Source organism: Rhinolophus sinicus, linkage group LG14, assembly GCF_036562045.2.
Source record: "Rhinolophus sinicus isolate RSC01 linkage group LG14, ASM3656204v1, whole genome shotgun sequence".
Classification (NCBI taxonomy): Eukaryota; Metazoa; Chordata; class Mammalia; order Chiroptera; family Rhinolophidae; genus Rhinolophus; species Rhinolophus sinicus.
In genome coordinates, this window is record NC_133763.1 from 12,435,603 (window position 1) to 13,582,352 (window position 1,146,750).

Genomic DNA, 1,146,750 nt, shown 5'->3' on the forward strand with positions numbered 1-1,146,750 from the left:
ATATAGTGGTATGACTCCTCCATCTATGTCTCCGGGGGTGTTCCTTTTTGGCCTCACCATATCCTGCGTTCCTATGTGGGAAGCAGGACCAGAAACCCGCGTGACACCCCGCATGACAGAAGCGGTTAGGTCAGTCCCTGTCATGACCAGAAATTCTGAATGTAAAAGCTAATTCATGAAATTTCACAACATTTGGGGCTCAGCTCTTGCTGTGTTTCCTCCATTATTCCACTTGTGTGCCAAATTTGGATTTTTCAGCTTTTTTTTTTACATTGATTCATACAACATGAAATGATCAGTGAGCAAGTCTAAAAATTATGAGTTAAATAGACAATTGATTTATATTAAAAAATATTTCTTAGTGAAAAAAAATATTGCTAAAGAACATCACGCCTTTGGGGATTGAATTACAATGATTTTCCATAAGGTGTTCATTTGATTTCAGCCAGGATCAAAACTGGAGACACAAGGGTGGCTTTCTATAAATACACTATTTAAAAGTGTAAAGAAATTGTTTTAAGCTGAGAAGCCTAAGATGTGACCATATTGATGAATCTTGGAAATGGAAATGGAAATCAGCTACTCGAGAAACCCAACTATCTTATGATGAAGGTGTTTGTATGTTAGATGTTTCAGTCAGGATTCTGGAATAAGACAGACGGCATCATCGGCTGGGATGTCTGAGGGCCTTTTTGGTGAAGGAATTGTTTGCAGTGGGGTAAACAAGGTTAAGGGAACCAAGGGGCTGCTGAAGCAGAGTCAAGTACCAGCACTAGCTGGAAACCATTGCCATCCATAGGCCTGAGGAGTAAGGGGAAGGAGCCTTTCCTGGAACCAAGACAGCCAAGATCTTGGGAGACAGAATAATCATCAGACTCACCAATAACATGTATTTTGGTAAGGCTAGGAGACTTCAAAAACTAAAATCTAAGCAACTTAACCCCTTCTCCCATCAGTCACGGCATATAATAATATCCTGCCCTGAGCTGTAAGAGTTGGCCACAACCCAGAACAAAGATAATCATTTTTGGAGATCACCTTTGAAAAACTACATGCACCAGCAGTTTCAGCCACATTCAGGAGCTAAGGTGCCTTGTAGCAGCTTTGTGTGTTTTGTCAGCTCTCCGACTTGGTTTGACACAGACAGGATATGACTCAAGCAACCTGAGTATGGACAGTTCCATCCTGTCATCAACAATGTACAAAAAGCCTCACCTGGGTCTTAAACATCTGTTTTGTGGGGGTTTTGTGTTGTTGTTTTTAATTAAAGTTTATTGGGGTGACAATTGTTGGTAAACCTATGGTAAACATAGGTTTCAGGTGTACAATTTTGTAATACATCATCTATATCTCCCATTGTGTGTTCAGCACCCAGAGTCAGTTCTCCTTCCATCACCATATATTTGACCCCCTTTACCCTCATCTACCACCCCCTTCCCCCCTTACCCTTGGGTAACCACTAAACTGTTATCTGTGTCTATGAGTATTTGTTTCTTCATTTGTTTGTCTTGTTCTTCTGTTGTTTTCAGTTTTATATCCCACATATCAGTGAAATCATATGGTTCTCGACTTTTTCTGTCTGACTTATTTCGCTTAGCATAATAATCTCAAGATCAATCCATGTTGTCGCAAATGGCATTATTTCATCTTTTCTTATGGCAGAATAGTATTCCATTATGTATATGCACCACGTCTTCTTTATCCAATCATCTTTCAAATAACAAGTGTTGGAGAGGCTGTGGAGAGAAAGGAACCCTCATACACTGTTAGTGGGAATGCAGATTGGTGCAGCCGCTATGAAAGGCAGTGTGGAGGTTCCTCAAAAAATTAAGAATAGAATTACCATATGACCCAGCAATCCCTCTCCTGAGTATCCAAAAAATCTGAAAACATTGATCCATAAAGATGTATGTGCTATGATGTTCATTGCAGCTTTACTTATGGTGGCCAAGACATGGAAACAACCAAAGTGGCCTTCAATAGAGCGTCAGTTTTAACTTCATCTACCGGAGGAACAGATGGTGCCTATTTCTTACTTACTTAACCCGAGGTAGAGAGATTTGGGACAGTGGAGTCGCTAAAGGTGAGCCTTGAAATCAAAGGCTGGGAGGAACCTGATCCATACTCAGGTCAGCAAAGAATGCCTGTAGGACCTGAGCCCTGAAGAGAGATCCTGGATGGTGATAGAAACGTTTTCAACTGGAAAAGCTTCTGATAAATGGAAAAATGTCAAGACTGAAATATTATTTTTATTATTATCACTTTTGCTGGAACAAGCAAATCATCACACATGGACTTTACAGCTGAGCAATTCCGCCACCCCCACAACTTCTCAGTTCCTCTGTCAGGCCCACAATGGGTAATTACAGAACCAAATGAAATGTTGTATATGTTCCAAAGGTTTTTAGGGGGCCATCATCACCTACACACTGGGCAGCAGGTCCTCGGGGAAGAATTCAGTGTAAGCCACATCTAAATAAAAGTGGAAACTGGCAGCCTTCATTCTGGCTTGGGAGCACACGGTTTGGTAAGTCACCAGCATGAAGTCTATAATTAAGGACATCACTTCTCAGTAATGATGCCTCATTGTGTGTGTACTCAGCTGCACGTCCCCTTCTGGAATGGAATCAGACATGTCAAGCTTTGGTCTGATGCTTTGGTGACTCTAATGAACAGCCTCTGAATTATAAATACCTTCCTCGCCCACTCCCATCAGCCTCCAAGAAGCCAGCCATACTTTCTTACCCACGAGTTTCATACCTTGTATTATGTGACCCCCTCCTCTTGGTCACAAGCAAATGGAACCAGGGACAGGGGTCCAAATAAACAACTACGAGGTGCTTTAGCCTGAGAAACCCGCAGAGGCACTTTGCACTGAAGAGTGTCAACCCAAGGCCATTACGTATTCTCTTTAGAGAAGTCTTGATGGAAGCAGAAGCATCCAGAAGTAGGCACAATCCATGTCGAAAATGCAGAGGAGCAGCGAGAAGGTAGGAAGAGGTGGCAGAGGAGCTACAGCTGGGCATAAAGCACAGCAGTAGAAACGGAGGCTCCGGGAGGGTGGTGTAATTAGAAAAGAGAGCAGGGAGGCATGGATGCCTGATTCTGGAACAATTACCAGAGCAGCCTGAACAGCCATGAATGACATTCCACTTCCGTAGTGCTTCCCTATGAAATTGCAAGTAACATGTCTCTACGCATCTTTATAAAAATTCCTATCCCTGAGGCAACATAGGCATGGCTCCGTGCCTTGCCACTAGAAAAACAAAACAAAACAAAACTGAACATAGAAGATTTTGTGTTGAAACCACATTTGTACACCTGAAGGTCATGTCCATCGAGAATGTTCTTTTGTCACACGCAGGACAGCAGTGGATGAGAATAAGGGCTTGGAGAGACTTCGCTTCTAACAGCAAAGCCGCACTGCATTTTGGCTCTGCCAAACCAAATGAGTACTTCCTATGCTCCAGAAACTGTGCTGGAACACAATTAGTCACAATTTGGGAAAATTGTTGCAAACAATTTGGAAGAAACATGAACTGTTGCAGATTTTGATTTCTGTTAAGCATGACACTACAATATTTACATCAACTCAACCACAACGTGGGATCCTTGAGGGCAAGAAATACCTCTTAGAGCTGTTTGTGCCTACGCCCCACCTGGCATATACATGTTAGGCAGTGTGATTTTGATCTGGGTTGTCAGGACATCTGGGCTGGGATGTAGGTAATGCGGCCATGAAACAACATTGCCTTACGTCTATGGTTGTATGATTCCTCACCTGTGAATCAGTGAAAGAACAAAGAGTACCTTCTTTTGATTATCATTGTTAACAGGATAACTTCTACCAATTTCTTGGTAGAAACAGCGTTGTGGTTTGCAATGGAAGCAATTTTCCTTTCTCAGAAGGCTGGCTGGTTGACCAGCCACTCATCTCATGGTGGTGAGTGCTGAGTTCCCCAAGAGCACAAGGTTCTGTCCTCAAGTCTGCAGGCTCACCTAGGTGGGGGCGTAGCAGCTAGAATGCCAACTTATTGATTTACATTAACAATGTAACCACCAGGTGGTGGGACATTCCCATCTGCTTGAACAGGTCTCCCAAGGAAAGTCATATTCCAGGGGTTCTTAGTTTGAACAGATAAAAGAAAGGGGGGTAAACTGTACACTTTTATGCTTTGTGGCATCAGAATCTGCTATCTTGTTTCATCTAGCTCTACCAGGGTCACGTTCTGCCAGGTATATGTTCCTTCACACTGGCCCGATGGGATACCCTCTCTTCTCAGCAGGATTTGGATGGGTACCATCACCTTGTTCTGGTCTTTCATGTACCTTTTTTATGTTATAAAGCCTGGAACTTTGTTAGCCACCATCCCCTTTGGCAGTCTGACCAAGCCCATAAATTCATTCTTAGAGTAACATTCTTAGATGCCAAAAATAATACATAGGCTTGCAAATGAAACCAGTTATAAGGAAACCCATGCATCTTGACTCATTCATAGTCTTTCTCCAAGTCAGGTATATTGACACTGATTAGGTTTCCCTTACTAAACTAAATTCCTATTTCTGCCTGGCCTTCCTATTATTTCTGCATTGCCTTGTTTAGAGTTTGGCAAATTTCCAACTCTTCTACCCTCCTGCCACGCAATCACAAACCATTTCCAACACATGGCTGACAGAATCCATCGTTTCCTCCGTCTCCAAGTCCTTAGAAGTTCTTCGCTGTCAATCCTAAGTAACGATATACAGTAGAGAATGAGTAGGAAGCAATACAGTGCAGTGAAACAGCCTGGATGGAACCCCCTTAATTGTAACTTGCCTAATATTTACTAAGCACTTACTATGTGTCAAACACTACACAGAGACCCACTCCCTGCTATCCAAAGTATCTGGAGTCCAGAGAGGCTGTTTAGCAATTCAATCTCATTTCCCAAGCCACTCGGGAAAATCACCCAACCCTCTGGGGTTCAACTTCATCATGTTTAAAATATGTAAATAACAGCGATAGCGCTGGAGACTATTGTGAATGAAATAACTGAATGTATGTGCAAATGATGTTTATGAGCAACCTGAGCGTTGAAAAATACAAACACCTAGGGACTTTGCGGACCCTTTATTACAACTAAATTCAACATTTGTTCATTACTGTTGCGTGGATCCCATCCTCTCCCAACCTTTCTCAACTTCAGAACCATCAGGCTCGGATACACTTTTGGTATATCCTGCAGTTCTTCCTATTTTAATTATTAAAATAGAACTCCTTCTTAAAATAATAGCATCTTAAAATATCCCTGTTCTTCCTGGGATATATTAGCCCTTCCACCCCCCACCCCCCAAAAAAACCAAAACAATTGTGGGAGATTAAGCTCCAGGATTTTAACTACTTGCTATTGACTTCTCAGACACTTAGCTCCCCATCCTGAGGGATGTTTAAACAGGAGCTTGATAAATATATGGAACATTTCCTGTAAGGGTTCGGTTGGTATGACCTACATTCCAGGGAGCCAACAATTCATATTCTTTGTTTTACAGATTACCTAATCAAGGCTTCTGGAACAATCTGTCTTTCCTCGCTCCACGGGGCTCAGCTCGTGTTAGGGTTTTTTCTCTTAGTCATCCTTTCAAATTGCCTCCTGACTCAATCTCCTGCTTCATGGATGGGTCACACGCTGCACTCATATGTAAGAGGACAGGCAAAATGACCTGGGAGCTCTTTTTCCTCTAAAACTGTGTAGAAACACACACCAACTATATAGAAATGCATCACTGAAATCTAAACCCTGCTAAAATAAGAGAGGACCTCTGGCTCTTTTTTATTTCACTCACCATTTCAGACTTTTTTTCTTTGGGGGGAAGGCTCAAGAGAAAATTGTTTTTTCTTTCTCTTTCTCTCTCTAAAACATAGAGAAAACCTGTTGTTTCCCTCAAAGACATATGACAACCTCAATACAGCACTCAATATTGCCTTACAATGAGAAAAATTCTCTCCTATTTGAAATGAACTCACAGGGGATAAATTCTGCTAACTACAATGTCAGATTCTCAGAAATGACACATTTTCTTAAAAAGTTGTGAAAATCAGGAAACATTTTTTTACTGAGATTTTGAATACACCAGTGCAGCTTTTATGCTGTAGAGCAGAGATACCTGTTTTCCTCAATTAGTATTCCAGCCTCAGTCATCATGAGGCTCCGACCCGTGGGTTCCACAAGTGTCTACCTCTACGGCATGTGTGTTGCTGGCGTTGGTGTTGGCTGTGCAAGGACGAGTGAGTCATGCCCTGAAGGAACTTACTGTCTTGGTACAGTTTTCAATAGTGCCTTCACCACACACCAGTTATAAAGTAATTTGTCACCATTGATAGTACCATTACTGACCAGCTGAGTAGCAGATGATTTACTTTCTTCCTTGTAAATTAGGTCACGTTGAAAGTCATCCCTATGGAACATGTGGTCATTCCGATTGGCTTTCCTGAGTGGAATGGAAATGGATGGAGTTAATGGTATCACCTAGATTTTGCATGAGGGATACGTGGACAGCACCTTTCATGAGCATCATAGAGAAAGTGGGGTTGAGAACTGCTGCCCTGGCATGTGCAATGATGTGTCGGCCATGATAATTACAAGAAGAAGGTTAAGACATGGCTCTTGTTCTTAAGGAGCTTAAATTATAACTAGCAGGACTTATCTAATCACCCCATGGACAATATAGTATTAAGAGCTAAATGACGGAGTTTGGACTGTGGAACTGGGAGAAGGCAGAATGCAGTAGGGAGTTTCTTCATATCAGCTTTGGGACACTTTGTAGAGGTGGGGAGACTTCAAGCTTGGGGAGGTTTTGATAGGTGAGAATCACAGACAAGCATATTGGAGCGGGGTAGGCTTCCCCCCAAAGTGAGACTGATTGAAGCTGCTCCTGGTGTCTTGAAAGTCTTCCCATATCTCCCACTAATTCACTCAGAGCTACAGCTCTCATCAGGTCAAATCGCAACTCCGTTCACTTCTCTGCCCCTCCATGGTCTCTATCATAACTCCTGACCTCATCACGGCAAATCTCTAATCCTGCTGCAGCCACCCAATGGCTCTTCCTGCCTCTATTGCCTGCCTCGAATCCACACATTACAGAATGACCCCTGCCCGTCAATATCAAATTGACCATGTAATGAATTCTTCTGCTTAACACCATTCAATGACTCACCTGTTGCCTCCAGGTAGTCCAACCTCAGCAATGGGACACAAGACTTTTCATAATGTAGTTGTCAGTTACTCTTTAGCCTCATCTCTGGCCCTTTCTCAGCATCCATCTTTCTCCCCAGCCATTGAATCACTTGCTGTATTAGTCAGATCAGCCTTCCATGACACAATTCCATAAACTCAGTGTATGAGAAACAGAAATTTAATGTCTCACAGTTCTGGAAACTGGAAGTCCAAGATCAAGGTGCCAACAGGATTGGTGTCTGGTAAGCCTCCCTCCTTGGGTTGCAGATGGCCACCACCTTCTCACTATGTCCTCACGTGGACTTTCGTCTGTGTGTGTGGGTAGAAAGAAAGAGAAAGCCAGCGAGCAAGCTCTCTTACGTCTCTTACAAGAACACTAATTCTGTCAGTTCAGGGCCCCATCCTCATGACTTCATTTAACCCTAATTACCTCCTCAAAGCCTCATTTCCAAATTAGGGGTTAGAGCTTCAACATATGAATTTGGGGGAACACAAACATTCATAACACTTGCTATTCTATGAACATATCATATCTTCCCAGACAACCCCGTGCCTTTGTACAAGCGCCTCCTACCTGACATGCCCTTCTCTGAACCACCCACCAACACGCCCACATACCCCACCCCCATCTACCTCTTGTCGTTGTTTGGCTAACATCTTTGTACACCTTCAGATACCTCTGTACACCTTCAGATTTAATTCAAGGTGGGCTATATATCCCCCTACAGTCTCCCTTGGGGGTCTTCTGTCGCTTTATCAGAGCCGTTCTATAGCTGATTGATGCAGGACTGTGATTTCCTTCAGGGCAGAAACAATGTCTAATCCTTATTCATCTTCCTATCCCTAATGTTTAGCACAGTGCCTGGCACATGCTTATTGCGTGCGTGCATGCATGAATGAATGCATTAATGAATGAATGAATGATTAATGAATGACGAGGGAGGGGAAAAAGAGTTGTGGGGAAAAATGAGGCAGAAAATTTATGCTTGATTAATTAAGTAGCATGAAGCCTATACACGTTCTTTGGCATAAAAGTATGATTCAAGTGGTTTTAGAAGGATGGTTGGAAAGTTTTATTCAAGATGGATAGGTTATGAGTAAGGTGGTCAGCTAGGCCAACATCATAATGATCCCATACTGATGTAATGATATTGGAAATAACAGTAACAATCATGTCTATCATTTACTATTCAGCACTCATTATATGGCAGGCATGGTTTTCAGTGTTTTAAATGAATTAACTTATTTTCACAACAACCTCAGTTTAGGGGATTAAAAAAAACAGAAACTTTTTTAAATCCCATTTTACCCATGAGGAAGCCGAGATACAAAGAGGTTAAGTAACTCAAAGTCACAGAGCCAGAAAGTGGCAGAAATTAAAGATAAAGTATAAGAGACATTTCAAAGGGAGAAGAAATACTTGATGGGGAAAATCCAGGTATTGTAAGATAATGGGGTGGGAGAACCAAAAATGACTCAATTCTCTAACCAAGAAAAAGAGAAAACTGAGGAAGTTAGGATGGGATGTCAACTTGTTGAGAGATTCTGTGGTTATTTGGGATGAACTGGCCATGATGTAGTGGCTGGACATCCCCATGGAGACGACCTGTAGGCAGTTATAAATATTCACAGCAATCCCACATAGACCCACTGAAAGCCAACTATGACACTCTTATCAAGTTCTGAGGAGTGGCAAACATGAATTTTGTATGACATTTTTTAAATTATTGATTTAATTACATTCTGTAGGCAAAGGGGTATCAGTGAAGAATTTTAAATAACAGGATGACGTAGACTTACTTCATGGGGCAACCAAGTGAAGGGTAGAATTGAGGAGGACTGACTGAAGTTGGGGACACAGAGTTGAAGGACTTAAAAAGGATTGAAATGGTAAATTTAATATTATATCTATTTTACCACAATAAAAAGAGTTGGAAGGCTGCTTCAGAGGTCCAGGTAAGAGATGAAAAGGTACGAAGTAGGGAAGGGTCAAGAGAAACTTAATAAGGAGGCCTTATTGAGCCATCCATCCTCCTAGTTCTTCTAGCTAGAAATATGGGAGTGAATTCTTATTTAACATTTATTCACCTGTCACTGCATGCAAGGTACTCTGGTGGGAAACAAAGATGGATAACAATTCCTGCCCTCAAACAGCATCATGCATTTGATTGTCTAGTATTGTGATACTCATAATACAACATGTAAGGGCAGTATTAGAGATAAGTAAAGGCCATTATGGAAGCACAGTGGAGGGCAACCAGTAAGTTGTGGGGAATAGTCAGGAAGGAATCTGAGCATTGTGGCTCCTGAGTTGGGTCTTAAATAATGGAGAAGACCTTGCCAGGTAAAGGCGAGATGGAAGGAGGAAGGACATTCCTAGTAGAGGCATTTGCTAGGAGGCACAGAGGGGCACAGGAAGAGACTGGGAGGTCCTTGCACCTGAGGGACTCTTGTTTCTCCAGCACACCTGCTGCTCCATGACCAGGCCCATTTCCTTTTTGTACATAGATAGCAATGGGGCCCACAACTCTCACCCACCCAGCTAGGGAGAGTGGCCAATCAGACAGGGTAGATATCCTGGTACCTCTGGGAGCATTAGGAGACAGCCTTAAGAAGTGCCTATCCCTCTCCAGGAAAGGGAGCCATGGAGAGGACCCTTCAGAAGATCAGGAGATTTTTGAGGATGGTGTGGACCTCAGCCCTCAGCAATGGTGTAATTATCACTGAGAGAAGATTGAGCAGGAGTGGGGAAATGGAAGATTCCCGGGTTAACTCTAGAGTTTTATTCATGAGTTCCTCTGAGGCACATCTTAGAGACTCCCAGAACAAATGCAGGAGTCCCTTGCGGGGAACTGAACTTCCAGGGATGTCTCTGAGAGTGGCTAAAGTCAGAAAAATGGATTGCATAGTGGGTTAGAGCAGGCTTCTAACTCAAGCACTCTTGCTTTAAAATGTAGACTCTTCCAGTTAAAAACTGCCTGCACTGGGGAACTGTGTTGACCTCTCTGAGCCTCTGCTTCTATAAAATGAGGATAACAATAGCACTTGCTTCACAGAGCTGCCATGAGGAGTGTACGTAAGGACATCCCTGTCCTTCGCACAGTTCTAATACATGGTAAGGCACTCTGTTCATGACGACCACCATTACTACTGAAGTGATGCCATTTTATCTCTCCCGGTCATGAGGATAAGACATCCAGAAGTAGAGATCCCAACATACAAGTCACTATTTTTTAAGAGTTCGTTTTCTAGATGTTTTCCTTCCATAGAGTGATTAGTCTTTTTATAGTGGAATAGCTCTTTATGAAGGAAAAAAAAAAGGGGGAAGTTACAGGTTATTGAGAAATTGCCCTCAGTTTACTGGTAAAACAAAATAAAACATACCAAATATGACTGCCTCAACATTAATTTTGGAGTAAATTAATTAACAAGTTATTTTTATTCTCTTTTTGTCTTTATTTTCATAGTTTCCTTGTTTAGTAAAAACCAAGCAATCTAGTTAATTGAATTTGTTCAATAGAGATGGTCTCCTCAGAGACAACTGCAGGGAAAGGGCTGATAAAGGAGCAGACGACAGTTATTTCTGGAGCTGAAAAAAGGGGACATCAATACATTTCAGTGAGTTTTTCCCTTGAGGAATTATGCCAGGTACACATTCTATATTTTCACATATTAAGAAGCTGAATATCTTAAAATATGAGAACTAATTAAATTCCAGTACTACATATTAATAATTCTAAATAAGCCTTTATCATACAAAGAAGCCAAATGTTAAATGAAATAAAGCTTTCTTTTCTTTTTTATAAAAAGAAAGATAAAGCCAAGGGAGGGAGGTGTTGCCTGCCCTCAGAAAAGTGTGAACTCTAATGAATGAGAATATAATTTGTAGAACTAAAAAATAAATTTGTCTATGTAAAATTAAATCTGTAATCGTATCGGAAATTAATACTTCCCATTCTGTATTAAAACTGGTTGAGATGACAAAATTATCTGGCAATGTTAACAACTTCTACCTTGTCAATTGAGAAGAATGGTCTTCAACTGTGAAGCTAGGACAAGTATTGCTAAGAGGGAACTAAAGAAGAGTGGAGAAGAATCACAAAATACTTGGTCTCAATAAACATGATCATACTTTCAGACCAAGATATACTATACTTGAGAATACAAAAGGAGTGTGCAGATACAGTCAAAGGCCCAAAGAGATTACTAGTGAAAAAACATAGAATTACAGAGAAGAATCTTAAGACTTGAGGAAAAAAATAAAAGTCTCTCTCTTTCGAAAGGTAAACACAAGAAACTTCCAAAGAATAAATTTCATATCTACATCTAGCAAAATCCGGAAATGATTGATGGCTTCCCAATACTTAAGAAACAAAGAGGTAGTCAAGATGTTCCTTAGAATACAAATGGGCTCACTAAGGGAAAGATTTGCCCAACTCACCAGCAGTTAAGGAGTTGTCACAGATACTATGCCAGGATTGTACAAATGCAGTTTAAAAGCTTCTCAAAAATTCCATGAACCAAGGGCATATTTTCATGATCAATGTACGTGAATTCATGGATGGCTGAATAATGTTAAATATGGATTAGAATCCACTTAGGAAGATGGGTAAGGGGTTTTGTCATCTGGTCTACTTCTTTCTAGTAATGTTGTCAATTATTCAAATGAACCAAGGAGACACATAAATCTCAACTGCATGATTAATTCATTAAATTACAGAACAAATGCTTTAATAGACTTTTGCCTTTTTTCCCCAGACTGGTGGAAAATTGGGTCCAAAATAAATAAGATGACATCTATGAAATGCAAATAGAAAATTTGTACATATTAGTTCAAAAGGCAAGGCAAATATGCAAGGCTTTGCCTGCTTTACCATCAGAATGAGCCTGTGAGGTGGGTATTATATTTGCTATGTTATAGATGATAAGACTGAGGTTTGCCAAATTAGTGACTTTCCCAAGTCCTATAACAACCTCTTGCTTCCATTGTCACGTCTCCAATCTGACTCTCCTGCCTCCCTCTTGCATGGAACCTGGTGATCACATCAGGCCTACCCAGATAATCCAGGATGATCTCACCTCAGGATCTTTAACTTATTCCTATCTATAAAGTCTCTTTTGTTACTTCTTGTAACATTCACAGGTTCCAGGGATTCGGACATGGACATTTTGGGGAGCCATTGTTCAACCTAACCATACTGATGCACAGTGAGCAAGGTGGGGGAGTAGTTGCAGATGAGGTCAGAGAGGTGACTGGCCCTTGGGCCTTGTAGGCCATCATAAAATCTCGGGTGTGACCATAAGTTAAGTGGAAAGCCATGCAGAAGAATGTCGTAGTTGAATTTGTGTCCTGAAGAACCACTCCAGGGGCGGTATTGAGAAGAGACCACAGGGAGTCCTGATAAATGCAGGGAGAACAGTGAGAAGGTGCTTGCAGTGATCTAGGTGAGAGACGATGGCAATTCATACCAGGGTGACATCAGTGAAAGTCATCAGAAGTGGTTGGATACTGGACATACTTGGAAGCATAGAACCAAGAGGATTTTCTGACAGAGTCAATATGCCCAGAGAAAGAGCAGTCAGGAATGATTTCTTTTTCATCTGAGCAACTCAAAGACTGGAATTGCCATCAACGGAAATGGAAACTTCTGTAGAAGGAGTAAATTTAGAGGGGAGGTTAGACTAGAACCACACATTCTGTTTGGGATACGTCATTTTATCATGACTATTAGACATCCAAGTGGAGATATTGAATAAGGAGTTGAACTTACGAGAAATTTTAGTTAGAACTGTCAAATGTGGGAATATGGGAATTCTCAGCATATAGTGATACTTTCAGCCATGAGGTTGGATGAAAGCCTCAAGGGGGTAAGTGTAACATAAGTAAGAGTCGATGAAGGACTGACTCCGGGAGCACATCCATGCTGGGAGGACAGGAAGAAGAAGAGAAGGTATAAACAGGGACTAAGAACATGGCATTACAAGTGCTGTTTCCTGGACGACAAGTGAAAAGGTATATTAAGAATAATGAGTTATCATCTGTAACACACAAGATGAGTACTAAGAACCGGATCGACCGACCCATGTGATCTGGGATGGTCTGATAACTCTTGAGTGATAACAGCCAACATAGTGAATTGATATAGTCAAATAACTTAGAACAATGGTTTTTAAGCTTTGCTGCATTTTGGAATAACCTGAGAATCTTGAAACAATAGTGATACCTAGCTCCCTCCGCAAACACTCTGTTTAGGATTTTTTTAAAGCTAAATCTAATGTGCAGCAAAGTTTGGGGACACACTAGTTTAGAACAATGCCCAACATATAGAAAGGTTTTTTAGTATAATAAGTTAAAAAAGCTTGTAGGAAGAGACAGGGCTTCGGGGGGAAAGGAGTGGAAATCAGTGTGCAACTGATAAATTACGTGGACAGTATAATTGTAAACTGAGTGCTCCTTAGTCAAGGGTTGACTTGGCAAGAGTAATTACATCAGTTTTTCCTCATTTGACGCACCAAAACTTTTGGTCCTGATACCAAAATTAAGTAGGTATTCTATTCGGCAATTGTTGGACAGAGCAGAGAAAATGTCACTTAAGAGTGAGACTTACAGGGGTGGCCGATTAGCTCAGTTGGTTAGAGTGCGGTGCTCATAACAACAAGGTTGCCGGTTTGATCCCCACATGGGCCACTGTGAGCTGCACCCTCCACAGCTAGATTGAAACAACTACTTGACTTGGAGCTGATGGGTCCTGGAAAAAAAACTTAAATAATAAAAAAAAAAGAGTAAGACTTATACCTCCAAATGGTGGGCAAGGCCAAAACACACACACTGAAATAAGCCACCTGAGTCTCAGGGATGATTTGTAGTGATGTTTTGCAGGCAGTTCTGAAAATGGTTCCTGCCATCACTTCCGGCTGCTAAAGAATTAAGATCACAGATAGGTTTTATTTCTTCTGTAGCTGATGAAACCCTATCCGGACTATTTTTTCTCTCTCCCAGAAATCTCGCAGCTCTGAGTTTAATGCCAAGTTGCACGTTTCAAATAAAGTTCAATAAAGGGCAGCCTAACTCAGCTAACAGGAGGATCTGTGAGTGTCTTTATACACCAGCTGTTAACTGAGGTGTTGAAATTCTGGTTGGACACTTGATGCTTTCTTTTAATTCAGAAGAGCACGTAAAGCACTGAGAGAAGCAGCGGATTTATTTTTGATTTGGGAATCCCGTGTCTACAACTCTGAAACAGTTTCGTAATGTTGTGAGTACGTTTTCTGCTCCAGCAAGCAGGTAAAGTGGAGTTAGGAATGCATCCTGGACAAACAAGAATTGCTTATGGTGCAATAAGGAGTTTGCACTGAAAGAAATGTGGACACAGTTGGGAGGGAAATCGGATGGGAGAGCCTTGACTAGATAGAATAATAAAAGGGGGGTGGGAGGGTGTCAAAGATTACATCGCAACAGGGCTGGCAATTGTGAAGACCTAGAAAAAGAAGGAGAGAGATCCCTGATCAAAGAGAAAGGGTAGACAAAATAATAAAGAACTACTGATTGGAAGCAGGAAATTAAAAGAAACTGGCAAAGAAGAGCGTCCCCCAAACAACGGTGAGAAGGAAAAAGAAGGCCAACTAACCCGGAAAACTTTGGGGTGGGAAAAGAAGAGGGATTGTGCATAGACCCATAGGACAATGAGGGAAGGTAGAGCAGAAGCTGGACAAGACAGCTCCTGTTCTGATGTGAAGGAGGAGAGAAGACCAAACTCACCGTTTTCTGCCATGGTTGTTGACTTTTCAAATTGTCATACCTACAGCGCAAGAGCATAAGAGTAAGACAAAAACTATCTGTAAATGACAGAGGTTCAAATAGTTGTGAATAATTTATTACTGAAAACTTTCAAAGGCGAAAGGTCTGATGAGAGTTCCTAACAAAAATGATGCACCCGACCGACAAGCAAATTCCATTGTATACATGGCATGAAAATTAAGATAGGAAAACCATTTCAGAACATGTCAGTAAAATGTCTGTAAGGACCATGATATAAGCCAACTTTCAAAGAAGTCAGTGAATGTTACATCAGCTTTATACAATTAGATGAACATACTTTTACAGAGGAAATAATTTTGACATATAACTAATAATTCGGAGACGTAATACGCATAACGTATCAACAATATGCAAAGTATATGCTAAGAATATCCTAAGATTATCAAATAAAGAGATTTAGTAAGTCTGAAGTAGAGTCCAGACGTCTATATTTTTAATAAAAATGTATGTATGTGCCTGATATACATCACCAACTGAGAGCCACTGGCCTGGAAGATATTAGATGTAAATGAAGAATGAGTTTGTAGACAATGAGCATTTTAAATAATAAGTGAAATATAACTAATAGCACTTTACTGTTGACACCTAATAGCAGCAAGCAAAACAGCACCAACACTCTTAATAAATAGAAACATGTCATGGGAAGCAAGGGCGTTGACAAATCCCTGGGAACTTCCCATCCAGGAAGCCATTTCGGAAACATTTATATTAATAACATTTTACTTACAAAAATTTTACCTAGGGAAGGATAAGCATCTCTTTTGGTTTGACAGCTCACCACAGGCAACACATCAATAGGAATACAGAATTTTTCTTAAACCTAATTATTTCTAGTACTTTACAAGGTAAAAGAACAAGTCTTTGATTTGGCAGGATCCCTCTGGGAAATCACAAATATAGTTTTAGGTGCAAAAGATACCCTACAAGTTTTACTTTATTATTATTTTTTATATATTGGGGATTGATTTGGGGAGACAAAATAAAAACTATTATCAGAGGAGATTTAGATACTTGATTAAGATAAAACTATGGATGCCTGAGAAACAATACTTGTTACCTATTTAATTGAAATGACAAAAAAATTTAATAAACATAAGAGATAACGTAATTGTAAAATGTTAGCTTTTTCAGAAGTGTTTCTTTGCTCTTCTCTTTTTTGTTATTTTCTTAAATAATCCAGGATGTAATAAAGTCAATATAAAGCACAGAAAATTACTCTGATAAGACAGTCTTTACTATGCAGGCAGATGACACATAAAGATTAACCCTTCCTATTTTAAGCAAAAGCAATAAACAGTAAACCAAAGAAGAATCCAATCACAGAGTAAACTTTGCTAAGCTATTAACACATTCCATAGCTTTCCAGACTAGGGTATTATAAACCAAGGCAAATAAAATTTACATTCCACCTTAGCCTTTTATTGTGCATTTTAATATTCTGGAACATACTGGCACTTTAGGATAAATCTCTCAACACCATGAAAACAAATTTCATAATATGTATTAGCATACAATGCTTTCATTTACTATCTTCAAATGAATCAATAAATATTTTTAAAAGTTCTCAATTTTAATTCCCATACAGTTAGTCTCAGTAGCTATAACGCACATAAACAAACTCTTTGGAGTCCGCAATAAGTTTTAAGAGTGTAAATGGGTCTGAAGGACAAAAACAAAAACAAAAAACCCATAAAAAAGAGAAGTACCATTTTAAGAAAAAAAATCTACTCTTTTCTTTGAAAAATAGAACCACACATGTAGTTATATTTTCTCTGTCACTATTGCTCCCAATATAGTCTTAACCACAAATATTAATTATATATTAATTATAACTTTTAACCAAATTCACTTGTATTTCACAGAGAAAGTTTGGAAGTGAATATGGAAAACTGTCTGACACAAATCAGCATTTTAGCCAACAAGTAGAACTCATAAATACATATCACACAACTTTTTACAGACACATACTTGCTACACTCTTATATACCTTCTGAAATTGGCAAAAACTAACCAAAGATATATCTATCTGTAGCATATTAAAAGCAAAAGCATATATAAACATAAAAATGTTTAGTAATTAATGTTTCCACGTTCTATCTTACTTAGAAATAATTTCTAAGTAAGAAATTTATTAAACATTGTTTAGTTGAATTTAATCAGTCTAAGGTTTCAAGTTCCCTAAAGATCTTTTTAAAATTGAAATATAATTCACATGCCGTAAAATTCACCTGTTATCGTATACAATTCAGTGGTGTTTAATATAGTCACGCGATGTGTAATCATCATCATTATCCAATTCCAGAATATTTTCATCACCTCCCAAAGAAAACTCCATATCCGTTACCATTCAGTCCCCCATTTTCCCCTTTTCCCCACTCTTGGCAACTGTAATATATTTTATTTCTGTATGTTTTACCTATTCTGGACATTTCATATAAATGTAATCATTCAACATATAGCCTTTGTGTCCAGTTTCTTTTGCTTAGCATAATGTTTTCAAGGTTCATCCATTTTGCAGCAAATATCAGTATTTCCTTCCTTTTTATGGACAACTAATATTCCATTGTACGCATATACCACATTTTGTTTGTCTGTTCATCAGTTGGTGGACATACGGATTGTTTGTACTTTTTGTCTATCACGAATAATGTTGCTATAAACATTTGTGTACAAGTTTTGGTACAAAAGTATGATTGAATTTTCTCGAGTGAAACCCAGGAGTGGAATTTCTGGATTATATGGTACCTCTGTATTTAATTTTGGAAAAACTACAAAACTGTTTTCCTCAGCAGCGGCATTATTTTATATTCATATCAACAATGCCTGGGGAGTCTCTACATTCTCACCAACACTCATTATTGTCAGCTTTTTATTATAACCATCCTACAGTGAGTGAGGTGGTATTTCATTATGGTTTTGGTTTGTAATTCCCTAATGATTAATGATGGTAAGCATCTTTTTCATGTACTTATTAGCCATTTGTATATATTTCTTGAAGAAATGTCTATTCCGACCCTCTGCCCACTTTTCAATTTGATATTTGTTTTTTATTAAGTTCCCTAGAAATCTTGGAATTATCTTCAAGCAGACATACTACAAAACATTGAAATAAAGTGTTTGTCAAAATAATGATTCAATTTAGTTGTACACAAATTCACATTTTTCATAACCAGTCAACACAGCTGCATACGTTTGGAGAAAGCATGCCTAAATGGGACGAAAAATGTGCTTTTATGTTATACTGACCATTGATAAATCAGGGAAAATATTGCTGGTTTTTATTATATCAGAATCATTCAACTAGTTTTATCTGCCAAAGGTTTACCTTAATGAAGTGCACTTGGATTCTTAAAATGTTTCTGAGTTAGTTACTGCAAGAGTACTTTTTAAAAAATTGTAGCACTTTGAAAGTATTATTGAAGTTCCTTATTGTCTCGGAATGTTAGCAATATTCAAAGTACACTTACTTATCACTGGAACCCAATTGGAAAAGAGCTCCTTTATTTTTCTTTACTGTTTCTATGCCCGGCAGCAAGAGAGGAACATTCTTATCCCTCAACCTTTATGAGTGTCTAATACGTCTGAAGATGAAACATGACTACCTGTGTGATTTCTCTCATTCCTCACAATGGTTTTTCTTTCTTAAGACGGGTTCCATCACCTATCCTTTTGATCTTTGTCATATCTGAAATTTCCCCTCTAGTTAGTCGTTTTGGTAAAAGTTTTGTTTACATCTGAGTCTTTTCTGTCATTACAATGTTTGCGTTCTTATTTGTTTTTGTCTTTTTTTTTCCATCACCTCCAACTGCCTCAGGCAAATGGAGAGAAGTCCTTCAACCATTTGCTTTAATGTTACTTTTGACTTTATCAAACTATCTTAATCTCTGTCTGGTGTGCCATCAAATTTTTCTTAATTTTCATTAAAATGCTTCATGTCACAAATGGTATAACGTAGACATCCTTCTTTGTTATTTGAAATAGTAATCTTTAAAGTATTTTCACCTCCTATGTGTTCCCTACCATATTTCTTCCTAAGAGCCTTGGAGACAGGTATCAGGAAGGAAGGGAGAGAGGGAGGAAGAATGGAAAAGCACGAGGGAGAGAAAGAAGGAAAAGCAGAGGGAGAAGACGTGAAAGTCTCTTCTGCTACTTGGAATCACCGGCAGGATTCCTCATTCCCACCTTCCCAGATCAAAATATTTTGGTGTTGCTCTATAAAGTCTGTAAAACATCTTTGTAACATAATTTACAAGGACCTGGAAATATAATAATAGGCTTGCCCATCAATAACACTTACTCTTCAAATTGCGCTTTCACCTGAGTGAATAAGACCATGTTTGGGAGAGACCTGGCCAGGTCAAGGGTGCAGTCTGGCTTCTGGACGAGGGCTCCCCTCACAGCTGGAAAGTCTATGAGCATGAGGCTGAACGGCAATCCAACAATGTTGCTAGTAGACATCAACTGTGGCCTCGGCTGTCCCCAGACACGGGGAAGATGGACACACTAGAGTGCCTGCCCTCGGAGAATTAACAATAAGGTAATTTGAATTAAGAGTCAATACATACTAGAACTTAAAGGTGGACGTGAATGCAGGATGATGTTCCGAGAAGGTGAGCGCTGCAGACAGAATGGGCTGGAACACTTTCATGGAAGAGACTGACTCACTTGAACTGGGTCCTGAAGGCATGGAAGGATTTGGCTGAATATAGGATAGGAAAGCTGGATAGAGCTGACCATTATTATCAAGGAGACTTGTAAACAGACCCAGAGAAAGAAAAAGATACACTGATACAGGGAACATCGAAAAGATAAAAATGAAAATTTTCAAGGGCCTTGAATGCCAAATTGAGGAGCCCGAATGTTGCTCTTTATCCTGTCTTCACTTAAGGAAGGACAGGAAATCCTGAACAGGACTTCTTTGCATATACTGTTCCTGTGCCTGCAAAGGTCTTGTCCCACCCCTCACTCCCTCCATGCCACCACCACCTTTTTCTTGGTACAGTTGGTTCCTTCTCATATTTGGCTTCAGTGTTCACTTCTTCAGAAGACCCTACATACGTGATCCACTCCCCCTTAACCTTCTATCATAGCATCAGTGATTTGTTTGCATATAATTAATTGAACCATCAAGTGTAACTACATGTTTATCTGCCCAGCCCCTCCACCAGCACCAAGTGTCACAAAGTCAAGGACGATGTTCTCTGTGTTTGTTTACAATGTTTCCTCAACAATAACAGCCCTCTCTATCCAGCTTTCCTATCTCTATGCAGCCAAATCCTGCCATCCCTTCCAGACCCAACTCAAGTCAGTCTCTTCCATGAAACTGTCCCAGCCCATTTCCGTTCACAGTGCATCAGAAGAGGAGAGGGCCAAACCCCATGCAGCATCTACTTTTTAAGCAGGCAAAAAATAGAGATAGAACCCAAGAAAAAAGTGGAATAGGAGGGGACCATGTCCCCAATCCTAAGAAAGAAGAGAGTTTCAAAACACAGTTGGCAAAGAAACCAGGCGACTCTAGAATGGGTGAGAATAAAGGGTTTTCCACTTAGAGCTCACGCATGATATTGAAGAGAAAGTTCCATTAGGGTGGTAGAGATAGAAAGCAAATTGTCAGGGCTTACGGGTGAGCTTTTGAGAAGCCTGGGAAAAAAAAAAAAAGTAAGAGAAGTAGCTTGCATTTAAGGATGGCAGAGATATGGATAGTTGAGAAGGGAAAGGTTAAAGACATAGGGGCAAGAAGAGTTAACTGATGGTCCCCGAGGAAGCTGGCTGGGGAGGAATCATTAGCAACCTGTTGTTAAATGCTTCAGAACATTCCTCACAGAAGAGCCAAGACTGCATGCACAGTAGGCTAACTTGACACTTGCTATTTCCTCACAGGTTGAAACAATGGCAGAAAGCCATAAAAGAGACCTGACAAGCAACAGATCTATGTTAATGAGGCAGTGAGAAACGAGCACAAAACCAGCTGCAGTGGGAGGGTTGCCCGTATGGCAAAGCGCAGTCACACCCGTTTATCTCTTCCAGGTAACCTTACCTGGACAAATCTACATGGCTCTCACTCATATACTTAAGAAATGGTTTTGCAAAATCTTCCCCCACAATCTATAGCATTTCAGATCTAGAAGGGACGTTAAAAACAATCTAATCCTCAGCAAAATGGACCCAAATCAAGGATGACATTTTCTTTTCCCGGCTGGTTTCCTTTTTTCCTCTGCTGGGTAATAGGTCTTTTAATAAAGTTCACACTTTTTACTAAAATATGACAAGACATAGCCCGTAAATACAAATTCTCATCTTTCCATCTCCAGATCTCTAAATGGTTTAATAATTTACTCCCTCTCAGTGCCTTAAAAATGGGACTTTTATCTTTGAATTAATCTGTAAAACTGTTTTCTTCTCCTCCCCCTTGCTAAATGGACTCCATTTATCACTCATTTTATGGGAGCTTATCTACCCCAAGAGAAGTGTGATCAGATAACCAGGTCCTTAGAAAAGCAGAGGAATGGCTTCTATTGTCTGAGAACCTCTCTTTGATGTGAATTTTTTAGGAAGGTTATAGGATGTCACCAGGGTCTCTTGCATATTTCATGGTCCAAGAAATTATTACCTTGGTCTCAGGGTCTGGAGAGGCTTTTCTAAACATGCTTGCTGGATCCAACCCTTCATAATGATTTGAGGATGAGCTTAATCCCCAGAGACTGAACATTCTTAGTTTAATGCTGTGATAGAATATGACAGATTTATACATTGTTCTGATACAATGAAATGCAAAGAGATGAAGTGTTTTATTCACACAGTAACCTCTTATTTCAACAGTTCACTGGCTGTTATATCGGCGTTCTTGGCCTCATACAAAAGGCCTCAGGAGGCATCGCTGTGAGCCCTGCACAGCAGCCTCACCAGTTTACAGAGGACAAAGCACAAGGCCATGAAGTCAGGAAGGAAGAAAACAACCACATAAACCAACAAGAAACAAAACCAGGGGACTTGGAATGTCCAGTCCTCAGAGTTACCCATAGAACTCTGCCATTGAGATGTCGTTTCCTCTATCTGGATACAGAAGCCACAGAGGAAACGCTTGCTGACGAATCCCTTCCCAGGTCCATCATTCACTCAACAAACATTGTTGCTCATCCTTCAGTGAACATGGGGCTCCTCGAGGAGCTATGAGGAAGTGCACACAGAGAGAAAAGGGATACAGTTCTGCATGCAAGGGGAAGGCAGCCTTGGGAGGAAACCAGGCAAATACTTAAAGCCCATGCGTTATGTACACTCCACAGTACAGAACAGAACTTCGGTGTTACAGAGGGAGACACAGAGAAGAGGTGAGCTAAACTATTCCTGGGGTAGTTGAAGAAAACTTTAGAGAATCATTTCAAACAAAAAGCATTTCAGCTCTGTTATGGACCAAACTCCTGTATGTTTGGTTCAATTCCCCGGGTACAGACATGGGGAAAGATTTGGTGCCCCTCTCCTAACAGGTGCTCTAGCTATAATGTTAGTGGGTACAGGAGCTCTTGGCCACGACGCTTCAGGAGATTCAAAAAGTATATGAATGAGCATGACAGAGATGTTGGCTCATGCTCTCTCCTAGAATATGACCAGAATTTGACATGGGGGATAACAGGAGTTACCTTGTTCTTATTTACGAGAGCAAAGCACATACCACCAATGGGCGTTCTGATGTTCAGGTGGGAGCAAGCGGATGCAGAAAAGCCTTCTTCAGCACCAACATGGGAAAAACGAGAAGGAAATGGTTTGCTCCACGATTCCCTCCACCTCTAGTTTTGAGAGAGAGAAGAAAAAGCAGACCTCATTCTGAAGTAAAGCCTGGCTGCTCACAGGTGTGACTGAAGGACGACAGCACAAGCAGCAGCTGAGAACTGGTTAGAAATGCAGACTCTCAGGCCCCAGCCCCAACCCACTGCAGCAGATGCTGCATTTTAACAAGCTCCGAAGGTGATTTGCATGTACTTTAAAATTGAAAAGCTCACTCGGGAGACCGTGTGGTGGTGGCTGCACATTGGAACACCTGAGGAGCTTTTGAAACTACTGATCCCTCCCCCAGGAATTGTGATTTAAATGGTCTGCTCCCTAAGTGATTCCAAATGTACAACAAAGGTAGTAAAGCATTTGGAGGCTTCCTGTTTCCCAAGAGAACCTCTGAAATAGCCACAGGTCTGGGTGCTGCTGACGTGGAATGACTACAAGAGTTCCCTCAAACCCAGGGAAGTGGCCGCCCCATCCTGGTACAGGTACACCTGGAGACAGAGGCTGGCTGTCCATCTCCAGGTGCTCTCAGCTTACCCCTATGTACCTACTCACCAAGACGCTTCACTGTGCATTTCAGGACGTGGAATCCGTGTGGAAATTTGTAGGAGAGATTAAAACCTTAAGCCCAGAATGTTCTATGTTTGAGTATTTAGCTCATCCTCAAAGCAATCATTTTTATAAATTAGTTTCATGTGTACAAGACAATGTACAAGTTAGACATTTCACCCCTCACAAAGTGATAACCCCCCTCCCCCATCTACTACCCCTCTGACATCATATACAGCTGTTACAATTCCACTGACTCTATTCCCTATGCTGTACTCCATATCCCGTGACTATATATATATATATTAAATTATAGTTGACATACAATATTATTCAGCTTCAGCTTCAGGTGTACAGCACAGTGGTCAGGCATCTACACCGTCTGTTCCTCTTTAGTATATGTGCTGCTGAAGCGAGCACACCGTCTGTTCCTCAAACACATCATTTGCAATTAACTTGGGGTCCTCTGTTCTGGAAGGTGATAGGAGAAAGATTGTCCAAAAAAGTTAGAAGCCTAAAGTTGGATAGCAAATCACCCCCACCCCACCCCCCAAAAAACAACAGAGAAGAGTTCCCCACAGGAAGCAGCACCCAGCAAACCACGGCCCTGAGTCAGCACAGGGGAGCCCCAGCCCCGTCCAGGGGAGCCTGGTAAAGCGTCAAGCTCAGCTGCTGGGCTGGGCTGCGTGCGCGGCGGCTTCTCGTCCCAAGACCAAGTCTTAAGAGCAACTTCCCTTCCTCCGCTGCTTAAACACTTTTTTTTTTTTTATCCTGTGCCTGGAGAGAAGTGTCACATTTTGCTCACTCCCGACCCTTCTCCCCCAGCCCCTCCCAGAGACGGTGTGCGAGTGCGGAGGGGGTGCCGGGAGCCACCTCCAGCCTCGGGTGACTGCGGTAACTAACTTCCAGCTCCGCTCCCTGCAACGCTATGAAGTTCCTCGGGGAGCCCAGGAGCCAGACAGCTGCTTTTCTGCCTCTTTGCTGGCTCTTTTTGAAGATTCTGCAACCAGGGCACAGCCACCTTTATAGCAACCGCTATGCTGGGTAAGTGGAGCGACTTTTGCGCCCTGCGTGGCTTTTAGTTGGATAAGGGGGCTGATTTGGGTACTGAGCACGCCTCAGTTTTTCGGGTCGGTGGTCGCTGGGTGGATCAGCACACTTTCTTGGCCACCTAAAGTACCATGTATGTGAACTCCCAGCTCTTTGGTTGAGTTCAGTGAGAGAATGCGTTTGGGAGCAAGTGTAGCGTTTCGTACTTTTTATAGTGTGTCCACATAAGCTGTGGACCGCTGTTGAATGGGGTTCTGTCTTTGTCGTAGCTATGGCCAGCGTTTGCAGTATTTGCCTCGGTTGATGCTCGATGGAAAGGATGCTGCTGTACTATGTGATTTATGACCTGAAAACTAAAGCTTCTCCTTTCCAATTGTATGCAGGAGCAGTGGGTTGAAATTCACCAGGGATTAATTTAAGAACTGAGTGTGGTTAGTTAGTTTGTTCGTTTTTCAGTGCTTGTTTGGCCCACAGTGTGGTTATTAGAAAGATATTCAAATCTGAGTGATGCAAATGAGTCCATTCAAAATAAGCAGAATAAAAGTAGCCAACTGTAAAATGTGTTTTTCTGAAGGGACAAACATAGAAGGGGAAGGAAGAACAATTCCCTTTTCCCCCCCTCTGTCGGTTCGCGTGCTCTGTGCTTGCCTTTGATGGGGAGGCACAGGCCTGCACATAGAGCAGTGTGTGACTATGCACATCTTCTTATCCTGAAGGCTTGCTGTGGACTAGACAGCATGTGGTTTGCTGGAATTTGCAGGGGGTCGTTCTTTGAATCTGGAAATTACAGCATTCTTGCGTTTTAGAGCTGGAAGAACCTTAAATAGCTCCTCTCGTTCCATTCCTTTCTAAAGAGGAGGAAAACCAGTGTCTTAAATCTTTTTAAAGTAGTCTACTATCACTCAATAATTACCAGTTGAGGAAAGCTTTCATATAGATCTGGATTATGACCGGGGAGTGCCCGGAGATTTAAAGCAAAATTGGTCTTTCTAGGAATAGTGGAGAGAAGAATTTATGTATGTGACCCTGGAAAAGAGAATTGTGTTTCTCTTTTTCTCTGAAAGAATCTGGGCTCTGCCTTTAGAGTCCCCCTGAATGCAGTGCTTACAGAGGGAATTTCAAGAACACGTCCTCAGTTTTAGGGGTTGCAGGCTGGGAGCAGGGGCTTTGGTTGAAATGGAGACTATAGATAGTAATGCAATCCCCAATTTTTCCACCCTAATGTTCCCACGAGAAACATAAAGGAGTTAACATCTGAGGGCTGTTTTTCGGGCTCCCAGACACACACACATGGTCCAGGCTTTACATCCCGTCATTTGTCCCTGCCCTTGGGTAAGGGACCTCGTGTTTAATGACTAATGGTACAGGCTCAGGTTGTGGAGGAATTTACTCTGACTCTTCTAGCTGATTCAGGCCATGTGATAAACATACATCACAGGTTTTGATGTGCCGTGTGACACAGAACCTTGCACCACCACTCAGCTGTGGCCCTTTCCATAATGGCTTCAGTGTGTGGTGTTCCTCAGGGACAAGTTACCAGGCCTGCTGGAGCTGAGCAGGTGTGTGCGCTTTCCTAAGCACCACTTAGCAGAGGAAATGAGCCCAGTGACGGCGCCCTTTCCTTCTAGAATTTGCAGCAACTGGAACCTTTCTGGAGGAAGTTGCACTACCTTTTCTGTTGCTCTGCAGTGAAAGTCATAATTGCCGTTTTCTTTTGAGCTGCTACATGATAAGTTAGTCCCAAATGTATAAATAACCACGTGTCTGAGAGTTGGAAGGAAAAGATGCAACAATGAGAAACTGAAGAAGGCAATCTTACCTGTCCATCACTGCAGAAGCCTAGAGCATCCTAAAAACCAGAAATGTTTCTGGGCACATTCACCATCAAAGGTGGGTGTTTTTTTTAACTTACCTGCGTTACACATATACCTTATTCTCTCGTCACCAAAGACAAATACTGTGTAGGTTTGGGAGTATTTTGTTTTATTTACTTGGGAACTACTTTCTGTAAGATGAGCTCTTCAGTGACCAAGAACCTGATGAGATGACATGGTGGAATAGTATTTAGCATTATTTTTGTCACATTATTTTTGTTGCCCATCCAAAGTTCTAATTCTAAACCACCTCATTTTTATCCCTGATGTAATTTGTTTTGGTTTTGCTGTTAATCATTATGGAGCAGCCCTACTTCTTGCATTTTTATAAATGTATTTTTGTAGGTCTTGGTTAATCGAATAATATGGGATTGTCATCTGCAGGACTCTCAACATGGGTAAAAGATAGAACATTCAGGGCAGACCAGCACGCCCCCACCAACAGCAGTTATTGAGTTCCATCCTCTTTATAAATAAACTACTAACAATTGGATAGTGTCAATTTTATAATAGGTGTTTAGTAAACGGCAAACTTTAAGTGTCGCAGGAAAAGAATTGTGGCTAGACTACAAGGAAAATCTGATGACAAAAGCTAATAATACCTATTTTGATAGCTATATTAAATTACACATTTACAAGGGAGATTTAAAAATACATAGCAAAAATAAATAAAAATGCATAGAAAAGGAATAAAGCCAAAATGTGGAAAATAATTTGACTTCAAATAACATCTATTGATACTCTACTATCAGAAGGCATTCAAGGCCTCCAAATGCAAGTCAAACTTCCCTGATAAATAAATGTCAGTCAGTGAGTGGATTCCCCCCCCACCGCCCTGCCCCCCCCCCCCACACACACCCAGGCAGACATCATCTTGTTCTTTCCTTTTCACCCATCTCCTCGTATTCCTGGAAGCAGACCTAGTTATGTATTACACTGTGATATTGAGGGCAAAGACGTAAGGATCTTTTGCCTCACATGAAATTGGGGTAGATTTTTTTTCAGTGATGGTAATAGAGATCTAAGACAATAAAGCGATAAATTCTGGCAATGTTGTAGGCTTACAGTGGCTATGGTTTTTTTGAGAACTACTTACTCAGTACCTCCTTTGTGCGAGTCAATGTAGCATAATGTTTATGTCTTGAAATTCAACTTGCCTGGGTTTCAATTTCTGCTTTCCCATACTTAAAGGCTCTGTTACCTTAAGCTCATCACTTAACCTCTGAGCCTCTGAGACAATGTAGATAATATTAGTTTTTTTGAGGATTAAATACACTAGCATGGATAATGCATGGTTCTTGGTACTTAGTACTTAATGAGGTTGTAAAATAGCTAATACTTAATATAAACATGTATACAAATATTAGTATTCTCAACAACCTTATGCAGGTTTTGGTATTCCCATTTTACAGATAAGCTGAATGAGATACAGGCAGGGTAACCCAAGGCCAGTGCTAACTAACCCAAGGTTACTATAAGGCTACAGTTGGGATTCTAACCCAGCTCTGTCTGACTCTACAAACTAGTACTTCTCTCTCTGCCACCCATTCAGATAGTCAAAAGACTTGCTTCAAAGAAAAACTGAATATTTAATCTTACTTGGGGAACTGATTGTTTCAGGCTAATCAAGGAAAGGACTAGATTATGTAGGTGAAATTGGAAGTTTAACCTTGGTCACCTTTTCTAGGGTGATGATGAGTCACTGAGGATAGATGATTATTAGAAAAGCAGGCAGAGACCACAAGAGATAGAAAAATGGAAAATGAAGAAACTTTAGATTGTCACAAAGAAAACACCAAGAAGTAGCACGGAAAGTGGCTGCGGGTGTGTGTCTTCATTCACTTAACAAGTATTATTCGGATGCCTACTCTGTGCCACGAACAGTAACCAACAGAGCCAGTGCCCTCTGATAACTTGTGTTCTAGTCAGGAAAATAGCCCCACACCCCGCATTAGTATAGAAGCTATAAGTGCTTTTTGGGATGACAGATACTATGGGGATTAACAAGAGAGCTTGATGGACCAAGAAGGACGGGTAGAAATCCCCTCAGGGCCTCACCTACTCTGGTCACCTAGCCCCGCTGTATCTTGGGAGGGGGAGAGAGAGAACTCACTTCCTGCCACCAGCACTACCTCTGGGGATGTAAACCCACTGGGATTGGATCTGCCCGCAAGGACCCCTGACTCCTCCTTCCTCACCCAGTCCTGCATTCATGGAAGACCCTTTCATGTCTCAGAGCAATTCTTCCCCTTCTCTTTTCTTAGGGGTGTAGCTCCCAGGACTCAGCCTTTTCCCCAAGACTGCAGGTGTGAGCAGGCCTGCTTACAGCCACTAGCCAGCGGGTGCATTCTGATTGGCCAGTGTCCGTGCTGTAGCCACAGCCCCGCCCTCTGTCCCTCACCTGCCACCACCCCACACACATCCCAGTTATTTTTCATCCATGGAAGCAGGATATAGAGATTCGGGAATTAGACTTAAAAGGAAATAAGATATATTTTGAAACATCAGTTTGACCCTTGAAATCTGTAAGCAAAGAGGCCCCATATTGGGATATGAAATATTGAAGAGAAGAGGGGTGTGAGAAATACAGCGACTAGGTAGAATAGACAACTTCAGAGACACCGGATGTGTTTCCCCCTACCTAGTCCCCTCTATCTCTCAACAGCACCTTTTAATTCTTTTATCCTCCCAAGGTGACTTCCTTTTAATGCTCTAACCTTCTAGAAACCTGGAGTACAGGAGATCATGCTGGTCATGTGAATCGGAGAGTTACCTTCTGTGTTGATAGTTAAAGTTCTTCTCAGAAAGAATGGCCATAAAGCATCATTTGTCCAAGACCCGCCCAGTTTGCACAAACTGTTCTGGCACAGTAATCGGCAGTGCCCCATTTCAGTCTGAGAAGGGTGCTGATTTGGATGGTAAATGGTGGGGTAAAAATCATTTACTATGATTGCTGCTTTAATGAGCTTTATTTCAAGTGTTCAACTACCCTCTTTACTTCATGCCCAAAGAGCACATTTATCTCCATTTCCTTCCATTCCTGTAAAAAGTGTCCTATTCTCTCCCTTGTAATAGCCACCAGCCATGTCCAGGACTTCTTTATCTCCTCCTAATTGAAAGCAATTTTCTTCTAACCGATCTACCTCTCTCGAGTCCTTTTTCATACTGATGATCTCCCTAAAGTAAGACTTGTTGTGTTACTCCTGGCCCAAAGATCTACTTGGCTTCCTATCGCCAACTCCATCATACTCCTGAATCCTCTGCCTGGCTTTCGAGGCCTCTATAATCAGACTTTCCACCTCTTCTCCTGCCTATGTTTCACTCTGCCTCAGCCCTGAGAGCCCTCTGGAGTCAGGTCAGAGAAATAGCTTCCACAGAGCTCATCTTTTACAAGCAAAGCAGGCAGGCCTCATTCGTAGTAAGGACCTGACGCAAGAAGGCTGTGGTGTGTTCTTTGAGTTGGGGCCTCCTGCTTTGCTATTTACAGATGTGCAGTGCTGCAGCTCTCCCCTCCTCCGACCTGTACTCCTTGGGGATCAGCATTCCCTCTGCCACTGAGCTAGCCAAAGGAGGAGCATTTCAAATGCTCCTGGGCCACTGTCTCCTTGGAGCCCAGTCTGATAATGGAGCCTTTATTTTGTGGTGCCAGGATGCTTTCTGGGTAATACCACTAACATAATGATTTCCACCCCTTGAAATGCAATGAAGGATGTCAATGTTTCATAACTTCACAGCTTATATTGTACGAGTTACAAAAGCATTACATGTTTTTCTGTCTTTGTAAATGGGATTACTGAACAGAAAATAAAACCCTTTTGGGGACTTGGTTTAGAGTCTTCATTACAATTGCAGATAACTGGTTTATAGGATTAGAATTTGCTTTGCCAAATAAATGCTTTCCCAGTCTGCCTCTGGGCATTTGCTTCTTTATGATAAAGTGGAATGCAGAATATAAAGCTTTAGAATCTCTTTCTAGGAAGTATAGGAAATTTCCTAAACTATTAATTATGTTATTAAAGATTGAAGCAAACTTCTGAGTGATTCTCTTCAATAAAATGACCATCTTTGTTCTTTTTCTCACTGTACTTTGAAAATAGACACTAAAATCTTTTTTTAAAAGTTTTACTACGTTATTAAGGATACTATAGAGTTGTTTTGGTTTATTTTTCTTTCTTTTTCTTTCTCTCTCTTTTTTTTTTTTTTTTTTTTTTTTTTTTGGTATAACAAAGAGCCCTCAAACTCAATGACTTACACAAGAAATGTATTTCTTTCTCGTGTAAAAATACAGAGCAGGTACAGTGAGTTGTGCCAGAAAACCAGGCTTCCTCTGTCCATACCTCTGCCGTGCTCAGCACTCAACTCCAATATGTGGTTCAAGAAGAATCTTCTAGCTCTTGCAGTTCAGCCAGCAGGAAAGTGGAAAATAATGGTCACTCCCCTCCCCTTTAAGAGCACAGTCCACATGTTCAAACATCACTTCCTGCTGTCCGGAATTAGTTAAATGAACTGTAGCTGCAAGGGAGGCTGTGAAATAATGGTCTTGAATTAGGGGGCCAGATCTGGGAGAACATGCTGAGAAATCACTAGCAATATCTCTTTCTCTCTCAGTAGTCACTCTGATATTTAATGATGACCAACCCCTTCTGCCCTCCAGTTGGTTCTCTCGAAGAAGCTATCCACCCAAGTAGGCTTTTAGAATTTTGCACTTCAAACTAATTTAAAGTGTGTACTTTTATTCTGTAAATGGTCTTTTTAAGTCAGAGTGTCAGAACTGGAGGAGAGAAAAAAAATCATAGCCCAGCCGCTTTATTTAATACATAAGGAAACAGCGCTCCAAAACGGTAAAGGGATTTGCAGAGCTCGTTGTGGAGTTAGGACTCAAAACCCAGGTCAGCTGAGTTCACAGCATGCTTTCCAGTTAATAAAAGTATCTTTGGTGAATCCAGAAATCATCTTATCCTTTCCTAGTCCCTAGAGTTGTTGGGGATGAAGCAGAGTGACTTGGCAAGGCTGAGAAGTGTTTAATGAGGGAGGATTTAATTTCATTTCTATAAATATTCGTAGGGTATCTGGTCCTCAGCTAGTCTGGGACGACAGAGATAGAAGAGCCATCCACGTGCACAAGCAAAATGAGTAACTCGGACAAGTAAACAAACAATTCCAACTCTGGGATCACGGTGCCCTCAGGGAAAATCCTTGGTGCCGGGTGAGCGCAGGGGAGGGTAACTTAATCCAGACTGAAGGGTGGAGAGAAAATCAAGGAAGCCTTCTTGGATGCCAGATGAGTCTTAAAAGACAAACAGGAATTTGAGTGGATTATTAAATTGCCAAGGTATTTTACATTTTCCTTTTAAATGATTCATAGTTAAAGGACATGGCCCTGATCTCAGTCATACTGTGTTTCCCCGAAAATAAGACTTAGCTGGACATTCAGCTCTAATGCGTCTTTTGGAGCAAAAATTAATATAAGACCCAGTCTTATTTTACTATAAGATCTGGTTAATATAATATAATATAATATAATATAATATAATATAATATAATAAACATAATAAGAGACTTGGTCATATGAGACCCAGTCTTGTAATGTAATATAAGACCGGGTCTTATATTAATTTTTGCTCCAGAAGACACACTAGAGCTGATTGTCTGGCTAGGTCTTATTTTTGGGGAAACACAGTCAAAAACAAGTGGAAATTAGGTTAAATCTTTTCAAACATGGAATATATTGTATGTGCAAAGAACTACAGGCGAGAGGGCTTGGTCAACTCTAGAAAATTGGAGCCATTAAATATGACTAGAATAAAGGGTATTTCTCTTGATGGGACTAATGAAAGGTATGTAAGGCTTTAAGCCTATGTCCCATAACATGGGGTTCTGACTTCTTCCAAAGGTTACAGTGTGCTGATGAAAAATTTTAAATAGTATATATAGATAATTTGATTTTTTAAAGAGAGTTCCATCTGCCATCATTGAGAACAGATGACATGAGGCTTGAAGATTGGAGGCAAGAGGAGTGGGATATCATGGTGACCATGGGAATATGTGTTACAGCCTGGCTTATGGCAGTGACATTCGAAGGAAATGGAGACAAGCAATTAAAGGACTATCTAGGAGGCACAATTTTCACAAGTAACCAAAAAGAAGAGGAAAGAGGAAATAGTGTAAAGTAATTCTTAGGATTTTGTAACTAGACTGAACTCTTTGCAGAGAAGTTAAGTGCTGTTTGAATATGTGTAGTCTGAGGTGCCTGTAAGATGCCCAGTTGGATAGATGGGTCTGGAGCTCGAGAGAGATCTAGACTGTGAAACAGATTCCAGTAAGTGATGTGTAAATAGAATCTCTTGAAATCTTGAGTGTAGGATGGAGCACCCAGGAAACACTCATTACATGAAAAGAATAGAGAGCCCCAAACTGAACAGAACAGAGGAGAAAAGCCAGAGAAGAAACTAGTATAAAGGCCTAGAAAGAGTAAGAAACCCAAGACATGTCAGAAATCCTGGAATATAAGAGATACAAGAAAGGAGAAGTCCGTCACATCAAGAACTGCAAAGTTGTATCCATTGGTCTGGCCATTAAGAAATCAATTGTGTTATTAGCAAAGGTGCTTTTGGTGGAGTAGTGAGTAAAAACCAGAGCACAGTAAGCTGAGAAATGACTAGGATGTGAGGAAATTAGCAGGGAGTGAAAACCATAAATCCAAGAAGTTGACCCATGAAGGTGGGGTGGTGATGGAGGTGGAGAGTCGATAACTCGAGTTGAAGAAGCATTTTATTATTTAGCTCTTCTTAAAATATGGCCATGTCTTTTCTGTATTATGTGAGATGGTAAGAATAAGAAGAGAGGGAGAGCCTGTAAATAAAAGAGAGGGTATAATGAAGTTGAAGTTAGGTCTCAAGAGACAGAAAGCTAGCTGGCCTGTCTTTTCTCTGTCACGTAGGAGGAGAGATCCTGGTCCCGTGAAGAGATAGGGGACCCAATAAAAGGAGAGATGACTTGGTTTTATAATGTCCCTGCGGGGGACATTTTAAAACTTGGACCTTCAGAGGGATCACCAAGCATTACTGAGGGGCCAGCTGATGGTAGAGATGAGTCTGTAATGGAACCATGAACCCCGCTCCATGATTTTTTTTTTTTTTTTTTTTTAGGATCATTCCGTGTTTCCTCATGTTATCTGGAACATGACACCATGGACCCCATCATTAGCTCTATTACAACAATTCCAAAAAAGGGTGAGGGATATACCTTTACACAAGCCCTTAGGAAGCCAAAAAACCAAGTCAAGCAAGATTCATGCCAGAAATTACCCCCATCTATTCTCTTCTTTTCTTCTCTGTGTCTACAAGATAGGCCTCTGTGGCCTGTGTCTGGCTCCTTTCTTTAGCACTTTAATGGAGGGCAGGAGGAGACAAAGGGAAGGTTATTTCTTCCTCAGCCTTCCTTCCCTGGTTTCAGTGGCACAGCTCTGATGGTAGCTGCTAGCCTCTGTAGTCATGGCTCCTGCTGGACACGCTGCCAAGGCCCAGCTCTGCCTGCTCTCTAGAAGATCATTTTTTCTTTCCTCCTTTTGTCCCTTCAGACCCAGGAATCCCTCATCACTGGGAGCGTCAGCATCTCTTGTCTGTTCCCTTACCTGGCCCACATCTCTATAAATAACTCCTTTATTAAAGTCTCTTCGGTTGAATCATCTGAGCAGAGCTCTGTTTCTGCTGGGACTCTGACTGAGAAAGAAACCAAGCTGGAATTGAAAGCAGAAAGAATACACATTTAACTCTGAAGATTTGTGTTAGAGAAATTTCTGGAGCTCAAAATGAAAGGAAACAGGGCAGAAATGAAAACAGCAGTGGAAGAAAGAGAGGATAAGGAAAAGGCTGCCAGTGATTTCTATTTCTCTAGCATTGCCTGAAATGATAAAACACTTTATAAATTGGAATATAATCTAAGGTGTTATATTCGGTAAATTAGGATGTCTAATATTAGTTGGAAAGGCTCTCATGTAGACACATCCTGTTACAAAATTGATTACCTTTTTCATTACCTTCTATCTTACGGGAGAATTAAGTAAAAGATCTATGAAAATGTCTAAGTATCTTCTTAGCCAAGTGAATGGGCCTCACCTCTCCCTCCTCCTGTCAGTCACCTAAGAACTGGAAATACCATCTTCTCCATCTCCAGGCCTCCCACCCTCATCCCAGGACACTTAGTGACCAAGTACCAGGAGAACTAATGATGACTACCTGCCATCGTTCTTTATTCCCAAGTAGGGTCAGAAATCTTCAAAGTAGAGAGAGAGAGACAGAGTCTCTACCTTCTGAGGGCTTATGTTTTAATCCAACAATCTAAACTGGAAAAATAATTTGAAAATACAAGTATATGAAGTCAACACACCCTCCTCTTGCTCTTTCTCTACCTTTGTTTTCTTAACACATACATCATGTATGTTTAGAGCATCTCAGTCTTAGGTCACCAACTGCTGAAATATGAAACTTCTATGTGATCACACATTTTATCACTGGGTAAGCATCCTGGTCTCTGCACGTACAGAATCTGTAACCATTTGCACATGGGACCTCATCTGCCATCTTTTCATTTCTCCCATCTACCTTTCAGATTGTCCTCTTATTGGGCTGATTCCTCAATCACCTCAATGTGTACTAAGCTCCTTTTTGTAGTTTTTGTGAGTGTAATGAGAACAGAAGACTTGTAACAAGATATGATTGGGACCCTATTATAGCTTATCAATCATGTGTCCATGGAACGTATATAATGTGTGTATTATGATGTGATTGCAATGTATTTGGCCTCAAAATTGGGACACATGGGGAAGGTTAGAAGCATTTGGGACAAGCCTGTGTAGCAAGATGGTCAGAGTAGTTAGAAATTTGCTGCTGAGAAGAGTTCTCGGCCCTTGACTTACGGGGCAAAAAAGGACACGTGTGGGAGAGTCCATCTCTCCCTGTTTTCAGATCTGTGTGTGAAAGCAAAGGGCAATGATTGCAAGGGACAAATAGAAAATTACCTTAATATCTGATAGGAAAACCACTTTAGTATCGCCTAGAAAAATACTGTCTGCCTTGTTTCCTCTGCCTAAAATAAAGGTTTCTTTTCTCTTTTCCCCTAGAAGCCTAGTTTGCTGAGGTAGTTCACTCTCCACAACAGTTCTAAAAACTCTCCAATTACTTCAAGCCCCCAGTCTGCCTAACCCTCCCTTCCTCCCAACCCCAAACCTTTTACTAATAAATAAGAGCAAAGAAATGTACCTTTCCTTTCCTGATAAGATAGAGGCCATGCAGCATCTGACCTGAGTTATCTGGGTTCCATCATCTCTGCTTCAAACTATACAGGTCCCTTTTCCTGCCTCTTCTTTCCGAGACAGTATCTCATTCATTCAGTCAATACTGTTTGTTGAGTGCCTACCACATGCCCAATACTATTTTAAAGCCTAAGGGCGGACAGAGGTTTAAGTGCTAGGAATATAGCACTGTTTTAAGCACCGGTGACTAAAAATAGTCTTTCGCGGGATTTACATTCTACTGGGATGACAGAAAATTAATAAACTATAGTGTTAAATTCTGATAAGGGTTATGAAGCTGGATTAAGCATAGAAAGGGGGTAAAGAGTGTCAGGAGAAGAAGTAAGAGGAATAATAATGTGAGACCAGGAGCCAAGTGAAAATCTGAGGGTAGAAATTTCCAGGCACAGGGAACGGCAGATGGCATGGGAGCCTGGTTGGCATGTCCCTGGATTCTCAGACCTTCAGGGTCAGGGTCACCTGGCAACTTGTTAGAAGTGCAAATTCGCCACACCTTCCCTCCCCATCAGGAATGCTGGGGGTGGGCCCAGCAATCTGGGCTTTAAGGAGCCCTCTGGGTGATGGAAGCAAAAGTTTGTGGAACCACCATGGAAGACAAGCACCAAGGTGACATGGAAGCTGGAGTTGCGTGGTTGAGGGGAGCAGTTACTCACCCTTTGTTCCTGCTGCGCCCCTGTAGATGTCCCGCTACGTATCAGGTTGGTGCAAAAGTCATTGCGGTTTTTGCAACTATTTTCAACGTTGTAAACCTCAATGCCTTTTGCACCAACCTAATATTTTCTCGTTACACTGTGAAACGTCTCAAAATCACCTCCACCTCTCTCGCTCTGTGCCTTTGATTACGGGGCACATTTCTGAGGATGCCCTCCCTCCTTCATGCCCGCCTGCCTGCCTTTCATGAGTCAGTTCAAACACGACTCCTCCAGCCACCAATCAGCTGTGATAGCTCCCTCCTCTGAAATGCCCTAGCGTTCTATCTGTCATTTATAACAGTCACCACATACTGCTGCATACTCTGGTTGTCTGTGCATAGCCTGTCTTCCCTTGTTGGTTATAAGCAAGGTGGAGAAAGGTGTTATATCTTATTCTTACCTGTATTCTCACAATCCCCAGAATTTGACATATTCAGTAAAAGTTTGGATGGATGGATGGATGGATGGATGGATGGATGGATGGATGGATGGATGGATGGATGAAAAGGAGGCAAGGAGAGAGGGGGGAAAGAGAGGAAGGCTGGCAAGGAAGGAAACTAATAAATTAGGAATCAAACTGCCAACATTTGCACGCGGTTTTGCCAGTAGGTTTCATCCACGACTAGTGGGAAATAGAAACCATTTGTCCCTTATGGCTGCAGGAGAGATGTGGGGACCCCTAGAGCTGTCACAAGTATGTGCCTAAGTGTGATATTCCCCACCCTCACGTCATTTTCTCCCTGTTCAGTGTGTTTTGGGAATCACTCACTTGATGGCCCAAATTTGGTCTCAGATGTTTTACTTATACAAGCTCCTAAAATTGCTTTGAACGGCATTCTGCATTGGGGAGATTTCTGAGGCTAAGCCACTGCTTCCTGCCTAGAGCCAGAATGGAACCATCTGGTCAATATGTTTACTGGCCATTGCCTTTTACCAAATTTAGAGAAGTGACCCCTGCCTTGTTGTTTTATCCTCTAAGGAATATGTATGACATCATCTGAGATTACAGATCACTCCTCAATCATCAATTCATGTTGAGGTTAATGTTTTCTGTAGTCTGTGAACACTTTTACGAACCAAAGGCCTTCTAATTTATCTCTCAGAATTTTATTGGTCATGCTCTTACTTTTAGCTCATCTTTTTCTAACTCTTTAGATGTCTTGATGCAGTAAGAATATAAGTTGGTTTGCAATTCCTATAACTCAGTTCACCAACTCAGATCACCGTATAAATTCCAGGGGCCAGAGAAACAGAATGGCCCCGGAATGTATAGGCAGTTTCCCTTAAAATACGCTAATAATAAAAACTTGAACAGATGGAATTGATCAAATAAAGTGCTGTGTGGTTCAAAATGTCCTGAGACTTTACAGCCTTTGGTGTTTAGAGTGCAGCATGCTTCCCATGGCAGCACTCAAGCTTTAGTAAAATCTGTAAATATCCAGAGAGAAATTGTGTGAAATCAGTTGGTCCCTGTGAGAAAGGCTTCGTTTCAGAAAGCCTTGAAGGAAGGAGCTGTGGAAGAAAAAAGTAGGGGCAGATCAGGACCAGCTGAGAAATAGCAAGGGGATGGTCCCAAGGTAGACACTTGCTAATATATAGTTCCCCAAGAAAGCCTATGGCATGGCAAAGGACTTGTCACCGGCTTGGCCTTTTTGTTCGTATGGGAAAAAGCATTTGTTTGTTCCTTCAATGCAACTTCTATAGAGAGCATTTAGCTAACAGATGAATAGCTCACCATGGGCCCAGCTATTGGTAGGTTATTCCTTTCTCAGAAAGAGATCTTAATAAGAAAAAAGTCAGATGAAGTGCTAAAGTGAAATTATTGCCAATTCAACCAACTCCCCCAGAATTAAGCATTCTAAACCAACCAGTGGAAAGATGCAAAATCAACATGATAACCCTGTCTAATTTCTGTAATAGCAAATGGCAAGTACTTAAAAGACTGATGTACTGAAAATGGAAAACTCTGATGGTAAATATTTCGCAAAGGTTTTGTACTCTTATACATGTTGTATAATTTATTTACAAATCATTAAGCGTAGCTCTAGTAAACAGATTTTACCTTTAAGTACTATGAGTTAGCCTAAGATTCTTCTGTTCACTTCATAGTACAAGGGGAAGCCAGTTCTTCATTTCACCCAAACTAAAAATATCCATTAACTTCAAAGAATAGAAATGGCCAAGTGGGGGCCCATGAGAATAGTACACGGTAAGTGGTAAGACCTGTAATTTTCTTTCCCTGCCATCACCATTAAGGACACATGGTGATCTTGCTTTCTCAGTTCAAGCCGTAATTCATATCTCCCATACTTTGTGGAACACTTTATAGTCTTTATCTATTTGTTTTATCAGACTTTAAGCAGCTTATGGGGCTCCTCATTTGACAATTTGACTAAGACATGCAAGCCCATCTTTCTTGACATTAATAGAAGCAAATAATTGTTTTCTTTCGTAGCATTTATCCTCCAGAACATTACTTAACTTTCTCCTGAGCTCTCAGAATGCGCTTAGGTAGCACGTATCACTTCGCATTGAATTGTCTGTTTAACTGTTTCTTCTTCCTGACTAACCTGTACACTTTTGGGGGGAAGGAACCCCGTCTTATTCTTCAAGCCCAATCTCTACACGGACTACAGATACCTTTACGTTTTATTACTGTGACCCCTGTACCTACTGAAGTTGAACCACAATAAGTTGCCAACGTTTGACTGTTTTTTATCTAAAATAACAATCTCATATAGCTCAGCCCAACATAAGCTTTAACTAACTCTGAAAATTGAAGACATTTTTTCCGTGCTGTGGAAATACTAGCAGTTTATATGCAGATTTTCCATGAAAGTAGCAAAGATCTATCAAGTTCACAGAGTGTCTTGTTAGAGCTTCTCAAACTTTAATGGGCAAATGAATCACCAGGGCATCTTGTTAACAATGTTGATTCAGCTTCCAGAGGGCTGGGGTAGGGCCTGAGACTCTGCATTTCTAAGGGGCTCCCAAGTGCTTACATGCAATGCTATGTAAGTTCTAGATCTGCAACTAGTAATCTCTGTGACTTTAATAAGTCAAGGAATCTTCCTGGACTTTGCTTTCTGTAATGTGTAGGGAGTCAATTGGTGGTCTATTCTTTCCAAGTCCAAGTTTATGACCTGCCAGGGTCATATTTACATATGTGATTAGAGTCTGTACAGCAAAAGGTTAGGGGCACGAGCTCCATCCTGAGACTGCCTGGGTCCATGCCCCAGCTTTTCCATTAACTTTGTGACCTTGGAGAGAGTTACTTCATCTTTCTATGCCTCAGTTTCCTCATCTGTAAAATTGAACTAATATTGAATTAGTTCATATATGTAAAGTAAGACAGAACCTAACACAAACACAATTATTGTCAGCTATGTGCAGCATTGGTAGTTGCTGTAGTTTCATTTCTGAGAAGCTTTCCTAAGAGAATTATGTAAAATATAGGCTAAAATTTAGAGTGTACAGAAAGATGTTTACCACCAATTTGTTATTTATTTTATCAAAACCTGGGAAGCTACCTAAATGTTCAACAGTAAGAGAAAGGTTAATTATGGTACATATTATGGCATCTTTGTGCCCGTTGTAAATGTCTAAAAATAATTTTTAATGCTAGAGAGACAATACAAAATGGGGAGAAAACAGGATACAGAACTGTATTAACAGCTTAAGTTTAACTATGGTTTCTTACATATGATATAGTTCACCATATCTGGGAAGAAAATGCTCCAAAATATTAAGTGATTATTATGACCAAGTGATAGCATGAGAAGTGATATTTTTCCTTCCTCCTTACACTGTTTTTCTGTATTTGCTAATTCTACATGAAGCATGAACTACTTTTATATTCAGAGAAAACATAATTTGAAACATGTGTAAGTCCCCACCCCCCACCCAACCTCGCCAAAAAATCAACCCCAAAACAAGGATTTCAGCTTCTGTGGTGCCTTATGCCAAAACTGTTCTAGAAGCATTACAAATAAGAATCAGAAGTCAGTAAATTTAATAATATGACACTCAGGGCCAAACTAATGACTACAAAGTGAAACAAGCATGTTCATTTTTTATTTCTGAGTGAAAATGAGATTGTTGGGTATTCCAACGAAGCATTAAATGGCCAAACGGGCTGCCTGGCTGCAAGTCACATAGATCCTGGGGAGAGTGTAAAAGAGGGGAGCAGGCCGTAAGGCTTTTCAGTTTAGAATCGTAGCAGAAACAACCAGCGTCATGCTGATATGTGCATTTAAGTAGATGGGTTTTCAGATGGAAGCCTTTCAGTAGTCTCAGTGCCACAGTACGATTAAATCTGTATTTAGATTTTCATTTAAAAGTTATTACAATGGGTCAGGAAAAAGCATTTGAAGTGACGAGAGGGAAAACCCGTTATGCTTTTACATTTATTCCCCTATGACATATATTTTTCCCAGCCGGAGCTAGCCCATTCTATTTTGAAAAGAAATTCAGAAAAAATATTTGCTAGCAGGTTCCCACACCATCAATTTCTTTTTAAAGCTGCCATAATACTGATAATCGGAAACTAGTTCAGGTTGAATGTCTTTTAACTTGCGAGAGAAGATTAACTGCTCTTTCATCTTGCCTCTGTGGAGCATGGGTTGAGAGGAAAGTTTGTCTGCATAAAAATTCTACTACTCTACTGCCGGATGAAATCCCTCATCCTTAATTTTTATATGACTTTTAGTACTTTGAACTTCTCACTTTTTGAGTAGCTATCACCTGTGATCTATGGATGCGTGAGTCTTTCCCTAACCAGTAACTTCAACTTTAAACCTAAAAGAAAAAGAACATGGGAATAAAAATTACTTTTGAATCACTTGCAAATCATGTTTCTTTGCCTCCCTCTTGTGCCCTCTAGAAACTTGATTAAAGAGAATTTTGTCTTAAAACAGAGGCTTTTGATGAAAGAATATTGAAAAAGATTCGATTTACAGCTGTGTGTCTGACTGCAGTTTAATTCTGGGTAACTAATTGTCATCCAGAAAAATAGGTCTCCAAAATAGGATGCCCCCCAAAACATTATATATCTAACATTTGTTTTAGCTCATCCTTATTTTTATTTTTGTATGTTTTATAATATAGATAATATGTTGGTATATTAAATGGTACATATAAATGGAAATGACTTTAAAATCAACATATAGAGATTGAAAGTGCTCACAATATTCAATCACGGAGCATTGGAAGTGGAGCTAATGATGACCTCAAGGTCCCATTCAGCCAGCCAACAATAGCATATACTGGGACCTATATTTATTAGCAAATTTGTATCGAGCACCTAAATGTCCCACATTGTTTCAGATGTTACTAATATAACGGGTTCAGAATAAGGCAGGCAAAGCCTCTATTCTTGTGAAGCACATATTTTCATGAGGAAGATAGATAATGTGCAAGTAAACAAACAATAATAATTACAGATTCTTACAACAGCTGTGATATAAATAAATAAGATACTGTGATTTTCATTTATTCATTCAACAAATGTTGATTGATGATCAGCTATGGACCTGGTCCTGTACTAAGCATCCTGCCCCAAATAGATGTGCTTCTTTCACTGAGATTACACTCAAGTCAGGGTGGCAGATGTTAATTACAACTGTGATTAAAGTTGTAAAGAAGGACAGTGTGCGACCAGTTCTGAAGGAACTGACAGCTACAAATTGGGGGACGAGTGTAAGACGGGGTGGCTTTCTGAGGATGTTTTCTGAAGACACTGTTTAAGGTGGGGCTTTGAATGATGCGTTGACGGGCGATGGTTATTATAGCACATGAGAGCTGGTGAGAAATGTGTGGTCTCCACCTCGGGAGAAAGGAGCAATGGGTACGTGAAGTTCCCACTGCTCACTGATGATTTTTAATGGTGTAGTTGTAAATGAAAACCTGGGCAGTAGCTTGCTATCATTTGTATGTATCTCATAGATTATCTCAGCTGCTTCTCTTCTGAACCTGCAACATTTAAGTGGTGTTTTAAATTCTGATGTGTATAAAAACAGTGCAGGCGCCTTTCCTAAACTCAGTTTCTTTTTTAAAATTATTTATTTTTTTCAGTTACAGTTGACATTTCATATTTTATATTAGTTGCATGTGTACAGCAGAGTGGTTAGACATTTATATAATGTATGCTGTGATCCCCCAATTAATCTAGTACCCAACTGTCACTACATATAGTTGTTGCAACATTATTGCTCAGTTTCTAAACTCTGCAAGTAGACGTGGTCCTTCCATCATAGGCACATCTAAAACTGTAAAATGGTGCTCAGTGGGGCCGTTTACTTTGTGTACAGAGCTTTTGGAATATTAGCTTCAAGAGGCAGTTGGGCTGCTGTGAGTTGGCTATAGAGTTGGAAGGGGAGGTTGGAGGGAAATGTTAAAAGGAAATCTCAGATGTGATTAGTAAGTATGTGAGGTTTACCAAAGGCGACACGCCACATGCGGAATTCAGACCCAAATGCCAAGAGGCTGTACAGGCAGAGATGGATGACAATATGAAAAGGTCACATAGGAGGAGAGACATCTTCTATTCAATACTCTGAAGTAATCATGCACTTTGTCTACAGAAATCTTCAGGGGACATTTGTGAGAGTGAACATACATCCTTTGCTCATTTTTCTTTTGCTTCTTGTTTTTTTGTATGATTTTTTTGAGAGAACCATCAATAGCACTATTAATCCTTTATATCTTATATATATTGCATGCTTTTTTTAAAAAAACAAACAAAAAAACACCAGTTCTCAGTTTTTTGGGTTTTTTTTTTTTTTTTTTTTTTTCCAGTTTTTCTGTAAGGCAAAACACAATACAAACAAGTTTAATGGTTATAAATTCAAATTCTTAATTTTTCCTCCTTGGTGGCATTTAGATATATGTACCTTGTTTCTTCCACTCAAAATGTTATACAAATGTTCTGGGGTTTTTTCTTCTGGTATTGCAGACTTTTTCTTTAGGCCTTTAATCTATATGGAATTACTCTGTGTGTGTGTGTGTGTGTGTGTGTGTACAGTGTGAGGAAGAATACAACTTAATTTTAGAAGGCTATTCATGGAAGAGGACATTGAGTAGAAATGAGAAGGTGCATTTCCCTTATAAGGAAATGCAAAATAAAGCAATCCAATGCCATTTTACATTAATCAGATTAGCAAAACTATAAAAGCTTGAAAGTGCTCAGTGCTCAGTGCTGGTGAGGGTGTGGAAGGAACTGGAACCACACACAGTGCTGGTGGGAACATGAGACTGCTACACATTCCTGGGAAAACAATCCAGCAGAAATGAGTAAGATTTAAGATCCTTGCATTCTTGTGCAGGGCCAGCCCATTCATTAGAAAATACCTGCCCGGAATAAAAGAACTAGTAGCATGTGGGTTACAATGTTTATTGCAACACTGTATGTAGTGATTAAAAAAACAAACAAACAAACAAACAAACACTAAACTAAACCTGAAATTCCATCAATAAGGGAATGATTAGAAAAATCATGATATACTATCTCTCTATACTATGGGATATTATGAAGCTATTCCAAAGCCTGAATTATGAGCACATACTGATCTACAGGAATGTGCATAAGATATTGTGAAATGAATATAGAAAGTTTGAGAATGTGTATGATCTTATTTTTGAAATATGCTCGTTTTTACATTGTGGGGATGTTCCTTTGGGATGTTGTTCGTGTTAATTCTTTTCCTTTTTATCTTTTTAGGAGGTGGGGAGGGATTGGTGGCAGTGGTATTTTTGTGAAGGTAGATGACCTTCTCCCTTAAACATTAAAATGACCTGATATAGCAACATGAGAGATTTAATTTTATCACATAATTATGTATTTCCTAAGAAGTAGATGAAGAAAGAGAAATCTGAGCTCTGTTTTGATTTACATGTCATGGGTATGTCATTATGTTCCTGGTATCTCTTTTGGGAGAAATAAAGAAGAAAATATCAAATGCTGCAAACGCCCCTGAAATAAGGGCATCATAGGGCAAGGTGATAATGTTTCCCCTGCAATTTTTACCTTTGTGCTAGTTAAAGACCAAGATTTATAACTCCATAAATTAGTGTCTGTTTCAGCTCACTAGAGAAGGACCAAGGTTTTCTCACGGGAAAGACTTAGCACCTTGATGCCCACAACTTAGCATATGGAACATAAAAGCCCATCCTGGGTCACAGATTCCTTCACTGAGTCTCCTGGTCATGAATGATACATCTAGAAAGAGCTGAGCTGACCTCAAAGCTGATTAATTCTCAGAATTACCTGCAGATTTAACAAATGGAAATAGAGCCCCACACCCTCCACCCCACGGACATACCCCAAATATACTAACTCAGAGTATCTAGAAATTGGGCCCAGGAATCTATTTTGTAAATAATTATCAAGTGATTTCGATGTGTTTCATCTATAGACTAGTGTTCGTCAACCACTGATGAAGTTTCTCCAATAAGAAGGTCAAACTATGTGCCAAAGGCAAAGAGGCAGTAATGGCAGCCAGTGTTTGTAAAAACCCTACATAAAAAGATACCTGTTAGTGCTAAGCCCTCCTGCACAGCTAGCAGATGCGTAAAATTCAAACATGTCTGCAAAATTTCTTTTTTTTTCATTTTTAATGGAAGCCATTAATCGTTGACAGGGGTTTTTGTTAAAGTAACATACCAGCTTTGCCATGAGAAGTGTCACCCTGAGCCTCTATTATTAATCTGTACCTGACCTTCTCAGTCTGTGTCCTGATATTGTGTCCTAGTCTTCAGCCACAATGCATATACTCGGTGCCCAAAACTCAAAGTCGTCCGGGCAACACTGTCCTTTGAAAACGTTACAGTAGTAAATCTGGTGTACAAATCTTAACTGTATATTCTTTACTTTTTTGAGTAATGGATGTGTGACTTATTTAAACGTTGGAAAAAAAAAATTTATTGGCACCAGACACCAGACCTTCAATATCTGAAACCCTGGAAAAATATCAGCGCTTATGGAGAAAGAAAGACCAAGTGGAAAGGGAACCTTTTAGAAACACTGAGACAAAGCAAACGGCATGCGTGGTATTTCTCGTTAGCCTCGAAGGCAGTAAAGTACCAGATGTCATACAACAAAGTCTGAGGGGACTGTGTAACCTAATGGGCGTAGCCAGCGTGCTCAGCTTTTAAAAGCTCTCGTGCTTATAAAAACAAGCCACTTGGCACCATTAACTCCATATGTGCGACTTAGGACTTTTTCCCAGCCTGCATTTGATTTATTTAAACATTCATAATGCTTACCTTTTGTGTTAAAAGGGAGGATATAAGTGAATAAGATGTTTGTTCAGCCCCTGAAATGGGGTCTTTCACATAGTAGGCTGCTTAGTAAATATTTGGGGACAGTATTACCTGCTGCCTTCTATTGGTGCAGTTGGAAAAGGAAAGATCAAATGAAGTTGACCTCCCTAACGTTAAGCTACTCAAAGTACCCGTTGCTCCGCTGGAGAATGAAGTCAGCCAGGACGTGATCAACGTGAGGAAGAAAAGCCAGAGCACAGCTGTAGTTGAGCCCAAAATCCCTAACTCGAACATATTAGAGTGAGCCTTTTTTTATGTTCAAGGTGCTCCATGCAGAGATTCATTACAAAATCACCAAAGGCCACTTCTTCCTTTAAATTCTATTTCCTAGAAGTCTGTGACATTATCCAAATGTGATATTGTTCACATCTCTCTGACCACTTCTTCTGTCTCCCTCAGTGGTCCCCTCCCCCACCACACCCACACCCCTACTGGGTATTTACCGGTAGGTTATCACTCTGGGCTGTTTCTGCGAACTCTGTGTTCTCTGTCTGAAAGATGTGGGTTGTTTTCATGGCTTTAGCTGTTGAATCACATGCCTTTATTTCCAGCCCTGGCTTCTTACCCATAATTCAGTTGCATTTGTCTAGCTGGCTCCTGGACATGTGTATACGGATGCCAGTTTCTTAGTTCATCCTTTTTATTCTACACACAACCTTCCTGCCTCTTTTCCCTATTCTCATTCAGTTTAGAGAAACTCAACCACCCAGGATCAAAACTTCTATCATTTTTCTTTCTTCCCTAGTTCAGTCACTCACCAAGTCTTGTCACTCCTTTTTTTTCACAGCCTCCGCCCCCGGTTCCATTTCTCTCATGCCATATTCATTATTTTATGCCTGTGTGGCCATAATAACCTCCTAACTTGCCTCTCTGCTTCCACTTTCGCCCTTCCAATCCATTCTCAGTACCAAATCAATCTCCCTAAAGTGCCTTCTGACACATCGCTCAATGATCCAGAGCAGTCAGTGGGCCGTGACATCTCGAGAATCATGTCCAAACTCATTTGTCTGGCGTCCAAGGCCCTCTACAACTTGGTCCTCTACAGCCCTTCCCTTTTCCCATTTGAGCTCCTTTTTCACTTGAAAACAAACCTCTGTTCTGATTAGAGGGTTCGGCCCATTTCCCCAGACATGACCACAGCTGGCCCACACTCCATTCCTATCACCTGGATGCTGTCCTTTATCCTATCTGAAATGTCCCTACTCTTCAGCCTCTGGTTTTAAGGTCCAGCTCTATCATGACTGTACAAACCCACAGAGACATCTCTCTCCTCGAACAGTTTTGTTGCTTATTTTGTTTTGTTTTTGTCAAGTCTAGGCACCTTGAGTGGAAAGCCTATATCTTCAACTACTTTATATGCCTCTCCTAATGCTTCATAAATAGTAAATTCTTAAAAAAAAAAAAAAAAAAAAAAAGATTTATTTTGATTAGATTTAGAACCGGGTCCATTGTCTTAATCATGATTCTCAATTCAACTTGCCCAAAATAAGGAAAGACACAAAAAGAAAGGCCGAGAGAAAATATTGGTAGCTGTGCTCGTTTTGTTTTTTTTACTGCCCTCCCACCCCCATCTAAGGTTCAAACAAGAACTGTGAATTGAATTTAACTCTTGTCTATATTCAAATAATCCACATCTCCTAAAACTGGGAAACCTGTATGTACCTGGGGAAAGGTATCAGCTCAGATAAAGATGTGAAGGAGAGACTCTTGCCAGAGGAAGTTTTCTGACTTCCCAGCTTGATAAAATTCCTTTAGGGGGATTTTCTGACATGCATATGTACCCCCCACTACAGCCAGCCCACAACCCAAGGTCCTTCTCAGACCTGAATGGTTTCCCTAAGATTTTGCAAATTCTGTGCTCCTGACCCTTATCCAGAAGAACAAATTATGATTTTACCTGGCTGTGTTTTCTCTAGGCAAAACTAGCTTTAAGAAACAAAACAAAAAAACCGCACAATTCTTAAAACCTTTGTATGAGTTTCAAATAGACACATTATTTTCTTAATTATGCCAACCAGGATTGATGAGGACTTAATGTATTTTGCTGTGAGGAATTGGGTAGTTTCAATAATAGGTTAAATATTCTATAACATGGCGGACTCAGGGATGGAACCAAAGTAGGCTGTCTTGGGAGAGTGCAAATGTAATTCTTCTGGAAGGCAAAAGAACATAATGAATGTTGCACACACATACACACCCATCTCTTTGTGTCTTTTAGTGTTACAGATTTTGTCCCAAAGGCTGCTTCTGTTGACAGTGTGCCAATGAGGTTGAAACCAAGGTGTCATCAAGGCTGCATTCCCTCTGGAGGCTCCAGGGTACAACCCCACCCACCCTTCTTCCAGATTCTGGTGACTACTGATTTGTGGCCACCTCACCCTAAACTCTTCCTTCGTGCTTGCAGTGCCTTTTCTTCCATGTGTATCAAATCTCCTGCCTGGCTTCTAAGGACACTTGGAATTACATTTCAGGAACACATGGATAATCCAGGGTAATCTCATATTAAGAATTTCAAGATTCTTAATCACACCTGTAACATCCTTTTTTGCCACGTAATAGTCACAGATTCCAAGGTATCTTTGGCGGTAGGGCGTTATTCAACCCACCACAATGATTAACCATTAATGTTTTGTTCATACCAAATACTACATAATTAAAAATTGAAATTATAAAAGCAGCAAAAATATTCTTAGAAGAACATACATCATATGATTAATAATAGTTATCGTTTGGGAGTGGGTTGGTGGGGAATTTTCACTGTTTTGAAGCATTTTACTCTTAGAGCATATGATTGATATGTTTGTGTTTAGGAATAAAACAATGAGGATGAAAGAGGAAAAAAGGCACTTCCAGCAATGTGAAAGGAAGCAAACGATGCCCCATTTGGGCATCTTCACTATTCTTTATTTCCTGGCGCTTATTTCCAGCACGGCCCCTTTCTCATCCCCTGTACAGCTGCTCTCCCTTCACTCATGTGTGCAATTTGGATGGAAAACACACTTCAGGCAATTACATCCAAACTCGGATTTGCTTGGTTTCAAAGTCCCTGCTGTTCCCTCTGTTGCAGGCTATTTTCCCTAGTTTCCTCCTTCAAAGACCAAAGAAAGAAGTTTCCAGAAGGAAGGGGACAAGGACAGTTGGAAAGGACAGAGAATGTTTCTTTTTTGACCTGTGCCCTGAAATCTTTTGGTGTTTTCTCCCTTCAACAAAGGCTGCAGTGCCCTACTTCATGGGAATAAATTTACTTGTCCTGTGTGTCTAAAACCCTACCATCGCTGGAAGGTTTGGGTTTTGTTTTTCCTTTTTTCGCTATTCTGCTGACTATCATCCATCCACTTTCTCAACCTACATTCTTGGAGCAGTTGCTATTTTCCGGGTGCTATAAAGAGCTGGTTGAGAGTATAGTTATGAATAAAATAAAGGTCATGCCCTCAAAAGTCACCGTCAGTTTTTCCACCTTTCCTTCAATCCGCTGCCAAGGCCCAGTGTCACTGGCTCAAGATGCATCCAGTTTACTGGTGACAAGTAATTTTTTCCGTTTCTCTCTTCTGTGACATCTAGTTTCTTTACAAATGCCTCAGAAAAGGCTGAAGAGTCCATATGTCAGACAACCAAACTACACATTTTGAATTAGACAACAATATTGTTTCTCTGTAAAAGAGATATCCTTGTGTTAAAGGACAAATCTGGAAATCCATAACTTTTCTATAAATGTATTAAGAAATTACAGTCGCTATTGGTCATACCAATAAAGGCATTTGAAGTTTTGTGACATACTGTGTTTCCCTAGAAATAAGACCAGGTCTTATATTAATTTTTGCTCCAAAAGACGCATGAGGGCTTATGTTCAGGGAATGTCATCCTGAAAAATCATACTAGGGCTTATTTTCTGATTAGGACTTATTTTCCGGGAAACAGGGTAGAACATTTTCCATTGTTGTGGTGAAATAACCAGCTGTTTGAACATGTATATGTAATCAGGCATTTAATTAAATCAACTTGGTTTAACACTAGGTGCATTTATTATACTGTCTAATCACAGAGGTAAACACAGCTGGTATGGACATGTGGGCGGAACACTCTGGAGAACAGGAGTGGGAAACCTGTTAAAAGCTGCCAATCACATCTTCCCTTTATTCACTTTAAACATTGCAGAGAGGGCCTAATTTTCATTGACAAGGCAGCAGAGTAGATTCTTCTTAAAAGAAAGAGGGAAATCATCTAGATAGATGAATCATAGAAAACATGTACAGCCAAGCTTTGCAAACTTGATTTGCATACACATCACCTACAGATTTTCTGAACATGCAGGTTTAGGTTTAGTGGGGCTGGGCTGGGCCCTGAGATTGTGCATTTCTGACAAGCCCCACAGGTCAGTCTTGAAGGTTAGCAAGACCGAGAAGTGTCAGTCAACTTCCTCAAGGCCACACTTTTGTGAAATCGAGAAAAAAAATCCACAGCGTGGCCCTCCAAGGGGTGAAATCACCATCTCTTTTTAGGTGCCCAACGAGAGTATCATTTTTGGTAAGTTAGAGAAGTTCTGGTCCAGAGAAGTTGCCCTTCTCTGCAAACCTCCAATAGCTCCTCACTTTTTTTAGTTACTTGGTTTAGTTCGGACTTGAAAAATGTATGTATTTTTAAATTTCTGAGTGATACTATAAACTCATTGAGAGTCGAAACAGGATCCCGACAGTGCTGGATGCATATTAAATATTCAACAAATGATGTCTCTAATTGAACATTATGACTTCTCTGTTTCTACAAAGTATTTCTAGGAAGCCCAGACTAGGAGCTGCTACTTTTGCCAATAAAACAAAGAGGTTAGGAAGGAACTTAATTCTAAGCTTTAAATGTTAACAGGGATTGGTGGTGTATTTTAGATTAAGGTTTAGTATTAGAATACTCAGAGATATCCTAAGATCTTTGGGGGTGTTGTCACCACCCGAACCCACCTTCTAGCCTCACTATCAGGATTTTCCTTCTATTCCAACACCTTCAAAATGACTCATCATGCAGAGTGAATTCTCCTTTTCATCATTTTCCCTTCTGTTTTTGTATATCCCTCATTCTCCACCCATGGGATAATCCCATACATCTTCAGACTGGAGGTGAGTAAAGAGATCACAGGTAACGTGTGTACGCCAGCACCGGCCACCATGCATCTTGTTTGTGTATAATAAGCAGATGTATTTATGGTCAGATGCAAACTTAGGGATGTTTTGACTATTTAAATGACAGCCTTCTAAAGAACCCATTCCTATACAACAATTCTAGCCTTTCGATTTTAAAAATACTTTTGAGATCACGATTATTTGAATCTGGAGCTCGTGTAAAACCAGCAGGATTAACATTCATTTGTGGCTAGCGTTTAATAATCATCTGAATTTCAGCTTCGTCCTTGTGCTAAGAGAGAGAAGCCGAAATAAATAGCGAATGAATGCAGCTATAAATTGGAAACATATGCAGAAGTTAATTTAATATAGAAAACTAAAGGAGCCTTCCACCAGCCAGTATACTATAAAATCAGTCTTTTCTTAGAATTAAAGAAAAACTGAGTGAAGCCATTTGCAGACTGGAAAGCACTTCAGAAATGCTCATTGTGTCAAATGCCTGTGATGGAAATTGCAATTCTAAATCTGTGACTTAGAAACAATGGATGAAATATTCCCAGGCTGCCTATAAACTGCCCAGGGCACTTACTGTCTACTTCTTGTTACACAGAATATGTGTGTGCCAGGTTCCACCAAGCCTTATTGCTAGAGCAGGGAAAGAATTCTGTTCCCTCCTTTTTGGAAAAGCAGAGCCATGAGCTGATTACATGGAGTAAAGGACTTTTTGGGTCACCCATAAAAACCTGAAATGAGGAAACGTGGCCAAGTATGAGGGGCAGACAAGCTACTTGACCAGGTTCTCTTTTTCAGGCTTAATTCATTTCCCAGAACAAACTCCAGGTGACTATCTTTTATCTATGAAATGGTTAATGCAGGCTATTGAAAGACGAGTGGTCCCCAGAGAAGAAGCTAGTCTCCAAAATGAGTTTACTTTTTGGGGAGAAAGCTTTCTGAGTATCCTAATGTCTCTGTTTCAATGACCCCAAGTGTGGCCCTCTCTCTCTCATTTTCTAAAAGGAACGTTTCCTAGTCCTCATGAGGATGCGTGCTCCTACTTAAGCTTCCCAAAACAGATCTCAGTGAGTTTTTTTCTTGCTGCTCATGTGCAAGATCATGTCCTACTCTGTGGCAAATTCATAGGCACGTAAAATATGTTCTGTGTGTCTCCGCTTTGTGATTGCATGGGAAGCCATGTTGATTCACATGCTTTCCTGATCTCAGTTCCTGGCAAATTTCTCCCCACTCCTGCCCAGCAGAGTTGGCAGTCCACTGAGGGTGTAAATATGTGTCCGTAAATTAGACTGGTAGCTCTCCTGATGCTGCCAGCCCCTCCAGGACATAAGGTTGTGGATTCAATTGTCCAGCTGCACTGTTTCTACCCAATTGGTGCCAAGGGCTGAGTCCCTGCTGCCTCAGCCCTGGAATGGCGCCGTTCCCTGTGGCTGAAACACATCCATGCAAGAGTGAGCTGGGATTCGCTCCCATCCCAGCAACTCCAGATGCTAGTCCACGTGTGCAAGTCAGTGTGGTTGCTGCACACTCACCAGGCCAAAAGGACTGAGAGGAAAAGAGAGACAGATCTTCCTCTTATGTGGAGCTGGGATCCATCCCAATGGAGGTCACTGTCATCCAGGGTGTCATGCGGGGTCTCTGGTCCCGCTCCCCACATAAGAACCCAGGACATGGTTAGGCCAAAAAGGAACACCCAGAGAGCCATACGTAGGGGAGTCATACCACTATAGTCTCTCTGGCGGCATCCACCTCTCTGCAATCCACAATCTGCCGTGCTAACTGCAATCTGCTCTTGCTAGCTCAGCCACCATCTTCTTGCTATCCCCCATTTGCTGCTAGCGTAGCCACGGCAGTTATATTAATGGCCAATGGCTCACTGGTTACAACTAACGGCCAACTAGCCACAGCTGATGGCCATCCAATCACAGTTGATGGCCATTTACTACCTGAGCCAGCACCTTTCCACGTGAGGCCGAGGTCCTGGAAACTGCAATCCTGGCTGTTCCCACAGTCACGTTGGACTGCAAAGTATCACATAGCTTTGTGCATCTGTCTACCGTGCTGTTTCTCCTTGGGATAACCACGCCATAGGGGAGTTGACTGGGGTACCACTAGACTGGCTTTCCCTCAATCACCATGTGGGGACAGAGTCCCAGAGAGCAGTTTCCAGGCTCTCAGCCTCACATAGAAAGGTGCTGGCTTGGGTAGTAGATGGCCATCAGCTATGGCTAATTGACCATCAGCTGTAACCAGTTAGCCAATTAGCCACTGATATAACTGCCGCAGCTGCGTTGGTTGGTCAGTTGGTCAATTGGCAGGCAGAAAAGCGGAAAACAGGTCACGCGTCATGTGGCTCCAGCCTCCAGTGAGACTATAGTGGTATGACTCCACTACCTATGGCTCCGTGGGTGTTCCTTTTTGTCCTAGCCATATCCTGCGTTCTTATATGGGGAGCGGGAGCTGAGACCCCGCAGGCCGCCCCGCGTGACACACCACTTCCCACCAGATGTTTGGAACTCACTGCTGACTGGCTCCTCTGCAGACACCCTCTCCCTTTCTCCTGAATTCTCTCCATGGGCACTGACACCCTTCTTTGAGAAATGGTTTATGTAACATGCCTCCCTATTTTTCAGACAAGTGTGTATATGTCTGTGTGTATGTGTACATATACATACGGACAGGCACTGCTGCTGGGGACAGGGTTTGGATCCCACCCCACCCCAAACTTGGAGCCTTTGCAGGCTGGTGTCAATGCGCTGATGCAGATAGATGGAAGCATACTTCATTGTATCGGGCTTTGCTTTCTTGCACTTCACAGATGTTGCCTTTTTTTTTTTTTCCAATACAAATTAAAGACAAGACCCTCCACCAGTGAAACTTGATTGTGACACTCGCTTTGTTGTGGTGGTCTGAAACCAATCCCACAATCTCTCTGAGGTATACCAGTACTTAGGAGGACAGACGATGACCAATTCCACAAATTGGATTAATCTGAGTGTGATCACCAGCCCAAACAGAGCCCCTGCTCCCAGATCCTGGGCCCTGAAAATGAATGCTGTTACATGTAGTAAGTTTGTTTCCAATTTGCCATAGAAACCCTAATGAATCTGATATTTTCTGTATTATTTTTCATAGATAGTCTGCATTTTCTAACAAATTAGCATTTGAATTGCGTATCTGATAAGGGTGTATTGTTTGCAAGTAACAGAAACCAATTTGAGCTACTTTAGACCAAAATGGGAAATTTGTTGTAAGGACTTAGGCAGGGCCCTAGGGACTTCAAGACATGACTGGATGGAGTTTTCAAGAGCTCTGTGCTCATCTGACCTCTGTCTCCAGTCTCTTTGTGTCACAGTTGAAGTCCTAAATTCTGAGCAGAAAGAATTCCGTGTCTATCCGAACATTTTCCAACCAGCTAAGGGTGGGGATACAGTGTCAGGTAATTGAAACCGAAAACCTGGAGCCAGCCCTGTAGAGACAGTGCAGAGAATGGGGCTCTCTGTGGACCAGGCTCCAAAGAGTAACCACAGTAGGGAGCATTCATTCATCTGCATTTGTTTTTTTGGTTGTTTGTTTTTGGTTTTTTTAATCATGAAAACAACGGTAATATTTCAATGACTACATTTCTTTAAATGGTCTCACAGGAACCACGAGTTAAAACGTTTTTCAGAAAGGAAAGGAACCTTGAAAATAAACCCAGTGGTTCTGAACTTGGATTCCCTGGATCCATTAAGGTCATGCAAGGTTTCTGAATGTTCTGTAACTGCTCCAGGATTTCCAAAGGGCCTTCATTTATTTACCATGGTAAAGCGATAACATGGATGGATCTTGAGATTATAATGCTGAGCGAAATAAATCAGACAGAAAAAGTCGAGAACCACATCCTTTCACTGATATGTGGGATATAAAACTGAAAACAGCAAAGGAACAGGACAAACAAACAAAGTAACAAAAACTCATAGACACAGACAATAGTTTAGTGGTTACCAGAGGGTAAGGGGGGAGGGGGGTGGTAGATGAGGGTAAACGGGATCAAATATATGATGATGGAAAGAGAACTGACTCTGGGTGGTGAACACACAATGTGACATATAGATGATGTATTACAGAATTGTACACCTGAAATCTATGTAACTTTACTAACAATTGTCACACCAATAAACTTTAATTTAAAATAAAAGCTACACAAGATCAGGAGGACCTTAAATTTCTTTGATTTAGGCTAAAATTGTATTAAATTGATGTGGTAATGCTTGTTGTGAACTTGTGATGAGAAATATTTGTTCTATATAACTTTTATGAAACAATGGAGAAATTATTTAAATAAACTCAGTATGGCAGCAGTTACGGTAAAAATAGCAAATATTCATGCAGTGTTTTCTGAGAGTCTGCACTCTCCCAAGCACTGCAGACATGATCTTTCCAAACCTGGTGTTCGTGAACGAGGGAAAAAGGAGTGTTTTAAGTGCCAAAAAAGACGAGGAGCCACCGAACTAGGTCTTCAGTTATAGTTCAGTGTCTGCAGTAATTCTGGTGCAGAAGTAAAAACATTCCACTCTTAACAGGGAGTTACAGTTCTTCCCAGGAAAAGCTTCATAAATGAGGCTTCTCTAAGCTTGCCACCCTTGAGTTTGGTTCTAGCCACAGTTTCACACATTCCTGAGTTCTGGTTTCAGGCTGTTTAAACCCATGGGTGCTTTTGCATTTCTTGTACTATGAAGGGCATCTGAGGTTCGTCACAGTTTGTCAAAACAAAATCATCACTGGACTACAGAATACTTTCATGAACCCATCACGTAGGGCTGTTGCCGTCTTTGTTCTTTAAAGAATTTGAAATGTGTTCGCTGATCTGCCACACAGTTTCATAGCATGGCGTGTCTATCCTTTCAAAACTAGGAAGTAGCTGTCCAATAGCAATTCAGATTGAAATATTACCTGTTTGTTAGATATTGAACCAGATCCTTTTTCTATACGTGCTCTTCACAACACTTGAAGGAATGAGTGATATTCTTTCCTTCTTCACATGAGGTAATTGAGGCTCAACAAAGTAAATACTTGATGCATCAGAGCTCAACAGCACACCTAGAATGGAAGCTAGAGTTCCAGGCAGCCGGAACTGCATCTGTGAGTTTCCTGTTGTATTCCCTAGCATGAAATGGGCCCATAATAAATATATAAGTAAGGAATAAATGAATGTCTAACTTCAAAGTCCATGCTCTCTCCAATACTCTATGTTTCCTCTGAGAATACCCTGAGACCTGCTTTGTACCTCAGTGAAGAAATAATTCGTTGGCTTGTCTTTATGTGTTCCTGGCTAAGAAGGTTAGTTGGAGGATACGGAAATAAGTCATCCCAAATCTGTGGTTTAGGGGGAAGGGGAATGGTCAGAATTTTATCTTTGTATGCTAGCATGTTATTATTGCAGTCACTAAAATTCACCTGCTAACTCTGGGATAGTTTTCTTTCCAGATAATAATATATAAAATACAACTCCCTGAAAGTACAATTATTTTACATTGTCTTTTGCCAATAGGTTTAGTTATGAATGTTTTATAATGTAAACATATACTTACTGCAAAACCCAACCTATGTCACTGGAAGAAAAGTTGAAGACAGATGACCCAGGCTATAAACATCCTCCTTAGGACAAAATTGCTCCAACTTTACCCGTACATTTGTTGATTATAATACATTGTTTTAAACCTTGATTCTAATGATTCTTTTTTTTTTTTTTTCTGAAAAAAAAAAAAAAACCCAAGAGAATTACAACATCCATTCACCTAAGTCTCTTGCAAGACCCCCAAACTTCAGAAGACTTCCTTTGGGGAAATGTCACCCAATGATTGCTGGAGAAAAGGGCTATATTGGTTCAGAACAATGGCTTATATTCGCTTAGCAAATGCAGTTTGAGGTTACCAGAAATAGTTTTCCTTTCAGACTTTACAAACTCCCTGGTATTTATAAAACTGAAAGAATGTGTGCTATTCAACCATGATTGTTCAGTGAGACTCTTCAAGTAAATATACAAACATCTGTCTCCAGAGACCAGCAAAGATATCACAGCTTCAGGTATCTATACAGTGCCTCTCTATTAAAGCTACTATTTAGAGTGTTTAAAACAAACCAAAAACAAAAAATGTCATTTGGAAAAATATATAAAAAAACCCCTGCTTTTGTAGCCCTCTTAATTGTATGAGCCAAAATGTAATTTTTAAACTGGAGCATGATAAACTCCTTTTGAGTTTTGGATCCTGTGTGAGTCTGATGAATATGATATAACTGCTCCTCCAAAATGGAAATACACACAGTTTTAGAAATTCTCTCATCTCTGAAGCTCATCCATCAGTTGTCAATATAAGTATCACTAATTTTAGGCCCAAGCCTACTTGGATTTGAAATTGTCAGTTACTTAACTAATTAATTAATTAGTGTGTTTTTTCTACTTAGCCCCTTTCTTATTATGTGTGTGTGGCTACAAGTGCCCAGAAGCCATAATGATACAGCATTTAGAAAAAGTTATTCTGGCAACGTAGCATATGATACCATGCCATTCTTCCAGCTTTTTCCCTTTTTATTGTCGATGAGGTAGCAGCTTGCATCGCTTATCTTACGTGGAACGGCCTGCCCTGAGCTTCTAGTCTTTGAAGTGTTTGGTTTCCTCTGGGACTTTATGTGAAGCCATATTTGGGAAACAGAAAGGAAGAGGACCTGGAATGTAGTAATAGAACTTCCAGGCACCGGTCTTGCCTTTCCCAGTGAATTCCATTGTGATAATCAGTTAACTAGAACAGTCTGTGTGTTACTGTCTTCACCCTTCCCATCAGTATCTACTCTTAGGTGGTGTCAGTTATCATGTAGGGTCTGTGTGACACAATGAACTTAAAAAATATACGCCGCTCTCAAGACTCTTACAAATCCAGTTGGAGAGAGGAGACCCACACGTGAAAGAGGGAGTAAAACAAGAAAATAATTATTCAGCATTGGCACAGAATAAGAAAACGTTGATATGTGCTCATTGATTTTAACAGCAAGTAGAAAATTAGATTATTATAAACTTAATGAGTATTTCTCAGCGTGTACCCGAACTTATTTGATCATAAATCCTATTTTATAACACCAGCTAATATCCCCAAGAGCACACCAGGGAATCCTGAACTAGAATTGTCATGGAAAAGTTTCCTGTGGGAAAGAGACCTTAAGAAGTTGGTAAGATATGAGTCAAGTATTGTCCAGAACAACCTACACGAGAATCACCAGTGGTTATTTATTTTAAAAACATTACTGAGCCCAACCTCTATCCTATGAAATCATAATTTCTGGTGTGGGGACCTTGGTTATCTGTATTTTAACAACACTGTAGATTATCTTCATGCAAAGTCAGGCACGAGAACCCCCATTGGACCCACATAATGAAGAGGGAAGGCATTCATTACTATCTAGTCCAGTAATATTAAATAATATAATAGATTGGGCTCTTTGAGTTTAATCTCAAAACTTGAGAACTTACAAGATTTTTCATATAGTGAGTGACTTCTACCAGTCTGTCATTTTGCTGGATTTAATAGGACGAACACTTGATATTGCTGAAACGGTCATTTAGGATTTCATTTTAGTAGTATATAGTTCCAAACATTCTTTTACTTTCTGCCAAAAAGCCATGATTCAAATAATGTGAGTTCTTTTGTGTACATGTAATTTACACACACATAATGTGTAATTTCTTTTGATTTTTTTTTTTTATTGAAACTTATGTGAAGTGTTAATAGCTTTATAAGTCAGACTTCATAGAAAGGAAGCAAGGAACGGAAATAATTATACAGTAAAATGAGTTTCATGTATATTTTTTTTAATGACTGCATGATCCTGGGTGGAATTTAAGGGCCAGCTACCTCTAATGCCCTGGAGGATTCCTGATGAAAAATTTCCATTTATTTTCCCTCAGTGAAGAACATTTTTAAAAAGTAATCTGAATCCTCTTTCTGGTTATTAAACAGTGGAATTGAGTGCTTTTTCCCTCTTGAGGGAAAAGGGAAGGGAATTCACTTTTACTGAGGCCCTGCTAAGGGTCTGGTCCTTTGTCATTGATCTCATTTACTCAATTCAATAAGTGAGGTGATATGGCTTGAAGTCATTTTCAGAGATTAAGGAACAGAAGCTGAAGGAAGTTGAATGGCTTGCTTACGGTCTTGAGATTGTTAAGTGGCAAAGCCAGAATTTTAACCCTCCTCATGTGCTTTGTTTTCCCCATGAGAACACACTGCCTTTGAGAGCTGCTGAAATCTCTAAACACTGTGTCTCTAGCCCAGGACTCTCGCCTCACTTCCTGGTTTCACACCATTACAGCAGAGGGCAGCAGTCCCTAGTGGCTCCAACTGTGGTGGTGTTTGCTGATCCTGGGAGCTCCCATCAGGATCTCGGTATACCCAGTCTCCCACACCCCAACAAGCACTATGGAGCCCTGGTTACCGATATGGACTTATATTTGATAATGACTAGCTGTTTAACCTTAGGTAAATTACCCAGTGTGCACATGGAGTCATGTCCACCTCACAGAATTGTGTAGGATTCTTTAACAGGTTTATTGAGGTTTAATTTATATACAAATATATAGTTTAATGAGCTTGATAAATGTCTTTAGTTGGGCAACTGCCACCATAATCTAGAACACTTCCATCACCCCTGAAAGTATCATGGGTCCTTTTTGCAATCAATCCTTAACCTCACTCTTGGTCCCAGCAACTATTTGCTTTCCATTACAGTAATTAGACCTTTTCCAGATTATCATGTAATTGGAATCACACACTATGTAGTCTTTTGTGTTTAGCGTCTTTCACCTAGTATGATGTTTGTAGTTCGTTCATTTTGTTTGTTGCTTGTATGAATAGTTTTTATGTGTCTTTTGGCCATCTGTATGTCCTCTTTGGAAAAAATATCTATTCAGATCTTCTACCCATTTTTTAAACAAGATTGGTTTTTGGTTTGTTTTTGGGTTTTTTTTTGTGTTTTTTTTTTTGCTATTGAATTGTATGAGTTCCTTATTTATTAACCCCTTATCAGGCATAGGACTTACAAATATTTTTCTCCCATTCCTTGGGGTTGCCTTTTCTTTTTGTTGATGGGTTTCTTTTCCTTTTTTAGTTTGATGTAGTCCCACCTGTTTACTTTTGTTTTTGTTGCTTTTGCTTTTGGTGTCAAATCCAAAAAATCATAGCCAAGACTAATGTCAAGGAGATTACTGCCTGTTTTCTCCTGAGAGTTTTATAGTTTCAAGTCTTGAGTTCAAGTCTTTAGTCCATTTTGAGTTGATATTTGTGCATGATGTAATTAATATAGGAGTCCAATTTCATTCTATGCATATGGCTCTCCAGTTTTCCCAGCACAATTTTTTGAAGAGACTGTCCTTTCCACGTTGGATATTCTTTTCTCTGTCGTAAATTAACTGACCAAATATGCATGGGTTTATTTATGGGCTCTGTATTTAGTTTCATTATTTATGTGCCTGTTTTTATGCCAATACTATATACTGTTTTGAGTATTATTGCTTTGTTATATAGTTTGCAATCATATAGCCTAATGCCTCAGCTTTGTTCTTTTTTCTCAAGTTTGCTTGGTTATTCTAGGTCTTTTGTGATTCCATACAAATTTTAGGATTGTTTGAAAAATGCCATTGGAACTTTCATAGGGACTGTATTCAATCTGTGTATTGCTTTGGGTAGTATGAATATTTAACATTAGTTCTTCCAGTCCATGAGCACAGAATATACATTTATTTGTGTCTTTTTCAATTTATCTTGTCAGTATCTTTTAGCTTTCAGTGTATAGGTCTTTCACCTCCTCAGTTAAATTTATTTCTAATTATTTTATTTCTAATTATTTCAGTGTTAAATTTATTTCTAATTATTTTATTATTTTTGATGCAATTTTAAATCATATTGCTTTTCTTAATTTCTCTTGTAGTTTATTATTAGTGTATAGAAATACAACAGATATTTTTGTACATTAATTTTGTATCCTGCAACTTTACTGAATTTGTTGACTAATTCTAACAGTTTAGTGATGGGGTCTTTAGGGTTTTCTAGATATAATATCAAGCTACCGTGTTTCCCCAAAAATAAGACCTAGCCAGACAATCAGCTCTAATGTGTCTTTTGGAGCAAAAATTAATATAAGACCCGGTCTTAATTTACCTATAAGACCGGGTCTTATAATGTAATATAATATAATATAATGTAATGTAATGTAATGTAATGTAATGTAATGTAATGTAATATAATACCAGATCTTATTTTACTATAACACCGGGACTTATATACTGTAATATAAGACTGGGTCTTATATTAATTTTTGCTCCAACAGATGCATTAGAGCTGATTGTCTGGCTAGGTCTTATTTTGGGGGAAACACAGTATCTGCAAATAGTGACATTTTTACTTCTTCCTTTCCAATTTGGATGCCTCTTATTTCTTTTTCTTGCCTAATTGTTCTGGTTAATGTTCCCAGTACTACACTGAATAAAAGTGATGAGAGTGGACATCCTTTTCTTGTTCCTGATCTCAAAGGAAAAGCTTTTAGCTTTTCATCACTGAGTATGATGTTAGCTATGGGCTTCTCATACTTGACCTTTAGAATGTTGAGGTATATTCCCTCTGTATCCACTTATTGAGAGTTTTTATCATAAGTGGATGTTCATGGATGCTCTTTATAAGGTTGAGGAATTCCCACCTATCCCTAGTTTGAGGTTTTTGTTTTTTATTTATTTATTTTTTTAAAGATTTTATTGGAGAAGGGGAATAGGACTTTATTGGGGAACAGTGTGTACTTCCAGGACTTTTCCAAGTCAAGTTGTTGTTCTTTCAGTCTTAGTTGTGGAGGGCACAGCTCACTCAGCTCCAGGTCCAGTTGTCGTTGTTAGTCGCAGGGGGCGCAGCCCATCATCCCTTGCGGGAGTCGAGGAGTCGAACTGGCAACCTTGTGGTTGAGAGCCTGTGCTCCAACCAACTGAGCCATCTGGCCACCCGGAGCTGAGCGGCAGCTCATTGACTTCATTCTAGTTGCGGAAGGCAGAGTTTGCTGCACCTGTGGGAATTGAACCGACAGCCCCATTGCCCAGAGCTCACGCTCTAACCAACTGAGCAACCTGTCCTCCCCGAGGTATTTGTGTTTTTTTAAAAAGCAGGAATGGATGTTAATTTTGTCAAATGAGTTTTCTCACCTATTAGGTAATATGCTTTTTCTGCATTATTAATATAATCTATTCATTTATTGATTTTTTTTTTACCATTAAGACAACCTTTTATTTCTAGAATAAACCCTGCTTTGTAATATATATTATCCTTTCAAATATTGTTAGATTTGACTTACTGACTTTTAAAATATTTTTGCATCTATGTTCATGAGAGATATTTTTCTATTTTTTTTCTTTTTTCTTGTATGTCTTTATCTGATTTTCATATCCAGGCAATACTCACTCATAAATATGTTGGGGAGTGAGTGTGCTTCTCTTTTCTGTTTTGTGAAAGAGTTTATTGAAGATTAGTAGTTTTTTTCTTAAATATTTGTTTCAGTTCACCAGTGATGCTATCTGTGCCTTGGCCTTTCTTTATGTGAAGGTTTCAAACTACTAATCGAACTTCTTAATTTGATAAAAGTATATTCAATTTTTCTGTTTCTTCTTGAGGCAGTTTTGGTAATTTTGGTCTTCTGAAAAATTTTTTCCTTTCTTCTGAACTGTCAAACTTGTTGGCATAAAGTTATTCATAATATTCTTTTATTAGACTCTTAATGTCCCCACTTTCATTCCTGATACTTTTTTCTTGATTAGTTTAGCTAAACATTTGTCTATTTTATTGATTATTTTTCAAGAAAGCAACTTTTGTTTCATTGAGTTTATCATTTATCTCTTATTTTCATTAATTTTCACTTTGTGATTATTTTTTTCCTTCTACTTAATTTGTATTTAATTTGTACTTTATCTAGCTTCTTAAGGTGGAGTCTGTGATTCATTTATTAAATCATTCTTCTTTTCCAATATAAACATTTAAAGTTATAAATTTCCTTCTGAGCACTATTTTAGGTTCATGCCACATATTTTAATGTATTATGTTTTTATTTTTATTCAGTTCAAGATTATTTTCTAATTCTCCCTGCAAGTTATAATGTTGTTATTAATTTCCAAGTATTTGGGCATTTCCAAGATTTATTGTTTATTTGTTTATTTGTTTTGTTTTTGTCTTTTGGTTTTTTTGCGGTTTTTTTGCCCCAACCTATGCTTATTCTGGTAGATATTCTATATGTGCTTCAAAATAATGCAATTCTGATCTTGATTTTTTGGAGTGTTCTATATATGTCAAGTTTGTCAAAATTATTTTTCAAGTTTTCTCTATTCTTACTTATTCTATCAATAGCTGAGTGTTGAAATCTCCAACTATAAGCACTGGTTTGTCTATTTCTCATTTTAAATCTGGCAGTTTTTGCTGCATGTATTTTGAAGCTCTATTGTTAGATACATATACATTTACAATTGTTGTATCTTCCTGTTGTATTAACCCTTTGAAATTGTGAGATATACCTCTTTGTCTCTAGTCATTTCAGTTGCTTTAAAATCTATTTTGTCCACTCCAACTCTCATATGTTTATTGTTTGTCTGGTATATTTTTTCCATCTTTTAACTTTCAACCTATTTGTGTCTTTGAATTTGAAGTGTCTGCATAGGTAGCATATACCTGTATCTTGCTTTTAAAAATCTCACTTAACAATCTCTGTCTATTGACTAGAGTATTTATTCCATTTCTGTTCATGTAATTTTTGCTATGATTGGATTTGGTTCTACCATTTCATTATTTATTTTCTATTTTTCTAATCACTTTTTTCTTTATTTCTCTATTTTTTTCTGTAAAATAAGTATCATTGGTATGCCATTTTAATTTCTCATAGAATTTGTAGCTCTATTTCTCTGCCATTACAATATGCATTTTTAAATTTCTAGCAATTTATTTCAAGTTAATACTGGCTTTTTTACAATAAAATATAGGATCTTTACATTGGTATAGCTCTATATACATCCATTCTTTCTTACCATAGTGTCATACATACTTCATGTATTTAAGTTTTAAACCCAGTAATACAATTTTTTTTAAAAATTTTGCTTTAAGTCACATAGTTTTTAAAGTTCAGAAAGGAAAGAAAAAATGTGTGTGAGTGTAGAAATACATGTAGGTAGGAATGTACTCGTGCATACCTACATGCATATACACATATGCACATACACACATACCACTTATACCTGTACCTATACTTTCATGTCTCCAGTGCTCTTTATTCCTTCCTCTGGATCTGAGTAACCTCTTGAGTTCACTTCCTTTTAGCCTGAAGGGCTTTTTTTTCTTTAGCATCTCTTATAGCACAGTCCATTAGCAATTTGCTAAGTTTTTGTTTATCTGAAAATGGCTTATTTCACCCTTGTTTTCAAAGAATCGTTTCTCTAGGAAGAGAATTTTTGACTATTAGGTGTCTTTTCTCTTTCAGCATTTTGAATATTCCATTCCAAAATCTGTGGTCTCTGTTGTTTCTCATGAGAAGCTAGCCATTAATTATATGATCGTCCCCTTGTATATGATGAGTCATTTTTATCTTGCTGCCTTCAAGATTTCCTTTTTATCTTTGACTTTCAAAATTTTGACTCTCATGTATCCAGGTGTATTTCCTTTGGTTTATCCTACTTCAGATTTATTGAATTTCTTGGATTCGTAAGTTAATGTTTTTCCCAAATTTGAGTATATTTGAGCCATTTTTTACCCTCAGTTGTTTTCTGATCTTTTCTCTCCTGGGATTTTAATTACATGTATTTTGCAATGCCTGATATTGAGGCGCTATTTATTTTTCTTGAATCTTTATCTGCTCTCTGTTTTGACTGGATAATTTCTACTGATCTGTCTTCATGTTCATCAGTTTTTGTGTGTGTGTTCTCCGTCTCAAATCCATTTGTGAATCTATGCAATGTATTTTTCATTTCAGTTAACATACTTTCATCTCTAAAATTTTCATTTGGTGCTCTTTTATAATTTCCTTCTCTTTTAGCATTCACTATTTGTATTCATTACTGAGCATGATTTCCTTTAATTTTTTTGAATATATTTATAATAACTGTTTTGAAGTCTTTGTCTTAAATCCAACATCTGAGCCTACTCAAAGTCAGTTTCTAATGACTTCCTTTTTCCTAAATATGTGGCACACCTTCTAAGTCCTTTCCACATCTCATAATCTTTAGATGAAAATAGAAAAAAAATTATTTATAGATATTACTTGTAGTGATTCTGGAATCCATTTTGTTCTTTGGAGGCATTCTGGCTTTTTGCTATTAACATGTCTGGAGTCAGATTGAAATTTCTAACTCTTTTTTTGTTTTTGTTTTTTGGCCAGGCTCTCTAGAGGTTTGCCTCTGTACCTTCTTTTTAAAGGTCAGACTATACTTTGGGCAAAGATTATTGTGCCTGCTCCTATCCAAGTCTGCCACCTTCAGCTGATAAAGCTGTGGATTTTCACTGCCCATGCTGGATAGTTGGTGGAGGAGGGGAATACTCCCAGACTCTCCCACCCCCTCAAAAAATCTACAAACCCATAGAAATTGCTACTGTATTGAATAGTTCTTATTCAATGCAGTAGCAATTTCTCATGAGTAATTACTTCTTAAGTTGTTTCCTATTTTTGGTTATTTTCCCCAGAACCCTGAAATGAGTGTCATTAATTTGTCCCAGTATACAATCATTTTCTATGGAGGAAAATCATCTGACCTATTCTTACTGTCATTACCAAAAGTAGGGTCTGTCGGCAAATAACTTTGTTGACTTGCAATGTACCAGGGCCCTTCTCCTACCTGACACTAATCTTCGGGGTACACCAGAGGTCCTGACCTCAATATGGTCCATGGTATGTTCTACGTTCTATGAATGCCCTGTTTTTCCTGGTAGTTTATGCAGTAGGCGATTGAACAATACCCTAATTAAGTTTGTTGGCTTTCCTGAAGAGGGGAGGGATTCTAGTAATAACTCTGAGTATCCTATCATTTGTTTCTTAAGATAATGCTACAGAATAAAGTAATAGTGAACCTAGGTCACAGAGTTTAAAAATGCTGCATGGAAAACAGAAGGAATTTTATTTCAGTTATTGTCTTGTTTGGGGCCAGTCTTTTCACAATCAACAATGCACTGATACCATTGTATCCATCATCTTTCCTAAATAGAGATGGACACTAATTGTAGTTTTCTAAGTCATTATTGGAATTTTTATGCAGGTTTCCATTCTTGCTTGTGTGACCTAGAGTCTTTTGTGCCCTAGGCTTATGGGTCTACGCTAATTGGTATGACTCTTAGTGAGTATATATCTACTTGACAACTCCAGCATATTATCAGCTAATAAAGATTACATGTGAACTGTCTTGGGTATTAATTTGCTCTGATTGTCTGTGCCCCAGTTTGAAGCAAAGAGGTCAACACTTTTACGGAGACCTATGATTTAATAGCAGAGAAGTACACTCTGTTCCCACTAATAGGACCATGTTTGCTCTTGCCACTTAGTAAACCCATCAGGTAAGGGTCAACATTTCTGTGTGATACTAGCTGTAATGAAAAGTAGCTTAGCAGGCCAAGTTTTGAAATAACAGACATGGGAAGACATGATTTACATATAAATTATAGCAAGAAAGATAAGCTTTGCTGTTAAATATCTTAATTGGAAAAAAATGTTTACTATTGGTGCTTAAAATGTTTTTGCAGATAAGTTTCAATAAAAATAGGACAGTGGTGAAGTTTCAATAAAAATAATACAGGGGTGAAATGCATTATGTTATACTTATGAAAATAAGTGATATTTTTAATAATATTTTAAGTAGCTGCCATCATGTAGTTCACACTTTAATGAGTGAAATATGTTTTTGTCACACTCAAGTTTCACCACTCTTTTGTTCTTGAAATCTGTTTTTCTTCCCTGCAAAGGCAGCTGCTAAGACAAAAATATGTGTTAATTAAACAGCTCTAATGTAGTTCACAAGGGAATTAGTCTCCATCAACCAAAAAGTTTTGGAGGTGATGCCAGAGATTTATCTGGGGTTTTATCAGTTCACATTTTAGTCCTTGCAGGTAATATTCTCCTTCTAAAATGGACCTGTATTAATACTTGGTGATTTTCTTTTTTAAAATTTATTTTTCAATTACAATTGACATACAATATTATGTTTTAGGAATACAACATAATGAGTAGACATTTATATACCTTACAAAGTGACCTCCCCACGACCCTCAATAAGCTAGTGCCTGTCTGGCACTATACATAGTTATTACAATATTATTCCCTATGCTGTACTTTATAAACATCCCCATGACTGTTTTGTAACTACCAACTTGTACTTCTTAATCCCTTCGCGTTTTTTCACCCAGCCTCCCAACCCTCCTCCCATCTGGTGACTATCCACTCGTTCTCTGTATCTGAGTTTGTTTCTGTTTTATTTGTTTATTTTGACTTTTAGATTCCACACATAAGTGGTATTTGTCTTTGTCTGACTTATTTCACTTCTCATAGAATCTAGGTCCACCCATATTGTTGCAGATGGCAAGATTTCATTCTTTTCTACGGTTGAGTAATACTCCTTTGTATATGTACCATCTCTTCTTCATCCATTTATCTAGTAATGGTTATTTTCACTAAAAGCCCATTTTCTGAAATCTATTCAGCATTTCCAAGTGCTAGGCAGATAAAACAATTGAAAAATAAAAAATACAAGTCAGTCGAGTAACTTGGTAACTAACATATTTAACAGAGATAATTATATCTTGAATTTAAATATCACAGCATCATAGGCACAGAAATATATGGGAAGCACTAAAGATTTGTTTGTTGCTCATGACACAGTTTTGGGGATAAGGGTACTCTATTTCACAGAATTATTCAGGGATCCAAGCTCTTTTCATCATTTCTGCCATCTTCTCAGATCTCAAAGCCTTGCAATGGATCCTCTGCACCTCTCAGCAAATGAGAAAAGAGAAGGTGAAGAGGATTTCAAGGGAAGTTTCAGGGAGCCAGTCCTGAGAGAGGCACACATCACCTCTACCCACATGCTATTGACCAGCCCAGTCCCCCAGGGCCACCTAGATGTCAAGTAGCTGGAAAATATAGTGTGTGGTGTGTCAAAGAGGAAAAGAGAAACAGAATATTGATAAACATCACTGTCTCAGTGACAGGCACAGATGGACTTACATAAATCCATAACATGAATTCTGAACAGACATATGAGGCCTACATGTGTTATTGCTAAAAACTTAGAGAAATATTTGGTTATTATGTGACTTTCCTCATTTTCTTTGTTTTCTCAAGGTTCCCTTTGGTATTACGAAGTGAAGGGGAAAAAGAAAAGTGACAAATCCCTACAGTTATCAAAATGTAATTTTCAAGTTAATGTGCAGTTTTACCCTTCAGGGGGTGTAGTCTAGTTAGGCATTAGTTACTCATCATCTGTTATTTTGTTTATCAAAAAACATTTGTACAGTAAACCGGTTGTAGATAAACTTGTACCCCACGAACTGTGTAATACAGTTATATTTGCCATCTCAAGTTTGTATTCACTGACATTTTATTGAATATATATTCAAATACATCCCATATTTGAATATGTAGTTGACATATTCCCTGCAGCCGATCCAAAAGTTAAAGAAATATTGAAGTAAAAAAAATAGTTTAATCTGTTGAGTCAGCTCCTTAGGGTAATATAGCTGTTTATATTGCTTTTGAGAATTTAATAGGACTCTTAATAGTTTCTTAACTTCTACTGTGCTGACTAAATAAGCATTTGAATGTGTGACTAAAAAATGTCACACATTTCCAAAAGATTGCTAGAACCAAATTTCTTGACATATTAAGTTTATTTGATGTGGTGATAATTATTCAGGCAGATTTTTAAACCTCTAATTTTGGGTAGTAGTTAATATTCATGTTATTCTCAATTATTTCTGTTGTCATTGACAACTTTAAATATATTAACCTCTGATATATTAACAATTGATAAGAACATGAGAATATTCTATCGGGATAATAGTGCCAGGATTATAAGAGTTTATAGGAGGGAGAGAGGGAGGAAGAAATGAACAAACAAATGTAAGAATCATTTATTCTTTTATTAATTCATCCAAACAAATAAAAAACAAAACTAGGACAGGACTGTACAATGTCATGGAAGGTGGGATAGGAAAAAATTTCTAGATTGGGGAATACTCTGAAATTACAAGTGTTTTCTTTGCCACAGACCTCAGAGTTAAGTATATAGACTGTAATTAATTAACACATGCATAAGGAGTCCACCATAAGGCAGCTATTACAGAACTTTGTGAGGCTGTTGGTGTTTCTAGGCTTTAAATCTTGGGTTAATGAGCCCTGTGAGTTGATACCTGTATCAACGAGGAGGATTCTTTGTATTTGCCCTAAAACCTGTCTCAAGAATCAAAGAGTATCCCTTTTTTAATTAAATATGTGGTTAATAAAAATATATATATATGTTGCAGATAATTAAATATTTGGTTACTAAATACTAGGCACAGCACTAAGTACATTCCATGCTTCCATATTTTATTATGTATAACCAACAACCCTATTAGCAGAAGGTCAAAACTATTATGTGATTTGCAAAAGGTCACAGGACTAGTAAGCAGCAAAAATAGGATCTGAGCAAAACAATGCCTGCCAGACTCCTAAGTTGCCCCACCCAGCCCAGATCCTCTGATTCTGAATCCAATTGTTTTGTTCTTGGTACATCAGACAGTGACGACAAAGCCCAGAAAACAGTCCTGGGTTGTATCTGATAAGTTGAGACTATCGTCCTACAGGTAAATATCTAAAGGGTGACAACCATCCCAGTTTGCCCAGGACTGAGGGGCTTTCCTGGTCATAGGAATTTTAGGGCTAAACCTGGAAAGTCCTGCACAAACCAGGATGATTTGGTCACTATAATTATCTCACAACCCTCTTGTCCTCTAGAGCATCTTGTGGGAAATTCCCATTATCTGTCCTTGTTAAGGAGGGAGTTGAGCCCTGACAGGTATAGGCTACTTTGAGATTCTTTAGGCCTCTGAAGACTCAGAGTGAGACTCCATGTGAGTATCTATTACATGACAGAATATAGCTTAATTGGATTTTATTCTTCATAATTATTTTTCTGAACTTTCCCACACTGTGTAAAAGTCAGTTCTATGTATTTTCCCATCCCCAACCTCTTAAATTTTATGATGTCTTTTATCTTTTTGAGAAGTCACTCCCGATCTCTCCCCTTGTGTATTCATTAATTTATTCCTTAGCTGATATGTCCCCTAAGAATAATCTCCTCGTGTAAACTGTTCTTTCATACAGTTAAAAAATCACAAAATCCCAGCTTGAAACACAACCATTAAACACGTAAACACAAACTTCAATAAAGTTCTGTTTTATTTCATCACAGTGTTACTTGAGAGCAAAGGCTCTAATGGTTCTCTCTTCTCATCTAGACTGGAGTTGTGGTCAGCCAGGGGAGAACCGCTAGGCCCAGAAGCTCGTAATTCCTGCTGTCACCACTAGCCTCCTCCTCGGTTATATGTACATATTTCTTACTTCCTTTTTGGCTACACATATATGTACATGTCAATAAAAAAGTATTATAAAGTTAGTGTATGATGAACCAGGTTTTATATGAGACGAGTAATTAAAAAACAGATGGGTGGTAGCAGCCCAGGCTAAGGGAAAATTGTGACAAAAAAGATCCCAATGGCTTGATTTTCTGTCATGGTGCTCTCTCTCAAACAGATAATTGAGCTGAGCTGCTCATGTTGACTACTCTTTTGGGTACTGCTTGATAAGAGAAGTTAGTACAAGGGGGCTGTGTGATGCTCTTCTGGCACCAAAATGATTGTGTATTAACCAGAACATGAGAGAATTTTGCCTTGTGGGTCTAAATGAGCACATGACCAAAGCAAAAAGTATTCTAGCCGTCCGTTCATTCAACAAGTAATTTTTTGAGCATCTACTTTGAGCATCTAGGCACATAGTCTCTGCCTATATTTTGGTAGAAAAGAGACAGACATGTAAGTAAGTGTATCAAGTGGCTGTAAGTGCTAAAATGAAACCCAACGGGCTAAGGAGATATAAAGGGAATGGTAGAGGCTGAGTGCCGTTTTAACTGGTGAGCTGGAGAAAGGCCTTGCTGATAAAATGGTAACTGATGAGAATCATGAATGAAATGGGATTCCAAGCCACGCTTGTGTCTGGGGAAAGAACATTCCAGACAGACAGAATGATCAAGATAAAGATCAGTGCCTTAGGTCACCTCATGATAACTTAAGGAGATGGTGGTATACACCACAAACTAGGAAACAACCGGAAGGTAACCATGAGAATGACAACTGTGGATCCTTGTACAGGCCCCATGTGCTGTGACTACATCACAGTAATTAACAATGAAATGTGGGCACAATACAAAAACAGTAAGAAACACCATACTAGCTACATCGGGAGGATGGCTGAGAATCTCTGCAGAGGAGACAGAGAAAAGAAATTCTCTTTAGAGCATGGGGAACTGTGCAGGCACAAAGGACTCTACTTGGGGCGTCCACAGCTCCTGAGAGAGAGCAGGTACGTTCCTGCTTCTCCAACCTTAAAGCCACGGTTTCCCAAGCATCAGGTCAGTCTGGAGCTGGGGAGAGGCTGTGGTGTTTATGCTGTTTCATGGGCTTTCAGGTGTTTCATTGGCATTCCTCAGGCTGTTGTAAAATCATTCCACATATGAAGCTACTGGTGATTTTTCCCTCAGGGGGAAATGATAAAGGAGGTGGGAACATTTTTTTCATTTTTTTTTTTTTTTTCTAAAGTGTATTGTATCAAACATGCAATATTATATTTCCAGGTATATATGACATAGTGATTCAACATTTATATACCTTATGAAGTGATTACCACAATAAGACTAGTAACCATCTGTCACTATACAAAGGGATTATGTTGTTGGCTGTATTCCCTAAGCTGTACACTGCATTCCCATGACTTACTCTTTACCTCTTATTCCTCTTCGCCTTTTACACCCATTGCCCCTAACTCTCACCCTTCTGGCAACCATCAGTTCTCTATATCTACTGGAATCTGTTTGGTTTTGTTTGTTTGTTTTATTTTCTAGATTCCACATATAAATGAAATCCTATGGCATTTGTCTTCCTCTGTCTGACTTAATTTGCTTACCACGCTATCCTCTAAGCCCATCCATGTTGTTGCAAATGGGGGGTGAGAACTTAAAGGAAGAGTTCTGATGGCCTTTGGCCTTGAAGCTATGTGGATCTGGCAGGTTATAAGGGATAGGAAACTGTATTCTCATTTTTAGTGAGAGAACACAAGCAGGACAGAGAAGGACCATGGAATATATAAGCACCTACAAGGCCTTTGAGCCTTTGAGCCTCGGTCCGCTCCTAACCCTTTGGAGGGTACTTTCTTTTCTAATAATGACCCTTGAGCCACTGCCTTCTGCTCAGGCCCAATTCTACCTCTGTGAAGTGTACTTTTTCTTCTAACAAACTGTTCTTTCACCACTTAAAAAAAAGAAAAAATAAGAAGAAAAAAGCTCCTACAAGACATAGAATAAGCTTAAGCATGAGGGCAGTGATGTACAAGACAGTCTTTTGATGTCAAGATATATCATCTAGGGAGGGAAAATTAGACTTGATCAAAAATTCATTTTTATGAATGAAAAGAACCTGAATTCCTGAGCTTTGTTCTGAGAGACTATTAAGTTATGTAGGTAAATTAATGTACCTATAAAATTACTGTCTTGGCCATAAAGAACAGACACATAAAGAAGAGTGTTCCTCATGGGGAGAATATCATAGCAAAGCTGTGACGTGCAGCTCATGGTGTGAAGCCTGGTTTCAGTCAGCCTGGCTGGGACAGTAAGTGTCAGTTTGGAAAGGTAAATGGAGGTCAGGTTGTGGAGGCTCTTCCATGGCAGACTAGGAACTTGAATTGCATCCTGAAGCCAAAAGGGAGCTTTCACTAGTTTAGAAGAAAGTGTATAGAATTGACCGTGACTGAGTTAGAGGGCATCAATCACAAGTAGCAAAGCCCAAGGAGAGGGTACACTTAGAAAAATTACAGTATTCAGTAGTTCAGGTGTCAGATATGATGTGATGGGTTAGGTGGGTTGTACATAGATTAACACAAGAGGTTTAAAAAGACATGGCAGTTTCTACTTTTGACCAAGATGGAGTGGAGGTGATTGGATATAACCCCCTACCTTGAACAACTGAAAAAACCAAAACATATGAAACAGTAGTTTTCAGCTATTGAATAGCAGACATGATAGGACAGTGATCAGGGAGAAAAAGGGCACAAACAAGGTCAGCATGATGATTGCTCCCGCTGACTGATGGGGGAGTGTTTCCGGGAGGCAGCATAGGGAGACGGAATGCAGTGGGAGCCTTGCAGTCTCCCTGAGTTGAGGAGACCAAACTGGAAGTCCAAGGCAGCAAGAGATTGTAGAGAAGAGCACAAAAAAGGAGAGCCACATAGAGGAGTTCCAGAGATCTGCAGAGGGGTCCCTCGAGTCTTTAGCTGGGTCCTAACCGATAAATGAATGTGTGTGTAGAAACTACCTGAACCTGGAGAAAGAACCACCAAACAGATTAGAGAGAATAATTCTTGTGTCTCAGGGCAGGAATCGTTTACTTCCCAAGAGACAAAGTAGAAAATTATCATAATTCACTTCAGGGAAACTACTCCACTGCCTTTAGTAGTGGAACAAAACTAGCTGTATATTAGATGCTGCTCTAATCCTAACAAGCCTTGAAAGCAAGACTTAGGAGAATTGAATTGTTTCCAAGTAGCTTAACAGCTTCCGAGAGCAAAACTCAAAAATATTTATAAGAATACAAAAAAATGCCCAAGAACCAGCAAGGTAAAATTCCCAATGTCTGGCATCCAATCAAATATTACCACACATGCAAAAGAGTAGGAAAATATGAACCATCATAGGGAGAAAAATTAGTCTATAGTAGACCCACAAGTGCCACCAATGATAGAATAAGTAGAAAAGAACATAACAGTCAATATCACAGTACTCCATATGTTCAAGAAGGTAGATGAAAAATTGGTCATGTAAGTAGAGACATGGAAAATGTGAAAAAAGACACAAGCTGAAATTCTAGAGATGGAAACTATAATGTCTAAAATGAAAAATATACTGGATGGGATGAATAACAAACTAGACAAGACAGAATAAAAGATTAGTGAACTTGAAGAAGACACGGCAATAGAAACTATCTTAAATGAAGCACAGAAATAAAAAGAAAAATGACCAGATCATTTGTACACTATGGGAAGAAATGAAACAACCTGAAATGCATGTAACTGAAGTTCCTGAAGGCCAGGAGGAGGAGATAGTAGGGAGGAGGGCAGAAAAAATATTTGGAAAAAAATGGCCAAAAACTTTTATGTACTGGATTAAAACTGAAAGTCACAGTTCCAAGAAGCTCAATGAACCTGGAGAACAAGAAACACGACAGAAATAATACCAGGTTACAACCTAATCAAATTGCCTAAAACCAGGAATAAAGAGAAAATCTTATAAGAAGTTTGGGGAAAAAGACACATTATGTACAGAGGAACAAAATGAGAAAGCAATTTTTTTTCTACCCAAATTGATCCATAGATTCAGTGCAATCTCAATCAAACTCTTAGTAAATATCATTTTTTTTTAGAAATTAACATACTGCTTCTAAAATTCATTTGTAAATGAGAGGACCTAGAAAAGCCAAACAAATTTTTAGGATGTAACAGTACGTGATTTCAAGACTTTTAAAAAAGCTATAATAATCAAGACTGTACGATATTGGAATAAAAATAGACAAATAGAACAATGGTACACCATATAGACAGTTCAAAAATAGAACCATACCTATATAATCAAATGAATTTTCACAAAGGTACAAAGAAAATGAAGTGAAGAAAGTATTTTCAACAAATGATGCTGAGCATCCTTATGCAAAAAAACAAAAAACAAAAAAAACTATGCATTATACCATTTATAAAAATTAAGTCAAAATGGATTTTCAGCCTAAATGTAAAACTTCCAACTGTAGAATTTCTAGTAGAAAACATTGGAGAAAAATCTTTGTGACCTTGGGTTAAGCAAAGATTTCCAGTATCTAATACCAAAAGCACCATCTGTTTAAAAGGAAGAAAGAAAGAACGAAATTGACTTCATTAAAATTAAAAACTTCTGCTCTTGGAAAAATACTGATAAGAGAATTAAAAGACAAGACACGTACTAAGGAAGATATTTGCAAAGCATATGTTTGTTAAAGAACTTGTATGCAGAATATAGGAAAAATTCAAGAATAAGAAAACAAACAACCCAGCAAAAAAAAAAAAAGCAAAAGATTTGAACAATTTACCAAAGAAGACATACAAATGGCCAAATTAAAACATGAAAAAGTGGAAAAAGTGTTCAACATAATTAGCCATTAGATAAATGCAAATTAAAACTATAATGATGAGAGTTACAACTACAAAAATGAGAGTTAAAGGTGGTTTCAAACTTTGGACCTTGGGTAACTGAAAGATTGATGATATGTACAATTGCTAAAATAGGGAAGCCAGTTAGGGCTAGCGGTTAAATTTTAGACGTGTTCCTTTTGAGGTAACTGAGGACCATTCAGAGTGGAAATATATAGCAGAGACATGAAAATACAGAACTAGAACTTGGAAGACAGATCATGTCTGAATACATAATCGTTAAAAATAAAACCACATAAAAAAGAATCTATAGCCAAATGATATTTTTCTTGATGATAGATGTATCTATGTAGGTATACGTGTGTGTGTCGTGTAGGCTCACATGTGTAACCATGTGAACAGCTTATAAGTTTACTTCATTGCCTTGGAAATAGCAAGCACTCAAAAGTTAAATTACATTTGTTTTGGATGGAAAACAGATGGCATTCTTAACTCTCATGTATTCTATTCCCCTTATGCTCAGAGTGACATAAAGACAGGAATCCTAGAAAAATGTATTTTAATACTAATCTTTAGAAAAGAACAATGAGTAGCTTTAAGCCCAGCCTGCAGACAAGTCAGTTTTATATGTATGCCTCATCCTCCATGGCTGCCGTCAAAAACAATACATAGACCCTAGCACACCCCACATTCAAATCTGTGTTATGATCACCATCAACGATTGTAGCCAAGTAATAACATGCTGAACTGTTTACAGAGGAAATGAAACAATTAAGTCCTAACATCTTTGGATCTAAGCCTAACATTAGATTGAACTCCATGAGGAAATGCTCTCCAAATAGTAGACAGCGGTCTACACAAGAACAAGCTAAAACTCAGTAGCATGCTGCTTAATTTGGAGACGGAGTTTTGGCTAAGCAGTTCTTGAGTGTGGCTTCCTATCCATCAAAAGCATGACAGCTGTGGATATACCCCTGGGCATTTTGCAGCTTCACTACAATATGTAGACAGAGGGATTTCCACTCAGCATCCCAAGTATCAAGCTGATTAGCATAAGCATTTGATCTTTTAGTAGTAAAAAGCATAGTAGTATTCAAGTCCATGATATGAAATTGAAAATGTTTGGCTTAGCACATTATCAATAAAAAGACTTTCAAAGGCATTAAAATTGGTTTAAAACAGATACCTAGAAGCATTTTGTCTCAAGAGTGTTTTCTCTCCCAAATATCAAGTAAAGTTTTTAACACAGAGGCATATGTTTGATTTGAGCAAAAATGTCCTTTCTATAAAAAGCAGCGTTGTACCAAGGACTGTTTAATCAATAAGCCCTCATAGATAGAATACATATAAAATGCTGTTGGTCCTTGGAATGTTTGGAGCTATTTTTTTAATATGGACTTTTTATTGGCATAATATACAAGTATAATATACCCCCCCAAAAGTGCGCAAACCATACATGTTCAGTTGAATAACTTTTCAGAAAGTGAATGCACCCATGTAATTGATAACAGACTGACACAGAATACTACCAGCCCCCAGAAGTTCCCTGAAGTTTCTCCAAGTCTCTGCCCCTCCTCCTGAGAACAACAGCATCCTAACTTTAACTCCATAGCTTGGTTTTACCTGTCTAAACTTCATATTAATGGAATCATACGCTCTATGCCTGGGTTGTTTCACTCAACCTTATGTTAAGTGGCGGCTGTGTTTGTGCATGGTGCCATCGTAGTTCATTCCTTCTCATACCACAGTGTATCCATTTTACTGGTAAGAGATCTTGGGTCATTTCTAGATCTATGACAAATATTACTGCTATCGACATTCCTGTATATGTCTTCTGGTGAACACACTGATGTGTTTCTGTTGGGCATGTGGTAGGAATCGCTGAGTCATTGGGTAGCTTTAGTAGATACTATTACATCATAAACAGTTTTCCCCAGTGGTTGCCATTATTTGCACTTCCGTCAGCAAGCCTTCTAGTTTTTGCCCAGTTTAGCTGATACTTGGTATTATTTGCCTTTCATTCAAGCCATTCCTGTGAATGTGTGGTGGTATTACACTGAGTTTTAATTTGCATTACTCTGATGACTAATGACATTCATTTGCATATTTATTAGCTATTTGTCATGTCTTTTTTCACAAAGTGCATGTTGAAGTCCTTTGCTCGTGTTTCTATTGGATTATTGTTTCTTGTTGAGTTATAGGAGTCCTTTTTGTATTTTGGATACGAGGAATTTGGTTATATATAGTGTAGTTGTGATTACCATTTGTAACAAATTATAAATATCCTCTTCCATTTTGTGGTATCTTTGACGAACAGAATTTCTTCATTTTAATGTAGTTTAAGTCATCAATTTTTTATGTTTAGCACTTTTTCTGTTCCTTTTAAGAAATCCTTAAAAAAAAAAGAAAGAAATCCTTGCCTGCCCTGAGGATTTGAAGATATTCTCCCGTTTGTTTGTTTTTTTCAAAAACACTTTATCCTTTTCTCATTTAGAGCTACAATCCACATGGAATTATTCATAATTTTTGTATATTGTGTGACATAGAGAGTCAAGATTTATTTTTTTCTAAATGGCTATCCATTCTTGCCTACATATTTACCAACCTAGGCATTTGGTTATTTCTCTCCAGTGGAGCAGGGTAATAACTCCCAAAGGATAACATATGTACATACATATATGTATACACATATATACATACACATGAATATATATCACGTATATGTGACATATACAACAGATACACACATTGAGGTGCAGGTTATGCTCCAAACATTCATTTATGAGTTGGCTTTTATGCTTCTACATATATCCAATGTTGTTATTGATGGTTGCTTTCCAGGACAGCTTACAAAAGTCTCCTTGGCACATCCTATTCCAAGTACCCTGTACCATTATAGAGGAAAATGCAGTCCAATTTCAATTCTGGACTCCAGAACACCTCCCCCTTCACTAGCAACAAGAGAAAATAGTGCTTCAAGAGTGAACAAAGAGATGGGCTTCAATAGGAATGAGTATGAAGGAGGGAAATAGCTGCTATAGAACAGTAATAAATCATTCATTAATAACTTGTGAATAGCAGTCTCTATCCCTTCCCTCATGTCCTGGATTGAGAAATAGTAAGCACATGGCAAGGCAAGAAATGTATTGGCACATTCCAGGTCCTCCATGTAAAATTTTGAAGATTGTATCCTATAGAGCTCCTCGGAAGGCATCAGCATTCCTCAATGTGAACGGTACCCATGGAGTTGTGCAGTATGGTTCAGTATGGTGGCCGTGTGGGGATGGAGATATATAGATGTGGGTATAGACGTCATACACATTTTCCCAGGTGTCGGGGCAGAATTGGTGCTAGAATTGGAATGTCAAGCTGTGCTGATGTATTATCCTTATTAATAGTTATAAGTAAGGATTTCAGCAGTCAAGGGCTTTTAAATGGCTGCATTTTAAACAACAATATACTTTTATAACAGGATAGAGTTCATAATGCAGTATAACTCTTCAAGTAACATGCTTCTTCCTTTTACTATTTCTAAAGGAACGTCCACTAGGCATGTAAAAACCTGTCTAGGAAAAACAATTCAAATGCATCTATTACAACTATTATAACTGTTACCAGTTATGTCTGTGCAATTAATCTATAAAAGTTTTGTAACATAACTGAATTGTCCAAGTTGAAAGCTAATTGGCAATACAGTAATGCTCTTCCCAAAACAGAGTGGTCTGACACAAGCTACACCTTTTGAAGTTCCTTCAGATATCCTCAACTTAAATAAAACAATATCTGACATGTTCAAATAGTCACAGAGAGTAATTAAGACCAGGGGTTTAAAAGAAGATGTAAACTTTCCTGAGCGTGGTATTTTATAATTGAGATCTGATTTCTTTTAAATCTTATTTGAATACGGGTTAAACCTTGTAAATGGAGACTCTGTTGGATGCCACTTGGTCGGAAGTGAAAGCACAGCTACCCCTCTGTGTTCATGAACTGTCCAAAACAACCATATCTGTCCAGATTAACTAATAATGAATGTTCTCATATCCCCCCTGCTAATACTCCCATAACCCTATTAAAAAGCAAAAGACCAATAAATACTCATCTAATGATACAATTGACATAGAACTAGAGTGCATCACACATCTGAAAGCCCTGTAATTTAGGTAGGAATGTGGCTCATAGCAGAAAAATAAGAGTTTGCAGATCTTAAAATGAATGAAATCTAGATCTCTGCCAAAGGAGCAATGTGTTTCAGCAAAGATGCCCTGCCATCTCAGGGTTAGAAGTAGGTGGTACGTCGATGGTGTGATTGGAGAGTTTGCACAAAGTCCCCTCACCAGCCCCACAAATGGCTCTCACATCAAATGAGACTCAACTTTCACTGCAAAAAAAGTCATGCCAGTGGGTTGAGAAATTGCATCTTTTAAGACAAACGCCCAGGAGAAGAATACCTGGGCAGCGATGAGTGAATTAGGCGATCAGATCCTTAAGAACTGTTGAGCCATTGGGCTTAACACCTTAAGTGTCAGATTTCACAACTATGGAGCAGAGTTCATACATCCTGTGACATAGGATTGTTCTAAGAAGTAAGTAAAATGGTACATATAATATAGCACAGAATATAGCCTATAGTAAGTATTCCATAAATGGTAGCTATTGTTATTATCTACTTGAATACCCTCCCTTAATTTACTGTTATCTCATAAAGCCACCCTTGCTACAATGTTTTATATATAGCAGGTCCTTGAATAACGTTGTTTCTTTCGTTTGACATCCTTTTGTTATAACATTGATGAGATGCCAGTGGGAAGGTAACTTGTGTTGGCGTCAATTAGCCTGTGGAAAAATTGTTTTCATAATATATCGTTTCACTTAAAGTCATAGAGCCTAACAATGACATTAGGTGAGGACTTAGTACAATTTTATTAAACGTTTCTTGAGCGGAAAGGCACTCATTTGTGTCTTTTGCCTCGACATAGTTTCTTGAGTCAACACCAGACTCCCAATACCTTGAATAGTGCCTGGTGTGTAAGAGGCACTTAATACATCTTTGTTAAGTGAATTTTGCTGAATGGAGTCTATTCTACTCTGTGTGAGTGCTCAAATGCTATTATTTTCTGAGGGTAAAAATTATAAAAGCACTGAAAGAGATCACAAAATTAAAAGAATGCAACCTTGAACACTCAGATCCAAATTTAAAATTGTCTTATCTCCTACCATCAGAAAATTTGAATATCCTTTATTTTGCCCCTTTAGGATCTGTGTTTAATGCTGCCAGAGTAAGAGGGGTAGATAGATAGAAGAGAAACAAGAACCAAAGAGTTTAGCCCTGGCATAATATCCCGGCTTTTATGGAGCAGAAGTTTTTGTCTCCTTTTCCTTTTCCATAATTCACCTTTTTAGGTTTCTCTCTGGCCTGCATTTGATTAGCTGCCCAGTGTACCTATACCTTCCAATTACATCTAGTTGCATTGTTCCTTACTGTGGAATTTGCAATAGCTTCCAAGTCATTATCAACTTTTGAAATTCACTTTGTTACATAAAAAGTTGATTTTTTTTTTTTTAAATCTTCATGAAATAATACCTTCCTCTGTAGTGCTTAAAGAAAATTCTGCAAGCTTAAAGCAAATGAGGCAGTTAGGGCTTATTTGTTCAACAAAGACTCTGGTTTAGCATTTCATCAATTTTCAAAGCAAAACATCATTTTATGGGACTTAGAATAAAGCGCCTTGGTTGTGTTCTGAGCAGGATTTCAGATTGGTTTAGTGCCTAGGTTAATGGTATTTCAACCACGATGGCTTCTAAACAAAATGTAAACTGCTCTGGCTTTTGCCCCTACATGTTCACATCGGGCCTTAACTCTCAGACAAACGTCCTTTTGAGAATTCCGGTAGACCCCGGGGGGGGGGGTGGGGGGGGTGGAGGGGGAGGGTCAGCGTGCCTTGGATGGATTTGACTTGATTCTAGAGGTAGAGTAACAAGGATTTAATGATGAATAGGATGAGTGAGGAAGAAAAAAGAAAGGATGACTTTTTGGTTGTGGGCTTGAAGACCTAGATAGATAATGGTGCCATTTAGTGAGATGTGAGAAAAAATGGAAAACGAAATGCCTTGGGTTGCACAGAAGTATAAAAGGGTGATCTAGAAGCTTTGCAGGTAGTAGGAAAACATTTTGTCCAGGAAATAGAATGAAACTATGAGTTCAAAGAAAAAAAGGGTGTAAAATTTCTCACTGTTGTATATTCGGATTCTTTTAATGCATTTAAAAATGTGATGCATTTTTAAATGCCCATATTTACAATACACTGAAAAACTATATCCATTGCACCTATTTAAACTTACGATGAAAAATATTATACATTGACTTTAAAACATGTGAGAGGGTAGATCTTCAAAATCTTTGAGGGTATACATAAGCAAAACTGTTGGAAGACCACTGCAGAAGAAAACCTAGGTATTAGTCGAGGCTGCGTGAAGAAGAAGCTATAATGTCAAATGGTTTTCTTAGTAATAAAAAAGTAAAAATAATAGTAATAACTTCGAAAGCTACTTGCTTCTGCAGCAAACTATGCACTAGTGGCTTTCATATTCAAGGACATCATGTCTTTAATGAATTGGCAGAACTGGTGCCACAGATACATAAAATATGAAACCAGACTGAAGATCTATAAAGAGGCCGCAGTATTCTCTCTTGTGTCATATATTTTTATACGTCAGGTGTCTAGGCCTGATTCTTAATCGTTTCTATCAGCTAATGAACCCTATGGAACACTAGCTGACTTAAGGAGCCCAAACATCATCTCTCTGCTAGTATTAGACAGATGTGTACAGTAGTGCGATTCCACTGAGAAGGATCTTCATGAAAAGCAGCTCCTGGCAAGTCAGCTGCGGGGGCGGAAGGGGGATGCATAATGAAGGAAAATAAAAGCATGTCAGGGGGGACCCAAAGCCCAGGATGGGGAAGGAGATACAGTTACAGAGAACTGAAAAAAAAAATGTGTAGTCAGATTTTAATTCCAAAAAAAGTATTTAATGAGCACCTATTATGAGTTGGACGCCACTGTGGGCTATAAGCAAGATTGAGGCGATTGTTTTCAAGGTATTGTTTTCATGACCACGTGATAGATCATTTTGAAAACAGCTCTGGGCTCCATGGCAACTTCAATCACCAGTCAGAATAAGAATTCACATCAACATACAGAAAAATACTGTTGTTTTTTTTTCTCACCAAATAAAACGGAAGATACCTTCCGAGCCATCCTCTTGGATTATAAAAGGACAAAGGTGGTCAAGCATATGTGAGTTTGTGTTTATGTGTATAGATGAATTAATAACATACAAGTGTTTCCTTTCTCAGAACACTCAGAACCTTGACAATGGTACAGATAAAATGTACGTGTGAAAATTGATGTTTGATGCTTTATTTCCAGTGTCACTTACTAGATTCCCCTGCAAATTCCCCTGCCTTTATTTCTGTGCCTATTCAGGACTCCTTAGATTATTTTCCACAGCAGTTCAGGTAACTTGAACAAAATAATGGATAAAGACATATACTTGATGTTGACTTGCTTTCCTGTGAATACACACACACACACATACACACACACACACAGTTATGTGCTCACACAGTATTGCTAGTAGGCAAAGATAATGCCTTAACCCAATTATTCATACTGTAATTTGCATTTGTTTTTCTAGTAATTTGACATACTTGTGTTTCCCTACTGAGCTCCCAGATCTTAGGAAGCCCTGTACATGAGGGGAGTGAGGTTTGTCTTCACCAATAACAAATGGCTTGTCAGTGACCTAATCTGTAAACAGCCTTGATTTTGAGAGCATTATGTTCACCTTTGCTAATAAGTATATTTTATGTCTTAAATGAGTAACTGGAGAGATTCCTTAGACCCTTAAGAATGTTATTCCATATAAACAAGTGTTCCTGAAGCTGCGAACAACATAAACATCAATATTTTTATTTTTAATTATTTTAGTAGAAAATCATTGTAAAATGTAACACATCCTAACCGAATACAAGGCTGATCTTTAACCTTTTGTGATCAAGAGTGATTATAATTGGCATCAGTTATTTATTTTTTAAATTGGGGAATATTGGGGAACAGTGTATTTTTCCAGGATGTCAAGTCATTGTCCTTCAATCTAGTTATGGAGGGCACAGCTCACTGGCCCATGTGAGATTTCGAACCTGCGACCTTGGTGTTTTGAGCACTGTGCTCTAACCACTGATCTGACAGGTCACCCAGCGAAGGCTCAGCTCCAAGCTCAAGCCCTTGTTTTTAATCTAGTTGTGGAAGGTGCAGTTCACTGGCCCATGTGGGAATCGAACCGGCAACCTTGTTGTTAAGAGCTCACACTCTAACCAACTGAGCCATCCAGCCGCCCATGAGTTATTATTTAGAGACACTCAAATACTGAGCATTCTTCGTTTCCATGTTACCTGGCTCCCAGGTGCCTTGTTTTTGTCCTTATATCAGTTCTTGTATTTCCTTTTTGCTCTTAGTTATACTAATACAAACAAGAAGCACCAGAAGTCTGGCAAACTCTTTTTTTTTTTTCCGTTACAATTATGTCTTTTTTTTTTCCTTTTTTTTAATTAAATTTATTAAGGTGACAATTGTTAGTAAAATTACATAGATTTCAGGTGTACAATTCTGTATTACATCATCTATAAATCCCAGGAGAACTGACTCTGGCAAACTCTTTAATCCTTTTTGAATGTTCTGTTATTCTAGGAAGTGACAGATGCTCAACAGAGAAGAAAGGAAAAGAGGGAGTATAGGAAGGGAGGAAGGGAGGAAGTTATTAGCTGAGAAAGTAGATTTACTAAACTAACTTTTAAAATTACTTCTAAGTTAAATACAAGTAAATTCCTGAAGAATTCTATTAACTCACCATAGATTCTGTTGCTCTTGGCAGTTTGGAAATGATTTTTGTTTCTCATTCATGGGGAGAGTTTCTGTGGAAACTCTGTATATGGAAAGATTCTGTATGTCTATGGACATACACATATAACTTGATCAAATTAACCATCTCACCATTCCTTAAAGTCACTCACCTCTTACTCTCTTTAGTCCACATATAAAGAAAACTCTGAAACAATAATTAGTTGTCAATATACAGTTAAATAATATCGCCACACAGAAGAACAGTCTTACCGGTGAGGGACTACTTTCAGCCTCTAGTAATAAACGCACTCATTTAAGAATGTGGTAGTGAATAGCCAATTTGTAATTAGCACTGGAATAAATCAGATAGTAACTCAGAGTATCTTCCCTTGGTGATTTCCTGGGTGATTTTGGCAATAGATGTTTGGTTACCAAGGAAGAAAGCTGGTTGATAACAATATTGGTTTACAGGATCTGCCTCCAATCCATCCTTTCACTGACACCAAAGTAATTCTCTCTTCCTGACTGTCCTTACCTACAGGTGGCCCCTCTCCTGCAGCTATCTACAGGTGAGCAGACACCTATCATTCTAACCTTCACTGAAACACTGCATCTTTCAAGAAACTTTGCTCCCAGGAGGTTTTGGGGGCTCCTTTCTCTTTTGCTACCATGATACGTACTCCATTTTAGCAAACATATTGTAATGTAATTGTGACTATGCATGTCTGTTTCCTCTCGAAATGATGTGCCTCATTTTTGCATACCTCATACATGGTAAAATGTAGTGTGCCTGGTAAGCATGTCGCAACAGTCTTTGAATGACTGACTATTGTGGATTTTGTTATCATAAATCTCCAGATGAATTTACGAATCAAGTTAATACTGTACAACGCACCTTCCAACAGATACCTATTTTTCCTACTAGAGCATATCTCCTGTGGGCTATCCTATATATCAGGGAGCCATATTAATTTTGAAATAAGAAGTAACTGGAGAGCAGCTACTATAATGTGAAGAAAAAAAGCTAGCCCTGCATTTATAAATAATCCTAACTTTCCTAACTTAGAGAAATTGTTTAACTTATTTTCATTGGAGCAGTTCTTTCACAGTAGCAAAGCAGTAGAGAATTGTCTACATTTGTATCTAATGGACAACAGATGAGGAACCGTGATGCTGAAGCTTTTATTGGGTGCGAATATTATTTTATAGCTCTGACTATATGAACTGTTGAAATGAATATAAAGACTACAGATTAATCTATGGGAAGCTATTGAAATTACTTTGACAAAATACATTTCACCAAAACCAATTCCCTGACTATGAAAATGAATAAATTTAAACTTGATAGGGTAAAGCATGTTGAGCAAAGCCTTTTGAACTGGATTATCAATGTTAATTAATAATGCGTACGCACACACAGTCTTCTGAAATAAGTCTTCAAGGAGGAGGATTTTAGTAATATGTGAATGTGAAAAAAAACAAAAACAGAAACGTATGCATGACCTATACCAGCTCAACCCAAACAGTCTTGGAGAACTTCTGTGTGTGCAGAGTAGAGCCACGTTAATACCATAGAGCAACTACCTTTTGATTTGCAGCGATGGCGATGGCTGGCTAGACGTGTCGTTACTTGAGAAGCTCATGTCCTCCCCTCAGCCTGGAAGGTGAGAAACATCCTTATTCATCTTTCTGCCCCTAGTTTCTAGCACCCACGGAGCTGTTTCTAAGAGTGAGCAGTCCATTATGGCAGCCATGGAGGGTGCCATTATAATGGCATTATAAGGACCATTATAATTTCAAGGTGTGTCCCATCATTTAAAGCGGAGGGTGTCTTGGCTTCAGTTGAGGTTAAATTGAGTTCTGATTCTTATACCAAAAGAAGTTGGAGGACCAGAAAGATAACCCCAGTTTCACACTTAACTCTGAGGTTTCCCCTCAGATGAGTAACTAACTTAGCTGAGCCTCTCTTTTTACATCTGTGAAATGAAAGGTAACGTAGAGGGACCTAAAGTCTTCTCAGGTCTGGGAGTTAGGACACCAGAATCCAAGTGCTATCTCTGACAATCGTTTTGTGACATCGGCCTGGTTAGCCTATTTTGGAAGGACTTAGGGGCTGTGGGGCTAAACTAGGTGAGTTCCGAGGTCTTTTCCAGATCTGAGAATCAAGGACCAAGTCACCACCACCTGTGACATCATTAAGCATGAAGCCTTCATTCATGACCTGAAATGATATTGGGCGCCAGCATCCGTTCCTTGGCACAATGAACCAATGTTTCTCAGAGGTCGTCAAAGCAGAAATGAGAGTCTACCATCAATTTTCAGTGTTTTAAAATGCGTAATCAAAACGACACAAACTAAAGTTTCAAAATCTTCTTTTGGCTCTTAAGCGTGGTCACGGGTTCGCCCGTGGTGTATCATGATTAGCTCATGGTAAATGGTTATCTCTGGCTGTTATGAAGATTTGGTTGATAGTTCAATATGTCTAGTGAAAAGAGGAAACAGATGGCTAATAATTATAGTCTGGTAGACTGCATTTCCCAAAATATGATTTCCTTGAAGGAAACAATACACAGGGTCTTCAGCAGGGAAAAGGCGACAGCCTCTAGGCTGGATCATTATGGAATAGCCCTCGTGCAGGAAAGAGAAATGAACCCAGAACCTGCTTAGATGCCAGATAATAGGTTTTTTATTCCAAAAAAATCAAACATGTATCAAACATCCTCTGCAGGCCCTGCTCTGTGTGGCACTGGTGACAGTAATGACCACACACCTATGTCCAAGGAGCCCACAGTCAAAGAAAAAAGGAAATGTAGACCTGTAAGCCCTATAATTTACAATACCAGGTATTGCAGGTATTTGCTTAGGCTCCGGTCCTCTGGAGACAACAGTCACTAATGTTTCTCAGGACTAGGGCCCCAACCAGTAAAATATTTGGGGAACTCAAGAACAATCAACAGTTTTAACTACTCTGATTGACCCTTAGATCCCACATCCTGTGACCTGGACATGACCCTGCCATTTCTCCCAATGGCCTGGATAGTAGGGCTGCAGTCTTCACCCAGGTCCACTGTGTCACAAGCCTTGGTCACAGCCACAGAGCCAGGCAGCAGCTGTCCTCAGCCACGGCTGCATGAAGGCCCGAGGTGCCAGATGTCTCGCTGCACTGCTCCTCTGGGGTCTGGGGTACAAAGCTTTCCCTAAAGGTCCCTGCAGGATCTGCCTCTCAGTGAATCACCAACCCCACGTGCTTCCTTCTTCCCATTCCCAGTAACAAGGAGGAGCCAAGGGGGACTTTCTGTCCAGAGCCAAAGGCCGTGAGTTGCCAGGCCTTGTCTCTCTTCTGCCCAGCTTCACTGGTCATTACCAGGGCCCTCCACTGGCAAGAGTGACCCTCTTGAGCCCTCTCTTCCCAGTACCTGAGGTCTCCTTGGACCTGTTTTCCTGGAAGAATAACTGAAACCTTAGTTTGGAGAGCTTGCTACAAATCTCCTGCCTGCTTCTGTGACTCTCCTCACCAAGCCAGGGCTTTGCATCCTCTCCACTGGGGAAGTGTAGCAGAGATGCACAGAACTAGCGTGTCTGAGCAAGGGGGAGAACTCCTGAAGAGGCTTGCTTCTTTAAAGGTCTGAGTCTGCCATCCTACACACAAGAAACAGTACAGCATGTGCACTAAACCCTGAGAAGTTCAGTAGATCTGAAATGCAAATTAGAAGATTGGAAACACCAAGACAGAAGCCTCTATGGATGGTGGCAGGCACACAGCCCAAGAGGACACATAAACTTGGTCAGTTACCTATGGAAAGTTTGCCAATTGCCAGGCATGGCCATAAGAGTTTACCTGTATTAATTCACAACCCAGTGAGATCGGCACTATTATTATTCCCAATTTACTAATGAAGAAACTAGAAACTAGAAAGGTGAAGTTACTTGTCTAGAATCCCACAGCTTGTCAGTGGCAACACTGGAACTCAGACTCAGATTTTTTTTTTTTTTTAAAGCTTATACTCAATTTTATTGCCTGTGCACTTGAGAATTATTGCTGTAGCAAACAGGGGCCCACTGTAAGTTCTAGAACAAGAGGAATGGTGCAATAAAAATGTAGCCATAGAAAGAAAAAATATGTTTACAAGAGGCTAGAAAAAAGCAAGAAGACCAGAAAGAGGAAAATGTCAGTGAATTTGGATTTTAATCTGTAGGCAATGAGAAAACACATGTACATATGATTAATCTGAAAAGATCTAATTATAAATATTTAAAGCTTCTCAAAATAGTTTTATACACACTGTATTTTTCATCTTATCTTTTCAGTTTTTATAGTTGGAGATATTTATCCTGTTTCTTGAGAGATCTGTTCCTATGCCATTTTTTTCCTTCTGTTGGTGTTGTGCTCTTCAATTTCAGCAGTGGAAATTGAGGTCAGAGAATAGATTACAACTTCATGTAGAAAATCAGTCCTGTAAGGTCCCAAAGATCTCAGTTGCCTATTAAGGAACCCACGATAGAAAAGTAATGAAATAAAAACGTAGCACACTTTTAACCTGTATTGTTTTCAGGTATTGTGATAATTTTGTTTTGTTTTTCTTGAGAAGAAATAGAAATCTTGTAGAAAGAAGCCACAAAATTGGCATTGATAGTCTACTTGACTTTTACAAGTGAAACCTTCACTGATTTTGGGGGGGAAGAATAAGCAGTTTTAACTTCAGAAATAAGAAGATAAGTTACTTATGATTTCTTGTGTCATTGTGACCATTTTCTTTCTGTTTTCCTCTATCCTAGCTAGGACTTCGGAAATTTTGATCTCTTTGGTTTAGTGTGCAATAAACCAAGTGTTTGAGTGTAAGACTCCTTTTGTATTCTTTAACACATTCAACTAGCCTTGTCATAGGATGAGCAATAATTACCCAAATACAACCAGAGTGATAGTTTTTCCTGGTACTACAGCTAGGATTACATCTTACTACCTCGGAGAGAGGGGCTCCTACTCAGGGTGTCATGTTCTGGCTCTCCTTCAGCTGCACCCCCACTCTACTCAGAGCGTGCCCTTTCCACTGACTATTTGGGGGAACCCAGGGCTCTAGAATCTATGCCCAAACAGCCTCAAGCCCACTTTTAGTGCCCCCATGAGCCTTGCAACCCTAGGCCCAAGTGGTAAGAAGGGGCAGGGATTTGTGTGGGCTGTATTTGGAGCTTGGAGATGCACACTGGGGTATCCATAAGCCAGGGACAGGAGAAGGCAGCCGACGGGAAGCAGGCTAGGGGGCCAACTCTTCTCTGTGCTGCTACATTTGGGCACAGTCCCACATGAAATCCAGTAATTCCACATTTGAACCTGGACTTCAGGCTGTTAGGAAGGTATACATGCCAAGGTAAAGGGATGGAACATTGTATCATCTTATTACCTTGATTTATAACTTTCAATATTTACACGTGTAGCATGACGGTCTCCGTTTACACTCGACGTAAGCCCTATACACCTGTTGGGGATGGGTCTGCATTGACACCTGACCCAAAACCACTGACTCACATTCTCTCTCCTTGGAATGTAGAACCGGGGTTTGTTTCTGCTCTCCACTGGAACTGAGAGCATCCAAACTTAGGACTTGAGTTCCATCAATCGTAGGATTACCAATTGCAGTCTATGAATTTTTGGAATGAGAATTTTAGAGGTGCTCTGGTTCCTGTTCTATCCAGATTTGGTTGTTGAACTTGTCCTTAAATTCCATCAGATACATGATCATCCATCCTAGAAAGGCCCTTTCTTGCTACCTTATTTCGAAAAGGGTATCCACACTTGCATAACCTGTTTTTAGCTAGACAGCGAGGATTCGCAAACTCGTTGCTTATTCACCTAAAACATTACCTTGGAGACTTTCAATGTTTTTTAATAAAAATTTTACCTGCTAATCAAGCAGTTCAGAGTCTAGTTGGATGGCACTTGTAACTGGCTAATAACAGGCCAAAAGAGTTATACCATCCAGGTTTCACCAAATCTACTGCACCTACATGTTACAACTGAAAAATGATCTTCACTGGTTTTCAATTATTACTTCATCTCTGTTTTCTATTTGCCTTGAGGTTTAGGGCTTTTTTCTTGGAAGCAGTGCAGTATATATATTTGGTTTTTATTTTTCCCATTCTGAATAGAGAACTTTTCATAGAAAGGGCAGGTACTTGGGGAGCTGTGACTCCCTCTTCTGGAGAGGTGGTAAGGGATAGGCTCTGTCACCGACAGTGGCACCAGCTTCACAAGCCCTTTTCTCAGAGAAGAGCCCCCTGATGGCACCAGTTCTTTTCTTTCCTCCTACCGTTCTCCTTTCCCTGCTGCTTCTTAACCTCAGTGTGACTCAGCTCTAATTGAAGTTGTCAAGGTTGGTAAGGGAGAGGAGAGACATGGCTTTATATTACTGACATGAGATAACTTTCCAAGGTGCTTACTGCATAGTATTGTGTCTCCTTGAGATGCACATTGAAATAACACAACAAACTGCTTTATCATAAAGACCAAGTAAGCAACAAATGATTAGATGCAAGAGTAATGTTCCCTCTCTTAGAGTACCTGTGTCGTCTGGGATCTCATGTTTTTAGCGCTAAATCGCGAGTTATTGCCTTGTTCCAGAAAACCCAAAGGTTAGTGGGGGTATCTTAGATGGACATGGAATTAGAGTGGACTGCCCCTGGAGGTCATTGATTTCTGGTAACCTCATGCATTCTTTGTAGGTTAACTTCCCCCTCACATTCCAAGAAGAAATATAATAGAAGCCATCAGGAGATGACACGCTCACATGCTACTCTTTCTAACTCTAAACTCATGGACAGCCATCCTCAACTTCCTCCTCTCACATGGAACAGTGAAACGCCTCCTTTTTCCTACTTGCAATTACCTGCCTCCCCCAAGACCCTCCCCCAAATCATAATCTGAGAAGGTTGTGGTGACCCAAAGTGTTGAAGGAACATCCAAAATGGTGATGCTGGGCTGAAAAAATAGAATTTAAGTATATCTATGCAATAGAATATTATTCAGCCTTAAAAAGAAATGAAATCCTGACGCATGCTACAACATGGATGAACCTTAAACATTTTGCTAAGTGAGTAAACGAGACACAAAAAGACAAATATTGTGTGATTCCACTTAAATGGGATTCCTAGAGTAGTCAGATTCATAGAGACGGAAAATAGAATGGTGGTTGCCATGGGCTGGTGGGGGAGGAGGATATGGTTAGCTGGTGTTTATTTTCTCTACTCCTGCTTGCTCTGCTTCAGATTTCCCATGTCTCAGAAATTTCTAGAATGTATTCCCTGTGCTATGTAACGGACTCTTCTAGGTTTTACCCCAGTTTTCTTGTGCTTTAATAGAACAGTCTCCATGTTAGGATGAGTTGTAGTGACACAAAGTTTGCATGGGACCCAAAAGTTTTATTGGAGGCTTGAGCGTTCAGGGAACTGGGTGTGGAGCCAGCCCCCAAGGCAGGCTGTAGAAACCGTAGGAACAAGATGCTTCCTGCTGCATGAAAAGGATAATTTCTAAAGAAATTCCTTTACTCCGTTCAGATCCCACAGTTCCTCTGCTTGAAACGTTCTGGGGACTGCCCCTCTCCCCTGGTTTAACAATCAGGTCCTTACAATGGCTTGTCAGGCCCTGCCTCTCTGTCACTTCCTTCTTCTCTCTCCTGTGCTCACTCCTCTAAAACCACGCTGGGCTCTTCATTATTCCTCAATCGCCAGGCACATTCCTGCATCTCAGTCTTGTGCCACCCTTGCTCTTCCCTCTTGCTGGAATGTTCCACCCCGAGAGGTGCATGTGGCATTCTCATTTATCTCCTTCATGTTTTTACTCAACTGTCACCTCACTTCCACCTTCCTGGACCGCCATATTTAAAATTAGAAGACCCTCATCTGTTGCTCTATATAAAGCTTCCCTGCTTTCTAGTGTCCAAGTGCTCTCCACCATTTTCGCAGACTTATTCTTTACTTATGATGTGTGTGTGTTTCCTCCCTGACAGGGGTCAGAGGGTTTTGTAGTTTTGATCATTGCTCTTTCCCTTTTGCTTAGAAAGGTGTGTGGTACGCATTCAATGAACACATGAAAACATTACCAAATACAAGAACAAACTGGTGTTTGCATCCCAGAATGGTTAGAAATAATATAGCGACACACAAAGCCCTCTCTCTTTAGAACAGAATTATGACTGGAAGCTGTATAGGTCCCCAGTAATCCCAGAATTCTGTGACAACCATGGGACGTTAATCCAGATTACTGCAGCAGTACTTATGCTAAAGTCAGTAAACTCTCAAGTGAACCATGACAAATCTGTCTTTTCCAGAAAAACCATATCCTTTGGGAAATTAATTGAATCAGTCACTGTATCAACTGCAAACAGTGCTATGAATACCAAAGGCAGCTTGGCATTTTCCTTTGCAAACAAAATCAGGGGACGGTGGAAAGCTTGGCATCATTATATTTCATTAAAACTGCAATTTTTAACCCTCACTCTGTGCCAGTCACTACACTGGTGGTGAAGGTCATTTAAACCTTACTGCCCTATTAGTAGATATGATGTTCTTCAGAGAAACCTGAGGCCCCGAAGACAATCTTCTCAAACTTATGCTGTCATGTGAGTCAAACTGAGGTTTTCTGAACCCAAAGTCTTTCCATTATGTTACACTGCCTCCATAAATAACAAAATCAGACCATTTGGGCGTTGTTTTACTGACCCTAAACTACATTTGAAATTACTAATCTTCTATCACTGCTTTCTTCCTGGATTATTACAACACTGATACAGCCATGAAACTATCCCACAGCAGGAAATGATATGTTAAAGATTGCTACTGTTTTTGATTCAGTTTTTGGAAAATCATCTTGGTTTATCACTGGGGAACATTTCTAAGCAATAAAAGAAATGCAATGAAAAGAAAAGGCAATGTATCATAAAATGTGCTTTGCATCTTGATAACAATACGTGATCTAATTATTATGATAAATGTGAAAATAAATTGTTTTGGTGGGATTCATGAATAGGACAGTTTGGGTAATGTGAAGTCTTGCTTCTAGCGTTCAGCTGGCTGAATACCTTGTCGAAATGGAGAGTAGAACCTTGGGGCAGTTTTGTAAATATAATTAGGTTTGTGGTTTATTAAAATGTAGATTTGAAGTTCTCTGATGTATAATGTATTTTCAATAATAATCCAAGTGCCGGGAGACTCTCTGGAAGAGATTGGGAAGAAAATAATATTTTCTCCTGTGCATCAGAGGAGAAAAACTTATCTATCTTAGAACAGCCATTGTAGCTTAATCTATTCCATTTTGTCCCCAGATCAACTATATCTTAAATGACTCTAGCTAATCTTAACTGAAATAAATAGGGTGGTATATTCCTTTCCCCCTTAAGTAGTACTCAGTTACACATATATCACATGGCTTTGTCGCTTAATTAGCACTTTCTCTAGTTTGAGTGACAACTGGCAGTCATAATTTAATCAGGGGAATCTCAGCATCCCCTGATAACTTTTATAATCTGAATTTGAACTCTGTTATGTATCAGCTTCCATTCAGTAGGGAGAATCCTGGCTCATTAGAGAGCCAAAAGAAAGCCTATATGGATTTCTTTTGGCTCTCTAATGACCGTGGAGTGAGGGAGTGAGGGGTGAAAAAAAAAACACAAAAAACCTGGAGAGGAAGGCAGAGGCCAACTGGAATAGGGTTTTGCAGGCCATGTTAAGAATTTGAGAAGAACTTGATCTTTCATGAATGGAAAGACACTGATGAGTTTTAAGTAAGAGGGGACAGGATGCCATTTACAGTTTTTTTTTTATTGTATTTTTTATAAATTTTATTGGGGAATATTGGGGAACAGTGTGTTTCTCCAGGGCCCATCAGCTCCAAGTCATTGTGCTTCAATCTAGTTGTGGAGGGCACAGCTCAGCTCCAAGTCCAGTCACCGTGAACAGGCAACCTTGTTGTTGAGAGCTCGCGCTCTAACCAACTGAGCCATCTGGCCGTCTCTGCATTTTTTAAAAATGTGTTTGACTGTTTTGTGGAAAGCACGTTGAACAGGGACAAGATGGTAGCAGAGAGACCAGTTAGGAGGCTACACAATCGTCGACTGTGGAGGAGGACAGGAAAATGGAGGTGGAGCGGTTGAGATGAAGACAGAAAGGAAGAGGCGAGATCTGTATTAGAAGCAGAATGTACTGGATTTGATCATGGATGGGATGTGGAATTGAGAGAGAAGGAACTTTCAAGGAAGAGACCCTGGTCTCTGGCTTGCAGGGGAGGAGGATCTGGATTTGGTACCATTTAACAAAATGGAGAAGTGGCTCTGAGGGAAAGATCAACTTCACTGTTGGACATGTGTATGCGATGTCTGGGAGACGTGGGGAAGAGATCACCAGCTACACAGTCAGATATGTGGGCAGGAACTAGGAACAGAGGTTTGATGTAGAGGCATTATCAACACAATGTATCAAAATAATGGGATTATGTGAGATTGCCTAGGGAAAGGGCTGTGGAGTGAAAAGACAATGAGGCCCCAAGAAATGACATTTAGAAGCAGGTACAGGAAGAGGAGGATCCATGGGAAAAGCTGATTTCGTAAATTCCAACTATGGTGCTATTCTTTTAACAACAATGTATTACATACCTTATTAGGTACTGGGCATGACAAGATACACTACAACTAATTAATCCTTGACCTCAGGAAGCTTCACTGCAGCCAGGGAGACAGCCAGGGAAAGAAAGCATTCCAATCCAGTGCTGTATATGTAATGACATATGTACTACACTTGTGTGATAAATAATATGGTAGCACGTATGATAAATAAGGTACAATGGTGCCCTCACTCTGAGTTAGATAGGAAAAGAGATCAGAGCAGCCTTTATAGAAAAGCCCCTTACCTGGGTGTTATGGGATGAAAAAGGAATTCTTCAGACCAGCAAGGTGGGGAAGGGTTTTCATTGCAAAGGGAACCACAGAGACAAGAAGAGGTGAGTCAGCACACGACTCACTGACACAAAAAGGATGCTGGTGTGGCTGGAGAGCCAGCGTGTGGGGTGGGCAGAGAAGGCAGGAGAGGAGGCTGGTGACCACGTAACTCCAGGCATGATGGGGAATTATTATAGGGGATCGTCAGAGCCTTAAGTAGCAAGACACAGGAACTCAGTTAATATTGATTTAAAGCATGAATACATCACCAGATTTGCATCTCACGAAGACCCTTCTGGTGGCATCAGAGAGAGTATATTGACGTGAGGAGAAAGTGGAGTAGGTGGTCCACTTGGAGGACTCCTACAGGACCAGCTGAGCCATTAGAGCTTGCATGGAGGGAGGGCAGAAGGATGGGGGACACAAGGCAGGATGTATGCAAGAGCTGTTTGGCTCTCCTGGGTATTACCATTATTCTATTAAAAAAAACAAAAAACCTTCTTTAGACCCTCCAAGGTTTAAAGAAACTTTGCTGAACAAATATTTGCTGAAGGCCTACTAGGAACTGTGAGCAGGTCTGGTTGTCGGAGACACCAGTGAACACAGCACATTACGTGTGGATCCAGCCTACCCTTAGCAAGGAAGACAGGGGTGGAACAGACAGGTCATATTTACTGTTGACGTAAAAATCCCGTTTTTCTGATATTTCTCACCTTTTAGAGAAAGTAAGGAAGAATATTTTTTAAATTGTTGGTATATTATGTAGGTATTGTTTGTATATTTGGTTGGTTGGGTTTTTTTGTTTTTTTAGGGTGTTTGTTTTTTTGTTTTTTTGTTTGTTTTGTTTTTACTTATTATTTAAGAATTGTCTGGTTACATTTATTCTCCAGCAATGTGTAATTGTTTTCTACAGATACTCTAATAGCTGGTTCCAACACATTTACAAGTCTGTTTTCACAAAGGACTTAAAGATATTTTTTTAACCACTGTGACTTCCTATCATTAAGGATCTCTAAAGTTACCTTTTTATTCTATTTTACTTATTCTTTTGGGGGGGGGGGCAATGAAAGAAGAGGCCTCTCCTTATCCCCTAATCCTTCCCCTCTTGGTATCTCCCTGATCCTAGTCCTGATTTGCAGTCATGATCTTCTGAGCCATCACTCTTCCTCTTCCTAGTCTGAGTCTGGAAACACCATGTGTTTAAGAAAAATAAATCCAATGTTAAGAAGTGGAGAGAAGGGATGTGGATGTAGAGGGTGGAGTAGTATTCTTCATTTTGTGGTTTTATGTTTGAGAGGGAAGGAGGGAAAGGCATTGTATTACCTCAGTTTCCCCAACTCAGTCTCTGAGGTCAGTCTACTTGGAAATAGTCGCATAGATCCAGAGGTCTAGGCTCAGGGACACGTCCATTTGGCTATGGCACTCTGTTCTGGACCAATAGAGAACACCACCAAGCTCATAAAGACCATCCTTGAAAACCCAAGGGCTGTCGGCCCAGACAGAACCTCATTTGTATATGGCATTTGACCGCTGTACAAAGAGCCTCCATTTCCATTCGCGTTCAGTCATCCCCAGACTCTGTCGTGTAGGTGAGGTTTCAGCATCTCATAGGTGACCAGACATCAGGGAGGTTAAGTGACCGAGCCAAGCCTTGAAACCCTCTCTTGCCACCTCACCACGATGGCATAAGGTCATCACACGTAATGTCATGTTGCCAGGAGTCCTCTGAGTGTTTTGTCATGATTTGTGCTCTATAAGCGTTACATTACGAATGCCCTTGATTCAGGGCTCACCAGTAATTGCTGTACTGACCCCCTGTTCCTCTTCCTGGCATTTGTGGGAATATTTGAAGGGAGAAGAATAGGATACTGGACACAGAAATGTCTTGAACAGAAATTCCTTCAAGCCAACTGTGTTTATGGTTACGGGCTTCATGGGAAGCCAAATGGTTTCTGAACTCAGAATGAGCAAAAAAGTCAGCTCTGCCTCCAAATAATCTGGGCCAGGAAAGAACATCCCAGCCAGCCTTTCTGCAGACTTCTTTTCTCACCCAACCCCATCTGTAGTCTGAGCAAAGGAGTCATAAATAATCGTCATAATAATAATGATAGTGATGATAATAATAATAATAATTCCTCTAACTGTTCACATCGCTGCTTCTACAGAGACTTAGAAGGAGAATTCCAACACACATCAAAACCCATAAGCCTTATGGTAATATCAGTGTAAAGTATTTTATGTCCAGGGAGGGGGATGGATAAGAAATAACCTTGGAGAAAACAGAGCCAGGGACAAACAAAGGGAAAGATTCTGTTATAGAGGCTCTTTTTCTTTCCATTTAAAAATATCTTTATCTAATCTTCTATTGATGGATATTTCAGTTGTTCGCATATTTGGCTATTGTGAATAGCGGTGCTGCAATAAACATAGGGGTGCATATATTTTTTTCGAATTCATGTTTTGGCTTTCTTTGGATAGATACCCAGGAGTGGAATTGCTGGGTCATAAGGTAGTTCCATTTTTAAGTTTTTGAGGTACTTCTGTACTGTTTTCCAAGGCTGCACCAATCTGCAATCCCACCAACAGTGCACAAGGGTTATCTTTGTGAGGAGTGTAAATGTCTAAGTATTACGTTGCTTTGTACACCTGAAACTAATAAGGAAAAAAAAAACAAAAACAAATAACAAAAAAGGCTGTTTTTCCCTCTGTCAAAAAACACACACACACACAAAAAAAAACCTCTTTTCAGCAACTTCCTTCCATCTTTGCCAACATGAGCTCCTCAGCGCTGTCTCTCTGCCTTTCGGTTCACACAATGGTGGTCATTCAAAGTTGGAATTACAGAAATTAAACATTCCCTTTTAATGCTGCCATTTCTGAGAGTCATACTGGGAGCTCCCTGTCATTTCCAGCTGAGCTCATCCTCTTCTCTTTCTGGAGCTTCTGAACTGCATCAGAGCCAGACTCGGTGATCACCCCTGAGATTAGATTGAGAGGAGGGTTCACTTTCTGCATAGATGCTGATTGACGTAGAACAAAAGAATTCCAGCAGAATCCAATGTTGTTTTTAAGCAGTTTAGAGTAAGGACTTGAAATGTTTTTCATGGTCAAATATAATGGGGTTTTAGAATCAATCTCGAGAGGGGCCTATATCCTCATGTCTTCCCGTCAGCATCCATCTCTCCTGAGTCCTAACAGTTATGTATTTCACAGTAGGTATTATCACTCTTTAGCTCGTTAGAGAAAGTGAAATCACAGAATCCATAAATAATGGTGAAGTCAGATCCCGGTTATCAGAAATTTAACTGCTGTTCTACTTGGATGGTAGCAGCCAAACGCTTGCATCTGCTTTCCCCCCAGTGTTACATTTTATACAAGAGGAGCACCAGCGTTCTGCTTTGTAGAATGATTGAATTGTATCACACTGCAATAAGACTTCCTGTTACAACAAAGGACCCTCAGGCACATGGAAGGGCTAGCTGCATGGTTGAAACACTCCAGATGATTTTGGGTGTTTGTGAGATTAAATAATAGCGCTCTACCACTGTATAACTTTACAATATTTAAGGAATGCCTGTATATTACCTAATTTGGTTCTACTGACAAGGCTATAATGAAGGGGAAGCATTACCCATGCCTTATAGAAAGATCACAAAAGTGAAATCATTTGCCTCGGGTTGCTCATCTGGTAACAGAAAAGCCAGTACCAGAATCCAAAGTTCAAAAACAGAAAATTAAATAGATCTGGCTGCCTCTCTTGGAATAAGCCCTTGAGGCCAGGGGTAATGTAGAAAAGGCAGAGGCCAGTTTAGATGTGTCAGAATAATTCCATGATGCCCACAGGACCCGTGTGCAGCCTCACTGAGAGGGACATTGTCACAGATTTTACAGATTGGTGGCTTTCCTGTACAAAATGCTCTTCATCTATTGCCCTCAATACTGATCCAACCCATATTACATTATAAACAGAAGAGGGATACGGTGTGGGGAGGAGGGAAACCAGTAGGATGTTTGTCATCAGGGGCCCCGGCCTCTTTTCATATTGCACGCTGCATGATGCAAATGAAGCCATTCACATTCCAGAAATCTCCCTCTATTCCAGACTTCCAGAATCTCACAACATCTTAAATGTGGGTTTCTTCCCAGGATCTGGTACCCATATGACAAAAAGTCCGACCTTGCATCGATTTTATTCACCAAATGGGGAAAATTAAGTACCTAGTAAGAAGGCACTGGAAAACACAGCCTGAAGAAGAGGTCTTGAAAAGTAAAGACCTTTATATAATCACAAAGCCATTAAGCTTCAGGCAAGTTCCTTTTGGGGAGACAAAGAAAAGAAGTAGGTTTCAGTTTTCGCCTTTGAACATAGCTAACAACAGTTCTTTGACTCTTCGGCTTCTGCGTGGTAATTTTAGAGTGCTAATATTACCATCCCCTTCACTGATTATTCTTAATTAAACTTGCTCCTGAGCATTGTTAAATGCCAAATATCTGCATCCTCAGAATATTCTTCCAGAAGGCTTTGGCGTGTAGGAACCTGACAAGATTATTCTCCACTCCCACCCCTGCAGGTGGCCAGTGCTGTACATTAAAATCTACCGAATTACCCCAAGCCGGCATCCTGCCAATCCTGTGTGCAATTTGAGGAAGAAACTTGGACAAGAGCATTGAAAGCAAGAGCATGTGGGATCATCTCTTGGTTTATCAGTGTGAACATTGTGTATTTTTCCTCACTGTGGAGCAGCCATGGATTTTTATGGTGCCTCCCCCACCATCACCACCATCTCGCCCGTCTCCCCAGCTCCCCAGCTGCAGGAGCCTTTATAGCATGAAGCAGTCAGCACACAGCATTCTTCTGGCGCTGTGATGAGTTCAAGAATGGTCTTGGCATCTGACTTGATCCAAATTTAGTGTCGTTCAGGACACTTTAAGTAGTTGGAAAGTACACCCTTCTTTTTGATGATATGGTGGATGGCTATAAGGCCTGGGACTGCTACAGCCATTTTGTGACAGTAACGGAAGCTGGCTGAGTAAACACAGGCATGCAGAACTAAGAGAATTATAGAGAAATCAAGCGGGATCCCTGGCCAAATTCTGCTAACCTATTGCTAGACTTCATTTCTAAGCAAATAATTCCCCAGTTTGTTTCACTCCAATCTATGATCGGTTTTCGGGGAATTTAGAAATAAAAGCATCCTAACTGATTTGGTGATTATGCAATAATTTTCGAAGCCCTGACAGAAGTGTCCCAGAATTGGTTACACTTCTAGAGCCAGACAGACCCACTGCCAAAAAAGAAAAGTACGTTTTATCTTTACTTCAGGAGATGAACTCAAAGGCCTAAATTATGCAAACTCATACGTAAAGGCACCATATACATTTAATAGAGGAAATAAGAAAGTGAAAAGGGTAGATCCCAGGGTTTGGGGACTTTGCGGGCTCTTTGGTCACGCGGGGAAATAATGCAACGCAGCTCCCTCCCTCTTTACACTTTACTAATTTTCCCAGCTTCCTTCAACTGGTGTTCTTCCTTCTTGAAGGGCTGTTTGCAGTTTTGCCACTTTCCCTTTCTTTTCCTTAAATCTTCATGGTATCTACCACCATTGCCATTCAAAGAGCTTTTCTTAGACTGAACTTAAAGTTCATGGTGGTTCTTGTTTCCTAGACAGCCTCAGATGCAAAAGAACAAATCACAGGTGATAATAGCTATACAGTTCTCATGTCAACCATTGCTGCTAGACACCATAAACAATTTTGGACAAACCACTAACAAAGTGTCCTTCTAAATGTCCTACTCGGTGTCCTTCTAAGACACTGAATAACCCTTGATAACATTCAACCCTAATTGTATACAGATAATCATTACGTCAGGTTACCATTTCTTCATTCCTTAAAAGATAGAAATTATCAATCAAATATACTTCCTTAAAATTTAGCCAATTGCTAAAAAAAAAAATCTAAAAGGAATAAATGAGATGATACATGTAAAGCACTTAGAAAAAGCTTGATAATAATAATAACTCAAAAACTATTGGGTGTAATCATAATTTATGATAGCTGGAATTAAAATAAATACATAAAATATTATAATCAAAAAGTTTCCTACAGTCTGTTTAATTTGGACAATTATTGTAAGCCTAATTATTCACAAAAACAGACAATTCCATACTCACATTGCATTCATATGTTTCCAATACGATTTTAAATAAATTCTAGACATCTTTTTTTCCCAGTTATGATTTTTTTTAAAGTTTATTGGGGTGACAATGGTTAGTAAATTTACATAGGTTTCAGGTGTACAATCTGTAATACATGATCTATATGTATCACATTGTGTGTTCACCACCCAGAGGCAGTTCTCCTTCCATCACCTCATATTTGATACCTTTTACTCTCATCTACCACCCTCCTCCCCTCTTATCTTCCGGTAACCACTAAACTATTGTTTGTGTCTATGAGTTTTTGTTTCTTTGTGTCTGTCTTGTTCTTGTTTTGTTTTCAGTTTTATATGCCACATATCAGTGAAATAGTATGGTTCTTGACTTTTTCTGACTTAATTCTAGACATCTTTGTCAACATCCCCCCCAATTTTTAAGCAAATATGGGAATTTAAAGGTATTAAAAATGTATGCCGCTGTCTTAGTCGCTGCATGAAAAGAAAATTCAATATTTGCACTCCCAATTTTTCCCCCAGCTTTACTGAGATATAATTGACATATAACATTATGTAAGTTTAAGGTGTACAGTGTGATTATTTGGCACATGTGTGTTGTGGAGTATATACCACAATAAGGTTAGTTCACATATCCTTTACCTCACATAATAACCATTCTATTGTTGCTGTTGTTATGGTGAGAATGTCAAAGCTCTAGTCTCAAAGCAACTTTCAAGTATATGATACAGTATTTTTAACTATAGACACTTGCTACACATCAGATCTCTAGAACGCAGAATTGGAAGTTTGTACCCCTTGACCAACATCTCCCCATTCGCCCCACCCCCTCATTCCCTGGCAACCCCCACTTTACTCTGTTTCTATGAATTTGGCTTTTTCAGATTTCATATACAAGTGAGATAACACAGTATTTGTCTTTCTCTGTCTGAGTTATTTCATTTAGCACAATACCCTCGAGGTCTATCTGTTTTGTCAGAAATGAAAGGATTTCTTTTTTTATGGCTGAATAATATACCATTGTATGTGCATATGTGTGTATATCTATGTATTGTGCATGTGTCTATATGTATATGCATACACACACATATAAACACACCACCTGTGTACATGTGTACACATGGATGTGTGTACATATATGTGTATATATGTATATGCACACATATACATATAAACACCCCTTATTTTCTTTATCCAGTCACCTGCTGAGGCACGCTTAGGCTTCCAGGTCTTGGCTGCAATGAATGTGGGAACTTGCACTTCCACTTTTGCCTTCTGTGTTAATTGTACATCCACCAAACAGCAAAACACAGTCACCCCCAAAGATGTAAAGACCATTCACATGTCACAATATGAGTGTATTTACCAATAAGAAAATTCCCTCCTAAACCAAATTAATTCATAAAAAAGAAAATCTCCAAACTGAGGAACACATTAGACGTGAACTATAAACAGATACTGGTTTGTCTTCCCAGTTTCATTGATTATATCCCACCACCTCTTCAATCACCTCTGATTTTTGATTCACAAATTAAAAGCTGTTTCGGAAGCTGGCTCAGAGCTTCCAAGGGAGCTTTCCCACAGCTTTCTATAGCTGCTTCACCCCTTTTACACACAGGGAGAAAAAACTTTTTCTGCGTGAAAAATTTCTAATGCATTTCTTAAAATCTCTCATAACGTTAAACCCTCATTAAAAGCCAGTGTCCACATTTTTCTTATCCATGGGGCAGACACTGAATTGGCTCACTCAGCATCTATTCCAACCTCCTTCTGCATCTATTCCAATGACTTTCTGGCCAGCTGAGGCTACAGAAACCCCGTATCCTTGCAGCACAGGTCCCAGATGTGATTTAGGTTTCACTTGCTCAAGACTCAAATGGAGTAAGTGGGGAGAGCCGCAATGATAACAAAATTACATTCTGTATATGAGGACGTCTCGTGACTTGGCAGCAGAGTTATTCTCTACCAGACTCTTGGTGCTTCATGTGATTTCAACCGAAAACTCACATCCTGGTTTTACAGACAGAATGAAGGAATCACTGAGAAAAGAGAAAGTCTGGCAAACAACTTCTAGGAGATCCGAATCTTATTTATGAGATTTCATCTGGTCTCTAAATAGCCTCTGCAAGACCTAGACAGACTATTTATGTGAAATGGGTACCATAGTTTAAAATATTAAGCATGTGCTGATACATTTGTATCTCTGGCCCCAGCTTCCTGCTGAGCCCCAAATTCATACATCCAACTGTCTCCTTAACATCACCGTATCCAATAGCATCGCAACCTTAACAGGTCCAGAAAGAAAGGGGAGCTTGCTATTTCCTGCCAAGCCAGGCTCCAGTCTTTTCTACCTCAGTTAATGACAAAGACGTAAGAGTCATCTGTGAGTCCTCTCTCCCCAACTCTCGTTCGGTGGTGTGATTTCAGCAGAGAATCCTGTGGGCTCTACCTCTAACATATCCAGGATCTAGCCTGTCTGTCCCACTTCTTTAGACCAGCCGTCTCTCCCCTAGACCATGACGACCATCCTACTGGTCACCTTGCTCTACCCACTCTGTTCCCTTCCGCCGTAGTCCATGCTGCACATAGCAGCCAGAGCAAACATTTGAAAATATAAGTCAGGTATCATTCTTCTGATTAAAACCCTCTAAGAGCTTCGGTGCACTGAGTTTAAAAGACAAAGTCCCTCCAGTGCCAACAAGGCACCATCGCATAATCTGCCCTTGATGACATCCCCACCTCCTCCTCCCGTTTTCTTGCCCCTTTGTTCTCTCAGCTGCAGATGCACAGATCTCCTGGAAATTGCTTGCCAGACTTTCTCTTTCCTCAGTGCTTCCTTCATTGTGTTTGTAAAACCAGGATGTGAGTTTTCAGATGAAATCACATGAAGCACTACGAGTCTGGTAGAGAACAACCCTGCTGCCAAGTCATGAAACGTCCTCAGACACAGAACGGAGTTTCAGTGTCTCAGCGTCTCTCCCCACTTACTCAGTTCTCAAACAGGCCAAGCGTGTTCCAACTCAGGGCCTTTGCAGCTGGGGTTATCTTTTTCTTTTCTTTCTTTCTTTTTCTTTTTGCTTAGAGCATGGTCTATCAAATCCTGCCCTGCTGGCTCATTATCACCCAGGTTTTCATTCACAAATTGATTCAGAGGACCCTTCCTTGATTGACCACCCAATGTGAAATAGCACCCTTCCTCTATCAAATTAGTTACCGGCAAATCACCTCTTATTTATAGCACTCATTACTATCTCAAAGGATGTTCCTAATTTGTTTACCCATTATCTGGCTCTCTCCCGGCTGACTATAATGTCAGCTGGATGACAACAGAAAATGTCCTGCCTTATTATTGTATCTCCAGCACCAAGAAAAATGGCAGTAATAGATATTTGTTTAATAATAAAATATTTTGCTTCGTGCAATAGAGCAAATATTAATATGTTTAAGTAAAAACTCTGAGCTCCTTTCTTACCTTCAACAGGAATATCTTTCTTCCCTCCTCTGACTTTTCCTGACAACTTGACACGACCACCAGGAAGGCTCTCTCAATCTGAGGAGTTACTATCTTCTCAAATAGGCAACTAGAGACAGATAGCTAAGGAAGTCATCTCCCAACTTGTCTGCTTGTGCCTCCCAAAAGAATTCTGGGAAATAATGTATCTTTTACCCATTTTTTGTTTAACCTGGTATCATCAGAAATGCTTGGGAAAAATCGAAATATTGTTCACTTTGTTTCATCTCTGCCAACACAACAATATTTGACAGAAAGGTGTTATCACATTTAGAATTTCCTTTAAACCTTGAAGCTGCAGATATAGGTCAATTTAGGAAACCATGTACTGTATTCTGTCATTGACAAAGGCAAATTTCATGGTCAAACCAAACAGCTAAATCAGACTTAGTTTCTATCAGTAAAGTCTGCCTTCATCTTTCAATTCATACTTCTGTGTTAATACACAGCCCCTTCACAACACTCTTCCTTCTTAAATTGAACTCTAGGATATATGAGTAGATAAGATACAAAGCTTGGCCATAAGTTTGTTTCCTGCACGAAATATGTGCCTTAATGTTCAATATGTTTGACCAGTGTTCCCTGTTTACTCTTCGGGTCTCACCTTCAGGAGCAATGGGTTTGGTTGTTCATAGGCGATAGAGGAAGTGAGGTTGTTAGATGTAAATTGTCACCACCTCTGCCCCTCACTCTCTGATATAGCTGAATACAGATTTTCCCATCCTATTTATAACGCCCTACTTAACCTCACGATAGATAACAGGAAAGTGCATGACGTCCTGACATCGGCTTATGATGCCTTGTTTAATTGTTGCTTTGTTTGATAACCCTAAGACCTTTTCACCCTCAGAGCAGTGCTGACATAAAGGGTGGACTAAGATTTTGCCTTATATTTTGAAAGGTAGGAGGTGCGTGACTGCGAAGGATGGTGGGATGTGAAAGGAGAACTAGAAGAGCAATTCCCCCTCAGCTATAGGCGATTCTCAGGCAGATCTATTTTAGGAAAGAGTACATATGAACGCTAAAGAGTTGGGAATTTATTCTCTTGAAAATATCAATTGCCTCATTCCCATTGGAAAGTCTCCATGTAGCCCCAGGGGTGTGACTACGCCAGCTTGAAGACAGCTGGGACGAGAAGCCCTGTTTCTTTGGGCTCTTGCTGCCACTGTCACAGTATTGTTCCTGACATGTGCAATCCAACTAGATTTTGTCCCCTTGTTCACTGCTAGTTGATCTGGGCAAAACACCATCCCAAAAGCACAGAAGTCCCCACAGTCTGCAATCTCTCCTCAAGCTCTGACACAGAGATCTGAACTTGGCACATCTAGCAACAAGCACAAGACTGAAAGAGCTCTGCCTGTGTAAAAGGCACAGAGTTTGCCTCAGTTCTCAGAGAATCAGGACTTCGTATCTCTGAGTTACCTTGCTATTAGGTGTTGTGCAAGCTCACACACATCACCAGCCATTGATTTTACCCCTTGCATGCTTGCAGCGCCAAGCTGTATTGGAATGGGTTTACAATAGCAACCATGCTCCCCTCAAAGTACCACCCCCACTCTCTAGCTGCATCTTGATATGAAGAGTGAATAACGTCATTTCTGCTCAGGTTGCTAAACCAGCTCTCCTTTGCTCTCTCAGATTAGGTGTTAGTTCTTTTAGCGTAGAAAGTCCACCTTGTTATACTGTTTCTCCTTCAGTGTGGTCTGTGGACTTACCTGCTTTGGAATAACCAGGGATGCTTTTCACACCTGTTGAATCCAAATTTATGGGGATGGGGCCTGAGAATCTATATTTTTCACCAGTACCACAAGTTTGTCTTTCTCTCTGATGAAATGTCATATGTAAAAGGACACATATAACTATATATGTGGTGTGACAAATAAATTAAAACAAAGAGCTGCATGTCTACCACTCAGCTTAAAATAGGCAAAATTGCCAATGCATTTGAATCCTCCCATGCTCACCTCCCTCTTCCATCACCCCTTTCTAGGTTACCTCTATCCTTAGTTTTCACTGTTCTCTTGCTTTTAAAAAAATGACTACATATATACGCCTCCCTAAAATACAATTTCTATAGTCACATTTGTGAAATGTATACAAATTTACTATACATTAGGTGTTCCTCTATGAGTTGCTTTTCTTAATATGTTTGCAAAATTCATTCCCATTGAAGTACGTAGTCATCATTCATCTATTTTAAGTAACTGTTACATAGAACTCCATGTATTTTAGAGAACTACAATTTATCAGTGCTACTGTTGATGGAAGTTTGGGTTGTTTCTAGTTTTGTATTGTGATTATGGAATAAAGCTACAATGAACATTCCCGTACGCTTCTCCTGGTGCACTTTTGCATGAGTGTTTTCAAGAGTGGGATTGTTGGGACATTGAGTGTGGACAGGTTTAATTTTTACCAGTAAAAACCCAATTGTTTTCTTCCAAAGTGTTATACCAATTTATATTATATTGAGCAAAAACAGGAGTTTCAATAGCTATTTCTTGATGCTGTCAAAATGTAATTGAAAAACTGGTAGTTGTGCAACAGCAAAAAAACAAACAACCCAATTGAAAAATGGGCAGAGGACTTGAAGAGACATTTCTCCAAAGAGGACATACAAATGGCAAATAGACACATGAAAAAATGCTCAACATCACTAATCATCAGAGAAATGCAAATCAAAACCACAATGAGATATCACCTCACCCCAGTCAGAATGGCTATCATCAACAAGACAAATAGTAACAAGTGTTGGAGAGGCTGTGGAGAAAAAGGAACCCTCATACACTGCTGGTGGGAATGCAGGCTGGTGCAGCCATTATGGAAGGCAGTGTGGAGATTCCTCAAAAAATTACGAATAGAATAGCCATATGACCCAGCAATCCCTCTCCTGGGTATCTACCCAAAAAGTCTGAAAACGTTTATAGATAAAGACACGTGTGCTCCAATGTTCATTGCAGCTTTGTTTACGGTGGCCAAGACATGGAAACAACCAAAATGTCCTTCGATAGATGAATGGATAAAGAAGTTGTGGTATATATATACAATGGAATACTATTCGGCGGTAAGAAAAGATGATATAGGAACATTTGTGACAACATGGATGGATCTTGAGAGTGTAATGCTGAGCGAAATCAGTCAGACAGAAAAAGCAGAGAACCATGTGATTTCACTGATATGTGGTATATAAACCAAAAACAACAAAAGAACAAGACAAACAAATGAGAAACAGAAACTCATAGACACAGACAATAGTTTAGTGGTTACCAGAGGGTAAGGGGGGAGGAGGGTGGGAGATGAGGGTAAGGGGGATCAAATATATGGTGATGGAAGGAGAACTGACTCTGGGTGGTGAACACACAATGGGATTTATAGGTGATATAATACAGAATTGTACACCTGAAATCTATGTAATTTTACTAACAATTGTCACCCCAATAAATTTAAAAAAAAACCTGGTAGTTGTGAAATGGTGTCTTACAGTGGTGTAAATTTACAAGTGATACTAGGCATCTATTCATATTTTTGGTCATTTGTTTCTTGTTAATTGCATGCTCATATCTTTTACTTTTTTCATATTGCATTTTTTCATATTGATACAAATCTTCTGATTGATACTTAAATGTCTCCTCTCCATTGGTGGCTTGACTTCTGACTTTATAGTATATTTTGATAAAAAGAAGTTCCTACTTTTAATATGAGGTCAGACAATTAAATCCACAAACTCATCCTAGAAAAAGTGCTACATACCTCATTGCTGAATATCACTACAGTCACCTTCGAAGTACTCCCCTTAGGAAACTGTGCACCAATGCCATTGCCTAGTCCACCCTTCAAAGTAATTTTGGAACACTTTTTCTGGAATGGCCATCAGAGCTGTCGTCATATTACCCTTGATGTCCTGAATGTCATCCAAATGTCTTCCTTTCAGTATTTCCTTTACCTTTCGGTAAAGAAGGAAGTCATTGGGGGCCAGATCAGGTGAGGAGGGAGGGGATTGCAATACAGTTATTTGTTTACTGGCTAAAAACTCCCTCACAGACAGTGCCATGTGAGTTGGTGCAGTGTTGTGATGCAGGAGCCATGAATTGTTGGCGAAAAGTTCAGCTCATATAACTTTTTCACGCAGCCTTTTCAGCACTTCCACATAGTAAACTTGTTTAACTGTTTGTCCAGTTGGTACAAATTCATAATGAATAATTCTTCTGATATCAAAAAATGGTTAGCAACATTGTTGTAACAAGTACACAAACTTAATTGTCGGACCTCATGTAATGTAATTAGTGAAGCTTTATGATTTTTGCCTCTTGTTTAATAAATCCTTTCCTATTGTGAGGTCATGTAGATATTTCATGTCTTCTAAATCTTTTAAGGTTTGCCTTTCACCGTTCTTAGTCCAACTTGACTTAACTTGATCTGGCTTGACTTGATGTGTGTGTGTGTGTGTGTGTGTGTGTGTGTGTGTGTGTGAGAGAGAGAGAGAGAGAGAGAGAGAGAGAGAGACTCAGGTTAATTTCCCCCCATATGGATAACCAGTTGTCCTAGTTCTATTTATTCAAAAGCCCATCCTTTCCCCGCTGATCTGCAACAGTCCCTCTGTCATTGATTCTCTATGAGTGAGGATCTATTTCTGAATTCTCTGTCTATTCTCATGCCAACTCCATACTGTCTTAATTATCATAGCTTTAGAATAAGTTTCGATATATGTTAGGACAAGTCACTCATTTTATTCATCTTCAGAAGTGACTTGACTACTCTTACCCTTCACTCTTCCAGTATAGTTTAGATTCAGCTTACCCAATTCCACACCAAAAGCGTTGACATTTTTATTAAGATGCACAAAATATATAAACAAATATGTAGGAAATTGACATCTTTACAATATTGTCTTCTTATACATGCACATGGGGTGTGTCTATTAGGCTGATGCAAAAGGAATTGAGGTATAAAAGGTTAAAAATAATTACAAAAACCACAGTTACTTGTGTACCAACCTAATATTTAGTTAGCTCTCCTTTAATCTCTTTTAATTTCCTCCATGAAAAACTTGTATATCTGTTGTTACATGTCTTGCTAAGAACCTTATATTTCTGTGCGTGATATATTTTTACGTATCTTATGCATATTGATAATTTATAGAAATTCAAATGACTTTGAATTTTAACTATATATTCATTTACTGTGCTAAATTCTCTCACTAGTTGTATAACTGTAGATTTTCAAAGTTTTCTATGTGGTTATTTATATCATCTATGAAAATTGACAGTATTTTTCCTTCTGTCCAATTTCCCTGCCTTTTGTGTTTTGTTCTTATTGCACTCATTCTGTTGAATAGAAATGATCCTAAGTTTCTTTCTCTTATTCTTGATTTCAAAGAAAAAAGCTTTGAGCACTTCACTGCTGAGTATGATGTGTGTAGAATGGAAAAAATAATAGACCATCTTACTTTATTTTACATGTCTCTTAACTATTTCTAACTGTTTCTTTCTGTATTATTCAGTAATTTCCTTAGATATACTTACTGGTTTGCTCATTCTTCTTCAGCTGCATTTTCTGGTGCACATGTGCATGAGTGTAAATATGCTATTTAACCTGCCCTTTAAGTTTCCAATTGTATTTACTATGTGATTCTATTCTAGAAGTTAAGTCTTGTCATCTTTATAGATTTATAGACCTATGTAATTTATAGGTCATCTTTGCTAGTCATATTTTTGAATCCCCTTTTTCATCTCATTAGAATATTAAATATATATGTTTACTCCACCTCAGGGGTTGGCTTACTATGGGCCACAGACCAGATCCAGCCCTCCTCTGTTTTTCTAAATGATGTTTTATTGAAACACAATCATACTTATCTATTTCATATATTGTCTTGGTTGTTTTCACCCTACAATGGCAGTACTGAGTATAGGCATATCTCAGAGATATGGCAGGTTAGATCCCAGGCCACCATAATAAAGCGAGTATAGCAATAAAGCAAGTCATACTGTTTTTGCTGGCGGAGGGTCTTGCTTTCAATTTGTAAAAAACACATCTGTGAAGCACAATAAAATGAAACTCAATAAAACATGGTATGCCTGTAGTTGCAATATAGGTTGTACGGCCTGCCCGCCTGAAATATTTATCATCTGGCCCTTTACAGGAAACCTTTTCCAACTTTAGCTCTATCTGATTATTTCAACATCAGTAGGCCCTATAGGTCTTCTTCTGCTCTTCGTTGTTTCTACTGATTTTGCTCATGGTGGCTCATGTCTGATGTGATTTATAATTTTTGATAGTGAGCTCATATTTGCTGGAACTTTATTTGTAGAAATTTTTTGAGGCCTGGTTTTAAGTTCGATTTTTCTAGAAAGGATTTTCATGTATTCCACTAGGAACCTAGGGGCAAGTGATGTCACTGGTCAAAATCCCCCAGGAAATGAACTCTGAAAAAAGATTTTCATGGAAGCACTTCATTGGGGAGTGCTCTCATCTATAAAAATCATCTGTAAGCAAAGGAAGGAAGCTGAGGCTAGAGAAAGAATTAAACCACCACAATTACAACAGACTCGTGGGGAACAGTAAAGCTGGCTTGGCCCTTCAGTACATTTCAAATGAAGGCAACGGGTTCCAGGCCTTAGTGCCACAGCATAAACTAGTGTTTGCATGTGGGCTGTGCCTGGGGAGGGGTCTTAATCTTGGGTGAAGCAGCTCCTTTTAGCTGAAGACAATTCCTTTGGATGGACTCAGCTGTGAGCCATCAACCGGGTACACTCTGCTGCTGGAAGAATGCAGTTTGTAGTTTTGGGGGCCACATAGGTAGTTTGAATTTCTTTCCTAACCTTACTAGATGACTAGCTTGTGGTTTTAAATTCTCAGTGATGACAACATTTTCTCCTCTACCCAGAGGCAAGTCCAAGATACAAGTTTCCCTGCTCTCTCCTTTCACAAGGCATGTTTTTCTAGTCATGTTTCCACTGAGGTTGTTATCTTTACGGCTTTCTCTGAGGGTCTCTGAACTGAATCCCACCTTGCTCAGACTCTGGGGCATCGGGAATTATCAAGGTGCCCCTCAGCCAGGGAGCCCCTGGCCTCAATGGTAATTTATCCCAGTATCACTGGCTTCTTAGATTTAACCTTACTCTATCGCCACCCCACCTATGCATATTAAAAGATACACCACACACAAACATACATATTCCAGTATTACTAAGTGTTTCATACTGGAAAGTGATTTCAGGATAGTTAGCAAAACAAATTATGCTGGTAGATAGATTCCCAGGTGAATTTTACATACATTCAAATTTCAACAACACTAAACTAATATGTGCCAACGGCTATCAGTCCACTGGGGTCCAAATCTTTTTAGTTTCAAGTATCAAAGTCCTTCCATATTGTCCTCTCTGATAATCACAGCTAAACCTGTTTTATACATGTAGTCTACGTAATTTATAAAACATTTATCACAGGCTACCTTATATTACAATAATAAGGTAAGGTGTTATTTGTGTTTTATGCACCCAACTAGATTACACATCTTTGAAGCTTGTTCCTTTAGACTTTGTTCCTCCTTTTCTTTTTCCTCTCCACCAGGGACTTTCTATATAGACATCTGTTGAATGAATGGGCTGTTCTCCATAGTGGTAACAGTTTTTTCAGATTGAGTCCTAATCTGACATACTACAAGAAAGAACTAAATTGAAGCATCATATAACGATTTGACACAATATATCGCAAGTCCTCGAGACATAGTGAAGATAACATCTTACTGTAAGAAATTCATTTAATGGCAGTGTTACATTTTATTCCTTTTTCCTCTCTGACCTGTGCTAGTAGGAAGAGAGGAAATTCTCAAACCTTACAATGGAAGTCAATTTCAGAAATTGAATAGATGATGCAGTTTACAAAATACCATTGCAATTCAGCTCAGCAGATATTTATTGACCATCCATTATGTGTGAGACACCATGGTTTCAACCTCTTGAGAACATTTCTTTTATATAGTGAAGTACGCCAGTGAAGCTTTGTAACAACTGTGTGTTTTTCTTTCCTCTGCTATTAAAATAGTGCAGCAACAAAAGAGAAGGGGAAAAAAAAAGAATACAGTCATCACTTCTGCCCAACTTTAATCCAAGAGTGAGGTCTAAATCTTCACGTCCTAAGCAAACTGCCACAGGGAGCTTCTTCACTTCCTAAGTGTTTTATATTGCAACTATAAACCATGACCGAAGAGAGGAGAATCCATTTAGCTCTCCAGAGTATTCTCTGCCAAGTTATCTCTTATTTATTGCTTTTTAATGAAATTTTTCATGTACATCAAAACACAATCCTTCAACAAAAGAAATGTTCCTCTGAAACCCAAGCACTTTATAATGTAGAATCTACATATGAGCATTAATTTTTTTTCTAGATGAGATTACCTAACGAATTTCTTGGTGCTTGAGCATGAGTTGTTTGTTTTTTAAGTCAGTGCACATTCTATTATTAACTCTTCCACCAGATATAAGCTCTCAGAAAATTCAGCAAATATTTTAAATGGTTCTATTTTTCTTGACAGTATGAGATGCGTTTAGCTATTGAGCACCCTAAATCTTCCCTTCTGGAAGCACAGGCAGTTTTTTTGTTTTTTGTTTTTTTTTCCAGTGGCCATCAAAATTAAAGAGGTGTTTCGGAGAAAAGTATTCTAGAAAGAAAGAATGCCAATATGTGTTTTCTCACCTGCAAAGGCTTTGATTTAACAGTACATGTGTTTATTCCATTATTCTTCCTTATCTCATTCCTTGAAAATAGCCAAACTAAATAAAATTACTGTTATGTGCAGGGTGCTTTTGGTGACATGGAGGAGACAGCCTGACTCAAACTGGCCTACACAGTAAAGACATTTTTTATATTAAGTAACAGAAAGTCTAGAGGCAGGAGAAGCTCCAAGGTTGGTTGATTCACTAAAACTACTGAAGACCCAGGTTCTTTACGTCTCTACACTCAACAACCCATAGAATCTGCTTCACCCTAAAGCTCATTCCTTTCATAATTGACGGCTGCCTGTAGGAAGCAAGGTTACACATTTCCTTGTTTATGTTCAACAAGAGAGTGAATCTTTCCCCCCCAAACCATGGAGAAATAATTCTTCCCTTAAATTTGGACCAATTTATAACACATGTTTGTCTCCAGACTAGCAAAAGTTGCCGGGGATAGCTAAGCTCTGATTGGCTGACCAAGACTTATTCCTAATGTGGGGATAGGGTGAATATCTGAGCAAATCAGTCCTTTTAGGGTTTAAGAAGGTGGAAAAAGGATTTGGAGAGGCAGCCAAAGGCAGCTACTACAGTCATCTAACCTGATACCTGCTGAAGAACAACACTAGAAATCCCTTTCTACATCCAGATAAATTGTCCTTAGAACTATTAAAAAGGTGAACATGCGTAGCTTGTACCAATATAGAGAACATCTATGCAGGACTTCCTCTGAAATTATTTTCCCTTTTATTTTATATAAAGTATCCTATATCCCCAGCTGCTACTGTAGGAAATAATGAGACCATCTAATATGCGTGTTTCTCAGACGCCAAAGTGCTGCCTGAGAAGAGAAGAAATAGTAAGTCCCAAATCAAGAAACTGATCAATTATTAGATTCAGATACCTATGACAAGGTCAAGATACAAAAACACCAGCAACAGCAACTAAAAAAGGTTAATTGCTATTCATAATAAAATCATATTTTATTGTTTCTGATGTTCATGGTGAAACACCTAGAGAAGCATCTGCTCTCAGCGCTTTAAGCTCTAAAGGACAAGAAAATATTTTCCTGTAGCGCTATTAACAGTAGGTGCTATGTATTGGGAGGCTGTAATAAGGTAGGCATTTCTCAGACAATATCTCACTGGGAATATGGCTGTATGCCCATCGCAGGCTGGAAATGCTGCATCCCTAGCACCTGCCACCATGATGGCACGTACGAGGTCTGGCAATTAAGTTTGTGAACTTCTTGCAACAGTGTTGCTAACCATTTTTTATATCAGAAAGATTATTCATGATGAACTTGTACAAACTGAACAAACAGTTAACCAAGTTTACCATTTGGAAGTGCTGAAAAGGCTGCGTGAAAAAGTTAGACAACCTGAACTTTTCGCCTACACTTCTTGGCTCTCGCATCACGACAATGCACCAGCTCACAGGGCACTGTCTGTGAGGGAGTTTTAGCCAGTAAACAAATAACTGTATTGAAACACCCTCCCTACTCACCTGATCTGGCCCTCAATGACTTATTTCTTTACCCAAACATAAAAGAAATATTGAAAGGAAGACATTTTGATGACAGTCAGGACATCAAAGGTAATATGACGACAGCTCTGATGACCATTCCAGAAAAAGAGTTCCAAAATTGCTTTCAAGGGTGGACTAGGCACTGGTGTTGGTGTATAGTTTCCCAAGGGGAGTGCTTCGAAGGTGACCGCAGTGGTATTCAGCAATGAAATATGTAGCACTTTTTCTAGGATGAGTTCGTGAACTTAATTGTTCGACCTCGTACGTAACCCTAATAAATGTGGGCAAATGAAATAATTCTCACAAACAATCTTAAGTAACAATATGTTGGTTTTTTCCCCCCTCAATTTAAGGATAAGGCGTCATTAGTGCTAAATGTTTAAGCAGTTTGGTCAAGGGCACACAGGAAATGGTGGAGCTCAGATTAGAATCCAACATTGATCTCTTCCCTAAGTGAAGCGAAAAAAAAAAAAAAAAAAAAGAATCAGAGAGGATAAATCCAGTAATTCAGAGATAGGAATGAAAAACTGAATTATCTAAAGTTTATATGTTCTTAATACTAGTGCATTTGTTAGGTTTAAAAAGACATGTTCCAGATACATGAGATGATAGAAATTTACTGTAAGGAAATACAAGGAACAATGGGGACTGTCCCCAGATCAGGCCCCTGGAGCCCAAACAATCATTCATGCCAAGAGCATAAAATCTCAAGTGTCTCTGCTCCCTGCTTGAGAATTGTGACATTATGGTATCTTGGCTATGACTTGTATTTATGGCCACTGCTCCTGATACTACTACTAACTGATTTTTTTCTTGATGTCTCAAGTGCAAACTCCCAAAGACAGGATCTGACTGGATCAGCTATCAGTCACTGTTCAGTAGAATGAGCCTGATGGGGAAGGATTCACTTGTCATTCCACTTTACGGTCCAGTGACTGCCTTAAAGTTGGGTATCAAATTAGATGGGGTCCCAGGGGAAAGAGTGACACACAGTACACCAAACAAAGGACTCCTCAACAGAAGCCTGCGGATAAGACATACAATCAGAGTCTGCCCAGGATGTCTGCTACACATAGTCTCCTCTTGAAGGAATCATATTCATTCTCCCATTCAACGTACAAGAACATGGATGACTGAGCGGATGCCGTCAGGAACCCTCAACATATAGAAAAGGGATAGAGTGAAAAAATGGTAAAGATGTGAAAATGTAACAGTAATATCAAGCATCTGCTTAGGCCATATTATGTGTCAGGCATTACTCTAAGCACTTGACCTGTACACTCATTTAAGCCTCACGATAACCCATGACTTAAGTACCAGTTTTCCCAATTTATAGTCAGAAGGACTGAAGCACAGAGAAGTTGAAACTTTGCACAAGGTCACACAGTTGGTACCAGAACTTGCTTCCAGGGTACCATATGTGCTTGAATACCCTGTCATTTGATTTAATATAGATAACTGAGCTTTGTAGACAGGAAAAAGAGGGAACTTCTAGGTGCCAAACATTTGGGGGGGGGAGGGGACAAAGCTAAGGAGGAAAGGAAAAACTCATTCCTCATGGTCCTGGAAGTCAGGACTTTGAAAGGGGCCCTCACGGCTGAGGCTGGCAATGGGACAAGTGAGAGCTAGAAGCAAGTCTCCACAGGAAGCAGGGAGCCTCAAGATGTCAAGAAAACTCCATCTTGCAACTGGAAAAAACTGAGGGAGGTTTTAGTCCACTAGGGATTTTTGGGAGCGGGATCCCAGTACCCATGAAAAGCAGGTACCCCAGGTCCCTACTACCATATTTCCCCCAAAATAAGACCAGGTTTTATATTAATTTTTGCTCCAAAAGACACATTAGGGCGTATTTTCAGGGGATGTCTTATTTTTTCATGTATAATAATCTACATTTATTCAAATACAGTTATACTTTATTTAGGTTTTTCTTACATTTTCCTCTGGAAGCCAAGTATTCTCAATGATCTCCTTTATGCCAATCCATTAATAAATATTTAATAAGTGTCTATGCAAAACACACTGACAGTTTTGATTGTTCTAGACTAGAGCTGTGCTTACCAACCTGTCCTCATCATGACACAACTAGAAAATGATAATACCTGTCTGGCACACCTGAGGGAGAGGTCACCACCACAGACGACTCCCTGGCTGATAGCGTGACACCTCGAGTCTTCTTAGGCAATTTAGGATCTTGACTGAGAGACCCTTAGAATGTGTTCAACTAAAATTTCAATTGCAGTAAAATTTTAATGGCTGCAAAAATTGATTTAAAATCATTATCACTTTAAAATTGTTATAGCCATCAGTGTCGCATGGCAGACCTGTAAGCAGCCGTTGGCCCCCCAAATTGGGTCCCACCTGCCAGTGGGTAAGCTCTGTATTAGAGAAGTAAGAAGTTCCATAGAAACCAGGAATGTTCTATAGTGTATGTATTCTATATATCCTCTCATTGAAAGTCACACTCCTTTTAAGCATTAAGTTTTAAAACAAGACTGGTTTTTTCTTCTGTCATCAAGAATTTTGTTTCTGGGTATCTGCTCTGAGGTATTCATGAAAGTTCTTATTCCTGCTGCTTCTGTGTTTTTGGCCTTTCCCTGCTTACGTGTTGTGTTTGCAATCTTCAAAAGCTGATGAAAAAAACAAATCGTTTTAAGATGGGGAAAGAGACCAGTGTAATCAGAGAGTAACAAGAATCGGATAAAATACTTGTTGGCCAGTCCCAAGTTTTGTTTTTTCTTGTAACATGCAGAGGCAGTGTTTTAAAAGGTAAAACGAGATGGCTAAATCTTTATTTTTGAAAGGTAAATATCACCATTTTTACTATTTCTTACAGTGATAAGGTGATAAGAGTTGTCCCCAACACAAAAGAGGAAGCATACACACTGAAGAAAATATGCCACCAACTTAAGGTAAGAGAATGTCCACTCACGTATTATTGTGCTTAGATTGTGTTTACAAGGCTTTGCTGACTGGGGTTGAATAACTGGAATCAATTAGACAAAGGGAAGACAATTCTAAGAGATGACTTGGAAGAGCTTTCAAAAGGTAGGTAAAGTTATTCAAAATATTGTTGTACCAGCGGTGTCCAAAAAATGTATACACATAACTTGTATTCCTTTTTTGTTATCATATATTGAGTATTACAATTTTAATACAGTTTTTTCCTTTCTTAAAATGTGTGTAGATTTTTTGGCACCCTCTGTATATCTGACCCATTATCTATATACTAGTTCATTTATTTAATTTCCATCTCCCTTAGTAGGATGCAAGCTTCATGAGAGAGGTTGTGTATTTCCTTCATTGCTGTATTCTAGATGAGTCTCTGGAACATCCTACAAATGCAGTAAATGTTTTGTTTTTTAATGAGTGACTGAATTGAATTTATAATTTTCCCTCTTGAAAATCTTCACTTTCCCCCTCTGAAATCCTCCTGCTGCTCATCTAGACCTTTTCCTTCCAGTTAAACCCTCAAGCAGAAGTGAGTTGAGGAAACTGCAAGCTAGAAATTGAAGTTAATTAATTTTGCCATGTTTCAGTGAGTTGGATTAGAGCAGGGGTGTCCACACTGCGGCCCGCGGGCCAACTGCGGCCCATGATCCATTGTTAATTGGCCCGCAGCAAATTCCAAAAATATATTTAGTTTTCTTAAGTAAACCAGGTGAGGCAATACGTACTTCACCTCGAGTGAGTGGCCCGGCTGTTGGTGTATTTTACCACATATGGCCCTTGGTAAAAAACGTTGAAAAAAGTTTGGACACCCCTGGATTAGAGAATTGTTTTGGCAAAGATTGAAGGGCTCTGATTGTTTAGTCTTTGATGAATTCTATGGATTTTAGAGTTAGAGTTGCTCATCTCCCTGTTACTGCATATAATTGAGTGTTGTGAGTTTAGCTAAAAAGTTAGGAGGAGAAATATGGTGAGGGGCTCTGTTCCATGCCTACCAAGAAGAGGAGCGAGCCCGTAAAATAGGTGGTGGTTTAACTTTATCTTCATGGATAGCAAAGCAGATTCCCAAAGAGGCCTCATTAATCTTCAGTGGGATGGAAAAATAGGTGTCCCTGGAGAAAGTGATAGGAGAAAAGGAACGGACTTAGTGGCTTCTGGAAACATTTGTAGTTATCAAGTTTTTGCTCTTCTATTTTTGGTTTGGTTTTTCTCTTTGCTATCATCCCTTCAAATATTGGACGTATTTGCAAATGAAGTTTTGAACTTCTAGTTTATTGGTTTCCTTTCTTCTTCCTCATTCCCTAGCCCTGCACACGCAATGTCTAATTTAAGGTTGGTGTCTCATTGAAGGGCCAAGAGTGGGGATGCAGGAGCTCATCCCCAAATCACTGTGATTTGTATCCAATGCCAGAGAGACTGTGTCACCAGGCATCTCCCAAACCTCCTCTCCTTCTCAAAGGAATCTCTGCTTCTGGATACAGACATTAACCTTCCTCTGTCATGTACATTCATCAGCCCCATTACAGCCTTTTCAGTTGCAATATCTGAACACTGTCTAAACAACCCACCAGGGACTCAAAAGTTGCAAGTAGAAGTTTCCATACCCAGTGCAACTGTGTTTTAGATATACCACTGGAAAAATAAAATAGCCACTTTGTACCTTGAAGTCCAGTATTTCAGGGGACAAAGATTCTGAACCAAACATTGGAAAAAATAATTTGTCAAAGGATTTGACAAGAGATTCCCAATATGTGAATATATGTATTCGCATGGTAGGCATGTTATGAAAATAAAATTGCATAGTTATATATGTGCTGATCACTTGCCATTATCAAAAGCAGTAAGATTACATCAGTGAAGACTGTAAGGGTTACTTAAAAACTCTTGTAAATCATAGTAGAAGGAACCAAAAGCTGTCGAGTATAGCTAGAACTGTGAACACTCATGGTAACGCATTTATATTGAGCCCTTTTTTTGTATACACTTAAAGACAAAACATTCCTGTATGCTGTATTCATTTAGTCCTTAAGCAAAGGTAATGAACCGGGGGAGGAAACGGTTTGGATGTGAAGGAGCTTAGAGGACAACTGAGAGAAGGGAGGAAAAGGGGGCTGGTGAGGAAGAGGGGAGTGGAGTGAAGCAATGAAAGGGAGTTACTGTTAGAATGTTGGTGATGCACTCGCGATTCCCGTCTACAGAGAATTACATCCAGTGTGTCCCAGTCAAGAGCTGAGCTCTTCCTATAAGCTGCCTCATGTTAACAGCTCTGTAAGGTGGGTGTTCTTGTTACTGCTTTGTGACAGGTGAAGAAACTGGCAGAGACAGAGGTTAAGTAATGTGCCCTGGGTCACAGTGTGGAATTGGAACACGTGTCTAGACCGTGCCAAGCCCTCTAGCAGCCAGGCGAGGCTGCCTCTGACCTCCAGCCTGTTTACCCTGACCATCCATCTTCACGATGGAGAGGATGAAGGCCAAGTGCGCTGGGCAGTCGAGCCTAGACTCGTGAACATCATGATGCTTTCATCTGCTTTATTCCTTGAGTCACCACCACTCCCACCCCCAGGGTCAGTGACTTGCAGGAGAACTCTCACAGCTCAACCTATAGTCCTATCCACAGCAATGACTTATCGTCAGAAAAGGACCCAAAGCAGAATCAGCCAAGAGAATGGCACGTGGGTTGAAGTCCTGGAGAAACCAGGCACAAGCTTCCAAGAAGTATCTCGCAGTGGAGGCACACGGCGTGTTCTTAATTCCCCCAGCAATGAGTTGTGATAACACATGTGGCATATTGTCTGCCAGGGAAGCTCATTAGCGACTTAGTGCTCAGGGTTTTTATTGGGGCCTAGTCACATCGGCCCCCTCTGTCTGGCACATGTCAGAATTCCGGACTCCCAGAAGGGAAGCAGTTGTTCAGCATGAACTATATCGTTTGCACACACAGTTCAGGCACAGTGAAGCCACTTTTCTCAGTTAGGGTCCCAGAATCTAAGTTCCCGGATTCCAGTGAAGGGCCCATCTTGCAAGCAGGCCTTTCTTTAGTAAAAGGCAAAAGATTTATACGATCTGAAGAGAAACCAGAGTATTACAAGTAGACCTTTCGAAGGATAGCAGTTTCGTCTCTGCTATGTTAACTCTTTTCTGCACATTTCTTCATTTCCTTTCACTAAAGGAATTGCTTTATTGAAACTGAAGTTTGAGGCATGGCACTGAAATAAACATCAATCTAAAAGCATCATGTTAACGTGATGTCATTTTAAATGTAAATGATTTCATCGAGTGATCCCTTTGCTCTACTGAAAGCAGCAATTTTGGCCAGGCACAGAAAGCGGCGTGCAGAGAAGAAAGAATACGACTGTCTGTCATCTTATGCCCTGTGGAGCTGGTGGGACAGAATTAGCGTCATTGTTAACAGCTCTTTTGCACACCCTGTACCCTGCCTCCAAGGGGCAGGGAGGCGGGTTTGCCAGGAAGCCTTTAGTTGCCTTTTCCCCTAAAGCGCAGTGTGGTAGACAGAATTCTAAGATGACCCCAAGATTTCTTCCCCATGCTGTGCATGCCCTCCTCTGGATGTGAGTGGGACCTGTGAGTACAAGGGGATAGTCATTCCCTTGATATGTTATGTGGCAGAAGGAAGATGACCTGGGGTAGGCCTGACCTGATCAGGTGAGCCCTTTCAAAGAGGAGAGTTTTCTTCAGCTGTTTACAGAGAGAGCAATCACAGAAATGCTCCTACTGCTCTCAGAGAAGAAGCAAACTGCTGTGAGCGTCCCTGGGAGCTACATGGTCGGAATGCCCATGGCCTTTAGGAGGTCAGAGCCATCCCCAGCTGATATGGAGGCAGCAAGTATATGGAGATGTCAGTCCTACAGCCACAAAGGACTAAATTCTGCCATCACCACATGAGTTTGGAAGATGACTCTGAGGTCCAGATGAAATCACAGCCCAACTGGCTCCTTGATTTGAACCCAGTGAGACGGTGAAGAGAAAATCCAGCCAGCTGTGTCTGGACCTCTCACTTACAGGACTGTGAGATGACGTTTTAAGCTGCTGTGGTAATTTGCTCTGCGGCAGTAGAAAACTGATACACACAGTAAGGTAACAACCCTGCATCTTGGTTTTTGATGGCTCTTAGTTTAATAGCATATATGAATGCTTTAAGTTTTCTGATTTCACTGGCAATCACCAATGAGCTTTGGAAAAGTGAAAAGTGATTAGACTACATGCTTAGGCTATAAATTCACAACGTCTTATCTGAAACATGAACAAATGCAAAATGTATGTTCGACGTTGAATAGAATCTGAGAAGGTACAAAGCACAGTTAATTGGATATGGAACTGCTGTTACAAAGCTGGTTACTTTCCTAATTAAATGTTACAGTTTAGTAGAAGAATGAAAACAAGAAAGTTAAGCAGAAAACCATACCCCAAGAGAACTGGATTGAGAAAGCACCAACCAATTAAATTAAATTGTTAATTAAGAGCACAGCCACGATTTAAATAATGTTATGATGGATGGGGGACAGTTTGCAGGTGAGTAAAATTAGAGTCTGAACACCACGTCCTGCTACATTTCTTCACAAATGCTTTCTTTGTGCTCTGAAGGAATAGAAATGGATCTACGTAAGCTCATAGACGAAATTTCTACTACGGAACTGATACATCCTTGTTGAAAGAAAAACTAATGGGCTTCGATTTCCAGTTTTCTCAGCAGAGAGCTATAGAGAAACTGTCCTGTATCCAAAAGTTTGTAATTTACTTCAAACGAAAACATAGCCTCACAGTATCAGTTGATTTGTCAGGTACCACTGAGTGACATGTCAAGAGTCATGAAATTCCATGGGGAACTTTTTGCACCTCGTAGGAGGAAGGCTTCATCCCTTCGCCTGTGCTTGGATGTGAAATTCACTGCCGCCTTTCCCAGGTGTGACCTCCCTCCTCAGCATCGTTCTGTCGTTGACGGTTCCCTACTCTAATACTGCAGAGTCATACACCTGGGTCTACAGTAGCTTGGGAACACCTATGGTCCCTAGGTGCTGACGAGCTCAAACATCCCACTGGATGGATGAATTTATTGGGAAACTCGTGAGGAAGAAGATGGGTGACAGAGTTCATGCTGTGCAAGTTACTGTTCCCCATTTTCCTTAGAAACTGATTGCTAGGATTGCTTGATCATGGCTGTGGTGGGCAGAATTCTAAGATGGTCTTCAAGACTCTTGGCCCTGGTATACACACACCTTTTCCCAGGTATTTTATCAAACACTAATCTAGGTACTGCTGTAAAAGGATTTTGAGGATGTAAGTTGGGTCCCAAATCAGTTGACCTAAAAAAGGTATAGTATCCAGGTGGGCTGACCTAATCAGGTGACCCCCTTTAAAAACAGAGTGTTTTCTCCAGCAGCTGGCCAAAGAGAAAACCAGACAGATGCACTCCTGCTGGCCTAGAGGAACTCAAACATCCATGCTGAGAACTGCCATGTAGCAAGAGGTTGTAGGAGGCCTCTCGTTGCTGAGAGCTGTCCCGAGTGGACTCGAAGGCAAACAGGGAACTCAGTCTTACAACCACAAGGAAATTAATTTTACCAGTAAACAGTGGGACTGTGACAGGATCCTGAGAATCAGATGAGACCACAGCTCAAGCTGACACCTTGATTTTAGCCCCGTGACACCTTAAGCAGAAAATCAAGCCGCTTCTGACCTATAGAAATAGTGCAAAATAAAATTGAGCTGCTGCATTTGTAGTAATTTAGCCATAAAAATCTAATAAAGTGGTCTTAACCAGCGATTTAGTGAGCTAGCTGAAGATATACAAAAGCATTATGAATGATATTAAAAGATAAAAGCGATGAAGAGATCAAAACTTATGATCTTTCAATATATTTGGGGCAAGAAAAAGCATTTTCATTTTTTTGTTAAAGGTTTTGTAAATAGTGAAGCAACATTACATTTGACTTCCTTGGCAAGGTTTTTGAAAGAGAGAAAAAGCTGCTTACAATTCAGGCCGATGTCCAAATTCAGTTATGGGTTAAATTTCAGGAATATAAATTTCAGACATAGCATGACATTTTCTCCCTCTTTATGGCTAATGGTAATTAGTAAACTCAATAACAAAAACATACGAAGAGAAACAATACAATATATGGGGGATAGTGGGGTGGAGGGAAGAACTACATTAGACACATTCTTTCAAAAGTAAAAAATCTACGGTATTATGGTTGCCCCAGTTATCCTTTATTTAATTTACTAAAGTAGATTGACAACATGAGTGTGGCATTTTGTTTCCTTTCTGTTTGCAAGGCTTTTCAGATTTGATGTTAAAACAGTCTGCTTTGAGACTAGTTTTTGAACTTCAGAAGTAGTAGTTGCTCTTATTGGCTGGTAGTAACTGGCCATTCCTAAAGTAGTATTTGTAACTGGATAATGTAAAAGGTCAGGTCCACCAGAGTCTCTCCTAGAAGATAATTCCAACTGGCTCATTCATGCAGCTTCCATCACCTGTCTTTGCTTCACTCTCTTGTCTGGTGGTTGGCAGACTGTGGACTGGGATGACGGGAAAACTGGATGACATGTCTCTTGTCATCTAGCTGGCTAGCCTCGCTTATTAACTCAAGGGTCACAGAGATCCAAGAGTGAGAGAGAGCAAACATACAAAGCCCATTCAACCCAAGCTTGGAACTCCGAACTAACATCACTTCCATTACATTCTACCAGCCAAAGGAAGTCACAGGGCCATCCCAGTTTCAAGGGATAGAAAAAAAGACTCCAGTTCTTGATTGCAAGGTGTGAACACAGACATGAAAAGAATTTGTGGTCATTTTTTTATAACCCACCACACCTCCTATTCCCCACCCCACTCCAAGCCCCCACCCATACAGTCATTCCAATCTGTCGCCAAATCTAAGTGGAAGATGGCAGCTCCCTAACTTCTCTGCATTGTCATGGTCACAGCCTTAGTTCTGGCCCTGACTGTCTTTAGCCTGAATTGCACCCATCTCCAAATTGCCTGTCTGTCACCTTACATAAGACTCTTGTTTGTTCTCCATACTTTAGCCAAGGTGCTCTTTCTGAAATGAAAAATGGACCATGTTACATCTCTACTCAAAACATTTTTATGTCCTCCATTGTCAACAACAGTAATTCCCAGCTCAGATTGCACATTGCATTACCTACAAAGCTTTTGATAAAAGGCCAATGTCTGGCCCCACTGCCAGACATTCAGACTCCATTACTCAGGTGAGATTTGGTTGTTAGTGTCTTTTTAAAAGCTCCATAGGTTAAATCCACAGGTAGCCAGGGGAGTGAACCACTGGCCTCAGGTATAGACTTCAAGCTCTTTGGCATGACACATAGGGCCCTTCAAAACCACACCCTGCCTGCCTCTTGAACATTTCTCAGCATCCACTGCTATCCTTGACTCAGTGTTCAGTACCCCAGCCATGCTGACCCCATGGTGGTTTCTCTCCTAAGTGCCTCCTCTCACGCTCCTCTTCCTGGAATGTTCTTCTCTGTCTTTGCCTACCTTTGCCTACACTAGGCTAAAGCATCAGGTTCTCCTGGAATTCTTTGACTTTCACAGAAGTCTACAGACAGTTATGTCTTAGCATTTCTGTCACTTTGTGCTTACAGTATCTTTTCTCCCCCAACCCATCAACCCATCTCCAACAGAATGAGTTTCTTATAGATCTGAAACTTTGTCGATCCCTGGATCATGTGTGGTGAATAGGGAGACATGGATGGAAGAGAAAGGAATGACTCTTCAGCTGGTGCTAAAAAAGGCTGGTGTGCACAGTCAGGCCCTTCCCCCAGGAGCACAGCCCAGCCGAGACTTAGAAGCGACCATCACTCCTCCTTGACCCACCCGTTGGGGTTGCTTTTTTAAATGTTCTTTACAGGTGATTTCACCTGGGAAAATACCAAAGATTGGAGAGTGTAATTTGTGCTTTGTCACATGTGAATCTCACCACTTCCACTTTTAAAGGACATTACCATGTGATCAAGAACAGGGGGATAGACGCAGTTCCTTTTTCAAAGGCAGAGACGGGGCTTCTTGATGACTGAGAGGTTTTCTATCAAATGTACAGATTATACTTTGATGCTGTTTCTTGAACCCATGAACTTACAACCACCTTTGCATATCCATCAGATATAGCCACAGCCACGCAGGCTGCTTGATTAAAGAAGTTTCCTGATTTCTACCATAATTTTTTTCCCTAGCTGCATAAATGTGCAGTGATTTCCCCTGCCTTCCTTGGTTTTAGAGGTCATTGTTGGTGAGAAGGATGGAACCTGAACCACAATCTTTTTTAGAGAAATGGGTTCAGTCTTAATGGCTGATATCAAGGCATAAGCGTGTAAATGAGTGTCAATGACCTAAAGAGATTAACTGTCACCATCCAAATGCATTTGTTAAATAATTAACCAGGTGAGGTCTTGTAAGGTCAAATGTGGAAATCTCTAGAGCATGACCCCTAGTGCTATACTTCTTGGGTTCATATCCAGACTTTTCCATGTCCTTGTACTATATGTCTGCAGTTTACCTAATTTCTCTATTTCCTAATACCTCCATTTCCTGATCTGCAAAGTAAAGACATGCAGAAAGAGTTTATCTTTCCCACATTTGTGCTAACCTATAGTTTAGAACACATACCGGGGGTGTCAAAAAAAATGTATACAAGTAGACACTTTGGTCAACGTTGTTCAAGCAGTAGTTCGCCATCATCAGACGTGTCTGGACGCTAGTGGTAACCACTTTGAGCACCTCTTGTCATTGCAGATGTCAAACGTGACTTGTATTCATCTTTTGCTATCAGTATATTTTGAGCATTATAATTTTAATACAGTTTTTCTTTCTTAAAATCTGTATACATTTTTTTGGCGCCCTCTGTATATCTATACCGCAGCTATTGGTATACATGTTGTCTTTCTCACCAGGTTGGGAACCCCCTGATAACAAAAACAAGACTACTTACCATTCTTCTTTGGGGTAAATCAATGTCTGACTCATCTTTGTTTCCCTGGTGCCTGCCAATAGTGACCACTCAACAAATCTTGAATAAATGATCAAATGTAATTCATTTATCTATCTACTTGCCTATGGTTATAATAGTTGAGCAACTGATGCAACTTGGATGCCAACCAGGAACAGGTTGAAAATGTATTCAGTCATACACAAGATCAAAAAAACAAAAATCTAGGTAGAAATGAGAATCATAGAAGGATGGGTTACGGGAGTATCAAGGAATAGGCCAGGGTGTGAGGTGGGGAAAATTATCCGTCTCTTCAATTACTAAAGAAGTTTCTATGGAGGAAGTACGAGCAAGTAGGATTTCTGTAAGAGCTTTATGATGTTTTGTCAGAAAACTCGCTCTAAGATCTGCATTTTTCTGTGAGAGCCTCGTGTAACTTTAAGATTGTGCCTTCAGATGTTGGCTAACTCAATGAATACAATAATGCTAATTACCAGAATATTTTAATTTGAAGGTCAGAGTTCAGGTGTTCTGACTAGGAGTCAATTTATTTTGTGTTATCAAAACTCTTATCGTTTTAAGCCTCTGACATACTACTAACAAATCCATTCCTTTCTTATAACCTAAAAGGGATGCCTTTGTGGCAGTTCTCTGTGCCCTAAAAAAAAAAAAGATTCAGAGCAACTTTTGCATTTTCATCAGCCAAAACCACAAAGACTTTGCTTGATTAAAGAAATTTCCTGTTTTCTACCATTTTGTTTTTTCTAGCTGTATAAATGTGGTAAGATTAAAATTCCCATGGTCCCACACATAGATTTGTTGGATCTTTGCCTGATAATTGCATTTGCTTTGAGGCTATCTGATCATGAGTGTTCTATTCTCTCACATTTCTGTTACATTTTGAAAATGGACTGTGAGCTTAGCTAGCTAAGAGTCAGCATCGTATTCTTGAGAGAGAAGAAAGGAGAAGGTGCAGATTACGGACCATTATCTAGCATTGTAAAGATGGTGAGCCAGTGGCAGAACACTTTGTTCAATGGTGCTCAAGCAGCAGTTCGCAGTAATCAGAAGTGTCTGGATGCTGATGGTAACCACTTTGAGCACCTCTTGTCATTGCAGAAGTCAAACGTGACTTGTATTCATCTTTTGTTATCGGTCTGTATTGAGTATTACAATTTTAATAGTTTTTTCCTTTCTTAAAATGTGTATAAATTTTTTTGGCACCCTCTGTATATGTACCTGTATCTGCAATATGTATGTATATATGTAACACATGAAATTACACTCTTACATATAATGACTCCTTAGTCAAATCCAAGTTGCAGAAAGTACAATGATGTTAAAATACTACAAGGTAATGTAGAGTATTATGATGATAATTCAGATAAAAATTTTCTTTGAGGTGATTTTCACCAGATCCATAAATTGCACTAATTTGATTTTAATAATGTTACATGATACTGTACAGTGACCCTCATACTTTTAAAAATAACATTTAAAAGAGGACTTGTTATGATAATATTTTCTACTTTTGCTTTTCTTTTATTGGCGATAGAGACTATCTATACACGTGATGTGTTAAACATAGGAAAGGATTTGTAAAGAGTAGCCTGAAACCTCCCTTAGCTCATCATCTAGAGAAAAATGTATTTATTTAGAAACAAAAATTATTTTTTAAAAAGTAAAGTGGGTGTGTGATCTTTTTAATGTATTATTAATTCTGTTTGCTAATATTTTGTTGAGGATTTTTGCATCAGGAATATTAGTCTGTAATTTTCTTATAGTGTCCTTGTCTGGTTTTGGTATCAGGATAATACTGAGTTTGGAAGTGTTCCTGCCTCTTCAATTATTTGGAAGAGTTTTAGAAAGATTGGTATTAATTCTTCTTTAAATGTTTGGTAGAATTCACCAGTGAAGCCTTTGGTCCTGGAGTTTTGTTTGTTGGGAGGTTTTTGATTCCTAATTCAGTCTCCTCACTAGCAATTAGTCTATTTACATTTTCGATTTCTTCATGATTCAGTCTTGGTGGATTGTATATTTCTAGAAATTTATCCATTTCTTCTAGGTTGTCCAGTTTTTTGGTATATGATTGTTCATAGTAATCTCTTATGATTCTTTGTATTTCTGTGGTATCAGCTGTAACATTTCCTCTTTCATTTCTGATTTTATTTATTTGCATCCTTTCTCTTCTTGGTGAGTCTAGCTAAAGGTTTGTCAATTCTATTGATCTTTTCAAAAATACAGCTCTTAGTTTTATTGATCTTTTCTATTGTCTTTTTAGTCTCTATTTAGTTCTGCTCTAATCTTTGTTATGTCCTTTCTTCTACTAACTTTGGGCTTAGCTTTTCTAGTTCCTTGAGGTACAAATTTAGCTCGTTTATTTGGAATCTTAATGTAGGTGTTTATCACTATGAACCTCCCTCTAAGTTAAGAGGATAGATCTTAAGTTCTCATCACAAGAAAAAAAAATTATACTTATGTGTAGTGATGGACGTTAACAAGACTTATTGTGGTAATCATTTTGCAGTATGTACACATATTGAATCACTAGGTTGTGCACTAATAAAATGTTATATGTCTATTATATCTCAACTTTTAAAAAAATGGTTGCTTTTTTAAGTGCAAATTCCAAGAATCTCAAGTATCAAGACATGAAAGAAGTTTTTGTCTATTTTTGATGCTATAACAGGGAGGAGTAAATTTACAGGAGTAAATTCCCGTCTACATTTTAATATGTATTTGGTCCCCAAATCAAGTTCAACACAATGTATTATTTTAAAATACATGTCAACAAATTATTTTATCCTTATATTCAGCATTTGTTACTTGCTATATAGGAAGGTCAAAGTTTTGTTTGTCCATATTACCAAAGACTGAATTTAAAAAGTAATTTCATAATACATAAACTTAATATCTGATCCAGAATAAAATATTTAACCTAGAAAATATAACTTCAGTAATGCAGATCTGGTAATTTGATCCAACACTCCCATTCAAGACAACTAACTCAGCATTTAAAAATAAACATTTTCTTTAAAAAAATCAAAAAGCAAACAAGATGGTAAGGAATTACTGTGTGAAAGTCAGGAGAAGATTAAATCCAGAGAGGTAAACGCAAAGTTTGTAGCTAGTTTGGCTCTGGAGGTATTTGCTGGCCCAAAGTGACAGCTAAGTCTAAGCGGCCATTTTAAGCCTCACAGGGCTTACCAATGATAAAGACACTGCTAAAGCATCTGGTGCTTTGGGTCAGGATGCTAAAAGATTGATCCTAGGAGTAAGGATGAACCAGGTATACATACATAGCCCTGCCTTGAAACATCTGAATGGTCCAGAAAATCTCACATTCTGAATTTCAGTCAAGGTGATCTGAGATAACTAGTTTCCCCAGAAGACAAACAAAAATCTTCTCTGAAAGAGAAAACAATCCCAAGCCTCAAATTATTTCTATAAATAACTTTAAAAATACTATGTCCACACAAAATCAAAGAGAGACAAATATATGAGATAATAAGTAGCATGAACTTGACCCAAAGCAAAGGAACAAAAACAGATCTACATGGTTCCAGATAATGGTGCAGCATTTAAGCTTACTGTGCTCATGGAAATACAAACCTGGGCTTTAAAAATGTCAGCAAGAAACTATATAAAGTGATACGGAGAACTGAAAACATAGAACTGAAAAATACAAAAGCCAGAATTAAGAACTCGGGAGATAGGTTTAACAGCAGATTAGGTACAGTACAGTAAAGAGAAAATTGATAAAATGAACAAAAGAAAATGCCCAGAGAGAAGCATGAATAAACCAAACAATGAAAATATAAAATATAGGATAAGAAACACAAAGGATACAATAAAAATACCTAGCATAATTAATTGGACTCCCAGAAGGGAATGGAAACAAAAAAATAAATAAATAAAAAGCAATATTTGGAGAGGAAGTACGTAGTCTCAGTTGATGTTCCCTCAAGATACTTATTAATTTCAAAGGCAAAAATAAAAATCAGTCACCTGCCACATTAACCAAATGATTATGCTTCACATCACCAGTAATGGAATAAGTTAGCATCATGTGCTTCCTGAAAATATGTACTGTGAATACACTATCACTTCTGTAAAATTCCTGCCAAAAAAAAAAAAATGCTTACTCTGAATCTAATCATGAGAACATATCAGACAAACCCAAATTCTTCAAAATAATTGACTTGTACTCTTCCAAAATGTTCAGATCATAAGACAAAGAAAGACTAAGGAACTCTTCAAAATTAAAGGAGACTAAGGACAGATGGCAACTAAATGAAACGGTGATCCTGAGTTGGATTCTGGATCAGAAAGAGAATATTAGCGGGATAACATGCAGATCTGAATAAAGTTTATTGATTAGAGAATACTATTTTCTAGACTTTTCTTCTGATTTTTAAAATTGTTATGGTTATGTAAGAGAATATCCTTGACTGGGAAATACAATCAAAAGTATTTTAAGGTTATTGGGTATAGTCTCTGTAACTTAAAATACCAAAGCAGTGTTGAGAGGGAGAGAGCGAGAAGAGAGAGAGAAGAAAGAAAGGAAAGGAGAGGAAAGGAGAGGAAAGGAGAGAAAGAGAGAAAGAAAGAAAGAAAAAGAAATTCACACCTAAATATAGAGTACACTGGACAAAAAGAAAGTTTTAAAGCAGGAAGGAGACAATAGGAATGGAATGGGAAATGTAACCTATTTTCATTCAATGGAGCGAACAGATTAATAGCTAATTTCTGCACAGAAGCAATGGAAGCCAGAAGTCAGCGGACTGATAGCTTTAATTGGAAAATAGTAAGAACAACGACAATAAATGCTATCAAGTGACAGAACTAAAACAATATTTTTCAAGAGTCAGTTTTGTCTGGGAGAGTTCATCAAGCAACAGTCACTAAAGGAAATGCTAAAGTGTGTTCTTCAAGTGAAGGTATAACTTCCAAACTAAAAACAAAAAGCAAACAAAATAAAAACCCCAGAAAGACAAGAATATTGAGTAAAAGCCTCATAGAACAGGTGAGATAATTAGAAAGAATTTGTTAAATGATAAAAACTACAAATAAAAAAAAGTGATTGCTATAAAAATCAGGAGAACAGTCTCCTTCAGGGGTGCTTTCGAGGCTTTGTTTCTTAACCTCGGTGTGGTTATATAGATTTTTAGTTTGTAATAATTCTTTACACTTGTTTTGGTGTTTTATTTTGCAGCAAAAAATGTCTTTAAAACTTGGCAACACTACATCAGCCTTATCAATACAACATAGAACATAAAAATGATGAAATGGCCCATCTAACGCCTGAAAGACCTCATGAGGTAGGTTTGAGGTTCAGAAAAGGGTTAGAAAAGCTCCCACCCTCCCCCAGTTAAAGGTCTTACTCTGCCTCTCCAGGAAGCTGCTTTCAGAGGTTCATAATATTGAATTTTCTGTCAACTGTAGCCCCACAGCCCTTGCACTGAAATTAAATTTCTATCTATATTCCCCTTTCCTCCATGTCACAGCCGATAAGTCTGTGTACCTTTCTTTCAACGAGGTATACTGTCCATTAGCAAGTGTATAATTTCATTAGCACAAAGTCCTTCTGAATTGAGGTTGCTATGCGACCCAGCACCATTTGTTGAGATAGATTTGATCAAATCCTTTTTAAAAAGCAAATTGATTTTTTCATCTAATTTTTTTGAAAAAAGATTTGATTAAAACCACTTCAATACTCTGCTAACAGGATGGATCTTAAATGCTCTCCCTACAAAAAGAATAAATTAAAGTACAAAAAGCAAAATAAATACACTTAACAGAAATTTTAAAATAGGCTAAACAAAGGAAATAAAACTTTATAAAACTACTGTATTTCTAGCTATCTAATCTGGAGTTTCTCTTTACAAGTCCCAATAATTATAGCATTCCCAATATTAATCTTTAATGTAACTGGTTTCTAATCTCCGTCACTCATGATCTTGAAAACAAATCATATTTGGGGGCTGAGCTAAAGTGAAAACTCAGCAACACTTGACATTCAGACTCAGCAAGCTGCTCTGATTTTGTTTGAGGCTCAATTTCTATGTCAGAGGGCATTTTGAGTTGCCCAGTCACTGAGCATTTCTTTTTTTTTCTTTAAATACAGCTATTTTTAAAGTATTGTTTAAGCAATGGAGGGCTGCAGAATTCCTGCCATGATTTCAATGTAGTAAGTAGGAATTATCTTTACACATATTTTAACCCTCAGGCTTATTTTTCCCTCTCTGTACAAATTTCTCCCTCCTATCCTAAGTTTCCCTCCTTCCATCTCTATTTCAAGTATTTTTCCTTACTTTACTTTTAAGACATTAGATTTTCTGGAATACGAAAACTGGACTATAAATAATGGTCTGGAGGCATTTGAATAATTTTCATGAAGTTACTGAAAGGCAAAACTAATGACAGCCAAAGGGTCTTAACTTTCTGTGTTTTTATCTAGATGACACCTTGCTTCTTTAATACTTTACTTCTGGTTCAAAGTGCTGTGGAAATATTGCATATAAGGAAAGGTTGTGAGTTCAAATTATAAACTGTATGAATTAAATATACCAGGATAGACAGTTAAGTTCGTGAACTCCTCCTAGAAAAAGTGCTACATGCCTCATTGCTGAATATCACCACGGTCACCTTCGAAGTGCTCCCCTTGGGAAGCTATGCACCAACACCTGTGCCTAGTCTACTCATCAAGGCAATTTTGGAACTCTTTTTCTGGAATGGCCATCAGAGCTGTCGTCATATTACCCTTGATGTCCTAAGTGGCATCCAAATGTCTTCCTTTCAATATTTCCTTTATCTTCAGGTAAAGAAAGAAGTCATTGGGGGCCAGATCAGGTGAGTAGGGAGGGTGTTCCAATACAGTTGTTTACTAGCTAAAAACTCCCTCACAGACAGTGCCGTGTGAGCTGGTGTATTGTTGTGATGCAAAAGCCATGAATTGTTGGCAAAATGTTCAGGTCATCTAACTTTTTCACACTGCCTTTTCAGCACTTCCAAATAGTAAACTTGGTTAACTGTTTGTCCAGTTGGTACAAATTCATCATGAATAATCCCTCTGCTATCAAAAAAGGTTAGCAACATCATTGCAACAAGTTTGCAAACTTAATTGTCAGACCTTGTATACGTATATTGCATATTAAGACATATATGCAAATACTGCATGTTAGACTTCCTGATATGATGACAGAAAAGGTGTAAGTGAAGTTATGCTTAAACTGCTTGCTGAGATGCTTACCCAGAGGAAGGCTTAGCTGAAATACGTTGTTAAAACCATCTGTCATGGCAAGAGGAGCAGCACACCGAGAAGGTGGGTAAACAGTCCCATAGACAGCTAGGAAAGAAAGCAAAATCCCCTACGTGGACACTCCAGAGCTGGGACTGAAAAGTGAGGCTGTGGTTTCCTCTGTCAGACCTGGAGCCCAGGGAGCAGCTCCCACGGCAGTTCCTTCTGGATGCTGCGAGAAGTGACCCCCACCCCCACTTGGTGGCTGCCAAGGGGCCCTGTACAGCGGCATACACTTGTATCTATCTTGGTGGGTGGGCAAGTAAGTGGGCATATGGGATGGGGGTTGCCTCTGTCCTTATACCAAAAATGTTGCCCTGCCATTTCCTGTCCCTACTTTCCTGTCCTCAGTCTTTATAGTTTGTTGTGTTCTGGGTAAATGGAAGAGGGAGGAGGATAAACAGTCTTTTAAAAGAAGCTCTTTGCCCTTAGTCTTCAAACACCCTTCAGGCAAACCTTTCTGTCACAGTGATCCTTTATTTGTGTTTTTTAAATTCAACCACAGCTTGACTTGTGTCTTCTTAAAAAAGTGGGGGAAGGGAAGAGGGGACAAACTTTCTGTAAGAGTAAATATTTTAGGTTTGAGGGCCATATGATCTCTCTAAACCACTCAACGCTGACATCCTAGCCTGAAAGAAGCCAGAGACAATATTTAAACAAATGAGCATAGTTGTGTTCCTATAAAACTTTATTTATGGGTGCTCACATATTCTTCCTTTACTGTTTTTTTCTTCCATTGCCATTTAAAAATGTAAAAACCATTCTTAGCTTGGGGCCATACCAAAACAGGCAGCTTGCCAGATTTGGCACTGGGCTGTAGGCAGTTTGATGACCTTTGACTACAAAGGTAAGGCCTTTTTACCCCCAGGATGCTTTCGAATTAAGAATTAATGAAGGTAAATCAACCTATATTATCTGTACTTTGGGATTAAATTAGATATAGGTTTTATATCACTGGAACAGTCTGTATGTGTTTGATATTTATTGTGCTTATAATAAATAAGCACAATAAATTTGACATGATAGAGAATCTTATGGATTAGTTAGTGGGGGTTCCAATTAAAATGTATAATTGATTATAGACGTGATTTTAAGTTGAAAGTTGGGAGGGAGTTTAACTACACTTGTAAACAACAATGGAATGCTTAGACCTTGAGTCTCTATAGTCATAAATTTAATAACATTAACACTGATAAGTTTCACTTATATTATTTAAGTACGTAGGAAGGATTTACTGGTTTAGGTAATAAACTTTTCAGGTATTTGAAGTAAAATCCATTGAATACATCTATGAAACCAATGTAAAATGTTTATACGAATTTGATAAACTAAAGGTTGATTATTATTTAAGGGTGTTTATCCTGGGCAACTTAAATTAATCAAACATTAACCAAAGAACAGGGGGAGGTAACATTCTTATTTTAGATATAGATTTACAAATGGAATAATAAGAGTTGTATGTTACACTTAAAAGTTCATGACAAGGGTGTATCAAATGATACAGCACTACTATAATAAATTCAGGTTTCCTAAAATGCGAGTATCGGGGACTAATCCTTTCTGTGCAAACGCCTCTTGGACTTCAGCACTCACGATAATAAGAGAGACTCAGAAGGAGCACAGAAACAGGAAGAAAACACCAGGTGCAGTCAGCGAGAGCAGTCAATCCATGTTGGCAATCTTGGTGCAGCCCCCTTGGCTGCCAGTGACATTGTACCACATTGTGTTGTGCCCATGGTGTTGCATTGGTTCTTTGTCTCTATAACATGCTCTTGATCCAAAGCAAGGGCCAAGCCAACCCCAACCACCAATGGGTAGGGAAGGTGATGATGTTGCATTTGAGCCCTTTAAGGGAAGAAACCACAAATGTGTTTTAGGTCTTCAGAGTAATGCCTACAAAAACAGCCGATGCCCAGAACTACCTCTGCATAGAAATGTAAAACAGAAAAGTGGTGCCCACCTGCTCCTGCCATTAGCTCAATCCCACATCTTTCCTGAGCAGACTGTAGAACAGAGATCAAATCAGCAAATGATGTCTTGGGTAAAATCTGACCTACCACCTGTTTTCGTATAGCTTTCAAGCTAAAAATGGTTCATATATATATATATATATATATATATATATATATATATATATAAATGGTTAAAAAAATTTTTAAATAATATTTTGTGACACCTGAAAATATATGCAATTCAAATTTCAGCCTCCATAATTGAGCTTGACTGGAATACAGCCACGCCTACCCATGGGCGTTTTGTCTATCCCTGCATTCACGACGGCAGAGTTGAGTGGTTGCAACAGGGACCATAGGGCCTGCAAAACTTAAAACATTTACCATTTGATTTTTCCGGAGACACTTTGCCCAATCCTGCTCTAGGTGGGACAACTTTATCATCTCCAGTGAGATATACTGTGTGGACATTTCATGGCTGCAACATATTTCTTAACCCAGGTGGCCTGAGATGACTTATTGGCCAGAGTTTGGAGTGGGGATGCAGACCCTACGGGGTGGTCCTGCCTGTCATCCGTATTATTTACATGGGATGTATTTATCCTGTAATTTACATACTCTCTTGTAAGAACGAGCAGCGGGTTACAGCAAATCTCTTGCTTTCCTTTTGGTCTCAAAACATTTTAACGTCTCATCTGACTCAAAAAACACTTTGATCCTCATTCTGTCAATGTTGAATACCCCTTATACCTTTGTGGTCTTCAGAGAGAATAAGGAAGATGCCTATTCTTCAATCAGTATGTGGATGTAGCTGACCCTCCCTACTGGGAACCTCCAGATTATATGCCAGGCAAACTCTAAGAGTCCAGACGCAGAGATGAATTTTCTCTAAAGCTAATGAAATGGCATCTTCAGGATCCTTCACCTGGACAGCCCTTTCTGATGTGCTCACATGCGCATCTATATTGGAAAAAGGAAGATTTTTAACTGTAATCTGCTGAGGCCAGTGTCTCATTCCACTTAGCATTTCCCTCTGTCACTTGTATCCTCCTGTCTGTTGAAAGTCCGTGGCTTTTTGGAGATCCAGCTGAAGGGAGGTGGTACTTGGGATACTTAGCTTGGTTTGGGTGGGGGTATATTTATATGATTTGAAGTCTCTTGGTCTATAGTTCCTATGAGCTGTCTCCTTCCACCCACTGTGTCAACACAGGACTTTGTGGCAAGAGCAGGGGAAACACAGTGATACAAACTCATCCACTAGCGCCCAAGAAACAGGTTTGAAGTGTATGAAGCCAGAAGCTACTCTGTAGACTATTCTTCGTATCATCTGATATGTATAATCATAAGCAAAAGATTTGTTTCTTAAATGTCTAGTCAAAACAGACATTCTCTGCTGTCAGAGATATGATTGATAGCGAAGCACATACAATTATAAACGCACCATATGTTTTTAATGGAAATCATGTGAAGCAAAATTTCTGTTTCTAGAATTTGTGTTTTCAGAGCATACGCCTGTAGTACTTCTGCTAGCAGGAGGGTATCTGTGTGAAAGGTCATGTGTTTTATGCGTCCCAGTGTACCATATGGAATCATAGTCAGCACCTAGCATATTTTGGCCTGATTCAGTCTGGTGGCTCCAGACAAAATGCTTTGCAAAACTGCCACTGACTCAGTTAAGTGGCCTAAAGAAACTAGTTTCAATGGCAAAACTATACACCGGGGCTGTCCCCACCCCCACCCCCCAAAAAAGGTAGACACATTTTAAGAGATGTTATCTGAAAATGTGTATACATTTTTTGGGGCACCCTCTGTATATTCATCAATAAGTCAATGATTTCCACCTGGGAAGAATTTGATTATACAGTTACATAGCTCAATACAAAGTAGCAACAATTTTAAAATCTATTTAAAGTGCTTTTGTGACTGTGTGAATTTTGTATTTTTCAAAATTGTATGAACTTCAGGTCCCACAAGACCTGGTTCTGCCCTGGCCAGGCCCACCCATCTGAGACCGAGTAGAAGAGAGGAGTTACATGGTTTGTCCACTCTCCTCTCCCTATTATCTAAATAATAAATCACACACACATTTATGAAGAAAGAGGTGGGTAGGGGAGAGACTCTGCTATCACCATGATTCTTGCTCTCTCTGTCTGCCCCTCTTTCATTTTCTTCAGATGCCAACTGATAAATTTCTTCTGTTCTTGCAGTTCAGATTACCAGTGTTGGATGTATAACTCACCTTTTCATGCCAGACCATAGTATAGGTTATAGAGTAGCTTGTGGAATGGCCACCCTTCCTTCTACTCCAAAGTGACCATTCTTATGTAAAGAGCAGCCTCGTGCCTCCCCAGCATTCTTGGGTATCTCATTTAATATCTCCAGCACAGGAAAACGAAAGAGGATTCACAGGCAGAATGAAGTGTCCTGCTGAGGTTAGAGGTCCTGTGTTGAAACCAACATACGCATTGCCTGTGTATGTCCAGCAATGCTGCCTCTCTGGGTGTAGGGATGGAGGTCAATTGGAGCATGGGTCTAGGGTTGGGTTTTGGTGATGAGGGTGCAGCAGCATCTTATGGTGAGATTACTGTAAATGCTATCAACCACAATGTCCAGTTTGGGTAAAGAAAGAATGAAGGCTAAGAAGGAACTAGAAGTATAGAGAAAGCAGAGGAAGATGGGGGCTAGATTAAAACTCAGAGGGGTGAAAGCATGGCTAGGAATTTGCGGTCAAAGAATGGGAAGTTGGAAGTTAAGATTCTGGAGGTATTACAAGTCATTGTCCTTGAAGTGGATATCTGAAGTGGAGTACAGATCTGGGTCATTTGGGAGTTGAGAAGGTAGAGGCTCAGGTACCAGATATGGACATTGATAGCTTCTAGGGTGTTGTCTGCAGGTGGGGTGCTGACTGCAGAGTAGGAGGTGCCCCATCCTGGTGCATGAGGAAAAGTGACCGCAAGGTCAGTACAGGGTGGCACTGAGTCAGCACATATGGCAGTATAACCAAGTAGCATCACCTTTGGAGGAAGATGCTCTCCCACAGGAAAACTAGAGTAGTATTTTGAAGCAATAGTGGGGAGCGAGGCGAATGCCATGTAGGAGAACAGTGGAGGATTGGCTGCTGTCTCCCTTGAGGCTTGAGCTATTTATCCAGAGGTGAGGATTTGTTTTTGCCCTAGAAGACTCTTCAGAAGCTATTTGGGTGTCTGACAGAGAAATGAAAATCATGAATTAGCTGTGTCCATTTATGAGTGAAATTCTCTCTGAAATTTTAATTTCGTCTTGGCAATAGCAAAGGAAGGGGTCACTGGTCATGGTGACCCGTGTTATCCCAGTATTTGCAGGAGGCACCTCCAAAGTGTTGCACGAGGAACCTGGCATCCTCTGAAAACACTGTCAATGTATGAAGATGACATTTCAGAGACAGGTCTCATCTTCCTGAGAGTCAGGGTGTCTGAGACAAATCTGCATGACAAAATCAAGCCCGTTTTCAGAATAGCCCTCCAGGTAGTTGATCAATACCAACTAATAATTGATTCATTCTATTTTGTTCTTGGAAAAAAATTAATAGCAATTAAACAAGTAACCACCATCAAATTTGCAGTCCTAAGGGTGTTTTTCAAAGCTGTTCATCCCTTGAAAACCAAAGAGTGGTGTTTTGTACAGGACTTTGGTTCCATATCCATTAGCTGCTCTGTTGCTGGATTTCCAGAGTGTCTCGTGCGGACCATGCACCTCAGATGTACTGCAAGGTGCTTCCTTTGATCTATTATGTCAGCAGACAGGGGGGCCCATAGCCTAACAGAGGCCTGACTAAAAGGACAGACTTCAAAGTCAGTGTCATTTTCAGACATAAGTACATTCCCCCAGAGCTGTATGGTTTTTTGTTTTGTTTTGTTTTGTTTTTAATCACACGCTGCTGACAGAATCTTCCTCGTCATTTTTGTTTTCCTATGTCCCATTATCCTTCCAGTCTTTCCCCTTTGAAGTGTTTATACACAATCTCGACATTTGGGTTTTGAAGGGGATTCTGCAGTGGTTTAAAACAGAGCAACACCCTTAAAAAAAAAAAGACCGTGTTGTGTTCCCAGATCTTCTAATTGCCAGCCTCCTGCTCTCCATTATCTTGCCTTGGTGTCATGCTGCTTTAGATATCCATCTCTAGCTTTAATTTCAAATGGCATGACTGATCTAACCAAATGTTACATAGTAAAAGATTTAGAAGACCACACTGCGATCTTCAATTCATTTCTCAGTAAATGATTTGTGACATTGAGTCAAATAATCCTTATGAAATTCCTGTAAAGGCCAGTGTTACCCTTTGTTCTTTGCAATGATTGCTCTGATCATTGTTTAATTAGGGTGTGCATATTGCCTCAGTGTGGATCATTTTACATTTAAAAAAAAAAAAAACCCACAAAATTATGTTGACAATTTTAATCACTAATTAAAATACATTAACATAGTAATGTGTAAAATGAGTTGAATGGAGCTTTTTTTCCATTAGAAAATTTGCTTTATGCAGGAATTGTATTTGGAAACAGACACACATCCCTCCTAAGGGGTAATATGCATATAACCATTTTACTGATATGATGGCTTCAAGAACATTCTGTGCACTTAATTCAGCTTTCTACTGCTCTTTCTATGACCTTGAAAACTCATTCATATTAGAGAAGAATTCAGTTTTATTGAAAAGAAGTATTCTTGATGCAGAAGTAGGAAGACTGAATTAAATAAACTAACACCTTAGATGCAGTCCTTTATTTCGCAAACACCAAAAAAAAAACAAAAGAAACCCTCAAAAATGACTTTAATAGCCACTGCTCAGCTTGTATCCCAATAGAAGCACAGGCTTCCAAAACATAAGAAGGAGAAAAAGGACAAGAAGAAGAAGAACAGGGAAAAGCAGCAGCAGGAGCAGCTTTGGGAGCTTAACAGGAGAGTCACAGGCTGAGACTAGAAGGAGAAATCTGGGTTTGACCAACACAATAGACTCCGGCAAGCTTTACTCTTAGATCTAGAGACCAGTTGCATGGTTCTCTTTGTTTCCTACCCTATATTTTGTCTCACAGGATGGTAAACTCTTCTGGGGCAATCACGTCATTCTTTCAACATTAAGCACCTACAATGTAGCAAGTTCCCATCTAGGTTCTGTAGAGTTACAGCTGTAAACAACTTACGCAGTCTCTGCCTGAGGGCCTCCTAACTTACATTCACTAGAAGTCATTTGAGCCAGTAGAAAGCACTATAAAATGCTCTTCCATACTGACAGCATTGGAGATGTGGCTTACCACTGAGCTCCCCAACCCCCAAATTATGGAATAGCCTTCCATCCCAAGGAGACGACTTTGGTCATGGGAGAAGAAGTGGATACATCATTCTAATTGTGCTTCATTGAATGCAGTGGACATCAGTTAAAATCAGCAGCAAGGGCAGCTTTGAAGGACACAAGCTATGCATGCAGAACTGCAGCTTCAGAGGGAAAGAGTGGAAACAGACGTTGGAAAGAAGTGGCCTCACTAGGGGAGAGGAGTGATATTGTAAGGATGTGAGTCTCAGATCTTTCTGTAGCAACTCACACAGCCTGCCTTGGATAACGGTAGTCAGGAAAAGGAACTGGATAAGAGTTGATTTCTTCTCCCTACCCAAAGTCTAGATGTATTTCCCATCAGAAGAGTAGGTTTCCCAACAGAAGTCTCTGAGAGAATGAGAATCACCTCCCTGAAAGAATTTCAGAGGTCTGCATCCCTATTTTCTATCCAAAATTTTTTGGAAAAAATTAATCAGGGTTGCTCGGCTTCCTTGAGTTGTTACTATTTGCCAGGTACTCTATGTTCTTTATATGCATTTAATATGAAAAACTTAGATGGCAAATGCTACTAATATTTCCAGTGTTGCAAAGCGAGGATGCAGCAGAGCAAGGAGCCAAATGCAGCCCAGGCAGCTGACCCCAGGCCTGTGTTCTCAAACATCTCCCTTAATTTCTCCAGGGACAGTTGCTTAGTGTTTTAGCTATCATTGAAACATGTTTTTATAGCTCCTGTCTTAATTAAACAAAGAAAGCATGATTTCACATCCTGTTTAGTGCTGTTTTTTTCTTGTCATCAATCTATTTTGTGAGTCACTTCAGTTCTGCAAATATTCATTGAGCAACTACTTTGTGCTCATCCCAGTGATCGTTGCTATGGAAACACAGCATCGGCCCCAGAAGAGCTTGCCACCTTGTAGGTGAGACAAAATGTACAGAGAGGAAATGGAGAGCTGTACCACTGCAGTATACGATATCAGCAGATGCAAGGAGGCATGATACCAGCTGTGTATGGAACTTCAGAACAAATGCAGACTAAGGAGATGCACTGAAAGTGGCATCAGTCTAAGAAGTCATCGGGAAGTCAGCCATCACCATCAACACTTGCTGTGGTGCTTGGACCAGACATTCCCTTAGGGCTGAAAAACGGCAGAAATCCTGAACAAGTACAGGGCTTTGAGTGTCGGAGTGGAATGTGATGAGAGGAAGGGACAGAGACATGGGCAAGAAAGAACATAGGTGAAACACCATGAAAGAAGACATCATATGCTGAAAAGTACGTGTCTATAGCTTTGTTTCCACTTATGAAGTTAGAAGGACCTAGGTGGGAAGACGTGGACTTAGAGTTTTCCTTCAAGGAACCCCAGTAACTTCTGGTTCCCCTGATCAGTAATGGTGCTGCTCCCTTCTCTGCCAGAGACGGTGTCTTAGAACCATATTTAACCTTTTACTCTCGTCTGGACAACTGCTAATACCGTCCTAACCAGTCTGCCTTCTTTTAGGGTCACTCTGAACCAATCCCACCCCCTTCTGCACAACGCAGACAGGTTACCCCCCCTAAAGCATATTCCCATCGTCACTCTTGTCACATCTTTATCATCATCACTGCTAACACTGCCATGTGGCAGGAACTATGCTGAGCCTTTTACGTACAAAAGCTCCTTCGTGCTCACACGCACAACATCGGCTTTATTCCTATTTTTGAGATGATGGAACTGAGACTCAAATAGTCAAAGGTCACATAGCTTGTTAAAAACAAAATCAGCATTTGAATCCTGTTCTAACGCCAATGCTCATCTTAGCCAGTTTTCCATTCTGCTTCCCTCTGTTCTGTTCAAAAACATAGTTGGGAAGGCGGGGGAGAGGGGGGAGACACTGAATGTGTTTAAACACAGCACTTTTTTATATGAAAATATTTCCTCCTAGACAGCTCTACCTATCTAAATTCTCCCCAAATTCTCCGTCTCCTCCATGAAAACTTTTCTAAACACTAACTATGGTTAATACCTCGGCACCTACCTGGTGATGGTAACATTTTGCTCTAAGAGGAAAAGCAGAGTACAAGGGACAGTATATCTATCTTTCTAATAACTTATTTTGAAACAATCTTAAACTTACAGAAAACTTGGACGTATAGCTTAAAGGGCTTTTTTTTCTGAACTACTTGACAGTAAGTTGCCCCATGACAATGGATACTTCAAAGTGGCTTTTCTCCAATCAAGGGCATTCTCCTTATACCAACAATAGGGCCGTCAGAATCAGAAATAACATTGGTACCTCGCGATCCTTCAATCTTCAGACCCCACTCAAGTTTCGCCACTTCTCCCAATAATGTCCTTTCTAGTAAAATCATCTGGTACAGAATCAGGCGATTCCATTAAGTTGTTCTCTTTAGTGTCCTTCAGTCTGAAACAAGTCTTGCTTGACTTTCATGACCTTGATACTTTTGAAGATGTCGGGCCAGTTATTTTGTAGAAAGTGTCTCAGTTTGGGTTTGTCAGATGTTTCCTCATGATGAGAAGGTGGTCATGCTTCCTCGGCAGGAACATCAGAAAATGTCACTGTGTTTTCACTGCGTCCTCTCAACAGTACGAGTGTCAGTGTGTCCCATGGGTGATGATGGTCCCTGTGGTTCCTTGATTGTGAAGGTGTCTGCCAGGCTTCTCAGCTGTTCTTCCCAGTGCTTTGTAGGGAGGCCCTTTGAAATGATAATAATGCCCCATGCCTCGTAAAACTTTTAATTTATCTATGTATATAGTTATTAATATGGATTCATGGTTTCCTCTTTTTAGTCAACAGGTTTAATTGGTTATTATTGTGATCTGTGTTGATGCCAAATTTGTCCTCTATGAGGCCGGTGGGGTTCCTTTAAGTTGCCTTGAGTGTCTTTTTGACATATTTCCATCATTTTTTAATTACTTTCTTTCTGGCTCAAGGGGAAGTTCCCAGCTCATTTTGTACTTTCCCTGGCCCAGCCCTGGAATTAGCCATTTCTCCGAAGAGTCCTCTTTCTCGTCAGTGGAAAAATGGCATTTAGAAGCCAAAGTTTGGGTACCAGGTGCTGTCATTGATGCTGGGGTGGGCAGAGCTAGGGACCATGTGCATGTATACACATGTACATACTCGTATGGATTTATAGATATACTTTCAACATTTACATGAATATTTATTTTTGTATCTACTTTTATATTGAAAACCATGGGTTTACATTCATGCTATTTTAATTTTAGTTTGTTTTATTTTTTATTTTGTCCTTTCTATGTTTGTAATTCCCTTCTTTGGCACTGAGAAACCAGCCTCCCATTATTTGAAATACATTCACATATTTGACCAATCCCCCCATATGGGTTTACATAACCCCCATATGTCACCCATTCCTATCCCCTCTCCCCACCTTTACACACATTCACTCATACATACTCCAAATACCCTTCCCACCCTATTTGGGCTCTAAGACCTTGTGCGACCCCATGTTCAAGCTTGAACACCCAGACTGAGTACCTATGCCCATGGGCACTTGTCTCACCCCACTTGGTCTCTAACACCCATCACCAGGCCAGGCCTCCAATGTGGGCACCCCCATGACCCCACCCAGGCTCTGACCCCACACACTCCCCTCCCACCTCCACTGTGACACCCTCCTCACCTTCCTCGAACTCCTTCCTACAGAAGCATCCTTGTCACCCAGCCCAGGGTTTAGGTTTCCACACCCCACCCCCAAACAGGGACACCTACTTTGCTCTGCCCGACCTCATGGCTTTAGATTTTATCTTTCAGTCCTTGTTGCCACTTAAGAGTATGATGAACTCTGGCAAGCTATTAACCTTCTCTAGCCCTTTTTACCTAAGAAGGCACATGGCACTGGACAAAGAAGAAAGACTTTGGAGTCAGAGAGACCTAGGTGTGAAGCTTGGTTCTGCCACTCTCTTGGTCTGCTCAGGGTGCTGTAACAAAACCCCACAGACTGGGTGACTTATAAACCCCAGACATTGATTTCTCACAGTTCTGGAGACTGAAAGTCCAAAACCAAGGTGCCAGCATGACCGGATTCTGGGGAAGGCCCTCTTCTTGCTTGCAGTCTGCTGACTTCTCGCTGTGTCCGCACATGGTGGCAAGGGGCTAAGAAGCTTTCTCAGACCTCTTTTCTAAGGGCACTAATCCCATTCGTGAGAGTTCCACCCTCATGACCTAATATCTCCAAATACCACTGGGCATCAGGATTCCAGCACGTGTATTTAGGAGCTGGACATAAACCTTCAGACCACAGCAGCCACTGACTAGTTCTGTGACCTCAGGCAAATCTCCGGCACTCATTTATAAAATGAGTGTTTTGGGGGGGATTATGTGTGATCATGTATACACAACACCTGGCACTGGTAGGAATTTGGCAATTGCTGTTGTCATCTGTAAGTGGACAGTCCTACCTCTCTTCTAGTGTTGTTGTAAGGATCCATGATAAGAGATGTGAACGGCCTAGCACACAGTAAATGCTGAGTATATAATCGCTGTTATTATTTATGCCTCCTTGTGGCACGTATGTTCTGCATGGCAGGTTTTTTTGTTCATATACTCACGATTAGGTTGTAAATTCCTTCAAAGATCGTATTATGCTCGTTTTGTACCCTCTGCAATGCCTCGTGGAGTCCCTGGCACGTATTTTTTCACTAAATTAATGGAGAGCTTTACATCACCAAGACTAAAATTTGGGAGTTTCATTCTATAGGCAATTTGTAGTCATTATAAATTTGGGGGTGTGGGAGAGGCATGGAAAGTGTTGTTAAAGAATGATTAATTGCAATGAATTAGAATAGGGATTGAAAGTGGAAATTTAAAAAGTAGGAGGTCAACTATCCAGAACCTTCCACATTTGCATGTTTATAATGTGATTCCAAATAATCCGGGCTTGGTGTTGCTGCATTTAGTCTCCAACCCATAATGCTTTGTGTTAAACATGGCTGACGAGATGTTTTTGTTTGTAATGTCTGGATGAATGGGAGACTAGGGAGGGCTGCTGAGCAGAGGGTAGCATGAAGGCACTGAGTCCCAAAACAGGTGGGAAAGGGGGTCTCAAAGTAAAATGGGAAGTTTCCTAGCAGTCCATTTCCATGTGGCCGGAAGCCCTGGTGTCCCCTGGTTACTTAGAATGTCAGTCAATACCAAGTTAAAAAGTCAGACACCATTTAAAAGCCAGCAAACTTCAGCTTCCATAATTTCAACTCTTTAAAGCGTGAGAGAGGCAGAGGGAGAGAGAGGGGGAGGAATGATTCTAGGGCCCCTCACCCTCAAGCCTATTCTCACCAATTAACAACATAGTTTATTGCATCGTATAAGGCTTTCCCTACCCACGGGGTCCATTGCACTGGCCCCCCTAGGAAGATCAAAGGCCTCGGAGAGCGCTGTAAACCGGCTCCTGCTTTTGAAAGCTTTGTATTTCTTCCTAGCCCAGACCTGCACTGAGGGATAGGAAGTCTGAGAAATCCAATTTGAGAAAATGTAGCGTTGTCCCACCGAGGGAGACTGTAAATCAGGTTAACAATACTCAATGTCATAAATGATGGAGTCTAGCAGCACGCTGAGAGAAGCATTTCCCCTGTAATTACAGTGTTCTCTCCATTTCATTGTGCAATGGCTTAGAAACAGAGCCCTGCCAAAAGTACATCTGGGAAACGGGATTTTTTTTTTTTTTTTATCCAAATCATCAGCAATAGAAAGCCCTGTGGTAGAATCCTATGCTTATGAGGCTACAGATAAATTTCCCATTCTGCTGCCTTCTCTGAATGACGCTGAGCATATTGTCTACGGTTGTGAGCTGTGATATAGACGGGATTTATACTAAGGTTTGTCAGAGCCTTAAAAGGACAAACAGTAGAATAAATAAGAAAGCTTGCTTGTATCGCTACACTTAGGATATTGATAGTGGAGAAAGTTCTAGTCCTGTAAAATAATGACAAACACGAGCGGAAATCTCAAGATCGTATATTGATAAATCTAAACCCTCTACCTCAGAAGGGAGTGATTGTGGGATATTATAAGATGTGGATAATCTGTCAGCTGGGCAATCATTCCCTGAATAACACAGATAAAATTTCATGCTGATCTTGTTAGGTCACATGTCTTAATAAACATTAAATGGTTTAGAAACAAGTTTCATCAATGGTATAATTATGGTGCAAAGAGAGTGTGCCAACATATGGGGGCAAAGAGAAATTTCAGCTGACTCTTAATGAAATACACTCTCCAAAAGTGTAGTGTATTAAATCAGACCCCAAACACCATAATGGCCAACCATCTGATTCAAGTGGACCTCCCATGCGTTTTGAAAAGCAAGGTGAGTCAATATTAGACCATCCGGTAAAACTTTCTTGGGCCAATATAAATTTGACAGGGCTTGGTTAATAGAAAATCTCAATTTCACTGACTTCACTTTGCCTTCCATTTTTGCTTACTTGACAAAGTTGTTCCTTTGTCCTTTTGAGCCAAAAGTGTTCAGGGTGTGTGTGTACAGAAACGTTCAGGCTCGTGATGAAGTGTAATCAGGTGGGAGGAACCAGACATAAGCCTGCAAGATTTGTGCTGTGCATTTGCTAGGATGAAACACATTGGTGAACGGTTTGCAACAGCCTTTCTTTGCTCTGACATCGATTGACAGGGTCTTGCATCAAAATTATGCTGAACCCCCTTGCTGCTGTCTCTTTTTTCCCAGATGACTTACTGCATGAATGGTCCATCCTATAAAAAGAGTTGTCTACTTGTTCTGAGTAGGCTTAGAAGAATAAAAAGGTTATATTTAGCGATTTGGAGTCACTGGGTTCCTTTGAAGTTTAGAAGTAATTGATTTGCATCGATTTGCATATTTTAGAAAGTACCAACAGCTAAGTTCATTTTTTATTCACTAGATATTTAAAGAGGGTAGTCAACAAGATAAACACATAGCTGCCCTTATGAGTTCAAATTCTAGTCGTGAAGAAGAAAACAGGCAAATGAAGAAGGTAGTTACAGACTGGTAAATGCTATGAAAGAAATAAACAGGATTAAATAGAGGGAATGGGACCCTGAAAGTTCAGAAAAGTCCTCTTTAAAAGATGATATTAAGGCATGTAAAGATCTCAGGAGACAAATTCCAGGTAAATATTATTGTAAGTGCAAAGGCAGGTTTGCCTAGGTGAGCCTAATAGCTTAATGAACAGAAATAAAGCTCGTATGGCTGGAGTGTAGCAAACAGAAGGGGAGCAGTAAGATGTGAGGTCTGAGAGATACAGCCTACGGTAAGTTCATACAGGCTTTGGAAGAAAGGATAAAACCTTGGGGTTTTGTTCAGAGGAGAGTGGGAAGCCAGTAAGCATTTTTAAGCAGAGCTGTGACGTGAGCTAAAGAAAAACTCTTTCTTCCAGGAATGGACAGTCTTAGCCATCACGCAAAACCAATATGGAAAGTGGCCTACCCCAAGGCTCGAGTTAGTGTCTATTCCATACTTAATGCCAACTCATCCCTCATGAACAAAGGGAATACATTAGGATTACTGGATTTGAGCGCTTGCCGGAAGTCTCCCACAAGGGCAGAACCAACCTCTGAGAAAGGGTACTGCTTGCTGATACCGGTGCCTCAGGAGCTTTAAGCAGACACCCTGCAGAGTTGAGATCAAACCTCTGAGGGTGGAGGGTTTGCTGGCAGATGGTGCTGATGTCTCTGAAGTTGCACAATGATGTGGATTCTGATACAGTAGAAAAAACTGCAAATTGAATCCAACTGCTACTGCTAGAAACAGACACAGAGGGGGCAGCAGCTTCATTATTCAGGAGTGAAATGGCAGCTGCAGGCACCACCTCCACTCATATCCTATTGGTTTAACAGACCTAAACAGGTTTTGGAACAAATGCAACTAATTCTGGGTAAGCATGCAATTCAACTGGTAGGAGCAGAGGTGCACAGATGTCTTATAGAGAGTAACCTACAGACTCCCACCATCCTTGGGCACAAGTCAGCTTCCTTTCCAGAGAATGTGGGGGCTATTCATTAATCTGGCAATCAGTTAATTACAGTACAATTAAGTCTGTTCAGGATACTTTCTAACTTCCGGTAGTACTCAAGCCTCACCACTGTTCCTATCTCCAAAAGGAAAGAATCCTGTTATTTGCCATAGGTAACATGTAGCGCTCAAAGAGGTACCAACTTAATAGGACAGGTAAATAACCATAAATAGGATTTCACAGGAATAAAAGTCCTTTTTCATTATCCTCTTTCTTCCCCCACCCTTGCAAGGTCTGGAAGGACCAGGGTAAGGAGACACGGAGACAGGTGGCTCAGCTTCAGCCTTAGGAGGAAAGAGTCTTATTCCCCTTCCCTCCAAGTGCTAATTCAAGGGCCAAGATCAAATATGCTCCTAGGACAAACAACCAAAGCAACAGTCCATTGGCCGTGCTCTTGCCTGGGTCTTAAGCTAAAGAAAGCTGAAGTTTGACATTCAAAAATCGACATATATCTATATGGGGGAGGGATTGTGACACCAAATACATCTCATTTTTCCACACCAGTTCTGCCATTCAATATCAACTGGGTATCCAACAATTTAATTCAATTCCCAGGGTTACCATAGACCCCACAGGTTAAGGGCTCAGTTCACAAGATTGCCCCTACTTCAGACTTCAGCTGCCAATGGGGTGCCCACGCTGCCCAGAGTTCTACCCCACCAACTGTCAATTCAGAGGTTCCCCCCACTTTCTTCTCAGGTTTGACAGTTTGCTAGAATGACTCACGAAGCTCAGGAAAGTATTTGATTTACAATTGCTAGTTTATTATAAAGGATACAACAGCCAAATGTATCAGACAAGGTTTTGGGAGGTGGCACTTCCATGCTCTCTCTGGGCACACAACCCTCCCAGCACTTCCATATGTTCACCAACTTGGAAGCACCCCGAACCCCATCCTTTAGGGGTTTCTATGCAAGTTTCTTTATGTAGGCATGTGGTTGGCTTTTTCCTGGCTACAGGCCCCAATCCTGAAGCTATTTACCCCTCCCCACCCATGAGTCATCAGGATACAAAAGACAGTATATTTCAAGGGTTTTAGGAGCTCTATGCCAGGACCTGGGGACAAAGACCACATTCAGTTTTCATTATACCATAAATGTCACAATAACAGATAAGTACACACACATACACCAACACCCACCCACCCTTTAGGAATCAAGCAGAGTTTGCAGAAAGTTTGGGTTTTGGGTTTGAAGATCATTGCCTCTGTCTTTCCATCACAAATGGCTATATTGTCCACTCAGCCACATTTTGGGAACCTAAACTGGACACAAGCACTGTTTTGGGGGTTATCTTAAGACCAACTCATTATTCTGTTTACTTTTATTATTTTTAAACTAATGCTACATGTTATGTCAGTTGCAAGATGATCAAATATTTCTTTGAAATATGAATGAGTTGAATACTAGGTCACTTCTGAATCTTGAGCCCCAAGAGGAAAATGATTGTTTTTTTCCACTTTAATGTATCAAAAAGAGACAAACTTTAAAGCGGTTGTGAGGGATTGATATTACAAGTGCTTGAGAAATAAATTAAAAGATTGTTACAGGTTATTTCCTATACGCTCATAAAACTACTTCTAGTTTTTACTTACGGTATAATCAATATCCCTTATACAATGACGTGACCAGAAGGTTTCTCCCTGTGTTTCGAATAGAAAGTTAACTTGAGAACTCATAATATCATTTTTCTTTACACTTGAAATTGTTTGATTTATCTACTTTTCTCCTACCAGGCTTATACTTATTGAGTGTATGGACCGTATCTTGTTCATTTCTGTATACCTTGCAATTATCATGGTACCTGGCATAGAGTAGATGCTACTAAATGCTTATTATATTACCATACTTTATTTTAAGATGCACATTTTTCACGTTTTAACATCTCTAAAATTTTTTAATTGATAATGGTTTAAGTCACTGTCTTCCAGGTTTGAAAATCTTCAGTACTTCCTGGTAAAATCAAGAAAGCATCAAATACACAGCATATTAGATTTGAGGAAGTATGGGTAATTCATAAATTATTTATTTAGAAATTATTTATTATAATAAATCTACACTTATTTATTATAATATTGATTTAAACATTTTATAAAGGGATGTCATAAGTATGACATTCAATTCTCTTTTATAGTTCTACTGCCTCACAAATTATATAGTTTAACGCAAAACTGTATAGTTTATTTCTCATCATCCTTTTTGTTACTAATTAGTGCAAATAAAAATATAACTTTCCAAATGCAGTTTATCATTTTAAACAAGTTGATGACTTTTATCCTTCCATGTAATTAAGTAAGACATGGGCCTCCAGAGATTTTGCTGTCCTCTCATTCATTCTTTTATAATATACTCACAAGTATTAATACATGTTTTACATTAATTCATGTTTTGTATTAACCCCTTTATAATATATTGAGTCCACAGAGTAACATATTCTGCTAAAGGCTGGGTGGGGGGGGGGGCAGCTGTAGGCTGTCCCCATGCCATCTGAGCCCTTAAGTCACAGGCAAAGCGTCCACTAAGGAATTAGCATGTGTCTGTGAAATGAGGGCCAGTACTTTGTGACCAACCAGCACGGTCCGCTCCGAGCTTTAGTAAAGCAACCCACTGATGCTGTTATACTATTTGTGAATTCCCACTTACTTATATGTGTGTGTGTTGCCTTGTTTCTCTAATTTTCCACTTGTAAGCTGGGTGGTTTTAATAGGTAGGGGGAAGAAAAGATTTCGTTAGAAACTACATGACCCTATTTGTTTAATCTGAAAGGATTTGGAAGAATGGAAACTAAGGCAACTTTTTTTTAAAACGGTGTGTTTGTATGTTGTGAATGAAGTATACAGATGAAAGAAAGAAGTCTTATTTTTAAAGCAACAGTCTTTATTACAGCAGATGATCAGAAATGCTGACTGAAATTCTGCACTGGACCATTTGATCAACTGCAATCACAACAGCCTTTCTCATAATCCCAGTGGTCTGCAGATGTACATAAAGGAATCTCCTTATATTATACATGAAAGGATTATTCAAACGGACCCACTCTTTTCCAGCTTTTTAAATAGAAAAGTTTGTTGCGTGTTTAGTACAAGCCAAATGTGGGAATACAGGTTATTTTTGTAATTGATATTGTACTCTTGGTCATTTATCCCAGAGGAATAAAAATTTATGTTTGCACAAAAGCCTATACACAAATATTCCTAGCAGCTTTATTTATAATAGCCCCAAACTGGAAAAAAAAAACCCAGCGCCCTTCAAATAGGTGAATGCTTAATTCTTTTTCAGTTTAATCTATATATTTAAGCACCTACCCTGAAACAAGAATGTGCTATGAATGAATGGGGTGTGGGTTTTGTAGAACCTGGCCATCAGCATCATCCTGGAACTTGTTAGAAATATAAACCCTCAGGTCCCACCCCAGATCTACGGAATCAGGAACTCTGGGAATGAGATGAACAAACTCTGCTAAAGGACCACTGGTCCACAAAAAAGCGATTAGCATGTAGTATTGAAAGTGCCACGTTAAGTATGTTTGCAAAGCATTCTGGGAAAAGGGAGAAAAAGCAAATAACTGGGAAAATTAAGAAAGACTGTACAGATGAGGTGACATCTGAACCAAGCTTGAGGTGAATAGGATTTTCTTTAATTCAACAACTCTTAATTGAGCACATACTATGTTAGTCACTCCGTCAGATTGAGAAGGTTTAATAAACAATAGTTCAATAAAAGTCATTGGACAATAACTCAGAAGCAGATATATCAAGCTCAAGCGTCTGCCTTCCTCACGTGCCTGGGGCCATTCCAACGCCCTGTCTCTATTTTTGTAATCATAAAAAACTGTGAGACTACATAAATGTATGCTCTTTTCTTACATTGGACCCCCAAATTGTAAGAGCCTTATGTGCCCCCCAAAACCTGGATCTACCTCACACTTGCTATGTTCAGGGGTAGATGGGAGATAGCAAGGAGGCAAGCAGGACCTCCCAGCAAAGAAAACCATGTCAGTAAGCCAGGATGGAGGCGGAGAGTGACAAGTCTATTGACGGCAGTGGAGTGTGACTGACAAGATGCGTTACCAGGGGACTTGGCTGCGCTGCCAAGGGGGTTGGACTTTATCCTCTACTCAGCAGATTTTTCAGTCGTTAACAAAGGTAACTAGAGAAGGAAACAGATTGTTGAAGGGAGAGACATGAGTTCATAACGTAACGAAACAGACCCGGAGGGAAATGTTGACAGTGTAGAGTCTGGCAATGGAAGTGAATTTGGGGGACACTTCAGAGACAGAATCTACCCGGGGACCCCGGGGACCACTTGGAAGATAGACCAGGAAGAGGCATTAAAAGTGACTTTTAAATTTATAGTTTGGGTGCATTATAATGTGGATAATAAACCTCTCAATTCAAAGAAAAATGTGGGAGAAGCTGTCGGTTGCATGGAGAAAATCATGAGCTCCATTTTCAATAGTGGTATTTTTCTACATTATGCTTCCATCATTCTTCTGCAGTATATACATAATTCTAATTAACTACTTTTTGAGAAGAGCTACACATTTGAAAGAAAAATCACTTATACATAGCCCGGTGCTTTATAATTATGCAGTATCATTAGTCTAAACCTTGTTATAGTCTATAGTCATTAATTAAATCACTATTTCTAAAGAACATGAAATAGGATTCAAGTATTCAGGCAAAAGTCTGCCTTACTGATGAAATATGAATCAGGCAGGCTTTAAAATAATTTAGCACTGTATTTGATGGCTAGAAAAATGGTTCTAGACTCTCTGCAAATAGCTTTCGGGATGAAAAGGTCAGAAGACTCCCCTTTTATAGTATCATTAAATGGAAGAGAGCAGAACAGCTAAGGAGAGAAGCAAGAGCAAGCTTTGCTCGGGTCCAGGTGGAGGGTGGGTGTGAATGGAAGGAAATTAAAGTTGCCTGTCTCAGGCATACATGACAGAAGTAGGGACTTTTATGTGTAATCCACATCAAAGGACACTAACCAGATTTGGTGCCCCAATCTAATTACACTGATTAGACATTTAGCAAAGCATAAAGCTGCATGCTGTCTCAAGAAAAAGGTCCTCTAAATATCCCTAAGTGATTGTTCACTGAGATTATTCAGAAAGTATGAACTCCTTGAGGATGAGGGACATCTGTTTTTGGTGCAGCTTTGCAGTGTCTGCTAGACTTCATGATTTATTCATTGCCATTTAACAGGGCACCCCGCTCCTAATTCAGTGCTCTGTGTGCTGGACCATGGCATTGCTGTACACAACAGAAAGAAGCTCTGGAGTGCCGTGAAGCTCCTCAGGCCAGCTTAACAGCCATCAAAGAGTTCCTTTCTGTGACTCAGAAATGGATACACCTGGAATTCTGACAATGCACCTTGATCACCTTTCTGCTCTTAAGATTAGAAATATTTCCCTTTTCCTGGATTTATCTCAAACCTGGTTAAAATTAATTCCCCTGGTTCACTGAATCTTTTATGACTCTGCAAGTAAAGGCCGTTTCAGATATGTAGTCACCACCTGCTCCATTGGCGAACAGTCAGGAATTTTAAAAAGTGATAGAGGGGGGAAAGGGAGTTGTCTAATGAGCATAGATGAGAAAGTTCTGGAGATCTGGTTTTCACAACAATGTGAATATATTTAGCGCTACTGAACTGTACACTTAAAAATGGCTAAGAGGGTTTAAAAATAATAGTGGGGTAAAAATTCTCATTCTTAATTGTATATGCCACAAGAAACTCCCAGAGACCTTTAATGGGTACCTCAAAACTTTCAGACCCCTCAAAGAACTCTACCTCTTTGTTTCCATAGTTGTTTTTGTATAGAGTTCCTGGTTTGATTCTTGGGTCTTTAACTGTATATTTGTCAAATGGAAATTGAGCAGCATGTTCAGCTGACAGGCATACAAGCAGCTGCGGTCGGCAGTTGTGTGATTCATAAACCAACCCCTTTGATGTGGTGCAGAAAAACAATGCTTGATGACTCCAAATTCAAAACCTAAACCTGTCCGTTCTTTAGCATTCCTCTTCATGCAGAAATACAAAAACGCAAATGCTATAACATCGCACTTAGACAATCATTTCTATTTTATTGAAGAATGTAGGTGTTTTTGTTACAATGCAATATATGTGTTCCAGGAAACTCTGCATTCTACAAAATTGTGCACTAAAAATAACAGGGCTTTTGAGAAAAACTGGATTAATGACAGGCCACTCAAATCGATCCAACTTTATAAACAAAATGTTAGCACACACACAAAAACCCTAATAAAATACGAGTATGTTAAAAAGTACGTTACTCATTTGTTTGTCTTGTTCTTTCTGTCACCCCAATAAATTTAATAAAATAAAATTTTAAAAAAAAAGTATGTTAAATTCCTGAAGAATAAATACCACCATTAACACAGGTACGGTAAACATGAGTATGTATTGCAGTTAATAACAGTAGTTTGATGGAAAGGGTTGAGACCACTGAGCTTCATAGAGCCAAGGATAACATTCAGAAGGATCAGGGAAATGCAAGCAAAGGCCACTTTCACGACAGAGCAATGGCCGCCAAGAGGGAGAATATGGGGTGAATGGGGTTATGACCTGCTGTGTATTCCTCTGTGTCTTCCTGGGCTCCACTGTACAAGTACACTTTGTGTTCAGCTCCTGCAACTGGGCAGTGCACTTGGAAATCATGTATGAACCAATGCAAATGCAGCGTTTTGACATTACCCTGTAATACTACTATGATGCAATATTTGTGTCCCCCCAAAATCCGTATGTGAAAACCTAATCCACACTGTGATGGTATTAGGAGATGGGGCCTTGGGTAGGTCACGAGGATGGGGCCCTCATGCATGGGACTAGTGACCTTATAAAAGAGACCCCGGAGAGCTCCCTTGTCCCATCGCCATGTGAGGACACAGCAAGAAGATGACCGTATGAACTAGGAAGCAGGCTCTCGCCAGACACCGACTCTGCCAGCACTTTGATCTTGGACTTCCCAGCCTATGGTATCCTGATCTAGCAGCCCCAATGGATGAGGACCAACACCAGCCTGTTGAATGCTTTGAATTACAGAAATGCACCTTCTACCGGAACATCCTCCATCTGCATTTGAAAAGTTTCTGAAAATGCAAACAATGTGTCGATTTGACTCAGGACAAATTGGAAATAGACTTGGTTGCTACCCCAGCATCAACAACTCTATACAGGTTCTTCTCTGCAGCCAAATAAATGACTTTTCCTCTAAAACTGGTGCAAGACTTGACTTTCCTCGGAGAGTCACTGAAAACGAGTAGGTGATTAAATGCGGCTAAGGGTTTATTGATGTACAAAGGAAGCAGAGGAAATGTTAGTGTCTTAAAACTGCAGTTACATTTGGTGTTGTCATTAATGACTACTTGAAAGAGCAGTCCCTAAATGCACAGGACTTTCTTTCATCAGGCATGATCCTCTGTATCCTCAAGTTTCACACCCACGGAGTCAACCAGTCACAGATTGAAAACAGTATTTTGGATCCGCAGTTGGTAATCCTCAGATGCAGAGTGCTGACTATATGCATTGTTCTACACCATGTCATATAAGGGACTTGAGCATCTGCGGATTGTGGTATCCAAAGAGTTTCCTAGAACCAATCCCCCATGGATACAGTGCAACAACTGTACTTCAGAATTGCCTAATGGGCTTTTAAAAGGGCAATGTCCCTTGGGCCCACCCAGGACCCTTGAAATTAGGGTAGCTGGCCGTCGATCCCAAGAACCTTCATCTTGTTAAGATACCCAGATGAGTCTGATGCTCTCTAAAGTTGGAGAAGCAGTAATATAAAGGTTTCTTGCCAGGTAATACAAATGGACATAGTCGATAATAATTGTCTAACAATATATTTTTCAAAGTATGTGCTACTTAGAATCTCATACAGCCTCATGACAGGCACGGGAAGGAGGAAGTCATTGCAGGAATAGACTTATGCAAGTGTTCCCTGATATTGTTAGGTGATATTACACCTGAGACATTGATCTGCAGTGTGCATCTATTCCAACAGGGCATTCAGGTCTTACATTCAAGTCTTTAATCCATTTTGAGTTGATTTCAATGTATGGTGCAAGATAGTGGTCCAGTTTCATTCTTTTGCATGTGGCTGTCCCGTTTTCCCACCACCATTTATTGACAAGACTATCCTTTCCTCCATAGTTTATTTTTGGCTCCTTTGTCATGGATTAATTGGCCATATATGCGTGAGTTTATTTCTGGGTTCTCTCTTCTGTTCCATTGATCAGTGTGTCTGTTTTTATGCCAAATACCATTGTGTTTTGATTACTATTGCTTTATAATATAGTTTGAAATCAGAATATGTGATACTTTGGCTTTGTTGTTCTTTCTCAAGATTGCTTTGGTTATTTAAAGTCTTTTGTGGTTCCATACAAATTTTAAGATTGTTCTATTTCTGCGCAAAATGCCATTGGAATTTGATGGGGATTGCAATGAATCTATAGATTGTTTTGTGGGGTATGGATATTTTAACTATATTAATTCTTCCTATCCATGAGCACAATATATGCTTATTTGTGTCCTCTTTAATTTCTTTCTTCTTATAATTGTCCTAGTATGGGTGTTTTACCTCCTTTGTTAAATTTACTTCAGGTAAAAAAAAAAAAAAATTTACTTCAGGTATTTTATTCTTTTTGGTACACCTATAAATGGGATTGTTGTCTTAATTTCTCTTTCTGACTATTTGTTATTAGTGTATAAAAACACAACTGATTTTTACATATTGATTTTGTATCCTATAACTTGACTGAATTCATTTATTAGTTCTAACAGGTTGTTGGTGGAGTCTTTAGGATTTTCTAGATATGATAACATGTCATCTGAAAATAGAGTTTTATTTTTTCCTTTCTGACTCAAATGCCTTTTATTTCTTTTTTCTTACATAAATATAACTTTCTAATATCGCCCAGGAGTTAGAGTCATGAAAATTAAACTGTCACTTCAGCAATGAATATTCTTGGTACGCAAAAAATCTTAATCAGTTGAACATTTGGAAATTTTTAATCCTTTTAAAAATTAGCAGTTATCTTCAATCTGAAAGAACCACACTTGGCTGTCAGTGTATCTAATCTTTCTAATATTTCCCCTTCTTCCTGCTACAGCCATTTTCTTAAGCAGATGCTCTGACTCCAAGATAGAGGGGTGAAGGTCAGGTTGTAAAGTCAAGAGTCATGCTTACCTCTGTTCCCATTCAGGATGTGCATAATTACATGATTGAATGTTTTTTGTTCTGGTTGAATTAGAAATAAGATTAATAAAATAACCGTTTCTATTACTATCTAAAGAAAATTACCTAAACGAAGCCCAATTCTTATTGACTTTGAACAAGTCCTTGTTTGCCCAGAAAGAGCACAGCACCCAGGAAAGCTAGCATTTACATTCACAAATACATATCTAAAAGAACTAATTATTCAATCCAAGGTACTCAGCCTCAAAAACTTCCAAATGCCCTTATGCCCTGTGCCTATAAATGTCCTTCCTTCCTCCTTCACAAAATTTAGAAGAAATATCAGTAAAAGATGAATTCCATGATTCCTATTTGGTGTCTACCAGCTATAGGAAGGAGGGCAATAAAATCTGAATTTAATGAGAACCCAGTGGAGTCAGGAACAGCTGATGGGAGCATACATTTGTTTAGAGGAATGAAAAGAGAACATGTTCACGCACAACCCCAATGCTGGTAAACTCAGAGCATTTAATACAAAATTCTTAGAACTTTCAGTTGATGCCAACAGAGCCATGTATCCCACTGTTGGTCGTGGGCTAGGCTTCCAGAGCCTTGCATTCACTTCAGCATTGTCAGGCTGGTGGGCTACGCTGATGTGTAGCTTTCATCATTAGTCCTTCCCGGACCTCAGAGACAATGCAGAGTGAAGGAAAGATGGAGTGGGATGTCAACAACAGCAAGATAAAACCAGAACCAGGGCCATACGACCGGAAAAAAGCCTTGCATGATGCTGTGGGAATATATGAGTTCTCACAATTAAATTCGCAAACTTGTTGCAACGCTGTTGCTAACCTTTTTTGATATTAGAGGGATTATTCATTAAGAATTTGTAACAACTGGACAAACAGTTAACCAAGTTTACTATTTGGAAGTGCTGAAAAGGCTGCGTGAAAAAGTTAGACCATCTGAACTTTTCGCCAACAATTCACGGCTCTTGCATCACGACAATGCACCAGCTCACACGGCACTGTCTGTGGGGGAGTTTTTAGCCAGTAAACAAATAACTGTATTGGAACACCCTCCCTACTCACCTGATCTGGCCCCCAGTGACTTCTTTCTTTACCCGAAGATAAAGGAACTATTGAAAGGAAGATATTTTGATGACATTCAGGACATAGAGGGTAATACAATGACAGCTCTGATGGCCATTCCAGAAAAAGAGTTCCAAAATTGCTTTGAAGGGTGGACTAGGCACTGGGGTTGGTGCATAGCTTTCCAAGGGGAGTACTTCAAAGGTGACCATAGTGATATTCAGCAATGAGGTGTGTAGCACTTTTTCTAGGATGAGTTCACAACTTTATAATTGTGACACCTCATCAACAGTTTATGCAAAAGCAGACACGCCTGGATTCAAAGTTCCAGCAATACAGTAGAAGCACCAGTTTCATCAACTAACTAAAAAAGACATCTAATACGTACCCAGCTCCTTACTGTGGGAAAACCAGATTACCAGAAATACACCACCTTTTCAAACCTACTTCCTTCTCATTTAGAAGAGTTTCAGGAATATAAGAAAAAGTATGCCACAAAGCAATCTGCCTTCAGATATTCCAGAGAAAGTGCAATAGTTGTGTTTTTGAAATTTGTTTCCTGAGGACCCAAATTCATCAATAAATTATTCGCGTACACACACATTGGAATGGATCTGTACGGACTGACATGAAAAATGTCCTTGCTACATTGCCAAGTGAAAAAAAATCTAAAGAAATGCCTAACAGTGCTGTTTATTAAGTAGATAAGTCCAAATAACTTAATAGTGGTATACTCTGGGTATTTCCCTTAAAAAGTTTAAACATCTGTGTGGTATGGATTCATTCTGTCTTAATTTACATTTTCCTGATTACTAGGGAGACTGATTCCACCTTCTTGTGATGCCAGTTACCTGCCCCCGATGAGAAGGCAGGTTTCTAACCAGAATCTATAAAAGAGTTGATAGGAATGAGGAGGGGATAAAAAACTTTGTAGATGGTAAAATTCGGTAGCCTTCTCTGCCAGAAATCAAACATTCTCTTGTAGAATTCAAATGGTTTGAATTATGGGTCTTTTTCCTCCCAGCTAGTTTGGGATTCACCCCAATTTGTGTGTGTATATATGTAATATAATTTTATCAAATATATATGTTATATATAAATAAATATATATACATTATATTTGTACAAATGGCATCATACTATACATATTATTCTTTTCTCCAATTTTATGAGATGTCACTGACATACAGGTTTGTGTAAGTTTAAGGTATACATGTTCTCTTAACATATATTGCAAAATGCTTACCACCATAGCGTTCACTAACACCTCTATCACATTATATAATTACCATTTCTTTTTTGTGTAGAAAACATTTAATATCTAGTCTCTTAGCAATGTTAACTATAATCACAAATCTATGCATTAGACCCCCAGAACTTATTCATATTATAGCTGGGAGTTTGTATCCTTAGACCAACATTGCCCCATTTCCCCCACCACCCAGCCCCTGGTAACCAGGATTCTACTGTTTCTATGAGTTTTGACTTTTTTAGATTCCACATATAAGTGATATCATGCAGTATTTGTCCATCTCTGACTTATTTCACTGAGTATAATACCCTGAAGGTTCATCCCCATTGTCACAAATAGCAGGATTTTCTTCTTTCTCACAGCTGAATAATACCCACTGTATATATGTGTACCACATTTTCTTCCTTCCTCTGTACACAGACGATTGTTTCCATATCTTAGCTATTGTGACTAATGCTGCAGTGAACATGGGAGGACAGATATCTGAGTTCATGTTTTCATTTCCATTGGATGTATGAGGTATGATCCAACAATATGGTGAATGTTTAAATAATAATAAATTTATTATGGTAAAAAACACATTGCTATTAATCCCCCTCAAAATACTCCCCCTCACTTCAAACACACTTATCCCATCATTCTTGCCACTTCCTGAAGCAGTTCTGGAAGTCTTCTTTCTTGAGTGTCTTTAGCTGCACTGTCGTGGCTGCCTCCATGTCCTGAATCCATTCAAAATATTCTCCTTTCATGGTCTTTTTGACTTTGGAGGGGAACCAGAAGTCTCATGGTTGCAGACACAGTGAATAAAGTGGATGAGGACACACCATAGTGTTTTTATTTGACAGAAATTGCCGTACAGGAAGCAATGTGTGACACAGAGCATTGTCATGATGGAGGATGATTCACGACACACTTTAACATACACCTTCTCTCAACTGTAGCTCACGCCCGAATGATTGCACCGAATAAGTTGAAACGTGTCACACACTGTTACTAAGGTTTGATGCACCAATTCCCATATTGAAGATCCCGGCCTTTCTGTTGGATGGCACTCGGCAGCAGCCTTCACCAGATTTTGTGATACAACAGAAGGCTCCGTGTCACACATAGGTTCTTGTACAGCAATTTCTGTCAAATAAAAACATTACAGTGTGTCCTCATCCACCCCATTCACCAGATCTAGCACTGTGTGACTTCTGGCTCTTCCCCAAAGTCAAAATGACCATGAAAAGTAAACATTTTGAATTGATTCAGGACATCGAGGCAGCCACAACAGCACAACTAAAGACACTCACGAAAGAGGACTTCCAGAACTGCTTCAGAAAGTGGCAAGAATGATGGGATAAGTGTGTTCAGAGCAAGGGGGAGTGTTTTGAGGGAGATTAATGGCAATGTGTCTTTTACTGTAATATTTTTTTTTTATCACAGCTCGTATACTCAAAAGTGGGACTGTTGGATCACTTGGTAGCTCTTTTGAAGAACCTCCATACTTAGTTGTCCATACTGGCTGTACCAGTTTTATCTTTATATAATGACCTTCTTTTTTTCTTGCTACCATTTTTATAGTGGCTGTACCAATTTTATCTTTATATAATGACCTTCTTTTTTCTTGCTACCATTTTTAATTTAAAGTCTACTTTGTCAAGTATTAAGTAAAGCTACTCCTGCTCTCTTTTGAGGTCCACTTTCATGGAATATCTTTTTCCATCCCTTCCCTTTGAGTTATGTGTGCCCTTAAGCTGAACTGGGTCTCTTGTAAGCAGAATATAGTTGGTTCTTATTTTGTATCCATCAGCTATTCTGTCTTTTGATTGGACAATTCAATTCTTTTACATTTAGAGTAATTACTGATAGACAGGAGCTACCAATGCCATCTTATTTATTGTGTTCTGGCTGTCTTGTGGTTCCTTTGTTCTTTTCTTCCGCTCTTGCTGCCTTCCTTTGTGAATTGATAATTTTCTGTAGTGGTACGCTTTTATTCCCTTCTCAATATCTTTTGTGATTCTATCATAGGTTTTTGTTTTGTCATTAGTACTGTGAGGCTTATATATTTTATATACATATACATGCAAATAGTCCATTTTACTCTGGTAACATTCAACTTCAATCACATACAAAAATTCTGCCCTTTTATTCACTCCTTTTATGTTTTTGATGTCACAGTTTACATCTTTTTATATTGTGTATCCAGTACCAAATTTTTGTAGCAGTAGCTTTTTTTTTAATACTTTTGTCCTTGAAATTTATACTATAGTTAAGTAGTTAAGACACCACCATCATTACAGTAGAAGAGTAGTCTGAATATGACTCTATGGTTACCTTTACCACAGTGTTGTATATTTTCATGTTGCTAATTAGCATCCTTTTGTTTAGCTTGTAGCACTTTCAGCATTTCTTGTAAGCCAGGTTTAGTGGTGAATTCCCTCAGCTTTTGTTTATCAGGGGAAATCTTTATCTGGCTTTCATATCTGAAGGACAGCTTTGCTGGGTAAAGTACTTTTCATTGACAATTTCTTTCTTATAGCTCTTTAAATATATCATCCCATTCTCCTCTGATTGCAAGACCTCTGCCACAAATCCACTAGTAGGGGCCTAATGGGGGTTCCCTTTTAGAAGACTTTTTTTTTTTTTCTCTTGTTGCTTGTAAAATTCTTTGTCTTTGGTTTTAGACAATTTTTTAACATGTCTTGGAGAAGATCGTTTTGGATTGAAATTATGGATTAACTATTAGCTCCATGAACTTGGATGTCCAAATCTCTCCTCGGGTTTAATCTCTCAATAATTTTTATTTAAATAAGCTTTCTGCCCCTTTCTCTCTCTCTTCTTCGGATACTCCAGTGACGGTTTATTATTTCTTTTTATAGTGTCCTATAGTCTTTCTTCATCCCTTTTCATTCTTTTTCCTTTTTGCTCTTCTAATTGGATAATTTCAGTTTACCTATATTTTAACTCACTGATTCTTGTTTGGTCAAGTTTGCTGTCGAAATTATTGAATTCTTTTGTTCAGTCATTATATTCTTCAGCTCCAAAATTTTGGGGTTTTTTTTGTTTTGTTTTCTATCCTCGTTTTGAACTTCTTATTTTGTTCTTACATTGTTTTACTGATGTCATTAAAGTGTTTATTTGTGTTCTTTTCTAGTTTTGTGAGCATCTTTAGAATAATTATTTTGAATTCTTTGTTGAGAAATTCCTGGATCTGCATTTCCTTAGGGCCAGTGACTAGAGGTTTACTCCATTCCTTTGGTGGAGTCATGCTTCCCTAATTCTTTGTGAACCCTATAGCCTTGCATAGGTGTAGGAGCATTTGAAAAAGCAGTCATTTCTTCCAGATGTTATGGACTGACTTTAGTAAGGGAACACTTCACTTACAGGTAGGGGCATGCTGGGGCATGCTGTGACCCTGGGTCTAGTGGTGCAGGGGCATGTAGTGGGAGGTCCAGGGAGCATTATGTCTCTTCAGCACAGGCCACTGGGTCCACAGTGTCAATGACTATATGACCCTCGATGAGTGCTGTTGGGGGTCCACAGTGGCTGCAAGGGCTGTTGGAGTTCTCAGCAGCACCTCCAGGTTCAATGGCTCAAGATCGGGACAGGGAGCTTGTAGGATGCATACACCCAGATGCAGTGGACAGCTGCAGGTGCCTGAGTAGTGGCAGGGGACAGATGCACTCATAGTGGTGGAGGCCAGGGCAGGCAGGAAGGGCTGGGGCCAACTTTGGACTCACTGGCAACTGCAGGCACCCTGGCTGTCAGCATGCTCTCCCATGACTGCACCATCTCCCCCTGGATGTATGCACTGCAGTGGCTGCCAGTGGCAGGGACTGGGCTGGGTTTTGCAGCTGAAGAGGCTACAGGTATGATACTGAAGACCAGTGATAGGAGACGTGGCCTCATCCGGGCCACCAGCATCTGCAGGGGCCCTGGCTGTCAACAGGCTCTCCCATGACTTCGCAATCGCACCCAAGGTTTGCACACTGTAGTAGAGGCTGGTGACAGGTGCAGGTGTCAGTTCAGTGGCATGCAGCTGGAGGTACAGCCATAAGCACACACACAGCTATAAGGATCAGCCACAGAGGTCTAGGCTGGCCTCCGGTACTCACACAGCCGTAGACCTGGCTGCTGGTGCTGTTTCTGAGCTCCAGTGGCAGAGAGGAGTGAGGGAGCAGGGAGGGACGCAGGCAGCTAGTACCAGCACATGTGAATCTGTGGGGAGAAAGCTGGTGCCATCTGAAAGAGGTCTGTGGCAGCCATGCTGGCAGTTGATTCCTTCTCCAGTGCTGAAAGCTGCAGAGTTTATCTGTAGAACAGGTAGGATCCACGCTTGCTCCCACTGCGTGGCTGCTACTGCTAGCCCCTGCTTTTCTTCCTCGTTCATAGCCATCTCTATACACCTCAGCTTTGCTGGTCTGGGTGGGATAAAACTGAAGCGAGACCGCCATGTGGTGCTCCGAAAAGACTGGGGAATCTGCCGCTCACCCTGCAAAGCTGGTTGCTCAGCCTGCTTTTCCTTTCTCGATGAGAACTCCTGGCTGGAAGTTCCCTCTTGGCACTGAGCAATGCTGGTTTGGTGGAATGGGATGACGCAGACAAAATGAAGCTGTCTTCCTTCTCTACCTGTGCAGTTACTCTCATGTTTTTTTTGTTCCACTGTGTTGCTCAACTTTCTTAAGTGGGCTCCCGAGCTCTCCCAGAACTGTTTCTGTTTATGGAGCTCTGTCTAATTGTTGATGTTTGTTGGAGGACAAAGGCTGAGGTCTCCCATGGCACCATTTTGGTGACGTTACCTATCCCTACTCTTCTACAATCTGCTTTTACACTTAATGTTTTTGTGAAGACATTACAAAGTCAATAAATACACATTTACATTGATGTATGTATATATTTACATCGATATTATATTTCTAAATGCCACTAACCTTTGGATTCTCATGGTTTACCTGAATCAGTTCTCTTGGCTTCTCTGTGGACAGTGGTTTATGTAGAATGACAGTTTTGTTTCTTTCCTTATGATTCTCAGCCTTCTTAAAATTGATTCTTTCGCTTTAGCAGTGACCCTCAGTATGAGTCTATGAAATTGGTATTACAGTACATTTACTTTGTGTCTGACTTTAAAATGAATGCTTCTAACACTGCCACTGTATATAAATGTTTGCAGATTTTTGGTAGATATCCTTTAATGGGTTAAAGAAATATACTTTTTCATTACTAATTTCTACAGATATTTTATAATAGATGTAGAATTTTGAAAAGTTATTTTTCTGAGTGTATTCATATGATCACATGGTTTCTTCTCTTTAATACATTACTATTAATATGATGAAATATGTTAATAGGTTTTTCTAATGTTAAACTGCAACTGCATTCAGTCGTGATTTTAGTATGTTTTTATATTTCGTTTGTGCATAGATATTTTTAGGATTGGCACCTATGTTCATAAGTTTGTCTCATAATTATTTTCCTCATACTACCCTTGTCTGGTTTTTCTTATCAAAAATTATACTAGCCTCATTAAATGACTTTAGGAGCATTTCTTCTTTCTCTAAACTCTGGAAGTGTTAATATCAGATTGGGATAATATTATGTATTGCATATGTGTTAGAGCTCGCCTGAGCGTGCTGTTTTTTTGGAGGGTGGGAAGCTTTGTTTGGGTTTTTTTGTTGTTTGGTTGGTTTTTTTGTTTTTGTTTTTGGGGTTTTTTTGTCTTGTGTGATTTAGGACATGCAGGGGTTGGGAAGGATATGAATTTTTAACTACTAATACAGTTTTGTTAAATGAAAATAAACCTATTCAGGTTTTTTATTGCTTCTTCAGATAATTTTTAAAGTGATATTGGTAAATTACGTTTTCTTATGAAATTTTTCATTTAAGTTTTCAAATGTACTGGCTTAAGATTGTTTATAGTATCCATTTTTTGTTGATTTGATGAATCTGAGTTTACATCATTCTCATTGCTAATACTGGTCGTTTGAATCTTCATCCTTTGTTCTTAAGCAGATTTGCTAATAGTTTTTCTGTTTTAATTGTCTTTCAAAGACTAACTTTTGTGTTTTGTTGATCCTCACATTACTTTTTTTTCCATTTCATCAATTTATCCTCAGCTATACTATGCCATATATTCTACGTTTTTGTAGGTTATACTGTTGTTCTTTTTCTAACCTCTTGATTTATACATATGACATCAATTTCTCATCTTTATTCTTTTGCGACATGAGCATTTAAGGTCATAAATTTCTCTCTTAGAAATGTTGTATTTAGCTTTTATTTGGTTCTAATTTCACCTCAGTGTCTTTTTGAACCCACAAGTTATTTAACAATGGTTTTTAAATTTCTAAATGTAGATAGATTTTTGTCACTGGTTTCTAAATTTAATTATACTGTAATCAGAGAACATTTGTTTGACATTCATTCTCTGACATTTGTTGAGACTTGTTTTGTTGCCTGGTACTGAGTCAATTTTCAAATAATCTCTGTGTGTGCTTGGGACAGAAATCTGATCTTTGAGTTACTGACATATAACATTTATAATTTACAATCTTATGATATTGTCAGTTTTTTCCATATATATTTTGATGCTGTCATATTGGATACATTTGGATGAATAGTATTGATATCTTCCTGGTAAATTCAACATTTTATCAGTATATTTTTTGAAAAACAGCCAGATGGTGTGGAGATTTTTGCTTAATCTACCTGTTTTCCCTCCAACATACTCCCAGCTTCTTTATTTTTTAATTAAAATTTATTGGGGTGACAATGGTTAGTAAAATAACATAGGTTTCAAGTGTCCAATTCTGTAATACATCTTTCATATATCACATTGTGTGTTCACCACCCAGAGTCAGTTCTCCTTCCATCACCATATATTTGATCCCTTTTACCCTCATCTACCACTCCCCTGGCCCCTTTCTCTGGGAACCACTAAACTATTGTCTGTGTCTGAGTTTTTGTTTCTTTGTTTGTCTTGTTCCTTTGTTGCTTTCAGTTTTATATCCCACATATCAGTGAAATCATATGGTTCTCAACTTTTTAATGTGTGACTTATTTCACTTAGCATAATAATCTCAAAATCCATCTATGTTTTTGCAAATGGCACTATTTCATCTTTTCTTATGGCAGAATAGTATTCCATTGTGTATATATATCACACCCTCTTTATCCAATCATCTGTCATACTCCTAGCTTCTTCTATACCCTGCATCACCACTTCAAAAGCCCTTTTCCACTTTTTCCAGAAAACATATTTTCCTGGGCACATGGGAGGGGCCATTACCTGAGAGTGATGTTGGTGCATAGAGAGTTTAGAGTCCTTCAGATTTCTATAAGGTCTCTTAGTTTTGTGTCACCAGCTCTTCACCCCCACCTTCCCTACTCCACAGTAATACCAATCCCTGAGACAGTCCTGAGCTTCTGTGGAGCTCATGAACTTGCTTTTCACTGATATCCCACACCTTATCCCTAGCTGGTTAGATTTGAACTTTTTCTGATCAACTAAGTCATTTGTTATTTCTCTATTTGCTTGGTATCTTTGTATTTTATTGTTCAGGTCTATAGCTAGTTTCATCAAAGATATAGTGTTTCTCTTTCAAGCTCCCCTTGTTATTTTAGAGGTGATTGTGTGTGAGGGGAGGGAGTGGGATGGAAATATCTTTACCCCATATCTTGAAGCAGGAATTCTGTCAATATAGAAGAGTATTATTAGTTAAGTCAGGATACAATATGTGAACGTTGGTTAAAAGAACTTCTTCTGAACTTTTATTCTCTAAATAAACCATGAGCATGCTTTTGTATAGTACCATCAACTAAAAACCATATCTAGAGTTAGGAAAGCAGAGACTTTATTCAAAAGGATTTTTGCAAATATGGGAAAAGAGACTATTGCCATAGGGAGAACATGCCAACCTTAAGACTATAAGTTTCAAAAGTCAGACAGAAAAGGACATTCTTTTATGGAGGAGTGAACAAAGCTAGAAAGAATCAGGAAGTGGGATAAACAGGTGGAGGTGGCTTGATCAGACAGTATGTTAGAGAAAGTTTCACTGTGGGGTCAGCTGATGCTCAGGAGAGGCTACCGTGTTTCCCCAAAAATAAGACCTAGCCAGACCATCAGCTCTAATGCGTCTTTTGCAGCAAAAATTAATATAAGACCTAGTATTATATGATATATGATATGATACATGATATATGATATGATACGATACGATACAATACAATATGATATGATATAAGACCCAGTCTTATACTAAAATGAGACCAGGTCTTATATTAATTTTTGTTCCAAAAGATGCATTAGAGCTGATGGTCCCACTAGGTCTTATTTTCGGGGAAACACGATATTAGGAAGGGGCTCTATGTGTCCAGCCAAGGTTGGATAAAATTTCAGAGGCCTGGTGGGAAGAGAAAAGCTTAACTAACACTTGGTCAAGTCAAAGTAGCAGGTAATTTGTCCGGATTGATCAGTGGGGACAAACAGTTCAGCTAACTATTTATGAGGCAAAGAATGGGAATCTGAGGATCTGTATCTCGGTTGTCATAGATTTTAAAAAAAAAGGCGGGCGGCAGTGAGTCCGTGAGTCTTTTCTAAATTATTGAGGGGAGGATGGTTCTTTGTAGTAAGCCATTTCTAGAACACAGAGGAGCAGTGGGATTATTGTAACCATTACTGTTTTCCAGGATCCCAGGGCTCAGATAAACTTCAAATTTGTCATTCTTTCGCCTCTCTTCTATCTCTGACACAACCCACCTGGCGTGGAAGTCTCTGAAGATGCCTCTTATTCTACTTCCCTTCACCCTTTCCAGACTACGGTGTCCCAAAGCACCTCCCATAATGCAATGGAACAGTCCTCATGTGTCTTCTCTCTGTAGACTGCATGTGACGTCTGCTTAGTCTTTGAGAGCAGAGCTATGTCTTACTCCTCAGCATGGAGCTCAAGGGCTGAGACTCAGTAGGTACTCAGGGAACAGTGAATAGATGTGGGGTAGTTACCTGTTCTCACAGACAACTGAGAGATAGAACAATCTCCTGGTCCTCTGGATTGTTCAAAAGATGATGATTCAGTTGCTTGGTCATCCAGCCTTCCATTTTGAGAGTCCCTCACTGGTGACATCAGGTGACAATTACCATCAGGTGACAATTCATATGGAAGGAAATAATTTGCTGATTTCCATTTCATCTTCTTAGCTGCTTTGGGGAAATGCTTTCAGGAAAAGCATTTTACTTTGTAAAAATTGAGTAGTTATCTTGCTTTATGTATTAGTTTTGATAGTGACCAATAAGTCAGTATAACTGATTAGTAAAAGGTGATTCTAGTGCTAAATTGTTGAGAGGGTCTTGTTTTATTTCTGACTTTCAGGGTAAGAAGAAAAAATGGGCTAAAAATGCTAACTCAATTCTCAGGTGTAGATATATTTTAAGGTAGCAAAATGTAGTGAAATATTACTTCTCTAATAAGTTTCCTGTGTGGGGTCGGCTAAATTTTTGGCACCTCTAGTACAGGAGTCAGGAACCTTCCCTTAGTATTGGTAAGTCTTCACATGTTCACCTAGAGGGCAGATTACGGTAGTATTGACTCTTTTATTTGAAAAAGGGGGTGGTATGTAGGTACCACAGAAAGATGCAGCTGTCAAACGTACATGTGATGAACTTCCTAATTTCTCCTGAGTGGACCAGCATAGCGCGCCATCCTTCGTTCCATAACCCCAAACTCCCTCGTCCCTAAATCACCTTCGAGCCACCCTGGCCTGATAATGCTGAGGGTCCCCAGCCCTCATGTAGCATAGCGTTACTTATCACATGACCTAAGTAGGGCAGTGATTATCTTGAAAAGGGGCACACAGCTCCTGGCCAGCAGACCTCACTAACACTACAGAGAGACCTTGGCATTCTCCTGTGGAATATAAACCATTTCATAGAACACTAACTTCAGACAAGACCAGTCTCTGTCCGTCCTGAAATAAGATAAAGCAAGACCCCTGGGATCATGACCAAACTCAGACCCAAAAAGAACATTGTCCAAACCAGGAAAATGACCAAACATCCCCATTTTGGGCTGATATAAGTGACTAGGGCTTATCAATTACAGCCTGAGCCCCATGTTATTTCTCCCACTTCTAGATAAAATTATTAAGATATCTAGTAATAGAATTACCCCCTTTTCAGACGACATTCAATCCAGAGAAAAGCTGCCGTTCCTTAAACCCTTCACAAAATTACCTGACACGAGCCCAAATCCCCTAGGTTCTTTCTAACACCCTCTCACTGACATTACTGCTTGTTGCGACAAGCCAATAAACCCCTACGTTCTGAGTCTTTGACTGATGGGGCTTCAGCAACTCTCCCAAACTGGTGAATGTACCAATTAATAGTTCTGGGAAATGTTAAGAATCTTTTTCTTTTCCAATATGTGTGCTTTGTTTTGGTAAATATGACTTACTATCTAGTTATGATGATTGGTATTCAGCCTGGAAGAGAATTAGAGAGAAAACTTGCGTGCCAAAAGAAAGTCTTTCCAGGCCGTCCCTCCTCTACCTCATGTTGTAGGAATAATGCTCTTCTGATGACCAGTACTCCGGCTGGTAGTATTAATTGCTATTATGTTAACATTTATAAGCTCTGCTTTCATTTGGACTGATCTAATTTTATTCCAATATGGGGTCTCCACTAAGTTTTATGATTATTTTAATTCCTAATTAGTTGGTAGTTATTATATTTTCATCTTTCTTTAATAGTGAAATAACAAGGAACTTAATTACCTAAATGTCTGGGTCCTTTGTTTGGATTTATTGGGGCTGTGCTTTAGGGAAGTGATAACTTATAAAATACGCCTGGGCTTGGACAGAGAAGACAGGGCTAGGAAAAATTAGCCCCAGCTACTTGCTTTTGTGTTAGGAAACAGTCCAGCCTTGTTCAGATTCTTGCTGTGTTTATTGTGTCCCATCCTCCTTAAAGCCATCTATAGGTTGTACTCTCTGAATAAGGGGACAGTCTCACCCTATTTTTCATCTTAACTGAAAATAGGTGAAGGAAAACTTTACTGCTTCTAGCTCTTCTTTTCATATGCTTTTCAAACATAATAATGACAGCTAGCTAATATTTGCTGAGCTCACCAAGTGCCAGACTCTCTGCTATGTGTTTTACTTCTATCATTCTAGTTAACCCTACAGGAAAGCATGTGAATAGGTTTCTTAATTATCTTCACAAGACAGATGGGGAAACTGAGGCTCAGAAATGTGAAACTCTTCCCCAAAGTCACACTAGCATTCCAGCTGAGGGTCACTGGATTCCAAGAAATCTATAGTCTTGAACGTTTTACACTGAACCGCCTCCACCTTTAAATAGATCTGACTATATGTGACAGGTAGTCATAGGAAAGGAACGCATGGGAGCAACCACCTGGTTCCAAGGCCAGAAGGCTCCACAAAGGAGCATCTGTTGCTTGGATATCAGGGATGTTTGCAGCCCAGTCCTGTGATGGTTAGTAAACAGTCTCAGGCCATCCTGACAAGGTGGCTGATATTTTGTTGTCACCCAGCTTTGCAGCTCAGAAACTGTTTATCACTTCACCCAGTGTGATCAGGCCCTGTGGAAATGATTGATGGTAACCTGCCCACAGGGGACTTTAAAAATATGCATATTAATTTATAGGGTAAATAACCCCTGACATTTCCTGTCGGTCTGAGACCCACCAGTCAGGCCCCTCCTCAAACACTAAATCAGGAAACTGGAAGTTGCTGCTTCTTCTGGGGTCCTCTCAGAAGATGCTGAAGACACTTACCCAATCAGTAAATTATGGGCTTCAACTCTTTTTCTGATGACATGTTGGTTTCCTAGGAGGTCTTCTCCAGGTTAGGCTGGAGGGCATATTACTCCCGTTCCTATGGGGACGCTACGCTCTTCTGTGGGATGAGGGTGCTTATTTTAGCATGTACTCCAGAAAATAACACTTACACACTCATCTCCAGAGGCTTATTCATATTATTTCGATTCCTGTGGCTCTTTACCCTATGAATATGGCACTATTTCCTCATCTCTGTGAATATGGCACTATTTCCTCATCTCCACTGGCATTAAATGATTGCAGGAAACCTTAATATAAAAAATCTGTCTCTGAAAAATAAATTGATGGTTGACAGATGGGAAGGGGGTTGGGGAGAAGGGATTAACCTGTACAAATTGCCAGTTGTAAAAACAGTCACGGGGATGTAAAGTTGTAAAAACAGTCACGGGGATGTAAAGTATAGCATAGGGATTATATAGTCAATACTGTAATAACTGGGGTACCCGATGGGTACTAGATTTATCGAGGGGATCACTTTCTAAGTTATATAAACGTTTAACCACTATGCTTTACAACTGAAACTAATATAATATTGTACGTCAATTGTAATCAATTTTTAAAAAAAAAATAACAGTGAAATGAGCATAAAAACCAACACCATCAGAAAGAAAAAAAAATCTGTCTCTATAAAGGTTTAGAGGCAAGTCCCAAAGATGATTAAATAATTTTAAAAATGTAATGTATAAAGAAAAGTGAAAGATACCAACATGCTTTATCTCACAAAGGCAAGAAACCAGACATTCCTCACTAAAGAATAGAACAAAACAAACAAAAAAAATGAAACTATGCTTCAGTGTAAGAGATTAAGAAAAATATCTGCAATCTTGTTAAATGTCAATCAGAGTTAAACCAGTATGTCGGTGACACTCCTCTTTTGGAGACTTCAAAGATATGGTTTACTTGCATCTATTGGGGACAGTTTGATTCAGTCCTAGATGTATCCTTGCCCAAGGGCTGACAGATGGACCAAATGATCTCTCAGCATCCCTCCCAGCCCCACACTTCTGCTTTTCTCCGATTGTTGGGCTAGCATGTTAGCTGAGTCAGATTTGCCCTTGCAAATTAGTGGAAGAGACAACTGCTTGAAAGAGAACAAGTAGACTCTTTGTCCCCAAAATAAATGGCTCTCTACCCTGTTCCAGGTTAAATTATACCGGTAGAGGTGTATGTTTCCTTGAGTCACAAAGTATTTTTAGTCTTCTGGAATTCCTAAGAGAATGCAGAGACACTGGCATCTTAGTGAAGATGTAGTAACTCATCCTGATCAGATAAGGATTTAGCCGGTATCGAGATCCTGCAATAAACCAAGACCGGAAATGCAGGAAGAGGGAGCCGCAAGGCAGAGAGCAGACCGACAGGACTGGACAGACACACTGTGCCTTATTGAAAACGTAGTTCTAGGCTGGTACAGATTGAGCTGTCCTCCCCCCCAGCTGAGTTCAGTCATTCTTTCCAGGAATGTGGAGCTCCTACCAGGTACAGAGCACTAGACAAGGCACTGGGAACACTACAGGACGCCAAACATACGTGGTTCCTGCTTGCCTGCAAACCACTGACCACCTGGTGAACGTGTAGTGAGTTACTACCCGGGGTCTACACCCTGCAACAGATGACGACTGAGTTGCTAATATACATAAGGCGCCATTTTAGGCACCTCGTGATGACCAGACTGGACAAATCCTCTGCCCTCATGGAGTTGACCATATTTCGCTGTAGATAATGCACATTGTTTGCCCAAATATGTGGGAGAAAAGTAAGGATGTGCATTATACATGGGTAATACTAATTCCATTCCCTTGAAAGTTTGGGCCAAAAACATAGGTGCGCGTTACACACGGGAGCGCATTATACATGGCAAAATATGGTGCATTCTGGTAAGAGGAAGTTATCAAATGAAAGAAGCGCAAGGGGATCTACTCTAGCTGATGCGTCTTCCCTGAGAAAGGGCTGTTTCTGTTGACATGTGAAGATGGAGTAGAAATTAGTGAAAGGCACGCGTTAGGGAAGGAGGAGCAGCCCGGAGAATATTTCATCTAAAGTTACCAAATGTTGTCAAGCTACACGATTTGCTTCTCTAGTAGGATGAAGGGTAATTTATATCTTTCTTTTTCTTATTATTCAAAAATTTATGCAATAAATAGTTTTAAGCAATATCATAGTCATACTTAGAACTATGTTATTTTTCCTTTGTGGCTTTAATGTATTAGTCTTTAAACTATTACATATAAATAATGATCACATTCTATCTGGATATGAGACAATTTGCAGACCAAATGCAAAGTCAATGCATTGAGTCTAATTCCAAAATGTGTTTGGTGTTTCTGAATGCAAACAAGATAATGTGTTTGACATTGTGACACGGATCTTTCCCCACCTACACTGAATGTGAATTATAGGTTGGTTCCTGCACTATAGGTGGACCTGTGGCAGCCCAGCAGTCTCTCCTATGTCTCAGAGGGAACAGTTACTGATGTCCATATTCCCCAAAATGGTTCCCGAGCCCTGTTAGCCTTCTTAGAGGAAGCCACCATCCCGTACAAGTAAGCTTTTTTTTTCATTGCTTAATTCATTTGTACTAAATTGAATTCAATGATAGCTGTATTCAGGTTATGTATTGGTTGCCAGTGACAATGTTTCAGGTATTTTATCAAGTGGGGAAAACCAACATGAATATAACACAATCATGTTTACCTTTGATGAGCATATTAGTGTAATGGGGGAGGGGAAAGGACCCACAGTGACATCTTATCTCAACATCACCACTAAGTGGTCAGTGTAAACACAAAGGAAAGGAGAGCAGCCTAGGAGTGCCTAGAATGTGGATAGAAAAGCAGGGACAGAACAAGCTTTCTTGTAGGAGCTGTGTCAGGCAAAGGATGAGACTCAGGACCTTGCAAAGAGCAAGCTCAGACTTTGTCCTGTGGGTGGCGCTGCACAACCCCCATGTAAGAAGATGTAAGAAGGGAGCCACGTGTAACTGGGTGGAGGGGGAATAGGAGATTGCAAACGTAGTCTCCTATTGAGAGAGAGGCCCTGAGTCACGACCAGAGAAGTGGGACCAGGACAGCTTTCAGCAGTTCAGCGGCAAACCCCCCCACCCCGCCCGGACTCCACACTTGGTTGGATGTAGGTGGAACAGGAAGAAGCCAAGCATGACGCCAAGTCTTCTAGCTTGGGTAACTGAGCAGACAGATTCAAACAGATTTGGTTATTTGGGTGTTGTTTGTTTGTTTGTTTGTTTGTTTGTTTGTTTGTCAAGGAATAGATTACTAAGAATAGAGCAAGTGGAAGATACTCACAGGAGTCAAAAAAGAAACGAAAGACTTTAGGGAGAAGGAACGTCAGTGGTGCCAAGTGCCGCAGAGAAAAGGAATGACCAGTGTCCTTTGGATTTGGCAATAGAAACTGTGTTGGTGACTCTAATGCTGGGATTAGATTGTCAGGAGCAGAAGACAGAGAAGTGAACAGGAGGAGAGGACATGGAGCAGCAGTGCAGACAACTGCGCTTAGAAGGCAGAATAAGGAGACAAGCAGAGAATTAGGAGTGACTACAGGAAGATGCAGCATCAATGACTGCCTGAGATTTGGGATTTGTTTGGGTCGGAGGCCATTTTGGCCTGTCTGTGGGCTGAGGGGAAGGACCGGAAAGGAAGGAAAGGCCGATGGCGCAGGAAAGAATGCACAAGTGGAGAGTGGGTTTGCACAATAGGAAGGGCACTTTATCCTCTAAGACTGAAGAGGTAAATGTGGTTCTAGCAGAAAGAGATCATAACTGATGGCTAAAATTTTCTGGATGAAGTAAGAAGCAAGATTATCCTCTGAAAGTGAAAAAACAGGTATTGAAGAGTGTTCTGAGAGAAAAACTGGGGTAGGAACCAATATAAGTAGTTGTTGCAGAGAAGAAAGATTGTAAACCTGATACAGAGTTGAAATTTTATTGGACAGGAACTAAGAAAGATCAAGCTGGCAAGGAAGTAGTAGTTCCTAGAGAGGCACTAGCTCAAGTGTCCATCCATGGGTCTAATCTGGATAGGAATGGAGGAGAGTCTAGGAGGGATAATGGGACAAAATGGAAAAATCAAGGAAGGGATGAAGATCTTTATATTGAAAACAGATTTAGTGTGACTGAAAACAACAAGCTGGAAGCAATGAAGTTTTGACAAAGTGTAGGTTATTGGATGCTAAGAGTTCTGGGGTAGAACACTTATGGCTGGTGACAAGATTCAGGAAGTAGCCATGGAGGAGACAGATGAAGTGGAGTAGCGATCACTGTGGTCAAGAATGGATGGGCTAAGTCACCAGAGAATCATCGCATCACCGCAGTCTCGAGTCTCCTTGGCTGATTGCAAGATTAGAGGTGGAGGGAGAGAATTCCTGGAATAGGGACATGAGAGAGTACGCAGGAGTGAGAGGAAAGCAGCTAGGAATGGCATGATGCAGGAGGGAGCATGAGCTTTTCCTGGAAGTTAGAAGATTAAGGGGGAGGCAGAAATGGGACTCCAGGAGAATGCTGACCTCCCTCCCTTCTGGCCCCATGGTAGGAGGAGTGGAAGAAGAGAAAGCCAAAGAAAATAAAATCTCTTTCTTTAAGAGAGTCCAATTTTTGTTGGGGCAAGACTATGAGAAAAGAGAGTTCTCTGAAGAGACTGGAGGAAGTAGGAAATGTATTTACAATGAAAGAGGGATTCCAACAGGTGCAAGGGAAAAGGAAATGGAGAGATGGAGAGTCATGCAGGAACAGGAGGGGGCGTTGAAATGCAGTGTAGTGAATTAATGAGACTGGAGGCAGTGGCATATCTTTTGTTTGAAATCCTAGGTTTTGAGGGCTGAGAGGCACGATATAAATGACTGACCTCAACAACTGCACCTTTTTAGCAAGTTCTGTGCTGCCCAAACTGTTACAAAGATCCCTAATGTCGGGCAAGGCCTGAAATGGGTTCATGGCTCTGTGGGTCAATGTCTCCTTGGGCCAAGGGATGCAAAGTGGCAGTGACGTCCCTCCCTGGTCTACTACACCAATACTTCCCTGGCAGAAAGATAATCACAGCCTTACTGAAGTATTGATATGCTTTTTGCAGTAAGGTATTTTATCTGTGCTTCTAGAACAGGATAGAGTCACAGCTGTGCATGAAACTATTGTTCCTATTGAATATATTTTAGTCATTGCTGTAGCTTTGAAAGCGTGCCTTGATTCTCTGAATGCCCGGCAGGAAAGAGCTCGGTAATTATATCTATAGGTGCTCAGTAACAACTCACATGTTTCATTAATTATTATTCAGTAGAAAAGAATATACCAGTTATTTTAACAAGTCTCTATTTCCTGCCATTAAATATAGGTCATGTGGAACAGATATAGAATAAAATATCACACTGTATGTCACAGAGAATAGAGTCTTAAAAACAGTGTTTTAAACCAGTTGTGTCCTCAGTCATTTAGAATTACTGATTCTGTTGGTCCCAAGATAATAACACATAAGTCAATGAAATTTCACGGGGCCAGTAGGTAGAGATCATTTTAATTGACTTTTATTATTGTGGTCTGGGATATTTTCAAAAGATTATCATTGACCCTGTAAAATTATACATAATGTATAGCTATAATGTATAGCTATAACTATCTTTAAAGCAAAGATAATGTGGCCCCATATGTCTGGCCCCTAGGTGATATGACAGATGAGATTATTTATTCTGTCATAAAAAATTTCTATCAGTTTGTACATTAAGTACCTGTAAAAATTGGTCATAGAATTAAAAATTTCTGAGCCTCCCCTCCACCCTGGAAGTTTTCAGGAGGTGGTTTTGTACTAAGTGATGACATCACTTGGAAAGCTCTTCATAGCCCCAGGAGTACTTACACCTGGCATCGGAATAATAATCAGCCACAAATAACTAAGAAAATCCAACAGTTACAAAAACCATTTTTGGACAGCATTTCATGACCTTTTCATCAATCTTCCAGCTTCCAGTCAACTACTTGACAAGGAACATGGGCTAGACCTGCCACGTCACAATTATTTTCATTTTCAGGTTGGTCTTTTAGGGTCTGAGTTAAAGTACAATCTAAGTTATTAAACTTATGGCTGCCATAACAAAGTACCACAGACTGACTGGCTTAAAAACAAATTTGTCATCTCATGATTCTGGAAGCTGGACGTCTGAAGTCACAGTATGGGCAGGGTTTGTCCGTTCTGAGGGCTGTGAGAGAAGGCTCTTTCCCAGGCCTCTCTTAGTTTGTACATGGCCGTCGTCTTCCTTTGTCTCTTCATATCCTCTTCCCTCTACGTGTATCTGTCTTCGTGTCCTAATTCTCTCCCCCTTCTTACAATGGTTGTTCTACCAAGAGCTGCCCAACACATGCATTATCAGCATCAGAACTTCAAAACTTTCTGATGATACATGGGTGGGATTGCTCTTGAGTGGAAACAAGTTATCTGCACTTGTTTATATTTAGAAGGTCTGTCCACTTCGGAAATACTGCAAAAGCAATACACTACAGCTCCGTTTTGTAAACATTTTGAAAACTTTTTGTGTTTATGTATTTTGTCTTTTTAAACTGAAAATTCGGGAGGAAATTCTTGTGTAGATTGCTGGCTCTGACAAATCTATTTACTTTTTTTTTTTTCTTAGTTTCCTGGGATAGAGAAAAGTCGCCAGGACATGGATAGATGGTACTAGTGAGGGAAACTCTTTTGAAGATTGCCTGCAGTAAAAGGACTATGTTGACAAACCATCTCAGCCTAATCAAACTTGCATCTTTCTTGACCACCCCATAGTATTTCACAACACAGGAAGCTTGGACAGTGATACAAAAGTTCATTTGGGTCTTAAGACCTACACAGGTGATATTTTAAGGTGTTGTAGTCCATACAAACCCACTTTCAACTGTAACTTCTTTCCTTGTGGGAAGAAACGACACACTAATACAGATCATGTTCAGACGGACAATCGAATGTCCCACTCACATTGAGCCACTGCAAGTAGCTACAAAGCAAGTTTACCAACTTTGTGTTACCTGCCCCCCCATCTTGATATTTAATGTTTCCTATTTTTAAAGTCAAAAATTGAAAGAAAAAGAACAATCAGCTAATGATAAATTCCTCATTAAGTATTTGTCCACAATGGGTACAATATTCAGCAAATAACAAAGGAAGGAATCAAAAGGAAAGTTCTACACCCGGCCTGACCCTGAGTAAAGCTGCTTCCTTCATGGAACAAAAAGTGTTGATTCAGGTCATTCAAGATAATCTTTTTTTATAAAGTGGCTTATATAGATCAACCTTGGAAGTCATTTAAAGATGCCATTACATGATTTTTTAATAGCACTTAAACTACGAAGCAATAGGTTCTTTGGGAAGATAAAATATGAAAGCAAAGCGTTTTAGCTACCTGCCAGGCCCAGAAAAATCACTGCGAGGCTCTTAACATCTTGAAGCATCCAAAATGAGGGAATGCCTTGTTACTTCACGGCCCTCTAGTTAGAGGAGATAAGTGAGTATTGGGGAGACAAGCCTCTATCTAGCCCAGACATCTCACCAAGAACACTAACGACTCCAGATGGAGGTGGTTCCACACACTGCAGTGACCCTGGAGTCCCCCACCCTAGCAACAGCCTTCAATTTTCAAATGCATTCACTTTGATTAGCTGAGCTTGTCTTCTCTCGGCATTCTTCATACTGGCAGGCAGTGGCGTTCACTTTCTCCCACTCAGGGCATTTCTTCAGGTTTCTCTGGAGAACTATAGCTTCTTCCTTCCTTTTCCTTTTCTCTCTGAGTCTTGGGTCAGGTGTGCTGGGTGATGATATGAGATGGTTTCTCAGTGATGAAAGGGATGGCAACAGATAGAAATGGACGGAAAGGAGGATGTGGTGAGGGAGTAAAAGACTTTGTCTTGTTTCAGTTTGCATAATGTCAAACCAGAATGGAGTCTAAAGACGGGAATTTGTGTTCACAGTCCAAGTTGAAATTCTGGTTCTGCACCCTCTACTAGCAGAGTGATGTTGGAAGTTCTTCACCCATTTGAGCCTCAGTTTCCCCATTTGTGAAATGGAGTTAACAATAAAACCTACGTCATAGGGTTATTATCTGTGATCATGTGTGTGAAATATATAGCACAGTTCCTAGCAGGCACTTAACAAATGTAAGTGGTCATATCCATCATTCAATTCTTGTACCTGTAAATCAATGGTAGTTATTACTATTAATATTTGAAAACACCTGCCTATTTTACATTTTATATTTATTACACCATTTATTTAAGTTTTTATTTCCTAAAAAAGAACGTTTTCCCAACATTTGGTATTTTCAGAAATGTCAATCTTCTCTGTCTTTCTCCTCAAAGATGCATGATTTTCTTGGATATTGCCTGATTTTTATATTACTCCATTTAATTTTCTTCATGTCTACCATTTCAAATCCAGGATTCTCATAGAAGATCTCCAGAACACACTAGAAAAGGAAAGCAGTTTGCAAGCCCAGAGAAATCGAAGATCCCTTTCTGAATATAATTACGAAGTTTATCACTCCTTAGAAGAAGTATGTAACCAAAGGAGCTTTTTTTTTAATTTATTTTTTTTTTTAATCAATGCACCTTTATCGAGAAGCGTTAAGACAGAGGTGGGGCTATATAAAAAGCTCTTTTATTGTCTAGGCCCCTCAGTTCAATCCTCTCTTCATTAAGCCTTTAACTGCTATAAAAGACATAGCAAAATGATTTGAATTTCATCTGCTTTACCCGACCCACCCCTAGAAAGGACATGGAAGGACATTGGAAGAGTAAGGTAATGTTGTGAATAATTTCATTTATAAAGACCGTAACTAAAAAGCCTGATGCACTTTCTGATGGAAGGTAGAGCTAGCCGAAGTTGGAGGACAGCGATTTGTTGAGGGGTAGTGTGAGCTTTGATTCTTGCCCCACACCTCCTGCAAACTTAAGACTTCCCAAAAACCAAGCCTCATCTGTGGCATCTCAGGACCTATTAACATGCTGTTACTTATTCTACCTGGAATACACAGCCACCTCATTCCCACTACCCCACCCTTTACTGTTCACCTGGACAACAACTAGTTACTCTTCAAATCTCAGCTTAAGCAAGAAGATCTGTTTCCACTCTCCCAGACTGGATCAGGACTCCACTCCAACCCCAGCACACTGCATGTGCCCACAGCCCATGGATGGACAATTATTTGATGAATGCCTTTCTCTCCTAATAAGCTGCAAGTTCCATGAGGGCAGGCCATTTCTTTCTTGTTCATGACTCTAAGTGGCAAGCAAATAGAGACCTCCAAATAAAGAGTTGATGACAGAATGATTAAATGAATGTGTATATATATTTTCCATGCTTCCCTTGAATTGAGCAGAGGAATGCCATATGTAGAATTAATAAGATCCTGTTATAGTCATATTTTTAAGCAAATTTTTGGTTCTCTTGATAATGATTTTCTTTTCAAAATTATTTCTACATATTTTATGTTACAACAAAGGAAAGGTGTTAGATACGTTAGCACATGGAAGTGCTATTAACATGCACTATAAATAAAGTCAAATTTTTAAAATATATGGATGTATATTCTATATATATATTCATTAGAATAAATAAGAATAGAAAGAAAATATGGCTACTTTCCAAAATCTATTTTTTCAGCATAGACTCTTTTACATCATGGAAACAGTGGGACACTTTTATGTGACTTCCTTCCTCCTCACAGGGCTTTTAAGTCAGAAATGTCACCCATCTTTCTAAGTGCCTTATTCATCCATCTCAAATACTCGTATACCTTCTCCTGATGACAGATAAGTGTGTGTGAACAGATCAATGCAAATGTATCACTGGGGAAATGTATTACTGGGGAAATTACTCAGACTATGACTTCTGATGTGTGGCTTGATACATTACCTTTAAATGCGAAAAATAATGCCTTTTTCTTAGCATCTTCTGTTCAGTGGCAAATTATAATATATTGGACTTTAATGAACACTTTCAAGTGGTCTAGATGGTTTACCAACGCCGATTTCTTTTATTTTCTTTTAAATACTTGGGGGGAAATGGAAATAAATTTTGATTTTTAAGAGGAACTCAGAATGCATCAATTAACTTTCTTTAAAACTCTGCCATCAAGATATTATTGATAAATGGTAGCAGAAGGTATGCTTTAAAGAGGTAACAATATAAAGACATGAAGGTCGAATTTGTAAAGGCAGAAAATAAAATGTAATTTTAAGTATCCTAAAGAAAATTACAATAGAGAATTGGTTTTTGTTCAATATTATATTCCATGTATGCTCTTTGAGTTCTGAAACCTATTGTCTTTTTGTTACCTTTTGTTCTCTAATAGCTCTATAATTATGGGAGTCTGACACGGTTTTTATTTACTTGCTTTTAGATTCAAAATTGGATGCATCATCTGAATAATACTCATTCAGGACTCATTCACATGTTTTCTATTGGCAAATCATATGAGGGAAGATCTCTTTTTGTTTTAAAGGTAAAAATAGAAAATTAACTAAAATGTTGCCACTCCTTTTTGTCTAACTGTGACCTATGGGGAAAAGAAATGAAATGGCCTGTCAGTCTCATATTTCACATCATCTAATCATTTAAGAAAACAATTTTCCTTAGGTTTTAAGCCACAGTAAATTTTTGCCATTGAGTCTTACAGAGAATTCTAACACAGTCAGAGTTATGAATGTACTTAAAAAAGAATGGCCTTCAACATGATTTGTTAGTTGGCGCTACTTAAGGTGAACCAATAAAAAATACATAAATGTGTGAGAAGGTATGTGTCATTCCCAGCCTTGTGTTCTCGTCTATCCACTGACCTGTAGCTCTTTATTCCTTCTCAACCAAACATCTAAAAAGATATATAATAAAGCATCACTGTCTCTACTTCCTCACTTCCCATTCAGACCTTGACTTCCTGGCCTTTGCACCCCCACGACTCCTCTAAACCTTCTCTTGCCAAGGTCAACAATGAGTCCTCGTTGGTTCCCCTCCCATCTCCCTGACCATTCCCCTTGGTCTCATTCTCTGGCTCTTCTCCCCTTGTCTTTCCCTTAGGTTCTTGGTGATAATCCTAGCATTCTAGCCTCAGATGTGCTTTCGTTCTATGAACATTCTCTACATGGGCACAGCCTCCCCATGGTTTCAACAATCATTCCAGACTATTCTATTCAGTCGAGTCCACCCTCTGGAGCTTTAAATTCATTTATTACTGTCTACTTTACATTCTCATCTCAGTATTCACAAAAGCACCTAGGCTCAGAATGGTGTGCTCCCCGTCAAAAAACATGAGCATCCTCCTAAATTCCTCTCCTTTATTTTAACCACTTATTTTAAATCTACCACCGGGAACTAACCATTCTTTCTTCTAAGTATCTTTTGGATGTGCCCTCACCACTTCTCCTGCCCTCACTGCTGTTGCCCTAACTTATCTCTGGATCTATTCCCCCTCGACTATCGGAATAATGGCCTCAGTACTGAACTTCCTCTCAAGTCCCCCACCTCTACCTTCTCATCCATCACCACATGCTGTCATTGCAAGCTCTCACTCTCTCTTTCTCTCCCCAGCTCCACATGAAATTCAGGTTGAAGCCTTCTCTCTTTTACATGGTATTCAGGAATTTCATGTGTTCCCTGGTTCTGCGTCCAGCTTCACCTGCCATTCCTTCCTCATGTCCTAGAAAGTTCCTCAGATAGGATGTGCTCAGATTCTCTTCCAAGCTTGAAATGCCTTCTTCCGACTTGTCTGCCAGGCAAGCTTCAAGTCTTGCTCAAGTCTCCAGTGCTCAAGAAGAAGGCTCCTCTCCTGAGAAGGCTTCTATTTCTCAAGAAACATAGGCATGTTCCCCTGTTCTAGAGCACTCCTATCAAGTAACTTACACACATCATAAGGATTAATTGCTCATATGTCTGTTCTCTCCGTTAGCATATAAATCCTTATCTTTCAACTTTCAATCTCCGGTGCCAAGTACAATGTCTGACATTGAAAAGGATTTCCTGACGTATTAGTTGAGTGAATTAATGAATAAATGAAAACTAGATCCCCTATAATTATAATGTCAAGAGCCACCTATTCATAACCTGGGTTAGAAACCAGGTTATAAGTAATATTGATAATAGGATTATAAAGAAAAATCTGCCACTTGATTCTACAGATCAAGTTGTTTTGTGTTTTTCCATTTTGTGCTGAAATGAAATTTGACTTTGTTCACCTAAAAAATATTGCTAGCTCTTTAAGAGTCCTTGGATGGAGGACAGGGGGGGACATTTGGCTTTTTACTTATCAGTCATATAGTATATTAAAATAGAGAAGCAAACCTATTTAGGAGATTGCTCTTTTCCTTGTGTATTTTCTAGTTCTTTGATTTGTAATTAGGGTGATAAATTTATTGCTTCTGTATAAACAAGGCTGGACTTCTGAAGTAGATAAGGAATCTCTCTTTTTCATGGGTTACCTAATGAAACAAACTATAGTGAATAATTATGCTGAAACCTTATTAATTATGCTGGTCAATGAATCAAAAAATAAAAAACTGTGTTGGTTACTATGAATACTCTTGTTTTCAGCTGGGCAGAAGATCACGAGCTTACAAAAGAGCTGTCTGGATTGACTGCGGTATTCATGCAAGAGAATGGATTGGTCCTGCCTTTTGTCAGTGGTTTGTAAAAGAAGTAAGTTAAACCCCTTACACAACATCCATTTCAGCTAGTTGGTGCTTCCCATGTGTTTATTCTGCTCAAGGAACAAACCTGGGAATATGAAGCCAGTGATACCTGATTGAATACACATCACTTCCATGTGTATGAAGATTTCTTATCACCCTGGCTCAGTTCATCCTCACCTCTGCCCTTGGAGGTTGGACTTATCAATCCTCACTAAAAGAAGGAACCTGAGGTTCAGAGCATTCATGAATTTGTGACAAATTAGGAAGCAGCCATAGTAGCTGGTATTTGGCAAAAGACTAAAAATCCAATTTAAGCTGTTCCAGAGCAGTTTCTCATGTGATATTCAGCTAGGAAAATTCTATATCACTGTTCTATCAATAAAAATGATCTTGCATATACTATAACAATAAACAGATGAGCAAATGGTTGTATTTTTCCCTCCTACTATGGATCTGTAATTTAGATACGAAAGACCTTTAACATCTGTGGATTTAACATTCTTGGTTTCAGTGTTTTTCATTGACTCTAATTGTTAATGACTCATAGTGATTTCTCATTTTCTGAGGGCTTCTGTAGGTTAGTGGGTCCCTAATCCAAGAGTGAGTCAGACTCATGAACCATCATCTTCATATGTTCCAATACTTTTCTATTCATTAAGAATGTAATCACTTTCATGGTTTGTTTGTTTTTAACCTCTACTTTTTTTTTTTTTAATTAAAAGAGAAAGTCTCTTAAAAGAAAACCAACCACTAGTACTGGTAATGAAGAAGTCTAAGGAAATGAAGGTTCTAAGCCAGAAAATAACCCTACAAATATTTTCAGCCCTGTACTTACAGAGAACCATTAAGGATACAAAAGATATTTAAATATTTCAGTTATATTTTCGTATGTTTTATGGGGAAATTATGTGCCCTGGTGAGGTTTGTGATCTTGAGGCCTCTCCTAGTCTTAGAAAATATTCCTCACAAATGTCAAGAATATACTAAATTTGTAAAATCTGCCTCTCTGCCACCACCAACCCCATAAAAGTATCCTTAATTTTATGTAATGATACAATTTTCAAACTATTCCCACTCAGTGTATTGAGTAATTCATATTCTCTTAAAATACCATTTCATCCTGGTAGGACAAATGCAAAAACTAATAAGAAGTTGTTAACTCTATTACCTTGTATTAAATATCTATTGTATACATACAGCATATTGTCTGCTGTCTCGAGTTTCAAAAGCGAGGAAAATGGTTAAGTACAGAATACATATTTAGAGGCTATGGTTCTGTGTATTATTAAAGAACATAAGAAATTATCTCCCCAACATTTTACCTCACACCCACATGTGCAACCTCTTCTTTATAACATCGAAACTTACATTGTTCATGGTGTTATCATCTGTCTCTTTTTGTACCAAAGCCAAGGGCACAGACTCTATTTATCTTGTTCATTGCCAAATCCCCAGCACCTAAAACACCTGGCACTTAATAAATCTTAAATATTTGTTAATGAATGAGAATAATGAGAATCCAGAGGTAATGATGTGGAAAGATTACTGAGAGATGACTTGTCAAATCATCTCATACAATATAAATGGTACCACCTGGATTTTTGCACAATCTGTACAGCCATATATGGCAGCCCTATAACTCAAGTTAAATTTCCAAAGAAGAGGAGGACACACTGTAACCACAGAAAAAGGAGGAGGCACTTATGACGACTACCAATTGAGGTTAGCTGATTTGGGAGCAAGACGCATCAATTAAGATTACGCTCCATTTCACCAAAGATGAGTAAGGAACAACTTCCACGCCTACACCAGGCCATCTTCAAGTATGCAGCTATGTCTAGCCATTTCTGTGCTTCTGCTACCCTTTCTATACCACTCTCACCATTTAAGGCTGTCACTTGCCCCTCTACTTTATCATTTTCATTTTCTGTCTGAGTCAGGGTAGCAACCAAAAATGGAAACTAGGAGGCCTAGGGGTCACTCATCTCAGTGGCCTTGTGGAAGCAATGGGGCTGCCAAGGTGTGACAACACATGGTAGCAGTGACTGGAGTGGATCAACACACATTACAGGCTTGTAAGAAATAACTGCATTCACTTTAAAGCCCCCATTTCCATTAATGGTGCTATTGGGGGCAGAGGGAATGACACAATGCATTAAATAATCTTAAACCTGCCAAGCAGTGGAACATCGTCTCTTACACACTAACTCAGTCCCTTGTTAAATCTTCAGTCTCCCAAAGAAGGCAGGTAGTGGCTAGAGCAAGAGGGGCTCTAAGCAGTGTCTCTTTCACAGGTTACCTCCCCTCCACCACAGAAATCCCACGACCAGCTCCAGGTGCCCAACTCACCTAATTTCCATGCCCCTCTCTGGGGACACCAGGGAACCTCTGGGTTCTCTTTGTGCCTACCAGAGACTCCAGGATGCGATTTATGTCTATTACTCTCTTGGACTTCTGATTGTCCCCACCTATATTTGCCCCTCACTGCATAGTAGGATCATGTGAGGTGATGTCCTCTCAGACTCATGGTAAACAGGACAGAGGTCCTCTTTTTTTATATTTTTTACCCCAGTCTGTCAGGAGGTCTCTGTCATCTCTTGATTTCCCTGGAGTTTCAATCCCAAGAGAAGAGGGTAGTGTCAGAAGCCAAAAGATTGGCTTCCTACCTTTGCTTTCTCTCTTTCTTGGGTACTTTCACCCAAACTCAACAGCTTAAAACAACATAGTTTCTGTGGGTCAGTGACCCAGGCACAGGTTAGCCAGATGCCTCTGGCTCAGGGTCCCTTACAAGGCTACAGTCAAGGTGGCAGCTGGAGCGTCAGTCATCTCGAGGTTTGTGTCAGGGAGGCTCTGCAGCTGTGTTCACTCACATGGCTACTGGCAGCCTCAGGCCCTCCCTGGCTGTGAGCCCGAGGCATCGCTTCCTTGTCACGCGGGCCTGTCCATAGGGCAGCTCACAGCACGGCACCTGGCTTCCCTCAGTGGATGAGGGATGGGGAGAGAGACATTAGGCCCAAGATGGAAACCACAATCTCTTTGTAACTTAACCTTAGAAGTGACATCCATCACTTTTGCCATATTCTGTCCATTAGAAGTGAGTCACTAAGTCCAGACCATATTCAAGGGGAGGGCATTATACAAACGGGTACCAAGAAGTGGGAATCATTGGGGACTACCTTAGAGTCTGCCTTCCGTACTTTGGTGGGACTTTCCCCACAGCCATCCCTATAACGTTTGCGTCTTTACTCAAATGTGAACTGGAAGAAAATTTATCAAGTCATCTAGGATCCTGGTAGAACAAATTGCATAGAGGTTACATGCACACATGTAATAGACAACCCTGGGTTGGAATGCCAGCTCTGCCATCTACTAGCTCTGTGATCTTGGTGGGCAAGTCATTTAACCTCTCTCAACCTCAGTAATAATAATATGTGACACACTGGGTTATTGGGAGGATTAAATGATATAATGCATATAAAAAGACTTAAAGAGAATGCTTTGCATATAATAAGCACTTAATCAAATCAGGCTTATTAGTAGTAGTATCTGCAACTTGGTATTTTTAAATAAGGTAAAGAGAATCATTAGAAAGAAAATCAGCAAGGATATGAAAGAAATCAACAGCACCAATAATCAACAGGATCTAAACATGTATAGAGCACTCCACCAACAGAACAACAGAACACACATTCTTTTCCAGTGCCTATGGAACATGTATCAACATATATACCATATCCTGGGCCAAAACTCAGTCTTTTAACAAATTTAAAATAATTAAAATCATATAGACTGTGTTCTCTGATCACAATGAAATCAAACTAGATATTGATAGCAGAAAGATAACAGGAAAACCTCCAAACCCTTGGAAATTAACATGCTTCTAAATTATCCGTGGGTCAAAGATAAAATCTCAAGGAAATTTTTTTAAATACATTGAACTGAACGAAAATGAAAATACAACAACAGCTAAAGCAATGCTGAGAGGGAAGTGTATGGCATTAAATGCATACGAGTACCTTAGAAAAGAGGAGAAGTCTCAAAATAATAATCTAAGATCTCACCTCAAGAATCCAGAAAAGTAGAAAATAAAACCAAAGCAAGCAGAATATTGATAAGAGGATAAATCAATGAACTTGAAAACAGAAAATTATTAGAGAAACTCAGTGAAACGAAGAGTTGGTTCTTGAAAATATCAACAAAATTAATAAAGCTCCAGCAAGAGAGACAAAGAAAAAAGACAAAAGCTACAAATTACCAATATTAGAAATGAAACAGGGCTATCACTACAGACCTTGCTGATATCCAAAGGATAATAAGACACTACTACAAATAACTCTACACATATAAATTTGACAACTTAGACAAAATGGATCAATATATTAAAATGCACAAACTACCACAACCTATTCATTATTAAACAAATAAATTGAATACCCCTACTACTGTTAAGGACATTGAATTCATGATTTTAAAATTCCTGGGAAAGAGAGATCTAGACCCAGATGGTTTCACTGAAGAATTCTACCAACTGCTTAAAGAAATATTAACACCAATTCTACATAACTTGTTTCACAAAATAGAACACTTCCAATTCATTTTACAAAGCTAGTATTACCTTGATACCAAAATCAAACAAAGACAATAGGAAAAAAGAAAACTAGAAACTAATATCTTCCATGAAAACTGACTCAGAAATCCTTAACAAAATATTAGCAAACAGGATTTAGCAATCTATAAAAATATTTACACACCATGATCAAGTGAAGTTTATTTCAGGGATGTAAGCCCGGTTCGATATTTGAAAGTTAGTCAATGTAATCTACCATATTAACAGGCTAAAGAAGAAAAAAAATAATCTTATCCACTGATACAGGAAAAGCCTTTGATAAACTTCAACACACATTAGTGATAAAAACTCAGAAAAATCGTAATAGAGGGGAACTTCTTCAACTTTGTAAGGAACATCTGCAAAAAGCCTCCAGCAAACATGATACTATCATGGTAGATGACTAAATACTTCCCGTTAAATCAAGAACAAGGTAAGGATGTCCACACTTAATTAATATACCGTGTTTCCCCCAAAATAAGACCTAACCGGAAAATAAGCCCTAGCATGATTTTTCAGGATGACATCCCCTGAACATAAGCCCTAACGCATCTTTTGGAGCAAAACTTAATGTGAAACCCGGTCTTATTTTCGGGGAAACACAGTCGTGCCGAAAGTTCTGGTCAGTACAAGACAAGAAAAGGAAACAAAAGGCAAACAGATTGGAAAGGAGTGAATAAAATTATCCCATTTTTAGATGACATAATTATCTACATCAAAAATCCCAAGGAACCTACAGAAAACTTCATAGAATTAATGAGTTCAGCAAGATCACAGGATACAAGATAAACATACAAAAATCAATTGTATTTCTATAAACTAGCAACGGACACATGGATGCTGAAATGAAAAATATACCATTCATAAGTACTCAAAAAATGAAATACTTAGGAGTAAATCTAACAAAACGTGTACAGGACTTATATGCTAAAACTACAAAACACTGGTGAAAGAAATTAAGCAAAATCTAAATAAATGGAGAGACATACCGTATCCATGGATTGGAGGACTCAATATAGTAAAGATGTCAATTGCCCCCAAATTAATATACAGGTATAGCATAATTCCTATAAAAATTCCAGCAAGACTTTTTGTAGATGTAAATAAGATTATTCTAAAACTTATATGGAAAGGCAAAGGCACTAGAAGAGCTAAAACTCTTTGAAAAAGTATCATTCTACCCAATTTCAAAACATATTAATCAAAAGTGTGTGGTATTCATGAAGGAATAGACAGAGATAAATGGAACAGAAAAGAAGAGTCAGAAATAGACCTACATCAATACGTCCAACTGATTTTCCACAAAGGTGCAGAAGCAATTCAATGAAGGAAAGACAGCCTTTTCAACAAATGGTACTGGAACAAGTGGACTAACACAGGCAAGAAAATGAACCTCGACCTAAGTCTCATACCTTATACAAAAATTAACTCAAAAATTAAGTCATACCTCACAGACTTAAATGTAAAATTATAAAACTTTCAGAGAAAAAAAATTTCAGGATCTAAAGCTAGGCAGAGTCCTTAGACTGGACACCAAAAGCACGTTCCATAAAAGGAAAAGTTGATACATTGGACATTATCAAACAATCAAAATAAAAAATTTTGTGTGTGAAAGACCCTGTTAAGAAGATTAAAAAGACAAGCTACAAACTGGGAAGGTATATACAAACCACATATCTGATAAAGGATTCATATTTGGAGTACGTAAACTCAAAGCCTGACAATAAAAAAGCAAGTTATCCAATTGAAAAATGGGCAAAAGACAAAGAGATATTTCACCAATAGTATACAAATGGAAAAAAAAAAAAAGTACATAAAAGGATCCCATTAAGGCAATTCAAACTGAAATCGCAATGAGCTATCACTAAACACTTAATCAAAATGGCTAAAATTAATCATATATATGACTTTATGTGTGTGAGTGTGTGTGTATATATACTCGTATATATATATACATACATACATACATACATATATATATATATATATATATATATATATATATATATATATATATATATAGTGAGAGAGACAGAGACAGAGACAGAGACAGAGACAGAGACACCACCACCAAATCCTGGAGAGAATGTGAAAAAACTGGATCACTCATACATCGCTGGTGGGAATGTAAAATGATAGAGCTACTCTTGAAAACAGGGAACAGTTTCTTTTAAAACTAGACACGCAACTACCATAACACCCAGTAATTGTACTCTGGGCATTGATCCCAAAGAAATTAAAACTTATGTTCTCTCAATACTTGCATAGGAATGTTTATCGCAGCTTTGTTTCTAATAGCCAAGAACTTGAAACAATCCAGATATCCTTCCATGGGCGAAGGTTTAAACAAACGAGTACACGCATACCATGGAAAACTACTCAGCAACAAAAAGAAACAAACTGTGGGAACACACAACAACCTGAATGGATCTCCAGGGAACTATGCTAGAAACACCAATCCCAAACAGATACATACTATATGATTTCATGTATATAATGTTCTTAAAGTGATAAAATTATAGAAATGCAGAAAAGACCAGTGATCGCTGGGGGTTAAGGAGAGGTAAAGTTGGGTGTGGCCATGACAGGGCATCATGAGGGGTCTTGGTGGTGATGGAAAGGTTCTGTGTCTTGACTGTATCAATGCCAGTGTCCTGATTGTGATATTATACTATAGTTTTTCAAAATGTTACCACTGGGGGAAAATGGGTAAAGGCTACCTTGGGGTTCCTCTGTGTTAATTCTTATAATTACATGTGAATCTACATTTATCTCAAAACAAAACCATGCATTACAAAAATAATAGCCAGGTCTCTATTCTCCTGGGTTTCATTCTCTTTGGAACCAGGTGCTGTCTCTTACCTAGAGAATCAGGCAATTTCATCCCTGTTCTCTTTTCCTAGTTGTATAATCCTCATCAACTGACCCTGACTCTATACCATGGAAACCAGAAGTATCAAGACAGCTCTAGCTCCATATGTCCCTATGTTCTTCGGTCAGCTTGACTACCCCATGTCTCACCCTGAGAGCCACTTGCACTTCTGTTCCCCACCCCTATTTAGCGGATGGCTCAATGCATGTCATGGACACACAAAGCTCAGAAAACAGTGACACAGAAGCAAACTTCCTGGTTTAAATGACTGGTGCAATGGGCTTGATTATTTTGTTGTTTTGAAAATTGTTCAAATGTATTCATTATCTCCACATATAACTGCTGGTTGGCAGACATTTTTAAAATGCAAAATACATGATAAGAGTCTGGGTTTTTATCTTTTAAACGGAAAATCATTTAATTATGTTGCAAAATATAGACCCATCGCTTTTGATTTCAATACTTGCCACCTCTCTTTTTTCTGGTATTTATATCATAAATTTTTATAACTTGGAACAAATGGAGGTATGCTTGGATTGCAAAATCTTTCTGTTATTAAATGCTTGTTTATACCAGGTTAGCAGAACCATTACTAACTTTATAGTTATAGTACTGTGGGGATTTTTTGCAGGGGGAAGCGTGAGGGAGGAGCAGACATGGCAGACTTACTATTGAAATGTGTACTACAGATGTCCTTGCACCGTGAAACTAAAAAGCAGCTTTAAAAAACACTACCTTTTGGTGATAAAGTTTTCTTTAATTTGTCATGAGCCCAGAGGGATGATAGAGACACTAAATTCATCAAAGAAAGAAAACAGAATAGATACATAAGAAGAAGGAAACAAAGATAAATATACAGAGCTTGGAGGTTATCTTTCTGCAAAAGTGAACATATTATTTACAGGACAGTAAGATACTTAAAGCTGAGGGCAGATAGAGGGCAGGAAACAAAGAAAGCAGACAGCAAGCAAGGGCATAGGAAAAGGGACAGTCACGAAGCTTTAAAGTAATGGACTTAAATTAAATTACAAAGTAGAGGAAACTACCAAGTGAAAAACAGCCTTAAAACAGTTTAGCAGTTCCTCAAAAAGTTAGAGTTACCAAAAACTCCACTCCCGTGTATATAACCAAGAAAAATGAAAACATATATCCACACAGAAGCCAGTACATGAATGTTTATAGCAGCGTTATCCATAACAGCCAAAAGCTGGAAGCAACTCAAATGTCCGTCAACTAATGAATAAACAAAATGTGGTCTAGCCATACAGTGGGATATTATTCGGTCATAAAAGGAATGGAGTACAATACAAGCTACAACATGGATAACCCTTAAAAACATGCCAAGGAAATAATCCAGACACAAAAGACCACACATTGTATGATTCCATTTGAAATGTCCAGAATAGGCAAATTCTTTGAAACAGGAAGTAGAGCAGTGGTTGGCAGAGATTGGGAGGAGAGAGGAATTGGGAGTGACTATTAACAATGTTTCTTTTTGGGGTGATGGAAGAGCTCTGGAATTAAATAGTGATGATAATTGATCGTTATGAATATACTAAAAACCACTGAACTATCCACTCTAAAATGGTGAATTTTATGTTATATGAAGTACATCTCAATAAAAGAAGGAATGAGGTGCTGTACATACTATACCATTGATGAACCTTGAAAACATTGTTAAGTGAAAAAAGCCAGTCACAAAAGACGACAAATTACGATTCCATTTATACACAATATCCAAAATAGGCGAATTTAGAGACAGAAAGTAGATTAGTGGTTGCCTATGGATGAGGTAGCTGAGAGGGTTGGGGAATTGATACATAAAAGATGTGAGATTTCTTTTAGGCTTATGAAAATATTTTTAAATTACATAGGGATGATAGTTGCACAACCTTCAATATACTAGAAAGAACACTGAATTTTATAATTTATAAGGATGAATTATAAGAAGTATAAATTATTTCCCAATAAAGGGGTTATTTTTAAATTACAGTTAAATAGGGTTTCCCCAGAAGATATTTATATTAATCAGTCTAACAATTTCTTGTTGATCACTACATTTTCAGAACTCTGCTAGCACTATGGGGTCAGCAAGAGTATAAGTCAGGGTCCCCACATTCTATTTGAGGAGAAATATTTACGTGCAGGAAACAATAGTAAGCAACACAAAACAGGGTATCTTTGGGGATTAAACTGTACTGACTATAATAGCTGAAGGAATTCAGGAATCAAGAGAAACCCACAAAGCTTTAGAAGACAAGGTTTGGGAAAGATTTGTAGACGAGGTAAGTCTTGTTAGGCCTTGACTGAGGAGTAGGAATTCGATCAGAGAAATAAAAGTTATCCCAAAAAAGAGAAAAGACTGACGTTGAGAACATGGTGTATATGTGGCTGCAGATGAGTGAAATAAAACCTATGTGAGTAGATTCTAATGCAATATGAGACTGACAGAAAAATTACAGCTAGCCTTGGAAACCAAAAGGAGTTTATAAAGTAAAATGAAAAAACACTGATAAGTAGTACAAAGCATGTATCATTGCCAGCAAGTTTAAAGATGAAAGACAAAGACATATGGATGAACCCAACACAACACTACAGGTTAAATGATTAATTTATTCAACAAGTAATCACTAAGTGCCCACCAGGCATTGTTAACCCAGTGTGGAAATTGGGGAGGAAGAGGCGGGACCATCAAAAGCTCTGCTCTCCTGCAACTTTAGTCTCACGGGCCAAAAGAATGAAATACTCTCTGATGAGAGATTAAAGAGATGCAGTAAGCAACCAAAATGAATGAGTAACTGACTCACAGGCTTAATGTGGGCAGCAGACATCCAGGAATAAATTCCATTGATTTTGCCCACCATAACAAAACTGTTTCTAAGTACTTCTCCTGTATTACTTAATCTGATAAGAAGAGACAAGAAAGGATGAAAGGGTATAATAGTCCACCATTGAAGTTCTGGCCCCGGTTCAGGCGTGGTAATATTTACATAGAGTGTAGTCAAGTAATTTTCAACTTGACAGCAGCTCATTTTTATATCTTTTGCTTTTTTAATTGTGGGAAGGCCACTTATTTCTTTGTTGCCAATAGCATTTGCTTCATTTCTCAGATTATCACCAGTTGAATGAGGTAATTTGGGCTTTGTTCACTTTTGAGTGTATGAAATTGTCAATATTCCTGGATTAAGTTTCCCAAACCATGGCCGGTACCAGTTGGCCCAGAGTTATGGAAGAAACTTAATTTTTGCCTCAAACAGTTCTACATTGCTGGGGCAAATCTGACCACAGTCTTTATTCATAGAATATTTAGAAAGTAACTCAGAGAAATATCTATTTGATTTCCAAGTGGGGAAGACATTTCCAAGCATAAAAGCAAAAGAGAAGGCATAGAAAAAATTATTGATAGCCCTGACTTTATAAAATATTTTAGAGGGATAGTTAGTTATATAAGAAACTGTCCATGGCATGCTGCTATATCCAAAAAATAAATAAAAACCAGCATGCACTTTATCATTTCAGTGTTGTAAAATCTACATCTGAGATACATATACATGAGAGATACTCGTACACAAAATGCTAAAAGAATTGTGGGATTTTTCTCTTCTTTATGTTTTTTACAAATTTTCCATTTTTTTTTATATTAAACAGAACCAAAAATGATTATTTAAAAGAAATTTAAAACTGAACGCGTTTCATTTTCCAACTACACTCCCTTATGCAAGAGCCATATTTTAGAATCAGTGGTTGTATGCTATTTAACTCAGTAGCAGACCACAGAGAAAGCAAGGGTTTGTGAGAAGATGACCCACAGGCAAATTGGGATGGTAATAGTCTGAAATGGAAAGCTCTTCCCGACTTCAAAGTGTAATATACAGGCGGGTCTAATTTGATCCTGTTACAGGAAGGCAGCGGCATACAAAAAAAGAGAAAAGAAAGACTTCCTTAGTCTTTCATTTCCCAGGTGAACCACGGTATTCTTTTGCTGCTACAAAATGCGAAACCTCACGCTTCCTGGCCCAGCCAGAGGATACAGGAAAACCACCTCCATTACACATCCCCACCCATCTACACTGATGGCTAATCCTGGTGCCAAAATCTGTAAGTGGTTCAGATGTACTATGTAGATAATTCAAATGGCTATTTGAATAAATAGGAGTAAGAGGCTTTCAGGGAAGAGAGTTATTTTGAAGAATCTGTTGACCAGTGTAAGCTGGATAAGCAGTAATATTGGGAGGCGGTGGTGGGTTGTGTGTATAGGACTTAAAGCTGTCATTATGGAAAAGTCCTCCAACTGGGGGGCTTTCCAGAATGGGAAGGCTCTTTCTTCCAGAATCCCAGAGCTTTCCAAGGAATACTCCTTTTGGATAATCATTTGTTTCAGTCTCATATGTCTTACTGGTTATTAAAGGTAAAAATATAATATAAACCCTCAAACTGTAGGTGTGCAACTCAAAGTGTGGCTAAGAAACGTATCACTAAATATAAAATGAACCATTTAAAGAAGAGAACTTAAATTATATGTATAAAATATGCCAAGAGCCAGGGAATGAATAAGATATTGAGAGAGTCATTAAGCCTAGATCAAATATCTAATGAGTTGAGTAAGCAATTAAATCTTTGTTCTTAACCGCATAATGAAAAAACTGTTCATCATATAAAAATGACCTGCATTGTTTTAAATTGTCTGACTTTGTTCACCACCATTCCAAGTAATTATAGTATTTTAATTTGTTTTCTACCATCCTTTTTCTTTTAGCCGCCCAAATTCTCCTTTCCTTCTCCCCTCCCCAATCTTTTCATTAATATTCTCTGCACCCTCCAACCTCTTTCTCCCCTTTTGTTCAATTTATAATGTTTTGTACATAGCAAGGTCTATATTAATGTTTGTTAAATTGAATTGAATTGAAATTAATTTTCATCCATTGTACTTCACTATCCAATATTTGCGGCATTGTTTATACAGGCATTGTTTACACAGGCAATTGTCACTTTTCCTGCACAGTAGCTCAGTATTATAAAGATGGCCATGTAAGCTGAAGCCATAAAAATCTAAATAACCAAGGGGGAAAATTACATCTGTTCCACGACCTTTACATATTTTTGTCAAAAGATTAATAACTCTCTTCATCTGTTGTAAATATCCAGGGAAATAACAAAAAGTAGTAAAACTGGTATTTATTACACTGTAATTCAAAACGTTAGAAATATTAATAATTAAAATGTCATTTTTTTGTAAAAAGCCTTATCATGGGTAGTTTGGGTAGTGTTTCCCTTCTCATTATATAACTTACAACGTGCACTGAGCCTGTTTTTTATGCCTTGGCAAATTGTCACATTCCTTCCTTAGTTGGATCTAATATTTTCTCCGTTGCACTTTCAATGTTGTAAAATATCTATTAGTTCATTTAATGTGAAATGTTGACAGCATCGTTTCTTCTGGAACATCACAACCACTTTTCTCATTTATGACAGTAAGTTCATCTTCACTGAGCTCCTCTGGCTGCATATCTACAGTTGAATGGTGGCAATGTCAAAATTCCTGTGGTCAGCTATTTCCTCTATAACTTCATTTACATTTGATTCCAATGTCACCTCTAGATTATCACTTTTCATTTCTTTGCTGCAATTTCATCTTTGTTGGCCAATTCGCTCTCACCATCATCCATTTTTTGTAAAATGCCACATAGATTTATCACTGGGAGAAGAGGGGCCAACACGGCTACACACTTTGCAGTCTGTATACAAACAGATGCTCAGTCACCAGTCACCCACAGACAGACTTTAAAAGAAGTAGCATAATTGGTCCCGGATCTTGGTGCACATCTCTTATTTACATAGTGATTTGTAGACTAAAGAAGTAGCCATAGTAACTGAAATTTAAACTGTACTCGTTGGAAGATGACGTTATTTAACTAAGCCATGGTAACTGAAATTTGTGTATATCAGAGGCATGTAAAGTGAGGACACTCGTGCTTTATTTATGGTAGGTAAAATATTCTTCCATAGATTTTAATGCCACAGAGTTGGTCCTGGCCTGCACACTGTTCGTCCTGAGTAACAGTGAGACAACCATTGTTATTAGGCTATCTCATTATAAAAGTTCTAGAAATTATTACTTAGGAAAGAGTGGACATGCTTCTAATATCATATTCTCCATGGGGACACAAAACCTCTCAAATATTTCTCTACGTCTCTTATTAGAAAATATAGAGCAATAGACAACAATTTTCAATCATCATCTGCTCTGTTAGATTAGTCATCTCTGGGAGTTTCTAAGTATAAACTAAGTATAAAAATGCCTAGAATTCACAAGATTAGCTATGATTTTCCAGTTCTCCATCCTTTGCTCATAGAGCCTTTGTTCACTTTGCTTTCAAACTATTATTTGGTTACCATTTTGTATTTAATGAGCTTCTCATAATGTGACATCAAATAGCTTTATAGATTAAGCTCTCCTTTTTACAAGTCCTTGGAGATAGTTCGACATATGTATACCAATGTGATATACCACATAACAAAATAAAAGATAAAAATCATGTGATCATATCATGTGATCAATAGATGCAGAAAAGACATTTGACAAGACATAACGTCCATTTTTTATTAAACCCTCAATCAAATGGGTTTAGAAGGAAAGTACTTCAACATAATAAAGGTCATATAAGACAAACCCTCAGTTAATATACTCAGTGGTGAAAAACTGAAAGCTTTTCCTCTAAGATCAGGAACAAAACAAGGATGCCCACTCTTGCCCCTGTTATTCCACATAGTACTGGAAGTCCTAGCCAGAGCAATCAGACAAGGGAAAGAAATAAAAAGTATTCAAATTGGGAGTGAAGAAGTAAAATTCTCACTATTTGCAGATGACATGATTCTAGATATAGAAAACTCTAAAGATTCCACCAGCATCCTGTTAGAAACAATAAACAAATACAGTAAAGTTGCAGGATACAAAATCAATATACAAAAATCTGTTGAACTCCTATATACTAACAACAAAATATCAGAAAAAAGCACAATCTCATTTGCAATTGCAACAAAAAGGATAAACTACATAGGAATACACTTAACAAAGTAAGTGAAGGACCTATACACTAAAAACTAGAAGACATGTTGAAAGAAATTGAAGAAGACACAAAGATATGAAATTATATTTCTTGCTCATGGATTGGAAGAATTAACATAGTAAAAATGGCCAATTTCCTAAAGCAGTATACAGATTTAATGCCATTCCCATCAAAATCCCAATGACATTTTTCAAAGAAACAGAACAAAACATCCTCAAATTTTAATGGAACCACTAAAGACCCCAAATAGCCAAAGAAATCCTGAGAAAAAAAGAACAAAACCAAAGGTATCACACTCCTTGATTTCAAATTGTACTACAAAACTACAATAATCAAAACAGTATGGTATTGGCAGAAAAACAGATCAATGGAACAGAATTGAGAGCCCAGAAATAAATCCACATATATATGGGTGACTAATTTTCGACAAAGGAGCCAAACACATACAATGGAAAAAAGAAACCCTCCTCGTTAAATGGTGCTGAGAAAATTGGAAAGCCACTTTCAAAAGAATGAAACTGGACTGGTATCTGACGCCATACACAAAAATTAACTCAAAATGGATTAGACTTGAATATAAGACCTGAAACAATAAAATACATAGAAGAAAACATAGGTACTAAACTTACAGAACTTGGTCTCATAGGGGGTTTTGTGAACTTGACCCCAAAGGGAAGGCAAGTAAAAGCAAAAATAAATGAATGGGACTACATCAAACTAAAAAGCTTCTGCACAGTGAAGGAAACAATCAACAAAACAAAAGGGGACCAACCAAAAGGGAGAAACTATATTTGCAAATGATATTCCAATAAAGGACTAATATCCAAAACATCAAACTTATATAATGTTATTAACTAATGTTACCCCCATAAATTTTATTTAAAAAACTTCCCTGGAAACTCTCTCCTGTTCTAATTAATTCTCCTAGTATTAAATTTTAAATACCTCTCTTGTGTCTAGATGCACCCACTTTGGTGCTACAACTTTTTTCCATCCTGAATAATTTTACTCACCTCCACCTCAGGTGAGGATATTCTTCAATCTGACTGGTGACTGTGCCCTTCCTTTGGCCTCAGCTATAATATGCCTACTTCTCCTAGTGTGCTTTTCATTGAATGCGTGGTTGTTAATATTAGGTCCTTTCTAGTGATTCTAGAGAACAACAAAATAATGGAAAATTTTAAAGCTACCTTTTTAAAAACCAGTAACACCAATCTTCAAACAAATATCCCAAAATTACAGGTTGTCATGGGGCTCTAAGAAAGCAATATCCAAACAAATAAATCCAAAAAATAGGAAAAAGGAGGAAAACTCTTAGGCCTAACTTTGTCACCGCACACAAAAACTTTAGTATTGCAGAATTTTTCTACAAAGTTAACCAAACCTTATTTGGTGAATTCTAGTATATAAAATGTATTTATGGGGAAGCCAAAATAGTCTGGGTAGGTGGTGAATACCAAATAGATTCATTCTTTGTCTTTCTGAACTTCAGAAATTTCCTAACCTAATGCCAAACATATCATGTTCCCAGCAGAAGGTAATACTCAAAACTTTCTCTATCTTTTATTTTAAAATCAAAATCCATTCCAGTGACATATTTTTAAAATAAATTGAAGGTGCATGTAATACCTAGAGTCTGCCACACTGAGGCGTGTGGTACATTGCTTTGTGACTGGCCTTCAGATTACGACCATTTCTGTCTTCCTCATAAGTAACAATAGTAATCAAGAAATCAAACGTGTAAAGCCCAGATGGAACTTAATTAGTAGGCATCTCCTTTTCTGTGTATGGGTGGTGTGAGTTGATTGCTAAAAAGAGTCCTACACATTAGAAAGAAAGTACACGCCTACATTCTTTATGGTTGTAATAGAATAATAGGAAATAGTCTCATGGTCATCTTTTCTTTTTTTTTTTTAAACTCCACCTAAACCATAAAAGAGAAATGATCTATGAGTGTGTCCTATTACTTAAAGCATTAAAAGAAGGAGGTGTCTCCGTCATCCAGTTCAGTACTGAACAGCCATAATAGGGTGAATATTGTCTCTTTGTCTGACCAGATGGAGAATGGATACAATTCTTGGAGAGTTATAAAAATCAAAATATAGCATATGCAGTACAATGACATCCTATTTGTCAGAGGAAAAACACGTTCTGGCAAGTCTTGGAAATTAAATCCACTCCAGAATAGAATACTAGAAAACAGCTTCCTTGTTAAATATATTATGTAGAAATGAAGAACTTTAAAATGAGACTGTGTTAATGGCCTCAAAATATATAAAACAAAATTTGACAGAATTATAAGAAAAAATAGCAAATATAATAGTGTGATTTTTTTAACACATCTCTCAGTAACTAAGACACTAGACGGGCAAAATTTTTAGTAAGAATATAGATGATATAAACAATGTGATTATAAACTTGATCTAATAAACATATATATAATCCATACCCATTAATTAGAGAATGTATATTCTTTTCAAGCACAATAGAAACATTTGTAAAACTTGACTATATGTTAGGTCACAGAGCAAGGTTTAAGAAGCACCAAAAATCTGTATCACATACACCATATTTTCTGACTATAATGTAGTTGCTAGAAATGATTTATAAAAGTATGACTTAAAAAAGAAAACTTACATATTTTAAAATATAAAAGTATTTATAAATAACATATGGTTTAAAGAAATCAAGGGAAATTTTTAACAGTTACAACTGAATGGAAACAAAACTATTATATATCTGAAAATCTAGAATGTAGCTAATGTAGTGCTGAAGGGAATATATTTCTTTCTTTTCTAATAAGTATATTAGAAAATAATTAGGTCTCAAAAGTAATGAGCTAAGCTTCCAAGTCAAGAAATTAGAAAAGAAAGTCAATAAAAGAAACAATAAAGAGCACAAATTAATGAAAAAGAAATATGTGTCTTCTCTATTGTATCTTTGTTTTATATTTAATTAATTTCTGCTCTAGGCCTAGATGGTTTACTCCCCAAATAATATAATAGATTAACATAACCTTTGCACCAAAACCAGACAAGGAGAAAATAAGAAAGGAAATCTTAGACCTATTTCCTTCAGAATACAGATGTGAATATTAGCAACATGAATCCAACCAATATGAGTATATAGCATAACCAAATGGGCTTATCCCAGGAATACAAGTGTGATTCAACAATAGAAACTTACGGAAATTGACCGTAACAACAATTATATGATTATGTTAATAGATGAAGAAAGATGTGCTAAAAATTCAACATCCATTAATGACAAAAAAATAAACAACAACCTAGGATAGGACAGAACATCATTAATGAGCTCAAACTTGATTTCAAAATGAATGTGAAGAGAGAAGGGTCAAAAATAGCCAAGATGATTCTGAAGTGGAAAAACGTGGGGAAGCACATCCTAACAGACTCAACAGATTCTATATAAACCATGGTGTGGTTTTGGTCAACGGATGTAAACCAAAGTAAGTACATCAGGGCAATTCCACCCACAAGTGAAAACTTGACATTTGACAGAACTGATAACTCACTGAGGAAGAGACAACCCATTCAAATGAACACAGTGGCACAACTGGTCCTCCATAATGGACAAGTAATTTAATAAATTCCAACCTTTCATCGTGTAAAAAATAGTTTCTAGGAGGGTTAAGACCTACATTTGAAAAACAAACTGTAAAACAACTTTTTGAAGAAACTACAAGATAATATATTTATGATCTTGAGGCAGAGATGGGTTCTTAAATAAAACATACATTTAATGGGGATAAAATTAAAAATATATGTGCAAGGTCATGATGAAAATAGGAAAGAATAAGCTGCAAGAAAGGAAGGTGTTCATGATATAACCAAAAGGTTAATATCTAGAATATAAGAAGAGTTTAATAGAAAAATGGGTAAAAATATGAGTGAGAAATTTGTAGAATTGCCTGTTATTATGTAAAAGCTCTTCAATATAATTTGTAATCAGGGAAACCTGAAGTAAACCAACAAAACAACTTCATACCCATTAAATTATTTTTAATTGAAAGTTCAATAATACCAAGGGATGGTAAGATTGTAGCACAATAGGAACTCTCATTTCCTATTGCAGATGAGAGTATTTACTGATTTGGAGAGAAAGTGGCAACATTTACTAAAGTAGAAGGCATGTAAATCCACGACCCAGCAAATCCATTCCTAGATATTTATCATAAAGAAACTCTCACACATCTCTAAGAGGCATATGCAAAACTGTTTATTGCCATATCGTAACAATGAAATATCAGAAGCAACCTAACTGTCCATCAACAAAATAAGAGATCAATATATTATGCATTTAGCTATAATGGAAGACCATACAGTAGTTAAAATGGATAAATCATCAACTTATTAAGTGTCAAAAGTATAATATTTGGGAGAACAGCAGACTGAAGACTGATGTATCTTGATTTCATTTGCAAGAAATTTCAAAGCATACACATATATATGGTTCATGAATCCATATATATATGTAACAAAACAAAATCATGCATGGGAATCGTGCACGTTAAAAATGTCAAATTTAAGACAGTGCTCGCCTTGGTGGAGGAGAGGAAAAGGGAATCAGGGAGTGATGAGAAGGAAGCTTTAGTTATATCTAGAATGTCTCAATTTTTTTTAAAGATTTCATAAATATGGCAACATGTGTTTGGTGGGCACATAGATGTAATATTCTTCCCTGTGTTTGGTTTCTATTTACTTAAAAAGTTAGCAATCTTCTTTTAAATACAGAAGTATGGAGGTCACTTGCCCTGGAGGAGGAGAAGGCAGGATACGAGAACGTTCTCATTCCGGTCTCTAGCATAGTCTGGCACTTAGGTCCTAACATGATCCATAATCCATGCTTGGAAAAGGTGCGAATTCCCAGTTTGGACTGAGACAATTAGCTAAGGTCCCTAGTGCTAGGAGGAGAAATTACCATGATGTTTTCCTACCCCCTTTTTCCCTGCCTTGTTGACCCCAGCTCCATTCCATCTCTTCTCTCTTCCTCTCTACAGTGGCATGGAAAGCCACAGCTGCCTAACTTTAAGGGAGGGATGTAACTAACCATATAGCTCTGTCACTGCCATTCCTAGTAGGAGACTTCCTCCACGCATTGGGGAACCCCCATTTATTAAAGGAAAACAAAATTCCAGGATATGTACGATTCCAGGAATATTCCCATACCAGGGATATTCCTCTAGTTTGAGACATTAGAGAATTAATGGATATTCAAGCATATATGAAAGTTCTACTGAAGCTATTTGGCCAACAAATTATTATTGAGCCTTAAATAAAGGAGAAGAAGAGAAAATTATATTATCATTTATCAACTTGTGTTAATCCTATAGTTAAATATTTAATAAAATTGTATTTAACTCATGTTCTTAAACATAGCCCTATATTCTCATTGTTATTTCTAGTATAGTGATAGTTTCTAATAATAAGTTGTATTATTGGATCGCTCTCTATGAACAGAATTCTCACCATGTAAAGACAGAATGCTGTTTATGATGGGTTCCAGAAATTCTACTCCACTAGATAGATGTGAAATAAGATTGGAATTTTAAGTGCTAAATTTTCCCAGGCAGTATACACATAATTTAAGATTTTATTTTGAACTGCATTTTTAATATGGGAAAAACTCAATCCAAATGGGTATAAAAATTAAAGGTAATTTTCCTTTCTGTACATTCATTGTCCCCCAGTTTTCTTCCCCAGAGGCAGCCATTGTTACAAATTTCCTATGTGTTTCTCTAAGATACTTTACACATAGACAAATGTGCATCAGAAGAACTTTTTAAAAAAGGAATGGTATTTTGAAATGTCTTAAGTTGACTTAGCACATTAAGTACTTTTCTATTTGAGGCCAAATCTATACATATTGCAGAATCTTCCAATTTGGGCTCAGACACAATATAAGTAAAACCCAATCACAACAGGAAGATGAGAGATGTTATATTGTTATTAACCTTTTTTTATAGAAAAGTTAGGAGAGAACAGAGTGTCCATGAAGTTCTAAGATCTGAATCTGGTACCAATTAGACAAACAATTAAGTAACATATATAACTAGCCTGTGTTATGATGTATCATGTAAGGATATAAACATACAGGGGGTGACAAAAAATGGTATACACATTTTAAGAAAGGAAAAAAACTGTATTAAAATTACACAGATGGTAACCACTTTGAGCACCTCTTGTAATTGCACAAGTCAAACGTGATTCGTGTTCATCTTTTGTTATTAGTATGTATTGAGTATTACAATTTTAATACACTTTTTTCCTTTTTTAAAATGTGTATACATTTTTTTTAGGAATTAGGTAATTATTTTAGGTAATTATTTTGTCCACAATTGAATGGAATTTTTAAAAGAACTGATTATACAAAAGTCATATAATTTGTGGCTTTCTTAATCAGCCTAAAATGTAGCCAAGATCTGAAATACTTCCAAAGGCTGCCCAATTAATCTGTTTTGCCATCTTTGCTAAAACGTTATCAGTGATAATGTGAGACAAAAATCTCAATAAGAAATATGTGCTGTCAAAGAGTATAGCTCCTATTAGCTTACTTTTTTTTTTAATTTATTTTTTATATTTATTGGGGTGACAATTGCTAGTAAAATTACATAGGTTTCAGGTGTACAATTCTGTATTACATCATCTATATATCACATTGTGTGTTCACCACCCAGAGTCAGTTCTCCTTCCATCACCATATATTTGATCCCCCTTACCCTCATCTCCCACCCCCCACTCCCCTTACCCAATATATTTGGTATTTCCCATGGAGAGAATGGATTTTTTCATATATTTTTGTTTACATCTGTATTTAAGATCAATTTATAAGAAAAATGTCACATTTGTCTTTTAGGCTCTTCTAACATATAGAAGTGACCCTACCATGAGAAAAATGATGAACCATCTGTATTTCTATATCATGCCTGTGCTTAACGTTGATGGATACCATTTTAGCTGGACCAACGTAAGTCACTTTGCTTATCCAATGGAGAAGAGAGGGTGAATAAATCCTAGAAAACAGTCCTAGAACAGGAAGGAAGCTTGTGGGCAGTCAGACTAGTGATTCCGGAGCTACAAGAGGCCTCTACTCCCCTCCCCCATCATAGCAGCAACCTCTTAATTTTGCTTGTATATTTAGCTTTGCTTAAGAGTTCATGTAAATAAAGATTTCTCCTTTTAAACAAATTGTGAAAAGTCACTAGTTTAGTCCAGCTTATTCAATGTGCCTGTGAAGAAATGAGGCCAAAAGAAGATATGGGACAAGTTGGTGGCAGATATTGGAGCGTGACCTTGGGTGTCTCCCGCTAATTCACTCCTCTTTCCACTCCCAGGACTTGTCGGTTCGCGGAGGAACTCTCCTCCTCAGTGCTGAGCTACGAAAATGCATGAGAATGACCTTTTGAGTGTTTTGTCTGCACCTATTTTCTTAATTACATTCTAGGATCGATTTTGGAGAAAAACAAGATCAAGGAGGTCAAAGTTTCCCTGCCGTGGAGTTGACGCCAATCGTAACTGGAAAGTGAAATGGTGCGGTAAGTTGGGGAATAACTGAGATGCAGATCCAAACGTTCCCGCAGATTTCACTCTCAAATATAATGAGCCCGTTGGGACTCTCATGTAAGACTGATGTTTTTCTGTACGTGCAAACCTGATAAAGAATAACACAGATGTTTATGTTGTAGCTGTCATTGGCAAAAGGAAGTGAAAAGCATTTTTAAACATGTAAATATCAAATGGAACCCCAATTCTGAAAATTGAGAATTTCAACACAGATGTAAAAGCAGAAAACTGAGGAATACAGTATTTGTCATTCAGAAACTAAAACAGGAACTATGCTCTGTGGGTAGGAATCTGATTCAATGTTTGCATCCTTTCGCTGAGAGGAACACTGATCCTGCCTTCATCTGCTGTGACAATCAAAGCTGCCAGACCCCTTGTCTAGGAACCACCAATCTGCCAGTAATGCATTGATTGGCCACACCCTCGGAGAATATATTTCTGCTGCATTCCATGTGTCATTGAAATGTACCTTTCAAGTAAGGAGAGGATCTCATTTTAAAGAAGGAAACTGGCAAAATGAAAAGGCATGGTACCAGAGAGAGAGAAAAAAACATATAATAGCCATAGCTAGTGCAGAGGCAAAACTTTATTTCTATCCATCTTGGGTTTTCAGCTGGGACCCTTATCCACAAAGAGAAAAACAGTTTATTAACGTGTGCAGCGCATGACCCACGGGAGAAACCTCATGAAAAGCAACTCAAAGTGGCAATTTAGAACTCTGGCGTATATAGCATCTTCAACAAAGAGCAATCAATTTGTAGAGAAATGGCAAGACAAAGGAAATCAGTTTTAGGCTTCCAAGGGCAGCAAACTGGGAAGCTAAATATAGGGGAGGAAACTAATGGAGTTAGATTTGTTTGCAGATTCCTCTGGTGCCCTCTCTGGGCTGATAAGAGTCTGTCTCCAGTAAAAGAAAAATTTATATCCTGCCTTTAGACAGAAAAGGGAAGGGTAAAGAGAGCTTTTTGTCAATTTGCTGCTGCTTCATTTCCTTCAGCTCAAAATAAGTTTTATGTCAAAGAGTCGTATTTTAGGGTGACATATTTTGGTTTCCTTCACCAGTGTCACACTTGGCAACAAGAGGGAGGGGAAGGCGTAGCACCATCAAAATGCAGTCGTAAGGAACTGCCCTTTTGCTGAGTCCTACCTTAGCTCCCTCAAAATACAGACTGCTGTGTAATACCATGTTTCCCCAAAAATAAGACCTAGCCGGACCGTCATCTCTAATGCATCTTTTTGGAGCAAAAATTCATGTAAGACTCAGTATTATATTATATTATATTATATCATATCATATTATATTATATAAGACCCGATCTTTTGGAGCAAAAATTAATGTAACTCCCAATCTTATATTATATAAGACCGAGTCTTACATTAAAATAAGACCGGATCTTATATTAATTTTTGCTCAAAAAGACGCATTAGAGGTGATGGTCCGGCCAGGTCTTACTTTCGGACAAACACGGTAAAAAGTCTTCATTAGTCCTTTAGAAATGAGGCCTATCACAAAATCACTCATTCTACGATGCTTTGAGGTCTGTCTTAGATGCCACTTCTCCCATCCCCACCAGGATCAGACAGAATAATTGGGTGAGGGCTTCAACTCCTTCCATGTATCCCTCCAGGAAACCTCCCTTCATCAAATAGAATTGCACATAAGAATATGGTAGCGCAGAAAGAATCTGGCTCTAGAATATGACAGACATGGTTTGATGCTGCCATTATCAGTTCAATGATTTGGGCAATTTTCTTTAACCTATCAAATTATAATAATAATAATACCCACCTTATAGAGTTTTTATAGGAATTAAAGGGATTTACATATGTTGTATGCCAACTTCAGTCCGAGCTCCAAACAAGAGGTCTAAATATCACCGACCCATCCCTTCTCCCTGACCCTCCACAATAGTCAATTCACCTCTGAGCCTCATGTCAACTGTTCGTAAAACCTACCTCTTTCCTCCCTGAGAGCGTTGTCATAATGAGTCATAAGGCAAGCTTAAAAGTGTTTGCACTCATGGGGAAAGAAAAAGCATCACATAAATAAAGGGGTGTCACTGAGGGCTGTTTAGAGTTAAAATATTTTTCTCCGACTTGGATTGAAACAAAAAAAAACTTGTTCACATTAACTCCCTAACACCACAAATTTTTTTTTTTTTTCAATTCTCTTTTTTCCTCTCTCGGATGGGACCATTTTGCATAACTATGTGTCCCATTTCATTAGTTGGCAGCTACCCACATCCATATGTATGTCATACACATGATGCCAGCAATCAACTGAGTAAGTACCCTGAATGGGTAACTGAGCTGAGTAACATTAGCAGGCCGGCCAGCTCTGCCCGTGTAAAGTTAGACTCTTGTTTATATCCAGTTACAAATAAGTGTCTTGCCCTCCTTTGTTCTTCTTCCTTTACCCAGCTTGTTTCCTTCATACATTTGTCTTCTTTGATTTTTTTCAGTTTCAACTGCTGTCTCCACTAGAATTCCTTTGATCTTCCCATTTTTTAATTGTTTTGATTCCTCCTATAAGTCAACAGCTCAAGAGGTTGACAAGGGATTGTGGCAATTGTCAGTTGCAAAATGACCTTGACAGCCCATTGGAAGTGATGTGGAAATGCAGACAGCCTGACTGGGACCGTCTCTCCCACAAATCTCCCGAGAAGAGTCAGCTGATTTGACAGGCAGGCAGATGTGGCCTTCCTCTCTCACAGCATCGAATCCATCTCCCCACATCTATTTGCTATTCCCTCATTGAGGAAACCACTCTTAAGTCAAGGGCATAGAAATAAGTGAAATCCCTAAGTGACTCTCCAAATAAACATCTATAAGATAAGTGATATGGAAATGCCCAAGTCCATTTTAAACACTATACCACCAGCATTGAACTGACAGAAACAATTGTTTCTTTCTTTTAACTCAGTGAGTCTCAGACTTAAAGAGTAGAAAACATGAAACTGGTTATTACCATGAAAAATCTGCAGACGCCCTGTGACAGTGTTATACTTTAGTGCATTTAATATGGAGTAGCCAGAGAATTTCAAGCATACACATGGAAACAGGTACACCTTTCCAAGACTTCAAAGCTCCTCTAGGGGCCTTTAGGCCATGAAATGAATATCATTGCTCTGAAAGACCAACAGAGGGACTCAACAAGTCAGAGTAGGGGTGGCAACCAAAAAATATATACATGCTATGCATTTATTTGCCAACGTTAATTGAGCACATGTTCTCTGCTAGGCACTGTTTTTTCCCACTTTCTCTATGCACTTTTTAGAGAATTTTATGAGTACTTCTTTTTCCAAACTGGAATAAGTTTTGGAGAAAAGTGAACGGTTTGGATAATATCCATACTTAAGCTTTAATCCCTGAATAATGTGTTCCCTAAATATAAATTACTATCAGGACAACCTACATAATGGGAGAACGTGAAATCATGTATCTGATAAGGACTTGTAATCAGAATATTAAAAGAACTCTTACAACTCAACAGTAAAAAGACAACCCAATTTTAAATGTACAACTGATTTGAACAGACATTTCTCCAAAGAAGAGACACAAATGGGAATAAGCACATAAAAAGATGCTCAACATCATTAGCCATCAGGGAAATGCACACCAAGGTACCACCTCACACTTATTAAGATGGCTATAATAAAAAAGAAAGATGATAACAAGTGTTGGTGAGGGTGTGGAAAAACTGGAACACTCCCACTTACTGGTGGGAGTGTAAGATGATGCAGCCACTTTGGAAAACTATTTAATATTAATAGTTTCTCAAAAAGTTAACATTGAGTTATCAAATGACCTAGCAATTCTACTCCTAGGCATATACCCAAGAGAAATGAAAACATTTGTCTATATGATGACTTGTACATGAATGTTTATAGCAGCATTATTCATAACGGCCAAAAAGTAGAATCAACCCAAATGTCTATCAACTGATGAATAAACAAAATATGATATATCTATACATTGGGCTATTATTTAGCCATAAAAAAAGAATGACATATGCTACGATATGGATGAACCTTGAAAACATTATGCTAAGTGAAATAAGCCAGTTACAAAATAACAAATATTGTGTAATTCAACTTATATTGAATATCAAAAATAGGCAAATGCATAGAGACAGAGAGTAGATTGGTGGTTACCAGGGACAAGGGAGAGGGGGAATTGGGGAGAGACGGCTAATGAGTCAGGGGTTTCTACTGGGGATGATAAAAATATTTTGGAATTAGATAGTGGTGATGTTTGTGAATATGCTAAAATTCATTGAACTGTATACTTCAAAAGAGTGAATTTTATGCTATGTGGATTATAGCTCAATAAAGCTGTTACCAAAAAGTTTAATTGCTATTTAGGAGCTAGTTAGGTACTTAATGAAATGTAACTACTTTTTTTAGAATACTCAATCACCTCATATTGTAAATTAGGTATAATATGGAGAAAACCATATTTTTTTGCGGCCCAATTACATAAGTTCCTCTCCACACATGCCATTCTCCTGTCAAAACCCCCTCATTCTATCAAAAAATGTGGGGGAGGAGGGCTGTTTCGGTTGGACAAATATTTTGATAAATCACCTGAGATGAAACTGCTACATGCTGATGTTTTCAGCCAACACCTGCGAAAGAATAGATGGTGACTGGCTGGCTTTCTAAGAGAATAAGTTCATCCCACTGAAGGGGCTTGGTTTTGAGAAAGCTGTTCTAGGTGAGAACCTGAGCTGAATTTCTATAAAACTATAGGGAATTTCAGAGCCTATGTTTGGGGCCAGGAGAGGGAGGAAAAAAACGAGAGATCGCCAGACTCTTGAGAAAGGGACTTGGGAACTCAACGATGGCTAATGAGGATTTTAATCAAACTTTGCTGTGAAGTATGTAGATTCTCTTCAGTATTGCGTAATAACCATGATTGGGAATACTCAGCACAATCCACTACACGGACTAAGGCTTTGTACAATTGGATCTGCTATTTGAGAATATGAGGAAATGCTCACTCTGGCCTCCAGGTAAGCTCGGGGAGAAAACGAATCCACATCAAATTTCCAGAGGCATGGAACTCACAACAGGAATGCATTGCTTTATGAGACAGTGAATGTTACACCACTGGAGATTTACAGACAAGAGTTAGCTAATTTGGGGCTGAAAACAACTTGTAAATAGAATTAAACCTCAACTAGGTGGTCGAATTAGACTCTAAGAGTCCCAGCTACCTCTATTAGGGCCGGTTCTAACACATTATATACTAATCCAATTATTACTCAAAATAACTGTATTAAGCACCTTCTATAATACAAGGTGCTATAAATTGCATCAGAAACTTCTGAAAGATTAAGTGAATCCATATCTAATGCCCAAGAAATTATGTGGGATTCTAGAGAAATATAAAGGGGAAATCTGTTGGTTTACCCTATTGGCCTTACAACCAGTTTCATATAAAAAGATATTAATCACCTAAAATCTTCTGTAGAAGTTGACAGAGAAATTTAAAAATTAGAGTATCAGTTAGTTAATTATGCTTAGTTGTTGTTTTTATTAGTTTCAGGTGTACAAAACAATGTACTAGCTAGACATTTACACCCCTCACAAAGTGATAACCCCTTTCCCCCAATCTACCAACCCTCTGACATTGTGTATAGCTGCTTAGTTATGCTTTTTATAAAGGGAGTAAAGGGCATAGCATCCTAGAGATTTAGAAATTTAGATCATATGGGGTTTGTTCACTGGTGGTGTTGATACACGGTTAATATTTACCAAGGGTTCATCATTATGTGCCACGCATGTGCTCGAGATGAATTTCTCATTGGTAGATGCTATTATTATCCCTCTTTAACTGATTATGAAAGTAAGATTCAGAGAAATTAGGAAACATGCTCCAGATTACAAATAGTTTGAGCCAGAAATGGGAAGCCAAGTCTGACGGACTCTAGTGTCCCTGTTTTTAACCCATTAGTCTGACCCCTTAGGGATCAACTTGCTGTGAATGGTCACTCACATTGTTAAAGACTTAATATGTGGCTGCAAAGGAGTAATTTAGGTATCAAAAGAATAATAGAACTGGGGCCCTTCAACCGAAATTAAGAAACACAGACAAGAGAAAGAGAGAGGTTGGGAATGTGTGGTAAGAGGGAAGGAGAGGCAGATTCCCCAGGGGCTATTTCTGATCTGGAGCCACCTCATACCTGCAGGTGGTTTGAATTTGCCTGTGGTGTCACGCATATGATGATGAATTCTCTAGGGAGACCTTTTCCCTCCCAGCCGGAGCGTGACATCTTCCCACAAAGGCAGATTTTTTTTGTAGCTCATACTTTCATTGAAAGTTTCACTCTTTGAGGGTCCCAGGTATATGCCCAGATCTTGTTCCCCTTTCCTGCATATTGAGAATCCAAATCCTGGTCCCCTGCCACCACCATAGGAAACCATTGAAACAAGCCTCCAAGGCTTCTTTCAGTGAACACCCAAGAATGGCTGCAGTTCTGCTTCAGCTGTTCTCATTCCAGCTCCCTCTTCCTCTTTGTTCCCTCAGGAATATTTTTGAGAACTCTGTTGTGTTTACAATGTTTACATTGACTTATGGAACATTTAGACGTGTTTATAGCAGGAGGTTTTATCACAGTATCTGCCACATTTCTGCCATATTGCCCGAAAAGCCAGCTATCATTTTAGACATGAACACAATTAGAATTAGTGTTGGCCTGACTTCTTGGTGATGGTTTTAAGAACTTCTACCACCACCATAATTGTCTCAAACAACCTTACGTGTACCTGACCATACAGAACCTACTAATGCCAGGCAACTTTCTTATTTGCTGCCTCCTACAAGTCATAACCCCGCAAGGGCAATACTACCACAGTTTCAAATGAAAGGTCTCCAAATAAAAGTATGTAGCTTTAAAGTGTTTCTTACTCTTATTCCAAATGTTGTCTTTTAAATCCTTGTATAAACAGTCCTGTTGATATACTTGGGGAGAGCTGACGATAAAGGGTGAAACTTAGGAAGAATTGGTTCTTCCTGATTTTTCTGGTTTTCTTGTTATTTTAGGCATTTTCTTTTTAAGTTTCTCTTGTAATGAAGTCTGTAGTGCATGTCATGGGTAGGCACTCTCCATCCATTCCAAACTGTTTCTAGTGCCTTCCCGTACTACTGAGACCAAATAAGAGTAAGACTGCATTTCCTAGAACCCCTTACAGCTCAGGATCTGCGTGTGAACTCGGTGCTACCATTTTGGTGCCCTCACTTGAGACTTCAAATGTGGAAGATGGAGGTCATTTTTCTGTGGCTTCTGTTTTCCCTGCTGTCTAGCACAATTGCGGAGGTGTGTGGTTTACCTGAGCAGCTTCCTCGTCTTAGAAAAGGCAGTAGCTGCCCTGGTAACCAGCACCAGACCTCTTGAGGGCTCAAACTATAGCTTCTTTCCCAGTGGCTCTAAATAAAATTAAAAACCAAACAAAAGAAAAACAACTCTGCTTAAAGTAGCCACAGTAGATTCTGTATCCTTTCATGAAACCCTGACCAATACAGAGTCTCTCAGAAACATTTCATTTCCCAGTCTACATTTATTACTGCAGCCGAGAATGTTACACTTTCATAAGCTCTTTCTGACATTCTGTTCAATTCTTCTTTCTCTTTTTCATTGTTGTCATTATTGCTACTATCCCACCTTTTCGTATTCAACTGCCATCCATCCTATTTTGGCCTTTTATAGTCATGTACCTATTAGAAATATTAGTAGGCTATTATCTATCTCCTTAGTATTACTCAGCTAGAGAACATATTGTCGATTCCATTCAGAGCTCCTCTAACTCATCAAGCTGAAACATGTTTTTTTGCAAATTTTGTTCTAAATTTCAGGACAGAAGTTCTTAAGGATGAACTGAATATCCTCCTGTTTTTAAGACTTAAAGAAAATACAAAAAGCTTTCCTTTTCTTCTCTTGCTAGAGAAACATGTATCTTCCAGCTAATACACCACTAAAAAGAGCTATTTTATCTTTTGTGAAGTCACTCTTAAATCCTATTTTTCCTAATTCAGATATGGATTCCACACAAAACTCACTTCATCTCCCTGTTTTATATTTTATGTTGTTTGTAAAAGACACACCCAAATACTCTTTAAAATGAGCTTTTTGTAACTACAGATTAAATAATGTTTGGTACGGATTTTGTGTGTGTGTGTGTGTGTGTGTGTGTGTGTTGTATGTGTGTGTCTACGCAAAATGATATCTTGTTTTATTTATCTGATCATTCTTGTGGGTAACTATGTAAGAATGTGCATGTCATAGGCAATATCTTTATTTGTAACATCCATTCCAACATCATGAACAAATATCCTTGTTAACGTTTTTGAAAAGGATGTTACAGTTTTAAAACCTTTTACAAATAACTCATTTTTGAAAGTCACTGAGGTAAGTGGCATGTAAGCATATTTTTGAAGTGAGGCATGATGGAGAACACAGAATCACTCCCTCAGCTCCTGGGACACTGAGCTACTGATATTTCATTTGGTTCTGATTTTTAAATCCAGTAAATTTTATTGTGCCTGTTTCAGCAGGTAACCCTCCCATGCTGCTCAATCTTGAGAAGGCCTCTGGTTTTGCTGTGGGCATACGGATAAGGTTTTTAAAGCTTTTATCTATCAATTCCTTTTCTACTATGCTGGTTGCTTTTCAGCATTATTGCATTTCTGAGTTTACCAAAAACAAACAACATCTCAGGGATAATTTTCCTCCAGCTGTATCATTTGCATTTGACAAGTCTTGTTATTTTTTATTTTCATAAATTTCATGCATATCTAACTGCTTTGACTTTTTTAGTCCTTGTTGTTTCTAAAATCTTATGAGCATTATAGCACTATGTTCCTTCTGGGCCACTAATGTTGTTAAATTATTTTCCTTATGTTCAGATTCCCAATTCTCTTGCAACCTATATGCTTATTTTTAATCCAAACTCCTTTTGAGGTTATTAAAACAATCTCTTTTGAATGCTATTCTTACATGCAGAAATAGGAAAACGATGATATTCTTTTTGTCTACCGCTTTTTATAATCGTTTGAAAAGCTGTGATATGCTGAATGATGACAAGAGACACATGGGAATCACCTTGCCTTTCCACTGTCTTCTAGAACAGCCCTTCCCAAAGCACACAAAACCCTAGTGAATTGCAGAACCCTAGGCGTCCAGAAGTTATTAGGTGCCCCCAAAATAATTGTCTTTGTTTGGGCTGCTATAAAAAAATATCAGAGACTGAGTGGCTTAGAAACAATAAACCTTCATTTCTCACAGTTCTGAGGGTTGGGAAGTCCAAGATCATGGAGCCAGCCAGCAGATTCAGTGTTTAGTGAGGGCTTGCTGGTTCATACGTAACACCTTTTCACTGTGTTCTCCATGGTGGGAGGTGCTGGGGAGCTCTCTGGAATCTCTTTTATAAGGGTCACTAGTCCCATTCACAAGGGCCCCCACCTCATGACTTAATCACCGCCCACAAACCCCACCTTCTATTAGATTGGTGCAAAAGTAATTGTGGTTTAAAAGGTTGAAAATAATTGCAAAAACCGCAATTACTTTTGCACCAACCTAATATACCTTCATGTTGGACATGAGGATTTCAACATATGAATTTATGGGGGGACAAACATTCAAACCATAGTAATAAATGACATCAGTGATGGTAGTGTTGTTATCAGAAAAAATATTTTTTTACATGGTAAGAAACAATACCAGATACATTTTATATAGTTATCACCTCAGAGGTTATCAGATGCATGACTAAATTCATTCCTTCATTTATTCAACTACTAGCTACTGAGGTAGTTAGTGGGCAAACAGCAATGAACAAAACAAAGTCAGGTTGTCATACATTCTATGAAGAAAAACAGAATACCAGGAAAGAATAGAGTATGCCAGGGGTAAGGGTGGGTTAGTTGTTTTAGGTGGCATAGAGAAGACCTCTCTGTAGGATGAGACTTGAGAGTGAAGGAGGTCTGGGGGAAGAACAGGTAGAGAGAACAATAATGTAAAGGCTCCGAGTTGAGAGCATCTTTCATGTGTTTAAGGAAGAGCAAGGAGGGCTGCGTGGGTGGAGCTGAGCAGGGAATGAGAGAGGGATAGAAAATGGAGTCAGAGAAGAACCAGATGCAAAATGATAAAAGTCCGGCATCTTAAGAAGGACTTTGGATTTTTCTCTGAATGGGATGGGAAACCACTGGAGAGCTTTGAATTGAAAAGTGATATGATCTAACTAACTTTTTAAGATAATTATTCTGGCTACTCTGTACCAGATGCATTGTTGAGGGCAGATATTTAGATTCAAATTATATTGTCAATAATACTGTAATAACTATGTATGGTGTCAAATGGGTACTGCAAATAGTAACTTACTTTGTAAGTTATGTAAATTTTTAATCACTTTTATTGTACATAATAAAATACATAATTGAAATTAATACTGTATTTCAGCTAAAACTGAAATATTTTTAAAAATTAAGAAAAAAACTCCTCCAAAATAATAAAAATATCTAATCTAAAACCTTGAAAAAATTATACTTTCTCATGTGAAAACATTGCTTTCAGAATATAATAAAAAGTCTAACATGGGTGGCCAGTTAGCTCAGTTGGTTAGAGCATGGTGCTAATAACAGCAAGGTTGCTGGTTCGATCCCAACATGGGCCACTGTGAGCTGCGCCTTCCTTAAAAAAAAACAAAACGTCTAACCTAAGAATGTTATTGTCCACATCGTTAGACAAATATGGCATATACCACAATGAATTCCAAATGTAAATGCATCTTCATTATGTAAAGAACTAACTATTTTTTAAAGGAACCAAAACAAAGATAAACAACTGTCGTGCCGGGAGACCCTGCTCGCTGCGCCATTTGTCATGCGGGAGATCCTGTTCGTGACGCCATTTGTCATGCAGGGCGGCCTGTGGGGTCTCTGCTCCCGCTCCCCATACAAGAACGCAGGATATGGTGAGGCCAAAAAGGAACACCCACGGAGCCATAGGTAGGGGAGTCATACCACTATATTCTCTCTGGCAGCACTATACTCTCACTGGAGGCTGGATCCACACTGTCCGCAAACCGCCATCCACACTTGCCAGCCCAGCCGCCATCTTCTTGCTAGCCCCCATTCTTTCTCTCTTCTCCTTCCTAGCATAGCCACAGCAGTTATATTGTGGCCAATGGCTCACTGGTTACAGCTGACGGCCAACTAGCCACAGCTGATGGCCATGCAATCACAGTTGGCCATTTACTACCTGAGCCAGCACCTGTCTATGTGAGGCCGAGAGCCTGGAAACTACTCTCTGGGGCTCCGCCCCCACAACAACCTTACAAGAAAAAAAATATTTGCAGTAAATATAGCAAAGGAAGTTTTACTATCATTTTTATATAAACACTTCAGAATCAAACATTACACAATAAAAATTATTTTTAAGAGTCCATATAAAATGTGAAGAAAAACTCCAAACCTCTAGAGGTTAAAATAAAAACAGTCAAAACTCATGAAAATAAACCAACCTGATAAAATGGGCAACCTCCTACTAATCAAAAATGATATTAAAATAAAACAAAATACTATTTCATCTATTAAATTATTCCCCCAAATGTTTAATGTGAAATTAAGCTGGAAGCAATGGTAAATTGGGAGAGCATGTATCTCCAGGGGCATTAGAAAAGCAATTTGACCAGACCCATCAAAACATCCTTCATTCCTCCATTCATTCAAAAAATACTGTACTGCTTGCATTCTATTCGCCATACTGTGTTAGGCAATTGGGAAGCGAAGACAAATCTAACAGATTCCCTGTCCTCATCGGGTTTAAAATCATTGAGATTGGATTAGGTGAAGAGAAAAAAAAAAAGGAGAAAGAGGGAAGAAAAAAAAAGTGAAGGGGAAAGGAAAGAAAAAAAAATAAAATGTTATAGATACTATGTAGAAATATGTATGGCATATCTGTGTACACATATATAGATAGGCATATGGAACAGTGGAGATAAAGAAAAAGAAGGGACCAGTTCAGTTCTGCTTGATAAAGTCAAAAAAGTGTTCATAGAAGAGATAATAGATTTAAATATTAAAAATATATTTGTCATCAGGTAGACCAAACTGCGGGGCAGGAGGTAAATAAAGCAAAGAATTCAGAGTCAGGAGGGCATCCAGGTAAAGGAAACAGGTAGGTCCTTGAGGAAAATATGCAACATGAAACAGAACGGGTGTTGTGAGGGTGGGTGGCAGGTGGCCCTGCATGGCTGGATCAACTGGTGAGAGAAGAGGCAGGAAGAGGTCATGATAGACATACTGAAGGGTTCATGATAGACATACTGCGATTCAGAACTGTGTTAAGCTCTGATTTTATTCTAGAAGCTGTGCCTGTCAAACTGAGGTTATATGTATATGGAATTACGTCCCAAAGAGAGTCACAAAAAGTCATAACATACCTTTAGGGCACATCAATTTCATTTGAAGATTTCAGAAACAGAATTACTTTATGTTTGAACAAACACAAATATGTAATTGAGTGGACCGGACAATCCCCATGAGTTTTTAAGGTGAAACAAAATTATGGACTTACAGTCTACCGTGTTTCCCCGAAAATAAGACCTAGCTGGACAATCAGCTCTAATGCATCTTTTGGAGCAAAAATTAATATAAGACTCAGTCTTATTTTACTATAAGACCGGGTGTACTATACTATACTATACTATAGACCGGGTTTTATATTAATTTTTGCTCCAAAAGATGCATTAGAGCTGATTGTCGGCTAGGTCTTATTTTCGGGGAAACACGGTATGTTGACTTTGCCTGTTAGGGGTATTTTGGTGGAAAAGTTTAACAAATGCTAAATAATTTAAAGCCTTTAAAAGAAGGGATAATTGGGAGCTTTTAAAGCTGTGAAGAAAATGACTGATCTCTGAGTGTCACTTGAGCAGGAGTGTCAGCCAGAGGACAGGTTAGTAAACTACAGCAGGACCATAGTCCAGGAGGAAGTGGTAGGATGGAGAGGGCACACACACGAGAAATGCAAAACCAGCAGCATTCCCTTAGACCCCAACGAGATGTAGATGACAAAGTTTAGAGGGAAAGGGAGGAGTCTAGGATGACCATTTCTGGCTAGAGTTGCGACAGATCATGGTCTACCAAGATATGGCGTCTAGGAAGAGGTGAGGATAGGGTGGCAAATATGAATCCACTTTGAGCAGCGGATTTCAAGTTCTTGTAGGAATCTAGGGGAAGATGTGCAATACGTAACTGGATATAGATTTGAAGTAGTCAAAATGGTCTAGTCTTATCATATAGGTTTGTGGGTCCTTAACACATAGGGGGTAGTTGATGCTTTGGAGGCAGATCAGATCGGTACATATGAACAGTGAAAAGAGAACACAATCAAAGCAGAACCTTAAGCCTATGCATACGCTTTGGTCTAAGCATTCCATTTTGAAAATAAATTCTAAGGAAAAAGATGCTGCCCATAGTGTAATTTATAATACTGAAAGGTTAAAAACAACCCAAATGTTGAACAGGGCAATGGTTTAGTAATTTTATACTCATTTGATGAAATTTTAGAAAGCCGTAAAAATGGATAAGAAGTTCATTTAAAAATAAAAAGTTTATAATATTGAGTCTAATTCTGGCTATAACTTTTTCAATTGAACATAGTTCTATAAAATATATGATGATGATTCTATATGTGCATATGACAAATATGTCTGTCTGATATATACACATTCATATACTAACACAGGAAGGAAAAAACAAGACTGGGGAAAAATATACCAAAATACTGGAAGCGGAGGATGAGTGTTGGGTTTTCTTCTTTTAAATGTTTTATAAACTTAATTTTAGAATCCCACTTTAAGGAGCAAATTTGTTTTTAATAGTATGCATTCTGTATTTATATTTCCCATACAACCTACAAGTGATTAGCCAAGTGACCAATCAATAAACATGAATTTTTAAAAATATGCATATAGTGAAATGAAACTGAGCTAAATACCATTTAAATATATGATCTTGTTGCTACTATGAGACTTTAAGTTAGGCCATCCTATTGTAGCACTGAAAATTTAGCAAAACTCAACAGAGTCACAGGAGTCATTCAACAAATATTTATTGAGCGCCTAATATATGCAGGTACTCTGTATGGATGCTACTTTGGAATATTTCTTTAGATCAAGGAGTCAGTTTCTAATCTTCTTCAAGTACATTTTTCTCTACCTATCTATGTTCAAATGACACTTGAAATAAAAACATTTTCTGACTGTCTAATTTAGACCTATTGATATTCTTATAACTTCATTATGCACCAGTTCTGTGTTAAAAGACAGAAAGAAAGAGAATAAAATTTGAAGGATATGGGGAAATGGGCAATATTATACATTCCTGAGTGTGAATGGGTACAACTTCTGTGGAAAGGTATTTGGCAATGTCTAAAAAATAAAAGAAATACATATCCTTTTGACTGAATAATTCACTTTTAGAAATTTATCCTATTGCTATCATCCCATATGTGGAAAATAACATATGTACAAGGATACTTATTGCAGCATTCTTTATAACAAGAGATTAGAAGCATTCCAAATGTCCATCAACAAAGGACTAGTTATGTAAGTTGGACTACAATTATACAGTGAAATAGACAGAAATAGCCAGAATTAGACAGCTATTTTATGTACTGATATGAAAAAATCTCCAGGATTGCATACGCACACTAGTTGAACAAAGCAAGTTTTAAAATTAAAATACGTATATAAAGAACACCACTATATGTGTAAAAAAAACATTTTTTCCACAAATGGGTATAATAAAACTGACGTTTTTGCTTATAAATGCATAGGCTAACCCTGGAATAATACAAGAAAGAAATTGCTTCTGGGGAAAAGAAATGGATGGCTAAGACAGATGAAGGAGGGAGCAAGTTACATGGCATAATCATGGACATTCATTGACCACTCAGAACAATTAAAAATAGCAAAAATAAGTCAACATACTTTTCTGAAAAAAAACTAAAAAGAAAATTTTAACTAAAATCAAGCTCCAAATTGTACTACCACCATTCAGAGCATTTTTCCTTTTGTATTAATTTCTGTTATTTAGTTTAATTATTATCAGTAAAAACATGGGGAAGTGGGACCAAAAAGAGGCAGCCCATGGGCTTCTAAAGAAATCATATTATACTCCTTTCACCACCTTCCTCATTGGCCCCACTCACCATCCCCCACCGGGTGTGGGAAATGCAAAGTTAGAGTTCCCACCTAATTACATATTATTTAATCTAATAAACACCAAATGCACTGCCCTTCATGTCTCTGGCCTCCCTGTTATCTCTCTTGACCTTCCCCTAAAGATGTTGGCTGTGAAAGAGATCAAAAGAAAAGGTTAGGTTTTACACTGACTCAAAACATTTTACAAAAATTTATTGTTTTATTATGTGGAGAAATAAAAAGTGTCCATCAGCAAAAATATTTTAATTCATGTGACCTATTTCATTAGACTACAATAACTATTTTCTTACACTGACATCTATTTAAAATGAGGTTCTGGTATGGCATTCTAGCCTGTCATTCTGAGAGAGAGATTCCAGCAAGTTCCACAACAAAAATAGCACTAATTCATCTCATTCTTCACTGTTACACTGGGAAGGTATATTCCCAGTAATATGATCAAAGACAAATATGATTCAAAACTATTGATTCCCTTTTCTTTTTACTTATTCTCATTCTCGGGTATATTCTTATTCTCAGGTATGATTTTATTTGCATGTATTTTAAGGTATGCGGGAGACCTAGAAAATGTTCCAGCTCTTCTTGTGCAATCTCTTATCTTTTATTGTAACTTTAAGCTATAATGAAACTACTTTAAAATATGAAACGCAAATGGAATGTTGACGTGATAGACTGAGAGGAACCTTGCTATGTGGCAGATTGATTCACTCAGTAAACATTTATTGAGCCTCTGCTATGAGCAAAGCACCATGCCTGGCAAATAAGAAGGCTATTCAAGTCTGGTTCTTGGGAAGTAGCAGCCCACTAAGGAAGCGTGGCATGTTAAAGACTAGCCGTGAGTTGAGACTGAGAGAGAGCTGGTAACTAGAGGTATGAGTGTCTCGCACAGAGGAGAGAGGAAAGAGAAATTCTGACTGGGGTGAGAGAGGGAAAGCTGCAGACAGGCGGCTTTGGAGCGGAGCCATCCAGGCCTGGAAGGATTTCAATAGGTTTCAAGAGAGGAGCTGCACAGTTGAGGCTGAAGGAACAGGAGGAACAAAAGCAAAGAAATGTGGGAGGGAGTGATGGAGCAGAAACCGGCTCTGGGAAGGGTGGTGCTCGGGCTGAGGCTGCTTATGAGGTGACAGACGGGAGCATAAGCCTGCAAACGATCCATCAGTAGGGGTTTGGGCACCAGGTGGAAGGATGGGGCGGGGCTAATGTTGTTAGCCATGACGAGCCAATGAGAGTTTCCCAGGACTTGGCAGAATAACGTGATCTATTTGGGTTTTAGAAAAGCACAGTGATGATAGCAGTAGGAGGGATGGATTGAGGCATGTGGTGGCAGGGAGACTAGTTGAGAGGCCCTGGTGTTGTCCAGGTGAGATATTATGAGTGCCAAAATTAGGTAGGGGTTAGAAAGGAGAAGACGCTGGAAAAGGTGGGAGGGAACTCGGAGACTAACTAGAAAAGAGAGGGACAGATGGGGACACTGTGGGAGTTAAAGAAGACCCTAAGATCGTTAGACAAAAAAAAAAAAACAAAAAAAAAAAATCCCCCCTATATCCTGTTTGAGGGCTTTGATCCAAAAACCAAAGAATGTTAATAAAGAGAAAAAAGAATTTTCTGGGGGTATCCTCTAGTCTGAATCATATTGATAAATTCATTCATTTCTTTAATAAATATTGTTAAGGGCAGTCTGCTAGGCAGAGCAGATACAAACAAGAAAAAGACATAATTCCTGGTCTCAAGAAGATTGACAGTTTAGTAAAAATACGATTACATTAAACTGATAAATGCTGTGTAGGGATAATTAAAGGGTCCTTATAAGAGTGTATTAGTGTCCTTTTGCCATTCTAACAAATGGCCACCAACTTGGTGGCTTCAAACAACACACATTTATTTTCTTACATTTCTGAAGGCCAGAAGTCCAAAATGGATTTCACCAGGCTAAACCATACTCCCTCATAAGTTCTAGGAGGAGAATCCATTTCCTTCTTTTTTTTCCAGCTTCTAGTGGCCACCTGTGTTCCTTACCCTGTGACCTCTTCCTCCACCTTCACAACCAGTGACATAGCATCCTCTCTGACTCCGTTTCCCTCTGCTTCTATCACATAGCTTTCTCTTTTGTCTATAATCAAATTTCCCTCTTATAGGATATGTGTGATTACATTCAGGGCCTACCCAGGTAATCCAGAATGATCTCCCCATTTCAAGAACTTTATCTATCACATTTGCAAAGGCCCTTTTCTATGTAAGGTAATAGTCACAGATTCCATAGATTAGGACCTGGCAATCTTTGGGGGCCATTATTCAACCAACCACAAAGGGTATAGAGAAAAGGCCCCAATCCAGCTCCTTTCTCCTAAAGGCTGTGGTGAACCATTGGAAAGCTTTAAGCAAAGGAATTACAAAGTAAAATTTGCATTTCAGTAAAATTAATTCAGGACTTCTGATACAGGCTGTAGAAAAAGAGCCAGAGTCAGGGAACCCGTACAATAGTCCAGGAAAGTTTTGACTAAAACAGTAGTAGTTGGGTTAGGTGTATTGGAGAGAAGTTAACACAATGGCACCAGGGGCTCTTTGCAGATTGTTGGATGGAGTACATGATTTCCAATTTGGGCAATCAGGTGCCATACACCAAGATTTGTAATACAAGAGCAGAAGCAGATTTGGGAGGGGTTGGAGGATCTTAGGCAGGGACGGAACTTTTTATCTAAGAAAAAGCATATTCTGAGAATTAAGCAACTTGCTTGCCAACTAAGTTTTAGATTGCAATCCATTCTTGGAGACTGCCTCTAAATACAAAAACAGAAATCAATTAAGTCACACAACTTCTATCACTAAATGTTAACTTCACATTTAGAACAGAATCTAAGGATGTGAAGGAAAAATAAGTATGTAATTACATTGGAACTTTTTTTCCTCTGACTGAAACCATGAACTATCAATGCGGTACTCTTAACAATCGTTTTCTATCCAACAGTTCTCGGCTTTTTTCCCCCACTACCACACTCCCAACTGATGAAGAGAATAAACACCTGTGGTTTTTATTCTAGGCACACCCACCCTAATCGATTTTTTTCTCCCCCCACTCCCCTCCTGTTACAAGAGTGTATTAGAGTAAATTAAGAGTTATTTATCAGGATAACTAAACCAATTTTTTTAGTTAAATAACTTTATAGCGTGTGACTATCTACTGCGAGACAATCCCACCCCCTCCCCCAACTGATAGCAACACATTGTCACACCACCACATGAGAACCACCAATTTGGGTCCCTAAGCCACCCACAACAAATATAGCCAGAGTAGTGACATGCCTGTCACTGAACTCATTCGTAGTACACTACCTCTGACTACAGCCCAGTTTGGGGATTTTTCAGTCCATTGCTGCTTCTAATACCACCACCCCGTTCTCCATTTCTTCTCTAAAGTGTACCTCCAACCTCATTTTACCGTCCAGAAGGACTAAGGTTCATAGAAGCAGCAAAACCTTTATGTATTTATTTATTTATTTGGTGAAGTCATATTTTTTCGAGTCCCTTCCATCTTGAATCCCAGCGAGTCTCTTTGCCATCACAGCCTCCCCAGGGCTTCTAATCCTTCCTGCTTTCTCTCCATCCTTTGTGCTCCATGCACTTAGTCTGCACTGCACACTTTACCACTGTATTATACCTACATTGCCTTGTCCTCTAATTTCCTTATATGTGCACGTCTTGTCTCCTTTCTAGATTTATGTGATCCTTGTAGAGTTTCGCATCTCAGTACTCAAAAACTAAAGAGGTGATGTATGGTATGGAAGTTAAATTGCTGAGACGTTCCGAACAGAGATGTATGCTGTCTTATTTGACAAGACTAAAATCACTCCCCTCTGCACTGCAGAGATCTGTTATATATTCTGCAGTTGTTCTGCATGCAAAGATGGGAAAGAATTTTGTCTCAGCCTCAGAAACAATATACTGGCTCCCATAAACTAAGGGAAAATGAATCACCTTTTGATTCTCGTGCTCCTAAAACCTCAAGTTTTAGGTATAATGCTTCTTGTTCCTTTTCCCCTAGAAGTATGTTTCATCATTGTTTCCTGGATATTGAATCCTTTATCTGGTGTTTTTTACTTGTTTTCTTGAAATGCTGTGTCTGGTGTTTTCACTTTCTGCTATCTTCATCTTCTATAGTACAGCAGATATTTCTGACCAGAATCTGTGTGATTGAGGCTAGATCTGGATAGGGCTCTTCAAATTGTGTATCCAACACAGCTACTTAAAATCCCGCAGGGACTTAATATTCAATAATGTTTGTGAGCTGTTCCTTTGCATCTTAGCAAAGCTTGGATCTTGCCCCTCAAAGGCTATAAATAAAATTAGATCATTTCAGTGGCTTTCTTTCCACCTGAATTAATTTCTTTTCATTTTAGAGGCTCTGCTTTTCAGATTCTGTTTTTTTATTTTTTAGACAGGATTGGTATAGGAGATGAGTAAGGCAAAAATTCCAAGAAAAAGACAGGCAGATAGCATTTTGAATGCGAGACCCCATTCTGCTGAATCAATACTTAAATCTGCGGTAAATAACATTGGCAGGATGCCAATCCATAAAATACACCATAAAATGCTCTAGCGTATTCCAGACTCTAATATGCTTCTTTGGCAAACAGCATTAAATTGAGGCATGGCCGTTCTTATTATACAGGTTCGCTTGTGCATGCTAATCATGAAATAAAATTCTTTTTCATTTTATTAGGTACCCAATATTCGTCAAACACTGGGCTAGGCCCAACGAATAGGGAAATAGGTGTGCATACAATTTTAACACAGGATACTAAGTTTTATGACAAATGCAGGGTGTTTGGACACATATAGGAGAGCACCTAACCCAGCCTAGGGGCATTGGAGAAGATGCTGAGAGGAAGTCATAACCGAATTGAGCATTGAGGGACAAGGAAAATCAGATTGTGAAGAAAAGAGATGTTTCAGGCAGAGGTAACATCATGTGCAAAGTCATAAAGGCAAAAAGGGGTATGGAAACTCTGGAAAATGACCAATAGTTTAGTCAGAGTTAGAGCAGAAGGCTTAAGGCAGAGTAGTAGAAGCTACAATGTCAAGCAGGTTGACCAAACAAGAACATGAAAGACCTTATCCCATAAGCATCTGGTCAGAGGGAAGAAGCATGACCCTGAGTTCCAAGGAAGGGGAAAACTATGGAACTTTGAAACTATTTCAGAGCCATGGAAAGTACATGTAATTACCTAGCAAATGGTATAAAATACCAGTCACAGTCTTTTCTGTACAGCAATGGGGCAAAAATCACAAATTGTTTCTTAAGACAGAAAACACACACGCAACATACACACACACAAACACACACACTAAACTATAATACATACGACTACCCCATTCAAACATTTTGATCGCACTACCTCTATGGCCTTCAGGGCATAGTGAAGATTTCAGAATTTTGTCCAGAAGGCAATCACTGAAGGAGGTTAAGCCGCAGAATGATAATATCAGATTTCTGTCTTTAGAAGGTTACAGTGACATTGTTGAGAAGGCTGAACTGAAGGTAGGCCAGCCAGACCGAAGGCAGAGACTGTTCTGATAATACACAGGAATAAGGATGAGGGCCTGAAGTTCAGACCCAGAGAGATTTAGCAGGTGAGATCAACAGAATTTGCTCTCCAATTGGATGGAGAGATGAAAGAGAAGAAAATCTCTAGAATTGTTCCACCAAAGTTTCTGACTTAGGCTGCTAGCTGAATGAGGGACACATGGGTTAAGAAACATAGCAAAAGATTAGTGATGGCTAGGAAAGAGAAAGCTGATTCCATCTAGGGTTATCTTGAGCTTTCAGAGCTTCTGAGACAAGCAGATGGAGATACCCGCAGGCTACAATATACGTGAATTTGAAACTTGAGATAGAGATTCAGGAGTCATTGACTTGCGTACTCAAGAATATTACTCCAGGAATTATCCCATCTCTTTTGTTCTGTTGTCTGCTTGATTGGCTTAGGGTGTTTGTTTGTTCTCTACTGGAGTTTTCTAGATTCCAACCATTTCCGACCACTTCTATTACTACCACCTTGGTCCAAGCCATCATCATCAGCTCTCACCTGGACTGTTGTAGGAACCTTCAAACTAGTCTCACAACTTCTATCCTTGCACACACCCTCCCTACAACACACACACACACACACACACACACACACACACACACACACACACACACACACACACTGTCCTCAGCCATAATGAACCTTTGAACTATAAGTCAGATGATGTCAGTTCTCAGCAAAACATGCTGCAATGGCTAACCATTTTACTCACCCAAAGGACATAAAACAGCCTATAAAACTTCATGTGATGTGGGCTCCCACTGACTGTCTGATCTCATCTATTTATGCCCTCCTCTCAACATTTGGCTCCATCCACACTGGCCAGACACACTCCAGGCCTGCCTTGGAACCTTTGCATTAGCTGCTCCCTCTGCCTAAAACACTCTTCTTCAGATGCTATGGCTGACTCCCTGTAGTCCTCAAGTCTGCTCAAAAGTCAGTTTCTGAGAATAACCATCAGCTCCATCTTATCATTGCAACCCACCTCCCCAGAATCCTGGATCTTTTCTGCACTCTTCTACCTTTTTCTCTTTTCCACAACACTGTCCTACTACACAGAGCAATTCACTTATTCTCTGCATTTACTGTTTATTGTCTCCCCTGACCCTTAGCACCACCACTAGAGTGTAAGCTCTGCAAGGCAGAAAACTTTGTTCTGCTCTTTAGTGTATGCCAGTGTGTGGTGCATATGTGCAAAATAAATACTTGTGAATAAATGGAAGTATCAACATATAAATAGTAGTGGAAGAAGCCATATTCATTGAAAAGAGAAATAATTGAAGAGAATGGACTAAGGGCAGAATAATTGGGTAGTCCTCCTTTCAAGGGACTAACAGAGGAAGAGAAACCCACAAAAAGGACTGAAAAAAGAATGGTTGGAAGAAAAACATAAAAGAATAATGTATCAAAAACCAAGGGAGGAGAATATTTTAAGCAGGAGGTCAGCTCTGTGAAAAGCCAGGCCCCGGGCTCTCCTGAAGCCACTTTCCCCTGCTTTGCTGGCCAGTTTCTACTGTTTCTGGCCCTGTCCATCCTGCACATACATATGCTCTCTCTGCATCTTCCTCAAAACCTTCCTGTTGTAAACTGTCCTCGCCAGTAGCAAATCTCTCTCCATTCATTCTTTGGAAGAAAGCTCACCAGTTTTTATGCAGTCTAAAAGGAAATTTAACGGACCTATTTCTGCTATGACTTGTTTAAAGCTTACCCATGAAGCTATCAGTCTGTATTTTCTTGGGGGCAAGGGAGGATTTGTACCCACGTGCCTAAACAATCGGGGGCTCATTACTCGTATTTAAGAATTTCTTAAGTACCTCATTTCCTTTCTGAAACTGTGAACCTCTGTTAAGATACCTATAACTTAGGGGAAGCTCAGCATTGCAGATTTGAAATTATTCAAGAAATATTTAGGTAAAAAAAAAAAAATGTTCTCATGGTCTAAGAGGCTTTATGAAGATTTCTTTGTTGTTATATTGCCCTTGTATATTCCCAGCTTCCATGGAGATGACCTGGGGTTCAGTTGTCTAATCAAATAGTCCCATGTAATAACAGTCCTAGGTGCAAGGACCTTCTCTGAGCTGGGTAATCTCCACTTATTCCTTCAGCAACACTTAAATGATAGCAAGGGTATTTTGCTAAGTACTTGAGAATAATAACGCATGACTTCTCCTTGAGGAGCTCACCCGAGAGTCCATGTAAATAAATAACTACTGTACAACTTAAGTGCTACCCAATTTCCACCCAGTCGTCCCTAGAATTAGTCTCTAGTCTATACCCTGCCACTCTTCCCACCAGATGTTGAATCTGTACCACCTATGCTAGTACGGGATGTTATAAGCACCTCAAACCTACCCAGAGAAGAATGGTGTTGGCTGGATCTAGTAAAGATGCTTAGGATAAGGCTAGTAGCTTGGGTCAACAGGAGAGTCTCACTGAGGTACACGGCCAGGGACACAAAGCAAGATAGATACTCACCACTCGCAGCTCCACCTACAGCCCTGATTGTTCCCTTCTCCAAAAGGGACATACAGAGCTGGTCCCATTTTCAGTACCAAACATTTATCCCCCTGGCTACTCAATCTTGAAGGAGAAAATCATGAAGTTCAGTTTTTTCCCCCATATAAAAGACAAAAAACAGCAATTCCACCCTTTGTTAGTTGAAAAAGTAAGTAATTTATCTTTAGCAACTTAGAATGTTCAGTTATTCAGAAGAGGGTCTGATTTTCTCAGGAAATGTCAATAGAGGTGTTACTCATTATTCCAAATAAGTGGTAGGCCTATATCTTTAAAAGTTATCAGAACACTATATAGTGTGTGTGTTTGTGTGTGTCTGTGTGTGTGTAATGTATGTATACATACACACCATATATATGTGTATATATATATATACACACATATATATATTATGTGTGTATACTGTATATATACATATATATATATAATATATATAATATTGAATATAAGATTTACTCAATGAGTCATATTTTTATTTTGAGAGCACATAAGCCTCCAAAATGAAGTTTAAAGGTATAGGCTGGGGAACTAATTCCCAGTTATATTTCATGGAGTTGGAGGTGGGGGACAGAAAGAGAGAGGATGGGAAGAACAGTGATGGTATCATGAAATGACTTCTAATATAGTGCTCTGAAATGACCATTTGAAAACAGTTATCAACTCACAAGAACAATAATAAATACATATTAAAGAAAAATGTTAACATGTAAATGAATATAACACACAATCTGAGCAAATGGAATAGCATCACATGTCCTTATATTGGGTGACTCAATATAATAATATCCTCCCAAAATAAGTATAAATTGAATGTAATCCCAGTTAGAATTTCAATAGGGTTTCATTTTGTTTTCTGCTCTTGCAATTGGTAAAACGGTCATAAAGTTTATAGGAAAAAATAAATAGACCCTAAAAAAGCCAATATCAGAGCCTGATATCAGAGCATACTTTAATTCTACTATAGATTGATAGGGTAACAATATGAAAATACACCAACGGATCAGCAGAACAGAACAGGAAATCTAGAAATAGATCCACACATGCAGTAGACTTTTAATATATGACCAAGGTAGTGCTTCAATTCAGTGGGAAAATGACAGAATATTTACTAAATGATGCTGACAGAATTGGCTATCCCTGTTTTAAAACCTGAAGGTATAATCATGTTACATATGTGTAAAAAGAAAATCCAGAAGAATTAAAACTTAGATGGAAAATAAAATTCTTGAAAGAAAATCTATAAATTACCTATAATCTCTAAGAATACTGAAAACTTTCTTAACTAAAACAGAAAACCCGAAAGCCATTTAAAAAGAAAAGACACAGTGATTATACATAATTTTAAATGTCGAAAATGATATAAATTCCCATTAACAATTAAATAGAAAAATTACAAATTTGAGGATAACATGCAATGCAGATGACAGATAAGTATCTACACAAAGCTATTTTATACACGGGTAAGAAAAAAATAAACAGCCCAAGAGAGAATAACATGAGCTTAGATCACAAGTAAGCAATTCACAGAAGAGTCTAATAGAAAACAAATATATGCTCACAAACACTTGCAGAAAGGAAGGAAAATTAAATTCTTGCCATCAAACTGGCAAAAATCAAAAGGTGATAAACTTGTAGAGTACTGTTAGGGATTGAAGAGAAATGGTACTTTTATACACAACTTTTGGGAGTGTAAATAGTAACAAACAAGCTTCATAAACAATCTGAAAAAATCTATGAAAATTAAAAATGCAATCCTTTTAAAACTTTTAAATTTTGGATCATGTGAATTTAACAACTACTCTCTCTATATATATTATGCATACATAATTTTATTATATATAATTTTTAAAAACACTACAACAATGCAAAACAATTGTTGATATGATTCCGTTGCTGTTCAATTTAAAAGCTATAAATGAAAAGAAAAACAAACATTCAAAATGAAAAAATATCAAACTGATAAGAACAGATTCTACACTTGATCTTAACCAAAAGGCTGAGAAGTGATACAATCTAGAGGAAATGGATAAATTTCTAGAAGCATACAATCTTCCAAGGCTGAATCAAGAAGAAACAAAGTTTGAACCAACCAATTACTACTAATGAAATTGAATCCATAATCAACAAGCTGCCAACAAATGAAAGTTCTGGACCAGATGGCTTCAAGGGTGAATTTTACACAAACATTATTTAAAAAAGAATCAGCACCTATTCTTCTCAAAATATTCCCAAAAAATGAAGAGGAGGGGAGGCTACCAAGCTCATTCTATGAGTCTAGCATTACCTTGATTCCAAAACCAGACAAAGACATTACAAAAAAGAAAATTATAGGCCAATATCCCTGAACTTAGATGCAAAAATCCTCCACAAAATATTAGCAAACCGAATTCAGTAATACATTAAAAAGATCATACACCGCGATCGAGTGGGATTCATTTCTGGTGTGCAAGGTTGGTTCTATATCCACAAATCAACCAACATGATACACCGCATAAAAAAAATGAAGGATAAAGTTCATATGATCATATCAATTGATGCAGAAAAAGCATTTGATGAAATCCAACATCCATTTATGATAAAAATTCTCAGCAAAGTGGGAACAGAAAGAACATATATCAACATAAGAAAGGCCATATTAAAAGCCACAGCTAAGCATCATACTCAATGAGGAAAAGCTAAAAACATTCCTCTTAAGATCAGGAACAAGAGAAGGATGTCCAGCCCATTGTGCGAGGAACTCCTTGATAATAAGCCTGGGTGTCCTGCAGTGTGCCCGGTAGCTGCAACACAACCTACCCCTAAAGGAAGGAATGGTGGAGGTCCCCGGAGCTCCAGCTATCTTTGCATGGCAGGGCCCTGATTCTCGCACTAAGAACACACAGTGCCATGAGGTATTTTAATAAAGCATGAGCTCTGGAAGCCTAGCCAGGGGCAGTGTGTCTTCACAGATTTGCCACTAATGTGGTGCTGAAGGCCTGAATCCTCAAGACTTAGTCTGATTTGACTTGGTTTCTTTTCATGTCTGTAGAATTAGACTGTGGCACAGGGTCACCAAACATTTTCCACTTGTTTATGGAAAGACATAGTTTTCTAGGGGTATGTGAGGGATTATAATGGCCCAGAATGGCAAATAATTACGGAAAAATGTAATTATTTTCAAAATTTCTTGGAACCTTAATACTTTGTGATTATTATACTGAATCTTATTTTCCTTCCTCCCCTTCATAGATTCATATGATGTAATTTCTTAATTCAAAAATTATTAAAATTCAGTTTTAAGGATTTCTTAACTGAACCAGATCTGACCCCCAAGATAACTGCAGAGGCCTCTTGGGTTTTACAAAACCAGTTTAGATATTGCTAACCTAAAAATATAATAGAAATTGGTTTGCCATGTTCTGTGGAATTATTTCTGTCTTGTTTCCATGTTTTTGATATGTCAATATTTATATCTTACCAGACACCTGTACAGATAGCAAGCCTTTTTTTTTTTTTCAATTTTTTTGGGGGGGAGTATTGGGGAACATTGTGTTTTTCTGGGGCCCATCAGCTCTAAGTCAAGTCGTTGTCCTTCAATCTAGTTGTGGAGGGCGCAGCTCAGCTCCAAATCTAGTTGCCCGTTTTCAATCTTAGTTGCAGGGGGCGCAGCCCACCATCCCTTGTGGGAACCGAATAGGCAACTTTGTTGTCAAGAGCTCGTTCTCTAACCAACTGAGCCATCCGGCCTCCCTCAAGCCTTTTCTTTTGATCCAACATTCACTTACTCAAAAATATTTGTTAAACACTTGCCATTCCATTTTTCTAGTTGCCAGGAGGCCAGCCAGGAAGACACAGTCCCTGCCTTCACAGAGCTCTGGAGTCTAACAAAGAATCCAGGTTGGATGTAGGCTCCGTGAGAGCAGGGATTTTTGTGTGTGTGTTGTTTTCTAGTGTATCCCAGGCACCTAGAACAGTGTAAATATTGGTCGAATGTTAAAGGAGTAAATATTTAACACTAATTGCAAGTGTGTTAAGTGTTAATGGAGTATATATATGGAGTATACAGGTATCTCTACCTGCTCTAGAGAACCATATAGAATTAGTTCTCCAACTGATAGAGTTATCTGTCTCTTTCGAGTGGTTTAGGCAGGCTCAGTTAAACAATCAGTATCTATTTCCTGTTTAGGCCACACCTTGGGTTTTTCAGTAATTGATCTCTGTAAACGAGAAGTGAGATGAATTGCTGAATAATACCATATGTCTATCGAAATAAAAGAAAAATCACAGTCTAACAATGCAGATTTGTGTTTTTTGCTTCTTGCCTGTCCACTCCCCCACCCCATTTTCTTTTCTAACTTGCAGATGAAGGAGCTTCTATGCACCCTTGTGATGACACGTACTGTGGACCTTTCCCAGAATCTGAGCCGGAAGTGAAAGCTGTAGCTAACTTCCTTCGAAAACACAAGAAGCACATTAGGGCTTACCTATCATTTCATGCCTATGCTCAGATGTTGCTGTATCCCTATTCTTACAAATATGAAGCAATCCCCAATTTTAACTGTGTGGTGAGTATTTGACCCTGTACATGTGTGTCAGGCTTCACACTTCTTTCTAATGCTAAGATGGTTCTAAGCAGTGATGATAATAGCAAATATATATTGTGTTTATTCTAATAAGCATTTTATATTTATTAATTCATTCATTTTTCTTAATCATATATGGTAGGAAACTGTTATAATCCCCATTTGACACTTGAGAAAACTGAAAGCTAGAGAAATTAAATAATTAGATTAAGAACACACAGTTACAAGGGTCATAGCCCCCAACCTAACTCCAGTGTTGTTGTTTTAACCACTGTACTATGCTGCTTCCCAGATGCAATCATTTCAAACCTATTTTTATTCTTACCACAGGTTGTACAGAAAATGTCAGGATGGATTCGATTAGTATTACAGCTTCGGTCACATGTGCAGGGTTGTGATTAACTTTATTGAGTAAATAATTGCTCATAAATTATGGTCTGACTCTCATTAATTAAAAGCAAGTTTTAATTTATAAGCACTATTTGCTTAGTGCTAGTAAATCTCTGGGCGTGTATCTGACAAGTTAGCACTAAGAATGAACAGCCTTTCAGGCATAAGATTACTTGAAGGTGAGAAAGCAGTGTTTCTTTCTCTCCTCATCTCAGAAACCTGACAAGCTATCCACTACAGGCATAATTCCTTGTAAAGTGGGTATGACTCGGAACCTATGGTATCTAAAAGCCTATCAAGTTCAAAACCAGGCCAAAGTAATGTATAGTGTTAGAAATAAGGAAGAGGAAGGGAACAGTGATTGTGAGGAGGTATAAGAAAGCTTGTGGGTTGCTGTTGATATTCTGCTCCTTACCTGGATGGCATTCCATGAGTGTGTGCAATTTGCCATCATTCACTGAGCTATCAATTTAAAATTTGTGTACTCATCTGTATGTATGATATACTTGACTTCAAAAGGTTTTATAAAATAGAAGCATCCCTCTCTCCCTATCCCTTGAACTCTAAGTCCTGCACCAGTTGCCTGGTGTGGCATTAATTCCTGGTCTAGGTGTCCTGGACTAGAAGGAATAGGGAACGTGAGGCGATCGGAAGAAGGCCTGGGAGAAACCTTAAATTCTGTCCAAAAGAGGAACTTGGTTCTTGGCATTCCAAGCAAAAATGCTGAGCAAATTCTCTCTCTTGAGAAACATTGTGAATGTAAAGGTTATATTTGATAGTGTCCTTCTTCGGCTACTCTGTGGGTCAAATAGGATTTTTGGTGGTGGTGGTGGTGGTGACCTGGCATCCTAACCACCTTGTATCACAACGTTTCCATAGGCCAATGTCTAATCCTTTCTAACTTGGGCACAGTGTCTATTTATATTCTCTCAATAGATTATATGGAGCATATAATATATTACAAATGTTATCTGAGAACGTTCTCCATATTTTGAACTTGTCTTCCCACCAGGAGTTAAGACTATTTTCTTTTTGTCTTAGATTGGAGGATGTGGTATAAAGAGTAGATTAGTTGTTCACAACCAAGGATGAATTTGTTTCCTAAGGAACATTGGACAATGATGGAGACATTTTTGATGGTCATAACAGGGCTGGCGGATGCTATTGACATCTAGTGTGTAGAGACCAAGGATGCTACCAAATATCCCACAATGCACAGCACAGCTTCCCACAGCAAAGGATTATTCAGTCCAAACTGTCAGTAACGCCACTGTTGAGAAATCCTGTTAGTTGGTTACATATAAAATAAATCACTAAAACCAGGATTATAATTCTCAAAAGCTAGGTTGTCTCTGAATGTTAACCAGAAACCATTAAGTTCTATTAAAATTGCTCAAAAATATTTTGTCAATATGTACGAGTCTGTGTTTCTGCTAACATTTTTAGATCATTCAAAGTTGCTTTGAATATGGACATATTTAAATAAAAAATATACGCCTTACTTAGAGGAGGTCTGATAAGTGAGGCCTGAGTCCTTCGGGACAATTGGAAAGAGAAAGCAATGGAGAAAAGAGAAAGCACTTAAACTCTCTCAAACAGGTGTCTAGCTATGCCACCTGGGAAAATAATTCTTAGAAAATTTGCTGAAGTTTCCACTTTTTCTGCAAGGACCATATCTAAACCTCGTATCTACCTGCACCCGTACTGAATGGCAGAAGTGCAGTGAGCTGAAAAGGCTAAAACTATGCAATGTTTTGTGTAATGTACAAAGTGGCTATCTTTTTTTACTGAATGGATTTTTTTTCATTGGGTTTAGTCATCTAAAATAAAATAATGAGGAACAAAGAGCTCCTCACCAGCAGAATGCAGTAATCTTCTAAATGTAGAAATATCTGTCCTTGCCATAGGATATTTGTGGCTGTTGGACAAGATGTTAAATCTTAGAACATTCTCCATAAAGATACTTCATTATGGTATTTATATTCCTTTTCTGTTGGCTCTTGAGAGGGTAATGTCATCATCAGTGAGATCAATAATAAATTGTCTGCCAGGTTCTGGAGCCTGGTCCCTGAATATCCAAAAGGGGTGGCATTTGCTGCAAATGCTGCTTTATGCATCCCTGAGGTGAATGAGGCTGCAAGCTGACGCTGGGTCCAACACACAGCCCCATGTTGCCCAGAGTGCTTCAATTGATGTTTTAAATTATTCACAGGCAAATTGAAATGGGAGAGTTGTATACTGGTGTCAACATACTTCTTTTCCTCTCACTGGTCATATAATACTTCTCTAACTCCTTGTCAGAAGTAGTGCTTTTATACCATTGAAAATGTTTTCCAGGGTAATCCATATCATCCTAGTTCATGATAGAATATTCACCTTTTAGTATGTCGATTGTGTTGAGTATTTTTCCTGATATTGGGGCATTGGTGAGAAGAGTTCCACCTCAGAATTTCTGCATCTTTGAGCTACCTGGCTGAGGCTCCATCAGACACATATGTAACCTTAGTAGTCATGAAGCATTCTGAAATTGTTCCCGTTCCAGTAGAGATAAACACACAAGAGAAGTCATTCTTACTGAAGTAAAGGGTTTCTTCATTGACCCAAATGTGTTTTAAATACCGTATACTGAAGGACTCGTATGTACTTAAGGATCAATAAGATTATGTTGATACTCTTGCAGATCTGTGCTTAGTCAACATTCATGCAAGAAAGATTGATTAAGCGTCTGCTATGTTCAGGTACATGGCTAAATACTACATATGTAACTATGAGTGAGACTGACATGGGCCCTGCCCTATCAAGCATTTTGTAACTTATAGAAATAGGTGTCTCTGAACTAAAGTAAAAAAGACAGACAGGACACAAAATCAGTGTCTGAAGGTATGAGTACGTATGCACTTATCCCAAATCAAACCCTCCTTGCTGTGGAACCCCACCCTGCTCGTTTAACTAACCTCTCTGGGCCTTCCTTTTCTCATCTGTAAAATGGAAATATTTTAGACACTGTTTAAATATTTTAGATCAGTTTAGGTACTGATCACTGACTTGTTGCAAAGAACAATCAAAGGAAATAACATGGTCTAAAACATATTGCAAAATGCAGCATGCGACTAAGAATAATGTTATTATTAAATAGAGGGATTACCTAATGTGTCCATCCTTATTCTTCAAATTGATGACTGATAAGGCTCAAACAACATGCCAGTGTTTCCAAAGATTTCAATGCAATAGTGTAAGTGATATAATTTCTCCATTTTTCCCTCACAGGAATCTGCCGCTTATAAAGCTGTAAGTGTACTTTACTCGGTATACGGGGTACTCTATAAATATGGACCTGCCTCCAGCACATTGTGTAAGTTTCCTGTGTGTGTTGTGTTCGAGTCATCTCTTGATCCAATATCCTGTATAATAACTTCCCTTTAAAAAAAAGAGAAACAGTGTTCCCCCCTACAGTGAAATTTTTTACTATAAAATTAGCCAAGGAAAATGAAGGGAGTTTATATATGATTCGTTTTACACCACTTGACTACACAAAGATCACTGCACAAAATTAAATAAATTCTAAGCAGAGAATCTTCAAGGCATGTAGTAATGACTACAAAGATGAATTGAGATCTTCCAGCTGTAGAAAGTACCAAAATGGGCTCCTTAAGCAATTGTCACTACTGTAAGCATAGAAATGGGTATTGAGAAGACAATGAAGTAATGTTTCAGCCTGAAAAGAGTTTCCCTTTTATTCCTTTCCTCCACCATTCTTGTTATGAAATTCTATTTCTTACATATACCTTCACCTGAATTTCCCTTAAAAAGTGATTAAAATATTTCTTTTTATATATGAAATAAAGAACAACTGTGTGGATGGAAAGAATGTGGACAAAGAATCAAGAGACATGGATTCTAGTCCTAATTCTGCCACTAATCAGGATATAATCCTGACCAAGATATTAATCCTGGGCTTCAGTATTCCACAACTGTTAAATGAGGAATTGGACTAGATCATGTCTCAGGGCCTTTCCAACTCTAAAATTCATTGACCATATGACTTGGAAAATCTAGTGAGAAATCACAAATATCTGAATATCTATGCGTGCATGTTGATATACACACACACACACACACGTTATGTGTATATGTATAGATAGTGACAGCCAATTATGCTGCTTTTCAGTGAGGTAGCAAATTCCTTCTGATGCCTTTAATCTACCCATCTTATCATCCTAACCACTCACTTTCTTCAATCTTCAGAAGAAAAGCTTGGTTTGTCAATTTACATTGCTTATCAAATAAGTAATTCTAATAATGAGAATGTCCTAAGTATCAGAACTTCTTTCAGACGCTATGAACCTTTTTGGAGGTCATGCTGACCTTTTTAGAACCATTTTTCACTAATGCCACCATGAAAGGGGAAATACAGTATTGAAAAAATAATCACATAACCAACTCTCGGAGAAGGACGTGGAACAGGTAAATGCTCTGCTTGCCTACTCCCACTACCGTATCAAACTAAATTATAGAACAACAACCATCCTTGAGAACCACCTGAACACTACCTGAGAAGAACTCCTACAACTAAGGATATTAAAAAGAAGCCATGTTGAGACTGGTAGGAGGGTCAAAGATACAAAAGGGCTGGTCCCACACCCATGTGTGGTGGTTAGAAATTGAGAGGGATATCTTGGCTGCGGAGGTCCTCCCTGAAGAGCGAGGGGTCCCAGCCCCACACCAGGCTCCCCCACCCAAAGAACTAGTGCCCGGAAGAGGAGTCCCCACAACAGCTGGCTGTGAAAATCAGCAAGGACACGGTCCCTGTGAGATGGAGGACTGCTGTTGACCCAGGCATCCTCTTAAAGGGCCCAAGACTCACTCACTCACAAATACTTGCCCTAAGTTCCAGCTAAGGGACAGCAGCTCGAAAAGTTCCAGGGCCATACCTGAAGGATCTGAATTCACCGGCTTCAGGGCAAGGGGCGTAGGGTCTAGGACACAAGTGCTGGCAGGTACCACTCTTCCTTTGTTGAGCCTTCTGCCCATCCAGACTGCAGGTTTGGTGGTGGGATGGGGTCCTTAAATCTGAGTCTCTATCAGTCTCTATCAAACTGGCTAACATCCCTTGCCCCACCTTGTTGATTCCCTGAAACCCTACTCCACCTAACTAGTGTACTAGCCTAAACCTCTTTCAGTAGCTGGGCTGTTCCTCACAAGTGGCTGGCCTCTGCCCACACTGTGGACTTTCCTAAAATCTCTCAAAGGTCCACAAATGCCAAATAAGCAACAGCTGACCTCAGCATGCCCCCAGCACGACACTACTGGTAGCCAGCCTTGGTTCACAGCATAGCAACTCTCATGCACCGCCAAGCCCAGCACAGGCAGCTAACAACCACAGATCACTTTGTAGATCCTATCAGGTGGTCCCTGGCCAGACACAGGCAGCAGCTGACCTGGGCCTGCACCAGAGTCTCTCTCAAGAGAACCCAGAACCAACACACTGGGTCACCAGCTTTAGACAACACCAGAGCACTACCCAATTAGTTTCACAAATGACACACCTAAAAGGTGGACTCAACCCTCCCACAAAACCTCCTCTGCTGTAATCATGGCCAGTTCTCACAGGCAGTCAGCCTAAAGGTAAATCCTACTCACTGGCTTGCCAACAGCAATCAAGATTCAACTACAACAGGGGGGCACACACAACCCACCAAAAGGAGAACCCAGCACATGTGACCAGGGATACTATGTCAGCGGACTCCCCAGGGCACCTACTACATGAAGCCGTCCTGTTAAGAATCGGAGATGTAGCAGATATATCTAACATATAGAAACAAACACAGGGAAGCAGCCAAAATGAGGAGATAAACAAACATGTCACAAATAAAAACATGACAAAACTCCTGGAAAAAAACTAAAAGAAATGGAAGGCAAGCAATGTACCAGATACAGAGTTCAAAACTCTGTAAGGATGCTCAATGAACTTAGGGGAAGAACTGATGAACTTACTGAGAATTTACACAAAGAGATAGAAACCAAAAGAAAGAACCAGTCAGAAATGAAGAATACAATAATGGAAATGAAGAATACATTAGAGGGAATCAACAGCAGATTAGGTAAAGCAGAGGACTGAATCAGCGCTCTGGAAGACAAGGTAAACCCCCAATCAGAAGAGAAAAAAAAAAGATTTTCTTAAAAATGAAGATAGTTTAAGGAACCTCTGGGACATCAAGTATAACAAAATTCACATCATAGGGAAAGCATAAGGAGAAGAGAGAGAACAAGGGACAGAAAATCTATCTTAAGAAATAATAACTGAAAATATCCCTGACCTGGCAAAGGAAATAGACATACAAGTCCAGGGAGCACAAAGAGTCCCCAACAAGATGAACCCAAAGAGGTCAACACCAAGATACATCATAATTAAAATGCCAAAGGGTAAAGACAAAGAGAGACTCTTAAAAACAGCAAGAGAAAAGCAGTTAGTTATGTTCAATGGTCCTCCCATAAGACTGTCAGATGATTTCTCAACAGAAACTTTGCAGGCCAGAAGGGATAGGCACAAAATATTCAAAGTGATAAAAAGCAAGGACTGAAAACTAAGATTACTCTACCCAGCAAGGCTATCATTTAGAATTGAAGGAGAGATAAAGAGCTTCCCACGCAAGAAAAAGCTAAAGGAGTTCATCACCACCAAACCAGTATTACAAGAAATATTGAAGGGACTTCTTTAAGAAGAATGAGAAGGAAGAGAAGGAGGAGAAGAAATAATCATATATATGAATAATAAAATGGCAATAACTACATACCTATTGATAACTCCTTTACATGTAAATGGATTAAATGCTCCAGTCAAAAACAGGGTAGCAAAATGGAAAAGAAAATAAGACCCATACATATGCTGCTTGCAAGCAGCCCACTTCAAATAGAAAGAAGCACACAGACTGAAAGTAAAGGGATGGAAAAAGATATTTCAGGCAAAGAAAAATGAAAAAAAAAAAAAAAAAACTGGGGTAGCAATAATTGTATCAGACAAAAGAAACTTTAAAACAAAGGCTATAACAAGAGACAAAGAAGGGCATCTCATAATGATAAAGGGATCAGTCCAATAAGAAGATATAACCCTTGTCAACATTTACATACCCAACATAGGAGCACCTAAATATATAAAGCAAATATTGATGGACATAAAGGGAAATATTGACGGTAATATAGGCATTGTCAGGGACTTTTAACACCCCATTGACATCAATGGATATATCATCCAGGCAGAAAATCAACAAGGAAACGGTGGCCTTAAATGACACATTAGACCAGATGAACTTAATTGATATTTTTAGAACATCTTACCCCAAGGCAGAATATACATTCTTTTCAAGTACCCATGGAAATTTTTCCAGAATAGATCCATGTTAGGCCACAAAACAAGTCTCAGTAAATTTAAGAATACTGAAATCATATTAAGCATCTGCTCCAACCACATGGTATGAAATTAGAAATCGATGGGTTAACAACAAAATTAGGAAGAAATCAAAAGATACCTTGAGACTAATGAAAACACAATGACCCAAAATCTATGGGACACAGCCAAAGTAGTTCTAAGGGAGAAATTTATAGCAATACAGGCCTATCTCAAGAAATGAGAAAAATCTCAAATAAAAAAATCTAACCTTACACCTAAATGAACTAGAAAAAGAACAAACAAACATCAAAGTGAGTAAAAGGAAATAATAAAGATCAAAGCAGAAATAAATAAAATAGGGTCTTAAAAAGCAATATAGAAAAGATCAATGAAACCATGAGCTGGTTCTTGAAAATATAAACAAAATTAATAAACCTTTAACCAGACTCATCAAGAAAAAAAGAGAGAGGGCCCAAAGACAGACAACTATAATAGAAATGAAAGAGAACTGACCAACACCACCACAGAAATACAAAGAATTATAAGAAAATACTACAAACAATTATATGCCAACAAATTGACAACCTGAAAGAAATGGATAAATTCCTAGAAACATACAGTATTCCAAGAGTGAATCAAGAAACACAGAAAAATCTGAACAGACCAATAACTACTAATGAAATCAAATCAATAATCATAAAACTCCCAACAAACAAAAGTCCAGGACCAGATGGCTTCACAGGTGAATTTTACCAAACATTCAAAGAATTAACACTTATCCTTCTCAAACTATTCCAAAACATTGACGAGGAGGGAAGTCTCCCAAGCTCATTTTATGAGGCCAGGATTACCCTGATCCCAAAGCCAGACAAAAACATTACAAAAAAACAAAATTATAGGCCAATATTCCTGATGAACTTAGATGCAAAACCCCTCAACAACATATTAGGAAACTAGATTCAGCAACACATTAAAAAAATCATACACCATGACCAAGTGGGATTTATTCCCAGGTGTAAGGTTGGTTCAGTACCTGCAAATCAATTAACATGATATACCACATAAACAAAATGAAGACTAAAAATCATATGATCATATCAAGAGATGGAGAAATAGCATTTGACAAAATCCAGCATCCATTTATGATAAAAACTCAGCAAAGTGGAAATAAATGGAACATACCCCAAAATAATAAAGGGCATATATGACAAACCCACAGCTAACATCATGCTCAATAGTAAAAACTAAATGCATTTTCCTCAAGATCAGGAACAAGACAAGGATGACCACTTTCGCCACTTTTATTTAAAGTATATTGAAAGTTCCAGCCACAGCAATCAGCCAAGAAATAAAAGGCAACCAAGTTGGAAAGAAAGAAAACTGTCATTATTTGCAGATGACATAATGTTACAGAGAACTCTAAAGAGTTCACAAAAAAACCATTAGAACTGATAAATGAATTCAGTAAAATAGCAGGATACAAATTTAATACTCAGAAATCAGTTGCATTTTTATACAGCAAAAACAAACTATCAGAAAGAAATTAAGAAAATGATTCCATTAACAATTGCATTAAAAAAATAATAAAATACCTAGAAATAAATTTAACTAAGGAGGTAAAAGACCTGTACTTGCAAAATTACAAGACACTGAAGAAAGAAAGTGAGGAAAACACAAATAAATAGAAGCATATACCATGCTCATGGGTAGGAAGAATTAAAATCGTTAAAATGTCCTTACTACCCAAAGCAATCTATAGATTCAATGCCATCCCTATCAAAATGCCAATGGTATTTTTCACAGAAATAGAACAAATAATCCTAAAATTTATATGGAACCACAAAAAAACCCCAAATAACCAAAGCAATCTTGAGAAGAAAAACAAAGTTGGAGGGATCATGCTATCTGATATCAAACTATACTACAAGGCCATAGTAATCAAAGCAGCATGGTGTTGGCATGAAAACAGATACATAAATCAATGGAACAGAATAGAGAGCTCAGAAATAAACTCACACCTACATCTTCATTTAACCTATATCAAAGGAGGCAAGAATATAGAGTGGAGTAGAGACAGTCTCTTCAATAAATGGTGTTGGGAAAACTGAACAGATAGATGCAAAAAAAAAAAAAAAAAGAAAAAAGAAACTAGACCACTTTCTTACACCATATGCAAGAATAAACTCAAAATGGATTAAAGACTTAAATGTAAGACCCAAAACCGTAAAACTCCTAGAATAAAACAGAGGCAGTAAATGCTCTGACGTTGCTCTTACCCCCATTTCTGGGTATTTATCTGAAGAAATCCAAAACACGAATTGGAAAAGATATATGCATCCTTGTGTTCACTACAGCGTTATTTACAATAGCCAAGATATGGAAGAGCCTAAGTGCCCATCAATAGACAATTGGATAAGTAAGTGGTGGTACAGATATACAATGGAATATTACTCAGCCAAAAAAAAGAGAAAATGAAATCTTACCATTTGCAACATGGACCTAGAGGGTATTGTCCTAAGTGAAATAAGTCAGAGAAAGATAAATACCATATGCTTTCACTTATATACGGAATCTAAAAGACAAAATGAACACACAAAATAGAAACAAAATCATAAATACAGAGAACTGATGGTTGCCAGATGGGAGGGGCATTGAGGTGGCTGGGTGAAAAAAGTGAAGAGACCAAGAAGTGCAAGTTGGTATTTACAAACTAGTCACAGGGATGTAAAGTACAGCACAGGGAATGTAGTCAATAATATGGTAATAACTGTGTAGGGTGTCAGGTGGGTACTAGACTTATCAAAGCGATCACATCGTTAAGTTATACGAATGTCTAACCACTATGCTGTATACCTAAAACTAACATAATATTGAATATCAATGGTAATTTAAAAATTTTTAATGGAAAAAAATCACATTACCAATTAATACCAATATACATTAACAATTTTAAACCATTAATTTTTAAAAATCTTACTCACACTTCACTTTTCAGCTTGATATCAAGGCACAGTCATAGTATTGTCTTTACTGAGAAGAACCTGTTACCATGGAAATGAGGCTGTCGCATTACCGTGACGTAAATGTCGGCACATATTGTCTCTGACTTTGGCTACTATGACTACTGTTTGTAATTCCAGTGTACTCTAACCCAGGGGGACAATGAAGCCACAGCCTACCTTCCACCCTTAACTGAAGCAAAGGGAGCCTGAGAAATAAGTCATTTAGTATCATCTTCACATAATAATTCTATCTCTAACTTGTCCTGGCAAAAATAGCATTAAAAAATGGTATCATTTGAGTAGGTGAACACACTCAGAAAATTTTTAAATAATAGTGTTTGTCAGGCTAGATTATATAAATTTCAGGAAAAAAGTATATAAACATTCTTCTATGAAACATACATTCACTTAAAACTTATTCAAAAATTATTAAGAGCCTGTTATGCTGAAAACTACATGCTAGGCTCTTTGGGGTGTGAAGATGCAAATAACAGCTAATATATGCTACGCACATTATTTCATTTAATTTTCACAACAACCCTATGTAGGTATTATCCCTTTTTCACAAGGGGAGACTGAGGCACAAAGAAGTCACAGGTGGTGGGATTGGATACAGCCCAATCCTGCAGTCAGCTTCTACTGTTCACACTTTTAGTTCTGCTGAAAAGCTGGAACCTGTGAGGTCACACAAACCAGAAAAAGAGAGCTGCCAAAAAGGATTGTCCGCTAGGTTAAATGCGATTAAGAGGTTGAAAGTAAAGTAAGGTCTGAGGGGAAAAAAGAAAAAAAGAAAAAAAGAAAAAAAAAAGGAGTTTAGGCCTGTTGTCATTTGTTCCCCTCAGGAATAAAGTTTTCATAGACTGGTAGAGGCAAGAACCAGATTGAAAGTGGTTGAGGATGTAGAAGTAACATATATACTCTTCTGAGTTCCAAAGCAACCAGAGGAAGCAAAAGAGGATGGCATATAGCAGGATCATGAAAAGGAATTACTATAGGAAAGCAGTGCTGGAACATTTTGGTCAAGGCAGATGCAATAAAGGGGGTTTTCATTAATGAAACAAGGTCCTAGAGAAGGGACCCTCTCACTCGCAGAGAAGACAATAACAAACGGTACCAAAAGATGACATGTAAAGGATGAGTCACATTTCTTCCTGTGAGCTAGAAGGAAGAAAGTCAGAGGGCTATGATGTCAGCAGAGGAGGTGATGGGCTAATTACCCATTCTAAGTATGGGGACAGTGAGAAAGTGAGGGGCGGGCCTAGAAGAGAATGAGAAAGATTCAGTAAATGAACATCTAGACAAAGGAGCCCAGAGCAGCATCAGGAAGAGAAAAGGACTTCAGTAATTAGTGTGAATTTACAGCAAAGACTTTCTCCAACTCCCTCAGGAAGAGGGAAAGCAGACAAACTAGGCCAGGGACTGAGAATTAGCCAAACAAAGGCAGAAAAAGGACTGAGGGAGGCATTGTAAACGGGTCCGGTGAGACGTTCAGTGAAGTAACTGACCATGGCAGGTAAAGTCAAATGAAATTATAAGAAGGCTGGGAGGAGTGTGGACACTACAAACTTAAACAAAGATAAAGAACAAATTCATTAGGAATGGAAAAAATAGGGGAAGTCCAAGAAATGAGTAGGTTTTCTGGGAACAGAATTTCAATGTTCTAGACCTTGAAAGTGGAGAAGAACTGAGTGATGAGAAGGAAAAAGTCCATGGTGTGGTTTTGTCTGTGGGTGAATGAAGTGCGGGTGGGGATAAATATTATTGGAATTGAGGCTGAGAAATGTTGAGGTCATCACACTGGAAAAGCAGTACTACTTAGACTAGATCCTCACAGATGGTGGCAGGTATGATTTATAAATTCCGTGTCCCTGATGGCAAGAAACTACTGTTAAACCATTCTTATTGAAACGGTATTTATTGGAAGAATTCAGTATAGCTTAGTAGGCAAGAACTATGTATACATTTTTGAAAATTATGCAGACTTACTTTAGTGAGGCTAATTTTTTTTTTTTTTTTTACTTTTAGATGTGAGTTCTGGTAGCTCAATGGACTGGGCCTACAAAAATGGAATACCCTACACATTTGCTTTTGAACTGCGTGACACTGGGCATTTTGGATTTTTACTCCCAGAGACGCTCATCAAACCCACCTGTACGGAGACCATGCTAGCTGTGAAGAACATCACACTGCACCTGCTCAAGAAGTGTCCTTGAGATGGCTCAAAAGTCAAGTCCATTGCCAGAAAGAGGGCTGATTCTGCCCAAGAGCTCCTTGGTAGTGGGTAAAAATTGTTTTTAATGAGAGGGGCAACTGCTTGGAGTGAATATGTCTATGGACTTTAAAAGGAACTTCTCATGCAATTCAACTCTCTGTGGCAATAAAAATGGTAATAAAAAATAATAATAGTAAAATAAGAACATAGTCGAGTTTGTTGTAAAATAAAGCATCCTTTTTATATCCTGTTAGAGTCTCATTTGATGAAGGTGAGGGATATTTTCAAAGTCTTTTGTCTCAAGAAATGTACCAATTGAGGATTTCACTTCAAATAAATCTCATGCTCTCAATTAATATCTAGACTACTAATAATGTTTAATCATTTGGTCCTTTTGAGATGGAAATTTTTTCAAATGGAAAGAACTATATCCTTTAATATAATAAATATAAAATGTTCAAGACCTCGGATTATTCACATCTTTATCCCCTGACATTAGTGTACCATCTACCTATAAAAAGTATAGCAAGATAGAGCACTTATTTTTATAGACTTTGAGAATACATTTTTAAAATAGGAGTAAACACTGAGGTGCCACACACAGCGGTAAGAGCTTTACACTAATAATCTCACCTTATTACTCAACTGCTATGATACTACTATTATCATTTTTCAAATGAGAAAATCGAGGCTTAGAAAAGCGATATAAGCTTTCATTTCCAGGCATATGATAGGATAGATATCTGGACTTCTGGAAATAACTAAAACTTCTAGATAAAATATAATTTTTTGAACAGTCTTTAAAATACCAGACAAAGAAAAGGGTATCTCAGGCCAGGCATTGCTTGAGTGAAGGCAGGAAGTGGTGTAGTTTATCCTGCAAGCATTTTTCAAACCAGGTGAACGCAGACTGATTTTCACAGCATTTTGGAGAATGAGAGCAGAGAACAAAGCCCAAGCCTCCTCCAAGATGAAGTCCAATAGCAAATTCTCATCCTACCGGCCTTCTGAGATTCCCAAGGGTAAATTACAAATAACCCCCATATACCTCCAGTGGACCACAAGGAAAATGGACTGTTTCAAATTTGGGCAAGAGTGAAAAAGGGAGAAGTTGCCACCGGGAATTTGGAAACAAGTCAACCCTCACCTAGGTTTGCAGCCCAAATTCAGACTACTTATTGCAAGTTCACTTTATGCCATTTTGCTTTTATCAAACACCTATACTAGTACCTGTTTTCGCTAACAGAAAGAAATCTAAAGAGGATTTCCTCTTTTACAAAAATTTAAAAATTAAAAAAAAAAAAAAAAGAAAAGCAAAATAGCATTCAGTGTTTGTTCAGCAGTGAGCAGTTATAGAGTCAGAGCCCAACCCGAGCAGCAAGCGTGGCCCCGCCAAGCTCCTTCCCCAGGAACCACACTCAGCATCAAGCCACCAGAGCTCTGAACCGTGTCTGTGAGCATCTGTGCTTTATCTTGATGTATTTTATACATCCATTAGCAAGATATGTCCTCAGGGGACTGCTTCTTTGCTTTACACCATGTTGGCTTATGAAAGGTTTCATAGGAACGCTCTACTTTCAGAAAGCGGGGGAATCCAGTACCTAAATGGTCTGATAAAATTCTAGCCAAGAATTTAATTCAGAGTAATCCGAGATTGGTTATACCCTCCATGTATTTGGTACAAGCAAATGCAAATCCTCTCAGAGGACTTCCCTGATGTATCATGAACACCAGGATAAAGAGGTGAGCCTAAAAATTTCCAGAAGAAAACAAACAAAAAAAATGATGACAAAGGGGTGTGGACTAGAGCAGCGTGAAATTTCTCAACAGCACCACTGAAGCCTGAAGACAATGGAGAAACGCCCTCCAAGTTTTGAGAAAAACGTCTATCCTAAAAATCTACACTCAGCAAAATGATCAATGAACTGTCAGGATAGGATATAGACATTTTCATAAAATTTAGGTCCTAATTTATCTTCCTCAGGAAACTTGTGACAGATATGCTCCACCAAAATGAGGGAGTAAACCAAGAGAAAGGTATAGGATCCCAGAAAATATGAAATCCAACATAGAAGAAAGGCCTGGGGGCAAAAATCTCAAAATAATAGCGAAGGGAAGAGTCCCAGTAAGAGCTGTATGCAAGTTTGAGAGAACTAACTTGGAATAGCAGGAGAACTGAAGACTTCAAATGAAATTCTACTAGATGACTATGAAACAGAACACTTAAATATGTTCAGAGGCAATTTTTACTTCCATCAGAAAGTTTGGGGGTGAATTAGCAGTAAAAGCACAGAAACCAAGCAAACAAACGAACCAACAAAAAATGTAATTGCTAACGCTGGTGAAAATATAGAGTAATACAAGAGAAGAAATATAATCATAGTATACTATGTGACTTAGCTATAAATAATATTTATATAGTTAAACAATATTAGCGCTAAATATTAATTTAACCCAAAACTGTGGTATAAATATATTGAAAGGCTAGGAAGAGGTAAATATGTGAGAAGGGGGCATAGGAAAGCTAAATCCTCATCTATTGCACTAGGAAGTCAATAGATAGCATCTAAACCTGAAAAAAAAAAATCAAGAAATAGCAGTATTTCATTTAATTTAAAAACAAAAAAGTAAACACTAGAAGAAATAATTTAAAAGGTTATGAATTATTGAATTAATGAGAGGAAAGTGGAAGGAAGGAGCAGAGGCCTGCTGTTTTTTAAGACAAGCCTTGTCATAATACTTAGACTGGTTTTTGTTTTGTTTTTATTATGAAAAATATCATATAAAGAGTATATTCTTCGTAAAGGAAGATTATTTCTTTAAAAGAACGCCCAACTGCCCACCATGCAGTCTTTTTGGAGTTTATAAAATGCACATTGTTTCAATAAAAAAAATCAAAATTAAATTTAAAAGAAGTATTAAATGGGATTATACATGGAATGCCAAGCACAGAACCTAGATTATAGTAGACAATCAGGAAATATTAGTTTTCTCTATGTTCTACGAATCTATTTTATCTTTTTATCTTGAAGTCCCAGGTATATATTTGCAGGAATGGATCTCAGGTGGGGGGAGGGGTTGTTTTATACTAGTTATTTCTACCTACAGAACAGGTGAAAGCCAAAGTATCCAGAACAAACAGAGAGCCAGGGGCTCATGAAGACCCCCAAGAATGGGAAGATACTGCTTCTCAAAGGACCTAACAAAGGTGCACACAATCGAATGGTGTCATCGAATGGTGGCCTTCACGGACCCTGATGCCTGGAACTTTTTTTCCCTTTGATTGGAGCAAGCTGCAGAGTCCCTATTCTGTTAGACGCCTGTGTCCAGATCCTTTGCTGGTGTCTATTGATGCCTTTCCATCAAACATTATCACCCTATAACAACCAAACAATAATCTACTCTAGGAAAAAGGATGTATGGATAAACCCCAAAATTCATTTTTTACATTTTTCATTTCCAATCTATTCCACACCCTTTGTAATAAGATCTGTTAGCAAATTAACACTAATCACTTAAATTCTGCTATTGTATTTTTTCCTTGCCCTTCATATAGTGTAGGTGCTATGAGTACATTTTTCAAAGTCAAAATGAGGGCAACAGAGAATATATAATCTGAATAATCCACAAACTAGCTGGGCATATTGTTTCTTTATTATCCACATACAGATTCACGATAAAATTTGCTTTGATGAACCTCATGTAAATTCTCTTCAATGATTACTCTCACATTTCAGTAGCACTGTATATATTTTATGGCTCAAGTTGTAGAAGTGGGTATTTTAATATTTATAGGCAATTGTCTTTTAATCTTTTTCAACTAAGCCACAAAATGTACTGTTGGGTGATTTACGTTCAAGGTACTCTGCTACGTGTTATGTGTGAGGAGGGGTGCTAGGAACAAAAAGTGTTATATTTATGTCAACACTTGCTTAGGAACATAAAAATTAACACCCAACTAAAAACAGCACATGCATTTAAAAACTTAGTTTAGCAGGGCGGCCGGTTTCCTCAGTGGTTAGAGTGCAATGCTTGTAACACCAAGGCTGCCAGTTCGATTCCCACATGAGCCAGTGGGCTGTGCACCCCCCTCCCCCCCCACACACACACACAACTAGATTGAAAACAACTTGATATGGAGCTGATGGGTCCTGGAAAAACACATTGTTCCCCAGTATTCCCCAATAAAAATTAGAAAAAAAATTAGTTTAGCAAGATACTCACACTACCCCATGCCACACTGCCACACACACACACACACACACACACACACACACACACACACAATATAAAAAGTAATTTTATACATTCTGGTTATGTTGAGTTGTAACTCTCAACTTAGTTTGCGTGTTTTAGTTTCCTAGGGCTACCATAACAAAGTACCACAAATTAGGTGGCTTAAAACAACAGAAATGTGTGTTACAGTTCTACCATGTTTCCCTGAAAATAAGACCTAACTGGACAATCAGCTCTAATGTGTCTTTTGGAGCAAAAATTAATATAAGACCCAGTCATATATTATATTATATACGACCCAGTCTTATAGTAAAATAAGACCGGATCTTATATTAATTTTTCCTCCGAAGGAAGCATTAGAGCTGATTGTCCAGCTCGTTCTTATTTTCGGGGAAACACGGAAGAGGTTAAAATTCCAAAATCGAGGTGTCAGCAGGGCCACGCCCCCTCTGACACCTGTAGGGAAATCCTTTCTTGCCTCTCCCTAGTTTCTGTTTGGTTACCAGCAATCTTTAGTGTTGCAGGTACATAACATCAAACTCTGCCTTCGTCTCACACAGCCTGCTCCCTGAGTGTCTCTGTGTTGTCACATGGCTGTCTTCTTATAAGGACACCAGCCATATTGGAGTAGGAGCCCATCCTACTTCAGTATGACCTCATCTTAACTAATTACATCTGCAGTGATCTTAACTCCAAATAAAGTCACATTTTGAAGTACTGGGGAGTTACAGCTTCAACATACCTTTTGGGAAAGGGGACAAAACTCAACCCACAACGGGGAACAAATATCATTGAGATATTGATAGTAATGAGTCTATTACCAAACCAAAAAGTGGTGAGTCTTGCTTGAGTTTAATCTTTAGTTGTCGAGGCTAACTAAGGGGAATAGATGCCAAATAAAACATATTTTTTAAGTTCGAACACTCCCAATGAGATTGTTTTTAATAGCCTATTAATGGAAATAGAAGGACCTACTTTATAAACAGTAAAATTATAGTTCAAATTTTGATTTCTTAACATGGGAAATTTGTTAGTTTTAGGTAGTGTCATATATTACCTTAGCTCTCGATAATTATTTTGGTCTGCTGCATCATGAAAAGTGTTTATAGATAAGTTATACCAGATCAAATCTAATTGATTAAATCAGAACTCTGGGCAATGTTAATTAAAGTATGCTGTAGATTAAGCAAAGTAATTACATGAACGATTGCATTTAATGGAATATTTTCATGAATCAGAATATTGCATAATAAACTTGAAAACAGCTACACTGAATACCTAAGATATTTCACAAAACAAAGGGCACTGAGAATCACTAAGACATCTGAATAATGCACATGAAATAAAGGCAACGTGAAGACCTTCTAAAGCAGACACTAACTCCTTATATCCAATGTGCCAACAATCCTGCCACCCCATTTCTGCAGTTGTGATTTTTAGGACTACTTGTTTTTTCCCCAGTGGATGTCCTGTGGGAGTTTCTGCCTGCCTAGGGCATCCATCCTTGGTCCACTGGCCTAGGCTAGGTGAGGGAAGCACATCAAATGGTAATTCAAGACTTCATAGTATATGGACTCTGGAGTGTTATTTGCCTTATAAATTATGAGTTAAATAAAAATGATAGCTTCCTGCATAACACTGAAATAGTGTGTTCTAGGTTTTAGACTGACTCAAGAGTAAATGCTGCCCCAGTTGGGAAAAATGAAAAGGTAACAGGAATACTCAGCTCTTCCATGAAATTGAACCAGCAGCCCAGTGTGCATGCTCTGGAAGAAAAAAATTTGCAACAACCAAATGACTGGTGTTAGGTTCAGTTATTAAATTTCTCTTATAGTTATACTTTTTGACCAAAGTATGATCCCTGCTATCCTAGGTAGCATTCTTCAGGAATTTAAAGCTGTAGTCAATATTTGGAGGGAGACCATCTGATATCAGCTAAGCAGAAAGTGCCACTAAAGGTCTTTAAATCCAGCTGTATATCTCCAGGAACACTGGTCTGAAATATCGTGCAAGGTTTTCATTTGGTAGAGCAGCAAACGTGAATAGACAGTTTAATGGCTTTGTGCCAGGGTCAACAGAATTTTATAAAAAAATATTTGAAGTGTCACTGCACCTGTCACAAACTATCATGGGAGATACATGAGGATATCCTAAAGAGGTGGCACTGAGCTAACCAGGAGTGTCCAAAAACCAACTAATTATTTGTGACAATAATAGTAATTCTGAATAGAATTTACCCCCAAAGAATCAATTCTGTACTGGGAACTTGAAATCTAATTCATGTTCTTTTTAGACCATAAATACGAACACGAGCCTTGATCTTTCCTTTACAATACTTGAGAGTCTGTTCCTTTTTATTTATTCTCTTCAGCCAAGCTGTTTTCATATAGAAAACACTTTGAATCACAATCAACATTTCAACCACAGATCTTATAGCATGTGCAATCTGCTATTTGCTTAGAACCAGTTAATTATGCCAAGTGGTTCTCAAATATCACTACTAAAAGTGTTCCTCCTATGACTGGATATGAAGTTTTAGTGCACCAGTCTTTCCCTTAAGGAATCCTACTTTAGCCTGTCTTAACCTTTTTCCTTGCCTCCCTCTTCCTTATGAGACCAGTTCTTAGACGTTTGCGTGGGGAACAGAAAGGGAGTAAGAGGACCTTGAGACAAGGAATGCAAACTTTTCCAGGGACTTTGGGGACAGGAAGCATGGGCGGTAAACAGGAGAGTAAAGAAGGAAATGTAAGAATCATTGCTGAAGATTTATATACTGCTTTTGTGATGTTCAACAAAGACCTTGAAATTACTGGGCCGTATTCTTTTATATACATCCTTACTTGAGAATGAACCATTTGGACCCCAGTTTTATAAACATTAAAATCTGTTCCGCACATTTGATTTCTGTGTAGCTGTCACCTTAGAATGGCTTTCCCATGTCTAGGGAATATGAAGCCTTAAGAATCCCGTCTTCTCAAGATAGAATCCAGAAAATGTGGTTCCCCGATATCTTTTGCAGAATACAGCCATGTGACTTAGGCTCCCCTAAGAATACATTCAGAAGTGAGAGTTGCTAGTCAACGAGTATAACGTTTCAGTTACGCAAAATGAGACCCATGGTACAAAATCATTCCTGTAGCTAACAATAAGGAATTATGCACTTAAAAATGTGTTAAAAGGGTAGGTCTCATAATAAATGTTTAAATCACAATTTAAAAAAAAAAATCAATATAGAAAATTTCCAAAAAAAAAACAGTGAGAACTTGAGAGGCTCCACAAGTCTCTAAAAAAGGAAGGAGGCACCACACAGAATCCATGTGCTGGCGAAAATGGCAGCCAAGTTCATGTTGCAGAAATGGCAGTGGCAGCCTTGTCTCTACAGCGTGTGGGGCAGTAGTAGGGGCCAAGGTTAAGCTCTTAAGGCCAGTTCTGCAGCCTGTAGTTGGACAGCATTTCCAGACTCAGCTTTGAGCTTGTTCTCCCAGAAATATTTATATAATAAACTCCTTTCCTGCTCAATCAGCTGGCACCAATTTCTGGTGTCACATAATATATCGTATTAGAACTCTTATTGGTTTGCATATGATCATGATGGCTCCGTGTGCCCTACTTACTCTAATTTTATATTTAGCCCAGGCACTATTTGCTGGATAATGTTACTGACAGATTTTAATCCATGGCTTTTATTAGGTTGGTGCAAAAGTAATTGTGGTTTAAAAGGTTAATAATTGCAAACACCGCAATTACTTTTGCACCAACCTAATAGTTCAAAGTAAGGTTGTTTTTCCAAAGTATTAATGAAAATGGCATGAGTAGACCATGGAATAAGAGGTTTTCAAAATTCCACACGTAATTGCTCTTGTAAAGCGAGGGCACAATGAGACGTGATGTTTAGATTTATCTTTAGAAAAAAGAAGTGGTTCCTATTCGCAGTGCTGAGATTCTATGTCGTACTCCAGAGGAGCCCTCCTTTATCTATGAAATAGAAATAACATAACCTGTATTGCAGGTATAGTGTGAGTGTTAAAAGAAGAAACATGAAAAATATCAGCAAAGGGCCTGAGCCCCACATTGTCCATAACAAGCAAAGATTTCTAAATTTTACAAATATTTAAGAACATACCATGTTTCCCTGAAAGTAAGACATAGCCAGACAATCAGCTCTAATGCATCTTTTGGAGCAGAAATTAATATAAGACCTGGTCTCATTTTACTATAATATAAGACCGGGTCTTATGTAATATAATGTAATGTAATATAATATAATACCAGGTATATAATATAATACCAAGTCTTATATAAGACTGGGTCTTACATTAATTTTTTCTCCAAAAGTCACATTAGAGCTGATTGTCTGGCTAGGTCTTATTTTTGGGGAAACACAGTAGGGTAGAGGGTGCAGGCAAAATTTTTTACTGGCAGAAAAAAATATGAATACAATCAAAGCATGCAGAGATCTTCATTGATAATGGGTAAATGATCTTTAGGATTTCACCTTGATCTACTTTTCTCACACTCAAGGTACTGCACACCTTGTTTAACGAAAAGAAATTCTTGTTTTTATTCTATAGACACTGTTGACAAAGTAAGTCAACTTAGAAAAAAAGTATTTCAGTAAATATCTCATCTAAACTGAGATCATTTAAATATAGGCTTTAATGTAAGAGGAAATATCCCTATTCGGTGCTCTGGGGTAATAAAAGATTTTATCCCTAAAACCCTGAACTAACAAGACTAAAAGAGTTATTGGATACATTAACCATTCTGTGTATGTAGCAAACAAGCAATCTGCCAGAGAAAATCCATGTCCCAAGGGAATTTGTACATTTATCTAAAGGTTTATTGAACAATTACCATGTGAGTGGTCATCTTTCCTGCCAAGGTAATCCACAAGCAACATTGTAAAGAAAGTAAAGTTTGCATCAATGCCTTCTTCCCTGACAACTTCTCCATCTCCTCTGGATACCAGCACCCTCTGTTGCCTCCCACTGGCCTGCCTTTCCAGATAGGTCTCACACTCCCGACTTCTCTCCATACCTCTTCTACAAAAGCTCACCTCTCCGGTGCACTCCAGAAAAACATGCTCTCAGCTAACTGTCTGCTGGAGGATGTATTAGTATACTCAAGCTGCCAAAACAAAATACCACACACTGGGTGGCTTAAACAACAGACATTCATTCATTTGCTCACAGCTCTGGAGCCTGGAAGTCCAAGATCAAGGTTCCAACCAATTCGGTTCCTGGTAAGGCCTCTCTTCCTGGTTTGCTGTTCTTTCTTGTGCATGGAGTGGGGGGTGTGGGAGGGAGGGAAGCAAAGAGTTGGGGTGAGGTAGAGAAAGAAAGGGGGAAGAAAAGAAGAGGGGAGGAAGAGAGGGTGGAAGAAGGGAGAGAGGAACAAAGGGTAGGAATAGAGGGAAGGGTGAGAGAGGGAGAGCAAGCCCCATTGCTTGACCTCATTTAACCTTAATTGCTTCCTCAGAAGCCCCATCTCCAAGTACATCTATACTTGGGGTTAGTGCTTCAACATAAGCATTAGAGGGTGGACAACAAACATTCAGGCCATAATGTTAACTCCTTATGGGGGGGCACAATTAACTCAAACACGCCACATTATGAAAGGATCTTAACCCTCTTTACAAAGAATGCACTGTCTGGCAAGGAATAATTGTTTAACACCCACAAGAAAGAATTCCTAATGATTCAGGAGGGTAAGCATACCCTACACTGATCACATGGCACCCGTGTCTACCCTACTGTACTGGGTGCAAGAAGCATCCTCAGCCTAGTTTACAGTTTTCATGGTTCCCATTTCTTCAGAGCCAGTCGGGAGTGTGCAGCAAACCACCCCACTGACAGCCAGGAATGGGGTCCCACACCAGTCCCCAGACCTTCAGGCCACCAGCCATTTCTGGACCTGGTTCATGCCATAGCATCAAATCCACAAATAAGAAGGGGGACATCATCTCACCTATCCTGGCAGGATGCCACACGGCCATGCGTGGATTCTATACCAGATTTTCTAAATCATTTATGCTTGCAACAGACACACACAAGCTTGCATCTTCTTAACTTTTCAGTTTTTCCTCTACATTTACCTGCCTTTTGGGGAGTTGATCACAATAGTGTCCAAATTAAAGTATATCATACCGTGTAGTAGATACAGATGGTATTTAGAAATCTTAGAGGATGCTTTGCTTTTTCTCCAAAAAACACAAAAGGAGCCAAGATGTATAACATATTTTTCTTATGTCCTATTGTCAGGTAAGAGTCTGAACAGCTGCTTTCTCAGCAGATACCTAACTTAAATAACTGTTTTTAAACACACACACACAGTCTTTGGGATCCTTCATTTACCGAAGTTCTGGGATCCAAGCATTTGTACTCAAAGAATTTCAACAATGGATTTTGCAAAAATAATACTTGAAAAATAGGTTTTGTTTCTTGAAGTACATTCCACTTTCCAGTTATCTGACAATATCCCTGGGAATTTAGATAGTAACATCAGAATGCTCCCAACACAATAAGCATCGCTCAGTAATTACTTGCTGATTAATTGCAATATGATCATTTTAAAAAATTGAGACGCAGAACATTTAAGTGATTTGAGCATGGTTTGTTGTCCAATTGGTGGCAAAGTCAAAATATCAGCCAAGTCCTTAGATTTTTTCCAACTTATACAAATTTTTAAACACGTAAAGGTAGCATACTATAAGAACCCCCATGCTTCCTTCACCCAGTTTCAACAGTTATCAATATTTTATTTTACCAAACTTATTTCATCTTTCTTTCTCCAACTGTTTTCTTGTTTCAGCATTTTAAAGCAAATCCTAGATATCATTTCATCCATCAATACTTTAGTGTTTATCTCTAATAAGGTAGTTCTTAGATTTTAATACATAGCTGTGGTAGATGAACAATTGCCAAACAGTAGCCAAAGGACTCAGACACCCAGCAAAATATTCTAGAAGCCTTCTTTCATTTTTCCCTATATATTTCTCTCCCTCAAAAGAGGAAATCCAAATAAATTTTAATAGGCCAATACACAAAAAACTGAAAAGAAAAAAAAATAACCTTCATAGTAGAAATATATGACAAGGTCAGCTTTAAAGTGACTTTAAAACATTTCAGTATGTTCCAGTTCTACCAAAAGCACAAGCAAATCTCTCTTTTATCTTCCTCCAAGAAAATCAGGTCCCTGGAAAAGTCATAGTGTAGAAATTCCATTCTGTGTACTCCAAAAACCCTGAGAATGTATCAATGCTGTGTATATCTATAATTTGCTAATGGACGCAGTGGTGATGTTTCATAAAATATAAATAAAAATTCCGAGTGTCTCACCTTGTTAAATATTTATTTGGTATATAATTTAACAAAGGTTTTCTGCTATTATTATTGTATGGGTTTATGGACAATCTAATTCTATTCTAAATTCTATTCTAATGGAATTTTAATTTCACACTCATTAAAAGGCAATTCATTCACTACAGAGGCAAATAACTTACGTATAGAGTGGCCATAAAGTCTGGAAACAGAGGCAACTATATATAATAAATGGTTTATTGATATTACACGACAATACATGATGTTTGAGTGTTGTCCCTCATTAGTGATGCATAGTTTAGTGTTTTGGCAGAATGGCAATCAATAGGATACATCACACAGCATTTGTAGCAATCCTTGCACAGACCATATTTCCCCAAAAAATAAGACCTAACCGGAAAATAAGCCCTAGCATGATTTTTCAGGATGACATCCCCTGAATATAAGCATTAACGTCTTTTGAAGCAAAAATTAATATAAGACCCAGTTTTATTTTGGGGGAAACGCTGTACCTTTGTAATGTATCACCTCACCTCAGTAGTGCTCAGGTGTGATCCCTGGAATTAGCAATACCAGGGAATAGTAAAAATGCAAATTTGGGGGGGCCTGACTCCAGACTTACTGACTCAGAAACTTGGGCTCAATAGTCCGTGTTTTAACAAGCTCTGGCAGATGATTCTGATGTAAGCTCAAGTTTGACAACCACAGGCTCAGACTATTGGTCTCTGATTTTCACTGAAGAAAACAAGAAAAAAAAAAAATCCTGCCCTTTCAGCATACCCCTAGCATAGAGCTGCCAGATTTAGCAAATAAAAACATAGGCTACCAGTTAACTTTGAATTTCAGATTAAAAAACAAGTAAGTTTTCAGTATAAGTATGTCCTTGGCAGGTATGTCCCTTGTATATATCCCACTTATGCAAGGGATATACAAGTATCCCCACGCATACTTACACTAAAAAATTATTTGTTGCTGATCTGATACTCAAATTCAACTTTTGATCTCATGTCCCAAGCTTTTCTGGCATTCACACCCAAGGATGTTCAGGTCGGGCCAGCATTCGGCATACTCCACAGAACGACGTCATCCAACCCAGTTTTAGAAATGATCATCCTGCCACTCTCTTGCTATTCTGGGGTCATATGGTGGCTGGTCTCTGACCTTTCCTCACCTGTTGAGAGCATACACTAATCAGTGGTGACATTACATGGTCAAATAGGGCAGATCACCTATATTTCCAAACTTTGTGGCCACTCTGTAGGTAGAAGCACAGTGTCGTCACTTCACATCCTCATGGTTCTTAGAAACTGTGACTTTAAGCAAAACAACATGTAGCAAAACCAACTTGACCATAGGCTAATTCATTAAACAAGAATTAGGTTTCTTGGGGGCGGCCGGTTAGCTCAGTTGGTTAGAGCGCGGTGCTCTTAACAACAAGGTTGCCGGTTCGATCCCCACAACTAGATTGAAACAACTCCTTGACTTGGAGCTGATGGGTCCTAGAAAAATACACTTAAAATAAAATTTTAAAAACGTTTAATAAAAAACCACAAAGTTAGGTTTCTACAGCATATTTCTGGTCACAAAAACATCAGCAAACCTCTAACACTTCTAATATTGAACAATGAAATCAATGTGAGCTAGACATACATTTCAGACAGATGAATGAAAACAATAAGATAATTATTTTCCTACCTGCTCATTCCAGTTCAGGATCACGGTGGCTGGAGCCTCTCCCAGCAACTCAGGTCGCAAGGCAGGGCCTACCTGGGACAGGCCACCCTTCCATCACAGGCCACTCACAGCCACACCCTCAGATGGGGACAATATAGACCCACCCATTTACCTCACGTGCACATCTTTGGGATATGGGACTTTCTCCAGAGTCCCTAGAGAAAACCCACACCAATGTGGGGAAAACGTGCAAACTTCACACAGAGTGGTCCCAGCTGGGAAGCTGTTTTTTTCCTCATCAACGTTGTAAGAACGTTGAACGAGTTATTTGAGGACCTGCTGTATTGGGTGTCAGCTGAAGACAAAAGCTAAAATTTAGCTAACTTTTTTTTATGAAATGTGACGACAATATTTTTCTGCTTCATGTAAGATTCTTGATTTCTAATATGAAAAAATTAACTATGGATAAAAATGTTTTTATATCCCTCAGCAGAACTGAATGCTGATGGTGAATCCTTTCCTATCTTTATTTAAGTCAGAAAATTAAAACCAAACAATTTTGAAATCTAAATCTTTCCTGAACTAGTTTTATATAGTCATTTCTTTTTCATTTTTGAACTGTCATCCTGTTTTCAAATTTACATAAAATAAAATGCATAGATTTTTAGATACACACTTCAATGGGTTTTGACAAATGTATACTCCCACCCCATCAAGATATAGAACATTTTTTTCACTCTAGAAAAGGTTTTCAAGCCCCTTTCTAGTCCAATCTCCCCTCCAGAGGTAACCATCATTCTTATTTTTATCACCATAGATTAGTTTTGTTTATTCCAGAACTTCATGTAAATGGATTTGCTTTCATTTTCACATATTCAAAACATATTTTACTACATGGCAAGGAATTGATAATGTATTTTTATTTCTTTCTTTCCTTTGAAGTCCAAAAAATATCACCCCATCTCCCAGCTTCAAGGAGAGAGGAGGGTACTGGACATTAATCTGGTCTGAGGGGATGTGTCTAGAACCTAAGGAAGTAACTAGAGAGACAGGAATGAGTGGCTTTAGATCAGGGATCCCTGATGGCTTCCTGCGATGGGTCCCCAAATAAACAAACACATGGGCCAGGGGCCCAGGAAGGGACACCACAGAGCGCCCAGGAGCTGTGCCAGATGGAGAACAAATGCATCACCCCAACGGGCTGTGGAAAGGAGGTGCTGCACCGTTGGCAACACCCATCCCTGAGCCTCTAGTCATTTAGTGACGAGTTGCAGCAATGCATCTGGGTTCTAACATATCTGTAATGAAGACAAATCTCTGTAACATCCTTAGGGCGGGAAGGGCCACCTGTATCTGTACCTTGGGGGCACTAGACCCTAGTGGTACATCCTAAGGTAAGGGCAGAGGAATGTAGTTCCTCCTGTTCCAGCTAATGTAAGTTAAACATGCAAGTTATTTAATATTTTAGTGCTTTTCAAAGCACCCACCGGAGTAGCATCTAATTATCATTTTAAAGTCTACTTCCCAGACAGAACATAAAATTTAAAATGCCAGCAGTATGTAATCTAATATCCTTCATGGAAAAAATATTTCTATGATGTTCTCTTTTGCTCACATTCCTGGGGGATCCAGGGATGAAAGACCATATCAATCCAAACAGATATATTGCTAGTCTGATTAATTTACATCGATATATACAATGTTATTATCTGAGACAAATTTAGAAAAATACATACAAAGAATAAAATGCATTTTAAGTGCACCCCCCAAATGTTAATACTCATCACAAATCCTCACTCCCCCTGAGTTGGTCTTGGACTTTCAGAATCTCTCCAAGGCAAACTTACCTGCAGGTCTTTCAGTGAAGACTCCAGAGTCGCTCTCACTCACCTCACTGGACATGGAGTCCATTGCTTTCAGGTTCCAAGGATACCCACCACCTTCATGTCTGAGGAGAAACGCCATAGTTGTATCACACATGACACAAAGCCTTCCTGTTTCTTTGCGTTGAAGATCGGGTCCTCCAGGAACTGGGTCTGACGCAGAGTTTCAGGAGCATGATATTTAGTAAGGAACAACACCTGCAAAAGTAAGGGGGCAGAAATAGGGCTGGATGGAGGAAGTGTGATGCAGATTCAATAAATGTACCACCAGGAACTCTGGGGTGAGTATTGCCCATGAGAATGTCCCCCACCTGGCCAGGTGCCTGTGCCCCTATATCCCTGTCTCACTGAGTCACCAGATGCAGGCAGCTTCAGAAAGGGGGTACCTTGGGCAAGGTGGCTCTCCAGAGATAAGGCATGCCTAAAACAGCTGACAGCTGTAGAATGTTTTGTCGACCACTATATCCTTCTGGATATGGACAGCATATCCTTTCTTGAAAGGACATGTAAATACCTTGCACAATTATTCTCCTCCAACTCTTTCTGCAAGAGCCATATCGATTTCTCTCAATTCCCCAAAGCACCACACTCACCCTTATCTTGGAGTGGCTCCATGTGCCTGGAACATTTTCCCCACCCTCTTCACCTGGCTAATTCCTGCCCAGTCCTCAGATCTCATCCTGAGGAAGGCCCTCCCTCATCCACTCCTTTAGAACACTCATCTCACCTGTAATTTGCTTAATACCTTTATTCCCTGCTTAAACACCCTCTATGAGAGCAAGGGGGATACAGGACTTGTTTGTGCTGTATATTCAGTGCCAAGCAGAGAGTAAATATTCAGTGTATATTTGATGAATGGATTAGTTAACTTGATATACCTAGTATTTTAGTTTGGGTTTCCCCAGAAGCAGACCCTAATGCTAGGATCCGAGTGCATGTCCTTTATTTGAGAGGTGATTCAAGGAAACACTAGTGGAAAAGTAGGGAAGTGAGACAAAAAAGGAAAGGCAGCCAATTAATGGCCCATTACAACTTTGGGCAACGAGCTCCATCCTGCTGGGGAAATTTGAGAACCAGAATTAAACATGTGCCTTGAAGTTGTCCATCCAAAAAACAATAACCACTTATAGTATGAATCCATTTATATGAAATGTCCGACATAGGTGTAGGGACAGAGCCAGGAGTGCAGTTTCCAGGCTCTCGGCCTCATGTGGAAAGGTGCTCACTCAGGTAGTAAATGGCCATCAACTGTGATTGCATGGCCATCAGCTGTGGCTAGTTGGCCATCAGCTGTAACCAGTGAGCCATTGGCCACTAAAATAACTGCTGTGGCTAAGCTAGCAGCAAATGGGAGCTAGCAAGAAGATGGTGGCTGAGCTAGCAAGAGCAGATTACAGTTAGCAGAGCAGATTGCAACTAATAAGCGGGGTTGGTTGGTTGAGGATTGTGGAGAAGTGGATAGCAGGTTGCGGATAGTGTGGCTCCTGCTTTCTATGTCTCCAACCCAGCTGCCAGCGAGATTATAGTGGTATGACTCCCCTATCTACGGCTTCATGGGTGTTCCTTTTTGGCCTCACCATGTCCTGCATTCTTATGTGGGAAGTGGGACTAGAGACCCCAGATGGGACCCCGCCTGACACCATGCATGACAGAGGGATAGAAATGTTGATAGTGGTGATTGGTTGTATGACATTGCGAATTTTATGTTATGTGAATTATATCTCAATAAAACAAATCACAATAAAGAAATGAGGGTGCTGGGGTCTTTGTACACTAGCTCCATTCATTAGTCGGGGCTGCTGGGGCCTGGGGGTGTTAATTTCTGCTCAGCCTGTCCCAACACAGGCAGAACAGGCTCTGAGACCACAGCAACCTTCCGGCAAAGAGATGCAGACACCAGTGCTTGGCAATCTGGTGGCACGATGCACTGGAATGGGAAGAATGGGGGCAGGGGGGACTGGGTAGGGCAGACAGGTTGAGCACCTAGTGAGAGACCTAGCAAACCCCATCTGGCATGTTCAAAACTGAGCATTTCTGTGAAGAAGGATTCACTCAGATGCCTCCAGCTCCAAAAACATATTTTTCTAAACATTTTTTAAAACAGATCAATACATGGATGACATGATTAGGGAGCCCAATTATGTCAGTTGTTACCCCAAATTAAGTAAAGCTGTGGAAGAAGAACAGTGCATTTAGTGGAAAATACGCAGGACTGTGGTAGGTTGAACGCTGACCCTGCCCCCACCAAAAAATGATTCCACATTCTAATTCTCAGAATTTGTGACCATTCCCTTTTAAGGCTTAAGGGACTTTGTGGGTGTGATTAAGGTAAAGATTTTGAGATAGGAAATAATCCCAAATGACCTAGGTGGGCCCTAGATAATCACATAGTCCTTGTAAGAGGAACGAAGGGGGAACAGTCATAGAAAGAGATGTAACAACAGAAACTGAGGTCAGAGTGACACACTTTGAAGACGGAACACAGGAGACGCTAGGAGGTAAAAAAGGTAACAACACAGATTCTTCCTCTCAGAGCTTCCAGAAGGAACTGACCCTGCCAACATCTTGGCTTTTGCCCAGTAAAAATGATTGCAGGCTTCTGAGTTCCACAACTCTGTGTTGTCTTAAGCCACTCAGTTTGTGGTAACTTGTTCCAGTGGTGACAGGAAATAAATACAAAGACTTTCCCAGGATGGGTTTAAAAAATAATCACCACCACTTCTTTCCCAGAATACATTGCAAAATTTGGAAGCGTCTTAACATCACAAAGAAAAGAAAGTAAAACACTTTGTATCTTGGCTTTACGTTCAATATAATTAGTCCGTTTTTTAAACTCTTGAATATCATGCTTAGGTTTGTCTTCATATGATTTCTTTTTAGGATAATTAAACAAATACTTTTTTTTAGCAAATGTATTTGTGTTTAATCATTTTTTTTCAGTTACAGGTGACGTTCAATATTACTTTATATTAGTTTCAGGTATACAGCATAGTGGTTAGACATTTATATAATTTATGCAGTGATTGCCTGAATAGTGTAGTACCCACCTGGCACTATACATAGTAGTTGCGACATTATTTCTATATTCTCTATGCTGTACTTTGCATCCCTCTATTGTAACTACCAATTTGTCAAATACTGTTTGAAATAGAGTATTTGTGTGTATTTTTTCCATTTTAACAAATTGAATGTTCAATTTACCTTTTTCAGACTTTGGACTTATAAATTATACCATGCCAAGTAAAAATTCTTACTAGAATACTGACATATGAAAAGAAAAATCAGTGGATCTAGTCCCAGAAAATAACATGTTTACAACTCTATAAATACTGTAAAATTCAGTTAGTTAAATAGAAATATTCCTATTGTATGTCAGCAAATATCTGAGCATACCCAAGGTGGGTTGAAGGGAGAGGGCTGCCAGGCATGAATGAAGGTGAGTGTGCAAGGTTCCTGAAGGTGAGAATGCAACAGGGTAGGATAATGTAGCGAAGTCTTAGAAAAGTGGGGAAAAAATGCAGGAGGGGTTAAAGGACATAAAAAAAGGAGGGTGTTTCAGGGGCACCTGGTAAAAGGCTCAGGTAACTGATTTCTGATTCCGGTCTATTCTCCACATTATCACCATATAATAAAAAATAAAACTCAATCACGTCATACCTTTGTTTAAAAGGCTCTGAACTTTGTTAGGTTAAAATAAAACAAAAAGCCACACTGTCATCTCAGTGGCGTGTAATGCCCTTGATGACTAAATGTCAACCTACTTGTTTAGCTTTATCACCACCATCCCAATTATGCCAGACTCTCCACTCTTTCTGAAATCTCTCAGTGCCTCTTCTGCCTCAGGGCCTTTGCAAATACCGCTCCCTCTGACTGGAATAAGTCCTTCTGTTCTTACCACACATGGATTCACCCCAGCCTAAACATCACTGCAGTTTCTGCTAGAAGAAGTAATTCATCATGGGCCCTGAGCATCCCCCTCTCCACATTCTTGCCAGGGACGCCAAGAACACAAAGCCATGACTACGCTTTACCTTGGCCATTGCTGAGCGTTATGCTTGCAGAGAACAATCTTGAGGGCTGAAGTAGCATCTCGCTTGCCACTCACTATAAAAGTGGCAAATTCCTTAAACTTGGTGTTCCTGTTCTGTAACATAACTCATGGCATGTACCGGCATTCTTCTAGACCCACCTGAGTGCCCTGTGGGACTTGGGGGCATGGGAACCCAGCCCCGACATCCTGCTAGTGCTGCTCACTGTGCTATAGTCATTTGTCTCTGACCTGGGAATCTCATGTCTTCCGTCAGCATCCATGAAATAGTACCATGTTAGCTTGTTAGCTTGCAAAGAGGGGAAAATCCCAGATTCTTTACAGACCTTGGTAGTTCCCCATCTCTCCAGACAAGGTTTGTGGCCTCATATATGTGATCTTACAATATTTACTCAAGTAAAATGTCATGTTATTATATGAGGGCATGGGCTATGGCACATAGGAAATGTTCAGAAAAACATTTGCCGAATAAATATGTCCAGTTCAGTAAAGGTGTCTACTCTGATAACTGCTTCATTTTCCCCTAAAACTGGGACCATTTAAATAAAACAGACAAAATGAAACTGTTCTTTCATTGTCAGAGGAGAGTGTTCCTTAAATAACTAATGTTGTGAAGACCTTGGAGAATCTAAGAGCAATATTAGGCTCTTTCAATCTTTTCTCATGTCAATTAAATTTAGCCAGCATGATCCTGCTAATTCCTAGACTTTAAGAAAAATCAATTTTAAAGCGTTCTTACTCAAGTCCAGAGTATATATTTTCTTTTCTTAAGAATTGAAGGTTAAATCTACATTTTGAGATTTTTGAATAAGATTTTTTTTTCTGAATGTTATAAGCTGGGGGGGGGAATAAAACTCTCATTAATTATTGAACTTTTTCCCAGTGATTTTATCATATTTTGGCAGCCAGGAGGTATGATAATACATTAATAAGCGGAAAAAAATGAATAAGTAGAATCTTACTGGGTTATGAGATCATAAAAAGAGATTCAGAAAATGCAAAGTAGCATTTAGAAGCAGCTGTTAGAAAGCTCCAGAAGTGAAGATATTATAAAACAATAGACATCTCTCTCGCCAAAGGCTAGATGAAAGCCAGAGTTACCCCGCTAATGAGCTACATAAAAAATATATCTCTCTTCCTACCCAAGTAGGGAAAGAAGGAATTACTTATTTTATTCAATTCGAAACTAGTCAAACATTTGTATTTAAATGAAGAATTGAACTCTAAGGCTCTAATGTTTGAAATCACATTTATATTGATGAACTGTACATCTTATTTTTCAGATAGCTTATGGGCAGGGCTAAGTGCCTGCTGGAAATAGGACCCTTGTTAAATGGAGGAGGCAGATCCAGTCCCTCAGTCCCTAGTGGCACAGTGCCCTGTAAGGCCACACCAAGGTTACAGTAATACAGGTGGGTGCCTAAGTAATGCCATTCACCTCACACGCTGGCCCCAGGGCTCCCTCTATGAGGAAAGTTAAGAAACCAGCCAGATGTTTTGCCAAAATATTCCAAAATTTGGAATGGCTTGAGAGAAAGCTGAACATTTTACTCAATAGTAATCTTCTTTCCTTAATTTTATTCTACATTTGAAAGTGTGAAATTGGCCCCATGAAAATACCATTAATCAAAGCAATGTGAGTAAAAAAGGGAGATGATTCTCCTAACATTTGGAGAAAAGGATAATATATCATCTCATAATTTTGTCAGCTGTATTGGACTGCCCTAATTGTGCCTCAAAACAGAATGCTTGGTCTGTACCTTGGGCTCTGGGAGGAATGTAGAGAATCCCCAGGGTCTTTACCCAGGAGTTCAGTGCTGCAGCTACTGATGAAATGCGGAAATGGCCAAGGCAACGTCTTTACATTGGCCATTGCCAATGGCACCCATCTGCTGCAAAGCTGGAACAACACAATGCCTGCTACTCTAAGGTCTCACGTGCCAGTTATAACTCTCACTCCACTCCAATTCAATTGTGTTGAACCATTAGCCTTTAATAATCAGATAGTTCATTTAGAGAACTGGGGATCCAGCCGTGGATGAAAGGGGGAGGGGCTATGCTGTTGAAAACAAAAACAACTTAGGACAAAGAAAGAAAAGTTGTCAGTCTCAACACCCTCCCCTCCACCAGCCACCATCCCTATTCAGCCTCCAAAGTCCTCTCAACTTGCACGTTCCCACTGACAGCTCCCGCAGGGAATATGATTATCATTCCAGCCTATCAAGGATGTGTGTTTTGTGCTGCAAACTGATCTAGTGGTATGAACGCCAATGAAATTATCCCCTGCACCATCTTGTGTACCTGGTAATAAGAGGGGGACCGCTGACAAAAGACATCACAGGCGCCCAAGGAAATCTGGAGCTCCTGCATCTGGCTTATGCATCATAAGAAAATACTTTTTTATGATATGTTACAGAATTGTACAGTTGAAACCTATGTAATTTTACTCACCATTGTCACCCCAATAACTTTTCATTAAAAAAAGAAAATACTGTTTTTACCCAGCCAATCAAGTTTGTGCTTGAGTCCACTAAATTGTGGTTTGGGGTTATTCTGAGGGTTTTGCTTTCCTCTTTTCAAGTTGGGGAAATAACTACCTAGTGAAAGTTGTTTTTAACTTCCTCATTTGTAGTAAGAGAAATAATAGGGCTCAAAAATGAGAGTCACCTAGTTACCAGTCTGCTTGAAGTTTGCCTACTAGAGGCTGGTACTTTTCCGTGTTCTGTGGTGCGGGTGTGTCGCACATGCCCCTCCCCAGAGTGGAAAGGTAGGAACCATGGAAACGACCTTAAGACATGTTTCTCGGGAGAAGTAGATTTACTAGAATCCCTAGATTGGCACGTAGTTTAGAGCCATTCACACTTCCCTAGAAGTAGAGCCTCACAGAATTATCCTTCTTAAGGCCTGTAAGGGTTGGGGACATTTTTATATTAATGAATTCTACAAAATAATAATAATAATAATAATGTAGATAAATCAATTTTTAAAAAACAAAATTACATTTAAAAGGAGTTATATGTGAAACACTGTAAGTAAAAGGCCAAAAGATACTGAATTACTATATTGGGCAATATTTACTTTCCCCAGGTATTTACTATAATCATGAGAATATTCTAACAGACTTCACTAATCTTGGCTAATTTATAACTACCATTTAAAACTCAGTTACCCTGAGCCAGGTCTCTAATGTAATCCCAAATAGCTATTATTCCTGACTATCCTATTTCTGTTAATAGTATTAATATTCTTCTGTTCACCCAGGCATAAAATGTCAGATCCATCTTTGACTCCTGTTTATATCTTTCTCCACCCAATCAATTGTCAAATCCTGTATTTCCTTAATAATGTGGCCCTTAACCCCCCTTTCTACTGAAACCTTAGTTCTGAGCTAAAATGGTCTCCCAGCTCCCAGCCTCTCCCTCCAACCCATTTTGAACATGGCGGTTTGATTAACTTGCCCATACGATCACTTTGGTTATAGGTGCTCTCTGTTTAAAAGTCGTTCAGGACTTTGTTGTTGCCTACCGCCATGGTTTTCATCTGGTAAGACAAAGTACTTTGTCCCTATACTTGGCATGCTTTGCAAACATCCTACCAACTTTTGCTCAATAGGCAAAATTCGTTTTTGCCAGCATTCAAACTTTTACAGCAACTTCTGTCAATCAGAATGCTGATCTGAGCAACATGGGGGGGGGGGGTTGTTAAAGTGCAACTTGCTACAAGTAAGAGGGATGAGGCTTAGAGTAACATCCAGTCTATGCCAAGGGAACTACCTTGGGCTTACTGGAACATGGCCTTGGAGTTTCAAGAGTGTACTGTCTGGAAGTAAAAAGCTCTGTTCCAAACGAAACATGCTGAAGGTCAACCAAATGAATAGTGAAGTAACTATGGATGGTTTTATAGACACTGTGAGACCATAACTATACTGTACTATTGCTCGTACTGTAACTGCTGCTGGCTTGCGTCGTGTTTTCAGACCTCTAATCCTTCCCATTGTGCTGCTAAAAATTCTAGTATTTGGCGGTGTGTCACAAACCCAGAAGATTGAAAATCACTGGTTGATATGACTTAAGTCCAAATTCCTTACTATAACCTCAGAGGCCCTTCTGATTTGGACCCTAACCTTCCTTTCCAGCCTCAACTTGCAATACTTGCCCCTAGTGTCACGTAGGACCTCACTGGGCCCTTTGACTAAGTCAGCCCTTTCATGTCTCTGGGACTTGATATGCAGGAGGAACATTAAGTTCTTGTTTTTTCTACACTTATTTATCAAGAACCAGTTACAATACTATCTCCTCTCTGGTGTTTTCTCTGACTCCCCAGGAATTGTTCCCATCCTCCTTTCAACATATTTTTATTATAGCCTGTCCCCTCACATTTTGTAATCACTACACTATGCCTATCTCCAAGGAATCAGGGATTGTATGTTTGAGTTCCCAAGGGCACATGCTTAACCTCATTCATCTTTGAATTCCTAACTGTTGAGATGTTACAAACCCTCAATAAATGTTTGCAGAATTGTTTATTTTTCCTGAGATTCATGCCTCCGATGACCTAATGCTAATTAGTCTTTCGAAAATTATCCTCTGCAACTCTGCCTCATGTACTTTATACTCAAACCAAGCTAGAGTACTTACTCGTTCTGAAATATGACTTACTCTTTTCCACCTCTACAAATGAGCTCATAAGATTCAAAGGATTCTTACATTTGGGACACTCACCCTCTCTCTGTGATAGCCACCTATAAAAATTCTCTCTATCCCTTTTGACCAAGCCCAAATCCATGTTCTCCCAAAGAGTCCATCCTGATACCCAGACTAAGCATTTTCTCTGAACTTTTTCATATTTGGTTTATGTCGTTTTTAGGACCCTTAGCACAAACTACTCTGGAGTGTAGTCACTTGAGTATATTTTACCTCCCTTATTAGGGTATAATCTCCTTGAGGCAAAAAAGGTGCCTTATAATTTTTGTTTTCTCCTTAGTACCTATGTAATATTTTGCACATAGAAGGCAGTTTGTCAATTGCATGAATGCATGAAATGATGCATATGACTAGTGCATCGTGCTGTTCGCTATATTCTATTTACATGAGCTGTCATACAATTTAATTACAGTTTCTGTAATAGGAGACATTTCAACATTTCCTTGGTACATTATGCAATTGTCATGGAGTGTAGTAAATTCTTCTACCACACGCTCAACACTGTTACAGGCCCGTTTGCTTCATGAGGTAAATTTTAAAACCCTACACAGGATGGAGGTGTTAACTAACCTTACCGTGATAATCATTTCCTAATATATAATGTGTATCAAGTCATCACGTTGTACACCTTACACTTACATATGTTATATGTCAGTAATATCTTGCTAAAGCTGAGGAAAAAAACCCTACACAGATGTTCTCCTCTTACTCTGGAATGTGAAAATCCTAATTGATAACACAGAGTGTTAAGTCCCAATACAAGTGAATTCCTCTTTTTCCTGCTCCAGGCAAAGTTAGTTCCTCTTTCCTCTTTGCTTCAGTTCACATGTCTATTATAGCAATTGTTTCCATTGCTTTGTAGTTATATGTTTTTACATTTATCTCCCCTGCTAGAGTTTCTCAAGCTTAAAAACCATGTCTTTATCTCTTTATTGATCAGTCTATACTAGTTTACATAAAAATTATATGTATACATTTTATTTACTTTATATTTATATATAAATATACACTGAATGTTTATATGTAAGTGAATAAGAAAGTATATGTAAATTTATATAATTGTTTTGCCTAGCAATAGTCTCCATTCAATACATATTATTGAAATAATGAATGGCATTTTAAACGGTCAATACTTTTTATCACTAACAATTTGTTTTCAGATCTACTACATAGGAGAAAAAAATTAAAGCAAAGATACCAAGTCCCATTGCCCCCCAAATAGTAACTGGATATGAATACAAAACACCTATGAAGTAATAATAAAAGCCAAACATGATTGAATTTTCATAGAACTTTCTAGTTTGACATTATTGCTTTGATATCATTTAGCCACTGGGATAATATTGATCTCCCACTGCAATTTAGAGCAGTGTTTCTCAAACTTAAGTAATGAACAGACTCCTTGTAAAATGTAAGAATCCTCCAGACTTACAGACGTGCCATAATTTGTGTTTACTTTGTTATTATTTAAATATGTAAAAACATAAAACAAGTTACAAATATCTGATACTTACGGCCTTCATAGAATTTAAAGTAAAATATAAATTTACAAATTGAGTTCAAACAAAACAAGACAAATGAATAAAATTCAAATTCACAACAGTAATGTGATGGATTATGCCCTTTTGCTAAAACCAAATTGCCGTTGCAGTGAAACGGTGGTACCCACATCTAAAGTGGGCTCTTTTAGGATCACTGTTCCCCTGCTATCCACATGTGACTCCCCTGAGAGATCACTTGTTCTCCCATTACTTTTCTCTATTCAAGTGTCATTTGTACAAGCATAAAATGAAGCATTTAGCCTTCACTTGGCACAAATACATCATTTATTAAGTTAACTACTACTCTTTTATCATTAGCCCATGAGAATTAGAGTAACCCAGTGCTATTTTACACCTACCCAATGTAAAATAAATATTGTCATGAAATTATTAGATAGTACTCTGTTACAAAGTGGTCATCCTGGTGATTCATGATACGCTTATGTTAACAATTTAGAAGATTATCATCAAATGGAAACCATCAAATTGGACTCAAGGACCCACCTTCCTGTGTTGTAAAAACTATTTTTCACAAAGATAGGTACCAAGGACCTCTGTCAACACTTTGACCTAATGGAGAGGTGTCTCTATGGCTACTGCCTCTGCAAGTACTAAAGCTGCCTAGCGTTAAAAATTGATTTTTATTCACACTTTTCCTTTAGCATGATCAGTAAGTTATATATCTTCAACATAGCTTATTTAAAATTGTTATGGACATGGATCATCGGAGGATCTCAGAAATCCAAGTTATTTTATACAACAGTGACAGAAAATCACTCCAAAATGACAGTAATGCGCAACAAGGAAAAAAATAAACTTCAGTTTTTGCAAGCATATAAGTAAAAAACCTGATTACATTTGCAGCCATCTACTGTTGTAACACATGACATGAAATTTAAAATTCAAAAGATCCCTTTGAAACTAACAAAGGGAGTTCAGAAAGACCAAGATTGCAGGGAACTTAACCCCAAGCTGCTACAGTCAGAAAATCATAAGTACTGGCCCCTTGACATTTGGTCAGATGTGCTACTCTTATTGAATAGCTAATGTTTGAGATAGTTAAAACTCATCCAATGATGAAACCCTTAAATAAAGAGAATTAAGTGCAAATCTAAAATTATGCAATGCTTTCCGAGCAAAAATGGAGGAATGATAACAAAACAGAACAACAACTCATAAAAGGTACCAAGAGCTCAGAGATATTTCAATGAATCTTCATTTCCCTTTCTTCAAATTGTTTTTATTGGAACTTTTAAGTTCAACAATAATAGGAATATTTTCTAATCCTAATTCAAAATTAAAGCAAGGCAACACAGAAGCATTCCTAAAACTCGGCACTCACGTGGAAAAGAACTTGACATTGGATCTGAGAAAATGTATGATCAAAGACTACAACACATGCAGGAAAAGGAGGAATACTATAAACATTAATTTTAAGGAATAATAGCTAATGTGATCACACTTTCAGTTTTTCATTATAAATTTTATGACTATATTTGAAATGTGCTGCAAAGTATTCATGTTTTGAAGTCAGCTATAAATATAATTCTCAGTAAATAAAAATGCCACATTATTATATGTTTTCTCTGTCAAGCCATATCCTAATCTTATGTCTCATGAGCTTATTTTTATATGCCTTTTTTATTCCTCAAGTGGAAAAACTAGAAAATATAGGTAAGCAAAAATGAAGAAAAACTAATTCTATATTGTCATTACCCAGAGATAAACAATATAAACATTTTTCTTTATGTCTTTTCAAACATATTAAAGCTCAGTACATTTATTATATTGTAACCTGGTTTTTTTCCCCAATGACTATAATGTGGACATTGTTCCATGTCTACATATGGATATGCTACCATTTTTAATGACTTCGTAATATTTCATTGTACATATATACTTGATTTATTTAACCAATTCTTCTTCAATAGATGTTTCATTTCTTTACTATAAAACACTGATAAACAACTTATTCTCTATCCTGTACCCAGAACGATTTTTTAAAACATAAATCAAATAAGTCACTCCTCTACTGATTATTACTTTTTACTCTTGGGGAAAAGACCCTAAATAAAAAGTGTTGGCAAGGCTGTGGAGAAAAGGGAGCCCACATGCACTGTTGGTGTGTTTGTAAATTAATGCAACCACAATGGAAAACAGTATGAAGATTCCTCAAAAAATTTAAAATAGGGTGGGCAGATGGCTCAGTTGGTTAGAACGCAAGCTCTCAACAAGGTTGCCAGTTCAATTCCCAAATGGGATGGTGGGCTGTGCCTCCTGCAACTAAGACTGAAAACGGCCACTGGACTTGGAGCTGAGCTGCGCCCTCCACAATTAGATTGAAAGACAACTAGTTGGAGCTGATGGGCCCTGCATAAACACACTGTCCCCCAACATTCCTCAATAAAATAAAATAAAAAAAATTAAAAATAGAGCTGCCATATGTTCCAGCAATTCCACTTTTGGGTATTTATCCAAAGAAACAAAAACACGAATTTGAAAAAAATATATGTACCCCTATGTGCTTTACAGCATTACTAACAGTAGAAAAGATATGGGAGCAACCTAGTCCATCAAAAAATGACTGTATAAAGAAGATGTGGTATAATAATGCAATGGGATATTATTCAGCAATAAAAAATAATGAAATCTTGCCATTTGCGACAGCATGAATGAACCTAGAGGGTATTATGCTAAGTGAAATAAGTCAGACAGAGGAAGACAAATACCATATGATCTCACTTATATGTGGAATCTAACCCCCCCTCCAAAAAAAAAGAATAAATAAAACGGAAACAGACCCCTAGGTATAGAGAACAAGCTGATCGACGCCAAAAGATAGGGTAATGGGGGGGATGGGAGTTAAAAAAAGAAAAAGAAAGACCCTCCTGACTCCTCCCATGGCCTACAAAACCCTACCCAAGCAGGCTCCACACCAAAACCCTCACACCTTCTTCCTCTCACTTACTTGCTCTGTGGTCAGACAAGCCGACAATGTCATCTCTGCCTCAGGGCCTTTGAACACACCTTTCCTTTAGCTACACACTCTCTTCAGCAAACTCCTCACCACCCAGGGCCGCTGCGTCTGGTAAGGTCTTTACTGACCAACTACCCTGCCACCTCTTTCCAGTGATTTCACCTCATACTCCCTGAAAATATCATGTTTCTTTATTTTTTATATATTTTCTGTCACCTCCTCTAGGCTACACACAAGCTCCATGTGATCTTAGCACAGTACTTAGAACATAGAAGCTCTTGAATAAGTGTTCCTTGAATATATCGGTTAATTCAGGACAAAAACTCAACAAATGTCATCCTTCCTATGTTAGTTGTCTCTTCAGATGCAGCATTTGCAGAGAAAAGAAAACTTGACCTAGGAATAAACCAGCCTTTTCTAATCCTGGTCAAAGTAAACGTTGTCAGGGAAACCTTCCCTTACCCCTCACCTCTTACCTCTTTCTGTCACTGCCAAGCCCTTCCAGATATTAGTCAGAAATTTTCCTTTGTGGTAATTACCCGAGTTGTTAATAATTATTCACATCATTATTTGTTTAAAGCATTTCTTCTGCAGGAGACTGAAACTCCATGAGGGACTGTGTTTGATTCCCTACTGGATTCCCAGCTCTGGCAATAAAGCCTGGCATAAAAGAAGCACGCAAAAAATACTTGTTGAGTACAAGAAATATTGGTCTTCTCTGAGCTGAAAACACTGGAGTTTAAAACTAAGTTATACAGGGTTGAAATTTTTGTCTTAACCAGAGTTCTTAGGGAAGAAATGGTGCCTGGGGAAATTCTGGGATAGCCCTTTGGAGTAGGTGGGGCTGTGGGAAGGTGCTGGGGCACGGAAAGAAATGGCTGGCCGGTTCTGCATGACAAAACAGGTGGAATTTGTTTTGCCTCTGAGAGAGAAAGGAGGAGCCAGGTGATGCTGATTTAAAACTGGGACACCAGGTGAGGTAGAAAGAGAGAGATGAAAATGACTCCCTACTTCACCTCTCTCTCAAATCTTCAGTAAAAGTCCACTTCCCATGTAAACCATCCTGTGGTCGTGGCGTGTGTGTGAAAACTGGCAAAGAGCCTGAATGTGAAATCAGAGTCAATGCATTGGCCTAACAGAAGCAAAACATGTGAGACAAGAAAACAATCCATAAACTGAGAAAACGAAAGTTGGGAGCCAGAAGTGACTTTGAAACTGTAAACTGCCTAGAAATTTTTAGAAGTCAGCCACAAGCTTCGGAATTGGGGGGCTGATTTCGTTTTATCTAGACCTCAGAGGACAGGGAGAGCCCAGGTCACACCTGGATTAAAACAGTGACTGGCTGCTATCACTTGTCATCCCATCTCTGGCCTTACTTGCTGCTCATGCTTTCACCAGTTTGGAATTTGGGAACTAAAGGGATGAGAAAAATGAGGAAAGAAGAAAAGGGGGGAAGTTGGAATGAGACCATTCTCCCTTATCACCAGATAAGATAAACTTTACCAAAACGTCTCTTCCTCCCTGTCTTTTAAGAGATAACACAATAATTGAGCAATTTACTGTCTTTTGGAGAAAGGTGCTCTAAAAATAAACAGCACACCCTTCGCAGTTGTAATTAAGTACTCTCTCAGTAAATTCCAAATGGTTTTCTTGATTTCACTTGGTTACTCACAGATTTTGCCATTTTGAAATTTTTTCAGAGCATGAATTTCTATATTGCTTTCAACTCCCTACCTAGAGAATCGTTTGTGAAGACAATACTATAAAAATCTTTGCTGGTGACTCATGAGTCACCTGCCAAGAGAAAAATATCTGATCTCAAGTCTACTATTTCTTTACATTTGTGTAATCTTAACACTTCAGGAAGAAGGAAGTAGTTGCCCAGACATAAATTATTAGAATATATGTATAAACAAGTTCTCTTCTTTTCCACAGAACTCAGTAGCTTGAAGCATGATTAATGCAAGTTTGTGTTACAAGTGTGAAGACATCCAGGTTTCGCTACTGCCAATGGCTCCTGTTTTCATTGGAACAACCCTGATTCTTCCCAGAAAGTTTTAAAACTTGCGGCCAACACAGTGAGACATTCGCTCCACTTCCACTGGCATCTGAATGGGACAAAGGGAACAGGCGAGGCCACCTTTCCTGACCCTTCAGTATTTACTTATCACATTCAAAGTAGCTTTATTAATTATAAACTGAGCTCAAAGTAAAGAATGACCTACATGTTCAGAAAACTGGAAACAATGGTCTGCAGTTACTTACTCAGAAAACGCCATTCCCCAAACAGACGTTATCACACTTGAAAGTAGGAAACAGTCTACATATTACATATAGTACATGCTTGCATTTATGTGAACTTTAAAAATATTAGAAAGTCATATAATAAAATGTTCATGATTACTGTTTCTGAATACAGAGATTAATGGGTGTGATAGAAGAATGACAACACTTCCCCCCACATCCTAATCCTCAGAACCTGTGAACATTACATTCCATGGCAGGAGGAATTCAGGTTGCAGACGCTAATCAGCAAATAGATTATCCTGAGTTACTCAGGTGGGTCCAATGTAATCACAATGGTCTTTAAAAGTGGAAGAGGCAGAGGGCGCTGAGACTATGGAAGCATACTCAGAGAGAGGTGAAGTTCCTGGCGTTAAGGATGAAGGAAGGGGGCTACAAGCGAAAAGATGGAGACTTCCTCAAGAAGCTGGAAAAGGCAAGGAGCTAGATTTCCCCTAGAGCCTCCAGAATGAACACAGCCTGCCAACACCTTAATTTTACCCCATTGAGACCTGTGTCAGACTTCTGAGCTCCAGAACTGTAAGACAAGCAATTTTTTTAAGGCTTTAATTTGTGGTCATTTGTTACAGCAAAAAAAAAGGAAACTAATGCAATGGGTGATTCTGGTTATTGTTTTTTGTGGGGTTTTGAAAGGAAGGGAGTTTGCTACTTTCTGAATTTTATATTGTGTATATGCATTACTTCCATAATTAGGAAAATCTCGTGTTTATTATTTTCTCAAATCATACTAAAATGATAATGCAGGCTGCAGTAGAAATGTTTTCAGCCTTTAGGCTCAAAACTGACAACACCCAATTACTCCTTAAAGTTTTTAATGTCATTGGTGGAGAAAATTGACTTAAGATTCCCACAACAAAAAGTGGCAGAGTTTATTTTAATCACGAGCTCATAAACAATTAAAACTCAATTTCATAGGTATTTCTTGAGGACCTGCCGAGTACCAGGCACCATCTGGGTACCCCAGCTGACCTATATCCTTTCCACAGAATTCCTTAAATGGACACAACCTGGCGTTCTCCGGCAGGCCAGTGTGCAGCGCTTCCTGACACATTTCTCTCCCATAAGCTTCCTCTGCTGTGTTTGGTGGCTGTGGTCGTGATTCTGGCAGTCAGGCTGCAGGGGGAGGGAGGTTGTCAGACATGGTGACATGCAGTTAATGGCGTTGGTACCTGCGGAAGAGGTGGTGGTGTCGCTGGTAGGAGAGGGGTCTGGGTGAGCAGAGGTAATAGACTATTTCACAATTTCTTAATTAGACTCTAAAGCGCCACAAAGATGTCCTTGTTTGTTGCAACATGTGGAGTTCCTTACTCTCCTTTGGTAATTTTTCACCACCTTTGGCCCAGAGAAAAGGTGATGCCATGTCCGAAGGTGGAGGGGGATGTGTGTGTAAAATAACCACCTTTTTCTTTATTTTTTCCAAACCCCACACATGTTGCACAAAGCTCCCAGGGCTTTGTCTAACATAACGTCTGTGTCCTCTTTCTCCAGGCACCTTTTGCGGGAAGCACACCGTCAACCCTTCATTCCCATTTCCCTCGTCAGCCTCTGTCAACTCTCCGTTCCCGTGTCATTGCCTTAGCCTGGAATACCCCTCTTCCCATTTTAAAATTGTTTTATCCTTCGGGGCTCTACCCAAATGCCAACTGCTTCTTGCAACAATAATTGAAACCATGTGCCGAGTACTTTCATGTACATTATGTTATTGAATCCCTTCCATTTGAGTATTTTCTCATCTTACAGTGCGTTTATTTCAACCTGGGATCTGTCCACTCCTGGATGCTGCTGCATAAAACTCCCTTCAGGAAGAAGCAGGACCCCATGGTTGGTTACTCTATGCTTCCTAAATCTCGGTATTATTACTTATTTCATCCTACTTAACAGTTTATTACTGTTTTACATATTTCCATCCTCTCTTTTGACCGTACTGTTAGTGTTTTGAAGTCTGGTACCTTGTCTTACCGTCCTATGAAATGTATATCTACAATGTGTAGCATGTAGGGCTTTATAAAAGGCAGTGTGTACAAATAAAACATGTAAGTTCTAGATCAGGAATTTCCTCTCCAGCCTCTTCTACCCATGAGTTTTCACAGAGTCAGAAGGTTTCAAAAAGTTTAGAATTTTCCCTCCACATTACCACCACTCTTAATGTGGAAAGTTCACGGGTATGTCACAGACTGGGGTTAGGAAATACTACTAAAATCGTTTCTTGCTGCTACTATTTTTTTTTTTTTTAAGCCTCTAGCTAGCAGGATCTGTTGCTTAAGGAGGTGGAGTAATGAACTTTGTAGAAAGGGCTCTAGGATTTCAAGGTGGAGGGGTAGATAATATCACTGGAGAGGAAGTACAAGGAAATAACTCCTTCAAGAGCCGAGCAGAGACCAACCCTCCCTTCCCAACTGAACTTACCTTTGTCACATAAAATATGTTGGGGGACAGGGGAGTAGAGGCAGCTGGTTTAACCTGCTGGCTCAAATGCTCAGGAATGAGGCAATGGTAGTTCAAACCAGATTTAAGACTCTGCAAGCAGTTACTGACGTTTCAAAGGCAGTTAAAAGAAGCATTGTTATAAATGAAAACTGAGTAAACTTTCCTCAAGTGCTTTTGGTGGTTTGAGGAGCAAGTGGGTCTGATAATTCTTAGAGGAAATAAATTATTGATGCCTTTCAGGAATGGCATTGCCCCAAATTATATTGCTAATTTTCCACTAAGTAATGGGAGACTCTAGAAACTAGTACATGTTTACCAAGTACAAATCCTAATGTAAGAAATACAGAGATATATCTCTTTGGTGACAATTTGTTTCTGAAGTTTTAAGGGTTATTTTCTATGTTTTGAAAGAATTCTCTCTCGCTGTAAAAGTAAATATTTTTTTCATTTACCATATCATGTACTTCTCAAGGCTACATAAATATTTATCTTAGAAAAACAAGAGAATAAATTTCCACAAAATAAAGCTTTCTCATGCCATTTTTTTCCCTCTTGAAACAAGAGACTTCTTTTTATGGAATGTGTTTTTCCATTTGCAAATAAGATGAAAGGATTAAAAGAGCTATAACTGTCGCTGGTGAGGGCAGAAAATAGAAAAATTCAGTCATTTTTCCTTTTCCGCCTCTCAGAGATCTTTATCAGGAAGGAATGATTGTCAGCATCCCTTGCATACCTCCTGTTCTCTGGTAGTGAGAAGGAAAAGGCTTCCACCAGCTCTGGTGCTCCATATTCTGGGACCAAACATACTTAATCTTCCACTATAAAAGTAGAAAGGAGAGGCAATATATAAATACCATCACATATAAATACCATCATTTATCTTTCCCAGTCTTTATCTCTGAAACATATATCTAGTTACAAAAACGTTAGCCGAGAGGTATATTTTAGGATCCTTAGCTATTTTTTAAGAGAGGACGATGAGAATTCATTTTATGAACTAACTCTACATTCTACTCACCCTTTCCAACAGCCAATTTTGTCATTGTCATTTAGCAATTGTGTTATAATTTCAAGGTTAATGAAGGTTTCCTAGAGTGTTAGTAGACCAGGATCCTTCCAGCTCTCATTTGTAGAGAAAACAGAGTTGCGGAGGGGGGAAGAGATGGGAAGGAGTGGGGCAGGCGGAGGAAATTTTGCAGACAACATTCTTCAGGTTAATATTTATTGACATAACTAGGCTCCAAGTGACAGTTAACTAACCAAGTGCTAATTATATTTCATGGAGCAAATTTAGTAGTGCTCAAACGTTAGTCCATCAAAATCACCACGGAGGCTTGTAGAAAACACAAATTTTGGGGCTTAACCCCAGTCTCACATTTAGTAGGCTTGGAGTCAGGCCTGTAGGGGAGGAAAAAAATTTTTCTACCCTTCTAGCTTCTTGTGGCTGGTTTAATAATTAAATTGACATAAGCAGATTACAGGAGAAAATTTGAATTATGTATGTATGGGGGCTCCGTGAGAATATGAGACCCACAGGCAGCCAGGTAGTTGAGGCTTATAGGCTGAGGAGAAGCAGGGAGAAGTCTGGGACTTCAAAAAGGAGAAAGACAATTTACAGGAAGATGGGAAGAGCAAATGTTTGGTAAATAAATGTGTGCCATGCCATGCAGAGGCAATGGGGCACAGGCCCTGCCAAACTCTCCCAGGCTACCCACACCTAGCCCATACACTTTGTAGTTATTCTCTGGTAATAGCTCTTTCTGGGCCAGCCCTCTGAATTCTTTTAGGCAATTAAGGGAGTGGCAAACATTTTTCTTGAAGCTGCTGGGTCTTGATTGCCTTCAGCGCAGAATAGTACACATGCCAAAGTGGCACTTTTGGGGGAGGCTCATTCTGAACCCCTTCAGGCCTAAGCATTTGCCTTTCTAACAAGTTTCCCAGGTGACGGTGATACAATTGGTCCTGAGACCCCATTTTGAGAACCACTGTTGTACAGCAGTTATTTGCAATCCTGAGACTGTAAGACTCTTCTTTGGAGGTTTTCTAAAATCCTGATACCTAGATGCCCCCGCCCCATGCCCCATGCATCCACTGAAACAGAATCTCTGGGCTTATCAAAGACAAATAAATCTGGATTCTAGTTAAAGCAGTAAGGATAGATTTTATTCAGTGATAACTATTGCAATAGGGAAGAGGGTCCCGCATGAAAAGGTCAACTTTGTCAAAAGGCAAGAGGCTTTTTAAAATTAAGGTGTACTGAAGAAAACGCACTGCAGGTGTTAAGGGTCCACGTGACTAGACCACCAGGGTTTGTTGATTGGCACTTATCCTAAGGGGAAACAAGCTTCTCCTATATTTAAAATAGGAGGCTAGGGGTGCAAGTTAGAGCACTGTGCCCACCAAAATTAGGCCCTATCCTCCCCCAGGGACTGGGAGCTGGAGTCAGAGTTAGCTCCTAGAATGTTTTCATTTCAAAGACAGATCCTTGAGATTCTTGAGATAGTTCTGGGTGGTAGAGATTTACATCTCAAAGGGGCAGAGAAAGGACTTATAATTGCAAGCTTTCTAAAGTAACTGCTCTGAGAGGGGGTTTAGGGACTTATCTGCCTATCACCAGGTTTTGGCTGGAACAAACAGTAAATTACTCAGTGTTGAGCTTTCTCAGGCAGGAATTTAAGGAGTCTGGTGTCATCCTGAGGTTGCAGCCTTGAGCTGTGAGAAACCGTGCTAGTAGTGTTTCTTCAAGTTTCTGTGTGTGTGTGTGTGTGTGTGTGTGTGTGTGTATGGGGTGAGGGGATAGGAGTGGATGAAATGATTTATGCTGAAAGTCTGTTTTTTTAGAGGCCATTGAGGACTAGCTGAGACCAGGACTCAGAGGAGCCTGGGTAGTTTCCTCAAGCAAGGAGTCTTTGTTACTCTGGACACCCGTGTGTTGAAACTTGTCTATAGATACTTCTAGTGAGACCTGGGTTGAAAATCAATTCCTACAGCAAGGATTTACAATACTAGAAGAGAAATAAAGTTTGCTTAAGTGTATTTCTTTTATAAGTTCCTAATACTTACACAACTGCAGAAGCACTTGACACACAGGAAAGATTTCTGCACTATATGATGTGGACATGTAACATTTCAGAGCAGCTGCAATAACTTTATATTTTATAAAGTAATATTTCATGCAAGTTCCAGTCAAAGAAGATAAAGGACTGAGAAGTAACTGTAATAAACACCTTGAATTTTTTTTTCAATGTTTAAAAACATATTCAAGGACATCTGACTGTTGACTGTGAGAGAGGTTGTGCAAACCTCTACCTTGCCATGTCCAGAGCCACCCCTACACATACCCAGGGTAAGTCCTATCAAATGGCTGCAGCTTTCTTGTTCGGGGGACATTATGTTAAAATAAACACCAAACGCAGTCTTAAACAGAATAAGAATTCAAATGAAAAACCAGCCTAAGGGGGCAACTTCTTTGATGTTGCTGGGAGTTGACTGTTTATGGGATCTGCTACGGACTGAACTGCGTCCCCCTGAAATTCATATGTTGAAGATGTAACCCCCAAGATAACTATTTGGAAATACAGCTTTTAAGAGGTAATTAAGGTTAAATGAGGTCATAAGGGTGGGATCCTAACCCAATAGGATCAGTGGCCTTATAAGGGGAAGAGGAAGAGAGGGAGGGGGCACGCTCCATGCACCCACACTGAGGAAAGGCAATGCAAAGTGAGAAGGTGACCAACCAACTGTAAGCTGGGAATAAGGTCCTCACCAGAAACTAAATCGGCCAGCACTGTGATCTTGGAATTCTAGCTTCCAGAACTGTGAGAAATGAATTTGTGTTGCGTAAGCCAGCCAGTGTGTGGTATTTTGTTATGGAAGCCGGGTAGACTAAGATAGGATCATATGTTCATTCATTCAACAACTTTCCCTCTTTCAGGCACCAGAGATACAGCCATAATCAAAATAAAGTCCAAGTTTTTAAAGAGCTTATATTCTAGAGGGAAGAGATACAAACCAAAAAGATAAAAAAAGAAAACAATATGTAGATAATGTGAGATGTGATCAGTGCTATGGGGAAATGTAAAGCAGAGTGAAGGGGATAGAGGAGTGGGGAGTTGCTTGCTACTTTATGTGGTGTGGCCAGGGAAAGCCTGGCTTATCAGAGGAATCTTGAGCAGAGACCTGAAGGAAGGGAGCCATAGCTTATCTGAAGGAAGATGATCCTGGGCAGAGGCAACAACTGCAAAGATCTGGAAGCAGAGCATGCTTGACAAGTTTAGGAAAGGAGGCCTGTGGGGCTGGAGCTGAGCAACACAAGGAGGGAGTAGTTGAGTGGCGGGGTAGGTGCATTGCAGAGCCTTGTAGGTCTGCGGTAAGACTCGTCCTCTGAGTAAAATGGAGGGGCACCGAAGGGTGTGGAACACTGGAGTGACATGGTTGACTTCATTTCAGAAGAAACATTCTTTTGTTGGCTAAATGGTGGTGGGATGGGGGAAGAAGCCCGAAGCTGGGACTTGATGGAAAGTGGATAGATGCTTGTCAAGAGTTTTAGTTTATTTGGGTTTGGCTTTTGAAACAGCTAATGATTGCATCTTTTTGGGGGGGTCTCCAACAATGGTTTTGTTCATATTCTTGGGTTATTCACAGGTTAAGTAGAAAATGTATTGCAATTTTATTTATGCTCAGGAACTACCGTGTTTCCCTGAAAATGAGACCTAGCCGGACAATCAGCTTTAATGCGTCTTTTAGAGCAAAAATTAATATAAGACCTGGTATTATATTATATCCAGTATTATATCCAGTATCATATTATATCCAGTATTATATTATATTATACCTGGTATTATATTACATAAGACCCGGTCTTAACATAAGACCGGGTCTTATATTAATTTTTGCTCCAAAAGACGCATTAGAGCTGATGTATTTATTTTCAGGGAAACACGGTATGATTTCCCTTTTGACCTTAGGTTCTAGGATCTTCCTGAGATTCCCTTTGGTTCTTCAATAAACTTCACCAAAGCTCGCTCAGTGCCCTTTGTCTCCTGGTAGAACATCAATTTTTCTAATATCCCAGGGCTATTGGCACTGTATTTATCCAGCTCTCATCCTGCCTGCTGGAGCAGAATTTCTCACTTTTAAAATGCTTGTAAATTCCTTGGGGATGGGGCAGGGTGTCTTAATAAAGCACTGATTCTGATTTGTTAGGCCTGGAATAGGGCAAAAGGATTCTGCATTTCTAGCCAGCTCCCAGTGCTACTACTTCTTGGACAATACTTTGAATAGCAAGGTATTCGAAGGATCTTTCCTACCACTTTAGATACTTTGTGAAGAAAAAAAATCAGACAAATGTGTGGAACGAGAAATTTTTTCTCTGGTGCCTTTCTATTGAGTGAGGATGTTGGGCCCCAGCAAGCAAATTGAATTATTATTTCTTCCAGGCAATTGTTTTTTTGTTTGTTTCTTTATTTTTTAAAATACATAGATACTTTTGGTTGGAAAGAAAAGGGAATAATTTTTATTTTTTTGTAACAGACAAAGCATTCACAGGGTTCAAAATATGAAAGACACAAAATGGTCACCAGTGATACGTCCCAACTGTCAACCATGAACACCTAATTACCCACTTCTTCTGTATTCTTCCAGAGATAGTCTAAGCAAATATAAATAAATACACATGTATGTATATGTGTGTATAAACTTCCCCATTTCTGCACAAATGATAGTGTATTCATCTATTCTAAAGTTTGGTTTTTTACACTTAATATATATTAGAAATCATTTCATGTCAGTACATTAGAAACAACCTCATTCTTTACTATGGCTACATACAAGTAGTATGCCATTAGATAGATGTACCCTGTTTTATTTAACTAGCCTTGAAAGGTAGCTTTAAATTAATATAACTGGAACTCACAACTCTAAAAACTGCAAATAAAAACAAATTATAATCCAGTTTTCCTGCCATGGAAAAAACATGTATACACAAGCTAGACTAAATTGTCAGTATTGCTATAATAAATTCAAATTTTTCTTAAATATTTAAAAAAATTAAAAGACTTTACTTAGCTACATATCAGTGGTGATATCTTAAACATTGTTTTTAAAGAAAACAAGGTTAACGTCTTCTAATAAGTAAGGGATTCCTTTGGGATTATGAATGGTGTGTTAGGAAATTGCAGAAACTCTTTCAGGTTGAAACTGGTAAATCACTAAAAAGAGCTTTGAAAGTATGTAAGTGTTGGTGGAGAGTTTTTGAAAATGTAAATTATTGCAGTGGAATCACTCATGCACTTCAAGTGTCTTCCTTGCTTATAGGTGAGTGTAATCGTGTGTAATTATCTAGAAAATTCCATTCATGGCCAATCGGGATGATTTAGCTTCTTTGCTAGCCAGACCCTCCTTCCTCTAATACGACTTAATTTTTTTACTGCTTGGTATAGCAAACCTGTTTCTCTCTATTGCCTAAAAACCTCCAGAATTAGTCATCTTTCTCTATATGCAGTGGGCTCTGACTTAGTAGTCTCTTTGAGGTAAAATTGATATTTGGTGGTGTTAAAAGCAGAGTTTTTAAAAAGTATCATAGAGTAAAACTGACTGTTCCCTGTGAACACTGTATGTATAGATACATGTAACCACCATCTTATCATGTAACCACCACCATAATCAGATACAGAACATTTCTACCACCCTCCCCCACAAAAACCTCCACATGCAACAGCTGATAGTCAGGGATGTTTTTTTGTCTCTATAGTTTTGCCTTTTTGAGAGTGTCATAGAAATGGATCATGCAGTATGAAATCTTTGAGACAGGCTTCTTTTACTCACCATAATGTCGCTGAGAGTCATCCAAATTCTTGCATGTGTCAATAATTTGTTCTTTTATAGTGCTGAGTACTATTCCATTGTATAGATGTACCACTGTTTGTTTATCCAGTTACTCCCTAAAAGATATAAGTTGTTTCCAATTTTTAGTGAGTATGAATAGAATTTCCATAAATACACATGTATAGGTTTTTGTGTGAACGTAACTTCTGATTTCCCTAAGGTAAATATCCAGGAGTACAATTGGTGGGTCGCATGCTAAGTGTTTAACTTCGTAAGAAAACTATTACTATATTCTACTATATTACTATATTCTATATTACTATATTCTTGGGTATATAGAATATAGTATTCTTACTAATTTTTGGTCAACAGTTTGGGGGGTGACCAAAAATTGCTGTACCATTTTGCATTTTTGCCAGCAATGGGAGTTCAGATTGTTCCGTATCCTCTCTGGCACTTGATACTCCCAGCATTTTTTATTTTAGCCATTCTAGTAGGTGTGGGGTAATTTCTCATTATGGTTTTAATTTGCATTTCCTTAATGGTTAACGATATTAAGTATCTTATGCTTATTTGCCATTGTACATCCTCTTCAGTGAAGTGTCTATTCAAGTTTTTCATCCATTTTTAAAAAGTAGGGTTTTTTTGTTGTTTTTTTAAAGAATTTTTAAAATATGTATTCTGTATACAAGCCATTTGTCAGACATGTGATTTTCAAATGTTTTCTCATTTTGTAGCTTGTTTTTTAAAATTTTCCTGACAATGTTTTTCACAGAGCAACAGTTTTAAATTTTGTCGAGCCCAATTTATCATTTCTTTTTTCTTTTATGGATCAGGCTTTGGCGTCATGTCTAAGAACTTCTGTGTAACTCTAGCCCATGAAGAGTTTATCTCATGCTTATTTCTGAAAGTTTCATAGCCTTACATTTTACATTTAGATCTATGGTCTATTTTGCATTTTTGTATAAACTGTGACCTTTAGGTTGAGGCTTTTTAATTTTTTAATATATGGATGTCTAATTGTTTCAACACCATTTCTTGAAAAGACTATCCTTACTTTCACTAAATTGCCTTTGAATCTTTGTCAAAAATCAATTAGCTATATTTCCATGAATGTCTATCTGGACTTTCTATTCTGTTCTGTGATCTGTTTGTCTATCCCTCAGCCAACACCACAGTGTGTTCATCATCACAACTTTTTATTAAGACTAATATTGGATATTATGATTCATCCAATTTTATTCTTTTTAAAAAAATAATTGTTATGACTATTCCAGGTACACTGCTTTTCCCATAAATTTTTGAATCGGCGTCTCTATTACTGCAGAATTAGAATTGTGCTAAACCTATAGATTAGTTGACATCGTTCCAGTGTCTTCCAACTCATGAACATGATATATCTCTCCATTTATTTAGGTCTTCTTTGAGTTCCTTCATCAGCGTTTTTGTTGGTTTCAGAATAGGATTCTGTATACGTTTTGTTAGATTTATAATCAAGCATGTCAATGTTTTGCTCTATTGCAAGTGGTATTTAAATTTTTTTTGGTTCCTAATTATACCTTCATAATATATAACAATACAATAGATTTTATGCATTGACTTTGTACCCTGACATTATTAAGCTCAATTATAAATTCTAGGAGTGTCTTTTTTTTTTTTTTTTTTGTATATTCCTTGGGATTTTCTACACAGACAATTATGCTGTCAATAAGGACAGTTTGCTTCCTGCATTCCCATCTGTGTGCCTTTTCTTTCCCTTGTGCCTACTGGGACCTTGAATATAGACTTGAATGGGAGCACTGAGAGAGACATCCTTGCCTTGTTTCCCATCTTAGCACTCAGTTTTTCCACGGTTGTGATGTTGGCTCTAGATTGTTCTTTTGAAGATGTCCTTAATCAGGTTGAGGAAGTTTGCTGAGAGTTTTTATCATGAATAAATGTTGAATGCTGTCAAATGCTTTTTCCTTGTCAATGGATATAATCATGTAGTTTTTATTTTTTAGTCTGTCATTGTGGTCAATTACATTACTTGATTTTTTAAATATTGAACCAGCTTGCGTTCCCAAGATGACCCCCACCATTTGTTGTGGTGTAGTATTCTTTTTTATATTGCTGAATTTTATTTGCTAATATTTTGCTGAGAATTTTTACACGTATGTTCATAGTGGATAGTGGTCGATAGGTCTCTTTTTTTGTTTTTACCTAGTTTTCATTTCAGAGTTATGCTGGCTTCATAAAATAAGTTGACAAGTGTTTCTCTGTTCCGAAAGAGATGGTGTTGGTGTTTTTCTTCTTTAGATGTTTGGTAGAATTCACTAGTAAAACCACCTGTACCTAGAGATTTCTTTTTCTCTGGAGGTTTCAAATTACAATTTAATTTCTTTAAATGGCAGGCTTTTAACAAAAATTCCCATTTTTAATTTTTTTGAAAAACGTGACATCCAGAAAATTAAGGGCCACGTAGCCATCAATATTTAAAATTCAGTTCTCTAGTTGTTGAGAGTAGTTTAAAATAATTATGGCACAGTATTGGTGAAAAAATATTTTCATGTAGAAATATGGGACTAAGAAGAAAGACAGACTAGAACAACCATTAAAAGCATGCATGAACCTTGGCAAGTGACAAACTTAGATTTGGTTCTGTAACCTTGCGCAATTATTAGGTTGATGGAAAAGTAATTGCAGTTTAAAAGGTTAAAAATAATTGCAAAAACCTCAATTACGTTTGCACCAACCTAATAACTTCCCTAACCTTTTTTCCCCTCACTTATAAAAGAGGAATAACAACATATACATGGCTGAGCTGTTGTAAAAGATTAAAGGAGTTAATGCTTGTCAAGGGTGTCATACAAAGCAAGCACCTAACAAGCAGTAACTATCATCAAGTGTAACTTGACAAAAAAATTACAACAATGTACACAGGAAAGATGAGAATAGTACCAGGGACTGAAAGTAAGTACTCTGTACCCTAGAAAATTATACAACTTGAAGATTTTAGAGAAATTTAAGTGCTTATGCTTTCAGTTTTATTCTGTAAAATATTAGCACTTAATTTAAAATTCATGGAAAATTCTGTTACCTCCAATTTCTGGCTCTAGATTTGTAATTTTTTCCTGCAACAACCTCCCAATTTTTTGAAACTTCACTTTGATTTTCAAATACCACAATATAGTCCCTTAGTCAATAAAAATGTGCTTGCTCTTATCTTTTCTTTCTAAATCAAATTCTTCAATCTACCATGCTCCCACCTCTGTCTGCCCTCTCCAGTGTATTGATACATTTCCTGCAGGACCATGAGCGGGTCCTCTGAATTTGAACGCACTTTATTCACTTATTTCCTTAAAAAAACAAGATGAGAATCAGCAGACTTGATAAAAGAGGAATATCAAATTAGCTTACAAGCCTCTTCACATGAAAAGCAAGAAAGCAAACTTGGCTTACTTTGGAGAGGGCCTTATATTAGTTATGTCATTATTATTGCCTCAGCAAAACTGATGTTACTCAGTGTTTCCCATCTTTTCCTAAATTGCCTGCTTTATCTTGTCTTATATCCCTGATCTTAAAAAATTTGCAGTCTGATTCAACACTTCCGTGGATATATAATTAGATGTAAGGTGTGAGGTAGATGATGCTATAGAAGGATAGAGAAGGAAGGGATTTGTGCTGTTGGAAGTAGAAAGAGAAAGTTAGCAGGAGATAAATTCCAAGGAGGCTTTGAAGGTTGGGACGCCTTTGGGGAGAGCAAACAAAAGGAAGGTGGTTGTGGGAGCTCTGAATTGCTGAAAGATGAACAAAGGCACGCAGATGCAGCAAGGCTTAGCATTTATATGGATGTGTGGTATGGGATGCAAAGAGGGGAGGGGTGGATTTGCAGAAGGAATGGACTAGAACTTGAGTGCCTACTTGTATATTTCAGGAGAGGAGGGAATGGGTAGGGAAGGAGGTTACAAGAAGACTTTTTAGAGAGGTAGCATAGTTTAGTTGTTTCAAGTATGGGCTCTAGAGCCAGTCTTTCCAAATTGTAATCTTGGCTCTGCCATTTATTAATTTTATGACGTCTGTAAGTTATCTAAATTCTTTGTTTCTTCATCTATAAATCAGGGATAATAATGGAAATGTCTTCATTTGGGTTATTGAGCCTGGCTCATAATAAGCTCTACATAAATTTTAATTTTTTTATTACCATTACTACTGAGAAATTAGTTGGAAAGTCAGAGAAGGGTCAGATGATGGAATGTTTTGAAAGCTAATAGAATTTAGAAATCATGTGAAAGACTACTGGAAGCATTGGTTGTTGTTTTTTTTAACTAAGTGAACATGATGCTATTTTTGATGTTAACTAATATTGGCTTGTAACATCAATCAGATCGGCTCAGCATTAATTAAAATTTTATTCAGATTTTATTTAATTTTCATGTTACACTGAACTTGTATCTATATTTAATACACTGAACTTACATCTGTATCCAAAAGGATGATGATAAAGCATAACAACCAAGATGCTAAAACCCAGGTCAAAGTCTTTTACTGTTTGATATTAAAATCAAAGTGGGAATATTATCCAAAGAAAAGTCAAGGCAGCTAATATATAGTAAAGCTACAAATGAAAGGAAATGATTAGGGTTAATTAAGTGAAAGGAAGGTGAGATTGCAGACCAAGAGGCAAAAATAGACTCAGGAAAACAATCATATATAAGAAAAATATATATTAAAGTTAAGCGGATGATTTGAAGAGATTGAATGTCTTATTTAAATAGGTTGGTTGGGTAAGCACCAAACAGCAGTAACAAAAAATAAAAGGAAACGTACAGGGAAATATACTCAAAATTTCATGGAAAAATTGCCTGAGCCTGGCACCTGCTAACCCTTCACCCTTCTCCCCTATACTTGTAAATAAAAGACTAAAAATGCTATCTTTCTCTTTTTCTTCTAAGGACATCAGCTTTATTTCAGTCTTTTTTTTTTTTTTGCTCCAGGCAGGTCAGAGTTAATATCTTGAGTTTGGGTGATATTGGGTGGGAGTGTCCATCTCCCAAGGCTGAACACACCCTCGCCCCATCACAACCACCTTTTGGGTGAAGGGATTGACTTGTTTAATATCCTTTCCCTACTATATACTGTAAGCTCCACAAGAGCAAGAATCACGCCGGACTTAGCCCAATGTCTTTCATTAATCTAAGTTCCTATTCAACAAGTTTATACCAAAGGCCTTTTCTATGCCAGTGACTATACTAGATGCTAAGCATACAGAAGTGAATAGATAGATGAGTCCTTGCTCTTATGAGAGAAACAGATAACCAATTAATACACGAGTAAGCAGACAAGATGATGACAGATTGTGATATGTGCTATATAGTAAGTAGACTCTGAGCTCTTTAGGTGCAGAGATCTATCTGTACTATTCATTAACAAATCCCAAGTATATTGTTTAGGATAAAGCTAGCTGCTAAACATAACTGAATAGTTTATTTCGCTGTCCAAAGCGAATATTCCTGGTGGGTGGACGGCTTTCCTTCAAGTGGTAGAAGGACCCAAGCTCCTTCTATCCTTCTAACTTGGAGCTTTGTTTTCTTCAGTATGTGGCCAGAAAAGGGAAAAAGTATGGAAGATTGCTTTAAGTTTTTTGTTTTTTTTAAATTAATTAAGTCTGGATGGCTACACCTAACTGCCAGAGAGGCTGGGGAACACAATGTATCTCCGTACTGAGGAAGAAGAGTAAATAGATTTGGTAGTCAGCTAGCACCTTCAGCAGTGCCTAGCACAACACTGGCATTATGAAGAAACAGATAAATTAGAAATGGAGCTTGTTCTCAAAAATTTTATAATCTGAGCATGTACATAGAAAGCCATACGATGCCTGATCTAGTATGTTGAATCTCTAACTTCCGAGAATTTAGAAACAGCCTTTAAAATGAAATTAGACAATTTGTTTTTCAGGACAAAAAGTTTTACAAAATTAGTCTCCTTTAATTTGGGGTCACCTTCAAAGTTTCCATTTTTGTTTCCCATCGTTTATAGCCTGTCCCAAATCTTGTCACTCGACAGCCTTTGCATTCTTGGGTTTGGGTAGTTACATTAGGACAAGTGCATAGTCAAAGCAATAGGATGGATCAGAACAGTGAGAGTGTTAACAATCTGAGACCCAGTGTTGACAGAGCCACACAGTAGCACCTACATCACTTTGCAAATTATTTGCATGTACCTTTATGGTATTCTTTGTAATTTTCTGCTCTGCATGAAACATTCGAATTATTCTCTGGTACGAAAAGCAGACACATGGTCGTGTGTGTGTCTGGGACCCCTTTGACCCGGGCCCTGGAGAAGCTTTTCCATTCTGAAACTGGTTTCCATACCCTAGACCGAATCTTAGTACTAAAGGCAGAGAAACACAGAGCTCTAAGGGGCCTCATCCATCAGAAGCATTCACCTTTTCGCTGAACTTTAGATTCAATTCAGAAGGGTTCTGAACGCTCGAGTTGACCAGTTTATCCTACAGAGATGCAAAAGTGCATCATGCCTGAGTCCTTGTCAAATTGGTTTTAGTTTACTCTTCCCAAGAGAGAATGCTCCCAGAGGTAGTCGGAGGGCACCGTCCTAGCTGAGCAGTTTCGTGCACCTGGTAACAAAATGTATCGCGTCCAGCTGCAGGTGGAGACCGTTCGGCTGAGACTGGGCGATGCGGGTGTTTCCGCGACCCCTGGAGCGGAAGGGACTGCGCTCCCACCAACGGGATCTTCAGCAAGAAGGAGAAGCGGGGGCATCATATCCGGGAGTCCCGCTCCCTGGCAGGGGCTGGGGCATGGGGGCCTCCGTCCCCGCAGTGGAGCCGCCCCAGGAGCCGGGCGCCGGGCGCAGCGCCGCAGGACGCCCGCCACGCCCCACGCCGCCCGGCAGGCGAACGCGGGAGGCCGCGCGGCCCCGCCAGGCCGCCGTAGCGCTGCGGCTCGGGCCGCTCCTCCCGCCGCCCTCCGCCCCCTGCCTCCCGGCGCCGCGGCCGCTCTGGGCTGGCAGTGCCTGCCGCTGCCTCCGCTTCCTCCTCTGCAGCCGTTCGGCCGCTGCGTGACGCGTCGTTTCCTCCCAACATGGCGGCTGGGGCAGGTCGGCGGTGATGGAGGCCAGTTCGCGGCCGCGGCGGGTGCTAATCCCCACAGTCGCCAGGGCAGCCCTGCTGGCGTTGGGCCTCTGAGCCGCCGCCGCCTCAGCCCTCAGCCCTCGGCTGCCCAGGCTGCGCCCCGTCGCCGCCCCACGGGCCGGAGGCTGAGTGAGGGGGACCGGGAAGCGCCCCCCGCGCCGGCAGACGCGGAGGTCCGAGCGGCGCAGCCCTGCAGAGTCGACCTCTCGGGGGCACTGAGGACTCTGCGCCCCTCGCCGCGCCCCGAGGCGGGACCACCCGCCCCTTCCGAGCCTGCCGCTGCCCTCCACGCCTCCTCGCCCCCAGCGCCACCCCTCCTTTTTCTCTTCCTCCCCGTCCTCCGCCTCCCCCGTCCAGCCTCTGGGAGCCGCGGGTCGGACCAGCCGCCGCCGCCTTCTCTGCGTCCATGTATGAGGGGAAGACGACGAAGAACATGTTCCTGACCCGGGCCCTGGAGAAGATTCTGGCCGACAAGGAAGTGAAGAAGGCGCATCACTCCCAGCTGCGCAAAGCGTGCGAGGTGGCGTTAGGTGAGCGGGGAGGAGGCCCGGCGGGGGTGCGCGGCCGGCCGGCGCGGGTGGGCTCGCCCGGGGTGGGCGCCGCGGGCCGCCCGGAGCCCTCGCGAAGCCCTGCTGCCTGGCTGGCGTGGACGGGAACTCGGCTGGGTGCGGGGCCGGGCGCGGGAGGCAGAGGCCGGGCAGGCAGTGGGCTGGGGGCACGAGGCAGGGCTGGGCATCAACTTGAGGAGGTTGTGTGGGTGGCCCGTGCGGGGCGGCCAGGGTGTCCCCCTTTGTGAGGAAGCCGACGATGAGCTGTTTTATTAGCGTGGAAATTCAGGTTGGAGCTGATTTGTCAAGATGGGGCGTGGGAAGGGTTCCCTATCGTAATTGCCATAACTTTGGCGTTTGGCGTGGTACTTCGGGAAGCTAGGCCGAAGTTGTTCCCCTGTTGACAGTGTGGAGAAGGGGTTTGCAAGAGGGGGCAGCGTCTTCTGACATCTCTCCGCCTGCGCCGCAGGAAAAGCATAATGTTGTCGCTGACGGGACTGACCTGGAAGAGCAAGACCAGAGGTTAACGGGTGGAAGCGGCGATAGAAGCGCCGGGGAGGGAAAGGACCTTTAGATAAGCTGGCTTGCGTGACGCGGAAAGGAGGACTTGAAATGGGGAAAAGGAAAGAGACAATGACCCCGAGCAGCCACATGTCTGGACAGTGGCAGCTGCTCTCAAGCTTGAATTGTGATTTATAGTTCAGCCCGAAGAGCTCTAGTGTAATGAAGTCCATGCAGCAGGGTAAATCCAAACAATACCTAGAGCCCAGAGCGAGGACAGGCAGCTGAGGAATCGTTACGGGGCGGGGGCGGGGGTGGGGGGACCCTGATCCTGCGTCCATCAAAGATTAAATCGGTTAAGGAGCGCGAGCAGGACATTGAACACAAAGATGAATTCCTAATGGCTTATGCTTTGTTTTATAGCACTGGAAATAGACTAGATCAAATTGACAAGAAAATGAAGCTTGTGAAATGGGCTTTGGGGGGGAAAAAACGTTCTTGAAGGGGGAGACATCCAGGATAACTTAAATGTGTGCTAAATGAAAGGGTCAAGACAGCTGAAAAGCAACTTTGCCTTTTGCTTATTAAAATAAATAGAAGACCACTTTTTAACTTGCTATAATAAGCCTTACTGCCCCCCCCCTTTTGTGGATCCTTTAACGTGGGGCTATAAAAAAAATTATTGAAGGAATTGCATTAAAATTTTTTTGAATCTGTAGTGTACCGTGGGCTTAAGTTTAGTTTTTTGGCCCCTCATGGCTCAGAAGTTCACCTTTTGTTATCCTAGTAGCTAATGAAAGACGTTCGAGGTGTATGAGAAGACATTGTACAGTGGCAAAAAGAAATGAATTTATGTCTGGGTCCTGAAAGGAATAATTAATTGAATTGGGGTGGGATGAGGGAAGGAGTGATTTCGGAAATTTTAAAGGAATTTATATGTAGGTTTATGAATAAATTGCAGCTTAAAGGACTTGAGATTCAAACTAGAGTTTTAGTTTTTGAGATCAAATTTTTCCATGTTAGAATATATTTTTAATACAGTAAAAGTGTAAGTATTACACTGAAGCAGTGGAGTGTGTTGTGTGTATGTTTTTTCCTCTCCAAAATGCTAATACAGGTAAGTGTTTTAATGGAAAGCTCACTGGAAGGAGAATCTGGGATTGTGGGTTTATCCCCGTTCAGTTACACTGCACAGTAGTCCAGTCTCTGGGCCTCACTTTTCTGTAAAGTTAGGATATTGAACTTAGTGATTATAAGGTTACAACCCCTCTAATGTGCCATGAATGTGGGTACACTGTCTGTTGTTAACTTGTGTATGAGGATTTCTGACTGGCATCTCTAGAGGGCTTATTGTTTTTGGTCCTTGTCATTTCTAGACACAGGAGCTACTTGGTAGTGTGTGTGCCAGCTATACCAGCATTGTCTGTTCCAGATTTTGCCAGTTTTTACTTTTTTGCCCCTTCCATGTAGTTAGCAGAAGCTTAGTCACGAAGAATAATAGCCAGGCAGGGGCTCGGCACCTGAGTACCTTCTTTACTTGAGATGTCTAAAGCATTTACTCACATTTCGTAAGAGTTACATTTAGCCTCCTACAAAATCTCATTGAGCAATCTCAGGGTAGTTAATCCAGGGTGAGCTTTGTCTCTTCCCTTCCTCTCATCTGTCTACATTATCACCCTAATGTAAGTCGATAGGGATAACCCGTTTCATCTTTGCAGAAAATATACTGTCTTTCAGTAAGAAGGTATCCCCAAATACTTACATGTATTGCCCCTGGAAGCTAATATAGATGTCCCACTTTCTCGCCACTATTGAGACCTGGGCCGTGCCCACGTTGGTCTCTTGATTATCTGTGTGGCCATCAAGCAGGATCAGAAGGAAACTAGAATGGCCTGGTTTGGTCATCCCTGATCTATAGGTTGTGAGTGGGTAGAAGTTGGATGGTGGAAGTACAGAGGTGTGTGTTGTTACAGCTGTTCTAAATACACTTTCTAAATACACCTGCCTGCATTCATCCCCTCCCCCAAATATTTATTGAGCACCTACCATGGAGCTGAAGGGAGATGGCTGGTGAACAAGGAAACAGAGCATGTCAAATTTAATTCTCTTGTGTTTTAAAATGACTTTATTGGCATGTGAGTAGATTTGAGTACTGGTATTCAGAATTAATTCAGTTACCTTTTAATATAAAGGCCAATTGTAAAAAGCTTTTCTGTAAACAATACTCATGAAATTACAGTTCATCACATATTCTGAAGAAAATGTTTTTTGTTAGAGTGTAGCTTTTAGGAAATCTTAATCTAGATTAGGGGAGAGTTTACTTCATGAAAACAAAATCCATTCTCAACACTACATAAAGGAACTTTTCACAAAATAATGTAACTTTTAAAGGGTATGCAGATTATTTAAAATTTTTGTCAAATTATTTCATTTTAGAGTTTATTTTGAAGTTGAACGAATGGTTTAAAAAACGAAGGAAGGAAACAAACCCCTGACAACTACATTGTTAGAATCAGGGTGAAGCCCAGAGGCCCAAAAACAGCTCCAGGTTGCCCTCTCTTGGTACCTGCCCCACTACAGCCCTCTGCAGTGAACACAACTCTGCAGGATGAGGGCTTCTAGGCTGCCCTAGCTTATCGCCTGATCCGTTCCTGCTCTCTAGAATCCTGAATTAAAAATAGGCTGGCCATCTGCTGGCAGATGAGACAACAGCTGAGCTATTTTTAGTTTCAAAGAATTTAGGATTGTTGCAGGGTTGGGCTTGAAGGTAGTATTGTTTGTCTCAAAGGGAGGGTGCAGTTGGGCGGGCCATATTCCAATCAGGCCTCTAAGTTTGAGAAGTTTCTTTGATGTTAGGGGCATGACTAGTTCAACTTCTGCTTCTAGCATCACATATCTATGAAGATGTCCTGCAAATGTTAGGATGAACGAGTTCAAGGATGGAAGCTGGCACGATACACAACAGGAGTGAGGGGTTTGAGAGGCAAGGGAGGCAGGTACAGGCAGAGATAAGAGTCGATTCCCCGCAGAGATGTGGGAGAATGGTGGAGAAAAAGGAATTGTTACGAAGTAATTTTTGCATCAGGCAGGGTGTGAATTTTTGTTGTTCATCATATTCTAAAGTGATCTTACTGATAAAATTTTCTTAGGAGTCTGTTACCTCTAATTATAGTCTTCCCCAGAAACGTAAATATAATATTTAGGCTAAAATTTTATAGAACTTGCTTCTTTCTGCTCCTCCAATCCCACCTTTATTTTAGTTAGTGATGATCCAAAAAAGGGATAAATGGGTGGAGGGGAAGTTATAGGAGTGCTTGCGGCCCTAGTTTTGTGCTACTTTGGTAATATTATTAATCTTTGTCACTCTCCAGTATTTATGGAAAAATGACTTACTCCCAAATAATATCCCGCAGACAGTGAACATTTTAATTGCAATTTAAATCAATTAGTAAGTCTACTTTTACATTTTCCTTGATCTCTAAAGTAAGAGGTGTTTTCAGTAAGCCAGCTGCCAGAATTTCTCACGTAGCTGGGAAAAAAAGTATAATGAACCGAGTGATGGAAAGGAAGCTTCTATTAAGTTTGAATTGAGAAAAAGTAAGTTTGGGTTACAGTGTATCTCTTTCCGTTGTGGAGATTTACGGTGCAAGTTTAACATAGTTAGGATCCTGAACTGTCCATTAAGAAAGAAACCTGTTCAGTTTTTGCGTAATGAAGCCTTGCCTAAATTTATTTAACCCTTTTCAGTGTCTCTGAACTCTGTTAGCGTCCCTAGGAAACACTGTTCCTTGTAATTTACTGTGGGAAACTGTTCAAGGGAAAGAAAGGCAGAATAGACAGAGCAACCCTAACCACTGATGGGGCTTCTCCAGAAGACGTCCTGTGTTTGGGAAAAGCAGGCGTCCTGTTGACAGTGTGTGAAGGAGAACAGTCAGAAATAAGGGGCAGTGGTATCGAGACCAGAGCACTGACTACTTGCTGGCTCTTTCTTTGCCATCCCATCTATGGCAGGCAACTGGTTGTCTCTCCTGATAATTCACTTGCAGAGAAACTTATTGGTAATTGTTTTTTCAAAGCAGAATAAAAATGTATTGTGAATGGCAAGTAATTTGGGGAAATATTTGTCCTACTCCTTATAAAACAGAGGAGGGGATATTTGAAAAAGGAAAATACGCGAATAAATATTGTTGCCACGCAAAATGAGGTCTATTCTTCATTCAGATATTTGTCAAACTGAACAGTGGGTGCCAGATACTGTTTCGGTGCTGGGTGTATAGCAGTGAACCAGACATGCTTTCATGGAACTGACTTTCTAGTGGGTTGAGGTTGACAGCAAAAAACAAATATACCGGGGGTGCTAAAAAAAAAATGTATACGTATTTTAAGAGATGTTAACACTTTGGTAAACGTTGCTCAAACAGTAGTTCACTGCAATCAGAAGTGTCTGGATGCTGATGGGAACCACTGTTAGCACCTCTTGTCATTGCAGAAGTCAAATGTCGCTTGTATTCATCTTTTGTTATCTGTATATGTTAATACAGTTTTGTCCTTTCTTAAAATGTGTATACATTTTCTTGGCGCCCTCTGTATATTGTCAGATTGTTGTCATCTGAAGAAATAGTTCCGGAGGTTAAAGGGAGAATGACCAGGAATGCAACTTTAGATCGATAGGTCAGGAAAGGTGTTTCTGTGAAGTGACATTTCCGCAGAGAAGTGACAGAAGAAAGAGATTTAGTTTTTCAGATACCTGGATGAAACAGAAATAGATGGAACAGCAAGACGGTGTGAGCTTGGTGCATTCCAGGATGAAAGGAGGCTTGTGTGGCTGGGGGCGAGTGAGAAGAGTGGTAGGAGATGAGGGCGACTTCAGAGTTTATTGTGTCTGTGATGGAAGCCACTGGGCGGGAGTGACACAGCAGGCTTACATTGGGCCAGAGATCGCAGTGATTTAGACTAGGCTGCTGGTGGTGGAGGGAGTGAGAATTGGTTACATTTGGAGTATATTTTAAAGGAGTCTGCAGGATTTGCTGGTGGATTGGTTGTGTGACAACAATTTTGTAGCCAGAGCTGTACAGCGTTGTTTGAGAGGACATTCGCCATGATGGGGAATACGGGAGAGAGATGAACGGTCTTTAGGAAATAAATTTCTATACTACAAATTTTCATCCAACCCATTACATGTATTTTAGAAATTTTTAATGATAGAATTTCCTGATAGGATATTTTCTACTGAGAATGCAGAAAATAATGTCAAATTAGAGTTGGCAGGGGTTTTTTCAGTGAGGTAGTTTCCTAAGAGAATTAACCTTTTACGGAGATTTAATTACACTACACAACTGGCCTGGTCCCTTGCTGAAATAGGATCTGTGCAGATGTAATTAGTAAGGGTCTCAAGATGAAATCATCTTGGATATAGGGTGGGTCCTACACCCACTGACTGGTGGGGTCCTCGTCAGTAGGGGAAGGAACACAGCCACACAAGGAGGCCGTGTGGAAACGGAGGCAGAGGTTGGCGTTACGCTGCCACAAGCCAAGGCGCTCCAGGAGTTTCCAGGAGCTGGGTTGAATCAAGGAAGGATTCTTCTATGGAGCCTTGAGAAGTGGTAGGATGCCCTCGTTGACACCTTTCATTCAGAGTCTGGCCTCCAGAGCTAGGAGAGAGTGAATTTCTGTTGTTTTAAGCCACCAAGTTTGTGGTAATTTGTTAAGGTTGCCCTAGGAAACTAATAAATAAAAAGTTCCCTTTTTTCCTGACTTTTCAGACTCAGTATGAGCTATCTGAGCTTACCTTTATAGAGTATATCATTTTGTTGGGCTTTGCTTTATTGTACCTCTTCATAAATACTGTATTTTTTACAAATTGAAGGTTTGTGGCAACCCTGTGTCACACGAGTTAATGGTGCCCAAAAGATTATGACTTGCTGAAGTCCCAGATAAAGGTTGGCATTTTCTAACAATACAGTATTTTTTAATGAAGGTGTGTACGTTGTTTTGTAGACATAATGCTATTGTACACTGGGAAACCCCAAAATTTGTGTGACTCAGTTTATTGAGATGGTCACTTTATGTTGTGATCTGGAACCAGACCCACAGTATGTATGAGGCGTGCCTGTACCTGTTTAAACAGTCAAATGCTGTCTTGGGCTGGTCTGTCTCATAAATTTAGAAAGCAGTTAATTCTAAAGTTTTAGGGTGCATGAGTCTCTTGAAAAACTTCTTTTGAAAAAAAAAGGAGTCCAGGGCCCAAGTATTCAAAAGTTTTGTGTTCTATATTTGACATTTTTGTTTTGCTTAGGTTTAGACTTAATATAATTACATGCATCTATGTAGACTATGTTATCTTCTTATTCAGGAAAGGTTGTGAAAAACAAATCTTTAAAATACTTCATATCACACAGTATTACCTCTGGCAGTATCTTTAGAAAACTCCATGGGGGACAGTGTTTTTCTCTCAACTTTGAATCAGGAAAGGTATGCAGTGAAACTTCACTTAATTGTCAGTAACCCTCATCTATCCAGAACCTTGCTAAGAAATGAAGTAATCAAAGTATAAGCTGACAAAGTAGATATACGAAGGCCAAGCACGCTATTCACGGAGTCCCTCTGCCTTTACTCAGTCTGTTTGCTTTTAATGATACATGAGTTCAATCAACTAGGCAGTTTTTTAAAATTTAAATCCTTTTTTCAAACCATTTCAAAAGTATAGTTGGGGGAAAGAAATCACCATGACACTCTTAACTAGAGATAACCATTGTTAAATGTGTAGCTCAACAAAGTTGTTTTTTTATCATTTACATACTATAATATCTGCCCATTTTAAATGTAATGATTTTTACTAAGTTCACTGAGGTGTGCAGCCATCACCGCAATGCAGGTGAGAACATTTCTATCAGCCGGTGAGATCCCTCGTGCCCATTTACAGTTAATCCCTTTTGCCAGCCCCAGCTCTTGTCATCCCGTGATCTACTTTATGTGTCTAGATTTGCCTTTTCTGGAAATTTCATATAAGTGCAATCATACATATGTGGTCTTTTGTGTTTGGCTTCTTTCAACATAATGTTTTTGAGGTTCATTCATGTTGCAGCATGTGTCAGCATTTCATTTTGTGTTGCTAAATAGTAGAATAGATGTACCACGTTTTGCTTATTTATTCACCAGTTGATGGACATTTGGGTTGAATGAATAATGCTGCTGTGGATATTTGTAAGTATTTGTGTAAATTTTTATTTCTTTCGTATAGATACCCAGGAGTGGAGTTGCTGGGTCATACGATAAATTTATGTTTAACTTTTTAAGAAACTAAATTGTTTTCTGAAGTGGCTGTACCATTTTATATTCCCACCAGCAGTGTATCAGGGTTTTTCTCGTACCTCTTTTCCAGGCAACATTTGTTGTCTGTTTTTATTTTAGCCAACTTGGTTGATACGAAGTGTGGTTTAATTGAGGCACTTAACTTTTTGAGTATTTATTCCTGACTCTATTCTACTCACAAACACATAACATGAATAGATACACTCTTCAAAAAATTGAGCTATTTAATTTCTAAGGCAGTAGTAGGAGGGAATAAGGTAGCTAACATTTATTGAGTGTTTGCTGGATACTGAGTTCTGTACCAATGAAATACTTTATTGGCTTTGTCTCAATTACTCCTTGAAACAGCTCTGTGTGCTTAGGTGCTGTTGTTATCTGCATTTTGTAAATGAAGAAACTGAGCTCCAGAGCTTGTGTTTGGCCGAGTTGGAATGTGAACACCTATTGGCTAAATGTGACCATTCTAACCTGCACCCTTCATCACAATACTGTTTGCAAATAACTAAGTACAAAAAGGGCAAGAAGGGCCTCCACAGAAAGAAAGGCACGTTAAGAGAAGAGAAAGGGTGAGACAACAAGGAAGCATCCAGCAGCACATACAGGAAAATACTTGGTACATTCCAGTGAATTTCAAGGGCGTTTATGTCCTGTGTGATCATAAAGGCATCCCTAAGTACATGATGCAAAAACGGTCGCTGTATTCTGTGTTCGGCCTAAGAAGTCAGGCAGATCCCTGCATGTTTTTCTGTGTCTTTCTAAGATTTTAAAATTTTAAAGTGAGGTTTTAAGAATTTAAGCCGCTTGAAAATTCAACTGGCCTGTGACTCTCCCAAGGATTCTGGGTAGGCTGACTTTTATTATACTTGAATTCCTAACCTTTTAAAAATACTTTCACTTGCTTTTTATTGTAATATTTTATAACATTTTCAAATCATTCTAAGAGTTGAAATAAAAACAGAATCTTAATAAAATGTCATCTTACAGGAAATTACAAATAAGACGGTTATCTGAAAATAACTAATTGTATACCTCGGCTTTTTGTCTAATATATAAATGTAATTATTGTGTAATTGTCATAGTTTCCAGTTGTATAGTCTTTCACCATTATTTCACATGTATTCTCTCTCTGTTGTCTTCCTACCTAGCATGTCAATAATTTTTAAATGTCATTTGTTTAAATGTTTCTGAGTTTGGGGAAATTTACATTTAAATTTTGCTGCACAGACTTTCATTTATTTTTTATTAATTCCTTCAAGATTCATTGAGTGTTTCTGTGTGCAGAATTACTTAAAATAAATGCTTTAAGATTGAGCGTGCTAGGTTAGAGTATGGTCATTTATGGCTTTTGTTCCTTAGGCAAAATTGCCATAAATATACCCTACCTGTGCTGAGTGCAGTGGACAGCACAATACGGGGGAAAACAACATGGTCATTTGCCTTCTTTAGATGTGTTGGTTTTGATCTGTTTTTATATAACCATTTTTTTCATGTCATTTGCAATTTTTTTCTGTTCTAAAAGTGAAAAACAAAAACACAAAAACTCTTCTTTATAGTTAAGATAGGTATACTTTTGTTTTCCATAAATTTTATTTGATTTTTTTATACTTTTTTAAGGATTTTGTTTCATCTGTTTTGTTGGGTCCTGATGCTTCTATTCCCTTATGTTAATTCTTACGTGATAATTGAGAGTGTTGAATGCAGTGACAAGCCAAAGCTTATGTGTAATTTCTAATGTGTGTGTATCTTTAGAAAAGAAAATGGAACCACGTGCATCTTCTAGTAATAGTGAAGAATAGAAATAAGGTGTAGCATGTTTGATAACCAGTTAATAATTAACAATTAATAGTTAATAATTAAGCTTTTAAAATGTATACCAATGTCCAAAATAAGTGTTTTACAATGATTAGAGATGGGAATTTTTATAGTGAGTACTAAGGCTGCGTCTGCAACTATTTTGCTAGAAGATACATGTACAAGAAATTAAACTTACATTACCAGAATGTATTTTTTTCTAAATACAGTGTTGACTCTGTGTGTTTGCATATATGAGATGAAAGTATTTTTATTCTCTCTGTTCCCACTCCCAATCCGCATCTCTGTGGCAATTGGAGAAAACTCTTGAGGGCATACTAGAAGGAAAGCTACTTTTGTTAGTAATTTGTATCATATGCTTCCCTTAAAAAGTCAATGAATCTGCCAAAGTATGCTATTAAACACTTGTTTGTGGTTATATCTTGATTGAGTTATTTTCCTTTTGAAATAAATATTTTTTCAATTCTTAATTTCCTTTTACGTTTCAAAAGGTACACTTGATTAAGTGATTACTATGCCAAAATCTGGTTTCCCTATAAAAAAGTTAGGTGTTTAAATCTTCAGCATTATAATTCTTAGGTTGGTTTTTCTTGGTTTGAATTAAAAATGTCATTAGGAAAGGTTAGTTTTTGTTGTTGTTTTATTACTAAGTTAAAATTATATTTATGAATATTTACTGAGCAGTTTTAAATTTTATATTAAATTGAATATCCCTTGCTTTTTTTGTTTAATGCTTCTCCAAATCGTTTCTACCAATTTGGTCTCATTGACGTTTTCTATCTTTAACATTTATTAACGTTATATAATCTTTCATTAATAGTAAATAGGGAGCTGTGTTTGATTTTGCTACTCATGCATGCCTAATGCTGTTCTGTGTAATTAAGATCTCTCTCACTAATTTACTTGACTAAAACTTCTTAATGTAAAGGTTTTGTTGATTCACTTAATTAAGGTCTCCAAATATTTTGTCTAGGATAGTCACTGTTAATAATTTGGCTTTCCAGGAGATGTGTAAGAAAATGAAAATATCTTGAGTTTGGAAATTAAATAAGAATGTTTGCTTTTTCTCAGTTTTCCCATGTTTATTTTAAAAAGTTTTGTTTTTATCCTGGACTTTTTATTTAAAACATTATCAGTGTTTTAGTTCCTTTTTTTTGGAACGACTCCTTTTATGTTCACTTCCTACCCAGCTCTCCTTATGTCCCTTCCTTCTTCCTTTTCAAACCCTCAGAGTCTCTATCAGCACTGATATGTGAAAACATTCTTGATTTATAAGGACATATTTTAAAGCATTGAGACAATTTAAAAATAATCAGAGGGTTACCTGTCATCTGGTTAACAACCCTTGATGTGACCTCCAAATGACCACTAAATGCAGAAATGGAAAATTCACTGGATTGTGGAAAACCAGATTGATGGCAGTCTGTCACTAGACCCAGGTGGGATGAGAAAGAAGAGCCAGGTATGGAGGACAAAAAACAAAGCTGCCTAACATGGATAATTCTTTATCCTAAACTCAAAACAAAAAATTTTGAAAACTTGAAATTACAAACAAAGCAATAATAAAAAACATATAGAAAAAAAACTTCTGCACTCAAAAACACCTGTGTATGCAAACTGCCATATTCCAGGAAGAAAACAACTATAAAGAGACTCTTAGAAGTCTTAGTCTAACAACATTATTTACAATTAAGGATTAAAAAAATCCCATATAGAGAAAACTAAGTTCCATAGAAGGAACTGTAAGAGTGTAAGACTGCAAGGAAAAGTTTCAGTCTCGGTAAACATAAGTAATAGGAATTTGCTGAAAATGATAAAACAGCAACTCTGCTAATGATAAACTCATACCTGTTTCCCCGAAAATAAGACCTAGCCAGACAATTAACTCTAATGCGTCTTTTGGAGCAAAAATGAAGAGAAGACCCGGTCTTAAGACCAGGACTTATAGTAAATAAGACCCAGTCTTATGTTCATTTTTGCTCCAAAAGATGCATTAGAGCTGATTGTCTAGGTCTTATTTTCGGGGAAACACGGTACTTTTTTATCTTTTTTGAAAAATCTGTCTTATCCTACCTCTCTTTCCGTCTTCTTTTCCTCTGGTTTCTTTCTCATTTCCCTGTCTATCTACTCCCTCTAGCTATTCCTTTCTCTCATTCCCTTTATTTCAAATTCTTCTAAAAATTGTTAGAAAATAATTAGACATGTGAAGATAAATATGTACAGTTTATTCATCGTTTTGTTCTTTATAATTGATAAAAGTTGAAAATAACTCGTCATCAACAGTATGGGATTGTTTAAATAAATAATGGTGTGTTTATAAAATGGAATACTATGAAACACTGAGTAGTGATTTGCCTGAAACAGATTTATTGATATGGGAAGACAACTGATTGGACCAAGCAGATTATTTAATCTTTTTCTTAGAGCAGATATGTATAGGTATACATAGAAAAAGTGTTGCAAATACAAGAAAATTTTGACAAATATATCGATTAACATATTTCATTGTTTTGTGGTAGAAGTACAATAAAATATTTATAAGGTTGTTAGAAGTCTGTTATTGAAGAGTCTATAGGCTTCCAAAGAACCTTTCTGTTATGCAAAATTAATACCTGTTTTCTTCCCCAAGCCTCTGGTATTTACATGTAGAGTAAAAGAGGGGAGAAAAATCCACAAAGATAAGTAGTGGGCTTTTTATTGAAGTAGAAAATAAAACCAAGAAAGGAGACTGCTGACATCAAAGATAGATGATTGAATAATAGTCCCATTTATTTACCAGTAAATCAGCCTAGTGGTGAACACAGGGACAATTTAAATGTCTTTAGGATTGCTTCAAGTCTACCTTAATTATCAATTAGAACTTGATTGTACTCGGGGCTTTATCACTCACTAGCGTGTGATAATAGGAAAGAAATTATTTTGTTGTTTCACATATGCTATCATGCCGTTTCTCACTTTGATTCCTCAAAATGGGGAGAGAATAACTAACTGGTCTCAACCAGGCTTTTAACTAGGAAATATTTACAATTTATGCTTCTGGTAATCTATCTAAATATAATATACAAATTAAAAAGGTTTCTTGAGAGGACCTCATTGATTGCTATATCTTCCAAAACACAAAGGAAGCCTTAGTTTTCACCTCACATAACCCTAAGCAAAGCAAAGTATATAGGTTTCAGAAGATCTCATTTCCATGTATGTGCCCATTGTGACGTTCTCAACACATTTAAAAGAGGTGTGAAAAAATGATCCAAGAGTACAGGTTTTCTTGATGTGTATAGAAAGTCTAGTGGTGTTAACTTGTGTAGACTTAGTTTGCAAATTCCTGGGTCTGCATCCTTTCTAGATTTTAAAACCGTCTTTTCAATTATGTAGAACCTGCGATTTAATCAACTATTTTCCTGGATATTTCACTTGAGCCACAAAATAATACTGTATGTTGTAGATGTTATTCTCATATTTCGTATTGATAAGAACTGGATTAGTACCTTTTTATTAACAGTGCCTTTCCTAGAACAAACATTTTTAATCTTGATAAAGTCCAATTAACTTTTTTGAATATATAATTGTTCCAACAACATTTGTTGTACAGATTATCCTTTCTCTATTCAATTGCCTTTGCACCTTTGTCAAAAATCAATTGGCTATATTTCTGTGGGTCTATATCTGGACTCTGTTCTGTTTATTGGTCTCTGTCTATCCTTTCTCCAAAACCACGTTGTTGTAATTATTGTAACTTTAAAGTCTTAAACTTGGATATTGTGTTTCTTCTCACTTTTTTATCAGAATGATTTTGTCTATTCTAAGTTACATTGCTCTTTCTTGTACATTTTTGAATTATCTTAAACCTATATACAGAAAATTCTGCTGGACTTGTGATTGGCAGCAGGTTACATCTGTAGATCAGTTTGGGGAGAATTGACATCTTTACTGTTCTGAGTCTTCCAGTCCATGAACATGATATTTCTCTCCCGTTTTTTAGTTCCTCTTTGATTTCTTTCAGTTTAAATCCTGTGCATGTTTTGTTATGCTTATACTTAAGAATTTCATTTTGGGGGGAGCTATTATAAATAGGCTTGTTTTTTAAGTTTTGGTTTCCAGTTGTTCACTGCTACTATATAGAAATTTTTTATTTTTGAGCTACAATTTCTCATGGCTTAAAACCTTGCTGACTGCATTTTTGAGTTCTAAGAGTTTTTCTAGATTTCTTGGGATATTTTTACTTAGACAGTCATACCGTCTGTGAATAAGTACAGTTTTATTTCTTCCTTTCCAATCTGCATGCCTTTTATTTCTTTCTCTTGCCTGTTGTACTGACTGGGACATTCAGTACAAAGTTGAATAGAACTGGTGAGAAATGGGAAAAGCATTCAGTTTTTCACCATTATGTTTGGTGTTAGCTGTACGTTTTCTGTAGCTCCTCTTAAAAGTTAAGGAAGCTCCTTTCTATTGCCTAGTTGCTGTGAGGTTTTGGGTTTTTTTCCTCCTATTTTTATGATGAATGGATGTTGAATTTTGTCAGATGCATTTTTTGCATCAATGAATATGATCGTGCGATTTATCTTCTTTAGTTTGCTTACATGGTGGATTACATTGGTTGATGTTTTTGAATATTGAATTAGCCTTGGATCCTTGGAACAAATCCCAGGTTGTCATGGTATATGACTTGTTATAGATGGCTGGATTCTATTTGCGAATATTTTGTTGAGGATTTTTACATTTGTAATCATGAGTGGTATTCATCTGTATATTCTTTATCTGTGTTGTCTTGGGCCGTGCAATGCAATTGTGGCACTAACTACCCAGGGTCAGTTCACATTTGACAGGTTAAGGGCATAGTCAGTCCTCCGTGAAACTGTCTTTGTTTACAGACACCAAACCTAAGTTTCCAGGCCACCCGCACTTCTAACCAACTGCTAAAATTCAGGGTTCTTGCTACCTGCTCAGGTTTGCTAGAACACCTCAAAGAACTCAGGCAAGTGCGATACTTAGAATTACAGTTTTATTACAAAGGATGCAAATGAGGACCATCTAAGAGACCCGTAGGGCAAGGTCAAGGAGAGCCCAAATGCAGAGCTTTCCTGTCCTAGGATGTGTCACTCTCCTGGCAGATCAGCGTGTATCACCAACAGGTAAGCTCATCCCAGCTCCAGGGGTCCATGTCCAGAGTTTTTGTTGGGGTTTCTTGGCATAGGCTGACTGATTGATTCATTGGCCACGTGACTGAACCCAGTCCGCACCCCCCGCCCCTCTCTGGAGATCAGGCCGAGATCCTGTGGCTCAAAGCTACACAGTTGGTCTTTCTGGCCTGGCTGCGCCTGTATTGAAACTGCCCTAGAGACTCAGCATCAATGACAAAGACACTCCTGTGACTGAGGAAGTTCCAGGGTCCGGAGGCTCCAGCCCAGGACCAGGGACACAGAGCAGCCAAATGCTTAATTAAACAAAAGTCCATTTTTATAATCAGGATAATATTGGCCTCATAAAATGATTTGAAAAGTGTTGTATCCTCTTCCATATTTTGAAGGGCATTGTATACAATGGGTGTTAATTTTTCTATAAATGTTTGGTAGAATCCTTCAGTGAAATCATCTGGCCCTGGAGATTTCATTTTTGCTTGTTTTAAAATTAGGAATTCAGTGTCTCGAATAGTTGCAGAACTGTTCAAATTATCTATTTCATATTGGGCAAATTGTGGTAGTTGGTACCTTTTGGAGGCCTTGGTCCATTTCATCTCAGTTGTCAAATTTATGTGTGTGTAGAGCTGTTTATACTAGTCCCTTTTAATGTCTGGTGTTTTAATACCCTGTTTTATTTCAGATATTGGTAATTTGTGTCTTTCCTTTGTCTTCTTTATCGATCTTGTTAGAGGTTTGCCAATTTTTAAAATATTTTTCAAAGAACCAGCTATTTTTCATTCATTTTTTCTATTTTTCTGTTCTTAATTTCATTGATTTCTTCTCATGGCTTTATTATTTCTTCTTAGGTTAATGCTGTTCTTTTCCTGCTTTCTTCGGGGGGGCTTAGATTTGAGAATTTTCATTTCTTTTAAAAAATAATATTCTGAAACTGATTAGTGAGAACATTTAAGTTCTACTCTCTCAGCAAATTTCAGTTACACAGTACAGTGTTATCAGCAGTAGTCACCACAGTATATATTAGCTCCTTACACTTGATTCATTTTATAACTGAAAGTTTGTACCCTTTTACCAACCTTCCCTTATTTCCCTCACTCCCCAGCCCCTGGCAGCCACCATTCTGTCTCTATTCCTCCGAGTTCAGTTTTTTTGTAGAATCCACATACAAGTATAAGTGATAACATGCGGTATTTGTCTTTCTCTGTCTGCCTTATTTCACTTAGCATAATGCCCTCTAGGTTCAGGCGTGTTGTCAACAAGGCTAAGAAATGTGTGTGTGTGTACACGTGTACGTGTGTGTACGTGTGTATGCACACCACATCTTTATTCATCTGTTGACAGGCACTTAGGTTGTTTGCGGATCTTGGCTGTTGTGAATAATATGAACATAGGAGCATAGCTGTCTCTCTGAGATAATGATTTCATTTCCTTTGGTTATATACCCAGAAGTGGAATTGCTGGATCATATGTGGTAGTTCTGTTTTTAATTTGTTGAGGAATCTCTATACTGTTTTCCATGGTGGCCGTACCATCAGCAGTGTCCTTGTTCTGTGCCGTTGTGGCTGGAGAAAACACTCTATATGATTTCAGTTCTTTTACATTTCTTGAAGTTTATTGGTGAATATTCATGGGCATTCGAAAAGAAGGTGTGGTCTTCCGTTGAATGGAGTGTTCTGTAAATTTAAATCCTGTTGATTGATGGTGTGCAGTTCTGTATCTTTGGTGATATTTTTGTCTAATAATTCTATTGTTGTGAGAGGGGTGTTGAAGTCTTCAACTGTCATTGTAAATTGGTCTGTTTTTTTCCTTTTAGTTCTATCCGTTTGTTTCATGTGTTCGGAAGCTCTTTTGTTTATTGCATACACATATAGGACTGCTATGTGTTCTTGGTGTAGTGACACTTTCATCGTTTTGTTTTTGGTCATTTTCTTTGTTCTTTATCTCGTAGTGATATAGCCATTTATGCTTTCTTTTGATTAATGTTTATGTGGTACATCTTTTTCCATTTGTTTTCTTCCAACCTACCTATATCGTATTTGAAGTTAATGTCGTGTAGATAGCACATTGTTGGTTCATAGTTTTTGAATTTGGTCTGCTTAACTCTGTGTTTAATTGTTACGTTTAGGCCTTATACATTTAATGTAATATTGATATATTAGAACTCAATTCTGCCATTTTAGTTTTGTTTTCTGTTATTCCTTGTATTTTGCTTTCCTGTGTATTCCTTTTCCTGCCTTTATGTGGGTTACTTGAACAATTTTTTAGAATTCATTTTGGTTTTTCTGTAGAGTTTTAAGTGTATCTCTATATTTGATTTCGAAGTGGTTGTGCTAGGTATTACGTTATACATACATAACTTGTCAGAGTACACTGATATCATTATTTTACCAGTTTGAGCAGCCTGTAGACACCTTAGCTAGCTCCATTTAGGTCCCTTTACATTTTTATAGTATTTTAATTTTAAATATTTCTTCTGCATACATTAGGAACCACATAAGACAGTGTTTTATTTTTACTTCAAATGTCTAACATAATTTAGAAGACCCAAGAGGAGAAAGGAGAGTGTTTGTTACATTTTCCCATATTTTTATACTTGCCATTCTTCGTTCTTGCTGTTTCAAATTTTCGTCTTTACCATTTCCTTTCATTTTGAAGAGCTTTTAGGGTAGACCTAATGGTGATGATTTTTTTTTCCCTGAGGAGGTTTTGATTTTACCCTTTAAGATATTTCACTGTTGGCCTCCGTAATTTCTAATGAGAAATCCACTGTCGTTTGAATCATTGTTCCTCTTGTAGATAATATGTCATTTTCCTACCTGCTTTCAATATTTTTTGTCTTTACTTTCTGAAGTTTGATTATTATGTGTCCTGGCATGTATTTCTTTAGACTCATATTCTGTCTGAGTTTGCTCAGCTTTTTGAATCTGTAGGTTTGTGTGTTTTGCCCAATTTGGGAAGTGTTCAGCCGTTCAGTCTTCATACACTCTTTCAGCCCCGTACTCTTTTTCCTCTTTTTCTGAGACTCTGTTGATATGAATAATGCATCTTTCATTATTGGTACTAAGTCCCTGGGGTTCTGTTCATTTTTTTCAGTATCTTTTCTACCTGTGATTCAGATTGGTTAATTTTTATTGCTCTGCCTCAAGCTCACTGATTTCCTTCCTCCATCGTATTTATTCTGCTGTTAAGTCCATCCGGTGACTTTTAATTTTGTGCAGAGTATTTTTCAGTTCTAACATTTCCATTTCCTTTTTCTTTTTAGCTTCTGTTTCTTTGCTGACTTTCTGTGTATTTTTTAAATTTGTTTCAAGTTTCACTGAAGCATTTGTTTTTAAATGATGGCTACTTTAAAATCCTTGTTAGAGAATTCTAATATCTGTGTCAGCTTGCGGTTGGCGTCTGTTGATTCTCTTTGCTCATTGAAGTTGAGATTTTTCTGGTACTTGGTATGATTTCCAGTTGTACCTTGGCTATTTTGGTGTTATATTGTGAGATTCTAAATCCTACTTAATATTCACTGTGCAAACAGTCTCTGTTGAGGTCTAGTGCACAGGTCCAGGCGGGGGGAGATATTCAGCTCCTTGCTGGGCCCTGATGACGCCAGCGTAGGTGAGAGCAAAGGGTGGACTCGAACAGTGTAATTGCTGCTGGGCTGGGGCGAAGTTCAGTTCCTCCTCAGTGGGCCCTGCTGCCACTACCCTGTGGGGAGAGAAGACGGCTTCTTACCGCCTTCCACCGCTGCATTCTTCCTCTCTGATGCCGCTCGCTCGGGGCTGGAAGTTGAACTGCCCATCCAGCCTCACTGACAGCACCCCACTGGGGAAAGCTCAGGGTCTCACTGCCACCAGAGGGAACCCTAAGTCCAGCTCCTCCCCCTCAGCCCCACTGACACAGCGAGTGCAAGTTTTCTTTAGTCTTTGGCTAGAGTAGGGCAGATACTATTTTTTAAAAGTTTCCTGTTGGCTGCTGGTTTCCTTGTCCTTCGGCTAGAGGGAGCTAGCTTTTCTTGAGGCGTTTTTGTCTGTGCCTGTTGGTGGGTTACCAGAGCAGGCTTTTCCAAGTGTCATCCAGGATTGTAGGAGGCACAAAGAAAACCCAGAGAATCCATCACGGTTATTCCTCAAAGCCTATGGTCCCACCATTCATTCTTTCTTTGTTTATCGTATTAATAATTGTATTGGGCACACTCTGGGGTTTTTTAGTTATAAGAGGGAGGACTTGTGAGGAATGGGGCTTGCTCCATATTGGCCAAAACAAATTTGTCTTTTTTATTTTCTTTTTAATGGTGGTAAATTACGCATAAATTTTTTTATCTTGGCTATTTTTAAGTGTGCAGTTCAGTGGTGTTAAAGTGTGTTCATATTGTTGTGCAGCCAATCTCCAGAATTCTTTTCATCTTGCAAAATTAAAACGCATTAGCCATTAAATAAATCTCTGTACTTTCCTCTCCCCCCACCCCTGCACCTGGCAACCACCATTCATTCTATTTTCCGTCTCTATCATTTTGATTACTCCAGGGGCTTCTTAAAAGTAGAATCATACAGTATTTGAATTTTTGTGATTGGTTTATTTTACTTAGCATAATGCCTTCAGGGTTCATCTTTGTTGTGGTGTATGTCAGAATTTCCTTCCTTTATAAGGCTCAATAATAGTCCATTGTGTGTGTGTGTGTGTGTGTGTGTACATTTTGTTTATCTGGTCATCTGTCAATGGAAACTTGGGTTGCTTCTGCCTTTTGGCTCTTGTGAGTAATGCTGCTGTGAACATGGGTGTACAGATATCTCCAAGACGCTTTTAATTCTTTTGTGTATATACTCAGAAGTAGAGTTACTGGATCATATTATATTTTTAATTGTTTGAGGGACTGTCATAGTGTTTTCAGTAGCAGTTGCATAATTTTCATTCCCACAAACAGTACACAAGAGTTTCAATTTCTCCATATCCTTGCCCACACTTGTTACTTTTTGGTTTTTTTGATACTGTAGTAGCCATCCTGATGCTGTAGTAGCCATCCTGGCAGCCATGAAGTGGTATCTCAGTGTGGCTTTGATTTGCATTTCCCTAATAGTCAGTTATGTTGAACACCTTTTCATGTGCTTGTTGGCCATTTGTCTGTCTTTGGAGAAATGTCTATTCAAGTTCTTTGCCCATTTTCATATCAGGCTGTGTTTGTTGACTTCTAGGCATTCTTTATTTTTTCTGGGTATTAACCCCTTATCAGGTATGTGATTTGCAAATATTTTCTCCTATTCCTTAGATTGCCTTTTCATTCTGTTGATTGTCTTTTGATGCACAGATTTTAATTTTGATAATTTTCTTTTTACTTTTGTTTCCTTTGCTTTTGGTGTCATATCCAAGAAAGCATTGCCAAATCCAATGTCTTGAAGATTTTCCTCTGTTCTAAGAGTCCTAATAAACACATGAAATTCTAAACATTTGAGTTCTTAGGTTATTAGACCTTTCTTTTTTTAACTTTGGTGACCTCCTAAGGCTTTCTGCAGTATTGCACATACATTTTACTTTTCTTACTTATGCTTCTATTTTATAGAAGTTACATTACTGTTTAAATTGTCTGTGACGCCATGCGTGTTGTTTAAAAAGCAAAAAGAACAAGTAGTCTTAGAGAGAAGGACCAACATTCTCTGTTTTCCTCATGCTGTTCCTATAGATGCCACAATAGCAGAAAAAGCCCTGACAGGCAGTCAGGTTTTTATTCTAATCCTGATTTTGCCATATATTGGATCTGAGACAAGGAAGTTAATGAATCTCTTTGGGTCTCTTTTCTTCATCTGTAATGTCTACTTATGTAATAGGGTTACTATAGGATTAAATGGGAAAGTATATGTAGTCAATAAATGTTAGTTTTCATCCCCTACGTTAGGGTTGGCAAGAGATGCATATACACCTTACGTAGAAAACTGTAGATATCTGTATAATAAGACAGTTCCTTAAGTTATTTGGTTTTTCAAAGAAAAGGTGTATTTGCAAAGGAAAGTATCGAGCTGAACACTTGTAACTTGTACACTTTCCAGCATGTATGTTATACTTTAATGAAAAGTTTACACTAAAAATGTGCATAGGGAAAAATATACATTATAATATTAACTGGAGTTATTTCTGTATGATGGGATTATGGTTAGTGTTTTTTTTTTCTTTATACATTTCTGCATTTTTCTAAAGTGATCATGCATTACTTTTATAATTTTTAAAAGAAATTTAAAAGCTGATTTAATACTGAAATATTTATTAATTAAATTTTGGCCAAGAATTGCTTTAACTGAATTCCTTGGGAAAGGGGAGCGTGAAGTGATGAGGGTACAGGTGGAATAAGATAATTGTTTAAGGTGGAGGGACATGGGACTTGTTATATTATTCATTCTCTAGTGTTGAAAATGTTTGGAATTCTTCATAATAAAAAGCTTTTAAAAGCTCTTAGAAGAGTGCACTGTGCAATCGGAGACTTAGTGAGGACCCAAGTACACGATGACTTTTTTCTGAAGGGAATAATTTTTGGAGAATAAAAATTTGTCTCCTGATCCTGGAGCATACGTAGTATTTCACAGTTATGGGAGCTTTTTGTTTTTCTTTCTGTGCTTACAGGCTCGTACATTTCAGCGGAGCTATTCAGTTATAGAATATGCATGACATGTCATTTGCCCCCTACTGTCTGTTAAAGTTCCCTCATTCCAATCAGGTATATGTCTTTTTTGGTTTTAATATAACTTTACCGACATATTTTACGTATCGTATAATTCACCCATTTCAAGTGTACAACTCAGTGGTTTTTTTTAGTAAATTTACTGAGTTGTGCAACCATAACTAAAAATCAATTTTAGAAGAGTTTCATCACTTTTCATAAAATCGCTCATGTCCGTTCATCACATTCCCACCCCGGGCAACTGCTTATCTACTTTGTCTTTATAGATTGGCCTTTTCAGGGCATTTCATGTGAATTGAATCATAGCGTATACAGTCCTTTGTGTATGATCTTTTTCTTAGCATGCTGTTTTTGAGTTTTATCCATGTTGTAGCATGCATCAGTATTTCATCTCTTTTTGTTTCTGAATAGCATTCTATTGTGTGGAATTGATGTTGTATTTATCTGTTCATCCATTGGTGGACATTTAGGTTGTTTCCAATTTGTGGTGATTATGAATAATGGTTTCAGCATTCACATGCTGTTGGGCTTTGTGTGGATGTATGTTTTTTGTTGTTGTTGTTTTTGGATCCGTACCAAAGAGTGCAATTTCTGGGTTATATGACAAATTTATGTGTAACTTTTTAAGAATCTGCCAGCTGTATTCCAAAGTGGCTGCATCATTTAACTTCCTTCTAGCAAATGTATGAGGGTTCCCATTTCTCTGTCCTCACCAACATTTGCTATTGTTTATCTCTAGAATGTAGAATAGCTGTTTTAATGCTGTGAAGTGGCATCTCAGTGTGGCTTTAATTTGCATTTCTAGACTAATGATGTTGAGCATCTCGTCATGTGCATCTTGTTTGGTAAAATGTCTGTTCGAATCTTTTGCCCGTGTTTTTGATTGGGTTGTTTATCATTTCATTTATTGAGGCGTATGTATCTTTACTGATAGCACCTCATGTACATTCAGCTCTACTCTCTACTGTTTGTCTTTCCTTTATTTTTCAGTACCTTGTACTAACCTAAATTCTTTTTGTCCTTCAATGTTTAGCTCAAATGCCACCTTCTTTGCGTGGCTTTCCTGATTATGCATTACTTACTACACTTCCTATTTTCTTGATCTCTTATACTAATTATATTTTGTTCTTTGAGATTTAGTGCTTAATTGTCTTAAAAAATAGAGAGATCTTGACAATGGTGGACTTAAAATTTGCAGTTTGGACTGTTGAGTTTCTGATATGAATATAGTAATTTATAATTTTTATGAGGCATGAATCAGGTGTGTACTACTTTTCAAGGTGGGTCTGAGGAAGTGAGTCATTTAGCTAACAATTGAGGTTAGCCACTGCTGAGGAACATGGCAGCTTTGTTTTCTCCTTGTGAGGCACATTATTTGTTATAGATGTATTTATGAACTTGAGATTTTTTGCTAAGGTCTGAAGACTATCCTTGATCAATACCAGGGGCCTGAAAATATCTTGGATTTTTAAAATTGCTTTCATGTATAACTTAGGTCCTCTATTTTATGATAATTTATTCATTCAATAGTCATTTATAGACTGTCCACTATCAGTATGGTAATGCAGCTTTAATAATATAGGTCACACAGTTAGTACTAGGACCAATCTTCATGTGTCACTGAGCTGTCCAGGTCGGTTTTCTCATGTATACTAATCAGAGCAATGATGGCATTGATCGCAAAGTTGCTGGAGGATCTAATAACATATTTTAAAGCACCTGCAGTAGAACTTGGCACTTGGCACCTGCTCAGCAGCTATTAGGTGTTACTATGTGCAACTTGCACTACTGAAGTGTATAGCAGAGGACCTAACCTAGACTCTGTGTGTGTGTGTGTGTGTGTGTGTGTGTGTGTAGGAGAGAGAGGTGGAAGGCACGAATTCTGTATGTCTGTATTTCTCTGTTTTACCTCACGGGAAATGACGGTTGAGGGAATAGAGATTGAGGAACTCTGGATCAAAACTTTAACGGAAATGTAGAATTAAATTTCTGCAATGAAACCATTCTTTTGGAAAACAGAGCTATATTAGAAGCCCAACAATATTCACATGTATGAATTATTTGTTTTATCATGCATTCAGAAATTGCTCTACAAGTGTCTCAGTATGAAAGTTTGTGCAGTTAGGATATACAAAAATAGGTTGTCAAACTCTGGAATGTATTTTGGAAGGGCAGAATAAAGTATTGGCCGTTCTACCTTAGTATTGCCACTTTATGGCAAAGTGCCCAGCCACACCAAGAGGTGGACTTGGTGGTCCTTCTGAAGATGAAAATTGTGAGTGTGTGAGTTAGTGTGTTTAATACATTTTGACATACAATTTTGAGAAATGCAGATTTAGTATTTTCATATTTGTTTGTGATGGTTCAAACCTTGATTTAAAAATCATTCTTTCACTGTCAGTAGTTTAACCACTTGGTGTGATGGGCTATAAAAAATTTTGGGATGGAGGGAGAACTGACTCTGGGTGGTGAACACACAATGGGATTTATAGATGATGTAATACAGAATTGTACACCTGAAATCTATGTAATTTTACTAACAATTGTCACCCCAATAAATTTAATAAAAAAAAAAAATTTTGGTGTTAAAAAGGTTTGGTGTTTAACTCAATGTTCAATGCTGCATCAGTTTTTAATTCTTATCATACTTTTTTAATAAAAATATGTAAATATGTATAAAATTTTGCTGGTCTATACTAAGATTCTTTAGAAAGATAATTTCATTGTGTATATACCTTTGATAAAATACCATAAAGGTACTATTACATAAGATGTGTTTGCATTTGTGACTGCTACAAGCATAAATTATTTATAGACTAGATACATTATTGGAAAATTTCCTGTAGTGTAGATATCATTTTCCCTTCCTTTTCACTTTAAAATCAGCTTTTTAAATATAGGGATAAATAAACTGCAAGATATAAAAATCTCAGTAAAAAAAATGTAGAAAAATTTTAAAAGTAATATTTTAAAGGAACATTGAAATTTGAAAGTAATATTTGTAGATTTTAAAATAATAGATAAATGGGTCCTAGCCTTTAATGCTGAACCAAACATAAAAATATTCATTAGGATCTTTATTGCCTGTTTGCTGAGTTTTTAAATTTAATTTCTCAAAATCGTTAAAACGTACACATAGTATGAAATTCAAAAAGTGCAGAGAGATATATAAAGGATGACAAATAAGTTTTCCCCTTACCTAGTCACTTGTTTTTTCCCCCTTAGGCAAACACTTACTGTTTCTAGCAAATTCTTTCAGAGAGGGTTCATGCACTTACATAGGCATATGTTTTGCTTTAAAAATTTCCCCATGTGTCTACTTTAAATGGAGGCTTTGACCGGACCTCTATCCCAAATCTTTTAATACCCCAACTTTTAGCTGTTTGTTCGTAAAGGCTATTACTTGTAATTGGAAAGAGCTATACTTTTATGAAATGTTCTCATAAAATCAAGTTTGGGTGGTCCCTTGTTGGGTATTTATATTGCTTGTACTGTTTCGTATTTAAGATTTTCTCAAAAAAGAAAAATTAAACCCAGCCCCAGATGAAGCACTTTCACACTTCTTTGATGCTCCGAATATTTTTAAGAGACAGACAACTAGACACTATCATCCCCATTTGAAAAATCTGTAAACTGAGTTTTAGAAAGGTCATAGCATGGCAAAGCTGGGGTTTGACTCAGTCTTTTGCGGCCTTCAGCCCATTTCTCTGCCCTGTATTGCTGGTGCATCCAAACCTGAAACAGAAGCAGCACCCTGACTGACAGTGTGGTCGTCTGCTGTGGTCGTCTGCCCGTGACTCCATGGCTGCGCTGCTCTGTGGCTTCTACTGAGCAGAATCCCTGAAGGTCTGATTGTTTATTGCCCAGTGGGAGTGTTAGCACTTATAACACTAACTCTGCGCTTGTTGATTTTTACTGTAGTTGCTGTAAGTTGTTGGTAGTGAATAGTCACTGCATTCTTTTTTATCTAAATATTAAGTTCCATTAAAGGATTGTTTTCATAATTCATGATTTCTCTAAATGCTTATTTTCACTTAGTTTTCTGTAAATTTGGTTTGCCTATATTTATCACTTTAGTGTCATTAGGCAGGCACTTGGTCTGAATTCTATTGAGGTTTTTATTTTGTATTTTATTTAAAAGATACATAAAGTCTGGAAGAGAAAATTAATGACTTGAAATATTTACTAGAACTTAATATTTCTAGTTTTGGTTTTCAAACCAGCAGGATTCCTTCTATTTTTTAATAGGCAGTACAGTGGTTTTTTTTTTTGTTAGAATTTTTATGAGTGCGCGGGGAAGCTAATTACAAATATTCTAAAATTAATATCTTAAATTAATAAGTCATTGACATTCAGCCATTGGATTTAGGCTTGTTTCTTATCAGTCACACGTAATCATTTCTTACCTCCTTGGTCATCTTGGGTAAATCACTTCACGTGATTTATGTAGATGTATGTAAAACTGCTTTGTAAATTGTAAAATGTTACACAAATATGATATATTTTTGTTTATTAGACTTGTTTCTATTCAAGTGATTTTGGTGAGCTACTCAACAATTTTCATCATTTTAGAAAATATTTGTCAAGGACCTCAATATCGTTGATATACCAAATATTCAAGAAACAGTTTCAGTCCATTGGAATTTTTTATTCCTAGTTTTAAGTTACTTATGGGAAAATTACTTAAATGCATTAGAGAACTTAAATTACATGTAATCTTTGGCCAGAGATCAAGGTCTAAGTTAAAAAGTGGTTCAGTGCCTTTCTGTTACAAGTAATTAAAAATTTTTTTAAATGTAAAATTAAATTTGGAAATTCTAGATTTGAGTTATTTGTAAGCTGTCTATGGTTCATATGTCTAGTTTTCATTTGGATACAGTCATTCCCTATTAGTTGGCTTTTACTGTTTTACTGTAGAAACATCTTTTCACCTTTATTCTGAAAGTTTGAGTGACAGACCATTGAGAGCAGTAATGACAGAATGATTGCGGTCAGAAGTTTGCACTGCTTTTTGACACGTCCTCTAGAACCATATTATCAAATGGGGATCTGTTGGCTTTGCGGGGGCAGGAATATTGGCTTTTGAATGAAAATCTAGTTTTTCCCCTTTCATCTTTCAGAAATTAGCCATACCAATCTATGACAAGAAAACATTTATTTGAAATTCGGCAGGAAAATTGGTCATCTATAGGACCGCTCAGCAACTTCCATCACACATGCTTGTGGTTTTATTTATTTATTGGCTTAGTAAAAAAAATAATCACTATTTTTGCCAATAATTTTGAAAGTAATGGATTCTACTAAAAGTGCATATAAAGTACATTTACCTCAGAGAAAATGTCCCTAGTTTAGTTTATGGGCTTGTTTCCTTTTAGAGAATACTGGAAAGTAAAATAGTTTAGCTTAGGGGAAAAATGGTTACAAATACATAATAAAATTTCTAAACATAAAATAATACTAAGTATTGTGTCAGTAACTGTGACAGTTGTCACTGTAAACTATGGAGATAAGTAAAACCTTATAGTATATAAATATTCATTTAACTTTCACCTTAGTGTTGAATCACATGTTACTGTGCATTTCACCTTTTCCAACATTTTTAAAGTTTTTAAGAATATCAGAACTTAGGTACTTTTATCAACTCTCAATCATTTTAGTACCTGGGGACAGTCATTAATTCGTTAGTGAATATTCCGTATACAATTAACTTGATCCCAGCTGAATATTCGTGCCCATTGCATCTTTTGCTTCCATAAAATAAGAGAGGGGAGGTGGAGGCAGTGACAGTGGCAGCATAAGGAAGAGTTACATCTTTTTTGGGTATTTTTCTGGGCACTAAAAAGTAACTTAAAGTGGTATTTTGTTTTACATTACTTTCTATCTCAATAGAAATCAATTGTTATATATGATTTAGTCATAATTTTGCAGACTAATTCTGTAGAGGACCTCCAGATTTTGAGGCTAAGTACGTTACAAGGTGGTTGGTGGGGCGACAAGTCATAGCTGCATTTTATCAAGTACTATACCTCTTACGCATCTGGTTTCCTTACCCAGATGCTCAAAATACATGAGAACTTTCCATGTTCCTGCAGTGCTTTGTGTTTCTCAGTTAGCTCTCTCTCCCATTTGTTACGCCAGGGAGTTATTTCAAACCCCAATCTCCTCAAGCCTCCTGAACTCTTTCTGTTGCAGTTTGCCTACTGCTGTATAATAAACCACCTAAGAGTTAGTGGTGTAACACAGGGACCATTTTATTTGGCTCACAGACTCTCTGTATGTAAGGAATTCGGCTGGGCCGAGTTGCTGCTCCAGTGTCTGGGGCCTCAGCTGGGAAGACTCACAAAGCTGGGGGGCGGGGGGGGGGAACGTGAAGGGCTGGGAACGGAATCCCCTCTGGAGGTTCTTCACTCATGTCTGGCGCCTGGGCTGTGAGGACTGGACAGCGGGCTCAGCTGGGATTGTTGGCTGAACCACTTCCGTGTGACCTCTGTGGGCTTGGGCTTCCCACATCGGGCCGTTGGGTTCCAAGAGTGGGCGTCTGGAGACCCGGCATTCCAAGAGAATTAGGCAGGGGCTCCTTGGCTTTTTCTGACCTGATCTTGGCAGTTGTCCACTGTCACTTCCACTGCATTCTGTCGGTTATAATGAATCTCTGAGGACAGCCCAGATTCAAAGAGAGGGGAATTAGATGCTATCTCTTGGTGGAGTTGTGGCAAGGGCATGTGGAACAGGAAATAACATAGTGACCAGTGTGGACAACACAGCCTGCCACACTATCCCAATCTTCAAATTTATATGTTTTAGTGCCTGCTGGATATTGCCACTTGAATATTCCAGTCCCTTACAATAAAGTATGACTAAGCTTACCTCCTCTTCACACCTGCCTTTTCCCCCCTACCCCCCATTGCCCAGTGAGAAAACTGCATTTTCTGTCTAAACTCTATTACCCAGTTCTGCAAGCTAGATCTTCTCTTCTTGCTAACACCCTCCTCTTCCCCTAGATAAATGAGAATTTTCATTCTTTTTCCTCCCAGATGTCCATGGAATTTACATTTACAAACCCTATTGTCATAGCTTTAGTTTACGACATTATCTCTTCCTTAGATTACTGTAACATTCTATTTAACTCCTGTATTTTCATTTAATCCTTATCTGTATGAAATGTGATTCTAAAGTTACATGACTGGATTTGAAAATGTAAACCTAAGCAGAATATATACATCCAAACGAATGTTAATTTTTCAAAGTAATCCCTTACATTTATGCAATATTTTATAAATGTTTAAAATTCACGTGTATAGTCATAGTTGATCTAAATCACTGTTCTTCAGTGGTCCTATATCATCTTTATCGTTTGGGTTACAAGCTTCTTTGAGACTTCATTGAGAGATGACTTTTTCTAGAACAGTGCTTGCACACGCAGTGTGAGATGGTTCACAGAAGCTCTGAAGTTAAGAACTTTTTTAGTCACATACCATTCTTCATACTTGGCTCTAAGCCACTTGTGATTAATTGGTGGTTAGAATCTGATTCCCTTTCTAGAGATTTTTTCCTTCTTTGAGATTCATTTAAAAGAAGAAAGTGGTCAAGAAAGAACTGCAAACAATGAATTCCACAAATATTTTGAATACTTCCACATTATGATAATTTATTGATATATATAGCCTCCCGTACTTACCATTTTAGAGAAGATAACACTTTGGATGTGTAAATTCTAATGTGTTTATTAGAAACTCTTCATTTGACTTCAAGGTCTCTCCTTAAGATTTCCGATTAGTTTGCATTGAGTAAATGCTGCTGCTCTGCAGACTATGCTATAATATAAAACGAAATGATGTCATGAGAGATGGATAAATCATTTGTAGGCATAGATAGCAGGATTTGTTGAATTATATAAATACTATTTTGAAGTTTATATTTGTACTGTAGTCGGGGAAAAGACAGCTGCTGAGTAAGTTGATGGTAAAAATAATGAAAGGGAATATTTCATGTACTTAGGAAATCAGATAAGTTACCTGTAATCAGTTATTTTTCAAATAAATCACTCTTTCGTGTTCATTAAACAAATCCTGTGCCTTATCAACTTAGTTCCAGTTGTTTGATATACCTGAAAGGAATAATATGTCTGTTTCTTTCAAAATATTTTAAAAGCTATACTGTGTTAATTCACAATAACCCTTTTCTCCAATTTTAACCTTTCCTTCTATATATAATGTAGTAGTTTCTAAGGTTTTTAAAAAGTTTGTAAAAATAGTTCCAAAGGGATAGAGGGAGTCAATGGCAAGAGAGAAAATAATTCCTGAATTTTAATAAGGTTTTTTTCAAGGACTACGACTATACAGTTGAAAAACCTAAGTATCTTTAACAAACAAATCCAGCATCTGATTTTTATCTTACTTGAGTCCAAGAGTGATGGCTTTTCTTATCACATCAAATGTTGGATATTTGCATAGTCTAGTGTTTGCAGAGCGATGTCAAAAATATTTTGCTGTTTGTAGTTATCCTTTTCATGATTCCGACTTTAACAGGAAAGTATTTCACAGTTCAGCACTATGTGGTGTTTTTTTGTTTTTTTTTTAAGATTTTATTGGGGAAGGGGAACAGGACTTTATTGGGGGAACAGTGTGTACTTCCAGGACTTTTTTTTTTTTCCCCAAGTCAAGTTGTTGTCCTTTCAGTCTTAGTTGTGGAGGGCACAGCCCACCATCCCTGTGGGAGTCGAACTGGCAACCTTGTGGTTGAGAGGATGCGCTCCAACCAACTGAGCCATCCGGGAGCTCAGCGGCAGCTCAGCTCAAGGTGCCATGTTCAACCTTAGTTGCAGAGGGCACTGCCCACCATCCCTTGCAGGACTCGAGGAGTTGAACTGGCAGCCTTGTGGTTGAGAGCCCACTGGCCCATGTGGGAATCAAACCGGCAGCCTTCGGAGTTAGGAGCATGGAGCTCTAACCGCCTGAGCCACCGGGCCGGCCCCACACTATGTGGTTTTTAATTTGAGTATGCTATTTCTTAATTTGATGCTTTGTTTTTTCTTCTGATTTTTTTTAACAATTGAGAATTTATTCTTGATTCTACTGTTGAAGCAAACTATTTCTAAGCTCTGATTCGTTAAAATAGGCAGTTTTCTCAAAGGTAGTGTTACTGGACATTGATTATATGTTAAGAAAATTGAAAGGAATTCCTTTTTAGCATAGGGTTAAGTGAGTCGTAGAGGTATACAATAAATGGTCGTGGACAGTTGGTGAAAGCCAACTGTCTTCCTCTCCTTTCTTTTACCCATTCTATAGCGATGCTTATGAAACCTGTTGGTAGGGTATCAGAATCCCTTGAAGCCTTGTTAAAACACAGATTAGTACAGGGTAATTTAAAACATCAGAAACATTGAGACTTAGTGTTATATTTCTATAACACTAAAAAAAAAAAAAAAGAACTTACCAAATCAGTTTGAACAGTGCTTGCCTTCTTGTCTAACTTAAAATATGGAGATCGGTACATATAAATAAATAAACAACATAGTACCATCAGAATTAGAGAAACATATTCAATATATCTTGTGTTGGGTAGGTTTTATTAGACTATTTAAATACACATATTAAAAAATAATGGAATTATTGGGGCGGCCGGTTAGCTCAGTTGCTTAGAGTGCGGTGCTCTTAATAAGTTTGCCAGTTCGATCCCCACATGGGCCACTGTGAGCTGTGCCCTCCACAACTAGATTGAAACAACTACTTGATTGGAGCTGATGGGTCCTGGAAAAACACACTTAAATAAATAAAAGTTAAAAAAAATAATGGAATCATAGGATAGAATGGTTCAGAGTTTATAGGAGCCTTTGAACCATAATGTTTTAGAAGAAAGGTCAGCAAACCTTTTCTGTGAAGGGCTTTGCAGGCCAAGAAGAAAAAGCAATGTTATGTAAATACTTACATACCAAGAGAAAAGAAGTTTACACAAAGTTTTTATTAACTCAGTTCACAATAATAATAAGCAAGTATACATTTTAGTATACATAATAAGCAGAATCCTGATCTAATGAGAAGAATGGAATTGTTTTAGGGGGGATAACATTACTCTTCATTGGGCTTCAAAATTAGGGTTCTGTATTATCAAGTTGCAAATGTTCAGCTGTGAAAACTGTTCTTAAACTCATGGGCTATGCAAAAACGGGGTGGCCTGGCTTTGGCGTGTGAGCCATAGTTGGTGACCCGTGTTTTAGAATGTAGGCACACTTCGTTATATTGTGCTACACGAGTGTTGCATTTTTTAAAATGGAAGGCAAAGCCCTCCACCAACAAGAAAAGATTACAGTTTGCTTTGTTGCGATAACTCACGTTGTCGATGGTCTGGAAGGGAACCTGCAATATCTGAGGTATAAGGGACCTTTGCAGTAACCCCATCATTAGTGAGGTGAGGATTGTTTCTCAGGTTATGTAGTGACAGGTGGGGTCAAAACACAGTGCTCTTTACAATGTTACACTACCTCTGGTATTCTTATCTAGTGTATTATTCACTTAGCCGGAAGACCCTATTCTCTGTAAATGGAAATTCACTTTATACAAAAACTGCTACCTCCTCCCTCCCTGCCTCTACCTCACATCTTTTTTTCTATCTTACCTGATGTTCAGCAATACTCCAGCTTCTTAAATAATAATGATTCAACATAATAATGAAAAATACTGTTTTAAATTTTTTATAAAGATTTGTGATACTTAATAAATACACCATTGGTCCCTCATCTGTACTGTATTTTAAAAAGTGATTTAAATTGTTTTAATAACCTGTATTTGTGAACTATACAACTTTAGTAGCTATATGCAGGTCAGACATTGTGAATTTTTGTTAAGTATTACAGTATTTTAAATACCTACAGATAATAGTTTTACGTTTGTTCCCCTTCCACTCCTACCACCAGTAAAATGGAAAGAGGTTTGGTCCACAGAGAAATAGACTGACATACCAAATATCAAGTACTTGGCACAAAGGATGTAATGAATAAATTGTGTATATATGATCTGACAGAGTCACTTTATCAAGGACTTACTAGGTTGGGCAAAAGTAATTGCGGTTTAAAAAGTTAAAAACATGCAAAAACGGCAATTACTTTTGCACCAACCTAATAATACAGTCTGGTACGTGGAAGGTGCTCAGTACGTGATAGTTTTTAATAGTTATTAAACTTGGAGCCTACTTGTTTATAATACCCAAATTTAACACATTTCTCTCAATATTCAGAAATCAGTTTGAACAGTGCTTGCCTTATATACCTTATAATATGGAGACAGATAAATAATAGAGCACCATCTGAATTAGCAGAGCAACATTGCATTCAGTGGCGATCCTGTGACACTTATGTAGTATAATGGGTAAAAAGCCAGGATCTGGAGTTAGATGACCCAGTTTTAAAACCTGGTGAAACCTGATTAGCCATACACCCAAGTCATGCAGCCCTTGGGCAAGTTATTCAACCTCTGTGCCTCAATCTCCTGATCTTTAAAAAGAAGACATGATAGTACATTTCACATGTACTAACACAGGGAAGCCTCATAGGGTTGTTACGAGGCTTAACTGTGTGAGTACATGTAGACTATACCAGTGCTTGGCCATGCTAAGTTCTCAACTACTGGCTGCAAAAATATTAAAAATATTAATTATATTACATTTGAATACTTTTCTTCCACATTTCAAACAGATTCCCCAATCTATCAATTAAATTTAAGACTCTTCTATTATAGATAGGATTGATCTAATTTACCTCATCTCTTACAAACATTGAAGGGAAAATTTCCCATTAAATTATACAGGTGTATTTTACACTGTCTTGTATAGTCATAAGTAGGAAAATTGGGTAAATATTAGTTATATACAAGGTCAGGAAGTTATAGTTTTGGTCTAATCAAATCCTTGAAATAGTCCCAAAAATGGTGCATTGAGGTTTTTTTTCTCACCCAACATGTGCCTTATGTTTTGTGACTTGAATACAGCATACCTAATATTCTGTTCTTAATATTAATGCTTCTTGTAAATAGTCACTTGACCAAAAAAAACCTCTTTGAGAAAAGGAAATGATTTGGGAATTAGTAAGCTGCAATTGTACTTGTTCTTATTGTTAATATATAATTGTCTAGTTTTATAAAATTGTATTATTTGTGTACATTAATACATTCAGCTGCAACAGAATGTTAGTACCTTATTGTTTTTTGAATTTGCATGTTTCCCAATTTGTTATAGAAATTACAAATTAGTTTACGAAACCTTTAACCAAATTACTTAATCTTTCTCTTGTCAAGTTTTCTAATATATGCTTTTTTTCCCCCCAGAGGAAATAAAAGCAGAAACTGAAAAACAGAGGTTAGTGGGGTTTCTTTTCTTTAGTAAAAATAATTTTGAAACTTGTCACTCTTGGCCAAGATAATATAGTCATCTATCTATATTTTAGCGTGGCAGATTTTTTGCATGTGATCTTGGTAATAAAATCAATTTAAAAAATGGTATTTAAGAAATTGTAAACCTACTTATAAATACAAAACGACCTCATAAGTATATAAGGGATACAAAAACATCTCATAAATAAACATATAAGGGAATTTCTGAAATACCATAACATGCTTTATAGTGTTTGCTTAGATTTTGATTCGTATTTAGAAAGATTAATAAGTAATAACTTAAATTACTTTATATAAAATAATTAGTTTCTTTTATTTTTCTTGCATTTAGTCACACTAGCTTTTGACTTATAGCAAATCACTTAACTTCTCATGAAATAAGGGAAGATGAAGATTGGTTTAGCAAGGTTCTTTTTAGAACTGAAATTCTGTCTTTTTATGAGTTTATCATCAGTATGATAAATGTGGCACTTTAATCAGACTCTTCTTTTTCATTTAGTCCTCCTCATGGAGAAGCAAAAGCTGGATCAAGCACCCTTCCACCAGTGAAATCAAAGACAAATTTTATTGAAGCGGACAAGTACTTCTTACCCTTTGAATTGGCATGCCAATCCAAATGTCCCCGCATAGTTAGTACATCTCTAGATTGTTTACAGGTATGTATAAAACGGTATTAACTAAATACCGTCTAATTTGAATGTTTCTAAACATTACGATTGATGATTCAGACATTTTCCGTGAAACCATTTAATACTCTTTTTGATAAGAAATCAAATGGTTGCTTATATTAAACAGAGACAGTAATAGTTGCAAAACAATTAGTTTAAGGGTAACAAAAATCATTAGTTAGCTTAGTGAATCACAAAATCTTTACTAAGTTTATCAATAATGAAAGTGTTGATTTTTTTCTTTTTCCATCAGTGAAGTGCAAAAACCATAATAACTTTTAATCTGCTGCTGACTTTACATACATCGTTATTTGCAAATGATTTTATTAAATGGCTGCTATTTCATATAAATTAACATATTTTATACAGTATTATTGACAGCTTAATATTTATATTCACTGTTGGACAATAGCTCTGACCTTCACTCATTTATGTTAGGAAAATTCCTTAAGTCTTGCATTCTGTTGTATTTACACATGCACATGAGGATTGTTTTACATATTTGTAAGGCAAACATCCAGATAAGAGAGGTCTTTCTCTTTTCAGGTGTTTTTACTGTTTGGGGATTATACCTATTTAACTAATAATTTAATGATTAAGAGAAGACTGTATCCTTATGATTTTTTAATTTTAATTTTTTTTTATGATTTGTTTTTAAGATAGGTTAAGGATAAGTTCGTTTGATTTGTGACCATGTTTTCCTTGAAAAATTAAATTATAATAAACTAAGGCCTTTCAGGGCTATACTGGTAATGATAAATGAACAAATCCATGAATTATTGCAGCCAGTGTATGGAAATTGGGTTTTCTGCAAGTACACAGATCTAATTGGGAAAGAGATTTTCGGTCATTAAATGAGTTAAGATAGCTTCCACAAAAGCAGTGTCACTCATGTTTAGAAGGAAAGCAGTACGCTATTAGATGAAATAGTAAGCTATTCTAACTCATCAGAGGCAAGTTCTAAGGCCTGGCTTTCTCAGCGTATTGCCTAATGGTTTTGTTGTAGTGATTCTGTTTTTGTGGTTATAACAGTGTAAGTAATTTCACATGTTTATAGCCATTTAAGCTTTCTTCAGGAAAAGTCGGTAGAGCTTTGGCTTTGATTATACTTTAATGTAGCTATGTAAAAATGTTAATACATATTCAATTATATATTGTAATTTTGATGTATATTTAATTAGTATACATATGAGTTAGCTTAATTAGGATCTTTATTTTCTTTCTCCATTTCAGAAACTTATTGCTTATGGGCACTTGACTGGCAATGCTCCAGATAGTACCACACCAGGCAAAAAATTAATTGATAGAATTATTGAAACAATTTGTGGCTGCTTCCAAGGTCCTCAAACAGACGAAGGAGTTCAGTTGCAAATAATAAAGGTAATGAATTATATAAAGTGAATTTATTTATAATCTACATTTCTTAAACCTTGATAATATTTGGAAAGGTCATTTCATGTCCTTCCCCGGTATAACAGAGGTGGCTCGGGTGCTTTTTAGACCCCATATCAAGGCATTTTGTTGTTGAATGCCAAGAGTTCATTAGAAGAAGACGGTATTTCCAAGTCTTTCATTTTAAAGATCCTAAGTTAGGCTTGGGCCTCTAGAGTCTTCCAGAGTTTTTCAGTTTACTGTACGTGTTGTATCTTTAGAGCTTTAGGGTCCCATATGACCCCTCTAGTTTTTTCTGTAGTCTTGTAGTCTGCCCTTGTAGTCTGCCCTCTAGACCCAGGCTTCACCATGTGGATGACTTGTGCACGGCCTGGCCTGATTCCCTTCCACCTAGTCACCTGCTGAACCTGCTCAGCTAAACCCTGTCCTCGGTTTGTGCTGTGATGGTCCTGGATGATTAACTCCCTTAAAAAAACAACAACACTCAGTTATGTTTTCAGTCTTGTTGTAAATATTAAATTCTTAATGTTACTGCTAATGGTAATGGTGCCGTGTTTATATATCAGTATACTTTTCTTGTACTAATAGTACTTTTGAATGGTTTACATGGATAAAGTGTTGCTTCATGTGTGAATATAGCCCTTCTGAGCCTTTCAGTTTCATAGCTCACAAGTCATATAGTATCTTTATTCTAAAAACGCTGTCCAATCAGCTTGGCCTATCGTTTGCATTTTTATGTCAGTCAGGTTTATCTAGCATCTACTCAGTGCTGACTCTGCATAGCATTGTACAACATAAAAGGACAAAAGAATGAGATCTTGCTTTGGGAAATTGCAAGTAACCTAATGTGAGAAAATTCAGAAACTAAAGTTACTTTATTTGAGGATTCACCTTAGGATTATTTTAAATGCTTTATTCTAAAACATTTGTAAACCTCTTTACCAATAACAACAATGGTACATTTATTGAGTCCAGTCTATAAAAAAGATCTGAGAAAAATTTGGAAGTGAATAAGACACAGTATATATCCTCCAAAGTGGATGATTTAGTTCAACAGATACATCGTATGAAGCATTATCTGTGCTCTGCTATGAGAGTTTAAATGTTTTGCATTTTAATAAACTAATATTAAGTGAAACTGGGGTTGAAACAAATGAATGAATGGTTTTCTAGCGTTCTGGGTTTGGGAGGATTATGTGGAAACCTGCCAGAATGAGGAAAACAAAATATTTTAACACTTGATGATACATTCAAGGCAGGTAGGAATTCTGTTAATGTATACTGAAAATTCTGTTAGTGTATACCTGAAAGTGGTAATGGTGTCTGAAAGTTTTCATTCTAATACAGAAATACTCATATTTTTGTGCTGAAACTCTGGATGGAGAAAATTGCTTTAACTTTTTTTTTTTTTTCTAAGGCTTTACTTACTGCAGTAACATCTCAACACATAGAAATTCATGAAGGAACTGTACTGCAAGCTGTGAGAACATGTTACAATATCTATCTAGCAAGCAAAAATCTCATCAATCAGACAACAGCCAAAGCTACTCTTACTCAGATGCTAAATGTTATCTTTGCACGCATGGAAAACCAAGCTGTAAGTATTAAAAAAGAGATATTGTACGGAATACCATGGGCATCAAGTTCAGAAAAGAGTTATAGGAATTTATAATGAAATCTCTTGTGTCTATAGAGAGGAATATCTTTCGTTTATAGTTCTACTTACTGGAGATATGTGGTGTTTTGTTTTGAGGTTTACTGACTTGTTTGACTTTGGATAAAAATATTTTTAGTTCACAAATAGAATTTGAACAATATTGATTGCCATCATCCTCATGGAAGTTTTTATGAATTGATACTTTTATTGCACTGAAGCTTAGATGAGTATAATGGAGACATAAAACTACCTAATTTGATCTATTCCAGTATATATTCATTGAGCCTTTAAAAAATTACAAAATATATACCTGTATATATTTGGGGGGTAAGAGATCAGCCACAGAATCGTTTTTCAAAATTGTCTAGGTCTTCGTAATTAAAAACCAACTTCTTTTTATTTTGAACTGATTTTAAACTTACAGAAAAGTTACAAGAATATTACAGAGAGATCCCCTTCACCCTGTTTTCCTTCATGCCAGCATCTTACATAATCATTTTACAATGATCTGAAGCAGGCATTAACATGGTTATGATACCATTAAGTCAATTACAAGCCTTACTTGAATTTTACCAATTTTCCAGCTAATGTCTCTTTCTCTGTGTGAGCATCTGATCCAGGATCCCATCTTGCACTTAATATTCATTTAGTTGTTATGTCTTAGTCTTCTCCAGTTTTTGACAATTTCTCAGTTCTGATCAGTTCTTTTGTTGAATGTCCCCCTCTGTTGAGTTTTGTTGAATGTCCCCCTCTGATCAGTTCTTTTGTTGAATGTCCCCCCCCACCCCTTGGATATAGCTAATTGCTTTTGTTTCCAGTTTATCGTTCTGCCTTTCTTTAGCACAAATGAGCAGATATAGGTATAGTTTCATGTATCACCTTTCTTACGCAAAAGGTAGCATACTGTGTTAGTTATCGCTGCATAACAGATTACCCCAGCTGGGTGCTGTGTCTTGAATGCACATGAGGTTGCAATTGGCTGAGTGGATCACAGTGTCAGCTGGGCTAGAGCTATTTAGAGGCTTTACTGGGCTACAGAATAGCTTCCAGGCTCATTTGGCTGTTGGTGAAACGCCTCCATTCTTCACTATCTGTTGGCCAGAAAGACCCGAGTTTCCCACCATGTGGGTCTCGTAGGGCTGCTGACAACATGGCAGCTGGCTCCTGTCAGGGCAGATATCAGAGAGCAACAAGACAGAAGCTGTAGTGTCTACCTTATGATGGGAAGTGGTCACCCAGACCTTCCTTGGTACAGTGTGGCAGGGGACTGTACACGGAAGTGAAAATTAAGAGGTAGAGATGATTGGTGGCCATCTGAAAGGCTGGCTGCCACACGTACTCTGGATAGTCTTCTGTACTTTGCTTTTTCACTTAGCAGTGTACCTTGCCAAGTGTTCCATATCAGTCCTTAGAGATCTTCCTCGTTCTTTTTTACAGCTGCATGGTACTTACTCTAGGATGTACTGTAGTCTCTATTCAGTCACTGTCCTATGTTTAACATTGAATTATTTCTACTATTTTGCATCCACAAATAATAGTTCTGCTTTTTAAAAGAAGTGAATGAATGGGGGAGATGAACCTTGAACAGATTATCACACAAATAAATACATAATTGTGATAAAGGCTGTGAACACATTTCAGGTCATGAAGGATAGTTCTACACTATGGATAATTATAGAAAAGTAGGAAAGGGGGAGAGAGAAAAATAAAAGGGGGGTTGTGCAGACTGATTTAACTTACACATTTGCTAAAATTCTAAGCTAGAAGTCTAATTCATTTACCTATAGTACTGATAGCCTTTCTCCTGCCTCCCGCCCCCCCCCCCCGTAAAACTATAAAATGTTCAGTTCTAAGATTATTTCAAAGGAGAAAATGCTAATTTTTTTCTCTAGAATGTGGTTCTCAACTGGAGGAGGGTTTTGTCCCTGAAGCCACATTTGAGACACTTTGGATTGTCATGTCTGGGGTGTGCTGGCATAGACTGGCTAGAGCATAGGGGTCTTGCTAAATACCTGCAGTACATGGGACAGCACCCCCTCCCCCTCACACACAGTATTTCCCAATTCAGAATGTCAGAGTAATGGTGTTGATAAACCCGACTCTAGAAAGTATGGAAATGTATAGAAAATGTTCAAATGGATTTTTTTTCATAGAGTAACATTTCTGTTATAAGAATATTTCTAGAGTTTCTACAACTCTGGAATACGTAGAAAAAGCTAGAATTCGACACCTTGCTTGTATGTGATTCCAAAGCATGAGCTTCCCCCACTAAACCATAGTGCAGATGGCTGAAATTAGGCTAAGGGGGGATTGGATTACAAGTCATAGGTTCCCTGCTGTTAATTTGGAAATTGACTTCCTCATGAATGGGCTAAAGTATCGGTCTGAGAATTTTGTTCTGGTTCTAGCTTTACAACTGCTTATGCCAGTCAGTTTCCTTATCTGTAAAATAAGGGATTTAGACCATGGAGACTACTATAAGGTTCTTTGTACCTTTCGGGCATTAAAGTTTTTGAATTCAAATTTATTTATAAATTTATATAATTAGTTTGGTATTTCCACTTAACTTGGACTATTACTAGGGAATATGGAATGTTTGTATTTGACACCGTAAAATATTTGTGAGAATCATTCTTATTAGGTCATGAGGACCAAAAGAGATGTGTCTAAAAGCAGTAAAATACTAACAAATGAAACCTTGTGATCCTGATTTTTACTGTTTTTAGCATCTTATAAGTGATCCAGTTTTACAGGTGGTATTACATACATAATAATAAGTGGTCTCCTAAAATAAACCTAATGTTTGTAGATAGAGTTTTTATTTTTATTAGGTGACTGGGTAGAGACATTTAAGTACTCATTGGAATTTTACGTATTAAATGTAATTTTATTACTTTAATTAAAAGACGTTTGACAAGGTGACATGAGAACATAGTATAGACAAGTATACACTAAAAAGTTTCCTTCCTAACCCTCAACCCCTATAGGTAACCATTAATACTGGTTTCTTAGGTGTCTTTCTAGACTTTGTTTCTGTATGTATAAGTAAAAATGTGTGTGTGTGTGTGTGTATTTTATTCCCCCATCGACTTTTCTTCTCCCTTAGTGAAACTTACTTGATTCTAGATAAATCCACTATTGGCAACAATCCAGTTATTATTCTGAGGCTATTAAAATGTATTTGTTTTTAAATTTTGTCTTGTGTGGATAATACATTTATGTCATTCAAACTCCAGAAATGCATAGTGAATGGAGGCTACATAGTGCAAGACTTCCGTCTCTGGTGTGTGTGCCAGTTTCCATTGCCCGAAGAAGTAACCAGTGTTAAATTGTTTCGGTGTGTGTTGCTGTATTTTATGTTCTTTGTTTCTGATGGACTACAATTTGTAAGCCTAGAGACAAAGTGGCGCTTTATATAAAACACTTATACTTTAGTGTAACATTATGCCTTCAAATTTTAAACACTTATTTTACGAATACCGGAAATTGTTCTACTTCTTTCCAGTTGCAGGAAGCCAAACACATGGAGAAGGAAAGGCAGCGGCAGCAGCATCACCTGCTGCAGTCTCCCGTCAGCCACCATGAGCCAGAGTCGCCTCCCCTTAGGTACCTGCCACCTCAGACCGTGGATCACTTACCCCAAGACCACGAAGGAGACCTTGATCCTCATACAAATGATGTGGATAAAAGCCTTCAGGATGACACCGAACCTGAAAACGGATCTGATATTTCCAGCGCAGAAAATGAACAGACTGAAGCTGACCAGGCAACTGCAGCCGAAAGTAATCTTTTTTTGAGAAAGGCTTGTGGGGGTGGGGTTTGGGGGGGCTCTGCGTTTCAAAGAAGAGTGTCGGAATGCATTTTGGGTAAAGACATGTGGAAAGAGTAATGTGACTTAATGGCTGTTAGACACAGTGTGGTAATTGTGGACTTTCTCTGTTCTGGGTGGTAAAGTTAATTTCACTTCAACCCACGAGACATCTGTTAGAGACACTGTGCATTCATTAGAATCTCAGCAGTGTGCTATATAGACTTGTTCTGCAGGAGATACGTGTTACTAAAGAGGGTGATGAATGTCTTGTTAGCATGTTATATAGGAACTTCAGTTTTCTTAAAATTAGTTTCACAATAAAGGAAACCTGTTTGTTTAGTTTTCCAGAATGTGACTGAAAATTTTAGGAAATCATTCAGAAAATATTATGGTCAGACAAGTACTGAAATTAAATGTAAATAGAAATCTTTTAAATAACCACCTAACATACAAAAAAAGAGATGTTCTCTGACAGTACTTTTTCTAAATAAATTTATTTATAAGAAAAGGTCACAAGATTATAAAAATTAAATTACATTGATTTATTTTACAAATTTGTTTCCCTAAAAATAGTCACATGAAGTCATTTTCGCCCCAAACATTCTCAGGTTTAGCTGTTCTATAAAACTGGTTGTTCCCTTTGTTCCTGCTTAGGGTGGTGTCAGAAAATGATGGAAATTCTGTTGCTTGTGCAGTGTGGTTGTGTAAAACGGACGTGGTTAGGACTCAGTTACATTATTTCATCTGAATTCTGTGTTTTTTACTTCACTTTGAAGAAACATATATATTTTCAGCTTTTGATTTTTTTTTTTAACCACATCTTTTCTGTAACCTAATAGTGGCATGAACAGCAGCCTTGGCATGAATAGATGTTTTTTATTATGTTTACTAGTACTTTACTATTTATTTTAAAAGGGATAATTTTGATAAACCAAGCATTCACAGTACTCAAGCTAATATGAATCTATACTGCTTATACGATTTACATTTCTCTAGTCTGCCCTTGCCAACATTTACCTTATTTTCACTGTGAGTTTATAAAGGGACTGATTGAAAGGGCTAATCTCTAATAAAGCTGGAACGTTATTTATTCCTTCATTTCTTCATCCAGCATTCAGCAAACATTTGTTTAGCATACTCTGTCCTAGGCACTGTGCTAGGACTCAGGGTTAGAAAGCTGATGGAGGTGCAGCCATTGCTCTTAGGGTGTATAAATGAGGTATAATGTGGTAAATATCCTGAAAGTGGCATGTACAATGTAATTCTGAGGAAAATTAGGGAAAACCTTTCTAGAGAAAGTGATGGTGTTTTTGCTGAATGTTCTTAGGTAGGGGTAGGTATTGGCTAGGTAGAAAATTTAAGAAATTTTCGACAGAAGAAACATCATGTGTTGACACCCAAGGAATGAAAGCACCTACTGTATTGTGTATGAGGTACCACTGTAGGTACCTTACAGGACACAGAATTATAAATAACACATCATTTGTGGTGGCATAGTAATGATGATTTTGGCTTTAAGGGTGTTTTTCTCCCAACAGCTGATACAAGTGAAATTTCTACCTGAAAATCGTGGTTAAGAGTACATGATCTGGAGTTAGATTCCTTCCTTTGAGTCTTATCTCTGTCACTTACTAGCTGTGTGACTTTGGACATAATAATTCTCTAATCATTTCCTATGTGAAATAAATGAATTAATCTATTTCTGTCAGATGATTTATATGAGAACTGAACTCTTGATTCCCCAGTCATTTCATGCACATTTTTAGTTGTGTTGAAACCCTAATTTTCAGACTAGCTAATTTTAACCAACTAAAGCACAGAAATACAAAGCTTAAGAATTGTGGAAATATTATCTGTCAAGACGTATGTTTTTATTCCGCGGAAGACTCTAAATGCTATTGTATTTGAATTTTTTTATTTTTTTTTTAAATAAAATAGGGTTACTGATTTGATGTGCTTACTTACCAAGTTTCCCCTGTGGCACTCACTCAGTATTATGTGGAATGCAGCAACAAGTAGATTGGGATTAATGAACAGAAGGGAGGACAGGCTTCGGGAAGCCAGGATTATAAATCCTGATCCTTCATAGTGGGTGGGGTGGGGTAGGGGTGGGATAGGGGTGGGGTTGGGGTGTAGACAGTAGCAGATCGGCTGATAGGCAGTCTCATGCCATTTGCTGTAGGCAGGCAGTGGTTCTCAGAACAGGGTCCCAGCTCCCAAAGCATCTGAAAGTACTAATTGAACCTTCCTAATATATTTTCAGCATTTCAAAAAATCCAGTGGAAACCCTATCTTTATCTACAGTAGTCTGTACAAGCTAAATGGAATGCCAAGTTTTACCAGTTTCTTTCCTGCTGTTCAGAAGTTCTGATTGGCAGTTATGCCTGTTTTCATGTTAAATTGGAGAATGAGTTCGTTCTCATTTTACGTTGGATATGTAGGTTCTATTGGGGAACAAATAGGAAGGACTGGAGGGCACTCGCTGCTGCTTCTAGGACCTCACTATATAAGAGCACAGTGATGAGCCTAATTAATCAAAATAAGCTTTAGTTACTTTTAATACATTATTTGGTGTGAGACATGTTAGAAATGTTTCATTCAAAATACTTTTAAAAGTTTTGGTTCTCAAAGGAATAATCTAGAAATTTCACTGAAGTTGTGTAATTTAATGGTTTGTCAAATGAATTATTGTTGAAATTGATTTGAATTTATAAAATATTTTAAAATTTGGTTTGGTTACACGTTTTGAAGGTTTAACATGTAATTGCTTATAGTATTATTTATTTGATATTTTTTTTATTCATTTTTAAGAAAGTTTTTGTTATGAATGTTTAGTAAGAGTTTCCAAAATAAAATAGTGTTTTCTTGAATGTTTTCTTTTTAAAGCATTATCCAAAAATGATATATTATATGATGGAGAAAATCATGACTGTGAGGAAAAGCCACAAGACATTGTACAGAGCATTGTAGAAGAAATGGTGAACATCATTGTTGGAGGTAGTTTATTTCACTCGACATGGGTATATTCTTTCTTATGGTATTTCATCTGACTGTGGAGACTATTTTTATAATGTGTGAGTTAAAAAGGGCAAAAATATAAGCTCTTTCTCAAATTAGTGAGTGTGTGTAGAAAATATATTTAAATATCTTTGATTATAGTAGAGTACTTCTTTTCCCCCCAGCTTCAGTTACAGTCTTATATAAAATCCACTATTCCCTACCCAATTGAAAAATGGTTAATGCCATTAAAGTTTTTGATCTTGTGTTTGGTGGTAGAGGGGCAGGGGTAGATTCTCCATCCTCCTAAATGTGTTAAACTTTATAAATTAGAAAATATTTCAGTTGATTTGGTTTTGAGTATTTCATATCTTTGTTGGAAAAAATCATGATTTCTCACACCTTCATTATCGTGACTAAGTCGTGATATAGAACCAGTTCCTATCTTATGAATTGTATTATAAAAATGTCTTAAAGTTTGTTAGGAATTTCACTCACATTTTCCTAAATAGTATTATTATAGATAGTGTTAGATTTGAGACCAGTCCGCTGAAGCTTATTTAATTGATGGTATCTTGCACAGGACTAAGCATATACTATCCTGCTACATATACGTGTAGAAGTATAATTGAATGATAGGTTCATATCATATTTTCTAGGAATTCCTCCAAGATTTTGGTCCATTGATCATATTCTCCTTAGTTTTCCAGTGTTACTAAAGAGTTTGTCTTGTTTATATTTTTTCTACTTATTTCAGTGGGATTTGTCAAAGAAGAAGGTAAATTAGTGGGTTCAATTCATCACTTTGAAAACAGAAGTCTGCATTCATGTTTAGGGGACAATTAGAGGAGAAAAAGTACTGAATAATAAATATCTAACTATTACTGTGTTTCCCCCCAAAATAAAACCTATCCGGACCATCAGCTCTAATGCGTCTTTTGGAGCAAAAATTATTATAAGACCCGGGCTTATATTGTATTTATATTTATAATTATATTTATATTTATATTTATATTTACATTATATCATATTATATCTGGTCTTATATTATAGTAAAATAAGACTGGGTCTTATATTAATTTTTGCTCCAAAAGACGCATTAGAGCTGATGGTCTGGCTAGGTCTTATTTTCGGGGAAACACGGTAAGTACTTCTCTGTGTGTCCCAAATGATTTTATGTGCATTACTTGCATTTATCCCTCCCCAAACATTGGGTTGTTTACGTACTGATACTATGAGAAAATTTGGGCAGTGAGAGATTAAATTGTAGGATCTTTCCTACAAGGTAAAATGAAGATTTCAAATCAAGAATGCCTGGGCTTCAGAGCCTGAAAATAAAATCAGAATGTTTTCATTTCCTTTGAGAAATTTCCTAAGAAGCGAAGAAGGAAAGTATTATTGATTATTCCTTTCAGTAATTTGACAGAAAGAGGGGAAAAAATGAACTAGGAATATATTATTGATTATTCCTTTCAGTAATTTGACACAGAACAAGGGAGAAAAATGAACTGTAGCTGAGGTGGCAAGAGTTGAAGGAAGACTTTTTTTTTTTTAAGTGTGAAGTTTTGAATATTTTTGTTGAGTAATGGGGAAAATCCAGTCATGTAATGGGAAGAGCCAGACATGTGCTTGCAATTAAATGTCATATTACAAGAAAATTCTCAGGGAGAAGGATACTACTGAAGGCAAGAAGAAATGGATTTGAGGGTGAATTAATGGTTCAACTTAGAAATGAGAGGGAAGAAATGTTTTTTTCCTAAAATGAGAGGGAAGAAAAAGATTATAGTTCATGTCAAGCTACTTTACAGTGGGGCAAGGGAGAGTGAGGAAGCCTACCTCTTAGCTAAGTAGAAGGTGAAAGTTGATTGTTAAGGGAAGGTGGAGGAGGGACTATGGAGGAAAGGTGATTGGATGCAGAGAAAATGGTTTGGAATAAGTGCTTTGGGGAATGTTTATCAGTTTGCAATAATCATTATTAAATTTTTTCTGACTTCTTCCAGAGAATTATTTGTATATATAGGCATTCTTTATATATGTATATACATATGTATATATGTATATAGCATGTCAAAAATTAGCATATTAAAGCTTCAGAAGGTCCACTGGGGAAGCAAGTATTTTGTGTAATACAAAGTAACCCAAATATATTTTATCAGTGAATATCTTTCGCACGTACCACTTGTTAATTGCAAAACATACTTTGGAATTAACCCAGTTTAATCTGTCCAGGGTATTCTCATTTGGAGAGCAGAAAGCACTTTCAGAGGAGGGACACCAGATACAGTCCTTTCATTACTTTAATCAGTCTGACTGGGTACATGTTATCAGTTATCAACAAAATTAATAATAGCTACCACGTATTGAGAACCAGTTGTGTTCTTTGTGTGTGTGCGTGATTCCTCATAGACTATCTTTGTTGCTGATGATGAAACTGAGGCAAAGAAAGATGAAATAACTTACCCAGTTAAAGAAGTAGTGGAGACATGATTGAAACACACATGTTTCATATTCTAAAATCTGTGCTCCTTATAATACAGTATGTTTCCCTCACGCTAGCTTATAGTTTTCTTTTAATTGGTAGGGTATTAGGAGCAGTTTCCTGCTAGATAGCTACTGAATTATGTTCACAGACATGTATGTGTTTTCTTGTTTAAAGTTATATACATTATACCTTAGAGCAGTTCTGAAACTTGGTATTATTTGCATTATCTATGTTCTACCAAAAGTTACTTATTTCTGTTTATATTAATTACAAGTATGATGATCTAGAGTGACATACTTAAAAATATTAGGGGTATAGGCCGTTATTTCCATAGCTGTGTTCCAAAGAACATATGTTATAAGAGGTATTAATGGTATTCTAAAAAAGGGAGAGAAATGGTAAAATAAATTTGAAAATACTGCCTATTGTATATCCCTTTGGAGAGCTCAATGCATATAGCAAATAAAAGGCTCAAATAAAGAAACCTGTTTCGCAGCATTTCCCTCTTATTTGATAATGGAATATTTTTTCGAGGAATTTCTATTGCCATCTTAAGGCATTAGCATTCATTAGAACCCAGTTTAGTAAATGCTAATATAGACTAAAATTAAGCTTCTGTTTTGGCACATGCTTGTTAGCCTTTCATCAGCTGAATGTTTCATTGCTGGAGCTACTTAAGGATCATATTTGGGTGTATTCCAAATGCATATTTACTTACTCGTAAGTATGCTAACCTTTAAATGGTGCCAACACATTACTTCACGTTGCTTTTCTGCCACTGTTCCATTTTAAATACTCCATGCCTTTTCAATATACTTCAGTTAAGTCAGATATATTTGCATGTTTTTTATTACCGTTTTAGATATGGGAGAAAGAACTACTATAAATGCAAGTACAGATGGCAACAGTGGAACTATAGAGGATGGTAGCGACAGTGAAAATATTCAAGCAAATGGAATTCCAGGAACACCAATTTCTGTTGCATATACACCGTCCTTACCTGACGATAGATTGTCTGTCTCTTCCAATGATACTCAGGTATAAATGGGGGTGGGAAAATGCTGTTAATCTTACAGATTTATACCAACACTTGTGATGAATATATCCAGTTGATAATACTGGCTGATTTCAGTTTGGGGAAATAAAAAACTTGGGTTTGTTTTTTTCTCATTGATATAAATCAAAGCAGTTTATTTCCTTAATAAATTGATAAATTTCCAACTCTACCATTTTTTATCTGTGTTCATATCTTCCCTAAACCCTCCCCATTGAAATTACATTTAAAAAGAAAATTCTTATCTCATATTCATAGGATAATTCTGCTATCGTGGGATGAGAAAGAACTTTTAGAAATCTAGAGAACTTCATCTTACCTTTTGTTCAGGGCTACAGTGAAATCCGTACTGTGGTAGCAATGGGTCCTGTCCTACATTTTGTGGGTTTTTATCCTTATCTTTTTAGATAAGGGATTTGTACCCTAAATCATTGCCGCATACATAGCGGTAAGTTTTCGTGGCCTTGTTGACTTTCATCAGTTAATACTTTTAAACATTGTTTTGGTAGTCTCCATTCTCTAGTGTCTGTCTGCATAGAGTAGATAAAAAGTACAACAGGACAAAGACATGGAAAAGCCAGTGACAGGAAGTGGGAAACGTAGTTTAGGCTGTGAATGAGGTATTTTGTCAGGGCATGATCTGCTTTTTGTTAGTAGTAATGTGAATTAGGTACATTTTAAGAGTTTATTTGGTGGCAAAAAGGGAATATTTTAAAGTAATGCATTTTTAAGGCATTAATTGTTGGGGATGGGGGTGGGGTGTCAAATTAAAAGAAAAACAATGTGGCAAATTCCTCATTTAGTTTCCCTTCCAATAGAACCCCACCTATTACTGAATTGAATAAAATATATAAAGGCTGAAATAATGTTACACTGGCAAATATCTTAATTCCATGGTATTGTTAACTTGTTTAGGAATCTGGAAATTCTTCAGGACCTTCACCTGGTGCTAAGTTTTCCCACATTTTACAAAAGGATGCCTTTCTAGTATTCAGGTCATTGTGTAAACTGTCAATGAAACCACTGTCAGATGGACCACCAGATCCAAAGTAAGTCATTAGCTGTTCTGCCTGACAAATACGGTTTTTGAAGCTCGAAACTTACTTAAAGGTCGTCTTTGGATTTTCTTTTGTTGTTCTTGTTCTGTAGGATCCTCAAGAATATATTTTAGGATTATTTTATTTTTAAAAAATGACGAGTTCCAAAACTACTAGAGTAAATACCTTACACTATTTCCCAAACATACTGACAGCATTATAGAATTGTATCTGGTACATAGTAGGTGCTCAGTAAATATTGAATGATTGAATGAATTCTTATTTCAGAGTTTTAAGTCACTTAGGAGCTAATGTAGCCCTGTTACATGTAGCCTCATGCTAGGCTTCTGAAAGCTACCAGTTGAAAGGTAATAAAACCTAAGAGAAAGAAATCTTCATTCATAATGAAAGATAATACATATTCGTTAATGACTTGAAATGCCCTAAGATAATACCTTTCTCCATGGGGAAACAGGAAATACTTTGACATAGGAGTCACTCGTCTGATTCCCATCACACATAGTTTAAATCGTAGGAAAGTACCATTTTTGTAAGTAATAAATCATCAGATACCTTTCATTTCATATGATTCAAGTGTAACTAATTCCTGTTTGAGATTGATTTTGGAAATTATTACAGAGGCATGCCTTTCTGGTGTTGCAGCATGATTTATTATAGCATGACAATTTCAGGAGAACTCTAGAGAAAGAAACTTTGGAGAAGGCCTAAGTGACTGTCAGTAAGGGATATTGAAATAGGGGGAAATGTAAGCAATATTACTTAATTTAAAGAAACTCTAGAGGGCTGTTGGTTAGCTCAGTTGGTTAGAGTGTGGTGCTACCTTAGCAACAAGGTTGCCGGTTCAATCCTGGCATGGGCCACTGTGAGCTGTGCCCTCCACAACTAGATTGAAACAACTTCTTGATCTGGAGCTGATGGATCCTGGAAAAACACACTTAAAATAAAAAGTTAAAAAAAAAATTCTGGAGCATTTCAGTTTCTAAGTGTCAACTAAGAGGAAAGACTAGAAACAATTATAAAAACTTCATATTTTCTATAGTTTTATCACATTGTACTGATTTAGTGAGAAACATCTTTTAGGCCCAGAAGCACAAATTCTAGAATCTTTTTAGGCCCAACTCTTCAGAGTCATAAATATGATTTATTGATTCTTCTGTATTTTGAAAATATAAACTCGACAGAAAAAGGATTAAGGTTGTTCAGATTGCAATGTAAACGTGACTATACCCTATATATTTTATAAGAATATATTTAAATTGTTTTCAATTTCTTATTTTCATTATGAGGGTGAAAAAAAGCTTATTCAGAAATTGACAGTTTTGACATCCCATTCTGGATTGATGAAGACCTTTAAGGAGGATATAATTTAAGAATTTGGTGGTATTGCTGAAGGCCATTTTTGCTATGATTTAAAAATGTTACTGACCTTGAAAGCCCCAGATGCTTAGTTTTCCCAAATCAAATATAAAAAATGTGATTTGAAGAAAAATGCTAGAAACATAAAAGTAAAATACCAAGAATGATAACACAAAAGAAAATATATGCATTTTGAAGCGTACTATGTGGGGGAGGGTGTTTATTTAGTCCTGAAAAAGAATAATCAAGTGTTGGAGAGCTGCAGTGTTTACTGTGATAAAGTATTCTTGTGAGGAATAATATAAATTAATTATCCTCCTACTTAGTGGACTTAAACCAAATATTAGGAAATTTTATTTGTACATTAAAAAAGACCTTTTTGACCATCAGGGTCATTAAGCATTGAAATTGAATACTGAAGGACATCAGATTTTTCAACCCTAGAACCTGTTCTTTTTCCAAAAGAGAATATATGGTTTTCTATCTTGAATAATTTTTTTTAAATGAGCTTTTGTAGCTATATAATTTTCTTTTCTGTCTTCTCTCTATATTTTGTGGCCTTGCTAAAATGATGATCCAGGAAGTGTTCTTTAAGATTGAATCATAATTTGAAACTATCCCATGAAAAACGGTAGACCTGTGAAATTTCCAGGCTCTTTTGCCTGTCAAAAGTATATGCTGTTGTGTCATAGGACAATCATTTGATCATTTCTTCATTAGTCAGTGACTTAGTCATAGTAGGTACTTAAGAAATGTTTAGATAGTGCATAAATCATTAATTATTTTGAGCATACTATGTACGAAGCATTTTATTAGATGTTTGGGATCCAAAAATAAAACACTCATAAAAATCATGTTAGAGCTGCAAATTTTAATTGCTATTGGAAGTAAGCAAAAAGGTGATAAATGTTAAATTAGACTAGGAAGCAGTAATAGTGCATAAGTCTTGGAAGGCTTCGACATGAAGGGGAGCTAACTTGGCCCACTCCATATTTTCCTGTAGCTATTCAGTCTTGCCTCTAGCTGTTGTGACTTGACTTATCTAAGCATTTTGTGTGTGTGTGTGTGTGTGTGTGTGTGTGTGTGTGTGTGTGTGTGATACTGTATTTGCTGGACATATTCTTAGGTTCAGAGGCATAGCCATCTTGGAAGCATGACTGTTTCATAATGAACCATGGTATTAGTTCCAATTTTATTTGAAAGATGGTAATATTTGTTATGATTCCCATTTATATGAAATTAAATATTTCTTGTTAGCGTTTCATAGGTTTGGGAATTACTTGACACTCATAACCATAGCATTCTTAAGGTAGAAATCAAGAACAATTAAGTTTACTATATGGTATAAAATGTGACTGAATATAGAGTTTGGAATAAATAAAGAACCAGCTGCTAGAGCATTTAAGTGTATTCTGCATTTGAAAAGTTGTCCTAGGATCAATCTCCTTGGTTGGTTAGGTTTAAGAGGTCTGTTTAAATGGGAGAAAAATTGTATTTGGAAAATCTGATCCTTAAAATGCTAGTGATCAGGTATGGCAAAGTATATTGATCAGAAAAAGTTTTTTAAATTTAAGCTGATGTGTTTTTCGTTATAAACAATTTTAGAATAAATGCATCAACTATTGAGATAGAAATGTTCTAAAAGCCCCTTTGTCTTTCAAAAAAGAAAAAAACACTTTAAGTGGTTACTGAAAAAGTAAACTTGAAGTCGTGCTATAACTTGTTAATGCAACCAAAACTTTTTATTAGTGTTTAAGATTTTGAGTAGCATAAATAGGGACAAAGTACATTGGACCTATTATATAGAAGTGTGGCACTTAATCTAAGAAGTTCACTGATTTCTAAAAAGTGAAATATACTTGCAAAAGAAAGGAATAAGGCATAAATCTTGAAATTATTAATTGTTTGTTCAAAGGAACAGTAGGTTGATATTAAAAATGTTAAAAATGAATGTTTTCCCATTTTAAAAGTTGGTAAAATTTTGTGGTACAAGGGTACATCAGTAGAACTACCTATTAGTGTCTAAGCTTATTCATGTACTGTACTTGCTTTTTTATGTTGTAGAATTTTCTGTTCCTCTCCATGTAAAAGTTTGTGAAATTATATGGTACCAGGAAATATCTTAGGAACAACCTATTGTGACCATAATGCTAAACTTGTCCATATACTGTGCCTTTTTTTTTTACATTTTAGGTCTCATGAGTTACGATCCAAGATTCTTTCATTGCAGTTACTTCTATCCATTCTGCAGAATGCAGGACCCGTTTTCAGGACAAATGAGATGTTTATTAATGCTATTAAGCAGTATCTGTGTGTTGCACTCTCAAAAAATGGAGTCTCATCTGTTCCAGAGGTTTTTGAGCTTTCTCTTTCCATATTTCTAACTTTGTTGTCAAACTTCAAGACGCATCTGAAGATGCAAATTGAGGTATGTTTTGCATTTAGGTATTGGATATTTCATTTGTTTCATGTTAAATGAGATTATTATTCTTGTGTTTTGTCATGTACTCTGTTTTTCATTAACCCATTCAACTGACATGTGCCTATGGAGCACTAAGCACTAGGTAAGCACTGGGAATGCAAAATCAAATTAAGACACACAGTCCCTGCCTTCAAGGAATTTACACTAGTTGTATGAATGATTCTAGTTGCCTTGAATTAACTCAATCCTCACAATAATTTTGCTATTGTGTATAAATATGGTATGTAATAATGGTTTCTTAAAGCTCTAAGTATATACTTTCTATACATGGTTTTAAGCCATTTTTGGCACTTTAAAGAGGAGATCAAGAAGAATTACATTGTTTGGCTTATATTTTAGGACATTTGAAGATTTAATTTTTGCTTTGTATTTTTTGTAATGTACATATTGTATTCCTAAAATTTTCTCCCAAGATCTTTGGATATAGAAGAACAGTCATGGGGTTCTAAAATACTGCCCGAGACTTAGCCAAACTAAATTAGGGAATCTGCCAAACATGTCCGCATGTATCGTGCAGGTGTAAGCAATTCCTGATCTTGTTTTCACCTTCAAATAAATCAATATTTGAAAATAGTACGTACTTTGTTTTACTGACTTAATGGATGCTTTTTCCAAATTATCGTTTGTTAAATGAGTTTTGGTTGGGACGTTGTATATTTTGGAAATACTCACTTTTATGCTGGTCAACTTTCCCCTTCATATTATGTTTGATATGATAATTACATTTTAATTTTAATTTTTTATTCCTAACTCAAGACAAATGATAATTCATTAGCTCATAGAAAAGCTGAATTATTTTCCTAGAGTTTTGAGATGGCTAAGATAATCATACTATCTTTTATTATTAATTTCTATAATAATCTATTTAAATTCATGTAGAACATTATTATGGAAATGAGACAGAATAAGGCCTTGGTATTTTAATGAAAAGTTTTTCAATTTAGACCATGTTTTTGGACAAGAAACAATTTCTGGTGCGTACATGTCAAATTTTAGAAGTTTACCATATGTCTGTTAAAGTAATGCAGGGCATTTAACTAACAGCAGTTGCAATTTTCACATAGTTTTCTCCCATTATCTTGAGGAACTACAAATCAAAGAAAGTTTTTAAAAAGCTTTTCAAACTTCTGCTTCTGTAACCAGCTAAAAGTCTTTCATTTGATGATGAGGCATTTAAATTGCCATTAGAGAATTTTGGAAGACTGGTTTTTGGACACTGAGACTCCACTTCATTAAATACTATTTAGTAGACTGTGTGAAATATAAATTCTTACGGAATCAGATATCACAAAAATTAAGGTGGGATTATTACTTTTGTAGAGTAAATTTGATATACAAAATTTTTGTAAGCATGAGTTTAAAAGGAAATACTTCTGAAATTTCCTGTCTGCTTATAGATGGTAGATTCTTATTACAAATTTTTTTTTTTTTTTTAAAGATTAGGTTTATTTCACTCTTGTCCTTTATGGGGAGATTACAAGGATAAAACAAGATAGCTGTAGATATGCTTTTGAAAATACTGAACATTCAAATGCAAGATGAGCTGTGTTGCAACTGGAGAAAACCCAACATATGAAAACCTAAATTTGTAAAACAAAGTAGAGATTGTTGTTAATTGAAGATTCATTTTATGAGAATAGTCACTTCAGAGTTTCTGTAATGTTATTTTTCCGTGGGTATTACTTTATGTCTGTTTGTGAAAATAGTTTTAAATAGTGACAATTACTGACGATTGGAATGTGTGTGCCTATTGGATACTATACAGCTTCTCAGACCTTGGACTCAAATTGGATACTGCTACTCTGATTTCCTATTCATTGATTTTTCATGCAGCATCTGCTTTTTATCATAGTAGCCACACCAAAATGCAGTTTTACAAAAACAATGATGTAATTGAAAGGAATGTAGCGTGATCTAACTGAGCTCATGTGGACACGGAATGTATTTCCCTCTGAATTTTACCTCAGAAATTCTCATGGCATCCCTCTGAGTTTGCTGTAGCGTTCTTGGTGCCATGTTTGGGACCCATGGCCACACATATTGATCGAATGCCTACTGTCTGTCAGGCTGTGTGGACACAATGCTCAGCAAGACAGACACGCCCCCTTAGTGCTTCCAGCCTTACAGAAAAGTCTGTCGTTAAGCAAGTGAGAGATATGTGTTGAATTTTGTGAAAGAAAAGCTCATTACAAGGATACCTCACCCAGTTTGGGGGAAGAGTTGTTAGTCATCTTCTATTATAAATATGAATTTCTACGTTCGTAATACATATGTTCCATAAATGTTAATACAATAGGTTGTATTTGGTTTTCTTTGTCGTCCCCTTAAGTCACAGTCGCTTTTCCACAATAAATTTGAATCTGGAAATTCTTAGCTCTTAAATTGAAATTAATTTAATTGGGTTGATTAACTGCTTTGTGCTTTACATTATTTGGTGTAAAGGAGGGTGAGAAATAAGTTTGTAGTTTTCAGACAATAGAGATTTCCACATGTGAGTAAACGTAAAAATACAGCAGTCTATGTGAATTAGATCCTTTCTGTTGTGTGGATTACATCAGTTCCTGTTCACTCTGGGGACACTTCGCTTGCCCAGTACTATCATGTCTGAAAAAAAATACAACTGATGACCGGAACAGAGTTTCTGCTCTTTGGAGTGTTAAAAATTGATTGAGTTATACTTGTTTTATAAATATGTTCAAGAAGTGATCACCCAGAGGTGCTCCAGATGTCTGTAGATGTCTTTCGTAGTGGCTGTGCGACAGGGAACAGTGTGACATGCAGTGTGCACTGCACGGGCTAGTGAAGTCGCCGCCCAGGTTGTGCTAGTCCTAATGTTTCAGACGTGGACTCGGGAGCAGCTGGACTCCAGAGGAGCCTGGATCCTAACCTCTGCTCTGCAGCCTTGGGACATGGAAAAGTGGGCACGCACATGAATTGTGGACAATATTTTAAACAGGTGTTTTCCTCTCCTCGCAGGTCTTCTTTAAAGAAATTTTCCTATACATTTTGGAAACTTCTACCAGCTCATTTGATCACAAATGGATGGTTATTCAGACGTTGACAAGGATTTGTGCAGGTATTTGCAATTATCCTTATTATCTTTGTTTTATTATAAGACATGTAAAAGGTGAAATATACTCACACAGTGTATTCCTTTTGTTGATATACTGTATTATTACAGATGCCCAGAGTGTAGTGGATATTTACGTAAACTATGACTGTGACTTAAATGCCGCAAATATCTTTGAAAGACTAGTAAATGATCTGTCAAAAATTGCTCAAGGACGGGGCAGCCAGGAACTCGGGATGAGTAACGTTCAGGTAAGAACTGGAAAAGCATTTTCAAATTGAAACTTTGCTGAGGAAGTGCTGTGTGTTTGCCTTAAAAGATCTTTCCTTTAATTCTCCTTGTGGATTATTTTGTAGGAATTGAGCCTGAGGAAAAAAGGCTTAGAATGCTTAGTGTCGATCTTGAAGTGTATGGTCGAATGGAGCAAGGATCAGTATGTGAATCCCAACTCGCAGACAACTCTTGGTAAGGTGACGTTTTGGGTTATTGTTCATTAGAGAAGGTGAGTGATACTCTTGAGGATGGTGGCAGATGCCATGAAGCCAGTCTTGGGATGTCTGTCTTTATTGGTTTTGCTGGTGAAGAAGCATTGTCTGTAAGTTAAATAATGAGCTTTAAAATTATGAATTTCCCAATTCAGGTATCCAAACATTTTCTTTCTAAATCTTCCTAGAAATATTTAGAATATTACATTAAAGCATATTTATGCAACTTTGTTAAGGTATAGTTAGAGAAGAAACACATAAAAGCCAGTATGTTTTAAGAAGATTGTTCATCTGTGTATGACGTTGACCTTTCCTCGGGACAAACTTGTAACTGCAGGGCTGCCTAGTGTTATCTCAGTCCCTGGAGGAGCTAAATCCCTCGTGAGGCACTGCGACTGCAAAAGGAACTCCTTTTAATGGTGCAAATTGTGCATGTACTAATGGCAGCTGATATTTATATTAAACAGATATCTAAGCAACATTGAAATACTTTGCCTTATTTGAGATTTTATATATATATGTGTGTTTATATGTATTTTTCTTTGACAGAATACTGTATTGGTTTTTCTACTGACAGGTCAGGAAAAGCCCTCAGAACAAGAGACGAGTGAAATCAAACACCCGGAGACAATAAACAGATACGGAAGTTTAAATTCCCTGGAGTCCACATCGTCGTCAGGAATAGGCAGCTACAGCACACAGATGTCCGGCACTGACAACCCGGAGCAGTTTGAAGTCCTGAAGCAGCAAAAAGAAATAATAGAGCAAGGAATAGATTTGTGAGTGTCTGATTTTAAAGAGAAATGTTATTGACTGTCCCTCTGCTTTGATTGGGCCACCACGCTCTGGATTTCTCTACACCTTCAGCTTGTTTTTATTCCCTTCTTATTACCACCTTTCAGTGAGTAAAAGAGCATGGTTCTGTTTCTGAGACTTCTTCTGGTCCCTCCTTTTCCATTTCCCCTTAGTCATTGCAGTCTAGCCCAAACAGACCCTTGTAATACACATTACATTAATTTTTCTCTACATTTTATGTGCTGTTTTGTGCAGTTGTGCAGCTGTGCACTGTTTGTTTAGTTCAGTCACAAAATCCCCATTATATTTCCTAAGCAGGTAACAATTCCTAGCATTGCTCATTCATAGGTTTTATATGTTCTCCATTACAACTGTGCTACTCTTGTTATTGATCCGTGTTGTTGATTTCATTTTTACATGTTGATAAGGTGATAACTTCCCTTCCAGCCTGGCTCCTCTGTGTACCAGGCCCTGGGCTGAGCGTGTGCACTCGGTCTGTGCAGTAAGCTGTGCCTGGCAGCCTGCTCCTGGCTATGTCTTGTCTATTATCATGCTGCCTTCCTTCTTCTTATTACCCATCTATCTCTCCCTTCAGAGAGATGCTGTAAGGAGAAACGAACTTGCTGGCTTTTCTCCATGAATCTAGCTACTGTAAACTGTTAACAGTTCCCTCATGTGTTTAGTTGTCTGGCTAGTTGTGCTGTAAAGCATTTCTCCCTGAATCTTAAGCAGTGCCTTTTGATGAATGCCTTTTTTCAATGTTAATGTGCATTTTTAAAAATTGACAAAATGTACACATATTCTTTGTCATAAAGTTATAAGATCTCACAAAATTACCTAAAGTCACCATTAATACTTCATTCTAATTTTTTAGTCATTATTTACAAAGTGTCCTGTGTTCTAGACATTATGCAAGGCCCTGGAAAAACTCAATGAATGAAACAGCCCTTGCTTGTGAGGGGCTCAGGGTCTAGTATGTGTAAATGTATTCGTGTTGAAATTCTGCGGGTCACTCAGCAAACTCTTTTTTGGTACCTGGGACTGTGCCACGTACATGAAGACGCTGGACCTTGCGTTTAAGATTACAGTCGAACTCTGGATGGAACACTTGAACAGTGCAGTGTAATGTCCGTAATGGAGAGCTGTACAAAGTGCTGCCGAGGTCTGATAACTTTATTTGAAGTACTTCAGGGTCAGAGGGAGTCATGCCAGGGCTTCAGAGGGGGGGGTCTCCCTAGCTCTAGTCCTCCTTGCTTTCTGCTGCGTACTTTCATGGGGATGTGTTTGTGTTGCTGTGCTCTCAGGGTACTCTTCCACAACTGTTCCTCTCATGACACCACTCTGTCCTGTCCCTGCTCCCAATCTCAGTCTTGGTGTGGGCTGTTAATCTCCTGCATACACCTCAGCATTGCCAGGCTTCTGTCCCTCAGCTCTTTTATTACTTTGTAACTTCTCCTAGATGCTCATGTTGTTTTCCATGACTTCAGCTACTGTCTATGTACCAACATCTCACAACTCCCAAGTGTTATTTTTAACGTAAATACTTACACTGAAGTCCAGACGCATATCTGTAATTGCCTGTGGGGCATCTCCCCTGGATATTGCATAGCTTCTTACACTCAGCATGTCCATAGCCAAATTTGTCAGGCTCCGTTCTCTCCATAATCAACTCTCCAATACTCCTACCAAAACAAAAGACAAACAGAAAACCCTATTGTGTCTGTATTTCTTTAGACTAGCAGCACCAGCATATTACTAAATTTGTAAGCTAGAATCCTGGGAGTTAACCTTAGATTTTCCCCTTTCATCTAATCTGTCACTAAATCCTATTGATTCTACTTTCTGAATATCTCTGCAATTTATTCTCTTCTCTCCATCTTCTGCAGTTGTTCTCTGAAGGCAGACCACCACCAATTCTTGCCTTGATTAGTATAATTTTAATTCGCTTACCTTTGTTTGGTCTTATTTATTCTGTAGTCTTTTCTCACACTTAGCTAGGAGTAATCTTTCTTAAATGCAAGTCTTGCTTCTATTTCTCCCCTCTTGCTCTTAGAGAATAAAGCAACAACTTTTTGTAATAGCATATAGTCCCCTTCATGTTTGGATCTGCTGGCCTCTAAAGCTTCATCGTCGGCCACTTCTTTAATCTCCCTTCATTGTTCCAACAGTGCAGATAATATGATGTTTTATGTTTTTGTGATTAGTGTGATCTTTACCTCTCTGACTGAGATGTTTTTTCTTAATGTTTATAAAAGATGTAATCATTTTTCAAAGCTCAGTTCCAGTCACCTTCCCCAGAAAATATAGCATGACCATCTCTATAAATTAGTCACTTTTTCTTCTGTGCTATCTTCTTACTTTGTGACTACATTATCTGTTGCATTTTTACTATTATACTTTTTAAAAAATTATATTTTAGAGTGAGAGTTGGAGAGCAGGGTTTGTGTTTATCTCAGTGAAAAAGGTTTGATTTTAATTTGTGTACATGGTGATGGTTGACATAGCCCTGGACGGGGGAATCAATAGGAGGACAGAACAGGACAGGGCATTTCAGGTAAAGAATGGCATGTGCGGTAGCACAGCGGAAAGGGAGGACATTTGAGGGCTGTTGTTGAGCATAGCAGGAGCAGTAGATAAGGTGAAAGCATTGAGTTGGATCCAGATTACAGAAGGCCTTCTCCATGTGAAGGAGGTTTGTCTTGTGCCTCTTGGCATTGGAATACTGTTGGGGGATTTTAAGCAGAGGAGCGGCAGCATCAGATTCCTGTTTCAGGAAGATGACTGCCAAGCAACCTGAAGGATGGGTTGGAATTTGTGAGCAAAACGAGATAGGGAGACCATTTAAGAATTCTTTCAATACCCAGGTGACAGGTGATGAGGTACCAAAGTACTTATTGGTGCAATAAAAGTAGGAAGTAAATGATTTGGAAACACAGAGGTGACATTTAAATTGGATCTTTAAGCCTGAAGGACAGTTCCCCAGTGTGGAGCAGGTAAAGGGCAGGCAGAGGAAATGGACTGCAAATGCTTTCATTATGTTCAGCGAATGAGACTGGATATGTGGGAGTAGATGAGAGAGGGGGGATGAGAAACGAGCCACACTGAGAAAGGGTTTGTGTGTCAGTCTACTCAGTTTGGACTTTATTTTGAAAACATTGGGTATCGGGAGAGTTTTTTTTTTTTATGTATATGTAAAAAATAATGCTGTCAGATTGTGACTAAAACCGTCCCTGGAATTCAAGTTCTGTACTTTAAAAGCAGGAAACTTACAACTAATAGGTGTATTAGAATAAGCCAAGATAACTTAAGCAGGAAGGAGAATATGTATATTAAAAGTATGAAATACTGAAGGTATTCGTATCCTTACTCAAAGTTAATCTACTACCCATCGGTATCTCATATGGTCTGTGAAATGATCCATATCAATGATAACTATGCTCTTCCATTTGAGACTCTGTTCTAAAGAGAAAAAATAATAATAAAAGTTTTTGCATAATGTATTTTGTACTTGCATGCATTGTTATATTAAATAAGTTCCTGTTTTCTAAGTGCTATTAGAAAATTAATTTATTGCGGTTTAAGGTCTTCTTTTAGGGACTACAAATGGTTTTCTGTTTCTAATGTTCCTATTAACTTTAACATATAGATTTAATAAGAAACCAAAGAGAGGAATACAGTACCTCCAAGAACAAGGGATGCTTGGCACTACGCCTGAAGATATCGCCCAATTCTTACATCAAGAGGAAAGATTAGACTCCGTAAGAGTGCCATTTTAGTTCATTCTAACCTTTCTATGCAATTCTTTTTTAAGTTAATAATGCATATTGTTGCCCCTTTAAAATGCCCTCCTGAGTATGTAAGTAAAACTTAAAGAATGACTTAGGTATTCTTAATTTTGCTTTTTAATTTTCTGAACTCCGCAAAAAAATCTTCATTTTTTTAAAAAACATACACATTTAATATATTTAACTTCAGCTCCATGTTTCAAATAGTTAACTCTGTAGTCAAAACCTGTGAATCTTATGCATTTTTCTGCTTTTTAAGTGGCTGTGTGGCAAATGTAACAGTCCATTCGGATATAAATTTCTGTCTCTTATTCTTTAGACTCAAGTGGGAGAGTTCCTGGGAGATAATGATAAATTTAACAAAGAAGTCATGTACGCGTATGTGGACCAGCATGACTTCTCAGGAAAGGACTTTGTTTCAGCTCTTCGTATGTTTCTGGAAGGATTTCGTCTTCCAGGGGAAGCTCAGAAAATTGATCGATTGATGGAAAAATTTGCTGCAAGATACCTAGAATGCAACCAAGGGTAAGCAAGATTCAAATGCAGGTGCTTATTGGTTGCCAACTCCCTCCAAGACACTGCGCAAGGGAGCATCGGAGATTCATAACCCCTGCCCCAGGGAACTTGATTGTCTGCACTCTGGAAGTGATAAAATATTTCCATTAAAAAATTGTAATATGAGATAGAACATAAATCCTGAAAAAGAAAATGAGAAGTGCTTTGGGGTTTGAGGTGACTTACTTAGTGAAACTGTAAAACAGGAAGTTTATATATAACGTGATACATTTCTTTTTGCAGGCAAACCCTTTTTGCCAGCGCAGATACTGCTTACGTTTTGGCTTACTCCATCATCATGCTGACCACAGACCTGCACAGTCCTCAGGTATGTTTTCTTCCAGGCCAGTTTTATAAAAGGACACAGGAAATAAATTCTTTTGAATTCAACTTCAGATGAAATGACTAGCTTTCTTTTATATTTTTTTGGTGCCATGACTCAAGATGAGTTTTTACAGTTATAATATGTTAGAGTTTTTTTTCCCCTTGAAAAATAAATTAACATTTGAAAACTTGCATGGTGATATTTTTAGATTTTTGTAAGAAAAGTGCTTCTCCCACCCTTTCTGACACACTAGAAGGACCTGTTTTCAGAGTAATCTGAACTAAATAAATGTTTGTATCCCAGTTATAGTCCCTGGACATTATGGTTTCTCTATAGCTATTTTTGCAAACTTCTGATGATGATTATTCTGTGTACCTTCTTGTAAATTTACAGGAGCCTTAGCTATAGAAAAGTTGGCTTTAATTCTTTATAAAAGGTGGTAGAAATGTATTTAATTAAATAAGTGGGTCTTCAGAGGCGACATAAGGCTTCTGGATTTTGGTCTGGGTTTTGGGAGACACGTAAGCGTTTTGTCTGTGCTGCTTCCCTAGTGTGGTGACGGGCTGCCTGCCATTGTGTAGACTGCAGACGAGATGGGTCAGGTGCGCAGTGGGGTGTTCCTGTTCAGAGCAAACAGGAACTCCGCAGACAAAACAGCCCAAGGACTCTTCACCCGCATCACCTCACATTCAGTTGCTAAGATGAGTCGGAGAGATTATTACCTGATTTTAAATAAATTTCAGCTGTTTTTGTCCTACATCCACTGTTATATAAAATCAGCTTTTAAATCATTAGCAACACATTTATGTTCTTCTGAACTAAGATTTGAATCTTTTTGATACATATTTCTAATAATTGTCATGGTCTTTTTTAAAGACTCTGACTAGAGCTCTTCAACCTTGGGCAAAAACAAATAATTTCATTTTTCGTTGTTCTTATTACAGATTATTCATGTGCTCATCAGAGCAGGTGAATCAGTACAGGCCAGGATGGCATATTCCTACATTGCTATCATTTTTTGTGGCTGTTTTCCTTTTAATGTATGTTGTTTTTTTTTAGTGTTTTCCACTTCCTCTTCTCGAAGTATTTGTAAATCTTCTTATATATGAGTATTTAAAATTTTTAAATATGAGTGAATTTTTAATGTTAATTTTTAAATTAACCTTCTAGGTTAAAAATAAAATGACAAAGGAGCAGTACATTAAGATGAATAGAGGGATCAACGACAGTAAAGACCTTCCTGAAGAGTATCTATCAGCCATCTATAATGAAATAGCTGGAAAAAAGATATCAATGAAAGAAACAAAAGAACTAACGATCCCTACAAAATCAAGCAAACAAAGTAAGTATCCAAATCAATTGAGTCCTGATTGTTCAGGAGGAAAAATAGGAGTTCTTAAAGTGTTTTCGGCTTAGAGTATTACTTATTTTATGAGAAGTATTTTAATACAGAGTTTGATTGGTGTTTTTTTCCCCCACATGCTGAAGATAGATAGCTCTGACCAATGATTAATAGAAAATGCTACACAATATGCATGGATTAGTGTGCATTTACTTCATACTTATCCAGTTAGCAGTTAATCTCAGCATGGATTTGGAGGTTACAGAGATTGGTCAGGAAACCCTAGGAGTCAGACTTTAACTCTCAATCTTTTTTCCTGCCTCCTTATCATTTACAAGCAACGTATTTACATTCCTTCATCTATTGTTATATATAAATAGAAGCTGGAAGTAGGAGTGATTGAAGAGGTGGGGAAGGTTAGGATTGCAGGGGAGCTTGTGGAGTTGGAAATCCCTACTGCAGACACACCACAGTACTATCAGTATAGATTTCCCGGCTCTAGCCAGCTTTAGGAGCCAGCCGTGGGCCTGGCTCCATTCTAGACATTCTGTACATGGGGATGATGATGATTAAATTAGAGCTCAAACCTGACTACAGGAATGAGGTGAAGGTTGTGGCTTAAGAATAAAGCAGTAATATGGAGAGAGGACTCTGCCTTTCTTAGCATTTCTACTTGGTAATGAAATCTCAGGCTTTACCTAACAGAACAAATTATAGTAGCAATATTTTGTTGACAGGGGAGAAGCAAAAAGGCCTGTGTGATGTATGTATTTCTACAAGTTGATGAAGAATTATAAGATGAGAGTCAGGCTAGGGAGATGACATTAAAATGAAGAGTGGAGCATAACTAGCCTTATCTCTTGGAAAAACATAGGGAATGATCCTAAGGAATTTTAGTAAGTTCTCCCTTATTTTATAGATTAGGAAACTGAAGTTCAAAGGTTAGGAAACTTAGAATCATAGAATCTCTGAGCTGAGTGTAGTGTAAAAACTTTTATGAAATCTCTACACCTAAAGCCCAAAGAGGAGCGGAGCCAGATCTTGAACTTGGCATCCTTGGCTCTTATTCCAGCCTAGTACCAATCAGCAGTTTACTTGATTGTGTTATTTTCAGTTCTTCTGCTTATAACATTAAGTATATTGATCAAGACTTCATTTTCACATCTAAGCAGATAGCAATGATCTGATTCAGTTTCCTTCTCATACCCATATTATAACGTCTTCATATCTCACTTTCTTTGGCCTATTTTGTATAGTGTGGTAGGAAATCCCTGAGAAATGGGATATGAGGAGGAGATGGTGGTGTACTGAAACAGTAAAATCATCCTGGAGTGTCAGGGCCACTGTTTTCTTGTTAACTCAGGATATACCATTCAAGCATGCATCCTTCTCAGATGCCATTTCCTCTTAGCATCTCTTCTATCTGTGTTTGGGTTGTTTCCCCTAATACTTTCATTGTGACGGATTTGTATCTACTCTTTTCCCTTTGTGTAGGTTTTCCACTTATCCCTGACTCCTAGTTCAGGAATTTTTTTTTTTTTTCATTTTCACACAACATAAACAACCATTTTGAAGTGAACAGTTCAGTGGCGTTGGTCCCTTCATAATGTTGTGCAACCACCACCTCCATCTAATTCCAAAACATTTTCATCAACCCGAAAGAAAACCCTGTGTCCATTAAGCAGTGATTCCACGTTCCCTCCCTCCCCTTGCCCCTGGCTATACCAGTCGGGCGGCTTTCTGTTTCGGGGGATTTACCTACTCTGGATATTTCATACAAATGGAATCACATAGGGTGTGACTTTGTGTCTGGCTTCCTAAGGCTATTTTTAATTAATGTTAATTAGTGGTGTTTATTTTATAGTAAAATATCAAAATAGCATTTTTAAATGCTTCTTATTTTAAATGCTAAGAGTGTTTGTTGTTTCAGATGTAGCCAGTGAAAAACAGAGAAGACTTCTGTATAACTTGGAAATGGAACAGATGGCTAAGACAGCTAAAGCACTCATGGAGGCCGTGAGCCACGTTCAGGCGCCTTTTACAAGTGCAACACATTTGGAGCATGTGAGACCCATGTTTAAGGTAAGAGTTACTAATAACTGGGTTGTAATATATATTTATATATGATTTTGTTCAGCCTATTTTTAAGTTAAAGAAATGCAGTGATATAGCCCATGAGTATAGACCCGGAAGCAAAAGTTATGCTATTTAGGATATAGCAAATGCAGAGTTTTTTCTTAACGAGAATGAAAAAAGGTATGCACTATTAGCAGTTATTAGGTGTGTGATCTTAAGAATAGAAAGATTTCAGAGAAGGATCATTAATCCTTGGCCTGATTTTCTCTGAATGGGTTCTAGTTAAACCTTTACAGTTACCTAAAATTCCAAAGTGATCTTGAACCTCCTGTTTTCTTTTAAAGCTTCTGGCCCAGGAACTAATATGAGGGTTCTGAGTATGCCTGGAGCCCAGAAAATAGAGAAAGCAATTAAAGGGGCCATATTTATGTTTGTAGGTTGATCTAGTAAGAATGATACTTACTGGTTCTTTAAAGTTTGATTTCCCGTTCCTTCTTCATTTTCCTATTTTTTCCCCCTATCCTTTCCCCAAATACCGGAATGAGTAAGCAGTGCATCATAAGGATAATAGCGGGTGGAGGGGCGTCTAGACAAGTTTGAAAAGGGAAAGTGGGTAAAGTACATACCAGTTCATGAGGCAGTGGTGGTAAGACCGGCTGCCGACGCCAAAGGTCATAATTCAAGTTCTGATACACATTCGCTACACATGTGTGTGGGTAGTTACAACGACTACAAGATTTCTGTGTTTCCTTTTACTCTATAACTTACAATTACTTCTACCACTACTTCAGGGTCTGTGAGATAATGGTATTTCTAAAAGTTGATGAAAAATTCTAGGATAGGAGGTCGGGCTAGGGTGATAATGTTAGAAGGAAGAGTAGAATATAAGTGGCCTTACCTTGTAGAATAATATAGAAAATGCTGTTGAAATATAAGACACTTTTTCTTTATTATGAAACAAATTTTATAAAGCAGCTTCTTGGTTTTGAATAATTTTACACCCTTATTTTGTTTTTTCAAATATTTTTGATGAGGCAGGAAAAAACAAAGAATAAGGAACCAGCCATAATTCTGCAACTCAGAAACTGTTAATATGTTTATATATACTACTTTTTTGTCTTAATTAAACAGTGTGATCATACTTTGTATGGAATTTTGTATCTTACAGTTTCTCACAAAAGTATTTCCTCGTATCATTAAAAATTCTTCACAAATAGCTTTTGTGATCTATTCTCTGGATTAGTTCTAGTTTATTTAAACATCCTCTAACCTAGACTAAGAATCTTTCCTCTTACTGCCGTTATTCTCTTCAGACACCCTCATTTCTCACTCTTACTACTGTAACATCCTAACTGGCATTTTTATGTCTACTTATGTGCCCTCTTATCCTTTACAGAGGCCAGAGTTATCTTTTTAAAATACAAAACGCAATGTCACCTTCTTCCTTGAGGTCCTTCACTGACTTTGCGTGATACTATGATGAAACTAGAGGGTCTGTAGACCTCACGTGGTCTGGCTCCACCAGCCTTTCCAATTTCATTGCTAGATTTCTTCTGTTTCTTACTATGCTGCTGTCACCGTGGCATTCTTTCAGTTTCTAGAATGTCCTAAATTATTTTCTCTTCAGAGCATTCTTACAAGCTGTATGTTTTGCCTAGAATGCTCTTTTCTTCTTTGCCTGAGTTGCTTCCATTTTAAATGTTACCTTCTCAGAGAGTTCTGCCTGTTAAGTTATGTCCCTTTTCATGACATGCTATGATTTTCCTTCATTGTATTTATAACAATTTGTATTTATACATTTCTTTATTTTAATGTATTAAATATATGTCTAGTACATGCATTTACTAGACTTTAAGCTTCACGAGGGACTACATCTGTTCTGTTCACTTTTCCCAATGTCTAGCTTGTAGTAAGTGCTCAATGAACAAGCACTGACTGGGACTGGATAAAGGAACGAATGAGATTCCTAGAATGTTTACAATGTTAAGGGATATAAACATTAAGAATCTTTTTACATGTTGCCAAATTGTATTCTACAAAAGTTTATACAATTATGAGTGGGCAATTTCACTGTCCCCTGGATATTATTAAGTGTAATTTGATTGGAGAAATCATTGTCCTTTAATTCCTAATGGCGTTGAAACATTTTTTCACTGGGTTAAGGACCATTTATATTTGTGTAAAATATTTGTAGGTTTCCAAATAGATGTGCTGTTTCTTTACTTAGAATGGAGTGTGTCACTTACTACTTTCATGTAGTACTTTGTATGTTAGAAGGATTGCACTTCATAGGCTGCCTGCAGCATCTCTCTACAGTGGTAGTCCCGGGAGTAAAGCGGTTCAGAGAGATTAAGTGGCAAAGCTAAGACGAGAAGTTAGGTACTGTGGTTCATCCTCCTTTGTTAGGGATTATACACTTTTACCTCTGAACTTTCTAATGTTACAAGCAAAGCTTTGGATAATTCTGTTTTCCTTCATAATGCTAAAAACGTTTTAGATACTTTAAACATTTCAGTTGTCATTTCTGTAGCACACTAGTATAAACAGTTTTCATCTGTATAACTATATGGTTATGTAGTTTTGCTTCATGATGACTTATTAAAAGCAAGTACACTTGCATCAGACATGTCAAAGTTACCCACACACATGCATATACTAATGTATACACGTGTGTTTTTTTAAGCTTTCGGCTGTGAAAGTTTTTTTTGGGGGGGAGGAATATTGGGGAACAGTGTGTTTCTCCAGGGCCCATCAGCTCCATGTCGTTGTCCTTCAGTCTAGTTTCGTTGTCCTTCAATCTAGTTGCGGAGGGCACAGCTCAGCTCCAAGTCCGTCGCTGTTTTCAATCTTTAGTTGCGCAACCCACCATCCCATGCAGGAATTGAACCAGCAACCTTGTTGTTGGGAGCCCGCGCTGTAACTGAGCCATCCAGCCCCCCTCTCTGGCAGCTCATTGTCTTCAATCTAGTTGTGGGGGTTGCAATTCACTGGCCCATGTGGGAATCGAACCAGCAACCCTGTTGTTCAGAGCTTGCTCTCTAACCTACTGAGCCATCTGGCCACCCTACACATACGGTTTGATATTAGGATTTTCAGTAGTCAAAAGGTAGCTCTGTTTTTTGTTTGTTTGTTTTACATGACAGTTTCACTAGGTATTCAGTTTTTATGGTAAAATTTAGTGTTGGCTTGCACCATTTATAATGAAAAATATTTTATTGAACTATATACTTTAAAGTATTGTCCAACTGGGAACCATAGATAACACTGACGTCTCAATGTAAAATATCTGACTACAAAAAAGATAAGGCTAAATGAGTCCAGGGAAGGAGGCTTAAAGAAAAGCGAATAATATAATTGTTGCAAGCAGAAAATAACAAGGATTTTCTTGGAAATAAAAAGTCCATGAAATATTGCAAGGTCCAAAGCTTTCAGAGAAAGACTAGTTCTGAATTTGGGTAAAATTACTATCATTTATGAATATTGACTTCCCATTTTTTTTATTGATGTGAATAATTTAAAATGCTGTGCTTAAAATATGCCTAAGGTCTTCTCCTGAATTTATAATCTTGCTCCCCCATTTATTTAAGCCCAGGCAGCGTTATATAGTTTTCCCCTTTGTCAAAGAAAGCTTTCCAAATAACTATACCAAGAAACTTATTGCTTTTTTCAGAACTTTCTCAATCATTTATTGTCTGAAAGCTTTGAGAAATATTAATGGAGAATTATAATTTTTAATTAGCACTTGATATCCATGATGTATTTTAAATTTTTAATTTTCCTAGTTGGCTTGGACACCTTTCCTGGCTGCGTTTAGTGTGGGTCTACAGGACTGTGATGATACTGAAGTAGCCTCTCTTTGCCTGGAAGGTATAAGATGTGCAATCAGAATTGCATGCATTTTCAGCATTCAGGTAACAAAGAATTTTGCCTTCATAGCCAGTCTGGAAAACATAAGTTGCTTATGCCATTACCATAGTGTAAATTATCTTTTTATGTCTGACTTACGAAAAAACTGATTTCAAATTTATGATGGAATTTAAATGAATCTTAATGTTTAAGTTTCTGAGACGCTGTGACAGAAGTGGTAGTTCTATATTTATATATCTAAAATTCATCATAACTGGTTTGCAGTTTTCCCATGACTTTGAATTCCTATATGATAACCTGAATATCTTATTTAAATATGTTGCATGTTCATACTTACTGAGTCATATATATCTTTTCATATTTTATATATCACTTTATAACTTTGCCTAAGCCTAAGTTATCTTTAAGAGAACCAAATATTTAGTACATAATTTTCGTGAAGACAGTCCCTTATAGTAATTTATATGCTTTGTGTGATGATAAATTTTAGCCAAAGCTGAAACTTAAAGTGTTTTCAAAACCCTTTTCACACTTAATTATGAATGTTAGGGCTTAAAAAGCATAGCCTAGCTGTAGAGAAAAAAGTGAGCAAATTTATAAATCAGGTTTCTGCTAGTCCATACAGTACTTGAAACATAAGTGCTCAGTGAATGTTTTTTACTGTATGAATTCATTTGTTATCACTAATATCTCATCTTGATTTGACAACTTTATCACCTTTGGGTTTTAGAAATTCATTTGTTTCTGCTTCATTCATCATCTTACAATAAAAAAGAAAACTGTAGTTTGAGATATTGTATGTAACTCATGACTTGTCAGTTAAAAGCTTACCAAACAAGTAAACAGCTTGTTACTAGGGACTCAGAGATCACTGTTATGTTTACAACCATGTAAAGTACACTTTTCTCTTTTTTACAGCTGGAAAGAGATGCATATGTCCAGGCGCTGGCAAGGTTTACCTTACTGACAGTTAGCTCTGGTATCACGGAAATGAAGCAGAAGAACATCGACACAATAAAAACACTCATCACAGTGGCTCATACAGATGGAAACTATTTAGGAAATTCATGGCATGAGGTACAAGCATTTTCTTTATTTTCAACTTAGCAATTTGGTTTAAAAAATGGGCTACTGCTAAATATTCTATCTTTGACATGCTTAAGTGTTTGGAGGAAAATTGGTACATCCAGGATGAGTACATTTAGCTTTTTATAACGATTTATAATGTAGCCTATATTTAAATCCTGGCTGCATACATTTAAATATTTTTGTGAACCTTGTTAAAGAATTAATTTTTTTTCCCCTTTTTGTAATTAAGATTCTGAAGTGCATCAGTCAGTTGGAGCTTGCACAGCTTATAGGAACTGGAGTGAAACCGCGATACATTTCTGGAACAGTGCGAGGCAGAGAAGGTTCTCTTACTGGAACAAAAGATCAGGCTCCTGATGAATTTGTGGGTCTGGGGCTAGGTGAGAATTTTAAAAATTATTTTTATGAAATATCAAAAGTTGTTTTTAACTTGCTCAATATAAGTGCCTTTATTGTAGCAGTAATGTATTTAGAGGGATGTGATAAAATGCCCTTCGGCTAATTTTATGAGGAAAACCAAGATAACTGTAGGAACTGCCTTTTTTTCCTGGACTAGTATATAATCATTAGTCTTGATCTCATGGTTGGGGGTAGAAGAAGGATACGGTTTAAAATTATCTGCTTTTAAAACTAAGTGGGTAACTTAAATGAGCGAAGGCTTGTATAAGGTGGTAAATGGTTGGGGCAACTGGAGAAAACATTCACATTCACGTCTCTTAAAGGTGCTGTGCAGACCTAACTAAACTTTTCTGCCAGTAGGAAACTTTCCCACGGTTTCCCGTGTGCACAATGTGGCCAGTTACTTCCAGGTTTGACCCAATAAAACAAAGGAAAATACTAGTGAAAATGGGTACAGAAGAACCAAAGACAAGGCATTTTTAGTCATAAATGGAAACGTACCACCAGGGAAGAAGCAAAGTTTAGACTCTCTTTGATTTTGAATACTTCTGGGTTTGAATTCTGTATTTCTTCCTTACTGTATGCAAGTTACTTTAATTCTGAGTTTTGGTTTCCTCTTTTGCAAACTAACAGCATTTTCTACTCTTAGTTAGGATTAAATATATATATATATATATATATATGCTTAGTACAGTGGCTAATACATTAATGGTTTCTAGCTTTTTCTCTATTTATCTTCCCCAACCCACTTTAACCAAAAAATCTAGAGACATGACTTAAAGAGAGCAGGAAGGAATACACCTGAGAACTAGGAATATTTACTTTTTAAGGTTTTGTACTGTAACATATTTCTGGACATTTTTTGTCTTTTTATCTTTTAGTGATTTCTCTGTTGCTTGCAGTAAAAATTGTTAGGAAATGCAAAAGAATTTCAAGCTTGAAAAACGATCCATAGGGAAAGCCGTAAAGCCCAGGACCATGTTGTGACCTCAGGTTGGACTGGGGTCAGTTAGTTCCGGTGGGAATCCCCCCGTGTCAGCCAGCAGTGCAGTCGGGCCCGCAGTTGTGTCTTGTGTAGATGTTGTGGTTCTGGGAGGTTCAGGTGTAGACTTGGTGACCTAGCAGCAGGATTTAGAACTGCCAGCTCTGACTCGGAACATTAGAGGTATAATTACTGCAGAAGATAGCGCGAGATGCAGATGGAAAATATTTACAGGCAAGTGAAATGAATATGCATTGATTGATTCAATAGCTTTAAAAAGGCCTTTTTTTTTTTTTAAGAACTAGGGGGTGTGAGAAGGCCAAAATAATGATAGGTGCAAATTGCCAGGGCTCAGTTTTGCCAAGCAACAGAACTAGGTTACACTGAAAATGAAGCAGGAGTGAAATATTTTGTCTTCTAAAAGTTTAGTCAAATGAGAAATAATGATACTTGCTGATAATATTTACTAGTATATTTGAAAGTTAATTAGAATTTTGATCACTGTGCTGTGATGCTACTTAGGTTGCAAGGATAGGAGATGATCTGAATTTGCAGGAAAATATACACATTTCAGATAGAAATTTAAAAATTTCAGGCTTCCAAGCCACTCAAGCGACCAGCCACACTCTGCCATCTCTTTTGCGCTTTATCTAGGCTTTGTCTTACGTCATCTGCCTCTCTTTTTGGCCTGCTTCACTCTCCACTCACTCCTGATTGATCAGCTCTCTCATTTTTGAGTCTGCACCCAAGAGGGAGCCCGTCTGGTGACTTTCCCCGGTTGGGCAGAGCCCTCCTTCAGGCCGTCTCATTGGTTAGCATCCAGCCCACTGCAGCAGGCGATCACCCCTGCCCGTCTGTGTCCTGTCTGTCACCTACTCACAGAGCAGACGCTTGCTTCAGCAGGACGCTGGAATCAGAATTTAAGCTGGAAGAGGTTGTGGAACAGACAGTTGAGCTGTTTTAATCTGTGTATATGTTTTTAAAAAACAAATTAATATCCTGCTTATTAGCAGCGTCCATGCACTGAGTATCCATGTAACCACGTTAGTAGGGACAAGTATACATTTGTCTGACTTTCTGACTGATATGACACAAGTTTGTACTTTCCCTTTTAGTTATTCAGAATACATAGCACATGATTATTAGATTTGAATTATGTGCGTTTTCTTTTAAGGTATAAAAGTTTAAAAATTCAATGGCTTAGTCATATAAATCTTCACAACACTTAACATCTTTGTTCTCGGTGAACCTAAGTATTTTCTTTTGAGTAATTTGTTTGGTAAAACTGAAATACTAGTCTATGATGTTATACTGTCATACAAATCTTTGAATGATTTCACATATTTGTGAGATAGGTTCCTTGGATTGCTAGACATCTTACATATTCTCTGATTCCTCTAAATATATTTATTATTAATTATTACAGATTGCTATATTTAAATGAAAAGGTATAGAAAGCTCCATAGGAAGGACTTTCAGTTGATACACAGAGGACGTTAAGTGATTAGCATTAATTTTTCTCATAGATTTTTATTCATTAAATTTCTATAATGTGCTGTACACTTCAAGTGTTGCTTGACACTATTTGCCTACCACCCCGATTCTGTCACTCATTTCAGGCTTGTTTACTTGTATTATGGAAATAGTCTCATAGTTTGTCTCTCTGGCTCCCATATCTTTTCCTGTTGCACTACTGCCAAAATTATTTTTCGGAACATAGATTGGATCATGTCAACGTTCTAAAAGGTGTAAAGTTCTGTGTTTTCCAAAGTAGTACATTGAGCATAACAATCGAGGTTCTTCACCTTCTATTTCTAGTCTGTCTTTCCAGTTTCGTCTGCTACTGTTCTCGCCCTTCATCCATGCCCGTGGCCACATCCTCCGTTACGGCTTCACCCGAGTGTTTTAAAACATGATGTCCACTTGCATCCTTCCATTACTTTACATATGCTGCTGCTTCTACCGGAATGGCTTTTCCTTCTGCCTCTGTTCCCACATGATCATCCTCTGGGTCTAACTTGAATTAATATTTCATCATATTTGAAACCTTTCCTTGAGCTAACACCCCCATTCTCTCTTATCCTATCAAAATTAGTTCTATTTAGTAAAACTTGTATTCTATGCAATTAGTTCATTTCAGCCATGAAGTAATCATTACATTGTATTCAAGTTGATTGTAAGTCTGTCTCCTGGTAAATTATTAATTCTATGAGGACAGGGATCACCTCTTTTTTACATTGTTCAGTTCCTAGAATAGAATTTGAGTCCAGCCGGTTGAAATAACATCATGTATTATGCTTGCATTTGTGAAGGCATTTATTGAGTGTCTGGCCAGTTGAGTCAACAGGTCTTTGTTGAGCATCTGCTTTGGGTTTCATATAGAGAAAGGTGTGGGGGATGCAAAAAAGATGTGTGACACTTGAGTCCTAACCTTAGGGAACTTTATCTGGCTGAAATGTAACATTAACACAGCTAAAGTAATTAATATGAAACCGTCTGAAAGCAATTCTGATTTGAGTAGTACTTATTTAAGTGATGCTTAGTTCAGAGCAAGGTGAGAACAACGGAGAGGAATCCTTCACTGAGAACTAAATGGGGTCTTGATAAATACGTTTTAGATAGTTGAGGGTGCCCTAAATAGAGACATGTATTGGCTAGGATGTTGAAGGGAACTGCCTTAAATGCTATATGAGAAGTTTATACTTTGTCTTGGAAGTAATAGTAAGCAAAATGAAGCTGATGATTTAAGAAATCTGGCAGGAGAAAGAAGGACAGAATGAAGGGGAAAAGTTAGCGGGAGGGAAAGCAGTCAGGAAACCTGCAGTAGTCTGAGCCTGAAGTTATTAGGATCTGAACTGAGTCGGTAGGAATGAAAATGAATGAATGATATGAAAACAGGTCACAAGAAAGGTTTAGTGACTAGTGGAGGAGGGGAAAGATCTCAAAGACAATTGTAAGATTAAGAGTTTGAAAATTTGGGGAAATTGTTGTTCTGCTGCCCAACATATGGAATCAGTTTTTTTTTTTTTTGCCAGGGGAGGGGGCATATAAATGATTCTTTTGAATAAGAGGATGTTAAAACACACAGTTAGCATTTCTAATAAGCATTTGTAGACAGGAGACGAGATTAAATGACAGGGAAGATCTAATTACATGGAACTGGGACTCATCCTAAGGTGTCCTCGGAACCTGGGTTAGTGCTGTGTTTCTTAAATATTCAGAGTACTTATGCCTCACGTCATTCATTTTGTGATCTAAATTCTTAGGGACTCTAATTCATGTAATCTTTGCAAGCACAGTTTGTGTCTCTCTAACCATGTCGGGATACCAATTACTATAGCTCATTAAGCACATTTGGCCTTGATAAAGATCACTGATGCCCAAAGAATTGTTCACCCAAAGCATTATTTCTTTCATTAGGAAAGTAACTGATTTCAGAAATGTGTTTTAGAACTCTGAGTGTATTCTTCCCCTGACTTCTCTTCATACTGATATGCTCCCTTTTCTGTGTGGTAGTTGGAGGAAATGTGGACTGGAAGCAGATAGCAAGTATTCAGGAATCCATTGGCGAGACCAGCTCTCAAAGTGTGGTTGTTGCTGTAGACAGGTAAGGTATTCATTTTATTTCCTTTTCACATGAATACTGTTTTAATTCTGTAGCGTTTAGATATATTTTGCTCAGTAGTAAATAGAAAATTATTGCCAAAATAATTTTCCTTAAGTAATGAATATAAGACGGTGGAGTGATACGCTGTGTTTTAGATGATGAAGCACCTATACTTTTGCATTTTAGATCTTACAATGTAGGCAGGCGATAAACAGTACGAAAATCTAAGTTACAGTACATATTAATGGGCATTAGGGAAATGGAACCTTGATCACAAACATTCCCCTTGTTATCTCTGTTTGAAAACAGTGTAATTTATCTTTCTGAGCCCATGCTCTAGGATTGCATTGCATCATAGGTGAAATGCTGGCAGGGATTAGCTGGCAGTTCTCATCATAAGCTTCTTTGGAAAGGACTTGGGAATTTGTGTTATATATATTACCAGGTATTCCTTATTTTTAGTTTGTTTCCTAAAAGAAAACCCATACTGTGGTTTATGTTATGATGGAATATTTAGTTTATTTCAGATTTAAAAAATTCCCAGTATGTAGAACAATATCTAGTGTTCTTTTGAAGATTAGTAGCTTTTTTTCAGATGAATGTCCCCAAAATTGAAACTCAACATTTTACAACTCTGACATTAAAATTTTTTTTTTACCACTTCTGATGGAAACTTTCGAAAATATAAATATAATATGTACTATATTCTTTTCTTGGTGCTTGGAGACTCATGCTGATCCATTATTTATTTACTTTGCTTCAGATAAAACTTTTAGCTCTAAGTAGAGACAGAGCTAGAGTATTCCAGGCTCCTGACTCTGAAGTACTTGGTGGAACTTATTCCTTGAAAAGAATTCTTAGTGTCCACTTGCTGTCCTTTTTGTCACTTGCCTTTATCTTGTGACGATTAAAGAAAGATTGTGTATCATCTTATACCCACCATATAACTCGAAGGCTTACCATGTGCTTGGTACTTTGCAGAGTTTTTACATGTATTGTTTCATTTAATCCTTCGTCCACTCTCCTGAGATGGGTAATGTTATTGTCCTCAGTTTACAAATCAGGAAACTGAGACATGGGGGGATTGACTACCTTGCTCATCCCCACAGCTGGAGTAATCTGGCCTTTATTATGTTGATGACCATTTCCTTCATTCCTTCATAGAGAATTAGAAGGAGGGGGCCAGAATGCCCACTCAGGCAGCATATGTCTGAGTGTGCACTCCGACCCTCCCCACTTTTCTTGCCTGCATGTTCAACTCCAGAGCAGTGTAATGGCTGCCCTTCTTCCAAGTGATTTTTTTTCCTTCTGGAAAATCATCTTCACTGTCATTATAAGAATCTATTCAGACAGGAGTGAACCTTTCACCTGTTTTTTTCTGTTTCCATAATACACTTTATATGGCCATACTTAGTTCTAGTTTATCCAACTCTCCACTGTTTGTTTTAGGTAGACATGTCACTCAAATAATATGCCTCTCTGTTTGAAGAATTTAGCTATTTCAGAGCAGTCTTTGCATAAGTTCTGTTAGTGCTTTGTTGTCTCAAACTCATCATCACCAAAGACTTCTACAAACATAAATTCAATGTCCAATGTTATGCGGAACCTCAGTATTTAAATTTTAGCTTATAGTGAAAACATTAAAAGTTATACCTTTGATTTATTATAAGATTATATTCTTGTGTGGTACCTTTTACTTTTTCATTAAATTTCCTCTGAATTTCTTTCTGAGTATTTTAAGCTTATTTTCATATGTAACATTCTGACTCTAACCCATAAGCAAACTGAGTGAGGTTATCCTGCTATTCAAGACAGCAGTGAGAATATTGTCAGGTATCATCCTGGGAGGTCTGTACTTCCCAAGGAGAAGTCATTTTCCTGTCCTTAGGATTGTAGTTCTGAAAAGTCTGTTGTAACAAGTGTAGGAACTAAACAGGAAAAATAAAAATATTATTATTCTTTGCTTAATTGTTTATAGTTTCTGTTCGTGAATCAACAGAAAAATGTGTGATTCCATTCAAAGCTTTCAGGTGATAAAATTTTCTAATTATCTCCACTTTTGTATTAGGAATCCTGTACCATTAGAATTTAGGAAAGTATTAGGCACTTTAATGTGGAGTCCTTGATCCTCTAGGATTTGCTAAGCTAGACCAATTTCGTAAGTATTACTAAACTACGCAAGAACAGTTGCTCTAGGAATGATTTGCCTCTAAAAGTTCAAGTTATTTACACCATATTTTTTGTTTTTATTCTTGTTTTTTAGGCACGCCAGATCTAGCTTTACAAAACTAGCCCATCTCACACTTTGGTACATTCTGTCACCTTTCAGAAAATACATACAGCTTCGTCCCCCCACTGTATTTGCTCATAAGCAAGTTTTCAGTTAGGTCTGAGAAATAAACATTACCTCTGATATTTTCACTCTGAAAACTTTTTACATGTATAATAATTTAGTTTGCCTGTGTGTGATGCATAGTTGAAAGTCTATTTGATCCAGAATCTGCATGTTTTGTCAACCTTTTTTCTTTCTTTCTTTCTTTTTTTTTTTTGCATTTCTGCGTTACTATCATAATGTGGATGAAGCTGTAATCTACAAAAATTTTTTGTTCTACTCATTCTTTCCAGGGCATGTCTTAATATTAACATACAAGAGTATCATGTTCCTGTCCTTTGCTTTTTATATAAGGAATGTGGAATCCATTTCATAGACTGTGAAACGTAGCTCTCTTCTCCTGCCGTAGTATATTAAGGCTCAATTTTAAATGCTTCCACAGACTGCTGTGCTCTACCATATGGCTTATCTTTAGTGGAGCATTACTAGAAATAGAGTGACCCCTCAGAGGCTCTCTCCCCAGTGCAGTGCCTTCAGAGAATTTGTTGCTTTTTTCCCCTGTAGTTGCAATAATCTCCATCTGTGCTCCCATTCCTGACCCCTTCAACTCTTGCCATTTGCTTCCTTCTTGGTTAAATTTTTTTCTTGTTTCTTTTCCTGTTGTTTCTCCTGTACTATTTAGTTTTGACTCTGTTTTTGGTTTTTTGGGTTTTGTTTTTTTTTATAGCCATTGCCTTCCATGAAAATACCTCTAGTTTGAGAATCGGCTAATGACACTTATCATGCATAATCTAGCAGTTTTCATTTTTGTTCATGTGAGAGCTTTGTATGCAGTCTTTCTGTATTTTAATTTCCAGATCCAGTCTAACCACTGGATTAAATGGGGCCTTTTTACTCTTATTTTCCCCCCAGGTTGTGTTGGCAGCCAGACCTTTGAATTGTTGTTTTGTTCAACTGACAAGAGCAATAAAGGAGATCTTAAGATATTCCTTTAGCAGATGAGGTTCTGAGTTGTGCATCATCAGTTTTTAAGCTGTTTTCCAATCTTGTTTTTGTTCCTCATTGCCAGATGCGTAGACAGGCATTCAAGGACACTAAGGTTAAGACAGTAGGATATACTCAGAACATATTTAGATTGTGGTAGCCAGAAAATACTAGAATCTATTTAAACTGTTTATGTTTGCTCAGGTAAGTGTGAGGCAGTGGAGCACAGTGCCCCTCCTGGTTTGAATCTTGGCTCTCGCACATACTAGTTTTGTGACATTGAGGAAATTCTTAGATATTTTTGTGCCTCACTTTCCATGTATATAAAATTAGAATTATAATAGTGTTTATTAGTATGAGTGGCTATATAGAAAGCACTATAATAGTACCCACCTTGTGATGGCTGGTAGCTGTTACTGTTACAATGACTACTTTTATTGCTGAGTTTAACGTTTGACCCCTCCTGCCTTTAAGCTTTCCTTTTTATCATGCAAATCCTATGGTGATCCTCTTAAATTGAGGAATATCAGTTTACCCAAAGTCACATTCAAATCTTTGGTTACAAACCCAGAACATTGGTAAAAATGCAGATTTTAAAAAAGAAGAGTAATAGGTTTATGCTGACGTCTTTCATGAAACTTTAAAACGGAAAACGAACTCGATGAAGAAGGCTGGGCAAAGCTGGGCAGGATAGCTTAACTCTAAACATTTGGATGCCTTAAAAAAAGTCATTTAGCCACTTCGTGGTTAAACTGTTAGAGACTATTTGCAAGGTTCTGTTAAATGCTGGTAACTTAACATAAACTAGTTTTTTAATCAAACGTACATTACTTGTAGAAATGAAGTAGAGTTTTTCATTTTAAAAATGTGTTAATAGTCGATAATCAGGAAAAAATTGAAAAATCTTCTGTTTTATAGTATGCTAATTATTACCTTTACAGTAAATATTTTTCTTACTCTTAGAGTCTCATAGATACCTATTTAGTGTTTGTAAATTTGCTAATAAAATTACAACCATAAATTCTTTAATATATTATTGAATGCAAAGGAAGGAGGGAGGAACATCCAAACTATAGTTATTGCTAAACTATATAATAAAAATTATTTATTTGTCTACCTGATATATTTGTTCCCTTAAAACAGATAAAAGTAGCTTGTACCCCAGGCTGCTACATTTGAATTAATGTAGAGAAGTGAGACTTTATAAAGTTTTGAATTATGTTTTTTTTCTCTTTAGAATATTTACAGGGTCTACAAGGCTAGATGGAAATGCTATTGGTAAGTATGTACATTTATTCCACTTATAAACTGGCTTTTTTGGCTAGGAGACTTGAAAGTTAAGCTAAAAAATTGTACATCTATTTATATTTTAGTGGATTTTGTCCGTTGGCTCTGTGCTGTGTCTATGGATGAATTACTTTCCACTACACATCCAAGAATGTTTAGTCTACAAAAAATAGTAGAAATATCATATTACAACATGGGAAGAATAAGATTGCAGTGGTCTCGAATTTGGGAAGTTATTGGAGATCATTTTAATAAGGTATTTGAATGATTATGGGATTTGCTTACATTTGTATCATTCATTCTTATAATCTAATTGAGGCTGTTTTTCTTTCCAAACAGTTTTTTTAATTATATTTCTATAATCAAATTTAGAAAACCCTTTGAGTCCTGTTTTTCTTTAGCTCTACCTTTTAAGAATTTAGTTAAAATAATGTTTTTCTTGTTGCAAAGTATTGTTAACACCCAGTGTCTTTATGGAGAATCTTAGAATTTATGTATCTATGCTATTAATGATATGTTTTTTCTAAAACAAAAATCAAGAATTACAACTTTTCCCTGCTGACAATAGCACCCTATGTTTCTGTTGCCATTGCAGGTTGGCTGTAATCCTAATGAAGATGTAGCTATTTTTGCAGTAGACTCTTTGAGGCAATTGTCAATGAAGTTCTTAGAGAAAGGGGAGCTTGCTAATTTCAGATTCCAGAAGGATTTCTTAAGACCTTTTGAACATATCATGAAACGGAACAGGTATGTTGAATTGCTTAATATCAGTAAAATATCTTACTATTTTCCACAGCAGGGGGAACACAGAAGATGGGAAAGAAAACTAATGAGTTTTATTTGTATGCATAGCCAAGCAATTATGTTAATATTTTAGGTCTCCAACAATTCGAGATATGGTTGTACGATGTATAGCACAGATGGTGAATTCTCAAGCTGCTAACATTCGGTCTGGATGGAAGAACATTTTCTCTGTATTTCATCTAGCTGCATCTGATCAAGATGAAAGCATAGTGGAACTTGCATTTCAAACAACAGGGAATATTGTCAGTGAGTATTCTTTTAGTTATGTTGAAGTGAGAAACAAAAATTGTAATGTGTTCAGAAGATAATTCAAGTGTAAGGTTATGGGCCTGTTATGGTTTTTAAGTTTACCAGGTTTTGCCTACAGAAGCAGAATAAATGATGATGACATTATTATTATAGTTAACATTTATTGACTGTTTTGTTATATGGCAAGCACTGTAAGCACTTTGCTTGTGTTTTCTTCAGTCTTCACAACTCTATGAGATAAGTATCTTTATAATAGATTAGGAAACTCAGGCCTAGTGATGTTAAGTAATTGGCCTGAGGGCACAGAACTAGTGAGTGATGGAGTTGGGATTCAAAGCCACTGAATCTTAAGGAAAAGTCTTTGTTTTTGACCACTCTACTCCACAGCCTCCTTTGACTGTAACGGAGAATGAAATATTACAGGTGTAAATAAAGCGTGGCTAGAAGATGGTAATGATGACCATCATTGACAGCAAGAAGAAGGACATCATCCTAGCTGTCATTATTTAGTGCTTGCTTCAATTAAATGTTGTGCTAATCCCTTTTACCTACATTATTTAGAGCTTACAGCTATTTTGTGGGTGTTCTTTTCATTTTTACAATTAAGGAACTGAGATACAGAGAGATTAAATGGAATTGTGTATATTCACTCACCACCTGTTGATTCAGTACCTACTGTGTATCAGTCACTGTAGTAGATGCTGAGTTCATAGTATAAACAAGTCACAGACCTGTTTCCCTGTCTCTACTCCTCAAGTAACTGCTCATGACAGAGTTGAACCCAATTCTGTTGGACATCAAAACCCTTAACTTTAAGAAGTATGTATTACATCGAGAGGTTGGTGTATTTTTTGATACAATTAAGAATAATTGAAAAATTACAATTATTTTAATATCTTTTTTCTCTTTTTTAGCCCTTGTGTTTGAAAAACACTTTCCAGCGACCATTGATTCTTTCCAGGATGCAGTGAAGTGTTTGTCTGAATTTGCATGCAATGCAGCTTTCCCAGACACAAGTATGGAAGCAATTCGACTTATTCGCCATTGTGCAAAATATGTGTCTGATAGACCTCAGGTATAGTGTTGTTTAGTAAACAGAATTTACTGAGTACTCATTTCTTGTCTGAAATACAAGTTTATTTGTAAATTGAGAGGATGTGAAAAACCCAAAAGTTATCTGAGCTTGATTCTGAGATATAATGGATAGTAATGATAGCTGAAGTTTACTGAAGGTAAACTTCAGGTATTTTTCTGAGTGTTTCACATGTATTAAAGTGTTTCATCTGCATAACAACTTTATGGGATAGGTAGTGTTACAACCCCATACAGGTAAGGAATCTGAGGCACAAAGAAGTTTAAACACGTGTCTGTGATTGCAGAGCTAATAAAGGTCACCTAGGATTTGAACCCAGGCCTGTGCTTTTAGCCCTTGTCTTGTATTTTATTTCTCCTGTCGGACTCTGCAGTACTGAATTTGACTGTCTTGGATGAGAGTGAACTTAAGCTCTGAAGTGAAAGGTGGAATTAGCAACCTGGCTGCCACCTTTAACTTGCATGTCTGAGTCTGTCTTTGTACCTATTGTAAGATGTGTGAAGCATTACAGATTTGGTAAAAAGATTTTTACTACATAACTGACATGGAGCTGTCATGGGGTGCTTAGTACTTTTCACATGTACAGACATCGACTTATTTGACCTTCCCGCCTCCCAGTGCATTCGTATGGCTGCATGGTGTCGTAACCATGGAAATCTTAAAAGTGAAACCTGACTAGCCTGGTCAATCGTGCAGAAAGCTGGTAACGAATGAAGCTGAAACCAACTTTGGGATTCTAGTCCAGTGCTCTTGATAAGCCATTATAATCTCCACCTTTTTTATAAATTATTGTGGTTTATCAAATTGTTCACTTTTGATTTGTAAAGCATTTAAAAAGGTTTTGGAGAAATGATGTGCTTCATGTACAGGCATTGTGTTTTGCCTCTAATAAACCTATCTTTCTTCTTCAAGACTTTCAAGGAATACACGAGCGATGATATGAATGTGGCGCCTGAAGACAGGGTGTGGGTGCGAGGATGGTTCCCAATCCTCTTCGAGTTATCCTGTATCATCAATAGATGCAAATTAGATGTAAGAACCAGGTAACAATCAGTATTTGTAATTAAAATTTTGTAAGCCTTATTTTGACTTTAATCAAATTAACTTTTCTTATGTGAACACAAGTTGGATAGTAAAAGGCCACAGATCATATATTTTATCAAGTATAGCAATTATTAGGTAGGGAGATTTAAAAATATGTTAAAATAGAACAATGACAAAAATGGAAATACATTACTTTTCCTTAAAATTTGATTATGGCCTTCTTTGAGTTTTAGCTTCAGTGTAAATTGAATATTTTATACACTGTCTTTTTATACATTTGTTTCCAATCAGAAGTAGAAGTTAGTGGCAAAATTTATCTTATTTCCTGGTGAATGATAGAAGAATTTCCAAATGTGTGTCCTTGATGGATTTTAGGTATGGAACCATTTCTCTTTGACGACTGGTCAATAACATAGTTTTGAATAATACAGGCTTATTAAAAAAGAATTGAACTCTTTCCAGTATATTCTCAATAAAAGATCTATATGAACATATAGTCTATTTATAAAGAAACTATTGTGGATATAATATAACTAGACAAGCTCAGTATACACTTCTGCTGTTATAGCTCATGTGACTCCCATGGAGTATTTTTTTCACTCCGTTTTTGACTGCCAAATTGAAGTGGCCAACTTGTATATCATAACATCTGCCAGCAAGTATTTAAGTGCATCATGAGTTCAGTTTTATGTTAAAAATCCCTCTTTTAATTATCGTGCCTTCTTTTTAGGGACAATCATTAGTCATTTGGACAATTGGACGTTTTTAAATCAGAAAGGTGGTACAGATTTGTAACAAATCAATCATAGAAATGTAATGAAAGAATGACTCTCTCCTTCCTCCCCTTATGCCAGAATCACCCCCACCCTCATCCAAGGATAAGTTTGATTTGTTTCCTCAGAAACGTCTCACTTTTATAATATTGGTTATAACAGAAAATTTTATGAAATAGATGTCATCCAAAGTAGGACTCAAACTGTGCGAATTTGTCAGAGAATTTAGTAATCACAAGAACATTGTACAATATCTTATTTTGTATTTGAGCATGGAGAATTGTTTGTCAGTGGACCTGCTAGAACTTGATAAAATTCAAGATAGTCCCCAATTCATGTGCCATGTTTCCCCGAAAATAAGACCTAGCCAGACCATCAGCTTTAATGCATCTTTTGGAGCAAAAATTAATATAAGACCCAGTATTATATCATGTCATGTCATGTCATATATCATGTATCATATCTTATACATGTCATATCATATCATGTATAAGACCCTGGATGATGGGAGTGGAGGAAAAGTAAAATAAAGAAAAAATTTAAGGTTAAGGCCTTTGAAGTTCTTTCCTAAATGATGCATCCTAAAGAAAGCTGTATAACAATTTAAAATTCTTCGAAGTCAGTATTATGTGTTAGTTTAAAACCAGTTTTAAATTTTGTTTTCTGTAGCTTTGTGGCCTATAAAAATTATTTTTTGGGGGGGGGATTCTAATGTGGAATGCTTTTTTTGTATTATAGTTTTCCTAATTGTGTTTTATCACCTTAGGGGTTTAACAGTAATGTTTGAAATAATGAAAACTTATGGCCACACTTATGAAAAACACTGGTGGCAAGATTTATTTAGAATTGTTTTCAGAATCTTTGACAATATGAAATTGCCAGAACAGCAGACAGAGGTAAGAGAACACGAAATTTTCATTTAATATAGTCAAGTTAAGAGGTTCTTAATATTTCCACTGATATATTTTAGTATTTCGAATTAGGTACATTGCACAGAAAAAGTTCCTAGAAAATTTTTCCTAAAGGCACAATAACAAATTTTATGTCTTTATAAACAAAGAACGCTATTTGGAGACAGAACCAAGTTAATAAATTGGTTTTTTTGTTTTCAATGCTTTTGTTGAACTTCCAGTTTCTTTTCCATATTTTAATATTGTCACAACTATGAACAACGGTACCTTTCCTTAGTATAGTGACTTCTTGTTCTGAATTAAATAAAGAATATGTAGTAATAAGTTGGTTTTTTAAAGTTCAGAGTCCTTTACTACAAACCAATTATAGTATGCATTTCAGTAAGTATGGGGAGAGAACTTCAGGTGTTCTCATTTTGTCCCATATAGTTGTATAAAATGCAAGCTTTGGGGGCTCTATGACCTCCCCGAAGTTTTACTTTAGATCTCCGATTTTTATAACAATAGGTAAACTCATATTAAAAACATTAAGTAGACATATGTATGCACTGGCACAAAACTATATATGAAAACTATCAGTCCGTATTAGTCCTTTATGCATTTGAGAAAAATAAAGAAATATCTTACACTTTATGAAACCATACTTTATGAAAGTCGTAATTTTAAAGGTATGCTAATCCCACTTGGATAAATTCTTATCCTTTCCTTCCTCTTTATTTCTTTTTCATATTCAGTTATATGCTGGAGCAAGGCCAGCTGTTATTGTTCATGCATATTTTTTGAAAAATCATAACGCTAATAGCAAGATAATGCAGTGATAGTTTTTTACAATCAAAACAAATATTGCAAAACAAGTTAAATTATTTTATACATATGTAGTTATGGGATAATGAAGAAAACAGGTAAATGCCAACTTGAGGTGAATGTAATATTCTAAAGAGAAGTAAGTTTCTGAAAGGAACAGGGACAGGCTTACATTTTACATATGCAAACATATTTCTTTAATTTTAATAGTTGATGAATAGTCTAACCTTCATTTAATGACTTTTTTCCCCTAGAAAGCTGAATGGATGACGACGACTTGTAATCATGCACTTTATGCTATCTGTGATGTATTCACCCAGTACTTAGAAGTACTCAGTGATGTACTTTTAGATGATATTTTTGCCCAGCTATACTGGTGTGTGCAGCAAGGTAAGTCTGTACCAGAAAAGTGACAAAGTGTTAAATGTGACCCTGGTAATATATAAATGAATTGCTCTTTTCTTTTCTAGACAATGAGCAGTTAGCACGATCTGGTACAAACTGTTTAGAGAATGTTGTGATTCTGAATGGTGAAAAGTTTACCCTAGAAATCTGGGATAAAACTTGTAACTGCACACTGGATATCTTCAAAACTACGATCCCACATGCGTAAGAAGATTTTATACAACTTTGTATTTATATATTGAATGAGGTACATAAAAGGTTTGAGAGTAACTAGTGACTTCTCATAACAGAAATCCTGTGTTCCATGAATTTGTACTTACTATAAATCAAACTGAAATATATGAAGTAAATTCTTTACGAACCAAAATCTTTAGTCTGATCATCCAAAATTGAGGCCATAACGACATAGTTCCACTTGTATAAGGTTTTATTTACCCAGACTAAACCAAGGAGTGTTTTGAATTGAAAAAAACAACAACAAAAAACCTCAACTTATACTTCAGTTACTGTAGATTTAATATTGTAAGGAAATTTTATTAGCAAATATTAGATTTTACAGTTAATTGTTATGTTTTTCTAAGGGATACTTTTGGAATTGAATTACAGTGAAGGAATTCTTGTCCATGAGGAAACTAAGACATAGTCTGTCTAAATGACTCTCATAACAGCTGGATTGTTTTGTAGGATACACTGGAATTTACTTCCCAGTTCACCCTTGCAGGCTCTCTGACCTGCACAGAATTTTACCTTAAATCTACGATTTTTAAATCTACTTAATATGTTTTAAATCGTACCTAAATGCACTAGCATAAAACTGTGTATGAAAATTATCAGTCCACTTTTTTTTAAGCATCATAAACTTTTTCTTGACATGAGTTAAATACATTTGTACTGTTATGATTCCCCCTATGTAAATATCCTAATCAATAAGAAGTCAGACAAAAGGAATACAACCCTAGGAAAGCAGTTTCTAGGTAAGATTACACTAAAAGGACACACAGTAATTTCCTGGGCCCATTTATAATTACTTGATGATTTTTCTTATTTTTTTGGTGCACATTTTGTTGACTCAGTATAACTGACGAATGATACATTTTAGTTAGAGTTTACCTGTGGCTTCTATAGAATAAATGCCTGGCTATTCTCCCTATAAAGTCTATAAAAACCAGTCAGACTGAACCTTTTTTTTTGGATAGACTCAGGATAAAACATATGATCTTAAGTATCATCTAATAAGCATCTCTTAATAGCATATATCTATACCAGAGTTCTTTCCATATTGAACTGAAGTGATGTTTTTACTGTCTGCCCCGTTCATTCCCCAGGAGCACCTGCTTCTCAGAAGCAGACCTTAGGCCTTAATCGCCTTTCTAGCTCAAGCAGCTACTTAAGGGGTGGCGAGTTAGTGTCCTCTTTTGGGCAAAATTTTATTTCATTTATTTTTATATGTTAACAAAATAGAATCTAAAGAGTTCTATGAATTTTTTGAAACATCTCAAACTTTTTCATTGTCACTTTGGAAAATATTTCATGACCCTTAATACTTAGAAAAAGTGACTTTAAAGTTTCTGAACCTTTCAAAAGTGTTTTTTTACTATAAAACTGGTGACCAGAGTACAAGTAGCATTTTTAAATGCTAATTGTTTTCTGGAAGTACATATTTTAAATTTCTTGCTAGATTTTTTTCAGCAAATTGCTCCTGGCATTAGTCAAAGAAGGAATATGTCGTTTTTGGTATATTCATGTGACTTTTTGTGCCCATTTCAAAACATGTTGGATGTGACGTGTTTCACACACAGTGATTTGTATGATTTTGCTGTTTTAAAGGCTCTTGACCTGGCGTCCCACTTGTGGAGAAATTGCCCCCCCACCTTCATCTCCTGTGAGTGAAAAACAGTTGGTAAGTTCTAGTAAGGAAAGCATATTTTAAATTGTTTACTTATTTGTGATAAAAATTTTACCATGGGCCAAATATTTTTATATGACTCCAGCTGTTTTAAAAGGATTGCATAAATGTACTGTCCAGAATTCTCGAATTAAATTTCATGATGGTTAAATTCCTTAGGTGGCTAAAATTTACCTGTAAGTGCCATGAAAGAGGTATTTTAAATTATTTTATGATATGGATGGTCTGAGACATAGAGTAAAATGATTTCAAGAGTTGTAAGAGGCAGGCAGTAGATTATCTATGGATTTCCATTACAAGCTGAAGATACTATTATTATTTTATTTAAAATTTTAATTTTGATCTAATTTGACTTTAGAGAAAAGTTACAAAAACGGCACAAAGAATTCTAATATACCCTTCATCCAGTGTATTTGTTTGTGTAGGTCTATCATAAAAATTACCATAAAAATAGTGGCCGAAAACAACAAATTTGCTCTCTCCCAATTCCTGGAGGCCAAAGGTCCAAAATTAAGGTGTCAGCAGTGCCACATCCCTCCAACGCCTTTACGAGAGAATCCTTTCTTGCTTCTCCCAGCTTCTAGTGGCTGCTTGGCAACCCTTGGTTTGTACATGCATCACTCCAATCCTTCCAACAAATTTTTGAACCAGATTTGGTACATGTTATCCCCATTTCATACAGAACAGAAAGTGAAAGATCACAAACTGGTACATTTGAAGTCCAAGTTAAAATCTTACTTTGATTAGCACTGTTTCTTGGGAACACAGGTCCACCTTCCTTTCGGAAACCCAGGTGAAGTTGCATCCAGCTGGGACTGTTATGTCAGAATTCTCTTGAAACCAAGCTCTGTCTTCTGAGTGTACCGTATACTGGGACAAAGTAAAGCTAGAATTGTCGTAACGTCAGCTACCGTATACTGTCTGTCACTGCCAGTGCTTTAACACTAACCGTCTAACCCTTAACAACCTGCATACAAAGTGTCTCCATTTTCAGATCAGAAAACCTCAGCTCACGAAGACTCATTAGTACTTTTCAAGGTTACACTTAGCAATTCGGGGGGCAAATTCTGGGGTAGCGCTTTTGAATTTGGACATTACTCCTCGTGACACCAGAGTCCTACTTGGTCACCTTCTCACTGACCTTTATGGTTCCTGGTTTCTTGGTTGACAGAACAGCCTTCCCTAAACTCACCCCTAAAAAGCTTCCCTGGGCTCAGCCTGCACAAAGCTTGCAGAATTCTTGCTCTCTGCCACGTGTGTGTTCTGTTTAGATTTCATGACAGTTATGGGTATGACAGTACTTCCCCACACCCTGAAACAGCACTTTTATCTGTTGCTCTTGGGTGGTGTTAGGCCCAAGCCCAATGAGGGTCAAAAAGGAAACTTTAAACACTGTTTATTAGCTCTTATCCATATACAGGTAATTTTAAATAATTTTTTTCTTTGTGTCTATAATCGTAATGTATATAGGATGTCATTTTCATAGGGACATAATGTATTTTTTAAAAAACAGCATAATAGAAATTATTTTCAGGCTTAAGCTTTATTCATTGTACTTATAATGAATTTTTTATTTTATTAGGATACCATATCACAGAAATCTGTCGATATCCATGATTCTATTCAACCAAGATCTGCAGATAATAGACAGCAAGCACCATTGGCTTCTGTCTCTACTGTGAATGAAGAAGGGAGCAAAATTAAACCTACTGCAAGTGAGTTATTTCTCTTAGTAAAAATAGTGTATTTTGTTTTATGTACGAAAGGGATGAAATTTTGCTTTTACTTTTATTATAACAAATGTACTGTAATTGATCATGCGGTCACTTCGTTACTGTGTTTGCTCCAACGTGGACGTCCACATACATGCTCCGGAGCTCTGCTAACGCCTGCAATACCAGCTTTTCCCCAGGCTCTGGCTAATGTTTGTGCTGAGCGCTCGTCTTGCCTCTCCATCCCCTTCTTCGTGTCAGCCTCCCTCTGCCGAGCCCAGTGAGGGCAGTGCTTTGTACGCAGGGCTCCCAGCTCTCTGAGGAACGTGCCTTCTTTCCACTCTGCCGCCCACGCCCATGTCGTCTTTGCTCCTCCCCTCACCTTCTTAGTTCTTACAAAGAAGGGGAACCCCTTCTATTTTTTACTAAGTTTGTCCAATTTTGTTTACTAAGGAAAATTATAACACAGGAAACGCTACCTCTTCCTTAGAGGAAAACAGGAAGCTTTCAACATTTTTTTTTAATTGAGGTAAAATTCACATAACAAAAGTAACTGTTTTAAAGGGAACAATTCAGTGGCATTTAGTACATCCAGTGTTATGCAATCACCACTCTGTCTAGTTCTAATACATTTTTATCACCCCAAAATAGAACCCCATAACCGTTATGCTGTTCCCCCTCCCCCAGCCCCCAGCAACCACCAGTCTGATTTCTGTGTCCAGTATCTGCCATTCTGGACATTTCATATAAATGGAATCACACAGTATGTGTGACCTTTTATGTCTGGCTTTTATTTAGCAGAAAGTTTCAAGGTCCATCCACATTGTAAAATGGATCAGTAATTCATTTTTATGACTAACTGTCATTTGTATGGGTAGACCACATTTTATTTATCCTTTCATCTGTTGATGGACATTTGGGTTTGTTCCACCTTTTGGTTGTCATGACTAATGCTGCTGTGACTGTCCATTTACACGTATTGTTTAGAGCCTGTTTTTAATTATTTTGGGTGTATACCTAGGAGTGGAATTGCTGGGGCATATGATAATTCTATGTTTAACTTTTTGAGGAACCACTAAAATGTGTTCCATAGAAACGACCGTATTACATTGCTACCAGCAATTCTGATTTTTCCACATGCTCACCAATACTTCCGTTTTTAGTGATAGCCAGCCTGGTAGGTGTCAGGTGGTATCTCATTGTGGATTTGATTTACATTTGCTTAACGATTAATGAGGTTGGGTATCTTTTCATGTGCATAGTGGCCATTTATATATCTTCTTTGAAGAAATATTTATTCATGTTCTTTGCTCATTTTTAGTTGTTTGTCTTTTTGTTGTTGAATTGTAGGAGTTTGTTACATACTCTGGATACTATACCCACATCAGATACATGATTTGCAAATGTGTGTTTTCTCCCATTCTGTAGGTCATCTTTTCACTTCTTTGACAGTGCCCTCTGTTGCACAAAAGTTTTTAATTGTGATGAAGTCCAGTTTATCTAATTTTTTTCTATTGTTGCTCATGATTTCAGTTTCATTGCTTTAAGAATCTATTGACAGAACTAAGGTTATGAAGATTTTCCCCAGTGTTTTCTTCTAAGGGTTTTATACTTTTGGTTCTTATATTTAGGTCACTGATCCATTTTGAGTTAGTTTTTCTTCAGGGAATTTTTTTATTAATCCTAGGTACTTGCATTTATTCTTGAGAGAAGATAGATTCACTGTCCTACTTGAAAGGCACTTCTAGTTTTAGTCACTGTGTCTTGCTAACTTCTTAAAGGGGAGATATGCTATGAGGACAGAAGAGTGAGTGGCTTTCCTCTCTCAAGACTGAACTTAAATATACTTAGCTCTGTGTGGGAAGGATTTGGTCGTCACACATGAGAAGGTTTTCACTTGACTAATCTGAGGATATACCTTTACCTGAGCAAAGAGTGCTGCTGCCCTGCTATCCTGACAGAGGGCTCGGGTGTCTGTCCTTCTATCAGACATCCTGCTGTCACTCCCCTGAAGTTCTTTAGGGGAAGTTCACCATGGGATGGAAAGTTCACCAGAATCATTGAAGCTGCAGGAAGAACAAATGGCCCCCATGTTCCCATGGGGGACAGGTCGTGGTGCCTGTGCCTGTGAGGAGGCCGTCAGCTTGTCTGCCTGCCTGCTCCTCAGAGAGGGAGTCACAGCAGCGGTCCCAGGACCGGTCCGGAGGGCAGCTGTCGCCCTCCTTCTGCTCACACCAGGCAGCACCACTGCCCCATCTGTTCTCGACTGAGGACCTGCTGACCCACATAGTTAATCTCTGCTTAGCTTTGCTCCCTCTCCTTGGGTGACTCTGAAATAAATGGGCGCCTTGGCCCCCATTTACTCAGGACCCCTTGTCATGAGTAACATTTGTCCAAATAGACGCTGTCCCCACACATGCTGCGGGGCCTCGCTAGGGAGTTGGAAGTTCGGATCCTCGTCCTCCAGCTCTGAAAGGACAGGAAAGCGGGCGAGTCCCAGCTTCCCTCGTTCAGGCCGAGTGGAGCCTCCTCGGCCAAACCCTCCGCTCCCCCGTGAGCAGCTGCTGAGGAGAAGGCGTCTCAGCAGACAGCAGCCTGCTCTCAGGTCCCTTTCGGGGTCCCAGCTGTGCTGCCAGGAGTCTCCTCCTGCGACTCAGGCTGTTTGTGTGACGCGAGTGGGGGAGGTGAAGGAATGGCTGGGGCATGTTGGCTGTGCCTGGTCAGGACCGGGAAGGAGACACTTACGAGGAGGAGACAGCCATGGGACCTGTGGGCTCCTTTGCTGCTTTCTTTTTTTCTACTTGAGATCGAGTACTAAGAACTAAGTGTTAAATACAGCAGCATTTCTGAAAACTACCTGAAAAGGAGCCTTTGTTAATAAGCTAAAGAAGAATACATTTAACAAAGCAAGTTATTTTGCTACCCCCCAAAATCCCTGAAACATGAATCTTACTTCCACAAATTGGTGCCCAGAAAAGAGAATTTGTAATGAAAACGAAAATAGAAAGAAACTGAAGGATTGTAAGTCATCTAGTGCTGGAGTCATTGCCCTGAGACGGAATAACAGACAGTTCCCCTGGGGCGCCTTCGTCCTCATGGGAAGCTGCTGCTGAGACCGGGATCCTGTGTGTCCGTGGGGCCGGCGGCCCCGGAGCCGCCTGTCAGCACTGCCAGGCTTTGCAGCTTCTCCGTAGTTGTCACTGTTCCTAACCTGGTGCGTCTACGTATGCGTAACTGGGTGGTCATTGAAATAGAAAATTCACTTATGAATATGTCCTTACAGGTGGTGGGTTGTCAGAAATGTCCTGTTGAACAAACTAGCTCAGGCTGTAGGATTGTAGCCGTGTTACAGCCCACCTGGCCGGTGCGGAGAGCACTTTGTTTGGCAGCTGGGTTACTTTTGTAGTAATAATGCTCTTAGCATAACTTTGTAGACGTCTCTGCTTATGGATCCATTTGAGAACATAAGGTCATTTTAGCTACAACTGCCAACGTGAATCTAAATAACACTTGTGCTTTGGTTAACCCACAGTATTGCCCCATTTGTTAGAAGTCTTGGCTATCTTTCCCTTTGCATCTTACGGATGTAGTTCCTGTTTTCTTTTAGTAGAGGTTTTTATATTACCTATATTCAGAGGTCAAACTTGGGTATACAGTAAATGTTATTAAAGTTTTAGCTTTTAATCCATTTATTATGTTTTATTAAACAATAATCTGAGTGTTATTTAAAAATATGTAGTGGAAGCTTCTTGAACATATTCATTGTTCTAAGTCATTTGTGATATTTTATTTAAAAATTAATTTTGTATGGCTTTTCTAAATATTGATTAAATTAAACTGTCATGGAGTAGTGCTCGTGTGCAAAAGCAGTATGTCCTTCTCAATGTGATACGTGCAAGTTACCTTCCTATTAATGTTTCCTTAGCTTTGTAATGTCACAGAAATGATAAAGGATTCAAAATAATTTTGTTTGCATGTGCATTGGGGTGGGTTTCCTCACAGAATATCCAGAACAAAAATTGTTTGCCGCCCTGTTGATTAAATGTGTTGTGCAGCTGGAACTCATCCAGACTATCGACAACATTGTGTTCTTCCCAGCCACAAGTAAGAAGGAGGACGCAGAGAACTTAGCAGCAGCGCAGGTAAGCGGGCGCGCACGGCTGCTCTGGTGGGGTAGGAAGTTCGCTGGCCCAGTGTGGGCGTCAGAGAAGAGGCCGAGCTAGAGATTCAGTGTGGACAGGTCAGCCCTCCGTCCACCTTGTTGGAGGCCATGCGGCTGGACGATTGTAACGGAGATAGTGTGGGCAGAGCTGGGCGAAGGGCCAGGGACCGAGCCCGAGCCCTCCATGGTTTACAGCTCCTGGTGATGAGGCAGCTGGTAACGCGCCGAGCGCAAGAGTCAGTGAGGCAGGAGGAAACCGAGGTCACTGTTGTCCTGGGAGTCACATGCAGACAGTGTTTTAAGCAGGGTGTGGTCAGCTCAGTGCAGGGCTCCGTAGGTCAAGTAAGATCCTGAGATTGGCCTTCTAGCCTTTGGTGGACTTCTTCATGACCTTGACGTTGTTTAATTGTAATGTTAATTATTGTGATGGGTACAAGAGGAGAGGAATGGCAGACAGCTGATACTGGTGACCGTCACATGTTTTGCTGCAAAGGGGGTGCAGAGAAATGGGGTAACAGCTGAAGGAGGACGCAATATAAGAGAAGGGTGTGCTTGGTTTGGTCTTTGTGACTAGCAACACTGCAGCGTGTTCCCTGCTGCGAGCTCTGCGCACAAACCCGGAGAGTGGCTAGAGCAGTCTTTCTGAGTGAATGCCGATGGGGCCTCGGGGAGAGGCCCGGGGCTTGTCTTGGATGGAAGACAGACAGGTCGTGCATTGCGAGGACGGCAAGCAAGGTGGCTGGCTTGTAAATGCAGGATGGTCGGTCCCTTTGCTGATGGGAGTGTGTAGGAGCTCTGGTTACATCCCGTTTCTCACTGGGACAGGAAGAAAAGCCGTCCACCAAGGGAGGTTGGGAAGAAAGCTTCAGCTACTTGAGAGAAGTGAAAACATTAGCAAGTGATCAGGGAAGTGGATGAGGGAAGCGCAGGAGGATCGCAGGGCAGCGCCCCGTGCCCACTGGATTTAAAGAGAAAGGCGTTTTTCTCCAGCCACGTTCAGTGTGGGCGCAGACGTGGAGTAGGCGGTTTTGCCAAATGATTCCGGAAAGAGGAGGTGAGGGGTTACACCAGGGAGTGCTTACAATCACAGTGCATGGACCCCAGCCTGGTTAAGGAGAGAAGTGGGGACCTGGGGGTGAGCGGCAGTAAAGGGCCGGAGAATGGTCGTGGGATCTGGTCGGGGCTGAGCTCTTGGCGTCAGGAATCAGGAGGGAGCTGCAATGATAGGAGGTGATGAGGAAGCATGGAATGGAGATTCTGGAAATTCCGTAACAAAAGGTGGACCTTTTCCTGTTTTCTCTTGAGATAGAATAGATGGAATCCTATGGGCTCATAAATCTGGTCTTTGGGGAGCACTGAGGTCAGAATTGACTGAAATTTGTGACTCTGTGCGCGTGCGCTGTGGTGGTTTGTCTTCCAGAGAGACGCCGTGGACTTTGATGTTCGGGTTGATACGCAAGACCAAGGAATGTACCGCTTTCTAACGTCACAGCAGCTTTTTAAGCTACTAGACTGCTTATTAGAGTCACATAGGTTTGCAAAGGCCTTTAATTCCAACAATGAACAGAGGACTGCTCTGTGGAAAGCAGGTGAGCTACACGGGTCTCACATTTTAGTGTCAGCATTCATGGGTGTGCGACAGATGCGTGCACTTATTAGGGTTCATTGAGTGTGTACTTCAGGTCTGTGCACGTCGCTGTCTGAACTTCTACCTTAACAGTGACAATAGGAAGGCGGCCTGCTGACCAGGGGCCTCTCGGGTCTTCAAAGAGCCACATAACTGCCTGGGTATATTCGTTTCCCCTTGTTTAATAAACCTGTTATTTGATGGATTTCACCAAACGTTTTATCATCTGGTTTCCGAGCCTGGTCCTTCCTGTTGATACTGTGAGCGCTAAAAGCTGCCCTTTTATGAGGAAAAGGGTGAGAAGGTCCCGAACATAAAATCTGACATTGTATTCAAATGACGTCTCCATGTTTACCTGGGGGTGGTCATTCCTCCAGATGGAAGTGAACTTCTTGAAGGGGGCAGGTATATTTGTTCTAGAATATGTTGGAAATTTTAAATAAAGACTAAGCTTTGTAATAATTAATTTACTGACACTGTTAATTTTTTATTTGAAAAATACTCAGTGCCTAGTAGTAGTTGCAAAACAGCGCTGGCAGCAGAATGTGGCAGGAAAAAGAAAGCAGGAGCTGATGTTTATTGAATGTCAAGCTGTGTAAAATGGAGTGTTCGGTGCCTCGCACTGGCATATTTTATTTTATCTAAAATGTCTGTTGCACTCCTAATTAAGCCCATGGCTTTGTTTATTCTCTTCCCTTCATAACCTAACTTCTGGAAACAGTAGTCGGGACTTACTTTTTCCCCTTCAACCCAAGTTGTTGCCACCATCCAGCTGGGACAGCCCTGCCAAGGTCACCAGACTCCCATTTGCACACACGCTGGGCCCGTGGCACCGCTGGCCTTTCGCACAGACTTCCTGCCACATGGTCTGCCCGCTCCCTAGGCGCCAGGCTGCACGGGGCTGTCAGGTGCCGCCTTTGAAGACTTCCACATTCCCAGGCCTCGCTGTTTTGTATCTTGTATCCCCAGCTTGAAAGGGAGGGAAGGAAATTGTAAACACAGACATCGCATCCTTCAGGTTGGGCCTTGCAGCCTGGCCTCCTGTGCACCTGCTCTGGGTGCCTGCTGTCCCTGGGGGGGTGGGCGGGGGGAACCCTTCCAGGACACCAAGGCCTGGGCGCAGCTGCTGGGGCTCAGGCAGCTCTGCTTTGTAAGCAGCAGGCGTGATGGCTGAACATACCACAACGTGCCGCCATCCAGGCCGCTGTGCCACCCTGATTCACCCCGAGACGTCCCCTTTCCGCAGGCTTCAAAGGCAAATCCAAGCCCAACCTTCTGAAGCAGGAGACGAGCAGCCTGGCCTGTGGGCTGCGTATCCTCTTCCGGATGTACATGGACGAGAGCCGGGTTAGTGCCTGGGAGGAGGTCCAGCAAAGGCTTTTAAAGTAAGACTCATGGCTGGGTTTCTGCCTTTCGCCCTTGTGGCTGCGGGGGCCTGGGCCGGGAAGGGCCACCGGGTTTGCACGCGGGGCGACGTCCACAACCCAACCCCGACAAGGAGCTGCAGGACCAAGCACATGACTTGGGGCCTAAAGCTTGTTAAATACGGTCTTAGAGCTGAAGGTGTATTTGCACAGTTGGTGACAGGAACAAATCATGTCCCTTGTTACTACAGGCCAAAGGAGGAAGTTTTTATCTCTTAAAATTTAAAAACTTTATATTAGGCTTTTTTTTGTGCCATAGATAGCTCCATTTTTTACAAACTGATCATTTGTGGAAGTGAAAACCTGTCTGCCTGTATTTAGCTTCAAAAACATTTGGAGGTTTTGTTGGTGTTACTTTTTTTTTAATGACAAGTTGAATTCTGACCTTTAACATTTAAACTCACGCTAAGAATGAAACACGGCATTCAGAAAGAGTGCTGTTACCTGAATTGTATTTTTGTCTTCCTGGGGATTAGATGGTCTGAGAGAGCAGTTAGATGCATTTTAGGACACTGAGAGCTCAGCTTGTCTCTGTTTTCCCATTTTATTGACGAGACGGTTAAGGCCCCAGAAGGGTCTAAACCCGCACGGCTGGTGGAGTAAAGAGCCACGCAGATATCAGCATCCAGGTCTCTCGACGCAAAACTCACACACGTGCTACTACAGTGACTTCGAATTCACTGAAACTTAGAAAATTAGGAAAGTGTGGTTTTCCTGAAAAGTTGCAATGGCTTCTTCTATATCTGGTTTTCTTCCTAATGTGAAAACGTGAATGATTTGCTGACACACTTTCAGATAAACAGGGGGAACCTCGCAGGCTCCTAACGGTTAATATCTGCTTCGCAGCTTAGTTCTCTCTGTGGGTGTCCATCCCCGGGGTCCAAGCTCATGAGCCTTTTCTGTTGCAGTGTCTGCAGTGAAGCCCTGAGTTACTTCCTCACCTTAACATCAGAGAGTCATCGGGAGGCCTGGACTAACCTGCTGCTATTGTTTCTCACGAAAGTTCTAAAGATAAGCGATAACAGGGTAAGTACGAGCCGTCGTGTCTACCCAGCATTTCTAGCCGGGCCAGCGGGGCCCTGAGTGGGAGGCGGCTGCCAGGTGGCTGGGCCTCCCCGTGCCGGCCTCTGTCATCGGCCCTCATCCTTCCTCTGCTCGACCCACTTTCTCTCTTATCGGTGACGGGGGGGATTCAGTAGGGGCGGGGCTGGAGTCCTTCAGGACACCTTGGCAAGCTCCTGGGTCCCCCACATTGCAGTTCCCAGTCTGACCCTGCAGATCTCCCCTTCAACCCCGTTTTGAAGGCTGCTGTCCAGTCCGCCTGGTACTCCACCTTCACTCGGGGCGCCATCTGGGCCCCAGGCGTCAGCATTCCTTTGGCATATTCGTTGGTTCCGTGGGACCCAGAAACCCTAGTCAATGGGCCATAAATCATTTAAGAATTTTAAACCAGTAGAAATTAAGGTAAAATACAAATATATAGCTGTAATATAAATATGTATTTAATATATGTTTCACTCTTTAAAAAATATAGCAGTTTATAGCTGACTTAAATGGAAAGGGTTGCTGTGATCCCTGAATAGGTTTAAAATGCCTAGTTAGGCAGCCTGACCTTTGACACGTCCGGCCATGGTGGTATATGGGACCCGTGGAGGCCACGCGATGCCACCTTGTGCCTCTCAAGTCACGTGCTCTGGGTCCACGTGCATTTCCCTCTGACTCCTGAGCCAGTTAAAGCTCAGAGAAGTGACCTGAGACACCACCAGCCACGTGGCCAGGAAGGACTCCAGACCTCACTCAGTCTCACTCCAGTTTGCCTTCTTGCCACGATGTATCTCACTGCTTCCTTGTACCTTGTGGGGTGCAGAGAGCAAAAAAAAAGGAAAAGGTACCAAGTGCATCAGTTGAACTGTAACATGGAATGTATACTCTTTGCCTGGAGACTGTGTAGCTTATCGCAATGTTAGGTGCACTCTCCCCTGGAAATCAAAATTTTATTTAACAAAGAAAAGGTACAGTTTCAATAACCCTTACATAGCTTGTAAAAACTCAACTGTGGTTCCTGCTTGGCTTCTTACTTTTATTACCTGGTAAAAACAATGACAAATGCTAGAAGTTAGTCATAAATTTAAGAAAACGTAATGGGAAATGTTTTTCAGAATAAGGTAGAGAACTGAGCGAATAATGTTTATATGAGGTGAGTCTTCTGAGGGCAGCTCTTTCAGTTCCGTAATCAGTGCAGTCACTGCTTCACGCAGACGCCTTTCACTTCCTGTCTCATGCGGTGCTCGCCCCACACTGATTTGGCTCCAAAGGCAGTTCTAGGTTCTCTGGTTTGGAATGCAAGCCCTACTAACGGAGAAATTCATTTTCCCTCCTAGTTTAAAGCTCATGCATCGTTCTACTACCCTCTCTTATGTGAAATTATGCAATTTGACTTGATTCCTGAACTTCGTGCTGTTCTTAGAAGATTTTTCCTGCGAATCGGAGTTGTTTTTCAGATATCACAACCGCCTGAACAGGAACTCAGAACAAGCAAGCAGTGATGGGAACTTAACATTTTTCTGTTGGCGTTTACATCCCTCTGCTCTTTAAAAGGACCCTGGAGCTGAGGTTTCCTACCTGAAAAACGGTTTCTGAATTGCAGTGTCTAAAGGTTACTGGCGAAGATGCTTAGAACTAGAAGTCAGCCTTGCAGCGCTCATCCCTTTCAGTAATCTGACGATCGTGTTGTCAGTGGGCTCGCGCTGAGCAGAAAGCCCGTCTCCAGTGTCAGCTTACGCTCACGTGTCCTTCCCTTCCTCAGCAGCAGGGAGCCCCACGTGTTTTTGGCAGGTGTGAAAGTGAAACTTACCCAAAGAACTATAGATGTAAAGATTTGAACTTCTGCAAGAAGTACAACTCAGGAGAGCTGTATTTTGAAGGATTAAAATGTTTATAACTGGGGAGTGGGGGGAGAAGAAATTATTGTTCATGGTAAAAGATATTTAGCAACTATGGTATTCTTATTCTGAAGATTTTTGCACACTCAGGCTGTCTGAGATACTGCTAATCATTCTTCTGTGAAAAATGTACAGAGATGCAGGTCTGTAATATAAGAAACCTAAACATTATATAGTTCTTCCTGCACTGTTTTATTTTCTTTATTTTCTTATTCATTTGCTAAATACCTATAATATTTTGTCAAATGCACTAAACATTTGGGTTGAACTTCTTGTCTTTTTTATTTTGTGGAGATTTTGGTTTTGCCCTTTTTAGGGGGTGGGGTGGTAATTTTGAAGGTTTAACATGCCCAGAAAGCGTTGTGGCTGACACTCGTCATGACCAACGACAAAAAAAGGGTAGGAAGTATCCCTGACATAACTACCTGTAATATACTTCTCTTAGGGCTTTTAAACATGAGCCATTGAAATAGAATGATCCTTCATGGACCGAAACTTGAATCACTGCAAAATGAATCTAGGTTGCTGTCACTTTCTTTTCTTTTGGGTGGCGGGGCTTGATGTAGATTTTACTCTATGTACAGAATTTAATGTTGAATATATTAAAATAACAAATCTGGCATGGTTTGAGGAGGTTAGATTTACTGGAAATGTATTCATACTGTGAATTGTGCTCTGATGGTTAAAAAAATGACAAGATTGTTAAGCATTCCGTATTAACAGTGGGTGTAGAAAATTTTTTCAGATGGATAAAATGTATATGGTACAGATGTAAAGTTTTCTATGTAAAAAAATTCTGTACAACTTTCTGTACAATATTGATTCTCATCTGGCATTCTAATCAGGTTATAGGTCAATAAAGTTTTTGGATTATTTCATCAGTGCAATCAAAACCTGTGTAATCCACAGCACCATGTTTTATTGATTCTTTTTGATTTTTTTTTTTTTCCATTAAAAGCCAAACAGGTAAGGAAAGGAAATTTTCAGCTAGAACTACAAATTCAGTATTCTTTACTTTTGATATTTTCTTTCCAGTTTCTGGCATTAGGTTCTCCCTATTTTCTCAACCATAGGCTATTCATAATTTAATATTTTGTGTATTTATTAATAACCCAGAATAAGGCTACACTATTTGAATAGTGAGAGAAAGTACTAAAGTTCCCTTTGGGGCAGTTGGCAGCAGGGCATTGTGTGTTAAGAGCCAGTTCAGGTTGTGAGATACAATACCATTAAAAAGAAAATAGACATATCAAGATAATTTATTTTGAGGGTTGTGTTAAAAAACAAGGTAAGTGTTCAGGCTTAGCTCTCACTCCTCTTTTAGGTAATGAGCAGTTATTGATGTATTTATAAGTCCACCATATTTATTACCCTTAAGACACAGCCCTGTTCAAGCCCAGCTTGATTCTACAGCTGGGAGTCACCTACCTCGGTAGCTGGAGCCACCATGACCTTTGGGTCTGTCCGAGAGGTTGTTTCAAATAACCTGGTGGTTTATTTTATGGTATAATATCAGGCCTCCCCTTATAGGAGACAGAGGCCTTCATCTTACTTTCAGATGAAGATACAAGAAAAATCTTTACAGTTAAGAAAACAATGGTTAGACCACAAAATTGAGTATAAAATTTACATGTTGCTAAAATTCAAAGCATCAGAAATTTCACACGTGAGATAAACTTATCTGATCTCATCTCTGCCATTAATTATGTCCGTGGAAATGTGCAAGAAGCAGTGCCTGGGGTGTGTTCTCAGCTGTCATGGTGCTAAAGACTCTAAGAATGATTTCCCAGAATTTGAATTAATTTTTTCTTTTTTAAAGGCACTACCTCTTACGGCATTACCAAGGGTCCGTGGTAGCGCGGGGATTCCAGGCCCTGTCCTGGACCCTGAGTGTTCCTGCCTCTCCAGCTTCTAGAACACCCTGTGTAGAGACCTGAATTCCAGTTAAAGTAAGAAACCAACATTAGTAATGAAAATAATTTATTTCTATCCATAAGTAATTAAATCATATAAATTAGAAACATAGTAAGTACCTTCACAGGCACAAAAATAGAGGCAGAAAGATGTAACATTTAGTGCATGGCTCAAGGGAATAAAATCAGGTATGACTCCCATCATTTATACTGAATCAGTAGCTATAAATGATATGAAAATGATTAACTAGTACCTTTGATTTCACTATGTAGCAACTAGAATAGTCACAGCTACAACCAATGTATTTACTAGTAAATTGAATAGCAGTAACAATGGCAAATGTGCACAGGGTTTTCTGGTTTTATAGGACTGTTAAGACACTTGTGTTTTATTCACCTTATCTTACAAGCAAAATTTACAATAATGCACATACGGTAGTTGATTCCAAGAGTTCATTACCACCCTAAATTATGGCAAAATTTTGCAAAAATAATTCTATACAATTCTACATCAAATATAAATAGCCATGGCCTTTTATTTATGTACACAATATACACTATATACATCATCATGGAAAAGCTACACTTTACACACAGATGGAACGTCAGGAACTCAGGTAAGGGACAAAGGGGCACGTATTACTAACGGCTCAGGTTTAACATCCTTTCACCTTCAAAGGCACTGCTGGGACCAGTCCAAGTTTATTTACCCGTGTGCAGTAGACAGGCCCTGCCAACTGAAAGGGCCTGGTTTTCCAGGAACCTGCTGCTGCTCTTGGTTTAGCTGCTCTGCCATGAATCGTTTCAGTGTTTCTGAGGTGCCTGGGCGGAGCCAGGGTTCAGTGGCTACAGAGTTGGACCCGTCGTCCCCCACATGCTTCATGATGTCATCAGGGTCAACCAGTGAACTCTCGTCATCTAACGGAAGCAAGAGAGACGTGACGCAGGTGGGTGGCAGGCAGGTAGAGGGAACACAGATCTCCTGTACTCTAACCCCTTACAACTCTGCATTTCTCCACAATACTATGTTCTAAACTGGACTGTTTTGCCAGACAGCCCTCTGAGAGGTAGGAAAGCAAACCCAGGAAGGGAGCCAACTTTATAAAACAAAAAATGTTCAACTGAAGGAGGTGACTCCATGGTACCAGCGCCATGGGGATGGATCCCAAGGACGGCAGAGGAGACCTCACCCAATGAGGACTTGGAATGTAAGCCATTTTATGGTGACTGTGTCACCTGCTGGAGAAACTCAGTGAATACCATGCAAAACTTTGTTTTTAACTGAAGAAGGTTTTGGAAATACTCCCAGCCTAGGACACTGCCATGAAGAAATTGAAAGTCATTTTAGGGAAAAAAAACAGGATGAAATTACTTCCATCTTTACTACGAGGTGGAGTCTACTCCATTAAGAGGTAGCTCTTAATTTGTTTCATTCTTTGAACTGATTGTACTCCATTTCTATGTTTGTACTTTACTTACTATTATATATAATAGGAAAATCTGTCTTCCTACCCTGTGATGTCAATTTGTTTTAGCCCAGCAAAGGGATCTGTGCAATCAATTTAATGAGCAGTCAATCCACATCGTACCAAAAAGCTCCTGTTTGAAAGGACAATTTTTAAAAAAGTTTAGAAGTTAGAAACCTACGGAAAGAGTAGATTCTTAAAATGCTCTATCTTGTTTCAATTTAAATATATCCCTGTTAAATATTAATTCAACTTACTGTTTCTAAAAGAAAATTGAGGAATAGATAATTTCATAATATAGATGAAAATGCTTTTTGCTAAAAAGAAAGCATTGCTTTCCCACTGTTTCACTTTTTTCCAGGTACATGAAAAGTACTGCTCCATTAATTTACCATGTTTGCTGGTATTTGATAGGGAACGACCATCAAACTTGACTGCTAGAGAGATTGTGTAAGTAGTTTTAACTTAACACAGTATTAAAGGGAAGATCTAAAAATATCTTAAGAAAATTGTTACTAGAAAATTACTCTAATGTAGCTTAACAGACTAAAGAATTGTCCAAATAGACACCACCACTTATTTGCTAAAACTAATAATAGGCCTTATGTACTAAAAAACTGTCCCATTATCCTAATAACTAATTAACATCAACACTGAAAAGGTGGTCCAGGGCTGGCAGGGCAGAGGAGCTCAGCGGTTGCCTAAGGAACCGTCCTGCCTGCCTGTGCTCCATGAACAAGCTGACTTACCCTGCTGGTCACCAAAGCAAAAGACTGAACTTTGGATTATATAAAGGAAATAGTGACCTGAGGCTATTTTGCTGTGTCCACGGTACAGAAAGCCAAGTAAAAAGGTAAAATTTTCTTTGCAGTATTACAAATGTGTATGTGTTATCTAAAGAACTCAGAGTGTTCGAGTTAATTTCTGACACTCTCACTTCAGTAGGGGAAGTGTGATGCTGATACTAATGGGCATTTTCCCTGAAAGCAAAGCCTGGATATAATTAGAAGCAAAAACTTTATCTCTTTAGAATCCACTCAAAAAAGGGTACCCTCTCTGGTAGATAGAATCTGATGCAAAATTTATCCCGAGTCCTGGTTTTGCTGGATAGCAACTGTGTTCTAGGCCCCACGACTAGTGAAGGATTTCAAAACTCATTCCATCCATCCCCCAGCCATCAGTGGAAACCCCCATGTAAGCAGGTTAAGAGATCTTAGAATTTGCTGTAGGCTGTTAAACTTGGCCTTTACCTGTATTAATAGGTTTATTTTGAAGTTCATTCAATCTTCGCATTCGTTCCTCATTTCTCATTCTAATCTGATCAATATTTACACTGGATACAGATTTTAAAGAGAGACCATCTGGTGGTACATTAAGACGACCGTTATCCTGCAGTTAGAAAACAACTTCAGAAATGATCATAAAATGCTCAGAATAAATCAGTGAATCAAATCACGTTCTTGCCCTCGATACATGTAGTGTGATGTACAAAATGAAACAAATGGAAATCTGTAGCGTACATATTTATCCATACAGGCTCAGATGAAGGTGTTGGATTTCTGATAACATGTAAATGCTGCCAGACTGGATAAAGGTGGGAAACAGCCTGAGTTCCTCAAAATGCTAAACAGTTACCATCTAACCCAACAATTCTACTCCTAGGTACACATGCAAGAGAGATGAAAACATCAAAACACTTGTACACGAATGTTAAAAGCAGAAAAAAGTGGGAACAACCCAAATGTCCATCAGGTACTGAATGGATAAACGAAAGGGAATATCCATATATAGAATGTTATTCAGCAATAAAAAGGAATTAAGTACTGATATATTACAATTTAGATGACCTTTGGAAACAAGCCAGTCACAAATGACCAAATATTGTATGATCTCATGGGTCCAGAAAAGGCAAATCTATAGAGACAAAGTAGGTTAGTGGTTCCTAGTGAAACAACCAAATTATTGCCGTCTGGTAAAGCTGCCCATATGGTAATGCTAATAACAGCACTTGTCATTTCTGGAGAGCTTCCTGCATGCTTGACTCGGTGCTAAATGCTCTGCGTATATTTTGTAACTATCTCCACGTCATATATAAGAAAACAGAGTTGAAGAAATTGCCCAAAGCCTGCACATTTTATTGGCTATACTATAGGGTTTGAATATCAGCCTTCCTGTCTGTGTGACCTTTGGAAAGTTATGTGACCAAAAGGAAGGTATCTACATAATAGGCTTAGGTGCCTGAGGACGTAGCAGGCTTTCTGTCACACGTCAGATACTTCCACTGAGAGCCCCCTTGGAAGTAGGAAAATACCCCCCTGGAGAAGCCACGGCACTGAGTTCAGTGACCCGCTGAAGGCCACCCAGCGACTGGGTGGTAGAGCCTCGAGTCAGACCCGTGAGACCCGCATTCCAGACGAGTGCTCTTTGCTTGCTGGACCACACCAACTCCGCATGGCTCAGAACCCAGACCTCCCCCTCATAAACTGAGAAGGAAAAAGAGAAAAGGACATCTCATACATACAAAGCCCAGGCCCTTCTGTTTGTTCCTCCTGCGTTCCCGGGCAGAAGGCAGCTGTGATGGTGGAAGGAACGCGTCCTCCTCAAAGGTAGGGTACGTCTCGCCGTAAGCACCTGGAAGGACCACACAAGGCACAACTCTTAACAATCCCCCGTTTTCAGCCTCTGTCTCAGCTAAACCAAGACGGCTTTTTATTAGCTTTAAGACGTTAGTTACAGATAATAAAATCCACCCACTCTAATGTATGTAGTTCAATGATTTTTACAGAATTGTGCCATCATCACTATAACCCACTTTTAGAACAGTTCTATCACCACAGCGTAGCCTTGTGTTCACTGGCAACCACTCCTCTCCCACCTGCCCAGCCCAATGAACACGGATCTGCTGTCATTCTCAACATTTACCTTTCCTGAGATTCCACAGAAATGGAACTCGACAACGTCACGCCTTTCACTCAGCGTAATGTGTGAGGTTCATCTATGTTGCACCATTTATCAGTTCGTTCTTTTTTATTGCTAAGTGGACTCTGTCATAATGGAGCTATACATTTTCTCTCTGCATTCACCAGCTGATGGACATTTTAACTGTTTCTAGTTGGCAGTTATTAATAATGCAATTATGAACATTCATGTACATGTCTTTTTGTGGCCATGTTTTTATTTCTTTGGGGTCTATTCCGAGGAGTGAAATTGCTGGGTATTATGGTAACTGTACATTTAGCCTTCGAGGAACTACCAAACCATTTTCAAAACTGGTTCTAGTTTCCCCACATCCTCACCAATATATGTCCAGCTTTAAAATTTTTTTTTAACTTCTCAATGACACTTGACCTTCAATATTACATTAGGTTCAGGTGTACAGCGTAGCGGTGCGACTGCAGTAAGTGTTTACGTGAAAGGGCCGCATCGTCTTCCAAAGGGGCTGCACCGTTTGCATCCCCACCAGCAATGAGTGCGAGTTCCTGCTGCTCCACCTCCTCACGGCGTTCGTGTTGCCAGTTTTAGATGATGGCCATTCTCACAGGTGTGCAGGGGCAGCTCATCGTGTGTTCATGTGCATTTCTCTGATGCCATCTTATTTCATGTCTGTTTGGATCTTTTGCCCATCTCTTAATTGGGTAATTATCTTATTGGTGAGTTTTAAGAGTTCTTCATATATTTTAGAGAATAGTCCTTTGCCAGATCTATCTGTTCTAAATACTTTCTCCCAGTCTATAGCTTGTCTTCTCATTCTCTTGAATTTGTCTTTCACAGAACATTCCTTTTTAATGAAGTTTAGTTTATCAATTATTACTCTCATGGATTGTGCCTTTGTTGTTTATATCCAGAAAGTCACTGCCATAGTCAAGTTCTAAGTTTTCTCTTATATTATCTTCTATGAGTTTTACAGTTCTGTGTCTTACATTTAGGCCTATGGTCCATTTTAGTTGATGTTTGTGAAGAGTGTATGGCCTGTGTCTGGATATTTTTTGTTTTGTATGTAGATGTCCAGCTCTAGGACCATTTGTTGAAAAGACTGTCTTTCCTCAGTTGCAATGCTGTTTTTTCAAAGAGCAGTTGACTATACTTATGTGGGTCTATTTCTGGACTCTCCATTCTGTTCCATTGATTTGTCTATTATTTTCCCAATACCACACTGTTTTGATTACTGTAACTTTATAGTAAGTCCTGAAGTCAGGTAGTGTTAGTCCTCTGACTCTGTTTTTCTCTTTCAATATTGTGTGGGTTATTTTTCCTCTCCATATACATTTTAGAATCAGTTATCCACAAAATAACATGCTGGGATTTTGACTGGGATTGCAATGAATCTATTGATCAAGTTGGGAAGAACTGACATATTGGTAATATAGAATTGACAGATTGATGAACATGGAATATTATCTCTCCATTTATTTAGTTCTTTTATTTCTTTCAAGAATTTGTAGTTGTCCTCATATAAATCTTTTTTTGGCAGGGGTAAGATTTAAGGATTTCTTTTCTGAGGGGATTGCTAAATGATATTGTGGGGTGTTTGGGGTTTCCAAGTTTTTATTGAGGTAACATTGGTTAATATATAAATTTCATGTATACAACATCAGAATTCAGTATCTGTATACCGTATTGATTGCTTATCACCAAAAGTCTGGATTTTTTCCTTCTGTTACCATATATTTGACCCCCTTTACCCATTTCACCTTCCCCCATCCCCTTTCCCTTCTGGTAACCCCATCATTCTGTTGTCTGTATCTATGAGTTTACTTTTGTTTTATTAGTTCATTGTTACTTTGTTTTATATTCCATATGAGTAAAACCATATGGACTTTGTCCTTTTCCTTCTGACTTATTTCACTTAGAATAATCCCTCAAGATCCATCCATGCTGTCCCACATGGAAATATTTCATCTTTTTTATGGGTCATTATTATCCATTGTGTCCATGTGTATACACACACATACATATATATCTCCTTTATCCCTTCATCCACTGCTGGACACTTAGATTGTTTCCATAAATTGGCTATTGTAAATAATGCTGCAATGAACATGGGGGTACATACATCTTTCTCAAATTTGTGTTTTCATATTCTTTGGAAAATACCCAGGAGAGGAACTGCTGGATCATATGATAGTTCCTTTCTTAATTTTTTAAGGAACCTCCATAGTGTTTTCCATAGTGGCTGCACCAATTTACAATCCCACCGACAGTGTATGACGGTTCCCTTTTTCCACATCCTCTCCAGCACTTACTTCTTGTCTTGTTGATGATAGCCATTCTAACAGGTATGAGGTGATAGCTCATTGTGGTTTTGATTTGTATTTCCCTACTAATTACTGATGTGGAACATCTATTCGTGTCTCTTTGGCCATCTGTTTGTCTGCCTTGTAAATGTCTACTCAGATCCTCTACCCATTTTTTACTCATTGTTTTTTTGTTGAGTTGTATCAGTTCTTTATATTTTTTTACTATTAACCCCTTATCAGAAGTAGCATTTGCAAATATCTTCTCCCATTCAGCTGGTTGCCTTTGTGGTTTTGTTGGTGTTTTCCTTTGCTGTGCAGAAATTTTCAGTTTAATGTAGTCCCACTTATTTATTTCTTTGTTTCCCTTGCTTTTGGAGTCAAATTCACAAAAACACTATTGAAACCAATACCTAGAAGCTTAGTGCCGATATTTTCTTCTATCTACTTTATTGTTTCAGGTCTTGCATTGAAGTCTTTAATCGATTTTGAGTTAATTTTTGTGTCTGGTGTAAAATGGTGGTCCTGTTTCACTCTATTGCATGTGGCTTTCCAGTTTTCCCAACGGCATTTATTTAAGAGATTTTCTTTTCTCCATTGCATACTCTTGGTTCCTTTGCCATAAATTAATTACCCACATATGTGTGGATTTATTCCTGGGCTTTCAATTCTGTTCCAATGGTCTGTTTTCATGACCATATCATACTGTTTTGATTGCTGTAGCTTTGTAGTACAGTTTAAAATCAAGGCATGTCATATCTCCAGCTTTATGTTTTTCTCAGGATTGCTTTGGCAGTTCGGGGTCTTTTGTGATTGTATACAAATGTTAGGATTATGTGTTCTATTTCTGTGAATAACACCATTTGGATTTTGATAGGGATTGCACTGAATCTGCAGATTACTTTAGGTATGAGGTCTGACAATTAAGTTTGTGAACTCATCTTAGAAAAAGTGCTACATACCTCATTGCTGAATATCACTATGGTCACCTTCCAAGTACTCCCCTTGGGAAGCTATGCACCGATGCCAGCGCCTAGTCCACCCTTGAAAGCAATTTTGGAACTCTTTTTCTGGAATGGCCAGCAGAGCTGTCGTCATATTACCCTTGATGTCCTGAATGTCATCAGAATGTCTTCATTTCAATATTTCCTTTATCTTCAGGTAAAAAAAATAAGTCATTGGGGGCTAGATCAAGTGAATAGGGAGGGTGTTCCAATACAGTTATTTGTTTATTGGCTAAAAACTCCCTCAGACAGTGCTGTGTGAGCGGGTGCATTGTGATGCAAAAGCCATGAATTGTTGGCAAAAAGTTCAGGTCGTCTTTTTCACACAGCCTTTTGAGCACTTCCAAATAGTAAACTTGGTTAACTGTGTCTCTAGTTGGCACAAATTCATAATGAATAATCCCTCTGATATCAAAAAAAATTAGTAACATCTTTGCAACAAGTTTGCGAACTTAATTGTCAGACTTCCGTAATATGGACACTTTGACAATGTTAATTCTTCTAATCCATGAGCATAGAATACCTTTCCATTTCTTGTGTGGTCTTCAATTTCTTTCAACGTCTTGTAGTTTTCAGTATACAGGTATTTCATCACCTTTGTTAAATTTTTTCCTAGGTATTTTATTCTTTTTCTTGCAATTATAAATGGGATTTTCTTCATTTTTTTGATAACTCATTGTTAGTATAAAGAAACACAACAGACTTTTTGTATATTGATTTTCTACCCTGAAACCTTACTGTATTCATTTATTATTTCTAATAGTTTTTTAAGGGAGTCTAAGGTTTTCTATATATAAAATCATGTTACCTGCAACATCTGTGCCAGTTTTACTTCTTCCTTTCCAATATGGATGCCTTTTCTTTTTCTAGCCTAATTGCTCTGGCTGGGACTTCCAGTCCTATGTTGAAGAAAAGTGGTTGGAGTGGGCAGTCTTGTTCCTGTTCCTGAGATTAGAGGAAAGCTTTCAATTTTTCACAGTGAGTATGATGTTAGCTTTCACCACTGAGTTAGTCATATATGGCCCTAATTATGTTGAGTACTTTCCTTCTATACCCATCTTAGTGAGTTTTATCATAAATGGATGTTGTATCTTGTCAAATGCTTTTTTCCTGCATCTATTTCCTGCATCTATTGATACAATCATATGATTTTTATCCCACATTTTGTTAATGTGGTTTATATTATGTTGATTTGCGATGTTAAGCCATTCTCGCATTCCTGAAATGAATCCCACTTCATTGTGGTGTACGGTCCTTTTAATGTCTTCAATTTGCTAGTATTCTGTTGAGGATTTTTCCATGTATATTCATTCATAGGAGATATTGGCCTGTAATTTTCTTTTTGTGTTATGTCCTTGCCTGTTTATGGTATCACGGTAATGTTGGCCTTGTAAAATGAGTTAGGAGGCATTCCCTCCTCTTTAATTTTTTTTTAAGAGTTTCAGAAGGATAGATATTAGATCTTTGAATGCTTAGAATTCACCAGTGAAGCCATCTGGATTTTTGTTTTTGGGGAGATTTTTGATTACTGTTTCAATTTCCTTACTAATGATCAGTCTATTCAGGTTTTTATAATTCTTGTTTCAGTCTTGGATGGCTGTATGCCAAGAACTTGTCCATTTCTTCTAGGTTGTCCAGTTTTGTGGCAGATAGCTTTACATAGTATTCTTTTATAATTCTTTGTATTTCTGTGGTATCCATTGTAACTTCTTTCATTTCTGATTTTATTTGGGCCCTCTCTCTTTTTCTTGAGTCTAGCTAAAGATTTACCAATTTTGTTTATCTTTTCAAAGAACCAGCTCTTTATTGATCTTTTCTATTCTTTTTTTAGACTCTCATTTATTTCTGCTCTGATCTTTATTTCCTTCCTTCTGCTCACCTTGGGCTTTGTTTATTCTTTTTCTAGTTCCTTTCTAGGTGAAAGGTTAGAGTTTTTGAGATTTTTCTTGTTTCTTGAAGTAGGCAGGTATTGCTCTAAATTTCCTTCAGAACTTTTATAGCTGTGTCCCACAGACCTGGGATCATTGTGTTTTCATTTTCATTTGTCTCACGGTATTTTCTGATTTCCTCGATTTTGTTGTTAAGTAGCATGTTGTGTAGCCTCCATGTGTTTGTGTGGTTTTTGGTTTTCCTCTTGTAATTGATTTCTAGTTTCATACCATTGTGACCAGAGAAGATGATATGATTTCAGTATTCTTAAGTTTATTGAGATTTGCTTTGTGGCCTAACATGTGGTCTATCCTGGAAAATGTTCCATGTGCACTTGAAAAGAATGTGTATTCTCTTGCTTTTGGCTGAAGTGTACTAAAAATTTAAGGCATCTGGCCTAATGTGTCATTTAAGGCCACTGTTTCCTTATTGATTTTCTTTCCAGATGCTCTATCCATTGATGTCATGGGGTGTTCAAGTCCCCGACGTTGACTGTATTACTGTTGATTGCTCCCTGTATGTCTATCAATATTTGCTTTATATGTTCAGGTGCTCCTATGTTGGCTGTGTCAGTGTTTACAAAAATAATATTCTCTTGTTGGATTAATCCTTTTATCATTATGAAATGTCCTTGTCTCTTATTGCAGCCTTTGTTTTAAAGTCTATTTTTCTAATATAAGTATTGCTACCCCAGCTTTTCTGTTTCCATTTGTACAAAATATCTTTTTCCATCCACTTAATTTCAGTCTGTATTTATTTTTCCAAAAGTGGGTCTCTTATAGGCAGAATATGTATGGCTTGTTTTTTAAATCCATTCAGCCACCCTATGTCTTTTGATTGGAGCATTTACTCCATTTATACTTTAATTATTGATAGGTATGTAGTTATTGCCATTTTGTTTTCTGCTTATTTTTGTAGCTCTGTTACTTATTCTCTTGCTCTCGTCTTGTACGTTGCTGACTTTCTACAGTATTGTTTGGATTCCTTTCTCTGTATTTCTTGTATCTCTCTTGTAGATTTTTGGTTTGTGGTTACCATGTGCTTCATATATACCAGGCTATGTTTATCACAGTCTCTAAGTTGGAACACATTCTAAAATCACCAGTCTTTACTTTTTTCACATTTATCTTCTTGGCATTATTTTTAAATTCTTTTGTGGGCTGTGTGTGCCCTCCTGTTGTAGTTGAGCCTTGATGTTGGGACAGCAGTGGGTGGGCCTGAGCGTCCGGGTGACTGGCTGTGATTACAGCAGACCGGCTGTTCTGTGGGAGCTGATCCCATGAAGCGGGAGTCTCTTTACTGGGTCTCTGGTGCCAGGCGAATCTGCCCTTCAGGTGTGTTGTTTGTGGAGCTGCTTGGGTGGTGCTGTGGTCTGAAGTTGGCCACAGGGGGTGCTGATTCTGGAGCCCCTTAGGAGGGGTTCTGGTGCAAGCCAATGTCAGCCTGTTTGTGCCCCCCTGGTGGGAGCTGCAACGTGATCTGCAGTTGCCACTTGTGCTAGTACTGGAGATACTTGGGAGAGGACAGTGCCACTAGCACCGGGCACCCCGATGGGAGCTGAGGCTGCTTAGTTGCACCTACCTTCCAAGCCAACACTGGCTACAGCTTGTGCCAGGCATGGGGCCACTTAGCAAGAGGTACAGGGCACACCAAGGCCAGCCACTGCTTGTTCGGAGTTTGTAGACCTTTGAGAGATTTGAGGCAAGTCCACAGCCTGAGCCCACACAGGCAGCCTGTGAGCCGTGGCCGGTGGAAGAGGCTCTGGCTGGGCGTGTGAGTTCGGTGGGGTCTCGGGTTCACCAGAGCCACTGGTATTAGCAGGTGAATGCAGAGCTCAGATTTGGCGCCTGCTGGCGGGGTAGGAAGAACACTCACCACAGGAACAGTGGCACCTGCCAGGGCTTTTGTCCCCAAAGAGCTCCAAGCCCCTCCGCCCTCCCCCTGAAGCTAGTCCTTCAGTTCCTCCCTGTACGTCCCTGGCGCTTTTTGAGCTGCTGGCCCCGCCAGCTTAGAGTGAGTGAGTTTGAGCAAGTGAGTCTGTGCGTGGGTCCCTCAAGAGGAGCATCTGGCACTGCAGCAGCCCTGGCACCCAGCCACAGTCCCCACTGGTTTTCCCAGCCGCACTCATGGGGGCTCCTCTGCCCGGCACTGCGGCCCTGGCTGGGGAGCCTAGGGGGTTGCTGGGACCCCTCGCTCCTGAGCGGGGACGTCTGCAGGAGGCAGCTCCCTCCTGATTTGTAATCCCCACCCTGTGGGGGCGGGGCTGCTTGTTCTGCATCCCCGCCCCTCCCCCCAGTCACCTGGTGGCTGCTGCTTTATGTCCTTCATTGTCAGGGCTTCTGTTCAGCTAATGTTCCAGTGGTTCTCAGTGTTTACTCCTCTGCCATCTTGGCCAGAAGTCCTTACTATGACTTTTAAAGTCTATTTTAGTTATTTTGATTTTGAAAACTTGTCATATTTGATAATTATTCACTAAGTTGGTAAAACAAAATATTCTTTTTTTACCATGTTGCACAACAATAAGGTACCAGTTTTGTAAGTATGAATAAAAACATTTAAAAGAAATAGAAATAATTTTAAACTATTAAGAGATTGATAAATATACTCACCAATGAAAGCACTATCGGATTCCAATAATGAATTTTTCAAGAAATCATTAGTGTCATCTCTGGGCTAAAAGAAATATCACATTTTAATTATTATTTTTATTAGTCCTGTGTGGAAAAAGAAATTTGTATTGAGAGGCACAAGTCTCCACTGTTTCCAAAATTAGCACAAGAGAATGGCTTCTTGCCTCCTACACTACGTTCTAATGCTCAGAAAATACAGGAAAACCCCTTCTGTATTAAGGAAAATGAGGAGGCCAAAATTTATTAGCATTTTTGTAACAGTCAAGATAAACGGTGGGTTTATGCTGAGTTTCTACTCAACAGGCTATGGCATCATTAATCCAGGATTTTAACCAAAATCCTAGATGTTTAATTTCAGTATCTTTCCACTGAGAAATATGGGTGCAGAGTCCCCAGGAATAGGTGGCAGTGTGTCTCGAGCCAGGTCATATGGGCACAGGAGGACCTCTAGCGTCCAGCCTGGGTTCAGATGTGGGTTTTACTGCTTGCTGACTGTGTGTCCGTGGGCTGGCAGTTTCCTCTTACGTAAACAGAAATAAGCATCCTTTGTTGTGAACTTCAGAGAAACAAATGTCAAGTGCCTCCCAAACCAAGCACTAACAGCTGCCAACTGGGAACCCTGGGTAACTAACAGCCTAGCTGAGTCTTGTTTTTATAATCTGAAAATGGGGATAACTCTACCTGTATCATTAGTGTGTGTGAAGAGTAAATTTATTTCCAACCTTGATCTTTTCTGAATTCTGTCTCTTATCTACTACTCACCAGCTCCAACTGTTTATCTAATCAGTGTCTCAAACTTCCCATGTCTAGAACTAAGTTCCTGGTTTCTCCCCCACCCCTAAATTTGTTTCTCCGATTTCTCAATCTCTGTAAATAGCGACTCCCAACCAAAAACCTTGAAGCCCATCTTGGACTCCTCTCATACCTCACATCCAATGTCAAAAATCCTATCAGGTCGCCTTTCAAAATAAATGCAGCCACTTCTGACCCCCCCACCCCTGCTTCCACCCCAGGCTCCGTCACCTTACCTCTTACCCTAGATTATAGCAGAAGTCCTCTGACCCCTGTCTATTCCCAATGAACAGCAGTCAGTGATCATGTTAAAACATGAAACAGATTGTGGCACACTCACCGTGTAAAGGCAAAACCCTCTGAGAGCCCGTGAGGCGCTGCAGTCTGCCCTCCCCTGTCCACCTCTCTCGCCCATGGCTCTCCAGCCTCCCTGGCCTTCTCACTGCTCCTGAGACACAGCAGGCCTCCCCCTCCTGGGGCCTCTGCTTCCTGCAGATGTGTCCCCAAAATTTCACATGGCCACCTCCCTGATGTCCTTATTTGAATGTTACCTACTCAGTGAGACCTTCCATGACCACTCTATTTCACATTGTAAACTGTCACCCCCATACCCTTTCCTGGCTACAGTTTTCTCCAGAGCCCCACAATTATGATACTATATATTTGATTGTCTCCTGCTTACCAGAAAATAAGCCCTCAGAGGACAGGGATTTCTATTCCTCTCGTTCACTCCTGTAGCCCCAGCACTGAGAGTATCTGGCCCACAGTAAATATTCAGTATGTATTTGTGGAGTAACAATGGCTCATCCCTTACCTTTTTTCAGTCTTTGCACAGATGTCACCTCCTCAGGGTAAGAGTGACACCCGTATTTTCTTTATGGGCCTCCCCACTCCTTGTATATAGACTCCCACCTCCACTACTTATATCAATAGCAAACACAATCCCACACTCATTATGAGCCAGGACCTATTCTAGGACTTTCAGTATTTATCTCACTTCATTCTTGCAACAACTCTTGAACTATTTCTTATTTAATAAACATTTAATTAAATTTTTACATGCTAGGCCTGTCCCTATGTGCTGTGCAAATATTATTGAATTTCATCCTTACAGCCACCCTCAGAGGCAAGTACTATTATCCCATTTTACAGATTAGGAAGCTGAGTCACAGTAAGATTAAATACCTTGCCTGAAGCCACACAGTTAAAAACAAATGAGCTTGAACAGCCTTGAGCTGGAGTCTGGTTCTTAGCTATTATGTACATTACTACATACTGTCTACGTGTTATACATCTCTACCCACTGCAGTGATGAGACAAGATTTTAAATCTTTCTTAATTCAGTATTCCTGAAAATTCAAAGTTGGAATACTCCCTTATATTCCTGAAAACTTTTGTCCCCCAATAGCTTGAAAAATTGTTACTGGTTCCTTACCATTCTTTGATCTTGCATTTTAGCAGCTGGGATTGCATCCAAGTCCTCTACAGTCAACGGAGAACAAAAACAAATTAAAAGGTCAGAAAAACATTGAAAAAATAAAAACAAATTTTAGAATATCTCTTGTGACTAGCTCTCTCCTGGTAATTACTTCTCAACTATCACGTTTCAGAATGTTTTTAAGATACTACTCATTTATTAATAAATATAACTCAGCATGTATTCTAGTTGGATAAAATTCTTCCATTCACATTAGTGAATATAAAGAAGTAAAATCACTATGAACTTAAAACTGATACCTACAGACAAAGAAAATACTATAGGATTCTTCCCCATCTCCTCAGATTGCTACAATCTGTGTGGAAGGGGGTAGAGCAGAGGTAAACAGGCTTCCTCACTGAAACTGAAGGAAGCTATCCGATTCCAGGCAGCTGCCTGGCTGTGATTGTGTGATAGTTAAACCATATTCTTGTGAATTAAGTCATCACAGTGTTTGTCAGACGTTGGGAGGTGGCTGCTATGGGGAACGGATACCCTCAGTGCCGAAATGCACCTGTATCCACCTGGGGACGACTTTTGAGCTAATCTGGTTACCAGCATTGCACCAAATCAGATCATCAGCTGGGTCTTCTAAAGAAAAATCCCACCAAAATGGGTATAAAGGCTGAATGTATGTGCTTCTCTCTTCTTTCCTGATGGTATGCCCACTGTTTATCATAGAATTTAGGTTATTCTGAATCACACTGAGGGAAAATGCCCCATGTATCCATCTTTATCTAAGTCTGACCTGTGACATGGGCCTAGAGCGCTGCCCCGCTTACTCAGGGACACTGTCTTGTGCAGTCAAAGAACATTCCTCAGATTCCGCAGGCCAGGAAGCCTGCCCCAGTAGGGTCTGAAATTTTCCTAAATACGACTCACAGGACTCTATCCTCCTCTTGTGGCCTGACTGTTGCGTTTGTATGACGCCTTTTCCATGGTAACCCCTCAAAGGCCTGACAGCTGACGATGCCGGTGAAATACATGTGAGGGTCCCGCCAGCAGGGACCACCGAAGCTCTGAGGCAACGGGTTCCACTCTGCCTTCCGGTGCCCGAGCACCCACCCCACATACACACCGCCAAGGGACCCCGGATTTCTCTGCAGCACTCATCACATTTATTCTTTTTAGCATCTAACTTCTTCAATAGCAGATAAGCAGATACTTTCCAGATTACTGCTGTATGAAAAATGAAAACACACACACACGATAGAGAAATGCTCTTTCTTGGGGCACTGCAGACTTTGCCTAGCATTCCTCCCTTGCTTCCTAATTCCCAGTGCGGATGTCACACGAGGATATCTGACCCCAGTGTGAGCACAGAGCTGTCAGTGGAGAGACCCCGCCTGGGGCAGAAATCATTACGAGAGATGGAGAAAGCAAGCCAGCATAGAACAGCCCTTCACGACTGGAAGCCGTAACGGTTATTTCTTACCTTCAGCGCCGTCCTGCATTTTCATTCTATTCAGTCTCCTCTGCTGCTCTCTCAGCAGAGCTTGCTGCTGAATCTCTAAGGTGTGACGATCTCTTGGAGGATCCGGGTACATAAGTTTCAGGTCAAATCGTGTTTCTGAATCTGGTGCAGAAAAATAAGTTGTAAGTAACCTATGAGTCATCTAATTTCAAAATCAAGGAACAATATAAATGATGGAACATCACCAAAGTCAAAGGACACTGACATCATCATAAAACTAAGGAACACAAAATTAGTATTCTTTACATAAATGCCTTTTCCAACTTGCCAACATTATAAGGGAGCCTCTAGGACAAGCTTATGGAAGGATTGTCCATCCCTGCCACCCCACGCCCCCAAGATGCCACCAAGCGTATAGCAAGGCAACTAACCGTACAGGTCTATCCAGCAGGCAGACCCTGTAAGCACAGCCGATCCCTACAACATACTGAAAAATTAGAATATGTGAGTAGCCAGGTATCATTGGAGCCCTTGGAAACATGCAGAGAGCAAGATAAAAGCAGACTGGCTAGAACTTTAGAAGGGCTGCCATCACTGGAGGAAATGACAGTCGGAGAATTCACCCATGCCATAAATTCAAGAGTATCAATTGATCAGAATAAAAATGTTAAACATGCTTTTTAAAAAATTTAGTCTATAAATTTTAAAAGCCTTGAAAACTTTGTTCCCTTTGATATAATTATACCACTGGGATATAATTTAAAGCAATGATCCTAATGTGTAAAAAGCTTTATGATCAGAAATTATCAAAATAATAATGAAAGCTGGGAAGCCTGTGGAATATCAAAGAATTTAAAAATGGTTAAGAGCAAAGTGAAGAGAAGAGACTGGACACATGAACTTGGGTTGGACCCTGACTTCACTGCCTCCAGACTCAGGTTCCTCTCTGTAAAAAAATAGCAACAACTCAGTCACACAAATGAATGAGGACTAGATGTGATCACATAAGGAAATGAGTGGCTCCATCTTTATGGTTTAAACCTTTTTTGGTTTACAAGACCTCTTTATACTCAGACATCGAGGATTCCCTCCCCCCCCACACACACACATTAGAAATGAACACTAACAAGTTTTTAAAACATGAGAACACACAAGCCGTGTACACACACTGTTAGCCTCAGAGCAATGAAGTCATCACATGCCCACCACCTGGAAAACCTGCACACACCCGGGAGAATGAAAAGGAAAGAAATAGTATCTTAGTTTATACTAAAACCACTTTTGACCTCACAGGTTCCATGACCAAACTCTGACACCCACTGGCGTCATAAAATGCCTGGAAGGGTGGTCACTTACTATTTATTGATAGTAAGTGATCAATAAATCATAGCATAAAAAAACAACTACGGTATATGTAACTGATGACACTTGTAAATCCAAGTAAAAGAAATCACAAAATTATATAACACAAGTATATCTTATTTTTTTGTTTTGTTTTTCGTTTGTTTGTTTGAATTAGGCTCAAAAGAAAATTAGAAAACATCCAAAATATTAATGGTGTATTTATATTTAGGTAGCTTAAGGAGAGTGATCTTTCTCTTTCCATCTTTCTGTGTTTAAAACTTTGTTTAATAAATATTACTTTTAAAAATATGAAAAAGAACAGTCTAAATTCTGGTTTATCTGGTATAGGTCCTATGAACACACATCCAACAATCGGCCTCCTCCACTCCAACACTTACCGGGTTGAATGCTCCTAAAGAAATACCACATAAAACACACTTTGGTGCCTGTACACGTTGTCAGTCTGCCAGGCCTCTGTACCTTGGCCATGCCACTTGCCGAATAAGCTTTCTCTCCTGCTCCTCCTACATCAAACCTTCTCTACAATCTTCCTTCAAAATCCTACGTGTCCTCCTGTCTACTCAGGGACCCTGCTCTTTCCAACAATCACTCCTTCCTCCTATAACATCTCTTCACATTAGCATCCAAAACATGCCTCCAGCTCTGGACTCGTCTCTCCTTCCCAGCCAAGCTTCTTCCAAGGGTCGTCTTCTGCTCATTGCTTCCAGCACTTGCCTCCTATTCAATCCTCAACCCAAAGTTAATTGGCTTCTGATTCCATAGAAAATTCCACAGAAAGATCTAGTTGATGTCCCCAATGGCCTGTGATCCAGCTGACACTTTCCATTACTCACCTTAGACAATGCCTCCTCGATACGGTCCCTGCCCTCAGCTCTCAGGACACCACGTTCTGCTTTTCCTCCAGTCACTCTGGCTTCTCCGCCTCAGTCTCTTTCCTGTGCTCATCTTGCTCCGTCCGCCCTCCATTCAGTTCCCAGTGCCATCCTTCACATCTGCCTTGCGCCCAAACCCACTATCTGCCCTCCTGAAGAAAACACTTAGCAAAGCCAAGCTTCATCTACCAGACTGGTCAACTGAAGAACTAGAGTGTAAGGACGTTTTATACATCAGCACAAAATATCACAAATAAAACTTCAGAAAAAGGGTACAACGTGTTTTATGATCCTTGAATGTGGGCAGAATGTTCTTGCTGTATCTTAAGACATCATTCTACTCACCTCTATCTTTCAGCTCACTGAAGTCCTGAATATTCTGGAAAGTAGTAGGGTCTAGGCCCTTCGGTGACTGTCTTCTGACCGGCGCTTGCAGCCGATGTCGGGCCATGTCAAAGATTCCCATGGGGTTCCGTTCTCTTCTCCTACAGATGTGACAGTCGTGATGAGCGTGTTGTATGGAAAGAAAATCTCAGTTCGCACTTCACTCAAGAAATCTGGCATCTTTCACCAGAATATTATAAAAGCTTACTCTAATATCTATTCTTTTAATCCCTTATATTAAAAAATAGGATATTTACAAGGTCACCATAATCTTTCAAAATGCTCAGCTGTAAAGTACCTTATTAGAAGAGAAGATGTAGTTTTACCTTAAAATGTTCCTGTAGTAGAAAGATCACAGTCTTTGAGGTAGAGAAAGATTCAAAGACGTGCTCTGCTATTTAGTAGCAGTTTGACCTTGATTTCATCCTCTGTAAGATGCAGGTACTGTCTACCCCTTTTAGTCTTGTGAGCATGAGAATTAAGTGAAATTATATATTGTAAAGTACCCAGCATAGTACTTCATAGTACTTGACAATTAGGTACTCAATAAATGTTACCTTCCCTAGCCTAAAATAGAAATTATACAGAAAAATATGGTATTAATGTGCTGCCCAATGTAACAGGTATTATCGACAGCCCCTAACACTGATTTTACAATAGGCTTTTGGGGAACTTTCTACGTAATTAACACTTTATTCCTGTGGCACCTAGGGAATTAATATAACAGGCGGGGAGCTTAGGAAGGGAGCCTTTTGCTAGGGCTTTGAGGGAGTGATGACGAGAGGACAGGGATGGGGGATGACATCTTGAGCCCTGAAAATGCAATACCACCAAGTATCTCCTGCTGCACCCTTCAGCACTAGGTGGCCCGTTTTGTACAATGCAGCTCTACGCTATGGGTGTAAGAGAGTTGGCCTGACTCCTGCCTTCGTTTCTTTATTCACTGAATCTTCCCTGGGCACCTAGAAGGGAGGAGTGTGTTCCCACAGCCAATGCCCCTGCTGGCCTGGAGTTTCCTTTAAGGGGAAGGATTCGCCAGGGCCACAAAACTACCTTCTCAAGGCTGACACAGGCCTCTACTAGGGAACCATCTAGGGTAATAGGAACTGCAATGGAGATGCATTAAAATGCAAAACTAATACTCAACAGGCTTCTAGAAGGCATTAAAATTCATGCCAATAGTTAAACAGGTGCTAAATTAGGAATTTGGTTATTAGATTTTCTATGCAGGGGAGCTGGCTGGTGTTTGCTTTGTGCCTAGCACACAGTAGGAGCTCAATAATGTGGTGAATTAAATAAAAGATTCTTTTTGTGAAACTATTAACAAAATTGGAATAAAGAACCAACCCTGAGATGTCTCTGATCACAATACATATTAAAAATTATACCAAACTAAACGTATTTAACCAATTCTTGCTAAATGATGGTAATTCTAACACATCTAACAATTTAGCGTGTAGAATTTACAAGGTACTTCCAAATGCATGTATTTATTTATTCTTCACTAGACTCTCATCCGGTAGAAATTATTATGTATGATTTGCAAATGAGAAAACTGAAAAGCTGACTGGTTTCTCTTTCTTAAATCATATTGGTTTGCCAAAAGAGAACACAGTTTTTAATTTATGAATGAAAATAAAATGTCAACAACCCATTATACTGAAATTAAATATGCATGTTTAGAATGTGGAAAGCTGCAATAGTTAAGGCATTTATAATATCATAAAAGTAAGTACAGAAAAACTGCGCTGATCTCTCAATTACGTAGTAGTAGTTGACCTGCTATGGAAGAATTATGGGAAATTACCACCTTGGGCTAACAGTTCATTATCTAGCCAGTCTATCGCTTGAAATGTCCTCACCTTGTTTACGTAGCCAGAACACGCTTGGAGAATACCAACAAAAATCTAAGCAAAGCAAAACTAGGCAGGTTAACACGCTACAGGAAAATCCTCCCACCCACTGAAGGAGTCAGGGACAGCAGCATGATCTTAATTTACATACAAATTGACGGATACAGAACCACCACAGTCTGACTCAGCTGACATATACGCTGTCTAGCTCCGCCCACTAAGAGGCCCTAGAAGCACTGACATCCGGGAGCAGCAACACACCCAGCTCCACACTCAGCTTCTAAACCTCCTGCCCCACGAGGAACCGGGGCCCGGCGGAGAAGTGGCTGATTCTAGGGCAGGGGCAGGGGCAATACAAGGTGATGCTCATGCACCAGCTAGTGCCAGAAAGGACGGCAGTGCTCAAAAAACAAAAGGATGGGGACACGTCAGAGGGACACAGGCGTCAACCCTGGAAGAGTTCCAATGGCCAAAGCCGCGACAATCTGAGCAACAACATAAATAATGGAGTGCTGGATAATAACCCAAAATACAAAATATACATGAGAAGGCAGTGATATAAATAAATGATTGAATAAATAATGAAGGAAGAAAGAAATCTTTCTTACAGAAGACTTCTAAAAACACACTATGTAGATAACACCCTGTCTCGGAGATGGAGCGTAATCCCACCCTCCCCACTCCTAGTGATTGGCGTCCAAAGAAGAGAAACTCTGAGGTGGAGACACCTGGCAGATAATACGGTAACCAAGTGAGAAAGGTTCCCATCCCAGGGGCGTCATGTGGATGCCGTGTGCCCGTGGGGTGGGGTGGTGATGGTGATGTGATGTGATGAGCGGGACGCCCTGTGCTATCATTTCCCAAAACCCTTAACCCCAGTCTAATCAGGAGAAAACATGAGAGGAGCCCCTCCCGTACATTGTTCCATCAGGGGCAACAAGGGCAGACTGACAGACCGCCCCACACAGACAGACAGGCACAACAACTGAATGCAGTGTGGCCGTCTGCAGCGACTGGCTCGTGGAACAGAAAGAGGACAGTAACAGAAAAACTGGAGACAAAAAAAAAACAACTGGCAATTTAGTTAGTAGTAACATTTCAAGGTCGGCTTCTTGATTGTGACAAGTGTACCCTGGTAAGGGCTGATGTCAACAGGCAAACTGGGTGCGGGGCATATGGAAACTCTGTACTATGTCTGCAAGTTTTATATCATCTAAAATTATGTCAAAATTGACTGTTTCGTTTTTTAAAAAATAAACATCCTTTAAAGAAAGTGTGGTACTTATCCACTACATGGATTTCATAACCCACTAAAAGACCGCAACCTACAGTTTGAAGAACATTGATTTAGAAAATGTATGAGTCCTTTTGGCAAAAAAGATCAAATATTTGGTAGTCTGTAGGTTACCCTGCTGGAAAATAAGTACTTCAGAAAACAACCCATTGTAGAAGGAAAATGTAAAAAATAGCTTTCAAATGAAATTGTCTGATTATTTCAACTCTGAAATCTTCCATTCCTGTATCACTTTTCTCACAAGGACTAAATTCCTGTGCCTGACTTTATAGAAGCCTCAGAAAGGAAAGTAAGTAGATTGTTTTTAACACTGTCTACTCTATGTCTTCTTCTAGTCTTTCAACTGTCCCTTTCCTATCTTGGACTCCCTGTCATTGGATTAGCAGACACCATGCCGCTGGCATCCTTCTGCCTTGTGCACATAAAGTCCCAATTAGCCAATTACTTTTCACTGATTTCTGCAGTGAGACAATCCATCCTAAAGACAGAGCTTAAAAAATGGCCTGCCCCCAGTCCAGATTTCTCATTAAGTCTAACCCTAGTAAACATTGCATGGTTAGGGATACCGTGTTTTCCCGAAAATGAGACCTAGCCAGACCATCAGCTCTAATGCGTCTTTTGGAGCAAAAATTAATATAGGACTCAGTCTTATATATGGTCTTATAGAAAACTAAGGCCGGGTCTTATATTAATATATTAATTTCTGCTCCAAAAGACTCATTAGAGCTGATGGTCTGGCTAGGTCTCATTTTCGTGGAAACACGGTAGTATTTTTGGTTTTCCTTCAAGAAAGTACTATTTCTTTCTTCTTTATCTTTCTTCCTCTCCCTCCCAACTCTTCTGTCAACACGCCACTATCATCACTACTGCCATAAATATATTTATTATTGGCAGTAAAAAAGGACAATTACAATGCTCAACTTAAACACTTCATATTAGGTTAAATAATCATTAAATATACCATATTTTCACAGTGAATAAACTCAACAATTGTGGATAACTGTTTTACGACGGCAACTTTATCTACATAAAATTGAAGAATGTGAATAAAAAAACACGTGAGTTAATTTTAAAAATAGTTGCTTTGCCAACAAAAGAAAAGAAAACCTACCACGTACTACAAACACAAATAGATTCTAAAAATCATATATGATTTTGTATTAGTTGCACTGAGTCCCTCCATTAGAATATAATTATTTAGCTACATTTCTATTGGGAGAAAAGGCTATTTCAGTCATTACAATTTCACCAACAATCTGTTAAAAACTTTTTTTAAGCATGCAAACTACCATGCTTATTTCCCCAAAAATAACACCTGACTGGAAAAGAAGCCCTAGCATGATTTTTCAGGATGACATCCCCTGAACATAAGCCCTAATGCATGTTTTGGAGCAAAAATTAATATAAGACCCGGCCTTATTTTGGGGGAAACACGGTACATCTTCTAATACAGGTGGCTTTACAGTACAGATAAATTAACCTGTTCGAAACCTGTACAATTACTGGATACATTCTGATTGACATATGATCCCTTTTCCAAAACATGAAAGAATTCAATAATAAATGAGAAATGCAGTTTGAAACTTGCCTTATATGAATTTCATCATCACTGTCCATGTGTAGCAAGCGCCCTTGCAGACGCCGCTCTTCACTACGAAGCTGTTTTCTCATTTCTGATAATTCCATAATCACATTTTTTTTCTCCTCTGCAAATTCCCATTGGTGAGTAAAAAAATAAGAAAGAGACAAAAGGTTAAACATTAAAACATAACCTGACCTACAAAGCTAAGATGCTCAGAGAGATATTTTTATGGAAGTTGTTTTTAATGCTTTACATGTACAGGTCATATTTATCAACATCATTAAGACCTACAAACACATTTCTGATAATACCGGAATTTCCAAAGTTAGGAAATATTCTCGGGGGCGAGTGCAGCTGTAAAGGGGCAGCACAGTGGGGTTGCCATGGTGATGGGACAGCTCTGTCCCTTGGTTGTGCGGTGGAATTATACGTGTATAATTACACATGATAAAAACTCACAGAACACCCACACAAACATAATCGTACATGTGTGAGTACATGCAAGGCCCGGGGAAGCCTGATGAGGGTCTGGAGTGCTCCAGCGTCGGTGTCCGTCCAGTTGTGACGGTTTCCTGGCTGTGACAGTTTCCTGGCTGTGATGCTGTGCTATGTATGTAAGATGTTATCACTGAGGGAACTGGGGAGGGTACCCAGGACCGCTCTACCTCTCTACTGTTTTGCAACCTTCTAGGAGTCCCATGATTATTTCAGAATAAAAAGTTAACAAACAGTCTAGGTTCCAGGTTTACCCTTAACTCTACCTTCGGCACGGAGCTGATTCTTCCTGGCAGGTACCGGAGGAGACTGCGCCCGGGACACGGAACGTTCCTGTTTAACAGTCATGACAGATACACTTAGTGGGTCTTCCTACTAAGAAGCTTTTCAGAGCAATTTCTGAACATCACTGTATGTGAAAGAAAGCAGACTCCCCACTCTCCTACCATGAACTTACCTACATCCGTTTTCCCTTCCCACAACGGCAGTCCTTGCTCTCCTCCCAACGGTAACTTCCACCTGTGAGCGCTGCACCTGACCCGTGACTCCCATCGCATCCAGCAGTTGGTCCCCTTGCTCCACCGTCTTCCTCTCTCCAAGCACCTTCCTCTCAGCAATGCTTAAAAATCTCTCCCTTCTTTACAAAAAGGTCTTGCCTCACCCTCCAGCACTACCCACTGTCCCTTTTAGAGCCAGGCTCCTTTGAATCGTAAGTGCAGTAAGTTCGGTGTCTGCGTCCTGATTTCCGTCCACTCTGCACCTCACAGCGACTGCCTTTGCTCCCACAATCCACTGACACTGCTCCCTCCAAAGTCACCAGGGATCTCAAGGGACACACTCAATCGGCTTTACATGGCCTGTAGCCACTGCCATCATTGCCACTCTGTCACTTTCCGTCTCTTATTTCCTTTCTCTGCTTCTTAAATGTTGGGAATTCTCTACTGTTCCATCTTCAGCCCGCTTTCCTTCCCCCGAACTCATCCGAGACGGTCTCCATACACAGTAAACACCACTATCTCTCTCCTAAATATATCTGGACACTACCACCCCTTCTCAGTTCTAATTGTCACTGCCTTCGTTTAGGTCCTCAAACTCGCACATCTGGACTTCTGCAAAAGATCCTGGCCTCCGAAATATATCTCCATGTGGCTGCCTGAGAGAACCTTATGCAAGACAAGATGGCCACGTCATTTTCCTATTTAAACATTACAATCCTGTCCATCCATTACCTACCACGGACTTACTAAATCAGAATCTGAGAGGGTGGGATTCCAGAAGATGTTCTAATACATGCCTTTGTCTATTCTGGTCATTAACTGTTTGGCATCCACCAGCCTATGGCTTCAAGTCAAACCCATCGCACTCCATCCAATAGCCTGCATGTGTGTGACCTCCCCCTCCTGGGCCACCATGCCCGTCGTCCTCAAGCCCGACTAATCCACGGTGCATCCGCCATCTGTGCCAGCTGCTTACTTCCCTCCACACTTTTGCACCTGCTCGAAGTCCCTCACCCTCCTCTTTCTGGCAAATTCCTACTCATTCTTCAAGAATCAATTCAAGGATCAACCCTTCTGAAACATTTTCCCGGCTCTCTTTTGATTGTAGCTCAGTCTAAAGTATAAGGGACTTCAGTAGCATAACTCCAGCTAGCTAGATGATACATCACCAAAGAAAAGGTCTTCTTGAGGGCCCGGACAAGAACCATGTGCTAAATTCTGATTTCTCCAAAGATTTTAACTTTAGGACACCAAGTATTATCAGTTACAACAGACACAGCAAATTAATGTAGACATTATTTATATTTCAGATCTGAAAAAATCTAACCTAGCTAAATATGTGAATAGGAAAACCTCTTTTAATTTCCCCAATCCAAAATTACTTAGTAAGATGAAAAAATGAAAAGAAAAAGTATATACCTGCATAAAGGAACTTATAATGCTGTCAACTGAAGGAGGTCTTTGCAGTTTGCTTGCAATTTTGTTCTGAAGAGCAGGAACTACGGGAGAAGGCTGTCTCAAGTGCTGAAACAAAGAAAGAAGCTAGCTAGACCGCAATAAATATATGTATATATACACACAATCACACACATGGACACATGTGAGTGTGTGCACACATACACCTCTGGTAATTAACAGGACCACCTAAGAAGTTCAGAATGTCATTGCATTTATATAGTAAAATATTTTTCACCAAAACAGTCAGAAAAACCATTACATAAAATCAAATATCAGTTATGATAAACATAAATGGATTGAGATGTCCTTATTAAAAGAATATGACTCTCAGATCAGGGTAAAAAAATTCAACAAACTTAAGTAAAGCAATAGCATACCAAATATTAGAAAAGCAATAAAAACAAAAAATATAACCGAAGTGAAAAATTATCTTAATAATAAAAAGAAATAGGACAATACAATAAACAAACAAAACCCCTTTTCTGGAAAATATAAATCAATATTTAAAATCTAAATTTCCTCATCATCAAGAGCATCATGGATGAAGGAATTTTCCAGATCACAATAGGGTTCTATGTCTCCACATGAAAATAAAACAGGATTTCAGTTCACAGTGTAATAAAGCTAACAGTTCCCAAGTTCACATTAAAATCAAAATACAAAAACATAAAAACTCCCAACAAAATGCAATAATAATTATCTGGGTAAAAAATCTCTCCAAACCATAGTATACGTGTGGATGTTAAATTGTTCATTTTGCACAATAGAAAATCAAATATTACAAATCAGTGGTGACTTTGATAAAATTAGAAATATATGAAAGAGAAAGTTTTTTTTAAAAAACCTCTAGGTGACCACAAACAAAATTATAAAGACAATATAAACCTTCTAGAGAACAGTAGAGGATGAACAAAGCATAGTCCACATAATAAGAAAACAACTATCAAGGAAGCAAAACAAAAAGTCTAATTCAATTAATATAATCAAATATACTGGTTATGATAAACAAATGGATTTAGATATCCCTATCTAAAAGATTGTAACTCTCAATTAGGGTAAAAATACAAATTCAAAAAATTAAATAAATATACATGTTAGCTGAAAAATAAAAAAAATGGTGACACAAATAAAAACTAAGAGTACACAAAAATATATATCAGACATACATAAATGAAAAAAAAATGATAGCTAGTAATGACAATTTCAGAATTAAGGTTCAACAGATTAAATGGATCAAAGCTGGTTTAAAAGTGTATGGTAATTCACAATTAAACTTTACCACTTACAAAATTATACATTCCCAAGAAATACCATTTTTTCTTTAAAAAAATAAGACACTGGAGGAAACACAATTGTGGGAAACTAACAAATCTCATTCTTAAATAATCTATTTTACAATAAAACATTCTCTGTGTTTTCTACTCAATTTTGTTGTACTACTACTCTGCAAAAACTTAAAAAGTTAAAAAAACTTAAACAGTTAAATAGTTATATTTGAACAACATACCTTAAAAGGCTTAACAAATATATATCCAACTTTATATCCTAAGAATGAAGACTACTGCCTAACATTCCTAGAACACTAAAAATAAACATAATAAAAAATGCAGATCTTGACTTATAAATTCTCTCAATGTTTTAGCAAATTCTAATTCTCATAATCTTGCTGAATAGTTACCATTTTTATCACCATAAAATCCTGGCCTGAGAAGTCAGATCATGTACTTGAACCAATCAGAAATGGCTCACGTCACCTACTGTTGGTTACACACTGGACAGTGGACCAAACCACATAAATACACCAGAGGATCCCACTGGTAAAAAGCGATCTTTTTTGCAAATCCTGCTTAGAAGAAATGTTCGTATATATCTAAATTTCTAAAAACAATTTTCTTAAATTGGGCCAAAACTACAAGACATACAGGGGTTTTCAAAGTGTGGTCCAAAGGCCGGAGGCATCCGAACCCCTAAAGATGCTTACAGATTCCTGGACTGCCTCAGACTCTGTAAATCAGGCCCTTTGTAGGTGAGACCCAGGCACATGCATTTGTAACATGACAGTTATACATATAGAATTTTAAATACGGCTTTGAAATATGAGCACCGGTGTATACTGTATCTCTAAGGGCCAACTGGCTTTCTACAGAGAAAAGCTCTGTCTAGTAACTTTGATCCACGCACTGAACTGGGAACATGAACCCTCCATCTCAGAGACACGGACTTCAAACCAGCCTCTGGTGAGCCATCAGTTTTTCTTCTGAAGCTTGCAATCCATCGTGGACAAATGTGTACACAGAGAGAACAAATTACTAGATAAATGAAAAACTTTAAAGGACGTTACACAATTCAAGCCCAACTTTTGTCTTACTAGATTCAGCAGACAGAAAATTACTCTGACAAATTGACAAAAATAGGTTTCCCAACACTTGTTCTCAATTTCTGCATTGCTCTTGTCATGAACGGTTCAGAGGGTGCTGGTCCAGACCCTGGGAACAAAACGAAGCTGCCTAAGTCAACCCATTCCATTCAAAGCAGGGACACGGGCTCCAAAGGAGGTCCAGTGTGGCGCCAGACGCAGCGGTCGGCAGAAGTGAGGGCCTGAGCACCTCCCCCGCTCTCTCCCTGAGGCTACCAGCTCCACAACGCTCAGCGTGAAAGTGGGTTAAACTATAGGCTTAGCTGACATTTTTGTCTGAAACTTACCTTTGTTTCTTCCCCAATTGTATTTTCTCTTTCATAATAGTGCTGAAGTTGTAGGTTATGTTTTTCTTCTTCTTCTTTCTTCTTTCTTTCAGCTTCTTTTCGTCTTTCTTCAGCTAACCGAATAAGCTCTTCGTTTTTTAGCCTTTGCTTTAAAATAAAGAGAAAAACATATATGCTCCACACATACATCCTATAGTCCATTCAAAAATTTGCTGCCTGATTTGAAATAAAGAGATGCAAAACTGAAGATATAGATGATATAGTGTTCTAAAACATAAAGACGTTGTACTCGTAACAATAAAATGTCAGACATCTTTTAGAACATTCTTAGTTAGCCTGAACTATTTTTTGGTTTAAAAAAGTCATCACTTATCTCTTTTCTTAACTTACTCCTTCACATATAATATCCAGTGAATGAATACTGATCTGGTAATTTCTAAATATACTCCAAGACCAGTCTCCTATGTAAGTAACACACATCTTTTCAAGTCAAAATAAAAATTTCACTTCCAAGCTAAGTAGAAAAATAGAGTAGGAAGAACACGGCACCTCCTCCTCCTTCTCCCTTTTCTTTTCCTGTTCCTCTTCATACTCTTGCTGGATTCGTGCCCTCTGTTCTGCGAGCCGTTTCTCTTCCTTTTCTTCTTCAATTCTCAGTCTCTCTCGCTCTGCTTCCTCTCTTTTTTTCTTTTCCTCAATCTAAAGAATCAAACCTAGTTATTTCTTTGTAAACTATTGAAAAGTTAGAATACCACTTAGTTTGTCTGAGTATTGTATGAATTCAACATTTGTGTCCTCTTTTTGCAAGTTAATTAAGTTCCTAAATATTTCAGTTGGCTGTATTTTATTAGGGACGCTACATGATGTGATGCTAAGAGCTATGCGTGACATGCCAGCTCCACCCAAGACTTACAAACTATGTGTGACCTTAAGAAACTCTCTTGTTCAGTTTTCTCATCTGGTAAAAAGAATTATTAATGTCTACACCTCAAAAGAGTACTCAAAGAATTGAAGTGAAAAATGTATGCAAAAAACATAAAAGTTCCTCCAAAAACAGAAGGTATGCAGTACATAATCCATAATGACGTTATTCTATAACTATTGCTACTATATGTCTCAAAGTTCCTTGGCTTTATAAGTATCCTGAAACAACAGTAAAATCAATATTTTAGCATTCAATCATTTTTTTATGCAAGAATCCCTCCCTAGAATAGAATGGCCTTTCTTCTTTCCTATCTACTGACAAGTTGTAAGGTGAAAGAGGTTAGCCACAGGGATTCATAATTAAGTTTCATCTTGAATGCCACCTGGGTCATTCAGTACTGAATACTCGGGGGATATTCAAAGGCAGGCCATTCAGGTCCAAGATTTGAAAGGAAGGCAGCCCTAAGAGAGAGTCTACGTCCTCCATGAATGAGCAGGGCAGCAGAGGTGCTGGTACTCACGATACTGGCATCAGGTACCAACAGATTTTAGTTACTCTTAAATATGGATTGACTGTGGCTACCTAGATTTTTACTGTTCTCGTCTGCATTGTGTCTAGCTTCAAGACTGTTATATCTAGTGCTGTCCATCTTTTGAGCTATAAGAACTTTCATCTTCTTACATGTCCCATGATTTCACATGCTAGGGCTTCTTCCATTCTTCTTTCACACATCACTATTAAATATGCACAATCCTAATATTTAGTACTAAGCAGGGTGCACAGAATCACTTCTTCAATGACAACATACTTAGAGAAAACATCATTTCTGATCTATACTCGTACAACAAAACCTCACATCGGACATTGTTCCCCTTTGTCTTACTCCATGAAAAAAAAAAGCCATCATCACAGGGTCAGTTCTCCACAAAGTTTCCCCGTCAATGATCACACACCCAGTGAGCCCACGGAAATACCATCCAACGGAAATGCCACACAGTTCAACAGAAAGGGGAAAGCTATATGCTGGGTGAGTGGTTTTTAATCTCCATGATACAAAAGTGCTTCAAGGGTCATGCAAATATTTTATTAAATGTATTCTTTTTAAAGCTGTAATTTAAAATGTTATCTAAACATTCACGTTATTTACCAAATTTTAACCACACGAAAACTTCTGCTTCCTGAACTTGACCTAACGATCTAATTATTTGTGCAGACATGGAGCGAAGGCCACTCTGGCCATCCTGGTGAACATTTTACAACATTTCTTTTAACACTTAAGTTTGGGGATCCTTCTTGTCTAGCACTATACTGTTGATAATAATAATAAATACCATAAATACTAAGAGGCAGCTACCAGAAAACCTGCAAGCACCATCTGAGAGCAGTCCACCCACAGGCACACTGAGGGTTGGTGGGGAGACCTGACAGCTGAACTCCCTCTGAAACTAACCCCATCAAAGCTTCCTCCATCACTAGTGTTTTTTCCAGCGGGAAAGACTACTCCTAGAGCGCCTAGAAATATTAAGTTCGGAAGCTACAGATGTGATAAAGTCAGGGGACTTGGGTTCAAGCACTGGCCTCACCATTTGCTAGCTCTGCCATGACGCTTGAGACTTAACCCGTTTCAGTTGCGTGTCATAAAATAAAATATCTTCCTCAGCGAGTTTTGAGGTTTAATGAAATACTATCTGTAAAAGAATCTTACAAACAATAACAGGCTACACAATTGCAAGATTTTGTTTATTTATTTACTTCCGGAATTCTACCCTAGACCATGCCAGCACTCACTAAGTACAACAGGAGTTACTTACATTTGGACTTGCTGTCATTATGGGCCCCATCCCACAGGGTCTTTCAAGTTCAACAAGTGACTCATGACCCTCAATCTGCTGCTACCTGACTTCTGTGGCCAGTACCCTGCGGGCCTCTTACTTTGGGCATGTCTATTCATTCTGTCAACGCGTAGGAAGGGTTTCCATCCACTTCCACTATTACCACTCTTAGTAAAATGCCCCTGCTTCCAATGCTAATCCTCCAATAATACACCCCAAACATTGATGCCAGATCAATCCTCCCTAGCACTGCACCTATTATGCCCCTGCTGTATGTAGGAGTCCACAATAATTAGGATCAGAAAAATGGTATGTTTGAGGAGAATCTCTTTAAGAGGAATTTAAGAGGTTGGTATTGGATATGCAGCCTTCAATGTCAGACTAAGGAATTAGGACAATTCCTGTAGAAAAAAAAAAGCTACAGCAGGTTTTTGAGTAAAAAAGAAGAACGCGTGAAGTCATTCCAAAAGATTAACCACAGGATTAATCTGACATGGGATGTAAATGTCGGCGGGGAGGGGAGGGAAGAGAAGAAACTGAGTCCCTCAGGGGCAGGCCTCTCATCCATCTCAGGCTCCCTGCCCAAGGGGTGGGGACAGTATGGGAGCTCAGCAAGTCCCTGCTTCATAAACACTGGGTGCTCCAGTGTCAGTGTCTGCCCATGGGCATTCCTATTTGTTTACATACATACATGTGGCAAATAACTGCAAAATGCGATTACATCTCATTTTTATTTATTTACAATCTACACTACTGAGTCAAGAATATAAAAACTTTTGGAAAAAAATTATTTATTTTCTACCAACACATAAGTTTCTAGAAAGACTAATTCTATACCTAATAGGTGAACATTTTATTGTCTTTAAGTTTTAGAAATTTCATCACTCTTGAGCAATTAATGATTTAATAAAGTCTAGAAAAAATTAAGTCAACTGATATACCTAGCATGTCTGCATGGCTCCTGATTCCTTTTTCAGATATGTGACATAATCAATTTTAGTACCTATATCATATATATATATATATATATATATATATATATATATATATATATGTATATGTATATATATATATATATATATGCATGGCATTATTCTTTATCCTATGGATAAAATCTTTCCAAGTTTAGTTTGTTAAAACTCTTAATGAAACTTTGAAACTATGACCAAACAAGTATTTCACCTGAAAACGAAGAAAATTCTTGTATAATTCTTGCTGTTTAATCTGAAGTTCAGTTGGAGGCTCACCAAATATATTTCCCCGAGCAAAAGGAGAGCTCTGTGTTTGCATATGACCTTGAAAGAGAAATATTGCAAAAACATACCATTAGCCAATCCTTAGAAAATGTAAATTAAGTGTTAAAGAATGAAGTTTGCTACTAAATTCATATTTTGAAAAATTGTGCCAAATACAGAAGTCCAGAGGTTATAATCAGAAAAGGAAGGCTGAAGTTAGAATCTGAAGACCAGATGAAAAGCAATGAAAGAAAAATTGTGAAATTAAAATAAAATTAACATTACTAATGAAATAGTTGAAAAGTCATCTATAAATAAATACCTACACCTGAAAGACATCAAGAAAACATAAAAGCTAACACCAAAACAACTCTGATTACAGCAAAGGCTTTAAAGTAAAATTTATGGAGAGGAAAAAAGTATGTTTATGTTCTTATGTATATAAATATCCTTTCCTTAGGAATACTGCTTAATTATATATTAAAATGTATTATGTATACATATATAAAACAATGTCTAAAATTGTTTAAAAAAAATCAGTAATTCCAAAAATCTTCCCATCCATGGTTAAAACAATAGTTTAGAAAATCAGATATAAAAATATTTTTTAATAAATTAGAACTCCTTTAATCAAAAATTTTTATTTGAAAATTCTGGGATAGAAACATGAATAATGAAAGTATTATCTATTACCTATGCGTATTACACATTCTGGGAAAGGAAAAAAAATATTTCGTAAAAGCAACTTGAAAAATAATTATACCCCAGGAGTCTCTTTGAACGCAGAAAGAAAAAAAAAATGTTTAAATTTAAGTCTCACATAATGTTTTGTATAATTTTTTATTTACTGACTCATTCTTTATACCACCAATCTAAAGCATTTACTTATCTCACTCATGTATTTGGTGTAGACCAACTGCTTTGCAGTTTGGCTGCCGTTTAGGTCTCTTTGCCGCTGTATTTAAATTTATTAGTGCTTATTTGATTAGGTCAGCAGAAAGCCAAATCAATACATACACATTAAAATCTTATGGAATGGTAGAAAAACTGAACAGCAAACAAAATTGAGTGGTATGTTTCACTTTAATGATCATTCAATTTCTAAGCCTTTGGGGCAATTAGAAGAGATATTAGAAGACAGACAAGTTTTTCTAAAAGTATATAAATTATAAGATAAAACCACAGGAAAATGCTTGCTCTGTACAAAGAAAATGGAAATGTATCCAGGCATCATAATAAGCCAAAAAATAAATTTAAGCCAAATTAGTGTGGACTTCATAAATATGGTTCTTCAGCCAAGAACCACAAAGTAAAAGAAAAAAAAATAAACATTACGAGGGGCCTCAAAAACAGACCTAATGCAAACAAGACATTAGAGAATAATGAACCTTAAGCACACATTATAATGTTAAATTTGCAGGTATAGTCACGTTCCCTAAGGCCTTTGAAATATTAAATGCTACATATGCATGTGTACATGTACACACGTATATGTATGCACAATACATATATGTGCATACGCACACACACTCATACACATATATGATGGCATAGCAACAAATTAGGTAACTTTGGATAGGTTCTTGCATTCAGAAAGTCTATTTTAGGTTAATTCTTAGGGAATGAAAGTTAATTTAGGGAATTTCAATTCACACGAAAAAGGAGGAAACATTGGGGGTGTACAGAAAGGCTACAGATGACAAATCCTGCTGAGACTATTCAAGTCATCAAGTTTGTGCTCTTTCTTGGGATGGGGTTATGGAAACTGTTCATGTTTTGCTTGGTAAGCAGAGCTAAATGCCTAAAAGTGTTATTACTAAGACACAGAAAGTGCTAGGCTGAGGCAGAACTATAAGCAACACTGTGTGTGGAAGAAAAGAGGAGAGAAAGGGTCTGTAGTACTGAGATCTCAATACAAACTACTAGAAGAAAAAGCAAAGGAAGAGAAAAATGATAATCAGAAAGAAGTCAAAATTCTCTCTTAGCAGCAATAATACGAAAAGGTATTTTGTTGCTCCTATTGCACATTGAATTATTACAGACTGAGAGTGGGAGCCAAATCAATAATTTCATCAAAATCAAAAGTTCCAATTTTAGTGCTCCAAAAATCACAACTGGACCTACTGGGTAAAAGTCTGTTGTGGATCAGAGTAAGAAAGCATTTTCTAATAACTAGAGATCAAAGAGTGCTACAGGCCCCCTACGGAAACAATCAACCCATCTCTTGAAGTGTTCAAAAAGGTTGCAGGAGCAGGCTGACATCAAAGGCTTGCAAGATGCAAGGCTAGGATTCTAATCCCAGTTTCCCATTTAATCTGCCCATTTGGCCAATAAGTCACATGAGTTTAAAAAAATTTTTTTAAGTCAGGGCTATTCTAGGACTTCCTAATGTAAAGTTCTTTTCTAGTCTAAAATTGAAACTTCTGTGAAAATACAAAAACAGAATTTGTAGTAAATAAACGGCTAATTTTATAGACATCAGCTTCCTATGATTTTTACATATGTGACATTTTCATATATATTTGATTAAAAAAGATGATGACAATTTTTCCTGGCAAGTTATAAAGAAAGGTATAGAATAATTTTCAATTTATAGAACATTTAATTGAAGGATGTTGCTTAATAGCAAATCAAATATATTTGTTTAAGAAATGGGGGTCAGACAGAGAAAGACAAACACCATGTGATCTCACTTATATGTGGAATCTAAAGAATAGAATAAATTAACAAACTAATCAGAAACAGTCTCAGCGATACAGAGAAAAACTGAGAGCTGCTATATGGGGGGGGGCGATGAGGGAGAAGGTGAGGGGATTAGAAAGCACAATTGGTAACCACAAGATTGCCACGGGGATACGAAAGTCAGTTTGGAGAATGTAATCAATAATGTCGTAAAGATTTGTAGGGGGTCAGATTGGCACTTGTCTTATTAGGGAGACAACTTCCTGGACGGTGTAGATGCCTGATCACTGCACTGCATACCTGAAGCTGAAGCTGAATAATACTGAATGTCAACTAAAAAATATATATACACACACATATATAGATATATATAGTCAAAGGATGTTGAGTACAGCATAAGGAATAGAGTCAGTGGAATTGTAATAGCTGTATACGATGTCAGAGGGGTAGTAGATTGGGGGAGACGGGTTATCACTTTGTGAGGGGTATAAATGTCTAACTATTACATTGTTTTGTACACTTGAAACTAATGGAAAAAAAAAAGGGTGGGGGGATCTGACCAGAGATCAAATTAAATTTTTAATTATTTTTAATTATTTCATTTCTTTGTACATTGTGGTTTTACAAGGGAGGGCAAAGGATTACAAAAGAAGCAAAAAGTGAATTTCATCGTACAATTTGTCATACCACATCGGATACCTCTCACTAATTCAAACAGTTATGGGTATAAGAAGCAAACTGTGTAAGTGTAAAAAGACAATTCGATTTTAAGCAATGCCTTCCCACTAGCAAAATAAAAATGTTGTCAGCAGCTAAAACACGTATAAGCAAGTTACAAAGCTGAGAAAAAGTTATTAAAAAGCCAACTATATTTCCCTATTCACTCTTTTAAAATACCTATGGAGGAAAGATTTTGTCAATAGCACGAATAACATTATGCTTCCTGACTCAGAGTAACCAAATTTTCAAAATTAAAATAACTTTGTCAGAGAAACGAAGAGAAATGTTACTGAACAACTTTAGAAAGGTAAAAGGAAAAATAGAATGTGATTAAAAACCTGAGTTTTTATTTGCAGAATCTTCTAGGTGCTCAGGATTTGAAGTGGCTAAATTTTGGTCTAGTGATACAACAGCCCTTTTATCTTCGTATGTTCTCGCATCTGGATTATGGTAGGCATCTATATTTTGTCTGTGCATCCTATTCAAATCAGCTGAGAGGGAAAAATAAGCCATTTATTTCAACAAATACATTTCTATAATTAGTATGCTTAATACATTTTCTTAAAGTAGGGAAAATGAGAGAAAAACAATAGGACAGAGCTGGAATAATTCAATGATATATTGGTGCCCTGAAAACAGAAACAAAATTATCAAAACTTAAAATATTTTTTAAAATAACCTTACAAAATAAACTCGAAATCAGCAGAGAACTTAAGAATATATAGATCTTTGACAACCCATAAAAAACTGCATTTATATCTATGTTACTACAGAACATGGAATCTCTTTAATACAGAAAATATTGCAACAATTCAAAACGAGTCGTAGTGAAATTTACCCAACATCAGCATTCCTAATGAAAAAAATATATCATGTGGGGTTTTAAAACATATCCACTAATTCTTTCACAATCTTCCCTTAAAAGATAGAGCTCAATGCCCCGCCCCTTGAGTGCGGGCCAGAGTTCATAACTCACTCTGAATACAAGATTGCAGAGTGATGGTATATAACTTCTCCAAGGTTACTTCATAAAAGACATTATGGTCTCCACCTTGCTTGATCTACTGCGCCACTCACTCTGAACAAAGCCAGCTATCATATCACAAGGATACTGAAGGGGCCCAACAGAGAGGCCCACGTGACCAGAAACTGAGGCCTCCTTCCTGAGCCATGTGAGAGCCACATGGGAAATGGACTCTCCAGTCCCAGGCAAGCCTTCAGATGACTATAGCCCACATTCTGACATCTTGGACTGCAACGTCATAAGAGACCCTACGACAGAATCATCCAGCCACATACAAATTACTGACCCGCAGAACTGCAAGATAATAAATGTTTGTTATTTTAAAACATGTTGGGGTAATTTGTTACCCAATGACACCACATATACATGGCAAAAATCTGAGCATGTAGGATTGGGTCAAACAACCAGTCATCTTAAAAACAGACTTGAATGACTGAAGAACACAAAAGGTTTAACAAATAAAAAGTAGTTCTCCACAAACAACTTGGATAGTGTGGCAGCAGTAAAGCAAACAAATATGGATATAAGAAGTATTTATCAGGGAGCCTGTTATGTGCAAGGATGTACTGACCATGAATCACAATGAGAACACCGGACAGAACATGGCAAGTAACATGTGAATGTTACCAAAGAGAAGGAGAGTTCAGAATCAGGAAAGTTCACATCCTGTAGCAACCCTTAGGACAAGGTGGACTTAGACACTGGATAGGAGATTCAACAGGTGAAGATGGGGGGGGAAGCACAAAAAAGAAACAACAATGTGCACAAAACAGCTCCAAGGGGGTAAAACATGAAGAGTGTTCTGGCACCATCAACGTAGTCCTGCTTGACAAGAGCACAAAATACACGTAACAGAGCAATGAGAAATAAGACAGGAAAATGCAAATTGGGGGCCTATTCTGGAATATTCTACAGCACAAGCTGATGAGTCTCAATTCTGTTCTGCAGATGGTAGTGGAGACCGTTTGCTAGTATTTTCTATCACCAGAGCGCAGTACATCAAGCTCACTGTTTCCAGATAACACCCACAGCTGTGGCTCTGTTACCAAGCTAGTGAGTGCTTAGAGAATGCAAGCTCATTTTGCTATTCACCTACACAAACCATAAATTAAGACACAAATAACCTACAAATAAGCAAATACTATGATAAGCTTCAAAATCAGTAACATGTTACAATTTACTATTGTGATTACATATGGTCCCCTCAATTAGAATAGTCAATATATTTATATAAAAGGAAAATTAATTTCAGCAGAGTACACAATTATTATTTAAGATTTAAGACTATCAGATTCAATAATCAAAACAAATCCATATTCAGTTTTATTGGAAAAAATGATTTGTCAAAAAAAAAAAGAATCGGTCACTCCTTGTCTCTTTCCATGAGGTAGGCCAAGGAGCAGGTTTAAATTCAGCTAAAACAATGAAAAGGAAAAAGCCACTTTGGTCAAGAACATAATTTGCCAACTGCAAAGATGTCACTAAAAAGGGGCCTTTATTTCAAATGTAAGTCATCATATTTAATATAAAATTGCTAGCATTACAAGAATTCTACAATAAACAGAATTACAAAAGAAAATGTCACAGACTCACGAGTGGGAAAAATAATTCCACTCCTTGAACCAGGCTAAATTTTATGATACCTACAGGTAAACAAAACATAAATAGTACTTAATTTTTCTCATTCCTTATTTTATAATCTTTATTTTTTAATCAACTTAAATGAATATTTTGAAATTAAAATTAACTTTACAAATTAGTTGCTCTTTGTACTCTGGTAGAAAATACCGAAAACATGTTAAAGAAAAAAATTAAGATACGTTAACTATTACTATAGGCCCAGTATTATTCAGAAATTCATGGCTGACATACTAACGCTTTCATAATGAGTCAATTCAGAAGGTTAAAGAAAATTTCCAACTCTGGCACTACTACTAACACATATTTCAAAATTAACCTAATTTAAAATAGATATACTTACTTACAGAGATAACAGTCTTTAAGAAAAATAAAAACTATAACTGGTGGTCCATAAATCTCACAAACTTAAAAACACTGTAATAACACAGTATAGTCTCTGAACAAAACTATACACTCGAAGTGAATAAAAGCAAGCTACCTGGAAAATGGCCGAATATTTGGAAATTTTAAGAACTCACTTCTAAATAATCAGTGGTTCAAAGAAAAATTAGAAAATTGAATTGAATGTAAATGAAAACACAACGTGCTGAAATTTGTGAATACACTTAAAGTAGTACTCAGAAGGAAATTTAAATACATTTAAGTTTTTAAATACATTTATTAGGGGGAAAAAAGATCTCAAATCATAACCTAAGCTTCTACACTAAAAAATTAGAAAAAGAGGGGTGACGGGTGGCTCAGTTGGTTAGAGAGCGGGCTCTGGGCAACAGGGTTGCCGGTTCAATTCCCACATGGGCCAGCGAACTGCACCCTCTGCAACTAGAATGAAGACAACGACCTGTTGCTGAGCTCCCAGATGGCTCAGTTGGTTGGAGCGCGTGCTCTCAACCACAAGGTTGCCAGTTCAACTCCCGCAAGGGATGGTGGGCTGCGTCCCCTGCAACTAAGATTGAACAACGGCAATTGGACTTGGATTGAGCTGCACCCTCCACAACTAAGATTGAAAGAACAACAACTTGACTTGGAGCTCATGGGTCCTGGGAAAAACACACTGCTCCCCAATAGCCTCCTGGAACTACACACTGTGTCCCAATAAAGTCCTGTTCCCCTTCCACAATAAAATCTTTAAAAAAAAATTAAATTAGAAAAAGAGAAAATTAAGCACAAAGCAAACTAGGGAAGAAAATAATAAAGAGCTAAAATCAATAAATTGGGAAGAGAAGAACAAAAGAGAAAATAATTAGTGAAAACAAAAGCTGGTTCTGTGAAAAGACCAATAAAATGAATAAATCTCCAGCCAGACTATTTAAAAAAAAAAAAGGAAAAATATAAAATTACAAATATCAGGAATGAAAAAGTTATCACTGTAGGTCCTACAGACATTAAAAAAATAATGAAATATTAACTTTATGCCAATAAATTCAGAAAGCTAGATGCATTCTAGCTAGGTAAATTCTAGCTAGGTAAATTCTAGCTAGGTAAATTCTAGCTAGTTAAATTCTTTGACTGAAACCACACAAGAATAAATAAACTCAATAGCTTTTTATCTGCTAAAGAAATTGAATTCATAGTTTAAACATTCCCTAAGAAAACTCCCAGCCCAGATGGCTTCACTCGTGCACTCTACCAATAGAAGAGAAAACTTCCCAATTCAGAGTGTGAGGCCAGCATTATCCTGATACCAAAACCAAACAACATTGTAAAGAAAGAAAAACAGACAAATATCCCTTATGATCCCAGAAGCAAAAATGTCTAACAAGATATTAGCAAATCAAATTATGTAACACGTAAAAAAAGACAATACAGTATAACTAAATAAGGTTTATGCCAGATGAAAAATTGGTTCAACATTCAAAAAAAGTCAATGTAATCCACCACACAGCAACAGATTAAAAAAGAAAGACAAGATTATCATTAGAAAAGATGTAGAAAAGCACTTGACAAAATTCAACATACACTCATGATGAAAATGCTGAGCAGGAAAAGGGAGAACGTCCTAGACCTGATGAAGAATAAAAGCTACAACAACCTACAGCCAACCTTACACTAAATGGTGAAAGACTGAAAATGATTTCTACCTAAAATCAGGGACAAGGCAAGGATTTCTGCTCTCATGATTTTTAAACATTGTACAGGAGTTCCTAACTGGTACGAAAGGCAAGTAAAATAAGTAAAAAGCATTCAGATTGAAAAGGAAGAAATAAAACTGTCTGCAAATAACATAATTATCTACATTAAAAAAAAATCCCAAAGCTATACAAAAAAACTACTACAACTAATGAGTGAGTTCAGCACAGACAATATGCAAAAATCAACTATGCTTCTAAAAATCAGCAATGAACAAATTGATATTGGTATTTTTTCAATGTGTCATTTAAAATCGCATCAAAACACATGAAATGCTTAGGGGTGCAATTAACGAAATATGTTACAAGATCTGAAAACTACAAAGCATTGCTAAGACAGGTTAACTAACAGTAATGAGCGGAGAGATATTCCACATTCCTGGATTAAGACTCCATACTGTTAAAATGCTAGCTGTCCCAAAACAGATCTATAAAGTCGATGCTATCCTAATGAAAATCCCACACAATTTTTTGTTGAGGGTGAGATGCTGACAGTAGAATTTATATGAAAATACAAAGGAAATCAAGCTGACAAAACAATCTTGAAAAAGAAAAACAAAGTTGGAACACTCCACTTCTCAGTTTCAAAACTTGCCACAAAGCTACAGTAATCAAAAGAGTGTGACAGGGGTGGGTAGAAGGACAGACACCAGGATCAATGGAACAGAACAGGGAATCCAGGAATAACTTTATGGTCCATTGATTTTCACCAAAGGTACCAAGGCAATTCAATGTGGAAAATGTTCTAAAATTGACTGTAGCACAACTCTGTGAATATACTAAGAACTACTGCACTGTACACTTTAAATGGCTGAGTTGGACTGTATGGGAATTAAGATCTCAATAAAGCTATTTATTATATATATATAAACAAAGACAGAAAGACAGAGAAACTGTCAGATTGGAAGAGACTAAAGAGGCATGACGAGTGAATGCAATATAGCATCCTGGACTAGAACCTGTATCAGTTATTAATAAGGGCATCTGAGGGGAAACTGGTGAAATCCAAATCAAGCCTATAATTTAATTAATAGTATTGTACTAATTTTTAGTTTTGATCACTGTGCCAAGATTATGTAAGATGTTAACATGAAGGGAAATTGGGTGAGGAGCACTCTCTATAATATCTTTGCAGCTCTTCTCTATTCTTAAATTATTTCAAAATAAAGTCTTTTAAGAAAACACAAAGAGATTAGCACTACGTATGTAATAGAACGGCTAAAATTTTAAAGACAGACAATTTCAAGTGCCGATGGAAATTCAGAGCAACTGGAAATCTCGTGCTTTGCTGGTGGGGACGCAAAATGGCACAACCACTTTGGAAAAAGGTCTGGCAATTTCTTACAAAGTTAAACAGACACTTAACTAATACATCCCAGCAATTCTATTCCTAGGCATTTATTTACCCAAAAGAAATGAAAACTATGTCCATACAATGACCTGTAAGTGAATGTTTATAACATCTTTATTCATAATGGCCTTAAACTATAAAAAACACAAATGTCCATGAACTTGTAAACGGATAAACAATTGTGGTACCTCCACACAATGGGATACTATTCAGTAATAAAAAGAAATAATCTACTGACATATACAACAACATGGATAAATCTCAAAAACATTATACTAAAAGAAAAATGTCAGATACAAAAGGCTCAGAGGTTGGCAAGGGTAGAAGTTTGGGTAATTTGTAAATGTTCTGTATCTTGATTGTGGCAGTTACTAGAATCAGTTGTCAAAACTCATTGAATACACTTAAAAAGTATATTTTATTGTATGTAAATTGTCTCAATAAACAACATAAAAACAAACATAAATCAAACTTGGGAAAATACAACACAGGAGAGAAATAAAAATACATAATCCACTATATGAAGAAACGCTTGATCTCACTAGTAATTCTTTGGTCTTTCAAATTGTTTTTTTTTCCCTTGGTGTATTTTTTTAAGCTTCTAACATATGCTAGAGTCACATAACATCACCATAATCACGATACAAAACAGTTCTATCACCCCAAAAGCCTCTATCATGCTCTCTCTTTATAAAAGTTACTCCCTCTCCGCAGCCGCCACCCCTGGCAACCACTGATTCATTCTCTATCCCTGTAGTTATGTCATTTCAAGAATGTATGGGCATGTAAACTTTAGAGAAGGGCTTCTTTCACTTCGCATAATTCCTTCGAGAGCCTTCCAAGCTGTTCTGGGCATCAATAGCTCATTCTTTTTTATGACTGAGTAGCATCCCGCTGCATGACTGTACCACAGTTTGTTTATCCATTTACCCATTGAAAGATATTAGAATGTCATCAGTTTTTTATGGGATCTTGAATAAAGAACTTTAATGAATAAAGAACTGAGAAAGGCAAACGATTTTAAGAGTGTACAACTAATAAAACAGAGAGGTATTTACTTTAAAAGGGTTGATGCTATGTTACAATTGCATGGGTAATAGATTTTAATATTTTATTAATAGCTACTTTCCCTTATAAAAAGATCTTCCTTAGAGAGCTAAGATAAGGGTGAACATTCAATTTTTTAAATTTCTTTGTAATAAAAGATCAAAGAGAAAGCAGGAATAATTCGAAAAGCCAGAAGCTGAATTAAAGTTAGCCTGCGTGGCATAGAGGTTATACGGTCTTGGTCATCACACAAAGTAGAACATTGTTTTTTACTACACATTTCAAATAGAATAGAAAAAGTATGTTCCCTGCCTCTCTAAAATATAACCGCCACATACAAAATAGACATTCTTTATGTAATGAGTTTACTTGCTTTGGAAATACCATTAAAAAGAGCTCCAATGTATTTGATAATATGGTGCACCTTTTCTATTTTATGGCCTGAATGGAGCATGAAATAAGCAAACTAAATATTTCCACTAAAAATGAGAATCTCAGAATAGTTTGCTCCATTACCATTAGACCAAGCAATTCTAGAACAATATTTTCTAATTCAATAACCCACACTTATCCTACTGACTTCCAGCAATTAAAATACACACAGAACATCTTAACTGTATTGCCTGAACTAGAAATAATCTTAGAAGCAAGCTGGAAAGTTCTAGGGAATTATTCCAGTGTTTCCCCAAGTTTCAGTAATTTAAACACCTCTTTCCTGGTAACTGGTATGTTTCTATCAATTCACAATTTAAATTTATTGTAGCAGCGACGGGCTAGATGCTTATCGACCACACATCCTCCTCCTGGGCATAAAGAAACCTGAGCATCCCAGCCTCCCATGTAGTTCAATTAGAACCTTATACGAGGTCTGAACCATGGAACAGGATGAACGTGCTATTCCTCCACATCTAGGCCAGACCCCAACAAAATTCTCCACTTGTTCTCCCACCCCTGGGCCCTGTCTGCACAACCAGAAGTGAAGGAGTGACACGATGCAAGAGGCCTGGATTCCTGAGTCACCTCTTGGAGGAGAAAAAACCCAAACTGCATCAGGATGTGACAGGTGGGACAAGTAAAGGAATACTGCCTTAAGCCGCAGCCTCTGAGAACTGGGGGTTGTTTGTTACAGCACTTTTTGTTAAACACCTGGACTAATACCTGTACTTTAAAAGGAAATGTTATAGCACTATCCATAAGTGGAAAACCAGTGTTTTTTAATATGTATTCAAATAAATATTTAACCTTTAAGAAATGTCTATTTATACATCACCTAAAATCTCATCTACAGAGTAAGAATCTTCAAAACGTTGAGGAAAGTGTTTATGAGGTGAAGCTAGGAAAGGAAAAGAGTTATCTTATTATCTTAAGTGGGCTTCAATATCTTCTATAAAAAGCCATTTTTAATAAAGAATCAAAGGCATAAACTTAACTCTAATAACTCAATATAAAAAAAATCTTCTGAATGTACCACTCAACTATCCTTACAATAATGAACATGAAATCTACATTTTTACCCATTTTAATGGGTTTCTACGATTCACTCCTCATTTCAAATTTAACAATTTTCAAAAACCCATTCTGTTCGCTCTACTTTCATTCTCAGCTAAAAGCTAATCGTAGAGGATCCTAATATACATAACAAGCTGTATAACGTTTCTCTTTTCAAAGTGCTTCTTGTATGATTTCTAGATCAAGTATTTTTGAGAGCACATAATTAAAAGATAAATCAATGTAATTCTGCAACCTGCCGGAAAATTTCTGAGATCAAGTCTTTACTTTTCAAAGGAGTCCTTGCATTGAGCAAGTATATGACATATATGAATTAAACACAACATCCCATGTCACACTATTCCAGATCACTTATTTTGAAGCTATCTTACTGGTCTTAAAAAAAAAAACACACAAAACTTATAGTAAGAGTTTTGTTATTTCTACTAGGAAAAATTTTTTAATTCTAACTACTAGTTTGGGTAAAAATTTGCTAACTAACATGAACTTTTCTCTGCAACTGAATTATTATCATCAGAGGATGAACAATTTGTAATAAAAACAAATGACTAGTCTTCTGAAGAAAGGTTTTGTAACCTGTTATTATATTTATTATCAAAATACTCTTTTGCATTAAGCCACATGAAAAAGAGACTTTGCCTTACAGGCTATGATTCACACTTCTTTCTACTCCCCATTCTTTTCAAAAGTTAAAAATAATTTCATTTCTTTTAAAAACAACACGTCAGTGGAAGTAACATACTTATCAGATTTCCCTTTGCGTCCCTGAGAGGAGCACCCCCGCCGCCTTTCCCCCAGGGGTTGTAACTTCTCATTTCTGCTTCTAGTTTGGCTTCATATTCTTCCTTTTCTGCCCGTTCTTTCTTCCTTCTTTCTTCTCTTTCCTGAATCTTGACAACAGAGGAAACAGTCACAGTAAAGTGTAACAAGTATTCTGATACAAAAAGTTTGTTTTAATATCAGGTTTATTTTATTTTTCTTATTACAGAAAAAGACTGGAAATTTTTTCAGTGTGCTTCATTCTGAAATTTAAAATCAAACATACATAATACCCAATTTTAAAACACTTCGATGGCCATTAGTCCTTTCCAGCCATTGATGCCATTTTGGACTAAACCAACTCCTCCCTCCCACACTCACGGTCCACCTGAACCACTCCCTCCCTAACCTCACAAATTCCATGAGGACCAATAGGATCTCCCTACTTTCCTTTCTCATCTACCCTTTCATGGGACCTGGCAAGCCACAAACTACTCCACACTCCTCACCAGAACCATCTACCCTGGGCAAACTCCATTCCCAGAATTCCTAGAGATGCAAAGTTCAAAGTTTTTAGGGAATGCTGGGCTACTTAAAGAACTTTATGACAGCAAACAAAACAAATACAATCTTATTATCATCATCAAGTATAAGTACAGGTTTGTTTTCTGGAGACATAAGGATAGGCAATAAACAAGTCGCTTTGGAATCAACCACTCCAGCAAGGCCAAGGAAATCATTACACACATAAAATAAATTCTAGAGAAAGGAAATTTAGTTTTGTCAGTGGTTTTTAATAAGCTCATTTGAAAACAGATATAAATTCAGTCTTTTGTTTTGTAGAATACTAACATAAAAAAAAATAATGTTGGCAATTCTATACCTTTAAAAACAAATCCATCTTTCAAGAAGGTTGCCCATGTGAAAAATGAAAAGAAGGAGCTTTAGAAGAAATCTAGGTGGAACTTCATAGAAAAGTACCTCAGGTGGACATAAACCTACCAAGAGTTCCAGGGTCCTCTCAGAGATATGGGTATTCCCCCCCCAAAATCCATACATGTGATACAGTTTACTCTTCAGTAAACTCTCTTCAAACATTACAAACTACAACAGAACCCATTATTCTCCTCCCTTAAAAGTAGCCTACTTTTTTCTGTCTTAGTTCATTGCCTCATTATTCTCCTAGATTGCAACACTCAGAATCCCCTGCAAGCACCCTGTTCTTTCTCATCCCCTATATCTAAGTCCCACCACTGAAACCCCAATTGTCTCTTGTATATCCCTCCCATCTCACACCCCCTACAAAGTTTCTCTGCCACATCTCTTTCCCAATCGCCTACATCGCAACCAGATATCTTCCTAAAAGCCTAATTTGCTCACATCAACTACTCCTTTCACGCTGGTTTAAAATGTCCTCCCTCTGGCTATCCAAAACAGGATGCAACTGAAAACCCTTATAACTTGTCCTGCACAATCTAGCACAATCTAACACTCCAGCCCCTTCTCCCACATCAATTCTATTCCCTGAATATACCAGGAATTTCCTGTCTAGTCAGTGTATATCGCAGCTCAACAACCAGGTGAATGAAGCCCTCCTACCTGCCCAATTATTCTCCCTATCCTATGCTTCCAATAGCATCCCAGTCAATCTACATCAAAACTCAGACTGAATTACACATAACTGGTATCTTTGCTCTGCTCTGCCACATTCAGTTCTAAAGGACCACTGTGCTAACACGCAAAGTGATCACGTGAATGAACAAACGAATGACCCAACCCATGAACGAGTACCTGCTGCTGCAACGCTTCCTGGTAAGACTGAAGTGACTGCTTTGGAGGCTTTGGTTTATCTTCAAAAAACAATCCTGAATTTACTGCTCGATCACTTGCCATTTTCAACTCGTTCTGTCCAACCATATTCCTACATCAAATACACAGTTAATAATTGGAATCCATTTAGCATGGCATATAAGTAGCACATTTAAAAACGGGAAGAGAGTTCGTTTTCTGTAGGTCAAAGAGAAATCCTCACGTTAATGACTCCTTCCTAAGATCTTCCCCCAGCTCTGCTTTCACAATTCATGAAACTTTCAAATTTACTGGACCTATTTCTTTTTTTTTTTTTTTTAAAGATTTTATTGGGGAAGGGGAACAGGACTTTATTGGGGAACAATGGTCAAATTGTTGTCCTTTCAATCTTAGTTGTGGAGGGTTCTGTTCAGCTTCAAGTTGTTGTTCTTTCAGTCTTAGTTGTGGAGGGCGCAGCTCAGCTCCAGGTCCAGTTGCCGTTGCTAGTTGCAGGGGGCACAGCCCACCATCCCTTGCGGGAGTCGAACCGGCAACCTTGTGGTTGAGAGGACAAGCTCCAACCAACTGAGCCATCTGGGAGCTCAGCGGCAGCTCAGCTCAAGGTGCCGTGTTCAATCTTAGTTGCAGGGGGCGCTGCCCACCATCCCTTGCGGGACTCGAGAAATTGAACTGGCAACCTTGTGATTGAGAGCCCACTGGCCCATGTGGGAATCGAACCGGCAGCCTTCGGAGTTAGGAGCACAGAGCTCTAACCGCCTGAGCCACCAGGCCGGCCCCTTACTGGACCTATTTCTTGACTTAGGTGGTAGTTTCATGGGGGTGAAAACACCTTGAGATAATTCATCAAGCAGTATACATATGGCTTACACACGTTTCTGAATGCATACTAATAACAATACAGTGGAAGTCCATCAAATAATATAACCAATGATTTACTTAATAAATACACTCAATATAAAGTAATAGCATCCTAGCCAATTTATAAGTAAAAAGTCTGACAGTCCCAAATAAAGCAAAAATTTTTGAAAAACTTATAAAAAAATCAAAAAAGGAAATATTTAAAACATTACGGTTATATAAATTTTAAGCAATAAAGTGTTATTTGCCTTTAATACAACACGTTTTTAAGTACAGGAATGTAGCCACTTTGCAGAAAACAATACATTTTAAAAATCTGAATTATAAAAGATAAATATTGGTTTTATAATAAAATTATTATTACAAAGAGACTACAAAAGGCACCTCATTTCCAAAAACATCATTATCACTTTAAATCTGAGTTTCCTTTGTGTATTCAACTCACCCAATGTATTTACAATCTTTTATTAGGATAAACAGACTTGTTTGTTTGTATACACTGTCACGTTGGATTATGAATGGGTAAAAGGAAAAATGAGGAGCCCAGAGCAAATGATTCCTAAAAGACCTTATACTTTTTCATAGCAAGGAGCTCTGCGTGTATTAATGAATAAAAAAGGTTGAGAAGGCTTATCTGAGTGCTCATCTAAATTAATCTCTCAAAGCAAACTGGCTATAAATTACATGGTGGATAGATTCTCTCAGTATCTGTTTCACAAAGTTTTCTTCCTGTTTGTCTCTTACCCCTTGCTCAAGGATCCCAATTCTTGGCCTTTATTTACTGATTCCGCCCTGGCTCCAGTAGGAGAGCCTGGCTCCAGAAAGAGAGCATTTAGGTAAGTATGTACAGCCAGATCAGGATGGAAAGAAGAGAGAAAAGATAGGGGTAGTAATCACACATCTCAATGATTTTCAGGAACTATATGGAATTGTACAACCATGTCCACCACCTAGTAGTTTTAGAACTTTTCCATAACCCCAAAATATCCCTCACACCAATATGCAACCAATCCCTACTCCCACACCCAGCCACAGAATCAATCAGAAAGTAGCCTGCTTTCTGTCTCTGTAGATTTGCTCTTTCTGGATATCTCATACAAGTGGAAACAAACAATATAAATGGATTGTTTCACGTATCGTATTTTTGAGTTACGTTGTAGCATACATCAGTAGTTCACTCCTTTTTATTGCTGAATATTCAGTGTTTCATTGTATGGACATATTTTGTTTATCCATTTACTAGTTCATAGACATTTGAATTGTTTATGCTTTTTGACTATCATAAATAATACTATTATACACATTCACACACAAGTCTTTGTATGCACATATGTTTTCATTTCTCTTAAGTATATGCCTAGAAGTGGAATGACAGTGTTGCATGTTAAGTATATGTTTAACTTTTTAAGAAACTGCCATGTCCTGCAACTGCCTTTTATATATTGATTTTGTATTCAGCAATTCTGCTAAAACTCCTATTAACTCAAGAGGTCTGAAGAGCATTTAGCTAAGTATGTACAGTCAGATCAGGATGGGAAGAAGAGAGAAAAGATAGGGGTAGTAATTATCTTTTCTCAATATTGAAAAGAGGTCTGAAAATGGATGGTGGTGATCATTGCACAACAATGCAAATGTACTTAATGTCACTGAACTATGCATTACAAATGCTTTAAGTGGTTTTATGTGTATTTACCACAATAAAAAAATTGAAAAAAATTAAGATGGTAATACTAACTAAACAAATCTATAGATTCTACATAATTGCTATCAAAATCTCAACCCCCTTTTTGCAGAAACTGACAAGCTGATCCTAAAATTCACATGTAACTACAAAGGACCTAGAAGAGCCAAAACAATCTTAGAAAATAAACAAATTTGGAGAACTCATACTTCCCAATTTCAAAACTTATACTACAGTGCAACAATAATCAAGTACTACCAGTATAAAATAGGCATATAGATCAATGGAAAGGAAAAGAAAATCCCAGAAACAGACCCACATAAATACGTCCAACTGATTCTGACAAAAATGCAAAAGCAATTCGACAGAGGAAAAATAATCTTGTCAACAAATGGTCCTGGGAGCCAATGGACAACCATAGACCCTCTCCTCCACCCCCCCAAAACCCAAAACACACCTCTGAGCTAAGCCTCTACAACGTTTAGTGGGGAAACAAAAATAGGAGAAAAATCTTTGGGACCTAGGCCTAGGAAGAGTACCGAGGACTCTGAAAGCACGATCTATAAAAGGAAAAACTCATACACTGAACTTGATCAAAATTTAAAACTTTTGCTCTGTGAAAGACCCTATTAAAAGGATAAAAAGACAAGCTGACAGAAAATATTTGCATACCATATTATCTGACAAATAACTAGTACTTAAGATACATAAAGAACTCTCGAAACTCAGTAGTTTTAAAAACAAAAATTCCCATTAGAAAATGTACAAAAGACATCAAGAGACATTTAACCAAAAAGATTTATCGATGGCAAAGAAACACATGGAAAGGTGTTCAACATCATTATCATTAGGAAAATGTAAATTAAAACCCCAATGGCGTATCACTACACACCTATCAGAATGGCATAAATAAAAGTCACAATACCAAATGCTGGTGAAGATGTGAAGAAACCAGATTCCCAACACATTGCTGATATGCATACAAAATGGTATAGCCTTTCTGAAAATAGTTTGGAAGTTTCTTACAAAACTAACCTGTAACTACCAAACAACGTACCACACAACCCAACAATAACACTCCTGGACAATTATCCTAAAGAAATGAAGGCTATGTTCATACAAAAATCTGTACACAAATGTGTATAGCAGCTCCATCCATAATAACTTAGATGTCCTTCAACGAGTGAATGGTTAAACTATGGTACATCCATACCACAGAATGCTCCTCAGCAATAAGAACAAACGAACTATTTATACATGCAACAATCAAATCTACAGAGGATGATGCTGACTTTAAAAAGTCAACCCCCACACAAATGGCCAAGAGATACATGAAAAAATGCTCAATCAAGTTCACTAGCTATTAGGGAAATGCAAATCAAAACCACAATGAAATGCTACCTCACACCTGTTAAAATGGCTATTATCAACAAGACAAGTAATAACAAATGTTGAAGAGGGTGTGGAGAAAAAGGAACCCTCATACACTGCTGGTGGGAATGTAAATTAGTATAGCTACTATGGAAAACAGTATGGAGAGTCTTCAAAAAATTAAGAATAGAATTACCACATGACCTAGCAATCCCTCTTCTGGGTATCTACTGAAAAAATCTGAAAACGTTTATCCATATGATTCACGGTGGCCAAGACATGGAAACAACTATCTGTTCTTCAACAGATGATGGGATAAAGAAGATGTGGTACATAAATACAATAGAATACTACTCAACTATAAGAAAAGATGAAATACTGCCATTTGTGACAACACGGATGGATCTTGAGATTATCACGCTAAGCAAAATAAGTCAGACAGAAAAAGTCGAAAACCATATGACTTCACTCACATGTGGGATATAAAACTGAAAGCAATAAACAAACAAGACAAACAAACAAAAAAATCATAAGACCAGTTGAGTGATTACCAACGAGTGAGGGGGAAGATGGGGTGGTAGAAGAGGGTAAAGGGGCTCAAATATATGGTGATGGAAGGAGAGCTGACTTGGGGTAGTGAACACACAATGCAATAGACAGATGGTGTATTATAGAATTGTATACTTGAAATCTATATAATTTTATGAACCAATGTCACCCCAATAAATTTAATAAAATTAAAGAAAAAAGTTAGCTATTATTAGATAATTCCATTGATACAACACTCTTAAAAAGTGATATTGTAGAAATGGAGAAGAGCTGTTGCCAGTGGCCAAGGAGGGAGCACAAACAGCAGGGAACTGGGTATGTCTATAAAAGGGCACCCTCATAAGGGATCCTTGTGGTGAAGGACGGGTTCTATATCCTGACTGGATCCTGTGTCATATGTCTGGGTTGTGATATTGTACCATAGTTTTGCCACGATGTTAGCATTGAGAGAAACTGGGTAGAGGGGACACAAGATGTCTCTGTTATTTCTAACAATTCCACCATGGGAATCTACAATTATCTCTAAATAAAAAGTTCAATTTAAAAAAACGATTCTCTAGAGGTATATTTATTGACCTGAAAAAAATGTTTATGATATACTATTAATTTTAAAAGCAGATTATAAAACAACATATAGGATATAATATCATTTTGGTGTGTGTGTGTCTATTTTTGTGAGTTTGCGTGTATACTCAGAAAGACTTCCTGAATGCATATTTAGCTGTGGCTCTCTCTGGCTGAAGGAAATTTTAGGTGATTTCAATTTTTTGCAGATGTTTGTTTGTCTTTTATTTATCAATAATATGCACACAAGACTTTTGTAATGAGAAAAAGTGATGTTATTCTTAATTTTAAAATGTGCTTTCTAGGAAACATTGACTTAAAAGCAATACTGTGAACATAATGGTTACGCAATAATTAGAAATGAAAATGTTGTATCTGTTCTGAAGAAAAAAATAATGAGTTGAGCAATATAGGTTCTAAGGAAGACAAATTAATCTTCAAAGCAACTACTGTTTTAACTAATGACTTACATAATAGGTGGTGCTGGCTGGTGGGCGACGGGAGCGCTAACATAAGCTGCAGGCTGTGCTCCCACCATTCCTGAGCCATCTTAAAACAAAACAAAAACAAAACACACACACATTTATTCCAGAGTACCCATTTAACAACAATTATCCCTAAAAGAAAAATCACATACTGAATATGTGACCCAAGGAAAAAAAATTCCTATTTCCTTCTGGGTTAGGAGTTAGCAGAAAAAACAATGCAAGAAAATGCAACATAATTATTTGTTTCAATCTAAATAAAAAGGAAATAACTATGAAATATAACTGAGTTTTAAAATGGGGCAGGTTATTAAATCAACAAATGTACAATATTTGAATTAAGTAAAACTGCTTTTCTCATTTATGTATTTTTGCTTGTACAAAAAACAATTTTCCTGACTGAACCACTGGAAAAAAATGTTTACCCTATAGACTTATATACATACAAGATAACTTACAATAAGCAAGACCGGGGTCCAAAGTATTCCTGGCTCCATAAAAATAATACGCATCATCGTAAGGAGTTCGATAGCTAGTGGCCAAAGGGGGTAGGAGGGGAGGTGGAGGCAGAGGTGCAATCCTGTATCAAAAAAAAAAATTGGAAAATGTTCCACATTTCATTGTAATTTTTTAAAATCAACATCATTCTTTTGCAAAAATGTTACTGAAAATCTAATTACTGCTTTAGAAAAGGCTACAATACTATGTAAGACAAAAAAACCAGATTTGTTCCATCAACTAATATCTAATTAGTCACTATATGCAAATATTGAACAAATATGGTCCCTGTCCATGAGGAATAATACAGAAATAAACAGACAATTACAGCAAAGGACAGTAAATGAAACCATACAAGTAGACACGGAGTGCTATAGGAACACGGATCAGGGACATTTAAATCACATAGGGGAGAGGAGGAGAGCCTAAGGAAGCTTTCTAGAAAAAGCAATGCTTCAGCCATGTTGCTACAGTGAGTTAATCACAGAGAGGAAGGATAGTTCAGGAAGAGGAGGGGTACACGACAGGATTACAAATGGCTCCATATGACTGGGGGAAGAGGTGCATTTTGTAACTCTAAAAAGGTATTATTGTTCTCTCAAAGAAAGTTAACCATAATGTGAAAAGTTAACCATATGTATCAACAGTAAAGTCTTGACATAATTTTTAGGATTTCCTAAAGTTAAAACTTCTACTTTAGCATTTCATTACTGATTAGGAAATATCACTTATTTCCACCAAGGCAACATTTTCCAACAGTGAAACTGGCAAAGGAAAATTCCTTTAGATGAACAAAAAGAGAAAGGGGGCACCCTAGAATGTTCATATTTTTAAGTGTATCTTAACATGTTGTCCCTTGCGGTATACTTCAAAATAATCCCGAAGGGCTCAGAAGGCATTCAAGTTCTCTTCAGTCATGAATATTTTTCACATTTATTAGTCACTCAGCGTGCCTCCCCTTACCATTCTCACTCCATAGATACATCAAGAAAGCAGTTGAAAAGTGCTATGAAAAATTGTCAATAGCATTAAATTTTACATTTTTATAGAGATTTATTTAAGATTTAATCCTCACAACAACCCTGTAATTATAGATAAGGAAAAAATATTACTATTCCACTTTTACAAATGAGAAAATTGAAGTTCAATAAAGGCGCAGTGTGACCAAAATCCAGACAATGAAACCAACCATTTTAATCCCTCAGCCAATGCTAAGACCACCACATAATGCTCAGTAATTCCAAGCCCACCTAGTCTTTTGAGTCAGGAAGCAAATAAAACACCTGATTAATACAGTAAACAAAGTCCTACAATTTGTTAGTAGTAAATAAAAGACCAAGTCCTTTTGAAAGAAAGTGTAGCGCAGAATATATCACTGTTAAAAAAGAAAAACACCTAAGTAAATACACTCCTATAATTAATACATTAATAGTAAGCAAAAAATAAGTTCAAGTCCTACTAAGAGAAGAAAGCACAGCACAGAAAATATCAATGTCAACAACAGGATTTTCTGTATGTATAGTCTAATACAGCAGGACGCCTTTTAGCAACGGAAATCAAATCTTTGCCCTAGTACCTAAATTACAGTTCTATCATCTCAACAGTTTTCATTTTAGGTATTTGAGTTACATGGCCCATGAGTAATCACACAGCAAGAGTTAAATGAAACAGAAGTTAAGATCAAGTAATACATATAGCCACATTAGAAACTTTTTCTGCATAAACTGAAGGAATTATTCAATGTTTGCCAAGTGGAATTACAAAATTGAAGAAGATGTACATCTTTTATATGTTAAAAGATATCAAAAATAGATATTCAAATATATGACCTAAAACTAAATACTAAATGTACTTATGCATCCTAAAAATACTAACGCATCTTTAAACAATAAAAGAACGTATGATTTCCCTTGTTTTTATAATGACAGAAGACCAACAATGAAAACAGATTTCAAGAGAAATTATCTGAGAAATGCCGTTAATTCTACAAAAATCTCTGAAGGTTAATGTTATCTGCTTCAGTAAATGCTTCTAAATACAAAATACAATGATACCTTACCTACTTCCCAAACAAAAAACATTTTAAACAAGCACCTGGGAGGCACCATTTCACCAAGGGTGCTGCTGAGGCCACTGTGCAAATCTTCACTCTGAGATGGGAAGGAGTGAACTGGAGGGACAGGTGGGGCAGATGGGGCCGATAAAGGAGGGAGAGGTGTCTGGAAAGCTACTCTGGGCCTTTCGGGTGGTATCTTCTCTTCATAGTGTCGTGGTGCCACACTAAACTGCTTTAGTCTATCGGGCTAAAAGAAAGAAAAACATCTGTTACACATAATCACAAAATTAAAGGTGGAAGGCACCTCAAAAGGCTCTCTAATCCCAGACTGCCAGCACACTTTAGTCACTCACAGAGGAAGAGAATTTTACAGCTAGAAGAGAGTTTGAAGCTCTAGTCCTTATCATATAAACGGGGTAACGGAGGCTCCCTGAAAGTACATAAATCACCTAACATTTTGCCATAATAAATAATCAAGCAAAGACTAGAGTCAGGTATTAATTCTAAACATAAAACTCTCAATTATATCACAACACTATGCTGCTTCTCTATCCATCACAGTATTCTCTAGAGCAGTCAGCAAACGTTTTCTATAAAGAGCCAAACCGTAACTACATCAGGCTTTGAAGGTCATCCTACTCAGCTCAGGCACAGTGAGTGGCCAAAACAGTATGTAAACATATGAGCAGAGCGTGCTGCAATAAAATTTTATGGCCAAAAATCAGCAGTAACTGGATTTGGCCAAAGCTATACTATACTTTGCTAACCCCTGCTTTAGAATACCATTTGTGGGTCCTTTTCTAAGATTTGCACATCAAAAGGAAACCTAAAAGTAATGGTTAACTACTCGTATTATGTCTAATTATTTTTTTTATTCTGATAAAGTGACTTGACACTCTAGAGGTTGTTTCATTCAAATATAAATAAGAGGGACCATCAAACACTAACGGAACTATAAATTTAAAGTTTAACATGCCATCATATTACATTAAAAAGTTCAAGACTTTAAAAGGAATTTTTTGATTGTGAAAACTATTTCAAAGGGCATTTAATGATAGAAGAAAATAAATCTAACTTTGGAATTTATCTTTTTTTTCGCCACCATGTTTATCTTCCCCCGGAATGATTTCTCAGATTAATCTAAAAGTTTTATTCTATGAGCTGTCAAAAAGCACACTGGGAGTGATGCCAGTGCCCTATTAAAATTCTTTAAAGAGATAACCCACAGGATATACACTTAGCCTAAGTAAAAAGAAATCAAACATTGCCTCAAGTTGAATAATTTTAAGTTGCTATATTCTTTTTAAGAATGAACTTTTTAATGAAATTTAAGTTTCTTAATCATCATTCAAAAACGCAACTAAAACTTGCCTTAGCAAGTAAACCTACATATCCAACTACAGAAAAAGGACACTCTGAGCAGAGCAATACATTATTACCTTCTTCTTACTTAACTGCAATGCTGTAAGTAATTCATTCCACTTAACGATGAGAATTGCAAAAATTAAAGTAAAAATAAGGTTATTATCTCTCTCTTTTCATTCAATAAAAATTACTTAAATACTGAAAGACCGGCATTAAAGATTTCAGTTTCTTTGGAAATCAATCCAATATAAGGAAAGTAGTCAAGACATATTCAAGAACAATATGAACATCTATTGTAAATTAAACTGAGATAACTTTCCCATGGAATAGTACACTGAACAAAGTAGAAAGAACTAATTTGAAACAAACTTAAAAAGAAAAAAAGGATGCACATATAAAAAAGGATGAATTACTTTAGAGAAATAAACAAGTTTAGTTTATTACTGTTCAAATTGGTCACCTCTTACATTTCCCCCAATATCGTCTATCTGTCTCCACTTGCTGCCACATTTGAGGCTTATTTGAATAAAAGACTAACTATTAAAAGATGCCAGGAACGCTTACGGATTTCTCAGGGTCCTGTGCTCCAGAAGCTGCAACCCTGAGTTCCAAATCCTTTTCTCTAAACAAAATCAAAGTTTTACATATTAAAAAGCATAGTCAACACTATCAAAATCATAAGCATTACTGAAACTTATACACAAAGCCCATGTAATAACATCTCCAAATACAAATAATTCCCTTAACTGACAGTAAAGCCTTAAATAACTCTGAAAACTAAATTTTCTGATTTGGGGCAAAGTAAACCACATTTCTACAAAAAAGATTATAAACACTGAGACTTGTACACAATATATTAATAAGTACCTGTGAATTTATCAATGTTTATTTTTATACTGCATATTACATTGTGACAAGATAACAAATCAACATGCTTATCTTAAGCAATGTCCTTCATTTCTGATAAAAATAAAGAGAAAATGTGGATTATGATCATGATTTGAACAAAACACCTCAGAAACTACTTGGAAACACCATGGCAAAGAATGTTTATGAAAAAATAAAAAGGTTTATAGTTCAAGGGAATTAAACTAAAATATAAGGCAGTTTTTTGCTCGCTAAAGAAAAACAATGAAGAAAAAAACACTATCACATATAAAACAGAATATAAGAAATAGTCACACTACAATAAAGTGCTACTAAAGTATGAAATTAAAAGCTTATTATTGAAATTAATATTGCATTTATCATATATTGAAAACTCATCGCTAAATAAAAGTTACTTAGCTCTAAAATTAGAGCTATATAACACATGTTAAATGCTTAGCATTCTGTACCACAAAGTAGGCACCAGATAAATGTTTTCTATTATCACTATAAGTAGTATTAATTACAACACTGAGCTCTCACTAAACACCTTTTATAAAGCACTCTGAAAAAGTCTAACCAACTGGAAGTTGTGTACATACCAAAGAGCATCCCCGCAAAAGGACTACACATCTCTCGGTTAGTAGATCTGGATGGTTCATTGTCTTGAGCACTGAAACAAAAACAAAAAGAATTAGAAACCAAATAATTTTCAAGAAACAAAAATTTAGAGTAAAATGTAGGTTTGAGTTATTGGCCTTTCAAAGTATGGCTATTATAATAGTAACATAATGTTAGGAAAAATCATGGCATTTTATCTCTTTATACAGTGGGACCCCAATGCATTCAGGCTCTCTATACAGAACCTTTTTCTTCAGATTGCTTCATTGGCTCTATAGATACCCAATAAAATCATTTTTTTCTGCATAAGAACAGTTACTTCGGTAAAGAAAACGAATATAAGTATACATAAATGCTTAAAAAAAACAAAGAAACAAAAAACAAAAAGCGAAAAAACAGAGAAAGGTGGTACGTATGCACACACTTGGGAAAAAAGATCATCCCTAAGATTCCGTCCTTGAAAAACAACTTCCTCAAAGAAACCTTCATTAATTAGACCCACACATCAAGTACTCCTATCTCAAGCACTTTTATAAATTACTTTTCTTCAAAGAAAATAGACACCTTTCTTGACACATGACAGTATCTTCATTATATACTATAGATTCAGAACCATTTATTCTTGTGTATGATACAAGAAAGTCACCAAATGATAAAAACTGTAAAGATAACACGCATATAAAATACATATAATTTTCTTTCTCTTCAACATGGCAGAATTATGTATGAGCACTAATTTTACAACGTAATTATAAAAGTTATCTACTCAATGAGCTGAAAATCAAAAACAAAGTTTTGAAAGGAAAACTCACATCGCAGGAACAGTTCCAATTTATCTCCAGTCAAGTTACATTACCCCCATAACTCCGAGATATTATAAAAAAGATTATTAGTGCATTAAATTCCATGCTTATTTCTCCTTTCATTACTTCAAACAAATTTATATATTAATACTTTATCATGATAGTGACTTACTCAGAACCTTGGCAGATTTTATAATCAAAATTTGCTCTTCAAAAGAATGCTGTGAAGAACTAGAAATTTTCATTTAACACAACTCTCCGCCACGCCCCCTTTTCCCTTTAATTTCCTTCTCACTAACAACGAAGGCTGTTAATACACTACACCTTTCGACTTTTCCACTAAGCCAGTTTTAGTAGGTGCTGCTTCACAATGTCATGATGACTACAGGCAGGATTGATATTCCAGACTATACCTTTTTTCTCCAGCAGATGAAATTCGTATGTTTGATTGCTCTGTGACATCACCACCATGCTCCATGGCAAGCTCGTTCCCTCGTCTGTTCCCGAACAGCCTTAAAAACACATCAGCTTATAGAGCTTGTTCCACACACAGTGGACCTTCTTATATCTCTTTGGTGTTTTTACATTTGATGTTGGAAATAGTAAAGGGAACATGAAGTCAAAAATGAAGTTTCCCTGTAATACGTTCCAAAATTAATTCGAATGAGATCTGATTCAAGTAAGATCTGCTGGTTAGTAAGAGACACTTAAGAGTTCCGTAGTCTTTAAAAGAAAAGGAGGTTATTATAAATTGTTTCAATGTAACTTTATAAATTTTAACTGGAAAATTATGCATATCCTAAGACATTTTATCATTCCCTTATTCAAAGAATATTTATTTAGCACCTACTACATGCCAAGTACTATTCTAAGCACGGGGTATAGGGATATGGTCCTTGCCCTCATGAAGATTATAGTCAAATTTCAAAATGAGATCACTTTTTTATCAAAATTCATAAATTCTGGGAATTATTTCACTGCACAGACAAACATTTATAACTTAAAATATAGCAGCATACTTAACATTTGTTTTAATCAAATGTGGCAAGCCGTAACATTTGCTAACAGTGTAAATCACATGACAGAATAAATAATTAGCAATAGGTGCATCGAAAACATGATAACAAACAGGCTGATGCATGGGTAGAAAATGATAGTTTACTTACAAGGTCACAACAAGAAAAAAGATTAGAATGTTTTTTATTTCCTTCTTCAAAATCCTTTTCAGAAAATAATTTTTAAAAATGTTTTCAATTAATTTTTTTTCCATTTGGCAAACATTGATTTCTTTAGAATAATATCTCATTCCAGAGAAACATGACTACGTGCACCAACATTTATCAGCATCCATTAAAAATCAGCATTTCATAAGTTACATTTCTTTACATGGCAGTCAAACTATACTATCTCTCAAGGGGACTACCGTGTTTCCCCAGAAATAAGACCTGGCCGGACCATCAGCTCTAAGGCGTCTTTTGGTGTCTTTGGAGCAAAAATTAATTTAAGACCTGGTGTTATATTATATTACACTACATAAGACCCGTTCTTACTTTACTTATAGTAAAATTTTACTTACAGTAAAATAAGACCCGGTCTTATATAAATTTTACTTATAGTAAAATAAGACCGGGTCTTATATTAATTTTTGCTCTAAAAGACACATTAGAGCTGATGGTCCGGCCAGGTCTTATTTTCGGGGAAACATGGTACTAGAAAGAAATATGGCTGTTAAAGTATTTTTTAATATTTTAGGTGGATTTCATTATCATGTTAAGAAAAATGCTGATTTTCAGAAGAAAGGGGACTTCTCATTCTCCACAGACCCAGCATATAAAATTCTTTCTTCATTTGTTTGCTTCACACAAGCCACTGTCAATATCATCTAAGGAAAAATGACTACACAGAACTGTAACCTTAATAATATACGAGGACCTGGCATGACATAAATGGCTTCCATTTTTCATCCATATCTAAAACAACAGAACCCTCCACAAACTCTTGCAAATAAGAATTTCAAATTTATTTCAATTTTTCAAAACACAGCTGGTTTTATATCTAAAGTCCAATCTCTTCTTGAAACTGACACATTACTTTAGTGTCATTCCCTACTTCTATCACCTAAAAAACAGATACATATAAACTCAAATTCAAATCTGTTTAACAAAGCCAGGCAACCAGATTTATTGATACTGGATCTACATGAATACACATGTGCAGAAAAGAGTTAGCAGAGCCGGTCTGAGATTGCCTATCCTTATAAAGGCCTATGTGCAAGGCTGGCCCTTGACTGGCCTGGGAATACAGATTTTGGGAGGGGTTCCACCATTCCCAGAACTGATAAGAGTAGCTCACTGTGCCTAAACTGTCTGTACAAACAATGTAGGGGACGCTGAACATCTGTATTCCTTCAGGGAGTCCGGAATTTTGGTACAAATTTGGAAAAGGGTGCCTCTGTGACCAGCCCCCAATAAAAACACTGGACACTGAGTCTCTAATGAGCTTTCTTGGTAGACAATATTTCACCCAGGTTGTCATAATGCAATGCTGGAAGAACCAAATACGTCCTGTGCAACTCCACTGGGAGAAAACTTTTAGAAGCTTGTACCTGGTTTCCTTTGGACTTTGTCCCATGTGCCTTTTTCCTTTGCTGATTTTACTTCATATTGTTTCAACTGTAGTAAATCATAGCCAGGAATAAAACTATATATACAAAGTCCTGTGAGTCCTCCTAGCGAATCCCCAAACATGGAGGTGGTCTTGCAAACTCACAATACAACAAACAAAAGTAAATTTGTTGATGTGGTACAGTGGTGTCTATGCCCATGAGTTTTCAAATATAGAAAAAATTTCAAGTTACAAATTTTTAAAAACACAACTTGGGATTAAATCAGAATTAACCAGAATTAAAGGCTACTTACACATACAAAAATTCTAAAATTTATTAAAGAGCTTGTGGCTTCCTACCTTTTCAGTTAAATTGGCTAAAGACAACATTTGGACTTGCAATTCTAGCCTATCCATATATAGTTGAACCCAAAGCATCTACACTAAAACATGTGTTACAGGTTTTTATGTATATAAAGATATTTTAATAAAGAAAATACCACAAGCACACTTTCATAGTTTATTCTAAATTAAATAAATTTAAGACATGATTTTATTTATGTATATGGTCAAGGTTTCTCCGGTAAAATCACAAAGATTTCGTAATAAACAACCCATATAAAAGAAAGAGTAAAGTGTATCCTTTCTCTAAAGAAAAAAGTTATTTAAAAATTATGGAAGTCCCCTCTGTCTCTAGTAATCATAATAAAATTAAAACTGGAGAAATGTTTAAGAGGCCAACAAAGAGCAGAGATATGTATTTCATTAAAAAGGATAAAATAAAATCTGAAAGCATTCTATTCAGTTTTATGAAATGACTGATATGATTGTGCTTACTTTGTTAAATCAGGGAAAAATTACTATTTACAAATAGAGTCCACAAACTTTTTTCAAGTTACTAATAGAAAACCAAAAGAAAAAGAAAATACAACCTAGAACAGAATATAACAAGCTATGAAGCCAAATTATAGCTTGGAAAGTTAGCTACTTATTTTCTAGTAAAATATTCCTATAATTATAATGGAATTTCCTTCATTCACTGAAGTTTCTTTCATATTTGTAATAAATTTAGCATTTAATGACTCAGCTATCTCTGGCTGTTCACTTTAACAGCATTTATGGTGGTCTTTCAATTTATTTTAGAAACCTTTACTGAGGTAAATAAATGAAGTCATCTCTGAACACAGGAACGGGTGAGAGCCCGCAGTTTTAACACAGCCACCTCTCTCTTCAATCCTCTCAACATTAAGGGGCATCTGACAGACGGTAATTTCCAGAAGTAATGAACTCACTAAATGTTTAACAACAACCTGATTCTAGTCAAAGTGCAGGAGTTCAGTGTAGGTCCAGTTTGTCCTTGAGAAGTCCTGTTTAGCTGTGGCTTTAGAGCCAGTGCCAGATTAAAACTATCCCTGTGACCCACAACCATCTAAATATTCTATGGCTTTAAAACCATAGGTTCACTTAACACACACCTCAATCTACTTGGGTTTTGTCAGAAAGGGGCAGACCTCATATAAGAAAAAATGTCCTTACTTTGACATAACATCATATTTGATTGAGAGTATAATTGTAAAATAGTTTCACCATCCTACTATCAAAAAAAAAGTTAAAGGTTAGGTTAAATGTAAAAAGCTTTTTATCTATTTCCTTGAAGACGTGGATCAATAACTAGTTATTAGGTTCAAATCTCAATGCCAAAAAAACCAGGGATAGGCTAGAGGCCAAGTTTAATCACTCCATAAATTAACACATGCATTTATCTTTTTTTGAAAATTACTCTCTTAAAGAAGAAAAGCAAACTGTTTAAAACCAGAGGTATTTTCAGCTAATTGAAATGGGAATGAACACTGCTAAATGATAATGAATAATTTATATTTTTTTCCTTAAAAAACCACAGAATCAAACTACTTCAGAAATAAATTCATAATGCTTATGCTGTAAAAAAATTAACACATTACAAAAATAAAATATTTACCATCTGTTATGCTGTCAAAAAATAACACATTATAAAAATATTTACCATCTGTTGGTCCTAGATTAATATAGCTCATAGGAAGGGAGAATCAAATTTCTCCTTACTTAAAAGAAATCATCTAATTCATATTAACGGTTACACCACTTTTCTTTTCATATAAAGAATTTCTCTAATGTGAATGCATTCTGCTGTTAGGGGTACTCTAGATTATAAAAGTTAAAAGAAAAATACTAAGCTATTAATGTGAGTCTCCACTGTTCTCATTGTTTTCAGTTCTTACCCAATTTTTATATTCTCTTTAATTCAATAACAGTGTTTTATAAAATCAACCCCATCTTTAAAGTGGGGAAAATAATTAATATTAAAATGGTCCTTCCAAAGATAAATGAAAATCTAATATAAGAAAAAAAAAGTAATACCAAGCTAAATAACTCATGTTCTAATAAACCATTTCTCCTCACTTACATTTTCATAGTAGGCATGCACATATCTTAGAATGTCCTACACTAAAAATTTATGCTTCAGATTCTAATTTCAGTTGGAGTTTTAGCTCAGAATTTTATTAAATGACAATTAAGATTACAAAATAACAAATATCAAGAGTTAAACAGAAGTGCTAACTGCATTAATCACATAAAAACTAAAAAAACAGCATTTTTTAATGCTAAAATTTTCTTTTACTCATTAACATTGGTTATAAAGTAAAACATAATATGGTAATATATTAACTTCTACAGCTCAAGTTAATAAATAATAAAGACTAGGATGACTATATTTTAAAAGTGCCTACAAATTTCAAAGTATTATAAGACACATTGTTACATTCAACCTTAGATAGTTCCTAAAACATTATAAATTTTACTTAAGTTAGTAAATATGTGTAAATAAATAATACACATATGCACACCACACACACACACTTTCTCTCTCTCTCTACACACACACAGAATGCAACTGTCAAGCAAAGTGCTAACCACCTCGTTATCTATTAAAAACAGTGCCAATGATTAAGGATTAGTTTAGGAAGTAAAATCATTTCTGGATTTAGCTTTCCCATATTTAAAGTAGGGAAAAATGTTTCCTCACACAATGCAATATACAGATGATGCATTATTATAAAATTGCTTACTTGAAACCTATGTAATTTTACTAACCAATGTCACCGTAATAAATTTAATTAAAAAAAGATATTACGGTATGTGGAAAAGTTTATAGGTTAACTTAGAAAAAAACTGAGGCCAAAAGTATAAAAATAAAAAATTATTAAAACTCAAAAGTAGAATTTATGACATGCTGACTTTTAGAAGAAAAAAGAGAACAAGGGAAACTTAGAAGGACAAAGGAAAATTAATTTTATACTTCTCAGATTCAGTTATAATTATTTTTCTATCAAGAACTTCTGGTTAAGATTATAGTATATTAAGAATAAATGGTTAGAGAAACAGATCAAGTGCACATTTGTCTATACATTACACATTTCTTTAGCCTCTTTCACTAGCAAGTAGTCATTTTCCTATTAACCCACTCTGCCTGCTAAATAAAAACTACTGAATGATCGATGTGATTTTTTTCTTGCTAGAAATAAGGAATCTACAAATCTAAAATACAGAAATTCAGTTTTAACCTCAATTGATGTATGTCTTTCTGTAAGGAAAACCTTACATTTAGAGATATGTGCATGAACAAAATGGAAGTAACATATAATAATGATTTGTATTTTGAAGAAATACTTTTAAAAACTTTGAAATGTGTAGCAGGAATTACTCTCACTCATCCTCATGTTTAATCTGAAAATATTACTTCGGGGCAATAATAGAGAAAGAACTCATTTCGTTTATGGGACACATAAGAAAATAAAATAGTTCTCAAATAATCAGGCTGAAATTCATTTGTTAGTTCATATGTAAAATTATCACGGTATAATTACAAAAACAATAGATTAAAATATGAAAGAAAACAAAGCAATAACCATCTTAGTAAGTTTCTTGAAATTCCAAACTTAGAAAAAAAGTTCTCAAGTACAAAGAAGGCAGCACCAAGAACTGAGAGTTCTTTTAGTTTAGGCAGCCTTCCGATATAAATAAACATTTTCAAATATAACACATAATAGGATTTGAAGCATTTTCTAAACTACAATTAGATTCAAATCAGAGATAACTATGATTGGCATTGCAAAATTCTAATCCTCACTCAAATTACCTACATCGGGATGAATACTAAAAAGATCAGGTGAGCAGCACATAATAGCTACAGAATAAAGAGTAGAAGACAAAGAACCATAGAGGCTTTGCAATATTAATTAGAATACTGAATGTGCAGCATTACGTCTCAGAAAATTTCCTGAAATACTACAAAATGTAATCTATTTGGACTAATATATGAAACAGGTCCCATTAACTGCTCAAAATTTAGATTTAAGCCTTTCAAGTCAAAAAGGCAGTGACAAATATGGGACCCTGCCACATTTCTATCTCCAAATCAAAAGTTAGGTTGAAGTATAGCAAGTTTTCAGTATTAACACAAATGACTAAATAAAAATAAGAAATTGACTGAAAGAATTCATAATACTGTTTATTTGTTCATGTTTACATATATTTTCTGCTAGGGAAATTGGCACTCTAGTACGTTGCTGGTAGGACTATAAATTAGTAAAGACTTTTTGAAGGGCAATACAATCATTTCTGTTAAATTGTTTAAATACCATGGGCTTCAGCCCTGCAGTTGTGCCTCTTGGTGTCTGTACTAGAGAACTATTCATAAGTGCATATTTAACTCTGGAAAACTTGAATTTGGTGTACTAATAACCTTTATCAAACATATCTACAGACAGCATTTTTTCCTACTTACTGCACTGGTTCATTCTGAACTGAAAAAGCGCTAGCTTTATTAAAGAATCAACAGGTTTCTCATGCTTCCAAGAAAGTCACTCATAGTTTCCTGCTATTTTAGAAATGGATGTTATATAAGTCCTTAGAATTACAGATGGTAGAATTTTCTTTTTAATTTTAAGAAATAATATGGATTAACCATCTTCTCTTACAGATGAGAAAATTTTAGGTTCACTGAGGTGAGATAACTACTGCCCCCCCCCAAGTTATCCAACTAGCTGAAGATAGAATCCCAGTTCATACTGGTGCTAGTACCAGTCTGTGTTCTCAAACCCCAACTATGTCCTGAGGATTCATTCTTATTTATTCTCAGTGCAGCAGGCATAGCTAGTTGTTGACCCAATATCCATTTTCCCTTTTTTCCCTCCTAAGAGTTAAAAACATTAACTACCCAGAATCCCTTGCACCCAGACGTAGTCTGGCAAGTGAGATGTAAATGGAAATCTGCGGGGTGGGGTAGGGGCCTTCAGGAAAGCTATTGTTTTCTTGATTAAAAACAAGAGAAAGAAGAAGGATATAGCTGGCATGCAATTTCTTGACCCTTTTCCATGTTTTCTCCTGAAATGCAGACCTATCTGGAGTGTCAGCAGCCATATTATCTGCATAATAACAGAAGCTACACACCGAGGTTGGCAGGGTCGGAATATGGAAGGAGTCTGAGCATTGGTGACACTAGTGACATGGCCTTTGCATTAGCCGTGGACTGGCTACCTCTTGCTGCTTCTTGTTATGCCAGAAAAATAAACCCGTTTTTTGTTAAAAAAAAAAAAAAAATAAGAAGAAATTATAAACAGCTTACAAAAACAATCATCCAAAGGAACTGAAAAGCTGATCAAAAAAGTTAGTGCCATTTCACTTAAATATATGTTCAACATAAGACACCCATTAGATTTCTAAGTGAAAATGTCAAATGAGCAGCCAAAGAGGTTCAGGCCTGGCTGAAAATATAAATGTAGTGATTCCATTTAACAACTCTTCTTCTGAGAAGATGTTCTTCCTGCATTGTTAAATGGTCAAGTGTCTTTCATTCTAGAAACAGTAAAGAAAATGGTAAAGATGGCAGTTGCTTGTTTTAATGGCTCGCTTTGACCAAATTTAAAGATTTGAATTTTTTTTTTAATATGCATGTAATCGACAGCCTGGAAGGCACAAGAAATCCATAAAGAAGGAGACTTGTAGAGTGTACATAATCCAGGGGTCAAGGAAGCTATTGCAGCCACCTCCCCTACCCTACATATTATATTTTCTTTTTGCCTTGTTTGCCTTTTCACTCCACTTTCTCAGATGGCAACCAAAATTGTCCCTTTCATATTAAGGAACTATTGCCCCTCTACAACTTGATAATCCAACACTAAAAACTCCTTCACATCCCTTTGAATTTAAAGATTCGCACTCCTTGATCCCTTTCCCTTTCCACCACTATTCTTTTTATTAATCATACATCTATGAAGTAAAGTAAAAATCCGCAAATGAAAATGGTAGCTATCATAGGGAAACCCCACCCAATAAAGAGGGGGTGGGAAGGATAACGAGGTACAAGACCAGGGAGGCAGGCCATCCTGAACAATTTGAACTTTTATCCAGAAGGCAGTGAAGAGATACTGAAGTATTTAAATCGGTAAGACAGACTCATTCTGGAAAGCAGCATAGAGAACGGCCTGAGAATTAATGGAAGGAGATCAGTGAAAAATCCACAGCAGTAATTGAGGACAGTAAGATAAGAGTCTCTAACATGCGGAACTAACTGTCCTGAAACAGTTACCAAGCTCCTCACAGGCTGCTTCAGGAGGCCAAGGCTTGCTGCCTACCACACATTCCAATTTAAAACCCACTGCTTTCTACTTGGACCCTGTCCTATCTACATCATTATTTCTCACTACTCTCAGGAAGACTCTGACTTGGTCAGGCTGGTGAACCTAACATGCCTCTTTCATACGAAGCCCAAGTCTACCCTCCACGTCCTTCTTCACTCTATACTTTCCATCTGAAAAGCTTCCTCTCTTCCCTCCACTCGCCTCGAGAATAACCAAATTCTAGCTACCCTACAATGGCTTACCAAATAACACCGAGGCCTTTCCTGACCACTTTATCCTCCTTGGCAGTTACTACTTTCTGGGTTGTACATTATCTCTGCAACTAGATTCTAAGCCCCTTGAAGACATGATTCATCTTCATGATTAGTGTTTAAAAAGCATTGGTTGAATGATGAATGGATGTGTGAGCTGCTTTTTAAAAAAGGTTTTGTGTGTAAAACTACAAAACTTTTATTTTCTCTTTGTTTTCACACATAAATTTACAAATGCAAACCACAGGTTTGGGTACAAAAATATCAAGTAATCCAAATACTGGCAACACATGGTTCAAAAACATCTTAGAATATCTTGAATATTCTATTATTTTATTAACTTAATATGATTAATAATTTGAAGAACAAAACTGGCATGCTAAAAACAAATGAACTTACAATAGATGCAGAATATTTCTAAAGGATACATTAGAAAGCAACAAAAACAAATGCAAAGCAGGAATCAAAAGGAATGCTTAATTGTATTAATGGAAAATTATAATGTATAGAGTGCCATCTTGCCAAAAGCAAAAATACAAAATGGTACTATTCAAACGTCTCAAAATTACAAAAGAAGCTATTTTTCTTATGGGAGGGCAGCAATAGCATAGATGCAAATAATTGCAAGCCACTAGATGTTAAAAAATAATAAAAAAAATTGAAGGAGAACATTGTGCAGGCAACCCTACCTTTCTTTTTGCTTCTGTAATACCCTAAAGTCAAGGGAAACAAACCATTGATAACATATTCTCAGAGTCCTTTCTCTCCATGTGCAAATCAGAATGAGCAAGAGACCATTTATACATTTGGAACAAACATTATAAAGTAGTAAAAAACCAAAGAATATTTGAGGATGACTAGAAACATCATACTTGTTTAAAATAATTTTATAACCTAAAAAGTAAATTGCATTTTAAAACTTAAGTCTTCAGCTTAGCTGTTAATAATTTACCAAAATATACTTAAAACAAGAGTTCTATTAAGTAATCAGATTAAATCATAAAGCCAAGACTTTGGTGGTTAAATATGTTAAATGAACTTTCGTAAACTTAGCTCATAAGAAAGTAATTAACAACCAGAACTCCACGTGTCATTTTAACACATGGTTGGGGGGGAGTAGAGGAGTAGGGAATCATAAGTGGGCTATCTTAAACCATGGTAACTTGACAGAAAACATAAACCAGAATTTACAATCCCATTTACAATTAGAATCCACCTCCCTACTCCAAAGAGTCTGTTATTCCATGAAAACAGTTCTTAGCACCAATTTTTTTTTCTATCCATGCCATATACGTCACTCAACTTTCACTATAATACCCTATTGCTAGATACCACTGAAAACCCAAAATTAACACATGTAACTAAAACCTTAGGAAAACAAATTTAGGAGATGACTTCTGAAGCATAGGACCCAATAATTAATAGACCTCTTTACCTGAGTAAGATAGCGTCTGTAATCTTGTCGCAATTCTTCTTTTAGTTTATGTTTCTTCCGTTCATAGTCTTCCCCAAGTGGTAAACTTAACCCATAATCAATTCCTAAGAAGAAAACAAGTTCTTAAAGCAATGTAACTCATTTTCAATCCAATCTCAATTTTAATACAATCTCCTATGACAAAGCACAGTAGGAAGCAATACAGCCACGTTGATTCTGAGACCGGGATCGGGATAATAATTTTTTTATTTAAAATGTTCAATAGGTAATACAGTCACATAATGGAAAATATGGTCCCACCCATGAACCCCGGCCACTTAGTTCTCCTTCCTGCCCAGAACCACCAACATTACTATTTCTCGTATCTCCTTCAAGAGACTTTTTATGCATCTATAAATAGATACTTTTATATTATAGTGCTGGTGTGGGGTGGGTGTGCGTATATTTACTTCTTCCCCCTTTAGATGATGGGTCTACACTGTTTGGAATCTTGCTTTATCAAGGACAGCAAAACGAAAGCAAAGAAAAGCTGTTACCTTTCCTCCTTCAGTTAATTCTACCAAAATTTCTGTAAAATAAATACTGACAACAATTTCAGTGTTTTTCAGTCTGTGAAAATTAATAACATGATTTTTTAACCAACACAAATATCCTTGCTATAACAGGTTTGAGAAAAATTAGGGCCATGCGTGGTTCAGGCTGAAATTTCCCAAGTGAAGCCACCAATTCTGATTTCACATAAATGGACATTAATTTTTACTGTGGTAAAATGTACATAATATAAAATTTACCATTTTAACCATTTTTAAGTGTACAATTCAATGACATTAAGTTCATCCAAAATGTTGTGCACCCATCACCACTATCCATTTCCAGAATTTTTTCATCATCCTAAACAGAAACTCTGTAAAAGGATAATTTTTTTAAGGAAAACTTCAATTTTAAGCAGTGTTTCCTTACACAGAGTTCAAAAATCAATATACATTTTGGGGTAATGACAATAGTGATGGTTGCACGACTTGTAAATACACTCATAACCACTGAATTATACAATTTAAAGGGATGAACTCTCTGGTATATAAAGGATATCCCAACAAAGCTATTACAATCAAATCACATACTTTTCAAATATTTTAAATAGTACAATATTGTGTCAAGAAACAAAGATATCAGATCAGTATTTGATTTCTGAAGTCCCTCTGTCTTTTCTTAGTCCTACTATGTAATACTATGCTATAAAAAAGTTATCATTTCTAAACAAAATAAAATTTTCCTTAGAGAGTCAGCTACAAGCAATATAAATGAAGTAACTGACTAGAGTTTATAGACTGATAAGGATATCACCATTTTTGTGCCTTGTTCTTCATAATGCAACTAAAAGATAGGGACCTATCATGAATGTATCATACCACTGCTTTATTACATCACTGAAATATTTCAGGGACAAAAAGGCCAAAGCAGCATAAACATAAATGAATGTTGAGTCTTCTGCAATACTAAATTCCATTTTCCATTATAAACATTGTAGAATTCTGTTTATGAACAATGCCAGCCTCCTTAGCTGCTGATAAAAGAGGGTGTAACAGGATTCCTTAGGATACCTCTCACCCATGCTCCCAACACTCTTACAAAAAAATCTAAAGCATTTCATATGCTTGGAATTTTAAATCACCCTAGAAAGGCATTCTTTCCTCACAAAGGAATCTAAACTATTTTATTTTTTTTTTGGTATTACAACTGAAAAAAAAATTTTAATTAAAGTTTATTGGGGGTGACAATTGTTAGTAAAGTTACATAGGTTTCATGTGTACTATTCTGTAATACATTATCTACATATCACATTGTGTGCTCACCACCCAGAGTCAGTTCTTCCATCACCATATATTTGATCCCGTTTACCCTCATCCCCACCCCTCTCCCTCCTTACCTTTTAATGATACAGAATTTAAACCTAAAGAAACAATTTCAATTCTCACATTCAGAACAGAGTATCAATAAAAAACTAAACAATATAATCAACTGAGGTCAGGTCCATGCTTTATTCAATTTTATAATGCCTGACATACAACCTGCACCCCAGAAATGTTCACTGAATAAATGTGTGAATGAATATATGAATGAATGCCTAATAGAAAGGAAGGAGAGAAAAGAAGAAGAACACACTATTCTTAGAATTTCATTTTTGCTTCCAGCAGCCTGATTGCTCAGAGAGGAAGCATAACAACTGGTAACCACAGTTACCTGTCTCTAGTCAGAGTCACAAAGGATGCTCTATTGTGTCAAGGAGAAGCAAACAATGCTGCAAGGATGATGCCTCCCAACTTGCTCAGCGCTGCTCTCAGGGAACAATTCACGGCTTTCTGAAAAGTCATGGGTTTAAGGTGGTTTTTACTACTGTTTTTCCATTTTGCTTGGTGGACTTTCGTGGAAGAGTAGGAAGAAAAATTTTCATTTTCACATAAATTACTGTTCATACTAAGTTCAATTTTATTTATCATGAGTATTTGCTTTTTCTATTAATTCAAATAGTATTTGTAATAATTGTCTTAAAAGACAAGTAAATATATATACATAATGCCTTCTTTCTGAATTTAAAATTTAGATTTAAAGTTTTATTAAGGTTTACTCAACAGAAAATAATAACTCTTGAATTCTTATTTTTCTCAGCTGGTACCAATCTTCTGGCATTAGAGGTAAGTCATAGAAATAAACCTAAGAACTTATGGAACAATTTATTCTGTTCATTTTAACCTGTGCATTAACAATGCATCTCGGGGGCTGGCCCGGTGGCTCAGGCGGTTGGAGCTCCATGCTCCTAACTCTGAAGGCTGCTGGTTCAATTCCCACATGGGCCAGTGGGCTCTCAACCACAAGGCTGCCAGTTCGAGTCCTCGACTCCCGCAAGGGATGGTGGACAGCACCCCCTGCAACTAAAATTGAACACAGCACCTTGAGTTGAGCTGCCGCTGAGCTGCCGGATGGCTCAGTTGGTTGGAGCGTGTCCTCTCAACCACAAGGTTGCCGGTTCGACTCCCGCAAGGGGTGGTGGGCTGTGCCCCCTTCAACTAGCAATGGCAACTGGACCTGGAGCTGAGCTGCGCCCTCCACAACTAAGACTGAAAGGACAACAACTTGGAAGAAAGTCCTGGAAGTACACACTGTTCCCCAATAAAGTCCTGTTCCCCTTCACCAATAAAAAACAAAACAAAACAAACAAAAAAAAACAACAGTGCATCTCAGTTGACTTTAATGAGCTAAGAAACATGGTGAGACTCACTTATTCAGAGCAGTTGTCTTCTGCTAGTTCTAGTGGTGTTGGTGTCACCTTAGGGCCATTTGAAGTGCTGTCACTTCAGCAAGGACACCACCACTGACTCTAACATTATGCTTCAGAATGACATCAGTTAGAAACATTTGGTTTCTATAGTGATTCTGGGTTAGATAAAATATTTAAAACTAAAATACACAATCTTTTTAAAACTAATACACCTTCTAACATAGCACTCATAATACACACTTTATAAAACAAATTACCATGGAATACTTAGTTTCTTCTTTTCATTATTACATTACCATAAAAAGTCATTATGTAAAAATAAAGGACAAATTATAAATAATAATAGGCCTTTCCATAAGCAGATGACTTACTAAGAGATGTGACTATTTTTTTAAGCGTAGATGTATTTTGACATGATCACACAATGGAATGTTACACAGCAATAAGAGTATATGACTTACAATTACAATACAACAATATGGATGAATCTCACAAACCTGCTGAACAAGAGAAGCCCAGACACAACAGTACATACCCTTTCATTCCATTTAGCAAAGACACACACAGCAGTACGCTGTTGAGATGTGACTACTTTAATTGAGGAGAACATTGTACTCAAACTTCAGCTATAAAGCTATTGTTACAAATCACCCACTGGACGTGCTCATATCACACAGGATGTGCTCAATTCCTCCAACAAGTTGTGACAACACACGTGAAGTGCTGCCTCCCCGGGAAGCTCATCAGAGACTCAGTGCCCAAGGCTGTCACTGGGAGCTGGTCATACAGGCACCCTCTGCCTAGCATGTACACAGGTTCCCCAAAAGGGAAGCACATGTCCTGTATAAACCACATGGTTGCTGCACAACGAGCCACACTAATCCCTTAGGGAAAAGTTTTATAGCAGTGCGGAAAACCATTTACTCAGCTAGCTTCCAGATACTAGCCCAGGGCCAGCTTTGAAGCAGGCCTTTCTAAGGACAGGCAGTCCCAGGCCTGTTGTTAATAATGTATAAAGAAGTGTAAGCCCTTGCCCAACGGTACAGCACCTAGTCCATAAACAAGCAAGCAAATAATTTCAGTAGAACATACTAAGTGCTTGCTACTTGACTCCTTCTATAACCTACTGCAAGTACCAATCAGTTTGGTACACAGTGAACTTTCCTTTCAGCCAGGGATAAGGTTTTATACCAGGTCTAGGTTGATTTTTTTTTTCAACTCAAATTTTAGATTCTTTTTTGGAATAAAACAGGCTCTTAATTGTTTATTACAACATTATTCATGAGTTGCAAAACTTCTCTCTCCATGTTTTCCCCTGTTCCCATTTTAATCTTCTGTATCCCCCATTCAATCTTGGCTGCCATAATCAGACAGAAAAGGCAGGCACACTACTTTCTTGCATCTGTAGCAGAAACCTTAGCAACACAGTAACTGTTCCAGGTCTGGCAATAAATGCATTAGGTTGTTTTCCATCTCAAGAGGTCATGGTCATGTCCCTGTAATTTAAATCACGAAATGCAGAACAGGGTCTATAAGGTATGATCAAAACCTACAGTGAATGTTTAAATAAAAAGCTTTATTACAGTAAAAGACACATTGCCATCAGCCCCCTCAAAACACTTCCACGTTGCTTTGAACACACTCATCCCATCGTTCCTGCCACTTCCTGAAGCAGTTCTGGAAGTCCTCTTTCGTGAGTGTCTTTAGCTGCACTGTCGTGGCTGCCTTGATGTCCTGAATTGATTCAAAATATTTTCCTTTCATGGTCATTTTGACTTTGGGGAAGAGCCAGAAGTCGCACGATGCCAGATCCAGTGAATAAGGTGAATGAGGACACACTGTAATGTTTTTATTTGACAGAAATTGCCGTACCAGAAGTGATGTGTGACACAGCGAGTTGTCATTGATGGAGGATGAAATAAAGACACTCACAAAAGAGGACTTCCAGAACTCCTTCAGAAAGTGGCAAGAATGATGGGATACGTGTGTTTGAAGCGAAGGGGAGTATTTTGAGAGGAATTAATGGCAATGTGTCTTTTACTATAATAAATTATTTAATGTAAACATTCACCATATTTTTCGATCACACCTTGTATGCTACCATATAAAGAAAAAGAAGACAGGGCTATATCCATGGGTACAAGGTCTACTCAAGAAAATATACAAGAAACTGCTTTAACAAGAGAGACTGAAGGACAGGACTGGGAGGGTATGAGATAATAGAAAATATAGATAGATAGATAGATAGATAGATAGATAGATAGATAGATAGATAGATAGATAGATGATAGATAGATGATAGATAGATAGATAGATAGATAGATAGATAGATAGATAGATAGATAGATAGATAGATGATAGATAGATAGATAGATAGATAGATAGATAGATAGATAGATAGATAGATAGATCTCTGCCCCTAGTTCCTGGCACAGAGCTACTAAAACCCTTGTAATTTCCCAAGTTATAACAGCACTAGGCTGGTCAAGATGGCGAAATAGAAAAACATTGTGCTTACCTCCTCCCACAACCACATCAAAATTATAACTAAATTACTAAACAGCCATTACTGAGAACCACCTGAAGATAAGCTAAACAGACTCCTATAAGTAAGGATATATTTTTTAAAAAGCCACAATGAGACAAGTAGGTGGGGAGGAAACTTGAAATGGGCTCGTCACACACCCATGTGCCCATGTGTGACATTTAGAATCAGGAGTGTTATCTTGGCTGCGGAGGTCTCCGCCTGAGGAGCAAGAGGTCCCAGCCGCACAGCTGGCTCCCAATCCAGGGCACCAAAAGGAGTCCCTGTAACATCTGACTGTGAAAAACAATGGGGTTTGAATCAGTTAGATGGAGGGCTGCTGGAGTCACAGGCAGCATAGGGGCACCAGAAGGAGAAGAAAGACAGCAAGCGATTCAAAACCTATTTGAAGAAATAATAACAGAAAACTTCCCTAACCTGGTGAAGGAAATAGACATACAAGTCCAGGAAGCTCAGAGATTCCCAAACGAGAACTCAAAGAGGCCCACACCAAGACATATCATAATTAAAATGTCAAAGGTTAAAAAACAAAAGAGAACCTTAAAAGTAGCAAGAAAAAAACCTGTGAGTTACCTAAAGGGAATTCCCATAAGACTGTCAGCTGATTTCGCAACAGAAACTTTGCAGGCCAGGAGGGAATGGTAGAAAATACTAAAAGTGATGAAAAGCAAGGACCCACAACCAAGATTACCCAACAAGGCTACCATTTAGAATCAAAGGAGAGACATAAAGAGATTTGAAAAGAGAAAGCTAAGGAGTTCATCACCACTAAACCAATACACAAGAAATGTTAAAGAAACTTCTTTAAGTAGAAAAGACAAGATCAAAAATGTGAAAAAGAAAACAGAGGAAAGAAAAAAAAATGCTCACTGACAAATGCAAACAGTAAAAGCAGTGAATCAACAAACTATAAAGTTAGTACAAAGGTTAAAAGGCAAAGTAGGAAGATCATGTGTAATTACTAAATAAATCAAGGAATGCATGCATACACACACACACACACGAAGTTAAAAAAAATGACAAAAATATAGACATAAAAAGGGTGAGCAAAAATTGCACTGCTTTTAGAATGTATTCTAACTTAAGCAACCATCAACTTAAAATAGGTTGCTATAAACATAGTTTGGTATATAGGATGGTATATAGGTTTCATGGTAACGACAAAGCAAAAATCTACAAAAGATACACAAGAAATAAAGAGAAAGGAATCCAAACAAGACACTATAAAAAGTCATCAACACGCAAGAGAATAAGAAAGGAATAGAAAATAACTACAAACACAATCAGAAAACGATAAAAGGTAATAACTACATACCTATCAATAATTACTTTAAATGTAAAAGGATTAAATTCTGCAATCAAAGCTATACGGTGGCTGAATTAATAGAAAAGAAAAGACCAATACATACTCATACACTGCCTAAAAGAGACCCACTTCAGATGGAAAGACACACACAGACTGAAAGTAAAGGGATGGAAAAAGATATTTCATGCAAATGGAAATGAAAAATGGCTGGGATAGCCATACTAACAGATAAAATGGACTTTAAAACGAGGGTGATAACAAGAGACAAAGAAGGACATTCCATAATGATAAAAGGATCACTTCAACAAGAGGATATAACTTTTGTAAACATCTATGTAGCCAAGGTAGGAGCACCTATATATATAAAGCAAATATTGATGGACATAAAGGGGAGAAGTCGATGGTAATACATCATAGCAGGGGACTTTAACATCTCACTGATATCAATGGATATATCATCCAGACAGAAAGTCAATGAGGAAACAGTGGCCTTAAATGACACATTAACCTGATGGACTTGATATTTTTTGGACAATTCAGTCAAAAGCAGGAGACTATACATTCTTTTCAAATACATATAGAACATTTTCCAGGATAGACCACATGTTAGGACACAAAAAAAAAGTCTCACTAAACTTAAGAAAACTGAAATATCAAGCATCTTCTCCAATCACAATGGTATGAAACTAGAAATCAATTACTGAAAACTGAAAAACACACAAACACATGGAGGCTAAGCAACATGCTACTAAACAAAGAATGGCTTAATAATGAGATCAAGGAAGAAATCAAAAAATACTTTGAGACAAATGAAAATGAAAACACAGTGACCCAAAAAAGATTTATGGGACACAACCAAAGCAGTTCTAAGAGAGAAATTTATACCTACCAGCCTATATCAAGAAACAAGGAAAATCTCAAATAAAAATCTAACCTTATACCTAAAGGAACTACAAAAGAATAAACAAAGCCCAAAGTAAATAGAAATTAAGAAAATCATAAAGATCAAAGAAAAAATAAACAAAATAGAGTCTAAAATGAGTACAGAAAAGATCAATGAAAAGATTTAAAAAATTGATAAACCTTTAGCCAGACTCATCAAGAAAAAAAGAGAGAGGGCCCACATAAAATCAGAAACAAAAGAGAAGTGACAACTGACACCCCAGAAATAACAAAGGATTATAAGGAAATACTACAAACTATTAAATGCCAACACATTGGATGACTTGGAAGAAATGGAAAAATTCCTAGCAACATACTATCTTCCAAGACTGAATTGTAAAAAAACAGAAAATCTGAACAGACTGATAACTACTAATGAAATCAAACAGTAATCAAAAAACTCCTAATAAACAGAATCCCTGGACCAGATGGCTTCACAGGTGAGTTTTACCAGACATTCAAGGAAGAAATAATACCTACCCTTCTCAAACTATTCCAGAAAATTGAAGAGGAAGGAAGGCTCCCAAACTCATTTTACAAGGCCAGCATTCCCCCGGTCCTAGAACCAGACAAAGACACTACAAAAAAAAGAAAATTATAGGCCAATGTCCTAGATAAACACCGATGTAAAAATCTGGAACAAAATATTGGCAAACTAAATTCAGTACTCCTTTAAAAAGATCATACACCATGATCAAGTGGGATTTTTTTCCTGGGATGCAAGATTGATTCAATATCTGCAAATCAAGTAATATGATACAAGCACCACATAAACAGCTGAAGCATAAAAATCATATAATATCAACAGATGCAGAAAAAGCATTCGACAAAATCCAACATCCATTTATGATTAAAAAAAAACAAACTCTTAGGAAATTGGGGATAGAGGGAACATACCTCAACATAATAAAGGTTACATATGACAAGCCCACAGGTAGAATCATACTCAATGGTGAAAAGCTGAAAGCCTTTTCTCTAAGATCAGGAACAAGACAATGATGTCCGCTTTTACCACTTCTATTCAATGTAGTATTAGAAGTCCTGGCCAGAGTAATCAAACAAGAAAAAGAAATAAAGGCATTTGAATTGGAAAGGCAGAAGTAAAACTGTCACTATTTGCAGATGATGTGATACTATATGGAGAGAACCGTAAAGATTCCACACACACACAAAAAAACTATTAGAACTAATAAATGAATTCAGTAAAGTCACGATATACAAAATTAATATTCAGAAATCCGTTGTATTTTTATACACGAATAATGAACTATCAGAAAAAGAAATTAAGAAAACAATCCAATTTACAATTGCATCAAAAAGAATAAAATATCTATGAATAAATTTAACAAAAGAGATAAAAGACCTATACTTGGAAAACTGTAAGACACTGAAGAAAGAAATTGAAGAAGATATAAATAAATGGAAGCACATACCATGCTCATGGATAGGAAGAATTAGCATCGTTCAAATGTCCATACTACCCAAAGCAATCTACAGATTCGATGCCATCCCTATTAAAATATCAATGACATTTTTCCCAGATCTACAACAAATAATCCTAATATTTTTATGGAACCACAAAAGATCCCAAGCAGCCAAGGCAATCTTGAGAAAGAACAAAGTTGGAAGTATCACGCTGCATGATATCGAACTATACTGCAAGGCTATACTAATCAAAACAGCATGATCTGGCATAAAAAAGACACACAACACACAGATCAATGAAACAGAATAGAGAGGACAGAAATAAACTTATGCCTTTATAGTCAATTAATCTATGACAAAGGAGGCAAGTATATACAATAGGGTAATGACAGTCTTTTCAATAAATGGTGTTGGGAAAACTAGACAGATGGGTACATCAAACTAAAAAGTTTTCGCACATTGAAATCATCAACAAAATGAAAAGACAACTTACTGAATGGGAAAGGTATTTGTCAATGATATATCTGATAAGGGGTTAATATTGAAAATATATAAGGAACTCATACCACTTAACACCAAAAAAACAAAACAAAACAATCCAATTTAAAAATGGGCAGAGGACCTGAATAGACATTTGTCCAAAGAGGACATAGAGATGGCCAACAGATATATGAAAAGATGCTCAACATCACTAATCATCAGGAAAATGCAAACCAAACCTCAACGAGATAGCACCTCACACCTGAAGAATGGCTATCATCCATCAATGATACAGAGAAAGGGAACCCTGGTGCACTGCTGCTGGGATTGTAAATTGGTGCAGCTACTGTGGAAAACACTATGGAGGTTCCTCAACAAATAGAACTACCCTGTGACCCAGCATTTCCACTTCTGGGGATTTATCCAAAGAAATCCAAAACATTAATTCAAAGAGATATATGTATCCATATGTTCACTGCAGCATTATTTACAGTAGCCAAGATATGGAAGCAACCTATGTGTCCATCAACAGATGAATGGATAAAGAGCTGGTACATATACACAACAGAATGTTACTCAGCCAAAAAAAAAAAAAAAAAAATGAAACCTTGCCATTTGCAACCACATGGATGGACCTAGAGGGTATCATGCTAAGTGAGGTAAGTCAGAGAAAGACAAATACCATATAATTTTACTTATATGTGTAATCTAAACAACAAAATAAATAAATACAACAGAAACAAACTCACAGATCAGAGAACAAACTGACGGTTGCCAGATGGGAGGGGGGTTAAGGGGATGGATGGGAAAGGCGAAGGGATTAAGTATAAATTGGCAGTTACAAAATAGTCACAGGTATGTAAAGCATGGCATAGGGAATAAAGTCAATTACATTGTAATAACTATGTATAGTGTCAGATGGGTACTAGACTTCTCAGGGTGATAGCTTCGTAAGTTATATAAATGTCTAAATATCATGTTTCACACTGAAACTAATATAATGTTGTATGTCAATTGTAATTTTAAAAGTTTTTTTTTAATTAAAAATAGAACTAGGAACATCTTTTGTTCCAATGAGGTGACTCTGGATGGGATCCTGGATGAGGTCCGGTCACTGGAAAGACGAAGCCATGATTAGAAGCTTGGGATTGTCGGCCCCACCTCCCATTCTCTTGAGAAGTGAGAAGGGCTGCAAATGGATAATGACCCATCATGCCTAGGTGATGAAGCCTCCACAAAATGCCCAAAATGCAGGGTTCAGAGAGGTTCCGGGTTGGTGAGCACGCAGAGGTAGAGTGGTGCCAGGAGAGGGCCTGGAAAGCTGCGCCCCGTCCCGCATACCTCGCCCTATGCAGCTCTTCCATATGGATGTACATTTATATCCTTTATCACATCCATTTACAATAAACCAGTAAATATAAATGAACCATTTTCCTGAGATACGTGAGCTGCTCCAGCAAATTAATTGAACCCATGGAAAGGGTTATTGGGACGGACCTCCAATCTTTAGCCGGTTGGTCAGAAGCACAGGTGATAACCTAAGCTTGCGACTGGTGTCTTAAGAAAGAGTCGGTTTCTCTTGTAGGACTGAAGCCGTAACCTGTGGGACCTGATGCTGTCTCGGGTAGACAGTGCCAGAATTTATTTGAATTGTAGGACACCCAGATGGTGTCTGAGAATTGCTTGTTGTTGTGAGGGGAAACCTCCACATATGTGGTGACCAGAGTGTCAGAAGTGTTTTACATAAAAGTGAAGGAGACACACAGGAAAGAAAGATGTTCTAGGGAAGAAGGTTTCTCTCTGCATAAGAAAGAAAAAAACTGCTGAGTTTTTCCTTTTCAGAGGATCACAAAATTTCATGCTATATATACTTCTGTACTCTTTATAACTGTTTCGCTGTGTGCATGTTTTTTCTTCATTTCTTAAATGAAAAACACAAAACAAAAAATACCTTCAAATAGGGCAGTAATCTCTTCCTCGTCATTGAGTCAGAAACTACATTTCAAAAGCAGTTGAGTCGAAATATATGTGCACATGGAAAAAATGCTGAAAGTACTGGCTGCATTATTTCATCTATTAAAAATGTCTTCCAGGTTGTAAAGTATCAAAATCAAAGGGATAATGCTCAACTTCTCCAAGGGAAAAAAATGTTCAACTTATCTAAGGAAGAGAAAGGATGAGGAGATGATCTGAGATATAATAGACCTAAATTTAAAAAAATTAATGGGAGCACTTCTCAACAGTAATGGTTATTAAACACGAAAATGAGTTAGTAAAAAAAGTCAAAGACTTGTTTAACAACAACAACAAAAATCACAAATATGCCTATTATGGCTTAAGGAGATAGACAATGTCATTCGCTTTTTAGAGATCATTTTCAGCTGACTCATAATTTTATTCAATCTGAATAAACTCCTTACCAAGGACATCATTTCATGATTTTATATGGACTAAACCACGTATATGCTGGGTATAATAAAGAATTTGGCTAGCCTTTGTCTCTGATCCCTGGGGGGTAACTTTAAATCCTTGGACTTTTCCAAGTGATGGGAGCATCTTTGTTATTCATGGCAGGTCCCTACGACCATACCTGATAGTTTACACTAATGAGGTGACCCGTGGTGAACCCCTAGATAATTTATGCTAAAGAGATGACACAGATGAGGACTGGTCACACAAGAAGGACCAACCACGTGACTAGATGGTGGACCTTAGAGCCATCTGACATCAGCCTGACATCAGGGGGAAAATAGGGGGTCTGGGCATTGAGCCCTACAGGGAATGATTCAATCAGTCGTGCTTACACAAGGAAACCCTAGTAAAAACTCTGGACACCAAAGCTCAGATGAGCATCCCAGTTGGCAATAGTCTGTATATTGTCACACATTGGTATGCCAGAGGGTGACGTACCACTGAGGCTGACAGAGCTTCATGTTTGGACCCTCCCAGACTGTGCCATGTGTGTCTCTCCCTGTGGTTGGTTCTGATTTGTATCCCGTTGCTATAATAAAACTGTAATAATAAGTATAGCATTTTCCGGAGTTCTGAGTCATTTTAGTGACTTATCGAACTTGAGGAGATAGTGGAAACCCCCATATTTGCAGTGAGCTAGTTGGAAGTGAGGATGGCCTATGGACCCCTGACCTTGCAGCTGGTGTCTGAGGTCAGAAAAGTCTGGTGGAGGACTGTGCCCTCAACCTGTGAAGTTTGGACCAACTCTGGGCTACTGGTGTCAGAAGTCATTGTAATGCCCCTCAAATCCTTCTGTAAGAGGTATAAATGGTGGAAAATGAGCCACATGGATAAGCATTATCCATACCGTCAGTATCAAACAAATGAATTTACAAAATCATAAAAATGTAGTGTTACATGATAATTGTACTATGAACTATCAAGAATAGGTTGCTTTCATTGGCTAAAATGAATATTGCCGATTTATATATTATTGATAGCTACAAGGTTTAATTACTCATTAAAGTATGGTGTCACAGCTTTAATTCAACATATAATTTCCAAACTTGACCTTTATCATCAGTTTGTTTTATAATTGCTAGGTGAGATCACCTAAGTAAACTCTCTATTGCCAAGTCATTTTACATTTTTCTTAATATCAAAAATTATATAATTGGCCTTATTTTAGGGCCACAATTATTCAGGCAAGAAGTCAGTAACTGAATATCGATTAGAGGTATAAAATTAGTTAAATTATATATTATTCTTTAATAAGATCCAGTGTGCATCAAAAATAATTATTGCTTCAGCTGGCAATAAAAGAAACATTCCATGAAAATTAAATTCTATACACCCAAGAGAATTGTTTATTTTTGCAATGAGGACCTTCATTCATTCATTTGAAATATGTTTTTTAAGCACCGACGTGCCAGGCACTGTGGTAGGAAAGCAATGAATACACAACGTCAGGCAAGCTGGCATGCCATTGTGGTCCAACAGAGAGCTCAAGTTCAAAACTATTCTTCAAGGGGAGTACTGACGCCATAGGAGCACAAGGCAGGAATGGCCAATACAATCTCATAAAAGTGATAAAAGGGTAAAGTGATCACACAGGAAACCAGAAGCCCTTCAAGTATTTGAAGCAGAGACTAACGTGATCAGTTTTGTTTCGTGGAAGGATATTAACGGCAGTGCCGAGACTTAGTAGAGAAAGTAGACCGTAGAACAAAAGAACACTAGAAAACAAATCTACATGAGACAATGGAGACCTACATAAAATAATGTCTGTGCACTTGGGGAAAAGTAAATTTATTTGAGGTTTAGGCATTAGAATCCGCTGGGCTTGTGTAATTACGTGCAATGGGCTATCAAGGGACGAGAGGAGTCAAGGATGACAGCCAGCTCACTGGAGCACCAAAAGTTTGAAAGGAATAAAGTCAATTTTGCAGATATCGATTCTGAGGTCCTGACATGCAAGTATAGATGTCCAGTAGGAAGTGAGATAATTGGGTCTGGAGATCATAAAAGAAATTCGGAATGGGAGTCACGAATACACTGATGGTTAATAGAGCCCGGTAAGCGGGTGAGGTCACTCAAGGAACATATGAAATGAAAAAGAGGGCCCAAGACAGGGGTACCAATTAAGGAACAGGCAGAGGTCACCGTCTGTACGTTCGACTTTAAATTCTCCATCATTTGTGAATGCAGCAATCAAAGAATAACTCTTAATGCAATTCTCAAAAATCAAAAACCTACTTTTAAAAAGATGTAAAAGAGGTTGAGAAATTTATATCGTGCACCATGCACCAATTACGTGCCAGTCATCTTTTCATATGTATTCAGTTATTGCCACAATAACCTTTTAAGGTAGATGCCATTTTTAAGATGAAGAAACAAAGAGCTTAAATAACTTGTGTCAGGTCGCAAAGGCCCAAGAACCACAGTCCAAAGCAACTTGTAATCGCAGAATTTCAAAGTAATTCTGACTGACCTTAGTGCTCGAGAGAACCTACCACTAAACTTTTAAAATACTATGTCTTGAAATAATCAAATGTTTGATTCATCAAAATTTAGGATTAAAAGATAATCCAACTTCTTTATGGTTCAGATAAAGAAATTGAGGGCCTTAGAGATTAAGGAACTTAACCAAAATATGTATAATTCTTAAGCTCACCAAAGCTGTATATCAGCCAATAACTTGTAAGAGAAACAGAATTGAAAGTGTTATCTATATATCCGATACTAAAAGTACGATGTTCACCTTCAGCTGTTTTTCTAGTAGAGAAAAAGAGCCCACTAACTATTCAGTCTCTTAGCCAATATCTCCTTGTACCCAGTGACATACAAATGCAATGCAGCTAACAATTTAGGAGTGAAAAACAGTCCACATGAGAACGAATGCTTTACCTAATGAACTTATCACATCTGACTTCCTTTATGTGAAAAAGTTTCAACCATCAATAATTCACTTTTTAAAAATTCATACATTTTCTTTTAAAAGAATGTATACCTACCGTGCTTGCTTCGGCAGCACATATACTAAGAATGTATACCTACCAATAAGCCAAAGTGTGGTAAAAAGTTTCCAAATGTTTTCCTATCAAACCATAGTCATAGTAGCAGTATAGCTGCAGTATTAACTTCTTTACAAGTCCAATATAGTTATCAAGAATTAAAATGGTCTTTCACCAAATAACATTGTGTTCATTAAGCATGTCTTTGATTTTTAAATAAAACCAAGTCCACCATTTTTATTCCACAATTACCACACTTTCTTTCTCCCTCTCTCCCCCCTTAACTCACTCACACACACACACACACACACACACACACACACTCTCCATTTAAATTTTTCAATTTTCAGTTATGTTATACATACTTACTGTTATAATTTCCTTAAATCATAACCAAGGCAATAACATTTAAAATCAGTACAAGGCTCTCAGCATATATTTCACATGTAGTCCATACCGTTATATGTAAGATTCTAGAAAGGAAAGTTACCAGGATTCCAAAAATACCTATTTTTTTCTGACAAGACAACACTCTTTCACAACAACCTGCTAAGAATATCTTAAAATCAATTCAGCACATTAATGACGTACCTAAGGAGCCCTTCGCCTGTTGACTGTTGGGTGGTATGTTTTCCTTCGCCATGGAAATTAATATTTTACTGTTTTCAGAAAGCTTCTCTGATGGCTTTCCCTGAAAGAGACATAATATTTACAAAAGCAGGGGAGGGAAAAACATCTATAAAATACACACTTTATCTCAGTACTTTTATTAAACAACTTGACAAAATTACACAGAATGTCATAGAAGAAATTTACATGTAAGGTTTGAGGAATTAACCACAGGTATTTAATACTATAATAATTGTTCTAATATTGAGTTCATTCACTCATCAACAAATATTCACTGAGCTTCTACCAGGCACTATCCCCGGCACTGGAAATACATGAGTGAAAAAAACATACAAGAATCTCTGCCATCATGGAGCTTATAAACTATTGTGGAAACACTAAATATAACATGTAATTTGTGTAATATGTAGAGAGTGATAGAGAAGGGCTATGGAAAATATACAGCAGCTAAGGAGGCCCAAAAACAATGGGGGAGAGACCACAAGGCCTCACTGAGCAGGTGATACTTGAACTTAAAGACTTAAAGATTACTGTTTATGTACTACTTAATATTAGAAATTAGAACACAGCCGTATTTAAAGCAATGTAATAACTCTTTGCAAACACTGTAAGCTGGTTCTAAGTACTGGAGAGTGGTGAAGAGCGTGACTTTGAAGCTGGATGCATGAAGGTTCCAACCCTGACCCACCAGTGTGTGTCTCTGGACAAATTACTTCACCCCTATAAGCCTCACTTTCTTTCTTGATCTGTGAAACAAAAAATTCCATCTACTTGCCAGAGATATTATGATTAAATGAGATAATACATGTAAAGTCCTTGGCACAACTCCTTGCACATGGCAGGTATCGTGGAAGGAAGACAACAGAGTATGGTGGTTAAGAGAACAAGCATTGGAGTTAGGATTTAGGTTGCCAGGGATCAAAGCCTCGTCCTACTAACTCCATCACTTTAGTCGCACTTAGGTAATGCGACTTCGCCATGCCACAGTTTACTCACTTGGAAAACGACAATAATAACAGTACTTATCTCACAGATTCATTTGCAATGTCATAGGAACCCCCTAAGACTATGCCTCATCCATATTTAGCACACAATAAATGTTAGCTATGGAAGTCCCTTTATATTGGGGTGCCCATGTTATTTATCATCTTAACCAGGATATCTTTGTCCAGGACAGATGCTAAACCAGATGAGACACTGGGACAACAGGTAAACCAGGACTGTCTTGGGCAAACCAATATATATGGTTACTGTCATTATAACGGACCATATGGCACAGATTAATCCTCATCCTGTATCTCATTACATAAACTGAGCCATGAAAGTAGGGGTGACTTCTGTCTAGATCAGTGCTATATTCTCAGAGCCTAGCACAGTACTTAGCAGTCTCAATAAATATTTGCCAAGTAGATGAATCACTCTTTCACCAAAACCAGAAAAGTTTAAGAAAGCTTTTCCAGACACTGCTTTGAGAAACATTTTAATAAATTTATATTCTGAAAAACAAGTGTACAAAAGAAACTACTCTAGTAAATTCACTTTTGTAGATTTCAAACAAAAATTTAAATAATGATTCATTAAAAAATTGAACTTTTCCACACAGAATATAAGAACTTGCTTTTATATCTATTCTGTTTCTATTCGGAAAGTCCCTTGTACTAAGGCTCGTCTCCTAATCATTTTATGAACCACATAAAGTACTAACTAAAACTCTAATTAAAGAGGAGAAACTGTGAGATAAAACTCCACAGAAGAAAAACTGCCTGCAGAATCACTGAAATCTTGTCCAGAGTCAGGCTCTCAGAGGCAGAACGCCAGCACAGGCAAACTAAAGCGTGAAACAGGCTTCTCACCTGAAGAGGCTGTTTTGCATTTACACGGGACGAATCTTCAGACACAATTTTAACGAAATTTTGTTGGAAGAAAATGATTAACTTTACCTTCATTTCCATGTATGGTGGATCCCTTTCCAATTCTGCCTTATCTTTGGCCAATTTGGCTTTTTGCTCTTCAATAAATTCATCCAAATTATGAGCCATTTTGCAGATACTAGAAAAAAACAAAAAACCCACCTCAATGAGTACAGCTATATATCTATATAAGAGTATTTTAGACTAATTATTAATATGCAGGCTTCGTCGACATTTATTATTCAATCTCATTGATCAAATTGAGAACTTCAAACAAGATTGAGGGAAATGTCTGCCTGCTTTCTCTCCCAACTCCCTCCAAAAAACCTGTAACATACTTTAAAATATCGAAAAAGAAATAAATAGGAACCAGCCACCAACATCCCTCCAACCCCCACCCACCGCCCCCCCCCAAAAAACAACTTTGAACCTTAAGCCAAAGCACCTTTTTAAAAGTTTTTTAAAACTATTTGAAGGTAATTTTGAACTTACAAAAAAGTTACGATAAGAATAATACAAAGAACAGCTGTATACTTTTTACCTATTCCCCAGTTAAGATTTTGCATCACTTATTCTTTCTTATGGTATTCACGCAAGTTCTCTCTTTATACACACAACTTTCTCTAAAATTATTCAGAAGGGTAAATTACATATATCATGGCCCTTTACCCCTAAACGTTTCAGTGTGAATTAAGAACTAGATTATTATTCTCTTATATAACTTCAATACAATTATCAACTTCAGTAACACTGATTTTTTAATCTACTCTCCATGTTCCAGTGTTGTCACCTGACCTAATACTGTCCTTTATAACATATTTTTCTCTCTCCAGTTCAGGATCCATTCTAGGTTAGGTACTGCATTTTATTATGTGTCTTTAGCCTTTTTTCCCCCATGTTTCTTTGATCAGATTTTTATTAAAAATTAGCTGTGCAAAGTGACTGGACTTTTACAGAAAAACAAATTTAAGTTTATGCCTCAGGCTTTTCTTCTGTGGTGGGTTTCTTTTCTGCAGGCTTCTCAGCTGCTGGTTTCTTGGGAGCTGCAGCCTTTTTCCCACCAAAGGCTCATTCTGCTTCAGAACATCACCAGCCTTCTTTCCTTTCTTCCCAGCTGCTGGCCTCTTGCCTGGAACCCCCTTCTCATCGGCTTTGGCTTCTCACGCTGCTGCTGCTGCTGCTGCTGCTGCTTTATCCACCCAGAGCTGCCTGGTGAAGACTGGCGTCCCGGCACATGGTCTTTCCATGTGGGTTTAGATTCAACGTGATTCTCAGGTTTTTCAGTGGATTCTTCTTCAAGAATCTGCAACGAATCTTCCTGCGTGGTGCTCGGGGGGCTCTTTGGAGCTCCGGGCTTTTCAAGATTCTGCTCAGGTCTGTAGTGAGCATGTTGTGTGTGGGAAGGTTGCAGCTACTCTGCAGGGAGGCAGCTTTACGCCGAGTGCCATACAGACCTTCTAACTTGCAGAAAGCACTTTTGGTCTGAAGGCAGACACGGCCCACGTGCCCACCAGGAGAAAGGTTCAGAATGTTCAGTTTGTTTAGATTAAGCAGAGTAGTTCCAGGGATGTTTACGAAGGCTTTGATGATGCCGTTGTCCTCCTTATAGATGACGCAAGGTCCCCTGCACTGGATATGATGACAGTTTCTCATTCTGCCCTTGCCGCTCTCATTCGCTGAGAGGCATAGACTTTTTTGATATCATTCCAGGCCTTAAGCTTCTTAAGAAGCAAATCAGCCTCCTTGGTCTTCTTCAGCTTCAACTGTATCTTCAACCACCAAAGAAGTTCAGGAACTTGCTCAATATGATGGACAGACACGACCAGCGCTGGTAAGGCCGAGGCCACCAGGGCAGAGCAGGTGTCATATCGCTTCTGTGTTGTGTTCACTCTGAGGAGTCCATGGCACCAGGTTTCGGTTGCTGCAAACATGTGGCCCCCACAACACATTTTGCCAAAAGCACCCTGGCCTGAACTCTGGGAATTCGAGCCACAGCTCTGCCAGGACCCACGGCTCAGCCCTGACTTGATGACCTGCTAACCCACTGACAGCACAGGGCCGTCTGTTGTTCTTGTGCAAGTTGGTGTGAACAGGGTTCACAGTATCTGTCGAATGGGAGCCTTGAACAGAGCAGGCAAAGCAACATTTCTGCCAGATGACTCCCCCTTTTTGGAGAATACCGATGTCAGTGAACGAATATACGCCATGGTGGGGACAGGAGACGGCCACGCTCCTCTCAACCTGGTGGCTCCCACAGGAAAAGGTTCTTTAGCCTTCTTTCATTTGGAACATTTCCACAGCCTTCCACTTGTACGACACCATTGTTTTTTAATACAGCCCACTCACCGCCACCCTCCACCTTTTTTCATAGAATAGTCTTCATTTAAGGTTTGCCTGAAGTTTCTCCATGATTAAATTCAGGTTACGCATTCCCAGGAGAAATACTTAGATGGGATGTGTCCTTCTCAGTGTCAACAATCAGAGACACACGATGTCCACGTGCCCTTTATTAGTGATGATAGTTCTGATCACCTGGTCAAGATGTTGTCTCATTTCTGCACTATTGTTCCCTTGCAACTAGTAAGCGGTCTGTGAGGAGATATTTTCAGACCATGCAAATATCCTGCTCCTGATCACAATGTCTGAGATTTAGCATCAATAGGTGATTCTTAATTAATCCACTCTTTGATTCTAGATGGCTGCAAAATGCTAATTTTCCAAGTCCACCACTTCCTGCATATTTATTTACCAGTGAGCACTTAACCATTTTATTCTAAGACCCCTTCCTTCATCCGTATTTACTGGCTTATCAGTCTGAATTCACAAATTCCTGTTTTCAGTAAGCCCTGGAATTGTTTTTAAACCTATGAGCTGTTGTTTTTATTGAGGAATAACTTACATACCATAAAATTCACCCATTTCGTGAACAGTTTCCATTACCCCAAAAATTCTCATGCCCTGTTGTAGTCAGTCCTCACTCCCAACACCCCCGACTCAGGCAACCATCAATCTGTTTTCTGTCTCCATAGTTTTACCTAATCTGGTAATTTTATTAAATAAGTCAAACAGTATGTAGTCTTTTGTGTCTGGCTTCTTTCACTTAACGTAATGTTTCTGAGATTCATCCGTGTAGTTGCATCTATCAATAAGTAGTTTTTTTATTGCTAAGTAGTATTCCAATGTATGGAAATACCACATTTTGTTTATCTATTCACCCATTTCTGGACGTTTGGGTGGTTATCATTTTTGCCTATTTATATGAATAATTCTGCTATGAACATTCGTATACCGGTTTTTGTGTGGACATATGTTTTCAATTCTTTTTTATATATACCTAGGAGTGGAACTGCTGAGTCTTCTGTAACTACGTTTAACATTCTGAGGAACTGTTAAGCTATTTCAAGTGTAAAGTGGCTGTACCATTTACATTCCAACCAGCAGTGTTGCAAAAATTAACTCAAAACAGATCATAGACTTAGATGTAAGAGAGAAAATTATACAACTTCTAATAGGAAACATAGAAAAAATATTTGTGATCCTGGCCTAGGCAAAAATTTCTTACATAAGACACAAAAAGCACAAACCATTGATTAAAAACTGATGAAAAATGGATAAACCCTCAAGTGAGGGTTGCAATTTCTACACATCCTCACCAATGCTTGGTTATTTGGTCTTCTGATCTGAGTCATTATGTTGGGTGTGTAGTAGTGTCTCACTGTGGCTTTCCCTTGCATTTCTCTCGTGACTATGATGTGGAGCATCTTTTCATGTGCTTGCCGTCTGTAGAGGGGGCCAAAAAAATGTATACACACTCTAAGAAAGGAAAACTATATTAAAATTGTAATACTCAATTCATACTGATACCAAAAGATGACTACAAGTCCCATTTGACTTCTGCAATTACAAGAGGTACTCAAGGTAGTTACCATCAGCGTCCAGACACTTCTGATGATGGCTAACCACTGCTTCACCAACACTGACCAAAGAGTCCATTTGTATACATTTTTTTTGGCACCCCCAGTATGTAACTGTTGGCAAAATGTATTCAAATCATCTTCCCATTTATTATTGAGCTGTAAGACTTTTTTACATATACATACTAGATACAAGTCCTTTATCAAGCATGATTTGTAGATATTTTCTCCCAGGCTATAGTTTGTTTTTTTACGTTTTCCTGATAATGCCTTCTTTTTTAAGACTTTATTTTTTAGAGCAGTTTTAAGTTCACAGCAAAACTGAAGGGAAGGTACAGATTAACCATATACTCCCTGCTCAGACTCCCCCGCCATCAACCTTCCCCTCAGAGTGGTACATTTGCTACAATCAACGAACCCAAATAGACAGATCATTATCACCCAAAAGTCCACAGTTTACATAAGATGATATTCTGTGGGTTTAGACATATGTATAATGACATGTATCCATTGTAGAATCACACAAAGTAGTTTCACTTCCCTAAAAGTCCCCTATGCTCCACTTATTTATCCTCACCTCCCCTCTAACCCCTAGCAACCACTGCTCTTCTCACTGTCTCCATAGTTTTTTGCCTTTTCCAAAATGTCATATAGTTGTTATCATACAGTGTTGGCTTCTTTGCATTACTAAGGCTTTTCATTGTCTTTTCATAGCTTGATAACTCATTTCTTTTCGGTGCTGAATAATATTCCATTGTCTGGATGGACCACAGTTTATTTATCCATTCCTTCACCTACTGAAGGACATCTTGGTTGTTTCCAGGTTTTGGTAATTATAAATAAAGCTGCTATAAACATCTGCATGACGATGTGTTCTTAAGAGCAAAAGTTTTTCATTTTTATGAAGTCCAATTTATCCATTTTTCATCAATTTTTAATCATTCATGCTTTTTGTGTCATATGGAAGAAATTCTTGCCTAGCCCAAGATCACAAATATTTTCTTCTATGTTTTCTTTTAGAAGTTTTATAGTTCTCTCTCTTATGTCTAAGTCTAAGATGCATTTCAAGTTAAATTTTGCAAATGGCATAAGGTAAGGGTCATCAAGGTTCAGTGTGGATAGTTATTCCAGCACCATTTTTTGGAAAAGACTATCCTTTCCTCAGAGAACTTTTTTAAAAATACATTTTTCAAAAATCCATGAAACTTAGTGACGAATTGGATATGTGGCAAGAAAGGAGCCACTGGTGACCAAAATTTCACATCCTAGTAAAATTGGGAATCCTGAGCAGAAATGTTAGAAGAAGCTGGTAGGTTTGGAAAGGTTTGGTTTAGATATGCTAACTTGGAGCTAGTAAGACAAGCTAACGGAAATTTCCAGCAGATGGAAAGTTCAAGACTCAAATTCCAGGAAGTGGACCACATTAGAAATGTTTATTTACGAGTTAACTATTTGAAAGATAATAGTTGAATCTGGTATATAATATGAACTTCATTCTATTTACTTCCATAAAGAGCACTGATTTTAAACTATGGCTTTAGCAAAATATATTCCAAACCAACAAAAGTTAGTAACAAGTCTCTTTCACTCTGAACTGTCTAACGCCTCCACATAATTCTGTTAACAATTATTAATTTAACATGTTCATTTGGTTGTTTAACCAGACTTTGAAAGACGTCTCCTCTTGAATTTATGGATACTTCAATTTCCCTTTACTACAATAATTTAGCATCAATTAGAAATTCTAGAACTGATTTTACACAACAGTAACCATAATAAAACACACTTTTAAACAATGGTAGTGAGTTAATACATGCCAAAGCTAAACCATGAGATTTATCGGATATAAGTTTATGTTTAATCATTTCTAATTTTGTTCTACTACCTAATCTGATTAGAATATATTCTATTAAACTGAAGAGTCAAAGATACTACCAAGCTTTCTCCTGGCAATGCCCTCCAGACAAAGACCACCAGGAACACTACCATAGTTCAATTAGATGGGTTTATTACTCACAGCATCAAGAGATGCAGCCTTGATGCCCACCAGGGGAACTCTGGAGGATTTTAGTAACAGGGTGTTAGAAAAAACTTACAGGATTTGTGTTTGTGTCAGGTGATTTGGAGGCGGTGGAGCTTTGCTCAGGGCTGAATGCTACCAAGAAGTGAGGGTACTTCTGTGATTGGACAGTTTAGTAAAATCTGATCTACAGGGTGAGGCTAAAGCTGTAACTGGTGGAGGCAGCAGTCACTCATATTAAAGGGGATGTTTGGCATTTTGTGGCTTGGACAACATTCATGTTTTGTCTGTTTGGACACGACATGGAGTAGTGTTGTTTTTCTCTTGATCCATCATGGACACAAAGCAGGCCCATCTGATGTTGATATTCTGTGCTACTGTTTATCTTCCACAGAACACCAGGCTTAAGCAGTTGTCTCAGGCCAGCACCTAGCAACACCAAAGGCTTGGCAGCTTCTAGCTGCCATGGCCACTTTTCTCTTTCTTCCTCTTAAAAGCATTGGACAACTTACGTAAAACAATTTCAACCACAAAATTATTCAAGAATTACTTAGTAAATCAGAGACTGAGTTAATGTGCACAGCCTAAGTACAAAATAGAGTAAGCAGATTTATAATTCAAAAATTAAGGTCCAAAAAACGCCAGCTGAAAGAAACCTAAATGGGATTTTTCATTTTCCTTTACAACGTAAAATTACTCACCACTTTTTTCAAGGTATTACCAGGGTTTGTTTGTTTTTCCCAGTAGCTGTGTACATAGAACATAGATGATAAAGAGTTTTCAGGAAAAGTTTAACTGAAAGACCTGGATTTAAAATCCAATTCCATCACTAATTAACTGTATGTGATTAACCTCAAATATGTTCCTTAACCTCTCTATGCCTCCGTTTCTTCATCTGTCAAATAGAAATATCTACTCCAGAGTTGTCATCAAGAAAAAACGAAATGATGTATATAAAATGTATGGACCACCTGACACTTAGAAATCAATAAATCACAGGTGTTTTATTAATTCTTGTTATATTTTCTTAGTTTTTGTATACATCAGCACTCACCTCTGAAAAAGCCTCCGAAGTACACTGGGATTTAAATCACCAATAGATACTTGCTTGTCATAATCCAAACCAACACTGCTAAATCTTAAACTTAGGCCCTTCATGCTTATCATACAGATAGAAATATAAGCAGACCAGAACATACTCATGCTGCTCAGCCTAAGCAAATCTAAAAAGCAGAGAGACCCCAGAAATAACTGAGTATGCCTGATTCCTTCTCCCAATTTCATCAATCACAAAGAAAGGAGAAAATGTTGCTGCCATCCTTTCCCCCTTTCGAGTGAAGTGCACATGCCCCTTCCACTATGGAAGCAACAGCAATGGAAAATAACTGCCCTCCTAAATCAGGGCTTTGTTCTAGATGCTAGGGAGGTAAAAAGTATAAGATAATCCTTGCCCTTGAATTTGAACACAATAATACCCCTGCCACAGTGGCTCACAGCTTTGCCGGACTGGAGCTCAGGGATTCAGTGTGAGGTGCCTATAAAGATCCAGTGGAGGTATCAAGAAAACAATTTTAAATATGTCTGGAATTCAGAATAGAGCCCAGGCTAGAAAAAAACATTTAGCAGTTTTTAAAATGATTAAAACTATGAGAAGAGGTTGCCTGGCAAAAGAGAGCCTACTATGGGAAAGCAGGACTGATGACAGAATAGCAGAGTGATAAAATATGGGGGTGCAGTGCGGGAGGAGCCTGGGAAAGAGCCTCAGAAGAAAGAGGGCGGGGTGAGGTGAACCAGGGCAAGCTTTCTCATTTCCCACCCATCCAGAGATCTTTCTACCAAATACAAGGTGCTCAGTCTTTTTCACCTGGCTGATGACAACCACATGAGGGACTTATTTCCATGGGCACACCCAAATTTTGAAAACTACTCCTAAAAGTTGCTAACAAGTAAAAACGCCATGTTGCTGGAGGGCAAGAGGGAGGTGGGAGTTAGTAAACAGAGTGTGAATCCGGGCATACCTCGTTTTGTTACACTTTGCTTTACTGCACTTCACAGATGCTGCATTTTTAACAAATTGAAGGCAAGACCCTCCACCAGCAAAAAGATTACAACTGGCTTGATTGGAATAGTCTGGAACAAAACTCACACTATCTGAGGTATGCCTGTATAAAAAAGAACGATTCGTCTGTCAGCACCTGTTAGTACACATCACAAACAGTGACCACAGAGTAGCATACTTTAGATAGCCTTTGGGTAACACAAAATTACCACAATACTTGCTCAAACACCTTTGTGTCCCACTCAGGAAAGCAATCAGAACGTAAGTCAGAATGATGTTAAAAAGGTAATCTGAAATCTGCTCAGTTTGTAACAGTTAAATCGCATTTGTCTGAAAAGTTCACTTGAGAAAAACTGTACTGAAAGCATCCTGTTTCAAATCACCCTATCTAAAACCACCTGCTACCTTCCAGAAGGTCATCTGTACTGCAGGAGACCCCAAACTGCATCTCCGGTAAGCATTTCAGCAGATATTTAACCACCAGAAAAACCAGTGTCCTCCTAGAGAGAAGAATGACATGCAAGAAAAAAAACCAGCATCTTACTGGTTGCCAAGGGATTCCTTTTTGTTTGTCAGCACGATAAACTATTCTCTCACTTAAAATAGAACCTCTCTGAGGATAACTGTCTTTTTACAAACTCATGTTGGTTGCTGGTAGGCTCTTGGATTTTCCGAAGTGTCTGTAAACTGGGTGGTGGTTTGCTTTAGAATTTAGTCTTCCCAGAAATCCAAGCTAAATATCTTAACCCTATAATCTTGAGAGCCACTCTCTCCCGAAAGATGAGACCCGTGGCTAACACTGAAAACTGAATTCAAATCCCAGGTAACAATCCTAAAATCAAGGCAGTTACAAGAGGTTCTAGCTCGAGAAGCCAGGTGGAACCAGGAAAACAGCAGAGTTCATAGGGTTGGGTGATTAAACCAATTTCACCTGCAAAGCAAAGCGCTGGGATCCGCGCCTGGCGCACAAGCCAGTAAACGTTAACCCTTAACCAGCACCAAGGAAGAGGAAAGATGCTCGGAAGGCTTACGGTAACAGCGGAGACCGGCTGATGGGCAGCGAAGGCACCGCTAGTCTGCGCGCTGTAGGTGGCGGCCTCGCTAGAAAGCGTCAACGCGTTGTCAGGCAACCAACCAGGTCTCTACGGCACCCAAGGCGGCTGCAGCTGTGGCCCCGGGAGTCAAGATCGCGTAACCAGGGCACCGCCCCAGGGCCTGCCCGGCAGCCGCGAGACCCCCATCCGCAGGTAAACCCCGCCCCCGGGGACCAGGCACTGCCCCAAGCCGGGCTGCTGCGAGACCCCCACCCGGACCCTGGACAGCGTCCCCGGCCCGGCAGCCACCATACCCCAACCCCAACCCCATAACTCGGACACTGCCCCTAGTCCGGCGGCCACGAGACCTCCCCCCGCAGGGAATCCCTGTAACCCAGACACCGCCGTCAGCCCGGCCGCCGCGAGACCGCCGCCCGTAGGCATGGTCGTACCCTATCCCCGCCCCGGGACAGCCCCTCCCGCCACAGCCCGCCAGGCCGGCTCCCCACCCGCGGCCAGCGAACGCTTACTCGGGAGACTGGGCTCGCGTCCTGGGAGACGCACAGCGCTCTAGCGAGGACCTACAGGATCCCAAGTGGCGGCGGTGGCCGCCTGGCGCGGGCTCCGCCTCTTAAGCCGACCCTCCGCCCGCCCTTAGCCAACGGCCGTGCGCGGCCCCGCCCCTACCGGGCCTCGGGGGAAGGCCGCGCGGCCGGAGGCGCCCCCTGCCGCCCCGGAGGTCGTACAGTCGCCGGCCGCTCGCAGGGCTCTCCCACCTCCAGGTTGGGCACTGCGCCGCCGCCGCCGGGTTCACCTGCCCCGCCTGAGGGCTATTAACTGATAGCAGCCGTTTCCCAGGCTAAATTGTTTCCAGCCCCTCCAAACCCCCCGAGTCCCAGCCGGCCTGGGAACTGTCAGAGTCTGGAAAGAAAAAAAGGGAGGGGTGGGAGTAAGAGAAAAACTGTGGACCTCTCCAGGGTCTTACTCCTCTGGTCAACGTTTTGTCCTGGGCCTTTACTACCAATTTCAACATATTCAGTTCACCCCAATACTAGATGGCCCTGTGCTACCACTAGAAAAGAAATCTCCGTGGAAAGTAGAACTACTAGGAGTCCTTTATCTTAAATTCCTTCGTAAGAGAGTTTTAAAGATAAATTTTCTTCAACTCGAAATCAATTTATCAAAACCGCTTGCAGGGATGTGGATTCTAAAATTCTAATGTTTTTATTTTAACTGTATGCTACACACCGTATTGGGAGTGGGGTGTCCTGCACTCTGAAACTTACAGTGAAAAGAAAAACTTTGAAGTAAACAATATATTACAATGTAATGTAAGTTATAGAAGCACCCACAGACTCTTAGAGATACCGTGGAAGGAATTACCCCAGAGATGAGGAAGAAACATTAAATGGCAGAGATCTTTGAGCTGTGTTTTTAAAGATTAATAGGAGCTCCCGGGCAGAAAAGTTGGGGCGGGGGGAGCATTTGGGGCAATGCTGACCGTATATGCAAAATTCTAAGGGTGACTGAAAAAAGATGAAGCTGGAGAATGATGCTCTCTATTCTATTCTCCCATCTCCCTTTCCCCGACGCCAATAAAAAAAGTATTGAACATCTACGCTCGGTGTCAGGGATAAAACAAGAATCACAGACCTGGTCTCTGTGCTTTAGAAGTTAGAATCCAGTGCGCTGTGGGGGAGAAGAGGGGAAAGAAGAAAACGTAACACAAGCAAATAATTAAACAGCCTATTAACTGTTGTAAGAAAACAACTAGTATGTTGAGATTAATTCGGCCTCGGGGACAGAGGTGGTTTCACGGAGCAATGCTGAAGATTAAAATGTAAACTATAAGAGCTGAGTACTAGACATTTTCATAACACTAATAAGTCATGTTGACGTAAAGTTTTACAAACACGCCAAAGGGCATGATTATAAGAGTCCACGACTTTCGATAGCCTCCTCGGACGCTAGAGAACGCCCCTCTCGTGCCAAACCACCACCAGCCCTTAGGATTTTGCGCAAATGCAGTGATTCGTCTGCAAGTACATTAAGATGCCATGTTTCTTTCTCACCAGCACCCAGAATTACATATATCGAAGTTTTTTTCCGCGGACATCCTTATTTTTCAGTCTTTCAACAAACTATTTCATTTAAGGTACCTACAGCTACCAAAAAAACCAGCTTTTCCCCCAAACCCAGCTGAAGGAGCTACACATTTTTAATATGGCGAAGGTTGAGCCTGCGCAGTACGAACAAAGAAGGCCAACTGCAGTTTCTGGCATAACGATAACATGCCCTTCTTCCGGTGCGGGAGGCTATACCATTCTCATATCCAAGTACTGAGTTTGTCCTAATCCACACATATAATTTTCCAAGCTCATATGCTCTCATTTAAGCCACAAGAAGATTCCTCTGTCTCGAACTGTTATGTAACTGCTATTTATAACGTCTTTTCTCGAAGGGCCCCCTCCGTCCCCGAATGGTCTGTACCCACTTCACTTCCGGTTCTAGGTGTCATGGCTGCCTCGACAGGGTAGTACGGGTTTGCATCTTTGGTGGGGAGGGTCCGAGGCCCACACCCAGAAACCTAGCAAGGGAAAGTTGCGTCTTGATTGTGGAGGCGACGACTTCTCCGGTTCCTCGGCGATGGCGGCGTCCGGGAGTGGTATGGCCCAGAAAACCTGGGAATTGGCCAACAACATGCAGGAAGCCCAGAGTATCGATGAAATCTATAAATACGACAAGAAACAGCAGCAAGAAATCCTGGCGGCGAAGCCCTGGACTAAGGAGTGAGGAGGTCCCTGGCGAGCGCAGGGGAGGGACGGGGTGGCGGGAGTGTAAGAGACCCAGGGGAGTGGGAGCTGAAGGGGATGGAGAGCTTGTTTTTTCATGCACAGGGAGGAGAAAGAATATGCGCCTCAGAAATTTTGGTCTACTTTCTGTACCCTCAAGTAGAGCCTAAGCCCCTCCACTGGGGTTTATTTCGTCTCCCCTTTCTGTGTCTTTAACACGTTTGCCTCAGAAGGATGGAAGAGGAAAAGGCAAGCGGTGATTTGTGTTGTCACTTTTCAACATCCGTATTGTAATATATGCCACACACTCTGCCTTGAACCCTCCCTATCTCGATATACACCTTGTTGGCACCTTCAGCAGATCCCAGACTGGAGGCTGCAGCTGTCTTCAGAAATTGAGCCAGCCCAAGAAATCTCTTAACTTTGAGCCACCTTTTAGAGATCTGTAATCGTTTTCTGACTGCTGGTAATTATTTCAGAAACGCACGAGGGTCTACCCAGTCTCCCAAAATGTTACTTCGCCTGTTTACATGAACTAGAAATTGCATCAATAGAGCTTAAGGCTTTTTGCCCCTTAGCAAAATCCCTGTGTCCATGGCAGTGATGACAACTTGAGTATCCTTCACCCACAGCATTTATCCTTTCCTGAGAGCAGATTTTGTTAGGGAGAGAGTAAGAAGAGCACAATCGAATAGAGAGATAGAGAGTGGTGGTCAGCAACAAAAACCATACTTCATCTGTCTCACAGTTTTTCAGAAGGCAAGCTTTAACTGTCAGTATTCAGATCCAGCCATGTTTATTGAGTGCTTAATATGCGTGAGTACTGACCTAGGAATTTCCATTCCATTTGTCGTTTAATCCTCATGACAACCCAGTTCTGTATTTTCATTCCATTTTTGCAAATAATGTTAGCAAATACGATTAAGTAACTTATTTCATGATCGCACTGAGGCAATAAACTGAGCAACAGACGTAAGATCAAATCTCACTACTGTCACTAATTAGTTGATTGGCCCTTGGAAATTTACTTATCCATGTTCATTTTTTTAATCTGTAAAATGGAAATAAGGCCCATTGGTGATGTCATAAAAATATGTTAAAGGCTCTAGAATGAATGTAGTTAGGGGCATAATAACCGGGTTTTTTGTTTGTTTGTTTTTTGTTTTGTTTTGTTTTTTCTTTTCCCCAGTAAATGGAGGAGCCAAGATTTTTGTTCATGTCTTGACACCAAAACCAGGGCTCCATGTTTTTCAGTTGCGATTGACACCTGTGGTCAAACATCTTAAAAAGGCTTCTCAGAGACACTGACTGACCATTCTGTACAGACTGGTTAGTATGGCTGGTTGTCTGCTTACTCCTGTAGCAGGCTATGCATTTTAGGTTGATGTAGCCTCTTAAATAGTTGGAGATTATCAGCTGTGGTCACTATCTGATTGTGGCTCTAATTATATTCACCCTAGCTGTCTTGGGCTGCATTATTGAGATGGAAAGTGTAATTTTATTCAAGAGTAGTTTAGTTCCATCCACAGGTGACAAACTCTGAAATAGTGATCATAGTAGAACTAAAGCAATTAGGGCTACATTTTTAATTTTGAGGCTGACACTACAAAAAGAAGCCTCACCCTCAACACACTGTTCTTTGAGAGTACTATAAAAGATTAATGCTGATAACACCTAACACTTAAAAACTTTAGTATGTGTCAGGCACTAAGTTAAGCACTTTACATACATTATTTCATTTAGTTTATTTTCTCCTAACAAAACCTCTATGAAATATCCCTATTTGCAGAAGAGGAAACCGAAGCAGTTGTCTCAAGGCCACAGCTAGGACTAGGCAATGCAAGGATTCAAACCTAGGCAGATGGATGTCAGAACCCACATTCTTCACCACTAGGCCAGAAGGTTAGTTAGGCCTGAGAATAGCTGGGCACAGCCATCCAACCAGTCAGAATCAGAGATCTGGTGATTCCAAAATTAATGGAGAACAAGTCTGTTGAACTGGTCATGTAAATACCTCCATTTCACTTGAATAGTATGTTAAAAAATGATTTCATACTTTTCCCTTCCCCCAAAGGGAACTATCTGGCAGCACTATGACATGTTCATCAGTTCTATCCCCCTATAAGAACTCTGTCCTTTTCTACTATCTTTTTTTCTTTCCCACATTTCACACTCTCTCCTCCTTCCATCACTGTAAATTCCTTCAATGCATATTCATGATCTTCACACAAACTCCTTTGAAATTGTACTTTATATAAGAAAGTTCATTACACTGTGCTTTTGTTTTGTAGCCACCATTACTTTAAGTACTGCAAAATCTCCGCGTTGGCTTTACTGAAAATGGTGATGCATGCCAGATCAGGAGGCAACCTGGAAGTGATGGGCTTGATGCTGGGAAAGGTGGACGGTGAAACCATGATCATTATGGACAGTTTTGCTTTGCCTGTAGAGGGCACTGAAACCCGAGTAAATGCTCAGGCTGCTGCCTATGAGTATATGGCAGCATATATAGAAAATGCCAAGCAGGTAAAAATGGTGTTCGATCATGTTTAGTCTGTGCAAGTTAAAGAGTCTCATGGTGACTTTCAAGTTTCTAAACTTGAAACTATCCTCTTTGTGTGAAACTTTATATTTTAAGTTATTGGCAACAATTTCTATATAAAAAATATGATTTTAGCATGGATTTTTTTAAAAAATTAAATACTCAAGAGAGTGTATCTTAAAAGTTCTTATCACAAGAAAAAGAAAATTTGTAACTGTGTGTGGTGATGGATGTTAATTAACACCCACTGTGATCATTTTGCAACATATATCAAATCATTACGTTGTACACTTGAACTATTATAATGTTACATGTCAATTATATCTCAAAATTTTTTTTTAAATTCTAATCAGATGTGTGTTTAAAACTGAAAATTTGGAAATAACCTAAATTTTTCTGAGTATAAAACTGATTAAATAAATTATGGCATAGCCATACAATGAACTGCTAGCCAGCCTTTAAAAAAATAAAAACAGAAAAGCAGCTCTCTGTACATTTACTAATGTGGAACAAACCCCAGAATATTTTGTTCATTGAAAAAAGTGAAGTGTGGAACACTGTATGTACAATGCCATTGTGTGTGTGTTTATCAATCTCCATATGCAAAGAATATCTCTGGAAGATAGGTGTGTAAGCATCTGGGTATAGTGGTGACATCTGGGCTGAGAAACTGAATGGTTGAGGGGAAAGAAGTGGGAAGGGGACTGAAGAACTTTACAGGACTTGTGTCTTGTTAATTTTGTGCTCTGGGCATGAATTATCTACTCAAAACAATTTTTACCTTGAAAGCAGCGTACACTGTGAACTATTCTGCATACTATTTTACCCTAATACTATGTAAACAGACAAACAATAAGTGTCTCTAAGATTGAACAGGAACCTCAAGCTCCCATACCCTCTTCATTTGTCAGGTTGGCCGCCTTGAAAATGCAATTGGCTGGTACCATAGCCACCCTGGCTATGGCTGCTGGCTCTCTGGGATTGATGTTAGTACTCAGATGCTCAATCAGCAGTTCCAGGAACCATTCGTAGCCGTGGTGGTAAGTATTTTTACAACCAGTTTTAATTAAGTTCTTCCTAAAGATTTACCAGAGCAAGTATACAGAGAAATACAAACTGTGTGGTAAGAGCAAGGCTCTGGTGTCATATACCTAGGTTTGAATCTGAATTCCACCACTTAGCAGCTGGGACTTTGAACAAGGTACTTAACCTCTCTGTGTCTCTTCCCCTACTCTGTGAGGTGAGGGTGATCACAGCACCTGTGTCTCAGTCCCTGGCACACAGTAGGCATTCAGTCAGTGTTAACTGAGTAAATCAGGAATTGCTGGAGCACCTCTTGCTATGTTCAGTGTACTAGACACAATCCACGTTACTGTGAGGAAGGTAGAAATTTTTCTTCTATTAAAAGGACAAAAACTTGAAAAAGAGACCAGTAAATCTTCAAATATTCTTAAATCGTATAATAACAAGATCTAACCTCTAAATTAATCAGGAGACATTTCTGTACTTACCTACTTTATTGAACTTTTATGGCTTTTTAGTTTGGTTATTTTTTTTCCTATAATTTGGTTCTTTTAATTAGTGTGTGTTTGGGTTTGTGTGTGTGGTGTGTTATATGTACATGTGTATTTCTAGGTTTACAATGTCTAAACAAATGGAAGTATATAACGATTTTAGAATCAGATACTAAATATGTCTTTCTTGTAGATTGACCCAACAAGAACAATATCTGCAGGGAAAGTGAATCTTGGAGCCTTCAGGACATACCCAAAGGTAATAATTGTTAAAATTATAAATCTGTGTAATTCTTTTAATTCCAAATATTTGACTTATTTTTAAAGATATGGTTAGTATCTTGTTTTGTCCTAAAACAATTTAATACTTTTCACAAATTAGCAGTCAAATTGTCCTTAGCAAAAGACAATACATTTGTTCTACATGTTGTTAATTTTACTAGAAAAGCAGTCTTTGTTATTCAGTTTCTATATGCCCTTGGTGATATCTAAAATAGATATTAGCACAAGTGTACGTCACCTAAGGACAAGAAAAATGAATCTATAAGCCAAATCCAGTCTTTAGCCACCAAGTGGGGCTGAGGGAGGATATAAGCAAAATAACTTCTTATTTACTTATTGAACATTGAATACTTATGTTGAATATTTAGCTCCCCATAATTAATGTTTCTGTAAATAGAAAGCTACATATAAAACATACGTTTTTACTCTTTTTTTTTTTTTTAAACCTTCTATTTTCTTCATTTTTATTTAGGGCTACAAACCTCCTGATGAAGGACCTTCTGAGTACCAGACTATCCCACTTAATAAAATAGAAGACTTTGGTGTACACTGCAAACAGTAAGTAATTTCAAAATGTATCTGATGCCGAAATCATCATAAAAAGATCATTCAGTCCAAGCCCCTTACAGATGAGAAAAAAGGTTCAGACAAAATATATTTCATAATATTTTAAAATAATAGTAAGAATATATAAATTTTGAATAATGTTTGGATTTTTATTAATAATTGTTTAAATCTAATATGTTATTTGCGTTTCACACAACCATAAGCATTTTATCAATGTACAAGATACTTGGCCTGTTAATGAAATGAACAGTTGAAAGAAGTTGCATTCAGGGCCAGCCTGACACGAGCACGTCTGCCACCTTCAAAGTACCCAAATTCCACTGAGCAAAAATTCTTCTTAAATGTTTTCACTTCACAAGTTAAAGAAACCCTATTAAAAACCACTGAATCTGTGTACTTCTTTAGTGACTCTGATGGTATGTGAATTACATCTCAAGTTTTAAATATGTTAAATCAATGAGGAGTGTTTTTCTACCGTCTGAAATATATCTTACAACCTGTCTTCTCACCTGGCCCTAAACCCCTGCATCTGGAGCCCGAACCTAAGCACTAGCCTTCTATCTAGCCTCCCAGCTTCTGCCCTTCACCCCTTACCACTCACCAGCTATGTGGCTTTGAGCAGGGTCTTTACTCTCTAAATCTGTTTCTCTGTACAATGGGATAATAACTCCTTCCTTGTGTGGTTGGAGGGAAGATTAAATGAGAGTGTATGTAGAGCACCCAGGACAGAAGAGGAGCTCACATTTCACTGGCTGTGTCTTTTCCGTCTTCAGATACGCACCAGTATCTTGATCTTGAAAAGGCCTTCACTTAATCCAAGGTCTTTACGTTCTTCCTCTTTTTCATTCATTCACTCCTGCATTCGGTCAGCAAGCAGGTGGTGGTGTGCGCCTGTGTCCGTCCTGCACCACTGCCCTGAGCCGCAGCCCGTCTTTTTCACACCTGCCCCGCTGCACTGGCACCCTTTGTGGCGTCCTTGCCTCCAGGCGCTCCGCTAACACGTCCTGCCATGGCCAGCTTCCTGAGGCACCTCTGCGGCCTTATCACTGTGCTGTCAAATACCTCCCATGAGTCCCAAGTACCCAGAAGATAAAAGTTTACATTTCTCAGCTTTTTATGTAATGTTCTCTACCAATAAGACCCCGACATAGCTTTCTAGGTTTCTCCCACGTAATTCTTCTCCTCTTGCTCACCTGTCCTGGTAAACTGATTGGCTTATTATTCCTTTCATGGCTTTCTTTTTGTGAGTTGATGCTCTCAGCCTAATGCCCTCCTTGCTCTCAGCATATCCACACCGTGGGCTCACGTAAGGGTTACTCTAAATCCTGCCTTCTCATGGGGGTTCTCAGGCAGTTCCATCAACACTAAGAGTACTCATTATCCCTAACAGTTAATTGGTAGGTGATTCGCTTTAATATATGCATTACGTTATAGCATCACTTATTGTTAGTCAACGTATGTCATTAACTTTTTGGGATTCATACCACATCTACGTAAATGGTAAACTCCTTTACCTTAAGGTAAAGAAGTCCCTTGTGTTTCTTTGTGTCCATTCATGTACAGAACCTAGTGAGATATTTAAATATTTACTACTTTAAAAAATATATATTTTCCAGACATTTAACCAAATATTTCTTGCTATCCCTGATTATAAACTAGGTACCTTTGGAAGCATTGGTAATTTTTTTAGGTGCTTTAAGGACCTACTTTAAAGTTTACTTTTCCAAAAAGCGTAGGTCCTAATTAGGAGATATAAAATGTAATTCACTAAAACTTGGCTATAACTTTTATATGATATAGTTGAATATGTTTTCTACTTACTAAATTTGTGCTTTTGTTTTCATAGATATTATGCCTTAGAAGTCTCATATTTTAAATCCTCTTTGGATCGCAAATTGCTTGAACTTTTGTGGAATAAATACTGGGTGAATACACTGAGTTCCTCTAGTTTGCTTACTGTAAGTACTGTACTTGCAAGGGATGCATTTGAATTTTATCTAAGCTGCATGAGTTGTTTAATATACGAACTCTTTTTTATTGAAGGGACTGTACCTGACTTGGCTAAGACAGCAGGGCTGGGGTCAGATTCTGGTAGTAGGCCAAGCAAAGATGTGTCGTGGACCACTGAGACCAAGTCTAAATGGCAAACATAGTAGCAAAATGAGGGTGAGATCTGCCCCTGCCTTAGAGACTTACAGAGAGAAAAGCACAAATCCTGATTTGTGTTGTGTCAGGTATTTCAGGTAGGACTCTGGTTACAAGGGGCAGAAGACCCAACCAAACTGGCTTAAGCAAACAAGAGAATCATGTAAGCTACAAAATCCAGGAGCAGGGCTCAGTTCAGCCTCAGCTAAGCTTGCATTCAAACAATATTATGAGGTCTTGGTCCTTTTCTCAGCTTTGAATTCATGTCAGTTGGCTTCAGTTTTAGATTTCATGTCAAAGCAAGATGGCAGCATTAGCTTCAGACCTCCGAGCCCCTAAGTTTCACATTCAGAAGAGAAGATCAGGGCGTGCGCACACACACTCACACACACACACAGAGACACTTCCAGGCAAAGCCTCATTGTGTCTGAGCTTGCGTAGGTCACATGCCCATCCATAAACCTGATCTGGGCCGATGGAATGAACACCATGAGTGGTGGGCCAAGGCCAGGTGTTTCACTACTGGGCTGGGGTACAGGAAACTCTTTCAGGAGCACAGGGACTGAGAAGAGGGAAGGAGCTGCCCCAGAAGGAAATCAGATTATCATTATCTTAGTGCAGCAGATGGCAGGGAGGGAAGAAAAACAATCACTGAATATATTTTCCAATATATCATTAAAGCCTAACATACTTAGAAGGATATTTATTTAACAAGTTTCTATCTATTCTATCTAGAGCTTAGCCAGAAACAGTAGACCACTTCACATAGTACAATGCAGCAATGGTTAGAACCACAGCATTTGGAATAAAATTAACTCTATTCAAAACAACTCTGCCATTTTTGTAGCTGTGTGTGACCTTCACAAAGTTATTCAGTGTGACTGAGAGCTTTTCTTGGGCTCAATGATAATAGTACCTACATCATTAAGTATATTGAGAATTAAGTGAAATACTTCACATAGAGCAGTTACCAAAATGCCTGGCATATAATAAAGCCTCAATAAATTATTTTTTGTTATTATTTGGTTCATTGTATTCAGGGGAATACATATTTACTATGACTTTAAAAGTTATTTTCTGATTTTAAGAAATTAGTTCCCTATATTTATTCTCTGTGTGTTTGAAATGTAATTGACATCATTTTATTACATTTTAATAGTATAATTGTTTTTGCCATCCTGTTTTTCATTGCTTGAAGTAAATCTTCCAAATATGAAGTGGTCTATAAACCTTAGGGTTTTCTCCAAATTGGGGGTCGGGGGCATGTATTGGTGTCCTAAACCATTTAGATCCAGACAAAGTGAATGTAATTGCATCTTTAAAATATATCTTAAGTTTATAAAATCATTGGGAAAGCTGGTAGCATTTTAAAGGGCTCTCTGTAGTAACTTTGATGACGGCAAATAACTCTTCATGTTTGCTGATTGAACTGTGTTTGTTGTACATTGTCTTACACACCGAGCAGTGGAACAACTAATTGTTGCCAAGTTGTGTATTTAATCTTCATTTTCTTCTATTGAAGATACAGGAAAGAAACGGAATATGTACTTCACAACTCATCTTTAAAACATTTTTTGTTTGTTTTACGCTTCTCTTTTATTAGGAAACATTAAACAACAACAACAACAACAACAAAAAAACGCAAAAAAAAAAGCGAATAGCCACACCTCTCAGTAACAAAGATCATTGCTTTGTGTTCTCAGGGATAATAGGTTAAGCACCTCACAAAGACAATTAATTCTCCCAATAGGGTTTAAGGGTGGGGCCTGTGATGGGGAAAGGAGCTTAGGTCTCCAGCCTCAGACCTGGAGGAGAGGGACATAATTGTTTTGTATTTTAGACACATTTTCAAAAAGATGTCCCATAAAAATCTTTTTTTAAATATTATCGTAAAGTATATATGTATGTAACTACTAAAGTTTTTCTTTTTAAAAAGTATGAAACAGACAAAACAGTATATAGATATATTCCAGCAGTATATAGGTATATATAGGTGTGCATATGGGCATCCAGCATATATTTAATACTCTGCAGTATAACTGTGGTTATAGTTAGGTGGAGGAATTGCATGTGTTTCTTCTTTATATTGCTTACATTTTCCAAATTTCTTCCAATAACAATTTTATAAACAGGAAAGCTAAAATAATGTTATTTTTAAAACATTGTCATGGTACTAATTCTGGATGTTTAACAAGAAGAAATAACAAATTTAGCTAACAATTTATTAAGCCTTTACAATGTGCCTTGGTCAGTGCTACAAGCTTTATATATGTTACTTAATCTTCACAAGAGTGTAAGGTAGCAATTCCCACCTCCCTCCCCATGTTTTTCAGAAGCCTTAAAGGCACAGAGGAGCTCTCTCACGGGCTCCCAACTGCTCTGCAGCAGAAGCAGAACCTGGACCCAGATCTGGCAAAGGCTCTCCTTGTAACAAACATTAGATTTCAGCAGTCAGAAGGAAAAATTTCCAATTTAATCTGGAAATTATAAAAGGGGGACAACTCTGCGCTTGCACTGCTTAAACTCTGGAGTCAGTTTTTGCTAGTTTAATTTGACTTCTTAATTCATTGACTATTCACTTAGGTTTCATAGTGGAATTCTTTGTAAATGAAATGTTCTACATAAAGGAAATTAGTTTACCTTAAAATTGTCGAATGGTTGGTTTGTATCATGTACTGACACAGTACCGTTTTCCCCACAGAACGCAGACTATACCACTGGTCAGGTCTTTGATTTGTCTGAAAAATTAGAACAGTCAGAAGCCCAGCTGGGACGGGGGAGTTTCATGTTGGGTTTAGAGACACACGACCGAAAGTCAGAAGACAAACTTGCCAAAGCTACGCGAGACAGGTAAGAGCCTCTCTTTGTTTTGGGATTTGCAAATAACAGTAGGATTCAAATTCCTTATGGTTTGACTTACTTATAACTTAGAATGGTACCCGAAGTTCTTGGGACCCATAAGAGTTATCACATGCATGTTTTAACTTTGAAAATTTAGAAGATATTAGGTAAGAACACTAAAGGCTTAAAGGGCTGGGTAACGTTATAAAATACTCCCAGTCACTTTTTCTAGGTTCAGCTGTAACAAAGAAAACCCGTCAGTCACTGGATCTTTGGGGGGGTGGAGGGTGGGGAACTTTGGCAAAAGAATGTCCTAATCTATTCTAACTTAATTGCCTTCTGAGGGATTAAAGTAGGAGTTCTTAAATTTATCAAATTTCAAGTTTTTATAAAGTTTTAAATCCCTAAATGTCATAGCAATGATTGTATCTCTCTTGTAATTCTTTTGAAACTATTCTTTGTACAGTAATTTTTAGTATCCCAAATTTCACTACCAAGATTTGTTAGGAACAAATTCAGGATATGTTCTCTGATGACTTGGGAAATAATTATGTGGCTCTTCAGATGCATACAGGCCTGGGAAGACTACGTACATAACATACTTTCACAAACAATTGAATTTTAACGTGATAATTAGGGACAGAGCAAGGGAAAACTATGTTGACATCTGTATAAACTGAAACCTTAGTATCCATTAAAAAAAAACAGACTGGTGGGGAGGAAAGAGAAGGGAGGAGGGAAGATGAAGCGTGTTAGGAGCAGAAGCCCTCTTGGGTTAGAATTACCTCATTCCTTTCTCCACAGGTTTTCAAAAGGTACAGGTAGACCTGGCAGCCTGCATAAAAATTACAGTTTCCTTGACACTAGGTCTTATTTTTGGTAATTGCCCTGAATGTGAGTTTTTGCTCTTCTGTCTGTGATTTGTAATTTTATCTACGTTTACATCTCAATTTCTTATGAAGCAAAAAATGTCATTGTGGGAATGCCCCCAGTTATATAAGTAAAGTAGGAAGGACAAAAGTAACAGGACAGAAGTAGAGAATTTTCTCTTTTTTGCGTAACTTTACAAGAATTGCATCTCTTCTGAGTATTGGGTTGTTACCGTTTTTTTGCTTTTTATTTTTTTATCAATTCTAAAATCGAACTCTTTCACCCCCTAACCTAATTTTGATTTTTAATTATTTGGAGGAGGTTTGTGAATTTTTTTTTCCAGGAAAAAAGTATAGGATTCTTTAAAATCATTTTTTAAGTTAATCTAAGTAATAAATAATAAGGAGTAACAGATTCTAATGTATTATTGGAATCAATATGAGTTATATATAATTTCAGTCACCTTTGAAATAGAACTTTTCCCAAAGCTGCTGACAAGTAACAAAATTAACTTAAAAATTATATCAAATTTTACATGGTCATTCCTTGTGAAGGTGCTAGTAAGTAGTGAAGACATGGAGAAGGCTAAAAATCACAAGAGTAAACTATAAATTGGTGTGGTTTGTGGAATGTGAATAGAACTGAAAATCATTGGGGGGGGTGCAAGGATGGAAATTGTGGGGGGCGGGCTTGCATGTTTGAAACAGTTTTCAGTTCGGTTCTTGTGACATTATGTGATGTGGTGTTTTTTTTCTTTTCAGCTGTAAAACTACCATAGAAGCTATCCATGGATTGATGTCTCAGGTTATTAAGGATAAACTGTTTAATCAAATTAACATCTCCTAAACCATCACTAAGTAGTACTTTTGCCTGCAAGCCAGTATGTGAAAAATACTCGAGTAACACATTAAAACCAGGTACCAAAAATCTGTTAGAAGTATAAGGTGCTCTGAAGTGTCCTGAACATTAACATCCTGTAATAAAACTCTTTAAAATGAAATTGTTCTTTCATTTTTTGTGTGTGGGAGGGGTTACAATATTTTTCTAGTGTCTTTTAATGTTCTTGAAGATGAGGGAAAGAAATATTTATTAGAACCTTTCTATTTTTTAGAGTCTTGCCTATCTAGTCAAAGAATTTCAGCATTTCACTTGCCATACTGATTATCGCCCACTTTGCAATGTGCCTTATACATTAAGTCCTCATTTAACATCATTGATAGGTTCTTGGAACTGCAGCAAAATGACGTATAACGAACCTGATTTTACCACAGGCTAATTGATATAAACAAGAGTAAAGTTCCCACAGCGTCTCATCAACATTTTAATGAAACAACATTGAATGAAACAGTGTTATTCGAGTACCTGCCGTATCTTCTTTTGCCAATCCATTAGTAAAAATATATAATTCAACATGGCATTTTTTGTGCTCCTATGAAACACTGACTAAACCACACCATAAATTATGATCGTGAAAATCAAATAATTTATTTGAGACAGAGCCTAGCACAGGGTATCTAGTCAGTCAGATATTCACTAAGTGTCTTTGCTGAACCAGGCCCAGTTTTACTCTCTGGAGATATTCTGAACAAGACAGACATGGCCACTGTCCTCACACAACTTGCCATGGAGGCTAAAGCTAAGTAAACAAGAACCTAAATGTATTGCTATGAAGGGAGAAATAAGTGCTGGGAGCTCGGGAAACACGCCAGAGGAGTTACTCAGGTAGGCGTCCAGAAGGAAGTGCCTGACGTGAAGCTGAAATTTGAAAGACAGGAGAACAAGCCAGAAAGTATACTGGGGAGGCAATGACTTACAAGCAGAGAGGACAGCAGCGTGGAAGGTCAGCAGCAGGGAGCGAGAACTTACTATTGACCTTCGGAATTGAGATTCACTTAGACTCGAGTGTCGGCTGAATGTGGGGAGTAGCGAGAGACGACTAACAGGAAGATGGGGAAAATCCTGCAGGGGCCTGTTGGACCATCCTCCCAGTGACGGGGAACTAGTCTTAAACGGCAGAAATGTGCTGGATGGATGTTTCTAGAGTACTCTATTCAGAGAGGGGTTGAGGGCTGGATGAGAGCAGGTGACGTGACCTGTGGGACACAGTGAGAAGAGGGCCCAAGAAAACAAATTGTAAAATGGCAGAGGAAGAGGAGACCACAGGAGCAGAGAAGTAAGAACACTTGAAGAAGTGATTTACCAGTGACTTGACATGCTGCCAAGAGGTCAAGGAAAACAGCTTAAAAGTTTTCCATTAGATTTAGCAACGAGGAAGTCTGCTAAGATGAGGAAGCCAATTAACATTAGTATCCAAGTACTTTCTCAGACACTGATGATGCTATATTAGCATTTCGGTCTAGTTTTAAATAAAAAGCAGCACCCCCAGTTGCAGATGGCTCAACCTGACCTCCATGTTTGTGCCCTTTTAAAAAAATCATGACTGACCCCAACAGGCAGCCAAAATCTGTGTTTACTGCCACAGCCCCAGTGACACCAACACATTGAATCATTTAGGACACTGACGAGCTCTTTGACGTTTCTTTGGCAGACGTGATGGAATGCTTAAGATTTTGACATGAAAGAGGAGTCATGGAAATCACCAAGAAAACACTGGCATTTTTCATTCCAAGATTAGAATACAGTTGTCCACATTTAACTTGACATTGGTGAGCGAATCAATTAAGACATCTTGGTGTGATGGAAAATGCCTATGATAACAACAGAGAGAATTACCAGGAAAAGCAAGCTTTTCAGTCCTAACCTCATTGGGCTCATTTTGATAAGTCTCAGTATTTCAGTTGTGATGCTTACACAATCAGAAGAATTTGTCGGCTCACCTAGCTCCACAGAGTCCAGAATCAAACATGGTTCAGGTACAGTGGGATTAAGCTTCCTACCATGGTTCTCAGCTTTGCCCTCCACGTCTTGACTTAAACCTAAAGCTGATTCACCCAAACTGGCTGCACATCACACCATCCAGTTAGGGTGAAAGAGCTGCTTACAACTGTCAAAACAGGCTCCCACTTCACTCTGATTGGTCTAACTTGAGTTGTGAGCCCACCCTTGGGATTATATATACTGACTGCTTTAGACCAAATAAAGGCCACCCCTGGAGTCAATAATATCCAAAATACATAACTGCAACACACTGAGAGGTGAAATGGATAATACAGAGACAATCAACAATGTCCCCTCTATCCCCTCTACTCATTGGTCCAGCCCAGGCAAAAGTAGCCCCAGAAAGGAGCATTTGTGTTTTATTGTAAATGCAGTTACTTTATTTCGAAAGCAAGATCCTTTACAAGTATTTTTAAAGTGCATCTTCAAGTGTTAATGTATTGTCATGATCACTTTTGGTATAAGTGCTCCAATTTACATTATTGAGTTTTTAGGAAATCAGCGTTCAATTTGCAGCCATCATTCAAAAACTAATGTATTGGGGTTACCTTTTCCTGCAAAGTATTATCTTACAGCCGCCTTGAGCTATTCAGGAGCTGAAAAGGCCATTTTCTAAATGAAGTCTGTTTTTTGTTCAGTTTCAACTTTTTTCAGAGATAATTTCTCAAGCTCTTTGGTGATAATATACAGGAAATGTCAATCGTCATGAAAAACTTGATCCCAATGCCCAAGTAATAAAACGAGCCAGAAGCACAGGCTAAAGAAGAGATGGAGAGAGGTCAGTGGATATAGAATGGGGACTGGGACCAGTCCAGGGTACAGCGAGATCCCAGAATCAAGGGTGTTCCAAATTTCCCCGATTGTTTTAATATCCCAAGGTCCAAGTTCCAAACAATTCAACATTAACTTAGATATAATTGAGAATGTAGACATTTAGTACCATTTTTTAGGTTCCGTTGTCCAGTTATATGAGCACTAAATTCTACGTGCTTTATTTGTTGATTAACAATAAAACACTACACACGTTATTTTCAAATCAGTTGTACAGCCAAGAACAAAGAGCCAACAGGAAGAGAAACCATTTGGGATCCATTGTTTCTTAATTTGGAAAATCAGCTCTAAAACCAAACATCACGTGCGTGCTTCATTTGAGGGATCTAGCCTGAAGACTGTTGTCGCAAATTAGTATGACTACCTACTTAGTATGCAGGATTTTGAAAAATCACTGCATTGCACAATAGAATAATAAACTGCCCATAGTACGGCCACTTGAAAATAAACACAGACAGGCAGAAGCATTAGTAACTTTACAATGAAGCAGAGAAACTGTTTGGGAGTTGGAGTCCTACAGATTGCAGAGGTTCAGTTTCCAAAAACCGTCTGAGAGTGATGAGGTACAGATGCAGAAGTCATGCGTGCAGAGAAGAGTTCATTTATATTGCTAAGTCTGCACTGTGTCCACGTGTAGCTGAATAAACTGAACTGAACACAGACTGTTGAGTTCCAAGGTTTCTTTCTATATTTCTGGATTGTTTTAACTCCAAAGACACATACATTGGTGAGCAATGTGGGGGGCTTTTCTGTTCCAAGGGGGCTGTTGTAGAAGATAGGAAAATGTACTACACAGAATAATGGCTCTTTTTTTGCTCATCCTTATAATATTAAAGATAATTAATGAAAGATTTAAAGAAAGATGGTTATGTTCAAATTATGATCAGGTAATTATTTCACTTACTGTTTAATAATCGATGTGTCTATGTCACTGAGTTTGCAAAATACGAGTTAGGAAATTGAAAATCTGATTGTGCATTCTCTCGTTTTGGCCTATTTTCAATACAAGTTCCAACTGCAAATAAATATACCTTTTGGGGGCAAAAATGCTAGTTTAAGGACTTCAGGTAACTTCTGAAGTAATCAGTTTGTAAGTTTCTAAAGGTTACTAAACCTTTTATCCAAATATTAGTAGAAGAAATACCATTCATCTTTATAAATATCAAGTTATGATTACTTATTTTAGAAAACTAATAACATGAAATGCAGGTCAACTGTAACCAGATTGGCATACTTAAACTTTTGATCTCAAAAATCAGAATATTACAAAAATGAAATAAGGAACTCTTGTCATTTCAGGTCAAATTTGGGAGGAAACAGCTCAAATCATAGCTTGATAACTAACACCAATGATTAATTGCTTTTTCAACATGTGGATTATCTTGGTGCCAAAAATTATGGAGCGATTGCCTAACAAATTGGAGAGTCCCTGATGTCAGTACTCATATTTTCTTTGGATTATACTAAGCAATTATGCTAAACTTTCTAATGACTGAGTAAAATGGTATTCTGCCTTAGGGCACATTTTGATGAACTACAGTTGTACATTTCATAACCTAAGAGGCGTATGCAAAAAGAAGTGTATTGTCTAAGAATAGAGATCTGTAATCTTTATGTTAGATTTTAGAAGATTATAAATATCCATCATATAACTATGAATATGTTTACCATTATCAGTCATTACTTTAAACTACTTACCTTCCTTCCTGAAAAATTAGTTGGTATAAGCTTGTCTCCAAATGAATGCTTAATTTAAATGATTCATTTTGTTCCTAGAATTTACTACATCATACTCCATCTTCATATTCAACTTATTATTATTATTATTATTATTATTGATGACGATACTAAATAAGTCCTTTAAAACATGCATGTGTTTAGCTTTGATATTTCACTTCAATTCCTATGTAATCCACCTATCATTTCTGCATATGATTCCAGTAAACTTGAGCTTATTATCTGAAGATTCTGGGCTTAAATAAAGTAACACAAAATAAACTAAAGAAATTAATTTATAATCTTATATATGAGGACACACCACGTTGAATAATTACAACCATCTAAAATGTTCTATAGCTTCAGAGAAGTTAACGTATATGCCACTGATGTGAGAATTATACATTAACATCACTTTTTAAGAGATTATTTTTAAACTTTCTGACTAGTCTTAATATTTAAGGTAAAACACTATATCACTTAAAACTAAGGAACTATGAACTACAGAAATGGTAATTCATTCAGACAGATATCAACATTACAGGCTTTTAATTATCCCCAGATCTAAAAATAATATATTAACAAGTGCTAACCTATTTCAGTGAAGAGCAAAACTGAAACGAAAGCTGTATTAATAAGAGATTTTGAAGCACACATAGAACTTATATTTTCTAACTCTCAGGCTCCTGCTCCTAGATTTCTAAGAGTATCTTTAAATATCCCTCACATTAATATCACACACACTACAAGAACATTATATTTCAATCGAGATTTTGAATTTCAACTTTTATAATACACAGGCAACTGCTCGCTCCTTCAAACTCTAAATATAATACATTTCGTTTTTTCCTATTAACACAAGGAAAATTTACATTCTGCCTTAAGAGTTAAATACTGCTATATATCAAAATCCCAATTTCTCACTATGGGCTAAAGGCTGATCTGCTTCCTGCTTCCTCTCATTTTATTCTCCTCCTCACCACACTTCATCCACACTGTCCTGAATGCTTATGCTCACCCAGCTCTTGCCCGTCTCCTCGCCTTCAAACTGGCTGCTTCCTGGGCCTGGAACACTCCCTCACAGGCTCTCACAAGCCTGGCTCATTCCTCCAATCTCCGCTCACATTGTCCTCAGAGAGGCCTGGCCTGTCTCCCTCAGCTCAAGGAAACACTTCTTCCTTTCCCTCTTTCCTCCCTACTGCTACACCGCAGGTTCCCTCTATTTGTTTCCTTCACAGAATGTACCACAATCAGAAATTATCTTGGTCACTGATATACTTACTTTTTCACTGTCTGTCTCCTCTTACTAGAATGTAAGCTCCACGGGAGTGGGAACTTGGGCTACCTTCTGCATCCCCAGCACCTTGAACAATGGCACATAGCAGGCACGCAGTAAATATCTGTTCAATGAAGAAACAAATGCAGTGGATGGTTCAGTTTGCTTTTAAGAAACGTTAACAATATGTGTTTTTAGAATGACAAGATTAAATGTGTTCATGCCTTTTTTACGGGAAACTGACTTTTGTTGCACTGTTAGATTATTATCAAATGAATATCATTTCCCCAACTTCTTCATAGATTTAAAAGAAATTTAAAAAAATTTTTTAATTGTTCAATAAAGTTTCTCTATTGCAGAAATGTGCAAAAGGCCACATACTAGTAAAAAAAGGACCAGCCATTTTAAAAAACAAGCATAAAGAAGTGAAACTCTTTTCAAACAAGCTGACCCAAAAATGCAGACAAGAGCCAAGAAAATAAAGCAATTAAATACCAGTATACAGATATACAAGATGTTTTCACTGACTTTAACAAGTTATTTTGAAAGATACAAGGATAGAGTACATTACATTGCTAAGTTTCACTCTCAGCCTCAATCCATCACCAACTAATTAAACTTTTGCTGAACTTATTATTGGCCTGATAAACTTAAGCAAAGTCTTAAATCTCTATTACAAGACAGAGGTTCCCCACCCTTGGTTCAAAAGACAATTTAAAAATTTTCTAAAACATAAGCAATGAACTGTTCCTGAAACCTAATCTAAACTTTTTCTAAAATTATAAGTCCCTTTCTTGCAAATGCTCCCTGCAAGACTCACACTAAAGTGTTAGACTGTTGACAGTGGATGTTTCAGAGATAAAGACAAAACATTATTTAATTAGAAAATCAGTGACAATGTTTGCAAAAATACTTTTCAGAAAACATATTTACTCTAAGATATATTAACAGTATAAGTGCGACTTTAAAGTAAGGAAACTGATTTTCAGCTTAGATCCCTTAATTTACATCACATCTCACACATGGTATATTTATTACAATTTGACTCTCTAGTGGAAGGTAGAAATAAAGCATTTTAGAAGACACTTTCTGTACATTAAAGATCATAAATTTTTTAAAATAAAACTTGAGAAAATCCTTTCATATCCATTCTTAGTGGTGAAGGGGACAGGGAGAGACAGCTGGGTTTGAAAGTTTCCGAGATTAAGTGAACTTGATTTGGTGACTGAATGTGGGGGTTCCAGTATGTGAGACAGTACTGGAGGTGGCTTTTGGACTCTACTTTGGGGAGCAGGGTGGACTGTGGGAAAGACAGTGGGAAACTGAGGAGACAGATCAGTTTTGTGCAGGATAGAAATGAGTTCAGTTTTTGACAGGTTCACTTTACAGTTCCTCTAGGAATTCATATCCAGTTGGATGGATATGCCTGGAACTCAGGAGAAATACGTTGGATTGTTTTATGTATAACCTATATAATAGCATTACTGTATTTAATAAATGCATAAATTAGTTACTAAGGTAAGTTTTTAAACAACTGTTTATCGGTACCCGTATTTTGTATATCATGGCAATAATTAGAAGGCCATAAAGTTCTCAATTAAATGCTCATCTCCAGGTTACAGAAATCAAGATTCACACCATGAATGGAAACTGCTTCATCCATAACCAAAGGGCTTCCTTTATGTTGATTCTTCAACTGGCAGCTTCCATAAATGAATATTTTCATTTCAGCTAAGCTACAACCTCCTACAGTGACTTTCATTTCTCTCCTCTGAGCTCCACTCAGAATGTCCTATGAAAATGGGAATCATCTCTTCCAAAAAATTGAAAAAGAGACATTCTTCCCTAACTCATTTTATGGGCCAACATTACCCTGATACCAAACCTAGTAAGGATAACATAAAAAAAGAAAATTACAGACCAATATCTGTGATGAATACAGATGCAAAATCCTTAACAAAATTCTAGCAAATTGAATTCGACAATGCATAAAAAGATTATTCATCACGACCAAGTGGGGTTCATCCCCAGGGCACCAGGATGGTTCAACATCCGCAAATCCATCAATGTGATACATCACATAAACAAAATAAAGGACAAAAATCATATGATTATATCAATTGATGCAGAAAAAGCATTTGACAAGATACAACATCCATTTATGATTAAAACACTTAATAAAATAGGTATAGAAGGAAAATACCTTACATAATAAAGACCATATATGACAAACCCTCAGCTAATATCGCAATTAACAGTGAAAAACTGAAGCCCTTTGCTCTGCATTGAGGAACACGACAGGGCTGTCCCCTATCACCTCTGCTTTTCAACACAGTGTTGGAAGTCCTCACCAGAGCAATCAGGCAAGAAAAAGAAATAAAAGGCATCCAAATTGGGAATGAAGAAGTTAAATTGTCACTCTTTGCAGATAACATGATGCAATACATAGAAAACCGTAAAGACTCCACCAAAAAGCTATTAGAAACAATCAATGAATACAGTAAATTTGTTGGCTACAAAATCAACGTACAAAATCCATTGCATTCCTATATACTAACAATGAAATCCCAGAAAAAGAAATATAAAAAAAAATTCCTTTTGCAATTGCACCAAAAAGAATAAAATACCTAGGAATAAACTTAACCAAGGATGTGAAAGACCTATATGCTGAAAACTATAAGACATTTTTTAAAGAAATTGAAGAAGACACAAAGAAATGGAAAGACATTCCGTGCTCAAGGATTGGAAGAATCAACATAGTTAAAATGGCCATATTACCCAAAGCAATATACAGATTTAATGCAATCCCCAACAAAATTCCAATGGCATTTTTTAAAGAAATAGAACAAAAAATCATCAGATTTGTTTGGAACCACAAAAGACCCCGAATAGCCAAAGCAATCTTAAGAAAAAAGAACAATACTGGAGGTATCACACTCCCTGACTTTAGCTTGTACTACAGGGAAACAATAATCAAACAGCATGGTATTGGCCGAAAAACAGACACATACATCAATGGAATAGAATTGCGAACCCAGAAATAAGACCACATAAATATGGACAGATAATTTTTTTTAAAGATTTTATTGGGGAAGGGGAACAGCCCTTTATTGGGGAACTGTGTGTACTTCTAGGCCTTTTTTCCAAGTCAAGTTGTTGTCCTTTCAATCTTAGTTGTGGAGGGCGCAGCTCAGCTACAGGTCCAGTTGCCATTTTCTAGTTGCAGGGGGTGCAGCCCACCATCCCTTGCGGGAGTCGAACCAGCAACCTTGTGGTTGAGAGGACGCATTCCAACCAACTGAGCCATCTGGGAGCTCAGTGGCTCAAGGTGCCATGTTCAATCTTAGTTGCAGGGGGCACTGTCCACCATCCCTTGCGGGACTCGAGGAGTTGAACTGGCAACCTTGTAGTTGAGAGCCCAATGGCCCATGTGGGAATCGAACCGGCAACCTTCGGAGTTAGGAGCATGGAGCTCTAACCGGCTGAGCCACCGGGCCGGCCCTGGACAGATAATTTTTGACAAAGAAGCAAAAAACATACAATGGAGAAAAGACAGCCTCTTCAATAAATGGTGCTGGCAGAATTGGAAAGCCACGTGCAAAAGAATGAAACTGGACTGCTATCTGTCACCATGTACCAAAATTAATTCAAAATGGATCAAAGACTTAAGCATAAGACCTGAAACAATAAACTGCATAGAAGAAAACATAGGTACTAAACTTATGGACCTTGGGTTCAAAGAGCATTTCATGAATTTGATTCCAAAGGCAAGGAAAGTAAAAGTTCAAATAAATGAATGGGACTATATCAAACTTAAAAGCTTCTGCACAGCAAAAGAAACCATCGACAAAATAAAGAGCCAACCAACTGAATGGGAGATGATTTTTGCAAACAGTGCCTTCGATAAGGGGCTAATGTCCAAAATATACAAGGAACTCATACAACTCAATAACGAAAAAACAAACAACCCAACAGAAAAATGGGCAGAGGACCTGAAGAGACATTTCACCGAAGAGGACATACAAATGGCAAATAGACATATGAAAAAATGGTCAACATCACTAATCATCAGAGAAATGCAAATAAAACCACAATGAGATATCACCTCACCCCAGTTAGAATGGCTATCATCAACAAGACAAATAGTAACAAGTGTTGGAGAGGCTGTGGAGAAAAAGGAACCCTCATACACTGTTGGTGGGAATGTAGATTGCTGCAGCCGCTATGGAAGGCAGTGTGGAGGTTCCTCAAAAAATTATGAATAGAATTACCATATGACCCAGCAATCCCTCTCCTGGGAATCTACCAAAAAAATCTGAAAACATTTATCCATAAAGACAAGTGTGCTCCAACATTCATTGCAGCTTTATTTACAGTGGTCAAGACATGGAAACAACCAAAATGTCTTTCGATAGATGAATGGATAAAGAAGTTGTGGTATGTATACACAATGGAATACTATTCGTGGTAAGAAAAGGTGAAATAGGACCATTTGTGACAACATGGATGGATCCTGAGATTATAATGCCAAGCGAAATAAGTCAGACTGAAAAAGCAGCGAACCATATGATTTCACTGATATGTGGTATATAAACCAAAAACAATAAAAGAACAAGACAAACAAATGAGAAACAAAAACTCATAGACACAGACAATAGCTTAGTGGTTATTAGAGGGTAAAGGGGGAGGGGGCGGTAGATGAGGGTAAAGGGAATCAAATATATGGTGATGGAAGGAGAACTGACTCAGGGTGGTGAACACACAATGGGATTTATAGATGATGTAATACAGAATTGTACACCTGAAATCTATGTAACCTTACTAACAATTGTCACCCCAATAAACTTTAATTATTAAAAAAAAGAAAAGAAAATGGGAATCATGTCCCAAATTTCTAAGTAAATCTTCCCTCCTTCGGGGAATTTTCCATTGCTGCCTGTATTAGCTATTTATTGCTGCATAACAAATTACCCCAAAACTTTGTGGTTTAAAACAACATATATTTATTATTTCACAGATATCATGGGCCAGGAATTTGGGTCCTCTGCTTCAGGGTCACTCACAAGGCTGCAATCAAGGTGTTGGCCAGGGATGAGGTCTCGTCTGAAAGCTCAACTGTGGAAGGATGGACTTCCAAGCTTAAACCATAGTTGTTGCCATTTAGTTTCCTGTTGGACTTGAGGCTCTCAGTTCCTCACTAGCTTTTGGCTATAGGCCATCCTCACTTCCTTACCAAGTGAGACTCTCCTGAGTGACAGCTTGGTCTATAAGCAAGTGCAAGCTAAAAAAACAATAGAGAGAGTCTGCTAGGAAGACAGAACTCACAATCTATTGTAACCTAATTGCGGAAATGACAGCTCATCAGCTTTGCCTTATTCTATTGGTTGGGACAAGTCATTAGGTCCAGCCCACATTCAAGTTGAGGTGATTACACAAGAGCCTGAAGACCAGGAGGTGAGATCACTGAGACCATCTTAAAAGTCTGCCTACCTTAGTCGCTAATATTTACCAACCTACAAGGTCAAGACAAAAGGAGTTAACTCCAATAAAAGCTAATTTTTCTGTACAGAATTATGTGATGACATACATGTCTAGGCCCTCTAAAATGTGGCTTTCTCAATGAAAGTGACTGATCATTAAAGGGTTTGCTTAGTGCTTCCCACAGGGCTGTGTAGCATGTACTCTAGAAGGTCAAGAAGTACAAAAAAATGTACAAAGATATATACAAAAATTTTTGAAATAAAAGGGGTATTTCTATCTAGTTACTTGGAAACTCCAGTGGAGACTTTGTAAAATATGCTTTTTAGCATGATTCTTCCAACAGTGCCTTTTAAAATGATTCTCAAGGCTTCACAATTTTTTTTTTACAAATACAAATTTCCCAACATCTGTCAAAGTGTAACTCTTAGACTACTTTACACTGAACTTACAAATGTGGCACTGAAAACAAGTATTTCTTGTAGTCTGCCAAATTTCTGCCACATTGGAAAATACACAGACGATTGTTTAACACTGTGTGCCACTAGACAGGAATTATATTTCACATCTTAATGAGAAAATACTTTCTCTTAAGCTTAACTTGTTGCATGAAAAAAGTTAATTAGTAATTCAACCATTTAAAACTATTTTAAATACCAGCAGTCACAAAGCGATTTTCAATTCCACAAAGAGCAGGATCCAAAATGAACTTTCAGAATATAATTTTATCATTTTTTAAAACCTAATGACTAAAATAAGAGAAACAATCATAATCCCACCACCAAGAAATAACCACTATTATATATTTTGGTGTATAGATATAGGTATAGATCTACATCTAAGTCTATACTTATAGATCTTTTTAGACATTTAAATGTGTATATAATTTTACCACAAATGAGACCATACTCCCTCTTATAATGATATATGAAATTGTTAAAAAAATAAAGATTAACTGAGTGACTGATTTCCAATGAAGCCTTGCTGAACACGTTCCTGGCAGAGTTAACTGAATGCTACCCAGAGTAACGGGACAGCCCTGCAAACATTGCCAAAGCTCTTGTTCCCCAGCGAATGACCTATAAAACAGGTGACAAAGGGCATCTGATTTGTGCCATAGAGTTTTAGCCATATTATTTTGACCATTTTTTACTTCTCCATACCTTCTATCGCTTTTTATTGTTAGGCAACTCCCTTCTTAAACTCTTTCTCTGGTGTCCACATCTAAAGTATTAGCTCCTGAATCACTGAATTATTACTTGGTCTCAGAATCTCACTTATGATGAATCTTTCTCTGACATCTTAACCAGCTTTGCTTCCCTCTGCCATCCAAACTAGTTGGCATAGTTACTGACTTGCTATATTTCTCTTTTCCCTATTTTTCTCCCTCACTACCATTTATGGCCTTATAGTTTCAGTGATTCTTCTATTCTGGAAACTCTTAAATCTATCGCACCTCACACTTAGGTGTGTAAACCAACACATCCACTTCCCCTCAAATTACTTGACATCTCTCCTCTTTTTCCACTATTGTTCCTTTATCCCGGAGTTATCTTCAATTTCTCCCTCCCGTTTATCCTATCGGATCTCTCCTTATTAAATCATGCTTCAAGATACCTCCTCAATTTGTTCATTCCTTGCCACTTTCTTTGCTTTCACTCTAATCCAGGCCAAAAGTGCCTCACAACTGGACTTCAGCAACAATGTCCCGAATGGGATTAGGGTTCACCTGTCCCCATCCCTCTGCCCCGCTTTGTAGGCTACTCACTTCACCCATCAGTGATAGAGAAGGAAAGCGGATCTGGGCTTGAAATCAGGGGCTCAAGGGTAAACTCCCTCTCTGCCACCTCTGATGCGACCTTCCACATATTTGTCTTGTCTCTAGGTCTGGAAGTTTCCTCATCTGTAAAATGGCAAACTGGCCTGTCCACACGGGCTCTAGGTTGCCTTGTAACCCTTAACAATCTCCTATTTTCATGTTCCTTTGCTCAAGGAACAACGACAACCTTTCCAGCATGCTCTGCCCCTCCAAGAGCACAGCTGTTTCCCACTGTTTCCCAGCTTGCTCTGTCCCTTACATCCAGATTGCTTATTTTATCATATCCCTAACGCGCCCCAGTCTTTCCACTGTAAATGTCAGTTCCCTGTTTTATTGTTCTTCTCCTTCATTTATAAATTATTCATTTATGGAGTGACTGCTAATCCACAAAGTACTTTGCCAGGTCCTGGGAATAAGGAGGTTAAAGACATAATCCTTGCCCTCAAAGAATTTACCATTTTATTGGAGATATGGGTAAGTAACAAACATATAGCAGTGTGGTGACTGTTATGCGAAAAGAACTTAATATAGCCTAGCTGTTTGGGGGCACAAAGCAGCATCACGTAAGACTGAGGGCATAAAAAGGCTTCAAAAAGGATGTGCTAATTACAAGCTGAGTCCTTCAATCTTAAAAGGGAAAATAAGGATTAAGAAGGAAAGAAAGCGTGTCCTACTGGTACCTTGAGAAGGGGAGAGGTGAGGTTCAAGTTCATTAGAACAGGGCACAGGGGGCCAACACCCAGGTTGGAATACTGGAGTCCAGAGGGCAAGAGGCAAGCGGGGAGGCTGGTCCTGATGAATGGGCGGGAATGCAACCCTAAACAGTCTGGAGTTTATCTGAGGAAAGAGTGAAGTATGGGCTGTACTTTGATTTAGACAATTTGTTTCCTGGTCTGTTATTGGGAGAAGGTGATTGGTTTGGGGGCACTGAAACGTTCAATACTGATGCGAGGAAAATCCAGTAGGGGGAAATGGTGGCCTGCCAAAAATTGTCCTGGCTACCGGTTGGTCCCCTAAAACGCAAATGTGGCCTCATCGAGCTAAATGCCTTCACTCACACCCCGCCTGGGGACTACCATCAACCTCCAGCCGCAGCGTCACAGAGACAAGACCCCCGCGGGGCCACAGGGGCGGGCACTTCCGGAGACATCGCGAGATTTCCCGTGAGCCGTGGCCAGACCAGGAGCGTCCGGTCGCCTGGCAACCGCACACGGCGGCTGAAGAGTCTGGCACTGGAGAAATTTACCAAACGTGAGTTACTAACTCGGCTCATCCAGCGACGGGTGAGGTGCCTTCAGGGAAAAAGCGTGGGGACAGAGGAAACCCTAGAGTCAGGTTTCTCAAACTTGCCTGCCAGTAAGACTTTTCTGGGGCACTTGTTAAAATGCAGATCCCTGACCCTTATCTCTAGACAGCTAGAATTTCTAGAAAAACAGTCTGAAAGTCTGTATTTTAAAGACGCGGCTATAATCAGGCAAGGTTGGGAAAGAGCTCTAGAGGAGACACGGTGGAGGGGTGGCCGCGGAGTTGAGGGAGGGTGACTTGAGTTTGAAAAGGAGACAGTAAGAGCGTGGGCGATTTAGAGCATCTGTAAGTCACTGAGCCGGGGGCTGGCTAAGGGAAATGCACAAACTGAATCTGGAAACGTCTACCACACCTAGCCAGTCCGAGCCCCAGGAGATGAAAGCCAAGGTGTCCACCAGCATGGTTCCCAGAGCGCCTGTAAAGCAGCTCTAAGCTGTCCCCCACCCGGTGGGCGATCTGGCGAGTGGGAGCTATCCTAGCAAGCGGAGCCCCGAGTAACAGAGGGATCTAGTAGGGGGGAAATTATGAAAAAAGTAGTTTCTCAAACTTTAGAAAATGAACCTCTTTTAAAAGAAAATCAGGGACACCCACAAGTGTTGACACAATTAGTTTTATTATAATATTCTAAAATGTATCCAAATCCAAACTAGGTTCAGCTTAAACTCCTGAAGCTTATACTTTCTCCAAAACAAACTACAATACCAATGAAGTTTAAATTAATGTTATATTAACAAGATAAATGGTGGTGTTTTGATGAAACTAAATCCTCTTTCAGGGATCAGGTTCTTTTGATTTAACAGTCTCTATTGTGTTACGGGTTGATTCAATTCTCTCTCTTTCTACATCCAAGCCCCTGGAAAGTTTTCCTAAAGCTTATGATGAAGTCCACTGACCTGCCCTTGGTTTAATAAATACTTCTTTAGATACTTACACTTGCCTCTTTTCTAATTATCTGAGAGAATTAAATTTATTTCTGTATAAACATCAATGTGTACACTGGAACCTAGAGACAAAATCCATTTATAGAATAGTCATTCATGAAGATTCAGATATTTCAAAGTTTCTCTGTTTTCGCCTAGGTTAGAAAGCAGAGCCTAAAGCAAAAACTCATGTGATAGCACTTTTAGGGGGTTGTTATCTCAGGGAAGCAGGAGGGTGGGCGGGGGGAATAATGAGACAGAGATGGAGGGAGAGCAAGTATAAGACAGTATGTAACCCAGAAGACCACAGCATGTTTTCAGAAGGATGTTTTGAAATGGTTGTGACTCCTAAAAATCCATGGGGTTGGGGGTGGGGAGGAAAGAGAATAAATCATTCATAGCTCTGATCTCCCAAGGGTCAAAGTTACCCCACAAGGCATCACGTCCTTCAAAGTACAGGGTCACTCCTGCCTCAGCTATAAGGGAGAAACCCTGGAGTGTATAACCTCTTTCAGATGTGCATTTCACCACAGTTATCAGTGTAAAAGAGATATATGAAATTTCGAGAAAAAGTTCTAAAATTTTAAAATATAGCCCAAAGAAATATTTTTTAATGTACAGCCCAGAAATAGCCATCTTTAGTTTTAAACCCTAAAGAAGCTCTTGCAAATGTGCTAAGATGACATACATATACCATAAAAGCAACATTGCAAAAGCAAAAAAAAAATTTAAAAATTAAAACACCCAAAGATCTATCATTAGAATAAATTTCTTACGATGGAATATTATATAGCAGCACAAATATTCTAGAGCTGCACACATCAACTCTGATGATTCTTACAAGCAAAACATTAAGCAAAAAAGAAAATGAGTCAGAATAATGCCACTTATGATGTGTAAATATGTAAAAAACAACAGTATATGTTGTTTAGGTATACATACATTTGTAGTAAAAGTATAAAGACATGAATATGGGTGTCTGAATTTAAGATAAAATCTAAAATAGGAGAGTAGAGAGGGAGAAAGTTATAGAGGGGTTCCAAATGTATTTGTAGTATTTTATATTTTAGCTGATTTGTGGGTCCATGGGTGTGGTGTTATTCTTTACACTTTTATGATGATATATTTTGTGAAATATTTTTTAGGCAAGATTAATAAAAGTGAGCTACAAATAAAGAAACAAAAACTCATAGATACAGACAATAGTTTAGTGTTTACCCGAGGGTAAGGGGAGACGGAGGATGGTAGAAGAGGGTAAAGGGGATCAAATATATGGTGACAGAAGGAGAACTGACTCTGGGTGGTGAACACACAATGTAATATATAGATGCTCTATTATAGAATTGTACATTTGAAACCTATGTAGCTTTGTTAACGATTGTCACCCCAATAAATTTTCATAAAAAAGAGAAAAGTTAGCTTTACTTAATTAGAAACTTTGTTCAGAATATTACTGTTGTGTTTGAAATTTGATCTGTAAACAGTAATCCTTTATGTCCACCATACCACACAAACTGAGGTGTTTGGTTGGTGTATCCAATGAATCCCAGATTCCCTGAAATAATAATGCTCAATGTTAAACTGTGTTTTTGTTTATATTTTTGATAAGAGAATAAAAGCACAATTAGAGAAACTGGGATATGTATCACTTAAATAGCTATACTTCTGGAATGGTTGTAAAAAATGGGTTATCTCAAACTTATGAACAACATATGGGTATCTGACATACAGCAATATTTTATTAATAGCACGTTCCCCTTATTTAACAGCCCTAATATATTCCAGTGCAAAGAGTGAACAGTGTTCACCGTATCTGTGAACAAACCCGTAGAATAATAAGGACAGATAACATGTTTTGATCTATGTACCAGGCGCTGTACAGAACTCTGTTATGCATGATGATCGTGTGTCATCCTCACAATATCCCTTAGAAGTAGGTACCATTATTACCCTAACTTTGTAAGATGCTGAGGAAACATGCCCAAGATTGCCTAACCAGTGAGCAATGAAGCCAAAATTTCATCTCAGGCAGTCTAGACTGAGAAATACTACATTATGTTGCCTCCTTATGGATTATACTTGTAGTAATATAACAAAATTTCAAAGCCAGCCCCATTTTCAAGTATTTTGCGCCACTGACCTATGTATACATTCAAGGTTTTCACACCATTTGTTCTGATTTGGGGATTTAGTAAATATGATCACCATGGGAACTATGGAAAAAGGAGCCAGGAAACATGGTCTCATTCCCAACTGCCACTAACTTGAGCAGTTTGAGACAAATCTCTGGGCCTTACTTTCTTCAAGAAAGAGCACTGGATGATATTCCTTGAGGTCTTTTTCGACTCCAAGAGAGAAAACTAATACTTTAAAAGGTGCTCACAACTAGTGACATCAGCATCATGGCAGAATGAGAAGACTCCTTTGATTCTCCCCTTAAACTTACAAGTCAGACAACTATAAGTCAACAAAGGATCCCCTACTCAACACACAAACACGCCTGAAAAATCCATGCATTGGGACCTCTGAGTCATTATTCACAATGACATGGAAACAACTTTAGTGTCCATTGACAGATGATTAGATACAGAAGATGTGGTACATATACATAATGGAATACTACACAGCCATAAAAAAAGATGAATATTGCCATTTGTGACAACATGGATGGATCTGGAGAGTATTATGCTAAGTGAAATAAATCAGACGAAAAAGGACAAAAACTGATTTCACTCATATATGGGATATAAAACAAAAAGCAACAAATGAACAAACAAAACAAAAAAACATCATAGATACAGACAACAGAATGGTGGTTACCAGAAGAGAAAGGGGGTAGGGGAGAGGACAAAATAGATAAAGGGGGACAAATATATGGTGATGGAAGGACGCCAGACTTCCAGTGGTGAGCACACAATACAGTATACAGATGTCGTATTATAAAGTTGTATAACTGAAATTTATATAATGTTATTAATTAATGTTACCCCAATAAATTTAATTTTTAAAAAATTAAATGAAAAAAGATGACCACCATAACAGTTCAATACTACAGAGAGAGAAAGATTTAAAAGTAAAAGTGAATGAGCATTGTGTATTTAATTAATTTTGGTATTTTAAGTTTTTTTATAAAAAGAATTAGGTCTATAAACTTGGAAAATAACCTAAATGTCTCTAAAAATGTCTATGACCTAGCTTATCAAATAGTTTTATATAAGAAAAAGAGTAAGTCAAAACAATTTTTCTTAAATTGCTATGTACATTATATTCCTTTTTTCTTTAATTTTTAGAAAGTTGGGCATGAAACAATACCTAAACCTGCTTCTTGACATGGCATCAGATCAGAGCAATTGCTGAGAGTTTGATTTATAGAGAAATCATGGTTCGGCTAACCTTGGATCTCATTGCCAAAAACAGCAATCTTAAACTTCGAAAAGAAGAAACCACTTCACAATACCTGAAGAAAATAACTCATTTAAATTTTTCAGACAAAAATATAGACGCAATTGTGAGAACTCTGAAATTATTTTCTATTTTTATATAATTAACAATGTAAAGTTTAGAAACTGGTGTCAGAGCATACCTTCTTATTAACTGTATTTTTATTATACTTATTAACTACATATTCATTAGCCAGCTTTATATTGGTGTTTGATTTTAATTTCCTGCTTGGGATGGTAAACTTATTAAGTCTATAAAATATACCTGTGTGATAGTTAAAAACTCTATAGTGTAGCAAACTAGATTTACAAGTATATGTTGGAAAACAATTTCAAAGATAATTACTTAGGTATAATTCCAGAACCTTGGAATACGAATTGTTTTAACATATCAAAATATTAAGAATTAACTATGTGAGTACAATAGTTCAAAACTTTAACAGTGACATCTTTTTTGCACATAATTTAACTGGTTAGATGAATGTAGGTTATACTCTGTCAGTTACATCAGACAAGATTATGTTTACTTGGATATACTCTGAAAGTACATTTTCTCTGTTTTAAGCCAACTCTTGGCTTTAATTTGGGAAATTTTAAAGGCAACAATAACTCATGTAGGCCATTTGTATTGATATCCATTGCCTACAATAAAATGCTAAAGAATATATATATATGTATACACACACACACACACACACACATACACATACACACACATATATTATATACATATATATTCATATATATGGGAGAAAATTTCTCGGAAACATATGAGATACATGAGGGCAGGGATCATGTCTATTTTCTTCACATCACCCTAAATCCCCCCATCTAATACTGTGCCTGACTTATATTAAGTTCTTAAATATTTATTGAGTGGATGAATGAATGAACAAATGAAAAAACACCAAAGCCCGAGTCAAAATTGTCCATTAAGACAACTGGTTTGTTTTTGTTTTATTGTTTACAGAACCCTGCTCAGCTCCCATTCTACGTCGTATATCCCTTTCCAGTTTCCTGCGATCCTTCTTCCCATGAAGTCAATTGCCAAAACCCCATGTTTCTCTTTTGTTGCCCAAAGCTCTCTACCTCCTCACACCACATACAGGCTGCTTTCTCCAGAGCCTCCATTTAATGGTCTTTGGCCCCTCACAATGTTCCTTCACTGTGGATGACTTTTGTTAGGAAGAAGACAAATTGGTGTAAAGTAATTCACACTAAGATAAGAATAACTTGTAAATTTGAAGTTCCCAAGATGTAGCTGCATTTTAAGAGGTCTTAATGAAAGCCGAGATATTTTTTGAGCAAAACTTCATTCTATCTCTTGCCTACCTTTAGCCTAGGCTGACTCTACCACCACACAAGAAATGACAGCCTTTAAAAATACCTTTAATTATTTTCTTATCTCAAAAGTAATTGCTGTTCATTTGTATAAGTACATATAAAAGAAAAAAATTAACTTGTAATTCTACCATGCAGAGAAAACAACTATTAACATTTAGATAATGTCCCTCTTTTTTCTAGGCATATATTCATATAATTTTACATCAGTGGGTCACAGAACATACTGTTCTCATTTTATTATCAGATATACAAAATATTACTAAAGAAACTAAAGGATATTTAATGGTTCTATGGTATTCCCTTTAGAAGCATTATCATAGTTTCTTTATTAATCTATTGTTCTTGAATATCTAGATGACTTCCAATTTTCAGTATTATAAATCACAATGGTTTACTTCCAATCCTACAGAAAGATTAAGCCATGATTTATAATGTTGGAGCAATAATCTATTAAATGCTTCAACTTCCAGAGGAGCCTAATTGCTTCCATGTAAAATTGCTTGCACTGGGAAAATCTTAAATACAATTTTATTGATATAGTTACAAAATACTAAAACCTAGAACTAATCTTGTAATCATTCTAGTCTTGTTTTGACTGTGCTAAGAACAAAGAAATACTGTTCTTTTATACTAACCTTATTACAGAGTGACTAAGTGAAAAAGTTTCTTAAAAACAAAACAAACTTCTAAGTTTTCAAGAGAAATTAAGTACGACTTGTTTTTGTTTTCCTTTTAGGATGACCTCTCTCTTTGCAAAAATCTTAGTGTTTTATATTTGTATGATAACCGTATTAGTCAAATCAATAACTTGAATTTTGCCACAAACCTGACCCACCTGTACCTACAAAACAATTGTATTTCATGTATGGAGAACCTCAGGTCATTAAAGAAACTGGAAAAACTGTAAGTCCTTTTTTTTAAAGTAATGTAATTGCGATCATTACAGTAATATTTTTACACGCAGGTATTTCTATTATCTGCAGTTTTGTGGAACAGGCCTCCATTTTTATTCTTTTAGTATTATTAGTACAAAATAATTGTTTCAAATGTAATGCCTGACAATTAGTGTTTTAGTAAGCTTGGTATGCTTTCCTTTTGCATGAGGAGAGTTGTCTTAAGGGCTTACTGGTATACTAAAAACATCCTTATGTAGTAGGCTTACATGGTGCAAGTTTCTATGAAATGAAGTCTATGCCTTTCAGAATTACACATCTCAAAAAGGTAGGGTCACAGAATTAATAATGACAACATAGATTTGATTGTTAAAAGGCATTTACTGCCTATGCTGATTTAAACAACGAAGACTGGTGGATACAATTTCCCCAGATTGTTAGAAGTATCAGTGCTTCCAAAATCTGGCCAGGGGCCTCAGAATAGGGAGATAGGAGTGAGGTGGGTACTGCTTATTAAAAATGCAGATCGCTGGGTTCCTACCTAGAGAGCCAAATCAGAATCGCTGGGAGTTCGACCCACAAATCTTCATTTTTAAACCCACAACCCAGGTGATTCTTCTGCACTCTAACATATGAGGAGCCTTAGTACACAGATAAACAAGGACTATTCCAATTCTCTCACTTTAAAAAAAACATACTTTTTAGACCACTTTATGTGTAAGGATCATATAAACCTTTCTTTGATTCAATAACATTGTGCATGTATAATTTTCACACGGCTCAATGATTTTGTTACGTTTTTATCATTTTTACAGACCATGATGTTCTTATAATGTCTATTTAGAATTACTTCCTGTATTTCGCAGGTATCTGGGAGGCAATTATATCGCTGTCATAGAAGGCTTAGAAGAGTTAACAGGTATAAGAGAGCTTCACGTTGAGAGTCAGCGGCTTCCGCTTGGAGAAAAGCTTCTCTTTGATCCCAGAACTCTTCATTCTCTGGCAGTAAGACCACGTTTGAGTATTCTGACAAAGCATATGGTGATCAATGGAACAGGAAGGTGGTGAGGGTATATTTGCACATTGTTCATACTCTGCATGTGTATATGGCCAACTGAGAGTTCATTTGAGGGCTAACACTGATTTTCCCACATAATTTCTCAGGGACTCAGCAGCTATCAAGTGGGGATAATACCCACCTTACGGCAACTGGAAGGCTCAAAAGAAGGATGTTAAAAGGTGATGGAAACTTTAGGGGCAGCTGGGTGGTTCCGTTGGTTAGAGCGCAAACTCTCAACAACAAGGTTGCCAGTTCAAGTCCCACATGGGATGGTGGGCAACTAGATTGAAACTAGATTGAAAATGGCGACTAGACTTGGAGCTGAGCTGTGCCAATTAGATTGAAGGACAACGACTTGACTTGGAGCTGATGGGTCCTGGAAAAAATACTGTTCCCCAATTAAAAAAAAATTTTTTTTAAAAGGTTATGTAAACTTTGAAGTTCTAACACAGATGTTAATTCATTCATAAATTAGACCTTGGTGATGATCATGACTCAAAATTTTAAATTTTAGGGAAAAGCCTAAGGAAAGAAATGTGCACAATTATTTGGCAAATTTTAAACAACCTATAGAATCATTACAATGGTAAGTCATTTTTCTCACTGGATTCAGATTCGATTGTAGGTTGCACTACAGACAATTCTGCCTCATCAGAAGCAGGTAGATCTGGAAGCACTGAATTTGCTGCTCCGGCTGTCACCTAACAATTGTTCACATCACATGGTGGTGTCACAATTAGTTGAGAAGCCAGAGGGTACCACACTAATCTTCAAAACAGGATTTGTTTGTATACACGACCTTCAATTTGGGGGCAAGGGGCGGAAATGGAACGTGGTTGTTGCATTTACAGATTTTGTTGGTTTTATTTTAGAGGGCCCAAAAAATGGAGGGCAGTATAAAGTTTCTGAACCAAACGTATAAAAATTAAGGGATAGTGCTTTAAATTGGGGGTGGGGAGCTCTGTCCTCCTCAGAGAATCAACTGTCTCGGCCCAACCTCAACTGATCCAAGAGACCGACTCCACTGTGGGGATGGCTAGTTTTACTACAAAACGCCACTGAAAATATTTTTGCTTACTCAATTTTTGCATGTATTCAACCAGATTCCTAAATTCTAAATATAAGGCATAATGTTTTAAGCTGTATTTCAAGCCTTGAAGAGTGTCGGGAAGTATATTCTGTATATATTAGCTGTGTGTGGACACCTGGGTGGTAGACTCCATCTTGGTAGAGATTCCTAGACCTTAGATTATTTTTTTGTTGTTATAAATTTTATTGGGAAAAAGTGTGCTTCTCCAGGTTTCATCAACTCCAAGTCATTGTCCTTCAATCCAGTTGTGGAGGGCACAGCTCAGCTCCAAGTCCAGTCTCCGTTTTCAATCTTTAGTTGCAGGGGGCGCAGCCCACCATCCCATGAGGGAACTGAACCCGCAACCTTGTTGTTGAGAACCTCGCTCTAACCAACTAAGCCACCCGGCCGCCCGGCCGCCCCTCCAGCAGTTCAGTGGCAGCTCGTTGTCTTCAATCTAACTGTGGTAGGCGCAGCTCACTGGCCTATGTGGGAATCAAACCAGCAACCATGTTGTTCCAAGCTCGCGCTCTAACCAACTGAGCCATCCGGTCACCCCTGGGCCTTAGATTTTAAGATGGCTTTCATTTAGTATTGTCCTAATCCCTATTTACGTCCTCATTAAGAGCTGATGTTGAAATTCTTGTTAAATAGCTAATTATTATTCTAAGTGGCTTCTGAACATATGAAACGTCAAAAGAATCCTATATATAGAGAGAGAAAGATAAAAATAAATACCAGATATTCTTTCATTCTTGGTCAATGTTTCCTATTTCAAAAAAACTAAGACAAAAGCAATTTCTTCCTATGTAAGTACATATTTTAATGATATTTAACACAAAATGAAACTTGCTTAAACTGAAATGAGCACATTTTCTACATTATGTTATCATTTGTTTATTGGGGCACCTTCTTTCTTTACTTCTTGATTCTTGGCTTTTTTCTATAAATTTCTCTTACATCCTAATTAAACTTATGAAAAATAGTAAGTTATATCACAATTACTATAGTTCTAAAAGTTCCATCTGAAAAAAACTATGCCATAGAAACAAAATCTTTATGGCTTTTTTATTTTCTTGCCTAAAGAATAAAATTGCCTTAAGTGATAAATCTTAAATTTTTTCACGGATTAGGATTTCTGGTTCCTATATATAGTATTTAATTAGACTATTAACTAATACCAATTTAATTGTTTTCTTACAGAAATCCCTCTCTATATTGAATATCAGCAATAATAATATTGATGACATAAGAGACTTAGAAATACTGGAGAATCTTAATCAGCTCATAGCAGTTGACAACCAACTCCTACATGTGAAGGTAGTGTAAAGAAAAATTAATTTTAAAATATTTACATGAAATTCTGGTTGAAATAGCATAAAATGTATTACTTTTAAAACTATTTTGGATTTTTTCTAAAATTAGCTTATGAATCTCTACTTCTTAATGTATTGATTTGCATAATTCTGCCCTCTTACCTGGTTTTCCCCTCCATACCCTAATGCCTCCATCTCGTACCAACAGAAAAAAATTTCTCTGAGAACTATATGCTTTTTTTCCTCTCTGTTTTATGTTTCCATGAAATGTTTCCCTCTAGAGATTAGATTTATTGTCCCTTAATTCTAATCTGTCAGTGAATGAGTTTCTAGTAACTGTGACTAGACCTGAACTCTCTCCTGGCTGTTCCTTCTTAGGGAAGCACCTTGAACTTGAACTTGTTCTAATTTGCACTATGTATTCATGTCATGTTATATCATATCATGCCATATTCATTCAATCATGTATTGGGCACCTACCTATTTGTCAGGCACTGTACTACTTGGTGTAGAATGGAGGAAGGAAGGATACAGTCCTGGGGCTCACAAACCCCCCAGTCAACAAGTAACATGACCCTTGGAGAAACATGTTCTAGGCACTGAGGATACCGTGATAAATAAGAGAGACAAGGTCTCTGCCCTCAAAGAGCTTACATTACAGTGAGACAGGGGAGGGAATGGCCAGAAAAAGAATAAGCAGAAAAGATTGTGAAAAATGCTACAAAGGAATTAAGTAGGACACAGTGGAAAAATCAGGTTATCAAGAAAGGCCTCTGAGCAAATGACATTTATGCTGAGATCTAAAGGATGAGAAAGAAATGTGTGCAGAGAGCAAGGGAAAGAAAATGCCCAGCATAGGGAAAAACAAACACAAAGATTCTACACACTTTAAATATAAAAATATATAAAAGTAAAATGATGGGGAAATATATGCAATACAAACACAAATAAGAAAATTAAAAAGCTGGAGTGGCTATATTAATATAAGACAAAATTGACTTCAGGACAAGAAATATTACCAGAGATAGATCAAGAAAATTTTATAATGACAAAAAGTGCCAATTAGTCAAGAAAACAACAATCCCCAATATTTATGTACCAAATTAACAGAGCTTCAAAATGCATGAAGCAAAATGACAGAAATAAAAGGAGAAACAGACACATCCTAATTATAACACATTTCAACACTCTTCTCTCAGTAGTTGATAGAACAAGTAGGTAGTAAATCAACAAGGATATAAAGGCTTGGTACAACAAAGCCAACCAAACTGATCTAATTGACTTTTACAGAACATTCCACCTAACAGCAGTTGGAATAGTCACCAAAATAGTCCATATACTGGGCCATAAAGCAAGCCTCAAAAACTTGAAAGAACTGAAATTATGCAGAGTATATTGTTTGATCAAAATGGAATTAAATTAGAAAGAAATAAAGAAAAAATATCTTTAAAATCTCCAAATATTTGCAAATTTAAAAACACACTTTTGGATAACCCCTGGGTCAAACAAAGAATTACAAGGGAAATTAGAAAATAATTAGATGGACCAAAATGGAAAGGAAACATCTGAGGGCCGGCCCAGTGGCTCAGGTGGTTGGAGATCCATGCTCCTAACTCCGAAGGCTGCCGGTTGGATTTCCACATGGGCCAGTGGGCTCTCAACCACAAGGTTGCCAGTTCAATTCCTCGAGTCCCACAAGGGATGGTGGGCAGCGCTCCCTGCAACCAGCAAAAGCAACTGGACCTGGAGCTGAGCTGCGCCCTCCACAACTAAGACTGAAAGGACAACAACTTGAAGCTGAAAGGCACCCTCCACAACTAAGATTGAAAGGACAACAACTTGACTTGGAAAAAAAGGCCTGGAAGTACACACTGTTCCCCAATAAAGTCCTGTTCCCCTTCCCCAATAAAATCTAAAAAAGAAAAGGAAACATTTGAAAATTTGTGTGATGTAGTAACATAGTAACATAGAGCTTTATAGCTCTGAATGCTTACATTAAAAAAGAAAAGTTATCTAAGCTTCCATCTCAAGAAACAAGAAAAACAAATGCAGATTAAATTCAAAGTAAGTGGAAGGAAGGAATAAAGATAGCAGCAGAAATCAATGAAATAGAAATACAATCAATACAGAAAAATCGATGACACCAAAAGCTGATTCTTTGAAAACATCAAGTAATAAATTCTACGTAGGCTGATCAAGAAAACAGAAATTCAAAAGTTATCACTACAGTTAAAAGGATAATAAAGGAATTTTGTGAAAGACATTATGCCAACAAAGTCGATAGCTTAGATAAAACAAATTCCTTGAAAAAGAAATTACCAAACCAAAAATGAGAAAAAGTAGATATTCTAAATAGATCTGTATCTACTAAATAAATAATCATATTTATAAGTAAAATCCTTTCCACAAAGAAAACTGTAAGCCCAGATGGCTTCTTTGATGCATTCTATCACACACCTAAGAAATTACACTAATCTTACGCTAACTCCTTCAGAAAGTAGGTAAGTAGGGAATACTTTTCTATTCACGTTATCCAGCTAACATTATCCTATCCCCAACAATATTCCAGGAAAACTACAATGAATTAAACAAATAACAATATCCCTCATGACACACAGAACCACAAGTCCCTACCAAAATATTAGCAAATAAAACCTAGCAACATATAAAAAGGTAATCCATAATAACCAAGTGAGATTTATCCCAGGAAGGAAAGATTGGTTTGACATTCAAAAATCAATCTAGTTCTCCAAACAAAATAAAGGAGAAATATTATATCATCAATAGATGCACTAAAAGCATTTTTAAAAACTCAACATCTATTTTTGACTTTTAAAAACGATCAGCAAAATATAAATAGATGGGAACTTAACCTGATAACTGACATTCATGTAAAATCTACAGATAATATCATATTTAATGATGAAAAACTGAATGCTTTCCCCCTCAAGAGTGGGAATAAAGCAAGGAGATTTCCTCTACTTTATAGTAGAGAGCTCAGCCAGTGCAATAAGGCAAGGAAATGAAACAAACAACACTCAGTTTGGAAAGGAAGAAGTAAAACTGTCTTTATCTGCAGACTACATGATTGGGTACCTATAAAATCATAAGAAATATACAATCTACAAAAAGCTATCAGAGATGGGGGGCAGGGGGATTGACACAGTGTAAGGGATATAAATGATAAACGTCTTAACTATTACTTTGTTTTATGCACCTAAAACTAAAAAAAAAAAGCTATTAGAACTTATAGAGTAAATTTGGCAATGCTGTAGAACACAGCAAGATCAGTATGCAAAAATCAATGCTCACACACAGGCAATGAACGAGTGGAAAATATTTTTTTTAAATACCATTTACAATTCACATCAAGAAATATGAAATACTTAGGGATAAATTTAAGAAAATATGTGCAAGAGCTGTACCAAACTGCTGTATTAAAGCTACAAAACACTGTTGGTAGAAATTAAAGAAGACCTAAATAAATGGAGAGAGATACCATTTTTATGGATTGAAAGACTCTATATTCTTGAGGTGCTATTCTTTCCAAATTATCTTTACATTCAACATATTCCCAATCAAAATCTCAGAAGATTTTTTAAAAGAAATCCTAATTCTAAAATTTATATGATAATGCAAAGGACGTAAAATACCAAAACAATATTGCAAAAAAGAATAATGTTGGAAAACTTACCCTACCTGATTTTGTGACTTTAATGTTACAATAATCAAGACAATATGGTATTGGCATAGGATGGACACAGAGATCCGGGAAACAGATTAACAAGTTTATCAATAAATCTGCACATATGTTCAATTGATTTTTTTGCAGCGGTTCCAAAATAACTCAATGAGGGAAAGATAATCTTTCAACAAATGCTGGTGGAATAACTGGATATCCAAATAGAAAAAGTGAGCCTTCACCTTTCATACCATGTACAAAAATTTACTCAGAATGGATCATATCCAAATTTAACTGCTAAAATATAAAACTTCCAGGAAAAAGTAGTTGATACAGAAATCTTTAAAAGAACACAAAAAGCGACCCATAAAAATTAATAATCTAGACTTCATCAAAATTTAAAACTTTCGCTCTTTGAAAGACATTATTAATGAAACGGTAAACCACAGACTGAGGGAAAATATTAGCTATCGTGTATCTCACAATTTTTATCCAGAATACAAAAAGAACTCTTACAACTCTATTTAGTAAGAAGACAAACAACACGTTAAAAAATAGGCTAAGATTTCAACAGAAACTTTACAAAAGAACATATACTAATGGTCAATAAACAAGAAAACATGCTCAGTATCATCACCAGGGAAACGCAAATCAAAACCAAAAATGTGATACCACTACACACCCACGAGAATGGCTAAAAGTAAAAAGACTAACAATACCAATTTTTGATGACTATGTATGTGGAATAACTGGAGCTCTCACTCATTGCTGAGGAAGTTTAAAATGGTACAACCTCTTTGGAAAACAATTTGACAGTTTCTTAACCAAAGTTAAATATGCACTTTCCACATGACTCAGCAATCACATTCTTAGGTATTTACCCAAGTGAAATGAAAACCTATGTTCATACAAATACCTGTATGCAAATCTTGATACAGTAACTTTATTTGTAATTTTGGAAACAACCAAGTTTCCCTCAAGTGGAGAATGGATACACTGTGTTCCCTGCAAGGGAATATCACTGAGCAATAAAAAGGCACGAACTACTGCTGCACACAACAGAATGGACAAATTTTTAAAACATTATACTGAGCAAAGTAAGCCAGACAGAGTATATACTGTATGACTCCATTTATATGAAACTCTTGAAAAGTGAAAAATGTATATAGTCATAGCAGATCAATGGTTCCTTGATGGGAATGTGAAGAGATTGACTGGAAAGGGCCATGAGTGAATCTTTTGTGATAATGAAAACATGGTCTTGATTATGGCGGTTGTTATATGGATGTGTATGGTTTGGGCATTTAAATGGATACATTTTGCTGTATGTAAATAATAACTCAATAAAGTTAATTTAAAACTAATATTAGAAAAATTTTTAAAACCAGAGAACATGAGTTACCAGATTGAAACTGTCTCCCAAATGCCAGCACAGTGGATGAAAATTGACCCACTCCCAGGTCCATCCTTTCAAGTTTTTAGGACGCCAGGATAAAGCTCCTAAAGGCTCCTACAGAGAAAAAGGGGATACAAAGAATCGAGAATCAAAATGGAATCAGAATTATCAGACCTTTCCATCTGGAAAACAGTAGAAAAATATCTTCAAAATTCTGAGGTAAAAAATATTCTCAATCAAGAGTTATATACTCAGTCAATTCTTCAATTATTAAGTATAAAGTATTTTTACACATGCAAGCTCTCAAAAGAAAATGTATGTCCCGCATGCCCTTTCTTAGGAAAGCTCTTGGAAAAAGTGTTCCACATAAACAGGAGCGAAATAAAGGAAAAGGAAAGACAAGGTATCTAGAAATAGGAGAAAGGCTAAGGAAATTCCCAGAATGAATTTGAAGGGAATGTGAAGTAAAGTCCTAGGTCAGCATCTACCAGCCCAGGTTGCAACAGGCTGAACTGGTGATTAAAATAAATAACCAACCAATTTCCAACTTCAGGGAAAATAAGAAGCAATCATAGTACATTAAGTGGTTTAGCCCTGAACAATTTTAAGTGAGCTTAATAATCTAGTCAATGAATATTAATCTGGTGAACAATTTTAATATAACTCTATTGACAGTACGGGGGAAAGGAAGTATAACAGGGGTTGTAGTAGCACTTATGAAAATTAAATCATCATCTTCCACAGCAGGAATTCAGTAGATAAATATCTAACATTTAAAAATCAATAAATAGCAGTTGTTATTTAGCAGGATGGAGGAAAGTCTGTATAGAAATAGCTGAAAAAGTTGAAAGTGGTTTTGTTATAAGCCCTAAGGTACTCTTTAAGTTTTGTTATAAACCCTGTGGTCTTATTTGATGTTTTAACTGTGTTGATGGCTTTGCTTTGATTTTTTAAAATTAGTTTCAGGTGTACAAAACAATGTAATAGTTAGACATTTATACCCCTCACAAAGTGATAACGCCCCTCCCCCAATCTGCTACCCCTCTGACATCATATATAGCTGTTACAATTCCATTGACTCTATTCCCTATGCTGTAGTCCACATTCTGTGACTGCATATATATTAAATTATAGTTGACATTCAGTATTAAATTCAGCTTCAGCTTCACGTGTACAGTGCAATGCTCAGGCATCTACACCGTCCAGGAAGTGGTCTCCCTAATAAGACAAGTGCCCATCTGACCCCCTACAAAATCTTTACAACATTATTGATGTTCCCCAAACTGTCTTTCATGTCCCTGTGGCAATATTGTGCTTACCGATTTGTGTTTTCTATCCCCTCACCTTCTTCCTCATCCCCACCCCACTCCCATCTAGCAACCCTCCGTTTTTTCTCTATATTGCTGAGACTGTTTTTGATTAGTTTGCTCATTTATTCTGTTCTTTAGATTCCACATATAAGTGAGATCATGTGGTATTTGTCTTTCTCCATCTGACTTATTTCACTTAGCGTAATGTCCTCTAGGTCCATCTATATCATTGCAAATGGTAAGATTTTGTTCTTCTGAGTAATACTCCAGTGTATAAATGTACCACAGTTTCTTTATCTAGTCGTCTACTGATGGGCATTTCGGTTGTTGCCATGTCCTGGCTATTGTATATAGTGCTGCAGTAAATATAGGAGTGAATAAAGTTTTTTGAATTAGAATTTTGGATTTCTCTGGATAGATACCTAGGAGTGGAACTGCTGGATCATAAGATAGTTCCATTTCCAGTTTTTTGAGATACCTCCATACTGATTTCCATAGTGGCTGCACCAATCTGCAATCCCACCCAGGATCCCTTTTCTCCACATCCTCGCCAGCACTTGTTGTTTGTTGATTTATTGATGATAGCCATTTTGACTGGGGTGAGGTGGTATCTCATTGTGGTTTTCATTTGAATTTCTCTAATGATTAGTGAGGTTGAGCATTTTTTCATATGTCTGTTGGCCATCTGTATATCCTCTTTAGAAAAATGTCTCTTCATGTCCTCTGCCCATTTTTTAATTGGGTTGTTTTTTTGGTGTTGAGTTGAATGAGTTTTTTAATAAATTTTGGATATTAGCCCCTTATCAGATGTGTCATTGACAGATATCTTCTCCCATTCAATAGGATGCTTTGCTTTGATTTTTAAAAATCTAGTTTTAAAAAGAGTGAATGGTTGGTAAGAAACACCTGGTTAATATAATTCTGTTATCATATATCACCATATCCCCCATTAGACTGAGAGCCTTTAAGAGAAAGGAATTTCAGGATTCCCTAGATCTCAGTCCAGCGCCTGGTACACAGTAGGAATCTACTACGAATTTATCAAATGAATGAATACAGGAACAATAAAAAAAATATTGAACTATCTGGGGAAGAAATGCAAACCATTCAGCCACTCCCCGAGGCTGGGATATGCCAAGCGTTGCTTTTCTCTCCCATAGAGAAAAGATATCCAGGGAGTGAGGCTGAAATATCAAGTCGTTTTACTTCCAGCAAGAAGACACAGCAATTAAAAGTGCCCAGGCGCAGAAGTCTGCATATAGTTTGTCTGGCATTCGCTTGCAACGTACTTTTGTGGTCTATTTGAAATCATCCTCTGAAGGTTTAACCAAAGGACATGTTGAAGTTCAGTGTCAGAATACTAACTTGTTTCCCCATATGTATTCCTGGGGTCAGAGCTCCTTTTTTTGGCTTTAATTTTTCCAGTCTTTATGCTCATTGATTGAAGTTACCCCAAAGCTGCTGACATCAAACCCTGTGCCACTGGAGAGAAAGCTCAACGTGCCATATGGGTCACTGACATCCATCCTAAGAGTCTTCAGCATCAGACAGCTCTGTGCCATGGGGAAAAAGAAGTGGCCATCATTAGCGAATCCTAACAAAACCCCTCTAATTAGCCAAGGTTTTAGCACAAGAGCAGCTGCTTTGATATGGACAAGCATAGGTTCCTCAAATGCACCTGGAAAATACATGAAATAAAAGTGAAGAAATAATGGTCCCTAAGGTGGTTAAATAACTTTGAATCTTCCAATCAAGATTCTGGTTTGAGCAGTGAAAAAGAAACAGATTTACGAAAATTGAAAAGGAACCCACGGAACAAGGAAAAGTACTACCATGGCAACTGAAATCGTGGAGCTCTGGGAAAGAAATCATAAGAAAAGGCAGAAGAAAAGAGACTCATGTCACTGGGAAATATAGACATTCCCCAACGATGCCCAGGCCCTAGCCGGCTGAAAGTCTTCACAGAGCGGTGGCTACATGAGAGGCCAGGCACAGGCTAAGGACCTAGAAGACAGTGGCTGGCTGAGTCGCCTCTGCCCTTCCTGCTATCTGAGATTTCATTCCCTTCCCTCTCTCGCTTGTATAGACCCACAGCTGGCAAGGACTCCTTCCCCCAAGACCTCTAACCCTTCCTCATCTCTCCTGTTCCCTAGTCCAAAGCTGGTCCAGGGCAGAGACCTGGGGCAGGAGAGGAAGAAGGGGTGAGGGTAGCGAAGGAGGAAATCAAAGATAAATCCTGTCTTTCCTCTCTCTTTCCATGTCTATAGCCTCTCTAATCAGCAACTTTTTCAAAATGGTTCCATATAATTTCTCCTTCATAATTCCCGTCCTGCTTTTAACCTCAGATCCCTTTATTCATGCATGATTGCATTTGTTTTGTCGTATCCATTCATTCAAAACATCTACCATGTGGCAGCACATGCTAGACAAGGGGGAGACAATAGTGACCAAAAATAAAAAAAGATATGGTCCCTGGTCTCAAAGAGCTCTTAGCATTGAGGGGAAGAGAAACATTAAGCACATAATCACTCAAAAAACACGTAAAATTGCACCTGTGGCAACTACTACAAATAGAAGTATGTGGCTCTGGGAGGCTATTACAGGGGAACTGGCCTTGGTTAGGGGGCTCAGTGAAGGCTTCCCTTAGGAAGGGATGTGAGAACAGAAGAGCTTACCAGGTAAAGAGAATAGCATGTGCAAAGGCCCTGGGGCCGGTGATAGATGAGGGATGGCAAGGATGAGAGACAGGAAGCAGGAGAGTGAAGGTGGAGCATAGTGCATGTAGAGGCTGGTGGGTGGAAGGTGCATAGGTCATGACAGAGAGTTTTGTCTTCATCCTAAGAACAACGGGGAGCCACTGAAGGTGTTTGAGCCAGGGTGAAGTGAGTACAGATTAGTATTTTGCAAAGACCAGCAGGGCTACAGTGTGGAGAATGGATTGGAAGAGGCCAGGCCATTCAGGAAGTGAAAGATAATGGAAACTTGAATGGGGCTGGGGTGGAAATGAAGTCAGTGGGCAGACTGAAGAGTTGTTCAGGAAGTAGAGCGGACAGGACTTTGGTGGTGACAGAAGGAGTGTGGAAGAAGAAGTCAAGAATGGTTCCCTGGCAGGGTGACCGGTTAGCTCAGTTGGTTAGAGCGCAGTGCTGATAACACCAAGGTTGCCGGTTGGATCCCTGCATGGGCCACTGTGAACTGCGCCCTCCTTAGGGGGGAAAAAATTGCACAAGAATGGTTCCCTGGCTTCCGCCTTGCACAATGGAAAATAGGGGACTCAAGAAACTGATTTGGGGGACAGGGAGAAGATCATGAATTTTGGCCATGTAGAGTTTAAAGTGCCTTCTAAGTGTTCCAGAGAAACGATCAAGCAGACAATTGGATATATGAGGCTGGAGCTCGGTGGACAGAAGAATGTGGGAGTCTTCAGCATATTGGTTAAGTGGTCACTGAACCTCCTGCCATCATGGATGAAATTGCCTAGATATGGGAGGAGAGAGTGTATGATGAGGTGCTCAGTGTGGCATCCCACAAAATCTGGTTCTTCCGCTCACGGACAGATGACCCTTCCTTCCTTGGTTGAATAGATGTTCTACTATTGTCATCAACATGGCCATTCTTTTTCTGAAAAGGGCCTGCATATAAACGGAGAATGTGGAGGGTTATAGAAGAAAAACGTTTTTCAAGCCATGATTTTACATTTTCCTGTAGTCCCGGAAAGAAAAACAAACACTGTTTGAAAGGATTAAATGTACATTACAGAAAAGCAAGTGAATTGACCCCTGATGGTCTGCCGCAGGGACGCCTACCCCTGCTTCCCCAGAGGGAGCGCTAGCGCTTGGGAAACATGGTGACACATCATGGGGAGGTTTCACAGCACTGTCACCACACAGATATTCTTTGGGCTTTTTCTCATTAAATAGGGCTGTTTTTATGGGCTGACTCTGGCAACAGTCTGCCAGGAATGGCACTGTTTTTTGATGGGATGTGTTCTCCATTCTCAAAAGTAACTTTTGGAAAACAGCCTGTTTATACATTAGGGTTTCCTCTGGTCAGAGGTTTGTTACTTGTGAGGTCAGAGATTCATGCAGGATCCAGGGAGCCTGAAGAATGTGGAACCACAAAGCCATAAAGGGAGCAGTAATAGTGTAAGATGCTCTAAAAAATTGAGACTGAGAAATAAGGCAATAAGCGATAGGGTTAGCAGTGCCTGTTCAGAAGCCCCAGGCTAGAGATGCCCAGTGACTGAGGAAGCAGAGGCTGTGGCCTAGACCTTTATAACCAAATGTGGTCCTAGGACACAGCAGCGCCACCTCCGAAATGTAGCCTCTCAGCTTCTGCCCCAGACCTAACAATTCAGAACCTGCATTCCTTAAACAAGATCACTAGGTGATCCTTAAGCACCTAACATGTGAGAAGCACTGGTCTGGACTAGTCTTTGAAGAAGTGTAGTGATGGTAGGTAAGAGACAGTGGAGAGGGAGAGATTGGAAATGCAAATGCAAAACCAAGAAGATCCCAAGAGAAGGAGGCCAGTGAAAGAGGGAATGGGGTCGAGAGAACCAATTAATTTAGGAAAGGAGGTGGGACTCTCTTTTTTGAGAAAAATGGGAAAGAGGAATGGAAGAGGGAATGAGAGAGCTAAGGCAAATAACTGAGAAAACTCTGGGCAGATGACCCAATTCTCCCCAATAAAACTGGGGGCAAAGTCAACTCTTGAGGAGGAGGAGAAAGAATGCAATACTCCATAGTTGAAAAACTTTAACTCACAGGGCTCTCGTTTAAATGACATTTACTTTTGGTTAACATTTCTTTGCGGGTTTTTTTTCTGTAACTCCTTTAAATAGGTATGTATTGATGTATTAAAATATTAAACACTTTAATGACCATTTACAATAAAACTTTTGCATTTCTCCAAGTAGCTTGATGAGCCATGAACTTCAACAGAGCCAACCTCCTACAGCCTGCTGACACTATTAAGTCAGATAAATATCATGGCTGTAAACGTGCATTTAGAAAAAGAACATTAAAAAAAATCTATACCTACAGTTTTTATGTCTGCAAAGTTTGCTAAATCAATAAAATGATCTGAAAAGTTCATCTCACAGTCAGATATATTAGTGATTTGCTTCATTGGTTTTCTGATGACCATTTATCATGAGGTAAAGCATCTTCAGAATGAATGGTGGAAATCAAAAATTTGACGTGCTTGCCTCTTATATAACCTAAATATTTGATTTATAAGACGCAAACGAACAAACCACCATGGCCTGTCAGGCTTTTCCAGTTTCTAATTTATTCAACCTCTGCTCAATATTGATCCTGACAAGGAGAGTAACCCAAAGATAAATTTATTCACTCCACAGTTTAGTCAGGAACAAGCCCAAAATTATAGATTTTTCCCAGGCAGATGATGGCAGGCAGTCAGGGGGATGACAAATGGCTGTCTTTAGATTCAGTTAGGACAGTTGGGCCAGACGTTTCCGATAAAGATTGGAGCATGCTGGTCAAATACAGGTTCATCAGTGGCCATCATTAATTGTGGAGGGAAGACTGCCAGGGAGCTTAGCACCAGCGCTGCATGGGAAACAGAATTGGCGTCTCAGGACTGTGCAGCACTCCTCTGAGTGATAGCATGACATGATCATTTATCACACAGAGACTATCCAGAAAAGTGTCTGCTCCCTTTAGTAACTTATTGAAGGGCAGGAAAGTGAAAGCAGTTTATTAAAGACAGGAAGGCAATGAACAACCAGAGCGTATCCAAAGGGTAATCATATTTCAGTACAGGATTAGTTTAGTCTTAAATAAACATGCACTGGAGGGAGTATGTCGAGGGTCATTTATCAAGTGAGGAACAATTAACAAAACTCTCCAGGACTCTCTATCTCTGTACATTTAAAGTTCTCTTATTGTTCTTATTACTTAATTTAAAAATGATGGGCATTGTATTCAACGCTGCACAAAAATGCAATGCACAATTCCTTACAGGTTTTCAGACTGAGAAATACAGCTGAAACTCTCACATAAAATAGGATAATTATGGCTGTATCAAACACTGTGGAGAGAGCATAATACAGCGCACAGGACTGAAGGGTGAAGTTATAACTTTTGAAGAGAGTTTTCTTTTTTCTTTTAATTTTGTATTAAATTTATTGGGGTGACATTGGTTAGTAAAATTATGCAGGTTTCAAGTGTACAATTCTGTAATACATCATCTATATATTGCACTGTGTGTTCACCACCCAGAGTCAGTTCTCCTTCCATCACCATATATTTGATCCCCTTTACCCTCTTCTACTCCATCTCCCCCCTTCCCCTCTGGTAACCCCTAAACTCTTTTCTGCGTCTATGAGTATTATAAGTCAACTACATGTCAGTGGTCAGAAGCCTATTCTTCCTTAAACAATTTTTGTTCTGTGTTGACCAAAATTAAGAGAAAGAAAATCAGCTGAGGGGTGAGAGGACAGGCAAAGAGGCAGAGAACTAACACATTTATTATTACCTGCTTCGTCCCAGGCCTTTGTATGTCACGGCAACTACTCCTAATTATCCCACTTTATACATAAGGACACAGGCTTGCCTAAAGTCAGACAGTAGCAGCAGTGCCAGGAAGTTTGGCATTGCCTGCATTTGTAAAAGCCATTCCTATTTTTTACGTAAGTTATTTATTTGGATAGCTCAGAATCTAGCACAGATCTTAGTCCATGACTCAAGAAGTAGTTTGTTGAACAATGAAGTAAGCAGATCTGGAAATACTTTCACCACTTTATGTAGGAAGATGTTGGTCTCAGAAGATTAAAGGACTTGCCAGGTACTCTGTAGTAGGGCTTAGACACCCAGCTTTCCTTGTAATTATTCCCCCAAAACAGCATTTCTTCATGTAGATACAGGTGCATTCTGCATATTCCAAATTTGTTACCTCCATGATATGACAGAGTGTTGTGGGGATTTTTAATATGTGGAAAGGAACTACCATCAAAGCTTCATAGCCAAAAAAAAAAAAAAAAAAAAAAAAAAAAAATTCCTAAAATCTAAAGAATACATGCAATCTTATTATAAGAATTTTTTCCAAAAATGGACCAATGAAGTATCTAAGCAACAATAAACATGATCAAGCAAAAAATAAGATGGGAGGTACAAATAGTTAGGTTAAATAGATACAGAAGGCTGAATGGTACCAAGCTTTGTAGGTGAGGAAATGATAAAGGGAATAAAAATACCAGGCAATGTATTGTTGATTACTTTCAGCTTTGCAGTTCAGAACATGTATGAATTAATCTATAATTTATATCTCCTAATTTTCCCTTATACCTATGGTAATGTGTGCCTCAGCCTGAGGAAAACAAATGAAAGACTCATAGGTGCTTGTCTGCTGCTACCTGGAATTTTCATTAATTCTGTAATCCTCCCACCCCCCATATTCTAAATAGCAACACCCCTAGATGTGTCCAAGTTCACATATATGGCAGTGCTCTGAAAACCAGAAAGCTCTCCACAGAATTAATTATTATCAACATTTATTATTATTAGCAGCAAAACATTTGCTTTAAAATAGTATTTTTGCCCTATCGAAGGTTAGTTTTCCTTTCTTTCCTTTTTGCCTATGGCCATTGAATTTTTAAAAATCAGTTGAAGGGTCTAGAGTAGAAAAACAGTTTTTGCATTGCTTGTTTTGAGTAATTCATTACAAATGAGACTCACTGATTTTTAAAATTAAAAACAGAACTTTGGGGTACATATAAGAAATACTCCAAGTATTATTTCACTTCCACTAAACAGTAGCTAAAATAAAATATACATATTTTAAAAATGAGGAAGGGAAGAGAGCAAGGAAAGGAATGACAAAAAGGCAAGGCACTGGAAACAGAGATGGTGACATTGGATGGAAAAAGAAACACAAATGGGGAGAGAAAGAGGAGGTGAAGAGGGCAAACTGAAGGAGCTGGTTGGTTTTTAAGGCTATGCATCTGTTTTCTCACATTCCTGCAATGCCCATGGCCTACTTACTCACTGCTCCTTAACTGCCTTCATCTGGAAACTTCCATAAGCCCCACTAAGAATAGGGGCATCTTCTGCAGCTTGGGCAAAACCCCTGGGGCAAGCTGCAGGTTGGGTCCATTTGACTGAGTGTGACAGAGAACAGGTCTGCGGCTTCCAACTCAGGACCGCCCTTCTGGCCTTCTCTTTAGCACCCTCTAGTATTAGTATAGACCATTTTATCCGGAAAAAAGACTTAGGTTGCGCTTTCTAAGTACCTGGCACTTAGCTAAGACGCCATGAAAAGCAGTCATTACCCTTAACTGAATGAAAGAAATACTGATAATTGTGAAATATTTGTATCTTTCTTTTTCTTCTGTAATTACAGGATTTGGAGTTTTTACTGAACAAGTTGACAAAGCTGTGGAAAATGGATCTGAATGGAAATCCTGTTTGTCTCAAACCAAAATACAGAGACAGACTGATACTGGTGTCCAAATCACTAGGTATACATTTATATTATATTAATTAATATCATTTCCTTAGAGAAAGAGACCTGGTTCACTTTTTACTTAATGTATCAGCAAGCCTTCAGAAATATAAATATGACCTCTGAATCTACAGAAATGGTCGACATTAAACTAGATATTTTGAATAAGAGCAAAAGTTACAATTGAGAAGTAAAGCATGAAAAATATCTGATGTTCAAAAATAATTAATCAAGGCCCCAGACACCTTTTCTTTACAAAAGAAAATGTGGCAGTTCCCAACAAACGTGGTTAGTGATAAATGTGTAGAACTCAACTCACCTTCTGCCAAATTTCCACTGGCACAAATCCTTGAAAGATCCTGACTCTTTAGCTCTTGGACCTGCAGATAAAATTATCAAGGTTTTCATTGCTTGACACTTGCTAAATGGTACCCTAAGAACATACGGGAGTTTCTTTCATTTGAAAATGGAGCAGGGTAGGGAGTCCTTTAGAGACCCTTACAAATAATAATTTTCCCAAGTATGCACTATATTGGGGGAGATGGACCAAAGTTCTACAACAGGGACCCAGTGATACAGCATCAGGAGACCAGCACTGCCCTCTCACAAAGGAGACCTGTGAGCCGGTTTCCTGTATCAGAACTTCTGTGACATGCTGAACTTGGGTGTAAAACTAACGTATCACAAAACCGTTTCACAGCTCAGGGCCGTAGTAAACCTTGATTAATCATAATGCTAGTGCAGGGGGGAGGAAGGGATCGACAGAGGGCATATCAGAAAAATCCAAGATGATTTTTCAAAATACGTATGTGAGGGTCATACCCTGCCCACCTTTTACCCCCCCCCCCCCCCAGCCAGTGGTTGGGAACAGAGAATATGCAGGGAGAATAGTTATGCATATTTTTTAAAAGCTCTACAGATGTTTCTGCTTTGCACCACCCCCAGCTCTCCACCTCCTCTCCTCTCTGCCCACCACAACAATCTTATTAGTCCACTTTCCTTAGGAAGCAGAGTAAACACAATTAATGTTTGATAATTAAGAATCTTCCAGTGTTCATGGAACCATTTGTGATGCTACAGTACCGCATGCAATGCTGTAAAAGATATGGAGATAAGTGTACTGATTGCAAAATAAAGAGGATTTATTCAAAGCTTTAAAAAAAATAACTCTTTTCTATGACATATTTTATGACTGTAAAATTAATACGTATTTCTTCTACAAAATGCAGGAAATGCAGAAAAGAAAATAACATTCATAATCCTGCCATAAATCTGCTGTTAACACTTTAATATACGTCCTTTCAGTGTTGTTTCTATGCCTATATACACGTACAACAAATTCTCTTTGATTTTAGCTTGTCTTATTTTAATTTCCTTTTTCCTGAACGCAAAGCCAAATAACACAAAGTTAACTGAAAGCCTGGTTTGATGTGTCCCATTAAAAAGAACTATGGGGAGCCATTTTCTGTTTTGTAAGTAACCCAGTTCTTACCAAATAGGATAACAATCCACACTCTTGGTTTACTTAGTATGAGTGGAAGCAAATTTTGTGTTGAGAGCAACGCATTGAAACAAATCTCACAGGTCTCCGACCTTGTGTCCATTGCTTGGCTTCCCCTCCTGAACCATCTCCACACCTAATAACCTCAAATAAGAGCACGTGCTAAAAGTGAGACAGAATCAGATTTACTGAGGCCTCGTCTCCTAGTCATTCCTCAGCTTTGTCTGGAAATGGGATTATGGTAAAAGACTTGGATTTTTCACTCCTTATCCTTATAATAGATATTTTTAAAAATATGTATTGATTTACACATATGACATCCAAAATATACTCACAAATGATACAATTATTAATAGAAACAGATCTGGAAAAAGACATCAATAAATACAAGTGGTTTGGAAAACTGAACACAAAACAATGACTTTTAATATAAAGTTGTAAGTACTATAAGATGTGTGATGATAAAACATTTAGCCAATTTCTTACATTATAATTTGGAGAGCGCTGTTATTCAGTTAAAATAAGTACATGAGGCAAGATATGGAAACAATTAAAATTCTAGTGTTTATGGTTCTAATTTATATTTCTAGTTTCATCACTTGATTTTGTACTTTGGGTATAACAATGTTATGGATCATATTTAAGTGGTAATGTTAATACTTTCAGTAGTACAATTAATATTTCATCAGGGCATTGTCATTTTTCCCTGTAATAATATAATCTAAAAATTTTTACTACGTCCTTTCTGCATTCTGGGATCAGGTGGAAGACATTATATGGGTGATGAGAGAAAGTATATTTAACTTTAAAAATACTATATAGCAAATTTTGCTACAAAAGATAGTCTTTATATTAAATTAAGGCCACCCATATTCACGTAATTAAAAAAGGTAATATAAAATATCCTATTATTTTACGGTGTATCCATACAGTAGAATACTATCAGCCATTAAAAACTGTGTTTAAAGAAAGACATGGTAAAAAGCTCACAACACAATATTGAAAAGTAGGATGTAATGCTGTATAAATAGAGAATTCCAATTTTATATAATGCACATCATACATAGAAAAAAAAGAATTCTAAGAAACACGTTATCAGTGGTTTGTAGTGATTGCTGGTTGTGAAATACAGGCAAAGTTAATTTTTTTTCCCATTTTTCTTTTGTATTTTTCAAATATCTTAAAACATACAAAAATTATTTGTGTAATTAAGATGCTCAATTTTCAAAACTTTTTTAAAGGAACACAATGTAAAGATAGCTGAAATCTCACTTCATAGAACCAAGAGGCCAGCTATGTAAATTGTTCCTATTATAGCCTTGGTTCTAGGATATAATAAGCATTATAAATGTATGTGCTTTTAAAATACCATGTTACATATATAAAACTTCTTATTCGCTTTAAGATAAAATATATTTTGCTTTTTCCCAACAATAACCATGGTGTTATTTAAAGAAATAGGCAATAATTTTTGTTGAGTATGACATTTTTGTTTTTAACAATAACAATATAATGTACATATGACCCTGGAAGGGTGACCATACATTGAATTGTTTACGGTGATTATCTTTGTCAGTGACGGGAAGGAGAGGTATTGATATAGTAATACAGAGCATTTTTATGTCTTTTTCCATCCTGTTTCAGTTGCTTGTATAATAAACATATTCTTTTTGAAGTCAGAAAAAGAATTAAAAATAAAAGCTAAACAAAAATACAGAAGTTGTGTAAATAAGGTATTTTAAAAAGACATGTATTTCAGCCTACAGTGTAACTTAAGTTAGTATGCCCTATATATTGGTATATATTTACCTACATATTGTATTTTTTTTAACATATATATTTTTCTCTAGAATTTCTTGATGGAAAAGAAATTAAACATATGGAAAGACAATTCCTAATAAATTGGAAAGCATCCAAAGATGCCAAGAAAATCAGCAAGAAAAGGAACAGTAAGAAAGAGGATGCAAGTAATTCATATATAAGTAAGTAAGCTGTCATTAGTAAGTAAGCTGTCATTCTGTAGTTGACCACTTCTACTAGCAAAGAGAATCTTCTACTCAACAACAACAAAAATTGGGAGAAATAAGGAAGATTGTTTAGATTTTTTGTGTAAGGTATTTGGGTGTTTTTTTTTAACTTATTTATAATTCCTAGGAAATTTAACCTGTAATGTTTATATTTGATAATTGTAGCCATTATCAGCAAAAGCTGTGTTTGGTTCTTATTGAGTATGACTGTGTCAGCTATGTAAACAGCACTGGGGGTGTGGAAAATGTATAATTTTATATCTGGCAAAAGTGCATGGTATTAATTATGTATCGTATTTTGCCATGTATAATGCGCACCAATGTTTTTGGCCCAAAGTTTCAGGGAAATAATCTTTCATTTCACTAATTCAAATTTTTATTTGTTTACATTAGGTACTTGTTTTTTTGTATTATAAAGGAATTTTAGCATTTATTTTTTTAACATATTATGGTACAGAAATTTTATGTAACAAATAATTATAGAACACAAGAACAGATACAAGGTGCAAGAAATTTTATGTATCGGTAACAAATTTATGATATTTACACATCATAGAAGGCCAAGAACTCGGCGTGGTTGCAAGTTCGTCATTAAGTTCAACAAAACCAATTCTCGTATTCCAGGGAATTATTTTGCATACGGACATCGTTATTGACTTCTAGAGTTACACTTTTAACTCATAAGCATAAATAAAAGAATTAAAAACATTTATATAGATACAGAATTAGTGCTCCCCATGTATAGTGCACATCCCTATTTTTCCCTCACAAATTTGGGCAAAAAAGTGCACATCATACACGGCAAAATACAGTAAATGGTGACACAACAATCAGCTATGTAAATTGTGAAACCTAAGTCACTAGTATATTTGTCTAGCAACAGTTTACAAATCACATTTTTCCTCCAGGTAGAAAATAAACATGTATCACAACCATATCTGTGGCCTACACTCAAGTCTTATGTACACACCCCAAAAGTTGCATATTTTGATTACAATATGCGTAAGTTTGTGTTGCAAAGGACATGCCAACCTCCTTTGCCTAAGTAATGCCACTAAATGTTGCTCAGCGTAATGGGTAACAATTATCTTTATCATACTGGGTAGCATCCTAGAATTACTCCATAGATCGTGCAGGTCACAACATTGGAATGAGCGCTTCCTCCTTTCCACCTGTTTGAATGCTAATGGTCTTCCTGTTCCATAGCTAACAGAGGATGGGGGGCATAGAAAGGGGTTAGGCTACGAGAATAGGGACAGGGAAAGTGTAACAGTACAGTGACGCTTTATGCATGGACAGACAGCATATCCTAGCAGCTTTGTCTCTCGTGCAAGGAGGTCGAGGCAAGGAGAAGTAGAGGTGGGAAGGCATAGAACTCTGAGGATTTTGCCATCTCATGTCCACTGAATGTGAACTGTGGGAAATCATTTTGAAGAATGGGACTTTCTGAGCTGACAGTATACCCATGAATGATGAAACTGTGTTGGCAATGTGAATTTCTCAAGATCTGAAACCTATAACACAGACAGGAGGCATTTCTCCTTCTCTGGTTATCCCTGGCTGGCTGTGAAAGGCAGAATTAGACCCAGGGTAAGGATTCCAATATTTTACACATTTTCAGTATTATATCAAAGATACCAAAGTACCTTATTAATATTGAGGTACTCATAGAATTCAACACTAGCCCTCACCCAAAATTTGAGCCTATTCTACAATAACGGTTCCTTCATCTTAATAGATTTCACAAATTTTTCCGATTCAGAGACAATTCAATTAATTTTTAAGTTCCCCAGTAAAATTCAACAAAATAATATAATGTATCTTAAGGTTTACAATTTTTAAAAATTATAGTCATTTAATTTTTTCAATAAAATCCTTATTAATCTCTTTATAATCTAGTGTGACCCCCCCTACTAATTAATAAAAGTAATTCTTAAAGCCACATAGATACACTAACAATTATCTGAAAAGGAAATTAAGAAAACAATTCCACTTACAATAGCACCAAAAAAAGAATGAAATACCTAGGAATAAACTTAACTAAGGAGATGAAAGAATGGTATACTGAAAACCATAAAACATTGATGAAAGAAATTAAGACACAAACAAATAGGAAGACATCCTGTGTTCAAGGACTGGATGATTCAATATCATTAAAATTCTATAACACCCAGAGTCATCTACAGATTCAGTGCAATCCCTATCAAAATTCCAAAGGCATTTTTCACAGAAATAGACAAAACAATTCTAAAATTCATGTGGAACCACAAAAAATATCCAAATCAACCTTGAAAAAGAAGAACAAAGCTGGAGGCATCACGCTTTCCGATTTCAAAATACATTATAAAGCTACAGGAATCAAAACAGGATGGTACTGGCATAAGACAGACATACAGACCTATGGAACAGAACTGACAGCTCAAAAGTAAATCCACACAGAAACAGCCCACTGATCTTTAACAAGGGTGCCCACAATACACAATGAGGAAAGGATAATCTCTTTAGCAAATGTTGTGAAAACTGGATGTCCACATGCAAAAGAATGAAATGGGACCCTTATTTTACACCATACAAAAAATCAACTCAAAGTAGATTAAAATATGACCCAAAACTGTAAAACCCCTAGAGGGAAAAACTGAGGGGCAAAACCTGACATTAGTCTTGGCAATGATTTCATGGATATGACACCAAAAGCACAGACCACAAAAAACAAAAATCAACAAGTGAGACAAATTAAACACCTTCGGCACAGCAAAGGAAACAGTGAAAATGCAATCTACAGAATGGGAGAAAATATTTGCAAACCATATATCTGATATGGGGTCAAGCTCCAAAAGAAAAAAGGAACTCCTACAACTCAATAGCTAAAAAACTCATAACCCGACTTTAAAAATGGGCTAGGGACTTGAACATACATAACTCCAAAGAGACCTACAAATGGCCAACAGGGATATTACAGATGCTCAATGTCACTCATCAACAGGGAAATGCAAATCCAAACCACGATGAGTTATCACCTCACACCTGTCAGGATGGCTGTTATCAAAAAAATATAAGACAAATGTTGGTGAGGACGTGGAGAACTTGGACCCTTTGCACACTGTTGGTGAGAATGCAAAATGGTGCAGCCACTCTGCAAAGCAGCACGGCAGTGCCTCAAAATGTAAAAATAGAACTACCATATGATCTCACAGTCCCACTTCTGGGTATTTATTCGAAAGAATTTAAATCAGGATCTTAGAGCGACATTAGCAGCCCTATGTTCCCTGCAGCACTTCGGAGTTAGGAGCATGGCGCTCTAACCGCCTGAGCCACCGGGCTGGCCCAGCATTTACTTTTGTAGTGTTTTGATGGAAACATTCATGTATTCATTTAACAAACACTTATTGAGCACCTAGGACTCTGCTCGACACTGGGAATTAGCAATGATAAGGCAGCCCCCACTTCAAAGGAAATCACTGCTGGAAATGGAGTAGGATCAGTAATGACAGGGGACGTTAAGTGCAGAGAGAAAGGCAAGACCTACGCGAGCGACTAATCTACTCCCTAAAGGTTAAACGCTCTGAAAAAAGAAACTTAGAACAGCAAAATGCAAGGGATGTTAATATTTATAGTAACTTTCGTGTACCCATTTTGTCTAAGATTTGACTATAAACTTTCCTGTGTAGGCTTCTATGTATGAAAGTCTATGATATTTTATCTCGGATATTAATTTTTTATTGGTTTTCCCGTGGATCCAATTAACTTATTTAATTCCATTTCATAAGCTATAATTTTATATAGTCTAATGCTGTTATATGTTGTGTTCACAATTTAGTTATTAGTTTCAAAGCAGAATGCTTTTAATTCTTTGTACGCTACAGGTAACTTTGAAACAATGCCTCACATAGTTCCTGTTTATTACCCACAGGTGGGTAAGCCAAAATTAGTCTTTTTCTCTGCTGTACAGACATACCTTGCAAATGGAAATGCACCTCCAGAAAGCTCTCATGAAGATAACCCTAATATTAGTGAAGAGACAAGGTAAGTTCTTTCAAATATTTATATGATTTATCTTCCGGGGAGGAGGGGACACCCTCACTGTCAGTCAACAGCACAGAGGAAGACAGGCCCTTCATCTGTCTCTCCTCGTTCTCTGTTCTCGATTCTTCTTGGCTAAGCAGCAAAGGGGGGGGAAAGAAAAGAAAGAAAAGCTCATGGTTGGTCTAGCAGAACAGTGACAAAGTTGAGGTGGAAGGATTGGTCAAGAAGAGCTGGGCGTCACAAGCTAGATACACCCCTGAGGTTGGGGAGGTGACTCAGGAAGTCCCAGAGGCAGCAGGTAGCGATGTGGGAATGAGCAGGGATCACACCAAAGGAGCCTGAGGCCCAGCTGATGATGGGTGGCCCACTGGTGAGTGGATGACCCGGAAGGGCAACTGGTGGCAGAAAGGAGGGGAGGCCCGACACGTGGGCTACTTTCACCACGGCCGCAAACCAAAGGGTCTTAATCTGGTGTCGCTGAAGGAGACATTAGGAGTTCATTAAACTCTCAAAGGGGTTTGTGATCCAACAGATACTTCAAGAATCACTGCTCTAAACTTGAGTATGTACATAATTTAGCTCCAGGCGAATCAGCTATAAGTCTCCTGAGAAGAAGAAAGTTGCTTTCGGGGTTTTAAAAGATGATATTGCTTCAATGTAAAGAGAAGTCATAACAGAAAATAACTTCATTTATTCATAAATCTAATGGGCACCTGCTATGTGCTGAGCAGTACTGAATATAAAAACTCAAATGAGAGAGTCCTGATCTCAAAGATCTTCCTACGAGTTGGTCAGAGAGTCAAATGTGATATAATTAATGTATAGTGTGATAAACACTATGGGCATTATAAACCAGATCCTAATACAGCCACTAAATTATTCATTCAACTTTTTTTTCATTGATAAGCAAAAAATGATTGCTCTATTGATCTTTCCAACAGTAGTCATTTCAATACAATGAAGGGTAACCGCATATTTCATTGAGAAATAATCAGTCAGTGGACATGCTTTGGAAGAGATTTCCTTTTTCCAGAACTGTTTGCTGAAGGTCAGGTGAATTTGTCATGAGACCCTCTTTGCAGGGTGTACTCAAGCGATGGTAACTTAGCATTCCTTAATGGAGCCACCGGAAGGAAAGCCATGAACAACAGGTCGCACTGTCGTCTCCCCATTCCGTGAAGACTGGCTTAGGCTTGTCAGGACGGAGGCTTAAGGGAGAGAGAGTCCTGGGAGTCGGAAATGCTTCACTTGGGGAGAGGAGAATAGGTATGGAAGGGGTCCTAGTTTAGGTCTTGTCTCCTCTCCATTAACAAAAACCAACAAACAAACAAACAAACAACAACAAAAAGCCTGGAAGCTGTGTGAAAATTTGCTTTACTGCTTCCGTAGTATGTTCATTGTAACTACCATCAAAACCTTAGCCAGTGTGTCTGTAGCACCACAGCAGTTTCTTAAGGATTTATACAACTGGTGTCAGTTCTGCCACAGTGTTCATGAGTTTTGTGTTTTGCCAAGCACTTTTAATGGTCTCACTGGTATATCATCGAGGTGGAAAAGAAAACAATCAAAATGGACACAGCGTCAGAAAACAATGTTGGTAAATTCTATACAATGCCATACACACTAAGATCAGTTGTGAGCTGTGACCATACCACATACCGTGTGTTACACTGTGTTTCCCCGAAAATAAGACCTAGCTGGACCATCGGCTCTAATGTGTCTTTTGCAGCAAAAATTAATATAAGACCAGGTCTTACATTATAGTAAAATAAGACCGGGTCTTATATTAATTTTTGCTCCAAAAGACGCATTAGAACTGATTGTCTGCTAGGTCTTATTTTCGGGGAAACACAGTGTTCTCTAGCCCCAAGCAAAGCTCTAATCCCTGGGACTACACAGATGAAACAGCGAATAAATCACTGTATCCTCATTTTCCTTACGAGGAACATTCAATACAGAGCTAAATGCATCTTTAACTGCTCTGTACTGCAAAGACAGGCTACCCTAAAAGAAGCCAGCAGTACAGAGGGGTTCCTGTGAAAAGAACACGAAAAATGTCCTGCTCCCACCACGGTCAGAAAAGTTAATTATGTTCAATCCCGAGTCTTCAGTTTTATAATGTGAAAAAAAAATTACCTAAATATTTCATTTTAAATATTTTATTTCCTTACTACCATTTTTACTGTGGGCATGCTAAAATAGCATTTTGTTATCATAAAAGACTTGTCTTGTTAAATGGGAAAATCCGTGCTAACCTGTCTTTGATAAAAGGTGACCCAATGTACGGTGGGATTTCATTAAGCTCTTGATACAGATGTTGAGTGGGTGCCTGTTGCTAACATGTTCCTCATTTAGTGTAAAGCTGAGAGACACTGAGAATAAAGCTAGAAGGTCAGTAAAGCATTAAAAACAAAATACCCAGCCCAAACACAAAGAATAGATTTTTTTTAGTTTCTAAAAAGTTGATTGAAGCAACTCCTTCTGTGAATTACTTTAAGGGAGAGAATGAGCCGGCCTCAGCCGACTCGTGGCCCACAGTCTATGTTTAATACTCGAGGTGGGGAGCCTGCTCAGAGGTGGAAAGGCGCTTCTTAGAGTGCTTCTCCCCAATGCTCCCAGTATGTGCCCCCCTCTACTTAAGGTTCCACACACTGGGAGCTGTGCCTGTATCCTTGTGGGACACAAGGAAGCAACATCTGTCCTATGACAGGGAAATGTTTTCTGCCTCCTTTATAAATGCGTGCAGTCTGTGCTCGTGTATATTTACACAAGCCTTCATTCCCTACAGGGAGGAAAAAGGCAGACTCGTTGACGTTGTTTTTGACCCTCAAACTGAACTTGATACTATCAATGTACACTTTAATTAAAGATTAGTTCAAAACTATTTTTTTATTTAAAGGCTGATGCTGAACAAATGCCTTCACTGTTCAATTAAAATATATGGTATTAAACAAAAAATGTACACATTATTGCCTCTTTTTGTGTTTGTCACAGTAAATACTTCTGACAGATGTTTCCTCTCTTTTCAAACATGCTAGGAGGTGCTTGAGCCTTAGTAATTTTAAAATAGACATTAAATGCATTTATATATTGTAAATAAGATCCACTGAAAATACTGTACAGTGAAAAAACCAAATTGTTGTTTGGTTATTTCACTATCTTTCAAGCCCAAGGAATGTCAATAGAGTCAATTCATTTCTTTTGTTAATGCAAAAATAATAACCTTCTAGCTGGGTTAGAATGTCCTTAGTTTCAGATAACTATAAGGAATGTGAATCTCTGGGACCCATAATTCATAGGAAATGTTCATGTATGTTATTTAGCTATTTATAAAATTCCTACTATCTTCAGTTAGAATATGGAAGCATTGATTTCTTTGAATTAAAAAGTGAACTTGACAACCAGTGAAAATAACTTGCTTTCACCACTGTTAAGGTTGTGTTTGAACAGTTGCGACAACAGATCTCCTACATGCTTCAAGAAGAATTTTTAAAACTTAGAAAATATTTTTTAGTCACAAAACTCTAGGATGATCTTACATAATCTTATTCGCAAAGCTCTAAATGCCTTTAATTTTGTTGTGTTGAACCTAACCTCAGTCTGATTGATTTTATAGGCAAAATAAACTTATGTATCAGAAATGTAGGTGTAATGTTAAGATTTTGATATGCAGTTCTCAAAGAACTCTTTTGAAATTAGGACCCCACCCCTGAAAAAAAAAAAAAAAGCAATTGGAGTAAGCAACAAAGTTTTTAAAACAGTGTAAGGTAGCTTTTGTGACTTCTAGTCTCCACTCTGTCAATGGCTTACTCTGGAAACAAGAGTTATATGACCTCTAATTTATAGGAATTATATTAGTTATTTTCCAGTCCAAAATGTCTATTTGAAAGCTGAATCTTCATTACTCAAACAAATTAAAACAAAACAAAAAAGCAGTAGAACCCTTTGAGATGAGAATCCTACCAGCCTGATTTTATAGATGGGACATGAGCAATGGAGATGGCCCATAGGGACCTGTAGTCACAGACCTCACAGTCAAATCCCAGAGCTGGGATTTGAATCCAGGTCACTGACTCCAAAAGCCGAGTTCTCAACTGCTCCGCAAGGAGGTCTCAAAAATGTCCTCAGGTCCGGGCAGGTAAAGTAAGTGAGGAAAGCAGGTGAGACTATGATTGAGGGGAATTAGAGAGCACATGTCCGACTAAAGGCAGGTACAGCTACTTGGCTCCCAAACAATGCAGTCAGGCAGATATGCTGAACTTGAGAAATCACACTAGCTGGCAAGCAAGATATCCAGATTGTGGAATTATCTGATTTTAAAATATTGGATCATTTTTTTCTTTAAAAATATCTATTAAAATAGATAAGAAAAAATCCTGTAATGCTAACAAAAATATGGAGCAACTGAAACTCCCAGGCACGACTGGTGAAAGTTCAAAAATATTAGGTTGGTACAAAAGTAATTGCGGTTTAAAAGGTTAAAAATAATTGCAAAAACCGCGATTACTTTTGAACCAACCTAATGGTACAGCTACTTTGGAAAATAGTTTGACCTCTTCTTATAAAGTTAAACATAGACTTACCACATCTAGAGTTCCTTTCCTTGGTATTTTCCAAAGTGAAATGAACCTATACCCACACAAAAATCTGTACCCAAATCAAAAATCTGTACCCAAATGTTTATAGTGGCTTATTCATAATCACCAAAAACTGGAAACAACCCAAAGGCCTCTGGACTGGGGAATGGATGAACTGTATACAGTATATCCATACAATGGAATATTACTCAGCATTAAAAAGGAATGAACTAGTGATACACGAAACGACATGGATAGACCTCAAAAGCATTATTCAAGCGAAAGAAGCCAGACTTAAAAGGCTCAATACTGTATGATTCTATGATGTTCTGGCAAAGGCAAAACTACAGAGACGGAAAACAGATCAGTAGTTGACAAGGTCTTAGTGGGTGACTGCAAAGGGTCAGCACAAAGGAACTGGGGAATGGGGGTGATGAAATGTTGCTCATCTTTATTGTGGTAGTGGTTACATGACTGTATATGTTTATCAAATCTTGGTGAACAATAGTCTCAAAAGAGTGAATTTAACTATGTAAATTATGTTTTAAACAATGAGTGAAATAGTTGAAGGGTGAAAAAAAGCACCAATTATATAAAACTTATGTATTTCAAAGCACTATATTTTCTTCACTGTATGTGTGATCAATTTACATTATAGCGTTCAAATGACAAATTATTCGACCTACTTAGCAAAAAGGCAAGTATAATTTTAAGACCTACACCACACTCTGAAATAAAACGTATAGCACTCTAAAGCCATGTATTTTCTGGAAGACTAGACAAGAATTCCAAAGAATGATATACTATAGAAATAGTATTTGCACTGTTAATAGCAATCAAGTTAAAGTATGCCCTTTGTTGAGATAATAGACATAAAAAGATGTTTTGCAGATAATAAAGAACTCGACAAATATTAAATAGAGTAGTATGGTAAAAAGCACAAGCGTTAGGGTCAATCTGCCTGGCTTACAACCCGTCTGCCGCTTACTGTGTGACCCTCGGGCAAGTTACTCAATCCCTCTGAGCTTCCTTTTCTCAACTATAAAATGTAAAATCCTCAAAGGGTTTTTGTAAAGTCTAACTGGAAGATAAAGTACTTACTTGTAAAGCACTTAGCACATATAAAGAGTTAAATAAGGCTATCTGTCATTAATTTATGTAATGTTGAAAATTTGAAGATTTTCATCTACTTTGAATTTAACAGCAAATGCTAGCTTCTTGCAGGAATTCAGACTAATCTAGAATCGTTAGAGAATTCAGACAGGCTGCTTGGAGAGGCAGCGGATAGCACAAGTTCGCAGTGGTTGGACTTGTTACATCAGTCCTTTCTTCCTGACCTGCTGGAAAACACAGCTGGCCACTAGCCAGCCACTGTTACTAGCAGTGAAGAGCCCAGCTGTGCCCCCACCTCTGGCAGTAACAGCAGACTCTAGCAGGCGAGGCTAAGGTGAGGGTGTGAGATGGCAAAGATGCAAAATTTAAGGCTCTCTACACACCTAATTTGCCTCACCCTCGTCCTGGCCCACTTTCCCTCCAATATTCTTATTTCCATACCTCTCCCAACTCATAGATTTTCCTATTCTTCCCTGTCCCAGAGGGAGGAATCTTTATGTTTCTGCTCCCATTAAAGCTTGAGAAGATTCACACAGTTTGGTGACTAATCATTAGCCTGGTTACTGTGTCCTAGATACTGTTTGCTACCTGTTTGGGATAACTTGCATTCTTGAAATAATTTAATGCTGTGTGTGTGTTTTTCTCTATTAGTACAGGAATCTCTTTGAAGGAATCTGAAAACTTAGTGACAAAAAGACGAAGTACTCACACCTCACCTTCTCCATAACCGAAAAGTAAAAGAACATTTGTAAAACAGGAGTCAGTTCAGCCTTAAGTGATCTGAAACATCTGACTTTTTTAAATCTTTATAGAACAAGGCGACATCATCTTTTGTGATTTGTAGCTTTATGGTATCTCTTTATATGAGGAAAACCTTTAAAAGTTCTTGTTTGATTTGCTTCTTCATGGAATCTGAAACATTGCTTTCCAATTGCTTTACTCCTCACTACGTGTAATTTACTGGGGAAATGAAGATGTGCTTTCTCATGCATCAAAACAAAGTAATCTTTTCTTGAACCAATGGTGTTTTGGTGTGCTTCTTTCTAAAGTGTCACTCTAATTGCAGTGATTGAACAGAAATTGACAGGAAAGCCTGACGATTATTCTGATTCACTCTAATATACAAAACTGTGAAACGACATAGTCAAATACAAATGCCACCATTACTATGTACTACTTGGTCGTTCCAATTAAAAAATCTGTTGTAAAGTATGAAATGATGTCCCCCACACTCATGAATGATACTGTAAATCTGATAGTCTTGACCCCAAACATTTTGAGAAGTCCTGCTCTTCGAATTGTAGGCAGTGTTTCAAGGACATACTAATTCGTTGCTAGAAAATCAGAGACTTCGCCTCTGAAGGCGAGGGGTCCGAGCCACGCGGAAGCCACGGAGGGCTGGGGGCGCCGCGGGCCCAGCGCGCCCCGGGCGGGCTCTGAACCCCCTGATGGCGCAGCGCCGGCGTCCGCAAAGCGCCCTGGCTGGAGACCCTCAGCGCACAGCTGCCAGCCACGCTTCCCGCGGGTCCCCAAGTGCAAGACACCTCCGTGCGTTCCTCGCAGGAGGACGGGCCAGGACTAATTTTAAGTCCAGATAATGATACAAAGCGGAGACCCCGCGGGGACAACGGAGGCGGCCGGCCAGGGTGCGCGCCCCTCGGAAGAAGCGATCGAAATCCCAGGGCCATTTACGCAGGTTGGAGAACTTCCTAAACTTAGTACCAGCGACGTGGGAGCATCCGAGGGAAGTGGTTTGTCTCTGAGCGGCTCCTAAGCGGGTCACAGAGTACCCAGGTGGAGGGACTCCTGCTTTAAGTAATTAGGACGACGTGAAACATTTACCTTGTGGTGAAATAAAAGGCTAGCGCAGCGATGCGGCACACTCCACATTGCCTCACAGAAAATTAAAAGTCACGCTCCACAAAACGACAGCGTTCCGCCCCAACTCGGTGCCTGCCTGGAGGGCGCCCGGGCTCAGACCGGTGACTCGCGAAGCAGCGCCGGGGTCCTAGAACCCAGACCGGGTCTCGGGCACCACGCGCCGCCAACCTCGCAGGCGCGCAACGTGGTGCGCTGGGAGTCCCGCCTCGGGAGAGCTTGGACGTGGGGGCGGGGACAGCAGGACGTCCCGCCCCCTCTGGCCCCGCCCCGCCGGACGGTTTGATTAATGACTCGCCCGCGGCAGAGGGGGCGGCTCCGAGAGGAGGCTGCCCGGGGAACCGCGCTCAGGTGAGCGCTGACCTCCGCGGCCTTGCGTTCGTGGCCCGACACCAAGCTTGGTCCGCACGCACGCTTGGCCTCGGGGGCGCCCTCATAAAAGGCGCATCCAGCAGTGCTGGAAGCCGCCGTCTGTTTCGGCTGGACGAGGATGGAGTGACCGGCGCGGCCCTGGCCACGCAGACACGGCTCGACTTTCCTTGCCCGCTCGCACAGCGGAGCAGAGCCCCGCACGGCCGCTCCCGGAAAGGTAAGGGCCCCGGTGCGATCCCCGCCGCGCCGCGCGGTCCTCGCACCTGGAGGGTAGCCGGTACCTTAGTCCGAGGTGAGGCCAGGGGTCCCCCCACTCCTCTGGCAGAAATTACCCTGGGCTCCAGCCGTCGCCCCCGGGGTCCCGGGCCGCGAGAGCGAATGGTGCGAGAGCGGCGGCCGTAGCCCCAGCACTCCGCGAAAATTACCCGCACCATCTTTCTTGCGGGGTTGCGGGATAACACTCCAGAAGCTCGAGCAAGTTCTGAACCCGAGCTGTGCTTCCGAGATCTCTCTTCCCCAGTAGAGTAGCGCTTTCGTTTAATTTGTCCGTGAAAAGTGAAGCCGGTACCACGCCATCAGCCTTCTAAGGAGCCCAGGAACTCTCAGACCCCAAACTCTCCCCAGATGTGGGGAGGCAAACACGCCCCAATCAAAGCGACCCCCTCTCGGAGAACACCCGGAGCCACGTCGGGAGGCCAGGCACGCGCGCAGGAGCCGCGAAAGGGCTGCACTCCCGGGTTAAGCCCGACCGGCGCCCCGGCCTCAGCGCGCTTTCGGTCCTTTGCAGGGCGCGCGGCGCGGGAAGTCGTGATGGACCGCTGCGGCCCGGCCTGCAGCCCCCTGATCGCCAGCAGCGAACCCGCGCCCCCGGCCTCCGCCACCCGCGACTCGAGCCCGGGGAGGACCGGGCCAGGGCCGGCGGGCCCGGGCGGAGGAGCGCGCTCCGGGGGAGGGCGGCCGGCGGCAGCGAACGCCGCGCGGGAGCGCAGCCGAGTGCAGACTCTGCGGCACGCCTTCCTGGAGCTGCAGCGCACGCTGCCGTCCGTGCCACCCGACACCAAGCTGTCCAAGCTGGACGTGCTGCTGCTGGCCACCACCTACATCGCGCACCTCACCCGAAGCCTGCAGGACGACTCCGAGGCGCCGGCGGACCCCGGGCTGGGCGCCCTGCGCGGCGACGGCTACCTGCACCCTGTCAAAGTAAGCGGGCAGGGCGCACTGCGGGGCTGGGGCGAGCAACAGGGCAGCTTGTCCGCTCTGCCAGCGCCTGGGTAGATGCCACCGGGCTCTCCTCACCCTTCTGTCGGAGTGAGGGGGGGAACAGACCGGCGGAGCGACCGTGATCTGAGACGTGTACGGAAGGCTACTCCTTAACCATTCGAAGGCAATGGGTTTAAACCCCGGTTTTGGGGTAGGGATGTCTCACGCACCTTAGAGGATGCAACCTACAGGATGCCCTTCTCGGGTGAGAGGTTTCTTGGGGGTGCCTGGAGAGGTGCTGGGTAATTTTTAGTATCAGAGTTACATTTATTAGCCTTTGAGTTTTTTAAGTGTTTTGAATTTACATAATTACACTTCCATTGTGGTTTTTATCAGATGTTTGAAAAGTTTCAGGAATTAAGTATTCGTAAAATGGGGTAATAGAATTATCTGTCCCTAAGTAATCTGTCCCTAGGAAACCAATGTTGAAAATTTTTGTAAATCCGGTGAGAACAAAATGAGACTGTTCTGCATTCTCACAGTAAATTTTCAGTCCGTTTTAATAAAACGTTAACTATCGTGGGCTAGACAGCCACCAAGAGTGTTAGGAAAACTGTAGTGTGTTTATGTAAGCTTTATAAGTACTTTGGCATATATGCTGAGCTGATTAAATACTATATTCAAATTATGTAACGGACAAAATTAGTCAAGAATATCCGTTTTCTGTAATTTTTCTACATATAGGTAGAATGGTCAGGGTTTTCATTTAATATGGTTTGTATGATTATAATTTATTGTCTATATTGCAGTATTTAGATTCTGCATTGTCTTTTTCTTCTAGACTTGATTGTTTGAAGTCCTACATTGATCTGGCTTTCTGTTCAAAATGCATCATCTTCCCTATATTTTCTAAGCCTAAATTTTTAAATTTTGGTTCCACCATTCTGAAGCTCTCTCTCTCTCTCTCTCTCTCTCTCTCTCTCTCTCTCTCTCTCTCTCACACACACAAATTAGGATTTAGCCTTAGTATTCAGTGTTCAGTAAATTATTGAATAATCGTTATTGAAATGTGGTAGATTACACTCTCTAATATTAACTGAACTTAACCTTTTGTGGTGAGATTTAACAAAATTTATTTTGCAAAATATAATCAAAATGATAGTTTCAAACTATTTCAAATATTAAATATAAAAATGTGAAATATCATTTATTTGTAATTACAATAGACCACATTCATGTATTATATAACAATTTCAGCTGAAAAGTCATTCATTAAGGGGTATTGTATTACAGTGTGCCTTAGATTGCTATTCAATTATATCAATATTAGATTTTTTTTGACATGATATTTCCCATATTCTCTAAGAAACTTTTTTTTAATCATTAAGTACACTTCAAGACAAAAAGCATCTGTTAAATGCGTCTTTGTGGAAGATATAATTCAGATGAAAAAATCAGGTTGTTTTCTGTCTTAGTATTTGCTTTTTTGAATGAGTAATGTTAGAACTATAATTTTCATGTAACAATAAACTTAACGAGAGTTTTATTTTTGCACTTGATGCATGTACCATTTTTGTAGTCCTATAACTCTTTTAAGAACAATTCAATCTCATTTGTCCTCTGGATCAATTAGTTTGATGTTAAAAGACAACTCTAAGAATAATGAAACAAGGCCAAAGATTACCCCTTCGTGAAACTGATGATGGTTGAACAAATGACTAGTCTGTTTTAAAATCATTAACTAAGTGCCTACTATGCGCAAAGCACTGTGTTAGCAGAGAGAACACAGTTAAGGGTAAGACTCAATCCCTCCCCTAAACGAACATAGAATAGAAAGGAAAACACATAAGGGAGAATGTTGTATGTGCCAAAAGAGAGTTATAATCCTGTGCTGTGGAGGTTCCAAGGAAAGAGATTTTATATACGTAATTAAAACCACCTGTAACATAGTATTTTACAGACACTACCAAAATGCTTAAATATTAACTCTATCTTTCATTTACCTAATCCAAATAGAAATATTCTCATATTGTACTTTTTGGGCAACTAAAGGTATTGTAATCCTTAGTGTTCCAAGGACCTTAGAACTAAACTGATTCTATGACACCCCCCTCCAAAAAAACAGAGAGGTCCATTCTGAAAGGGGTACTTATGTAATTTTTTTTTCATCGCTATGGCAATTTGGCAATAAATGATATTGTATGAGAGGCTGTTCACTTTAAAGGTGAATTTAGAAAAGTCATAATCAGAATACAAATGTGGTGATTACTGAAAAGTTAGAGCTGTGTGATGCCAGTACATCCAGACATTTAATCTGGGTGTTCTGTCTATACAACACCAAATATTCTAACATTTGCATCTTCTAGATATTGCTTTTAGCTAGACAAAATGTTTAGATAGTTGAATTAGTCACTTTTCATTGTAATTCTTTGACAAGCGTAGACACATAATACTTACCATATATAACTTTTAAAAAGGATCTTGCTTTAAGGCTTTTGTTTCAGGTTTTAGTTTGAAATTAAAACATTGTGGATAGATATATTTTCCTATACTTAACTATATTCTCCATGATTTCTTGTCCACATGTACACATTATTTTATATAGTTATAACCAAAGTCTGGGTATATTCTTACTTTTATTGTTAGCGTTAATAAACATTTTTTCATGTTGTCCCTTAGACTTCATAATTATTAATACAATTGTTGCTGGCTACATAAGATTGCATTTGCATTGAAATATTTGGAATTATTATTATTATTATTATTATTGATTATGTTATATCTGTCATAGATACTAACTTTTGGACTTGTTTGTTCTTTTTCAGAAGTGGCCCATGAGATCAAGATTATACATTGGTGCTACTGGACAGTTTCTGAAGCATTCCGTCTCTGGAGAAAAAGCAAATCATAGCACTGCTCCAACAGACTCACAGCCTTAGGCTCTCTCTCCCCTGATGGGAGCTGGAAGACAATGGTGTCTATTGTTTTTAAAATAGTGTGAAATAATTCTGTATTTATTACATTAGATATAACAAACATCATTTCTGAAAGTTTACATTATGAATCCATAGTTTGATGTTCAGATTTATCTGTCTAATCTAAATAAATGTGGAATGAAATAATCAGTCTTGCATAAAACACACAGCTTATCTATTCAGTGTAACAGATAGTCATTACTATATAGTGCAGGAAAAACTACTGGAAAACAAAAGACACACAAAAGCAAAAACTATATATTTACAGAATGCACACACTTTCTTAGCATATTTATTACAAACTGAAAAGCTAGTATCTACTGATAGTTTTTCTACTTAAAAAAAAAGCTGTGTTTGTAATGCACTAGTATTTCATTTTAGTATTTCATTTCATTTTCATTTTGCTTAAAGTTAGTCTAAGAAGCCATTTCAGTTGGACATTGTGAGGTCATTTATTCAGTTTTAGCTGAATATGTTTGAAAATACTGTTGAGGTAATATGATGACACAGTTACTTCTATAACTAGTTCTTTTTGTCTTGGAAAGTTTGCTCAGAGTATCAGAAATAGTTTGCGTCATAGGACCAGGCTTGGCTACCTTCCTAGAGGTTTGCTAAATATCCATTGTTTCAAAATTGTGGAAGGCATTGGGAATCCCTGAAGCCCAGTGTGAACAGATGGGTGTCACTGGGCAGCAGGGTTCATCACCCTCCTCCCTGGTCTCTTTCTTTCAGGTCCCAGAGTAGGCCAGCAGGTGCAGCTGCAGCCACCCTAGAGAGAGTAGTGTGTTTGAGCCTGTTGGTGGCCTCAAGTGAGCCCCAAGTGAGCCCCCGGGACCCTCGCAGCCACAGCTTTTGCCAGGCTCTTCCCTTCATCAACTGCTGTTCACAATCTACCTACTTGGCTGTTATGAAATGGGAGATATTCCATTGATTTGGGAATTCTGGCCCTGTTCTTCACCTTGAGAGGGTCTAGGACACAGTGACCATCCGGGGATACATCAGGCCAGAGCAGATCCCGCCCCCCATCCTGCCCTGCTTTGAACCTACAGCCAGGGAAGGCTCTCTGCTGTGGGCCTCTCCCACGGCGCTGCCCAGCAGGTGCCCGGGCAGCAGCGGTTCTGCATGATTGCACCACTGGTTTCATTTTTCAACAGGAGCTGTGGGGTCACAGCCATGAAGCAGAGATGTTGGTCAGGGTACACTGTGAACCTCGGAACAACGGGGAACAGTAGAGACACCTGAAAAAAAAATCATCTGTCTCTTCTGTCATGTCTTTGCTGACTTAGACTCCCTTTTATCTCCCTTTCTTGTTTTTCTCCTTAGCCTTTACTATTCTACTTTCCAACTGTAAAGTTCAATTATTTCTCAAAAACCCAGTTTTGAAGTTGTTGAATCTCATTCAAGATTAGCAAATAGAAAGGCATATTAATGGACTTGGTTAAATTAATATAGCAGTTGAACCACCACTTTATTTTCTCCTCACCTCAGTTTTCTTTCAGGTTTTGGCAGTGAAATGAAGGAAAAGGCCATTTAAAGACAAAAGCTATCATTCAGTTAAAAAATAAATAAGTAACTAAATAAAACTATTATTCAGTTAAAAATAAATAAAACTATCATTCATTCAGTTGATTGAGCTAAACATGACCATGTTTTTGGCTCATATCTGACAGTTTGTAATTTTTATTATTTTATGTGAATATCTTGTAATGTGATGGAAGCATGTCTTTAAAATAAAAGATATATAATAAAAGCTTTGTACATACTAATATGTAGCAAAAATGTTTGTATGTTTAAATATTTGTGAATATTTTTACTCATAACATTGAAAGGGATAAAAGGTAAAATGAGATACGGATTCAGCCATTAACTATAGTAAGTTATTGGCATAAAAAGAGCTAAGAATAATCTTTTATCTTAAGGAATGAAATCAAAACTTTTTAAAAGTTACCTAAAAATGAACTATAAACACTAAATTTGACAGCAAGAATGTCATAAAAATGGCTTTCTGGTGAATAATCTATTTGGCTTTTTAAAGCATTTAATTGGGAGAAAATTATGACTTGTTGAATTATCAGACTTTTCTAAATCATCCTGTTAAATAGTTAAGCTTCGGCTTTCACAGTATTACTTTTTATTTCTTCTTGTCCTGTTGCAAAGGTTTTAATGCCAAAGAAGTTACATTTCTGCCATAGGTCTTCATAACATTTTAGTAAATTGCTAAATATGCTAACAGCTTTTGGTAGCTTGGAAAATCTCAGAGGAGAAATTGCATATTTTCACCCAAAGTTTCAAGGAAGCATGCTGTTTTAATTAATGGTGCATGGTCAAGAGAAGGGGTGTTACTGAAGTAAAATAAAGTACTAATTTGAAAACGTAGTCTGTTAAATTTGCATCTGTCTCTATGGATATTTAACAAATACTGAAGGTACATTTGAAAATCTTTCTAGTAGATACCTACTTGGCAATAGCTTCTTCACCAGGCTTTAAGGAACAGAGTATGTATTAAGACTGGGAGGGGGTATATTTGGATCATACTATTATCCCATAATCTGCAAGGCAGATCCTCAGTTAAATTTCTGTCAGTTTACTCAGCTCTCAGTGATGTGACATGCATTTAAATTCCTCTATAGTGATATTTTTGGGGGATAAGGAAATGACTTTTTAGGGGGTCATAACGAGTTCCAACACACTTAAAATATTATTGATTTTTCTGATTATAAAAACAGTGCAGTTTATTGTACATCAATTATATATATATATATATATATATATATATATATATATATATATATATCAATAAAGCTCTATTAAATGTATATGCATGCCCGTTTTAAAAAAATAATAAAAGGAATGAAGTGGAAAATAAAAGTCTTACAATGGAGATTGGTGGTTGGGATAAAGATGGGGATATCTGTTCACATGTTATTTGGTAAATAAGAATGGTTCTGCATTGTAATAAGGGTTTTTTTGACCCAACTACTTCAATCTGCAGAGTTGCAGATATCCCTAACAGTGGTTTTCTTATCACCATGGAAATTTTGTTTACACTTAGAAGCTGTGCACGAAAAGAAAATAAATGTTAATTGACTTTGTTGAAATGCACAGTAATTATTTTAGTTGAAATTGCTTTTTAGGTAAATTATTCAGTAATTTCTCCTTCTCTCAAAGGGCCTCATTTTATATTCATGAATGCAACTAACCAGTTATTATCAATTAAAGAGAAAGTATTCAGGCTCTAGTAAGGTCCTTTTTTTTTTTTTGGAGTGGTAAGAGGTAATCCTATATATATTTTCCAGCACATTATCAGTATAGTATAGTACCATTCTGAGGAAATAAGCCAATACAGACATCTCTGCAGTGGCTGACATGATTCCCTCAGAAATCAACACATGAATTATTTGGCATCATTATAAAACAAGCTGCTTGTTGACGCTGTATAAATTGTTCTTAGCTGGCAGGGAGAAGAAATTATAAATCAAACAGATTGCTTTGATCCAAATTTACATATTAGGTATTTTGAGAAGATGGCTTAATCTAAAGGCTCTTTCCTAACTATGTATAAGATATTACAGATTATGTCGATCATGTATTTTATCTGAAAAGCTTTGAACTTTGACTCTTCTAACGCTGGCACATTCTGTCTTGATCTGATGACAAAATTCCTTTTCCTTTTTTAAATCATTGATGGAGGATGTGATATCTACAGTTTCTCAGATGACTTACCACCAGGAGTGTACTACTGCTGTCTTTCTCCATGGTACACACTTTTGATTTTTTTAATTTTATTTTTGTTGTTACTGTAACTTTAAAAATATCCAAAAACTGAAATCCAAATTTTTTAAGGAGCACTAGGGAAATATTATAAAAGAATGAATTTCAGAGAAATGAATATATATTTTTGTTTTGTTATATACTGGTAGTTGGTGGTCTTATACATGACTGTTAATGAAAAAAATAAATGCCCCTTAAATCCTACAGATTTGCTTCTATGAACTTTGAGTGCGGCCCAGCTGGTACTAAGGCACAATTGGGACTGAGGGACATTAAGTATTCCTGCCTAACTACAGAAACCCGGGAAGGGCTTCCCTTCCTATGTTTACACAAGTCTTAGTTTCAACTCATAAGAGAAACTCGCTCAGTGAAATCTACCTCAATCACTCAAACTCTTTCATTATAAATTATACCTTAGCATTTAGCTGTCAGAAGCTTTTAAATTATAAACTGAAAAATAATCTTAACTATTAGGCTTAAAGATTATGTCAATAGTCATTTCCTATGCGTATGAATGTTATTGAAGAAACTCATGCATTCCAGCCCTCTCAGGACCAAGAAGTATGTCCACAGGGAGCTCTGGGGATGGACTTAAATCACTGGTCTCCATTTTTATGGTCACTGGAAATGGGAGGGCATTTAAAACAATGTGAGGTCTAAGGAAGAATTGATTTTAAACATTCTTCTTTTCAAACAAATTCTGAAATCACTCAATTTAAAAATTCTAAATGTGTGCTATTGTAAGGCATCTTAGTATTTTACATAAATGGGTATTGTGGGCCAATTTTTTTTTTATTAAGTTGTATTTTTTTTTTATTTAAAAAAAGACCTGTGTATGATTGTTTCTATTCTGTGTGCAGCCTCTTGCTGACTGTAAGACTCTATACCAGAGTCATCTTGAAAGGTAGGCTATAACCAAGTGAAAAAAAGGGGTGTGCAATGGCGGAAACAGGAGAGGCAGGAGAAGGCAGAAGGTGGGAAGTGGGAAGCGAGTTCCAGATCCTCCTTTCAGAGAGGGGAGGCCAGTTCCACCAGGGCCCAATCAGGCTTTAAGCGTAATGTTCTGGGACATAGAGGAGAGGCGGCCTTAAAAAGGAGACCTGACTTCAGGATGGGACCAGAACAAGACAAACAGCTGCTCCCTGGACCACACCTGGCCTGAGAAGGCCAGACAGCTGTGACTCACCGAGGCTCAGGAAGGACTAGGCCCAGGCAGCAGGCACTATGGCCCTCTCCCGCCAGCCAAGACCAGAGGCTGGACAATGGCAAGAGTGGGAATGGCTTGACCCAATTCGGACACTTGTCACCCCAAACAGTAACTGCTGGTCTTCCCCTTCCCCAGCTATGCAAGCCCCCCTCCCCAACTCCCACCCCCCAAGCTTATGGCCACTCTGGGATACACATTTTGATTATATGACTCCCCTCCCTCCCCTTGTTGAAAGGAAGCAGAGCTTCCTTAAAAAATGAGTGGTGGGAGGTAAGAGCATGTTACTCAAGATGTGCCTTCAGTCAAGCTTCAGGAGGTGGGGCACGGGGATGCATGAAGGGTGGAAAAAGAAAAATGTTCTAGAGAGACCTAAACCCCACTTCCTTATAGGGGACAGGCTGGGGAACACCAGTGTGAATACATTTCCTTAGGGCACACAGTAGTTTACAAATAATTGGGGAGCATCCTATATTTTAAGTTACTAAATTGATTCAGGAGCCCGCAGCCTCCCGTACTCACTGAATTAAGGGCCTCTGGTTAAGGGCAGAATCCTTCTAGAACGAAGTCGTTGTATACCTCTGAAGTTACAAAACTGACTGAGACTCTCTAGCAAGACAGTGGACCTAAAATTCAAACTTGGAGAGAAAATGGAATTCTAAATTCCAAAAGATGCCCTCTAGCTGTATGAGCGAAGGTTGGAGGTCCATAGAGATTTACTCTAAGTGGTAACAGAGCAAGGGGAGAATCAGGCCAAGGGGCAGGCAGGGACAATGGCCAGAGTGCCGGCACTGCTGTCATCTGCCTTGGGTAGAGTGGGGAAGCGTGAGGCAGCGAAGAAATGGAGACAAGGTCTGGCCTTGCCGCGCTCCTAGAGAGAAAGCCTGGGTGGATGCAGATCCTTCGAGGAGCCCTGGTTCCACCCAGAGCCACAGGGGCAGGGGGTGAGAGGCAATGGCTGAGGGCACAGACTGAGGACAGGGGTAGGGGGTGGGGGCACGTTGCAGCGGGGACAGAAGCCACTGAGAGTACCCAGGCCACCTTGCCAGGAATCAGGGAGATGGCAGAATAGGGGGTCCCTCAGAACAGGAAGTTGTAAGCACGACTCAGGGCCTCAGCACTATACCTGCCCAACATGAAGCAACAGACACTGCCAGTCAGGTCTGGACCCAGAGGACAGGTGGCATGGGAGCCTGCGGCCCTGCCTCCGCCTCCTTAGACACAGAACTTCTCCCTAAAGCTGACCACGGATCAAAGGGGAAGGGCAGGTAGGAAGCCCATTGAGAGGGCAAAACAGCCCTGATAGAGTTTCAGCTTCTATTTGACTGCATATTTAACAGTCTGCCTGTTTGGCAGATGTTTTTCCTCTTCAAGGGTAGGGATTCCAGAACAAGACAAGATTGGATACAGGACATGAAGGAAGCTACTTTATTTGCCTCACGCTTGAGTCGTGGTGTGGACATGATAACCTACTTATACCATCGAGATTGACTATCTGCAATTTACAACTTAATTGTTCAGTATTCCATTTTTCTTTTCACCTTATACGTAGTTTTGAAGACACCTAAATGAGTGATTGTGAAGATGCTGAGGACATTCATGAACCTTTGCAGGTGCATTAGGAAAATTCAGAGTATAAGAAGCTGGCCCAGGGTTGCCCACCTTTCTCCTGGAACAGCCAGATTCAGAGTCCAGCAGTCTGGCTCTGAGGGTGCTTCTTCTCTGCTCTGCTAGGCTGCCTGTCCTGCTGCTTCGGGCACTCGTTTTCTACGCGCAGTCTGGTGGGAAAACTCCCTCCTTTGCTGCAGGAATCTCTCACTGTGATAAGCACTTGTCTTAGGGTTTGCCCTCAACACATTTCCCTTGCCTTTTCACCCTCTTCGCCTCAGCTCACAAAGTTGCTGTGAAATAATAGCTGCGAAAATGCCTGGAGGCAGCACAGTGCAAGGCGGGCACGTCTTGTCTGGCTGGTTAGCTCTATTAGATGAAGGGTTAAAGGTGGCAAGGTGAAGCGTGACACCAAAAAGCCAAGAAGCCACAAAGGAAAAGATGGGTCATTTTGACTACATAAGAATAAATTCATAGAACAAAAGAACAAATCATAAACTAGGTGGAAAGACAAAAAGCAAAACAGTGAAAAAATTCACAACATATGTGATAATCACAGTAATTTCCTTTATATAAAATCAGCCCTCAGAACTTAAAGACCAGCAACTCAGAAAATTCCGCAAATGGCACAAATAACTAATTTATATAAAAGAAATCAAATGGCCAATATATTTAGGAAAAGATACCCAAACTCACTCATGATTAAGAAACAGAAATTTAAACAGCAATGAAAAAACATATTTCACCTATCAGAATGATATAAACGGTCCAGTTATAAGTTTTGGGGTGTAATGTACAGCATGGTGACTATACATTACACCATGTATAATGTATATCTGAAAATTGTTATGAGAGTAGATCTTTAAAGTTCTCATCAAAGAAAAAAACTGTAATTCTGTGAGGTGATGAATGTCAACTGAACTTACCGTGGTGATCACTTCCCAACACATACATATAGCAAATCATTATGTTGTGCACTCTAAACAATGTTATATGTCAATTATATCTCAATAAAACTGGGGAAAATGGTCAATTGGACTCACAGGGTAAGTAATGATGACTAATTTTCTGGCATAACTTGCTTTAACCAAACCCATAATGTATGTTTTTGATGAAAATAAATCTCTGTAATTTTTATCCTCATGCCTTCCCCACCCCCCACACACATAATATTAAATGGAGGAATGTGGAAAAAAATAATACAAATTAAAAACAGCCATTATTGGTGACGATGGGGAAACGAGGACTGTTGCACTGTTGGAGTGTAAGCTCTTTTAAATACCATTCGGCAGTATCTTCCGGTATTTCAAGTGTACACACTCTGACTTAGCAATTCCACATCAAACAATTTCTGTAAAGATACACTTACATTCACAAATGCATGTAAAAATAATTATTATAGGTAGTCATCATTTTTTATCTCACAATTTGTACATTTAACAGTTTTGCCTGAGTTCAGTATTGGCGGCACCCAAGTAACCTGTCAAAAATGCAAATCTGAGGCTATAACACACCTTTTCAAATTCCTTCAGGGGTTTCCTATATTCCAAGGATGATGTATAACCCTTTAACTTGGCCTATGAAACCCCTATCTATATCACTGCCCTTACTCTCCACCACCTCCTACTTTATACTTTAAGTTGTAGAACACACACACACACACACACACACACACACACACACATTGCTATTTCATGCTTCAGTGCCTTTGTTCATCAATCATTAGTTGGTCCACAAATATTTTCTTAATACTATGGCATACACTGCTCATTGCTTACTATATCAGTTAGGAATTGCAGTCAGCTGCTAATAAGAAAGACCCAACCATAGTGGCTTAAATAAATTAGGACTTTATTCCTTCATGTAAAAAAATCCACAAGTGGTGAGATGACTTCATAAAATTTTCAGGATCCAAGGCTTCCATTTATTTCTCATTGGCCAGAACTGGGTCAACAAGGTCAACCCCAAGTGTAAGGAAGGTATATTTATTAGTCTGGGTTTGGTTAAGGTATCTGCTCCTGTTAGTTTAAAAACAAAGAGGGTAGTAGGGTCGTAGTGACTTACAGAATCATTGGATGAAACAAACTTGGGCTGAATTTATAGGAACAATTTCCAAAGTCATTTCAAAGAACTGGCTGCCAAGGCAGCTGCTTGTCCGTGGTCCAGACTCTGCCTGACACCTGGGAAGCTGCCCCCTAGTGGCCGAGTCCAGAAGTAGCACGCCTTTGTTGCAAATACGTCAGCAAACTGGATGCTGTGTGGCCTGCTTTTCTCCAGACAGACTCATAACTCATTGTAGAATTCGGAATTTTGCACCAATGCATTTGATTGGCAGGACCCAATCCGGAATTCTATCTTCAAGAGAATCTTGGAATATATAATACTTAGCTTTTCAGCCTCTGAGGTGCAGAAATGCAGATAAAAGGAGGCTGGAATAGCGAGTGAGTGGGCCAGTCCAGCATCTACCACAGGAAGCAGGCAAACTGGCTCAGCACTAACGCGAGGCCCATAACACAAACAGAAGTAGGGTTTCATTATCAGGAAGAGGGCTGGGGATTGCTACGAGGATAGCAACAAGAGTATCTGCCAGGGGGACCTGATCCAGTCTTAAGAGATCAAGGAAAGTTTTCCTGAGAAGGCAAGGGAGGGACAAGAAGAGCATTCCAGGCACAGGGAAAATCAACTGACAAGAATACGCTGTTTGAAAGACATGCAAGGGGAAGGAGGATGGATACGGAACATATGTTATTTCAGTTAATCCTCACAAAAATCCTAGGACTACGTACTGTATCTCTCCCAATTTTTAAATCAAGGAGGGTCTTGAAAGGCACGTTAAAGGATTTGGATTTAAGGGTAGCCAGAAATCTTCCACAGCAACACAGAGGTACTGGGTAAAATGCAGAGGTTGGGGAGCTGTTGGTAAGCAGAGAGAAGAATACAGAATTCCAAACATCATGAAACACCATAAATATAATGAAAACTAAAACAGACTGGGAAAAGGTATTTGCAATGCACGTAACTGTTGACTGACTAAAGGTTAGTATCTGGAATATGTAAAGAAATCCTATGAATCAACTTTAAAAATTACAAATACTCTGATTAAAATTTGGGCGAAGCTATGATTTACAAAACAGAAAACCCAAATGATTAAAAACATGAAAAAAAATGTAAGAGAAAAATGAAATATACGTAAAGTTATCTTTTCAACCTCATGGCAACTGCAAATTAAAATAACAGTGAAAAAAAGAAACAAAAACCATAAAATAAAATAACAGTAAATACCATTGCACTTTTGTCAGACTGGCAAAAATGTTTAAATTCTGAAAAGATCAAGTTTTGACAAGGCTGTGGTATAACCAGCCATTTGGAAAGTAGTTTGACTGTATTAAGTCCGAAGATGTATTTATCCTTCATTTCTTCAACCCAGCAATTCAGCTTCTAGAGACAATGGTGTGTGCTGCGAGAGCCAATTGTTAATTATTCAAGTGTTCAGGGATTTTGTGAGCCAGTTGTTAAATAGTACCTTGAAATCAGCCTGGAAGAGAATATTTACACCATGGAAATCTGCAAATGCCACACATCAAGTTTTGGGGGTTTGTTTTTGTTTTTAGATCCTGTTTACCAGAATACCACTGGACATAGAAACTCCCACGCGTATGTTCAAGAAGACATGGTAGAAGAAACATCCAGAATCTACACTGTGTTTAAGTTTAGTGGGGTGTTAATTTCAGGACATGATTTCTATTTGATCATCACTGAAGTACAAGTAATATCGTAATTTAACCTTAGTTTGAGTTTTTCAATTATTTCCACATTCTTAACTCTCTATGTAATTATTCTTAAGTATTTAAAAAAAAAACAACAGTAAGAAAGTGTCTTATTTCACATAACAAGAAGCCTAAGCTGGAGAGCTCCCTGGCTGGTTAATTTGGTGACTATTCAATGTCTTTAAGTTGTTTGGTTCTTTTTCCTTTCTACTTTGCCATCTCTGGTGAACTCCCTTCATTTAACAAGATGGCAGCAGTGATGCCAGGAATTCTTTCACAGATGATAATATCTAGGAAGGAAGAGCTGTTTCTTCCCATATGTGTCTTTTCATCAAAGAAGAAGACTTTCCCTGAAGTCCCCTAGCCGACTTCCCCTCAGGTCCCATTGGTCAGCTTGAATAATTTTAATAACATTCCATTACATTCAGATTTTGTCATAGGATTTAAGTAGTTATTTGCAAGGCTTACTCTTAACATAAAAGTTAAATTTTTAAACAGAAAAGGGAAAACCCTAGTGTCTCACATTGACAATTAAAGTCACTCATTATTTTAGATCCGGGCAGAAATCATAAGTAATTTAGGTAATTTTCACCAAAATTATCTCAGTAAAGCTCATGTGCTTTAAGAGTTTAAGAATCAACTTTCGTTCAGATCAGTGCCCTATTTTCGGACAATTTAATGTATTTTTCACAGATTTGGAACTTTAACCTTGACGAGAGGTATAAATGCTATGATTATCTTAATGTCAATATTATGTTTAAAAATAATCTTGCCTCAAGTAAAGGGATCTTATACATAAAAGTCATGCATTTATGACTAGGGTCATTTACATTTCTCTTGCATTAACTCTATTTTGACATGCTTACTCTTGAGCAAGGGAAAGCAGAAGCAGATGGTTATTATAGCCAACTTCCTTCCAGCTCCAACCTCATTTTCTGTTGCAAACATCTAGGGGAACTAGGAGGGCCTCCAAATCATTCACTAAATATGAAAAAGGACCAAAGGGCAAATGTATTCATTTACTAACGAGATTTACATGTGTAAGTACAGACTATAGGTTCTGAAAACTTATGAGAAAATAATGTCCTTTATTCCCTAAATCCAGATTATGTCTACCTACAAAATATAAACTTTTCTAAGGTAATCCTGGTTGTACTAGCAAAGAATGGCTATGTTTTTAAGTTATTTTTGATACACTGCTATATCACATTTAAACCATGAAACTATTCCCTTAACATGGTTTCAGTTGTTTACAACTGGCAGCATGAACTCAGTTCAGCAAACTGGAGACTAGCCACCCCCAGTGGGGTGCTCTTTTCTGGAGAATACCAAATACTTTTCATAATGACAGTCAGGGCTGAAGGGGCATATCTTAGAAATGGTCTATCTTTGCAGTCGTAAGAGAAAATGTACTACTTTAATAATTCTGTCTTAAATTTAATTTTAAAATTGCATATACATAGTAAAATTCCAAAGAGTAGAGAATGGTATACAATAAAATATAAAAATATCACTTTCCCCACAAATCCTAAGTTTTACTCCCTAGAGACAGCCATTGTAAATAGTTCCTTTTGTAACCTCTCAAAAATATTCTATGCATAAACAATCATATAAATACATGTTTTTATTTAACCAAAAATGAGATTTTAACTAAAGACCTTCTGCGCCTAGCTTTTAAATTTTAACATCTTGAAAAATACCCCAAATCATCACATACAGATCTATGATTCATTTATTCATTCACACAATTGATATTTACTAAGTCCTAGAGACTGTATTAGGTGCTAGGAATAAAAAAGGTGAACAAAACAGACAAGGTCTTTCCTCTCACATAATGTATATGCCAGTGAGGGGAGCAAAAGTACATAAGTTTAAAAACAAACAAGGTAATTATAGATTATGAAGAAAACAAAAAGGGAGATGATTTGTAGTGGGCTCACTTTAGATAGGCGGGGAAAGTGTGGCCTCACTGAGAAACTGGCATAGAAGCTGAGATCAAAAAAGGAAAGAAGTCAAACCATTCAAAAATCTAATTTTAGGCAAGAACGAAGGTCTTGAGATGTGAAAATTATTTGGCATGTTCTAAAAACTAAGAGCAGACGAAGGTGACAGGGGTTTAGTGAGAGAGGGGAAGCAAGAGATGAGGTAAGCCATGTGAAGAGGTGGGTCTTTCATCTCTTTTTAAAGTATCTTTTATTTGTATTGTGGTAAAGTATAACATAAAACTCATTATATTAAGCATTTGTAAGTATTAATTCAGTGGCATTAAGTCCATTCACAAACCATCACCACTATCCATTTCCAGGACTTTTTCATCATCCTAAAGAGAAACTCTGTACCCATTACACAATAACACCCCATTCATTCTTCACCCCAGCTCCCGGAATCACTGTTCTACTTACTACCTCATGACTTTGCCTATTCTAAGTACCTCCGCTAAGTGGGATCAAATAATATTTGTCCTTTTTCTCTGGCTTATTTCACTTAGCATAATGTCTTCAAAGTTCATCTATAAGAATTTCCTTCCTTTTTAAGGCTGAATAATACTCCGTAGTATGTATGTATATACTACATTTTGTTTATCCATTCATCCATCCATGAACATTTGATCTGTTTCTACCTTTCGGGTATAGCGAATAATGTTGCTCTGATTATTGAGTCTCTTTGAGTCTCTGCTTTTAATTCTTTTCGATATACACCCTGAAGTGAAATTGCTGGATCATAGAGTGATTCTGTATTTAACTTTTTGAGGAACCAGCATACTGTTTTACACAGAGACTGCCCTATTTTACATTCTCACCAGCAATGGTACGAGGGTTCCAATCTCTCCACAAACTTGCCACACCTGTTATGTTGTTGTTGATTTTTTTGATAATAGCCACCCTAATGGGTGTGAAGTGGTTTCTCATTGTTGTTTTGATTTACATTTCTCTAACACTAGTTATACTGAGCATCTTTTCATGTGCTTATTGGCCATCTGTATATCTTCTTTGGAGAAATGTCTATTCATTTCCTTCGTCCATTTTTAAACTGAGTTGTCTGGTTTTCCTTTGTTGAGTTGTAAGAGACTTCATATATTATGGATATTAATCCCTTGTCAGATACATGCTTTGCAAATATTTTCTCCCATTCCATGGGCAGTCTTATTACTCTCTTGATAGCATCTTTTGATGTACAAAAGTTTTAATTTTGGTGAAGTCCAATTTATCTATTTTTCTTTTTTATTGCCTATGCTCTTGGTGTCAGTCATACCCAAAAAATCACTGCCAAATCCAATGTGATGAAGATATTCCCCTATGTTTTCTTCTATGAGTTATATATATACATATATATATATATATATATATATATATATATATATATATATTTTGTTTTGACTGTTGTGAGTGCTGATTCCCTGAAAAGTCCAGCAAAATAACCTGTTGATAAAGTAAAGCCAAGTTTATCATCACAAAATCTTGTAAAGGGGAGAGGGATAAGGGAAGTTAGGGAGACCATTGCCTTGACAGTCTTTTTTTTTTTTTTTTTCATTGTCTGCACATACACATACAAAGTAAAATAATCAAGTACGTGAACCCCTCCTAGAAAAAGTGCTACATACCTCATTGCTGAATATCACTACAGTCACCTTCGAAGTACTCCCCTTGGGAAGCTATGCACCTACACCAGTGCCTAGTCCACCCTTCAAAGCAATTTTGGAACTCTTTTTCTGGAATGGCCATCAGAGCTGTCGTTGTATTACCCTTGATGTCCTGAATGTCATCCAAATATCTTCCTTTCAATATTTCCTTTATCTTCAAGTAAAGAAAGAAGTCATTGGGAGCCAGATCAGGTGAGTAGGGAGGGTGTTCCGATACAGTTATTTGTTTACTGGCTAAAAACTCCCCCACAGACAGTGCTGTGTGAGCTGGTGCATTGTCGTGATGCAAGAGCCATGAATTGTTGGCAAAAAGTTCAGGTCATCTGATTTTTTCAGGCAGACTTTTCAGCACTTCCAAATAGTAAACTTGGTTAACTGTGTCCAGTTGTTACAAATTCATGATGAATAATCCCTCTGCTATCAAAAAAGGTTAGCAACATCGTTGCAACAAGTTTGCAAACTTAATTGTCACACCTCTATGTTTGTTTATTGCATTAAATTTCTCATGGTACTTTTCTCCCTATATTTTTATAATCCAAAAGGGATTAAAAAAAAAGTATTTCATTGTGCTCAGTTTTAAAAAATAAAGAAATGAACATTAAGATTACAGGAATTTGTTAATATGCTGAACTTAACACAGTGTTAATAGCATTTCAGCAGGGGAGGGCAAAGGCAGGATATTTATGAGGTTTCTGAGGGTCTGGTGTAGGATGAATCTTTCAATGTTAAGGGGGCTTATTAGATTTGGACAAAATTCATGACATAATCCATATAGACATAGCTAGTGAGGGATTCAAAACGTATCTTTGATTTCTATCAGTCATTTGATGAGCCTGAAAAGGACATATTTATTCTCCTGAGGAATAATTCAGTAGGCCTATGGTTAGGGGAAAAAAAAGGATTTTCCATAAGTTTGAATTAGGTAAACTTTCTTAGACATAACACCCAAAGTCAAATCCATATAAGAAAATAAACTGACAAATTGGATTTCATCAAAATGAAGAACTTCTCTTTGAATGACACTGTTAAAAGAATGAAGACAAAATATAGAATAGGAGAAAACATTTGCAAATGATATCTGATAAAGCACTTGTGTCCCCATTATATAAAGAACCCTCAAAACTCAATTTTAAGGAAACAAACAACTCAATTTTTCAGACGGGCAAAAGATTTGAATAGACATTTCATTAAAGAAGATATTCAGGTAACAAATAAGCATGTAAAAAGATGCTCATTATCCTTTAGGGAAAGGCAAATAAAAAGCACAATGAAATACTACTACCACACGCCTATTTGAATGTTTAAAATTAAAAAGGACTGACCATGCCAAGTATTGGCAAGAATGTGAAATGACTGGAACACTCAAGCCCTGCTGTGTAAAAGGGTACATCTACTTTGGAAAACAGTTTGGCAGTTTCTTACAAAGTTAAACATACACCTACCATGCCATTCCATGCCTGGGTATTTACCAAGAGAAATGAAAGCACAATTCCTACAAAGACTTATGTATGAATATTCATAGCAGCTTTATTTGTAACAGTCATGCACTGAAAACTATCCAAATGTCCATCAATGGGTCAATGGATAAATAAATTGTAGTATATTCAAATATGGGAATATTATTCAGCAGTAAAAAGGAATTAACTGTTGTTACATACAACAGCATGGATGAATCTCAGAATAATTACGCTGAGTGAAAGAAGTCAGACAAAAAAGAGTACGTGCTGTATGATTCAATTTAAGCCAATGAGAATTAATTTTCAAACCCTCCTCTCCACCTTTCAGTAATGGTGGCTCCCACACCTGCCCACCCGGTTGTAGGCAAAGGCTTACATCTGGTGGAGATAGCTGCCCAGGCTGCCAAATTAGGTTGTACAAGTAATATTCACCCAGGAGTCTGTGATGGCAGGCTTAGGCCTAAGCCACTACTTGACAGAAGAAACAGTGTCCACTTGGGGCCCCAAATAATTTTAAACCCCTATAAAGCATTCAGCAAAAGCTTTATATAGAGAGGAATCCTTTGGTAAATGAGTACAATCACAATTTATATTGCTAGGTTTAGATTTTCATACCAGGTTTCTTTGAGGCAAATATATTTTGTACTGGATTTTCTATCAATGTCTTAGATGTCCAAGTTTTAAAGGAGAGATGATGTGTCTTTTACTGATGCAACTGTTTAATTATATGCGTGTATATGTATTCTTTCTTGTAACAAGATCATCAGCCTGTCTTCTCCAGCACTAAGCCTAGTGCTTTGCAGCCAGGACACGATATATAATAACAGAGAGAAACAACAGTGATACAGGCATACCTCAGAGATACTGCGGATGGGGTTCCATACCCACACAATAAAGTCAGTCATACTCTTTTTGCTGGTGGAGGGTCTTGCGTTCATTTTGTAAAAAATGCACATCTGTGGCCCACAATAAAGCAAAGCACGATAAAGCAAGGTATTGCCTGTAAAACACAAAGCACGAAAATCAATAGCAAATTACATGTTCATAAACAAGGCAGGTGACTGCTTTATTAATGCCTTTTTAACCCTCAATTATTATTAATAAATATAGGAACAGTAGCTATCACTGTAATAGAGGGAAAACATAACAGGGTTTTTTTTTGACTGGCAACCGCTTCTTCTGTATGCGTGAAGGGGTCGATACCAGATATCCTTACTCTATATTGGGATGTTCAATCCCAGCAGTTCTTTAAGCACCGGACCATGTGAGGGAGTAGAAGACCAAGCAAATATAACATACTAGGAAGGGGAACCTCGTTTTAGAGCAGTTTGCTCGCTCGGATACGTAACAAACTGGTATATTAATCATTTACATACTCAGTGAATTAGCTCTAGGTGAGGCCCTCATGAGCCTTGAAAACCTCTACGGAAGTTCCAAAAGCCACTCGAATACAAACTTGAGGTCTAGCGCGCCACCTCCGGCCCAAAGGCCCAGGAGCCGACAGACGATCCAGGTCGGGCCCCGCCCCACGCCTTCAGGGGCGGAGCCATGCCCCGGAAGGGGCGGGGCCAACCGCAGCACCTAAGAGCGGTCGGCGGCCTTGAATCTTTCTTTTCCGCCCGGCCACCGACGTGGCAAGTCCTCGCAGCGGCATCCGCCATGTGACCCATGCGGCCCCTGCGGCAGCGCCTGTGGGCCTGTCGCCGGGCTTTTCAAGGTGGGAGTCCCCGCAGTCTTAGTTCCTTCTCTCTTCCTACTGGGAATCCGACTCCGTCCTGGAGCCCACGCCCGCCCGGGACCCTCTCCGCCGTCTGGGTCCGGCGCCCCAGGCCTTCATTCCAGTGGAATCCGTCCCTTTGCTGCCTGCAGCGAAACGGTCGGCCCAGGAGGCAGCCTTCCTCTCCCTTCACCCGGGATTGATGCGGCTTTCCTCCGCACCATCAGCTCAGTCGCATTTTGTGAGTTGCCACCTGCGAGTGTTAGCTGACCCTTTAGTAAACGTGGGTTTCGACTGTTCTCAGCTCAGAAACTAATTAAGGGCCTCAGTTTCGATTGGTTCCGAGACGGCCGGAAGGTACGGCCGGTGGCTCCGTGTTCCTTTCAGACCTTCGCTGGAGCCCTTTTGTATCCTCTGAGTGTGGCCTGTACGGTAACAGGGTCCCTTAAATGGGCGCCTTATCCGTGGTGGGGAGCATGTTATACATTGGGAAGGAATTCTCTTAGATATTAAGACAACCTTAACTGTATTTTGTGTTTGATTTTAAAATTGTTAATCGCACACTTTACTAACAGTTTTGATTTTGATACAGTAGAACTCTTGGCCGTCATTTGTTCCTGAATCTTCCTTTGTAAATAGGCTCTAAAGACGTGGTATTGAAGTTGAAAAGTAATATGTACCGTGTAGAAGGCCCTTAGGCCGAAATGCCTGCTATATACAGTAGTACCTTGGTTTTCGAACGTCTCGGTTGACGAACATTTCGGTTTATGAATGCCGTAAATTTTATGGATCTATGGTATCATTAGACAGTAAAATTCATGCTAAATTTGCAGTTTTAGGGGTTGATTTTAAAGGTCTGGAACAGATTAATCCATTTTGCATTGCTTTCTATGGGGAAACCGCACCTCGGTTTTTGAACGTTTCAGAACTTGGTCTTCTGGAACAGATTGCGTTCGAAAACCGAGGTACCAGTGTATACCCTTAGAGGTTTGTGTTTACATAGAAATGTGTATTTCTGGACATAAAACAGAAGAAACTGGTAAACAGCTGCGAGACCGAGACTGAAAGAACATGTTACCTACTCAAAAACATGTTATAAATGAATACCTCTTCTATGAGACTTAGTAATAATAGTCTTGTGGTATTTTTCTCTACCCAAATTTGAAACACGTTGCTTCATCCAAAATAAACAGGGCAAATATGGCTTAAATTATTATATTGTATTACAATCATCCTTATTTTTGAGACCTAAGTGGCATGAATCCTATGTACAAACTAAATGTTTGATAAAAATATTAATGCATGTAAGTCCTGTAGCATAATAAATACAATCCATAATACATACCAACCCATTTAATAATTGGAATAATGCCGATAGCATAGTATTGCTTTCCTATTCCTTCCCTTCCATCTGAGGTGCCAATCTGGATTTGGTGTCTAGTCTCTTCGATTTTTTGAGGGGAGTGGGATGGATAGCAATTTTATTACACATACGTATCCCTAAATACTGTTGTTTTTTTCTAGTTTTAGGCTTTACACAAATGGGATTGTGCAAGCAGTTGTCAGTAGTTCCCATGAATCATAAATTGAAATTTTCGAAGTTGGAATTATTCATAATACGTAGTCTGTGTTTCTGATATTGATTATGTGAAATATTTCAGCATTTCAAGACTTGAAAATGATAAATTGTTTTGCAAGGTCCAACATTTGATGTCTTCATAAATCATTTCCAATAGCTGTCTGGTTCAATGATTTATCCTCCTGGAGGACCTGATTGGTGGCCCAGGCATGGCCTTTGCAATACCTAAGTGTGCTTTCAGGCAACCTGGGACTTAATCCTGCTGGACTGTGTCCAATAATGATGCCAACAAAATGTGTGACTGCTCTCAAAACTACTAGATTTGCTGTTGTAATGCTTTTAGTTGGAGGTCTGCACACTTGGTTGTATATATCTAACCTTTAACCTAGCTCATACCTCATCCTTAGGCTCTGAGACAGAAAAGCAATGGCTGGGTACTCATTAGGACCATCATGTCTTAAAATCAATACTGCCACTGTAAGGAACATCAGAGCCACCATTTTTCCTGCCCATGCTTAATGAATTCATTTCCATTTTGGAAAGATCATTTGTGGAATTATTAGGGCCTAATCAATCAAAAGGAGTAACGTTCTCAAATCATTGTAGATATTTTAAATTTGGGGTTGCAGATATTAACTACTAAAAAAATTAAGCAGCAAGTGCATTCTTCCATTAGAGACATGTTAAAAAAACAAAATTACTCCACTATGTGGTCTTGATGTTGGTAGTTTTTATTAAAAAACTGGTTAGGAGTCAGGAAGCTTACTGGTATGGTTGTTTATGGTTCCTGATGAGTATGAAAAAACGTACAAACCACGTGCAAGTACAACTACAAATTCACAATAAAATACTTGATTTCCAGGTGCAACAGAGCCTATGAGTTGAAGATGAATGAAGGTTGTCACGAATGTTTCCCAAGGACTTAAGATGACTGAACTGCTAGGAGCACAACTGTAACAAGGTACCAAAAGGTTAGAATTGTGCTTTTTTACATAAGTTTTGTTCCTGAAGAATAAATAGTACCGAAAATGTTGAATATGTTTTGGTAGGTTTAATAACTGGCACAGTGATGACTTAAAGTACTTTTTGCCGTTTACCCAGCTGAGGGTTTCTTTGAAGAAATAATTTTAAGACTGAGATGCCAGTAATCTATGTTGAAATTAATGTGAATTACTCAACTATAATGCAGTTTTTTTTACTAAAATGGTGAAATGTTCTTTTTCATCATATAGGTAGCCGAAGATGAATGTGCAAGTCCTTAGCTGTGGTTTAAAAAGTCATTGCCTCCGGTAAGTATGATTTATCAGGCAACCGTATCTGTTAATTCAAAAGTATCTAATAAACTAAAGGGCTGGAGCCATTTCCTGTTGCCTTTGTGTTAATGGAATGATTTCCTGTGCGTTTGAGTACAGAATGGTTTTCACTGTTGGTTTCTGATTTTTTTTCAGAGGTGGCACGTAACATTTTGGAAGGAAAAATGAATTGGTCAAGAAGGCATGAATTTGAGCAAATTATGAAAATTAATATTTTACTTAATATTAATTTATATAATTGATCATAAATTATGTAGAAAATAACATGTTTGAATACTTTCAATTGCTGAGCAATAAAATGTTTTTAAAAACATCAAATTGTTACACAGCTCCATTCTCAGTCACTAGTCAGATTTGTTTTTAACATACTTCAGGGATAGTATGTTCTCCCGTTAGTGGCTAGCTCCTTTGTGCATAGTGATTCTCTTTGAGGTGTCAGGCAGCTGGGGAGACATTTCTAGCATACCTTTGCTTGCCTTAGAGGATTTCTGGAAAGGCCCTAACCATTGCACACAAACTGCTGGCCTCCCCTTCAGAATCTGCTGTTAGACCTGACAAATAGTACAATAGTCTCCCCTCCCATCCTGTTACTCATAATCCGAAAGTACTAAATGAAAAATATCCAGAAATAAGTTTTAAATTGTGCACTGTTCTGAGTAGCATGGACCATCTTTGTGTAGTGTGCCCATGCTGCATAGTACCTGCCCGGGAGTCACTTAGTAGTCTCATGGTAATCTTAATACAGTATTTTATAATTCTTTAGTGTTAAATCTCTTACTGTGCCTAATTTATAGGAAAAACAGTATATGTAGGATTTGGTAATACGCATGCTTTCATAGGCATCCACTGGTCTTGGAATGTATTCCCCATGGATAAGGGGAACAGTAGTTGGAATCTCAAATTCCCTAAATGAATTGCCACTTACAAATAAAGGTTTTGCCTGGGACCTACACGTTTTATTTGTTTTTACCTTTGAACAAAAAAGTAACCCCAGATTTAGTACAAGTAATACACTGTTTTAAGGGAGAAACTGGATGATCCAGTCTGTCCAGAAGTTGAAAATTTGTAAGAATTCTAAAACTAAATTCCTACCTCGGAGAAGACATTCTTTTTATCAGGGTTATAATTTTAATACGGAAAGAAACTAAAATGTACAGCAACATGTAACTGCATCAGAGGCAACATTTGAAAACCATTGCCCCCGTGTTTGATAGTCCTTTTTTGTCAACAGAACCATAACACTACAGTTGTAAAATGGAGGTAATTTTATGGATCTGAGTATAAAACAGAAATGCTTTGCCTTCGTAGAGAACCAGGAAAATATATAATCTAAAATAAGACATAATAAGGTCTTGGTGTAAAGTTGTAATACGTATTTTGTTTTTAAAAACTGCCTTACTGGTAACTGAACACTAGTCTGGCACTACTGGATATTCAGTAAATGCTGTCAAATGACTAGGAAAATAGTGACTTGTCAAAGTCCTATAGAATTAGCTGTGTACCTTATGGTAAAAGAATCATAAGGTAAGAAGAATAGTAAGGTGGCAATTCTGTGATGACTGTTCTTTTGGTAAAATGATTAAAGCTTTGAAAAATGAAAAGGATTTTTAAATTGCACAAGAATATTTTTTCATGGTGTCCCTTTTCAAAGCAGTTATCTTCCCTCCAAAAATGAAGACTGGTTTTGCAAATTGGTTTCTTTGACTTTTGGTGTCTTTCTTGTAACTAGCTAGATTTAAAGAGCTAATTATTGCTCCTTGATTTGATGTAAATTACTTTTTTTTTGTTTCACCTGGCTTATAAAAAATGGAAAATTTCCAAGGCTTTTTCTGAGTATAATTATGGCTTCCAAAAAAAACATTTATATAATGGACATGTCAATATCTAGTAAAGGATGAAAAGTCCTTAAATTTGAGGCTTTTGGTTATATAAATTGTTACCAATTTGTCAAGTTCACAAGTGCAAGAAAAAATGGTTTAATTTGTAGGTACTCATTTAAAGTGCTATTGCCATCTTGTGACGAATTGAGGAAACTACATAAAAGTTACCTTTTTTACATTTCTTAGCTTGCAACATACATGCGCGTTATCTGTTGACCACTGGTATACGGGACTAACTAGAATTTTTAATATTTCTTCTAAGTTTTAAATTACTGCTATTGGCTTTGAGATTTGGATTAGTCTTAACTCCATTAGCAATTAATTTGACGAGACCATTTTACATTTAAGATGGCATTCTATACATTATTACTTCAAAGTCACACTTCCACTGCTGAAATAGGAACGAAGAAAGTTTTCCTCAGATTGCCTATTCATCGCTAGCAAAAATAGTTGTCCCAGGTCCATAGGTGGCAATAAACTGGAGGAGCTGCTGTTGGCACTGAGTCAGATAGATATCCCTTTGCTCTAAATATTCTTCATTATACAGTTCAAATGGAAATAGTGCATTTGGAGCAACACAAAATACAGTGGCCCCTAAGTGAAGAAGGGAAAAGTGTAAATGAGAAATACTTAAAATGGTAAATATGAAATCTCATTTTCAACAATATCCTAATGAAAGTTTTAAAAATTAAGTTCTGACCTACTTAATAAAGTATTTCAATAATCATTATTTAAATCTGAATTTTTTTTTTTTTTTATTGAGAGCCAGAAACAGTTTCAGTATATGAACTAACGTACCAGTACCAATGGAAGAACTCTTGAGGTTTAAATTTTGGAAACTTAAATTTGCCATCTATTGAAATAGTCATTAGTTTTCAAGCTGAATAGTGATGGAAGAAGTAGAGGGGAGGAGGTATTGAAAGGTAGGGAAATGCTAATACATATTTCATAAAGGTTAAGTTGATCGAGGATAAAGACATTGTACATTTCTCAATTATTAAAATCCACTGACGTAACTAGACATATTACATATAACCTAATAACCCCTTGAATATATGGTTAAATGATTTTCAACTAGGGTACCAAGACCATTCAATGGGAAAGGATAGTCTTTCCAACAAATGGTTCTGAGAAAATACCATATGCAAAAAAATGAAGTTGGCCTCTTTCTTTACATGGTAGACAAAAATTAACTCAATGGATCAAAGACCTAAATGTAAGAATTAAAACTATAAACCCTTAAGAAAAAATACTGGGGGAATGCTTCATGACATTGGACTTGGCAATGATTTTTAGGACAACACCAAAAGCACAGGCAACGAAAGAAAAATTAGACCGTATCAAAACATTTGTGTGCATCAAAAGATATCAACAGAGTGAAAAGGCAGCCCTTTTTTCACTTGAGTAGACATTTCTCCAAAGAAGATACACAAATGGCTAGTAAGCACTTGAAAAGAAGCTCAACATCACTAATACTGGAAAAATGTAAATCGTGCCACAATGACATACCAGCTTACCTGTAAGGATGGCTATTATCTAAAAGCAAAACAAAAGAAGTGTTGGCAAGGATAGGGAGAAATTGGGACCCTTGTGTGCTGTTGGTGGGAATGTAAAATGGTGCAATCCTTACAGAAAACAATATAATTAAACAATGACCATATAATCCAATTTCCTTTGAGTATATACCCAAAAGAATTGAAAGCAAGGTCTAAATGGATATTTGTACATTGACATTCATAGCAATATTATTCACAATAGCCAAAGGTGGAAAGCAACCCAAGTGTCCACTGATGGATGAATGGATAAACAATGTGACTATATAGATACATTATTCAGTCTTGAACAGAGAGGAAATTCTAATGGATGCTACAACACGGATGAACTTGAAGACATACCAAATGAAACAAGCCAGACAAAATAGGAGAAATATATGATTCCATGTATATGAGGTACGTAAGAATTCAAATTCATAGAAAAAGTAGTATGGTGGTTGTCGGGCTGGGGAAAGGGGCGAACGGGGAGTTATTGTTTAATGGGTACGGAATTTCAGTTTAGGAAAATAAAAAGATTATGGAATTGGATGTGAATGTACTTAACACCACCGAACTGTACATTTAAAAATGGTTAAGATGGTAAATTTTATATTATGTATATTTCAACACAATTTTTTTTTAATCCAAATCTTTGAATATTACTGTAGGAGTTAAGCTCTTAAATTCTGTTTCATTGATTGATTCATTGACTGAGCACCTAAATGTGTTTGGCTGGGAGTACAACTGCTAGCCAAGCAGTCAGTGGCTCCCTTCCGAGAGCTGTCTGTCATCAGCAAACACTAATAGCCGCAGACCTCCGTGACTGCTCCCTTCACTGCTTCACCCTACCTGAAACCTGCTATCCCTGCAAACACTGCTTTCCTTGTGGCTCGAAAGTGAAGCTGCTTTTTCTCCAATACCCCGCATACCTTAGTATCACAAGACAAGAATCAGTGCCAACTTGCTGCCCCTTTGCTGCTTTCAGACCATTTTTGCCCATTTTCCTCTTGATAAAATTATCTTTCTTCCTTTGATGCCCTCTGGCACCTGGGCTTTATCCCTGTTTCCCCTTCCACAGTGGAGTCAACACCCAGCTCTCAGCCCTTGGCTCACAGTCTCCATCTCTTCCCTAATACCTGCCATTCAGCAATTGCCACGTGAATGGCCCATTTAACTCCTGACCTCCCTGTGTCCTGATCTTTTCCCCTTTACTTCCACCACATATTCTCAAGGTCACAGGAAACTTGATATTACCAGTGTGGGGACAAAGCCAGGAGTGCAGTTTCCAGGCTCTCGGCCTCATGTGGAAAGGTGCTGGCTCACATAGTAAATGGCCATCAACTGGGATTGCATGGCCATCAGCTGTGGCTAGTTGGCCGTCAGCTGTAACCAGTGAGCCACTGGCCACTAATATAACTGCTGTGGCTACGCTAGCAGCAAAATGGGGGCTGGCAAGAAGATGGTGGCTGAGCTAGCAAGCGAGGATTGTAGCTAGCAAGTGAGGTTGGTTGGCAGAGAGAAGTGGATGGCGGGTTGCGGATCGTGTGGCTCCTGCCTCCTGTGTCCCCAACCCAGCCGCCAGTGAGAATATGACTCCCCTATCTATGGCTCCATGGGTGTTCCTTTTTGGCCTCACCATATCCTGCGTTCTTGTGTGGGGAGCGGCAGCTGATCCCTGCATGACACCAGCAACTTACTTGAAAACCCTGAGTTCAATGTCCTTCTCTGCTTCCAGCTTCCAGGACTTCTATCTGACAGATCTCCAATCTGCCTCCTTCAATTCACTTGCCTCTTTTAACCAATTTGAGACCCTCCTTTGACAGTCCCCCCATTCCCTTGCCCCTCTGCAACACTCTGCCACACTCACCTATCAAAACCTCAACTCTGTATAAACCCAGCCATTTACTTGGTGCACTCAGGCTACTAGGCAGAAAATCACATGGAATTGGCATTTCTTGGTTTCACTTTAAATGAGTCACTCAAATGGGCACTTGCACTGCCTGCCAATCCTGCTGAGTTTCTCGAGCACACTTGGCTCCTCTGTCCTACACAGTGACGATTATATTCCATTCTTCTCCCCTCAAACCTTTCATACTTAGCTGATGACCTTGTGTAGAGTATATAACCAAATCTACAGACCTACTTGATTCTGTATCCATTCTTCCCTCCTGTAAAGTGAAGTGACTCTTCTATTGTGTTTCCCTGAAGAAAATAAGACCTAGCTGGACAATCAGCTCTAATGCACCTTTTGGAGCAAAAATTATAGTAAAATAAGACCGGGTCTTATATTACATTTTTCTTTTAAAGATAATAGATCACATCATGTGCAATAGAAACTAATGATACCATAAAAAGAGGGGAAGAGCCAAGGAGTGAAGTCCTTAAAAAGGTGACAGGAGATAGGAAACCACAGCACATGTGGAAGTATTGGCCTCTAATACCGTTTTCCCCAAAATAAGACCTAGCCAACAATCAGCTCTAATTTATATTATATTGTAACCGGTCTTACGTAATATAAGACCAGGTCTTATATTAAATTATTGACAACTGTCTTATAATAAGACCGGGTCTTATATTACGTAAGACCGGTTACAATATAATATAAATTAGAGCTGATCGTTCGCTAGGTCTTATTTTGGGGGAAACGGTATTAGAGGCCAATACTTCCACATGTGCTGTGGTTTCCTATCTCCTGTCACCTTTTTAAGGACTTCACTCCTTGGCTCTTCCCCTCTTTTTATGGTATCATTAGTTTCTATTGCACATGATGTGATCTGTTATCTTTAAAAGAAAAATCCCACCCTGGACCACACATCCTTCTCCAGCTAATACCCTATTTTCTCATGTCCGTAGTCAAACATCTCAAAGTTGTCTATGTATGCTATCTCCATATCCTCACTTGCTACCCTGCCCAAACCCCCCACTCCATTGAATTAGCTCTGACCATGACCACCTACAACCTCTAGACTGCCAAATCTAATCGTAAACTCTCAGTAGCACATAATACAGTTGACCACTCTGGTCACTTCTTGAAAACACTCTCCTTTCTTGGCTTCTGTAACACTACACTTGATTCTTTCTACATTCTGACTGCTGCTTCTCAGTCTCCTTTATTAATTCTCCTAGACCCCATTTCAAAATACTGGGATTCTTTCAGGGCAGTCCTCAAGTTCTCTGTGTAGGTCTCTCTAGATGATGTCATTCATTCCTTGGCGCTGAGTACCATCTCTCTGCTGCTGATTCCGAAATTGTATTTCTAGGTTAGAACTCTCTTCTAAACGCCAGATTCTTACATCTATTTACTGATATCTCTGTATATCTCAAACTTGATAATCTATAATTTGATTTATCTCCCAAACCTTTTTCTCTTTCTTCCCAGTCTTGGTAAATGGCACCATGATCCACTCATTTTCTCAGCGTAGAAACCTCAGAGTTTTCCTTAATTTTCCCTGCTTCCCCAACTCCTAAATCTAATTCACCTAATTTGCATACAAGAAAAATATCCCTGAGTAGGGATGATTTTCCTGCTCTGTTTAAAATAACACTTAAGGAGCTCTTAACATTGTCTTGCTTAAGACTTAAAGATCAATATACCTAATTGAAATGTATTATGAAAAAAAGGGGAAAAAATCTTCACATAGTTTTATCTCCCTCAACAAACCTTTTCTTAAATGCTTCAAAAAAAGTCTTGACAAAAAAGTTACCAAGTGAAAATAGCCATAGTCTACCATAGTTTTTAAATTCAGACACACATTTATATCTTCTTATTGAAATCTAGTTGTGTCTTAACAATTTTGATGGCATATCACAGTAAAATTGGCAGCATTTTTTCTTTACGGTACATAAAACAATGTGTCTCAGATTTTATCAAATATGTTTTAAATATAGAAAAGAAAGAATGCAAAGATAAAGCAAATTAAAAATAAATATATTTTATAAATAAAAATATTTATATATCCTTCCTCTTACTTAGTATTGGTTGGGAACCAGGTTTTTCTCTTTTGGTAAATAAAACTAATTTAGAGGTTATGATTCATCCCCCTAAGCAAAAAGGTATAAATAAAGCACATACATGTGCAAATTTACATATAATTTTGGGATTCACAAGCCCCTAAGTATCCATGAATCCTAGGTCAGGAATGCTTGATTTAGATAATTATAGAACTAAGTTCTAATATTCTAATGGATATTTGCAAAAAGTTATAATATCAATTGAATTTAAAGCACATGGAAGCACTAAACATACACACATAGAAAAGTCAGTGTTAAAACATCCTTTCAGTCCTAGGGTTGGAACTAAAGTTTGGTTTGGAACATGGTATATCTCATCAAAATTAATGTCTCACCTAATTCAACAAAGAACTTTGTGAGAATAACTCTCTTCACTCTTATATTAGGAGCGCTTTTGTGTTTATACTATCAAAACCATAATAAAGCCATTCATTTCAAATAATAAAATGCTATCAATAGACATAACATTATAAGTAGCAATTTGGAGAAGGTGGTCATGCAAGATGATCATATTTTCTTTGGCTACGCGCCTAACTCCACGCTGGGGGATTGAATGACAATTAAATGCTGTATGTTATTTTAAAAGGAAGATAAATTTAAAATCATTTCAGGTATTAAGTAGTTTTTTTTTCTAGAATTCTTTAAATTGCAAAAGTTCAAGTACAGAAACAATCATGCACAATAAGAAATATCAGATGGTGATGCTACTTATAAACAATTAGTAAATGTCAAATTAAAACAGGCCTTAACTGATAAAAATTTATTGTTCTTCAAACTAATATTTAAAATATACAAAAAAATTTAAGACTAAAAATATTTATGTTTGAATATAATTATTTGTAGTCATTAACAATTTAAAAGATTACCGTATTTCAATGTGAGAGATGTTTCAAATAATAAGGCTGCTATTAGTGCATCTTCTTTAATAACTTTATTCCTTAAGTTCAGTCGAGCATGGGCTTCAGATAGGGAAACTCTGAAAAGAAAATTGAGGCCAATCAAAATATGTTGATATTACAAAGATAATATATTTTGGCAGGAATAAACCAAGACATATGCAAATATAAGCCACACCTTAAAGATCAGCATATTCTTACTTTTAAAAACATTTGGGTTTTTCCCAAAGCATTCTTTCCCTACCAAGTTAAACAGACTTTTCCAGAGCAAGCAAGTATACTGACTTATTATCAAAGTGTTCGTTTCCAAAGTGTTAGTATCTTTATGATTCTATACCCTCTCCACTCAAGTTCTGTTCAGATAAATACACAGTTGGGAAAATTAACCTAATTAAATGTCTCTTACAGACACATCCTTGGTATTTTCTTTCCGTTCTTCATCTATTTGAAGTCCTCAAAGAATCTTGAAATTTCAGTGTTGGAAGAGCTCTTTGAGCTCAAAGTTCATACTCCATCAGATAACTGAATTTTCTCTACAACATCCCATACTAATTATTGTCTAGTCTCTTTTGAGCTTCTCCTAGGAATCACTAGGAGTCATGAAACAATCCATTCCTTTATTATTTATTTATTTATTTATTTATTTATTTATTTATTTATTTATTTATTTAAAGATTTTATTGGGAAAGGGGAACAGGACTTTCTTGGGGAACAGTGTGTACTTCCAGGACTTTTTCTAAGTCAAGTTGTTGCCCTTTCAATCTTAGTTGTGGAGGGCACAGCTCAACTCCAGGTCCAGTTGCCAGTGTTAGTTGCAGGCGGCAGAACCCACCATCCCTTGTGGGAGTCGACGAGTTGAACCAGCAACCTGCAACCTTGTGGTTGAGAGCCTGCGCTCCAACCAACTGAGCCATCTGGCACTGGCCCATGTGGGAATCAAACCAGCAGCCTTCGGCATTAGGAGCATGGAGCTCCAGGCGCCTGAGCCATGGGGCCAGCCCTATTTTTCATTTTTAAACTGCCTTTGATTACCTGAAAAATCTCACTTAAGCTCTCATTAGGCATATGTAATGTACTTGAATGACTGCTGGACTTGGGAATCAGAAAAACGAAGCTAAGTCTCCAGAATTCACTAGCTGTGTGACTTTGTATAAATTGTTTAATTTTTGAAGCTCAGCTATAAGATGGGGATAATAATAATTCACAGGGATTTTGTAATTTCAAATAAGGCAACTGAAAAATTTGGAACTCAATCACAAAGATTATATAAATGTTCTATGAAATTGGTTTCACTGCAATTTCCACCCACTGGTCCCTAGTTTTGTCTTCTGGGATTACAGAACAAACCTAATATTTCTTAAATGTCACAGCTCTTCAAATAGTCAAAGACAACTTTTCTAGTTGTCTAATGTTTCCTTTTCTCTAAGATAAGTATTCCTATTTCCTTTCATATGTCATGAGACATAACGTTCAGGCCCCACATCGTCCTGGCTACTCTCGTAGAGACCAGATTTGGTTAACATTCCTTGTCAGTACAGTACTACAGGTGAGATTTGACCAGCAGAGTAGAGGAGAGACAGAACTAGCATTTTCTTACTCGTGATGCTATATTCTATTAATGCAACCCCGAAGCACAGTATTATTAACAGCCATGTTATACTGTTTACTCATATTAAGCATAAAAAGAATAACAGTTCAAGTCTTTTTCATATTAAGCCACATCACCCTTTCCTATCCATTCATACTTGTACAGGGAGCTTGGACCTAATTGAGGATATTACATTTTTCGTCTTGTTAGATTAAGATCATCATTCAAATTTGTGAAGATCTCTCCAGAGTTGCTTATTTACAAATTTGATTATCATGTTCCTGATGTCTCACCCAACCTCCTTCTAAAAATGTTGACCAGGACAGAATATGTATACAGCCTTTTAGGAAATGAGAAGAGTATTGTTCAGCTCCACTTCTTGAGCAAAGCAAGGATGGTGTTATTAGGTATGGTCTATAGAAATAGAATAGGAGAGAAATTCGAGGTTAATGACTCTTCTGAGTAGTGGTTCATTTACTTTGCAATAAACCCTATCTCCACCTCTACTGTTTATTTCTACAATGGGAAAAGGTAGAGTTAACATATTAAAATTAACCCTGCTTTATTTTTTTTATCAATATAGTCAAATATAAAATGAGGATATGTGAGTTTAAGTATCTTTTTACTACAGTGAAAAAACATGAGAAAAAGGACTTTCAAAGCTTTTAAGCTTTGAGTATTGATTTAAGTATTTTAAATATTACTTCAGAAAATGAAAAGCATTATACAAGTCTATTTACCGTTTTAAAATATCGTAGTTGATTCTACCTTTAGCATTTTTTCAGCTCTATGAAGCTAAATATACAGTTGGAGAAATTAACTAAACGTATTTATCTCTTATAGACCTATACTTGACATTTCCTTCCAGTCATTCATTTGTCTTATATTGTAGTTATAAGAAGATGTTTATTTATTTAATGGATTGCTTTACTCTTGGTCCTACTTTATAATTTGCTTGAGATTATACATTAATTTATGTCATACGAAGTAATGGTCTATTAATAGGGGACTCTAAATTATGGTATAGCTACAGTACAACACAGTAAAACTGTAATGCAGCTCTTAGAACAGAATGAGGCAATTCTTTATGTGCTAATAGTGTGACAGTGTAATAAGTATACCATGCATAATTCCATTTGGGCAAAAAGGATATCTATCTATATGAATATATATTTATACATTATAACATATATAATGTTTAAATAACATTCATTTAAAATACATAATATTCAAATAAATGTGTACTATATACCATATATTTAAGTTACATATTTGTATCTGCTAGTATTTGAATGTATGATATCTGGAAGGATACACAAAAATTGTTAACAGTGATGGGAATGAGAGAGAAATGGGTAGGGTTAATAGGACACTACTATTTTAGATTTCTCTATACTATGTCTATACTTCACTTTGATAATAAAAATTAGTTTTTAAAAGAATTTTTCAAGGAACAATAATAGATGAGCCTATTAAAGTATTTAAAAGTACAAGGAACAATATACTTAAGATTTTTTTTTCTAGGTTCAGTTACAAAATACCTGGAATGTGAAGGGCTTCAGAACAGGCCTCCCCAAGATATACACTTTGACATGTGGATTATTTTGAGCTGAAGGCAACTGAGACCCTGCGAGCTCACAAGAAACTTCTACCTCTCTCTGAAAGAATTTAAATGTGGAGCCTGGCCCATAATAAGAGTGCTTACCAGAGATAACTTTTTATGACGTATCTACAGGGCAGGGCAAACATCGAATGACTGAACATCTGCTCTTCTTACTGCCCTGTGAATGACCTTCCTCCCCTCCGAAGCTCCAAGGCGCCTTACCTCATCCTTAGCTCAGAAGGCCATATATACCCATTTTAACTTTCCGTCCCTGAACCTCTCATGCATGTGGGGTCTCTGACTCTCTCACATATGTGGGGTTCCCATATATACGCATGTAATTAAATTTGGTTATTTTCTCTTGTTCATTTATTTTACGTCAATTTAATGATTAGACCATCCAGAAAAACCAAAAGAGTAAAGAAAAATTTTTTCTTCCCCACAAATGTAAACAGCTACATTTAAAAACAAAAATCATTTGCATTTGAAATCAGTGCAATTTTCTCAGCCACATCTTATACAGAGGGACCAATAAAAATTAATTTAGTGAAAACAAATCATTGGAGGTTCAAATGATGTAACAATATAACAAAAAGAACTGTTAAGTCACCTTAAATTCTTTTAGAACAAGGTAAATTATAAACCAGCCAACCAGCAATCAAACAAAGGAATAAATGAAACAGATAAATAATTAAACATCATTTAAAAGTTAATACTGGCTTTAAAACTTTACATTGAATACCTACAAATATTTTAATGCAGATGCTGACAGTTTTGATCCACATACAGAATCTGTTCTGATTCTGCGACTTGCTAGATAATAGCCATGAATTATTCTTTCTGCCTCCAAGCTGAATTCTACATTTAAATTCTTTGCAAAAGCCAGCAGCTAAAATAAAAGTGTGAAAAATTTAAGAGATTTAAACTTTATTATAGAATCTACATTATAAAAATCCAAAGTATATTGTCATTTTATTTTGAAGTTTGCCTATTCTATTTATATCAAAATTGATTAAGTATCTGGAGCCACCCCAATGTCATTGAGCATTTATTTTAAATCATAGTCTTTCACTTGTAAGAACTAGATTAAAGTTCACCCCAAATAATTTCTTCCCCCTTCTTAGTGCGGAAATGTTCTGTGAAATATACTGGAAGGACTATCAAGTCTTTGCTTCCAGTGGAATAAAGGCTCACTCAGAGCATTTCAATGGGAGAGAGAAGCTCTCCTCAGAAGCTCATTTCCCTCTGAATAGCTTTAATTCTTTGGCAGTTTATTTCCTTGTAACTTTCCCTCATTGGCCCTAGACCTTGTCCTCCTTTCCTCCCTTCCTTTTAAAGAACACAACTAAACACTAGCAATGTGGGAGGTACTGTGTTATCTACTACGAAGATGGGCCTCGGAGACTGAGCAAGGTCTGGGGAGAGAATAAGTCTTCAGCATAGTGATTACCCCTGTTTCATTTCCTGAATTTTGTGCTTTTCTTTCTAGCTGAGTGATTCCCAGTTCCTTAAGTCCTTATTCAATGACATCATTTCCAGACTTGTCACCATCCTAATTGTTTTCTGCTTTTAAACTCATAGAACCAAAATGAAAAATTAACCATAATAAGGTTTCTATTAACTATAATATTTATATTTTAAATATAACTTTTTAAAGGATCTGGGTATATCCTGGGTTGGACATATCCTGTCTTCTTTATTCTCATACTCCACAGTTCCCTTCAGGCCTTCCGAACTGGATAATAACACTATTAATTACATCAGTAGCCTTCTCTAGGTTTTACTTTACGGAGGTGCAGTGTTGTGCCACCTATACCCCTTCAGGAAAGGATTGTCACCCCAGCTGCCGGGAGTGGTGTCAGCACTGGCCTCCAGTTGTCAACTTCCTCAGGGATTGCCTCATATCAAACGACTGACTGAGGTGGAGGTGGGGACGATGTTATAAAGCCCCTCTATTTCTGTTCAAAGCAGGAGAACTCCAATGGGTCTCTTTAGCTCCACAGCACATCGTGGGGCCTGCAACGCTACCTTTGGGCCTACATTGCAGCTCAACTCCTCCCTCGGTCCAGTCCCACTTCCTTCTCCCTTCTACAGGTAGGGATAGAAGAGCGTTTCCTAATACGGAATGGCACAGTAAGCTCCATCTCACTATGCCTCCTGGAGAGCCCAGGCTGCAACATATTCCATCAAATGTGTTTTGTTTGATAGACAGATTTCTCTTTTGGAGATATCATTTTCACTATTACACCAGCCTGTTCTCTCTAGTCTGACAAATCAACTATAAACTCTTTTGCCTGAGCTTCAAGTCTTACTGTAAATTTTCCAGATCTTAATTCCGATGACTCCATAATACATTTTTTGTTCCAGCCAGACAGGTCTTCTTACAGTTTTCCATGTACACTCATTTCTACTTTTATGACTTTGCCTCTCTTTTCATTTCTGTTTAGCATGCCCATCCTTCCTGTCATCTAACTCGTAGCTTTCCTTAAGTCCCAGTGAAACTCGCACCTCATCTATGAAATCTTCCCAAGTCCTGCATTCTACGTGGTATCTTCCTTTCTGAATCCTGAAATACTTAAAGTCAGTCTCACCTAGTTTAGCACTTAAATTGTCCCTTAATTGTTCCGTGTATCTTGTTTTTATCTGTTAAATGATAACTTATTTAATGTAAAAAATTCATGTTTCTGTGAGAATATAAAACAATAGAAATAAGCTCATGTATGTATATACATAATATTCAGTAAATACCTGACTAATTAATAAACCCACAGATTTTTGTTTGTTTTTCTGGGAAAAACTAGGTAAAAATTTCTCCGGTTCATTAGTGTATCTACATATTTAGTATGTTAATTCCTAGAGACAAACTACTTTTTTCTTATATACTAAAAGAAACAGAAAGACCTTACTGTATTATCAATATTGTTGTTCCATTCTAATCTATGTGAAGAAACAATGCCCATAAGTCATTTTTGTCTGTCTCACCTTTCAACCTTTACCCATGCACTATGCCTCAGGAAGGCAGGTGTGAACAACAACAACAACAAATGACTCATGGAGTCCCACCTCCCGATATTCCCTGCCTTTCATCTCTCTTACCCAGATACTTTATCTCTACCATGGACAGATTTCTAAATGGTTAATATTAAAAGGGCTTCACTTGTAAACACTTGAGTATCTTTAATAGCTATGAAAAGTGTTACTAAATTTATATCATCTACTCTCAGGTTGTCTGAACATGCCACACATGTTTTCATGTCAGGACATTAAAATGAGTTAGTGAGTCATTGATAGATATTCCCTACAGTCAGGACGTTACAGGCTTTCACATAAAGGAAATCCCTTTGAATAGTTTACAAAATGTAAATAACTGTATAGCTATACAGCTTCTCATAATTTTCTATAGAAATATTCTCTTTTGGCTTTCCTTTCATTGAGAATCTTTAAGCTGTGAGGATTTAGATGGTGCAAAGAATAAACTCAACATTTTAATATCTATGTCCTTATTCAGTTTTTTATTTAATTATGATCCTAAATATTTTCTATACAATGTCCTTAAAATGTTTAAAAGTTAGAAGCAAGTTGGAATAAAACAATTCGAAATAAAGAAAATTGAATGCTCAAAAGAGTTCTGTTTAGATTGAGACACATTAGCTCAAGTATTCTTGGTAATCATTTTTTCTACCATTACCTTTTCAAAATCTTCAGTTGTGAACTGTTTAGAAGCTACATAAAGTAGCCCTTCAGGATCAATGGCTTTCTTTAAAGTATGTTGCACAGTGGGAAGAAATGGGTGGCAAGGAGATGATTCATTACAGTTAATCAATAATCCAAACGCCTCTACAAGGTTAGCTGGAATCAAACTGCAATCCTACAGTAAACAAAAATGTAAAAGGCAAACATTAAACTCTGGCATTTTCATCAACACTTTGGAAATAATTATAAATTATTTAAATTATTCATATATTTATATAAGTTTATTAAATTATATACCTATAATTATAACAATTATTTGTTGTTATTATTAATTAAAGTGAATTTGAATAGCATGGAAATTTATAGTGACCAAGTTTTTTTAAATGTTTTTCATTGAGAATTTTCTTACACATTATTCATTAAAGCTTCCCCCACTACCTATTCAAATAATAATTTCTAGTGAGCAGATACTTGCTTTGTATGACTGAAAAAACAAAAAAATTTCAAACTGTGGCATTATTTAGTTCTAGTACCCAATTAAGTATAGAAATGGGTTAATAACAAAACATTAAGAACAACAAAAAACATTAAAATCTGTGGCTACAATCCCTGAACAACATTCTAACAAAAAATATACATATACCTTACCATCTGACCAATTAGAGTATTGGGTTTCTGCATATTTTTCCTTGAAGATGAATCCATATCAACAAAAGACCAAAAACTGCATTGAACCGGAAAAGTCATTTGTTGATCAATATCATCCCCAAACTTCTTTCCCGGGATGTATACTGTGATGCTTCTGCTTTCCATAACTAAGTCAAAAAACATTACCCATTTGTTATTTAAGTTAATTTTGGTCTGTATATCTACAAATCAATAACAATTATTATTACATAGAATTTTACTGTCTAAAATTTAGACAGTAAAGACACAAGTTTATTTGATTGTTTTGTGAGATGTGGATGGCTTTTCCATAAAAAGATCTTCCATAAAAAGATCGAGGCAAGGAAAATATTTGAATGTTTACATGTCCCATGACTTCATGAGAACCAGCAGTCCAAAGCACGTAGCTGGAATTGTGGTCAGTGTCTGGGTGGAATAGGCAGAGGGTTAGGAGATTGGTCATATAGTGCAGGCTTACAAGGGAGGCTGAAATTAAGCAATGTTCCTTTATAATGGAAAAAAATAATAGCAAGTGGGCTATCTAAGTGGGAGTGAAAGAGGAAAAGACTGAGAGAGAATATAAACTACAATGACTAGGGAAAAATATATCTCAAATTTGGTATGTACAGAACCAAATTCAGTATTTCTCCTCCTCAAATAGCTCTGGGTGCATTACTCACAATTAGGGATATCAGCATCTATCTACTTAAAACGCAAACAAAAAATGTGGAAAAATCCTAGTCTCTTTCCATCCTTCCTTCAACCCTTATAACCATTCCATCCATGAATTCAATCCATTTACTAGGATTCTACCTCTCAAATATTTCTTCAGTTAGTCTTCTCTCCATTCATGATAACAGAGTCTTTCTTATACATGTTTATCTTCCTCTGGGGTCATAAGGTACATTCATATTTAACTCTAAAGAAACTGCCAGAAAAGTTTGTAAAATGGTGCACTATTTTATGTTCTCATCAATAATACATGACAATTCCAGTTTCTCCACATCCTTGGCAAAATTGCTTGTCAATCTTTCTAATTTTTGTCATTCTAATAGCCAGAGCCAGCTACATAATTTGTGGGGTTTAGTGTAAAATTAAAATGTGGGCTTCTTAATCAAAAATCAGGGAAAAACTGCTGTTAAGAGTACTAATGTATAAAGCTTTTTCCTTTAAAAATATGTTATTACTTATAAAATGTAATAGGGGTGATATGGAGAAATTAGAATAGCCATGCCTTACTGGTGTTAAATGCTGTGCCCACCTTGGAAAAGTTTGGTGGCTCCTCATAAAGTTAAATATAGAATTACCCTATGATCCAGAAATTCCACTTCTAGGTATATACCCCAAAGAGTTAAAAGTAGAGATTCAAACAGATACTTGTATACCAGTGTTCATAGCAGCATGACTAATAGCCAGAAGGTAGAAACAGCCAAGTGTCCATCAACAGATGAATAATTTTGTAAGTGGTATATGCATACAATGGAATATTATTCAGCCATAGAAAAGGAATGGGACTCTATAAACAGGCAAATTCACAGAGAGAGAAAGTAGAATAGAGGTTACCAGGGGTTGGAGGTGGCAGGGAATAGGGAGTTATTGTTTAATGGGTACAGTTTCTATTAGGGACGATAAAAAAAAGTTCTGGAACTGGATAGTGGTGATGGTTGCACCACATTGTGAATGTACCTAATTCCACTAAATTGTACACTTAAAAATGGTTACAATGGTAAATCTTATGTGTATTTTATCAGATTATTTTTTAGAAAAGGAATGAAGTAATGATACATGCTACAACATTGACCTCAAAAACATGCTAGGGCGGACAGGTGGCTCAGTTGGTTAGAGAGCGGGCTCTGGGTAACTGGGCTGCCGATTCAATTCCCACATGGGCCAGCGAGCTGTGCCCTCCGCAACTAGAATGAAGTCAATGAGCTGCCACTCAGCTCCCAGATGGCTCAGTTGGTTGGAGCGTGTCCTCTCAACCACAGGGTTGCCGGTGCGACTCCAGCAAGGGATGGTGGGCTGCGCCCCCTGCAACTAGAAATGGCAACTGGACCTGGAGGTGAGCTGAGCCCTCCACAACTAAGACTGAAAGGACAACAACTTGACTTGGATGGAGCTGATGAGAGTCATGGGAAAAACACACCACTGTTCCCCAATAGAAAAAAGTCCTGGAAATGCACACTGTTCCCCAATAAAGTCCTGTTCCCCTTCCCCAATAAAATCTTAAAAAACAAAACAAAACATTATGCTAAGTAAAAGAAGTCAGTCACAAAAGACTATATATTGTATGATTCCATTTACAAGAAATGTCCACAATAGGCAAATCTATAGAGACAGAAGTAGATTAGGTTGCCAGGGACTGTGGGGAAAGAGGGTTTGGGGGGCGACTACTAACGAGTATGGGGTTTCCTTTTAGGGTGATGAAAATGTTCTGAAAGTAGACAGTAGTGATGGTTGTATAACTCTGTGAATATTCTAAAAACCAGTAAACTATTTTAGGTTGTGAATTGTATGTTATGCAAATTATACCTCAATAAAACTGTTACCAAAAAATGTAATAGAATTGCCGTTCTAAAATTAAAAACTTTTATTAGCATGAATTTTACCATTTAGCTTTATATTGTGCAAATAAAGTCTTAAATACAAATATATGAGCATTTAACTCATATGTGGAATCACTAATAGTTTGTAGCTAGTATACACCTATACTGTTTGTTCTTAACAGAGCAGTGGAAATGCTGCACAAACTGTATTCTACGTCTTGACATGCACACGTTTCCCCCAAACTCTCTACTTTCAGCTTACTAATGAATAAGGAAGGACTAAAAGGAAAAGAAACTATGGGTTTCCCTATCTTTCCCTTTCCTCCTATATCATCATTTTCAGTGTAAGTGGTTGGCAAATACAGGGAAGTAACCAAATAAGAAAGGATATAATGGGTTCCTTGGTCACTTGTGTTTCTTAGAAAGCTACCTATTTCTTCTATCTTAAAAGCAAGTCTGATCTGAATGGAGAGCGTCTTGGGGCTATTAGTGCCCCCCTCTTCCTCAGTTGAAGATGATTTGACATGGAACATGAGCACAATGCATGGGAGTCCAGTGAGAATCAAATTGATTACAAACTGTGTTACAGAAGTCGCACAGTGACTGCAAATGCTGTATGAAATAAGGGCAGTACGTGGACACGTGTGACTCTATTTCCTCTGCTCGCAAGCTCCACTGTCTTACTGGACTTCCTTTTAAAACACAAGTGCAATGATAAAATTATTTAAAATTTTTTATGAGTATATTTTTTATTAGTTTCAGGTGTACAAAACAATGTAATAGTTAGACATTTACACCCCTCACAAAGTGATAACGCCCCTCCCCCAATTACTACCCTTTTGACATCATACACAGCTGTTACAATTCCACTGACTCTATTCCCTGTGCTGCACTCCACGTCCCGTGACTACGTATATATTAAATTATGGTTGACATTCATTATTATTCAGCTTCAAGTGTACAGAGGCAGTGATCAGGCATCTACACCATCCATGAAGTGGTCTCCCTCATAAAACAAGTGCCCATCTGACACCCTACAAAATCTTACAACATTATTGATTATATTCCCCAAAGAATCTTTCATATCCCTGTGGCAATCTTGTGGTTACAAATTTGAAGATGGTGAGAGTAGTGTTTTAACCAAGTGCCAGGCTATTCTAGGGGAAGGAGGGTCTCTGTGCAACTGTACTTCTTCCATGTCCACGAAGCAGGCCCTGCTAGTATGAGTGTTGGTATTTCACTGCAGCTTTTATCTTCATTCCCTGATACCCAACGAATGATACTGAGCACTCTCTCAGGTGCTTGTTAGTCATTTTGTGTATCTTCCTTTGTGAAGTCGCTATTCAAGTCTTTTGCCCATTTTTTGCTGGGTTGTTTTTAAATTATTGACTTGTAGTAATTATTTCTATATTCTAAGTGCATGTCCTATGTCATATATATATATATGTAATTATTTTCTTTTGCTTGCCTATTCACTTTTTAAATGGGCCTTTTGATGTGTATAAATTCTTAGTTTTGATAAAGTCCAATTTATCAATTATTTTCTGTTTATTGCTTTCTGGATTCTAACAAATCTCTGCCTATCCCAAGGTCATGAAGATATTCTCCTCTGTTATCCTCTAGAGCTTTATGGGTCTAGTTTTTACATTTAGGTTATGATCCATCTTTAATTAATTATTGTGTATAGTTGAGGTGAGCAGGTATTAATTTGTTTTATATATATATATATATATATATATATATATATATATATATATATATGACATATATATCCAGATGTTCCACCATCATTTGGTGAAAAAATTTTCGTTTCCTCATTTACTTGATTTGGTGCCATAGTCAAAAATCAATTGACAGTATTAGTGTGGATCTATTTCTGCATTCTCTTATAGGGAGAAGCAATATGCTATGTATTCTGATCATTGCTGCACTTTCTTGCTGGTATCCCAAGAATGCAAGGCCCTGACTACTCTTTTCCCAGTCCATATCTATCCATATCTTTGTTACTTATAAATCTGGCCCAACCAGCATTATCTTAATACCAAAACCAGACAAAGACATTACAAGAAAAGAAAACTGCAGACCAATATCTCTTGTGAACATAGATGCAGAAATCATTAACAAAATATTAGCAAATTGAGTCCAACAATGTATAAAAAGAATTATACACCACAGCGAGGTGGGATTTTTTTTTCTAAGTATGCAAACTTGGTTCAACATTTGAAAATCAATTAATGTAATCCATAATATTAATAGGCTACAGAAGAAAAATCACATTATCACAGCAGTAGTGCAGAAAAAGCATTTGATAAAACCCAACATCCACTAATTATATATATATATATATATATATATATATATATATATATATATATATATATACTCTCAGTATACTAGAAACACAGGGGAATTCCTTCAACTTGAAAGAGAACATCTACAAAAAAACCCTACTGCTGGCATCATGCTTAATGGTGAGAAACTCAAAGATTTCCTGCTAAGATCAGGAATAAGACAAGTATGTCCCTTCTCACTACTGCTTTTCAATATCATATTAGAAGTCCTAGCTAATGCAATAAAACAAGAAAAGGAAATAAGTCTGGCCCAATACAAACTCATGTGTTAGCACAACTGAGAGCAAAGGCTAAAACAGTACATTTGCCCATTAAATTCCTGTTTTTATTTATAAAGGTAAAATGAGAAATGTCACTTAATGCAATTTCTCAATTTCTAAAATGAGTACAATACAATCTTGACTGTTAATAAGTCTTCAGCACTGATGAGACTATAAGTTAAACAGATGAAAATTAATTTGAAAAAAATACTGTTTACCTGATTGAAGCTGTTCAAGTTTATCTTTTTTGTGTGAAGCCAAGTCTCCTATAAAGCAGATACCATCTTTAGCTAGCAAAGCACTGCCAGCTTGAATACTAACTGCTCCAGTTCCATACTTATTTCTGGACAGAGTGGGAAAAATTTCAGTAGAGACTGGATGACGTATACCACGGGGCACAAGGTTTATACTAAAATTCAAAAGCCTAGGGAAAAAATAAATTATTCATTACTATTATCTAATATTTGTTTTTCAGAAATCATGATGTGTAACAGCTATACAATCAAATTTAATTTGATTCAATGTTTATTGAGCACTTGATCTAGGGATAAAACATACATGAGACCTGGTCCTTAACTTGGAAAGCTCAGAGCCTAGAAAGAGAGACATAAACAAAAAACTAAAACACAATATAATAAATCCTGAAATGCTGTCATGAGAACATCTGTAAGAGAGTATTATTTCTTCCTGCAAAGAAAGCTACAGAGAGAGGACTTTTGACCTGGGCTTTCCTCCTTTTCTGGTTTACTTTCTTTTGTTTATTCAGAAGTTTTGCATTTAGGCTTGCCCACAGCCCATCATGACTATCCCACTGCCTATGTATCCTGGTAACCCTTGATACAATCTTTTGCTTTCCCATCTCTTGGCCAGTTGCCTCGGCCTCTTCATTTCTCAAATTTAAATTCTAAGAAAGGATATGATTAGTCTAGCCACAGAAATCATAGCTTGCTGGTGCAGTCAGCTGTGATGAGCAGACACAGACATGCAGGACAAAAAAGGGAGAAGCAGCATCCCTTAAATGTGGATAGGTACATGCTGTAAAATGTCTAGTGTATGTGCCATTCCAAGGAATTTGGGTGTTAGTTTGAAGATATATAAAACGAGAGAGTGAGATTTAGAAAGAAACTTGCAAGCCTATTGAGCAGTGGTTCTCAACTCACATTAAAATCACCTGGGGAGTTTTTAAAATTCCAGTGTCAAGCCCCACCCCAAACCAGGGAAATTAGAATCTCTAGGAGTGGACCACAATCATACATATGTGTATAAATTTTTAAATTCTCCTAGGTGATTCTAATGTGCAGTCAGGCTCAGAATCTAGTTATATAGAACAATGGACCTCAAACTTGGCTACACATTGGAATCAGTAAAGGAATTTTTAAAAATACCGATACAATCTCACAGAACACAAAGTCAAAGTACAAAAATCAATTGTATTTCTATATATTCAAAGCAAATATTTGAAAAGTGAAAATAATAAAACACTACAATTTTAATAACATCAAAAATATCAAATATTAGAAGTCAACTTAACAAAACATGTACATGACCTTTACAAAACATAGGCTGAGAGAAACTAAGGAAGATTTAAGAAATGCAGATGTATACCATATACACAGATTGGAACACTCAACATTATGAAGATATAAATTCTCTCCAAAATTAATTTTAAGTTAAATGCAGTTCCAATCAAAATCCTTAAAGGTTTCTTTGGAGGGGGGTTGGGGGGAAGGTTGGTATTAACATATGGATTCTAAACTTTATAAGAAAATGAAAAAGACCTAAAATAGTGAAAAAAAAAATATCGAAAATGAGGAATAAATTCGCCCTACCAGATTCAAAACTTAACATAGAGTTACACCAATCAAGAATGTGTGATATTGGTGTAATTATAGACAAAGGGTCAAAATAACAGAAAAGAGGGTTCAAATAAATTTATACCCAGTTCAATTTTATACCAAGTTTATACCTAGTTCAACTGATTTTCAACAGTGGTACCAAAGCAATTCATTGGGGAAAGGAAAAACTTTTCAACAAATGATATAAAAAAATTAGATAAATGCATAGGAAAAACATTAACCTTGACTCCTACCTCAAACCATATATACAAATCAACCTGTGATAAATACCAAAACTAATATAAAAGCGAAAACTATAATGCTTTTAGAAGAAAACATAAAAGAATATATTTATGATCTTGGGTAGGAGGCAAAGATTTCTTAAACAGAACCCAGAAAACACTAACATATAAGAAAATAATAAATTGGATTTCATCAAAACCAAAAAGTCTGCTCATCAAAGATATCTTTAAGAAAAAAAAATACAAGTTTTTTTAGACTGGGAAGAAAATTTCATACATCTGTGACAAAGTACGTGATACACATATGTGACAAAGGACGTGCATCCAAAACAACCCCATTTAAAAGTGAGCAAAGGACTTGAATATACATTTCATAAAAGGAGATAATATGAGTAACAATAAGCACATGAAAAAGAGCTCAAATCAGCAGTCATCAGGGAAATGCAAATTAGAACCAAAATGAGATAGCATTTCATATAAACTAGAATGGCTAAACTGAGGAAGACTGAGCACAGGTGGAACCTTACATTGTTGGTAGGAATGTAAAATGGTACAACCACTTTGGAAAATTGGCAGTTCATAAAGTTAAATATACATCTATATTATGACACAGCAATTCCACTCCTAAGTATTTATCCAACATAATGAAAACACATGTTCACAAAAAGACTTACACAAGAATATTTACAGCAGCTTTATTTATAATAGTCAAAACATGCAAAAACCAAACCTTCATCACTAGGAGAATGGATAAACAAATTCTGGTATATGCATGTAATGGAATACTACTCAGCAATAAAAACAATGAACAACTGATACATACAACTGAGTTAATCTCAAAAATATGAAAAACACATTGAGCGAAAGAGACTAGACCCAAAGTGTATGCCCTGTATGATTCTATTTATATGAAATTCAAGAACAGGAAAATCAATCTAAGGTGACAGAAATCACCAGGGGAAATAGAAACTGATTGAAAGAGGGACTGAAAGAACTTGCTGAGGTGATGGAACTGTTCTATATCTTATTGTGGTGATGGCTTATAGGAGTGTATGCATTTGTCAAAACTCATTGAATTGTATATTTAAAATCTGATTATTTAACTATATGTAAATTTTACCTAAAAAACAAAACAAAAAAACCAAATCTCTCATAAGCCTCAAATAGGAAAAGTCAAAGGTGAATGACAAACAGGAAAACAGAAAAAGGCCTTAATTTATGAGGTATCACAAACAATTAGAAATAAACTACTGAATAGAAAAGCAAACAATGGTCAAGGAGTTTCATAGAAAAATAACAGAAGTGTTTCACAAGCTATAAATAATGCTAAAACTTATTTCCAGTTAAAGAAATGCAAATTAAAATAAAATACCATTTTCCACCAATCAGATGGAGAATTTTTAAAGCTTGGTAATACCCAATGTTGGTAAGGCTGTGAGGAAACAAATACTGTCATGCTCATATTGGAAGATTAAATTGGTGCAATCTGTAGCAGTTAGCACCATATTTACATTGCAATTTAATTTTGATTTAATTTTAGCAAAATACCATCTGTCCAATTAAGTCATAGTTAATTTGAGTTTTATTTTTTTAATTTTAAATTCATTCTATAAATTTGTTTTTGCTTTACAATTACATAAAAGATATTAATATAAGGAACATATTCCTAGCTTTTTTTGAACATTTAAGTAACTTCTAAAAAAAAGGTACTTGCTAGTGAGGAGCCCCAAAGTGCTGCGTAGAGGCTTATTCCAAGGTTAGGGTGATTTCCCCAAAAACAGTAATTTTGGCACTTTTGACAGCCTTATTTGGGTGTAGTGAGTCAGTATTATTGAGTGGAATCTTAAAGAAAAATAAGAAAATGGCTTGTTAGCTTTTAGAGGAGAGAGTATTTTAAAATGAAAACAGTACAAAAGCAGAACACTAAGCTACGGAACGGGGGAAACGCGAAAAATGCATTTATTTGTAAAGGTCTGAGTGGGGAAATAGGTTGAAACTCTGAATGGTTAAATTCTCAAAGTATTGAAAATAAATATCCCATTTCTCAATTCACATTTTAAACTTCATTGGTAAAAGTTTATTTAAATATTTGTACTACCCAGATAAATTCTAAATATTTGTCTTGTAATAATGCTCATGGAAAGGATTTGTGCAAATCTGTGACCAACTTATAATTTGAAAAAGTTCACATGTTTTACCTGTCTACAAGTAGAGCATCACTTGTTATAATTAAAATATCCAGGCAATCTTCCAGGTCCTTGTTACGGTCACTTGTCTGTACTAGACTCATCAGCAAACAGAGCTTGAGCAAATTGTAAGTCCCGGGGGGAACAATTTGTGATGCAAAGATATTGGCGAGTATTGCTGTAAACTTCCAGCATGAGCTGGAAGTCAAAGACAGGAGACACCTGAAATGGTCACTAATCCCTGAAGGAACTGAAAGTAAATATTAACACATATGTTAAAAAGGGTTTTAAAACAAGAAAACGACATTATAGATGTCTAATTCCATTTATCTAAAATATCAGATTGCAGTTCTTTTAATGCCATATTTAAATTCTTATAATGCTATTAAATTATGATTGGAGGTCATCACAGTCTATCATTTCTATCCCAGGGGATGTAATAAAAGGAAGCAGTCACCCCACGTATCCACATAGACTGGCTGTGGGTTACAAGCAAATCCCTCCTTTTCCTCCTTTTAAGACCTATGTGAGCAAAGCCAGATCATGGGGCTCCTGTACTGCAGTGTTTGTTTCTTTATTTCTCTGTGTGAAATAAGATCGCCTTTAGTGAGGACTAAAAAGAAGAATGGGAAATATTTGAATGTTGCTGATGAAAGGGAAGATTTACACTCTACTGCTCCGAAAACACTCCACTGCACTATAACATGCTAGATCTCCACTCCCTCACTCTGTCCAACTCCTGAAACGGATGGTTAGGGAGGAATAGTTGTGCACGTATGACCCAGGCCCTTTCTCCTTCCTCTTGGGCTGCCATCATACAGCAATGACCTCTTCTACTCATCCATGCCCATGGACCAAGGAAGGCCTAGTACCTTAGTGTAGCTCTTGCCACATCTGAGTGGTTAAATTTGACCAATTCTGGAGTTCATCATGAGAAAGCACTTTTCCACCGACCGTGTTCCCCGAAAATAAGACCTAGCCAGAAAATAAGACCTAATGCGTCTTTTGGAGCAAAAATTAATATAAGACCCGGTCTTATTTTAATATAATATAGTATTATATTATTTTAATATAAGACCGGCTTTATATAAGACCGGGTATAATATAATATAATATAATATAATATAATATAATATAATATAATATAATACCTGGTATAATATAATACCAGGTCTTATATTAATTATTGCTCCAAAAGATGCATTAGAGCTGATGGCCCAGCTAGGTCTTATTTTTAGGGAAACACAATACATATAAGTCATGTTCTACTACCAAATCAATAAATCTTGAAACACTTCACAGCAGAAAATATGTAAAAGATCACTAAAATGTCTCCTGTCCACTAGTGTTTTGTCAACATTTTTATTGAAGCTTTCTTTACAAGATAAGCAGAAGTATCTAGAATCCACTTGCATTTAAATTCAACTTGTCTCTCTATTATTGCAGAAGGTTACTTAGGGATTCTAAAAAAAAAAAAAGCTAACTCTATTCAAAATTTAACTAGCCTTTCCTACATTTAGACACTTGTGTGCCAAGTAAAAAGAGCAGGTCTGCTCTCCACTTTGGTTTACTTAAGCTCAATTTATGTTGACGTTGTTAAAGAAAATTGTCAGTAATAATGGTGATATTTTGGCCACGATCTGCCTTTCTCTTTTGTCGTACATCTCTTGATTGGCTTAGAACTCAGATAAGGAAAAGGATGCTATTTTATTGGGTTCTCTTTCTTAGAGAAACAGTTACTTAGTATTGCCTTAACTAGAAAATAAAGGTTAGGGTAGAAAAAACTTTTGACTAATCTCTGTTGATACCCTCAATCATTGTTTTCTCATTGTTAATTATAAAAAATAATAAAAATAAGGTTTAGGTAAAAGAGTTTAGGAGTCCTTCCTGTGGGCAAGGTTCTATATTATCGCATTTTATTTCCTTCATAGCATTTATTATCTGAAACTGTCTTATTGATGAGTTTATACCTTTACTGATTGTCTACCATATGATTTAAGAATAGGAACCTTGACTATTCTGATCGCAACTGAATCCCTAGTGCTTACTTAGACGAGTGCCCAGCACTCAGGCAGCCAATACTTACTTCCTGAACAATTGATTTTAGATTTAAATACTTGTTAATGCATGATACTAACATTTTCCTCACCTTTTGGGTTGCAAAAAGTGATGTTATTTGCCTCTACACAGACAGAAGTTTGTGAAGTTTTTACACAGGTTGGAATTCCAATAATTTTATACTCATTTCCTATATTCATTTTATTCACAGATTCATCTAAAATTATTAAACACAAAAGAAAATATGTGCTCACTAAATGAAACTTGTACCTGATCAGATGGTTCAAAGATTAGAACTAGTAACAATTTAGTCGTTAAATTAGTTGTAAAGTATTTACTTTTGTTTACTATTATTTCCATATAAAGTAGCACTAATACTATAAACTGAGGCAATTTTATTTCTGATAAATTTTGATACTTATAGGCAATGATGAATTAACTTCAAGTAGCACGTGACATAGCAACTAGATAGTCTCCTATATATAGTCAAGAGGAGAAACAAGATCATTCTATTTAAAATGAAACATCTTTGCATTAAATGACAAGAAATGTAATCACCTTAAAAATAATACTTTTATTTGGGAAGAAAATGATTTTAAAAGGTATTCTTCACTGCCTATAATATAGGCAAGTTATGTTTATACATTATCTAATTGTAAACTGTAAGACAGATATTGTTATCCCCACTTTACATATGAAGAAACTGAGAAGTTAGGTGACTTGCATAAGTCTAAACAGTAAGCACCAGAACTGAAATTCCATCTGGTCTGCTTATCTCCAAAGTCTACCCTCTTGCATTATACTAGATTCCTCTCTCACACCTACAGATTGGGCAAAGCCTCCGCGGAGTTCAAAATGTGTTTTAAAAGACATATGCTAAAACTCTTGATCCTCCATTACACAATTAGAAGTTGGGCGGTTGTAAAGCTATGAAAGAAAAGCTCACAAGGAGGAAAAGGATCAACTACTCTTCATGAAGAAGATCAAATAGTGATCTTCACTTTTTATTCTCCTCCCTCTTTCTCTTTCTTTTTTTTTCTTTTTTTTTTTTAAGCTCCAGAAAGCATATTGGTATACCCTGCAGACCTGGAAGGGAAGAATCAGGATCAAGAATTGAGAAAATAAAATCCCAATACTAACCCACCAAACCAACAACAATAACAACAAAAAATACCAACTAAATGATACAGAATGAATTAAAAAGGGAAAATAAAAGTGAATAGCTTTTCAACTGTGCCACGGAATCTTAAAAGTTTGGTGGATGTGTCCTGAGGTCAAGGAAAGGTAAAAGGAAGGCAAGGAGGCTGGGAAATCTGGGTATCTCTTCTGATATCAACCCCAAAGGCCTACTTTTATTTATTTAATTTTTAAACTTTTATTTGGGTTCTATATAAGAGTTTATTTGAAGAAAGGATTTTCTAATAAAATATAAGTTGGATAGCCACTTATATTTCTATATTTTAATGTATGATTTGTATATAGTATATAGAAGAATTAAGTAGTTAAAACATATATTTTGAAGCTGGAATGCTTGAGTTTGAATCGCAGCTGTGCCACATACTAGCTTGAGTGACCTTTGACAAGTTACTTAACTTCTCTGTGCCTCAGTTTCCACATTGTAAAATGAAGATAAAAATAGAACCTACATGATAGGTTTGCTGTGACTAAATGAGTTGATATATATAAGAGTGCCTGGCACATAGCAATTAGCTATAAAAAAATTACCTACATCTGGGCTTACATGCCTGCCTCGTCCTTGTCAGGACATAGAGAAAAAAGTTCTTGTTTGAGTCTCTGCTTTCCTAACTCTTGAGTGTCCTATATCTAGTTGACATCCACAATCTCTTTCCGAACAGTTTAATTCCTCCAATGTTAGCCCAAGAAAAGAGGCTGAGCCCCATCCTCATTTTCACTGTTCTGGATTCTCAAAGAAGACTCACTTCTTCCCTGGGTGATTGATAATGATAATAATTTCCTCCTTCATGGCAAACTCTGTCTACTCACAGGTCTTGACCCCACTCACTCATTTATTTAACAAATATTTATTGAGTTTTTACTATGTGAGGTAAAAAACCCAATTCCCTACCTGCATGAAACTTATATTCTAAAACAACAACTCTAATACTTACATAACACACATACGTAGAATAATGGGAGAACATTCCCATGAATAACTGTGACCCTGAGACTTAGCATAGTTTTTGGGACATAGTAGGTAGGTCCTAACAGCTTTTTAAATGAATGTTGTATGACTGAATAATTGGTACATTAGCTAAATAAGACTCTTTAAAACACTCAAGAATAAGAAGACATGTGATTCTTAAGCTACAGTAGTCCCTTCTTGTCTGCAGGGGGTATGTACCAAAACCCGCACTAGATGCCTGAAAGTACGGTTGGTACCAAACTCTGTATATACTATTTTTTCCCTACACATATATACCTATGAATAAGTTTAATTTATGATAGGCACAGTAGAAATTAACAACAACTAATAATAAAGTAGAACTATTATAACAATATACTGTAGTAAAAGTTATGTGAATGTGACATTAAGTAAAATAAGGGTTACATGAACATAAGCACTGCAATATCACAACAGTCAATCTGATAACCAAGACGACTACTAAGTGACTACCAGGCAGGGAGCATGTACAATGTGGAGACGCTGGACAAAGGGATGGTTCATGTCGTGGGCAGGACAGAGCAGGACACCATGAAAGCTTATCACGTTACTCAGAACAGTGTGCAATTTAAAACTTATGAATTGTTTATTTCTGCAACTTTCCATTTAATATTTTCAGACCATGGTGGACGACGGGTAACTGGAACCAGAGAAAGCAAAACCATGGCTAAGTAGATACTACTGTATAAAAGTACCGTTTATACTACAAAAGCGTAAAGAAGTCAACTACCTGTTTATATATTTTATAGCAATTTGCTTTTAGTTCAAACAGAACTTACCTCTTAGGAAAATTGTAAGAGATTGAAACCTAAATGGCTGGTTGTTAGAATATCCTTGAAAAGCATGAAGTGCCTGTGCAGTAATTATTTCAACTATCTGTTTATCTGAAGGCGAAGAGCAAAAACAAACGTTATTAGAATATATATTCAGTTTAATTTCCACATCAAAATAACAGACACTATTTTTAAAATTGTAATTACAAAATGTAAATGCATTTTTACCACCAAGTACTCTAAATTTTCTGTCTTCTTGAAGTGCAGATGAACACAGATCACACAAAAAGTCATTTCTTACTGTTGCAGATTCTGTAGCACCAGGCACATGCACTCTTATATACTGAAATCCTGAAAGAATGAAAACAGGGAAGCTAAATTTGCCTTTGGACTTAGCTATCCATGTTCAGTCCTTTAAAATTAATCTAATTCAAAGTATAATTAATTCAGTTTTGCATGTGGGTTCAGAGCAGTTCGATTAACATTTATTACATGGCTATGTTTTGCCAAACACTGGGCTAAGGCACTGGTGATATGGATATTGAAACACACAATTTCATAGGCAGCAATACGAAACAGATCATTTCAATATGCAGCATTCATTTACAGAGTGTTCAGAGAGAGAGCATCCAAGCCAATGAGAAGCGGGGATGAATGGGAAAGGTGTCCTGGAGAAGGACTGAACTGAAGTTAAGCCAAAGGGTGGAGAGAGGACACTCCACGGAGTGGGAAGAGAATGAACAAACACTCATGAAGCAATGTGAGAAGAACAAGCACTTTAGCAAAACAAGAGCACCTGTCAAGTTGGTCCTAGAGGAAGGGAAAAAAGAACGCATTTCAAGATTAGGCAAAGTAAACATCAAATTTTGGGAGACACCAAATTTTCTTGCATTCTTTCTACTCTGAATATTTTATAACTAAGTGAAAACATGATTTAGGATTAAACAAAAAATTGCTTCATGTTTTGATTTTATATTCTAATATGTACCTTTTGAAAGAGGGCATGCTTCATCTGAACAAAGAAATCTTGCACCTCGTGTATACTTGGTTACAGTTGTCATTGCAATCACAATTCCTTGTATCATATAAAATCTTTGAGATGTATAATCAAGTGGAAACTCACACAAATCAAGACTATAACTTGGCAGAGGAGGTAAATGTGTTAACTTCAGCACTATATTAATCTGATAAGAACATAAAAATGGTATTAATACAGACTGCAGATCCAATTGAATTTACAATATATAAGTATATCTATAGGGTAAATCAAGTAAATGATTTGTAAATGTAGAACCAAAATTTTAAGCCTAAGAGATTTAAATATAAAATTAAAGATGCAAAATCCTTATAATCTTGTATTTTAATTGAAAATATCATTATGAACTCATAAGTTTTCCTTAAAAATATGCATTTCCTAGCTACAGCCACTGAGAAGACTTACAAAACAATGACAAAATTCAATAGCAACGAACACTTCTACTGCCCAGATTGTGATCTCTAAATATAATTTCTCCCCTAAAAGGAACCAGGGGTCCTCAGGGGAAATGGCTGATTCCAGGTCTGGGACAGAAAATAATACCAGATGAACCTGGTACATTTCCTTGTGCCAGAAACCACGACAGCTATAAAAAACTAACTGGATATGTCAAAAGGAGACAGGAGCAAAATTCAAGGAACTCCCAATGACCAAATGTAGGGTAATATAAGCATCAAAAAGAATGACAAAGAGTTATTGAAGTATATCAGATATATTTAAAAATTCATGAGTTCTTCATAATTGAAAAAAAAGAAAAACAAAAACTCCCAAAATTTATTGGGCATCATTGGAGGCCGCTAGATTTCAACTCATTAATCTCTGAAAATTTATAAATGGAAATAATCAAACATTTATTCTGCCTTTCCTGTACAAACTGTATCTCAGGGTAACTAGGTAGTTGATGAAAGAAAACTTCTCTTATAGAATAATTGCAACTAATAAATTCAGAAAGTAATTAAAAATTAAATTTAGAAAAATCACAATTTTGCAACTCCTAATGAAATAATGGATTCTAGGCAATGATCATCAACAACTGCAAAAACCATTAGGTGAAAGTTGATGGGAGGCTGTATTATTGGAGGGATCTATCAGCTGACATCTCCTGAACCCACAGATCAGCTGCGGCATTGCTAAAATTGGGACCACAGAGAGTATCATTCTCCTAATGAATTACATGAAACTATGATGTATTCTTGTCAAAATGAGTTGAATCTGAATCTAAGGAAGTATTTAGAGCCAATTTCTATTTTTCAGAAATATGGGACATCAGGGAATAAGTTAAATACCACAAGAATATAATCAGACAAATCCAGATTACATGACATTTTACAGGACAATTAACTAATTTCCTAAAAAACTCAATGGTATAAAAAGGAAGGGAAAGAAAATAGCTCTAAACAGACTTTTAATAAGATATAAGAACCAACTGTAATATGTAGACCTTGTTTTGATCCTAATTTGAACAAATCAACTGTGAGACATTCTTGAGACTCCAAATGGGTAAATTTAAATACGGACTGGATATTATACCAAAGAATTACTGTAATTTTTGTAAGAGGTGATAATGGTATTGTGATTATATAAGAAAAGTATCCACAATTTTTAGAGGTTGACACTAAAGTATGTAGATATAAACTAACAGAATGTTTAGGATTTGCTTTAAAGTGTTTCAGAAAAAAATTGATGATGAATGTATGGCAAAATATTTAAATCTTTAAATCTGAATGATAGATATATGGAAGATCATTGTATTATTCTCTTTATTTTGGGGTCTGTTTGAAATATTTTATTTTTAAAATGTTTAATGTTATAAGTGATAATACAGGAAATAAAGATGTGTATGTAAAATATTCTATTGAACTTTGAAAAAATGTAATCTTTTTAATAAACAAAGAATATAAAAATATTTATATACAAGTTATCTTAAAAGTATTGTACCTTCGTTTTCTTCATCAAATTTAACAAAAACTTACTTGAGTTTCAGTCTGTAATTGTCCAATTAATGATAGAGTCTTAACAGCAATAAAACAGACCTGTGATTTCAAACAAACAAAAAAGTTACCAAAAATTTCATGTGGCACAAAATTATCTCTTGCTTTAACTTACTGATTGAAAAACTTGAGCAGCTTTTAAAGGCTGGTGCAAAATGTGATTTCCAAGTTCAGCATCTAATTCAACAACATCAGAGGGATTTATTAAAATATTGAATCGATAAACAGCATAACTTTGTTTTGAATCTGCAAAAAACACAAATATAAAAATGAGGATAGTTATGTGTTGAAATTTATTTTAAAGTTTCTAAAATAAAATCACCTTTGCTGAACATACCATTGTAGTATTTGCAATCATCTATAAACTTTTGGAGCCCTCCACTTCTGTCAAGATAGATAAGGGCTGCCTCTTTCATTTTTAGAGTTGACATTTTCTCCTAGTTAACGGTTCTTCTCTATTAGTAACTGATTAAATCACAAAAGCTGGTAAAAACTACAGATGCTGAAACTCATAGAAAAGATGAGAACTCCTAGAAATAAAATAAATTAAAATTTACATACTATGAAACTTAAAATTGAGAAATAAAACAAAGTAAAATTTCCAACTTTAAGAATTTCCTACCCAGAGAAACTGTTTTCTTTTGCCAAATAACATTTTCATCAACACTAGGCTATGAGAGTCTCCACATGATTGCAAACTTAAGAACAGGAGCCTCAAATGTCCCTTTACAGAGTAGGTACTAAAAAAATAAATAAATAAAAAAAATGGTTGAAATAAATATTGGATGATGAGGTCCCCTTGCAGGCATTCTTTAAAAAATGAAAGTGGTAAAAGTTGTTTCATTAATTCAATCTGAGCAACAAAGTGTAGTTAAGAAATCTGAGAACTTGGTTCTAGAACAAGCATTTCCTAGCTGCTATGGGGAAATTACTGAACTCCCTTGGTTGAGTATCTTAATCTGTAGGAAATGAAGGAGTTGTATTAGATAAGGCCTCTTCCGGCTTTCAGTCTTTTATCAGTGACCAACATACAACACTAAACCATAGTAGAGAATGGAATATGTAAAATTCATTTAAAGACAGCAAATACTAATTGGAAACAATATATACCAATAATTAGGTATTAGGTGTTAGGGATAAAATGAATGAGACTGGATCATGCCTTCAAGGAGTTGCCAATTCAGAGAAGTCAGAAATAATGATTACCATATTTATTCGTTATCAAGTATTTATTGAGCATTTAGTATTTATTGGATCCCAGATTGTCCTAGGCACCGGGGATACAGATGAATAATATATGGTCTCTACTGTTCATAAAGAGTACAGTGAGGGATGACAGATATGTAAAAAATTACAATACAACTTGTGTGTTATAAAAGAAATGTTAATGTACTAGGGAGCTCTGAAGGGACAACATAGATGAAGTAGTTCACAAAATTTGGGTCATCTATGTGTAGGGGGTCATAACATTTTCTATAGTTTTAGGACATTTTGATTTAACATGGTGGGTTCATAGAGAAGCAGCAATGAAATTCTACTTTAAAGGTGACATCTGATTGATGAGTAAGATTTCACTAATTGGAGGAAAGGTGAAGAGAGTAAGTTTTCCAAAGGTAGCCCCCCCCCCCCTTCCCCTAGTATTCAGATCTACACAGGGGATTGAATCCATATCCCTATTACCTGGAATTCAGGCCTTTCCAGAGAAAAGTAATTGAGACTGTCCTTTTCACTAGTGTATAGTGGGGAAATTTCAGAGTTTATTTCTCTGTGGCCCTAAGTACGCACAATAAAGTGTTATGTTGTGTTCAGGACATTACATCAGTGCTTCATCAGAAAAATAAAGGTTTCTGATGCTGAATAAAAGGGAGGCTATGGCTAATGAAATGACTGGATGAGGCTCAACCAGATTATGAAAGCCTTTGAAGTTCATGATCATTGTACAGGCAAAGGGAAACCATCAAAGTTTTTTTTTTTTTTTTTTAGCAGGGGAGTAATAGAGTATTATTTTGGAAATGAATGCCTGCTGCTGGTGTGGAAAATGGGAAGGAATAGAGGAAGATGTTTCTAGCTATTGAAATAGTCCGAAGAGAAAGATGGCTAATCTGGGGGATTAGGAATGAAATGGAATGGAGGAGATGGATTCTAGACTTTTAAAGATTTCACACTGGACCTGGTGACCACCAGCCTGTCAGTTTTCAATATGGGTTTGGGTGGTTTGGGTGGATGCTGCTGCCCTAATGGAAACATGGAAGCCCGGAGAAGAGTGGCAAATGTTACCAAGTTCATTTGAGATATTCTGACTTCGACAGGCTCTTGGGACACCCAGACAGATATAAACACTAGGGTTACGTGAATCGGGGCCTGGATGGAGTTCAGTAGCTCAAAAAAAAAAAAAGGATAAAGCGCTGGGTATCACCTGTGTAAAGCGGAGGTCCTGCGCGTGGGTGCATTTTCAAGGAAGGGGAAAGTGGAGGAAAAGACATGGAAGCCGGTGGAAAGCATTAAATAAGCGAACGGGGATACAATTCTACCAGTCTCCCCACAGTCTAAAGAATCCAATTGTTGGTTCACTTGGAACCAGCGCGCGGTCGTATCTTCGCTCTTTGCCGCGTCAGCAGGAAAACACCTCACAATCAAAGACGCTAAAAGCGAATCAGGCCTCACCCCCTGGGATCCAGGACCCCTCGGACCCACAGCGCCAATGTCTGGTACAGCGGACCCCGGCCCAGCACTGCGTTACACCCACTTCGCTACCCACCAAACTCCACCACCCGCGCCCGCTGGGATCCAGGGAGGCCCTCGCGCGCATGCGCATACCTTAGACGGTTGGCAGCGCGGGGGCTGCTGGGAGGCCGCACCTCCCAGTCACCAGGGCAACGAGGCGCATTTAAGCTTCACCCGCGTTAATCACGCTCCTTTGTGCAGAGCAGAGATAGAAACCTCTGGTTCTCGTTATCATAGGTCAAGGGTGCCCATGAAAACTAAAAACTTTCCTGATAGGAGCAAAATGGTGAAATCAACTTGAAAAACATTCCGGGACTACCTTAAAGGACTAAGCATAGTTACTATATGACCTAACAATTCCAAGTCACATATTATACATTATATAGACAGGAGAGAATTTGAAATATACGTTCACACAAAAATTTATACATGAATGTTCATAGTATTACTCATAATAGCCAAAAGTGAAAACAACTGATACCTGAATAAAATGTGGTCTATACATACAACGGAATGTTATTTGGCCATAAAAAGAAATGAGGTACTAATACACACTACAACATAGATGAACCTTGAAAACATTGCGCAGAGGGAAAAACCAGACACAAAAGGCCAAATATTGTATGATTCTGTTCATATGAAATGCCCAGAATAGACAAATCTGTAGAAAGTAGTTTTCCTTGTATAGAACTTGTATATATTTTGCTAGAATTTCTACCTATTTAGGGGTGAGGAATGCTAATGTAAATGATATTGGTTTTAATTTCAAATTTCACTTGTTTATTGCTGGTATATAAGCGAGACTTGACTGACTTTTGTGTATATTAACCTCACTTACTGGTTCCAGAACTTTAAGAAATTCTACTGGATATTCTACATATTCATGTCATCTGCAAACAAGGACAGTTTATTTGCTAATTTTTGATATCTTATTGAAGCATACCACTAAGGGGTATCTTACTAAAGTAAATTGGTAGTGTTCAACATCAATGAACCATTAATAAAGTAAGCTGTAATTGTTGCACTATTACTATCATTGAGGCATAAGAGAAAAATTCAACACAGCAAGGCTATGTTAACTACCATCTGGAAAGAACTGAAAAAAATCCAACACACTGAAATCAAATTTGACCTCTTGAGTGGGTCTGTTTTCCTGTATATAAGCCTTCTGGACTCCTTAATAAAACATAAAAACATTTAAATATTGACAACTCATTGTAGACTTTAAAACAAAGATTTAACTACCCGTTGAAGAGGAAATCTCTGCTCCCTAATAAAGTGAAAATGATGAAACTATATTAGAAAAAATGATGAATCTACAATTATGTGTTCCTGCAAAAACAGAATTTACAGTAAAAACTTCCAAGTTATGTTTGAATGCAAGATTTCTAAAATCACCAACTGTGTCTGGTTCTTCCAGTAAGTGGAGTTATGTAGAATTATGCACTTCTTCATTTTACACTATTCCTGTAAACTTCATATGATGGTCGATCATTTTCAGTGCAATATGCAAAACTAACTTTTTATTTGTAGGACGCTTTGATTGGCTATTTCACTGCTACAAATATCACTCTGAACTTGTACTTCTCTATTGGCTTTTTTCTTTGCTGTAAATTATTTTCTACTATCTTGACTGTGGGTAAATCATGAAAATGTTACATTTTGAGACAGCTGTATTTCTTTCTGACTTAATTACCTCTGTAAAAATAGATATAAAGGAATAATAAAATAAGAAATACTTTCCTGTGTAGGAGTCCTTTTAACTACCAAGGAATATGTTTAAAGGATTACAAATGGGTGATTATACAACATTGGTAAGACACCAAAAATGCTAAATAGATGATAAAGATCTCCAGTTAGAATGCTTCCAGGGAAGTCAGAGAGCAGCTTCTCTTAATATTAGGTGAGTAAAGGAGAACAAAAGTGGCAGAGAAGAAACCCAACCTATTTTTTACAGCAGTGAATCCTCTGAGCATCTGATCAAAGCTATGCTATGTAGCACTCCCTGCCCTAAGTCGATTTCCTTCACACACAAAACTTGGCGTATCATTTCAAGGTATTCAAGCCACCTGAAAGACATTTATGTACAGTTTAGGGTTTCATATGAACAATCACCTTGGGATATGGCATAATCAAGTAATTTTTATGTTTGTCCAAATATTTAGTTAAAATTTTACTTTTCTCCCTCACACATAGATAATTCATTTTGTAATGACTACTGTAACCGACACCAATTTTCATTTAAAATAACGACAGGCATTAGATAATCACTAATCTTTTTGCTAGCTTTATTATACTATATAAGATCTGTATTTCTTGCAATTTGAGAAACATCAATGTTCTATTTTAAATTTGTTCTTAAAAATATACAATATTGCACTTTAATTTTTGGCAGTTTAATTAAGGAGAGGCTAAATAAAAAAAATCATACAAGAAAGTACAGTTTTTATTTTGCTTTATAATAAGCAGTAGTGCCAAATAAACCAAATATTTACAGTGTCGCTATTAAAGTCTTACCTCTAAAGGAAGATTCAGTGTATCGAATGCAAATATTAATCTAACAAATGCACACTCCCCTCCCTCCATTCTGCTGAACACTTTTAAGCCAAAGGGTATTGGTGTGAAATGCTTTTGTGATTTCTTTCTCAAGAGAAAAATACATGGAAAGAATGCTTGTTCTTGAAGCATCTAAACTGGGTCAATAAACTCTTTCACAATGTTTCTTACATGACTTGAAAAAAAATCTCTAAATTAAACGTCAAAATTCCAAGATAAGCACTCTTCTTCAGTTTTTCTGTAGTTATTCTCTTTTACAATTATAAGTACACTAGTTGGTTTTTAGTATGACTTTAAGATCAGTTTCCCATACATATTTTGAGATACATAAATACTGGCTAGGCATCTGCTTGAATTATTTTTAACTTTTGTTACAGTGCAGTGAAACTGTATACATTTATATTGACCCAGAATTTGCTATTCTACTTTTTAATTCCCAATTGGGTAAATATTCTAGAAAGCTCAGTATTTTTTACTTATCAACCAATTAGGGAGACAGTTTTGAATAGCTATTTGCAAAACTAAATACCAAGATTTAGACCTACTTAACAGTATATTAAACATTCAAAAGAACGAAAAGAACATAAATAGAATGTATTTGTAATATAAATACATGACACAGAGACATTCATTTTTGGCACCACCTAAAAAAAATTCAGCAGTACTTTATTACCCTTCAGATCTTTGGGAAGACTTAAAATGTCTAATTATTAAACTTTCACTTTCACTCGAGAGAAAAAATAATTCACAAATTTCAACTGGTATTTCAAAAGCAGAGGATTTCGTTTTGTTACTTAATTTGATCTGCAAAATGGTTATTCAAAGTGTTAACGAGCAGCCAATGTGTCAACTATGCTTTTTACATTTTAATCCTACCAAGGACTGATTATGTCAAACGGTGATTTATTATGGACAGATATGGTTTCTTCTTAAACAACCATGTACTAATTGCATAGGTCTGATCTGAGAACAAAGGTAAAAGTAGAGTTACAAAGGCATTAATGTATGCTAACTGAACTGAAATAGACTTGAAAAACAGTCTATCTTGGGTAGATGTTAGTGTAAACTTAGAGGGAAAAAAACAGTCATCAGCGAAAGTTTTCTTTAAAAATAGGTTAATGCTAAGAACAATAGCTTTTAAAATTTCTGTTTAAAAATAAGCTTAATAAACAAGAATACAAATTTTAATTCAAAACTTAGCTCTTTGAAATGCCCTATTTTCTTGCATACAGCAGAAAATACATTTTTCATAGTTAACATTACATGTAAAAATGAGGCACTAGTTAAACATATTGGAGTATATTCACACAAACAGAAGTTCCAGTCTCATCCGTACGCTTATATTTGCTCAATGGTTTCCAGATGGCAAACTGTTCACAAAAATAAGTCTTCTGAAGGAGGTGCGTAAGAAAACCCAACAAATGCATCATCGGCCTCCAGTACGCTGGCGTTCACTATAGAATAGTCAGACGATACACACACAGAGTATGGAACTGTTTCTTCTGTAAATGCTGCATCAAAGTTCCTGATATCATCAGGTCCTGTCTAAAACATCAAAAGCACTATTATTTACCTTAGCTTTTGTCATTAATTTAGTCCTTCATTAAAACCCCTTTATGAATTTGTGTAATTGACCCCCTTTCTCTCTACCTATCACCTCTAAGTTTAGAAAAGGAGTTTAGGTAGGTTTTCAGGATAGCATTTTTGCATTCCATCAAATGCCTGCCCATGCAGTTTCTCAGTTCTGGGTAGGTGAAGTCTTTTGATGAAGGAATGAAGGGGTTCTAAGTAAAACTGTGAAAGGAAACTCTTCTTGTACCACAGAGGTCATTAAGCATTCAGCTATGACATCTTAGCTCTAGATGGTCCCTAAGGGGACCAGGAACCTGGGAAACGAAGCATGGTGTCTGCTTAGGCTCAAAGACACTGGTTCTTAATCTTCCTTTGTGAATCTCATACAAGCTAATGGATACAAGCTAATGGATGATCCCCTTCCGATGTATTAAAGACAAAAATTGGGTTTACCAACTCAGGTGATTCACTGTTAAACCCATCCCTGAAGCTCTAGTTATGTCTGCCCAAACGGGAAGGGAATCCTTAAAATGTTCAAGTCACCAAGTTTAACAGAGGTGAACAAATAGGGATTTGGGGCAGATACCACAATCCAAGGATATAGTTAGACTGGTAGGTCTACAAACAGCAGAACAGAGACAGGGGAAACACAGAATGCTAGATCCTCCCGTATGAAAAATTCCACCACCACAGAGGAAAAAGAATGCTAGAAATTATGTATATAAAAAAAGTCATCCGATTTTTACATATAACCCTAGAAACTATGACCTTTGGAATAGACTAAGATTTGAACTTTGGCTGTGAAATTTGCTAGCTATAATTCTTTATGTAAACTACCCTATCTCTGTGAGCTTGTTTCCTCTTCGGTAAAATAAGAATACCACCACCTACCTGTTAAGGTTGCTGTGAAGATTTGATATGTTAATACATAAAATTCCTAGAATCTGTAGGTAGGAGATGCTCAATAAATGAAAGCAAACGTTCTTTTACTTGACTTCATAAATATTTTAAGAAAGTCCTTTATGGCTCATGGCTAGTACTGACTGTATATTAAGAGTTGAAGGAGGCTGGAGAATAGAGTAGATGACTGACTTATTTTTAAACACCTCTGTACTATCTGAACTATGTATTAGAATAAGCATGTTTTACAGTTTAAACTAAAAGTCCAATAAAGAAACAAACAAACAAACAAAAAGTGAGGGGGGCTCTGTCTTCAAAGTGCCTGAGTTCAAATTCTAGTTCTGCAACTTTCAATTTTTGGCAAGTAATTGAACCTTTTCTGTGCCTAAGTTAATTCACCTGTATTATGTGGAAAATAACAGTACTATTTCATAGGACTGTTGTCAGGGTTAAGTAAAAAGATACAAGTGTTGAGAACAGTGTGTGAGAATCTGCTTTACCCTACTCTAGCTAAGTTTTTGATCGTTGTTAAATCTGTTAGGTGAAAAATGGTAACTTGTTAGGATGTTGTTTTGCATTTTTTCAATTGTCAGTGAGTTTGAACATATTTTAATATATTTAAAAGCCACCTGTATTTATTTTTCTGTAATTGCATATTTTGTGTCTTGTCCATGTTTTGACTAGTCCTTGGTCTTCTCACTGACTATCAGAATGCTTTATATGCTAAGGAAATTTTCCCCAATGTTATTTGCAGTGTTTGTTTGTTTTCATGCAAACATTTATAAATATATTTTTTTAAACTTTTATTTATTTTAAGTGTGTTTTTCCAGGACCCATTAGCTCCAAATCAAGCAGTTGTTTCAATCTAGCTGTGGAGGGCGCAACTCACAGTGGCCCATGTGGGGATCAAACCAGCAACCCTGTTGCTAAGAGCACCTCCGCTCCAACCAAGTGGGCTAACAGGCCACCCCAACATTTATAAATTTTATGTGCTCAAATTTACCCATGTTTTCCTTTCATGGCATCTCAGTTGTGGGTGTTGCTTTTAAAAAGTTTAATTAGTTATAGGCTTTTAAAAAGTTTAATTAATTAGTTATAGAAGAGCAGAGACCCAAATCTGGAGCCACCTGACTCTGAAGTCAACGCTGTTTGCATTTCCAATGGTGCTCAGGAGTCCCTATCTCTTTAATGTGCCCGATGACACAATAATTTGAGGATAACTAAATTCAGCAGGGCTCTCAGTAAAAAGAGAATAAAAATACTCTTAAAGATCCTAGGTTCTTATTGCAAACTGTGGAAATGAGGGACAGAAATTTTCCCTAAGAGAGTCACTTTTGGATGAGCTACATGAAATAAGCCAATACAAAAATTGTTATATTTACAGGTATATAATTTCACCCTATTAATACCAGCTATGAGCTATGCAGTGAGGCTAACCTTTAACAAAATCTGAGTAGACTAAATACTGACTGTCCTGAAGTGATTTCCCTATCTTGCTCTAATTTACTAAAAAGTATTTAATGAGTTTCACAGCAATACCACAAAACTTAAAATGAAAGAAAAACAAATTCACCTATGATCCTGCAACCCCCAAATCAATCTTGGTTTATAGTCTCTTCCAGTTCTTATTCGTTATTTTTACTGCTGTAATCATAAGTCACAAAAATTATAATTGCCATGTTTTCATTTAACATTATAAGGATTTTCCAAGTGTCTGCTCACTTTTATATTTGGTACCACTATTATCATTTACTTAACATGAAAAGGCAACAGACCATAACAAAGCACAGAAAAAATAGTGACTTTGGAATCAGGCACAGATTTGAATCCTTGCTCTGTTACTTTTAAATCCAGCTATGTGACATCTCTGAGTTTCCATTCATAAAACATGTATAAGAAGAATAGTAATAGTAGTATTTGAGGACTAAATTACATATTATAATGCATAAAGGTATATATGTTTACATATAAAAAGCTATCAGTAACATTTTTGACCTATGGATGATTATTAACATTTTCCCTATTATACATTTATTTCCAAGAACTTCCAACCCTGTTAATATTGAGAACAGGTCTTTGATGCAGCTTTTCCACTTTAAAACAAAAATTATCTTTAGCTAAAATGTTTCCATCAGTGGATTTAACCCGTCAAACTAACATGAATAACATGAGTATTTTTATAATGCTGTCTTACTGTTTTCCAAAAATGATGTAACAATTTACATTACCATTAATGTCTGCCTATACCTAGTTTTATATCAATCTAGAAAAAACCTGTACATTTGAGTTCCTTAAAATATTTGTTGATTTATAGGTATGAAAATGGTACCTCATACTTTAATTTGCATCCTTTTTTTTTTTAACCCATTGAGTTCATCCCTTTCTTATTCATGATCCAAAGAAACACTTCATAATTACTGTACTGGAAGAAATTTTTATCAATCTAACTATAATCTTACTGGTCATCTTGAAGTCATCAGGTGTACTAGACAACCCTGAGTGACATATTTAACAAATATTTAGGTACTAATTCTATTTCATTCAGATTAGATTTTGAGATCTATTGCTAAAATTATAATGAGCAACAGTTCTACATTTCACTATTTTAGAAAGAAAGACTTGGGTATATACTTACCACATTAGGATTAAAAGGTGGTGGAATCTTCTTTTGTACAAGGTCAGTCCAGCTGAGTGATTCAAAAAAGGGATGATTCTGAATTTCAAGCTAGAATATTAAAGAAACATATGTATTTTTTTACTAATTGTGAAGAATATATTAGGTATTCACTGAAGAATTTTATGAAGCAAAACCATTACCACTTTGTCCCTCAATAATTCGTTTTAGGTACATATTTACGCTGTTCATCTGGCAAAATAGTCTAGCAGAAAGAGTACTTGAGCACACGTGAAAAAAAGAGTTATATCCTCTTGAAAGTCACAGTTTCTTCATAGGTAAGGGGTTAACATTTCTGCCCTAGAAACTTCAAAGGCTGTTTTAAGGATCAGTGGAAAATACAGAAATAAGAGCGGTATGAAAAGAAAAAAGCACTACGTAGGTACAAAAAATTATTAGTATTATCTAAATGGGGGAGGTAATGAAAAAGTTAGGCAAGAGAGCTTTGCACTGTGGGGCAGAAGTAAAATCAAGATGATGAGCTCCACTACCAAAATGTATTCCACTCTGGGTTGCTACTATTAAAAGTTGGCACAGTATTGATTCCAGCCTTTTTTTGTTTTTTCCCTGCAAGATGTCACTAAAGTGTATAAAGTAGGATCCAACTTAGACAGTGTCAGGATTGAGTTGAAGTCTCAGACACCCTGCCGGTGTCTGAAAATTGTTGGTGTGGGGAAGCACGTGTAAATGTGTGCACGCACACACACTGGAATGGGGTCTGAGAGCCCTTTCCAGCCTAGTGACGCAACTTTGTTCAGCACTGTTCGGCAGCCCAGAAGATGACACGTGGATTTCTCCATGGTTACGATTTCTGCCAGTGAATTCAATAAAAGCACCAAGGGGGCAAGAAGGTACGGAGTATCAGCAAGACTGACTGAAACAGTGCACTACGGAATGCCAGATGGATGGAGAACTGTTGACAGAGCCACCAGCTGAACTGGGAGTGTAGGACAGGAAAATCAGTCAGAGAAGAGTTTATTATTCACAGCTCAAGTTCAAGATTGACAAACAGCCCTCAAGAATTTTCTGAGAAATTTGCAACGAATTTAAAAAGTTCATGTTCCTCAATAGTTCGTGAATTTACTGACACACGAATGTAACCCTGGTAACTACACTAGCAATTTAATTACCCTGATTTCTATTTAAATAAATAGTAAACCTGTAGATTCCATAATCGTCTTAAGGAGGTGTGACCAAATTCTCAGAAAAAAAAAGTGATTTAATGTTAGCTAGTTCAAGGCAAAAGGCATTAAGTCCTGAAGTCAGGAGGCAATTCAATTCTTGTTAAAATGATCTCAAAGTTTAGATAATCAAAAAATGTATGCCACATATTTCTTAAACAGAAAAGAAGAAAGAGGAGGAAAAGAAGAAAGAGGAGGAAAACGTCTAACATAAAATGAAATAAATAATAGAGTGTGAAAGCTGGATGTGGGGCATGAAGAGGACAGGATCAATTTGTTACGGAGATCAAGCACAAGGGCTTTAAACTACAGTGCTACATATAAACACTGGTGCGATTGCTGGCACAAGTATGCCTCTTCTTCATGCTGCTCTCCTTTAAGCTGTATTCATCCCATTAAATGCATAAAATACGGCTTTACCTTCTAATCATAAATAAGCTGAAATAAAGTGGGTACTGGGAAAGATGTACGTACAAAGTCTTCTTTGGCACCAAGGCGATTTTGCCTGTCTTTTTCTAGGAGTTCTTCCAGAATGGACCAGGCTGTGAGGCTCACTCCTGGCCTCAAATTTAGGGGCTTGTGAAGAATATTGTCATACATTTCAGCAACATCTCGGCAATAAAAAGGAGGCTGAACAACAAAAAAAGCAAAATAAAGCATTGTTAACTAAACAATGCCATAATGTTTGGGTTAAAAGAGTTGGACTTGGCCTTAATCTACAGGGAGCAGACTGGGTCTGTACACTTCCAGAAATGCACAGGCCTCTTTGGGTGTGTGCATATCTGCAGTGCAGCCCCTCGATGCAGAAGTGATTCTAAAACCCAGCACAATGAAGAGCTGAATACATGTTCATTGAATAAATTAGGGCCAGTTTGTTTAGTAACACCTTGTAGACAGGTGTCAATTGTCTAAAACTTGTAATAGTATCTGTTTTACAGAAAACCACCACCAACCACGTCATAGGTGCAAAGACAGAATTACTGGAAACAGATCCAACACTGATCCAACATTAACTAATTTCTTGAGACTGGAGAATAAACTAATTAGAACTGAGGTTTCTAGTAGAGATGGAGACCTGAAAACAGTGTGCCTTCCTAAGTAGAGGACAGCCTTATGGGTGTCCTCTGCAGAAGGAAAATTCTATTGTTACAGCCTGAAGACCTAAGTTACAGCTTCAACACAAAGATTAGCCAGCTAATCATCGAGTTAAAAGTTTTAAAGCAAAAATAATTTTTAAAGTTAAGGGAGTTATAGGCTTGTCACTTTTTCTTTTTTATAGGAAATAGAAAACTTTTTTTATTTTGTAAAATCTAACTTTATTTTTAAATAGTTAATATAAGTCTCATTAACGGATGTTCCCATTTGAATCAGTTGAATTTTATACACAAGACTTTCAAAGTCCTCTAAAGAAATTCAAAGGATTTGGAACTATCAGGATAGCAAATTGCCAGCTCCGAGGGAAAGGAAGGTATAAAGTGGTTATCAGGTGTTCTAAATCTCAGGCATAACCAGAAAACTAGACCTTTCAACAAGCGTGTCTTGGTCAAGGGCAAAGAAGAATATTTCTTTGGGGGAAATATTCAAACATTTCCCCCAGAAACTGGCTATCAAAGGGCTCTAGCATTCCAAGTGAGCAACATGAAACAAGTGCTCTAAAATGTACCTCACATGTTGAATTTTAATGAGAGCTCCCAGTTTTCAGGAAAAACAAACAAACAAAAAGCAGAACAACAACCAAAAACAAGCCCCAGCTCAGGTCTCAGCTGATGGCAGGGGCAGCACCAGGGGACATGAGTGGATGGTTCCCAGCCTGAGGCTTTGGGACACGCATGGGGCCGTAAAGGGGGGCTAGAAATGATTTTGAATATTTCAAAAAAACCTAAATAAAAACATATTATTCCTCTAAGTATATGTATGCTAACTGAAATGCCTAAATTGTTTGCATTTGGTCAGAATGTTATTTACTCAATGCAGAGAAACAATTTTACTCATGTTAACCAGACGCTCTGGCTGGCCTTATGTGTCTTAAATAAAAACTGGGGCAACTGACTACATAGTAAACATCACTTGTTTTCGATGAAATCTTCAAGACAATGTTTATGGTGAAGGGAAAAGAGGGTTTTCAGTGATGGAAAAAGCATAGCACCACTGTATTAATTAAATCCTAAGCAAAATACAAGACAAAACCAAAAGGCATTCTTCTGATAAACACAAAATTCTTCTTTCTTTCCATCTTTTTGAAATTAGGCAGCATCATGATTGGAGTAAACTGAATTAAAAGCAGATAATTTTAATACTAGGTGTTTATTCTTTAAAAATGCGAATTGGATGAGAGTACCTGCAGTATGTCAGAGAGATAATTATACTAAAAAAACTAATAATGAAATGAAAAGTTGTTCTTTCTGTGCATAACCCTAATGTGGTTTTGGACTCATTTAACCGGCTACTACTGCTCTCGGAAGTGTTATCTAAGAGCCCACGAGAGTACTGAGAGAGAGAGAAGAGAGAAAACTCAAATCAATTATAATCTATCAGAATAATAATGAAAGGGTAGAAATACATACCAACCCATAGAGCATTTCATATAGAACAGCACCCAGGCACCACCAATCTACAGTATTGTCATAGGGCTGTTTTCTGATTACTTCAGGTGCAAGGTACTACAGAAAAGATGAAATATGACAGCAACTCACTAAACAGCTCAAGACACAACATAGGAATACTTGAGAAATTCATCAAATTTTACGTTTTACTATCACACTAAAAACATCTAGATTTTCAAATGGTTGAGTAAGTAGTCTCATAGCAGTGGTTCTTCAGAATCAATTGGGACACTTTTCAAAATATACATATTCAAACATTTCCCCTAGAAACTGTGATGTAGTTAAGACAAACAGAAGAGCACAGCAAATGCAGAATCTGTAATACAAAGTCAGTAAAGTAGGTTATTTGGGGTGGGGGTGGGGGTGGGGGTCTTTTACAAGATTATTTTAGAAATTCATTCCTCTGGTAATTACCCATATCTATTTCTCTTGAAGAAAGAGTTCTTAATGTGGCAGTTATAATCCACTTTTTCCCTTTTCAATGAACATATTATTCAGAAACGCTGTGTAAGTTATTAGATGACTATTTACATTTTTGTAAAAAACTTAAACTCATCACCACTTCAACACATATAAGATAGTAAATTTGAATTTTAGATTCCAAAACATATATTTTCTCTTCCCATATGAAATAAGAAAATTTCTTCTTAAGCTTTTTTTATGTGATTCAAAGAAGTGGCAGAATAAATAGAAAGGGTTTAATAATTTCTGATCACACTTAGATTGAGATGATCAAAAACTCTTGTGTTTCCTTTCTAAAAACTACAGGTCTTAAAGATTTTAACTATGAAATCAATATATATTCACAAAAATGTTTCACTCATACATAAACTAAAATAGAATGGTTACAAATGTATATAAGAGCTAGGGTTAGAGAAAGGAAGAAAAAAATATATTTTAAAGTAAATATTGTTACTTTTAATTAAGTTTCTGATCTTAATTAGAAGTCTCATGTGAGCCATTTTGTCACACATTTTCAACAATATTTGAAATTTTGATAATGATGAAATACTACCTGGCACCTAAGATCACTATCAATACATTAAAATTAGGACAGTTTAAAATAAACAAAACGGGTGTGTGTGTGTGTGTGTGTCTGTGTGTCTGAGAATAGCAAAGTTTTAACATAAATTATAAGGATTATTTTTATTGCCTCAAACAGAAAGATACATTTTCTGCTAGCTGACAGGATTAAAGAATGGGATGTTTGGGTTAATAAATTCTGATTTGTGCTTCTCCCCATCCCCATCCCCACCCACTGTTTTATTTTCTCCTGTTAAATAAACACTTAATTTTATTATGAACTATTTTAACTATACAGAAAAATAGAGAAATATAATAGAAACCAATAAGGCTGCCACCTAAATATAGGCAATGCCAATATTTTGCCACGTTTGCTTTAGCTTATTTAAACACACACACACACACACACACACACACACACGCTTTATTAAGATATTCACATACCATGCAAGTTAACCATTTGAAATGTACAATTTAATGGCTATTAATATACTCACTGAATTGTGCAACCATTACCACAATTTTAGGACATTTTCGTCACTGACTTGTGATTTATTTTTAAGGATTAGGAATATAATCAAATGCTTAAAGAAGTCTAAGGTAAACTTGTCCATTAAAAATAAGCATAACATATCTTTTTTGAGTTATCTGTGGTAGCTCACATTCATAGTTAAAAATAACAACTATCAATAAACTTTAAATATTCAGAAGGGATGATTATCAGATTATTTCTAATTGGCTAGAAACTGAAATGATAGTTTTTATTCTACTTTTCTGATTTCAAATTTTGTACATGCAATTTGTGATTCATTTTTGCATTTTATACATGATTATGTGAATGACAAAAGAGACTTCTTACCTCTGGTGTCCCACAAAATGTTGTCGTGGTGTCAGAAATAGCAATTCCTTCTTTACAAAGCCCAAAATCTGTTAAGACAACATGTCCCTGAGAAATACAGGGGCAGTAAGATAAAACAACAAATGGACATAAATTGACAATTTCAAAAACCATTTTATTTTGAAGTAATTATAGACCCAAAGGAAATGGCAAAAATAATACCCAAAGTTCCGTGTACCCCTCATCCAGCTTCCCCCAATGCTGATATCTTATACAACTGCAGTACAATATCAAAATTGGGAAACTGACAATGCTACAATATTGTTAACTAGACTGCAAACCTTATTTAGTTTTCACTATTTTGTACATGCATGCATTTGTGTGTAAGTTTAAAATGAACTAAATGTGTGTGTATGTGTGTCTGAGAATAACAAGGCTTTAACATGAATTGTAAGGATTATAGTATTGTATCATGTTTCTGCTGGCTAACATGATTAGAAAATGGGATGTTCAGGTTTTTATGTGTAAGTATGTGTAGTTCTATGCAATAGACATGTACAGATTTTTGTAACTACCACCAGCCACAATCACGACAGAAATGTCCATCACCCCAAAGGGACAGTGCTACCCCTTTATCTTTGCACCCTCTTATCCCCTTGACCCTGTGCCCTTGCAACCCACTAATCTGTTCTCCATCTATATAGTTTTGTCATTTTGAGACTGTTACATAAATTCAGTTTGGAACCTTTGAGGCTGACTTTTCTTCACTAAGCACAACAATAAAAACTGAGAACTACTAGATTTTTAAGAGACAATACTTACTATGGAATCCAAAAGAATATTTTCTGGTTTCAAGTCTCTATCAAAAAAAAAAAAAAAAGGAAAGAAGAATAAAACTGAATTATCAACTGAAATAAAACAATAAAAAGACATTTTTATAAGTAATGTTTAAAAAACTTACCTGTACACTATTTTGATGGAGTGCAAGTAACCCAATGCACTGGCGATTTCAGCAGCATAAAACCTAGCTCTGTGTTCAGGAAAGGACCGTTCTCTTTGTAAGTGAAAAAACAGCTGTAAAATGGGAAAAATAGGAATACTAACATCATTCACACATAAAGCAAAACAAATACATTCTGTAAATAGAAAAACAGGATTTGTTTTTGTTATTTTGAACGTGAGATTAAAGAGCACAGAACTGTGACTCTCCCTCGCCTGTGTCCCTGACCTATTGCCTCTCTTCAACCACAGGTTTTCTTCCCCCCTTGCTAACTTATTCATCTCCCATTTACTCTCCTCAATCCTCAGTCTGGCAATGTCCTTACCACTCCAGGCAACCACTCTGGAAAAGATCAATGAAGACCAATGACCTAGATATTGCCATGTAGTTACAGTACCTTACTGGACCTATTTTAACTGTTCTTGCCTTTGGGGAAAAAATCAAACACTATTCAGAGATTGGCAACTAGTGGCTGGCACATCAACTATAACCCACAGATATAATTTGCTTGAGCCAAGCACTGTTTTTAGAAAAATCTAAATTAATTGGTAAATTAAAAACTGGAAAAATGTTTTTGATGAAAATTCACAGTTTGGGTTTCTTCCAGGGAAAAAAAAGGGGGGGGAGGGGAAGCTCGGCACCATTAAGCCTAAATTCCAATGTGGTAGCAAACGGCTGGAGTTAAGTGGCAGCTGGACTTTCCAGTTCCTTTCTTACACTTCCTAATTCTTAATTTATTTCTTAAAACCTGCCTGTAGTTATTAGGTTACCTGCCTCGGCAAAGTTTGCTTGACCTATTTCTAAGTCCTTGGCTTCTACGACAATGATCCCTCTTTAGGTTTCCGTCTCCCTTGGAGAGTTCCATCTCCACTCCTTGCTGTAGGGATTAACAAGGGTTCTCCACAATTATCCTTTCTCTGGATACCATGCCCTGATCTATTGCAATGAGTTCATCCCCTGTGTTGATGTCTCTCATGTGGACCCCTCCAGCCCAGACCTCTGCTTAGAGCTTCTGCAAACACCTGCTGCCTGCTGCTCTTTCCTGAATATTTCCTAAGGCAATAAATTCCACTTGCCTAAAACAGAGCCCCTTGTCTTTCACAGACTTCCTGCTGCTGCCATGACCTCCCTTTGCCTGATATTACTTTCTGCCCAGCCCTCTAAGCCATGGGAGGCAGCAAGGCACTGTGGAGGCAGGTTTCATTGCTGATCAGATTGGGTTTAAATCTTGGTTCTTTTTTTTTTTTTTGTAGGCAATTCATTTAACTTCTCCAATTTTCAAAGATTGTCCAAAAATGTTTTCTTAGCCTCTTCTGGAAGGTTAGGGTGAAGATCAGTTATACTACATTTGACAGAGTAGATAAATGGGTGCTGACCTGGGATCCGCCTGTTCTGCTCCTTTACCTTAGCCCCTGCATCCAGTCAATGAATAAATTCTTGTTTTTATCTTTTAATTATTTCTGGAATACTTCCTCCTTTTTATCCCTACTATTGTTTTTATTAGCTGTAGCTTACACTATTGTAATATTTTATTTCTTGATCTCCTGGTCACATCTGTCCAATACAATACTAATGAAAATCTGACCATTCACGAACACTGACTGCTTATGGAATCAAAGGCACTAAGCTAAGGACTTCATAGATGCTTGTATTATTTAATACACCCAAGTATTTTGAGGTAGAAAATTAATGAGCAAGCTGAGGCTCAGAAAGGCTTATTTATATGCCTAGTATCAAAAAACTTATTTGTTTATACTCTACCTGGTTCCAAAACAAATCTGAAGTAGTATACAATAATAAATACCACACATCAAGGTTAAAATATAAGTATGGGGTGACAATTGTTAGTAAAGTTACATAGGTTTCAGGTGTACAATTCTGTAATACGTCATCTATATATCCCATTGTGTGTTCACCACCCAGAGTCAGTTCTCCTTCCATCACCATATATTTGATCCCCCTTTACCCTCATCTACCACGCCCCTCCCCCCCTTACCCTCTGGTAACCACTAAACTATTGTCTGTGTCTATGAGTTTTTGTTTTTTCATTTGTTTGTCTCGTTCTTTTGATGTTAAAAAAAAAAAAAAAAAAATGCAGGGATGGCCAGTTAGCTCAGTTGGTTAGAGCGCTGTGCTAATAACACCAAGGTTGCTGGTCCGATCCCCGCATGGGCCACCGTGAGCTGCGCCCTCCTTAAAAAGAATAAATAAATAATAACAATAAAAATAAAAATCATTGTTAAGATTTAAAAAAACGTAAGTATGAACATTGGGGGAAATAACAGGAATAATAACAGAAAACACATAATGAAATTACACTCCATCTCTCTGTTTTTATCCTTTCTCCTGGTCTTTATTCCTTGTCTACCTATTGCCCCATTCAACTCCTCTTCCATCCACCCCAACATTCTATTTCTATTTTCCCCCTATTATCTCAGCCAAGTGTATCTTTTAGACGACAAGTCTACTCTTTCCACCTTTGCTACTCAGTTATGAGCGGTCACTGTGTAAAGAGATCAGAAGCAAAGTCCTAAAGCAGCATGAAGAAACCACAAAGAAGGAAACCTGCTGTAGGATCTCATCTGCAGTTGGATGCCTCACATGACATTTCAAAGACACGAGAGAGGTACTAATGTCTAGGTTACATCCAGGGCTTAACACTTACTAGAACACTGTGACATTTAGAAAGCTACTTAACCTCTTGAGACTTAATCTCCGTATCTATAAAATGGGTACAAGAGTGTGTAACTCAAAGAGTTGTGATGAACTGAAATAACACATGTAAAATAATTACAAAGTAAGAGCCTCTCAATCAATTCTCATTATATGTTAGCATTCATGCACATACAAGATAAAATGACAACCTGCAAGGTGGGGACACTGTGGGGTCATTTACATCTCTGAATCAGGGTGCCTGGGGGATTCATAATCTTGCTTCTGCACTGAGGAGTCATAAGGCATTTTTGTCATAGATGTAGGGGGCTGAATAATGATTATTTTTATAATCTTCCTGCCAAGTGATCTAGGTGCATCTGATCACCTTTCAGGTTTGCAGAATAGAAATTGGTCTTCTTTCTAGCTCCTTTATTCTACAGGTAAGTGTACTATAATAAGGTTGAAATATTCTTTTCCCCTCTCTCTGCTCTGGGACTAGGGCATGGAAGATCTCTTTGCGTAGATATGACAGCATCTGTCAGCTAAAACCATTCTTAGAGACATTCACAGGTCAGAGATCAAATTAGAATGGTGTGAGGATTGAAGTAGAGGAATAGGAGGTGGTCAGCTGCCTAAATCTTGGAATCAGACTGCCTGAGTTCAATTCCTGGCTCCAATACTTACAACCGTACAATTTGAGCAAGTTACCTAGCTTCTCCATGCCTCAGTTTCTTTGTCTCATATAATAAAACTGTTTGAAGACAAAATGATATGTACAAAGAGCCAGAGTGCTGGGCCTGTAAGTATACTTGACACATGTTAGCTATTACTGTACTTATCACAAGAGCAGCAGATCTGAAAATGTATTTCAATATCCCTTTAATTCAGAGTTTTGGGGAATACTATTAACAGATTTGGTTCAAACAAAAAAAGGGATTATGTGATAAAAATTTTTAAAAAAACAAATCCTGGGGACCTATTCAAGATGGCGGATTAGCAGGGAAAAAACCGAAACATAATCAATATATGAATAAAATAAAATTCTAAGAAAAATTAAGATTTTTTTTAGAAAAATTAAAAATCTCAAATTATTAACCAAAAAACACAACAACAACAAATCCTGGCTTTGTTTAAAGCAGAACTTCTCAAAGTCTTTAACATGTTGAAACATATTATGAATCACCAAGAAACATATTGTTAATTACCAATGGGATATAACATGAAACATTTTCAAAATTGACTTCACCACAGAACCCTTTATTAGAGGATCACCTCATCTGATTAATAGTTTACACATTTTAGAAAATGACAGGCTACACGAATATTTATATGCAACTACTGAAACAATAATTATCTAAATTACAAATCATGTTTTATTCTAATGCTTCAGAATATTATTCTTGCTATATTGCTCAGTGACAAAACTATCCATGGAGTCTGTAGCTTCACACTGAGGTTCTTTTATTATGAACCTTCCCATCTACGCCATAAGCTGAGTAAGAGCTTTGTGTTTATACTTTTCCACATCTTGTGTTATGCTTATTTAGCCATCACCTTAAATATTGTTGCTACTCAACAAACAGCTGTTGATGCAGGACTAGCCTTCCAAAAACTCAAGGAAAGACAAATTTTGACTTAATTCTATTTTTCTAAACATTATCAATATTAGAAAACTAATTATAAAACTCACCTCCCCTCCATTAACAAAATCCAGAACAAAATAAAGCTTTTCAGTTGTTTGGAAAGAATAATGTAATCCAACCAAAAACGGGTGTTTCACATTTTTCAAGAGCACATTACGTTCAGCCATAATATGTTTTTGCTGTAAAAAAAAGGAAAAGGATCAACTCACATTATACACTAGGAAACAACTGTGTTAATTGACAAAAGGGGTTTAGGAGAAAAGAAGCTATTTTATTTTACCTCTTTTCTGTTGAGAACTACTTTTTTCTGTAACACTTTGACAGCATAAAATTTCCCATCCAGTTTTCGTTTTGCAAGAAGAACCTGTTGCAGTTGAAGATTGTGCATGCTATTAGAAATTTTAATATTCTGATAGGAATAATTCACTTATCAATAAATCAATACTTAAGTTTATAGATTGATTTTGTCTTGAAAATTGAAAACTACTAAATTTATTTCATAACTCCACTTTTCTTTAGATATTTTAAAACAAAAAAGGCTGTTGTTGATCATTTGAAATGCCAGGCACCATTTCTTTGTCAGTTAATGTGCTGATGTTTGATATTTTTACTAAATTTAAATACCAAAATCTATACTGTTTGAGATCTTTGTGCGCGCGCACGTGCGTGTGTGTGTGTGTGTGTGTGTGTGTGTGTGTACATGTGTGCGCCAGCCCCAAGTCAGGAAGAGTGTCCTTAGAAAATATTAAGGCTATAAACTTCATGGCTACATAAAAGAAGGAGAAGGAAATGGTTTCTAGGTGATCAAAATGCATTTTTGTTTTAACTTTTAGGCTTCTCTTTATAGGTTCCCAATTCAGAAGAGTTCAGAGGAAGCAGCACCAAATTCGAGTGTAGCTGAGTTTCTATAATGAGCTGGATTGCATGAAGGTACTTTGAAGGATCTACAGAAACTTAAGAAGATTTTCCCTCAGAAAAAAGGCACACATATACTCAAGGTTTTGCAAATAGTTTCAAGGGATTCAAGATGCCCCACGGGTTGCATAACTATTAAATGACATATTCCAAAGCATTCGGAACGATCTCAAACAGCAACTAGTAACGTTGCTGGGGTTTACTTTGTGGACTTCCTTGCCAAAACCTGTAACTCCAGTCTGATCATTAGAAAAATATCCGACAAATTCCAATAGAGGGATATCTTAAAATACACCTAACCAGCACTTCTCATAACCATCAAGGGTCCTCAAAAGCAAGGCAAATCTGAGAAACTGTCACAGCTAAGAGGAGCTTAATAGGGAGACACGACCACTAAATGTTAACACGGGATTACAGATGAGCTCCCCAAACAGAAAAAGGACATTAGGTAAAAACGTAGGCAACCTAAATAAACGATGAACTTTAGTTAATAATAATGTATTGCTATCTGTTCAATAATTGGAACAAGTGTACCATACTAATGTAAGATGTAAATAATAGGGCAAGCTGTGTATATGGGGTGGGGGATGATTTGTGAATTCTCTGACCTTTCTGTATTTTCTCTTCACTCAATTTTTTTGTAAGTCTAAAACTGTTCTGAAAAACAAAGTCTATTAATTTTTTTTAAATGTTAGTCATGGAAATGGAGTCAAAACATCTTTAGGGTGAAAATGTCCTGTGCTCAACTGCTGGCATTTTTCTCATATCCCATTCTTTTGTTCTTTACAATATTTGACTGTGTTGGACGTTCTTCCCTTCTTACGTTTTTCCTTTTCTCGACACCTCCCACCTGCCTAACTTTTCCTTCTATATTTTGATTGGTTCATTTTCAAGTACATTCTGAGAAAATAATTCAAAGAATGTGGCAATTTGGAGGTAGTGATTTCCTTCAAGTAGGCAGTTTTTTCCAGTAGACTGGTGGTAGATTTAGAGGACAGATGGTTAAGAAACAAATGGGCAAATGGAAAGTAGAACCAAGACCACTAATTAGAGTTTAGAATAAATGTTGGATTGCCATTTAATCATATACATATTTTTCTATTTTACAACATACTGTGGATTTACATTTCTGTTTGCTTTTCCTTCTTTTTGTGTATTCTGCTTTACTATGTTTTATTGCTCTTTGTTGGTTTCTAAGCATTTTGCAAGATTTTACTTTTTTATTAAACATAATATATAAGTAGAGTAACAGACAAATCATTACAGTTCAGTGAATTATTACAAAATGAACACACTATGTAATCACTATCCAGGTCAAAAAATAAAACATTGTTGGAAGCCTGAAGCACCGCGCCCCCTTCCCCTTTGCTCCATTCCAGAAACTACTCAATCTCCATCTTCCTCAAAGGTTAAGTATCTCAACTTGCAAAAACAAAGGTTAAATTTTGACATTTCTTGAATTTCATATTATTAGAATTATATAAAGTTGTCTCTGTCTTACTTCTTTCATTCTAAATTAACTAATGTGAATTCATGTTGTGGCACGTAGTATAGTTTTCACATTTTTGTAGCTGTGCAGAATACTGCATTACATAATTTAATACACTCTTTCGTTGATAGACATTTAGATTGTTTATAAATAACAATGATATGAATATTCTGGCATGTGCTTTTCTTGTGCATATGTGCATGCATTTCTGTTGGATACAGAGCTAGTAGTAGAACCAATGTCTCATAAGCAATGCATACATTCAGCTTCACTAATTAACACTAGTTTTCAAATGGCATAAAAACAAACCACGCAGGAATACATCTAATTAAAGATGTGTAAAAATCCTATACAGAACACTGTAAAACAGTATTGAAAAATTAAAGATGAACTAAATCACGATCATGGATTAGAAGACTCAATAATGTAAAGATGATAATTTTCCCAATTGATTTCCATATTCAATGCAATCTCAATCAAAATCCAACAGAATCTTGTGGAAACTGAAATGCTAATATTGAAATTTATACAGATATGCAAAGAACTAAGAATAGCCTCTTGAAGAACAAGGAGGGAGGGCTTGTTCTGTCAGATATCAAGCCATGTCTGGCAAGACGATGTGGTATTGGAGCAAGGACAAACAGACTAATGAAACAAAATATAAAGTCTACAAGCAGATACTAAACATAAGGTCTTCAAAGTAGATCATTGCATATATGGACACTGGCTATATGATGAAGGTTACTCTGACATCAGTAGCGAAAGAATAGTCTTTTCAGTAGTTTGGGATCAGACGGATACCCATAGGAAATAAAATGAACTGTGATTTACACCTAATATTATAAGCAAGAACCAATTCTTGGTAGACTCAAGATCTAAACACAAAGTTTCCAAAAGATAATGCTTTTTGGTATTAATGACAGATTATCTCTAACATCTCAATGGACTGTGAGCACTTTGAGAGTAGGATCCACTTCTAACTTTCTATTGCCCAGGATGTAGCAGGTGGTCAATATATATTTGCTAAATTAATAAACACTGGTGGGTTTACTGCATGGTCCCAATGCCTGGTATCTAAGGAACTCAGCAAACAAACCAGAGATACAGAATATGAATACAGCAAATTATAATTAAACACATACATGTTTATTTTTACTACAGAGTGAAGTATAATGCAAGAAAGTATTAAATACATTTGATAATTCTGATAACTCCGCCTAGGACACTTCTAGCCTTAAGTGATTCTCCTTCCTTGGTAGGGCCACAATATCAAGTTAAGTGACTGATGTGACACTCACTTTTTAGGAGAAACCAGGTCTTTACACAGCCATTTCTTTTCCCAAGTATTATTTACACCGCTGCTCATTTTTGTCTTTCCAGCCTCAGCTTAAATAGCACCTCTTCGGAGAAGCCATCTTTGACCAACCCTTCTAAGGAGGGATTTTGCCCCCACTTCCTACAGTCCTGTCACTTCCCTCTATTCATTTCCTTCACAGGCCCATTACTACTTATAATTATATTTTTAATTGACTCCCTTCCCCACCCCGACACACACACTAGGTTGTAAGCATCACAGAGGTACTACCATGTCAATATTATCTAATGAGGGCCTGTAATGGTGCTTGGCACACAGTAGGTGCTCAACAAATACCTGTTGAACAAATACGTTTTATGTTAGAATTTCAGTAGGTGTCTTATCTCTCTAGTTATTCTCTCAGTGCTCTGAAGATAGAGAAAGGATCTTAATTCCATATCCCACCTACCTATAAGCTCTGTGGCCTCGCATATACAAAGCATGCATTCCGTAAGTACTTATTAATGGAATGAGAAAATAAAAGCTTACCTTGCCAAAGCTGCCTTTTCCAATAACTTTTAAGAAATCAAAGTCTGTTGGTTTAGCACTGAAATAAATGAACAATGACAAGAATTAGCCTCCTAGAAACTGAGAAGATGTTAACTTTCAAGCACTTCTTTAACAAGTTAACGCTAGATACAAAACACTTCAGCATGATGACTCCAGCTTTCACACTGGTAGTATCTCATTTTTAATATAAAGTAGGTAATAATGAATAGTGATAATATCTACTTTCTGATAGATAAGACATTTATCACTTCACTTAAGCCTTGTTAAGTTCTGCTTAAGAGAAACTTCAATAACAGCCTCCTTGAAAGAAAAAAATCTCTCTCTCCCTCTCTCCCTATGTGTGTGTATAATTATATATATATATATAAATGTAAAATTATATATATATATATATATATATATATATATATATATATATATAATTTTAAACTCAATGTAGCTTCTATCTAAACCAATTTTATTAATCATAAACTTCACCCATGTTGTTAATGAGGAAACTGAATAACTATATAAATTAGTAATACATTCCAAGGACTATCTCGTCTGGTAATTCTTCTGGAAAGAAAGGTACTAGCTGTTAACACCTAGTAAAGTCACTAAGAAAAGTTTCTGATGGAGTAAAAAGTCATCACAGTGTTTTGCATGTATATCATGTATTGTACATTACATATAAAAGACCTCTCTATTTGTTCTCATAGATGGTAATATAGGAAAGCCAGGAGTAGAGAAGCCAGAGGGAATATTAAGATTGTCCTTTTATTCATAGTAACCTATCAGGTAAAAACAGCATTGGCTGTACGTAGGAAAAAGCCAGGGCAGCAGAAAGTTGAGCTTAAGCAGCGGGAAGAGCTAGTTCCTTCAATCCAGTCTGAACTCCTAAGTTGCTCTAGAGAGGGGGGAATGACTCTATTTAGATTTTAAATTTCCTTCAACTCATTATTGAAACAAATGGCCAGCTCACACATGAGAGTAACACCAAGTCTAGGTTAAAGAGTAACAGGTGAAGGTTAGGGTGATAAAAACTTAACTAAGCTTAGATGTTTTCTTCTTCAAGAACCTGCTCTTTGGACTAGTTACTTTGTTCTTTAATGATGTGCGAGATAATGAAATCACTTTTTAAACAAATAGAATAGTGAAAAACTAAATGTCTCATAATAAACACACTAACTGGGGCCATACCCAAGGCCGCACTGTTAAGGGTTGGTGATAAAGCCTAATTTAAAGCAAATTTCTGTTTGTGCTGCTGGCCAATTCAGTATTATGTTGGTTGACAGAAAAGAATGCTCAAAACCAAACGTTCTCTTCTAGTTACCATCCTATTTCTTTGCTTTCCTTTGTAGCAAAACTCCTCAGGTGGGTGGTCTACACTTAATATCTATACCTGTTCTCCTCCAGTTCCCTCTTGAACGCTTTCCTGTCAGGGTCTTCGTACCCACCACACCACTGCAACTGTCGTAACAGTCACCAGTGACTCAGCAAATCCAGTGGTCAATTCTCACCCTTCATCTCACCTGTCCTATCAGCTGCATTAACAGGATTAATGACTCCTCCCTCAAGACACTTTGTTCACCTGCTTGTGTGACACCACATTCTCTTTAGTCTCCTTTACTGGTTCCTCCCTGACCTTACTATAACGCTGAAGTGTCCCAGGACCCCATCCTTGGACCATGCCTCTTGTCTGTCTATACTCACTGTTTAAGAGGACCAAAAGGGTGAGGGAAGCGTAGGATCCTGGATAAAAGATAGAATACTTTAGAATTAGTCCAATAAGGCTATAAAGATCATTTTAAGTCAGGACAGCCACACTACACTCCTTCTCTAACCCCTGGCAGTCATCACTTATCTGTCAGGGCACCTCAGACTGAGCCAGGAAGTGGTCTTGGACTCCTTTGCATTCAGTGTTCTACGTAAGTATCAGCTCCAATGAATTCCTGGAGTTGACACTCAAGATGAAGTCTGTGTTTACCACTCCTGGTGTTCCTCAAAATGTTTCCCCTGGGGTCAAATAAATAAGGTTCTACAGGAAAAACTGCATCAAGATTGTTTAATAGCCTTTCATGAGCTAACGTCCATCATGACTCCTCTGAAACAAACTGGCTAACAACTAGGGTTGCACCAACGACAGCACCAGGAGAATATCAGTTAGGCCTGAGGGATGCTTCTGTCATAACACTTCCCAAGCACCTCCCGGGACTTAGGGTCCCCTAGGAAATATAGTCTGATTACACACACATACACACACACACACACACACACACACACAGAGAAAAGTGTCAAAAGCAAAACAGCAGAACCTGATCAATAATTCATGGATTAAAAACACCTCAGAACTCTACTAAAGCAATGCAAAGCTAGAGCAGTAATTAGGCAAGCATATGACAGTATTATATTCACTGTAACTATGGTTACATTTCATAGGCTTCCAGTTAAACTGGTATAATGATATTTGCACATTCATGAAAAAAAAAAAGCTTCCTAAAATTTAAAGGATTGTTTGAAACAAATCAAACCTACTGAGGATTTCCAGATGGTCCCAGGTTGATGTTCTGTGAGGTAGAGTGTAGCTGTTGGGGTGGGGAAAAAAAATTAACGTTCATATTGGAACTTCAATGATCAATGTATGTTTTTCAAATAAAATGTACATAATTGTACCAGATAGCTGATGTATTGCCATGTTAAAGAAACCCAAAGTCCTAATTCTTAATCAATATATAGACTTATTTGGAAACGTACATAATCATTTTTATGATAAATTTCAAGAGCAGTTGTACAGAAAAGGGTAAGGCAGAACTCAAGCTCAAAGTGGCAAAAGAATAAAGTAAACTGGGAAAAGCTTTTTGGAAGAGGTGGGTATTGAAACCACAATTTAAGAGGAATCATTTTTACATTTAAACCACTGGTTAAAAATTGGCTTTTGTTTGTCAATTTTTAAATAATAACTTATCAAACGTAGGAAATTATAATATGATCATAAAGAGTGCAAATACTGGATTGAAAGTTTTAATTTGATAGGAGATAAACTTATTTCTAAAGCAAATACATACAATGAAGAGTGTTTTCCTAATTCCACCTTTGTGGCAGTATCAAAATTTTAGATGGGCTTTTCTCTTTACAACTGTTAAGACAGTAAATTTAATCCCTGTTATTAATTTAGAAGCAAATCTTTACTCACCTAGTATGCCATAAAGTAATTTAATAAAGATTCTAGTTCATTAGTAATTAAAATAGCTTGAAATTTAACTCAAAATCCCAACAGATTAGTCTAGAATGAGCACTTTCCACAAAAGCCAAGTGTAAGTGAATTCTGCGTCATATAAATTCACTTTGAAATTCTTCACACATTCAGAATTAAATCACTAATAGATGTCTCAAATATCTATACTTTCACTAGATCCTTATATAATTATTCATGTAAGCTATTGATAGAAAATAAGCTTTTAAAAACTTCTCTTTAAGTTAATTAGAACCAACAAATTTTATCTAAGCAACTTCTTATTAGAGACGTATGTCCTACATATTTCCCCTTAAATTCATTTGAAACTTATAGACAATCTCCAGAATACAAGCTATTTTTAAAAACAAAGGGCAAACGTTCTGAAAAATAGTAATAAAAGCTTTCTTATGAAACGTTGGCACCAGCTTTCCAGTTACAAAACAAATTTACTTCCTAACAATACCTTTACATGAAAAATCTTCATGTAATAAATTTTCAATCTCCAGAAGACAGAAATATAAGGAACCATAACAGTCTAGCACAAAACAAAACAAAAAAGTATAAATACTCCAGTTCATTAAATGAGAACTGCCCTATTGTGGCATAATTGTAACATGGAGTAATCTTCTTTCCCCCAGTTTTACTGAGATAAAACTGACATACAGCACTGTATAAGTTTAGTTTAAGGTGTAAAGCATAATAATCTGACTTAATATATTGTGACTATGTTTAAATGTTAGTGTTCCATAGAACCTGATAATGTCATCTGAACTAAAGTGTAATTATAATACACTTATTATTTTAATCAATGTGCAAAGAACTAGATCACATTTCCACTCAATGAAGTTTTCTTATATAGATGAAGGAAGCGGTATCAATAAGCATGGATTAAACATTAACAAGGATAATTTGTCCTCTGAATTACGTTAATATGTAGCAAGATCATTTTTGTTTGGTAATGATTTTACTACTGCAGCACATTTCTGAAATAATAATGAAATTATTGGAGTATATAATTAGATAACTTTTTACTCTACCTACTGGTTTTTAAAGATTACATCTAATCACTGAACTCGGGGTGAGGTATAATTTATTAACAGAGTGAACACTACTCAAGAGCGTAAGTTTCTTGACTTCTCTTGACCTCTTTTTCTCTATATAAATAAGGGGTAGGTCCAAACGCCCTCTAAGATCCTTTCTGGCTGTTAACTTCATTTAGTTATCCACTTAAAAAGTCCTTAATAATAGTTACAACTATAAGATGAAGTATGGCTCTTTCCCTTTTTTGAAGAGATTCTTTTTATCAGTATTTTAAAACTGTAAGAGATCCTAGTCTAAGTTTCAGATTTTATGGATGAAAAAAGAAAACAAGAAACAAAATTTGGATCTAAAGCCGAAAGCGGCAGAACAGGAGGCAGGACCCAGGAATCGCTGTCAGTTCGGTTCTTTCAAAACCAGTTGTCTCCTACAGCAAGGCCAAGACAATCTACAACTGACCTAACCCTACATACGCTCAACACAATTAGCAAGCGAAACATGGAAAATCATGGTTACATAGATTTTATCCTTTAACTTTTGCTGTGACAGTCAGATATATCTGAATGAATATTTCCATCTACTGACTGCGGATGCAACTTCCAGAAAAGAAGTTTAGGAAAGCTGATGTACATTTTTTATATTTTTGTGTTTGCCAAGAATGAGTAACAATAGGAAATTTTTATACATAAATACAATGTCACTTATATACAAAGCACTTCAAATTATTATTATTAAATGCATAAAATAGTCAAAATACCAACTTTCTGTTTTTGTGTGGATTTCTGACACATTTTGGGAAAAGACTTGAAATTAATGCAGCTAAAGAGTTAAAATATTTTTGAATGGTCTCATCTTTTCCAATTAAAAATATATATTCATAGTTGGAAAATAAGAAAAGTATTAGGAATAAGATTATTTTTTCAAATATCCATAACCAACAGATAATCTTGGAAATATTTAACAGTAATTTTACATAGTCTTTCTGTAACTGTTAAAAACTGACCGTAATCACACTGTGAATATGTGTATAAAATTTATACTCTTATTTCATCATGTCAAAACTTTAAATACATCATCTTCAAGAATATTTTAAAAATGTACAATATATAGATAAATATTATCTGATTAATGAATATTTAACTTTATTCTAATTTTACATTATAAATCATACTAAAATGAACATCTTTGTTCTTTTTCCATATGAAGGATTATTTCATTTGCAACAATTCCCAAGTGACATGAATATTTTCATGTCTGATACATATTGCCAAATTGCTTTCCAAAAGAGTTGCATAATGTTATAACGACACTAGTAATGCCCAAGGATGCTCACTGTATTTTACCTTCTCAGTTCTTCAGTATTTTATTTATTTTACAGTTTTCTTAATTTTGTAGAGGAAAAAAATGTCTCCTTTAAAAATCTCATTTACTATTGCCACATATTTACTTATTGAGAGTATTTCTTCCGGTCCCTTTCCTTTTAACTATTCAGGTCTTAAATATCATTCTTTTCAAAAATCCATTTGAATGAGATTTTTACAGAGATGTTATTCTTTGTTATGGCTTATTTGTTACAAATGTTTTTCCAGTTTGTTGTTTCTCTTTTACCCAGATACACTGATAGAAAATTAAAACACCCTTTTACATTTTCCTAAGAGTAACCATGTCACAGATGAAAAAGTTAAATCTGTTCTCTTAACTGAGAATCAGAGAAACATTACTACTTTCAGTGGTCACTAAAAAGGGATATGTCTATTTTCAAATGAAGACTAGCTGTGGGACAGTAACATTCCATCTCATTATATTATCTTTTAAATTACAAAAACAGAACCATGACAAAATTAAAAAACATTATAAAAATAAAAATGTCCTTCAATCCAACATCTCTGATTTTCATGTACATATTTAACAAATACTTATAATCAATTTTGAGTTAAAGAGGTATATTTATATTAATTTGTAATTATAATTTGAATTGCTAATTACTAATCATTTGAGTTAAATTATTATAATTTACCTTTCACTCATAATTTTCTAAACGTAGAAAATATCTTCATAAGGCACAAGTTTATTATATTTATTTATCACATTTTAAAAATAAAAATATCCTATTCAAGTATACTGATGATGAAGACATACAGTAACCTAAAAATAAGATGCAAAGTGAAGAGAGCAGAATATAAAACACTATATACGATATAATTAAAGTAGATAATTTAAAAATCCTTATATGTTAAGACAAGATTAGAAAGAAAATCACTAAAATGTTAAAAGTTAATAACTACTAGGTCTGGTTGGTAATACTTCCCTTCTTACTATTTTCAAAAGTTTCTTTAATTAACATGTATTAATTTGTATTGTAAAAGTACTCGTTCTATATATTTTATAAGATATGGTAATCAGGAAGAGGTGTACACATTTGCTTTTATGTGTTCTACAGAGTAGAAAATCTACAATGGATGAAATGACTTTGTTTTAAGTAAATGTCCTAAATTGTCAATAATTCCATCTTTGGGGTGTATTTTTTTCTGTTAAAAAAAATACAATCCTTCTTACTACCTTCTGGGTACTTCTTTCATCCTCATCTTCGGATGGATCTGACTGATGTTTTGGACTGTCCATTTGAAGGAATGCTCTGACATCTGGACTAAAAACAAAAATTAACTTCATTATGACTTTGAAAGCATTACTACAGCTTTTCTCCCTTTTAAAATGAAAATAAAAACAACTACAGTGCCATGTACATTAATAGAGCCAAACAAAACCCACCAATAAGGATAAGCAAATTAAGTTTTTTAAAAACAGGGAATCCAACAGACAAATGGGTACAGGTGTAAACAGGCTATTCATAGACGAGAAAACCCAAATGGTAAGGAAACTGAGGATGATGCTGAACATCACTAATCATCTGAGAAATACAAACTAAAACAATAATGAGATGCCACTTTATGCCCATTAACTGGCATAAATTAGGAAGACAGATAATATCAAAAGGTGGTAGGGATACATGGAAAGAGACACCATCATGTATTACTGGTGAGAATGTAAAATGAGGCAACTTTTCTGCAAAGCAATCTGGCAATATTGGCGAAACTGTATATGCAAAGTGATAAACCCCTCCCCCAATATACTACCCCTCTGACATCACATACAGCCATTACATTTCCACTGTCTCTATTCCTTATGCAGGGAGTAAAAAAAAAAAGGAAAGGAAAAGAAAGAAAGAAAGAGAGAGAGAGAGAGAGAGAGAGAGAGAGAGAGAGAGGGAAGGAAGGAAGGAAGGAAGGAAGGAAGGAAGGAAGGAAGGAAGGAAGGAAGGAAGGAAGAAAGAAAGAAAGAAAGAAAGAAAGAAAGAAAGAAAGAAAGAAAGAAAGAAAGAAAGAAAGAAAGAAACTGTGTATGCAATTTCCCTGGGCCCAGGAATTCCATTTCTAGGAATAAACCATAGAAAAACTTATGGATAGGTTCAGTGAAAGACATGAAATTAGGAAATTAGGATACTCATTGCAACATTCTGTATAGTAGTGAATCAGAAGCAAAACAGGCGTCCACCACTCGGGAAATAAGGAAGCAAGCCATGGCAACTGCCCACAGAAAATACCTGTCAGCAGTCAGAAACAAGGAACGACAGCAGAGTACCATTTACGTATTTATATTAAACACTCACAGACACAAAGCAACAATTGATAAACAAACACCCAAAGACAAATAACAAACACATTAAAGTGGGTATCAGCAGTGGGAATGAAGAAATGGGTGTGAAGATCAAAGATAAAGAGGAAAAAATGGACTAAAAGAGGGGCCTTGCGTGGACTAGTGACATTCCCAAGGAATGAATAATCTCTGTATCTGGGGTACCTCCCCCAAAATTGTTTTTTTTTTTCCTTGAGATATAATCGATACACACACACACACACACACACACTCCAGGTGTACAGCATAGTGCATCGTTATTTGTATATATTGTAAAATGATCATCACAATAAGTCTAGTTAACACCCATTACCACACAGCTACAACTTTTTTTCTTGTGGTGACAACCTTTAAGAGCTGCTCTCTCAGGAACTTCCAAGTATACAACACAGAATTATTAACTACAGTTACCATGTTGTACATTAGAGCCCCCATGCTTTGTTTTATAACTGGAAGTTTGTTATTTTTTGACCACCTTCACACAATTCCCCCACTCCCCAACCCCTGCCTCTGGCAACCACCAATCTGTTCCCTGTATCTACAAGTTCAGTGTTCTGAGTTTTTTCTTGTTTTGTTTTTTCACTTACTCCTCAAGGTCCATCCATCTTGCCCTAAATGCAAGAGTTCCCAAATTGTTCATAATAATTAAATACAAATAATATACATTCATTGTAAGAAATTCAGAGAGATGAACAATAATTTTTAAAAAGGGGCAGGGTTGGTGGGAACGTAAAATATTGCAGCCACTGTGGCAGTTCCTCAAGTTAAACGTAGAGTTACCATATGACCCAGCAACTCCATCCTGGGTATATACCCAAGAGAAATAACATATGCCCACACAAAAAATTCATACACAAATGTTTATAGCAGCATTCTTTATAATAGCCTAAAAGTGGAAATAATCCAAATGTCCATCAAATGATGAAGGGATAAAAAAATGTGGTATTATCCATACAATGGACAATTATTCATTCATGAAAAGGCATGAAGTACTGATATATGCTACAACATGGATAAACCTCAAAAAAATTTTGCCAAGTGAACAAAGGAAGATTAAAAAGGTCTCATACTATATGATTTCATGTTTTCTGGTAAACAAGAAATTACCAGAATAGGCAAATCCACAGAGACAGAAAGTAGATTAGTGGCTGCCATGGGTTGGAGAAAAGGGGAAATTTGAAAGTGCAGTCTCTTTTTGGGGTGACATTAATGTTAGATTAGACTTGGGGTGATAGTGATGATGGCTATACAGCAGTGTAACTATACTAAAAAACCACTGAATTGTACACTTTAAAGTGAAGAATTTTATGTTACGTGAATTGCATCTCAAAACATTTTTTCTAAAGGCAAAGATCTTAATCTTACCACAAAGGCAACTATTATTAACACCTTTGCATATTTTATTTCAGTCTTTCTCTCTGCAAAGTTAAGATCATGCTATACTTAAAATATTTTATTTCACTGTTTTTCACCTACAAATTACATCATAAGCATTTTGCCACGTTGTTAAAAATGCTTTGTAAACAATCACTTTTGATAGATGTATGTTGTATAAAATGGATGCACCAAATGTTACTCAATGATTCATTCTTTCACTTTAGGATATACGAGATGGCTAGTATATTTTACTACCAATATTTCACTACCCACCTTCACTACTATAATATTTGTGCTTAACACTAGAACTGCCTGTATGTTTTCACTACAGATTTTTGAAAATAAAATTATTTGGTCTGAATTATAAACCATTTTCAGGCTTGAAATACAGTTTAAGCTAATTTCCAGAGAGGCTGTACCAATTTATTACTCCTAGTGGTGTATGAACATTCTGAAGACTCTCTGCTGTCAGCCTTGGTTAGCATTAAATGTTACAGTTTATATTACCATCTCTGATAATCTGATAAGTGAAAAATAGTATTTTAAAAAAGGTACTCAATTTCATTAGTAATTAGTGAAATGCAAACTAAAGTGACAATAATATACCGCTACCCACTCATCAGAATGGCTAAAATTGCAACTAACAATACTAAGTGTTGATAAGGTGAGCAATGTGATCTCGTACACAGATGGTGGAAGTGTAAATTGGTACAATCACTTTGGAAAACTATTTCACACTGTCTACTAAGGCGAACCATATAGATACCCTACAACCCGGAAGTTCTACTCCAGGATAGATCAGAAACGCTTCCACATGTCCACCAAAAGATACGCCGATGACAATATTAGTCCTTATGGCCAGGACATGAAAACAAATCAAATGTCCATCCGTGGTAGAATGGATGAATTGTGCTATACTCATACAATGGGATATTATACAGCAAAGGAAATGAACAAACTGCAGCTAGATGCAACAACATGGATGACCCTCATTTTGTTGAAAATAAGCCAGACAGAGAACATGTATTGTATGAGTCCATTCATAGAGTTCAAAAATAGGGCACATTCATCAATGCTGCTAAAAAAATCAGGAGGGTAATTACCTTTGGGAAGGAAGGGAGAGAGACTAATTGAAAGGAGACACGCGGGGCTTCAGGGGTATTAGTCATGTTCTATTTCTCAGTCTGCAGGTGGCAATTCAGATGTATTCACTTTCCCACCATTCATGAAGCTATACAGTGATGCTCTGGGCTCTTTTCTGTATGTGTTATGCTGCAGGAAAGCTAAAACGAGGTACTTTTGCTTCCATTTGCACTTCTCAGATAAGGAAATGTTCAGTTGCATTGGTAATTAATCAGCCATTTGTATCCCCCCTTTTGTAAATCATGAATGTACTTTGTCTATTTTTCTTTTGGTGTCTTAAGTGTGTATTATCTGCAAGAGCTCTTTCTACATTAAGCATATTTATCTATTGCCCTTTATCGTGGAAAGCATTTTCTATATTTTTGTTTTTCAATTTCACTTGTGATTTTTGGGGTTCAAATGTTTTTATTAGTCAAATTTGTCAGTTGTACTTTGTAATACATTACGCACTGCCACTATGCTTAAAAAACCCCTTTTTTATCCACAGATCAGAGAAATATTAACATACCATAGTCTAGTTTTTTAATGATTTTTAAAATCAATTTTAATCAAGTTGTCTTAAAAATAAACTTTATCAAAGTAAAGCTACTTTTAAAATCCATTTCCCTAACACAGTTACAACAGGCACACAGTAGGTGATCAAGATACACCTGCCAATTGGCTTCTCTTCTTGCTCTCCTAGATCTGTACTGTTCTATAAATCGTTTGATGTTCAAATGAAGAGTGTGAAAATTAACAAAGTTTTGTTAACAATAGATAAGATCCAGAAAATATGAAATGTCATTTTTTATTAAAAAAGAAAATGTCAGTTAAAATTAAGTTAAAAAAACTCTTGGCTGTTTATTTTTGGGGTGCTCTAGAAAGGTCCTCTATCTTAAATGGAATGATGGTAGGTACAGGGTGCAAACGTTGGTAAAAATCCACCGGGTTGCATACTTAAGAACTGTGTATTGTACAGGATAATGTTAAAATTAGAACAATCAAATTGCTTTTAGTTGAATTTTAATACCAAATATAACATCTTCAGAATACCACTCTTCTAGATCCAGAATGAATATTTAGAATTTAATATATAGTGTTAGAGGTTCTGAGTAACACTGTTCAAAATACCAGGAGAAATCACCACCACCACCACCACCACCACCACCACCATTTATTCTATACTTAGTCCATTCGAAGAGACCCACCCTTTTTCCATCACCACGAGTGGCTGGTCTACAGAAGGAGTCTACACTCATTAGCAGGAGACACATATGGGGCTGGGGAAATGCCTTCATGTTAAGCGGCTGCTTGGAATGCTGTGTTGAGAAGGACTGGAGGCCTTCTCGATAGCAGAGAACACAGCCCGGGTGGAACAAGAAGTGTGGCACGTGTGTCTGACCCTTGCCAACATCTTCAAAAGCCTCGTTTCCTTTCTGGAAAGCTGCTCTGTGTTCCAGTCATACTTCAGGATCCAGAACGGTTTTTGTAGACTCTGTTACGTGTACTGCTCCCTTTGCCTGGAATGCTCTCCCTGCCTTTTTTTCTTGAATGATGACACTCATTTCTCTTTACATGCCCAATGCACAGAGCAGGTACTTAATAAATGCTTTTTGAATGCATGAATAAATATAACATCGAACAATTAGCAAAATATTTTAACTGTGTAGTATACAAATTCCTTTTAAGATTAATCTACAAAAATAATACAAGCACAAAACGATGAAAGAAAATAACTACAGCCTTAAATTGATGGTTAGAAAAGGAGTTAAGAATACCGGGGGAATATGCTTTAGAAAGAGTTTACAAATCACAATAACATTCCACAGAATGTATAAAATCTGTATCAGTAGATTATTCAATATTCTTAGGTTTGGTTTCAGTGCCTCTTCAGAACACAATGAAAATTACTTACTGGTTGTAAAGCTCTGGATGCCTAACTAAGTTCTGAATGAATTCATTCAGTCCTGCTCTTCTTTGTTTAATAAAATCTGTTAAGAAATACATAAGCTATTAGGATTATTTATATCAAACTATGTAATTATCATCAATACAGTTATATAAGAGATAAGTACAAAATAGTGAATTCTGATTAAAAAACTATTTCTTAATTTGTTTCTTGATATACAATAAAAAACAAATACATGTATTTTAAAATCTATAAATATAATGAGTATAAAATTAAAGCAGATGACCTATCTCCCAAAAGAAAATTCTCCAAAAAATGCCTATTACGTTCTAAATAGACTCTCTACAAAACTTGGAGAGGCATTTGCTTTGTCCTCATGTACTACCAGGTAACAAGTAAAAATCAACACTACGACACTGGTTACTGAAAAAAAAATCACACTAATAAAAAAGTAATAAAAACAAGCATTACTGGAAATCCTTGCAACTAAGGAATGGTGATTAAGTGGTTCCTTGAGTGGTTACAAGTGATTACAAAACCCTGCTTCTAAAAAAATTCCCACTGCTAAACAAAACAAAACAAAAAAAAAACCCTTGAAAAATATACTGGAATACTTTCCTAACAAGTAATTGTCCAGCATCTTCAAAGTGTTTTCACTGTTGATAATAGCAGTTCAGCAATAAAGGTTAAGTAAGCACAAGAGTTTCTTGGAATTAGAAAACTTGATTCAAGTGTCCTCTCTGCTACTTACTAGCTGACCTTGAACCTTTCTAAATCTTAAATCCTGACTTGTAACATGGCGACAGTGACACTATTTACACCTCATAATGCTGATATAGGATTCAATGAGACAAAGCATGTAAGCTTATAGTAGAATGCCTGGTAGACAGGCATCAGTCTTTGGCTACTATTATTTTTATTGTGGTCAGGCCAAAAGCCATCCTAAATCCTAATTCTTAAGAAATTACAGATGAACCCTGACTTACAATTGGTTCGACTCATGATTTTTCAACTTGACAATGGTGTGAAAGCAGTAAGAATTCAGCAGAAACTATGCTTTGAGTTTTGACCTCTTACTGGGCTAGTGATATGCGATGCGGTATTCTTGTGGTGCTGAGCTGTGACAGCAAGGTGATTCTGCCCAACTGTCAGCTAAGGTAAGTGTTCTGACCATGTGTCAGGTGGGCGAGGCTAAGTGATGATGTTTAGTAGGTTAGGTGTATTAAATGCATTTCTGATTTAAGATATTTTCAATTAACGATGGGTTTATCAGGATGTAACGCCATGGTAAGTTCAGGAGCATCTGTGTACGCTAAAAATTAAATAAACAGGAGACTTGAGAGTGTCTCAGAATGGTGAATGTCTTGATAAAAACCTATAAACAACATTCAACTTAACAGTGAGTTTTGGTTTCGTAAAATGATCTCTACTCAATAAAGGTTTTAATGTACAGTGCTTGTCATCAAAATTATGGGTTGTTTCCAGTCAGGCAGGTTTATTTCCATTTCTAAATGTAAGGTACGGATATAAAAGAACAAATATAAATTAGATATGTTCTCTTAGATCCAGATGCACTTGATCCTGTTTTATTGTTCAACGATGAATTTCTGGAAGAAATTTCAGGAAGGTATCTTGCAAAACTCTTCCAATTCTTTATGTCACCAATCAAGAATAGGTGAGGCTTACATTAAAAACTGTACTTGAAAGGCAGTCATTTTTCAGGAACTGGACTTGGTAAGTAACATAGGAGGGAGAAAATGAATGACTGTATTTGAGATATTTAAAGCAAATCCAATGACTAAATGAAGGCAACTTTAAACTGTTCTGTGGATATTTACTGAAGGTACATTTTACATTGGGTGGTTAGTTGCGACAAAAGAGTGATTTCCTCTCTTCAGAGAGCTACAGCCTGCCCTGCACTGATTAGTGCTACCAGACTTTCCATTTCATTACTGACTTTACAAAGTTTTGAAAGCCCTATATAAGAAGATCAAGAAGTCAGTAATGAAAAAAGCCCCCAGTCGTCAGAATTTAGGGGCAATTTCAAGTTTATTTTAGATCAACATTAAACATGCAAATACCTGAAAAAAATTACAGGTAAGACTAAAATATGTACCAGCCCATCACAGGATAAGTTCCAAGAATTTGTAAGGCTGACATATTAGCTTTAAGAATTATAGTTAGTTGGAGATACATATTTTTAAAAGTCTCTCCAGCTAAGAATTTATGTGAATGTATCTGTTATTCAAAAGAGGTTTCCATTAGAGATCTGAAAGAACTTAATGCTTAGCTAATAAAGTTTTAGTCCCCAGAATAAGTATTAAAGTGACCGATACAGATTTCTTTGCCATTTCACTGCTTCTAGAAAAAAAATCATTCCAGGGGAGATAATCTCCAATTACAGGGTAAGAAAATCAAACTCTGACTTAAGGAAACCTTGGGTTTTTGTCCTACTACTGCTACTGGTGGCCAGAGCGACCCGATTATATTCACAATCAAAGGACATTTAGAGCCTGCAGGGACCACAGAGATCCTTTAGTCTTAACCCATACTTTTCAGATTAGGAAATAGGGTAAGATTTCTGGAATATTCCAAACAAGTAATTTTAAAATAAAATTTTGTGAATTTTGTTTTAAGGTACCAGTCATTAATGAGACAGTAGAGGAAGGGGATGAGAGAAACAAACAAACTTGGATGAGTCTATTTCTCCACGTATTAAGCTTTGTGGCTTGGGAGAGGTGGCTTAGCTCTGCTAACTCTCTACTTTGCTCTGGAATGTAGTAGAAAAGAAGCTGCCCTGTAGTTACAAATTCAAATGAAAATTCTACATATAACAGGGGAAGTGAAGTCTCATCCAATGCCAATCCTGAGTAAAATGTAAAAGAGTGGGCTACAGGGGATCCTCCAGCAGCCTGGGGCGGGGGGAGAGGCGGGAGAGGCACGGGGGAGGAAGGGGAGGAGGGAGAACCAAGTTTTAATTAAAGCAAGAACGTGAAAGAAATATGAAAAAGATGGAGAATAAAGAGAAGTTTGTTCATTGTGGGCAGAATTCCACATGGCACAGTGAAAAGGTTTGGGAGGGAAAGGAATGGTACAAGGTTAGGTTACAGAGAAGCCGCAGTCAAGATCAGTGATTTGAGAGCTATTTGATAGAGGGCGACCTGACTAAGAAAGCAGACACGTAAGGAATCGTAGGTTTTATGGGTTACAAGGCTACAAGCAGAGTTAGGTGAGGAGGTATGGCCGGGAGGGAGGTCTCTCTGGCTTGTCAGGATTCACCTGTGGCATAAACAGATGACTTTTTGGACAGGTTTTCTATTAAATAAGGAGATTTTTGTCTCTCTGGAAGTAGTCATTTATGACCAGGATTGATTTCTTGGATCCTAGTGAAAATTTCAGGCTTGAGGCTTCAGCCATATAGGCTCCAGCCATATAGGCTCCAGATTCCTGAGAATAATTCCTTTGTGTAATTTACGCTCCCCAAGGGTGAACAACAGAACATTTGCTTGGTGTCCCATTCAGAAGGCTGCAGGGTGCTATGCACAGAATATGTTTAATAAGTGCTTCTCAATGTAACAAACATGTAACAACGAATGTCCTTTATGGTTAGAAAAGTACCCCAAATTATCCTCAATGATGCATAAATGTATCCGAAGCAAACCTACTTGAACATAACTTTGAAATCTGACATTTACTAGCTGCATGTGACCCTGGGCAAATTAATTAGCCTAACTGTGCCTCAGTTTCCTTATCTATAAAATAGAGATGATGATAATAATACCCACCTCAGAGGGTTGGGAGGATTGAATGAATTAAAAACTTGCAATGTGTTTAAAACAATGCCTTGTACACAGTAAGTACCTTCCTGAGGCATCCTTTTCATAGAACGTGAGATCAGTTAGCTAGGTACAGTCTTGTACTACTATACAGCACACTGAACACAATATGTTACCTACATCTTCAACCATCACTTATGACTGCTCTATGAAGTTACTGCTTACCTGGGTCAAAATTATCACCAAATATTCGCTTGGCAGGAATCTTCAGGGCCATAGCAGGAAACTGTTTCTTTAACTAAAAAATTTTTAAGATAACATTATATGAACTCAATTTTTTAAAAGTCTTCTAGTAATGCATGCACAAAAACAAAATACAATCAATCTGATTTACAAGGAACATCCATCAGAAGACATGCTTTTAAATATATCATGATCAAACGTACAATATTAAATTATACCAATAAAATACCAGACGAATCATCCTATTTTGTCCCAATAAAACACTTAGCAGCTTTGTGACCTTTGATAAGCTACTTAACATCTCTGTGCTTCAGTTTCCTTGCCTGTAAAATAGGGACAATTTTAGCACTTATCTTACAGATTTATTGCAAGGCTTAAAGGAAATAATTTAAGTGCTTAGACTAGAATCTGGTATTCAAGTTCTGAATACATATTACCCACCATTTATTACCTCAAGGGAAGAGGGGGTCTTTGTGTTCTCTTTATCAGTAGACTAATAATTGTTTTGTTTTCTATGAAAGCTGATGAATTTTGTTTTCAGATCCTCTACTTTGGTCCCCCCCATACTATTCTAATACATTTATCAGATTTGCTTATCCCCAGAGAAGAATCAACTTGGCCCTGAAGAACTTAAATTTGGGTAGTAAAGTCATAAAAACAGGTTAATGCTTATTTTTATTATAAGCTTCTGGTCAGAAAACCACATACACACAGAGAAACTATATATCTAACTATATAGTTCTAACTATATATCTAACTATATAGTATATATCTAACTACCAACTGACAGGAAACAGAAAGAATAAAAGTGTGTTAATCACTCGACACCATGGACATGCTATCAGCAAAATCCAGACTGAAAAAGTCTATAGACAAATGACACTGTTTTTCTAACAAAAAAACTGTAAAGGAAAGATAAGAGAGGTGGAGGGGGAAACCTAGTGATCAAAAGACACTTAACAGGCTTAACAACCAGTCACATAAACACTGACTATTTAATATGAAGATATTATCATTAGTTTAGTTTTAGATGTGGTAATGGAATTGTGCGTGCGTGTGTGTGTGTGTGTGTGTGTTTTTAAGGACCTTTATCTTTTTAGAGATGATACTAAATACTGACAGATGAAATGATATGATGAATGAACTTTGCTTCAAAATTACAGTGGCTGACTAGGGCCAGAGATGAAACAAGAATGGCTATGTAACTGTTGAAGCTGGATAGAACATTATATTATTTTCTGTATTTGTACTAGTCTCTCTACTTCTGTAAGTGTTCAACAATTTTTATAAGAAAGTTTTCAAATGTAAATGACAGTCATTAAAAAAACACACTTAAACTGACACTTAAAATGCTGACAGATGGAAAATTAGACTTTTTGTCTTTTATTCTAAGAGAAGCAAAAGAAAAGAATTTGTATTTTCAGACTTAGGAAAATCCGGGCCAGGTTTACCTCACTTCTGTGGTTTGAAAAAACGCAACTGATGCCATTCCCTTGTTTTTTTCTTTGCCTGTCACCACAGGAAGCAGAACTGGAAGGGGTTATAGTAAAAGAAAGAGGTAGACACAGAAAATGGGGAAATAAGAAAACCATGAAAAAAAGAAGAGAAATACAGGAAAAATGAGAGACATGGATAATAAAAACTCAACTACATATTAAGGAAAATGTCCTGCAAAAAGCGTAAGGGGGGAGGTGTTCGATGAAAAGAGAATGAAAGTGATCACGGCGGGGGAAATGACCAACACAAACTTTTCCTACTTCACCTCTATGTTGAAAGACACTCATGTATTAGTGTTCCACCTAATTAACCACCAGCTACTTAAATCATGAAACCATCACGAGGAAGCTCTTCACTCATGCATGGCCACCTGCTCAGTTTTTAGATGACATCCCCTACACGCCTCCCTCTTATAAACAATTCTACAAAAGGAAACAAGTGTAGAAGGTAAATCTGACCTATATAATCTTTTAAGCAAAACACAAAACAAAATCTCCAATTTTCAGTTATTAGTTATTTCAGAATGAAATCTGATCTTACCTTTCTGTATGTGTGTTATGTTACCATCAAGTTACTTTTACCTGAGTATCATAACCCAGGTATCCTGATAGGCACAGTTAGATTTGTACAATTATCCAAAAATGGTAATCATGTATACTAAAATGGTATCTAAGAATTTCAAATAGAGCTAGCAATTCAACCCTCACCCAGCCTTCAATATGAACCCTTTTTAAAAAAACAAAAACAAAACACTTACGTATTACAGAAGATATTCTCATGTACAAACTCTAACTGGCTATTATTTTGTTTCAAAAACGACTCTTCAGTCAAAAGACTGTCAAAAATGACTGTCTTGATATCCTTTGATTAAGCAATACTGAAAACTATATAAAACTTAAAACTAAACTATAAGTTCAGTTGCATATGCATTAAATAAAAACTAAGTAACAGAAGAAAACACAGTAAAGTTAAGAAAGGGTTGGGCAATTTAACCACAAATAACATGAAGATTAACAATTATTAGAGAGGTAGATAGACAGGATTTCTAATATTCTACAACATTAAAATGCATTTTAAGCTGCTCATCTAGTTGTCATATCTTGAGCAGTTTTTCTGGAACTTCCCAACATTTCCTTCTCCACCCTTTTGTGTAAGAATTCCAAAGTTAGAATGCTCTTGAAGAATCTCTTACCCTTTTGTTCTTGTCTGATATGAATATTATTTAATCGTTCAAATAAACTCTCTCTTAGTTTTGAGTTTTCTCAGGTGTTTTGTTTTAAATAAAAATCCTATCAACTATTACTTACGGTATTGTAAAGCTTATCAAACTCTGCATATCTCCTGAAGACAAACCACTCACTCCTGCCCACTGAGACCAGAACTTTATAAACCTATGAAAAACAAGAAATAAAAATAACACAATAAAATTTGATTGCAAAAAAAGGCATTAGCTATTTAAATAATCTGTTTTCATACTCATGAAACTGGTATTAGACACTAAAGTTTATATGATAATACTTGAAATTATATGACTAATTTCAAGTATTACCAACTGAAACACTTATTTCATCTTGTTGAAAGGTGGTTATTTTTAAAATGTTATGAAATATTTCTGTAATTTTCAAAGAGTGACAGTGAACACATGTGTATTCATTTAGATGAATTCTAACATTCTGCCATTCTTGTTTCAGATTTTTATCCCGAGAATAAAACATCATAGATTCAACTAATGATATTCTCTATTATTCCCCGAAAGCAACCAGTACCCTGAAATTATTAAGTATTTTAGAAAATGATGTCTGGCACATCATAAACACTCAATTATTAGTTCTCCTTCTTCCAGGACACCTTTTACACGGTATTTTTCAAACTGAGACTTTATCCTTGGATTTCTTACCACCACCTTACATGTGTTTAATATTTTCATATATAATTGCATATAACCACAGCCAACAACTCTATGATGTGAGCAGAACAAATATTACCACCCCCACTCTACATATGAGGAAATGATGGCCCAAATAAGTGAAGTAACTTGTACAAGTTCACAAACTTGTGAGACTAAGATCTAAGCCTTCTAACCCTTCATGGACCAGACCCAGTATTAAATCGTCAAGTTATAATATAGAATTAACTTTCACAATTCATCTCACACATCCCCTCAGATTATAATTCAACATACCAATGTAGAGAAAACTATTCGGGACCTCAAAGATCTTGTATCATTTCTAAAGAGAAAAGTAACAAGAATCCAGATTTATGAGGAAAGGTTCACTGATGTATGGCTCAGATTATCGACCTCAGCATTTTACACTGAAGACTACGGGAAAGAGATAGGAGTTACTTTTGGGTTTATAATTCAATTGCTCCCAGTCTGTTAGACAATTTAAAGTAAACCAGGTTAATTTTAGAAGATGGGCATACAAATATGTATCAACTATCCTTTCCCGTGAAAGATTGGTAAGCTACACTCACAAATTCCTAGTTATATAATAGTGGGAGGAAAGGACCTGATTATATTATATGAATTCTGTAGTATCATTTAAGATATGGGCACATTAACAGGCCCACAGTGAGAGGAGTTCCAGAATGTAAAGCCACTTCCCTCTCTGAGGGAGGACACAGGGTCTCACCTGGAAGGTGAAGCCAAGTCACTGGTATCAGATACCTGGGTAAGCGATGAGTCACTAAGATTGAAAGAAACAGTAGCCAATCACCCTACATGAGCTACAGGGAGGTGATACGGCTCTCCAGTCTTAACCAAGAAGGTATCGAGTTGTCTTAGAGGAACCTATTGTACAAGAAGATGTCAGCATTGTTTGTAAGATGCTACATGTGGTGAGAGTGCAGAAGTAGAGGGTCAGGAACATGGTCAAGGAGAGCCATGCTTGTAAGACTAGACTCTAGATTTCTCTCACCCAGCATTCAGGATTGCGTAGGCCTGGAGCAGAACTGCTACAAAAGGATCAGAAACTTAGACTGATGTGACCGTGAGCTTCTGGAATGATTTGTGCTGACTTCCTGGTATGCTACGGCAGCTTCCCATGGTGACCCAAGTACAGTCAAGACTGGAACCCAAGCTTAGGTTCCCAGCTGAAGCAGCTCTGCTGCAAATATATTTACAGGAAGTAAGACAGAGCCCTGCGAAGTTATTAATCAGCAGTTAGGACTTATGAAAAAGGGCTGATTGAGCAAATTCTATTCGGTTGGTACAAAAGTAATTGCGGTTTAAAAGGTTAAAAATAATTGCAAAAACTGCAATTACATTTTTAAAAAAATAAATTTTATTGGGGAATATTGGGAGAGAGTGTGTTTCTCCAGGGCCCATCAGCTCCAACTCGTTTTCCTTCAATCCAGTTGTGGAGGGCACAGCTCAGCTCCAAGTCCAGTCGCCGTTTTCAATCTTTAGTTGCTGGGAGCACAGCCCACCATCCCATGTAGGACTTGAACTGGCAACCTTGTTGTTGAGAGCTCGCACTCTAACCAACTGAGCCATCCAGCCGCCCCAAAACCACAATTACTTTTGCACCAACCTAATAATAAAACACCAATAGGCAAAAACAAAAACGCTTAAAATTTTTATAAATACTTTTATTTGCCCCAAAAAAAGCACAAGATTTCACAGAACAAAGTGTAATACTTATTACAATATGACATTATCTTATTTTTCTTAAAAATATTTTCCTATTGTCTGTCTTGTCCCACCAGAATATAAGTTTCTTGAAAGCAAGGGCTGTCATTCTTACTACTCCTTGTATCCCCAGTGCCTAGAACAGTGTCTGGCATAACAAAGAAACTCAATGACAATTTGTTGAGTGGATAAATGAAAGTATAACTCAGACTTGGTTTAAGTCAAGAAATCCTAGGGTGCAATGCAATTCTCTATTAGAAGCTTCATGGTGTAGAGCTATATAAAAGACATACGAGGGCTAGCCAGATGTCTCAGTCGGTTAGAGAGTGAGCTCTGACCAACAGGGTTGCTGGTTCAATTCCCGCATGGGATGGTGGGCTGTGCCCCCTGCAACTAAAGTTTGAAAACAGCAACTGGACTTGGAACTGAGCTGCGCCCTCCACAACTAGCTTGAAAGACAACTACTTAGAGCTGAAGGGCCCTGGAGAAACACACTGTCCCCAATATTCCCCAATAAAATTAAAAAGAAAAAAAGACATACGAGAGTTAGAGCACAAAAATATTACTGAATAGTCAGTCACGCAATATCTGTGTTTGTTCCTATGTATAGTACAGGCGTCTGGGCCTGCTGAGAGTGGATGCAGAGTCTGTGTTGGGTGGGGTGGGTCCTATCTGTGCTGACTAGAACCCAGTTTCTGGAGGACTGAGGAATGCACTGTGGTAATCTGCAACCAACACGTGAACTTAGTACTGCTTTTCATTCAACATCAATTCCACAGGTAACTTCTTAAACATCCATCTCTGTTCTAGGTCCTGGTGAAACAACAGTGAGGGAAGTTCTTGCTTCAAAGGACCTTGCGTTCTAGTCAGGGAAGTCACACACAAATATTAGGTTGGTGCAAAAGTAATTGCGGTTTTTGCAATTTTTTTTTTTTTAAACTGCAATTACTTTTGCACCAACCAAAATGTCGGGTGGTGATAGTGCTATCAAGAATTTAAATACAGTAAGTGGGACAGAGAGTGAAAGGGGTAGGATGAGGTGTGAAGGTGCTATTTTACATACAGGGTGGTCAGAAAAAGCCTCCTAATAAGGCACAATCTGAGACTCTGAAGGAAGGAAATGAACACGGTGATTTGGATAGGCCCTTTGAGGACTCAGGGGACAGCTCAGAGAGGGCAGGGTGAGAGCAATGCTACAGGTCTCCTTGAACTTGTCACATTAGACATGGATATACCTTTGCCATGAAAAATAGAAGGATACCTAAGATAACCTACTGCCTATATTTGCTCTGTATGAACATCCCTCAAACTTGGCCAGAGGTTATGCCCTTGAAGAGAATGGCCCAAAGGCAAAAATAAGGACAGGGAAGAAATGGAACATTTTCACACACTCCACTATTTTATCAAAGATACACTCACTTCTTCTTTACCATCAATGTGATGTTGCTACAATTTGCTTTTATGAGTGTGGAGTAAGTTCACAATGCTTGGTAAGATATTGCTACAACATAGAGACCGAGGGGAAGCAAATGGTCAGACATGCGTCGCAATCTCTCTTCTCTGGGCTTTGGTACAGGGTGTGGCAGTGTGTTTATTAAGGAAGGGAGAAGACAGACGGGCTGTTCTCAACTCCTTACCTGGGACTTTGGGAGAAAACCACCATTTCGGGGCTGAAGCCCCAGCTAGTTAAGATGGCAGAGTGGAGTGGTCAGACAAAGGGTTAAGTTTAACTCCTCAGCTTCCATCACCTCCCTTGTGAAATGGACTCTGAGTTGAAAGTCACTTGTCATGAGGCTCAACTGGCAGGGGCCAGGTGACGCTCTGGTCAGAGGCTGGGGTAGACCACTTGACTGAGGAGCAGGTCACGGTCATGTCAGTGGGTTTGAGGAGCAGGTCACGGTCATGTCAGTGGGTTCTAGAGCCATTGAGAGCCCAGGGGAAGCTGAGTTGGCACCACCCAGGTCAACCCAACAAAGAATAAATAACAAGTCAGTTCACTGACTGCAGATGCCAGCGATGGATGCCAACAAAATGCCCAGAGCTGGATCAGGTCAATCATAGCTGGACGTTTGCCAAACGAGTCACTCTACAGCTGGAATCGCCAAGATCTAGAGGGATGACATGAATGCAAGAGCCTTCACCAGGCTACCGTGGGGCCAGTCGTCAGACACTGTGAAAGAGGACACGTCTCCTCCCATAAACTCTGATGCCAAGTTGGAGAAGGAATGAGTGTGTGTTCGAACAAGATAATGAGCAGAACGGAGACAGCCTGGGCATTTTTACTTAAAAGAACTGCTTTAGCTCAAATTGTTTCAATAGACTTGGGTTAAATGAATTCCTTCACATGATTCAGTGGGTGGGGAGTTTATAAAGAAGCCCAGATCAGTTACATATTTTTCAGGGGGAAGAGGGCAGGAGATCTCTGTATATACTAACAGGACTACTGGAACTAAAGACAATGTTATATGTTTCATTACACACATTAAAAAAGTGACTATTCTCCAATAATAGTCATGGATACACTGATTCTGCAAATATTCACTGTGCTTATTCTTTATAAAGTAGATATGGTGAAGAAAAGTAAAATTAGAAATGGGCTTTGCCTTTAAGGGGGAAAAAGAGATAAAATACTGGATTGAATAGGCTTAAAATTGCAGTAGAAAATGATAAACGTCATTTAAGAAAGCTACGGTGGAAATTTTAAGACAGTGGTTCTCCAGGATTGATGACTTCCGGAGTCCATTAACCACCTCCAACAGCGACAAATACGTGCCTGTGTCCTAGATCCACGTGAACGCACATTTTCTGGTGAGGGTCTATCAGATAGTTTCATAAGCTTCTCCCAAAGGATAAACAGGCAAAAATCTGCACTGAAAAAGAAACTGCATTCCGTTCCCATACACATGGAAGACTAGAGGATATAGCATTTGAAAGGTAAGTAAAATCTGGATATGTGAAGACAGGGGACAGGGTGTTCTAGGCTGAGGAAGAACAAAAGCAAATGGAAGTATTCTCTAGATTCCATTTTTCCCATATGCTTTACATTACATACTTACAGTAAACCTCTTCTTTTTCTCTCTGTGTTCATCAGAGCTGGGAATGCTTACACTTGGGCAGCTTTCTTTGTAGTCCATGATATATCCCTTTGGGTTTATTGCCTCAAGAGCACACCAAAAACTGAGTCCGAAGAAAGTGTCAGCAGAGGACAAACACAATTAACTAATCCAAAACATAAAACCGCTTGAGGTCATGTTCAAATTCCATCATGCAACCTTAACCAACAGAAAACAAAACAAAACAAAAAAAAACACTGATTAGCAAAAGAACTTTAAAATACCAGGATTTGTCATTCCTCGTTCACAGGGCCCATGTTATGCTGGTTCTGCCAGGAATGTACTTCTGATCAGAAAGCTCAGCTCAGGTTAGAGATTTTGTTACAGTTATGTCGCTACCAATAGCTACACCCCAATCCAACATTTGCATCCCATTTACTTTGCTTTTCTGCTAAGAAATTCTGCAAGCTTCTACACCACACCACAGTTCATGTGGACTAATGGCCACAGTTCGTGTGGAGTAATGGAGCCTTTCACCTAAAAGGGCTTTCGTTTGACGGATTCAGAGCAAGGCTTTTCAGAGAGTGGTTTTCAGACTTTTGCCTCAGGATGAACAGGTGCGGCTTGCTTCAGATTGAGATGCTATGTATTAGGTAACTACGCACCCCCATTTTATAAACGAGGCAACTGAGACACAGAGAGGTTTAAGCAATCTGCCTGTCCAGGATTTGAACCCAGGCTGTCGTCTGGCTCCAGAGTCCCGACTCTTAACCACGGTGCTATGCTGCATTTTAACAACTGTGGGTAATTCTGATGCACTGGACAGCTCCCTAGTCAGAGAAATTACAGTAGATCTTCATACAAAACTAACACAGTTATGTCAATTTTATCATTCCACCCATGGGCAAAGGGCTGGAGATGTCACACTGATGTCACCTTTTGCTACATACAGCAGCCCAATCTCTCCACTGACACCAAATAATACCTTTTGAAGGGTTAGCTTGACCATTTCTCCTGGTGACTAATTTCAAGAAGTCACGTTGACAGGTCTAATACTTGTAAATAAATTATACTCAAGCAATGATTTCAAATGTCAATCAGGAGGCACTGAGTCTTCAGGTATAATGAGTTTTAACTGCCTACAGGGTGCTTTCTTGGAGATGATTCAAAACCTGCTTTGTTGGATTTGCTGCTGGAAATGAAGTCAGGAAGGAATGATACATAGTTGAACCAGTTGTTCGAAAACATGGAAATGTAACTGGCCCCATCCTAAGCTCAGGGTGCAGCACTTGTGCATGTGTTACAGCACCCTAACACCCCATAAAAGCAGCTTCTTTGACTCCCCATACCCCACCCTCAGACCAGGACGGCCACCTGACCTGAGCCCTGCCCTTCAGTCTGGTGCTCTATTGCTAAAGAATTAGAGCAGGTGGAACCCACAGCTCTTCTAAGCAGATACACCTTGTCGGGGAGCCCCGGGACCCACATCAGCCCCTGTCCGGGAGCCCCGGGACCCACATCAGCCCCTGTCCGGGAGCCTGGGGACCCATATCAGCCCCTGTCCGGGAGCCCTGGGACCCACATCAGCCCATCCTTTTCTGTCTGCAGCAGAAATGACGAGGTGAGAGAGTGAAGGTGATGGCGCTACACTTTTCCACATCTGTCCCTCGAGAATGTGGGAGGCAGGGGGTGGTAGGTCCTGCTGCCACCGCATCACATATGAATGTCTGCCTTCCCATGCATGGCCCACAGGAGCAGAACTACAAGAGAACGTCACGCCAGGCCTCCCCCTTGGAAGGGACAATAGGATATGACATGAAGTAGCACCAGGAACAGAGAAGGAAGAGCCGGGCTAAGATAAGGTGTTTCACACAAGGTGCCCTGGGGATACCTAAGCGTGCATGTACTGCAGGCAGGTAAGCCCGGCGCTCAGCTCTAGCCCACAGGTGCCAGTCTGACAACTGTGCTACAGTCTCCCTAGGCCCTTCCGGACCTAAAACCACGTTCTCCACCCTGCCACACGCCCCACGGACCTCACACTCAGGCAACCCACCGCCTGCCCTTGCCCTCTGGCATCTGCTTGGGTTCAATCAATGCAAAGCACTAGCAGAAGATGGAAGCGAGATGCTAAGGTATTTATTCCCCCTGCTCCTTTTCTAACAAGCAGTGTTTTCTCTACCTAAGGCCATAGTTCCCAGCAGGCGGCCCCTTTCCCACAACTACTGCTGAAGGTCTGGGAGTGGTATTGGCTTGCAAACCCTGTAAGTAGAAGGGGTGCTTCACCATGCCCTGCTGGTTCTTCCCCCTGCCCACGACAGCTTAGGACACGGTCCTTTGTTCAGTTCCCTTCAATTACTTTTGAGTATGTCATGTGACGGATGTAGTAACTGGGACCAAGAATGACCCCAGGAAACAGACCCTGAAAAACGGGACGCATGTGTGCTGAACGCCCTGACGACCTTCCTGTGGAGGGAGGGGATGGGGAAGTGGTCACCGTAAAACAGCGATCACGGTGGCTCACATTTCCTCCCAGGGTGTCACAGGACAGAGGCAGGCAGTGGGCAAGGTGCTGGAAGTCCACAGGGATGATGAAAACACTGATTTCAAAGACTGTCACCTGGGCCGGGGCTGCTTCTACTTATCTCTGAGAAGGTGCACAAAGCAAAGGACAAACTGAGAGCCTCCCGAGAGATGGGCTGTTAGATAGTTTTCTCTTATAGCTGCTAAGCTGACAGGACTAAGGCTCAAGCCCAGGGTTTGATGGTAAGGGTTGCAGAGCCAATTAAACATGCAACCCTGCAAAGTCTCTTAAGCATTGGCTGGAATGGATAATGATCTTGAATCATGGATGTAGGCACTTGGGCAGCCAAACGAAGCCTCCCAATTAAAAAAAAAAATCTTAAAATGAGAGAACCGATACACCTTGCACGTCCACCAAGAAAGAGATAAAACGATTGGTGAGCTTCGCATCTAAGTAGGCTGCTCTGGTCTGTTTACTGGGTAACCCATAAGGCTGCAAGTTTTCATGGGGCCTGATCCAAGAGAAGGTTCTACAACAATGAAAGCTGCCCTACCTCTTGGGCCTATGCCTCAGCATACCCAATAGTACTAGAAATGACATGGCAGAAGGGACGGGGTAAGGAGCCTCTGATAAACACCAGAAGAGTAAGAGTTGTACTGCCAACAGCTACTGCCCGCATGGGTCCTGGCTTGCTACCAAGCCTGGGTAGAGATCAGGTAGACACCTGCTCCTGGGAAACCAAGAGACTGTGCAACAAGAACAGCCCATCATAAACACAGTATTATGTGATGCTCTGAATCGTAAAACTGGACTGTACAGAAGCATTCCACTTGGTGTGGTAAAAGCAAGACTGGGCCTGCGCAGGTCTGGAAGGAAACTAAAGGGACAGGCGGCTCCCCGGGTGACTTGCTCCCCTTTCCTTGTGCGCTCTCTCTCACCCCAAACTCGTGGGGGAAGAGCCCACAACCAGTTAGCAGAGAGGGGGGAAAAGCATACCTGTTTATGGATGGACGTGACAGTGTGCTAGTACTGACCGGATGTGAGAGAAGACAGCCCTATTCAGCGATGGTCCTGAAAGGCTCGTGAAGGGAAATCGTCCCAACACGCAGACTTCTGAGCAGATTCACTGGGGCATGTGGGACACTGTGGCAACCCACAAAAAGACGGGGCTGCAAAGGACTTGGGTCCTGTGGGAATGAAGGCTTGGGTCACCCCACCAGTGAACTCTGACCAGCTGAGGGGCTGGCAGAGGTGAAGGGAACATAAAAGAGGGACCCGGACAAAAAGGCATGACTACAACTGGAGCCAAAAGACTCGCTCAAATCAGAAGCCTAGGGCTCAAATCATTTGAACTTCTCCAAGGACTTGAGGTGGAGAACGGTGGCATTTCATCCCCGCACGCGTGGTAGTCACCGCAGATGGGTCACCTGACGGGAGCTTTGGCCTTAGAGGAACAGGTGCAGACATTACAGTAGTTTTGTTTTGTTTTGAGTTTTTTCTCTGTGACTTTGTATGAAGAACACGGGTGGTGGTTTCAGGCGGGAGTATGAATAAACTGGATGCAGCGACTGAGAACACAGGTGTTTCCCGAGTTAGGAACGTGAGTTTTCTGCTCCCAGTATGAGTGAATACGAGGGGACAGAAAGGGGAGGCCTGCGCTGGGGATTCTCGATCTGCCCTTTTGGCTCCATCTCCACCCTGCTCTGTGCCCCAGGACGCTGACGTCTGCAGTCTGCACCCCACGGGCTCCCTGGCCCTCCTGCTGCTGGGTGATTTCATCCAGAGAGGCACTGACAGGGTCTGGGGTGGGAAAAGAGGGATGAGGATACGAATTTCCTCATCCTGCTCCCTCCCGGGCAGCCAGTTCGGTAGCTGCTGTGTTGCTCTAAGGCCAAAGCTCCCGTTGGGGGATCCACCTGCCGTGACTACCACTCTTTCGGGGACGAAATGCCACCATTCACCTACCATCTCAAGTCCTTGGACAAGTTCAAATGATTTGAGCCCTAGAAGATGGGGCTAGCAACACCTACTTTATAAAGTTGTTCTAAGGATTTAAGAAATGTGTATAGTAGTCAATAACCTCGATCTAACGCCTAGCAATTTGTTTCAAATTGGTTTTTATTCCTTCATCCAACAAACAGTAAGCATTTATCGTGCACTAAGCAATGGAAAGACAAAGAGAAAAGTCCTACCAGCAGCAGGGAACTTATTTCATGGGAAGAATGGTAAGCAACATAAAAACTTCAATAGTCGGGTAAGTATGAGGTTAGATGTATGCATGTACGAAGGCACAGAGATGCGCCACCGATACAGACTGTCATACATTCCCAGACTAGCTACAAATAAAGCCAGGCAGGCATGGAAGCAGAAGTTGGAAGAGATTACACTTGTTTGCCTCAATTTCCTTTGGAAAAAGGAGCTCGAGTCATATGCTAGAAATGAAGACGTTGCTGTGAAGAAAAACACAGAGAGATAAAACCACCTGCCGAAGCCAGGTTCTAGCTGACGACAGCGCTAGGACTCAAATCCAAACTGGACTGACTCCAAAATCTATATGGACTTGTTTGCTACACCATACTGTCTCTCCCTAAGTAAGGCTGTCCTTTCCTTTCAGCTAAAGCAAACTGGCAACTTACCCGTATTTAATACATAGTGGTGAAGCTTATTACAAGCCAGACTGTGCTTTATGTGTGTGAATCTGGTTGCTCCTCACAACAGCCCTCCTGAGACAAAACCAAGGAGAAACTGAAGCATAAAAAGATGAAGTCACCTGCCCCAGCTGATGGAGTCAGGATTTGAACCCAGGTGGTCTGACTTCGGGACCTTTACCCACAGTATCTCACTGCCTCTACCAGACATACAAGCTCTAAAGAGTCCTCTGGGAAGCACAGAAGAAGGTTCATAAACTGATTTTTAAGAGGTTACGAGTGAAATTATGAAAAAGAAACCCTGCTATTCCTGCAAATCTAATGTATGTGTATTCTATCAAACTGAAGCCATTTAAATTCTTCAAAATCATCTGCTAGCCAGGCAGCCAAATAAAACAGAATGAGAAGAGGGCTCCTGTAAGAACCCCACCAACTAAGAAAGAGAACAAAAAGCTATGCCGTTCACATGGGAATAAACGTTGGAACTTTTGGGGAGGTACGTAGGTTCGGCTTCCTAAAAGGGACACAGGAAGAGTCTGCCTTCCCTGTGCTGGGGAATCATAAGGTAATCTCAGCCTGGCTCCCAGGGGCAGCTGGCATGCCTGGGAGGAAGTCACATGGCTCTGAAGAGACTAAGTTCAGATATTCACCCAGAATGGAAGCACTAACCTTAACATCCAGCTGGCGAATCAACTGTGATAAACCCAGCAAGACAAAACAAAGTTGGTCAGATGAGAACAGACCCTTCTGAGGCCAGACAGATCTTAGGGGGGCCGTCATCAGCAATAGTCAATATTGCACGTATAATTATTCTCATTGGGAGGGACATGTGGCAATGTCTGGAGACATTTTTGGCTGTCACAGCTTGGGGGCTGGCCAATGGCTACATGTCAAGGAGGACGCTAAACATCCCACAATGCACAGGACAGCCCCTACAGCAGAGAATTATCTGGCTCAAAACGTCAACAGTGTTGAGGTTGAGAAACGAACCCCAGGCATTATTCTAAGAGCTGGCACCTCACACGTGACTTCACCCTCACAGCAACCCAGGAAACAAGTATCATCATCCCGATTTTACAGTTGAAGAACCTAGGTGATGAGGACGTCCACGTGACCACACAGGTCTGGGTGGTGGCAGCACGGTGACACACACACAGCTCTGACCTCAGCGCCCAGCTGGCACAGTGTCCCACGATTTCTCATGGCACTGCTCATGCATCCCCTTCTTCTAAATTACCTTTGGAGATACCGAGTTGAAGAGAACAGAGCACCCAGTACCCACTGGCCGTCGGGTTACAGAAAGAAGGCCATGCAGCAGAAAAGCAGCTTTCCAATTCTGTCAGCGGGAGGGGGCAGGTTTGTGCAGCACTCAGTCAGCAAGGGCCCATCTTCCTCTTCCTGAAACATCACACGTCAACATCTAAGCAGGGGTCTGGCACAAAGTGAGCTCTGAGTGTTGATCCCACCTCAAGGACAATCGAGGGCCAAATTCTGACATAAAGAAGACACAAGAAAGGATGCTATCCAGGACAAGGTCTATTAAAAAGGAGGGGAGTTAGTCTTTTTTTTAAAAGCTTTCATAGATTTAAATTTTTTAACTTGGAGCTATAAAAAGCAGAAATATAGGCAAAGCTCCATAGTAGAAAACTGTCAAATTTATGTTACGTTAAAATTTTGTTAATACACACTGCTTAAAATAGATGGATATTAGTCAAGGCTTTTTTAAAAAGCACTTTTCGCTCCATCATTGTGCTCATCCTTTTGTTCGTTGTATGCAATTACTGCCCTGGATCTTGTCCATCTTTCTTTCAGACAGCCAAAATGATTGTGTAACGTCAAAAGCTTCTTCTGCTTCTAACTCTAAAACATAAGCAAAGAGGTTCTGAAATCCATTTCCTTCACACATCATGAAGGCTGTGTGGTACTGAGGCCTGGACCCTACCCAAATCCCAAGGTAGATAAATCCGTAAGTATCAGTGTGCACTCTTAACTACTGTGGCAAACTGAGGTGATCCACCCCAGACATAAAGGAAAATTAAGAACAAGCCTGTTCCAAAAGGAAGGAAAGAGGCCTGGAAGAGCGACAAGTTTTCTTCAGCAGAGGGACGTGCTGGGTGTTTGGGAACAAGAGTCCCAGTCAAGGAAGAGACAAAAGAAAATCTGAGCACAGACCCTGGGCATGGCAAGGGGACTGGTCTGGGAACAGGTTTGGAAACAGGGGACTGGCACAGAGAATAAGAAAATGAATTGGGGGTGGGGATGGGACAGGGATTATTCCTGAGAAGAGAACAGACCAAGTGGGTAGGTTTCATTTTAAACTACATTAAAAGTGCCTTATCAGTCTGACCCAAATTAACTGGTTACTCTATTAGAAGACTATTACTAGTGTATAATCTGAGTCTGTTTATTTCCGCCTCTCAGAATACTAGCTCCAAATACATTCAAAATGTTTCAACAGAAACAAAGGACATCTTTGTCACATCTATAAATTAAATTCATTGCAGAATAGACTAAAAACCTAACAGGATCTGCCAATGGGAGATACATAGTAACCTCCTCCCCACGCGCATCACATGATGAATCAGTTACAACTTTTCCTGTTTTTCTTCCTTACATCCTTCCTCTAATTCCCACCCCACTCCCGTTTGATTCTGTAATCACAAAGCAGTCCTAATTTTTCCTAGATGTATCCATCTCTGATTTGAGATACCTTTTATTTATCCTGACTCTTAATAAAGAAGTGATATAGGAATTAAGAATAAAACACGTGCAAAATATACAATGTTGGGACACAATACAGAAGAATAGTCTGCACCCAACAATTAATTCCACAGGAGTGTCCCAAAACCTCAACAAAGTGTGTCGGTTCCCTGAACCAACATGAGTCTGTAGGTTCCCTAAAATTGGCTCCATTTTATTACAGACGAGTGAATGCTGACAGTCTTTTGTTTTCCAATACTACAATCAAAGCTGACAGGATACAAGGAAGGCCCTTGGCTTACTCCAACTGATAACCTGTCCCTCTGCCTGTTCCAGAACTGACAGGACAGGGATGAAAACCATAGCAGCAATGCCTGTGTCTGTCCTTGGCCTCCCAAGGTCACTATCTTGGGTTCCCAGTGGCCAGAAAGCCTGCCCTCGCCCTGGTCCTGGCTTCCCAGGCTTGTCCATTGGGAGGCACCCTCCCAGGGGATCTCCCAGGCAGATGTGAACACAGAACACGCTCAAGGATGATTCCTGGAGGACTGACCACTGGGAGAATGATGGGGTGGACGGGTGATTCTATGAGGCAAGAGACAAGCAAAAGGGGGAATTCACACACAACTAGCAATGGTGAAATCCTGCAAGCCCTAGGGAGCTAAGGGAAAGCTGGTTCTGACTGAAGAGGCTGGGAGAATTCAGACGAAGGAGGCACCAACACCAAACCGCAGCCAACAATCACCAGCACATCAGTCTCCTGGGAGAACTTCCAACCTGGTATCTCTTCCAATCCATTCTTCCCACAGCAGAGAGATTTTTAAAATCACTGTAAATCTGATCATTTCACTCCTTTGCTGAAACCTTTCCCATGGTTTCTCACCGTCCTCAGAATAAAATCCAAACTGAATTGTTGCTAAGACTACGAGCACCCACATGACCTAACCTTGCCCTGCCTCTCCAGTTGCTTCCCACCAGGGCCTCTCGCCCCTCTAGTCACCAGACTCCTCAGAACAGACCCCTCCTAGTTCTCACACACACTGAGCCCTGCTTGGACCTGTGTCCCCTCTGCCTCGAATACTTTCCGTTCAGCTCTTCACAGTATAGCCCTCGTTCAAATGTCACTTCCTCCAACAAGCCTTCATAACCACCCTAGTCAAAGTGCTCTGTCCCCAAATTAACCTATTGTCATCATTCTGTTTTTCTTTTCCATTTCAGCACTGATTGTCATCTAGGATTGCATGTTGCTGGTTTACTGAGAACCTCCCTGAGTGGAGTGGGACCTAGTCATGGCCATGCACTTAGTAGGTCTCAATACACAACTGCTTGTTCAATTCATTCAGCAAATAGGTAGAGAGAGACCCTTGGAAATTCCAATTTGCTGAAGTGTGCAACGGAGATCTTCAAAGCAAACTCTGGTCCATCATTCCTCCATCAATCTCCTGAATCATCAATTTCTCCCTCTTATTACACATATTAATATATTACAATATTTTAATGAAATCCTCCCTAAAAGTGTAACTTAAGATACTTGCACAGTGCTTACCATGTGCTAGGGATATGTAATTAGTTTGTGCCCCAACTTTTATTATCTGCATGAACAATCTTATGTGATAACACTCTTAACTAAAGGCTTTTTTAAAACAAGGGGAGCTCAGGGTAAACAGAGATGCTTATACAGTGTGATAAAGGAAACTACTCCAAAGCACACATTAGCTTTCAAAAGATTCCTCCTGACATTAAAACTTTACTGGTTAGCACATGAGAAGAAATTTCCCAAAGGAAAAACAGTATAACCAATTACATACTTAAATTATAGTACAGGGGCGGCCAGTTAGCTCAGTTGCTTAGAGCACAGTGCTCTTAACAAATGTTGCTGGTTTGATCCCCACATGGGCTACTGTGAGCTGCGCCCTCCACAACTAGACTGAAACAACTACTTGACTTGGAGCTGATGGGTCCTGGAAAAACACACTTAAAAATAAATAAAAGTGAAAAAAAAGTATAGTACAATTTAAATATAAATTGTAGTATACTAGCTTCAAATCCTGACCTTACATTTTAAGTATTACTAGTAAAGATAATATACAGAATTTTATCTTCAAGTTCTACCATTTCAAAAATCAGGAGTTTTATATATATATTTTCCTATCAATAGAAATTGCAGCTTCATCCCAGGAATGGTAAAATAAATTCAGAACTATACCCGTAAATACTCAAAATCAAGTACAAAGAAAGTAAGTCAGGCCAATGCGTGCCTTCAGATGGGAAAACCCCACCTGAGGTTTGGGAAGCAATAGGAAAAAATAAGTTAAATTGCAGAAATGCCTACAAAAGTTCTGGAAACAAGTTTTAACGTATTAATATTAGGGAAAAAATCATAAGTAAAACAAAAACATTCACTCAAGTGGAATATGTGCAAGGATATGTTTGTTATGAAAACTGAAGCAAAACATATCAAATCAAATGCTGATATCAAACTTAATAAAACTGGAAGCTTCACCAAAGGACAAATTCAAGTATTTCATATCTACCTCCTTTCTCTGAAGGACTAAAAGCTTCTGGCATATGTCTTCTCCATAGATCCAGGAAAGTAAATGAAGAAAGAAGTATGAACATTTTACTGTTTTAAACAATGAGGGGAACAAAGGTAAACTACTTTCTGCAGCCCAGAAAGAAGAGAACGTTCAGTCCTATCCAGCTCAGAAAACAAAGCAGGGAGACAGGATTATTTGCACCGAGAGATGCGAAAACAAAATACTGCTTAGGAATAATACCCCACAAGAAAAACCCAAAGCTGCAGAGGTTGCTCCATGAAATCTGTCTCCTCTTCATGGTTTCCTGAACGAGTTTATTCTGCATATTTTTTAACTTCTGTCTGTCCATCTAGATGGGGGTTGGTCTGTTATTCTCCCCATCCCTACTCCCTTCTGTGACTCCAGATCCCAGTATCTTCATTTGTATCTTTTTATTTAGTACTGAATTTCCCCCTGCCTTCTTCCTTAACTGTCCATATTGTAGAAATGACTATAGAAGTATAATATTTAACGGTCTGTCCTATTCAGTAGAACTTTAAGTTCATTTGTATTTAAAAACTAGGTAAGTGGAAGTGTGCCTAACTTTTCCTTAAAATAGTAACCGGAACTTGTGTGCAGGTTTCTTGTCCTCCAGGAGCTTATATGTAGCAAAAAGACAAATGCCCAAAGAATTACAGTTCAAAGTAGACTGTGATAAATTCTTTAAGAAAGCTATGACAAGTGACTAGAATTCAGGGGAGAGAAAAACCACTTCCAGCTGAACTTATCTAGGTATTTGGGATGGCGACGGGTGACATGTGAGGGAAGTTTTTAAAGGCTGGGCACACAAAACAGAAAGGGCAGCACAGCCCTCGATACAAACAGGTTACAGCCATTAGTCCGGTCTGTCTGAATTCCTGCCCACCTTGTGGGAGAACAAAATCCACTCATTAATAAAAACAGAAAGAGAAAAGTGGATTTGAGATCATGTTGTAGAGGACTCTGAATGCCAGGCTTCTCACTCTGGATTTCATTCTGCAGACGAGGATGTAAAGGCATTTGAAAAGAGAACTTGAAGGGCTGTAGGTGTAGAGAATAGAATGAGATGGAGGAGGGCTTGAAGAAACAGGGGCTTGTCATCAATAGGAATGGCAGGTTTGCACAAAAAACCAAAAGGAGAAATAAGTCAGCAGCTATTTCATGGGGAGGGCAAGGCAGAAGGAGGAATTAACACCGCCTCCTGGGTAACCAGGAAAAGTAACTAGAAATGGGGGGAGAAGAGAGCAGACCAAAATGACAGTGAATTGGCTTAAGGAATTACTAGCCCTAACTGGAAATGTCTGCATCAGATCCATGCATTTGACACCTTCTGGTGGCAGGCATTGTTTCCAGGCACTCTGGATACAGCTGTGAACACAACTGGCAAGCACCCCTGCCCTCATGGAACTTATCCTCTAGTGGCAGACAATAGATAATAAAACAACTAAACTGATACAGTAACATGTATTATAGGAAGAGTGGGGTGGCATGCAATTTTAAATAGCAGAGTCTGACTGAGATAGTTAACATCTGAACAAATACCTAGTGGTGAGGGTGTGAACAACACAGGAGCCAGGGAGAGTCAGCAACTAACAAAACAATTTGTTAGTATCTCCAAATAATTTCATTCCATGATGCTTTGGAAGTTGGCAGCAATTGCAACACATCTCTTCCGTGACCCAGTCCTGTTTCGTGACCCAGTCCTGTTTCCTCGGGCTAGTGTTCAGTGTTCCACTTCCTGACTCTAGCTCCTGACTCTAGCCTACCCAATCGAGAAAACTTCACCACTAACAGTGATAACAAACTGCCTACTAGGTTAATTTGCTTATCCTGGCTGTTTACACTCCCTGCATGGGACAAAAGGACTGCATCCTAAAACAACAAAACCCCAGCATTATTAGAACATGTTTATACAAAGCTTAAAAAGACAATCATCTTGTTCTCAAAGCAATCACTGGGGTAGCAACTTTGAGACTTTGTGATTTAAATCAAAGATGCTAAGAATGATTATGAATCATGCAATTAAACTACCAAGCAGGATGTTGCTGAGAGAAAAAACAACAACGTTCACAGCACCATAAAGCTGTCAAAAATAAAAATAGTACTACTATCAAAACCAAAAGTAACATCATCCTTTGATTCTATAATTTGTTGTCAGCAGAGCTGAAGTCTAGTCTAAGCTCTGCCATTTATTGGTCCTAGGTCTTTGGGCCTCATCCTTATCTGTAAAGGGCAGCTGGTCTGATTCTTCATATTCCTTTCAGTGCTGAGATTCTATGTGGCAAGTTATGGTTTCTACGATGCTTATTTATGGACTTGGGTACTTTGGTTTACCTAATTTTGCAGTAACAGTGCAAATAAGCACCCTCCAAAATAGTACAACTTGTTTTAAGTTCTGTATAAAGTAATACGAACTTCTTTTAAACCAACCTACCGCAGCTTGGTGTTTAAAATGAGGCTCCACTCACTCTAAAAGTGCTGCTTTTTTTTTTTTTTTTTTTCATCCCTCTTTTAGAGGAAACCCGCAAGACTCGGAGATTTCTGTATCACTGGATTTGGTTTGGAACCACGTGGAGGATCACACCTTCAGTAAGAGACAAAAGTCATGAGGGTTTTTTTGGTGGGACTCAGTCTTTGAAAACTGTTTCAAATGACTCCCCAAACATTTCTAGCAACATTTCTGAGGCAACTGGTGATGACAACTCTGAAGATGAATGCCCAATAATAAAGAAAATAGCCAAAATTACTGTTCTATGTGCCAGGCACTAAGTATTAACTCATTTAATCTTCGTAACAGTGCTATACGGGGAGTGTGGGGGGGGACTACTATTACCCCCATTTAAAAAATGCAGAAACATTTTGTACAGCCCCTGGCAGTGCCCTTCTAATTGCTAGATGGGATGCTGCCCAATTCATGAATCTTTTAATAAAGCCGATTAGGTCTTTTTTTAAAATGCTGAAACAAAGCCAGAGAGAGTAAGCAAACTGCCCAAGTTTTCACAATGGAGAAGCAGATTCAAACTCTGGCAGTCCAGCTTCCAAGCCTGTGCGCTCAATCTCCACCACGCACTCACTGCCTATGTAAACCTTGGCGTCCCTGTTTAAATAGCACCATTACTAGTCTCCTTCCTGCACAATGAATAACACTAAGTCAAAATAAAGCCGCGCCGCAAGTTCACTACCGAGTTTTCTCCTACAGTCCTAAACCACAAACTAGAAATTTATTTTAAAGAATATAAAATCTCTACAGTACCTGAGGTCTCTCCACATTTGGGGAGAGGGTGTGTGAAGCAACGCAAATGTTTTCTGTTCGGCAGCTAATGCCATGAACAAGTGCGCAAAGCTAGAGTCCGACCCGGGGTCTCCCTCCCACCGGGGATTCACGCCAGGAGCCGCCTGCCCGCCCGGGACCCGTGCTCCTACTCGGCGCGGAAGTGGCACTGGGGCTGGTCCAGCCAAACCACACCTGCATCGGGCGTTCCTGCAGGGTTCCTCCAACCAGCCCGCGCGCCGCCAGGACCTCTCCCCACGCTTACCTTCGGGAACCCGCGCCCGGCGCGTGGCTAGCGGGAAGTGCCGCCCCAGCTGCGCCACACTCCACCCGGCTCCGCGCCCCGCCTCTTGCCCCCAGCGGCGCCCGCCGTGCTCCCAGCCCGGGACTCCGGGCCCCGCCCACAAGCGGCAGGCCCAGCCCCCACCAATCAACAGCGCCGTCTCGGCCGCCGGCCCCGCCCAAACTAGGGGTGGGGCTTTTGCTCACTCAGCTCCGCCCCCGGCACTCTAGGGGGCTGGGACCCTAGAGGATCTGCTGGCAGCAGTGCCTCACTGAAGGCTGTAAATAAAGTTGGGAGGGCCTGGGGGAGTTTGACCTCGAGGGAAGATGGGCAGGACGGGGGCCCAGGGAACCGGGGAGAAGGGAGAGCCAGGGGGTAAGATGAGGAAAGAGGTTTTGTAAGGGAAAGAGAAGGCACTCTCCCCAGGTTCCAGCTAAGGTGTAGGACTAGGTGAGACATCTTAAAACAAAGGAGTTCATTTATTCAGGTCATTGGCTAAGCTCATTCTTCTGGGGAAGGATACAACTCACAGTCGAATTCAGGGTTCCATGCATGAGAAGTCACAGGGAATGGGATTAAGGGGGGCACAAAAGGGAAGCAATTTCTTTAGTGATCTCTACCACAAATCCTCATTCATCATTTAAAAATTGTGGAAAGGACTCCCACTGAGAATCATCACTCGAGGCTTAAATTAATGTTAATCATTCCCTTACCCCTCAACAGCTCAGGCACTTGCAAGAGAGCAGACCCATTAGGCCTAGGCAGAGTTTGGCATTCATCCCCATAGGGTACTACTACAAGGTTTGTGACTGCATGTACGAATAAAGAGAAAAAATCAGACCACTGGAAAGGAATTATTTTAATTACTAATTGATTTGAGAAGGTGAAAAACGATTTGAGGAATCAAGTCAATAACAATTATGGTGGGGAAACACAAGGGTCACTTTGCTAACAAGTAGGACTGATACACGTAACCTTTGCTACAAGAATTTCAGAAAATGGTGCCAAGATGCCAGCCTAGCTGTCTGACCTTAAGGGAAGTCACCATATCTGAAGCCCTCAATATCCTTATCTGTAGACTGAAGAGATTAGGCCAGGTGATCTCATGAGCTCTAAATGCCCTTCCTCACTCCATGTCATCCTGCCCGACTCAACAATTAAAGGAGAACTACAGTAGGGAAAGCACTGTCCAGTTAGGAACCATGCAGAAAAACGGGGACTTTTTAGAAAAAACATGAGGGATTCGGCATCACTTCATTCAAGCACTCCTTTCTGCCTTTTCTCTTTGTAAGAATAACAACACTCGTCCTAGCTTAAAACTTTTGGCTCTTCTTCCCCCTCGATCCTCACATTTAGGCACCAGATCCTTGGCTTTCTCCATTACAGAATCTCTTCAATGACCATTCTCATTTTCCCTGCCATCTCTGTATAAAGTACAAACTCAAAAAACTCAAGATCTTGGATCTGACCCTCACCTATTTTTTCCACCTAATCTCAAAACTACTCTCTGTGTACACCTCTGTCAGACAGACTGTGTCCTCACTGTACAGTATCCACAACATACAGCAAACATTCCTGCCACTGAACATTTACACCGACTGCTTCCCAGCTCAGAATGCGTCTTCTCAGTTTTAGCTACCTGTCTAGACAACAATAGCTAAACTCAGGGATCTCTCTGTGCAATAAAATGCTATAATACTTAGGATCTATACCACTCAACTGGGCACTTAACAGGTGACCTTGTTTTGTTTTCTCTGTTATTTATAATATCTATCTCCAAAACTAAACAATAAGCTACTTACTGGGTATCTCAGGCCCCAGCCAACCAAGGAAGAAAAAGCTACTTTCAGTATCTCAAAAAGCCTAACAGAAATGACATATTCATCTATAATTAGGCCACCTATAACAGCAAGATTCTCTGCTTTTGTCTGAAATTATATGACACTGAAGTAACACCAGTTACTTCATACTAACCAAAGCTTTGATGGACAGTTACATGTGACTGATTCAAAAAAGGGGAAAATAAATTAGTATTAAATAAGACTTTTTTTGAAGACTAAATCTTTGACATTCATGGAACTGCATAAAAATAAAACGTAGCCTACCCATTCTTTGTCACCCATTGCCTGAACAAGTGATCTACCCATAGTAAGTATTTTAAAATATATTCATCAGTCTATGATTATTTTCAGTTTTCCTTAACTCTCTTTCACTATAATTAAAATACCGGTCTTTTCTTTTTCATGCAAATAAGATTGTAAAAGTTTCCCCTTCTAATTTCAAATAAATTCTCAATAAGATAAACAAGAATCACACAGCACTTCTTGGAGTTCAACTAGAAAGGTTTTTAGTGTTCCAGAAATAAACCCTTGAACCACAGTAAATTGCCTATGTTAGGGGGCCCTACATACTATTAAAGTCTTTAGAGAGTAAATTTTCCTTAACTGCAACTTTACCCAGATGACACAAGTAGAAGCAGAACCAAGTTTGCAGAATGACTACCAAGTAAGAGTGAAAACTGATTTGCAATCTATCAATGGCCCCTTGTGTTTTGAAAATGTCACTGACATGTTTAAGGGAGGCCCCAGAGCTCTGAAGTCTGGCCCAAACAATCTATAAATCACTACTCACAGCAAACCTTTATAATATTCTGGAGATTTAAGAAGTATTAAATAGGCAGACTAAACAAGTCACACTTCATTTTACAAAGTGGTTGTACCAGAGGTTATTGGTTGTAGACTCTTGGAAATTTCTCTTCCTCTCCTCAAAATGTGAGGTGACTATTCTGTGTGGATGTGTGTGTGGTGACTTTTAAGAGTAGAGCCTTGGGGGTGGGGAGGAACTTCTGAATCCACCCAAGATGGAGTAACAAGGACCATATTTACCTTTCCACCTAGAACAATGACAATAGCAAAAAAGAGCCAGACAAAATATATAAAACAACAGTTTTCAAGATCCTGGATATCAGGCAATGAAGGAAAGTGACCCCTCAGAGATGGGAAATGAACAAGGTTTACCCCAGTTAATTAACTTCAGAGAACTTATAGACTATCACACAGGAAGGGGAAATTGCAGGACAGCCCGGCAGATTCCCTGAGTTGAGGAGATGAGGAGATGGAGTCTGGGGGGACAAGATGGCTAGAGTTCACAAGACGGAGGAGACAAGATAACAACACAGAGAACCCCAGAGATCTGCAGAGGGTCCTCCTCAAGAATTCAATAGTGCTGATCAATGCATGCATATGAGGAAACTACCCAAGGTCAAGGAAAGAACAAACCATCTGAAAGTATTAGAAGGAACAGTATTAGGCACTCACAAAGGGCCAGGAATAGTGGCTGTTCACACCAGGCCAACTAGAAAACTTCCCAATTCAATGAGGTAAATTATGTAGAAGGATCTTGCCTTAGTACTGGAGAGTAATTAGCCCTAGACTAAATGCTACTTGGAAGCTGCCAAAAAAATACAAGTAAGTGCCAAGAAAATCAAACTATTTTAAAGTAATTTAACTGCATCTCAAATTAAAAATCAAGCATATTTATAGGAATGCAAAAATACTCAGCACCCAAGATAAAATTCACAATATCTGCCACTCAATCAAATATTACATGTAAAGAAGCACAAAATATGACCCTTAATGAGGAGAAAAATCAATTACTGAATCTAACCTACAACTAACATAGATGTAGAATTAGCAGACAAGGACATTAAAACAGTTAGTCTAATGGTAATATACTAAAAAATTAAGTAGAGACAAGGAAGGTATAAAAATTTTCTAAATCCATCTTCTACAGATGGAAACCATCTCTAAGGTAAAAAATACACTGGATGGGATTAACAGAAGAGTAACATAGCAGAAGAAAAGATTAGTGAACTTGAAAACACACAATAGAAACTTTCAAAATGAACTATATAGAGAAAAAGAAATTAAGAAGAAAAGAGAATCAATGAGCTATAGGACACCTCCAAGCAGCCTAATGTACTTGTAATTGGAGTCTCTGAAAGTGAGGGTAAAGGTAGGATTGGGGAAGGAGATCAGAAAAGACATTTGAAGAAATATGACTGGTCTTTTTCAAAATTTGATGAAAATTAGAAACCCACAGATCTGACAACCTCAATGAACCCAACCACTAAAAGCAAGAAGAAAACTCTACCAAGACATTTCATAAAGAAATTACTAAAAAACAGTGATAAAGCAAACAGTAATAGCAGCCACAGGAAAAATGATATTCTGTACATGGAGGAACAAAGGTATAGATGACAGCAAATTTCTTGTCAGAAATCGTGCAAGAAAAAGACAGAGGAGCAATATCTTTGAAGTACTGAACAAAAAAACTGTAAACCCAGAATTCTATACCCAGCAAAAATATCTTTCAAAGCTGAAGGCAACACAAAGATTTTTTTCAGATTACAAAAGCTGAAAGAATTCATAATCAGCAGACTCGCACTACAAGAAATATTAAGGGAAGTCCATCAGATAGAAAGAAAATTATTCCATATTTCTACAAATATAGATGTACACTAGGAATAAAGAACACTGGAAATAGTAGCAACAGAGATAAATATATGCTGTTGATTTTTTATAATTTCAATCTCTTTAAAAGATGGCAACTGTTTGAACAAAAATAGTAATAATTTATTGTGGACTTTGTGTATAAGTAAAATGTATGACAACAAAAGCATAAAGACTGGGATGAAAGATACAGACATATACTATTACAAGGTGTATTCTATAATTAATTGTAAACATACTATAAGTGATGTGGTATAATTCAATTGAAGACAGACTGTTTCAGATAGAAGACTAAATTAAAGATGTATTCTTAAACCCTGAAACAACCATTAACATAAGGGGGAAAAGGAGTTATAAGTAATAAGCCAACAAAGGAGAAAAAATGGAATGATAAAACTCAGTCCAAAATAAGGCAGAAAAAGGGGGGAAAGACATAATGAACAGATAAGACAAACAGAAAACAAATAGCAAGATGACAGACATAAACTTATATCAATAATAACATTAAATGTAATAGTCAAAACACCCCAATTACAACTTGTCATGATGGATAAATAAAATACCCAACTATATGTTGCCTACAAAAAAACCCTACACTTCAAATATGAAGACTCAAATAGGTTAAAAGGATGAAGAACGATATACCATGTTAACACTAGTCAAAAGAAAGCTGGAGTAGCCATATTAATATCATACAAAGTAGATTTCAGAGCAAATAATATTATCAGGGAAAGAGAAGTTCATTTCATAATTATGAAGAGACCAATTCAGCTCGAGGACATAAAATACACTTATATACCTTATAACAGAGCTTCAAAATACAGGAGCAAAAACTGAAACAACTTCAAGGAAAAATAGACACATTCACAGTTATAGTCAGAGGTTTCAAAAAGCCTCTCATAATAATAGAACAATTAAAGGGAAAATCAGTAAGGATATTATCTTAATTCAGGCTGCTATAACAAAATACCACAGACTGGGTAGCTTATAAACAATTGAAATTTAATTCTCACAGTTCTGCTGGTGACTGGAAATGTGAAATCAGGGTGCCAGCAGGGTTGAGTGAGGGCCCTCTTGCTGGTTCATACCCAGCATCTCCTCTCTGTGTCCTCACATGGTGGAGGGACTAGGGACCTCTGTGGTATCTCTTTTATAAGAGTACTAATCCCATTCATGAGGGCCTTACCCTCATAACATTTCACCTCCCAAAGGCCCCACTTACTAATACCATCATCACCTTTGGAGGTTAGGATTTCAACATATGAATTTGGGGGTGTGGGTACACAAACATGCAGACCATAGCAGATATAGAAGACCTAAACAACACTATTAACCATCTAAACTTAACTGACATTTACAGATCACTCCAAGACAGAAGAATATAGATTGTTTTCAAGTGCACACTATTTACCAAGATAGACGATCTACTGGGCCATGAAACAAGTTTCAATACATTTATAAGGATCCCAGTCACACAAACTATGCTTCCTAACTACAGTGAAATTAAATTACAAATCAATCACAAAAAGACATCTGGAAAATCTCCAAATATATGGAATCAAAATATACAACTCTAATTATTCCATGAGTTAAAGAAGAAATCAAAAGGAAGATTAGAAAATATTTTGCACAAATGAAAATGAAAACACAACATATCAAAATTTATGAATGACACTAAAATGAATGGTGCTTAGGAGGTATATCCATTTTAAAAAAGAAGAAAGGTCTCAAATCAAGGACACCAGCTTCCATCTTACAAAACATAAAAAATAAAAGCAAATTGAACCAAAATAATCCAAAGAAAGGAAGAAATAAAGATGAGAGCACAAATAAATGAAAGAGAAAAGAGAAAAATCAATGAAACCAAAAGTTGATTTTTCAAAAAAAAAGAAAAAAAATCAATAAAATTGACAAACCAAACTGATTAGCGCAAAAAGAAAGAAGACACAAATTACCAATATCAGGAATGAAAGATGTGACATTACTTCAAATCCTACAGATATTAAAAGTATAATAAGGGAATATATGAACAATTATATACCAATAAATTCAACAACATAGATGAAACATACAAATTCCTTGAAAGACACAAACTACCAAATTTCACTCAAGAAAAAAACAGGTAAATCAAATAGCCCTATATTTATTAAAGAAAATGAGTTTGTACTTAAAAACTTTCTCCCAAAGAAAATTACAGTACCACATAGTGTCACTGGTAAATTCTACCAGACATTTAAGGAGGAAATGATACCAAATCTATACAAATTTTCCAGAAAATTAGAGGAAGAAATACTTCCCAACTCATTCCACGAGGCCAGCATTACCCTAACAATCAAAACAAAGATATTACAAGAGAAGAGACTCCAAACAAATATCCCTCATTAGCATAGATGGCAAAAATTCTAAACAAAATTTTAGTAAGTTGCATTCAAAAATATATAAAAATGATACTACATCATGACCAAGTGTGGTTTATCCAAGGAATGCAAGGTTTAACATTTAAAAATTAATTAATATAATTCACATATCAACAAACTAAAGCAGACAAACCCTATGCTATCTCAATAGACCCATAAATAGCACTTGATGAAATCCGATTTCCTTATTTGATAAAAATTATCAGCAAACTGGAAATGGAAGGGAATTTCCTCAACCTGATAAAGGGCATCTACAAAAATCCTACAGCTAATTTCATACTTAATTTTGAAAGACTGAAAGCCTTCCCCCTAAGCTTAGAACAAGGAAAGGATGTCTATTTCTAGTCAACATTGTACAAGGGGTTCTAGCCAGGAAAATCAGGCAAGAAAAAGAAGTAAAAGAAACCAGAGTAGAAAAGAAGTAAAACTTCCTTTACTTGAATTTTATCTGATTGCAGTAGGATGGCAATAATCAAAAAAGTAGAAACCAAGTGTGAGGATGTAGAGAAATTGGAGCCCTTGTACATTATTGGTAGGAATGTTAAATGGGGCAGCTGCTGTAGAAAGGTTTGGCTGTTCCTCAAAAAATTAAACAGAATTACCATATGACCCAGCAATTCCACATAGAGACATACACCGAAAAGAACTGAAAGCAGGTACCAAAACAAATACTTATACATAAATGTTAATAGCAGCACCGCTCACAATAGCCCAAAAGAAGGAAACAACCAAATGTCCATCAATGGACAAATGGTTAAACAAACTGTGATTTATATAATCGAATGTATATTATTCAACCATAAAAAGGAATGAAGTACTGATACATGTTCAATGTGAGTCAACCTCAAATACATCATGCTAAGTGAAAGAAGTCAGATATGAGAGGTCACATCCTGAATGAATTCACTTATGTGAAATACTCAAAATAGAAACAGAAAGCAGATTGGTAGTTGCCAGGACCTGGGTGGGGGATGAGGGAATGGGGAAAAACTACTTAATGGATATGGGGTTTAATTTGGGGGTGACGAAAATTTTTGAAACTAGATAAATTTAATGGTTGCACAACATGGTAAATGTACTAAGTGCCACTGAATTGTTCACTTTAAATTTTGTTATGTAAATTTTGTTATGGTTAATTTTGTCATGTGAATTTCACCTTAATTTAAAAAAATAACCTTAACAACATCCCAGTGATGACTGATAAGACTTAATCAGCCTAGCCTCCTAGATGCTCCATAGTCTGACCACCATATAACCCTACTTCCCTTTCACGCACCCCATGCTCCAAGCAAAATGAAGTCTTTTCTTTACATGCAACACAGAGCCTTCTTTCTCTATAGATGTAAGTCCTGCTCCTCTTTCAAAGCATTATTCAAATACACGCTCTTTCAAGTTGTTCTCATTCTTTTAGTGGGGAATACTCTTTCCCACATGCTTTTATGAACATTGCACCTCTTGCTTTCCACCTAGAACTATTTATGTATATTTATATGTCTTCTATTAGCCAATAATTGTAAGCAAGATCCATATGTGATTCATCCTATTAGTCCTAGGATCCTTAGAATACCCTTATACAGATCAGACACCTAAATATTTATTGAAGTAAAAAGATTAATCTAAAATGAATTTCTCTATATGAATCCTCTTGGCTTTATTATAAAATTGGAGATGTTCTTTTTCTGGGAATATATTTGACTCTAGCGTATCTAAACCCTTTGAAAACCACATGTAGGTAATATTACCATTTCCTGATGAAATAGTAATAAAAATATTCTGAACACTAATATAAAATGACTAGAACTATTTATATCCTTGACAATAATTGCTTATGTTCTTATCAGTACAAGTCATAACAATAATAGCTAATAGTTAACATAACACTTCTGTGTCACATTCGCCAAGCACTTTATATGTATATATATATATTGATCCTCACAATAAGCCTATGAGCTATGTACAATTATCATCTCCATATTACAGGTGAAGAAGTATGGCTCAATGTCACTGAGCTAGTAACTGGTGGGGTTGAGATTAGATTAGAAATCAGGCACTTTGGGGCTCCGGAATCCATCCTCTTAACCACTATATTATGTCACCTCTCCATAACAACTGTTTAATTCTGCATATTAAAATGGCTTTGAAAGGTCAATGAGTTGCCAAGAAAACATTTTCTAATATTCTAGAGCAGGTTAATGTGAAACTTTCACTGTTTTCTCAGACTTAGTGCCTGGGCTTTTGAGACAGCTAATAACTTTTAGAAATAAACTTGATTTCATTATACTGAAGAAATGATATTGACTAAGAAATGAAGTTGAAGCAGGAATGCAACATAATGCACAACTAAAGATATAATAATAAGGAAGCTATATTAAAGGAACACAATAAAAGTTTAAGTACAGCAATGGGACTGTACACTTACTGAAATATAAAGGGACCTGAAAGTTTTATGAAGACTTCTGATGATATAATTTTTTTTCCAGTTGGGGAATATTGGGGAACAGTATGTTTCTCCAGGGCCCATCAGCTCCAAGTCATTGTCCTTCAATCTAGTTGTGGGGGGCGCAGTTCAGCTCCAAGTCCAGTCGCTGTTTTCAATCTTAGTTGCATGGGGGGGCAGCCCACCATCCCATGTGGGAATTGAACTGGCAACCCTGTAGTTAAGAGCTTGCACTCTAACCAACTGAGCCATCCTGCCGCCCTGATGGTATAATTTGTTAAATGTGAGTTTCTGTATCTCAAATTCCAATATAATTCTCATATAAAACTATTTATGTATCTTTTACTTAAATGCATGTTGGTTTACATAAATATTAATGTAATAGTGAAGGAAACTAACTCTATAAAAGACATTAGTGACCTATGATATAATGATATTCAAGCCTCACATAGCAGTAGACCAGAGAACATAAAATTGGGTAAACAACAATTAGAGGTTGTTCATCTTAAAGAGGAAATAAAATCTTTGAATTTGACATCCAATTGAATCCTTTTCTCAACTCTCAAAAGTCAGTTCTTTTCTATTAATCTTGTAGGTAGAAAATCATCTTATCAATGATGTGTCGAATAATTTTATTTGACATTAGAATTTGGAATAGGCCTTTAGGTTTAAATTTGTCTAAAATGATTTATATGATATGGGCAGTAACTTTTAATCCATGATTAACTACTCGTATTTCCTTTAAAATGCTGCCTAATTCAGATTCCATTAATGGAGACAGAGATTACAAGGACATTTTTATGTGTGTTTTTTTTTAATTCCCTTCCTCGGATATTTCAATTTTATTTTATTTTATTTATTTATTTTCTCCCTCCTTTCACTCCCCACCCCCCCGCCCCAAGCCATTGTTTCTCAGTCTAGTTGTGTAGGACACAGCTCCCTGGCCCATGCTGGTATTATGAGCCTTGCGCTCTGTCCAACTGAGGCAGTTGGTCATCAGTCATTGATCAGCCACTCACAGCAGCTGCTGGCAACTCTCACCAGCTGCTGGCCATTCACACTGGCCACTGGCTGCTCATGGCGGCACACGGTAGCCTACCGCAGCACACAGCAGCCTGCGGCAGCTCACCCCAACCTCCAGCTGCTCACCGCAGCCGAGAACAGGGAGAACTGTTGTTCACAATCTTAGCTGTAGAGGGCGCAGCTCACTGGCCCATGTGGGAATCCAACCGGCAAACTCGGCATTAGGAGCACGGCGCTCCAACCACCTGAGCCACCGGGCCTGCCCTTATGTATTATTTTATGTGCTTAGGAGGGAAATAATTTTCTACCATATTTTCATAATTCAATAGACTATCTCATACATAGGTGAAGTTTTTTTTTGTTATTTGTCTAGTTTGGATCCCAGAGCTCAGCACTAATAGCTTCATTCACACGAACTTACTTTCTAATATTTTATTGTATGTTCACCTTTTACTAATTAAAACACTCTCAGGCTCTCGCCCTTCGTTTTTTTTGTTTTTTTTTTTCTAGTCATACAAAATTTGTAGCACAATAACATATCTTTTAATAGAACAACAGAAACAGAAAAATATGATGCAATATCCAAAGTCATTTACAGAGAATGAGGGAAAAATGGAAGAGAAAGATGACTGTTCCTAATTCTAAATCCTTGATCTGATATCATGATTTATAAAATACTAATTATTGATTTAGATAATGTCTCCATCAATTGAAGACTAACCTTTTATTTGGCAAAGAGTATAATAAAAATTCAATTTAATTCAGCAAATATTGATTATCTGATATGCACACTGCTCCCTACTAGGCCCTATGAACAGTACATTAAGTGCATACAAATTTTAAAAACCTTTTAATACTATCATCTATTGTTTATAGAAGAAATAAAGGTTATTAAGCATAGAAATTATAGTCTGACCAATAGAGTAGCTAAAAATAGTCACTACTCTAGTGAGGTAAGGCGGGTAATACTAAGTGAGTTCAATTCTCGTATATTGCAATTGTATGTGCAAAGATAATGTACAAAGTTGACAAAAATAAGAAGTAAAGGTATAAGTTTAGAGATATTATTTAGAGAGATGGAGGAAAATATAATAGGAACTAAAAGCAGAATTGATTAAAAATACAAGTAACTCCTTCTCAAACTTCAACTATTAGACCTAACTAAACTGATTAGAGGAATTATTTCAAGTGACTTCAAAACAAAGTATACTCCTATGGGATAAGCATAAGGACAAAAAGAATTGTTTAAAAAAATCTTATACTCTATTAAGGTAATCATATTTTTGGTAATAATATTATTATTCTGAGACCTGTTTGTGTTGTGGGGTAAAAAAATGAGTAATTATCTTGTGTCTTTAAGAACCAAGAATTTTGATGTGGGAGAAAAGAGATAAAAATGAGATTAAGTTTGAAAAAACAAACACCTATACTACTGAATTTCAGTTGGAAGTAACATTATGAATATATTTTGTATTTTACCTTTAAAATATATGTATTACCTAACTCTGGCACAGAATAGACCTAAAATCAATGACCATCCCAGTGAGTACCTCCAGTATCTAGACAGTGGTCTCTAAATACTCCCCACTAAAATGAACCAGGCTCCTTGCAGAATTGGCTGATTGCAGATCTGGGGCAGCACATGTGTAAGATGAGCGTGGGATATCTTAACTTCCTTACTTTCTGGTATGATATTAATGACTACTAGAGTCATGTCAAAGGCTTCAGAGGCCAACTCAAAGAGTTAACCAAAGACGGGGAAAGTGAACATAAAATAATGACTATGGTGAACTGAAACACACTGAGTGTTAAATCCAGGAGTCGACAAAGATACTAAAAAATGCAAAACAAACCTCATGGATTACCTTTGAGTGATGTTAAGAAACTAAATCATTTAAAAAACAAACAAACAGGCAAACAAAGGGTAAGAATCAAGTCTCTATCCTGCCTATCCTAGATAAGGTAACCAAAAGAATCAAGTCTCTATCCTGCCTTTCGAATATAAGGTAACGAGATAGTCGATGAAGGGAAGTTTCTCTTCACAAAAGAATTCCAGCTAATGAATAAAGGATAAATCAGAATACCACCATTCTGTAACCCCTAAGGAATTAATGCATCTAAGGCAGTAATCATCCACGGCTGCTCCCCTTATAAAAAGATAGCCAACCAGATATTTTATGCCTCCTCATGGAAAACACACCATGACTTATGAAGTACTCTTGCCAAAAAATTTGAACCCAAATCTCATCAAGTTTCTAGCTCTAACTTTCAATTTATAAGAAACACAGGGGTCCAAGGTGCTTGGTAAGTAACATTTCAGGGATGCAATCAGCAAAATTTAATGGGAAACTTTACAGGAAAAATGACCTTGTTTATTCATTACACAACTTACAATGGAAAAAAGAAAGGCAGGAAACATATAAATTAAAAGATTCGGGGGCCGGCCCGGTGGCTCAGGCGGTTAGAGCTCCATGCTCCTAACTCCGAAGGCTGCCGGTTCGATTCCCACATGGGCCAGTGGGCTCTCAACCACAAGGCTGCCGGTTCAACTCCTCAAGTCCCCCAAGGGATGGTGGGCTCCGCCCCCTGCAACTAAGGTTGAACACCTTGAGCTGAGCTGCCTCCCGGATGGCTCAGTTGGTTGGAGCGCGGGCTCTCAACCACAAGGCTACCGGTTCAATTCCTCGACTCCCGCAAGGGATGGTGGGCTGTGCCCCCTGCAACTAGCAACGGCAACTGGACCTGGAACTGAGCTGTACCTTCCACAACTAAGACTGAAAGAACAACAACTTGAAGCTGAACAGCACCCTCCACAACTGAGATTGAAAGGACAACAACCTGACTTGGAAAAAAGGCCTGGAAGTATACTCTGTTCCTCAATAAAGTCCTGTTCCCCTTCCCCAATTAAAAAAAAAAAAAAAAAAAAGACTTACAAAAAAAGACTTAAAAAGATAATTTTTAACTACCAATTGTAATATGTGGATATTACTTGGATCTTTCTTGGACTAAAAAAACTAAAAATATTATGAGGCAAGTGAAGAAATTTAAGCATGACTCACTATCTAAAGACATTAAGAAATCATTGGGGATTTTTTTGGTATGATGATGTTATTATGCTGTTTTTAAAAAGAGTCAAAATTGTAGAGATAATACTGAAATATTTATGGATGAGATGACCTGCTGTCTCAGATTTGCTTCAAAACTGTCTCTGTGTGGTGGCGATTACCTGAATAAGATTTAGCAATAAGAAGATAAATGTTGAAACTGGGCAACATGTTTATGGAAGCTAATTATACAATTAAGGCTATTTTTTATCTTTGAAATTTTCTATAATAAAAGCATTTTTTTTTCTTAAAACAATATTTGGTTCAGAGGAATGGTCAGTTGGAAGACTGCTGCTTTTTATTATAACTCTTCCTGTACTATTTTTTATTTTTATATATTTCACTTCTAAGGAAACAGTCCTATTAATGAGTTAAGAAATACACATGTTATAGACAGAACAAATTGATGGTTGCCAGAGGGGAGTCGGGTGAGGAAAAGGGTGAAAAAGGTGAAGGGGATAAAGAGATACAAACTTAATAAAAATAAATAAGTCACGGGGATTTAATGTACAGCATAGGGAATATAGTTAATAATATCATAATAACTTTGTATGGTGATAGATGGCTACTAGACTTATCGTGGTGACCACTTTGTAAGACATATAAATGTCGAGTTGTTATGCTGTACACCTGAAACTAACATAATATTGTATGTCAACAATACTTTAATAAAATCTATATCTACATCTGTTAAAAATGTAATCAGTCTGTGATGATTTAGTTCTAAACTGAATGGTATATAACAGCACTTTTCAAAGTATAGTCCATGTACTCCTAGAAGGCCCTAAGATCCTTTGAGGGGGTCTCTGAGGTTAAACTATTTTCATAGTAACATGAAGATGTTATTTGCCTTTTTCACTGTGTTGACATTTGCACTGATGGTGAAAAGCAGTAGTGGCTAGAACTGCCTGTGCCTTGGCATAAACTAAGGCCGTGGCACTGCCGGGCTAGTAGTCACTGTATTCTCTTCCATCACTCACTTGCAGTTTAAAAAGAGAAAGAAGCCAAGTTCACTTAAGGACGTCCTTGATAAAGCAGTAAAAATTATTAACTTTTAAAAATCTTGACCCTTGAGTACCCTTGATTCTGTGTGACAAAATCTAAGTATGCGTAAAGCATTTCTGCTGTACACCAAAGTCTAATCATTGTCAAGAGGGAAAGCCTTTCCTTGTGTGACTGTTCAAGTGAAAAGCTTGAACTGGTAGCTGCTTTTACGTAGAACATCATTTTTACTCAAAAGGACTACTGACAAATGACGATATTTGCCAAACTTGGATATTTGGCAGACATTTTCTTGAAAATGAACAAAGTAAGCCTGTCACATCAAGGAAAACAACTCAATGTATTTGTTGGCAATGATAAAATTCAAGCTCGAAAGTGAAATTGAGAGTTTTGGAAAATTTGTCTCTGCTTGACTGCTTCCCTCCATTGAAAGGTTTTTCTGATGTACTCAGTTGGTGATATTAACAAATGTGATTTTTTAAAAATGTTGTTAAATGAAATGTGTCAACATTTGGAAGAGCTGTATAAATGAGTGAACCAATATTTTCCAAATGACTAATGCATGAAGTTACGAAACTGTGCATGCATCAAAGATCCATTCAAAATGTTAAGATGACTGTAGTGAGTTAAATGGTGGCCCCCGAAAGGGTCCTGAGATGAGATCATTTGGATTATGTAGGTGAGCCCTAAATCCAACGACAAGAGTCTCTATAAGAGACAGAACAGGAGAAGCACAGAGACACATGGACGAGAAGGCCATACGAAGATGGAGACAACCACCGGAAACTACAAGACATAAGGAACAATTGTCTCCTGGAGTTTGTGGAGAGAATGCAGTCCGGCTGATAACCTTGATTTCGGACTTCTAGCCTCCAGAACTGTGAAGAGAATAAATTTTTGTTGTTTTAAGCCACCGTGTTTGTGTTAATTTGTTACAGCAGCCGTAGGAAACTAATACAATGACCAATGGATGTTAATATAAATGAGTACAAAAATATACTGATATGGATTCAGAGCCCACATTGCATCTAATCTTTAAGAAACTACCACTTGTCAAATCTTGATATAGTATCACAGAAGAATCTCCACAACTTTCTGAAAAAGGCTATTAAAATATCCCCACTTTTTCCTACATGCATCATTGTGAGGCCTGACTTTTTTATACTTCAGTCAAAACAACATATTGTAACAGTTTGAATGCAGAAGCAGGTATAAGGTTCCAGCTGTCTCCTATTAAGCCACATATTAAAGAGATTTGAAATATGTAAAATAATGCTAATCTCACATTTTTTTTCAGTCTTGGGAAAAACTTTTTTTTAATAAAAAATATATTTTTATGTTAATATGTAATGTTATATATTTTTAATTTAAATAAAATTTTAAAAACTTCTCAGTTTTGACTTCTTATATAGTAAATATCGATAACATACATAAATACAAACTCTTTGGGGCCCTCAATAATTTTCTTAAAAGTGTAACGGGTTCTGAAACCAAAACGTTTGGGAACCACTATTATACACAATCAGTAAGAGAGGACAGACAAGTAATCAGAAAGGTACCATGTACATAAGATTTCATTTATTTTGAACTATGCATTGGATTTTCAGGGGTACAAAGGCAGATAAAGGCCCTTCCAAGCAAAAGAACCCCATGAGCATCTACAATGCACTTTAGAAGCAGGTCTACACATGATAACGTCAGGGAACACTGGGCCATCAATAAATACATAAACATATAATAGTACAGATCTAGATTATTATTGTCTTTGAAAAACAACAGATGCAGGATTCAATTTCATGAATCTCTGTTAGTCTTTGGAAATCCATTATCTTAAACAGGTATCTGGTTTTATAAATGTGGGTAACATGCTATTCTCTTTATTCCTTGTGCTCCACGTTGATGGAGTGAGTCCTTTTCAATGCTAAACTAGCCAGCCACAACCACCCTCGGAGTCTCCATGCATTCACTCCACCTGGAATACTTGTATCTCTACTTTCTCCTTGGTGCATTAGTCAACTAGGGCTGTCATACCAAAGTGCCACAGACTGGGTGGCTAAACAACAATATTTATTTCCTCACAATTCTAGAGGCTAAAAATATTGACATGAAGGTGTCTGCAGGGTTGGTTTCTTCTGAGGCCTCTCTCCTTGGCTTGTAGAGGGCCATCTTTTCCTGTGTCTTCACATGTGTCTTCACATGGTCCTCCATGTCCAAATCTCCTGTTCTTAGAAGGTCACCAGTCATACGTATTGGGTTAGTCATATCCACCCTAATCTTATTCAATCTCAATTACTTTAAAGCCCCTATCTTCAAATACACATTTTGAGGTGCTGTAAGTTAGCACTTCAACATAAGAACTGGGATAAAGGTTACACAATTCAGTTTGGGAATCAGCCTGAACTGTACTTCCTTAGGGAAGCTCTCTTTAACCCTGGACTTAAGTTAGGGCCCTTGTTATACTTACACAGTATCCAGTACTTATCCTACATAGCATTTATCACACAAATGGAATTAAACACTCAGCGTAATTGTTTTATGACCGTCTCTCCTACCAAACCCTAAGTATCACGAGGGCAGAGATTGTTGCCTGTCACGTTCACCCTGGGTCCACAGGGTTTAGTGTGGTTTAGTGCTTGACTTACTAGGCTCACTCAATGAGTGAGTGAGGGAATGCTGTGTGGTGTCACAACATTACAGAGTTTCATCAATGAAAGCTCCAGGTCCATGAGCCCACCTGGGAAGCAGTCTGCATATTGGGGCAGCCACCATCCTCATGAGATGTACCAGCAAATCAGTAATCTTGGTGGTAAAGTTTAACTGGCCTTTAATCCCACTGGAGTCCTAGGTAATGAGGTGGGGAGGGGTAAAGGCTTAACTCTAGTCCTGGGCCAATCATTAACTAGCGATATAAAAATGGGGCAATGTTCTTTAACTTTGCATTCTCTCTCCTTCCTCATCTAAAGCAATGCAGAAATTATCTAAAGTCAGAACTGGTTACCACTTAAACAAGAAAGCCCCTGAACTGTGAATATCCCAAATATACAAACCAACTCCACTCCATGCTACTGGGGGCCTTGTCTGCCTTTGGTGGGACATCTACCCCAACCTTTAACAGCCAATTCTGCTGAAGCTCTGGAAGTCCAGTCCCACTTATAGGCTCCTGAAGTTTTCTCTCAAACTGCAATAGGAGATTGCCAACCAAACATAGCTTCAAAGAGTCACTACCACCTCCTAACGGTGAACTCCCTCAGAGGGCAAAGGGAGTTCAGCGGTTCGTAAGGGCATTTGACGTCTAGGGCCACTACTCATCTTGTAACTTGGTTAAGAGTTAAGAAGTAGTATCCGTGACTTCTAGGAGAATTTGAATTAAAATGACCAACCTACACATGAATGGCTAGAATTCTTCTGGATATGGACAGGGTGGGATCATGTTCTCTTCTTTTGAAGTTGGGAAAGTATGGAATGTGGGAAGGAAGTCTCAGCACTTTACAGTGTCTTTAGTTGTTCTCTCCTACATGTTGCCTAACCACATATTTTGACTACCTATGTGACTTTGAACAAGATTCTACCTTGGTGACTGTCCCTTCACCTGGGGATAATAATACCCTAGGGGTGGTTGTTAGTGTCATGTGAAGTCACCTGTGGAAATGTATCACATGCAGGTAAAGAGTGAAGAAGGACTCCATAGAACCTACAGAATTCGGACTTCTACCTCTTCGAAAATGTGTAACCTTGGGCTAGTGTTAACTTCTTTACGCCTCAGTTTCCTCATCTGTAAAATAGAGATGGTAACAGTATCTATTTATTGTGACTGTTGTGATAATTAAATGTGATAATGTTTATAACATATTTAGTGCTTGAAACAAAGGACGCGTTCAGTAAATGTTAGCTATTTCTTTTAATGCTTTGTAAGTTCTCAGACCTCTTCTGACCATTGTCAGGAACTGTGATCCCCCTTTCTTCTCTCTCTCCTTCAGCAATGCCCCAGACTCACTGAAAACATGGAGGCCACTAGATTTTATCTCCATCAACATCCCACCACACCCCCAAACTGCTGTGGCATAAGCACCTGGGCTCCCTTCCCCAGGGACTTTAGCGACTTTCCCTTCTGTTTCTGGGAAAAAACGACTTGTGTTTCAATAAAAACCAAATGCTGCCTGCTTTCTCTGCCTGAAATGGTATGTTCTCCCCTCACCCCCCAGGTTTTGTTGGGGTAACTGCTATTTTTTCTCTGGATTCATTTCACCTTCTCCTTCACAACTTCTTTCTGACCATCTTCTGCAAACTGGGGAGTGTCCCTTTTTGTGTTCCCATGGCACCTTAAATTTACATCCTAAATTATCATGTTATATAATACTCTCTTTGTATGTCTATTTTTTCAACCTCAGAATCTCGCATAGAATCTAGCTCATAGCGCAACCAATTGCTCCTTTTTGCCTGCGATTGTCCTGGTTTTAACAGTAACCATCCTGAATCTCAGGAAACCCTGCAGTCCTGGGTGGTTAGTCACCCTAATACACACTCACGACGCTTTACTGAAGGACCAGAGTCCACGCTTGCTTCTCCTCCTCCTCTACTGTTCAATCTTCAACCCAGTGTCATCAGCTGCCACCCCTCACTTCCCAAACTGCGTTGGCACATAGCACAATACTATCCTCATGGCCAAATCTACTGGACACTTTTTAATCCCTATTAGATTGACTTCTCAATAAATGACACTCAATAACCAGGGATCATTCATATGGTGTCCCTATGTTTTCTTTCTTTTTTTTTTTTTTAAATTTTTTTTGTACCTATTTTTTCTTAGCGTGAAGCAGGCCAGTATTAAAATATCCAAATTTATTAATTGTATGAGTATATGCGGACTCAAGGCACCATTCCATGTGTTGTTTACATAGTTCTAAATATCATGCCATACTTATGATTTCACTAAAATAATCACAAGATGTGATCAATGACTGCTAAATGTTTTCTGAATAAGAAGTTTCCAGAAGTCATGACTCATGGAATTAAAATAACAAAACACTTGAAGCAATGAGAAAAGCAGTTCCCCTTTTTCAAAAAATCCAAACAAGAAAACAGTGATATTTTAGGAAGCTCATAATAAATGCTTTTTCTTTTTCTTTTAAGCTCTGAAAATAGATGTATAAAAATGATCAATAAAAATTAATAAGTAAACAAGCATTTAAATTTATTGAGTATTTCTTTTTAACCAAGAAACAGACTTTTAAAAATATCTTAATAGTGTAGGCTTTCCCTTACCCCTTTTTTAGACTAAATATGAATCAACATTTATCAAAGAAAAATGCCTGGGAATTACCTGTTTACATATCTGTCTCTCCCACTGAAATTTTTGAGGATAGAATTGGATCTTGTTTCTTATTACATCTCTAGCACTTAGAAAAATAGGTGCCTGGCTCAGGCAGGGGCAAAAATAAATGTCTTAAGTAGGGCGGTAGTGATGAAGGAAGGAGAGCTAAAAGGTGAGAGAATTTTAGATAGTTATAAAACAAGTGTTTTTCAGAAGAGGGCATTATCTCAGAAATGTACATAAATTTCATACGTAAAACATTTCCCGATATATACAAAGGAACATTTTGGCAATAAACACTGATTATAAAGTTAACAATTATGATAACCATATTGGCTCATCTTTTCTAGAATTTCCAACATCAAAGTGAAAAATTAATTCCGTATCTTCAGTCCATCTTACTTCCAGACAATTTTGATTGCACTGGAAATCAAAACAAGCTGAATGAATAGAAAAATCCCCCTCTTTTGTTTTTGTCCAAAAATCAAGAAATCTGAAGGCAGTGTTTTCACTTCCCTTAGTCAGAAATTTACACACACACACACACACACACACACACACACACACATCTCAAAATTACTTCCAGGCAGTGGCTGATATTCAATTGGCATGTATCAGGATAGTCATCCTGTTCTGTATAATGGTAATATTATATTCTGATCCTTGAAATTTACTGTGTCTTTATCTCCTATCTGTATCTCTACACCTGTATATTAATATATCTAAAAAATCTGGAATTCTTTACTTCCTGACCTTTCTGAATAAATCCATTATCTCTAAATAATTTTAAAAGCAAACTATTTTTTCCTAGAAAAGACTGGTTAAAGTTGATACAAAATTACAAACCATTGATTTAAAATAAGTTACCTAAATCTCAAATCCCCCTTAAATTCAAAGAAAAGCAAATTGCATGTTTCATGAAATTCAGAAATTACTCAATTGGTCTAGCAATTCCACTTTCACTCATGTGCAACAAGGGACATGTATAAGAAGTCAATGTTCGTATTAGCCAAAAAACTAGCAATGACCCAAAAGTCCATTAAGAAAAGAACAGGTAACTAAATAGATAACTAAACTGTGGGGTAGTCGTTCGATGCAGTATTATACAGACGTGAAAATACATGAACCACATCTGTACATATAGATGAATGACACCAACACTATGTTACAAGTATCAGGGGAAATTATTCCATTTATAAGTTTCAAAAATAAGAAGTCAGTAATTTATTGTTTAGGGATAAACAAAAATGTTGCAAAATCTAATTTTACAAAAAGTCAAGGGAATAGTAAATACAAAGTTTTATCATGGTCACTTGGAGGATGGAGGGAGGTGAACTGAATTGGAGAAGAGCACATGGGGAATCCAATGTGTTGCTAATATTCTATTTCTTAAACTGGGTGGTAAATACATGGGTGTTGATTTATTGTTATTCTTTATACTATGCACATATGCTATCAATATTCTCTTACATGTGTTCAAAAGTATGTTAAAAGAGAGTGAATAGTTTACAAAAAATATTTTAAGCAATTCAAATCTAAGTCCACTATATCCCCAGAATGTTAAACCTTTTACTTTTTAAATTAAAAAATGTAAATGGAGATTTTTACTTTAGTAAAAAAAAAAGTATCCATAAAGCTATATAATATTTACCTTCAAAATTCAGAAAAAGTGTTCTAAATGCAAAAAAAAAGCCCAGTAATAAAATAATAATTTTTCTATCAGATAAAACAAATCAAATTTCGCCCATTTTGTTATATGTGGAGCAAAGGTAGTTAATTTCAGAAGGAGTATTAAAGAATAATTTTCTAAATAATACAAAATGGATCTATCCCTTATTCCATATTTTCTTCACCATTCTCTCACATGAAAATTCATACAACTAGATTATCTGGTGAGTTTCACCAGAAATAATTTAATAGCAAAGTCAGAAGACCCTAATGACCAACTCTGACATGATGGGTTTCAAATTGATGAGTCCACCATCTTCATAAAAGTAAGCCAGACAAATTGATGACAGTAGTATGCAGGCAGTTTTCAAAATTAAAATTGATGAGCCTGCTCCTTCTTCTTGTCAGAGTACAGTTTATTGATCTCAGAATCAGTGGTGTTAGAGGGAAATGCGAGTCAGGGCAGGGTTGTACTGGTCCTGTGGGCCCCTAGTGTGAGTGGGCATTAAGTCAGGTCCAGGAGGATCCCAGACAAAACACAGCCCACAGGCAGGATGAGCCCAGCATATTTACAGTACATTAACACAAAAAGGAAGAATCTATCAAGGCTTGACATATTTATAAATTCTCCTAAGTAATACCCAAAGCCTGAGCAGTTTGGCAAATACATGATTTCAAAAATTTGGAATTCCCTCCAGCAACTTACTGTTGTTTTTATAGATTGCTAATTCAGCACAGACAGGATCAACTCTTTAGAAAGCTCTGAGCATAAATAAATACTACTTTAATAGCAGTATTTTTTTTTTAATTTACCAAAACTATCTCTCCAAATTAAATCTTCTAAGAATTAGAAGAAAGGATCTGTACTATATAACTTCCTACTGGTAGTTTTGACTCAGCAGAACCTCCTAAGCATGTAGGAGGAAGGTAGGAGGGAAAGGCCCTATATGCTAGATGCTTTACATACCTCAGTAGAACCAGCTAACATTTATGGAACCAAGCCCTGTGCTAAGGATTTCACGTGCAAGCTCTCATGTAATCCCCATAGGAAACCTTATTAACTCCATTTTACAGATGCAGAAAATGCAACATTAAGTAACTTGTTCAAATTCACAAAGCAATCAGCAGTGCGGGAATGCGAGCCTAGCCTGTCCAACACTAAGTCTTGTGTTCTACCTGCCACGCTTTGCTGTAAATACACTGGGTTAATTTTTCACGAAGACTTAGGAAATTAAATGGATTTTTTTTAAAAAAGTAAATTGCTAAGTGGCTAAAAGTTTAAAAGATAAGAGGTTTTTTAGCTTTATACTAAAATGGCACACATGTCAAAGCATTTTAAAATAACATGTAATACAGGACCATTCTTTATAACATGGCACCACACCTGATCTCCGTCTGCTCCAGCTCTCTTACTAGTTTAGACCTGGCCTTTGTAAAACGGGCATTCTGTACTATTTACTCAAAAAATGGTATGGCTGTTTAAAGTATTTAAAGATAGTCTTTTATCTGTAAGGAATTAATTACTGTGTAAGAAATTTTACTGAAGTTACTGAGATGGAAAAACCATGTTCCAAAAGAAAAAGAACATTAAAACGAGGTCATAGAATAAAGCAGTCTATTTTAAAAGTAAACTTCACACCTTAGTATCATGAGAACTAACAACTTTCACAAAGTCACATTCAGGACGCTTTGTAGTATTGTGGCATCAGGTATCTCCTCATGCCATATGCTGGAAATTTGAATTGCCCACGAGAGACCAACAATCATTGGCCTGTCAAAATCTAAAGTCACAAAGGGAAAAAACGCTTTGTTTTTTTGAAATGGTAAAACATAAAAGGTGATTTAAAATCTATATAGCATTCTTTCTATGCTCTCTGGAAAGCATGCTAATTAATACTTACAGAAGGATTCTATCTTCATAAATGCATTGACATTGATTAATTAGGTCTCAACATCCCTGTGTAGCAGAAACATTAGCATAGTCCTTCCATTTTTAATGACGTATATTGAGAAACTTGTGAATTGAAAAGTTCAGGAAAGGATTTCTCATTTTAAGAGGTTGGCATAGATGTGTCCCTCCTTTCCCTCAGAAGTCACCTTAAAACAATAGGGAAAACACAAAACGCAACACAAACTCCATACCATATGAAGCTAGTAAAGCCACGGAGGAGCAGGAAATGGGCAGAGTGGAAGAAGGTGAAACCTAAGGGCCTGCAAAAGGGGCACCAGGTAAGAGCGAGCTGACCAAACCTGCAGATTTGGCAAAAAGCTCAGGATTTGGTGCAACAGGCAAAATATGAAAGGCTTGTTATCTGGAAAAACTGAATGATCCTGGAGAAAACAGCTGATGATGAAATCTGTGATGATCCCCTTCAAAAGAGCTAGCTCACCTTTAACAAGTGCCACCCAGATACACAAAACGTTTATTCAGTTTTTATGTATTCTTTTAGTGTATTGCTCTTCAATAATCACCAAGCACTGAAGAAAAACTCTAACATAAAGGACCAAAGTAAAAAAAAAAAAGGAAAAAAAAGACTGAAACAAACTAGAATATGTAAAAACAGGAAATAGAATACCAGGAATAGACAAAAGCTTTTTATCTATAAAAAGAAAGTACCTTCAAAGAGACAGAAAACATTATACGTGGAAAACAAGAACAAAATATTTTAAAAAGTAAGATAATAAAAAAGCACAATCAGAGAATAAGAAAGAGCTATTGGAAAGTAATAATGACAGCTAAAACAAAAAATTCAATAGAAAGGTTGGAAGATAAAGTTGAGAGATTCTTGTAGAAAGTACAACAAAAATACCAAAAGATGGACAACAGGAAGAACCAGTAAGAAAATTAGAGGACTCATCCAAAAGATCAAACACACAACTTATCACATATCTAGAAAGAGAAAATAGTGAGGATGAAATTATCAGAGAATTTTTCTGAGACATGAATAATATAAATTTCAGATTGAAAGGGTGCACGGTGTACCTAGCACAGTGGTTGAAGAGACATCACAAGGCAGATCAATATAATACTTCAAAATAGAATGTATATAAAGGAGAATTTAAGAGTTTCCAGAGAGAAAGAAAGAGGTGACATACTGAAGTTCAGGAATAAGAATGACAGGGCTTCTTAACTGCAACAGTGGAAACCAGAAGACAATGGAGCAATGCCTTTAAAAGAAGGAAAACCATTTTCAACTGAGATTTCTATAACCAGCCAAAATATCACTCAAATGTGAAGATAGAATACAGGCATTTTTAAACAATATAAGGTTTTAAAAGTACCTTTCATGTACTCTTTCTCAAGAAGCTATTGGACTATGTGCTCTACCAAAATAACAGAATAGGAAAAAAAAAAAAAAAGATATATATATATATATATATATATATATATATATATATATATATATATATCAGCAAGGGATCCAACCCAAGGAAGATGCACAAAAAATTCCCAGAATGACAACTGTGCAGCAGTAGTCCAGACTGGAACTGGAGAACGGAGGATTCCTAGAGGAAGTTTTCCAGAGGGGGGAATGTAGCTGGGAGATTCCAATCCTCGATTGAACTATATGGGAAATTTATGGCAAGGCTGTTATAGGGTTTAAGAAGAATTAGAGACAAGTTCAAAGGAAATCAACATTTTTGATGAACAAAGCACCCTAGATACTAGATTAAATGGAGAGGGTGGAAATATTTCGAACCTGAGTGAGAAGTCTCTGTCTTAAAGTAGCATATAATCTAATTGGGTAGCAAGCTAATCTATAAGTATGATACGAACCAGTGTTTTTCAAACTTTTTTGACCAAGACCTACAGTAAGAAATACTTCTTACATGATGAGTCAACACACTCATATATGTTTATAACTGCAACAAAAGTACATGGAACAAATATTACCTCTTTTTATATATAACGCATTTTAATACTTTCTATTCGGGTCTATTTTATTCCAGTTTTTAAATCACAACCCACTAAACTGACTTCACAAGTCACTAATGGGTTGCAATCCACATTTTAAAAAACACTACAAAAGACTATGGCACATCTTATTAAAAAGAAAAAAAAAACACTCTTGGAGTTGAGAACCAGAGGGGCAGGAAGGATAGCAAGAAAATTAGAGACTTAATAAAAGTATCTGACCTGAGCTTTCATGAAAGCATCATCGTGTGACAGGCAGTGAAAGAGAAGAATGGTATTCCAGTTAAGGGAAGGTAAGTGAAGGCCCAAAAGCAGGAAAAGAGAGGGTATGTTAAAGGTATGGCAGACCAAAGGGTAAGTCCGGATAAAGAAGAGGAGTAGAAAATACAGATAGAGAGATAGATTGGAGACACTAACCACAAAAGTCTTGACAACTGTGCTAAGGGGTCTGATGTTATTCTAACAGCAATGGAGAGCCAAGGAGTGGATCGAAGGAAATATGCTCTAAGAAGTGGAGGAGGGTATTGCGGGACAGTGAGAGCAAACTGCAGTGACGTCTATACCCCCTCAATATGACTTACTAATTTTATATGCATGAAATTTACATAAGTTAAAAACAACATAACATTTGACTAGAAGCTGTATGTCAGTGAAACAACAGAAACGTATTTTATTCATTCTGATTTTTTTCCTCCTAAAACTTTTAAGAAAGAAAGGAATACATTGATTTGAACAATTTAGACCTTGAGGGAAAGAGCGAGCAGGTCCCGGATAAGACAAAGAGATATCCTTTCTTTTCTTTTATGATCTACTACAGTAATGCAGATAGAGGGCCAGCCTTAAGAAACTTCTCTTACTTTCTTGAGTGTACCAGGCTCTCTGCCCATTGGGCTTTTGCACTTGCTGTTCCTGTAATACACATCAACTGCCATCAAGCTGGACGTCACCAAGCCTGAGAAGTCTTCCCTGATCTCATAGCTGGATTAGGTGCCCCTGCTGTGGGCTCCTGCCTTACCACTTTTTACCCTGGATTATAATTATTGATTTGTCTTCACAATTAGGCCAGGATGTCCATGAATGCTGAGGTTATGTTGATTTTGATTCCCACCAAAGCATCATCCATCAGTACAGTGTCTAACCCACAGTGGGCACTCAAAAAATATTTTGACGAATACAAAGTTTTTGTTTAGTATACCAAAATATAACTTGAAAGTCTATACTCTGTGGCTAAAGCCTAAACTTGAAAAGTCAAAATCTGCTCCAGGTAAGAACAACCAATCCATACCCGCTGCCTACTCTGCCTATTAAGTAAACTGAAAGAACCGTGCGGACGGCTTCGTTAAATACGCAATCGGGCTGAAGAGTCTGGACTTGAACTAATAAAGAGCTATTGTAGGTTAAGAAAGGTAGGCATGCAATTAAAATAGAACTTTAAGAAGATTAGTCTCTTCTGGTATGCAGGATAAAATGGAGGGGATTTTTTTCCACCATTATTTTTAGCCTTTTTTTAAGGTGTGAGCAGATGACTAACGTGGGCACTCAACCACAAAAGCCCAGTTTGCACAGATGGAGTTTAGTATTTATTAACGTAAACGTGTTTTGAGGTTCTGCTATGTTCTATGAGCTGTGTTATATTACAATCAAATAACTTCATATACTGCAACCTAACGTGTAATGAAATGGATAAAAACTGTTGAGAACTGAGCCCCAGAGATGTCAGCATTCTGGTACAGTAAGGGGAGTCTATGGTGCTTAAGTATAAATGGGACACAGTCCACATAAAGTGACTGAACTTAACATATTTTCATAGGACCAAATCGCAGTTTTTCTTATTCTTTTCTTACTTTATTAGTGCTCCCATATTGACAAATAATTTCAATGACAACTATGACTCCCAACTCTGGAAATAAGTAGAAGCCCAATTGAAGGTATCCTACGGCACCCACGACTTCTTCATGGGCTGTATTGTAATTCCAGTACAACAGTGTATTAGAAGAGAAGTATCCAGAGGTTACAGTGGAAGCACAGGGGACAGGCAAGTGGTTCAGTTTTGGGAGGCAGTGTGGGAAGGAAAATGAAGGTTAGGGAAGGTGTCCTCAAGAAGGTGGCTGTTGAGCTGAGCGCTGGCAATTGGACAATAGAGGGACAACATTCCAAGCACACAGGGGTGAAATAGCATAATGTCTTTGGAAGTCATTACTATTGTTGGAGCTGAGAGCATGAGCCTAGAAATGGCAGAGGACAAGTAGCAGTCAGAGGATCACAGAGCCTGATAAGCCATGCTAAGGATCTCGGACTTGACATTGCAAGAATGAAGAATGTATTTATATGTAGGAATGACAATGGTCGGATCTTTGCTTTAGATCACTTTGACAACAACGTGGAAAATGAATGGAGAAAGGGAGAGATCAAGATGGGGGTAGAAAAATCTCTTAGGAGGGGCCACTGAAAAAGGTAGAAGATGATGAGAGCCTCAAGAGGCTACAGTAGACACAGAACAGATGGGACAGACTTGAGAAATATTTAGGAGATAACACCGTGTTTCCCCGAAAATAAGACCTAGCTGGACCATCAGCTCTAATGTATCTTCTGGAGCAAAAATTAATGTAAGTCTTATTTTACTATAATATAAGGCCAGGTCTAATATAATATAATATAATATAATATAATATAATTAATATAATATAATATAATATGATACCGGGTCTCATATTAATTTTTGCTCCAAAAGACGCATTAGAGCTGATTGTCTGGCTAGGTCTCATTTTCAGAGAAACACGGTATCAGGACTTTGTAAATGATAGGACGCAGACAGGAAGGGAGACAAAGCCTGAATGCCTCTCAGGTTTCTGGGTGGATGGTGACACTGTAAATTGAATAGGGACAATAAAAGGAAGATGCAATTGATGAAAAGTGGGGGTGAGGTACCAGGAAAAGGGTAAAGAAAATACATTTTGTTTTATACATGCTGATTTTGGACAACCTGTAGGGTAATTGGACATATTAATCTAAAGGGCAAAGGATAAAGGTCAGGATAGGAACGATGGATTTGGGAGTCAAGATGCATGTAAACCAGGAAAAGTAACTTTACTCACCCACAGAGAGCGAGTATAACCCCCAAAATGCAATGGGCTGGAGTCAGACACCTGGGAACACAATCTGAGGGAGGAATGGCGTTATCGCCTTAGTGCTTAGGTCAAGGGTCATCTCTAAAGAATCCTTTCTTTGCTATTCTCCAGATCTCCTCCCTTACAGCTTCTTAGGACTCAATGCAGGAAAAGTTGTGGTATATGTCTTTCTTTGAAGTACTTAACAAAAGAGAAACAAAGTTAAGGCCCTAACATTTTATTCATTAAGACTATTATTAATTACTGACATTTATTGAGCACCTACTATATCCCAAGCACTGTGTTAAGTGTTTTACAAGTATTATTTATTTTAAACTTAGTAACAACCCTATGAGTTATGTCCTATGACTATGCCTATTCTACAGGCGAGGAAACTGGAAGTGATGGATGAACCACTATTTGAATTATGGTCTGGCTAAGTCCAGACCCAGAATCTTAACCACTGTTGGTATAATCTCTCACAGGAGCTGAAAAGAGATAATGAGTCACCAGAGGCAACCTGTTACTTCAACACGTACCAATGCCTGTCAATAACATTCATTCCATTTGTGACCATTTTATATCAATTTTAAAGAAGTAGTATTCTGGTTTTTACATATGATTACACTAAAGTTTGAATAAAGGTTCTATTAAATACTATAGTTCCAAGACTCATTCTGCTCTAATTATAAGAGAGAAATATTATAATTAAAACCTGAGTGGTAAAAGAAAAAAAAAAGGTAAAAAAGACAAAAAACAAACAAACAAAACAAAAAGAAACCTCAGTGGTAAACTTTGATAATAGACATTAAAGTAAAAGAAAACTGCTTTTAAAGCTCAGAATGTTATAGCAGAATACCTCAGATGAAATGAGAAAGTGCTCCTTGCTTTTCACCTGTAAAAATAAGTCTAAAAGTCAATACTACCTACTAGGTCAGCATTAGATCTAGTGGGTCCTAGAAATGGTTAAGAACAAATGCTAATCAGGGTAGTATAGAATTACCCAATAAACATATAATCTTCAACACAATCACTTACCCAGAAACCTTCTCCACTTGACCCAACCTTTATATTTTAATGATTAGGAAGTGCATGAGAAGAGACCTCATTAAACTTATATACCATCCTTTTCATTAAGGATTTGGAAAATCTGTCATTTTAAGAGAGCTCCTTCTACTTCTGTACATACTTACACAATAAACCATAATGACTCATAACCACCCTCCATTACCTAAGTTACTATTTCGCAACTTGTTTTCCACGTTTCACTCCTTTTAAAACTGGACTTAAGGCAATGTACATAGAATTATGATAAATGAACTTCAATAGTAAAAGATTAAAATTTAAAAAAAAAGAAAAACCCACCATACATTTGGATGGCTTGCCTCCTGATTTTTTCATGAAATCTCAAACAGATATTTAAAGTGTATTCTTTTAATAGAGGTGGAAAAAATTGTTTTGGTTCTCATAATTTTAACAATTTTTAAACAAGATATACTACTGTGATATTGTGATTTATATTAATAAATATATATACATATATGGATATATATATATATATATATATATATATATATATATATATATATATATTTGGTCTTTGTCCATTTATGGCACAAAGCTCCTAAAATCCTTGGAATTTCCTAAGGGATAAGACTGATGAAGGTGAAATACGGTAGGTGTCTTCTGTTATTCATATAACAAGCCTCTTTCAATCACACCTGAGTTTATATTAATGAGTTTCTGGAAAGCCCCTAGGTAACTTAAGGATGGGTACAGGCTGCCAGGGAACTGATCTGATTAGATTCGAGGGTTGGGATTTTCTCTTCTCTGGGGAAGAGAGGGGCTGGAGGTTGAATCAATCACCAATGGCCAATGATTTAATCAACCATGCCTATGTAATGAAGCCTCCATGAAATCCCAAAAAGATGCAGTTGGAAGAGCTTCTGAGTTGGTGCACATGGAGGTGTGGGGAGATTGGTGCTCTGAGAGCACATGGAAACTCCCAAGTTATATCCTTTTATAATAAACCAGTAATCTAGTAAGTAAACAATTTTCCCAAGTTCGGTGAGCTTCTCTAGCAAATTAATTGGAGTGGTGGGAAACTGATTTATCGCCTGCTGGTCCGAACAGGTAACAACCTTGACTGCTGGTTTGTGGCTGAAGGTGGGGGAGGGCAGGTATATAGAACTAAGCCCTTAACCTGTGGAATCTCCAGGTAGACAGTGTCAGAATTGAGTTAAATTGTAGGACACCCAGCTGACTGTCTCAGAATAGGCTGGTGTGGGGAAAAACTACCACAGATTTGATGACAAGAATACAGAAATGTTCCGAGTGTCACGTGGAGTATAAAAGGAAAAAAACAGAGAATGTTTTTCCTTTACCACAACATGAATAGGATTCTACACAGCCTTATTTGAAGCCAGGCATTGGCATCCTTTCAAAACAAAGATGATCCACCACACTGATGCATTCTCTAACAGTCACACCATACATCAACATTTCAAAATGGTAGAAATACTCCTAAATTTTACATTATCATTAAATTTTTTACCAGAAATCACACAGATCCAGAAACCAAATAGAACAAAACGCAGCGATAATTTCTCCGACAGCTTTGCAGGATCCAAGCCACACTTCCAACCTGCTTTACACTGATTCCTGCAGTAAATTCCACCTGCACATTTTAGAACTTTTGCAAATTAAGTTAGAAGTTCTTCTTCACCTCAACTCATCTCTGCTGAATGGCTTGCGTGGAACTCTAAATTTAAGTACAACTGTGTTACTGTTCTCTGATTAGTGTAGAATAATTCTTGGATTCATGGCAATGCCAGGCTAAATGACACTGCAAAGAAACCCTTTGTTTTCAAATAAATCAGTGGTTGGCTTTAGATAATGCAATAAAGAATCTTATTCATGTAGGGTGCCCTAGTTAAAAGTGTAAAAGTTGAGAACAACAACACAAGCTTCCACATCTATAAAGAGAATAATCTTTATTTAAAACTTTTTTCCCCCTAAATGAATGCGATAGAACTGCAGAATTTCAGAAGCGAAAGGAACTTTGAGTAATTTAGTTAAATAAAATCAAGTCACTTGCTTAGGATCACTTAACAAGTTAGTGGGAGACCACTTAACCTGGGTCTGCTGAGTTCCCTCGCCAAGGCTATTAAATATTATAGAATATTATGGACAGGTTAATATCAGCCAACATTTCTCATTGCCTACTTTGTGCCCTTCACTGTGCCAAGCATTTTCAGATCTATCATCTCTTCCCTAAGTCAGCTCATAAGATTTAAAAAGACTTAATAAAACAATCACATTCACTCCTTTGGACACTCAGGGTTGCCAACAGAAAATATTGCCATGTGATCCAAATGGTAAGAGGTAATTCAATTATTGCAGTAACCACACTACTTAAGAGGATGTGTTCCAACAACACACTCCACTCTCAGCAATTTGCCTCCCAGAAGGAGATATAGCTTTAGAAGGCTTAGGAATGCATGTGTGGGTATGAGCCTCTTTGCCAAGACCTATAAAGACTTCTGCAGCTGCCTCCTCCTTCTTCATCCACTTCTATACTTTTTCCACTATCGCATTCTTTTTGATCTTTCTGCAGCTGCTGTTTGTTCTTCAATCTATGCTTTCTTCTGAACTGGGGTCCCCTGTAATAATCTAGAAATCTGGATAATCTAGAAATGAGCTAGAATTTCTCCTCTACATCCTGACTCATAGCCTTTATCTACCTAGGCCAAATGGCCTTCCAAAATGGTCATTGTTACATGACAGGACTCATTTAATGAGAGCTCACTTTAACTACAAATAGTTTAAAATAAAAAGAAAACACTGAAACGTGGGTATTTTACTTTTTATGTTTTCAAAATAATAATTTATTTTTAAAATGCCAAATAATTTCTATATGTAATGCAAGGCAAAGTCAAATTACAGTCTTCATAAACCCAAGGCGCTAAAATGTCTTAAGTATTTTTAGTTGAGGAAAATAATTTTACTGGTATTCATACTGTTGGGGAGGAAGAAATTTTCCTCTACCCTTCTAGGTTCTTCTGGTTGGTCTAAGAACTAAATTGACATGGGACAGATTAACAAGAAAAAAATAGCCAAATTAATTATGTACGTACTTACAATGGTTCCATAAGAATAGGGGGGTTCCATAAGAATATGGAGCCCAAGGTGGGCATTTGAGGCTTATATGCCATCTGGAGCTAAGGAGAAGGGGGTATTGGTTTGGAACTTCAAAGGGGAAAAAGGTAATTCACATCGAGATGAAAAGCAAATGTTTGGTAAACAAATATCATTTAGCTGGGCCATCTTGAACAATGGGACAGAGAGCACAGAGCACAGTCTGATCTCTAAGCTAATTAAGACAGATAGATCAATAGACTAGCATTGAGAGTACTTTACATTTATGGTCAACCGATTTTTGACATGGATGCCGAGATAATTCAATGGGGAAAGAATAGTCTTTTCAACAAACGATACTGGGACAATTGTATATCCACATGCAAAAGAATAAAGTTGGAGCCCTCCCTCATACCATAAACAAAAATTAACTCAAAATAGATTATAGATCTAAAAGTAAAAGCTAAAACTATAACCTGAGAAGAAAACACAGTAGTAAATCTCTGCAACCTTGAATTAGGCAATTATTTCTTAGATGATATGACACCAAAAGCACAAGTGACAAAAGGAAAAAGAGGCAAATTGGACTTCATCAAAATTAAAATCTTCTGTGTTTCAATGGAAACCATAAAGAAAATTTAAAAAGAAAACCCACAGAACGGAAGAAATGTTTGTAAATCACATATGTGATAAATAGTGAGCATCCAGATTATATAAAGAATGCTTACAACTCAACAAAAAAGACAAATAACTCCATTTAACCATGGGCGAAGAATCTGAGAAGACATATCTCCAAAGAAAATATACAAATAGTTAATAAGCACAGGAAAGATGCCCAACATCAGCAGTCATTAGGGAAATGCAAATCAAAACCTCAGTGAGAAACCACTTCACACCCACTAAAATGACTAAAATCAAAAAGACAGACAAGTGTTGGTGAGGATGTGGACAAATCTGAACTCTCATACATTATTGGCTGGATTGTAAACTAGTGCAGACACTGGAACACAGTTTGGCAATGCCTTAAAAAGTTCAAAAGAATTACCATGTGACCCAAAAGAATTACCATCTGCTCCTACATGTACACAAATGAAAAAATATGCGTATGTCCACACAAAAAACTTACACAGAAGTATTCACAGCAGCATTACTCATAATTGCCAAAAAATGGAAACAACCCAAATGTCCATTAACAGATGAATGAATAAGCAAAATATGGAACACCGGTACAAATGAATATTTTTCAGCAGTAAAAAGAAATGAAGTACTACGTGCTACAGCATGGATGAAACTTCAAAACATTATGCTAAATGAAATAAGCCAGTCACAAAAGGCATGATTCCATTTTTAATGAAATGTCCAAAATAAGCAAATCTAGAGATAGAGAAATGTAGATTCCTAATTGCCAGGGGCTGGGGGGAGGGAGTGAGGGAGGGAATGTATGTAGGAATTACTACTAATGGGTCCAGGGTTCCTTTTGGGAATGAGGAAAACGGTCTGGAATTAGATAGTGATGGTGGCTGCACAACTCTGTGACTAAACCACTGAAATGTACACTTTAAAAGGGTGAATTTAGTGGCATGTGAATTGTCTTAATAAAGCTGTTTTTGTTTGTTTGGAGTGTTAAGTGTAAGATACTCCAGTGTATGCTGCGGGTTTCTTCTGTCTTCTCTACTCACTGTGACTCTTTTTAGTTTTCTAATCACTTGGATTTCCTCAGTATCTTTTTCACCATCTTTTCCCAGAACATAAATGCATTTTATTAGATAATAGAAACATAGGAATTCCGACCTAAAATGTTCTTTCATTCTTACTTGGTTAGCAGGAGCTCATCCCAGTATTTGCACCTGCTGGTTGCTCTATTTCCAGGGATTAATGTAAATGCTGCTGCTTTTCATTGTTAAGGGATTTTAGAATCTGACAACAGCATTTGTCAGAGTTGACAAAGTTCACTGGCCACTGGTTGCTAACAGGAGTGTGTGACAGCTCTGTAGATAACAGCATAAGACATTTAAATTCTGTCAGTTCAAAATTGAACATATTCAGCAATTTAGGATTTTTAAGCCCTTTTCTATTAGGTGAGATATATATGATATTTAAAACATGTGCAGTCAGCTTTTTTCCTGAAGTCTGGCAGCAGTTTCTAGACTACAACATTAATACAATCTCAGAATAATAAAGTAAAAATGAAAAGCCAGTTTTCATACTCATTGACCCACTTCAGCAAATGGTAATGTGAGTTATCTGTAAATCAATTCTGCCTATTCTTTCTGATGAGGGCCTTTGAGAGGCGTTAGCCTTTACCCCCTTTTCAAAGGCTCAGGGACCTCCTGGTAAAGCCAGGTAGACCTGTTCAAATCAGTTTTGCCCTGTGTTACACACGCATGGCTACCTTCAAAACCTCACTAAGCCCCAATTTCCTCATCTGTAAAATGAAACTACACACTTAGCCCTGTAGCTATTATGAGTATTTAATGAAATAATGTCTCTAAAGCACCCAGCACATGGTACGTATTCAATATAAATTCCTTTCTCTTTGCTCTCCTTGGGGTAAAATACTGGTCCAAATGACAAAAACCACAAAAATCCTGGTGGAAAACTATTTAGCTTAGTGTGTACTGAAAAGAGCAGAATTATCTAAATATTAAAAGTAAACCAACCTTTATTTTCTAAAAGCACCAACTCCACATGATATTAAGTAGGTCAATTATAACCCTGTTGACAAGATAACAGACACCATGCGAGGGAAAATCAAGTAACTTTGGACCAATTAGGTTGGTATTGTCTAACAGTTTTATTAGGAAACAACTGAGTATCCAGTTGGCAAAGTACTGCAGGTAATTTCAGCTGAATGGTTCTTCAACTCAGCCAACAATAACTTAAGGTTTGGCCCTATTTGCAGTATCAGAATTTCCTAAGGGAAGTCTTCATAATGAATCTTAGTCCCAGCACTTGAGGATATGAAAGCCAGGTCAAGATGCCTGAGAAATACTACTAGTCCTCTGAGGCTAGAATACATACATTCTTTAAAAAATAATATGAAACAACAACTTTGCTAAAGACATAGAGAAAAGGGACAACACGAATACACAGATTTTTTTTTTTAAGTCAAGGAACCCACACACGATTTTTAAAACTGCTTTTACAATGGGTTACATATTCACATAGTTCAAAAACCAAGAAATTATAAAAGAGATATGGTGAAAAGTCCGCTTCTCACCCCTGTTCCTATCCACCCAGTTCTCATAACCCAATCACAAATAGATGTACACTTAATTTCTTATGTTTCCTTCTAGAGGCTCTTTCTGCTTAGAGATACAAAGCAAAAATATATTTTTATTTCTTCCTTGTTTTTCTACACAGAGGTGGCATTTTATACATATTGTTCTACAACTCAAAGGCAAACTTCTAATCCTGAAATGTCCAACAAAAGCAACAAATTCAGGGGAATGAAGAAGTACAAATTGGTAGCTACAAAATAGTCATGGAAATATAAAGTACAGTATGGGGAATATTGTAAAAACTATGTATGGTGTCAGATGGGTACCAGACTTATCGGGGAGGATCATTTCGCAAGTTATATAAATGTCTAACCACTACACTGCACAACTGAAACTAATATAAACTAATAGTCAATGTCAACTAAAAAAAATATTCACAGGGATATAAAGTACAGCATAGGGAATACAGTCAATAATATTGTAATAACTAGTACAGTGTCAGATGGGTGATAGGCTTATTGGGGTTATCACTTTGTGAGGTATATAAATGTCTAATCACTATGTTTTGTACACCTGAAACTAATAAAAAAAAAATTCAGTGTTACAGGGACCTTTGTTCATACTTGAGTGGATTTTTAAAAAGGAGGAATAGAAATAAATGACGTTAATGTTGATGGGAATCAGAAATAAAGCAAATCTAAAGGATGACACAATATTCAAGGGGAAAAGGGTACAGTCTTATAAATCTCGTAAAAATTCTTCTCTGCTAAATCATTGATATGTCTTATTTTTCATTAATAAAAAAATCATTTCCTTACAGACAAAAACAATTCAACAAAATATTCATGAGAAGAGAGAGTTGGGGTAAAGGGAGAACAATTAGAAAAAAGAGAAAGGGACTTGTGTTGGAACGGACTAAAATGTGAAATGTGTACAACTATGTACACTTAGCACCACAAAACTAAGAACGATTTTTTAAAACCATAGCAAAGTCTTAACTTCTGAATGTTTATTAACAATGGCCCCAGTTCAAATAAGCAAATAATATAGAATTTTCATGGTTAAGCCGCCATGAATTGTAGCACCGTGCTGTTGTTTGGAGGATGAATAAACATGTGGTTTCAAAACCGTTTTCAACAACATTTATGAAAAAATAGGTCTTTAATTTCATGCAGCTTAAGCAGCTATTGTCTTGGTGCGGAGCTCACATCTGGCCGAAGCACCTTTACAGGTGAGCGGAAGTTGGTATGAAGTCAGTTATCTGGGCCTGATCCATCCTTCACCCCAACCTCCTGAGAGAGTCTACAGGGCAACCAAACATTTCCTTCGACTAGTACTGCTTCCTCTCTACCTCCCAAGAATGGAAGGCTGACCCCAGCTTCTCAATACATGTCTCTGCTGATGAAAATCTGGAAAGGAAGCATTTGGAATCCTGGTACACCACTTCTCAAAGATGGCTAATCTTTAGTTTAAGAGAGCCTTTTTAGTCTTCAACTCCAAAACAAAGAGGTTGTTTTTAAACCAGATATTTAGAACTTTGGGTGTATTTTCTGAAGGGAACAGTGGTCTTATCTAAGAGTTAACTTTAAGACCAACACATTCTCTAGTCAATCCATAATATGGCTAACATCTTCAACAGGGGGGAAAAGAATCACAAAACAATGCTATTGCAATGACATGAACAAAAACTTATAGTTTTAAATTTTATTGTACATGCCAACGCTTAAGAAAACAAAACATCGTATTTAGAGAAGAGGAGGTGGGTGGAGACTGTGGAAATTTTGAAAGGAATTACTGGGTATTCTCAAGGGCTTTGAAGGTTGAAACCGCTAGTTCTTTATAATATCTACCTTTCCTTCCAAACTAAACGCTTTCCTTTTCTTTATTAAAGGCTTGTTCTTAACTGTACCACCATGATTAGTATCTTTTTTGCTTAAGATCAAAATGGAGAAAGGACAGAGGGAAATTTTCTTAAAGCAAAAGCTGGAAGAAGAGGAAAACAGAACAAGGTTAAACGTGGTACTAAACTCTCAGAAAAGGGGTAAGGCCGCAAAAGGTTACAGGAGGAAAATGTCGGTGATAGCTTGTGCACATGCGCAGTGGGAGAAGAAAAGGGGGGTGGAGAGATGTTACCCCAGACAGAGGGTGGCTGGAAAAACTGGTGGTGTTAGTGACTAGGCAGTTGTATGCATGAAATTATACTAAGTCAATGGTTACTAACTCTGAGACAGCCTATAATAGGATCACCAGAAATGTCAAGGTCACCTATTCCTACCATTGGTGGGAGCTTTGTTAAACCAATTCTTTCAAAACAACGCACTTATCATTGGGAAACTATTTCAAAACATGTAAACTTCAGCTGTTTTCATTTTTAACTAAATTCAACAGTGGTTCCTTGGCTCAAGTCCATTATTTCTGCATTTCCTTTAGTGACCACAGTCAATTTCATGTGACTATTCTGTTATTTCTTTTCTTAAATATCTTATATTTTAGATGTACTTAAAATACAAATGTTGACTGACCGCCATTGGAAGGATACATGCTTTATGCTGATTTGGATAGATCTATCGGTCCATCCACACACCCTCACCTCATCCCTTTTATGAGCAGTAGTATAAATTTTCCAAGAGCATTATCCAGGTTTGGGGTATGGCAGGTGGCCAGGAAACATAGAAAAATAACTGGTTTAAAAGTGCATGGAATCAATGACGTTTGTTGTTGGCTACATAAGCATGATTCTCCAACAAACAAAGCAAGCTTTTATATGAGAAATTATTTTAAATGGCATTGAAAATATGGATATGCAGACACAAAAGTTTAGAAAGATATACTCTAAAATAATAATAGTGATTATTAATGAGTAGTAGGTTTACTGGTGATTATTATTTTCTTTTACTTTTTCTTAAAAATGTATTACTTAAAAAGATGTATTACTTTGGTGATTTAAACATTTTTTAAAATACAAAAGAATGAACACATAATAGAAAATGGATAATTTATTAACTATAAGGTGGAGTACCATGCAACAGTCAAAACTAATGATGTAGATCTACAGATGTCCATGATAAAGTGTGAAATAAGAAACAAAATAAACTGTATAGAATGATCCCCATTTAAAAAAAAACTCCATGTACATTTATAGATACACAGATTTATGTCAGCATGAGGAAAAGTCCAGAAGGATATAAAAACTTAGCAGTGGCTATTTTCATGAGTGAGATTGGAATGGAGAGAACTTATTTTTTACTTCACATGCTTCTCAGTTGCTTAAATTTAAGGGCATACATATTCCTTTGTAATTAAAAATGATATTTAGAAAATATAAGAAACAAAACTAAAAATGGGAAAAAATACATACAGTGTTTTCTTCATCAACTAAGGATATGATTCCTATAGTCTTTTACCTGGTCATATATATAATATACATGTGCATTAGATTATATAGTCACACACACACACACACACACACACATTTGCTTGTGTGGATGCTGAGTTGGAAACCAGATCATTTTAAGTTAACTTTAATCTATTTTTATCTTAAAAACAGGGAGGTAAATAACCAGAATCAAGTTCCTTCTCACTCTGAACTGAAGCAATTAGTCATGTCCTATTGAAGCCCCACTGTACTTGAGGACGTTTCATCCAGCAGTCCGTAGACTGGCTAGTCCATCAGTGAGTCCAATTTTGTATATGAACATACTACATACAAAGTCCCTTTTACCTAGAGAAAAAAAGATGTTTGGTATTGACTAGTATAGCAAATACATCAAGAATCCGAATGGAAGCAATTAACTTGAGTCATATTCATAACAGTATGCTATGCAAACACAACGTCATTTAAAATCATGAAACAGTGAAAAGAATGACATTATTATCTCAATATATAGACACTCTCCAAAGAGAGCAAGCCTTTAAAAAAGTACAAAATCCAGGCCTTTACTCAACCAAAAACCTGTCAAATCATCCTTACTCTCAAGTTAAATGCCAGGAAACCAGCTCTCTATATTTTAATTATCTGCAAACATTTTCTGCATGTTATTTTGAGGCCTGAAAAAACCAGCTACCTATAATGACACTTTTGCACTTGGTGGCACGAAGGAACTCTGCCTGCCAATATCATATGCCAATAGTATGTTTCTAATTCTTCCCAGACTTTCTTTGATTTTCATATAAGTTTTCCCTGTATTATGGCCCCATTCAGAGAGGCAGAGCAGCACTCTGCATGAATCTTTCACCATGAGATCTAACATCTCTTACTTCACCCACACATCTTCTATCTCCCACCTTATGTATTATCAATTTCTCACACTACAATTGCTCTAAGATAACCACCCTTTTTTCACTCACTCACCACCCCCACCCAAGGCAGATTTGGGTTCTGAATAATAGAAGAAATGGTGGCTACAAGAAGATAAACTAAGGCAGGTTTTCAGGGACCTGTGGGAACTAGGAAAGGCCCTGAGAAATTGAACAAAGGCAAGGAGATGGTACACTGCCCTAATTCCCTTTAAAAACTTCCTGGCTCACCTTCAAACAGGCAAAAAAATGTTACTGGTTGATGTTTTGAGTCGGCCTTCAACATCTGATTTCCATGGTGTTTTCCTCCGCAGTGACAATTAACTCCAAGTTATTACTGAGTTAAAATTATTTTTAAATGAACTACAAGATGTGGAATCGGCACCTATTAGATTTACCACGTTTCTCCATGAAATAGAAAAAGAAAAGGTGAAATGAGAACAAAGATGGCACCATAAGGAATGGAACAGGTAAAGGAAAAGAGAGCCATTGAGGCCCTTAAAATAATGAGCGAGCTGTTTCTGTCAGGAATAACATGTTACATAATTTGAGTTTCATGAATCAGCAGTTTAGTCAGTAATTTACATGAATTTTAAAAAAGAGCCAGTGAGAGAGAGAGAAAACATGAGAATTGGAAAAGGTAAAGTAGTTTCTGAAACAAGACAGGTTTCAAAAGTATTTTATTCCACCCCCACACAGAAGAATGTTGACAGGCAGATGACTCAGTCTGGCTTCATTTAGGGTTTCTTACCACTTAATACTCCTCACGGGAAAAGCCATCCCATGTCATTTTTCTTCCCTTCTCAATTTCTCCCACCAGGTAATGGCCATATTTTCCTCTCTAATTGAAGGTTTTCCATCTGGAGGTCACATACTTTAGAATACAGAGAGTTTATCCTTGAAGGAAATAAATGGTTGAGGATTTTTTGTTTGTTTTTGTTTTTTGTTTTTGTTTTTTAAAAGACCCTTATACTTAAATAATTGCAACATTTCAAAAATCACAGTAGTGATGTTAGACGCATCAAAAAAAATTACAATACCTAGGATCATTGTGTTTAAATTTGATCATAATTCCAAGGAGCTTAATTGAGTTCACTGACATTGAAAATCTATAGGGATCTGTAGTCCTTAAAAATGACCTTAACTGAGCAGGGAGAGACAAGAAAGCTGTCAACACAAACACTTAACCAATGTGTCTAATCTAAATTCTCTCCAAATCATACAGAACAAGTAAAGTGTTTGAGATAGAGAAAAAAATAACCAACCTATTTCCTTTTTCAAAAACCAGAGATTATAAATCCTAACAAAGGAGTCCAAAGGGCATTCTCATCCCTTTTGGAGACAATATGTGTATCATATGCTGTTGGAAATAAGAGAGAGACATCGGATTAGGCCTGGAAGTCTTTTAGGTACAAATTGATGATGGTACCATGTTTCCCTGAAAAATAAGACCTCATAGGAAAATAAGCCCTAGCGTGATTTTTCAGGATGACATACGCTGAACATAAGCCCTGATGCATCTTTTGGAGCAAAAATTAATATAAGACCCGGTCTTATTTTGGGGGAAACATGGTATTTGAGAGGCACATGTTTTGAAAGAGCAAGAACTACGAAGTCATTTGGAGTCATTCATTCCACAAAGGTTTATTACAGACTGACACATGCCAGGTACTGTCCACATACCTGCTCTTTATTCAAGCTCTGCCTCTTACCATCTGTGCCATCCTGGCTAAAGCTTTTTACATTTCTATGCTTCAGTTTCCTCATTTATTAAAAACAGGAATAAAAAATGGCTACCAACCTCACAGAGTCTCTCTGAAGAGCAAATAAGTATGTCTGGAAGCACTTTGTAAACCATGAAAGTGTTGTCATTTGGCTGAATTGAAACCACTAACGTCTGTTGTGCCATAAACTATATCGGAGGAAAGGGAGCCCTCCTGCTTGCAGGAGACACTTCATAATCCTATTAAATAAGGCTTTAGAGTCTCATTTAATCATCTCCCTGGAAATTTGGATATACAACAGAGAGAAACAAAGTCAGTATGACGTGCAGATTTTGACATTAGATTCATAATCACCATAATGACAAGAACTATGTCTATTTTATTCACTAATCTGGTCATCAGGCCAAGGCACTCCTTTAAAAGAGGGCATTTTAATGCTGGAAAAATATTCTCTCTATATATCTGCAAATCACAAAATGGACACCTACAAGTATAAAAATGTTTTACTTTGTAGTACATTTCCACATTCAATCTGACCCTTAAATCTAAGCTACTGTACAGCAATAGTCAAACAGATTGGGAACAAAGCTACTTTTAAAAACAAAATTAGGCTCCAGGCAGTGGCAGTTGAAGAAAGGGGGAAGTTCTGGTCTCTCCAGTGTTAGCTAACATGGGCACGATGGCAAATAGGAAAGACCATCTGATAGAAGATGGTAGGGATGAGAGCTGCAGGGAAGAGGTCCAGAAGAGGGGTGACCCTAGACTCCCTTCCCCCAGGAAGAGGAGGGGTGGCAGCTTGTCTTACAGGAGGGGTCGCCAAAGGGTCCTGAAGGCACACTCAGTCCTAAAATATGCCTGAAACTTCCTCTCATGTTTCTAGCTCTTGCAATGACATTGGGGAACTGAAGTACACACAGCCTCTTCATTGCTGTAACCGCTATAATATCTTAAGTTAACAATTTGAGTTAATATTTATAAAACTCTTAGAAAGAGCCCAGCACGTAGTAAGAGCTAAGCGTTTGTTAAATAAATAAAGCACTTTCCAGACTGGCTGGTTGACACCTCAACCTAGTGACAGCGATCTAGATAATCAATACACACAACAGTCTAATATTTTCTACCTTGATAAAATTTTAGAAACTGTAGTGCTCTAAATTTATTTCTGCATTTTAAGTGTACCCTATATAGTCTTTTGTGCAAGACTGCAATTCTACTCTTGGTTCAGAAATCACTGTGCAAAAACTAAGTAATGAAAGAGTTTAAGTCTCAAGAGATGAATTCTTTCTTTTCTCTTTCCAAATAACCACCACGAAAAATGACAAAATCTAAAAATATCAAAGCACTTCTAGATAGCACATACCAATGCTAAAACTGTGGGAATCGACAGAGCCAAATTCACTTGAAAAGAGACGGAGAGGGTTCAAACCACAGAGAACGTAAAGGGCAGCAACATATTCAAAGTGTCATGACGACTACAGGTCCACTGACAACAGGTTGCTGATTCCCGTGCCCTCCACTCCCCAGGCCTCCTCTGTCCCCGACTCTCGCAGGTGACCCGCAACTACTTTCCACCACAGGTGGGGGTCTCCCACCCTCCGGGTTCTCGGCCGCCCCGCGCTCCGAAGCTGCGCACGAGTTAATTAACTGTGTCCATCCACCGATACCATTCGGGAGTTTAGGAATCAAATAGCAGAAACTGATTCACCTCGAGGAAACAAAGAGCACAGACTCTGAGTCGGGCTGAGGGTGGGGGGAGCTGCCAGGGGACCCGGGAAAGGCACGTTTGCTTGGAGGAGAGGCAGCAGTCGAGGCCCGGACACCCCTCGCCCCGCCCCGTCTCACCCACCCGGGGGGCTCCGACTGCGGCCCAGACGCGCGCGGACCCTAACGCCCGCCCACCCGCCTTGGGTCCCTCCAGCCCCGCACCTACCCCGCTCCACTGTGCTGCCTCCCCGCGCGGCGGGCGCGGAGCCGAGCGCACTCGCTCTTCCTCCTTCCCCGCAGGGCCGCCGGGCGCCGGCGTTTCCTCCCTGACGCGTCACGGCGGCCGGCGGCTCCTCCCGCAGTGCGCGCGGGGCGGCCGGGGAAAGCCGGGTGGGCGGCGGGCAGCGCGCCGGGAAGGCGCCCGCTTCGAGCCGAGGGGCGCCGGGCAGGAGCCGCAGGCTGCGCGGCCCCTGCGGAGACCCGCCGCGGAAACCAGCTCCGTAGGCGCTCTCTTTTCCGAGGACCCCCGCGAAAGCCCGGGCCCCCGGCCCACTTTGTGGGCAAAGTTCAGGGGACACCAGTGATCCCGTCTAGAGGCCCAGACTCTTGGATGTTTCCCGCCGCTCAGCTGATCGTGACCGCTGCCCTGGGTCCCAAGAGCGGCCTGGGCCAACGTTCCCGGGCCCGGCTGCTGAAGATGACACCGGTGTGTCCCGGGAGCAGGACCGCTGGACAGCCAGAGGGTCAGAGCCACTCCAGGAATGGCTTGGTGGGCCTGTGGCGTGGGGTAAACTGGAAAGTCAAAAACTATCCAAATAATTAGGCGATAACTATGCTTCATTTAGCATTACTTGAAGTTCTTTTTCATCAACAAAGTTTTGGCCTTTGTGTTTATAGACGGGGAGAGCGGTCACAAATTGGCAGGTCTTGTGTACAAAGAAATTTCCTTTCTACATGTCTTTGTTGATCTACTAACTACTGTTTTTTCATTCCCATTAATCTCCAAGTCAGCTGAGGGCACACTTTACAACTTACTACTCTTTCTTATTCTTCAAATATAGAAGTTGCATTTTAGGCCCTCTTATTTGCCTCTTTTTTCCGGATAAGATAAAGAGAGGTACAGAACGTGAATGGAGAACTAAGAATTACATAATTCAATGGGTGTGAAGTAAAGAGGTTAGCATTTTGAAGTACAGTGGGTTTGGGTTTTTTTTTGCCCCACAACACTAATTTAAGTTTTATCAGGTATCACTTGAAGATAGACTTCCCTATTTAGATTCCCATGTGCATATATCATGCTTCAGATTTTGAGAGAATCATCTATATACTTCATATCAGATAAGTCTTGACAATTTGCTACAAAGCTATGAACAAATAAACTTCCAAAGGTAGAGAAACTGCCATTTATGTGTGGCTTCCCTAAATTCAGGGAACATTTCCTTATATTTTAAAATGATGTTTAAAAATTTAGCTCCACAGGTAAAGGTTAGAATATTTTTAATGTCAGTCACCACCACATGGCCTTCTCCTTCTTTAAAAAAAAAAAAAAAGGATGTGAGTCCAACATTTTTATATTTTGAAATATCATAATCCTAACAGAACTTTATGATGTTCAGTGGCATACAGAAACGGATATAAAGTACAGTACATAGAAATCAACACATCGCCAATGGTCTTTTACACATTTTCACTGTGATCTACACACAAAGCAGTCCACACAATAAGGCACAGAGAAGCTTAAAGAATTCCTCCCTTATAATAAAATCAACAAATGATCGGTGTATCTCTCAAAGCCACATTCACAGTGCTAAAAAATTTCTCAGCCAAAAGGAAGTTTTGTGTCAGTAAACTCCAAGTGGAATGACACCATTCTTGTTTGACAGACAAATACCTGGCTCTGGCCACATTTCAACTTCCGTTTCTTCATCCTTTATTTCTTTTTGAAATACAAACATCTGGGAACAATTACATTTCCAGGATAAATTTGTCCTCCTGTTGTGAAGTGCACACACACACACACACACACACACACACAAAACCACCACTGCCACCTCCCACAAATACTTTAAGACAAGAAGGTGATGAGCTGATAAGAGGTTGAGTATTTTGCCTTTATAATCCAAGAGCTGCAATTTAATAGCTTGATTTCTCAGAATACTAGAGGAGGTAAATATATTAAAAAACTATTAAAGGGCATTTACACTTTAAATTCATTTTCAGGGCACACTTTAGGGCTGATCACTTTGATTAATCATAGTCAGCTACAGATATAGATCATATCTCTATTTTCCATTATGTTTCCAATTTCTTTTAAGTTTATACTGTAAAAGAAATGTTGTTGAATGTTCAGCTAAATGTCTAGTTGATGTCTATGCTTTCATAAGTTTTTACGTAAATAAAGTTTTAAAATAGAGCAAGTTTTTTGTTAGACTATGGGTTCCAATATTTTGTTTAGAAATACGATTCTGTTCATGCACATAGGGCGAATATTTTGTTCATCTGTTTTATCTATAATGTAGAGATTATAAGCACAAACTTTGGAATCGGACAGAGTCAGGTTTATGTTCTAGCTCTGCTACTTTCTACTTTGGGTAAATTATTTCACCTCTGAGCATTTATTTTATCAGTAATATGAGGATGATAATAGTACTTTTTTTTCTCAGCAAAACAGAATAATAGTGCTTATCTTGTGAAATTGCTATGAGGATCAAATGAACTCAGTAGGATACATGGAACATAATATCAATTAACTGCTATTGTCATCATCGTTATTATTAACTCTAACATAGATATACAAATGCCAATATTTTATATTTTATTTGTACTAGTATAAATAATGGTCAAATTTTAAAGTTTTGGTGGTTTTATAGACACCCTAAAAGTAACAGGAAAAAAATCATAAAAGAAATACTAAGATATAGTTATGTTCAGAATTTTAGAAAATTGGATTGGCAATAATGTAAATTGTTGACCCAAACATGAAAAAAATAAAACCCTACTTAACTAGGTACTGCAGTATTTTTTTTTTCTTTTTTTTTTTAGATAATATATTCCAATGAGATGAGTGCTTGGGTTTCATCCTCTTTTCAAAATGGAAAATCTTTTTCTCTAAAATGGTGCCTCATATGGAACCATCAGGGCTTTTTATATCATATTAAAGTCCTCTGTTATTTGTAGTTCTTTTGTTGTAACTTTGAAAGAGTTGAGAAGCATTACAATACAGAAAGTATCACTTCCTTTAGGGAGAAAAATGGATAAAATGGCAATCACAGGATCTGAATGATTTATTTGTAAGTCAGCTGTTAATGGAAGTAATGGCCAGTATCCATTAGAATATTTGTTTTATAGCAGCTAAACCACCAAGACTAGAGAGATAAGGATAATGCTACCAACTACATGATTACAAAAGCAACGATGTTTTTGATTCATATTATTTGCTCTGCTTTTACAGCACCTTTCCCTTCATTCTACTATAGACTCATCTACGTAAGTGGGTCAGACATTATGAGTTGTTGCTATAGTTTCCAGTTATGTTTATCCATTGATACAACAATCACAGCATCCCACAACTTCAAAAAAAAAAAAAAACATTTTTATTATAACGGTACTTTAAGGTATAGTGCTAGCCATGAATTGGCTTAGAAAATAATCAACGAGAAAAGCATGCTGTAAAAATAAGTACGAAGAAGAGAATTAAAGTGACCAACTAACTTACTGAATTTCCTAAACAAAACAATTTAATAAAACACAAAGCAACCCAAGGTATAGTTAGAAAAAGTCAGATACTCACGGGAACTGAAATTGAGATCGGTTTATACTGCCTTAGCACAGAGCAGAATTAACTTGTTTCCTTAGTCTAGAAAATGGTTCAGAGAGTGCTCATTTTATGTGCTGGGGATGGGAGTAGCCCAAAGTTCAACATCTTTCTTGAGTCAAGTTAGCAATGTTCAAATTCAAAACTGAAATGCCTGAAGTTCAAGTGTGTTTTGTAATAAAGGGAAAACTCAATTTTAAAGCAAAACTACATAAGGCTTTTCAGATCATAGGCCTTTCTCACTTTCTATATTAGACTCATGAGAAAAACCAAGGGGAAGTGTTAGGAGATCAGAATCCTTAAACAGCTAGCATCAGCTTTTCGATAAAAGGTTGCTAGAAATTCCTTTAAAGTTTGCTAAGACCATTAGTTGTATGAAGTAAAACTATTATCCTTCCCTAGTAAGGAAATCTCATGGTCTTCCAATCTAGTTATTAAGAGTATTAAGAACAAAATATAAATCGCCCCTTCTCTCTCTCTCTCTCTCTCTCTCTCTCTCTCTCTCTCTTACGTGCATAAGCTATGTCTGTTAATAGTTGACAAAGCTTATTTACATATGTCGTGTCAGCAGTGACTGTGTTCCTCAGAGAATCATATTAGGCCTCTGAGCTCAAACCTACAAGGTAGACTTTGAAGATAATAATTATTTTAGTTGCTTATCAGTACGGAATAATAGCTTTTCTTAAGCACTAGTCATTTGGTGACTCAGTTATTTACTGTCAATTATGTGCAATTAATGATTGAACCAATTTCAAATGCAAAGGCTTAGGTTCATTGCTGTTATTTCCTCAGCTAAATCTCTAAGGAATCTGTGTCTGGCTCAACCAGATGTGTCAAAGATTTAAACAGACTTTAAGGGATTATAACTCTTTATATACCGGAAGACCCTTAAATTCTCTAGGTTTTCTAGAATAAACAACCTCAGTTCTTTAAATTTTTCTCACACCTCTTTTTTTAATGTTTTATGACTCTCATACAAATTCTTTCCAAATTCTCCTCATTTTTCTTTAGATGAGATGCTCAGTATGAGATATGGAAGTCTAAAAAGGATCAGGTAAATCTTAGTATAGTGAGAGCATTCTCTCGCAGCTCTTCAATTTGCACTCCCATAACGCAATTTAGAATTATTCTTCCATTTAAAATTGCATGTCATTATTATTAGATATTAAAATCTGAACCCTAAACACTTGTTGGGCCTACTTATATTTCTTGAGTTACATGTAAGAGGTTTCTTTGATTATCCTATTGCCTCTGCACCTACTTTACCAAAACTGTATTTTTCCTGGGTGATTTTGAATTTCATCATATTTGTTAAGACAAAAGACATCCACAATGGAAGGTGCACATCCTAGGGGTGCTCAAGACAATCTGCTTCAGTTCAGGAAGAAAATATCCGACGTCCACTTGTTTTTTATCTGAAAAGAAAGAAATCAAGCTCTATTATTTAACATACATATTGAAGCTGGCATGCCCATGCAGTCCTTTGTCAGTCAGTCACCCACTTGCTAAGAAGGGTGGGCTTTCCACTGGAAGGGAAACTCTCCTGCATCCAAGGTCAGTTTTATGTGGTATAGGGGGTCACTGAGGTGGTTAGTTTTGTGAAAACAAATCCTTTCTATAGAATCTATGCAACACTCTACTGAAATGGGGAGCAATTGTGGAACTCTTTTTCTTCTATTAAAGTATTCAAGATCTTTAGGATTAAAAGCATTGCTCCTCGATACACGCTGCCTCATACTGACTAGTGCCGCCATCACCACCATGTAACCCGGGACAAGTTATTTAACGTCTCTGGGGCTCAGTTTGTTCTGAAGGTTAAGTGAGTCAATATAAGTAAACCCATCACTGAAATCAGCACTACAGAAGCACTAGTTATTATTATTTAAAATAATACTTAAATATCAAGAATGAAACATTTTCCTTTCACAAAAATACAAGGGATCCAAATTTCTCTTAGAAAGAGAGTAGTACTCTTTTTTTAAGGTAAAGCTTTAGCAATGAATGAGAAAGTAACTCCATCCACTCTCCCCTTTAGTGTACATATGTTTTGAAAGAAATGCTTTGGGGAGAAAGTTTTGAAAAGGATGTTTGGAAATAGTCCCATCAGTATGTAATTTCATTGCAAAAAACTCTGTGTGTGTGTGTGCACGCGCACTCTCTTAAAACTCTAATATATGCACACTAAAGAATTTTGGAAATACAATTTTGTATTTGTTTAAATGTTTTCCAGTGGCCATCAGATGGCTCAGTTGGTTAGAGCGTGAGCCCTTAACAACAAGGCTGCCGGTTGAATTCCTGCATGGGATGGTGGGCTGCGCCCCCGGCAACTAAGATTGGAAAAGGCGACTGGACTTGGAGCTGAGCTGCGCTCTCCACAACTAGATTGAAGGACAACGACTTGGAGCTGACGGGCCCTGGAGAAACACACTGTTCCCCAATATTCCCCAATAAAAAATTTTTAAAAAATATATATATTTTTTCCAAATAATGAATTTCAGTTGGTCTTAAACTAATGTGTTGAAAAGGTAAAAAATGCAACGTCTTTAGTCTTCAGGAATTTTTGATTGATAGCAGAGAAAATGGATGTTTACTAGTCAAATTTCAACAAAAACCTTTGTAGAACTGGTTGATGGGATCGAAAATGGAAATAAGTACCTTAATAGATATAACCAACAATGCCTTTCATCAATAACAATCTAAGTATCTGTTTGAAATATCTTTTCCAGCTATGACAGCTATTAGAATATAGCATTAGAATAAACTAAATTAGAACTACATCTTTGAATCACTATGCCACATGTGTTAAACCAAGATTTTTAAAATGTAATAAAATACCAAGTAATAAAGCATCAAGTGAAACTAAAAAGGCTCTTATACTGTTAATAAAATACCACTAAATTATTTTTAAAATATTGATTATTTCATATTTTTTTATTTGGGGTTTCTATTTTACAATGTGTATAATACATTAGTATAGGAGGTTACAAATATGTAATTTGTATGTGGGTGTGTATGCTGAAACATTTTTAAGGATGAAGTGCATATTCAAAAAACAAAAGGTTAGTTACCTTCTACCATCTCTGTTCCGTGGTTTGGTGTCATCTAAGAACTTAATGTCTTTTGTTGTCTTCCTTTTTCTTTCAGTAAGTATTTGTTGATTACTAGTGTGTGCCAGGTATTGTGCTAGGCTCAGAGAGGTAGAAATGAAAAATATAATCCCCACCCATGAAAAGGAGTTTAAATCATTTATGAAACATATAATAAGGAACTATTCTCACAACTAAATTCCACAGAATCAGCTGCTTCTCAGCTCCTTCCCCTACTTCCACTCCCAGGCCTTTCCACAGATAATGATCTGCTGTGGATTGGGCTTTGAATTTGAAACTGGTCATTTTAACACCCACTTCGTTTTTCATGTCGTTTAAATAAACCATTTATTACTTATTTTCCTTTCTAGATATCTGCAAAGTGCTTTTAATGCAATCATGTGGGAACATAAATATTTCTGATTCAACAAACATTTCCTATGCAAAGCACTGAATTTAGACAGAGGGAAGTTTCAAGGTACAAAGATGTACTGTGCTTTCAACAAAAGGATTTTATATCCATGCTAGAACATGATAAAATGAGAACTGAGAAAAACACCTTATTTTGTCCTTATACTATTGAATGTATTCCTCAATACATCGCCTTTTTAAACATCTTACCCCTTTTGCCTTGTGCTATGTTTCTTCAAGCCTAGTAACACACTGTTTGAAAGTTTTATAGGCATGTTATTTGGCTTCAACCACCTCTTTCAAATTTCATTTCATGACTTATAATTTCAACCCATGACTGGGATAAATTACTTTTAATTGCTACTTATTTGCACTGCAGAACAATCATATGAAAAACAGGTAGAGGAAAATACTGCTGGAAATTAAGATCATAGAAATTAAAATTCCCTGCATGCCTAAATGGAATCCTATACCATCATTTCCCTAAATAGCAAGAAAACGTGATGATTTGAGGTATTTAAGGCCAGAAACAGGACCACATGACCTCCTGGGGTCTCGTTTACTTTTAAACTCTGCAGATAAGCAAAGTCAAAGCTCACAGCCTTGGGAAGAACCTATATACACTTGACTTTTTAAAACTGTACTAACAGTTCAGAAATTTGGGGCATGGTATGAAAAGTCAAAATTAGTTACAAAAGTCTGTGATGACATAAAATTTTAGAAAAATAAACAGCACATTAAGGCAATAAAGAGATAATATCGTCATTCGAATTTTAATTGATACATGCTCCTTGGGCTATCCCTCCCACAGAAAAATCCAATTTTTGCTATAATAATAATTTCCTTAGAAAATAAAAAGAAAAATCCAACTTGAACAAATTTCAGTATAATGTAGTGATTAAGGACATGGCTTTAGAGGACAACAGCCCTGGGTTTGAATCTCACTCTGCTGCTGACCAGCTCTGGACCGAGGCATAATTCCTAACTCCCCGGCCTCAGTTTTCTCATTCATAAAAGCAGTTCTTATTTCACAGGACTGATGTGAGGATTAAATGAGATAATCACACAGTAAGAACACAATATATGGTTAAAATTTTAAATTATATATATATAATATATATAAATTACATACATATTACATGTATAAAATACATATTCATTATGAGAGGCAGAATGATGTCCCCACCCCCCCCAAAAGAAATCCACATCCTAGTCCACAGAACCTGTGAATATGTTACATGATATGGCAAAGAATTAAGGTTGCATAGACAACACAGATGAACTTTGAAGACATTATGCTGAGTCAAATAAGTCAGACAGAGAAAGACAAATACCATTATGATCTCACTTACATGTGGAATCTAAAAATAATCAAAACAAAAATAACTCATACATACAAAGAACAAATTAGTGATTGCTAGAAGCAGGGGTTGGGGGGAGGTTGGGGGGTAGGAAATGGGTGAAGGGGTCAAAAGGTGCAAACCTCCACTTATAAAATAAATGTCATGAGATATAATGTTCAGCATGGTGACTGTAGTTAATAATACTGTATTGTATATTTGAAGCTTGCTAGGAGAGTAGATCTTAAACTTTCTCATCACAAGAAAAATTTGTAACTGTGTGGTGATGGATGTTAACTAGACGTACTGTGGTGATCATTTTGCAATATACAGATATAGTGAATCATTATGTTGTACACCTGAAACTAATATAATGTTATATGTCAATTACACCTCAATTAAAAATTAATTTTAAAAAAGAATTAAAGTTGCAGATGGAATTAAGGTTGCTAATCAGCTGGCCTTAAGATGGGAAGAGGACCCTGGATTTTCTGGGCGGGCCCAAGGTCCTTAAAAGTGGAAGATAGCGGTAATAAAACAGAGTCAGAGAAAGAGACGTGACTATGGAGGAATGGTCAGAGAGATGTAACATTGCTGGCTCTGAAGCTGAAGAAGGGGGCTATGTGCTAAGGAATGTGGGCAGCACCTAGAAGCTGGAAAAGGCAAGGGAAGAGATTCACACCGCCTGCCTCCAATAAAAGAGGGCAGCCCTGCTGACACACCGATTTTAGCTCCGTGACAACCATGGCTGACTTCTAACCTATGGAGCTATAACGTAATACATTCGTGCTGTTTTAAGTCCCTAAGTTTGTGGTAACGTGTTATATCAGTAGGTAGAAAACAAATTAGATATATAGATAAATAAGGAGCCCTACAAAACTTGGGTAAGTATGGGCGTATGGAGAATTGTCTTTTTTCCTTCCAGTTGTAGAAACCATGCTAACTCACAAACATTTTTATTTTTGTTTTCTTTATATAATTAATTGCAAGAATTTGACTTACCGCACAGTAAGATTATCCTCCAAGCAATAGGGGTGCTACTGGCTAACAGCTCAGCCCATTATGGTTCCTTGATGATGGTAGCAGCTGAAAATTATAGGAAATAAATATTACATACTATTCAGTTTCTTATGATTTTCTTATTTGTGTCTAGACACCTAAGAATATCATACAAATTAATTTTGAGTTAAAGCTGCCTGAGACTAACAGGAGAGGCCCTGTCATCTCCCTGAGAGGTGAGGACAGAGGCTGTCTGTGGAGGCAGACCACACTCACTGAGCGATCCTGCCTCTTCTCAGTGTCACCAGAAGCACATTATGCACATTGCTGCCTTTAATCCTCACCATCACTATCCCCATTTTACAGATAAAGAAGTAGAAGTTCGAAGAGGTGAAATAGACCCACCCAGATCACACAAGAGGACAGTGGCAAAGCCGAGTCCATTTTATTTGATCCTTCTAGAACACCACAGAGCCTCCAATGTCAGTGGGTGGTGCTGGGTGAGAGGCATCACGGACCAGGCATAGAAGAGTTTACAAACTCAAATGCCAAAAGCATCTGACACAGATGCTGAATGTCAGAAAAAGTGAAAGTGAGATGATAAATAGCAACTGACAGTCTTCTTGAGTGGCAAGAGGTGCATGCCCTCTATAAAGTGAAAAACTGACAGCTGCTATCAGATCTATTAATTTTTCCATAAAACCTAGCAATATACATTGTCATGTGAAATGGCATAATTTCAAAATGCTAGGAATGAATTCAGATTTTCTTAAAACACTGTGCAGGCCAAATAAGCCACATCTATCAAGTAAATCTGCCCCCTGGGCTGCCAATTTGAGACCCCAGGGATCATTACTGAGCTAGGGATTGGTCCATAGTCACGCTAAAAGAGAAGTTGTAGATGGGTTGGACTGGATTTAGATTGCGCTCCTTGAGTGAAGAGGTGCCCTAATCTAAGAGCAAGGGATGCTTATTCTAGGGCATTGAGGCACAACAGAGAAGGGAGTATGACTCAACTTTTCCACAGAATCTTCTTAAACAGAGCAATCTAACCAATAATTAAAGCAATTCTAAACATATTAACCCACATGTTATTTTTCCCTCTCCTCTTTGCTAATGTATAAGCACTCTTGGGCGAATCTTCATTGATAGATATGCTTATTTGCCATATTTCTACATGCGATAATTAGTAGCCAGATTATATGTTATTTTAATAGCATACAGCTTAATAACGTGAATCCAATTTTATATATGTGCGAAAAGTTGACATAATATAGTTATGCACCAAATAATGTTTCGGTCAGTGATGGACCACATGCACCATGGTGGTCCCATTAAGATAATAATGGAGCTGACATCCATAATTATCACCCAGTGACATTGTAGCCATTGTAACATTACTCATGTGTTTGTGGCAATACTGGTGTAAACAAACCTACTGCACTGTCAATCATATAAAAGTATAGCACATACAATTACAGTAGTGGGCAAAACCATCTAGGCTTGTGTGAGTGCACTCCATGATGTTCCCACAACAAAATCACCTAACACATTTCTCAGAACATATCCTTGTGTTAAGCGGCACGTGACTGTGTCTGTAGAGCAAGAAGAAATGGCATAAAACTTCAAATGTATTTATTCAAAATAGTGGAATATCAAAACAATAAAACTGGGGCCGGCCCGGTGGCTCAGGCAGCTGGAGCTCCATGCTCCTAACTCCGAAGGCTGCCGGTTCGATTCCTACAGGGGCAAGTGGGCTCTCAACACAAGGTTACTGGTTCAACTCCTTGAGTCCCACAAGGGATGGTGGGCTCTGCCCCCTGCAACTAAGATTGAACACGGCACCTTGAGCTGAGCTGCCGCTGAACTCCCGGACGGCTCAGTTGGTTGGAGCGCGTCCTCTCAACCACAGGTTGCTGGTTTGACTCCTGCAAAGGATGGTAGGCTGTGCCCCCTGCCACTAAACCTGGAGCTGAGCAACTGGTCCTGGAGCTGAGCTGCGCCCTCCACAACTAAGACTGAAAGGACAACAACTTGAAGCTGAATGACACCCTCCACAACTAAGATCGAAAGGACAACAACTTGACTTGGAAAAAAAGGCCTGGAAGTGCACACTGTTCCCCAATAAAGTCCTGCTCCCCTTCCCCAATAAAATCTTTAAAAAACCCCCAAAAAACAATAAAACTAATGCTAACACTTACTGATACACATTTGAAGTAGAAAGCTCTGATTCGAGAAACACAGTTGCAGGGAACACTGAGGAATGAGCTGATGTAGGAGATGGCAGTTTCCATGGTAGACATCGTCTTCAGCACTTGACTTTCCCCCAGCAGAGCTCTGCAGCCACGGAGGAGGCAGACAGCTGGATTGGACCTGGGTTGGGGAGGTTCAAGATAATGACAGTGGAGCAGAGGAAGAGCGCCCAAGAGAAGGTCATGCCACCTACACTTGCTAAGGAAAGGAGGCGGTCATAGGCAGAAGGGTGAGGCCGAGGGCTTGGGGTACTTGAACAGTTATAGAGTGAGTTATAGAGTGAAAAACTTACTACACACACTATTGATATTTTACATTTTAAAGTACACTGTAATTTTCAAAGCATTTAAAAAAGTAGACTTTGTTTTTTAGAGCAGGTTTAGGTTCACAGCAAAATTGAGTAAAAAGTACAGAGTTCCCATACACTTCTGTCCCCACACATGCACGACCTTCGCCACCACTGGCATCTCCCATCATAGTGGTATATTTGTTACAATCAACGGACCTACATTGACACATCATTAGCATCCAAAAACGGTTTACATTAGGGTTCACTCTTGGTGTTGTACATTCTGTGGGTTTGGACAAATGGGTAATGACATGTATCCACCATTGTAGCCTCATACAGAATAGTTTCACTGCCCTAAAAATCCTCTGTGCTCCATGAATCTCTGGGAAGTCATCCCTTCCTTCCCGCTGATTCCTGGCAGCCACTGATCTTTTTACTGTCTCCATAGTTTTGCCTTTTCCAGATTGTCACATAGTTGGAATCACACAGTATATAAGCTTTTCAAATTGACTTATTTTACCTGGTAATACACAGTTAAGCCCCTCCTCCCAACTTTTTGCGGCTTAATAGCTCGTTTCTTTTTAGCATGGAATAATCTTCCACCCCATGGATGTGCCACAGTTTATCCATTCACCTACTGAAGGAGGTCTTGGTTGCTTCCAAGTTTGGGCCATTTGAATAAAGCTGCTATAAACTCCATGTAGACAATCCATTTTTGTCTAGGTTTTTGTGTATACAATGCATTTTTACCTTCAGACGCTGAATATAGAGCAAATTTTCTAAATCAAATAATAGCAAGTGAAATATAGCACACCAAATCAAAGCATTTATCAATATGACTGTTAGTGTTTATTTTTCTACCACAAATAACACAATAAAAACTATAACATTACAATGGGAGGAATAAAACACTCTAAATGATGATTTCAACAGACGTTTTGAGGAATTAACTCTCTATTTTGTCATTTCTCCCTATCTTATTTCGGTCCCACCCCTCCTCAACCCTTGACACAGTTAACACGATACAGTGGATCACGGACGCTGTAGCTAGACTGTTTGTGTTTGTTTCTGGTTGAATACGGGGCTCTGACACTTACGAACTGCATGACTTGAAGCAAATTAATATCTTTGTGTCTCTTCTCCCTCGTCTGTAAAATAAGGATTTTTAATAGTGATTACCTAATGGATTAAGAGAGTTTATGTCCATAAACTCTTCCAGTAATACCGGCGCATAAGGGTTGGTCATATAAAATGAATAATGTTTACATGGATCTCTTGTGTGAATGCTGGTCTCACAGGCCTGGACACAATTCTGATCAGGTCTTCCTGTTGAGTCAGACTTTCAGGTCTATGATTTGATTTTTTTCCTACTTACTTATAAGTCAACAAATTAGCCTGTTACTGTTTCCTAGATGCTGAAAGAAAACACAAGATGTCTGAGTCAGAGAAAAAAGAACTTTTTTACTCACAGCACAACATAAAAAACATGAATATCAGAATATTTGCATCAACCCCTTTTGCCCTCAACTTCCCCAGGGGTGATGCTAATGGGCCCAGATAGATGCCGCACATGCAGTGGGGGAACAATGAGCTTGGGGAACCCAATGCTTTCCTAGCAGGCAGCAAGCTAAGCCTGCTCTTTGTCCTAGAGGGAGATCTCACTTTATCCCCCAAGACTGCTTGCTGCAAATACAACCATGGCAAATAGCTTGGGTAAAGAGTGGTATGGGAGAAAGTCTCTAAGATGGCCCATAATGCTTCTTGCCTCCTGGTATTCACTCCTTTGTGTAATCCCCTCCAGGTGACTGTGGCTGGACTTATTCATTTACTTCTTTTTTCCTTTTTCACCCCTTCTTCCACCCTGCCCCCCCCACTCCGGTTCAAGCCGTTGTTTCTCAGTCTAGTTGTGTAGGACACAGCTCCCGGCCCATGTTGGTATTCTGAGCCTTGCGTTCTCCCTGGCTGAGGCAGTCGGTCACCAGTTGTAAGTCGGCCACTCACACCAGCTCACAGCAGCTCTCGCTGGCTGCCGGCTGCTCATGATGGCTGCCAGTCACTCACACTAGCCACCAGCCACTCCATGGCAGCACATAGTAGCCCAGCTCTAGGGAGAACCGTTGTTCACAACCTTAGCTGTAGAAGGTACAGCTCACTGGCCCACGTGGGAATTGAACCAGCGACCTCGGCATTAGGAGCACGGCACTCCAACCACCTGAGCCACCGGCCGGGCTGGCCCTCACTTACTTCTAAGTAACTGAATATAGCACAAGTGACGGGATATTGCCTCCAAGATGAGGTTATAAAAAAGACTGTGGCTTCCGTCTTGAGCCTCCTCTCACTCACTTTGAGGGAAGACAGCTGTCATATTATAAGCTGCCTTATAAAGAGACTTGCTTGGAAAGGAAAGGAAGTCTTTGGCCAACAGTCAGAAAAGATGTAAGGCCTCCAATGTTCACGCGTGTGAGCTAAAGAGCAGAGTTTCCCTCATTGGAGTCTGGAGATGACCTCAGCCCTGGCCAAAACCTTGACTGTAGCCTTGTCACAGACCCTAAGCCAGGGGCATCCAGCAAAGCTGCACCCAGATTACTAATCCACAGCCACTGTCAGAAAATAATTATTTGTTCTTTTAAGTCTCTGTTTTGGAGTAATCTGTTATGCAATAGATAATTAATACAAGCAGTCAGAGCCTGGCATTGTTGGCATACTAAGCAAGACATGCAGGGGCATAGATTAGTATCCTACAACAACAAGGGAAAACTACAACCACTGTAAAGGGATAGGCAGTGCCATCTTCCAAGAGCGCTGACGTACTTAGCGTCTAGCATCTAGGGAAGAGGCAGACACTAAAACTGGAAACTAGAATTGGGGAGGAAGCCCTTAGCTGGAACTAGCCTTGGGGCTAGTTATTGAAGAATTTTGCTTGCTTGAGGACATAATGCAGGATAGAAAAAAACTGGCTGGTGCTTTGCGCGTGCAGTGGGAAGCAAGGTAGGGAAAAACCCTTTCACAGTGTCAAATGCTGAAATGCCTACACTGCATTTAGTGAACCGAATTATGTAGTTGTGTATTACTCCCTGTACTCATTTGCCTTCTGTTCATCTGGAGCCTTTTGTAAACTTTTGTTTAAATATTTTCCCTGGTCTTATCTGTACTCAAGGGAATTATGGGTCAAATGCTTGAGCCACAATATTAAAAGGGAAACAGTGCCCCCTAGAGACCAGAGTGGCAATACCCAGAGATGCCTCCCACTCCCACCCCCACCAAGAGGTAGGAGAAGCTAGGATAGACAAGGGAGATGGCACGGTTCTTTATAAATGTTAAAAAAGAAAAGATAAAATCAAAAATATCTTAGCCTTTAAGAAATTGGTATGAAAATTCTGTAACTACGTGTGGTGATGGATTTTCACTAGACTTATTGTGATCGTTTTGCAATACATACAAATATCCAATTATGTTGTACACCTGAAATATAATGTCATAGGTTAATTGTATGTCAATTTTTTAAACAGCCAGTCATCCTAAATAAATGTAAAGGAAATAAATTTGTACGGAAGTATTTTTTTTCCTTAACACAATAGTTTTCTCATATTTTTTTTTTCCCCAGAGAGAATCAACTTTATACATGATGGAGGGCGAGGCAATACTGTTGTTCAGAACACGGGTTGTGGAATATGACAGGCTCTTCTTTTGTTAACTGTGTATCACTGGGCAAGTTGATAAATCTTAGTTTATTTCTTCATCTGTAAAACAAAGATAATATCTCATTGGATTGTAGTGAGGATTTAATGAGATTATGTATATAATGTCCTTAGCACTTGGTAAGCACTCAGTATTTGAAAGCTGTTATTAATATTAACTATTACTGCTACTATTACTACTATTACTACTACTACGTTAATGAGATAAATGTGTCCTATGTAACCACAACTATTTAATATACTATTCTACATACTGGTATCAGAATTTTCAGATGAGAAAAATTTACAGAAGACATAAATTAGGATAAATAGCGGAAAGGAAGACTCACTGGGCAAGAAAACCCAAGAATATTTATAAAGGTATGGGAAGAACATAATCTTTAAAAACTTTCTGTCTACTACATAGAGTTGTTACAAATATATAATTAACATCACTAGTCTATTGGATAAGTGAAAAAAGATGAAAAAGCAGATTAACAAGTATGTTATCAAACGGCCTACTTATTAGTTAATAAATGCAAGATAAAATCACTTTCTCATATGCCTTTCAAGGTTTCAAATGAAAAATGAGAAGAATGGGTACTGGAGATGACACAGGAAGAAAGTATTGACCATGGAACACAACACACCTGACTTTGCCTCTTACCAGCTGTGAGTGCAAATACGTGACCCTCTATCTCTGCGCCTCAGTTTCCTTATTTGTACATACAAGACAGCAACTGCATCTGATAGACTCATTGTGAGGATCAAACAAGAAAAGACATGTTCCCAGAGCACAACACCGGACTCAACAAAAGGTCTCATCATCCTCGTCATCATTATCTTCATCATTGTTATTTATGTGCTGATGTTATTACAAGCAGAATTAGAAAGGGGGCTAGGAGTTCAGGAGATTCCTCAGAGCAATATGTAATAAAAGTTATAAGGTTACATGTACCTTTTAATCTGTTTTTCCCATCTGTGGCAAGAAATTTAAAGGGAAAAATATTACCTGATGGATCAAATATATGGTGATGGAAGGAGAACTGACTCTGGGCGGTGAACACACAACGGGATTTATAGATGATGTAATACAGAACTGTACACCTGAAATCTATGTAATTTTACTAACAATTGTCACCCCAATAAATAAAAATAAAAAAAATATTACCTGATTAAGTATGTTTATAGCAATGCTAATTACGCACTTCAAATTTTGGGAACAACCTATTGCCCAGAAATGAGGGAGATGTTAAGTAAACAAAGTATAGTAATACAACATGTTAAATACAAAAGGAATATACAAAAGTCATAATTTTTCTATGAATGAGGAAGAACCAGTTCAAAAATATAATGGAACAATATCCCATTCATTATAACCACAACTATAAAATACCTAGAAACAAAATCAATAGAAATGTTCAAAACCCATTAAAACAAACTATAATATCTTATTGAAGGACATACAAAGATCTTTTTAAGTGGAGAGTTACACCAAGATAAGAAGCCTCAATATGTTTTAAAGTCGGTTCTCCCCCATATTGATCTGTAAATTAAACGCAATTTTTATAAAAATCCCAATGGAATTTTTTAAATTTAAAAGTTAATTCTCTAGCTTATCTGGAGGAGTAAAGGTTTGAAAATAGTCAAGAAAGTTTTATAAAACAATTGTAACACAATAAGACTTAGCCTGCAAGACAGTAAAAGGAACAATAAAGCTATATAGTAAATAGGGTAGTGTGGTAGTGAAGAGGAAAAGATAATTAGATCAATGGAGTGAAAGAGAGCCCAGAAAATAACCCACATTCATATTTATAGGCGTTCACACATGCTCAGTTAGCATCTCAAATAGGTGGGGGAAGACTAGATTATTCAATATAAACAATACAAGGCATAATTACTCATAAATTATGGGCGATTTGAAGATCTAAATGCACAAAACCAAAACAATAAAACTATTTGTAAAAAAAATATAGAAAAATATCTTTACAGACTTTGAGTAGGAAAGAACTTCCAGAGCCTGACACAAACCCTAGAAGCCATGATGAGTTGTTTAGATTATGTAAAGATTAAACACTTGTATAGAGCCCTGACTTTCCTTATGTTCTTCCTTCTCCACTAGGAATCCCAGGGGAGCAGTCGCATAGGGTGGGAGATAGGAGTTGGGAGGCCAGTAGAGGGAGTCAGGAAAGGGCACCCTGGAGTCTTTTGCTTTGCTTCGCTTTGGTCCTGGGCATTGCCCCTGCTCAAATAAGCACAGCGGATTTCCCACTTGGCATTTTGATAAGTTTTTGGAACGTATTCCTAGTTCCTAGTATTCCTAATTTTAAATGAATTTAGATGTCATAAAAACTCATTGGTACCCTCCCCCAAACACCAACATAACTTCTAAATAGCAAGAGACCATAATGTTAAAAGATGAGTGACAGAGAGAAAATATTTGCAACATGGGCAACAAAGGGTTATATTCGAATTATAAAGAGTTCTTTTAAAACAATAAGAAAAAGAAAATAGCCAAAAAAAACCCCACAAAACAGTCCAAAGATATGAATAGGCAATTCAGCGAGAAATAAATACAAATTTCCAATAAACAAGCATATGTTCAACCTCACAATAATCAGAGAAATGCAAATGAAAGCAAGATGGCTTTTTCACTTATCAGCAGTGGTACACCAAGACGGGATATCCCGCTCAATGTGAGCCGTCGGCAGGAAGGAGGGCAGGCACTAAAAGGGTGCATTGTCTGTAGAGAATTTTAAAAATAATAATAAAACATTTCATCATGCTCCAGTGATTCCAAAATATGTCACTGGTAAAATATTCTTCTCTACAGGGGCAGGCTGCTCCCACTGCCCCACCTCAGCAGGCCCCTGCCTATCAGAATAGAAAACTGTAAAAGATTAATAGCATCTTGTGTTAGTGTACGAATATGCCCGTACACTGTAGGTGGAAGTCTACAGCTTTTGGGGTGGCAAATTGGAAAGCCTTAATCAACATTTTAAATGTGTTTCTTTTGACCCAGTAATTCCACTTCTTGAAATCCAGAGACCTGAAATATTCCTAAATGTGCCCAAAGAGATACGTACCAAAAAAGTCACATAAACTTTGTGAAGGGGACAATATGGGCATACCTAACCCTGACGGTACAACCTAACCGTCAACCACTGGGAGAGTGGGTAAATTATGGGACATGGCAGAATTCCCTCGAATGGTTGGGAGATTGGATTCGGTGACTCATCAGAGCTCTTCCTACTCTTCCAATTTTAGGCCCAGTTCATTCCAAACATTACCTAAAGGCTCCAGTGTCTTTGGCTAGTGTCGGTCCGGCCTGGTCCTCTGCACGCTAACCTGTTACGAGGACCAAGAGAGGGCAGCTGAAGCCGCAGTAGGTAGCTGATCGAGAACTCAAGGATCCTGGCCCCCAATCCTGTGGTTTTCATCGCAAAGTAACTAATACTCACCAAGTATCTCTTTCAAACGCCTCCTACTTAAGGGCCTGATCCAACAGACACACCCAGATTTACTCAAGCTACACTTTAAAGTCAGTCTCATTTGTTATCCCTAAGTCCCTATAAATTAAGGAGGGTATGTCCATTTCCCGAGAGAAAACTATGGCTCAGAAAAGTTAAACGGTTTCTCTAGCTTGTAAGTGAGAGAGCCAGGATTAAGCCCAGAATGGGGGAGCACAGCTTCAAAGAAGATACTGCCGTTTGTTTTGTAGAAGTGAAATCACATTAAATGTCCAGTTTTCGGTAAATATGGTTTATGCTTGATTTGGAATTGTACCGTTGCTTTGCATCATCAAACTTATAAACAATTCAAAGTGATTAACATTAGATGAATATTTTAAAGTCCTTTTGCTATAAATTGGCAATAAAGCGTGCCCTACAAGCTGTTGAAACAACAAAGCCAAAAGAACTGGTGATCTAATTCTAGTTACCGCAGGTAATAAGACTCTCTTCTGCTCCACTAGTAACAGAAGCTAACGATAGCAAAGAAATCAAAGTCATTCCTTCTGGGAGACAGTCATCGAGGTGAGGAAAACACGGCTCCTGAGCATCCCTCAAGTGGAACCAAACTTGGCTTTTACTGAACTGACTACCTCCAGTTGAACTATTTTTAATTTTCTGATGTCTGAGGTGAAGAAGTCTGAGGTTAACAAACCGAAGCATTGTCTTGTTTTTAAAAACATTTCAGAAACTGCTGTTTTCAGATTCTGTTAATTTAATAACAGTAGAAAAAAATCACAGTGAGTAAGCATGTCAAGAACCTGAGAAGACTGAACGACAAAATTAAAACGTTAGGCACAAGGACTTTTATTTAACAGCTTGCATCTGCATGCCAAGTGTGGTGAATGTTTATGGGTCACTGGACTGTGCTTATGCCAGACACTTCAAAGAACATTCCAGAGAGACGGCCTGACTTACTGGAAGTTTAAAGACTCAAACCCCTTATTTTGTCCTCGTGTTTTTCTGTTTTGTTCTGTTTTGTTTTTTAAAAGACCTTTTATTATGAAATATTTAGACATTTTACAGGAAAATGAATCCAGTTTCTACAACTCAATGACATACATATTTTTTAATCAATAAAAAAAAAAGAAAGAAAACAGGAAAAAGAAAAAAGAGAAAAAAGCAGTGCCCTGGATTAAAAGACTTAAAGGATCTAACAACTAAAGGCATTTTGTGGATCTTATTTAGATGCTGATTTGAACAAACCAACTATTAAAAGACATTTTTGAGACGTCAAGGAAATTTGGCTATGGAATTGGTATTAGCTGCTGGCAATAAATATGGCTTTGTGATATGTAAGAAAATGTTCATATTTTAAAGATGGATCCTTACTATATGAAGGAACAAAACTGCATATTTGGGATTTGCTTTTAAACATTTCAGCAAAGGAAGAAAAAAAATGACACATGAAGTAAATGTCAGCAAACTTAACAATCACTGACTAATTGATTCCCAAGGTGATGGGAATTTAGTGTACTCTTCTCTTTTTATGGAACTTTAAATTTTTCAAAATAAAGTTTTTACAAAATTCCCACAAAATTTAAATTGGGGTGGGGTTATGGTTATAACTCCAGATCTTTCAGACCTGTGAAGAGTCTGTGATGGTCACCATGAACTATCTCAACAATTCTTTACAGATGAAGTTAGTTTAAGCCTGATTTATTTGCCACTGCGGTTTTAGTAAACTCGTTGAAAAGTGAGAAATACACTCTGAGGTCATCAAAAACCTTCATTTGCCAAAGTTGCTCTGAATGGTATCCCTGCTTTCATTCTTGATCTTCTCTAGTCATTCTCTACCTAGCTGGAGTTACATTTAAAACGATAGATTCTGGTCATCTCTGCTTAAAACCCTCAATAGATTCCAATTCCTAGACTAAAATCAAAAGCTCTAACGTGGCTCATACGTGAGCTAGCCCCTGGGTCTCCCGCCTCCTCTTGGTCACTCACTATACTCCCATCTCCGTGGCTTCTTTCAGCCCTTCAGGGGCCAAGGTCTGTCCTGGCCCATGACCTTCCCCGAGTTGGTCACTCCTCTTGGAACAGCCTCCCCAGCGCTTCTTCACAGAACACCCCCCCCCATGCATTGTTTTCTCCCGTACAGAAGCAGTTCTTTTCTCCTTCAGCAATTTATTTGGGTTTGTTTGTTTCATGTCTATTTTCCCCCCGTTTCTCCATGCTTCTATCTACCATTGTACAGTCAACAATATCCAATTTTCATTGAATCAGTTAAACATTTTTTCCCAAACTTCCAGTCTCTTAAGAATCATATGAATATTGAACTCTCATTTTGAAATAATGGAAAGAAGGAAGTAGGTGAATATTATTTAAAAAGTTGGCTTATACGTCAGAGAATTAGGGTTGAGGGAGCAGAGGGCATTTGAGAGGAGAAATATCAGAGTGTAGCAAGTGCTGATTAGGTTGCAGAGCAAAACCTTACAAAAGGGAGCTGTCAACCCCCTGGGATTCTCAGTGTGTTTGAATTCATCAACTTCCATTTCTGTGATGCCTTTTCCGCTCCATCAGTGCCCTGATTTCCGTCCTAGTTTTCCGCTGTGCAGTGAAACACAGCGCTCACTAACAAGAAGCATCAGGGGATGAGATCCAGACAAACGACCAGGATTTCTCACTCGCATGCCAGGGAGTGAGCTGGCGGAATACATGCAAGTATGTACAGATCCACACAATCACAGGGAGCTTTTAACACACTTGTCTAAAAATTGAGAGCTCAAATATACAGAGTTTGAACGAGAGTTAAATTTGAGCTAGTGGACTTATATATAACTGTACACCATGTGATTACTTTTAAAATTTAACACTATCTGGTGCTTATAGTGTTACTATTGTGAGTGCTTTACAGCTATTGGCTTATTTGAAGAATTAAAGAGCACACATTTTTTTTCTCAGGCTGTATGGAACATTTGTAAAAGTCACCATGTACTGAGTCGCGAAGCAAATCTCAACAAATAATGAAAATTCAATAACTATAGATCTAATCATATGTAGTAAAAGGACAAAAACATGTGAAACAGGGCCGGCCTGGTGGCTCAGGTGGTTGGAGCTCCATGCTCCTAACTCCGAAGGCTGCCGGTTCGATTCCCACATGGGCCAGTGGGCTCTCAACCACAAGGTTGCCGGTTCAATTCCTCGAGTCCCACAAGGGATGGTGGGCTCCTCCCCCTGCAACTAAGATTGAACACAGCACCTTGAGCTGAGCTGCCGCTGAGCTCCCAGATGGCTCAGTTGGTTGGAGTACAACCTTGTGGTCCTCTCAAACACAACCTTGGTCCTCTCAAACACAAGGTTGCCGGTTCGACTCCCGCAAGGGATGGTGGGCTGTGCCCCTGCAACTAACAACGGCAACTGGACCTGGAGCTGAGCTGCGCCCTCCACAACTAAGACTGAAAGGACAACAACTTGACTTGAAAAAAAAAAGAGAAAAAAATTAGCCATGGGGATGTGAAACACAGCCTAGGGAATATGGTCAATAATAGCTTAATAATTATCCATGGTGCCAGGTGGGTCCTACTAGATCTAGGGGGGGGGATCACTTCATTAGTTATATAAATGTCTAACCACTATGCTGTACACCTGAAACTAATATAATGAATGTCAACTGTAATTGAAATATGAAAAAAAAATTAAACACATAAAATTGTTTACCCATTATTCAGTTTCTATGCAAGTATGCTAACATCATTCAGTTGGTATTTATAGGATGCACACTGTAAGCAAAGTACTGCAGCACTGGGTATAGTAGAAAAATATAACAATAAATATAAGGCATGGCCAAATGCTCACCCAAACTCACAATCTGACAGAGACAGGAAAGGTACAATCGCCTGCCGGTATGCGTACCAGAGGTTTTACCATCCACTTTCATTTTTGCTGCCTCATCTCATTTTCATACCAATTCTGTGAAATAGCATTCATTATTCCTCTTTTATAGACGAAGAAGCCCAGAGAAGTTATTAACTAGCCCATAATGACACAACTACTCAGTGATAAAGCCAGTTTGTCTGAAGTTTGTCTGACTCCAAAGTCCATGCTCTTTCCACATCACCGTATTTGTAAAAGTCACAAAAACATAAATACCATAAAATTCCACTTACTCAACACTCTTGGGTATGACTCACGCTGGACAGATGAGTAAGTGAAAGGCTATCCTCTAGGAAGCATTGTTCAAAACCTTCCAGTTTAGAGAACACTCCAAAAGCCTCTGGAGAAGCAGCTTTTCCTCCCTGCATTTCTTTTCCCCCTTTGGACCTCTGGCATTTGAAGCCCAGCATACCTGGTGTCTGACAGACACTATCCCCCTAAAACGCCAGCAGAAGACAGCCAAAGATCCCTTTTCCCGTTTTGCTCCCTCAACACACAAATCAGATAGTCTGACAATTCAGAAATAATTTTAGTACATACTAAGGGAAAACAAAATAGGAAGTATTTACAGAAAATACAATCAGCATAAAAACAGCTGGGTTTCCAAAGCAGTTTTCTGACACCGGCTTGGTCACCCACCCAATCCTGAATATTAAAACACTGTCCCTTGGTCCTAAAGGGTGGCGTGACTCTGCAGTCCTGTTTCTTATCTCATTCCTCAGCATTTTGCTATCTCATGGCCAGATGGCTTTCAATATTTATCTTGTCCTTAGTCCTAAAAACGGGTCTAATAATTCCTTCCTCTGCTTCCATATGTAACCTCCCCGAATTTTAGATTCCTCATCTGTACAAAAAGGGAATAGAAATAGCTATCTAACTCACAGAGATCAAATGGGGAGATCATAGCACATAGTAAGCGCTCTTATTTTTCTTCTCTTTCCTCATCTCGGAATATGTGCATCGTCATCCTGACAATTAGAGCTAATGATTGAGCACTTACTATAGTATGTCCAGCCACTGTTCTGTATGTACTAATTAAATCTGTATTAACTAATTTAATCATCACCACCACAATCTTATGAGGTAAGTACAATGAATTTCATTTTATGAAGACACTGAGGCACCAAGAGAACAAACAAGTCACCCAAGTTCAAAAGCTGGGACTCAATCTAGCCAGTGGGGCTCCAGAACCAGCGCTTCTGACCACCATGCCACACCACCTACAAAACGGACGCTTGTGTTGAAAGTCAGCCATCCAGACCTACATCCCTCCACTCAGGCTGTCTTTCTGGTCCGTCTCCAACTCCATCCAGGGCCTGTTAGTTGACATTAGAGCAACAGATAGAATTGAGGGAATAAGTATATCTAATCATACACAGAAATATAATTTAGAATTAAAGGTGCAGCTACTTTATAATCTTCAGTATTGTCTGAATTCTTAGAGCAGGCATTTAATACTTCCAAAATCAATTTAAGAATGTATAAAGGTAGATTAATTTGGGGGGGGAAATGACCAAGCATAAGCAACTTTGAAAAGGAAGAGATTGCCTATAGGAGGGAATTTTTTGTTTGTTGTCAGTTAAAGTGTTTAAAACAATAACTTATCAGTAAACAGTGAATATTTTCCCATATGATTAGGACAGTGATGAAGAACAAGGATTGAGAGCAAACGTGCGCTGAATTCCAGCAATGCGGCTTTACTAGCTGCTTGAACTTCTGTTTTCTCATCTATAAATGGGAATAATGACACCTAGCATCTAGGAATATTGTTAGACTTAAAATAAGACAATATAATTAAGATGTGTGGCGTGGTATATTTCTTCTTTTCACAACATCACTGTAATAGCTGAAGAGTATCCTGTCTTATGGCTGTGCCAAGGATTCATTTCACTAGCCCCACATCGTTAAACATTTGGATCATTTTCAACACTATCAATATACATTTTTTCATGCATTTCTTGTTATTTCTTTTGGGTTAAATCCTAAAAGTGTTTCAAGGAATCAAAGAATATCAACATTATAAACTTGTGACACACATTAACAAATTATTGACCAATACTACGTAGTTTTACCAAGTTAATCTTCTCTACATTGAAGGTATTTAGTCAACTCTTGCCAATAATGGACATTATTCTAAAGAAATAAGCTAATTTTACAGGCCTCCAAACACCCCATGTTGTTATTTTACTTATGAGATGTTTCAATTTTTTTGTTATATTATAAAGCTGTTAGGCTCCATAAATTAAAATAGGAGATTGACAGAAAAATAGAAAAATAATTGGAACAGGTAAAAATTTTAATGTAGCATATTACAGATGTGGTATGTCAACTCATTTATGTGGGGATTAATTTTCTCAATGGTTTTCAAAGTACTCTCTGGAGCATCTCCTGTTGGGAGGGTGGGAATAGGGGCAAGGGATGCTGGCAGGTTGAAATAACTCTCATCTTGCCCCATTTCAACCACAATTATCTGTTTTACATATTGAACTTTTGGTAGGTTGATCCGAAGGGTTCTGGACCTGAAAACAAAACCAAAGCCACATTTGATGCAAGGCTTTGGGAAACTGGTATTTTGCAATACAAAATAAATAAGTTGAATCTCTCCCTCCCATCACATACAAAAATATATATCAGCTGGATTTAAACATTAAAAGGGAAAAAAAACTCCCTAAACTACTAGAAAATATGGGCATGCATTAATTCCCTTTCAAGCACACTGATAAAACTAGAGATCATAATGAGACACTATTTTTTTGAGTTGTTTTTTTCCTAAAATATGTGCCTCTGACACAGATTCAAAATGTTTTTGTGGCCAAAGAAGTGTGGAAATGCTACATATCAATAATAGTGCCAAGAGGTAGCTTTGGGCTCTACACATCTGCATTATGTCTATTAGCATCCCCTGATCACCCCAAAATATATACTCTAAATAAAACTGTACAAAAACAATTGTAACTGAGGGACATATCCTAGTATCTTATGCTGCAAGCAGATGTTTGAGACTAAGCCCTTGCTCTCCCTAGACATTCTGGAGTCGTCACTGCTGCTCTTTGGAAAGAGTCACAATGTCATCAGCATAGAAAGGCTCTGAGAAGTCCTGCTGTAGAAAAAGAAGAAAACTAACTTACTCATCATTTCCTAATTTGACTATTGAATCCTTCCCTCAATATGATACCTACTAATAGCTGTAGAATTCATGGAGCACAACTTAGCAAATACCAGGATATATGAAAATTAGTATTTGAATAGGAAAATGCTGGATGAGAGGTGTCCTGTCCATTTACCGCTATTTTGCCAATGCTCAACTTGAGGCACTCTCCGATGTGATCTGCTGACACCTAGTGCCAATGTGTTAATTTAGCACAAACACATAATTCCCTATAATATATTGCGGCCCACTTAAATAAAAACTCCTGCTTGCAGACTGCCTTGAATTTAAATTCCTGTACGAAGTGTGATTAAAAAAAATACAGTGAATGTTTAAATTTTAAAAAATTATTACATTAAAAGACACATTGCCCTTAATCCCCCTCAAAATACTCCCCCTCACTTAGAACACACTTATCCCATTGTTCTTGCCACTTTCTGATGCAGTTCTGGAAGTCCTCTTTCATTTAATTGTGCTGTTATGGCTGCCGCGATGTCCTGAATCGATTCAAAACTTCCCTTTCATGGTCATTTTTGACTTTGGGGAAGAGCCAGAAGTCGTACGGTGCCAGATCTGGTGAATAAGGACACACTGTAATGTTTTTATTTGAAAGAAATTGCCATACCAGAAGCGATGTGTGACATGGAGCCTTTCCATTGTGATCACAAAATGTGGTGATTGCTGCTGCCGAGTGCCATCCAATGGAAAGACAGGGATCTTCAATATGGGAAGAGGCGTGTTGAACTTGTGTGACAAATTTCAACTTGTTTGGTGCAACCAGTCAGGTGTGAGCTACGGTTCAGAGGTGTGGTTGAAAGTGTGCCATAAATCATCCTCCATCATGACAAGACTCCATATCACCCCTCGCTTCTGATATACGGCAATCTCTGTCAAATAAAAACATTACCTCTGTCAAATAAAAACATTACCGTGTGTCCTGATCCACCTTATTCACTGGATTTGGCACCATGTGACTTCTGGCTCTTCCCCAAAGTCAAAATGACCATGAAAGGAAAATGTTTTGAATTGATTCAGGACATCGAGGCAGCTACGACAGCGCAACTAAAGACTCACAAAAGAGGACTTCCAGAACTGCTTCAGAAAGTGGCAAGAACGACGGGATAAGTGTTTCAAAGTGAGGGGGAGTAATTTGAGGGGGATTAATGTGTCTTTTACTGTAACATATATTTTTTAACATTCACTGTATTGTTTGATCACACCTCGTACATCATCATGATGCATTTATATCTTGGAATACTATGAAACGTTTATGTAAACGATCCACAGGGTTAAAAAAGTATGCTGCATGTAATTTTTCTCTTCTCTCACCTGTTAAAATGTCTGATGAAACTACATGAGAAAAATGTGTCAAGTGTTAATTGTTCCGACTTTTTTATGTCACACACATGAAAGGAACTGAATTAGACTATATTTGGGATACAGCTAGACGGTTCAGACAGAGGTCAGACTGTTGTACAGAAACTCAAGATTGTTACTGGAATAAAAATACAACAGGTGTTATTTTAAGCATTAACTAATTTCTTTTAATTAATTCTTGAACTTTCTTTTACCCCGAAAGTACCTCTTGGGCTCTAAATAATAGGAAAAAAGAAGGAAAAGACAAAGGTAATACAATTGCAGTAATAAGCATTCTCTTGCTCCAAGGACAGTGGCTATTCGGTTCAGCCATTTAAAATTAATGTTAATTTGAATTGTAAAATGTTAGGTTTATGAGCATTAAGATTCAACTTCTGATCTATGTTAAGTATGCCTCTATATGTTTAATAATGTCAATGGAAATGTTATCTGTTTGCACAAATACATTGTATTAATAACTTCCACGCTTTTTGCTGCTAGTTTGAAATAATCAGATCTTATATTTTAGTAAAAACTTCTGGTGCTACAAAATCCTGGAAAGTCAATTTTGAGTATCACTTGATAACTTTATTAAGCAGTCTTATTCACTATAAGACACGGTATTTTTGAGTATTTGAAATCTGAATTAAATAGTATCTAATCTGTTTCTGGGAACCAAAAAACAATTTCTCACTATGTATTTATTAGTTCACATACAACTATTAATTTGTTGTGAAATATATATAATGTCTTGTGCAATTTCCGTTTCTAACTGGAATGTGACACTCACAGCTAAAATGCTGGTACTTATGAGTTTGGTATGTCCAGGCTACTGTGTGACGTGATGACTCAACTCTCTATCAAAGTTACCGTGAAATCTTTATCCGTATGTTTTTGTTTGTGAATTTTCTATGAATATATGCTTGGATCTCAGGCTGAGAAACACTGCCATGGATGATAGCCATTCATTCATTCATTCATTCATTCATTCATTCAACAATGTTTATTGAGGCTACTGTGTGCCTGGCAGAAGGAATCCAACAATCAACAAACTGCCTGCCTTATGAATAGCCTTACAGTCTAATGGAGGAGGACAACAGACAAGTAATGATATAATTTCAGACAGGGATTAGTGCTGTAAAGAAAGTGAGCAGGATAAGGGAATGGAAGGTGAAAAGAACAAATGTACTGTTTTAGAAAGGCTGGCAGCAATGGCATCATGTCTGACATGTGAACAGATACCTAAATGAATATTATTTGTGGAAGAGTTTTCCAGGCAGAAAAGCAAGTGCAAAGGCCCTGAGACAAGAATGTACTTGGAACGTTTGAGGACCATCCAGGTTACTGTGGCTGAAACATGAGCCCGCAAAATAACATCAGAGAAGTAGCCAGGGCCCAGATCACACAGGGTCCTGTAATGCAGTCATGACTTTGGTGGTTCTTCGGAAAAAAAATGGGATTGCAGAAAGCCTGCTTTAGATAGATGTGAGATGGAACTACTGTCTCTAAAACTCAACTCTTTTGTTTTCTTTTAAAATCAACTTTATTGAGGTATAATTAACATACAAGAAACATACCCATTTTAAAAGGACAGTCAGATGAGTTTTGGCAAATGTATATATCCAAGTCACCATCATAATATAAAGAATATAAGATAAAGAATATTTCCGTCCTCCCCAAAAGTTCCATTGTTACCTTTTGCAGTGAGGGTCCATCCCCTGACCCAGCACGAGTCAGGACTCACTGGAATTTGGGGACTTACTATTTTTAATGTGCACTTTGAGGACCTAGATCTGTGCTGTCCAATATGGTAGCCACCAGCCATATGTGGCTACTAAAATTTAAATAAAATGAACAATTCAGTTTCTCAGTTGCACTACCCACATTTCAAGTGCCCAGTAGCAAGATGTGGCTCGTGGTTGTCATATTGGACAGGACATGCATAGGGCTCTTCCATCACCACAGACAGTTCTATTGGGCAATGCTGAGATGTTACCTTAGTGGAATTTGACCTTCACCACATGGAGGTAGGCCACGCAGCATGGAAACTGAGTAAGCCATACAAGTCTCATTACCTAGCTTTACATTACCATCTGTGTTTATTACCTTTACCACCAAGTAATTAATAAAGCCCATCGGTGCGGAAGGGGCAGGAGTGTTCACTGGGATACTATGATAATGGCAACAGTAACTATGGAGTTGTTCACTATATAGAAATCCTTCCTCCATTACTAACTTTAAAGGATATCCTACTTTTATTTAGGGAAATGGTAATTTCCCTTATAAATCATAAAGCACAATTTTAAGTAAAATATAAATCATAGTCTTACTAAATCTATGATATGTTTTTCCTTTTTAGAAGGGGGGATTCTAAAGCAAATACGCTAACATATTAATATCTGCCAAACCTAGTACTGGGTGCATGAATAATTTTTTTTAAATTTTTCTGTACACTTTTAAGCGTTTGAAATACTTTACAGGCATATCTCAGAGATATTGTAAGTTCCTTTCCAGACCATCACAATAAAGCAAGTATCGCAATAAAGCAAGTCACACACAGTTTTTGGTTTTCCAGTGCATATAGAAGTTATGTTTATACTATACTGTTGTCTATTAAGTGTGCAATAGCATTGTCTAAAAAATATACATACTTTATTTAAAAATACTTTATTACTAAAAAATGCTAACCATCACCTGAGCCTCCGGTGAGCTGTAATCTTTTTGCTGGTGGAGGGTCCTGCCTTGATGTTGATGGCTGCTGACTGATCAGGATTGTGACTGTGGAAGGTTTGGGTGGCTGTGGCAATTTCTTAAAATAAGACAACAATGAACTTTGTTGCATCAGTTGATTCTTCCCCCCATGAGGGATTTCTCTGTAGCACGCAATACTGTTTTTTACCCACAGAATTTCTTTCAAAATTGAAGTCAATCCTTTTAAACAGTGCTGCTGCTTTATCAACTAAGTTTATGTAATATTCTAAATCTTTTGTTGTCATTTCAACAATCTTCACAGCATCTTCACTGGAAGTAAACACGGAGACACAAAGTGAGCCCATGCTGTTACAAAAACGGCATCAATAGAATTGCTCCACGCAGGGTTGCCACAAACCTTCAATTTGTAAAGAAACTCAGTATCTGCGAAGCACAATAAAGCGAAAGGCAATAAAACAAGGTCTCATTGTAAAATAAAAAAATAGGCTTTCATTTTCAATGTTGGACAAAAATGTTTAATATTATCAAGACTATTGTTCTTGATGTGATTAAACAATACAGGTTAAAGACAGTGTGCAGTATAGTACAGCATAACGGTCAGGATGGCAAAAGAGTCAGTATAGCAAAATGGTTAAGTGTATAGGCTCCGGAGTCACGTTGCTTGGGTTTTTAATCCTAATTATGCCATTTACTAGCAATGAAACACTCAGCAACTTAAACCTCGCTGAACCTCAGTTTTCTCATCTGTAAAATAAGAATGATAATAATAGTACCTGGCTCATAAGGATATTATAAGGATTAAGGAAATACATGTAAAGACCCTGGTGCACAGATGCTTAATAAGTGTTAATAGTTATGATGATGATGATGATGATACAATTTTGGTTTTTTTAAAAACTATACTTTTTTTAGGAAAAAAATTCTAAGATCCATCAAAAATGTTAACTGTAACCTCTAACTGGTAACAGACTAATTTTAATTTTCTTTTCACTTATTTTCTAAACATTCTACGTTAAGCAATTCCTTTTGTACTTAAAACAAGAGAAACACAGAAACAAAATCTTGGCTTAAGCCCTTCCCCCAAGTGCCCTATAGCCTGGTAAGCAATGATTTTTCAAAGTGTGACCCTTGGACCAGCACCAGCAAGCAGTACCAGAGAACTTGCTAGAAATGCAAATTCTCAGGCTTCCCTCCAGATGCACTCATTCTGGGGTGGAGCGCAGAAATCTCTTTTAGCCTTACATTTGATTCTGAGGCTTACTGAAGGTGAAGAATTACTGTGCTAAGGCATAACTTCTAGCTCTTGTACTTGACCTTTCTCACTTTTATATAATGATAAATACTGCCAATCATTCTTCCTCAAATACTCTGCAATTTTTGTTCATGAAGTCCTCTTCCACCCTTCGTTATATCTTCTCCATGAGCCTTTTGAGCATAGCTCCTCTCTGTCCCCAGTTACTGCCTGATATAGAAAACCCAAATGCTTTCTAGAGCCAGGTAGGTAATTTGTGTCAAAAGGGCCTGGTGTACAATCTTAAAGAGTGAAGTGCTGGCCACTGCCCAAAGATATTCACATTAAAAAAACAGTTAAATTGCTGCTGGCCAAATAAAAATACATCTAAGCCAACTTTGGCCACTGCCACCAGTTTGCACTCACTTTTGGGCTAATTGTTTCTCAAATTACTAAGCAGTTGTGAGGTAGAAAGAGTGAGGGCTGAACGTGGAAGAAAACCCTGCTTTGAAGCCCAGCTCTGCTACCTGCTAATCATGATAATGTTAACCTTTCAGAGTTACATCTTCTCATCTGTGTAAGGACAATACTACCTATCTCACAGCATTGTTTTAAAGATTAAGATAATACACCTAAAAGCACCTGCCCTATAATAAATCCCTCCATACATTTTTCATAGTATTTGATACTTATTTTCCTGCATTGTTTTGATGGACTATATGCTTTACTCGACTTGTATTTACAAACAATTTAGATTAGCCTATTTCTTCTATTAGACTCTGAGCTCCTCTGGGATAGGGATGGCCTTCTGCATCCCTTTAAATTCCTATATTTACTTTAGTAATTAAGTCCCTCCCACACCCATTCCCAAGCTTCAAAATAAGCTTGTGACTCGACATCTCATCATCCAGGATAGATATCTGGAGTAACACAGTCAACTCTTTGTATGGATGTACACTTCATGGGAGAAAGTATGTGGCTTACTTAACACAATCCCCAAAGTTATGATTCCCTTCCTTCTCTAATATAAAAGAGAAAAAACAATGACGGTTGCTCTGTTGTGAAGTGGATGCCTTTCGCATTTACATTAAGTATATGCCTTTAGCTTTTGCATTTATCAGGTTTGTTAAAAGCAATACAGGAAGTTTAGAAGTGCCATACTAGAAATTATGAAAGAAAAGCAAAATAGGCTTCAGTTTTAATTGAATTTTGGCAATTCATATACAAGGATGATGGTGGTAGAAGAGTTATGTATCGGAGCAGCTGACATAGTAGGTGTCCAGCTCATATTTCCCATCTGGAATACTGAGATAAGAACAAGAACTATTATGTATTCCACAAAGATCTTGTGAAAGTTATGAGGCAATTAAGATCATGGAATTTTGGGGGAAGAGGAAGGAAGCATGTGTATCTCTTACAAGTAGGTTAGAAGCTTTTAGCACTCCTATGTCCTATAAGAAACAGTATGCTCTATTTTGTCCTAACAAAATTTCGTTTTCTTACTTTATAGGTACGCATACCTTCTAAGTACCTGTAAAGAATTCATTCACATATTGAACTTGGCATTGTTAATATTATTGCCCTTTCCTTTATGTTAGCTTTCTTATTTTCTGAACTTTGACTGCACCTACAGATTCATTAAATTAGTGCCTTTCAGGTTAAATGATCTAATTTAACTCTAGAACTGCTTGAAAACTTACCTTTTCCTCCTGCCTCCTTTAACAATGCTTATACCAGGGTATTTCTAAATTTTCCCTCAAAAGTAGAATCCTTAAAATTAGGAGAACTACAGTAATAAACGGGTTTAAATATCAAATTTAGTTTGGGAAGACTGTTTCTAACTAATGTTCCATATGGGGAAATGAGCACTGGATCAGTCAAGTGGATTATACTTGACAAGCGAGAGAAACGCTGCCCATTTTTCCAGCAGTGTGGGGAATGGTTATTTTGTCAAGGTATGATTCAGAATGACAGATTCCGGTGCAATTTAAAAAATCTAGTTCACTGTTCATATGTATCACTACTAAGGAAAATTTGGCTTTGTGATGATAAGACATAAAGGTGCAGACAGTGTTAGAACTGCACACTGCTTGCTGTCAGCTTTCATAATTCAATTCTTTGGGTTCTGCATGAGAAAAATAAAATTTCACTGCAGATGCAATTTCTCAGTCACGGTAAAAAACAATTTCCACTTAAAGGGCATATGCAGTTTCTCAACATATAAACACTCAATTAAAAAAATCAGTTCCAAGACCACATATGCAGTTACCACCAGACTATTATCAAAACAGAAATAAACAACTTTTGCTGCATGAATTAATTCTTTAAGAAAAACTTTCTTAAAAATTAGCCCCTTCAAGATAAGTAACATTACCTATCTTGTTTGAAGGTAACATTATTTTTACATGGGCCAAGTAGAATTGGGAGAGAAAATAATTAACATTTGAAGGATTTCCAAGCGTATTTCAAAACATCTCTTCCAAACAGCATTTATTTTGAAGAACATTATAGAAAATAATTAGGTGAAAGTCAGTACTAATACCCTTTAGGAGTGTCTATCTTACAGATGGTTCATTTCAAGCATCAAATTCTATTTACTCAAAAAATCTAACCAGGTAAACATTTCCCTTGGCAACTACAGAAGACATATGATCTCATGGACTGCACTGATGTATCTATCTTGTGCCAAATGTTTCAGAAATTTTGAGGAAGTTCACTTAGCTAAGATTTGAAAGCAAGAATTTCCAGAATAAGTGAAAGGGGTTGATTGTACAATAATAATTAAAATAATGAATGTGTTTTGCATGAAAAGGCAGTTTCCCAGCATATAAGTAATAAAATAAAGCTCTTTTAAGGGTATACATTCTTACAACCCGAGTCACTACGAGATCCAGAGGCATAACAAAAGGTCTGATCTTAATAGCTTTTTTTTTTTGTAGAGGAAATAGTGTAAAAAGCACTCACTGAGTCTGAGATACACCTGTGATTTGCCTTGAACAAGTCATTTAATTCCTTTTAGTCTGTTTCTACAACTGTAAATGGAGTTAACCATACCTGGTAAAGGTATCACAGGACTAGTGTGAGGCTCAGATGATATATGGGAACATATAATGTACAACTATGGGGAGGAAAAAAGGGGCTACATACTAAACCTGACAAACCAGAGACCAAGGTAATCACACAGGGTGGTCTGAACACAAAAATTCCTCACTAAAAGCGGGTCATGGTGGGTAGTCTCATCGTAGGCCTGTGGCTTCATTTGACAAAAGTCAATCCTTTCCTTTGAAATTGCTTATTATTTTTGTGCATCTAAGATAATATACCTTTGAAACGTCAGAGTAATTTTCTTTTCCAGACCCCTTGAAGGCACAACCACCAGCACCAGAACACAAAACCACATTGTTATTTTGTTGCCCACATACCATCTCTACGTGCTGTAAATAACTATACTGTACCCACCAATGTAAAAGAAGCATGTGTCTGTTTTACTTTTTATTCAATCTCAGAGATTTTCCCTCTTTGCTTTCTCCTGCCCCCTTAATCTACCACCAATGAATTTCATGTAACCCTCCTTACATCTCCTCTTTTGAGTCTAATGTATAAAATAATCTGCAACACTGCCATTTTCTGGAGCATTATCTCAATCCACTAAGATTTTGCTTCCTGGCAGTTATTATCAGTTTGGCTCAAATAAACTCTTATAAGGCATTTTCTTAGGCTGGACATTCTTTCATCAACTATAATAGTAACCAGAAGGTAGTTACTAATTTATTAATACCAGCCTAACCTTTCCTGCCTACGCCCCTAATCTGTAAAATGGGTATAGATCTAGGTCTGAATGCCTATCCAGTCACTTAATGACCGCCTGAACTTAAGCAAGTCATTTCCTTTCTGACCGTGTTTCCTAACAAGGTTATTACGAAGAACAAATGATACCCTGTATATAAACTCTGTGACAAACATAAATTAAGAACTTAATAAATGAATGACTGCTATTACTCTCTGAGGGGAGGAGGTAGTGTGTTGTGAACTGCAAAAAAGTATAGGGGACAAGGAAATAAACGGCGCCTCAGCGACCCTCAGTAGAGAGGGAAATAAGGCAGAAAACGGGGCTCAGGCGCCTCAGTGACTTTAAAAAGCGGGAGGAATGAAAATAGAAAAGTGTGGCGGAAAAAAAAGACCTTAACAAATACTCTGATAATCAATTCACTATTTTCCCCCTTTTCTTACGACCACCAGCCTAAAGACCATTTCTCTCAACTTCCCAGCCCGCCATATCTCTGGACATTTATTTACTGTACCTTCTTCAGAGAGCCTTTCATTTCCCTCCCCTTCTAGAAGTCGTGAAGTTCGGACCTTCTGCTTCCGACACCCATCCCTTTAAATCTGCTCCTTACCAAGCTTCCCTGTATCCTTCCCTCAGCCTAAGGGGAAGTGAAGCTTGACGCACCGCAGTGCATCCTAGGAAAGATGGTCTCTCCCACTCTTTTGCTTGGGCCCCAGAGTGAGGATGACGGCAAAGCCGACACAGTTAAAACTACAACTCCCGGCTGGCAACTTGAGTGACTATCTTCCTTTCTGCCCCTCCTTCCTACTGTCTTCCTCTTCCTCCCCTCCGCGGGCGCTGAACCACCTGGCCTCACGGTATTTGTAGTTCTTTATGTACCTAAGATCCCAGCAGTCGATGGCCAATAGAGAGGCTCGAAGACTCTAATTCCCAGAAGGCAGAGCTGAAGTTGCGCCTGCGCACTCTCAGTGAGGGCGTGTATGTCCGTGTGTCTGAGGGAGAGAGAGCGAGAGTCAGTGAGTGTGAGTGCGGGTTAGGGTGGTGGCCGTTACGTTCGGGGCAACGGCTAAGGCTGTGGAGAAGTAAGAAGAGAAACAACGTCCGGCGCTTCCGCCTTCGCTTAGGAGGAGGAGGAGCTGGTAGGAAAGGAAACTGATTCGCCCTGGGCCTGGACTAGACCGAGTCGGGCCGGTGGGGTCTGGGCTATGAGCCTTTGAGGGTCGCTTGGGACGCGGAGCGAGACACGAGAGCCGAGAGCTATGTCTCAGCCGCCGCCGCCGCCTCCGCTGCCGCCGCCACCTCCTCCCCCTGAGGCTCCGCAGACTCCGCCGTCCCTGGCGGCGGCTGCGGCGGCTGCTCCGGGGGGCCTCTCGAAGCGGAGAGACCGGAGAATCCTTTCCGGGAGCTGCCCGGATCCGAAGTGCCAGGCGCGTCTGTTCTTCCCGGCCTCCGGTTCTGTCAGCATCGAGTGTACGGAGTGCGGACAGCGGCACGAGCAGCAACAGCTGCTGGGGGTGGAGGAGGTGACGGACCCGGACGTAGTGCTACACAACCTGCTGCGGAACGCCCTGCTGGGGGTGACAGGGGCACCCAAGAAGAACACGGAACTGGTAAAGGTGATGGGCCTGTCCAACTACCACTGCAAATTGTTGTCGCCCATATTAGCTCGCTATGGAATGGACAAACAGACAGGCCGAGCTAAGCTTCTCCGGGACATGAACCAGGGCGAACTGTTCGATTGTGCTTTACTGGGAGACCGCGCCTTCCTCATCGAACCCGAGCATGTTAACACGGTGGGCTATGGCAAGGACCGCTCCGGAAGCCTCCTGTATTTGCATGACACTCTGGAGGACATCAAGCGGGCCAATAAAAGTCAGGAATGCCTCATTCCAGTGCATGTGGACGGGGATGGACACTGCCTGGTCCATGCGGTGTCCCGGGCTCTCGTAGGCCGGGAGCTCTTCTGGCATGCCTTGAGAGAGAATCTGAAGCAGCACTTTCAGCAGCACCTGGCTCGATATCAAGCCCTGTTCCATGACTTCATTGATGCCGCTGAGTGGGAGGACATTATCAATGAGTGTGACCCTCTCTTTGTACCACCTGAGGGTGTTCCTTTGGGCCTGAGGAACATCCACATATTTGGCCTTGCCAATGTGTTGCATCGCCCCATTATTCTGTTAGATTCTCTCAGTGGGATGAGAAGCTCTGGTGATTATTCAGCCACCTTTCTGCCAGGTCTCATCCCTGCAGAGAAGTGCACTGGGAGAGATGGTCATTTGAACAAACCAATCTGTATTGCATGGAGTAGCTCTGGTAGAAACCATTATATCCCCTTGGTAGGCATCAAAGGGGCTGCTTTGCCCAAACTGCCTATGAATTTGCTTCCTAAAGCATGGGGTGTGCCTCAGGACCTTATTAAAAAGTACATCAAACTTGAAGAGGATGGTGGTTGTGTTATTGGAGGAGACCGAAGCCTGCATGATAAATACTTACTTCGGCTTGTTGCTGCTATGGAAGAAGTGTTTATGGACAAACACGGTATCCATCCTAGTTTGGTTGCTGATGTCCATCAGTATTTCTACAGGCGGACTGGGGTGATAGGAGTTCAGCCTGAAGAAGTCACAGCAGCTGCTAAAAAAGCAGTAATGGATAATCGCCTTCACAAATGTTTGCTCTGTGGTGCCCTTTCTGAACTTCATGTTCCTCCAGAGTGGTTGGCTCCAGGAGGGAAACTGTATAACTTGGCAAAAGGTACTCATGGACAGCTGAGGCCTGACAAAAATTATAGCTTTCCCTTAAACAATTTGGTTTGTTCATATGATTCAGTGAAAGATGTTTTGATACCAGACTACGGATTGAGTAACCTAACAGCTTGTAATTGGTGCCATGGCACATCTGTGCGAAGGGTAAGAGGAGATGGGTCTATTGTGTATTTGGATGGAGACAGAACTAATTCTAGATCTACTGGTGGCAAATGTGGTTGTGGATTCAAACATTTTTGGGATGGCAAAGAATATGACAATCTACCAGAAGCTTTTCCTATTACTTTGGAATGGGGTGGCAGAGTGGTCAGAGAAACAGTATATTGGTTTCAGTATGAAAGTGATTCATCTTTGAATAGTAATGTTTATGATGTTGCAATGAAACTTGTTACCAAGCACTTTCCAGGTGAATTTGGGAGTGAAATCCTAGTTCAGAAAGTTGTCCACACTATATTGCATCAGACTGCCAAAAAGAATCCTGATGATTATACTCCTGTAAATATAGATGGTGCTCATGCCCAAAGAGTTGGAGATGTACAAGGACAAGAGTCGGAGTCTCAGCTCCCAACCAAAATCATTCTTACTGGACAGAAAACAAAAACTTTGCACAAGGAAGAGTTAAACATGAGTAAAACTGAAAGAACTATTCAACATAATATTACGGAACAGGCTTCTGCAATGCAGAAACGGAAAACAGAGAAGTTAAAACAAGAACAAAAAGGGCAGGCCAGGACTGTTTCTCCCAGTGCCATTCGTGATGGTCCATCCTCTGCACCTGCTACCCCTACCAAGGCTCCCTATTCACCAACAACTTCTAAGGAAAAGAAGATCCGAATAACAACTAATGATGGACGACAGTCCATGGTTACTCTTAAGTCTTCAACAACCTTTTATGAACTTCAGGAAAGCATAGCCAGAGAATTCAACATTCCTCCGTATTTACAGTGTATTCGCTATGGCTTTCCTCCTAAAGAGTTAATGCCACCCCAGGCAGGAATGGAAAAGGAGCCAGTTCCTTTACAGCATGGTGACAGAATTACAATAGACATTCTAAAAAGTAAAGCAGAAGGTGGTCAGTCTGCTGCAGCACACTCGGCCCACACTGTGAAACAAGAAGAGATTGCTGTTACTGGTAAACTGTCATCTAAGGAACTTCAGGAGCAAGCTGACAAAGAAATGTACACCTTGTGTCTTTTAGCAACATTAATGGGTAAGATCAATTTAACTCAGATGGTATTTCTTAATTGTGAATATAATGTGGTGAGTTATTCTGTTTGTGAAAAAAATCTGTGATCATAAAAACTATTTGATTATATATATTTGGAGAAAATTTTCTTTAGCTTTTTGACAGTTTTTGGGTAGATATTAGTGTGATTCTCTATTGAGTAAATATTAGGAAAACGTAAGAAAGTGAAAGTAGTCCCTTAACTGTCCCCAGATTATTTAAATATAATTTATTCTTCTACATTTTTTTAAATAGGTATGTAATAGATCCATTTAAAGCCTTTTTCATTACCCCCTTGCTTGCCTTTATTGAGTGTGCCCACCTTTCCCCTTTTCATTTTTAAGTTTTATTTTCCTGCATGTCATGTGATTTCAGGACTTCCTGTTTGATGAATTGCAGTTTCTGGTGTTTATGTTCTCTCTGCACTCCCACTAAATAATCTCCTCCATTTCCTCTCTTCTCCCTTTCCAAGTTTATCACATTTTTCTTACTTGTACATTAGGATTTGTGTTCAAGTAATTTCCTTGCTCAGTGACTCTTTGTCATCAGTTGTAATGACCTATTGTAACTCGTGAGAAATATGAAGAACAGAGGTAGATTTTAATGGGGTTGCTTAAGAAGCATTTCTTTTTTTAATAATTCAGTATAAATTAAAGGAAACTATATTATCAGCAGAATATGTAATTTAAAGCTTAGATGATTTGAGATATGATCCAATGGTGCACTTTTTACATTGTTTTTATTTCTTTAATCTATGTTTTAAAATCAGTGTTAATATGCTTTACATAATAAAGCTCAAAGTAGAAGTAAAATTTATATTACATATTAGAAAGGCTGTGTTTTTTGCTGAAATTAGAGCTCTCAACTACAAAAGTGTTTTCTGGGTTTTGATTCTGTTTTCTAAGAGTACTAAGTAAATATCAGTGGATTGGGCCTTGACCTTCCAAAATGAAGATTATTTATTCCTGGCTTGTTAAATTTGGGGACCTAGTAGTTAGCAGGAGATCTAAATGACCCGTACAAATTATAAGTTGATATTGCTGATTTTATTTTGGCAGACATAGTCATTGAATTTGGGGAATATATCAAGAAATGTAATAGTAGGCACTTCATGTATTACGTATCTCAGAGTTTTTAGTGTCTTAGAGACTGCATAGAATAGAGGAAAGATTGTGTGATCTTTGGAGTCAGAAAGACCTAGAATTTGAATCTTGGCTCCACTACTTACTAACCTAGTGATTTCAGGTAAGCTACTTAACCCCCCAGCCTCCTTTATATAAAATACCTTGTAGCTGGTATATGGGGCAACAGTATAATACTCCTAGAACTCTGAAAATTGAATAACATCAGCGCAAAATGGAAAAAATTAGATAGATGCAGAAGGCACTTAAAAAAATATGTTGGTAGGTCTCCCAGGTCAAAAACAGGAAAGAGAAGATCTTCCTCAATAGAAGATGAACTCTTAAGGGTGTGGCCTGTATCATAAATAACCTTGGATTCTCAGCACCTAGTATTGTGCTCAGCAGATAGTAGGCACTTCGAAATTGTTTTCATTGAATTAAATAGATGACATTAACGTCTCTGCACAAAGGCTTTGACGGCAGAAAGGGAATGGATGCTCAGCATTGAACATTGAAAAAGAGTTGAAAAGCAGAATTTGGCACTGTTTGTACACTGCTGTACAAAGGGAAAAGATACATCATCTGGGTTCATGAAAATTCTGGTAACTAGGAAGGTAATCTGTTGGGGGCAGGAATATGTGATCAGTCCTCACCATGGCCTGGCAGAAAGATCTGTATCCCTTTACTGATTCCATATTCATCAAACATCTATTCTGATCACTCATTTAACTTCCCGACGTTAATATAAACATTGATGTACTGGTGACAGTGCAAATAAGGATTATGTTCCTTTGGAAGGCTGTGTCCTCCAGTGTGGGTTAATAAATTGGCATGGGGGAGATTATGATCATTAATCTAAAAGTCTGATCAGCATCATGATATATTTCATAACAAAATTGAGTACCATATAATTCTCATTTATAATTAGTCACTTTTACTTTTGGTTTGAGGTTTCTGGACCTGAATATCTGAGTACTGTGGACTGCAGTGAGTTCACCAAGATACTGTCTTCCTGTTCTGATCCCTCCTGTTCACCTCCAACATTTATGTCGCTGCCCTTACAAGCCACAAATTTCTTTAAATCTTCCACTCCAGGCCCAAAATTTGAGCATAAAAAGAGTGTTTTGCTAATTTTATAGTGGTAGCACTTGAGAGACTTTCTGCTTTAAAGGACTAAGACAGTGCTTGGCCTGTATCAGTCCCTCCATAAATATTAGTTTCCTACCTCTAATTCTCTTATAACTGTATTTGAATTATATAGAAGATATTCTTAATAAAAAGTGGTGTGTTTGTAAAATGTCAACTTGGAAATAGTTATATACACACAACCTTATGTAAAGAGTGCTGGGAAACTATTGATGTTTAGGTTGAAGTGGGCTAGAAAATGAAAAATGATGGCTTATTTGAAAAATTGCAAGTTTCAAAGTGCAGAAATTGCTTTGTGAATTACTTTGTGAGCTAAGCTGCTGATATGTTAATTTAGAAAATAGCTCATTAAGCTTTATGCTGTTCAAATAGCTGGCTCCTTCTCATTTAGGTTTAGGCTTAATTAAATACCATCTTCTTAAAGAGAGGCTTTCTCCTCCTGATCACCTCATCTAAGGGTTTGAGAGGCCCTTGCTAAGCACCCTGAGTAGGTCCCCTCTATCATTATATCCTCTTCATTCCTCTCACAGCACCTATTGCAAGATTTCATTATCTTATTTGTTGGTTTGCTTATTCATTTGCCTTCCCCACTGTATTTTAAACTCCAGAGAGACAGGAGCCTGTTTTATTCACTGATGAAAACCCTAACACCTAGTACAGGGCCTGACACTTAACGAGGTGCCAAGTAACTGTTTGTTGAATGAATGAATGCAGATTATTTCAGCAAAACAAATGTCTGCTATGAATTAGACTGTGCTGGAGGTACAAAGATGAATGAGACACAGTCCTTGTTCTCCATAAGCTTACCTGCAGGATTCCAACTGAGGACATCCTATACTTTTAAAGCTTTCATCAACAGATCTTTAGCTTTCTCTTCTTTATACATAAAAATTATAAAAAATGTATATAAATATAGGATTGTATATCTTCATTAAATAGATTGACTGCTTGATAGCCAGGGACATGTGCTTTTCCTTTCACTGTTTTTAAATAGAATATTTATTAAATGGAATGTATACTATTATTTATTTATATCAACAAGACATTAAGTAAGTACATCAGTCTTTTGCTCAGTATGAACCATTCATGGAACTAGTCACTTTGAATTTTATGATGATAGTTTTAAAATATAACTGTTCTTCCTATAATTTTTTTTTTTAATTTTATTGAGGAATATTGGGGAACAGTGTGTTTTTCCAGGACCCATCAGCTCCAAGTCAAGTCATTTTCAATCTAGTGGAGGGCGCAGCTCACTGGCCCATGTGGGAATCGAACCTGTGACCTTGGTGTTATGAGCACTGCACTCTAACCAACTGAGTCAACCGGCTGCCCTCTTCTTGTAATTTTTGACATGTTTTAATCTACTTTATGCAAACCACTGGAGATTATTGAACAAGTTTTTCAGACTGTAATCTTCATTATTTATATAGTATTGGAGTGACTAACTCTGGTATTACAAAACATGTTATTAAATTTTCTTGTAGAACAGTTTTTTGTGGATTTTCTTTTGTGGTAGGTATGGTGGATGGTACATCATCCACCATAAACACTAGGCTAATTTATTTTTTTTCTTAGCAATATATTCTAACTTTCTAGTTAATTTTCTTTTTCAAGCTATAAAGACAGATTTGTGAAAAATAGAATTTGTCAGTTTGAAGTTGTTTTAATGGAATCAAGCAAGTTGTGATATTTACCTCATTCACCACAAAGTTTAGTGACCTTTCAGGAGTTGAGAAACTTGTTTGATTTTTATATACTTTCTATCTTCCTGAAAAAAAGTATGAATTTTTAATACACATTTTTTAAAGTGCACAGTATTTTGTAATTTCATAGTACCTCTTGATGTTATAACTGCCTTAGGATTTTCCAAAATTATATATTGGATTCAAACACTTAATGTTTTAGATGATATTGGTCTGAGTATCATTAGTGCATCTTGATTTTTTTTCTTCAAATGTTGGATGAAGGACAGCTTCAAATCTAGTACTTAATGCATATTATTATTCTTTCTATGCCATCTGCTTGCCCTTCTGATTGATTTATATAGAGCATATTTCTAATGGAACAGTTGATTTCTAATGGAGCAGTTGATAAAGTTGATTAAAAATAACTCATCTAGATGTATCTTAAGATTAATGTGTATGTTATAAATGGTGATTTTATACTATCACACTTCGAAGATTAAGTTAAATGTTGATTCTGTTCCTTTCTGCACTCAGCTACTTTGATACCTTTTATTTCCCTTTATATTTTTCCATTACAAGATAATATTATTTTTAAAAATTCAAAGAATTGAAGTATGTATACAATAAAACATAAGTTTTCTTTAACATTTGCACACTGCAGAGAGAATCAGATTCAGTATGTGTGTGTACACATTTACACACAACTTTCTGTGCACGTATGTGTATGATAAATACATCTTTTAATGCTGATGATAACACTAAAAGCTGTACCGGCTGGGTACACGTAAGGGACTGAGTAAAAAGCAACAGGCACGCCATTCTTAGAAACGGTTTTGAGTGTTGGTAAGCTAGATACATTTTTAGATGGGAGGATCTATAGGAAGGATGGAAAAATGGCAGCAATTCTTTCAGCTAATGAATATCTTTAGGAGTCTTTCTAGTAGAAACAGTCCCATGTTCCTGGTTTAAATGTGCATTTTGGTCATTTTATTTTGTGGTCTTAGATACTTCTGTTCAGAGTTAATTTTAGGTATTTTTAGGTAGATTTTTAAAAATGTATTTCATCTGGATACTAGATTTTTAAATTTACTCACTTCATAAGTTGCAAAAGTAGAAACTTCAAATAGCCTTTTTGCTTATCTAAAGTTAGAAAATTGGAATGATGACTTTTTAAACTCACTTTTAACCCCATGATTGTATTATTAGTAGTAAAAGTTAGAAAAATATAACAATATTTTTTTAAATGTTTCATTTTAATATACTTCTTTAAATTAAGAAAATTACTTCTTATTGAAGAGGAAAAAACATCAGATAAACCAAAAGGAAAATCATTCCTAATACCACTGCCATATGTAACTGCTGTTCAGGTAGGAGAACTGAAAACTATTAGGAGGAAGGATTTGAGGAAGACAAGACGTGAACACAGTTTTATCTATGGTGGCATTGGTGACTTTTTCTACATTTATACACACACACAATATGTTGACTGTAAGTATTCTGTTGCACTATGAAGGAACAGTTGAATTATAAAGTAAAATTAACTGGAAACTAACAAAAATATGAATTAATTTCATATTTGCTAGATACTTTACCAAACTGTTCCTATTCTAATGAAATGGTAGAAAAATAATTCTACCCCACCCCTTTTTTAAGATCTAGTTTCTTAGCAACTTTCAAGTTTATAATACAGTATTATTAACTATAGTCACTATGCTGTACATTGCATCCCCATGACATATATTTTGTAACTGGAATGTTGTACCTAAAAGTCTTTCCCTTTGTTTTTGCTATGATTTTGTTTTACTAAATTCATGAAGTGGTACAGATGGTACCATTAGTTATATTTTATCCATAACGTTGAAGAACAGTTATCATTTAGCTACTTCAGTTAAGTTTTTTTAGGACTTCTTTCAGACGTTGTTAAAAGGAAAAACTTTATTTATATTATTCATTTATATCCATTTCATTCAACAAAGGCTAGGAGTGTTACTGGCAGCACTGTGCCAGGCCCTGGGGATAGAAAGTCAGATAGGCCGCTGATCGTTTCCTGACTCTGAAAAACTTGTAGTCTAGAAGGGGAACAGAAAAAGTAAATTAAATTAACCTGCAGGGTGATAAGGGGTATGGTATTCATATATAGGAACAGCAAGGACGGTTGCTACCTGACCACCACTCTAGGGAGGAGGTGACACCTAAATTGAGTTTTTTAAATTAATTTATTTATTTAAACTTTATTGAGGTAACACTGGTTAATAACATTATGTAATTTTCAGGTATACAACATTATAATTCGATGTCTGTGTATTCTATTGCGTGCTCACCACCAAAAGACTAGTTTCCTTTGGTTACCATATATTTGATCCCCCTTTACCTAATTCACCCTCCTCCTCCCCCCTTCCTCTTTGGTAACCACCATTCTGCTGTATGTATCTATAACTTTTGTTTGTTCATGTTTCTTTTTTGTTTTATATTCCTCATATGAGTGAAATCATGGTTTTTTTCCTTTTCCATCTGACTTATTTCACTTAGCATAATACCCTCAAGATCCATCCATGTGGTCGCAAATGGCAATATTTCATCTTTTTGATGGTTGAGTAGTATTCTACTGTGTGTATACACCACATCTTCTTTATCTATTCATCTGTTGATGGACACTTAGGTTGTTTTCATATCTTGGCTACTGTAAATAATGCTGCAGTTAGTGGCCTTTGGGGAACCAGAGCAGTTTAGTGGTATTGCTTCATAAAAATCAAGTTAGCATATGGTGAGAGATGTGAGCTAGGTGAGAGGGCAGGGACTCATAGAGTGCCTTTCATGCTGTGAAAAAGGAGCTTAGACTTTACCATATGGTTTTGGGAAACCATTAAAGGTTTAACTCTGAAGGCTGTGTGGAGGAGGGATTGGGGGAGAACAAGATTAGAGGGAAAACCAGTTATGAGGTAGTAGCAGTAGTTCAGGCAGGAGATGAGACTGAACCAGGGCTTGTACAAGGGATGGAAAGAAATGCAGTGGAGAGCCCTGTGAGACTGATGGGGGGATTGCGGTGTCACAATCCCTGCTTCTTAATCTCTAATCCCTTTCCTTGGGTCTATTACCAGCAGAAGTGACTTCAGGGAAGCATTTGATTACCATGGGCAATAATTTGCCTATTTTTTTTTTCTCCCAGCCAGCTGTTGATGTCATGGATTTCTATAAGAAAAGACATAGGTAGTTCTGTCAAATGTGTTGTAACACAATTTGGCCTCTAGTATAGGTTTAATATCAATGGAAAGGGTATATAAGCTTTGGAACAATACACAGGATGCAAATCCTGGCTCTGCTATTTACTAGCTGTTTGATCTTGAGAGAATTATTTAAGCTCTCTAGGCTTGTTTCCTTGTCTGTAAAATAGGGCTTAGCTGTGATGAGAAAATGAAACTATGTAAAGTGGCTGCTCAGAGCTGGGTAGATAATAGATAGCGGTTTAGATGGTATTTATCCCTCCCTTAAAGCCTCCCTTAAAGCAATAGAGCATGCGTACTCAGTGAGGACGTATTGCCCTGAAGGGGGTGAAAACTGGTTTTTGGGGGAGAAGGAGGATAAAAAAATCTTACCTATTTAATGAATACAGCTCAGATATATAGTACATAAACAGAGAAACAGTATATCTCTAGTATTCAAATATCATGGGGGAGGTGGCTTAGGAACATGTTTAAAAAGGATCCTTAGGGGGAGATTATGAAAACAAGGTTAATAAACACTCCAATAAGGGTTCTTATTTCTTAGAATTCTGCCTGCTTAAGCAAGAAATAGTTGGGTATGTAAAGTACTGAAAAATGTCATTTTCCTTACTGCAGTATTTAGGGGGTCAGTTCTGAGGAATTCACTATTTTGGTACCTGTTTAGTTTTTTACCAAAATAATTAAGTGCTACCATAAATTTTAAAATATGTTTTCCAAGTAAATGATATCCTAGAGTATTTTATAAAATACTAAGTACATTTAAGATAACATTAATAACTAAATGAAAGGTTATCACCACAGAAATAATTTATCCAAATGAAGTTTAATGATAAGTTCCTTCAACTTAAATATAGCCATATTCTAATGGCACTGTATCATTAGTGAATGAAGTGTGTAAGTAAATATTCTAGTTAACTGAAACTTTAAGTGTCAGGCTTTTAAAATTGATATACTTTAAACTGATAAACTGAGCATCTTCAGCCAACTGCCATGAAAATTCACATTCCTGTTTATAAATGTGGAAAGGGGCTGGAGTGCTGTGAGATGGTAGGTATGTAGTAATTGCTTCACCTCATCAATAACCTCCATTCAAAGCCCAGATCTGATAGTATAATCTTCTACTAGTAGGAAAGATAAAAGTTAACTTTTCTTTCTTAAAATTAACTGAAAATAGTCCGGATTAGAATAGTAAGTACTGCACATTATCAGATGAGAAAATAATGAAAGTATAAAGAAAAACCAAACAACCACATTCCACAAACTAAAAGTAACTTTTATGTTCTTTCCAGTTTTTGTTAACTTCTTGAACAGTGATTATCATTCTTAAATTTTCATTTGAAACTTCTTATTGAAATAGGCACTGTCAAAGAATGTTCTTGAAAAAATGTTTTTGTGAAATGGTGGTTTGTTTGTGGATATTTTGTGGACTTCTAAAGGTTATTTTAAATCTTCAACAAGTTATTTTTCCCAAAATTTTCTATTTTGAAAAGACCATTTTGGAACAACAAAATACAATATAATTACTTATCTTCAGCCTACCTATTTACTTTTCTTCCTAGCCCTTCCATCTGTTTTTATTTGGTTTTAACATAAATATAGAAAATACAATTTTATATTATACTTTTAAAAATTATCTTTCTGTAACCTTTTCTGTTGGTCTAGTCCAAGGTTGCAAATAGTTTCCTCTGAGCTGTATTAAGTTTTCAGATCTATTTTTTTTAATATCACCAGCATTGACTTGTGTAGTTTTAAAGATATTTCTGAATTAGTTCCTACATTTAAAAATTGGGAGAATTCACATTAAAACCCCCGATTTCTGGATTCTCTTGAAACGCCATATGATCTTCAAACATTGGGCCTACACTCTTCCATGATAACACTTACCAGTGGCTGCCACCTTCGCTGGCCATGTGTCTTCTAGTGCGCCATAACCCCGTCACTCCACGTCGTCTCCCTGTGCTGTCAGGTTTTATCACTCATGTAGGAGGTCTGCCTTGCAATCTCTGTCAGAGGCTAATCCATATTAAAGCAACCTTGGGTTGAACTCTTGTTTGCTGCTAATACTGAATCTGTTTTTATTTTACAGGAGAAGATGTATGGTCTTACGCAAAAGGGCTTCCTCACCTGTTCCAGCAGGGTGGCGTATTCTACAATATTATGAAGAAAACCATGGGTATAGTTCATTTGTAATTTTATTCTTAGATAATATCTTCATTCCAGCTGTTATAAGATTAAGAAAGGTCAGATACTATTCTTCTAAAACTATTTCCAAAGTTAATTGTAGGTATATATTCTTCTTTAGCAGTTGGCCTAGTTAAAATGGATTATCCTGATAACGATCAGCTGTTTTCTGCTGTAATATTACTAAAAATATTCTATCACTTTTTTGTTCCTATTTTCTCATTTAAATTATGTATATGAGTCTTAACAGCTAAAGACAAATTGTGAAATTAGAAGCAAATCTGGTTGTAAGGCTAGTGACTATCCCAGAACCAGATAAGACAGTATTTTGTTATTGTTATGTTTTGGCTGTGATGATTACATACCTCACTGCTTTCTGGATTTTAGAAAACAGCTCATTTTACATTTAACTTGGTATCACATTGTCTGTGCATTGTTTGTAAAGATATGTGTGAGTATATAACTGTATCTGCATAGTTTTAAGGTCTTAAAAGAGAAGATGCCAGTGTGTGTGTTTGGTACTCATATGTATTTTTTCAAAAATTTTATGTGAATGCTTTTGGCCTCAGACTTTATCACTCTGGCTTGTGTCCCTTCTTCACCTACTGGACCTCAGTAAACATTAAGTGCTTACTCTCTATTTTATGGTTTTTATCTCTTCCTCACTTTTTTTCATTCTTACCCTTTTCAACTTTGCTATAATAGAACTGTTCAAGCATATATAAAAGTAACAAGAATAATATATAATAAGCCTCTATCTACCCACCAACCCAGCTTCAACAATTATCAGTACATTTCTACCCCCATCTCAACTAGACTATTTTAAAATAAATCCCAGACGTAATATAATATCATATGTAAAGAACTTTAGTCTGTATATATTTTTTCTTTTTAAAAAATAACCACGATACCATTCTCATATTTAAAAAATACGAACAATAATTTTTCAAATGTCACCAAATACCCAGTCAATGTTTAAATTTCCTTGACTTTTTTTTATTATCTCAAAAAATTGTTTTTTTGTTTTTTTTTAATCAAAGACCAAAGGATAGCTTTCTCCCTCCCTTCCTTTTCTAAGACAGGATTATTAAAGCATAATTAGCGTACAGTAAAATTCACTTGTAGGTATAAAGGTATATAAATTTTGACAAATATATTGTCATGTGATGACCACCACAATCGAGATGGAGAATATTTCATTCAAAAAAGTTGCCTTGTGCCCCTTTCTAATTAATCCCTTACTCTTACCCCCAGACCTTCACAATCACTGATTTGATTTATTTCTATATGTTTGCCTTTTTCATATCACCATATAAATGGAATTATATAGTGTAACCTTTTGTGTCTGGCTCCTTTGATTTAGCACAGGGGTTGGCTAATTATTGCCCATGGGCCATATGAGGCCCATTGCTTGTCGTATATAAAGTTTTATCTGAACACAGCTGCACTCATTTACGTATTATCTATGGCCGTTTCACACTACAATGGCAAGTTGAATAGTTGTGACAGAGGCTTTATGGTTTGCAAAACCTAAAATGTTATTATATTGCTGCTTTATAGAAAAAAATTGCCAATTTTTGTTTTAGCCTGATGCTTTTGCGATTCATCTATCTGATTGCATGTATTACTGTAGTAGTTCATTCCTTTTTATTGCTGAGTGGCATTCTGTTGTATGTACCACATTTTTTAAACTCCAAAACCAATTGAGGGACATTTGGGGTTTTTTTCAGTTTTTGGCTACTGTAAATAAAGCCACTAAAAACATTTGTGTATAGGTCTTTGTGTAGACATATGTTTTTACTTCTCTTTGGTAAATACCTGGGAGTGGGATTGCTGAGTCATATGGTAAGTATATACTTATCTTTCTAAGAAACTTCCAAACCATTTTCAAGTGGCTGGGCCATTTTGTATTCCTATAGCACTGTATTCAAGTTCCAGTTGCTCTGTATCCTTGGCAGCACTTGATAGTATGTTTCTGTTTTAAAACCATTGTAATAGGTTTATAATACTATTTCATAGTGGTTTTAATTTGCATTTTATTAATAACTAATGATACTGAGAATCTTTTAATGTGCTTATTTGCTATCTTTTCTATCCCCCATTTTCAAATTGGTTTGAATTGTTGTGAGTTTTGAGAGTTCTTTATATATTCTGGGCGAATATCAGTTATTGGATAAGTGTTTTGCAAATATTTTCTCCCAGTTTGTAACTTTTCCGTTCAGTCTTTTAACAGCATCTTTTGAAGAGCAGAGGTTTCTAATTTTGATAACCAATTTAACAGTTTTTTTCTTTTATGTTTTATACTTTTTGTGTCCTATCCAAAAAATCTTCGCCTAATCCAAGGTCAGAAATTTTTTCTTCTATGTTTTCTTCTAGGAGTTTTATAATTTTAGGTTTTATATTTAGGTTTATGATGCATTTCAAGTTGATTTTTTTATATGTTGCAAGGTATAAGTCAAGATTTATTTATTTTTTTATGTATGAATGTCCAGTTGTTCCAGAAGCATTTGTTTAAAGAGCTATACTTTATCCATTGAATTACTTTGATATTTTTATCAAACATCAATTGACCGGGTGGACGGGTGGCTCAGTTGGTTGGAGCGCGTCCTCTTAATCACAGGGTTGCTAGCTCGACTCCCGGGAGGGATGGTGAGCTGTGCCCCCTATAACTAACTACAGCAACTGGACCTGGAGCTGAGCTGTGCCCTCCACAACTAAGATTGAAAGGACAACAACTTGACTTGGAAAAGTCCTGGAAGTACACACTGTTGCCCAATAAAGTCCTGTTCCCCTTCCCCGATAAAATCTTAAAAAAAAAAAAAAAAAATCAATTGACTATGAATTATATACTTGAGAAGGGTGAATTATATGCAAAATATATCAACAAAGTTATTTTTAAAAAATCAATTGACTATATACATATAGGTCTATTTCTAGAATCTTTTAAAAAATTGTTTTGGATATTCTAGGTGCTTCACTTGGCCCTATAAATTTTATAATCAACTTGTCAATTTCTATAAAAAAAGTCTGCTGGGATTTTTATTGTGATTATGTTACATGTATAGATCAAATTGAGGATAATTAATATTTTGACAACATCAAATATTCCAATTCATGAAAACGTTATAGTTCTCCATTTATGTAACTCTTCTTTAATTTCTCTTACCAAAATTTTGTAATTTTCAGCATATAATTATTGCACATCCTTTGTTAGATTTTTCATGTTTTGGAATGCTATTGTAAGAGATACTTTTTAAAAATGCCCATTTCTGGGTGGCCGGTTAGCTCAGTTGGTTAGAGCGTGGTGCTTATAACACCAAAGTTGTTGGTTCGAACCCGCATGGGCCACTGTGAGCTGTGCCCTCCTTTAAAAAAAAAATGCTCGTTTCTTATTACTAGTGCACAGAAATAAGATTGGTTTTTATGTAATGACGTTGTATCCTGTGACTTTGCCAAACTCACATATTAGTTCTAGTAGTTTTCTAGCAGATTCTTTGGGATTGCCTATATAGGTCATCATATCTTTTGCAAATAAAAGACAGTTTTCTTCCTTTTCAATCTGTATTCCTTCTAGTTCTTTCTCTTGCCTTATGGCACTGGCTATGAGTCCAGTGTTAAGTAAGAGTGGTGAGAGTGTACATCCTTGCCTTGTTCCTGATCTTAGGGGGCAAGCATTCAGTCTGTAGTTTTGTTTTTCAGAAATGCCCTTTATCAGGGCATTCATTCCCTTCTATTCCTAGTTTACTGAAAGTTTATGTTGTGAATGGCTGTTGAATTTTATAAGGTGCTCTTTTACTGCATCTGTTGAAATGATCTTACTTTTTTTCTCTTTAGTTTGTTGCTGGTGTTGAATTGCATTGATTGTTTTTTTTTTGTTTAGCTTTTTTATTTTTTTCAATTACAGTTGCCATTCAATATTACATTCGTTTCAGGTGTATAGCACAGTGTTTAGACATTTATAGAACTTATGAAGTGATTCCCCCAAAAAAGTCTGGTACTCCCTTGACACCATACATAGTTACTACAATATTAACTATATTCCCTATGCTGTGCTTTCCATCCCCATGACTGTTCACTGATGTTTTGAATGTTGAAATAACTTTGCATGGTGGATTCAAATTGCTCATGTTTTGTTGAGTGTTTTTGCATGGTTTCATGTGTTCATGTTCATGCGAGATAATAGTATGTAGTTTTCTTGTAACGACAGTTTAATCAGGGTGGTGTTGGCTTCATAAAATAGAGTTGGGAAGTGTTCACTCTTCTATTTTCTGGTAGATTTTGTAATAGTTTTGATATTACTTCTTTCTTAAATGTTTGGTAGAATTCACCATTGAAGCCACCTGTGCTTGGAGTTTGCTTTGTTGGACAATTTTTAACTACGAATTTAATTTCTTCTCTTTTTTGTTAGGAAACATTTTTTTTTTTAATTTTTATTGGTGAATATTGGGGAACAGTGTGTTTCTCCAGGGCCCATCAGCTCCAAGTCGTTGTCCTTCAATCTAGTTGAAGAGGGCGCAGCTCAGCTCCAAATCCAGTCGCCATTTTTAATCTTTAGTTGCTGGGGGTGCAGCCCACCATCCCATGCGGGAATTAAACTGGCAACCTTGTTGTTGAGAGCTCACACTCTAACCAACTGAGCCATCCAGCCACCCACAAATTTAATTTCTTAAGAAAGTTATCCCTAATAAAAGTGTCCCTTTCTTCTTGAGTAAGCTTTGTTAGTTTTGTCTTTGAAGAGATCTGTCCATTTCATCTAAGTTATCATTTTATTGGCATAAAATTATTTATAGTATTCCTTTGCTGTCCTTTTAATGTCTGTTAGGTCTATAGCTCTTTCCTTTCTGGTATTGTACCTCTCTTGTTTTGTATCTCTTGTTTTGCTGACCAGTCCAGTTAATGGTTTATCAGTTTCATTGATCTTTTCAAAGAAATAGCTTTTGGTTTCATAGGTTTTCTCTATTGTTTTTCTGATTTCAGTTTCATTGATTTCTGCTCTTTATTTTTTCCTTCCTTATGCTTGTTTTGAGTTTAATTCACACTTTCCTTTCTAGTTTCTTTAAGGAGAAACTTAGATTATTGATGATAAATTTTTGTTTTCTAATATAAGCATTTAAAGCTATAAATTTCTCTCTGACGTCCCCTTTTTTTGTCATTTTATTTTAACTTTCCCTTGTATTTTAACTTTCCATCGTTCACTTCATTCTACTTTGTGAAATATATTGATACCACTTAATGGTTTTTTTAAAAGTTTGTATTAGGATTATGATAATGGGGAAAATAATAGTTTTTTCAACAAACGGTGCCGGGACAATTGTATATCCACATGCAAAAGAATGAAGTTTGATCTCTTCTTCCTACCAAATACAAAATTAACTCAAACTATATAAAAAACCTGAGTATAAGAGCTAAAACTAGAAAACTCTTAGAAGAAAACATAGGCGTAAAACTTTGACTTTGGATGAGGCAAACAAAACCTTAGATGTGACACCAAATGTACAAGCAACAAAAGGAAAAAGCAGTTAAATAAAAAGCAAACTTTTGTGCTGCAAAGGACACCATCAAGAAAGTGAAAAGACAACCCACAGAATGGGAAACATTTTTTGCAAATTATATATCTGATAATAGATTTGTATCTAAAACATAAAGAACACAGCAATAAAATGGCAAATAATCCAGTTAAAAATGGACAAGGAATCTGAATATACATTTCTCCAAAGAAAATATATAAACAGTCAATAAGCACATGAAATGATGTCAACATCATTAACTATCAGGGAAATGCAAATCAAAACCACAGTGAGATAGTACTTCCCTCACTGGGATGACTGTAATAAAAAAAGACGGATAATAAGAACTATGGGCAAGGATGTAGGGAAGTTGGAACCCTCATACACTGCTGGTGGGGATGTAAAATGGTGCAGCTGCTTGGGAAAACAGTCTGGTAGTTCCTCAAAAGATTTAACATAAAGTAACTATACAACCCAGCAACTCCACTCTTACGTGTATACCCAAGAGAAATGAAAATCATGTCCACACAAAACCCGTACACAAATGTTCATAACAGCACTATTCACAATTGTCAAAAATGGAAACAACGCAATTACCATCAACTGGTGATTAGATAAATAAGATGTGGTATATCCATACAATGGAATATTATTTGACAGTAAAAAGGAATGTGGTATTGATACATGCTACATGTGTGAACTTGGAAAATAGTATGCTACATGAAACAAGCCAGTCACAACAGACCACATATGTATTGTATTATTCCATTTATATGAAATGTCACAGAATAGGCACACCTAGAGAGACAGAGAGTAAATCAGCTGTTGCCTAGGACTGTGAGTGGGGTGGGAGGAGGAAATGGGAGTGACTGCTAATGGGCTCGGCGTTACTTTTTGGGGTGATAAAAATGTTCTAGAAGTGATTGTGGTGATGGGTGCACGACTGTGATGAAACTGAAACCATTTAATTGTACACTTAAAATGGGTGAATTATATGTGAATTGTGTCTCACTAGAACTGATACATCTTTTTAAATGTTACCTGTGGTTTTTATCCTTATTAGAAGCTCTGGAGTAAAACCATCTGAGATCAAATTTTGGTTCTACCCCTTACTCCCTGTGTGACTTCTTAGTTTCTTTATTTGTACAGTGGGTATGACAATCTCGGGGTTGTTGTTAGGATCAAATGAGATTGTGTGCATACGCATAAAGCAGTTAGCAAAAGGCCTGGTACCAAATAAATATTTAATGTTCGTTATTATTGTTATTAGAATTCTAGCCGTTATTTGCAGAATTATTTAAAATTCTTTTGACTGTAACAGCCATTTGAAACGGATTATCATCAGAAAATTTTGTCTTTCAAAATACAATTTCTTCTAATATTTGTGGTAAAAGTCTTTCTTTTTTTTTTAGGACAGATTCATGTGGCAAATTATTATTAGCCTGTGGTCAAAGAATCAAAGCTTGTCAAGTCCTCCTCACTCCCAAACATAAACCGACACCCTCCCCAAATTGGAAAACAACATACTTCTCTTACTTTGTCCAAATCCACCCTAACAGATAGATGGTTATATCTATATTTGAACAGGAATATTGCCCAATATAACTAAATGAGGCTATTAATACTCATATTCTTTATATTTGGAAAGGGATTTTTAAATTAATTTGTTTATAATATAGTAAGTTTCCTTGTAAGTCTTTATACAGAGATAAATTTAGAAGATGAATGGCAAATTCAGTTTTAATAACTTTAACAAGTTACCTTTAACTTACAGTGTTCAGTTTTGCTTGTGTTTGAACTTTATAAAAATGGAATGCTATATACATTCTCCTTGACTTGCTTCTTTTATGCAGTACTCTTTCATATTCATTCATGTTGATGGGTTCGACTATAGTTTGTTCATTTTCACTGCTGCATAGTACTCTATTGTATCATTTTAATATAATTCATCCATTGTTCTCCTGATGCACTTGTGGGTAGTTTCCAGTTTTTTGACAGGAAGAATGTAGCTATAAATATTACCGTGTTTCCCTGAAAATAAGACCTAGCCGGACAATCCACTCTTAATGCGTCTTTTGGAGCAAAGATTAATATAAGACCCTGTATGATATTAAGTTAATTATATTAATTGTATTATATCATATTATATTATACCCTGTCTTATAGTAAAATAAGACCAGGTCTTATATTAATTTTTGCTTCAAAACATGCATTAGAGCTGATTGTCTGGCTAGATCTTATTTTCGGGGGAAACACAGTAACATACATGTCTTTTGGTGTATATGTGTAATGGAATTATTGATATATGATATAGAAATTTTAATACACCTTTATTCTTAAAATTCAGAGGACTGAAAAGTTATATTAAACCTAAATGATTATGCTTAAAGGGATCACAACACTTAAAAGTATTTGCATTGATTTTTTAATACGTACTTTAAAGTTTTTAAAAAGTCAAAAGTCTACACACTATAGAAGTGGGAAATAGCACCTATAATTTTAAAGTATTTGTCTTATACATACATTTTTGGCATGATTGTAATTAATAGTACTTAGATTTGTTTCCTGCTATTTTACCATCATGCACATTTTACTGTATATATAAGGTATCATAGTTCTCCTATTTATATCAGTATTAATAGCTGCATGTTACTTTCATCAGGTAGACAGACTATAAGTTTCTTAACCATTCTCTTCTTCTTGAAAGCTTAGATGGTTTCCAGTGTTTCACTGTAAATAGTACTGTGATGACACGTGTGGGACTGTGATTCTTTCCAGGGATAGCCAAGGGAAAGCATCACAGCAGCCTGGGAACAATTACAAACCCTTTTTGATCTAATAGAGGAATTAACTACTGATTGTCTGATTTAGATTAGGCACTGTGGTATGTGCTTTGCATGTTTTCTCATTTAATGCTCAAATAATCGTGAAATGAGTACTAGACCCATCATTATACTTATCTGATTGAATTATGATGATTTGTTGGTTTTGGTCTCCTAAGAATTACATTATATTTTTGAATCTTCAGGGTTTATTTTAGTTCCTGGCACATAGTGAGTGTCAATAGATGTTATCTATTAAAATGAATGTTTAAAGGCTTTGCCTAAGTGGATCCCTGACCTTACCATTCAGAATTCTCTGTTGCCTTTGTTTCCTGGGCGGTGGTTTACAGATCTCTGAGGTAGGGGATTAGTAGACAGTAAACTGATTTCAGGGTTGTGCCCTAAAAGGTGCTATTTAGACATTTCTGATTTTAATTTTTGTATGTCTATTTTTGCCAGTTACCTGCCAAAAATGTGCCAAGAGAAAATTCTAGTTGAGTTTTTATTGATATTTCACTTACCATTGAAATGAATATTTATTTGAAATTACTGTATGTTATTTATTCACCTGCAGTTTAGTTCTTTTCTCTGATTATTTGGAATATTCACAAAGAGATACATTAGAACCACTCAGTGGCTTTCTTCAGAGGACTAAGGAACTATTCTTAATAACCTAGAAATATGGAGAAGCCCACAATGCCCACAAAGTATTCCAGAGTTCACTCATCTTCCCCCGTCTGAATTTGTATAGCACTTACTAATGATTCCATTTCACTGTCAACTAGCTTGCTTTTGCCTTTGTTTTGCCATAAACATACCCATATGCACCATACACTCATTAAAAGTTCTCTACTTCATCTTTTTTTAACATACAAAATCTGTAGTTTTCATAAAATTTGAAAACCCTTATTTTTGCATACTTGGAATATACTTAGAGTGACAAATTTAAAATGCAAGGATATTGAATAGTTTTTATCATTTAGCCATATTCTCTATACAAATACATAGGTAATATATGTATATATTTTGCTGAGCCATTTGAAGATTAATTGAATGTGTGACATTTTGCTTTTAAATATTCAACAAGTGTCTTCAAAAATAAGGACATTCTCCTATGTAAGCACAATGCAAAAATGATATTTTTTAAACATCCCTTGGGGAACTATTTTAAGTTCTATAGTGATGTTTCTTTTTTATAATAGTATTAAATTCTATTAATAAGTAGATTATTTTCTAATGTTTGTTTTAAAAGCTATCTCTAATAATTCACTATTTCACCTATAATTGTCTTTACTTGTTAAGTAAGATTTTAATGTTAAGTATCTTTTTCCCTTCTTTAGGTATGGCTGATGGCAAGCATTGTACTTTTCCGCATCTGCCTGGCAAAACCTTTGTCTATAATGCTTCTGAGGATAGACTGGAGTTGTGTGTGGATGCCGCAGGACATTTCCCCATCGGTCCTGACGTTGAAGACTTAGTTAAAGAGGCTGTAAGTCAGGTTCGAGCAGAGGCCACTACAAGAAGTAGGGAATCAAGTCCCTCACACGGGCTGTTGAAACTAGGTAGTGGTGGAGTAGTGAAAAAGAAATCTGAGCAACTCCATAATGTAACTGCCTTTCAGGGAAAAGGGCATTCTCTAGGAACTGCATCCAGTAACCCTCACCTGGATCCAAGAGCTAGGGAAACTCCAGTTGTAAGGAAGCATAACACAGGGACAGACTTTAGTAATAGTGCCACTAAAACAGAGCCTTCTGTATTCACAGCTGCTCCTAGTAACAGTGAGCTTATTCGAATAGCTCCTGGAGTAGTTACAATGAGAGACAGCAGGCAGCTTGATCCTGATTTGGTTGAGGCCCAGCGAAAAAAATTGCAGGAAATGGTTTCTTCTATTCAGGCTTCAATGGACAAGCACTTGCGGGATCAAAGTACAGAGCAGTCACCATCTGATCTTCCTCAAAGAAAGGGAGAAGTTGTGAGTTCTGTGAAGTCTGGGACTCTTCAGACTGGCTTACCTGAATCTTTTTCTTTAACTGGTGGCACTGAAAATTTGAATACAGAAACAACTGATAGCTGTGTGGCAGAGGCACTGGGAGCAGCATTTGCCACAAGGTCAAAAGCACAAAAGAGAAATTCCGTGGAGGAGCCTGAAGAAATGGATAGTCAAGATGCTGAGATGACAAACACAACTGAGCCAATGGATCACTCTTGATTGAACTAGAGGCTAATAAAGGCAGAATGTTTATTGTGAATATGTAATATTTGTTGGCTGGGCCACATAACTTGATTAGTCATTAAAAATCTTGTACGTATATAATTCAAAGATTATATCTTGTTATTCAGTGCATGACAGCAAGTGTGTGATTGGCAATAGCTTTTAATATACTGCTGCCTAGCCTGGCTCTGAATTCCTATCAATTAGTTATTAGATCTGCTGAGATGAGTTTCTTCCATATATGTGGTTAATTGGAAGTTCTTTGTAATTTTAATTCCATGAAAGTCTTAATGTTTCAAACATGAAAATTCTCTTGCTAAATATGTTTGATTTCTGAAAAGGCTAGAACTGGAAGGGAATGAGATTTTGCTACTGTTGATGTCATCAAGGTAACCATCCCACATATTTACTAGAATGTCAAAGATTTATGTAAATTTGAAGGTTATCTGAACTAAATTGTATCTTAAAATTCATAAAAGGATTTATTAGACACTGGTATCCTGACATTTCTGTGAATGTAAACACATTCATAGAGATATGTATTCTTGGTGAAAATATCTTGAGAATAGAGTGTAATCATAAAAAATTTTGCTGATTTGAGCAAGATTAGGGGTAAAATATTTATTCTAGAATGATAAAGTCAATGTGATTCAGTGATGTTGCTGTCTGAGCCAGCACAGCCCATGGAGTCCTCTGTGGTTGATAGTCTGTTACCGTTAGTTTTTGAATCCTGGCCTGGTCAAGTACCACCGAGGTGTTGTTTTTTTTTGCTGTTTGTTTGTTTCCTTTAATCTTGCAGAAAAGTTGATTGCAAAGAGTGATAGAAAATACAAAAATAATGGTAGCAGTAGTTAATCTCTAATTTTCAGAGTTTGTCCGATTCACAGAAAATATATAAATAAGAATTTATCTTTATGAGTTACATTGTTCTACAATTTTGATCAATGGTATTTAAGCTTGTACATGCTAAGTGTCTTTGACCCCCTTTCAACCAAAACTATTTCCTTTTTTCTTCCAGTCCATAAGGTTTTCTTTATTTGTTGGCTTCACTTGGATTTGGATGCAAATTTTACTGCATCATACCCTGATCAAAGGGGCATTTGCTTAAATAGTGTATTCATCAAATCTTTAGTGCCAGTTTCCACAAGCAGCAGCTTTCATGCTTATTCCTTAAAGACAAAGAATGTTTAGCCTGAGATTGGTATTGCACTATTTTATCCTATTCTGCAAATCTGTATTCTGAAATGTACATTTCAATCCATCTTTTTCCTCTGTTCACTGAAATTAAGTTGAATTTGAATGGATGAAAGACAAAATATATGTTAATACACTCTCTTATGTAGAGCATTCAAAGCCTGGCTGTCTCTGTTTGCACATGTAACAGATGCAGAATTCTGCATTCTAAGAAAATGTAGCAGAAAGGTGTTTAAAAATCTCAACCTTCTGATTCATAAGGAATATAGACAGTACTTTAACTTGTTTCCAAATAAGGGAGGTTTTGGTTTTCTTTCTGTGAAAGTATCTCTGACTGAGTCTACTTACTAAATGGAACTAGTCCATTTTGAATAAGGAAAGAATGGAGAATGTAGAGATTTGCAGGTGATACCCGAACAAGATATATATTTGAGTTTTATCACATCACATTTTTTAAACCATACTTTACCTCCATTCTTCTAAATTTCAAGTATCTGTCTCTATATCTAAATAGCAGGAAAATGTACAACTTTTATATTGTGCACTAGTTTTGCATAAAGAACTGCAGTACCTAATAATATTTCCCATTTCAGTTAGTATAGGTGACTCCTGTGTGTCTTAAACTAAAAATTACAAATATCACTAACCACTATAATTATTTTTGGCTTTTTCAGCCACTGAAAAATGCCCCCCTCTTTTTTAGTTTAAATACAAGAAAACTTTAACAAGCAAATGCACTGCTTCTAGGTAAATGACATAATCACCTTTAACAAATATTTTCTTCACCTGTGGCTTGGTATGTTTAGTAAATAACTGACAAATATACTCTCATAGCATAAAGTAAAAAACATCAGAAACAAATTCAATCTCCCTATATTAAATACTTTCATTTAGTCAAATTAGAATGTACCTGGGAACATTTAGAAGAAGGGCTGGTTAACTCTGACAACACTATTAATTTCTCGCCACAGCAATGCTATTTAGGAGCCAGTAACGTATGAATATTTATTATAGTTTGGGTTCTCCCTTAATAAAGAAAACAGGCTTGAATCTGAGAATGATTAGATTTCTTGAAATTATTTTAAAGCTGCTGAAATTTGGCTGGGGTAATTAATGGTTTTTGAGAGGTGGGCCAGGTACCATCTTTACGAAGAAGTGTTAGAACACAATTTAAATTCTTAAATATCGTTCTTCCATATGGTTATCATAATCAAATGCAGGACTAAAAAATTATTTTTTAGTACTGCTCACTTTTGAGTCCACGCTAGAGATCATAAAGCAAAATATTTTTTAACCCTAGATGTAACATTATAACTATAATTCAATCCTATAATTAAATAAATTGTAAATTCTTCAGTAATCCATTTTATAATTAATCATACCAAGTTTGCATTGATGACCCTAAGTCCCAGTAGAATTGAAGATGGTGTATGACTAGAATACTGGTAATGAGAATCTGGTTGAAACTGAAGAAAAACAAGACAAGTGCCAAATATGAGCTGGAATATAATGAACTCCAAGGATATGGTTACTCAGGAACTAGTTAAAGAGAAGCCTAAGGCCCATTCCCCCCTTTCACTATGTTTCAGATATTTTATTGGAAAATGTTAGGATAATGACCTGAGAAATTTAGCCAATGCTATTGACTGAAATTTGCTTTATATCTTCTGATGATTTTTAGTTTGGTTTTACAGTCACACCTGCTGCTTGCAATTAAGATATCAATCGGAAATGCATCTGTGATTCCCAGCCACAGGTCCTTATTGCCATTGTTTTTGAGTAACTTCATTGGAAATGAGCATCATTTGCATATGGTCCTTACCTCAAGGAAGATCACTTGCTAGCAGCTCACATACCACTAATGACAGGTTTTTGACAATTGAACTGACATCACATGTTACTACTAACTGCAAAGTTTATAAAAAGTATTTTAAATAGTTACCTGGTAATACTCCCTGCTAGTGAACATTTCTCCAAAAATGTAGACCTCATTAATACCTTTAGATATGAAATAAACATATGTTCTGTCATTATGCTTTGGTCAATATAATAACAATATCAAAATGTTTATTTCAGAATATCAGTACAGTTTTGTCTTCATTTTCAACAGGAATTTTAACTGGCCCACACTTAAAATATTGCAAAGCAGATTTTGAGAGTTTCATGAGTTTTCCAAACAAGGTTTCCATATTAAGATTTTCATAAAAGCCTTTGCAAAATCAGATTAAACTTCACTCATCTTAATATGAATTTAAAATGAACTTTTTAATAGTAGTAGTGAGATACATGCTCTAAGGTGGGTAGACATATCCTGCATTTCAAGGTTACCATATAATTTAACAAAATTGTACAACCTCAAGGCTCTTCACAATTAAAAAAAGAATTTTTCAAACCAGAACTATTCACTTGAAAACATACCATAGTAGAATGTTTACTTGAATAACAAAGGGAAGCTATATCACCCATGTAAGATTTATAGTTCACTGTAAGTTCTGCCATTCCTAATAGAATTCTCTGAGATGCTGTTTCAATTCATATTTAATAATACTTAAATCGTGGGAATTTTAATGTTTGTTCCAAATAGCAGAAACTGTAAAAATTGTGAATTATTGGAGAAAATGCTATTACTTGTATATTTGACATTTAATTTTTTAAATTATGGAGTTACATGCTTTTGTAGTATAATACTAATACAATGATTATTCTCTTGTAAAAGAAAGGAAAACTAAAAAAAGCTTTAGTAGATGTTATTTGCTTGTGAGTATCAATATTTAAAATTTCAAGGTATTGCATACTTTTCTTCAGAATGCACAAGTCCCTTCTTGAGCCTTGATGCCTGTGGTAGAGCAATAAAAGAATTAAAAGGTTTTCAATATTTTTAGGTTTATTTGACTTTAAGAATTAGTGCCAAGAGCTGAAGAGTCTACTTTTTGGAGGGAAATGTATTTAGAATATGTAAAACTAAGTGGTAATAGTGTAAATATTTGGGAAAAATAGCAAGTGCTTTAACTGCTCAATAAAATAGTATAGATGTTACATTATCCCTAAGGCACTGGCTGTTACCCATTATTTTCTGGTTTTGTGATTGCTGTATATATTAGAGTAATAATTGGTAATAGTGTATTATAACTATAGTGTTCTCCAGCACACCTCACTGTACAGTATTCGAAATTTTCTTTTATATCAATAATAAAATAAAAATACATACTGATTTCCCCCTCAACTTCTCCACATTAGCTTTTTAAAGTAATTTTTTATTTAGTTTCCTGGAATTAAACACCTTCATGTTATAATGCATGAAAATATAATTCAGTTTTATAAAGGAATTCTTGGTATAATAAAGTGTTTTTTTTAAACTTCCTTAAGTGAGACATCATATAGGGACAGTAATTTCTTCCCTTAATGCAGATTTCAATGCAAATGAAATGGATCCAATTAGAAAAAGAGTAAGCAAAATTTCTTTAAACATATTACATAGTTGAGTCATGTAATGCTTCCTGAAGATTTAAAGAACAAAGGTGTCTGATAACAATAATTTGGTTTTGTGCTGGTTCTTAAAAAATACTGGTTAGAGAGAATGCAGAAATGAAGGGAAATACAGAAAATAGTACTAAATTACATTTGTGTAGTTTAGCAATCAACATGACATGTTTCCTTTTAAGCTTGAATATATATGCTTAGTATTCATGGTGTTAGACTGTTTAACTTCGTAGTTAGAGCACAGCCTCTAACTACTGTCAGTCTAGACACCAGACTTACTAGAGCTGAGTCCTGGCACACCGCTTACTGCCTGACCTCTCTCTACTTCACTTTCTTCTCTGAGAGGACGACCATGACATCTGGGGTTATTGTGAGGAGTAAATGAATTAATGCCTGACATGATTAGAACAGTGCCTAACATAGTAAACATTCAAATGTTTGATACTGTTGATACTACGTATAAAAACAATTCAGTAGAATTTAGTTACAATTTATGTGCGATACATCCTCACATATAGGGCACACATTTAAATTGTTTCATTAAGTTAAAACTTGCTTTATTTGTGGTTAATGAACTGAAAACTGAATGGTTGTATGTTCAGATATTTACACGGGAGCTTTGTGACCACAGGCAACACTGAAAATCTGGAGAACTGACAGTCTGTGCTCTGCAACTGACTTGTTCTGTGACCTAAGGCAAGTCATGGAGCCTTTCACGGCCTCCATTTCTACTAAAACCTTGTGGTTCTACAGTTGTTACCCTCTTGTTCTGTTTGATCATGTCATCATGGTCTCACCTGCTGACAGCATAGTGCTGACGGGACAAGTGACATGAGAGTGAGCCCCAAGCTAAACATAAGTACCTTTGCTTTACGCTTTGGCTACACTTGTTCCAAAGTTGGACTTGAGGTCTTCCACATGCTGCCCCTGGGTACATACTGTATAATTAAGAGCTCTCAAAAACTCTTCAGTGAGTAACATAAACATCCTACTTATGATAGTTCAGTATGGATTTTATTTTTATTGGTGCCTTTTCAGACTCCAGTAACTGCAGCTCTGACTGCATAGTCATTTTTAATCATTTGTCATACCACATAATTATCTAAAAACAGATAAATTGTGTGAGAATCTAGGATGATTATTCCTGTGTGTCAGTTCTATGTATAGAAAAAAAAATGTATGAGGTCTACCTGTAAAAGAATGACTTCTTTTTATATTTGATTTATGGAATCAACATACTGCATTATTCATTCATTTAAAACTGTTTATTAAGCACTAATCAGATGCCAAGCTTCTGTTCTAGGAACCGGGAAGCAATTCTAAATGAGACAAATTCCATATGGCTCATAGAGCTTATATCCCAATGATGGAGACAAGCAATAAATAAATTCATAGTAATTCATGTAGTGACACTTGCCCTACATCTAGGCAATAGGCAAAACATGACATGCGATAATTAGTTTAGCCCTCAAAACACTTCAGTGGTTGGGTACCGTCATTATCTTCACGTTTCAGGTGAAAATAGGCTCAGGTTAGTTTACATAGGTCCTGGAGTTAATAGGTGGCAGAGCTGGGATTTAAACCTAAAGAAGTTTATGACTCTATGACCTGTGCTCTTAACCTCAGCGCTGCATTTGTAATTTAGCAAAGGAGTGAAATTCGGTGATCACACAAGTCTTTGCAAACATCTATTGTTTATCTTGTTTTCAGGCGTATCAACCTGGTTTGAACTGACCTCAATGCCTAGTACCTACCTTTAATCTCACTTCCTATAAGTTCCCTTCTTGAACCCCAGTCCTCCAAGTTCTTCCCTCCTTGGGTTTGTTTTCTTGCTTTCTCCAAATGTGGAAGTGCTTTAAGGATTTCAGAATTTCTTAGATGAATAAACTGGGTAAATTTGAGAATCACTGGTTAGATAAAAGTCTAATTGCCTCATATCAAGAACCTAGAATAATTATTGTCATTTACTAAGCGGGTCTGTTGCTTTGGTGGAAAGGTTCCTTACATGTGATGTTTCTCAAAGCACAGTCTGTGGGCTATGTGCATATCACCTAGAAAGCTTAGTTCTATGACACCTGTCACGTGCATGGTAGTCTATCGAGTTGTGATCTATCAGATACTTTGTTAAGACCTAAAGAATAAGATGTTTAAAAATTAAATTGGCAAGATGCAGCACCTCCAAAAATATTTACTAGGCCACTCCATCAAGCACAATTAAGTGGGATGCTTATGTCTGCCACACCGTAGACCCCAAATCCTTCCTGTAAGAGGGTGGTGATCCAGTTGAATGCGTAAGGATGAAAAAGTTTAAGAAGCCTTGTACAAAGAGGGTTGCTAAGGAAAAACAAGTCAACTGTATCAGAATGAATTCTAAACTCACCGTATAAAACCCAAGTTCAGAGACATAAACTTATCTTTTGAAACTAAAAGGTATCTCTGCTACTGAATATGACCAGTGTAAATTAGGTGCGTAGATACATAACAAAAATGTAAGCAAAATAGTGAAGTAAGAATCAAATTAGCTAGAACCCCTGAATTATTTGATTTCTTTCAACATTACTGGGACTATAGAAAGATTAGTTATATTTCTTCTAGCTTCTCATGGCTCTGTCTCAGTATCTGTCATCTTCTCTGTTTCCATTAAGCAGTAGTGCTGCCTAAGTGGCTAGTAACCAATGGATACATAACTTAAGTTGTGCTTACAACATTGCTTTTCAAGTTTATAATTTTGTTACCTTATGCCAAGTGATTTGTCTTTTTCTTTAGTATAGTAAACTTTGTAATGCTATTAAATCTACTTTTGGTATAGTGAAGTGAGTAGAAAAATTAAAGCAATATCTGAAAAAGAAGTAGTCTAAAAGTTTTCATTGAAATAGGCCTTAATTGTTTTAATTTTAAAGTTATTCCCAAAGCAATGTATATACATGGTTAAAAAAAAAAAAATTCAGGGTGACCGGTTAGCTTAGTTGGTTAGACCGTGGTGCTGATAATACCAAAGTTGCTGGTTCTATCCCCACATGGGCCACTGTGAGCTGCGCCCTCCTTAAAAAAAAAAAAAAAATTCAGCTATAGAAAGACAACCAGCTCCCCCATCTCAATTGCCAAATCAATCATTTCTCTTTTGGTGGTTACCTCCATAACCTAAATATGATACATACAGATCTAATCTCTCGATTTAGCAACTTTAGACAGTATTTATTTCTCCATTACAAAATATGAGTTCTCTTACCCTTTTTAGGTTATCTTTATAACTCTGTAATATATATATATATATATATATATATATATATATATATATATATATATATATATGGCTCTGTTTATTGAGCCACCAATTTTAGACATCTCTTAACTCTCCAGTATGTAAAATGAGGAAATTAGCATTTCTACATTTTCTAATACCCTTTATCTTCCCATTCTATTTCCTAACTTTTATAAGCTATGCTGTTACTTCTATATCATCAAGGTTTATGGTATTCAAAATATATTCTGTAGCTGTAATTGCTTTTAAAGTAATCTGTAGTTTCACTAAACTGATAAACAGCTGAGGTGATCCTAAATGTCAGATGAGAAGGGCTTTTTTTCTGAGACACCAACTAGAAGTTGGAGCTTTCCCAAGGCAGATATTATAATTTGAACAGAGTTAAGTTTTGAGGATCCCTCAGGTGGCCAAGAGGTGGACATATTGGCTTGGACAAGACGAGAGGACGAGAGAGAGAAGACTTGTTACAACTGGGTGACAGATGAGAGCCTGAACTGACCCACTGGCAATAGGGATGGAGAGAGTAAAAAGGTCAATCTAGACTCTCAGATTCTCACTTGAGAGGCTGGATGGTGGTGCTACTCATTTGGAATAGGACCCAGGAGTAATTACAGATTGGTGGGTAGGAAGTGAGTTTCATTTTGGGTCATGTTGAATTTTAGGTACTTAGTGCTTCCAGATGGAGAGAAATGAAGTTCAGGAGAGGGTTTGAGATTGGAAGTCAAGATTTGTGAATCACAGGGTATGACTGAAATTGTAGGAGTGGATGAGAAAGTGTGTGTAGAGTGAGAAGAGAGCTAAAAATGCAGTATTGGGGACTGGCAACACTGAAGGAGCAGGCTTGCAAAGGAGCCTGAGGGATGGAAATCTGGATGTGATGTCACAGAAAACAGGATGCAAGTTTTAAATAAAAGGAAATAATGAAGTCAAATGCTGTAGAAAGTTCATGTAAAATGAAGATTGGTTTCTCTCTTCAAGTGTCCATTGGATTTTACAGGGTTGGTGACTTTTGCAGCCACAATTTCAGACATGGTGATGATAGTAAAGGCTGTGAGAGGATTGAAGGCTGGGTAGTGAAGTCAAGATACCTTTGAAGAAGTTTGACTGAAAGGGAAGAAGGGAAGATAGCAAGTACAGTGTTAGGAGAGGGAGGGATGGATGGATGGATATATTGAGATCAGTATTTTCAACCCTACTAGAACCACTATCCCCTTTTTATAACAATATATTCTACTCCCTATACCCTACTAAAATGAAATTCAGAGATAACTTACAATTCTTTAAAAAAAAATCAACTTAATGCTCTACCTATACTATGGAGGAGAAACGAGATTTATACTAAAATCACTCTCAGGTACAAGTAAGCAGCTGACAAGTAACTACATACAGAGTAGTTGCATGTTTGGAAATATTCAGTGTATTTTAAAACAGGGCAAAGAAAAAAACAACAACCCATCACTTGTGCCATTTGTGTTTGTATGTAAAAAGGAATCGGTTCTAGGCTTAAATAATGATGATCAGGTTTTTCACTTACCTTACTGTCTGGGTGGACATTGAGTAGAACTCAGGAGAAGTCTGCCTTGTGCAGGACTAAAACACTGCCAGAGTCTCATGTTCCTAGAACCGGCACACTAAATGCCAGTACACAACCTTCAATAACCACACATTCGCCTAAAATTTCCCCAATTCACTGTTCCCTTTGTGAGTGCCTGGACATACTAACTAGGCCAGAAGAGAAGGGGAGTCTGAAAAAAAGGCAAGATAGATTATTGTCCTGGATAAAGTGGAAGGTGATAAATTGAGAGGTAGAAAGCTTAGAATTTGAAAGAAACACACACATTCCTGTCTTGGAGGATGTCACATTTCCCACAGATGAATGGTACTCCTGCTTTAAGGATGTTGTGGTATGCTGGCAAACGATTTCTCTTCTTTAATGCCCTGAGTATCCTCTCTCCTAATTTGGAGTTCCTGTCTTTCATTTTGAACCCTCAGTTACTACCTCATTTGCTGTAAAAAAGGGCTAAAATTTCAACACTGAAAAATCACTTTATGAAGAGAAAGCAAGAATTCTATACCATAGTTGCTTATCTTAGTATGATTTCTATTTATAATTTTCATCAAATTAAAATAGCACCTTTAAATACAAACTAGAGATTAGCAAAAGATATTATTGGTAGTGGGGAGAGAGGTTAGAGCAGGCCTTTATATATCCAAGATACATTCTAATCCTGATTTTTGTTTTCAGATTGAATACATAATATATGTTCATCATTTCTGTCAAAGGAATATTTATTTAGCATTACTGATGTAGGGCAAGTTTTATATACCATATTGTGCTATTTCCTTCTAGGATTTTCAGCCATTTTTGGAGTATAGCATCAACTCATGTTTTTAGGTTAAAAAATAAACACAAATGCTTTAAAAAAACCGCTTTTATGCTTTAAAAAAGTCCAATACAAAAATACATAGGGTAAAAAGTTAAAGCCTGCCCTGCTTCCATCTCATTCCTTTTTCCAAAGCAAAACACTGTTAAACAGTTTGGTGTGTATTTCATAGGCCATTTCCTAGACTGTTAGACACCCCCATACAAATAACAGCCAGGGTTTTTATAAATGACATCATACTAATCACAGGCCTGCTACTAGCTCTTTGCACTACATCATGCTATCTCTATACTATACACGGTACTTATAGTTGAATCCCTATAGATATTAAGGCGGCAGATTGGGAGCTTGGGGTCTAATTGCAATCTTAGTTCTGCCACTGTATGCCCTTGGATACATTAACCCTTTGGTACCAATTTTCCTCATTTATAAAGTGGACGAAAATAATAGTAATTACCTCATAGGGTTGTGTAGGGACCTGGCCCACAGGCAGATAAGCTAGCAAGCAGTCAAGGTCTCCTGGCTCCATCGGAACGCTGCACATCAGACAGCCAGTTCTGTATGCTGGCTAGCAGTCAAGGTCTCTTGGGACGCTGTGTGCATGAGAGCCCGCCTGCAGGGCCTGCCAGGAGATTTCTCCCACGGGATGCTCTTTGTTTTGCTGTACCTATATAACCTTGCTTCTTCTCCGCCTGGGTGTGGATCACTACCCTTCGGCGGGCCGCCACTGGAGTCCCTGGTCAGTAATTCTTAATAGACCTCTGTCTTGCACTCAGCTACCTGGTGTGTTCTTTGGGCTTGAGGCTTCTCAGGCACGAACCTTGGAACCACTTGGATTTCAGTCCAGAGGTTGCAGTTATAGAAGTTGTGAATATTAAGACGAATGCATGCACCCTATACTTCAGTGGAAAAACTTGAGAAGCATTAATAGATTATTCAAAACAACTCTCTGGGGTTGAGGAGTAAGAATGTCCCTTTAAGTATTTTCAGTTTTGGGTGATTACAGATAAAGCCACTATAAGCATTTGCATTCCCCAGCAGTGTATGAAAGTTGTATTTGCTCAGCATCTTCATCTTCACCAACACTTGTGTAGTCAGTCTTTTTTTTCTTTTTTCTCATTCTAAGAGCTATGTAGTAGTATCTCATTGTGGTTTTAATTTGCATTTCTCTAATGACTAATGATGTGGAGCCTCTTTTCATGTGGCTTATTTGCCAGTATATCTTTTTTGTGTGAAGTCTCTATTCTGATCCTTTGCCCTTTATTGCTTTTCTTCTCATTAGTGAGTTTTGAGAGTTCTTTATATATACATATATATACTCTGAATAAAAATTCTTTATTAAATGTTTTGCTAAAAGAAATCCCAACTCCCACATTATATTTGTGTATATGTGATATATTTGAGTCATTCAAGTGACTGGGAACCATCTTAACTCCACACTTTATCTTTTTATAACTGTTTGACATGAATTTGCAACTTACATGTTATCTTTCTGAGGAATTATGTTTTTCTCTACCTCTAAACTGAGAGGGATTCAGTTTACTGTCACATCTAAAATACCTGCCTTCGAGCTCTAAAAAAATATTCTGTATAAAACTGATGTAGCCTAAAATATAGCAGAAACTCTGCTTCCTGTTAGGATATTAAATAAACAGAGTAATGTATGACCCAGAAGAAAAGAGTCTTCAAATGACATTCCTTTCTAAATTAGTTTTTTTTAAAAAGTGAACCAGCCACACAATAAGGAGTGATATTAAAAGCTGTCCACCTTCCCAGAAGACTTACCTTGAGAAAAAGGAACTATAAAAAGCCAGATGTTTTAAATTTTGAAAATAGTGCATGCAAGCTCTTAATTCACATTTGCACCTGCATCTCTGATTTGCAAAAATTGATGCGTAAAATTTCAAAATAGCAAAATGTAAGTCTGTTACAATATTAACGTGCGGTTTATTGTTCTATGCAGTAGAGCATGTTACCTTGCAAATCTGGGTCCTTTACCATTTCTAAATGGTTACTGCAGTTAAATCTATTTTAATGCTACTTGAATTGAGCAGTAAAAAGCTCCTCCGGGGCGGCTCCCCCTCCTCGCCCTCTCCTGCGAAGAAAGGTCAGCTTCCACTGTGGAGCACCGTTCTCGTTTATCTAGACTAAATTCCCAGTCCGCTCCAGTCTTCCTGCATCAGGGCTCCTTCCCGGTGCACATGTCATCAGTCACTTCCCGCAGAGCGGGGTGGGAGCTTAAGCATTTGAAGACCAGCCGCAGACCTGGATTATTTCCCTGATCCGTTCTAAGCACGTCTCCAGCTAAAAACTTTTTTTTTTTCACCTGTCACACTTCTGCTCATTCTTGATACTCAGTTTCCTGCCACACAGTCTTCGCTACTGCAGTAGTCATGACGTCTGGGCAAAAAGAGCTCACATTTTTACTTAAACAATAACGGCTGCCCAAATTTGATGGTTGGATTTGTCTCGGAAGACTGCGTAGTGTGGCGGGATACACCCGAGGAGCGAGGCGCTGTGGCCCAGAAAAGGTTGCAGGGCCGCCCCCCGACGAGCCCCTCCAGGCTCGTGGAGACATGGCCCGCGCAGCCCGGGAAGTTTGGGATCTGGTCGCCGCTTCCGGACCCGCCTCTCCGCGAGCGCTGGAACTCGTTTTCCCAGCAGACCCCGCGTGGCCTCGGCATCCTGCCCCCTCGCGCTGCGCCGCTCGGCGCGCGATGGGGCCTGTCACTGCGAGCCCCGCGAGCCCCACCTGCGGGCCCAGCCCCTGCCTCCCGGCTCCTTCCCCGACTCCCGCGAGTTCCAGTCCAGGCTTCCAGCTCCCCAGCCCCGCCCTCAGTCGCGCGCGCTCTCCCGGCCCCGCCCTTGTCCCCCGCGTGCGGCTGCCACAGCCAATGAGGTTGGGGGCCGCGTGCGCAGATTCAAACGGCGGCTCTTGAGTGAGGCTAGGCGCGAGATTCGGCGGTGCGGACAAAACCCTGCAGGAGTCTGCGAGCCCTGCAGAGCTGCTCGCAGCGGGGAGCGGGCGGGGGTCGGCGCCCGCAGCTACGAGGCTTAGAGGCGGCGGGAGGGGCCGGCAGAGGGCCGGAGCGCGCCTGCTGACATGTTGGGAGCATCCTGGACCCGACCCGGCCGGGGCTAGGAGCGGCGCTGCGGACCGGGGGCGGGTCGCGGTCCGCCCCTCTGTCCTTCAGTCCTCCCCTGCTGGGGACTAGTATTCCGCACTCGGTCTCCTCGGAGCGGGAGCGAGGAAAGCGGCGGGAGGGTCGGGGAAAAGGAGCATTCGTCTGAGGCTGCAGGAGGCTGAACTGCGTCCCCGCACAGCCCGCGCCTATGCGGTACTTGAAGGATGGCGAAGAGGTCGCGCAGGTGGGTGACATCCCTTTCGCCCAGGCCTGTCGGCACAGTCTCGGCTCAGATTCGCGTTGCCGTTCCTGCTGCTTCCCCACCAGGCCTTCCCCGGCCGGGGCAGAGGTTTTTTTCTTTCCCGCTGCTCTCCAGCCGCCTTGGCCCAGCTGGCCGGAGAGCGGCCGTGACGTGTGCAGAGTTGGGGACCAGTGTGTTTAAGACGCAGAAAGTGAGTAACAGATGCCCAGGTTGCTCCTTCGAGTTGATTCTCCCCATAATCTCGCACAGCCACTTCTTGGTGGGAGTTTCTTGCCCGGTGACTCTGTGCGCTTTTGGGAATACGCTACGCGGAGAAAAGTGAGAATGTTCTGCCTGGGTGACTTGAAAATGGTGTTCAGAGGGACTCACTTTTTATGAATTACTGTATCAGTAAAAATAGGAACCTGGTGATAAACCTGGGCAGAGACCCCTCTGCCGTTATTGCTGCCTGAAAGGTATTGGAAAATCTGCTGAGGAACAGCTGAGGGGACCTTGTCGATGTTTTCTGTAATCGCCATACTCATTTTCTCGGCTTTATGTATATATTTTAAATATTTTCTATTGGAAAGATGTCACATTGTTACTACCAGTAGCTTGATTTTCAAATAAAACAATGTGTTTATATTTGGAGTGTTGGCGTTTGGCTTTGACTGTAGCTAAGTAAGTTGCCCAGAGGTAGGGCACATTTTTTTGTTGGAAAACTTGCTACTGTGTTTCCCCGAAAATAAGACCTAGCCATACAATCAGCTCTAATGTGTCTTTTGGAGCAAAAATTAATATAAGACCCGGTCTTATTTTACTATATAATATAAGACGGGTCTTATATAGCGTGATATAAGACCCGATATAAGACCCGATCTTATATTAATTTTTGCTCCAAAAGATGCATTAGAGCAGATTGTCCGGCTAGGTCTTATTTTCGGGGAAACACAATAGGATGAATTTATGCATCTGATTTTTATCTATGTCATTATAGTAGCTACTCCTAAATTGTGTGTAGTAATCACTTAGAAAACAAAAAACTAGGGTGTCTTTTGATTGTGTTATTAATAAACCTGAAAAGATGTTTGGCACAATTTCCAAATGGTTTTATTTCCAGATCCACAGACTCAAAGTCTTAACTTTGTATTTCTTAAGTTGAAATTTAATATCAGGATTGATTAATTGAGGATTTCTGTTAAAAATTGGCAATAATACACAAAAATTGGCAACAAATGCACTTTGCTCATTTATCAAGCATCTGCTATGTGTAAGATGTTTTTGCAGAACGCATAAAATGTAATTAAGTCCCTGTTAGCTTGTTATTTTGTAGCAACGACAGTATAGGTCATACTCTTGAAATGGAATAAATGGACATGCACACACATATAAACCATATATCGAGGACAGGGGTTTCAACCTTGGCACTATTGATATTTTGGATCAGATAATTCTTTGTATTGGGGGGCTGTCCTGTGCTTTGCAGGATGTTTAGTAGTATCCCTGGCCTCTACACAATAGATACCAGTAACACCCGCCTTCCCCTAGTTGTGACAATCAAAAATGTCTCCAGACATTACCAAATATGTGTTGGGGACACGGGGGTGGGGGTGGGGCGCAAAATCACCCAGGTGAGAATCACTGCTCCAGAATGTCAAGGATCAGTTAACCTCTTAAACTTCAGAAAAGATAGATATTTAAAGCTCCTGTAATTATAATTACTGAGGTACAGCTTTAGGCCTTTTCTTTTGAATATACAAAATTTTAGACATAAAATAACTTTATTAAGCAAGGTGATAAGTGCCTATAACGTGTGGCATTATCTACTTAGCAGTACTGATGTTAATCTTATTTGAAATAGTTTCTTAGCTAATGCTGTCATCAGCATTTAGTTGTGGTTAGGCATGGATGCTTGAATGGCAGAACCCAGCTTTCTCCAGTTGGTTTTCTGTTTGGTTCATAATTTGTATGTGTTTCATAATAATAGAATAAGAAAGAAGAAATGATTTAATGATTAATTTGCCTGTATAAGTTTCCTTTTATTGACAATACTGTTAGCTTTGAGATCTAAACATTAACTGTACTGTTGACTTTCATTCCTTGTTCTCTGTATAAATTAATTGAAACACATAGAATGATTTAAAGAGTCTGGAGTCATTAAACATAGTGGAGTGAAGTTACACTCCCTATGGGAGTATTAAGATAGAGGAGATGAGAAATTATCATCTTTGAATGGTGTATTTCTTAGGGTCTTCATACTTAAATGTTTCATGTTCTAAATTGTATTTCTTATATATATAAATGACTTATTTATCTTAGAAAGTAATAGAATGTGAAATGCTTTGAAGGGAAAATCGATTCATTGGGCAAGTCTAGTCTCATTTCTTTGGCTAAGATGTTTTTGCAGAAAGCAGCATAAAATGTAACTAAGTGTCTATTAGCTTATTATTTTGTAGCAACAACAGTGTAGATCAAACTCTTGAGGTGGAATAAATGTACATGCACACACATATAAACCGGTATCTCTAGAACAGAGTTCTAGATATCTTATTATTAAATATGAAGCTAATTTATAATTGAAAGAGAAAGGAAATAATTCAGTCACTTTAAGATCACCACTAGACAACCATTTAACTGTTTGACTGAAAATTATATTTTGCTGTATCAAAGTTTTGCATAAGAGGATAGGCATAAAAAAAAAAGTAAAACAGTTACCTCAGGTGTGAAACAACTGAAGAATGTTGGCTCTTTTGATCTTTAAGATAGCTGTAGTGTCTCTGGTCTATATTTACATAAAGAAAAAGGCTCATTTAGTGTTGTGACTTTAAATAGTTTTAGATCCCACTGGGGTTTTAATGACATAATTTGCAGGCAATAGCAAAACTGGTATATCTGTTATTAACATGTATTTGATTGTTAGCATACATATGTATTAAGTAATTAATTTCAGTTTTTAAAGCCAGTTCTACCCTTAAAAGTAAACTTTAAAAAATGTCATTTAGAAGCCAAAAGGCCTATTTCAGTAGTAACAGATTCAGGTATTTATACTTGAGATGACCTATCTGTGACTATATTAAACTGAAAAGATAAAAGCCAGCTCTTGAATTAGAAGATGATTTTCGGTGGAAATGTGTGTGCAGGAAGCAATTTTACTATGTTGTCTCCAGCAAAGTGAATGTTATGGGTGCAAGAATACTGAAATATGAGAACTGATATTTTAACTCATCTTTGTCATTAACCAGCAATATTGTTTTGGGAAAGCAAGTAAACTCTGTATCCCAGTTTTTCATCTGTTACTATAAAGGGTTTGTATTTTATGGTCTGTAAGGTAACTTCTAATTTAATATCTATCCTATTTTGAACCCTTTTGTAATAAGCTTTTCTCATTTAAAAATGGAGGAAAGTAGAAATGTTCTTGTTTATATATAGCTAGGTAAAACTCTCTTCAGTATTTATTTTAGTATTGCTATTAATAATGTTCAAATGAAGTCAAATTTGTCTTACTCTAGTATGCTAGTTTGCAATCCAGATTTGGAAATGAAATATTCATGTGTGCAGTACATCGTATTAACCACTGGGTGGCCTGATTTCACTATATTAAATTAACCTGGTAAATTTTCATACCTTGAATTTGATTAGACTTTTTAAAAAATGCAAAATCCTGTCAAGATAATATAATAAAGATGTATTTGTTGATGATGAAAATTTCAGACTTAATGCAGTTTGTGATTTAAAATGTGATTAAGTTGAAGTTATTTTATTAGAGCAAATTTTATAAAACCACTGATTTTTCCTCAATTTCAAACCAGTAGTTTTTTTTTCAAATAAAAATAAATTTTTAAAATTCTCAAAGTCTGCCTCATTTTACTCTTTTTAGGTGGTATAGTTGGCCTCTTTTAAAATTCAACTTCTTCTGAGTGTTTTATCTTAATATTGTCAAGTGTGACTAGTTTGTGTATTATTTCATAGGCAAAAGATGACTGTCACATCCTATTAGCCTACACCGCAGTGTGAAATTACTCTTAACCATTTTCCTTGCTGAATGAATCATAGTATTTTTTTGTGTGTGTGTGCGTGTGTTGCATTTTGCTGTTTCATAATCAACCCTAATCACTTTGTTCATTCATAATCTACAAACCCTTTCCATTCAACTATAGTACTTAGGTAATATATTAACAGTAACAGCATAAATATTTTCTTTGACTTAAATAAACCTGACAGAATGATTCTGGAAACCAAGTCCTGGATGGAGATTCAGAGACCAAATTCCCCTTCTATTTTTGCTTTGTGACTGTAGAAAGAATTCCATCTGTTTTTGCTGTTTTCTGGATTAATCACCTTAGGCTAGAAATGGGTTATTTACCTACAGAGTAGGAAGTTGATTTTATTTATTATGTATTACCAGCATTGATTGTTACAATACAAAAATGCTAAAAGATGATATAAAAAGCAGAAAAAGTGAGCAGATTATTAAGCAGTGAGACCTTTTTTACTATTAAATGGTGAAAAGTGGAGTGAATATTGATGAGGTTTCTTACTGGGTTTTATCCTTTCCCTTTTTGGGGGCAAATTGTAGGCCTTCTCAAGGATCTTTCTGTTGAAGTTAGTGCTGTTGATAAGTTTCTAGGATTTTTTTCTATCACACTTATTTAAAAGTCACCTCATCCTTTCAACAATCACTTAAAATAACGCAGAAATAACTTAATGCTAAAACTAAGAAGTAGCTAGGTAGATAGACTCTAGGAAAGTCCCCGTGGCAGAGAGATGATTCTAAGAATTCTACTTTAATCCTCCCTCACACTCACCCACTCAAAAAACCCAGCTTCCTGAACACTGAGCTGTTTAACTCTGCCTGAAATTGATGACCATACTGATGCAAAACAGAATGAAACCTCATATAGAAATAGAAATTTCTCACAGATCAGCTATGTGGTTACAAAATAAGGGAGAATTTTAACGTTAAAATGAACACGCTTTCAGGAAAATTACTCCTTGGAAACTAGTCTTTTGACCCAAGTAATGTTTTTGGACTCATATTCTTAAAATAGTTTGTAAGAACCTTAAGGTGAATTTCGTACAGATTAGCTTTGATGTAGATATTTTGTGAATACTCAAGATTTATATGGGCAAGTCCCCAAATTAAAAATTGTTTTAATCTACAAATAACCTAATTTTTAAAGCAGTTTCAAAATGCTGTTGTGGAAGCTTTTGGGATCTGAGGGGAGGAAGGAGAGGGAAACCTGTGAAAAGCACAACAGAGGGCTGTTTGGGATGGCAGGAAGTGGTAAACTTGCTAGAGACAGTTCTAGGAAAGGTTAGGCAACATTAGTAGACGCTCCAAAGAACCCTTTCTGTACTGAATACTTTTTTAAATGTTATTTCAGCAGGTTCGGCTTCTTATATTTTTCCACTTGGAGGTGCATTTGGATTTTGAAAGTCCTTTTTAACAAATGGGAATGAATGCCTTTCACCTCCTAAGAGTCATTTTTCATTTGTTAAAAAAATGTTTTCTTATATTCACTTGAGATCTGCCGTGTTGAGGGAGGTAAAGTTTAGACTGGGTTGAAAGGGAGTGAGGGAATTTTGGAATACAGAGCACTTGGAGGAGGTGAAAGAGTAAAGATCATTAATTGTACACATACATATTTGAATGGCAGGTGCTGTGCTTGGTGTGGACAGGTGAACATATCAGACATACTCTGCACTCCTGAGCTTACGCTTTGGTGGGGAAGGTTGGCAACTGTGCCGAGCATAGAGAAGGAAGGGTAGATGCCATGTGTACATACAAACTGGACAGAACGTTTCAGTGTATGGTGTTTAATCTGATTTGTAACCGCCTTAGAAATGTATGAAGTCATTGGTTCCAGAACCATCTCCAGGTTAAATAATATTGGCTAGTCAGGTAATATTTCTAATAGCCAAAGATGGCTGCAAACAGCAAGTATTTTCTTTAATTAAACCTGTGTTTTTATTTTTGGCATAGTTTAACAAAACAAGCATTTATGTAATTAGAAGTGGCAGATTATTGTTACAAATAGACATTGGCTTTTGGGAGAGAGCATTTGAATATTAAAGTGCATTGAACTAAAGTTGGATAAATATCATAGGTAGTGGAATAGAGGATCGTGGTGTCTTGCTTCGGTCAGATGATGAATTTTGGTCCTATGGCATTGACAAATCAAGGGAAATGAAGTTCCTGCAAAAGATTTGTAGACAGTATCTATTAAATCTAGGCCTTCATTTTTCTAAGATTGAAACTATATGTAGATATTAGGAGCTACCTATATGTTATAAAGTGTATTACAGTAAGGTTAAACAAATCATCGAACTTTTGCTATTTGAAATCAGAATGAATTTTGGAAAAGAGTTGAATCTAGAAAAGCAAAAATAATTTTGAATATTGTTAGGCAATCAGCCTATGCAAAAATAATGATGTTGAGCCACCTCTCTGTGCCACATGCTACTTACACGTGTGCCCAGTTTCCTTCTAGATCTGCTCTGTCCAATAGGACAGAGCCACTATCCACATGTGGCTGTTGAGCTTTTGAAACGTGGCCAGTCTGAATTGCGATGTACTGTATAAAAGATTTTGAAGACTTTAATAAGAAAAAAGGAATGTGAAGTATTCCATGATTATGTTGGAATGATAATTTTTTATATATTGGGTTAAATAATATTAATTATTAAAATTAATTTCACCTATTTCTATTTTTTTAAAACCTGGCTACTAGGGAATTACATATGTGGCTTGCATTACATTTCTTTGGACAGTGCTGTTATATATATATATCCACCTGTATATTTCTCAAGTGTCTTGAAATCAGCTAGTCTAAAACTGCTTACTCTCCCCATCCCGTTCTCCCTCCCAAAGTTGTTTCTCCTACTCTATTCCTTACCTCAGTGAATAGCTCTCTGTGTGCTTCCAAAACTGGAAATTTGGGAGTCATCCTTGACTCCTCCTTCTCCTATGTCTCTCATACCCATCCGTTGTAAAATCTTGTTTCTACCTCTTTAATGTTTCTCAGTTTCATGTGCTTCTTTTCATTGCCACTATTATTACCTTAGTCAGTTTGTTCTTTTATGGTTTCTTGATTTTTGTCACATTTAGATCTCTTTTATTCAATAATATAAAAATAGAATTCTACCCTATTTTCTTATAGTACTATTATAATTTCATTTTTAAAAAACTAAAATATTTGCGTCATCTGAATTTTGTAATTTTAAAGTAGGACTTGAACTTTATTTTTTTTAAATAGCTACTCAGTGTCTTACCATTTATTGAAAAGTCCATCTTTACCCCACTGATTTGGTATGTTACTGTTATAATTTACCAAATTCCCATATGAGTTTTTTTTTTTCTTCTGAGTATTCTATTCTGTTCCATTGATCTATGAATCTGTTCATATGCCAGTGCCATTCTGTTTTATTTATTGTTTCTCTACAGTATACTTTGCTATTAATTTAGGGAGAATGGACATCCCTAATATTTTTTTCCTTTCTAAGAATGTGGTCTGGATGTTTTTCCATATGTTCAAGTCTTCTGTGTCTCAAACTTGTTTTATTGTTTACTGTACCTTGATCTTGTACATTCAAGTTATTTCTACATATTTTATCTTTTTGTTGTTGGTGGTATTATTAATGGATCATTTTTTTCATTGTGTCTTTTAATTAGCTGTGTTTTGTATTTTATCATTACCATTGTCAGGTCCTAATAATTCCTTACTTGGGTTATTATAAAAGATTACCAATTTGTCTTCCTCCCTCCATTTCTCCACACTCCTGCCAGTGACTTATCTGAAACACAAGATATTTATCTTTGACTCCCTTAAAATCTTTTAACTCTTTAGGATAAAGGTAAAAAAGAATAAAGGTCAAACCCCTTAGTATGATGTAAAGATTATCACTTGGACCATGGTGGCAATCCACCCTCATCTCTCCGGTATCAGTAAGAACTATAGCTCTTCTCCGTTGTGTCGTGTTTCCCCAAAACTAAGACTGAGCCTTGTATTAATTTTTGCTCCAAAAGATGCATTAGGGGTTATATTCAGGGATGTCATCCTGAAAAATCATGCTAGGGCTTACTTTCCGGTTAGGGCTTATTTTCGGGGAAATACGGTATGTCTCTTAAATTCTTTTATACTGTGAATAATCTGATTGGATATGTGTCTTTTAATCTGAGTGGTTTCTTCAGTCATGCAAATTTAAATAAAGTTCTTGATTTCACAATTGTTTTTTTTAGTGAGGATGAGGATGATGACCTTCAGTATGCTGATCATGATTATGAAGTACCACAGCAAAAAGGATTGAAGAAGCTCTGGAACAGAGTAAAGTGGACAAGAGACGAGGTGATTATCTGATAAGGTTTACTGATTTCATCCTTGTATTTATTCATAATATTATAGATCTGAAAAATATTTAAAAGCAAAACATGAGAAAAGTTTTCCATCAACTAATTTGCACATTATTTTTCTTCAACCAGACACATGAATAGTGCATTGATGTTGAGACTGACAGAAAAAGTATAGTAAATGGGAGAACTTGTGTTACAATGGCTTCAGGCCTGCTAACAATGGCCACCGGATAACGCCATGAAAGAACTGGAGAGTTATCTATATTCAGGGACAGAGGAACAGGGTGGGGGAAAGCTTTCTAATATTCAAACCTGTTTTACTAGGATGATAAGTTAAAGAAGTTGGTTGAACAACATGGAACTGATGATTGGACTCTAATTGCTAGTCATCTTCAAGTAAGTAAAACATTATATTTCTGTATATAATGGGTGATTTAAATCAATGGGTTAAATTTGCTGTTTTTAAAAGAATATGTCTACATTATTTTAGATTTAGGTTTCTTTTCTAAAAACATCTCTTCTGGTCCTCCTATAGTTGCCAATGGCTTCGAAAGCCTGATGTTCTAGTAATTAGTTTATCCAGGGCCCTAAAGATTACTAATCTAAAATAAGAATGATAATTAAGTTTGAGTAGGGCTTTATAAATATTTGCTGATAAATGCTAAAACATTTTGAAAGAAGTTGAATACATTGAAATATTCGATAGCTAATAAGAAAAGGTGTTGTTGAAAAGTTTGTCATAAAATGCTTACATTTTAAAGTGTTAACAGATTTTTTTTTTAAAATTATACTTACTGTTCACCATACTAGTATTCACAGACTATTCATTAGCATGTATTAGGTTGGTGCAAAAGTACTTGCGGTTTTTTGCAATTATTTTTAACCTTTTAAACCACAATTACTTTTGCGGTTACCAACCTAATAATTTTATAATTTACAAGGTATTTTCACATGTACTTTTATTTGTTCCTTACTATACTGTAGGTAGTAAGACAAAATATTCATATTTGAATTTCTGTATTTACTACCTTGGGTTTCAGAAACCATGTTGCCTGTGTTCTTTCTATATTGTTTTAATGCCTTTTAACATGACCTGAAAATTGAGACCAAATCATGGAAAGAGCATAAGTTTTGGAGTCAGTCTGAATTATGTTTGAATGTCTTAGAAAAATTTCAGCCTCTTTGGCCTTTGGCTTTTTCATCAATAATAATACTCGTTTTTGTAGTAATTTTGTGAGAATTAGAAATAACATATAGGATGTTTGGCATAGTTCCTGACATTTTGCAGATGTTCAATAAATGGAAGCTAAATTAGGACAGTTGTTTACATTAGCTTTATCAGTTTAACTTCAACTGTATAACAGCAAATGAAGTGAACAGAGAAATGCTACAAGAACATAACAGGATCGACCTGATTATTTTGAAGTGATAGCCTCAAAATGGATCAGCATTGATGTACAGAAGCCATAAATGAAGACACTCAGTTTGAATAAAAATAATTTGAAGTCCACTAGGCACAAAGACAGAGCTATTGGTAAACAAAGTATTTGTATCTATCCCTTTATATACTTCTAAATTATTTGTAATCCTATATATGAACTAATATCTTTGTAAACAATGAATCACTAATGAAAAGTTAGTTATTGGTTATCATCATCACTGTAATCCATAGGTGTTACTAGGTCATGGATTGACTAAATAAAGTAAGACTGCATTTATTAATCATTTGTGGAGTTTGAGATGTTTCTACATAAGGTTTTCTTATCCTGGTAAATTCATGTTTCTTTTTAAGCTTCAATAGTTAAATAATTTAAGTGCTAAATAATGCATACCCTCTATACATATAGATACGTTTTTGTTTTTTCTTGATAACTTGGGAGTCATCATGTGTAACCATCCTTTAAATACCATGCACTAGTTTAGTAATGCCTTTAGGGTTTTTTTTTAATTGTGTAGAGTTATTACTTCTGTACTGTATGAATCCAGACTGCTGTGCTACTTGAGTTCTTTTATCTGCTTTGTATAGTTTTCTGTTTACTCCCTTTTATTTCTCAACCTTATAGACGTTTTTTATGGGCAGTATTTGTGTCATAGCTTTTCTGCTTGCTGTTTTATAAGGCATAGTATAGAGACAAATACTTTGATTTCAAATATGTCTTGTTTTTATTTGTACTCTGATCCCAGCCAATGACCTTAGTAAAAAAACAAACAAACAGACAAAAAACACAAAGAATTGGGACACAGGCATGTAAAGTAAATATGACATATTTAAGGAATGCTGTTGAATGTATTGTTCTTGAAGACTTCATTCTTAAGGTTGTGAGACATAAGTGTGGGTTGACTTGCTTTCTGGAAGACAGTTGTTCAATAACAAAATCATCTAAATTCTTTCAGAATCGTTCTGACTTTCAGTGCCAGCATCGATGGCAGAAAGTTTTAAATCCAGAATTGATAAAGGGTCCCTGGACTAAAGAAGAAGATCAGAGGGTAACATGTTCATTTTTTTTTTCCACTGTGTAGGTGGATTAGCTTATTTTTCTTCCTAGTACATTGTTTTGACCTTTAAATGACTTTGATTTTGTTCTCTGGGTGCTGCTTGCATAATAATTAAAAGTTAAGTGTCTTGAAATGTAGTTTTTAATGAATTAAGTGTCTTGAAATGTAGTTTTTAGTGAATTTATGTATATATTAAAAACTATATATAGCCTTTTCTGTCTGAGAGTTTGGTTTGCAAAAGGAAAAAAATACTGTCAGCTTAGTCACCTTGTTTAGACTTTAGGCTCACAACATTTAGCGTATAGTTTCTGAAAACTGAGTAAACATTTTAAAAACAGAATTTAATTTTTATTTTATCTGTTAACACTATATGTGAGGAAGTCATTCTTAACTTTCCCTGTTGACCTATAATAAGCCCCCAAATAAGGTAGATATCAGAGCATTATGTTTCCAAAGGGTTGGATGATTTAAAAAGCAAGATAATTCTTTGTATTATAAAAGAATGGGAGAGTTTCAGTCCTCCACTTGGAATTGCCCTTTCGTTCATGTCCTTTATGGCATAAAACTTGTTAATGTAGTTGGGGAATTAGAGTATTCTTATTGCCACTCAAAAAAAAATTACTTCATTAAGCTCAGCACTGATCTGATTTACTTGATGGCTAATGCTAAGTTTTAAAATGTGTGACTTATGTCTTTTTAGTTTGAGAAAGGAAAAAATGAAAAGATAACTGTAGATTCTTCCTGCTTGATTTATTTGGCTTTCAGCTGAAGCTTTTTTTTTTAAGATGTAAGAATAAAAAATACATAAATCTTACCATTTTTACTGTTATTTTAAATTCATTTTGTATGAAAACAATTTAATTTACAAGTCACTTTAATTAGCACCTTGCAAATTTTAGATAAGTTTGGGATCAATTTTTGAACTTGGCAAATACTGAAGTAGTATTTATTGGTAAAATTGTTTTTTTAAGTTGTAGTTGTGGCTTGCATTTAATGCATTTTTTAAAAAGTAGTATTCTTTTTTTTAAGTTTAATTTGATTATTAGTTTCAGGTGTCAAAAATAGTATTCTTGAGTTATGTTTTTTTTCCCAATTAAAGTTTATTGGGTGACAATTGTTAGTAAAGTTACATAGATTTCAGTTGTACAATTCTGTATTACATCATCTATAAATGACATTGTGTGTTCACCACCCAGAGTCAGTTCTCCTTCCATCATCATATATTTGATCCCCTTTACCCTCATCTACTACCCTCCTCCCCCTTTACCCGCTGGTAACCACTAAACTATTGTCTGTGTCTATGAGTTTTTGTTTCTCATTTGTTTGTCTTGTTGAGTTATGTTTTAACATCTGTCAAGGTGATGTTTTTTAAACTTTGTTTTTCTGTTTCTTAGGTTATTGAATTAGTTCAGAAATATGGGCCAAAAAGATGGTCTTTAATTGCAAAACATTTGAAAGGAAGAATAGGCAAGCAGTGTAGAGAAAGATGGCATAATCATCTGAATCCCGAGGTAAAGAAATCTTCCTGGACAGAAGAGGAGGACAGGATCATTTATGAAGCACATAAGCGGTTGGGAAATCGTTGGGCAGAAATTGCCAAACTACTTCCTGGAAGGTGCTTATATAAATGTATATACATTTTTCTGTACTTAAACTTGATCTTTATTACATTAGTGTTAAATATATTTGCAAGTACCCCATGACTTTTATTTTATTTATAATTAAATTTTAAACTATAATACAAGCAACCCTTTGGAACTATTTGTTAATATATTCTGTGGTAAGGGATATAATTACTTTTTTAATGAAATATTTCATAGCAATAATTTGCGCAATAAAATGATAGTCCTTTGGATTATGAAAGTTTACTACGTTCCCAAAATTATGTTTACATATCAATGCCAGTCAGGCAGACCGTCTTTGTACAAACTCTGTTGGGGAAATGGAATCTGTATCGAACAGAGAATAACAAATACACGGGCTGAAATAAACTGCTATAAAAGCGTACTAGAGAAAATTCAATTCTTAATTAATTATGGTGTGATTCAAATCATGGGAGTAGTGCATATATTTGTGTGGCTAAAATACAGAATTACTTTCGGGCAGGGATGTGCTATGTACACTATACGTTGCACTGGTTCAAATCTGTATCTCAGAAGATATGCATTTGTTTTTTATATTAATCCCTATCTGTATAGTACTTAATAGTTTGTAAAATGCTTTTACATATATTCTTAATTAATCTTCATATACTGTGACATATGCAGAGCAAACATTGCTGTCTTCATAGATAAGGAACTTCTGATGTTTTAAATCTCATACATCTTTTTACTGTCCATAGAACCTAGCTTAGTGCCTTAACATAAATCAGGCTCTCAGTAAATGTTTGTATATTTTATAGAGGATGGAATTTACACTACAAGTAGCTGTAGGTTGAAGATTTACACTTATCTAAAGGGAACTTAGGTGAAAAGGGGGCGGTGAACTCTTTCTTTCATAGGTATTTTGTTCTAAGAAGTACAGAAGAATACTGAGATTCTGTAATTTGTGGTTTGCTTTTCATGACCATGTTGTTCCTGGCTCAAAGGTCTTTGTCCTTGCTATGCCCTTAATGCTCTTTTTTTTCCTTCTGTTCTTGTATTATCTGGCTCATTCTTGTCATTCAGATCTTAGCTTCACTGTCACCTCACATCGTCCTTCCTGGACCACTTAATCACCTAGTTACTCGTGTTTCTTATCCTGCTTTAATGATCTACATCACACTGATATTTTTCTTATTATATATATTTTTTTGTTTTTCTATTCTTCCCTCCTTCCCTGCTGCCACACTTCCCATGAGAATGTAAGTTCCCTGAGAGAGGGAATTTCTTTGTCTTATTCTCTACTATGTCTCCAGTGCTTAGAACTGGGCCTGACATATAGACATATGGTTTATATTTTTTAATTAAAAAAGTATCTAATTTCACCAGATGTAAACTTTCTTTGAAGTACTTTGTACATTTTATACAGTATTCAAATTTGTGGAATCCTCTTTTTCTTTTAAAAATACACACTTTCATTTTGTAGGACTGATAATTCTATAAAAAACCATTGGAATTCTACTATGCGAAGAAAAGTGGAACAGGAGGGCTACTTACAAGATGGAATTAAATCAGAACGATCTTCAGCTAAACTTCAACACAAACCTTGTGCGACAATGGACCATTTGCAAACCCAGAATCAGTTTTACATTCCTGTTCAGGCACATATTTTTAATACCTTTATTATTTAAAAAATTTCTTTAGTTGCGGTGTGGGAAGGTGTTTGGTTTCTTAATAGGACAAATACAACATGTATTAAGGGGAGTAGACATTTGAATTTCCAAGCTGAAAAAATATTCCATAACTAGCTGTTAAACAATTAGTGGCGGTTTAATCTCTATTTGTTTTGATTGATAGATATTTTGGGAACAAACTTCTTAAAATGTTTCTTTTACATGTAATTTTTACATTATCTGGTAAAATTTCCTAATATTATCATTCTTTGAATCTTCATTTATGATTCAAAGCCAGTGGTCATCTGTGCTTTAACATCTATTGTAGTTTTTCAAAAATTTTGTGTAATTATAGTATTCCATATATCTAAGATGTAAGTGTATATAAAATGGTTTAAAGGGGAAAATAGTAAAATAAAGGAGAAAATAGTAAAATATCATTCAAGCCATAGTTTTGAAGAGTGTGGTAAATAATTGGTTCTTTGATGGCATTTAACTTTGCTTTTCCTCTGCTAACCAACCAGTTGAGGGATTTCAGTCTTCATTTAGAAAGGTTCATTGGAGTAGAGATTACCCACGTTCATAATGGGGCAAGCTCTAGTTTCCTTACAGTGCATTTTCCTACCTGTAAGAAATTAGTTTAGGAGTTTTCATAAGGTTTGTTTACATTTCCCTGTCTAGCTATCTGTCATACCATTTTTTCATGTTGAGCAATTCTTGTTCTTGTCACATACAATGTGAAGAGTAAGTCAGGACTCCATAGTATCTACCAAAACACAAAATTTGGCTAGTGTTAAAAATCTGTGCTTAGTATTTTTTTTTTCCATTAAATGGACGTTTTTTAAGACATAATTTTAAAAGAACCACTTACAGTAATGACATCTTAATTTACAAATAGGAAAAACATGTGAAGAAGACATTATACTTATCTGCTGATACTCAGTATCTTAAGGTTTTTGGTGTATGTTTCTTTACATTTTTCTTTAGAGTCCTAGATTTCAGCAGCATAAACTGAAACATTCTGCTTCTATCTTAGAAAGGTTACCATTTAAATTTATCTCTTTAACTCATAGAAAGATAATTTTAAAAATTATTTGGGGACAAAGAAGTGAGTGTTTAACAATCTCAATCAAAATATATTGAAAAGATAAAGATAGTTCTTGTACTTTAAGAATTGTTTACCTTTTAATATTCTTGAAAGATGTATATATTCATGGTTCAATTCATTTAAACTACTAAAAAGATAATTTTGACTTGAAAGAAAAAAAATGGATTGGTGTGAAATACTGTCACAGATTTTCATGAAAAATTTGAGAAAGATAATGTTTTTAATCCATTAGAGTTACCAAGTTGAGTGATAACTGACGCTAGTCAAGTATTCTGAAAATTAAGTTCTATGTTAGAAGTATAATTATACTGCATTAGATAGTGATTCAGATAGGCCATTTTGGAAAATAATATCGTATCATATTTATCTTTTTTAGTTTTTAATAATACCTTCTCATTTCTTTCCATCATTACACACTAAATTTGTATGCAACTTCAAAATCCTTATTACAGATGCTTTAGAAAAGGAACAGAATAATTCTTAGTCTAGTAACTTAATTCAGAGTATTGAAAGGTACATGAGTGATTCTGATTGTTTTTCTAAGTCAAGTAACAGAAGAAGCTTCTTATTTTCCTATCTTTCTACCCAACAAATTGCCATGGGGTGGTAGTAGGAGTAGCAGATATGATGTTGAAAAATTTGCTTTAGTCTCCATCTTTGTGAGTGCTTCATATGGACTAACCCCTTCCTCTGAAAGATAGGAAGACAATTACTTTGTCTTCTCCAGGAGACAGAGCAATTCTAATAGCAGACTTAAAAAAATATTTGGTGGATATTGTAGTCAATAGATAGAGTGATTGGCTGATAAATCTAGGCCAAGTAATTCTCATATTTCATTTAGAAGAAGATAGGTCTTTCCTAAGTGTTATATGACTTTTAATCAGTAGATTCAAAGATCAGAGATGTACCGTATTTTGCCGTGTATAATGCGCACTTTTTTGCCCAAATTGGTGAAGGAAAAATAAGGATGCGCATTATACGTGGGTAGTACAAATTCTGTATCTATATAAATGTTTTTAATTCTTTTATTTATGCTTATGAGTTAAAAGTGTAACTCTAGAAATCAATAACCATATCTGTATGCAAAATAATACCCTGGAATACAATCATCGGTTTTGTTGAACTTACGATGAGCTGGCAACAAGGAAGAGTTCTTGGCCTTCTATGATGCGTAAATATCGTAAATTTGTACATAAAATTTCTTGTATCTTGTATTTGTTCTTGTGTTTTGTAATTGTTTGTTACATAAAATTTCTTGTACCATACTATGTTAAAAAATAAATGCTAAAATTCTTTTATAATACAAAAAACAAGTACCTAAATGTAAACAAATAAAAATTAAAATGAAAGATTTTTTTTCCCCTGAAAGTTTGGGCCAAAAAACGTGGGTGCGCGTTACACACGGGAGCGCATTATACACAGCAAAATATGGCATTTATTAAACTATTGTAGATATGAATATTCAAAGTTAAAAGAAATACTTCTGAGCTTTTAATGTTGATATTTAATCAAGAGTTTTTGTGCTTTGCCTCAGATTTTAAATATTTGTATAGTGTTATATATATGATATTAATGATTGACTTACTTTTTAGATCCCGGGCTATCAGTATGTGTCACCTGAAGGCAATTGTGTAGAGCATGTTCAGACTTCTGCCTTTATTCAGGTAACTTTGTACTTATAATAAAACAAAAGAAACACTTTCAAACATATTTTTGAAAGTCTAATAGTGCCTGTTTCCTCACCTATAAAACTAGGACAAAAACAATACTATTGTCCTATTTACTTTGAGAATTATAACATTAAAGGAGAAAATTTGTTAAGTGGGTTTGAGAAACATACTACAAATGCAAGGTGATTGACAACACCAGTAAGGCAGTTCTTTTCATTCTTCCAACGTAAAACATGAAGTTTGTGAATGGACATATTTTTGTAAATTGGATAGAAAATATGTATTAAGATTCAATTAATTAAAACATACTCCAGACATAAATTTTTAAATTGATATAGATGATGCAATACAAGTTTTTTAATGCATTTAAATTTTCCACATATTTTCATTAAAAATATTTACCAGCACCTCTTTAGACACCAGAAGGATTGTGAGATTTAGTAGTATTAGCATTATTAGAGAAAATATATTTTATGTTGTGTAGAAGAAAATAAAAATTAGAACACTAAGCATAATAAAGCAATTATGTAAGTAGCCTGTTTTTTATTTAACTTATTTTAGCAACCCTTTGTTGATGAAGATCCTGATAAGGAAAAAAAAATTAAGGAACTTGAGATGCTTCTTATGTCAGCTGAGAATGAAGTTAGAAGAAAGCGAGTTCCATCGGTAAGAAATAAGGTTAAATGTTTAAAGTTTACTGTAAGAATCCTTTATATGCTTTTCTAGTTTTCATCAGCATTGACTTTCATATTGCAACAAGTGGAAAGCATATTCAGTATGACCAGATTTTAATAAGAACTACAAAGGGTCTTTCAAATTAGTAACTTTGCAGTTGCCTGATTTTGATAAGTATCTCTGAGTATCTTTTACAGTGTTCTGTATTAAGATGCTTCTTGAGTCATAAATGTCACGCAGACTTAAGATGTAATTTTTGATATATGTTTGTGAAAATGATGTGTGGGTTTGATTAGGCTTTGGTTTTATACACTCCATGTAATGATGGCTTTAATAGAAAAGAATTAAGCTTGACAAATAATTTAAAAGATGTGTAGTGATTTATGTGCTCCAAATTACTTTTATTGTGTCTTTGAATTTTTTTCCTTATTTAGTATATTTAGTAAATTGGAAAAATTGGGAAAAAGGAACATTTAGATTTTATTCTCGCTAAAGAAATTTTGATATGGATGCTGGGTTTTGGATACCAGGTGTGAAAACTATTGTCTGAGATTTGGTTGATGAGAATAACTAGGAATATTTAATTAGGATAAAGGGTAATCATTCTACCTAAGTTAAATAGGCTATGCTAGATGGATTAAAAGGGAAAAAAAAGCTTATACTAAATGACAGTTTTAAAAGTTTAATATCCTGACACTTTTACATTTTGGAAAGGGTTTTTCTTGGTTTGGGGATGAATGAAGGGACATTTAGAGAGACTGGGAACTAATACAAAATTACTAAATAGAATAACTTGAGATCTTGAAATAGTATTATGAGGCAACTGGTGATATCTTTATACTGTTCAGAGAGTATTAATAAATATGATGTTTGTTAATTATAATAAAGATATACACCATCGGAAAAGTAGTTTTTGTTTTGAAGCTGCAAAAAACGATGGGAAAATAGGAAGACGTGAAGTGTACTTACCTCTGTACTTTGTCAAGTAGGTGGTTTATCATTAGGGATTCAGATTCGGGTGTGTGTGTGTGTGGTTACAACCCTCTGGTTTTTCCAGTGATCTCCCTTTTTGCATCTTTTTCCTACCTACAAACTCAATCGAAATGCTTATGGTTTGAAAACTTTCTCCAGGAAGTGATTGTAAACTCTGTTAGAGAAATAATATTGCTTTAATTTCTTTTATTTTTAGGAAACTTTAAAACAGGTGGAACTTATTTTGTCACAGTGTTGAAAACTTGTTTTTTCACCTTACTTAACTTGGAACGTATGGTTTTGTTATTGTGACTAACACAGTCTAGCAATTTTCATTTCTAATAGTAATAGGTACCATTTATTGAGTACTTCCTATGGACTGGGGCAATGTGCTCTCTAGAATGCAGTAGTTACTAGCCACATTTAATTTTAAATAAAATTTAAAAATTCAGCTCTTCAGTTGCACTAGCCTCATTTTGGTTGCTCATGTGGTTAGTGGCTTCTATACTGAGCAGCTTCAGATGTAGAACATTTTTATCACCTCAGAAAGTTCTGTTGGACAGTGCAATGACATGTAGCAGTACATATTGTTTCTTTTTTCCCCAGTGAAAGGAAAAAGAAAAGAAGTTTTCTTTTCCTTGTGATAAGAACTCTTAGGATCTACTCTTTAACAACTTTCAAATTATGTATTGTTTCTTAGTCATGACTCTTCAAGGCCTCTTTTCTTGTTTTTTTATTATGAGACACTAGGAAACTAGGCTCAAAAGATAAGTAAATTGCCAAGTGTACATCTCTACAGAGAGAAAGAGAGATGGCACAGTCCCTGACGTCAAAGCATTTGCTCTGCAATGGGAACAGAGACAAGAAGCGGGATACAGTGTGATAACATCAGCCACAGAGCATTATGGGAGCACATAGGAGATGTGCCTAATTGAGACTGAGGTAGTCAGGGAAGGGTTCCTGGAAGAAATTCTGGTTGAGCTCAGTCTTGAAAGACAGGCAATGATTATATATTAGCCAAGTAGATGAGCTAGGTCATTATTATAAATGGAACAGCTAAAAGTGTATAGTCAGATGGAAGTATTTTCCAGTATTCAAATGTATCTTAAATGGGGAGTAGGAGTTTTCCCTGGTCGTTAGGTTGGGGAGCACTCTTGATAAAGGCAACAGCAGTATGTGCAGAAACACTCAGGGTAAAAGACTAACTGATCAGGGAATTGCAAGTCCTATAGTTGGGTGGGTATTCCCTGGGAGGAGGAAGTGTTGGGCCATGAAGTTTGAAAGGGAGAGGCCAGATTCTAGGAATTTAGACTTTATGTTGAATATACACGCTTGTTTCATCTCACTATAATTTTATAAATTTAAAAACAAATTTAGTTCGAATAAAGAAATATAGACAAGATAATGAAGTTTAATTAAAATATTTTTATATCAATTTTGAGGAAAGACTATATTAGCTACTATATTTTTAGCTGAAATGTTGTAAAGTATGTTCTAGAAAAAGCTCTTACTTACAATCCAAATTTATGCTTACGTTAGAAATGACAAATAGTATTGAAATTTCTCTTGTACTTTTAGCAGCCTGGAAGCTTTTCTAATTGGTCTGGTAATTTCCTCATGGATGATAGCATGGCTAATACTCTAAATAGCCTCGAGGAACACACGAATGAATTTTACAGTATGGATGAAAATCAAACTGTGTCTGCTCAGCAGAATTCTCCCACAAAGTTCCTGGCCGTAGAGGCAAATGCTGTGCTGTCCTCTCTACAGACCATCCCAGAATTTGCAGAGACTCTTGAACTTATTGAATCTGTAAGTGTGAAACAGTGAGATTATCAAAAGCTCAATTTTAGAGACATGGTTTCATGTTCAGAGACTCAATGGTCACTGACCAGTTTTATGTTAAGCATTACTTTGTATGTTATATTTAATTTTGTTTTGATATTTTTCAGTGACTTCTGGAATAAATATATATATATATATATATATATATATATATATATATATGTATATATATATATGTATACATATATATATAAATATTTCTCAAGTATGTACCTTGTATAGAATTGTTAAAAATTAAAAATTTAACAGTTCACTTTTTTGTTGTACAAGTTGTACAAATATATTAGAAATAGATGGAAACTAGAGAATACTGAAATGAAGAAAATTAAAATCTTCTATAAACCAGTTAGTGATTTGAGGTATTTCCCTTTCAGACTGTGTTCTATGCATGTAAAACACACATATTCATCTATTTTTAAAGCCAGATATATACTTATGTGTTATGTTTGTGGATTTTTTTCTCTTATTATATCATGAGCATGTTCTTTTTTAACTATTTCTTAAACTTGAATTTTAATGGCTTCATAGTATTCTATCATATGAGTGTAACGAAATTTATTTACCCAGTATACCATTATTATTGGATATTTAGGTGGTGTTCAGTTTATCAGTATTACAAGTTGCAGAACGTATTATGTAAAGCTTTGTGCAAAATCATGATTATGTCCTTCAGTTAAATTGAATTTCTGGATCAAAGTACATGACCATGTTGAAGATGTTCCATATGCATTACCAAATGATTATGTAGAATTTGATAGTATTTTCCTGATGTGAAATAGAGTGGGAAGTTTTATGATAAATTTTATTCTTCGATAATAACTTAAAATAATTTGTTCCTTTTATTTAAAATACTTTGACAGTAAGCTTCAGCTACTGAATTAGATGAAATATTATTTGGGGATGTTCCAAACTGGAGTTGTAGTAAAACCACAATGTGTTCCTGTCAAGTGGTCTTGCTTAAAAAATAATGAACAAGGAAAGCCTATTTCTACTGATAAAAATGAGTAGTTAATTAACTGTGGAAGTCATCATCCTATGTTCAAGGTCAGAGTTAACTACCCTGTAGCACTCACTTTAAGAATTGAATCTTTTGCAGGATCCTGTAGCATGGAGTGATGTTACCAGTTTTGATCTTTCTGATGCTGCTGCTTCTCCTGTCAAGTCCACTCCAGTTAAACTAATGCGAATTCAACACAACGAAGGAGCCATGGAATGTCAATTTAATGTCAGTCTTGTACTTGAAGGGAAAAAAAATGGTTGTAATGGTGCAGACAGTGAGGCTGTTCCTTTAGCATCCCCGAGTGTGGCCAAGTTTAGCACCCCACCAACCATTCTCAGAAAGAAGAAAAGAATGCGAGCGGGTCAGTCCCCAGGCAGTGAACTCAGCGTCGGCGCATTCAGTGATGGCGGCAACACAGCACTAAAGCACACGCCGGTGAAAACACTACCGTTTTCTCCTTCACAGGTAGTAGTGTTGTTTCATTTATGTTTCCAAATGTTGATGAACTAGATTAAATTACATCTTTAATATCCTTACTAGCAGTTTGTTGCTTTGATATTATATAAAAATGGGTAATGTATTTAAATGTATGCATGAGCATGCTAAGCTCTGATAAATCAGAAGATATCTCACAAAGCGTAGTTCTTACATTATAGTGTCTTACAATTTCTAAAGCTAAAAGAAATGTTTTGGATATGCAGTTTCTTTTTAATTGGACTCATCAGGAAATAGGCCCAGAAAGGTAAAATGATTTGCCCAAAGTTATCTAATTACAGAGCTCAGACTGATACCCACTTTCCTAGCAGATAGCAGGTATATATCCATAGACAACTGCTCACTGTAAAGATTTCACGTATCAGATGATTTTGGGGGATGTCAGGAACTACCTGCTTTTTCCGATAGTTATGTCCTAGGCAGCAAATATTTCAATTAGGGCAAACGGGACCTCTGAATTTATAATATTCTCTTAATGAATACTGTGTGCTAAACACTTTTCTTCTAGCATCGCAGCAAAAATCTTTAGGAGGTAGGTGGAATGAAATTTGGAAGTTAAGCAATTTGTCCAAGGTCAGTTATTAAGATATGGAGCTGGGGTTTTCTGAAAGTGTCCTGACAGAGGTTAAGAAGTTTTATGGGAGAAGAAGGAAGTTTAATGGTCAAATAAACCTGGAGGATGCTGGGATATTATTGGAGGTGTTTTGATGTTAGGAAGATGAGGAGGATAGGGCAGTACACAGTCACTATGATCTCTAAAAACTGTGCCCCCCCCATGCTTCAGGGGAGTGCCATTTACATAGGCTACAATGTGAATAGTGAACCCCCACCCCACCCCAGCCCTCAGAGTTACAAAGCCTCCCAAGGGAGGTGAACCAGGCTTGGGCACACCTAGCAATTTTCTATGGAGTTTTGCACACTAGCAATTTTTGTTGTAGTGTAAATTCTAAGGTGGAAAGTGGCTGAAAAGGTGAGGTGTGATCATAATGACCTTATATCCAATGGCAAAGTGCTTGGGTTTTACCCTGTAGTCGATGGGCATCACTGCAGGGTTTTAAGAAGGTTTGACTGCTCGTTTTAGGGTTAAGTGTATTGCAGATATTAGGAATGAGAAAGGAAAGAGCTAGAATTCATTCCAGTTATAAGTAGCCTTAAAGCAGTTTGTACTTCTCCCTACCATTGTGTCTAATCTGTTGACTACAAAAATAAATTAGTATTTCAGAACTGTATGAAAGATCTAATGAGTAAAGTGTGTCATTTGGAAAATGGACTATGTGATACCAATTTTGGCTGCTCTGCGGTTCTGAGCTGTGTTCTAAATAGGCAACTTCGCCAGACAGCTGTATTTTTTATCAGCAAAGCATTATTATATTCTGAATTCAAAGTATTCTCATAGAAAAGGACACTTAAGATCATTTACTAATAATCTAATAAACACTTTTTTTTCAGTTCCACTGTTGTACAAAACTGTTACATTTAACCCAGCAGCTATTTATTGTTTCTATAGTTTCCTATTTGATAATATACTGTTTAAAAATTTTCATACTGTGTTTTGTAACTTTTGAATATTTATTAAACAACTGTTTCTTGCATGCCTATTAGTGCTAAACACTGTTGTAAGAGCTAGAGAGGCAGTGATGAAGCAAACAAAAATTCCTGCCCTCATGGAGTGGAATGTAAATGTAGTATTACTGGTAATCCTTTTGTAAGAGAAATGGGGAAATAATTTGAAAATTTTATCGGTTTAATAGTTGTGTAGGGATTTTGATATTCTAGAAATTATCTATAAATTCTCTTCCTTTTTTAGTTTTTCAACACATGCCCTGGAAATGAACAAATTAATATAGAAAATCCTTCATTTACATCAACCCCCATTTGTGGGCAGAAAGTTCTCATTACAACTCCTCTTCAAAAGGCAACAACCCCCAAAGATCAAAAGGAAAATGTAGGGTAAGTAAGTCTTAAATAATTGAGTCAGAGAAAACAAGAAGTACAACGTCAACAGTAGATTAGCTTTCTGTCCACTGATACATAAATCATAATCTCTATCCACATGGGATTTAAAATTAAAAAAAAAAAAAGTCATGCCCTATACGATGGAGACTGAAAAACAGCTAAATATAGTATAAAACTGTGAACTCAAACAAAACAACATTTTTAGTACTGTTGTCTACATTAGTTCTTTTTTCTATTTTAAGATCAGTGATTGAAATAAGAATTAGTTTAGGCAGGCATACTTAAAATAGTACTGGAATGTTTAAATAAAGAATGTGTGTATGCAAGAAAAATTTAGTGTATGCTTTTATTATGGTTTTGCATTTCTTAACTCTCATGAAATCAAATTTTGACTGTAATACAAATATCTAAATGATTGGATAGGTTTAGAACACCTACAATTAGAAGATCTATATTGGGTACCACACCAAGAACTCCTACTCCTTTTAAGAATGCGCTTGCTGCTCAGGAGAAAAAATATGGACCTCTTAAAATTGTGGTATGTATACTCTTTATTTTTAAGAATTTTCGTAATTTTAATTAAAACACAACTTTTAATATTTATCCTTGATTTTTTAACATTTTTAAAAAGGTGTTCACTGAAACTGATAAAAAGTTTTATCTCTTCATTTGAATTTGTGTTCATCTTTTTCCTTGATTTATAAATAAACCTTTGCTTGGCTTGTTTTGAATTCTTGCTTTCTTTATGTTATATCTAGAGAAAGCAAATCAAGTGTCAGCAGAACCCTTTTCTTAATACTAAAACTCACCTTGTAGTAGAATAAAATAATTTTAATATTTTTATATACATAAGCAACTTTCCTAATAATATTTTTGAAACTGACTGATCAGGATACCTCTTTAAGGCTCAGTTGCCTCTTCTGTTCAATGGAGATCATAAAACACATCCCAGAGGGTTATTTGTGAGGCTAAAAGAGATCATAGAAATAAATCTGGTGGTGCTAAGTTTCAAGTAGTATGTGCTTAATTAGTTGCTGCTGTTAAAATAATTTTAATAATAGTCATAGCAATTGTAGTTCATGAATAGAGGTGGGAAGTGTTATCTGTGCTTGTACATATATATTGTCAACCTTGAAGTACCTTAGATGACCCGTGGGCATTCTAATTCTGGACAGATACAGATTTCTGACAAATTGGGTTCATTAGAAATAAAACATGTATTTTAAAAAATCTTGGTCACTTCTAGGGTACTTTAGTTTTATGTTCTATTTTTAGTCACATTTTGGGTAGATCCATTAATAAATTAAATTCTGGTTTACTTGAATTAATCCAGTTTCTACCAATAGGCATGTCATACTTTCATATCTTCTAGTCTTTTCCTTGAGGCACTGTTTCAGAGTATACATAGTAGGACCGATCAAATCTTTTTGTCACTTAGCTCCATATACTGCTATGAACAATTATTTTCTCTTTGGAGCTCTCTAGACTTTTTTTAAATTTATGCACATACACATAACAAAAGTGAGATCATACTTTATGTACTATTCTATAAGTTTTTTGTTCAACTAAGTTAATAAATGAACATATTAATTTTTAATGTTCATAATTTCTAATGTTTGTGTAATAATCCATTGTATGGAATTACCTAATTGATTTCACTAGTCTGTTTCAGTATTTTGTTACTTTTTTTTGTTTTTGTTTTTTTTTGTTACTTATTTCAAAAATTCCTCCTTAATTCAACATATGTTGATTGAGTGGCTAATAGGTGCCAGGCACTGTACTAGGCTTTGGGGATGTAATGTTGAACGTGTTAGGTATGGTTCCTGCCTTCATAGGGATCTGTAGCCTAATTGGGAGTTAAATAAACAACGATTTGAAGACATTAGAAAATGCTACAGTGCTTCAGGGTTATTTGTTCATCATATAAATTGAATAAAAATTATCACTTTAATAATTAGAAATTGGGTTTTAAGTAACCTAAAGTCTTTGTCAGTTTGTTTTTGCTTGTGAAAAATTGATCCATTTCCAAAATAGATCGTTTTCATCAGCAATGTAAGAGAAAAATAATAAAAGTAATGATTCAGTAATTAAAATTTCTAACATGTCTATAGTCTCATACATTTCTTTGCAGCAAGCTCACTTTTCACTCCTGCTCCTCCTCTGCCACTTAACTTGCTGAGTACCTACTATACGCTAACCACTTAGCTTTCTTGTGTATCTTACTATGAGTCAAAAGCACTTCTTAGCGATTGGCCTTGGAATTTTAGTCAGGTACATCTAAATATCTGTTGCTTTCTTAATAAACATTGTTAGTAACCATTATTACTAAAAATTACTTAAAAAGTGAAAACTATGAAAGTCCTTTAAATATAAATCTATTCGTTTTGATAGACTCAAACCTGAGAAGTATTAAATGTAGCAGTTCTTTGTCACATTAGGACAATTCAGAGAATAATTCTTAGTAGTGAATGAATTCATCTGTGTTTTAGCCACTTCTCAAGGACATATGCATTCTTAATGGGAGAATAAAACATTCCAGAATTCTTTTTAAGAACATCTAAATCTGTGTTCTTTGTGACATATAATCCTTAAAACAAAAGCTCTTGGAGCAATACAGAAATACTGACATAATTCCTGCATGTCTCAGGCTGTAGATGAGAGGATATTTAAAATTCTATTTTCATTTGTAAAGTTTTCGTAAGTGCTGTGGAATCTCATCTATACATGAATGCTAGTCTGCCTAACTTTGTTGACTGGGAAAATAAACTGCTGGTCATTATGTGCTGCCACCTTGTTCTTGTACTCAGTGGAGCTTTGATTACCTTTTTTTTTAAGCAGATCTTGGTTTTGATAGGTGTTAAGTTTGATATTATTAATTTTTTTTCTAGAAAACTAGATGAATAATATTTTGAGGCCATTTCATTGTTCAGCCCACATTCAAGTTTCTTTCTGTATCCTGCCCTCCCACTCTCCAATGCACACATCCTCCTGTGCTCCTACCAACACACTTCCTGAACACTGTGTCTCAGCTCTCAGCTTAAGGCCAGGTGTAGAGAGAGAGGTGGACAAAGATGAAAAAGGCATGCTCACTCCTCTTAAGTAGCTCACACATTTTGTGGTAAGAGAAATATGTTAACTACTGATTGCACAGTGTATAATGAGTACAATACAGAGAGCTAGTAGAGTCCCAATTTGTTCTATTTTTTTTCTATTTTTATATAAAAATATTTGAGAAATAATCTTTTTCTTTTCTTTTTAATACTGAGGATCCTAATTGAAGCAGGAACTACAATAAGCCCCCTAAAAGGAAGATTTTTGTTTAGTAACCTGGACTGAAGAAAGTGCCACACTTCATTCAGTGCTTACAACGTGCAAAATTATTTTTGTCATAAAACTGATTAGTTGATTAATTTTTTTTCACTTATGTATCCATAGGGACTGGGAGAAAATTAAGCCAATAATGAAAAAGTGTAAAAGATGGGTTGTATATGTGGGGAGAAAAAAAGGAATTGTTATAAAAGACTTTTTAAAAATACTTTTAAAAACAATTTAGTCACAGCCACTTGCCTTCTTGGAAGAAGATATTCGGGAAGTTTTAAAAGAAGAAACTGGAACAGACATATTCCTCAAAGAGGAAGATGAACCTGCTTACAAAAGCTGCAAGCCAGAGGTAATCTTTTAGTATTATTGTTACTAGAAACCTTGTCGTGTCTAAGTGACCTTACCATAATGCTTTTATTGTAAATTATTCACTCTAGCATACTGCTTCTGTGAAGAAAGTCAGAAAATCACTCGTTTTAGATAATTGGGAAAAAGAAGAACCAGGCACTCAACTATTGACCGAAGACATTTCAGATATGCAGGTTTGTAAAGCTTTTTGTTTTTTTTCTTAGAATGGTTGCTTAAAGTCCTAGTGGTTCTTGTTTCTTACTCATTGTGTGATCAGTTCATTAGAGAGTCATCGAGTTTCCGTTAGTAGTATTCTGTCTAATTTAGAGAGAAGCTATTAACAGCAGAGAATATTTTATTTATTACGTTGCTTTTCATTATATATTTGTTTTGTGTTGAGAGGAGATGGCTCTCTTATGTATGATATCAAAAACTGGTAGTTCTTAAAACTTTAAATTTCAGTATTTATCTTTGGCTCATTTCTGAAATACTAATTTTATTACATTACTAGAAATTTCTTTGGGGCCAAAAGCTTTCTTGGAGGGAAATGAATGGAGCTTCCACTACCACTTACCCAGTAGTCCCTTTATTTGTCTCCATTTTTTAATTACTTATTTTATTTTCCTTTTTCTTTTTTCTCTCTTAGTCAGAAAATGTATTTACAACATCTTTATTAATGATACCATTATTGGAAATACATGACAATAGGTGCAACTTGACTCCTGAAAAACAAGATATAAATTCAACCAACAAAACGTATACACTTAATAAAAAGAAACCAAACCCCAACACTTCCAAAGTAGTCACATTGGAAAAGAATCTTCAGGTACGAATTCATAAATTTATTTTAGTGGTTTTTGTTGTTGTTTATTCAATTATCACTTAGGACTTACTGATCACAAATTATGCTTTTTCCTTTTTAAATTTGACATTGACTATAACAGTAACTAAATATTCACCATTAATTTGTCACTCAAACTCGACTTGCTTTCTAAGAGACTTATTCATCAGGGCACATGTAAACTAAACAATTGGAGATGTAGCCAGACTCTCCTGATGATTTTCTAAGCACTATTTCATTTTTAAACTAAAGATACTTAAATCTACTTCTGGTACCTTTCCTCCTATAACAAATAAGTATCGCCCTAATTGCTATCTTGAAAGGGTAAGTGGTTGGAAGCTGTTTCAGCTTGATTTTGTTGGTATAACAGTTTCCAGTGAACTTTTTGGACTCAAAAGTTATAAAATAAAATCCTGTTTTTCTGTGCAGCCATTATGTAGCTGCAAATGAAGGCTGGAAATTTTTTATGACGTTACCTGAAGAATTCAACCCAGAGAATTTGAGAGTTCATTGAGAAGCAAGTTTTCTGTACACCACAATGATTGCAGCACCAGCATTCCTGACATTTAAGCATTCCTTGAAAACATCTTTGGCGTTCAAATATGGCTACCTCATCTCTGTCCTTAGCCAGTCCTCTTCAAAGAGCCTTATAGCACATTCTCTTAATCCATTTAAAATGATTTGACTTCCAAGTGTTTAACACAAAACTTTTCAGGCAAATTTATTACATAGCAGGTCATACCTATAATGTAGTAATCTTTACAATAAAGGCAGAAAACAAATGAAACAGACATAAACTTGATTTTATGCTATGACTATATTTCCTAATTTGCAGGACGTAAAGCATTCTCAGCTCATTTTTTGAACTTGCATCCTCTCTTTCAATATTTTGTAAAATTTTGAAGCAATACTGACACTTCCTTCCATATTAAGTTTGATTTGATTTTTGGGGGGAGTTGTGGGGACATAACTTTTAAACTGCCTCTACAGGCCTGTAAACAATATAAATAGCTAAAAAATTGACTTAAAAAATTGATCATAAATATTTCAGTATGTATTTTTAAAACATAGCATTGTTATTTAAAAAGAATTACAATGCCATTACCAAAACATTTTAACAATAATTACTTATCAAATATCAAATCAATTAAAATAATTGACTTTTAAAAAGTATTATTGTGTAGTAGTATGGATAATTATTTTAGTAATTTTAATGTGCCTGTTAATATTTCCTTCCTAGTCAAATTGTGAGTGGGAAACAGTGGTTTATGGGAAGACAGAAGACCAACTTATCATGACCGAACAAGCAAGACGATATCTGAGTACTTACACAGCTGCCAGCAGCACGTCGAGAGCTCTCATACTGTAACTGTTATGAAAACTGATGAAATGCCCCAGCTTCTTATTATACTCTATACTAAATTAGGTTGCAATGAAATTTTCATCAATTAATTGTTTTAAAAGTTTTAATATAGTCCTAAAACAGTTCGCACCTTTTTTTTTCATACTGGGCAGGCAGAAATCTAAGCCACTTAGGCAAGGGGTAGGCAATTTCATAGTTTATTTTTTAAGAGATGAGATTTTAAAAAATTGCTTTTAAAGAACAAGATGGGAAAATCATATTAGAATTAGTTCATGGCTCTTCTGAAAGTAAATTCTCACATGTTTGCCTCAGAAGACGTACGTTGCTACTCTTGATGCTGCAGTTTTGTTATAGCTAGGTGTATAAGTATGTGTAATTTCTGAAATTAGTCTACGTATGGGAAGCACACATGGTTTTATGAAGTACTTCTGCCTACGTGCTGATTTATTTACTTAGGCTACCTACCATTTACAAAGAAACACAGTGGAATGGAGTTAAAGGAAGGACAGAAAGTTGCACTACTAACTTTTGGTATTTTTCAAAAACCGTAAAATTAACTACAGTGTTAAATGTATTTATTTGAGCATAGTACTAAAAACAGAAAGTGTGGAAAAAGTTGTTTTTTCCTTATTAGTAAAGAGTCAGTATTTTCCTCATAAATCTCAGAAGAGCTGAGAGAGTTGAATGTATTGTACAGTATATAGGAGCAGGAAAACTTTGTAAATTGGAAAGAAGTCTGTTTTTATAATTTATTTTCATTTTTAAAGCTTAAATGTAGATATTTATACCTATACAGGGTGTCTAGAAGCCAATGTTGTTTCCTGTTTTTACAGCCAACATAGAAAGAACAATTTTGACTTTTAAGTATGAAACAGTAAGTTATAGCTGCAAAGAATACAATATCTATACTGTATGTCACATCTACCTAAATATTGCACTAAGCCCTTTAAATCATGTCGGTTATAAAGTAGTTCTAAAAATGTACTAAATAATAATTTAATGTTTTCTTTTTAAATTATATGGGGAGGGGTCATATAAATTAATCTGGTGATTTGTATATGTGTTTGAAATTTTTGCATTTTGTTTAAAAAATAATATGGTACTTTGGTCCCTAAAAACAGTCTGCACTTAGAAGTTTATTGTATTTACTCAATGTTTCAGAAGTAGAGAACATTATTTTTTATTTATAAAAATATTTTGTCCTTTTATAAATGTTTTGTGTTTCTCTACAGGTTACAACAGTTGCTTCAGTTGCCTGTTTTAGGTGTTTGCACTTATTTTATTTCTTCTTGAAAGAATGTCTTTATTTGCTTTGTGTAGAGATTTATGTAATTTTTTTTGAGACATATAATGGTGTGCTGTCAACTTAAACACTGACAGGCAAATAGAATTGTACACTGTAGTTTTAATTATTTATAATTGACACACTCTCTCCCTCTCCACTCCTGAAGTATGCTGCTATAGAAAATAGCAGAATCGGCTTGCTGCTATGAGAGAAGGAAAGAGCGACCACCACTTGCACTGTGTAAAAAGATAAAAAGCAAATGATGGCACGTTCTCAAGTTAACTTAATGGAATCAACCATTACCAGGCAAATTCTTGCAAATACCAAAATACTATGCCTTAAAACAAAAACAGCTTAAGATTTTCTGATGTTAATAGAAATGGAAATACTAAGTATTTTAATGCCTAGCTCTTGAACGGTAGACCTAAAAGGGTTTTAAGCTATTTAAATCCACTAGCTCGGTTTTTTTTGCATCTTATATGTAGTGAGAAGTGAAGAAAATGTATGGTACTAAGATTATGCCTTGTTGATAACAAATAGATGAACCAATTTGAATCTTCTTAGCGTATTTGTTAAGTATGTTGATTGCTTCCTAATTAGTGAACTTCTCACAGAAATTTCACTTTGTAAAAGCAATGACTGTAGCAAAATCATACTGGACCATTTAAATTTCAGTTACCTTAAATTAATAGCACATAATGTTGTATTTTGTTTTTTTAAATATATGTAGCCCATACCTGATTTGGATGTGCATAGTCTCCAATCACCAAAGTATAATATCTTGGAAGAGCTATATTTTTAAAAGCGTAATTTTTCTCGAGCATTAAATTATCCCAAAGGTAATCTATTGCAGATAAGCCTGGGATTATTGGTACATACTTGGGTTGGTATTGGTTGAATCCTTCATTTAACGGCTTTGTTGCTTTTTGCAAGAAGTTTTTTAATCTTACACATGTCGGGCATCTTAAGTCGTTTTTATACAGTTATGTTCATTTGAATTTCTTTCAGTATGTTATAAAAATGCCAGACATACATATAGCAGCCATACTTGCATGGAAATTGAGTACACACATATAGCACTGCATTTTTGTTGTAAGGTTTTCACATTCATACAGCAGTTACCCTGACTAAATTGAGTTTTTTGATGTATGGGAAAACTTACCATTGTTAAGAGAATCTTGCATACAATGTTGACTGTTAACATCCAAAATAAAGCATCTGTGTACAAGCTGACTTGGCATTGCTCATTTCCCTTTGCTTTTGAGTTTTATGGTATTGACTGAACCCTTAAGAACTTAACCCAACATTCTGTTATTACAGAATTTTTTTTCTCCTTTACAGGTGATTTTATCTGTTAACAAACTTGACATGTTACTGTTTACTCTTCAGCCTCATTCAGAACCATATTTTCAGCTGCCTTTAGATATTTCCACGTGAGTCTTCTGTCAGCATTTAAATGCAACATGTCCTCTTTTTCCCTCCTGAGACCTGCTCTTCCTTTGTTCTATCTCTTAGTTGTGTTGCCTTCCCTTCCATCATCCACTGACGAGTCTCCTCTCTCTCCCTCACCCCTCACATTGAAATCTGTTGTAAATCCTTTGCCTGCATAAGACCCCTGCTCTAGTTCCGGTCCTTCATCCCTTACTTGGATTATTGCACTAATCACTCTGATCTCCATGCTATAGAACTATCAAGAAACTGTTCAGTGACATCAGGGTGTCACCTGGGCAAGGCCAACGTGTCGCCCAGTCAGGTCTATGCAGTATTACATTGCCTTGGTGAATTCGTCACCGTCCAGATTTTACTTTTATCTTTCTAGGCTCAGAAATCTGATGGACTAACCCACCAGATATGAGTTTACTTCTCAGTAGACTGCTTATGTCAAGTGTGTGAGACTGACACAAGAAGCCCGAATGCCAATCTAAGTGACAGTGTAAAATATAACTGCTGAGAGGATGAGGCACGTTCTCTCCTTATATTAATCAGAAAGATACAGCAATCACGCAGATCTGGCACATTTCTCCTATTCAAAGGCTCCATAATTGTCTGTTGCCCAAATAATAAGTGTTCCTTCACTTCCTAATCTGGACGTGGTGACTTGGATCTTCCAAGAATACAGATGTGCATACGCCTGTCTCCATGTCTCTGCATGACTGCTTTTCTTTGTTTCCCTAGCCTGTTAAAATCTTATTCAACCTTCAAGGCACAGATCTGTCAATCATTTCCTGATTATCCTAGTGCTTCCAGAAACTTCCCTACTACGCTTTACGTTTTAAAGAGTAGAGTTTGCCATTTATAGCTCTTGTGTCTAGCATGGTGTTTAGAAAATCTCAGTAAGTGTTAAATTGGAAAAAAAATTTAGTCATGACTTAGGGATTATTAACCATACTTATTTTACACAACAGATTATAAGTAGCTTTGGTTTATTAGTTATCTGCATGAAACCAGGTTTGCTTTATAGTCAGTAAACTATTATTTTGTTAAAATCTTTTAACTCATTTTATAACCATGCAATTTTCTGCTTGATTTATCCAGTTATAGAGTGATAGGTTTGCCAGCCAATCAGAACTTTAATGTAAAACAGATGGTGGTTTTGAAGAGGTACTTCATTTCGTGAGAAGTGAAAATTTATTTTTAATTAAGTAGTGGAGGGTGAAATGAACCAAGTGAAATTCCTTCCGAACGTTACACTTTCCCCTTTCCTGCTAAAAAAAAAAAAAAAAAAGGCGATAATCAAGAATATGTGAAATATATTGGTAGAAAACTAAGATAAAATACACCAGGAAAGAAAATTATTCATGGCTGACGTGTTAGGAAGAGAATGTTTTTGAAAACGTTAGTATCTTGGCATGAGTACATTAAAAGCTGTTGAGTTTGAGCAAACTCAGTATTAAAAGCAGCGTAGTATACTGTAATTTCTGAAGGTCTCAGACCTGGTGTGCTTATTCAAGTTCCAAGTACAGGATGTGCTAGATTTGAGTGGATTTTCCTGGCCGGCACACGGAAAGAGGGAGGGAGATTGACTTTACTCTGATTTTTACTACTGTAATTTTGCCAACCGTAGCTCAAGAGAGTGGATCAGATTCTGACAATTTTCTAAGCCCCAATACAGTTAGCACTTATGTATTCGTTCAATTAGCAACCAGTACTTAAGTGAGTGCTTATAGTACCTGGTGCTAATCCTGGGAATACTATGGTAAACAGGACATGACCCTTCCCGGAAGGAAGCAGATATTCTAGAAGGGGAGATGAATAAGTATGCAACAGAAATGGCATCTCTTCTTTGGCCCCGAGTGAAATGGGTCACGTAGCCAAGTTCTCTATTTGTTGATGCTCACTTTTGAGAGTTAAGGAAATGGCTGGTCACTGCCTAGATAGTACGGGTTTTTCCCCCATGTGCTATGGAGAATTGGCTGGGCCCCAGCCAGGGATCCTGCACCACCCAGGGTGTTCACAGAATAAATTGGAGAACAATGTAGCAGCTGCCTTGTACCAGTCACATACATTAGCTCATTTAATCCTTCCAACAACTCTATTAGGTGATACACATTGTTATAATCCACTTCTATGGATGGAAACAGGCTTAAGTGAAGAGGCTTGTCTAAACTCATAGTATAATACTGAGCTGGGATTCATTCAATCGTCTGAGATTTGGGTTGAGTCTTTAACATTAAGCATAAGGCACAAAGGAGCATCTAGTGTATGCTTCCATTTCTATACAAGCACAAAAACAGGCAAAACGAATGTATACTATCGGGAGTCAGGAGAGTGGTTACCTTGGAGGAAGGGTTGCTGAAAGGAGCCCTGGGGGGGATGGGCGTCAGGGGTGCTACAATGCTTCGTTTCTTGCTGGGTGCTGTCTTATGGTTGTATTTAAGTTTACAAATCCAAGCTCTACTATTATGTGAATTTTTCTGTATGTATGTGCATTATGCTTCAATAATAAGTTTTTAAAAATTAAGCCTAGGTTGGATAGGAGAAGAAAATAAAAATGCTCAGCCAGAGCAAAAAGTAAATGAATGACCCTTTGCCCTGTGGCATTCATATGCTTACTTGTCACCATTAGTCTCTCACGTGTGTTGGGCCCCTTTCTTCTGGTAAAGTAAATGTATGCTACATTTCTGCATGTAAGAAGTGAGTAGTTCATGGGCTGCATATACCAAGTATATCAAATTTTATGTGTGAGCTTACTTTACTCCACTATATGAACTCTTTACTCAAGCCCAACTAAATAGTCACAGTTCCCTGTAAATACACCACAATTATATCTCTGAGTCTTTGCTCAGCCTCTTGCCACCCCACAGGCATTCACCAAATTACTTGTTGCCAAATATTCATCTATCTAATGTGGTCCAGTAGTTACTTTGTACCTTATCAACTGCGTTTCTTTACAGCACAGTGAGTTATCTTGTTTGTTTAGTGTTAACGTTCTCTTAACCAACATTCATGAAGAATGACCCACATTCTTCATTCCCAAGTTCCCTGTTCACCCAGAGCTAGTTGGCTACTAGACTTTCTCCAGTTTGTTAAACACTTTTGCTCAACTAACAATGAGTGCAAATATTGTCAGGAGAGAGGGCTTCTACCACTTTTTTTTAAAGTTTAATAATACATTTTATTTAACCCAATATATACAAAATATTATTTTAAAGTGATTAATATACATTATTAGTGAAGTATTTTGCATTCCTTTTTTTTTCCATTCTAAGTCTGAAATCCAATGTCCATTTTACACTTACACCACGTCTCCGTTCAGACCCTCCACGTTTCAAGGGCTCGATGTAGTCACACGTGGTGAATGACGACTGCACTGGGCAATGTAGTTCTAAATCACTAGGAATTCACAGAGAGAATTTTGTGATTCAGAAGAAACTACCTAGTTCAGGCCACATCAAAATAACTTAGTAAGTTAACAGGCATTGTAATCCTTCCTTCATGCCTCCCTCCCTCTTCCCCTCCTTTCTCCCTGAGTCTTGGAGTTAATTAGCTTGATACCAATTCTTCTTACTGACTGGGGCCTTGTCCATCACAAACTTCAGTTTCTTCATTAGTGAAATGAAGGTCTACTGCCGTCTTGAGCGTCCACACTACTGTCTGTCTTAGTGAACTGTAAGCTCCCTGAGGGAATGTGCTCAGGTTTTAGCACACCAGCTGGAACTATGCAAAACACAAAGGATGCCATAATAAGCCAAAAAAAAAAAAAAAAGCCCTGCTAGCATGCTTAAATTCTGGGAGGGGAGATCCACTCTAAGCGCTATGAAGGAGAGAAGTAAGGTCCCCTGAGAGGTTGTGACAAAAGAAACTGATCTGTTTTCCTCAGGAGAAAGTTAAGTTTGAGGTGAGCTGTCAGTGGATAGGCCTGAGGTAACTAGGTAAAGAGGGTTGGGGAGCAGCAGGTAAAAGGCCCCAGGGAGGGAGCAAGCATTCCATGTTCAAAGGCCAGAGTGACTGAAGTGGTGAGATTGGTGGAGAGGGAGGCTGGTGCAGAGAAGGCTCCTGAAGAAGAGCGGCTGGAGCTGGTAGTCCATGTATTGTCTGGGAAGCAGACTGCGATGGAGATTAGCAGGCAGGACATGCTAATGCAGGAAGCGCTCTTGGAACCCCAGGAAGGGAAGGAAGCAGGAAGTGACCCAGGGGGAGGGTGGGAGGCTGTGCTGTCTCAGTGAAGATCTCGGCCAACTCCATGGGGAGCTCTGAGGCTCGTTGAAGTTGTCCCTAGTCGGGTAAGGAGACATGGTTTTACAGGCCTGGGTCTATCATTGGAAGTGGGCTGCCCCTGGAAGGCGGGCCTGCCCTTGGGTGAGGACTCTCCTCAGCAAATTCTTTGACTGGAGTTTCTTTGTGGACTAAGAGGCAGGGGCATCTGCTGAGAGAGAAAAGGAGGCACTGTTGGAGATGTGAGGAGAATGAAGTATTTCTGAAACAATCCTTGAGAAGAATGGGGAAGGGATTTGACCAGGGAGACACAGGACACATGCCAATCAGCACTGGGGACTAGCTCAAGGTTAGCAGGCAGGAGTTCAGGCCCTCTCCTAGGTCTATCATGGCATCTGTGTTCATTCAGCCCCACTCGTTTCCTCGGCTGGGTGAAGCCCACAGGCAGGGCCCTGCACTCAGGCACAGCGATACTCGTCTGCCCTCCCCTGGGCATCAGGGCCCGCTGATCCGGTGGCACAGCACAGGCAACAGACAGCACCTCCACGTGCCCAATGGATGTGACAAAAGGACTGAGGGGCAAGGGAGAGTGGACTATTATCAAGAAAGGTGGCTCAGGAAATAAGGCAGGATAACCTTCGACTGGAAGTCACTTGGCCTCTTCTAAATTGCCACTGCACTTTATCTGTCCCTCACTTGTGGTTGTCATTACTTCCATTTTTTTTTTGTAGCTGTTTTAGGTCCTCTTAGTTCCTCTTCTAGATTGTAGCTCTCTGAAGAGTTCCAGATCCCAGTGGGCGCTCAACAAATATAGTCTAAATGTTCTGGAATGTTGTCTTCTTGACTCACCTACACTGACTCATCTACATGGAATTATTTGTAGCTTAGCCAAGTATTGGTTAGGGGAGGAGGAAGGGAGCCTGGGTCCACATCCTGGCTCCTTATTCACTCATTCACTCTACAATATCGATCGTGTCCTACCATAAACTAGGAAGGATAGATCAGACCTGCTTTCAATCTTGTGGGATTTAATGTTTGATGGAGAGAGAGACACTCATAACTACAGACCATGATAAGGAAAGGAATTCCTTTCCTTCAGAATGAATGCAGTATTTTGATGGTGTCTATAATGAAAGGATCCAAGTAGATGGGTGGTCAGGCAGGGAAGGTTTCCCTAGGGAAATGATACTTGAGCCGACCCCCACAGAAGGGGTTAAGAGGGAAGGAGATCAAATATAAGAATACGAACAAAATGAGGCCACGGTTATTTATTGGCTGGCATTTGCTGCCCAGGCTCTACAGTGAACACACCTCCAGGCTGTGCAACTTCTCAGCTGGGCAGGCTTTCTAGGCTTCCACTGCATCCACCCAAAAAATGCATTTCAAGACCCGAGGCCACAGCTGCAAGAGGTGTCAGGTGCACGCCTGGACGTGATCTCAGCATCTTCCACGTCTGGGGAGTGCACAAGAGCTGGATGGGGCACGTTGCAAGAAGGAATGGAGCTCTTTGAACAAGACCTTTGACCTGGTTCTCAATGACCAGCTGTAGCTTCTTCTGACAGAACCTTCCTCTACCATCTGTTACTATAACTACATTGAATCTAGAAAAATAAAGCCCAACATACACTATTAAGGCCTTCTCAGTTATTATAATTATCAACATATTGTGTTTCCTGTTATCATTAAGTCCTACAGGATTCTAGAGTTCATTGAATTAGTATTTTTTATAAAACCTTAAAATAACTTGAAAGGCATATAAAAGCAGTTATTGAATACATTCTTTCCTAAAAAGCAATGTAATAATAATAGTCTACATTGGATTATGTTCATAGACACTTTTAACTTTTAGATTGGTCGGTTTCTTCTTGTCATTCCTTCTCAAGGGGTATCAATTCATCTTAGTCAAGTCACTGCCTGTTTACTGTGGATCATAGAACTTGGAAAGAGATAGATCTTAGGGATCTCTCTGTAGAATGAGACTTATTACACTATGCTGTATGAGTTTCCTGTTGCTGCTGTAACAAGCTGCAACAAATTTAGAGGCTTAAAATAACACAAATTTATTATCCTAGAGCCTGGAAGTCAGAAATTTGAAGTCAGTTTCCATGAGTTAAAATCAAGGTGTCAGAAGGCTTGCATTCCTTCTGGAGGCTCCAGGGAAGAATTCATTTCATGGCATTTCCAGCTTCTGGAGGCTGCCTGCATCCTTGGCTCCTGGCCCTTTCTTCCATCTTCGAAGCTAGGATTGGTTGGTGGAGTCTTCCTTATGCCACATACCTCTGACCTTCCTCTTTCTAGTCAAATCTCCCTGTGCCTCCTTTGTGATTGCATTGGGCCCCCCCAGATAATCCAGACTAATCTCTCCATGTCGAGATCCTCAACTTGATCACATCTGCCAAGTCCTTTTTACCACAGAAGGCAACACGTTTATAGGTTCTGGAGATTCACATTTCAACATCTTTGAGGGTCAATTTTCAGCTTCCTATATTAGGCTAGTGTAATAGTGTGAATTATTGCATTTGTGGCAGACATGTAATCCATGGACCAATTTTGAACAATGGAGTAAATATAATATATTAATTATATAATACTCAGAGATTGTAGTCAATGAAAAAAACTATCCAGATAGCCTCTTATAACATGGATCTTATCCTAAATGTTCTTTTTCCCCCCATTACATTATTGTACTCTAATTCTTAACTTTTTTTTTTTTTTTTTTAGGATGGAAAGGGATTTCTCTACCATTCATTCATTTAGCTAATAAATATACATCTATGTATCTATGTATGTGTATGTGGGAAGCATTCTTCTCAGGCATAGGGTTGGACACACTCTCCTTATTAGAAATCACCATTGATTGAGCTACACTGATGTTACTGAAAAAAAGAAAAAAATCAGCTCAACCTAATTGAAGAATATGAAAGCCAAAATTCAAGATGTGGAAGAGATACCTGGGTTGAAGTTTTGGGAAGAGCAATAGTAGGGATTAGTACCAATTTCTCATGCTTTTGGACTGGGATATAGATAGGTGGACCAAGTATCTTAACAGAGATGGAATCATGAACTTTACCATAGAATCAAAAGTTGATAAGTCAGAGCAGACTTATTTTAAATTTAATTTAAAAGTTGAGGTCAATTCTATCTCTCTTGCAGAATGTACCATTACTAGACATTTACTTTTAGTATTTAAGAAAATTTGTTCATAAGTATTCAGTTATCTCCAAGTGTCTTAAACATATATTCTTTCTTAAATATGAAAGCGAAAACTGAAGACTCAATAAAAGAAATCTTGGGAAGTAATATCTATGCCTCACTACACACTGTTTAAAATTAGTTAATTGGTTTCTTGTTTCCTCTCTCCAACACTCAGAGGTTGTGGAGGGCCCATTTTCTTGCCCCTCAGCCTCAGATCTGCTTGTGAGATGGTGCCATGCTTCCTTTTCAGGTCCATCTCTCTTACCCACCTTGCAGTTATCCTATCCATTCCTTCTGTTATTATCCAAGATAAGGACACTGAGCTGAGGCTGGAGTAGTTGTTAATTACACAAGCATTTCTTTCACAAAGGCAAGAAGAAAACTGAGGCTAATTGTTTAAAATAGAATGAGACACGTGGCATCTCTTGCCTGTTGTAGTATTAGCACCTTTCCCACATTTTTGTGTATTATTTTACAGGGACCTAATTAGTCCCTGTTTGTCAGAGCCGGTGGGATGTCAGGTAAAATGCAGCCACATGAAAATGGCCCTTGGAGGGATCTATGTTGTAAACTGTGGAATAGATGACTTAGAGACAACTTTCAGGGGTCACCTTCAGACTTCTCACAGCATTTTGGAAAAGTCGCCACAGAAAAAGGAACCTTTCTTGGTGAGGAAGCAGTAACAGGAAATAGTTCATTGAAACCTTTGCGGGTTACTTACAAGATAAAAAGGATTGCTGAGAGTTCCAGTGGTATGAAGGAAAGCGTTTATGTGTTGCCTAAACTGGATTTCCCTGCAGTGATTTGTAAAAGCCAAATTGCTGAGGGCGGTGAGTCCCTCTGATGACTATAGGCCACCGAAGAGGCCAGCCCTGAGCAGTGTGCGCTTCCAGTGGGGCGTGAAACAGACACATCTCCAGGCTTTTGTTCCATAAACAGACCAGCTTGGGCAGGAAATTCATCTGAGACTGCTCTGAATTAGAAACTACAAAGTTATGAATGGCCCATCTGCTTACAGGCCTGAGCCGTTGAATCTCTTGAGTCCTTTAACCTTTTTCTAATCGCTTCAGTGCAACAACAACAACAAAAAAGTTTGGTTTTATTATGCATTATTTTCAGAAGTAATTACAGGGAAGGCCCAGATAGAGTGTTGCTTTACCTAATTCCTATTTTACACATACATTGCTAGAGAAGGTTTTGTAAAAACTAACAAAATCTATTAGTCTAAAAATCCATTAAAAGTGACATAAGAAAAGAAGGCATAGATCGTTTATTGAAAATGACAATAATCTAACTGGAAGGTAACTGTGTCTACAAGGAGTCGGAACAGTGCAGGGTGTTTTATGTGTAACCTCCACTTCTTGATCATTGCTGTTAGGAAATAATGACTGCCTGTGTGGTGCCCAATGGGTTTCAACACCAGTTCCTGAATTATTTCATTGGGTCCTCACAGCAATCTCCTCAGGTAGCCATTATGATTCCATTTTATAGATGAACAAACTGAGGATCAGATAAGTTATGTGACCTGCCCAAGATCATACTGCAGAGAGATGTATTTACTATAAAGCAAGAAGCTTAAACTTCACGGCCCTGACTTACCAGGCCTCTGTGAGTGCCAGAGTCACAGGGTATGGGGTGGTGGTGGTGGTGACGGTGAGGGGTGGGAGCCAGATTGCAATCAGAGCATTTCTGTATAAGTATTTCTGGTAAATTGCCTAAAGACATCTCAGAAGAAAAGATCAAAATCTCCAAATCTCCAGAAATGTGTTGTGATTTCCTTTTTCATTCCAAAGAAATATTCAATTCTGCTCTCAATTTTGTATTTCTAAAGAGGGGCCCCCCAAGTTATAAAAGCTTTGGGCTCCATAACACTACTGCTTTGACAGATAGGTGGTAAGTGGTAAAACAGAGTTTTGAACTTGAGTTTTCTGATTCCAAGACCTGTTCTATGTTCAGACTATGTAGAAACACAGAAAAATATAAATACAAAATCAGATGAAAAAAACAGCTGGGTATGAGAACTATAATTGTAATAATATAAAACTTTAGTGTCTGATAAAAGAGAAAGGAAACACTTTCAAGTTAGCAGTGATTATGATAGAATTTGTGAAGTATGAGAGATATTTATAGGTAATTTTTCTGAAAAGTTACTTAAATAGTATAAGACAAAACTGGAAATACAGAAGAATTACTTGCATTTGAAAATTTGCTGGTTTAACAAATGACGATATTAGTTCAAGTTTTAAGTGTTTACAAAGCAAGGCCAAATTACCAACAACTGAACTTATGAATAAATTCCAGCATTGGTATCTGATTTATGTTTTCTTGGTGCTTTTGTTGTGCAGCATATCCTGACTTCTGCTGTACTTAAGTGAGTTTTCTTATTTATAAAGTAGAGATAACATTGTTTCTCCCTCCTCCGCATCTGGTTTCTGGAAGTGGTAAAATTAGACAAGGGGTCAGAAGGCCAGCATCCTCATCCTAGATCTGACACCAGTCAAGGTTGGTTAACTTAACCTCTCTGAACGTTCTTCTCTTCTTTCATAAGATGGAAACAGGCTTATCTTTCTTACTAATTTCTGCATTAGGATGAAATGAGATAATGTGTATGTGCCTTTCAGTTCTGGAGTTGTCGACAAAGGTGAGGCATGACCAACTATAGTTATTATTACATCAAGAAAACGAGTCCTTCTAAATGGAAACCCTGCTCAGATTCTCAGAGTAGACTTCCCAGTTAGTAAAGGTGAAGATGATGATAATGAGGGAAGAAACTCTACCTGCCATCTACTGGTGTAGTTCAGTCAGGTAGTACAGTGCTTGTAATATAGCAAGTGCTCAGTAAATATGTGTGGAATAAGTGTTTACATGCATAGCTGGAAAACAGCTGAATTTTGCTCTACTCCATGTTGAGCTCCAATATTAGAGAGTAATTTTGATCAATGATGAAGGGATTGCATTTTAGACAGAAAAAGCAAGAATGAGTAAAGGCTGGAGAATGGAAAATTAAGGACATTCATGGGAAATGACAAGTGGCTTACTTTGATTCAAGTGTGGAGTGAATAGTAAGAAATAATAATACAGTGAACACGCAGATTAGGAAATAGTCTTTAAAATCCTGGTAAGAGGTTGAAGTTTATCCTGAAGAATTTGGGAGCTTACGTATCTCCAGGAATGATCAAAGAATTATCTCTTTAAAAAAAACACACAACAAAACAAAAAAAACCAAAAAAAAGAATTAGAGCATGCATGTGAATAAGATATGAGTATGTATATACAACAAGAAGACATAACAGTCATCAATATTTATGCCCCCAATCAGGGAGCACCAAAATATACCAAGCAACTACTAACAGAACTAAAGGGAGAAATTGACCAAAATACAATTATACTAGGGGACTTAAATACATCATTGACAGCTATGGATAGATCATCCAAACAGAAAATAAATAATGAAGATATGAATATGTATTATTCCCAATGAATAATGAAAAATTTCTTCTGGTAACAGGATGAGACAGGTCACTGAGGGATCGTTCACTTAGTGACCATTGGTGATCAGATATGCAAGACAAAAATGAATATTCATTTTGTTTAAAGCTTTCTTAAAGAGATGGACACATACAAGCTAAAAGTTTACCAAAAACATGGCAGTCCTTCTTGTGTATCAAAAGAAGGGGGACAGACTAAGCACTTTAAGAGTTCTGAGAAGATTGGATGCTAGGCCAAAAACAAGTTGCTATAAAGGACATAACTGGGAGTATATTAGTCTGCTTTAGTTGCTATAACAAAATACCATGGAGAGCTCAGCTTCAACAACTGAAAATTATAATCTCACAGTTTTGGCAACTGGAAAATACAAGGTCAAGTTGCCTGCAAATTCAGTTTCTGGTGAGAGCCCTCTTCCTGGTTTCCAGAAGGCGAAGTCTGTCTTTTGGCTGCATTGTCACACAGCGGGAGTGAGGGGGGGTGGGGGGGGGGTGGAAAGAGAGAGAGAGAGAATGAGAGACAGCTCTCTGGTGTCTCTTATAAGGTCTCCATCCTTATGGCCTCATTACTTCCTTGGAGGCCCCATCTCCAAATATAGTTACAACAGGGCTTAGGGCTTTAACATACGAATTTTAGGGAGACATATTCACTCCATAATAGTTAGCAACACTTGAATAAAATTCATAGATTAGACAATAGTATTGTATCAGTGTTAAATTGCATGATTTTGATCATTGTATTATGGTGGTATAAGTGAATTTTCCCCCCTTTCTTCCGCCTCCCAACCCTCCACTCCCCCTCCACCAGCTGAAGCAGTCGGTAGCCAGTCAGAGGTCAGCCACTCACAGCAGCTCAAGGCAGCTCTCAGCCTGCTGCCGCCGCTCGTGAAGGGCATTAGGAGCACAGAGTTCCAACCACCTGAGCCACCGGGCCGGCCTGAATATTTTTGTTCTAGCGAATGTTCACTGAAGTATTTAGGGATAAAGAAGCATGATGTCTGTAACTGTAGTTCAAGGAAAATGTGTGTGTGTGTGTGTGTGTGTGTGTGTGTGTGTGTGTGTGTGTTTGCGTGTGTGTGCGCACACATACACAAAGAGAGAGAGAGAATGATAAAGCAAATGTGGCTAAAATGTCAACAGATGGAAAACCTGGTTCAAAGGGCTATGTGAAAGTTTCTCGTACTATTCTTGCAACTTTTCCTTTACTGTGATAGCATTTCAAAATTAAGCAAAAAACGAAAAATTAAGCAAAAAATGTTTCAGGGATCTAAAGAAAGCTGGGATTGTGGAAAACTAAGCAAAAAACGTTTCAGGGATCTAAAGAAAGATGGGATTGTAGAAGAGATAGGAACAAATACTTTCCCCCTTGTTGTTCCCAAACGTTGTGCCCCTAGCCCAGCCCTGCACCCTTTGGCTTTCAGGCAGGTGCTTTGTATTCACACCACATCTCCCTCTTAGAGACTGCCTGGGATTCCTCTCCCAGGACCTAAGGACCAAGGGGAGAGGGGGGTTAGGGTGGCAGTGCACTTGTAGGTGGTTGATAAAACTCATTAACTGACTTAAAGTGGTACATGTAATTTATATTTTTATATTTGGTTTACTGTTCACTTTCCAAAGGAGAATGTATATGATATTATCCTGGAGTCGCAAAGGATCTGGGGAATAGGGGAGATAACACAGAAATTTACTCCCATTGCTGAGCACTTTAGATCTAGCGATTTGTGCATGGTTTTGAGTCCTTGAATCGGTTTCTTTCACTGTAACTTTTTATGATGTGGTTATAAAAGTGAATGTTTTCTCTTACTTGCTGATGGAGACAGAGTGGCACAGGAAATGGTTTCCTTAGGCCATAATACAAATTAAAGGGTGGAGGACAGGATGAGGACATGGAATCTCTGGAATTTGTGAGACCACTGCAGCACCAGATTTTATTGCATTCAGTTTGGGATTGCTTTTTTTTTTTAATCAATCTTTTGATCTGGGTAGAATTAGAAAGAAACAATTTTTTTTTTTTTCTAATTCTATTGTCTATATGAATGTCAATTCTATTTTGGGTGAGGATATGCTCTTATTTGAGAAAAGTGGGTGGGCATAATAAGCTTTTAAGTAAAAGAAAATTTAACTTAAAAAAAAGAAAATTTAATTAACTTATAGAATAGTCATTTATTCTGAGAACGTGTTCTTCCTATTTTGGGGGTGTTCAAATAATAATCTTTTTAATGAAAAGAATAAAACAAACAAGGAGGATATCCTTAGTTAACAAAATATGCCAGACTCCAAACCTATCACTTCTCCAAACCCCAAATATTTTTGAAATCTTACAGGTCTATGAAATCAAAAAGTTTGGTAACCACTCCTGGAGCTCTTGGATAAGAAATTCCATCTCTATAAGATTTTTGCTACAGGGTTCTAGAAGGATTTTTACTCTTTTCCAGGCACTTTATACTATTGATGTTCTTGTATTCTGTGGCCAGTGAATATGAACATAAAGTTGTAAGAAATTAGGATTTAGCCCTTGTTGCCATTAAGTTTTATTGGCACATTAATGTCAGAATCTCCACTCGTATTAGTTGGCAGAGTAGTTGATATTATAATATTAAATGCATAAGAACATGGAAGAGGTAGATTTCAGAGCAGCCGTGATGGTGTCTTTTTAGGTTCTGTGATGAAAGAGAAGTTGATCAGCAATTTTCAACCCGGAATCCTCACAGAGACTGTTGATCGATGGTAAAGAATGAAGGGGTCCGTAGGAAAACAAGGCCCATTGCATTCCCAGCAGCTGCATGGGTTTTCTTCTTTTATAATCTGGAGAAAATGGCTTTCAACGACAAGGCAGGATGTCTCCTTAGTAATAATCACAAAGTGTGAGTAGCTGGCTGAGGGGGTGTGGTGCTTGGGTAAGACTGATGAGAGGGAGTCTGGAGACAGAACCTCTCTGGGCCACGTAATTAAATCATCAGATGTCAGCTCTCATCTTTCTTCTACTTTATAAAGGGAGAACTGCCATCTCATTATGATTATATTTTCTCCCTTTTCATGAATACATAAGATGGAGTGTGTCCCGGAAAAAAGTACTAAAGTACTCGAGAATGTGATCATTATTTTGATTCCATTTATTGTCATAAGAGTTGAGATGAAGTCATTTCCTGAGACAGATATAAATATTCCAAAAACTTAAGAGAGTGAGAGAGAGAGAAAGAGTTAGGGAGTGTATATTTAGGGATGGAGCTATGTGTATTAAATAATTCATGTTAATAGAAAGCTCCAGATATGCATAATTTTCCATTATATAAATGAAATTAATCCAATTTTTGTTGTATTGGCTGCACAACTTTGTGAATTTACTAAAAATTGTTGAGTTGAACACTTAACACAAGCAAATTTTATGGTATGTAAATTAAACCTCAAAAAAGCTGTGAACAATTAATTCAGGGTTGTTGTTTTTTTGTTGTTGGCCTAAGCAATAAAAGAGTGACATAACAAGAAAATAGAAGCAAAACGTTTTAAAAAGATATAGCACAGTTCACACTATGCCTAACACTGTAGGGCTGTCGAAGGAGGGTCAAAAGTTAGATTCTGATGCTGAGCCACATGAAAAACATGAACCAGTTTTGAATTTTCAATTTGTAGATTGTTCTGAATGCTTCAACCCTCAGTCTATATTTTGTGTCCACTGATGACTCCATTTGAGTTTTGAGGTGCTAACCCGAGAGTTTTGAGGGGACGGTGACTCAGGGAGCCCCTGTTGTCTTGACGGTGGCCATAACCGGGGTGGCCATAGGATTTATCCTCTAACCCAGGGACAGATTGGAGCTTGAAATGTGATGCTATAAATAATTATACTGGGAAAAGAAGCTTAAGCAAATTATACGCAAGATGCCTGCAACTCTAATCATGTGTCTGATAACATAACAAATAATTACATGTAACTCTGGGTTGGTTTTATAAGCAGGGTTTGGAATGAGAAGGCCCGTGTTTACCTTTCTGAGCTTTGATTTCCTCAGTTCTAAAATGGAGAATCTTTTCTCCTTCCCTCCTACATCCTTTCTTCCCATCCTCACTTTCTTCCTGCAACACACATTTATTGAGCTCCTACTGTTTTTCAAGTTCTGCCCTCAGAATTCAGGAGATAAAGATAACTCATTCCTAGCCCTCAAGGAACTCCTACTTTAATTTTAGAAATAGACACAGGTACCGAATTATAATTCTGGAAGGTGTGATCCCTAAATTAAGTCCAAGTGCGAACCGGCATTAGGCAGGGGTAGGAACAGCTATTTCCAGCAAAATGTTCCAGGTGTGAGAAACTCTCTGCAGGGCAGGCTTCCCAAAGGCCTCTGCTCATCTCCTCCATCACCCGGGCAAGTCTGCTAACTCACAGAGCACCGGAGGGTGGCTACAGGCAAACACACAACGGTGCCAACTGCCTGGTACAAAGTGTACATCGATGCGACAATCTTACCCCAAGCGCCTGGACCACTGACTCTCTCTTCTCTGACACGATCTTTCTCACTTTCTCCTCAGACTTCCGTTCACTCACAGCTTGCTCTTTTGTGGAGGAGGGGGAACTAGTGACAGTCAGCCTAGAAATACCTCATTTCCACTTTCTCCTGTCACAACTACCAAGCCACCTATACATACTCTGTTGACTTTCTCCATGCACAGGCCACACCCCTCCCATGAGCGCGACCCCAAGCCTCTCACCCACCAAGCCTGTTGCCCTTTCAGTCCTCCCTTCTCTCCATCCCTCTCTCCGTGATCACTTTCATCTTCCTACAACAGTGTTGAAATACCCTCCCTAAATACATTTAAAAAATCCCTCCCTTGATGGCCACCAGCCCCCCCACTCCCATTTCTCTGCTGCTCATCAAAGCTCCACTTCCTCACCTTCCCTCTTGTTCTGATAAACTTCCTTCTTGCTCGACCAATGTCCAATTTGCTGTCCTAATCTTATTATCTGACTTCTTAGGGACAAGGGACAGAGTCAGCTCTCATCTGTATGAGCCACTTGTTTCACTTGGCCTCTGGGATCCTTCTGGGTTTTCTCTTTTCTTACTGGCTGCCCTTTCATGGTTTCCTTTCCTGTCTCCTCCTCATCCTATGTCTAACTTTCATAGGTGGGAGTCCAGGCCCCTGCCCTGTACCCCCTCTCTTTTCTGTATTTTCCCTCAGGTGACTTCATCTAGTCGTGGTTTCAAATAATATCTATAAGTAAATGAGAAAGCTGTCTCCAGCATTCATTTAAAAACATTTCTTCTTTCATTATACAAATAACACATGTTCCATTACAGAAAATATGTAAAAATCAGAAAATACAGAAAATCAAAATAGGAAGATAAAACCAGTCACAAACTCAATACCCAGAAATAATCCGTTAACATCTTGGTATATATACTTTTTCTTCATACGTACATACATGTATGTACATCCATCCATCCATACATACATGTATTCTTCTCCGTGATATGCATATATATATATTACATGCATATATATTATAACAAGATAGAATCACATTTTACAAATCATTTTGTAACTTGCTTTTTAAACTTAAGAATGTTTTTGTGGATATCCTTTGATGTCAACATACACAGGTCTCCAGCATCATTTTGGAGCCCTGTACGGTATTTAATAGTGTGGATATTTCCCCAATTTAGGTAAGTAACCCAACCATTCTGAGTTGTTAGAGCTGTTTCCAAAATTTTGCTATTACACAGAAAGATGGTGCCACGAACCCCTGGCAGCTCTGTCTTTGGGTCCTTCTCAGTTGCGTGCTGCCCAGGATGAGTTCCTAGGAGCTATGAGCTGCTGAGTCACAGCCGCCTGCATTTTAAAACATGTTGCCAATCTTGATGGGGTCCTAGATCTCTCTTCTCTGCTTTCTCTGGCTGAGGGCCAGTCCACCAACATACCTGTCAGTCCTGGGCTGACAAAATGTCCTTGGTGCCCATCCAGGAGTGTGGGGACGCAGGCCCTCGGCCCTGGATATGGCCTTTGTCCTCCCTCCCTGAGTGACCGTGGATGGCCCTAGGCCTGGCACCTGCCGGCATGTGCCTTGTCAGGCCTGGCGGGGGCAGCTGCAGCCTGGGCCCCACAAATGCACAAAACGGCCTGGAGAAAGGCCAGAGTGAGGCTGGGCCACAGCCTTTGTGTGTGCCAGACAACAGATGGGATGCAATTAGGGCCGTGCACAGCGGGTCAGATGGCAGGCTCTCCATGGACTAACTGCTGCTGCTGGTACAGACATTTTGGCGGGATGAAAAAATTCTTAAAAAAAAAAAAAAAAAGAACTTTTTCTCTGTGATATGCCCTTTGGACAAATGTCTTTTTGACTTTGTATGTGCTTGGGGGTGGGGTGGCAGCTCAGAATTGGACTCTGTCCTTCTGAGATAAAAGCCTTTAGCTCTGTCAGATGTGTGCCAACAATGAGGGGGAGTTTCCATATGGCTTTTAGGGAGCAGAGAGCAGGGCGATGTTTGCACTCCACTGAGCACGGCTGGCCGTTGTTAGGAGGCTCTATGAATGCAAAGATGTCAGTGAGGGATGGACTTGTGCTGCGTCCAGTGTGTGCACTTGTACAGGGAAAGGACACGAGGGAGGAAGGAGGGACAGTGGGACCCCTTCCAAAGGGAACCCCCCAATTTACATCTTAACCCAGCGTTCCTGGGCAAAGCAAAACCTGGCAGGTAGGCGAGGTGGATGGCTTCCCGACCAGGTATTGAGTGTGTGTGTGTGTGTTGGTAGGAGATAGGTGGGCAGAGCTATACTTTATTTGTAATCACTTGCCCCATGGCCTCTGCTACCTGGAGGGGCCATTTCTCTAGGTCTGCATCAGAAGTGATTAATGATAAAAATGACTTATCCAGGCCTGAGAGTTGGGTGCCATTCGGATGAAATGCGTTTATGGTACGTTCAGATCTGTTCAGATGTGAATGGAGCACTCAGTTCTAGAACACTGCTGTTCTGGATCAGCAGACATGAAGGGAGACCATATGAAAGCCCCTCTACCTCCGGAATGTCTGTTCCACTGACTTGCCCTCTTTGGGTCTAGGTGTTCTCTCCAGAAGGCCTGTGTTATATCTACAGTGGTGACCGCGGGTCTAACACATTAGCACAGCCCATTACTTAAGCAGAGAGCAATGCACGCAGGTAATGACACTCGGCTTAAACGTACTACAGAGACATGAGGAGCTGGGAGAGATCTGCAGTGAGGATGAGAGAGGATGGGCAGCCCAGAGTGAGAGTCCAGCAGAGCATCCCTGTGGGGGTGGGATGAAGAGACAAGGCCCTCCAGGGGTCTCCAAAAGCCACTTCATCTTTGCCCATGTTCTGCCTGCTTGGATCCCGCCTTTCCACCTAACCCCATGTTATCTCAGATAATATGCACAGATGTCCATCTGTGTCGGGTGGTGAGTCACTGGTCTTCCAAAAAGAGAGTAAAATATGTGTGGGACCAGGCAGAATAAAGTCACAGAGAGTTCTTGGGAGTTTCAGGCATTGTCCCCTGGAATCAGGGCTCCTCCAGAGCTCTACCCAGCATGAGATGTCAGGAGCCTCCATCCACTTCTCCTTCATGGTGTGACCTTGGACCAGCCCTTTGTCTACTGACCGTGTTGTCTTATTGCTAATCAGGAGAGAAGAATACCCAGTTTACAGGGTCAGGGTACAGATGGAACAAGCTCTGTAAAGACTATGACGATGATATTCTTTTCAATACTTATGGTGGCATCTTCCCAGAGAACCAGGCCCCCTCTTCCACTCATGCAATAGGCAGGCTTCCTTTTTTCAAAATACTGGTGTCCTTAGATTATCTTTTTCATTTATTTTTAATTCTCTGACTCTGAGGGGTTCAATACAGTGGCCATTAACCACATGTGGTTATTCAGCACTTGAAATGTGGCTGGTTTGAATTGAGATGTGCTCTGAGTGTAAAATACACACCAGATTTCAGAGATTCAAGACACAAGAGAATGTAAACTATCTCACTAATTATTTTTATTTTGGCTTTATGGTGAAATGACATTATTTTGGATACACTGGGCCAAATCAAAATAGTGATTTCCCAGTGCAATCTCTCTCTTTTTGCTTTTTAAAATGTGGCTTCTAGAAAAATTTAAATTACATTTGTGCAATGCATTATATTCAACTGGACACTGCTGACACCTAAGTACTAGGAAGAAGACTGCTTTCTTACTGTCCAGCCCTCATCCTCCCTCATTAGGCTGCCTGGTTGGGCGACAAAGGCTCTGATCTGTCTTTTTCTTACTCCTAGGGAGCCCAGTCCTGGTGGCTTCCGTGTTTTCTGACATGAGGTTGCTTTGAGGCTGTGAATCTTGCCTTGTTTCCAAAAATCAGGGGCCAAAGCAAGCCTCTGCCCTCCGGCTGACCAACACCGTTCTGGAAGTGGGGTCCTACACCTTATGTTTTAGCACAGGTGATTAGAGAAAGTCCAGGTCAAAGGAAAATCTGCTGGGGCCTTCCAGAGTTGGATGCCTTATTTAACTGGCCATCTCTTTTCTCCTTTATAAGTTAAAATCAAAACACAAGGCATTGAAAACCTGAGGGGATATTTTGATACGGTGAGACCTGTGGCCATGAGTTGGAGAAGGCATCTGTCTTTCCCTCTTTGACCAGTGGTAAGCCCTGAACACTTTGTCAGCAGGGAATTTACCTTCACGGGTCTCACCTCTACTGGGAAGCAACCAAGCGTGTCTGACTTAGTTGCCATTGAGGAAGTGATTTCATACCGACTTCTTTGTATTTTGGTCAAGGCCAAACAGAGTAAGCTGCATTTCCTTAACTTAACATTCTCTTCTAAACGGTTGAAAATTCCACTACATTTCTGTTTTTAAGAGTGAAAACAGGCTCTCAGCACACTGGATAGAATGGTTTGGATGGGTTGGTCCAATAGGAGTGGTGTCTTCTGCTGTGAAGACCCTCTCCCACTGGCCTGCAGCCCAGAATAGACTGGCCCTTTCTGGGTACAAAACAGCCTTATGGGCCACAGAGCAGCCCCTTCAAGGGTGGGAGGATGCTAACCCTCCTCCAGCTTTTATATTTTATGTATTTTCCCTCTTTTTCTGCCCCCCCCCCCACTCCAGTTCAAGCCCTGTTGTTTCTCAGTCTAGTTTTGTAGGACACAGCTCCCTGAGCATGCTAGTATTATGAGCCTTGCTCTTCCCCCGTATGCGCCCAGTGGCAGCCCAGCTCCAGGGAGAGCCGTTGTTCACAACCTTAGCTGTAGAGGGCGCATCTCACTGGCCCATGTGGGACTCGAACTGGCGACCTCGGTATTAGGAGCACGGCACTCCCACCACATTTTATGCATTTTTAAAAGGCTCTACTCTACTTGGCTGGCTATAGTTGGACAAGTCGTTCAGCCTCTGCATTAAATAAGGGAATTGGCAAAATGGTTCTACAGTTCCATCCAGTTCCCAATTTCCACGATGTTAATATGAGAAAAAAGAAACAACTGGCTCAGGGCAATCAAGTTCACAGAAAAAGGGACTCAATATTTCTTCTTAGAACAGCACATACCCAGAAATAAGTACAAGTGAAAGAAGATTGTTGTGAAATAGGGTTTCTTATCTGAGCATCCTCTCCTTTCGGATGATGAACATGCCTGAGACAGTCATCATGACCCCCGACTTTGATAAGTCGGTGGCTTTAATACTTTCTATCATAACACACCCATGCTCTGTGGCTGTCTTTCTGGGAATAGGGTTTGTGACATTTCCTGGTCCTTAGACAAGGCCTCCATCAGGGATGGACTCCAATCCAACCCCTGTTCTCTTTGAGATGTTAAGTATCTATGGATGGCATGGTGACTGGCAGGTGGGGATGTGGGGAGATGGGAGAACACAAAAGAAGGGAGCAATACTCATGTCTTCAACTGGGAATTGTTGGAAGCAATGGGAGCATCTCATAAATTCTTACCCTTCCCATTCACACCCTCACCTGCAACGAATGCCTGATGTAAAAGAACTCCAAGGGACAGATGTGATCGTGCCATTGCTCTACCCAAAAATCTGACTTTCTGCTGCCCACATTTGGGCCTGTGGGACCATCTACGAGTCATATGACCTAACTCCAAGCCTTTCTTTCCAGTTTTCTCTCTCACTTCTCAGATTCTCTCATCTCTTCAAGAAACCCTTCATCTCCTCCTCTCCACGCTTTTTCTGGACTAGATGCTCTTTCTAAAATGCTATAATCCCATATCTACCTCTTGAAATCCTAATCACCACTTAAGGCCCAGCTGGTTCTACTGCCTCCTTGATGAAGCCTTCCTGGGTTTCCTGAGCCAGGAATGTTCTCTCCCTTATCGGAATATAGATGGTCTTTGGTTTGTATCTTTCTTTTGGTACTACTTGCTTTCTACCTATTCTTGTAATTATTTCTATGCATCTTTGACCATGCCTGTATATATCTGAGAACATTTAACTCACATTATGCACTTAGTGGGTACTCAACAAACGTTCCTTGATCCACATATGAAATGAAACCAGCACAAAAATGCATGCATCAGTGCTGATGTGGGAGCACAGCAGGACAGCTGCAGGGCCAGGTGAAATGGAGATCTAAGAGCCAAGTGGCCTCAGACCACCTCAGAGCACAAAGGTTTTATTTTCTAGAACTGAATCTGCTGGTGGTGGGCCAGCCATGTGTGCCCCCCAAAGAGGACCTATTGTTCTCCCTTCTCTTTTCTTTTTTAAGCCCCACACACCTGCATCCTTCTCAGATTGAATAAAGGAAGAATTGGAAATACAAGATGCACTTAAGGAAAAGAAGTACTAATTTTGAAAGATTATGTTGTGGTTAGGCAAATGTCTCAACATAGGGCATTTAGTTTTGATCACTTTCTGCTTATTGTTTCCTGAAAAAAAAACCACACACGCAAAAACGCCCCCAGCACATTTCAAGCAAATTTTAAGGCCATGTGGCCTCTATACCAGTGCTGTTCAAACTTGAACGTGGACACATAGCACCAGAAGATCTTACCAAATACAGATCCTGATTCCGTTGCTCTGGGGGGAGTCTATAATTTTGCGTTTCTAACCAGCTCCCAGGTGATACCTATGCTCTGGACAACACCTTGAGAAGCCAGGCCCTGTACACAATTTTCAAATTGTGTGCTGTAACTACGTTTTTCAAATCACCTTCTTCACTTTGAATCTCCATAATATCTTCCTCTGTGCGGCATTTAAAGCCCATTTAGCAGATTTCATTTTAGAATTATAGCTATGCTGTACATTAGAAGTTATCTCCTTGAAGAAAGCAGCCACCTCTTACTTCTCTATAGTTTTCCTTATAACCCTCCTACTGCTAGTGCATTGTAGGTCTTCACAAATGTTTGTTAAATGAATGTATGTGTGAATTCATGGGCAAAGCAAAACGATAAGACTATGGTTCAGGGCACGGTGGCCTCCCTCAGAGAAAGTAGAGCCCAGGAAAAGAAATCAAAGTGTTCTATGGAAACTTACCTGCTTCAGGAGCTGACTTCATTGCTTAAAGAGAGGGGCCATTTTGAATTGAACGGGTGGATGCCATAGGCTCCCAGTCACACTGTGGAATGTTCCACTAGAAAGGACACACCATGTAGCACGCGGCAGTCACCACACTCAGGGTTTTCATATTATGAGCCTCTGGGAACTTCTCACTAGAATCCACATAATTATCCAGATGCTAATGATCGAACTCATGAAGTATCCAGGCTCTTAGCCTTTCTTCCTTATTTCTCCCCCGTGGTTTCTTTTTGTCACTTTCCCGCATGTTGGCACTATCCATCACAGCACACACAGAGCTGCTGGTGAGTGCTTTCTGCAGCAGAGCTCTTCAGAACTCTCTTCTTCCCATGAGCTTCATTTACCAGCCCACTGCCAACCCGAATCTAAAGCATCTGTTTAGCCCCCTTTCCAGTTCTATCTCTTATCCGTTTCCATCAGACAGCCGACTCCCCTCAAATGAACGGTTTTCCACTCCCCAAGCCCCTCCTTAGGCCTCTGTGTTTTCGCTTTTGCTGTTGGCTTTGCCTAAAACGTCTCTCTCTACCTGGCAACCTTGACCTCCTGGCCCTGTTCAACCCTGTCTTTCCCTGGGATCCTCCTAACGCCCCAGAAGAATTAATCAGTCTTCCTCTTTGCTCCTCCTTTGTTTCTGCATTTACCTCATTGCATGATTGATGGAATCTACCTGTGTCCCACCTACCTTCTCCTTTGTGTCTTCAGTACCCAGTGGGCACTCCACTCATGGGTATTGAAGAAATGAAGTCAACAGGGAAATACGTTAGCTGACTACTATTCATTATAATCCCTCTTCCTTTCTCCTGGCAATGCAGAAGAAACTCACATTGATCCAGCACCTATTATGGGCCAATTTCATTACCTCCTTATCTTGTTTTTAATTCACAACATCTCTGTGGTAGGTGTTATTACCCTCACTTTATACATGAAGGAACTGAGGATCAGGGAAGTTAAATCATGTGTCCCAGAGCTTTCTGAAGATTTTATTTGCAGACTCGGGGCCCGGAATTTAGCTATATGCTAAAAATTGGGGCTCTGGAAGCCTAAGTCCCATTAAGTATGCACTGAAAACATGTGTCTCCTTAGGAAGGTCATTGGTTGGGTCGGGAGACTGTCAGTGGCAACTGAGTCACTCATTCCTGAAGTGAGACTTCAGATGTTGAATGGAATTTCCCCTTTGTCACCTCCCTGGTACATTCATATGACTCAAGTGGAGGGCACAGTAAGTAGGAAGCTGGCTAACTTAGTAGGTATTACATTGAGGGTGGGGCCATAGTACTTAGCCACAAGTAGCCAAATTACTTCTCCTTTCAAGAGGGGTTGTTGCTGGTCATGCTCAAGTAGCCATCATTTGAAAACATTTTCAAGAGGTTTTTTTCTTTTTCTATTCAATTTAAAGACAGGTGATTTCATGCTTGCTTGTCTAGTTCTTCCGATATATTGTACCTGTGGGGTAATCGACCAATCTGGGGTTAATGCAGACACGCACTTAGGATTTGTGTGAGTGTGGACAAGTTATTGAACCACCACTTCCTCATTTAGAAAATGAAGTTGCCTGAGATTATGTTATTTGTGTATACAGGTGCCGAGCCTATAGTAGCCTCTCACCAATGTTTGCTGAGCTTGAGGCCCTGGCTGGCCTAGTCTTCCCCAAAGCTTTTCTTTCATCATAATCCTGCTAAGGAGCTGAAGAGCTTAAGGAATTCTAGAAAAAGGCTGGATATAAATTATAAGCAAATATTCAATGATGCATCTGATATTTAAATAAAGATGCCCTTAAGGATGCCTCTTCAGAAAAACGTGGGCCACAATGAAATGAAGTGAAGGGGAAATAAAAATAAAACTCACTCATTCATCAGAGACTTAGAGCTAATTGGATCACTAGCATCTGAATCCCCTGTTTCTTTTTCCCTTTCTTTTCTTTTGTTAAGGCCCTGCCTACCCTATGATAATCTGGGTGAGAGGTCCAGATCTGTCTGGACACCTCTTGGGCCTGGAACTTGGGTGGATATCAAGAAAGAGATGTAACTTTAATGAGAAACAAACTCATCATGTGATTCTTATAAGGATTAAGACTTTAGGGCAATTCAGTTGTTTCTCTTTTTTAAAAAGATTTTTATTAAAATTATATAGCTAACATACAATATCATATTAGTTTCAGGGGTACACCATAATTATTAAACATTTATATACCTAAATAAGTGATCACCATGATTAAGCCCAGCAACCATCTGACACCATATTATGCTATCACAATATTATTGACTATATTCCCTATAATGGTATATTAAATTCCCATGACATGTTTTTTTTATACCCGGAAATTTGGACCTCTTATTCCCCTTCACCTTTCCCCCTTTTTAATTTTTCAATTACAATTGACATTCAATTTTAGTTTATATTAGTTTCAGGTGTACAACATAGTGGTTAGACATTTATATAATTTAAGAAGTGATTCCCCTGACTAGTCTAGTACCCACCTGGCACCATACATAGTTATTACCACATTATTGACTTTATGCTTTACTTTACATCCCCATGACTATTTTGTAACTACCAATTTGTACTTTTTAATCCCTTCACATTTTTCACCCTGCCCACCAACCCCTCCTATCTATCACCCCATCAAATCTAGTACCCCTTTGACACTATACATATCGTGTTTCCCCAAAAATAAGACCTAGTCAGACAATCAGCTCTAATGCATCTTTTGGAGCAAAAATTAATATAAGACTCAGTATTATATTATATTATATTATATTATATTATATTATATTATACCCAGTCTTATATTATAGTCAATATTATTGACTATATTCTTTATGCTACACCCTACTTTTTAACAACGAATTTGTACTTCTTTATCCCTTCTCCTTTTTTCACCCACACCCCCAACTGCCCTCCCATCTAGCAACCATCAAAATGTTTTCTGTATCTATGAGTTTGTATCTGTTTAGTTTGTTAATTTTGTTCTTGGATTCCACATATAAGTGAAATCACATTGCATATGTCTTTCTCTGTCTGACATACTTCACTCAGCACAATACCCTCCAGGTCTATCCATGCCGCCACAGATGGCAAGAACCCATTCCCTTCCATGGCTTAGAAATATTCCATTGTATATATACCACCTCCTCTTTATCCATTCTTCTATCAATGGACACCCAGGCTGCCTCCACATCTTGGTCATTGTAAATAATGCTGCAGTGAACATATGGATATAGAGGTTCTCTCAAGCTGGCTGCTTGCAAGAAAGTGCCTTACCCATTGGGGGAGTTGGGTGGGATGGGTTCCCAGTGAGTCAGCAGGGTGGAGCAGCAGAGCTCACCAGACCAATCAGATTTAGATTTTCCTGTGGAATCAGGCTCAACACAGGAAAGATGGCGCCCACCTGACAGCTGCACAGGAGGACTTCACACAGGGAAAATGGTGACTGTCCTCCAGCCCTACCCTAAAGCCACACACCTCAGTCTGCCTCCCCGGTATCTCCGACACCTCCTGAGTCTCTGTCCCTCTGCCAGAGCCCAGGGTGAGTGCCTGGGGGTGAGAGAGTCTGTGTGGGCCATTTAAGAGGATGTCTGGGTTTCCCGTAGCCTTTTATCCCACCCGGATGGTCAGAATCCCCACTGTTTGTCACAGCCAGATGTTGTGGAGGCTCCTTTTTTTGGCACAAGTTCTCTGGGCTGGGAGACTGGTGTGGGGCTGTTGTCCCTCATTCCTCTGGGGGGAACCTCCTCAGCTGAGATATCCCTCTTGATTTTCAACTGCCACACAGAAGTTTAAGGCAAGCGTGTTGTGTATCTCCTCCCCTCCTACCAGTTTTGACATGGCTTCTTATTTGTATCCTTAGTTATAAAACTTCTGTTCAGCCAGACTTCAGATGGTTCTTCAGGTTGATTTTTCTATAATTTAGTTGTAATTTTAATGTGTTCATGGAAGGAAGCAAGCACTTGTTTATCTACTCTGCCACCTAGATCTCTCCTGCTTTTCTTAAATTAGTAAAATTTACAAACAAAAGGTGTTATACTGGAGAACTGGTCTCCCCACTCTGGTCACAGCTCTTCCTTCAGGGGACCCTAGACCCATGTTTGTCATTTGTCATATCCCTTGTTGATTTCTGCGCACAAACCTTTAAGCCTGAGTGTGGTTAACTGACATATGTTTTGGAAGGAAGTCCGTGGAGATGTTAGAATTAAACTCTAATTGCTGCTTCTGCTTATAGCAGGGTTTTAAATAATAACATGAAATTCAAAGCAAGCAATAAGACTGATTTTGATCATTCTGGTACTGATATCTGGCAGTGAGTTAGATAATTCAGAAACTCTGATAGTTTCTACAGGGAATGCAAAATGAATGAATCTGTTCTGCTATGGCGGAAAACATTTAATTCAGGGAAATTGGTTTGTGTAAAATACAAGGTGTATTGTAAGGGCCATAGTAGACTTGACTTGGTGGCTTCTGGCAGTGGGGATTTGAGACTTTCTTGTTGGATAAAGTAAGAGATCATTTTGGCTGGAAGATCTCAGAATCATTTATGTTACACAGTGGTTGTTGAACTTCCCCAAAAGTGAGCTACAGTCCATGCAAATCTTTGGTGTGTTGCATAGGAGACAAGGTGACCGGGATCTTGGGAAGCTTCAGGAAGGGACACAGGTGTCCCTGGACCACCCAAAATGAATGTCTAGAAGGCTTTCCTGTGACCTCCAGTGCAGGCACTATCATAAGCCTTGGTTTCAAATTCCCTGCTCCCTCCCACCCTGCTGGGCACCCCTTCGTGGATACTGGGCCTTCTCTTCACAGCACAGGACTTAGGGCTGGCAGATGACTTGGGGACTTTATGTAAGAACTTGGGCCCTGGACTCAGGGGACATAGAAACAAGTCACTATGGTAGGGGTCTTCACAAAAACCCCTGTTTTCTTTACTGCATAAGTAAGGGAGTGAGTTTAAATTCCATTCTCAGTGTCTCAGGGAGCAACAGCTCTGGATACTCAAACACAAGACAAAATAAAAACACCCCCTCTTTAATCTTATCATCATCATAATACACGTTTATTGTAGGAGATAAAGAAAATACTGATATGAAAGTAATAAAAGTTAAATCATCCATAATCCCACATCCAAAGATAATCTCTATGAATGTTTTGTTATGTATTCTTGATATATGCTAAATATAAAATTGGATTACCTCCTCTTTCTACTTTTTTTGTTTAAAGATTTTATTGGGGAAGCAGAACAGGACTAGCCAGGAGGGATGGCTGTCTGTGGGGCCACACTCAATGTCCCTTTCACACAGTTGGCGAGGTGGGAATTTTTCCTCTCCTTTATAGGACACAGTACCAACCCCACTTTCTTAAGCATTCTAATTACCAGGAAAGAGATGGATTGTCTTGATTTCCTCTGGGTTAACTTACCTAGAGTAGTTTAACTTTTAATTCAACAAATATTTGTTGGTTTCCTACTTTAAAAAAATTATCGTTTGGTAACCCCCCCCCCAAAAAAAAAACACCCCATATTAGATGATTTGCTATCCTTACCCTATGTATATTCTTACCATAACTTTGCAGAGTAGCAATTATTTGCCCTGTTTTATGAGTAAGTAATCTGAGGTGAAGCTGATATGCAAAGTATAATCCAGACCATTCTCTCTCTTTCCCCACCAACCATCCCCTTGAGTTCAGGCTGACCTATATTGCCATTCTCCAAATCCAAAGGGTCCTTGCCCAGGAATGCTCCCTACTCTCACAGTAAGAGAAATCTCCCTGAATTGGTTTCTTGGCTCCTTTCCTTCAAGTTCTTTCTATCTGACCTATCTTTGGAATGTCCTCAGGCCCTTTCCCTTTTGTGGCAAAACTCGTGCTCATGTTTCAATACCCAGCTCAAGTGTCCCTCACTCCCTCAGTCAGATGCTCTCTCCTTTATTTCCCCTTAGCATCCTGTAAATGCATCAACTGTAACACAGATCATGTGGTTTCCTAATTGGTTTATGTTGTTGTCTTAATCTAGACTGTTGCTCTCCTCAAGAGCTAGGACTCTCTTTTCATTTTTGTACTCCCAGTGTCCAGCATCCTTTGCTGAGTAGCCAGTTTATCCTGTCTGAAATTATTCTGCTTTCTGATTCTAAGCTTTTGAAAGCCCCTTCCCTTTTCCTTTCTGACTACCATCTCAAATTCTCACATCTAATTCCCAGGTCATTTCTTCTATTTCATACTTCCTAACCTCCTCTTTCTCTTGCTTGCCCCGTAATTCCCACGTAGGCACTGTTAAATTCTGTGTTTCTTTAGAATAACTTTTGTTTTTTGTTGTCTTATAGAAAAGGCAGGGATTAATTTTGAAAACGCTCTATTAAACTGTGAAGGAGGGTGTGTTTCTTAATCCTGATCACAGATCCAGGTTTTGCAGCGGGGGAGGTGTTCTCATCCTAGAGGTGCCCAGCACTATAGGAATTACATAGGTGGAAATTAGGCCCGTGGTTTTTTTTTTTTTTTAATAAATATCATTTCCAGGCAGAGTAAGGGGCCCAGAAATGTTCCGAGGCTGGAGAAATGTTCTCACATCAAGAAGCCTACCTATATATTTTTTTCCTGTGCCCTGATCCCTCCCAGTACACATGACACAGGAATGTTACGTGAGGGAGCCCAGGGCACTGACCTGTATGCCTCCACACTGTTTGTGTGGTTGCCCTGGACACTGGGACACAACCACTGTCTTTCCAAGTCAGCTCACCTGCTGAGTAATGGGCTGGCTGAGGGCCTGACTCACTCTTCCTGCCTCCCTTGAGCATCAGGCCGCATTTCCTCCTACTGAAAATTAGCTGCTCTGCTCAGGAACCCTGAAGGAGTTTCTAGCCTTCTCTTGGTCCTTAGAATGAGAGACTACTCCCAAAAAAAAACCACACACACACACACACACACACACACACACACACACACACACAAAACAGGTCACTGGAAATGGGGAAAACATCCATGCCCTTTGCCCTGAGCCCAGGGAGCAGGTAGGCAGAGTCGGCATGCTGCAGAAGTTATACAGGGACAACACTCTAGGAGCCTGGACATTCCCAGGCGAGGGACGCCACCATCAGGCCTGGCACTTTCTCACATCCCCTTCCTTCCCACAACGTTTCTCCATCAGTATTAACTAGTTGCCAGAAAAGCTCCAGCCTTGGGGAGAGGGAGCCCAGAGTACAAGAACCATTTCTTCTCTAGAGTGATTTTCAACTGCAATCAATAAAGTACGATGAGACCTTGCTGGCATTTTCGCTCTGGGAGTAGTGGGTCGGGGGCAGGAGAGTGAGTGTCTAGGCCGTGAGGAAGCTGCAGTCCCTGACACTGCTCCCCAGCAAAGGTGCGAGGGTATGAGCAGCCCTGGAGTGTGGACCCACCAGGAGAGAACTCTCTGCTCCGGGGGGAACTCAGAGCACGTTATTTACAGATAGCCTGGCCTGGGTACAGCCAGACTTCCCAAACTTTGTTACTTTAGTGCCTGTAATAGCAGAATACCATGAAGACATGCCCTGGGGGTCTCCAACATAAGAATTTTCTTTCAAGGCGCATGGTGTGTGTGTGTGTGTGCATGCGCTTGTGTTCTTTTAAATTAAACTACTTTTTGAAACAATCCCAAACTTACTGAGAAATTGAAAGCATAGTGCAAAGAACATTTTTTCTCCTGTACCATTTGAAAGTCAGTTGCCTATATATTTGTTTTTTTCCCCAAAAAAGCAACCTATATTTTATTTACCTTTTTAGACTTTAACAACAAATGTAATGAAAGCTTAACAACGGTATTTTTTAATAGTGAGAATTAAAAATATTTTTTAAATTATTCTTTTCTTGGCTATTTTATTTTTCTCTAGTTTTATTGAGATATAATTGACATGTAACATTCTATTAGTTTAAGGTGTACAAGATAATGATTTGACATATGTATAAATCGTGAAATGATTACTATAATAAGTTTAGTTAACATCGATTATCTCACATAGTTACAAATTTTTTTCTTGTGATGAGAACTTTGAAGATCTACTCTCTTACCTATATATTTGTATTCTATGAAAATACCACCTGGATAATAGTGGTGACTTCTGAAAAAGTGATGGAGATCAAAGGGGAGGGAAGGAGACTTACATTTTTAATGAATAACTTCTTTATGGCTTGGTGTTTTTTACAATGGGAAAATACCCATACATTACTAGTTTGGTGTAAAAGTAAACAAAAAGGTAAAAGTAATAATGAAAAAAATGTAAAAGTAAGTGGCTGGCATGGTACCTTCCACATAAAGACCTTTCTCTGCATCATCCCAGGAGAACCATTCAGTCAGGAAACTAACATGGCTGCATGACTGCCACCAATCTTCACATCCCCTTCGAGGTTCTCCAGTTAACCCTGTAGTGTCCTTTATCTCAAAAGGATCCAGCCTTCCTCCCCTCAGTCACTGCGGCTGTGTCCCCTCACCCTACATGGATGCCTCTCTTGCTTTGCCAGGCTGACTAGGACTGAGTTACTTAAGAAGGAAGAGGAAAAGAAAGAGAAAGACTTGTATGTAAGGAATATATTTTGTGATATGTGTGTGTGTGTGTGTGTGTGTGTATATATATATATATATATATATATATATATATATATATCCCTCTGGGAAGCAGCCTCTTTAAGACAAGCTGACAGTATCTTTGTGTAGAGCAAGCCCCTGTGCCAGGGCACATACCACTTGTCCCAAGTAAGGCCCATTAGGATCGTGTACAGATAGGACATCTAAATGCAGTGGGATCCAGAGTCAGGCTGCCTGGGTTCATCTCTAGGCCTGCCACAGATAGCAGTGTGACCTCAGACAAGCTAATACACTCTGGAAGCCTCTGTAAATGAAGGGTTAAAGGAAAGAGTGATCTCATGGGACTGCATGAGCTAAGGTCGTTTAAGCACAGTGCCTGGCACATGGTAAACGTCCAATGAATGTTCGCTCCTGTTCATACAGCTGCATTTATCTTCATGTCAAGAAATCCACCACACTCTGGCGGGAGGGCCCAGGAAGATGTGTGGGTTTAGCCTGTGGCTTCAGGTAGCGCCTGGCACACAGCTCTGGGCTGCTGAAGGGGCATCCAGTTGCAAAGCCTGGGGATGGCTTACTGCTCTTCTTCTTCTCAGGCTGGAGGAGCAGGGAATAAACAGCCATAACATCAGGCCTCCCTTCTCCTCCCTACTTCCTTCCCCCATCGGCATCTCTCACCATATCCCGAAGAAGAACAAAGCAACAGATAGGGGAAAGGAAACAGGACCAGGCTGAGGGGGTTTCACAATAGCGCCCAACTCCCAGTGCTCTCCAGGCAGCCTGCTGACGTCCAGTCCCTGGCCAGGGCCCTGGAGAGCCGAGATGACAAATAGCTTTGTTCTGTTTTTTTTTATGCTTTGGCAAGAGGGCAGGACCCAGAGGCTGAAAACCCCCACCCCCAGCCCCTCTCCACTGGGACTGCGGTTTCTCTAGACAGGAGAGAAAAAGCTGCATCCCGGCTCCCAGCCTGCTCCTACACTGGACACCTGTTCCTTCTCCAGGGCAGTGCCTCTCTGGGACTTTTCATGACAAACTCAGTCTCCTGGGTTGTTAAGGGATGTGGGGTTTGTGTGAGAGACTGTGGGGCCTGCTTTCCTGATGAGGTCACTGTTCCTTGAATTATTATTACCTTGCTTTCCTTGGCCTGAGCAAGCGGCAAGAATGGCTTGGAGAAGTGTTTGTTTGTGAAACAGCGAATCCCTGCCTAGTTACGCCTAAGCAGGCCAACTTGCCTCCAGATCCCATCCCTCAGTAGTACCTCAGCCTTTAGTCCTGTGGGTATGGGTGTCTGTTACCTGCTCCAAAACAAAAGGGCCAGCTTCCCTCCTCAGGGCTGGAACACGTGGCAGGGCTTATGGTCTCCTGGGCCAGCATGCTTTGTAGGTTTCTTCTGAGGGCTAATTTTGCTGGTAGGGAATGTAGGCAAGAGGCCAGGGCAGCATTTGGCAGCAAGCAGGCAGCTCCTGGAGAGGGAGAGCCGTTTGAAATCGTAATGAAGTCCAAGGATGGTCACCGCCCTGCATTTCCTGCCTGTGAGCCAGGCTGTTGGCTGCACTGACCTGTCCAGGCCGCCTTGGGCTGCCTCCAGCCCCACGCACTGGCCCCACAGGCCACACGCTGGGTGGGGGTCGGTGGGGAAGGGGCAGGTAGCCTGGGGACCCCCGCCGGGCTGGAGCCCCTGTCTGCCAGTTGCTGGTGGGCCTGGCCCTGAGAGTCTGGCCCTAGGCTCTGAAAATGATTCTATTTTTGGCCCCTGACTAGCTCTTCAGGCCTCACTCCTGTCTTGAGTTTCCTGAGTCATTTCTCCCCCTCCCAGCTCTGCTTCTTTCTGAATGGAGTGGATTATCATAACACCATATGTTAGAAAAGCAATTCACAATTTACAAAGCCCTTTTATGAACCAGCTCTCTGATCTTCCATCAGCCTGTGAGGTCCACGGGAAGGTAATTTAATCCATGTTTCACAGATGAGGGATAATGGAGGCTCAAAGGAACTCAAGCAGCCTGACTAACAAGACACACTGCACACGGCCCAGGCACACTGCAAGTCAGGGTGGGGTTGAGTCTTAGACCCAGGCTTCCTGCTCATCCCCAGATATCCATGGAGTATGGCACTGGTGAGGGGGACCCTGCAGGACCACATACGGTGGCCATTTCCTTTCTTCTTCATGGAGGACAGTTGCTTCTGGCGAGTATTGCACTTTGAACCCAAGGTTTAAAATGCTGGTGGGGGAGAAGCAGAATTCTAGGCAAAGTGGAGAAAATAGCCTGAATTCCCTTCTCCATTCGGGGCCCTTTCTAACCCTTCCCTCAGCATTTCACCCCCTCCCTTCCCCTTACCTCCTTGTCCCTAAGAAAACCTCTTCTCCATTCCCTCATTCACCGACTCTAAGGCATACGTGACTGATAAGTTTAAATGATCACCCCTCCATACCTTAGCACACCTTACAATTCTGTGGTCTATGCCTCCACTTACAAGGCAGGTACAAACGCATTGTCCCCAGGAGGAAAGTAAGGACATGTTTTACACATTTTTAACCACTGGTGTAGCCCGTGCAAATGACCAATGAGAAGAAACGTTGCTCGCAGTGCTGAGTGGGTCCTGGAGTGCCCCCCCCCCCGCCCCTGCTCCATAGTGCCAGGCATTACCCACAGCTGTTGATTCATGAAAGAGTCCCAGGGGCAAACTGGGCAACCAGGGCTGAGGGGGAGAGCTCTGGGCATTGACCATTACCAGCCAGCATGGCCCCACTGGGACATTTTCTCACATACACTGTCTTACCAGTGCATACCGGTTACATATAAACACCAATAATTGCATTTAATCTTTTCTAGCACATTTTCAACGGCCGAGGAAACAGGGTCTTCATGACATTCAACACTTCTCAAGCTCTCATAGCCAGTGAGTGTTTCTGGTAGTGGGGGAAGTTCAGATCATGGGGTACCCAGGACGGGACGCCCTTGGTGGGATAAAGGAGGTGGGAGCCCTGGGCAGGCATTGGGCACCATGAGGGCTCAGGCCCCCCCAGAGGCCCAGAAGCATGATGTGGAGAAACAGGGAAAAGAACAGAAAGGAAAGGTGTGTGTGTGTGTGTGTGTGTGTGTTGACTGGAAAGATGGCAAGGGTTGGGGATGGGAGGACACTGAGAAACTGAGAATAAGCCTGCCCTCACCAGAGTTTTGCTGTGGCCGGAACAAGTCCTGAGTGAAACAAAGAAACCACTTCCATTGCTTGCTTTGCCTCTTGCTCTCTGGCTGCATGTTGTCACCCAGGAAATGTGATCACACTTGCAGCGCTAGCTGTGGCATTTTAGAAATAGCTGTCTCATTCATTAGGGGTTCATAACTTCTGATCTCTGCCCCCCCTTCTCCCCCACCCTCACACCCACAATTGCTAGGCTGTGAAGCATCCTGAGCTCCACAGAGTCTGATGTGAGCAAAAGCTGGTTAGTGTAGAAGTGAGGCCTCTCCTTGCAGAATGCCTGGGGCCCAGGTGGTCAAAGATTAGGAAACTCAATTTGCTCTCCTGTGAATGGAGCCTGAAACCTTGGTCAGCACTTGCCCAGAATTCTCGGCACCTCTCCCTCTTCGGGGCTGGTCAGGATCCAGATACCTGTCCTTGGAAAAGCACAGGCCCTCTTAGGCCAACAAGCAAAGGCCTGGCTGCTTGTCCCCTGGGGAAGGGCTCAGCACTTCTGAAGTCCCCTGGAGTGAGGGTGTAAGAAGGTTCTTCCACAGCCCCCAACAGGGGCTAGGAACCAGGTGGGCACAGGCCCAACTGCCCTGTCAATGGACACATCACATGTCAGATTCCTTCTGCTTCTATTCTCTGGGCAGTGCACGCCTTTTCCCAACCTATATATTCCCTCTCAACAAAGAATATTAATAGGTGTGAGTCTTGTCCCAGATCAAAAGATACAAAAAACAAATCTTTTTTTCTAGGCACGTGGCCTAGTCTGCAGAATGACATCTCTTTCCCCAGGCCTCATGGCAATGCATTCACCAAAAACCTCTCAACAGAGGCTGATATTCTTATAAGAAATTAAAAACGAAATGCAATTCTAATCCTCAGGAGAGTCATCTTTTTGTCTGTGTTATTTTCTTGCTTGTCACATGATTCCTTTTCAAATTGGGCTCTGGCTGCTTCTGCTTTTCCTACCCACTGCCCATCTGCCTGCTCTAAAGGCAATCCAAGTACTGGGTGTGTGTGTGTGTGGCGGGGGTGAGGGCAGGAGACTGCCATAGAGAGTGCTCAAATAAGAACTGAAATATTTGACTGGACTTGGTCCTAACAGAGGCAATTTTATTACCCTAAATGTCCTGGAAACCCAGTTGTCTCTGGCATTAGAAGATTCCAGGCTCTGACATGCCCGGATGGCCCTGGGTAGCTAGTCCTGGCAAGCTTCTGCAAGTGGCTGTGACATGAGTCATAGGGGGCAGTCCCCAGTGAGGCTGACCATGAGGTAGGCACAGAAGAGAAAGGCTGCATCTTCCTCCACCTTGGGGGTGAGAGGCCAGCAGGCTGGGGATGGCTCCTTGGCCCCCTGGGGTTTGTGGTGGGGACTGAAGGGTCAGCATCAGCAGGGAGGAGGGTGAGCCCAGAGAGGACAGGTCAGGCCAGGCCAGGCCCCATCAGAAATGGCCCTGGTGCTAGGCAGGGCCTTGATATCAAAAGCAGATATTGCCTTAGGATGAAAAGAACAGGCTGGGTTCTTTCTCACAATCCTTTTCATTTAGGTAAATGAGCAATGAGGTCCAGATGCATAATCCTTTCCCTTTGTGAAAGTCTTCTCTCTCATTCAACGAGGGAGCCTCAGACATACTCTTGTAGTGGTTTATTGATGTCACAGACAAAGCATATTTTATTTTTATTCGAATTGGCCAATGAAAATGTTCTATACAAGACAAACACTTCGTGATGAAATATTTAAATTAAAAATAAATAAGTTGGTTGCATCCTACGGACACCTCCAGCTGCCACATACAAATAGAAGGCATCAGTTATAAATTAAATAATTTAAAATAAATAGTCTTAGGATACTCTGATTGATAGGTCCAGCATAAATCACCTCTTTGCTCCCCGACTTTATTCCGGGTCCCATTATCTACACCAGGTAGGACTATTAGTCCCCCGAGACTAGGCCCTCATTGAAAAACCACTTGATACCCAAATCTCCAAAGTGCAAGGACTGAGTTTGCAGAACCGAAAACGGTTGAAGAGCAGAGAGCAACAAGGTGAAAGCCTCGCAGCCAAGGCCTCTTATCCCCCCATGCCTTCTTATGGTTCACCTGGAGATACGGAAACAGTAACTTAGCAAAAAGCAACACGTGGCCTCAGAGCAGCAGCATATGAATAGCAGTTGAGTCTGAGGCAGTACTGTGATCAAATTCTTCTTTGTACCAACACATGGCAAGTTCCCACCTAGTCGTACATTACATTTCTCCATGGAGTGTCAGGTTCTATCAGGTGAGCTGGATTAACTTAAACTTCCAAATTAGTAAACAAGCCTTCTGGAGGCTGAGTCGAGGCCACAGATGACAATACACAAGGCATATTGCCACCGAGGCCCTCCACAGGCCGATATTACTAATTGATCACAGCACTCCTTCATCTCAGATTCCAGCTCCACACAGAACTCCAGGCAGCCTCTGCCAATCAACTGCGGTTAGCATTTGAGATCAAAATGATTTATTAACTTTGGTCCATCTCTATGTTCTGCACTATTCACTGTGAAGGACTAGATATAACACAGTCATTGAAGCCTGATACCCACATGATTAGGGGCCTTCAGACGAATCATTTAACTGCTTTAAACTGATGCCTATTAAATGGCAAGGCCACCTAACTGAGAGTTGTTAGAAAGCTTGGGATAATGTGTGTAAAATGCTCAGTATCATACCTGGCACATAGTAGGCATTTAATAAATGATAGCTATCATTATCAAATTAGCATTTTAAAGCTACTGATGTTGACAGTGGAACTGGTGATGACATTTCCATTGAAGGAAGGAAATCATAATATTGTATATTAGGTTGAACTATATGAAATTGGTAACAAATTGTTTTTGACCTACAAACATGGCAATTTCTTCAGTTCATCCTAATGTATAATGGTGTATTTCATTCAAGTCCCTTACGTGTTCTAGCTTTATCAAATTCTTCCCTTCAAAGATTACCCCCAAAGACATACTCCTACTCCTCAAAACCTTCCTCAAATCAGTTTGCTAGAGTAAACAAAGCAAGGAGTCTGGTGGAGAAGTTGAAGACCTGGTATCTAGTTCTACTGTATCTAGACATACAACTTCTTAAGGCCTTGACTTTCTCATCTGTAGATTGGGAACAATTGTGCTTTCTAAAATAGGGATTTTGGGAAGATAAGAGATAATGGATGGGAAAGCACTTTCAAAAGTTAAAATCATTATACCAAAGAAAGATATTAATTCCACTAGACTATACCATTTCAGAAAACATTAGTATTTAACATTTAAATTTTAATCATGTTTTTCTATAGAAAAACTGCATGTAAAAGACTAGAGAATTCATGCAATCATGTCAAATGGTCAACAAAACCCATCTTGATGATACTCTCAATTGGATATTTGAACTACTAAGTAAATATGTAGTGCTCGGTTATTACAAATCGTACCTTGTCAAGATGAAATAAAGGCGATAACAGGAATAGTACGAGCCATTGTGTTTACAAGTGCCTCAAACATCAAGCTCTCCCATTTATACTACAAATCACACACATTAGAACAACTCACAATGAAGATGGAAGAATCACCTGCTTCCTTCCTTGGAGGTCTTTAAAATGCGTTAGGAAAATTTGATTTGGGTGTGGCTTTGCTTAAAGCTAGGGATATAAACTTAAGACCTCCCAAAGTCACTTTCAGACCAGTGTCTTTAGCAACTCTAAGAAGAACCGTTTTTCTTTTGCCTTCAAGGGAAGTTCCTTTCCTGTGTCCTAAGCTGGGGTGATGGGTTAGTAAGGGTGGATGATGTGTTCAGACCAGCTACAAGCAGAGGTGGATGTGGCTCCATTCCAATCCAGTTTTCGCCCCCTGTGCAGTAAACTTTGGCCAATGGGGGGGCACCTGGGGGGCGGGGGAGGGGGGCAACCTTAGTCGGCCTCGAAGGCACTGTTGGTAGCTCCCAGGTATTCAGATTTCTTCTTGTGCCTCATCCACATTTTCCGGAGGATGCTGGGGACGCTGCAGGAAGCACTTCCTGTCAGTGGTAGGGAGGCATCTGCTCCCTGGGAAAGGGTTGGATACTCTTCAGTCATCTTCTTGAGATGTCTGGATCTAAAGAAAAGCCAGGGGTGAGTGGGGAGGGCAGTCACTTCCCTGAGCCAGACTTTGAATTGTGGCGCAGGAGAAGAGTAGCCAGAGCTCTTACTTCTCTGCTCACACATCCTGTGGCCAGGAGGGAGGGGCACTGTTGGGACCCATACAGGAATGACTCCCCCTGGGGGATGCCCACCTGGGGTGAGGGAAGGAGGTGGCTCTGGACACACTGGTTCATGCACCGCAAGTTCTGCTCTTGTCCAAGTTCCGCTTTTCCACCCCTCCTGCCTCTATGCAAACAGCCTGGCTGGAAGGGGCAAATATCCCAAAGCATTGGCTAGTGAAAGACCATGAGGCTTGGGATTGAATCCTGCATGTACTGTATGACCTCAGGCAAGTGACTTAACCTCAACCAGCCTCAGTTTCCTCCTGTACAAAATGGGGATCATTTCATCTTAACTCATGGGGCTTCTGTGGGGAGGAAAATGAAGTCATCAAGCATCTGGCACCTTGTAGGCCTCAATAAATGGTCCTTTTTCTCCTCACATTCTGCCCTTTGGTGAAAGAAATGGCCTTAATTTTTAATAGCCAAGGGCCAGGAACAAATTAAAATGAGAATGACTGAGCTTAGAAAGAAAGGAGCCGTTCAGAACCCTCTGTAATGCGGCTGTGTGGATGGCAGGGGTCAGTTTTCCAGTAATCAGCCACAGCCAGGAGAACTTAATACCATCCAAATGATTTTCTTACTTTTCTCCAATGAGGTGCAATACATCGAGTGACTTGGTTTTCATCATTCTTTCTAGATGGCTTTTTTCAGCTAGAGGGGCTTGCACATTGTTCTCTCCCTCCTTGGACTCCCAAAGCTTTTAAGGGGGGCACCACTCCGGTGGATATTTTAACCCACGGGTCCTCATGCACAGCAAACACATTCCCAAGTATGTGTCTTTCCAACTAGTAGTGGATTGTCAGTTTCTTGAAAAATGATAGCAACGATTCGTGGTAAGCTCTTCACACATTACCTCATTCCGTTCTCACAGTACCTCTCAACAGGGGTACTACTAAACCCATTATTTATGTGTTTAATAAATGAGGGAATGGAGGTCTGACTAACTTGCCTGAAGTCACAGCAAGACAGAGGCAGTGCCGGGGAAGCAAGCAGAACCACTTGTCTGCCACCGGCAGTACGGAGTGGCGAGGGCACAAATGGACGGGGTGAGCTGAGCTAAGACCCCTGCCGTTATGTTCTTAGTGCTCCATTGAATGCTTGGGGTTTACCCCCTCCTGCTACTCTAACTGCCTTCTCTGCATCAGAGGGAACAGTGACTTGGCGCTGATGAATTTGGTTTGAAATCTTTATATCTTATGTACTTCTTTACCTTTGGGCAGAAGCCCTGAACCTAATTCAGGAGACATGTCTGACCTCAGCGTGCCTACAGGAGGCTCTGAATATGGCCTGTCATTACATTTACCTAATTAACCAAGAATCCTCCAAAGGACACTTCTTTCCGTCTAAAGAGTGGTGTTAATGAAGTGGAAACCATCACAAACAATTCAGCGTAATCCTAGGGAAACAGTTGATGAAGCATTACATGACTCAGGATTATTGCCCTCATTACGAGGTCATTTGCAGCTGGCATGGGTTTTGTGTTAGTGTCTTGAGAGTCTGTCCCCCAGGCCACCTGTTACTCTTCTGCCACAGGACCCGGAGCAGGTGGGGAGCCCTGCAGGCTGCCGGGCTGGGAGGCACCAGCACTTACCCTCTTGCCAGAACAGCTCTGTTCTCTGAGCCTGTGGCTGTCGCCTCCAGGACAGCGGCGGGGGCTTTCACGGAGATCCGGGCCACGGGAGGAATCTGGGTTGTACGGAAGGGGAAGACAGGTGAGGATGTAGCCGTGGTCCCAACTCTGGCACTAACTGGAGCCATTTGAAAGGTGGGTGGCTGAGTTGACCCACCCCCGACCTGGGACCTCAAGCTCTGCTGGAGGGCTTGTTAACTCCGTGCTGGGCCCACCCTAGCATCCCCGCAGTAAATCTGATGTGGGCCTGAGAATTTGCATTTCCAACAAGATCCTAGGTGCTGCTAATCCTGGGACCCCACTTTGAGAACCACCTACCAAGACAGAACAACTTGAGATAGAACAACTCACTCTTACCTGAGAACTCTGCCCCCCTCTCACCCCCATCGCCTGTGTCCCCTTTGTTGTTAAACTGCAGATTCTTGCTTTGAAATACAGCCTAGATTGCATCCTCTCCATCTCCTCTGCTGTGGCCTTCAGAGCCAGTTACCTGGGACCTCCTTGTTTCCCACCAGACCCACCACATACCTCGGCCCCCCCCTGGATCAGCAGGGCCTCCGCATTGCAGAGCAGACTGAGGCCAACTCTGCAGCCTGCTCTTCGAGTTTCCTCAGAACCAGCCTCTCCACCTTTATCAATGCAGCTCTGCCTTCTGTTATCCCCGGAGGGTACCAGCAGTTCCAGTCCCAGCAGGGCTGGGCCTACCTTTCCTAATGCTCATGCCCAGCTCTGCATCTTGACTTGGCTTTTCCTTCCCTCTCTGGATTGAGCCTCATCTCTGCCTGCCCCTCGAGGCCACTTCCTCCAGGAAGCCTTCCCTCAGGCTGGAGGCCCAAGCTGATATCTCTGTCCTCACGTCCCCACAGCACTGTGTACCTATGTGACATGTTTTAGCATCCCACCAATTCTATCTTTTTACGGTTCTCTACTTGTTTCGTATGCTTTTCCAATTTCCTAGTCCCCAGAAGGGTAGCATGCTATGTGGCAGGACCTGGGACTTAACCACTTTGGGGGCCTCCTTGGCTCTAGTAAAGGAGGTGGTGAATGCTTAAGAAACATGTACTGAAGTGAAAAAGACTGATGGCCTGACCTGGGCTAAGTCCAGAGCTTGCTCAGTCAGTGGACATACGCTATGCTTTGTTTATCCACCCCAAGGCCCATCGAAGGCTTAAGGTCACTATAATCCTGGAATTGCTGGGAAATTCCAGGTTGAGGACACCGTGATTCATCTCTCTCTTCTCTCCTGAGCCAGCCAGATGCTGTGGACAGAGTTACTGTGCCACCTTGTGGCCTCTCGGGAGCTCTCCCTCTCCATAGTGAAACAAGGAGAACATACACCTAGCCCTCCTTCCGCACTGCCCTCAGCCTCGTCTCCTCCAGTGCATTTCAGTGTTGAATCAGGCTTAGCTGTCCGTGTTCTGAATTGCTCCCCAGGCTCTGATGAAGTAGGACACCAGCCCCATTGCCTCAGACCAGGAGGAAAGCGTCAGTCGTTACTGCCTGGGGTCAGTCTTCTGCATTATTAATGCCCCCCAGCTTTGTAACTGTGTCTCCATCACCACCCTACCCCATTCCAACTTGCTATGGCTCCCAGCTACAGCAACCTCTCTGCCAAGGGCAGTGTCTGAGCCCAGCTCTGGGCCTGGGGGCAGGCGATCATATCCACCCATGGGAGCTTTTCTATAGTCCTGGGGCCTGGAACAAAGGACACTTAGTCTCTCCTTGAGCGTCAGAGCACAATACACGCAACTAACCAGGCTTCCTTTACTTACCAAAGACTTGCCATAGGCTCGATTCCCACACAGATTTGATGATTTGGATTCAGCAATGCCCACTGCAAAGGTGAATGGAGGAGACATCATTCATTGTGTGACTCTGTGTTCTTTTTGCCTTCCCACGGTTCTGTATCCATAACCTCATTAGCTAATCAATTACAAGCAGGCAATTCTAAAGGTCTCGTACCAAGCAGCAAAATCAGGCAGTGGGACAAGTGCTGCATGCATCACCAGGCCCCCTGGTGCTCTTCCGGTGGGGGGCGGGGGGACAGAAGTAAAGTCTAATAAGATCATGTGTGTGGAAGCATTTAGTGCTGCGTCTGTGAGCAGTAGGTGGTCATCTGCAGGCACTAGGTGCTAAGAGAATGTGCCCTCAGCTACTCCTTCCTTCCGAAGGTGCCAGGTCATGAAGTTATGGGGAGTGAAGTCCTTATGGCTTGGACCAAGTATTTGACCTGCTGTTCCTGGGCACCCCTCTGTGAAAACGAGCAGAGAAGTCTTGCCTGCAGTGGGAAGCACAGCATGACAACGGGGGAGGATTGGCGCTTTTCAGAGTCCTGAGACATTGGCTACCTGAGCGCTCCATGAGAACCATCCTCCTATGCCTTTATTCCCAAGACCCAACCGACTTCTGAGGAATTTCTACCCGGAAGCCTGCAGCTGCTGAGAATCCAGGTGTTGAGCTACAGGTAGGGGAAAGTTGGCTTTTAATATAGTCCTCTCCTGGGGCAGAGGCTCCAGGACGAGCCCCATCCGAACACACTGCAGCATATAGAAATAAGACACGCCCTCCCCCAGGAGGTTATCGCGGTGCCAATGGGATGAAGTTACAGGACGACCGGGATCAAACCACAGTGTACAGGACTCTGGCATAAGCAATGATAGCAGCTCATAGTTTTTGAGTCTTTGCTGTGTCAGACACTGTGCCGAGTGTAAAACACGTAAACCTTGTCTGATTTAATCCTCACCACAACCCTAATAGGTAGATATCATAATAGTCCCCTTTTTTTAGCTGAGGAAATGGAGGCTTCAGAGCTCCGTAACAGCTGTGAAGAAGCTGGGTAAAGGTGATCTCCAGAATGATAAACTGCCCTTTTTGGTCTTGCAGGGCTGGGCAAACTTGACCCCGGGGGCTTTCTAATGCAGTCTGGGAGGAGTTAGCCAGATGGAGGGACACAGGGGGCAATTCACACGGAGAACAGTATCAGCGAAGGTCCAGGGAAACAGGACATAAGGGAGTAGTCAGAATTACACAGCAGCTCAGGGTTGCTTTATGTATGGGCTGGCAGGGACAGGAGTGTCACAGGAGGTGGCTCTGGAGAGGTCAGTAGAGGACAGTTCCTGGAAGGCCTTGGGCATGGTTCAGAGGGTGGCTGGGGGTGGGAGGACACAGGGGTTAAAGTGGAGGGATGGCAGAGGCTCATTTCTGCTCTAGAAGGACCCTCTGGCAGCCTTGCAGTGTGTGGGGGGTGGGGGGCTGGTGGCTGAGGACCAGGGTTGGCTACTGCACACAAGGGATGACAAAGGGAGACTGAATCCAGGTAGGCAGAGGTAGGTGCCAAGAGGGAGAGTGGAGACATACCTAGGAGCTGACACGATCAGTGTTTAGTGTCTGATGTGGTGAATGGAGTGGGGGGTGGGGGAGGAAAAGGGGTGTTAGGGAAAACATCCCAGCAGCATGCTAGGAAGATGGATAGTGGTCCCAGCTGAGAAAGGAAGAGAGGTTTGAAGAGGAAGATGAGTTCTGTTTGAACAAGTTGATTCTGAGGTGGCTGAGGACATCTTGGTGGAGAGGTTCTCCCAGGCCCAGGAGGCGGCGTGTTCCCTTTCCAGGCACCTAACGTTCATCTGCTCAAGGCCTGATGGTGAGAGTTTCTCAGCTGGGCCTCTGCCTTCAGAGTCCCTGCAATTTCCAAGACTCCTCAGAGAATCCTTGTCTCACGTGAGAAGGCTACAGCATCCAGGAGCCTTCTCCTGTAGCTCAGAAAAGAAACAAGTTCCCAGATCTGAGATCCCTGGAGACACACATCCTTCCAGCGGGAAGACTTGACGCCCAAGGCCGGTGCCAAGCCCTTCCTGTGAAGAGCACTAGGTTCCGGCTTTGGCTCAGAAACCCTCCCTCTCTCAACCCGCTCTGGAATCTATCAGATTCAGGGAGCTGAAGGTTGAATCAGTGCCCAGCTCGATCTTTTTTTTCTTTCTTCCTAAACCTGACTAGCAAGCACATTCCCTGCATGAGCTGAGTGTCACAGGTTGGGCAGATTCTCTCCATTTCATAACTTATTGTTCTCCTCTTTCAGAATAAAAGACTGACTTGGGCAGGCCAAGTGTGGGAACAGAGCCAGGAGTGCAGTTTCCAGGCTCTCAGCCTCACGTGGAAAGGTGCTCACTCAGGTAGTAAATGGCCATCAACTGTGATTGGATGGCCATCAGCTGTGGCTAGTTGGCCGTCAGCTGTAACCAGTGAGCTATCGGCCACTAATATAACTGCTGTGGCTATTCTAGCAGGAAAATGGGGCTAGCAAGAAAAATGAGGGCTAGCAAGAAGATGGTGGCTGAGCTAGAAAGAGCGGATTGCAGCTAACAAGGGGTCGGTTGGCAGGCAGAAAAGCGGACAGCAGGTCGCACGTCATGTGAATCCAGCCTCCACTGAGACTATAGTGGTAGGACTCCCTGACCTATGGCTCCGTGGGTGTTCCTTTTTGGCCTAGCCACATCCTGCGTTCTTATGTGGGGAGCGGGAGCTGAAACCCCACATGACACCCTGCATGACACCAAGCTACTTAGAAAGGGAGGAAAGTGGTCCCTAAAATGAGACAGTTGGGAAGACGTTCTCCAGGGGGAAGAGATATTAGCTAGGAAATCAGGAGCTCTGAGATTTCACCTCAGCTCTGTAGCTAATGAGCCACGTGACCTTGCATAGGTCACAGTTTCCATGGTTTCAGTTTTCTCTTCTGTAAATTGGTGGGGGATGGGTGGTTCTTTACCATCAGTAGGCATTAGAATCAATGTGTGGGGAGTGTTAAAACACAGATTGCTGGGCTCCACCCCAGAACTCCTAATTTAATAGGTCTCGGGTGGGACCCCAAATTTGCATTTCCAGCATATGATTCTGCTGGAATCCCAGGTGATTCTGCAGCTCTGGGGACCCTGTGTTGAGAACCACCCATTAGATCATCTCTAAATCCTTGCTCATCGGTTTGTTGTCCTCAGAACCAACAGCATCAGCAGCATCTGCAAGCTTGTTAGAAATATAAAATCTGGGGCCCTACTCAGTCTTACTGAATTAGTATCTGCATAAAAACAAGATTCTCAGGTGATGCTCTTCCGAATTAAAATCTGAGAAACATGGCTCTAAATTCACTTTAAGATTTTGTAGTGAAGATAAATATTCTCTTTTTCTCTTTCTGCACACATGTTACCCACCCACCCACCTATATATAGACAGAGAAAAATTTGTCTCCTCTTAATTTACAAGGCAGATTGTGGTTTTCCTAATGCTTTCACTCTCCATACATATGTGTCTATTTAATCACTTAACTAAAGAATAGAGCTTGATTTATGCATTCTTATTCGTAGGATCATAAAAACAGGATCAGGGTTGTCAGTGATAAAAGAAACCTTAGCAAGCCAGTCTAGCATCTGTGAAGGAGAAAAGATGGATGGTTGAAGGGACGATCAATGGAGTCGTGTTTCAGTTCTTGTAACATACAGAATTGTTGACACACAAAAGCTTTGAGAAGAACATCCTAGACTTTCTATCGTATATTTTTGAAGTAAAAAAAAAAAAAGAATAATTTTAGGGTCTGGGTATAACAGAAATAACCTAAACCAGCAATTAAATGCAAAATACCATCACAGGCTTCAGTGGGCTAGACGAAGATGCCTGTTTAACTGCTTAGGGTGGAAGCCATTTTTAACAATAGTGTGGAAGGTAAGATTATGCTGTTTCTAGCTTTAGAAGCAAATTTGTCCCAAAGTTCTTGTTTATAGCTTGTTGAAATAGCCTAAGTCATTCAAATTTAAAATGGTGTGCGATTTTCAAGATGGCAGTTTTTGATGAGCCTATATAATCACACACACACACACACACACACACACACACACACACAGAGCCAGTAAAATAAGTAATGTAGGCTTCTGCTTTGAGTCATGTCTACACTGCTCTATACCAGGACAAAACAATTTTCATCTCCTGAATGTAGCAGGTCTTCCTGTGGAACAAGATGGTAGATGAAAGCATCTTTGCTCATTACACACAGCCAGAAGCAAGTGTTTTCTAGGTAAATGGTGTTATGAGGGGCTGCTGTAGGTGGGGCCCCAGAGTGGGTGCGTATCCAGAATGTAGAGTATGTATTGGGGAAAAGCCTATTTCCCAGGTGCTCTGCTCACCTGGTGTGACCGAGGTCACCAGGGAGGACCATGAAGCAGTGGGAAAAAACACAAGCCAGGATGCAGAAACTGTGGCTGCTGCTCTAAGTGTGTCATTGTCCCTCAAGGAGGTACCAGGAATGTGGGCCAGGGCACACATACCGGGTCTGGAAGGGGTCTTGGCAGGGTGGGGTCCCTGCTGCCATGGGCTTTGGAGCCGGCCCGACCTGCGGCCCTCGCCTTCCCGGCAGTCACCACGGAATGGCAGCAGCTCCAGGGGTCGGGGTGGGTAGAGGTCCGATTCGATCACCACCTGCAGGGAGGAGGAAGGACAGTTAGCTTGTTCCTTTCCCGATCTGGGGACCCATAACTCGGGCCAGGACTGCAGGTGTGCAGATGAATCTTGTGCTTACAACGATGTTTTGGAGCCATCCTTACTCCAGTGAATGCTAGGAGAGCAGTGAGAACACTTGAGTAAACTGGCCAGAAACAGTTATTTGTTTTATTGAGCTTAAGACAATGTCCAGTGGTGACATGTGCAGGAAAATGAGGGTTCTGGGGGTTCCTCACCAGCATTCCCTTCACAGAATCAGGATCCTGGGCCATCAGCTCAAAAAGGGGGGCTAGTCACCTGCATCCGGGCCTGACATGGTTCGACAACAGGACAGGCTATTTGAAATGAGGATAGTCCTGGAAATCTGGGTCTTACAATCTTTGCAGCTAAGTGGATGCTCTTGTTCATGCAGCGGGCAGCTTTTTTGGGATGCTCTAGCAGAGGGAAGACCTAGGGAGAGGACTGGGGCCCATGATTACCAGATTTTAAGAAAGAAAGAAGCTGCTGGCAAGACCCCGGAATGCTCCTTGCAATGCCTGTGTGTGGTGGAGCTGGGAGATGAATTTCCCTATGTGTGGTTCGGTAAGTGGAAATCCTAGTAAACCAAAGACAGCGCTAAATGCTAAATCATTTTCAGTAAGAACCACCTGCTGAATGGGTATTTTGGGGGAAATAGTCTTTTTGTCAGGGCCCACCAAAATGGGTCGTAGAAATGATAATAAAAACACTTAAATCACTGAAATAAATGTGAAAATTTGAGACAAATAACACTCTCTTTTATCTTACTACTGGGAGTGACAAAGGGAATTCTAGCAGTTTTTGGCTCACATCCTGCATACTTTTATACCTATCCAGGACACTGGGGTCATTCATTCTGAATTTTGTCGCTGGTTGGAACTTCCAATATTCCACGGCAGCTTTTCTGAGGTTTGCATTTACCCCTTTGCTTGCTTGCTGGTTCCTTCCCTCTGCAGACATCCTGCGAGGGCACATTCTGTGGCAGATCCTGGGCACACGATGCCTCTGGGAGTGAGGTGGACCCATTTCAGCCCCACCGTCTGGTCTTTGACGGATCCTCCTCAGATGTCTGCACATGACAATTGTATTTTGGAGGATGTGAAGCAAACCAGATTGAATTTTAAAATATCATAATAAGGTGGTATTTCAATTGAGTGGAGAAAAATTGGATCTTTAATAAATATTGTAGGTCAGGGCAGCCAGTTGGCACAGTGGTTAGAGCTCCGTGTGCAAAGCACCAAGGTCACTGGTACGATTCCCACACAGGCCAGTGAGCTGTGCCCTCCACAACTAGACTGAAAATAACGACTTGACACGGAACTGATGGGTCCTGGAAAAACACACTGTTCCCCAATTAAAAAATAAAAAATAAAATAAAAATTGTTGGAATAAGCGTCAGGCCACTGGGGTGAATCAATCCCTGCCCATACTTCTCACACCAACATGAAAAAAAAAAAAAAAGAAAAAATGAAAAAAAAAGCCAAAAGCCCAAACACTAGAATGTGGCTCAAAAAAAACATTTGTTACTTACAATGGGGAATTATCCCTATGTATATAGAACTCTTAGAAATTAATAAAGAGGAAAAAATAGAAAAATGGGGCAAAAAATATCTGGCAATTGACAATAAAAATACAAATGCCGATCAACATGAAAAGATGCTGAACCACATTCATAATGAAATAAATGCAAATTGAAACAGTCACTTTTTTTCTCTCCTATCAAATTACTTGTTTGGATTCAACCCCCAGTGATGATTATTGGTTATGTGGGAAGGGGATGCCTGGTCTGCCCTTGCTGTATCGGGGCATAGCAAGTGACTATTATGAGTAGAGATTTTAGTAACACAGCTGCTTTTTCAGTTCAGGTCACATATTTACCTATAGTATCTGAGAGCAGTTCATTTCTCTCACAGAGGAAAATGAAGGGCAGGAGTCACTCTTTGCCGCAGTTTACCACAAATCATCCTTTGCTTAGAAAATTAATGTATTCCAAATTTGGTCTTATCTGGGATAGGAAATTAGCTCTTCTCATGCCTATTTTAGGACCCAGATTTAGTCATTCTGTGCCTTTGGAGAAAGCTGATAATTCAGGATCATTTAGGATTAGTCCCCTCTCTCCTCTGGACGGTGCAGAGGTGGGGTTTCTGTGTTCAGCAAGCCTCACTGCAGTCTGGGGGCAGTACCCTCCACTCTATGCCAGCTCACCCGGGCTGGAAGGTACAGCAGTGGGTGGGTTGGCACTCACCACCCTGCACATACATCCCCTCTGCTCTCTTCCTTCCTTTCCTTTTAGCTCTGTGCTCTGCTGTGATGTCACCCGGAATACTGGAATTTCCTAGGTTAATGGTAGTTTGGAGCCCCACTCCCCTGGATACATGGACTGTTTGACCTAAGGGCCGTCCCCCAAGAATATGAATCTCCAGGTCGAACAGGAAAGACATGAGTCTCATTATTTGACACTTGTAAGACTCTTTGCTGTTGACCTCCCATCGTAGGGATTTCTGATTTTATTTTCATTGTCTCTGCATGCCTCTAAGGGAGGAACAGTAAGGATAGGTGTGTTTTCAGACCCACTTTATAGAAGGAGAAAGTAAGGAGCATGTGAAAGCCTGAGGAGTCCCTGGGGAAACCCAGCATTTCCTCCTTTGAAAGAGAAGCAAATGTTCCCTTTCAGGAACAAGAACTGCCACCTCCGCAATGCCTTCTCTGTACTGTGGGCTGGGAGAAGAGAATGGTGAGGGACAGAGTGGAGAGGCAGTAGCTGCTCAGCCCCTGGCAAGACATAGGAGGTGTCCTGGGGGGTGCGATGAGGCTCGTTCCTCCCCAGGTTATGACTTAGGGCCAAGTGCCTCTTTGGGGTATCTTCTCCAATTCCCCAAAAGGATGCTAACAGCAAGAAAGGAAAGAGGAGAGGGGCCCAGCTTAGAAGATTTCCCTTTTATAGCTGATCTTGTACTTGGTTCTCATTTCCCACAATAACAGAGGCTCTTTCAGGGCTCCAGGCCCATGCATTCAGCCCACACCAAGGAATGGACAGCTGAGTGGATGGCTGTGGCCTCCCAAAAGCCTCCTGACAGCCTGGTTATTTTCTGGTCTATAGGACATAGTCTGCTGCTGCTGCTGGTCTTAGAACAAACTGGTCTGAGAGTAGGCTCTTTAGCACCCTGAGTATGTGAGTAAGACAGGGAACTGGCAGCAGGGGGTGGGGTATATTAACAGGGTGTTAGAAAGACACGTGAGTCTTAGGTGATGGAGAATCATCATGATTTGGGGCTGCTAGGATCCATAATAATGTTCTAGCCCAACTCCCTAATTTTACACATAGGGAAGCCAAGAGAAGGCGCATGTCTTCAAGGTCACAGAACTAGAAGGGGCAGACCCAGGATGAGAACTGTGATTTTATGACTCCTGGGTGATCTTTGTTAGATCCACAGAAGTGCCTACATCCCGATAAGAATTTTCAAGTGCAATCGATTGCTCGGTGCATTTTGAGAAATCAGATCACCAGACAAATCCCTCCTCCGCAAGATTGAAATCTGGGGAGAATGTGACATTTGCAATCTCATTTCTCCATCTTTCCTGGTGGTGGCCCCGCTGCTAATTATGAAGGGACTGTGACTCACGGAGGCAGGGGCTCCGTTGTACAGGGAGTCCTAACCGACCCATGCCTTAGTGTAAATTCATCCCTCTGAGCTACTCTTATAATGTTGGCGGCCTCAGGTTGATCAGGGTGTCAAAGAAATTGCCTAAGAATTCAAGGAGGAGAAAAAGACCATTGAGACTGTCTAGAGAAGGAACAGTGTGTGGCTGTGCCCTGGGTTCGGAAATAAAGTGGAACTTAGAAGGAGTCCAGAGAGAGGACACTGGAACACTGAGGATGGTTCAGAGAGGAAAGGAATATTTGCAAAGGAAGGAAACTGACATCCACATAGTAGTCCAGGGAGTGAGAATAGGCACAGAAAAGAATTGCAGGACAAAGTCATAAACATGAGTACATGAGAGCAGGTGCAAAATATGAATCATTTTCTTGGGAACTCATTTTCTCGGGAAGCCAAGAGCCAGAAGGATGAAGAAACAGGAGATCAGAGCCAATTCTTTCTTCTTTGGGACTCCCTTCCCCCATCTTAGGTGGACTAACAGACCTTTCCTGTCTTTTCTCATTTGAATGTTCTGTATAGCTAGAGCTAAATTTTATAAGCAAAGGATGAGTCAGGCTGTGAGGGGAAATCAGAAATTCGGAGGCGAGCTCAAAGGCCAGAGGGCATTATGAAACTGTCTCACCTGATGGAAGATTGCATGTTTGAAGACAAAACTCTAGCTTGTGATTTTTATCAAAAGCAATTTTTATATGTATTCATATACTTGAGTCTTTTTTTTTTCCCCTCTGAGTAAAAGTATTTGAGACCGGGGAAGTCATACACATAGCAGTCTTTCTCAAAAATTTCCTCTTCCAGGAAACCTGAGAGAAAGGCTCTGCAGTGCCTGGCTGAAGTCAGATATGCCAGGAGGTAGTGCCCCATGTTTTGGTGGCTTTGTGTATCTCCTGTTCATGTGGCTTTACCTCCACCACTGAGAGTTGTCTATTTTGTTTAGGTTCTAAGCCCCCCGAGAATTTTCTTCCCTAGAACCCTATTTAACTGCCAGAAAGTATAGTGATCTAGTTTCCATTTTAAAAGTTTTTGTCACCACTGTGACAAAACCAGTAGTTATTGGTATAAGGGGTGATTCAGACAGGAACGTTGTTTAAGGTTAGAAATTCAAGGCAAGAACTTGGTTGAAAACTGAATAGTCCTAGTTCCTAAGGGATGGTCCCTGAGTCATGCATGATTTGTGGCTCCTTTAAATCCTGAGTAATGCCAAACGCAAGTCTTTCACTGAAAGGTCTGTTGTGAAACTTTTTTAAACTCTAAATTACCTACAAACAACAGCCTCCCTTTCCATGTTTGGTAACACCCACTGCTCCTTAAAAGTCAGGAGCATTTTCCGTCTACACTGTGGGCTTAAATGTTTCCAGGGACCAGGAGAAAGATAAGAATCTCTTGTCCTTCCATTCATTGAAAGCCCCTTTCTTTCTTAATATACTAAATATTCTCAAAAGTTATTTAGAAAAGACACACCACTGACAGAAAAAGTGGGCAAAAGGCATGAGTGAGGAACCCATAATGAAAAAAAACAACAAAATCTGTGAAAAGATGAAGAATGATATCAATAAAGAAATGCAAATTAAAACAATAAGATATTCTCTTATCAGATTGTCAAATATGAACAGCATTGGCTCAGGTATTCTGGTGAAGCTGCTTTTAAAACACAGTTGCTAAGAATTTGGCAATGCCTATAAAATTTGTTCGATGATCATATCCTTTGAGCATTTCCTTTCTTTTTTTAGATTGAAACACAATTGACATATAACATTGTGTAAATTTAAGGAGTACATTAAATGTTGATTTGATGACTCATTTTTCATATCTATGAATTTATCCTCAAAAACGTTTACATCAGAGCATAAAAATATGTTCAAGATTCCTTCTTGTGGCATTGTCTTAGAAAATAATGGGAAAAAATCTCATTTATTGATTATTTGGTTAAATAATGAATCTAGAAAACCTCAGATTTGGTTTAGGTAAAAAATTATAGTATATTCAGACAATGGCATGCTATGCAGCCTCTATAAGGAATGGGGTAGCTCTATATGTATTAATTGACATGTAAAGACGTTCAAGATTTATTTTTCAGTGAAAAAAGTAAATTTCAAAACAATATGTTATCAAGCAATAAAGCATAATAATTATGTTACCCTGTTTCCCCTAAAATAAGACCTAGCCAGACAATCAGCTCTAATGCATCTTTTGGAGCAAAAATTAATATAAGTCCTGGTATTATATTGTATTATATTATATTAAAGACCTGTTCATATAGTAAAATAAGGCCGGGTCTTATATTAATCTTTGCTCCAAAAGATGCAGTAGAGCTGATTGTCTGACTAGGTCTTATTTTTGGGGAAACACGGTAGTATATGAGAAATTTTCACTTAAACATGCCAATGTTTATTGAATGCTCAGTATATGTCAGACTCTAGCCTAAGGACTTTACAGGTATTAGATTATTTACTCCTTCCAGTGGTTCTTGATATAAGTGCTCTTTTTATCCCCATTTTAATGCTAAGGAAGTTGAGTCCCAGAATGGTTGGGCAACTTGCCCAAAATCACACAGCTAGAAATGGGTAGAATTGGGATTTAAGCCCAGGCGGTTCAACCCTAAGTCTCCACACTTAACCACCGTGTTCTACAGCTTCTCAGGATTTATTAATACTATATTTTATATCTTTGTGATGTTTCAAATTTTATAATGGGCACATACTGCTCTGGGTATTAAAAAAGGAATAAATAGACACAAAAACAACCTTGACTAAAACCCCATCTCATCCGAAGGACACTTAACACAACTTTTTTTTAAGTGAAGAACAGGATTTTTCAAATTGAGGTACTTTAGAAAATCAAAACGGTATTTTATGAAAAATTGTGGTAGAAATAGAAACACCAGTATAACCAAGAGGGAACAATTACTAGTTAAAATAAACCTTTTAAAGTACAAAAATGTATTAACAGCTTTTATATAAAGAAATCTGGAAGTAAAATGAGAAATTCACAGCATCATTAGGCTCTAAAGACATGTTAACGAATTTTAAGGTAATGCGTATGGTTATTAAAGTAGCAAAAGATAAAGTAAAAAGCAGTGTTGGTAGGTTGGAGGTAAATGGAGAAGCATTGCTGGAAGCCTGGCAACTGCTCAGAATTCTTGGTCATATGGGACAAAACTGTAAGCAGGAACCATGTTTCTAAAATCACTATTATTTCTGCACACCTGGCCCAGTGTCTCTTACGCATAACAGGAATGCAAGTATTTGATAGATGGATGGATGGATGAAACTATTCTTATCCTCTTGTGAAGTCTACTGTGAAAGACTTTGCACCAAGGAATTAATCCAAAAGAAGAGTACTTTGTACAAATGAATTCATTGCACTGCTCTTTAGAATAATGGAAGAAAACGAAACATTTCAAGTGCCAACAACAGGAGAACACATAGGTCAGAGATACTATACCCATATCGTGGACTTTGTTTAAATAAGAAAAAAAAAGTATATATCAAATAAGATTTACTCACTGTGTCTGTGGAAAATGGAGAACAGAGAGGTCTAATTCAGGGCTGTGTGCTCTCTGGTTGACATTTGCTAATTATTTTGGTTAGGTGGAGGACAGAGAATGTTACAACATGGGCTATAGAAAACCTTTCTGTTTATTGGAAGCAGAGGAGAGAGAATGAAAAAAATAGACATTGCTTTTTAAATGAAAATCAATCCAAGAAATCAAAACTGAAGTTTCCTTACATTCTTGGTCAAGAGGTGTTGAGAGCTTTTGACTCTTCTTCTGGCTGGGCTGGGCACTGCAAAGAGAGACGAAGGAATGGTTTTAGAGAACACCTGTGAGTGTGATGTAGCTATGGTAACAAAACCAAGAGGGTTCAAACCTGGAGTGGGTCAGAGGAGAAATGCAGGGAACAATTGCAATTTTAGACGTGACTTTGCTGAGTACTCGAAAGTTCACTGCAGCATTATTCATGACAGCCAAAAGGTGGAAACAACCCCAACGTACATCCACAGATGAAAGGCTAAACAAACAAAATGTGGTGCATACATTCAATAGAATATTATTCAGCCCTAAGAAGGAATGGAATTCTGATACATGCTGCAACGTGAATGAACCTTGCAGGCATTAAGTGAAGTGAAATGAGCCAGACACGAAAGAACAAATATTGTATGAGCCCACTTATATGAGAGACCCAGAGTAGCCACATTTATAGGAACAGAAAGTAGAATAGAGATTACCAAGGGCTGGGGGGAAGAAAGGAATGGGGAATTATTTAATGTGCACAGAGTTCCATCCTGGAAATGGCTAGTGGTGATGGTTGCACAACAATGTACTTAATGCCATAGTACTGTACACTTAAAAACATGGTTAAATGGTAAATTTTATATTATGTATATTTTACCACAAAAACAAAGAAACTTAAAAAATCCTTTAACCGTGAAAAATGTTACTTGGTTGGGAAAAGGTGTGCATTTTGTTGCAAACGGAGAATACACCCAGGCATCTCTTTTCCATATTGTTATCACAATGATTTACTTGGAAGAAATCCTCTCATGTCACTGCCCTGCCTAGATGTCACCTATCAGATAAGTGAAGAGGGCTGTGTTGTTATTTTCTGCAGAGCACCTGCAGCCATCACACCGGTTGTCTAGCTCTAGCTGCTGGGTAACAGCCAGCGCCCCCACTCCTTCCACTTGGGTGTGAATCTGAATTTGACCATTTGCCAGTTATGTGACTTGAGCAAATTACTCGTCCTCTCTAAGCCTCACTTTCCCTATCTGTAAGTCAGGGGTAATAATAGCACCTACCTCAGAGGTCTGTGGCAAGGACAAAATGAGCTCATCTTTACAAAGCCCCTGACCCAGCACCGAGCAAAAAGTACGTTCCCAGAATTAGTGGTGGTTACTATGATATTCCTTCTCTGCAAAATAAGAGCTAGTGGAAGGACTAGGCGATAACTTCTAGAGACTGTAACATTTCATTAGAATTTCTCTTTCTGGAGTTTCTCCATTTCCTCTTGCCATTCCCTGATTCTCCTCGCCACCCTCTCCCCATTGTTGTTTACCCCCAAGTGAATTATTTTGAATGCTGTGGTACTCTTCACCCCAGAATTAAACCTACTCTGGTGTGCCTCAGGAAATAGCTTCTGGTATAACTTCTTGGTAAAACCACAGCTTTTACCTTTTGCATTTATTGTGAATTGTGTCTATGGACTCTTTCCTTCAAAGGTTTCTCTTTCTCTAGAAAGTAAAAGTCCACACTTGTCCTCACTTACAGACTTGATCTATGTCCTGTGCCTTTAAAATACTGAAGAAGCACCATAACATTTGCTGTGCCCATATTTTTGTGAGATATTAAGATGGCTCAGCCAATAAAAATATATAGTTATTAGATTGAACCCAATGTGTATGTGTGTGTGTGTATGTGTGTGTTGGAAAGAGGGATTAATACAACAATAATAAATGTAATACTAGCTCCTATTGAGCTTTACTAGGCGGATGGCTTATTTGCCTTTCCTCACTTACTCCTCACAGCAATTCTGTGAGGTAGGCGTGCTTCATTAACTCCATGTTATAGATGGGGATACTGAGAGTTGGGGTCACAGAATTGAAGGTAGAATAAGGCCTATGCTCGTCACCACAAGGCCACCATTCACACTGCCCATGTGACTGAACTTGTGCTTGGAAAATGTTTTGTTCATTGCACATTGACTAAACATGGCTAACCAGTAGCGCTTAGGGAAGGGCGTACCAGACGGGACTATAACCTTTGTTAGGTAAAATCAAACCGACCTATATTTTTGCAGTTAGGGAATGTGAGGCTGTAATAAAGAGTTACCAATCTCTCTTATAAGTGGTGACATAAGAAGAGCTAGCACTGCCTTCTTTCACTGAGAGCCCTCTGCTTGATGGCTTTGGAGAAAGCAAGATGGGGCAAAACAAGATGAAGGAAGAGGTGGACTTCTTCCATTTCTGGTTTAACATAAACTGCAAATACTCCTTTTCTAGAGAACAACTTCCTGAGCAGTGAAATGTCCATGAATACTGATGAATACTTGGTTTACAACCAGGAAGTGGCCATGAATGAAAATGGTAAGAAAGGAATAGAGGATTCATATTTATCTTTGACTGAACATATTCATTGCTCTAAATATGGAATAAAAACAGAAATCACTTTGTAAATCATGTATTTAACGGTGTTTACTATATGCTAGGTGCTGTTTTGGATGCTTCACACAGTTTATCTATACCTCACTTCCCCCCATAATAACCCTGGGAGGAGAATTCTAGTTCTCCCTTTTGCAAAAGTGGAAACTCAGGCCCAGACAGACAGGTTAAGTAGCCTGCCCAAGGTCACACAGAGCATAAGTGGTGGCAGTCTCCTGACTGCTGTGCTAAGTGTGACATTGCTCCTGAATTGCACAGTACATTTCTAATTAAAAAGAACCATTTTGATTTGACTTTTTCCCTTCCTTTAAAATGTTTTTAAAAGGAGGAGGTTTTGAAATGACAGAAAATAGACATATCTTAACATTTTAATATTTGCTTCCAATTTGTTTCCTTCTCATATAAAATAAATAAAAAATGAAAAGGCAAGTTTAGGTCCATTTTCTACCCTCCCCTAATTCTACTTCCCTCCCTCCCAGGGCTACTAAGATCACGAATTTTATTTGTATCTTTCCAGCCTGTTTACATACTTCTCTCTAGATATGTATGAACAGTAGTATTTTGTATTTCTAAATTTAATCATTGTTATCATACGTAGATAATTTTCAGCCTGCTTTTTTTTTCACTCAACATTCTGCTTTGAGATCTCTGTCCATGCACGTAGATTTTGTTTATCCCTGTTGACTCCTGTGGAGTGTTCTATAGTATGATGACACCACATTTCACGCCTGCTCCTCTTCAAGGACATTTAGGTTCTCTTGAATTTTGCCCTCATAGAATCAATGCTACCATGAGCATCTACCCGGAAGGATTTTTAACCAGAAGTGGGACTGCTGGGTCAGAGGGTCAGCCTTGACTTTCCGGGTACGTTTTGGAGTTTCCAGAGAGAGTTCTAACTCCTGCACATGGGCAGACTCTTAGCTCTTTTTTCTCTCTCTCTGGCAATAGATGTCTAAAGCTTAATTTATGTTCTGCTGGCTGTCTTTTTGTGGCTAGGCTGAGTCTCTCCCTTCCCCCCTGAGCAATGGACCTGTCGGTGGCTGACACTGGAAAAAGAAAGGAATTGTTTGAACAGGGGGTCACAATACCAGCAAATACCCAGCCCCCTTCTTTCAAGTCTGACAATGAGACCAGGGCTAAGCCAGAGTCCCAGGCTCTCCTAGCAAGACAGGCGCTGCGGGGCGAGAACAGAGGCAGCAGAAGAGAGGGGGAGATTTGGAGGGGACAATGGACCTGTCCAGTCACCAGAAACCTGCTGTCATCTGAGCTCTTATCTGAAGCCCTTCCTGGGACTTGACACCATTCGCCTGGGAGCACGAGGACTGACAAAGTCACACTTTTGAGTGGCACTGGGTTCAGGTTAAGACTGGGAGTGTGGCCCTGAGGTCTGGGTAGAGGCCAGCCGGGGTCAGGGTATTATTCGACCACTTCTTTGGACTTCGGGCCACTGTGGGGAGTATTTCTCCTCACATTTAACCGCACAGTTAGAAAGCAGACTTTTGAGGCGGCTGGTTCTCGTTTCAGAGCCCGCTTGCTCACTGGAGAAGATGAAAGAACCTATCTAGCTGCCCTGGGAATTTTGTTTTCACATCTGTTTCCTGCAACAATGGCTTGCTGTCACTTTCATTCGGCGTATTGGGTGGCAGTACTGAATTAAGTGAAACGGAATATTTAACTGCCCTCGTTTCCTCCTTGATGGATTGTTTCTCAAAGACTGATGTTTATCCACGTGCCTCCTTTTCAGATACAACAACAACAACAACAACAACAACAACAAATACCATCAAAACAGAGAAGCGTCAGAGCTCAGAGACCTGAGGGAAAACTGTAGTAAAACAGCATGTGACTTTCCTTACCCTCCCACAGAAGGTGCCCCATTAACAGAATAGTCAAGGGCGATTTTACTCACCCTTGGAAGGAATCACAGTGGTGAAAACTTCTATATTTTCGTCACTGCAGCTGTAAATCTGATGCATCGTTTCAGCCTTCTCTCCCCCAAAGTGCCTGAGAAGCGGAGGCCTCTCTCTGTACCCCTGGTCCGGAGGTTTCCTAATCCAGTCTGGCTCAGGGAATCATTGATTGTATCACCGTGCAGGTCCACAAAAGACAGGCTGGTGCTGTGATCTCATCTCATTCCAGAGTCTTCACTGCAACATTTTCTAATCCCATCTGTCTTTTTTTTTTTTTTTTTTTTATGAATCCTATTATTGTAAACCCTTGATTGAGCCTGGAGGCTTCAGTCCCCTCCCAGCCAGGATGTATTCAACATTTTTATTTTGCCGTGTCTGCCGCAGTGAATTTGGAAGTCTTTTGTGAAGTGATGAAGTGAGATCGCCTACTCGGTTAGCGCCAAGCTTGGCTGGAGAATTGCACCGAGAAGGAAACGTGATTTTTAGTATCAGCAACTCCCCTTGTCATTTCAGAAATGAAGAAGCTTTTCTTTTTCTTTCCCTGCAGAAGAACTGGATAGTCAGTAACTTTTCATGTATTAATTTGGCTTCCTTCAAAATTTCTATTTTTAGCAAAAGGACTGTTTCTCCATAGTGTTTTTGCCTCGTGCCAGTATATGACAAGGCTGACATTTCTACAGAGCCTTGTACAACCCTCCAGGTGCTCACAGGACGTGGTAACAAGAAGTGTCCCAACACTCCAGGTACCTGGTTACAGGAAGGTTATATTTTTATTATCCTAAATATCCTAATATACACTATGCGATATGTCCTATATTTCATCCTATGTACTCTATATATTATACACAAAAATAAGGTATGGTGGAAACATGTGTATTATGTCAAACCCATTGCCTTTCATTACACCCTTACAGATTTACTTCTTCATATAAATAATGATAATGATGTAATAATGCTAATAATGATAGTTGGCATTTGTTAAATGCTTGCTAAGAGCTAGGAAGCTGGATATATAATCTCATTTAATATCTGCAACTACCCAATAAGACTATTATTTGTGCCACCTTACAGATGAGGGAACTAAGACATGAAGAGATTGAGTAAGTTGCCGAAAATTAAAATACCTACTTCATGGCACATATTGTATTTGATCTCCAACTTGACTCCAAAGCCAATGTATTTAACCCCTAAATGACACTCCATATTTACCTCTACAGTCATTTTTCCTTCTTTGAACCTGAGTCACAATCTCTTACATTTGGACTTGGCATTCATGGACATGTCTGTAGTAGACAAATTTGGGGCATGTGCTCATCAAGTAGTTGTCAGTATTATACCCATGTCTCTGAGAATTTCACCAGCCACAGAAAATGGCTCTGGGAAGCCGTGTTCGTTCTACCTGAATTTGTCCCCTTGGCCACATTTGATTGAGCCAGGGTAGACAGCTAACACAAATTGCTGCCTCCTGGAAACAGAAATTGGGCCTTAGTCTGGGGCCAGGGGAAGGTATTCACTCTGTACACCTGGGGTGGCTCTCAGGGCCAATGCAGGTGAAGTTGAGGGGAGGCCAGTGGAGATAAATGGAACTGTTGGTCTGGAAAGGGCCTGAGGCCTGAATGTAAATCCAGGGTAAAGAGTTCTAGCTGGGGGAGGGGAGCAGGGACTCTCACCTTGGCCCGCACTTGGTGGGTCTGTGGTTATGGGCACACTCCAGGAAGAGCCAGTGGGAGGGATGGGGGCTTGGGTGGGAGGGTAGCATTGGGACAGTGAGGGGTGGGTTTGAGAGGATTGAGAAAGGCAGAGCAGAAGGAGATAAGGGGGGGAAGAGTATTGCCCCAGCTTGATAGTTTCCTGTTTCCTGCCTTTCTCTCAGGCTTAGACTCACACCTGTCTTGTGGTCAATGAGAAACCTCAGTCTCCATCCGATAAATTTCCTTTTTGCTGAAGTTTAAGTAGATTTTGGTCATTTTCAGCTAACGGGGATACTTTCTAAAAGAGGTGTCTATAAATTTGATATCTTCTATAGTGATTCAATTTTTAGATAATGTAAAGTTTAGAGGAATATCTAAAGCAATAGGAAGCAAGATCCAAAATTATGTTAACAGACTGAAATTGTGTTAACAGATGGCAGGCAATAAAACCTACAAGATGAGATTTAACAGAACTAAACAAATCATCTACATTTACATTTTAAAAAATTAAGTACAGAAGTGGGGGTGACCAGATTTAGTAGCAATTCATTAACGAGAAATCTGGGGTTTGGTTCACCACATACTTCATAAGAGGCGATACTCATATTAAAGGGCAGGAGACACAAATGAGTTTCAAGGACCTGGTTTGAAATTGAAATTAAGACCCCTTTGGGGCGCCCAGAAGCCAATCATAGTTATCTGGATTTAATCTTAAAGGGTCCGGACTGGACTAGGCTTTCTCTAAGAAATCCCATATTTAATCAATTAGAATATATTGTGCTATATCTAATGAATAAGCCTGAAACACATAACTAAATGGACTAATGTAAGGAAACACACCCAGAAAAAAAACAATTCTTAAGAAATCGTTTTTACCTGCTTGAAATATATTTTAAATAATACAAAATAATACATGCTTATTATAACAAATTCAAAAATTGTAGATGAGTATACAGAAAAAGTGAAATATACTTCCCCAATTTTAGTCTCACTTCCTAACAGCAATCATTGTTTACAGATTAGTGTGTGTATTTCCAGATTTTATATATATATAAAACTTTTTAAAAATAGAAATGGAGTCATGCTACACATACACACATACATAAACACCCACTCAGGTATGAACATATATAGTTGCATTCTTTAAATACGTGAGCAGAAGACCAGTGTGTTATAAGAATGTATCCACTTCTTTCTTGATAGACCTACAGCTTGTTGCATTTTTTAAAAAGCAGAAACAATGCTGTGAAGTACATCCTTATGTATGCATCTGTATATATGTCTTCTAATACTTCTGCAGGCTACACTTCTAGTTGTGGAACCGCAGGTCATAGCATATGCATGTTTGAAATTGTGAGGAATTTTTCCACATTGCCTTTCAAAAATTCAGCATCACTTGACACTTTCACCATAGGGTATGAGGGCCTTATTCCCCACACCCTTGGCAACACTTGATATTGTTAATCTTTAAATGTTTTGCCAACACGATCCAGTTTGGTTTTTGAGCTCTGAGCCTAGAATCTTGATCACATTAGACAGTTAGGGTCCTCCTCGCCCAGGTACTTTACAATCCGTGGAGGAGTGAATGAATGGCTGAGTCCTCATGTTGCAATAAAAACTCTATAATCTGTATGCAGTATATACCAGACGTATGTGTACTGGTGACAACCCCTGTCTCAGACCAGGCTAAGGCTAAATAAGGGAAGTCTGTTCTGGTCTGTGGTCCTCTTCTCCAAGGTTCTGGAAAGTCACTGCTGAGAGTTCTACACTGGTGGCACGTGGATGCCCACTTATGCCCTTTAAAAAGTTTGCTTCTACACTTAACTCCAAGGGTAGTCAATTAACATCAATGGAAGCCTTTATTTCTTTACTGCGTGTTCTGCAAAAGTCTTGGTTACTTGTTTGCCTAGTGGGAAGAGATCAGTGGTGGGTGCTACCTCTGTATTTCTCTCTCAAACCTGAGAGCTCTGGAGATGCACCCTTGCAAAGACCCTTAGAAGAAACTTTCTCTGAGGAACTTCCATTTAGGCTGAAACCTAAGCAATGCTTCTCAGACTTGAAAGTACATAGGAGGGAGCCAGCCCGGTGGCTCAGGTGGTTAGAGCAAGCACCACGCTCCTAATGCCGTAGTCACCAGGCGACCGACTGCCTCAGCTTGGCTCATAGCATCAGCATGGGCCAGGGAGCTGTGTCCTACACAACTAGACTGAGAAACAACGGCTTGAACCAGAGTGGGGGCCCGGGGGGGCGGGGATGGTGGAAAAAGGGGGGACAAAAAAGAAAGTACACAGGAATCACCAGGGGTCTTGTTAAAGTGCGGATTCTGATTCCACAGGTCTGGGGTGGGGGCCTGAAGACTGAGTTTGTGAAGATTCCCTGTGAAGCCCTCCTGGCTGACCCCAGACACACTGGCGTGAGAGGAGAGTTCACATAAGGAGAGCAGACATCCCTGACCCACATGAGGTGCTTGGCTCCCCCACCAGACTATTTAAACATGATTGATTCTCTAGGGCGCAGGCATAGGTACTTAAAAACGTCTCCGGTGACTATAATATGCAGCTAGGGTTTGGGTGGAGTGAGGTGGTTCTCAAATTGTCCCCAGACAGCAGCACCAGCTTGTTAGACATGCAAATTCTCAGAGTGGTCCCCACCTGCCAAACCCCCTACGCCACCTACTCAGTCAGAAACTCTGGGGTAGGGCCCAGCAATCTGTATCTGAACAGCTCTCCAGGGCTTCTGATCTTCCTAGAGCCTGAGAACCACTGATGGACAGAAGAGGCTCCTCCTTGACAGAAGCTTCCTCCAAGAGCTGGATCTGTGGTTCTTACCCCTGCCTGCACATTAGAACTGCTAAGCAGCTTGGTAAACGTCTGCATGCCTGGGTCCCACCCCCATTCTTTCTGATTCCAAAGACCTGGAGTGATTCCCAGGAGTATAGGGCTTTAAAAGCACCTGGGGGATGTGGATTTAGTGACTGGGAAGAGGGGCAGTAGCCCCTCAACATGAATGTGGTTTGTGGTCTCCTGGCTTCATGAGTTCAGTCCACATTTATCGAACCCATAACGTGACAGATACTATGTGGATGATTTACTGTTGAATACCTGTGAGGTACCAGGCACTTTATACATTTGCCCTACAACAACCCTGCAAGGTGGGCCCATGATCATTTTACATAAGACAGTCCCTAGCCCGGGTCAGTCATGACTCCAAAACCTGGACTCCATACTGTGCCACAGTGCCAGTCTTTGCAGACTTGGGGGCACCAGGCTGTGGGCCTCTGAGAAGCCTCTGTGTTTAAGCTTCAGTGGCTTATTTTGTGAAATTAGAGATACACTTGTAATTTTAGCAGATATATAACATTCAACTTTCAGTTCCTCTGAGAGAGACAGAGACAGAGAGAAAGAGATGGTTTCGATCTTTAACTTATGCAAAGTGATGTTCTTTGCGGGTGAAGACGCTCTTTATCAGATGGCAGGTGCTTGGAGTACAGGGGGTTAGAAACAATACAGGTTATGCAGTTAAGTTTTAATTTAAGAAAAATAACAAAGCATTTTTCTGGTATAAGTATGTCCCAAATATTGCATGGGGCAATATACTTATACTAAAAAACTATTTGTTGTTTACTGAAATTCAAATCTAATTGGGTGTCCTATCCTTTACGCTCACTCAGGCAAGCCCATTGGAGTGGGTTTTCTGGCCCCGGTACTGAGCACGCTCTATCTCCTGTGACCATGATGCTCCCATGTTAGAGGCTCGCAGCTAGGGCTTGAATAGGGGCAGAAAACAAATTCACCTGGTCTTAATATAGTCTTCGATAATCGAGATAATCAGACACAGTCGTAGTAATGCTTAAAAAAAATAGCACTATGTGCCAAGCACTATGCTATGAGCCTTTTGCTCACTATTTTATTTAATTCTCACAAGCCTTTAAGTTGGCCCAGGACTAGTATCACCATTTTACAGATGAGAAAACTGAGGCCCAAATTGGCTTAGCAATTGGTTTAAGGAAGTTTCTCAATTGTCTGGGGCCAGATAATTCTTTGTTGTGGGGACTTGTCCTTTGCATTGTAGGATGCTTTGTGGCATCCCTGACCTTTACCCATTAGCTGCCAGTAACATTCCTTCAGTTGTAACGATCAAACTTGTCTCTAGACATTACCAAATGTCCCTAGGAGCAAATTTACCCCTGAGTGAGAATAAGTGGTCTAAGATTTTATCATTATCAAGATATTGAACCAGAATCAGAACCCAGGCAGCCTGCCCCAAAACTTGTGTTCTTAGACACTGCAACAGTTTCATCCAGGGAAAGTTCTGGAAGAAAGAGGAATCTATCATATTACATTCATTTGAAAGAAAATCACTTGAAAATGATGTGCAGGGCTTTTGCATGACCTATTATTACAGCTTGATTTCCTCTTTGGGGTGCTGGCACAGCACTCCATAGGGTTCAGAGTGGGCAATGACTGGGACCTCATAGGCATTTAATATGGTTGTTGAATTATGGCATAAATGAGCAGGACCCAGGCACGCTACTGGTCATGTTCTCCCTGCCTTGAGCATGGGCTTTAACACAGACAGTGCTCAGGCTGTCCTGCTGTGGCCTGAGAAATCCGCCACTCCCCTCGCCTCTCCCCACTCTTACAGGAAAGTCCTGACACTGCCAGACCTCTCTACTCTACAAATGTTCATTCATTTGTTGTTTTATGCTTTTTTTTAGTGAGGTGAAATTCACAAACATAAAATTAACTGTTTTAAAACATACATTTCAGTGGGATTTAGTGCATTCACAATGCTGTGCTACCATTACCGCTATCATCACTACCTAGGCATAAAATATTTTTATCACCTCAAAAGGAAACCTCGTACCCATGAAGCAGTCGATCCCTATTTCCCTTTCCCCTAGCCTCTAGCAGCCACCAGTCTGCATTCTGTCTCTGCAGATTTATCTATTCTGAATATTTCCTATTAATGAAATTATATAATAATGTGACCTTTTGTGTCTGGCTTCTTCCATTTAGCATAATATTTCTGAGGTTCATCCATGTTTTGTTCATTCATTTTTTTTCAACAGATATTTATTGAATACCTACTATGCATCGAGCACTGGAGACGATGAGCTTACATTCTACTGAGGGAGAGAGGTGATAGCCAGATGCTATGGTCTGAATGTTCGTGCCTGCAAAAATTCATATGTTGAAATTTTACGGCCCAATGTGATGGTATAAGTCACTGGAATAGAGTGAACAAGGGGCAGGTGTTAGGAGATGAGGTCTAAGGGGTAGCAGGAGGCTGCTTCACCAAGGGCCTTATCGGTAGGCTGGCCATGTCATTTGTGATCCAAACTAGGCTACTTTTGAGAGTGAAAGCAATTGCTATTAAAATTATGCGGGGACATCAGGTATCAAGTCAGCTGGCCCTAGGTGTGCCCGATCACAGCAAGGATTTAGCGTTTACTCTGAGTGGGAAGGACTTCAGGCAGAGCTGTGTCATGACCTGAGTTGAGACCTGTGTCCTGCAGGGACTCAGCTCCCGCTCCCTGCACAAGAACGCAGGACATGGTGAGGCCAAAAAGGAACACCCACGGAGCCATGGATAGGGGGTTTATACCATTATATTCTTGACGGCGGCTGGGTTGGAGATACAGGAAGCAGGAGCCACACAATCCGCAATCCGTCATCTGCTACTCTGCCAACCAACCAACCCCCTAGCGTAGCCACGGCAGTCATATTAGTGGCTAATGGCTAACCGGGAACAGCTTATGGCCATTCAGCCACAACGGATGGCCATCTGATTACAGCTGATGGCCATCTAATAACTGAGCCAGCACCTTTCCACGTGAGGCCGAGAGCCTGGAAACTGCTCTCTGGGACTCTGTCCCCACAACCTGCATTCTGGTTCTCTGTTGAGAGGGATTGAAGGGTGGCAAGGGCAGAAGCAGAGAGAAAAGTTGGGAGGCCATTGCAATATCACAGGTGAGAGATGATGGGGAATTGGATCAGGAAGGTGGTAGAAGAGGTCGTGAGAATTGGTCAGATTCTGGATATAATTTAAGGTAAATAGCAGTAAGATTTCTGACCAATAGGCTGTGGGTGTGAGAGAAAGAGAGGAGCTAAGGATGGCACTAGGAGAAAACTAAAAGAGAAAGAGCTTTGGAGGGAGGGTCATGTTGCAGGTCAAGTTCCCAGGAAGACAACGCTGACAGTTGCAGGCAGGAAGTTTGCTGCCCAGCGCGGGCAGTATCAACACCTGGGGGAGAAGCGAAGGAAGTGGGAGTGGGCAGAGGAAGCTGCGGGACTGCAATGTAGTCCCAGCAAGGAACTCAGCCAACTTCCCGAAGGAACTCTGAAGCTGGGCAGTCTTCAGAGTTATCCAAGCTGGGACAAGGTGCTTGGCTGGGAATCCTAACTGACCTCCTACTTGGCTGGCACTGGTAGTGACCACTTTGGGAAGGAGCGTGATCTTGGGCAAGGCGGTTCTCCTCAGTGGAGTGATGTGGGTTCCTGAAAAACCACGGTAGGTGTTGCTTGATCTTCTCCCTTTGAAAAGTGTTGCTTTACTGTGTGATGGTGATGGCTTATTTGCTTTGTCAAGTGTTTGAACTGTTGTGTGAGCGTAATTTTTTCTGTTTCTTTAGGAAAAGACAACATTAGGCAAAAATGCTTGTGTTACACAATGGAAGCTCCCTTTTCCCAATTTATTCAATTTTTAAAAACTTTTCATTGTGAATAATTTTAAACATATACAGAACTGAAGATACAGTATAATGGACCCCCAGGCTCCCATCACTCATCGTTAACAATGAGCAATTTATGGCCAATCTTTTTTCATCCTTACCTCTACCCACGTACCCATCCATTTTATTTTGAAACCAATTCCAGGCATCATATGTTTTAACTTAGAAAATGATTTTTGGCTTCCCTTGCTACCTCTGGTTTCTTGGTGAGCTCAGAATTGCAAATTTGGTGCCTGTGCTCAACATTATGGTAAATTCTTAGGTATTTAAATGGCTGGCTGGTGAGTTAATGACATGAACAACCAGAGTTGCTATTAGCTCTTGATTTATGAAGCCACATGTTCAGCTTGTATGACGGATGTCATTAGCATCAGGTGTGGCAGGCTCATTCATCTGTCTCTGTCCCGGGTTCTTCAGTCAGAACCACGCTAAACAGATGGGGAATTTCATGGCCACAAATGGAATTGTTTATCCTCTCATTGTTCTTGTGTCAGCAATCAAACTAAATCCATTACCCACCAATAAAAAGATCAGCCTGCTGCCAGTTGAGCCGTGGAAAGAGTTGAAGCTATGTGGAGGGGATTTGGAGTTTTAGAGGGGATTAAAAAAAAAAAAAAAGGTAATAAGAGGCCACATAAAAGTTAAGACCTGAGGGAAGAGTTTGAGTCTCTCATTCTAAAGCTGAAGGTTTTAAGGGATTTAAAAGGGAAGGCCTAGTAACTCAATCTTTTCCTTAACATAAAATATACCCTAAAGACCCCTGATTATAAATATTGCATAGCTTTTATTGTGTTGATGGCTTTATTATTTCATTTAAAAAATGAAAAGCGCTCAAACTGGGCTTTGAAGAAGAAGGAAATGTCAGATTCATAATGGAAAAGCTGCTAAGATGTTAATGGAGTTATTACTGGTAGGAAGATTTTCTTTTGTGTAGATAACTAGTTGTCTGCTCTTTATAAAGTTATCCTTCACTGGCTCAGCTAAGGGGTTCTCTGTGCATTGATCTGAAGGAGGGGACTCTTAAGTTCTGTGGACCCCCCCAGGCTGCCCTCCCAACATTCTCAATGGGTCAGTGTGCAGACAGAGCCTGGAGTGCAGTTTCCAGGCTCTCTGCCTCACGTGGAAAGGTGCTGGCTCATGTAGTAAATGGCCATCAACTGTGATTAAATGGCCATCAGCTGTGGCTAGTTGTCAGCTGTAACCAGTGAGCCATTGTCAACTAATATAACTGCCGAGGCTATGCTAGCAGAAAATGGGAGCTAGCAAGAAGATGGTGGCTGAGCTAGCAAGCGGGGATTGCAGTTAGCGAGTCGGTCGGTTAGCAGAGAGAAGTGGACGGCAGGTCGCACGTTGTGTGAATCCAGCCTCCAATGAGACTATAGTGGTATGACTTCCCTACCTATGGCTCCGTGGGTGTTCCTTTTTGGCCTAGCCACATCCTGCATTCTCATGTGGGGAGCGGGAGCTGAGACCCCGCAGGCCTCCCCGCATGACAGCCAGGACTTCAAAAAGAAGATCCTAGAACACTTTTTGATTTTTGCCAAGTTGTTTTTTATATCAGGATATGATGGTCAAGAGATGTTAGTTCCACCACTCATTGGTTATAGCTGAGGAGCTGAGACATACAGGCTTGGCATTTATTTACTTGTTAAGTGTAAGACTGGCTAATGAAAAATCAGATTGTCTGAGTAGGAAAAAAATCAGACTGGTTGTTTCATTCTCTCCTTTCCATTCTATCCTGCCAATACTTATTGATAACTTACTGCCGTAGATGCCAGCTATTAGCTAGGTGATAAGGATCTAGAGATAATTAAGACAAAGTCTTTCACCCTCTGTTAACAGATTAGAGGGGGAGATAGACAAGAAAATAAATGATCTGCCCACAGAATAAGATGCATTTATAACAGAGTGTTAAGTGGAGGCACACAAAGGGTCTTACAGAGTTCAGAGGAGACCTCAAATGAGGGCTCCTTGACTCCCCCTTAGGGAGAAGGATGAGACTGCAGTGGAAGCATGCAGTGGAGACTCAAATGAAAGTGGAAAAGATTGCTTTATCCTTTGGTTACAAAAATAACCTACCTCCAGTAAATTTTCTAAGCATAAACATCAGAGAGTAATAAAACCTAGCAGCAACATTTTGAAAGGAAACTTTTTTCTGAGCAGTAGGTCCCTATGGTGGGCTTAAAATATTCAGTAAACCATGTTGTAAACAGATGTGCTGCCATCCAGGCTTTGTTGTTCGATTTATAATGCACAGACAGAGCAGATTTAGCATCATTCTTAAGGGGCCTAGGATTTTTGGAATGGTAAATGAACGTTGGCTACAATTTAAACTCACCAGCTGCATTAGCCCCTAAGAAGAGAGTCAGCCTGTCCTTTGAAGGCTTGAAGCCAGGCGTTGACTTCTTCTCTCTAGCGATGAAGGTCCTAGATGGCATCTTCTTCCAATATGAGGCTGTTTCATCTGCATTGAAAATCTGTTGTTTTGTGCAGCCACCTTCTTCATGAATTGTCTTAGCTGGACCTTCTGGATAACTTGCTGCGGCTTTTCCATCAACACTTTCTGCTTCAACCTGCACTTTTATGTTATGGAAAGAGTTTCTATCCTTAAACCCCATGAACCAACCTTGGCTAGCTTCAAACTTTTCTTCTGCAGATTCCTCACCTCTCTCAGCCTTCGTAGAATTGAAGAGAGTTAGGGCCTTGCTCTGGATCAGGCTTTCACCTAAGGGAATGTTATGACTGGTTTGATCTTCTATTCAGACCCCTCTAACTTTCTCTACGTCAGCATGAGGCTATTTTACTTTCTTATCATTCCTGTGTTTACTGGAGTAGCACTTTCAATTTCCCTCAAGAACTTTTTCTTTGCATCTACAACTTGGCTAACTGTTTGGTGCAAGAGGCCTGGCTTTCAGTCTATCCCAGCTTTCAACATGTCATCCTCACTAAGCCTAATCATTTCTAACTTTTGATCTAAAGTGATTAAATGCCTATGGGACTCTTCCTTTCACTTGAACACTCAGAGGCTACTTTCAATATTGTTGTGTTTCAGGGAACAGGGTGGCCCACGGAGAGGAGGAGAGAGAGGGGAATGGCTGGTTGGTGGGGCAGTCAGAATACACACAACATTTATCAATTAAGTTTGTCCTCTTATGTGGGCATGGTTCCTGGCACCCCAAAACAATGATAACAGTAACATCAAAGATCCACTGATCATAGATCACTATAACACGTATAGTAACAGTGAAAACTTTGAAATATTTTGAGAATTACCAAAATGTGACACAGAGACACAAAGTGAATAAGTGCTGTTGGAAACAATGGTGCCGACAGGCTTGCTCAACGCAGGGTTACCACAAACTTTCAATTTGTAACGAATGCAATGCTATGTCTGCAAAGTGGAATAAAGCAAAGTAAAACAAAATGAGGTATGTCTGTATTATTATTGTCTTTATTATTTTTGCCAGCTGCAGTAGATGTCCTAGTAAATAGGCCACTGTGTTTCATGAGAGTTGATATTTTTAAGTGTTAATAGTTTGGTTCAAAATACTACTGTCATGTTCTTGTAATCACCTGTTCTCCTCCTCTCCCCAAATCCACGTTCTCCTTCCTCCTTTGGGAAACTACTTTGTCAAGGTAGAAAATTAGCCTGTCCTGACTTAGGCAATCACTCAGCCTGTTGTTACTATTTGGACATCTCTTCAATTAAATGCTGCTTTACAAAACATTTTTTTTCTCTCTCTCATATGCATTACTTGGTATAAAGTTCACATTGGTCCCCAGTAAAGGTTGACAAAGCCATCATGGGACCAGTATGTACCACTGTGAAGTTTGTGAGGTTTCTGATTAGAGCAACAGCTTAGACCCTTGGAAGGGGTCTTGGTGGGGGTGGTTGCTTGGTGTCACTCATCTCCCTCCCAGCACAGCAATGCTTTCACAGGCCCAGATGATTCTAGAACATCCTTAGAGAAAAGGACATTTATGTTTTCACGTTGTTCCCTTGGGTCTTTTTTCTTGGCCAGCAAAATGGAGGACCATGAATATAATAATGCAGGCCCATAGACTTAGGGACCCACAGAGGGTCCTAGAAGGAAAAAAGTAAAGGAAGTGACCAAGAAAAGTAGACTTGGTGATCTATAGTTTTATTTAAGAGGCAATAACATAACACTAAAGTAAGTGTCTGATTTTATTTGAAAATTTTAATCTGTTCATGTTAACTGTTAAGATATGCTGATATAAAAGAAAAAAACCATAGCTGAATTTTGCAGGTCTGCACAAATAGTCTTGCAGGTCCATTCATGTAAATTTTGTTTCATTACTTGTTACTCTGTACTACTATTGATTTTAAAGAAAAGTAAGATTGAAGGAGAGGGGAAGCAGCATTGAAAACAATAGTAAGGTATATGTAATTTGACAATATGAATCAACAACCATAAAAATGTCTATACTCTAAAGTAAAAATTCAATTGGGGGGTGGGGTGGGGTGGCCGGTTAGCTCAATTGGTTAGAGTGTGGTGCTGATAACACCAAGGTTGCTGATTCGATCCCCGCATGGGCCACTGTGAGCTGCGTCCTCCTTAAAAAAAAAAAAAAGAAATTCAATCAGGGAATAATTAGCCTAAGAAATTAATTTAGAATATGAAAAAAGCCACATACACAATATTCATTGCTATGCTATTGATAGGGATAAAAATTTGAAAGTAATCTTGATGCCCTGTAAGAAAAATTATTAAATTCCTGTTCAATAAACTGTCAGTACCTTTTAAATTAATGGTTAAGATTATGTGGCAACATAGAAAATACTTAAAATGTCATCCTTTAAAATTACATCATCCAAATGAAAAAGATGGGAAGGAAATGTATCAAATGATAACAGCTGTGTTTGGGTAATGGCATGATGGTAATTTTTTTCTCCTTTTTACTCATGATTATCTTAATCAGTTTTCCAATTACATAAATTGGAAAACCAATTAAAAGCACCCAAATGAAAAAGCTAATAGTTAAAGCCAGAAAGAATAAGACGGGGTTATTTTAAAGTTAGCTGTTCTGCTGATAGCTTCATGAGGGATTTCACATGGGACAAAACTGCGAGCAGTTATTGCGATTTGCAAGGCATATGCATTTATTCTGGGAGTTGTTGGGGTGGCTGGAAAGACAGTGGAATAATAACTTGAGGAAGGAGACCCTCCCACCCCCAGCTGCCAGTAATTCAACCTAGGGCTTCGAGAACCAATTCCTGCCCAAAGTGTGGTTTGTCCCGGGTGACTGCCTCCCACAGATCATTGTGATGGTGATGGCTGGGATGTGGCCTGGCCTCCAAAACAGCTCCCAGAGGATCAGGCATTTAATGGAGGAGCCCGGGCAGCTGTCTCGGCTTGGAGTTGCTGGTCATCAAAGACATGGCAGCCTGTGCAATGTTGACCTGGAGGTGAACAGTCCCCTTTCTCATACCCATTCCCTGGAGGCAACAACCCCTCATTAGGGTACAGTTTCTAATCCAAACAACCATTAATCTTTCTCAGGGTTAAAAGGCCAGAAAAGCAATTTTTGTGCTCTCTCTCTCTCTCTCTCTCTCTCTCTCTCTCTCTCGATACTGTACTTGTCTGTGTTTTACAAGAGCAGACTTACTTCATTGACCACTGGGAAACACCCCACAGCTGTGTCTACAGCTATGCAAACAATGCCAAACCCACCACAGCCCTCCGTGTACATGGAGAAAGGACAGGACTGCAGAATGGCTTAGCTATTTATGGTGGCACTTGACAAAAACCCCAGAAATATGACTTACTTGAAACAAATTAGTATTTTGTATCACAAAATAAAATTAGGTATGTACATGTAAATTTTAAGTGAAAATGCCACCTTATGTGATAGTTTTATGAAAGTAGCATTATGTAAACTTTTGAATACTATTCTTTTAATTTAAGTAAATTAATCCATATTAAGTGGAGCCGGGACTCCTAAGAACTTTTTTTTTTTTTTAAAGATTTTACTGGGGAAGGGATACAGGACTTTATTGGGGGAACAGTGTGTACTTCCAGTACTTTTTTCCAAGTCAAGTTGTTGTCCTTTCAATCTTAGTTGTGGAGGGCACAGCTCAGCTCCAGGTCCAGTTGCTGTTGCTAGTTGCAGGGGGCACAGCCCACCATCCCTTGCGGGACTCGAGGAATTGAACTGGCAACCTTGTGGTTGAGAGCCCACTGGCCCATGTGGGAATCGAACCGGCAGCCTTCGGAGTTAGGAGCATGGAGCTCTAACCCCCGAGCCACTGGGCCGGCCCTCCTAAGAACTTTTTGATCTTTTAAAGGAAATCAATAGAAAAATAGGATTTGACTTAGAAGAATGCACTCAATTGTCTCAGAAACATCAAAGTGGTTGGTTCACAGAAATGGGCTGAATATCGTATCTCACACTCTTTTAACAGCTAGAAACACATCTTTTCCATATTCTCATCTTGTAAGAACCCAAAATGATAATTATTAAGATTTTTTTTTTTTAAAAAAGAAGGCTTCCTAAATCTGTTTCTTCATGCTTGACCTTTAAATCCTTCCTCCAGAATCATCATCAGCAAACACTCCGCCTGCTGAGTCACATTTAGACATCTGGCTACTGGTTGTAAAGGCATCGAACATTGAAGAGAGAGAGACAAAGCATTTTTATATGTCAAATTATTTCACATTAAATTTCCCAAACTCAAAATCTCACATCAAGGACTAGGTAACACATAAAATCTAATCACAGCGTTTTCAAGCTGGAAGAGGCATAGACTTAGATAGACCAAGGGATTGGAGCAGAGCCCAGGGCTCTTGACCCCTAGTCTAAGGTTTTCTAATGATGCCATGTCACCTGGCAGAAAATATTACAAGAGCTCTAGAAATTCCCCGGACTTTTTTTGGGGAGGATGGAAGAGGCGGGACATTTATAATGTTTTTGCTATGCCAAATGTATTTTGAGACATTCATGAACAGTTTTTACTCAAGTTTCCTGAAGAATCTCAGATTGGCAGAGCATTTAGCTGTTCTCTGCATCATTCACACAGCTTCTGCTCTCAGAATCCATGATTCTCTTGAAAAGCTGGAGGGAAATTTAGCTAGATAGGGTCTGCAAGGCATAGCTGAAATTCTGTTGGTGCTGTCTTATGCTTGCCTTTTGGGCACTTGGTAAAAGAATTTGAATGTTCTGTAGGATTTACAATAATACCTTAACGATATCATTTCTAAGTAAAAAATATCTACATACACAGTTATCTATAACATCTATACATATATATGCATACAAAATTACTGAAAGGACATGTATCAAACTTTTAACAGAGGCTATTTTGGATGGTGCAATACGAACCCATATTTTCTTTTGTGTTTATCTTTGTATTACCAATTTTTGGTATGAACATATTTTATGTTTGTGATTAGAGAAAACTCCCAATAAACATTATTTAAATGATATTTTAAAAATCTTAAGGAAATAAAGATCTTTATAAAGTGGGCCTGGGCAGGTTGAATGGCACAGCAATGCCCTTTTCATCCATTATTTAAAATGCTGATGTAATTATATACAGATATATCTATATATCTACATATATCTATCTGTAGATAGCTATATCTTATTTGATTAAGTCTTTAATTCAATTTAAAATACAAGTAAATCCACAAGCCCACTGAGATCTAGACTCCAAAGCTTGAGCAGGCAAACCTCGATGTGGGAACCTTTGTGAGGAAATGAACCACAGAAGTTTCAGCAAGTAGGGAGGCAGATGGTCACACTCCTTAGATTTTACTTGCAAGGCTGAAGTCTGTAAACTACAACTGCTTGCTTTTGAATTAATTTATTCTGAGCACCAGAAACATTTTTCCAAAGAGGGAATTACCATATAAAATGTGTGTTTTCTAATTCAAAAAGATATATGTATCCCCATGTTCATTGCAGCATTCTTTACAATAGTCAAGATACAGGAACAACCTAAGTGTCCATCGATGGAGGAGTGGATGAAGAAGATATATATATATATATATATATATATATATATATATATATATATACACACACATATATATATGCATATATCTATATATATATACACACAACAGACTAGTACTCAGCCATAAAAAAGATGAAATATTGCCATTAGCAACAACATGGATGAAAAGGACAAAAAACATATGATTTCACTCATATGTGAAATTTGTAAAACAAAAAAGAAACAAATGAACAAATAAAACAAGAACAAACTCATAGATACAGACTACAGATTGGTGGTTATGAGAGGGGAAAAAGCATGGGGGGAAGGCAAAAATAGGTAAAGGAGGTTAAATATACATATGGTGTCTCATGAGAACTAGACTTCGGGTGGTGAGCACTCTATAGTACATACAGATATTGAATTATAATGTTGTTTATACCTGAAACTTATATAATGTTATTAACCAATGTTACCTCAATTCAAAAAAACAGTTAGTGTGTTTCTCAAAAGAACAATTTATTTACCAGAGGTCCAGTCTCTAATATTTTACCCCTTTGTGTTTGTTTTTATCTTTTAAATATTAGTTGCTAATATTTTAATAAAATATGATGAATCTGACCTAAAACAGTAAAGTGGTATTTTTCTTTCTTTTCTTTCCCCCCTTTAAAATTAGAAGATATATGCTTGTTGTGACAAATCCAAACAATACAGATGTTTATAAAATTAAAAGTGAAAGTATGAAATATAAAGTAAACAATTTCTCTTAATTCTCTATACCCCAAATTCCATTTCTCCAGTGATAACTTTTAATATTTTGATGTGCATCTTTCTTTTCTATGTATAGATAGACATATATTTACATATAATTAAAAACAAAAATCAGACCATACTAAAATATAATTTTTCTGCAACTTACTTTCTTCCAATTTAGCAGTATATCATGGACATATTTCCAATAGTTTTACCTCATTCTTCTTAATAGCACTATAGCATTCCATTATTTAATGCACTGTGATTTATTTATCAATATACTATTAATGAATATTTAGGTTTTTTCACATTTTTTTTATTAGAAAAAGTGCTGCCTGAAACATCCTTGGCATATTTCTTTACACACTCATGCTAGAACCTCTATAGGATAAATTTCTAGACATGGATGGCTGGGCACAGGATATGTGCATGAACAGTTTTGATAGATACTGAGTTTTTACCCATTTAATACATGAAGCAGGGCAAGTCTGCAGGGTTGGGACAGGAATGCAAATGAGGGGCCAACATTGGGGGCATTTGTCTAACCTGTAGTATGGAAGTGGCTTGACTTTGAGCATCAGGGAATCTTCTGCAGGATAAACTTACATCGCATTCAAACTGATAACAGAAGTTATGTGTGGAGATGAAAAGACAAAGCTCTGCTTAGATCAACTTCTGATCTTAAACTATGATAGCCAATGGTAATTCTTTCAGTGAAAATGAAAATTAATAGAGTTTCATTGAAGCTTCAAACAGGGCAGACAGATCCTCTTCCGACTGAGGGCGTGGTGCAAGCTTGGTGACCCTTTCCTGAAACAGTAAACAAAAGGAGTTACTCTGGGCTTTGAAAAGACAGTTTGCAAAAGCTACTAGGTTATATAAATTAACTAGGGCATAAGAAATAACGACTTGAGAATAGTGATATCTTTAAAAATCATATTCCTTGTTTGCTTCGCACTAGCTGACCCCCAACTCAGAAGTTTATCAAGTGACACCTCTTTTCCACAAATTTTCAAAAGCCATTGTTCTTATCTTATGTCCTGACAATATCCTTCTGCCCAAATGTACAGAACCAAATCAACCTAGGGAGAAACACCTCCTAGAATGACCAAACCGTGTCCAGTCAGCAACCTCTGCCAGCTCTGTGTGAATGCGGAGCAAAGACCCAGGCACAGCACATGCAGCCAAAGAAAACAGAACTGGGTCTTTCTTGACCTCAAAGACTGTGTTTTACAACTTGGACTTCAGATATACATGCGAAAGGACTTCATTAGGGCATAACTTTCAGGCTATGGGCAATAAGTAACTCTTTTTAAAATATTAACTAGGGTTTTATTTCTACCTTCCCCAACAAATTCAGTGACTTGCTTAATTTTTCCAATGATTATTGACTCAAGTTATACATCCTTTTGCTATTTATATTCCCATCAGTGGGTCCTAGATTCCTCTGCGACAGGGGATTAGAAGATATTGTAATGAGGACCCTGTGTCCACATTTCTGGGGCTCCATAAAATTAAGAAGTGTGTCAGTTTGGGGGTTCAATTTTCATGGGTCTCTCGGTCTGTGCTCTTGTGATAAACACTTGTTTGGGGGCATATCTGGTATAAGAGGGATGCTCCATGCCCAGTGCCTACCAGAGTGCTTGACACACCATTAATAGGTGCTCAACAGTTATTTGTTGAATTAATGAAGACGGTGGGAAGGGGGAATCAACATTCACACACGAAGATCGAACTCGGATTCCCCTACCCCCCATTTTCGTTATCTCAGCAATGACACCCAGTCACTTGGGAAAGTCTAGGAGTCATGCTTGATTCCTCTTTCCCTTCCCTCCATATTAAATCTAAGTCTATCAGCAAATCTGTCAAATTTACCTGCAAAATAAATCCCAAATCTGACCACTTCTCACCTCCCATTCTACCACAACCCACGTCTACGTCACCCTCACTCTCCGGTCCTACTTGCAAGGCCTTTTAAAGGTGTTTCCACTTTTGCTCCACGCTTGCCCCCTAGAGGCCAATCTCCCTATGGCAGCAGAATGATTTTCCCCCCATTATAAATCTGATCATACCATTCCCTTGCTGAATGCTCTCCAATAACTTCTCATTGCAATTAGAACAAAACCATGGCTTCTAATGCCACTTGATCTGGCCCTGGTTCTTGCCCCAGCTCTGACTCTTCTCCCATTGGTTCATCTCACTTAGACCCACGTCCCCTCTCAGTCCTGTGCAAATGCTAATCTTTACCCCGTCTTAGGGCCCTTCCCTTCTGCCTGGACTGCTTCTCCCAGATCTTCACTTGGCTACTTCCACCTTCAGTCAGAGGCCTTCTCTGACCATCCTCACTGGAGTTCCTTCCACACTGTCCTGTGTGAAACCACCCAGGTTTTCCTTCATACCACTTATCATTATCTGAAATGATTTCATTTATATATTATTTATAGATTTGATTAGATGTGCATTGTCTGTCTCCCCTCACTAGAATGTAAGCTCCATGAGAGAGGGAAAAGACTTTTATTTTCCTCCTCACTGTATCCTATAAAATGCATGGTATATAGTAAGACCTGACTAAGTATTTGTCAGGTAAAAGAAAGAAAGGAAAGAAGGAAAGACGTACACAAAAATTAACTCAAAATGGACCTAAATGTAAGAGATAAATCTTAAAATTCTTAGAAGAAAACAGGGGAAAATCTTCACAACATTGGGTTTGTTGGATATGACACCAAAATCACAGGCAACAAAAGAAAAAAAACAGATAAACTGGCCTACAGCAAAGTTTAAAACTTTTATGCATCAACAGACATTTTCAAAAGAGTGAAAAGATAACTAATAGAATGGAAAAAAATATTTGCAAGTTAGATATCTGAGAAGGGATTAATATCCAGAATATATAAATAATTGCTATATTTCAACAATAAAAAACCAGATAGTCCAATTCAAAAATAGGCAAAGGACTTGAATAGACATTTCTTCAAGGAAGGTATATAAACAGTCAAGTACACGGAAAAATGGTCAACATCATTAGTCATTAGGGAAATACAAGTCAAAACCATAATGAATTTCCACTCACACCCACTAGAATGGCTATCAAAAAACAAAAACAAAACACAGGAGAAAAATAACAAGTATTTAACAAGTGTTGGTGAAGCTGTGGAGAAACTGGAATCCATTGTTGGTTGGAATATAAAGTGGTGTAGCCATTATGGAAAACAGTTTGGCAGTTCCTAAAAAAAGTTAAACAGAATTACATGATCCAACACTTCTATTCCTAGGTATACCCAAATAAATTGCAATCAGGGACTAAAACAGATACTTGTAAACTAATGTTTCTAGCAGCACTATTCACAATAGCCAAGAAGTGGCATCAACCCCAATGTCTATCTGAAGATAAATGGAATAAAAAACACAGTATATCTATACAATGGAATATCAGTCAGCCATGAAAAGGAATGTAATTCCCAAACACTGAAGGCATTAATGCTAAGTAGGGATGCCACAATAGGACAAATATTATTGTATGACTCCACTTACATGAAGTACCTACACTAGGCAAATTCACAAAGACAGAAAGTAGAATAGAGGGTACCAGGGACTAGGGGAAGGGGAGAATGGGGAGAGGTTATTTACCATTAAACAATAGAGCAGAGCTTCTGTTTGGGATGATTAAAAAGTCCTGGAAATGGATAGTGGTGATGGTTGCACAAGATTGTAAATGTACTTAATGGCATTAACTTGTACACCTAAAAATGGTTAAAGCAGTAAATGGTGTTAGGTGTATTTTACCACAATTAAAAAAATGAATTATAAAGAAAGGAAGGAGAGACAGATGGGAGAAGGATGGGGACTACGCTGACGAGTGTGGGTGAAGCTGAGGTAGAACGGTACCTACTAGCATATCTTTTAGAAACTTGAAAGACTATTGAAAATCCATAGCAAGGCAGAGACTGCTTTATGGTGACCTATAGGTATGTTTGTGCCAGGCTGAAGAAATAAAGTTCAGTGTTTGCTGTGGCCAAAGATTACTGCCCCATTATTCTGTTTATAAGAGGGTCTTATCTGATGAGCTCAAAGGCCCTTAAAATGATCCTGTCACATTTGGTGAAGTAGTTTAGGACTCTCAGAAGTCCTTCAGGCCCAGCTGAGCCGAGCTTCTCTTTCACATTTGTAACCCCCAATGATTGGTTAAACGGGGGTAAGGATGTAAAGTTTGCGATATAGCCCCATGCGTATCATCTATGCCATATAAAAGCTAAACTCTCAGAATTCAGATGTGTTCTGCAATGCACTATTATTTATAGACATGGAAGACCAAAAGACAACTGATTAACATGGGCACTGAAATAAATCCAGACTACTACTTTTAGCACATTCATAAAGTAACAACATTTCAGCTGGCCTGCCTGCCAGGGAGTGGAAGCGCTCATTTTGGTAGTAGACAGCTCTCCTCAGTAATGAAATGTTTTGATTTGAAATGTAAGTGTTTCTTTCCAGAGGTTTCAGAAATCCAGCTTGGGAGATTAATTTATTCCTGCCTGCTCCCCTTGCAGCCTGGCGATGGCGGTTGGAAGCCTCTGTACACAGGGCCGCTATTTGCTGCCGCCAGTAGCAGCCGTAGTGTTTGGTCAAGAATACTGGCCTGGTTGTTCCTTCCAGAGAAAACCGATCCCTCGTTGCTGAACATAAAAGGAGCTTTATCAAATGTCGACTACATGAAATAACCTTTTTGCAGGAACCAGTATACCCCCCGCCCCTCACTACCTTAAATCCTGTAAATACTAGTAAGTGCAGAGTAGTTTGCAGCATGTGAAAAATTCTGAAGTTGCCATAGCATTCCTGTAAAATGTTCACTGCTGCCAAAAACAAACAAAAAACCTCACAGTAGTTCTTCATTTACAAGACCAGCTTATTTCTAAGATTGCTTCTGAAGTCCCGTGTATATACCCCTTCCTCTCTTTCCATCTATATCTATATCAATATCACCTATATCTATCTATATACTTTTGTCTGTTTGCCATCTATCAATCAATCAATCTATCTATATATCTACCATGTTTCCCCAAAATAAGACCTAGCCGGACAATCAGCTCTAATGTGTCTTTTGGAGCAAAAATTAATATAAGACCCAGTCTTATTTTATTATAAGACCCAGTCTTATATGAGACCGGGTTTTATATTAATTTTTGCTCCAAAAGACACATTAGAACTGATTGTCTGGCTAGGTCTTATTTTCAGGGAAACAGGGTATCTATCTATCTATCTATCTATCTCACATATATCACATTGACTCAAAAATGGAACTAGTGGTAGTTAATTAAAATTGACTATGTTCCTCCCAATCATGAAAATATGATCAAAGGGAAAAAAAGGCAGTATACATGTCGGGACTGCTTTAGGAATACACCTTGAGGAAATACTGGCTTCCTACTTTATAGATATGACTTGCATCTTTTCTGCAACGAAGAAATTAGTTTTATCTAATTAAGGTTGTGCTCTCTGTATTTCCCAGTATGACACGTGCACTGAGGTAGTCAGAATGATATCTAATTAGCTTGCTATTTTACTGGATGGTCTCAGATGTTAGTTTGGAATAGCTTCTGAAAGTGAAAGTCTGAGCAGAGTATAATTAAAACAGTAAATAAACACTTGCCAATGCATCCCAGTGGCGGGGAGATGCTTTGCCACCAGCAATTAAATGACCAAGAACACACAGTTTCATCTGAAAACCATGGATACCATTCCTAGATGTTGACAAACACATATTCCTGAATACTTCCGAGCTAAACAAGCAGAACTTTTCAAAGAACCCCTTGCAGAATGGATACTATCATGGGGACCATGTTGTAAGAGCCTTGGGCTACATAAAACTCATGATGACCGTTTGGTCGGGTGTCCCTAGGTAGGTTTTCATGGCTCTTTGTCACTGGTTGAGTCCTATTAAATCTAAGGAAACTTCTCAAGAAGTTACCATCATTCAGCCATTAAGCTCACCTGGACAGACGATTTAGGAGAGGGCTACAGGTATGTGTTCATTTAAGATGTTTACTAGCCGTGCTAGGTACAATAGAGAATAGATGACCAAAACAGATAGGTTCCTGCCCTCATGGAACTTACAGGTTTGAATAAAACAACTGGGATAGTCATGTCTTTTGGCTATTTTGTCCCTTGACTGTGGGTTAGAACTAAGGGTTTGTGAGTTAGTCTAGGAGCTCGGCTACATTTTGAGATTCTTCTTTTTCTCATTCATTTCTATTTTTAGAAGCAACTGAGTCTACTGCGCCTGAGTCTAAATTAGGGAAACTGATAGTGCATGGGCCATGTTTGGTCTGTACATTGGGAAATAAGGGAATTCAATACAAATATTCAGATTGCTGATTTTTCTTGAAAATTGGAAGTTCTCCCAACACTGGGACCTGAATTTCTGCTTGGAAATGATAAATTGTAGCTGAAAAGAGGCTTACCCCATCAGATGGGTCGTGTGATTTCTAGTTCACCAAAGTCCCCACTACCCCCTATTGCCTTAACTGACTGTTCATTGCTGTTATCTACCTGGCTCCTGCAAACATGAATCTGTGAACCTAATCCATACATATATTATCTTATGTGAGCTGAGGTCTTCAACATTCTAAGCACTTGTTAAGTGGGAAATTGCTTAACTGGAGTGGTGGGGCAAGGGAAAAGCATTGCTATTTATAGTAAGCAGTATGCTGTGTGAGTAGATATTCCAGCTGTTAACTCTGTTCCAGTGTGAGGAAAAGATCCATGAATACCTTGAGGCAGACACGCCTTATCTTCACAGTGTTTATTTTTTTATTTTTTCATTTTTTGGGGGTGGGGTTACATTTTTATTTATTTATTTATTTGTTTGTTTGTTTATTTATTTCCTCGCGGTGTTTAAATGACCCTTGCCTTTCCCATTTTGGACAGAAGGGCCAAGTGAGTGCTCTGGGCCTGGTGGGCATGGTGTGGTCCACAAGCTGAGTGCCCATGGCTCGGAATCTTTACTTTATGGTGAATTGCAATGAACACAGTCTTGGCCTATTAGGGTCTGATGCTGTAGCACAGTGGAAGAGAGGTCCAGTGGGGCAGAAACTCTCTTCATGTGAAGTTTGGGAGGGGAAACGCGACATCTATTACGATTCTACCAAATAAAGGGTAACAGCTCAGTTTACACTCTTTAGCAACATTTAAATAAATAAGATTCAAAATGACACAGACATGTATACATATAAAATATACAATCTCCCAAATATTCTAAAAGGTGATTTTGTCATGGTGACAGCTATACAGTAATACTGTACTGTATATTTGCAAGTTGCTGGGAGAGTAGATCTTAAAAGTTTCCATCATAAGAAGAAAAATTATTGTTACTCTGTGAGGTGATGGATGTTAATAATAGACTTATTAATCATTCCACAACATATACAAATATGGAATCATTATGTTGTATACCTGAAATGAATATAATATCAATTATATCTAAATAAAAAAGGTAATTTTGTAATAGTCTTAAAGGTCATGTCTACTGTTCACAGTAATAGGAATTTGTAACTCTTTACAGTGAAAAACAATATTAGTGGCCCTTCTAAAACAGCTTCACATAGTTTTATAGGGGACTCTTAAAAGAGTAGACATGGAGAAAAGAGAGATTTGCTAGACCTCAAGATGAATGCGTTTTTTTGTGTTTTCCTTTGCCTTGAATTTTTATAAGGGCTCCTTTCAGTTACATCATAAGTTTCACACATGCCACAGTTTTATGGAAGAATATAAAGGTGAGGGAGCCGTGGCTCCTTCCCCCTGGGGAAGGGGAGAGCTGCCGTGTGGTACAGCAAACCTGTGGGCCCGGGTTTTCATTTCCTCTAACATGCCCCAAATGAAGTACATCTTTCCTGTAGCTTTGTGTTTCCAGAAGGGAGTGAAGATGTGCTGTGTCTCTTACCTGGGGCAGCGTTCCTTTCACTAATGCGGGGATATCAGCCTTAGAATAACCAACGGCAGCCAGGCCATCATCAACGTCCAGATCAAATAAGAATTTCCGGAGTGCATCTGCCAAAACAGGCCCAGCATCTGCGGTCCTGGCAGTGCGGGTGTGGGCGCCTAGAAGACACAAAGCGCTGACTGTAGACAGAGAGGAGGAAGCTGGCCCTGGGTGTCATTCAGTCACAAGGTAGCTGATGTATAGCCTACTGCTGGTTCCCTGACACAGAGGACAAGGGTGCCCCTGTGCCTCACACGGAGGCCGGCCCAGCGGTCAGCCCCACCGGCCAGGCCCGTGCAGAGAGGTCCGCGGGGAGGCAGCTCACCTGGCTCTCACATTTCCAATGGGCTGCTCCCTGCTTTGGGGTCGGAAGGAGAGGAACAGAGCCAAGAAAAGAGGCACAGGAAGGAGCCCAAGAAGGAAGGCTGGTGTTTGGATGAGGAAGAAGGAGCACTCGTAGCAGAAAACACAGCTTACATAGCTTTCAGGGCTTAGAATTTGCTGACATCTAGAGGTACACATGTTCAATGCCTTTTCTTACGGCAACATCTTAGGAAAGGAAGACAAACCCTTTGCAAAAATACCGTGTGAGATACAGATGTATGTTAAGTACAAAAACTCCAAGGCTAACTGCCAAAAAGGAGGAAAATGACAAAAAGGAACTATGTGTGGCCAGGGAGGGAAGTATTTCCTGTCTATAGCTACAAAAGTTTTTAGTTCGGACTCTGTTACCAAAGGGCAAGGCAGGCTCCTCTAAATAAATATTATAGACTTAGTCAGGCAGAACCAAGAACAGGAAGCCTCTCAGAAAATGCTATTTACTATGTAGAGAATAATGATATCATAAAGGGGGAGGAAGGTTCCCAAGGGTTGGAGACATGTAAGAATGTGGACATAATTAATATACCCAATCACAGAAATGTCAATCTGGAAGAACCAGAGGGTTTTGCCCTCAGGCAGAGTGCCCGTGAAAGTTCCCAGGGGAAGGGAACTGATCCAAAACCATTAGCACCCCTGCCCCCCATCTATTCTGGTTGAACATCTTCACTGTCAGGAAGTGAAACACTTTACAAATGGAATGTAATATTAGTTATTATCCAAAATGCCTCATGCTGTCATCCAAGCCCACTTGCTATTGCGCACAAGGACACTAGAATGTACGGTTGGTTCACCGCCATACTAAAGCACGTTATTAAATCCATTTTAACCTTTCTCTTCCAGGACAGTGAGGTCTGTTTCACTAATCCAGGAAAAGGTATAAATAGAACCAGATACAGGGCTGGTTGGGAGAGTAGCTGAATGGAAGGTAAACCTTGCCTGACAAGACCAACCTATATTACACAGCGGCAGCTAAAGTATGGAGTAGGTGGAGAGGCGACACATGATACGAGGTTTATGGGCTTTTTATTTTCCTGGGATGGCTGCCATAAAACACACCGGCAAAACCCCTGGGTTTTCCTATGAAGTGTTTTAGAAAAAAAGAGGGTAGGAAAGAGACTACACTGGTATAAAGCTTAAGAAAATCTAAGATTACATAAGGAAGCAAAATATTTAATGGCTAAGTAGAGAATAATATTAAACAAATTTCCTGTGCAAGAAGAAAGAATTGGTGGGTTCTACTGGCCTGGGTTTTGTCTAACAGAGGAATCGCTTTCTCAGTATTTTTACTGGTTGCATGGAAAGTTCTCTAAGATTTCCCCATTTACCATATAGCTAGCTAGTCAATTTGGGCTCCTGCCTATTTACACTGTTTGCATATTTACAAAGGCATCTGAGTCCCAGCAAATGGCTAAACAACATCCCCAGGCCCAAAGGGAAAAGAGAAATAAGACCCTTGGTAAAGCTGGTGCCACATTTCCAGCAGAAAGTTCTGGAAAAACCAAGCCCCCAGCACGACTTCTCTACTCTGGACTTCTTTCATGAACACTTCCAGCCCAGAGCCTGGTACTCAGCGAAAGCACAAACGTTAGAGTGTGAGAGAAAAGTTGGGTTGAAGCGGCACCTTGGAAGGATGTCTGTGGTCATTCCTACCTTTTTGGAAATAATCTCTCCAACGGCTGGTGCTAGAAGAGCACACTGAAGTTTTCTTTTTAGCCTTTCCCTTCCTACCCTAAACGCAAGTAGGGGAATAAGGTGTTTGGAAAGTTAATCAAACACTCAAGTTTACTTAAAAGAGTTCTCGTCTTCGAAAAATACCCAAATTTTACTCAACACTAAAGCTATCCTGAACATAATTTTATTTGTTGTAAGATTCAAGAGGCACAGTTGGAATCTTATTATAGACATTATTTATTCTACAGAGCAGTAAACAAATTCTTCTTTTGGGATCTTTTTATACAGTTTTTAGTTGTTTAGATTCTCTGTAATTGGGAATTTATTTTTACTTCCTGATTTAGATTCATTTTATTACCCATTAAACATAGCAAAAGCCATTTACAACACTGGTAGTCTATAAAGAGTTTCACGTTCCTTGGGGATGAAAACACTGAACACGGGATTACTCCAAACTGAACATAAGCAATATTTGGTTCCATTTCATTGTTAATAGACTATTTATTAGAAACGTAAAATTAGAATTTTAGCGCAAATTGAACTTTGGGCATGCCACTGACATTTTATTAGTAAACTATCTCAAAGCAACGTTTTTAGTATTATCCTTTATGGTTTATCTTCAGAAGCAACACTAGGAAATGCTCCACACACATGGGTCACAGATTTATGAGTAATGGTTCCTACCCAATATTTCTGCCGCCTCCAGATGCCGCTCGGGAAACATCTGCGCGGTGAAAGTGAACACGGCTGGGGAGGTGAGCACCACAGAAAGGCCATGAGGCTGCAGACAAACAAAACATGGTGACCAGTTGGCCAAAGCTGGTCTTCAACCTCCATGTTCTAGATAGTAAATTACTGTACCCCGTACTCCAAGCAATCAAGAATTGCCAAATACATTTATGGCAACTGCGAGGAAATGTAAGATTTAATTAAAGAATTTATTATGATTTTTACCACCAGTGGGTGATCCACGTTATAGTCCTTTGCTTTATATGTCTTCACTAAGCCTGAAATTGGGTAAGACATTCCATGGCTAGAAAAGAAAGAAAGTCTTTACGTTGACATACAGATATCAGAAATTCAAATGAACAGCACAAAGATACTCTTATGGGAGAGCCCTTTATAGTCGTTTGACCATCCCGCTATCTCACAAAGTTACACATTCTTTGATATAAGGATATGTCATTAAGCCCTTGGTATTTGGTGTTCTTCATAACAAAACCTCGGGAATGTTCAAATTCAAATGCTCATAGCATGGTGTGCCATTAAACATGTCGATACAGAAGTTGCTCCCCAAACACATTTGGTGAACCTTATGATCTTGAAGAAATTAAGAATTCACTTTGAAGTTTCTTTAATAAGCTTCAGGGCGTGAGTTTTCTATCCTGCTTTGCAATGCTTTCGCGGCACACTCCGTGGGACTTTTATGAGCCAAGATGTGCTGTGTTAGACAAGCAAGCTTCACCTGCCGGCGATCTGTCCCACCAATAACTGATACATCCTTTTGAATGTTACATACTAATGGAATTGAATCATAAATGATTATTTTAGCCTGAAGGGCTTTCAAGAAAAGGCACCATGTGTTTTCATTTGTGGGGGTTTTCTTTTTCATTTGTTTTAATGGAAAAACCCTTTATGTCCTCTTGAGTTCTTAGTGAACAAATAGGATAATATTATAGTTTAATAGATGACTCAGAAGAGTCATCTTCTGTAAGATTCATACACTTTAATAATATAGTTACAATTAATATATTGAAAATAAAATGTTTTATAATAGTAAAGTGGTCTGTAAGTCTATTGATATGGGTTATTGGATACATTTGTGCTTATGCACCAAAAGATTTGAATTTCATAGAAAGTTGAAATGTTTTTGTGAATAGTATAATTATCTGTCCAAAAAAAAGGTGCTCCTTGCCTATCATCTTTCTTGAGGCAGATCAGAAGCTATCAATTCTCTGAGTTGTTGGGTATTTTGGAATGTGTTTTACCTAGCTCAGGTTCCAGAGTATTCAGAATATTATTGCTTTGTGTGCTTTCATGACATGAAAGGGTGCATGTACTGTGTTTCCCCCAAAATAAGACCTAGCTGGACCATTAGCTCTAATGTGTCTTTTGGAGCAAAAATTAATATAAGACCCAGTCTTATATTATATTATATTATATTATATTATATTATATTATATTATAGACCCGGTCTTATATTAAAGTAAGACCGGGTTTTATATTAATTTTTGCTCCAAAAGACACATTAAAACTGATGGTCTGGCTAGGTCTTATTTTCGGGGAAACACAGTAGCTTTCAAAGGTACCTTTCTAACAATGTCCAATATTTTAATTCTTAACAGTTGCATGTATTCTTTAAAAAATGAAAATAATACATAATCCCATTTTCTCAAGATAATCATTATAGAATATTTCCTTCTAGTCTTTTAAAAAAATAATTAAAGTTTATTGGGATGACAATTGTCAGTAAAGTTACAGAGATTTCAGGTGTACAATTCTGTAATACATCATATATTATCATATTGTATGTCCACCACCCAGAGTCAGTTCTCCACCCATCACCATATATTTGATCCCCTTTACCCTCATGTACCACCCACTTCCCTCTTCCCCTCTGGTAACCACTAAACTATTGGCTGTGTCTATGAGTTTTTGTTTCTTCATTTGTTTGTCTTGTTCTTTTGTTGTTTTCAGTTTTATATACCACATATCAGTGAACTCATATGGTTCTAGACTTTTTCTGTCTGACTTATTTTGCTTAGCATAATACTCTCAAGATCCATCCATGTTGTCACAAATGGTACTATTTCATCTTTTCTTACCACCGAATAGTATTCCATTGTGTATATATACCACAACTTCTTTATCCAATCATTTATCAAAGGACATTTTGGTTGTTTCCATGTCTTGGCCACTGTAAATAAAGCTGCAATGAACATTGGAGCACATATATCTTTACGGATAAATGGTTTCAGATATTTTGGGTAGATACCCAGGAGAGGGATTGCTGGATCATATGGTAATTCTATTCTTAATTTTTTGAGGAACCTCCACACTGCTTTCCATAGCGGCTGCATTCCCACCAACAGTGTATGAGGGTTCCTTTTCCTCCACAGCCTCTCCAACACTTGTTATTATTTGTCTTGTTGATGATAGCCATTCTACCTGGGGTGAGGTGATACCTCATTATGGCTTTTATTTGCATTTCTCTGATGATTAGTGATGTTGAATATTTTTTCATATATCTATTGGCCATTTGTATGTCCTCTTTGGAGAAATGTCTATTCAGGTCCTCTGCACATTTTTTAATTAATACAGATGCAAAAATCCTAAACAAAATTCTAGCAAATTGAATGCAACAATGCATTAAAAAGATTATGCATCACGACCAAGTGGGGTTCATCCCAGGGTCACAAGGATAGTTGAATATACGCAAATCCATCAATGTGATACAACACATAAACAAAATAAAGGACAAAAATCATATGATTATATCAATAGATACAGAAAAAGCATTTGACAAGATACAACATCCATTTATGATTAAAACACTTAATAAAATGGGTATACAAGGAAAATACCTTAACATAATAATGGCCATATATGATAAACGCTCAGGTATTATCATAATTAATGGTGAAAAACTGAAGCCCTTTGCTCTACATTCAGGAACAAGTCCCCTGTCACCTCTGCTTTTCAACATAGTGTTAGAAGTCCCTGCCAGAACAATCAGGCAAGAGAAATAAATAAAAGGCATCCAAATTGGGAATGAAGAAGTTAAATTGTCATTTTTTGCAGATGACATGATGCTATATATAGGAAACCCTAAAAAAGCCACCAAAAATTATTAGAAACAATAAATGAATATAATAAAGTTGCTGGCTACAAAATCAATGTACAAAAGTCCATTGCATTCCTATATACTAACAATGAAATCTCAGAAAAAGAAATACAAAAAAAAAATCTCTTTTCCAATTGCAACAAAAAGAATAAAATACCTAGGAATAAACTTAACCAAGGATGTAAAAGACCAATATACTGAAAACTATAAGATATTTTTAAAAGAAATTGAAGAAGACACAAAGAAATGGAAAGACATTCTGTGTTCATGGATTGGAAGAATCAACATAGTTAAAAATGGCCATATTACCCCAAGCAATATACAGATTTAATGCAATCCCCATCAAAATCCCAATGGCATTTTTAAAAGAAATAGAACAAAAAATCATCAGATTTGTATGGAACCACAAAAGACCCTGAATAGCCAAAGCAATCTTAAGAAAAAAGAACAATGCTGGAGGTATCACACTCCCTGACTTCAGCTTGTATTACAGGGCAACAATAATCAAACAGCATGGTATTGGCAGAAAAACAGACACATGGACCAATGGAGTAGAACTGAAAACCCAGAAATAAACCCACATAAATATGGACAGATAATTTTTGACAAAGAAGCCAAAACACACAATGGAGAAAAGACAGGCTCTTCAATAAATGATGCTGGGAGAATTGGAAAGCCACATGCAAAAGAATGAAACTAGACTACTATCTGGCACCGTGTACCAAAATTATCTCAATATAAATCAAAGACCTAAACGTATGACCTGAGACAATAAAATGTATAGAAGAAAATATAGGTACTAAACTTATGGACCCTGGGTTCAAAGACGATTTTATGAATTTGACCTCAAAGGCAAGGGAAGTAAAAGCTAAAATAAATGAATGGGATTATATCAAATTAAAAAGCTCTGCACAGCCAAAGAAACCATAGGCAAAATAAACAGGCAACTAACCGAATGGGAGAAGATTTTTGCAAACAACGCCTCCGATAAGGGGCTAATATCCAAAATATATAAGGAACTCATACAACTCAACAACAAAAAATGAAACAATGCTTCTAGTCTTGAGCATATCTTTAATTTATGATCATATTGTGTATTCAGTTTTAAACATTGCTTTTGTTACTTAATATAGTCTTTGTATACATTTTCCCATATAATTTTATATTCTTCTAAAACATTATTTTTAATAGCTTTATTTTGTTCATTGAGTACTGCACTTTAACCATTCAAAAACTGTTGGAAATTTAGGTTGTTTCCAAATTTTTCAATTATAAATAACATTTAGGCGAATATCCTTATGTGGAAATGCTGTGATCATATCATGATTACTTTTTTAGGCTATATTCCTAGAGGTAAAATTAGTGGGTCAAAGAATATAAATATTTTTTAAGCTCTGGGGAGACTTTGCTCACCTGCTTTTTAGAAAGGTTGTGACTGACAATCTGTGCTCCTCTCAGCATAAGAGTTTGGGGGTGACTATTTTGCTGTTCTCTCCCTAGCAAAGACCTATTCTTAATTCTCCGTGTTCACTGGTATTCATTTTTAAGGCAACAAACAAATAAAGTTCTGTTCAAAAATATGAATTCTGGGCTATTAATAAAGATTCTGATCTCTCTTTTTGTGAGAGATTAGGAGGAAAAAAATTATGTATTTGAGGTTTTAAAAATCCACAACACATGGCAAGGATGTGGAGAAATCAGAACCCACATCCACTGTTGGTAGGAATGCAAAATGGTACGGCTGCTGTGAAAAAGTCTGGAAGTTCCTCAAAATTTAAACATAGGATTACCAGCAATTCCACTCCTAGGTATACAATCAATAGAAAAGAAAACATACATCCACACAAAAACTTGTACACTCATGTTCATAGCAGCATTATTCATAAGAGCCAAAAAGTGGAAACAACTCAAATGTCCACCAACTGATGAATGGAGAAATAAAAGTGGTCTGTCCATATAATGGAATGTTATTTGGCAATAAAATGGAATGAAGTACTGTATACGCATGAATGAACCATGGAAACACTATGCTAAGTTAAAGAAACCAGACACAAAAGACCACATATTATATGATTCTATTCATATGAAATGTCCAGAATAGACAAATCTATGGAGACAGAAAGTAGATTAATAGTTGCCTGAAAGCATAGGAGGATTGGTAGGTAACAACTAAGGGGTATAGGATTTCTTTTTTGGGTGATAACATGCCCTAAAATTGATTATGGTAACAGTAACTCAGAGAATATGCTGAAAAGCACTGAATTACATATTTTAAATGGGTGAATTACATAGTGTGTCAATTATATCTCAATAAAACTGTTACCAAAAAAACCACAAAACCCCAAAATCTTTGACCTAACACACTACATTTGAATTAAGAAAATATTCCAGGACCCTAAATTAATTTTTTTTCTTTCTATACCATATTTAAATCTTACCACCTGTCCTAAATTCTAAATATTTAAAAAAATTTAAAAGCAATGACCTTAGGTGAATAAATAAAATCTCAGATTTGCTCACCACAGATGAACACCAGCATTTCCAAAGCCAATGCCAGCAAAAGCACTTGCCAAATGCATATAGGACCTTGCTTCAATATCATCAGGATTTCTGACAGCCCTGTGGATGACATAAATACCTAACAATAACACACTGACATTGGCATTTCCTACTGAATAAAGAGCTGCCTTAGGGAACGATCGGGAAAATAAGAAATGCTACTTGGTAGGAAGAAAAATTAGGCAAGTAATTCAAATGACATCTTGTCTTCTCAAGAAAAACTGAAGGTAAGCAATATTTTCTCATCAATGGTTTCAGAAAAGGCATAATAAATATCACGTCAGGCTGCTCATGTGATAAAAGCGCCAGGGGAAGCAAAGCACTGACCCTTGGATTGTGAGAGCTGCTCTAGCAAAGTGCCCTGGGACTCATTCTTCTTCTTCATTTGTCAATGACCTTGACTGCAGCTGTGAATGGACTTAGAGTAAACACATATTCGAATGCACAGGGCCCAGACTGGTTCCCCGGAGTGAGTCCCTGTCGCCTGGGGCTACCTGCAGGATACACGCAGCCCGCCCACCGTTCTTGCTGTGACATTGCCCCAACTAGGACCCACTGGAGGCCTCTCGTTATCTGTGGAAACTGCACATGTTATTTTAATATTTATTATTGTGGAAGTGGGATGTTATTGTAGGACGGGCTTTGCTTGCTCTCTGTGTCCCCAGTGCCACTTTGGAAAAACACATTCTCAAAGGTCCCTTTCAGATGCAGCTCAGCCTTCCTGCACACAGAGCTTGGAAACCCTGCCCTGGGGAGGAAGCCTGACTGCCAAGCCGACCAGTTCTCACTTGCTCTTTCACCATTTTGCCTGGAGTAAGGAAGCGTTCCTGTTACGAAATAAGAGTGCCACGGCTTTTCCCCCCTTTCTTTGGAATAGTTAGGCGTCTGTGTCTCCTTTCCAAAACCCAATGTTTGTTCCGTATTTCCTGATTAACAAGACAAAATAGTAGATGATGGAGCATGGGCCTCTCCTGTGTCCAGTTTACCCCTTCACCTCCCACTGCTGCTCTGCCAAGCCTTCTGTTCCTCTCAAACACACTGGCTGCCCGTTATCTGTACCCGCTTCTACCCAGTCAAATGCTGCCACACTCTCTGGTGGTCCCCGTGAGTCTGAAACAGCTCCATGTCACTTCCTGCCGGCTCTACTACAAATGCAGCCCAAGTCCCTTCTCCAGTGCAGCTTCCAGCTCAAGGCCAGAGGATATGGGGTGACATACCTCTTCAGATACTTAGCCACGATCCGCAGGGCCTGGACTGCCCAGATGTCACTGATGGGGTTGCTGCCCTGGTAGGCTGGCCGGGAGATGGGGTTTGAAGGGCATGGGCTCCGCATGTGGTAGGGAAGGGCCGTGTAGGACTCCAGAGCATGGCTAACAAGAAGTATTTCAAAGGCACAGGTTGAAAATAGTGTTTTTGACCTATCTGTATAAGATTACCTATGGCAAATAAATCTTTATGATGTGAAATTTTTTAAACATTTAAGTCATGAAGCAAAGCACTGACTCTAAAAAAACGATTACCTTCTAAAGTATACTTACTATTTTATTATACGTCGCATTGATCAAATACCGTCTTACCCAAGGAGTTCATTTATTACACTAGCCTCCTAATAAGAGCGCGATGCAGTGTGTGAGAACAGTAAACCTGGGGTCATCTGCCCAGGTGTAAATTCTGGCACCAAATCTTCCTGCTGCGGGCATGGGGGGAGTCACCACCCTCCCTGTGATTCTAAGACAGGAATAAATAATAGTACATCTTCACGGTGCAACTGTGAAAATTGAGTTGACACATGTAAAGGACTTAGCATATTGGACCAGCACATTATAAAACTTATAAATCACCATTATTATTAAATCTTGGCCTGAAAGAAATGCCAATTCTTTTTCCTTATGTGACCTAAATTCAGGGTTGACTATTTCAGGACCCAAGCTTCAGCGTTTCTTCCACCTGCTGGCTTGCTACCGATTCTAGGTAATCAAGTGCTGAAGATAAGAGTAAGCATAACCATCTAGATCAATGATGCATTGGGAACAAATGTAAGATGAACTATTTTTTGCATGAATTAGAATTTTCATTCTTCAATTGGAGAATTTATTCTCTTCTACATTTGAGAAGCAGCTAACATTGGTTGAACAAAGCATTAGAACTTAACCAAAAAATCAGCTGGTCGACAGAAGCTATGGCTTTGTGGTTCTAAACAGAGAATCTGTGGGTAACGTAAGAATGAGGTGTCCACGTGGCCAGGATGGGGTGGCAGTGAGTCTGCTGAGGTCCAGAGTCCAACCTCTGCCCTGCATGCATCTCGAGTCTGGGCCCAGGAGCAGCTCTGTCTCTCAGCGGCACATTCACCGAATGGCACTCACAGAAACTACACGTAAAACCTAGAAGTCCGATGATTGATTTGCAACAAGAAACGTAACTGCTGAGGGGGACAGACGCTTGAGTCTTCCAGATGCCACCTTTTCTCCCTGCTGGCAAGTCCTATGGATGCTAATTTATGACCAGAAGGCCCATAGAGTCCTAACTAGGGAGATTGCCTCTAAGGTTGAGTGGATGGGTGTGTCCACCTTCAGAACAGGCCACTGGGCCACAGGGGCAGATTCTTCAGGCCAGGTGTTCTCTCCCTTGGACAATATTTGGAAGGGCAACTATCACCATTCTTCCTCCTGAGCCCACTCCCCCGTCTGACTGACAGTGAAGTCTTTGGGCCTGTGAATCATTCACTTAAAGGTGACTGCTTTCGTCCATTAAATATTTATTATGCAGTTTCCAGTTAGGGAGGGTAATCTTATTTCCCTCATTTCCAAGTTGTTAGGGGAGAAGTCTTCAAAGTACTGATAACAATGACCAGGATGGAGTTGAACACAATTTTTTCCAGTTTCTTGAAGGCAGTGCAACGTATTGAGTAAAGCAGACCATGAACTTGGGTCGACCTGGGCATGAATCCTAACTCGGCCACTTCCTGCTTGTGTGAAATTCATTCAATGGGTATTCATTGAATACCTATGATGTGACCGCCACTGTGTCAAGGGGCAAGGAGGGATAAGGAAGATGGTCCTGTCCTCACCAAGCTCACAGTGCACTGAGGGAGAGATGCATGTGAAGAGAAGGGTGTCTCAGAAGCAATGTATAGGCCCCTCTAGGGGGAAGAGCAAAGGATAGAGTGGTCAGTTGTGCTTGAGGAGAGGGAAGGGGAGGGTCAGCAAAGACTCCATCAGAGAGAGAATGCTCCGGTGGACATGAAAGATGAGTTACCCAAGCAGATAAAGAACTGAGCTTTGGGGACAGTCCAGTGCCAAAGGAATGTGGCCTTTGGACAGCAGGCATGGAAAGCCATGGAAAGACCTATAAGGTAGACTTACGTGTGTGTGTGTGTAGTGGCCATATTGCATTCTGAAAGCTTGGTGAGGCCAGTGAGGAGGACAGATGGAAGGACTATGGGATGGCAGCAGGGAGATTGATGAGCGAACGACCACAACGATCAGGGCAAGAGCTGGGGCGGGCCTGAACCAAGGCGGAGCAATGAGGCCCGAGAGGAAACACATACGAGAGAAATTCAGCAAGACCAGGGGGAGGACCTCCTGGCTGGTGTGGGCATGAGAGAAAGGAGACACTCATACTGAGTCCTGCACTCACTAAGTTAAGGGACTCAGGAGGAGAAGCTGTGAGGTGTGTGTGGGGGGAAGGGGGGTAGAATTAAGAGCATGATCGGATTTCATCAAATTTAAGATGCCATGCATTATAAGATGTACCATTTAAAAAACAAAGGTACCACTGAGGAAGAACACTATACCGCCATGCCACAGATTTTAAGGTATGTTCTGATTTTAGAGATGTTAGAATGTGAAAAAATATGCACGTACAGATGGGTGAAAGAGGGCAGTTTGGGACATGCTGAATGTGACTTGCCGTGGGACCTCCGGGAGTGAGGCCGCTGGGATGAATGGCCTGGAGCTCAGAAGCGAAGTCTGGGGTAGAAACGCTGATTAGGAAGCCGGAGCACATGGCAGCTGAAGGCTAGGCAGCATCGTTATGACGCGCGCAAGTTACTCAGCATCTTGAAGCGAGTTCTCTTTTTCGCCAGGTACAGAGCTGTGGATGATGCATGGAATGTGCTGACATGGTGAGCACGGTTCAGCTCATAGAACGTCAGCTCCCTTTCCTGCCGTCTCGCGTGTTTTGACAGCCCTGGGCATTCTCTGGTTAGCGTGGCCATAGAGACAGGCCAGCTCCAACTGCTCCTTTTGCTACGTCCCTGTGGCTGCAGCCGTGGCTGGGGTGGTCCATCCCGAACAGCAGGTTTGTGGCTCACCCATGGCCTCACTGACTTAACCATCTTTACAGCTTCAATAGTTTCATGTAGGCAAGGGGATAATACAGCCAAAGCTGGGGCTGCTGTGGAGTACTAATCCATGAATGCTTAGAAAGTAATTTCAGCAAGAAAATACTATCCGTAGACCCAGGTACTGACAAAGCCCCTATGGGTGGCACCTGTACCTACCAAAGCACATCGAAGCCACTGTTGGCGACCACCCGGGCAGGCATATGCAGGGTGTGCAGAGGGTCAACCAGTCCCAGCGTGGGTTTGATGGCTCGGGAAGCAATGCCTAAGACAGGGATTTTCAATAGAGGTTATAGATAATGGGGTCCATTTAAAAACATTAAATAACTTTAGGATAAGAAATTATCCTAAAAATAAAAAATCTGAGACAAGATTCATTCTCCTGTATACAAGTGGCCAGGAACAGTGGAAAGAGATTGGGAATCAGAAACCTGGCTTTTTCAGTGGAGCTGAAGCTCCTTCAGGTTCGAAAGAGCCAAGTGTGAGCATGTCTTCCCAAGTCCAGGTTGAGTGACGTCATTGGCTCTGATGGGAGTATTTACACCACAGAAATTGGCAAAGACTACAAATCAGGGCTTATTTACTTATTAGATTCCAGAGAACTGGTTTACTAGCATGCCACTGGTTCGGTTCCTTGCTCTGCAACTTACTGTGTGTCTTTAGGTAAGTCACTTAGCCTCTCTGAATTCTCTATGAGATTAGACTATACCATCACAGGGCCTCCACCCCTCACAGAACTGTTTAAGGATCACATTAGATGACATGAAAAATTCTTTTAAAAAAACAAACACAAAACTGTAGGGGTGGCCGGATGGTTCAGTTGGTTAGAGCGCGAGCTCTTAACAACAAGGTTGCAGGTTCAATTCCCACATGGGATGGTGGGCTGCGCCCCCTGCAACTAAAGATTGAAAATGGCAACTGGACTTGGAGCTGAGCTGCGCCCTCCACAACTAGATTGAAGGACAATGACTTGGAGCTGATGGGCCCTGGAGAAACACACTGTTCCCCAAGATTCCCCAATAAAAAATTTAAAAAAAAAGGATGCATTTAAAAAAACCAACAACAACTGTAAGGTAGAGTTTAAGTGTTGATAACTATTATTATCTTAACAATGTCAAAGGATAATGTAATTTAATTTTAAAAAGAGAAGTTACTACAAATGTGTGGTTGAGCATCAATTTATTCTGCTACAAAGGCCTAGAAGAAGAATATTGAGCCAGACTCAAAGAGAGGGACATTTCTGCCACCTTCGCTGAGAGTCAGAGTGGAAGAGAGGATAAAAATGATGAAGAGGATGGAAAGCAGAACAGTTGTTATTCAGGAATGGGGCTGGAGGGATTGACTAGGAAGGAGCAGGAGGGAACATTCTGGAATGATGGGGACGTTTTGTGTCTTGATTGGGGTGGTGGTTACATGGATGTCTATGTTTATCAAATTCCATCAAACCAGACTCTTAAGATGGAGGCATTTTATTATATAACATTATGTCTCAATGACGTTGATTTAAAATATAACAAAGGTGTCCAAGAAAGGAAGGACCATTTGTCATTGACATACAAGTCACTAACTTGGGCAGAAAAATGGCCAATCGAGATTCATGGCATTTCAATATGCTTTTGTAGGTAATTCTCAAAAAGAAGTTCATTAGATGGTTTCTTATTTTTATATATACTTGAAAAAAGAAAGAAAATGTACATATATATGCATTTCACTCCATAATTCCTTGATTGTGAAGTATTAGGATTAAAGCAAAAGGGGTGGGGTTAAAAGGTAAGAGAATGTTTTTAAAAGTTAAAGGGCAAAATTCTTACCAATTTTTACTTTCAAGTGTTCATAGTCAAAAATGGCAACTCCAGTAGTTTCACTCCCGGTTCCTGAAGTAGTTGGGACTTGAACAAAATAATATTAATTTTAATACAACATGTAAATAAAGGTCGGTGGAGATACTTAGGAAAGAAGGAGCAAAGTTAGAGAAGGAAGCTTTGCAGCCCCCGTTGCTTGTATGATGTCTATTAACATGTATGTATGTTTCACATGTATGTCTGCATCTGCATTAACATGTATGGATAACAGCATGATGCTTGTGTTGGCAAGCACGTATGATGTCCATGTCTGCATTACATGCATGCATGTGTAACATGTATGTGCGGTTTGATGTGTATGTGATGCCTGTACCTGTGTTAACATGTGTGTATGATGTCCATGACTGTATTAACACGTATGTAGGTTTAACATGTACGTGTAATGTCTGTTTCTGTAGTAACAGTGAGGAGCGCTGGGAACCTCGGGCTCCTCGGTGCCAGAGCTTAAGCAGCTGCAGTTGGGGATCCCAACGCAGGCCGCTGGGCATCTCCAGGAAGAAAACTCCTGTTTGCCTCTCTAAAGACGTCTTCATGCCCTCTTGGCAGCAAGCACAGTAATGCTCTGCCTTCGCTGGGCTCGTGGCTTGGTAGGTCTGTCAAGTTTGTCTCCCCAGAGGGTTCCACTTGCCAGACATCAGTTATGCTGCCCCCTGCTGACTGCTCACTCACATCACAGCAGTTCATTGGACATGAACTCATCCGCATCCCATCACAAGGCCCATTCACAATGGGGGCAGGAGAGGGGGAGAAGAGAGACGACAAGGCATTAAACTGATACTTCCCAGTTATCAGTTAGCTTATTTCAGCCATAAACTTTAAATAGTCATAAGCTAACAGCCATAAAATGAGAGGGAAGAAAAGACAGAAAAATCCCAAGGTCTGTGTGAAACACACAAGCTATTCTGATTTGGATTTGCGCGGCTGTGCCCCTCCTAGCAGCTACAGAGCAGATGTCACCCAGAGCGACGCAGCCGTGCTGGCCACATGTTCCAGGGCAGACACGAAGCCTCAGGTCAGCTGAGGGGCCATTATGTGGGAGAAAGGGTTGAGTCAACACCAGAAAAATAATAGTGAATGTTCCCTTTAAACTCCACAGCGGCTGGGAGCATGGGACAAAACAAAGTGGGGTTTAGAAGAAACACCTTGTGAAACCGGCAGAGGGATCTATTAAGTAAATGATGACCATCCCCCTTCCTTCAAATAGTGCTTTCATAGCTTTAGTCTGCAAACTTTCCTACCACTGACCCAATTGTCTCGATCAGTGCAATAATGAAGATCAGAATTTTACCATAAATGAATTGCTATCTGTTTTGCCCTCCCAATGAGGTACTACACTGAAATGAAGAGATCAGAAAGCTTCGGAAACATCTACCCTAAAATTCCTGGCTTGCATCTTTCCTAAGGCCTTTTGCCAACTGTGAAAGAAAACAAATAAACAAGCAAACAAACAGTCTTTACCTGCAATCAGAGGCTTAAGAGGCACAGACACGGGCTTCCCCTTCCCAATGGGGGCACTGACATAATCTAGGATATCGGAGTGAGGGCTGGAGGCATACAGGTTAGCAGCTTTACAGGTGTCCATGGTGGAGCCACCACCCACGGCAACGTAGGCGTCAAAAGCTCCCTTTCTGGCAAACTCAATAGCTTCCATGAAGCTTAGAGAAGGGAAAATAAAAGCCATGATGTCATACTTTTCAGAAATACATTGCCATGCCATTAAGTAAGGCTTGGGACAAGTTTTACGCCAACAGTGATAATATGTTGGCTTCCACGTAAAGTAAATAACAACGATAAAAAATACCTTTTATCGGTTGGTTCCACCCTCACATTATCATAAACCTTAAAGTTTATGCCATTCTTCATTAGGGAATCCATAACTACTTGTACAGGAGGAAGCTGGGAAAGGTTCTTGTCTGTCATCAAACAAACATTCTTAGCACCCATGTTTTGTAGGTCCTACAGTAATGAAAATAATTTATACGTTAGGTTTGATTGCACTAGAAACATAATAGACACTTCTGGAAAGCTTAACATTGAACATTTAAAAAACAACAACCACAAAGGACTCAACTGTTGTCACTTTGCTCTTTTCAAAAAGATATATAACCTCTACAGTAGACTCTAGAAAACTTAAATACTTGCCATTCCCACTTCCTTTGTAACTCCTGCTCCATATCTAATATTTGAAACAGCCATCTGAAAAAAAAAAGGTATACGTGATGGGTGTATTAGAGATTTGACCATTTCATTTCTAAAAGCCTGAAATGGTTCCTTTGGAGAATAAAGTATTTATTCAATAGCATGGCCTTCCAGGTCACCCCTATCTGGCCTCAGACTCATCACACTTCTTTAAGCAAACCTTGGCTCTAGTCACTTTGGAATTATTTACCTTTTTCCAAATTCATCATAAACTCTCAATTGTTCCCTCAGCTTGAAATGCCTCCATATCTAAGTTACCTCTCAAATTTCTTATTTTCCAATTTAAATGTTGTTTATTCCTCGTGTATTTTTCACTCCCTTCATTCACTCATCCAACCATTCATCTATCCAACTACTGTTGCATGCATGTACCCATCCATCCATCCATCCATCCTCTTACCCACCCAAAACTACTGAGTACCTGCTATATTCCAGGCACTGTAGTAGGCTCTGGTAATACAACTACTAACAGGAGGAACACGGCTTCACAAAGTTTACAGCTGAGAGAAGAGCTTTCATATTGATGGATGATGGGTCACTTTTGTCTCAAAGACATTTTGTTTGATCCACATTATGTTTAGATTTTTTTTTTTGAATTGGCTAATAACTCTTAAAAGTCAGGATTAAAAAAAAATCCAATGTGACTATGTCTCTTAAATAACTGGGCTACACCGAGCCTGCATTCCTGGGGGGCAGCAATCACGGGGGGCTGACTGGAGGCCGCACCTTTCAGATGGGCCTGGGCTCTCAGTGAACTCAGCACCATCCTCACCCAGCCTGCTCAGGGGCAGGTTGATTGTTAGGCCCCTGGTGACATGGACTTTATGATTCCTGAAATAGGAGGAGGCCGGGATTTAAACAAATAATTATATAAATACGGTGTGATAAAAATTCATCAGAATTAATTGTTCATTTATTCTTGTGTCAAAAGATTACCTGGCCCTCTTTTGAGATAGTTATAACTACAAAGCTAAAGAAGATTTAGCATACAACATATATAAATTGCAGAGTTTGTAGAACTGGGAATTTGTCCTACTTTAACAGCTATACAGAAGACAGTATGGTAGACATGACTCATGTTTATAGTTCATTATCCTAATAAGGTACTTTCCTAAATAGGGCCTGATCAAATAATGAGATTAGGGAACATCAATTAATAACAGATTTTAAATGAGATAATAATGCATTAGCAAAATACTCTAGTTGTATTTTTTTCAGGTCATTCATAAAAGAAAGAATAGACTGATTAAATTTACCTCAAAGGCGTAATCTGTTGTTTTCCCATAAGGTGAAAATCCAGGAGCTAGAAATGTAAAACTTAGCATTAGAATAGGTGTCAAAAATAAAGCAAAGCATTGTCATTTGACAGTAAATCGGTAGCCCAGCAGTGAACACCAGCAGTAAACATAAACATCTCCCCTGAACCCTTACCTAAACTATATTTTTCAGGTTTCATTGTTGTATATCAAATTAAACCTCAATTTTAAGAGAATGTAATGCTAACTTGATGCTGATTGTGTGAAAACAAAGTTACTTAGAATATTTTCTCCTTTGAAATTAAAATATACTTTTGAAAACATGATGTGTAAAAATCTTCCAGAAAAAAAACCCTCTAGACTCTACAGATGGGTTATTGTTAGAGAAAAACTATTAGTAAATTCAGTAATTAGAGTCCTGCTTACACCTCTTATAGCAACTGTGACCATTTGTTTAAGATTTTTTTCCCATGGATGTTACTTAACACAGTGAGATATTTCTATTTCTCATGCTGATACATATAAAAATTTTAGTTTTCTTTGTGAGATTTAATAAAAAAATTTATAAACTGATTATTTCTTTGCAATGTATCTGGTTGCAATTATGGCAAAAATGATAATTCTGTGATACTGGAACAATAAGAGGGCCCCGTTAAATGAATTTTATCCTTGTTTTTATTGATTTTTTTTCTATCAGTCCTGGTTATGACTATAAGATTGACAAAAAGTCTACTGAACAATTTTCACTACCATTTTTTTTTTTTGAAAGTAAAAGAGACCACCACTAGACAACAATCTATCTTCACTTTCCTGAGGGCGAGGGTATCCTTAATCAAAATTTAAATTTCTTTGATTACTACAGGCTTTAAAGAAATAATCTATTACTCCTGTGAGTAAAGTTTAGAAGACATAAATTGGATCCTATGAAAGAGACATTATCTTTCCCTAAATTACTAATTTTATTCCCCCCAAATAGAAAATTCCTGATTCTTTGCTGAAACCAAGTCAGAATTGGAGAAAACCAACTGAAGACGTTTGCACATGAGGGCCTGAAGGCTGGGCATGCTTCTGCGTGGCAATGGCTGTTCATGAATGGGGGGTCCCCTGGCTTGTCCTTAAGGCTGAGTCACTCCACCGGCAGGCACAGCCCTCAGTTAGTTTATCTGCTCTACTCCCCGCCAGGCTTCTCTGCGGTGGGGGTGTTGGGGAGGTTGCTTAGGATTCTGCATGGCCAGACCCCCTCCTTTCTATCCCGTGCTACACTGTTCAGATTTGACCTTTCCTTCTAAGAGGTGACATCAGTGTTTGTGTCAGTAATTCATGTGACAGACATTCTGAGGACACACTGAGGTGATGATGGGCTTCCTGCTGCTCTGTGGACAATGGAGTTGGTACAGATTAAGATGTCTGTGGGAACTGAAAACTTTTGTCATTATTTTGAATTATTAAGAAATAGAAGTTACTTTAAACATTAACACCTGTAAGTTTTTTCCTTCTAGGAACCACCTTGTTCTTTAGCCTCTTTCTTTTTCGAGATGTATTAGAGACTTGCAAAGATTTCATCTTGATGAATTCTGTTTGATGAACTCAGACAATCTTAAAATCCTACCCATACCACCATTTTCAGCTTTGGCATATAATTCTATTTAGAACAAACATTATAAATAGTATTAAATATGTATTTGAGCCAAACACATAATCAGTAACATACATTTAGCTAACATCATAGAATTAGAACTACGTATTACCAATTTCAAACGAGAAGATAATCATTTTTATCAACCTTCTCATATCCCTTGATTTTCTTTGCTTTCACCCTTTGTCCAAATACATTATAAATGCCAACTGTGGAAGTGGAAATTGGGGCCAGTCTGAAAACACAGAATGTATTATTACCTTGGGAGTAAGTATGCGAATGAGTTGGGCACTGGCATCTAGAGAAAAGAAAAAAAATGTAAAGTGAAACTAGAAAACCCAAAGATAAGAAGCCTTAAAGTAACCCATTTTGAAGTCTATCTAGTCTTAAGATGCCATCAAAGTAGTAGCTATTGGCAAACACTGTATATAGAAGAAAACAGAAATCACCATGGACAAAAAGTTGACTGAGAGTCTTTCCAGTGTTGTAGGTCCATTCTTTCATGAATTATTCAAGCAGTATTTAACAACTGCCTACGGGTAGCTGAGACGAACATCCTAGGACTACAAGTAAGTTTAAGGTGGGGTCCCTGGTCTCGATGGGGTCCCTAGTTTCCTGGTTTCCTTGTTTCTATGAGGTCCCAGCTCTTACTAGGTTAGGAGTTTTGACTGAAAGGACCCACAGTTAACTACTCTCGCACCTAATCTCCTCCCATCCTCCCTTTTCCCCCCACTCCAGGTACTTTCCTGTATTTTCCCAGGGTCTTCAAGGTGTTTAATTTTTCTTCAGACAGGTTCTGGGCCTGTCCCTCCCTGGGCCTGCAGGCCTCGCTGGGTACCACCTTGAGCCTCCAGTCCTTTCCCTGCCAAGCTTCAGGGACCAGGGACCACTGCCCTGTGTCCATCCCCTCTCTGCCTAAATCGCACTCACACCTGTCCCTTTCTTCGTACCAAATCCCTTACTCTTCTCAGTCTCAGTCTGCTTCTCTGCCCTTGCCTTCCGTATCCCTTCCCTGTGCTGGTCACCTCCGAGATCTTGGACAGTCCCTTCTCTGGCTTCCCTTTGTCCTGCTCACTGAGTGTTGCGAGAGGGTTTTATGTTTCTAATTGTTCCCCGGGGGACCTTGTCATAGTTGGGTCCCCATGGCTATGTGAGTGTATAACCTTCCCTCCCCCACTCAAATTTGGAATGAAAACATCTGAGGGGGAAGATGGGGAAGGAAGGAAAAAGGTTGAACTCCATGATGGTCATGATCTCAAAAACAGATTGGGGAAGTCAGAACCGCGCGGCGGTGTGTGCACGACCGCGACTCAAGGCTGCCATCTCGTGGGCGCCGCTGAGAACGCCAAGTGCTAAGTGTTTTCCCAGGAGCATCCCCGCTGGTCTGATCCAGCCGCAGGCTCCAATGAAAGCAGGCTAGGCCAAGGTGTTCTTTTCCACAGGTGGGCTTTACGCCTCCCACAAGAGAAAAGAGGCAAAGGGAAGAGGAAAAGCAAACGCAAAGCTTTCCAATGCCCAGAGCCAGCGGGAGAACACGCACCCACCCGTTTTTACATTTTTCAGGCTCTAAGGCTACCTCAGTTGCTCATTCCTTATTTGTGCTTTGAATCACATCCTCTCTTGCCATCTTGGGATCTCCATCTGTCCTGTATTTCCTATTCTCCCCACTCACTCAATGCGTGTTATATCGTATTTATTAGTTTCATGCTTAAAACTTTCAACCTCTTGCCCCTTGGCTTGCTCACTCTGTTTCTCCCCTTCTGACCTCTATCTGCTGGTTCCATTTCCTTGCCTCCCACACATTCCTTGGCCCCCTGAAATCCAGCTGCTCTCTCCATCAGTTCCAGCTTTCCTGCTGTGTCCTTACATCTCAGACCCCCTAGCACCTTACTCTCACAGCCTTGAACACTGTGGGTCACCCCTCTTTGGGTGGCTGAAACACTTTTTTGGCTTCCAGAACTCCTTGCTCACCTGGGTTTCCTCTAATTATTCTTCCTTTAGCTTCTTTTCCACTCTGCTAATTCCTTAAATGTTGGATTCTATCCTGGGCTCACCCCTCACCCTTTATAGCCAACCATGCATCAAGGCCCCAAATATTTCTCTACCCAAACCCATGCACTTCTCTGGGGCCCCCTTCCACTCGCTGGTTCTGGTGTCATCTCACCTGGATTGCTGTGGAGTTCCTAACAGGCTTGGCTCCACCCTTCTCACACTGTGGTCTGGGGCATATTTCCAATGATGTCACTCCCTTGTTTCAAAGTATTTCAAATGCTCCTCAAGGCTCTTAGGATAAAGCTCAGACCTGGGTGTGCCTCACTGGCCCGGTTAACCTCTCCAGCCTAGCCCCCCATCTCTGGCCATCCCCGGGGTTGGGCTCTTAAAAGATTAATTTTGTTCTTTTCTTTTAATCGGCCATACAGTTTATCTCTTGCTTCCATAATTTTGTCCTTGTTATGTTCGCTGTCTGGAACATACTTCTGGGCAATTAGGTTCTTTCTCGTTGTCAGTTCAGATGTGGCTTCCCTAAGGCCTGGGCCCTGGGTAGACACCTTCTCTCTGTGGTCCATAGTACCTGTATATCCCTCCCCATTAAAACTGTAATCAAACTCTGTTGCTGGTGCCCCTTTCCTGTTTCCATCTTCCTTGAGATTATAAATTTTGTGGTAATGGGGCAAGAGGTACCTTAGCTCACAACTTTATCTGCAGCGGCTAGCATGGGCCCGGCACAAAGTAAGCCCTAATCCTGAGTGAATGAATAAATAAAGAAATGTAGACATTTACCATCTCTTGACCTTCTTCTCTCTTTTCCTGGTGAGCAAAGACACAGAGCCTGACCTGGGGGAGGGGAACAGACTGTGGGCTCCCCCACTTTCGTAGGATGGCCTGAAACCACCGATGGGCTCCTTTGCACCCCTCCTGAGAAGCCGCAGAAGCCCGTCAGAGCAAGCCCCTCATCTGCCCAGCTCCTGGCTCCGGTCCAATCATTCTGGCTTCTTTCCTTGTATCACTGACAGACTGGCTGTGCTCTTGGCAAAGGCCAAGCCCTCCCCTGTGCACTAAATCTCAGGTCGCTCATCTACTCAAGGACACAACTACCAGCAGTCCTTCCTTCTCTCTCCTGCATCATCCAAATTTCCCTCCCAATCCATCTTATCCATCAGTAGGAAACTGTCATTTTTTTCCATTTTATATGAAAAAAGCAAACAACTTCCTCTTCCCTCTCCTGATGCCGCCCCCACCTCTCTCCTTCCCTTTAGCTGACTCTCTTCAATTTCTTTTCTCTCATTGTCGCTGGGACCTCTTTCAATCAGCCTTTGCCCCGTGACTCCAGTGACAAGCTTACCGGGTCACCAATGCCCCCCACCTTGCTAATTTACCACTCAGTCCTCAGTTCAGGCCACATCTTACCTGACCTGTCAGCAGGCTCACTCCTGTTCACTCCCTCCTCGGTGGAAAAACTCCTCTGTTGACCTCCAGGACCACTCTCTGGTTTTCTTCCCACTGCACTGGCTGCTCCTGACCTTGTTTCTTTTTATGCTTGAGTCTGAATGCTGGTGGGTCCTAGGGTTCTGACTGTGGATGCTTCTCTTCTTTCCACACTTACTCCCTGAGGGACCTCACCTGTCTCATGACCTTGAGTACCTTGCCCCATCTAAAAGTGGCCACCACTTGCATAGTCAACAAGTATTTTATCATGTGGCTTCTAAAATACTCAGCCCCAGCAGACTTTCCCCAGATTAAATGTGAGCCGTGATGCCATTTCCCAATTTTCCAAGACGTTTATTTAAAATCTCCCACGTTTAAATGCTTACCCTATGAAATGAATGAACATGTACAGAACAAACAAAGCACCATTTTGCTACTCCTACTATGACAGTGCTACTCCCCACGACTTCATTCTCAGCCCTTTTCCTCTGGTTTTAGTTTGCCAAGGCCTTTGCTTGCACACTGTAGGGAAGATGTTGAGGAAAATTTGCCTTCACTGGCTGCTGTCTATTAGCTTTTGTCTGTTCCTGCATATGAGGTGATTTCTGTGCCGTGATCAGGGGTTGAGTAAATTCCCCCTTTGGTCTCATTTTCCCCTGCAGGAGAGACAGGAGATGAGGTTGCAATTGCCCCTTCTGTCTCATTCCCCACAGGGGAGATATGAGAGATGTTGCTTTCTGTCTGTCTCTTCCGCATCAGCAGATGAAATGAAAAAGTCACCAAATTGTATCAAAATGGCTTGTATCAAAACGATGTTAACAGGCACATCACCAGGCCTTGTTGCTTACCCGGATGAACTAGCCCTTCAGCCCGATGGACAACATTCATATCACTGACTGCAAAACCCTCCTGGAACTGGCGATTCCTTGAGAGGGGAGGTCCGTGATACACATGGATGAGATTTCAACTCACTCCTGAGTTCCAGAACAATATATTCAGTTCCCTGCTGGGTATCTTCATCCTGATATACCTGAGGCATGTCCAATTCAAAATGCCCAAGACTGCAGTTATTATCTTCCTTCTAAAGCTAACCCTTTTACCATTCCAATCTTGGTAAATTGCCCACCAGTTACCTGATGTTCCAGACAGAAAGCTCAATTTCTTCTGTCTCATTGATCAGATGCAAAATCCTGCTGATTCTTACCAACTCCTCAATATTTCTTGTATCTATCCTTGTACTAGCTGCCGCTCCTTGGTGCTCGAAGCCATCAATCACCTTTTAGCTGGAGCACTATAATTACCTCTAGTCTTTCTTCTGCACTCTACACTGCCACCACAAAGCTGTCACATAATTCTAATTATGCCACACTCCTTTGTCATGCAACCATTCCAAAAACATGTTCTACATGACACTGGTTCCAAGGGATATGAATGGTGTTGCTTAATAAAAAGTTCTATGATGACAGATTTAGAACAAAGTTTAATTAAATACACCTAACCTTTCCCCCACCACTACCAGACTTCTCAGAGCCCTGCATGTACCAATGTATATCCTGACTTTCCAAGAGAGCTATGCAGCGGTGAGCAGTTTCCCAAACCTATGTGTCCATGGAATTCTATTTTCACGGGCCTTTCAAGATATTAGTGTTTCACAGTGAGAACTATTGCTTCCATAACTTTTCATTACCCATAGGACACAATTCAAATTCCTTAGCATAGGACTGAGAACAAAGACTGCGAATCCAGAATATCTGGGTTCAAATTATGGTTGTGCCATTTGCTGACTGTGTGACACTGAACAAATTCTTTTTCTCCATGCCTTTATTTTTTTATCTGTAATATGAGGATATAATACAATATTGCATAGGATTGTTGTAACGATTAGTTACTAGTAACAGTATGCAGTACACGTAAAGAGTGTGGGACTGTGCCTGACACCTAAGTGCCCCATAAGTTTTATTTTCTTATTCATGGTCTTTCACCATCTGTCTTCTCCATCCTCACCTCCTCCTATGAAGGCAGGTCCATATTTGAACTACTTTTAGATGCTGGAGCTTCATCTCTTGCCTCTGGTGCTGCGCTTCCCTTGGCCTGAAATACCTCTCTAGTCTCTCCCCCTCCCGTCCCCCTCACCCCCGCTTATTTACCTCCCCGTTTGCGTGAATATTTCCATGTTTTCCCAGGCACTAGTGCACTTGGACAGTCAACAAGTATTTTATCATGTGGCTGCCAGGTACCCGCATTTCTAGAGGGCAAGTCTGACATGTCATAACATTTAACACCCTGTACACGCCAGGGAGTGCAGCTCCTGGTGACTTCTCACGTCCACCTTTTTCTTCTACACCCTCTGTCTGCTGCATTCCGTATTGGCCCGCCCGTTTTACAAACGCTGTCCCCTCATCGATATCCTACTAGACTTTAAACTGCTCCAGGGTCTTTCGTCTTTGTCTCCCCGGCACCTAGAATAGTTGGCACATAACATGCACACAATATAAATGTGTTGATTGGATACATAAATGCGTCTGGGTCACTATGTTAAGCCCTCCACTGCCTGCCAGGACGTGGGACCAGGCACTGTCCTCTCTGGGCCGTAGCTTCCTTAACCGCAGAACAGGGTGAAACCTGTCCCAAGCGCGGTGCGTGTGGCACCGCAGTGTGACAACGCGGTCCTGCACCACTTGCAGCGGGCGCTGGACCCTTCCCCAAGTTCTTGAAAGCAACCAGAGGAAGGATGCGCGGGGCCCGGGCGGGTCACACCCAGTGGGGCTGCGTGGGCACGGCGGCACCCTCCGATCCCCTGCCCGCCCGCCGGGCCCTGCACTCACGTAGCGCGTTGCAGTTGCCTCAGCAAGTGCGCGACCCGAGAGCGGGCGGCGGCGGCCATGGCTGCGAAGGCGTCTCCCGTGGCCCCGCCCCCTGCGCCGACCAATCCCAGCCGTGGCCTCATCCTCCCGCCCACTCGGCAGCGTCTGTGCACCCCCTATGCTAGGTGCCCTCCGCCCAAGCTTTAGCTTTCAGTGGCTCAGGACCCCCTTTCCCACGGGTCAAACCTCAACTGCTCCAGCTGCGGTCTCACCATGCACCTCAGAAATTGCCGTATAGATAACTGCTCCGTAGGGTCTGAAGTCTCTACTTAAAACCCACTATGTGACACGTGGGGAAAGGGAGAAACTAGGGTATTCTCTTCCCACTGATTTCCTTTTGAATGCTATTCTGCCTTCTTATTTTCAGAATAAATTAAGACACTGCATTTAAAGTTTTAACAGTAAACAAGACCCTTGCAAAAAGCCCCAGGACCCTTTTTTACAGGGCCAGTGTTGTGTCCAACTGTTAAACCCAGAAAGTCTCAAAACAAAAACAGACAATTCCCAAACAAAACAGCAACAAACCTGCCCCCAACCCCGAACCCCCTAGTTAATACTTTAAAAGGTTAAATGCTCTGTGGATGGCTTGGCTTTTGAAGTTGTTCTCGATTGCATTGAACAGTTTCATCAGTAGTTAAAACTTCCCATGATTACACTATGCTTTTGGAGGGCTCAGCAGCCCCAGTGCACCTTGTTCCAGGGGCAAAGTTCATCAATGATCAACCTGGCAAAGTTCAACTTGTAACTTAATCAGAAAGTCTCCTAAAATAGTAATGACTGAGCAAGTGTTTTAAGTAACTTATTATATCTGAACATTTTCTTTCATAACAATTTCTAAAAGTAACCTTATAAAAATGAGAGCATACTGAAAAGAAAAAATGAATTCCCAATTTTAATTTCCTATTGTCAGATCAAACAGAGTGAAGTCCACTCAACTCTAATAGCAGCAAAAACAACCCCCTAACCCCCTCAAATCCAGGGATCTAGATCTACTATGAATCCTTTTCAGGAGATATTTTTTACAGAGTTGAGTTACTGAGATGAATTAGGGGAGAGATCCAGAATAGTGAAACATTTCACCTCCTAAACAAACCAGCTCAGATGAATCAAGATGTTTCAGTTATGGATTTTGTGGGTTTTCTCTTCCCCAAAACAGACCCTATTTGAACCTTTACAAAATCAGGGACATAAATGTTGACAAAGATTTAAGTATTTTCTGGATTAATGAGGATTATTACCCTGTTATTAGTTAAGCTTTATCATTTATAGCAAATCAGTGTTTTCAGTGTTGAAAAGCATGACTCTTTTCAGACACACCAGTTACACTTTCCATATTTGATACCAAAAGAAGTATAACTTTTTCTAAACTAAGTGATCTCACTGAAATCATAATTTAGCTGTTTTGTGTTTTTTAGACAGTAAATGAAAATAATCTGTACCAGGCATTCAAGTCACAGGCTTTACTTAAGATTTCTACCAATAGCCAAGAGTTAAAAGCAACATTAGATACAGACACACTTTTATTAAATAACGTTACTTGTAAGGCCAGTTTTGAAAATGTAATCTTTCTGTGTGGTCGACCCCTCCCCAGACACACCTGCTTTGATAAATACACAAGCTTGTTAGAAAAATAACACAGAAATCAATCTAAGTCTCTGAAATATGACCCTGACAACATACACAAAGTTAAAAAATAGAAGTCATTCCTAATTTCCACCAAATTCCTTCTCTAATTTTTAAGTCGTCAAATACATCCTTTACATCTTCAGCCAAAGTCTTGGTTGTGGGAAAAACATTAATTTGTAGAGCCCAACATTTACATACTATCTTGAGGGGAGGGCAGTCCTATCCCTTCAACCTCAAGCTCAATGAAGCCAGCCCCCTTATTCTGCATCCTCCTATAGGTCCTAGAAGTTAACATTTAGTGTAGTTCTTGGTTTACAGGCAGGTCAGAGGGTGAAATTTACCTCCTCCTCTTTCCTCCTGGGTGTTGCCCTCCTTTCCTATTGCCACCCAAGCGAGGCGGTCCGGAATTCATCTTGCCGCCCAAGCCCCCTTTTCTTTTCCCTCCTTGGCTGGGCGGACCGCCTTTCCTCTTGCCTCCAGGACCCTGACGGCCTCCCTTTCTCTTGCCCTTTTGGCTCATTTTCCTTCTCTTGGCCGCCTCCTCCTGTTCATCCTCTCTCATCTGCTTATTGGTGGCTCTCGTCATGTCCAGCTGAGGCTTTTTGCTGTTCATGACTCGCAGCATCTCCAACTGGCTGTTTTTCTCGGCTGCAAAGTCCCCGAAGAGGGGCTGAAACTTCCTCTTCTTGCCGGAGCCGCGGGGAGCCTTCTCCTTGGGCAGGCGCTCCTGGAAGCGCCCCACGGAGGCGGTGGAGACCTTGGCTACCTGCAAGGCGCGGCCCAGCTCTTTCGTACTCTGGTGTCCCGTAGGGTGCATGCCAGCCGTGCTGGGCAGCTGTGTTTTGTGAGCGCGGGCTAAGTTACGCAGCCGGTTCAGCTCGTTCTTGGCTACCCGTTCCTTCTTAGCTTGAATCCGCTTGGCGAACTGGTCCTCCAAGGGGTCCGCACTGCCGGGCACCTCGATCAGCCATTCCTTCGTATCGTCGCGGGCGCGCTGGTAGCCCCAGCGCCGCCGCCACTGGCCGCTCACCTCGTCCCACACCAGATTGGTCTTCTTCTTGGGACGGATGCCCTTGAGGCGCGCGAACTGCTGCCATCGTGTAAGCGGCCGTGGCCGGGGCACCGGCTTCTCGCGCGGCAGGCGAGTGGTGGGCTCCGGCAGCTGCGCCACCAGCGCCTCCTCCACGCGCTCCGTGGGCAGCTGCCACAGCTGGTTGATGAGCAGCTGCGTGTTGTCCCGCGCCAAGGCCCGCAGTTCGGCCTCCGGCGAGGGTCCCCCGCGCAGCCCAGTGGGGGGGTTCCGGTCCGACGCCAGCAGGTTACCCAGGTCGAACTCCAGCTCCAGCTCCTTGTGCACCGTGATGCGCTGCAGCTTCTCTGCCTCGTCCCGCTCCGCCTTTGCCAGCAGCTCCTCTACACTCTGGCCCTCCATAGTTTCGGCTGGGCTCACTGGCTCCAGGAAACCAGTTCAAGTAACTTCTCCGCCAGCGCCGGCTAAAACTCAGGCAACACAACCACGTGCGAGCACCCAGACGCTCGCCCCGGAAGAGAAAGCTTCACTTCCGGAGCAACCGGAACTAGTGCCCAATCCGGGCTACTCCAGAAAAGGCCGGCAGAGGACGGTGTTGGAGAGCAGATGGTATTCTTGGTGGCTGGAGGCGGAGCTGGCGCGAGGAGCCCAGATTACAAATTCCAGGAACCTGATTGGACTGCGGCTCCCTGGAGGCGGTGGCGCAGGTGGGGCGGCGCTAATTCCTGGGGCCACAGGTTGTGGGGTTCCGGAGCGACTCTGTCACAATTTCAGTGCAAGTGCGTTCTCCAGATGTTTAGCTAGACACGTTATTTCACCCGACCCGTTCATCAGGGGCGTGGATTTGGAACGAGACAAATGATTTCACCGGAGCCCGGACCCGTTCATGGGGGGCGTGGGTTTGGGCCAGGAAAGACACTTTGCACAGATGCGTGTGAAGCTAAGTGTAGAAGACGGGGTTTGCTTTGGGAGTGAGCGGGCTTACAGACGCCCTGAGTGGGCGCGAGTGTCCGCCCCCCTCGGCTTGCTGAACGCCAGGAGCCCGGAGTCCGGGCCACAGCCTCTCCTGACGGTGGCAAAAGAGCAACCGGCTCTGTAGTTCCGCTGCCTGGGTTCCAACCCTGACTGCCCGTGTTTGACCTTCAGCTTTAACTTGTTTGGGCCTGATTTAAAACCTGTAACCTCCTTAGGGCTGTTACAGAGATAAATGAGTTAATATGACCCCCAAGGGAGTTTAGACCAGGGCCTGGAATATGTAAGTGCTCGATAAATGTTAGCAAAATACCAGTTATTATTTAATCTTCATAATGGCTCTGGGTGCTAAGCCAAAGAGGCAGTCTTAAACGGTGATTAAACACCAGGTTCTTGAGTCAGATCTAGGTTTACTATACCTACCTTGGACAGGTTGTTTAAGCTAAGTTATGATAACTTGTTATCATAAGTTTCCGGTAAGCATTCAGTAAATCTTAGCTGTTGTTATTCACCACATTCCTCTAATGACAAAGGGAGGCTCAGAGAGGTGAAATGACTTGTCTAAGGTTATGGAACTAGGAAATCTGGGAGCAGGAGGTAGCTTACTCAAGGCTTTAGGACTGCATACATATTCTCTGTAACGTCTTCCAGGCTCTCCATACTCTAAAAGTGTGCTCTCTGGATCAGCATTATAGCACCAGCCGGGAGTTTGTTAGAAAGGCACTATTTCTGGCCTCACCCCAGATGTAATAATTCAGACCTTCATTTTAGTAAGATCTTTAGGTGATGAGCATGTATAATCAAATTTGGGAGGCACTACAGACTTGGCGCTGATTGTGTGGTTTACAGGTTTTATTTTCCTTTCAAGGGAGGTTGGGCATAGTAAAGAGGGTGTTATGCTGGAGAATTAACCTATAGATATGGACATAATTTCCATTAGGAAATAGATTCAGTTGAGTTCCTCTTAGAGAGGGCTTTAGATACAGCCTCATCTGTCATACCTGTCCTGAGTTTGGTCTCCTCTTGAACTCACTGTCTTTCCTCCGATCTCCTTTGTTCATTTACTCATAAACCGTTTAATGAGCACATTTTATGCTTCAGGCATTGTGCTAGAATCTTCTTTCTTTCTCTTTTCTAAAAGGGTTTTAAGATTTGCCAGGGTTTTCTGAGCCTTTACCTTAACACTCAGCGCCAAGTCTGTAATATCTCATCCCCTGAACCAAGGCCAGGTCAATGACCAGAGTAGGTAACTGCTGTGAACGTTAAAGTTTCGGGGATTTGCTGTAGGAAGGAGTTAAGGACATTGACAGTTGCTCTGGACCTGGCTTCGCTTCTGATTCACTCATTCATTTAACAAACATTTGAATGACTACCATGTTTCAGACATTAGATGCAAAGATTATTGAGACCTTATGGAACAGTGGGGAAGAAAGAAAGGTAAAGAGAAATTTACCATATGGCATGATTGGGCTTTTAATAGGAAGTGCAACTATGTAGGATTTAGCTCCTCTGTCAATATTCTGAGTTAGGAAAAAAAAGAGCAGATGTTAACAGGTCTTCAATGGTATGAATTCTCACTGGATGAGACGCTTTTTGGTTTGAATCATACAGGTCAGCTCTTAATTGGACTCTTAATTGTTTTATGTTCAATGGGGCTTTTTTTAAATTCCAAGTGGAATTCAATTTCCTTGATGGCTGGAGACTGATTGTTACTCACTTTGCTGAGCATAGTGCTGGATACATAATAGGTATTTAATACATGATTGCTTGAAAAAATAAGCTTATTAAATAGACTTTTCTAAATTAAAAAAGGATTAATGTTGGCTATGTTAGATTTAAGGTAAACAAAACTATTAAAATTGGGAATTAATGCTTTAAAAAAAAAATCTGTTGAGATAAATAGGTAAGTGGAGGTCTCCCACTTGCATTTGTATCATCTTTATGTTAGGCAAGTTTGTGCAGTGTCAAGAAAAAGAGGGATGTGCAAATATATGTGAAATTATTTTAACAGTACAGCAAAAGGTTGCATGTATTGTCTTTTTCCTTTGTTGGTTTTTCCCTTTGCCTTTTCTCTTTGTTGGTTGCCCTTCTTCTTTTTGTCTCATTATGCAGACAGATCTCTAGTTTGGTCACCAGATCCTCCGTGTTTTCTCTTTATACCTGCTGTCTATGCCATTTCATCCCGTCTCATGGTGTCAGCTGCCTTTTTTGTGCAGGTGGTTCTTAGAGGTACATCTCTTTCCCTTTCCTTTTCAGAGCTTTAGGCTGAAATCTCCAATCACTTGCTGGGTGTTTCCACTATAAACTCAGTATGTTTAAGGCTAAATAACATCCATCCACTTCTTTTTCCCCCAAAAAATGTTTATAGAAGGCCTTTCATGCCCAAGATACTGTGCTGGGCATTGGAAATACAATGGTTAGTAACAATAGGCTCAGTTGATATTATTGTCATTCTAGTCTAGTAACTTAGGCTTGAAACTATGATATTATTCTTGACTTTCTCTTTCCATCTCCAAATCCATCCAGGTAGAAAGTCCTGTTAAATGTGTCCCTATGTCTATTGTACCTTTTCTGTTCCCACTACCAGGACCTTTCCTCTAGACAGGGTGTCTTCATTGGCTTCTCCAGATCCTCCCTCTCCACTCTGCTCTCTGCCCCTGGCTTCCAGATGGGTGCCGCCAGCAGGAGATCTGAGGGTGTGACGAGAGTAAGGTAAAGCGCTGTGTGCCCCCAGCCCTCTGCAGATTGCTGTGGACTGGATGGTTCCTTTAAAAGGCCATAGCTCCAATCAGGCAGCTCTGTCCACCCTCTCCTAACTCCTTTAACTACTTCCCTGGTTCCTGTAGGCCTTGGAGGAGACACAGCTCTTGGTATTATAACACTCTTCTTTTTGAGTTTCCTTAAACTATGCCCACATCTTTGTAATATTCCCTTTGTTGATCTTTCTTAAATTACCCAGCTTGACTGCTACCTGTTTTCCTGCCTGGACCCTCACTGATACCCAGGCAGCTAACCTAGCAGCATCCCAACAGTTTCCTGCCTCCATTCTCTCTAGAGGACAGTCCTGAAGATTTATCTTCCACAGATCTGGCCAAGTCACTTTTCTCAAAAGCTGCCTTCTCTGCCTAACAAAATGTGATTGTATTTGGTCTTGGATGTTCATGATCCGGCCCAAACAAGTCTTTGCACTCACATGGCATATAGTGCTCTTTATGCTTATTTTCCAAATATTTCTTCCCCGTTCCTATTTTCCATCAACTGCCTTTCTGCAAACTTAAAAACATTCCTAAAAAAGGCAAATATGAGGTGCTGGAAAGAAGAAGCAATCATTATATTTTTGTAGTAGCTATTGTGAAGTTTCCATTAACAAAAGTGAACCTATAGGGAGATTCTGCTGCCCCCAGCCTCCCCCCCTCAACCAGGGACAAGAAGGTTAAAGATATGAAGGTAACACCTTTCACATTTCCACAAAACATAACTACTTTGGTCAGTAAAACATTTTTGTAAGCAATTTCTCATTCTTTTGATACTGCATTAACTTAGATTTAGTTTCTAATGTTTCTCAGTTGCTCATTTTTGGTAGCGGAAGTTGTTAGGGATGATTCAACCATTTTTTCAGCATAGTTGTTTTGAGTATTTTTGTCTAGGAAATTCAATGTGCCAGTAATATGATAAAGTAGTAGAAAATTGCCCTTAAAATGCTTTCATTATTCACATAGTTCATTTTTACTGATTTATAATTTTAACTTGGGAACACTGGAAGAAAAGATTTAATTTTTAAAATTTCTTAATCATAAACAAAATCTGTTTATTCATGTACTCCAGTTTTAGTCAGAAACCTGTACAAAATCCATTATTTTATGTTTAAAAGGAACAAAGAAGGTATAGCATTAAGATTTTGTGTAGTTAATGTAGAAGCAGATAAAAACAAACAAACAAAACTTCCAAATATTGTACTTTTGCCTAGAAAGTACTTTGGATTTTAGGATTGTAAAAATGATGATAGCATTTGGGAATTGACTTGTTTTGCTCTCTATAAAATACACAATGGTTTCTGGTTTTTAAAGATTGGCAAATGCAGTTTTCTTTATTTGCCAAAATCTTATCACCACCTGTAAGATAGGTAAATACTGACTTATAGTTTTTATTCATAAGGCTTTATCACCAAATCCCAAGGGGATGGGATTGATATTAGGCTTTCAATTTTACTTCTATAAGGAGTTTAATATAAAATGAAGTATTGATATAAAAAGGAAAGCTGAAGTTCCAGAATTCTAGGGATGTTTACACTCAAAGAATCCAATAACAGAAAATGTTGATCCATTTATTAAATTATCATTTTCTATTCTATTTTAATTTATGAAAGTAAAATTGCAATCAGTAAGAAATCCTTTTGTGTTTTTTCTAATAAAAGTGAACAAGTTTTATAAATAACTTTAGAGTGATTTACTCTAGGTTAGGCAATTGAGTCCTGAATACCTTCCCCTCAGGAAAGCAACTTCGTCATCACACAGCCTTCAGTTTGTATTTGTAACCATAGATCATGTGTGAACATACGAGGTCTGACAATTACGTTTGTGAACTTTGTTGCAACGATGTTGCTAACCTTTTTTGATATCAGAGGGATTATTCATTATGAATTTGTACCAACTGGATACACGGTTAACCAAGTTTACTATTTGGAAGTGCTGAAAAGACTGTATGAAAAAATTAGACGAAAACGATCTGAACTTTTTGCCAACGTTTCATGGCTCTTGCATCACGACAATGTACCAGCTCACATAGCACTTTCTGTGAGGGAGTTTTTAGCCAGTAAACAAATAACTGTATCGGAACACCCTCCCTACTCACCTGATCTGGCCCCTAATTACTTCTTTCTTTACCTGAAGACAAAGGAAATATTGAAAGGAAGACATTTTGATGACATTCAGGACATAGAGGGTAATACAATGACAGCTCTGATGGCCATTCCAGAAAAAGAGTTCCAAAATTGCTTTGAAGGGTGGACTAGACACGCATTGGTGCATAGCTTCCCAAGGGGAGTACTTCGAAGGTGACCATAGTGATATTCAGCAATGAGGTATGTAGCACTTATTCTAGGATGAAGTCACAAAATTAATTTTCAGACCTCATATACTAATCAAATTTTTCTTTTAAATTTCCCACATGAGCAACATTAATAATACACAGGAAGTTACTGCTATTCCAAATAAACATTAATTCTTTGCCCCTCTTAACCAATAATTGTTTCTAAACATTATTTTTTTAGAGCACATCTATGAAAAACATGAATAGAAATACTAAAAATATGAACACATATATGGTAAATTCTGTAGCCAACACTTTTCTTTTTCTAGGTGTTTTAACTTGACAAAGGAAGACAGTAAAGGAAAGAACCTCTTAAGGCCAAGTAGGTGTGTCGTTGTATTTTTGTCAGCATCCAAGAGAGCACTGCAGTCCCATCTAGCCCCTGTGTCACTTGTAAGGTGCAAGGTCCAGTTGCCTGTGGTGTGTGTACTTTCCCCTAAGGCCTAAATAGGACTTACTATTTAGAATGTATAAATAATGTTCCTGGTATTTTCCAGTATTTATTTCACTTACTTCATTAGCTAAGATCGTATGAATTTTCATTTGGGGAAGTTGACTTCTTATGATGGGTCCCCAGGTTCCCTTCTCTGGAAAGTCTGTGATTTCAGAGGAGATGCAGTTTAGGTCTCAGACTTCAGTGTACATATATTATCTAGAAAATGAAGAGTTTTGACAGGATGCCTTTATGATTCAACTGTATGATCCCTTTGTTAAAAATCTGTCCTATTCAAGTGCCTCAATATTATTTTCTTATAAAGTGCCTTCTTTCCTGGTTGTTGAGTAAAGTTTTTGAATAATATATCCCATTTTAAAAACCTCCCCCTCTTCCTGAGTCATTTATCTCATTTCCTAGACTGGTTGTATGACTCCACGTAGTGAAACAGTCCTCTGTGTGTACAGGAGACTGACTGCAGAGCGTTAATCAGTTTTTAATAACGTGGAGGCTAATTATTGTTTTTTCTAGGTTATTCAGGATGCTTTTTTCTTTACTTACCATTAAACTACTTTGAGAATTGGAAGGTAGGATAGAGAATGAGCAAGGTATAGTTCATTTTACTGTTTGTTAGTTCTGGAAAAATGTCTTATAGGGAAGAAGATAGAAGTTACGTTTATAAAATATTTATAAAAATAGTTCTATTTATAAAGTCAGATCTTAGAATGAAAGATTGTAGATTGGCATTATGTGTGTCTTTCCTGACCCAAAATTTAGACTAATAATATTCTTTGATTATTACAGTTGTAGAAAAGTTTTAAAGAATGATTTAAAATTAACTGCCTCAGTAAAATTGGGGCAGTTTTGTGTTTCTTAGTTTGGACTTGCTTCAGAGAAAGCTAGTGAGAGAATTTTAACATAAGGAAGGTAAAGTAGAATAAAATATAATAACATAGCTAGTATGGTTAGTAATTATAATTCCGAAAATAAGTCGTAGGTAGTGCTTTCTGGCCTGATTTACCTGGGGACAAATTCCCCAAGGGATCATCCCCTGATCTGAAAAATGGGCTAACATTATTTCTCAATTTTAGAGTTCTGTGAGTCAGAGATAAATTATTCCAATACACTTTTGCAAAGAGCCCTAGAAGGGTAGTGAGGAGACAAGTTCTGGCTCCATCTCTGCCGCTCTGTCGTTGCGTTGGCTTCGGTAAGTCACCTCACCTCTCTAGGTGTCAGTTTCCTTATCTCCAAGGTGAGCCTCACTGCCTTCTCTCTCTGCCTTTTCTAGCTCTGTGTAGCAGTCTGTGCTTTTGTTCAGATGGCGTCGGAGAAAAGGGTGGGTGATGGTGAAACATAGACTTGAAGACAGAGGTTCTTTAGTTGGGGTTCCATGGGTGAGCTTCAGAGGACATGAATCCCTGATATTCTAGGCTAACGTATGTAGGTATGCATGTGCATTTTTATAGATGGGGGATTTTCCCCCCCATAAGATTCTCTAAAGCATCTATGACACTACCTCTCCCCCAAAAGGTTAAGAAGAGGGAGATAAATGAAGGCCAGGTAAATGAAGGGAGGAATTGGTGAAAGCTTTGTGAAAGAAGAGGAACTTGAATTGGCCTTTGAGCCTGGGTAGAGTTTGAATAGATGGGAGGCGGGGTGGGGTTGTTCCAATAGATTGTAACCATATGAATACAGGCACGTAGCCAGTATTTATGGAGCAAGTACAATGTATCAGGCCCTGGTTTTCTTTATAAATCCTCAGTATTGGCCTAGGAGGTAGAGGTTACCAGTATCCTGGTTCTGTAGGTGAGAAGACTGAAGATCGTAAGGGTTAAGTAACTTGCCCAAGGCCCTGAAGTTAGTAAATGGTAGAACAAGGACAGGAACCTTTGCAGCCTAATTCCCAGCCCAGGCACATAAGTGCTACACCATAGAGCGTCCTCTGTCTGGTCCATTAGTGCTTTGGCTTGCCTAGGAGAGATGATTTGTGTAGAGAACAGGTAAGAAATAAGCTTGGCTAGATAGGGCAGTACCAAATGTGGAGTATTTTAGGATCAAGGAGAAGAATTTGGATTTGGTGCCAGAGGCAGTAAGGAGCCACGGAAGACTTTAGATCAGTAAAGACATAACCAAAATGGTATTTTCTTAATGGGATTGTTTAAATTGTCCATGTTCTTACTAATATTTTGTCTTCTTCATCTATCCGTTGCTAAGAAGTGTCTTGAAATCTTCTACTTTGATTACAGATTTATCAATGTGTAATCCTACCAAATTTCCATTCTATATTTTGATGAACATGAACATTTAGATGTACTAAATCCTCCTAGTGAATTTTTCTTTTTATCCTTTTATCATAACATAATGAGCATCTTTATCCTTAATAATGCTTTTAATAGTTCTATAGCTATTTTTAATAGTTCTGTTGCTTTTTGGTGAGTATTTGTCTGATTTATCATTTTTCCATTTTTCATTTCCAACCTGTATCATCTGTCCTTTTGCTTTAGATATGCCTCTTTCAGGTGGTATACAGTTGGATTTTGTTGGTGGTTTGTTTGTTTTTCAATCAAATCTGACAATCTGTGACTTTTAATTAATACATTTAGACTATAGTTATTGTGATTACTGATATATTTATTTCTATCATTTTTATGCTGTCTACCTGGTCTTTTCTATACCTATTTTTCTCTGCTCTGTCATTTTATTAGCTTGATTAAGTTACGTGTCTTTTTTGAATTGAGCTATAATTGACATATAACGTATTAGTTTCAGGTATACAACCTAATGATTTGATACTTATATATATACATATCATGAAATAATCACTACAATAAGTCTAGTTAATAACCTAGTTCATCATAGTTGACTTATTGGAAATGCTCCTGTGGAGGAATTCAATTATTTTCTAAGTTTTTACTAGGGCAGTTAGAGATCCCTTTGAGGCAATTCTGTGAATTATCTTATATATGAGTAGCTATTGTAAAAAGAATTGCTAAATGACAATGTTGTATAATTTTATGTGCAGATATAGTTTGAAATATTTAGAGACTATTTGTTTTTATTGTCTTCATTGTCTTTTAATAGGTATAATACTAAGGGGAAATAGCAACTGCTATTTTAACAAAGGATATGTCACCAGATATCCTTTCCCTTCTCTTTCCTTCCCCTTGGAACCTTCCTTAAAGCTGTTTTCTTACAGTATGCAACAAAAGGATTTATTCTCTTGACAATATATTTAATAACAGATGATTTAGCCGGCACTATCAATACCTTCCAAATAGTAATTTCTTCTAAGAAAATAAAAATACGTGTTGAGAACATTTTGTTACATTATATTTTCTCCCAGTTTACAGCTCCCAGGTTAGCCATATGTGTACATTGTATACTGCAGCTTTTCTACTAAGTCTCTGTGACAACATCTTATGCTACTTGCAGCCTTGAAAACGGACACATGACAGGATATCATAATTTTTTCCCTTTTCTAGTTTGCATTGATCATGAGTCAACAGATGCTTGGTGATTGCCTAATGCAGCGGAACTGCAAGGGCCAGGGAAAGACCACAGGATATTTGTACTGCAGCGATTGTTGATAACGGAAGAGACACAATGCCAGCATGGGAAGGCACATGGAAGTGTAGCAGTAGTGTTTCCTGGCATAGGTATCTGCTCCCTTCCCATCACCCCCCAGTACTTGTCCCAATGCTTATCACGGTCATGTGCTTCCTACTTACCATGTGTAGAAAAAGCAGGGAAATCAATATTTTGGGAATAAGATCCAGTGCCTCCCAGGAGCAGACAAGATCTGAATGTAAATAAAGTGGACGATAAAAGTTTAAAGGGCTATCTCAATATTTATGAAGTTCTTTCTAATCAGTGGGAGATGAAAACGACGTACCTTACAAACTCGCTGTCTGCCAAGAGTCATAAGCTCCTGTTTTTCTATTGGATGCTGCTGCTCCTTCTGGTTTACAGTCAGAGGTGGCGTGATTTCCCCAGGGAACCCTGGCCTCTGACTACCCCTCTGTCTGGACTGGAGCTCCTTTGTGCTCCTCCTGCCAGAAGCCAGGCCAGAACTGTGGCCTGGAATGTGCTAGAGAATTGTCAGAGTTGGCACTTTCTCACTCTGCACCTTTTTCCCTCCCCCCAGCCAGGTCGTGTCCTCTTTGGGTTACAGATGTCAGTTCTGAGCCCATTTCAGGGATGTTGTGGCCCAGTGACCTGGGACTCGGGCTCCCACAGAACGATATGATCTTGGTTCCTCATGGTCTCTAATTTCTGTCCCTGACTCTCAGTCCTTGGGCACTGGCTGAATTTAGGTGCAACCTATCAATCAGACTTGTTCACATTTTATATAACAAAATTATAAAAAATATATCATTTTAGAATTGAGACAAATGAACATGGCAACTATAATTTAAAATGTAAACCTTTTGTCCAGTAAAACTGAAGTCAGAAATACATAGACTTTTGGAAACTAACACCTAGAGATACCACAAATTTGGGTTTCAGGATTTAAAAGTGGCCTAAGTGCTGTCTAAAGGTCCTCTAATACCAGATTCTCCATAGCGTATTGAGTCAACTGGCTTTCTCTTTTTCTTTTTGATATAGTAGATGGACAATGTAGCTCGGGATCTTGAGCCTATGAGAATAATAGATGTAGGTCAGGAACGGTAATTCTGCTATTAAAAAGACCTGGCAGGAAATATACATGAGTGAAGCCCCCAGCCACCACACATTCTGGAAAACGATTTGAAAAGATATTCAGGTTTATGGCTTCCTTGGTCCAGAAATTCTGAAAATATTACTCAGTTACTACAGGTCAATTTGGGCCTAAAAATGATTACTCAAGAAACCTGTTAAGTGTGTTTACACAGCCTCCTGGAACTAGCATCTCCCTGAAAGGGTACCTGGGTAATCCTTTAGTGTCTGCTATGTTTGTTTCTCTGAGTACCAATAACTTTGTAAGGACTTTCCAGTACATCAGACTATAACGCAGTCTCATGTACTCTTAAACTTCATCAGCAAGCAAAGAAAAAAAACGAAAAAACAAGATTGCAAAGAACTGAAAAACTGTCGTGGGTACAGGTTTTAAATGTTGACACCAGAGAATCAGATCTGGCTGAGAAATAGCCCCTTGCCTGAAACACCATGCTCATCCGAACCAAAGTTGTTACAACTCATCGCAAGACAGATCCATCTTAAAGGCGAATGATCAGGGTTGCTATGGAGATGCTGCAGGAAATGATTCAGGAGATTGCCCAGAAACATACTTCCTTGAATATTGATAAATCCCATGCGACCTGTGTCAGTCTGTGGCTATTATAAAATGATCCCTAATGACTCTGTGCTTAGGCTGTACCCGTCCTGTGTAACCTCATTTAGATGCCGTTATAGGGCTGAAAGTGGAAACTTCCAAGTGACGCTCTATGCCACGGTTACATGCACATTGTGGGTGGTTTTCAGATTTGAATATGTGTGAGAATCACTAAGCGAGCTTATTACAAAAGTTGGTTTTATTCTAATTCAGGGGATCTATAGACCATGTTGCTTTAAAATGAAAGTTTAGGAAACATCACAGAGGTTTTGCCTTGTTTTCTTGATAAATGGTCTTGTTCTTTGGAAGCCATTCCTTCAGCTACAAAATGTTACGTTTCCTTGAGTAAAGGAAAGTATGTGTTATCATTGTTCCGGGCCCTTTTTGCACATATCGACCATGACTCCAAAGTTTCTGCTCCTAACCCAGAACTTTTCTTTGAACTCCAAGGGTGTATACCCAACTGTCTGCTGGACACCTCCGCTTGAATGTCTCACAGAATCCTCCGAGTCCACCCCACCTACAGTGCTGTCTATTTCTGTTAACGCAACACCATTCTTCTGCTTGCCCCGGCCAGAAAACTTGGAGTCATCCAAGGACTTTTTTTCTTTTTGTTTGCCACACCCCACACCCAGTCGGCTGACAAATCCCCTCGCCTCTACATTCAAAGTGTATCTAGACTTTGATCATTTTTGCCCACCTCTTGCTACATCTTGGTCTAAGCTTTTAACCATCTCTCACCTGAATTATTGCAGGTCTCCCTGCTTCCATTCCCGGTCCTTTATCATCTGTTTTCAGCACAGGAGCCAGAGTGTTCTTTAAAATTAAAACCACATCCTGTCCCACTTTGGCTCCAAACCCTGTAGTCGTTCCCCGTGTCACTCAGAGTAATGACCGGAGAACTGAGATTGACCTAAAGATTCGATCTCTGACCTCTTCTTACACCTCTCTCCCACCTGCTCACTTTCTTCAAGGCTCAGCGTCTCTAACTCTATTCCTTGGGAAGACCGGGCTTTTGTACTTGCCGTTCCCTCATTGTACTCGTTGCCGAGAATGCTCTTCCCCGAGATATCTGAGTGGCTCCTTTCCTCACCACCTCTAGGTGTTCGCTCAAAGGTTGCCTTCTCCAAGGGCCAACTCTTATTCCTTTATTTATTTAAAACTGTGACACCCCCCCCCTTCTGCCCATTTCCTCTACCGTGAGCCCCCAACCCCCTTTGCCCTGCTGTGCTTTTCCATAGCACCTCTCCTCTGGTAACATACTGGATTTTTCCTTGTTTTCATTGAATGATTGATTGATTTCATGTTTATTGTTTATTTTTCTTTCTTCCATAGAATGTACCGTATTTTGCTGCGTATAATGTGCTCCCATGTATAATGCTCACCCATGTTTTTGGCCCAGACTTTCAGGGGAAAAAAATATTTTGTTCTAATTTTTTCATGCAAATTTTTGTTTATATTTTGGTACTTGTTTTTTGTATTTTAGAGGAATTTTAGCATTTATTGATTTATTATTACACTTTTAACTCATAAGCATAAATAAAAGAATTAAAAACATTTATATAGATATGGAATTAGTACCACCCATATATAATGCGCATCCTTATTTTTCCCTCACAAATCTGGGCAAAAAAGTGCACATTATACACAGCAAAATACAGTAATTGCCACAGGGAAGTGATTTTCATCTGTTTTGTTCTGAAGTGTCCTCAGTGCTGAGAAAGGTGCTTGACACATACTAGGTGCTTAATAAATATTGCAGAGTAAACTCAGTGCCATAGTTATGGGGTAGTTACTAACAGTCAAGCATTGCTCTCAGTTCTCAGAATACAGCTGCGGATGGATGGGACAGCTCTGACTTCTCGGAGCTGACATTCCTGGTGGCAACTACTGCAAAACAGCAGAACTGCAGAGTGTGCAGCATTTTGTGCAGAGGACAGCGCGTGGGGCTGGTAAAGCGGCCACAGCAGCAGAGATGGAGGAGGACACATGGACGCGGCCCTCGGCAAAAGGCAGAGCAGTGTGCACGAGAGCCAAAGCTTCCAGAAAGCAGAGTGTGTATCACAGTGTCCAGAAGTCCAGGGATTACAGTAAAGTGAGTATGAAGAAGAACGTTGCACAGAAAAAGCAAGCAAGCTTATGTAAACAGCATACAATAGAAACTCCAAGTAACACTGGCTTAACCACACAATAGCTTATTCTCCACATTAAAGAAATGCAGAGGGAGCCAGGTGTTAGATGGAAGCTTTAGGATCCCACCAGAGACCCAGTCTCCTGTCTGTCTATTCCACTATCTTTAGCACATGCCTTCTATCCTCAAAATCACTTCCGGGAAGGATGCAAAGGGAAGGGCAAGGGAGTGTGTCTCTCGGCTGAGGAATCTTCCAGAAAAGGACACAGTACTTCTTGTTGGCTTGAACTTAGTCACCTGGCCATATCTAGCTGCAAAGTAGTCTAAGGGAACTGGTCTTTTAACCCGGGGGTTGTGACCACAAATACTCTGTCATAGGAATAAATGGACAAATTCGCGCTTATTAGACGAGGACCCAAGATTAAGACACAGCATTAAAGACTTAGACCAAGACCCTGATTTAAGATGCCTGGCAGGAAGGGTTGGTGGTTAAAACTGTAGTCTGAATATTTTGATCTCATTAGTTCTTTGTGTGTAGAGGGATGATTAGCAGGGAAGCAGATTTCCGAGTTACAAAACCGATGTCCCCAGAAGAGATAGAATTTCAAATTGAAATGGTGCTTTGGTAGTTATCTGATTAATGTTTCTGACATGGAACATGGACTGTTTTTATGTCCTTTGAATAAAAGTATAGGAAACTAAGACAATTGGTGTATCTTTCAGACCACAGTTAGGGAATCTGTAAAGAGAATCAGGAGTCATTTGTTTTTAAATATATTTTAATATTAGTATTTTAAGCAAAAAGTAATAAATGTACAGTGAAAAGTAAATCATCTCCTACCCCAGGCCATTAGATCCCTGAACCTGTAGACTTCTGGTGCCTCTCCCCAGAAGCAACCACTCTTATCAGTTTCTTGTGGAAGAAGGGGTCATATAAAACTGGTGAACCATATGGAAAGAAATGCATGCTTCTTGTTGTTAACAGTGGAAACTTTTTCAATTTAATTTATAGGCATTAAAAGGAAGAGCAAACTCAAATATACCACTTCTATGAACCCCCTACCATGCTGTGGTTAAGCCAGGCAGATACTGTTACTGCCTCCCAACCTCCTTCATGTCTTTTTATAACTATCATTTTTTTTATTGTGGCAAAACATACATAAGAAAATTTGCCATGTTAATTAATTTTAATGGTATAGTGCAGTGACGTTGGGTATATTCACATTGTTGGGCAACCATCTCCATTATCCATTTCCAGAACTTTTTCATCATCCCAAAGAGAAACTCTATCCTCATTAAATACTAACTCCTTATTCCTTATTCCCCCAGGGCCTGGTAACCCCACCCTACTTTCTGTCTCTACAAATTTGCCTATTCTAAGTACCTCATATCAGTGGAATCATATAATATTTGTCCTTTCGTGTCTTGCGTATTTCGTTTAGCATAATGTCTTCAAGGTTCATCCATGTTGTAGCAGGTGTCACAATTGCCTTCCTTTTTAAGGCCAAATAATAATCCATTGTATGGATATATCACATTTTGTTCGTTCATGTGTTCATGAACATTTGGGTTGTTACTGCCTTTTGGTTATTGTGAATAATGGCACTATGACTTTTAGTCTCCAACCGTCTGTTTGAGTTCCTGCTCTTAATTCTTTTGTATCCTTCATGTCTTTTCATAACATGCTGTGATATATTGTGGTTGTTGCTTAGATGCACAGATGCTTTAAATCCTTGTTAGATTCTAATCCCTTGAGAACAGGGACCGTACTTTTTCTTTCACTCACAAACTCACTCATTTGGTCATTCAACAATTATCTATTGAGCACCTGCTGAGTACTGGGCTCTGTGCCAGACTCTGGGGGCACAGAGTGCAACGCAGAGCATAACCTCTGTCCTCTTGCTATGAGCATAGGTCTAGGAGGGACATTTTTCTCTCATTAATTTTGAACAATGCTTGTACATTGTAAGTATTCAACAAATATTCAACAAATATTGTTGACTTGGTTGACTTATTGAGTTCATGTATCCCCAGCGGTTCTTGAGAGTGTCTTATCAGTGATTTGATGGCAGTAAAAATATACGGAACAAATGTAAGTTCGGTGTCATTTAGAATCACACCTTTCTTGTTCCCCTGAAAACGGGCAGACGGTGGTGTCCAGCACACAGTATGGGCTCGATAGTTTTAAAATGAATGCAGATGCCATAATTTGTTCTGATGAGCTCTGACAAGTTCTAATGAACCCTGCCCATATATTATGGATAGAAAAACTGAGGCATTTAAGAAAAGCACTGACCAAGTCAGAAATAGAAGCTGGGCCTCCTGACCTGCAAACTGATGTTTTATGCTCTTGATCACACTAGTATATAAAATTAGAACTGATGTTCCACTTTTCTGCGAAAGATGTGAACTTTAATTAGGTGTAATCACACAGTATGGAGAAGATTGAAGGCCTTTAAATTTCCTAAAAATGATAATGAACCAGATTCTAAAATAAGCTTGTTAAAAGCTGTTCTTAAATTAAAAAGATAGTAGCATATAATGATGAATTGCTATTTCGGCTGGGAGGGGTGAGGTGTTACTGTATTGTCCATTCGGGAGGCCTCACCAAGCTGTGTCCACTGTATATATCACGTCTCTGCTCATGCAGCTTGACCCTGTTCTTGGGGTTTGGAAATGATACCCGCTTATTGAGTGTCAATGAATTATTTAGGTTTTTTGGATCTTTTTGCTCAACCTGGTTTGAAAACATTTAATCCTATGTTATATGGGTTCAAGTTGAAATCACTTTATTTCATGAGGAATTCTGGCTAAATTTTTCATGAGGGAGAAAGTTGAGGCCTTTCATTATGAAAAAGTTTTTGGATGATTTGTGGATCTTAAAGCCAAGCTATTTTAAAATTTTCGGAAATTTCAGTTTCAAAAAAGTCTCCAGTATTTAAAATGAGTAAATTTGTTTTGTAATAAAACGTAAGAAGGACACAGCTTGGAAACCCAAGGAGAGCATAGACTAAACTCACATCTAACCTTAGCCGATCAAGTCCTGAAACTATCATTGATTCACTGATGGCACAGGGCATAGATGACCTTAATTCATGAGGCAAAACCATTTTGTGTATGTGTATATATATGTATATATACATATACACACACTCATATATATATATATATATATATATATATATATATATATAGAATTTGACAAGAAGAGTAAATTGAGCAGAAGTTATCTAAAAGAACTTGAAGAGAACAGAGTGCTACCAGTGCTGTCCCCAAAGTTAAAAAGGACTTGTATACTGTTGGAAAGAGAATAAGCCTAAAGGTCAAACTTGTTGCCCTTGTTTTGTTGTTGTTTTTAAATGAGATATAATTGACATATAACATTGTGTAAGTTTAAGGTGTGCAACGTGTTGATTTGATACATTTATATATTGCAAAATGATTACCATTGTAGCTTTAGCTAACACCTCACCTGTATCATCTTATATAATATTTCTTTTTTATGGTGAGAACAATTAAGATCTAGTCTCTCAGCAACTTTGAAGTTTATAATATAGCATTGTTGACTATAACCACTGTGCCATGCATTAGGTCTCCAGGACTTAGCTACTAGTTGCAAATTTCTACCCTTAAACAAGATCTCCTCAATTTTCCCACTTTCCAGCTCCTGGTTACTACCATTCTACTCTCTATATTTACAAGTTTGGCCTTTTTAGATTCCACACTTAAGTGATATCATATAGTATTTGTCTTTTTCTGTCCGACTTGTTTCACTTAGCATAATGCCCTCAAGTTCCATCCATATTGTTGCAAATGGCAGGGTTTCCTTCTTTCTCATGGTTGCATAATATTTCATTGTATGTGTATATGTACACCAAATCTTGTTCAGCTGTTCATCTGTTGATGGCTACTTAGGTTGTTTCCATATCTTGGCTATTGTGAATAATGCTTCAATAAACATGGGAGTGCAGACATTTCTTAAATATCCTGTTCCAATAACTCTTAGAAAAAAACATAGGGAAGAAGCTCTTTGAGATTAGTCTTGGCAATGATTATTTTTGGATATGACACCAAAATCACAAGCAACAAAAGCAAAAATAAAGAAGTAGAACTACATTAAACTAAAAAGCTTCTGCCCAGCAAAGGAAACCAGCAACAAAATGAAATGGAAACCTATGGAATGGGAGAAAATATTTGTAAACCATATGTCAGATAAGTGGTCGTTGCCCTTATTGATATGCAGACTTTCTAGCTAATGAAATATGTTTTTGTTTTAATGACAAGAGGAAATGCTCAGAAGTCTTTAGACTTACTATAATTTATCATAATAATGCAGATATTTCATCAATTTTGTTGTTGTTATTTATTTCCCATTGTATACTTTTCTAGAGTCAGGAGTATGAACATAAAATGACCAAGTCGTGGCCCATGATGTTTGGCCTTTCACTACCAACCTTATTTATGAGATTTGCGTGAAATAGGTACAAGTGTGCGTTCACAGTAAGGGCCAGAGCAGTAACTGCCAAGTAATATAGTGAAATCAAATCATTGACAATGGATTTTGGTCAAAAATTGTCTTGATGTCTGACTCAATTTTGATGTGTTGATTTCCTTGCTGCTGCCCTGTTTGTGTCCCAGAGAATGATGGGGGCTCTTCCTCCAGCAGGCCCCCTTTTCTCCCTGCCCAGCCACGTGTAATGAAGGACAGGCGCTGATGTGGGAGAGCCTTCTTGTCAATGAACTCCTCTTCTGATCCTGCCAGTCGACTAGCAGGGCCTGAGAGAGGAGAAATCAGCAGTTCCCATCATTTCGCTCACTTAACCTGTGTCCCTTAGAAGAGGGTTTTACATTTTACAATACAGATGGAGAAGAGGCAGTCAGGATAGGGAGAACTGAGGCTAGAGGAAGGAGGAAAATATGGGAGGACAAACCTAGTGTCAAGTATTTTCCCCAGCATCTAAGACAGTGAACAGAAAGCTAATGCCTCAGTCGTCCTAGTCACTAATATAAACGATTTATTGCAGGCTCGTGTACTAGGCTAAGTGCTTTGCAGCTAGCACTTCATTAAATTTTTACAACACCCCATGAAGTAGGCATTATCTTGTATCTCTACTTTACAGATAAGAAAACCAAGATCCACAGAGAGTAACTTTGCTAAGATGATGTGGCAAGAAAGGGCAGAAACCAGAATCCAACCTCAGTTGTGGTCTGACTTTAAAACCACTCTGCCATTCTGCATCCCCAGAATAAAGTATGCCCTTCCCCTGACCCAGTAGGCTCCTCAAAAAGTCCGCGTGAGGTCTGAACACTGACTCCCTAAGATTAGTGAACTGGTGGCTGGGGCCCCATGTCACTCTTGTGCCTCCAATGGAGTTTGACAGAAATGATCACAACGGGTACTGCATGTCTGAATTTTTTATCACACAGTAGGAATAGCTGTACAGAAAATTTAGGCTCTTAATTGTCCAACAGAGATTGTGCCACTGTTAGAAGAGAGAAGTTTGCCAGACGTCTGTTTTTACAGCTCAACATTTTCTTATGCAGTTGTTATCAAGTTGTTACTTTAATACCATAGTCAATCATATTACGTTACAGCAAAACACATCCGACATGCTCATTAAAACAAATATCACATTTGCATAATCACTGTCAATAAAAGGTAAACACACAGAGGCAGCTAGAAAACTAATGAGGTTTGTTCAGCAGCAGTCGCCCTCGTGGCCCACGTGCTCCAGGAACTTCCGTGGGACTCCCCCGCCTCCTCTCACCTTCCTACCTTCACTTTTCCTAGAAGAGGTCAAGGCTAGTGTTGTTAAGTGGAAAATTGTAGAAGAGGATGAAAGGGAACAATCTGATGAAAGTTGAAGCTAGTGGTGAGAGAAAGTGACATGACTGGAAAAAAGGAGTAGCTCAGAGGGGCGTTACTAAACAAAAGTGAGGACAAAGGAGGCCCTTCATGCAGGGCCGTCGTCTGAGGATGATGTGATGGTTTCATGTATTTGAAGAAGGGGATGACTTACTCAGTGCATCCTAAGGGCAGGATGGAGTCTACCTTACCAGGGCCCATTCACAGGTCCAGCGCCTGCAATAGCACCGATGCCCAGGAGTGCGGAGTGCAGGAATCTAGGGCATGCAGAATGCTCCACGAGTTCCAAAGCGTTTTCCGTTTTCAGTAAGGGAGCTCGTTTGGTCATCCTGACCCCACCGTGAGACAGGTGTTATTACTCTACTATTGGCAGATGAGGACAAAAGAGTAAGCAAGCTGCCAGAGTTCACATAGCCTGGTACATACCGTGTTTCCCTGAAAATAAGACCTAGCTGGACAATCAGCTCTAATGCGTCTTTTGGAGCAAAAATTAATATAAGACCTGGTCTTATTTTACTGTAATATAAGACCTGGTCCTATGTAACATAATATAATATAATATAATATAATATAATATAATATAATATAATATAATATAATATAATATAATACTGGGTCTTACATTAATTTTTGTTCCAAAAGACGCATTAGAGCTGATTGTGCGGCTAGGTCTTATTTTCAGGGAAACATGGTAGTTGAATGACTGAAGAGTGATGAATGAATGAATGAGCACAGTTGCTAAAGAAGATGTGGGAAAGGAAGATGGTGTTATCTCCAGGATCACTTCATTCTATTCAAGGAGCTTACTGAGCCAAAATTCAGTGCCTCCAAAAAAACAGTCATCTCCCATTTGGCCCTTATTGAGAACTGGAAGGGAGTAATTGAACAGTTACACCTAGGAAAGGTCCCCAGGGTGGTCGCTACATAGATTTCCACTGACTTGCAGACCTTTTCTTTGCTTTCCAGGACCCAGCACAGCCCCTCAGACATAGAGTGTGCTGTACAAATGTCTGTCATGGGGACTGAGTGCCAAAGCCCTTGCAGTAAGGCAGTTTCGTGTAGTTAGTGGTTTCCTTACCGACCCAGAGAACCTAATATATATATAATAAGGCTCTAGGGCTTGTTGGGATTGGAATCATGAAGGCTTATCCTCTCCCCGAATGGAATATAAATTCTCCACTGGGGGGCGCTGTGCCTGGGCTGTAGGATTGCACTATAGCTTTATTTACAAAGTATTCTGGGTCTTGAACAGAACCCTGCTCGAAATCCAATATAGATATTTTTTCTTTTTAAACATGATTCATTCAAGTATTCTTTTTGTGACTCCCCCCTTTAGCTAACATTCTTTTGGGATAAATTGTTATGTGTAAATCAAGTTTTAAAGACTTAAACTCCTCATTCTAATCTTGCGTCTGAGTTTGTCACAGTTTCACTAAGGTCATCAGTTACCTCCGGTCACTAAATATAGTGTTGAACTCTCCCTCCAAGAAAAGACTTTTCTCTTTGTTTTCGGTAATGCTCCATCCTGGTTTTCCTCTCAGTTAAGTGGCTTCTCCTTTCCCAGTCTCTTTCACAACTCTTACTCCTATACTCTGAGGTTAAATTGTTAGAGATTCTGGAGCTTGGCTCTCGGGCCTCTTCTTTCCTAACTGTACTTGCTCCATACCATGGCTTCAATTGACTTCCATATGCTGATGACTTTCAAGTTTATATCTCTAGCAGAGATCCCTTCCTTAAGCGCTGGACCCAAATACTGCTTTGATACCTCCATTGGGATATTTTAAAGTACCTCTAACTCAATTTGTCCAAAACTGAACTTGTAAAAATTGAACAGTTTCTCCTAAATTAATTATCTTCCAGTGTTTTCTATTCCAGCCAATGGCATCACCAACCAACGGGTTGCATAAGCCATCAACTTCCGAGCCATTCTTGTGGTGCTTCTCCCTACCCTCCACCACAAATCCTATTGATTTTACCTCCTAAGTATCTCTCAAATCCATTCCCTATTTCCACCTTTATTGCCATCACTCTAGTCTAAGCACTTACCATCATTCACCTGGGCTACTGGACTAGTTTACTGACTGGTTTCCATGCCTCTACTTTGATCTCCAATCCAGACTCCACAGTGAGCTTTCCAAAATACATCTCTGATCACATCAGTCCCTTGCTTAAATCCTTCAGTGAATTATATCCTACTGCTCTTAGGGTAAATAACCTACAAGGCGTGGCCTGGCCCCTGCCTACCTGGCCAAACTTTGTCTTTCCTTATATGTTTACTTCTCTCTTGTTCCAGCTGCATTGCCTGGGGCCACATGCCCTCCTCTTTGGCCCACTCCTCATGGGTTACAGATGAGGCAGCAGACTCAGAGGTACGAAATAGGTTTGCTTCAGATGAGAGCAGACTCTTTTCTTCCAGGTCACAGCTCCTGTTACCACACAGCCTGCATTGCTTCAGTTCCTGAGTGCTATCCTATTCTGACGTGACCAAGAGAGCCCCGCAGAAAATAAGGAAACAAATAGTGTGTGACTGCTTATTCAACTCCAGTGAAACCATGAACTTTACTTAATTAAGTTCTTTCTGAAAATCCAGGATATAGTCAGAGTCAGATAACACAAACAATCGTGCCTTTCTTCGGATGCAGTCTTTAGAACATCTTCAGCCCACGAACTCATACTTGAAGAGTGCTCGTATGTTATTCTTGGTTAATGATAGGATGATAAAAATGAAAATCGAATGTAGCTATTAGCCAAAAACTAGCTTCTACACAGTGTCTCCGGAAACCTTTTGAACCCTGACATGGTTGATGAACAGAGTACGTTAGAGCTGTGACTCATCAGGGCCTCTGTCTGACAGGGTTTCCTTGGGTAGCAGCCTGGATGTGTTCAAGTCCCAAGTGATCTGATCTGATGTTTCTTTGATAAACTACTTCAAAATGTACTTTGTCACCCTGTTATTGATGGAAAGCCGAAATGACAGTGCTCAATTGTGAGCTTTGGGGACTATTATGGGAAAGTACTTATTTCATGAATTAATTCTCTTCACTGCCACGGAGACCCGACTTAATGCTTTCATTCAGTTGGGAAGAAATGGGCAGTCTACAAGATTGTCTTGAGGTGGGAAATGATGAAGTGATCATTGTCAGAGGTGTAATGGATGTCATATTGCGAATAGCTGTGCTCCATTTAATAAGTCCATGGTTAGAAATTGAACAGAAAAGCATTTTCAATCTCTTTATCCTCTAGGACTTTAAAAAGTTCTAGAATTTAAAAAAAACAGGCTTTAGAAATGACCACTTCAAACTACCTTTCAAGTTACCAAAGATTACCATGGCAACTAAATTACTGCATGAGTAAAGGAAGTGTGTTTAATGACGTTTATCAGCCCATGTACAAGTTCCCTGTTTTTGAAGAGGAAATGCCAGGGGTTGAGACTTTCATGCTCTTTGTTAAGAAAGAGAAGGAACACCTCCGGAGGAGGTGTATTACTCTTAGCAGAATGAAGGAAGGGTGTCAAAAGCCTCCACATGCATCTTCACAGAAGTGCCGGAGACATTAAAGGAATGAATTGCGCAATGGGACACCGTTGCTCCTTGCAAGAGTCAGAAAGACAGAGTTTTAACTATAGGAACAGGTTTGGGATGATCTGGTGGTAGCTTCTTTTCTACATATATTTTTGTGTTCATTTTTGTTCTATGCATTGAATTTCACACCCTATTGGGTGATTTTCTCTTTTTTATCTGAAAGTGGAATCGGGAGCCAAGGTCAAGGCCTTGGTACACATTTCCGGAGGATGTTATATAATTGCGGCCCTGGGATTTCACTTTAAGTTTTACAGACAGTTTTTTGTTTGTCATTTATGTGTACATTCTCAGAAAACTCCGTGTTTCTTTGTAATGTACTGCAATCATTTATCACTAAAACACACTAACCTTTGGTGAAGAAATAGTAGCAAAGCTACTTTAAATGGTAGTTCTTGTTTTATTTTTAAAATCAAGGTGTTTACAGCAAGTGCAGGTGTGTATCATTTCAACCTGGATTCATTTACTTATACACCCAGGTGATTTTTCTTCCTTGATTCCATTTGAAGTTACTGAACATTATATACGAGCTCTGACAATTAAGTTCGCAAACTTGTTGCAGCGCTATTGCTAACCTTTTTTGATATCAGAGGGATTATTCATTTTGGATTTGTACCAACTGGACAAACAGTTAACCAAGTTTACTATTTGGAAGTGCTGAAAATGCTGTGTGAAAAAGTCAGATAACCTGAACTTTTCTCCAACAATTCATGGCTCTTGCATCACGACAATGCACCAGCTCACACGGCACTGTCTGTGAGGGAGTTTTTAGCCAGTAAATAAACAAATAACTGCATTGGAACACCCTCCCTACCCACCTGATCTGGCCCCCAATGACTTTGTTCTTTACTCAAAGATAAAGAAAATATTGAAAGGAAGACATTTTGATGACATTCAGGACATCAAGAGTCATACAAGGACAGTTCTGATGGCCATTCCAGAAAAAGAGTTCCAAAATTGCTCTGAAGGGTGGACTAGGTGCTGGCGTCAGTGCATAGCTTCCCAAGGGGAGTACTTTGAAGGTGACCATCGTGATATTCAGCAATGGGGTATGTAGTGCTTTTTCTAGAATGAGTTTGCAAACTGAATTGTTCAACCTCATACTTAGACAGATTTTTATGGTTGGAAGCGACTTTAAAGGTAATGTACTTTGCCTTTGCCTCCCACGTTTACCTAGCCTCAGTTCTAACACTTTTACTGACAGGGCCACCACTATCCTTAGAGATAGTCCACCTCATTATTAGACAGCAATAATGGTTAAAAAATTATTTCTTTTGTTAAACTAAAAGTTGATACCATAAAACTTCCATTCGCCGATTCTTGCTTCACTAAAGGAAAGTATAATATACTGACAACAACAAAAACTGATAGACTTTTAATGGATTATTTAAGTGCCACTGGGTCAGAGGTTAAAAGTTTGTGCAGAATGGGATGAAATTCATCTGGAAGGAAATTGGACTTTGTTTGGGCTAGACACTGAAGGATGTGACCACCTTGTTTTGTGCTTAAGGCTTCTTCTCAGTCTCCCCCTCATTGAGAAGCATCTTTGGTTATTTCAGTTTGTGAGAGGAGAGAAGGGCAATTGGCACAGGGAACATAGGGCAAGGCTTCAAAGCTGAGATGCTCCTGGCACTTGGAAATACAGGATTTTGGTCTTTAGACTTTTACAACCTTGAAGTGATTGGTAAGTTGATGAGATGTTCAAAGAGAGACTCCACACAGTAGAGGGGCATTAGGGGATTTTCATAGATTCGTATACTCTCGAAGTAGTTATGGAACTTTTCACTGCTGGGAAACTCACCACTTCCTGTGGCAGCAGCTTAACTTTTCAACTGCTCATTGAACAGTTGTTCCTGTGTTGAGTTCAAAACCATTTATCTCCCTGTAACTTGGACTTACTGGTCCTAGTTCTTTCATCTATGTGACAACCTTCAAATATTTGAACATAGCAACCCCATGTTTTTTTCAAGATGACTTTTCCTCCAGCTAAATCCACCCAGTTCTGTTAATAATTTTTATATGAAATGGATTCAAAGAAAATTGATTGCCCCATATAGTTCATTATACTTAAAAATAAGCCATTTTTTGAGAATCTTATCTTTGCTAAGCATTGTATTTAACATTTTACCTTTAGAGTACAGTAAATGTTGCTAGCTGTTTTCTCATTTAATTCTCACAACAATCTCATGAGATAGGCAGTATTCATATCAGCATTTAGCAGACAAGGAAACTAAAGCCCAGAGTGGTAAACCAACATGAGTAAGTTGATGGAGCTGATATTCCAGTTCCTATCTTTTGAACTCTGAACTCCATATTTTAAATCCCAACAATAGATTGATTCTAATTTATTAATGAGCCTGTTAAAGGACGTTATCTGGAGCCAAATACCTGACTTTAGGGGTGAGCCCATGTGCATGGAGCAGAGTAGCACTCCCTTATTTTGGAGACTTTGCTCCTGATAATGTAGCCAAAATCTCATTGGTTCTCTGGCAAGAACATCATGCTATTGACGTTCAAGCAAACCGTTGGTTCTTAAAACATGTGCGCTTATCAGGATATGTCTTCCCAATTGTATGGTTTATTTTTTGGACATGAGTATAGAAATTTGTAGTTATATTTATTAACTTTCATCTGTTGTTATATTTGGCTCGTCACTTAAGATCTAAATTCTGGCAGCCACATACCATTAGCAAAGTGCTGGAGTGAAGGTGGGAATTCTTGGCGGAAAGAATGATCACTCAGGGCCAATAAGGAAGGGTTTACTCTGTGTAAGTTATGAAGACATAAGCTATGTTTTAGAAAGATTTAACAAAAGAGACTAAAACATTTAAAACTTTATTAATAAAATTCCCATGCAAAACAACTTGACCCACCCAAATCAGTATCTTTCTACTGCTAGTATCAACGCTATACATGTTGGCCATACTTTTTACTTCAGTGCACTTTCTCTACTCGTTACATGTATAACAGAGCCAGAGTCATTCCCTTTTGTTGAATCAATCATAATTAATTCTGGACTTCAGTTTAGTGAACGTGAGTGGGCATGAATGGATAAAATTGCCTTCCTGATGCAACGAAAACCAAGTGTGATAGAAGAAAACAGCAGCACTGGCATGGACGGACTGAGGCTTACACTCTCCCTGGCTGTTAGGTGACTCTGCAATCAAGCTGGGAGCTCTGGCCTGACTTCCTCAGGGTGCCATTTGCAGAGCTGAGGAGATTCCTTCTTTCCGGGAAGGTGTGAGGGTATCATTGTCATAGTTTTCAGAGTGCAGATACAGGGGAGCATGCTCTAGCTTTGGGTGCTTGAACTCTAGAGGGTTAGCCGAGGTCAGCGGAGGTCCTGGACACCTGACCGGGAGGGTTCATCCAGTGTTGGTCGAAGATGTTTCCTCTCAGTAGTGAATCCCTGGGGTGTTAATGAAATACTAAGAAAATCCAGCCTTCTAGGGAATGGAAGTGTCTGGGAGAGACAGAAGACAGGTAAGATTAGGTCATCAGGGAATCACCTAGGGGCAAAGCCAGGTAGGGTGGGGTGCCTTTTACTTGTTCTGTTTACATTTGCTCCCACAACTTGGGCTTCATTCAACGACTTGTTAAAGTAACCAAATTGGGTCCAAGATGGAGTCATTCCTGCTAAGACCCATTTCAGCAAACCAAAACTTTGTCAAATTTCTATGCTCAGCTCTCCCAGAAAAGGAAGGCCTACGTCAACCATTCAGTGTTTGCCTGCTCAGCTCAAGTTACCTGACTTGGCTCTAAGACTTACTTTTGCTCTATGTAAGAAAAGTAATCTTGTAATAACCAATCAGCAAATCCTCAGTATAACTTCCTTATTTCTGCTCCCTTCTGCCCATAAAATCTCTTGCCTTGTACAGCTCTCTGGAGCTCCTTTATGTCTGCTAATTGGATGCTGCCCAATTCATGAATCTCTGAGTAATGCCATTAAGATATTTAAAATTTACTCAGTTGAATTTTGTTCTTTAACATCCCCGTGGTACGAATACAGGAAGAGCCAAAGCAAGGAAGAGAAAGCCCAGAATGCATGAAGAGTTTGGAAGCAAAAGAAAGTGGTCCTTGTGTCATCTACACTTAAAGAGATTATTATGTTCACCTTTTTTGTTGATGTGTCTTAACTTCATGGTTTTGGCATGACTATGACCATCTCAGTGTAGGCATGATTCTGTATACTCTTCAAGTTGAACTTGATATTCAACTTGAAGAGCATACAGAATCATGCCTACATGTTTGCTAGAACACTTCCTAAAATCAATGATAAAATTCTAACAAAAGGAGAACCCATGTGTTATCCATGTTCCATATCTTGGTGCATTGTCTGTAGTGCTAATATTTAAATCTTGACCCTTGAGATCAAGACATGAAGTATTGGCCTGTTTCTTATCAAAGAACCTCTGTGGACACGGACTCATTCTTCCCTGACAGTGAATAAAGCCAGCTGTGGGCCCCTTTCAGCGACGAGACAGAAATGAGAAGTGCCTTGTTTAAACTCTTCTGGTGAGCCATCAAGAGTATATGCAAGCACTTCCAGCAGTTATTTCCGTATTCGAACTGTTACTATAAATATTGGAAATGTGGAATCCAAAAAATCCGTACGTAGTAAAGTGTAAGTATTACTGAGGTTCTCACCAACGTGCTGCACCTTAAACATGAATCAGGGCCCGGATGACAGTTCCGTGAGAATTTAGGAGGCGTGTTGGTGCTCCAACTAGGAGTCTGTGACACTGGGAAAACCCTGGAAACTTCTGGGTCTCCACGTGTTGTTTTAGCTTTCACTTCTAAGTTGTGCTGTTAATATATTGCAGGGAAGAAAGAGAAAGAGGGAGGGAGGGAGGCAGGGAGAGAGATAGACCCTGTTTCCTTTGTGAACAAGCATTTTCCCACAGAAAAGTTTAAAGGTGCTTGAGGAAGGACGTTGAGTGTGTAATCAGCCATTTAAAGTGAATGGAAGCCTTAAAATTTGTCAGCCTACATTTAACCCACACTTAAGCAGTGAGTAGTATAAGATGAGCAGAGGAGAGAAAAGCATATGAGTCGGTGAGTTGGTTATAGAATGAAGAATAACAAATATGTATATCTCAGGGTATTCAAAATGCAGAATACTATATTTTGGGGCCTGATATAGGGGAGATATTAGCCAAGATCTCAGGTTTTTTTTCCCTCCTTCCAGAATTTAGACCAAACATGGCACAATGTTGCTTGTGTTTAACAGTTCTAACAAATGCTTGGTATAAGCAGAGATAGAAGTAAATAGCTAAGATGAGGCTGTTGAATAATTTGCAGATTTCCTTTTGCGTGTCGTTCTGCCTGGGAAGACAGTAGAGAGTTCAGACTGCGGACTGTGCAGGCAGATGCTGTGGTTCCAATCCTGGTGTCGTGGGCTGGGGTCTTCGGATGGAACTGGGCACGCAGGGTATTATAGGAATCCAGCGCTGTGGACAGGAGAGGGGGGGAAGCAGGCTGGAGCAGAGGGAAGAGCGGAACTGCAAAGCAGGTCCAGCAAAACCTCAGCCCACCCCATGGGGAGCCCCGAATGTGCACAAACCATTACATCTGTCCCCGAGAGCCCCCCAAAGGCCAGACCTGAAACCTCAATGACAATCAGTCCCTAGGTTTGAGCTGCCTTGGGAAGGGTGTGTTCTTGGCAAGGTGCTCTGTGTAGCTGAGGAAGACTGGTCAGGAGCTGACAGCACTCCCAGCATCTGGGGCAAGTCCTTCCTAGAAGGTGACTCTGGGGGGCACCTCTCCATGTCTGCCACACCAGGTTTAATTTTTAGAAGTTATGTAACCTCGGACATCTTACTTAAAACTTCAGTGGGGACTCAGTCTCCTTTTCTGTAAGATGGGATACTAACAGTACCTATCTCATAAAGTTTTTGTGAGGATTTAGTGAATTATTGTAAAGCCCTCAGAACTGTGCCTGGCACATAGTGGAGCGTATATAATAAATGCTAGTTACTATTCTATTTAGGTAATATTCCTCTCCCCTGATGGTAGCACATTTAATAGAGAAGGGTTGTAGCATTTTCAGACTTTGTAAGATATAGTTCACACTCTGGGAAGAAGGTCACGACAGCCCTTTTTAAAAAACAATCATAATTGGGATGCTTCGTGTTCTCCCCTTGTCACTTGATATTATGTGAACTGTATTGCGAGCAGAATGTGCTAATGACCTCTGAGTAATAGAATATTAACAACTTCTAATGAGCTGAACATCATAGTCAGAGAGCTATTTAGAAGAGATTTGTAAATTACATGATTCCATTCTTAATGTGTATGCATTCCACTCATAAAATAATATTTAATGATTGATAATTAAGGGCTTGATCTTTAACCCTCTAATGATTCATAAATGTTCATTTCTACTGTTTTGTAAGAGTCTCAATGGAAGTTTAAGGCCTACTGGAGTTTTTCAGTTTCTATAGCTTTGAATTTTTCAAATTTTCTTTGAAAAGCACTGAATACATCAAATAACGCCCATTAAATTCCATTCATGACTGAATTTGAAAGGATTGTGCTCTCATCTGAGAAGTGGCAAATTACCAATGATGATGACACACTGAATTATCAAGTAGGGAGAATTATTGAAGAAAATGGATGGTGGGGGGCGGAGGGTGAAGAGATGAGAAAAGGGGAATCTGCTAGAAATAAAGACCAGTTATTTCTTTCCGTCTGTTTGTTCACTGAAAAAAGTGTTACCTAGCACCCATTGTGTCCTAGGCAGGATGCTGGCTGCTGGGATGACTAGCCCATGAATCCTTCACGGTCTGTTTGGGGTTGCAGTTGGGCAGGAGTGCTGTGGGGAGATATACACAATATTACAGATATTGTAATAAAGATAGAAGGTGACATTGAGATGGGAGGCCTGCTCTTAGGCACTGACCTTGGGAAAGGCAAAAAAGGAAGTGACGTCAGAGACACTGCAGGTGAAGAACCATCAATTTGCTGAGGGAACAAGATGGAGGCCCACTCAACAAGTGTTAGAGTTTCAAGCCTGGGTGGTGGGAGACAGGGAATATCCTTAGAAAAAATAGGATATTTGGGGAAGATGATACATTTGGTTTTAGATATGCTATTTTTAAGTACATTGGCATATTCAGGTGGACGTATCAGGCAGGTGTGCAGGATTGTGAAGGGAACTCATGGATCAGAAAATAAAACTAAGGTTGCATTGGTACAATTGAAAACAAAGTATACATTTATGAAGTTAAACAGTTTGAGGTAAAATGTGACTGCACATCCCATGGTAAAATTTTCATAACTCTCTCATTTATTACATTGAATTTTATTCAATTGAAATGGCTGAAATGAATCACATAATTACATGCTTAAAGCTCCATTTGCTAGTGTGTCTGTGCTTGATTTGCTTAATTTTTCTCTTTCTAAGAGTGGCTAAGCTCAAAAGTATGAGGCCTAGTAATCTTTTTAAAAATATAAAATATCATTTGCTTGTCAAAATTCAACTAATGGAGAACACCATGCAGCAGAGTGACAGGCTGCTGTCCTCAAACCCCAGCTCGTCCCAATCCTCTAGCTAAGGGCTGCTGGCATTGGTGGGGATTAGTCCCGTCTTTTAAGTGAAACATGTAAACGCATATCTGTATATTTTGTATAAATGAGTTCATACCATGTATACTGCCTTGCATTCTACTTTTTTGCACAGAATAATATATTGTGGAACGTTAGTGAAACACATACGTCTTGTCCTTTTTACTTACTGTATACATTAGTATAGATGAAATATAATTCATTGAATCATTTCCCTACAGATGCATGTTTACTTTGCTGTTTTTCAAATTACAAAGCATATCTGCAAACATCCTTGCATCTGTACACTAATAAGTGTCCTAGAAGCAGAATCGCTAGGTCAAAGGGAATCCACATTTAAAATTTTGATGCATGTGACAAAGTGTATCGAAAGGGGCTGTACCAATTTATACCCCCTTTTAAAGGCTCCTTCTTTCCTTCAATTATTACAGCTGATTTTTACTGAGTTCCTGCTGCTTGCAAAGGAATTTATGTAGTTTATTCCATTTAATCCTTAAAAGAGTCCTTTGAGGTAGGTGCGCTGATTATCTTCATTTTGAGGTATAGGGAACTGAGGCTCAGAGAGATGAAAGATGATGCCCCAAGTCGCATGGGTACTCAGCAGGAGAGCCAGTATTTGCCAAGCGTGACATTAGAACTCATGCCCTTAACCACTGTCCTGTCCTGCCTCTCCACGGAACACAAGACCACAAATCTGCAGGCTACAGGGGCCTCCGGTGCTGTATCTGAGCCTCAGATTTGGTTCTGACCTTCTTGGGTGCTAAAAAGAAAGGGAAACAGTTGATTGCGTAGAACTAATTTCAAAGGCTTCTTTTAAATCAGATTGTCATTTCCCTGTGCCCGTAGCTTCCAGCTATCTTGTCTTGCACCCTGTGCGAGAGGAGTGAAGCCATGTCAAAGACCCTTTATTGAATCACATTCCTAAAGACTCAAGTTCTTGAGGGACAAGAGCTCAGGCCAGGGTGGGCCATACTCCCTGTGACTCTTCAGCATCTGCTAATAGTGACACAGTTTGTGTTCATTATTCTGATGCAACAGGTTTTTTGGGCAAGGGGGACAGAGGAGAGAAACATGACTAAGACCCTTCGACTCTTTGTGTGAATATTTAAAAACCATTTAAATAGATTTCTTTTTATCCCCTAATTTCCTGTTGATGACAGCACTGAAACTGCTTGTCTCATTTTTCCAATCAAAGCTTCCTAACGCAAAATGGCCTGGAGACTGAACAGCTCTTGAAGTTCTGTTAATCACAAGGTACAAGCGGGGTGGGGGGAGCCCAATAAATTGTTCAGGAAGTGGAAAAGTACTTAAGACTCAAGACCACTCCTTTCAGCTAACCTTTCACATTGCTGCTTTGAGGCTATTTGTGTGTGTGTGTGTGTGTGTGTGTGTGTGTGTGTGTGTGTGAGGAGTCCTTTTGTGTTTTACTTCAGAAATGATTTCATAAGGACCTTCTTTTAACAGACACCTATTACTTTCTCTCAAAAGACCTGGCTGGAGATAAACAGCTGGGCTCTGGCCGCTCTGATGCACCTGCCCTCAAAACATGTGACTCTGACAAGTCATCTTGAAGTCTGGAGCCATAGCCCACACTGGGGCCACCTCCCTGAGCTTTAGGATCTGGAGTGATGTGGGTTGAAATCCTGTCTTAGCCATTGTTACCTGTACGACATTGGCTACAGGTAGCATCGGCTACAGGTAGCCAGTGTCATATAGGTAACTTCTCTGAGTTTGCCTGTCTGTGAAGCCTCGGTGTCTCTATTGGGATAATAACGGTCTCCTGGGGTTGTTTTTAGGATGAGTGACAATTTTCTCTCTCTCTTTTTGTCATTTGCAAATCACACACCAGCTCTGTTCTTCATCTATTGTGGCAGCTGCAGGATTTCCACAGAGCAGTGGTTGTGGTGATCATATGCTTTCGTTGTGCAGGTTTGGTAGGTGTTGGGGCTTTGCGGCTGCTCGCCAAGGCTCTTTACGTAAGATGGAGAAAACATCTTTGCAAAGCTCGGGGTGGGGTGCTGATAGAGATTCTATGGGTTGGGGGTTCTAAAGCCCCTGCAAGTGCTCTTGGTGCATCTATTGGTCATCTACTTTAGCTCCATAAAACTTGGGCAAGTCACTTAACCTCTTTCTCTCAAATTATTTAGTTTTGAAAAGAAGATAATAATAGTCTCTCCCGCATACAGTTGCTGTGAGGATTAATGAGAACTTCACGTCACCATTGCCTGCTTTGTTTTTCCATTTAGGTACCTTTTGTGATCTCACTTACTTTAGCTTCCTTTTTTGTCTTCATAAATGGCCACCTTTCCCAAGGTAAGCTCCATGAAGCCAGAGGTTTTGTCTGTTTTGCTCGCTATTCTGTTGCCTGGCACAGCTCCTGGCACACAGGCATTGAAAGTTGAATGAATGAATACAAAATGTATGGAACAGTGGCTGAAACATAGTAAGTACTCCATAAATGTGAGTCCCTTTTAAAAAGTCATTAGCTGGGGATAATAAAACATCTAACTCATAGATTAGGATAAGAGAGCATATAAATAGTGTACCTGGCACAGTACACAGTAGGCCCTCAATAAATGGTTACTGGTTATGTATGAGTAAGATTGTCAGTCATTCTCAGCTAAAGTGTTTTGTGCAAAAAGCACTTATAGTAGTTATGTTCTCTTGAACTCTGTGTTTGCACACTCAATTAAAAACATTGATTTCACCTTTGGGTGAGGGGTAAGGAATAGGCAGAGGGTGTTAGGAAATGATAGCTGTTTTAAAGTGAATTCAGTTCATGCATCCAAAGAGTTCTCAATTCTGTTGTTAACACTGTGCTGGGCATGGAGGTAATGAAACAGAAAGATGAGCATGGCTTCCTCGCACAGCCAATCAGGCAGCAGCAGTGCCAGTTCTCAGAGGCAGCTATTGGAGGTGCCCTTTCTGCAAGGCTTCAAGTGACCCAGCAGTTTTCATGTAGGAAGTTATGCTCTTGTTATCACCAGTGATACATATAGATACCTACCCACCCACCCACTTATACATATTCATGACAACATTTGAAAAAATTTAAACCAATCCAAATGTCCTACGAGAAGGCGTTGTTTTAAACAACATGTTCAAATAATGGAATACTGTTTGACCATTAAAGATAATATGTGGAAGTATCTTTATTGATATGGAAAGACATTCACTATATATTTACTAAAGAGAGGTTACATCAGTTTGTTCTCTGTATCTATGAGTCTATTTCTGTTTTGTTTGTTCATTTATTTCGTACTTTATGTTCCACATATAAATGAGATCATATGGTATTTGGTATTTGTCTTTCTTAGTCTCGCTTATTTCACTTAGCATAATACCCTGAAGTACAATATGGGAAATATACTCAACAATATCGTAAAAACTGTAGTATCAGGGGGATCACATCATAAATCATATAAATGTCTAACCACCGCACTGTATACCTGAAACTAATATAAAATAATATTGACTGTCAACTATAATTGAAAAAAAATAGTCATGGGGATGTAAAGTACAGCATAGGGAATATAGTCAATAATATTATAACTATACACAATGTCAGATGAGTAATAGGGTTATTGGGGTTATCACTTTGTGAGGTATGTAAATGTCTAATCATTATGTTGTTTTGTATACCTGAAACTAATATAATATTACATGTCAACAGTAATTGAAAAATACATTTTTAAAAATTAAAAAAATAGAAGGTTGTAGTATGATCTAAATTTTGAAAGAGCACATTTAGGAAAAATTGCTACACAGAGTTATCAGATAACTGGATAAAGAAGATGTGGTACATGCATACAATGGAATATTAGCCATAAGAAAGATGAAATACTGCCATTTGCGACAATATAAATGGATCTTGAGATTATTATGCTAAGCGAAATAAGACTGAAAAAGTGGAGAACTATATGATTTCATTGATATGTGGGATATAAAACTGAAATCGACAAAGGAATAAGACAAGCAAAAACTCATAAACAAACAGGCAAAAACTCATAAACACAGACAATAGTGGTTACCAGAGGGTAACGGGAAAAGTTGGGGAGATACACAAGGGTAAGGGGGGTCAAATATATGGTGACAGAAGGAGATTTGACTTTGGATGGTGAACACACCATGCCGTCTATATATTATAGAGTTGTACACTTGAAACCTATATAATTTTATTAACCAATGTCACGCCAATACATTTAATAAGAAAATAAAATAAAATAAATAAATAAATTAATTAAAGTGTTCAAAATTTTTAAAAATTAAAAAAATGTTACAGTATGATTTAAATTTTGAAAGAGGATATACTTAGGAATAATTGATACACAAGATATTTTTTAAATTATTTTAATTATTTTGTTTTATTCTAATTTTTCAATACACATAGGTATTAGTTTAAGCACATAGAAATCTAGAATGACACATACCCAAATGTTAACAGCATCAGAAGGTTGGTTCTATTGTTTTCTGTGTGGTTATTTGTATTTTCTATTTTTTTTAAACTAAAATTTTCTTCATTATGTAATAAACTAAAAAAAAATTATATTACGTTATTTATGTCTAAGAGAATACACAAGAAACTGATAAGATTTGTTTGCCCCAGGGAGGGAAGCTGGGTGTCTGGGGAAAAGGGGTATGAGGAGGAGCTTTCACTATATACTGTCTGTACCTTTAAATTTTAAAATATATGAATGTAATAACTATTGGGAAAAAATTTTTTTTTATTGTAAATGTGGTCTGAGAAATGGCAGTGGTGACCTTTATTGGACTCTTGAGGTTGGTAAAGGAGTTTTCTTAGAGTAGTGGCAGCTCCTGCAGGTAGGAGATGGTGGCTGGGACCTCAGCAGGTGACTTGGGGAGGACGTACATGCTCCTTGTGGGAGGAGAGACCAGGCAAAAACACAGAGCAAATGCCTTGAGTAAAACTATGCTGCTGACTGTGCTAGTCTCTTCCTTCTCCCTGAAAATCCTCCAGGACTTGGGTATGTCTGAGAGCCCAAGATATTTAGCTAATAAATTTATTAGTTTTTTTAAAGACAAAAGTAGTACATGTTCGTTGTAGATAATTTATAAAATGCAGACAATGAAAAAAATTATTCATAATCCAATTAAAAAGATACTATTTGTGTTTTAATGGTAGTCCTCAGTTATTTTTCAATATGTATAAAATGCTTGCGTGTGTGTGCACATACATGTAGTATTATAGATGATATAATGCATACTGCTTTGTAACTTGCCTTGAACATGTTTGAATGCTGATGGATATGACCCAGTGAGGGCTGGGTAGGGAATAATGATAAAACATGTTCCAAGATTTCTTTTTTTAATGTTGCTTCATATCTTTTTAATGAAAGATATAAAGATTAGAATAGAGAATTGTGGTCATTGAACAGGCCCATTTATTCCTTTGTGCATGTATAATCCAGTATTCCTCCACCCTGACTAGCCAATGTCCATGGTCGGAAGTCTCATTTACTTAATGACACAGAGACCCCCAACACCTAGATTGGCAGGACAACAGACTTTGTGACACTGGGACCCCTTAGGATGGATCCTTTCTTCGTCCTGTATCCTCTGTCCTTTCTACTGGATCATTTCCATCAGCGTTCCAACATGTTCAAGCCTCTCTCATCTACCCAAACACCCTCCTAAACCTGCTCTGCCTTCAACTTCTTCCATTTCAGGAAATGTCTCCCATGCAGTTGCTCACATCAAAGAGCTAAGTGTCATCCTTGCTTCCACTTTTTCTTTCTCCTTCCACATTCAGTCCATTAACAAGTCCTGTAGACTTTATCTCCAACATGTACCCCCGATCTAGCTAATTTTCTCCATCTTCACTGTTACCACTCTAGAGCAAACCACTATCATTATTTTCCTAAATATAGGAATAGTCTATATAACTGGTCTTTCTACAACCCATTTTCTACACAGCAGCCAGTGGAACCTCTGACAAATCCAAATCCAATATCTCTTTCCCCTGTATAAAGCCCATTGCTGGCTTCTTCACATTTAGAAGAATACTCCATTTCTTCTCATGGCCCAAAGGTCCCTTACAGACTGGCTGTGGGGACAGAGTCCCAGAGAGCAGTTTCCAGGCTCTCGGCCTCACGTGGAAAGATGCTGGCTCAGGTAGTAGATGGCCATCAGGTGTGACTAGTTGGCCATCAACTGTTACCGGTTAGCCATTAGGCACTGAGGTAACTGCCGTGGCTACGTTGGTGGGTTGGTTGGTTGGTTGGTTGGCAGAGAAGCAGATGGCGGATTGCAGATCATGTGACTCCTGCTTCCTGTATCTCCAACCCAGCCACCAGTGAGAATATAGTGGTATGAACTTATTACCATATCTCGGAGCTGACTTGGAGCTGAGCTGTGCCCTCCACAACTAGACTGAAGGACAATGACTTGACTGGGAGCTGATGGGTCCTGGAAAAACACACTGTTTCCCAATATTCCCCACTTTAAAACAAATTTTTTCAAAAAGAAAGAATAGGTGGCACATATATACAATGGGCAAGGAAGGGAATGGGTTCTTGCCATCTGTGGGGTGTGGATGCACCTGGAGGGTACTGTCCTGAGTGGAATATGTCAGGCAGAGAAAGACAGATGCAATGTGATTTTTCTTATATATGAAATCTAAAGAACAAAATAAACGAAACTCATAGATACAGAGAACATTTTGATGCTTGCGAGATGGTCGATGGGGGAGGGCTAGGGGATGGGGAAAAAAGGGGAAGGGATTTAGAAGTACAAACTGGTTGTTACACTGTAGTCATGGGGATGTAGGGTATAGCATAAGGAATAATCGATGATATTGTAATAACTATGTGTAGTGTCAGATGGGTACTAGATTCGGGGTGATAGATGGGAGGGGAGTTGAGGGACAGGGTGAAAAGGCAAAAGGATTAAGACATACAAACTGGTAGTTACAAAATAGTCACGGGGATGTAAAGTACAGCACAGGGAATATAGTCAATAATGTGGTAATATTGGAGCCCCTGTCCATGGCTCCGTGGGTGCTCCTTTTTGGCCTCACCATGTCCTGCATTCTTGTGCGGGGAGCAGGAGCTGAGACCCCGCGTGACACTGGCTCTGTCCACATCCCTGGCCTTGCTTCATCTACTTTCCCCCCTTAGCCACTCTGGCTTTTTCCCGTTCCATGAACACTCCTATTTCGTTTGCTGCAAAGGAAGCTTCACCAGGGCACAGGCCATGACCGTTTTCTTTATTGCTGACTCCTTTCCATTCCAGTTCTGTGAGCATAATAGCTCTTTTATACATATTTTTGAACAAGCAGATGAATTTATGAGCTAGTGAGGATGATAAAAACAAGTGAACAAACTTCTAAAATATAAAGCCAAATGTGTTAAGTTTGAACTAAGTGGTCTGGAAGGTTGTGGATGGGCTACTTATTCTGGCTGAGGACTTACGGCTGAGGAAATGTTTCAGCTGGATATCAAAGATACGTAAGACTCTGCAGGCTGGGGAAAGCAGTAGGGTCTGAAGAGAAGAATGAGCAGTGATCCTGTTGAATCGGGACATAAAGTGTATGTAATGGACTTGTACACATTAGGCTTGGGAGGTAATTCTGGACGTGATTTTGGGGGACCTGTAGTGTCAGGTTTTACACAGTTCATCTGACAAAGGAAACATCCTTACCCTCCAGGGAACAAAATGATCATAGCTATAGGAAGATAAATTGGTTCAGGGACTTAGGTGGTTGATAGTCTGGAGCTGAGAGACAAAAGAAGAGATGTGAGGGTTACCCTAAAGAAACCATCAACAAGAATTGATAACTGATAAAAAGGGAATAAATGTGAGGTGAGGAACCAATGCAGACTTGAGCTTGGGTGATTCAGAGAATGGTGGTATCATTAATAGTAATAGAAAATCATGACGAGGATTTTTTTGAGAGGGAAGATGATGAGTTTGGTTTTTAACCTGTTGAGTTTAAGATACAGTTTAAAATACATGCAGTTTGTGATAGAATTTGGGACTAAAGTCAGGATTAGAGATGTGGTTTCACTCATTCATTCATTTGTCCGAGTATTTATTGAGCATCTAGCATATGCCAGGCGCTGTACAATCAATGGGAATATGAAGATAAGAAGCATAAACCTTGCCCCGGGAATTTCCTTTTGCTGTATCTAGCTTTTTGACCCAGGTTCAAGAGGAAGGTATTCCTTTATTGCTATGTATTTTTACCTGATCAAGATCAACAGTGTCACTATTGTGATGTGCATGGATGTTTATATTTTTCACCTCTACTATGATTGTAGGCTTGTATTAGAAGGAGTTTCATCATACAAACATAATTGCTTGTCATTTATAACCCAGGGTTCAAGGAAATCCTGATGTGATTATCAGAAGAAAGTTTGAGGAACTATATGTGTCTGACTTTGACCCTTGATTAGGTCATCTCATCTACATATCTAATAACACAGAGAAATGGCACTGGAAGAAGAGCCAAACCTATCAACTCCAACGTGCTCCAATGAATTTGAAAGGCTTCTGTTTCTCACTGGGTGTAAATCCCATGGGTAGTTTTGGCAAGGGTGTCAATCTGGAGTCATCTTCCAAAGGAAAACGAGACCACCTACACTCAGCCTCGGAGGAAGCAAGGACGACTAGTAAATGAGATTCTTGTTATTATTTTTCTTTTGGGAGAGGATGAGGTATTGCAGGCAAGGTGAGGAATACGACGGGGAGAAATCAGGAGGCAGAAATGTGAGGCAAATGGGGAGAAGAGTCTTGAGAAATGGGGACGTGAGTTTAATTGTAACCATGCACTTGAGCTTTATTATCCTGTTTGCTCAACAGCATGCAAGTTTGAACAATAGTTACCTTTCCCACTTTACAGAGAGAAATTGAAGCTCAGAGAAATTAAGTGACTGAGGTTACAGGACTAGAAGCTAGCAGAGCTGGGGCTTGACCCATAGCTTGGATTCCAAGTCTAGCATTCTTCCACGGTGCTGAACTGTTGGGAGATGCTGTGTGCTCTGTCCCACTGCTACCCCTTTGCTCAGGCTCGCAGCTGAGCTTCAATGTCCTTCTCTTCCTCTCTAGAGTTCAAGCCCTACTTATCCTCACATGCCACCTTCTCCTTAAAACTTTCTCAGCCCCTATCAGCTAGCACTCAACAGATCTCTGTCCTTACCTCTCTTATGGAGGCTCCTTTTCTCTATGGATTGCGTCACACCCTCTCCTGGCATTATGGTAGTTATGTATGGGGATGTTTTATCTCTACTGACAGACAGTAAACCCCCCTCAGGATAAGCCCTGGATCTGAAGCATCATTATTTTTTCACAGTACTTAGCACAACGCCTCGTAGGCATTTAATAAATATATATTGAATGAATGAGTGAGTGAATGCATCTTCAGGTCCCCTGATCTGAGCCAGCTGGATAACTGCTAGGAGTTCCCTTGCTTCTCCAATTCAGGGCTGGACTGATGTCACCTGGATGTCATGGAGGCGAATAGCCAGATGAAAAAAAAGAGGGCAAGGTTTGTTTTACTTTTCACAGATAAAAGATAGGAAGGTGTAGATGTAGTGAATGGATAGGCTTAGAACTGAGATGCAACCTGTATGATGATTGTCTGAAGGTCTTAGGAAAACACTTCCAATCCCTTAGCTCATGTACATTGGAATAATTAGCACTCTGGGCTGTGTACCTGTGTTGTGTCACAAAGAGAACAAAAATGTATTAAGTGTGTTATAAGGAGGTCAAAAAAGATGAAGGATACATTGAGAAGATGGCTTTTTCCAGTCATTTTTACAGTGGGTACACCCCATCATAGGCTGATGTCTAAATGATCCATTTTGGAGTCACGTGATTCTGTCTGCTGCTAGACTTCCTGGTGTGCTTGGAGCAAAGGAAATTAATTCAGGGGCTCATGGCTTACTTCCAGCACCCTGTACTGAGCAAGTGCAGCATGGCAGTGAGAGAGAACTGAAGATTAAGGATGAGCAAGCAAGTGGAACTGCTGCCACATCCCTGGATGAAATCATCCTGGTGCCAAAAAGATATTAATCACTCTCTCAACCATCAGGGGGAGACGTCCAGGAGAGCAACTCAACCTTAGCCTCTTCTCTCACTGCTTGGAAGAGGAATTAAAGACTATTCAAGCTTGGAACCAAGGAATGTGGGTTTAAAGAATGAGAACGTGCTGACTATGCTTTTAAGAAATCCATCTGTGTGTTATACTCAACCTTTTCTGGCATTCTCTTTGACATTTTCCTGAACTGAAGAACTAATAATTAGTTCTCTTATTGCAATGAATGCAGAAAATAGAAATCAGGAAATTCAGACAAAAGTGCATTAACACTATTTTGACCAGGTAAATTAAAATCAACAGGACTTTAGAATTTAAAAAGCTAACCATTTGAAGGCAGTCATTATTTTTTGCAGCAAAGCATTCTTGAAAATGGCACTGTAGATAGTTATTGTAAATCACATGATGTTTTCCAGTAGGAACAGTATTGTACCTGGGGGTCATAACGATATCATAAAAGCAATGGTAATACTGAATTGGAATACAGTAATACAGTAATTGAATATGGAAAAATTGTGGTCCAGATTAGAGCATCTGGAGTGATCAAGTGGGGTATCATTTTACAAAGCTTTATAAAATATAAAATATTACATAAATTCTAGCTACTATTATTCAACATGGAAATAAGGGTATTTTAATTCAAGAGGGTTGTTCCTTAAAGCCTACACAAAACAGAGCGTTATTATGTTAAACTTTTGACCTACAGTTAATATGCTACTTATAATAACAATATTAAATTCTAATTAGTGACAATTTTTCATGGTTTTCTAGAAATTTTAAGCTTTCTTTTCTTTAAGAAGGGGGAATTTGAAGATTCAGATCATTTCCAAAAGTTAGAATTGCTATTTACTTTCTTTCTTAATATATTTCTGATGATAGAGTTGATAATTTAAAATAATTTGATTTAGTTCAAGTAGCATATGCTCAGATTTATATACGCACTTCTAGTGATGCTTTCTCCCCATTTTTTGAAAAGCAAAGGTTTTTTTTTTTTTCCTACCCAACACAATAGTGATTTGTAGAGAATCTTGAACTTTAGGAGTTTTGAAGTGAGTTACATTCTATGTGCATTTTTTTTTAATGTGCCACTAGTTTTATAAAACGAAGGAAATTTATGCTATTCATGTTTTAATACTAGCAAGTGAAACTAGATTTTTTTTTTTAAAGATATACAAAGTCTGAAAATTAAGGTTGCAAAGTTGCCACTGTGAGCATACGTTGGCAGCACTGTACAAACAGCTCAGTAAGGTTTCATAACCCTGGTATATCAGTGTCTCACAGCTGTGTTTGTGTCGACGTGTGGTGGTGTCTTGTTGAGTGGCATTCGGTATTGTTGTTGCATGTTTTTGTGTGCCATCACGAGAATGTCTGAGCTTGAATTAGAGCAAAAAACAAACATTCAATTTCTTGTTAAACTTGGCAAGAGAGGAAGTGAAATCAGGGACCTGTTAGTCCAAGTTTATGGGGATAATGCCATGAAGAAAACAGCAGTGTACAAATGGATTAAATGTTTTTCTGAGGGGAGAGAATGCGTCACTGATGAAGAGAGGTGAAGGCAGCCAGTAACGAGCAGAACTGATGAAAACACTGCAAAAATTCATTGAATTGTGCATCAGAATCGTCAGCTGACTGTGAGAAGCACAGCAGGCCAAGTAAACATCGATAGAGAAACAGGAAAATCTTAACTGAAAATCTTGGCATGAGAAAGGTGTGTGCAAAAATGGTCCCGAAGGAGCTCACTGATGAACAAAAGCAAAGGAGAGTTGAAGTTTGCCAAGACCTTTTGGAGAAGCAAGACGATGTTTTGGGCCATGTTATCACTGGTGATGAAACATGTGGTACCGATATGACCCTGAAACAAAGCGTCAAAGTGCACAATGGAAGTCAGCCAATTCTCCATGACCAAAAAACTTCCGTCAGTCCAAATCAAGAGTCAAGACGATGTTGCTAATCTTTTTTGATATCAGAAGGGTTATTCATTATGAATTTATACCAACTGGACAGTTAACCAAGTTTACTATTTGGAAGTGCTGAAAAGGCTGCGTGAAAAAGTTAGATGAAAATGACCTGAACTTTTCGCCAACAATTCACGGCTCTTGCATCACGACAGTGCACCAGCTCACATGGCACCGTCTGTGAGGGAGTTTTTAGCCAGTAAACAAATAACTGTATTGGAACACCCTCCCTACTCACCTGATCTGGCCCCCAATGACTTCTTTTTTTTTTTAAACACTTTTTTTTTTTTTTTTTTTTATCCCCAATGACTTCTTTCTTTACCAGAAGACAAAGGAAATATTGAAAGGAAGACATTTTGATAACATTCAGGACATCAAGCTCAGATGACGGCTCTGATGGCCATTCCAGAAAGAATTCCAAAATTGCTTTGAAGGGTGAACTAGGCACTGGCGTTGGTGCATAGCTTCCCAAGGGGAGTACTTCTAAGGTGACTGTAGTGATATTTAGCCATGAGGTATGGAGCACTTTTTCTAGGATGAGTCTGCGAGGTTAATTGTCAGACCTTATGAATTAGTTTTCTTCATGCTAGAATAGAATGTTTTACCCCTTTTGTCCAAGACTAAGCATGGACCATATCAGCTAAATAATTTATTGGATTTACCAGTGACTGAAGACAGGGTCAGGAGAGACTTTGACGAAAAGCCTTATACTGTTTAACTTAATTACATTGACGATTCTGATGGTAATATATGAGAGGATGAGTGTTTAAAAGGTGAATATAAAATCTAATAACTAGGGAATAGAAAAAGACTTAAAATATAAGAATGCAAAACAAGGACAAAACAGGCTAATTTAAAAGGGATCCAGAAATTCATAGCCTTATAGCAGTACTTTGCCTCATGCTTGTTGAATTTTTCCTGCAATTACCTGAGTGAGGGATGATCTTAAAATAAATGAACAGGACATTGTAACGTTCCCAAGGCAACGTCGCAGGATATGTGTAGGAGGTTGTAACAGGCTGCGGGGTGAATTTTAATTCAAGATTTATTTAAAAGTATCACATTAGTTCTTGATAAACAACAACTGTATAACAAAAAGCTATTTTCAGGTTTCATTGATGTTTTAAATATTTAAGAAAAATTTGTAAGAATCCCATACACACACACACACACACACACACACAGAAATAAAATCACTGAAGACCTGTTAGTTTCAACAAATTGTGGTCAAGATTCATCCTATAAGATTCAGAAAATGTTTTCTGGAAGTATATGAAATAGAAAAGTTTAGCTTCATTCAGTCTTAAGGAACATTGTTTCAATCAGTGAGATACGTAATTTTTGTGTTTACTTTGATTCTCTTCATCTCATTGAGGTGATTTTTGCAAATAGTGAAATGTTCACATCTCAAGTACATAATTCAGTGAGTTTTGACAAATGCATACACTTGTATAACAGTCATCCCAATCAAAATAAAGAACATTTTGGTTAGACATTTGTATAATTTAAGAAGTGATTCCCCTGACAAGTCTAGTACGCACCTGGCACTATACATATTTATTACCGTGTTATTGACTATATTTCCTGTGCTTTACTTTACATCCCCATGACTACTTTGCAACTACCAATTTGTATTTCTTAATCCCTTCCCCTGTTTCACCCTGCCCCTCAACTCCTCTCCCACCTATCACCCTGATAGATCCAGTACCCATCTGATACCATACATAGTTATTACAATATTATTGACTATATTCCTCATGCTATACCCTCCATCCCCATGACTACTGTGTAACAACCAATTTGTACTTCTTAATCCCTTCCCCTTTTCACCCACCCTCAACCCCCTCCTGTCTGGCAACCATCAAAATGTTCTCGGTATCTATGAGTTTGTTTCTGTTTTGTTTCTTTTGTTCTTTAGATTCAACATATAAATGAAATCACATTGAATGTGTCTTTGTCTGACATACTTCACTCAGCACAATACCCTCCACTATGCGGGACATCTGAAATTAATATAAAATAATATTGAATGTCAACTGTAATTGAAAAATTTTATTGATGGTTTCCTTTGCTGTGAAACAACTTTTTAGTTTGATGTAATCCCACACGTTTATTTTTTCTCTTACTTCCCTTGCCCAAGGGGATATATCAGTAAGAATCTTACTCTGGGTAATATCTGTAAAGTTTCTTCCTATATGTTCTTCTAGGAATTTTATGGTTTCAGATCTTACATTTAAGTCTTTAATCCATTTTTAATTTATTCTCGTATATGGTGTAAGGAGGTCGTCCAGCTTCATTTTTTTGCATGTGTCTGTCCAGGTTTCCCAGCACCATTTATTGAATAGACTGTCTTTACCCCACCATAAATTCTTCCTTCCACTGTCATATTTAAATGACCATACAGGCATGGATTTATTTCTGGGCTCTCTATTCAATTCTCTTGATCTATCTGATGGACACTTGTCTCATTAGGGAGACCACCTCAGGGATGATGTAGATGCCTGATCATTGCACTGTACACCTGAAGCCGAAGCTGAACAATAATGAATGTCAACTACATATGTGTATTTATATATTTATATACACATATATGGTTACAAGAAGGTACAGCATTAGGAATAGAGACAGTGGAAATGTAATGGCTGTATACAATGTCAGAGGGGTAGTAGATGGGGGGAGGGAGGTTATCACTGTGTGAGGGATATAAATGATAAATGTTTAACTATTACTTTGTTTTGTACACCTGAAACTAATAAAAAATAAAATAAATAAGTAAATAAATAAATAAATAAGGAAAATTTTAAAAGGGAGGAAATAGGTGAAGGGGAATAAGAGGTTCAAATTTCTGGGTATGAAACAAGTCATGGGGATGTAATGTACAGCATAGGGAATATAGTCAATAATATTGTGATAGCATGGCATGGTGTCAGATAGTTGCTAGACTTACCATGGTGATCACTTCTTTAGGTATATAAATGTCAAATAACTATTGTGTACACCTGAAACTCATATAATATTGTATGTTACCTATATTTTAATAAAAATCTTAAAAAATGTAAAGAACATTTTCATCACCCTAGAGAGTTCCTTTATGCATCCAGCAAGTCAACTCCCAACTCCCATATATACTGTTATGATTTCCATCACCATAGATTATTTTGCCTGTGTTTGAATTTATATACATGGAATCATTCAATATGTATTTTTGTGTGTTTGGCTTTTGCTCAATATATTTTTGAGATTAATTCAGTTGCTGTGTGTATCAATAGTCCATTCCTTTAAATTGCTCAGTAGTATTCTATCTTCTGAGTAGTATCCACTCTTCTGTTGATGGGCATTTGTATTGTTTCCAGTTTATTGCCCATTACATTCTTGTACTACTGCTTTTGTTGATATACATTTCACTTTTTTTGAGTAGATGACTAAGAGTAGAATTGCTGAGCCATAGGGCAGGTGTATGTTTAACTTTATAAGAAACTGACAAACTGTTTCCCAAAATGATTGCATCATTTTACAATTCTACCAGCAATATATGGTATTTCAGTTGTTCCATATCCTTCTCAATATTTGCCACTGTCATTTTAATTTTAGCCATTCTAGTGGATATGAAATGGTAACTCATTGTGGTTCAAATTTGCATTCCCTAGTGACTAAAGAGACTGAGAACATTTTCATGACTTATTGACCATTTGTATATACTGTATTTGTTTGTGAAGTGTTCATTCAAGTGTTTTGCTTTTCTGTCATTTTTTTTCTTTTTGTCATTAATTTATAAAAAGTTAAGAAACATTCTGGGTATTAGTCCTTTGTTGGATATATGTATTGCAAATATTTTCTTTCAGTGTTTTCATTATTCTGTGGGAATTTCTGGATTCTAGGACATATATGTATGTATGTGTGTGTATATATATATATATATATATATATATATATATATATATATATATCTATATATATCAGGGGTGCCAAAAAAATGTGTACACATTTTAAGAGATGTTATCTATGCTCAAGTAGTAGTTCACCATAATCAGAAGTGTCTGGATGCTGATGGTAACTACTTTGAGTACCATTTGCAATTGCAGAAGTCAAATGTGACTTGTATTCATCTTTTTTTATCAGTATATATTATTACAATTAATACAGTTTTTTCCTTTCTTAAAATGCGTATACATTTTTTTGGCACCCTGTGTGTATATGTGTGTGTGTGTATTTAATTTGACTAAGTAATTCCAGATTGCTCTCCAGAATGGCAGTAGTCTGTCCTCCTACTAGGAGTACATATTCCTACAAACACTTGGCATCATTTAGCTTTCCACTTGTTACCAATCTACAAGGGTAAAGTAAGAACTCACTGTTGTTTTACTTTTCATTTCTGATTGCCAGTGGACTGGAAATCTCTTCAATGCCAGTTAACCTTTTTAGTTTTCTCTTTTGTAAGTTGCCTATTTATGATAGCGCCTGCTCATTTTTCTTATTGGGCTTATTTTGTTTATTTTATTTATTTGCAGGAGTGATGATCATATATTCTATATGTTAATCACTTGACAGCTTAAGAAACTAAAATACTTTAATTATAACTTATCAATGTTATCCTTGTTAAAATATTTGAATGTTGAAAAATAATAATTAATTTAAATAATAAGATACTAAAAGCTATCATTTTGTTAGATCACAAAATTATTTTTTATGTTTTCTTCTGTTAATTTTATATTTTGTCTTTCACATTTTGGTCTGTAACCCATTTAGAGTCTATCTTTGATTATGGAGTTAGGTAAGAATCTACTTCTATTTTTCTCCACATAATTAGCTATTTTTTTAAATGAGGAGCTAAGTAATCTGTCCTTTCTCAATGATTTGTGGTGCTACATTTCTTATATGTTACTCGTAGGTTACTGATTCTGAATTTCCTACTCTGTTCCATTGTTTTTATATATTTTTCTTGTGCCAGAACCAACATATTTTTATTAATATGGCTTTGTACTGTGTCTCACTATCTGGTAAGATCCCATATTTATCCTTCTGTGTTTAGGTTGACTTATCTATTTTTGGACTTTTACATTTTCATATAAACTTGGAATAAGTTTAAGAAGTTCCTTAACAACAACAAAAAATCCAACTGGAATTTTCATTGGGATTGCATTAAATTTGTATATTCACTTGGTTATCATATTCAAGTATAGTAAAGTGACTTTCCATTTTACAATTAATCTTCTCTTTCTTTATTAGAATTTTAAGGTTTTCTCCATAGAGTTCTTGTGTTTCCTTGTAGTGAAATACTAGATATTTTAGAGCTTCATTGAGTTGCTGAATGGTATCTTATTTTTTATTATTTTTTCTAGTTGGTGGTGCTGGTGTGAGAAATATTATTGGTTCTTATTGATGATTTTATATTTTTATTCCACTCTTTATTTAGTCCTAATACACTCATTTACTGTTGGTTGATGCACTTGTATTTTCTAGACTGATGATCATATCATCTGCAAACAATATTTTTATTTCTTCCAATCCCATCCTTATACCTCTAATTTCTTTTTCTTTCCTTTGAGAATTAACCATAACCTCTAAGGCCAAGTTAAATTCATAGTGGCACTCTGTGTATAATTTTGTTCTGTTAAATATATGTTTGCTATAGAATTTGGGTATAACCTTTACTAAGTTAAGAAAATTCTGTTTGATTTCTAGCGTTACTAAGAATTTTAAATATTCAAAAGTGTTGAACTTATTCAAATTCTTAAAAAAAAATTTTTTAGATTGTGGTAAAATATACATATAACATAAAATTTACCGCCTTCACCAACTTTAGTGTACAGTTCAGTGGCATTAAGTACATTCACATTGTTGGGCAAACATCATACTATCCATTTCAATAATAAATCTTTTCTGCTTAGATATCATATCCTGTTTTTCTTTGAAAATGTTTTGATTTTTGCCTTTTACACATGAATCTATTTTAGATTGATTTGGGTTTTTTTTGGGGGGGAGGGGCGAGGGTTATTATATAAGGTAGGAATCCAATTTTTATTATTTTCTTATAATAAATTGTTCTAGCACTATTTATTTAAAAGTCCATCCTTTCCCCCCAATTATCTACAATTTCATCTCTGTCATATATAAATTTTTGGAGGGGTAGGGAGAGGGATATTTAATTTCTTATTTAATTGTGGTAAAATACACATAACACAAAATTTACCATCTTAACCATTTTTAAATGTACACCTCAGCATATGAGATTTTTGGAAAATATTATCATTCTGTTATTGGTTTAAAATTTTATTGGACTATGGTTAGAAAGACAAATCTGTAAGATATTGATTATTTGAAATTATTGTTTTATATGGTCTATCACATTCAATTTCTGTTCATATTCTAAGCAGGCAAAAAAGACTAGTTACTTTTCTATAAATCTGTTTCCCTCTTTTTAAAATTTCAGGATTGATTTCGGGACAGGGATCCGAAAGCAAATTCAGTATCTTGAAACAGGTTACTTTCATTTTTATACATTTAAGTTCCTATTTAATTAGTAGAATGAGACTTTGTACCATTATAGAAAGATATTCTTAGTGAAGTCACATATAGATTTAGACATTTCTCTATTGTCATAAAAATAGTGTATTTTGTTTCCTCAATTTTCCTAAAGAGATGTGCTTTTGAAAGTTTCCAACTAACAATCCTGAGACAACTCAGAAATAAGTACAAGATTTAGATTATTGGGCCCATCTTTTGGGAAATATTTTGCCTCTTTCCCATCTCTCCACTCTGCCTCTCAGCACTCCTCACCAGCCACACACAGCAAAAACTTGGCTGTATCCACATGGCTTCTCTTATTTTAACCTGAAGGACTTATGCAAATAAATAAAAATGGTGAGCAGTTACTTGCCAAGGAGGGGGAGTCTGTAAACTGGGATACTCTTTGTTTAGCAGAACCTAAGATGAATGGAGGTATGCAGATCTGGTGGTAGAAGGTGGAATTCTTGCTGAACTGTTTTTTGTAATTATGGAGGGAGGCCCCAGGATCAGAGCAAGTGTCCCCAGAATTAGTTGGGAGAACTGAAATAGCAAATGGAGCATATTTAAGTTGAATCCCATAGGGTATATAATGTAACCTCCTTTGAAATTTAAAGTAAAATCTGCATCAAAGAGGCAAAGAGGACTAGTGATATTTAGTAAACCATTGACACTACAGGAGAGGAAAAACTTTTCCTCTACCTTCTTATGTTCAGTGACTGGGGGCCTATGAATTAAACTGATGAAACACAGATTAACAGGAGAAAAAGCATACAAGCGTTATTAATATTAATATTTTTATGTGCACAGGGGCTTTATAGAAAAGAAGTGAAAAACCAAAGAGGTGATTAGACCTGGGGGCTTAAATACCATTTTTACAAAGAGCGATAAACTGTGGAGAAGTGACTAGAAATGAGGGCGGGATATTGTGGGAAGGTGACTAGGAAATGTATGGGGGAAACTAATAGTAGATAAGAGTTGTTGACGCAGACTCATCTTGGGGTCATCTCCAGTGATAAGAGTTGTCCTCCTCTTCCTGGTCCAGGAGAGGGGGCACCTTTACAAAGGGATATTTCCTTTATGGAGAGGAAGTTGAGGCCCTGCTGTTAGTCAGATAGGAGGTGGGCAGAGAGATCCTCCTGTGTCTGCTGTTTCTCAGTTGCCTTCAGTTCAAAATAATCCTTATGCCAAAGGACCATATTTTGATCCCTTTCAATACATGTTGTCATCAACAAGTCCCTGTGCATCTTGCGGACGTCCTCTTGGCAAGAGTTTCTTGAGGATTTCCATCCCTGTCTTTTTTAAGTTCGAGGCAATCTGCTGCCTGAGACTGTCGAGTCCTTGTGACCCTCCCCACCCACACCAGTCTCCCAAAGAGCCAGTATTCAGAGCAAAAGAATAAAGTTGTCAGAAAGTGAGTTCACTAGTCTGGGGAACCTAATTATACACATTCAATCTGTCTTTTTGGAAAGTTACTGAATTATCTCAAATGATATGAAAATCAGTTTCTAAATCAAAGTCCTGGCCACTGTCCGTTATCACTCCCTCCCCTCCCCAGCACTTCCGTATTTGACTAGATTCCATCATAGGCCCTGAGTCAGGATACCATCGCTATCATCTAAGCTTCTGTTGAACACACAGTAGATTCACTGCGCTGGAAAAGCTCTGGCTCTCTGTGACTTAAAGAGACATGAGTCCCTGAGTCCTTGCATCAACGTGCCTCAGCAAAGGACACAAGGAAGGAAACCCTGTTCACTGGCTCCTTACCTCGCACCCCTTAGCCCTGTGTTGCAGATGGAGAAAGCCCCCACCAAAACCTGGGGCTCTAAGCCTCGTCAATCGAGCGGGAGCAGCAATCACGAGGTTCCCGACACTGCTCCAAGGCCAGAGCTGAGCCCTCTCCTTATCCAGGGAGAGGCTCCTCGGCCTCCCGCGGTGCAGGAAGGAGGCAGAGCCCAACAGGGCTTCATCTTGGCTTCCTCTGTGTCCTTAAAACTTGGTTCAAAGTTTCTTTGTGATGGACAACACTTCTCCTCCCAGCTGTGAGGGCAGGAGGAAAAGCAATTAAGGGCATTATTAATCACCAAGTTCCCACAGAGAAGGGTCAAGCTGCAGCAAGATTTGACAAAGCAAAAATTCTGTCACAGGTGGAGTTATAAAAGTAGATAGCTCAACATCTTAGAGCTATATTTGGGTTTTTTCTTTCTTAGCTCTGAAAATCCTTATTGAAGGTGAACATCCCAGAGGTGACTAAAAAGTTGCCTTCCTTTAAGTTTTGAAATTGTCTGAGTTCTAACAGTTTTTGAGTTTGGAAAGCTTTGAGTCTTCTTTGGGGTGTTGCAGCAAAAATGAATTAGAAAATGTATCTGCGCTTTTACAGAAGAGAAGAGAAGGAGCCTCATTGCCTTTTATTATAACATCGATACTAGAATTCCTTCACTGGCATCAGGAAAACACTTGACATAATTAGTAATGTAAATGAATTAAGAATATTGAAATTCTGTTCATTTTATAGGATTAGTACTATTCAAGAATGTTGAAAGGGGCAGTGCTTCTTTTGGTGACTACAACACTTCACCCCAAACCAATATTCTTGCAGGGACCTACTGGCTACTACCCCTCAGTGATCTGACTGCTCTTCATGCTTCTTTTTTTTTTCTCTGTAAGGTTCCTGCATATTAATTTACTCAATCAGTCAAGAAATATTTATTGAGCATCTATTATGGACCAAAGATACAGTAGAGAATAAAGTAGACATATTCTCCTCCCTTGTGAAGCACATAATCCAGTAGGAAAGACAAATACTGAATAATTAGAATTATTTAAACATAAATTATAGACATTACATCATTTCACCTTTAAATCCATGAATGTGTACATTTAAAAAATAATCTCACGTTGTCTTACCTGGGATGTTAATTATATTATCTGTGATACAGGCAGGAGGTGGTTGGCTTGGATACTAAGACCAGTCACCTTCCAGTTATATCACTGACTCATCTGAGGTAGAAGCGTCAGCAGCATTTTGGTTAAGATCTTCAAAATGTCTTCGGGAACGGCTTTGGCTGAGATGGTGGAATGGGGAGAGGGGAAGAAGGGAGAAAACTAAGTATAAAGAACTTTAATTTTATAGCCTCAATCCAAAGTAGATGGGCAGAGGAAATACAAGAGACAACAAGGGAAATGCCAGGCAGGACCACACAAAACATTCACTGGAGACACTACTACAGCCCCAGGCAGGGAGGAGGGGAGGCTCAAATTTCCCCACTCCCAGGACATTTTCTTTCTTTTTCACCCAAAATGACTCTTTTCTGGTCTCTGAAAGGTCCTCCTTCACAGGGTCTACCGTGTTTCCCCAAAAATAAGACCTAGCTGGACAATCCTCTCTAATGTGTCTTTTGGAGCAAAAATTAATATAAGACCTGGTCTTATTTTACTATACTATAAGACTGGGTATAATATAATATAATATAATATAATATAATATAATATAATATAAGACTGGGTCTAATATAATATAATATAATATAATATAATGTTGGATCTTATATAATGTAATATAAGACTGGGTAATATAATATAATATAATATAATATAATATAATATAATATAAGACTGGTTCTTATATTAATTTTTGCTCCAAAAGACGCATTAGAGCTGATTGTCTGGCTAGGTCTTATTTTCAGAGAAACACAGTATGAGAAGTAATTAATGTTTAAATAGCCTCTTGAGTGGTATTAAAAAACAAAATTCAACTGAGTAAATTTGAAGATCTAATGGGCTTTATTAAGCGATTCATGAATCGGGCAGCATCCCATCAAACAACTAGAAGGGGCTCCAAGGGGATTGTACGACATGGAAGGTTTTTATAGAAAGAAGCATGGCGCAAGGGAGCTATAGACAGAAGAGAAGAAAGGATTGTTTGGGGGCCAGGACACCTTTTCTTTGGGGGAAGAGAAAGGGAAGGTTTTTATCACACATGTTGCCTCTTCTTTCTATAAAGGGATAGAGAGGGCCCATGTGACAGATTACCTTACTGGTGCTTGACCAGAAAATTCCAGACTGGTTGATTAAGATTACATTTCTGGAGAGGTTGAAACTGCAATTTATATCAGGTATTAAATCTAAGTTTGGTATCATGGCTTTTAGCATGAGTGATGTCATTTTGGGTCTGAGGTTTTTTCTTTAACAGGTTGAACACTCAGGAATTGCTTCAATAATCATGTCTAAACAAATTCTGTCTTATAACTTTGGAAACCTCCCACCTTGGCCCTCAAAGGCAAGAGGGAGACAATAGAGCCCAATGATTGAAACATGAATTCAGAAGCCAGGTTGCCTGGTTCAGATGTGGATTCTTCTATTTAACTCCTCCGTGCCTGCTGGTTGGCCCATTTATAAAATGGGAATAGAAGTTGTGTCCATCTCAGGGTTGTTGTGTCCCTGGTATATAGTAAGGACATTGCAAATGTTTTTAAATAAAATGAAAATCAAAGAATTAGAGGGAGGAGGAATGAGAGTGTGCAGACAGGTGGTACCATGTCATTACCACTTACAGTTGATATGGAATGACTTCTGTCTGGGTGATGGCTCTCAAACCCAAAGCAAGCCAGCTTTAGTGGCTCCGTTATCAGCTGCCCACACCTGCCACTGAACAGTTTCCAAGAGACCCAAACTTCCTAACAGGATGCAGCCTGTTAGCTGGCCTGGGGTGCGGAGGTGGGGGGTGGTGCCTGAGCACTGACGACTTTCAGGTCAGGAGCCACATAATTGCTGCAATTTGCAATGTCATTAAACGTGAATGAATGGCAGCAGGTGTAGGGATAGGATAGGTTTGAAGGCGCCACCACAGGTGGACTCTCTGCAGATGGGAGCTTTGTGTCCAGGGTCTGACAGACTTTGGGATTGTTTGTGACAGTGGGAAGAACAGCTGCCCTTTGCCTAAACTCCTGTCACACTAAGTCTGAAGGTAAATGCTGACATATTTGTGATAGCTCAGTTCATCTACCTTGAATAGCACAAATGTCCATAATTAGCCCCCAATTACTCCACATGTGGCTTCTCTTCTGTTCTCCCTCCTGCTGTCTGGATTTTGACAGTTTCTATACTGAGCAGCTCATACACAGGAAGGCATCAAACATATGTCCATCTTACTACACACTAATAGCCCTGGTGAAAGGATTTTAGGCTGAGAAACTACAACCATTGGCCCAAACAAAGACGCTTATATACCGGGTCTTATATTAATTTTTGCTCTGAAAGATGCGTTAGAGCTGATTGTCCGGCTAGGTCTTATTTTCGGGGAATCATGGTATTGTGAAACCTAGATTCATGAAAAGAAACCTCATGAAATTCTAGGAAAACCAGAATAACCAGTATGCAGAAAGGGGCTAAGCAAGACCACTGGAGAACTTGGTCATTAACAGGACAGCTCCCAATGCTCGCACACTATGGCTCTCAGTTTAAATTCTTGAGAGATTCCGATTGGATCAGATACCCACTCATGAGTCCATCAGCTATGACCAAAAGGGCGGAGTCACACAGTACGGAAGCCTCTGCAGGGTTCCTCCTTTGACTGTGGTGGGAAAGGCAGTTCTCAGAGAAAGAGGGTTTCATATAACATTTTACTGGGGACTGAGAAGGTAACCTAAATGGTGATACTGTAATACAGATCTGGAAGAGAGAATGTGACCTAATATATAGAGATGTTTTGAAAAGATGTACAGTGTGGCAGTGTCTGGATACCAGGCTTCAAGTCCCAGACGCGACGCTTTCTATTTGATCCCTGGGCAAGTTACTTATTCCCTCCGTGCTTTAGTGTCCTCGTCTGCAAAGGGAAGGTCATGACAGCGTGAACCACTGACCTGATATGGGTTTAAAAGGGATAATACGTGTAAAACATTGAACAGTTCCTAGCATTGTAAGCACCCAATAGATGTTAGCTTAACATCATTCTTATAAGGGAATAAGGAAGTTTCATCAGAACATTTTTTTTTCCCGCTTAGTAAAATGAAAAATCCCACCAGGATTCTTTTAGGATATTGAATTTCTGGGAGAGAGTGGTCTTAGTGTGATGAAGAATTTCAAATTTGGAGCGATATGATTTCAACCAGTCCACGAGATCAGCGTGCTCATGAGATCATTTGATCCTCAGCGTTAGCAGTGCATTAAAACAGCAAAGTAGATTTAACATCAATCTCCACACAGGCTCTTCTAAAAATTCTGTTTTTTCATGCTCGCTAGTGGCACTGACGGTGGAGGACAGAGATTGCATTTCAAAATCATTAGTTCTTTGCCCAGACCCAATACTGGAGGCCGGGACTCATAGGGAAGTGATGAGGTAACCATTTGGCTGTTCAAAGCCCCGGACCTAATGCCTCTACTAATGCTTTAGGGATAAGGGAAAACCAATCTGTAGCTGTTGTAGCAGGCAAAACAGGCAGAGGGGTGTGCTAATGGACCGACTTCTTCACATTTAGCAACACATTATAACCTGAAACACATATTACAAATGTCAACCTGTGCTTTTTGAAGCCGAAGGCGTTCCTCTGCCAAGCCTCAGAGGGGCAGTGAGGAGCAGCCTGGACAAGGGCCCTGCAGGAACTTTGTGAAGCGATTGTACTATCAAATGTGTGGTGTTTCCTTTCATTTAATTATATCTGCCTTTGGTTCCTTGAGGTCTGGGTTCTCGCTTGGCGTGCTGAGGGATTATTGGTGACAACCTCCATGAAGGCCTGCCTTGCCTTCCTGCCTGTATTGAACGTCTATTCCATGCCAGACACTGTTCCAGGCATGAAGAGAACAAGGCATCGTCCTGTGCTCATGGAGCTTGCATTCTAGTGGGAGAGGCACACAGTAAACAAGGGAAAGCAGGAGGGACGAGGGAGGAAGGAAATCAGAGGGCATTAAGTGTTCTGAGGGAAACAATGCAGAGAAGGAGAGTGCGTGGTAAGAGGAAGGAGGCCCAGGTGACCTGGCCGGTGGATGCTGCGCCACCGCCTTCTGCCCAAGTCCTGCCCCAGCCCCTATTTCTCGCATCTGGCATCGATCACCCAGTGTGATGGGACTTCTCTCCTCTCTGAACTCAACTTCTGAATTTGTGGTACCTAGCTCTTGCTGCCTTCTATTTTCATTTTTCGTCTTCCCTGTACGATTGTAAGCTTCTCGAGGACGGGGCTGAGTTTTCTCGTGTTTGGATCCCATACTAGCGCACAGTGCCTTGAAGCACACAGCCCTTATTTTCTCAGGAAATGCCATTGTGGGGAAACAGCCAATTACACTTTCTGTTTTCTTCTTGTGTCTTGTTTTTCAAGTCGCTTACATGAGACATGGTCACTGCTGCTGAAGAACCCTTTTGCGCATGCTGGATGGTTTCACCTCATCTTTAATCATGTGGTGACAGCCACGTTGTCCCACTCGTGACAAGACGAAGGGCATCTTTGACTGTGATGAGAATTGCCAGCAGGCCTGGGGGATTCCTCAGTCAGGTGAGCTGCTCTCCTGCAAAAGTCTTTAATAATAAATGATGAGAAAAGCCAGGGGGTGCAACATGTTTTCCTTTATTAGGGAACATCTTTGTAGGTTTTTAGCGTCCAAATTTAAACTAAGAAAGCAAGCAAGCTCTCCTGTTGGGCCTTTGGTTGCATATCATGAAACAATTTCAGTGTAGGGTGAGATAACGACTCCTTTGGGAATCGGAGGGATTTCCAGAAATCATGGAGGCGTCTCACTGTTTGGTTTATGCAGACAGTTTCAATAACAGTGATATTTATTTGTGACCAGTTGCTTTAGAAGGAAATGGATTATGATTAGAAATATGAGTTAGAGTCACGCTGAATTATAACTATGGGTCCTCACAGGAGAAGTCAACCTTTCCCCAACATGGCAGAAAAGGCTGTAGTATTGAGGAGGTGGAGTCTTAGAACTGGAACGAACATTAGCTATCCAGTCTCTTCATCCTGTAGAGGTGAAAGTGAGAGCTAGAACCAAAATCTTACTTAAGATCACACAGCCAGGCAGTGATTGAGGCATGCTTGCTACTGACGTCTTTTGACTTGTTCACAATCCCCTCCACGTGGATCTGTGATAATGAAAGAGCTGGTGGAACATGTTGTACATATGTGAACTGTTACAATCCCATCACCTCAGCATACTGGCTCTCATCCTACTTTGACTTCCCTGGGTCTTAGCTTCCTTGTGTATAAAATAGGTGGGGTTAGTTGATATCCAAGTTTGCTCTATTTCTAAAATTTCATTTTTTCATGGATTTTTAAAAAAAGAAATGGAGATAGTGGTTGAAAGAACCTTGGAATTCATCAAGAAGCTCTTGATTTTTGCCTCCGTTGACTCTCCTCCTTCAGTCTCATCTCTTCCCACTTCATGCCCATCCCATGCCCTGACCTACCGCCCAAAGTAAAAGTACCGCTCCCCAGATGCCCCAGGTTCTCCCTTGTCTCAGAGCAGCTGCACATGATTGCCCTCTGCTGTCTTTGCCCTGCTAACTCTTATTTGCTTTTTAAGGCTCCGTGTGAGCATGAGCTTCTCAGGAAGCCTTTCTTGAAGTCCTCATAAGCTTCCCCAGCACCCAGTGGCTGCTGCTGTCACGTTTCTCACACTGTATTGTGACTGTCTATGTAGATCCCTCCCTCCCTCTCCCTTTCTAGGCCATGAGCTCCTCGGCTCTGAAGACCACTGCTGCACCTCCTGTAACATAGGAGAGGCCCAATAAATGTTTGTTCAGCGATGTGTAGAGATCGCTGGCTGGTTATCTCCAAGAGATGACCAGAAGTTCCACACTTATGTCCCGTCTTGTCTTTCCACAGACTTTGACATCTTGGCATTGGCTGGTGGGCACAGCCACTTTGTGTCTTGCATGGCATAACGAGGGTATTAAGATTCGTTTTCCATGAGCCGTCTCTAAACATCGCCCCTGTGGAGTCCCTTGGTGCCACTTTGCTGATGGAAGGAACTCAAGGTGAGTGACTTTTGAGCCTTATCACTGAGGACAGCAAGAAGCTAGTCGCTTGCCATCTGGCTGCAGCTGAGCGTGCCAAACCATGTTTCAGGGAAGGAGAGCCAGAAGGATATGTTGCAGGCCCTGAAGAAGGTATGGCTCCTGTGAGTTTACAAGATCTGGTGGTATACACAGGCAGCCCCTTTAGAGTTCTGGGGAGATAGGTGTGATGCTTCTCTCTACGATGAGAGGATGGGAAGAGATCAGTCATTCGATAGATCTCTGAGTTTGCTGAGTGGTTTCTGAAGTGTGTTCACTCAGGTTGCTGCTAATTGCTTCTGATTGCTGGTTAATTGCTGGCAGTCGCAAGTGGCTGTGCTGGCAGCAGCAAAGGCACATTCCAAGGTAGCAGTAGGGACAGAGGGTGTAAATGACACAGGGTGTCCAGGCGCAGAAGCCAGGATTGCTGAGGCAGCCAACACGCCACTTAGCCAGGGGAGCCCAGGAGGAAAAGCTTGCTGGGGACCCCAAAGTCACGAAGAATTTGGAAACAGAGGGCATGATTCTGGCAGGAACTGCAATTCTGCTGTCTTCATTTTTATGATAAATGATGAATGGAAGTTGGCCAACAGGCTTGAGGAAAGTTGCTTCTCAACACTTCAGTGTGTCATAATTCTGGAGGCGTCCAGGATAAAATAAGAGACATAATACTAAATGGAAATAATTCAATTCAAGAATTTAATGGAGAGTGTGCACAAGATATGTAGTGGAAAAGTAATTCCAGACTACTGAGATTACCTAACAATTGTTGGCCCTCTCCTCCTCTCTCTGGCGTAATTATGAAAGAGGCTTTGCCCCTTCACCTCTGATTTTCCTTCTGTCCTGGGCTGGGTGGGGCTGTGGACAGGGGCAGTCCTTTCTACCATTCATGTACAGAGCTCACTGACTGCACTGTACTAGGCTTTAGGGACATAACATGAAACTACATGGAGTTTGAAGTGTTTTTGTCCTTCCTGCTTTTTCTTTATTGCTCTGAAAGTTTAATCCAGCTATTGACCCTGCCTGGGTGCTACTTCCTTTCCTTTGGTTGGAGTGGAATGGATGGGTGTGTGAGTGTGTGTGTCTGTCCCCGAGGCAGGTGGATGACGTTCCAGCAGGGAAACCACATAGGTTCTTGATAACTTGGGAATCAACAGCAGACACGAAGGGAAGAAAGGCGGGGCTTGGAAGCCTTGGATCAAAGGGTTCCTCTGAGGCCTGGTTCAACTGATTCCTCTTTGTTGGAGTGAAGCCACCACAAACATATTTGACTAGTAGTTGCCTCCGTTGGGGCTCTAGAAAGAAATAGTTGGCACACTGAAATGGTCCACTGGAGAAAATTTAACGAATGGACTTTTTTCAGCGATATGGGCAGGGCTAAGGAAGTCAGCAAGGGGTGAGGAAGCCCCCAGAGAGTAGCAATGGTGGAGAGCGCCTTCTGCTTAGAATTCGGCCATTCCATGGAGCTGCCACTTGGAGACAACACAGGGTTACTAGATTGGCCATTAGGGACTATGTGCACTTACTTTTGCAATACTCAGTTCTGTTATAGAAGATGAGTAAATTTGTAAAACATCGGTGAAACATGTTAAGGTATAGACAGGTATTATAGTAAGTAGAACATGTGTGTGTCAAACAGATGGGGAGGAATAAAAGGACCAAAAGATATCTAATATTCAGGAGGTCCTGGGTACTAAATATTTGTTAGACACTAAATATGTATGGGATATAAGATATACTAAATATAAAAAGGCACAAAATAGTCAGTTCACTAAATGAGCACATAATATTCATGAACCCTAATGCATAGCAGCCACTATGGCCCCATGTGTCCTCTGCCCAAGAAACACAAATAACCCCAGGGCTGTTCATTGGCTGACTGCTGCACTACAGCTGTGGCCAGAGAGGCCACTGTCCCTGCATCTCTCCAATGAAGCCAATGTGTGCTGGGCCAGGGTACCGTCCGTTCACAGGCTCAAATCTCAATTCTGGTCCTTATAATCCTGCCATCAGTAGGAAAGGCGTGTGTGTGTGTGTATGTGTGTGTGTGTGTGTGTGTGTGTGTGTGTATGCACACGTAAAAGAGGGAGAGAAAGAAGACAAATGAACACCGCTAATGCAGGGTTCAAGCAGCGAGGTCCTTCTACCCTGTTTGCAGCGTATCTTAAGAGTGTTAACTTATCCTGGTCTCTTTTTTCCTTCTTTCTCACTGTGTGTTATAAATGGATTTTTAGCAAACCATTTCATGACCTCCTGGGGGTATTTTTGGCATTCTGGTAGCCTGTAACGGCATCAAAACAGTTGTCTACAGGACAGTGGTAGACGTAGGCTTTGTGGACCTCAGCAAGGCCTCTGACAATTGTGCGTGAGATCTTTGTGGGCAAATAGAAGCTCAGAGGTACTGCCACAGAGAGTATTCTGGGACCTGTACCCGGGGAGGAGGTTTCTGGTGATGCTCCACCTCTGTTCTGGTGATCGGGTGAATACACACAAGGAAAGCTGATCCGATTTAAAGATGTGTAAATATTGAAAGGTTTCATGTTGGAGAGATGTTTTCATTTGTTCTGATTCTATGAGTCGAGCTGTGGGAAATCAGTTCCAGGTTGGGCCAGATGATGAGATGGGAGTGGGAGGGGAGTGTGGGGACTGGCCGTGGAATGGAACGGGATGCAGTTGAATCCACAAAGTTCTGGATGAGGTAAGGCGGGGAAGAATGGGAACAGCGCTCAGCCCCAAGAGGAGTGAATGGTGGGAGGGAGTTAAGAAAACAGGTCCCAGGTAAGGAATAACAAAAGGCAGGAGGTGAACAAAACCCAGGGTGCCCCAATAGAGGTGACAGGTGGTTTCACTGGGAACATGAAGGCAGCTGCAAACCCCCAGCATCCCAGGAACCAAATCCCCTTAGTATCTGGGGCGTGCTGTGCCTGTGATAAGGCAGCCTGGCTCACTGCGTACTGGTGGCAGGTATGGTGAGTGTGGAAGCCGCCAGCCCAGTTCAGCCGTCACCTGGCTTCCTGCTCTCACACTGTTCCTGTGCCACGTCCTTCAAACTGAATCACTGCGATGTGAGTCTTAGGGCTGGGACTTTGAAACCTGGCTTTCTCTAAGGAAGTAGTTTTCAGTCTTTTCTTTCCCTTGACCCACAGTGAGAAATACATGTTACATCACAATCCAGTCTACTTACATTAACATAAGCATACGTATGCAACCAAAATGTGACTTTCATGACATTTACCCTTACCGCGTTTGATTAATGTTATCCATTCCATTTGACTTTAAAAAAATGCTAATCACAACACATTAAATTGACGTACATCCCACTAATTGGTTGCGACTCATAGTTGGAAAAAATCGTGTTAAAGGATTCAGGCATGGCTTCTGCTCTTTGTGCTCTCAGGACCCTGTGCCATCTTGTGTAGCAAGCCTTGCCCCACCTCATCCCATGGAGCCTAACCCACGATGCCAACCAAATGCCGGACTTTCCTCCTCACAGATGGGCTAGAGATGAATGAACATTTACTGGGGAACCCAAGGACTTATGACCCAAACCATTTGTATATGTTTCTCCATGTAATTCTCATAGTCATCCTACCCATTGGGATGTTTTAATTATCCTTTCACAAATGAAGAAAATAAGGATCAAAGAAGTTGTGTGATTCATTAATAGTCACAAATTATTAAGTGGGATAATTGGGACTTGAACTCAGGAATGTTTGACTATAGCTTCAGGACAAGGTGCCTCTCCTGTGTTCACCAAGATTCCTACCCCCAAATGTCTTCTAAATAACAACTCTGAAGCTTGAATTCCCTTTCTTTTTTCCTTTCTGAAGACCAAACCCTCTCTTTGCTATATATGCCATTGGAATAACTTGAAAGTAAAGATTTTATGTAGCAATTTTTTTTGTCTTGTATGCATATGGTTGGTGACTGTCCTTAGCCCCATGGGTAGCAGCATATATAATTTTGACTTGTCCTCAGAAGTATTCCTAAGCAACATTTCGACTGATGCAAGAAGCCGCCATTGCAAAAGCAGCTGTCTGTTATGTTGTCTCCAATGACATCTGACAATCTTTCTCCTTAATTAGGAACAGGATGTATGTATGATTTATATCCTCAAGCTATGCCTCTCTAACAGGTGACATTTCAGTTAGTATTTGAAATATCCTTTATAAAGCCTAAATTTAGTACAACAGAATGTGAATGGCAAAATGGCAGATAACCAGGTTCTGGTAAAATTCCTTATTACCCTATATCTTCTTTATGTATGAAATAAATGTGCCAATGCATGGCATCTTGAGATGTCTAGAGTCATAGAATTTTAAAGCTTCTATGATCTTTGTTCAAATATGGGGTCAGCATCTTGGTGCTGGAAGGATATTTTCCAATGGGTTGCTAGAAAGAACATGAATCATGCATGATTCAGTAGAAAAAGATCCTAGAATTATTTCAAGAGAATGGAAGCTTGGTCACTTAAAAAATGCAACTTTTTAATTTAATTATAAAACAGATACACATATATTGTAGATAATTTTGAAACAAAAAATGTATAAGGTAGAAAATAATATACTCTAATATCAGAGTTGATTGTTAACATTTTAGTCTTGTTTCTCTCCAGTCTTTTTTCCAACATATCTCAAACATATGTAGTCATATGTTTACAAAATTAGGATTAAACGCATTATATTGAAATATAGTTCCATATCTCTGCTTTTAGAAAAAATAAATTTAAAAAATTTTAATTGTATGACTATAAAGAACTTTTCCTGTGCCACCATATATTCTTGCTCATTCTTGGGCATTCTGGTTTGCTTTTAGGATATTAAAAGTATAGTCAAATATTGCTATATTTTTATATGCAAAATTGTGAAATCCCTACGTACAGAAAAAGCCATATCAGAAGCTGGAATACATTGAAAACATAAGCAGTTCACATGAAAGCAATTTTAACATTAACATTGCCTGCTTGCAAAGGTTTGGCTTAGGAGGTCCCGTCAGGCACACTGTTTTGTTCTGTGTTTTGACAACATAGCTCTTTGTTTACTCTGCATATGTTTGACTTTATACAGCGCACTTCCTCCAAACCCCTCCTTTCTGTCCTCTGATTGGAGTGCTGCCCATGTCCCCTTGGTGATTGATGTTAGTTGGTTGTGCTGATCGGTTAGATCATTGGTGCCAACTTCAGAAAGAATGCCTTTGACTAATAGATTACTCTTTAGATGTTACCTTTCCATAGTAAGATGTTTCAACAAGACCTAAAATACTTCCATAAATTACTATTTTTAGAAAAAGTTATTTTATAAACAAAATAATTTGAAAGGAAAAGTCCCCTACCTTTCCTTCGATTACCATTCCTCTCATAACTCAATGAAGCAAAAGCAACAGGAAGTCACCTGGCCTGGGTTTGGTCTTGGGCATGCATGGGACCCCTGGACTGCCTGCATTGGTTGCCCTTTAATAGTTCACCATGACTGGAGCTGTTGTTGTTCTGCTTCCACTTATTTTTCCCCATAGAGAGCTGATTTTCTCTCTGTGTTATGTTAACTATCAAACTAACTTTGTAGCACAGTGATTTTAAACTATGTGCCACAAGATACAAAGGTGGAGATCTCCCAAGTTACCTGGGAGGCTGTTATACATTCTGATTTTGGACCTTAATTCTAGAGATTCTCGGTCATTAAGTCTGGGATGGGGTCTACATTTTGAGAGCTACCCTTCTAGAGAGGGGCTGGGTGGGCTTTAACAACCCCTCCCTCTTTTCTACCAGACTACAAGTTGTTGTTTTCTTTTTAAGTCTACAAACAACTTTTCTAAAGAATGCTGTGTTTACTCCACCCTAATACAAGTTTCAGAAAAGCAATTACTTTCAGAAGCTTTTAGAGACTTTCACAGAATCGTACAAGAGGTAACTATAACACAAGAAGGTTACCAGCTGCTCCACTTCCAGAAAAATTGTAAAATGCTTTCTCAACTACGTCTGTCTTCCTCCTATCCTTCCTCCTGTCCTTTACTCTCAGCAGTGGAATCCGCATTCTCCATTCAGCCAATGGATATTTTCATGACAAATGAGAAAAGGGGCAGAATTCGCTACTTATTTTTCGCAATAGCATAGAAATGTAATACTAATGTGCTTCATAATTTTTGATGGGGAGCGGTCATCCCACGGTGACACGAATATGCTGTTCTTTTCAAGTGGGTTGTTGCAACTAGGAAGAGTAAGTTATTTTTAAAAATGTGTGCATTATGTGGTCAGTAATTTTTGTTTGAAATAATTCAGTATAGACAGGTAAGTGCTTGTGTATGAAATGCTTGGAGTTCTCTCAAATTTGGGCAGTCAGTTAACCCAGGCGACAGGCATATTTCTAGGGATGGTTAGTTGATATTTAACCAAACAACATACTTTACAGACAGCCCTTCAACCCTTCCAACCATCTTTATCTCTGCTCAAAATGGGACTAGACATTCCGTGAATATTACAAATATGTTCTCATTGGTGAAATTAATGGCTTGCTATTTTGGACAATGGCTTTTAGAAATAGTTTTTTTTTCATTGCTGAAATTACTGTTGTTTAAGAAACGTGGATTGTTTGAAATGTTTTAGAGACCCTCTCCCACTCTGCATGAAAGGGTGTTACAAGCCCGGAAGTCTGTCTCCCTTTACCTGTGGGGTTGGTGCCTGGGCTTTGATATAATATGATCCTGGGTTCCCACAGTTTTGAAGGTTCTGGCCACTTGTGGATGACTGAAAGGTTTACTGAATTTTGCATGTAGAATTCATGTTGTTCTTGAATATATGTATATATTCAAATATATATATATTTGTGCCAGGTGTGGTCAGAGCACTTAAGAAGACAGAACCTGGTACTTCATTTAGCTAAGATAACAGGTTGCTTTTGTGCTATTTGTTAATAAATGCTTGTATTTTATCTGAGAACTGCTTTATCTATAACCTGCCACAAATATAAGCATTTATGAACAAGCTGGTATAAATGTGTTTTCATATGATAACATTTATGGTATCAAGATTACAGTTGAACAGTCTCTTGAATTATTAAAACAAACCATTCAGCATTACAAGAAAACTCCTATTTGCATTAAAGAGAAATCCAAGTTTCTGATAATAAGAATCAGAACACATACAGGTTCAATTTAAATTTTGTGATAACTAGTATATATTTATCTGACAACAAATATATTTATCTGACAGTATAATGGCTAGCTAGTGCTTTGTCTTCTCAAAACGTGTGTGCCAATAGTCTTCCTGTTCTTTTAAATATGTTTCATTAAATAGCTAAGGAAGAAGCACTTCTGCCTTTGGGAAGATGGAGTAGATATACCAGGGGTGCCAAAAAAATGTGTACACATTTTAAGAGATGTTATCTATGCTCAAGCAGTAGTTCGCTGTAATCAGAAGTGTGTGGACGCTGATGGGAACCACTTTGAGCACCTCTTGTAATTGCAGATGTCACATGTGACTTGTATTCATCTTTTGTTATGGGTATATATTAAGTATTACAATTAATACAGTTTTTTCCTTTCTTAAAATGTGTATACACTTTTTTGGCACCCTCTGTATTTTTTTCCCTATTTTGTCTGCTAAGTACAACCCAAACCCCTGGATAATATATACAAAACAAGCATAGAAGATTCTGAAAGTTAGAAAGAAGAAGGCAGACCAGCTAGGAACCTCAGGACCCAAGGAACAACATTATGGTAAATGCCCTGGATTTTCTTTTTGTCTCATAAATCCCAGACTTGGAGCTTGGTAAGTCAGTAACCTGGAAACACCAACAAGTACAGACAAAAGATAAAATAAAGCTCCAACTTAAGCTGCTCTCTCTAGCCTAAGAACCAGGAAAGGCAGCTTATCTAAAACTTTTAGATAATAACTGCTGTATTATAGCCAAACATCCCAGAAAAACCATGGCCCCACCTTTACCCACACCAGAACTGACTCCCACCCTGTCTGCACTGTAACAAGGGAACCCTCTGTTGGACTGGTGTCAGAGGAGACCTAGTGAGAATTAGGACTTTGGTCACTGCCCAGTGTAATGGGACCACCTCCCTGCCATCCACAGTGTCACTAGAGGTATAAGTTATCTATATATAATGTAAGACCTAGAGCAACCACTAAAAAAAAATCCCCAAAACAAACAAACAAAAAAACCCTATACAAAAAGGTAATTCAAAGATAGTATAGCTAAATCTAAATGGAATTCTAAAAATTATTTAAGTAACCCATAGGATGACAGGAAAAAGAAAACATAGAAATAGGAAACTCAGAAAACAAACAGAAAACAAAAAAATAAAATGGTAGGCTTAAGTCACAGCATATTGATAATTACATTAAATGTGAATAGTTTAGATATACCAAGTATAAGACAGAGATTGGCAGAGTATATTTAAAAAACATGATCCAATTATATGCTGTCTGTAAGAAACTCACTTCAAATATAACACCATAGAAAGTTTGAAAGTAAAAAGATGGAAAAATACATATTGTGCAAATATTAAAATAAATCATTAATGGCTATATTAATGTGATATAAAGTAGACTTTAGAGCAAAGAAAATTAGAGTCAAAAAGGGACAAAAGCTCAATCTACCAAGAAGAGATTGTAATTCTAATGGTGTATGTACCAAACAATAGAGCTGTAAAATATGTGAAGCAAAAACTGATAGTACTGAAAGGAAAAACAGATAAATCCACAATTGTACTTGGAGATTTCAATACTCCTCTATCAACATTGATAGAACAACTAAACAGAAAATTAGCGAAGATATGAAAGAACTCAGCATCACCAGCCAACAAAATCTAATTGACCTTTATAGAAAGCTTCACCCAACCACAGCAGTATACACATTCTTTTCAAGTCCCTCTGGAACATATACCAAATAGAATAGTTGAGGTTTGTTTTATCTTAGGCCATAAAACAAACCTCAACAAATTTAAGAGAAGTCATATACCATGTGCTTTCTGGTTACAATGGAGTTAATCTAGAAATCATTAATAAGATAACAGCAAAATCTCTAAGCACTGGGAAATTAAACAAAGCAACTCTAAGTAATCCGGGGATCAAAGGTTATATTGAAGTAAAAAGAAATTGAACTGAATGAAAATGAATGTACCACATATCAAAGTTGTGGGACACAGTTAAGCAGTACTGAAAGGGAAATTTATAGCACTAAATGCTTTTATTAGAAAAGAGGAAAAGTCAAATCTGTCATCTAAGTTCTCACCTCAAATACCTTGAAAAGAAAAGCAGAATAAGTCCAAACCAAGCTTAAAGGAGGAAATAATAAAGGTAAGAGCAGAGATCAATGAAATTAAAAATAAAAGTAGAGAAAACCAATGGAACGAAAAGCTGTTTCTTTGAAAAGATTAATAAAATTGACCAATGTTCAGCAAGATTAACAAAGAAAAAACTTAAAAAAGATGCAAATTACCAATAGCAGGAATGAAATGGAATATCGCTAAGGACCCTGCAGATACCAAAAGGATGATAAGGGAGTATTACAAACAACTCTACATACATAAATTTGACTATTTAGATGAAATGAACCAATTCCTTGAAAAACACAATCACAACTCACTCAGTACGAAATAGAAAATTTGAATATCTCTATAACTGTTAGGGAATTTGAATTCATAATTTAAAACCTCCTAAGATAAATCCCCAGACCTGGAAGTTTTCACCAGCTAATACTAACAAATGTTTAAAAAAGAACTAACACCAATTCTACACAATCTCTCCATAATAGAAGAGAAGGGAACACTTCCAATTTATTTTATGGAGCCTGCCTAAAACCAGACAAAGACAGCACAAAAAAGAAAAACTATAGACCAGTATCCATGATGAATACAGACACAAAAATCTTAACAACATATTGACAAATAGAATTTGGCATTTTATTTAAAAAGTTATACACCATGACCAAATGGGGTTTATTCCAGGGATGCAAGACTGGTTCAACATTTGTAAATTATACAATGTAATCCCAATATTAGCAGGCTAAAGAAGAAAAATTGCATTATCATATCAATAGATACAAAAAAGTTTTTAAAAGAGAATTCAACATTTTGATAAAAGAAAACCTCTCAGAAAAACAAGACTAGTGGGGAATTTCCTCAACTTGATAAAGTGAATCTACAAAAATCCTAATGTTAACATCAAACTTAATGGTAAAAGACTGTATGCTCTCCCTCTAATAGTGGGAACAAGACAAGGATGTCAGCTCTCACCACTCTTATTTAGTATTGTGCTGTAAATTCTAGCCAGTGCAATAGATCACACACACACACACACACACACACACACACACACACACACAAAAAGCAGCAAATAAAAGACATATATTTGAAATGAAGTGATATATCTGTTCCTATATGCAGATGACATAATTGTCTATGTAGAAAATTACAAGGACGCTACCCAAAACAACCCGTCCAGAAAGCAAAGAAACAAAACCCTGAACTCCTAGAACAATTTTGTAATTCCAGCACAAAAATGAATTATTTTTTTATATACTACTAATGAACATGTAGGCACTGAAATTAAAAGAACAATCCCATTTAATTGCTCAAATAAAAAAGAAATAGGTGTACTTCACTGATATGTGGGATATAAAACTGAAAGCAACAAAGGAACAAGAGAAACAAATAAAGAAACAAAACTCATAGACACTAGTTTAGTGGTCACCAGAGGGGAAGGGGGGAAAGAGGTGGTAGAAATGGGTAAATGGGGTCCAATATATGGTGATGGAAGGAGAACTGACTCTGGGTAGTGGACACACAATGTGATATATATATATATAGATGATATATTACAGAACTGTACACTTGAAACCTAAGTAATTTTACTAACCGTTGTCACTCCAATAAATTTTAATTAAAAAAAAAGAAATAGGTATATATCTAATAAAACTTAAAAAAAACACTTGTATTCTACAAATTAAAAAATGTGATAAATCAAAGATCTAAATAAATAAAGAGACATATCATGTTCATGGTTTGGAAGTCAGCATAATAAAGATGTCAATTCTCTTCAAATTGAATGTACATGTTTAATGCAATTTCTGTCAAAATCCTAGCAAAATTTTATAGATATAGACAAGATTATTCTAAAATTTATATGGAAAGGCAAAAGAACTAGAATAGTTAAACAATTTTGAAACAGGAGAATTAAGTGGAATGAATGACTCTATCCAATTTCAAGACTAATTATAAAGCTACAGTAATCGATTGCCTGGTGTTCATGGAGAGTTAGAAAACACAGATCAATGAAATAGAATAGAGAACTCAGTAATAGACCAACACAAATATGCCCCACTGATTTTGACCAAGGTATGAAAGCAATTCAATACAGGAAAGACAGCCTTTATAACAAATGACCTAGAGGCAACAAAATGAATCTTGCCTAAATCTTATACCTTATACAAAATTTTACTCAAAATGGATCATAGACTTAAATGTAAAATGCAAAATTATAAAACTTTTAGAAAAAAACATAGGAGAAAATTCATTTTGGGATCTAGGGCTAGGCAGAGTTCCTAGACTCAACACCAAAAGCACAGTTCATAAATAGAAACTTGATAAATTTGGCTTGATCAAAATTTAAAACTTTTGCTCAGTGAGAGACCTTAAGAGGATTAAAAGAAAGCTACAGACAAGGAGAATATATTTGCAAGCCACATATCTGACAAAGTATCTAGAATATATAAAGAACTCTCAAAACTCAACAGAAAAAAACAGGTAATCCAATTATTAAATAGTCAAAAGACATGAAGAGACATTTCACCGAAGAGGATATACATATAGCAAATGAACACATGGAAAGATGTTCTACCTCATTACCCACTGGGGAAATGCAAATGAAAACCACAATGAGATATCATTTACACCTATCAAAATGGTGATAAAAATGTACATATACATGATAATACCAAATGCTAACAAGAATGTAGAGAAAGTGAGTCACTGATACATTGCTCATGATCATGTAAAGTGACATGGCCTCTCTGGAAACCAGTTTTGCAGTTTCTATCTATGCAGCTATTAAGTTATTTTCTGGTAACATCAATAGTTAGTAGCCATAAGAGCTTCCACAACTGACCGATCTATCTTATGATTGACTACGTCTTTTTAAAAATAGCAGTTACTTTCAATGAAGCTATGGTACAACCCACAAGCCTGGGAGCCATCTTGTCTCAGATGCCTTTGGGTATCTTTTACTCTGTGCATTGATTTTAAGCCATGCTCTTGCCATTATTTCTAAGTTCTTGGATGAACATCATTATAACTGGAATTTTGACAACATTTTTTATAGTTGTAATTGTTACTGTTTCCTCTAGGACATTGATTTTGATTCCATTTGAGACCCCTAGTGAGTTTTCCCATGATTGGCTCTGATTACCGTTTCCCCGAAAACAAGACCTGGCTGGACCATGAAGCAAAAATTAGTATAAGACCCAGTATTATATTATATTATATTATATTATATTATATTATATTATATTATATTATATTATATTATATTATATTATATTATATTATATTACAGACCCTGTTTTATACTATAGTAAAATAAGACCAGGTCTTATATTAATTTTTGCTCCAAGAGATGCATTAGAGCTGATGATCCAGCTAGGTCTTATTTTCGGGAAACACGGTAATATTGGGAAAAAGACAAAGTTGACTCTCAGTTTCCCCCTGCCACCTCCGCATCCCAAGCGCCAACCAAGAAGCCAAAGGGAATACATTTAGGCAGGTATGCACCTGTAACATGAAGTACCTCTGGAAGCCCCCCTGAGCTCTCAGCCCCAAACCCAATGAGGAGGACTCCAGTGCCCTGCTAGACAAATGGAACGCGGCACAGAGAACTGAAATTCTTCTGGGGTGTATTAGAGGGACTAGGTCCAGAGGGTGCTTCAGGGTCTGCCTGTTTGCCTGACCTCCAAATTCAACAGTGGTTCCAGGGGTTCCTTTGACTGTTGAAGTGACTATCCAGAGTGATCCGTCCTCCATGGAACCCACAGCGTCATATTCGTGGGGCAAACTTCCTTGGGATTTAACTAGACAAATTAAGCCTGGAGCACCAAAGCCTAAACCGATGCTGCCCTGCCTGTTAACAGTCCATTTCTCTCCTGACTGCTTTTCAGCCGTGGGGGTCTGGGCTCTTGCTAATTTGTCTGGCTGTCCTAGTGTCTTAAGCTTTCACAGTGAAAAGTACTATGTACTGAGTTGGAAAGGTCAGTTTTGCCAGAAATAGCTTCCATCTTTCTTAATATCTTGGCTTGATTACTCTCTGCTGTTTCTATCTTTTCCTGCAATTTTTGTTCACTGGCTCTTTGCTTCGCCAGTCCTTTTATTTACTGAAATTTGGAAGGTAGAGACAGAAGAAGAAAAGATTTTAAACTTTGAATTCCCACTATTTGGGGTCCAGCACATGATTTTTCTTTTTTTTTTTTTTTGAGTGGAAGTAATATTTGTATAAAGTTAAATTTTAATTTTCTCTTCAGTAGATTATCATTGATATTTTGTTTTATTTTATTCTGTCATTCTTCCAATTTCCTATAAGTTTGTATGTATCAAGATTGTTTTGTGTTACAGGCACAAGTGAAGCTTATTTGGCCAATTGTGTTTGGCATCGATAAAGAACACATAGATCTTCAGTCATTTTTGATGATAAAAGCTTCTTAGGATGTGGAGTAGTATAGGCCTTCATAACACAAAGTTCTGGTTGGTGGAAAATAAACTTCATTTTTGAGGCAATAAAAAAAGATAATAAACACTTGCAATGCTTGTTTCTAATACAATCCCTTGTAGGATTCTACACTTAGACACTAATGAAAAGAAAAACAGAAATGAGAACCTGTCCCTCCTGAGAGTTTACTTTTTTCACTCTGTATTCCCTGACCGGAAGCCTCAATTTTTTCAATCATGAGTTTTAAGAAGAGCATCAGTTTGCATTTCCTGGACAATATATCATGCAGTGACTCACAGAGCTGGGGCAGGCACATCAGGTTGCTCTAACTGAGAACAAGACAACATGATGTCATAGAGTCAGCTCCGTGTCATGCGTCATCCATACCATTTTACCAAGCTGCTCTTGCCTTGATTCTGAATCTCAAAAGGTGCTGCAAAACACTGGGGGGAATAGCTGTCTTATGGGATTGTCTACCACAGGCGTAAAATAAAAATCAATTTGATTCGTTGGAGGTACCTTTACTCCCAAAGGATCCCAATGTACTCAGCTCCTGCCCCAGCAGTATTAGTCATATGTCTCTGTAGTGTTGTCTCCTCTGTGCTAGAAAAAGCAGGTCCCTCGGAGGCAGCCCTCTCTGCCACAGGTTTTATTTCGAGTGAACTATTAAATGGTATTTCTAATTAAAATGACAGGGGAAATAGTAAGGAGGCAAAATGTAATTTCTGACTTTGGAATTTGACCAGGACACAGTGGTTAATAATCCTCATTTTTTTAGAAGATTCTATGGCTTAAGGGGAAAAGACCCATCTTTATTGCAGAGAACAGTGTGAGTTCACAGGGACATGGATAGAATGAAAGGATCGGAGGAAACAGGTCAGAACAGTTGGAGGAAGGGTGGACACTACCCAATAACTAGGAGAGAAAATCGACCAGTTGGTTTAAATGGATTAAAAAGCTATTTGGTCATCATCTGTATGAAAATACTTGTCTGGTGTTTTAGAAATGTTTGTTAAAATTGAATTGGCCATCAAATGACAAGGTGCACTTTCCTCTCAAAGCTTTTGAATGTCCAACATCTTAAAGATGGAGAGTCCTTAAAAGACAATCTGCTCCATCTTCTGTATTCAGGTTGAATTGTTTAAAAGGCGTGTCAGTAAGATGAGAATCTACCCCAATTAAAAACATTCCAGCAAAGGAGTATCAAAGAACCAAAGGCAACATGTTATTGAAGTTAAGTTCCTCAAGTTTCAACTAAAACTTTGCTCTTCTTGTTCTTTATTTAGAGTAAATGAAAAGTAGCTCTTCACTGTGTGAAAGCCATTCCCATCCTTGAAAGATGTTATTCAGCTCTTTTTGTTAAACTCAATAAGTCTGTCTCCTTAAAAGTTTTCTAAGTTTCATTTCTCAACCCTGACCTCGTGAGGGTGAATGAGAGGGTCTGAAACTGAATGAGAGAGCACTTGAAACCTGCCAGAACTTCACTTATTTAAAGCATTTTTACTATTATCATTTCACATTTATTCCGAAGAATCTACAGAGGTCTTCATTGACGATACAGCAGAGAGCTGACAGGACAGGAAAGAGCCTGTGAAATCTTTGAATTTACCTGTCTGTGTAGCACGCGGACCAGTCACGTGCTGTATACTAACTACAGGCAATGTAGCACAAAAGCAGCTTGGATTGAAATGGGCTTCCAAGTGGCACCTGTCAGTAGTGCCCCAGACACGGCATCGTGGGAGACCTGCTGGCACCAGTTCTCCTGGTTAGTCACTGGCCGTAAGGTTTCAATATGGCTGCTCCTGTTCTCCTCCCAGCCTTAGCCCCAAAGGGCTGTCCCGCAGGTACTCTTCCTGGGAGTGGTTTGGATCAACTCCTCATGGAACAAGTGCTATCATTCCAGAGGTTCCAGTTTGCAAGGGGAATGTTCCACAAGCTGTTGGTTTCCTCCTTCGCAGTCTGTCTGTGATTCACATAAGCGACGCTAAGTGGATGGTGCTCTCTGGCTTCAGCTTCTTTCTCTTGGGTGTGAATAACTGTGCTCAAGGTAACACTACGTGTTTATTTGGCGAATTTTCAAACTAATTGAAACCGTAAAGTTATTTGTCTAAGTACCATACAGTCATAGCAAATTAAAAACCTGGTACCTAAATACAATAACATACAATTTTTACCTTGAACTGACTTCAATTTCTGCTTAAACTAACCCTGATTCTAAAAAAGTATTCAGAAAACATTCTTTCAACAAATATGCTTTGAAGAACCCTTTGGTACCACATACTGTGCTAGGCGTTGGGTTTGCAGTAATGAATGTCCTTACGGAGATAATAGTTTGCAGGAATATAATCTAATGGATTGAACACCTCCTCAGAATTGCAGTTGTTTTGGGGATACGTAAGGTACCTGGGGTCTGGCTTTAGTTCCTGAGAGTTTCAGAGCAGGAAGTGTGCTAGAACCCTTGTGAGTAGCAGAGGAGTCAAAATTAAAAACGCACGAGGTAAAGGCCGGCTTTCAGTGCCCTGCTTCTAGTTCTCAGAAAAAACAAATAAGTTGTTTTATCCTTTGTTTCCCTGTGGTAAAAGAGAAGAAAGGAGAAATGTGGGGTCATATCCACAGCGTACTTCCCGTGATGTTTTATCCGGAGGGCAGTTGCCCTAGTTGCTTCTAAGTCGTTCAGCTTCCCCTCGCCTTCCATCAGATCAACAGGTTAGTGTCATATAGTGATTCTCTTACCATAACATATATTATGCACACTTGAGTTCCTTTTGCCTTTTGACATGGCATTGCATCTGAAGCCTTTTCCATAGTATAGCATTCTTTTCAGAATACTTGTTTTAATTGTATCATAATATTCCATTGAATGGAGTCACCTTATTTAACTGTTTATTACTATTCTGAGCAATGCTAAGATGAATATTGCTGTACAGATTACTTTAATCTAAAGCTAAGAAGATACCAGTTTATAGCAAAACTAACTTATCAAATTCTCTTGAATAAGGGCTTTGAAATGGAACTCTAAGGTGCTAACACCCCTGAAACTTTCCAAATACCCCCCGTAAGCTCCTCTCTGGTCCCCCAGTCTGTATTATGAGGGGGGAGTCTCACTGCTTCTGTAGGTTTCTTCTCTCTCCCGTCAGCTACGTCATGTTCCCCATCCAGTCTCCCCTGAATTGAGTCCTCATCAGTCAGATTTTCGAATGACCAGACTGTCTTTCTGGAAACGGTTCAATCAGTGTAGCCAGGGGCATTGTCCAGAGAAGGGGATTGTTGAGGACTGGTGAGCAGCGTAAGCAGTGTGTTCCCTGGGCCACTTTTCGGGCGTGTAAGAGTTGTGGAGGACGTTGGGTGTGAGTCCTCGTGTGGAGAGTTCCTCCGGCGACGGATGCTACACTGCGGTTCACTGGCACATTGCTGCTGACTCCCCACCCCACCCCCCCAAGTCTCCTTCAAACAACTCCAAAGGCAGAAAAGTGCCCAAATAGCCTCCAACCTTATCGGGTTACCCTTAGGAATAAAGAAACAGTTTTACTCCCCTACTCTAGTATTAAAAGGAATCTCCACTGGCTTTCCTTCTCCCGAGCAGGTCAATGTCAATGTTAGTTAGCATGTTTTTATTCAGAAAGAAAATGTAGTATATCTTTAATCCAGATGAAAAATGAATATACATCTAAATGACAAAGTAACATTTTATTAATTTCTCTCAATCAACTAAGCTCCACATCTGTGCAGTTCCCGTCTTGCCGTACAGAAGCCCTCTTTGCTTCTCAGACACGCTCTGTGGGCATCCAAAGGCAATCCGTCAGAGCTGGTGCCACTGCTTGTGCCCCTGAGTTGTGGGCCTGCATCATTCTTCTCACTGCCAGGTGCCGATGGCAAGATCAGGCCATTATTGATGATGGCAGGTTTGGCCTTTGGTGTCTGATGGATGGAGTCTTGGCTTGGGTTTATGGATTATATTTTTTTTTAGTGGCACATGGTCAAAATTCAAAGAACCTGGGTAGGTCCGTGGCTTGACACTTCCTGCTTAAACAGGTCCTGTCAATAAGACTAGAGGGGTCTATTTTTGGAGCAGATGGAAGAGGCCTCTCAGGGGCAGCAGGAAGAAGTCAAGCTTTATCCCTGGATTTAGTCACTCCATACATTTGAGTTCATGTTTTCAACATCATCTCGTCCCTCCAATGCACAGTAAAGATGTAGTGATCCAGACCTACCCTCAGGGAGCTTTCTGTCTGGTAACACGCAGTTTCCATCAGCATGAGTGCTTTGATAGGGAGTAGAAGTGTTAGGAGAGAACTTAGGAAACTTACTGACCTGCACCTCTGGCCAGCCGAGATGGCTTCGGGAGGAGGTGGTGAGTATGGGGACATGCGAAGGACGAACAGATGCCAGCTGGGAAGGGCGGGGGGGGGCGCGGAAGTACTGTTCAGGGCACAGGGCACAGCTACTTTGGAGACAGGGGAACAAGATGGTTGGAGGATGTAGCACAGACCTGGGTGTGGCCTGAGCTCGAGCCGGAGCCACGCTGTGCAGGCCTCATAACCAGCCCAGACGCCCGGAACTTCCAGGGGGCATGGAAGCCACTGAAAGGCGTGAAGCAGTGGAGGGAATGAAGGCTCTTCTCCCTTAGCTCTTCTGGTCCCTCTTCAGGGTTAACAATACATAGTTAAATGTCACGAATCCAGTTTTGGGAATGTTGCCAGACCTGCACTCATTTTATCCATGTGCATGAATTAGAAGTGAATGAAAATGAAGAAAATTCATGTGTTCCGTGCTCTCCTGGGGTCAGCTGAGCTTCCTTCCCTTTCTCAGCTTCCTCTCTTCATATCCCCGGTTCCTGCAAACTTTTGGGACTCAAGTCCGGGACTCCTATCCAGCATGGCCCCTTGCCTTGCTAAGGAGTGACTTCTGTAGGAGCCCATGACATCCGTTTGTGTGTGCTTAGCTGGTGGGAACTGAGTTACGCTCCCCGTGAGGCATGCAGGAACCTGTGTCATTTCTGCACAGTCTGTAGAAAGTGCGTGGACAGGAGCCTGTCACAGCTGTTACCGTGAGGCTGTGCCAGGATCCCCACGGGGCCCAATCTGCTGGAGGTTTATTCGGGTACAGGGAGGTTATTTTCATCTCTGTTACTGCTTCACTCTTTGCTTCCACTCAGGTGGCCTTCTTGCCTCATCCACCGTCTGTGACAACAACAACTGGGGGCAGTAGTGGGTGGGGAAGACAATTGAGGAAGATTCCAGTTTTGTCAATAAGGGCAGTTTATGTGCTGTATGCTGGACATGCAAGAGGACCAAGTTAAGTTTCATTCAATTCAAAAGTCTTGTTTGTGACTTTGATTTCTGAAGACTGGACGGTGTTGCAGGTGATTTAGCTAAGAATATGGGCCGCAGGATGGAGCCCACCTGGGCTGGAATGCTGGCTCTGCCACCTATGGACAATACTGCTGTTAGGACCCCGGGGGAGCAGCCCCACACAGAGACCACAGCGCCCTCGCCCTCGTTTCACAGTACTTTACATACAGTACTTACTGCCAGTCCCTGACGGCCAGTTGTCCCCTGTACTTCCAAATGAACCTTCAGCATTATTACCATAGCCGAGGGGGGAGATGGTAGCTTTAATTTCCAATCTTGGTTTGAGGAGGCAGGTGCTATAGCCAGAAGCAAAGGGCCTGGCACCGTGCAACGCTTCTGGCTACTCCAGCCACAGCACGGCCAGGGCCAGCGCCCGGCGGCCTTCGCCACGCAGGAGGCATGAGTGTGCAGAAGCCATGGCAGCCACAGCCTCATGACTTCCCCTCATGCTGGGAGAGAAGGGAGCTGCGCAGAGCTCCGAGTCTGCTTCGCCGTTCCGCCACAAGGATCTTCAGCTAGAAGAACGGGTTCGCAGGGCTCAGAGAAAGGTCGGTCGGAGAAGCAACCAGAAAAAAAATCCCTCTTCCTTTTGGCAAACATTCGTGAGCACAGCTTGCCGTTCAGGACAAAGGTGTGGCCCTCTTAACATCTCACCCCAGGGTCCCTGTCATCGCTGGTCTCCAGCTGTTGGGACCAGGCTGGTAGGAGGCAAAGGACTGAATGTGCCGCTCACCCAGTTGTCCTTGAGGCGAGGGTCTGGACAGAGGTCACTTACACCTGCCTGTGATCCTGTGGTGCAGCCAGGTAATGGGGCCAGCGGCACAGCTTGCGCGATCCATCACCATCTGCTTGCGTGCATCAGCGAGCGCTTGATGCCGCGATGTACCCAGCCTGGGCTGGTAGGATCTGTGGCTAGAGGCGAAAGTCTTGTTTTTTCTCTCAGAGTCATGGTCAGCTGGGGGACACAGACAAGCGGACTTTCCAATGTGGTGTGACGGTGTGACGAGGACTAGGCAGGGGGAGGGGCAGGAGGCCGTGCTCAAGCTGTGGCTTTAAGGACTGTTAAGTAGTGTTCCCCCCCACCCCCTCCCCCAAAAAAGATTTGTGGGAATCCTATCCTAACCCCAAGTACCTCAGAATGTGAACTCATTTGGAGTTAGGGTCTTCACACAGGTAGGTAATCAGTCAAATTCAAACGAGGTCTTTAGGGTGAGCACCCAGTATGTGTCCTGATAAAACGGGGAAGATTGAGATACAAGGACAGACACACACAGGGGTAACACCATGAGAGGACGGGAATTACACTGGCACAAGCCAAGGAACTCCCAGAAGCCGGGAGGGGGCCTAGAACGGTCCTTCCTGGCACCTCCAGAGGGAGCGGGGCCCACTGGCTCCTTGATCTCACACCCCTGGTCTCCAGAACTGGGAGAAAATGAGTTTCTGTCCTAAGCCAACCAGTTGGTGGCACATCGTTACGGCAGGAACTAGGAAACTAATACATCGACTTGGGTTGTCCAGGTGGAGGAAGCGGGGAAGGGAGCCCCCAGCCAAGGCATGGAGCCAGGGACACAGTGCACTGTTTGCTGGGACAATTGGGACATGGGAACAGGCAGGGCGGGGCTCTGGCAGGAACTGAGGTGGGGAGGGGCTTAGCTGGGGCTCTTCCCGTCTTTCTCCACCTGGATAATCCCCGAGTCCTTGTGTTAGTTTCCTAGTTCCTGCCATGCAAAGGCTGGAGAGAAGGGTATTGCTTAAATCATGAAGATGCCGGCCTGCTGCCGTACTAAGGAGTTCAGGTTATTCTCAAAGTGACAGGGAGCTACACAGGAACTCCCTCACAGCCAGCTCCCCACTTTGGCAGCTTTGCAGAGATTGAGCTGCCAGGGCTGGAGCCCAGGGAGGGAGGCACTGACCTTCTTCAGAGGCTGCTGCACAGACCCTGGCAGGGTAACAGAGACCCAGAATCAAGGCAGTGGCTAAGAGAAGGGGGGCCAGGAGGAGGTGCTGTTGAGGGGATGGTGACCAGCTGGCTGTGGGGGATGAGGGAGCGGCAGGGGGACTACCTGGATGCTGGCTTCTCTACAAGGAGCCGGTGGCAGAGGAGCCATGGCCTGCAGGGGAAGAGGGTGCTGTTCTGGGCTTGCTGCAGTTGAGGAGCCGGGGAAACGTCGCCATAGAGAAATCCTACAGGGTGCTGGAGAAATGTGAGGAATTTAGGGGACCCTGTCCAGGCTCTTGCCTGGTGTGGACACAGTCACCTGTGCAAAGTGTGGAGAGGTAGACAGGGCGGAGGGTAGCCTAGGGGTCCAAGGGACACTCCCACCCCCACTGGGCTCAGAGGGCTGTGCTGCAATTTGAATAGGCTCCCTCCCTCCCTCCCTCCCTCCCTCCCTCCCTCCCTCCCTCCCTCCCTTCCTTCCTTCCTTCCTTCCTTCCTCCCTTCCCTCCTCCCTTCCCTATGGCTGGGGCCCTGGTTGAGATCCGGGTTCACACAGGACGCACCACAGCTCAATCCTGCTGACGCAGGGCTGAGCTAAGAGGTCAATGTGTTGGTCAGAGGGCGGCCTTGGGGACCCCTCTTAGAGACCGGAGCTCATCTGCCAGTCTGAGCCTAGCAGCTCCTAATCAAGTGCCTATTTTCTGGTCTCACTGATCCACGCTGCATTTCATCACTGTCATGAGACGTCGGCTGGTGTTGGTGGGAAGGACCCTGGGCTTTGAATCCCGAGTCCTCATGTGGGGTCTGACTCTCCCACAGGTGGATTCATTCTGCTTACATTCCCCGTGCCTCAGTTTCCTCACCTCAGTTCCAGCCACAATCCATCAAATCAGATTGTGGAAGGTTAAAGTGAGACAATACAGGAAAGTGCTTTGACCTCTTTGAAGGAAAAGTACCTCACAACTGTACAGTTTATTATATATATTATCAATGTTGTTAAGAATATCATCCCTGCTGGAAAAAACTGCTGCATTGTTTTCAACTCTGCTGGGAGGTCGTGCTCAGTATTTGATTTCTCTCCTTTCATACCTCACCTTTTCCCAAAGTGGCTCTCTTTTAAGACTCACCTTTAGGCCCAGATTCTCAAGACTGCTTTTTCATTGCTGTTTTTCTGACACCTTCTTTTCAAGTGACTCTTGTAGGGCTTGATATGCTTTTATTGAAAAACATACTCCCTTCCTCCCAGCCTGAGCAGAGGGTCTGACTCTTCCAATAGCTGCTGGCTACATTCAGGAAGGATACACTCATTTTTCCATCTCAGAACTAGGTGAGTTACACTCAGCTCAAGACCTGTCAGCCATCCATTCACAGTGAGAGGGTGGAACTAGAATCCTTGTTAGAAGACGCTCAGAAGGATAAAGGGAAAGGCTTTATTACTATTAATATCAACTAACGTTTACCAGATGCCCAGCAGGGCACTAGACTCCATACATCACAGAGTGACACAGCTTCTCATTATCCAGAAATTCTGGGCCTGGAGCAAATAAGGGAGAAACTCGTCCTGCAGATTCCAATGGTAGTAACCCTTCGTATTGAATACTATGGCTGGAAGGGCAGAGTCTGCGGGGTGAGGTCCAGGCATCCGTGTTTTTAAGAAGCTCCCTAGAGAGATTCAGGCGCCTGTTTCAATTGGAGGACTGCTGTGAAGCTCCGAGGGGCGCTGTCACAGACAGTGCCTCTGGGATGGAGGCAGTAGCTCACCCTCACCCCTCTTCCTCTGTGCTCAGTCTTATTCATTCCACAGATATTTCATTGAGGGCTGGCGCCAAGCTAGATGCTGTGCCTCGTGCTTGATGGCCCGGCGGACACACTGATGAGCAGGAAGGACATAGTCCACACTTTCAGGGACCCAGCATGCTCTGCTGTGACCTGATGAAGGCTCAGGGGATGAGAGAAGGCCTGGCGCTCTGCAGAAGGAGGTCAGAGTCTTTGTGGCCGGGAGCATGGCGCTGTAGAAATAGGGGAAAACCCACACAACGCCTCCCTTCTGTCTTTTTGCCTTTCTGCCACAAATGCTTATGGAAACGATGCTTTAGGTTGTGGAGCCAGGCTGCTCTGGGTCCCGACGCCATACACAGGCCATGTGGTGCCAGGCCAGTTCCTTCTGTGACATGGGACCTCCTAGTGCAGAGAGAGTGGCATGAGGGCATGGGTGTGCTGTATGAAATCAGGGCCTGGACACAGTAAGTGCTTGAGTTAATGGGACAAGTTCCTTCCTTTTAATGGTGCTCACCTTTTGGTGGGAAGAGGCAACTTAAACAAGTGAAAAATGGCAAAATATGTTCAGATGCTGATACTCCCAGCAAAATTTTCAGACATGATGCTAACAATTGGGAATGTGAGAATGAAAAACACCTCCACTTTTAAGGAGCTCCAAACCTAGTGAGGCGATACTCATGAAACTTGTAATTAAATGCTGTGTGGTAAGTACTGGGATGAAGAAGGGCCCTAGTGCTGTGGCTACTAGTGGAGAGAATTCTCTACTCTGCCAGGGCAGCGGGGAGCATGAGAGAAAACCTTATCGGGGAGATGGCTTTAAAACTGAGTTTGAAAGGATGGATGGGAAATGACCCAGGGGTACAGGAACGTTGCAGGCAGAGGGAATGTGTTCGAAGGCATAGAGAGGGACATGCAACCATGGTGTGTTGGGGAATTGCTAGTGACACCATGATGAGAGCGTAAGCATGTTTCTGGGGATAGGTGCTAAGGAGAATGAAACGATGAACCTAGATGGCTCTCTGGGGCAGCCAGAAAGGGCCCTAGAGCACTCTGGCAAGACAGTGGAGGGTGGGTTGGAGGGAGAGGGGAACAGGCACGGTAGGCCAGAGGCCCAACAGCGGAAGTGGAAATAGAGTCGTGAGAATGGATTAATATTAACTCCGTGAACAGCCTGCAGCTGAATAGAGGCACGTTGTCCACCTGGCTAGGCCAAGGGGCAGGCGGAAAGGTAAATGGCCTCCACCAGCAAGTTGGAAAAAGTTGAGCATGCCCTGGAATATCTTCTTTGGCTTCTAGCTTTGATTATTGTTGCAGAATATTCATAGCCAGGAAGGAATTATACATATGTATTTCCCAGTGGCCACTGCCAAGCCACAGGGAAAAGAACATTTGCATTTCTTAAAGAATTGATTGAGATTCTAAAGCCACACTGGAAAGTTAATAGTAAAAATGCACAGCTTGAAAGACTTTGCTTTTTGGCATGAAGAGTGCAGACCAGATTGGCTCTAACTGTGATACAGTTTTTAATTAAGTGCTTATAATGAGACATTTATAGCCACTCAAGAGGCCTTTTTGGTCCTTTGGGGAGGAGACATGAAGGGGGAAAGGTTTGTGATTATAGCAAAAATTAATATATAAACAAACCTCAATGTGTGTTTAAAAAGAATCAAATAGGAGGAATTACATGGTGAGGTGAAACGTGTCACGCAAATTAAAACTAAATACAATGGGGGAAAACTTGGGAAATATACATGGGTTAAGTGTTGTTTTTCACTCCAAAACATTTGCTGGGAGAAACTAGTATTAATACTAAATAGGTTCTGCTACCAATTTCTGTGTGTGTGTGTGTGTGTGTGTGTGTGTGTGTGTGTGTATGTGTGTGTTTCCCCACACCAACAGGAAATTTTTGGACACTAGCGGGATGTGGGAGAATTTAACTCAATCCTGACACTGTTTGCTGGGATGTAGAATCAGATTCCGCAGGTAAAGGGCTCGGTCCCCCAGACCACTTTTCACTTTAGATGCCAGTTGCAAGCCCAGATTGTTACATATGCTTCTGACCAAATGTCTATCCAATCAGAGAGCGGGTCCAGGACCCCTTCCTTGGGCTCAAATAATTTGCTAGAATGGCTCACAGAACTCAGGAAAACCTGTTTACTCACTAGATTATGGATTCATTACAAAGGATATTAGAGGATATGAATCAATAGCCAGATGAAGAGATACACAGGGCAAAGTCCCAAACAAAGGAGCTTCTATCCTCATAGAGCTTGGGGCCTGGCAAGGTGGCTCTCTGAAAAAGGGCTGATGAGCTGTCCTTTTTGGGTTTTTGGAGACTTCATTAAGTAGTCATGATTGACAAGTCATTAGCCACTGGGGGTCTATTCAACACCAAGCCCCCTCTTCCCTCCCCAGAAATCAGGGGGTGGGACTGAAGGTTCAATTCTTCTAACCACAAGGTTGCCTTCTATTGACCACCAGCCCCTACCCTAGGATGGGGTCCAAAATTTGCCGCATTAACATAACAAAAGACACCATTGTTGCTCTCATCACTTTGGAATTTCTAAGTGGTTGGGAGCTATGAGCCAGAAACTGGGATGAAGACCAAATATGTATTTCTTATTATAAATCACAATATCACAAATACCGATTAGAAAATTAGATACACTTTCAAGTTAATTAATTCACACTGACTTTGATTTAATAAGCATCATGTTAAGTAAATACCAAATGTTTCCTCAAAGCAATTGAACTGGAAATTAACTGCCATGAAATAGATGAATTCCCTGTTTCTTATGGAGTCATTAAGCCCAATCAGTGGCTTGATACTAAATCCACAGTGACAGTCCAGGCCAGATAGACAAGGGTTTGGCTGAAGTTAGACTCAACTATGTTACTAATAGCAGGGGTGAAAAATAAAATAGTAGCTAAATTTCCTCCTCCTTGCTTCATTTCTCTAAGCACATGGTTCCAAGCTCTGCTAGTGCTTGATTTCTAGATGTGTCTCTCTTAAGCTGGGCTGTGTCTCTGAGAGGAGGGCTTGGTGTCTAATATTTGTGCTTTCTTTTGCATTTGGCATTTATGTCTATTTAGGAATCTTCATAACCTTGGCTCAGTTCTTTCCAACTAATATTTGGCTGCCTTTATTAAGACCTGAGATTAAAAGCAAAAACAAAGGCTTTGTTAAGGGAACCTGCTTGAACTGGGTAGACTGATTGATGTTTGTAACCATTATGGTGGTACCCCTTTCAGAAACAGCAAGAAAAACAGTCTCTCTTCCAGAGTACTCTCGAACAACAACACCAGAGTGAATTCCCATTTTGTGCAGCCACACAGCACTAATATACTGGGAAATTAGTAAATATCCACTTCTTTCAAAATTGTGCAGGCTCTAGCTGTGGTCCTTCCTACCCTCTCCTTCCCCCCCCCTTTTTCCCAGAAGCAACCTGCCTACCTCTCAAAGGCTTGGAACATTAATTGCCCTTTCTCTGCCTCCAATGCAAGGATAGATTAAGACCTGAGATCCACTGGAAAATGAACACACGTAAGTGAGGTCATTTGATGTTTGTCTTTCTCTGACTTATTCCACTGAGCATAATGCCATCCAGGTCCATCCATGCTGTGGCAAATGGCAAGATTTCATTCTTTTTTATGGCGGAGTAATATTATATATCACCTTTCCTTTGAACACTTAGATTGTTTTCATGTCTTGGCTATTGCAAATAAAGCTGCTGTGGACATGGGGGTACATATATCTTTTCTAGTTAGTATTTTCATTTTTATTGGATAAATACCCAGAAGTGGAATTGCTGGATCTTATGGCAGTTCTATTTTTAATTTTTTTTTTTAATTTTTTGAGGAACCTCCATACTGTTTTCCATAGTGGCTGCACCAATTTACATTCTCACCAACAGTGCACAAGGATTCTCTCTTCTCCACATCCTCCCTGACACTTACCTCTTATCTTTACAATAATAGCCATTCTAACAGATGTGAGGTAATATCTCATTGTGGTTTAGATTTTCATTTCCCTGATGATTAGTGATGTTGAGCATCTTTTGATGTACCTGTTGTTTATATGTCATCTTTGGAAAGATGTCTATTCAGATACTCTGCCCATTTTTTAATCGCATTTTTCTTCCCCCCCCCTTTGTTATTGAGTTGTATGAGTTCTTTACATATTTTCGGTATTAACCCCTTGTCAGAAATATGATTTGCAAATATTTTCTCTCGTTTGGTAGGTTGCTTCTCATTTTGTTGATAGTTTCCTTTGCTGTGCAGAAGGTTTTTAGGTTGCTGTAGTCCACGTGTTTATTTCTGCTTTTGTTGCAAAGGACATCTTATTTGGTCATTTTGCTCTGCAATGTTGAACAGAAGTGGGAAGAATGGATATTATTGCTTTGTTCTTGAGCTTGTTAACTCTTTCCATTTCTCCAATGTGTATGTACCCCAGAAGGTATTTCTCACTTTCTATTCCTACCTTTGGGCTCGTGCTTTCAGCTATTGATTTTGCTAACTAATATTCCTACCTCAGACATAAAGAAAAGTTTACTTCATAATCTGGAATTTCTATTAATACTACAGAACTGAGCTCAAATATTTATGACGTCTTTTCGGATTTCCCAAAACATAATTAGAGGCTCCCTTCTCTATATCCCCTGATAGTTCTCACATATATCTGCTTAATAGCAGTGATCGTATCTCATTGTTATATTCATCTCTGCCTCTCTCACTAGCCTGTGTCCTTGAGGGACTGTGTCTCACTCATCTTTGCATTCCCAGAACTGTGCTCAGTGCCCCTCTAATGCCCACTGATGAATATATGAAGAAATAGAAGTCCAAGTTTAATAGCTGAACATTTTATCTGTCTATTTGCATTGGAATCTCTTTCTGATGATCCCCTCGTATGTGAGCGCATGCCCACCTGAGGATATTTCCTGTCATGGCTTCCCGTTAGGTTTACATTGGTGCCTGTGTTGCAAATTTCTTCATTTCTTAGAAGAAAGCGTTGTGTGTAGAAGAGAGTATAAATTTATTTTAGGTGGTAACAAGGTAAAAGGCCCAAATTTGCTGTCTAACTGAAATCAAAGACAGAGGTATTTCTTCAAGATTCAATTTACTTCATTTCCTCCTTGTTATGGGATGTCATGTGATCCTTACATTTACTTTAAAATGAAATGCACTGAAGAATGTCCCCCAGAACTGGCATACAGATTGTATTTGGATTCTAAAAGACTGTGTAGCTTATGGCGGTAGAACTTTTCACTGCTGAACCTACATACCCTTTTTTTTTCTTTCTTCTAGTATTCACTACCAAGGTAGTGAAGCTCTGGGGAAAGTTCTGCTTGAATTATTCAGGTAATTTGCATGAAAATACTTCTCAAATGATGTCCTTTTACTTTTATCTCTATGCCTTGAAGAAATGAGAACATATTTTCTTAAAGATTTCAAAGGAAGTGACATCCTTCGCTAGCTTAAACTCTCTCTACTTCTTCTGGAGAAGGGCCTGATCTTTTCTCATGGAAATTTTACATTATGTCATTTTCTTTTTTCAGATTTAAAGAGTAGAGCTGAGAGAAACAGCTTAGGAAAGTCAAATTAGCCGTATTTCTTCCCAACTATAACTGTGTGATTTGCATGCTGTTTCCTTATAACATTCACTGACCATGTAGCAATTCTGATAAGATAAAGAACTACACTAAACTCTATCATTTTAAATATAAAAGTAGGCAACCACACTCATGGCAGAACAAAATTTAGTTACTTAGGCAATAAATTATTTGTTACACTGGTCATGTGCCTGTTTTAATTGTTAAACACAAATTAGAAATAAAATACAAAAACAAACCCCAACAAAGTTAAAATTTGAAGTATAGGCTCATAGAAATTTAAAGTTTATTAGGGAAATTAGATAATCTAGTTCAAACCCTCATTTTCTAGATAAGGAAATGATGGTCCGGAGAATTCAAAAATCAGAACTGATATGTTCTAAAGCTTTTTGTGCTATTGTGTTCTCCCCGAAAGGAGATAAAATTTTGATTGTTTGAATATCAAATATCAAATGGTTGTTTATGAAATGGTATATTAGTATACAAGCAGTACATAACTGCATTCTTATGAAAGATTCAAGCAATAAAAAATGATGTAGAATAAAATATGATAGTGCCCCCAAAGCTCTGCCATCACCCAGCACACACATACACATCCGTGCACGCGCACACACACATTCCCCTCTCCACGGTTAATAACATAAGTTTCTAGTCTTTACACTGCTGTTTTACGTCCATATGTGTATATAAACACATATATTAATACAGTGGTTATTTTGTCTTGCAAAGAGGCATCTCTGACTTGCTCTTTTCCACTTGATGTATCTTAGAGATCTTTTATTCTGGTATGATTGATCCACTTTATGCTTTTTAATGACTGTATAGTATTCCATGATATGGATTACTATAATTTATTTAACCATCCTTCTGTTAATAAATACTTAGTTTTAGGGCTCCCCCCTTCAAAGTCTTACTATTACAAACAGTGTTGAAATAATATTCTTTTAAATATGATGGGGTCCAGGACATGCTACCCCAAAATATGGTCCCTTGGCATATTGAATATTTTAAGCTGAAGGAATCTGAGAAATGGAAGGTGCAAGAGGGATTCTCTGATCTCCCCCTTCTGCCCTGAATCAGGTCATAAGACCTTCATGTGAAAGGTGCTCTCCCTATACCTGGAGGAAAGATGCATCCTTGTCTCTGAAGATGGAGGTACCCAGAGTGTTACCAGCGAAAGTGGTCCTTGCCCCTCTCAGGATAGAAATCAAGGGAGTAGGCGAAACAGTCTTACAGAAAGAAAGATTTATTAAAATGAAAGCTTGATGCACCAAGGGAGCGCACACAGAAAGAGAACGTGGCTCCCTGAGGTATGTTAGTACAGCAGCTTTATTGAGTGGTGAGATTTAGGACCCTGCCCCGGCTTCCTTGGTCTCTCCTCCCTACATATGTGGGGTGGGTCTATCTTGGCACCTGCGCAGTATGAGTACATGCTTCTTCCTGTGTGGTCTGTCTCATTAGCATCTTAAATCTCCACCCAAGGGTGCGTTATTTTACTATGGCAATAAAGATAGGTCACCTAGAGGACAGTTCTTCTGACTGGTACAAAGGCGCAGCTTTGGGGACTTTCCCTAAACCTGATGATATCTTTTCTGTGTTTTTTTTGGTTCCAACTGGTCTTTGTCCCCTATTGGTGGAAGGATATATGACTCAAAGTCATTTGCCAGATTTCCAGATCTGCTTATGGTCTGTTACTGACCACAGTAGGAATACGAATGAACTGGCCTTGCTGAGTTTCCCCTAGTTTACAACCTTAGTGCATACCCTTTGTCCTATAATGTTTTTCCAAAGCTTTCCACTTTTCCTTAAACCTATGGTAAAAATGTTCAGACTTGCTTTTCCTGTGGCAGCCACTGGGTTGAGAGAAGCGTGGCCAACTCCTCTCCCCGCCATGGCAAGTACAAAAACTAGAGAGGCAGCTAACAGATTGATGGTTGCCTGAGTGGGGCATGGTGGGAGTGACGATTGACTACAAAAGGCCATGAGAGAACTTTTCAGGGAGATGGAAGCATTATCAATAGTGATCGTGATGATAATTGCACAACTGTATGAATTTACTAATATTTGTGGAACGGTTCACTAAATGGGTCAATTTTGTGGTATATAAGGTATTCCTCAAAAAAAAGTAACAATAGCTTATAAATTTAAAAACAATTTCAGAGCTTACTGGTTTAAAAAAAAGGAATTTATGTGTCCATATTGATAATAAGCTGATAAATAAATGCAGATGAAGGAAAGGCTCTTAGAATAAAAATGGTAAGCGCTAACTGGTAAATAAATATGCAGGGAGTGGTGGACTTGAAAAATTAGCATTTTGCAGCCATCTAGAATCAAACACTGGATTAATTAAGAATCACTTATTGAAAGTGGCGGATGGCTCAGTTGGTTAGAGCACGAGCTCTGAACAACAGGTTGCCGGTTCGATTTCCACATGGGCCAGTGAGCTGCGCCCTCCACAACTAGATTGAAAACAAGGAGCTGCTGCTGAGCCTCCGGAATGGGGGCCGGATGGCTCAGTTGGTTAGAGCGTGAGCTCTCAACAACAAGGTTGCCGGTTCAATTTCCGCATGGGATGGTGGGCTGCACCCCCTGCAACTAAAGATTGAAAACAGCGACTGGACTTGGAGCTGAGCTGCACCCTCCACAACTAGATTGAAGGACAACTATTTGGATCTGATGGACCCTGGAGAAACACACTGTTCCCCAATATTCCCCAATAAAATTAAAAAAAAAAGAATCACTTATTGATGGTAAATCTCAGACATTTTGATCAGGAGCAGGATATTTGCATGGTCTGAAAATATCTCCTCACAGACCGCTTACTAGTTGCAAGGGAACAGTAGTGCAGAAATGAGACAACGTCTTGACCAGGTGATCAGAACTATCATCACTAATAAAGGGCACGTGGACATCGTGTGTCTCTGATTGTTGACACTGAGAAGGACACATCCCATCTAAGTATTTCTCCTGGGAATGCAAAACCTGAATTTAATCATGGAGAAACATCAGGCAAACCTTAAATGAAGACTATTCTATGAAAAAAGGTGGAGGGTGGTGGTGGGTGGGCTGTACTAAAAAATAACAATGTCATAAAAGATAAAAGAAGGTTGTGGAAAATGTTCCAAATTATAGAAGGCTAAAGAACCTTTTCCTGTGGGAGCCACTGGGTTGAGAGGAGCATGGCCATCTCCTGTCCCCACCATGGCGTGTATTCGTTCACTGACATCGGTATTCTCCAAAAAGGGGGAGTCATCTGGCAGAAATGTCGCTTTGCCTGCTCTGTTCAAGGCTCCCATTCGACAGATACTATGAACCCTGTTCACACCAACTCGCACGAGAACAATAGACGGCCCTGTGCTGTCAGTGGGTTAGCAGGTCATCAAGCCAGGGCTGAGCCGTGGGTCCTGGCAGACCTGTGGCTCGAATTCCCAGAGTTCAGGCCAGGGTGCTTTTGGCCAAATGTGTCGTGGGGGCCACATGTTTGCAGCAACCCAAACCTGGCGCCGTGGACTCCTCAGAGTGAGCACAACACAGAAGCGATATGCCATCTGCTCTGCCCTGGCGGCCTCGGCCTTACCAGCGCTGGTCGTGTCTAAGTCCGTCATATTGAGCAAGTTCCTGAACTTCTTTGGTGGTTGAAGATACAGTTGAAGCTGAAGAAGACCAAGGAGGCTGATTTGCTTCTTAAGAAGCTTAAGGCCTGGAATGATATCAAAAAAGTCTATGCCTCTCAGCGAATGAGAGCGGCAAGGGCAGAATGAGAAACTGTCATCATATCCAGTGCAGGGGACCTTGCGTCATCTATAAGGAGGACAACGGCATCATCAAAGCCTTCGGAAACATCCCTAGAACTACTCTGCTTAATCTAAGCAAACTGAACATTCTGAACCTTGCTCCTGGTGGGCACGTGGGCCGTGTCTGCCTTCAGACCAAAAGTGCTTTCTGCAAGTTAGAAGGTCTGTATGGCACTCGGCGTAAAGCTGCCTCCCTGCAGAGTAGCTACAACCTTCCCACACACAACATGCTCACTATAGACCTGAGCAGAATCTTGAAAAGCCCGGAGCTCCAAAGAGCCCCCCGAGCACCACGCAGGAAGATTCGTTGCAGACTCCTGAAGAAGAATCCACTGAAAAACCTGAGAATCACGTTGACTCTAAACCCACATGGAAAGACCATGTGCCGGAATGCCAGTCTTCACCAGGCAGCTCTGGGTGGATAAAGCAACAGCAGCAGCAGCAGCGTGAGAAGCCAAAGCTGATTAGAAGGGGGTTCCAGGCCAGAGGCCAGCAGCCGGGAAGAAAGGAAAGAAGGCTGGTGATGTTCTGAAGCAGAATAAGCCTTTGGTGGGAAAAAGGCTGCAGCTCCCAAGAAACCAGCAGCAGAAAAGAAACCCACCACAGAAGAAAAGCCTGAGGCATAAACTTAAATTTGTTTTTCTGTAAAAGTCCATTCACTTTGCACAGCTAATTTTGAATAAAAACCCGGTCAAAGAGGAACAACAAAGAAAACAGTTCAGACTTGAGTTCTTCAGATCTTCATTTCCTGATAAAGACTCCTGTGTCATGTAAAAATTACATTAAATACATTTGTTTGCTTTTCTCTTGTTAATCTGTCTTTTGTCAGTCCACTTCACAGTGCCCCAGGCAGAGAACCTAAGATGGGTAGAAGAAAAGATGTTTTCCTCCCCTACACCTCAAATGGATAGCCAATAACCCCCAAACTATTGATGGAATAATCTATTTCACTCCCCTGTCTCTGATATGAAGTGTCACATCTAATATTAACCAAATTCCAGAGTGTGCTCATGCATGAATGTGTGTGTGGGATGGGGAGAAAGGGGAGAGAGAGAGAGAAAAATGTCCTTTCATTTTTCTCCATAGTTACTTAGCTGTGAGGGTTTCTTCTTCTTGAGTCAATTTGGATAATTTTCTTTTTCTTAAAAAATATCCATTTTATTTAGGTTTTCAAATTTATTTTTACAAAATTTTACATAGTATTTTCTTACAGTTCTAACGTCTTCCTGTGTATCTATAATTATTTTCTCTTTCTAATTTTTAATATTTTTATTCATGTCCTATCCTTTTAGTCATCACAGTGCCAAAGATTTATTTTGTTTGTTTTTTTAAAAAGAACCAGCACTTGATTTTCTTAATCATGTCTCCTTTCTATGTTTACCATTCCATCAATTTTTCCTACATTACACTTCTGTATTCCTTCTTTTTACTTCTATTGATAATTATTATGTTGTTTTATTTATAATTTGTGAATTTGATAATTAGCTGACTTATTTTCTAGTATATAGGAGTTTTAAAAGGATATGTTATCTTTTGTGGTGTATAAAGTAATATTCTATCTATTAGATTTAGCTTGTTAATTGTACAGAGGGTGCCAAAATATGTATACACATTTGAAGAAAGGAAAAAACTGTATTAAAATTGTAATAATATACACCTATAACAAAAGATTAATACAAGTCATGTTTATACATTTTTTTTGGCACCTCCGATATTATTTAAATGCTTTCCAGTCTTATTTTTGTTTGCATGACTTAACCTCTGAAAGACGGATTAATTATAATTTTGCTATATATTTTTTTGTTTTCTCAAGCATATACAGAGATATTTTAGAGAAAAGTTGGCAGAAGTTGTGATAGGAACTATTAGTCAGGTGCTACTATTAAAAACTTGACAAGGTATTTCTTAATAACTGCACAATAATTGCTATTTTGCCTAGAAGTGGTTTCTATGAAATCATGCTAATTCTTTAGATTTAAATAGCTCACAGTAGTGTCATATTGCTTAATAATCCTATTGCTTTGACATTCCACCTGTCATTCTGAATAACTTGTGATTTTTGTTTTCTTACCTCTATCTAGATTACAGATTCTCTGAAAGAGCAACTTTTAAATTATTTTAAAAATTAGTGAGATCTAAAGACCCAGAGCATTGTACTAAAAACAGTCTTTTTATTTTTCTCTTTACTTTCTCTTATAACCAGTCTTTAAAGAGCTAATGAAAGGTGGGTTTTTTTCCTTCCTTTCTCCTCTCTCCCTTCCTCCCTTCCTTCCTTCCTTTTTTCTTTTTTTTTTTTATTATTGTGGTTGTGTTGGAAAAACCCCGGTTACTAAAGGCTATGATAAAGGACACAGATGAACAGCCAGATGAAGAGATACATAAGGTGAGGTCTGGGAGGGTCTGGAGCACAGGAGCTTCTGTCCCTGAGAAATTGGGGTGTGTCACCCTCCTGGTACATAGATGTGTTCATCAACCTGCAACCTCTCTGAACACCAGATTTGGGGATTTTTAGGGCGTCTTCCTCGCATAGGCATAGTCAATTATTAACTTCATTTCCAGTTCCTCTCCCATCTCTGAAAAATGGGGTGTGGGGCTGAAAATGTCAAGCTTCTAATCATGGCTTCGTCTTTCTGGTGACCAGCCCCCATCCAGGAACCATCCAGGAGATACCCAAAGTCGCCTCATTAGAACGAAAGATGATCCTAGTTCTCTTACCACTTAGGAAATTATAAGGGTTTTGGGAGACCTGTGTCAGGGACGGGTCAAAGACCAAATATATTACATACGTACATATTTCTTACTATAAATCACAATAGCACAGGTGTATAATTAATATCATGATAGTTTTATTTAGTTCAACATATCTTGTTAACTATCATTGACTTGGGTGCTACATTTTTAGGCTTTTAGTTTTAATTTTTCTAATTTTTATATTCTATTATTTCCACTTAATAGTTCATAATAAAATTATATTAGCTCAAATAAAATATATATTCTCATTATTACTTACAGAAAATGAGGAGCTAGAATGTACCATAGTATTTGTTATAGGCATTTCCCCAAATGATATTTATTAGCTATTTTATTGAAATTATTGTGTGACACACACTCCCATTTTATGGTACTTCTTGCATAAAAATTACCTTCTGTTTTTCAAATTAAGGTAAACTTATTATGGGAATAAAAGGAATAATCATTATCAAATAGGAACTTAGATAGGATTTAAACCTGAATTCCTTGTTTGCCTCCCCAAATCACTACTTTCATCACATTTTCTCTTACTTGAGAATCTATAAGCAGGGTAGAGTTCAATTTTAAAGGGCTGAAAGGTTATGTAATTTTGATATTTCTCATTAAGAAAAAGAATAAAAAATAAAAAATACAAAATTAGATGTAGAATTTATGCCAAGAAATCACAACAAAGTGCACATTTTAAAAGAGCTGATAAAAACAAATATCACAAATTAAATGCCTGACACATATTTCTATGGATTTTCCACCCTACATTTCACTGTGAATTCTTTACCATCTGTTCCTATGACAACAATTTTGTAATATTTTCTATAGCATGAATGGAAAGACAATTCAGTCTCTTTGTCATGGTTGATTATAATGTATTGTTATTACTGATAGTTCAGAAAAGTTTCTTTCAGCTTCACAACTTGTTATTGTCATATCCTGTAAACTTTACAACTGTTGACAAATATAGGAAGCCTCCATCAATTTCCTTACTATGAGCTGACTGTCACAGATGTGCTTGCTCTTCGTAGTACAGCTTTCTGCTCTGCCCCAGAAGCCCCAGGACTCCATGTGTTAGTTTAAGGAAGGTGGGTATGCATGACATCCGGGAACTGTTCAGAGCGCGGGCCTTGGTGTTGATGGCACTGTTTGCATCCAGTGTTACCACTGTGTTTCCCTGAAAATAAGACCTAGCCAGACATGTCTTTTAGAGCAACAATTAATATAAAACCTGGTCTTATTTTATTAAATACAAGACTGGGTCTTATGTCATATCATATATCATATCATATATCATATCATATCATATCATATCATATCATATCGTATCATATATCGAATCATATCATATCATACTAGGTCTTATATTAATTTTTGCTCTAAAAGGTGCATTAGAGCTGATTGTCCGGCTAGGTCTTATCTTCCAGGAAACACGGCATTTACTGGATAGTGTCAATTCTTGGTTATTAAACTGTGTTCTGATAAAGATTAGACTCCTAAAGTGCTTTCAAGCCAGGCTTTTAAAAACTTTAAATAAACTCTTTGTTTTAGAATAGTTTGATTTATAGTTTCAAGTCACTTCTCATATACATTTTCTCATTTGATCTTCTTAATATTGTGAAATGAACATTTTGAGGTTTAAAGGGACATAAGGACCTTACCTAAAGTGACAGCACATGTTGGTTCTGGGTTCCATGCTGAAGAGACATCGGTGTTAACAGCTTTTATACAACACACATTGCTAGAAGGCAGTAACAAGGGCTGTAAGATCATTATGTAACTAACTCAAAGCAATTACCTTTAAAAAATAATTCTTTCTTTTTGCCAATCCATTATATGCATAGTTGGCCCAATTTCTCTTCATGAGTTTAGTGAGTTTTCTTGACAATTCATTTCTCTGTCTAGACTTTAACGTGCTTAATAAAATCCTCATAAGACAACTAAGCCCATTTCTCTTCCAATGACTGACTCTCTTTGGACAAGCAGAGCCCTGGGGGGCTGAGCTGACCTCGTAGAAGTTGGTTCCATGAAGTAACTACTGAGGATAAGGTATCTTCGCCACTGACCTTGATGTATCTATCTTTTAGTGCAGTAACTTTCTCTAGATAGACCTACCACAACTAACTGGTGAAGGAAAATCAGTTGGAAAGGAAGAAATTGTATTATTAGGAGAAATCATCACATATGGGGAATGGTGAATATCTGTTCTTTTTCTGTTCCCTAAAATGCTATTAAAATGATAAAGAATGAGAGAGGAAAGAAAAGAATAGACACGTTAGCAGAGCTATTTGTTTCAACTTTTAAACATTTTCTATCATTAAAAAACAAAACTAATCACTGTGCTAAGATGGCTTTGCCATCAGTAGTATAACAGTGGAATGAACCAAGGCTTTGGAGTAAGACAGAACTTGATTCAGATTCTGGTTGTGTTGCAACTCACTGTATGATACTGGATGAGGTGTTACACTGTTAGAGACCTTAGTTTTCTCTAGTAAAATAGGGATAATTGCAAGCTCGCGGGATTGTTATCATGGAAGATGCATACAAAGCGCCTAGTATACCGTCTGTTACATTGCACTGACGTAACAGTACTAGCTGTGTTATTATTTGCATTAACTAACTGTGTTGTCGGAGGGCTTCTTCCTTGTTAAAGAAGACATTTTTTTTTTTTTTTTTTTAAATTTAAGAAGACATTTTAATAGGGACCTATCAGTGCCTGATTGTAATTGCACTGGACAGGCAGGACGAGGAAATCCATTGGCTTTTCTGTTAGAATAAAAGGCATAAGGGACTGAGAAGACAAAGATATAAAAAAAGTTGTATTGAGCCAGTATTTACCTATAACATGGCACGATGGTTAATTTTATGTATTACCCTGGCTAGGCCACAGTACCCAGATAGTTGTGAAACACCAGTCAGGCTATTGCTATGAAAGTATCTTCTAGATGAGATTAACACTCAAATCAATAGACTTTGAGTAGCAGATGAATGTGGGTGAGCCTCATACCGTCCATTGAAGGCCTCAAGAGAAAAAGATGACATTCCCAGAGGAAGAGGGAATTCTGCCTCCATGTGTCTTTGGACTCAGGCTGCCGTATCAGCTTTTCCCTGGGTCTCCAGTCGCCCAGCCTTCTCTGCAGTTGTTTGACTTGCAGCCTCCACAGTTACGTGAGCTAATTCCTTAAAATCAATCAATCTCCCTCCCTCCCTCCTTCCTATTATTTCTGTTTCTTTGTAGAATCCCGACTAATACACATAGATTAAATATTGGTTTGTGGGGACGTTGTAAGTTATGGAAGGGCAACACATTTGATTGGAGCCCTGCCACTCTTCGGCATATTTCTCGTCTCTTTTTAATGCTTCTTTTGGTTTTCAGGTTTTTAGGGGACAAATACCCACATACCTTTGCTTAGTATTTGCTTTTTATGTTCTAGATAATCAGTAGAAGTCAGAAAAAATATCAAATGTTGGGTAATTTGTAAACATTTACAAAGCACGTTCATACACAGTATTTATTACTTACACCAACTTTGTGGGATATTAAAAGTATCCCTGTTTCAGAGATGAAAGAATAAAAACAAAAACATTACTGAGTATTTGTTGAGCTCTTCTGGACTAAACATGTCACAGAAACAATCTCATGTAAGTCTCACAGCAACCCATAGCATGGGTGCGTGCTACTTCTGCTCCTTGTTTGCAGAAGAACACACTGAGGGACGAATTCAGTTAGTGCCTGGGCCAGAAGGGAGCTTTGATCTGCTGATTCCAAAGGCACCTATGCTCTTTTCTCCCAATGACAGGAGCCTCGCCCCACACCCACCCCTCCTACCCCACGAGACACATCTCAAAGCCCTTTTATGGCATGGGTCTCTGTGCTAGTGTCATATTTCTGGAACTCGGCTAAAAGTCTGGTATTCAATTAGGACAGAAATCAAGTGACTCCAGGCTGTAAAACCAGTGCTTTGCCCCCCCGCTGCCCCAGTCAAAGATTCTCATTTACAGCTATTAATATTGAAAGGGATGAGACATATCATTGTATCAGTCATCAATTTTCTCCTGCCTTCTCAGTGGAGCTGCGGGACAATTCTGGGCACCGTTCCACGTGCCTGAGACAGTAAGGAAACAGGGGACTCAAGGGTTTAGGAGCCATAGGCTCTTAGCTTTTTATCCTCCCCTGATTGACAGATGAGCAAACTGAGGCAGCGGAGTTCAGTCACCTGCTTAAGGTATGTTACACTGGAGCAGCTAACATTTAATGTGCACACAAAGTCACTTGAAATCTTTTTAAAGTGTGGGTTCTGATTCTGCAGGACGAGGGTGGGGCCCAGGCGCAGGAGTCTGCATTTTCTAGCAAGCTCCCAGGTGAAGCTACAGCTTCCGGTCTAGGGGTTCCATTGTGAGTAGGAAGGGAGAGTGATGCATCATGACAGAGAGGGCAGGAGAGGTGGAAAGAGGGAACTAGGTCTTAATAGGTCTAGGTGGTCTCAACAGTGTTTATTTAGGCATCTGATATCCCTTTTAGTGTGACACGCTCAGCACTGAGCACGTGTCCTCTAGGCACGTCATGACTTGTGTAAGGAAACTATCAGTTCCCTCCCCCCACACACTATACTTTAGGAACTCAGATGTTCTTTCAAAAACACTGATTTATAGATGATGGCATGATTTCAAATGCTACCAAGGAGGTGATGAATTTTAATAGTCTAGAACACTAGACTGATTTTTACCATGCTTAAAGCTAAGTAGAATGAATATGATCCAAAAAACTCATTGTACAAACGCAGAATGGGGGAGATGCCGTGTCGTAGCCACCTATGTGACAAGACCAAGAGGCTTTAGTTGCTTATAAGTTTATTGAGTCCACAGCATGGTGTGGTTATACTGACAGGAGTGTAGTGTGTGGGGAGAGGGAAGTGATAGTTTCCTTACACAACGCACAAGTCATAACACGCCTAGAGGATGTGTTCAGTGTAGTACGTGTCATATTAAAAGGGATATTAGAAACCTAAAGTGTGTCCAGGCGAGTAAGTCTGGGGACATCTGGGGATGATGCATGTGAGGAATAGCTGAAGAAATTGAGGGTTTGACCAGGAGACTAAAATGTGATACAGAATAATGTAAGGCCCGACCCAAGTATTTGAAGGGACATCGTGTGTATAATAACATTAGGCTTATTCTGTCTGAACTAGGATCAATGAAAATGGAAACTAGAGAGATCCCAACACAATCTGAGCCATTAGTGGGGAGACTGAGGAAGAGAACTGAGCGTGGAGTTGAATTCCAGCTGTGTGACATCAAGTAAACCACTTAGCTACTCTGACCTGGGCTCCCCATTTTAAAAATGGGATGGGGGGGGAAGTCTTCTTCCCTGGTCATTGTAAGGAGTCAGTGAGATAATATGTGAAAAAACATGGCCAAGTGTGGCAAAGAGTGTTGATTCTATCGCTTTTTAAAACAATATCCCAGAACTAGAGCAGTTTAGTCATGGAATAAACTACCTGAGGAGGCAGTGAGTCCCCTGTCACTGGATGTGGGCAAGCCAAGGACAATTAACCTCTTGGGAATTTGGGATAAGAACCTTGCACAGAGGTTTGCTGCCAGGCGGGAAGTTGATGTATAATGAGCATGATTTATAGGGTACCTTCCAATTTTAAGAGTCTATGTGGGCTGGCATCACCACTCTCTTTTCCTGGCTATTAAAAATGCAGGTGGAAAAATTGCTTCATTCAATTGTAATACTATTCACCTCTGAATCCAAGATAGGGAGGCAGAAATGGACTTTATTTTGAGCATTTCATTCCCTATTGCCAAATTGAATAATTTTCCTTTGAATTCTAAAATGGTACCCTTTCCATTTTATGACGCTATCAAGGGCATATGTACCATACAGACTAGTTTTCTATGTGGTATGATTTTTTTTTTTTTTTTTACGGAATATTGGTTAGACATTTATATAATTTATGAAGTGATTTCTCCCTGATAGGTCTTGTATCCAGCTGGCACCACACAAAGTTATTACGATATTATTGACTATATTCCCTATGTTGTACTTCCTATGTGGTATGATTTGAGGAGATCAAAGAAAGACTCAATTGCACCAAAGTATTTTTTTCCATTGGTCCTGTTATACATCTTAAAATTACTCTAGAGTGACTAACGCCTCAAGCCATTATCAGTCATTATCATCTTGGCCAGACTTAGACTGGTCATTACCGTGGTACATGCAATGCTCACTTCTGCTGTAGGAGCATTGTGGGCTGCAGCCCCATTCCTGGTGCACGGGAACCGCCGCCATGTTCGCACCAGCTCACATTTCCTGTGGGCCACTCCCAGGCAGTGACTGACCACTGCGAGGGCAGGAATGCAGGTGTGTTCCTGAGAGCCGTGGGTCTCCTCCAGGAGGGACTGGCTTGAGGACTCCCCATCAGCCCAGTTGAATGTTTCTAGGAACTGTGCTGCAGTCCCAGGCTCTCCCTCCCCAATTCCGTCCTTCCTCTCCTGTCACAAGTATCAGATGTACCCTGTGGTCTGAAGGTCCTCCCTGCCTTCTCCTGCTCCCTCCCCTCTATCCTTCACAGGCATTCCCCTCAACAAATCTCTTGCACATGTAACCCTTGAAGGACCCAAACTAACACAGGTGGTTCTAGGAGTGGTCTGAGAGAGCAGGTGGTAAGCCGGGGTTATGAAAAAGGCACAGAGGGCACCATCCTGGGTGATATATGGGTAATGGGGAATCCCTGGCACAGGGTGCAGGCCAGAAAGCTAAGCTTCTCACTAGAGGTTACCTGGGAAAATGCCCCAGTGAGGGGAACCCGCATGCAGGAGCAATGAGTCAGCCTTTGAAAATGAAGAGGGAGAGGGAGATGTCTACAAAGGCAGTGGACTTGGCTGGTTGCTACTTACAGGCATACCTCATTCTATGGCACTGTTCAGATGTGCATTTTCACAAATTGAAAGTCAGACCCTCTACCGACAAAAAGACGACAACTCACCGAAGGATCAGAGGATGGTTGGCATTTTTGAGCAATGAGGTATTTTGAAATTAAGGCATGTACATTGTTATTTTGCACATAATGCCATTGCACACTTAATAGACTACAGTGTAGTATAAAACCAAAAAAAAAAAATTGGTGTTACTTGCTTTATTGCGATCCTCACTTTATTGTGGGCTGGAAGCGAGTCTGCGTTATCTTCAAGGTCTGCCTGTAGCTGCACCGATGCCCTGCTGAGAATGAGTTGGGGCCCTTGCCATGGGAAACCCAGGGCCTTTTCTAAGCAGCTAAAGGCTGACCAGCAGAGCCACAGACTGTCTTTAATAGCTTACAGAGACCCAGCTGAGCAGGACTTTAGCAAGAATTGCAGAGCTCAGGGACATCTGTGCTCAGCTGAGGCAGGTCTGTCAGGGCCCTGGTGGAGAAGACCTGACACCCTGAAACATGGCAGGAAGAAATCTGGAGGGATGTCTCGGAAGACTTCCTGAACCCCCAGAATTTCCCTGGAACGAACGAGCACATTTCTAAAAGACAGTAGGGCTGCTCCCACTTCCTCCCCTGGCTGCCAGGTGGATAACAGGTTAAATCTCAGCATAACCTGGCTGAGCCTTGCTGGACCTGATAAAAGATGAAAGAGATTATACACGGAAGGAGCTTCTAGAATTAGCCATCAGGGAGCTATCCCTGGAACTAGATTTTGAGGGTGTTTGATCAAGGGAGCTGGAATGTATGACTAGGTTAATAAGGATTCATTTTCTCAGGGACACTTTGTTGGGATGTATGAAATTAGCAACCTGGGAAGGACCCCGGGTGTAATGTTTGTGTCCCCTCTCCCCAGACTCCTATATTGAGACTCTAATCCCCAGTGCGATGGTTATTTGGAAGTGAGGCCTTTGAGAGGTAATGAAGGTTCGATGAGGTCAAGAAGATGGGGCCCTTGTGATGGGGTTAGTGCCCTTATAAGAAGAAGAGACATGCCATCTCTCTCTCTGTGCCCGCGTACACCAAGGAAGGCTGTGTGAGCATATGACCTGGAAGAGGGCCCTCACCAAGAATGGAGTATGCTTGCACCCTGATCTCAAACTCCAGCCTCCAGAACTTTGAGAAACAAATGTGTTGATAAGAGATCGCAAGGAAGTGAAAGAGGAAGAAATACCAGCAGTTCCCCATGATGAGCCTGGCTCCGTGGACTAGGCTCCATAGAAAGCTTTGTGTGCCTGGGAGCGTGAAGATGCTGGGTGCCAAGGGAGGGGGCACAGAAGTGAGACCACCCTAGGTCATTTTAGTTGAAGGCCAGTCCCCATTCTGTGTAAATCTCATTGTGAAGTTTTTCAAAGGAACGTCAAAGGCAACCGTGAGCAAGGGAAGTGGTGCTGCCACGCCGGACTCCCTCCCAGAGCACCTGCCTTCCTCCCACTCAGGGCCCTCCAAGCCTCACACAAAGGGCCCATGCCCCAGACCTGAGTTCCTGTGAGAGCAAGTTCACGGAGCACACGGGACTGTGGGCCGCAGAATGTTTTGAAGAGTCCTGAATGCTTGATGAGCGTGAACAGTTGAGCCCATTTCAAATGAGGTTTTCACATCAGAATTTGCTTATGAACATGAAATCAAGCTTTCTATGGCAGTTGCAATGTTGCTGGACCCCCACTTACGCTGGACCCCACTATGAGCTCCGTCTGGATTCTCTAGAAGACTCTCTGAGTTTGCTCCCTGAGGTGTGCTTGGGGACAAGAGATGGGGGGCAGGCAGGAGTTGAAACAGGGTGAAAATGGACAGATCTTTAGTTATTTTCTATGACAGAAGTGAAGTCAAAATCAGACTTTGAGTCCCTGCGCTCACTGGACCGATGTGAGGATTAGGGTAAATGTAAGAACACATTTAAAACACATAGAAAGTGCCTGGCATTTAACTGCTCAGTAAATATCTGTTGGTGAGAAGAACAACATTATCCTTTTTGTGCTGCCTTTCCTCCTCCCTGTAACACACTCTCCGCTTCTTCCACCTACCTAATCTTATCTGTCCCTCTGCTTCCTCCGAGAAGTCTTCCTGTCTTGGCTCAGATCACACTAACACATTCTTTGTTTAATGCTTTAGAACTTACATCTCTACCCTCATTGGGCACAGACAACATTTTAGCTCGTATTCTGCTCCAGATACACATCTTACCTCCCTGGAGGAGGAAAGTAAGGCAGTAGACATAGTGATTAGAGCACAGGATAAGGAGCCAGAATGACCAGGATTCCATTATTTCTTAGCTATGTGAGCAAGTGACTTGGCTTTTCTAAGCCTCAGTTTCCTTATCTGTAAAATGGGAATCATCAACTTACCTCATACATTTGTCACAAAGATTTAGAGATGAATATGCAGAGCACCTGGTAGATAGAAAAGAAATTACTTCATCATTTACTTATTATCATATATCTCCTTGTATCTGTCAGAGAATCTAGTCAGAAGGACACAATATACACTTCATAAATACTTGAAATAAAATTGAATTGTTTTTTGCAATCTTCTTTAGATAAAGGTTGTTATGAAATGGGTGCTTCCCATACTATCCCAGGCATGTGAATCCCTTGGAAAATCTAACTTGGTAGCTCAGGAGTAGAGAACGTGAACACGCATCTCAGGGCATTTCTGATATCACACCACTTAGGAAAACAGCTGTAAACTCAAAGGATGCTTTAAATCCTCAACTATTAAGTAAGGGTATCTGTTTCATAAAAAGAGTGGATTTGTACCAGCCTTTTAATAATTGACTCACATTGCAGCCCAACTGCTTTTGGCCAAGTGACCACCAGGAAGAAGTAGGTGGGTATGTGCGGGCAGTAGCATTGCCATCTTGCCACCACTGGGTCACAGCCAGGAGCTGCTAGAGTGGGTACTGCATCTCTAAGTGGGTGCCAGACGTATTTCCTTAATTGAATGAAATCCAAAATTACAATTCATTTCAAAGCTGCATAATCTGGTAATTAGAAGCCTGGTTACATCTAATGCCCTGAATGGAGATCCCAGCGTTGTCTCACAACAGTCAAGGGGCCTGGGCAAATAATTATAAGCACTTCACTGTGATAATTGCCAACCTTAGAGAGCTCCAAGGAGAGAAGGCCTGTGGAACCAACAGCTTTGAAAAGGTAAGCACTGCTCCAATGTCAGGCATTGTTATCAAAAGAGATTTTGTCTTTTATGAAGCTGGGGTTGGTAGAAAAGAGATTCTTTTACATGTCATTGGTTTCCTTTTCACTCATCCATCCACAGTGAAATGGTTTTAATGAAGCATGGGCCAGGCTGAGACTAAGACGGAAGTAGAGCAACATCTAACAGGGAAGAGAAAAGAACATTCTGCCCAGGAGCATCTTCCATGTTGCAAGGACAATCTTTAAGGAGATTTCCTAGTGGAAGTGTTTGCAGCTTTAATAGCAGACTTGAAATTTAAGCTCAATCTATTTCCAGGCAGCAAATGTGTTACCTTTAGAGATATTCAGTGTATCTTAACATTCAGATAGATTCAAAACGAATAGACAATAACACCTGGAACATTTCACAGGGTGTAATCCAAGCAAAGTAATTTCAAAAAGTGGGTAGTGCTCTTATCTTCTCAAGCCTAAAAATCAATTCCAGAATTCCAAGAGTCTGGTTTTAGAATAGGAACTGAAAGACCAATCCACAAAGCAAGGGTATGTGTATGTGAGTTGTACATGCTACCTGACAGCATACGCTATTTGTAAGACATCATGCCTTACAAAAAATATTCCTTCATTTCTAAATCTTAAAATGAATGGTATTATTTCTAATAGACACTATATTATATTACTTGAAAAAAGTGAAAACCTCCCTTAACCCATTAGGATATGGTGGAGAACAAAAACCCCAAAACTGCTCACTGTTTTACTTTATAGAAAGTATTTTTGAAATATTGATGATATTGGTGGTTGTACATACGAGGCTTGGTTGTTACTGAGAGATCTTAATTATGATGAGAAGGTCATGCAAGTGTGAGGGGAGGTAGCCTGCAAGTGGAGATATTGGATCATGGGAACCTACATTGGGAGCAAGTTCTATAACATGTCATGTTTCCAGACAGGTATGTGAGGTCAAGACCTTTAGATGGTGAGTTCACTGAGCCCAGACCCCCACAGCTCATGGTTATATTCACGAAATAAAAAAATTAGATTTTTTTCTGTGGTTTTTAAAAAAGGATTTGAAAAGAAAGTAAGTTACCCCAGTGTTGCTGATAAAAGTAAAGAGAAAGTTGAGGTCGAGGACACTTATGGTTCTTAACTAGAAAACAGAAATTTGGGGTGAATCAAGCAGTGGAATGTAAAATTCAGCAGTGACCCTGTTCTGTGAATATAAGCAATTCACCATATATTCTCCACAGAAAGAAGAAAAAAAGTACTTTGTGAAATAGTTTCAGCTGGTGTCTCAGCTAGTACAAAAATTGCTCATCAAGTCAGAGATAAAATTTTAGTGGGGATTGAAAAGACAATTTGTGGTATAATGATATGCACAAGAAGCCTATGTCTGTACAGAAAACTGATTGGGGTGAAATCCAGAAATATCCATAATTAAGATCTTAGGGATTTGTGAAAAACTAGATGCTTATGTGTGTGTGTGTGTGTGTGTGTGTGTGTGTGTGTATACACACATATATATATATATATACATACATATATATATGTGTATATATATGTATGTATATACACATATATATGTATAAATAGCTATCTAGCTATCTATCTATCTATCTATCATCTATCATCCATCCATTCTTTTTTAAAAAGCAGTAGTGTTGTGTGTCAGGCATTGTGCTAGAAGGAGGGTTATAGACTTTAAGGGATACACACTGCTAAAAGAGGAGATCTTAAGGCATCCCCATGAAAAGACACTTACTGTGCATTAAGGACCAGTCTGGTATAGGATAGGGAAGAACATAACCCTTATGATTTACCTCTTCTTATTCATTTCCCACTCACTACTTTTCTGCATTAAACCATTTGACAAGTAGGCAAATCCACTCAACCTTATCAAGCCCTTGATTTTTTTTTCCCTTCCGAAATGTTTTTCAAGTAATCCTTGATTAGTTGGCTCTACAAATTATATACCATAGGGCAGTTTGTCAACAAGACATACAGAATGAAAAGGAGGAGTTCTCACTTTGGTTTTCTATGACTTCCTGTGGGTTTCAAGTGATTTGAGACCAAGTATTAAGAGTTCTTTCTTGTTGCTGAATGTGCTTTTCACACGGATGGGAGAACTACCATAGGTGCTGATGGTTAAAATGGTTTCTGAAAGAGGACCCAGAATCTGGGACTAGCTTTCTATCTTTCAAGGTCTCAATTGCCTCACCACTGTTTAGCTCCCCCTCCTCCATGAATACAATAATAGCAAACACATTATGGCACAGTTATTAAAAGGTCTTTCCTATAGTAGCTCATTTATTGCTTACAACTACCCTAAGAGGTAGATGCTATTACTATCCTCATTTTATAGATGAGGAAAAGGGGCCCAGAGAGATTAAGTCGTTGTTGGAAATTGCACAACCGGTGAACTGCAGAGCCTGAACTCAAGCCCACACGGTCTGGCCCAGAAGACTCCAACTTCCCTGCGTCTCACACCACAGTCACTCCCGTGAGGGAAACAGCCCTCAGCCATCGTTTCTTCACCCACTGTTGCATGCGACAAAGAGACTCAAAGAGGTCTCCTCCCAGGGGCTCTTCTACTGACTGTCCCTCTCTACCTCATTAGGTTAATTCATATGGAGAAAGGGCAGATATCATTAAGAACTTTAGAGCATACTTCAGTGGGAACTGGGAGAATTCTAAAACCATTTCCAAGTACATGCTCTGGAGGTGGTCCTGGCTCCATGTGCATTGGACACAATAAAGATAACTGAGGTAATAAAAGGTCCTCAAAAGCAGACATTGTATGTTCTGTTAGAAATAGGTCTCCCTCACTCTGCAGCTGTAGGTAATGAATTGCTGTCTGGTGAACAGAAGTAAAGAAAGCTGTTTGGTTTTTAGGAGGTTCAGCCTCCCCCATTCCTCATGGACAACAGTGGGTACCGGGTGTGATTGATAGAGGGGCTGCAGAAGTCCTGGACTGGTGCCAGGCCGTTTCTTCCCTGACCTAACATCCCCAAATGCCTTTCTCTCTTCCCCTTTAACGCAGTAATAAAATATATCAGAAATAAAAATCAAAGTGCTCATCTTTGCTCACAAAATGGGTGAGCCAGCTCCATCCAACCTTGACCTTTTTTCTGTGAAACATTTTTGGAACCTATTTTAAGTTGTTGAAGGAACATTCCACTTGAAGAAAAGGTTAAAGTAGTCGTGACTGGGCTGAGAGGGCAGAGATCCAGCATGAGCTAAGGTTCCAGGGGCTTCATTGACCTATTTCTGCCAGTTTGGGGAAAAGTGCAACAGCCTTACCCTTGGAGTGGTTGGATGACAATCGAGGCGATCCATGACAGGCACCCTCCCTGAGTCTGGGATTTGTTTCTCCTCCTACCTGCCCAGGTGACCTCGCTGAGGGACGTGTCGGCAGGAGGTTGTGAGCAGCGGGGAGCAGGAGAACGCCTTCTCCCACTGAACACGTGATGTCTGCCTTTCCCTCCTTTCTCATTTCCTTTGGGACCTCAAAGGGGACATTTTGATTGAGGGAAAAACATAACCCCAAAGCGAACTCATCTGGATGTGTTTGTCCCAGCTGCGCTGGATCTCTTAGCATCAGATGCCGTGGGGGCACTGAGAGTATTGCTTAGATTCATAGGACGGGTCACAGCTGGATTTCACATTCCGCTTCTTGATTTACCCCAAACTTCTGTTTTCTAGTTAAGAACTTTAAGCGTCTTTGACTCAACTTTCTCTCTGCTTCTGTGAAGAAACCCCATTGTTTCCTTTTTTTGTTTGCTTTATTTTCTTTCATTTTCCTAATCACAATAGTTTCTCTTGAAATAATTCAGTCTTGGATTGAATGAAAAAGAAGAGGATCTATTTACATGTCGGAATCTTCCCTGAGACAGTGGCTTCCCTCAGGGGCACATTGGCACACAGCAGCACTCATAAATGTCCTTTAAATAAGCGAATAAGCATTCAGGCCACTGTTCTCCACTGGAAATCAGCTGCAGCACATCCATTCTTTCCACTGACTGTAGTAACTTCCCGACTCTCGGTGCCGTCGCCCTAAGTGTGAAGCCTGTGCTTTCCTGGTACAAACTGTGTGACTCAGGGCCAGTCTTTTAACCTCGTAGTAACTCAGGGTTCTCATTTATAAAAATGGCCCTGATAACAGGACCTACTTCTCTGGGCTGTTGGGAGGATCGAATGAGATAGATAATCCACGTGAAATCTTTCATGGCTTGTCGTTCCCGTCATTTCTGACTCAATGCCTGCCTTCCCACGGGACACCCAGCTGAGTTCCTCTTTTCTGTTGAGGGTCCCCTCGGGTGCTCAGCACACTTTCAGAGTAGAGATGACTGGTCAGTCCTTTGTGTGGTGTAGACTGAGGCACTTGGCGTCAGGCTGCCATATCTGAAACTCTGCTGACTCCTGCTCCATGGATTATAACTGTGTGACAAAATACTCAATACTTAGAAGCGTAAAATAACCTTTCTATTATGCTCACATTTTCTGTGGGGCAGTTATTCAAAATGCAATGGGGATATTGTCTGTCCTACAATACTGGAGTCCTCAGCTGGGAAAACTTGATTGGCTGGGGGCTGGAATGACGGAGGCTTTGTTGCTCACATGTTTGGCATGTGGAGTCCCCAGGTGTTTCTTGCCTTGTGGTGGAGTAACTTCCATCTCTGCCTCTGTCTTCCCATGGCCGTCTCCATGTGTGTCTGTGTGCACACATGTGTTCTGTCTGATAAGAACATGTGAAAGCCCCACCCTACTCCAGTATAACTTCATCTTTAATTATATCTGTTTCCAAATAAGGTTACATTCTGAGGTACTGGGGGTTAGACTTCAACATATCTCTGGGGGAGACACAATTCAGCCCCGTAACAGTTGGGATGACTGAGAGCTGCCAAGAGAACCAGATGGCAGCTGCATGGCCGTTTATGACCCAGCCCTGGTGTCACACAGTGTCACTTCTGCTGTACTCAACTGGCCAAACCAGTCACAATTCACCCAGATTCTACCTCTTCATGGGAGGAATGTCAAAGAATTGGGGGGCCATGTTCCCCCCACACCCCATTCCTCCCAGCCACACGCACAATACCCAGCCTGAATTTGCTCATTTTGATTTCCATATTGTAATACAGAGTAAAGACTCTCCTCTGAGGAAATAGAAAGGTTAATCTCTCCCACATTTCTACCAAAGAAAACACTTGTTTGATGTCGTTTTGAAGATGGGATACTAGGCTAAACTAGTGTATCTTTATATTTTAATTTTAAAATCACCAAAGAATTTTAAAGCAGAAATAATTAGACTGGGAGAAAGTATTTTTGAAAAAAATTTTTTTAAAAAATTTTTAATCAAAAAAATAGAGCTGAAAATAGACGACATGATGAGTCGTCACCAAGAGGCTGGAAGTCTGTCAGGTGAGAAAGCCACGAGCCCACAGAGGAAAGAATGAAGGCTGTGGTGTAAGCTTACTTGTTGCTGCTTGATTTTAGAGAACAAACTGCCAAAATATTGTGGAGAGATGATGTGACTGTCAATTCATCTTATTTTTTCCTAATAGATTTCTAAATACACTCAGAGCATATTTTCTTATTGAGCTCTCTGAAATGGGGCCTAGAAAAGCAGATAGATACATGACCATCTGCTGTCAGGCTAAATAGTACTGAAAAATATGACTTGCTATGTACGCGTATGTTTACCAAAACAGCTATCATAGCAGGACTATTTGAAATAGCCCCACCTGGCAGCTACCAAAGTGCCTCAAAAGCAGAAAGGATGCAATATGGTCATTCGCAGTGGGGTACTATACTGTATAGTGATGAGAATAATCTATAGCTACACCCAACAATATGGATGAATCTCACAAATGATAGTGAGGGAACTAATACAGATACAAAAAGAACATACTGTGTGATTTCAGTTTTATAAAGTACAGACCCAGCAAAACTAATCTATGCTGTTGTAGGCCAGATAATAGTTACCCTTGGAGGAAGAGTGACTGGAAGGGCTTCTGGTGATTTCCTGTTTCTCGGTCTGTGTGCTGGTTGCATGAGCACATTTAGTTTGTGAGGCTCTACACTTCTGATACGTGCACTTTTCTGGATGTATATTTTGCTGCAGTACAAAAAATTAAAAATAAAGTACCTGCACTCAACCACTAGGCTATGAAAACGGTGAGTACGCATTATTAGAGAACATAAGAACTCGCATTGAGACGTACAATGTTCATAATCACATGGCTGGCTTTACTGGCCTTCCTGGTGATGTGTTTTAATTCAGCAAGTTATTTTCATTTTTAGTAGAGTAAAATGGATACTGTCACCTCAACCTCCAAAAAAAAAGGTCACTTAACTCTGGTTCTTGCTGAAAGAGAGAGTCCAAGGAATATAGGAACCTTAGGAGGCAGAAAACAGCTCCCTCATCACTTTGAAGGGACCCAAGCCTGCAGAGCAGGAGAACCATTGGCTACATCAGCTGAGGAGGAGAGGGAGTCGGGAGGGGCCAGAAATGCCGGATGAAAGAGCTTTGCTGGATTCCCCATTCACCTGCCTTCCCTTCACATCCAGGGCTCTCTCTAGCGGAGTCTTCCAGGATTCCGGTTTCCACTCCACCTCCTTCCCTCACTTCCATTATCCATGCCCTACTTCCCCAGGATATCTGCATGGGATTCTGTGAAATCTCTTTTTCCTTTGGGTGTCCTTGTTTTACTTCCCCCACAGGAACCAATGACCACCTGTCTTGGGGGTCTTGGTCTTTTGTGACAAACTCCCCTCAGCAGGTTTCCTTGAGGCAAATTTGCTCCAGAGCCTTATAGTCTTTGAGGACGCAGCCAAAGCTTCCAGACTCCCTAGTCACAGATTAGGACGCATACGGTACATGGCATGTTTCCCATGCAATGGGAGGGAAGGATTGGGGTTCATTGGTTGTTTTGGCAAGTTGGCAGCAACTCCTTGGGAGAAGACGGTGTCATTTGTGCTGATTCGAAAGAGTGCCTAGTGGAAGGAAAAGCAGTGAGGGGCCAAGGCCTGAGTCGTGCGATTCCTTGAGTGCAGCCACAGAGAATGTTCTCCGGGCCACTGTGTGCAATCACTGCCTGGGAAAGTGTCCCTGTGGTTTGAACAGCACTTCACTTCCCTGTCTTGGTGAGGTGAGCAGCACGTTTAACTCCAGCTCCCGAGTCCCTCTGCAAACCACCTCAGCTCAATCCCTCCTCAGCTGTGTCTGCTCCCCTGTTCTCGGAGGGCAGCGTTTTCATTGGGTAGAAACTGTGAGGAACCGTCTGAGCAAGCAGGTTGGTTACTAATAAGGAAACTGGCACTGGCAGCTTTTCAGGCTCTGATGAGAGAAAAGAGATGTCTTCACATCAGAATAGTTTAGCTCTCAAGTAGCATATCTACTGTTTGAAATTTAGAGAGAGGGAGAGAAAGTTAATTGTCGGGTTGTGGTGAGTAGTGTCACAATTACTTAGATTGTGAGACATATTTCTCAGCTTAAAGGCCACAGCTCTCATCTTTGTTTCTGGTCTGGTCAGCTCAGACAGGATCCAGAAGCCCCAGCCTATATAACTCACAGTTCCGTCAAACACTCAGCAGAGGAAACAAGACATATTTGACTGTAATATAGTATTAGCTATGGAATGTTCCCTATTAGTCATACGATTCTATTAGTACAGCTCACTCCTATGAGATTAATAGATATATCAGAGGTATTTTAGAATTAGAAGGGTTCAAAGAGATAATACAGTCCTACGTTCTCATCAAATTTTTTTTTTAATTAAACAACAACAAACAAATTAGGCCCAGTGAGATTAAGTAACTTGCCTGAAGTATTCCATCAGACACAGAGCTAGAACTGCAGTTCAACCTCAACTGTCCCCAGCCCACTGAGGACCCTACTGTGCCACTCCGATGACCTGCTGGCTGTAAGTGTCTTTTAGAGTCAGAATGACTTCTTGCTGAGAGGTACATGTCTCTGAGATGAGAACCATATGGGAGATAATGAGGAAAGAAACAAAATGAATCCATTTTCCCCCGATGCCCTCTTTTCTCCACAAATCCAGAGTGTCAAGCTGTTTTGAGCCCCCATTGTGGAGCTGGGACTGAACCCCAATGACTGCTAAGGAGCCGACTCCAATCTGTCATGGCTCTGGGGGAGTTGGCTCCCCGCTGAGCCACTCCTGGTGTAAGGGTCCCTGGGCGTGTTAGGGAGAATCTATAGATGGGGCTGTTCTACTTAAGCCAAGGCTTTCAGTTCTTTATGGAACCCCTCCAATACCCCCAAGTCTGTGTCATGATTCCCAAATACCCAAGAGAGTAAAAATGTCTCCCTTTCTCCCTAAAGTCCTGACGTTGGAAGACCTAAGACAGAGGCAGACCTTTCAGAGACTTTCTGCGGGGGTTTAAATTTATGTCTAGTGGGCTTTGGACATTAGGAGACTGCAGTGTTCGCCTAGGTAAATTGCCTTTTCCATGGCATTGTTTATCCTCACAAGACATTCATAGCGAGTGCAAGCGAAGATTCTGCTATCTTCTGCTCTGCAGTTGCTCAGAGTTTGGCCGGGCTGGGTTTACAGCTAACAGCGGTGGAGGAGAAGGAAGCCAAGCCAATACTGCTCGGCCTGGCAGATCACGGCACAGTTAGTGACCGGCCAGTTCTGAGTTTTGAGCCGAGCTCCATGACTAACTAGTACAGCTGTCAGAACTAGAGGGGCCATCTCTGGGAATCCTGGGGATGTTTTAGAAAGACGTGAGGTTTCAGATATACAAGCTCTTCTATTTGCTGATACCTATTCTCAGCGTGCATGTATCACCCATTCCCTCGTTTATTCAACAAGTATTTCTTCAACACTTGCCGGAGACTCTTGAAACAAGCTGATACATGAGCTTTAATTAGGCACCTACTCTGTGCCAAGCCCTTTCTTACACATACATATTCTCAGTTGTATTCAAAATACTGTTGTGTGTGTTATGTTCTCTTTAAAGCAGATCACGAAATTGTGGTTCAGAGAAGTTAGGTGAATTATTCAAAATACACAGAGGCACAGAGCTGTCTCTTCTAATTTGGGCTTCTGGGTAGTTTCTACTGCACCTGCCTATTCTAATAACATACTCTCAACCACTGAAATTGTTGACAGGAAAAAATGTGTGGTTATTTTGCCAAAAAGAATCCATCAAACTCAAAATCTTTGATCTGGTCAACATTCTAACTTAACTGTGCTTAACACATAAACAACAGTGATTCGATGTAATGGATGATAAATGCAGTGCCATTTATAGTCTACCTGGAAATGTATTACACATCTTTTGGACAACGGATTTAACTTGAGTGTCTGGTTCAAACTAATTTTAAAATTATTACTTTTTGTTTCCTGGGCTCATATCCATTTAAAAAGTCATCTGGAGAGCAGATAGAGTCAGCCTGGAACCGCTGTGGGTCATAACCCTGAGGACCCAAACAAAGGCAGCAGTATGCGAGCACGACATCACTGACTAAAACTGCAAGTGGAAACAAGTGAAAAACACACTAGCTGCCCTGCAGAAACTATTAAGTTCCTTAAGAGACATACAGTGCTAGATCCAGAAATCATCACAGCTAGGAGGATAAGCTTTGGAATCTAAGAAAGCTGGTTCGAAACTAGGCTCTGCCTGCCATGTCTAAGCTAGAAGTAACTGGGAAGTTACTAAACTCAGATTCCTTCCCTGTGTGGAAATGGTGTCCCCACCATTTCCTGTGACTGCCTTCCAGTGCTGGCTGAGGCAGGAGGGCATAGTGGAGCATGACACCTCCCTCATGGGATTGTTGGGAAGCTGAATGCCCCTTAGGGTGGAGCACAGGGAGAGTGTATCGGAAGTGGCTGCCATTGTTATTAAATATAATGAATGATGAGAAGCAAGATAATAACATAACTATTCATTTTCACTCAATAAAATCAAGTTATATCAGGCAAGCTAAGGAGTTTCTTGGATTAAACATCTGATGAGAGCTTAGACAACTTGACCTTTACAGTTCATTCCAACCCTGAGGGTCTCAAGTTTATAAGCCCTTTCCGGGGTTGAGTATTCAAGTGAGATCCCAGTGTCACGTTATTTTTAATTAGGTGGAATATTAATGAATCGGTAAATAAAATATAACTGAGAAAACCATAGATTGAGCACTTGCATTCATCTCCACTTCTGTGCAAAACCTCACAGTAAAGGAATTAAAAACACATGAACATATAAGAACAAGAGAAGGGGAGAGGTGATAAGAGAGAAAAACAGAAATTTGTAAGCTGGAAAGCAAATGGAAGGGGTGGTAACATGCTTAGTAGATTAGGGACAGTTGAAAGCTGCATGTCTGTGCAGGGGAGAAGCCAACAAGAAGGAATGAAAGGAAAGCAAGCCAATTTCGATGTGGAACCTCGGAAAGGCTTAGAATAGGAAATGCCCGGAACCGCTAAGGCAGGGGGGCTGAGCAGGGCTGAAAGCCCGAGGCTTGGTTGAGAGTTTGCAACAGGAGCAGTGGGACCCCAGGTCTCCTCCTTGCCACTCAGCCAGGTGGCCACCCAAGCCCCACCTCTCTTTTCCACAGTCACCTCTGGTGAGCTCATAAGAATTTTTCTGTTGTTGCCACAGCCTTTTTTAGTCCACTTTACCCCAAAGTATGGATACAGAAACTTCTGTCCATTCTCCAGTGCTTACTAACACAACAGGAGGTAATGATGTTTAACAAACTTTATGATGAAGGAAAGGAAACCCTAAAACAAGATACCATAAATCACTATTCCTAGATTCCATCATCATTCCAGGTTCTCTCTCCTCTGGCCGTTGCCTCCTGCCACTGGAACAAGGGCCTGCCCTTCTCCACGGTTGGGAGTCCTCTATATCTTGTCATCCTAGACCTACAGTCAAAGTAAAGGAAAACCTGTTAACCATGTCGTAGGCAATATAATAGTTCACAATATATAATTGATGCATCTTGTCCAATCTGAAGATAGAATTTGTCATTGTTGGAGTAATGACCATTCTCTGTGTGAGGCATCTAGAGGTGGAACATTCCTTCTGGTCAGGGCTTCTATGCATGACTAAAAAAGACCAAAGTGAATCACCAAGAACAAACAGGAAAAGACCTACCCCCAAGGATGTATTTTGAACCCCAAACGCAGGTGTTTCTAACAACACTCTAGAACTAGGATTTTTTTTTTCAACCCCAGATGTATCAAGATGGAGACACAATCTCCTAGCAAAAAGAGAGTTTGGGGGTCTATCTCTAAAATATTGTTTGGTTTCCTATTACAGTTCCTTTCTGATTTCCCCAAACAATGTTTGTTGCTCCCTTATTCCTTATTGGTTTCTCATACTTGTATGTTAATACAAACAACAATAAGATTTATAGCTCTGTCACAGCCTACTAATGCTATTTTGTTAGTGGGACTGTCTATCCCGGTAAGCTGTGAGCTCTTTGAAGGCAAAGAATATTTTATTCATCTTTGTATTCCTGGCACATAGTAGGCCCTTGGAAATGCTGCTGCTGAATTGAATTGGCTATGGTAAAAGAACAAAATGCTTCTTCTCAGTCAGCATTTGTTTTCTAGGATCCATTCCAACATACTTCCAACTCAAAAATGTGATTTAAGAGACAGGCAAAAAGTGAATTGAACTGAATGTTTTGCAAAAACACCTTGTCTTTAAAGGTGGAAAAAAAATCAGCCACCTCCCCAAGATAGCTATTCTGTCCCACATCTTGAAGCAATGAAATAATGAGTGCTGTGATCAGAGAGAAAACCCTCAGAAAATAAATTAAAATCCAACTCTAGTAATGCAGCCACAAGCTAGGAGGGAAATGACGAAGGCTATCGTTATCATTCTGATATTTTTAGAAGTTCTTTGGTGACAGGTCAGAGTTTTGAGAATCAGAAAATGATAAAAATAATCTTGTTATTCCACAAAGGAGGCTCTATATATATCAGGCCGATTTTGAACACTGCTTGAGAAGGCTGAGAAAATACTTTTAAGTGTTAGTGAAATGATAGGCTTTGGGGGCAGACCCAGGCTTGCTTTATAAAGATTTCTTTTGGTGGGGATGGGAGTGGGGGGACGAGTTGAGAGATTTTAGTGATGGTGCCATTGTAAAAAACCAGAAGTGGGTGTAGGTTTTTATTTCCCAGAATTTGAGGAGAAGGGTCCACATGGTAGAATTTCATGAGCTATATGGAAAACTGAAAATTACTTTTGAAATTATTAGAGGTGCCTGGGGAGCCCTCCTGGCCCCCACCAGATGACCACGCTATCCAGATCTTCAGGCACCTTTCGTTTTCTTTACTTTCAGACTTCAGGATTCTGTAGGATTCCTTTTGCGGCTTCCATCTGTAGCGGCCCCATAGCCATGTATCCAAAGGGGCGTGGGTCATTGGACTTTAGGTAGAAATGACCCACTGTTTATTTGGGATGTTTGCTTCCTTAAATACTCAGCCATCTGATTCTCTAATTGTTTAGGCTTAGTCATAAGTAGGACAGAGAAAATGTTATAAATAGTTTATTGCATATCCATTCAAGAAATTTAGGCTAAGTTTATGAATCCTAGCTACTAAAGGAGAGAGACTATGGGTTTCTTTGAAACATTTGGTTCCTGTTTCCTTTAGAATATATGAGTCTAATATGAACAATGATTCTATAATATTTATGTCAATTGCTCTTTTCCTCATACTTATTTCGCTACCTTTTTATTTCTTGTTTATCTTAAGCCTTACTTTGAGCCTTTGAATGTATTCCCTTTAAGTCTTCTTTAATATTTTTAAAACATGAATTAAAAAATATAAGTCCACAATGTCAAGGAAACGTTGTACACTTATTTCTGTTGACCACTATCCATACTCTGAGTTTATTTCACTGAATAATATTATTTTGGTGAATTAGGTCTTACTGTGGCCATGGAGACCTAACTATAAAATAGAAATAATATTAAAATGTAATATTAAGAAATATGGAGGAGCCAAAAGAAAGACGTTCTTTATTACTAAAGAACAGTTGACAACAGGACTTGTAAGTAGCCTGTGTCATTTACAGTGTGCCCAGGACAGCTCTGGCACTGTGCACGAACGACGTCAGATGGTGCCTCTTTGGGGAGATTTGAGGAGTTCGGAGTGATTTGCTTGTAAGTGTATACCTGCCACGGGGCGCACACGTGCTCCTCCGTCTGTCAGGCGCTCACCGCAGGCCCTGAAGGCCTCCTGCAGAAGGCAAGCGTGTTACAGGAGGAGCAACACCTCAACGCATCACACCCGGCGTCATTAGTTAGCACAGGAACTGGCCTGTGTCCTACGCGCCCCCGGAGAGAAGGGGGACGGGGGAGGCGCTCTGGAGAGGCAGCTTGGTTCTCGCCCAGATGGAGGGAGCACCACGTATCCCTTCTCTGGGCAGCCAGCGTTGGGGGCGGGGAAAGGAGAACACGGAGAAAAGGAAGGAGAGATCAGGTAGGGCGACTCGAGGGGCAGCAGTGTCTCCACAAGTTGCTATGAGGCTGCGTTTCCCAGTTTGGTAGAGTCACTTGGAATAAGTAATATTTCAGTGGAAATGTACGTAAGCGCTGTCCAGTTTCTCATGGGGATGCTGCTGGTCAAGGACTCTGGTCCGTTAACACAAAACATGCCCTCTGCTGCGTGGCACAGCCGGAGTCTGACGCAGGCAACTTGAGTGGCCAGCTCCCTGGGAAGACGGGCGTTGGAAGTTCTCTCTGACACGCGTGAGCAGCACCCCACCCAGAATCCTCCTGGAGTCCCCCACTCCTGACAGCCATTGTCCTAGAAACAGTCTCCTCATTCGCAGCATGAGAAAGAAATGCAGGAGTATCTGTCTCCCTACGACTCGGGACTCGCAAAACATGTCAAGAATGAGGGGGAGTCAAACATTAGAAAAAGGGGTGCAGTTGGGGGTCCAAATGATCACTGCCCATGCCCTTTGGCAGCGGTTTCCGGTGTAGGTGCCAGTGACTTGTGGGGCGGGGGAGTCTTTCCAGGTCCTTTGACGAGCCTTGAAGCCTTGGTGACGTGTGCGGACAGATCCCCGATGCTCACGAGCCCCAGTGGAGAAGCAGGCTGTAGGCTGCCAGCCTTGTCCATCGGATTCCCAAAAGTGTGAACCTGTAACCACAGGGCAGTGCTTGTATATAAACATTCACTGGGGGATTGGCTCTGGGGCACAGAACTTTTCTTACTTTGTTCTTTCTCCCCAAGAAGAGGCAGAAGATGGTGGGGAAGGTAAGGACTTAGAGCGATGAGGCTGTGCATTCAATTGTAGTCTAGTAATTTGAAGCTCAAGTCATTGAGTCTCATTGAATCTCATCTCTAAAATGCAGATGATTATAATAATTGCTTCATAGAGCTGTAGAGAAGATAAAATAAGGTCAGAAGTGAAAATCTGACATTTATCAAAATAACCTTCGTGAGATTCCCAGTGACAAGGACTGGCTTTTGATCAGATAATTAACTTTCCCAAAGGGAAAAATTCCAGGTTCCTCATGAATGGGCAAAACTTTGGGAGGAAGCTTAGAAATCTTCTTGTCCAGCCATAAATAAACATACTTTAGTTTATTGTTATGTAAAACTCTTTTGAAAGAAATGCCTGCGTATAGTTTAAAATAAAATATTTATAATAGAGAACAACAGCTTCCTACCCCCACTGCTCCTCAGATCCCACGCTCTAGAAGATGCTATCTTGATGAATTCAATTTTAGACATTATCTGTTGCTCTGATATATGAGTATTTACTTCTTCATACCTCCCTTCTCTATACCCATCCTGTCAATATAGTCGTGTCACTATTTTCAGTTTCTTCATGGCATAATTTTGTCACTTCAAAAAATGAACAATTTTATCTCTAAATGTATCATGAGGCTATAACTCTTGATTTCACACTTTGAAACATGAGGCTATTGGCACCCCCTCTTCCCTTCACCCTTCACTGCTTCCCACTTCGCAGTTCCTGTCATTTGAATTTTTATGTCTATATTGCTAAAGTTGGTGACATTTACATTTTGTTTTATAATTATAATTAAGCGCCTCATGCCTTGTTTACGGGTTGTTTATAAAAGCTTAAAATCAGTAAACTATTTACGTAAGTGTGGTTAAATAAATGTTGTTTACTGCAGAGCCAGGTGGAAGACCGTGATCACACTATACAGCATTTTGTTTTCTCTAGGAGTTTCTAATTGAACTTTTTTTCTTTATCACATTTTACTTTTGTCATTTGCTCATTTCAAAGATTTTAAGTTAGGTTAGCTATTCTTCAAATTCTCTTTTTTTCCCAGAAACCTTCCATTCTCCTCTGGTGGACGTCTAGATTTGCGTTCATATTTGTTATTTTTAGACTTGTCTTTGCTTTTCTGGGTTGAACATCTTGTTTCCTGAATCCCAACTCTTCTGTTTGTTTTTTTAAATGTACTTTATGAGTTGAAGCAAACCCTCAAACAATTTCCTGAAAACAATGTAGCCCCTAGGTATGTGATACCACACAAATAATGTTTATGGGGTTCTTTCTACATAAGTAATTTGATTAAAAATGTTACAAAATTCATGGGCCTATGTAGAGTATAATGTTTTATTGGACCTAATTTAGAATATTGGATAGAGATGAAATACTTACATATTTAACATTCAATCAATGTATGTGAAGATTCTTCTTTCTTCCTTATGTTCTTTATTGTCTCGTGCACTATTCCTGGCTCGCGCCTGACCTGAGAAAAAAGGAGCAATGCTGTTATTCCTCACCATGCTGAACACTTGGGGACCTATTTGCACGGAAACAATGCAGATCTGTGTTTCTGCAATTCTCTAATACCACCTATTGGGTGCTGGTTCTGTCTTTACTTGTGATGCTGCGTCATCCATCATGCCACTCGTGAATATCGGCTTCCAGTGACGCCCTGCTGTATTCCTTTGATGATGACCACAAATGCAAGTCTTAATTGGAATACACGGGAAGATGTGAATCACAATTTGTTTTCTGCTTGTGTTGAATTTACCACTTGGGATGTTATAACATAAACAGAACAATACATCTTCTAACTCTGTCATCTCTTAAATTCTTTATGGGGTGATCACTACATTCCTAGGACGTGATTATTTTCGTGGTAACTGCACCCCGCCTTCCATTCGCTGCCACTCCTGGAGAGGACTGTAGGGAGCACGAGAAGAGTGACCTCATAGCACAAGGAATGTCTGTCCCTTATCAGGCGTGGCTTCAGCCGACCTGGGAAAGCATCACGTCCTCACGTCAAAGGAGGCAGGATAGGGCATCACTTGGGGTCACACAGAATACAGGCTGACTGATTGCCGCCCTGTGTTGCTCTGAGGGCTAAAGTCAGAGGCAGCAGCATCACACAAAGCCAGGTAGGTGTTCACACCTGGGTCCACACATGCAGCTCAAGTCAAGGGTCCACGTGTGGAACCTAGAACTTATTCTGTGTTTGATGTTTGAGAATCTCTTAAAATCATCATGTCTGCCATTCTGGCAGCCCAGCCACACACAAGTCTATGAAAGAAATATAACACCGGGCAGCAGGAGGAGTCCACTTGCCAAGATGCCTTTCTGGAATCAGGGTCCGCGCAGGACCTCAAGAAACCCCATGACACGAGTCCAGAACTCCTTGGGGCATCTGGGCAAACTCATGTGCAGGGTAGATGGTAGGAGAGCACTAGGAAGGGGTAGAAAGGGGGCTGGGGCCCACGTGGATCCTGGTCCAGGCTAGGGTACCCCCCAGGGGGGTCCCCCTGGCCCGGTTAGTCCCATGCACAGCAGGAGGCCTTAGGAAATTGCAAAGAGGACATTTCTGGAGACCAGATCCCACGAAGAACCAGATCTGAGAGCTTGGTTCATCCTACCCAGCGCTGCTAAGACCCAGGCCCTGGAGGGAACTTAGAACTTGAAGGCAAGTACCCCTAAGGGGCAGGAGTCTCAAAGTGTTATTGCTTGCAAGTGTGAAATGTAGTATTGTTCAGTTTGCGCATCTCTGAAAATGGCCTTTTCCACCCTTATCCTCGATTGTTGGGTAGAATATGGAATTCAAGGTTGACAACCATTTTAACTCAGAACTTTGAAGGCTTTTGTGCCACTGTCATCTCCGATCCGGTGTAGCTGATGAAAGGTCTGAAGCCGGTCAGAGTTCTTGTTTTTATAGGTACCTTTTAAATTTCTCTCTTTCTTGCTGAAGCTTTGCAGTATCATCTCTTTGTTACTGATGTATTGAACTTTTATGATGCTGGGTCTAGAGGTACATGCAGGTACATGACTTAGGTAACTCGTTGGGTACTCGATCGGCATCTTAATTTGTACACTCATGTCCTTTGACTCTTGGAAAAATCCTTTATGATATTCCTTAGACGATTTCTTCCTCTTTATTTTCCCTTCTGTCACTCTATTTATTAGATCTAGGCCCTCTTGGATTTATTTTCTATATGTCTTACCTTTTCTCTTATTTTTTTCACATATCTTTGTTCTAGTATTTGTAGACTTTCTCTACAATTTATTTGAATTTCAGAGTCATGTTTTTATTTTACAGTAGTTCTTCCTTGCTAGCTCTTTGTATTTTGTTAACACAATACCTTTTACTCTTTCTAGGAGTGTTAGTTAGAGAATTTTTAAAGGTTAAATTGTGTTTCTAAATTATGTCTGTTTCTTTCAGAGTTACATATTCTACTTATTTACCTTGGTCTCTCTCTTTGTGTTGTAGAGTTTCCTCAAAAGTCCAATGATTTTTGGGTGTTCCATCATATTTTAAAACCAGAAAATAGGCTGACCTTGATGTGTGTGTGTATGTGTGTGTGTGTCAGGAGAAGAGGTTGCTTGCAGGCTGGTGGTTCCCCATGCCCTTCTGTTCAGAAAGATTTCTTCTCTTTAAAGGAAAAAGTCCCCAACAATTTTTGGGATTTTTTAAAATAATAAACCGTAGTAACAGCCAAAGCTTTTGGGAGGAACCCTTAAGGTCAAACTTCTGAATTTCTTTTAAAAAGAAATTAAACTCCAATATCAGTAAATAACTTTGTTTAAAACTGGGAGGGTTCAGAGTAGATGCCTGCTATGCTCCATCCTATATTAAATGATCACAGATAAAACATTAGTTTCATTCATTCATTCATTCATTCATTCATTCGTTCTTTTAGTTATTTCCCCAAACTGGCTGATAACAAGGCTTGCAATGGTGTGTGTGTGTGTGTGTGTGTGTGTGTGTGTGTGTGTGTGTGTTGTCTGTGCATTTCTATGTGATATGTACGCATGCACATGTATTGGGCGCACTCAATTTGGGGTTGCTGAAAAAGGACTAAACAGGATTTTACGGGAATAGTCCAGAGTACAGCCCTGTTATCCAGTGCTTCCTCTAAGAACAGCACACGCTCATTCAGAGTTGCTGATTTTCATCCTTTGTACCCACAAAGCACTTTGAGGTCTCTTCTAATACCGTGATGGATGGTGATTTGACCCTAGTCCCCGTCTGCCCGTCTGGGTTGACAGCACTGGGAGCCTGCTGTCTGGACGGTGCCTGCTGCCCGTCAGTCAGCTCTGGTGAAGCTTTCAACACACACCCAGGTCAGATGCAAGAGAGCTGCATGGATGGGCCTGGACCCTCCACTCCCACTCCCAGGAAGGGCCAAGAGCTCTGACTCTTGGAGTCCATGACATGACCAGCTGAAGGCACTGGGCTGGGAAGCAGGAAGAATGTGGTGGTGGACTGTGAGTCTCCAGGGATCCAAGAAAGGGAGAGATGATTGGAGACCAGTCTGCAAGGGAAAGTACAGCTGGGAAGGAGGGCAGGGTTCAGTCATTCTTTCCTTGCAGTGTAGGATAATTTGTTTCATTTTTTCAAACATTATAAATTCTAAGACAGATCAACTCTTTTTCAGTGTCCCCCATAGGACCTAGCAGATAGTATGGGAATCTTGGTTGATTGATACATGTATCCCATTCTCTGTTTCAATAGTACTTACATGCGGGTTTCATCCATTCAGATATTCAACAAATATTTATCGAACGCCTACTTTTGTGCCAAGCATTATTTTAACTCTGGGTTACAAAACAGACAAAAATCTCTGCCTCTGTGGAGAGGCAACAGTAAATCTGATCACTAAGATAGAATATGAGTGCTAAGAGGGGACAAGTAGAAAGGGGCTTTTAAGTGAGTGGGGAGAATGGTTCAAAATGTTACATGGGGTGGTCAGCGAGGATGTGTGCAGACCTGAGAGATTTCCTCAGCTGCGAGAGGAAAGGCCTCCATGTGGTGACTGTACTAGACTCAGCACGTCACTTACAAGGTGGGTGTCTTTGGTTTCTGTGAAGCATCTTTCTTCTCATCAGAGTAATCACTGCTTCTGTCTCAGCCAATCCCCTACCTCTGTTCTGTGTCCCATCTTTCCCCTCTCCTTCAGCTGCTTTTACTCATCAGTGGGGAACTTCCCTTTCCGTGGTCTCGGGTGGAAACTTGCTTTAGGAGCTTCCTTCTTCACAAATGGTTATATGTCCTTCCTGAACGTTGCATCTACCTCTTCCTACCACTTTGTTCTCTCTCTTCTAGCAAGACTTTTTGGAAAAATGGTCCTGATTTACTGCTGTCTTCACTTCTGCTTCTCAACCCATTGCTACATGACTTTCCACCAAACCATTAAAATTACCCTCATGAGGGTCACTGTGTAGATGAAAAAGCCAGTCACTCAGCCTCAAACCACTATTCTAGGTTTTGCTTTGGGATCCTGGGGCAAGGAGTCAGCAAACTGTTTCTCCTTGGTCATCTGCTTTCCACTGGGTCTTGCTGAGGGGACACCAGAGGGAGCTTGGCAGGCAGGAGGACGCAGACAGGGTTTGCTCTTTCCTGTTTGCTTGTTGATTTGGTCAGCATCTCCCCAGCATCAGCCCATACTCCAGATATAGGCATTGGTTCCAGTGTCCTGCTTCTGCCAGCACCCCCAGAGCCACCTGTATGCTGCCCTCCACAGGGGCTGCAGACCCTGCTCTGCTGGGTCCATCCTCCAAGCTTCTAAGGCACCAGCTCCAGCTGCGCGGGACCCCTCCCGAGTCCCAGCTCCCTGAGGCCCTCTCTGAGCTGCAGAGGCACCAGCTCTGGCTGAGCAGCATCCTCTCCTTAGAGGTGAGAGCCGCCCACAGGGCCTCCAAGGGCCAGAAAGGTCTCCAGTGGCTCCCACCTTTGCCCTTTGTCTCCCTGGTCCTTGGGGAGGGAGTTGCTTCTTGTAGTTACTTTCTGTGCTTTCTCAATGTTCCCTTTTGCTCTTTCAGCTCTCTAACCCCTGTTTACCCAATTCCTTATATTAAATTTTCTCTGTTAAAATAACTAAGGTGGTTTCTCTTTTGCTAACTAGCCCCTGATGGATACACTCACCCAAACTACCCAGGCTGCCAAACCCAACGGTTATCTCTCAGTCTCTGCATCACGGCACTTCTGTGCAGCATTTTACTTTCCTGACTACGCTCTCCTTCGAGAGCGCTCCTGCCCCCTGCCTCATGATGCCATTCTTTCTTGGTTCTCCTTCTCACTCTCGAAGGAGATCTCCAGCTCCGCCTGAAATCTCGCTTTCCTCAGCTCCTTCCCAGGCCCGCTCTCCTCCTCCTGCTCTTCCCTAGGTCACTCTGAGCCGTGGCTTCAACCTCTGGCTGAGGACGCCATTCTCCAACCCCGCCCACACTTCTCCCAGAGCTTGCATCCCTATTTACAACTTCGGGGGAGGTATTTCTACCTGAATATGCCCGCTGCTCTTCAGTCTCAGTATTTCCACGGCATCTTCTCATGCCCAACTGCTCTCCTGCTGTGTACACCATCTGCCCCATTGCTCTAGGCAAACGATGAGATGGGTTTGGATTTTCCCCTCTGCCCCACATGCTGCCTTTTATCACATTTAATATTCCCTGCGGCTGTGGCTCGCATCTCCCACCTCTGCCATAGTTCCCATAATAAGAGCTAACACCTACAGCGCACAGACTCTGTTCCAGAACCCATACTAAGGGCTTTACCTAGAACTCATTTAATCCTCACAAGAATAACTCTATGAGGTGAGTCCTGTATTATCCCCATTTCACAGATGAAGAAACTGGGGCACAGACGTTTACATGGCATAGCCAGTCACACAACTAGTGAGTCACAGATCTGGGATTTGAATTGGGGAAGACAGATCTTAACCGTGCTGTTTGACAGCTTCTCAAATGCCTGGGACTAATCCCAACTTACCTGACTCAATTTAAAGGTTTCTGACTGCTGTCTCTGTTCTTGTTTTCTCCAGCATTGTGCTTGACCCACAGTAGGCCCCCAAAAGTGTTTATTAGAATCATCATCTTATGTGTTATCCATCTAGCCTTCCCTCGTCATCTCCCTGCTTAAAGCCTCACTGGACCCCCAACAGCCCAGGGTCAGAGTCCTTCAGGAGCTGGCCTTTGTCGACCTCTCTGGCTGCACCTTCGAGCATTTTCCTCTTTGCACATTTTCACACACTACAGGGAACCACCTGCAGTTCCTGGAACACCGGGAGGTTCCTCACAGCTTTGCTTCTCTCCCGTCTGTAGTGACCAGCCTTCCTCTGCTTGCTGACCATTCCTGTTCTTCCTTTCAGTCTCACCCCAGGTATTGCCCCCTCTGTGCAGCTTTTCCTGAGCCCTCCCTCCTTCCCCCTGTCTGAGTGGACTCCCTTCTCTGTGCCCACACAGCCCTCACCACAGATGCCATTGTGGTTAACATGTCTTCCTTGTGGGCAGTGAATCCTCAAAGGCAGCAGGGCTTTCACTTGTTCGTTTTTATCTCTAGCATCTAACACAGAGGCTCGGGCATAGTAGATGCTCGGCAAATACTGGGGGACTCGCAACAATTGTTTTCAGTCCTCTCTGGCCAGGTGATTTCAGTGGTTGGAACCTGAATTGGGGCCTTACTCTGGACATAGGTGTATCAGTTGAGGGACACACCCCCAGGGACAGTCACAGAAACAGAAGTCACCTGTGTTAAGTTGAATTTGGCAGTGTGATTTCGGCTGCCTGACAGTTTCTAGAATAATATAATAAAACTTGGACAAGCGCGGCTGGATGGCTCAGTTGGTTAGAGTGCAAGTTCTTAACAACAAAATTGTTGCTTCAATTCCCTCCATGGGATGGTGGGCTGCACCCCCTGCAACTAAAGATTGAAAACAGCGACTGGACTTGGAGCTGAGCTGCGCCCTCCACAACTAAATTGAAGGACAATGACTTGGAGCTGATGGGACCTGGAGAAACACACTGTCCCCCAATAAAATTTTAAAAAAGGAAAAAGAAAAGAAAACTTAGACAAAACAATGTGACCGCCTCTGGGATTTGAGAATCCTACCAAATGATGGGGAAAGAAGAAGCAAGACTCCCAGCAAAGGCAGCTAATCAGCTCCCAGTGTCTTGTCTCATGTCTCATGTTGTAAGAAAAAAGAATCATGCAAATGTTGCATAATTGTTTGTCTTCATTATGTGAGCTTGTTTCTCACTTCATTATGCACAGAATTTGCAAGTTGCTTTCTGCCTTCCTCCCATTTCAAAAAGCTGATTTGAAATTTCAGGAAAGGTACATATTAATTAGTAGGGCTTCATATAGCAAATATTAATTTAGAAACTGGTGTGAAGCATAAACATCAACTTCTACCATCCATTATAGAATGAGAAAGTGTGCACAAGGTTTCAAGGCCTGGAGACGTGGGGGCGTTGGAATCTATTTTGAGGAAACGCGTAAGCGCATTTGTGAGTAGGTTGTCCCCATTGCTCCTGGGAATGGCGGTGAAGCATGGGTGGAAGGGGAGGTTCAGGGTGGTATATGCAGAAGAGGTGTGAGGATTAAAATAAAAGAGGAAAAGCCAAAAGCCAACGCAAATGACTGTGGATAAGGCCTGGATACGTTTCCAGGGAGGTTCCCACTGAGCTCAGGCATTTTCGTTAGTTCTCTTGGGTGACGTGAACATAAGCAGTGTCATATTCCTCACAATCACACCTTGTGGTTAGTGCTGAGGGAAGAGACAACACAGGAGCATAAGATAAATATGGGCCTGTTCCCCCAGAGCCATGTGACACTGCCCACCCCTCCCCAGAGCTCCTGGGAGGCCTGAGTGGGAAAGAGCAGAGAGAGAGAATGGAGGGACTCTTTGGGAATCCCACACCCCTCCACGTGTCAGCTGGGAGACATCAGCCACATTACCTGCCCATTCTGGGCCGCCACTTCTTCATCTGTGGAATGTGGATCTCGCAGAGTTCCAGTGAGGATTAGAGATAAGGGAAGTAAGGCTTCTGGAAGGAGTGTGAACAAGGCAAGTCATGATTTCACTTTTCTTGACCAAAAGGGAGAAAGCTGCAGTGTCCCAAAGTTCCCAGAGGGAAAGTCCCAGTGGCTAGTTCCTGAGAACCTGCTCAGCCTCCTTCAGGTTCCCCCCGAAGATTTCTGATAAAATCCCAGCAGATACAAACATGGGGTGGCATTCTTGTATTTTATCAAAATACAAGATAAATGCTAACAAAATGCCAACGCTCCAATTTCCATCCGTTGCTTATGCTTATTCTGAGCCTTATTCTTGATTCTTAGTTAAGTATGTCCTTGTCCTAAAGAAGGTGCTCAGTGTTGGCGAGGGGTGACGTGGTTAAGGGGCCCTGACCTGGCTTGGGGATGTGACTGACACTTGGCTAGACACAGAGCCCTGTTTGGAGCCGTCCCCTCTCGGTACTCCCAGCGCCATTCCGACCAGTCTCTTTGCCTTGGACCTGAACCCAGGAGTCTGCCCGTGTATAAGGGAATGGAGGTCCCGGTGGCACCGTGTTCCGTGGTCAGGGGCTGCCCCGTGGTCACACAGGAACGGAAACAGGAGGAACATAAACATCTTTTAGAGAAACCCAGATTACTCAGCTTCTTGGAGAAAAGCCTACTCTTTCTCCGTCTCCCCCACAAAAAGCCCTGTGAAAAGTTGAAGCAGCCAGGAAGATGGCTTTCAACAAAAAAAACAGAATGAGCCAAATAAATATATTTATAGATTTTCTAAATTTAGACCAGTGGAGCGACATACTGTTTATAAGTACTTGAAAGGTACAAACATTAAGGTTAGAGGAAGCTGAAGGGCTGCAGAAGGAACTATATCTCAGTGTCTTGTGGAACAGGATGAACATGAGATTGCCAAGGAAACAAAGTCTGGAAGAGGCCTGCTGGCCCCTGGGAAGGCGTGAGGCAGGCAGTGTACGGTGGGCTGCCTCCAGTCTCCCTCCAGCTGGAAAGGGGTCCTCCAAGCATTGATTCAGGGAGACAGGTAAGATGAGTGAAAGGGAATTTTTTAAATTTATCGTGAATTATTATTTTTTATTGCCTGACCTTAGAGCAGAGACTAAGAATGGAGCCATAGTAAGATTGTCTAAGAGCATTTACAGTGTAGAGAAAAAAATGAATTCTCAGCCAGCTTGATGCAAGCGGTTGTCCAGGTCACGTTTAGAGAATCTGACAGATGCATAGCAGCCTGTGGGGCAACAGAAGCTCCCACAGGAAGTGAGGGGCTATTGATCTCGAAATAGAAAAGATGACTATATATTCTTGTATTTTATTTTTAATTAGGAATGTTATTGTTTTTAAACCTTCCCTAAGATGCAAAATTGCCCTTTGAGTGCAACTACTTTTGGTTAAATCAATAAATGATTAGGTTGAGAATAAAAGTTTCAACACGGAAATGATCCTTAATTGAGCAGACATTTATTAAGTAGAGCGACGTCAGCCAAACAGATATTTCCCAAGTCAAAAGGATGCTATGCCTGAGTAAAAGTGTAGGAAGACAGGAAGGAACTTGAAATGCATATTACTAAGTGATAGAAGCCAGTCGGAAAAGGCTACAATTTGTATGATTCCGACTATAAGTCATTCTGGAAAAGGCAGAACTATAGGGACAGTAAAAAGATCAGTGGTTGCCAGGGGTTGAGAAGGAGGGGGGAAGAGATGAATAGGAAAAACATGGATTTTCAGGCCTGTGAAAGGATTCTGTGTGATACTGTCAGGGTAGGTACATGACATTATGCTTTTGTCAAAACACACAGAACGTGCAACATAGAGTGAACCCTGATGAAAACTGTGGACTTTCATTAATAATAATGTATCAACATAGGCTCATCAGTTGTCACACATGCACCACACCAGTGCAAGATGTCATAACAATAATAGGAGAAAACGGAGGGAGGAGTGGGAGCTGGGGAGAAAGACTGCATGGGAACTCTTTGTACTTCCTGCTCAAATTTTCTATAAACCTAAGGCTGCTCTTAAGAAATAGAGTCTATTAATTTAATTTTTAAAGGATCTGCTGGATAGCTGAAAAACCTCCAGTATTAGAAGAAGAAAAAACAGTCATTACACTTATGTTATTTCATCAATAAACATGTATTAAACCTAATAAACACTGGGCACAATGCTAGGCTCTGAGGAGCTGAGATGAGATAGAATCACCATCTTCAACCGTAACAGCCACCCTATTGTTAGCCAATAACAATGACTAAAGTTCATTGAATGCTTCTTATATTCTAGGCCCTAAATTCACTATCTCACTTGATGAGATAGTGAATTTAGGGCCTAGAAATGTGCAAATGAAAACATTAGAACAAATTCCATTACAAACAGGAATCAGATGTGGTTTTCTTCCTCAAAAAGCTGAATAACTCTTTTTACAGAAGAAATCTATTAGATTATGTAATTGTATTTCTCTATTCAAATAAAATCCCTTCACTGCAATGATTGTTGTTGCTGGAAGATGAAAAGTACCGTAAGCACAAGGCAGAACTTTACAGCTGTAAGAATTAAAGTGCAAAGAAAACAAGTTGGAAAATGAGGTGAGGCTCAAATATGTATCTATATTTAACTTTGCATGATAGGAGCATTAAACTTCACTGTAGCTTGAGGCCCTTAAATCTCTTCCATTATCTTGGGAACACTGTTGCTTAGATCACTTCTACAATTTACACAAAAGAGAACAGTGAATGTGGCAAATCAGACAGATCCTTTCTTTCCCACACCTAGGTTTCATATAACCATCCTTTCAAGAGTTCACTGACTGACAGATATGAGACCACTTTGAATTGACGTAGTCTTTCTCTTAAGTCTGACATACCGGAGGTGCCAAAAAAAATGTATACACATGACTCGTGTTCATCCTTTGTTATCGTTATATAGTATTACAATTTTAATACAGTTTTTTCCTTTCTTAAAATGTGTATACATTTTTTTTTTTGGCAGCCTCTGTATATTGTCAATCTCCAACAACCAACAAACACTTATCACGTGTAAGCAGTGTCCTAGGAGTTGCAGACTCCCAAGTACTGGGAAGAAGCTCACAAGCTGGGAGGCTGACAAAACACACACACATATGAAAATTAACGGCCGGTCCCATAATGGAAGCCGCCATCACATTTTCCACAGGTGGATGACAGAAGCCTTGGGGATGAACAGAGCTTGCATCAAGGTCCACGAAAGGTCTGAACCGACCACCAGTAACATCTCTGAAAGCCGTGGCTCCTGAACGTTGGCTGCGCAGCGTCTCTGTCCACCCAGCAGACCGCATTGCCTGCTGTCTCTTGAGTAACTGAATTTCCTTTATGAACAACCCAACGCCACCCATTGCAGTCAGTTTTGTCTAGGACACTTCTGCCTCTTCACACCCAAAGGAGGTCCTCCTATGCAAGGCGGGCCCACAGATTTCCAATGGGCTACATCACTGTAGAAACCAACTCCTTCCCCCGACTAGGAACTGTGCAGACAGGCCTGACCATCTCATGGGTAGTGAGGGGGAGCTCAGCAACTACTTGCTGTGAGGTGACCCTTCCCGGGTTATCCTCAGGAGCACTAGAAATACACGTCTCCTGTACCCCGAAATCCTCTCTTGAAGGGGGAAAAGTGTCATTTTAAAAGTTTTTCCTAGGAGGGGTGGAAAATGGTGCCGTAGTTCTAATCACGGACTCTAATATGGATGGCAAAGAAAGAAAGAAAATACACTGGACTCTTCATAAGATTCCTTGGCTTGTTGTATTTCCCAACTAGTCCCACAGTAAACATGCTCTGTGCTCAGATAAGTCTGGGAAATGCTGGCGATTGGGGGATTGACACTGCAGACAAATATTTTAACATACTAGGAATTCTGCAGTAAAAAAAAAAAAATGTTTAACCTCTCTTTCAGTCCGCCCCCCTTTGTAACACCAGTAACATTTCTAGGAGAGCTCTTTGGGAATCTTTCTTTAGAGTCAAGAAATGTTCATGAATATAAATACCTATTCAGGAAGCTTGGTTGATGGATTTCTTTCTCATGACCAACCATTGTAAGAAGATTAGTTCCTGCAAATTGTCCTTCATGACAGAAAGTTCACACACATCCTCACACTGCCCTCCATCCATTATCTGGAGCCCAAAACAGAAAATTCGATGCATTATGATGTAAATAGAAAGGTCAACCATGTCTATCAGACAAGGGCTTGTTAGAGAAGCAGAACTGTGCCCCTTTTCTAATGCTCTGACTCATCTCCCCAGGGTAGGTTACTTCCTAACTTCTGGAAAAACAAAAGGACAGGTAACAAAGTCCTTGCCATTTTCCTAAGACAGAATATAAGACACCCAATGATGATTTCTGGATACTGAGAGATGTATTGACTGATGGGGCACTGAAAGGAAGCCCTGGCCCACCAAGCCCTGAATAAGAGTGTGGCTGTCCACAGGTAGTGTCCTGGGCTCCTGGAGCAATCCACAGGAGACCATGCCCTTGTCTTAAAGAGCTCCATTCAAAACTGGCATGTGATGCTCTTCTATAGAGGTCCAGATGTAATGATGCAAAGACCATAACTCATTTGTCTGCCACCTTGCCCCTCCAATGCACTCTTCACAGTGCATTCAGAGAGATCTTTACAAAATGCATGTGTGTTTTCTTCCCCTCCCTCTGAGACCCCATTGACGTGATAGTATAGACCCAAAATGATGAAATGAACAAGGTAAGGACCATAAGCAGGTGAGAGGGTTTAATAAACTTCTGAAATAAGGACAGAAGAAGATAAAATGGTATCTGAGGACAGAGGAAGCAGCTGTAAAGTAGCTGCAAGGCAGAGGAAGCAGCTTTAAAGGTTTGCAAAGGGGTAGCTGAGGAAGGAGAGCAGACACGATGGAGTGGTTACTGAGGGAAAAGGTAAGGAAGCCATTGCAGAAGGCACACAATGGGCAGGCAGCCGAGGAAGGAGCCCCCTCGCAAAACTCAGGAGGAGGACAGGGCTTGGAAACTCCAAATGTCACCAAAGGCAGGAATAAGAAAAGCAGCCAAAAATAGGGCCCCTTGAAAGTCTACATATGGAAGAGTCGACCCCTCTACCAAACTTTCTCATCCCACGTGATGAATGTCAAGCATTCAAATGTCTACCTGTTAGGCAAAAATCAAGTAACTAAACAAACATTTGCAAAAAATACTGATTTTGGTTGAATTGTATCCCACCAACTTTGATATGTTGAAGTCTCAACCCCCAGTACCTCAGAATGTGACTGTATTTGGATAGAGCCTTTAAACAGGTAATTAAGGACCCTAATCCAATATGACTGGTGTCCTTATAAGAAAAGGAGATTAAGACACAGGCACAGACAAACGAAAGACCATGTGAAGACAGACGGAGAAGACAGTCATGTACAAACGAAGAAGAAAGGCCTCAGAAGAAATCATCCCTGTTAACACCTTCATCTTGGACTTCTAACCTCCAGAGTTGTGAGAAAATAAATTTTTGTTGTTTAAACCACCCAGTCTGTGGCACTTTCTTATGGCAGCTCTAACAAACTAATACATATATTTTCTTTAACTGAAATTGAACAGTCACAGAGAAAATTTCTCTGTAATGTGCCATTTGTGGATATCCCCAAAGTAATGGCTGTTTCACCATATAACCACCCTAAAGGGAAGACTGCTTAGGGACAAGGTCATTGTCCTTCACAAAGAGTTCCCTGTCAGTTTTGCATTGCTTAATTCCTAAATATGAGTGCAAATATTCATATATAGAATTACCTTAAGAGATTTAAAGATAGTCTTCCCAACATAAAATAGAGAAGCCAAGGTAAACAAATTTTTAAGTGACCATGAATGGAGTAGATAATTCAGGGAAAGAAAGCTTAGAGACTTTTTAGTTAATATTCTTAAAGAAATTTGAGAAAATATTACACTATAAAGCAAAAATGGGATTTGTGGAAAAAGAGTGGAGAAAGAATTCAAAGCCTGGAAGTTGAATATATGGTTGTAAAACAAACTAATGGAAGAGATGGAGGATATTTAGGAGCCCTCCCAGAAAGTAGAACCCAAAACAAAGAGTCCTAGGAGTAGAAAAATAATAAACACACAGGGGGAATATCTCATAATAGAAGTCCCGGAAAGAAAGAACAGAGAAAATAGAGGAAGTTATCATAGAAATAATGCAAGAGATTTTATCACACTTGAAGAGCAAGAGTCTCCAAATTAAAATGGATAAATGAAAAAGACCCCAAAAAACATTGTAAAAGGTCAGAACATCAACAACAAAGGGAAGATACTAAAATCTTCAAGAGAAAATTAGGAGGAAAAAAAAAATAGGTCCCATAAAGAAATGAGAATCACAAAGACACTGGATTCCTTATAGCAGCACTGGATGATAAAACACAGAGGACAATATTTCCAAAGTTATGGAAGAAGCTTATGTTCAGACTGGAATTGTATACCTTGCTAAAGTATCACTCAATTATCTGGGTAAAAATAAAACCACTTTCAGAAGTGCAAGATCTCAGAAAATTTATCTACCATACATACTCTCTTAGAAAGTTATTCGTGGATGTGCTCTAGCAAAATAAATGCAGCCATCAAGAAAGAATAAATCATGTGATTCCAGGCAGTGAATTTAATTCAGAAAAACAGAAAAGAGAAGTCCCAGGAAGAAGCTGTGCATCAGATTTAGAAATTGACCAGTCTGAAAGCAGCCGTTTAGAGTGCTCAAGAAAAGAGGTCTTAAAAAGGGGGGGGGGGGGCTTGATAGATTACTTGTCATGCTGGAAAATCTGAAAAAGATTCGGGACATAATTAACACAATAATTCTAAAATAAACTGTGACTATTAAAAAAAATCGCTAATTATAAAACAAAAACAAGAAAGGAAATGTAATTGGAACCTATGACTTTGTTCTGTAGTGAACAATTTTTACATAATCAATGATTAAAAACTATATTGACTTTTAACTCTTTGATCAATCTATAGTCAAAGCAGAAGACATAACTATGGTTATTAAAATAGTAACACTGACAATATAGAAAAATACCAATGACAGAGCTTGGGAGATCAAGGTGGAGAAGGGTGTGTTTATATTTGAAGGATCAGGAAATGATTCTGTGGGTGTATTACTTAAAGGTGCAAGGATAAGATGTAGAAGGGAAATTAGTATAAAGCAGTTATTAGGATAGTGATCAACAATGAGGAATGACTAAAAATTATGGTACATCTCTTGATGTAGTGCCATGCAGTCAATAAAATGGATTTACATATAGGAAAATGTTTGAAAGAGAATTTTAAGTGGAAAAAAGCAGATTACAAAATTTTAGTTATTAAATGTTATCTAGTTATTTCTGGATGATAGGCTTATTGACGACTTTTTAATACTTCATTCATTCAACAGATTGTCTATAGTTCATCCATTCAAAAGATTTATTGGATACCTACCATGTTGTGGTACTGTGCTGGGGGCTGGAGTGATAAATATGGCAGTTTATAAATACAGTCAAGTCTCTGTCACACAGTTTACAGTCCATCAAGGAAGACACATATTGTACCAGTGATGATTTAAAAAATGTGAGCTTTTATCATGGAGGACATTCGTGATGCTAGGAGAATACAGAGCACAGGTCATAAGCCTGATCTAGGAAGCTGGGAAAGATTCTTTCAACCAATTACTTTTAAATTTTAAATAAGAAGGTTTTGTTTTTGTTATTTAAGTAGAGATTCACAATTAGGGACACAGTATTATCTCAATTACAGAAAATGTATGAGCTCAGGAAAAATTCTCAAGGGAAACAAAAACTATTAACTGAGATCATCTTTAGGTTCTAGAATCTGAGGAGTTTTGTATTCTTCCTTACACTTTTCTAATTTTTCCAAATTGTCTATAAGGAGGATGAATGGCTTTGATAATCAGAAGAGATTACTAGAAGTTACTGTTTCCAGTGACGTGGTTAGATATTTGCGCTGTTTGAGATCCTTTTTGTAGCCCTACCTGTCGATGCAGAAAGTAGTTTATTACTAATCTAAAGCACACTAAACACAAGTACCAAACCACCTGTTCACCCCAGGCATTTTGAAAGGCTGTTATTCGAGATGGTAGATTTGTTTCAACAAATGTTGCTTAGCAAACTTGGAGACTTGATTTGCCGGGAACTCTGCTCATTGAAGCACCCATTGGGATACTCCTCAGAAAATGCAAGGATATGCCGAAGACGGAAATAAGCTCAATAGTTACCTGTTGTTGCTGATATTTCTTTATTCATCGGACTGCTGTGCCGTGTGTTTTTAATTTTAACTGTGCCCTGTTTTATTTAAATTGGTTCTCCAGTGACTCCTTTCAAGAAGTCATTCCTACATGTAAGATCAAATCTGTCAGTGGTGATTTTCATGGACTCGGGTATTTCCTGTATTGCACACATTTGTATCATTATTTTGAGAACCACATCACGCTATACTTTATCAAAAGATCTCTATTTTCCAAGGTGAACTAGGTGGAAAATCAAATGAATGCATCTTAAGTTGGCAATGCATTTAAACACCTCATGTTATAATTGCAAGATTTAGCTGAAAGGTAAATTTGAGTGTGTGCACACAGAGACCTAAAATCAGGTGCCCGGGCATCAGCATGCACAGAGGATCTCTGTGTTCTCATGCCTGAGGAGATTTATATGTGATAAGACTTATCAATATAAGTAAAGTCTAAGAAAAGGAACCTCAGGATTGGTGTGTGAATATGTCACTTTAACTAAATTCATCTTCTTGCTTCATTTTGTTCCTGTGTCTCTGCTGGAAAAGGAAGTTCAAAGGGTGTTGTTATAATAGGGAAATAATATACGTTGGGAGTCAAAAGAACTACCACTAACTAGTAATTGAGTGACTTCAGGTAAGTCACTTAACCTCTCTGGTTCTCATTGAAACCAAATACTCTCTTCAAGTCATTTCTCATGTGAACATTCAGTGATTTGATGAGATCTAACTGTTGGATAAACTGTGAGTAGGGGTTGCTCTGCACATTCCCTGCTCCTCTGGGATCTAGCCCTTGTGTTGCTCACCTTTAGTCAGAGTCACTTTGCCCCTAACCAACTACCTACTCTAGGAAAATGTTACAGCGAGGATTCAACAGCAATGTGGGAGTTATACGAAAACAGCATCTTCCATGTGGCCCAATAGGATAAGGCCAAAACATGTTGGGTCATCTCTGGAGGAAGCTCTCAGGCCTCCCCAATGAAACCTCTGGCCTTATGCTTCTCCTAGTTCTCCTTCAGTGTCCTTTTACCTGGACTTCCCCTTCCAAACCAATTCTACCTCCAGATTGACATCCAAGCTGATAACTTCCAATGGGGATGAGGACGGTTCATAAAGGAAAGTAAGCCAAAAATAAAAAAAATTAAGATTCATTCCAACTTAAAAGGGAAAAAAAGCCCACAAAAGCAAAAACTAAGGTTCTGTATGCCCATTACCAACATAAAACACAGCTTTCCTCTAAAAGCTCAACCATTTCCCATAATCATGATCTTCTATTAGCAACTCACATCTTTCTCAGAAGACTCTTTCTCTGTTTTCTCAGGTCAATGACTTCTCTGGAAATTACCAGTATTTCTTTTTCTACCTTCCTGTTGTTTCTAAGAGCAGTTGTGGATTGGTATAGACCCGAAATAAGAGTTGAAATATGTATTACATCATTTGTCATGTTAGGTACAAAGGAAAGAGCAGAGGTACCAGAAATGAGGAACAGAAAATTTCTGATAAACAGCTCTGATGGTTATCTAGAAGCTGAATTGAATCATAGACAACAGAGTTTGAAATTGCATTTTGAATTGCAGAATTAGAGGTAACTGCCTCCCACCTCTATGATAATGTCAGTTTAATTCAAAATTTGAGTGTGGTGTTACAAGCATTCCATTCTGTGGTAGTGCCAGAGAACATTTATTTATTTTTCAGCCTCCCATGGAGCACATTTGAATTTGGAAAAAGAAATCTCTCTCACACACACACACACACACCTGGGTGCCCCTAATATGGATACTATCATGGCTATTAATAGTATTTGGAAGTAAAATGAATGAGGTTACTTTTTTACAGGCTCAATATTCATCAATGAAAACATCAATGCATGAATGCAACTGATGAATTCAGTCCTGTTATCAAGGAGTTTAAGCTTTTTCCAATAAGAAATAGGAAACTCTCCTTGAGTTTGCATTGGGTAGACTAAAGATTGTTTAATTCATGCACTTCACTGGTCCTTTCTCTCTCTCTAATTTTGGAATAGAAAAGGCCACAATTAATTTCAGATTCTGAGAGGAGGGACAGAGAGGAAGTTCTGGAAGAACTTAAAATCTTTGCTGCAACACAGACTGACCCTCGTGTGTGCCCCTGCATCATGGGAGTAGCTCTTGCTATCATTTTAAAAACTTGAGCTGCATTTCAAGCGTCTCATTGGTCTTGCCTCTGTAGACTCATAATTCCTGTATCTGTTCTTGGGATAAAAAAGCAGAAGGAGGCTTAAAAGCGGAGTGTCTCTGGGCTTCCATCTCTTTGATCTTCACTCTTATCCAGGCAGGAAGGTGGTGGGACATTTTGTCTCTAGCAAAGAGATATTTTCAGATACTGAGGTGTTGCCCAAGACAACTGGGCAAAGAAGTGGGGGGTGGGGGGGAGAGGAGGATCCAGAGCCGGAGCCAGAGTCACGCCCTACAGCTGGTTGTTGCTTCCACCCCAGGACTGTTAGACCTCCCTTCCCCTCCCATTCACCGTCTCGGTCCTGATCGTCAATTTGGCCTTTCATAGTAAGAGGTCAGTGTGTTTTCACACTTGGGAAATCTCATTCAAGAATTTTTGTCAATGGACAAGTCATAAGAAGCCCTTCCATTTTAGGGCTGGTTGACGTCACCAAGGAGGCGATAAATATCTGTTGATATAATTGGATGTGAGATTCAGTGTTGAGATAGCATAAATTCTGCCCCTGGTTCCCTGGCAGGGCCCTATGATTTATGCAGGAGCAGAGGCAGCACGCAATCGAGCTGTCAAGAGAACGTCAGCTTATTAGGCAAATGCTGCGTGGTTTCTGAAGAGGGTCGACGCTATAAAATCCCACTCCAGTCTCTGGTGTGGAGAAACTCGGAGCTCAAGTCCGTGGAGAGACTGAAGAGAAAGAGAGGGGGAAAGAATAAGAGAGTGGGAACAGAAAGGCAAAGGAAAGAAAATCCCTGAAAAAGCTCCGGAGACGTTCCTCTGCAGAGAGGCGGCAGCGCCCGGCTCACCTGCAGAAGCGCCTCGGAAGGTAGGGAGCGCCTAGACGGAAAGGCGCGTCCAATTTCGCACCGCCTGAGCTGCCACCGTGGGCGCCGCGGAGCCGCTGCCGCGGTCCCCACGCGTGTGTGCCTGCGTGTGTGTGTGTGTGTGTGTGTGTGTGTGTGTGTGTGTGTGTGTTTGCTGACTGTGTCTCAAGATTCCGATAGTAGCTGGGATGTGGGAAAAGCCAACTTAGACGGCTACTCATCACTACCCTCACTGCCAGTTTTCCACCCTCCCTGGCGGTGTAGACGAGCCTCCCATCTATCCTGAGCCCCGAAAGAAGGATGCTGGGCCAGGGATGGATAAAGACAAGGAAGCAGCAGTTCTCAATTTGGAGGAACACGCTGAAATGTCCGGAAAGAGATGGGGTTAGGAGGGAGGGGTAAAGCGGCTGAGATCTTAAATTTGTAGATCTTTAGAGCTCAGGAAGTCAGTTTTGGGGATAGTTAGAAAAGGGATTCAGGGACCGTCCTTTCGGGGGTCTCCGAAGCAGAGGGGTCACTCCAGCCTAGCGAGGAGGGGCTGAGCTTTGGAGCTGAGCTCTGGCGCGGAGCCCTGCAGGCGTCCCTTTTCCTGCGCCCCCTCACTCCAACTCTTGAAGTCCGTGTTCGGGAACTTCAGAACCGCGGACAGCGCCCGCATGAGCCCCTGCGCCACGTCTGTGGGTGTCCTGTAGGAAGATCCCCGCCAAGCGCACCTCCCAGTTGAGCTAAACTCTGACCAACTCTTTCTCTTTCCTTCTCTCGTTTCGCCCTCTGCCCACCTCCGTGCCGCAGCTAGCGCCCCTAACATGAGACTGCCGCTGCTCGTGTCCGCGGGAGTCCTGCTGCTAGCTCTCCTGCCCTGCCCGCCATGCAGGGCTCTCCTCAGCCGGGGGCCCGTCCCGGGCGCCCGGCAGGCCCCACAGCTCCCCCAAGCCCTGGATTTCTTCCAGCCGCCGCCGCAGCCCCAGCAGCCGCAGCAGCCGCAGGCTCGGCCAGTCCTGCTCCGCATGGGGGAGGAATACTTCCTCCGCCTGGGCAACCTCAATAAGAGCCCTGCTGCTCCCCTCTCGCCTGCCTCCTTGCCTCTCGCCGGCAGCAGCGGCAGCCGCCTTTCTCCGGACGAGGTGACCGCCAACTTTTTCCGCGCGTTGCTCCGGCGCCCGCTCGACAGCTCGGCGGGTCCCACGGAGCGCGGCACCGAGAGCGCCCTCGGTGGCCGCCAGGAGGCACCGGAGAGGGAGAGGCGATCCGAGGAACCTCCCATCTCGCTGGATCTCACCTTCCACCTCCTCCGAGAAGTCTTGGAAATGGCCAGGGCCGAGCAGTTAGCGCAGCAAGCCCACAGCAACAGGAAACTGATGGAGATTATTGGGAAATGAGACAGTGCGTTTGGCCCCAAATTCTGCATTTAGCACAAAAATTAAAAAAATAAATAAATAAAAAATAAAGTAATATAGTATTCTGTACCATAGCGTTGCTCTGATACCATCTGTTTATTTTTATATAGCTTGAAACATAGAAGATGTATACAACAAGGGCACCTATACTCAGCATGCACACGTGTACTCAGCGTGCTGTGACAGCAGCAACGTTGTTTGTGTTGTCTACTTTTAGTTTCCATTTCCAGGTGTCTTTTACGGTGTTTTAAAGAGCCTATAGACCCAAGAGGAAACCTTTTCACGAAGCAGACATAAGTCACCCAGCCGCCTTTGTTGTGGTCTGAGCAGAAAAGAATGTCATACTTTTTGGTGGGGGAGACAAAATCTGTAAGCTCTTTGAATCAACTTTCCTTGTAAATGTTTCAGGAATAAAACATCTTTCCAATCCTTGGTCCATTTGATTGTGTAAGAGAATGTTCAATATTTATATTTTTAATAAATGCTGCCAAGGTAATCATGAGTTTATTTATCCTCTTCAATGCTAGTAGGGGAAATACTGTCAGCTCCTGGCTTCCTCCAAGTTGACTGCAGCGCGAGAAAAACCAAAACACTTACATTTTCTTGTCTACGACAAATACAAACATATCTGTGGCTTAGATCCCGCTGTCATCTTGGGCTTGTCTCTGTACCTTAGATTACTCCCCTGAGATTGAGTTAAGTTATTTGGGAAGTTGCTTCCAGCTCTAAGACTTAGTGATTCTCTAAGTGAACTATCGATTCATAGTGAAAATAACATATAACCCTGATTAACTATAAGATGTAAAATAACTGGGGAGGGTTGGGGAAAGAGGAAAGGAAAAGAGGAGATGGTTGAGGGAGCTCGCCTCCAAACTATAGGGCCAAAATGCTGCATTTTTTTCTATGAGAAAGATTCACATACTATCAAGCTATTACTTTGCTACCATAAAATATTTTTGCTAAGCTGTTTCCCAATGCCTACTTCTAATAGGAGAAACTTGATAGCCTCTTCGCTTAAAGCAATGAAATTTTATTGCTATAAGATGACACTTGGGAAAAAATTTTTATAAAGAATATTTTAACTTGAAAAACTCCCCAAATACCCTCCTCATTTATGTCTATGCCAACTCTAATCACTTTCATCCTTAGAAATATAAACTATATTCACTTTTAAAATCAAACAGCACATCTAATTAGTTTTACAATGCATTCACCTTTGGTAGTTTAGTTATAACTTTTAAAAAATTCAGTTGAATGCTCAATACTTCAAAATTAATTTGGATGTGTGAAAATGCTCCGTCTCTTGGGACCCTCTAAATACACTTGACTAAAGGATTAATAAGATAATATAAAACACTGAATAAATCATTATAAGACTAAGTTGTTAAAAACAGCATTTATTTAAGAGTTCATACAGAGTAAAGTTATACTTATATTCTAAAAGAAGCATTATGGTGGGACAAATAAAGCATGATTTAAATAGATATAGACACACACACAATACCCACACACTCATATATGTGTGTGTGGGTATTGTGTGTGTGTGTGTGTGTGTGTGTGTGTGTTTAAATACATGCAGTTGTTCTGTAGTTTAGCAGGTTGGTGCCTTAGTGGATACATGAGAAAGTAGATAGTTCCTGTTGAAAAGCTTTTTTTTTTTCATTAAAGTGCCAGATATCTGCATATTTAAAACTAAGATTATAGAAATGTCCTAAGCTTTCAACCTTCTGGACTATGAAAGTGTCACCAGAGTCAAAGAACATTTCTACATATACCTCCAGCGATATGTATTATGGAAAAGAGGAAACCTTTGTGAAACAATTCATACCTTTGGTCAATGATTTACCTTTTGTCCATATAATGAGAAATCAGTCACTTCTGAATTAACACTGAATTTCACTGACCATCTGCATTGTTAAAAAGGAAAGAGATTAAGAGCTACTATGCTATGATATTCAAAGCCAGTGCCTATCAGAGACAAGAGCGTAGTGCCCACTTTTTCTGCCTTCACCAGTTACTACTAACGCACGCACGCATGTACCACACTTATACATCCTTCATTCATAATGTTTCCCACACAATAAGAGTTTTGCCTAAAATCAAGTTTCTTTTTTTCCAATGCTTTCTGCAACTATTTTCTCAAAGTATTGTTTTTCCTTAATATGTTTCATAAGTCATCTGGAATTAGAGGGGTTTTTTTGCAGAAATCCTGTCCAGAGGTCCCTTTCCTCATCTGCATAATATTAATCTCATCTAGGTTCCCTGCTGCCTCTGTGCATCTCAGCCAGGCAGACAGAGGGGCAGCAGTTGGAATGAACATCATTCTTTCAGGGAGTTCAACCAGGAAAAAGAGAAGACATGGCGAGCTGGCTCAGAATCAGCTCCATTCCCACTCCCTGCAGCTGCAGCCTGTCCCTGCAGGGGAGGGTCCTCAAATCCAATCTGCAACAGAGAAAATCTGAGTCAGAGGAGGAAAAGGCTAGTCCCTTAGGGGGTTGGTCCAATCCCTTTTCTACTGAGGAGAAACAATCATCATAATAATAATTATATGGGGCATAATTATTATTAGGGATGAGAAGCAAGCTCGTTATCTTGGCCACGGTCAAGAGCCATGAAAGTGATTCACACTCATGATCCAAAGAGGAGCAGCAGGAACACATGCAGTGGAGGGGAGTTCTTGGGAAAGAGTGAGGCTAGTCTACTTTTTAAAAAAAGTCTACTTGTGCAGTGTTTACTGAGATGAAAGATGCATTGAAAATAATGGGAATTTGGATTTAGAAAAGTCTGCAGAATAAATAAAATCCTATTTTAAATGCTATTACTATATCGCAGGACATATAATCTCTCCACTGTTAAAGTAAGAATTTCTAACTAGGATGTGAATGTGTGTGTGTGTGTGTGTGTGTGTGTGTGTGTGTGTGTGTAGTATAATTTCTGCAAAAAAATGCAGGCTTTGTTTTCAGCAAATCTTGAATGAAAGGACTTTCTTTTTTAGGCCATAAAAGTCTCATAACATCAATATTTCTAAAGAGATATCTTTCTTTTATAGAGCTATCTCTATAAAATGTATTTATCTTTTAGAGATACCCGACAGATACAAGTTGTAATTTTGAAGTAATCAATCAATCTAATCTCATTAAGTGAAATTTATGTTGTTTTGAATTGAAAACATGATAACTTGATGGAATGAAAGACCATCATAAAGTCTTATTGAAATGCAGTTTGATGGATAAACTCCAACCCTTTACATTGAAAGGGACCATGACAAACACAGATCTTCCTAGGAGAACTCCCGAAGACAGGGTAACATATCTGATGACTTCACTTGTAAAGTTATCCCACTGGATAGAATGCCCGTGATTTCAAAGCAATGAAAGCACATGCATTCAACTCAGAAGCCCCGGGTGACTTTATGAAGCGGCTATATTATATGAATGGACAATACATGGCACAGGCAAAGCAGAACTTTGATGAGTATGTAGTTTTGTTGCTGCTCAAAATACTTTTGAGTGAAAAATGAGTGTCCTGCATTTTATCAGATTTTACCCTAAACATATGTTTTGGGGTAGTGTTTCAAGTTCAGTAAAATGATCCCAAGTCCTTATGGCTTTGGGGTTATCCCTCCCACGGCCACGCTGCTCCCTGAAAGGAAGTTAAAATAGGCCATGAAATCCTATTAGCGACCACAGCCTAAAACGGAAGCATGTACAATAGTTTTCTATGATGGAATAGTTGAGACATCAAGTGCAACTGGGCTTTTACAGAAAGGCTGCTATTGGAGTCTGTGGATAATGGGACAGCTACCACAATATCCTTGAAGTTGAGGTGGAATAAACATCATCTTGACAGAATCTGTGCCTGTTTATGGACCTCAAATTCTTCTCCTCCCCACCATAGTCACCTTACTCTTACAAATCCTAAAACAACAACAACAACAACAACAAACCCAAGTGATCTGGGCCTATCATGGATACGTAAGACTTTTTTCTAACCATCTATATTAGTGAATAGTAAATTCTGCCTAGAAGAACAGACCATCAGGGTCCATTCTGTAGCCTCTTTTCCTTAAAGGCAATTTATAATGTAGAATAAACTTGCATGACAGCTGTTCTAAAATGTCTGAAGAGTGAAACTAGTTGGGTAAGGTATTTTCTGCAGAGGGATGTAGTCTTTGTGAAACTACTGGTTTGCTAACAAACCATTTGGGACTGCTTTTGGAATTTCTATATATTTTTGTGCTTTTTGTACTCGAGATTAAAATCTATCTTCCTATTAAAATGTTTTAGCTGTTAATACCCTACAGCCTTCAAAACTTGGTATTAAACAGTTAAGGTTTGCTGCTTTCATACCCCACTTTCTCAGTCATTATTAGATTTATCTCCAAACAATATGGACCTTATCTTTCAGATAAACCATCTTTCAGAGAAGAAAGCCCAGTGGCAGAGGAGGTGGGGGGGCGTAGGAACAAGAGCAGAGGTTATCCTGAGTGTCTTTAGGTGATTACACCATTTCCTTGGTCTTGTTTATGTAAACCTGAGGATCCACCAACTATCTCAGCAAAGAAATTTTATGCAAAGAGGCTTACCCTGGTTTTGAATCCCAGAGTAACTACTTATTAACTGTATGACACAAACAAGTCACTGAACATCTCTGAGCCTTAGTTTTCTCTTGTAAAATAGAGATGAGATCCTATCTAATAAGGTTGAAGTGAGGACTGAATAAAAAGAATATATATATATATATATATATATATATATATATATATATATATGAATGTATTCACTGTGCACATGCCTCACTTATATTAAGTGCTTTATAAATGTTAATTTCTCTCTCCCTCCTTCTCTCCTTCCCTCCCTTCTCTCCTTCCTTCCTTCCTTCTTTTTACATTTGTATCAAGGCTCCTCTGCCATGTAGAACCACCTGAGGATGGTTTATGGGACCTATATACAATAGCAATGACCCATACGTACCCCACCCCAGTAAGGAAAAACAATTATATTTGCAATGCTCATCTTTCCAGAATGAAATATTTGATTTAATTCCCTTATCATGTTGTAATCGTGGTTATTCATCACCTTCCCCAGTGAATCCCCAAGTAGCCCAACGTTATATATGGCTCTCTCATAAGGGAAGAATGTGTTAAAAGATTTAGAATCCTCCTTTTTATAAGCACAGCCCATTAAATCAGAAGCAGATATTTTTTCTATAGCCTTCCCTCAAATGGAACTGTATATATGTATTCTTTAAATAGTTTTTCCACGGCTGGCGGTCTTCCTTCACAGGAAGTGCTATTTTGGGGGAATAATGATGAACAAAGGACAGAGAGTGATAAGTACTGCTCTCCTTTACCTGCTTTTGAGTTTGTCCTGCATCCAGTTTAGTTTGAGGAGGGTAAAAAGTTGAAGAAAGGATTGTTAATTCCATGTTATTTTTAAATTTTACACATTTTTCTCAGATGACAAACTAAATGAACAAACTTACAACCATCATTTAACATTGTAATCTGTCAACATGGGGCTTCAGATAATTTGAGAAATATGAGTTTTCATCACAAAAACCATAAAATGTAATAGGGAGGCAGCATTTTCCCTCTGTCTCAACTCTGACACCCAATTTGGTCAAGATCCACAAAAGACGAGCCGGAGGGAGTGATGTGCCTTTGCTTAGAGGAAAGAGTGTTTTTCTCAGCTGAGTTTGACCAGGAATCCTGGGTATTAATGAACCAGAGTCACCAGAAGGACACAATCTTTTTTCTTTTGATTTCTTTCCTGTTACTATCAAATGTCCTTTGAGAGGAAGAAATTGAAGTCAGATTATGGCCCTAGGGTATCATTTCACTGCACAGAAGAGCAAGGTGTTGAGAGGTGCCTCCAGCCAGAGCTGTGTGATGTACAGGCATCGCCTGGACAGGTTATGGCACCTGGAACCATTTCTTGTTGATGGAGCATGCATGCTTTCTGCCTGCTCCTCAGCGTGCCGTCTTGTGCACATCTGTCTCTGTGTGCAGGACAGTTGCAGGTATGGACAGTGTTTGCTCAGCTGAACCATGTGGCTACATGGTATTTTGAAAAAAACTTGAATTAGTTGCAAACATGAAACATTCAGGAGCAAGGATGTAGAGAAATAGAAACTCTTGTGCACTGTTGGTGGGAATGTAAAATCGTGTAGCTGCTATAGAAAATAGTACGGCAGTTCTTCAAACAACTGAACATAAAATTACCACATAATCTAGCAATTCCATTTTTGGGTATATACCCCCAATTAATTGAAAATAGGGACTTACACAGATAACCAGCAGCCCTATTCACAGTGGCTAAGAGGTAGAAGCAACCCAAGTGTCCATCAGTGGATGAATAGATAACCAATGTGGCATTTTTACAGATGATGGAATATTTTTCAGCCTTAAAAAGGAAGGAAATTCTGACACATGCTACAACCTGGATGAGTCTTGAGGACAATATGCTCAGTGAAATAAAACTGTCAGGAAAGACAAATACTGTATGATTCAACAGATATAAGGTATCTAAAGCAGTTAAGTTCATAGAAACAGAAAGTGGAAAGGTGGTTGCCAGTGGCTAGGGGCCGGGAGCAACGGGAATTGTTTAATGGGTCAGAGGGTCAGTTTTGCAGAATGAAAATGTCCTGGAGATGGGTCGCACAACAATGTGAATAACTGAACACTGAACTGTAACTCAGAAATTGTTAGGATTATAATTTTTATGTTGTGTGTGTGTGTGTGTGTGTGTGTTTAACCACAATTAAAATTTCTTTGTAATTTAGGAGACTTCACATTAAAACCTGGATTTGCAGGTTCTCTTGACAACGGGGAAATGTAGGACCAGCCCCTGCCGGGAGAGCCTGGGAGCGCGGCCCCTTCGGGCTGCAGACGCGCTGTCCGGCTCCCACACGCTCACCACCCCCTTTGCCTCCCCTGCCGCCTGCTGCTTTCCGTGGCCACTTACCATTGCGCTTGTACAGGTGCTATGTGCTCAGAGTAAAAGAGGAAAGCAAACTATATCTTGTATTTATGCTTCTATCAACCTTTTCTTTTACCTGGCCCGCTTTTTCGTTAATGTTACCTTCTTAGTCTCTAAGAGCACACAAGCTTGTTGCTCTTAACAGAAGGCTAGTTTTTAGTAGGAAGGTGTCAAAAAAAAGAGCGTAAAATGCTCAGTGGAATCTTTGGCTTGATTTTTATGCTAATTGTGATACATTTTTTTTAAAAAGCCGACATGCTTCTTGTGGCAGTATTCTTGAAAATCAAGTTGTGATGTGTAGTCACACAACAGCCTAACCAACTGTCCCCCCGTGTCTTTCCTTAAGGAAAGAAGAGTCTGTGAGACTGTGCCTTTCTGGGACTCTGTTCCATCCTTGTTGTTACACCTTATTTCTCTTTGTCTGGTCCCCAAAAGATGGTTTGCAGCCAAAGACGGGTAAGATATCTCACGGGAGATACAACCTAAGCCAGGCGGAACCGAGTGGGGACCCCCAATGAGCTGCCTTAGAAAAATATGGGAAGGGGCCTTGCCTCCCCTTCCCCCTGCCTGGGAAAAGCCATTGCTGGCTCTGGCTTTTCCCTGGCACCTGTTTGTGAGAGAAGTCATGAGGGCAATGAAGGTCAGGTCTCTCTACTTATCTCAACGGAACTGTTACAATACGAGAGACTTGACCCTGAGAGGGTATATACCTTGGGTAAGACATCATGGGACCTTGTCCTTCAGCTGTTTATAGATAAAGGGTGATTGGAATAAACGTTTTTCTGTTATAATGTATGAGTCTCACAGACCATGTAAGAAACAATGTTACTTTCTTGTATTTGTATACCTATCAATAAAAACCTCCAGTCCGTCTTATTCTGGGCTCCAGTCCTCTGAGACCGAGAGACTCCTGGCCTTCGGTGAGATTTAACTGCATTAAGTCTCTGTTTGTTTCTTTCTTAAAAACTTAACCCAAGCCGCCCCTTCTCGCACCCTCACTGCCCATGTTGCGCTGGACGCGACAGTGATGCAGCCTTCAGTGTTCAACTGAGGCCAGATGTGTCCCTGGGCACTTAGCATAGGGGATGTAACTGGGTGGACGTGCTCTTGTTTTGGCTTGGGGGGCAATCCCAGCAGCCCCCTTGACCTAAATGCACCTTGTACCACATGACTCACTGACTGAACAAAGCTGAACAGATGCTTTCCTGATACTCATTCTGGCACAGGTCTGGGTAGCCACAGTAGGAGGGAAGCTATGTTTTTAGCTGACCGGAAGTAAAAGAGTGCGCTCGGCCAGGCCATTTTGACCAGCAACGAATCAGGCTGCGTCTAAGCTTCCTAGGGCTCCAGGGGGTGCCGGCCTCAGCCTTTCCCCAAATGGTCGTCCTCTACACCCCCATGATCCTGATCCAGTAGCATTTACCTGTCCTGTGTTCCATGCCCTCAGGATTATCCGAGTGACACTAATTGATCTGATAAACTGAATTGCAAGCAAGATAATGGAAGACAATAACTTAATGTACACTCCTGCCAGATAGCATTTTACCCAGAAATGGCCATGCTGTATCCAGAGAGGTGACTGTTGAGAATATGTTAGTCCCTATGCCAGCATGAAGGGGATGTTGGAGGCAGTGAGGCTCCCACATGTGGGCCCCCCTCTCCTCTCTGTTGCTGTGAATACCAATCACAAATTCAACCTGACAGCAGCATCTGGTTACCAACGCGTGTTAAATGCCAGTCTTTCTAGGCCAATTCAGAAGGCCCTTCTATAATGGAATCCATTTGCCTTAAAGGAATGTGGATAGGAGGGGTGAGGCTAGAATCGAGTGGGCAGCCGCCCTGTGTCTACCCTGCAACTGCTAGGCTGGGTCAGGGAATCAAATCCAGATGCTAGAAACAGGCGTGGGTAGGAATGTTGAGGTCATGTCTAGGATGTTTATTTGGAAAGATTAAACCCAAGCACTGGCCTACTCCCCTAGTTACCATTCCTGAAACTTACGCCCTTGAATAGCTTAAGCTTTATGGATTCCAGACTGGAAAAGAGTACAGCCAAGAGCCTGGGCCGGTCATCAGCCTGAGAAGTAACTGAGACAGGCCCAAGACTCACCGCCAAGGGTCTAAGCCCTGGAAACTCTGTCAGGCAGGTCTGCCATTATGGCCATTTCTTTCCTAAGAATGCAGACATTTCTCCTTGGTGGTGGAGCAACCAAGACATCTTAGGACCGAAGCACAGAGCTGTGAACATACAGCCCGCTCTCCATGAATGCTAGAGGAAGAAGAAAACAGGTAACCCCCCGAAAGAGCTCTGGCAGGAAAACAGTCACCAAAAAGCCTTTTTGTCCCCTTGGGAGGATTTGGAGCTGTACACACTGAGTGATTTAAGGGATGGGTGAAGGGAGTGGATTTGGGGGCTTCGTTGCCATTAGCTGCTTCCTTCTTGCTAAGGGAAGATCAGAAACAAAAGTAACTTCCTCAGGCCTATGAAACAAAAAGAAACTCATTCACTCACTTTTTCTTGACCTAGAGGAAGATGTAGGGTGTATTCTGTTTGGTTTGTTTCAAACGTGGTGTCTAGGAATTGAGGGGGTCAGGTGGGGAGCAGGAAGGAGAAGGTAAACTGCTGATATCGCAGCCTGGCGAAAACTCCACGCCAGCTCTCTTCTCAGCTGTGGACCCCACCATGTGCGTCCCCAACAGACTGTATGTGTGTGCTCTCACCCTTTCTGCAAGACCCGAATTACAGACAACTGCTAATTAGATCACTCATGCTCACAGACAAGGGCTTCTGTGCCTCTGGTGGGCACATAGGCCAAACAGGTTCTCAAGAGCAATGGGAGGTAGATAGCACTATTATGCCCAGTTTACGGATGAGAAAATGCAGAAGCAGAAAGTCTGAAGAACTTGCTCCAAGTCACTCTAAGGATAAAATGCTGAGATTTGTTAATAGTTGGCCACAAATCCAAAGAGAAAAGGGGCAGCCAGTGCTGTTGAGCATATGAGACTCTGGAGACGGGCCAACTCTGACCCTGGAAGTCAGATAGAGAAGCAGGGTGGTCAGCAGCATGGCGTGCTCTCATTTGCAATGGACCGCCATACCCCTGCGAGCAGTGGAGGCCGAGAAACGACCTGCCCTGTGAGGCTATGCCAGTGGGTTATCAGTGGTGCTTCAAAGCAAGGAGAACCCTTGGTCCCACTGTTTTTGCTTCATTCACATCAGCCCAGGTAAAGTGGGGATTTGCTCACTTTCCCCAGATGTGGGCTTGGCCTCCATTGTACTGCATGCGCACGTCCCATTGGGGAAGCCAAGAGTCACTGGGGCCCAAGCTCCCAGCAGCTCTGTGATCCAAGCAAGTCCTCAACGTCTGAGATCCCCCACTATGAAAGGAGGACGTTTAACCATTCCTTCTGTCCAGGGTTTAAGTGAAAGAATCTCTATGAAAGACTTTGTGAATGGTGAAGCAATGTGTAGTTGTTAACATTAGTTACAGCCGTTGCCATGTGGCTTTGGTTTTTTAGATGCATTAAGTGGTGGATTAATTCACCACTTTGTGGGCTGTGGTGGGGAAAAGGCACATCATGGAAATCGTGGAGAAATGTTTAAAAAGACAGAAAAAATCCACAGGATGTACAACTGACAAAGGTCTGAGGTTAAATCAGAATAAGAAATAATTTTAAAACACAGGAAGCAAAACTCAACTAGCTGTGTCATAACAACTTCCCCAGAGAGCTCTCCCCAGGGCTGTGTTACTGTTTTCATGGAATTGTAGAGCTGTAGGCACAGGTTGCCAGGGGAAATGAATTCATTACATTGCTCACACACGATTTACATTATATTTCCCTCTTTAAAATGGATACATCCATTTTAGTTTCCTATTAAAGGGACATTTACTAAGAATGCTATTTGATCCTGAGAAACATAGTCTGCAGTTTAAGTATAGATTTTTTTGTTCTTTTAGGAGAACCCTCAAATTGACAGTTATTAGGATATCACTTTCCCAGCAAGGGGAAAAAAAAAACCCAGAAAAAGAAAATTACAGTTGTAGGATGCAAATAATAAAACATTTACAATGTTAACGTAATGGCCTCATTAAAACTTACTTGTTTAAGAAAAACCTTACTCTCTCCTGAAATTTTTTTCAATGTAAAAATGCCTTCATTTCATTACTATAAATTGTTATAATTTCCAGGATTACCATGTTTCCCCAAAAATAAGACCTAGCCGGACAATCAGCTCTAATGCATCTTTTGGAGTAAAAATTAATATGACTCGGTCTTATTTTACTATAAAAAAGACTGGGTCTAATATAATATAGTACAGCATAGTATAATATAATATAACAACGGGTCTTTATTAATTTTTACTCCAAAAGACGCATTAGAGCTGATTGTCCAGCTAGGTCTTGTTTTCAGGGAAACATGGTATTAAGTCCTGGACAGTGTTGTGCAGTAACTGCAGGCCAATCCTGACCATTGATCAGTTTTCTCTCTGATTTTACCCAGCTGAAATTCCAGCACAGTCAGGGCACCTGGTATACCAGTGATTTGTAAGCCTGACTCTCCTAATTTGTAATATATAGCAATCGTTCTCAGTGTGGTTTTCTATTTGAAAATAATTTGACACCTTGAATCCTCAATTAAATTTAGAGAACTTAGTTAAATTTTCATCCATTTCAGTTTGTTTTGGAAAATTAAATAGATTATTTCAAAGAACACAGGACCTATTGTCACACTCATGGGAAATCATGTTCTTAGTCTCCTGCTTTTTTTTTAAGATGTTCTATAGTACCTTGTGAGATTAATCTCGCTCAGAAAAGAAGCTTTCTAGACCTCTAACCTCAGGCATCTCTCACCTCTCAGTCTCTGGTGGCAACTGGAGTTGATATTTACCCTTGAAATCAGAATGAATGATTTGGTCTCAAAGGTCATTTGCATGAAAATGATTTTATCTTTTTGCATGTGACACCTTGTGGAGACCCAGGGCTCCCCAAGGCTGCTTCTCCTTGGAATATCAGCCCATAATTCATCTCAATTTAGGAAAATATGAATATTTTCATGGGGACTGAATCTTGGGATGATGAGAAATTTGAATAGATCTCAGGCCTGGGGACACAAGTATGAGTTTCTGAGAGCCTAGGAAATAAACCCTGGGCTTCAAGAAGAGAAAATCATCTTTGCTAGCTCCTCGCCTGTCTTTTTTTAAACCATTCTTAACAATTCTTCAAGAACTATGACAATGATGAATGTGAATGCATCTAAACAGAGTTTCAAAATACATGAGGCAAAACTCACAGGACTCCAAGGAAAAATACACAGATCTACAATTGTAGTCAGAGATCTCAAAATTCCTCTCTCTGCAACTGGTAAAACAAGTAAACAGAAAATCAGTAAGGCTACAGTAGACTTGAACAACACTACAAATCAATTGAACTAATTGACATTTGTAGAACATTTCACCCAGCAGCAACAGAAAATACAATGTTTTCAGTTACACATGGAACATTCACCAAGTTAGATCATATTTTGGACCATAAAACAAATCTCAATAAATTTTTAAAAGACTGGACTCATATGGTAAAGAATAGTCTCTCTCCACAACAGGATCAAACCAGAAATCAAACAGAAAGCTATCTAGAAAATTTCCCAATATCTACAAATTAAATGCTACTCATCTAAATAATCCATGGGCCAAGGAAGAAACCACAAGTTAAGTTAGAAAATATTTTGAATTAAATGAAAATACAACATACCAAATCTTGTGGGATGTAGCTAAGCAGTGAGTGAGTAGAAGAAAATGTATAGCATTAAATTCTTCTATTAGAAAAGAAGAAAGATTTCAAATCAATAATCCAAACTGTAACCCTAAGAAACTAGAAAGAGAAGAGAAAATGAAACCCAAAGTAAGCATAAAAATGAAAAGAAAGCAAAAATGAATAAAATAGAAAATAGCCAAAAAAAAAAGAGAGAGAGAGAGAGAAAACCAATAAAGTAGAGGACGTACATGACCTGTTTTGGAGATTTCTACAAAGTTATAATAATCAGGACAGTGTGGTATTGGTAGAGGGACAAACGTACCGATCAATGGTACAAAATAGAGAGTCCAGAAGTAGGCCCACATAAACGGTCTTTTGAATTTCTACAAAGTCATCAAGGTAATTCTCTGAGGGAAAGGATACTCTTTAAAAAAAAATACTGCTGGAACAAATATCTATATGGAAAACAAATAAACTAAAACCAAAACCTTTATTTTTACCTCATATATACACAAGAATTAACTTAAAATGATGTTACCATGTTTCCCTGAAAATAAGACCTAGCCAGATCATCAGTTTTAATGTGTCTTTTGGAGCAAAAATTAATATAAGACCTAGTCTTATTTTAGTATAATATAAGACTGGGTATAATATAATATAATATAATATAATATAATAATATAAAACCGGATCTTATATTAATTTTTGCTCCAAAAGACTCATTAAAGCTGATGGTCTGGCTAGGTCTTATTTTCGGGGAAACAAGGTAGATCTACTTTAAGAGCTAAAACTATAAAAATTCTAGAAGAAAATATAGGAGAAAATCTTTGTAATTTTGAGTTAAGCAAAGATTTTTAAATAGGACACAAGTATAAGTCATAAAGGACACGACAAACTGGACTTCATTAAAGCAAAAAATGTTTGCTCTTCAAAATATACTGTTGAAAAAATGAAAAGGCAAGCCACAGACTGGGAAAACATATTTGCAAAACATGTGTGATAAGGGAGTTTTATCCAAAATACATAAAAAACGTTTACAACTCTCTGAGGAGGTAAATAACCCAATAAAAAGTCAGCAAAATATGAGAACAGATACTTCATCAAAGTAAATATAAAAATGACTAAGTACATGAAAAAGATGCTAAACATCATTAGTCATCTGGAAAATGCAAATCAAAACTACAAGAAGATACCACGCACATCCATTAGAATGGCAAAAATGTAAAAGATTGACTCAGTAGCAAGTTCTGGCTAGGATGTGGAATAATTAGAAGGTTTTTACATTGCTGGTGGAAACACAAAACTGAATAGCCACTACGGAAAAGTTTGACAGTTTCTTATGAAATGAACCAGGAACTTACTACACAATCCCACAATCCCACTCCTAGGTATTTACTCAAGAGAAATGAAAACATACATTCACACAGACCGATATGTGAATGTTCATAGTAGCTTTATGTATAGTTGCCAAAACTGCTGACAACATAACCATCCATCAAGTGATAAATAGGTATGTTGTGGTATACCCACACAATGGAATACTTACCACTCAGGAATCAAATGAAATGGGCTACTGATACATGCAACAAAATGAATGAATCTCAAAAGTAACATGCTCAGTGAAAGAAGCCAGTCACAAAAGTCTACAGAATGGATCTTTTCATGTATATAACCTTCTAGAACTGGCAAAGCTATAATGACTAGCAAAACGTCAGCTGGGATGCTGGGAGGGGAATAACTGCAAAGACCCATGAGGGAACTTTGTGGAGTGACAGAAATATTCTCTATCTTAATTGTGGTAGTGGCTGTACACTGCTACTACAAATATTACATATTTGTAAAAAGTTGTTGAACTGTGTGTACACTTAAAATGGATGCATTTTAAAAATCACGTGTCTTTCCTCTCTTCATTCCTCTACTGTTCTGTGACTGCCTGTAATGTGTACATTCTGTCTTTGCTCTACTGGGCAGTGAGCTCTATAAGGACCTTTAGGTGGACCTCAAGAGTTGAGCCATCATGGATTTTATGGAGTTTATGGCATCTAAAGGGGTAATAGCAACTATGTAAACATTCAGTTAAATGGGTGCCTAGGAGGAGATTTGGAAAACAGTTTGGGAAATGAAGACTTCTGTAAGAGCTTCAAGGCAAGAAATGTATCTTGAGAACTGCAATAGACTCTCCATTTCACTGAGAATCTATTGTCATTATTGTCACTCAGAATGATTTGCATCAGTCCTTATTCCATAACCCTCCCAATGAAAACATCCTGAAACAATATATAAAATTATTCATGCTAGATTTTTCACTCTCTAATGCTGTGTAAATAGATGAATCTTTTCATTAAGTAGGTGTTCCATTTTCTTGGTGAGAAAACTGAGGCTCAAAGAAATTAAACACCCAGAGTCAGGTGCAGAAGCTGCAGGACTGGACCCTAAGTCCTTTCTCCTAATTTCACTGATCTTTCCAGTGCCCCATGCCTTAGCAGAATTTCTGCCCAACTTGATCGTCTGTTTTCAAGCTTGAAGAAAGCAATGTGAAAAGTGTATATTCTATTCTAGAAACAATAACCAGGTATGACGTGGTAAAGCTTTTAGGGTCTTATACAACTACAAGTTCATGCTCTGGTGAAATACATGAACTGTGGTTCTTTATAGAGGCAGAAATTGCAGAGATTTTAATATCAAAGTTCCTATCTCCAAAGCAATTGGCTCTTTGTAGAGTGCGTGTGTGTGTGTGTGTGTGTGTGTGTGTGTGTGTAAGGGGTGGGAATGGGGGGGCTCGTCTGACCTTGAGGCAGCTGCCGTGGTCCAGCTCGAGTATCAGCTAGAGCAGCTGCTAAGTTAATCCACCAAATAGAGAGATATTTCTCTGGAAATCCCTGTTCCCTGAACAGCTTCCACCTAAATGGTCGGACAGAGTCTGCCACACAAGGCCACAGAACCTCCTTGGGAAGGGAGGAAGGAGAATAGAGAGGGGCTTTCATTGCTGCTCCCACTTCTGCAAAAATCTAATTGCCACTCCTACTCCCAATAAAATACCCAATTGTTCACGGGGGTCGGGAGGCAGTCCCTGTGTTAACACCCTGGTGTAACTTGCATGTAAGTCACGTAGGGAGAGGAAGGGCAGGGGTGGAAGCAGATTGGACCAGGAAACGGCCACAAGGAGGCACCCCCAGGAGGTGAGACTCGCTAGACGGCTTGCCAAGGGCAGCCGACCTGTCTCACAGGGTCCTTCTCCCTCCTCATTATTGCCCTGTCATCTGTGGTTGACTAGGTAGGACCTGGTGTAATTTTTTCAAAATAAATTAAAAAATTAACACACGACATAGGTCCATTGTCATTTCCAACAACTTCTCTTTGCAGTGACAGAGCGTACAGCAGGCCTGGCCTAGAAAGGTGGAAACTGACAGGGCGATTTTGTAGCTAAAGACCAGTCCGTGCATAGAGGCTTTGCACAGTGTGACTTTCTGGGAGGAATCAGTGTGATCAGGTTCAAAGTGCATCCTGCAGAAGAACAAATGGGAACCAGGGCCTTCTATAAGATCCAAATTTGATATAGGGCTGAATTCAAACCTGGTGGAAAAATTGTTTTTTCTTTGAGAATGAGGACGGGGAGGGCAGCCCTGCTTCTCTGAGTCCCTGTTCACCTGGTGGAGTGAGTTGATGTCTGGTTTTTGCCATGACCATCTTCTAACACATACTCTGCCTATGTGATTAGGTGACGAGAGAAAGTATACGATAGAGTAGAGATCACATGGCACCCTAAATCACAGGCAGCCAAAGCAAGGGCAGGTTTCACTGTGTGAATGGCCACAAGGAAAGCACCTCAAAACAGGGCATTGGCTGTCTTGGAAGGTTTGCAGTTCCACTGATGGGGGCTGGCGTGAGTTTACAGATGAGCAAGTGAGCCTGAGGTGTTTCTAAGGCAACCTTATTCCCCGACATGGGACCATACATTAAGAGGGACCACCAGTGAATCAAGCAGAACTTTTGTGTTATATCCCAAGTCTTCAGGGAAAGACTGATGATGAAGTGTGAAATTCCAACCAGCTAACCTTGCATTGGATAAATATTATGTAGTGAGTTGGGTTCTGAGGTGGTGAAGGTGAATCAGGCCTACAAAAAATTCACAGAAGCCAGGAATCTGAAACTATGGTGAGATCTCAAACGATCTCTCCGTATTCCCTTTCACAGATCAAAGAATGGTACTCCATCATAAACAGGTTTCCTTCTCTACGTGAAAGGCTCTTTCTCAAACACCAAGAACTACACAAGTAAGGTTCTTTGCAATGCTGAATGTCCATTCACTCAAGCCCACCCCGTCCCCACCTGCCTCACCCTCATCTCACCAGACAGGCATGTGAATGTCAGCGTACATGACATGGGCTCAGTGGACAGAAAAGAAGCATGACTCTCCCCCTGCAGCCTTAGAGAAGCATTACAAGGATGTACGGCAACAAAACCCAACACCTAAATTCTCAGAATGTAAGCTGAACTCTTCAGACAATTATTCAGATCCACAATTAGGATATTCCAATAAAACATGGAGTTTTCTCTCTCCCCATTTGCCCCACTGAGTCCATGGCCAATACTTCCTCCTGCTGCTCTTCGACATAAATAATGACAGGAGGAGGTGTTCTGTACCTGAGCAGACTGTAAGGACCTTCAGAACATTCTAGGGGCACAGGTTTCTGGCTGACGGCTGACTGTGAGACACTGGCGGCAGGTTCCACTCACACATTGTTACAGATATGACAGGAACCCGCAAAAATCCCACTGCCTTTGCGTTCAGACAGCTAATGAGGCAGAAAGGAACTTTATGATGGGAGCTTCCAGAAGAGTGAATGTCAACCTAGGGAAAAGTCAGGGAGCCAGAAATAGCTGAGGCCTTTCAGAGCCAGTCACCCTGAATTGCTTCTGAGCTACAGGCACAGGGAGCTGTGTCTCAGGTCCAGCAGGGTCATTTACTAAAAGTACATAGGGTTTGAATCTTTACATATTATTAATTAAACTGATCACATTCAAAAGGCTATTAAGGAAGCAAGATGTCGGTCCCTAAGCCAACCTCAGAATAGTAATCAAGAAAAGGCTTGACTCTGAGAAAGAAAGGCATCTCAAAACGAGCATGCTCTTTGTTAGTTTTGTGACTTTTCTTTGGTTCTAATTCTTTATGGCTGGTAAATAAACGTAGCTCTCTGACTCTTTATTCATTCTGATCTCACCTGGCTGCAATCCCCATGAAGTAGTCTCAGGGCACCTTCCTCCCCAGGCGGGAAAGATACTGTGGAGTCTGACGGTTCAAAGGGAACTGAGAAGTCACCCGTCCACCTGCTCACCAGTACAAGAATTGCCCATATATCCCAAACAAGAGTCATCTGGCCCCCTCCCGGGCCCCTCTGGTATAAGCAGATGAAATGCTGCTGCTTCATCTGTGGAAACCCTACATATTCCTGAACGAGTCTTTTGCTGCTCTTCCCTCGATTTTAAGAGCAGCGATTCTTGCAGCATCCCGAAAATGGCCTCCCCTAATGGCCATTCTGGAGGATCCCTTCTTACTGGATTACTGAATAATTGCCCACTGAGTCACTGTTCCGAGTCAGGGTTCCCCTCCATGCAGGATTAGATAATGGAGCAATTCTCAGGAAGGTGCCTGGAGGTGATTGCATTGTGGGAGCTTGAGGCCGCCGTATTGTCTAGGAACTTGATTCTTTTTAGGTGGCGGAGCCTCAAGGTGGGGAGAAATTCATCTCTGGGCCTACAGAAGAGGAACCTGATGAAAGAAACTACATGAGATGTTAGTCAAGGGAAAAGAAAATATTTCCTACCCAATAAAGTAAAAATCAAGCACTGAATCTGACTCCAGATGTAGTGAAGTATAAGAAAAGCCAAAAGTGCTAGGCAGATTGCTAACTCCTGTGAGGAAACAAGAAGAAAGCTTCACTGATATTGTCACAAATAATTGTTCCAGCATCATTCAGATGGGCTTTTCATTTTGCTTCGAGCCCTGTTTCATGCTCCTCACTGGATACGGCACTAGTCTTTTCAAAAAACAACTCCTCTTCACTCAACTGCCACTAAAAATGTAAGAATTCCTACAAACTTCTAGAAATAATCAAAGCCTACTCCATTTTTTTAAACCTAAAATCCACCTCAAAAGATTTCCTCCAACGAAACATTTTTGTCATTTTCACCTGAGAAAATAATATATGTCACAAAAGCATGTTACTTTTAATTTTCCAAAAATCATTTCCTCGTATTACCTCATGGAATTGAGGTTCGCTTGAGCAGATACAGTCAAGATGAGAAGTTAATTTTCTGATTTTTGAAATAATGTTGTTTGTCATTCATAATCAACTGATGACCCAGGAATACGGAACTAGAGAGTATTTCTTTGACAGCCCCTTGTCTGGGCAGCATTCAGACCCACACATCGTTTAAGAATGCTCACAGGTCTGGAGGAACCATGAACATCCTTGTGAAGAAATTGTAGGAGATTTCTTCTATGGAATCTTTGAGCCATGCAAACATCTAACCCAGTGTTAGGAAGAAGACATGGACTTCAAACCTTCATTATGAAAAGGAAAAAAAAAAAAAAAGAAAAAGTAAAGAAATGCCCCTTTTTTAAAAATCCAATGGAGGAAAACCTGTACTTTGCTGCTCCCACGAGCACATGCTTAGGCAGCACTGGTTTCATCAAGCCCAGACTATCTTTGTCTAGTTGTAGCCAGCACATTCCCAGAATCCGTGAATCACAGGTTATTTTCCAGGGCAGACTGAGAATTCAGTTCAAACATGCTCCTTGGGGTTTGCTGGGAACGACACAAAAGCAGGAGATTAGTCTTTGGCAGCCCAAGGAGGACACAGAGAAGGCTGAGCAAAGGCAAGTGGCCTTGCAAAGAGGAACAGGGACACGAGTCAGTCACTGCAGACAAAGCCGCTTTCAAACTGCATGCCAAGGGCCAGTCTCTCTCGAGCCCCTTCCCCTGGGAAGCCAGATGTGAGGTCACCACTCGTGATCAGGGTGAAGTTGAATTGTTTTTTCGTTTTTTGTTTTATAAAAGGCTTAAAAAAACAAATCAATACAAGGCTTAAACCACTAGCCACACGGGGCTGAACTGCTCCTGTGTTTGTCCCACGGCCACAGTTCCTCTCTGCCCCTTTGGAAGCCCTTCTTTCTTGCTGCAATTCTGGCAGGACCCTGGGCAGCACAGGGGAGCATTCAGACACGAGAGCGTCAACACTAACCTGAGAAGTAGCTGCAGGTGAACTAGTTTCCTTACCACTCACTGCTGCCCTCTCACTGGCTGCGGCTTCTGCCACTTCTGCCTTCTGCACATTCGAATCCTCAGAACCTGGAGGCCCTACGTGCCCCAGACCTTCGCTCCCTGGGGTAGAAGGTGGGTTGGTGGTAGCTTTCCGGGTTTGGCCTTTATACCAACTAGGGTAAAACAAGGGATCCGCAGTGTCCGTTGCTGCCGGGACTGGCGTTTCAGACTCTGTGGTCTGCTGAGAGCCAGTGGGCACAACCTCCCCCTTGATCAGGACAGAAAAATTCAAAAGTAAAAAAAAAAAAAAAAAAAAGAGGAAAAAAAAAAAGCAGTAGATTTTAGTTCCCTTTGGGTTTGACAACTGTGAACTCTGTGTGTCGTGCCTGATTTAATGCATGTTTGTAATGCTAAGGGAAGGCGTGCTAACAGCACCCCTTGTCGTAGCATCTGCTCATGCCCTCTTGGACTTGTCGTTCCCTAGATGGCAGCCTGGCCAGGCACACAGCAGAATCCTAAAATGAAAGTCGCTTATAAAATATCAGATAGGAGAGAAGGTCAAACTATTGACCAAAATCAATTTTTTTGACACTGTGTGTAAGTCCCCAAAACCTCTTTTCTAAAACCCAAAATTGATCTCACTCTCATTTAGTTACCAAACCTCTTTTAATTTCAGTGCAATTGGTATACCCAGATTTTCAAGATTCTATAAACTATAAAACTTATTTTAGCTTGGTTTCCTGTGGAACAGAACACAGAATATACTTCCATCTCTGAATTCTCCCTCTGAGGTTTTATTACGACAGGTAATTTCAATGCACTTTGAACACAGGTGCAAAATGAGGGCTTCTTTGTGATGAGATGGCATTGCCCACAAATTCAGCAGGTTGGGACCTGTCTGCTGAAGGTGTCACGCAGTCAGTACAAAGGCTTGAAAACTGGACAGCGACATTTTAGAAACATAATGTCAGCCAATCAGGTATAGCCCCTGGGATGAGCTCATTTCCATAGAAATTTGAAAAATAATTCTGTCAACACATAATCCCATCAAATGACAGAGACATAGAAAGCTAGGCTTCTAGCTGTATTTCAGGGTAAGCACGAGGGACATAAACTAGCATGGCTTTTCTATTTACTTACTTTATTATCTGCAGAAAATGCACAGTTCTGAAAGTATAGTATCATTTTTATTTCTCAACGTATGCCCTATGTCTGTATTCAGAGCGGACCCAATCTTCATGATAATCATTTCTCTATGAATATATCACACACACACAATTTCCAGAGAAAGATTGCCTCAAATTTGAGGGTGCTATTGGTGGAAAAATTGTGTTAAACCTAAGTCTTGCCAACCAGTTGTAATAACGACGAATCTGTTGAGTCACCTAGAGGACTTTTCTCCCTGACATTGTGACTGTCCTGAAATCTTTTGTCTTCCACATACAAATATCTGGCATGTACTTATCTTTTTCTTAAAGTAGAGTAAATGGTTCAGGCTATTCAGCAAGAAGGCACATCTACGTGCCCTGTAGGTAAGAACTCATTAACGGTTACCTGTGTCACTGGGACATCCACAGGAGGCAGGGCTGGAGGTGGCTCTGGAGAGGAAACCCGAAGTGTTGGAAGTGTCGCTGGGGCAGCCTGGGGTTCCGAGGCCAGCTGAGAGGGCTCCAAGGCTTTCTGCAGACTTTCGTCTTCTCCTGGTGACTCTGTGTGAACATCTTCTATCTCTTCCACTTTTACTTCTTCTCCTTCTCCTCCTTCTCCTCCCTCTGCTTCTCCTCCTTCTTCTTCTTCTTCTTCTTCTGGTAAGGTAATATATTTTTGAAGTCATTATAATGACCTCCACAGCCATGAAAACAATAGTCAGTATTTACAGCCCAGGTTAAGGTCAGGGTTAGGGAAATCCTCTCCAAGGCATTTGACACTGGCCCAAACACCCCATGCGGGGCTTTTCGCTTCTAGTTAAATGTGGACAGAAATGCAAACCACTGTCCTCCTTGCTCCGCTCCACAGTGTGATGTGCAGAGCTCGCCACCACTGTGCACCATCCGCCTGACCCCCCAGAGCCTGTTACATCTGCAGGCTCCCGAAGGGCTAGGATTGTCACTTATTTATCTCTGTCAAATTAAACGCAACTCTCTTCCTATCTCAGAAAACACAAAACTCTGGTCTTGCTTTCATTTCTCACCTCCTTTGTTCTGTGAATGCTGACTTTTGCCACAATTACTACCATGACTCTTTTCCTAATCCATTGATCTTAATATTCCCTCAGACAATATTGGCTAGGATGGATCAAGACCATCAAAGTTTTGGCCAGCTCCAAGGTTATTTTCCTCTTTTCAATGAGTTCAGCAGAATAAATTTCCAGGAATGGAATTTATGGGCCAAATGGTAGGAATGCGTTTATAACTCATGGAGTACATCTGGTCACACAGACCCAGTTTGATTTCCAGGTTGTGACTTATTCTGTGGCTTGTTACTATTCTTGCCCTGAAAAGTTTAAGTGGATGTGCTGGATGTCCACCCAAATGACTCCTAGGTGTTATTTTTATCTCATCCTTAACCTTGTACCTGATGACATTTTATATCATTGAAATTGAGATAGGGTTGAAATTGTGATATCATCATCACCATCAATTATTATTTGACTACCCAGAGTCCAATGCCCAATAATGACATTATAATAGGTCCTGCGATATGCAAAGCTAGATAAACACTGTCAATAAACTGTAGACTGTAATGAAATAGAGCTTCACATTAGATTATTAGCCTTGTAAAATTGTCGCCATCCATTGTGGAAGTGATTCTGAATCTCCCTTTCCTCCCACTGAACTCTTCTGCAGCTTTCATACACCTGCAGTTTTGGCCAAATGGTCACAAGAAGAACAAACCTCTGTAAAAATCAATTTCACGTATTATTTTTTCTTCTCTATTGAGGTTGACTGTGAACTGGTTCATGTTCTCATAACCGTGTTCTATTTTTTCCATCTGAAATGCCTTCGATGCTTCAGAAATTCTGCAACAAAGACAAGTTGCCACTTTGTGTCACTGTTTACAGTTTGATAGCTTTGGGTAAACATGAAAAGCACGCATCTTTCCATAAAATGAAAATGACTTACTTTTGCAACAGGGTTTTGGCATTCTGTGAAAGCAAACAAAAGACAGGCCTATTGAAATGATTTTCATCAAAGATGCTGTTGAGACTTACTTCTTTCCTTTGCTGACTCTGAAAATCTCACAGCTTAGTTTCTAAAAGCCATAACTAACTGCTCCTTTATACCAGAAGCCTCATATAGTTAAGCACTGCCATGGTCCCTTAAATATATGCTCATGAAATTGTTTAAACAGATGTTGCTATATGCACATCATGGACTTATATTTTAGTTGATAAAATAGATCAGAATAAGATGTACATGAAACAACGAAAAGGTGACGACAACTGCTTCTTGGTTAGTTTCATCTGGTGCCAAAAGGAGACTTACCTGCAGAAACACAGCCATTTCTGGCTCATCCATGAACTGAATTCCTGACTCAACCAACTTGGATACATTCTCCAAATGATCAGAATACTTTTTGATCAGAGCACGGACGTGCTCCAGCTTCTCCCCTTGGGTGCGGGTGATGACTTGGCTCATCTCATTCTTCCTCTCCTCCAGGATACCATATAGGTAATCGAACTTCTCACACAGGTCCTGTTTCTGTTTTTTGCAGCATTCCTGTTAGTCGGGTTAGCTAATGTTAGCAAGTGTTTGAAAGAATGTCTATTTGGAGAAATCACTTGGACCTTTTGGGGGACAAGAAAATTTACTTATGTAGGATTCCTCCCCACCCCAGGTTGTCCCTTAGGCCTATATATGTGTGCTTTGAAAATCCCACTTTTCTCAAGTTTGATACTTAGACAATCCGAAATCAATCAAATTGGCTAAATGGAGCACTGCTTTTTCAGTCGTCTGTTCTTTATAAATGGAGAATGTCATATACACTAGGACAGGTTTTGTTTTCAATTTATGTTGGTTATATAGCATATAGGTTTCTATTTTGCTTTGGAATGAGTATGTGTGTGTTTAAGGAAAAAACTGTGGTACTTCCTGGTTTCTACCTTCAGTCTCTCTCTGTCCCGCCTATACTGCTGCTGTTTTAGTTTCAGTCCCCCAGGTAGATTCTGAAGCATCCAGTGGCCTCTGCATCTCCCCTTCAAGCCACTCACACGCTGCTGCCAAATTCATTTTCCTGGAGCACATTTTCCTGGGCCGCAGTGCTTTTTCTCTCTTATGACTCCCATTGCCCAAAGAATAACATTTAAATTTTGTAACTAGCTTTCAAACCCCTCCATGACCCGGTTCCAGCTTTCCTTCATAACAGTCTATGCTTCTCCATCACATACTCTGTGTCCAGCAAAAATGAACCAACCACTCACTTTCTTTGCTCATGTTCTCCCTCTGTTCTGAATGTTCTTCCCCAATTCACAGTTGAAAACGCTAAGCAACCTTAAGGACATGTTGAAATATCACTTCTTCCATTAAGCTTTCCTTGATCTCTGTGGCTGAATGTCATCTTTTAATCTTCTGAAATTCCATAATAGTTGCCATGTATGGCTTTTACCTGTATCCACCAGGTGCTCTATTTATTCAGTACAGTCTAAGAGAGGAAAATACTAAATCTCGCCTTTGATTCCTGGAGGGAAAGTCTGTATGGAAAGTCAGGCTTCTCCATTTGTACTGTGTGACTAAAACAGCTTCAGTGCTATCCAGCTCCTTTTAATCTGAGTCCATATTTAAATCATAATTATCTTTCCAGTTGGCCTGGTCATTGGCCTTTTGGTTTTGCAAGCTCCAGTAAGCTTGGTGTGTGTGTATGCCTTTCTCCTTAGACCTGACCAACTCTGGGGCGAGGCCCTTTAGAGCTGAGAGCAGGTTTTGAGCCACACCGATCTCACCTCACCCTCCTGCCCAGCGGGCACTCCGTGGGTCCAGCCAATTTACCTCTGACATCTCTGACTTTTGTATGACCCTTGTTGCCTCTCCTTTCATTTTAATAAGCATTGGTCTCTTTGATACCATGGTTACTTTATATCTCCCTTTACATGAGTTTCTTAAATATTGAAACTATAGTCTCCTTTAGGTTAGAATCTGGGTCTGCCTAGGACACATACCACCTTGGACAGCAGCTGTTCAATAAATATCTATTGAACAGATTTTTAAAAATTATGTTTCATTTTCTCCCAGCTTCTCTACTATTCTCAGACTAAGGGAGAGAGGGGGAACGATGACCTAAAGCAAATTGTTAATTATGAAGATAATGCCACAAATGTGCAAACAATATATTCCTCACTTCACTGCCTCCCTCGGAACACAGTGAATTCTCATCAAGTTTCTAACATGAAGGAGATCCAATGGTGCAAACCATTTTAATAATAAGTGCCAGTGTTGCTGTCATCCACCCATCTCTTCGTTCATTTAACAACAGTTCTTTAGCATGACGTTTGTGTCGTGCATTGTATGAGACTCTGGGAACCTAACAATGACTTAAAACTAGTTCCTGTTCTCAAGATGCTCACCGTTTACTGAATGAGAAAGAGTATGGGCCAATAATGTAATACAACCACGGAGGCTGGAAAATGGAAATATATTAGCGATTTATACCAGGTTTTATAGAGGCATAGAAGTGGGTCCTTAGTCCAACCCTTTATGGGGTGGGGGACATTTGAGGGGAACGGCTGGGAGGTGGCGATGTTAGCTCAGGAAAAGCTTCTTAGAGGAAGTGGTGCCCAAATTTGGCCATAAAGGATGAGCAGAAACAGATGTGGTGTGTAGAGGGGATGAAATGTATGGAGCCTTGACAGTTATCGCAGTTGTAGGATAAGGGCTCACACAGCATGTCCAGACATGGAAATTTCTGAGCTTGCCAAATTTCCATCCATTTCCAGCTTTAGCTTGAGATTTAGACTATTATTAAGCCTATGAAGCCTATGAGTAGCTTCCCAAACTTTCTTTCACTGCATTACTTTCTATTCTAAGCTTACAGGCAACCATGTGCTCGCTGCATTCCTGAAATACGACTTTGATGGTCAGACGCTCTACTGTTTATCGTGAACATAGGATGATGGTTTCTAGCTTATTTTTCTCAAATGAATTGTGTACATGAATCATGTATAATAATGGATATTATATTAAGATGCAATACTGGCAGTGTGTCTTTGTTTCGTAAAAGTTTTCTCCTCTACGATTTAGTATGTGTGACAACATTCAAGTTTATGAAAGCTGAATTCTTTTCAGTGAGACTAATGTAAAGTCATGTGTCATGGCTAATATATTTGCTCAAGTCAGATAAAGGTTAGGTCACTTATTTTGGCCATGTAAATTTTAGTTAGTGGCTTAAATGGAATAACTACGTAATTATATTATTTTCAGTTCCAAGTATTATTTTATTTCTATTCTGTTTTTTTAATGATTTATACTATACATTGAATTTTAGTAAAATCACTATCATTTTAATAGCAACTATCATTTGCTTATACTTTACGGTTCAGGAAATGCTGCCCCATGCATAGTATATGCTTAATTATTATTATTATATGACTGCATATTGTGCAAAGCACTTAGTATATTACTTGGCACATATAGTAGTCACAATTTGAATGTTTATTAAGTTTAGATACAATTTTCCTTAATTTGAATTATTCAGTTGTGGAATTTTGAAGCTGCATGGATATCAGAAGTAACTTGCGCCAAACTAATCGTGTCGCTCATGTAGATATTAAAATCCAGCAGAGTTAAGTTCCTTTCTCAAGCCATTCTGCCCTTTACTGCTGGTGCCTGGCCTTTGAGTTCCTGGGTCATTGCTACTCCCTCCATACCCAGCAGGGACGTACTTGACAGTAACCTGAAAAAAAATGTGTGTGAACTGCTCATCAACTGAATACATGTCTTTTAACAAACCTATGTTGCAAGGAAGACCTTAAAGATAAGAAACTTCAAATTATTTCAGAATTATGTTCATTAACTCATTCCTTTAACAAAATTAACTAAATGCTTACTATGTACCAGGCATTATAAGATCTAAAAACCTCCTTAATTTTCCAGTGTTCAGGAGAATAGTAGGAGAATTATTATATTTTCTAATATCTAAAAAAAGACCACTCACTTCTTTTTTTCTCTTGCTTAATATGCTTTTATAATTCTATGCAAAACATGATTAAAAGATAGATTTGTTCCTGAAACAGGAAAATACATGCTTCTTCCTTGGAATTATGAAATTGGTACTTACAAACTTTAGAAATTCACTTTAAGATGTTCAGGTTAATCGAATTCAGATTCAAATGAGAAATTGAAATTCTCCATGAAACTGAAATTCTTTTATTATTTTCATACTCTCTGAGGTAGGAGCAACACATGAGAGGCTTTCAATCTTTCTTGGGTACAAGGCCTTCAACATGCTGTGAAAGTTGGTCAACAACAAAAAATACTTCAGTTTATCAACTTGCCCTCCAAGGTGACTAGGGAATAGGTATGTGCTATGAAACAAAACAAAATGCTGTCAAAGGCCACCTTGCTCCGGTAGTGATTACTCTGAATTTCAGTACCTACTGTGCCTTTGCAAGGATGAACCTGAAATGTTTTCAACAGTGACTTCCTAGTAACCTAAAAAATGAAATAGGAAAAATATGGACTTTGATATAATCCAAATGTCTGCAGACAGCACAGTCCAAGAGATGATGGTTACCTGCCAAAGCATGATAGCAGCTACGCTTATTTCTTTTTCACAAAAACTTCCTCACCTCAAAGATTTCTCCTCACATTTAATATGCCTTGTCATTTATTTAAGTAAAAGGGCATGTATCTTTAAGCCCAATTCCAGCCTGTATACCTCCCTCCCCCCCACTCCTCTGGATAGTAATTGAATCAAGATAGATACTTTTTGAACTGCCAATTTTATTTTTGCAAATATTCTCTGTGTTCTTCCTTTTGATGCCTGTGGTTCTATGTCCTGTGTGTGAGCGTGTGTGAGCATGTTTAGCAGTGGAAGTAACTTCCATCATAAATGCCCTAAGTGCTGGCCTCTAATATATTCTCATGCAAAACATGACCTGCAACATGACCTTCCTCCCAGGTCTTCCAGGACAGTTATATTTATTGGCTTCTTAGTTGTCTGCATTACATTAATGAAAATAAAACGCATCCCATCTCAAGGGACAGCCCACTGCGGATGCGGTATACTGAAACAGGAAAGACTGTTCTGCCCATAATGAAATAGTTAAATAAGGACAGGGGGAATATTTGTTTCTAACCAATGCCACGCTGTCTGGATAAAAAGAAAAAAAAAATCAAGCAGCCATTTTGTTGTTTCCTTAGAAGTTTCCTTTCCATTTTGTTTTAGATAACCTTTCATGTTTATCTAAAAACCACTGGTTAGCTGTAGCCTTCATAGTTATGTTAAAATTCACTGACTAATTTTTAGCCACCTTTATATTTTAGTGGTAATAAGATAAAACAAAATACACCACTGTAAAAAGAAGCTATTCATGTGGGGAAAAAATCAACAATAGATGATATTATACTGAAAAAGTAGATAGGCTGCTAAGCAAATGGTACTATTATACATACCACCATTTTTAATGGCTAGATTTTCAGTCACTCATTTTTCCCAAGGCACTTATTATTGTCTGAAATGATCTTGTTGTTCCTTTGTTTCATCATCTACCTCCTTTACTAGAATAAAACCTTCCTGAGAAGCAGGAACCTTTTCTGTTTAGTACATCACTATTTCTCCACATGATGTGTGCAGAATATGGCACATGATGCTGACATGAGAAATATGGCTTAAATAACTGAATGAATGAATGAATGAATGAATGAATGAAAGAAATATGACTTTTATCTAGGAATGGTCAGCCCTCACTCAAAAGTTTCTATTTTGTTGTGTTCCAAAGAAATAGGGATTTAACTGGATACCTCAAGCCTCTGCTTTATTCAGTGCTCAAAAGAAAATGGCAAGAAATAGCTATGTAACCTTAGGGAAGCCATTTAGCCTCAGGACAGTTTTTATCTGTACATTAAGGGATGGGACTGGATGATTGCTAAGGTCCCTTCTGAGTCCAGGTCTCTATGAATTCAGGTAAATGTGGAGATAGTTCACAATCTTCAAGCTATGAAGTACCTCTTTTTATATAAAATGCCTCTTTCAACTCCTAGCTAATTTCAGAGTAGTAATCTACAGCCCTAAGACATAAATTCCATGTCCTAGCCCTACAATGTCAGTCCAGCTTGGCAATGTGCCGTGGCCACGACAGGAAAATCCTGAGACAATTGTGAGCACTGCTCTTACCATGTAAGGAACATGGCTTTGTGACCAAAATAGAGCTGAAGATAAGCTCTTAGCCCCACCACTTGTCAATGAGCAACTGGCTCTACCCGGCTCATTCATCTCTACCACATTCCTCCATTTCAGACACACTTGTTTGGAGCTGCAGCTCTGGGTCTGGAAGTGCCCACTGAGCTTCATTTGAGTACTTCAAAATTCCCTTCATTAAGCCTCTTCGCAGCAACCCCCCTCCCAAAAAAAGGGGGGGAAAGTAGATAGCAGATTAGTAATACTAAAGAAAGAACTACATTCAGGTAGGAAGATTCTCCCGAGAAAATCAAGCCCAACCTTTCACTCATGAAGGTCCATTACAAGCCCTTGGAAGAAGTCTCACGAGTGCAGGCTGGGATGAGAACCCAGGTCTCTGCCAGGCTGCACTAGAAAAGGGACAGAGAACTTAGAAAAATACTGTCCCTCCAGGCACCTAGGCTGGATTCAGCCGCGGGGCGTCTCCACACGGTGCTCAGAGGAACAACTCTGTTCGGTGGCCTTGGGCCTCGGGACTCCCACACGCATGCGTTTTTCTACTATATTGTATTGTCACCCACTTAATATTAGAAACATAATCACATTATAATTGATGGGAATTCTAATGTTCACTCCTGGGGTTCTTGGCTTTAGGGGTTTTCTGCGCTAGTCTAGGTCATTTAGAAGCAGCTCCGTGAGAAACCCCCTGAAGGCTGAAGGCCAGGTGAGCCCATCTCCACTGGAGCCCCACGGTTCAGTGAAGGCCACAAGACCAGGCAAGCTGAGCAGCTGTTTAACAGACTCCTACCTCCTGTGGACAGTCAGCTTGCTTCCCAGAAGAGCTCAGCCTCCCTTGGCTGCCAACAGTTCAAGTTACCACTAAGCCTCTTAGATAAAGATAGAGCGAATATCTACTTCTTTCATTTTTGGTTTTTCCCTTTGCAGGGTGTTGCTTCACACTGCCATCCTAATTGACCAAGACCCTGACAGGCTTATTCTGACACCATTTAAAAGATGCTACACATGCTCCGGTGGCTAAAAGACCATTAGCATCATTAGAATAAGTGCGCTCTTTGCAAGCTGACTCTGAGGATGATACAAGGTGACACTTATTGAGCCCCTGGCATGTGCCTCTGACCCCAACTTCGTGGTCACAACACTGTGAAGAAGGTTGTTATTATCCCCACTGTATTGTTAAAGAAGTAAAGGCACAGAGAGCTGAAGTAATTTGCCCAAGGCCGTATAAGTAAATGGCAGAGCTAAAATTCAAACTCTGATACCTGTTCTTTTAAGCACATGTTATGTTGCCTTAAGAATATTGCCTTAAAAATGTGGGCATGCCCATTAACATGATTCTTACTATTTTCGTACTTCATATTTGTAACTGCATGGACAGTATCTCAAAGCTGTTTGGAAACACAGTGGATTTGTTCTCACTGCAAAATCTTTGGAGGATTTCCTTAAAGTTGTCATTTTCAGATACTGGAAATGCTCAAGATCAAATATTTATTATTCAATCGGTAGCTCTTTCCTCTAGACAGGCATCCGCACAAAACAGGATTATTTCTAGCCTGCCTGCCTGCCTGGGGAGAGCCAGTATTCATGGCCTGCTGTCCTGGGGTCCAGTGACACAGGATAAACGCCCTTTGTAAAGACTGTACGGAGGAGGTTACATTTTCTAGGGATGAAGAATGAAAGTGAAGCACATTTTGCTGGAAGCATAGAGTTCCCGAGACAGTACACTTCTCAGGCCCAGCCCGTCCCAGGACATCTCCAGGCCTGGAAAGGCAAACGCAGCCCCAGACCGACCATGCTAGCTTGTCACAACAGTCCAGAAGGCCCTCCAATGCCCTGCAATCCAGAGCACTGGGAATGTCTCCGGCCGAGCCACATTCAGCCAGGAGGGCTAAAAGGACCAGGGGCTCCTTCATCCACCATCAGCCCACAGCACCGAGGGAAAATGCCTCTCCCCGTCCGACACGGTTCAGACTGCCCTTTTGTGACCACAGTCCTTCTCAAAGCCACTCATCATCACTGTACACTCACATCAACTGCACATAGTATTTTTAAATAACACAGAGTCCACAGTGTGATTTTCCCTAAGCTCAGTAGCTTTCCAGGGCCAGTGGTGGGTGGGCTGCCTGCCCAGGCCTGCCCTGGAAGACAGTGCATGATTGGGGACAAAATTAGACATTGCAGGGAACAGGCACTACTACCAAAGGGCAGGTGTCAGGGCCCCATGTGAGGAGAGGAGAAGTAATTAGGGAAGGAGAGAGCCCACCCCAGGGGCTACTCAATTTCCCATCCCTCAGGGGTTCCCCACCAATCAGAAGGAGAATTCTTTAACGAGAGCTTCCCACCCCCTGATCGGCAGCCACCACGGGCTTCTCAGGAAACGTTTCCAGGCAGGCAGTGAGCAGAGCCATAACCCCAGGCAGGACAGGAGACCCAGGAGCTCTGAGACCCTGCCCCCAGGTACAGAATTCACCTGTTTGGAAAGGCAGGGCCATTTCACTCTGAGCCAAGGACCTGTGTGCTTCTCTCTGTGCTGCCTGCAGGTGGGCACAAAGTGTGCCTCTGGTGCTTTACCCACAGAGAAGACCCTGGCTGTAAGGAGATCACCCACTGATTATAGATAGGTGCACACAGTGTGGCCTTTTGTGGTAGCTCTGTCCTCAGGGCCTCTGCGAATGGAGGATATTGGCATCAAGCAGGAATCATAAAACGAGAGACCTCCACGGTGGCTCTGAACCAATTCCTCCATTTCTATATAAGCCACTAAACTCATCTGAAAGAACTGTGCTTATTGAGCCACAGTCGTTCATTCATTCATTCGTTATTTTATTGATTATTAAAAATGTTAGTCTCACTAGATAAAAATGTGAAACACAGGGATATATAAGGAAGGCGTTGAAAATCACCTGTAGTTCCACTATTCACTGCTTTTAATCTTATGATTTCTGAAGATTTTTTCCTCCTGTGAATGTATATGGGGTTATTTATGAATATATACATTCCATCATCTTTTCTATACTGCTTTTGCATCTTATTTCCTTAAGGAAAAATCCCCAAAGTGAAATAAACAGGTAAAAAGATGATCCCTTTTAAGACTCCTTCCAATTTGCAGTCTCATCTTGAAGGCTTGCTTGCAGGCGACAATCACACACCCTCCACCAGTAACACTTATAAAAGTGTATCATGTTCGATGAATATTTTTATCAGTAATAGTAGGGGTGATAATCCTGATCTGATCGTCGCTGCCATAAAGTTCTTCCTGATATCGCTGCTGAATCCCTTCTGTTGACTTAACTTCAAGTCTGTTCCTTCTGGTCTCATTCTCAGTGGAAGTTAAAAACAGCTGCTTCCTGTTGCACCCCTGACCGGCCTCCAAGAACAAAGCCAGTTGCCAGGTTTCTCCTCGCCCTCACAGAGTCCTCTGATGCTGGCTACATTTGCTCAGGGCCAACTGTGACTCACAGAACTCTTCTCCTGTATGTGTCCCCAGCCTACACAGAGAGCCTGTTCCCCTGGCAGAGGTCTCTGATGAAGGCCCCACCAGACAAGAGTATAGAGATGACCTCACTGGCCTACAAGCAACACCCTCCTATTTATACACTCAAGACTCAATGTGGTCGTACACAGGAGAGCTGATTCACGGCTTGATGATTAAGTTGTATGTGGCCTGTACTGTAAATAAGTAAAAGGTTATATTGTCCACTTTGGAATCTCTTTGGGCTTTTCATCAAGAGGAAATTTTCCTTCTATAAATGGATCCCAGATTTATCATGGATCTTTTCAGGGATCTGAGTATGGAGAAGAAAGAAGACTGACTTTAAATGACGTGAAATTCTAAAATGAGATGATTACAGCCAATGTGAAGAAGGTTGTCATCATCTAGGAACTGGCTTTTGACAGATGGTGCCTTCCTAATGATAAAGTAATAAGAACAGGCGCTTATGGGGCACCCACCATATGCCAGGCACTGGGCTAAGCATTTTGCTTATGCAACTCCTCACAGTAACTATAAAGTGGGCACTATGATCGCTCCAGTGTTACAGAGCAGAAACCTGAAAGATTGAATGTACGTGTGAATAGTTCTTAATAACATAATGCTTAGTTTTTTAAAAAAGTAGGAAGCAGAATGAGAAAGACAACACAATACCATTTATCAAATTAAAAGACATGCATATAAAAACAATACACATTTTATAAGAATACAGGTAAATAGAACATCAAACATGTTAGAGTGGTTATTGACAGAGGAGAGAACAGAAGCAGGGAATGGGGATAAAAGGATATAAACAGATAACAGAAGGGGCCTTGCCCACAGACATGAAGACAATAAGCCATGAACTGAGCAGTATAGTGCCTCCACTCTTTGCACCTGAGGTCCAACTAAAGAACAAATCACCCCAAAGCTTGGAGCAGGGAGAGAGTAATAAACGATTCCGGGGTACAGAGCCTGAGACCCTGATGTCTTGCAGCATGGCGTAACTAGTCTGACTCTTCAAGTCTAGAAAAGATATTTGCTACAGAGCCAAACCTTCAGCACTTAGACAGTTTATATTTGATCCTGAGAAAAAGGGGATTTGTAGTATTTCTTACATGCCAACATAAGTGTGAGCTAAATAACCAGCCATTCATCCATTTGTTCATCAGGTTTTCATTGAGCGTCTATGTGCCGAGTACCGAGCCAGGCAGAAGGCAGGCAGAGTTGAACGAGCCAGAACTTGGCCTCTATGAGCTCCCAGATACTGAACCATTCTCTAACCACAGTCAGGCCCGTCTTTCTCCTCTTGCTGGCCCTTTACAGCTCCACTGTTAGAACCCAGATGTAGCCCCAAACTGTCCATGAATTCCTAACATACTAAAGACCATTTCTTAAGACTATTTGGATTTCCACAAGGAAACCGTGCCATAATGGCAAACAACACTCATTTCCATTTCTGGAAATTATTTTTCTTGTAGCTAATCTTTCCAAAGGGATTTTGACCCAGAAAGAACAACATGTGTAATAGAACCCGAGTAAATGTGGTAAAATCTGCCTTGTTGTGGTAACTTCTCTTCCTGTGCCAGAAGGTGAATATTTTAGAGACATATCAGGAAGGAGGTTGTTCTGTAAGGAAAGAGTAAAAAAAAAGACTGACAAGTTGCAATGGGGATTCCTAGGTTGGTGTTCAGGAAGCCACAAGCTCCGGGTGCTCAGGCTTGGTGGCACTCCCCTGGAGTCTTGACTTACCTCAATAGTTTTACAGGTGTCCTCCAGCTGGCTGATCACGCCCTGGACGCGATCATTGCTTCCCACGAGGACAGCAATGCCGTCACTGAGCTCAGACTAATGAAGAGAAAAGAGGGGCACAAGACCTTAGGGGTTTTTTAGCGAGCACTGCATGTGGACTAATCATAGTATTGTCCCCATGGGTTCTTAATGTAGGGTCCATGGAACCCTAAGGAGTAACAGCGAGGCTTGGGAGGCCCGTGAACCTCCTAATCTCGTAACTAAAATTTTGTATGGATATTTCTAGAAATGCATTTGTGGGAGAAGAGGTTTCCTATTTGTCATTAAATTCTTAACAGAGGCTATGACCCTGCTAAAAACATTAAGAATGCTGAATTATAGCCCACAGACAGAGAATAGCATATTTAAGCTAAAGAATTCTAAGTATTGTGTATAAATTAAATGGTCCAATAGATGACATCAGGAACCCAAAATGAATTCTTTGCCTCGTATAGCTGAGACTCGGTTTTATTAGGGAAATGTATATAGTGAATATTCACTTATTCATTATATACTTATTATGTACCTTCTGTATGCTAGGTGTACACATACTCACATCCTCGACTAAGTCACTACAAACTATAACATTCAGCTCGTTCTAGGGGGGAAATTTCAATTTGAAATACCTCTCAGGCTCTTTTGACCCAAAGAGATTCCATTGTTCATACTTACCCCCTCCCCGAGGTTGGTCTAAGGAGCACCAGGGAGCACATTAGGGCCCTCGTGGGGGAATTAGGGTGCTGAGTGGGGCATTAGGACACTAAGTGTGGCATTAGGGCTCTGATTGGGGCATTAGGGCACTGAGTGGGGCATTAGGACACTGAGTGGGGCATTAGGGGTCTGACTGGGGCATTAGGGCACTGAGTGGGGCATTAGGGTACTGAGTGGGGCATTAGGGCACTGAGTGGGGCATTAGGGCACTGAGTGGGGCATTAGGACACTGAGTGGGGCATTAGGACACTGAGTGGGGCATTAGGGCACTGAGTGGGGCTTGGTCCAACTCTGCCTTTAACTTCTCTGTGATGTTGGGCAAAATGTGCAATCTAATTTTCTCACATATTGAGTGAGAAGACTGGACCAGAACAGTGGTTATAAAACATTTCAAAGCTTCAGAACCCTCTCTTCAAATGGAAGCGAATACTATATCCCAACAGATGGAAGTGAAGCTGCTTTGGCCAAAGAGGAATGGGGTGGAAGTCCTGCCGTCTGCCCTTCTGTCCATCCCACATGAGTCTCCAGGGCTCTGAGGGAAGCAGTGAAATTGGTTCTGTTTCGTTCTAACACACTATGACTTGGGGCGGGAGGATGGTGGAAGGAAAAGGGGCAATAAGTCACGAGTGGATTAAAAAATAAATAAATGTTATAGGTGTCTTACTAAATCCTGTTTCTTTAGCTGTTAGTTCTCACCGGAGGTAACTGGTGTTGCCCAAAAGTTTGGCTTCCAAATTTGATTCCAACTCTGGTCCTCACAGTCAAACACTGACCAAATGTGGAAACTATGATTCTAACAGGAGGAATTTGAGAGGTGGAGCTGCTGGAATTCTAGGTGCCTGGAGTGGCTGCGTTATTTGGGCTCATGACCTTGTATTTATTTGTATCCAGTGGAGAAGTTCCTACTTGGCCGTGGGTGAGCCATATTGGGAGGTTAGTGATCAGTTGGGGGAGATGCTGCATTTGGTCAGAATGAGGGAACTGAGGCTGAGGCGCTGGGGTGGGGGCACTGAGCCGGGGCCTGGCTGAGAGGCCAGGCGGTGGGTTCGCCTCGCCTGGAGCGACAGCATGAGACAATGTCTTCAAGTTGTTAAAGAAATGCCATTCATCTTATCTCTTCCCCATCAGGAGTCAGGGAGGAAAGGCAGGGGAGGAGGGGCAAAAAGAACCTTTCCGTGGTGATGAAGAAACATATTCTGTCACTGAATTAAAAAGTCATGCTTTTCTTATCTTTTCTTTTAAAAAGTCTGAACGTCAAGTAATGTTTGAGTTCAGACCAAGTCCCATAACATTGCTCATCTTCAGCAACCTCCAAAGGGGACAAAACCAGCGACGCTTACCCTCCAAACCCCTTCTTGACCCTCTCTTAACCATCCCTCCCTTCTCTGTCCTTTCCCACCACTCCCCAAAGAATCCAGCGGTGGCCACGTGCGTGCAGCACCCCCTCCCACACGTCAGTCAGTCCGTGGCCTGGTGGCTCGCGGGGCTCAGGTCCGCCCTCCATGGCAGGGAGCCAATCAGAGTGGCTGCGGGGTAGGGTGGGAGGGGCTCTGTTACCTTCTGTGTCTGGAACACGTGGGTGAGGGGGGCCACCTGGCAGTCCTTGTGCGCCCCGAACACCTTGCACAGAGAGCAGGTGGGCACCTCGCAATTCAGACAGTAGATATTGATGTGCTCGTCTTCGTGTTCCTCACACCGGGGCTGGTCGGACTTCTTTTCTGGTCTGGGGGGAGGTAGCAGATGGATGTGTCAGCTCCCATGGAGGCTGAGCGCGGAAGGGTGAGCAGCAAACCCCGGCGAGCCCCTCGCCTCCCCGGCAACCCCATTCCCGAGGGCCCCCGGTTTCGCTATGATATGGCAGCGACGTGCAGACAAATCTTCAACAATCAGCCTGGGGTCGGGGTGAGGACGTCGAGACTCTGGACTGTGGCATTTGCCAACTTCCGTGGTGTGAGTATTCCCAGCATGGCTGATTTCAACTTCCTGAAGGTAACTTGTTCAACCCCTGAAAGTTAACGCTGGGCTTTGCGTTAGGAGCGGCACTAGCACTGTCTCCACAGCCCACTAGTTTCTCAAGAGACCTCCTGCCATTAGCACAGAAAATGAAATGTAAGTAACTTTCTGAGGAGTTGGCAGTGGTGAAGAGTGGGTTGTGTGTGCTCAGTGAATGGGAACAATTACACTGAACAGGCAATAAGAACAACGCAACATATTGTTCCAGGACAGGGTGGTACCTTGGAAGTGCAAATCCCACAGACAGTCCCCAGGTGCTTTTCCAGCACCAACCAAAACTTAGCAGAGTGCTGGGAATAAGGGAACATTGGGTTTGTATGTGCTAGTGACACAAGGAGCAAGCAATGAAGAACTGAAACCATGAGAGCGGGTGACAAGTCATTGTACTAAGGATAACCCGTTTTCCGTGACGTCTGTGAGCTCCTGACTTGATTTCTGCCATATGCCGGAAGCTAACTGAGGAAAGGACACTCCATAGCTGAGAAAATTATGCCCCTTCCAGCTCTGTCTGTTTCCTCCACTGGCATGTGAGCTCTATGAGGGCCGGGCCATGGTCTCTTTTGTTTTTGTTTTTGCTGGATCCCCAGTGCCCAGAGCAATGTCTTGCATAGAGTGGGTGCTCAGTATATATTTGTTGAATAAATGAGTGAGAATTGAAAGAGAATTTGCCAGATTAATGGACAGGACTCCCTGTGCTGTAACATCAAACCCTTCATCTGGAGAAGAGGGAAAGCCCGGAGTCACTGGGCACCTATGAGTGGCAAAGGAAGAGGCCAGACAATGGCCTGAAAACTCCATTTATAAATGACAAAGCCCTCTGATGCTCATCTAGAGGTTAGGAGTGGCGAATTGGTCTTCCTTTTGTCAAAGGCTTCTTTACCTCTAAAACCTACTAGTCATTATCAAGCAAGTGTTTGGAGCACATTTTCTGGAAAATGGTGCAGTCGATGCTACTGTGGCTCATCTTCCTAGGCATTTCCTGAAGGCAGCCCATGTCCCTTGTGCTGTTCTGATGTCAACAGCTCTGACCAGACATGTTCTAGAACTCAGGTATATGCAGTATATGCCAACACGGAAAATGCGGGAAGAGCCATGAGGCTGTATGTTTAGTTTTTGATTGTGACCATTCATGTTTTCATAATGCAATCAGACTGAGAACTACTTCCTATATTCCTGAGAAGCTTTTATTGTTTAGGTGGCAACATAGGCCCAGAGGCACCCCCACTTACAAATGAGCATATAATGAAAACTTCTAGGCCACTTAAAAGACATAACAGCCTTGGGACAAACATGGCGTGTAGAATAAAGGTGTAAACACCCTTTCATGAGGTGAGGGCGGCCAAGCTCACAGCTGTGGTTTAGGGCCCAGTGCCAAATGCTGGCAGTGGCCTTAGCCGCTCAGTGAAGCTAGATTCAAGGAAGTCTGTAGGCTGCTGGGACCTACACGTTGGTCTCCGGACTCTGAGGTTGCTGGGATCACCCTAGAGTTTTCTGAAGGGTGGATATCTGGTCTTCAAGAAGCATTTTAGGAAGCACCTTTAGAGTCAAACTGATCTTATAGCTTAATTCTAGTTCAGCTTCTCCATGTGGTGGCTGTGTGGCCTTAGGCAAGTTACTTAATCTCTTTCAGGCTCAGCTTTTACTCATATCTAAAAATTGGACTAAGGATCTTCTAATTAAATATGGCAGAATTTAAATAAACACATGCATTTATTTATGTTTCCTGTTGAAATCCCACTAAAATAAGACGCTTTGGAGTACTATTTGAATGTTTAAAATTATATCTGTATGAATTACTTTGAATAAAATATTAAAAACTTTCACTAAGTTAATAATAATAATAGTCACAACCTCACAGGATTGTTGTGAGAATTCAAGAATAACATTATTTACGTGTAAGCGCCCTGAACAGTGGCTGACACATACTCAGCACATATTAGTTTTACTTACTATATTTTAAAGTTAATTAGTATGTTCATTATTAATATCAGCAAAATTAGGTCCTTCTCTTGTCATCCTCCCCCAAACTGTGGCTAGTTCAGCACCATGCAGAATTCTAGATAAGAAGGCCAAGTTTGACGAGACCTCCGATTTCTAACCTTTCTGTGGGAGGTCAAAGTTGAGCATCTCCTCCCCTTTCTGCCCCCAAACCTGAAGCCTATGGGTCAGAGCTGGGTTCATCTCACTCTGTATAGCCCAAGTTATTCCAGAGTCACCTAATGTACCCTGAGGCTGAGGGTTCTGGGCTGGTAAGGTTGCCATTCTCCAGGGAACAACTGGGTTTATTGCCCAAACATGTGCCAAGCCCTCTGTGCAACCTGTGGTTTTGCTACCAAGTAAAAATGTCCCAAAGGCAAGTCTCAAGTTCAAGAAACAGCAGCATAAGAAGAATTTGATAATCGCAAAAACACCGCTAGTGTACTCAGCTGTTAACCTCATTGTTCGAAATTTGGTTCATTGCTTTTCTATAATTTGCTCACCTTGGCACCGGGTTTATGCAGCACACAGACTTTATAGTTCACGGAAGGAGGTATCTTGTAGTTTTACTAATGCTACAAGTTTTAACATCTCCTCTTCCCTGGATGTCATAACAAGTATTGTTATTATTTCACATGTTTCAAGCTCTCACTATGGCAAGTAACAAAACAGAAGATTATTTCAATAACAGAGCATGTAAGAAGATTTGTGGTGTTGCATGGTCAGCCTGCAGTTCTGGGGAAATTATTCTGTGCAAGACACGGTGCTAGGCACTGAATCAGTTGTTATATAAACTCACTTGCTAATTGATTGGTTGTTAATTGGATGTTTACTTTTTTAAGAGACAGTGTATGTATTTGCATTTTAAAGTAATGAAGAATAATGAAATCAAGACTGTGAGGCAATAGCAACAATAGTACTTTCCTTCTTCTCAAGAGACTTTGGAAACAAGGGAAATAGCCGACTCCGTATCTCTGCAATGTGATCAGCAATCATTCTTTTCCCCCAGTTCTACCTACATCCTGGCACTTATCTAATTTAGTTTTGAATCTTAAGCAGAAACTAATAGCCATAGTGATTACAATAATCATGTTAGATTTATAGAACAGCTTTCCAAGAGCGCAAGGCTCTTAGAGCCCTGCAGCTGTTCCACAAATACATGCCTCCTCATAAAAATCACAATGAGGTCATTTCTACATGGTCTCAGTTCTGCTACCAAGCTTTGTGAACCTCGACTAACCTGTGTACAACTGAAAAAGGGCTCTTCACACCATGCCTTCTAGGAAGGAAGCTCCTGCAGTGTTGTCTCTAGGAAAGGAACTCTACATCCAATGTGATTCGATGAGTAAGAAGCAACCTCCTCGCCTTTTTTTAAAGATTGGATGTATATACTGCATATCCATCAATCAGCAGCTGGATGCTGAGAGTATGCAGTAGAGACAACCTACAGAACAGGGAAACGTAACCTGAACGCCATCTTTTTTTTCCCTCTCACGTCTCTAAACTTTTAAGTTGCTAAAGGCCAGGACTGTGCCTTGCTTTGCAACAGACCATGACATGTTAGAGAATTTAGGGTTTTCTTTGTTATCATCTAGATAATCTTAAAGCAAGACTATCTGAATTAGAAATGGACTATTTTGAAACGTGCCACTCCTGTTCATTTTCTATAAAGTTTTATACTGTAATTTTTCTGCTATGTAGAATCTGGACTACAAAGGACCTGTGAAGTGCAGAAATGTCTACACTGTGTGTAATACATGGCCTGGGGGGGAGACAGCATTATGCCTCTTTCAATAGCACCATCTGGATTGCATTAGCGTTGAGTTAACTTCATTGTTAAATTGATAAAAGCGTGGGCACCAGCTCCCTTCTCTCCTCCCATGAGCAACTGTCGCTTCCATGGGGAAGAACTGACTTGGAAAAATGTCTTCCTGTAAAACAATTAGCCTGTGATTGGTAAACAAGCATTCAGAGTCACAACCCACTAAAATAAACAAATAAACCAAAACAAGCTTCAAATGGGGTTGATGGAAGCAAGAACCATACCTGGTGGACTCCTGCTTGTAGATGTCAATGATGTTTTCCACCAGCAGGTTCCTCTGAAGTCCGTATATCCCATGTCTGTCCAGAACCACTTCGTGTCTACAGGATGGGCAGCGGAATCGGCCCCCTGATGCCACGGTGGTGCCTCCTCTCGTGGGCAAGTACGGATTAGAGGCCTGTTCTTGCCAAGCAAGAAAAAAGGAATTGAGTAATGCCACAGTAGCCTTTCTGAGACTTTTTCTCACTCTCTGCTTCTACAAAACAACATCAACTTCCGCTGTGAGTTCGTCATAAGATACTCCCTTAGGGCCTCTCAGCAAGAGGTCCTGAAACGCAGGGCCAGCCCTTAGCCACAGTCAGTGGCAATGTACCATTTTCATCATGAAGTACTTTTCCATCCAGTGTTTTCATAACAAAAGTTCCAGCCAGAAAGCCTAACATTGATGCCTTGGGTAGTAATTCATTTACAACTTTGAAACAAATTCCATTTATTAAAACAAATGTGATTCTTACTATTGAAATAAAATTAGATTTGGAAATAAGGAGAAGATTGACAGCAAAGCACAAAGCAAATCATTAAAAAAATTAAAAAAAAAATTTTCTTGGCAATGAATGCAGCCTTTTAAAGTTTTCTAAAGGAATTCACATCAAAGTTAAGCACTTGATTCAGAGGAGAATCTTTTCCACCCCCTACATTCCAGACAAACTTACCTGGAAAATATCACTGGCGCATTTCCTGCACAGGTTATGCTGACAGGGGAGAATGACCACAGGCTTTGTGAACATCTCTAAGCAGATAGGACAGATGAGTTGTTTTTCCAAGTTATCCATGGTCTGCTGCTCTTTGGAAAAAGACTTGTAATTCAAAGATGCGCTCATCTCCTGGCCGTCCCCGTGTCACTGCCAGGGAAAGGGTGCTTCAAATGGTTCCTACAAGTGGTTCCTAGAAATATTTCCAAGGATTGTGTGATTGAGTGCCCTTCACGTTTCTTTTGGTGGAGGACATTGTTTCAGGCCCAAGTTCAGAGTGGGAGCCGGTGCTGTTTTTAGCAGCCGTGAGTCACGTGACAGTGGGCTTTCTTGTCCATATAAGCCAGTGACAGGAGGATGGATTCTGACAGGTGACAGAGAGCAGAGCCAACATTCCTGCCTGAGGGAGTGAAGAGAGTGGGTGGGAAGGAAGATTATAAACCCCATTTAGACGGGGTTGTGAGGAGAAGGAGGTCGAAGCTGACAGTTGTCATCAACAAATGCGTATGTTCTTGCCACGGAGTCATGAGCCCTGCCCTCTGTGAGCGCTCAGTAAGAACGCGGTGCTGGGTTTCTCCAGGACCAGGAGAACACAGCCCAAGAGTCTAACTGTAGGATGGATGCCATTTCCGTCTTGAGAGTTCAGGAAATGAGCCACCTAAAGTAGCATGATTACATGTCGTAGGTGAAAACAAAATGTATTTTGAAAATCATTATCCTGGGATAATCATCTAAAAAGATTTGACTAATGTTAAATATTTCACCTTTGCAAGGGTTGTGGTAGGGGGGAAATTCCAAATTAAAAACTAATTTCAAATCTTTTCACCATAAAAATGTCCACAAAATAAAAAAATTCCAAACACCAGTAGATGATTCAGTTATTTTTTAAAAGTTGTATAATAAAACTCTAGTATGCTCTTTTCTTTTTTAAGTAGTTTTCCCTTTTCCATCCTTTCCCCCTGCTCCCACCCCTACACATACCCCAAAACACAAAGAAAATTGGACAATCTTTAAAAGGTTAAATTTACTTTGCAACAGCTATCAGTAATGAGGTACCGTGTTTCCCTGAAAATAAGACCTAGCTGGACAATCAGCTCTAATGTGTCTTTTGGAGCAAAAATTAATAGAAGACATGGTATCATATTATATTATATTATATTATATTATATTATATTATATTACCCAGTCTTATAGTTAAAATAAGGCCGGGTCTTATATAAATTTTTGCTCCAAAAGACGCATTAGAGCTGATTGCCCAGTTAGGTTTTATTTTCGGGGAAACACGGTAGTAACTGGCACGTAGGTAACAGACCATTTCATTTTGACACGTAATGGGTGACAGATAACAGTGCCATTGCCAACTGAAGTGAAAATGTAGTCCTGCTTCCATACCTGTTTTTGTATCTGGTCTGAAATACCCGCACCCCATTGCATTTGCCGTATCCTCCAAATTTATTTTTGGTCTGCTCTTGAGTCATAAGTATCAACTCTGATATTTGCCAGGATGTTGTGAAACAACTATTTCATCAATACATATTTTATGAGAAAACAAAATCAGATCAAAAATGAAACAGAAATACATGTCTTTTTTATGTGATGAATTTGCAGCTTCATTTCTCCTTGATTTTAAAATCTTCAATGAACACATTTTGCTGATATATTCCCAGTGTGCACTTAATTACCATAGAGAGTAGGTCGGTGTGACTGGTTATGTGTGGTCTTAATGCTGTGTGCACTGAGAGCTTATTGAGAATCTGAAAATCTCCATTAACTAATAATAAGCTCTCTCTCTCTCTCTCTCTCTCTCTATATATATATATATATATATACACATAAGATATATATATATACATAAGATATATATACATAAGATATATATGCATAAGATACATATATACATAAGATAGATAGATATATATAAGAGATATATATATAAGATATATATATATATATATATATATATATACATAGTATAAAAAAATCTTGGAGGAAACTTGGGATGTATATAAAGGATTTTTCAGCAGGAACTGGGTCCTCTTTTTTGGTGGATTTTGTACTTCCTGGTTAAGGTGATGTGGAACTCCTCTAACCCCAGAATAGTTAGGAGAGCAACATCAACTCTTCATCCCAATTTGCAGAATGAGACAGAGCATTCTGGGAACTGGAGGTATTGGATAAGTCCCAGGGAATCAGTGTCAGGAAAGCTTGACGTTTCAAGAACATCCTGAGAATTTCATTTACCCATGTTCTCTTTGTCTCTTTAACACAGATAGTTGCAAATCCAGGTAGGTACTTGAAAATAACCCAGGTTTAGCTCAAAATGCTAGTCATTCATCAAAGAAAACAGAGGGTTTATGGTCAGATGGAGGATAGAGATAAAGGGAAATGAAAAAATAGATACAGTTTGAAGCAAAGCAGTGAGGAAGATAGAGCGCAGCTATGGTGGAAGAGAAAATAAGAAGAATCTCCTCACAACAAGGACTTGACATCTTTAAAATATTTAACATTTTCCTCTGTTGTCAGTCTTTTCAGTTTAACTGTCTACCTGTCAATAGGCAGTTTGGATATGTGATTTTTAAATTCTTAATGAGAAAAAAATTTACAAAATCTAAAATCAAAGAGAAATGAACCAACTTGTAAAGTACTTAACAGAAGCCAACACTATGGCATTTCTTTCATTAGATAGTTTGCAAACTTCTGGCTGAAAGCCTTTTTTTCATCTTGATAATTACTTCTTTTCCAAATCTGTTGTTTATAAATTTTACTTCATCATAAATATCTCTAAGGAAATGTTAGAAAACTAACATGTTGTACTTTCCTCTGAACATACCTTGGTATAATTCTCATGCCAGAAATAAACAATGATAATCCAATAAGTAGCAAATACTTCATTTAGCTAAGGCCTTCCCAGTGGCCATGTCTGCACTCCTTACCTTGGCGCCAGGCCCTCAGCACACACAATCCCCCCGACCCCACTCCACCCCAGCCTCCTAATTGTTTTCTCTGAATTCACTCTTGCCTTCTGCAATATATTTTTCATGTGTCACTCCCTATTTACATCCCATTAGTGGTCATATTACCCCTAGGATAACAACATTAATTCTCACTGTGGTCCCTAAGGCCTGACATGATCTGGCCCTTACCTATCTCTCTGACCTAACTGTCTGACAGAAATAAGATGTAAGTGACATATATGAGCCGTGTATGTGATTTTAAATTTTTAGTAGCCACATTGAAAATCAGAAACAAATGTAAGTAATTTCATTAATATATTTTATTTAGCCCCCAAACATATAATCTAGTATCATTTCGAAATGTAATCAATATTTTTTTAAAATTAGATATCTATAAATATAGTTTTACTTTTTCCTTTGCAATCTGGCAGTCTTCTACCTTTTTTTTCTTTTTTTTCTTTTTTTCCTTATTGCACTGGCTAGAAACCTCTGGACATCTTTGCTTTGTTCCTGATCTTAGGAGGAAAGAATTCATGCTATTAAGTATAATGTTAGCTTTGTGTTTTTCATGGATGCTCTTTATCAGTTTGAAGAGGTTCCCTTCCCTTCCAAGTCTGCTGACAGTTTTAAAAATCAGGAATGGATGTTGAATTTTGTCAAACACTTTTTCGCAACTACTGAAATGATCATGTGTTTTTTCTTCTTCAGTTTGTTTACTATGATGAATTAACATTGGCTTTTAAATGTTGAAGCAGTCTTATATTCTTGGAATATATCCCACTTGGTTATGATGTAGTTCCCTTTTTATATATTGTTGGATTTACTTGGCTAAATTTTGCTTAAAATTTTTGCATCTATGTTCAGGAAGAATATGGTCTGTAGTTTTCTTGTAATGTCTTTGCCTGGTTTTGGGAACAGGGTAATGTTGGTTTCATAAAATAAGTTGGAAAGTATTCCCTCTTCTTCAATTTTCTGAAAATTTGTTTATAATTGGTATTATTTCTTCCTTAAATGTTTGGTAGAATTCACCACTGAAGCCATCAGGGTCTGGTGTTTTTCTTATGAGAGAAATAAGTATTAATATGTGTAATATAACTAAGACGGTGCTTGGCTTGTATGAAGTACTGAATAAATGTTAGCTGTTAATTTTTAAAATATAAAAGTACAGGAAAGAGATATTATATTACCTGTAATTTCAATTAAAAATAATGTTTATTATATATAGTCACAGGATGTGGTGTACAGCATAGGGAATAGAGTCAGTGGAATTTTAACAGCAACATATGATGTCAGAGGGGTAGTAGATTGGGGGGGGTTATCACTTAGTGAGAGGTATAAATGTCTAACTATTACATTGTTTTGTATACCTGAAACTAATTTAAAAAATGTATATATATACTGATAACAAAAGATGAAAAAATAATGTTTATTGTAGAAAACTTATAAAATATTTTAAAATCTTAAGAAAATATTACAGTAATCCTACTACCAAGATCACTACTGTTAACATTTAATGCATTCTCCACTTTTCTACAGATAATTTCTACTTGTTTATATTGTTATTGCTTATATTGCTCTGAACCTATTTTATTCACTTAGTATTTGATTATTAACACTTTGAGTGTCAATAGAAGTTCTTAATAAATATAATTTTAATGGATATACACATTCCATTATACGGTCATACCATAATTTATTTAACCATTTGTTTGTAATTTAAAATTGTTTTACTCTCCCTGCATAGTAGATTCAAGCATCTCTTTCCTGTACTTCTATATATATTTATATAAACACATATACAAACCCTCAGAATATTCCCTCCAGGCCTTCCATCTATGGTGTGCTGACAACATACACTGATAATAGCTAATGTTTATTGTGTGTTTATTATGTGTCAAGCACTGTAATAAGGGCTTTACATGCTGTACCTTAATTAAAAGTAGATACCATTATTATCATCATCCCTATTTTACAAATGAAGAAACTGAAGCACTAAGATGTCAAGCAACTTTCTCAAGGACACCCAACTAGGGAATGGCAAAGCCAAGAAGGAGCATCAGATTTCACAGATCATATGACTATGCAAAAGTGTCTCTCGGCTTATACCTTTAGACTTTTTATATGAATTCCATTCCACACCTGAGTTGCTGATCCTGCAATTTTGTTTGAGTTCTTGCCCATCTCACCTGCCCTAAACATGTGTTCTTCACCTGGATATTGGGTATATTCCTTCCTATTCTTTCCACTTATTACACATTTCTTGCTTTTTCAGCCATTTATAGTTTCACTGGAGCTCTTCCTGCCAGCCAGCTATGTAACACCCATAATCCCAGCTGGAAATTGGGACATATTATCTGATAAAAGGATTATTTCCCTACTTTGTAAATTTGCTTTCACAAAAAAATGATGAGGATATATTTTAAACAAATCATGATGCAGTCAATTAAAAGATTTTATTGAAAAGATTAAACAGATAAAAATGGATACAGCCCTAAAAATTTACAAAGATATACCAATAAAACACAGTGGGTTATACATTAGTAACAAAAATGCACAAGTTGCCTAGAACCCTAAAATGGACATGGGATTAAAGAATTATCATTTATTACTTGTAATCCTCTAAAAGGTAACATCTGTCTGTGCCTTTGTCTGGAAAATTTATGTTTTATGTTTTATGTTTCGAATGGCAGTATGGTTTCAACAGCTTTTTTGTGGCTGTATTCTAGAAAATTAGAATAGGGAGAATTTATTGTCAGAAAAACCTTTGTGTGTGTTCTGCTCAAGCTCTGAAGCTGTGTGTGTGGTGTGTGTGTGTGTGTTTTGTGTGTGTCTTGTCTTTGATGAACAAAATAGACTGACTACACTCAAGGGCAGCCCTAAACTGGAAGAGAACTTTCCTCCACTCAATTCCCTAAATTCTGGTCTCTCGTTAACTCTCCTAATTATTTCGCAGGAGGAAAATAGCATTAGAACCTTCCTCCATCACAAAGCCCTGGCTCCAGGGCCTTTCTCCAATTAAATCACCTCTGCTCAGTTACCAGAGGCCTCCGATTTGCCCAGAGCGGGGCACCCCCACTCTATGCAGTTGAGATGGAGCAGACTGTCCGTGCTTCCTCGGCTCAACATAAGTTTAAAGTAGTCAGCGTACTTTTCTAAGTTCTCTGTTCGTTGTTTAGTTTTGTTTTCCCAACTGTCAGCTACTCTAAGTATCGGCAGCTTTGTCCCTGATGAATCCCTGGAAGTGCAGCCATCAATGAGAAACCACAAAGGAGTCGAAATGACAAAATGTTTCACTGCAATTTGTCGCCATTTTTGGGGAGAAAAAGAACCAGTCTCGTCAACTTCTCAAAATAAGTGGGTCTAAACTTTTAAAATTTGAAGGATAAACTGCCAGCATCCATTATCCCGTGTCTGGAAGTTTTACAGAGGGGTAACTTCAAACTCGCTGTATCCCTCAATTGCCGGATGGCTGACTTGCAGCTTCCTTCCGAGTTGAGTGGAGAATCAAAAGAAAAATAAGTATACAGAACGAAGGGAAAAACTGGAGGATGCGGGCATCGATCCCGCTACCTCTCGCATGCTAAGCGAGCGCTCTACCATTTGAGCTAATCCCCCGTTGCTGGGCACGGCTGCTAATGTCTTCCCCTAGAGAGAGGTTAGGGCATTTAGACGTGAAGAAATAATCTAGACTACCGTACATTCCTGACCTTCCTCATAATTAAGGCCAAAGTAAGAAAAATATGCCCTTTCCTTCGAGCCGGAATCGAACCAGCGACCTAAGGATAACCATACTCGAATCTACAGTCCTCCGCTCTACCAGCTGAGCTATCGAAGGGAGCGCATCCTGGGGTGTCAACTCTTCTTCATAACTTTTAGACATTTCTTCGCTGCATGTGTTTTCTGCTGGGTTTCTTTCCTGATTCCCAGGTCCCTTGAGTAGAAGATCTTCCCAGGGGACTTCCCACCGCCTCAGGGCAGCCGGAGAGAGCGCTCGCGTCTCTGGACCTGCCCGGGGATCGGAGAAGTCGGAGGCCCCGGGGAGCCCGCGGCTGGCCCCAAAGGCGGCGGGGGCGCCTTGGCTTTCTCTGCGTGACTCAGGGGCTCCCGAACCGCCAAAGACGGCTTAAAAACGAGCAGAGGGTCGTGGCCCGGCAGCCGCCACACCGAGCGCAGACTCACTGCCGCGCTTTGAACTTGGAAGGCAATGCCCCGCTTCCGGGATTCGCAAGACTTCAAACGAGGGATGGCGCCATAGACCAAAACTGGAGCGAAAGTGCGAGGGTTTCCAACTATTCGTTGGAATGTAACGTGTATTGGAGACGGATACCCATGGAAAGGGCCCAACTCATGGAAAATTGGAGGGGAAAAAACGAGCTTGTCTCCTTCGAGCCGGAATCGAACCAGCGACCTAAGGATATCCTGCCGTGCAGTCAGCTACAGTCCTCCGCTCTACCAGCTGAGCTATCGAAGGGACAAAGGCACTAGGTTCGCCTCCTAAAATTCAACACACACCAACCAAGGCCCCCGGGCGTCAGCTAGATTGATTTGAGCATGCGCAAGCCTAGAGCGGGGCGGGGCGTGCCCGCGCTGTTGGCTGCGCGCGCAGATCGGCGACCGGGCTCTGACTCGGGGGAGTTACTGACCCGGTAAAAATCTACCTACTCGTGTATTTAAAGTTGTGGTGCCGAGATTCAGGGACTCTGGACACCACTGCGTTCCTGTCGCGCTTTTCCTGTAGTGTCACATGTTCGGGGGGGATTGTTTAGTATGGCCTCATTGTTCTGTGGTCTGTGTACCCCTCATTTTGCTCTGGCGTGAGGGGCCAGTGGCGCAATGGATAACGCGTCTGACTACGGATCAGAAGATTGTAGGTTCGACTCCTGCCTGGCTCGAGTCTTTTGTCACCTCAGGGTTTTAAAACTAGAGAGTATCGTTTCCTCTGGGTTCTCCAAGTCACACACAAATGCCAAGAGTAATTCACGGCACTTCGAGCTCGCTCGCAGAACCAAGGCCCCACTGTCGAATTTTCGAGATCGTGAGAGGTTCGTGAGAACACTGAGCGGATGGGCGGCCCGCCGCGGGCCAGGCCGTCTGGAGGGTGCAGCGGCGGGAAGCCAAGGACAGGGCCGTTCTCGGGCTCTAGGTAGGAAGCGGGGTGGCAGAGCTGCCAAGTGAGGCCCCGCAACTTCCCGTGACAAAGCTGGCTCCAAGTCCAGGGCTGTTTCCACAGTGTAAGTCCTTGCATCTTGTAAGGTGCTTGAAGACGTTACAGTCACTGTATGTAAACGCCCCCGACGGTGCAGAGGGCAATAAGTTAAGGTTATTTACAATGACTTTTTGGCCAGGGTCCCGCTCTATTTCATTTTAACAAAGGTACTGAGCTCCTCGGTTGTAAGCAGAGCATGAAAACCATTGAATAACATGGGCTGCGCCTTCAGTGGTCTTTTAATCAAAAGAGCATAATGTTGGTTTGAGCAGTCTTTATTGTGAAGTTATATTAATCTTATTTGTGGAGAGTTTAGAATTGTTTCTTTAAACTCCCTGTGGGGACAGAGCCCCAGAAAGCAGTTTCCAGGCTCTCGGCCTCACATAAACAGGTGCTGGCTCAGGTAGTAAATGGCCATCAACTGTGATTGCATGGCCATCAGCTGTGGCTAGTTGGCCTTCAGCTGTAACCAGTGAGCCATTGGCCACTAATATAACTGCTGTGGCTACGCTAGCAGGAAAATGGGGGCTAGCAAGAAGATGGCGGCTGGGCTGGCAAGCGCGGATGGCGGTTTGCGGACAGTGTGGATCCAGCCTCCAGTGAGAGTATAGTGCCGCCAGAGAGAATATAGTGGTATGACTCCCCTACCTATGGCTCCATGGGTGTTCCTTTTTGGCCTCACCATATCCTGCGTTATGTGGGGAGTGGGAGCAGGGACCCTGCAGGCCGCCCCGCACGACAAATGGCGCAGTGAGCAGGGTCCCCCACATGACACTCCTAGAAGTAAAAGCTTAAATGTGAAGTTTGGGAAGAGATAAAGAGAAAATGTGAAGCTAGGAAAAATGGCTGGTTTTTAAGTGAGAAAGTGGCTTCCTTAAGGTTACACAAATATGGTTTAAAAAACTAAAAATGTAGAGGGTGGGGGAGCAATCACAGATGATTGGAACAAAATGATTGTGTGTTTTATTTTTGTTTCCTAAAGAACATTTTGGCATTTTCTTCATAGAACAAGCTCATTTATCTTTAAAGTTATAGTGTCTGAGTTAAAAAGATATTCACTACCTCCGTGGGAAGTTGGGGAGATATGTTGCACCCCTCCCCTCATGTTTATGGATAGAACCTTGTAAATTAGGCTAAGAGGAAAGAGCTTCCATCTTATTTGTACCTTGTCATTTTACAATGGTGGCAAGTAAGGCATTTATTATCTGCAGAGGTCACTGTCATGGCCATCATTGCACTGTGGCAGAAACCCTGTCTGGCCCCTTGGTGTAATCCTTTCTTGCTGCTCCCTCTTCCCCATCAGCCAGCCAGACCACAGTAACATGGTCCAAGAGGGTCAAGATGGTGCAAGATTTCTGGCTCTCTTGTGAGAGAAATTCACATAGAGGTATGTAAGCAAGAGAAACATTTATTATAGAGATACAGGATGTCCCAGGGAAACCAAGGATGAAATATAACTGGACCTTCTTACGGTTTTTCTCTCAGTGCCTCAGCTTTTCTGTACGTTGCTTTAGTGCATATAGTTGAAAACATGGTGCTGCCGCCCCCACCTGGAAGTACCTGACCTTTATTCCTCATAGTCTGTTGCTGTTGATTGAATGTTTGTGTCCCCTCAAATTCATGTGTTGAAAATCTAATGCCCAGTTGATGGTATTAGAAGGTAGGGCATGTGGGAGGTGATTAGGTCAAGAGGACAGAACCCTTATGAACAGGATTAGTGTCCTTATAAAAGGAGATTCCTCCTCTCTTCCACTATGTGAGGACACACTGAGTTCAGAAGTCTGTAACCCAGAAGAAGGTCTTCACCAGGACCTGACCATGCCGGCACCCTGATAGTGGACTTCCAGCCTCCAGAATTGTGAGAAATAAATTTCTATTGTTTATAAGCCACCCAGTCTGTGGTGTCTATTTTGTTACAGCAACTCAAACAGACGAAGACATCTATCAACCAGAGACTCACTTCTGTCTCAGTCTGTACTGTAAAACTCTTCATTGTTTTGGCCTCAGTTAGATGCTCACCCTTAACCTCCAAAATGTGTCTAGGAGTCAGGATTACATGCAGCCATTCAGGGCTGGCTCACCTGTAGACTAATCGTTGGGCACATATGATTGCACCCCCTCCTTCCTAGGATCCCAGGAAAAGATGATAAAGAGATTTAGAAAAAAGTCTATTACAGCATGGAAAACAACAGAAGGTACAATCAGCAAACCTGAGATTTTAATTTCTGGGCTGTGGAAAGCAAATGAGATTGTGTAGATACATAGCCCAGAATGAAGAAAACCACAGCTCAGAATACACATTCCTGAAATATGTAGAGACAGAAACATCTCCCCATGGAGTTCTCAAGAGGCTCCAGGCACAGAGGCAGCAGCACAAAGGTCAGAAGCCCACAACATTGTACAGCTGCTGCAGCATTTGTCCTCAGCTGGAGCTGCCTTGAGAACTGCTTAAGCAGAGTATTTTTACCTGAGGAGAGCCCGTGGGGTGAGCATAGGGCTGGGGAGAGAGACAGTGTAGAGCCTAATTATAGTAGACATGGAGAGAAAGAAAGGCCACCCCACTCCACTCAAGAGTGAGTTCCTCCTTGAGTTGGCAGTTTGGGGGGCCTTGGCCCATATGGCTGTTTTCAATGCACCATAAGTGGAAAAGTGTGTTTGTCCCCAGGATGCAGCCATTTTGCAGATATAAATCAATATAGTCCTTTATTCATGAATATGAACAAATGTCTACCAGACCTTGGAGAAGAAACAACTTAAGAAGAGAAATTCCAAGATGAACAAACGAAATAACTGACCCTGGAGGAAGCAAAGATAATTTAAGGAATAGTACAGAACTGTTTTTTAAAATGTTAATTGGTATTCTCAGAGATATCTAAGAGGATGTTACAGCAATAAAAAACAGAATAAGGTGTTATTAAAAGGAGCAACAAGAGAATAATTGAGTTCCTAAAAACTAAAGTGTGATGGCTCAGTTGAAAAATAATATACTGGTCATGGCTGAAGATCAAATTTGGAGTTATAGAACATAGAATGGAAACGGTCTCCTAGGACACCAGAATATAGAGAACAGAAAATATAAAAGCAAAGCATGGAGGGTAGACCCAGAAGATACAATGGCTATCTAGTCAGAGTTCCAAAAAAAAGAAAGCAGAGACAATGCAGGGAAAGGAATGGAAGAAAGACATTAGTCATCAGATCGAAAGGGCCTTCTATGCAGGATGAATGAAAAACAACTCTGCCTGGACACAGCCTAGTGAAGTTTTAAAGCTTTAAGAATACACCCTAAAAGCTTCCAGAGATGAGGACAAAACAAACAAACAAAAAACAGGTTAGCTACAAAGGATGAGAATCAGATTATGATCAGACGTCTCATCAGCAATACTGGATTCTAGAAGACAGTAGAGCAAGACCTTCAAAGTTCTGTGGGGAAATAATTTTGAACCTAGAATTGTATACCAAAGTGGCAATCACATACGAGGACAAATAGATAATTCACACTTGCAAGGTCTTACGAAGTTTAAATGCCATGATTCCTTTCGGAAACAAATGAAAAGTGAACATTACTTGAGAATGTTATCCTAATTAGATTCTCCAGGAAGCAGAAACTGACACACAACGAAAGTACAAAGTTTTACTGGGGAGTAACATCTGTGAATGGAAAAGGAGATGGCACAAGATTAGGTAGGGTTAGCTATTAATGAAGACCTGACAGCCTCTGCCAGCCTCCTTGTTAGCTGCAGAGCAAATATATTTCCCTTTAGAGGAGTCATGAGTTGGGCCGAAATGCCTAGGCCCTTGTACAACCACCTCGTTCAGTCACTGGCCAGAGGCTTATAACCTCGGACCCTGAAGGAGTTAACACCTGGAGACTCTCAGTTAACCATTCTGGCAGCTGGACAGTGAGTCCTTTCTTGAAAGGCAAGCTAGCCCCAAATCTCGGTGGTTGCCACAGACATACTTCAGCAAAACAAAAGAATCCAAGAAAGAGGAACACACAGGATTTAAGAAAAAAGGGAACCAACCAAGGAACTCAAAATAAATCCCAAGTTGACAGTGATGCAATAAGTCATAAAGCAATCAGGACAAATTAGGAAAAACAAAAAAAGGTCAAAGGGCTGTAGGAAGATGTTTTTTCAAGAAGAAAGTGGATTCTTCCATGATAGTAATGTGATTCAGGATCAGGAAGACCTTACAGGTATGATAAAGGCATATCACTTTCTTCAAAAGCAAAAGATAGTTAGGAATTTATTTAAAAAAAAAAAAAATCTTTATAAAGAACTCATAGTCCAAATATAAAGCTAACTGAAATCAGGCACAATTTTGAGAACTTGATGGCATGTGTTATGGGCTCCCTTGTGTTTTTCTTCCCCCAAATTCTATATTGAAGCTCTAACCCCCAGTACCTCATAATATGACTATGCTATGGACCTTTAAAGAGGTAATTAAAATGGAGTCATTAGGGTGGGCCCCCTATCAGTATGACTAGTGTCCTTGTGAGAAGAGATTAGGACACAGGGAGAGACACTAGACATGTGCACACATAGATGACCATGTGGACACATTGCTAAAAGATGGCCATCTGCAAGCAAAGGAGAGAGGCCTCAGAAGAAAGCAACCCTGCCAACACCTTGATCTTGGACTTCTAGCCTCACAACTGTGAGAAAATAAATTTCTGATGTTTAAGCCACCCTGTCTGTGGTGGTGGCCCTAGCAAACTAATACCGTGTTTCCCCGAAAATAAGACCTAGCCGGACAATCATCTCTAATGCATCTTTCGGAGCAAAAATTAATTTAAGACCCAGTCTTATTTTACTATAATATAGGACCCGGTCTTATATAATATAAGACCGGGTCTTATATGAATTTCTGCTCCAAAAGACGCATTAGAGCCGCTTGTCCAGCTAGGTCTTATTTTAGGGGAAACACGGTACGGGGATGGTGAGAAAAGAGAAATTTTCTTTCTTTTCTGCATTCTTTGGTATTATTTGTAGTTTTGTTTATTTATATACAATTTATATGTGTGGGGCAGACAGTCCCTTAATTGTCATCTCATATAGATAGCATTTAATAAAAATTGATTACAAATGAAGGAACTGATACCCAAAGATATGAAATGACTTGCCTTCAGTAACAAAGTTGTACAATGGCAGACAAGATCTCAGATCTCCCGAGTCTTCAGCCAGGACTCTGTTCTTTTGCACTAATTGGCCTCTCTGTCCCCTCCTGGATACTTGAATTAGAAAGACTAGACTCCTTGACTGCTTCCTGGGAGAAAGAAGGTTGAAAGGTGGCTTCCGAAGTCAGGCTAGGTCAGACGATGACCAAGACATTCTGGGAGTAACAGAGTGTTCCATTTAGCAAAAGGAACTCTCTTCTTACTTCTAGAACCCAAAGATCAAATCCCTAAAATTTGTCCACAGTGGTGCGCCACAAAAGTTAGGTCAAAATACCCTGAGACCTGAAGGAAAAAGCCATTGTTCAACTTGAAAAATACCAAGTCCTTCCTTTGAGGAAACCATTCTACAGATCAGGAAGCTCCTTCAAGAAAGTTTAAAAAATTTCTTCATGATGAACCTCCAGATCAGGGAAAGCAGGACTGAGCTCAGGTTTACTGATTCCTTATCCACGGCTTCCTGTAGATATGTATTAGGTTGGTGCAAAAGTAATTGCGATTTTTTCATTTTTAACTTTTTAAACCATGATTACTTTTGCACCAACCTAATACTATCTCCAAGAAGGTGAGAAACCAAAAGATAATGTTTCCAAGATCAAAAAGAGGCCACTCTGGAGAACTCCAGGGGAGATACAGTTGATTCTTGTTATTTGCAGGCTCTATAAAGTCATCATAAACACCGATTTAGTGAATACTGAACTATTGTTCTTAGGGGAAACACAGGGTTAAGTTCCTGTGAGCCTCTATTTACAACATTTTTAGTAAGTGATCAATGCATAACCTTGTTTTATGTGTGTTTCTGCTTAGACACCTTATTTAATATATATTATTGGTTCATTAACATTGCACTCACAGCCAGCAGTACTATTGCTCATGTCTGAAAGAAGCTTATCTAATAAATATACATATTTTCTCCAGAAGGTACATTATAACCTCTTGCACTTAGGAACACTAGACAGCACTTCAGCACTATGCTTTTAAACATTTTAAAAGGTGAAATCACCAGCAAAAAGCACAAAAATGTAAAACATGTGGCACTTGTTTTCTGTACGAGCTGAAACAAGAAGGTAAAACATTGCCTTATTCAACCTCAGCTGGGAAACTCAAATTTCTTGTCATTCTGTGTATGTCTGAATGGCCACGAAATAAATTTTAGCAAGTAGGCAAATTCGCAAGTATGAAATCTGTGAATATTAAGGATTGACTATTGTTAAGCCATAGAAATCCTGAATTATATGCCAAATCACTACATCAAAAGATGTTAATGAAACCAACCTCCAATCCCCCCTCCCTCCATTAAAGAGGGTAACGAGCCATTTATACTATAGGGACATAGCAAGACCCAGCCATCCTAGAGGCCCTGTAAACTCACTTGCAGTCTTTCACACTCAGGGAAGTGGGACTATCATCTTATTCATACAGTATCTTTCCCCAAGTATGGTTTGGGGAGCTGGGGAAGGATGTTGCAGAGAGATTTTCTTCAGAGATTTATATTTATTCCTTTAACAAACATTTACTTAGGCTCTGCTATGTGTTAGGCACTGCTCTAGGGGTGAGGAAAACAGACAGAAATCCTTTGATGAGCACACATTTTGAAGGGGCAGACAGACAATAGTTGACAATAAATACCATATATAGTAGGCTCAAAGTACTGAGTGATAAAGGGAAAAATAAAGCACAGATAGATCCAGAGTGTGGAAGATACTGTGCTTTTCACAACGGCAAGCTGGCAGAGAGTACCAGAAGCAAAATAAATTGCTACAGAATATATATACACACACACAACACACATGCACACTTATTTTAATGGTGGCAAATAAAGTTCCGTTCGAGAAAGTTCAAGTTTGCCAAGTTGTATTTCCTTTGTACTATGAAGAAATAAGAAAGGATAACTAATTTAATAGTTTGACCTAAGTAATGTAGATTATAGAACCTTCACAATTGGTACTTTATTTTGTACATTGCAGAACTTAAATATAACCACTTTTATTATGGATAACATTTAATGTCATAAGATTACACATCTCAATGTGTGAGTGGTATTGAAATACTTTATTTTTGTAATTTGCTATTATATTTATGTAATAGCAAATGTTCACCTCCCAATCTTATGGAATCAGAATAATGGAACAGAATGTGTTAATTTGGGTTTATAGAGCTATAGAACCACTTTTAATGGGGGAGGGACAAATTAGAATATACTGAGTGTAAATACTGTTTTGACATTAAATAAGTAGTTATATCTGACTTTACCAAATTCAGGTATGTCTTAGGGTGCTAGGGTGGTGAGTAGTTAAGCAGACAGATTCTAGAGCCAGACTCCCTGAGTCCAAATGCTGGTCTTCCTATTAACAGCATGGGTTAATTAATGGCTCCAATTTTCCCATCTGTGAAATGGGAAACAATAGTACCTACTTCATAGAGTTGCTGTGAGAATTAAATAAATTAATCTATATTAAGCACTCTAGCACAGAGTAAGCACCATGAATGTTTGCTATTTAAAAAAAATTTTGAGTTTTCTTAGCACTTAGAATTTTATCAGAATATTTAAAGTCACAATTATTTACTAATATAAGTACTCAAGAATCACTTTTAAAATTGAAAAAGAAAGTCCAATTTATCACTCACTTGGTTAATATTGTAGTTATTGGTCAGCCAAGAGAAAGTGGCAGATGTAGGTACCAAAGCCACACTAGCTTCTCGAGTAAGGAGGGGTTGCAAGGAGCTGGAGGAAGAAGAGATGGAGGAAGAGGAGACAGAAGAAGTCTTGGGGAATTTTGAGACTTTAAGGATTTGTTTTTGAGGAATTTTGAGTCTCTGAGGATTTGCTTTTAAGGGCAATTCCTTAGAGGAATCTTCTTGAGCTGCAAAGGACAGTTGAAGAGGAAGGTAGATAATAAAAGGAGTGACAAGAGTGAGTATTCTTTTGAAAATAAGAGAACCCTGGGTAGGAGTTGGGCAAGGCTATGGAGAGGGTTCATTTCTAAGGACAAATGTAGTTGGAAATAGCGGATCACCATGGAGAGACAATATAGTACAGCTGTTAATATCGTGGACTTTAGAACCAGCCTGCTCTACCCCTTACTAACTGGTTGACCTTGGCCAAGCTACTAAACCTTCCTGTGTTTTAGGTTCTTAGTCTGAAAAATGGGGAATGATAATGCTGATAGAACTTGTCCCATAAGTTGTTGTATTAAATGACTATATAAAGCTAATATAAATTTCTTAGGGCAACGTCAGGTACGAAGCACTATAACTATTGGTTATTATTGTTCATTTGACATTTAATTTATGAACGAATGAATCATCTTTTTCAAATATAAGTGCATCTGTGATAATAAAAGCCACCACTTCCCACCTCCTTTCAAGTTCTTTAGTTGGGAGAGGGGATATGTTGAAAAGAGGTAAGAAAGAACTAAGAAAAGGATAAGATAAGCAGGGAAATAAATCATTTTTCTTCTGTATTAAAACTTTATCCTCTTAGAATAATGTATATCTTTCAGGTAAAATTTTTTTGTGACTAAAGATTAATTTCCTAGTGTGCTATATGATGTGTTTAAAAAATAAATTCCAGGCTAAATACAACAAAAACTTTTGAAATTAAGGCATTTTATATAAAATTGTTACGCTAATAAGTTAAGCAAGGTATAGGCTTAATATTTTTCATTCCCTGATGGCTTTCCTTTGTTATCTTTAAACCTAGGTTAATTTTTAAATATTGCTTTTGCAATTATAATAAATCCTGAAAAATGCCAGTTTAGTAAATACTTAATGTATACATGTCCAAATAGAACATTCTAAAAAAATAAGAAAATGATGGAATTTCATTCCCAAAGTGAAAATCTGCACTAAAAAATTTTCCCCAATTATTATTCACCAGGAAAGAAAGTGATGATGAAACTTTGAGAAGAAATGAGTTTGGACATCTCAGGAGTGGAGATACTTGGCTACCAGAGCAGACTACCCAGAAGTGAAAGGAAAAAACCCTTACGAGGTAAGATCCCCTTTTCCTGGACCTGGGAACAAAGGTGTGTAGGGGACGGGACGGGGGGGATTCTGAGGCTTTGGAGAAGCTGATAACTGGCTATTAGAAAGCTCTGTTGGCTGCCCACTGGTGAACAGAATGTGTTAACAGCTGTCCTGGAGCTGCTGATTTGATTCTAGGAATTTAGTTTTGCTTTTTGGGGACACTTATCTGTTCATTTGGCACTGAGCATGTTTAAGTCTCCTTTGGAGAAACGCTTTTCTTAAAAATGGCATATATTTGAGAATTAATCAATTAAGCAACAGGTATTTATTGGTTTCCTACTTTGTTTTTAGCAGTGTGCACAATACAGAGTAAACTCTGACTACAATGTAGTTCTGGGTATCACTGCTCCTTTGAGCCATCTACAATTTGGAAATGGATTTGTTTTACAGAAACTGGTTATACGTGACAATCTAAATTCCTGGCCCTTTCTAGTCTAGAACTGCTCAGAAATAGTATGAAGATGTGACCTTGGGGATTAGGAGGGCTGCGGGCTGGAAAAAGGGGGGTTTGGAGAGGAGGATCCTTGTTTCTTGAATAAAGGTTTTCTCTGCTTGGAGAAGCCCTGGAAATGGCTGTCTGTATATCAGTGAGCAGGAAGGGAGGGCAGGCTGGGGAAATTAAGAAAAACAAAAACAAAACAAAACTCTGTAATTGGGTGAGAAGCTATTGAGTGCCAAGCTAACATATTAATTTTTGTATTAATTTAATGCTAAGCTTCCCTAAAAATAAGGATTCCAGCAGTTTTTGTGTTTCTAGCAGTAGGGATTTCTCTATTCTATGACACAGGTTAATTTACTCATTTAACAGATTCTCCCCGATTATGTAGTACGTGTCAGGCACTGTTTTAAGCACTAAGGATTCAACAGGACACAAAAACAGATCAAGAAAACTTTGCCCTGTGGTATGGAAGGCAGATAATAATCAAGAAAGAAAGGATGTTAGTGAAAGGTACTAAGGAGAAAAAGTAGAGAATGGCTTGAAGGGCGCGGTTCCTGTTCTAGGCAGGGTGGTCTCAGAAAGCCTATGGAGAAGTGATATTTGAGAAAAGATGTAGAAGTCTCCTGATGCTCCGAGTGCATTATCTGTTCTAAATTAATTTGACTCTCAGAGCTGCTGTTAACCGGCCAGCAAGAAATGTATCGCAGCCAGGTTTTGAGTCTTCCTCCACTTTCTAGGGCTGTAAGGGGCCTGCAGGGGTTATGTCTTTGTCCTCCATGTGAGTGAGTTTCGAGCATTTAGTCTTGCTCTAGCCCAGTTGTTCCTGAGGTCTCAGTGTCCGGCCCTGCATGGTTCCTTTCAGGAACCAATGTGGGCACAGGAATCTTGTATTACGGCTACAAAGCCATGACTTAAT

The 1,146,750-nt window shown here is 38.8% G+C and overlaps 17 protein-coding genes, 3 long non-coding RNA genes, 5 other non-coding genes and 3 pseudogenes across 53 annotated transcripts; 13 read left to right on the plus strand and 15 right to left on the minus strand.

Annotated features, from left to right (window-relative positions):
• Positions 1-7,147: 7,147 nt before the first annotated feature.
• LOC141568440 (uncharacterized) lies at positions 7,148-15,296 on the minus strand. The gene is made up of 3 exons (XR_012491554.1): positions 14,974-15,296; positions 13,823-13,975; positions 7,148-7,523 (listed from the first exon to the last, which is right to left on the minus strand). It is a non-coding gene; the product is annotated as an uncharacterized LOC141568440 (long non-coding RNA).
• Positions 15,297-24,020: 8,724 nt separating this feature from the next.
• On the plus strand, positions 24,021-248,932 carry CPA6 (carboxypeptidase A6). Its single transcript, XM_019725306.2, has 11 exons — positions 24,021-24,399; positions 117,806-117,881; positions 175,265-175,389; positions 181,267-181,381; positions 183,230-183,331; positions 185,413-185,517; positions 206,932-207,042; positions 207,520-207,610; positions 235,306-235,508; positions 239,184-239,268; positions 248,331-248,932. Exons 1-11 carry the CDS (start codon positions 24,284-24,286, stop codon positions 248,516-248,518), a joined length of 1,317 nt encoding a protein of 438 aa, XP_019580865.2. The 5' UTR covers positions 24,021-24,283; the 3' UTR covers positions 248,519-248,932.
• On the minus strand, positions 232,845-232,972 carry LOC141568765 (U2 spliceosomal RNA; annotated as a pseudogene).
• A 31,123-nt stretch (positions 248,933-280,055) lies between the features above and the next one.
• LOC141568656 (uncharacterized) lies at positions 280,056-295,994 on the minus strand. Its single transcript, XM_074319129.1, has 5 exons — positions 295,967-295,994; positions 294,882-295,878; positions 288,455-288,570; positions 282,363-282,447; positions 280,056-280,371 (listed from the first exon to the last, which is right to left on the minus strand). The coding sequence occupies exons 1-2, from the start codon at positions 295,992-295,994 to the stop codon at positions 295,190-295,192; spliced, it is 717 nt and encodes a 238-aa protein (XP_074175230.1). The 3' UTR covers positions 280,056-280,371; positions 282,363-282,447; positions 288,455-288,570; positions 294,882-295,189.
• Positions 295,833-396,623, plus strand: ARFGEF1 (ARF guanine nucleotide exchange factor 1). 2 transcript variants are annotated; one of them, XR_012491664.1, is made up of 39 exons: positions 295,833-296,116; positions 329,872-329,902; positions 330,437-330,593; positions 331,839-331,985; positions 333,415-333,594; positions 337,160-337,436; positions 340,352-340,462; positions 343,807-343,982; positions 344,914-345,047; positions 348,606-348,840; positions 351,871-351,970; positions 352,076-352,215; positions 352,321-352,429; positions 353,027-353,228; positions 356,891-357,002; positions 357,349-357,554; positions 357,828-357,912; positions 359,080-359,251; positions 361,182-361,333; positions 365,110-365,238; positions 366,113-366,271; positions 366,513-366,663; positions 371,181-371,271; positions 375,825-375,865; positions 375,961-376,130; positions 376,470-376,621; positions 376,752-376,924; positions 377,842-378,002; positions 378,933-379,063; positions 380,604-380,733; positions 381,807-381,942; positions 382,023-382,161; positions 383,785-383,857; positions 385,446-385,578; positions 389,631-389,717; positions 391,158-391,326; positions 392,611-392,749; positions 393,697-393,814; positions 395,170-396,623. XR_012491664.1 is itself a non-coding variant. In XM_019726256.2 (39 exons), exons 1-39 carry the CDS (start codon positions 295,993-295,995, stop codon positions 395,332-395,334), a joined length of 5,550 nt encoding a protein of 1,849 aa, XP_019581815.1. In that variant the 5' UTR covers positions 295,833-295,992; the 3' UTR covers positions 395,335-396,623. The 2 variants fall into 2 exon arrangements, 1 of the variants encoding a protein (XP_019581815.1); XM_019726256.2 differs by having other exon boundaries at positions 389,578-389,717.
• Positions 396,624-397,693: 1,070 nt separating this feature from the next.
• On the minus strand, positions 397,694-495,114 carry CSPP1 (centrosome and spindle pole associated protein 1). Its single transcript, XM_074319130.1, has 27 exons — positions 494,978-495,114; positions 485,451-485,559; positions 483,472-483,571; positions 467,441-467,544; positions 466,695-466,718; positions 458,555-458,588; positions 456,884-456,998; positions 455,579-455,719; positions 454,744-454,801; positions 452,853-453,061; positions 450,719-450,840; positions 450,246-450,324; positions 444,735-444,864; positions 442,927-443,074; positions 430,032-430,144; positions 426,642-426,791; positions 426,093-426,239; positions 423,351-423,455; positions 421,701-421,767; positions 420,946-421,063; positions 416,172-416,311; positions 413,611-413,751; positions 412,134-412,180; positions 409,886-409,949; positions 401,631-401,740; positions 400,360-400,498; positions 397,694-398,561 (listed from the first exon to the last, which is right to left on the minus strand). The coding sequence occupies exons 2-27, from the start codon at positions 485,547-485,549 to the stop codon at positions 398,350-398,352; spliced, it is 2,916 nt and encodes a 971-aa protein (XP_074175231.1). The 5' UTR covers positions 485,550-485,559; positions 494,978-495,114; the 3' UTR covers positions 397,694-398,349.
• Positions 486,335-487,663, minus strand: LOC141568594 (large ribosomal subunit protein uL4 pseudogene; annotated as a pseudogene).
• A 1,838-nt stretch (positions 495,115-496,952) lies between the features above and the next one.
• Positions 496,953-509,000, plus strand: COPS5 (COP9 signalosome subunit 5). 2 transcript variants are annotated; one of them, XM_019726434.2, is made up of 8 exons: positions 496,953-497,236; positions 499,531-499,765; positions 500,693-500,821; positions 501,489-501,554; positions 502,050-502,135; positions 503,991-504,102; positions 506,991-507,139; positions 508,762-509,000. In XM_019726434.2, the coding sequence occupies exons 1-8, from the start codon at positions 497,094-497,096 to the stop codon at positions 508,844-508,846; spliced, it is 1,005 nt and encodes a 334-aa protein (XP_019581993.1). In that variant the 5' UTR covers positions 496,953-497,093; the 3' UTR covers positions 508,847-509,000. The 2 variants fall into 2 exon arrangements, with proteins under 2 accessions (XP_019581993.1, XP_019582001.1); XM_019726442.2 differs by having other exon boundaries at positions 497,105-497,244.
• On the minus strand, positions 502,992-563,460 carry LOC141568513 (uncharacterized). Of its 2 annotated transcripts, none has more exons than XR_012491667.1 (5): positions 563,303-563,460; positions 548,539-548,599; positions 538,450-538,557; positions 514,728-514,845; positions 502,992-503,195 (listed from the first exon to the last, which is right to left on the minus strand). It is a non-coding gene; the product is annotated as an uncharacterized LOC141568513 (long non-coding RNA). The 2 variants fall into 2 exon arrangements; XR_012491665.1 differs by lacking the exon at positions 502,992-503,195 and adding an exon at positions 509,071-510,708.
• Positions 523,223-557,445, plus strand: PPP1R42 (protein phosphatase 1 regulatory subunit 42). The gene is made up of 8 exons (XM_074318664.1): positions 523,223-523,269; positions 527,534-527,751; positions 529,764-529,930; positions 530,787-530,925; positions 533,253-533,369; positions 548,118-548,235; positions 551,571-551,702; positions 555,658-557,445. Exons 2-8 carry the CDS (start codon positions 527,623-527,625, stop codon positions 555,663-555,665), a joined length of 810 nt encoding a protein of 269 aa, XP_074174765.1. The 5' UTR covers positions 523,223-523,269; positions 527,534-527,622; the 3' UTR covers positions 555,666-557,445.
• A 203-nt stretch (positions 563,461-563,663) lies between the features above and the next one.
• TCF24 (transcription factor 24) lies at positions 563,664-570,620 on the plus strand. The gene is made up of 3 exons (XM_019725314.2): positions 563,664-563,927; positions 564,498-564,910; positions 567,736-570,620. Exons 2-3 carry the CDS (start codon positions 564,521-564,523, stop codon positions 567,847-567,849), a joined length of 504 nt encoding a protein of 167 aa, XP_019580873.2. The 5' UTR covers positions 563,664-563,927; positions 564,498-564,520; the 3' UTR covers positions 567,850-570,620.
• Positions 570,621-584,894: 14,274 nt separating this feature from the next.
• LOC141568436 (uncharacterized) lies at positions 584,895-589,545 on the plus strand. Of its 2 annotated transcripts, none has more exons than XR_012491550.1 (4): positions 584,895-585,049; positions 587,491-587,599; positions 587,861-587,917; positions 588,077-589,545. It is a non-coding gene; the product is annotated as an uncharacterized LOC141568436 (long non-coding RNA). The 2 variants fall into 2 exon arrangements; XR_012491549.1 differs by having other exon boundaries at positions 584,931-585,290.
• On the plus strand, positions 587,686-587,774 carry LOC141568726 (small nucleolar RNA SNORD87). The gene has a single exon (XR_012491946.1). It is a non-coding gene; the product is annotated as a small nucleolar RNA SNORD87 (small nucleolar RNA).
• A 40-nt stretch (positions 589,546-589,585) lies between the features above and the next one.
• On the minus strand, positions 589,586-621,800 carry MCMDC2 (minichromosome maintenance domain containing 2). Of its 2 annotated transcripts, XM_074318361.1 has the most exons (14): positions 621,608-621,800; positions 621,386-621,516; positions 621,253-621,312; positions 619,232-619,427; positions 618,472-618,594; positions 618,250-618,354; positions 615,380-615,505; positions 613,243-613,480; positions 609,186-609,391; positions 603,793-603,959; positions 603,140-603,319; positions 600,198-600,340; positions 596,231-596,340; positions 589,586-590,415 (listed from the first exon to the last, which is right to left on the minus strand). In XM_074318361.1, the coding sequence occupies exons 1-14, from the start codon at positions 621,699-621,701 to the stop codon at positions 590,249-590,251; spliced, it is 2,046 nt and encodes a 681-aa protein (XP_074174462.1). In that variant the 5' UTR covers positions 621,702-621,800; the 3' UTR covers positions 589,586-590,248. The 2 variants fall into 2 exon arrangements, with proteins under 2 accessions (XP_074174462.1, XP_074174461.1); XM_074318360.1 differs by lacking the exons at positions 589,586-590,415; positions 600,198-600,340 and having other exon boundaries at positions 595,467-596,340.
• A 4,458-nt stretch (positions 621,801-626,258) lies between these two features.
• On the minus strand, positions 626,259-765,211 carry SGK3 (serum/glucocorticoid regulated kinase family member 3). 15 transcript variants are annotated; one of them, XM_074319002.1, is made up of 23 exons: positions 765,016-765,211; positions 740,865-741,036; positions 738,667-738,750; positions 735,896-736,010; positions 732,804-734,242; positions 671,464-671,679; positions 666,084-666,167; positions 664,731-664,809; positions 663,262-663,334; positions 659,267-659,342; positions 653,719-653,806; positions 649,422-649,471; positions 648,600-648,638; positions 646,887-646,944; positions 642,920-643,003; positions 642,687-642,818; positions 638,303-638,415; positions 638,164-638,200; positions 637,363-637,449; positions 635,442-635,537; positions 633,352-633,507; positions 631,658-631,747; positions 626,259-628,095 (listed from the first exon to the last, which is right to left on the minus strand). In XM_074319002.1, exons 6-23 carry the CDS (start codon positions 671,493-671,495, stop codon positions 627,925-627,927), a joined length of 1,545 nt encoding a protein of 514 aa, XP_074175103.1. In that variant the 5' UTR covers positions 671,496-671,679; positions 732,804-734,242; positions 735,896-736,010; positions 738,667-738,750; positions 740,865-741,036; positions 765,016-765,211; the 3' UTR covers positions 626,259-627,924. The 15 variants fall into 15 exon arrangements, with proteins under 15 accessions (XP_074175103.1, XP_074175102.1, XP_074175104.1 ...); XM_074319001.1 differs by lacking the exon at positions 735,896-736,010; XM_074319003.1 differs by lacking the exon at positions 735,896-736,010 and having other exon boundaries at positions 765,112-765,133.
• LOC109444073 (uncharacterized) lies at positions 687,896-735,737 on the plus strand. The gene is made up of 4 exons (XM_074319131.1): positions 687,896-687,940; positions 729,228-729,756; positions 733,839-733,881; positions 735,058-735,737. The coding sequence occupies exons 1-4, from the start codon at positions 687,896-687,898 to the stop codon at positions 735,089-735,091; spliced, it is 651 nt and encodes a 216-aa protein (XP_074175232.1). The 3' UTR covers positions 735,092-735,737.
• Positions 765,212-765,473: 262 nt separating the features above from the next.
• On the plus strand, positions 765,474-789,730 carry VCPIP1 (valosin containing protein interacting protein 1). The gene is made up of 3 exons (XM_019726363.2): positions 765,474-768,473; positions 777,748-777,834; positions 787,512-789,730. The coding sequence occupies exons 1-3, from the start codon at positions 765,761-765,763 to the stop codon at positions 788,378-788,380; spliced, it is 3,669 nt and encodes a 1,222-aa protein (XP_019581922.2). The 5' UTR covers positions 765,474-765,760; the 3' UTR covers positions 788,381-789,730.
• Positions 789,731-801,658: 11,928 nt separating this feature from the next.
• Positions 801,659-834,280, plus strand: MYBL1 (MYB proto-oncogene like 1). 2 transcript variants are annotated; one of them, XM_019726342.2, is made up of 16 exons: positions 801,659-802,072; positions 810,309-810,414; positions 810,744-810,815; positions 812,814-812,906; positions 814,310-814,530; positions 815,982-816,156; positions 818,869-818,940; positions 819,508-819,612; positions 822,172-822,405; positions 823,535-823,903; positions 825,741-825,883; positions 826,313-826,427; positions 829,443-829,559; positions 829,648-829,752; positions 830,205-830,384; positions 831,640-834,280. In XM_019726342.2, exons 1-16 carry the CDS (start codon positions 802,053-802,055, stop codon positions 831,766-831,768), a joined length of 2,256 nt encoding a protein of 751 aa, XP_019581901.2. In that variant the 5' UTR covers positions 801,659-802,052; the 3' UTR covers positions 831,769-834,280. The 2 variants fall into 2 exon arrangements, with proteins under 2 accessions (XP_019581901.2, XP_019581910.2); XM_019726351.2 differs by having other exon boundaries at positions 801,676-802,072; positions 822,175-822,405; positions 831,640-831,901.
• Positions 834,281-870,259: 35,979 nt separating this feature from the next.
• Positions 870,260-893,179, minus strand: VXN (vexin). Its single transcript, XM_019726330.2, has 6 exons — positions 892,741-893,179; positions 888,405-888,460; positions 880,830-880,980; positions 876,294-876,355; positions 874,483-874,577; positions 870,260-872,743 (listed from the first exon to the last, which is right to left on the minus strand). Exons 1-6 carry the CDS (start codon positions 892,805-892,807, stop codon positions 872,560-872,562), a joined length of 615 nt encoding a protein of 204 aa, XP_019581889.2. The 5' UTR covers positions 892,808-893,179; the 3' UTR covers positions 870,260-872,559.
• A 12,154-nt stretch (positions 893,180-905,333) lies between these two features.
• Positions 905,334-943,956, minus strand: ADHFE1 (alcohol dehydrogenase iron containing 1). 5 transcript variants are annotated; one of them, XR_012491572.1, is made up of 15 exons: positions 943,852-943,955; positions 937,861-937,898; positions 935,965-936,011; positions 934,652-934,705; positions 934,311-934,465; positions 933,968-934,164; positions 932,459-932,536; positions 930,807-930,912; positions 927,523-927,675; positions 926,267-926,365; positions 920,857-920,935; positions 920,587-920,683; positions 917,812-917,969; positions 910,422-910,685; positions 905,334-905,741 (listed from the first exon to the last, which is right to left on the minus strand). XR_012491572.1 is itself a non-coding variant. In XM_074318416.1 (14 exons), exons 1-14 carry the CDS (start codon positions 943,908-943,910, stop codon positions 910,602-910,604), a joined length of 1,404 nt encoding a protein of 467 aa, XP_074174517.1. In that variant the 5' UTR covers positions 943,911-943,955; the 3' UTR covers positions 909,621-910,601. The 5 variants fall into 5 exon arrangements, 4 of the variants coding, with proteins under 4 accessions (XP_074174517.1, XP_074174518.1, XP_074174520.1 ...); XM_074318416.1 differs by lacking the exon at positions 905,334-905,741 and having other exon boundaries at positions 909,621-910,685; XM_074318417.1 differs by lacking the exon at positions 905,334-905,741 and having other exon boundaries at positions 909,893-910,685; positions 932,459-932,521; positions 943,852-943,956.
• A 1,379-nt stretch (positions 943,957-945,335) lies between these two features.
• RRS1 (ribosome biogenesis regulator 1 homolog) lies at positions 945,336-947,070 on the minus strand. The gene has a single exon (XM_019726318.2). The coding sequence runs from the start codon at positions 946,946-946,948 to the stop codon at positions 945,854-945,856; it is 1,095 nt and encodes a 364-aa protein (XP_019581877.1). The 5' UTR covers positions 946,949-947,070; the 3' UTR covers positions 945,336-945,853.
• An 89,465-nt stretch (positions 947,071-1,036,535) lies between these two features.
• Positions 1,036,536-1,037,790, plus strand: LOC141568614 (large ribosomal subunit protein uL4 pseudogene; annotated as a pseudogene).
• Positions 1,037,791-1,084,370: 46,580 nt separating this feature from the next.
• Positions 1,084,371-1,086,005, plus strand: CRH (corticotropin releasing hormone). The gene is made up of 2 exons (XM_019710698.2): positions 1,084,371-1,084,541; positions 1,085,332-1,086,005. Exon 2 carries the CDS (start codon positions 1,085,346-1,085,348, stop codon positions 1,085,916-1,085,918), a length of 573 nt encoding a protein of 190 aa, XP_019566257.1. The 5' UTR covers positions 1,084,371-1,084,541; positions 1,085,332-1,085,345; the 3' UTR covers positions 1,085,919-1,086,005.
• Positions 1,086,006-1,087,585: 1,580 nt separating this feature from the next.
• On the minus strand, positions 1,087,586-1,128,312 carry TRIM55 (tripartite motif containing 55). 5 transcript variants are annotated; one of them, XM_074318500.1, is made up of 11 exons: positions 1,127,995-1,128,312; positions 1,127,287-1,127,459; positions 1,122,808-1,122,973; positions 1,120,501-1,120,596; positions 1,109,417-1,109,650; positions 1,109,054-1,109,076; positions 1,108,826-1,108,950; positions 1,107,486-1,107,736; positions 1,105,912-1,106,199; positions 1,104,492-1,104,579; positions 1,088,236-1,088,378 (listed from the first exon to the last, which is right to left on the minus strand). In XM_074318500.1, the coding sequence occupies exons 1-11, from the start codon at positions 1,128,160-1,128,162 to the stop codon at positions 1,088,368-1,088,370; spliced, it is 1,623 nt and encodes a 540-aa protein (XP_074174601.1). In that variant the 5' UTR covers positions 1,128,163-1,128,312; the 3' UTR covers positions 1,088,236-1,088,367. The 5 variants fall into 5 exon arrangements, with proteins under 5 accessions (XP_019566252.2, XP_019566250.2, XP_019566253.2 ...); XM_019710693.2 differs by lacking the exon at positions 1,104,492-1,104,579 and having other exon boundaries at positions 1,087,586-1,088,378; positions 1,105,947-1,106,199; XM_019710691.2 differs by lacking the exon at positions 1,104,492-1,104,579 and having other exon boundaries at positions 1,087,586-1,088,378.
• Positions 1,128,313-1,134,529: 6,217 nt separating this feature from the next.
• TRNAA-AGC (transfer RNA alanine (anticodon AGC)) lies at positions 1,134,530-1,134,602 on the minus strand. Its single transcript has one exon. It is a non-coding gene; the product is annotated as a tRNA-Ala (tRNA).
• Positions 1,134,603-1,134,735: 133 nt separating this feature from the next.
• Positions 1,134,736-1,134,822, minus strand: TRNAY-GUA (transfer RNA tyrosine (anticodon GUA)). The gene is given in 2 exon segments: positions 1,134,736-1,134,771; positions 1,134,786-1,134,822. It is a non-coding gene; the product is annotated as a tRNA-Tyr (tRNA).
• Positions 1,134,823-1,135,367: 545 nt separating this feature from the next.
• Positions 1,135,368-1,135,458, minus strand: TRNAY-GUA (transfer RNA tyrosine (anticodon GUA)). The gene is given in 2 exon segments: positions 1,135,368-1,135,403; positions 1,135,422-1,135,458. It is a non-coding gene; the product is annotated as a tRNA-Tyr (tRNA).
• Positions 1,135,459-1,135,806: 348 nt separating this feature from the next.
• TRNAR-ACG (transfer RNA arginine (anticodon ACG)) lies at positions 1,135,807-1,135,879 on the plus strand. Its single transcript has one exon. It is a non-coding gene; the product is annotated as a tRNA-Arg (tRNA).
• The last annotated feature ends 10,871 nt before the right edge of the window (positions 1,135,880-1,146,750 follow it).

Excerpts from the sequence above, each read along its gene's own strand:
- MYBL1 (XM_019726342.2), top strand. The coding sequence starts at position 802,053 with ATGGCGAAGAGGTCGCGCAG. Across the intron at positions 802,073-810,308 it reads ATGGCGAAGAGGTCGCGCAG|TGAGGATGAGGATGATGACC; the intron begins GTGGGTGACATC and ends TGTTTTTTTTAG. Across the intron at positions 829,753-830,204 it reads AAGACATTTCAGATATGCAG|TCAGAAAATGTATTTACAAC; the intron begins GTTTGTAAAGCT and ends TTTCTCTCTTAG.
- LOC141568656 (XM_074319129.1), bottom strand. The coding sequence starts at position 295,994 with ATGGACGCAGAGAAGGCGGCGGCGGCTG. Across the intron at positions 295,879-295,966 it reads AGAGAAGGCGGCGGCGGCTG|GCGTGGAGGGCAGCGGCAGG; the intron begins GTCCGACCCGCG and ends GGGGGCGAGGAG.
- MCMDC2 (XM_074318361.1), bottom strand. The coding sequence starts at position 621,701 with ATGTCAACTCTAAAAATGAAAGAGGCAGCCCTTATCTATCTTGACAGA. Across the intron at positions 619,428-621,252 it reads AATTACAGACTGAAACTCAA|ATTAATATAGTGCTGAAGTT; the intron begins GTAAGTTTTTGT and ends TGTTCTTATCAG. Across the intron at positions 618,355-618,471 it reads AAAATTTAGAGTACTTGGTG|ATAAACAGATAGTTGAAATA; the intron begins GTAAAAATGCAT and ends CTTCGCCTTCAG.
- ADHFE1 (XM_074318416.1), bottom strand. The coding sequence starts at position 943,910 with ATGGCCGCCGCCGCCCGCTCTCGGGTCGCGCACTTGCTGAGGCAACTG. Across the intron at positions 932,537-933,967 it reads TCTTAAGCCTCTGATTGCAG|TCCCAACTACTTCAGGAACC; the intron begins GTAAAGACTGTT and ends ATTTTGTTCAAG. Across the intron at positions 920,684-920,856 it reads ACGTGGATCACCCACTGGTG|CCTCATGGCCTTTCTGTGGT; the intron begins GTAAAAATCATA and ends GTTTGTCTGCAG.
- TRIM55 (XM_019710691.2), bottom strand. The coding sequence starts at position 1,128,162 with ATGAGCGCATCTTTGAATTACAAGTCTTTTTCCAAAGAGCAGCAGACC. Across the intron at positions 1,127,460-1,127,994 it reads GCGCCAGTGATATTTTCCAG|GCCTCTAATCCGTACTTGCC; the intron begins GTAAGTTTGTCT and ends TGGCAAGAACAG. Across the intron at positions 1,109,077-1,109,416 it reads AAATGGCTGTGTTTCTGCAG|AATGCCAAAACCCTGTTGCA; the intron begins GTAAGTCTCCTT and ends TTGCTTTCACAG.
- VXN (XM_019726330.2), bottom strand. The coding sequence starts at position 892,807 with ATGCATCAGATTTACAGCTGCAGTGACGAAAATATAGAAGTTTTCACC. Across the intron at positions 876,356-880,829 it reads CAAGACCCCTTCCAGACCCG|TGGGCATTGCTGAATCCAAA; the intron begins GTATGTGTGCCC and ends TCACCTTTGCAG. Across the intron at positions 872,744-874,482 it reads AGAGCTGTTCTGGCAAGAGG|ATCCAGACATCTCAAGAAGA; the intron begins GTAAGTGCTGGT and ends GCTTTTCTTTAG.
- LOC109444073 (XM_074319131.1), top strand. The coding sequence starts at position 687,896 with ATGACACAAGTAGAAGCAGAACCAAGTTTGCAGAATGACTACCAA. Across the intron at positions 729,757-733,838 it reads GACCGCTGGACAGCCAGAGG|ATGAGATGCTCAGTATGAGA; the intron begins GTCAGAGCCACT and ends ATTTTTCTTTAG. Across the intron at positions 733,882-735,057 it reads GGAAGTCTAAAAAGGATCAG|TGGCCATCAGATGGCTCAGT; the intron begins GTAAATCTTAGT and ends AATGTTTTCCAG.
- CSPP1 (XM_074319130.1), bottom strand. The coding sequence starts at position 485,549 with ATGGCTCATAATTTGGATGAATTTATTGAAGAGCAAAAAGCCAAATTG. Across the intron at positions 443,075-444,734 it reads AGGAAGCGTTGCAGCAGCAG|ATTCAGGAAAGAGAAGAAAG; the intron begins GTACTCGTTCAT and ends TCTGTTGTCAAG. Across the intron at positions 421,064-421,700 it reads GAATCAGCTCCGTGCCGAAG|AGGAGAAAAAAAATGTGATT; the intron begins GTAGAGTTAAGG and ends GGGAATTTGCAG.
- SGK3 (XM_074319001.1), bottom strand. The coding sequence starts at position 671,495 with ATGAACACAGAGAGAAAAAGAAGAGGTTTACT. Across the intron at positions 664,810-666,083 it reads TTGATAAGCTTTACAATACC|TTCTGCTTCCTGTGGTGACA; the intron begins GTAAGTAATAGT and ends AACCCCTTCCAG. Across the intron at positions 659,343-663,261 it reads TGGTGATAATTTTGACCCAG|ATTTTATTAAACAAAGAAGA; the intron begins GTAAGCAGTAAC and ends ATTTCTTAACAG.
- ARFGEF1 (XM_019726256.2), top strand. The coding sequence starts at position 295,993 with ATGTATGAGGGGAAGACGACGAAGAACATGTTCCTGACCCGGGCCCTG. Across the intron at positions 348,841-351,870 it reads ATCTGAAGATGCAAATTGAG|GTCTTCTTTAAAGAAATTTT; the intron begins GTATGTTTTGCA and ends CTCTCCTCGCAG. Across the intron at positions 366,272-366,512 it reads TAGGAAATTCATGGCATGAG|ATTCTGAAGTGCATCAGTCA; the intron begins GTACAAGCATTT and ends TTTGTAATTAAG.
- RRS1 (XM_019726318.2), bottom strand. The coding sequence starts at position 946,948 with ATGGAGGGCCAGAGTGTAGAGGAGCTGCTGGCAAAGGCGGAGCGGGAC.
- CRH (XM_019710698.2), top strand. The coding sequence starts at position 1,085,346 with ATGAGACTGCCGCTGCTCGTGTCCGCGGGAGTCCTGCTGCTAGCTCTC.
- TCF24 (XM_019725314.2), top strand. The coding sequence starts at position 564,521 with ATGGACCGCTGCGGCCCGGCCTGCAGCCCCCTGATCGCCAGCAGCGAA. Across the intron at positions 564,911-567,735 it reads GCTACCTGCACCCTGTCAAA|AAGTGGCCCATGAGATCAAG; the intron begins GTAAGCGGGCAG and ends GTTCTTTTTCAG.
- COPS5 (XM_019726434.2), top strand. The coding sequence starts at position 497,094 with ATGGCGGCGTCCGGGAGTGGTATGGCCCAGAAAACCTGGGAATTGGCC. Across the intron at positions 497,237-499,530 it reads GCGAAGCCCTGGACTAAGGA|CCACCATTACTTTAAGTACT; the intron begins GTGAGGAGGTCC and ends TTTGTTTTGTAG. Across the intron at positions 502,136-503,990 it reads TTTGGTGTACACTGCAAACA|ATATTATGCCTTAGAAGTCT; the intron begins GTAAGTAATTTC and ends TTGTTTTCATAG.
- PPP1R42 (XM_074318664.1), top strand. The coding sequence starts at position 527,623 with ATGGTTCGGCTAACCTTGGATCTCATTGCCAAAAACAGCAATCTTAAA. Across the intron at positions 527,752-529,763 it reads ACAAAAATATAGACGCAATT|GATGACCTCTCTCTTTGCAA; the intron begins GTGAGAACTCTG and ends TTTTCCTTTTAG. Across the intron at positions 548,236-551,570 it reads ACTGGTGTCCAAATCACTAG|AATTTCTTGATGGAAAAGAA; the intron begins GTATACATTTAT and ends ATTTTTCTCTAG.
- VCPIP1 (XM_019726363.2), top strand. The coding sequence starts at position 765,761 with ATGTCTCAGCCGCCGCCGCCGCCTCCGCTGCCGCCGCCACCTCCTCCC. Across the intron at positions 768,474-777,747 it reads TCTTTTAGCAACATTAATGG|GAGAAGATGTATGGTCTTAC; the intron begins GTAAGATCAATT and ends TTTATTTTACAG. Across the intron at positions 777,835-787,511 it reads TATTATGAAGAAAACCATGG|GTATGGCTGATGGCAAGCAT; the intron begins GTATAGTTCATT and ends TCCCTTCTTTAG.
- CPA6 (XM_019725306.2), top strand. The coding sequence starts at position 24,284 with ATGAAGTTCCTCGGGGAGCCCAGGAGCCAGACAGCTGCTTTTCTGCCT. Across the intron at positions 117,882-175,264 it reads AAATATGCCACCAACTTAAG|GTGGACCTGTGGCAGCCCAG; the intron begins GTAAGAGAATGT and ends CCTGCACTATAG. Across the intron at positions 207,611-235,305 it reads CTGGAAAGTGAAATGGTGCG|ATGAAGGAGCTTCTATGCAC; the intron begins GTAAGTTGGGGA and ends TCTAACTTGCAG.